The 1,008,992-nt window shown below is 39.7% G+C and overlaps 2 protein-coding genes, 2 long non-coding RNA genes, 2 other non-coding genes and 2 pseudogenes across 9 annotated transcripts; 4 read left to right on the forward strand and 4 right to left on the reverse strand.

The window, feature by feature from the left end:
• Positions 1 to 13,697: 13,697 nt before the first annotated feature.
• Positions 13,698 to 14,061, forward strand: LOC102515838 (annotated as a pseudogene).
• Positions 14,062 to 37,306: 23,245 nt separating this feature from the next.
• Positions 37,307 to 62,365, forward strand: SAXO1 (stabilizer of axonemal microtubules 1). 2 transcript variants are annotated; one of them, XM_006180382.2, is made up of 4 exons: positions 37,307 to 37,347; positions 40,067 to 40,246; positions 50,541 to 50,743; positions 61,032 to 62,365. In XM_006180382.2, exons 2-4 carry the CDS (start codon positions 40,224 to 40,226, stop codon positions 62,033 to 62,035), a joined length of 1,230 nt encoding a protein of 409 aa, XP_006180444.1. In that variant the 5' UTR covers positions 37,307 to 37,347; positions 40,067 to 40,223; the 3' UTR covers positions 62,036 to 62,365. The 2 variants fall into 2 exon arrangements, with proteins under 2 accessions (XP_006180444.1, XP_032333520.1); XM_032477629.1 differs by lacking the exons at positions 37,307 to 37,347; positions 40,067 to 40,246 and adding an exon at positions 48,263 to 48,361.
• Positions 62,366 to 69,134: 6,769 nt separating this feature from the next.
• LOC116663093 lies at positions 69,135 to 70,091 on the reverse strand (annotated as a pseudogene).
• A 6-nt stretch (positions 70,092 to 70,097) lies between these two features.
• Positions 70,098 to 72,804, forward strand: LOC116663096. Its single transcript, XR_004319144.1, has 3 exons — positions 70,098 to 70,392; positions 71,886 to 71,942; positions 72,742 to 72,804. It is a non-coding gene; the product is annotated as an uncharacterized LOC116663096 (long non-coding RNA).
• A 2,367-nt stretch (positions 72,805 to 75,171) lies between these two features.
• Positions 75,172 to 901,081, reverse strand: ADAMTSL1 (ADAMTS like 1). Of its 3 annotated transcripts, XM_032477630.1 has the most exons (30): positions 900,831 to 901,081; positions 683,520 to 683,639; positions 417,818 to 417,945; positions 397,482 to 397,527; positions 364,929 to 365,165; positions 326,014 to 326,140; positions 312,375 to 312,449; positions 308,999 to 309,156; positions 300,349 to 300,460; positions 296,659 to 296,797; positions 284,189 to 284,239; positions 279,527 to 279,731; positions 278,093 to 278,240; positions 275,395 to 275,479; positions 261,730 to 262,028; positions 248,251 to 248,380; positions 218,762 to 218,972; positions 205,652 to 205,831; positions 197,502 to 197,655; positions 195,513 to 196,632; positions 176,580 to 176,707; positions 160,186 to 160,314; positions 150,358 to 150,537; positions 146,502 to 146,636; positions 104,433 to 104,645; positions 102,654 to 102,834; positions 99,296 to 99,503; positions 79,960 to 80,069; positions 79,070 to 79,290; positions 75,172 to 77,742 (listed from the first exon to the last, which is right to left on the reverse strand). In XM_032477630.1, exons 1-30 carry the CDS (start codon positions 900,915 to 900,917, stop codon positions 77,636 to 77,638), a joined length of 5,424 nt encoding a protein of 1,807 aa, XP_032333521.1. In that variant the 5' UTR covers positions 900,918 to 901,081; the 3' UTR covers positions 75,172 to 77,635. The 3 variants fall into 3 exon arrangements, with proteins under 3 accessions (XP_032333521.1, XP_032333522.1, XP_014411076.2); XM_032477631.1 differs by lacking the exon at positions 284,189 to 284,239; XM_014555590.2 differs by lacking the exons at positions 683,520 to 683,639; positions 900,831 to 901,081 and adding an exon at positions 448,220 to 448,721.
• Positions 786,912 to 786,983, forward strand: TRNAA-AGC. The gene has a single exon. It is a non-coding gene; the product is annotated as a tRNA-Ala (tRNA).
• On the reverse strand, positions 837,179 to 837,250 carry TRNAV-AAC. The gene has a single exon. It is a non-coding gene; the product is annotated as a tRNA-Val (tRNA).
• A 14,259-nt stretch (positions 901,082 to 915,340) lies between the features above and the next one.
• LOC116663095 lies at positions 915,341 to 937,222 on the reverse strand. Its single transcript, XR_004319143.1, has 5 exons — positions 936,966 to 937,222; positions 923,661 to 923,720; positions 918,661 to 920,210; positions 918,171 to 918,270; positions 915,341 to 915,583 (listed from the first exon to the last, which is right to left on the reverse strand). It is a non-coding gene; the product is annotated as an uncharacterized LOC116663095 (long non-coding RNA).
• Positions 937,223 to 1,008,992: the final 71,770 nt, after the last annotated feature.

Below are 1,008,992 nucleotides of genomic sequence, written 5' to 3' on the forward strand. Positions count from 1 at the left end.
GCAGCATTTGTACTGTTAATTTATTATTTTTGTTTCAGAAATGTAAGATCTAAGAAAAAAAGTTTAAAAGGAAATACAAGTTCATGGTTAAAAAGTTCAGATAGTCCCCCAGTTCCCTTTACCTAAGGCACCAACTGTTTTTGATTTCTTTGTATCTTCTGGAAGTTTCTATAAATACACAAGCATATGTTTACAAATTGGAGCCTACCTTTTAAAAAATAATGAGATGTAAAATGCCCTTTTCTTATCCTCTGTTAATGTAAAGCCCTGATCTGATGGGCCACCTGTCTCTTCCCCCTCAGGCTCCCCAAATAGGCCGTATATTTGTCTTTAAAATTCATCACGTTCAAAACTGAAAAACTTCATCTTTTATTTCTTTCTATCACTGTAATATTGAGGATGAAGTTTGACTACACGTTATAAAATGTGAAATGACAGCGGCTTACACAAGATAAAAACTTATTTTTCTTTTGCTTAAGAGAAATCCAGGGCTGATAGGGCAGCTCAGGGACCCAGGCTCTTTCTGTCTTACTGACTCTCTCTCTGTCTCTGTCTCATTCTGTCTCTCTCTGTCTGTCTGTCTGTCTGTCTCTCTGTCTCTGTCTCTCTCTAATCCAGTACAGCTGTCTAACCTCCAATCACTACCTCTGTTTTCTAGGCAGCAGAACAAAGTAGTCTTCCCCACCCACGAATCGTGTACAAGTACACCTCACAGAAGTGTCATACAAGACTTTCCAGGTGGCCCAGCTGAAAACTGGGGATTCTATCACTACAGAAAGAGAGGCATATAGATACTGGGATAAATAGCTAGCGTTCTGCCAGTCACTCAAGTCTTCAAATATGGTGACCTCCCTTCCCCCCTCCAATTTCTTACCACGGGGATTCAAGATAACTTTGTGCTTCTTTCAGAAATCTTCAGTTTGATTTGTGAAAGTAAAGGTCAGTTCAGCCTGAGAATGGCCATGTCAGATTTTTGTGAAGAAAAAGTGACCGAGTGCGGTATTAACTCAGTGGAAAGCTCAGTGTGGTTTGACATCGCAGTTTTTTGAGTTGATCATTTAGATCAGATGTGGGCAAAGTTTCTCTGTAAAGGATCAGGTAGTAAATATTTTGGGCTTTGCAGACCAGATCCTCTGTCCTGCAGCTACTCAGCTGTGCCTTTGTAGTATGGAAGTGGACAGTACAGAGAAGAATGCGCATGGCTGTGTCCAGTGAAACTTTATTGTCACACTGAAACTTCAGTTACATGTATTTTTCATGTGTGATGATATATTTGTCTTAACTTTTTCAATTATTTAAAAATGTAAAAATCATCCTTAACTCACATGCTGTACAAAAACAGGTGGTGGGCTAAATTTGGCCCCAGGGCCATAGTTTGCTGATTCCTAATTTAAATGATTGTAGAAATGATGAGCTCTAAGAAACTAATGTTCTTCTGTTTTAAACAGAAGATGGTCAGCTAGTGTGAGAGTCAGAAATGGGGTGGAGGGAAGGAGGGATCTAAAAATATTTAGAAGAATTGACTTTAAGTTTTGAGGCCGCACATTCTAAAATGCTTAAAAATATATCATTAGATTAGGAAGAGAACCATATTTTTAAAGAAATGTGGTTTTTTTTAGTGGGATAAAATAAAGCATAAAATTTACCACTTTAACCAATTTTTAAATGTCCAGTTCAGTGATATTAAATGCATTCAGTATATGTGCAACCATTACCACTATCCATTTCTAGAAAACTTTCATCATCCCAAACAGAAACTCTGTACCGTTTAAAATAATAACTCCCTATTTTCTCCTCTCCTCTGCCCGTGGTAACTTATATTACATTTTCTATCTCTGAGAATTTGTCTATTCTAGGTATCATGTAAGTGGAGTCATACAATAGTTTTTTATTTTTATCTGGCTTATTTCACTTAGCATAAGGTCTTCAAGGTTTATCCATGTGGTAGCATGTTTCAGTTTCATTCCTCTTTAAGGCTGAATAATCTACTTTATGTAAATGCATTGTGTTTACCCATCTGTTGATAAACATTGGGTTGTTTCCACCTGTTGGCTGCTGTGAATAATGCTATGAACATTGATATGAAAGCATCTCTTTGAGTTCCTGCTTCCAATTCTTTAGTGTATGTGCCTGGAGGTGGACTTGCTAGAGTGTATGCTAATTCTATGTTTAGCTTTTTAAGGACCCTCCATACTGTTAACCTTATTCCCATTAGTAGTGCACAGTTTCCAGTTTCTCCACATCCTCACCAACACTTATTAAATTTTTTTTATGATAACTATCTTACTGGGTGTGAAGTAATATCTCATTGTGGTTTAGATTTGCATTTCCCTAATGACTGGTGATATTGAGCATCTTTTCATGCACTTATTGACCATTTGTGTAAATCGTTTGTAAGACATTTGTTAAGTCCTTTACTCTTTTTTTAATTGTGGGTTTTTTGTTGTTGTTGAGTTGTAAGAGTTCTTTTTTATATTCTGGATATTAATCCCTTATCAGATTTTTGATTTGCAAATATTTTCTCTCATTATGTGGGTTGTCTCTTCAGTCTCTTGATAGTATATTTTGATGACAAAATTTCTAATTTGGTGTCTGATTTATTTATTTTTCTTTTGTTGCATGTGTTTTTGGTGTTGCAACCGAGAAATCATTACCAATTCAGTGTCACAATCTTTCCTTCTGTTTTCTTCTAAGGGTTTCAAAGTTTTTATTCTTACAGTTAGGCCTTTATTCCATTTTGAGTTACATTTTGTATGTGTGTAAGGTAAGGGTCCAGCTTCATTCTTTTGGATGTGGATATCCAGTTTTCCCAGTGCCGTTTGTTGAAGACTCCATTAATAATCTTGACACCTTCTGAAAATCATTTGGCTATATGTGTGATGATCTGAGCTCTATTCTGAGCTCTATTTTGTTGGTCTACATATGTGTTCTTTTTAAAAGAATTTATTTACTATTGTTTTTGTTTTTTGTTGGGGGGAGATGATTAGGTTTACTTATTTATTTTCAGTGAAGGTAGTAGGGATTGAACCCAGGACCTCATGCATACTAGACATACACTCTACCAGTGAGCTATACCCTCCCTGCAGCGTGTGTGTTTTTGATGCGTTCTTATGCCACACTCTTTTGATGACTGTAGCTTTGTAGTAAGTTTGAAAATCAGGAAATAAGAGTCTTCTGACCTTGTTCTTTTTTGTGAAGATTATTTTGATTGTTTGGAGTCCTTTGAGAGTCCGTATGAATTTCAGGATGGGTTTTCTATTTCTGCAAAAAATGCCAGGGATTTTGATAAGGATTGCATTAATCTATAGATTGCTTTGCGTAGTATTGCCATCTTAACAATATTAAAGCCTTCCAGTCAATGAACATGGAAATGGAAATGTCTTTCCATTTATTTGTGTTATCTTTAATTTTTTTCAGAAAATTTAGTTTTTGGTGTACAAGTCTTTTGCCATTTTTGTTAATTTATTACCAAGTATTTTATTCATTTTGATGCTATTACAAATAGGATTGTTTTCTTAATTTCCTTTTTGGATTGTTCATTGTTAGTGTACAGGAATTTAAGTGACTTTTGTGTGATTTTTTTTTTATACCCTCCAACTGTGCTGAATTTATTAGATCAAACAGTTAATTTAAAACACTTCTTTTGTTTTAGAGTTTTCATGTATGAGAATATGTCATCTGTAAACAAATAATTTTATTTCTTCCTTTTAAATTTGGGTACCTTTTATTTCTTTTTCTTGAATAATTCTCTGGCTAGGACTTCAATACTATATTGAATAGAAGTGATGAAAGTAGACATCCTTGTCTTTTTCCTCATCTTAAGGCAAAAGCTTTTAATTTTTCACCATTGCGTATGATGTTAGCTGTGAGTTTCTCATATATGGCCTTTATCATGTTCTGGAAGTTTCCTCCTCTTCCTAGTTTAAGTTTTGTTTTTTTTTAAATCAGTGGAGAATGTTGAATTTTGTCAAAAGCCTTTTCTGTAGAGATGCATATTACAGTATACAAGGGTGATTTCTTAAAAAAAAAAAAAGGGTGATTTCTGAGGTTTGCTTTAAAATACTTTAGCAAAGGAAAAAGGGGGTTTGATGAAGCAAGTGACAAAATTTGGGTAACTGGAGAATGGGTGATGTTTTGGAAATTTATTAAATGATTATTTCTACTTTAGAGTATGTTTGGAAATTTAAAAAACTTGTATTAAAATACTTATTTTATTGTTTTAGATTGTTTGAATTCCCTTATTTACTAAAATGTCTATTTTTAAGTCATCATTGTTTGGATTATGTTTACCTTCTCCATTTAGGGTATATTGTGATCTTTTGCAGCATCCAACTATGACTTTGCCCTTTACCAAGGTAGAAAAGGTGTCTATGTTCTTTTTGTAAGAGTCTTACTCTGGCCTAAAGTGTTCTTGCCTCTGGGAGTTGGTGAAGATAATTCTGCTGAACTCTCGGGTATTGTGAATGTGCAGTAGTTTCTAAACCTGAATGACTTGAGGAAGCTTTGAAAAAAGTGTAGATTGTGTTGACAGATTGATCAGACCTGGGGTAGGACGTGGTCTCCAGAAGTGATGGGGATGCAGCCAGGTTTGGGAATCATTAAATAGGAGCCAGGCTTTAGAAAGGGCATGGGAACAACATCCCTCTGTGATCCCTCCTACTAGCCTAGAGAGTGTCTTGCTTTCATGGGGAGAGTGCGGGACTTGGAACCAGAAGTTCCAGTCCAGTCAGTAGAACTAGATGACTTTGGTTAAAGAGGTAACTTCACATTAAGAAAAATAAGTAGCCTGAACTATACCATTGGTGAGCTTCCTGAATGCATTATTCCATGATGAAACTTGCCAGAGAGAGAGAGATGTTGACCACTAAAAGTGAAGGGATTAATGTGGAATAATCCTGTGTACCGAAGGAGAAGGTATTTGTGTATTAGGTTGATTAAAGTTTTAGACAAATCACTCAACGGAAAAAAACAAATTCCCAAAGGACTTTTTTGGCGGGAGTTGACGGGGTGGAGAGAGAGTTGCTTTATTGATTTATTTTTATACTTGCTTTAATCAGCAGCAGTGGTAGAAATGTGGCATTCTATAGTTACTTTCCACATTTCAAAAAGAAAAACTCGATCTCTTCTTGGATGGTCTAGTGGAGCTGTAACCTTGACATAGTTAATAAAATTGTGTTATACAATGGGCTTTTCTTTTGAAGCCCTTAAGAATGTTCAGATATGCCTTATTAGCTTACTCAAACCAAATCGGGGGGTCAAAAAGATGAGGGCAGCCTGTCAGATCCCAAGGCCTCCAGGCACTGAGGTTAGCCCCAGATCACATCCAGGGGTGAGTGTGCAACTGCTAACAGATTCCAGTCTTGTAAAAATCCAGGATTCAGAGGGGCCTGGGTCTGAGAGACCCTCGCTGCAGCCTTTCCTTTTACAGACGACAGAACTGAGGGTTGGAAAGGGGTGACTTAGCCAGAGCCCTCTCCTGCTGAGCCCGGCGGTTTCCATTTACTAGGTCTCTGTTAGGATGGCAGCACCTTCAAAACACAGAACGCACTTCCCTGCCGGAAGCCACATCTTTCAGTGGTGACACCCCGAGGTGGCCCCCGTGGTCTTTTGCTTGTTTTGGAGAGATGCAGCGTGACTGCTTTTGTTGTTACAGCACTGGGTGGTCTGCTAGTGAGCACGTAATATAAATAACAACTAATAAATAATTTTACAGCAGAGACCCTAAATCCTTCCAGATAGTGCACTGGTGCGTGGCTGTCAAACACCACACACATCCTAAGAAAACAGTAACTTTAACCCATCCGTCTTTTACGTACACGGCACGTTGTTGTCATAAAGTTTTCCTGAGGTTTTAGTGGCTTAAAGGAAGAAAATGTACACCTAAAAACACACGTACACAAACACACGTACGTGTGCACACCTACCCTCGCTGGCTACATGATCACTTCTGTTTTTAGGAATCGCCAATTTTATACGTCTCTGAATTTTTTTTTTATTTTTATTTTTTGCTACTTTGGCTACAGTAGACGATTTTATTTCATACTGCAGTGAATTTGAGCAGACTTGGTATTTTTGAAATTAAATCCCTCTGATTTTGCATGCCGAACCATACTTTGGCAGTTTTAAAACAAAGTGATAAGAAGATGCATTGGCTTTACTCATTTTGTGGTTTTCTAGCTCTTGAGAGCCGGCTACCTGAGTCCTGTGCTGCCTAAGACCTTGGGGTTTCCAGATGAGTTGGAGGTTAGGATTCTGGCCTGACCCCCTCCCTGAAATCTCCAGGCTTCAGCTTCTTCAGGTGGAAATTGGGGATCATACCTATTGCATAGAGGACAGAAGGACTAAGGGTAGAAGCTTGAAGCTTCCACCAGAGCTCCCAGCATTGGCCCTCCATCTGAAGCTCTCAACAGGAGTTGCCTCTCTTCACTTTCTAGATTTGCATCTCGCATCTTCTTCATTGAAACCTGCCCATAGCAAAGGCTGTTCTCTCATGAAGCTGTCCTGAGTTGAAATAGAAGTCTTGCTGCTCTGTATTTCCATATTGCACTGTATCTGGTGCCTCTCCCGTAGTGTCTTGGGCTTGATGTCTGCACTGTAATGGTTACAGGGGAGCTGCGTTACCCCCACTCCCTGCCCCTGGCTGAGCTGTCTGAGGACAGAGGCTGAGGCTGACCAAGCCCTGCGTTTCCTGCAAGACGTTACGCATGCTGCACACACAGCAGGTGTGATCATGGATGAGCTCTCAGTGGGTGTGTGGGGGTGGTGTTGAAAACAATTTGATAGAATGGTACATGCTCTAAAGGTGGTCACTGTCTTCCTCATCCCTGCTGCCTCCAGCCACCCATTTCTCTCTCCAGCCCTCTCACTTGGAAGGCTCTGCACCTGAGGGGGCTTGGCTTCCTCAAGGAGGTCAGATTTATAGAGGCCAGGCTGACTTGTCAATAGCTGTATGTTGTGACTGGAATTGTGTCCCCCAGGAGATGTCAGAGTGCTAACCCCTGGTACCTCAAAATGTGACCTCATTTGAAAATAGCATCTTTACAGAGATAATCAAAGCCACATGAGGTCATTGGGGTGGGCCCTAATCCAGTATGACTGGGGTCCTTATTAAAAGGGGAAATTTGGACAGAGGCAGACCCGTACAGAGGGAAGAAAATGTGAAGGCCCAGAGAGGACATCTAGAAGCCAAGGAGCCTGAGGCTACGAAAAGAGAAGAGGTGTGGATCTGACAGATTGTCCTCGCAGCCCTCAGAAGGAGGCTGCCTGCCGACACCTTGATTTTGGACTTCCAACCTCTAGAACTGTGAGATGGTGCATGTCTGCTGTCTAAACCACCTGGCATGTGGCACTTTGTTAGGGCAGTCCTAGGAAATGAATACATTATGTGAAGCAGTCAGGTTTTAACATTTTCAGCCTTGTTTCCTTATCTGTAGAGGGAGTGGTATGGCAAATCACACTATTTCGTAGGGTTCTTCTCAGAGCTGAACAGTGCCTGGCTTTTTTTTTTTTTTTTTTAAAGATCTTTTTAAACAATTTTTTAACCTTTCTTTTTTTTTTTTTTTTTGGTGGGGAGAGGTAATTAGAATTATTTATTTATTCTTAGAGGAAGTACTGGGGATTGAACTCAGGAACCTCATGCATGCTAAGCATGCGCTCTACCACTTTAGCTGTACCGTCCCCCATGCCTGGCATTTTGAAAGGACCTCTATTAATGGTATACCTTTACTGTTACTCTGTAGACTCCCAGCCTTCCTCAGCCTTGGACCACTTGTATCTGTCCCTTACTGGCATTTCTTCAGAAGGTCGTCAGCCAGGTTCTGGTTTCTGTGGCCATAAGATCTAGAAGCCTTAATAGGAAGCAAATCATATTTTCTTGTAGGAATCTAGTTTGATTAGGGTTTCACTTCCTGACAAAGTGCTCAGCCACAAACAATCTGCAAAACCATCCCGTCCCAATAGGTAAGTGTGTGTTAATGGGCTGAGGCCTCATCCTTCTCTGGTCACCGTGTTGACTGGGAGTCTTTGTTAGACTATATGATAACCTGTAAGAATCTATCAACTTCCTTACTTTTGAATGCCTGTCATAGTAGGTTGTAGGAAGTAGGGCCTGGATTCTTTGGTGGTAGTTAGAAGAAAAATGAAAATCTGTGAATTAAAATCCTCCTCAGTGTATGGGAGGTGGTGGCATCTGGAAACAGGTGTGGGCTCAGTCTGACACTTGGAGCTGTGTGGCCTTGGGCTGGTTACTTAATCTTAGTATCTGTTTTCTCTGTAAAACAAAGGTGATGATCGCTGCCCAAGGTACAGACGCGCCTTTTCTACGTGGTACATACTACTTGACCAAAAAAAAAAAAAAAAAAAAAGTTCCTTTCCTCCCTCTTCCCCATCCCTCAACGGTTAGAGTCAATAGCTCAAGTGTTGGTCGCTTCACGCGTGATGTGGAGGTTGCTTTGGGGAAACGTAAGAGCTTATTGTGCCCCTTAAATTATTCTCAGCAGAAAGCTACCCACCACCTACATGCTGAGAACCTTTGAGTGACATAGGTCAGATTCAAAACTTTATTTCAGCATGGTCTGAAGTGAATTTGATATTCTTCTTACAGTTCTTTTGGTGATACCACTTCTGAGTTGTTTGTTTTTTAAAAAAAGTCTGAAAGTATTAAACATTTGAAGAATGAAGTATTATGAGATTGGGGTGTGTGTGTGCATGATGACTAAAATAAATTCTCCTATGGCTAGTATTGTTTAGTTATGAATGGGTCATCTCTAAAAATTAAATTTGAAGTTCTCTAAGATAAATCTGCATTAATAACTATGGCTATTTGAGCACTTAGGGCTCAGATAACATCAATACCCTAAAAATCTCTAAGCTCTTTATAAACATCATTGCAGACTGTATTAATATCCATATAAAACAGGACTTCAGTTTAAGCTTAATTGAATTAGTCCTTTGGTATTGAATGAGGAGTCCATTCTCCAGTTTCACTTAAGAAGTAGTGGACCAGGGAAAGAAAGAGGACATAGAATGTTAGATTTTGGCATCGTTTTATTTGTTTTACTAATTTTCTAGTCTCAAAGCCGTTCTCAAGATGATTCCATTAAAAGGAGGTGGAATATTTGCCATTTTCCAGGAAAGTAGTGATCGATGATGGGGGAGAGAGATTATTCATGCCTTATAATCAATATAACTTCTTCTATAACTGATTTTTGGGCACTCAAAGTCAAATTATCTTACTTCCTTTTAAAAATAAAAACTTACAGTTTCCATAGGGAAAAGTTCAAAACACAGAAGAAATTTCCAGAGTTTTTTTAAAATTTCTTTTTTCTTTTTAAAAACATGTTTTTATTGAAGGATACTCAGTTTACAACATCATGTCAATTTCTGGTGTACAGTACAATATTTCAGTTGTATAGGAACATACATATATTCGTTTTCATACTCTTTTTAAGCATAAGTTACTACAAGATACTGAATATAGTTCCCTGTGCTATAGAGTATGAACTTGTTTATTTTGTATTTAGTAGTTAGTATCTTCAAATCTTGAACTCCCAGTTTATCCCTTCCCACCCCATCCTGTAACCATAAAATATTTATTTATTTGTTTATTTATTTATTTTGGGGGGAGATAATTGAGTATTTATTTACTTTCTTTTTTTTGATGGAGGTACTGGGGATTTAACCTAGGACCGTGTGCTTGCTAGGCCTGCGTTCTACCACTGAGCTATACTTTCCCTCCTCCAGAGGTTTTAATACCCTCTTTTGATAATTATTTTCACAAACTCTGTTCAGGTAGGAACTTGGTTTGAGTAGCTGTATGATCTGGAAACCAGGGTAAAATGAATCATCGTAAAGACGAATCATGTTTTTCTGTAGGAATCTAGTTTTAAGTAGGGGTTTTATTCCTGATAAAATGCTCAGCATCATCTAAATCATAAACATGGCCACTCATGTTATAAAAATAAATATACAACAATATACATCATGTGATAATTTACATAATATGCTCCTAGTTGCATATAATGGGATTGCCTGTGGTACATACATTGATTACCTAAAGGCCCAAGTGCTTTATGAAACATACATTCAGCTTATAAAATGCACAGCTCTGCCATGATTTAATGTGTATGGAAGAACTTAATAAACTGTAGGGTGCTATACAGATGTAAGCTGAAATTTTATTAGCTTTGTACATACAGCCTAGCATAATACATGTGCAGGAAGACATTCCTAAACATCCAGTTAGGAATATTTTTTTCTCCTTAGAATTTGGAAAGCGCATTTGGGGGTTTGGGTGACTCGTGAGCTAGGATATGTAAGGAAGTTTGAACAGATGCTTTTCTTCTTTTGCTAATATTTCTTTATGCTGTATGCTTTGTTTCAATTATTTTTACATGTGCTTTGTATCCTCATTATCCCCTTTTAAGAGAAGATACCTTTAGCCCCCTTTTGAAGAAGATGGTGACAATCAGAGATAAATGGCACTTTCAGAGTCACTTTGTCACTAGGAAGTCGTAAAACCCAAACTAAAACCTCTTCTTCCTGACTCCTCATTCTGTGCTCTTTCAAATACACCATAAGAACCTGACATTTTTTACCTTGGGATAAGCAGATGGTATCAAAATAATTGTAGCCATCCTAGAACAGTGCTGAAATTTGGGGTCACTCTCAAAGGAAACTCTTAGTGTCTGAAAGCCTGGAGTCCTCACAGAAGACTTCAGCTGTGACGGTTCAGAGAAGAAGACTTGAGTCTTTGCTCTTCCTTCCCCAACTCCCTTGCCCACCCTGCTCCCTGCCATAGCATTACTGAACACAGGTGGTCATGGCAGGAGGGCAGGTGGACAACCTGAGAGAAGCACATGGAAAGGGAAGGCAGGGGCCCATGTGATGCTTGTCAATTCTGCAGAAACAAACCCTGAAGTCTCATCAGTTATGACAAAGTTTGTCGATCAAAGTCAGAGGCTCCTCCTTGTGCAGTGACTAGAGGTCAGGGCCACTGTCATCCTGCAAGAGTTCCTTTTCTCCAGGTGTGAGGAAGAGGGGGAGGAAACACGTGGTGATCCTGGAGTTAAGGGCTGCAGAGTGTGGCCTCAAGGTCACCTGGGTGTCTCTGTGCTGAGATGATTGCTTCTACAGCAATAGAATCATGACTCTGTCTTCAGTAACATCCTGGTCGATCACCTGAGCTGATCATACCAGACAGTCATGTTGGTGGCTTTCTCCTTTATATAATAAATGTGTGGCATGCTGTGCGCAAAGCTTGGGTTGGAAAGTTGATTCAAAGTAGCAATTCATTCCAAAGAAGCACTGACATGTGTTTCATCCAGAAATCATAACTTCCCCATCAGAGCCACTGTTAGCCTATATGAAGCCTCTGTGCAAATTAGAAACAGGCACCCTTTTCTCAATACATTTTCCTTCCACGTGTCAGAAAATTGTCATGCTGTGGTATTAGAACAATACCCTTCACTAATGGCTCCTGAAAAACTGTCCAAATATGCAAATTGACAGTGTCTCTGAAGGGAACAGTGTCCTCTTAGATGTGTCACCCTGTCACTTGGGTGTAGTGCACTTCCCCTACAACTGTGCATGGCAGCCTTTGTTCCCCTGGCCTCCTTACTATTGAGTCTTTTTGAAATTCCAAAATGTTTCCAGGTAAAAGTCTTTACACTCCTAGTTAAGATGGTGGGATATTCTTTTCTGGAAGACTATGATTTCAGTTCTGTTAGGCCACGGGAAAAAAAAAGTGTTATTTTTCATAAGGTCAAGTCTCTGTGCCATTTTCTGAAGCATATGTCATCCATCTTTAGTCTGATTTGTTTTAAAACTATATTTACCTTCTTCTATTGTTTGTTTCTCTGTTCTTTATCCATTTGCTGCATTTTGAAAACATGGAGTCACCCTAGTACAAAAGTCTCTTTTTATTCAAGAATCTTTTATCCAAATAATTTAGGACTTTAATAGAATATCCTCAGAGTGATAAAATTCCTGCCCAGAGGCTAAAAATTATTGCCATTATTAGGAAAATAGATTTTCTGTTTGCCAGCATTTGGAATAGACCAACCCAATAGGCAGTGCTACTATTTGTTAAATGAACAAATGAATGGATACATTGCGAAGGACATTTAGTCTTAACTGTAAACCAATTGCCTTTTTTTTTTTTTAAACCTGTTTTATGACTACATGTTATCACAGAAGGACTCAAACCTAGAAAAGACCATTACTATTTCTGAGTTAAGGACCCTTGCTAAAAACGAAGGAGCAATGATGTGTGAAGAAAGGATAGTATGTTTAAAAAAATTCCAGGACTGCTCTAATTGCGCTTTGATTACTCTCTCTGGGGAGTAATTCTTACTCCTTGGTAGGAAACCACGAGCAAGTCTGGCCATTTGGTTTTGTGAAAATAAACTTCATCTAATTTATTATTGACACGTTATACATACCTGCCAAATTTTCTCATGCTTTTTTCCTGACATGTGTCTGGCCTGATGGAGTCACTGTAAGGCAGTCAATGTGTTTTTAAAGAAATTATGTTTTGCTAAGGAATGTATGAAGATTGTTAAACCGTGTTGCACCTTGTTCTCATTAGTCTTTGGAATGCAGCTGCCGGAACAGAAAGGGCAGGGGAGACAGAGACAGAGTGGTGGCTGCGAAAGCTCTGGCCTCTCCTAGCGGGAGACCTCTGGGCTCCTTTTGGAGCTGCAGGAGCCAGGTTCTTCCTGGCAGCTGTGCCAGGAGGAGCAGACGGGGAGCCCTGTAACCCAAGCCCATGCCTGCTCTGTTGAGCTGACAAACCCAATAACAAAATGGATCTCCCCTCTCTGTGCAGTCCAGCTACAGTTGTCACACTGTATGTAATTAAACTTACAACATCCAGGTTTCCACCGAAAATACTCCCTAAAGCCAGGCCTGCCTTGGTTCATTAGCAGCAGGGAACACTGCAGAGCATCCCTAAGTTCCAAGTCCTTACAATTCTGCTTCCTAACATTTCTCCCTTGTCGGTCCCTGCTCCCCACTCCAAACAGCCCTGACTGCTTCAGGATCCCATGAGTCTTGCTTGAACTGGGACAGCAGCTTCCAAGAGTCCCAGCAGAGCTCCCTGCGCTCTCCAGTCCACCCTTCATGTGGTAGCCGGGGCAAGCTTCCAGAGATGCGTGGCCCTTTCTACTTCTCCTGCTTGGGGCTCATCTGGGATCTCTGTCACCTGCAGGATACAACGAAAACTCCTTTGCATGTTGTTGAAGGCTCTTTAAGGTGTGGCCTCTGCTGCCTTGTCCAGCTAATCTCCCAGCCTGTCTCACCTGTCATTTTATGCTCCAGGAATATAGGACTGTCAGTGATTTTGGAAATAATACCTTGTTCTCTCTCCTTCTGTACCTTTGCTCTTATTTTCCTTTCTTCCTTGGATGTCCTCCCTGCTGATGGTCCATTGGGCTGACTCTCCTTAGCCCCGTGCCACCTCATTTTTGAAGCCTTTCCTGATTTCCTCTGCTGATTTAGGTGCTCAGCATTGTGTTCCCTTGAGCTTTGTGTAAATGAAGCCATCGAAGCAGTCATGGAGAAGCAGAAATACTTGTAGCTCTTGACTGGACTTGGAGCTCCTTGGGGTTGATGATCATAGCTTTTAATTTGTTGCCTCCATAAACTGTCAGTGATTTGGTATATAGAAGTTCCATGAAGCGGACAGCCAGGACTCCAAGATGGCATCAGTTGTACCACTGAAGGAGAAGAGGCTCCTGGATGTCTAATTAGGGGAGCTGCCAAGCTGGATACTGATGCGGGATTTCACCCCAAAGGCATTGCTGGAGCGTTTCAAAGAGGTTACTACCGGTGTTACAACAAGTACATCAGCGTGAAGAAAGGGAGCGTCGCGGGGCTTTCCCTGGTGCTGGCAGCTTACGTGCTTTTCAACTATTGCCGCTGTTGCAAGGAGCTCAGACATGAGCGGCTGTGCAAGTACCACTGAAGGAGGCGCGCTTTGCATTCCCGACCAGGACCTTTGCCCTGCACCCCCGAATCCTTACACATCCTACTAGAGAATCACCACCCAATAAAAGATGACTGGTAAAAAAAAAAAAAAAAAAAAAAAAAGGAAGTTCCATGCATGAATTAAGGAAAGATTACCAAGGTACCGCCCAGTGAATCTTGAAAAGCAGTTCTTTTCCAAGACAGACATCTCTAAATCCAGCAAGTTAACACAGGAGAATGGAATGGCTTTGGTGAAGAAGCTCAGCATCTCAGTGGAAAGTGAGCCGAACTGCCTGGTTCACCTCTGTGCTTGTTGCTTTCTCTTGTATGTTGTTTTATGTACAAAGTCACCTGAAGGAAGGCTCTACCCAGGATCACCTCCACTGCCAGGGTGACTCTTCTGGAAGTCAGCCGAGGATCCGGATGGTGCAGGACCTCGTGCTCGTGGCTCCTCTGTTAAATGTGTTTCAGTGTATTTTGCAGAGCTTCTCCTAGGAGACTGGCTGCCTGCCCTGATGTGTCAGAGCTCCTGCCGGGGCCCCAGATTCGGGCTTTCTTCGGAGTCCTCTGGGGAGGGACAGTTTTATTACCAAGACATGTGATGTTCCAATCCATCTGGCTGCATTTTGTAGTGAAATGTTGTCTTGTCTTGGTGCCTTACATTACAGGGTTGTCATTTTCTCTGGATTTGGGGGCAGCTGTGTCGTCCCTCCTTGGGCATGTCAATATTGTGGCCTGTGGCCAGTTTGGGTTGAGCTGAGTGGGGAGGACTCTGTCCCCACTCTGCAGGCTGCCCTTGGGAATGAAAATCTTCAGTCCTCAGAATGCACCCCTGCCTTAGCCACAGTGGGGACGCGAGAGGAAACTGTCCTGGGTACTGGCCCCGGTGAGATCTGAGAGGCCTGAGGAGCAGGGAGCCTGTGTTGGGATGGGGTTTTCCTCCCTCCTGGGGACATGATCCGGCTCACTCAGCCCCCGGGAACTGAATGCCTCTAAACTTGAAGAGTGTGGCAAACTGTAGAGCCTGCAGAGCTGAATTAGAATCCTGTTTCTGGCACTTACTCTAGGACTTTGAACAAGTTGCTGAGCCCTTCAGTTTGGTTTTTATGCTTAAAAAAACAGGGTGGGTTGCTGTGAGATCAAATGTGATACGTATCTGGAGCTCAAGAGTTAGCACTCCCGACTGTGAGTATCTGTTCTTCTAATTATAAATATGCATTCTTCAATACATTTGAGAAATACATCGAGGCACAGAAAGGGAGAGTGATTTTTGTTTTTTGCATCCTGGACTAGATTCTGCTCAGAAACTAAATCTGCCGTCAAAGAACAGAGACTGGCCATCCCCAAGGACATGCGATGCAATTGTCTGGACTGGTAAGGCTCAGCCCAGAGAGGAGCCCAGCGTGCACGAGTGTGACTGCGCAGCTTGGGAGAGATGTCACTCTCAGGCTGACAAGCATTTTAGTCTGTTTATTTAGAAGAATCATCCTTTCTTACTGCACCAGGTCAGACCCTATACCTGAGAAGAAATTAGGTCACCATGTCTTGATTTCTGATTTTAATGCCATTCTTTGATTTCTCCTGTAAGTGAGCTGCCCCTACTGGTCCCTTTCATTTACTTTAAAATTTTTTCTTGCCATAAGTCTCACACACAGACACACAGACACACACAGACACACACACACACACACACACACACACACACACACACACACACACACACACACAATGGCTGCAATGACTAGTGTCACACTGGCTCAGTGATGTCTCCGGGCTGCATGAGAAATTGTAATCTACTCCCTTCTCCAAAGCATCTGCTCGGGGACTCTCTGGAAAGGGTGGAGGGGGCAGGACACCTGAGTTCTAGTTCTTATTTTGCCCCCAACCACCTGTATGATTTTGGTGAGTCACTTGCCCTCTATTTGGCTTAGTTTCCAGGCTTCTTTGGAAATTGGTGAGGACCAGCCTTGCTTACCTCCCAAGGTGGCTGTAGAAATAAAAGCAAATAATGTAGACATGAAGGTGTTGTTCTGAGAATACCATGGGGCATTTTATGACTAAGAGTAGAGGTGAGTGGGGGTGGTCTTTTCCTCTCCTTTCCATTAGCAAGCTATTTAATGATCACAACCATGAAGAAATAACCTAGCAGCACAGGGGAGAAACAGGTCTGTTAAAGTGATTCTCATAGATGTTGTCCTGTCCATTTCCAGAGGTCCTTAGCAAAGACTTTGAAGTCGGTTTAACACTTCACACCTGCTCTGCTGTCAGGTGTTGGGCTAGGGGCTGCTCAGATTTGAATTTCCCAAGTCTGTGAGTCACTTTATTCCTTTGGCTCTTAGATGATGCTCTGCAGGATAACCCCATTTTAAAGGTGAAAATCTCTTAACTATGTTAAAGATGCAGGTGGAAAAAGACTGGAAAGTAATACACCAACATGTTAAATGATGGCTGCGTAGTAGAGTTCTCAATGAGTTTTTATTTTTTTTCTTTATACCCTTATGTGTTTTGTTTGGAATCAAAAAATACATATGCACTTCCTTCCATAAATCAAATGTGCTATTTAATATTAGAAAAATAGGGATTTTGAAAGTTTGTCTGAAAATAGACTTACCCTATGATCCAGCAATCCTACTCTTGGGCATGTATTTGGAGGGAACTGTAATTTGAAGAGATACATGCACCCCAATGTTCATAGCAGCACTTTTTATTTTTTAATTTTTTATTGAAGTATAGTTAATTTACAATGTTTCAGGTATACAGCAAAGTGATTCAGTTATACACATACATATAAATATGTATTCTTTTTCAGATTCTTTTCCCTTATAGGTTATTACAAGATATTGACTATAGTTCCCTGTGCTATACAGTAGTTCCTTTTTCTTTACATAGCAGCACTGTTTATAGTAGCCGAGACATGGAAACAACCTAAATGTCCATTTGCAGATGACTGGATAAAGAAGTTATGGTCTGTTTATACAATGGAATACTGCTCAACCAATTAAAAAGAATATAATAATGCCATTTACAGCAAGATGGATGAACCTGGAGATCATCATACTAAGTGAAGCCAGAAAGAAGAAAATACCATATGATATCACTTAGATATGGAATCTAAAAAAAAAAAAAAGACACAAATGAACTTACTTACAAAACACAGACTCATTGAGATAGAAAACAAACTTGTAGTTCCCAGAGGGAAGAGGAGGTGAGGAGGGATAAATTGAGAGTTGGGGATTTGTAGATACTAACTACTATATATAAAATAAACAACAAGGTCCTACTATGTAGCACAGGGAACTATATCCTATACTTTTTTTTTTGTTTTACTCTATACCTTGTAGTGGCCTATAATGAAAAAGAATATGAAAAGGAATATATATATATAGATATGTATATGTATAACTGAACACTACGCTATACACCAGAAATTAACACAACATTGTAGATCGACTATACTTCAATTAAAAGAAGAAAGTTTGTGATTTATCACTATACTAGAGAGGACTAGTGTATCTAGAAACTCCCTGAAGGTGAGCTGGACCCAGCCCATGGGGAGACTTTCCTGATCCCGGCACAGTGCACCCTCCTTCCTCCCCTGCAGCTGCTCAGAGCCCGGGCAGTGGTGACAAGACTCCCCTTCAGGGCAGGCCTGCCTGATGGGCAGGGCGTTTAGTGAGCATCATGTACCAGTTTCGGTGGGTCTGGAGAATTAATGAGCTGCTAAAACTCGCCTCCTTCATCTCCTGAAGCTTCCTTTCGAACCACAGATCCCAAATCTGACCCACCACAGCCGTGAGCCACCTCCCACTCTTCTGATTTGTTTGCTTAAACACATGCTCCCAAGCAGCGCCTCAGTTCCTACTGTGGCTTCTGAGAGTTTAGGCCAAAAGGTGCCAGAAAATAGTTTGATGAAAGAGCTCAGCAACCTCAGAGCATGAAAATGACTCTAGAGTAAACCTGTTTCAGGCCTCCCTGTAAATTAAACTTCATAATTATTCTAAATTGTTAATCCTAACTTGTAAACACTTGAGCCAATCAGATTCAGTTCAAAAACCAGAAATTCCTTCCTTCCTCAAGCAAAACTCCCTTTCTAACCACCCTATTTCAGACTGTTTCTCTGGTGGGGAATTTCCTTTTTTTTTTTTTTTCTTTGATTCCTCTGATCCAGCCGCCTCTTGGGTTAACCCTTAAGTGTCTTTCTTCCACACACTAGTTTAGGCCTCGTCATTTCAACACCAGACAACTCTAATCGGTTTCCCCACTTCTGGACTCTTCTCCCTCTAGTCTGTACACTTCCCAGATCAGTATTCCTGCAAAATAGAGCTGATCGGGTCACTCCCAATCCAAAACCTCCCCTGGGCTCCCATCACCCTCCCATGAGCCGAGCAGGTGAGCCCTTCCCAGTGCGTTCCCAGCCACACGCTGAACTCCAGGCCAAGCACTGCAGGCAGAAGGGGGCTAGGGACCATCCCGTCAAGGGCGCTGTGCCTTCTCCTCCCCCAGCCTTTGCTCAGATACCCCTCTTCACCTCTGTCCACTCATCCCGCACATGCCAGAACTGCCCGCTCTCAGCCTACCTGCTGTTTCCTCTTGAAGTCTGAATTTACACATACCTTCCTACCCTCCCCCACATGAAAACAAACTGTCCTCATTTCTCTCCTCTGAGGTCCATCAACGTGCTAGGAAATTCCTTCTGTCTCTTGCGTGAGTAATATATTAAGCAAGTTGGGTGTGGATGTGCTCAGCTCGAAGCTACATGGAGGAGCCAAGACTGTCTTACTTGTCTGGGTCTCTCCATACTCCCTCACTGAGTGCCTTGAACCGCCTCTGTTTGTTGAATGCAATTGAATAGTGGGATTCAAAAATGCCTTTCAGTGAGGCATTGAGAATTTAAGAAATCTACTCATTATTTCTTACCTTCATTTGTGAAAAGTCAGAAACATTGTATCCCATTTTAGTAGACTGCCGTGAAAAGATTTTATTTTGCAGCTACTTAAGATGTTGAGGCCTGGAAGCCTTTCCTACTTTCTAACTTGAGTAAACTTTCTTTAAAGAAGAAGAGTAATTCTGATTCCATGAGAAAAAGGGAGCGTGGAGGGCTAGGGATGTGTGAGGGTTTTGGCTTCGGCTCAATGTGGGGTCAGATCTTGGCTCTTGGGAAGTTACTGAACCTCACTGATAGGACCTCAAGCTCTCCATCTGCAAAATGTTGACGTATCTGTCTAAGCTGTTGTGCAGATTGCAGGATGATGGATGGGAGCATCTAGAACAGTGCCTGGCACACAGGCATGCCCAAAGTGCGGTAATGGGGTAATTATTTTCGTAGCCATTACACACAGTTCAGTTGGAAATGGGGACATCTGTTAAGTGCAGCTGCAGGCCGAAAACCAACTTTCCATATTTCAAAAGCTCACCTTGCACAATGGCTTTTATTAAAATGTGAAATTGTTTATAAAGCAGAGGCTTACTTGACAGCTGACCCTGAAAATGGGGCTGGGCTTCAGCAGGAAGGGCCAGGTGTGCTGGGCTGGGCTGGGCTGGGCATCTCTGCAGGCCAGATCTTCAGGCCAGAACAAGCAGATGTTTGGTTTCCTGGGATGAGAAGGCAAGGATGGGGTCCTGTTGGCTCTTTATGGCATGTGGCTGTGAAGGACAACAGTGTGAAAGGCTGGGCTCTGGAACTGTGCTAATGGTGCTCTCACATGTGCATGGCTTAAAAACAGAGCCGTAAAAAATTCACCACTCATTGCATCTAATAAAGACTAAGAAAGGACCAGAGAAGAGAATGGGGTCAATTGGGTAACTGGTAGTTGACTATCCATCATGTACGAGGCTCTGCCTTTGGGTGCTGGGGGCAGTGATGGGAGTGATGGTGCAGAATATAAAGATGAGAAGATGTAGTCCCACCTGAATCTGGGTTTTTAGAAGTTTTTAATTTTTTTGAGTTCTAGACTTTTGAAACTATGGTAAAAGTTTTGGACTTTGTCTGAGGAAAGTGTATACATACATATACCATTTTCTGTATAATTCCAGGAGGCTTATGGATCCCTTGAAGTTCATTTAAGGTTAAGAACCCTTTATTTGGTAATTACAATCTAGTAGAAAATAATAACACAGACCTTGGGTTCAGAAACACCTGGTTTGAATTTGGTTCCACCCCCTTACTAGCTGTATGTGTCACTGAATGAATGATCTTGGATAACTGAACATTTCTAAGCCTCAGACATCTCATGTAGCTGAGAATAATAGCAGCGTCTTAAGGGGCTGTAGTGAAGATGAAATAATAAAGCTATTAGCGCTATCTGTGGCATGTGGAAAATGCTCAATAAATGGTAACACATAATTATTACTAGTGAGCCTGTTATAATGGGGCTGAGGAAGTACAGCAGATAAATTCCAATTAGCATCTGGGAAGAAAGTATGAAACAGTTTTCAGTTGAGGTCTGGTATACAACAGAATGTGAAAAACAGCATGGTGGGATTTTTCATCTGTATGAACAACAAATTTACGGTAACTGTCTGCTGCCTGTTGGTAAGAGAAGGCAACCCCAGCAGCATTCCTTAGGGGTGTTGCTGTGGTTATGTACTCCATGCAGATGACCTCACTGGAGGAAATAAATCTCTCCCAGTGACTGCTAAGTACCGACAGTGTTACAATCCATCAGCAATAATGAAGAAAAAGGATAAGATGATAACAGTTATGAGCTATTGAGGGGTTACCTTCGTGCTAAGTGTCTCATTTGTGCAGGTTTCTGGTGTCCTTTCCGATGAAGCTTGATCGCTTAGAAGAGCAGAAGTCAAAGATAGAGGACTTTGGGTGTAGTTGGAGGTCAGCAGGCTGTGTGTGTGTGTGTGGTGCTTGCTCAGGCTGGCAAAAACAGCTTTTTTTTTTATCAGCCTGCACTCATTTGACTGCTTTCTGAGCCACGAGTTTGAACATTTTGGAATGTGCCTGTTGAACACGAAGGTTTATCATGCGGAGTGTAAGATTTCAACCACAAGATTCAGAAAGGGGTTTCTGAGCTTGGGGGAGAGTTACAATTAACCTCGTAAAGAGTGCAGATGAAAGTCTTTCCCATAGTTACAATCAGAGACACTTGAGGCCACACTTTCCCCAGAGGAATAGTTGTTTTTTATGGCATGTTTTAAAGTTTTATTTCAAAAACAGTCAGCATCTTAAAGCAGAATGTAGTATGCTCCCCAGGCTTTCCCTTGCAATGTGTTTCCAGTTTTCTCAATCGTATTACCAAATTTCTGGATGTGATGTGAGTTGCTACCCTCCCCAGGTTCGCACACCAAAGGATTTAGCCTGACTTTCTTGTGCTCGTAGCAAGAACTCTCTCCTAAGCCTCCTTGCTGTTTTCTTCCGAGAGGAGAGTTCAGAGTCAGCATTATTATGTTAGAAGAGATTGTCTTTTTCTGTCAAGAAAGCTGGAGCCCAGAGAAGAGATAAAACCCTGTCCTGTCCAGTATTCTCTATTACACCCAGCAGTTAACTGCTCCTAAAACTCAAGAAGCCAGTTTCTTGCCTATATCCTGTGTTGGAATGCTTCCTAATTGTGTCCTGTGTCTCTGTGCACACAAGGGTATATCTGTGTGTGTGTTTTAAGTGCTTAAATATCATATGCCTTTTCCTAAGATGTAGAAAATGGGACTAATTGCCTTTCAGTAATAACCTTTCGTTGAATACCTAACTACTACTGCAGGGAATGACCATAGTCTGATAGCACCTGATCCCTGTTAGATGGCACAGTACTGCTGTGGTCAGTTGGTGACGGTGTTTGCATGGAATGTCAAGGTTAGTGAAGCTTACCTCTCTCTTGGTTGGCCTGCTTCACTCCCTCTCTAGTCCTTTCTCCTGGGCCTCATTGTCCCCTGAGTACCACTTTCAGAGTCTTCTGGATTTTAGTGTTTGAAGAGCTCTTTACATGCTTTCTCCACCGTAATTTGCCTTCCTGCAATGACCCAATTCTGACTTGGGTTGGTTGTGCACCTTGCCTTTATACAAGGCACGAGACTGTTGGAGTGGCCTTCTCACAGGGCACGATGCCTGCAGTCTGTTTCTTGACTCGTCCTCACTGCTGTGCTCGTTGTGCTTTGTTACCAACAGAGCCAGTCATTCCAGCCACCTGTACAAACGCTGTAAGCCTCCCAGTGCCTAGAGCAGGGCCAGCAAATGATTCTGTTTCAGGTGCCAATTCCAGTTGGTGGGTAGTGGCTCCCTGAAGTGTAATAAAGTGCTGTGATGTGTATTATCTGACATGTGTGGGGAGAGGAGTGATAGCAGATGTGCTGTCTTCCTTAGCCAAGAGGAGAAGGTGTAAACTGCTGAACATTGCACGTAGGTCTCTTCCTGGTCTGGTTTCTGCCTACCGATCACGTCCCACTCCCCAGCCCGCATCTTCCCACTATGCACTTCCTCCCCAGCACCCTTGCTGTCGTGCCAGCATGGCTTTGCATCTGCCAAACTTCTGCCTGAAATTCCTTGCCTCTTGTTTCTCCACTGCTTCCTCATCCTTTGGCACCCGACTTGACTATTACTGCCTTTGAAGCTTCCTCACATTTTTGCCCCTTAGCTAAGCCCTGCAAAAAATCACTCTTTTTTCTTTAGTTTCTCATTGCATTCTGCATATACATATTATTAACAAATTAGATTGTAATCACTTAATCGTGTATCTGCTCTTCTACTAGGCTGCTTTGTGGGAAGATCAATACTGATTGAGTTTCTTCCATATCCTAAATACGCCGGGAAAAGCTGCCCATCTGGGAAGCCCAGTGGAGTAGGAAGACAAGAGGGTTTTGAAGCTGACTTCCTGTTTGGAGTCCTGCTTTTTTACTAATGGGGAGGACATGCCATTTCTGAGTCTCAGGTTATTCAATATTGCAAATTAGGAATCATAATACTTAGGCCAGGTTATTGAGTGGTTTAGAAATAGGATTTCTAAAATGTGAGCATGTAATAGTAAGTCCTCAATAAATGGTGACTATTATTGGTTATCTAATTTATCTCAATTTTGTGAGGTCCAGTCAGAATTAATTTTAAATGCAGCTGAGCCTCAAATTACTTCCTTAAGGTCATAGATCAAATAAATTACTAAGTTAGAATTCAAACTCAGGTCCTAGTGGCATCAGGGCTAGTGTCCTCTTAAATGTGTTATTACAAAAAATTGCAGTGGTCTCAGACTTACAGAATTCTCTGTTCTGTTTTTACAATTTTGTGTATCCCCTTCACCTCAGCCAGATTTTCTAATTGTTAATATTTTACCTTAATTTTTGGTCACCCTCTCTTTCTTTCTACACATGTGTGTGGACACATCTGTTTCTGACATGCTCATCACCCCTAATGTCCCAAACAAGGACCGCTTCTCCTGCATTATCATTGTACAAGCATCCCACCAGGAGATCAGTGTTGATAAAACAATACTCACTATACAATCCACAGATCCTATTCATATTTATCCAAGCATTCCAACAATGTCCCTTTTTATTTCTGGTCCAAGATCCTATCTAGCAACTTGTATTCTATGTAATTAACCTCATTTCATCTGTATTCTTTAACATGAAAACATTCTTTGATCTTTTCCTTGTGTCTCATGCCCTTGGTAGGCCTTTGATTCTGTAGGACAACCTTCCACTTGGGTCTATCCGGTGCTTCCTCATGTTAGACTGAGGCCATGCACTGAGCTGTGTCTGGTGCATCACGTCAGGAGACACATGATGATGACCCATCTTACCACTGGTGATGTTAACCTTGATCATCTGGTCAAGTTGAGGTCTGCCAGGTGTCTCCACTGTAAAGCTGCCATTTTCCCTTTGTGTTTGATTAATTTGGTGTATAGTATTACACCAGTATACTGTTCCTTATCAAAAAATCACCCATCAACCTTAGTATCCATGCTCGACTCCCACCTGCATCCATCACCACCATGGTTGCTGAGTGGCAATGGTCAGTTTCTATCATTTCTACATTTATTACTTGGCTTTCTACTATAGGAAGGAGGGTTCCCTGCTTCGCTTCTATATGTATTTTCAGTGTGGACTCATGGTTCTGTTTTAAGAAATGAATTATAACCTGTTAACCATCATTTTAATCCTCAAATTGTTCCTGATTTGAGTTTCTTCAAGGTGGCTTTTGTGTCCTCTTGACAGATATATATTTTCTTTCTTCCTTTCTTCCTTTCTTCCTTTCTTCCTTTCTTCCTTTCTTCCTTTCTTCCTTTCTTCCTTTCTTTCTTTCTTTCTTTCTTTCTTTCTTTCTTTCTTTCTTTCTTTCTTTCTTTCTTTCTTTCTTTCTTTCTTTCTTTCTTAGTATAGTTGATTTACAATGTTGTGTTAGTTTCTGGTGTATAGCATAATATTTCTGATACATATACTTTTTCATTATTAGTTATTACAAGCTATTGAATGTAGTTCCCTGTCCTATACAGTAGGACCTTATTGTTTAGCTATTCTGTATGTAGTAATTAGTATCTGCTAATCCCGAACTCCTAATTTATCCCTCCCCTCTCCTTTCCTTTTTGGTAACCATAAGTTTGTTTTCTATGTATGTAAGCCTGTTTCTGTTTTGTAAATAAGCTCATTTGTGTCATTTTTTAGATTCTCCACATAAGTGAGATCACGTGATATTTGTCTTTCTCTGATTACTTCACTTAGTATGATAACTTCCAGGTCCATCCATGTTGCTGCAAATGGCATTTTCATTCTTTTTATGGCTGAGTAGTATTCCATTGTATATACCACAACTTCTTTATCCAGTCATCTGTTGATGAGCACTTGGGTTGCTTCGATGTCTTGGCTATTGTACATAGTGCTGCTATGAACATTGGGGTGCATTTATCTTTTTGAATTAGTTTTCTCTGGATATATGCCCAAGAGTGGGATTGCTGGATCATAAGGTAACTCTATTTTTAATTTTTTTTGTTTGTTTTTAAGGAATATCCATACTAATTTCCATAATGGCTGCCCCAAACTACATTCCCACCAGCAGTGTAGGAGGGTTCCCTTTTCCTCCACACCCTCTCCTGCATTTATCATTTAAGGACCTTAATGATGGCCATTCTGACCAGTATGGAGTGATATCATTGTAGTTTTGATTTGCATTTCTCTGATAATTAGTGATGCTGAGCATCTTTTCACGTGCCTGTTGGCCATCTGTATGTCTTCACTGAGGAAACGTCTATTTAGGTCTTTGCCCATTTTTTGATTGGGCTGTTTTTCTTTTTTGTTATTGAGCTGTATGAGCTGTTTATATATTCTGGAGGTTAAGCCCTTGTCAGTCGATGCCCATCATTTATTAAGCATTTCCTTTCTTTCTGGCACAAGATGTTCCAGGCTTATCTTGTATTTTCTCTGCTCCAACCCTGAAGTCAACTTTTCTTCAAATTGTTCTGAGTCATTTTAGTGGAGGATGATATTTAGAAACCGAGATTTGATTACTCAGTGTGCTCATTGCAACTATATGTGCACACACCATCATACATATAAGTATGTATGTGTGAAAATGTGAAAGTAAGTAATCTCTTTGTATGTACTGAAAGCCCATCACTTCATACCAATACTTCTAATTTAATCCAGCACCTTGGAGGTCTTTCTAGCCTTTTTTCCATGTTTAGAAATCCCTTCTCAGAATGAGAAACCTGGCTCCTTTTATTCTCAACATATTCACTTACTTGTGCAGTGCAACCAATCTTCCTAAGTATTCTGGCTGCCTCTTGTGTCTGCCACCTCCTTATCTCCTACCTCTTATTGCCTGCTTTCTTAGTCCTTGGGGACACTGCCATCAATGTATTCCTTAGACATGAGGACTTCATTTGCCTCCTCACATTTTTGAATGCTGAGCACCAGTGTCAAGTTGAAATAGGAAGTAATGGACATGTACTTTTAGGCAGGGAATGTGTGCTTTTTCTTTTCAACACCGAACACAGTACCAGACATACAATAGGAGCTTTGTGAATGCTGTATGAATGAGTGAATGAATAAATGGGTAAGTGAACAAATGCATGAGAGAACAAACTTGTACTACTACTGTGCATTGTTTAACTTATGAGTGTTTTGTTGGGGTTATCAGAGAATGAGAATAGAGTAGGTAAGACCAAAGCATCTTCTCTATCTGGGAAAACTTTTGTGTCTCTTTACCCTTGCAAGCAGTTTTAGAAGGCTACAGGGGAAAGGGGCAGATATGGGAATAACCTGCTCAAGCAGCCGGAGGAGCTGAATGAGACTCTGGTCTGGAGTCAGTTGACAGATGAGGCCACTGGCCTGTCTTTGGTATCCAGCACAGCTCCAGGGACAATGGGACTGGGGACTGTTTAATCAGGAGGTGTAATGATGAGAAGAGGTGAGAGGCACCATCTGAGCTTTGACTGCTTCATTTTTTTGAGATTCCTCTGTGTGTGTGTGTGTGTGTGTGTGTGTGTGTGTGTGTGTTAGAACTAAGGCAACAGTCTGAGTAAAGAGTTCCTGTCCACCTATGTGTTTTTCAGAAATTCCATTTGGCTTGCAGTATTCCATGACATTTTTGTCCAGCTCTATTTGGATGTGCAACTTAATGGCAACTATGCTGACAATTGCTGGAGGCAGTCACTAATCTAAAGGTGCTAGTGCTTTAGAATCAGAGTTCCTCTCTAATAGTGGGCAACTGTAAATAAATATGCATAATATTAGTTTTGTGGATATTTAAAACCCATTACCGTTCCATCAGAGTTTTCACTGACTAAATGTACTACATGAGAATCCATAAAAATGCCTTGTTTTGTTAGAATCACCTTGACAGCAGATTCTGTTGAGTGACCACACAAAGTATCCTCATCTCTCTTGCCTGTTGCCCACTGTGGTGACCGAAGTAGCCTGACCCTTGACTTCACAGCTCCCCTTGCAGCTGGGGGTGGCTTAGGACCTGATGCCAGTTAGTGGAAACGTCATGGAAGGTGGTTTTCACTTTTCCTTTGTCCAGTTGCAGAGGGTCAGATTCCTGAGTCCCTGGGGCTGCTGATGCTGTGTTCTCTCTATGGGCTTTGTCTCTGAGTGTCCTCTGGATTGGGGGTGGTCTCTGTCTTAGATCCTGAAAGACTCAAGGTTTAGTGTCATGTGAGCACCAAGAGGAGATCAAGAGGTGGGGGAACAGCAGAGGAGAGAGTGTGAGGAGAGAGGTGGAGTCTGATGGAAGCTGGAGGGGTCCCGCCTTTGCATTTCAGGCTTCCTAGAGTTTCAGAGATGGACACCCAGGTCCACTCCCCCGTTAATGCCCTGTGTGCCTTTTGCGCTGAGCTGGTCCTCTGTCCTCTGCAGCCCTAGGCTCTGTGCAGCATGACTCACACTGAGGTTTTGGGTCTTTTGGAAGCCTTCTGGTCGAAGGACAAGTGTCGTGAAGGTTGAGATAATATAGAGTTAAGAGCTGTGCCTTGTACGTAGTGCTCAGGAGATGTTAAGTATTCATATTGTTACCTTTGAAAGTATACAAATCTATTGGTGGACAGATTTTCTACCTTAATGAACAAAAGCTAAAGGCCTCATGGAGAACAGTTTTCATCCTGTCTAATAGAAACATATAGTGTTTATTTCTTCAGTGATTTGAGAAGAGAAAAACGAGGTCACTTTGCAAAGATTATAGAGAGCCAAGAATTTTAGGTCTGTGAATCTCTCTCCTCTCTCTCTATTTTTTTTTTTTTTTTGCAAAGAAAGGCTGTCTTCTACCCAAAATCAAGAATGGAATTAACACCCATCGTGTATATATATCTGCCTGTTCTCTCCTAACACCTCCTCATTCCCTAGGACTTGGCCAGCATCTGGGAGGTCCAGGAAGAAATGCTCTTTAAATCCTCTGCATTCTTCCAGAAGCCCAAGGGATTTAACAAGTTCTGATTTTAGCTAAAACATATAAACCAAAAAAAAAAAAAAAAAAAAAAAAGAAGAAAGTACCATTTCTGTAACTCGGTTCTTGATGCCAGAAATTTTTGTGTTTGTCAAGTAACAAAGTAAAATTTGGGTCTTTTGTTATCAGTTATTGGGCTGTCATTATAAAATAGGATATTTGTTTAGAGATAGAGTGGGTTGCCTTTAACATTTTATAAGGTCGTATTTTATTGAATGAGTGGGTTTCACACTGTCAGTATTAAGACACTATCAGTAAACTTGAATTTCCAGAGAAAGGAGTATATTGAAAAAGTACCATTGGAAAGAGGTAATTTAAAGAATTTCCCTTTAATCTGGACATCTGAGAAGTAGAGAAAAATCATTAACGAAATCAGAGACCACTTTGTCGTAATGAATTATGAACATACAGCATAGTGAAGTAATTTCATTCTAGCTGTTCATCTGTGGTAATAATTAAACTAGAAATTTAGCCTTCTGCTTTCGTGGGGAAAAGGGAAGGGGTGTCTTGTAATAGTGACTTCAGTCCCTTAGAATCAAATGCTTGTTTAAAAATATTTATGGTGCTCAAAGGACTAAATTTAGTGCAATAAAGTATTTTTCTAAAAATCATTCCACTCATTGTTTAAATTATTTTTCTTTCACCTTAATAACATTATAGGAGATTTGGCTCAAGTTTTGAAAAGCTCCTTAGAGGCAGAGGGGAAAAAAATGTAGATTAGCATTGGTAAATCTTTTTTGACAATGGCTATAACAGTTGTTGAAATTTTGGTATCAGTTGAAATTCTGAAGTTTTCCAGAATTGAAGCAAGCAGCTCTGGGGCATGGGGAATACTCAGTTTATGATGGGAAAGTCAGTAGCTTACAAGTGAACAGTGGAGAAAATCCTCACTGTTTAAATTAGACATTGGCTACTAGATTCAAATCCTTTCTGTCTATGTGTCTTGGTCTGCTGCCTGCTGCTGTGCAGGACAAAAGTGTCCCTACCTGGCTGCTCAGGTGGGAAATGAAATTGGGTAGGAGGGCTGGGGCTGGGGAGAGGTGATGGGAGATAGTTCCTCTCCATTACACACAGCATGAGACAAGTCCATGGTTAGAGAAGGAAACGGTCCCAGAAATTTTGACATAGTAAGACATTGGCATTAAAAATCTGACATGGGGGCTGAGATACCTCAGCAGTAATTCTTGGAGCCCAAGGCAATGGAACATATATTAACACTGAGGTGCCTGGTAATTCCACAGTAATTCACAAGGCCTTGACAGCTCCCAGGCCTTTCAGTAACTCCTGGTAGGACATAAAAAGCAGGTTTGTACCCTAGAGATGGGATGTTAGGCTGCTTTTCTGAAGGAGATGGAGTGCAGCTGTGCCTGGAGCCCTGATCTTTGGACCTTTGGCCCCATGCAAATTGTCCCCAGTTCACCTGCTGAAAACGCAGAAATCCGGAGCTGTGGTGGATGCGTGAGTACATGAGTCTGGGCAGTGAGTGCACCTCAGCTGATGGCCAGTGTTTTATTTATAGACTTACCAGAACGTCCAGTTCTTTCCCCAAACTTGAAGCTAAGAGAGGAGGAGGAGTCTTCTGTGAACTACTGATTGGGGATAGTCTGACCTCAAAGATGACAGCTCAGGATAATCCTAGCCAGCCCCTGATCCTTCCAAAGGGGCTGTGAAAACAGCACTTGGTTGTTATTTATGCAAAATGAGAAAAGGGGCGTGTTTGAAGGCAGAAATTATGAAACAAATTAATGCATGTTGAGCTGTTGATGTCAGCTGGCTGGTGGAAATTAACATGGTGTATAGCGTTAAGTGTTGTCTTTTTACTTTAATTCTGTGAGGCATGTAACATGTTGAAGCATCAAGCCAAACATCTGGGGTTTTATGGCTGGTGGTGTTTATCCAACTGTTTACTCTCCCTGCTATCCGAATAAGATCCATGCTCAGTGGGTCCCGTTCACTGTTAAATTTAGTAAGTTCAGAGGCCACACCATCCCTAACTCCAAGCTCTTTGATCGTGGGAAGAGAAGTGTCTCGTATTTTGAGTGATCAACTTGAATTTTCGTCAGAAGGAAATTTGATATGTTGAAAAGAACATCTCAAGGAGTTAGCAAAACTGGCGCTGGTCCTGGTTTTACCACTGATTATTCTGTGAGATTGAGCAAATCTTGAACCCCTCCTCGGCCTTGCTTCCTTACCTGGGATATTGAGGGGCAGTTAATAATTTCTGCCCTGCTAAGCTTTTAGGATTGTGGGAAGACTAAGATGAGACCATATGGAAAAGCTCTGTAATCTGTACGTGTCTTACACCTTGTTTATCCAGCTATCCAAAAATATTTTAGGCATTATGCTTAGCTGGTTATATAATATTGAACAAGGTACCCTCCTTTCCCCCACTCCAAGGAGCCTAGTCTGGGCAACAAACAAGCATCCTTTAATATTGTGGGATAAATGTGATGATAAGAATAATTACAGGGTGCTATGGCTGCAGCGCAATCTTGGTTTGGGGGTGAGGTGGTGGGTCAAAGACAGTTATTGTTTTAAGATAAGGATTAAAGAGGCTTGGGTTGTTTTTTCGAAATGCCTGGAGGAGAGCCTTGGGAAGATTTGTTGAGCACAGCTGTCGGGTTTCATCCGAAATTCATGGGGTACTCACTAGAGGTCTTGACGAGAGTGAAACACTAGTTAAGTATGGGAGCTTGCTGCTTTTTGGCTGGAGGACACTCAAAGGCCATGTGGGAACAAGCCCGGTGCAGCTGACACAGACTTCAGAGTGTGAGAAGGAGAGCTTCCTTTGGTTGCTGGCTCTGCACTTATCATCAGCTTAAATCAAGATCCTGTTTTGTCCCAGGTGGTTGGACCAAAGCCGTGTTAGCCTCGAGGGAACTCTTGCTTAAGCAGATGCACACTTGTTTTATGTGGGCCCTGCCTCATAGGGATTTGTTTTAATATTTTGTTAATTAAAAAAAAAACTTAAATCTGCAAAAAAGAGAATAGTGATGAACCCGCATCATTAATAATCAAGATTTTGCCACATTTGGTTCATCCATCAACTCCAGGCATCTTGTCATTTCACCCTACGTACTTCATCATACTTCTCTAGACGTGTGGACATTTTCTTACGTAACCACAGTGCCTTGATCACATCTAAAAATAGAGGATTTTTAGAAACCTTCTTGCTCTCTTTCCTCCCCAACATTTTATTATGAAAATTTTCGAGCATACAACAAAGTTGAGTATTTATTTATTTTTAAAAATATTTTATTTTTAAATTTTTTGTTGGGGGATAATTAGATTGATTTATTTAATGGAGGTACAGAGGATTGAACCCAGGACCTTGTGCATGCTAAGCACACACTCTACCACTGAGCTATACCCTCCCCCTGCAAAGTTGAGAATTTAAGAGTGCATGGCTGTGTATTTGCTTCCTAGAGTATTCTAACATTGACACGTCTCTCCATCTGGTCATCCCATTTTCCATCCATCTATCAATCCATCTTTTTAAATGTGTTTCACTGTAAATCGCAGACAGTAAACTTCTTCCCTTAAGAGTTTAGCATTCATATCATTAAGAGTTTAATCCCGGTTTCCTTTTTCTTTTGAGGTACATTTGCAGTGAAATGTACAAATCTTGAGGTGTGTTTGCTGAGTTTTTCAAATTCATGTGTAACTCAAATCTCTGTCAAGATACAGAACCATACCTGCACCCTGGAAAGTTCCTGCATACCCCTCCCCAATTAATCCCTTTTCTCTCTCCCTGTGGTAACCACTGATCTGATTTTTTTTTTTTTATTAAAGGTTAGTTCTTCTATTCCAGAATTTCATATAAATGAAATCATAAAGTGTGCACTCTTTTAATTTTGTTCACTCAGCAAAATGTTCTTGTGATTTACCCACACTGTTGTGTATCTGCTGTGTGGCTGCAAGCAGTTTGTGTCTTTGAATTGTTGAGTAGTATTCCATTGAATGTTTATACCACAGTTTATCTCTTCTCCTACTGATAGACACCTGGGGTGTTTCTACTTTTGGTGATATGAATTAGCTTCTATGAACATTCTTGTCCAACTCCTTTTGTGAATGTGTGGTTTTTATTTCTTTGGATAAATCCCCTGGAATGGAACTGCTGGACTAGGAGGTAGCCCAGCATGTAGAAACTGTCATACCTTTGCCAAATTGTTTGGACCATTTTACATTCTTACCAACAATGAATGACAATTCTGGTTATTCCACCTAGCCAATGATAGGTTTTGTCAGTCTTTTTAATTTTAGCTGTTCTAGTGTGTGTATCATGGTATCTCATTGTATTTTTGGGGGGTGGGTTGGTAATTAGGTTTGTTTATTATTATTACTACTTTTTATTTCATGGAAGTACTGAGGATTGAACCCATGACCTCGTGCATGCTGAGCATGCACTCTACCAAGGGGCTATACCCTCCCCATTCATTGTGGTTTAAACTCTCCTTTTCCTGATGACTCATGATGTTGAGCACTTGTATATGTTTATTGTCCATTTGCATATTTCTTGTGATGTGTCTGTTCAGATTTTTGCCTATTATTTTTGTGCCTTTATTATTGAGTTATAGATGATGTTTATGTATCCTGGATGCCAGTCCTTTGCTAGATGTCTGTTTTGCAAATATTATTTCCAAATGTGTGACTTGCTTATTTTCTTAATCATGTCTTTTGATGAGCAGAAGCTTTTGCCTTTGTCTATTTAGCCAGTTCCTTCTATTATGGTTATTACTTTCTGTGACCTAAGAAATCTTTGTCTTCTAAGTTAAAAATATATTTGCCTATGTTTCCCTCTAAAATCTTTATAATTCTAGCTTTCACATTTAGATTTATGATCCAGTTCAAGTGATTTGTGTGTGTGATTTGAGGTTGGATTCAGGGATTTCTTTTTCAAAACCAATTTCTAGGCTTTGTTTACCCAGGAAGTGTCACACAACAGGGGTGAGCAAATATGAGTCTAGCTGCTGGGTTTTCTTTTAAGCATTTGTAAGTGTGCTGCTGGGTCAGGCCACAGTGGACACGAATGAGTCCCCTAGGGTACTTGCCCCTGTTCCTCTTGTGTACTTTCAGCAATCAAGTATTGAATGTCCACCGTGTGCCCTGCGCCGAGGCAGTGGTACCCAAGACCTGGCTGGCAGGACATCAGACTGAGCAAGGGGCTGCCAGCCTGTGGTGTGTGAAAGTGGGGGGAGAGCAGAATGAATGTGATTGGGGGTCCCCGGAACGGCCTCCTGGCAGGAGGGATTTTTGAGCTGAAATCTGGAGGAAGTGAAGGGGGATGAGTAAAATAGGGTTCTGGGCAGACTGTTGCTGGAGCTGAGGGGAAGGAGACATGCCAAGTTAGAACAGCCAAAGTCCACAGGCTCCCCTCACCCATCCCCGCGCCAAGGGTTGATTGTGTAAGAGAAAGAGAAGGTGCCTTGACGTTTGGCATGTTTGTTTCTGTGTCTCTCGCCAAGCCTTAGTGGGGCATTGCCAAAATGCCTGCCCTGTATCTCCTAGGGGTGCCTTGACCGATTGCACCTTCCTCAGTGCATCCAAATATGTTTTTCACAGAAGAAACTCTCCTTCCTTTTGACTCCTAAAGAGGAAGGGACTGGGAGAGCCCCTGAGGCACTCTTTTGTAGCCCTGAACACGCTCTCTGTTGCTCTCCCCAGGCTCTTGGCTTCTCCAAGGACCACTGGCTTTTGCTGACTTCCTTCCTGCCCACTCAGCCTGATGGCTGCACGTCCCAGCAGAGCTCCTCTCCTCAGCACCCGTCGTCCCACAAGTCCTGTAGCCTCGCCTTCTGCTGACCCAGAGTATCTTTCCCCAGAGCTCCTGAGCATTGCTGCACAAAGTCCTAGTTGGGCGCCTCTCCCTCTCCATCACTCCTCCTTGGAAGCAGTTCTGCACTCTCTTCTCATCGCCCCTTGACTGCACTCCTGAGAGTGCCCTGTTCCTGCCTTGAGCCTCTCCACCTCATCTGCTTGCTTTCTCTTGATGCCTTTGTGCCCCGGGTCAGGGCCACCAGACTGGTGCTGCTCACGTTTCCATTTCACCTCTCATTGTCTCTTTAACCTCCCCTACCTTCCCTCCTTAATCATACCTCCTTTGTAGTCCAGGCTCTGGCTCCATCACTTGTTTTTGCTTATCAGAGAATCCCTGTCTGCTCATCTGTTCCTCTACCTACGAAGATGACCTGATTTCACTTCTTTTTTCCTGTACCCCATGATGATAATCACATAGTTGACAATTCTTGTGTACACCCTGGGTAACGTCTGAAGCTCCTATAGGACTTTGCTTGTTGCTCGTGCCCTCAGATTTTTCAGCCTGGTCTCTCTCTCCACCTCCACTTCCTCAGCAGCATCCATTGCCTGGTTCCAGCCCAGTCACTCTACTGCAGCTGCCCTCTACTGACCATGTGAGATTTTTCTGTGGCATTTAACTCTTGGACACTTTAAATCTTTCATTTGATCTGTCACTGAATTTTCTTTTGTCAGTTTTTCCTCCTGAATCTTCTTTATCCTGCTCCCTAAATATGGCGTTCGTCAAGTTTGGGCCTTGGTTTTATTCCCTCTTCATTCGTGCTTTTATGCCTTGGTTATTGATGTCTTCCAAATGTGTGATTCCTGTAAGTCAACATTTTCAACACTCTTGGGACATTTCCACCAGAATTCCCTCCCTCCTCTTCCTTCCCTTTTGTGCATGGGTTCATTCATTCATTCATTGATCGCCCATCCCCATTTTCCTGACCCAGTACCCTTGACAGACGTGGCTAATCAATCAATATGGTTGTTCTCACTAAACTTGGCTGTGACCTATGAATTTTTCAGTGTGGCCCCCTGGCAGCTATGGCTCGTTGGTACATCAGTTGCATCTATTTGTCATATTTGTACCGGATGGTCTTTAAGGTTGCTGGCTCTCCCTCACATATTTAAGGGTTTAGCTCTGCTTTGTGTCACCCCAGATCTGGTCCCCTGAGGGATCAGTCACCATCAAAGGGTTTAGTTTGTAATTCCATCTCAATTCCTTAGCAGTATGGGCAGAATATAAGCTGGAGTTACTCAGACTTTCTCATAGTGCTTTGTTTCTTTGAAGATGTAGAAGAGCTAGGTAAGGGGAAGGGTGAGTCGTCTTGTCTCAAGATTGGTATGAACTATAGCCATGTGTGTTCAACTGGGGTCTTACTTGGCAGTTCATAAAAGCATTCTCACTTGTCCTTTTGCCTCTGGGTATATTATAAATATGAGAGAACAAATTTTACTAATTTTACTAAATATTTTAAAAGTTTAAAAGCCACTGCAGGTGGTTGAATACACATGCACTTCAGGAAAGTCACTGGCTTTGTCCATCCCCAGAGGCTAATTGGGTTGGCTTTGTGAGCTGTTCAGGGAGAAGACGGTTCCAGAGACCCGGGTCCTCCGCTGAGAAGACCCTGCCTCCTGGGATCTCAGCGTTCTTGTTATTCCAGACACCCTGGAATCTTTCTAAACCATCAGCATAGAACAAGGACTTTTTGGCTTGAGGTTTGGTGATGGACCTCCCCTGCTGCTAGACTGAGAATGCATTTTCTGCTCTAAGTATTTTCCTCCCTCGCACAGCAGCTGCGACAGGTCACAGGCTCCCAACTACTGGGCAAAAGGAAAAATGGGCTGCAAATCCTTGAAGAGTCTGCACTTTGAGTTTTAAATTGGGTTGTAAATGGAAGTGAATTATGTGGGAGTTGCTAGGAGACCTGTGTGGGCGGATGCTGCTGCTGATGGGCAGTGTGACCTTGGGCAGTACCCTGACTTCTCTTGATCTCCGTGTCCACATCTGCATGAAGCCGAAGGGCCGGCTGATCTCAAGGGTCCTTCTAGACCCAGCGTTCCATGTGCTTTGTTTTCCTGTTTGTTGTTATTACTTCATGTAATAAGATTGTCTGGTTTAGACAGGAAAGAAAGTTCTGTGGGAAGGATCAGAGTTTTAAAAAGCATTTGGAGTTGTATCTGTTTGTTGGTTTATATTATAAGGGTTCTGGGATCCTCTGGGAAGGGGAGCACACCCTGCCTTGGAGGGCTGAGTGGAGCTGAGGGACAGGGAAGGAGCAGGTCTAAGAGCTGCCTATTAACTGACTGCACTTAGGTTTATCAGAGCAGCTGGGAAGCAGAGGTGCCTGGTACAGGCCGCATCCCACTAAGCCGCACAGTGTATGGCTGTGACAAGCTCTGGAATCAGGCAGAAGACCTGGGGTTCTAGTCCTGACTTCATCACCAAGGCTATGTTGAGAGAACATCTCCTAAACCTCAGTTTTCTTGTTTGTAAAATGGGGGCAACAAGAGTGCTTCCTCTCATGGCACTGCTGTGAGGACCAGGTGGAGTAATACAATAGAACTCTTAGCCCATGAGGTGTAGAGTAATTGCTCAATAAACATAGCCTATTAATTACAGAGTGCTTGCCTTAGACTGGGCTGAGTGTTTTCCTCCAGTATCTGATTTAATGCACAAAATCATTCTAAGTGGAAGCAGTTGTTACCCATGTCCTACAGAGGAAGGAATCAAAGTTAGGAAGTGTTAAGTAACTAATTTTCTCAGCGTTGCACAAGCAGTTAGTGACAGAGCTAGGATTGGAAACCAGATCTTTCTGCCTCCAAAGTCCCGTTCCGCCATGCACTCTGCCTTCTGGTGTGGAGAGCCTCCTCACGGCTCAGCGGGGGATTCTGAAAGACCGTGGAAGAGGTGAGACCGGTCATGAGTGTCCACCCGATGCTGTTCTGCTTCCAAACAGGTTAGGAAGTTCATTTTGGCAGTCCAAAGTTATGTTATAGTAGCTGCTATTCATGCTGCCTCTTAATGGCGGGAAGAATTACCAGGCTTTTTTCCTGATGAACAGCCTCGTTTGCAATCATGAAAATTCTTAACCTTAAAACTAATAAGCAGAAGAGCAAGCACAGCAGTATAGAAGGTAAATGGTCCTAAAAGAGGGAGGAGGGACACAACGCCATGCAGACTCAGGAGAGAGAGTCACAGCCAGGGACAGGGTGCAGTGGGGTCCTCAGTAACTTCCTGGTGGCAGGTGGTGGCAGTGGTGGTGATGGCATTCAAGATGGGTCTTGAAGGAAGGGAAGCATTTTGAAACAGTGGAGGTGGCAGGAAAGAGCAGCTACAGGGTGCATTGCAGGTGCATAAAACTGAAGCTCAGCTCTGTGGAGTGAGGAGATAATGAAAAAATCCTCCAACAAATTTTTCATGTCTTTTAATGCCTTTGACTGTGTCACATGAAGCCTGGTCAGAGAGTCTAAGAGGCAAATACCCTATGTGTCAACAAAAATATTTCTAGGCATCTTTGTCTTTCCTCCACTGTATAGAGAACTTCCAGCATCCAGGTGCTTGCAGCTCTTCTGTCTGTCCCTTCATATTCCGAACCTGCACTTTCCAACAGGGAAGCCCCCAGCGCATGTGGCCACTGAGCCCTTGAAATGTGGGAGGCCTGAGATGTGCTGTCCGTGTAAGACATACTGGATTCTGAAGATGTAGTAAGAAAGTAAGATATCTCAATTTTAAAAATATTGATTGTGTTGAAATGATAATATTTTGAATAGATTGGGTTAAAAGTAAACTATTTAAAGTAACTTTACCTGTTTTTTTTTCTTTTTAATGGGGCTACTAGAAAATTTAAAATAATGTGTGGTTCTCATTCATGGCTGGCATTCTATTTGTATTGGATGGTGCTATTCTAAGGTACTTGTTGCATCCTTAAAGTTCCATCACCCATTTTAGGATTATCTGAGTCACAGATGGCTTTGATTAGGTGCATGTCAGGAAAAGGGCTTGGCAGTTTAGATTTGTTAGAGACCTATGTTCTGTCTGTGGCAACGTTACGTACATTGTTCTCTGAGCTTCAGATGTTTCATCTGCATAGTGGGGACATTGGATCAGATATTCTTCATGACCCCTTTTGATTAAAAAAATTCTATAATTCTAGGTTGGCACCAACTATTGTTAATTTTTCCTGGGTTCCACTGAAAGGTCTCTGTTGCTCCCTTTACCAAATATCGGAAAAAGTGTGGATTATTTCCTTTTACTTCTGGTCCTTTAGTCTTTCCTGGAGTGGAAAAACTTTAGAGTTCAGATAGATTAAGGAAACTTTCTTGCTCCCTTTTCTTTATTTGTTGGCCCCAGCTGGGCTTGTTTGAGTCTGTTCCTGAGCGAGGTGGCCAAGGCAGCTCCTGAAATGGTACAAGTATCAGAGAGCTTGGAGAAGAGGTCTCATTTTTTTTGGTTCATGACTGTGGAGACTACTTTTGAATACCCCATGCAGCATTTTTGTGGAAGGTTTCCTTGTAAATTAGGAAAATCTAAAACATTCACCTTGAACCAACAGTATTTTTATAATAACAAAGATGAAAAGTAACTATAACAAGTTTATACCATCTTAAGGCTTTTCTGATACACAAATCTCCAAATGAGACAAAAACAGGGCTGTTTCTAAAGGTACTTGTTCATACGCGGTCCTAGCCGTGTGAGCAGTGCTGGTGGCGATCGCTTCCCCTGGGGGTCGGGAGGCTGACCAGGATGCTCAGAAACAGCGGTGGCGGCAGCAGTATTTACGTACAGGGTTGGACTTACGAACGACAGAGCTGCATGCTGATTGTTGCCTGGAAACCAGCTTTCAATTGAAACAGTGATGAGTTCTCTGTATGTCTAATTCTCTTTCTCTTCTTCCTGGTGTGCTCTCTGAATACTGTGTATTTTAGTTTCTGGGATCAAAATTGGGTTGGTGTAAAAAATTAATAAAAATAATTCTATGCCATTTCTCGGTATAGTTACACTGAAAAGCACTAGCATGGAGTTTTGTTGATGTGACGATATCTGTTGATTAGAAGTGACCCAGCTGGTTTGTAAGGACTGTATGTGGGCATATGAATAATTGATACACTACTTAATTTTTTAAAATCGAAGTGTAGTTGGTTTACAATGTTTCAGATGTACAGCAAAGTGACTCAGTTATACACATGCATACATATATATTTTTTCAGATTCTTTTCCATTATATGTTGTTATGAGAAATTGAATATAGTTCCCTGTGCTATACAGTAGGTACTTGTTTATTTCATAGATAGTGGTGTGTTAATCTGTTTATCCTAAACTTCTTATCCCTCCCCTGCCCTTTCCCCTCCCTACACTACTTAATTTTTGACAACTCAAACAGCTGCCCTTTATCCACCTGTAAATAGAATAATATGGTCATGTATTCATGACTGTAAAATATAGAAACTCACTATAAATTACAATTTCAAATTATTATCTATTTATCATCTACCTGCATAATGAGGTATAAAGTTTAATTAAGCATTCATTTATATACTCAGTATTCGTTTAATAAATGTTTGAATGCCTACCATGGAGCAGGCGGGATACGAGAGGTACCAGGAACGTAGCAGTGAACAAGATAGAAAAAGGTTCCGAGCTTGATTGATGACACAGGCAATAAACTCAGCAACAAGTGTGTTGACTACAGATGACAATAAGAGATGGGAAAGGCATGCATGTGATGAGAGAAACTGTGAGAGGGGAGCAGGGATGGGGTTGTTCTACGTAAGGATGATCAGTGGAAGTCTACGGAGGCAGCATTTGAAGTGAGACGTGAGAGACTAAAGGAGCCTAGACTTTGAGTGTAGAAATGGCTTCATGTGGTCCCTGGTGGGTAGTGTTCTCAGCACTGAAGTGGTTCTGCTATGTGTGACGCTACTTGTGTGCAAGAGTCATATTCTGAATTGACCCAGGAACCAATGAGGAAAGATAGTATCCTGGCCTTAGAGCACAGCCTTGGAGCCCCCTGTAAGGTCAGGTATTAACCCCTTAACTGCTGGGTGATTGGGAGGTGCAGGGAGGGCTCAGAGGAGGGACTGGGTTGGCTCTGAGGGCTTGGGGGCCACAGCCATGCACCTATTATGGAATGGAAGTGTTTCAGTATTTAAACAAGCAGCATGGTGTATGTGATGGCTGCCCATCAGCCATGGTTGGGTGTGATTTTATGATCCAGGGAATTTTGACAGTTAACCAATTGTAGTTACAAATTATTTAAAAAATTCTGGCCAATTCACATAGTTTATTAGAGAAAAGGAAGGGTTAAATTCCTGTTTCAATGCTGGGCAGGCAGTCATGATTTTATAGTCCGGGTCACATTTTGAGGAGGTAGCAAACTGGATGTATTCTTCCCAAGAAGCTAACTAACCTAACTTTTTTTTTTATTTTAATAGGCGACATCACTGTCCACACATCCCTACTAAGATTTATGATAAAACAGAGAAACCATGTCTTCTCTCCGAATATACCGAGAACTACCCTCTCTATCACTCTTACCTGCCCAGAGAGTCCTTCAAGCCCAGGCTGGAGTACCAGAAAGGGTGCACGCCAATGGAAGGGCTGACCACGTCGAGGTGAGGGCAACAGTGTGAATATATGAATGTACAACACGAATGGAGTAATGTACAGTATTAAGGTAATGTTCAATAATATTGCAGTAATGTGCACTGTCAAGATGTACTATTACTGCCTTAATGTTAATTTATTCTATCTCTGAAAAAAAGTCCTGCATTTATTAGCCTGTTTAAATTTTCCCCGCACCCTCTTGAAGAGAATGGATTCTTGCTTGGGTGTGGGAGGAAGGCAAGATTAAATTGATCTATGCAAGAGCTGGAGGTTAAGTAAAGTAATAAAGAGAAATAATAACTAGCAAAAGGGGGCTGCTGCAGAAAAAGGAGTTTTGGGCTTTTGCACATAAGCTCCAGGTCAGCTTGGGTGGTGGTAGTGATGTTGGTAGTGGTAAAAGAGAACCTGAGTGATTTTGGAACCATACTGTAGATTTTGGACTAGGATCCCCTTGAGTGTTCTTCAAGAATATGAACAAAGAATATTTACTTTTAAATTACTCTTGACTTTTAAACTCTGGTTCTATAGATCCAGGACTGTGCAGAGGCTGAATCCCCTGTCTCAGGGTGTCACGGCTGCAGCAGTGTCTGTATTGACAGGGTGGGGAACGTGGCCAATCTCAGGATTGTTCTGCATGCTACAAGGCTCTGACAGAATCTGCTGTTGACAACTCAGTGACCTTCAGGTGGTGACCTGTGTCTGGTGACTCAGTGGAGTAGAAACATCTTTGAGAGTGACGGGCAGCATTTCACGTTGTGTAGCTTAGTCCCCAGATGAGACCCGAGAGATGGACCTGTTCTCTGCTTCTGATGTTTCTCCTCCCTTCGGGGCAGAATTGCTGTGAGGTGGAGATGAAATTGTTGCAGCACAACGCTCACACATTTCATGGTAAATTTTCTCCCTGTTGCTCCCCCTTTCTCTCATAATTTTGTGCTTTTCTAGTGAAGGTTGCAGATGGCCCAGGCTAAGCAGAACACTAATTCATCCTGCCCCCAGGTTTCCCCCAGGATAGGCCTGGAAACATCCCCTGTTGAGGACGTGAGTGGAGACATAGAGTGTTCTACTAAAAGCTGCTGTCTTCTAGATCCTAAGGAAGAAGTCCTGTGTCTGGGTTATGGGGCAGAAAAGACCCACAAGGGGAGGAATGAAGCCAAGGGATTCCTGGGCTTGGTGGGAACCTCTGGGCAGGTGCAGCTTGAGAATGGGAGGGAGTCGAGGGTCTTGTCTGACTCTTGACTTGAGTCAGACCACTTTTACACTGAGTAGTTATCTTGAATGATTTGGTGTAAGCATGAGGTTTCTGGGTCCTGCTTCATGAGAAAAAGTTGTAACCTACACAACCTGTTCTTCAACCTGTGACTTACTAAACAATATGAACTTTAAAGTTTGGGCTTCGATTGACCAAGGAAACAGCATCCTTAGTTTCTAAGTGTCTAAATATGACAGCAAGAGAAGTGGACCTTTCCGGAGCCTTGCTTTTCCTTTTAAGAAGCCATGGTCAACGCTGATGAAAAGAACTACGCTTGTGTGTAAGAGACGTGTGATTGGTAGAAAAGAAGAGCAATGTTGAGGAGTGGCTTGCAGATCTCACATTCAGCTTCTAGATACTGGTCTTCACATCTCTTTATACCCAATTTACAGGGAATCAAGAGCATCTTATGGAAGGTAAAGCATAGGTTGGCTTCAGGTGCTGTTATATTAGGAATATGTTTCCTGTCCTAGAAATATTTGGATACTTTGAGGGTTGGATGTTGAGGGATGCTTTTGTTTGTTGCCCAGATGCTTTGGAGAATGAAGACACATCCTTTCTCTGGAGCAGGAGCCCTGCCCCATGCCCTGCGCTGAGGCCCCAGGAGAGCCCCGCATGCCCGCCCTCTTCCCAATGGTGCTATGCAAAACAAAAACTTGCCCTTTGACCTGTCTTAAATTATCCTTGCCTTGTGTCACTTACAGCAATAAACATACCACCCGGAAGGGCCCTCTGTCCCTGCCAGAGCCAGAATAACAAAATCATTCATGTTAAGATGTGGCCAGAGTGGAGGCATGCAGATACTGAAAGAATTTCCAAAACTAGTTGTTAATGATCATAAGGGCCTTAAAAAGAAGTGGCAGCATTAAGGTTACCCATGGGAAAGAAAAAGAACAGAAATCCTTCTCTTCTGTCTTTCATTTCCTTCCCCAGAAAGAGGGTGGAGGGAGATGATAAGAAGCTGTTTCTTCTCTCCCCAGTACCTCAATTTCATCATTTCACAGCTCTGTGCCTGCTGTGCTGGGCACTAGTTTTTAGAGGGCCATAGTTTCGTTCTCAGTCTCTCAGGATGCCTTTTTTTTTTTTTTTTTTAAGCTCCAGTGGGCTCAAAAAAGTAAGATAAATTAACAAAAATCAGGATTTTACCAACCATCTTTTGCGAACCTTCTAAACTCTGCAGAAACTCTCGTCCATATATGTGTACTTACAACAAACTGTGCCCCATTAGGAAGTGTAGAGATGCTGTCATCTGGGTGCTCAACCAGAGGGTGCTGGGGAACGGCATGGGTCAGCCCTGTGTCTGTCCACCCCTGTGTCTGCGTGGATGGCCACCCTTCTGCCCTTAGAACTCTTGTCAGACTGTCCCACCTACTTCCCTATCTAAGGGTGGACTCAGCTTAGTTTCTGAGATTGGACATGGGGTTGCCACCTGTCGCATGGAAAAGTCATGTGGCCCAGGGCTTGGCTGGGTTTGGTGATTAAGCCCAGACACAAAAAACACCTGGTTTCTGGAAAGGTTATCATCTCAGCATGAGGCATGACTACAGCTGCATACAACTCTTACTGACTGTAAATCTTGGGGATTTACAGCAGGTGCTGGGAGGGGAATGCTTGTGCTTTGCAGCCGTCCTTGATATTGAGTTGTTTCTTGCAGCCCTTGGTAATTCCCTCGCATACGATCTGCCTTTGGTTCGGATAGACATGAGATCAATTTATGAATAGGAGGTTTACACTTCGAGCCTCATTTCCCCTCAGGCATGTCACTATGTGAAACACTTGGGCCCCATTTTGGGACGTTATTTTGTTAGCTAAGTGAGATTCCCTAATGATGGGCCAAGTGGATAGCCTCAGAAGAGAGAGATACGTCGTCAAGATGGTGTTAGACCTGGATTCTAAAGGGAGCGAGGGCATGGGTGGGATGAAATGGAGGTGCAGAAGGGGAGGATGGAATAGGGTTCACACTTGATGAGTTTGGCTGCAGGGAAGAGGGCAGAAAGTTGGGGGCACAGATTTCTTCATTTATTGGCAAGACTGATAAAGTAGGAGGAAGAGCTAAAAGAGAAAGGGCATTTGGAATCCTCTCCAAAAGCCAAGAAGCAAGCAAGAAAGTTGATAGTAGGCTTGAGTCTTTCCCTCCCTACTGAATTTTACACAATTTATGTTCAAATACGTACTTCTCTACTCACAGCTATACCACTGGAGATACTTTCTCACTTCTATTGACTGAGCCTGAAAATTAATGAAGACATTAATTGCTTCAGTAAAAGTTCTCGGTACTAGACTTGCCTGCATAATTTAAAAGCCTTTGATGTGTGTCTTTAATTAAAGTTGGGGACATTTTGGCCATTATTTCTTCAATTTTTTTTGTCCCTGAGACCGTTCATTTCTTTCCCCCAATCTTTTTCTCTCTGTCCTTCAGATTGGACAGCTTCTATTCCTCTATTTTCAAGTTCACTGAGTCTTCCTCTGCCTCCATTCTGCTATTAAGCTGATCCAGTGAATGCTTTTATTTCAGATACTTTGTTTTTCAGTTTTAGAATTTGGATGTGGTTCTTTATATATATATTTTCTGCATCTCTTGTGATTTCCTGTCTTTTCATTCATTGTGACCTTGTTTTCCTTTTTGTACCTGAGCATAGTTAAAATAGCTGCTTTATAATCCCTGTCTGCTAATTGCAACATCTGGGTCTGCTTGGGGTTGGTCTTCATGATTATCTTCTTTTTTTCCTTGAGACTGGGTCACATTTTCTGTAAGTACATCAAATAGTTTTGGATTGATCCTGTACATTGTTAATGTTATGTTGTGGAGACTCTGGATTTTTTTACATTCCTCTGAAGAGGTTTTTTTTTGTGTGTTTTTTCTGTTTTACAAGCAGGTAGTAGGTTGATTGGGCTTAAAATGCAAACTCTGTGTCTTGGGTGTCAGTTCAAATTTCAGTTCAGTTCTTTATCTTTAGCATGATTGCCTAAAGTCTGTCCCATGCATGTGAGGTCAGCCAGAGATTTGGGCCCAGTTTATAAACAGAATTTGAGCCTTCCTGTCTCTGTTCTCTCCTTTTCAGGATTCCTTCCTCACTTTCCGGCATCTGTGGTTGTCTCAAACTTTGTCCTCTGGTTCTTCAGTCAAGAAAGATGGAAGGTTTTCTGTTCACATTTTAGCTGCCCTGCCTGGCACAGATTGGAGCCTGCCTTCAGATTGGAAATGCTGGGGAAAAAAAAAAAAGGGAACTTACACAGACTCACCCAGTACCATTCTCCTCTTCACCTGTTGGTTCTACTTCAGAATCTGCCTGTCTTGGTTGCTCTTTAGTGCTCACAGGTAGTTGCTTTTCATATTTTGTCCAGAGTTTATATGAAACAGTGACAGATGTTATCTTCAGCTTTAGTGTAGTTTGGGAGATGAGAGAGTAGAGAGGGAGACGGGTACAGTCAGCCCTCCAGCTCTGTGGGTTCCACATCCATGGATTCAACTAAATGTGGATTGAAAATAAGTAATTTCAGAAAGTTCCAAAAAGCCAAACTTGAATTTGCCATGCACTGGCAATTATTGACATAGCCTTTATATTGTATTGGATATTATAAGTAATCTAGAGATGATTTAAAGTGTACGAGGGAGTATCTGTAGGTTATATGCAAATTCTATACCATTTCATATAAGGGACTTGAGCATCCATGGATTTTGGTATCTACAGGAGGTCCTGGAATTAGTCCCCCACAGATACCAACGGGTGTCTGTACTGTGTAATTTAAATTCTGGAGGCATATACTTGGAGCCCCATCTGTCACAGGGAAGATAAGAAGGGCTCAGTATGTCCTTATCAAGGTCAGGGGCACAAAGCAAGCCCCATGAATCAGTCTAGGGATCTTTCTTAGTGTACTGGAATGGGCTCCTCTGCCTGTCTGCGGTGACATAATGGTTTCTTCAGAGGATTTCTGTAACCTGGGGGAGTTTCAGGATTAGGTGTGGGAGTCACAGAATCAAATCAATTGACACACAAAGAGCAAAGCCCCATAGAAGAGATGAAGAGGACAAATCATGAGGAGGAGTATCAAAGGAGTCAAGGGAGAGAGTATTACAAAAATGAGTGAGAGGATGGATGCTGTGAAGATGGTGCATGGGGATAAAGGCCCCGGGAGTAATGACTGGGTTTGGAAATAAGGTGGTACTTTGGAGGGCTTGGCTCGAGCGAGGAGTGAGTAGAATCAGATTTGACGGGTGGAGCATGAGTAAGGGATGAGGAGGGCAAGTCTGTATCTGTAGACAGCCCTTTCTAGAGGAGAGAAGGGGAGGGGAAAGGACCAGAGGGAAGTGGACTCCTGTGATGATTGTTTTAGTTTATTGTTTTCATATAAAAATGAGGAAGTCTGGAGCATGTTTAAATACTAACAGAAAGGATCCAGTAGGAAGAAAGGTTAAACCACTGACGGGCTCCTCAGGGAGGGGTCCTTGAGAAAGAGAGAGGAGATTTAAGGCAGAGGTAAAGAAGACTGGCTTTAGGTAAGATGGGGAACTCTTTGTTGAGGTATAATTGATGTACAATATTATACAAGTTACAGGTGTATAATATAGTGATTCATAATTTTTAAAGGTTATACTCCATTTATAGATATTTAAAAATATTGGCTCTATTCCCTGTATTGTATAATATATCTTTGTAGTTTATTTTACACATAATAGTTTGTACCTCTTAATCCCCTACCCCTATATTGCCCTCCCCTCTTCCCTCTCCACTGGTAACTACAAGTTTGTTCTATCTATGCATCTGTTTCTTTTTTTGTCATATTCACTGGTTTGTTGCAATTTTTAGATTCAACACATGTATGTGATATCATACCATATTTGTTTTTCTCTGTCTGACTTTATTTCACTTAGACGAATGTCCTCCAAGTCCATCCATGATGTTGCAAATGGCAAAAGTTCATTCTTTTTTATGGCTGAGTAGTATTCCAGTGTATATATGTACATACCACATCTTTATCCAGTCATCTGTTGATGATGATCAACATGACGATGAACACACTTAGGTTGACTCTATATCTTGGCAATTGTAAATAGTGCTACTGTAAACATTGGGGTGCAAGCATCTTTTCAAATTAGTGTTTTTGTTTCTTTCATTGTAATTGCTGGGTCATATGGTAGTTCCATTTTTAGTTTTTTGAGAAACCTTCATACTATTGTCCACAGTGGCTGCACCAATTTACATTCCTATCAACAGTGTAGGAGGGTTTCCTTTTCTCCACATCCTCGCCAACATTTGTTGTTTGTATTCTTTCTGCTGATAGCCATTCTGACAGGTGTGAGGTGATATCTCATTGTGGTTTTGATTTGCATTTCCTTGACAATTAGCGTTGTTGAGCATCTTTTTGTGTGCCTGTTGGCCATCTGCATGTCTTCTTTGGAAAAAATGTCTGTTTGGATCTTTTGCCCATTTTTTAATCAGGGTTGTTTTTTTTTTGAAGTTGATTTGTATGAGCTAGTTATATACATTGGGTATTAACCCCTTATCGGTCATATCTTTTGCAAATATTTTCTCCCATTCTGTACATTATCTTTTCATTTTGTCGATAGTTTCCTTTGCTGTGCAAAAACTTTTAAGTTTAATTAGGTCTCGTTTGTTTTTGTTTTTATTTCCTTTGCTTTAGGAGACAGATCCAAAAAAAATATTGCTACAATTTATGTCAAAGAGCATTTTGTCTATGTTTTCCTCTAGGAATTTTATGGCTTCTGGTCTTTCATTTAGAACTTTAATCCATTTTGAGTTTATTTTTGTATATGGTGTCAGAGAATGTTCTGATTTCATTGTTTTACACCAGGCTGTCCTGTTTTCCCAGAACCATTTATTGAAGAGACTGTCTTTTCTCCATTGTGTATTCTTGCCTCCTTTGTCGTAGACTGATTGACCATCTGCTGTGCATGGGCTTATTTCTGGACAGCAACTTGTCTTAAAATCGATTCCATTTAATATTATTGACTATTTGGGCATACTAATAAATTCTGAAGTTTGCATTGGTCAACATTAAAAATGGATTAAAAAAGAAGTATTGCGTGGCCCCTTTATCATGGTGAAAATAGCCTCTTCTCACTTCCAGGCTCATGACCCTTGTTAGCTGTTACGTTATAGTTTCTTTCCTTTTGCCAGACTCCTGTCAAAAGCCTTTCTTTAGCTTTACCCTAATGACTGGAAATCAAACTGTTACGACTTCCCAGCAGGCCCACTTTAACCTTTCCTTAACTCATAGTTTAACTCGGGGCCTTCCACGTTAGATAAGTTTTATGGCTACGCATCTAAAAGAAACTTAATATCTTTGACCAGTTGTTTTCTTGGTTCACAGTCAGAATAGGGACAGGCACCAGGAAATAGACCACAGGAAGAGAGGGAAGTGTTCTGAAAAAGAAAAAAATAAAAGCTACTAAATTTGAGCAATTTCTGGGAAGAATAAAATACTTTTACGTGAACTGGAAGGCTGTAAGATTATGTGAGGTTGGGGACACGCAGTTATGTTGTGGTTAATGATAGGTTTCCGTGAATGTTCTCAACATAAAAACATGAGGAGACACATAAATTCTGATTAAACTCACTCTTAGGTCACAGTAAATATTTTTGGATGGAGGATAAATGAATTAAACTTTAAACTTTTTTCTTCTCTTCAGAGGTAGATCACCAACCCCCGCCCCCAGCCCCGCCAAATCATTTGCCTTAGTTATAGCTGGTCAGTAAATTCAACTGTAGATGTCCTTTTAGAACAGAACTTGAGTTTTGTGCTGGAAAGGAGAGTCAGTTGACAATTTCATTCCTTAAACGTGGTAAACAAGAATTTTGCTGCATCGCGTTTTGCTTTTGAGAAATCAAGCTTCAGGAAAGTCCATGGATTGGTGAGTTTGGCTGTGGGCGTTTATTAGTTTTCCTGTAGAAATAGCAGAAATGGGGATATCAGCACATTTTAGTTGCCAGAGAGATGGGGCACCCTGGTAGGAAGGTTCTTGCAGCATCTCTGGGGGGAAGTTGGTTCCCTGAGTAGACGCTAACAGCAGGAGAGGCTGTCACGGCCTGTGTGCAAGGGTCCCAGGGTGCTGTGGGCCTGTGACAGGAGACTGCTGCTGGCTGCTCTGGGGTTGGGAGGGGGCCCCACGGGGCAGCTGAGGCATCATCCTTGTCCCTCATGACCCCTGCCCCTGGTATCCCATGACACTCTTTCTTGGGAGCAAAGAGGGCTGGACCCTTGGGTCACCATCAGTGAGCACAGGTTTGTAAGGAGCTGTGTGGTCTCAGGCTGCCTCCAGACCCCACTCCACCGCTTTGCAGTTAACAGGTTTTCAGGGCTTTTCCGTTTCTCTCTGCAGCCTAGGGCCTGAGGTTCCCAGCTCCCTGCTGCAGTGGGGTTAGCACTGAACAGACACCAGCCTGAGGTCCTTGCACACTAAGAAGGGTGGAAGCGTGGAGCTGACTCTTGGGTTCTTGCTCAGCCCGTTCCCTCCAGCCGCCTCAGGTCCCTGGGCTTCCTCTTGCTGTTGGCCGACCTGCCCCCCACCCCACTCCCCCAGGGAGCCCAGGCCACAGGCCGGGTAACTGCTGCTGAGATGTATTTTTAAACCTACCCAGAGGGTGTTACCAGGAGTTCAACTGAAGCATCTCCTATTTCCCCCTTCAAGCCCTAGAGAGACTAATTCCCTGCTTCCTAATTCCCTCCTCCCATCCTACCAAGCATTTTCAGGCCCCGGTTTGGGTTTATTGACAACCATGTGTATAATTCATGCAAGACAGGTTACAGCGGAGCGTGTTACCTCTGCTAGTCAAGCATGGCTCAGTCACGCTGCTCCAGATTTCAGCCGGGAAGTAGGTTTTATTAGTGTTTGGGCCTGATGTTTTCCTGTCCGGAAACCTTCCCCTTCCCTTGGCGAGGCTGTTTTGGCAAGCACCGTCAGGGAAAACCTACCTTCCCCTTGTCCAGTTGGATGACTAGGTTCCAGGCAAAGACAGGCTGTTGTGTGAAGCAGAAGCCCTTGGGGCGGGGTTGGGGGTGGTGGAGGGAGATGTTTGCTCAAGAGAGTTTGCCTGGGGCAGCAGGAGGCTGAGACCACCCTGGTGGGCGGTGCGTACCCAGGCTGAGCCCTGCTGTTGCAGGGTACTCCGTGGTGGTGGTGGTGGTGGTGGTGCCGCCGCGCAGTGGCATCACCTTTAGGACTGGGATGCTTTGGGAAGGGACTACTTCCTGTTCAGTGAAGAGCATCATGCCTTTTCTATCCCATTGTTTTCATGTACCCTGAAATAATGGGGGTACTGATGCCAGAAAGCCAAGGAATGAAAGATGCATTATCTCCATTTCTTGTCCTTTTCTTCTGGGTTTTCTGTAAGATCAAGTAGAGGAAGGAGGTAAATGTAAATATCAGCAGGAGCTATTGGGAGCGCAGAGGAGGAGGAGGTGGTACCTGAAAAATGCGAGTTAGCTCCACAGTGAGCAGGTTGGTGAGGAAGGTGGGGAGAGCTGGCGCAGGAGAGAGACCTTCTCAGTGGTCCAGAGTGGTGCGAGGGGAGAGCGGAGAGATGGGGTTGGGGAGAAAGGCGGTGGCAGGTCCAGGAAAACTTCCATACCGTGCTAGAAAGTTGGGCTTTATCTGGAAGATTTTTAAGCTGGGGAGTGAAGTGGTCGGATTTTTGTTTTAGAGAGTTTGCTTTGGCCTCACTTGGAGGATTGAAGTAGGAGAGGTGGAAGGATGCAGGGAGCCCAGGTGATAGGTGTCACATGACCACCTGAGAAATGCTCAGCCTGGACCTAGGGGGAAAGACAGACCAACGAGGTGGGGGAGGGCCCGTGCTTGGTGAATGACTGTCTGGAGCCATGGGGGTTGGGAAGGGGCAAATCCAGGCACCTGACTTGGATGAGAAGTGAGTGGTGGTGCCTTCCTTGAAAGTGGGAAACGAGAGGAGGTGCAGTTAAGGGATAAAAGAGAAGGTGACTTGTCAGCAAGCATTTGTAGAATTGGGTGGAATGGAAACCATGAGTCTGATTCCCAGGCAAGGGCCCCATGACACGTGCTTATACTTTCCTTACAGGAGAGATTTTGGGCCTCACAAAGTGTTACCCATGAAGATCCACCAGCCCAACCAGTTTGTCCCAAGTGAAGAGCATATGGATCTGCTCACAACGTATAAACAAGATTACAACCCCTACCCTATCTGTCGCATGGACCTCATCAAACCTCGGGACAGCAAATACCCATGTGGTGATAAGATGGAGTGCCTACCTACTTATAAAGGTGGGAGCGTGCTTGAGGGGGAGGAGGGGCTGTGCCAGTGTGCAGGTCAGGAAATGGGTTTTATACACCGCCCCCCAACCCCCTGCCATAATGTTGAAGTTCGGCAAACGACTTTCTGTGGCTGAATCTGGCCTGTAGCCTGTTTTGGTACAGCTGGAGAACTAAGAGTGGCTTTAAAATTTTTGAATGATTTAAAAAAAAAAATGAGAAAAAGGCCGTTATTTTAGGGCATGTGTATGAGATATGAAATTCAAAGTTCAGGGTTCATAAGTCTGTTCTATTGAAACACAGCCACACCCACTTGTTTTATGCATCACCTGTGGCTACCTGTGTGCTACCACGGCGAAGTTGAGTAGCTATGACAGAGACCGAAGACATTTAATATCTGGTCTCATAGAAAATATATGCCAACACCTGCCTCAGCTTGCTGTTTGTATCCTATATTGGGGAAGCATTTCAAGTTTAAGCTAAGTTGGGTTCTGCCACTGATGGATTCATTCATGCATTTAAAAATTTATTAAAATGTAACATACAGAAAAATGTACAAATATGATTATACAGACCAGTGAATTTTGAGTGAACATACATACAAATAGGACCCAGATTGAGAAATATGGCACTGATACTCCCATCCAGTAACTGTCCCCATCCAGGATAGAATCGTCATGCTGACTTTTAACATCATAAATTAGTTTTGTCAATTTTGAACTTCAAATAAATGAGTTGCATTCATTCTGTACTGAGCATCTACTGCATTCCAGGCACGGTGTTAGGAGCTGGGAAGGGAGCATCATGACCTGCCCGTGACTTCATAGTCTAGCAGGGGAGAGAGGATGTGGAGCTGTAAGTGTGGTGCGAGCCATGTAGCAGTTGCCCACTCTCTGGAGTGCAAGCCGTGAGGCTGAGACCCTGGGAATGGAGGCCAGGCTTGTGCCAGTAACTTTGCAGCTTTTGATGCACATGGTTGTCCAAAGAATATGTGCTAACCTGTTGCTGTCGCATGTTTGTGGATCTCTAAATGACTGTGACGAGAGTGGTTTTATTCAGCCAAGCCAAGGCTTAGCAGAGGGGAGGTGGGGAGGCTGGAGGGGATGCAGCCATCTTCCTGAAGCCCTTACAGGAGCTCCAAGTCTGTTATTCTGGAAGATTGCTCATGTGACTGAGCGTCTCTGCCTTTCTTTTTCCTTTTATCCTTTACCTTTGTGTCGTCCTTTTCCATTCTTCCAGAGCCACCTTCTGCCAAGCCACATCGTCAAACCCCCGAGTGGCTCCACCTTCATGTCCTCCGACATCCAGTCCTGGCTTGCTCTCTATTTATGTGACAGTCCTGGCCTCGTTGGGACCTCCCGCCCACCGACGCCTCAGTCTCCCTTCTCACTGTCAGCCCTTCCGGTGTCTGTTCTCCGTGTAGCCTACTCCCTGTTAGGTAGCCTATCTTTACTCCCCCACTCTCCTGTCCTCCTGTTGCTTCCTCCTGGCAACAACCTAACCCCGCCTTCCCCCCATCGATACCTGGACACAGCTGAGCATCTCTCCAGTCTTGTCAGCGTGTATCTGTTGTCCACAGAAAGGAACCAGAGAGGTCTTTTGAAAATGGAAATGGCAGTTGTATCTGATCTCTTCTCTACTTACAGCTCCTCAAATAATTGTTTCTTAGGATAAAATTGCAAACCTTTACCAACTCCTGAGATGCCTTTCAAATTTTGGCTCCTCCTCTTTGAACTCCTCTACTCCGGCCACAGGAACTTCTTTCAGGTCCTTTCCTCCATTTCCTTTCTGTCTCGGGGCATTTTGCACTGCTAGGCCCTCTATATGGAGCACTCCTCCCTTCCCCCATCCAGTCCTCATCCTTCAGCGAGTGGTGGAAACATCACCCCTTCAGAGGGCCTCCCAGGCCTTCCCCAGTGCCAGACCAGACACACCCTGTTAGATGTTCTAAGAGTGACTTGTGTTCCTCATTTTGTAATTCACTGTGTAATTTTGTTTAACATTGTCTTCTTGGCCATCCTGCAAACCCCAAGAGGGCAGAGATCTCTTTCCTTGCCAGTTGCCCTCAAGAAGGCAGGCACCGTGGCAGACGCTTTACGAAGGAGTCAGCGCGAGTTGGGTGCGTGGTGGAACGGCACTCATGCCTCTGCAGGGCTCCTTTGTCTTCCTCTTATCCGATGTTTCTGGAGGGCAAAAAATGGGCACTGAGCAGGTAGGAAAAAAGAGGGCAAAGCCAGGGCCCTAACCTTCAGCAGGGGAGGGGGCAGGATTGCCGTGGTGCACATCCAGCTACATCCTCTCCTTTCCACATCCTCTCTGTGGGTCACCCAGATTTATGAATCTTGGCAAAGTTAGAGGCTCTTCAGAGCAACTGCCTGCTCTGCTCCATTTCCCTTCCCCTGCTGGCCCTAGGTGCAAGGAGAGGTCTGGGGTGAGAAATGCTCCTTGCCTTACTTAGAAGTTGGCAAGGATGGAGTAGCCCAGTGGCATGGTTTGAAGGGCAGTCCCCCCAGTCCTCCTACAAAATACTTACCCCTCAGAGCAAACACACAGAAAAAGAAAACAATCTAATACTTAAGCTTTAATCTGTCCCACATTCCTCCCCTTCTCCAAACAGTTACATCTCAGATTGCCCTCTGCAAACCAGAGAGCAGAATTCTCCTGCTAAAATTGCATCATGGCTAACTTTTTCCTATTGAGAAAGTTAACATCGAGAAAGCCCTATTCTTTCCTCTTTAATTCTTCTTAAACTTCTGGCCCCTGCTGACTGCTTATCTGCTTACACAGAATTAATGAGCAAACACCAGTGAGGTATCAGCCGGACTGTTCTGAACCAGGCATGCTTAGACCTTCAGTTCTGTTCTGGCTCCATGTGTGCTTGAGGGTGGATTTCATTGTTCTCTGCGATTCAGGCTTAAAAACAAAGAAAGCAGCTTGTAGCCAAAGGAAACGTATTTGTAGTTAGAATTGACCTAGAGGTGCCAGTTTGCAACCTATCTGTCTTACTAGTTTTTTTTTTTTTTGAGTAATACTTATCAGATTCCATTAATTTAAATGATTTATTTGTTCCCTTCCTACCCTATGATAATGGCTTTCGAAACTGGGCCTAGAATGCCAAACATGTATTCTCAGTTTTTAACACAGGGGATGCCTCAAAGAAGGTGTATTTAGTGAGGGAATAAATGAATGAGTGGTTCTAGGTGACACAGTTTGGCATTAGATTTACACAGATCCCCACTCAACCTGTTACTCTGTGGGTCCAGGCCAAGTGTAGGAGTGAAGCTTGGGGAAGACCCACGACATTTACTCTGCCCTTTGGTTGGTCCTGCACAACCTCATGCATGTTTGAGGAGCCACATCCTTGCCTTATCTCTTGGTTTATTACTCATTTGGTGACTTGTTCCTCTCATGGAAATTTGCTTCCGTAAGTCTTCCGTTCATGGTTTTATGGCCATATATTGATTCTCCTTCCAAAGGGGGTGGAAAAAAGAAACCTAAGATCAAGGTCTTTAAGTATGTGTATTTCAGTGGGTGCATCTGTATTATGTCTGTATGCTCTGCTTACTGTGATTCCATAGGAAAAATATGCAAACTTTTCTCTTTCTGCTCTTATGGCCAGCGCCTTTACTGGGCTTGAGAAAACCACCAGTAAAATATGCTCCAGCAGCATTTGGTTGTAATTTTGACATTTTCAAAACACTGTGCAATTGGAAAGATTGAGAGTGTAATTACTTGATGCTCAGCTTTAGGTTTAGCTAAGTTTTTTTTTTTTTAAGACATTATTGAACAGAATCCCTTTTAAAGAGATTCTTGCCAATTAACCACATGACACTCTGGCCCTGAAGGGCTTGTCCTGATGGCTTTTCAGGCATGTGAATAGTTTGTCTTGTGGAATTCTGAGGTTTTCAGGGTCCTGTGCAGGTTTTTTTTTTTTAATAATATATGCTGGATGGAGGAAGTTAGGAGGTTGGATAATAATGTGGTTTCAACTGTATTGTTAGGTATCAGAAATCACACGAGGCAACTTTCAGTTTAGGAACCTGTTTTCTTAACACTTCATCCATCACGGAAGAGGGCCAGGAAACCCTGTCCTCCCACCCCCGTGCACCTCGAGGCAGAGTGTAGGCACCTACAGGTAGATGCCCCTGTTTCAGCGAGGCTTGAAGTCTGAGGGGGAAACATGTGGTTTGTATTCAGCAAGATGGTTCCTTCTAAAGCCCCTAATGTTTTCAAGATGCTGATAGAGCCATTAATGGCTCTTGGAGAAAGATTAGATTTTCAATTAAAATGAAGCCAATTTAAAATAAATAGTTGGTAGTATTATTAGCCTAAAATAAGCTTAAGAGGGTGCCTGGGGGTGGGAATGTCAGGACTTACAGAGTGGTAGAGTGAGGAGCTTGACAAATTCTCTTCCCCAAAAAAGCAACAATAAAACTGGACAAAATAGTAAAAATCAACCATTTTAGGGGTCTGGAAATCAACCAAAGGCATACAACAAATTGAGAAGCATTTATTCAAGAAAAACTACTAAACCTTGCTTATGAACAGTGGGAGTGTGTGTTATTTTATCCTGGGGCTGCTTCTGTCACCCCCCCGCCCCAGTTCCATCTGTGTGGTGGTTCTGCCTGGGCAGGCTAGGCTGTGAAAACCAGCAGCTCTGCTGCCAGTGGGGGCTGATTGGAGTAAAGTGCATACCCGGGCATTTCAGTAAAAACAGTAGTGATCTCAATAGCAAAAAATCAGGAAGACAACTTCTGCAGTTAGTCTGAGGTTGCAGTACTAGTTGGAGCAAGCAGCAGGCCAGTAGACCAGTCAGATTTAACAAGGAGATCCAGAGCGTGAGACAGACACAGAGTGGGCCTTGATAAACTCATACATACTCTTTGTGGTCTGGAAGACTGATCATATGGGCAAAGCAGTGTGCAGAGTCAAGAGAGATCAGAGAAAGGGCCTAGAAAGGGCCTACTCATCTTTCCTGACTGAATATGATGCCTAGCGCATGTGCGGAGGAGATGTGGCCAGCCCAGCAGAAAACAAAACCCAGGGAAGACTCGTAAACTGCCTAATCTTTGACCGTGTTCTCCAACCCATACACGGATCCATTAGTAAGTGGTGAAAACCTTAGTGGCTTCAGGTGCTTAAATATAACTTCTAAGTTAATTGTAGGCTGATGACTAGATTACGCTGGTATAGGGTGGCTCTAAGGAAATAGACTTAAAAATAAAATAATTTAAAAAAGAAAAAAACTGAGCCAAGACATCAGTGGCCACGCATTGCAGGGGAGATAAGACTCTAGAATTAGTGCTGGCAAGTCATTAAACAAACAGCAGAAAATACTTCCCAGTGGGAGATGAGAAACCAGAGTTGCTGCATCATATTATCTAAAGTGCTGAGTTTTTAATGATTCACTGAGTCATAAAAAGAAGTAGGGAAGTGTGATTCATGAATAGTTTCTATTATTTTTTCCTATCTCTGAAGGGGCCCAGATGTTAGACTTGGCAGAAAAATATTTCAAAATAGGTATTACATGTATGTTCAAAGAACAACAGGAAACCACAGTTAAATAAATTATGACAACAATTTCCCATCAAATAGGGAATACTATAGAAGGAAATCATAAAAAAGAATGGAATGAAAACTATAGTTGAAAGGCCAATAATCAAAATAAAAAATTCATTAGAAGTGCTTATTAGCAGATATGAGCTGGCAGAAGAAAGAATCAGTGAAGATGGATATATCAAGAGAGGTTATCCAATCTGAAGAATGAGAAACAATTGATAAAAATGAACAGAAACTCCAAGATTTGTAAGATACCATTAAGTGTGGCAACAGACAGGTAATGGGAGTCTTAGAAGGAGAAGAAAGGGGCAGAAAAATATTTAACTGTCAGAGCTCCTAAATTTCATGAAAAGTATTACTCTGTACATCCAAGAAGCACAATCTAAATAGAGTAAATGCAAAGAGATCCACACCTAGTCACATGATAGTCAAACTGTTGAAAGCCAAAGGTCTGGAAAAAGCAAAAGAGAAACAACTCATCACATACAGGGAAATGAAAATAATTAATTTTCATCAGAAATAGTGGAGGGCTGAAGGCAGTGGGATGACATATTCAAAGTACTGAAGGGAAAAAAGAATTCTGTCAACCAAGAATTCTGTAACTAGTAAAAGATTATGCTTCAAAAATGACAGAAAAAGATACTGCCAGATAAAAAAAGACTGGGTGAATTTGTAGCTCACTGACTTGGCTTGCGAGAAATAATGAAGTCATTCAGGTTGAAAGAAAATAATGCAGAATGGTAACACAAATCCACACAAAGAAATAAAGAGCACTGATAAAGGTCATTATGGAGGTAAATACATACTTTTCTTTTAATTAAAAGGCAGTTACAGAACCAATAATTGTAAAACTGAGGTTTATGCCAGGAATACAATGTTGGTTTAACATCAGTAAACAAATTAATGTAATACACCATATTAATAAATTAGAAGGCAAACCTACATGATTGAAAGTCACAGAGAAAGCATTTGACAAGATCTGATACCCATAAAAGCTCTCAACAAGCTAGGAATAGAAGGAAACTTCCTCAGCTTGATAAAGGGCTTCCACAGAAAACCCTGTAGCTAACATCATATATAACGTGGTAAGACTTTCTCCCTAAAGTTGGTATGAAGGCTAGGATGTCACCTCTCACCAGTTTCATTCAACAGTGTATTGGAGGTTCTGGCCAGTGCAGTAAAGCAAGAAAAACAAATGCATCTAGATTAGAGAGGAAGAAATAAAACTGTCTTTATTCCCAGATAAGATAATCCTAAGGAATCCACAAAAAACTATGAGAATATGAATTCAGGAACGTGTCGGTGTTGAAGATTAATAGATAGAAATAAATTGTATTTCTATGTATTAGCATTGAAAATCTGAAAACAAAATTCAGAAAACAGTTTTCTTCACAATAGCTTCAAAATAAATAAAATATTTGGGATAAATTTTTTAAAAAGCAGTGTAAGACTTGTACACTGAAAAGTACAAAATAGTGCTGAGAGAAGTTAAATAATATCTAAACAGATGATGAGAGTCATCTTATCATAGACTGGATGTTCATAGATTGGAAAATTTTGATATAGGTAAGATGGAGTTTTACCCAAATTGGTTTATAGATTCAATGCTATTCCTATCAAAATTCCAGCAGGGTTTTTGTTGTTGTCATTTGTAGGTTGTCATTTTGTTTTGCTTATGGTTTCCTTTGCTGTGCAAAAGCTTACAAGTTTAATTAGGCCCTATTTGTTCATTTTTGCCCTTATTCCTTTTGCCTGGATAGACTGCCCTAGGAGAACATTGCTCAGATTTATGTCAAAATGTTTTGCATGTGTTTTCTTCTAGGAGATTTATAGTGTCTTGTCTTATATTTAAGTCTTTAAGCCATTTTGAGTTTATTTTTGTGTATGGAGTGAGGGAGTGTTTTAACTTCATTGATTTACATGCTACTTGTCCAGTTTTCCCAATACCACTTGCTGAAGAGACTGTCTTTTTCTCCACTGTGTATTCTTGCCTCCTTTGTTGAAGATTGATTTACCATAGGTCTGTGGGTTTATTTCTGGGCTCTCTATTCTGTTCCATTGATCCATATGTCTGCTTTTATGTCAATACCACACTGTTTTGATTACTGTAGCTCTGTAGTATTGTCTGAAGTCTGAGAGGGTTATTCCTCCAGCATCGTTCTTTTTCTTCAAAAGTGCTTTGGTAATTCTGGGTCTTGTGTGATTCCATATAAATTTTAGGATTGTCTGTTCTAGTTCTGTGAAAAATATCCTGGTTAATTTGATAGGGATTGCATTAAATCTGTAGATTGCCTTGGACAGTATGGCCATTTTAATGAAATTGATTCTTCCAATCCAAGAGCATAGGATATCTTTCCGTTTCTTTAAGTCATCTTTAATTTCCTTAATCAGTGTTTTGTAGTTCTCCATGTATAATCTTTCATCTCCTTGGTCAGATTTCTTCCTCAGTATTTTATTGTTTTGAATGCGATTTTAAAAGGGATTGTTTCTTTACTTTCTTTTTCTGCTAATTCATTGTTAGTGTAAAGAAATGCAACTGATATTTGTTAATCTTGTGTCCTGCTACCTTGCCAGTTTCTTTTATCAGCTCTAGTAGTTTTTCTGTGGCGCTTTTAAGGTTTTCTATGTATAGTATCATGTCCGCATAGAGTGACAATTCTCATATTCACATAGTCTCTTCCAATTTGGATCCCTTTTATTTCTTTTTCTTGCCTGAGTGCTGTGGTTAGGGTTTCCAAGACTATGTTAAATACAGGTGGTGGGAGTGGGCATCCTTGTCTTGTTCCAGATTTTAGTGGGAAGGCTTTCAGTTTTTCACCATTGACTATTAGGCTGGCTGTGGGTTTGTCATGAATAGCTTTTATTATGTTGAAATATGTTCCATCTATACCCACTTTGGTAAGAGTTTTTATCATAAATGGGTGTTGAGTTTTATCAAATGGTTTTTCTGCATCTATTGAGGTGATCATGCAGTTTTTGTCCTTTCTTTTGTTGATGTGGTGTATCACATTGATTGATTTGCATATGTTGAACCACCCTTGTGTCCCTGGGATGAATCCAACTTGATCATGGTGTATGATCTTTTTTATGTGCTGTTGGATTCTGTTTGCTAATCCTTTGTTGAGGATTTTGATTACAGATAGTTGCACAGTTCTGTAAAAGCTATTGAATTGTGTATGTAAGATGGTGCATTTTATGTTACACAGCTTATACCTCAGTGAAGCTGTTTTTTGTTTTTTAAGTGTGCCTATGGACTCCACTGGTTTTGGCTATATACTTCCAAGACTCCTGGGAAGCTGCTTTGGTTCTAATCCTTTGTAAACTTGTAAGCAAGAGAATTCCCTGTGGATTCAGAGAGTTTGCTAGGGTTCCATATTGGTTACTTTAGATGTAGTGATTGATGGACATGATGGGGGCAGTGTAGGACTTGGATGTTAGCCACGTATTATGAACAGAATGGCAACAGTGTAAGAGTGGCTGAATGGCAGGCTTGCTGTTTTATTTTACCTGAATTTCCAATTGCATAGCTGCTCGGAGGATCTGTGTGGTGAAGCTACTGTGAAAGCCTCCGCAGTGCTGTCTGAGGCTGACATCTGCTCCTCAGGATGCATGGGGGTCGTCTCTAGAGCAGAGGTCCTTTGGGTGCAGGCCTCGTGTTAGCGTGGCCATCCCAGTTCCACAGCAGAAGTTCCTCTTGAGACGGACATCCCCTAGGTATAGCTGGCCAGCCTTTTCATTTTTAATAAGTGAAATACAGTGCTTCTGTGATATGGGCTGTCAGAAGAGCCTGACTTTGGAGTAAACTGTGTAGTTCAAACTCTAGCTCTTAGCACCATAGCCATGTGACTTTTGGGACAGTTTCTGAGCTTTGCTTTTGGAAATCTGTAAAATGGAGACAGTCGTATCATTACAAAGAGTTATTAATGAAGATGAAACATAATTGTGTATAAAAAGCCCTGAGCATAATTGGCTGACATAGTCAGCGTCCCTTAATTGTCAGACCCAGATAGTAGAGTGGATTAGAGCATGGATTCTGGATGTGGATTTGCATCGATGCTTTTCTGCTAATAGCCAAGTGACTTTGGGCAAGTTCCCTATTTTTTCTGTGGCTCTGTTTCTGCATCTATAAAATCCCACCTTATTAGGGATGTCTGAAGATTAAAAGAGTTAATATAGAAAGCATTTAAAATACTGCCTATCACATAATCAGCTCCGCTGTTCTCTCACCAGCCAACACAGTGCCCTGATGCTCTTGGGGTGCCATATTTGATTTATGTGATTATATGTGTAGACTACAGGGACGTGATGGCAGTCACCCAATCGACAGCCAGGGTTGTGAATCCCCTGTCTCACTATACCCAGTGCTCCCTTCTCTCTCTGCTGATTCACAGAGGGCACCTTCTTCCCAGAGGAATGAAACTGTTTTTGGATCAGGTAAACCAGTGGTTACACTCTCCTGTTGGAATCAGTTTTCTGGCTCCTCCCATAGCTGTGGACCCTCTAAAATCCCTGCGTGCAGCATTGGTATGATGAGACTCCTGTGAATTTGTTCTGTGCAACAGCCTGCGTAAAGCTGAGGCATCACGCCCTTGGTTGAGGTGGTGGCAGCGATCTGCTCTGTTCTTCCTTTGTTCCTGGAACACCTCACTGGAGACTGGCTTGTGGCTTTGGGGCTCCTTGGAATACATGCAGGTTGAGTGACTTGATTTATGAGTAACTACCACTTCTGCTTTATTTTCAGCCGATTATTTACCCTGGAACCAACCAAGACGAGAACTGCTTCGTCCGCCACAGAACTACCAGCCGGCATCAACCAAGTTTGATAGTAGAACCACACACCAGGACGACTACTCCATGAAGGGCCTAGTGAATACCGTGAGCTGTAAGCCTCCGGCGGTGCCCAAGCTCTGTCACGTCCCCCTGGAGGATCTGACCAACTACAAGATGAGCTACATGGCCCACCCTTTGGAGAAGCGCTTTGTCTATGAGCCGGAGAAGTTCAGACCCTCTGAAATCCCCTTCGAAAGCTTCACCACCCACAAAGAATCATACCGAGGCTTGATGGGGGAGGCAGCCAAGAGCTTGAAGCCTCCAGCCAGGCCTTGTGGGCGAGACACGCCTTTCTCAACCACCACCGAGTTTCGTGATAAGTACCAAGCTTGGCCAACGCCCCAGGTGTTCTCCAGAGCTCCCGCCGCCTACGTCCCTCCTGAAGAGAAGATGGATCTTCTGACAACAGTGCAGGCCCACTACACATACCCTAAGGGGGCCCCAGCTCAGCCCTGCCGACCAGCGCGCTCAGTCAAGAAGGGTGGCCACTTCGAAAGCTCCACCACGACCAAAGACGACTACAAGCAGTGGGCCAGCGTGCGCACAGGGCCGGTCAGGCCCGTACCCCAGCTGAACCTCCCCACCGAGCCCTTGGACTGCCTGACCACCACACGAGCCCACTACGTGCCCCACCCACCCATCGCTACCAAAAGCTGTAAGCCCCCCTGGGCTGGCCCCCGAGGAAACATCCCTGTGGAGGGCCAGACCACGTACACCATCAGCTTCACGCCTAAGGAAATGAGCAGGTGCCTGGCTTCGTACCCGGAGCCCCCCGGCTACATCTTTGAGGAAACAGATGCTTTGGGGCACAGAATATACAGGCCAATTTCCCAGACAGGCTCTCGGCGGAGCAGCTGTCTTTCTGTGGGTGATTCGGAAAATCCCAACCAGCAGGAGTTGGCAGTCTCAGCTTGATTGTTAAAAATTATAATTTAGAAATTGCACAGTACTTTTAAAAGCAGATGATTGAGTTATTTGTTGGACCAAAAAAAAAAATTCCTCAAAATGAAAAAAAATCTTCGTCATCATTTCCAGGACGCTTGAATAAAATGAGAATTAGTTGACTCAAGGAAAATGACATTTAATCATTGGTTAATTAGTCCCCTTAACCCTTCCCCAACTGTCTCCCCCTCTGGGGCCCTTTACCCTTGTGCTCATGAAATCAAAGCTGGTCTCTGAGGTTTCCCCCCACCCAGAAGTATTTTATTAACTTAATCATTGTATAAATTGACATTATGATTAACCCTTGCCAAGTATGAAGTGCCAAAGAATAAACTTTATTTTGGGGGGATTGAATGTGCAGGTATGTGCATTCACCCCACATGCTGTCTCTGCAGAGAGCAGGCTGTGTTCCTTGTGACCTTTGGGCAGATTTCAGGCTAACCTTCTCATTGCCTTCCTGTACTGATGGGAGTGCCTTGGGCCTGGTCTGGAGTCTTGTTTTAGGTTCTCTCTGCCCAGGGTTGCGTCACACATCATTTTTTAACCTCTTCACATTGTGATATACCAGCAAGAACAGTATTCTCTGACGTGCTGTGGGTCTAGTCATGAGAGATGGAGGGGGAGGAAGAGACTATGGCGGTCCCAGGGGAACATGGACCTGCCAGACCACTCCCACCCCAAACCAGTGCAGGCTCTGAGTCCAGGGAGGGCCAGTGGGGACCCTTGGCAACCAGGCAGTCAGCAGCCGGCCCTTGGGCTGTGAGCTCTTCCAAATGCTCAGAACCTGGAAAAAAATGGGTTGGGATCTACATCGTGTTACACGGTTGATCTGGATGGCATCTGGATGCCTGCCCTGTGGGGTAAAGAAGCTCCGAGAGATTATACACCTTGCCTAGGGTCACAGAGCTTGGAACACCAAAGCCACGATTGGAACCCAGGTCTTCTGTTTCAAGATCCAGGGCTCTTGGCTTCCCAACACCAGGCACCTCCCATCTGGGATGTCGTGGACCTCGTGGCTCCACAAACCACATCAGACCACGTTGTCTCTGTTTGAACTCCTTTCTGAAGTCTGTTCAGCTAAAGGGAACTATGAAGTGGGGTAGGTTTCATTATTTGTGTTTCATCATTTTTCACAAATCAAAGAAATCTTGGCACTTGATTTGAAAACCAAATGGTGCTAAAATGCTTATAAAAATGCAGCAACCTCTTAAGCGCCAGCCCCTTGGCCTCTACTATGGCTTCCCCAGAGAACAACTGTAAATTTTTTGATCTGTCCCTGCTAATATTTTCCTTCACATTCCTAAATAATGTACATATACTGCTGTCTGTTGACTCATCGACTTGAGACCTGGTCTGTTTTGGTGGATTAGGAGTTCTAATTCTTATACATTCCTTTCTTCTCTCCCCCTTCTTCTCATTATAGTTACATGACAGTGTGTGGTTGTATCAAAGCTAATAAGCTTTTATAATGTTTCTGATGAGTAGGAGGAAGACTGAAGAAGGATGGATGGACCTGGCTGACTGAGGAGCACTGAGCCCTCTTAGGGTGAGAAATTTCCTCTGAGCCCTTCCTTTGTGACATTTGGGGTGACCTCCGGGGTGACCCCAGGCTAGCTGAGCCACCCAGGGCATCCCTGCCTTGCCTGTCTCTCTAGGATGTAAGGAATTGGCGCTTCCCCTACCAACTGTCCTTACTGTGAAAGTGGTTAGTACAAGTGAAAAATTCATGAAGTAGGTAAAGAAGGACACAAGTGGCTGTTGCAGGTACTAGTGGAATACGCTGTCTCGGAGCGCACAAGGGGAGCCCAGCAGACCCGGCTTGCATCTTGTCCCTTGTCACCCACTAGCTATGGGACCTTGGTCCCATTTCTTAAAGTTTGGATAAAGCAATACTGGTCTCATGGTTTTGTTGTTTGGGTTGAATATAAGTCAGTCACTTCGGCCTGGCTCACAGTTAATTCATTAAATGTAGGTGAGGATGAGGACAATGGTGGTGGTGATGAAGATGGTTGCTGAATTCCGCCCGCTGAATCTGCCTGTGATTTCATCGGTCGGTGTTTACAAGGTGCAGGTAAGGATAACTGCTCTTCTTTCAAATTTTGTATATTTTGCAAAGTTAAAATACTTTTTTCATATAGTTGAATTACTTTCTAGTTGTTCTGAGTCAAGGTTGTTAACTGCCTCCCTGGAATTGTCATTTTAGGAAGTTAACTTGGGAACTTCCACGGGGAGGGAAAGAGAGGGTGAGCTGAGCCGACGGGGACTTGCTCCCCCTCCCCTGCTCTGTCATAGCTGCTTCTTATAATCAGTTCCATGTATTGGGCTTCCATATAGGGCTTTGTTGGAGAAAGATTCTTTTACAGCTGTGGAAACACATGTACCCTGTGCACACGCTGCTCTAATACCCCAGAGCCGCCTATTCAGCAAGCTTTGATGATAGAAGTCTTCAAACACATGGTCTTCTCTTGCAAATATGCACACATAATTTATGTCATATATTTCTTACCTGTTAGAATGAAGTGGGAGCTTAATCACCTACCACAGCCCAGGGTTCTTTAAGGCTTTCGGCATGTTATAAAAGAAAACTGTTGGAGACCAACAATAGAACACACAGAGAAAGGTTACGGCCAAACAGGGACCCTGCTCCAGAGCAGAATCCAGTACGCTCTGGGGATGAGGTTTTGGAGAGGAAAACAGGTAGGGCTTTTAAAGCCCAAAGGTGGCAAACTCTCCCATTTGAGGAAACTGGAGTTTCTGAGTGAGGCTGATTGGCAGGAGATAGTGGGGTTAGTTGGCGTGGAGCCCCTGTGTGGGGCGGATGTGGTCTGCTAGTTTGGGATATGGTACCCAGGAGCGTCTGCTGGGATGTCCCACTCCGATGGTGGTGTCTCCCTGCCTGTGCTGTGCGTGGGGCAGCCCCTGTGCCGGCAGGCTAGGTGGCCAGGGCAGGTCTTATCCCCTGGTTCACCTTCCAGCAGGGCCACCTGGGTGGGTAGACCTTGGCACATCACTTGTAATTTTTGGAGATCAGGAATCCCCTCTCTACTTTGCCTCCCAATTAAGGTATAAATACAGCATCAGGAACTCTCCATTCTACTGCTTGCCACATTTTCACAAGAGTCTTTGAACGTGGGCCCCCGTTTTTTGGCTTGGCTCCGAGATCTTATGCTGGGCAGTGGCTGGAGGGTGGGGAAGGTGGGACCCATTGTCAGTGATTCTTTCAGCAACCGCCATTTGTCGCTCTGCTTTCTGAGGGACCTGGTATTGCCGATCGTGAACCCCGGCCAGGCTCTGCCCGGAGTTCTGCTCCCCATCAGCCCCAGCTTTCTTGCAGTGTTTTCATTCTGGTCTTGTAAGTTCTGCACGTGTCAGTCATCACTCTACCATCTACTTCCCTTCTTCCAATTTCTTGAAAACCTTTGTTCACTGATAACCCTCCTCCCATCTTCCCTCGGGTGTCTTATAATTTCATTATTGCTTTATTGGTGTTGAATAGGGTACATGAGGGGGTGAGAAGGGGATAAGCTCCAGTTGGCTGCCACCGTGTGACCTGGCAGAGAGCCCGTTGAAGGTGACGAAACACTAATGGACTTTCATGGGGTCTTCTCAACTTTCTAGCACACCTGGAAGGGGACTTTTCCCCCTGGCAGGGCTGAAAGGCAAACCTGGGCAGTCAGTGTAGAATAAGTGCCAGGCCCACCAGTGTATGCCAGTCAGGGGGGCCCTGGATCTTGGGCCATTCCCTAGGGCTGTGCAGACAGTGCCCCCCCAACTCTGTCCTCGGCCCCAGTCATCCTCCTTCCTGCCCCTTTCAGACATTGCTAGTGACTTCATGGAATAGGGTCTGGGGGCTCAGAGAGAGCCCTCCACTGAGCAGAAACCGCAGCCCTGTTCTGACATCAGGAGCAGCCGGGGCCTTGCTGGGGCTGCCTGGCGGGGGAGCAAACACCCCCGCTCTGTCTCATGGTTTTGCTTTTACGTGGTGTCCTCCACGTACCTCTTCATTGTAGTCACATGGCCCTAAAAGCATTTGCAACTCTGTACACGGTGAGGGTAACTGTCCTTCCCAGCCTTCTCCATTCTTCTGCCTCTAACGTGGGAGTGAAGCAGGATCCCATGGCAGTGGGATCAGTGCGACAAAACCTTCCCAGCGGGGGGCGGGGCCGCCTTTTGGGATCTGGTCATTTAGGGCCTGAAGATGAGCTGAGAGACCCACTTCCTCTAAATGTGCTCCTCAGCTGTGCAGGTGTGAGAGGCAGGTGGGGGGTGTGCATAGGTCCTAATTGCAGATCAAATGGCCCCCTGGCTCCTCGGGCCTGCCCAGGCCCACATCTGGTTCTCAGGGCTTGAAGGGAAGCGGAGGAGCGGAGGACTGAGGCCCTTCTGAGCAGGAACGCCGGGGGCGGTGACAGGCAGTGGTATGCACTCCGCCGGGCAGGCTCAGAGTTTCCACGCGGCTGGTTGAGCAGGTGCTTGGCTTCTCCCCACTTTGGGGGAGCCCAGGAGCCTGTGAACCTTTCAGAACACGCACTCTGGATTCTGGAAAAGGCATCAGGACAATGCTATGCAGGGCTTCTGTTTAAGCCATATTTCTGGGTCACAGGTGCCCTGGTCTGCCTTGGATCCTTGGATGCCGGCATATGAGAAGTCCTGATGGCTTTTCCTCACCAAGCCTTGAAGTGTGGCTGCACACCCAACTTGATGCTAACTGAGAGGATTCAAGAACTTTCCACTCCTGTGATTGAATCTAAAACACTGATATTCTTGGGCTTTTACTGCCCAGACCAGCCAGGCTGCCTGCCTGTCTGTGACCTGCCTACCTCACCAGGACCAAGGCTCTTCTCTCAATGACAAGGGTGAAGCTTGGCTGCTTCACTGATGTCCTCAATCCCCATCCACTGCATGCTGCAGGAGCAAAAAGCAGGGGGCCCACAAAGACCCTTTGAACAGGCAGGCAGCTACTCGAGAGTTCCAGGCAGACAACATGCCTGAAAAATGACTGAAATTTGACATCTGTGCCAGTGAATGACTTATAAACTAAGAAATGGAATTTTTGTGGACTATAGGCTCTCCTGGGCTTAAAAAGAAACCAAAACTTTTCATTTTAAAGTTTCTAAGCAGGACTCAGTGCTTACCGTCAACTTGGAGGGGCTCATTTCTTGGCAAAGTTTTGTTAACACCTCTTATATTCGAAGATCAGTTATTTGGAAACTTCAGCTGTCCAAAACTGAGGCAAGAACCTGGAAACAAGCAGCTTTTAAGTTGCCAAAATCATTGACATGCATCTCATGTATGGAAACTCAGGTGCCGTGAGCAGCGCTCACTCAGCATATTGGCTCCACGCCCCCACTTTTTTTTTTTTTTTGACACACACAGTTCTGATGAGCTGCTCTTACCTGTTGTCCTCGTCCACGGAAGACGAGGCAGACACATCTGGAGCAGAAAGGAGTGACATCTAATAGCTTGGTGGTAGAGGCCAAAAACATTTTTTTTAAATGCAGAGCTCAAAAGCATGGCAGCTCATGAATTATCCCAATGTGATACACACACACACACACCCCCCCCCGCAACACGCATGCTCATACATGCATATTTTATTAAGTCTGGAAAATAGACCGTAGTTTGTGCTTATGAAGCCAATTTAGTAAAAAGAATAAAAAATCATACACACATTTTAAAAGTCTGGACAAATGTGTCAGCAGTGTTGGATAAATGAATTCCCCTTTGTCTCCTTTATCCAGAATAATAGGGGAGTGGGGATTTGGAGTATTTTAATAGGAGGTTAACCTCCAGGTAATAAGTGTTAGCCCAAGGTGTTTTCTGGGGAACCCCAGCCCTGTGATACGGGCTTCAGAAATGTTCACTGGACATAAAAGCTTGCATATTATATCCTCTTATTGGGGATTCATGATGCGTGTTAATATTTTCAAGGCTCTGTGAAACCCTATAGTAAAAGCACCTTGTTTAACTTTGTACAACCCAGGCTCTGAATCAGCATCCTTGCAATTACAAGTGCTCAAACCAGGAAAGGAATTCATTGGTTCGGGCAGTTGAACAGTTTAGGGCTTTATCCGTGGGCTTTAGGCACAGCTGGATCGAGGGGCTCGAATGAGGTTGTGGGGCTTGGTCTTCAGCTTTTGGCTTTATTTTCTTCTGCATTCCCTCCTTGGGCAGACCCTTTCCATGTGGTGGTTTCTAGCAGTTCTAAGCTTACAGCATCCTTTTAGCTAAAGGGCTTCTCCTTTCCTGTGGTTTCAGTAGAATTCCCTGAATTGAGTCTCTTTTGCCTGGCTTTGTCTCATGCTGATCCCTGAACTGATGGCCATGGCCAGGGACTTGGAAAATACTCATTATCTGGGTCAGAACCGGGGCCCACCCCTGGACCAGGCAAACTACACGAACCGTGAGAGGGCTGGGGGTGAGGTGGGTGCCCGAAAGAAAACTGGGATATGGTTTCTGGGGAAGGGAGGGATGAATGCTGAGCAGGCGGAAACAAGTTTCCAAGTCTGACAATAGAAGCCTTTTTATCGTGCAAAATCTACTGGAACACACATGGAGAAACACTGCCAAGAGCTCATCATCTCTTTTTCAAGGAAGTTTAGAACAGAATACAATAAAATACACACGCATGCAAACATGTGGTTGAACGTTCCTTTGATGCAGAAACTCAGTGGATCCTGCCCCGCCTCAGGGTCACCTCTGAGCCTGAAACATCCTGCTTGCTGACCGTTGGGACTGCTGCGCCTGTTGATAAATGGGAGGTTACGGTGCAGCCGGGGCACAGGGAGCCTGGGAAAGTTCAAGTACTGCATGCCGGACGCGAGTCTCCCGTGTCGTGCTCTCTCAAGTCCCCACAGCACCAGCACACGCCACCTCCCGTTAGCCACACACACCCTCTCTGCTGGTTACTCTCCTGTCCCGGCAGGGAGTTGAGGCTCAGAGAGGGCAAGCAACTTGGCAAATTGCCAACAGGCTTGCTCAGGGCATTTGATGAAATGATGTTTGTAAAACAAATCTTGTGAACAGTGAAGACATTTTCAAGTGATGCCACAGAATTGGGAGAAAGGGGAGTGCTAGCTAGAGAGATGCAAGCTATTGAGGGAAAAGAATGGATTTTGGAATTTTTTTGTTGTTGTTTGTCAAATAACCCTTTATTAAATCGTTTTTCTTGTAGTTCTTAACTTGCTGGGCATTCCACCACACCACTGCTCATGTCCTCTATGTTGTCTTGAGGGTGGTGGCCATCAATGCTGCAGCCCACAGACCTGGGCAGTCCCCAGGATCTCTTGAATGGTCCCAGAGGGTTCTTTAGCTGAAGACCAGTGCTGCATCTGTTGGGCAGAGCTGATAGTTTGATCGAAAGTGATGTTTCCACTGTGCTTAATGTTTTTCTGTTTCTTTCTGTCTCTCAGTGGTTCCTTGAGGACTTTGATGCTCAGGGCAGAGGCAGAAGATACCACCTCAGTCTGGGCCTGTCAGTTTCACTGTAATCCTCAGACTCTTCCAGTTGCCAGTTGCCTTGGTGATGTCGTCACCAGCCTTTCCTGGAGACCGACCCAGGGGGCTGATCTTGGAGGCCAAGGCTGACGTGGACTGACTTCCCTACGAGTACACGTCAGGGTGTATGACTTTGATCTCACTGGGGTCGGACTTAGGCAGCATGGTGGAGGTGGCTGGTGTCAGATGAACCCGGATTTGAAGAAAGTTGCACCTTGGCCTCCTCTAAGCCGAAAGCTGAAAGTTGGAATGCTTTTTTTTTTTTTAAGGGGCAATGGCTTCAGAAATCATTAGGTTGAAAGAACTTTGGGAATGGTAACTGCATGTGTGTGTCCAGTGACTCCCCACTGCACAAGATACTGAGTTAGCATTCAGACCTAGTCACTAATGGCTTCTGGACACACACAGACAGACACACAGAAATGTTGAACAGGTTACAGTCGAGCTTCTTCATGTGATGCTCACTTACAAGTCTAATATGTAAAAAGGAGTGATTACATCCAGGAGGTGGAGATTATTTGAAGAGCTCTTGAAGTTTTTAAGCGTTTGGTTTAAAATAGTTAAATCACTTTAGACTCTAGAAAAAGATCCCTTGCGATTTTCCAAGGAAAAAGGTATTTTCACCTTGTGATTTGGTAACATACAGTCACATCTGCTGTGTCTTTTATTTTAAGCTCTCAAAGGGAGGCTGTGTCCTCCTGATTACCAAGCTCTTGACGGTTGAGCTCTGAAGATCTCACGCATCTCCTACCTCTGTTTGCCCGTCTGGCCCAGGGGTCCATCTGACTTGAGACTGTTATGGTGCCTGTGCAGCCCTCTTCCCAGACTCCCAGGTGAGCCACAGTTCTCACCATGCCCTGGCCCCGGGCGCACCTCCAGGGGACCCACCCGCAGAGCGCTCTGGGGCTCCCCAGCGTCTCCCTGGCTTTCATTTCCTTTACTCCATCCAGTGAGTTTCTGGTCTGATGGGTGGTTACCCAGAAACCTTGCCTCCTCCCCCTAGATCTGCCTGCCTCTCCCCCTACAGAAGCTGCCATATACCTGTCATAGCACTGACCACGCTTTTCCTCCCCCCACCCACCTGTACACACATACACATGTGCACATACATATACACATCAGTTCACACTGATGTATTTGCAGGCAATAAAACAATAGTTCTAGCTGCTGTATGGGAGGTGGGTTGGAGGAGACCTGTCAGGATACCTTTGCAAAAGCCCCAGTGAGAGAGTATTAGGAATAAAAGTAGCAATCCATGGGTGCTGACTGTGGAAAGAACCAAATGGGGAAGAAAACTGGGCTGGAGATTCCCCAACACTTGGCCTTTGTAATCGGAGTAGGACACGTTGCTGTTAGTGGTGGGTGTGTCTGCTTTCCCGACTGGACTCCGAGCTCCGTGAGTCTCAGCGCAGGGGCTAGGCTTTTGCCCCTGTGTCCTCAGGGCCCAGCGTGGGCCTGGCAGAGAGCTGATGCTTAGCCAGAGTTTGTCTGGCTCTGAGGGAAAGGAAAGGTGTGTGATGGGAAAAGGAATTAGGGAGAAGATGAGGTGAGATGAGAATGGATAAAGGGCCAAGCAGGGTGAGGTCCGTTAGGACCAGATGAAGAGGATGGTAATTTTCCATCCCAGCTGGACCCAAGTTGCAAAGGCAATACCCTCATAGTGTAAAGGGAGTGGAGGATTCAGGTCATGGGGTTTGCTCTCAGGGGTCGTGGGTCTCCACCCCTTAGGAGGGCCTGCGCAGGTGAAGCACTGCAGCTCGGGAGTGACTGGTCCACAGACTGGACACCTGCCCTGGACCCTGGCTCTGTGACATGCTGAGCTCCAGCTCTGGGACAGAACGGCCTGGATGACTGATGCACAACTTCACCATCCTTCAGCTGACCCCAGCGAAGTCATTTCCTGGCCCTTTGCTTATTACTTAATGATGGTGGGGATTGGGGAAAGTCAACCAAGCCTAGGACACACGTCATCACCACACTCCTTGCCCTGACTAGTAGACATTTGCTAGAGTTGCCCACCTGCTAACTATGTTGTTCATAGCTGGTCTACCACCCTTCATTGATTTGTAACGAGGTCACCCCTGGCCATCCCAGGGACCTGGAGGAGGGCTGTTTATGTCATCCTGCAGAGGGAGGCAGGTTTCCCAGGCACGCTTTCTGGTCTGCATGCTGACTGTGCAATCTCTAAGGCCCTCCTAAGCATTCTGCTTAAACAAACATTATTTATGTTCGGCAGGAGAACCATTCCCCACTATCTGCTTTCTCTTCAGTCACATAAAACTGCACATTTAATTTCTGTTTACACATATATAAACTGTATCTTTAGGAGCCGCCTGGGAAATCCTTGGTTGAAGACGGATTTTTGCCTTTGGAAAACACAGAGGTGAGTGACATCTGTATATTGTGTTATCAGAGGCGTGACACGTGTGGTTGATTGGGACCAGGTGCTTCACAGAATCCATCTGAGTGAAGTTGTAAACCTCTAGTTGACAGGCAGGGTGACAGCCACTTCTCGTTAGCAGAGGCTCAATGACCAGTACCTGTCTTCCGGTTTTAGGGGTGGCAAAAAACAGTTGAAAACCTTGAGGTGCTATGAGTAAGAAGCTGAGGTTTGGTCAAAAATAACAATCTCTGCTCAGCTCACACACATTTGACCTGTGAAAGCATCTCCAAGTGGACAGGACGGGTGGGTGAGGGGCAGACAGTAATTTTAGATTCATCTTGGAGGACTGGCAGAATTGGGTTTTCAGTTCTTCACTGTTACTTCAAGGCTTGCATCAACCCCGGTATTTGCCCCACTGACAGTATGTGACTTGCATAAATAACCTGCCCTGATTTAACTCACATTCAGTGCAGTCTGAGTCTGAATCCTGAAGTCCTTAAACCACAGCTGGTTCGTTGAACAAAATGAGGGACAGAGAGAGAAAAAAATGAAAGCAGTGTCACCTTATTCAGTTTTCTAATATATTAGGAAAATTAACTTCCTTGGGTTAATTCTCCAAACAGGTCAGCTTTCACTGGGTTATTTCCCCAAACCTCCATCCTTCTCTCTACCCTCGCTGTTCCCTTATCCTCTGTGAGTGAATTTGCCAGTTTCAGGGGGCCCTACAGGTAGGTTATTGAGATCTAACTTGTCTCATTTTAGCTGAGAACCACAAGTAAAATTGGATTATTTCCTTTAGGTTTATTTGCAGGCTGAGGTGAGGGGCTAATACTACGCTGTTTATGAGAAAATCTACCATTGGTAAGTGAGAGATGCTTAATTTTATCTTTTATTTGTATATTTGCTATTCACTCATGAGTGACCTTTTTTTTCTTTTTAAATCAGAGAAAGTGTTACATGTACACTTGGGTATTTTGAATTGGGACTAGGATGTACATTGGGATTAGAAAATAACCTCTGTCTTGGGAGGTATTTCTGGAAGCTTATGAGTATTTTGGTCAATCTTTGAGTTGCCTACGTGGACTGTTGTGTTTTCTTCCAAGATACAGAGCTTGGTTCAGGAGCGCCTCCCTTGTTTACACTGTGTGTGCTATTGGACAGTGAAGGAATGACTGGGGTCTGTCTCAATCAAAAGTGGGAACAAAGGGGAGAGTCCTTCAGAGCTGACAAAGGGAAGTCATGTGAAATGGCAAACTTTCTGCCAGCCCTGCCCTTCCTCTCCCCGAAGTCTCTCCAAGGTATCCTGGCAGGTGAGGAGTGCCAGGCACCCTTCTGTTTCCTCAGCAGGGATTAGCCAGTTCGCCACAACTAATCCCATGGGTATCCTCTCTCCAAAGGGGAGGAATTTGGGGCGTAAGTGAGCTTTGGGGATGGTGGTTGATGATGCTGGTCCCGATGGGCCCACAGATTGCCTGGGCTTGTCTCGTCAAAGTCCTGGAAACTTGTGAGGCCAAGCCGGGGGCTCTAGCACAAGAAGTTACGACCCAGGACTGGCCTGTGGGTAAGATTGCAAACTTTTACACTGTGATTGGTGGCCGCTCGGCAGAATCTCGCTTTTCTTCCCTGCTGAGCTCCGTGGTTTGGCTGGAAAATTTTCCATACGTTCTGTCGGAGCCCTTCCCACCCTTTGCGCCTTCCTGGGTTTGTGCTCTGGCCTGACTCCTTCTCCCCCACCCTCCCCGGGGGTCTCCGTAGGACATCGGTTGCTGGCGTGTGAGGATTTATAGTTCTAGTGTTGGTCTTTTCTTTAAAGCAAACCCCACAGCTCTTTAGGAAGTAATTGGAATTTCAAGAAGAGCTTGCTGGCACATTTTGACAGTGCTCACAGAGTGTCATGTGCTGGGTGAGTTGCTGGAAAACAGGCTGGAGCTTGGCTTTCAGGCGGGGGGTCCTCTGGAGCGTCTCTCACAAAGGTCCCTGCAGAGACATCACCCGGGTCTGGGGACATGTGCGCTTTCACTGGAGCCTGTTCATAAAGAACTCTACAAATATGCTTTGTCCCCCCTGCACTTTCTATAGTAGCTTTATTTCTATTAAAATGCTTTAAAAATAGGGAGCTAGGAGCCCTAGAATGCCATGAGAATCGACTTCAGGGGGTGAGAGAGCAATTCCATTAAATGTCCCTCTGTCATCTCCCACCAACCTCTGAACGGTAGGAAAGAATGGTGCACGCACCTGGGTGGCCACGCACGGTAGGAGCTGGGGACAGACAGCTTAGTGGGTGAGAGCAAGGCTCTGGCTAAAAAGCTAGACTGCTCACGGTTTAGTCCTGGGGGACCTTGGGCTTCTCTGGGCTTCTGTCTACCCACGTGTAAATGGAGATAAGCACAGGGTGTGAGGATTGTGTGTCGCAATGCTATGGATGGGAGCCCCGCCAGTGGCGCACACCCCCGGAGGCAGGAAGCCCGGCCTGGAGCGAGGCTACTCCTGTACCTGGGTCTGCACACCCCCGCAGAGATGCCCGAGATGGCTCTTCTTCCTCAGGGTGCCGTGGCTCCCTTCTTCCCACCACAGGCATACCGCGTTTTATTGCGCTTTGCTCTACTGTAGTTCGCAGATACTGTGTTTTTTACAAATTGAAGGTTTGTGGAAACCCTGTGTGTAACAAGTCTATCGGTACCATTTTTTCCAACAGCGCTTGGACAAAATGTGTCCAGACTTTGTGTCTCTGTTACATTTTGGTGATTCTCACAATATTTCAAGTTTTCATCATTATTATATTTGTTATGGTGATGTGGTCAGTGATCTTTGTTGCTCCTGTGACTTGCTGAAGGCTCAGGTGATCGTTAGCATTTTTTAGTTTTAAAAGTGCAACTTTATATGTACTGGGAGACCAAACTATTCATATGACTTACTTTCTTGTGATACTTGCTTTATTGTGGTGGTGGTCTGGAACCGAACCCTCACTATCTCCGAGGTATCCTATACACAGGGCTGTGGATGAGATGATTGTCAAAGGCAGCCCTAGCCTCAAGTTGTGCCTCTCTAGCTCCTCGGGGTTCATTTACAGAGCTGGTCCTTCCAGGTACGGTCCCCAGCATCCCCTGCAAAGCTGAAAACTGCAATTCTTCCATTTTAGGCAAACACACACAAGTGGCCAGGAACCCCCTCACCCCCTGCCCAGAACAAGATGGGAAGGCTGAGCTTAAGAGAGACTCAGACGACAAGATGTAAATAAATAAGCTGTATTATCTGTACAAAAAAATATAAATACAGTTTGGTGTTTTAGAGGAGGAAGTGCCTCCTTCCACATTATTCAGCAGCCCTCATAATCTTCCGGCACTGCCGAGTCACAATTCACAGAACAAACAGTAAATGTACATTCATCTCATGCAAGGAGCACGCTGCTTCCCACCCCAGACCTAGGTCCTCCAAGCTCGCTGAAACCCACCTGCAACTGCTGCAGCCCGACACGCGCCGGAGCTGGAGGACACTGCTCTTCAGGAAATGTAAATATGGCCACTGGTTTTCAATAGCTACTCAACTAGAAGTAATCAGCCACATTAGTAGTAGTTTGGAATCTGTCTTCTGCATTCCATGCGTAAGTGTGGTGTCCTAAACACGTCCCCTCTTACTGCCCCATCATCCCGTGTTAGCTTTTATAACATATTCTGTACACAGTAAAAGGATCCAGAGTTAAACACCAGGTTCTATTAAAAATAGGAACAATACCATAATCACCACTGAGTTTACAGGAACACAACTGCAGGAAGTTAATAAAAAGGCCCCCAAATATTGTGTTTTTCTGGATGACAATGTACAATTATTAATATTGCACTTTTTTATACAAGAAATCCTAATAAATATTCACAAAAGATATACAGACATAAAAACATTCTCTTTTATTTTAAATAAACCTTACACTGAATTTTAGTAACATGATTTTCTTAGAGCCCATTATTGTGGTGAGGAAGAAAGAGACCCACCTCAACTGTCCATAGCTCATCTGGGGAGAACACAGATCATACTGTCTCCACCCACCCCCGCAACCCCAAACTCTTATTTGCAGGCTGGCTGGAAGATGCAGCCCTGATGTCCGTGGTGGCCCCGTGGGGTGAGTGACATTTTCCGAGTCTATATGAGAGGGGGCAGTTTGTCTGAGGGGTCAGTGACTCTGGACCGCCCCGCCGCACCCCAGCTGCTGCTGAACGGTGGCTACTCGGGGGGAGACGGCCAAAATTATTTGCCCAAAACCACTCTGATGAATGAGCAATTTGCCAAATAGTCCCAGATTTTCAGTTTTACCCACTGACTTTGCTAAGCTGACAGGCGGTACTGAGTGTGGATGCTGCTGCTGCCCATGAACTACTAAAAGTGATGTGTATTAATTCCGTAAAGTTTATAATATTTCATTGTTTTGGGGGGAATGAGTTGAAAAGCCTTCTGGGCAGTCTGGGAAGTTATCCTTTGGCTTTGCTGCTCTGTTCCATCACCCCGCCCCCACCTGTTGTATGAACATAAGGGGAACTCACTGTGCCCGGGAGGGGCCCCGCTCGCGTCCTGCCTGGCTCTGGAAGGAAGCGGTCGCTCCATGTGCTGGATACTCTGGCACGTTGATCAGTGGACTGGTTTTTGACAAGTTGACCCCAGTCCCTGGCCCTCAAGTGGAACAGCAGAGGCCATTTAGGCAGAAAACCCAGCCTATTCATGCTCAAAATGGCCCTGGCCTGCGGCAGTTAGTTCTGGGCTTGGGAACCCTTGACTTGGATGGAGACGGTGGGGGGCAGCCTGATGGCACAGCCAGACCCTGCTGGCTCACTGCCTCGGCCACGGATGTACAGGCAGAGGGTTCACTGAGACGGTGTGGGAACTCCTCTCCACCTGGAGAGGGCATGTCTCCTGCCAGGAAGTGGAGGCCCCTGGCCAGGCCGTGCCCTTGTTGGGGCAGCAGAGATTGGAGCACCATCGGCCTCCCCTGAGCCTGCAGGGGTGCTGCCAGGCATGCAGGCCTGGGTTCAGAGCTTCACGCAGCGGCCTGCTCACTCCCATCTGTCCCCTCCCTCCCTGCCTCATTTTCTGCATCGCCGTGTGCTTTAGGTCTGCTTGGACTGGCTCCCCTCCACATCTACCGTGTTTCTCTCTACCGTGTTGCTTCTCGTCACTCTGTGACCCCGCCTGAGTTCTGGGCTAGGGTCTCGGCTTGGATGGTGTCCTCCCTCCCCTACCTGCTCTTCCCACGGCTGAGGGACAGAGGCGGCGGCAAAGACGCGTCGTTCAAACTCTGTCCGGATGCTTTACAAGCCCTCTGGCCACCTACCCTCCTGCCGTGAGTTATCTGCGGTTGGCTCCGGTGCCCTGCTGTCTGTCCCCTGAGGGCTGCGCTGGCGTCTTCATGAGGTGTCTCTGGGACCCAGGCTTGGGAGGGAGCCGGCCCTGCCAGGGAGCTCCTGCTGTCTGGCCTGGTCTGCTCTGCCACCTCCTTTAGACGTCTGTCCTCGTCCTTGCCCAGCATTCTGTCCTCTTAGCAACTGAAAGGGAAGGTGCGCCGGCGGGGGAGCAGGGGAGGAGGCTGACGAGGGTGTGTGGTGGGGAGGGGGAAATAAATAAATAAAATGAAGAAAGCTTAAGTCCTGTCCCGGGGGTTGCGCAGGTCCTCTGTGCGGCCAGGTAGTGTCCTTCCCCGCGCAGCGTCGTCACGCTTTGCCACAAGTTCCACAGCAGCGAGACTTGAACTGGCTGAGCTGGCAGAGTTTGAGCTGTTTGACCTTCTCACAGTACCGGGTGGTGTCTCTGCACTCCGCTGGGGAAGGGGACAGAAAGGACATGGGGAACAGAGGCTCAGTAACGGCTCAGGCCAGCGGGGCTGCCTGGGCTCTGCCTCGGGCAGGGACTCCCGTGCCGGGGGGCTGCGGTCCAGCATCTCCGGGCTGCTGTTGGGGGCCGAATGCGAGGGCTTGGCTGCCCTCCTGATAGCCCTCTTCTGTCCTGGGGGTGCTTGTCACCTACCTTTCCTCAGGACCTCCGAGGCTGGCTTGCCTTTTCCCGTGGCATTTGAGTACACGTCTCTCTTCCTTCCTGAGATGGTTCCCAGGACTAAATTCTCCACTTCAGACTTCAGGGTGGTGCGCAAGTGAGGCCCTGCCTGGGGGTCCCGCCCCCTGCAGCGGGGACCTCCCTTCCTCTGTGAAGCTTTGTGGGCTTGTACTCTCCCCGAGCCTCTGCCCCTCCCCCCGACCGTGGCTGACCAGAGCACTGGCGTCCCAGTTCGGCCCTGGCCCAGACTAGCTGGCTCTTCAGTACTGGCGCTGACGTGGGCTGTGGATATCTGGGACCAACACAGTGAGTTTGAAATACTTTCCTACAACAGTGGTCCTGGGTGTGGGGGCTGCTGACAGAGGGGTGAGACTACATAAGAGAGCACAGGCAGTCCTCCCCAGCGTGTGAAAAGCCGTGGGACTGTCTGCTCACAGGGCGTCTGTCTCAGCATGGGGAGGCCCTGGTTGTGGGGAAACTGCACTGCAACATTTAACAATTTCCTCTTTGCCTCATGCTTTGTGTCCTTCCATGGGGGGAAGCACCTCCAGTTTGTTCTGGGTCTAGAGGCAGAAAAAGTAGATGCCCCACCCAACTGGGATGCCGATGCTGCTGCTGGGCAGAAGAGAACCCAGACTCGAGGGAGGACGGGGACAGTGACTATCAGACCCAAGGGCGCGGCTCCTGCACAGACCAAGCGGTGCACATGGGGCCGGGAAGGAGGGAGGGGGCCAGGCAGGTCATTGTTTTGTGAGAAGTGGAGCCCTGATGGGTCTGCTAGTGGGAGGTGCTCTGTGTGTTGCTTCAATGTGAACAGTGCTTTCTCCCCAAAAGCCATTGTTCTACTACTGTCAGTGAGCTGGAGGCTGATTTCATCCAGCACTTGGGCCACACCCAGCCATCTATCTTGGGCCTGGAGATGTGCACGTTCATGGTTACGAACCCATGCACCCCTCTGAAGATACCCAACTCTGGCCCCAGCTCACAGTCCTTGGGACAGCTGATCTAATGCCCTTGGCTCGGGCTCGGGCCCCGCCCCCTGTACCAGATGCCTTGGGGGGAAGTTGCAGAGGCTCTCTGGGGTGGGAACGTACTGTTTTCACATGGGGTGATGTTGCAGCGCTGCCAGTTGGCGGGCCGGGGCCCCCAGGAGCACAAGTGCTCGGGCACCGCCTTGTTGGTGCGGGCGTGCACGCACTCCACGCGCCGGGATTGGAAGCCGTAGTTGCCGCAGGTTGCTGTGCACAGGGTCCACAGGCTGACCCTCCAGTGTACGCTGCAGGCTTCTGACCAGCAGTTCTGGGTGCTGATGGGCCTGCAGGAGGAGCGTGGCAGGGTTAGGGTCTGCCACTGTGGGGGCCAGATCACGGGGTTGGGGTTAGCAGATGTGAAAACAATGCTACAAACCCCAGCATGTCAGGGAACCCTCAAGAATTCCCAGTGCTGCCAGACCTGGACTCTGATCTCTGCTCCGTTACTGAATGGTGGTGGGATCTCAGAGGGCCCCTTCCTCTAACTGGGTCTCTGTGCATCCCTGCAATGTTTGTGTCACTGCATGACCTGAAAACAAGCTCTACCAGGGTGGGGGGCTGGGGCCTCTGGTGGGGGTAGGGGGACGCCTGGCCAGGGGACTCTACAAGGAAGTAGGACAGGGGCTGGATAGGAATGTAGGTTGAGACCCAGGGACAAGGGTCTCAGTGTAGCTTCTAGAGGGAGGGGCTGGTGGCGCCTTTGGGGTCTGGTGGACCTGACCTCCTGCCCACTCCGTGCTATCATTCATCTCACAGGAAAGCCCAGCCGGGCCCATTCAGTAAGCACAAGGTTACTACTGCGCTGTCTACCGTTAGGGGAGAATGGAGGTGAAAGGGAATGGAGTCTGACTACGTGGACCATGGGCTGCTGGAGGAGAAATGTTTACTCACCACCATCTCTCTGTGCTGTTGACACCAGGGCTGGGGAAAGGAGGTTCGTGGCTTTCTCTTACCTCGGAAGGGCACTGCACTGCTCCGATGGTAAGGTGATGCCATCTCGCGTCTGGCAGAAGACTTGTCTGTGCTGCACAGCGAGGCCGGGCCCGATGCAAGGCCCATTGCACTGGGAAGCAGAGAAAGGTGACATCTGTTACGTTAGCCAAGTCATGGGGGAGGCTGCGTGGGACACAGGATCCTGGTGCAGGGGTTTGTTTGAGGTCTTCAGATCATCTATGTTGGTCCTCTTTGGGCCAACTTAAAGGATACTCACCAGCCCAGTTTCTTTCCTTAGTGCCACAGCAGAAGGGTTAGCTTTGCTGTGGTCTGTGAGCATTCTGCTAGCCGTTGGCTAATGGTGGTGTACAGCCAGTTGGAGATGTCTGCCCCTCCCAGATGAACCATATGAAAGGTTGCTTGGCAGAATGTACTAGGAATGGGTTGGTAAGCTTTAGAGCTAAAGACCTCTAAATAATCCCCCTTCCCTCCTTCAGTCCAGAGGGTCATTTAGTTTACTGTTTCTTGCTAAATTCATCCAAATCCATCATTTCTTTTCCTTTCTTTGGGTGTTCTTCAAGATGAACCCGTGGTGGCTGAACAAAGGTAGACTTAGATGTGTAGTCAGTCCATGCTCCTGGAGTTTGCAGAGCCAGACTGTCATGGTCAATACCCTGACCAATAATGGTGTCTGTAAAGTACAAAAGTTGCACGCCCTCAGCCAACCTCTGTTATTTGAGTAGAGCAAGGGGACAGATATCCCTTGGAGGTCACTCACTTTAGAACATAAAAAATGTTTTTAAAAATTTTGCATTCTTTTTTATTGAAGTATATAGTCTGTTTACAATGTTGTGTCAATTTCTGGTGTACAGCCTAATGTTTCAGTCATATAATTCATTTTCATATTCGTTTTACCATAGGTTACTACAAGATATTGAGTATGGTTCCCTGTGCTATACAGAAGACACTTGTTATCTATTTCATATATAGAAGTTAGTATCTGTAAATCTTGAACAAAGGTTCTCAACTTGGAAGTATTTAGACTCCCAGGGGCTCACAAGGGGGCTGTTAATCCTTAAAATTATAGGCAGAAACCTTGTTTAAATTTTTTTCTTTTAAATTTCTGACCCCTTCACCCGTTATTCCCACCCTCCAGCAACCACCAATCTAGCCTCTGTATCTATGAGAGAGACCATATGGTATTTGTCTTTCTCTGACATATTTAACTTAGCATAATGCCTTTGAGGTCCATCCATGTTGTTGCAAATAGCAAAATTTCATTTTTTATGGGTGAATGAAATTCCATTATATATACATACCCCATCTTCATCTATTCATCTAACAATGGACACTTAGGTTGTTTCCATATGTAGGTTATTGTAAATAATGCTGCAGTAAACAAAGGTGCAGATACCTTTTCAGGTTAGTATTTTCATTTTCTTCAGTTAAATACCCAGGAATGGAATTGGTGGATCAGATGGTAGTTCTATTTTCATACGTTCCATAGTAGGTATACCAATTTACATTCCCACGAACAGTGCCTGCGGGTTCCCTTTGCTTCACATCCTCACCAGCCCTTGTTATCTCTTGGCTTTTTGTTAATAGCGATTGTGACAGGTGTATAATGATATCTCAGTGTAGTTTTGATTAGTATTTCTCTGATGATTGATGATATTGAGTGAACATCTTTTCATGAACCTGCTGGCCACTTGTATGTCTTTGAAAAAATGGTCTATTCAAATCTTCTGTTCATTTTAAATCAAAATTTTGGTTTGTAAATCAAAATTTTTTCCTATTGGGTTGTATGAATTCTTTATAATTTGGGATCTTAAAACCCTTATGAGATATATGACCCACAAATATTTTCTTCTATTCAGTAGATTTATCTTTTCATTGTATTGATGGTTTCCTTTCTTGTACAGAAGATTTTTGAGTATGATGTGGTTCCATTTGTTCATTTTTGCTTTGGTTGTCTTAGATTTTGGTTTCAAATTTTTTAAAAAAATCACTAAGACTAATGTTAAGTTTACTACCTACCTCATACCATACACAAAAATAAACTCAAAATGGCTTAAAGACTTAAACTTAAGACACTATAAACCTCTTAGAAGAAAACATAGGCAAAACATTCTCTGACATAAATCTCAGCAATGTTATTCTAGGGCAGTCTACCCAGGCAGTAGAAATAAAAGCAAAAATAAACAAATGGGACCTAATTAAACTCATAAGCTTTTGTAAAGCAAAGGAAACCAGAAGTAAAACTAAAAGACAACCTACAGAATGGGAGAACATGTTTGCAGCAGATGAGACTGACAAGGGCTTAATTTCCAGACTATATAAACAGTTCATACAACTTAATAACAAAAATAACAACCCAATTCAAAAATGGGCAGAAGACCTTAACAAGCAGTTCTCCAATGAAGACATACAAATGGCCAATAGGCACACACACAAAATGGTCAATATTGCTAATTATCAGAGAAATGCAAATCAAAAATACCATGAGATATCACCTCACACCAGTCAGAATGGCTGTCAATCAAAAGTCCACAGATGATAAATGCTGGGGAGGGTGTGGAGAAAAGGGAACCCTCCTTCACTGCTGGTGGGAATGTAGTTTGGGGCAGCCATTATGGAAAACAGTACAGAGATTTCTCAAAAGATTGAAAATAGACTTACCATATGATCCAGCAATCCCACTCCTGGGCATGTATCCAGAGGGAACCTTAATTCAAAAACACACATGAACCCCAATGTTCATAGCAGCACTATTTACAATAGTCAAGACATGGAAACAACTTCAATGACCATCAACAGATGACTGGAGAAAGAAGCTGTGGTATAGTTCTACAATGGAATACTACTCAGCCATAAAAAAATTGCCATTTGCAGTAACATGGATGGACCTGGAGACTGTCATTCTAAGTGAAGTAAGCCAGAAGGAGAAAAAAAAATACCATAAAATATCACTCATATGTGGAATCTAAAAAAAAAGAAGACACAAATGAACTTACAAAACAAATGGACTCACAGACATAAACAAATAGGATTACCAGGGGGAAGGGGGTGGGAAGAGATAAATTGGGAGTTCAAGATTTGCAGATACTACTGTATATAAAATAGGTAAATAACAAGTTTCTGTTGTATAGCACAGGGAACTATATTCAATACCTTGTAATGGCCTATAATGAAAAAATATAAAAAGAAATATGTATGTATATAACTGAATCACTATGCTGCACACCAGAAATTGACACATTGTAAACTGATTATAAATAAAATATACATGCAAAAAATCAAACCAAAATAAAAGCACATTTCACATCCATCTGGAATAAACAAAATCTGATTTTTTTAAAAGAAGTTTACCACCTATGTTTGTTTCTTTTAGGAGTTTTATGGTTTCAGGTCTTTCATTCAAGTCTTTAATCCATTTTTAGTTAATTTTTGTGTATGATGTAAGGCAGTGGCCCAGTTTCATTCTTTTGCATCTACTTGTCAGTTTTTCCAATAATATCTTTTGAAAAGACTGTCCTTTCCCCATTGCATTGTATATTCCTGGCTCCTTTGTTGTAAATTAATTGACCAGATATGTATAGGTTATTTCTGATCTGTCTGTGTTCATCTTATTTGGAACCCTATGGGCTTGCTGGAGTTGGATCTGTTTTCCTTCCCCAGGTTAGGGAATATTTCAGTATTTCTTCAAACAAACAAGATTTCTGCCCGTTTCTCTCCCTTTTTCCCTTCTGGGACTTAAGTAATGCAAGCTCCTTAATCTGCCGTCACTTCTTTCTTTTTTTTTTCTCCTGCTCCGACTGGGTGAGTTCCACTGCTGTAACTTCTGTTTAGTACTTACATTTTCTATCTCTTTGTTTAAATTCTCACCCTATTCCCCTAGCTTAATTCATCCATGCACTACACTTCAAAGAGCAGCACGGCTTGAGGCATTACAAGTTACAGGGAATTACTTGATCTCAAAATCCTTTTGATATTTTTTGTATTGGTGGTATTGTTGGGATGTGCTTCAAACTATAGCTGCCCGCCAAACCTCCATATTCTACTCCTGTAAGAATGAAAATGGTAATTTCTGACAAGAAAATCCAGATACAAAGATCTGCTCCTTCAGCTTCCTACCTCTTTGAAGTCTATGAAAGCCTGTTTTTATGCTGATTTCAGTCTAAATAGAACTAAGCACCACCCCCTCAGCTCCAACAACCTGGCTTCATGTAATAATTCAACTTTCTTTTAGTTCAGTGTACATTTATGAAGCACCTGTCTTGGGTGGGGAATGTGTTCGATAAAAGCACGTGTGAAGGAATGATGGCAAAAACAGCCCTGGAATGTTTTTAGGAGAATTATATGAAAGGTAGAAATATAAATGTGACTGTAAAACATGTGCCAGATCATGAGGAATACTGTATGCCATCTGACGAGTCTGGATTTTAATATAAAATGCCACTTTGTTGGGGAGGCACCTAGAAGGATTTTTTAAGCAGGAGTGTCATGATCGGGGTTGCCCTTCAGAAAGATTATTCTGTCAGCAGTATAGTAATTGAATTGGAAAGTGAATAGACTGGAGAAAGAAATTAATCTCGGTAACAAATTATGCTGATTAAAATGAATGCACTGGGAAATGGAAGTGGAGAGCCCCTGGTAAGTGGGATTGACATGGCCTCCAGTGGTGCCCTGACAGGGGTAAGAGACAGGGAGGGAACTAAGGTAAGTCTTAGGTTTATACTGAACAACTGGGTCAGAATTTGTTTTGAAGATGTTTAGTATGAAATGTTTATGAAATATCCAAGTAGATATGTTTATTAAGCATGTGGATATATAAATCTGTGATGTAAAAGAGAGCCGTACTACACATTATCCATGTGTGCAAGTCACTAATAGACAAATGGTGGCTTGGAGTTAAAGGTAGTATGAGGGGAGGGGAAGCATGAGATGAAGAAAAGGCTTAGGGCAGAACCCTGGGGGACACTAATTAAACTGCAAGGAAGAGGAGGAAAAAAAGAGAAACTCATGAAGTATAGTCACAAAGACCAACAAAGGAGTTTCGAGAGAAAAGGGTCAGTGATATCAAAATGCATCAAAAAGAACTAACAAGGTAGAGTACGAATTTGCCACTTCCCAGTGGAACCTGACTCACAGGCCGTTTCAATGTGGCAATTGGCAAAGAAGTCAAACCAGCAATGAGTAGAGAGATGAATGAGAATGGAAGAAACAGGGCTCTGGGGAATTCCTTCAAGACTTCTGGTTGTGGTCAAGGGACATGAACCAAATGGCAGACCAGGTAGCTCTAAGTCCTTATTCCCACACAGAAACATCAAGAAGCAGCTGGAAACTGGCTCAACTAACCTTATAGGAATTCTGAAAAAGTTCAAGGTCTACAGCAACTTAGGAAAACTTAATAAAGAAAAATCCACCTTCAAAACAATAGGAAAATTTGGGGTGTTTTCACTCGTCCTTCCCCAGCATTTGGCTTTGGCCTAGAGGCAGCAGCAGCCCATTATCCTCCCGCAATCTGCAGGGAGCAAAGAAGATCCTATTTGCAATGTGTGACGTCCTAACCTGTCAGAGGGCTACCTGAAGGACTGGGCTCTGAGTCACCTGACTCAGACCTCAGGTGGGGCAAAGTGGCAGCCACTGCTGGTGAAAGCTGCAGGGGGACTCCTGTCACTTGGGGCAAGAGATCACAGAGACATGCAGTAGGCTACCTGAGGCCCTGAGGACAATCTGAGGTGAGAACACCTTGGAAATTAAGACATTCAAAGCAGCCATATATAAAGTGGAATTCAGAAAGCAACAAGCAGGCTCAAGCAAGACATGCTCAGAAAAGACCTAAGAAGACCTTTGACTTTTTCAGACAGATTCAAAGACTGGGAGAGATGTCTTGTTTTTCAAATGTTCAATTTCCCTGAATAAATTATAAACCATACAAAAGAAATAGGGCATCAAATGTATTACACAAAGATTTTAAAACTGACATAAACATGTTCAGAGATCTAAAGGAAAACGTGAATAAAGAATGAAAGGAAATCAGAACAGTAGACAGAAATTTTGGAGCTGAAAAATACAATATCTGAATTGAAAACTTAACTAGAAATGTTCAACAGTAAGCAGAAGAAACAATTAGCAAACCTGAAAATAGGAAAGTTGAAATTAGTGAGTCTAAGGAGCTGAAAGGAAAAAAAAAAATGAAGAAAAAGTGGGACCAACATACATCTGTGGAAGTCGTCCCAGAAGGAGAGAAAGGGGCAGAGCATTCATCTGACTGAAATAATGGCCAAAATTTCCAAATGTGATGGAAGATGCAAATCTGCAAAGGGAACCACACTGAGATACATTATAATCAAACTGTTTTACAGATAAACACAAAGAATCCTGAAATCACCAAGACAGACTCATCGGGTACAAGGGATCCTCAGTAAGATTATGAGGTGATATCAGCTGAACCCTTGCAGGCCAGAAAGTAGTAGAACTGTATCTTTAAAGTGCTGAAAGAAAACAAAAAACAAAAAACAAAAAATTATGAACCTAGAATTCCATATCCACTGAAAATGTCATTCAAAAATGAGGGAGAAATTAAGAGATTCCCAGATAAAATCAGAGGGAGATGAATACCACTCTACCTGACTGCCAGAAATATGAAAGGGGTCGCCGCAGGTTAAAGAGAAAGGCTGCTACACAGTAACTCCGAGCCATGTGAAGATCTAAATATCACCAGAAAATGTAAACACACAGGCAAATATAAAAATTGGTATTCTAAGTTTGGTTTGTAACTCCAGTTTTTATTTTCTATAGGATTTCAATGACAAATGCATTAATAGTTATAAATGTGTTGGTGGATATGCTGTGTATAAAAGATGTGATTTTTACATTATTAACAAGTGGGGGAAGGGGAAAGAGCTGTAGAGGAAGAGTTTGTGTCTGGTTGAAGGTAAGCTGGTGTAAATTAAAATGAGATTACATATAACATCCTAAAGTTATAACAATTTTGATAGAAACCAAATTAAATATCTAGACTACACTCCCAAGGGAAAAAAAAAGAGAAAGGAATCAAAACATCAACTAAACACAAAAGACAGGAATGGAGGGAATGCTTTAAGACACTTGAAACAAATACCAAAACTAAGTCAATTCTTTCTCATCGGTGATTACTTTAAATGGAAATGGAAAAAACAAACTTCTCTAATCAAAAGGCGTAGTATCTTTTCACCACAGTGGATGACACTAGAAGTCAGCAGCAGAAGGAAGACAGCAAAATTCATAAATATGTGGAAATCAGCACACACTTCAACAATGAGTCAAAGGAAGAAAATCACAAGAGAAATTAGAAAGTACCTGAGACAAGTCAAAACATGCGATGCAGGAAAAGCAGTACCGAAACAGAACGAGCAAGCCTTGGGGAACTAAAATAAGAGCAGCAAACTAAACCCCAAGCTGATGGAGGGAAGGAAATGATAAAGAGCAGAGAAACTGTAGAGAAAAATCAATGAAACCAAAAGTTGGTTCTCCCACAAGATCTACAAGCAATCAACTTTTGGCTACATTGACTGACTGAGAAGAAAAGAGAGGACTCAGTTATAAAATACACAATAAAAGCGGTAATAGTACCAATGATTTTATAGAAATTAAAAAGATTGAATAAGAGTACTATGAACAACTATACGCCAGAAAACCGGATCATCAGATACGATGGACAATTTTTCCTAGAAACAGGCAACCCATCAAGACTGAATCAGGAAGTAAAAATCTGAATAGACCCATGACTAGTAAGGAGATTGACTCAGTAATCACAGGCCTCCCAACAAAGAAAAGCGCTGGACGAGAGCGCCTCACTGGAGAATTCTACCAATATTTAAAAAAGAATTTATGCCAACTCTTCTCAAACTCATCCTAAAAACTGAAGGAGAGGGAGCACTAACTCTCCCTAACTCATTCTGTGGGGCCAGCATTACCCTGATACCAAAGCCAAAGACACTCCAAGAAAAGTAAAGAACAGTAGCCCTTCTGATTATTGATGATGAAATTCTCAATAAAATACAAGCAAACCAAATTTAGCAGAATAATAAGAGTGTACACCAGGAACAGGCAGGATTTATTCCTGGAATGCAAGATGGTTCAACACATGAAAATAAGTCACTGTAATGCATCACATCAGCAAAGTGAAGGGAAAAGCCACACGATCATCTCAGTTGATGCAGAAAAAGCCCTTAACAAAATTCAACACTCTTTCATGATAAGAACACTAAAAAACTTGGAATAGAAAGAAACTACCTCAAAATTTATGAAAAACCCACAACATCCTCCTCAACAGTGAAGACTGAAAACTTCTCTTATGATGAGGAACAAGAGTGCAGTGTTCACCAGGTCCATTCAACATAGTATTGGAAATTCAGAATAATTAGGCAGGAAAAAAAGAAGCCATCCAAACTGGTTAGGAAGAAACAAAATTATCTCTTCACAGAGACATATAAAAACCCTAAAAATCCCAAGAGCAACATTAAAAAACCCTCTTAGAGCTAATAAATTCAACAAAGTTTAAAGATAGAAAATCAATATATAAAAATCAGTTGCCTTTCTATACATAAATGATAAACAATCTGAAAAGGAAATTAAGGAAACAATTTCATTTATAATAGCACCAAAAAGAACGAAATACTTAGGAATAAACCAAAGAAGTGAAAGATTTGTATACAGAAAACTTCAAAATGTTGCTAAAAGAAATTAAAAACGCATAGCTAAAACAATCTGGAAAAAAAAAAGGGAGGTCTCACACTTCATGATTTCAAAACTTACTATAGAGCTTCAGTTCTAGCATGCAGTCAGATATATGGACAAACGGAACAGAACAGAGGGCCTAGAAATAAACTCTTGCATATACGATCACGTGAAGGGTGCCAAGACCTTTCAATGGGGAAAGGACAGTCTTAAAACAAATGGTTCTGGGAAAACTGGATCTCCACAGGCAAAATATACCATATAAAAATTAACTCAAAATGGACCAGTGATTTAAATGTAAGAGTTAAAAGCACAAAACTATTAGGGAAGAGCTTCATGTTAACTGGATTTAGCAATCATCTCTTGAATATGACACTAAAAGCACAAGCAACAACAAAAAGTAGATAAACTGGACATCATCAAAATTAAAATTTCATCAAAGGACACTATTAACAGTGAAAAGGCAACCTACAGAATGGGAGAAAATATTTGCAAATCACAGATATGATAAAGGATTAATATTCAATATATAGAGGAAAAGTACAACAAAACACAAAGCCTTGACTAGACATTTCTCCCCAGAAGATGTACGACTGGCCAATACGCACATGAAGATATGTTCAATCACTAGTACTTAGGGAAATAAAATCAAAAGTACAACAAGATAGCATTTCACATCCATTAGGATGGCTACTATCAAAAAACCCCAGAAAATAACAAGTGTTGGATGATGTGGAACAATTTGGACTTCTATGCACTGTTGGTGAAAATGTAAAATGATCTAGCTGCTGTAGGAAACAGTTTGGCAGTTACCTCCAAAATTAAACATAGACTTACCATATGATCCTGCAGTTCTGGGCATACTCAAAAGATGAAAGCAGGGACTTGAAAAGATACTTGCATACTAATGTGCATTATTCATTATTCATGATAGCCAAAAGATGGAAACAACCCACATGTCCGTTGATGGATGTATAAACAAAATGTGATATATACTTACAGTGGAATATTATTCAGCCTTAAAAAGGAATGAAATTCTGATGCAACACAGATGAATCTTGAAAACATTACTTAAAGTGATGGAAGCCAGACAGGAAAGGACAAATGCTGTAAGATTCCACTTATAAGAGGTACCTAGTATAGTCAAATTCGTAGAAACAAAGTAGAACAGTGGTTACCAGGGACTGGGAGAAAGGGATAATGGGAAGCTGTTGTTTAATGGGTACCAAGTTTAGTTTGGGATGATAAAAAGTTCTGAATACGGATAGTGGTGATGGTTGTACAATATGAATGTACTTAATGTCACTAAATTGTGCACTTACAATAGTTAAAATGTTGAATTCTTATGTATATTTATCACAATAATAATTTTAAACAGAACTTCCAGTTGTCAATGTTAAGGAAGCATTTGTACACTTTCTCTAGCCCTTCTGTGTCTTTGTGAACAACAGTGTCACCCTAGAGCCTTCAGAGCCCTGCCTTTTATCTTCTGATTTCACGCCTTCTAGCGTCACTTGATCAGAGAAACAGATGTAGTACTGTCCTCGGCCATAGCAGGAGGAGCAGTAACTGGCTTTAGACATACTTGCCCAACCTAAGAGGACAGCTTTTACCTTAAATCCTTCTCTTTCTGTGCTCTGTAAACTTCAAGATTCTTTAAGCATCTGATGAAACCTGGAGCATGGTGGTAAAGAAAATGTCAAAAAATACAAGATTTGCGGTTCTAGTTCAAGATGGTGATACAGGAAAATCCCCAATTCACCTCACACAGATACACTGAGTCTACAGCTGCGTATGGGAAAATTTCTCCTTAAAACCTAAAGGCTGGCTGAATGACAACCCTACACATCAGGCAAATGAGAAGAAAACCACATCAAAGCAGAAAGGAGAGGCTGGGACACAATCTTGCCATCAACCCTGCCCTTGGTGATGCCACCCCTAATTGGGAGAAAACTCAAAACTTGGAGCTCTCCCCAAGGAGCGAAGGGTTCAAATCCCATGTTAGGCATCTAAACTTTTGGGACCTGTATCTGAGAGATGGGCCCCAAACATTTAACTTTGAAAGCCAGTGAGGCTCTTGTCCCAAGACCTACTGGACTGTAGGAATTTGGGAGACAGCTCTTAAGGGGCCCATGCATTCAAACTTACCGCTCTCCCTGCCACCCTCACCCCCTAACAGGGGCCCAGCGAGAGACGGCTGATCCCACCCAGACTTAGAGTAACGGAGGCTCGTCTGCTTAGAGTCAAGCCTCTGCCTGGCAGTAGTCACCTAATTTATCCCGCAAATCCAGGGGCCTGCTGGGGCCTGGCCAGGACTGATACCAGTGAGCCCCAGCACCTCCTGGCGGGGAGGCCTCCTGCGTGCTTGGCCCTGGAGGCTGGAGGAGTTCACATTCCTGTCCCTGGGACTGTAAGGACCGGTGTCACCCCAGAAGGAGCTCGTATCCCTGTCTGGGGCTCCAATTTTTAAGCTGCTGCCAGGGGACACCTCTACACAGCCCGGCTCTGGCAACCAGCGGGTGGGTTGTGGGTCCCACAGGCCTGTAAACAATGGAGAAAAGAGTTCTTAAACAACGAGCACCCTGAGGGCAAAGCAAGAGGCCACAGCTTGGCATTGCCGAGAAGGAGTCCAATTTGCTAATCATCTCGGTTGTGGCCTGAGGGGCAGGGTTCTAATTAAACATGTGTCTAGGGCCTGGCTGGAATCCTTTCCAGAGACCTCAGAGGGTCAGCACTGTTCTGCACTCTCCCTCTGCTATACTCCAAAAGTGCGTGTCTCCTGGAGAGCTTTACCTGCAGCTGGTGCCCTGGTTTTTGCAGCTGCCACCCCAGGGATGCCCCCTGATTGCCTGGCTGTGGTGAGCAAGGGTACTTACATTCTTCGGTCCCACGTGACTGTGGCGATTGGATAGATGGTTCGTTCCCGGCTACCGCCCCTGGGGCATTGTGCATACAGCAGACGGGGGCACACCTCCCAGTCTCTCTGTGGAGGAAACCTCTTTCCTTGTCCTGGAAAGCTCTGGACTTATGGACAGGCTTCAGGTTTGGCACACATCTCGTGGCCCACCCAGCTACTCTCAAGGAATGGAGGCTGTGGATGCTGTCTTGGCACTCTCCCTCTGCATTGCTCCAGTTCTCCTGTATCTCCCAGGAAAGCCTGCACACTCATCTGGAGCCCTGATATTTGTGGCAGCCATCCAGGGGATCCTACCGGATCACCTGGCCAGTGGAAATGGCACTTGCAGTCCCACAGGACTGTACAGATCTGCATACTTTCAAAGGCTGCTGCATGAGAATTTGGCTTCCCAACAGCCTGAATCTAGGTGCTGAGAGCCTCTCCTTGGGGACACTGACAAGCCTTGGCACATCCTCAATCACAGGAACTACTGAAAATATAATAGGCTGCTGGGACAAAGCACAAAGCTTTGAGAGACGACAGAGAGCTGGAGTAGGGTCAGAAGATAAGGCTCATCTTCCACACAAGCCACTTCCTCAAGACTGGGAGAGGCGGTACAGAGCCAACAACGACTCAGCAAAATGAAGAAACTGAGGAATACGTTTCAGATGAAAGAACAAGATAAAACCTCAAGGAAAAAAAAATCTCAATGAACTGAAGATAAGTTACTTACCCGGAAAAGAATTCAAAATAATGGTCATAAAGATGCTCACCAAACTAAGAAGAAGAATGGATGAACACAGTGAGAACTTCAAAAAAGAGATGGAAAATATAAGAAAGTACCATAGAAGTCATAGAGCTGAAAAATACAGTAACTGAACTGAAAAATACAGTACAGGGATTCAACAGATGAAGCAAAAGAAATCATCAGTCAACCTGAAGACAAGGCAGTGGAACTCACCCAATCAGAGGAGCATAAAGAATAAGAACAAGTAAAGAGAGCTTAAGGGCTTGTGGGACAACAGCTAACACACTAACATTCACACTGGGGGTTACAGAAGACAGAGAAAAGGACTCAAAACCTCCCTATCCTGGGGAAGGAGGTGCACATCCAGTTTCAGGAAGTCCGAAGTGTTCCCAACAAGATAATCACTAACAGTCCTACAACAAGACACATTATAATTAAAATGGCAAAAGTTAAAGGCAAAGGAGATAATCTCAAAAGCAGTAAGAGAAAAACAACCTTTTATATACAAGGAAGCCCCCGTAAGACTTAAAAGCAGATTTTTAGCAGAAACTTGGTAAGCTAGAAGGAAGTGACATTATATATTCAAAGTGCTGAAAGAAAAAAACTTCCAACCTAAGAATACCCTACCTAGCAAAGTTACCATTAAGAATTGAAGGTGGGATAAAAAGTCTTTTAGATATGCAAAAGCTAAAAGTTTATCACCACTAAACTGGCCTCTTAAGAAATGTTAAAGGGACTTCTTTAAGCTGAAAAGAAAGGGTACTAATTAGTAACAAGAAAATATATGAAAAATAAATCTCATTGGAAAGGTAAATATGCAGAAAAGGTAGTGGATTAATCACTTAAAAAGCTAGTATGAAGGTTAAAAGGACAAACATAGTAAAAATAACTATGATCATCATAATTAGTTAAGGGATACACAAGATAAAATATGAGACTGACAAGGGCTTAATCTCCAGAATAAATAAGCAGCTCATACAACTTAGTAACAAAAATACAAACAACCAATCCAAAAATGGACAGGAGACCTAGACTAGCAGTTCTCCAATGACTGACAAATGGCCACAGGCACATGAAAAAATGCTCAATATCACTAATTATCAGAGAAATGCAAATCAAAACTACAGTGACGTATCACCTCACACCAGCCAGAATGGCCATCATTCAAAAGTCCACAGATGATAAATGCTTGAGAGGCTGTGGAGAAAAGGGAACCTTCCTACACTGTTGGTGGGAATGTAGTTTGAGGCAGCCATTATGAAAAACAGTATAGAGATTCCTCAAAAGACTAAAAATAGACTTACCATATGATCCAGCAATCCCACTCCTGGGCATATATATGGAGGGAGCCTTAATTCCAAAAGATACATGCACCCCAATGTTCATAGCAGCACTATTTACATTAGCCAAGACATGTAAACAACCTAAATGTCCCTCGACAGAGGACTGGATAAAGAAGCTGTAGTATAATTTCTACAATGGAATATTACTCAGCCATAAAAAAGAATGAAACAATGCCATTTGCAGTAACATGGATGGGCCTGGAGACTGTCACTCTAAGTGAGGTAAGCCAGAAAGAGAAAAATACCATAAGATATCACTCATATATGGAACCAAAAAAAAAAAAAAAAAAAAAGACAAATAAACTTATTTACAAAACAGAAACAGACTCACAAAGAAAACAAACTTACGGTTACCAGAGAGGAAAGGGGATGGGAAGGGATAAATTGGGAATTTGAGATTTGCAGATACTAATTAATATAAAATAAACAACAACATCCTACTGCATAGCACAGGGAACTATATTAGATATCTTGTAGTAACTTGTGGTGAAACAGAATATGAAAACGAATTTATGTATGTTCATGTATGACTGAAGCATTATGCTGTACGCCAGAAATTGGCACATTGTAAACTGACTATACTTCAATAAAAATTTTTTAAAAAGATATAAAATGTGATGTCAAAATCATAAAACATGGAGAAGGGGGAAGAGTAAAATGTTGAGCTTTAGAATGGGTTTGAATTTAGAAAAAACTTAAGTTATTAATTTAAAATATACTGTTGGAGATACGCTGCTACAGATAAGCCTCTTGATAACCACAAAACAAAAAACCTATAGTAAATACATAAAAGATTTTAAAAAAGGAATGTAAGTATACCATTTAAAAAAGTCATCAAACCACAAAGGGAGAAAACAAGAGAAGAGAGAGGAACTACAAAACATTAATACATGGCAGTTAAGTACTTACCTACCAGTATATTTTTAAATGTAAATGAACTAAATTCTCAATTCAAAAGACAAAGTATCTGGGTGGATAAAAAAACAAGACCCCTTTATATACTACCTACAAGAGACTCCCCTTCAGAAGTCAGAACACACAAACTGAAAATGAAGAGATGCAAAAAGACATTCCATGACAATGGAACCCCAAAGAAACTGGGGGCCACACTTATACCAGAAACATTAGACTTTTAAAGAAAGACTGTAATAAGAGACAAAGAAGGGAACTGCATAACATTTGTAAATGTTTATGCCCCCAACACATGAGCACCTATATATTTAAAGCCAAATATTACAGACCTAAAGGGAGAAATAGCAATTCAAAAATAGTGAGAGACTGTAATACCCAACTTGTATCAATGGATAGATCATTCAGACAGAAAACAAGTAAGGAAACACTGGCCTTTAACGTAATATGTTAGGCCAGAAGCACTGAACAGTTATGGACAGAGGACTCCATCCAACAGCAGCAATACACGTTCTTCCCGAGTGCACATGGAACACTTTCCAGAATGGATCATATGACAGGCCATAAAATAAGTTGCAATAAGCTTAAGATTGAAATCATATCAAGCATCATTTCTGACCACAATGGTATGAAAGTAGAAATAAAGTACAAGAAAACTGGAAAATTTGCAAGTATGTGAAGATTAAACAACATGCTGCTGAACAATCGATGAGTCAAAAGAGAAAAAATATCTTGAGACAAATGAAATTGAAGTATTATATATCAAAACTTGTGGGGAGCAGCAAAAGCAGTTCTAACATGGAAGTTCATAGAGATAAATGCCTACCTTAAGAAACAAGGGAAGTCTCAAACAGCCTAACTTTACATCTTGAGGAAATGAAAAAAGAAAAAATGATGGCCAAAATTCGCTGAAGAGAAGAAATAACAAAGATTAGAGCAGAAATACAGATCAAAACCATAGTGAGACACCACCTCACACCTCTTAGAATGGCTATTATCAAAAAGAATAAGTAATGAGTGTTGGTGAGGCTATGGGGAAAAGGGAACCCTTGTGAACTCTTGGTGGGAATGTAAATGGAGAACCACTATGGAGAACTGTATGGAAGAGCCTCAAAAAATTAAAAATAGAACTTTGAACCACCATTCCACTTCTGGGTATGTACCTAAAGCAAATGAAAACACTAATTTGAAAAGATATATGCACCCCCCTGTTCACTGCAGCATTATTTATAATAGCCAAGATATAAAGGCAACTGAAGTGTCCACCTGTGGATGAATGGATAAATGTGTGTGCATATGTGTGTATGTATACACACACACACACTCATGCATACAGACACAGGAATATTAATCAGCCATAAAAAATAAAATCTTGCCATTTGTGACAACACTTACAGACCTGAGGGCAATATACTAAATAAAATATGTCAGACAGAGAAAGACAAATACCATATGATCTCATTTGTATGTGGAATCTAAACAAACCAAAAAACAAAATAGATACACAGAACAGATTGGTAGTTGCCAGAGGTAAGGGGTGAGGGTGGGTGAAACAGTGAAGGGGATCAAAAGATACAAACTTCCAGTTACAAGATAAGTAAGTCTTGGAGATGTAATATACAGCAGGATGACTATACTTAATACTGTATTGTATATTTGGAAGTTGCTAGGAGAATAGATCTTAAAAGTTCGCATTAGAAAAAAAATTTTCTTTGGTAACTGTGTAGTGAAGGATATTAATTAGACTTATTGTGGCGATCAAATATCAAATCATTATGCTGTACACCTGAAACTAATACAATGTTATGTCAATTATACCTCAATTAGAAAAGGGAACCCTCCTACACTGTAGGTGTGAGTGTAGTTTGGTGCAGCCATTATGGAAAAGTGTTTTCCATAAAACAGTCTTTTCCTCAAAAGACTAAAAATAGACTTACCATATGATCCAGCAATCCCACTCCTGGGCATATATACGGAGGGAGCCTTAATTCAAAAAGCTGCATGCACCCCAATGTTTACAGCAGCACTATTTACAATAGGCAAGACATGGAAACAACCTAAATGTCCATCGACAGAGGACTGGATAAAGAAGCTGCAGTATATTTCTGCAATGGAATATTACTCAGCCATAAAAAAGAATGAAATAATTCCATTTGCAGCAACATGGATAGAACTAGAGATTGTCATTCTAAGTGAAGTAAGCCAGAAAGAGAAAGAAAAATACCATATGATATCACATATATGTGGAATCTAAAAAAAAAAAAAAGATACAAATGAACTTATTTGCAAAACAGAAACAGACTCTCAAACAGAGAGAACAAACTTGTGGTTACCGGGGTGGGGGGGAGGGGAAGGAGGGGATAAATTGGGATTAGAGATTTACAGATACTAACTAATATATATATATATATGTATGTATATCTCGAATAAACGAGTTTATACTGTATAGTGCAGAGAACTATATTAGATATCTTGTAACTTATGGTGAAAAAGAATATGAAAACAAATATATATATGTTAATATATGACCAAAGCATTACGCTGTACATCAGAAATGGACACATTGTAACCTGACTATATTTCAATAAAAATATATATATATGTTTAAAAATTATACCTCAATTAAAAATTCAGCATCCAAAGCCCTACTCCAGACCTGCTATATGAGAATTTGCATTCTTAACAAAATCCACAGGTGATTCACATTAAAGCTTGAGACATACTTGCCTAAAGAGTTTCTGAAGAAAGAAGGGGGTGAAAATGTTTGAGAGGAATGAAGGTGGAAAGAGCTATTTTTCTGTCTTTTAGGAAAAATAAGCACCGAGAATGATCAATGTGCACGTATGTGCCCTTGAGTGATCTCAATGATACGATGCAGAAACATGTCCCATGTGTAGTCAGATCTGTTCCCAACTGTAATTTCACAAGCTGCCAATAAGCCTTCAGGGCCTAGAAGCAGCGCTGCCTTGGGCTGAACGAGCGCTATCAGAAGGGGGCTTTTCCAGGTAAGAGAAAGATGATCTCTCCCAGGTGACGAAGCAAAGGGGAGCTCATGCCTCTTTGATTATGAAGCACATATGTTAGGTCACTGGAACTAAGGAGGGGTTGGCAGAGGCCCCAGAAAGGAGCCTCGGGCTGAGTGTGTTGATTGTCCAGGATTGAGCATTATCCCCGGACTTACCTGAGACAGAAATGGCTTATATACTGCAAGTGAGTTCTGTGGCCACATTTCTCCCAAATCACATTTGACCTTCATTAGAGATGGCTACAGTGTATTAACTTAATTGGAAGCTCCAAATGATTGTTTTTCAAAGAACACATCTCATGGTGGGGATGGAGGAACATGAATGCAGTGATGTGTAGATACCAGTTCTAGTAAGTTCAAGTTGCTAACTGCCCCCAAAACATTCAGTCACATTAGTTCACACACTTACACAAGGAATTAGGAGCCTTGTGGTTGCTTTGAAGTGATCCCACAGGGCAATCTTAATGGTATGTTTCAGACACCAACCAATCAGAAACTATGTCTGACCAATCAGAATGGTCATCCTACCGATTAGCACCAGCCTCTGACAAACCACAACAGCCATTCCCACATGGTGGGTACCAGCTGACTGTCAGCTCTGACAGGCAGGTCTTCGATGCCCAATAGATCTCCAGTAGGTTTGGAACCCAGACTTGGGGAGGAGCAGAGTACATACAATTATATCACTGCAAACAGGATTCTAAAACAGAGAAGGGGTCAAATGAGTAAGACAACTATTATTTGTTTAAACAGACGCCCCATCTCCCTGCAGTGGGGGAAACCTAGCCTCTAATTACAACAGGAGATCCAGACTTGTGCTCAGTCCTGCCTGGCCCAGAAATGACAGCAGTGAGGACCCCTCAGCGCCCACATCCCTGGGCTGCTTCTGTCCTGGCCTGGTGTGTGTGTCACTGCTCAGGTCTGCTCTTCCCCATGAAGAATCTTCAGTTTGTGTTGGTCTTTCTTCCAAGTCATAACTAAACATAAAATTTCCATTCCAAATGGAGAGAGTCATTGTGCCTCCTCCCTACATCCAGCTGATGCCCTATTTCTGCTCTCTGGGGAGCTCTCCTGGGACTTGTTAACCTCCAGCAGAGAATCAAGAAAGGCGTTGGTGGTACCAGCAAGGCTTCAAATTTTCTTGGCTTGAAACAGTGGTTCTCTACCTTGGCTGCCCATCAGAATCACCTGGTGGGGGGGGGGGGCCTCCTAAAATGTGTCCATGCTTGGATCCTACCCCTGAGCAACTGAGTTAGAATCCCTGGAGAAACTTCTCTCGAAAGACCAATGTCCAGGCTGCACCTCCTGGAGATGCTCCCTGTGCAACCCCAGGCCCAGAACAACACTGCTGCCCCCAGCTGGCTCTCATCAGACCTTTACGTCACCAGCCCCAGCACAACCAGTGAGAAGAGGTGGCCGCAGAGAAAATGAGTCTGAAGGAGTGTCTGAAGGTCCCATGATGGTCTGAGAATGGGAAGACAGAGTGGAGGGAAATCAAAAGGGAAGTTTCATGGCTGTGGGGCAGGTGTGTTAGTGTTAGAGAAGAATGGCCAGACACTTCCGGCTTTAGGAAGCGTCCTGGGCAGGGTTAGTTGACAAATGAGAATGTGAAAGGTCGACCATCATAGAGGATGCGGCTGAGGCAGCACTGCACTTCCTACTGTGGCAGGGTCCACACCTTCAGATTACGTTTCTAGTAAAACTCTCTTACCTGTCCCCAGCTGGAGAAGGCCCACTCCACACACAGCTGTTGGTTACAGGCCTGGGTGTCCACTGGCCGCTTGGCAAGCTGCGTGCACATGTCATTGGATACAGGAGTGGAGATCCCAGAGGCTTTCAGCTTCTGGCAGGTCACCCGGCGGGTCTGGATGCCTCCCCCACAGCTCCGGGTACAGGCGGACCAGGAGGTCACCATCCAGCTGGAAGAGGAAGAGTCAAGGCAAAGGGTCAAGCCTTGAGGAGAGGAACACTGCCGTGTACTCTCAGAAAAGGAGCCCCGTCCATCCTCCTGTCCTCATCACACAGCAGCTAATTGCGGGGGCTGTGTCCCTTCTCACAGTGTATGCTTGGAGTGGTGGGCTGAAAATCCCCCTCCCGCCCCGCCAAAATAGCTACTTCATATCCCTGGAACTTGTGAATGCTACCTCATTTGGACAAAGGGTCTTTACAGATGCAGGTGAAGATTTTGAGATGAGATTGACCTACACTATCTGGGTAGGCACTGAATATCATCACAGGTCCTTAAAAGAGAAAGGCAGAGGGACACTGGACACAGAAGAGGAGAAGACAGTGTGACCACAGAGGCAGAGGAAGGTGTGATGGGGCCACACCTGGGGCCACAGCCAAAGGACACCTGGAGCCACTAGGAGCTGCAATGGCTGAGGGACAGGCTCTCCCCTAGAGCCTTTGGAGGGGGTGCAGTCCTGCTGACACCTTGAATTTGGACTTCTGGCCTCCAAAATTGTAAGAGAATAAACTGTTGTCTTAAGCAACCATGTTTCCGGTAATTTGTTGTTGCAGCCACAGGAAACAGATACATTTGCAAATTGACTAAAAAGGAGTATCCTGAAAGAGTTTTCTGAAGATCAGTAGCTTTATGGCCCCCAAAGCCGTGATCTTACAGATGGAACACGATGGTCCTTGAGCTGGTCACGCTGCAGTGTGGTTCTGGTGCTTCCTAAAGGCATCCAAGCGTGTGGCAGAGAAGGGACAGTTTCCTAGGGAAATCAGATCCAAACCTGGGTCGCTTCCTGACCCCAGAGGCAATCGGGGTCTCAGCTAAGGCAAGTTCTGTCTGCTAGTATTCATTTTCCTTACCTTGCCTTAACCCACGTCTCATTTGATTTTGTTTGATTCACTCAGAAACAGACAAAGTTCCTTCCAGCTTTCTGGAGTAATTTCCCACCTCCATGAGTCACAGTCCATAGGTCTTAGATCTCTAATACTGCATACGTGGTGAAAGTAGTTGTTCTCAGAATGTTAGGTTCCAAATACAATTCAGACCCTCCAATGTGAGGCTGACAAAGACTGACAAATGGCTTTTCTCGTCAGGCCAAGCTGTAAGCTGGGTGACACTCGGAAATCCTTGGTCCATATACAGATGCAAAGGGGTTTTCTTTGGATGTGTGCACCCTGGGTTAATTCTCAGGGAGGAGGGGAGGCAGTTTGGGGAAAAGTCAGAAAAGATGTGCTTTCCAGCCATTTCGTTCCATCTAGAGGAAACATTCCTTGGTTCTACTGCCTGGTAAAAAAAATTGTCTAAATGAAGTGGTTGAAGCAGCTGCCTGGGTCAAAGCAGGACTTCCCAGGACTATTCAAAAAGCCCACCGGGGTGACCCCTGCTTGTGTGCCAAGACGGGGGCTGACGTGCCTGGGCAGCTTGGTGGGGAGGCCAGTCAGAGGTGACCTGTGGCCGCTTTCTGGTTCAGTGGTGCCCCGTCTGGCTTTGAGGAGAGGCAAGTAGCAGGGATGGGGAGCAAATTCCTCCTAAATCTGGATCTGTGACTTATTTAGTCTGGTGGAACTTCCCCTCTGCATGCGCGTGAGGAGAGATACTGCGTGCAGATTTCCAGCCCGCAGGAGCAGAGCCACTTAGGAAGCAGGCAGAAGGTGTTTTAAAGCTCCGGGGGGCACTGAAACCCAAGCAGACAAGCCATTATTTCATCCACAGAAGTAAATGAGGCTGACTGACTCCGACTGTCACCACAGCACACCAAAAAGCCCCGGCATGTCCACGACCTCTTCTTTTCACACAGCTTGGCAAGGGCAGTCTTCCAGCCCCTCGTATCCGTGGTGAATGTCAGGCCTGCCTCTCAATCAACTTTTATTTCCAAATATCCATTTCAGCAGTTTTTCAGGAGCTGGGGCAGGGGCTTTGCGAAAGGAGAGGTACGGGCTATGTTACAGTTCAGGAAGGGTATAAAAGGACATTAATCATTCCCGTGGAAACCTTCCCGTCAGCAAGTCAAACTGCTGATGTTAATGAGTGTGTTTCATATTTCATTGAGGCTCTCCTGGTGTCAGCTGCTCCCTATGACTCAGCTGGCAAAAGACGAAGCGGCTGCCTAAGGAGCGGATGAATGTCCCACAGACAGGGAGTAAAGGGGCGTCTCAGGGTCCAGCCAAGCCCGCCCAGGCGCGGGGTGCCATGCTGGTGCCAGCTCGAAGCCCATCCATTATCCCTTCGGCTACTGCCTGCAGGCTGGGTCGGGGCTGGGGGCACTGCTCAGGGGGAGCTGCTCAAAGCTTGAGGAAGACGGAGAGAGGCAGAGACTGAGGGTGTCATTCTGGGCTATACAAGGGACCCAAATGCAGAGAATGTACAGTTGACCCTTAAACAACGTGGGTTTGAATTGCACGGGTCCACTTACATTTGGGTTTTTTTTTTCCACTAAATACCTACACTACAGTACTACACCATCCAAGGTTATGGAACTGCAGCTATGGAGGGCCGACTCTAACTTATAGGTGGGTTTTTGATTGCATGGGGTTGACGTCTGTAATCTATGTGTCACGCAAGGGTCAACTGTAAACTTGAAGTTGAGGCAACTATGGGAAATGGAGACTTTCAACTTTAGTAGGATGCAACCCTTTGTAGAAGGGACAAAATTTCCTCAGCTAAACTGCAGGACTAATTAGCACAGGTATTTACAGTTAGAAGAAAGGGGAGGGGCTGGGATCCAGGCTAGTCATCACTACCCCTAAGCACTTCAATGCAAACACATAGCTTCTCTTACAAACCAAAGAGCTGGTTTCTCACTGCAGGATGGGACCTCTCTCTTGCCAGGGCCTGGGGTGCTCCTGCTCCCTGGCCCTTGGGAAGCCCGGGCAGGAGTGCGAGGGAGCAAACAGCTGAGGGAGGAGGCTCATCCAGGGGGATGTTTTCTACACGGTAAAGAGGCTGGCAGGCCTGTAGGAAAGGGCAGCTCCTTGGAGATGTCAGGCCCCCTCAGTTGCACTCAGCACCTCTCACTCTCACAGTGCCAGACAAGGGCTGGCCGTGAACTTGGCTAAAGTCCAGGCCCATCCTTGGGCAGTGGGCGGCCCGAGCCGGCATCTGGCGCACTCACCGGGAAGGACAGTCTCTCCGGTTGCAGGCGATGGGCTGCACGGCAGGGCGCACCTTCCCGGCGCAGTGAGCGGGGCTGACCTCCGTGTTGTTCAGGAGACACCTCAGGCGGGGCTGCTGGACCCCCCTGTTCCCACAGGAGGCTGAGCAGGTCGCCAGTCTGTCCACAGACCACCAGTAATCTGGATCAGTAGGGAAAAGAAGATGGAGTTGATGCCCATGCACTCTGTTCCTTCTGAGCAGGGGCGGGGGGGCGGGCATGAGATGCTGTTATGCATAAAGTTCGGCCCTGAGGGGGGCTCCATTCCCAGCATCTCTAGACAAACCCCGTGGTCTCCAGGGACCTCAGACGGCTCATCCACAAGGAGAGCACAATAACCCTTGTCTCATCAGCTGCTTTGAGGTCTGAAAAGAAAGAAAGTGCACGCCCCAGCCCAGCGCCTGGCACACGAGCCTTTCTCAGTGGCTGCAGCTGTTGTAGTTTTAAGCCTACTTCCTAAAGTACTTTTTGTTCATATGGGTTTACCAGAAAGTGGCTGTTTTTCTACAAAGAGATATAAAAATCTGAGAGTTAACTTAAAAATCATCTTTAAGAGTATGCATCTGAGTTGGGCCTTGTTACAGAAGAACAGCCTATCCAGAGAGCAGTCATTTACATGAGACAGTGACGTCAGTCAGAGAGGCTGTTTCTTTAGATTTTCTATCGGGGGGTCTGGGGAGTCCTGGTAGGCAAGCTGTTAAAAAGAACTGTGGGCTGGTAAATTTTGAGTGCTTATTTGCAAAGTTGTGTATTAAAAATCTTGCAGATAGGCACTGCCTTCTGGTTGTCAACAGAGAATGGCTGGCTGGCAAGAAAATGGAGTGTTTACTTTCCTGTCTGGAAAGCCAGATGGTGGGGGAGGATGCTTAAGGGGAAGATCTTAGTGCTCAGAAAGCTCTCTCTCCTTACGCGCTAATACTGGCACAAACTCTGTCCTTCCCCATGGAACCCTCCATTTCACAATACACGCAGTACAATTTTATCTTCCCTAAAAGTATCGCACGTAAGCCACAGGTAGAGCCAGCCCATGGAAAACCCAAAAGCGTCGCTTATTTCTATAACAAGGCCAGTTGTGGCTCTTTTCTCATGTTTTGGGTTCATTCACAACCCTTTCTTGGGCTAGCGAGTGCTGGGCCCCACTTTAAGGGCTCTCTGACCTGCCCCTGTGCCTGGAAAGTTCACGCGTGAGCCACACAGGCTTCTCCGTCTGCTCATGGACAGGCCACAGGGAGGATGTCTGGTAAGCACTTGTCCTGTGACTGCAGCTGAAGACTCTCTTGGATGATCAGCAGGTCCCAGCACCAGCCCCGACCCCCAGGGTAGGGGATAGTAACCACACGGTTCAGATCAAGAGGTATTTTGAAACCAACCCAACAGAGAAAACTTGCATTTTCTTTCTTAACAAGCAACTTTGCATGTGTGATCTTTACTAGTTAAACCAGCACCAAGGAAACACATGTGCCTTTGCTCTATGGTGGTATCTCCTTGGTCCCGAGCAGCAGCAGCATGATGAGCAGAGGGCCCATTTATGAAAGCAGCACTGACTTGTCCAGGTTCTGCTCAGGTGGGGCCGGGGGGCTTTTCTGAAGAGCCTCACTGTATGGAGACACGGTTCAGCTTCAGTGTTTACGCTCTAGGAGCCACTGGAGGTCAGAAATCACTTTGTTCTACTAGAGAATTAGATTCTCAAGAAGAATTCAAGAAGCAAGCCTGGCACCAGAAGCCTGAAGAGTTTCTTACCTTGGATCACTAAGGAGGCCTTCTGCACGAGCATTCCCGCCTCATTCTGAGCAAGGCAGCTGAATTCCCTCTGAGACCCGCCACTAAGATTTGCAACCTGGAGAATCTGTCCGGCTGCCAAAATGTGATGCGTCAGTCCTGCGACAGTGGCAACTGGCTGGCCATCGTGGAACCAGGTGATATTAGGGGTAGGGTGGCCTTTGACGGGGCAGCCTGGAAGGAAAGAAGAGGAGAAGTAAGCCATTGATAAAGCCAGACAGGACACATTCCTGATGAGCTGCTTCAGTGTTTCCACGGACTTGGAGGGCACATATATGACGTGGCTTCCCTGTGGCTTTTTTTTTTTTGGCTTCCCATTCCCAAGCAAACAGGGAATGTTTTTATTCTCTGGGATTCTGGGATGGTGACTGTTATTCAATTAAATAAAAATTCTTGGGGAACACAAAGTGCTTATTTCTGTCTATGTCCCTATAATAAGTTTAAAAAACAAAGCAATTGAGATTTACTCATTGAACATTTTCTTCAAGTTAATTAGTTCCTACACCAATTTTACGATGAAAGAAATCACTTCTTCAAATGCAATGAGCTGAGAAAAAAGCCACATACTATATCTAAGAATCAAACTTTAATTGGTAAAAGTCTGATGTCTGCCTTCATTTTATTCTTTATGTGATTTTCAAGCCAAAAGTTTTCAACAGAGACTAGGAAAACAATCTTAAACACTGATCTCATTTCTCTCCAAGTCAAGAACCTTGGCCTTCTGACAACTCTTCTGACAACCAAGCCTGCATCGGACGTGTACCAGTGTTATACTTATTTACATAGTCATCGAACATATTTTGATACATTAAAATTCCAAACTATTAAACTGAGATATGGTGTCTACTCAAGCCTTTGTAGCGTAGAACTAGTAAAATACTGATTGCAATTGTAAGAGAAAACTCATTACCTCCAAAGTTGTATTTGCTGAATTTGCTGTTGTGACTCCAGAAACTTAGCTTCCAGAGAAAATTTATTTGGAAGTTTAAACACATGATAAATTATTCGAAATTAAAGATATGGGAGTTCAGTTTTGTTAAAAAATAACTACTTAATGCCTACCGTTCTAGAGACAGTTAAGTTAGTTAAGACTGTCTTCTCTCTTACAAGGAGATCCCAGCTGGTAAGGGATGAAAGATATCATACCAATAAAGCTGAGATGTAAGGCAGAAGATGAGCTCGATGAGATGCACAGACGGCCACCTGCACGGGTGTGTGTGCCTGTGAATGGATTTTCTCACGTTGGCTTGTTCTGTATTCTGGGGACAGCACCATTAGAATTTTTATAGGATGGCAGCATTAACACAGGAGATGTTTTTAGAGATTCTCTAGCTTCCTGCCACAGGAGAAAAATGAGGCCCAGAGATGTTAAGATATCTTCCAAAGATCGATGCAAGCCTTTTATCTGACTCCTTGTCTTGTGTTCTATCCCCTAGGCCTGCTACTTGCCTCTTTTACTAATTCTATGCGACAAAGGCTTTGGTAATGATTTCTTGGATATGACACTAAAGGCACAGGCAGCAAAAGAAAAATTAGATAAATGGGACACCATCAAAATTAAAAACTTTTGTATATCGAAGGACATTATCCACAGAGTGAAAAGGAAACCCACAGAGTGGAAGAAAAAATTTACAAATCGTAGATCTGTTAAGAGATTAATTCTTACAACTCAACAACAAAAGCAACCAACCAAATTAAAAAATGAGCAAAACACTTGAATAGGCATTTCTCAAAGACACAAATGATTAATAAGCACATGGAAAGATGCTCAACATCATGAACTATTACAGAAATGCAAATCAGAACCACAATGAGATACCACTGTATATCCATTAGGATGGCTATTATTTTTTTTAAAAATTAACTAGAGTTGGTGAAGATGTGGGAAAATGGTAACACTTGTGCATTGCTGGTGGAAGTGTAAAATGGTACAGAAAATATTATTACAGTTCCTAAAAAAATGAGAGTTACCATATGATCCAGCAAATCCACTTCTGGGTATATACCCAAAAGATCTGAAAGCAGAACTTAAGACATTTGTATACCAATATTCGTGGCAGAATTTATGATACATTATTCATGATAGCCAAAAGGTGGAAACAACCCAAAAGTCCATCAATGGATGGATGGATAAGCAAAATGTATGACAAAATATTATTCAACCTTAAAAAGGAATAAAATTCTGAAAGATGGACAACATGAGTTACACTTGAAAACATTCATTTCAGTGAAGGAAGCCAGACACAAAAGGACAAATATTGTATGATACACCTTATATGAGAAACTTAGAGTGGCCAAATTCATAGAAACAGAAAGTAGAACAGTAATTAGCAGGGGCTGGGGGAAGGAGGAAATGGTGAAGTATTTAATGGATACAAGTTTCAGTTCGGGATGATGAGAAAGTTCTGGAGATGGACAGTGTGAGGTTGTACGACAGTGAGAATGTCAGTGCCACTGAGCTGCACACTTAAAAATGGTTCAAGGAGCAGATTTCATGTTACGTATGTTTTACCATAAGTAAAAGAAATGAGGCTGCAGCTGTGCTGGTGGACCAGTTTCAGTCCCAGACCTCAAAGGACCATGTGAGTGTTTGCTTGTGCTCTTGTGCCTTTGCCATCACTGTAGGAGAACAGGCCTGGTCATCCCAAGGGAGGATGAGACAACAGTGGAGAACAGCCAAGTCACTCCAGCCAAACCTGTTTAGATTAACTGAACTGAGTAAGATTGGCAAGAATAAATGATTGTTACTGTTAAGCCACTGAATCTTGGGTTTATTTTAATGCAGCCTTCTTTTTTTGAAGGTGGGGTGGTGGGCAACAGCTAATTGATACATTTAAGGAGTAGGGGCTTCCAGATCTTTCCCTGGGCCCACGGATCCAAGGCTTCCAGTGGGGTGGAGTTTCTCCCTGGGTGCTGACCTTGCTCTCACCTGACCTGGAACCTTCTTACTCAGCTACTCCCCACGTGCTCCTGGTGGCATCTAGGCATCTAACTGTCATGTGGTCTGTGGTGGTGTCGCTGCACTCCCGTTATGGAATGCGGGTGGGAATGGCCTTGGGGAGAGATAGAGAGAAATCAGTCCATTGGGATGGATGAGAGTTGCAATGGGGAGGATTTTAAAGGCCAGAATCTTGTCTTTTGGGAGCCCCTGCAGGTTTCTGAAGAGGAAGAGTAATCTAGGTTGGCTTTAGAAGAGTCATTAAAGTGATTCTTTGCAAGAGGCAGTGGCTTGAGAGGAAGGAGAATCTAGGATATCAGTTCAGGTGTGGCAAGAAATGAGACATACCTGCAAAGTTAGCTCTGACAGAATATGAGGAGGGGGTGGTGGAGACAAAGAAGAGAAGGAGACTGAAACACTAGTGAGATTATTAATAGAAGTACGTAAATTAGGAAGAGAAGCCACTTCTTATGTCCACCCTAGAAGATAGTAAGTTTAGTTTTAAGCATGTTGACTTTAAAGGTTGTGATAGGACCAAAGGATAGAAAAACCCATCGAGATGATAAAAATGGAAGTGAGTGATAAGAACTGGAGACAGCTTTTTGGCAAGAAGTCTCAAAGATGTGTGGAAGAAGTCTTCAATGAAAAGAGGTCAGGTCTCAGGACAAAACGGTGGGAGAACTCTAACACTCAGTGATTGAAGATGGAAGAAAAGGTATTAAAGGGGCCTGTGGGACAGGAAGAAAATTGAGACCCTGTAATGTCATGGGAAACCAGAAGGGAAAGTGATTAAAGAAACAGATTGTTAGCAAATAAGTGATTTATATAAGAACTTATGGAATGAATGAGTGGTTTCATTTGTTTATGAAAATAATTGACAAGACATACTCTTCCCACAACCACCCTCCACCCCCTGCCCAGGTCATATAAAGGTAAACTTCATTCTAACTCACATTTGAATGATCAAGAATTCCAAGTTAGTGGAATTGTAAATAAAAGTGCTCTGTATAATCAAAACATCCCATTAATGCTATGCATGCATATTTCTTATTTAACTTAATTTAAATAAATTTACTTCTGGGTCTTGAATCTTTAGAAGTGTACCAACAGCTGTATTATTAAGAAGATAAAGGATTAAAGACCAGGGTGCATGGGAATGCTTCAAATATTGCAAAACAGGAACGAGTAGATTTTGGCTAGAAAACTCTCAAAAAAACTTGACTGGGCATTCTAGCTTCCAGTAAGGGTGAGTAACTTGGCTGGTCTAGTCTTCCTGCAGATAACAATCATAAAATTTAAACAACAACAACAACAACAAAATACGTGAAACAACAACTCTTGGAAAGCACTGAAGAGTGACCAAAAGCAGTGGCAGAAACAGAAGAGGACTGTATCCTAGAAACCCAGAAACTCACAACAGGTGTGATATGCTACCTAGTGGCTTTTTGCCTGAGGAAATTCCTCAGTCCTCAGCTGGCTAAGGTTGTTGGAAAATGTATAGCTTCACTGGCTTGAGATGTCAGAGGACAGTGTCTGGGGACTGTTAGAATAGCTGGAAGATTATGGGGGAAATCCTCTAAGAGTCACAGAAGTGATAAACCTTAAAATCTGAGTAAATCCTGCCCAAATTCTTATTAGCTGATCCCAGGCAAATCCAGCAAAAGGCCAGCAGCTAGATGCTGACAGAATAGAGTGGAGAATTCAGTTGGTGCCTACTTCAGGGAAGACAGAGGTTGGAATTAGAGTCTAGCTAAATCAACTGCCTTTTAGAACAAAAACCAAACACTCTTTAGAGGAACATAACAGGATTCAAGGTCTCCCCAGTATATCATCTATAATTTTCAATATACGACTAAAACCCACTAGATAAGAAGAAATGTGACCCACACTCAAGAGAAACAGCAGTCAATAGAAACCAATCTTGAGATGATGTAAATGTTGTAATAAGTAGACAGTGACTTTTTTTTAAAAAAAGAGTCAAATAAAAAACATATTTCATTCACTCTGTATAGTGCTTGGAACATAGAAGATGTTCAGTAGTTTTTCTAATGAATCCATAAATAAATTCCAAGACTCCCACAGTTATTTCTGCAGATCCTCAATATAGTTAGCCCCCACCTTCAACATCATAAGAAAATACAAAATCAGTGAAAGCTCATACAGTTATCTGTCCTGATCACTGGACTGGCCAAAAGCTCCCAATCAGGGCCGTACATATTTAGATTTGGTGATTAGCCAATTTACTCCCATATTACTTAGTTGGGTGTTTTTAATTCCACGCTTAAAAGGAAGACTATGACATTTTCTCCTGAGATACGTCACTAATTCAGAGGGGGAGTGAGGGTGGGGGTGACTGTGTCTCTGAAGGTTTAGGGTAATGAAGTTCCAATAAATAGATTAGTGAGACTTCGCCCATGATTGCTATCAATAGCCACGCAGTATTTAGGTCAAGAATGAGGTGCATTCTAAATAAGGAGCTTGCAGATGCTTCCATGAGGTCTCGGCATCAATATGGAATTTTTGTTCTGCTATAATTATGTTATCACATTGAAAGATGGCTTAGTGAGAAATGGCTGTAAAAATGACTTGCTAGAATTACGTATTTATGAGAGAAGATATATATGGATTCCTTTGTTTACTGACAATAGGGAAGACACTGAATTTGTTTTGTAACCTTTAAAGTCCTTCAACTGCAAAGGACCTTTCCCTTAATACCATCTTTGCCAGAGTTTATCAGAAGATCTTTTAAGTGTTTCCTTGAGCAGGTCATTTATTGCTTCTCTTTTTATTTCAGCTCCTAATTTATTAACTCGTCCAAAACAAGATTTCATGCCTATATTCTTCATGGCTCCTTTTTCCTCATTTAATCTCTTTTTGGAGATGGCAATTAATGTTCCTAGACTAGAAGCCAACGGAGGTCTGTTAACACGTACATGTGTGTACACAGACACAATTATTTTCTTTTTTTTTTTGTTTTGTTTTTGCTTTTTACATTTTTTATTGAGTAATAGTTATTTTACAATGTTGTGTCAAATTCTAGTGTAGAGCACAATTTTTCAGTCATACATGAACATATATATATATTCACTGTCACTTTTTTTTTCTCTATGCGCTACCACAAGATCTTCTATATATTTCCCTGTGCTATACAGTATAATCTTGTTTATCTATTCTGCATTTTAAAATCCCAGTCCGTCCCTTCCTACCCCCTGCCCCCTTGGCAACCACAAGTTTGTATTCTATGAGTCTATTTCTGTTTTGTATTTATGTTTTTTGTTTGTTTGTTTGTTTGTTTTAGATTCCTCATATAAGCAATCTCATATGGTATTTTTCTTTCTCTTTCTGGCTTACTTCACTCTGAATGACATTCTCCAGGAACATCCATGTTGCTGCAAATGGCGTTATGTTGTTGGTTTTTGCGGCTGAATAGTATTCCATTGTATAAATACATCACATCTTCTTTATTCAGTCATCTGTTGATGGACATCTAGGCAGCTTCCATGTCTTGGCTATTGTAAATAGTGCTGCTATGAACTTTGGGGTGCAAGTGTCACCTTGAAGTAGGTTCCTTCTGGATAGATGCCCAGGAGCGGGACTTCTGGGTCCTATGGTAAGTCTATTCCTAGTCTTTTGAGGAATCTTCATACTGTTTTCCACAATGGCTTTCCTTGCTTCCCTCTCCCACTCTTAATTATTTAGATGTCTTCTTTTACAATTTTGTGTTTATTCTTTTTGTAATTCATGGCAGTTATCTCCTTTCCATTTACGAGTTTCTCATTTTTGTAGCATCCTGCTTCTTTTCTATTTAGAGTAGACGTGTCAATATTTCTTTTAGCATGGGTTTAGTGTTGCTAAACTCTTTGAGTTTTTGCCTGTCTGTGAAGTTCTTTATCTCTCTTTCTATTCTAAAGGATAGCCTTGCTGGATAGAGTATCCTAGGCTGCATCTTTGTTTCATTCAGGACTTTGAATATATCTTGCCACTCCCTTCTGGCCTGTAGTGTCTGTGTAGAGAAATCAGCTGAGAGCCTTATGGGGGTTCCCTTGTAAGTCACTCTTTGTCTTTCTCTTGCTGCCTTTAGGATCCTTTCTTTATCCTTGACTCTGGCCATCTTGATTATGATATGTCTTGGTGTGGGTCTGTTTGGGTTCGTCCTGTTTGGGACCCTCTGAGCCTCCTGTACTTGGATAAATGATTCCTTTAGGTTTGGGAAGTTTTCAGTCATGATTTCTTCAAATATCTTTTCAATCCCCTTTGTTCTTTCTTTCCCTTCTGGAACTTCTATTATGCGTAGATTGGCACACTTTATATTATCCCATAGGTCCCTAGTATTGTTTTCATTGTTTTTTAATTTGTTTTTCTCTCAGCTGTTCTGACTGGGTGCTTTCTGTTGCTGTGTCTTCTAGGTCACTTATTCATTCTTCTGCATTGTCTAGCCTGCTTTGCACAGCCTTTAGGTCAGCTCTGATCTCAGCAAATCAGTTTACTAATTCTACTTGGTTCTTTTTTATAGCTTCTATTTCATTTTTGACATATTTAATATCGCTAAACACTATTTCTTTTAGTTCCTTCAGTACTTTGATCAGTCCTTTTTTGAAATCTTGATCTAGTAGGCCATTGATGTCTATTTCCTTGATCGTGCTTTCAGGGGATTTCTCTTGATCTTTTAATTGGGAGTGGTTCCTCTGCTTCATATTGCTCATATCTCTCTGGTACTGTGGCTTAAGGAGTATCAGTTATCTAGTTCTGCTGAAGACGGTGTGCTCTTAATGATTTTATCGAGAGGTCTTTATGTCTTCACCCTGTTTCACGAACTCAGCTTGCTGTTTCCAGATGTCCTCTGTTGGCACCCTCATCTTTGCTGCTCTGAGTGGCTGCTGGATAGCAGATCGCGCCCCCTCCCAACGCTGGGTCAGGAGCTGAGCTCTTAACCGGTGGGTGGGCGGGTCACCTCCCCCCGATGCCGCAGTCAGATGCTGCGCTCGGGTGAAGCATGTGGGTGGATCATGCCCCCTCCTAGCACCGTGGTCAGGTGCTGCGTTCCTGCCAAGAAGGGGGGTGGCTGCCCACCCTCTCCCGGCGCTGGTCGCTCCGCTGCTCTGTGCAGCTGCCTGCTCCGCCTTGTGTCGGCAGTCTGAAGGCGGGCTTGGGGAAGACTGCAGAACAGCCCCGCCCCTGCTTCATGCCAAATCTCAGCTCTTTGTTTGTCTTGGTGGCATGAGTTCTTTGAGGTGCCAGGGCAGAAAGAGCCTATTTGCCTCAAGCTGTAAACAAGTCTCAGTCCTGCCTAGGAGGTTGCAGAGCCCTGGGGTGTGGATTCAGGGCTTGGCCCTGCCCCAACCGGGGCGCTGCGCACAGGAGATGGCAGCTGTGGCTGCGCCCTGCCTCTCTTCTCTTGAGAAGCGCCAGTAATGGCAGCGCAGGTCTGAGGAGACAAAGGCCACGGTGCCCCTCCCCCCAGGCACACCTGCCGTGTTGCTTTGCTTTTCTCACAACTTATGGGGGACCGAGGTGGTTCTACTCCTTATCTACCCCCAGCCACAGCGTGCAGCACCTTGCAGTTCCCCAGGGCTGCCTCAGTGCAGCCGCCTCAGTCATCTGCCCGGCTCAGGTGGCCTGTCCCGGCCCCAGCTGCTGGCTCGTGTCTCGGGCTGGGTGTTGCAGGGACCCTTTGTGCCTGTTTAACTCAGTTCTGTCAGTCAAGGGGTGCTCGGGGCAGATGTGAGCTTCGGAGGCCCCCCCCCCCATCCCGCTGGCCTCTCTGTTGGAGGTGAGAGACCCAGAGAACAAGCGCCAGTCCTCCTTTGCTACTCCCTCCCTGCGGGATTAGTCCCACACTGTTTTGCCTTTTCTTCTTTATTTTTTCCTTTTCTCCTACCAGATTTTTGGCATCTTTGTCTTTCGAAGAGGGCGATGTTCTATCAGAGTTCGGCAGGTGCTCTGGTTGGCTGAGTGGGTCCGTAGATGTGAGTTTTGGTGTATTTGTGGGAGAGGGTGAGCTACGAGCATCCTTCTACTCCGCCATCTTGCTTCTCTCTGACCAACAGTGACTTTAAAGCAACTATTATAAATACGGTTAAGGACGCAGAGGAAAATATACCATAATAAGTGAAAAGATTGAGTAGCTCAGTAGAGAAGTGGAAACTATGAAGACAAATTCTAGAGTTGCAATGTACAAAAAATGAAATTAAAAATTCACTAGATATGCCTAACAGAAAATTGGAGATGGCAGGAGAAAGTGTTAGTGAACTTAAAGATAGTTCCACAGAAACTGGCCAATGTGAAGAACAGAGGGGAAAAAAGAATGAAGGAAAATAGAGCCCCATGGACCCGTGAAAAAAAGTCTAATATACGTGTAATTGGAGCCCAGTAAGGAAAGAAATGAGAATATGAGAAAATAAAGGAGAAAATTAGACAGAAAAATATTGGAAGAAATAAAACTGCCCAACCTCCCAAAATTTGGGGAAAACAATAAAGTTCAAGAAGGTTAACAAACCACCTAGGCACAGTATAGTCAAAGTGATTAAATTAGTAGATTAAAAAAGATTTTGAAAGCCATGGAGTAATAAGGACTGGGTTTACTCTCTTGCTGTACATAACTAGAAAGCTGGACAAAATGTATGAAATGACTGTTTTAAGACATCAGACGACAGACAGTAGAGGGCTGTGATCCCTGGAAGAAGAGAAACAGATTATGAATGCCATGAGTTCCCTGCCTTCCTGCCTGGAAGTACACCTTGAGGTGCAGAGTAGGGAGGATGTATTAGTTTCCTGGGGTTGCCAGAACATAGTACTGCAACTGGTGTGTTGTCTAACAGTTCTGGAGTCTAGAAGTTTGAGACTGAAGTGTCACAGCCTTAGTGCCTTTGAGGGCTGTAGGGGTAACCTGTTCTGTCTGCTCCAGCTCCTGCTGGTTTGCTGGCTGTCTTTGGTGTCCCTTGGCTTGTCATCACTCCCATCTCTACTTTTATGTTCACATGGAGTTCTCCTTTGAATGCGTGCCTGTCTCTGTGTCCAAAATTCTCTTTTTCATAATGACACCAGTCAAATTAGATTAGAGCCCATTCTAATGACCTCAACTTAATCATCTGCAAAGACTGTATTTCCAAAGAAGGTCACATTCACAGGTTCTGAGTGTTAGAGATTTCAGCATCTTTGGGGAGACACAGTTTAACCCACAGCAGAGGACTATCCCAAGCAGAGCACAGCAGTCTGGACTAATTAATGAGGCAAAAAACAGAGTTCAATGAAGCTGAGGCACCTGGAAGTTGAGCAGAATTGTGGAAATGAGGGTGTTATGTAGAAAAAGAGCTCTAGAAATATGCATACATTCTTCCTGAGTCTTTGCCCAATTGAAGAATTACATGCATAGAGAAAAACTCTATAAGACTGAGCAAAGAGAAACCAGGGAGCTGTGAGCTTTAATATTCCCTAGAGTTCGAAGAGGGCTACAAGACCTTCCAGTTCTGACCAGCCAGAGTGGAATATCCTTGTTCATCATTGGAAGAATTCAGTAGAGACCCCAGAAGGGCCCTAGAGGAAAGACCACCATAGACCTGCCCTAATCAAATTTCAGAACAAGCTTTAAAAAGATCAGGTTAAACTCTGAATAACCTAACTACTTCAGAGAAGAAAATCCAACAATCACTAGAAGAAGACAACAAAATTGAGACATTTAATGGTATAAAATTTATACCATCTAGCATTCAATGACATCTTGGTAAGTCAAGAAGCAGGAAAATGTGACCCCTAACCAAGACAAAAATCAGTCAGTGGAAGCAGATCTAGAAATGACAGAGATGATGGAATTAGTAGACAAGGCTATTACAACAGGATATTAAAATATGTTAAATATTTAAAGTAAGAAAATGGAAGAGAATCAAATATACTTCTAGAAATGAAATATTTTTATGAAGTGAAAAATTCACTGGATAGGATTAATAGAAGATTAAATGCTATAGAAAAGAGATTTGTGAAATTGAAGATGCAGTAATAGAAATTAGCCAGACCAAAGCAGAGAGAAAAAAGACTGAAAAAAAAAATCAAGTGGTCAGACCTATGTTGGACAAAGATATGGTTACATGGGTATATCTGCCAAATGTGTATGGTTAAGATTTGTGCATTTTCCAGGAACTATATTCAGTACTTTGTAATAGCCAGTAATGAAAAAAAAATGAAAAGGAATATATATATATATATATATATATATATATATATATATATATATATATATATATATATACAACTCAATCACTCTGCTGTACACCAGAAATTAATACAACGTTGTAAATTGACTATACTTCAATAAAAAATACGTAAAATAAGCTACAAGGATATACTGTGTGACACAGGGAATACAGGCAATATTTTATAATAACTATAAATGGAACATAACCTTTAAAATTTGTGAATCACTGATTTGGACACCTATGACATCCTATTGTACATTAACTACACTTCAATAGAAATAAATAACTAAATATTAAAAATATTTGTGCATTTTAATAAATGTAAATTTTACTAAAAAGGATAATTGAGCAGGGAGAGGGGTGGGAAGTAGGTGGAAATACAGACCAGGAATGGCAAATGTTGTTTGTGGAAGCTGGGTGTGGAGGGAATGTTGTTCATTATGCTGCCCTGTTTACTTCGTACATATGTGAAATTACCCATAATAAATAGAGAGAAATCACATTTGCACTGTCTGAATCATTGATCATCAGAAATAACTCAGTGTCCAAAAGAACTGCTTTTCACCTTTTCATGTATTCTGCTTATTCAGCTCTATGCTTTTTCTCTAAGTTTTTTTTTTTAACAAGTATTAAAAAAACCCCTGCTGTTTCAGCCTGTTATTTGCAGATGTTTCCTCAAATATTTTATAATCTGCCCAACTTAAAAATTCCTCCTGGTAGGTTCACCTTTGTTCATTCAGCTCCACTGAAGTCAGGGATCACTTTGACTTGTACCCCAATTCCACCAACTTTAGTGTGGTCGCTCTGTACGGCAGAAACTGCAGTTATCCTCTCATATCTGCCCTCTCCTCCTTAGTGTAAGTAAAGCCCTGAGTTTTAGTTAGGTACACAGTCACTTGGAATAGAGACATTTCCCTCCCCCCCCTTTAAATAACGTGTGGACCATGTGATTCCATTCAGTGCCACGAGAGGGAGAGGGATGCGTGCCCCTCCTGGGACATGGCTTTCACAGAAAAGAACCTGCTCTTCTGCCCTTTCCTCCATCCTGCTACTGAGATCGTGTATGTGGAGCAAAGCGTCTTGTCTTGGCTCACGTAGATGAGGACAATACTTCCAGATGTCAGAGCATCAGGAGTTAAAAAAATAACCTTTTGCCTGGGTCTCTAGGTGACATGGTGGGTTGCCAGACCACGCCTGGAACGTCTTTTTGTGGACTTCTGTGTGAGACAGGAATATATTCCTGTCTTGTTGATCGTTATTTTGGGTCTTTACTGTAGGTTGCCGAATGTATATCCTAACTATGACAGTCCTGAATATTCCTTCCTTACTGAGGCAGCCTCCATCTGTCAGACAGCTTACTGTACTTGCCTTCACATCTGGACACTGACCATGGACAGTGTGTGTGACCACTCAGCTTGGATTGAAAATGCTCTTAGGAAAGTCTACTTTAAATAGGAAAAGGAAAGTAAAGACCAAAATTAATTTTAACTAAATCAAACCACCAAAATTACAGGTCATCTGCCTTTTCCATCACTAATCTGTCTTTCAGTGCTTTTAATCAAATATATAACTTCTCCTTAAAAACTTCCTTTGTACTCAGAATTGGTATCCCCCTGGCACACATGGAGTGCAGGCCCCTGTGCTTCTATATACATATTTATGTGCATGTCTGTGTGTGTACACAGCAGTCTCTGAGGTTTGCCAGCAGCAAAAGTCAAAAGAAGGAATCTAACACGAATTCCCACTGTGTATGTTCCCAGTGAATAATTATCCATGTTTTCACGGCTAATGAGAAAACCTGGCTCGTCATGGGGGTTCCTTTCTGTCACGGACGTTTCTCATTTGTTAAAGTAAAAGAAGTATCAATCATTCTTTAAAGGTGAGCAAGCTCTCTGTGTGCCACTTGCAAGGACACGAGGAACCGTGTGCCGACGTACTCCCTGCCTCTAGAGAGACCCTGTTATAAGCCGCGCCTCCTCCCCCTTGGCTTCGATGAACACATTAACATTGTTTCATGCAGTGGCGAGCATCTCTTTTTCTGCCTCCCTCCCAGCTACGTGAACACTGACCATTTCCATCCTCCCAACCTGAACGTCTACCCCAGGAAACAGTCCATCACCAGGGAACGACAGTGCTCTCTCTCTTAGACCTCGGGGATTACAGGTCCTGGGTTGGGTAGATGGCCGAGAAGGAAGGGAAGGCTGCCGGGCTAATCACAGTTCTGGCTGCAGAAAGCCCTGGTCGATCAGTGCTCCTTAACCAGTGAAAGAAAATACTGCCTTTAGGCCTCCATTCTGGGGTCCACTGTGGCTCTAAATTGAGCCAAAGCCTGGTGTGATTCACATATGTGTGAGGATTTTCCTTCTAGCTTCACCTCCTTTTTCCTTTTTTTAACCACTTTAACAGGAGAGCGGTAAAAATTTAGAATGGGGAGATGTGTACAATAAGAAATCAAATTCCATATGAAATTGCATCTGCTGGGAGTCAGTTTAGCTGTGACCTGCCATTAGTTGACATGCCTGATCATGTCAAATTGACCTCCCTGACTTTCTTCACTGTTGTCTCCTATTTCACATGAGTTCCTGTAACTAAAATAGCCTCACTCAGGGAAACAGCCTGAGTTCAACAGGCTGAGGGAAACAGGAGGAACAGGAAACTGGGAGGCCGGGTGGCCCTTGGCTTCCACTTTCTTGCACCTGCCGTGGAAGATGGAAGAGGCTGGCTCACCTTAAAGGGAGTGGGATAGGCTGCCTTTGACTCAGCCATCTAGAAAGAAGCCCTGACCTCATGTCGGGCATTACTTAGTGGATATGTCTGTTGAAGGGCTGAGAAGCAGCAGGATTTCTGGTCAGCTAAGAGATAGGGAAGCAGCTTGATTTGTGGGCTTCTTTGTAGGACAGAGCAAGCCAACTCAGGCACTCATCAGCGGCCTGTCACTTACGTGAGCCACACATCCGGAGTTTATTTTCATGAGTTCTTAGCCTTAATGAGAAGAAGGCAAGAGTTCAGACTTGGGTAGTCTCCCTTCTCTCCTCTCTTTCCAGCCAAAGAGCTCAGAAAAAGACAGCTGAGCTTGATAAACCGATTACACAGAGAAAAATGTAGATGGGCCGAAAGAGGTTTCCAAGGCAGGATGGTTGGAACATGGGGGTATGCCGCCTAAAAGAGGAGGAGAGGAAAGCAGGGGCTAGGGGTATTGCCTTATGTACCTGTCACCTAAAGGGGAAGGAAGCCGTGGCAGATTAGGACATGCTGTGCAAAGACAGCAACGACGTGGCGCTGTTACTTCATGGGCTGGCTCTGGGCCTGGCAGCATTTTCATTTTAATCCTGTATTTTTCACAGAGTTAAAACTTACTATAAAAATGATGTGTGCTGGGATGAAACTTGGCCCTTGGTGCAGTCAGTCTGGGAGTCCTTTCCTTAATTCAATTTTGCAAAACTAGAGAACACTCACTCAGTCCTTTAAAATTTATGGCGGGCTCTCCGTTCTGTGTGCGGCAGCTGGTGGGTACAGGCCTCACCCCGATGCTGCACAGGGGACCGGACAACAAAGGCAGGGCAGCGGCCTCACTGCACTTTCTGGGGGAATCTCCTTTTAGGTGTGGGGTCCCCACTGGGTGACAGAGCTGCTCTCTAAAGCAACACTGAACGAGTGGGAACTGGCAGGAAGCTGAGAGACGTGATTAATTCATGTCGGTAAAAAACCTCAGTTCCTTACTCCTCATTTGTCAGCTGGACCCCAGAAGGCTGTGGGAGAAGACAAGCAACTTTAATTTTCACTCTGATTTCTAGGACCTCCCAATACGCTGGTCAAATAAGCAGGCCAAGACTATTCCCATGTACATTTGCCCAAAGAAAACGAACATTAAAACATTCCTGGAAAAAAAGGAACTCTGCAAGCCCATTTTCCATTCCCCAAATGTCTTTTTAACCCCTTGGGCAAGCTGTGGGTTTCCATTGGCAGGGGGCACACTAATGTCTCCATGTCCCCGGGCATCTGATGGAAGAACTTGATCTATTTCTCAGCATGAGAAGTAGCTCCAGCCAGATTTATGACTTGGTGAAGGCCTTGCCTTCTCCAAAATGATTTAGTTATTGCTCGACCACTGCCCCCACCCATAACCTTGGGATCCGGTTATCTGTTGGAAGTAAGGAAGGTGAGGTGCTACTTAGGATGTACACGTGGACAGTCTTGGCCCTGAAAATGTGACTGCATTGTCTAAGTTAGAGTCCGGCAGTGCTGAACAACGTGCTTACCCAGCGGTGCCTGGGCCACCTTTCAGGGGAGGGGACTTTGGGAAATTGGTCCAATTTCTTTAAATTCACAGTAGTGTTGATTGGGACTGAAGCTATCTCAAGTGAATCACACACAGAGTTCCCATGCGTTCTTCTCTGCCAGCAGCTCTTGGCATAAAACACATCTTTAAAAACACATCAGCATTTTTTAAAAGTTTCAAATTTCTGGGTTTATAAGTCCCTGGTTGACTCTACCCTCAGGCTGCTGGCAGGTGCTACCTGGCCTGCAGGACGGAAGACTGGGATGACCCCAGAGGAGGCCTGGCTGCAGGCCGCCTGGGGCCTGGGGCTGAGGAGGGAGTTTCAATCCACTGATGAGATGGCCTTTGAATGAACCCCAGAATGCAGATCATACTTGGGCCATATCCACACTTTCGAGGAGGGTCCTCAGTCAGAACTCCCCTCTCTGTGTACATTTATGGATTACACCCACCGAGCCTAGATTCTGTAAGGAAGGAGATGGATAGTTCACATTTGGTCCAAAATGGGACAATATTTCAGGACTTTCAGGAAGTGCTCTGTATAATCAAGGTGCTACTGCTGTGAGAAGGAAATGACAGTTTCAGAGTAAAAGCCATGGGCTCTATGACTATTCCCTGCCCCTGAGTAATATAACCAAGTCACCCCCCTCACCGACTCCAGCCAATGGAGAGGCAAGTGAGAAAATATCCAGACTAGGTTGGGGAAAAAAAACAAAAGCCAGCAGCAGCTCAGGGCCAACAGGCCTTCAGGAACTTAGCCGAGGTTTGGCTCGGTTTATGGGCCAGAGCCTTTGCAAAAGAAATAAAACCCCACATACTCAAAAAAAAGAGCCTCTGCTCACGGCCTTGTCCACACCCCATTTCAGCTCTCTTCTGTTGAACCAAAGCCGCAGAACAGCAGTGGAGATGGAGAATGGCTAATTTTCCTAGCAGGTATCCTGAGAGGCCTCCCCAGGGCGTGCCGCAGGGTTCAGCGGCAAGTCACAGGAAGGAGGGCTGCCGACGGGGGCTCCAGAGCGAGCGCTAGCAGCGGAGCTGCCAGCCCAGCCTGAACACCTCTCCCAAATGTATGATGGCTCTATATGGCTCCTGGGGCTTGAGGCTCCAGAAACTTCTCAACAAAGTAAAGAAAACAATAAACAGTGTGAGTGAAGTGAATGGGGGCGGGCAGTTGAGCAGGTGAGCTGAAGCAGGGACACGAGCCATGAAGGGGGAGAAAGAAGTGAGCGTTTGTGAGGATGCTGCCTGCTGACTCGGCCGGGGGAGTCACAGGTTGTGGCAGGTGAGGTCTGGCCTTTGGCAGCCAAGCCTGAAGAGTGTGCGGTTTGTCAGGGGCCCCTAAATAGAGATGTCTTTGGAAGAAGAAGTCAGAAACCTACCACCCTGACTGGAAAGGCCAGGGAAGCGATGTCACGTGCATCTAAAGAGCGGAGAGTAGTTGTCCAGATGCCTCCTCCTTGTCTCACGACATAGATTTCTAGGACAGATTTGCTTTGGATCCTAATCCTCTTTGCATTTGGTTCCCAGATCTGCCTTGGTCCTGTATATTCCAGAGACTCCCCTGTGACATTCAGTGGGCTCCCTGAAGGCTTATGGGGGAGGTAGTATGGTTTGGATCCCTGGGGCCAATTTTGATCTTTGAAAGAACCATCTGGTTTTAGAGGCTCCTAGATGCAATGTAGTTTCTTTAGGAAACCTGGGACTCAGGACCATCTAGGCCTGAGTGTGGCCGAGCACACGGTGTGCTGTTGGGAACAGATAACTTCTAGATCAAACTCACTCTTTTTTGGGCTTCCGCATTCTCCACGGCACTTACACTGGGTAAAGGTGGAAGGTCTAGAGAGGAAAACGCACTGTGAAAACAGAGGTGTTTACCTGAACTCTAAACAGCTGCTGAAACTGAGAACTGAGTTTCTCAAAGGCATTCTGAGGACATCAGAGACATGAAAGCCTCTGTCCAGGTGTGGGCAGGGCAAGCACAGTGTGAGGGAGGGGCACGCACGTTATTCAGTGACCTCACTGGGCACCCACACTCCACTCTAAGACATGCCATTAGCGCTCCACGGGGGTTCTGCTCCTAGCGCTCTTTAAAGACTAAAGCTGGGAAACTCCAGAAAGCTGAGAAGAAAAGACAACTTTTCCCTAGAGTAGTAAGTTTTTCCCCCTAACATGCATATTGGGCTTCTGATTTTTGGACGGGGCGGGCGTGAAAGGAAAGTGTTTACAATAAAGTGCTCACATGTTGCCATCTCTTTGTCAAATAGTTTCTTAAAAATAAAGCAGTAGAAAGACTTTTATCATTGCTGTTTGTAAGGAAGCCTAGAGCAGGAGTTGGCAAATATTTTTTAGTAAAAGGTCACATAGTCAATATTTGAGATTTTGTGGGCCATATGGTCTCTGTCACAACTACTCAACTCTGCCAGTGTAACCTGAAAGCAGCCATGGGCAGTATCTAAATGAAAGGGGTCTGGCTGCGCACAAACAAACCTTACTTACAGCAGGTGCTAAAACAGACCTGGCCCAAGGGCCAGCCCCGGGTCCAGGGTATGAGATCATTAGAGTGTCTGTACCCTGAGAACACACCATGTAGAAAGTCACTAAATGCCTGTGCAGGATCTATTTTTACCTCCAAAGACAAGTCCCGTTTTCGTGAGAAGGAAGATAAATCCAGTACCTTCTTTGCCAATTAATAGGGTCAACTTGTCTTTAAAAATACCAATGCATGCTCATCACAGATTGAAAGTTAAGAAAAATGTAAAAATAAAAAAATCATAACCACTATATTGTTCCTTCACATATGTGTGTCTATCACTGAATAGATTAATAAATCTTGGCTAGTCTGTCTATCTGTCTATCTCATCCTTTTAAGTTGCTGCTTAAGATTTTGTATATGAATGTATCAGAACTTTTATTTGGTCAGGTCTCTATTTACAAACGATTACACTACTTCAATTTTTCACTAACATAATCTACTGTCTGGTGACATTTTCAGTATATACCTCTCTGTATCCAAATATCTCTTTAGGTTATATTACTGAAGTGACACTGCTGGTTTAAAAATATTGGTACATATTGTCAAGGTGCCCTCCAGAAATGTTATACTAATTTATATTTTGGGCAACAACGTATGATAGTACATGTCAACCAATTCTTGGCTATTGTGGCTGGCAGGCACAACAATGGCCCCTTAAAGGTGTCCACGTCCTAATCCCTGAAACCTATGACTGTGTTACCTCACATAGCAAAAGAGGCTTTACAGCTGTGACTAAGAAAGCAGGTGAGATGGGAGATTATCCCGGACTGTCCAGGTAGGCCCAATTAATCACAAGGGTCCTAACAGTTGGGAGAATAGAGGGTGAGGGTCAGAATCAGAGAGATGTGAAGAGACCAGCTATTGGTCTTGAAGACAGAGGAAGGGTCAAAGGGTATGCATGACTCTGGAAGCTGGAAAAGGCAAGAAGCTGGCTTTCCCCCAGAGATTCCAGAAGGAATGCATTCAGCCCACCTTGACTTTAGCCCAGTAAGACTCCTTTAGACTTCTGACCTCCAAAACTGTAAGAATAAATTTGTGTTGTTTTAAGCCACTAAATTTGTGGTACTTTGTTATACCAGCAATAGGAAATTAATACAAATTTCACAAATGTTTTCCCTCTTCACTAATCTCATATACAACAAATATCTCATTTTTATTTTTCCTTGATTAATAGTAAGATTAAATCGGTTTTTAACCTTTGATGTATAGCAAGTAGTGAATGTTGCTGGGTCACAGATCTCTTTGAGAATCTCAAGAAAGCTGTGATTCTGTCACCAGAGAAAAGCACCCTTGCACGTATACTAGGGGGCTTACAGAGTCCCCAGGGCTCATGGACCCCAGGTTCCCAACTCCTGAGCTAGAGAACAGGAGTGAAAAGTGTCCCAGCGATGCACTCGCCCATTCAAAGTCAGAGGCTTGAAACACGGCAGCATTCTCTGGCCACACAAGAACTGATCTTGTAAAAAGTGCTTGACCTAAAGGGCAGTCATCAGCACTCTGGCCAAGCTGAGCCTTCCTGCAACACAAAGTAGAAAGGGTGGGCACTGCCCAGGGCCCATTCCTTTAGTTCTCCCCCTGTCTTACTCTTTAGCTTCTAAGGTGGAAAGCAATGTGGTTGCTGTTTAGAAATTCTCACACCAGCACTGTGTAGGCGTTGAGGCAGTGGTGAGAGGAGATTGGTTTATAGAGCAAGCTTGATTGAGTAAGTAAATGCATTAAGGAGAGTATTACAAATATGGAAAGGGCGAAAAACAGAATAAATCCTGTGGTGTTAGATAAGAATTGGGGATACAAAGAAGGACTCATGGGTCCCAATGTACAGATAAATATGGAAATAGTGTGTTTGTGTGTGTGTGTTTGCGTATACATACATATATTCTTTACTTCTGTGCACTGAGAAGACCTGAGAGGAGTGACATTCCAGTAGCAACAAATAAACCTGACCTGGAGATCTTGGCTCCTAAATACTGTTCTGCAAAACTGGAGCAGGGCAAGGTCAAGGTGAGCTTGACCTGACAAAGTAATGAAGTTCTCAAAAAATGATATGGACATGTCAGAAGGTACAGGAGTCATCTTAAGGGGGCTCTCCTTGGCTAAATCTTGGATTATTTTTTTTTTTACCTCGAAATAATAAAAGGATAGCAATCAATTACAGCCCACTGGATATGACAGGAATCCATGAGTCCATGTAGATATAAAGAAGTAAATGAATAAACTGTAAGTTCAGTGAGGAATGAGGTATCTACCATAGTCTCAAAGCACCTTTTCACAAAATACTCATTACAAGAGAAAAAGAGTAACTTTAAGATCAAAAAGCCTGGCAGATACCACCTTGATCAAGTGACTGGAATTAACACCAGCTGTAATGGTAGAAAGGCAGTCATGGTCATGTGATCTGTGGCAACGAGAAAAGCCCAGCATCACTTCCGTGGTGTTCCTCCCAAAGATGCGTAACTTGAATATAATTGTTGAGGAAATATGAGACCAATCCAAATTGAGGAACATATTTCAAAATAGCAGGCCCATAATCTTCAAAATGGTTACGGTCATGAAAGCCAAGGGAAGCCCAAGGAATTGTGCCAGATTGAAAAAGACATGAGACGTGAGACATGACAACTCAATGCACTGTGTGATTAGGGGCTGGTTGCTTTTGCTAGTTAGGACATTATGGGGACAACTGGCAAAAATGGGAGGAAATATACACTGGGGGATGGGCTATCACGTCAGCTCTCAAATGGATCAGGTAGAAAAGCTCTTTGTATTACACTTCCCAACATTTTTTGTAAAGTTGAGATTCTTTCAAAATAAAAGTTTGGTAATTTTTCATTACCATAAGAAATTCTTGTACCAAATCAAGAAATAAAACAACATGGGAAAGGAGAGAGAAAGACCTGTTTTATACATCAAGACCTCAAGATCTGGAGGATTGGGGAACTGATAAAGGTAACCATTCAAAGTGGCAAAACTGCTGGTGACTCAGAAAATGAGTTGTTAGGGTTTCATTTCACATAGGTTTAATCAATTTTAATTATTTTTTTAAGACTTGAGAAGAAATCTCAAGCAGCATTTGAATAAGACAAAATTATTATGTTACAGACTTCGAATTGTCTGTGGTATTTAACGGCTAGAGAGGACCCATTTTCAGAGGAGAAGCTGGATGGAGAAAGGAGAGAAAATCCTTCAAAAGTCATGGAACAGGATGTGTTTGTTGGTTTCTTAAAAATACAAAAGGCTTATATTTAATGCTCAGTAAAGCCGACTTAGCACAGGTTTTATTTTGCCTCTAATTTAACTTTTTATAGTATTTTTTCCTGCTGCAACCATGCCATTTTAGGAATGATTTTAATGTGCTTGGAAGAAAGATCTTCAGCAAAATCTCCAGGCATTCTCCATCACCCTGTTAGGCATTTCTGAACTCATGCCGATGAGTCAGTGCCTGAACCATGGCTTTCAGCAAAGATCTGAGATGCCGCGAAAGTTCATTAAAGTCAAGAACAGCAGGATTACAAGAATTAAGAGGAGGTACAGCTGTATTGTGCAGAGAGGAACACTGTGGTCATTTTCTTCTGTGCCTAAATTCTTTTTCTGGGCTCAGGAAGCTGGCAGGACAACAGACACAGAGACTTGCGCTGGCTTATCTCTCCTGATAGCATTTCAAAGAGTCACACATTAGATACAACGGTCCCTGCCATGTTCCAGAAAGGGCCTTGAATGAATTTTTGGTCTTATCTCCTTAGCAACAGGAATTACAGGGAGCTCATTATTTCTGAGCAGGCACTGCCAACAAAGAGATGGAGAATTCCATAATCATAATGGATTTTTCACATAAAAAGATTCCCGACAGAATGTTTTTGGAATGAAACTTGTCTTTCTACATACCTCTCAGAGATAAAGTATCAAAGGTGAAGGATGAAAGAGAGTTTGAACTTTCCAATAGATGGAGACATATGACTAGGTTATGTTTCCAGAATAAGAGTACCATTATTATTTTTTCCTTTGGCCTAACCTACCTCTGGCCCAATCTACCTTCTAAAAGATTTGCTTTCATAGGCTGAAGTGGGTAGCGAAAGGCAGATGGTCAACAAAATCCTTTTTGAGCTGTATAGGTTTTCAAAGACAGTGCAAATCTCTTTCTATTTTCAGGAATGTTACCAGCAGCCCTGGCATGGGGGCATCCTGGCAAAATGTCTCCCCAGGAATGCTCATGAAAACACTGAAACAAAACCAGCACTCAGCCACACCGTGTGTTCCTTGTTGGGATCTTAAGGGTGCTGAAATGTGATTCTGCCTCTCTCCCCTACTCTCCTTTCTGCCAGCAGAGGGAGGGTGTCTTCCCAAGTGGTAGCCCTATGTTTCCATGAAATGGGAGGCCCAGACTGTAAGCTGTGTGACAGTCAAGATATCATGGAGTTCCTGGCACATAGTAGAGGTGTTAGAAATACTGGTGGAATAGAGCTAGGTTTCAAGTCCAGATTTTATTCATTTATTCTTGAAGAGTTAATATATGATTCAAAATTTAAAAGGGAACAAAAGGGAATGCTGTGCAATTCTCCCTCTCACTCCTTTCCCCCTCACGAACTTCCTGGTTCCTCTCCTCTTAGGCAAACAGCATTCCCAGTTTCTTGAGTATCTGTAAGGTACTTTTTTGACATGAAAAAGGATATTCAAATTGATCCCCAAAGAAAAATCATACCTTCCTCTTTTTTTTTTTCTTTTCAAGGGCAAACTATAATTAAATAGGCTTAAAAAAAAATTCTTTTCAAAACTCTGGAGGCCTTAAGGTCTAAGGAAGCCGTGACGTTAGACTATCAATGCCAACATCCACAGCCAAGGAGAGGATGTGAAAGGGTGGGTGTGGGTGTGAGACAGAGAGGTGGGAATGACTTCAAAACTTTTATCCAGAAGACAAAGGTATCCTAAAACAGAAGCTGGGTAGTAATTTTCCTGTTTCACAAAAGGTAGAAGAAACTAGAGCTAATTAGGGTAGGAGGTTAAATAAACTTGATCTCCATAATATTTGCCAAACTCAACTCTTCCAAATCTTTCCTAAAGACAGCAGGGTGTAACACATGAAAAGGTGGAAGACTGCAAACCCCCACAAGCGGCCAACAGGTGAGTGGAGGTGGAGATAACACCCTGCCTGAGTTTTGATTCCGGAACAGTCATAGATTTGCATGAAAAAACCAAGTGAATCCAGGCATCTGGCCTCCATAGACCAAGCACTGGATATAGAGCAGGCCCTTGTCCTCTGCTTTCCAGTACTCCAGTCTCACGTGGAGGGTCAGCTAATCCACACCCGTGTTCCTTTCCTGGCCTGTCTAATCCCATATCCTTCTTGGTGTCGCCTAGGACCCATTTCCCCATCAAGTCTACTCAGATGGGATGAGTTCTCTGTATTTTATGAGCGACATTCTCCAGGACAGTCGGCATCCTCTCCTAAGGCCCCTTAGGAAAACAACAGTGCAATCTGTATTCCTGTGAAGAGGAGCAAGTAAGGAAACCTTTCATCTCGTGTGACTCTCAAATCAGTCCTAGCAGACAGGTTATCAACCCCTTTCAGGCATGAGAAAGCTTGAAGACACACAAAGGTTGTGTGACTTGGCCTAATTCACCTCTGATTCATGCTCCTTACACCTGTCTGGGTTCAGGAGTGAGCAAAACCTCTTTCCTTCTTCTTGCTTAATTTACCTGAGATAGGCTGGGATTGTCAAAGGAACTTGACTAAAATGTATATTAAATTAACTAGCCAATATGTAAAGGAAATACAAGTAGCATAATATGGGTAAGTGAAGGAAAAGGTAGGTTGACTTGAGGCCTGAATCTAGCTTCTTTATCCCTGCCTCCAGGACCTGGCCCCCACGGGCATTCTTTTTTTTTCTTCTTCTTCTTTTCTAGCTTTTATTGACACAATCGACATATAATGCTATGTAAGTTTAAGGTGTACAAAGTGTTGATTTAATACACTTACTTATTGCAAAATGATCACCACCGTAGTGCCAGCTAACACCTCCATCGCCTCACATAATTACCATTTCTTATTGTGGTGAGAACATTTCAGATTTACTCTCTTAGTAACTTTCAAGTATATAATACAGTATCCCAGGGGCATTAAGTTCTTGTTCCTCTACTTCAGGAAGGGGAGGGCTGGGGCAAGAGCAGGTGCTGCCAAGGTAATGATGACTGAAATTAACCGAGCGCTCACTGCGTGCCAGGGCACAAGTGCTTTACACACATCACCTCGTTTACTCTTTTCAAAAAACCCTGGGGGTATATACAGTTATTACCTCCACTTTACAGTCAAAGGCAGAGGAATTCCAGGACTTGCTCAAGGTCATGCAGCTGCTGGCATGTGGCAGAGCCAGGCCTTCTGGCTTCAGAGCCGGTGCTCCCAGCTGCTGTGCTCAGCGAGCTCTAATGCGCATGTGAAGGGCCCCAAAAGACAGCATGGGGCAGATGGAGAGATGGGAAGAGAACTTCTAGGAGAGGAGGGAAACCTTGGTCTTTTATTATAAATTCACAGCTATTCTTCCTCATGGACTTACCACTGCTTCCCCACCATTCTTTCTCTGCTGATCTTTTCTCTCTCACTAGATTCGAAGTTCCTTTATGTCAGAGGACACACCTCATGCTTCTCTGCTCCTACCCAGAACCCCGCACACAGTGAACTCTTCTACAAGGCACCGATCTCCTGAGTGATTTTCAACCAGTAATTCACACTCACAATGGCAACACATTCCTATAAGGAAGAACTTGTGGCAGATCCTAGTGAAGAAGAGAATGGAATGGACTTCTTGGTTCACAGTCAGTTATGGAGGCAAGAAGTTAACATACTTTAGGACCTACTTCATACCAGGCACTAAACTGGGCAGGCTGCAGATGATCTCTCATTTAACCCTTAGTATAATTATTAATTCTGTGAGATGGGCATTATTGCTATGGTCTGCATGTTAAGTGTCTCCCCCTGCCCAAATTCATATGTTGAAATCTTAATGCCCAGTGTGATGGTATTAGGAGGTAGGACCTTTGTGGGGTGCTTAGGTCGTAAGGGTGGAGCCCTCATGAATAGGTTAGTGTTTTTATAACAGGGACCCCTAGTCCCTTCCACTTTGTGAGGACACAGCGAGAAGCTGCTGGCTAGGGATCAGGAAAGGGGTCTTCACCAGCGTGTGACCATGTTGGCACTGTGATCCTGGACTTCTGGCCTCCAGAACTGTGAGAAATAAATTTCTGCTGTTTATAAGCTACCCGGTCTGTGGCATTTGTTACAGCAGCCCAGACTAAGACAATTATTTATAAATGAGGAAGCAGAAGCTGAGGGTTTAAAAATGGGTCTCCTAATTGAGGTGCCCCCTCCTCTCTTCTACAAAGTGTCCTGTGAAGTGTTCTCTCTACTCAACAAAGTGTCCAAGCAACTGAGGCAGGAGGAGGTCTTAGGTCACGATCCTGCTTTGCTCTCTACCATGTGCCTCTGGGCCCTGAGGTGGCTGTAAACCTGCCTCTAGCACCACGCAAAGAAGCACAGAACCAGCGTGGGTATTTTCAAGAGCCGGTTCAGGGCTGAGGAAGGATTTATTAGGGAAAGAGTAAGAGTTCCTCATTTTCCCACTGATGGGCTTTCAATACTGTCTATTTTAGGGACATCCAACTCATTCACGTAATTCCTGTCAAACATGGTGAGGACGGCAGATGGCCTGGGAATTGTGTCCTGGTGCCAGGAAAGGGCAGGGGCAAGTGTGTGTGAGTTTCTCAAGGTCCCCATTTCCTGACTGTTTGGAGTCTTAAAATAAGCCCGTGCCTGGATGCTTGCTGTGGCCTGGAACAGTGGCTAGGCAGGGAGATTTACTGCCTTGCTTTTTGTGTCCAACTATTTTAAGGGTCACTTATGCTCTGGTGTCTTTTTAAATTTACGAATGTTCACTCCAGTCCAAAGAGCCGCTCTGCTCCTTCCTGTGGCCCCCTCATGAATGCCCGCTGAAATACTGATTTCGTTTTACACTCTGTGTGCTACAGAGCTTCCTGCAGTTCCTATGTGCTCTCTAGTCTCTACTTGGGATTTTACTTAAAAAAAAAAAAAAAAAAAAAAAAGAGAGACACAAAGTACATAAACATGGGCCATAAACAACCACAAAGTGCTGACTTTTTGTCTTAATAGCAAAGCATATTCTCTTTGTGGGTAAAGCTATAGGAAAACAGAAGCAGGTTCCATGTGACATAAAACGTCAGGGTCCCAATATAAATGAGGAAACAGATGCCAACTCATGTCTCTTTGAAAGGGTCAATTCCTCTTCTTTCCCTTTCCGCATCAAGTATGTGAGCCTTCTCCTTCATGGTTTTTAAAAACCTTTCCTCTGCATCACTTTCCATGCCACGCCTGCAGTTTCTGATGGGGAGCGGCCCCCACTGTGGATTAATTTTTACTTAACCTTTGACCATCAGAACTTGTTGTTTCCATAGCCATCTTTAGAGAGGAAGCAGTGATGATCTAAGTCTTCCTAACCATCATAGGAAAAGTGGCTTTTCAACAGGTGTGGCCTGGGGTCCTCACTGACTGTTGCCATGTGAATTTCCTCAGAATTGGGTTCAGGAAGTGCCCAATCTAGTCTGTACCAGAACAATCAGGAAGTGCAGTGGGTGGGGTGAGGGTGGAGCTATGTGGGACAGATGACAGAGCTACGATTATAATAGAAATAAGAGGTGGAAATGACTCACAAGGACTTCTAAGCCAAAGCTCTGCTCCCTAGCCCTGTTTTAAATTACCTGAGAGTCTCTAAGGAGCCTCTTCTCTCCCCAGGACCCAGGATCTAGCTGGGAGACGCAGGTGAGGAATACCTTTAGTAATACAAGGCGTTGTAGGTTAAGTGTCTCATCAGTGGTCTACAGACAAACCATGGCCTGGGGGCCAAGGCCAGCCTTGTTTTTGTAAATAAAGTTTTAGTGGACCATGGACACACCCATTCGTTTACTTATTGCCTATGGCTGCTGTACACTACAATAACAGAGTTGAGTCTTTGCAATATCTTATGGCCCTCAACACCTCAAGTTTTTCCTATCAGCTCTTTATCACAAAAGTTTGTGCATCCCTGGTCTAGAGCAGGTCCCTTAATAGGCATGCAGGGAGAGATCACTCACGCTAGAGCACTGCAGGAAGGCTTCACAGAAGGGCTTGGCTGTGCCTTGAAGACTTCTAGGATTTAGCCAGAGAGGAAGATAAGGGAGACAGTATTTCAGGCAAGGAAAACTCAAGGCCATGCAATTACTATGGAAAAGTTTGACTGGAATCGGGGGGGGGGGGGGGGGGGACTCCAGTCAGCCCTCTGTATCCACAGTGGATTGATTCCCTTGCCTAAATCAAACCCTCAATTCCTTTATATAAAATGGCATAGCATAGTTGGCCCTTCATGTCTGTGGGTTCCCCATCTGGGGATTCCACCAACTGCAGATGGAAATTTTAATCTGTGGTTGGTTGAATCTATGGATGCAAAGCCAGCAAATAAGGAGAACCATTTGTATATTTATTGGGGAAAAAATGGACATGTAAGTGGACCCCTGTGCAGTTCAAATCTGTGTTGTTCAAAAGTGAACTGGATTTGACTCAGGAATAAGATGGAAGGATGGATGAAGCGGCTAAGTCTGGGTAGCACAGAGCCTTGAATGCCAGGCTGAAATAACTGTAAATGATAAAACATACTATTTTCCAATACCAGCCTCTACATGGGTAGAAGAGGAGAAGGAAGTGACTTTGAAATTCCATTCAGGTTCTGAGAATCCATTTTTAAAAATACTGATGCCTAACTCCACCCCAGACCAGAGATTCCGTCTTAATTGGTGGAACACTTTTTTTCTTTTTGCTTCCTAAGTGACTCTACTGTATAGTCAGGAACCCCTTCCTCGATGCAGGAAATAGCCAGGCACTTGCCAGCAGGAGCCCAGCTCAGGGCCAGGTAGATGTAGCAGGTGCACAACACATGTGAATCAAATTAAGCCAGCAATATTGGCTTGTACCAGAGCCAGCCTGATAAGCCTGTGTTTTACTAGAGTCAGCTCTATAACATTCAGTTGGCCACATGGTTGCCAATAAAAGAAATCACTTCTGCCTGCCCTTCCCTAATCCTGGAAAAGCCCGTGATGCTCAGTGCAATATTGAGTCTGTTTATAAATTTGGGCATTTATAGATTTCTTTCTCACTGTTATTTTAACATGAGCATTTACAAGGCCTTACACAATCTGTCCTCAGTCTTATTACCTCTGATCTTCTCTCTCCACACACAACCCTGATGACTCTGCTCCCGCCACCCACACCTGCCTCCCTGTTGTTCCTTGAACACACTGGGCATGTCCCCGCCTCAAGGACTGCACGTTTGCCCTTTCCCTGCCTACGACGCTCTTCTCTTCCTCCAGACATGGCTTGGAGCTCACATTCAAGTCTTTGCTCAAGGATTCCTGTCGCAGTCAGTCAGTCCTCTCCTGCCCATCTAATTTAAAACTGCATCCTATCCCACGTAGGCTCTAGCCATCCTTCTTCCCGTAGCACTCACCCCATCTAACATACTCTGCCTTTTACTTAATTATGTTTATTTTCTATTTCCCTTACTACAATGTAAACAGTGTAACAGAAGGGATTTTTTTTTAAACTACAGTGAGGTAGCACCTCACACTGGTCAGAATGGCCATCATTAAAAAGTCTACAGGCAACAAATGCTAGAAAGGGTGTGGAGAAAAGGGAACCCTCCTAAACTATAGGTGGGAATGTAGACTGGTGCAGACACTACGGAAAACAGTATGGAAACTCCCTAAAAAACTAAAAATAGAGTTACCATATGATCCAGCAATCCCACTCCTGGGCATATATCTGGAGAAAATTCTAATTCAAAAAGATACACGCGTCCTAATGTTCATAGCGGCACTATTTACAATAGCCCAGACATGGAAGCAACCTAAATGTCCATCAACAGATGACTGGATAAAGAAGATGTTAAAAAAAAAAAAAATATATATATATATATATGGAACAATGGAACACTACTCAGCCATAAAAAGAATGAAATAATGCCATCTGCAGCAACATGGATGGAACTAGAGATTATCATACTGAATAAAGTAGGTCAGTCAGAGAAAGACAAATATGATATCACTTATATGTGGAATCTAAAAAAAAATGATACAAACGAACTTATTTATAGAACAGAAACAGACTCACAGACATAGAAAATAAACTTATGGTTACCAAAGGGGAAAGAGGTGGGGATGGTTAAGTTAGGAGTTTGGGATTAGCAGATACTAACTACTATATATAAAATAGATAGACAACAAGGTCCTACTGTATAGGACAGGGAACTATATTTAGTAGCTTGTAGTAACCTATAATGAAAAGGAATATGAAGAAATATATATATATGTATAACTGAATCACTTTGTCGTACACAAGAAACTAAAACAACATTGTAAATCAACTATACTACAATAGAAAGGTAACAATAATAGGAGAAGGGATTTTTATCTATTTTGTTCTCTGCTGCATCCCCGGCGCCTTCAGTGGTGCCCAGAACATAGAAGGAACTCAGCAAGTATGTGTTTATTGCATCAGTGCTTGGAAGGCTTTTACTCATCCTTCAGGACTGAGTTTGAACAGTTCTTCTGTTAAACCTTCTCTGATTCCCACTTTATCAAAGAAAGAGACCCCCCTCCTCTCTTCCGTCTGACTTCTTCTGCAACTCTTTAGAGCTTTTCTGTCTGTCTTCCTACTTCTCAGTTCCTCCAAGGCTGGGAGTGGGGCCCAGGACCTAGCATCGATGGAGACTGAGCAGGTGGGTGTTAAGGAAATGAGTCACGATTTAACAACAGAAGCTTTGGACAAGCCTTCTCCTCATCACCACCCTCTGTGCAGTTGTACACCTATGTAGGTCTCCATTTTTATCTAACACCTTTACTTGAGTGGACTGAAATGCGTCATCACCACATAGGAGGTCCAGTAGTTGCAAAGAGAAAAGCCTAAACACTCAGATGCTTTTACAGGAACCATATTCAATATCTTGTAGTAACTTATGGTGAAAAAGAATATGAATATGAAAACAAATATATGTATATTCATGTATGACTGAAGCATTGTGCTGTACAGCAGAAATTGACACAATATTGTAAACTGACTATACTTCAATTAAAAAAAAAAAAGGACGTATTGGTTGTGTGGATTATCTTTCCCTTCCATGTTAATCTATTTACCAAGTCCCAGTGGTATTACTCCCTACATATCCTTGAATTCATTCACTTCTTTCCATTCTCTCCAGTTCTCTAGTCTAAGACACGGTTATCTCTTACCTAGGATACTGCAGCCACTCCTAAATAGTGTATTTATCTAGTCTCTTCCCCTAGAATCCACCCTCTATGTTGTGGCCAGAACGGGCTCTTAAAAATGCAAATCAGATGATGTCCTCTCCTGCTTTTAAATCATGCAGAGACTTCCCATTGCACTTAGAGCACGTGTGGAAGTCTTACAGTGGCTCAGAATGCCAGCAGTTTTCTCCCACTGCCCTCTTCAGCCTCATCTTAGGCCCCTCTTCCCTTAGTCTTTACTATGATGGTTCCTCAGATGCTTTAGATGTTCTTGCTTCAAAACCTCTGCTGGTTCCTCTGCCTGAAATGCTGTGGAATTTGTGTCTGGAATGCCCTCTCTCCACTTAGGTAACTTCCACCCTGTCTCCCAAATTCAGCCCAAATATCCCCTTCTCTGAGAAACCTTCCCTAAACTCAGATCGGGGGTGCTGTCCTGACACAGGCCCCCCAAGCACCCAGTTCCTCCTCTTTTAATCACAGTCCTCTTGAGTTACTTTCCCCACCAGACTCAAAGTGCCCCCATTAGAATTCAAACTGGCACAGAACAGGCTCTCAACAAATATTTACTGAATGAGTAAGTCGATCGATCTTTGACATACTGCCTTCTTTAGGCTCTTTACCAAGGCTTTCAACTTCGAACACTGATATTTATTCAACTGTCTAATAAACCCTCCTACCTTGAGGGGTTGACATGTGAACAGTGACTGTAAACTCCACCTTTGACTCCAGACCCAGGTCCCCTAAATTCCAGCTCCAGCTGCCTCCTCACTGTGAGAGGATCTGTAGGAGCCGCCCAGTCACAACATCAGTGTTGGACAAAGAAACATCCTTTCACCTTTGAGCATGAGATTTTGGTCCACCAGAGCATCGGTGCACTTAGCAGAGACATCTGGAACTGCATCTCATGCCAGCTGGGCTCTGTGGTTCTCAGCCCATCAAATGAGGAGAGGGGAACCTGCCAGAAGGAAACCACCACTGCCCGACTGTGGCCTGTGGGCCACGGCCCGGCTTCTCTGGGGCTGAAAGGGCTCTGAGAAGGGAAGCTGTTCCCTGTGCAGGGCTAGGCCAGGGAAGCAAGCTGCTGCTGACGCCCAGGGGCTTCTGTTGTGTGTTGGCTGTGACCCTCGAGTCCCCAGCTGGGGAGAGGGGCCTCGCACAATGATTTCTTTTATGGAAAATTTTGCACACTCAGGTTTGAGCACCTGAATTGCTCTCCTCTTGGTAAATCACAAAACGTGAGAAAAGGTGTGTGCAGCTTGGCTCCCTGTGGCCCTACATGATATGAATTTCCAGCAGAGATGCACAGGAGTCCCTCTGACTGGGCACTGGAGCTTACTCACAAACCCTTATGTATATATTCCCTGAGACATTCTAACGGGTTCTGGACCTAAAGAAGCTATACGAAAAAGTACTGAACTGCTTTTCTTAAGCCACAAATCATTACCTGTATTTTTTTTTTTTTTTTTTTTTTTTACTGGAGGTCCCTGAGGTCATCTGATTCTGATAAAAGTCCAGGGCCTTTATAATAAGATTTTCTCTCTTTCCTAGACTTCCTGGGGAAGAACACTACTCCTGTTAAGTTATGTTCACTTTTCTCTTTCAGGCCCTTGTACTTCATGGAGAAAGAAAACACAGTGGCAGGATAGAGGACAGAGTGATCCAGACTATGATCCACCTCGGGGACAGGAGACATGTGACCCATACCACAGACCTCGGCATCCTTTCTGCATAATGAGCAGGGTGCACTTGATCAGGGGCCAGCAAACATCTCCTATAAAGGGCCAGATAGGACATAATTTGGCTTGTGGGCCACATGGTTTCTATAGTAAGCACTCAGCTCTGACATATGGTGTAGAAGCAGCCACAGTCAATTCCTAGGTAGGTGAGTGGGTGTGGCTGTGTGCCAATAAGGCTGTATTTACAAAAACAAGTCGTGAACTAGATTTGGCCCCTGGGCCATAGTTTGCCAACCCTGGAAGACATTATCTCTTAAAAGTAACTATGTAATAATCCTAGAACATGATTACCAAACTTGGGTACCAGCTTGATATATTTACTTATATATATAAAATATATTATACATATATTATATATTTTATATACATACATTATATATGTATGTGTGTGTACACACACACAAACACACACACACATATCTGTATCTGACCAAGATGGAGTAACAGAGACTGGATTTACCCTCCTGACCAAAATAATAAGAAAGTGAACAAAAAATGAAGCAGTGGTTTTCAACACACCGGACATGAGGCAATGAAGGACACTGATCCCTGAGAAATGGGTAATAAAATGAGGTGAGCCCTATGCTGCCCTGGCTTTGTGCCCTGAGAAAATTTCCAGGCTGCAGCCAAGGGAGACCCAGGTGGACTCAGTGGACTTTCTGGGTTTAGGAGAAGGAGCTGAAAGGGAAAATTTCCTGTTCCCATGAGCCAGCCTGGAAAACCTCATGATTCAAAGGGCATTGGCTAGAATGTGGTTGAAAGTGACAAATACATCATTGAAACAGAATAGAGAGTCTAGAAATAAACCCACACATATAAAGACAACTGATTTTCCACAAAGGCACGACGACAATTCACTGGAGAAAGAGTAACCTTTTCAACAAACAGTAATGGGACAAGTTGTGTACCCATATGCATAAACATGAACTTTAGTATAGACCTCACACTATATATACACAAACTAACTTAAAGTAAATGAGAGAGCTAACTATAAAATGTAAAATGATAAAACTTTCAGAAGAAAATATGGGAGAAAGTCTTTGAGACTATGGAGTAAGCAAGGATTTTTTAACTGTAACACCAAAAGTATCATCTGGAAGACAAAAAAATTAATAAGTTGAACTTCATCCAAATTAAAACCTGCACTCTGAAAAACACCAAAAGAGTGAAAAGATAGCCACTAACTAGGACATAATATTTGGAAAACATTTATTTGATAAAAGACTTGTGTCTAAAATATATAAAGAACTTCCAAAACTCAATAATAAGTAAACAAAAAACCCAATCAAAAAAACACAGAGCAAAAGCTGAACAGATACTTCACCAAAGAAGAAATCAGGATGGCAAATAAGCACAAGAATAGAAGCTCGACACTATTAGGTGTTAGGAGAATACAAATTAAAATCACAATGCCATGAAACTAGAAATCAACAACAGAGAAACAAAGGAGAGAAAAAAGGAAAGCATGGAGATTAAACAATATGCTATTAAAAAACCAATGGGTCAATGAGGAAATCAAAGCTGAAATTAAAAAATACCTTGAGACAAATGAAAATGAAAGAACAACCACACAAAATTTATGGGACACAGCAAAGGTGGTGCTAAGAGGGAAGTTTATAGCGATACAGGCCTTCTTCAAAAAAGAGAACAAAAACCACCAAAAGGCAGCAGAAGGAAGGAAATTATAAAGATCAGAGAGGAAATAAATACAACTAGAGATTAACAAGACCATAGGAAAAAATCAACCAAACCAAAAGCTGGTTTTTTGAAAAAGTAAATAAAATCGACAAACCTCTGGCAAAACTCACAAAGAAGAAAAAAGAGAGAGCACAAATTAGCAAAATAAGAAAGGAAAATGGAGAAATTACAACAAATAAAATAGAAATACAGAATATCATATGAGAATATTATGAAAAACTATATGGAACCAAACTGGATAACCTAGAAGAGATGGACAAGTTTCTGGAAACATACAGTCCACCAAGACTGAATCAAGAAGAAACTGACCACTTGAACAAACCGATCACTAGAAATGAAATCAAAATAGCAATAAAAAACCTCCCTACAAATAAAAGTCCAGGACCAGACGGCTTCACCGGGGAATTCTACCAAACATACAAAGAAGAACTCATACCAGTCCTTCTCAAACTCTTCCAGACGATTGAAAAGGAGGGAATACTCCCAAACTCATCCTATGAAGCCACCATTACCCTGATACCAAAACCAGGCAAAGACACTACAAAAAAAAGAGAATTATAGGCCAATATCACTGATGAACATAGACACCAAAATCCTCACCAAAATTTTAGCAAATAGAATCCAACAACACATAAAAAAGATTATACATCATGACCAAGTGGGGTTCATCCCAGGGACACAAGGGTGGTTCAACATATGCAAATCAATCAACGTAATACCTCACATCAACAGGAGAAAGGACAAAAACCACATGATCATCTCAAAAGATGCAGAAAAAGCATTTGATAAAATTCAACACACATTTATGACAAAAACTCTCGCCGAAGTGGGTATAGAGGGAACATATCTCAACATAATAAAAGCTATATATGACAAACCTACAGCCAGCATAGTACTCAACGGTGAAAAACTCAAAAGCTTCCCACTAAAATCTGGGACAAGACAAGGATGCCCACTATCACCACTCCTATTCAACATAGTCTTGGAAGTCTTAGCCACAGCAATCAGGCAAGAGAGAGAAATAAAAGGGATCCAAATTGGAAAAGAAGAGGTAAAAGTGTCACTATATGCCGATGACATGTTACTATATATAGAAAACCCTAAAAGGTCCACACAAAAACTACTAGAGCTGATTGAAGAATTCAGCAAGGTGGCAGGTTACAAGATTAACCTTCAAAAAATAGTTGCATTTCTTTACACTAACAATGAATCAACAGAAAAAGAAAGTAAAGAAACAATCCCGTTTACAATAGCACCCAAAGCGATAAAATACCTAGGAATAAACCTAACCAAGGAGGTGAAAGAATTATACGCAGAAAACCAGTGATGAAGGAAATTAAAGAAGACTTTAAAAAATGGAAAGATACCTCATGCCCTTGGATTGGAAGAATCAATATTGTTAAAATGGTCACACTGCCCAAGGCAATCTACAGATTTAATGCAATCCCTATCAAATTACCCAGGGCATATTTCACAGAACTAGAACAAATCATAATAAAATTTACATGGAACCATCAAAGACCTAGAATTGCCAAAGCATTACTGAAGAGAAAGAAAGAGGCTGGAGGAATAACTCTCCCAGACTTCAGACATTACTATAGAGCTACAGTCATCAAGACAGCATGGTATTGGTACAAAAACAGACATATAGACCAATGGAAAAGAATAGAGAGCCCAGAAATGAACCCACAAACTTTTGGTCAGCTCATCTTCGACAAAGGAGGCAAGCCTATACAATGGAATAAAGACAGTCTCTTCAGCAAATGGTGTTGGGAAAACTGGACAGCAGCATGTAAAACAATGAAGCTAGAACACTCCCTTACACCATACACAAAAATCAACTCAAAATGGATCAAAGACTTAAACATATGACAAGATACAATAAACCTCCTAGAGGAAAACATAGGCAAAACATTATCTGACATACATCTCAAAAATTTTCTCCTAGAAGAAATAAAAGCAAGAATAAACAAATGGGACCTAATGAAACTTACAAGCTTCTGCACAGCAAAGGAAACCAGAAGTAAAACAAAATGACAACTTACGGAATGGGAGAAAATTTTTGCAAATGAAACTGACAAAGGCTTGATCTCCAGAATATATAAGCAGCTCATACGATTTAGTAAGAAAAAAACAAACAACCCAATCCAAAAATGGGCAGAAGACCTAAATAAGCAATTGTCCAAGGAAGACATACAAATGATCAATAGGCACATGGAAAAATGCTCAATATCACTAATTATCAGAGAAATGCAAATCAAAACTACAATGAGGTATCACCTCACACCAGTCAGAATGGCCATCATTCAAAAGCCCACAAATGACAAATGCTGGAGAGGCTGTGGAGAAAAGGGAACCCTCTTACACTGCTGGTGGGAATGCAGTTTGGTGCAGCCACTGTGGAAAACAGTATGGAGATTCCTCAAAAGACTAGGAATAGACTTACCATAGGACCCAGGAATCCCACTCCTGGGCAGAAGGAACACTACTTCATATATCCAGAAGGAACACTACTTCAAAATGACACCTGCACCCCAGTGTTCATAGCAGCACTATTTACAATAGCCAAGACATGGAAACAGCCTAAATGTTCATCAACAGATGATTGGATAAAGAAGAGGTGGTATATTTATACAATGGAATACTACTCAGCCATGAAAACCGACTACATAACGCCATTTGCAGCAACATGGATGCTCCTGGAGAATGTCATTCTAAGTGAAGTAAGCCAGAAAGAGAAAGAAAAATACCATATGAGATCGCTCATATGTGGAATCTAAAAAAAACCAAACAAACAAAGCATAAATATACAAAAATAGATTCATAGCCATAGAATACAAACTTGTGGTTGCCAAGAGGGCAGAGGGTGAGAAGGGATAGACTGGGATTTCAAAACTGTAGAATAGATAAACAAGATTATACTGTATAGCTCAGGGAAATATATACAAGATCTTATGGTAGCTCACAGAGAAAAAAATGTGACAATGAATATATATATGTTCATGTATAACTGAAAAATTGTGCTCTACACTGGAATTTGACACAACATTGTAAAATGATTATAAATCAATAAAAAATGTTAAAAAAAAAAACCCACAATGAGAAACCACTACACACCTAGTAGAACGTTTGAAATTAAAAAGATGGACTATAGCAAGTGTTGGTCAGAATGTGAACTAGAACTGTCGGGCACTGCTGGTAGGGATGTAAAGTGGGCAACCACTTTGGAAAACAGTTTGGCTATTTCTTAACATGTTAAACATCTACCTACCATATGATCCAGCTATTTAACTTTTAGGTGTTTAATCGAGGGAAGTGAAAGCATGTGTCCATACATACGGAAGCTTCATTTGTAACAACCAGAAATGGGAAATGGTGTCGCTCCACAGGTGAGTGACTGAACAAGCTGTACTGTATCTGTACCATGGACACTAGTCAAAAATAGAAAGAAATGTGCTACTGATGCAAGTTACAATACGGACAAATGTCAAAATAATGATCCTGAGTGAAAGAAGCCAAATCTCCCAAAAGTATGATTCTTTTTATGTAACATTCTAGAAATCCAATCTAATCTATACTGACAGCAGATCAGTAGTTGCCTGTGGTGGGAGTGGGTAGGGCAGGGGTGTGAAGGAACAATTACAAAGGGGCACAAGCTAACTGTTGGGAATGATGGATATGTTCATTATGTTGATCATGGTAATGGTTTCATAGGTGCAGTCATGTCAGAATATAAAATTTTAGACTTTAAATATGTATTATTTATTGTACATTAGTTATCTCTCAATAAGGCTGTTAAAAAACGTAAAAGCTTCTATGTCATATACTCCCATGTTCACAACAGCATTATTAACAATAGCCAAGACATGGAAGCAACTTAAGTGTCCACTGACAGATGAATGGATAAAGATGATGTGGTATATACACACAACGGAATACTACTCAGCCACAAAGTCAAATGAATTTTAGCTATTTGCAACAACACTTATGGACCTGGAGGGTATTATGCTTAGTGAAATGTAAATCAACTATACTTCAATAAAAAATTTCATATCAAGCATACCTATATATTGGATGTTAAAAATCAATAAAATAGGTTAAATACCTATTAAAAAATGGACAAAGAACCTGACCAGGCAATTCATAAATGAATGTAAATGACTGATAAACATTAAAAACAAAATTATTGAAAAATCATAATCAAAAGATAAAAATTATACCACTTTTTGTATTTTATACTACTGTATATTCACCAATTAAAATGGTAAATGTAATAACTCTTGGTTATTGTTGATAATATTTGGGGGAAATGGGAATTCTCATATAGTGCTGGTGGATATTAACAGGGGTAAAAAACCTTTTTCGAGGGCAATTTGACAACATATTGTAAAAATCTAAAATATACAAAATTCTTGCAACAGTAATCCCACTTCTAGAAATTGATTCTAAATAAACAGGGATGTACACAAGTATTTAGGATTAAGAGTATTCATCATATCTATGTTTCTATATTAGCAAAAGATTGCACAGAATTGGGAAGTTCAACATTAGAGAATTTGTTGAATAAGATATGGTACCTCCTACCAGTGCAGCCATCAAAAACAAAATTATAGAAAAATATTTAGTGACAATGATTGGAAGACGGTTGTTATATACCATTAAGTGAAAAAAGTTACAAGTAGTATTTAGAGTATGATTTCATTTTAGACCAAAAATACATATAATGTATATATTAGTGGCCAGGAAAAAGATAGTTGCACTGGTTACCTCTGGGCTAGGTAATTATAGATCATTTTCATCATCTTTTTGCTTCTATTTTTAACTGCTCTACAATGAAGATGTATTGCTTTTAAAATAAAAACTCCAATACAAGTTATTTTTCAAAAAATATCAAAGTTAATGCCCTATAAGTGGTACTGTGAGAAATATTAGTGTTGGGCCTTAGTGGCCACAAAAAATATTGAACAGAAGGCTGCAAAAGGGTGCTTTGGGGAAGGCATTTGATGCTGCTGCTTTAAAAATGGAGCCCTGCAGGGTACCGCTTGGGCCTGGAGGTGGAGGCATGGGCATTGGCCTTGCCCTCCAGAACAGCTGGTGCAGTTTCGGCCTCCCTGCACAAGGGACAGCTGGAAAACAAGGACAAAAAAAAAATGAGGACTTGTCTTGCCTGGGACAACAGATTCAGTGAGGCTGGGTCCACTCTGCACAGCTGAGCCTCTACTGGATATTTTCCATGTCAGAGAGCAGAGTGTGAGGATGGCAAGGGACTCACTAGTCCCAAGTCTTCATTTACAGTTATGGGACGTGAGGCCAAGATGAACCCATGCATGTGTCACTCAGTGAACACTCCTTCTTGAAAGATGCAGCAGTGGCTTGAAGTGAAATCAATGCCAGAGTGTCTGAAAACTGAAACAGCCCTTTCTGCAACAGACGCACCTACTGGGAGTCTCAGCACTCAAATCTTTATGGAGAAGAGTTAGCTCTGACACATGACTTTAAAAACCCCAAATCTCCCTTCTCCCCTTCCTCCCACGAAACCATAGAATCAAAGCCCATGAGTTATTGTCCCTGTGCCACAGAATCACGGAGTTCTTTCAACGTGTTGCAGCCAAATACCTCGTAGATGGGAGAAATACACAGCAGTCTCTATATTTACTGGCTGCAATGGCGCTGGCAAATGGCTTTTCTCCTGTGTATCAACTGCCAGTGTGCTTCGTGGGAATGTTAAGATGAATTCCAAGTCAGAGCCTGGGCTGAGTGAGTGCCATGGATTGATTAGGGGTGACTTGGCTGTGGAAGGGGTGATTAACAAGGCTCTTTGCCACATATTTCCATCCTGATCTAGAACATCTGTTACCCTCAAAGTAGTGTTTCTTCATTAACTCTCTCCCACTACTGATTACTCACTCTTATAGAATGTCAGACTCATCTTTCAAATATTACTTTAACTGCATCAGTCTCCTACTTAAACACCCTCTGAAGATCTTTCCACACAGCAGATCTATTTCCACAGTCTAATAATCAAGGTCCTCCGAGATTGAATGCCGTTTACCATTCTACGTTCCGAGCAGCCCTGTGCAGAATCTCTTCTTTGGCCTCTCTTTGGCCTATTTCATACACCCAGAATGCACACTCTGGTCTGAAAGGACCACCAACAGGAGCCAGGGATGGGAGCCGGTCCAAACGGGAAGGAACAAACTAACAGATCAGGATGAGTCACTAGCCGGGAGGCTCGAGATAGAAGGAGGCTCTTAGAACATTTGTGGTAAGGGCTGGAGTCAAACCTGAGTGGACAAGCTCTGGCTGAGGCTTGTTCCTTTAGAAGGCCTACTTTCTACCCCAGTTTAGCTGCCTATCATCAGTTTTAAAGGAGAGGATTTTACAGCTTTTTCTGAGCAGATACCTGATATACATCCCACACTTTTCATCTCTGGGCTCATGGCATCTTCCTCACCGTGAGTGCCTGTTTCCTTTTCTTTGTGCCTATTTGAATCCCCACCCCAATTCCTTCAGTGCTCAGCTCCAAAGCCTAACAATGAGGCTATGTCTCAGTGACCTTCTTCTCAGAGTCCTGGTACTTGACATCATTCCCTAATTCATCTCCACAATTCCACATGGATCTCTCCTAGTTCTATAGTGTTGGCAAGATACTGACATTGACCACTAGAGTCCATTTTGCCCACGCAGTTACTTTCAGGGGCTTTATGGATACTGACTCAGTGGTTTATTCAAGTAGAGCAGTCTGTGTACGAACTAAGGCATTAAGATATCTCTTAATGGTCAGATTTAAATACCAGTCTAAGGTAACAAAGCCCCATAAACTGGAAATGGAATGCAGCAGCATAAAGCACACTGAATTCTTATTGCCTAAAATGAGACAAAATATTATTCCAGAATACGGGAGAAAGAAAGTAAAGTGGAAAAATATGAGCAGGTTAACTTCTCCAGGATGCTGAATGGCACCGAGTGACCCAAGAGTTACTGATTTTGAAAATAAACTGTTGCTGCACACCCTGCTAGTGACTGGGCTATGATAAATAGTTATGACAATCTCTCAGAGTGACGGGTCTAAAATAAAAAAGGTTTACAATGCACACATTTAATCTGTAATAAATTTACCACTAGATGCACCCTCTGACACCCCTCCCCCCCGCAAAAGAAGCAGTTTTAAACTGTGAATTCTGATCAACACGACGTGGAAACACTCAATGCCAAGTTCCTGTAAGTTATGAGAAACAGAATAGGGCTGCCTTTTACTCTATCTGTGTCTTATTTTCACCCAGATCAGGAACAAAGAAATCAGAAGCTTTTTCCCTATGCTCATATGCATTCTTCGCTAATTTCAGATAACAAAAACTGAAGGTAATCTTCCTGTGTTATCGCCCTAAAGATACCAAGCCTTGTAGCCATGTTATCACTAGTATGACTGGGAACCCATGGGCCTCCTGTTCCCTGCTAGTGGGTGAGGGTAAGGGTAGAGGTAGAGGAACTTTCCACACTGAACCAAGGGAATAATTCTGGTTACCACGACCAACATCTGGGGCCAAGACTTCCTCCATTTTGTGGACCTGATTTTCCCAGGCCTTGAAGGCCAAAGAATTCTTTTCCATCCCGACCATCTCCAGAGGTCATGCTGGGATTGTAGAGGTTGTTCTGGCATCTCCGTGGTCCTGGTGTGAGGGGCCCAGGACCTGGATACAATTCTCTGCTACACGAGGGCACCGGCCATGTGGGCAATAACTGGGTGAAGGTTCCCAATGACAGATTCCAGGGAAATTGTACCTGATGGCAACCTGATGGCATTAAACACTTGCCTTGAGGAGTCTGTCTGGGTTGGTATTAAGCCCTACCTACTGAAGGAGGCTTAAATAGATTGCCTGGCCTTGGAGAGGTACTGATAATGCAGTTTTCTCCTTGAAAGCTGGTTATAGCTCTAATTTAGGTAAGAGGAGGTCATAGGGGAGTCCTGGGATACAATTGGCAAAGGGAGATGAGATACAGAAGCTGTTCTTTACTGCTTTATCGTTCTCAAAGTTCAGAGCATCAATCTGATTGAGAGGATCTGGACCGTGGCATCAGCCCCAGAGGATTCAGAACAGAGCCACATTGGACTCTGAACAAGCTGGAGTCCAGACTAAGAACTGCATTCACCTCAGATGGAAAGTCAGCCAAGTTTCCACTAGTGAGTCTGGATCCTGTAGGCAATTTAGTGATTTCCTGTTGGCCACCCCCCACTGCTGCCTCCCTCCCACCTACAAGCAGTCACCCATCCATAAATCCTGTCCAGCCCTGGATTTCTGCCTAATGTTCCAGAGGGTTGGACTCACCAAGGAGAGCGGAATTCCCAGGATCCAGGACCAGCTGTGTTCCCACAGGAGACGTCAGCACCGAAGGAAGGTTCGGTCCAGTGGCTGAAAGCATGGCCCTGATGTCTTCCAACTGCGAGGGGACGTGGGGGGGATCTGTGAGAAGGCAGATGGTGGATCAGGCAGGTTGAAGCATCACTGCTGTTTAAGGGGAGAAGGGAGAGGTGGGCATGCGTGTAAGTGTGTCTGTGTGTAAGGCGGGCATTACTACCATTGCCTTTAATATTGTTTTTCCCATAGAGAAGATGTTCCTATCAAGGTGAGTCAGAATTTCAAACATATTTGGTGCCTGAAACAGTAAAGTTAGTAATAAGCATCAGGCATGTTGATTTCTGGAACCCCTCACTGTATACCACTTATACCGCGGTGCCACTGGGCACGCTATAGACGTGCAGGTAAAGGGAAGCACACTATAAGGACACGTGAAAAACCCAGCACTTCTTCAGCATTTACTGTATGCCAAGTCCTGTGCTAAAATATTTTATACTCCTTGATTTATTTAACTCTTAGAACATCGTTTAGAGGGAGGTACTTTCTTTTGGTCTCCACAGACGGGGATACACCACAGGAATTTCTTATGTAAAAGGATCCTGTGAGTGTTTTTTTCTTTGAAGAAAAGGGTCCAGAAAATTGTGAAGCTGGCAATTTGCTTTGTGATGTGGATTTTTATGCCCAAGTAGGACCAGATAAGGACAGGGATGACTTGTTATTCAAAATCTTATAAGGAGTCAGGGCTGACATCATTAGGAACCAGTTAACCAGAGCTAAAAGTGACAAAAATGGGGAATGTGGTGACTTGTTCACTATTTCCATATAACAAATAAAGAGGCAGGGACCGGCTAAATGTAGTGGTAGGATGACCCCAGGTTCTCCTGGGAAGGAAGCAGGAGCCCGTCCCCCTCTTGCTGCGTCTCCTGCAGCACTGCAATTCACATTCCAAGGCCAAACCCCCAGCCCTTTTTCTCTAGAGCACTTGTTGCAGTGGAAAGAGAAGCAGGAATGCTGCCCTCTAATTGATGGTCATTTCAGCAGTGTTCAGTGAGGGCCTACTGTGTGCTTGCCACCTTGTTCAGTACTTGTTAGGGATGGCAAATAAATCAGTCACAGTGCTGTTTGAATCTACTTCAAGCCTTGGTAAAAGACTTTCACATACAGAAAACAATGATGAGCTTGATATATATAATTTAAACATTATAAAAACATTATATATATATAATGGATAATCTAAAAATATTCTTTACATGGTATACTGTAAAAACATCATGACTGGATTCAAGGACCCTCAGTGTGAACTCTGGCTCTTTTATTCACTAACTTGGGCAAGTCACTTATTCCAAGCCTTAGCTTTCCTCATCTATAAAAAGATGACAAACCTCATCATTCCCAAGGTCTCTTTCTACTCTGAAACACCGTGATTTTAGTGGATAGTGACAGTTTATTCACACCTAGACTTTCCTCCTCTCTTCCTTTTTAATATTCCCTCAAAAACATTGAAATTGAATATTGAGAGACATGGAATTCCCTCAAGACTATTGAAATTGAGTAGTGAATATTCCTTCAACAATATTAAGCTCAAGAAGCCTTTGTTTATTTAGTAAGACACAAAACGGGAGGTTATGTCCCCTCTTCAAAACCATCGATCTTTCTGAGCCAAATGTCAGCCCCGCCGGACGCCCTCACAGCTTCTATCATAATTTACTTTTTCAAGGCATATCCAGACAATCTTCCTAGGGGAACTGTAAATTCCCCAAGGACAGAAGTCACCACTTGTATTTATCCTAAAGCTCTACATGGGACTTAGAGGCAACCCTTAATGAATATTCGTCCAATGGGTATATGAATGCAGGAATGAGAGTCAGCCTCACGACACTTCAGGTCTCCACGTTACAGGTTAAGTCACACACTGTGGCATCAAACCTCAGCTTTACACAGGAAATCCCTCATTTAAAAATGAAGTCACATTTTGGGCTGATTTAAAAAAAGAAAAACATTACTCCTAGGTCTATAAAGTACCTATAAAAATGAACAAACTGATGAATAAAACCAAGACGTCTGATTGAGGAAAGCCCTAAAATTAAGGATCTAAGTAGTGATTTTTCCCCCATCCAGTTTGATTAAAATAGGAAGCCATTACGCTCTCCAAACGCCACGTGCACGGTCACAGCGAATTGGAGCTGGAACGCGGCAGCCCCGGCTCCCGGAGCCGGCACACTTCATCAGCGGAGCTGCAGTGGCTGCTACAGGTCCCATGCTTTCATCTCTGCTAGCAGAGGCCACGAGGAAGGGCTATTAAGGAGGAAAACCCCATGGCAGGCACCGTAACTCAGTGTGGGGCAACAGTCTCTGGGCCTCGGGCTCCAGACTAGCAGCGCAGCCAGATGAAACCCAACACGAAACAAATGACATCCTTCATGGAGCTGATTTTCTGTGGCTTCTTAAGATGACTAGAGGTTTATGCAGCCACTGGTGAGATGAAAACCCATCTGGGCCTCTCTGAAATCTGAGCGGGCAGGGGCTGGAGACTCTGTGCTTTGGTATATCATCAATTTGGGGTGGGAAAATACAAGCATACATACAGTTTACTTATTTTCCCTGAGGAAGTCCATCATGTGTGTGTGTGTGTGCATGTGTGTGTGTGTAATTATTCTCACATTTTCCTTTTTTCCCCTAAGAATGATGGCTTTCTCTTAGATAGCTAGCATAAGTGCTCTAATAATTGACTTTTTTTTTTTTTTTAAAGTAAGACAAAACAAGCTTCTTTACCGCATCCCACTAACTTCCAGACTCTGTGAGGAAGAGAAACAGAGGGTTCCTAATCCAGGGGACAAAAGGGTTATAGCTAGAATTCAGCCTCGGGCATCAGTGAGTGTTGGGTGGTGTCCCAGCAACTGTTGTTATTTTAAAATAACTATTTTATGCCAGGAACTGTGTTAGACTCAGCGGTTCTCATGTTTGGGGGTGCTAAAGTCTGAATGTTTGTGTCCCCCAAAATTTGTATGTTGAAATCCTAACCCCTTCAAGGTGATGGTGGGGCCTTTGGGAGATGATTAGCTCATGAGGGTGGGGCCCTCATGATGGGGACTAATGCCCTCGGAAAAGAGACCCCAGAGAGCTGGCTCTTCCCTTCTGCTACAGGAGGGCACAGCAAGAAGCCATCACCCCTCAGCCAGGCAGAGGGCCTCCACCATAGCTCCACCATACGGGCACCCGGATCCTGGACTTCCAGTGTCTCTCAGTTTCTGTGAGAAACAAATTTCTGTTGTTTCTAAGCTACCTGGTTGGTGGTGTTTTGCTATAGCAGCCCAGATGGACTAAGACAGGGGGTACAAGTGTGGACGTGAGGTGGGCTGGACCATGAATGAACTTCCTGAAATTATTTGAAAAATTTTGCTTGCATCAACTTTTCTGGAGAAGGTCTTCTATAGCTTTTTTCTGATTCTCAAAGAAGTCCTTAACACAGGAGGTAAGAATAACTGCTTTACTTCCATTGCCTCTGTTTGCCACATACCACCCCAAATATAGGCAGTCCTCGCACTGCAGGTTTCTACACAGAGACCAGCATCTACAGCTTAGCAAGGTTAAGTGTCTTGCCCAAGGTCACACAGTGAGTAGCAGTAGAGCCAAGGTTCAAACTGATGCCTGCTTGGCCCCAGTCTGTTTTCTCACTAGCGGATGGCCCCTAGGTGAGGGAAGAGAAGGGGTATTGATTCTACCTTTATGCACTTAACCAGATGAGGGACAAGAGGAGGTGGAGAGGGTGGGTTAGACAGGCCCCCCAGCGGGGTTCACCGGGGGCAGCCAGCCTCGAGGTGTTTACCTAGGATCAGTAGCTGGGTGTTCTCGGTCAGCTCCCCATGCAGATTGGCTGCCCGGCAGGAGTACAGGCCCTGATCCGAGGAGGACACGGCTGTGAGCAGCAAGGAGCCCTCGTGCAGATGGTAGGGGGAGCCCAATTTGCTTTTATTCCTGAACCAAGTTACTTCAGCTTCAGGCACACCTAGGAAGAAAAAAAACAAACTCATAGGCCAACACATTCAGGTGATCCCTGAGACATTTACAGCCTCTAGGCGGGCCCGCCCCGGGGCTGCCCTGCAGGAAGCACCTGCCTGGGCGTCTTCTACTGTCCTTCAGCCAAACTAAATAAGGCCTCTGACCTCTCAGCTGTCTTGAGATCTTTTGGTTTTTAAAACTGACACTGATGAGGCAGGAAGAGAGAGGCTGGTTAAAAGAAGAGGAAGGAGGCAGCTGGGAAAGGGCACTTGCCAGGATGGAAGAAGGGTACCCCAACTCTTTGGAGAAAACACCTAAGAATCAAACCTATATATCAGTGAAAATGAATGACTGAGACAGGAAACAAACATAATGAATTGACAGAGACAGGAAACAAACATAACACTCTTTTTTTCTTTTAATTGAAGTACAGTCGAAGTATATCTATGTGCTAGTTTCTGGTATATAGCATAGTGACTCAGTTTTACTTATATATATTCTTTTTCGTGTTCTTTTCAATTATAGGTTATTATAAGATACTGTGATATCTTCCCCTCCCCCTTTCCCCTTTGGCAACCATGTTTGTTTTCATATTTTTTTCCGTTAAGGGTTATTACAAGATATTGAATGAACATAGTTTGCTGTGCTATACAAAAGAAACTTAAAAAAAAATCTATTTTATATATAGTGGCTAACATTTGTAAATATCAAATTCCCAAATGTATTCTGCCCTCTCCTCAATCCAAGTTCACTGTTGTGAGAGTGAGCTGGGGAGAGTGTGGGCACATGAATTGGGATGGGGTTCCTGTCTTTGGAAGTCAGGCTCTGTCCTCTAGGAGTGTTTGGGACTGAATGTGTCCTCTACAGATTCATATGTTGAAGTCCTAACCACCCACAGTGTGATGGTGTTAGGAGGTGGGGCCTTTGGAGATTTTTAGGTTTAGATGAGATTATGATAGGGAAGGGGCCCTTGTGATGGGATTAGTGCCCTTGTAAGAAGACACTAGAGAGCTAGCTTGCTCATGCTCTCTCTCTCCATCATGTGAGGAGATAGCTGTCTGCAAGCCAGACAGAGTCCTTGTCAGGGACTGAATGGGCTGGCACCTTGATCTTGGAATTCCCAGCCTCCAGAACTGTGACAGACAAACTTCTGCTGTTCAAGTTACCCAATGCATTTGTTGGAGCAGCCTGAATAGACTAGGAAGGGAATGGCTTTAATTCCTGAGGAAGTTTTCCTGTGGTTAACATGCTGGAGGCTTCAGTATAGGGCAAGCCTTTGGAAGTGGAGACTTCATAGGTGGCCAAGCTCTGAGTGAGCTGAGAGTCAAAAAGTATGTGGCATTAATCCACAGGTCTCCGGGGAGCAGAAAATTCCATCCCTTGCACTATCTAGGCTGCTGACTCAGCTCACAGTATTTGCTCGTAAAATTCTTAGGACATGTATTCAGGGCATGTTTAGAATGTCAAAGCCAGGAATAGTCAGAGCCAGAACTTGAGTGCTTTCCCTGAGTTGGGGCTGGATTTTGCCCTTAGGGTGAGGGCAGCGCTACCTTTAATGGGCAGCCTACTATTGAGAATGCAGGTGCCTTCAAGAGTTACTTGTGTACCTGTTCGTTGTCGTCGATGAACACAATTACCCACAGTCCACTCTGTGACAGCCAGCTCATCAGCCCTCATTTTGGTCCCTTAAGCACCTGTGGTTCCCAAGATCCAAGTGGCAGGAAGCAGAGAGGGGTGGGGTGCTCTCCTGCTCCCTCACTACCAGTAAGCTGCCTTGTGTGAATTCACTGGTGTCCCAGCTGCCCTGCTGCTGTAGGTGGGGTTTCCAGTGGTGGAATGGTGGCCTAAGGTGTATGGCCAACGCGGTGAATCTGAAGGGCCTTTCTCCCTGTTAATGGGGAACAGAAGAGTGAAGCTTGGGTCCCCTCTTTTGTTCAGATTACCCATGATTCAGTGTGAAATCATTAGGGACTGGTTAACCGGCTGAGGAAGGAGGCAAGGCTGCTGAAAAGAGTGGAGACTTGGGTACTGCAGCCCCAGTCCCATCAGGGAGGGGCACACACTGCGATAGTTAATGCTCAAGTGCACGAGAGGGCCAGGCTGGCACTGTCTCTAGTGTACCTGGAGAAATCATGCAGGTAAAAGACAGAAGAGCTGAGTTTTCATTGCAGCACCACTAGGGAGAGCAAGAGCATCATGATGCCCGGCCGTGCCAGCTAGGACTTTGGACCCTGAGATCCAGTTTCATGCCGGAAAAAAAATTCCACAGTATTCAGGGGAAAGCCTCTGAAAAGTAAGTTGAAGGAAACCCTCCTAGTCATTTCTCTCCTGAAAGTGCAAGGAAAAATGAGGGCCTACAAACCATCTTCTGCCAGCACTCACCCCTTTCCCTCACCGTGAACTGCCCACGTACAGCCCCGGTGGGCACCTTCCTCCGAGGAGAGCCGTGGACAGCAGGCAAACAATCCCTGATAGGAACTGAGGCTGTTCCAGAGCGAGGAGGCAGAGTGAGAGAGCTGCACTAAACGGGCTTTCAGCTCCACCAACAAAAGCTGCTGACTAAGTGAAGGGTGGGGGTGAATGCTCTCGCTCTAAGACTGTGCCCGTGGACCACGGCGTGTGCACCTCCAGGGCCAGCACTCGTGGCGCCTTCTCCACATGTCACACAGGCAGCTCCTGCTGCTCCCCTATGTGTCCTTCTCCGGTCAGGGACGGGGCCCCTGCAGGGCAGCCCAGGGGCAGAGACAGGGATGGTGAGAAAGAGGAGGAGGAGGGAGAGAGAGACAGCCTAGGGATAGAGCCATTTCTCAAGTCTCCCGGAAGTGGCTGTAAACATCTTCCAGTCCCTTCATCACTCTGTACCTCATTCCTCTGTGAGATCAAGTGTGTTTAACAGGATAACACAGGGTCTTTACCTAAAGGGCTGAACTCCTCAGGTGAGAGCAGAGGGGATCATGGGAGAAATGGAAATGTTCAGGACAACAAAGGGTTGAAGGAAGTGACCTCCAGTCTCTGTAACACTGGAGACACAGAAGCAATGGCAGTGCCAAGGAAAGACAAATGATTTAGGAATTGTTCCTTGATACATATGCTAGCAAACCTCTCTGAGACTCGGTCAAACACGGGCCTGTGTCATGAACTTGCCGATGGAGGTAGAGTTGCTGGTGTCACATTTTGGGGGAATCCTGCCTAAGACTGTGAGCCTTAGGTAGAGAATGGCGTCAAGAAGATGCTTCAGAATGACAGCCCATCCTGCCATGACTGGCTCTGACAAAGTCGGAACAAGGGAAGAGGAAAAATAAACAAGGCATCATAGAGTTCTTTTCTTTTTCTCTCAAGAGATGACAATGATGCTTCAGAAAGTATCACCAGCCCTCATGTATGCCAGAGTCCCTTGAAAACGCAGCAGATATACATGTCTGACACTGACGTTTCGAATGCCTAGACATCAGGAATGCACTGAGGTCAGGAGCTATGCCCAAGCATCCTGAACATGTCAGAGGGAGAAGGAATGTTTGCTGAGTATTTGCAATAAGCCAAACATTTAATAAGCATAATCACTCCTGTTTCACAAAGATCCTATGAAGCATTATTATCAACTCCATTTTACTAAAGAGGAAAATGGGACTCAAAGAAATTGAGAAATCTGCCTAAAGTGACTTAGTTTGGATTCCTGAATGATTACATGGGCTCAAAGCCCCTGTACTCCCCCCTACTCCCTACCTCGCCGCCAGTGACCTACAACACGCAGGTGGGGATCCGATCTTAGATACATCTGATGCCACAGATTCGCATCTTAACAAGGATGTGGCACTGCCTGCCCTTATACCAGACTGCCTCCCTCGAGAAGCTCTGATGGCTGCCTTATTATTTCTAGTGCCAAATCCTTAAATATTTTCTACCTTTGGAATTTACCTTTCTGCTGTAAATGTAACACCAAGACTATTGTTAAGAGGGAACTTTCTAGAATCCACGGGTACTGCTTGGTAGTGCCCTTGTTGTTGAGAAGCTTGGTCAGGGTGTGGAAGATTATTATTTTTTTTTCCTAGACTGTCGTGATATGACAGCACATTCTACAGACAGAAAAGTCTGAAAAATGAGAGAAAATATACTCGCACACAGAACAAAGTCCAAAGCTGTGCTGCTGACAAGTTACGGGGACAGGCTCCACACTCTGGACTCCCTGGTGTGACCTGTGTCTAAAAAAGGAAAAGGAAAAGGACCAGCCTTTACTTTTCCCCCCTGGTGACATACCTTATCAGCAACACAGTGCCCTCTCTGCTGCTCAAAAGGATCAATAAATGAGCGTAGTCATAATGGGTTGTAACTTGACATGATTATAAGGATTAGTGTCTTTAATCTCCACTGAACTGCCAGGTCGGGTGATGCTGGAATATTCTCTTTTAAAATCCCAGACAGGATCTTCTTGTTAACTAGACCGCTTGCTGTACTTAGAAGGCGCTTGCCCCATGGCAGAATCAACACCTTGAAGTAGGGCATCCACTGAAAGGTGCGCCTTGACATAAGTTTGAGAAGCCTCTTCAAGGGCTTGGTGCAAGACAAGGAAAGGCTAGTGTAACTGCAAAGGCAGCCTTGGCAATTAATGTAAAGAACCATGGAGGTCTGGAGGGCAGGTTTTCAGTCCTCCACGTTTCTGCACGCTGACTGAGGCAGATGCTGATGGCTGTTTCTTCTCCTTCCTGGGCACCCAGCCAGCCTACACATCCCAACATACCTTGCAGCTGTGAGTGGCCACGTGACTAAGAGGGACTGTGAGAAGTAGTAATGTGTGCTGCTTCCAGGTATGGCCCTTAAAACCTTCACAGCCACCCTCCACACTTTGCTTTTCCCTCTTCTGGTCGGCAGGAGTAGAGAGAGCTTCTGGGGAGACTTTGGAGGGCATGTGTTCAAGGTCACAGGGCCACCAGTGCTGTGTGATGCTGAGTGACTGTGTGGGGCAGATTCTCTCCAGCTGACTCAGGAATACTCTTTGGACTCCTACATACGCAGTAATAAACTTCTATTGTTTATTGTTTGAGTCATGATACATTTGGGGGGTCTACTTGTTACCAGAATCTAGCCTACTCTACCTAACACACTGCCTATCATTGACACCTCAACTAGTGATTTCTACATGGCTAGTCCTGGCAATTTTATCTCCTAAGTCTTCAAAAGCTTCCCTTGTTCCAAACAAACTGTACCATAGTCTAGGAAAGCATGTAATATCTAGACCTTGCCTCCTCTCCCCTACCTCCCAGCCACACATCACACTACTTTCTTTTCTGTTCTCCATACTAGAGCCACACCAGCCATATTTTACTCTTTCAGATGTAACACATTCTTTCTACCTCAGGCCCTTTGCACATCCTGTTCCCAATGATTGATCCACAGTCCTCCGTTCTACCAGCTGAGCTATCGAAGGGTGCTTCCCAATGATTGATATACTCCCTCCTCCCCCAACCCTTTATCTCTGATTTATTTTCCTGAATTCTTCTCAGAGAACAAGTATGGGACTGGTATAATGGATTGGATCACTTTTCAAGAAGAAGCTTCATCTTATTGCTTAGTGCTTTTTATGCTTAAGGGTTGGGAAGAATTTATGAGGCTGCATTTTACATGTTGAAAGCATATGTGTGCAAAAAGTTATTTAATGAAAAACTGCTAACAATTCAAACATGTAAGACATGAGTTACTTTATGTAAATTATATAATATTCTTAAAAATAGACTATTATATAGCCATTAAAATTATGTCACAAGAGAGCCATAAAAGCCACTTGAAGCATCAAAGTACAAATAGTTTCCTCTGCCATTCAGCATTACAGCTGTCAGTATTTTGACTAGAGACAACTCAAGAATGATTTCTTTGTCCAGTACATTCACAGACCAACAGTTTAATCAAAAGCAGGCTCTTTCCCATTTGTGTTGAATAAAAACTTTATTTAATAAAAAGCATAATGACAGAGATACACAAATTTATTTTAGTTAACCATGATTAACGCAAATGGTTCTACGAATAAAAATTAAAACAAAGAATGTAATGGGCATGGCCAGGTAAACACTGGACTTAATAACCTAGGATTTCCCCATCAGATTACCAAGAGTGAGTCTGCATGAAGTCAGGAGACATGGCCCTAGGCAGCATGGAAGAGTTGACCAAAGCTGGTTCAACTGTCCTGGGTTCCCCATGATAAATACTTCTCTACCTGGATTCTGGCTCTCTCAGTCACCTTCAAATGCCCAGTTCCTTGTTCTGCTGTCCTTTGCTTTCCATTCATTTAATCCTACCAATCTCAAACCTCAAGAGGAGACCCAACATGGTCCATTAGTTTGGTGCTCCATCTTCAAGGCACATGTTCCTAGTGATCAACTGGGGAGTGAGGATTCTGCACAAAGGACCCTGCCTTTGTCATCAGTGCCTGCATGGAGGTGCAACTCATTCACGGGAAGCCCTGTCAGAGGTTTCATCTTACTCCTGTCTGGGAGTACAGAGCCTGAAGGGATTGAGTTCTAGAAGCTTTCACTGATGAGGCTGGATGCACAGGCCAAAGGAAGCCTTAACAAGAAGAAGCTAAAGTATGATGAAAGAGAATGATTTATAGTTTTGGTTTTCTGGAGCTACCAGAATATTCCAGAGAAAACTAGACTTAGCTATTTTTTGCAAACAAGCTCTAGCTTAAGATCCTTCTCCTACTTACTCTAAAATGGGTTCTCTCTCGCCTTATAAATCACAAGTGGAGGTAAACCTTCCAATGATGGGGCTGAGATCTAAGATGAAGAGACCCTGAGAGGAGGAGACACCACTGTCTGTCCTTTCTGCAGACAGGGTCTGACCAGGGAAACCTGTTTTGGGTGCCAGTGTTGCCAGAGCTGCACCAGGTCTTTGCTCAAAACCTGCCAACCCCCACCTTCAGCAGGAGTTAACATAAATCTTTAAGTCACAGGGTCTGAAGATAAGAAAGGAAGCTAAAGTGAGAGATGCACAAAAACCAGATGGAACTGGGTGGAACCAAGAGGTGACGAATCTGACCTCCAAAAGACTCTGAATCTCATTATACACTGATTTTTACTACATTAGCATATTAAATGACACATCTACCAGTGGCCATGACCAGAAATGGACTAAAAAAGGATAAAATGAGGGTGGCACCCAACTCCCTCAGAAAGCCCTGCCCCTTCCCCAGGTGACTAGTGCACATGCCTCCTCCTCATCAGCCTCACTCCTCCTCCCTTTGTCTTTACTTTTTAAGAACAAATCCTTCTCTAAAGAAGATCCAGTATATATATAAGATGGGAAATGTGGTGTGTGTATATATATGAGGTTGGATGCACAAGCCAAAGGAAGCCTTACCAAGAAGAAGCTAAAGTATGATGAAAGAGAATGATTTATATTTTATATACACACACACACGCATGTGTGCACACACACACACACAATGGAATACTACTCAGCCATAAAAAAGAATGAAATAATGCCATTTGCAGCAACATGGATGGACCCAGAGATTATCATACTAAGTGAAGTAAGTCATGAAGTAAGACAGAGAAAGACAAATATCATATGATATCACTTAGATGTGGAATCTAAAAAAAATTATTCATTTGAACTTATTTACAAAACACAAACAGACTAGCAGACATAGAAAACAAACTTATGGTTACCAAAAGGGAAAGGTTGGGGAAGGGGTAAATTAGGAGTTTGGGATTAGCAGATATAAACCACTATATATAAAATAGACAAAAAACAGGGTCCTACTGTATAGCATAGGGAACTATAGTCAGTATCTTGTAATAAACTATAATGGAAAAGAAACTGAAAATATAAATATAAATATAAATATAAATATACATTATCTATCTATCTGAATCTCTTCGCTGTTCATCATAAACTAACACAACATGGTAAACCAACTATACTTCAATAAAAAAGACAACCCTTCTGCCCCACCCAAAACCAAAAAATTCCTCTCACCATGTGGGTGAGAAGTTGATCGGTGAATTTGGTTCCTGTTTTTCCATTCTTTGGCCACTGAATAAAGCTTGTGCTGCATTGATCTCAGCTTCAGTTTTGTTATTTGGGATGTGAACCTGAACAGTAAAACAAACTTTTCCTGCCGAGGCAGAGGACTTCGACTGGGCTAGGGCCCGAGTAGGGTTCAAATAACTTAATTCGTAACTGCAGTAGGGTATATCTGATGAAGACAGCAATCAGGGGCCTGTTGCTGGGCCCCTGCACAAGAGCCACCCACTTCTTCTCTATGTCTGGGAGTGAAAACCCTTAGGATGGACATTACAAGCTAGCAGTTCAGAGGAAGGGAGCATCGGTGGCTGAGCTTTGTTCTGTTCTATGTTGGTGTGTTTGTTTTTTCATTGAAGGTAAACACCTTTATGAAGAGCATACTACCACCTCCTATTGTCTACTACTCCTCCACTTCCCTGTGACTTTCTGGCCCCTATAGGCCTCTGAGTTTGCAATGCCTACCCAACAGTAATGCCTAGATCGCAACTCCAAACAGAACTGGCTGTTTTCATTAATGACTTCTACCTACTTTTGATGTGAGTAAGCTCCAGGCTTCTGTTGGTCTTACCCCTACCATCCACTCCTGACTTTTCACCACCACTGCCCTTGAGACAGGCTGGGACCTGGGACCCTTTGCTGCAGTGCCTACACCTAGATTAACATCTCCTTGAGCAACAGAATACAAAGAAACTATAAGGGATAAAAATAACTGTGTGCGTTTGCAGTTGGGACAAATGAACAAGATACAAAAAAGACCAAAAACACAACTGCCACTTCTGAGGTGTTGGGAGCAAAAGCAGGGTACTGCGCATGACCCCTGCACACAACACCGCCAGGGGAGGGGGCAGACCACCTAAGCCACCCCTTCAGCCAGACCCCTGAACCCACCCCTACCCTCACCCCATTTAAGGGACTGGCTCCCCCTGCCTCAGGGAGCAAAGAAGGGAACCTGTTACTTCTTTTTGCTCCCTTGTGCTGCAGCACGAGTCCCTGTAAAGACTTGCCTGAGTTTCCTGTTCTGGCCTCTTACCAATTTCTACCAATTAAGGAATCCAAGAACCTGGCTCCCAGTATCTCTCCTCTAAACTACCATGATGGCTTCTTAACTGGCCTCTCTGTTTCAGTATTTCTTTTCTTCGTTTCACTTCATGCACTGCATGGCTCCTTAACGTCACTCTGAATTTACTTTTGTCTGAAGCCCTCATCCAAGCATTCAAAGTCTCCCACAGCACAGTTGCAACCCACGCTACTGCCCTTCCACACCATCTCTGCACTCTGGGTTCCAGCCAGACCAAAGCACACACTGTTCCCTTAAAGTCCTGAGGCTTTCCTACTTTCATGAATTTTCTCACACTACTTCATCCCCCTGGAACACGCTTTGCCCCCATCTCTGCATGCACTCTACCAGTCTGCAAGACTGCGATGAAACCCTCTCTTCTTCATCTGCCACTGTTTTCCTCTTCTAAACTTCTGCAGCACTTTCTACTTTCACAATGACTGAGGGTCATGCTTCAGCTTTCCTACTAGTCCTAAGTCTCTTAGAGCAGAATTTGTACATATCTTCTTATTCCCCAACCTAGCACAAGGCTCCATTAATACCTGAACAAGTGAATTAACACAGGAATGAATTTCTCACCTGCAACTTGGCAGTTAATAGTCACATTGACTCCTCCCACTGTTTTGATGGTGCTTCCTACATCGACTGTGATGGCGGGCTCCTCTGTGTTGATCACCGTCCCTCGGGATGTCTTCACTAGTGGCTTTCCTGAGGATGAGAAGGAATGTGACATTATATTAGATGGTGGTAGTGGGCATTCCCTTGAAACATGAGATGATCAATGATGAACAGATGATATACCCAGGCTTTTTCCACTGACCATGTTTTCCTTTGAAGAAACTGTAACTACACAATATGAAAACCATTCATCCACCCATTTACCCATCTAGCTACCATAGAATTCTCAGAAAAAGAACAAGGACTGAAGAATCTGAGGACAGAGCATGGAATCTAACAAGTGGGGATGATTTGTGTTTCTCATCATTAACAAACGATCCAATGCATCCCACTTTTTTAGGGTTAGTCAAACTCTTCTACCTTGAGATCACTGCAGATTCACATGCAGTTGTAAGAAATAACACAGAGCAATCCTGCTTACCCTCTACCCAGTTTCCTCCATTGGCAATATCTTACAAAACTAGAGAACAGTATTATGACTATGGCACTGACATCCATAACGTTAAGCTGTAGAACAACATTCCCATCACTACAAGGATCCCTCATCTGCCCCCAACCCTGCATTAATATTTTGGCAAACTTTAATTTGGTCTCCATTTCTATAATTTTGTGATTTTAAGAATGTTATGTAGATGGAATCATACAGTATGTAACTTTTTTGATGGGCTTTTTTTTTCCACTTAGGATCATTCTCTGGAGACTCTTCCAGAACTCACATGGTACCAGCCACAGTTACATGTATCAATGGTGTGTTCCCTTTTATTGCTGAGTGGTATTCTACAGTATGGATGTGCCAAGTGTGTTCATTCATTCACCTGCTGAAGGACATCTGGGGTTGTTTTCACATTTTGGCTATTCAAATAAAGTGTCTATAAACATTCCTGTTCAAGTTTCTGTGAACATATGTCTTCATTTCCTCTGGGATAAATGCCCAGGAGTGTAATTGCTAGGTCATATGGTAGTTACATGTTTAGTTTTTTAAGGAACTGCTGAACTGTTTTCCAGAGTGGCTGGATCATTTCACATTCCCACCAGGAATGTATGAATGGTCCAGTTTCTCTGCATCCTTGCCAGCATTTGGTGTTGTTATTAGTTTAAATTTTAGCCTTTCTAATGGGTATGTAGTGGTACCTCATTGTGATTTTAATTTCCATTTCTCCAATGGCTAATGATACTGAATATCTTTTGATGTGCTTATTTGCCATCTTTACATTCTCTTTGATGAATAGTTCTTCATGTCCTTTAGCATTTTCTACTTGGATTGTGTGGTGTTTACTGTTGAGTTCTGAGCATTCTTTACATTTTAGATACAAGTCATTGTCAGATACATGGTTTGCAGTAACTTTCTCCCGGTCCATAGAGTCTACTCCCCACTCTTTTAGTTTTTGTTTTGTTTTGTTTTGTTTGGTGGGGGGTGGGGAGGTAATCAGCTTTACTTACTTAATTACTTACATACTTAGTGGAGGTACTGGGAATTGAACCCAGGACCTTGTGCATGCTAAGCACACAATTTACCACTGAGCTATACCCTCCCCAACATCTTAACAGACCCTTTCACAGAGCAAAACTGTTTAACTTTGATGAAGTCCAATTTGCCAAGTTGTCCTTTCATGGATTATGCTTTTAATGTTAAATGTAAGAAGTATTTTATCTAGCCTTAGACACTGAAAATTTTTTCCTACTTTTTCCCTAAAAGTTTCATAGTTTTACATTCTACATTTAAGTCTGTGCTACATTTGGAGTTAATTTTTGTATATGGTGGGAGACTTAGGTTAAAGTTCATTTGCTTTTTGCCTATGGATGTGTCATTGCTCCAACACCATTTACTGAACAAGCTCTTTCTTCCACTGAATTGCTTTTGTATCTTTGTCAGAATCCGCTGGGTATATTTTTGTAGTTTTGTGTGTTCTCTCTTCTGTTCTGATTTACACGTTTCTCTCTCTACCAAACCACACAGTTTTAATTATTGTAGTTGTAATTGCCCTTGAAATTGACTCTTGAGGCTGATTCTTCCCACTTTATTCCTCGCTATTCTAGTTTCTCTGCCTTTCTACACGAATGTTAGAGTGACCTTGTCTACAACTATAAGATTTTGCTAGAGTTTTGACAGGAATTACACAACTCTGTATATCGATTTGGAGAGAACTGACACCTTTGGTGTGTTGAGCCTTCTAATCCATGAACACTGCATGTCTATTTATTTAGATTTCCCTTACTTTCTTTCATCAGAGTTTTGTAGGTCCCAGCATACAAGTCCGGTACATATTTTGTTAGATTTATACCCAGTTATTTTTTCCAGGGATAGTAAACGATACCGTATTTTAAATATCAGCATCCATGTGTTCATTGCTAGTTACAGAAGCAGTTGAGTTTTGTGTGGTGTGTGACCTTGCTGGACTTACATACTCGTTTCAGAACTTTTTTTGGGTAGATTCCTTGGGATTTTCTAAGTAGGTGATCATTCGTTCTGCAAATAGTCGTACTCCTTCATTTTCAATCTATATGCCTTTTCTTTCTTTTTCTTGGATTATTTCACTGGATAGAACTTACAGCACTATGTTGAATAAAAGTGGTGAAAGTGGGGTTTTGGTATTTTCAGTTGAAACCTGGACATTTTCACATTGTATTATGCAACTCTGGATCTTATTTAAATCTGTTTGAGCCGGCATTCTCTGAAATTACCCAGGTCAGGGAGCAGGGAGGTGCCGCCTGGTTACTACCCAGTGAAAGCAAAAGTCCAGGTCCTCCACTTGGCCTCCTCTGTGACCCATTAGGGGCTCCTCACTACTGCTGGGCACGGGTGGAGCTTCTGGCTCTCCATGTAGTCTCCCCTAACACTGCCGAGGGAGGGGCCTTGTTACTGCTGGGTGGTGGTGAAGACTCAAATTCTCTAGGAGGCTTTCTCTACCACCACCCCAGAGGGAAGAGTAAGGGGGGCGCTGTGGGGGGAGGGTGGAACTCCAGGATCCCCATGTGGTCTCCGCATTGCGCCCTTGTGGGAATGAAATCTGTCTTCTCAGATACCATGTCTGTGGGGGTGCTGGGGAACCTCATTTCAGTCTGACAAGGAGTCTAGTCTCCACACTCAGGCTTTGCTGGTGTGGGTGATGGTGGATCATAGTGTTTTCTGTGATGTTTGGAGTAGAGAAATAGTTCCTAGAAGTTTTCTGTCTTGCTAGGTTGCCCTTTCCTAGTTCTTTGCCTGCAGGAAGCAGGCTTTCGTTGAGACATTCTGCTGTTGTCATTCCTGTTGTATTTCCTGGTGGCTGGCTTCTTTAGCTCCAAGTTTAGGATTTGTGAAGAAAAAGGAAACCCCAAGGAAGTCACAGTTGTATCACTCCTCAGTACCCAAGGTCCCTAGCCAGTCTGCTTTCTCCTGTCCACTTTTTGGTCTTCTTACATTTGTTTTATATATAATGTCTGAATTTTAGCTGTATTCACTGAGAGGAAGAGGGAAAAGTGCATCTACACTATCTTCCCAGAAGTAGAAGTTCTGTGCATGTTACATTTTAATTGGCCTTTATCAGCTGAGGATAAAAATACAGCACACTTCATGTACATGACCACAAAACACAATGAAAAGATTAATTTACTGAGCACCTTTGGGAAATAAGGGTCCACATGAGATCATTTTCATATACCCAAAGCTTAATTTTTTTGTAAGCCAAATGGATTTAATTTTGTTCCAATCATTTTACAGGCAGAACAATCTACAATGGCATTCACTCTTCTGTGCCTTCATTAACAGTAAAGAAAACCATAATTAACAGGGCCCTTTGCAGTCCTGTACCTGCTTTTCAGACTTTGTTTTCTTTGTCATCCATTTATCCTTTCTTTCTGCTTGCACTGTCACACAGCCTCGTATTAGAAGCCATCCCTCCTTCTTCTCCTCTCCCTTTTAACTGCCTTCTAGGCACAGGTTATTAGCTCATTAGATCTACGTTTAAGGACAGAAACTTGAGTAAGGTTCTGAGGAGTTCACCTTTGAATATACGCATAGGCTCTCTCTACCTATTTGGGGGCCTTTTCCCTTATATCACTTATTTCACTTATTTTCAATACTTTCGAGATTATGTATGGAGAATGCAGTATTATTCCAGCTGCATTCTCTCATTAGCACCTGCATTAATTAGTCTCAGAAATCATTATAGTATGAAATCACTCATCTCCACATCAGATCATACATAATCTCAAATGTATTGAATATAAGTGAAATAACAGTGAATTAATGCTAGCATCTTTACCTTACCTCCCTACCCTAAGAAGCTCTAGCTCCAAATATACCTTAAATCTAACCAGCCCCTCTACTCCTATAATCTGATGCTGCCATGTTCTCTCTGGCTGGATTACTCCACAGCCTAACAGGTCTCTTTGCTCCCACTGTCCCTTCACTATAGTCTCTTCTCATGACAGCCAGGGTGACCTTTCTAAAACATGAATCAGATCACATAATTCCTATGCTTAAATTATTGTGTGTGTGTGTGTGTGTGTGTGTGTGTGTGTGTGTTTCAGTGCAGTCAGGACAAAATTTCAAGCCCCTTTCATGACCAATCATCCCCTACTTGTTCAGGCTCAGCTGTTGACCCCTCCTGCCTCACTGAGGCCACACTCTGCATCGATCACTGCTGCTCTGGCCACACTGGCCTGTGGTCCCTGCCTCCAAAACATCAACACATCTGTCCCAGACGTTCTCTCCCTACAGACATCCACCTACAGACTTCTGCACAGCTATCTTCCGGTCATTCATGTCTCCACGCAAATAGCAGCTTCTGCTGGAGCTTTTCCCAGCCATCTCATCTAAAACGTGCATCCCTTCACTCCCCCGCCAGCCATTACGTAGCTCAATGCCAATTTTGTTTTCTTCCTACGCACCAGAACTATCCAAATTTACCTTATTTATTTGTGTGTTCTCTGCCTCCCGCCCATCACCATGTAACTTCCATAAAATCAAGGATCACATCCCTCTTGTCCTCTTCTTTATTCCTATCACTTAGTCCTACACATAGTAGGTCCTCAAAAAATGTCTAGTAAATCAATCTAAGTGTACATATGGTGTGGTATGTGCATTACCTGCATTTGTTTTTTTGTCATAAAAACCCTGAGAGGCAGGTAAAAAATTTCCCATCTTTAATATAGATGAGGCACTTAAGCTAAGAAAAGTCCCATGGTTTGTCCAAGGCAAAAGAACAAGCAAGTAGTAGAGCTGAACAAGACCCCAGAACTTGGACCTCAAGTCCAGTGCTTATAACTGGAGATTCCAAACCCTGTCTGTGGACTGGCTGCCTCAGAACCCCCTGGGCACTTATTAAAAACATAATCTGTCCTGCTACATAAATAGTTGCCTCACTGTGTAATAAAAACAACTGTCAATGGGGAGAAGCAGGTTAGGGACCAGAGAGCTTCAGACTCACAATTACCAAGTTATTTTTCCTACAGGAATTTTAATAATAAAGGTGGTTTTATAGTTGCAAGTGTATAGCTATAAAATTCAAATGTCACTGAATTAAATCCAGCCCTTAATTAATTATATTGAGCTTCTGCTGAAAAGTAACGGCCTTTTGTCCTGTCACTAGAGGCACTGTTGTGAACACGTCTCCTTATGCATTCTTATTACCTTCATAATCCGTTGTTAAGACAAAGCACAGTTACCCAAGTACCTATAATTGAAATTTAGACTGAAATGATGCTTCTTAATCAACTGACCCTCTAAATCTATTAGAAAAACCTTGCACGTATTACTAAGTCACATTCTTGGACCTACGAAACCTGAATCTCAGGTGGTGGCATGGAACCTCTAGTTTCTATTTTGAATGACTTCCCAGCTGATTCTGACTTGCAGTCAGGTTTGTTAATTAATTAATTACACAGTGTTAGTTTTTCTTGATTCCTGGTGAGAGCTGAGATTTCTTTTGAGAGACCACTACTTCTCTAGCAGAAAATTCCAAGTTGGAATTCTTATTTCAATGGTCAACTACAAAACAAAACAAAAACACTTAAGTCCATTTTAGATAACCTGGGTCTTCCCTCAGTGAGTGAGTACTGCTGTGTGATGCCATGCCTCTGTGCTCGATTACAACCCCATTAACTAATATTACTTTACATGGAAGAAGAAAGAAAAATAAAGAAAAAGAAAGAGAGATGCAGAGGGGGAGTGAAATGATAAATTATGTATTTGTGCTAAGAGAATGCTAAAAAAAAAAAAAAAAAGTCACAGCATGCCTGGCCAAAAAGACTTTCACTATAGATTAAAGGAAAAAAGAGCATGAAGAGGGCTGAGCGATGATCACAGAGCCTCGGCAGTGTGTGCGGAACCTCAGCCGTCAGGCCCACGCCCACCTGTAAGCCACCACATCATCCCTGTGGGTCAGCGTCAGCTAGCAGATTACATAAGCATTCTTTTACGGAAATCGATGGGGTTTACTGCTTACTCTTTCACTGAATCTGTAAATCTGTGTTAGTTGCATGAGAGCTATACATCTAAGGCGATTAAGCCTAGTTTTATATCTAGTATACACTTATGAAAAATGAGAACATGGAAACAAAGGCAAGCTTTTCAATTTATCACGTCCAACATAAGCAATCAAGCCTCTTTAAGAGAGTCAGATATAGAAACAGAAGCATTAAGAGAATCATTTATTGTTCATTTCCTTCAGGCCTCATCATACCCTTAGATTTTGGATTCTGGCTCCTGTCGAAGTGACAAGGAACAGGGGATTCAGAGCCTCAGTGGTAAGTGGGTGAACCTGAGATGAGTGAACACTCGCATGTCAGTATCCATTGATGTGGAGCCGTGGCACCTTGGGATGCCTTTCCAGCAGAGGTGTTTGACTAAACAGGCACTGTCCTGACCCTGAAGGACCAGTAGCTGGAGAGACCAGCAGGACAGATGAGCAGCCCCAGGAGCAATGCTTGGAAATACATTCCTGTGCATAGTCTGGGTTCTGCCTCACGCCTCGTTCCCTCGTGTGTGACTCTGGGTAAGATCAAAACCCAATGGGAAAAAAAAAATCTAAACATATGTGCTTGAAAAATATCTTTGGCCCAGGAGAAGGGTGACTGAGAGAGGAGCCAGAGGAGATGAAGGTTTGTTTTTTGAGTGCAGCCAAGAGCAGACAGCACTGTAAGTAACTCTCAGGCCCAAAGTTCAAGCCTCTGCTAAGAGAAACTTTGTTTTCAACAGCAAGACGCCTTCCATTTTAGAAGCCCTGGCTGAGACAGATCTGCTACTAACCAAATCCCTTTCTTCTTCTTCCAGGGCACACAGTGGGGTCATGTCCCAGTCTCTTTGCAGTTAGGTGAGGGCAAGGCACTGAGTTCTAGCAGACGGAAGGCAAGCACAAGTCAAAGGTGCCACTTCTTGACCCAAACCATAGAAACCCTCTGGTGCTGTAATTTGAGACATGATGTGAGCAAGAAATAATTGACTACATTTTAACCATCATATATTTATGATTTTGTTTGTAAAGGTGGTTAGCAAATGCTAATTAATCCAGGTTTAATGAATATTTTTGATTCATTGATTGAAGGAATCAAATCGGTTCTCTTTCAATCCTTCGAACATTGTAAGTCACAAACGTCATTTAAAAATGGTTCTTTATGACCCTTAGCCACCAAAAATGAACTGAAATTTGAAGACTTCAGATTCTCCCTCTTAAGCTAGAGGTGATTTATGCTAGGAAGCGCTTATGTGCTTTCATTCCCAAGGAGAATAAGAAGACTTGTTGAAAGTGACTGGGAAACTGGGCAATGACAGAAGCCGGGACTGCAGGACGCAGGCTTGGAGATAACCTGAGAGCTCCAGGAAGGATGCCAAAATGGCAATTAGGTTTGAGATTATGATGCCTAAACTAGCAACTGGCAGAGTCTTCTTGGAGGTCTGCTCAGATATGGATTCTGGGTTATATTCATGAGGATTGAGCAACAAAAGTGCGTGGTAAGTAGTGATGCCTGAAGCAGGCAAGGGTGTGAGAAATGGAACCTATATGATAGGTGTTTAGACTCCATCACAATAGCTAAACGGCCTTAGGCAAGTTATTTAATCTCTTTGTGCCTTGGTTTTCTACTTCTACTGGCTGAGAGTACATAAGAGAGTACGGTAAGTACACTAATGCTTGTAAAATTGTTTGAATGATTCCTTCCTTCGCACAGCATGAGGTCTGAATAAATGTTAGCTATCATCAGTGTTATCTCCACTATGATACAGGAAGAAGGCGCTGATAAGCCGATACTTAGTTTTCGATAAACCAAGAAAACACGCAGGAAGGGCAAGTTTAAAGAAACAAGAAAAGGCAGGAAAGAGGAAAAGAAACAAATCCATTAGTGAGAAGGAACTTGACTGCTTCTATTTTGAAGAACTGTGCGGGTTTCGGGATAATTAGAAGAAGAAATACTTTGACTTCTCCTGAAACTGGTATCAGTCTCTGGACAGAGAGAGAAAGCTTAAGGATGCTCTCGTTGGATACCCCAGGAAGTATCTACTTCCAGAGAAGCTGTGAAACAACATCCGCCAGGCTGACTTGCTGGGGACGCCCACAACACTGTTCAAGAAAATTGTAGGGGCACCCACAGGAGCCCCAGATCTGATTTCAAGAGAAAAGTGAACAAGATAGTGATGCCCACTAATTAAAATATTTGAATATACGGCAATACGATGCTGTAAGTTTCACACACTTTCAATACCTAAAACTAAGTAAATTATATTTCATCCAGCTTTAATCAATGGATAATGCCTGTAACAAGTGAGACTATCAAAGCAATGCCTTAAAAAATGTTAGCCTCTACTTATACTGCAATTATCATAGGCCTCTTGTAAGGGCCACTAGCGTTGAATCTGTGAAAACTCTCTGAAATGAGAATTTCCAGTTGAAGAATTAAAGAACTCATGAGTCAAATAAAGTTTAAGGGACCACAATCAGTGTGAACCAATGAAAGCTTTTATAAAAATACTAACAACATCTTATACATTTGAAATCAGTAATGAAAAATCCTGGCTAGTCATGTCCAGTTACCATCCCATGCTGGCCAGAAACTTCAGAGGATCTGGCTACCTGGCAATTCAACAAGAGTTGCTTTGTTACAGATAATAGTTTTACATTAAAATGCATGATATTTTCCTTAGTCTGGTTGTCCTTCCAAATGCCTTTCACTTTTTATAGCTCAGGAATTCTTAACTCCTTCTTGTCCTGCTGTCTCTCTTGCAAGGTCTCCTTCATTCCCACCTGCTGAGTCAGTGTTTGACCTTTTAGTCAACTTTATCCCCTTTCTCTTCACCTATCCTACGATACCTTTTCCCTTCATCTGTAATTTTTCCTGGACTTCATTACAAAAGCTCTACTTCTTTGCCATCTAGTCTTCTAGTCTCCCAAAGATAAAGGAAGTAAATTAGTAAATGTTAGAATTTCAAGTGAGGGGAGTTTATAGTTGGCAGTGGTGGATGGAGATTGCTGTTCTTTATTTGTATGTAAGAGATTCATGAACTCTTAGGTCAAAAAAGACCCAAGTGTGCATCTATTGAAAATCCCCCCGTTTACAGTAAGGACACAGGTTTATAATTCTAAATCTGCACTTAAGTTTTGTAATGAGGCAAATTCTGTCCCCCAAATCTTACTTATTCTATTATTACAATAAGGTTCCTTTTTAATAGTAGTAAAAAACAAATATTTCTCTCCCATCCAAATCATTACCTGGTTTTAGTTAATATAATTTATAATCTAATAAAATAAATGATTACACTTTGGTAACACTCTAACTATACTGGGGAATGAGGTATCACATAGGAGCAGAGAATATAGAAAATGGAAAATTTAACCAGAGGGCACTGGTAGCCTCCAGGCTATATTCAGATCACTGACATGTTTAGTCTGGAAAGAATTTTTAAAAATTTGAGTTAGTTAGGCTCAGTGAAAAATGGAAAGATTAAAAAAAAGATGTGTGTGTTCTGGTTTGGCTTATATGGAAAAACTGGAAGGTCCATCAGAATTAGATTTGCATTTGTCTTTGAGGCGTCTACATCCTAATCCTTGGAATCTGTGACCATGTTGTATTACACGGAAAAAGGAAATTAAAATTGCAGCTGGAATTAAGGTTGCTAATGAACTGACTTAAGATAGGGAAATTATCCTAGATTATCTAGGTGGGCCATCTAATCACTCGAGCTCTTAAGTCAGAAGAGGGAGACAGAAGAGCTTGTCAGAGAGAGGCAATATGAGAAAGACTCAACTCACCATTGCTAGCTTTAAAGGTGGAGGAAGAGGGCCAAGAGCTAAGGAATGCAGCAGCCTCCAGAACCTGTTTACAGCCAGCAAGAAAACAGGGACCACAGTCCTAGGTCACAAGGAGCTAAATTCTGCCAACAACCCAAATGAAAAGGAAAATCACTCTCCCTTGGAGCTTACAGAAAGGAGTGCACCTCATTGACACCTCAGTTTTATCCTGGTAAGGCTATTCCTGACTTCTGACCAACAGACTCTTAACATGATATATTTGTGCTGCTTTGAGACTCTAAGCTTGTGGTAATTTGTTATAGCAGCAATAAAAATACTAATATACAGGCCATATACACTGTCTATATCACCAAAGTTGCTACTGCAACAAATAAGATGTGTAAACAACTAATAAGCGTATGAAAAGATGCTCAACATCATTAGTTATTAGAGAAATGTAAATTAAAACCACAATGAATTATCACTTTACATCCATAAGTATTCTAAAATTGAGTGTGGTGATGGATGCACGGGTCTGAAGTGCTAAAAAGCCACTGAGTTGTATATTTTAAATGGTTGACTTATACAGTATGTTTTTAAGAAAGTTTTTAGGAAAACAACAACCTTGGCTTGTAGTGATGGCTACACAACTTAGAAGATTTGCTAAAATATCACTGGATTGAAAACTTACAATGGGTGAATTCTATGGTATGTAAATCGCACCTCAATAAAACTGATAAAATAGTTTTAACCTAATTTAACCTTTTCTTGATGAGTCACGGTCAGCACTGTGACTACTAATTAATTATCCCGCACAAAAAATGAGGAAGAATTGATACTTCTTTGCCCTTGAGATGCTGTTTAGTTGGCGTGCCTTCAGTATAAATATCGCAGGGCCCTTAGGATCTAAGGAAGTAGGGAGGGCTTGGACTGCCCTTTCCTGAACATCCCCAGGCTGGATGGCTTTCTTCTGTTCCCTTGTTTCCACTGCCATTCCCTAAAGACATTTTTTGCCAATGCCAGTGTGTTCAGCTATTCAGGTTACTGTCACTATCTCTTCTAATTATGCAATTGAAGTTGATGACTCCTCAAGATGCTATGGGAGCAAGTGATGCTGTCATAACTTCTTTCGCATGTGCCACTGCAGGGGCCCACACAAAGACCCCACACCTAGCACAGCTGCATGATGCTGCAGCCTCTCCTAGAAACAACTGGCCAAGGATACAGTGTATCCCACTGCCTGTCCAACCACCCATCCTTCCCTCACCCCACTGGACAGATGTGGTAATTGCTTTCTCAGGATGTGCGACAGGCTGGCCTAGAACACTTGTACTGCCCTGTTTGTCTCCTCTAACCTACTAGGGAGCAGAGTAAGCTGGATTCTCCTGCTATACTCTAATTCCATTTTACCTAAATTCTATCAACACCAGGCCTCTTTGTTGGGCATGCTACACATCTATACAGATGGGGGAAAACTTAAGGGCCTTGGATACTAAGTATTGGATCAGATAATGAGGTACCTGGACGGCAGCGTGAAGTAGTTAATGGCCACTGCCCGTTGTTCAGAGCACCACCAGGAACAGAGCCCAACCTGTGTGCCTTTCTCTCTGATCTAGTGCACCGAGCACACCTTCCTGTGTCAGTCTCTGCCACTGATGACAAAGCCCTTGCTGAGTCTAACTCTCTATGAAGCCAAATCCTCCTCTGGTTAACAGAGCTGCTAGATGAAAAATTCAGAAATGCCAATTCAAAATGACTTACATTATGAAAACCTTACAAAACTGCTTGTCTTTTATTGTAGCTACTAAGTCATAATGAGGAAGGGGCAGAGAAAGAAGAATTTAAAAAGAACACAATTGCCTTTTTATTTTTATTTTCCCAGTGAGGTTTCTGTGATCTCTTTATTAGACACAATATGTGTCAGTTATTCAACTCATAAAAAAGCAGAAAAACATGCCAGGAAAGGAGAAATATTTTCTGTCTCTCTTTTCCTGTGAAAACTTTGGGTGAGCTCATCTGTCTTCTCTCCTTTCAATGAAAGATACGCTCATCCCCCAGCCCCCATCTTCTCATTTTCCATTGATGATGTCAAGCAGGCCTTACAGTATCTCTTTTGTGATCTTATAAAATCAATGACAACCGAAAACGTTTCCCTTATGGTTATGACCTCATCAGTGGTCTACACCTGTGCAGGCCTCATCTGCATTGCTAAGTAGATCGCCACTCCACTGATCCAGCCTGAAGCAATTTACCAGGAAACTACTGCTTTCCTTCAAAACGCTGCCTACCCCATTCAGATCTGGAAGCTTTCTGAGCAACCTGGCTGAGTGCTGAATCTGACTAGTTAAGATGGCTCTTGAAACTTTTCTTTGTGCCCACCAGACACGCTCCTTTACCTAACTCTGTTTATACCTGCACACACAGTATTCAGGTGTTCAGAATGTTACGTATGTGACATTTTGGTGATAATCTTATACTCCTCCCTACCTCCTGCTACCCTCCCTTCTCATCGACAACCTGTGCAGTGAAACAGGCATCCAATTAAGTCAACTGAGGACAGAGAGGAACTCTGTGCCACTGGGTTGACATGGCTGTGAGTTTCCTGGCCCAGGGAGGCAGATACAGAAATATTAGCCTTCTCCATGCTGAGAGATACTTGAAAAGTACTCTCAGATCTCTGCAGCTTAAAAGATAAAATCAACACATAACTGGATGAGTTCAGAGAGAAGCAAAGGGCACTAAAAAACACATTCTATAGGCCCAAAGAGGGCAGAGCAGGGAAGGTCTGGCTGTGTTGGTATGTCTAAAACTAAATGGTGTTTATATATTTAAATAAAAATTCTGTAGAGAGTAGCAATGGACCTACAACAAACCTGAGAGGCTGAACTGGCAACACACTCAACTCAGGGTGGGGCAACTCAACGGGAGAGGTCTAGTCACGGACCGGGGAGAGTTCACAAGGCCCCCCTTCCCGTGGCCCGTGTGAAACAGTCCTCAGTGAACTCACCTCCCTTGCCCTGAATCCAGGCACTCCAGCCACTTTTCAGATGGCTAATTCAGCTTCCCCCTTGATACTGAGACACTGAGTTGTTAAGACATTAGAGGGGGGGGGGCTCTACAAAGGGTTTCCGTCTCTGAAAAGGCATCTCCCCTACTGTGAAAATAACCTGGCTTTTGTTTTATCCTTACAATAATAATCATAGCTAACAACTATTGAGTGCTTGCTACATGCTGGCACATGCATTAGCGTTTTACAAGAATAATATGCATTTCATCTTCACGAGAACCCTCTGAGTCAAACACCGTTATTACCACCATTTTACAAATGTAGTCGGAGTTGGGGAGGCTGAAGAAGCCACTCAGGGTTACGCAGTTTGGAAATCACAAAGCCAGGATTCAAATCCAGACCTTGCAGGCTTATCTGCCATGCTCTGCCTGCTCTTCTGAATTACTGTAAACAAATTTCCCCACATCTGGTCAACTCAGGTGCATTGGTGAGACCAAAGCCCACACACTCCTTACAAAATCATGGGGACACCTGAGTGCTTTGAGCCTCAAAAAAAATTTTTCCCCCTTTGGTCTACATTTATAGTGATGTCAAAGAAAAAAAAAATCCACAATGTCTTTAAAGTACAGAAACACTGAGATATATGAGGATTTGATTCCAGGTAAGCAGAATCAGCTCCTAAGTCCACACTAAAGAATTTTCAGTGTGAAGACACAGTGAAATATACACGGAAGCAAAGTTGGGCTAATGTTTTACATATTTTAGAATCACTTTCAGGATGTGTTTCATTTTAGAAGAGCTAGAGGAAGGAAAGGAAACATTTATTGAGTGTGAACTATGCGCCTGGCACTGGGCTAAGTGCTTTTTCACACGTGCAATCTTATTTAACCTCACAACAACCCTGTAAAAGATGATTAATTTCCCTTTTACAGATGAGAACGAAGACTCAATGAGGTTATACACTTTGCTCAAGGTCACACAACTAATGAACAGTGAAACTGGTAATCAAACGTAGGAATGCATGATGTCCATCATCCCCACACCCCCACTCTTATTTACATTATATGTAGGTTGTATATACATCGCTACCCAGGATTGTGATGAGTACATTTGAAGGAAGTTGTAACTATTTCTCAATTCTAGATAGTCACATATACATCCAGCACCTTCACTAGTCTGTAAGCATCACGGAGCACAGAACTCAAGTCCTACTGCTGCTATACGGCGGTAATACTTGGCAGAGGGTGCGCTCAGAACAGTAGCTAGTGAGTCACTTAAAACTGTGCGTGTAGACGCTGACACCGGGGTAGATGATAATCCCAGGTAAAGACACAAATATAACATAAACCTTTGAGCCTTAACTTCTAGAGTGACTGTTTGACAGATTTGCCAGCAGACCTGAACAAAGCCCACCAGCCAAGCACAAGGACGCAGCTCCCTAAGCCCTGGGTGTGGTCTTCGTAAACTACTTCATCGCTCAGCCCCTTTCCCCCTTTCCCTGTGCCTCTTTGGCTGCTCTCTCTCTTCCCCGGCTTTGAACATTTTGGCAGCCTCCAACAGCTCCTTTTCAAAGAGCTGAAGACAACCCTGATTTTACAATTGCCTTGCTTAATTCCAGACAGGTTTCCATGAATCGTATTAAATTCAGGTGAACAAAGGGTATTTAGTCTGTGACAGAGCTGAACCGTATCTGGATAAATATAAACAAAAGAGTTAACCTTGTAAGAGCCACTGTTTGCCAGCAGTTGGAAGGACGTCAGCAGTGCCCTGGCCAAGGCAGGCCGGAGGAGGCAAGGCAGAAGAGGTTTAACCAGACTGGTGCTGAGCATCTGGGCTCGGTATAAAGAGGGGCATAAAGATCGTGACTGGAATACATAAGGGGAAAAGCAAATGTTCTATTCACAAAAAAATACACATTAATAATATCAGTCTTTAATCTACCCCAGGACCACTAAGCTTGTCTTTTTCATTGTTGGCTTTCATCTTCTCTGCAAAGCCTCCTGCTCAAGGTCCCTTCACAGATCAGTCGCAGGTCGAGGGGCAGGAATACTGTTGCTGAACAGATATGCAAGGGAGTAGCACGTGTGACTGGAAAACAGTGTGACAACATAATCCCAGTGTGGACCGATGAGGTCAGTGTGGGGTGATGCGGCTTTTCTAGCATCTACTGAATCATCCGATGGGAGCGGCGATTGAAAAGAATAAATACAAACACATGCAACGTACCGCCACAAAGGCTGCACGGCCCAGATCTGAGAAAGGGGATCCCGGTTTGGCAGGATCGGTGGGAAGGTGGACGGAACAATGAGCTGGGAGTGAGGAGACCTCAGTTCCCCTCCCCCTGCCACCAGCTGAGTGTCTGTGTGACCTCAGGTTGTCTGGCCTCTGAGAATTGAGGGCCCTGATCCAGCTGGTATCTAAGGTCTCTCTCAGTTTCAAAGGCAAAGATCTGTCCTACGTAAGAAAGGTTTTATAAAGGAACATTACTACAAGATCACAACCTTGGGAGGCACTGTGCTCTGAATTGCAATTTTCTGCAGTTGTCACTGAATTTCTGAATATTTTGCTAACCTCTATGGAAAAAGGCAAAGTATTGGCAGGTGCATTACAGCAAGAGGTTGAAGTAAAAAGAAAGAAGAACACTTCTGCTCCAACCCACAACCACAGAATCCCAGCTACCCAGGCTCTTACAGGCTTCTTTGTAACAGGTGGGACAAGGAGAAACAGAAAGACCATTCAGTCGTGTCAGAGTCGCGTCAGGTCACGTTCATGTTCCCCAGCAGGCTACTTAGTTGTACACGTCTCCTCTGCTCCGTGTTCTTTCTGTCTGGAGTATTTCTCACACTTTCATTTATCAAAATTCTGCTCCAAGTCTAAGACCTCCCAGGTGGAATGAAACTGCACCCTCATTGGTTATCAGCACGTACTTCATATTACACATTAGCCCCCTTTAATTACAATGATAGATGATAAACTTGCTGAAGGCAGGGTGTGGATCTCGTTTACACATGTGCCCCCCAGCCCGCTTGGTATGCTGCAGACACCCACTCAGTGATCTCTGAATTGAACGGGGATGTTCATATTACCTGCTAATGTGACGGCAATGGAGACAGAGTCATATCCCAAGGCGTTTGTGGCATTACAAGTGTAGAAACCCACATCAGCTTCCACAGGTGACAGGATCTGTAAGGAATCATCTGGCTGTAGAAGAATCCTGGAGCAACAGAAAAGAAACGTAGACCTGGTCAGGTCGGTTGACTCCTTTCTGCCATTTGTTGTTGGTAAAGCTGGCAGGAACCTCAGGGGATATTCAGAACCCTGTTTTAGCAAGTGGCACAAACGAGCCACAGGAAATCAGCCTCTCTTGCCACTGTGATTGGTTTGATTGGTGTGATTCTGGTGGCAAGCCTAAATACGGAGGTTTGGGATTGCTTACGTGGTGTGTCGATTACTTGGTCTAAATGCTAAGAGTTGTTGCAGACAGTATATGCGCACTGAGTACATATAACACACACATCAGGGGTGAGAGGAGATGCCAGAATGGATGGTGCAGATCAATTTGGGGAAGGCTGATTAAGGAAAAGGCAAAGCTATAATATAAGGAGAAGTGGGGCTTGGATAGATGGTGGAAAGTAGGCAGAGCTTCCACATATGGAGAAAGGCACCTGTTAAGGCTTGGAGGAGGGAGGGAGGCAGGCAGGAATCAAATGCTGACAAGAGAATTTTGGCGCACACATTTGAAGGAAATTATACATGTAACTATATCTCAATTCTACTGCCTTCATTAGTCTGTAAATATCATCAGGCAGAACAATTAGATCTTATTTATTGTTTTATTTCCCACATGACTCGGTAGAGGGCTCTTATTCTGTGAAGAAGGTGCCATCAGAATGGAGGCAAAGTCTGCCCTTCAGGGTCATTCCAGAATCATCACCATATAGTTCAGATACTTTGCTTTACCTGAAAGGAATGATAAGACTCAAATTGTGAATTTCTACCATGAACTTCAAAATCCACTCCTATCTCAGTCTACTGTTTTTTTCTTTTCCAGATTGATGCCGTTTCTAAGAACTACCTGCAACATTAGGGCAGCTTAGCAGATGAATGACTAATGATGACCTGAAGCTGATGTCCTGGTGACTTGCTGAGGCTGATGATAAGTGCAATGTGTATGTGGAGGTGGGACCCCAGAAGCATTGTGGGGAAGGACTGGATGGGAACTTTGGAGATTCAGTGCCGGACCTGGCAGGGGTTTAGGTCAATAAATCATTCAACAGCACAGAAATGATTTAGTGGCAGCTTTGGGGCTCCCAGAGTCAGTCATTTCCATCTTCGTGATTATTTCCACCTCTCTAGTTTCCAAAGGCGCCAAGAACTGTTCACCTAAGACCATGTTAACATTCATCCATAGGACGCAAGCAGGTAAGGAGTCATTTTTCAAGAAAGGGGAAAGAAAAAAAAAAAAACATGAAAAGGTCAGGAGAACTCAAAAGACTTGGTGATGAAATTAAGACCAGGAGTCAGATCCCCTGTCCCAGCCACACCGTCTCCCACTTTTTCTCCACTATGTCTCTTTCTGGGTCCCCTCCAGACTCTATGGTATTTGCCATTTGGCACCGTCTCTAGTCAGCTCTTAATTATTCTGAGGTGGGTGACTAGTCTGGCAATGAATCAGGCCTCCTCACCTCTGCTATTGGCCTTGGGCCCATTGCATTGCTTTTTCATACCTCCTGTTGGAGGAAAGGCAGGAGACAGGAAAAGCAAAGCTTATATCAATCATTCTTCAGTCTGGCTATGTGTATGGGCAGCTCTGGTAAAAATGGGAAAGGAAAGAGAAAATCTTAGCCAAAGGGAAATTTCTGGATGGTGTGTGTTTGATTCAGTGCCATTCCAGATCATCGCTGCTCTTACAGGGACAGTCTGGCTTCTGTGGCCACTGAACTAGAGTTGAGGCTTTTCGAGGGACAACATAGAGGCTAAGAGAGACTGTGAGAGAACTCACCATTCCTTCATCCACTCATCCATCAAAATTAGGGGTTTTCTCTCAAAGTCCAACAGTTACATGCTAATTGGTTAGTTAATTTCAAACTGCTAATAAGAGAAAGATGATATACAATTTACTTATCTTTAGTAAGCCATACAATATTTTAAATAATAATATCACTATTTTAAAAACAGGAATCTTCATAGATGCAACACAGTACCCCTGCTAAATCTTTTCAGGTGTTCAGGCTGTTTTAGATTTAAAAAATGAAACACTGACTTTATGATTTAAATCTTTACGATGTCCCAGGAACATGGATGACTCCAAAACAATTTCCAGGCAAGAATCAGGAAAACAAGCTTAACCAAATTTCAACAGAACTGACCACTTAAGATGACTGAACTTAGTAGATCATTACTCAGTTTTAGCACACTCAAAAGGCAGGGATTAAATCTGCTAAACTCCCAAGTCCGCTAGGATAGTTGCTTCCCTATCAGAACCTTATCAGAAAGGGTTCTTGAATTGAACGTTCAGAACAGGAGGCTAGAAGCCAAGTCTTTTGAACTTTATTTTGTTTCTAAGATTTACGTCATCACTGTTGGCAAATCTCTTCCTCTACCTTTCAGCTTATCAGCTTCTAAAATGCAGTTGAAGTATGTTTTCCTGTCCAGCAGAGGGAACTGTTAAAATGAAGTGTATAAGGAAGCTCTGGACCACCTTTTGGTATTTCCAGAGACCTTCCCATTGGTGATATTAGACATTCCAAATGGAGACGTAAATGCGAGCAAGGGGGGGGGGATGAAAAGACTGTGAGGAAGGAAGTGAGAGGGGCTCAAGATATTGGTCCACTTCCCCCCCCCCCCCGACAATTTATTAACTCTCTATATTCTGGTCATTTTTCTCTGCATAGAACTATTGCTCCTGCCTGATCTCATGCAGAGCGTCTAAGCCCCACTCCCATGCTGGGCCTGAACCACCTCAATTATTTTAAGTTGGGCTTCACTTTTACAACTGCATCAGTTCCTCCAGGCACTGGTGCTACTGAGCGAGCCATGATGCTCTCTGCCTGTATGAAGCCTGGAGAGAATTCCCACAAAGCTGGTGAAGAGAAGGGGGCAGGATCCACCACACTGGGCACAGAGCCATCAGGGCCTGAACTAGGTTGGGAATAATGGAAATGGAAAGGAAGGAATCTAGATTGTAAGCCTTAGCATTCACATTTTCTTTTATTCCATAAACTGTCTATACAAAGATAAAGAAGCTGAAGTATTTGCCTTCATAAAACAGTTTAAATATTGTCTTAGGACAAAATCTATGTGTGACAAAACCTGAATTTCTCATGTATTGCGTATACTTATTGTTTTTATTCATAAAACTGAACTCTTTAGCTTAAGGAAGTACATAGTTATTTGGTGTTAGAGTCATTTCAAATAGGGTTTTTCAATCCAGTACAAATCTATCTGTCGTGTCTTGCATATGCCTGTAAAATCAGTAGATGGGACTCTGGAGGCTGCCACTAGGGGGAGCAATACTTCCAGAGAGGGTTCCAATGCAGGACTCTCTAGGAAACATGACGAGGCCAAGGAAAGGGCTTGCTGGAGACTGAGGCTTGCTTTAGGCTCTCCTATCTAGCCTGGCAACTAAGGAGAGAGATTCTTGGAAAAAATATTTTTTCTTTGTTTTTCAGGCATCTACTCTATTAATTTAATTAAATTTGTTGGTAGCTGATTTCTGTCAGCTTCTATTTAGGTTTCAGACTTGACAAGCCTGTTTTAGAATGCACAGGCACAGAAACATAGTGCTGCTTTCCAAGCCAAACCAGAAAGATTTCTCGGGTTGTTTTGGAATTTAAGGAATTAGAAGATGAGGGGACACGGAATGGGGCATGATGAAGACCTACATTGCACATAGTACTGTGGTCACATTAGGTAGATTAATACTTGCTGCTTTCGTCCCATATCCACATTCCTGTTTGGTTTACTGGGCTAAAACTTACTGCTTTATTTCTCTGGCCATTGTTCTTCGCTAGAAAATGAAGGAACATTTTTGCTTTTCTGGTGGCCTTTACTTGTGTCTTTGTGACAGCTTGTCTTCTCAAGCATTCTACAAACGAAGAACCATCTGAGAGAGTACAAATAATTGTTTTAGTTACACATGGAAAGTCCTTGTCATCCACATGAGGAGGATACAGACAAAGCACTTGTGGGCCGGTCCTACCAAGCACGAGCTCCCTGAGGGGATGTGCTCTCCTGCACTGGCCACGTACAGAGAGCAAGTATGCTCATTTGAAAAGGAGACCGCTCCGGGTGTCTAGAGGAAAGGCTCTCACAATCCTGTATGTGGGGAGCTATCATGATGCCTTCTAAATCCTTGGCTCAACAGTGACACCACTGTCTTCTGCAGGCCTACCTCTCACAGTACTGTCCACAACCCACCCTGTGAAGCTAGAGTAGAGGGGCAGGTTTCCTGACTTCAGTCAAGAGACATGGAATCGCGTGGTGGTCTTGGGCAAGCCTTTCAACCCTATGAGCCTCTAAGTTCCTTCTGCAAATTGAGGACCTCAGAGAGTTCTTGTGAGGATCACAGAAAGGAGTGAGCTAACTGTTTCTATGGAACTATTTCTGAGAAACAGTTTCTTACTGTTTTCTAAGTAAAAAAGCATCAGCCTGAACATCAGATGCATCTAATAAATTAGTAATTTTTAATGGTACAGGTGGTGGTAACCTACATTACCATCTTGAAATTCTTCCTTGTCATTCCCAGTTGTCAGAGGAAAATTTCAAGCTCTGGACACAGAAATACCCATCTGCTCCATGGGCCATGATGTACCATCTCAGGCCTCTCACCCTAACAAATCATTCTTAAATCCATTTTAGGTCTCAACACAGGGCTAGAACTTGTATAGGTATATCCTCTCTCTTTAGGACAGTGTCTTCCTCATACTTGCAAAGTCACCTGCCTCACTTCCCAACACAGACTTGTCTTTCCACTCAAGGTGGCCTCTTTGACTCTCCTTGCACAGCTTTGGGCTAAATTCATGTTCTTCCTCCTGGTGATCCTTCCAAATTCTCCCCATTTCTTAAGAACAAGTTCAAGTTCAGCCTCTTGGGTTACCACAGTCCACAAGTATCCCTCCCTTTCCTGATCTTCCAGAGTTGTTCTGAGTTGTACTACAAACCCCTTTTCACTCTACAACGTTTCATTCCTTCAGTTCCACTGTCAACAAATAGTTCAAGGGCTGGGACTCTTATTTCTTTTATAGTTCCTTCTTCAGTATTCAGTATAGTGCTAGCATGCTGAATAAATACTTAATAAAACACCTGTGTAGTTACCTTGAAAGAAACGGAGCTGAAAATGATCATTTTGACAATACAGCTCAGTGGTTCAGAGCACAGACTCCTGGGCCACAGTGACTGGACCCCACCCCCAGCTGTATCACTCAGTCGCTTTATAACCTTGGACAAGTCGCTTACTTCTCAGGGACACAGTCTTCTCATCTATAAAATAAGGAGAATTACTGCCCTACCTAGGGCTGTAGTGATAATTCTGCAGGAGTTCAGGTATTCCAAGAACACAGAAAAGTACTTGACGTGTAGTAAATACTGTGGAAATGCAGTTATTATTATTATTTTCTTGTTGCTGACATCGCCATCACCATTATCACTCACTCCTCTTGTCTCAGCCTATGTATTCTGGGCACTGGGAGGAGCTGCTTTGTCATGGATAAATTACGGAGAAATGGAGGGTTTTCAAGAAAAAAATCCGTAAGTCAGGGCCATGCGGAAGGAGCAAGGGGTTTTCTGAAGGAGAGAGCAGGGCATGGGCCACAGAGTGTTTACCTTGGTGGAGGCACTGGGGGTGGGAAGAGAAACAGAGGACTGAGGCCACACGGCACACTGGGTTGGCAACTGCCTCAATTCTATTCTTGACTCAGGAATCTTGGAAAGAGGACAACTAGTTATTTCCATAACTGTTTTAACATTATTAACCAAATACTGAAATTTTAGAATACTTAAAAAAAAAGCCAGAATCCTGCCCTTGCAAAAAAAAAAAAAAAAAAAAAGTATGTCCATATTAAGAGTAAAAGAATGAGAAGAAGCAAGTAAGTTAAAGGGTACCAGGCAAAGAATATCAGCTCCAAACTCCTAGGAGTAGATGAGGTCTTTTCCTTACCCTGAAATGCAGATTTTTTTTTTCCTGCTGAGGGTTGTCTAAGATTAGGATAATCAAATCTACCACAAAGGGAGAGTGGGAACAGGTATTTAGCAGACAAGTGTACTAGCTTTATTAATTTTATTCTATCATGTGACTAGATTGTTACTATGATCCCATTTTAGAGAAGAAGCAAAGTTTAGAGAAGTAACTTGCTCAGCGGGTGCAGGGACTCAGGAAGGGGGAGCGACCTTTGACCTTTTAAAAACTGACTATCCAAGCATCCACTGGGGTCTAATAGGAAGGCACGTGGTTTGGCTTTGTTTTTGGTAGAAGGTAATTTGTGCCAAGATTTGTAGTTACTCAGGGAAATGGACAATCACTAACAAGAATATTGTGGATTTTAAATAGCTGGAAGGCATGTGGTTTGGCCTCGTTTTCCGCTGGGGGATAATTTGTGCCAAAGTTTGTAGTTACTCAGGGAGATGGACAACCACTAACAAGAATATTCTAGATTTTAAGTAGCTTGAAGCTGGAGGACACAAAGAACGCTGTGAGAAGACGTTCTCTGTGAGCAAGAATTTTTTTCTAAAACCAAAAATTATAGTAGCCCAGAGACTTGTAAGGGAGAGCTTTGTTTTGTTCAGATATTTTGGGGAACAGATTTGAGGTTCATGAAGAGTTTCATATCACCATTTGGCGAGGGCAACTCTTTTTTTTAATCTTTGCTGTTTTTAATGTAATTGCCAACTAAAAGTTATTTAATGCCGGAAGCCCCATGATTGCTCCAGGTGGAAATATAGGAAATATTTCTGGAATGGGAAAGGCCACCTGACCACACATTCTTAACCCTGTCCTCACACTTTCTTCCAAACCCTTCAGCTTCCTTCCCTTTGGAAAGTCCTTAAGTCTTAATTTGCTAATACGAGTCGTTTGATTTGCCTGCTGGGTCATTCATTTCAAACTACAGACCCGGCATAAAATGACTGACTGGGTTTCTTATTTACCTTGAAGAGAGATCATCAAACTCCAGTCAGCTGCCACCTGCTTTTGTAAATAAAGTTTCATTGGCACCCAGCCACACCAGATGAAGTACTCTCTGTGGCTGCTTTTAGGCTACAATGGCCGAACTGAGTGGTTGAGACAGAGATAGAGAGTCTGCAAAGCTAAAATGTTTACTCTCTAGCCTTTGACAAGGTTAGTTTGCTGACCCTGACCTAGAACACGGAAGAATCTTCACTTCTGGTTTGTTTCAGTGTCTTCCTCATTTATACAAAAATGTTAACCACTTTTTCAGAACTCTACCATTTGCTAGGATCATTTTTCTAGAAGAATAAATTAACCACTAGGGGAATTTTTTGAGACCTTCTAGACTTTCAGAGAACAGACAGTGGCTGGTTGTCACTGAGTCTCGTGTCCTCTCATATTCTCTGCTTTTGATTCATGCTGGTCATTTCCATGACCTTGCAATGATCTTCTATACTTTTTTTTTTCTGGGCTAAGGCCAAACATATTTACTGGGATGGCTCCTTTTTCTTCTGACTTGCTATTCTTACACTTTTCAACTGAGAAAAACATTTGTCATCCCCATTTCCTTTAGTTCCATAAAGGAAACAAGCCAAACCAAATTGAAACTGGTTTCTCCTTCTCTCCCTATATCTGCCCAGCCTCTAGTTTTCCTATTATCTGTAAACTTAGAAACTGCATTTCATGTGCTTATGACTTTTACATATAGCATGATTCACAACTGCGGTTCTGAAACTGACCCTGGAGGCATTTTCCATCTGATTCCCTCTTCCATTCTAAGAAGTTTCCATCTGTGGATACTCTGTTGCCCAAGCTAAAGCCTTCCAAATACTCCTTAATTCATCTCCTATTCAACACTACTTTGGAACACTGTCCAAAGCTTTCTGGGAAGTATAAACATTCAGAGCATACAGATTTCCCTGTCCTACCCGATCAGAAATGCCAGCCAAAAATTGTCACTAGAGTAAAAGCATTCTCTCCTGTTGTCTGGATTTAGGCTGAAAATTCTCCATCACACTGTGTTTTCCTAGACACCTTTCTATTTCTACTCTGAACAATTGACCAGGAGTCCCCCAAGTAAGAGTGAAGCTCCTGATTTTGAGACATCCTGGAAGACGGTTTGGTAAATTGGTCTCATATCTAAGTGATACTGATTATACAGTCAAGTGAATATCCACTGTGTGCCAGGTACTTTCCAGATATTATTTCTGTTCTTCACACCCTTGCTCTTGTGCAGGGAGGGTACGATCATTTTAATTTAACTAATGAGAAAGACAACGTTCAGAGAGGTTAGAGTGGACTCATGTGGCTACTAAGTGGCAGAACTGTTATTTGAACCTAACCTGCTGTGATTCTAGCCTTACTGTCCTCTACCACTGCGGGCTGTCCTCAGTGTTTGCTCCTCCTGACGAAGGGGGTGGGGCGAGTGAAGTGGGCACACCCAGACCCAGAAGAGAAAGAAAGCAGGGGCAGGCTTTTCAGGATTAAAAGGCAGGAACTCCTCGGCATTAGCCTGCTCCCTAGGACTCCACATGGATGGGGTATCACCTCCGAGTCACTTCTCCACCCCTAGGAAGGAATCGGCATTTTCTTCAAAGTATATAGTTTCATAGTCTTTTTCATGTTCACCTGCATTCCTTTGAAAAATCTCATACCCATTAGGAGAGTCTTGTTTAAATGCTTTAAGACTTATATTAGCTGAGCTATGAGTAGACTGTGACTATCAGCTCCCTCTTGGACCAAAGGTGTTGACTAGCAAGCAAAGATTTCCCTGCCAGTGTGCGGCTGTCAGTAGTATTTAGATCTTTCTCAGAGGAAGGGATCAATCTTCATCCAGCTTTCCTTCCCAATTTGGTAATCCAGCTCCCTGCGCCAGTTTTGGAGAATGTGGCTTTTCTTTTCTGTTAAGAAGTTTGCAGTGTCCTTACAGTTATTGTTTCTGGAGTTGGATTCAGATGTAGGAGGACTGAACATGTATTTGTCCATAATTACATGAGCCTCCTGGTATCTGATGTGGGGAAGAGTTATGGACAAGATTTTTCAGCTAGGGCTGCTCCTTATCCAAATGTAAATTGGAGTTGGCTTTTGCCTGAATCTTGACTCAAAATGTAGTCAAGAGTAGAAGGACCCAATAAGTGTTCAGTATTTATAAACAGTGACTGAAAAGCAAGGAACAGTTCAGCTTCATCTTGTTTGTGGTCTATGTATCTAAATACAAACGTGCACAGGCCATCAACACTGTAAACATACCCAGTTAGACACAAACACAGATGTGACAGCGACAATGTTTACTGAGTGCCTATTAGGGGTCCAGCACTGGGCATGTTTGCAGCTGGGTGCGTATATGTAAAGGTAGCACAAATGATAGAAGAAAAGGCTTTCCCTGAAACAGGTATGTCACAATAAAAACAGAAGCCTCACAAATTGGCAATCATCTGGCTAGAAAATAGAATGTTAATTTATGCGAGGTCTAGCTGACCTCCCACCTGCCCCACTGTGGCTTCTTTCTAAAACAGTGGCAAGTCCACGTATTCAACTAAGGTTAAAATCGATACAAAGAAACAGTCCCTGGAGCCAAACTGAATCTCACATCTCTGTGCTTCAATTTTAACATCTGTAAAATTGGGATAGTGACCTCAGAGGGTTATTGTAAGAATAAATGGGCACCTGTAAACACTAGAACAGTGTGTAGCTCCAAGCAAGTGCTCAATAGTTAGCAATGATGGTGAGGATGATGACGTGATGGGAGACAGGATGCCATAAGCAATCTACTCTGCACTTACTCAACAGCAGTGATTTGTAAATTATACAGCTGTGAGCCACAGAGCCTCAGGGTCCTAAAACTTCTCTAGTGGAGAACATGTGGGCAAGGCAGAAATGTTAAATTGGGAATGGGTACCACTCCAGAACTCTGCCATAATTGCACATTAGAGACTGGAAGTTCAGATTATGCAAAACCATGCAGACCACAGTCTCCAGTGATTAGGAAACCTCCCTCCCGATCACTGGCACTCATCATTCCTTTATTCATTTGGTCACCAGTTTCTTGTTCGTTATGTGTCTGCTATGTTCTGGAATGGTGGAGAAAATAAGAACATTCTTAAACATCTGCCCTTGAGGAAGAGTAACAACATCCAGAAGGTAATATACAAAAATAACTAATTCTAATACACAGTGGTAAGGCTGAGAGAGAGTATTACACAGGGTGCTATGTGGGTCGTGGAGGGGGTCATCTGACCCGGGCTTGAGGGGTAGGCTTCCTGTCAGGAAGGACAGGATTAGGCAGACAAAATGGGTTGGAAGTTCTAAGGCAAATTCGTCAACAGCAATTAATTGGACACTGCAGAAGGGCAGAACTTAGTGGGGTGAAGTGAGGGGGTCTTGTAGGAGATGAAACCAGAGAAGTAGGCAGATGTCAGGTGATAAGAGGTGCTTTATATCATGCTAGGGTGTTTGGAACTTATCCCCAAGTGCTGGAAGGCCATGAAAAGAATTTTAAGCATGGGAGCAGCATGGACAGTTTTGCTAGAAAGATGCTCTAGTGGTAGAATGGCAAATGATCCAGAGGAAGAGTCAGTAAACTTGTTCTGGAAAGGGACAGATGGCAGATATCTGAGGCTTTGAGGGATACCTATGGTCTCTGTTGTATATTCTAGTTTTTGTTTATATATTTTTATTAACCCTTAAAAATGCAAAAGCCATTCCTTTAATAATCCTTTAAATAAATTGGGTTCAAATCCCAGCTCCACCACTTATTAAGTGCAAGAACCTCGATCAAGTCAATCAAACAGCTTTGGGCTCGATTTCAATGGCTCTTTTAATGATCCTTTAACGGCCATTCTTAATAGTCCTTTAAAAAATGTAAAGCCACTGCCTGCCATCTGCCAACCCCTGGTCTCGAGAAGGCAAATATAGTTAGGAAGCTGCTGCAATCCTCTAGAGCTGACAAAGGTAAACCATGTACAGGGTGAGAACAGAGGGCAGTGGAGGGGTGACAGAGCCACAGAGGGGCCAGAATGGTCTAGAAGTATAGGCAGACCTCATTCTATTCTGCTTCACAGGTACTTTTTTTTTCTTTTTAATTGAAGGTTCGTGGCAACCCCATATTAAGGGGTGCCATTTCCCCCAACAGCATGTTCTTACTTTGTTTCTCTGAGTCACATTTTGGTAATTCTCACAATATTTCAAACTTTTTTCATCACTATTACATTTGTTACGGTGACCTGTGATCAGTGTCTTTGATGTTACTCCTACAATTCACTAAAGGTTCAGATGATGGCCAGCATTTTTAGCAATAAAGCATTTTTAGATTAAGATATATAGGTTTTTTAAAAAGACATTAACACTATTGCATGCTTAATAGTCTATAACAGTGTAAATACAACTTTTATATGCACTGGGAAACCAAAAAACTGTGTGACTTGCTTTATTGCAATATTTGCTTTATTGTGGTGCTCTGGAACTGAACCTGCAGTATTTCCAAGGTATGCCTGTATTTTGGCTTGGAAAGCTGAATGGATGGGGTACTCTTTACTGAGATAGGGATTCGGGAGTTTAGTTTTAGAAATACTGACTTGACCTTCTTGTGGAGCATCTGGGCTAGAATGCCCAGTGGACAGCTGTACATCTGAGTCAGAAGAGAGATTTGCTTTGGTGCCAGATAATGAGTGTCACCAGCACACAGGGGACGCTGGGGCCATGGGATGATGAGTGTAAGTAGAGTGAGATACCTAAGAGGGTAGCTAAGAGGTGGGCAGAGGAAGAGAAATCCACAAAGATGCCAAGAAAGAATAATCAGAGAAGTAGGAAGAGCTAAGTGCGTGTGGTTTCTAAAGTAGTAAGAAACTGTTTTTAGGAGGAAGGGCTCAGCCTGCGCAGAATGTTGCTGAGAGCTCAGATGAGATAAGAAATGTTGTGAGAGACAACTTTCTTCTCTTTGAATAAACAACAAATAACTTTTTTAGGGGGACAGCACTTTATCCAAGAGAAGTGTATGTTGCATGCAGCCTGAGTATATGAGGTGGGCAAACAGAAGGCAACTCTGTAATACACTGAATGGAAGTATTAGGGCGGACTTGAAACATTCATAATTAACAACACTGGGGGGTTAATAAGATAGACTTCTGTACGTGAAATATTTCCAGGAAATAAACTGGCTACTTGGAGGGTATAATATTAATGTTATCAAACTACTCAGGTACCAATAATGCACTCAGCCCATGAAGTGAGGCTGCAAGACCTGTCACAATGCAGCAACACGGAGGAGCCAGTCAATTACGGATACACATGAGCTACGCGGATTCAGTAAAAAAAGCAAAGGGAAAATGAAACAGAGTTCTCTTGTTTTCTAAATCAACTGGCACACAGCTCTCCGAAAAGGACTTTCCAACTCACCCCTGATGACTGAGCCATGAAGTCCAGTCCTCTTCTTTGTATTCAGGCTGAACTACCTGACCACACTTAGTAATTAACCTCTAACCTCTAGCTGGTCCAGAACTTTTCTAGAAAATTGGCAGATTGGGAGTCTTAACTGCCACCATATCTATAGCCTCCATACACACACACTTCGTGGTCTCTCTCAAAACCTAGGTACTATAGGAACTAAATCTAACCCACATGCAAGCTGGTGGAGTCTGGGAAGGAGGCAAGAGGATGGGAGAGTGCTTGGAATTCCTAAGTGTCATTTTAGCATGGAATTCTGTCTGACTGGACCAAATCTTTTAATAGAAGTGATAGCAAGTGCATAATTCTACTCAGAGGTTCACCTTTCTCCATTTACTCTCTCAGCTCTTCTTAAACATGTTCCTTGAACCCTGAACCTCAGAACCACCTGTAGGGCCTGTTAAGATGCAAATGACCGGGCCTTACTGTAGAAAGAGTTTCTAGGGTAGGGTAGGATGGGGGTGTTTGCATTTCTAACAAGTTCCTGGTATTTACTGTACACACTGAATATGGGAACCCCTCCTCTATCTCCTTTTAAAAGTTTAGAAGTTTCAAGAGAAGTACTGGGACCACTGGGGTTTAAAACAGACGTGAGGCCCAAGCTGTTGCATTCTCCATAAACCCTTCACTCTGTCTTAGTTTCCGCGGAGCAGGGACCTTTCCTTATTTACCATCTCACTGTCTGGTGCCTGTCACTGTATCTAATGCTCAACAAATACTTGGAGAGTTGAAGGGACAATTGCAAAGGGCCCCTTACTAACCCCCCAGCTTCTGCTCATGCTTCTCTCTAATCCACTCACCACAAAGCAGCCAGTGTGAGTCTATAAAAATGGAAATTAGGTCATTTCGTTTTCCTGGCTGAAATCCTCCAAAATCTCCCTGTGGTGCTCAGACTAAAACCTAAACTCCCTTTCCTGGTCTCTGGTCACCCTCGTGGCCTCATCCCACACCACCTCTACCTTCTGCCTGCTACACTACGACCAAGTGAACTCTTTTTGGGTTCTTTCAACACAATAAAGTCATTTTCCCCTTGGGAGGGGTGGGTGGTTTGCATTGCCTGTCCCTTGCCCAGAAACACTCTTCCTTCTGATGTCATATTGCTGGACGTTGGTCATCATTCAGCTCTTGGCTTATAGGTAACCTCCTCAGAGCACCCATCTAACGTGGTCACCAGATCATTCCTTATCAAAGACCTGTTTTAACTTTCTGCCCAACACTTTGTTGTGTGCTTTTCTGTGTTTATTGTCTTGCTTCACACTCATTCATTAATTCATTCACTATTTACTAAGAACCTGTTTAGTGCCAGGTACTCTTCCCAGCACTGGGGACACAGCAGTAAAGAAAGTCTCTACTCTTATGGACAGGCAATCAACATGTAAATGTGGAATATGTTAGATAACAATTAAATTCTGTGCATAAAAGAGCAGAGTTAAAGAGTTAGAGAGCGATGAGGAGTGTTCTTTCAGATAGAGGGATCAGGGAAGGCCTTTGTGATGTGTGCCCTCTGAGCAGATATCTGAATGCGTGAAAACTGCAAGAGAACATGGACTTTTACTTCATTCACTATAATGTTTCAACAAATAGGTATGTATCTAACATGTAAGAGGTAGATTAATAAACACCTATGGAATGAACAAATATGCATACCTCTCTCTTAGCACCTCAACACTGCAATCACTTCTCTGGTTTCCTAACTAGTCTCATTGACAGTGAATGAGCCTCCTTTTTCTCCATCCCTAGTATCTAACATAGGGTCTGGCTCAGAGTAAGCACAGGAGAGTTTGTGAAGTAAAGGAAGAAGCAGGGATTATAAAGAACCAGTCTCATAATACACTGAGGGACATCCTGTAAACTAGTGTTTGAGAGGCCGACATGTGCTTCAAAGAATCATGTGAATTCATTTTAACTAGTAAATTACATATATGATGATATGAATAGTATCTGAATTGTGAGTGGTTCTGCAAACCAGTTTCTTTCAAATCTAGCTCTGGCATATTTCAAAGCCAAGAAGTAACAGACTTCAGTTTCTTTCTACCTTGACCTATCTTGCTGGCTCAGGCTACTTAGAATATACTTTAATACATTTGCAAAGTCCTGTAGACCAACAGCCAGCCGAAGCTGGCAGACTCTTTCAGAAAGATGGATTTGGGTACTAAGCAAAAACAGACTAACTGAAGTATCACACTGGGCATTTCAGCACTTCTCTGTTCGAAAGTAAATGAGCATTTCTGAGCTGCTACCACAGACAGTAATGATGACAAGCAATGAAACCCAACACAAAAGAGGTCACCAACAGCCCAGAGCAATGCAGTCCCAATGGCAGCTCTGTGCCTCCTGCGTGCTCTGGGCAGATACATCCACTTCTTTTCTCAAACAGCACTTGGAAAACTGCAGAGAAAACTAAACTTCAGCATTATTTCTTACTAGCCAGCTAAGCAAAATGGAAAAATTATGATGTGAAAGATCAGAAACAGAAATCTCTTATTTTTCCCCACTGCATGCCATTAACTTGCATTACAAAGCTCCGTCAAGGCTACAGGTAGGAAGAAATCATGATAGTGGTAAAAAATGGAAAACTGTTTGCCCATTTCCCCCCACCATGTGCTTTCCCTCTTAATGTTATCCCCACTCCCACTCTGACGAATGTCCTGGTGCTTGAAGACACAGGATTTGCCCTCTCCTCTCCTAGGTCTAGAACTTTTCGTAACTTTAGCACCTGACCGCCATGTTTGTTTTTCTAGCTGGATGCCACTGAAACTTCTTCATCTTAAAGCCGTTAGACTCTTAATGCCCATGAAAGTGAAAATTAAAAGGCAAAAGTCATATTTCTAAATGGTATGTCAAGAATGATTGGTATCCTTGAGATTCCTAGGCCAAAAAATTGTTCATTGATCAAAAAAGTACTTGGAAAACACTGCATACTATACCCACTTGGAATATCACAACACACGTTGTAATGCTTAGAGTTAAAAAGTGGAGAAACTAAAATGATATTCAATTGAGGGGTAGTTAAATGCATTCAAGAAAAGTAATCAACTGTTAAAAAAGGTGATACATACTACTCTGAAATGTCTCCTAGACATGTTGTTGAATAAAAATCAATTCAAACTTCTAAACATGAGTAACATCCCATTAAAAAACATGAATCCTACGTGTGTATATGTTTTATATGTAACACAATAAAAGACATAACAATTCCAAAAGGATGTATACCAAATTATTAAGGGTGACAGCCCCTGGGGAATAGGGTTGGGGGCATGAAGGAGACTTGCATTTCTGCTTTATAGATTTAGGTATTATTTGAATTGTTTTATAGCCTCTTTATTACTTTCATAATAAAAAAGAAAAAATCAAATACTATATTAAAATAATAGAAGTAAAATCCAGCAGTAAATACATCTGTTTAGCTTTAAGTGAGGTCGTCCCCACTGATTCCTGCGATCAATGAATCTCTACTTTGTAGAGCACTCAGAAACAAATTTTTCAACAAATCTTGAAGTTACTGTGCTCAAGGCTGTCCCCACTCTCCATCAACACATGGGTTTTAACCTCTGTGACCTTCTGTGAATGAGCAAAGGTGGTAGATGGGACCTCAGAGATGATCTGCTACAACTCCCTCATTTTAGAAATGAAGGGATTAAGGCTGAGGAAAGTGAAGGGGTTTGACAAGACAAGCCTGAAGCCCTCAATCCTCATCTAACTCCTTCCACATCTTCCCTAGTCACCAGGTGACATCAATGGCCCATGATCCTTGATTTCATAAAATAAGCTCTAGCACTCAAGGAAATTGTCGGGACCTCTGAGGAAGCCATAGACTCAATGTTCTCCCCGTAGTTCCAGGCAGAGCAGAGCCCTGATCGTCCCCTCCCCCTTCCCAATGGCCTGCCTTCTCCTACAGCTTTTTGGAGGAAGTAGGCTCTATTCAAAGGAAGGGACCCTGGAAAAACCTGGTAAAAAAACAGCAGGGGTCTTGAGGCAACTTGGTATCCCTAGTGAAGTATAGGAGATGCGTGCAAACATGAACTTTTTCACGCAAAACAGTAAGAGCCTGAGTTGGGCAGGACTGGGTTTGAATCTGTTCTTTCGATTCTGCCTTTTACCAGCTACCTAACAGTGGTCAACTTCTTTAATTATCATGAGCCTTGGTTTCCCTACCTCTGAAATAGGGATATCTGCTCATGTGTTACACCTTGCAGTGGACATTAACTGAGTTGATGGCTATGGAAGTTGCTAGCATGGGGGCACAGTTACATTACTTAGTAAAGAAATGTTAATCCCTATGTTCTTCACACAGCCCACTGTGACTCCTTTCGATCTAAATAGTACCCATCCTGGGCAACAGGCCCAGGTAATACACATAAAACAGTACCTATACTTGAGAAACTGGCTGGCGGGAGGCATGCATGATTTGGGCACAATAGGTGTGACTGTGCAGTGACAGAGGTGAGTTCCACTGCACCATGCACCTGAGCACCAGGGTACCACTTTCAATCAGAACCCATCATCCTGGGGTCTGACACCGGCACTGCTTCTCCATGACCCAGTGGCCTCAAGGGGATTGACTGCAACTTTGGTCTGACTCACAAATTCCTTACAAAGATTTCTAGAAAGAACTGCAGGGATCTGATCAAGCAGTTAAGCTCATCAAGGAAAGTATAAGCTGGGGACCGAGAAGCAAACAACAGGAGCGGTTACCATCCCAGGCTCTCCAGGCACATTGTCTGCATCCAGACCTTATCTTCAGTGTTTATATGCGGGTCCAACACCAGTGCCTCAGCTTTCTCACTACCCATGTGGTAACAATAATGGTACTCACTCCACAGGGTTTTTTTTTTTTTCCATAAGATTAAACAAGGTAATACCTTTACAGCATTGAGCACAGTGTCACAGAAAAAAATTCTTAGATTGTTATTAAAGCTATTTGATCTGTAAGTACTCAGGCTGAGAGGCACTATTATTGGCATTTCAAAAGCACAAAAGACATGGGCAGGACAGATACAGGTCACAATTTGTTCATTAAGTCTCAGAAGAGTGGACATCAAATCTCAGTAGAGTCCAAGGAGTACTCTTTTGGAACCACGTAAATCTGATATTGAATCCTTGGTCTGGCTCTTACTAAAGTGTGATCTTCTGGGAGCTCCTAACCCTCAACCATCTATGTGAAACTGGAGGATAATGTCACTCTTGCAGTTGACAGTCAGAAGAAATGCAACAACATATAAATAAATGTGGCATTCTGCCTGGCACAATAAATCCTGGCTTCTTTCCCTCATTACTCAAAGCCAGCAAGCTAATGAAAAAGATTAGCTGAACAATAGCATTTCAAAGTACATTTAATGAAAACAGCATTCTTCATGGATTCAGAGAGGATACAAAGTTAAAATGAGGACTTTGGACTGGAGGACCTTAAAGGTTCCTCTCTCATCCATAGTCTACCCTTCTCCCATTGGCTGTTTATCTTATTTTTGTCACATATCTTGGCTCTGCCACCTAATAAATATGATCTTCAGCAAGTTGCTAGACTTTCTTTCCTCTTTTGTACACCTAGTTCTTAGGACTACTGTTAGAAGTTGGTGAGATAAAGCACAAAAAGAGTTTACACTTGCCTGGTAGATAGTTACTACTCAGTCAATGCCAGCTTGTTGTCAGGGCCACTATAAAGATGAAAAGAGGATGTATGTAGGAAGCATGGCATGCTGCTTGGCACATAGGTAGTATTCAGAAAATACTATCATTATTATTACTTCTTCCATCACTATTGATTTTACATTGTGAATGGCCATAGCCCAAGGAAACCAGTAAGTAATACATGCTGTCATCCCAGTAAAGACATATCAAAACAGAGCTACCAAGAGATACTAGAATACTTAATCACAGGTCTGACCAGGAATAAAACCTTTCTGGAATAAATAGTCTTGTCCAGTCCAGACAGAGGATGGGTTCACCCACGGGAGCAAAAGAAGCTGGCTGCACTTTCTCCCCAGCCCTGGGGGACCACACACATGGAGACAGCATCCTGGTGTGTAAGCTTTTCAGCAGTTCATCTCACAAAATGGTACTGTAATAATATCTTGGCCTGGAATGATATCTTTCTGCCAAAAGTTCAAAGCTATCCAGAAAGTATCTCATTAATCTTTGGGAGCCTATGGGGATTGGGGTTGGTAGGCATTCTCACTATTATTACCTTATAAAGATGAGAGCAGAAAGTTTAGAGAAATGAAATAGTTCGTCTTTGTTGCAATGGTCTATCAGTGACGAGAGAGGGCTTGAAACCCAGGATGCAAGCAATCTCTGAGGCCCAGTGCTTTAAGCCACAGCCTTGGAAACACCTTGAAGGAAGAATGAATAGGTGCCTCCCGCAAAATGTGGCCCCTTGCCCTCCTCCCTTCCCAGCCCAGGTAACTGCAGAGCTCACCTGTTGCTGAACTGAACCTCTTCTCCGTTCCTGGCCCAGCTGATGGTAGGCTTTGGGTTGCCTATGGCCTCACAGTGCAGAAGCACACTCAGTGTCCCGCTGGCCAGGGCCACAGTCTGCCCCAGGTGGGTGACCACCTCGGAGGCTGAGAGCTGCTGGGCGGCTGAGATCTTCCGCAGGATGACGGGCTTGCGGTGTGGCCGGCGAGAGCCGCCCCCCGCCTCCCCGGTGGATGAGGTCCGCAGGAAGCTGCTGAAGCCTGACACGTGATTATGAGGAGTGATCGCCACTGGAGGAATCCTTCGCTCAGGTGGCTTGAGGAGCACATCCTGGTGCTCTAGGTGGCTGCGGAAGATCTCCTGGGCCAGCTGGGCCACCAGGTGCTTGCTGTAGATGTCGCTGAGCTCCTTGGGTTGCTGGGAGAGGTTCCGGAGGATATTGTCCAGGCGCTGCTGATCAATCACTATGGCGAAGGGCACAAGGGCCTGCTCGGCGTTCTGGTCCTCCTCTGAGGACGTGTTCCTTTCTGTGGAGTCCTGGACCTCCCACGAGGCCAGGGGCTCTCCAGGCCTATCCCTCTGCTCCAGCAGCCGAGAGACAAGGTCATCATAGCGGCTCCCAGCATCAGCAGGGAGACTCCGCTTCTCAGTCTTGCTGCCGTTGGAGAAGATCCCGTTCTGGTGTTTGTGGGTCTGCAGGGTCTCCTTCGGGCTGGCCTTCCTCACTGCTAGGGCCTCCTCCTCGCTCCTCGGGCTCAAGGGCCGGGTTACCAGCTTCCGGTTGCCTCCAATGAGCTTAATCACAAACTGCTCCCGGGCAGGTCCCACTGAGCAAGTGTAGATGCCTGCATCAGAAGGCTTGAGGCGGTGGATCATCAGGTACCCAAAAGGGGCCATGGTGACATGGGCAGAGCTGATGAGGTGCTGGCCGTCTTTCTCCCAGGTGATGAGGGGCTTGCGAAAGCGCCGCGTGGGGCACCGCAGCACCACTGTGGTCTTGGGGAGCAGGTAGGCAAATCCCCCTACAACGAAGTGCAGCTTCCTCTGCCTGCGGGTCTGGATGTATATCTTCCTGGCTGCTGCTATGTGAGGACTGTGCTTTGTGGATGGCCGTCCGGGCCCTGGAATGAAGCAATGAAAGGGAAGCCAGATGGATGGAGAAGGAATATTGGACAGCAGAGAAATAGGAGTGAGGTGCAGTGATGAGAGAAGACAAAAGAGAGGGCGAAGAGAAGAGAAAGTGAGATGTTGGGACAAAAGAGAAAAGAGGGAAAGAAGGCACTTCAGAGTTTGCTTCGTCCAGGGCCTTCATCTACCACCTTCTGTTTTCCAGGAGGAACAGGCTACCAGCTGTGGACCATCAAGCTGCTGCCACCATCAAACCCTCGAGAACTAATGGGATGCACTGGGGCAACCTGCTATCAGCCTGTTGAGCTTTCTACCCCTAAAAAGCTGAAATGCAAGATTCTAGATGGAGGGTGATCCCAGGGGAAAGGCAGTTCCTCTCATTAAAGGGACTTTAAAAAAAGAAAGAAAGAAATCGGTATCATAAAAAGAGGCAGAGGACAAGAGAAGGAGAATGTCTTCCTTTTGAGTCCTGCAGAGCACCAAGGCACAGATGTACATGGAAGAGACCCGAGAAGTGTTATGCCTCTGCGGGTTAATATTAAACAGAACAAATCTGTTTAGAGTAGTTTAAAACCCTGGAGTGGGTAACATTAGACTTCATTAGTAATATGCTGACTCCAGCTTCCAGATCTCCATCTGCCAGCAAGTGAACTTTGCTCTACCTCCTGCAAACTGTTTTTCCAGTGAAAAGGAGCATCCTGCCTATAATTAAGATTCCTTTTCCATCTCCAGCTGAGCTTACCAGCCTATTGCCCTCTGTGGGCTTTACTGACCATCTTCCGTTTGTTGGTCTGGGTTTAGGGAAAGCTACTGCTCTTGGCTCTGGCCGTCTCCCTACCCCCCCAAGCGCTGGTGTACTCACTTGCACAGGTGGCCAGCATACAGGGCCTGATAGACGAGGAGAACGGCAGGGGAGGGCACAAGGAGGAATTGACAATAGTTGAGACCCCGGTTTTCAGCACCTTTCGGCAAATGGCACTTCGAGTCTGGGTACCCTCCCCGCAGCTCGTGGAACACTGGTGGGGAAAGAAAGGCCAAATGCTTGTAAATGCAGGAAACTAGAGGATAATAAGTTTTGTAGGGGCTCTCAAATTCACCAAAATATGAGAAAAGCAATAGCAACTGGGAGAGAGAGAAGTATTAATTATGTAACAATGTAGGAAGACACATCCACATCGCAGCCAGGTTCTAGTCTAAGATCTTGCACTCTCACATTTCCTGTGGACATTTCACCTGCTTTTATTTTTATTGGGCTGGGCTTTAGAGTTACACATAGATCCTGTGTTCAAATCCTACTTTGCTATTTCACTAATTGGCAGGTTACTTAAATTCTCTGCATCTGTTTCAAACTTCTTATACTTATTTTGCAAGACTGGGAATTCATATATTTTATGAATATATGATATGATATATTGTAAAATTGCACACATGGAAATGACATTTAACTAATACTAATCCCTTTCTCCTTCCTTTACAAAAGAACACTATAATATTCATATGTCAAGTATCAGATAGTTGTTATGCAGCTACTTTGTTAGGGGGTGGGGTGCTAAATGGTATGAAACAGAGATGTGCAAGATGGTTCCTAACCTCCAGGAGTTGGCATCAAATAATGAGAAAACACTGAAATCACTGTTAAAATGAAATAGCATATTAGGGACACAGAAATCAAAACCATAATGAAATACCACTTTATAGCCACTGGAATTTCCATAATCAAAAAGACAGACAATAGTGTTATTATTATAAGTGAGGATGTGGAAAAATTAGTGCCTTCCTATATTGCTGGTGGGAATGTAAAATAGCATGGCCCTTTTAGAAAATAGTTTGATAGTTTCTGAAAAAGTTAAACATACATTTGCCCTATGACCCAGCAATTTCATTCCTGGGTATCTTTCCCAAGAGAAATGAAAACATATAGCCACACAAAGACTTGTATGCAAATGTTCATAGCAACATTATTTAAGATAGCCAAAAGTGGAAAATAAGAAGGGGAGAAGCAAGATGGTGGAGTAGAAGGACGCTTGTAGCTCACCGTCTCCCACAAATACACCAAAACTCACATCTACGGACCTACTCAGCCAACCAGAGCACCTGCTGAACTCCCAAAGAACATCACCATCTTTGAAAGACAAAGACGCCAAAAATCTGGTAGGAGAAAAGGAAAAAAGAAGAAAAAGCAAAACAGTGCAGGACCAGTCCTACGGGGAGGGAGCGGCAAAGGAGAACTGGCGCTTGTTCACTGGGTCTCCCCTCTCCAACGGAGAGGCCAGCAGGATGAAAGGGGAGCCTCCGAGGCTCAGATCTGCCCGGAGTACCCTTTGACCGACAGAACTGAGTCAAACGGGCACAAAGGGTCCCTGCGACACCCAGGACACCCAGCCCAAGACGCGAGCAGGCAGATGGGGCCAGGACAGGCCGCCCGGGCCGGGCGGAGGACTGGGGCGGCTGCACTGAGGCAGCCCAGAAGGACTGCAGGAGGCTGTGTGCCATGGCTGGTGGGGGATACAGAGCAGAACAACCTCGGTCCCCCATAAATTGCGAAAAAAAAGCAAAGCGGAGCCACGGCCGCCACCTCCTCCTGTGCGCAGCGCCCGGGCGGGGGAGGGGCCGAGCCCTGAATCCGCACCCGGGTGTTCCACAACCTCCTAGGTAGGACTGAGATTTGTTTACATCCTGAGGCGTATAGGATCTTTCTGTCCTGGCACCTCAGAGAATTTGCACCACCAAGACAAACAAGGAGCTGAGATTTGGCATGGATCAGGGGCGGGGCCGTTCCGCGGACTTCCCCAAGCCCACCTTCAGAGCGCCGACCTGAGGCGAAGCAGGCACTGCACAGAGCAGCGGAGCGACTGGCTCCAGGAGAGGGCGGGCGGCCACCCCCACCCACCCCTGTCCTAGCAGGAACGCAGCACCTGACCACGGTGCTGGGAGGAGGCACAATCCACCCACCTGCCTCCCCCCGCCCCCAGCGCAGCATCTGAGTGCGGCATCGGGAGGGGGAGTGACCTGCCAGCCCACCGGTTAAAAGCTCAGCTCCTGACCCAGTGTTAGGAGGGGGTGCGATCTGCTAGCTGGACAGCCATTGGGGGCAGCACAGACAAGGGCACCAACAGAGGGCCTCTGGAAACAGTAAGCTGAGTTCGTGAAACAGGGCGAAGACACAAAGACCTCTCAATAAAATCATTAAGAGCACACCGTCTTCAGCAGAACCAGATAACTGATACTCCTTAAGCCACAGTACCAGAGAGATATGAGCAATATGAAGCAGAGGAACCACTCCCAATTAAAAGATCAAGAGAAAGCCCCTGAAAGCACAATCAAGGAAATAGACATAGATGGCCTACTAGATCAAGATTTCAAAAAAGGACTGATCAAAGTACTGAAGGAACTAAAAGAAATAGTGTTTAGCGATATTAAATATGTCAAAAATGAAATGGAAGCTATAAAGAAGAACCAAGTAGAATTAGTAAACTGATTTGCTGAGATCAGAGCTGACCTAAAGGCTGTGCAAAGCAGGCTAGACAATGCAGAAGAAAGAATAGGTGACCTAGAAGACACGGCAACAGAAAGCACCCAATCAGAACAGTTGAGAGAAAAACAAATAAAAAACAATTAAAATAATATAAGGGACCTATGGGATAATATAAAGTGTGCCAATCTACACATAATAGAAGTTCCAGAAGAGGAAGAAAGAACAAAGGGGATTGAAAAGGTATTTGAAGAAATCATGACTGAAAACTTCCCAAACCTAAAGAAGGAATCAGATATCCAAGTACAGGGGGCTCAGAGGGTCCCAAACAGGAAGAATCCAAACAGACCTACACCAAGACATATCATAATCAAGATGGCCAGAGTCAAGGATAAAGAAAGGATCCTAAAGGCAGCAAGAGAAAGACAAAGAGTGAGTTGCAAGGGAACCCCCATAAGGCTCTCAGCTGATTTCTCTACACAGACACTACAGGCCAGAAGGGAGTGGCAAGATACATTCAAAGTCCTGAATGAAACAAAGATGCAGCCTAGGATACTCTATCCAGCAAGGCTATCCTTTAGAATAGAAAGAGAGATAAAGAACTTCACAGACAGGTAAAAACTCAAAGAGTTTAGCAACACTAAACCCATGCTAAAAGGAATATTGACATGTCTACTCTAAATAGAAAAGAAGCAGGATGCTACAAAAATGAGAAACTCGTAAATGGAAAGGAGATAACTGCCACGAATTACAAAAAGAATAAACACAAAATTGTAAAAGAAGACATCTAAATAATTAAGAGTGGGAGAGGGAAGCAAGGAAAGCCATTGTGGAAAACAGTATGGAGATTCCTCAAAAGACTAGGAATAGACTTACCATAGGACCCAGAAGTCCTGCTCCTGGGCATCTATCCAGAAGGAACCCTACTGCAAGGAGACACCTGCACCCCAAAGTTCATAGCAGCACTATTTACAATAGCCAAGACATGGAAGCAGCCTAGATGTCCATCAACAGATGACTGAATAAAGAAGATGTGATTCTTCATTTTTTTATTGAGTAATAGTTATTTTACAATGTTGTGTCAAATTCTAGTGTAGAGCAGAATTTTTCAGTCATACATGAACATGTATATATTCATTGTCACATTTTTTTTTGCTATGAGCTACCACAAGACCTTGTATATTTTTCCCTGTGCTATACAGTATAATCTTGTTTATCTATTCTGCATTTTAAAATCCCAGTCTGTCCCTTAACACCCCCTGCCCCCTTGGCAACCACAAGTTTGTATTATATGTCTATGAGTCTATTTCTGTTTTGTATTTGTTTTGTTTTTGTTTTTGTTTTTAGATTCCTCATATAAGCGATCTCATACGGTATTTTTCTTTCTCTTTCTGGCTTACTTCACTCTGAATGACATTCTCCAGGAACATCCATGTTGTTGCAAATGGCATTATTTTATTATTTCTTATGGCCAAGTAGAATTCCATTGTATTAATATACCACCACAACTTTTTTATCCAGTCATCTGTTGATGGACATTTAGGTTGTTTCCATGTCTTGGCTATTGTAGTGCTGCTGTGAACATTGGGAAGAAATGTTCTGATAATGCGCTACAACACTGATAAACCTTTGAAGACATGCTAAGCTGAATTTTACAGTATGTAAATTATACCTCAATAAAGCTATTAAAAGAATTAAATAACAATAAAATAATTTAGTAAAAATATAAAACTAGAAGACGTGAAGTATTATAAAATTAACACTAACAACTGGTGAATGCTTATTGTATACCAGTGGTTTCTGGCCTAGTCTTGATGATGGCTGAAGTCTGGATGGGTTTAGAGAACCAGGGCTATGCATGGGTGGCAGGGAAATATCCAGAATCAAGGTAGAAGAGTTCAGTGCACAAGTTCAAGGTAGGTTTGAGGGCAGAGCTAAACCAGCTTGACTGAACAGAGGGGCCAACTGGAGAGTGTCAGGAGCTCAAGAGGTAGTTTGGGGCCAGACATTGGAGATGTTTAATTTTCAGACAGCATGTTTGGAACTATTCCATAAGGCAATGAGGAGCCATTAAAAAAGAGAGGAGTGAAATGATGAAAGAGGTGTTTTGAGAAGGTGAATCTGGCAACGGTGCCTGAGAGGGTTGGGAGTAGGAGACAGATGGCAGGCAGGGATGTCAGTTAAGGACGTTAAGCCACAGTAGTCCAGGCTTGAGATAATAAAGGCTTGAACCAGGGTCATGGCAGTGTGCCACGTTAACTTGAAAAATGACAGCAAAAGCCTCCAAAATACTATCTTCTATTTCTAAGTTTTATATGCTAGCCCATGGAAATGAACTATTTCATGCAATGCACTTTGATTTCTACCACCCTGAAAGACACTTAAGATGAAAAATATGGGGATGAGAATCAAATCAATTGCTTTTGTTCCCTGATGATGGTGGATTCCAGATTCCACCCACCCCTTATTTTCTTGTAAATGACAGCATAGCACCAAATCCAGGGATCAGGTGGGATGGAGGTAAAGAGCCTGGAAATTTTAAAAGCATGGTCATTTCAGTGCTGCCAAGGAGAAAAATGGAAAAATAGACTGGCTGTTAGAAGATCAGTTTATGATTTTGGTCCAGTTCTTTCTCTAGGCTCAATTTCCACATCTCTAAAACAGGGAAACTACCCTAGAGCCGGGTTTTCAAACTCTGTTCTTTAACATGTTGAGGAAATGATTTAGTGGCTTCTCGGGTGATCTGGAGACCCAGCCACTGGAGATCCGGGACCCCTTCCCACACTTCAACCAGGACAGCTTTGATTTGTTCTGTTTTATATTTCTGGCTTCATAGTAACATTTCAATTGAAAAAAGGGTTTTGTGGCTTTAATTTTTAAAAGAACAACTAGGCTATCGGCTCTTCTAAGTTCCCTCTAGCTGCAAAATTGACTATTCTGACTTTAACTTCTTTCATAATTTTGGGAGGGAGGAATTTCTAGAAAAATATGATTTAAAGATATTTAATAGCCAATTTTTTTCCAAGAGATGCAAGTGTTTCTTTTAAAGAAAAGAAGTAAGGTCTTCTGAGAGGTCTTTTCTCAGCATAGAATCTGAAAGCAATTTTATTTGAAGTGTTTAAAACTTTGGCTTAATTCTGTCTCTGAGGGAGTCTGTGCAGTAACCAGGAGATTAAGCCCAGATAGCTAAGGATGCAAAACACCCATAGATCATCCAGGTCTTCCTCTCTCCAGGGGGAGTTGTGTGGGGGTTGTGGAATGAATGTCTCATCCTAGCCAGAGGGCCAAGGGCAGGGATGTTGGGATGACAGGCCCACCAGAGCCTCTGTGAAGACCCCCAGGAGCACTGTGTTGTGACACCAGCTTGAGTTTAATCCTAGCGCATCAGTGATTACTTCCCACCACTCCCAGCCCCCTCTCAATGTTTGGAATTTCCATTCATCTATCCAGATAATGCAGACCCGAGTAACATTCTTTGGATGATGGCTAACTATTCCTAGTTCCCCAAATGGAACTTCTGCCTCCTAGGAAGACCAGCAAAGCTGGTGGGGGGCCTCGGCCATGACCCTGGGTTCAGCCAGTCAAGTTAAGTGCTTTCTTTAATTTCTTCTCCTTTTCCTGACAATGAGGAAGGATGGAAAAAAATCGTAACAATAATAATGGTTAACTTTTACCAGGCACAAAGGACTTTATACATATCATTTAATTTAAGCCTCCCAATAACCATGTTAGTAGACACTATAATCATCTCCAATATTTAGCAAAGCACAGTAAGGCCTAGAAAGGTGAAGTAATTAGCCCAAGATTATACAGCCAGGAAGTGGCAGAGTCGGGAATTGAACTTAAGTTTGCCTGTCTTTGAGTATGAACTCTTCACTACACAAGATATTGTTCTAAAGGTCTCCTTTACTTAAGGGGACTCATGGGCTTTCAATGCAGCCACCTTCTTCCCTGACTGCCTAATCACAAGGGCCAATCCTTCAGATTTCTGCATCCCATATGCTCAGAGGCCACAAAACTCGAGGAACACACAAGTGCAATGACACACACAAGTCCGTTCATCAGCATGCCACTCATGGACGTTGTAGACTTAAGAGAGCCACATCTTTTCCAACATGCCCCCAAGAGAGCCACTCACCTGGCAAACACATCAGTGCTCTCTCCCACTCCGCTAGTTTCCTTATGATTTTTTAATATACGATCCCACACCCCAAATCAACAGTCTGTGGAAGAACTGTCACTAACATGTTCATGCATGCTCATACACATACACCCACACACTCATCCCACACACTTTTAATCTTCTATCCCTCTGAAATAAAATTGTTTCTAAAAGATGAAATAGTAATCACCTCCCTTCTGTTCTGAGACACATGGGGGAGCTTCCATCAGAAGGCAATTTTACCGCCTGATTATAAAACCTATGGTGATGTGGGTTGACTATCAATGCAGTGCCCTCAGTAGGTACCATCTGATGACCTTTACATGGGCTGATAAAATACGGGGCAAGAATTCTCAGAACGTAGGTTGAAAGACGGGGCATCTTCATTTTCAGAGGCAGCTTTCCCTGCTGTGGAAGCAAGTGTCTCTGGGACGTATTTCAACCAGCAGCAGCTCCCTCCCTTGAGCTGGATATCATACAGAGGCGGCGATGAGATCAGCGAGGCCAATCCAGATGCTTCTATGCAAGAAATGGGAGGGTCCTGAACCTGGTTTTGACACAGAGATTTTCACTTCAGGCCTAGTAATTCTGTTCTTGGCTAAATCTGCTTGTGAGGCAATACTTTCAGGGGGATTTCTTTATGGAAGATACACAGGTCTATGAAGCAGGGGGGAGTTGTAGGTAATTTAAAGAAGGAAGCGAGGTGGAAAATAAGTTGAAGCTGGGTGGCAACAAATTAATTTATGCTTGTGTTAGAGTAGGGATGATTTAGAAAAGTAGGTTAGTTGGGGGTGTATCCCTAACTCTGAGGTAAGTCAGGAGTGGTAAGGCGGATGCAGTCATCTCCCCAAATGCGAGGCAGCAGGGGAAATCAAGTTCTCCTGCTGGGAAGCTTCTGACAATTGAGAGCCAGGAAACTGACAGGAAAGAGGCAGGATTTCCTTGGCCTTCTTTTCCTAATAAATCATGTTCCTTGTTGTCTGGTAACTTGGAAGAGAAGAACGAGAGAGGCTTTGCCCTTCCTGAGGAGAGACAAGAAACATCTGGGAGGAGGAGAGGTAGGGAGATCAGGAAGGCGGGATTGAAGGTAGAGGGCACCCAGTATTCTGAGCAGCACCCAGTATTCTGGTGTTGTTCCATGAAGAGCCCATTTGCCACTCCTTGCTTCTGACTGTTGAGTAGGGCCGGCCCCTTAACTCATGTCCCTGCAGCCTGGTTAAAACCTAGTTACACACTACAGTATAGATGCTTACAAAAATTCTGTTCCAAAATGTTAGGAGGATTCTCTTGTTCTGTTCTTGCCTTCTATATGTGTAAGGTTGAGTGCCTCCTTTTTTGTCCTTATTTATCCTTTGTTTCTCCTTCTGAGCCTACATACCTCTGTCCAGTTAGAGAGAAGCCACTCGCTGGGACAGTCCTCTTTCTTGCAGGCTTGCTGGGAGGCTAGTTTGGAGGCTGAACAGAAGGTCTCAGGAAGCTCCAGGAAACTGCCATCAGCCATGCGCTGTTTGCAAAGGACCTCCCGCTTCTGGGTGCCCCCTCCACAAGTCCTGGAACACTGGGGAAGGAAGAGAACGTGGACTCAATGTAGGACAGCAGCATGTCTGACTGTCAATCCTTACCTTAGCCTTGGCTGAGTCAGGAGTGAAAAAGGAAAGGAAGAAAAAAAAAAAAAAAAGGAAGAAAACCCAGGAACCAGTTCAAAGGATTTTACTTCCTCTGCTTGAAAAGAATATTGTAGCAAGATCTACACCCTCCACAATCTTTTTTTGAAGTATTCTATTTTACTTTATGTTTTTAAATTTTTAAAAATTTTAAATCTAAGTATTGAATTTTGAATGAATTTTGTAGCAAGATCTACCCCCTCCACTCTGAAACTCAAGTATTTAACTAGAGCATCCAGGAATTTCAAGGGCCTTTAAATCTTAGAAAATGTCTCCTAAAGTATGATTTGCTGTCACCCAAGACAACTGGTTTAAAAGGTTAGTATAATAGGGTGTTAAACATTTATGATCCAGTGATAATAATCTGTACTGTTTCCAGAATGAACAAGACAGAGCTCCTGCCATCAGTGTCAATCCGGAGGAATGAACCTGCAGAGAAGGCAGCTCTTTCTCCCTGAGTGTGAACATCCACTCTGCCCTAGTGGAGGGGTGGTAGAGTTGAGGCTTGGTTTTCTGAAGAACTCCCTGGAAGACCTTTCTTGTAGGACTGGTGATTTCTTAGGGCAGTGGGACCAAGAGCCACTGAAATTTGGGATACAAGAGAAATATTCTTAAGTACTATATATATGAACAAACAACAAGGTCCTACTGTGTAGCACAGGGAAACTATATTCAATACATTGTAATGGCCTATAATGAAAAAGAATACGAAAAGCAATATATATATATAATTGAATCACCAATATACCAGAAATTAACACAACACTGTAAACTGACTATACTTCAATTAAAAAAAAAAAGAAAGAAAAATATTCTCATTTTAGTGGTTTTCAGAAGGACCCCAATCATACTGTTTACATGTAATTTAATAGTTCTGATCTGGTAGCATGAGGGGTCAGGAGGCTTTTATTCCAAGTTTTTGTCCCCTCCCTTGCCACTGCAAAGAAACCATCAGTTTCTAGGTGAGCACATGACTTTCTGGCATACAGACTGTATTTGCTGACCTCCCTTGAAGGGGCATGTGACTAAGTGCTGGCCAAAGGGACATTCATGGAAGGGTTGTGTGCAAGTCCAGGGAAATGTCCATAAAGAGGGTGTGAGATCTTCCCCTTTCCTTCCCCTCCTTGCTATCTGGAATGTGAACATGATGTCTAAAATTTAACATTCCCCTTTGGACAGTGCTGGGCAAAAAGGTAGAAGCAGCCTAGCTTCCTGATTGTGAAGCCACCATACCATCCCTGGGCGGCCTGTGTTTGTATGAGAGAGAAAAACGCTTTTCTCTCTTACTTAAGCCACTGTGACTTTGGGTGTCCTGTCATTTTTAGTCAATCTAACCCTAGCTAGAAAGACAAATAGTGTATGATATCACTTATGTGTGGAATCTAAAAAATACAACAAACTAGTGAATATAAGAAAAAGGAAGCCTACTCACAGAAACAGAAACCAAACCAGTGGTTACCAGTTCGGGGTGGGGAGACTATCGAGGTGAGGGAGTAAGAAAGAGGTACAAGCTACTGGGGTAAGGTAGGTTCAAGGATGTACTGTACAGCACAGGGAATATAGGCAATATTCTGTAATGACTGTAAATGGAACCCTTAAAATTGTATACAAATTTTTAAAACGTAAAAAAAGAGGCATAGGTACAAAAGCCAAGAAATATATAAAAGAAAAAAAAATCCAACCCTAGCTAATCTATCGACCCATAACTACTTTTTACAGCAGAAAGTCTAAGTAGTGCTCTGCTTTCTTCAAGAATAGTTCCTTTTCTTTAACCTGCTGCCCGTGTGCTTGTTGAAAATTAGTCCTGGGTGTGCAAAGCCTGGGAATTTGTGCTGCAGGAGCATCTCCTGCTGTGGCAGTGGCCTCTCAGAACTCACGGGGGTCTGTGCTCAATGGGCTGGACTCAGAAGCCAGGAGGCTTTGTGCCCATAGTGATACGATGTCCTGAGTACAGTCAGAACACTGCTGGGGCCCAGCTGGCACCTCTGACTCAGTGGTCCCAATCCTGATGTGCTTTAAAATCACCTGTTCTAAGTCCTGGGCCCCATCTCAGATCCATGAAACTCTGGGACGTGTGTCCCAGGCATTAACTTTTTAAATTAAAAAAAAAATTTCTTTAAATCTCCCACGTATTCCTGTGTAACCAGGATTGAGAATCATCTCTCCAAATGAATGTCCCTCCACCATTTCCAATGGGAATAAAATAAACCTGGGACCCAGGGAAGCCTTGGTTAGAACTGGTAGTTGCTTGGAGCCCCAACTGAGGAACTCTGCACTTTGTTTGCAATATGAATGGCTTGAGGTCACAGAGCTATTGGGTAATGAAATTGGAAAAGCGATCAACTTCATCTAATTAGGGCATTTAACCCTAGAGCTTTTCAAACTGTCCCAAACTATCCAAACCAGTGGTTGAATGACCTTTAGTTATGCTTTAAATGTCTAAAATTTGGAGTGAAAAGAATTTTCTTGAGTCCCACAGGGGGAAAAAAAAGTATTTTCTTGTGGCTGGATTCAACTGCCCACCCACTGAATAAAAGAAGGCTAACAATAAAGGTGAAACCACTCTATGAAGCAGACCTTGTCTCCACTTTACAGATAAAGAAGCTGAGGCTAGAGGGGTGAAATAATTTACATGAGGTGAGACCTGGTTTGTTTCCACTCCATGCAGCACTCAACTACCTCCCACTGAGAGCATGCTGTGGACTGGGAGGGGTGGACACAGCCAGAAAACCTGGCCTGTCCTTCCTGTGGTTGTAGGAATGCCTCTCTGCTTGCAGTGGAGGGGACCTGGCATGCTGCTTCAAGCTGAAGCCCCAGGCCTTCTAAGCATCAAGGCTGCCAAGAGGCTGGTCTCACTCTTTCCCCTAAATAGACGGGAGATGCTTCCCAATTCAATCCTAAGCCTCTACTCTAGGCCCAGAAGCTGGCCCACGATCCAGGTTGGAGACAAACCTTCTAAAGAAAACTCATCTACATGTGGTTGCCATGGAAACATGTTCTCCCTGGATCCTTTGATTTCTGAGTGGCAAGTCTACATCTGGACACAGCTTCTAGGCTATGCCACAAAGCTGGGTGTGTAGGTGGACAACAGGCAGTGGTCTACAGCCAACTGTTACTCATCACAAATCCAAAGAGTTTCTTCCAAGGGCTGGTCTAGCACATCATTTAGCCCTAATTAAGGGAAAAAGAAATCTATGGCCTCAGAGCTAATGATTCAAGCTGTGAGTGGCCCAGACCTTTGGCTTCTCCAGCTTGTTTCTGTGATTCCTTGGCTTTTTCATTTAATGGAGAAAACAAACATTTTAGTTCTTGTTTAGTAGCAGTCCAAGAAACTCTTAAAGGATTTTACTTCTTTAATGCATTTTATGCCCATGAGGCCCTACACTGCCTTCTACAAATGTAAATCCTCAATAAATATTTGTGGAATTGAATTAAAGTTGGTGGTTGGGGGAAATCTAAATTAGTGGCTAAGAATTCCACTTACCTAGAATAACCCTTCTTGTCATATGGACAACTCAGATTTTAAATTTGGTCTTCTGCATGACTTCTTAGGTAGCCTTCTCTATTTCTGTCAAATTCTCACTCTAACTAACCAGTTATTCTATCATCAGATTAATTATAAACCTTTATTGTTCAGCTGTTTTTCAAAACTCTTTTATAACTAGACAACTAATCATGTGGATTACTGATTCCTGAAGATTTGCCAAATTTAGGGACTGTTTTCTCCACAATTCTTTCCATTCAATGAATTATTAAAATTCTTCCATGAACTTAATGTAATTTTAAAGTTGTTCAAATGATAATTGTTGGAATAAAAAGTCAAAATTTTAAAAAATAAGTCAAAAATTTAAATCTTAAGCTCCGAGTGACCACTCCTCTAGGCCTACTCAACATGTCCACTTAAATGCAAACAGGCATCTTGCCCTAAATATGTCCAAGATGAAACTTTTGATTCTGCCTCTCCAACCTCACCCCAAATCCTCTCTTCTCCCGGCTTTCCCCATTCAACTGAATGGTGCCACAAGATCCAAGATGAAAACCTGGGAAATGTCCTTGAGTTTTTCCTCTTTCTCGCCACGTCTTCCCTGATACACAAACCATGAGCAAACACTTTCAGATTTTTCTCCAAAATAAATAAGCTTCACTTCTCTAATAAATGATAAAGTAGGATGCCACCATCTCCTGCCTGGACTGCTGCACAGATTCCTAACCAACCTCCCAGTTTCTAGTTTTCTCAGTTAGGGCCCAGCAGGAGAGAGATGGTGCACTCAACTTGAAGACAGCTAATCTCTTCTTCTGATGGCCTGCTGGGAACATCATTGGTTGAACACAACCAGAAGCCAGAGGGTAGAGGCTACACCAGTCAGCCTCCTGGGATACAGGCGGAGAAGGTAGATAGCGGATCTATAGGAGCGGCGGAAGATATTTAGCACATCATGGGATTGTGAGGGTTAAACCAAGCCATATATTTAACATGCGTGGCCTGAAGTAAGCCCTCAAGAAAATATTACCTGTTATTATCGTTCAAAAAAAAAAAAAAAAAAAAAGGCCTGCTTAGGCCTTTGATCATGTTGTTCACTCTGGGAGCAATGCCCTTCACCTCTTTGTCCATCCAGAAACTTCCAACACACCCTTGAAGGCCCAGCTCAAAGACCACTTCTTCAGGAAAGCCTCTTCTAACCCCTCTGCCTCATGGTGTATGAGTCCCTGCCCACCCCTCCCTGCCCTGGAAGTGTCCTGCCTGTCCCCGCTGAGGGCTGGTTGCTGCTAGGCCTGCTATTTTCCTCCACCTCCCTGCAGGCACACAGGATTGCACCTTTTAAGGAAAGGGAATGCACTCATCTTTCTATTCCCCCAGTGCCTAGTGGAACGTCTGGCAAAGACCATACACTTCATAAATGTTTGCTGAACTGATGATAGGATGAACAAAAGAGCCAACAATCCAGATGTTTAAAAGATGTAAAACAAACATCCAGCTGATGGGCTGAACATCCACCTTTTATCGGGCTGTTTCATCATTAGCCAGAAGCTGCTTCTAGGTAAGTGAGCAGTGGGTTTAGGCCAGATGCAGCGTGTGCTCTGCTGGGTGCTCCAAGCCCCCAGGTATGGTGGACGACCATCTGGCTGAGCTAGTGTTGTCAGGGATGTGGCTTTCAAACGCTCATCTCATCTTTGCTCAGTAAGTGTCCCTGGGGTGTATGCTGATGAAAAGGTGGTTTTCAAAATTTTGAAAAACCAGAGAAGATGAAATGTCAAATGAATAAAGGTTCCAAAGTCTGTGATGACTTTGTGAACATGCTGCGGTTACCTGGTGAGGTTGACTGCTCCCAAGTGAGAGGCAGAATGCAAAGAAGAAAAAATTTTAAATGGAACAGCAAAAGAAATTTAATAAAGCTAAATGAAAAATGTCTGCTTTATGAATCATCATTGAAAATAATATTGCACTATGAAGAGAGAGATCTCTGGTAATGGGTATTATTTTAAAATATAGGCCTTAACCAGAATAAACAACCCAAAATAGCATTCATATTCTTTATCCTTGTTGCCATGCATATTTCATGATATAAGGTCATCGATTCATTAGTTTTCTAAGAAAATTAAATACTATACAATAAAAAGAACACTTAAAAGTTATCTTTCTATACAAAAATGCAATGGCCTGAGTGTCTTATACTTTTAAAGATTTTCCCATGATCAGTACATTAATAAATTCTGCCTGTTTTGACATTTTGGGTTTCATGTTGGTAGTTTAATTCACTGAGAGCTGAGATCATTTCCTTGGTACCTCAAGACATGAACACAAAGTTGTACTGAGCCCAACACAAAGTGATGGCTACATTCTGTTTCTTAGGTCAACTTTCCAATTTTAACATAATGTGCTCTGCTTACAGCTTCTAACTCATCGCATTAATTTCTTCATTCACTCATTCATTCTTTCATCAAACATTTACTGAATACTTGCCGAGTGCCAGGCATTGTATTATGTGCTAGGGAATTAAGATGACCAAAGAGTGGTTACTATGCCTCAGGTATCTGCAGTCCAGCTGGGGAGAAAACATTACTCTAAAATGGGATCAGTTTTACAAAAGAGGGACTACAGAGGAGAGTGCAACTAAGTCTTTATGGAAAGTTGGGGAAGGCTTTGCAGAGGAGGTGACAGAGGAGGGGTTGGCCAGGGAGATAGAGAGAGCAGGCAGAGTCAGACCACATGTGCGTAGATGGAGGGTATGAAGGGCGGCGTATCTGTACATCTCTGAGGAGTCCTGAGAAGTCAGAGCTGAGGGCTCATGCAGACGTGTAGCTGGGAAACGAGCCCAAGAAGGCAGATGAGCAGCAGATAGTGAAGGGCCTTGGACGACATAAATGGACATACTCTTTTGTTTTGAGGTATAGTTGGATTTACAATGTTGTGTTAGTTTCTGGTGTACAGCATAGTGATTCAGTTTTTTTTATATACATGTGTAAATAAATATAATATATATATACTTTTTCATTATAGGTTATTACAAGGTATTGAATATAGTTTCCTGTGCTATACATGGGACCTTGTTGTTTTATCTATTTTACATACAGTAGTTTGTATCTGCTAATCTCAAATTCCTAATTTACCCCTCCCTACCCTTTCCTCTTTGGTAACCATAAGTTTTTTTTCTATGTCTGTGAGTCTGTTTCTGTTTTGTAAATAGGTTCATTTGTGTCATTTTTTTAGATTCTACATGTAAGTGATACCATGTAATATTTGTCTTTCTCTGTCTTACTTCACTTAATAGGATCATCTCTAGGCTCATCCATGTTGCAGCAAATGGCATTATTTCATCCTTTTTTATGGCAGATAGTATTCCATTGTGTGTGTGTGTGTGTGTGTATGTATCAATCACATCATTTTAATCCAATCATCTGTCAATGAACATTTAAGTTGCTTATGTGGACACACTCTTAAGCCCGTGGGGTGTCATTTAGGATTTTAAAGTAGGGGGTAACATGATCCAATTTGTAGAAATGATTCAGGCAGCAAAGGTAAATGGTTTCCAAAGAGTTCTGCCCTGTGAGGTCTGTGTGCTATGGAGAAAAGGTTTCCTGGTCAAATAACTCTAAGTGACAGTGCATACCATATCCTTATTTGGGGGTTTTTAGCACATATTCATATTTTAAAGACTTGACAGAGGGTCTCTAGTAAAGAACCACTGATACCAGGTTGGGAAACACTGGATCAGCATTAGGTGAGACAGCACAGGGAGACTGAGTATGAAGCTGTCTATAGTGGTTTGGTGAGCGGTGAGGACTGGAAGCAAGGCAGTGGGGAAGGATGAGAGAGGCAGAGAGCAGTGGGGGTTGGGGAGACATAGGAAGTGGGATCAACAGTCCGCGGGTGTTGACTGAGTTGAGGGACAAAAGAGGCTGAGATGGCTCCCGCTCCTCACTGGAGAATGGGCTAGATGGTGGCCTCAGCCACACCACAGGACCCATGAGGAAGACTGGTCTCCTGGGGACTGTGGCAGGTAGATGGGTTCTCGACCTTGGTGTTAGACCTGTAAATTTGAGGTAACTTTGTGATCTATGAGATCGAGAGTTTCAAAGAACAGTTAGAGAGAGGGCTTAGCAATATAATGAAGTCAAAACTGAGCCGAACAAATGAAGGCTCAGAGAAACAGAAAACGTGAGGACTGGAAGCTCACTTACTAAACAAAATTATTACATGAGAACAGAATTTCTACTCCAACCACTTTTGGATTAAAATTACCTTGTTTATCAAATGTCAACCAAGCTTGCTTAACCCTGGAAGTACAAAGGGTGTACAGTGTATCTTCTGGATTTACTATTCTTGCTACTACACGAAGCAGGGGGGTGCATCCCCACCAAAATCCAGAGCAATTATTAGAAAGAGTTTTCCCCTAATATTAAAAACAGTAACACCTCATGTGTGAAACATGAATTCTGATCTCTGCTTTGCTGACATTTATAGTTGGTTTCTAAAGGTAGGATCATTTCTTTATGAAATACATGGCTAAAAATAAAATTAATATCCCAATACATTTTTTTTCTCCCCAGATACAACATTTTAAATAAACATGGTCTCTAACTTATGAGGATTTATATTTTGGTCACTGGAATATAACAAAACTGATGACTACATTGACTCTTCTTGCCAGAATTCAGCTCTCTAATAGAGACCAAAGTCATTCTTTGCTGTGTGTGTATTTCAGTCTAGAAAATGAAAAATGTAATCCTCCAGCATTTATGGTTATCATCAAAATTCTTTTTTTTCCTGAATATTACCAGCAGGGACTCTTCTCTCATATATCTTTTTACACAGCAAAACTATAGGCATGTTGAATTGTAATTCTGATTTAAAAGAAAAAAAAAAGGTTCGTAGGGAAATGGTCACATAATCACAGTTTTAAGCAAGGGGGAAAATACGAGCTGTGGTGACTGTTTCAGTTTCTACACAGATGTGCGCAAGATGTGTGTACAGTGGGTGGGCACAATCCTGAACATGAAACACAGGCACATAGATAAACAGAAATGATGCTTCAGAGTGGACTCTCTAATTCATTTCAGTTTAATCTTTCTAGCATCCTTCTCTTTTTTTTCCTCCTCATTTTGTTTTAAAGTTTTTTTTTTTTTTTGAATAAGAACAAATAAAGAAGAAGATTGGTAAGTACAAGGTCACAAAAAGTGGCAAGAAGTAGAAGACGGACTTGTAATCTCAAGGACCTTGTGCTAATTGAGACGTACAGGGGAAATGGGGTGAGTCAGCCCACAGGAGAGCAGATGGTAGTAGGCTGAGTAATGACCCCAGAGATCTGTGTCCTTACCACTCGTTATCTGACATGGTAAAACGGACTTTGCAGAGGTGATTCACTTACAACTCTTGAAATGGGGAGATTACCTGGATTATCTAGGTGGACCTGATGCAGTCACAATGGCCCTTCTAAGAGGGTGGCAGGAAGATCAGAGTCAGGGAGGGAGAGTGAAAGGACAGAATCTGAGTTTGGCATGAGGCACTTTGAAGATGGAGGAAGGGGCCATGTGTGAAGGAAGTAAGTAGCCCCTCGAAGCTGAAGAGGCAACTTAACAGATTCTCCCCTAGAGCTTCCAGAAGGAACGCAGACCTGCCAACACCTTGATTTTAGCCAAGGGAAACTGATTTCAGACTTCTGACCTCCTGAGCTCTAAGAGAGTAAATTCATGTTGTTTTAAAGACCCTGACTGTGTGGTAATTTGTTACAGCAGCAGTAGGAAACACACACAGATTAACTGCCCTCAGTAAGGCAACAGGTACTAAGTTTTATGTAAACTGCTGATTTTAGAGCTGGCAGAGATTTAACACTTTAGAAAAAAATCATGAAGAGGTCTTTGGAAAGCTGCACCACACAATGGAAAAGAGAATGGGTTTTGAAGCGTACAGACCCCTTTTCCATTTACTGGCTATGTGAGCCGGGGCAAGCGCATCTGCTCTGAGCCTTATTTCCTCAAAGGGTTGTGTAAGGATTAAAAGAGAAACTAAAGAGCGGTAGAACAAGCCCTACCACATCAAGCCTGAGTTCATGTTAGCCTCACAGTGCTTCAGTTTGCTCATCTGTACAATGTGAATAATAGTAGTAACTATCACATTAAGGTTGGTGAAGAGTAAATGAGTTAAATACGTAAAGCGCCTAGAGTTACACTTGATACAGAGTAAGTGCTGCTCTTATTAAAACTCGAAGAAGCTTCTGAAATGTAGCAAGTGTTCAGTAAGTGAATGGGCACATGTGCTGTCTACCTTTCCAGCACCATCCTCTATGCTGTTCACATACCTGTGCGGGTGCTGTGGGGTCTCACTGAGAATCATCGCTGCTGTCACTGACCTGATGCTTTAACCTGGAAGTCATGGGAAAGCTCCTGTTCGTGGGAGGGGTATGTGACTGGTAAGTGAGCAGCACTGACCATGAAGCCATGTGGCTTCAGTGAGGGAGGACAGCAGAGGAGTCCTGGTGGGAGATGTAGAACTCCTGCTGGCTTTACAGGCAGAGGGGACGGGAACCGTGCGTGGACAGGGAGGAGAGCGGGTAGATAGGAATGTATGAGCAGGGATGGGAGAACCACAGTTAGAGATGGGCAGAGGCAGGTGTGCAACGAGATGAAGGACTGACTAAGCCATCTGGCTTGATTATATGGCAATGGAGAGTCCCTGAAAAAAATCCTAGCTGAAGACTCATGATCAAGGTGTCTCAGACTGCTTTATGCATATGTAACAGTGGTTTTCAATCATGGTGCTGTAACACACCAGTTGTAAAAATGATCTTTCGTGAGGTGTATAATAAGTAATATACAGCCAACACCGATGACGATGATGATAAGTGTGTGTATTTAATAAATTAGAGAGGATTCAGAAGACTAATGCACTAAATATGTAAGTGTTTCAAAAGCCAATCAAAAAACCCAAAAAACTATTATAGCTAAATTGATAAAGATAAATCTTAAATGATTCCTTCACACAAGACCAGAGATGAAAACCAAGGGTACAGTATTAAGAGGTAGAACTGCAGCAACGACGGCCCCTTAAAAACAAAGCTAGAATGAAGAGATTAGATCTATGCTTCACTTCTGCTTAACTGTTTCTAAACTAAAATTCTAACATAAATCCTTGGACTTCGTATTAGCCCCCTCCAGACCTATAGAATGTGTAAATTTTGTCTATTTGTTATACACCAGGCAAATGCTCTATGAAGGACAAAGGAGGTTGCATTCCTCACTGGCAAATGACAATTCACATAATTTATGACCCTTGCCCCAAAGAAAAGCATATGCATGAGGTCAGTGGTAGCCCAATGTTCATAAAGCAAGGAGGGGGAGTTTCTCCCTTCAGACAGGCCAAGGTCCATCAGGTTGTTATCTGTCTTCCTTTAAAGGAAGTATTTGATCCCCCTTCTCCTGTTCTTTCATATGAACAAAGACTCTAAACTGGGTGTTGAAGGATGACAGACCTCAGCACTATCCCCTGGTACATCCAAGCAGCGCACAGAAAAGACCCTGTGAGTGCACAGCAGGTCCCTTTGTCCCAGCAAGGACTGCCAAGGAACCAGAGGGCTAACCGGGCAAATGCATGGTCCACAGCTGATGTCTTACCTGAGCAGTGTCCCAGGACAATAGCTGATCAGCCCAGAGACACTTAAATTACTATTGACTTATTCCATACAGCATGAACAATGACTTCCTCTCTCTTAATAAATGGTCAGTAATAGCTGATTTTGCCTAAAAAAACAATTTAACTCAAGAAGTAGGATTCTAGGAAATAATGTGAAAATAATAGCCTATTGTTTCCTCTAGGTTCAGAGAGATTCCTAAAAGTGACCAGTAACCTAAAAGTGATTCCTATGCACCAAATGCTTAACAGGGCTTTTTCTCTGGAAGATAGAAACCTTGGTGGCTTTCAAATTGTGTTCTTCATTTCTTATTATGTTTGAATATTTCTCACAATTATTATGTGTTGGGTATGAAACAAAATATTTTTAAAGGTCCTAATAAAGGTCCTTCACTGGATAAACTCCAAAGAGTTTTTACTATTACTTTCATGATCTGAAAAACAGACTTAACTCTAACTCATCTCAAAGGCTTCTCCCTAATGGAAGGAAATAGAAAAAGTTTTCAGAATAAATTCATGTCCTAACAGGCCCAAGACTGACGGAAAATGGAAGAGTAAGTGACTCTTTAGAAATCTATTGTTTCAAATAGGGACACTGGGGTGGGGGTGGGGGTGCTGGCAATAGACCAAGAAAGGTCATGTGTATGGATGTGCTCTAAAAATGGAAAAAACATCATACATGCAGTACATGTGGCTACTGAAGGAGGTTGGTGTTTGAGTGACCTTCATGGGTAGGTCAACATTATGACTTATAACTATGCAACAAACCTATCAGTAGGACAAAAAGTAAAAAAAAATTTCAGGACTTGTGGGTAATACTGTTGGTATATTCATTCATCTTACTATTCAATAAACAATCCATCCAGAACTTACTATGTACTTCATAGTAATACACAACTAATAATACAGAGACTTAGTTTCAACAATAGAGGTTGACTTGGGATGGTTCCTTGTCTTGTGTTATCATGGGTTAGTGGTACAGTATAAAGTCATGGATTCACACGAACTAAAGGTAAAGGTATAAATGCACTTGAAATCAGGAGACATGGCTCTGGATCAGACCTGATGATCTTGGGCAAAACCATACCTAAGCCACAGTTATACCATCTGTAAAACAAGGAGGCTCATACAGAATCCCTGAGGGCCTTTTCAGCCACAGTAGTTTCCAACAATGGGATATAGTAGAAAGGATCACATAAAACTCAGCTGATGTCCAACCCTAGATTTGCTGGCTCTGTGAGCCTCAGTTTCCTCCAACCTAAAATGAAGAAAATAAAATCACTTTTCCCTAGACTCTTGTGAGGATTAACTTCAATTAGGTATGTAATAATATATATATTTCTTAACAGAACACTGGTATCTAGATGTTAAAAATACCTAACATCCTCTTGACTTCCACAGACCATCACACAGTAGCATGGAGTTTATGAACTTAGCCACATACATTCAAGTGCTAAAAGGATATATATACACACATATATATACATACACACACACACACACACACACACACACACATATATATATATACAGTCAATGTTTGTTTCCAGATGCTTAAATGTTTGTGTTTTGCTCACTCATTACTATTTGATTCTTTGAGTGCTTTCCTAAGTCAGAGCCCAGAGGAGGGCAGGGAGAAGGAAGGGCTGTGCCCACTGGCTGTGAAGAAGGACAGACAACACGTGGAAATGGCACTCACCGGCTGCCACTGTGCAGGATACCAGGCTGGGGGGCAGTTGAAGCGGTTACACGCTTGTACAGTGCTGGGCTTGGGCTGGTGACACATCTCATCAGCCAGGATGACTGTTTCATTCATCTCTCTGGAAAGTAGGTGGGAGCAGAAGACATCTCTGGTCTGTAGGCCAACCCCACAGGTGAGACTGCACGGACTCCACTTGCCAATCTCCCACCTGGAAAGAAATCAGAAAGTAGGAGAGGGTGATAAAGTGGAACATCCAATTTTTACTCACAAAATCACCAAAAAATGATACAACCATGTCTATTTTGAGGAAACATATAAGCTTCGTCAAAATAAGGGGGTACGTTAGATAAGCTATAGGTTGAGCACATAAAGGCTTTGGGTATCACATATTAAGGGGTAGGTCTAGAAGAAGGCTTCCTGCTTATCGCTCTAGTCCTCATTCTTAGTAAGACTGAAACATTTGTGCTTTGTTTTACTTTGGCTTCAGAATGAAAGGTTGCTGGGTCCAACTTTCTTCAAACTTCCATCACAGCATGGAAATGTCTCTGTCTTATGCATAAATATTATCACTGCCTGGGACTGGAGAATGTAACAAAAGTGCAGGTTGCTAAATCGATCAGTCTTCTTGAGGGGGAATCAGTGGAGGGACTACATGGAGAGAACAGCTCATTAACTGGAAGGAGGAAGTCAAATACACACAGATGAGCCGAGTGCAGGAGTGGGCCATTCCAAATGGCCAAGTCTTGACAAGTCCATTTAGAGTGAGCTAAGGGCCTATAAAAACATCCCTCTCACTGCATTTCCCTGTTGACACAGCCTCCAAAATGGGAATGATAAAAAACAAAAACAAAAACAAAAACAAAAAAAAAAAAACCCCCCAAAAACCCCAAAAAAACCTCAGCTGCTTGGGCTTGGAATGAGAAGTGTTCTTTAATGATCCATTTTAGAAAGTCCTGTTTACAAAACGAGGCACAAAGATTCTACAAACAGAAGTTAGCCAAGAAAAGCATGGCAAGTAGACCCCTCGGTAGCTAGGCCTGCCCAGCTTTTGTAGCCAGCCCTGAAAACTGGTTTAAGAATCTTTGGCTTTAATGTTTTCCATCAGACTGTAAAACTGAGGGTAGCTCTCAATCTTCTCCTATTACTCTGATCTGTAACTACCTTTCCAACCCTGTATCTTAGCCATATCTATACCGAACTTCTTTGTTATTCTCAGTTCATGCCTCCTGGTTTTCTAGCCCTGTCTTAACTCAAGCTGTTACTTCTAATTTGGAAGACTTTTGGTCTTTCCCTTGCCTCTCAAAATTTCTTCTATTTCTATGTAACCAAATGTAAACCATATTTAAAGGATTGTCTCCATAACTGCTCCAGACGTTGACCATTTTCTCGCTTGTACTGCAGTTATCCTGCCTGTCAAGGGCCCTACTGGAATATACACCTCTTGAAGGTAACATCTGTGTGGGAGTCAGTTTTGTATCCCTTGCAGAGTTCATCATAGCACTTTCTAGATAGTTAATGTATGTGGTTAATATTTTTTTTTAAAGAAATGAGCAAATGGAAGGGTCCTACCATCATAGTGGACACATTACACACATCATTATCTCTCTTAATTACATCCTGACTATCATGGGGTGGGCTGTACTGATTTTGCCTATTTTAAAGTTGAAGGGATCTAAGAATCAAAGAGGCTGCTTGCCCAAATATCCGTAATTATCAAGTAGTGAATTCAGAATTCAAACTAGGGTGTGTCTGGCTCCAAAGCCTTTGTACTCTCTACTGTACCATCTTATCTCCAAGAAATACCTTGAAAATTACTGTCTAAACATTCACTAACTTAATTGAATTAAAGAAGACAGCTTGGGTTGAATATATTTCTTTTAGATCCTTGTGTGAATGTCTATAAACTTACTTTTAGACCCCTAGCTTGGGTAAATCCCAAGCTTTCAAATGTTGTGGGGTTATTGGTTTTAAAATCTGCCTACACATTCTTTGCCACTCCTCCATTCTGAAGATGGAGTTTTGAGTATGGGCTGAACTTATTGGCTCACTTGTAAGGAACAGTGAGGCAGATGTGACGCTATGGGACTTCCAAGGCTAAATCATAAAAGGTATCTAGACTCCACTTGGCCCTCTCTTTGCTCACTCTGGGCGAAGTCAGCCACCACATCACGAGGACCCGCAGACAGTCTTGAGCAAAGTCCACATGCAAAGAAACTGAGGCTGCTCACCAACAGTCAGCACCAACTTGCCAGTCACATGTGGGAACTATCTGAAAGCAGCTCTGCTGGACCAGGTCTAGCCTTCAGAGGATTTCAACCTCATGAGAGACGTTGAGCCAGAACTGCCTTTCCAAGCTGCTTCTAAATTTCTCATTCATTAAACTGTGACAGGTAATAAATGTTTATTTTTGTTGTGAGCACTTCAGTTTGGGGGAAATTAATTATGGAAATAGACAACTAATACAAGTATATATTCTCCCTCCACCCCAAATGTGCATATATGTCCATCAAGAGACAGATACAAGAATATTCAAAGCAGCACTATTCCTGCTAGCCCAGCTGGGGAACAACTGATAAGTCCATCAACGGTTGAGTGGATAAATAATTATGATATAGTCATACAAAACTATAAAACAATGAGAATAAACTACAATAAGCAACATGGAAGAATCTCACAACCATAAAATTGCGTGAACAAAACCACAACTGCACAAATTCATACTGTGATTCCACTTACATAAAGCTAAAAACTCCAAACTAATCTACAATGTTAGAAGTGAGGGTGGTGGTCGGCCTTGGTGGGGTAGTAACTAGGAGAGGATGGGGGTGGGGTGGGGGGCTTCTGGGATGCTATCCTGATCTGAGTGCTGGATCTGCATGCACTTTGTGAAAAATCACCAGGCCACAAGTGGAGAATTTGTTTATTTTTCTCTATATTTGTTATGTTTCAAAGAAGGGTGTTCTCCCCTCCCTCCACTTTCAAGTGAGATACTCAAATGTTGTGGGTATAAAATAAAATCCAACAGCTATGTCCAGTGTTGATGACCATTCTGTGTACGTTTCGTAAAGGAGCTGCCTACACAGCTGTCCCAAGGTCAGAACTCGTACTGTCATCTCTGCACCTCCACAGCCCACTTCCGCCCTCACCTCCCGCAGAAAGTCAGTGTCAGGGATCTGGAAGCACGGGCATCTGGCAGGCGTGAGGCCGCTTCAATACTGCTGGCAGAACTCTCAAAATAGATGTATCTGCTTACTCGTGATAAAAGTACATGATATTCTCAAGGAAGGAGGTCAACAGAAGCTATCTGTGTATTAAGCGCTTGGCTGATTCTAGGTCAAAGTGGTTTAATCAATTTAGGCCAAAAGGGGAAAACAGACTGTCCCACTACTCCCCTCCTGCATGGGGGCTTTAATTGTGAGCACTGGCTCCTGCTGGCTGCAGACAGCTGCCTCCCTGGATTCTGTGCTGTGGCTGTTTCTGAGGGAGAGACTGTAGGCCAGTAGGAGACAGTCTGGGGGCAGGACTGGCTGTGGCTGGCAGCCTGGGAGACTTACGGGCTTTCCCTGGAATTCTGGTTCTGGTTTCCCGTAAGCTCAGTGCTGAAGAGGACAGAGGCTCTGGGCATCAGAGGGCGAGGGCATTAGTGCCTGTTTCCCCACTTTATCTGATCGACTTTTACTCGTCTTCTCATCTTCATTGAAAATGTTACTTCCTCAGGGAGGAAACCCTCAAAAGGGTAAAATTCTCCTCTACGATACAGTTCCATGAATACTTCTTCACTCAGAAATTCTCAACACACTTGTTGTTTTCTGTTTGTTTCAGTGTGGTAAGAACTCATAACATGAGGTCTATTGCCTTAACAATATTTTAAGTGTACAATACAGTACTGTTGTCTGCAGATGCTGTGTTGTACAGCAAATCTCTATAACTTACTCATCTTGCTTAACTGAAACTTTATGCCTGTCAATCATAACTCCCCATTTCCCCCTCTCCCGAGCTCCTGGCAACCACCACTCCACTCTTTGATTCTAGGCATGTGACTGTTTTAGATTCCATCTCATTGAAGTGGGATTGTAGTATTTGTCCTTCTGTGACTGGTTTATTTAACTTAGCACAAAGTCTTTAAGGTTCATACATGTTGTTACACGCTGCAGAATTTCCTTCTTTTCTAAGGCTGAGTAATATTCTACTGAATGTATATATCACATTTTTCTTTGTATATCATCTGTCAATGGGTGTTTAGGCTGTTTCCACATCTTGGAAAGAGCTACTGAGAATAATGAGTGCTACAATGGATGGGAGAGTGCTAGTACCTCTTCCGGGTCCTGATTTCAAATCTTTTGGATCAATATCCAGAAGTGGTACTGCAGGATCATATGGTAGTTCTATTTTTAACTTTTGGAGGAACCACCATGCTGTGTCCTACAGTAGTCACACCATTTATTCTCTCACAGTATTCACCAGTATTCTCTCACAGAAAATAAACTGTGGGAGAATAAAGTGCTGTTGTTTTAAGCCACTCCGTTTGTGGTACTTTATTACGGCAGCCCTGGGAAACCAATATACCCTTGCAACCTCAGTGCCTAGGATGGTGCCTGGGACAGAGAGGATGCTCGGGAAGTCCGAGGGGACTCAGAGTGGAACCCAGTGAACTGTGTGTGTCCCTCTGGGCTTGTCACTTGGCTGGTCAATCTCTCAGCTATGTCCTCTAAACAACTGCCCACCCTCAATTTCAAATTCCCTAAAGCTCTGAACACCATGAGGTTTTCTTCAGTGTGGCACAAACTATTTGGTGACAAAGCTGGACCTGATGCCTTAACAGGCCACATCTCATTTGGTGTAAATATTTATACATTTTACTGCAGCAATATTAGCCTGTTGGATTATGGTATTTTCCACCCAGAACTTACTATGGGTGTTACATACTTTGTCTTAGTAATGCTAATGTATTTCTAAAATGTCCCAAATTCCGAATTCCAAAACACATCTGTCCCAGTGGTTTTGGCTAAAGGATCGTGGTCCTGTTATCTGGATAATGTAAGCATGTTCACAATCGTTTAACTTCTAGGCTTTGGGTGTTGGTTTCATTATTGGGCTCATGGCCAAAATGTTAGGGAAAAGGGTTCCCCCAGAATTCCTTTTCTATACTATTTTCTTTCCTCTGAGTCCTTTTTCTCCACATTCCTGTTTCTTTTTGCCAAAACCTGCTTGTAGGGAAGGCTCTGAGTCAACAGATCACAGTGATGTCTTGTACCTTCAGGCTGGACCCTGCCAAGCTCCTGCAACTGCCTCCTGACCAAGGGGAGGCAGGAGCCAGAAGGTTACCTGGCACCCACTTCCTGCCCCAAGGCTGGAACTAGTCTTTCTGCCCTCTGCCCAGCATCAGGTGTACTTGGGTTGGATTTTTGACTTTAGGCTTCGTTTCCTGATTCCCATTCTGTTTTTCTAATGGTGCTGGAGTTCTGCTCAAAGTCCACCTTACTGGAACGTGGTCCTGTCACTCCGTATCTGGCCAGTTCCTGGCCTTGGACAAGGCAGAGACCCTTTGCCATGAGCCATGATGTGACAGCAACATATTCAGCTGACATCATGAATTATCGCCAATAACAATACTAACATTTACCAGTGTTTACAATGAGTCTAATACTGTGCTAGTTGCTTTAAATAGGTTGCCTCCTTTAATCCTCTCCACCTGTGAGACATATGCTGTTATCGTTCGCATTTCCACAACAAGGAGCTGAGGCCTGGATAAGGTAAACGATGACTGTGTCAATGCCACCCCCATCACATCCAAGTCTCCCATGACTTGGACATGTGGGTGCCAAGAATGGGGCTGCCCCTATGACAGAGGTCAGCACAATGGGTTCTCTAAGCGCAAGTCTCTTTCACTGAGGTCCCAGCAGGACTCAGGGCTAAGCTTACCCAAGATGTGGGATACGTATCTGAACTTATGTACTATTTCTATCGACTCTACAAAGAAGGCCCTATCAGTTCTCCCATTTTATAGGGTGACGGAACAGAGGCTCTGGCCAGTTGAATAACTTGTCCAGAGTCACACAGCTAGTAAACAAGGAAATCAGGATTCAAACTCAGGCAGCCTGGCTACCTCTTCTTAAGGCAAGGATGACAAATCAGCAGTAAAAAGTAGATCTGAGATGCAAATTCGAGGACCCCTGGTGCTTACAATCTCAGAAAGCGACAAATGACAAAATGACAGATCTATTCCTCAATAATAGGAGCGACCACACGGATGCTGCCCAAGAACATGAACATACTGGTGGTTGTTTTTCAGTGAAGCAGCAGTGGAACTTGGCAGCCATAGGGAAAAAGCAGAGTGTGGTCCCCCCAAGCACATGTTTGTTTTTGTGAAGGTGGCCATCAGAGATAATTTGGACAATCAAGGACCCACGGTGGTTGGCGCTTCTTAGTGGCTCATGTTTGTATTTGCTACACAAAAGGAGGAATTTTTGCCTTCCTCTGGACAAGGGCTCATTATGTGAGTTGCCAAGGTTTTGCTCCCTGCTCTTTTAGAGAGGCCTCCGGCAACTCACTATTTGTTGCTGGCATAAATGCACATAATTTCTAATGGCAGACTCTCCCCACCCCAAGCTATTATCCTAAGAACCTTGTCTTACCTTTGCTTTTGCAGCAAAGTAGGGTTTGTTTCTCTATTAAAAATTTTAAATTGCAGTTTTATTGGGAGGCAAAATACCATTATAAATTCGGCTATTTGTGAGATGCATTCTTTAAACATGTGTGTAATGCTCCAACTTGACTATCCTGCCCAACATTTCTATCCTGTGATTTTTGTTAAGGTCCCCCTCCAAAGATACTTGTTTCCTTTAGAATGAGGTCAGGAGGTAGACAGCAAAAGTCAGTAATAAAGCAGACACCATGGGGCGTGGCCAGCTCTAGAAATCCTAAGGTAGGCAATAGAGAATCCTTTCTCCAGTGGGGCCACTGTCTTTGAGCCGGTCCCACTTTAAGGTTCTTGGACTATTATGAGTGGCTCCTAATGGATCTCCACGTCTTCCAGTTTCCAATCTATCCGTAGCCTGAAGCTGCCCCAATGTCAGTCCAAAATGTGAATCTGCTCACTTTACTTCCTCTGATTATAAGCCTCCCTCGGAGTCCAAGCTGAGCTTTCAGGGGAATTGGGGTCAGTGTGCCCAGGGCTCGGCTTTGGCCCAGTGCACCCAGTAGGGGTCGGGGTGGGGGCACTGTATGGCTGGAGCTAAACTTTCTAACTGGCTTTTCCTCCTTCCTTCCTTCGTCCACTTTTTTGGCCTGAACTTGAGCCTGAGGCTTGGTGGGGAGCGGTCCATTGGCCTGTGACAGGACTCAGCCCTGGGCAGGGATAGCTGGGGATCAAATGTTCAGTGAGGACTGAAGCAACACATACATACATGAAGGAGAATGGGAACCAGATTTCTTACTGTCAGAGAAAGGAGTTACAAATACGGGAAGTGAGAAGACAAGGATAAACCTTATAAAATTAGATTGGTATTGAAAATAGTGTGAACTCATGACTTTTAATGGATAGATACTTAGATAGACATAAATATATCAACAGATACAGACATACATATGTATATGTTTACATTATTTCTCTTGCTAAGAGATCTAGAAGCAATGACATTCTAGTAGTAGCAAGTACAGCAAGTGCCCAGATCCTGGATTCTAAACATCATTTCTCCTCTAAGGAACCAGTTCCTATAAAAATGCCTCTTGGACAGGGGCTGGGAAAATAAAAGGTGAGCCTGGAAGATCTTGTAACAGGAAACTGGGGCATACTCAAAGAATGATAGTGTGTAACTCAAAAGGACACAGGGGCCAGTTTGGAGGGGCTCCTACCAGCCTTGTCTGGGACAATTTGATTGTAGTGAATTTTAACTCTTTGAGTAAAATAGAAATTCACAATAAATAAATGAGAAAGCTCTACCTACAGTAGAATGTCTACTAATAATCAAGAAGGAATGACAGAATTTAGAAAGTCACCATTTGTCAGTCATCATTGTAATAAGAGTAATAATTGATTCAGGCAAGAATCATCAAAGGATATTAACACGTGGGTGAAAAGCTGATGAGAAACAGGGTGTTTAGCTAGATTATCTCCCCTCAAAATATTTATTTGTTACTTACTATTAATATGTTCAACGTACTTATTAAGTTTACAGTGGAAAACCTGGCTGACATCATCTTAACCAAGTCATAAGAGCTGACCTCATCAGTCACGGGTGGAATGGAATACCATTCATCATCTCCTAATAAAGTGCACTAAGAAGAACACAGCATACTTCTGCAGTGCTTCTGTCAAAATTCAAAAATCATGAGGGAACATGAAGCAAACCCAAACTGAGTGACATCTTACAGAGTAACTGGCCTGTACTCTCCAAAAGTGTCCAGGATAGGAAAGACAAGAAGAGACTGTCCCAGATTGAAGGAGTCTAAAAAGAAATGGCAGCCAAAGGCAACAAAGGCCCTGGACTGGATCTCGGGCCCATAAAGGGCACTTGCTGGGACACCAGGTGAAATATGAATGGAGTCTGTGCATGAGATGGCGATACTGAATCCACGTCGTTTCTTGATAGATGCTTAGTTGTACGAGAGCATCCTTATTTTTAGGTAATCAGCACTGAAGTGTTAAGAGGCACGTGGGCTATACACCTGAAATGATTGTCAAATGGTTCCCAAATGTTAACAAATATGGAATTGAGGGGACAGGTATAAAGGAATTCTGTCTACTATTTTCACAACTTAAAAAAAAAAAGAAATTATTTCAAATTAAAGGTTACAAAAAGCATCCATTGGTTCCCTGTTACCCACAGGCCAAGGGTCAAATCTTATAATGTGCTTCACAAAGTAGTCCAAGGGTTATCTTCCTGGTGTCATCAGGAGTCACCCCTATACTCAGCTTGGCTGAGTACCCAGCAGAAGAGCACTGCTCTTCTCTGACTTGCAAACTCCTCTGCCTCTCAGGTTGGATCCTGAACATCCTCCTCCTCTCTGAATACTCTTCTGACGCCCCTTCCACAAGGCAGAGCTAGACCCTTCCCTGTATGCTACTGTCTCTTTTCTCCCAATGGCATTCTTTTCTCCGGCTCACCTTCATTGCACTGTAGTCATTTGTCTACTTATTTATCTCACTCACCAGACTCTAATGGCTGACTTATTGATTTTAACATCTCCAGCACCTACTACAGTGCTGACACATCGTAGGTGCCCAGGGTGGCTTTGTGGCACATAATGAAGCAGACCTTTGGCTCTGGAATTGGATTCTCTGTGAATTAACTGCACTCTGCCACTCTCTAATTGCATAACCCTCAGCAAGTTAAACAATTTACTCATATTTAAAATAGCAATAATAGCAATCCTCCCTTCAAAGGGTTGTTATGAGGTTAAAGTGAAAACATCTATGGAAAGGGCTTAAGCGCAGCGCCCGGCACAGATTAAGGGCTCTGTAAACATTAGCTAATACGAACTGTTATTAGTGGGTTCTCAGTAAATATTTGTTAGATGCATGGATGATTATTGTGAAGATAAAGTTTAACGAGCAGAGTGAGAATTCTTCCTAGATTGAGTCAGTCAAAGAAGGCACAGGTTACGGACACCAGGGGAAAGGACATTAGTGACACACCCACATGAACTTAGCAAAGCATACACTGCTAAGCATGGTGACAGATTCAGAAGGCGGAAATGAGCTCACCACTTTCAACATGATTTTAGCAAAGATGGGGAGAACTGACAAAGACCCAGGACACAGGGCAAACAATGTTAGGTAAGTAATAAGCTAACTGCTAAACTATTTGTCTGAAGCATGAACACTGCAGAAATTCAGGAGGCAGGCAGTGTGGTGCTCATAACCATTTGTAGTTATAGGACTGACTGCAAATCACAAAGTCTGTTCATCTACGTTATCTCGCTTGATGTAAGCAAAGCAGGCATCACTATCTCCATTTTATAGGATCAGCAAGCTGAGGCTCAGAGAAACAGGGGCTTTCCCCAAAATTGGGAAGGCTACTCAGCTTACTCCTTCTACCTTGCTAAGTCACTAAGGGATGGAGAAGGAACTTGAGAAGGGTCAGAGAGGACAGAGAAGTTAAGAAAAGCAGTTACTCTCCACAGCAGATGGATTTGCTACACCCTCTGTGTTTTAGAAAGCTGCTTAAAGGGGCCTAGGAAAAATAAAATAAAAGATCAAAGGAGATGTTAAACAATGGAGAGTACAAACATGTTTGAAGGCCAAAAATTAACCAAAAGCATACATGGTAAATAGCGTCAGTGAAAATCAGGGCTCTCTGTAAAAGAGGAGCTTACATGGCTCAGGAAACAGGAGATAGAACCATGATTCTCTTGGAAGCCAGCCTGCTTGGCATGAGGTTTTGGCTGCATAAAAATACTTATAATCAAGATTACCAACCACCTGATATGATAAAGCACTTATTTCCACTGGAGAACAGCGTGGTCAAAGTGACGACTTTAGCCATGCTGGCTGGCCTCACCTTCTAAATCATTTCTTAAAAAAATAATCAAGGTTACGAACATTGCAAATGATTTTTTTTTTTTTTGCTATTAAAAAAAAATAGATAGCTCTTGAAAAAAAAAAACCAGCACTGGCAGCAAAATACACATTTACTCTCTCATTACTAGCACGCCATGTGCTTTAAACCTGCTTCCTTCACGGAGCATGTCAAAGAGCACAATGGTCCCCAAATGGCCCAACTGTACAGAGCATCCCCAGCCTTCCCTCCCAGAGCCCAACATTTCTCTATGGCATCCCCCCATTGTCCAAGAAACACCCATGTGCTGGTTTATCCACAGGCAGCTTGATTTAATTAAAACTTCTAAATTCTGTTTTCAGGTCCCTGCTCACCCCATCTTCTGGGTGACAGGACATTCAAATGAGATAAAATTTCTGCTGGCTGTTGTGATTCAGAGAGGATTCCTGAGAAATAGGTTAGTAGGGTAGATGATCTGCCAAATCACTTTCGCCTTTACGAGTTTGAGATTTTAGTTGGCTTGCTTAGAATTCTAGGTAGACAATTCCTCTTAAAAATAGTTGCAGGGTAGTCCTCCTTGTGGTCATGATCCTAGAAGGAATTACTCTGATCACAAACACAGGTGTCATCTGGCACTTTTCCTTTTCTCTAACACCATCTTTTGGGTTTTATTCTAGTTTTCTCTACTTTATCTTAATGGATTAGCATCCTCAGAGTGCTAACTGAAGGTCTTCCACTAAATGAACTCCCTTCCTTTCCAGAATTACATTCCTCAAACAGAGTGAGCTTCTGCCCCGCTTAACTACTTGTTGGCTTCCCAAAGAACCATGTTTCCTTGTTCACATCTGTGAATTTGCTTCCAATTTTTCCTTCCTGGAATGCTCTCCATGTTCCCATGTTCAGATCTGATTCAAGCCCTTCTTCAGGGATGGTTTTCCTCACCAACTCAGCCCGTATCAACCACACCCCCTTTGCAATCCTACTGGATTTACTGTTATTTGGCCCTTGTTTATATTCTAAAGCACTGACCATGTAGTTGTTCTAAGCCAAGTCTAGAGCATCGTATCTGACATAATTCTATTTGCTTACATGTTTTTCTCTAGTAATCATACCAACTAGAATATAAGGTTTTAAGATTTGGGAGTTCCAAGAGCATTGTTTGGCATCCATGAAATCAGGCCATAAAGGTCTCCATCTATTTGTTGATTTGCAGGTGACATTTCTCACTAAGACCCTACAAACCTAAGAGTTTCTCCCTGTTATGGGTTAATAATGTCCTCCACAAAAAATATGCTGAAATCTTAACTTCCAGTACCTCAGACTGCGACCTTATTTGGAAATAGGGTCTTTACAGAGATAATCAAGTTCAAATGAGGTCATCGGGGTGGTTCCTAATCCAGTATGACTGGTGCCTTTATAAAAAGAGGAAAGTGGATACAAAGACATAGAAAATGACCATGTAAAGATGCAGGATTAGACAGATGCATCTTCAAGCCAATGAACATCAAAGATTGTTGAAAAACCAGCTGAAGCTAGGAAGAGACAAGAAGGATCCTTCCCCTACAGATTTCAGAGAGCATGGCTCTACTAACATGATTTAAGACTTAGCCTCCAGAACCGTAAGAGAATACATTTCTGCTATTCTAAGATACCCAGTTTATGGTACTCTGTTACAGTAGCCTTTGCAAACTAACACACTCCCCACCCCGTTTGTTCTCTTTAATCCATGTATTTATGTTGTAAATGGAAGTCTTTCTGGACATCTATATTCATGGGTTTTTTCTCCGGGTGAAATGCTTGGGAAGGCCAGACCTTTGTGTCGGGATCCACAGATCTGATTCTATTCTCTCCTGCAACATTCTGCCTCCTCTTTCCTTTCATCGTAATTGCTTTTGCAGTCTTGTAGACTTAACTTTTCTTCCACCCATGTATTTGGCCACTCATATACGCACGTGTGCCTATGGCCATGCATTCACTGAATGAAAACTTACTATGTACCAAGTATTATGCTGAATGATGGGGATGCAGAGATTTAAAAAAAACTGTTGATCTTAAGGGCTTTCAGAGACAACTGTAAGACACTCTAGTAAGTGTTAGTCATTTATTTATTTATTCAGTGAGTGCTTATTGAGGACTTTATGGGGCCAGGCTCTAAGTACAGGAACAGAGTGGTAAAGGAGACAGAGACTCTATTTTCACGGGACTTACAGTTCAGTCTATGAGATGGATAAACACAAGGTATAGGAAAACACAAAAATACAGCCTGACAGTCAAAAGGGAAGTGATAGTCATGGAAAACTTGCTGCAGTCAGTGATGCCTGGGCTGAGTCCTGAAGGGTGAGTTACAGGTGGCGAGGCAAAGGCAGAAGTAAAGAGAAAGTATTCCCGGAGTGGGGAGGTGTAAGAAAGCATGACGCTTTGGGGGAATTCTAATTTATTTATTTCTATGCTCCGGGTTGGAAAGAACACTGAGTTGAAAGCCTAGTAAGTTCTTGGAAAATTCTGGTTCTCACTTCTCTCTGTTTTCCTCGATGTAGTTATGGGCGGGGAAGGGAGCCTGGGAAACAGGCACTCTGGGCAGCCAAAGCCCTAATGACAAAGGTGACTTTAAGTTCAAATGCACTGCCCCCAGGATACTGCTGAGTAGCACACACCTCATCAGCTGAGGGCTGAATGCCCAGCACCTTCCTTTCCGTCCATCCCAAGGGGTGCTAGGCTTTGGTGAGAATTCCAACAGGCTCACGGCACAGGGTGACACAGTGCTTCAAACAGATCCTACACCATGTTTAATCAGACCACAAATTTCACTTCAAACTTGGTTTGGCAGAGGAAAACAAAAGATAAAGCCATTTCCCCTGGGGAGATCTCTCTGTCTCATAGTTTGATATGTGAGGAGCCCGACAAAGCAGCAGCTAGCTACTGACGCACGGTGAGAAGAAATCCATCAGCGCCGGGACCCAGGACCGCACACACACGCATGCGCACTGCTGCAGGCAGCGCCCGCTCTTTGCAGACCAGGAATATTTCTATTTGCACGTACATTTCTACCCACAGGATGCGAAGAGCAGTGGTCCCTGCACTCTCTAGCCCTGAAGGCTGTTTACTTGAGGAGAAAGAGTGAGGCCATTCACAAATGTTTTCATATTTGACCACACAAAAGTGACCTAAAATTATTTTTCAAGTTAGGTTCAAAGATCTCTTCAAGTAGAATGTATGTTTTACTCTTTGATGGTTTGTTATCTCAGGGTGAGTTAAGGGATTATCATCAGGCTAACGTCTAAATAAATTTAAACCCTCATATTAGGATTTATATTGGCTTATTAAATCCCTCATTTGTTTTTGATTATCCATGATGCTCATTTATTCCCGGCCCTTTTATCCCTGGAACACTATTTTAAAACATGCCTGGATCTGAATAGCACTGACGAATTGCCCTAAATCCCTGAGTTATGTTCATAAAGCAGGAGACACAGGAGCATGACATCAAAGAAGCAGACTGATCCAGAACTTTGGATTCCAACAAACCAGAGACAGAACCTACTTCCACTTGTGTTTTATAACTTTGGCCAAGCAACCCATCTTGAATGTTAACTTCCTTATCTGTTAAATGGGACAATAACTGCAATAATAACTTCCAATAGTTACTGGATGCTGGTTACTCACGAGGTACTGATGTAAGGATGTCCCATGTACTGACTCGTTAATCCTCACAGCAGCCTAAATTAGAGGTACTACAATTATGCCCTTTTGTGTACGGGTTAACTGAAGTAAGGGACCCAGGTCACACAGCTAGTCAGTAGGGATCTAGGATTCAATTCTAAGTGGTCTCCAGTGTTTTAACTGTGATCTTACTTGCTAGATTCTAGATTACACAGGTGCTGGGAGGAAATACCACATGGTAGCTGCTGTGATTACTACTGCTGTCACTGTTACTATATTATTTCTCTTACACAAGAGAGGCAAATGGGAAGAAAGGGTCTTTCAGGATTCTTCTGTGTGTGTGTGTGTGTGTGTGTGCCTATTTGTGGTTTCTTGGAATGACCGCTATTACTATACTGAAATCAGAGGAACTGTTTTGCTACCCAGTTGTACTTGCTTTATTCCACCCACTTACTATAAGCAGCAGTTTGGTTTCATGCAGCTCAACATGCCCCAGGCCACAGAGAACTTTCTTGCTGCCCTCTGATCCTCAGAGCACACTATTTTTCCCAGTTAAAAAAACAGAAGCAGTGGGGCAACCTGATAGCTGAATTCTGAGTAAGAACGCTTGGATCCATATGACTTCCAAAAAACTGTGGGGAGGGTTTCTACCCCATGTCACATGAAGGTCAACTGAATTCCTAATTAGGGACTATCACTCACTGATACTAAACTACTAGAAAAATCCCCATACTCTACGAATGCAGCTGTTTTCTTTCTTCCCCTTCCATGTCCCACTTGACCCCTTATCCTCTACTCCTCAGACTCAAAGAGTAAAGAATGCTTTTCTAATGGATCGACATGCTATCTTCAGACAGGAGAAAAGACTTCTGGCCTGAGGTAACTGCTGTCTTCTCAGCTGTACATAAAATACTCAGTACATTTCTATAGTGTTCCTGAGGCACAGAGAAAGAACAAAAACTTCAATAGTTTGGTGAGAAAACCCTTTTTTAACCTAGTTAAGAGTGTATTATGTCCACTTCTGACCATCTGGGTCCCCTACTCTGTCACCTGATTCCAGCTCTTAGTGCATCTCCATCACCTGAAACTCTCAGGCAGCGCCTGTTCTCCAATAACCAGGCACTCTCATCAGTGCCTTACATATATTAACTCATCAACCTGCACAGAATCCCTATGAGGTAGGTATTATTTCATCCTTATCTTAGAGTTAAGGAACCAAGGACAGAGAAGAGTTAAGTGACTTGCTCAAGGACACAGAGTCGATAAGTGGCAGAATCAAGATTTGAACTTAGGAAATCTGGCTCTAGATCCTACATTCTGTCTCCCTGGACAAGTTTCTGGAGCCTACTTATTTACGATAAGCACTGAGCTTTAAGTTGAGAAACATTACTGTTCAGGCATGTAGTTTGAGCTCTGCCAGTCACATCATATCTTTGACCTCTCTTCTTTCACAGATAAAATGAGGGAAAAGTTACCTTCTGGGATTCTACAACCCCAGTCACTGAGAGAGACTCACTTGTCAAATGTTTAGATTCTAGACAAATCTGTTAGCCAAACTCCTTGTCACTCTCTGGCTTTTTTGAGTGTAATGAATGAAGCCTTGTGACATAGCTAACTGGGAACTGATGAGAATTCAATTCCACCAAGGTCCTCATGTGACCATGATGCCTCAGTCATCGGAAATGAAAGAAACAAGTTTCTGGTAACTGGTTGGCAAAATTGTTTCCTACAACAAACATGGATTCCCAATGATATTTGAGGACTGTGGACTCATGGTCAAGTCTCTGAATCCATCAGCATCACCTGCCATGGCCCTGGGTGGGAATTTCGAGTGGAAATCCACCCACGCTTCAACTTTTTAACTGGCTTTTCAGGTGGAGAGAGTTCTCTGTGAACAAATGGGTACATCTGCTGTTCAGAAAACCCATCCATTTCAGACACTGGTCTGTCCACAGAGGAGAGTTTGAGGCTTCCAAATACAGTAAATAGCAAACAATTAAACAGTTATGGGAATGGCATAAACATCAGGACAGGCTTGCATTTAGAGCCTCCCCATGCTCAGAGAGGTAACGGGAAGGGAACTGTATACATCTAAGGATGAAAAGATGCAGCAAGATGTCCTGACGAAGCATATAAGATTTCAACATACTACCGCCCTGTGTGTCAAGAGAAAGGAATCCAATCCCTGGGCCCACTTTCTAGACCTAAATCTTCAGCTGCAGCACAACCATGTGTGGTGAAATGCGGTCTACCTCTTGCAAACCTTGTTCTGCAGGACTACCCTCCTGGGGAAGTTAAGTAGGCAGGGGTGAGCTGGAAAACAGCACTTTTCTTTTCTAGATCAAGGGAGGGTCAATCCAGCCCACATGTGGTTTCACTTCCCTCTACCGTGGGTAAGACCATCAACCTCCATTAGATGAAGCACATGACAGTGCCTGTTTTCACAGGAGGCGATTCTAGGTGTGCCTGGGATGGGCCAGAAGGAAGAGCCTAGCAGGTAACTTAGGATAAAGAAAAGAAAAATGGAAGCTTTCCTGGCCCCCAAACTGGCATCTTACTATCTCCCCCTAGCTGACAGCCTACCATTAGTGCCAAAAAAAAAAAAAAAAAAGCCATAAAATTAAGCTTGACAGTGGGGTGCATCTTGTGAGGAAGATCTAGCCCCACTATAAGCCTCTCCCCCACTTCATAATTCTGGCCTCATTTTCCTCACAAAAACAGCATTGATAAAAGGTGTCTGTCTAGTCCTGGTGGATTCTACATCAGTAAATATCCTGCTTGTAACAATTTCCTTCTGTGTTTTTCCATAACTTGATGACTCCAAATAATGGACAAGATACAGGCACTGCAATCTTTAATTTTGCCTGCGTGTCAGTCTGGGGAAGGGGCTGAGGCAGGAACAGTGTGGTAGGTAGGGGTGGGGTGGGTGACAGACCACCCTCAGAGATTTTTTTAATTTCAGGAAATTCCCCCAGTAAAGGCATCAGTTATGTGTAGGCTTCATTTTCTACGATTGAGAGCTTTAATTCAGTTTCTCAAAGAGCATCCTGGATGTATTCAGTAACGATCTACAAAGTTCTCCCACATATACTTTTAATCTGAATAAAGGAGAAACCCACATTTGGTATGTGGGGTTTTACCAAGGCCAGAGGATGCATTTCCTTTATGTTTTCCCTTTAAACCTCAAAACGGTGAGAGCATCAGTTCCCAAACTGAGATTTCTTTGTAACATTGCTGTTTCTGTGTGTTAAGCAAACCTTCCAATGACATCTGGACAATAAGCAAGTATTCAATCAGGACTGATTAGATAGCTGTGTCCTAAAAACCAACCCTCTGGAACATCTCATGGGGCAAGAGATGAAGAGGTGGCTTAAAAGATGAGATGAAGGTAGAGTGATAACTCAGTATCTGGTATTTATGTAATACCAAGTGTGCAGAGAACTTTACAAAATTGTATAATCCAAGAGCTCCTGACCCTGACTTTACAGCTGAAGGAAATGGCAGGATATTAGTGGTCCTTCTGTTTTTCAGAGTTTTCTACCATTGCCTGAAGATGCAACACGAATACACTGCCTCGTGTGTTCTAGGTCCCTCTCTTGAGCCATCGAACTGCCTGAGAGCAGCATTGTACCTTGGAGAGGGCATGGAGTTACAGACAAATGATCAAGCTTCAAGTTTCTGTGTCTCCCACAGGGACAGAGATCCAGCAAATCTGGCAGTAAATAATCTGACGTACTTTAAACAGTTGGTATAATTGTTATTGCATTACATGTTTATGGGCCATAAATGTGTCAGCTCCATGGTAATTAACTGAGAGCAAACAGAGATAGTCTTACACTACAGGGGAATTAGGTACTGTAGGCTCATCTGGAAGATTGAAAGGAGACAGAAAGCAGGACACAAAGCTGCCCCAAGGGCTTTTGAAATACTTGGATTGGGACTTTAGAGGGAGTATCTAAGTAGTGTGTCAATAATATGTTTGATTAGAATTTTAGGAAGAAAGATTTTGACATATATAAGAGCAAGAGACTCACCCAGCTCAGTGGTCATCTCCTCTGGGCCACCTTCCCTGACCTAGATTAGGGGACCCATCTCAGGATTCCCAGAAGACAGCCATTCATATCTCTGCTACGGCCATTATGACAGTGCATTGTCATGATCTGTTTGTGTACTGGCCTCCCAACTAGCTGTTAATGCCTGGCCCAAGGGTCTATGTCCTAGACTTGTTTGTTTCTTCAGGGCCTACAACACAGCAAGAATTCCCTAAACGTTTGCTGAACAGAGCTAGATTTTCCCTTAACCAGCAGAAGAAGCTAAACCATCTGCCTAAGGCCAAGGAGAGAGTAAACTGTCTGAACTGGATTTCATCCTAGATTTGGACTCCTAAACCCATGCTCTTAAGGCTGGAATGAAGGACTGGGAATCAGTCACTTGCACCTTAGTAAGAATTAACTTAGGTAGTTTTGTTTTCCTAATTCTTACTTGAGTTGAACTGAATGAATGGGAGTGAGGTTAAAAGGAGATGAAAGAATTGGGTTCCTGGTATAAGTGGTAGAGAAAAGTCATCTGGAAATTTGAGTCAGTGGGCAAGGTGATTAGGATTAAGTCTCTGGGGGAGAGAAGACAGAGGTACGATGAAAGAGTCAGAGAAGAGAATGGCACAGAAAAGGAGGCAGGGACCCAGGGTCGCATGGGGGACATGGAGGGAAGAGAAATAATACATAAAGCATGTGTGTGTGGGGGGGGGGGGGGGTAGAGAGAGAGAAAGAGAGAGAGAGAGAGAGAGAGAGAGAGAGAGTGTGTGTGTGTGTGTGTGTGTGTGTGTGTGTGTGGTAGAGAGAGAGAAAGAGAGAGAGAGAGAGAGAGAGAGAGAGAGAGAGAGAGTGTGTGTGTGTGTGTGTGTTGTGTGTGTGTGAGTAATGGTGCTGGCAATTTACAGCATGAACAGGCCATCAACTAAGTGGTTGTTAGTAGTGGCAGAGCAAAGATGCAAATCTCCAAGGCAGTCACCAATGTCTTCCAGATTCATAAGTCCAGGCTGCATCTTTCTGGATGACTTAGTATTTCTTTATAAAAATGTATTCTTAGGAACTGAGTATTTTGCCTAATGACTCAGTGCTGAGTTCTAAGGCATTCACTTTAGGTCTATTTGATTTCTCTCTTAGCATAGTTCATTCCCAATACATTTGGCTTTGCCCTGAGAAGTGTGTACTCTAATGAATATTTCACTATCCCTTAACTGTTAGCTTTCACCAAGAGCCTAGTTCTACCTTTGGCAACTGAGACTATGAGATGAAGGTTATCTTCTGAAAACAAAGAAAGAAGAGCCTGTTAATTTGTCTGGGATCTTCTCTAGGTTATAAGCTACTGTGGGGCTAGGAGGACTGGATCTTTGCAATGTGGTAATTCCTAGGCCTAGAGCTTGGTGCCTAGAATAAGTCAGGGATGGACGGATATAGGCGTGGATGGATGGAAGGAGGGAAGGAGGGATGGAGGGAAGGATGGAGAAATGGAGGGTGGGGAGGAAGGAAAAATGGAAGATGTATAAACATCATTAACAGAGGCAAAGACTGAACCACGAGCTCTTTTGTATCAACTTTAGAGTTAAACATATTTTGTTCCAAATTTGAACCTGCCTCTAATTAGTTACATGATCCCTCTAAAGGCTCAGTTTCCTCAGCTATAAAGTGAGGATAGGAATAGTAAATCTTCATAAAACTATGGGGAAGATTAAACAAAATAATGTATGCAAAGTCATGAGCCCAGTGCCTGGCATCTTGTAAGCTCCCAATAAAGGGAAACTCTTAGGGACAACCCACCTTGCTCAAAGATGGCCCATGAAGATTAGCAAGGATGTGAGGCCAAGATGCCCTGAACTTCTCTGTACCCTGGGATGGATTTTACTTCTTTCCTTTCTTCTCTTTTCCACGTCCTTCCTTTTTCCCTTCCCTTCTCTTCTCTCTCCCACAAGTATTTGAAGAGACAACTGGCTAGGAATGACATCATTAATACAAGCTTTCTGATTTCCCCCTGACTTGTCCCAGGCTTTTCAGACCATCAGGACATAGCTGCTCCTTTCCAGGACTCACACCTCACTTGCCCACTGGCCTGACTTCCTTCAGTCATGTCACACAGGATATTAACTTTTTAGGAGTATTTGGACTCTGTCGCCCCTGCTCCCACTTCATCACCTCATGGCTGTTCTTAAAAAACACACCTTATTGGATTAGGTGTTAAAATAAAACAGAATATCCCAACACCTGCTGCCTTTTGTGGGCATGGTGGAATCCTTGAGAACCAGCTGCTTTGCTTCCTGTTCTAGAACTGCCCAAGAGATCGGGCAAGAGCTGCGCTGAAAGCGGGCTTGAGGCTAGGTTCTAGCCACACCTCCTCTTTACTTTGCTTCCACACTAGCTGATCAAGAAAATTTAGGACTAAACTGCAATGACTCTAAAATAAACATGAAGGTCTTTTTGTATCATGTTTTCCTGAATAGGGAACTAAGAAAGAAGGCAGACCCTTATTTTTTTGAGCATCTGCTGTATGGGGTAGGAACTAGTTAAATATTTTATGAATGTAATCATCTTTACAACACCCCCTCCAGCCCCTGATCCAGCCAATTATATCTGTTTCACAGTTAAAGACAACTGAATCTTAGAGAGGTTAAACTGACTGACTTAAGGCCACAAAGCAAATAAGGAAGTCAACATCCATCTGACCTTAAAACCCACAATTTCTCCCTAATTCCAGGCAGCCTCACTATTCCTGGTGGGGAATAATTAGCTTTGGTGTTGCCAAGTCTCCTTTGGTTCTTGTCTTGAAGTCGCCCCATTCCCAAGTGTGGCTTAGACTCCTCTTAGGAAAAATGTGGTGTCTGATTAAAAAAAAAAATCATGCTAAGATGATAATGAGCTACACCTCTCCTAGAATGTCCCCATCAAGGCACACCATGGCTTCGGTACTTAACACCATTGCTAAGAGTAGAATAAGTATCAAGTCTATGCAATCTGGGTCGAGGGTCTTTTTTGGCTCTTTGAGTGACATGAGGAGCTACCTCCTGTCAGCCAGAAAAGCAGTTGTATGTACCCACTCAGGAACCAGAGTTGACAGCAGAAGTTACGGAGAATGCACCACCTTCAGCGGTTCTAGCCCAGAGCCAACAGCCTGTGTTTGTGTCTGCCTAGGGCTCTGTGATGGTCACTCCACAGGTAAACCCAGAGCCCCATGAGAAAGCCATGAGCGTCTGCAGGGTCTGGGAGGGAGCTGGGTTAATCCAATGACAATCATTCGAGGCTTCTTTGTGTCACTAACACAAACACCAAACAGAATTGCTAGCAGTCCCGGTAGAGATAACTCGGCAGAACAATGAAGGAAAAAAAATGGTAAAGACAAGAATAAAAAAGGACACTGAGTCACCACAGGAAAGAGGTAGTTGGCTGGGCTCTGCTTTCTGACAGAGCTTTCTGTAGCTGTGGCAGGTATGCTAAGAACTTCCTGACCTTGGGCTGGCACCACGTCAGGAATGATATTTCTAGAACGGTGCACTGTTTCTGAATGGTATCCCCCAGCTTACTGGGCACAAATCAGAGCATTCTCTTTTTCACTCCCTCATTTTTATGTTGCCTAAACATCTCTATCTCTTTCTCCAGGCTTCTTCCCACTTCGTTGTTTTCTAAGTTTAAGAAACTTAGTAACAGAGCTGATTCCTAACACTAAGGTCACGGAAAAGCTCTTCATCTCAAATTGCGTGAGGCCTTCTTTCAAAATTTCCAAAGAAGGCATCGGGTACACTTAGGCAGCAATAATTCTCATTTCAAAGCTTTGGCTAAATCATGGATTGCCTTTAAATTGTTACTTCAGGACTTCAGAAACACTGGATTATAGGGAAAGGCAAAGAAGAAAAGTAGACAAGATTTACTTTGGGAGTCTCGACTCTACTTCTGCTGATTGCTTTGTAAGCTGATGGTTTGTGAACTGTAAAACTCCACTGTTTCATCACCACCTCCACAGCAGAAAGCTGTTTGGCAGCGTTATTTCCATACCCATGGTGCTTACAAGCTGTGGGACTGATGACTGGTACAGATATGTCAGCTGTCGGAGCAGTGACGAACCCAGGAGGTTGTTTAGTTTAATAACTATCTTTAGAGGGGTAGCATTTAAAGTCTCCAAGATTAAAAAAAAAAAATGTAATGGCTTCTCCAGGACCATTCCCCAAACTCTGGCTCTACCTGCTACAGGGAACAAAGTGGGTTTGTTCATTCCTGTATCCCAAGCACAATGCCCAGCACACAGTAGGCAGTCAATAAACAAAGGTGGTCAAGTAAATATCTGCTCAATGGAGGCTGAATAAAGAGAAATTCCAGTTTTCTTAAAGAGCACTATAAAATTCTAAATCGAGGGATGAAGGGCATTTTGTGTCCTTTTACACATGGACAAACACCATTAAGGTACTCTACAAATACTCATCATTTCAGTGTTGCACCATCCTTGTGTCCTGAACGCTCTCACCTAGATTTTTCTTACAGAAATGTAAGTCTTGTTCTCTGATTTCTCCCGGCTCCTTAATTGATAGTTAAAGCCAGTTCCTGTTTTGTGACTGAAAGAGGTGCTTTGTCTTTGGGACTTCTATTTGACTCAAGGTATTTTCCTAACAGAAGTCTCCTTTATTTTCTCTCTTGAAAAACTTCAGTTTTGCGGATAATTATCATTCCCTTCAGGGAACTAGAATGTCAGACCTGGAAGGGCCTCGGGGATCATCCAGCTGCACCTCTCATTCCCACCCCTGTGATACCCTTACCTGGACTCAATCCTCCTGCCAGGTGGACTAACCAAGTCCACATCACAGTGCGTTGATGCTAACATACCTAGGCCGGAGGTCTTTTAATTACTTTTAATGAAGATATAAGGATGTAGGTTACACCAAGTACGCTATTTCTTTGTGACACTACACGAGAAAAAGTGCAGGTGCCTGTAAGACAACAAAAGCTAGCCACTGTTACCACTGCACCTCTGCTGGAAGTGCAGCCAGAGTCATTTCTCTCTAAGCAAATCTATCTGTTGTACTCCCCCGTTTTACTCCTCTTCACGGCTCCCCGTTGCCCTATAGGACATAAATACCAAACAACTTAACACAGAGCTGGCACCTGTCCACCCTCTAACACTAGCTCCAAACTCTTGTCCTTTCCTCCATGTTCATGCTTTTTCCTTCTGCCTGTAACATCTCTTCTCGCTCTTCGTCACCTAGATAACCCTTCCTTATGCTTTATGATTCAGCATAGGCATCGCCTCCTCCAGGAAGCCCTTCCCTCAGCCTCACACTCCCACCAAATCCTGTGCTTGTTTCAGTCAAAGCAGTGACAGTTTTGAAATCTTCCTCCTTTGTTAACTGATAACGCTGTTAGAATGGGGTTTATTTTCTTAGTCGTCCCTGAGGACCAGATACAAGCAGATCACTGTTCGTGAAGATACCCAGTGCATTTTTATTTTTTACTGAATTAAGATGTGAAACACTTTCATATACTTTGGGCACAAGGTTAACTTCAGTCAGTGGTCTATATAAGGACTTTGCCAGGGTCCAGGCAGAATTAAGTGGTCCAAAGGGCTGTCCAACTACACAGATAGTAAAAAACCAGGGAAGCTTCCCTCTCAGGACTTAACAGAATGGATTTTCCTCAAGCCGATGTTTCTATCTTTTTGCAATGAGTCATCTGTGCTTTCAGATGATAAGATGAGAAGGTTGACCCAACCCCTTGATTTTTACCCCAGATTCATGCAACAACTAAAGCTGTGCTTGCCAAGCAACTTTTAGTATCATCAAAGCTCATTTCACAGAGGTCTGAGGTTGATAAAAGAGGTGATGTGTAACCATGGAAAGGGCTCTCGTTAAGAGAAATGAAGATTGAGGCCCCGAGGCAAGCAAACATGTGACGTTAACCCTTCTTGAAATCAAAACACTGCTGAGGACAATTCTGATCACTGGGCCAACACATTCCTGGGCAGAGAAATAGCAGAAGCCACCACTGGGCCAATCAGGCCCTATTGTAAGAAACAGGTCTTGGCAAGTTCTTCTGTTGTAACTTGTCCATCAGTGGAAGAAAAGAGAGAGACAGTATGATTACGCACCTGGATTTACCAAGGAGGAGGATGACAATAGTAATAGCATGAGCTCTCCAAAGGCGCCTGAATATGGCCTCTAAATCTGGACTCAATTTCTGTGGACGCCAGTGAGCTTTGGTGTGCTTTCACTTTAAGCACTGAAAAGTTAGTCAGGACAGAGCCAAAAGGCAGCATATGGAAACTTTGGGAACACAGCAGAAAATAAACCATTATTTTGAGAGCATGTTGAACAGTAACCCTTAAAACAAGTTGTCCAAGGGGATGGTGCCTGTAAGGCTTTGAAAACTCCACCAAGTAAATTAAAACATGATTGTGCAAAAAGGCAACACCTTCTGCTGTAGCCATTTTAGGCTAATATAAAAGAAAATTAGAAATTGGAAATCCTTCGCTGCTAGTCTGCATGGATTTGGTTAGTGTACAATAAAATAGGCATTCTGAAGTTTGCTTTCAAAGAGAGACTCAGTGACCTTTAAGACTGTTAAGTTTTCCTTAACATTCTCGTCTCAAATAAGGATTCTCAAACTTCTTTTATATTTCTTACTGGTCCTACGAACCACCCCAGGTCTGAGAAAAGGGAATGAGGTTGGGGCAGGGGGCAGAAACCAAGTCCTGTTCCTGGAATTAAGGGCATTCCCCCCACCCCCTTTGACTGTTTATCTATTCTGCACCACTCAGCTGTTCTCTGTTGCAGAGAAATAAAAGTTTAGTTTAAAAAGTATGTTAGAACAAAGCTGCAGAAATTGCCTGGAATTTCCTTCATTTTCAGCCATCTGGCTTTCATTGCTTACTTCTCTCCCCTCCTCCACATACGTTTACCAAATCTTTTCAACACACACTGGCCAAGCTATCAAATGCTTATAATTAATAACAGTCAGACTCTTTTTTTTTTCTTTTAAGGTAGTGCTTTCTAGCTTTCCTAGGGCTGCTCATGTCACAGCTCTTATAAACCAGGGAGAGGATTGTGAAGCTTAATTATTAAGATTTTGTCAAATCAGAGAGAAAGTCAAATCAAATTTAAGTTCTGAATACAAACCCAAAGTATTTCTCACCCAAAATGAAAGGGAAAGGAGTGGAGAATTAATTTTTCTGAGTGCCCACTAGAAACCTATTTTAGAGATGAAGAATCTGAGGACCACAAAAGGTGTATGACCTCTCGAAGGGCACACAGCAAAACATGACAGAGCAGGATTTTAACACAGGTCTTAAGCTACCTGCAGGTTTTTATTTTGTTAGTCTTAGGAATAGAAAAGACCTTTAGTGCTTATTATTAAGGGAAAGATCAGGTTGCCAAACATTATATACAGTACGATTCCATTTACAAAGGAAAGAAACCCTGATATGTTTGTATATGTTCATATATGTATATACATTCATAGAGAAAGGTCAGGAAAGGTATGTATGATGCCATTAACCACCGTTATCTCTGGGGAGAAGGAACTGGGGCTGGAGAGCATGGTGGTGACAGGGGAGAGTATGCCTTTCTTTCTTATTTCTATTGTGCTTGAGCGTTAAAAATAAGAATATTCATGTAGTACTTGTATAATGACAACACTCAGCTTTTTAATTAGGAATAGGGGGCTGACCTCTTTCCTAATGACTGATTTTAGCTCTGTTTTGGGTACTTCTCCCTTAAGCGGGTCTCACCCACCAGTGAAGGTGGGCAGTGTGACAGGGCTTCTAGACACAGATTACTCAGAGGGTGGCAATGGCACCTCAAATAATTTTCCTTAATTGTCATGAGACCTTCTTTGTTATCAACTTTGGTGCCAAATTCTCACCATTGTCAGCTCCCAAGCAAAAATGGTCCTCATCTCTTCTGGCCAATTTCAAGCAAGGTTGTTAAGGGATTAACACCTGTCCTGGATGTATGACCTCCCGTCTCTCCACACGATCCAAGTCCTCCCTGGGTAATGCTGACAACCCCCTCAACCTCCATCGTGTCTGCGCTCCCCTCTGATAAAGTTTGTCCTCATGTTCTTACTTTGGGAACACCTGGTCATACGTGGCTGCTAACATAAAGGGTTATTTATCCTGAGGCTATTTCTGTTTTAAATCGGTAATTTAAAGCCTTAAATGTAAAGAAGAGACTCGAGTAACCGCATTTTCAGTACCACCTGGTGGGTGGGTGGGATGGGATAAGGGGAATGGAGAGGAGAGAGCATACTGGGGTCTCCCCAGCTATCGTTAGGGTCTAAACATGACTCCTAAAAAACTGGCTCCAGTCCTTTATATTCATTTATTCAGTAAACACTTAATAAGCACCTACTATGTGCTGGGTATTATGCTAGGCGCTAGGTGGTTAGAGAGGAGGAGAAGACAAAGCTGACAGCAAGGATGTGAAAAACTAGCCTTCTTCAATGGATGACTCTTTTTTTTAAGGGTCCTAAAAAAAAGGCACACAGTTGGTGTGCACATGGACACACACAAATTGGAACAATCAGGATAGCTCCTGCTTGAGGACACACCCTTCCTGCTGTGAACAGCTAGGTCTGAGACCATCTGCCAAAACCTGGTGAAGGCTGGACAGGCGCTCTGACACTGGCTCTGACAGTCACACAGGCCACCAGGAGAAGGCGCCTAGAGAGGACACGCCTTCCACGGCCTTTGGTAGTCTCTGTGCGAGCTGACAATCTGACTGCACGCAAGAGGAAGAGCAGGTCCCTAACTGGTCTTCCGTAAGACTAACAGCTTCCTGGAAAAGCTCCTTATCTTAACCAGTGCCGCCTCTAAGAGACACAGCCTGGTGACTAGGACTCAGAGCATCATTTCTGTGTATCTCACAGAAAATGCTATGGCTTTTTTGAAGACACAGACAGCAGCAAGAGTCAAGAGCCCAAAAGACAGTGTATGCAAACTCGGGGCTCATCAGGGGACACACCAAAATGTGCAGGGAACACTGATCCACGCACAGTAAAAACTGGGAATTAAAGATTTAAATGAGTCCTAACTGACTAGAAAGTGCTTGGGAAAACAACACACTATCATGCTCCTACTAAACACATTTTCTCTTTCATACACATCTGACATCGACATTCAGAAGGAGAGATCCCCCCCAGACCTCATGTCAGACTGAATATTTCACAGGAGACGCACCTCTGTATCTTTCTCACTGTTAAGATAAAAATCTGCATTGGCTCTTGGATGGATGAGAGATGAAGAGAGCAGAGCGAGTCACATCAGGCCACTTTGGCCCCCTTTGTTGTTTCAATCAGCTTCATTCTACAAACGCTCAACTGTGTATAGTTGGCCCAAGAAATCCCCAGCTGTGCCCAGGAAGAGGTTCTGCCTGTCAGTCTGACAGCTGGCTGGTGGAAATTAAAGCACTGTGTTTATATGGAGCAAATGCAATGTTAAGCCCAACAAGAGTCCTTGTTTTGGAGTTAAGGAAAAGGTCATAGAGTAAATTAAGCTTATCTAATTTAACCAGAGTCAGGACCTGGAGGATGGGATGGACATCCTGTGTCCTATTCCTTCTGTTGTCCAGGAAGGGAGGGGCTGAGTGGCTGCAAATCCCGGAGGATTTTGTTTGCCTCAGGTACTGACTCCTCAGCACTGCGTCAGCTCATCACAGCCCTTGGATATCATTACAACACTGGAACGTGGTTCCAAAGACCCCCATGCTTGTTTTTAAAGTGCTGGTAAATAAGCAGAGCAGAAATGACATCAATTATCAGCACGAAGGAGCAGCAGCAGCAGTCTATGTTTCTGCCTGCAGAGTCAGGAAGAGCTATGGGATTATTTGCACAGGACATGGTGATGGCAGACTGTCTACTACAGCTAGTTCACTTTGCAGATGTGGAAACAGAAGGGGCAGACATCTTGCCCAATGCCACACAGCCAGTGGGTGGCAGAGTGAGGATGAGAAGCCAGGCTCCCTGACCTGCTAGCCAGGGTCCTGGCAGGCTGCCCCAGCTCAATCCCTTCTGCTTCTTCCTGCAGTCAAATACAGGGGGTTTGGACCCCTTGCCCATGTAGTAAGGTCTTAGGCTCACTGGAGAATGGTGAGGGCAGAAGAGAGATGTAAGCAGGGACAGAAAAGGAGGTTTCTCAGAATTCTGTGCACTGGATCTAGGCTTTTCTTGGATGGCCCTTGACTCTATTTTACTGGCTGGCTGATTTTCCAGTTGCCTTGGAGAGCAGGGCACTAGTGGCCCTCTTCAGGCCTGCATTTGAAGAGAGAAGCCAGGCCCACCCTTCAGATCAATATACAGAACGACTTTGGTGACGAGCAGGACAGAGTCACTGCAGGACTGTGCTCTGATCTGATCCCAGGAGGCCTGTAATCTGTATCCTCTAAGTCCCACAGAAAGACATCTAGTTGGCGGAGAAGTAAGACAAACAGCATTAGCTTCACCAGAAAACTATCGTCAATTCCCATAGGCAACACATTGTGTCTTGTGTGATATTTTACAGAAACGCAAGAAATACCATTCAGAGACAGCCACCCCCATCATACCCAGGATATGATCCAGGAACATTCTTCCTCCCATCAGCAGACTTGAAAGTCTGGCTTTGGTTCTTTAAATGTCCCTCTTTGAATCCAAAATCACAGATGAGATGGCAGAATCATACTCACTCCAAACAAGTACCTGAAGGCAAGGCTCTCAAGACACCAGAAAATTGTGGGACCAAAGCATCCAATCCATTGGATAGATTAAGACTCAAGGCTTGGTAATAAAGAGACCCAGGCAGGGTTGAACAATGAAATGCTGTAACTGATTTATGTGCAGTGAGTGACACACACACAGCCCACAGCGTGCTACAATGAATCTATGTGCTGCGTGCATACAGATTTCACAGTGGATCAATTATACCGCCCAGATGCTTCAGTTCCTGCAGGCCACAAGCCCATCCATTACTAGGGTGCGAAGGCGTGGGACACAGGCTAAAAGGTGGCAGAGACCATCAAGTCTGTGGTCAGTCCACGTTCCCTTTAGGAGAAAGCAGCAGTGTGGTCTGTGCACATGCCGGCCATGCCACGGGGCTTGCTTCAGTGCATGGAGCTTTCTGGACCCTGAGCATGACCACTGAGCTGGAATTCCAAAGCCCTGGTTTCAATTAAATTTAAGTGGATTTGACTAAAAGTTTGAACTGATGCTAATTGGTTTTCAAAACACTGGATAACAATAAGCACTCTGGTCTTGCCCACGGACAGACGCACCCCATTCTGATCACGCTCCTTGGCAGCGGGGCAGGCAGCGTGCCTCTTACCTTGCTGGGCAGGGATCCAGACTGCAGGACTTCAGGAGCTGGGGGGGCCGCCGGCTGGTCACGCACAGGTCCTCATCAGTGGGCTCCCGCGTCTGTTTGTTCAGGCAGCTCACCACAGCCTCCTGGACACCTGTGCACAGATCACACCATCAGACCAGAGTGGGCATGTGAGGGGTGGGCAAGGGCAGTAAAGGTGGCTGGTGGGAGGTCTCTGCGATTGGGTGGGTAGATGGGGGCCTCCCTGCATGTCGGGAGTTTAAAGCCTGGATTGCCCATCTTGTCAGGCGTCTCTCCATCTGCAGAAACACTCCTAGCTTTGTGCCTCTTCAGGAGGGCAACTCCCCCAAAGAGGACAGGCTGCCACCAGTACTGCTGAAAAGCTTAAAAAAAAAAAAAGCCACCAAGCTATCTAGCTGCCAATGCTGAAACAGGGTAATTTAATGCAGAAGGGGAGAAGGGTGACCCAAAAATGGCCCCGAGAACTTCACACGTTATATTTTAATCAATAGGATATGGTTGTATTTGGAAGAGGGGCTCAGAGCCATGTTTTAATATTCAACATTTTGTAAACTGGACTTTGCTGGTTTCCTTCTGATTCTGGTTCATTTCTATAGTGACCAAGAGCAGCTTAGGAATTTGGAACAAAGAAAGAGAACAAGATGATTAATAACTGCATTCATGGAAGACAATCTTTTCTGCATTCAAGGAAGACAGTCTTTTCTACATCTGTGGAAGACAATCTTCCTACTGACACCCACACGCCCCAATCGCAGAGCTAACAAATCACGAGTCTGAGGAATGACTGGCAGAAGGTCACTCGGCGGGTCTTCCAAGGTGGGGTGCAGGATCCCTCGTGGAGACTTTCATGGAGCAGGGACACACGTAACCAGGTAATGTAATGTCCAGACATTGCAATCTGGTTCCCGGAGTCATAACAGCAAAAGCAAAAATCCACAGGGTGAACATTATTAGCCAAGTATTGAGTCTAGGAACTTGATATGCCCCATTCAATCCTCTCAACAACTCCATGAGGCAAACACTATTTTTCTCCCCATTCTACAGATAAGGAAACCGAGGCTTTAAAGGGTGAAAAGACTTGCTAAGGTCATACAGTTGATAAATGGTGAAGCTGTAATGGCTGTGCCTTAGCACTGGAACTTTGATGACTGACAGCACTAACATTCAAAAAATACTAAGAGGCTGTTACATCTGCTGCAGATCTTCAGGAATAACCTAGACATGCATCTGGAATCATTTCAGTGGAGTTCAGTTTAAGGAAGAGGAGAGAAAGGACATTCTTGATAGTTTGCTTTCAGTCACACATAGCTACGTATATAAACATATGTACATCTAAAGATATCTGTTGTTAAATATTTGTATACAGTTGTAGCAGAGTATGTGACCATCTATATAGTTTTTTTATAGAAATACACATCCATTTTCTTTTTAAAATTTTCTGTGTTACTTCGTTAATTAGTACCTAAAATAGTACAACGACCTATCACTAATCAGCCCTTACTTCTTTCCTTCTAGCTACCCTTTCTCCAAGAAGTTATCACCCCATTTAAGAGTGACTGCTTCCTGAGGTGATGCTACACTGACAGAAAGGTTATCCAGCAAGACCTTCATTTAAAAAGTGACATTTTAAAGCCAGAATTTGAATTGCCTTTCTTTTTTCCTAGTAAGTCTGATAAATCAAACATTAAAAAAGAAAAAAGTCACCATATTTGCCCTTTTGCCATGAATGACAATTTTCTTTTGTCCACGCTTTTTAAAAAGTTAAAAAAATGTTCTGGGGAGGAGGCCAAGATGGCAGAGTAGAAGGATGCTCGTAGCTCACCCTCTCCCACAAATGCACCAAGACTCACATCCACAGACCCACTCAGCCAACCAGAGCACCTGCGGAACTCTGACAAAACATCGTCCTCTTCAAAAGATAGAGATGCCAAAAAATCTGGTAGGACAAAAGGAAAAAAGAAAAGAAAAGGCAAAACAGCGCGGGACTGGTCCCGAGGGGAGGGAGCGGCAAAGGAGGACTGGCGCTCGTTCGCTGGGTCTCCCCTCTCCAACTGAGAGGCCAGCGGGACGGACGAGGGGCCTCCGAGGCTCCGATCTGTACAGAGCAGCCCTTGACCTACAGAACTAAGTTAAACGGGAACAGAGGGTCCCTGCGACACCCAGACCGAGACGCGGGCCGGCAGCTGCGGGCAGGGCCAGGCTACCCGAGCCGGGCGGAGGACGGGGGCGGCTGCACTGAGGCAGTCGTGGGGGACTGCAGGGGGCTGCGCACCATGGCTGTGGGTGCACAGGGCCCTCCATAAAACAACACGGCTGCTGTGCCCTGGGGGGAAGGGTGCACACCCCCATCTCTGAAAACCCTCGGAACGTTTTCGGGGGAAGAGAGGCGGGGCTCAGGCACAGCCGCCATATCCTCCGGCGCTGAGCATCCAGGCAGGGGCAGAGGCGAAACCTGCATCCACACCTAAGGGCTTAGCAGCCTCAAAGGCCAGACAGAGACTTGTCTACAGCCCGAGGCAGATAAGATCCTTCTGTCCTGGTCCCTCAGAGAACTTGCTCCGCCAAGACAAACAAGGAGCTGGGTTTTGGCCCGGAGCAGGGGCAGGGCTGTTCCTCCATCTTCCCCAAGCCTGCCTGCGGAGCGCCAACCCAAGGAGGAGCGCGCAGCGACAGAGCAGCGGAGCGATGGGCACCGGGAGAGGGCGGGCAGCCCCCGGCCTTTCCCACAGGCACGCAGGCCTTGACCGCAGTGCTGGGTGGGGGCACGACCCGCCCTCCTACCTGGCCAGTCTGCAACATCTGACTGCGGCATCGGGAGGGGCAGTGACCCGCCTGCCCACAGCAAAGGAGAGCTGCACCTGACCCAGTGTTGGGAGGGGGTGCGATCTGCTTGCTGACAGGCACTGGGAGCAGCAAAGACGAGGGCGCCAATGGAGGGCCTCTGAAAACAGCAAGCTGAGCTTCCAAAATAGGACAAAGAAAGACTTCCCATTAAGAGCACACAGTCTACAGGAGTACACCGCCCCCCCTTCCTTTTTTTTTTTTTTAAACTGTTTTTACCTGTTCTATTTTCTATTTACCCTTTTAATTTTTACTTCTTAAACAATATATACCCCCAGTTTTAATTCCTTTTAAATTTTTTATAAATATTTTTATTATTGTTTTTAAAAATCCACATTTCATTTTTATTTCTCTTGCTTTTCATGTCCTGTTATTCATTATACACAGGTTTCAAATACATTTTTTCCTCTTTTCTCCTTTTTTAAAGGTTTTTAAAGGACGTCTCAACCCGATTGCTTTTCTGCTTCAACTTGCTCTTCTATTATTCATTATACACTGTTTTCAAACCTTTTTTTCTCCCTTCTTTTAAAATTCTTTCTCTCTCTCTCTTTTTTTCAAGTTTTATTCCTGCATAGGCATTAGATAGATAAACTCCTTAAGGACCACAATAGATAACTGATACTCCATAAACCACAGTGCCAGAGAGGTATGAGCAAAATGAAGAAGCAGAGAAACCATTTCCAATTAAAAGAACAAGAGAAAACCCCTGAAAGAACGATAAATGAAACAGACATCGATAGCCTACTAGATCAAGATTTCAAAAGAGTGATCAAAGTACTGAAGGAACTAAAAGAAATAGGGTTTAGCAATATTAAATATGTCAAAAATGAAATATAAGCTATAAAGAAGAACCAAGTAGAATTGGTAAACTCATTGGTTGAGATGAGAAATGATCTAAAGGCTGGACAAAGCCAACTAGATAACGTAGAGGAACGAGTAAGTGACCTAGAAGACAGGACAATAGAAAGCACCCAATCAGAACAGCTACAAGATAAACAAATAAAAACAAATGAAAATAGCATAAGAGACCTATGCGATAACATAAAGCGTGCCAATCTTTGCATAATAGGGGTCCCAGAAAGGGAAGAAAGATCAAAGGGGATTGAAAAGGTATTGGAAGAAATCATGACTGAAAACTTCCCAAACTTAAAGAATGAATCAGATATCCAAGTACAGGAGGCTCAGAGGGTCCCAAACAGGAAGAACCCGAATAGTCGCACACCAAGAAATATCATAATCAAGATGGCGAGAGTCAAGGATTAAGAAATGATCCTAAAAGCAACAAGAGAAAGACAAAGAGTGAGTTACAAGGGAACCCCCATAAGGCTCTCAGCTGATTTCTCTACACAAACACTATAGGCCAGAAGGGAGTGGCAAGATATATTCAAAGTCCTGAATGAAACAAAGATGCAGCCTAGAATACTCTATCCAGCAAGGCTATCCTTTAAAATAGAAGGAGAGATAAAGAATTTCACAGACAAGAAAAAGCTACAAGAGTTTAGCAACGCTAAACTCATGTTAAAAGAAATTTTGACAGGTCTACTCTAAATAGAAAAGCAGCAGGATGCTACAGAAATGAGAAACTCACAACTGGAAAGGTGATAACTCATAAATTACAAATAAATAAACACAAAATTGTAAAAGAAGACATCTAAATCACTGAGAGTGGGAGAGTGAGGCAGGAAAACATAGAATATGTTTTTCTTTCTTTTTTAAATTTTTTGTTCTCAGTAGGATAGCTTTGAGATCATGTTACTATCAATTTAATAAAAACAGTTATAGTAATGGGCTAATAGACTTACAAAAAAGAGCAACCACAAGCCAAAAACTTACACGGGAGTCACAAAAACTAAATAAAATCCATGATAATACAAAGGAAAATTACCAAACCACAAAAGGAAGAAGAAAGGAACAAAGAGGAAATACCAAATCAACTGCAAAGATAAGTTCAAAATGGCAATAAACACACATCTACCATTAATTACTGTAAACTGACCTAGAAACGTTAATGGACTAAATGCTCCAGTCAAAAGACATAGAGTGGCAGACTGGATAATAAAGCAAGAACCTTCAATATGCTGCATACAAGAGACCCACTTTAGGGAGAAGGACACATATAGATTGGGAGTGAAAGGATGGAAAAGGATATTCAATGCAAATGGAAAAGCCAAAAAAGCAGGTGTAGCAGTACTGCTTTCAGACAAAATAGGCTTTAAAACAAAGGCCATAAAGTAAGATAAAGAAGGACATTTTATAATGATTAAAGGAGTAATACAAGATGAGGATATTACACTCGTTAATATGTATGCACCCAATATACGAGAACCTAAATACATAAAACAATTACTAACAGAGATAAAGGGGGATATTGATGGGAATACAATCATAGTTGGAGATTTTAACACCACATTAACATCACTCTACAGATCTTCCAGACAGAAAATAAATAAAGCAACAGAGAAATTAAATAATACAATAGAAAAATTAGATTTGGTGGATATTTTCAGAGCATTACACCCCCCAAAAATAGGATATACATTCTTTTCAAGTGCACATGGAACATTTTCTAGGATTGATCATGTACTTGGGCACAAAAGAAACCTCAATAATTTTAAGAAGATAGAAATTATCTCAAGCATCTTTACTGACCACAATGCCATGAAACTAGAAATTAACAACAGAGAAACAAAGGAGAAAAAAAGGAAAGCACGGAGGTTAAACAATATGCTATTAAAAAACCAATGGGTCAATGAGGAAATCAAAGCTGAAATTAAAAAATATCTTGAGACAAATGAAAATGAAAGCACAACCACACAAAATTTATGGGACACAGCAAAGGCAGTGCTAAGAGGGAAGTTTATAGCGATATGGGCCTTCTTCAAAAAAGAAGAACAATCTCAAATAAACAATTTAACCCACCAGCTGAAACAACTAGAAAAAGAAGAACAAAAAACCCCAAAAGGCAGCAGAAGGAAGGAAATTATAAAGATCAGGGAGGAAATAAATAAAATAGAGATTAAAAAAAACCATAGAAAAAAATCAATCAAACCAAAAGCTGATTTTTTGAAAAAGTAAATAAAATTGACAAACCTCTGGCAAAATTCACAAAGAAGAAAAAAGAGAGAGCACAAATTAGCAAAATAAGGAAGGAAAATGGAGAAATTACAACAAATAAAATAGAAATACAGAATATCATATGAGAATATTATGAAAAACTATATGGAACCAAACTGGATAACCTAGAGGAGATGGACAAGTTTCTGAAAACATACTGTCCACCAAGACTGAATTAAGAAGAAACTGACCACTTGAACAAACCGATCACAAGAAATGAAATCAAAATAGCAATAAAAAACCTCCCTACAAATAAAAGTCCAAGACTGGACTGCTTCACCGGGGAATTCTACCAAACATACAAAGAAGAACTCATACCAGTCCTTCTCAAACTCTTCCAGACGATTGAAAAGGAGGGAATACTCCCAAACTCATTCTATGAAGCCACCATCACCCTGATATCAAAACCAGGCAAAGACACTACCAAAAAAGAGAATTACAGGTCAATATCACTGATGAACCTAGATGCCAAAATCCTCACCAAAATATTAGCACACATAAAAAATGACCAAGTGGGGTTCATCCCAGAGACACAAGGGTGGTTCAACATATGCAGATCAATCAGTGTAATACATCACATCAAAAAGAAAAAGGACAAAACCACATGATCATCTCAATAGATGCAGAAAAAGCATTTGATAAAATTCAACACTCATTTATGATAAAAACTCTCACCAAAGTGGGTATAGAGGGAACATATCTCAACATAATAAAAGCTATATATGACAAACCTACAGCCAGCATAGTACTCAACGGTGAAAAGCTCAAAAGCTTCCCACTAAAATCTGGGACAAGACAAGGATGCCCACTATCACCACTCCTATTCAACATAGTCTTGGAAGTCCTAGCCACAGCAATCAGGCAAGAGAGAGAAATAAAAGGGATCCAAATTGGAAAAGAAAAGTGTCACTATATGCCGACGACATGTTACTATATATAGAAAACCCTAAAAGGCCCATACAAAAACTACTAGAGCTGATCGAAGAATTCAGCAAGGTAGCAGGTTACAAGATTAACCTTCAAAAATAGTTGCATTTCTTTACACTAACAATGAATCAACAGAAAAAGAAAGTAAAGAAACAATCCCTTTTACAACAGCACCCAAAGTGATAAAATACCTAGGAATAAACCTAACCAAGGAGGTGAAAGAATTATACACAGAAAACTATAAACCAGTGATGAAGGAAATTAAAGAAGACTTTAAAAAATGGAAAGATACCTCATGCCCTTGGATTGGAAGAATCAATATTGTTAAAATGGTTACACTGCCCAAGGCAATCTATAGATTTAATGCAATCCCTATCAAATTACCCAGGGCATATTTCACAGAACTAGAACAAATCATAATAAAATTTACATGGAACCATCAAAGACATAGAATTGCCAAAGCATTACTGAAGAGAAAGAAAGAGGCTGGAGGCATAACTCTCCCAGACTTCAGACATTACTATAGAGCTACAGTCATCAAGACAGCATGGTATTGGTACAAAAACAGACATATAGACCAATGGAACAGAATAAAGAGCCAGAAATAAACCCACAAACTTTTGGTCAACTCATCTTCGACAAAGGAGGCAAGACTATACAATGGAATAAAGACAGTCTCTTCAGCAAATGGTGTTGGGAAAACTGGACAGCAGCATGTAAAGCAATGAAGCTAGAACACTCCCTTACACCATACACAAAAATCAACTCAAAATGGATCAAAGACTTAAACATAAGACAAGATATCCTAGAAGAAAATATAGGCAAAACATTATCTGACATACATCTCAAAAATTTTCTAGAAGAAATAAAAGCAAGAATAAACAAATGGGACCTAATGAAACTCACAGGCTTCTGCACAGCAAAGGAAACCAGAAGTAAAAGAGAACGACAACCTATGGAATGGGAGAAAATTTTTGCAAATGAAACTGACAAAGGCTTGATCTCCAGAATATAAGCAGCTCGTAAGACTTAATAAGAAACAACGAAACAACCCAATCCAAAAAAGGGCAAAAGACCTAAACAAGCAATTCTCAAAGGAAGACATACAAATGACCAATAGGCACATGGAAAAATGCTCAATATCACTAATTATCAGAGAAATGCAAATCAAAACTACAATGAGGTATCACCTCACACCAGTCAGAATGGCCATCATTCAAAAATCCACAGATGACAAATGCTGTAGAGGCTGTGGAGAAAGGGGAACCCTCCTACACTGCTGGTGGGAATGCAGTTTGGTGCAGCCACTGTGGAAAACAGTATGGAGATTCCTCAAAAGACTAGGAATAGATTTACCATAGGACCCAGGAATCCTGGTCTGGGCATATATCCAGAATGAACCCTACTCCAGGATGACACCTACACCCCAATGTTCATAGCACCACTATTTACAATAGCCAAGACATGGAGACAGCCTAAATGTCCATCAACAGATGACTAGATAAAGAAGAGGTGGTATATTTATACAATGGAATACTACTCAGCCATAAAAACCGACAACATAATGCCATTTGCAGCAACATGTATGCTCCTGGAGAATGTCATTCTAAGTGAAGTAAGCCAGAAGGAGAAAGAAAAATACCATATGAGATTGCTCATATGTGAAATCTAAAATAAAACCAAAAACAAACAAAGCATAAATACAAAACAGAAATAGACTCATAGACATAGAGTACAAACTTGTGGTTGCCAAGGGGACAGAGGGTGGGAAGGGATAGACTGGGATTTCAAAACTGTAGAATAGATAAACAAGATTATACTGTATATAGCACAGGGAAATATACACAAGATCTTATGGTAGCTCACAGAGAAAAAAATGTGACAATGAATATACATATATTCACGTGTAACTGAAAAATTGTGCTCTACACTGGAATTTGACACAACATTGTAAAATGATTATAAATCAATAAAAAGTGTTTAAAAAGTTCTTTTTTTATTGAAGTATAGTCAGTTTATAATGTATCAGTTCGGTGTACAGCATAGTGTTTCAGTCATACATATACATACACATATTCGTATTCATATTCTCTTTCATCACAGGTTACTATAAGATATTGAAGATAGTTCCCTGTGCTATACAGCAGAAACTTGTTGTTTACCTATTTTATATACAGTAGCTAGTACCTATAAATCTTGAACTCTCAATTTATCCTCTAAGCTTTTTCTGAGCTTCAAAACTTTAATTTAAATAGATGATGGCCAGTTCAGGGTGGGGCATTTGAGATTTATGCTAGACACTGAAGATATTCCATCATATTCTGTAATTCTGACTACAGGATGTTCTCGTGGTTGCAGCTGGGATGAGCCACTTGAAATTCATGGTATGATGATATAGCAAAACATTTCACAAGAAATTATTGATATTGTCACTGATACTTCCCACTGGAATAGTCTGGCATTATTAAGGTCATGATGACAAGACGCTGGATGAGACAAACTCTTCCAGACAGACTCCAGAGCTGTGGTTCTGTTTGAAATAAAGTTTCTAATTCATTTGCCTACCTGGTGGTATTCCAGAGATTCTAAATATTGCTCGAAAATGAAATCTGTTTTGGCTTTAGTCAGCTATTGAAAACCTTATGAATTTGAGTTGACAATCCCTGAGGCAGGAAAGGACCACAGGGTTTTTTGTCATTTGCCTTACTTGAAAGGGTATGCTTCAGGGGCGTCTGAGGGGTGTATGAGTGATAGGACCTCTTTCCACTTTGTGAAACCCTTGTTTGTAGAACTGAGGTTCTTTCAAGACTGCAAGGAATGGGGTCACAAGGGTTAAAGTTTTTAAAAGGACATCAATAATCTTCTAACTTAGACATGTAGAACACATTTACATGACCTCAACCAATAATCTTAGATCAGGATAAAGATCACCTTCAGGGTGCTTAAGTGCTGACATTAAGAAGCATTCTATTGCCTTGGGTTACCAAAGGGGAAAAGGGGGAGAGAGGGATAAATTAGGAGTTTGGGATTAGCAGATACAAACTACTAAATATAAAACAGGTTAACAACAATGTCCTACGGTATACTATAAGGAACTATATTCAATATCACGTAATAACCTGTAATGAAAAAGAATATATATATATAGTGTATAACTGAAAAGAAGAGAAGCACACACAAAAAGGAAGCATTCTAGAGTTACTACATTCTCATCTAACACTTTCTAGAACAATGCCCTCGGCTTCCACAACCCTGTGTGTTCAGGGTCTGCTGTCATAAGGGCCAGTGGCCTCAGCATTCCTCGGTGGGGCTGGAGTTAGGGAGCTAAGGGCAGAGCTCTGTCGTGATGAAGGAGTATCTGGGACCAGCCCTGTGGCCAACACACAAGGCATTTTTGTGGCATGAACGAATGAAATGTCTAAAGGGCAGGGTGTTCCAAGCACAGTGTGCAATTTAGGCCAAGGGGTGGTGGGAATGAGGGCCTGGAGGAAGGAATGTGGAATAAGGGAGTGGCCCTCAAATGGGGGGCGTGGGAACTTGGAGGAGGGAAGACCCGTGAAGACTTCACCTGTTAGTTCACAGGACACTTGGCTCAGGGGAGTCAGGCCAGAATGTGAGAAGTGAGCTCACGAAACTTGTGTTCTTTCCAAATGGGCTAGTTTATGCTTTGAGGACATTTTAAACCAGCAACGAACACATTTAAAGACCTTCCTTTCTGATTCTGAGGTTTTCTTTCTTGACAGAAGCATAAGGAAGAGGGAACAAGAGGGACAGGATTTCACCTTTTATTCTTGCTGAAGTCAATGTCCAGTTTTGCCTCAGCTAGATTTTAATGTCAATTTTACCATCTAGGAGGCCAGTATAATAAAGCTGTTCAGGTTCAAATCCGCTCTCCTTGACCATATCTATCAGTTCACGAACGGGAAATTAAAATATAATAAGGAAGTGATAGTGGGACACAGGACACAGATCTGAACAGGTTAGGCTCACTTTCCGCCTTCCAGAAAATGGGATTTTCAGTGTTTATATCTCCCAGAAGAGCATCATTGTTACATAACATTTGACGACAGTGTGGGGAAACTCAGCCATCAACTCCAGCCTAAATTACTAACTAGTTCCTTCTGGTTGTTCCCAATGCTAAGTGAAAGGTTAATTTCGTGTTTATCCAATTCCATTTCTTGAGATGACAAAAACAATAAAATTAGCTTGACCGGTCTTATCACCCCAAATTGATTTATAATCTATCTGTTAATCCAGCATATTTTTGATTGGCTTCAGCAGCAATGATTAAAAACATATATAGCCTTGTGGGTTATAGTCTAGTGACAGATCAAAGTTGGTAATACAATAAAATGTTACTGCCAAACAATGACTTCAAAATATACGTCTCGTACCCTTAAAGAATTTTTAGTGTGTATGGACATCAACACGGACCATAGAAACTCATATACTTTCACCGCTTTGGAATTTTCAACTCTATCATCTCAGGCATAGATATACAACTGTAGGTAAGTGTTCACAGTTGTTGACACTTAAAGACCTAAGACATTTCAGTCACTTCACACTGCCTTGGGTATAAATAATATCCACTTTATGTTATACAAAGATGCTTGGTTCCTGTAAGCAGAGATCAATTATATATCAAATACACAAATGTCATTTCCAAATCATCATTTCCCGAAAACATTTTAAATTAAAAACATCTGGCATACTCTTGACACTGAATTTTACACCCCTAGTTGATCAGCAGAATGGTGAGAATCTTAGAGATAAAGGTATCTGGTTATTTACATATTCCATTACTGCATCATTTTCCCCATCTGCTCATAAAGCTCCAGGCTTGACTTATAACTGACAATCATAACTGAAAAAAAAAATTATGATCTCTCAAAGTACATTCGTTTTAACCAGAGATTGTGATCGTTCCATTCAGGTGATCATGGAAACTGGGGATAAACACACACCATCTGAACCCTTGAATCATTCATTAGATTGGAAAGAAGCCACTGTAGCCACCGGCTGTGGCCTTTCCACCTGACCTCTCAGCTCCTACCCAGGCTCGGAGATCATCAAAGCGGATTTCACACTTCTCCCTCATTAAGCACGGAAGAAGAGATGTTCTCACTGTGAGTGGGAGCACCACAGGAACGCAGATTAGCTGAGTTCCAAGAAACTGTCTTCCAGAATCAGATGGAAAAATTGAGGTTTTAAAATAACAGGCTCTCCATTAAAATACTTTGGAACCCCACGGTTTGAAATTGGAAGACTTAGAAACAAATGAGAACTTCGAGGTCAAGACTAAAAAACACGGATAAAACGACCTGATGGAGAAAACTGATTCTCTGCTTCTACTTGTTCCACAATCTGCTCCTTTTCAACTGCATGTAAACAATGTGGGCACGTGTATTCTTACATTCCCAGTCATGATGAGAGATGCTTTTTTAAAAGAGTTTCCAAAATGTCATGGTTTAGAAAACAGTTTGGGAAATAATTTAAATATATATATATTTTTATACCAATTCAGTAAGAAACTATGCTGAGAATGCAGAACCTTAGCTTGACAAAGGGGTTACTGACAGCCACCGAGAGGGATTTGATGGGAAGTCAGCCAGCACGTCATCGCCTAGCAAAATCTCTTGGGAGTAGACGTGAGACGGTGGTGATACCAATCTAATGTATTTTCCATAGCAGTACAAAAGGTCATAATCTTGAAGAATTAACTGTTGATTTAAAGGCCTTCTCCCACTACAGTTCCATTCATAATACCTGAAATAAACAAAACAAAACAAAACACCTGGACTACACCTAAGAGAAACAGGTCAATATACATGGGAACGTTTAACATTATTTAAATAATATTCATCTGATGAGAAAGCTTCAGGAACTTTCTAAGGGCTTAAAGAAGTGTGGTTTGATGGAAAGACTTTAGACAGAGAAATAAATAAATTTATTAGCCGTCCCAACTGTCACTCACTAGCTATGTGATCTCGAAGAAGTCACTCAGCTTCTTTGTATCTTAGTTTTCTCATCTGTCAAATGGCGGTGGGGTCAGCCTGGCGTCAGCCTGTCATCTTTAAACTCCTTTCCAGTTCCTGGTAACCACAGTGTTAACTGCCCTTTACACCCTGTCCCCGAGGGGATCAGCTGAGTAAAGCAGAGGGACGGCAGCCTGTTCCCAGGAACAGCAGACGCTTGTCGTCTTGGGTCTTGGTTTGTACCACACGCACTGAGGCAAGGGCGTAGATAAATGAAACTGACCGTTGACAGCACTGCCAAGTCGGTGTCAACTGTGTTTCTCAGTCAGATACCCTCGGATAGAGTGCAACAAACCAGAGTGACAGCTCAGAGTAACAGCATTAGTTGTGTCCACTCATAGCTGACAGTCTGAAAGCCACTCAAGCCAAAGGAGAAAGACATCTGTGTTTCATTCAGAACGCTTTACATTTAGATTGGCTTGCTCCCTTGACTTACTGGTCTTGGACTAGAGGCAGTCGTGTGACATGGTGGCATGCAGGGAGGGAAGTGACAGAGAAAGGACAAGAAGATGGCGAGGATCCAAGCCAGGTCCCCCCGCCTTACCTCCTCCACACGTCTCGGAGCACGTGGTGAAGCCCTGGTACTCCCAGTCGTAGAGCTCGTCGACATCCTGCAGGGCACGCAGGAGGGTGCTCTCTTCCGGGGTCAACTCCGTAACATCTCCGTGGCAGGGTCCTGCGTAACAGGGGCGCTGGGATGCCGGCCTGGGCCCTTCACACTCGTCGACAGGCAGGTCAGCCACGGATTGGGAGAAAGACAGGAGCACCTGGCACCTGACTATTCGCACCTGGGTCCCCATACCACAGGTGACCGAGCAGGCCGACCAGGCCTCTGGGACGAACCTGCAGTCCGCAAGCAAACAAGAGGACAGGATGAGAAGCCCCAAGCCGGAGACCGTGGACAGCGTTGGGGGCTGCATCCCGCTGGCTACCGTTGCCCAGTGCTGTGCCCGGATGTGCTCAGGGCTCCACCACTCTGCTCTGTGATGGGCGCTTCAGTGTGGCTGATGAACTCATCTGGCCCTGTTTCTGGATTGGTCTCTTCCTGAGTGTCATAGGAACTCCCAGCTGTAAGACATTCCAGCTACATACCACCTGCTTTCTCCCTGCTCTGCACCCACAGTGGCAGCTCTTCCGAGTAGGGAATTGGTTTCTTCTCTCTCAATCTAAATCCCAGCACTTGTGCCTCTTGCAAGATGCTGGCTATTCTTATAGCAGACCAATACTGATACTAAAAACTAAAGCAAAATAAGCCCTTAGAGATATTTAAGGAAGTAAATTTTTTTTTTTAGTCTGGATTTCATATTCTGTAACTTTCTTTGCTTTTCTGCTCAATGTGCCTCCCAAGATTTATTTATATATAGAAAGAAGGCTTTTTTTTTTTCTGTAAGTTTCCAAGAATGGTGCAAAGCCTTGTTCCTCACACATTCTTTGAATTAGTCTGGACTGCAATGCTTTTTATATCATAGAGAAAAGCCATGCTACGAATTTAAATCTGCAGGCATGTCACAGCAAATGAGAGAGCTTCTGCATTTGTACTGGTCTGGTCAACAGCCTCTACCCCCTCCCCACCGAGAGAACCACATGAATGAGAACTTGGTTTTTCTCTGAGTTTCTCCAGAATGTAGGACAATATCCAAATTCTGGGGTAAAAAAAGGCTTTTTTCCTCCCACTGATCAATAATGGTCAAAACAGCAATGACCTTGAGAGGGGCCTAGGGAACAGCTAACATTTTTTAAAAGTACACGTAAGAATCTGGAGAAAGGACTTTGGAATAAAATTTTTAATTTTTCCACGATCCTTCTGCTTTCTCACAGGGAGTCATGCTGCGGAGGCACGCAAACCTGGCTCTTTAACCTTGGCTTTGGCAGAAAAGGAAAGAACTGATAAGGCGGTTATAGAATTAAGTCCCAGCAAGTGCAAATGGTTCCTATCTAGTTAAGGGAAACTGAAATTCTAACAGGAGACCAATCCAACTTTTCAAATGGGAAGAGGCACAACAAAGATGTGGCCTGGGTCTGGGCCGTGTGTGGGGCAGGGAGACTGGCCAGGAGAGCCAAACTTATATGTCTGAGGCATGGAAGGAACCCTTTCGAGAAAGACCTGATGTCTGATGTTTTGAAGAGTCATCCATCTCCTAGGAGAGAATGAAGGTCACATACAACCTTGTCAGGGAGGTGGATGAGGGAGGAAGGGCCACTCAGAATTATTTCCAAGAAATTCTCATACAATATCACCTCCCTCTTTCATTTCTGAATTCTTAACTCCATCTTCTGGCACCAAGAGAACTTGGGTGGGGAAGGGTGGAAAGCATCCTAAAAGATGAAAAAGTCTCTCTCTCTCTAAGTAATGCTACTTGCAGCAGTTTTTTAGAAATAGAAAACCAAAATCAGCAATCAAAATAATTTTAACCCTCTTATTACACATTCACATATATCTGCCTGGGTCCTGGAACAAAAATCGTGACAAATACACCAGCACTGAATTTTACAGGCGCAGACAGAAAGGAAAATGCATGCAAACTATTTTGTAGACGAGAGAAGCCCAAAAGCAAATGATAAGCTTTCCAACTCTGACAAGAGTGTGATGAATAATGTCCTATAATAATGTGGTGCTGAACTGTGTTTCCAAATAAAAAAAGATGACAAGATCTCAGAAAGAACAGCACTCTATTGGCTTCTCCCATACAGCAAGCATCACTGTTCTGTCCACAGTAACAGCCCTCCTCAGTGACCATGACAAGAAACCAAGGATCAGATAGCTTTTCTGGTAAAGGGCCAGATAGGGAATATTTGAGATTTTGTGCAACTCTGTTGTTGCCACACTCAATTCTGTGAAAGTGGCCCTAGGCAGTATGTTAACAAAACAGGTGTGGCCGTGTTTCAGCAAAACTTTATTTACAAAAACTGGAGTAAGAAGATGGGACGGGTGATGGAAGGGTCTGAATACAGTCTGTGGGCTACAGTTTCCCAACTCATGCTACAGAACGCTTACTGGGGATCCCGAGCACACTGAAATTCATGGATAGTCTTCAAACTTCTTTGAGGTCTCTTGTTTCCACCTTTCCCCAAAAATATAAGCTTCCACATGTGACAAGTAGCTATACAGATTTGTTTTATTTTCCAGATTAAAAGTGAGTCCCAGATGAACTCTAATATGTGAAGGACACACAAACGGAACCCTCAGCTCCCCGTGCCTATCAGGGGAGCCACTCTGCATTTGCTCCCTGTCCAGGGCTAGGAAGACACACCAAAAGCATACAAAGCAGAAAGGGTGTGCTACCAGGGCCCTGTGAACTCGGCGCAAAGACTGAGACTTGTTATTTTAAAGCAGCATCGAGAAGAGAAGAGAAGAGAAGAGAAGAGAAGAGAAGAGAAGAGAAGAGAAGAGAAGAGAAGAGAAGGGAGAAGAGAAAAGAAATGTGTGTGTATTTTTGACTATCTGGATACTTAGGGTTAATCTGCTTTATGTCTCCCAAGTGAGAATCTTATCAAGCGTCAAATAGCCTTACTGGCTTATCTCCCAACCCACTATCCTGAGGTCTTCATCAAGTTCACACCAATTAAGAACAATTTGGTCTTTAAGTGGTGCTGTCCTTTGGCAGTCATTTTAATTTCTCTAGTGCATACACTGGATGATATAATATTCTCTCTCATGGAAGGCAGGAGATTATATTTCAAAAGAAAAATATCTAATAGTGCAAATGGCCAAGTGAATAATAACTGTTTTTCATATGAAACTTTCCGCCACATCCCTAGATCTCTCAACTCTGTATTTACTATCTTGAGCTTTCTGGCCCCAAGTGGGAGGAAGGAAGGTCAGGGAGAGGGCAGTCAAGTGAGGAAGGAGCTTTAACTGCAACGCTTAGAAGACTCATCTTGAATAGTTTTTGCTGAGTTAGAACCTTTCAAGTGGGGATTTTAAAATGGAGTCAGCATGGTTTTTAAAATCAGTATGTTAATCATTTTCATGTACAAATGTACAGTGTATTATTGAAGTTTAATTTGGGTAATTTAAAAATTCTTTTTGTTAGCAGCACCATGACCACATGAATGAAGAATGGCTTGGATAAGTGAGTTCTTTAGAAAATGGACTTGAGCTTCAGAAATGATATGATTTCTGCATTTAGTTTTCCCATCTCTAGGGTAAAACCAACAAACAAAACACTGGCAAAGAAATAATTTAGGATTCCGCCTAGACTTCTGTTTACAAGCTTAATTGTTCATCTCACTAATAAAATGCTTATCCTTTAATTAGAAAGATTACCATAGTCCCTATTATGAAATAGAAAACAGAGATAATCAAATTCACTTGTAAAATAACCAAAGTGGGTTACTTTATTAGTGGCTATTATGGAGTCAGAAGCAAGGACTGAAGTCATAAAAACAATCACTTTCTTAATATGATGCTAAACAGAAACAATTCACTCTTGGTTAGTCTCATGTCAGTGCAGATATTAGCCAGAGTTAACTCCAGTTTTTGCACACATGGTCTGATATGTAACTTTTCCTTTTCTCCTCTTCTTTTTCTTTCTCCTCCTCTCATACCCATTTGTTCAAAAAGATCACCGGGATTATTTAAAATAAGAGTAGCTCTATAATTGTGTTATTTTGATGCTGTTACTAGCCTCACTTCACTCTCCAGTTTCAAAATGCAAATTGAAAGCTGCAGGAAATTCCATTAGAAATACTTGATTTTGGTTTAGTTTTCAATCATACAACATTTGAGTTATAAATTGATAGGGGCTGTGGATTTATTTTTCCTCTTTCTTTTGGTGATTTTAGGGTGAAGGGGAGAGGAGGGAATGAACTGAATAGTGTAGGAAAAAATTATGAAAACTTTAAAATGGACCCAAAAGATGACTGAGTATTCTGTTAAGTGTGTCCTTCCTAGTTACTTCAGTCTTTCGTTGACAGTGAGTTATTTCACCACTCTATAAATTGCAGAAAATTGATAATGAAAATGATTCTTGCCCATAGAAATGTAGATGAACCGTGTCTAGAAAAATGCAATTGGTTGCCCTGTGGATAGACTTATTTTACATCTATCTGTAAATTCATTTCAGCATTCTTATTTGCCTAAATATGTTTGGTTCTTTTACATTTCCTTTGAATTGTTTGTAATATCTTCCTGGTCTCCTCATGAATTAATGAAGTAAATACAACATATGACAGATGTTTATTTTATATTTGCATGAGATTCATGGTTATTCCCTTTCTAAAATTTTCTCTTTTAACTAGAGGCCATAGAGGGATCTGGAGAAGAGTATATTGGAAAAATAAAATGCTGTATAAGTAATTCCATAACAAATTAACCAGGAAGTCTTTTACATAAACATGTCATTGTGGGGGGGGGGGGGTGCTGAAAAAAATCATCATATGCTATTGGTAAAAATGGTATTTCATATTACCTCATCTTATTTTTAATCCAGTCTTTCTCTATTCTTTTTTGTTAGTTTTGAAAAGCTCGTTCTTCTCCTGACTGTGGACAATCCTTGAGACAGTAAAATCTTTAGGAAAAGGTGCAGTTACCTAAACCTAGCTGGGCATTTGGGCATCTGGACTAAAGAAGCATTTGGATCTGTGAAGAAAAAAAAAATGTTTCTGGGGGAAAGAAACTCAGAAAGGGAAAGGGAAACACGTACTTTCACCTACTTCCTTATTTAGTTATTCAATGTCTCTCAATGAAATTAAAAGGAAAGACTTTGGGGGGAAAAAAAACCCCCTCCAAACTAGTAAACAAACAAAAACCTTTGGAATGCTACAAAGGGACTGTAATTGAATCACTTTAGGAATTTTAGAATTGCTTGTAAAATCCATCATACTAAGACAAACTTAGAATGATTATTTAAAAATAGAGCTTGAGCATTATAGTTTTGAGAGAACACTTATCCAAAATATGCCTCCGCATTCACTGAGAACCACACCTAAGTCTTTCCAAATAAATGAGAATCGAACTTATTGTGAAAGATCTTTAGTCAAGGATACTTGATCTGCATGTGGAATTATGAAAATATTTCTCAACTGCTGTTGTTAGCTTACAGCTGTCTGGAACTGCAAATAATTCAAATAATTTATGCTGGTTATGCAATACATGTTGAAGTCTCCAAGCAAAATTTTACAAAGGTGTCCAGGACACCACTCTACAAAGCATCTAATAGCACCACTTTTTTCCATAGGTTCCTCAAATCCTTAAGTGTCATGCCTGAGTTATGAGAGTCTTCAGCACTGGAAGGCACCCGGTAGTATCACCAAGAATAGAACAGTTCTAGAAATTAACATGACAAAACAAATGACAATTTTGGTGCAGTCACCAATACAACTATCTGGAAAAAACAAAACAAAACAAAAATAAAAAAACAACCCAGTGATTGTCCTGTGTAGTGCTGCTAACCAGTGATGTGAAGAAAGGACCCAATACTGTAACACTCTGCAGTGGGAGTGTTATCTTTAGAGGTATTTTCCACGCAGCTAACTTCCTTTTCTCATGATAATGATGCCCTTTTGGATTGAGAGGCAGCTGGCCTCTGCAAGAATGCCTCAATGTCTTTCTTGCAGAAATGCTCAGTGCTGGAAGTGGGGGAAGAAAGGCTGACTGCATTAAAGAGCACATTTTCCTTTCAAAGAGACTTTGTACTAGAAGGAAATGCTGTGGGAGATCAGAGTTCTCTCAAAGTTCCGATGAGTCAGAGATGACTGGGCTCTTTCAAAGTCCAGGACCTCATACATTCGAGCACTGTGTTCAGCTCATCTTGTAGGTCTCATCCACCTTCCTGCACTGTGGTTCCAGACAAGGTATTAGGAGGAGTCCTACTAAAGGAGGGACCTTACTGACCATCAGGAGGTTGTTCTTTAACAATAAGAGAAAAGCCAGCAGCAGAGAGACAGTGAATAATCAGTGTTTAAAGGGTATTGGCCCCACACTGCTTGGGATTCCCAATAAATCCAGTCCTCAAAATTATCTTGTTCCCAATAGCATCCAGCACACCTGATCATGCCTTTTTTCTCTAAGTACTTTCTTCTCCTGACTTACATGACACCTAGCGCTCCTGGTTTTTGTTTTTCTTTTCTGGTCATTTCCTACACAGGCTCCTTTTCTAGATTCTTCTCCTTTCCTCAAGTTAGACTCTCCTCTCCATTTTCTTATAATAGTGATCAGTCTTCAACAATCAAGTGTGAATCTTTCTGGAATAACTATCTCCTTTACTAGGCCAAACCTCTGTGAAGGCAGAATTCACATAATAGGTGCTCAATAAATACTTTTTTTTTCCCCAAATGAATAAGTGAGTGGATAAATAGGAGGGTAAGCGTTGATGTCATGAGGGATTTGATATTGGGCTTCTTCTTGAGCCCAAGATGAAAACCAAGCTAGATAAAGAAACAACAGCTAACAAAAAAACACCTGCACTCTAATGTTCACAGCAGCACTATTTACAATAGCCAAGACAAGGAAACGACCTAAAGGTCCACTGACAGATGACTGAATAAAGAAGTTGTGGTATATTTATACAATGGAATACTATTCAACCATAAAAAACAACGTAACGCCATTTGCAGCAACATGGATGTCCCTGGAGAATGTCATTCTTAAGTGAAGTAAGCCAGAAGGAGAAAGAAAAATACCATATGATATCACTCATATGTGGAATCTTAAAAAAAAAAAAAAGACAAATGAACTTAAATATAAAACAGAAAAAGACTCACAGACATAGAATACAAACTTGTGGTTGCCAGAGGGGAGCGGGGTGGGAAGAGACAGACTGGGAGTTCAAGATTTGTAGATACTGACAGGTATATGTTGAATAGATAAACAAGTTTATACTGTATAGCACAGGGAAATATATTTAAGATCTTGTAGAAGCCCAGGGTGAAAAAGAAAATGAAAATGAATATATATATATTCATGCATGACTGAAAAATTATGCTGTGACACCAGAAATTGACACAACATTGTAAACTGACTGTAACTCAATTAAAAAAAAAAAAAAAGAAAGAAACAACAGCTTAAAAACTCAAAGAAATTAAATCCTACTTTTCAGTTCCAGGCATTAGCATGGAAAAATCCAAAAAGCTCTTCCTGTTTTAGAAGTTTCTCATGATCTTTTTAAAAGTTATTGTGCCCAAATTTCGTAGCTGTAGTGGGTTTATTTATTTTTATTTCTTATAGCTGCCCTTGAGCAGTCTGTGCTGGCCTCTGTTCATCCTGGTGGGGTGCTAGGTTATCCTGTAGCTTGAGGTGTTTCAATCCTGTGTCTCTCATACTTCAGTTAAATCTCAGTAAAAATGCTGTTTTGTAGAATAAAAGGATTTGAGGGCAGCTCTGAGCCACAGGCTGCCTTCAGTAATTTATGCATGACTCTGGTCTAACATTGCTTTATTATACAACCAGCTACCCAACAGTGAAGGCTCCGGAGCATTCTGGAATTGTTCCTAGGTTACAGGAGCCCAAGGAGAACTCCTATTTTTCTGTCTACGCTTTAAAACTCCATACACACAGAGCCTTGGGAAAAAGAAAGACCACTAACTGTACGTAGCAGATACAGATGGAGCCAAATTATTCTCTTCACAAATGAAAAATGAGACTATTGAAGGAGAAGTAATAAAACGGCCACACTTAGGCTAACAGATTGCTTATTCTTATGTTTGCCCTTAAAACGGTCAACTAACCTGACCGACTGGTTGCTACTCACAGCTCCAGGCCCATTGCTAAAATAAAGCTATTAATTCTACTGTTTCTATTTAATTCCCGTAATCAACAGTAATAACCATGCTTGGTCTCTGAGTCATTCTCCAGGGAGAAGGTCACAACATTGTAACCTTACAAAATAGCCTGAATTACCAAGACCACACCTTGGGCGCTTATAAGATAGAGATTGAAAGAGTGACAACCACTAGCCTTTACAAAGTTGGTCACCTGGAGACACCATGACCACTCTGAGTCTTCTGAGAAGAAAATAATTCTGTTGATTGTTATCGATGCTTTATTGTTTAAGCTATGGCTATTTAATCACCCTGCCCCATTCCCAAGGTGGGTTCACAGTTTTGAAGGCACTAGCCTGCTGTGAGTCCCCTTTGCCTGGCAAAGTAATAAAGCTGCCTCTTTTCTTCTAAGCTCCAAGACCCTGTCTCTGAGTTTCTGTTTGGCTCGTCAGGGACGGCGGCCGATCTTCCACAACACTTTGACACTCGTTTCAGGCCACCTTTCTCTCCATTGCTTTTCTGATCCATATGAATAGAAAATGATTTAAAAGTTTGGTTTTCCTGAAGGTTAGTCTGATTATTTAAAAAGCCATGTCCTGGGGACTAAAATGCCATTATAGCTTACAATGCTATTAGTGCATTTGGAGTTCTCAGCTTAACAACAGAATGTAGATTTTAAGTCATATTATTTCCCCTGACTTTGATAAAAATCTAAAATATTGTAAACTCGGAATACTTTTCATGAACTATTTCTTCTTCACATGGACTGGAATTGGTTTATCTTGCAATTTTGTCAAGGTTTCTTTCTCTTAATTCAACAAGTTTGGCAAAGCTTTCCAAGGAAAAGTTCAGTTCATTAAAAATGACCTTAATGGACTTAACATATATTGGTGGTGACAGGGTCCATGCTTTATTTTGGCACACAAGGATCCCATTAATTTGTCTCTGCCACTCTCTAGGGCTCAGCTGAGCAATAGTTCAGATTTAGCTCGGAAAGTAGCTGTAGCATGAGCATTAAGTGGAGACAGTAGGTGGGGCTGACAATTTTTGAACTTCTTGGTTCTTTGCAATAAAGGCTTTTTCTAATGATTACATTAAAATGGCTCTGCCGGCTCTTTTGAATTTGTTACTGGTTTTTCTGTCTCAGCAAGCTAGGGGATCAACTGAATATAACTCAGAGTTGCGAGAGGATGCTTTTCCACTCAAGCTTTCTCTAAATTTTCCTTATTAATTTTGGCAGTATGTTATAGATTTCTTTTTGCTCAAATGAAAGTACCTAGCCCTTGTCCCTTTGTATAAATTCTTGGTAAAATTCAAAGTGTGACCCTTACTAGAGAGTCTTCAAAGAGTCTCAGCAAGAGAGCAGAGATGCAGGGAGAGAGTATTAACCGGGGAACCACTAGCTGAATTTGGGGTTATTTGTCCTTACTTGTGGTTCTCTCACATGCTGTATGATACAGCCTGCATGAGGCACAGATAACACCTGTCTCAATTTCGCCAACTGTAAATGAGTGATTGCTCTACATTCTCTAGGAAGATGAATGATGCTCGGAATGGCCCAATCATAATCACAGTTAACACCTGAACAGAGTTTCCTGTCTACTCCGTAATCTGCATATAACTTAATCCACTCGATAGCCTTATGATGCAGACACCATTATGTTCATTTCTCACACGAGGAAATGAAGGCCTATGGGGTTAAGGGACTTGTTCAGGGTCCCCAGTTACTACTGGGGGATCCATGAGTCACACCTAGGAGATCTGTCACTGGAGCCCACACTTTGGACCACTGTGCACGCTGCTGCTCTACGTGTAGCTGTGGTCAATAATTAGAGTGTTTTTCCTGTGATTCCAGTAGGGCTGTATTCCTGTAGGAGCACACACACACACAGACTCGCCCTCTCTCATCAACTCACTGTTGGCAGCATGATGTATCTAAGCAAAATTTCAAATTTTAGGAAATGATTTGTGGTTTTAGTGATCTATTTTCAACATCAAGGTAGCAATCACCAAGGTACACCTACCGATAACAAAATATCTGATAATTTGCTATGTAAAAAGATCTAATCATCTTTCCTCAGGAGCTAGTTTTGCTGTCAAAGTCAGATGCACATAAGTTCTATCATAATCTGCCAAACACCCGTTCACATTTACATCCCCCTAAACCCTTTCCATGTATATTACACTCCTCTTTCATGCATTTCTCCTGTTTGTGCATCAACACATGTACTAGCTTGACTCTCTTAAAATTGTAGCTCCTAGGAACATATAGCAGTGGAAAGAGTTTGGGAATTCAATAAATAATTCTCCTACACTCCTTGTGAAATCAGTAACACTACCATGCTGTGCACACCCAGACATCAAATGGCATTTCTTAAAAATAGCTAGCTCATTTGTTGAATCTGTGGATGACTGGCCAGTACTCAACACGCTGGTCACAATCTTATCATTCCTGTGGTAAGAATGTACTCAAGGTTTCTTGAGGGCAAGGACGATTGGGTTTATTTTTACAATACCTGCACCTGGCACAAAGTCTGGCCCAGAGCAGGTGATTTATGAGTGAATTTCACTTCTCTCATTATGAGGTGCGAACAATTAGCTGGTCCAGTGACTCTCTAAAATTATCTAAAATACACAATCAGCCAGAGACTTTTTATATTAAGCATTCTGCTGCTGCAGAGGATATAAGGGATGAGAGCCATTTGAGTAGATGGGGAGACCAGAAAGGAAGGAGGTGGAAGTGAGAGAGGTCACTATCCTTATGGGGATAAAGCCTGATTCAGTGTGGCCGGGATGAGGCTTTAGCCTTGCCACATGGCAAGTCTCAAAATGAAACGCTTTTGTGTTTTTTATCCTGTAATTCTAATGCCAACCATGTTCTGCTTGAACATCCTTTATGTTGGTTTAATGATCTGCAAAGAGTGTTTACATTTCTCAATCTCAGGTGAGATGACTTGATTCTTAAGAGATATATCTTTACACACACACACACGATATTTCTTTTTATTTTCTGTGGCCAGAGATTCACAAAGAGAATGTAACTAAGGCACCTCATTTTGAGGATATGAACAGCAAAACTATCTGGATGCATTACCAACGTTTGATTCCCTAAATATCTTTTGGGGGAAAATATAAAAACACGTGTCACACAATTAACATTTCTAACCACTTAAAAAAAAAAGTGAATTCACATTCTTAACCACTGAGTTAAGCCATCCACATTCTCGGACAACTTACTGGGTATAAATATGTACTAATGTAAACATATGCTTAAATATTATATATTTAAATACTATTTTCAACAAGGCAAACAAGCCATTTAATGACTACAGGATCACCATGGTGACTCTTATTGGCTTTTCTTTCTGTATCTGATTCCTTGTGGGTTCTGCTCACACAGCTGCATGACAGGAATTTCCCTGTGCCTCTTATTGAATCAGCCCCATCACTAAGCTGATGCCATCTGGCATCCAGATATTACCACTGCCTTCTGCCTGCTTGCCTCCCTCCTCCTTCCTTTTTAAAATGGCTCACACCAAGGTTATTTATGGCAATACGTCTAGGGCTGGGGTATTGTGTTGCAGGACAAAAATGTTTTCCTAACCATGCAGTAAAGCTGCTCACTGAAAACCTAATAAGATGACTCAAGATTTTTTAAGTGCAAGATCAAGAAGGCACTCAGAGGACCACCCCGTTCTACCTCTGAAAGGACACACCGTTAAGGGCTTCCACCTGGTGTGCACCCAGGTTTGATAGTGGGATGGTTGGTTAAAATGACAGTGTTGGTAGAGTGGTACCCAAAGGAACCGCCTGTCTCCCGCGATTTGTTCTGAGCCATCCAAGCAGAACTCCTGGTGACTGAAGTAAATCTTGGGTGGGGTGGGGGAGGGGGGACATGGCTTCCCTAGTCCTACCTTCCTCTCCCTGGGATGACTTGATTCAGAGAGCAGAAAGTCTAGAAAGAGAAAGGCAGGGCATCTAGAGCATCCAGGACACCCCTTATCCTTATGCCTGCCTCCTTTAACACATCACACCTTACAGGCACTGGGTGGCTTATAGTGGCCTGAAGGAGTTAAGGAAATGAATAATTTCCTTCCTATCTCAAGTCAGATTAGGTTTTTTTCAAGAAGGCCACCTGAGTAATTTCCTGCACAGCAGAGAAATGAAAAATTTTCAGCCTTTATGTATTTACGTAAAATTTGCGTTGTAATCTTTAACCACTGCCTTTCCTCCAAAGTTCTGCATTGGTTAGCTGCTTCTTCTTAAAGTCTTTTCTCAAAGAAGTAGAAAATACATGCTGTAGCAACTTTACAGAAATAATCGATGTTTTGCTTATTGTCCTTTTAGGTAAGAAATGTGTCTCCTTATATATAAACCATGTTTCTGTGAAATCAAACGACTAAATACTATTTGTTTACAAGTGAACTTTGGTCATTGTACTAATCTGTATTTTGGATTTTTTTTTTTTTCAATTTCTTGATTTTTTTTTTAGGGTGTGATTCAGAGACACAATTGTGTTCTGGCAAACCGTATCAGATTTAGATTCAAACAGGATGAGTCAGAGAAGATTCTAAATTGCTTCTGAATATGTAGATTACAATGTTAATTTGGTAAAATTAAAACTACAGATTGAATTTGGAAACCATTTCATCTCCTGCATACTATATTGTGAGCTCCTGGAGGGTGGGTGACATAATGTGCCTTATGTACCAATGCATAGCACAGAGCTTAGTACTTGTATTAAAGAAATTAACCTAGAAAATCATCAGTCAGAAAAACTGCTTTGGTCATAAATGAAATTTCTCAATAAAGTGCTTTCCTATATTTTTAAAAACGATGTGGCAAATAGGCCTGTCAGTGTATTCTAGTAAGATCAATATATAGTTATTGGTCAGTCAATCAATCAATCTACGTTAGTCTCTTCCTTGTTTCCTCTTCTGAAAAATCTGTGCCTAGTGGTCTTACAAGTTTCATGGCCTTGATCATACTAAGCAGGTATGGCTCCATGAACAAACAGGGCAAAGACCTGGAATCCATCTGATACCAACCCCAGGAAGAAAGGGTAAGAAAAGCTAATAAACTTCCTTTGCCCTCAGATATATTTTTCTTTCTCTTTCATTTTTGTGAGTGGCTATATTGCAAAAAAGCTGGGAGGTAAGGTGGGTAAAAAGCTGCCCAGAATTTCCCATCAAACCTATGCTACAACATCAGATGCTGCCTGGACCTTCTCACCTCTGGCCCCTTGGCAAGAGAAAAGAGGATGTTAGATTTTGGAGAAGAGGGTAGGCACGACTCTTTCATTTTCCTAGTTCAAAACTGGAAAGTATTTAGAGAGCAATCATAAGTTTTGAGAAACACCTTGAAACTGATAAATTTCCAAAGTGACAGCCCCAAAGCCTCATTTTACCCTTAGTAAGAGGAGTACACTTAGTTCAAAACCCATGAAAGGCAGTCTTCCTCTAAACCAGTCAGCTTCAAAAGCAAAACAACTTGTGGTTTGAAAGCTTACGAGGGTTCTTCCGACACAGCGGCTCCTTCTTCTAGTTCTTGAGCTTGTTTGTACCATGGCAGCTTGGCCTCTACCGGAAGTTTTTCTGAGAATTAAGTGAATGCACACAAGAGAGAAGAAATAAGAATCAATGCAGAATTTCAGGGAAATTCCATTTTCTTCTCATCAGTTCTTGATTTTGCACTGCCTAGAAGTTACAATGTTGATAACTGCAAACAATATGTTTTTAGGTACATTTCTGCCTGTGATGATAGCTATATGAAGAAAAAGAAAATCCGATTTTAAAATGTTTAGTAACACTAGTCTTTGTGTATATGTGTCCCCTTTATTATGTTGAAGAGCAAAGGAAAGTCTTTTTATTACCAAAGTCATAACTCTAGGCACTCAATACGCAGTTAGTCATCAAAGTATCTTCACTATTGCCTGTTGAAAAGACAGAGCACTACCTACCTTTTAAAACAAACACAAAGTATCATAGGTTAATCATAATACTTTCATAACTTCTAACTTGTCTTTTACCTTTTGGCTAAGTGTGAACCATACCATATTGTGAAAAATAAAACTGCTACTCTGAAATTCACAAAATGTTGCTTGAGATATCTGACACATTCAGTGCCAACCCAAGGCTCACTGAACAATTGAACAGGAGCGACTTAGGGTCCACGATCCATAATTTGACTTGTTTTGCCCATTTATCTAGCTTTGACCAAACCATTCAGGATGAGCTTCCTAATTACTTCCTGGGGAAAAAATGTGGAAAGGAAAAAGAAAGGGAGATTATAAGTGCTTCTACAGAAGTAACTGCCAAGATCCCCATTCTGACGTATTTATTAGAATCATTTATAGGCATATTTCCCTTTATTGTAGGAGCCAGCGAAGCTCTATCACCATTTTATAACATATAATTGGAAAGATGAAAGAAATGTGTGTATATATGCATACACCATTGGATGACATAGCTTTTAATGATGTTTAGAAAGCCAGACTCACTACTTAGTTGTGAAAAATCCAGATTTTATTCTTGATGGTTAACCACAATCTGCTTTTCTTTCTCTGAAGTGGCTTTATGAAGATGAATGAATACAGAATTGACTATTTAAGTTAGGGGCATCACTTCTCATCCTCTATGTGCAGCAATTGTTTATGGTTAGAAAACAAAGCAAGTGAGAAGTATAAAAGCCAGCAGGATTTGCTAACATTTTGAACCCAGCAACATGGTTTCTAGATATACATCATTTTACAGCTAGCCCACCTCTCCCAGACAAATGACTCAGTCCACGAAGCCACCTGTGACAGCTCAGGCCATCCTTGCCTTTCAGTAATAAAGCACTCAGCATGACACCAATGGTAGGCTTGTAATACGTTACTGTCGTTTTGAACTGAACCCTGTCAGCTGTACCAGTGGCCACTTCCTCCTGCATTTGAGGATGCTGATGGAAGTCAAGAGGTGAAGATGACACTTGTGGAAAACTTACTATACGCCAGGCAGTGGGTTAAACAGCCTATTTGCATAATATCTCATTTAACCCTCACATGATCTCAGACATAGTTACTATTAGTATTATCCTCATTTTACAGATGAGGAAACTGAGGTTTAGAGAGGAACATACTGATTAACATGAATCAGGATTTCTGGTATATTTTGGGGGTTTTTGGTTTCCTTTTATACTGTTAATTTAGATTTCATGATACTGTTCACTCCCACCAAGGACAACCTACAGCATAACAAAGAGCTACACTGTGGCTTGTTTTCAGAGAAACTGAATGGTTTAAAGAAATAAATTAAGAAACAGATGGGAATCATCTTTAATCTTAAAAATGGGAGGAAGATTTTTAAAAAAATTTTTAAAGACTTGATTGTTTAATTTGACTAATTTTTTTCTTTTTTAAAATGGAGGTACTGGGGGTTGAACCGAGGACCTTGATCAAACATGCTACGCACACACTCTACCACTGAGCTATACCCACCCCCTGGGGAGGAAGCTTTTAACGGGGAGTTCTTCTAAATGGTTTGTGACTTCAGAATTTTCTATTTCACTGACACAGACTATAAGAATATTAGCAATGAAATCAGACGAGTAGTCAAGCTAACCTGAGAGACCTAGTATAGTAATACATCTTGCTCACTACGTAGAACTTTTCTAAAATTTACTTTTTACAAACTATTTACAGCATCTATTAAATTCCAATTTATTCCAATTCCTCTTTCCAATTATGATTCTGAAATCCACTCTCATGTTAATTTTTAAATTTTCAATATAAAAAGCAACCACTTTCTGTTTTGTTGGTTTGACGTATGAGGCGTCCCTATGTATTTCACGCTTAGCAAAGCAGACAGCCTTGGATTCACTACCTTGTTTTTAACAGCAAGCAATGTGGATAGTAAGCCACACATACTTCTACAATAGCTCTATAATATCTCCTTTCAGGCAGATATATCTGACATTTTTCAGCCACAGTCTTCAACCAACTTCCTGACCTAGGAGTGAATCGTATCAATATGTGGTACTTAAAAACAATGTGCAAGCAAAAAACCATTTGAAACATTTTTTAAAAGAATTAAGTTCATTTACTAGGGTCTAAGGTACAAAGAGTAGTTACTAAGAACACTTTGGGATACTTAAAAGTATTCTAAGTTGAAAACAGCACTGAACGCACATGATAGTAGGAAGACTAAATAGAGTTCCCATCAAGTTACCTTTGGGTTTGTAGCAGGGAGTGGGTATGACGCATTCCTCCTTTATGTGGGGCTTGGTTTTCGGGCTACAGCCTCCAGTGTGCATTCCTCGATGGTCGATGCAGAGGACTACCCGGTATCGGAGGCCCTGGCCACATGTCACTGTGCACTGGAAGGAGAATGCAAGATAGGAGACTCACAGTCAAAGCCTTGTTGACTTTTCTTCATTTCCCACCTGAGACTTTTTAAAGGGCTGCTTTTAAAGTGGTGGATTTATACCACTTCTTACAAGTCCTTCCCAGGACTGGTAAGCCTTGTTCTATTTGGCTATTTCAGGGTGACGCTGGCTGCAAATTAAATCACCTGCAGTTTCTTAGCTTAGGATTCATCAGTCAGCATTCTTGAAGCACCCACTGTGTGCAAAGTCCCAAATCAAGCAGCAAAAAGAAGGAAAAAAGAAACTGTAGCATGTGCCCAATCTTGATGACCAAGACTGCACTTTGATTTTATTTAGTCATTTTGTTAATGACTGTCAAGTCCAAAATATAGGAAATGCCAGCTCCCATGTGGACGTCAAATTTTTTTAACTTCCATCACAGTTAATTTATATTGCAGCATAGCTGATCCAATTGATTATAGTGACATGCAAAAAAGGTTCAAAAGAACTGTTTCAATGGCCAGACACAGACGGCCCCTACCAGTAGCTCTACTCGCTTGGGAGCAAGTCGAGATAGAGAGAGGTCACACAGCCACAAGGCTGAGTGAACAGCCTTCTGCCATCTCTGTGGCTGGGGGCACAATGGCCGGTCTCCTCATCTTTCCATCTCTTGCCATTTCATACCTTTATGCACTAGCAGCCAGGAACCCCCAGATAACATTTCATGTTTAAGCTGCTGTAGTTGCTTCCCTCATGTCTAGAATGTTTGGGTTTTAATTAATCCCACCTCACCTTCATTCTCATTATGTTGCTATTTCCATTTCATCTTTTCTTCCCAACAAATCATAGACATAGTTTAATCTTAATTCACTCAAGACACTTTTTCGATATAGACGAAGTATACAAAATAAAAAAACAAAATCAAACTTTTGGTCTCCTGAGCTCTACCGTAAGAGCAGCTTACACTGCTTTGGGCTCAGTTATCTGGTCTCAATACTCTTGACAGACATTTGCCTCCCCTGTCCCTAAAGGGAACGTTACTGGGAGTGAAAGAGGCTTCTTGAAGTCACTTGAAGAAAGATGTATGTATACATACATACATACATATTTTTTTCCCTTACTCATTTACTTTTGGCTATGCGCCAGTCAGGGTAAACCTACTCCAGGGGCTAAACAGGTAGGCTTCTAGACCCCTTCTAGAGAAGTGGGAGTTGCACGGGGTGGCTGGTGGGGTCATGATGAGGAGAGGGAAGAGTGGACTTACTCTCCTAACGAACAAAGAAAGAAGGCACAGTTACCGGAGACCACTCCTGTGCCAGCCATTTAGGGCAGTCAAAAATGTTGCAGGGCTGCACGATGGGCATCTTAGGGGTGTACATGCATTTCCACTCTTCCACTGAGGTGACATGCCCCTGGATGTCCTCCTCCACACAGGAAACTGCCCGGCTCTGGATGCCCCCCCCACACGAGGAGGAGCACGCGGTCCACGGGGTGGCCTCCCACCTACAGAAGCAAGGGGAGTCATCAGGGTAGACACGCACACTGCCAACCTCCTCAGCGAGCTCTCCCCCCGACCCCGGTCCCAGTGCCCCTCGGGACGGTCAGGTTCTGAGAGGCTACGGCCCCAAGGACCAAAAGCCAGCTACTGCCTGAAATCTGATGAGTCAGAGGAAAGGACTCAAGGCTGGCAGAAGTGCTCTGTAAACCTCGAAGCTCTACACAAATGGAAGACATGGAGGAGAGCTGTCTACAAGGATACCTTGTGCCACGTGTAACCTACTCAAGAGAGGGCTTCTCAGTCCTTTAGTTTCAGTACATATTCTGGGTGAGGGTGTATGTGCATATGTGTATTTATGTAATATTTCTATTATTTTACATTTTATCAATATATATTCTGCATAGCTATCTATCCATCTATCTAATCCATCTATCTGTACCTATCTATCTCAATACTAAAATTGGTTTTGATCAGTTAACACTAATAGTTTGTACCTGGACTGATAGTTTTGACTTTCAGCACAATACTTTACTACTTAGCATGTGGATACTTTGACATAAGAAATTCATGAAAGATTACGGGAAACCACTCCTTCTCCCTTGCTTCTGCAGTCATCAACTTTGGGACTACATGGATTCAGCATAATTCTGAGGTTCAGACTGTGCCATCATTACTAGAAGGAGCCCAGGGGTGAATATAGCCATTGTCCTCTTGTTCCCCAGCTGTTAAGGGGTACTGACAGTTAGCAATCCCCCCTGTAAAGGCTGATGGCACTGGAATCTACAGATTCAGTAAAGTAAGGGAAAAAATAACAATACTGTCAATAGCATTTAAGAGAATTTCATTGATTTTTCAGATCTCTACACGGCTCTGAAGCATTTCAGACCAGATGACGAGAGAGATCTTTGCCCAATTCTTTTATCTCTTCCTGCATATTTAGAGAATGTCAAATTAAAAAAAAAAGAAAGAAAGAAACACTTGCATATAGTCTGCTTGTTGGTAAAAACTGCTAAGGAATCTTAAGATTTCCTTTAGAATTATGAGGGATATCATTGTAATGAGAGAAAAAACAAAATGTCAGCAAGTTGATCTACTTGAAGAGTTAAATTTAAAAATACTGCACAGGCATACTGTGGAGACATGAAATATTATCTAAGCAGGATTTTGTGTGCATTATGAGCCTTGTTTCTCTTCTGCATGAGCCTGGATAATGTGCATTTCCCAGTAACAGAGAATTTTCCTCCACATTTTCTCTGTACTGTTCAAGTCTAGGCAACAACTGTTATCTCTACTGCCAACAGCCTAAACGTGCTGCCAAGTACAATATTTTCCTATACATATTTCCCCAGGAGACACAGAAGACAATGTTATTTTGGGGAAACTGAGGCCCTCTGTTTAGCCCTTTAGGAACTTTCTGTTCCCTTTCAAGAGAAGGAAGCAGCTCTGTAGAGAGTTTCTCCTCCCAAAGGGTAAAACCAATTCTCATTTGCCTCCATGTAAATCTCTGGAGAGCTTCCCTCTGGAGGTGGATAACAAGTCTGATTCAGACGGAAATTGGGCAGAATGTATAAGTACAAATTCGCATTAAACTTGATTTGACAGTGAAATGGGACTATGGTTTTGAATGTACATTTAATCTCTTAGAACATTAAGATGCCATCAAAAGAGCACATTTTCTAATTGGTAGTCTAACATTCCTAAATGTGACCCTTCTCAGGAAAGAGTGATTAATTTCTGTCTCAACACTTGATCTGACCCATAGTGTAATTTCACCAAAAGTAGTATTTTTTTCAGTGCCAGAGATCACAGAAAGACAAATGATGCTAATATTATTGTAAGTATTTACAGTATGGTTCTAGCATTCAACTATAGTTCTATATGTAAAAAATTATCATGTGAATCCTTTACATAGTAATAGTGATATGTCAAATTTCAGAGCAAGACATCTCTGGGTGCTTTAAAGAAAGTATAACAAAAGCTGAGAGAGGGCATCATTTAGGATATCTTACAACAGGGACCAGGTAAGTGCTTAGAAAATTAAAACGCATGTCCAAGAATCTTATTCTGGAAGAATAACAGATGAGTTCATATATCATATATTTTAACTCCCTTGGCTTCTAATTTTTTAAGTACACAGCATGTTTAGATTAAAATTCTCAAAATTCAGGCTTATGGGGAAAAGTTTATGTATTAATTATAAATTAAAGATAATTCATCAGACTATATTCTTACAGTACATTCAGATATATGTTATAGTCAAAGACTGAGAGCAAGAAAAACAATCTAAAAAATCATTAGTTGTGTTCTGTATTTATACTTGTGGTCTAAAATCCACTTAAATAATTTCAGTAAGTAAAGCCTTCTGCCGTGAAGGGTAGACAACTGCCCTCTTAGAACTGTGTTTAAGCCTCAGTTCTTAAGAAATGAAAACACTTTTGTAGAAATAGCTTCCATTTACTAAGGCTTTATCAATAAAACAGGGTATCTAACTTTAGAATTAATTTAGTAATAGAAGTGCAGGGTAAGAAATACAGTCTGATGATCTGCTAGTCGGCCTTCCCAATTGCGGTGCTTGGACGGAACAAAGCCTATATGAGACAAGGTACAAACAAACAAGGAGGTTCATTTCAATCTGTCGGTGAGAATACTGAGCTTCAGACATCTGGGGGCAGGAAACCAAATATATACGAAATCAAGATTAACCTAAAATAGGCATTAGTCATACCAGAGAAATATAAACAAGAGAGATCATGGATACAAGAAAAATAATAAAATAAAATAAAAGAGTGCCAGTACAGGAAAAACATAAACTTGGTGTTCTCACCCCTGACACTCAACTGTGCCTTTATCTTGAAATACATGGCCTTCACACAAACAGACACAGGAGTTCTATGGATACTTGTTTTACAGATAGAGGAACTGAAATCAAATGAAATCTTGGCTCAGTTAAATTCATCTTTTATATTTTCATTCCATTTTTTTTTCCAACTTTGGTTCTGGATCAAACTAGCAGGGTACATCTGTAGCATTCTAAAGTCATTTATTGTCTTTATCAATATAGTCATAGGAAAGTGGGAGGGAGCTGACTCATGAAGTAATTCCTTAGCAGAAGAACTTAAAAAAACCCCAAACAACTACATACAGTATAAATCAAGCGCTCCTCTCTATGTGCTACCATTAGAATGGTGAAAAGTGAGTTTCCTGCCAGTCACTGGAAATATTTAAGTAGAAGCTGGATAACAACTTGCACTGGTCTATATGCATTAATTAAAGACATATGTGTGTGTGTAAGGTGTGAATACAGCTGCACTAAATACACATACATGCATATCTGTGTAAGTACATGCATTTATACATGTATGATGAATGGATGTTGTTGGGGGAGGAGTGAGAGAATGAAGTCTCACGGGGGAGCTGGACTAGATGACCTCAAGGTCCTCTCTTTTTGTATTTCAATTCACTAAGGATTTGAAGGTTTTCAATCACACTTTGCTTTCTTTTACAGTTTAGAATAAAATCATTTTCTGGGCTTTGTTTAATTCAAGATTGAGTAAATCACTGGGGATTACTTCCAACTATCTGTGATCTGATTTAAACCTTGGGTTCTGAATAGCAGCTGACTCCCTGAAGTCCAAATGAGCAAGAAGAATACACCAGAGGTCTTTCATAGAACAATGGTAGCTTCAAACCCAATTCTCACTTCTGCTCCCTAGGGAGCTGTTTCCAATGTAGCTGCTGGTGATACCTTCCGCAGCTAGCATATTTTCAGCTTCTCCAGTTTTCTTATGAATATATTAATAAAGGGAACAAGTTCTTTTACAAGTTCACCATCACTTTAATGATTTTTTTCTAGTTTTAAAAAATACTGTACTTTAAAAAAAGCAATATCGTGCATGGAATTTAATGTTTTGGAAAAAAAAAAACTCCCCTCCCTACCAAATGTTCTGAACAATAAGGATATGAAAAAACTGCCTTTTTGTATTTAATTATAATTTCTCTGGAACAAAAAAAGGATACTCAAAGCCCCTATGCAGAGTAATACCACATCTGGAATTCCACATTTGTGGTATTGGGATAATAATTCAGGCAGTGTTTGTTTAACAGTTAGCAACAGTGCTTTAATGACCAGGGTCCTATTGCAGAGGAAACATAGAAAAGGACAAAGAGAGTGAAAGAAAGACATAACATAAACCCACACACTATATCTAATCAGAGTGAATTACTGTGTCCACTCCAATGGAATCCGACCCTATCTTAGAATGGTTTTTGAGTGACAAGCTTACAGGCTAGTGTTATTCGAAAGCAGAGCTCAGGATGGGTTGCAAAATATACTATCTACTATCTTATTATTACAGAAAAACACAAAATCTATATCTATATTTTATATATATATATATATATACATAAAAGAAGCAGAAGACTAATTTACTACTTCTAGCATCAGGACGATTGATTTACGTACCGAGGAAGGGGATGGTAGAGGTCATAAGGCATGATCTGCTTGTATCCGTCACTGTTAGGAACAATAATGCCAACCCTCTGAGTAGAAGGTACACACAATAAAATAAACACTAAATGATTACATTATACATTTTTTTCAGACAAATGCAAAACAGTATTAATAAACTATCTCTGAAAAACAACACTAAAACAGTTCAATATCTTTATGCTAGCATGTGCTTCAGAATGAGGCAAGTTCTTTGAAAGGGCATCATTTACTATAATTAGTTCTCTGATCCAAGCAGGAAATACCAGTGGAAAGGGTGGTGGCAAGAAAACTTGGCACCTCATCATTAACTATGACACAATGAGCTTGTAAATGTTCTTTAATACCCCCCAATTATACATCCTCTGAGGTCATTATCATCATCATTATTAATGTTACTTCCAGATGCTCGCCAAGCACTTACAGTAACTGTCTCACTTCTGATGAAAGAGAGAGCTACATGTAAGAGTGTGTACCTGGGAACTGACAGTACTATGTAATGTGCCTTAGCAAATAGGTAATGTATCCTTGACAGATCTAGGGGTTTTAGTAATATCTGGAAAACAGCCACTTGGTTATTTTATAAAGGGAAGCAGAACTAGGGAAGGAAGTAGGCAACTGTCAACAAAAGTGAGTTCTCTACCAAAATAAAGGGAGAGCAGTTAAAATGAGGTGATAAACATGAAAGATCTTTTTTGTGGTCTATTAAACGTGACATAGTGCTAACTGCTATTATAGAGGTAGCTGTGATTATCTGACTGTTGTTAGTAGATGTAGTGCCCTGGGAAACCTGTGAGATTTAGAGACAAAAGTGAAAGGAGCCATAGGACAGGACATTTTAGGCTGTGTGGCTAATGGGATTCACAAGAAACGATACTACAGACTGTATGGGAGCCCTGAGGCCTTCAGGACTCCAATAAAGAACAGTAATCCAACCCAATGATTCCAAGTAAACCCTCCAATCGGCGAGACGTTGCTCTTGCTGAGCCCCCTAGCTTGTGGAAGATTTATTACTCATGAGTCTCAGATAAAAAGGCTAGTGCAACAGACACTCCACCAAGAGGGGCAGACAGAGAGCTGAACTCATGGATGTGGCCTATTTGCTGGGGCAAAGCATGGAAGGGCATGAGCAGAAGACACTTACTTTACAACTGACCAATGACAGCAAGTCCCTCTTCTGAATACTGAAGGAACCCACATACTCTATTCTGGGATGAAGGGATGGGTATATATTTATGTATTCATATTTACTATAAATGTATTCATATTTAAATAAATGAATTAAGACTTGCTTTGATCCCATCCTCTGACACAGTTGTGTGTTCTTTTAATATGGCAAACAAGCCCAAGCTTTTGGGTAGAGTGAGCGAGGCATGCTGTGGAACAGAAAGATAAAAAATAGCGCTGACTGGACATCATGACAGATAAAGAGGAAAGAGGGAGTGATAAAGGGTAATTTCTGAAGAAATTACCGAAAGGTAACGGAGAGATGAGAGAAATTAAGTTTGAAAAAATGGGAAACCAATCTTTGCATATAGATTTCTATTCCCAAGAGGGACAAACATTGGAGTACTAATTTAACTTTGTTTATCCATGAGTAAGTTTTGGCAATCATTTCTATGACTAAACCTTCACGGTGTTTGCATGTGCATTACCCTTAAGTAACAATGTTCATGAAGATGGATGCTGCCTTTTGAGGAAGCTCAAAATCCCATGGCTCTAACAAACCCAAGAACGGGACAAATATGAATGTGAAACATTTCTCCTTGTTTTCCCAAGTTGGAGAAACTTCCTATTTTCTGCCTTCTTTTGACAGGAAATCGGATGTGAAAGGTTAACCCTGTCTTTTGTTAGAATCATGTGATCTCTTTTCAATAATTCTTAAGTCTAACAATGAAGGAAATTTTCTCTCTAAAAGAATTGTATTTCATAGAATTCCAAACTTCTGAAGTTTATAATAACTTTGATCTGACGGTAGTTAATTAATGAACACACAGAAATGACTTTGCAGCTATGTTTGAGCTAACTCTCGCATCTTTGCTCCTGCTTACATCCAGATCTAGATGCAGAAATGCCTATCAGGGCCTTCTCTCCCGAAAAAATTTATAGCTATGACTTGTCATTCTCAATATGAGAACAAACTGCTACAGATCTCTGCCAACTGATTTATCAGCTGATGACATTTAAAGCGGAGGCAGTGACATTGAAAGAAAGAGGCCAGAAGAAAAGCAGGGGGATAAAAGAGAGAGTGTATAGAATTCAAGGTGTTGGGCTTTGCATTGGGCTGATTTAGAAATTATGTTTTTGTTTGAATAAGGAGCTTGAAACCTGGATTCAGCAAAACTATAGCTATATTTGTCTTTCTATGGCATAGGTCATGGTGAAGACTCATAAAATGGCTCTATGGCACCTGTGAAAACAGAAAGATATCAAAACAATGGTGCTCTGTCTAGTCCTGTTAATGCATATTCATGTGCATGGGCTCTGCTTTCCCTTGGGGTTCATGCCACGGCCCTGGCCTTTCACCACACTGTCAGAGGGGCAGGCAACGGTGCCTGAACCTAACTTTCTATTCCTTACTTTTAAGACAATCTTTTTTCTTAGGCAAAATGTACCCATTGAAGAATGATGAAAAAGGATGTCCTTGAGGGACTTTAAGTTCTTCCCATGTTTAGGTCTTGATTTGTATTTGAGTGTGTGTACATGCCTGAGTATTTATGTGTCTGAATACATGGGGAGTGGTGAAGATTGTGCAGAAATGATTTTAAAAAATGATCACGAAGGGAAAACTCAATAAACAGTTGGTTTAGGGGTAAAACCACTCATTCTCCATTGCCTTAACTATTCTGATCACTCAAGCACTTCCTATACTGGGCAGTGATCTGATCCCATCTAAAGTCCCCCAAATCAGGGGTCGTGATAGGAGAAGAGAAGAGGAGGATGAAGACGTGGTAATTCTGGATTCATGTGGTAGGAGAAGAAAGACATTGCAAAGCATCCTCACACACATTCAAGTACACACCTTGCGGACCTGTCCAACGACCGGGGAATGCTTCAGTGTTCTGACTGGCTCGTGGAATAAAATATTATGCAGCATATAAACACAAAGCTTTTTGAACCATTCTTAATGACATGGAAAATATTCAAATGTAATGTCAACTGAAAAAAATCCAATACAAAATAGAATGTACAATGTAATCCACAATATTAAGAAAATTCATGTATTCATACATCTATATAGTCATTTTCATAAAGTCTATATACATGTGTGTATGTGTGCACATGTGTATGTATTCTCATATGTTAGAAAAGGACCAAGGAGAGTTGTTAGTTCTTGGTGTTTGGATTATGGGTGGCTTTTTTTCCTTTCTTCTTATGTTTCTCTGTTTTCCAAGTTTTCTGTAATGTACAGGAATTAGAACATTTAGGCAAGACAAAATTCAAGTCTGAGAAAGTATAATACAGAAATATTTGGAAATATGATATAAATGGATGAAATGAGGCTATCACCTTAATTTCCCATGTCCCTTAAAGATGATTAAGTCTTTGTCCTGAAATCATCTCCAAAGCTATTTTAGGACAATATCCCTAATGAATAATCAACCCATATTGATTGACTCAAGTGTGAGATTTACACGTTGTGCTAAATCTTTCTTAAGAAAAAAATCCTAATGCAACTAACACCACGAGCACCTAATCTGCAGGATTCTGGGTTCTTTTTACAATGGAAATGAATCAACAGGAGTCCATTTCATGGTTTCAACCATCTCTTTGAGTGCCTCTTGCACGACCCCACGACTCTTTTCCTGGGCTGCAAAGCCTCTTTCTGACTTCCTGATAGCTGGATGTGCTCTCAATTTGTTCAGCTTTGTGTGTCCAGACAATTCACTATCTTCCCCTGCAAACTGCTTCTTTCCCTGTGATTACTGTCACTGTTCAGAGCACTGCCAACCTCCCATACTCCCAGGCTGGATACCATGGGACATCTTTGCTTCTTCTCTTTCCCGTGTTCCCTACACATACAGTTCCTTCAGTTGTGATGCCTGCCAAATACATCTCTGTGACATGAATTTAGACCCTTTTGCATCAGTCTCCTAATAGATCTCTCTGCCTAGAGGCTTTGCCTCCTCCAATCCAGCCTGCTCATTGCTGTCATAGCAACAGATAACATGATGCTCTAATGCTCAAGGAAATTTCTTAGTTAAGTGCTACCTCTTCTAAAGCCTGTCGTTATTTTCTCTCAACATCCGGCCAGAAATTCTCTCTTCCTCTTCCAAATACCCACAGCACTAACTCCCTTCATCACTTTTAACTATGTACGTATTTCTAACTAGGTGTAAGTTTTCCCTAGTTTAACACTATGGGGCAAAATCCATATTGGTTCTTTACTGTATCTTTTAACACAGTGCCCCGCCCAGAGGCAACTGGTAAATAATCATTCAATGAAATCATGCCACTGGTGCGAAGGTACAAGAGCAAGAAATACAACTACCGTCCAGAATGAAGCAAGCAAGCAAACAAGAACAAGGTTAAAGAAACTCCCAAACAAACTGCTACTCACAGTGAACATCTTTAGTCCTACTCCTTGCCTTTTGCTAGCTCTGTCATCTGTGTGAGGGGAAGGCTGCTTTAGGGGGTAGTTTGGCAGCCTAGGAAGGCTGCTTTGGCAGACAGAGGTGGTTGGGCGATCTAGGGCAGAGAAAGGACAGCTTAATGGCAACTGTGCTTCTAACCTGCTTGGCTTAACTCTACATCTCTTCCATTGGGGATCTCCCAGAAATAGCCATGACAGCTTTTAAAAAAGTCTTCTATTCCCTGTCTGTCTCACGTGTCTCTCAGATATCACGCTGCTCTGTAATTGTATAACTTACCACCCCTCCACCCCTTGGCAGTGTTGTGGGCCATACTCTAGAGGATTCTTCTTTGCCTTCACCATGGTACTAAGCACAGAACTTGGCACAGGATTGGTACTCAATAAAAAAATGAATGAAACTGTGGGTGGTGGAAGGAGTTCTGGCCTCAAAGAGAGTAATTCATCTCTCGACAACTCCAGGGCAAGAGAAACCAATCTCCTCCTAAACAACAGTTTAGAAAGGGGGAAGAGAGAAGCAATAAAAAGCTGGAAGAAACTGAAGCATTTGCTTTTTCATGAGTGGCAGAGTACAAAGGATCATGGCACAATGGACCCCCTGATGAGCTGGGAGAGGGAAGGTCAGTTCTCCTCTCTGCCAGCTCTCTCTCTCTGTGACCTTGAGTACATTATATTTGGACTTCTGTGTTGTTCTTCTGCAAAATCTATGTATTGGATGAAATCAGGAGTTTTAAGATGAAGTAAGAATGGGTGCCTGGAAACCCACCACACTTGGCCTAATCCTATCTGCCCCCCTTCTGGTAGCTACTGAGGGCAGAAATCAGAGCTCTGTGGACCATAGATCGAAGACCACTGAACTAGGTAGTCATCTCAAAATCTCTCCTACTTTAAAATTTGGTGACTTTATGAAACACAGTAGGGTTCCCTATTATTTGAAGAGGCAAGTTGGGAGCCAGCAAATGAAGAAATATTCTGTAAAGGTCACAATGAAAAAAAAAAAAACAAAAAACACAGTACCTACTAGGCAACGTTCATTTATCTTTTGGAACCAGACCAAAAGAACACTGCTTCGTCGTCTAGGATTTGAAAACTTTCTAAACGTACATATCTTTTTTTCTGCTATAAAACGGACTACTGCAGGGTTTTTGTTCATTTGACCCCAAATACCATAATTCTCTCACACTTATATTTCTGTGGATAAACATTCTTGATATTAAAGAATGCAGTTTTGAACTGCTTTTAAATAAATGGGACTAATATTTCCTTGGGCTCTGTTTAGCTCTTCCTGTATTGTCTAAATGATGTGGACATTGTTTGATTTGAGCAAATATCAGTATTTATGCTTATATGAAAGAGGCTTTGCTTAACTTGGGTATATGGTCAACTCAAAGACCCAGGGCACCAAACTCTGCATTGATACTATGGCTGGCAGCTCTGTGCTGGCTGTGGGGGTCTATGGTGGGTTTAAACCAGATCTCAGGGGTTGATGAAGGCATCATGCAGAACAAGGGTACCCATGGGATATGATGGCTCAGGGATCAGTGACCTGACTTATGTAATATAGGAGATACTCTGGAACTGGAAGCACTCAGGTTCACGACTTCATGACTCAGCTTTCTTTTGCCACCCTAGCTTGGAGCAGGTCCCATAACCTCTTTGGGCTTCAGTTTGTTTTAATCTGTAAATACAGATGATAATCTCTGTCTTCCTCATCTCTTAGAGAAGGTAAAACCGAACTGAGATGATAGATGTGAAAGCACTGTAGAAACTTTAAATAGAAGTAATATTAGGCAAGTCACTTTTCAGGTTTAGTTTTCAATAATGACAGCTGTATTGTCATATGACTTTCGTTGAGGGCTTGGCATTTTGCTAAGAACTGTACATGCATCATCTCATGTACTCCTCCTAGGTACTCTCTGACTGCAGTACTGCAGTTATTTTACAGATGGCAAAAGTAAGGCCTGGAGAAGTTAAGTACAAAAGTTATTTAGCTAGTAATGTCAAGCTGATAGACTGAAGTTAAAAATGAGGATGATGATAATACCTGTTCTATTAACTCATATGTCAATTAAAAGAACTGCATAAATAATTATACTTTCAAAAAGTTTAAAATATAAGAAGTGATCATTATTGTTAGTGATGAGCTGGCTTGGTAGAAGAACTAAACTGCCCTAATAACTGAGTTATAGCTGATTGTCTGAGCATGTGAGGTAGGTCTGTAATCTTGGGAAGAGTATGGCTACACCCTCTAAAAAGCACCAAAACTCTGCTTTATCTCATCATAAATGCATAAAAGTGCAAACGGGACTTCTGGATGGCATTTTTTATTGCTTACTCAGGAGCTGCTCGAAGTGGTGTATTTCAATGAAGTTGATCAAAAAGAAGAAAGTTGTTACTTTTCTACGTCACTGAGCTATCATAATAAAACAAAAAGAGCTTTTGAACAGGGAAACATTTCATTATACTGTAACTGCTAATTGAGTTAAACACTTTCTAGTCCCCTGGTACTGAGTTCTCCTTTTCTGGAGATGAGACATGGCACAAAACCCATGCGGACTCAGTGGCAATGGCTCATAGCTGGTTACGTGGGGATTATTAGACATTTACACATTGGGATTTCAGGAGTTGCTTCATTTCTTATCATTTCTCATGGCAATGATGTCTTAAAAATCTGATAAATGTGATTTACTTTCGTGAAGCTATTTCCTAGGAATCTGTGTCTCCTACTGTTATAACAACAAATAGAGAACTACTTTTCCAGACCCATGTAGAATGCTAGAGTTCCGTCTCCTTCCATGGAGAAGGAAGCGGGTTTCTGAAGAGTTTAGGAGTTTCTCTGAGGCCACGTCAACATTAGCATGACCGTGCTCTTAGTCACCGCAGCTGCAGCAACTAGCATTTACTGAATGCTTATCACATGCCAGGCACTCTGCTAAGTTCTTTAAGCCTATGACACCATGTATTCCTCATGACAACTCTGTGAGGTAAGTAGTTAACAGCCTTACTTCAGAGGATGAAAAAACTGAGGCTTAGTGGGAACAAGTAATTTGCCAAAGGCTACTCAAACCGGTAAGTGGCAGAGCCAGGATCCCAGGCCAGGCTGTGTTGCTCCAAAGCTCCCCTCCTAACCACCAGGGTACAGGGATAATCACTGCATCGCCATTGGTCTAGTCGCTCACCAAGTCGGTGTGGAAAGTTAGTGCGGTTGGGTTTTACATGCTCACTGCACACACTGCCTCTAATGATGCAGACTCTTCTTCTAAAGTCGCATTAGGACTCAGTTCTGAGATTTTGTTCACTATTTGGTCCATAGCCAGGGATGGCTTACGCAACTTGCTGTTAAATTAAATGGAGCTGGACAGAAAGAGGTCACTTGAAGTCACCAAGAACTGCTGCTTAGGGCATACACATTTGGGCATTTGCTTAGGGCTGTTACTCTGAATTCCTTCAGAGAAGGGGGAATCTGGGTGCGGTTTCAGCTAAAAACAGATTTGCTTGCTAATGATTGTGACCACGACAGTGCGATGAGTGAGAGCTTTTTTCACATGACTAACCCTTGCCAATTTAAGCCCCCTTCATTACTGCCTTGGAGGGAAAAGAAAAGGTCTGTGCCAAAAAAAAGAAAAAAAATCTGAAAAGGTGGTTCTCTGACTGTCTCACAAACAACGTCTTGCACAATTTCCCCCAGGCAGCCTTAACAGTCTCACCAGTCTCCTAGACTGATATCTAAGGCCAAATGGAGCATATTTTGCATTTAAAGACACTCTGAAAACATAAGGTGCTCATTAACTGAACTAAAACTCTGCCTTGTTGTTGCTGAACCACAGGCATACATTTGGAGACTTTCTGACCACATGATAGATTTTACCCTTCATCCAGAGGCAACAATGACACAAACCATTGCACAAATCAGCAGGCACTGTGTTAAAACAAATACTTTCCCCTTGTGCAAAACAGAGGCTATGATTATAGCATGGCAGGCACAAGGAGGCTTTATATTTCATTAGATTCCAAGTGTCTTAGCTATATGCAAAAGGGTGTTAAATGGGTGAAGCAGAAAACAAGTGAAACATGCCTAGATCTCTGGCATCTAGGACAGGCGTGCCTCTGGACTTCCAGGAGAGCCCAAGTGAGAAATATTCTTAATTTTAGCTAAAAGTCATTAAATTTTTAATTTCTCTTCTTCTTCCCTCCCATTATAAGCATCATTTTGGCTTCCTTTTTGAGATGGCTCCGGGCTAGGAAACAAAGTATTTTATCATTTCATAAAAATGACTGCATCAATGACAATGCAGCTAGGTAGGCTCAAATGTTGGTCCTGTAGTGAAAGGAATCCAAATTCCTATCTCAGCAAAATGTCAAGTTTTTACTTGTTACTACATGTCCTGGGCAATCAGGCTTGCTTTAGAGTGGGGGAAATCAAGAATGCTAAGTCACTGAATTCCAACTGTCTATTATATACAGAATGATTTCTCTATGTTATGAGCTATAGACAAAACTGGAGATAGAGCAAAAGTATTAACAGTGATTACCTGTGGGCACTGGAGATTATTAGTGAATTTTATTTTCATTATAGCCTTTGAACTTACCCACATTTCTGAGTTAGCATTAAGAATCAGGAAAAAGACATAAAAACATAAAGATTATTTTGGAATAGATGTCAACAACCTCATTAGCCTAGAAACCACTAGATAAATCAATCCACAACCATCGAAACCAGTGGATGTTGTTGGTGAGTGAAACGAGGAAGTGACAGCATTTATTAGTTCAAATATATAGTATCTACTTATTATAAAGCAAATTACTGAGAACAGTGAGGCTATTCTGGTAAACAGAAACATTGGATAGCAAGGATTATGGCTAATGGTTATCACATCCAGTTTGTTTCTGGTTTGTTTTGGTCTTAGATGGGTAGTAATGAGAAAATTCTTATCACAAAGAAGTAGATGCTAATAGTAATGGTTTTTATAGCTTACCTTGCAATCTTAGAATACTTATTTTTTCAATTAAACAGATGTGTTCAAGAACTTTAACAATGAGGGCAAAAAGTACTCCCTTTGTTAGTTGTTACAACAACTTCTACAATTTAGCTTAGTTTGAACAAGTTAAAATTAGTTTATGTTTGAATATACTTGTTGTGAGTTATTGTTTAAAGATACTTCAAAATATATAAAATGAAATTTAATGAAGCAACTCTGCGGAACAATAGGTTCTATAGACACAGTTTGAAAACCACTAATTTAATGCAACAAGTAACTCTCTCACCTCCACGTGTGGGTAGGAAAAATAAGGCCCAGAAGGGTAAAGCAATAAAGCCAGGTTACAGACTTTTTAGTGCCCTTTTTGCTGTCCATGGTACTTCCCAGTCTCGACAAGGAATAAACTTGGCTATCTGAATGGGATTTTGCTTTCATGTAATAGGCCAGAAATCCTAGTCTACTATACGAAAAGTGAAGAACTATCTCAATGGCTAGATAAAATAAATTTCTTTTGAAATTTCAAAATGTGTGACTTTATCTGTTCTAAAAACATCTTGTGTTTTACATTTTGGGGCTTCAAATTTTGGACACAAAGGTGTTGGTTTAATGTCATTGTGTCACCCTTGATTTTACTATTGGACAGTTCAATCTGGAGTAAGAAAACAATTCCTTGCGTGTTTGACTCTACTTTGGCAGATCTATTATCTCCTTTTCTCAGACCACCACTTCATGATTTCTCTTGAAATTCAGGAAGGTTGCTTTGATCCCAGGTATGCAAATCAGTTCACTGAATTTTACAGCAATCCTAAAGTATCTTAACCTCAGACTAGCATATCTACATTTCCTAAAGCAACTTCCTCTTAAACCTCTCCTACTGCTAAGTCTTAATTTTGACAGCTTTGTTTAACTACCTGTGTAATAAACAAGCAGCTTCCTGCCATTTGCTTCTAACTTTTTTCTCCTTTTCTCCCTTTTTTCAATCGCCATCTGTCCCGACATTTATACATGTGCTGTATTAGATGTTTTAAAGTAACATAGACATAGAAAAAGCATAAATTTCACAAACTTCTTTCAATGTAGAATGGCCTTTTGCTTTTGAATAATAACAGGTCAAAATATCACTCCAACAGAAAATATAGGTAAAAATCAGAAGCCAGAAAAAAAATGAGTAAATTTTTTCCGACTATAAACATTTTCATAAAATTGTTAACCAAATGCCTTTATCTCACAACTGTTTTTTATGGCCATCTCTTCACTGAATTTTTTTTCCAAGGGGGGGAAAAAGCTTTATGCGGTTGTGGGAAGTGAATCCCTATTTTCTCCTAGAAATACACACATGAATTTTCATGGAAGTGTGTATAAGACCTTCAAAGTCTCTTTATGGCTAAGTCAACTTGTTTGAATTGGGATAATTATGCTTTTCATGCACTGGTCTTTGTGGTATGGATATGAATAAAGATATATAATAAGCAGAATAATTTTAAAATAGAGTTGAATTGCATGAGCTAGAATTATCTTGGCTAAAAATATCCCATGCCTTAATATTTTCAAAGTAAAGAAGTCCAAGCTAAATTTAACACCTCATTTAGTTTTTATACTGTATTCAATCCTAAATACAAAATTTTCTGGTGTAATATGAAGCTAAATTAAACTTTACCTAAATTATATATTTATAAAATATCTATTCATCTGTTTCTTTAATGAAAACCTGTTATTCTAAGTTCACTTTTATCAGCTAGGTAGTAGAGTTTCTATGAGTAAGTAACAGCAATTTCACATCACGTGTAGACTTTAGAATTTATGAACATGAGGTAGAAAGAATATAAGAAAAGAACTTTTAAAAAGTAAACAGCAGAAAACAAAACTTAAAATCACACTGCCTACAATTCAAGATAGAATGATTTTCATCCACATTATTCACATTATTCAGTAGTAGTTTAACTATTCAAAGTTTTGTTTTATGAATATATAATTAAGTAAACTATGATTTTAAAAAATAACCTTGAAGTATTTCTCAGAAATCCAAGGGACTTGGAAAGGATTCTCCATTTTCTGGTCTTTGTGATTAGTTTTGCAGAAGAGTTTTCACATATCCTCTCTCATGTGTTGAGGATGAGTAAGCTAAGTTAACCAAGAGAGTTACCAGGAAGTGTTGCAATGAAAAAGGCAATTGCTCCACCCATGGAAAGATTCCTGACCTGCACTTCTGTGACTACTCATGAGATGTTTCATTCATCAGTCTGATTCTTGATCCTGCAAATAACTGAGGGCTAATTATGGCTTCCCCAAAGCAAACATATGTGAAAGTGTCAAATATCTCTTTAAAGCTCTTAATTAAAAAGAACTTTTAAAAAAATTTGACTGTTAGAAATAAGTCCTGCTTTCTCTTCAACGAAGGCTGAGTTTATTTAAATGCAGAAGAATTATTTTAAGACTGGTTTGGACTCCAGGGAGTCAGCACGGACCAGCACAGACTAAAAGGGGTCCATTGTGACCCTGGAATACGGTCTGCTCTGATTCTCTCACCAATCTGGTGACAGAGGTAACAGGGAAGAATCCTGACAACAGCGTGCCATCCCATTTGTTAAGGTCAGAACAAGTAACCAGAATGAAAAGAGATCAGAAGAGAAGATGACTCTACAGAGTGCTTCACCTTGTAGCTTCACAAACGGGAAATTCATAGACCCTGCGATGGCATTGAACAGCGGCCAGAACAGGGGTGTGGGCTCTAATAACACAGGACAGGGATGGATACTGGGCAGCAGCACTTATTTATTGTAAATTCCATTTTACTTCTAATTAAAAAATTTTAACTTAAGAAGCTTATCTGAACCTGGTTTATGTGTATGCTAAACAAACTGGTAAATTTGACTGACCTGGCTGGACAGGGATCCAAGTTGCACTCCTGAAGTTTGGGCTTGGGTTTGATGTTCTCAGGGTAATAGTGACAGTATTGGTCAGCAACCACGCGATTGCTCCGAAGATCGTAACACTCAGCCGATGTCAGCTGGTAACCTGCAAGTATCAAACCGTTCGGGCAAGTTTAAATGCACAGATCAATGCCATATATTCCCTTAGGCTTTTTGGCCATCTCATATTCATGGACATTTTCCCCCAATGCTCCAGTCATTTTCAGGACAAAAGTCAGATAAATAGAAGGCTCGTTAATTTTTGTAGACCTCAAATACTGTGTTTTTCCACACAAATTTTAATAATTATAGGGCTCGAACTACATAAGAATATAGCTAGACTGTAAGACTCTGTTCTAAGGACCATTCTTATTAATTTGTTTTGTATAATCTAAAAGTCTAACAGAATTCTGCATCAAAAATAGATAATATTTGTTTACCAACCATCTTATACAAGGGTGCAAAATTATCTCTCTTGCACCTGGGGCATCAGGTAGAAAAAACTTCTAAATTAAAAAAAAAATCAATACTGCCCTCCTTGTCAATGGGGGACCATGGAATATAACACAGATTTGGGTCCTGCCAGCTGCCTAGGAAAACTGTTTTTGGGGGGTTTTTTGGTGCCTTAATTCAACCTGAATGGGTTAAGCTGAGTAAATGGATGACTAAGACCCCAGCAATAACCATCATGAATCCCAAGTTTCCCTGCACAACTTAAAAAAATACTTCTTACTGTTCAATTTTTGCTTTAAAATCTTTCATTATTTCTCTAAGTCTCGAGCCAGTATTTTTTGGTTTCCATGACCAAATCTCCACTGTTAAGAGAATCCTCTTTTTTTCTTTAATAGTGTTGCTGAGTAATATTTAATTCTACTCATTATATGTTTTACCTCTCCTACCGGCCTCTCTCGTTTTGTGGATTTCTGGTGGGGTGGTGATGAGAACTTAGATTCTTGGGGTGAAAAAGAAATGTATATAGTGTATTTTTTCTAAATTAGGCTTTTTATATCATTCTAACCCTAATCAACCCCAAAATATATCCTCCCTGGGCAGTGGCTGAATATTGTTATTGCTAAATGCGTGTTAGAAAGTCAGATTTAGAGTGGTTAAAATTCTTGGGGAAGATTTCAGGAAATCAGAAGGACGCTTATAAACCAGATTTCCTGGCTTGAGGCTGTGTTCTCAGACTGTCCACAAAAATTAATTGTTCTTTAAAGACCTAAAAAAAGACTTTTTAACAGTTTTACTATAAAGATGAAAAGCATGAAAAGTAATGGATAAGAACACATGTTGCATTTAACTTTTTGTCTTATAAGAAAATCAAAAAGCAAAATAAGATTTTAGAAGTAAAGATACTGTTGTCTTTCAATTACATCATACCTAAAGCAGAGAATTTGCTAACAAGCTCATTATTTTATAATTTTTCCAGAAAGTAATTTCTACTCAAGGACAGAATGTATCATGGAGTAAAACACAGGCATAAGCAGTAAGTAAGCTGTAAATGTCAGGTTGCGATTTTTATAAATTGTAATTTGTCAGCTTAAAAATGTGGCTGTGAAGCTCTTCTCAAGTGTGTGAGATGAAAACTTCGAATAAAAATGGAACACATGACCACAATGGTCAGAGAGTGTTTTTATTTCAAGTTTCACAATATATTTGGAGTAGGAGTTCTTTGCACTTAGCAAAATAGTCAACTAGCTGAATCTGGAACAGAAACATAGAAAGGAATTTAGAGATGACTTCTTTAGGAATTTTCAAACTGTGGTCCACGGACGGGGAGGAAGGTTGGTTTCCAGATCCTTTAGATCTTCATCTGACCAGTATTTTTTTTAATCTGCCTTCCTAGTAAGATTTCCCTGAGGAAAGGGTTTGATAACTCAAAACATTTGAAAACCACTGATGGTTCTACTTTTTCACTTAGACAGGAGGCAAATAAAGCCCTAAAGAGGTAGGCTTATATATGAATCTAACATGAACTGCCTCCTTATATAGCAAGCCATTATTAAGCTTACTGAAATCACAGCCCAACAGCAGGTCTACGTGAAACTGGCACAGCAGGCATATTATTGAATTGTTCCTTCTTACAAAACATGGTTTTCATTTAAGAAGAAAAGAAGCAAAAAATTATTTCCTTAGATTTCTTTCTTTGAAACTGCTTCCTGTGCTAGTCATCAACAGGTGTATCAAAATAACATATTCCCATAAATATCAAGGTAATTGGCACTTTATTTTTAAACAAAGTAATTTTCTGTTCACCACAGACAAAGCAACTGGAAACACGATTTTACTGAAATGCTTACAGTGTTGAATTAATTGTCTTGTAAAATCAAGTGAAAGGACTTGATGGTATTTTTCACTGTTTTTAAGCTACAATCTAACATTGCTGTATACAACCTCACTCTCAATGATCTATTCACATTATGTAGACACAGGTAACACAGCTGAAGATGAATTACATCATATGCTGTTACTGTTTTACAAAAATTAATGGATAATCATTTGTCTCCATTTTGAGGCACTATCCTTCTTTTCTCTTGTCAAAATAATCTAGCGGTATCTATGTGGACTAGCTACTTAAAGCAAGCCAATTAACAGGCTTCCATGAAGTGGGAGCTAGAATTTATCTGATGTGCTCATTTTTAAATGACTATACATACAACTTTATATCCATTGAATTACCAAAACTTTAAAAAATGATAGTTCACAAATACTGACTCAGCTGGCAACAGAACTTAAATAGTCATAGAACTTGTTACCCTTCTGGAAAGAATTTTGGTAATATATGCCAATAGCCACAAAAATTCTGAAACTCACTCTTGTGAATTTATTCCAAGGAAATGATTTGAAAGGAGAAAAATATTTAGATATTAAGTTATTCATTACATTATAATACAGAAGTTTAAATGAACTGAGTATCTTCTATAGGGATATGGCTAAATGATTATAAAATAACTCAAAGAAATTACTATGTAACCATTTCAGTAATTATTAAAGAAAAATAGGTGGAGGGTGACCTTTTCCAGTAACACAAAATGTTCATGTTACAGACATGATGGAGCAGAGACAGGAATTCATGCAGTAACTCTTCAGGAGAGATGTGTTTTAACGTGTAAATAACACAAGTGGCATTCCTTTTACCACAAGGATGACGGGACAGAGCCCCAAAATAGCTAAGCCTATCTATGGTGCTGGGACTTTTTTTTTCTGGTAACAAACTACTTCCTTGAATTAAATTAACCTCTGCTTCTTCTTGGACACATCATGTTATGTAGTAGGCCTGACATGCTTTACTTGAATCCTGATAAATAAGTTAATTCCACCAGGTGAGTAGTTTGTTCTCAAATGAACAGAATCACCTCAAGAGTAAGCTGTTGCCAGGCTGTGATATTCCCTGTCCTGGCCTCCCCTGAAACAACGAAAGGAGTAAACACCATTTCATCTGCTGGGATTCTACAGACAGAATATGTTCATGGGGTGTCTACATTATTGGAGGCATCTGCCTCACAGGAAGGCTTCAGGATCTGGCCTCATCCAGAAGAAAGGATGTGACCCATCACTGGACTACCTGTCTTCCCTGTCCAAGTGACTCTATTCTTCCAACAGCTGAGTCTTCCCTGGGAGAGGTCAATAGCTCCTGGGCCAAGCAAACACCATTACCTCCTCCACAGGTTGCTGAGCAAGGGAAGAAATCCGTCTCCCTCCATCGGTGGATGATGGGCTGATAGAAGATGAATTGGACTGTGCTGTCAGCAGGCCCCGAGTTGCGGATCTGCGGGAGACAATGGCAAAGTAGAGGAACAGGGTGACAAAGAGGTGCTCTCTGGGCTTCTTGCAACTTGGACAAAGATGTGTGGTAGGACTGATGGTCTGAGGCTGTGTGAAGGATGGTACTGGAAGAGAAGGGGCAATGGCGGTACCACCCACCTTCTCATTCAACCAGCAAAGGATCCTTGCATTTACCATCATGATCACCCTCTGCCCAATTCTGTCGACACAGAACAGGGGATAGCAGTGTCTCAACTTGTGATTCTAGCAGGACTGTATCCCAAGCCACTTATTCCCTCTCTTTTATTTTCAACCTCTCTGTGTAACAGGTAAAATTCTGTTGATTTTCTAATATAGGTTCAGAAACAGACAATTTATTCTAACAAAATTATAAACGCAAAGTGCTGCAAAAAAATTAAGATACTGTCATTGGGTAAGAGAGAAAAAGAGTTAAAGAATTAAGTAGCTCTTCCCATTCAGAGACATACTTGGAGTTTCCCGGCAACTTAGTGATTCCTATACCTTAATGTGCACAGCTACCAATTGGAAACTTGCTAAAATGCAAAATCCTGGGCTCAAGACCAGAGATCCAGGCAGTTCAAATCTAGACAGTCCAAAAATTAAACTTTGAAAAACACCAACTTACACTACAAAAGCATTTACTTCAAGTAAAACATGTGTTTATGGAAATTACATCTTTTTTTTTTTTTTTAAAGGGGGGATGTGAGGCAATGCTTCTTTAATGGTTTAAAACTACCAGGCTGAGGAAAACACTCAAACTGAAAAAGAAGAAAAAGTATCCAATAGGAACAATGCCCTGATTTCATGAAGACAGAATGACATGTCATACAACAGTTAGACAGCTGGGCAAGGGCAAGGCTTGGACTACTCATTATACTAAAGGAAGCTGCATGGACAACCGAGAGGACCACCTCTTACTCCAGCTCCATCACAGCAATTAGAGAAGCATCAGGGTCAGCAGAGCCACGTGGTCTAAGTCTCTTAATGTTTCCAAGCCACAGCACTGTCCCAGCTGCTGTTTGTCTAGGTTCTAGGTTAAATGGGTGGACTTGGGCTTCAGATTTTTTAAAAGATAGCCTTACTTCTTTCCTTTTCTATTACTGAGCTTGCAAACTGGATTAAACACTGAGGGTGCACAGGGAAAGAAACAGGGACTAGGTGCAAAACCCTAGATCAGTTTTTGGAGTTGGGATGAGAATATGAAATGTTCCCTAGAAAATCTGGAAGGCCTGGAAAGGAGAAAAAAGAAAGAGAAAAGCTACAGGATATCTCATCTTATGTTAGGATTCTGACCCACAAAGCATCCAGGTCTTTCCTAATTAGAATAAACAGTGATACGATTCCCTACTTTAAAGCAAAAACAGCTGAAGCAATACAGTGTCTTTCACAAACGGGGAGCATGGCTGACAGATTAATATTTTTCAGTCCTATGTGTCAGATACAGGATATCTAATTGCTTGCTTAGGGAGGTGGTATTAATCACATTCTTTGGAAAGCTCTCTCTGTCTCTCTCTTTTTTCCTTTCTTTCTTTTATTTTAGCTCACAGAAGTCGATAGCTCTCTTGGGATGTGTGGTTATCATGCTGGAAAGCTATTAGAAGAGGACTCTCATTTGAACACAAGCTCCATGAAAAAATAAAAAGGCCAGAACATTTGTTTAGATCTGGAGAGATGGATTATTTTGCAAGGGTCCCCTCTGGGATGCTAGAAATTAAACTAAGTCCTAGAAAGGTATGCGTGTGGGGGGAATCAAAATGAGGAAGATATAACATCAAAATACTGGGAGAAACCTTGTTCCAGAATAAATGTACAGGGTCTGGGCTTATCTTTTGGTTTGGTTAAAGAGACAAAAAAATGCAGCAGGTCCTTTTTTCAGCTCCCTCGGAATTATCAATAAAAGCACCTCAAGCTCAAAGAAGAAGGAATGAATGACAAGAAATGTTAGCACCAAGACAGGAAGGTTAGTAAACACCACACTGAAGGAAAAACAGGAAACTTAGGAAGAATATTGTTCTTAATGAGTTCAATGAAAATGATGGACAGTAACCACAGATGTGGAGACTCTATGCCCAGATTTGAAAAGAGATTGGAAATAACTCAGACATCTTATTTCAAATAGATGAAACCAATCATGATGCATCCAAATCTCTGAGCACATAATCTTGTTTGGTTCCTTCCACTCTGGTAACATTCTTGCTTCTCCCTTCTTTACACTCACCTTCTTCCTTTAGTAATAACAACTACAATTACCACAACAACCAGCAATTATTACATTCCTATTGTGTGCAGGGATATTTTATTTATATTAAACTGAATCTTAAAACTATTCTGTATTATATTCCACATTTACATTACAATGGGAAAAATGAGGCTCAGAGAGGTTAAGTGACTAGCTCAAGGCTGCACAGCAAGAAAACAGCAGAGCAGGGATCTGAATGCAGGTCTGACTGGCTCTAAAGCTGCCATCCTATCCATGGAACTGAGAATTATTAGCATTGGGAAGATAGACATTTATCTTTAGTGGTATCCTTATAACTCTTTTCAGTATCCTCTTAACTTTACATTTACACTTTAGAGTAGAAACAATATTTTAAATACAAAGAAGAGGCTAAATGGATGTCTAAGTTTTATGGCTTAATTGTTGCTTACAGAGATGAACGGCCATGTTCCTCTTCCTGGCTTTATTAATTCTGGGCTGCCGGGACCCTTGTTATCATTAGGGCTGGAGCTTCAAAACCCCTAAATTCTCAAATATCAGGTTTTGGTTCCCAAGTTCACGTTGAAAGCTCAGTTTGACACATAAGAAATATGTTTTAGGGAGCTAAACGATCTGGCATATGTAATTTTGACCTCTTCAAGTTAATAAGGAAAAAGAATATTCTGAACCAAGTTTTTCTTCCTATAATTACAATGGTTCAGTGTTTCTAACCCAATGTAATGACTTATCACATTGAAAGTAAAGGAGAAGACAAAAACCTAGGCACTTTCCATAGCAATTGATCTCACGGTCATGGCAGAGCTTCAGGGCAGTACAAATGTGTGTATGAGTAACTGCTAAGCTTCCAGCTTCCAGGCCATTGTAGACTCAAAGGAATCAAGGACAGACTTCAAACACACGAAAGACTTCAAGAACACACCAGCTCTTCCAAGTGAAGCACTATGAAATTCCATACTTTTTCTTCTCAGTTGGGAAAAGGATAATTTGTGAGCCTTGGGAAGGTCCCCAACTATGTTCCTTTCTCTTTCAATGTAGAAACTTTTGCCCCAGATGGGCGGGCACAGGAGCTGGTAGTCAGGGATCCCCCATTTGTCTTGCCTGCAGTTAAATTGTGCTCTTTGTGAGGACAGGTGGGCAAAAGGGAGCCATGGGCAGACCCGTCACTGTGCACCTCCAAGCTGGGACCCACAATGGGATTCGTCTTGGGCACCTGCTCTCAGGGCAGCCAGGGATATCATGGCTTGGGAGGGCTTGGACATGGGGGAAATAAATCTATAGGCCTGCTAGGGAGGGAATAAAATAGAAAACAGGTGAATCTATTTATTAAATGCCTCAGTCTACTGAATTCAATTTTGGGCTATTCTGCTGGTGGATGGTAATAGCAAATCCTCAAGAAACTGTAAAAATATTTTAAAATGCTCTGGTGGGCCTTCAAGGATATGCAACAATAATAAGATCTTTCTTAGAGCACTTACGTGTTTACAAACACTTAATATGGACATAGTTGTTATTTTATTGCCTTTCTCCTCCATACTCTGTAAACTCTGTGAAGGCAGGTACCATTTTGCTGATCACTCTTCAGCATCATCTATAATGTCTGGCACACAGCAGGTATCCAAATAATTGCTGAATAAATGAATACATGAATGAACAAGCAAATGAATTACATGCTGATCACAGTCCTTTTAAGAGATGTGCCTTTGCAAACAGTGGGTGTAATATTGGCTAAGGAGCAAATTATACACTGATTACAAAAGCATTTTAAAATATTTTTAGTTTCTTGAGGATTTGCTATTCCCATCTACCACCAGAACAATTTTGGAATTGCAAACTATAATTCGTGACAGACTCCTAGAAGAGTTATCTTTTTATATGTATCTGTCAGTTTTCTTGAAGATGTTACTGATCATTTCTTGTTGATAAAATGTTGGTAACATTGATAATGTTGATAAAATTTATGAAAAGAAGCAGTATTGTTATAACATAGCCCTTACCCAATAGTACTTTCCACCCTCCTTTGAAGGCTGTCTCCTTAGGTAGAGTAGGGCTTTAGTGTAGCAGAAAGGGCTTGTAAAAATGCTATTATTGGAATAAAACAGAGACTCAGTTATTCCACTGTTTTAACAGTTGGAAATGCTAAGATTAGGGATTGTTCAGTAAAAATAATGATAAAAAACTGTTAGCACCCAACTTTACTTTTACACTTCTTACTTTAATATAGTCTTCTAGTCCTCCCAGATTGCCAGACCTCAACACTGGGAGATACGGCAGTCCGGCCCACAGGCCTCCAGTCTCAGGGTTGCATGAGAGATGCTGGTTATGGATTTGCTGCCCACAGCCCTTGAGTAGTAGATCAGAGATGTGTCTTTGCAAATCATGAGTGTAATACTGGCTAAGGAACAAAGAGGTGGAAAAGATGTCACCACTGGAAGGAGAGTCTCAGTGCTTGGATAGAGAAGGAGGGCAGAAAAGAAATGACCAGAGTGGAGCCGGGGGGCTGGACTGGGCAGGGGTCTGCCACTCGCAGTGTCAGAGAAAGGTGAGGAGTTGGTTCTCTAACTCTGTGTCTTTACCCTGGCTGTTCTACTGGTAAGACAATGTGGGAAACCCAACAAGAAATGCAGTGTATTGTAATGGGAATCAATCAGCATAAAGAAGCGTATTTATTGGGGGAATCACTACCCGTAAAAGTTGGGTGGGAGGGTGGGAAAATGAATCACTATTAATTACATGCTTCTTTTCTTTCCTTTAGTTAATTTAGACTCTTCCACTCTAGAATATTTGGCTTACAACAATGATTCTCCCCTTGTAAGAACACAAGGGTGACTGGAACGGGGTGGCCATCTAGAGACAGGTTGGGTGGCAGGGTCAGAGCAACCTGGGATTAAACATTTGCCAAAGCTCAGCCTCCACTGGAGAAAAGAATTGATTATTTCAATCCTACCTGAGATTCACAGGCTGCCTAAGTTTCACAAAGCCTGTCTTAATCACATTAGCCCGTAGCAAGTAGCTACAGCTTTTACACACGCTATCTCATTCAATTCCTCACAAAGACTCTATGGGGGGATATTTTATTACCATTTTTCAAATGAGTGAACAGGCTCAAGGAGGTAAAACAACATACTCAAGGACACACTAAGCAGGAGAATATACAAGCTTCTAGAGTGCTTATCCTTTCTACCACTTTATGCTAGCATTGCCAAAAATGTTTGTACAGCCAGCATATGAAGTACAAGTTTTTGGAAGGCATAATCCCCTAGAAAGTAAGTTGAGAGTTTAGTCTATTTTTGAAGGTAGCCACAAAAGGAGATTCTAAAACATAATTTTGCAATCAATGGCAATTTGTAACAATTCTCACTGTGAGAAAAATCTTCCTTTCATGCAAAAAAAAGCCTTTTCCTCTTAAATAAACAAAAATGGTATTTTGGCAATAAACTTCCAGAGATGCTGCCAAAGACCATTCGGATCCCTGTGTATCTCATTCAAAAAGGAAGTCATTGCTTAAATTAATGTATAATGCAAAAGAGATTACACCTCAAATGATACTGAAAACTGAATTACAAACTGTGTGTATAATTTCTAAGCACCTGAATCACCAAAGATGATAAATTAACAAATGGTAATCTTTCATTTTTAGCTATTTCCTGGGGAAAATTAGGGAAGAAAAGGTTGCTTCATTATAAATCACTGGGGAAAAAAGGTAATTTTCTCCTTTTTGTCTATATCTTCATACATCCTCTGGCTCACTTGCAAGTTTGAATAAATAAATTGAAAAATTATATCATCTATTTTAGAATAACTTTACATTTATATGATTCTGATATTTTCTAATTAAACCTTATCTCCTCTCATTTGCAACCTGAAGCTAGGTTGCCAGGTAGGATATAATGCAAAAATCACTAAAATGATAGCTTAGCCTGTCTCTGAAAGAAGATCAGGTGCTAGGTATCTAGGAAAGTGTCAGAAATGCCTTTAAAGTCCGTATGTCCTTTAATACGTATAGTTACATATAGAAGAAAAAAGATACACTCTTAGAAGCAACAGCATACTAAAAAGTGTTGTGGGCCGTAAGTAAGGAGATCAGTGGCAGAGGGAGCACGTGCTCAGCACGCACGAGGGCCTGGGTTCAGCCCCCAGCACCTCCACTAAAAACAAAAACAACAAAAACGACAAGTCAGTAAGGAGATGCGATACTTGGCCTTGGCTTATCATCAGTGTGAGCTGGCACACCACTCAACTTCCCTCAGGCTCAGTTTCCTTGCAGGTAAAATAAAGATGTCACATCTGGCCTACTTCAGCAATTGCCATGTGGTAAAAGTCCTTTATTCATCCAGCACTCCTTGGTGCTTATTGGTTTTTGTTTATTTGTTTTTTTGTTTTCTATGGAGGTACAAAGACAGATACAACTCTCTATCTGCCCTTGAGGAACACACAATGGGTAGATGTGATGTAAACCAGAATTTGAGGTTGAGTCACAAAATGCTGCTGTGAGGAGAAAGTCTCCGGTACAAGTATGAGTTAGTGAAGAAAATAGAGGAAGCAAAGACAAGAGCAGCAGTGACAGAGGGCACAGCATTATGCAAAGATAAAGAGTTACGCGAGTGCACGCGGCTGGGACCTGTGAGCAATTCAGTTGCTTGAAACAGGAGGTAAAGAGTCAAAGATGAGGCTGGAAAGGTAGACAGAATCCAGGTTACTCAGAGTAACAGATGCTATGCTATGGGTTTGCATTTTAACCCCAAAGTACTGCATGCAGGCGGGAGGCAATGCAGCATCACGTACAGGGCAGCTACAGTTTTAGAAAATCCACTCTGAAGGCAACATGGACAATGTCCAAGGCCACGAAACTAATGCACAGTCCATGGCATTCACTCAAGTGAGACGTACAAAGACCTAAACTAAGACACTGGCAGCAACGATGGAGAAGAAAGAACAGTTTTGAGAGACGGTGTGGAGGCAGAGCTTACAAAGTTTAATGTCTAACGAGGGGTGTCTAAGGGAAGGTGAACTGGTGTGAATCACAGGTTTCTGACTCGGTGGGGTAAATGGTGTGTTATCCCACAAGATAAGAAGTAAAGAAGATAAAGTAGGTTTCTAGGGCTAGACAAGTCCGATTTTGGACATTTTGAGCTCATTGTGCCTATGGGACATCCAAGTGGTGATGTGCAGAAGACAGCTGGACATATGAAATGCATTTGACAATGCTGTGAACTGTTCAGATGTGGACAGTATTACTTAAATTCAACTCCGTATTTTCAGTATGTGCATTAATTCTTGCAAGGCCACTAGGGAAATTAGTTTCAGTGCATCATTCAACAGTACTTTGAGGGCTTCAACAAATTAAGACACCTCTTGCCCTTTTTCTTTTTTTTTTTTAACTGTATTTATTTGCTCAACTGAAACTATTTAGTTACCTACAACATCATTTCTATTGTAAGCTATCTCTCATGGTTTGTGGCTTCCCGTCCATGGTCATGTGGTTGGCATCTGGACTGGATTAAAAAGGGCTACCATGCAGATGGAGACAGAGGACAGAACTCTGGACCCCTTCTCCCAACCCACCTCACTGCCTATTCCATTTTCCTGTACACATTCTTCCTTCCAGCTGCCATGGGGTCATCAAGCCTTAGCTTAAATCAAATGTCCTCTGGCTCCAGGTCCCATGATGAAAAATTTATGAAGTCCTGGACACATTACAAGTTTTACAGCTTTACAGCTGAAATCCTTCAGGTCCTTCTGACCTACTGAAGGAAAAAAAAATGTTTTTATTTTATTGTGATTCCCAAACATTCTTCCAGTGTGTACATTTTTCCTACAGAACGTGTATGTTGCTTCCAGCAATGTGTTTTCTATTACCTTGAAGACCAGGGGAGCTCTGAAGAAGGAAACAACTTGGTCTTGCAGCCAGTACAAGAGAAAACAGAACTTGCAGTTGGAAGCATGACCAAGTCTGTGGATTATTCATTTGTCTTTCTCTTTGACCGAGGACTCCTTACATGATTCAATGACTATATCCTAACTTGTTTTAAAAACAGTTTGTATCCCCCAACTAATGATACAGTGGTCTTTTTTATTAACTTACACACACACAAATACATATATATATATATATTTCCCTAGAACCTTATAATTATTGCATATTCTTATAAAGTCCAGGATGTAGCTCAACACCCTTGAATTAAACATTTCCTGGATAACAAGCTTTTCGAACCTATGTCAAAACCTGAAGTCTCTCTCTCTCTTTAGGGGATTATAACACCGGTTTGGATGGGACTTGAAAACAAGATACCTAAACGGGCTCACCTTGACAATGAAATCTGCTGTAAGTGGTCCAGCCATTCTCAGTATCTCTTTGTCTGGAAATTTCTGGAAGTCCACACTAGAATTGTCCACAAGAAAGATGCCTGTAGAGCTGAGACTGTTTTCACCTTTAGCCCCCTGGAGGGTTTTGGTTTCCAGATCTACATAATCAAACACATGAAGAGGAGAGAAGATGTTCCCAGGGCTACCACAGACCACAGGCAAGCACATCCCATGTGGCAGAGTCTAGAGCTACGTAAGGGAGAAGCATCATTCCTTACACGGCTGACACCACTGTATGTGACAGGAACAAAATATACAGGCACCCCTGGGTCACACAGGAATTTACTCAGCAAATGAAATTATTTTAAAACTCATTAGCCAAGAATTCAAGGCTCCCTGTCAAAACATCTTTGATTCCCCAGATGACTTCATTTGGGTAACCGACTTTACTGCAGTCCTATTCCTTTGACTAAACCATATCCCGTACATGTCTCATTGATTTCAGTCTTTATGGCCCTCGCTCTAGAATACTCTGCAGTTTTCCTTTTGCTCTGTGAGACCCAGAGTGCATCTCTGAGTTCCTTCAGCGTTCACTGCATGCATTACCTTGTATTTATTTGTGCTTTCTGGCTACTTATTGCATGTGTGTTAATGCTCACAATGAAGAAACTCTAGTGACTTAAGGGCAGGGAACTAACTATCTCCTTTACTTCTCTGTTTTTTAAAATCCTTTTTCTTAATGCATTTTGTCTTGTATGTGTACATGATATTTCATAAGAACTTAAGACAGAGAGAAGAACTTCTTGATCCCTAGAGCATTCCAATCTAAACCTGGCCAATGACAAAGCCCAAGAAGAACTTTTTGTTTTAGGAAATCAGAGCATGACAGGGATGAGGGTCATTATGATGTGGATCTCAAAGCAGGTTAAATTCTCATGAGATTTAGAGGTGATTTAGAGTAACTGCCTACTGCAGGAAGGAAGATGGATACACTAAGTCTAACAATGGTTTCTAACACTTGCACAAGGGCCCTAAGTTTTGACAGGGGTTACTGAGCAGAAAGTTGGGGCCCCTGGGTGGGGCTCTGGGTCTCCTACCCCACATCCCATCAGAAAGACTTCCCTCTTACATGTTTTGCAGATGGAAGTTTTGGGGTTAAAGACAACTTTAAGATCACTGGAGGTATTAAAGTACTTAAAGAATTTGTACTTAATTATTCTAGATGTTATCCACTCCAAATTCTCTACTAGAAGGAATAGCAACAGGCAGAAAATATCGATATCCTATTAAATCCCTATGCCCCTCAGATGAAGCCATGCAGCCCTTCTCTGGGCATAGGTCTGGCCTTCCTTCCCTGCTCCAGAGCAGAGAGGACCTCACAGAAGAACAAAGGCACATGGAGGGGATGCTGGAGTGGCAGAACCACAGTGGTGTCATCAGAGGAAAGCATCTCCTTCCTTTAGCTTTCACACTTCCAGCTACCTTGGGTGTCTTTGCACTAATTTGTGGAAAAATCTCCAGGACATAAATTCACTTAGATCTGGAAAAATCTTGGAGGTCTAAGCCTCTTGCTCCGGTTTGGCCCTAAATATTTAAGGCTGGCCCCATACTGGACCAGCTCTTCTGGGAGTGAAGGGCAAAAGGGTTTCAAGAGAAACAGGTTCACAGACTCATGTTACTGAATTATATTCCAAATACAAAAACAAAAGAGAAACTTCCTTATCTATACACATGTCACCAACGTATGTCTGTGGGGGAAAAAGCAGATTCCATTTTGCTTTTCATCACCTGTGAATATCACTTGCAGCTGTACCTATGAAATCCTTGGAACAATTAAACCAAACAAGGCCAATGCTTCAGCTTCTTAGCGATCACGTAATTAGGAAATCTGGGAGGCTAATCCATTTATAAAAATGAATTCTCCTCCTACATCTATTCCTTTGGGTTCTTTCTTCTGCAATGAAGAGTAAGTCCCACTTGGTGATGGTCTTGATCTGGATGTTTTATTTTAGCCTGTTGCTGCTCAGAAAAATACTGTTTTTGACTGAAGTTGTTACACCAGCAGTTAATTCTGTCCAATTCTTAAGGGGAAAAACAAATCATTTCAATGGTAACAGTGTACACACATATATCATCCTTTGACATGTGAACAATATATTTTTGGGAGTTTCTCAGGGTTAGAAAAGGACTTGGATCCATATAAGGTGACTGATCAGCATCTTTTAACTTTGCCTGAACTATACCTTACTTATTCCTTTACTTCACACGACCTCTCAAATCCCACCTTTCCTATGAAGGGTGTTTATTTTTATTTTTAGAAAGACTATAGTAGGCTATCTGAACTTTTACAGGCTCCAATTTGTCTCCTTCTTGTTTGTCTTTCTGGAATGATTTCATTTATAATCCAAATGCCAAAAGATAATGCTTGCTACCTAAATTGGCTTCTTAGGCACGTGTGTGGGAGGGAAGAGAGAGCAGAAGATGACAGATGTCTTTGTAGGAACTAGGGACAATCACAGCAGAGGAGATCAGAAATACTCAAGGGATCAACTGAAGTGGAAGTCTTTCAGTGAAACTGAATTTTGCAGAACATACTAGCATATCTTCTCTTACCCCTTCCCTTGTTTGTAGCCTATAATTTTCTGTTTGTAATTTACAGGTCTACATCTAAACAGCACTAAATGGCAATTAAAAAAAAAAAGATGTGGCTGTGTACTGCTGGCTTGGCATGACTGAAGACAATTCTTGTACAAACTCTTTCTTGTACAAACTCTGGTGGGGCCATGCTCCCATTTGATCTTTGGGGTTATGATTATCCTTCAATCCTGAATCCTAATAGTTATGTTCAAGATATCAGGGCCCTACATTATCTTCAATACATGGGATGCTTAATTACACCATGTGGTTCTCTTTAAATGCCATGGGATTAAGATTGTTTGGTGTTTCTATGTTCCCCAGAATTGATGAAGTAATGGAATGAGAGTAAGAATTAAAAGAGAAAGAACGAAGGAAAGGGAAGAAAGGTTGGAAAGAAGGAAAAAAAGAGGTGAGGCAAGGAAGAGACTGAGATTGATCAGAGAGGAAGAAGAAAGAGAATGAGAAGTAATATTCACAAAACCATGTGCTTAACTCATGAACAACCTATTGGGAGCATCTATTCTGTGTTTTTCTGGATCACGGTGGTTAGAAGTAATTACCACAGAGGTTTTGCTGTCTCATCAGGCAACTAGAAGACAAACACAAGTACTCCAAGTATCCTATTATGATACAGGAGAAAGATTTGTATTTCTGAATTTTAATCTCTTCTGGAAACAACAAAAATGTAATAATGACTAAAATTCCCAGTATCCAAAGAAGAACAAATGAGTTGACTTACACAAGTGATCAGGTCCTTTTAAGACAAGGCGAATATGTCTACTTCCGTAGGGAATAGCAACCACAGTATCATCCACTAGAGAGAAACAAAGCAAAGTCTTAAAAGCATGTAATTTGATACAAAATTACTGATTGTCCCCTATATAAGGGCACTAACTTACATACACCCCAAAAATAATAATTTGTTAAAAAGTTTGAAACGTAAACACCAATATATGTGAATCAAAATTTCCACTTTCCTCAGAATTAAACATGTTCCAAAAGCTGGTAACCAACTAACTCATGGGGGAACATGCCTGTTTAAAAATACATATTGATATACTGAAAAATGGATTTGCGAGTTTTAGTTTCTGATTTTAAGACCTGGTCTTATATTCTGAAATTTCTTTACAGTGGAGCAACTGTGTTGAATTACAAAAAGCCAATAAATTCTAATGTCCAAAGGAGAACTTTATTATATCAAAAGCTAGATTTCTGTCTAGTAAAGTAACTGTCTTGGATGAGTAGGAAAGGTAAGAATATTTGATAAAACATATTTATGTTTTTTAAACTTTCTAGAGCAGAAATCATGCTTTCCATTTCTTTAACATCCTTCACACTATCGACATCTAATACTACATATAGTGAGTGTCCATAAATGATTATTAACATTCCCCCCACACTCCCACTCTATTTCAAAAATTCTTTTTAATTGAATTACAGATCATTTAAAAATGGGTTACTTTTCATCTTCCTTGAAAATTGAACCAAATTTCATTGGAAGCAGTCCCCAAAGGTACATTTGTTAAAAAATTAGAGGTCTATTACACGCATCCCAGACACATCATAGGCATTCTAACTTAGATCTCTATTTGTGACAATAATACCTTATATTTCCAAGGCACTGAAGAGTTTCACCTTCACCTAAATTACACTATTTATTCCTTCACCTCAAACTTATAATATGGGCAAAGAGGATGCTTTCCATTCTAATTTTATAATGAAGAAATAAAGCCTCTAAGAAGTATAATGAGTAACCCAAGGTCAAAGAACTGGAGGACATTCCAGAAGACAAAGGAAGGCAGGTATTCTTAAACTGACCAGCATATTCAGAAGCTCTGTGGGATTCTGTTTCACATATATCTTTCCAATATTGTACATTACTATTTTAGCACTAGAAGAATTTCGTTTGAATAAAAGAATCCCAAAAGGTAGCCAATTTCTCTGAACCTTAACAGTATCATCCTGTCTTTGTCTTTCAATAAATGAATCTCAGAAATTCCCTAGCTTTTCTGATCTTTAGTTTCTCTGTTTGTGAAAGAGGGAAAACAACACTTTCCTCCAATACTGTGTGAGCAGAGATAGGTATGAATGTAGATAAGGATCCCATACGTAGATACACAGTCTGGAACACAGCAAGTATTTTGTAAATATTATTTTTCTCTCTCCATTCCAAATCTCCTAAAGGACAGAAACTGAAATACTGTTCATTTTGATGATGTTTTTAAATGCTTCACGGCCCCCCAGCACAGAGCCAGCTGAATGAGAAAGAAGAATCATATGCTCTCAATTCCTTCCCTAAAAGGTTACATTTACCACGTTTTCTACAATATTGAATTCTCTACTCACACTACAACCTGCTTGCTGTTTTTAAGGTCATACATTGTTAAGGAAAAGGCTGCATCTCGGATAGCTAAGAGTGTGTTGCATATAAGAACAAAACACATAAGGGAAACAGAAAAGGAACAAAAAGTCTTCAGACTGGGCCCACAGAGCTTTAAATGTCTTGCATACAGACATGGGGTTTGAAGTTCACAAAAGAAACTCAAAGCAGTTAAAACAATGGGATTTCTAGAAATAGAAAGTCTGTTTATCCACAGGTCAAGTAAAGTGCAAGTAAAAGGAAAGCTTTCTGTTTGGCCCTGCAATGCTCAGCGGCAGTCTTCTGACTCCCGCACGGCTCAGGCAGCCTCCCTCTTGCTCTGCTGAGAAGTCACTCACATTCCATACACTGGGGCATTAACGCTAGCTTTTGACTGACACAGTCCCTTTGAATACTCTCTCAGGAAGACGAGGAGGAACTAGAAGGCTGTCAAGGGAACAGGGTGGGTTGGAGAGAACAACCCAGACAAGAGTGGAATGTCTCCAGATGCCCCTCTGGACTTGCCAAGTCAAAGACAGATACGGAAAACTCAAGCTGGTGCAAACCTGAACAGTCAGCAGCACACAGCACCAGACGGTGGAAGAGCCATGGCCTATTCTCTGGTTCTGTAAAGCGCCAACCAATGACTGGCAGGCCGTCAGGCAATCAGCAAGTTCATTATTTTATCCCACAGATCGTTTCTGAGTGTCTCCTAGTGTCAGGCTTCATACTTGGTACTACAAAATGGGTAACCAAGAAGACAAAGCCCCACAAGATGGTTCCTGAAAAAGGGACCTAAGATAAAATATGTGGGGAAGTATCACATACCATACCCCAGTCATGGAAATTCCCAAGCACGTTAATTCATTTATTAAGATCCATGAGCTGAAGAAACTCATTTCACTCTACTTAACCTAGTGTGTTCCCAGTGTGTTTACCCAGGGAAACCTCTTCTTACATGTCATCTATTGACGCCAGCTGATATATCTAAGAATACTTTAAGATATGGTGCTCTTAGGAAAGCAAGATAGGAAAATATTTTAATTTTATTTTCTGCACGCTGATAAAAAGCTAGTCTTTGAGTTGTCTATGTATTGTTAATTGTCTCATTTGATGATAAATTCTCAATGATTAGGGGTGGGTTGGAAGTGCCTTCTACTTGGCATGTACTACAGTATTGTGCACAGAGGGGTGTTTAAGACATCAGAGGATGGGTGAGAAGTTTAATTTCTTCACCTGTCTCCTCAATGATTGATTCAGTCAGTATGGCCGGCCATGCAGGTGGCTATATCCCCTCTTACCGCGACGGGCATGTCTCTGGGTGCCCTTTCCCATGAAGGTATGCTGCTCTGTGATCAAATGTATCTGCTCTAATCTACTCTGGCTCTGTTGATAGAACCATGATGCCAATCTTCAGAACATATTTCTAGGTTATTAATCAACCATTCTGAAAGACCTGCTTCAGAAATTACATAACCTCTTTCTCAGTTCAATGGAAACACTTTCCATGGGAATCATCAGTTCTGTCACTTCACACAGAGGGCTTGCCAGTGCCTTTTCTCAAGGAAACTGTTCTCAGGGTTTGTACCTAAACTATGCCCTCAAAAATCTACAGCTGTATATCTAGTCCACATCTTTCTACAGAATATTTTAGATTTGTTTTTAGTTTCATCATATGTGGATTGATTGGTGTGATTTGCTGTTGTACCAGAGAAAGGTGACAATAATAATTTTTGAAAGGACAGGATTTTCTAGTCTCACATCTGAGTTTGTCTTAGTTTTAGACCTGTTGATAAGTTCATGATTTTAAAGATTCCTCTCTAAGTCTATGAGGCTGATACTTAATCTTATTATTATTTTTAAATGAAAGAGCTACTGTTAATACAGTTGGCTATATATACAAATAGTCTTCCCATGAAAACAACCTAAATGTCCATCAATGGATGAATGGATACAGAAGATGTGGTGTATATATACGGTATATATATACATATATACATACGTATCATCCATATATATCTATATATATAGATATATATATATATATCTGGTCTCTGTCTCTATCTGTATATATAAGATGGAATACTACTCACCAGTAAGAATGAAATAATGTCATTTGCAGCAACATGGATGGACTTAGAGATTATACTAAGTGAAGTAAGTCAGACAGAGAAAGATAAATATCCTATGGTATCACTTATATGCAGAATCTGAAAAAATGATAGAAATGAACTTATTCACAAAATGGAAACAGACTCACAGATGCAGAAAACAAACTTATGGTTACCACTGGAGAAAGGTGGGGGGGATAAATTAGGAATTTGGGGTTAGCAGGTACAAACTACCATATATAAAATCAACAACAAGGATTTACTGTATTGCACAGGGAACTATATTAAATATCTTATAATAAACCATAATGAAAAAGAATCTGAAAAAAATATAAATGAATAACTGAATCACTATGTTGTACGCCAGAAACTAACACAAAATTGTAAATCAGCTATACTTCAAAAAAAAAAAATTCTGCCAACCTTGAGGAGGTTTTAATGGTGTATTTTTTATGACAACTTTATTATTCTTAAAATATATCCAATAAACTAAAGTGAAACCAAGAATATGAGCCCTTCAAATCCCCCTTTTCCCCCTGACCCCCAGTTTATCAGCAGTTGCACATGGAGGATACACACTGGACAGGCCAGCCAAGGTGCATCCTCCCCTCACCCTTACAGTTGCTTAGGCCAAAAACTTTACTTCTAGTCAGTTAGAAAGTCCTACTGTCACTAGAGTTAAAATATCATATTTAACTGATTCTAAGAGGAACAACCTTTCAAATTTTAATGTATATGAAATCAGAATACACTTCACAATCAATAGTGTTTATAGTCTCTCTCTCAGGCAGAGGGAATAATCCTGTTACAGTTATCACTGCCTGCACAGGTGCCACCATCAAAACAGTCAATACGCCAAACTTGCAAAATGAATGTCAGCAGCTTGGAAGAAGATTCCAAGACAACAGTGGAGCACACTCTAAGAATCGAATGGTGGAGGGTGTTGAAGGGCGATAAGAAATCAGTCATGCTTAACGACATTCCCAAAGCGGGAGCCAAGAGTAGGCTAACTTATATATTTGCAAACCTGAATTATGAACCGAGCATCAAGACTTCTGCTTCCTGTCTAGATGAAGCAACAGGACACAGCTTTAATATCCTGCCCAAAACAATCAAAAAGTCAGAAAAAGTGATATGACACAATGGCTTTCATAACACTGGATGGGACAAAGGAGGCCAGTGATTCCTGAGATTCAGGAACCATGAATTGAACCCTAATACTGCCCCAGCCTTCTGCCTTGGAAGACTTTCCATGCCACAGCTCAGAAAGTGAGTACTTGGGTAGAACCCAGTGGATTCCCTGAGTTGAGGAGATAAAGCTAAGAGTCTAAAGAGATCAAGGTGGCTAGAGTTTGAAGGACAGATTACCAGATTACTTCTCTGTATCTGGAGAGGGAGGGACACAGAGACAATCTTGGAGACTTAAGAGGATTCCCTTTAGGTGTCCAAACTAATGGCAGCATGAGCATCCTGATCAGTACATGCATGTGGCAAAACTCCCTGAGGCGAGGAAAACCACACAAATTGGGCCACACAGAATAGAACCCATACATAAAGGGCTGGGAATGGTATCTTATTTCAGCCACCAGACTGGAAATAATTCATGGGACATCAAGGACTCATAAAAGTCTTGCTTCAGTAGTGGGGCACAATTACCACTAATCCAACATGGCTCTGGTCTTGCCTCCCAAATTTTCAGACCCCAAAGGATCAAACTGATTTCAAGTAACCTGACTGCCTCTAGAACAAAACCCAAGAATATTTATAAGAATACAAAAATATCTAATATCCAAGAAGTTAAAATTTGTAATGTCTGGAATCAGGTAACAAATTACCAGGCCTGCAAAGAAACTCCCAAAACACAATCCATATTGAAAAGAAAAAAAAAATCAATCAATCAAAACACAGAATAGACATTAAAATAGTTACTGTAACTGTATTCCGTATGTTGAAAAGGTTAAATATAAGATAAGCAAAGAAATCTCCAGGCCCAGAAAAGTTCACTGGTGAATACTACCTAGACTTTAAAAAAGAAGTAACATCAATCCTGTAACTTCTCTTCAGATGTACTGTATCTATGTTCAAGCCAATCCCTCCTCTAACAGAAGGGAAGGAATCACACTTTCCAACTCACTGTATGAGGCCAGCATCATACTAATTATCAAAACCAGACAAAGATGGTATAAAAAAGGACACTATAGACAACTATCTTTCATGAACATAGATGTAAAAAGCCCACAAACAATTCACTGGCAAATCAAATCCAGTAATCTAAATAAAGAGTAATACATTACGATTCAGTGGAATTTATTCCAGGATTGCAAGGCTGGTTCTTTATTTGAAAATCAATTATTGTTATCCATCACAATAAAAGTCTAAGGAATTTTTCACATGATCATATCAACTGAAGCAGAAAAGGATTTGACAAAATTCAACATTCATTCATTGATAATAATGCTCAGCAAATCAGTAATAGAAAAGAACTTCCTCAAAATGATAAAGAGCGTCTACTAAAAAAACCTACAGCTAATATCATACTCAACAGTGAGAAATTGAGTACTTTCCCTCTTAACACTGGCAGTAAGGTAAGAATATCCACTCTTGGAACTTCTGCTCAACATTGTATTGGACATCCTTGTCAGTACAGTAAGGTTGTAAATAAATAAGTGGTTTACAAACTGAAAAGGAAGAAGTAAAGCCATCCTCATCTGTAAATAAAATGTTTACGTAGAAAATTCAAAAACCCTCAGAACTAGTAAGTGAGTTTAGCAAGTTTGCAAAATATATGGCCAAAAAATAAATTAGTAATACATAACTGAAATTGAAATACAAAATACAAATATTTGCAGTAGTTGTAAAATAGTGAAAGTGGTATAAAACTAACTAAAATATATACTGAAAACTAATAAAGATTGATGAAGAATCAAAGAAGACCTAAATAAATTGATAGACATGAAATGCTCATAGGTTAATATCTTATAGTAAAGATGTCAATTCCTTCCCAAACAATCCATAGAACTAACACAATTATAATAAAAATTTCAGCAAGATTTTCTGAATATATGGACAAACATATTGTAAAATTTATATGAAAAGTTAAAGGAATTAGTACAGAGTAGCCAAAATGAGGTTGAAAAGAAGAATAAAGTTAGAGAAATCTTACTACCTGATTTTAAGACTTACTTTAAAACTATAGTAACCAAGACAGCGTGGAATTGGTGAAGGAATCGACACGTAAATCAGAATAAAGAGCCCAGAAAAAGACCCACATAGAAACAGACAATGAATTTTTGGTAGTTTTAAAGGCAATTCAAGGGAGAAAAGATCATCTTTTTAACAAATGGCTGGAAGAATTGGACATCCTTATATAAAAAGAAATTCAACCTAGATGTAAACCTTACACCTTATATAAAAATAAACTGAAAATAGGTTATAGATCCAAAGGTAAAATATAAAACTATAACACTTTTAGAAGACAGAGGAGAAGACTTTCTGACCTGGGATTAGGCAAGGAGTTTTTAGACATGATATTAAATGCATTCTCCACAGAAAGAAAAAAAACAGTAAGTTGGTCTTCATCAAAATTAAATCTTTTGCTTTGTGAAAGATAATGTTAAGCAATTTTGAAAAAAGAAATTACCTACTGAGAGAAAGTATTTTCAAATCACATATTCAATGAAGGACTTGTATTCAGAATATTTAAAGAACTCTCAAAACTCAATAGTAGGTTGGTGGGAATGCAGTTTGGTGCAGACATTGTGGAAAACAGTATGGAGATTGATCAAAAGACTAAAAATAGACTTACCATATGATCCAGCAATCCCACTCCTGGGCATATATCTAGAGGGAACCTTAATTCAAAAAGACACCTGTATCCCAATGTTCATAGCAGCACTATTTACAATAGCCAAGACATAGAAACAACCTAAATGTCCATTGACACATGACTGGATAAAGAAGTTGTGGTATATTTATACAATGGAATACTATTCGGTCATAAAAATAATTCGGTCATAAAAAATAAAATAACACCATTTGCAGCAACATGGATGTCCCTGGAGAATGTCATTCTAAGTGAAGTAAGCCAGAAAGAGAAAGAAAAATACCATATGATACCACTCATATGTGGAATCTGAAAAGAAAAAAAAAGACAAATGAACTTCTTTATAAAGCAGAAGCAGACTCAACGGACATAGAAAACAAACTTATGGTTAGCAGGAGGGAAGAGGTGGGAAGGGATAAATTGGGAGTTCAAGATTTGCAGATACTAACTGGTATATATAAAATAGGTAAACAAGTTTATACTGTATAGCACAGGGAACTATATTCAATATCTTGCAGTAGCTTACAGTGAAAAAGAATAGGAAAACGAATATATGTATGACTGAAGCATTGTGCTGTGCACCAGAAATTGACACAACATTGTAAACTGACTATACTTTAATTTCAAAAAAGTTAAAAAAAAAAAACAACCCAAAACAAAAAAAACTCAACAGTAGGAAACCAAATACACTGTTTTAAAAACTGGCAAATGACTTGAATTAACACTACATCAAAGAGGAAATAAACAAACATGTGACCAACAGAGTAACTCCTCACCCCACCCCCTGCAAAAGATGTCCATGTCCTAATGCCCAGAACCTGTGAATGTGTTATGTTACATATAAAGGGGGAATTAAGGTCACTGATGAAATTAAGATTGCTAATCAGCTGATCTTAAAAAGATTATCCTAGATTATCTGGGTAGCCCCAGTGTAACCACAAGGCTTCTTTAAATTTCAAGAATCAGATACATGACCATGGTCCAAGCCATCCATGGCCCATCTTACTGCCTGCTTTTCTCACCTCCACAGTAAGACCCACTATAGACTATTCTCAACAGAGAAGACAGAATGATACTTTTGAAAAATAAATCAAATGTAAGTTATTCTTCTGCTCAGAATCACCCTTTGACTTCTCTTCTCATTTAGACCAACAGCCAAAGTCCATATAAAATCCTGTAGTGTTTGCCATTCTTCATCCTGTATCTTACAGTCTTCCTGCTGTCATCATTTCCTTTAGCCTTCTGTAAACTGACCTTACTTCAATCACATCAGCTTCTTGGCACTTCAAGAAATATGTGAAGAATGCATCTACCTCAGGGCCTTTGCTCTTGCTTTCTCTATGCCTGGAATTTTCTTCTTCCTGACTTACATGTGGTACCCTACCTGTACGTCCCTCAGATCCTTGCTCAAGAGTCATCTTATCAGTGAGTCTTACTAACCTTTTTAACTGCAATCCCTTCCAACACCTTTGCCTGGCAGCCCATCTGTATCTCTGGTTCTTTGCCTTCTTTATTTCATTTTTTTTCCATGACTCCTATTGCCATAGGACACATATGCATTTTCTTTAGTTATTTGTTTAGTTCCTTTATCTGTCTGTCCCTCACACTAGTATGTAGGCCTCCTCAGAAAACTAAATTTTTTAATTGAAGTATAGTCAGTTTATAATGCTGCATCAATTTCTGGTGTACAGCATAATGCTTCAGTCATACATGAACATACATATATTTGTTTTCATATTCTTTTTCATTATAGGTTACTATACAATATTGAATATAGTTCCCTCTGCTGTACAGGAGAAACTTATTATTTACATCTTTTTTATATATAGTAGTCAGTATCTGCAAATCTCGAGTACCCAACTTACTCCTTCCCATCCCTTTTCCCCTCTGGTAACCATAAGTTTGTTTCCTATGTCTGTGAGTCTGTTTCTGTTTTGTAAATAAGTTCATTTGTGTCTTTTCTTTTTAGAGTCCACATATAAGTGTTATCATATGGTATTTTTCTTTCTCTTTCTGGCTTACTTCACTTAGAATGACATTCTCCAGGGACATCCATGTTGCTGCAAATGGCCATTATTCTATTGTTTTTATGGCTGAGTAGTATCCACTATCTCTATATCTATGTATATATCTATACTTATATCTGTATCTCATGTCTTCTTTATCCAATCATCTGTTGGTGGACATTTAGGTTGTTTCCATGTCTTGGCTATTGTATACAGTACTACTATGAACACTGGGGTGCATCTATCTTTTTAAATTAGAGCTTCCTCTGGCTATATGCTCAAGAGTGGGATTGCTGGATCATATGGTAAGTCTATTTTTAGTCTTTGGAGGAATCTCCATACTGTTTTCCATAATGGCTGCATCAAACTACACTCCCACTAATAGTGTAGGAGGCTTCCCTTTTCTCCACACCCTCTCCAGCATTTATCATTGTGGACTTTTCAATGATGGCCCTTCTGACGGATGTGAGGTGATACTTCATTGTAGAGAAAAATGGATTTTTGTCTGTTTTGCTCTTTCCTGTGTTTCCAGCACCTAAAACAGTTCCTCAGTACAGAGCAGGTACCCAAGAAATAGTTGTTGTCAAATAAATGTATGAGTGAATTGCCGCTAGATGAATGAATGAGTGGCTTGTAAGCATAGCCTGAAATCAGGTGCAAGGTGGAAATTTCTGTAAAGTTTTGTGCTTTCTTTAAAAAAATCATATGTAGTTTTCACTTTATAATATATAGAGCTGTATCTTATCATAAATATCGTTTATCTCAAAAGTCTTTGAGCCAGAATGATAGTCCAGGAGTACGTTAACCTATAGCCATTATAAATCAGCGTAAGCACAGTCTGAGAAGGAAAGCGAGCTACTAGGAGCTTCACTTTCTCCTGATATAAATTAATTTATCTAGTTCTTGCCACTCAAGGGAGAGAGAGAGTGCGCTTTAGGATAGCCAGGTATTTTCCAACATGCAGACACACTGGGGAGGTTTGCAAAGTTGCAGACATCAAATTGATGGCAAACAGGCCAGCTCTGGGTCTAAGCATATTCTGAGTATAATTGGAAAACACAAAATGTGGTACAAGGCAATACTATTTGAGAAAATGAGCCTTTAATTTCAAGAATCAAAGTAGGCTAATGTTAGCTAAATTTGATTCTTTTTTTGGTTGGGTTGGAGAAGTAGGGAAAAAGCTACCACGAAGAATGAAAAGGCCAAACGTGATCAATGGACCACCATTTTCTTTAAAAGGGGAAAACAGTGCCTTGATCCAGCTCTGTATTTCTGTTGTCTGTCTTTGTATCAGGCAATAATGTCTTTTAATACAAAGATGGTTACTTTTTTATTTGCCAGCAAATGGCAGCCATGTGCTAAGTTCCTCCTACTTCTCCTGTTCTTTCTGGCACTTTCCACCATGGTCTTTCTCTGCTCTCCTATCTTTTCTTTGTTCCCCTGAGGCTTGATAACATAAGGAAAAAACTTGGATATAAGTTCAGAAGAAAATGAGTTCAATGTGGGGAATCGGAGTGCAAGGGGTTTGAAAAGAGCACGCGGCTGGCAAGGGGTTTGAAGAGATCGTTTTGGCTGAGCGCAGGGGAGGGACCTGGCAGAACTCCTCCAGGCCTTCCCGGGTGGAAAGCTGCTCACCTGGAGGGGACACTGGGCCCTGTGGAGCAGCCTGCTCTCCCCTGCCTGTGGGTACCTTCACAGTCTGTAACTTTGGGTAAAAGGTTCTTCTGGGAGTGCAGAAAACATAAATGAGGCTGTCTGTTCAGCATCTGCTATAGATTGCGGTGAGGTGCATGATCTGCTGGGCTTTTCTGACATCAACCATTTTGTCAGGAGGCATTGTCAGCACTAAGGTATCAATTGCGTTTTGTCATTATGGACCATCATCAGGTTGTGTATTATATCATTTACCCCCAGCCAGCCTTGAATAGAACACTTTGGAAAAAAAAAAAAAAAAGGAGCTACTAGGGGTTAAACCCAGAACCTTGTGTGTGCTAAGCACGTGCTCTATCACTGAGCTATACCCCCCACCCCACCCCAAGAGCGCTTTTCACTGAGGTGTCTGTTTTCAGACCTGGAGATGACTTAGGGCTCTCAGTTTGCTCTAGTTTGTTCCTTGGTTCCAGTGATTCAGGCCCCAGTCACCCCTTACTAGGACAGTAAGAAGAATATGTGAGCTGAATGTTCAGGCTTTCCTATGAGGACAGGAAGGTGGGGGATGCGAGGGGAAGTAAAGGAAGGATTCCCACCATGAAAGCATGCCCTCAGAAGTCACTGTACACCGGCCACGGCACAAATGCATTTGTGCCTAACAGACATGACTAGATTCCTACACAGCGAGCGCTGATTCAACTATGTGACACCAATAAAGGCTTCAGCTCTTCTAGAATTTCTTAAAGAGTTCTATAAAAGTGACCTTTTAAATGAACTTTTTCCCCCAAATATCTCGCCGTGACTTCAGAGACTTATAAAAGAATTAAGCCTCTATCCTTCCCTGGTTTCCATCTTCTAAATTCTTTAATTTTTCATCTTCTAGAAGAAGTTACCAATACACAACCACAGCAAAAAAATCTCACCTGAATGTACTATATCAATGTCTAATTTACCTCAGCATTCATCATTCTATCTGCTAGAGTCTTTTTTTCCCCCAGAATCACATTTTTCACTGCTTGACGGGGTGTTAGAATGGACAGAGTTCTGTAAGCTGGCACCTCCAAAGTTTCATGTGTTTAAAAGTTCCTAGTCTTTCTTCCTACTCCCCTTCTTCCCCAGAGCCTAGTTCCTTTTGGCAAGCTACCTTTTCCTGACTTCTCGGAATAGTCTTCCAGTGCACACTACTTTTTTTTCTTGACCTACAAAGCCACAACTCCCCCATATGTCAAATGTTTTCCTCCAGCTAGTCAACAAGTAAAGAGAACAAAACCACATTCAGTAAAGATACTCATTCTCACTTCCCGAACCAGGGGAGACATGTGTGAAGAGGTACTCAATTGAAGATCTATTGGAGGACTCTGGATAACGGCAAAATTGAGACAATATGTCAAGCAAGGTCAAATTATTAAAAAAAAAACAAAAAACCTCATGAGTACAGGGTTTGCTCTGTTTCTATCTCTATCTGTTGTAGATTAGAACAGTGATTGTCACAGAGGAGAGTGTATGGTAAAATGATCTGGACTGCTGAGTGACTTTGTTTTTGGCTTGGGTATCATGAGAACATATACCATCTACCCTAGCAGGACCCAGTTGGGGAGATACTTGAGGTATCTTGCCTCCATCCAGCTAACTGCTTTACAAATGTCCCGCCATGGAAACAGTCAGCAGGGTTGTTGGACAATCCAGAGGAAGATATAAGTGCTTAGGCTCTGGAATCAGACTCTGGGCTTACATCTTGGCTCTGATACTTTATAGCTGTGTAACTCTGAGCAAGTCATATAATCTGTCTAAGCCTCAGTTATCTCATTCATAACATGGGGACAAACAGTACCTTGCTATAAGGTTGTTGTGAGGATTAAATGGGATGATTACGTAAAGTTCCCAGCACGTACATGTACAGTAAGCACACATTCATTGCACTGATGCAGAGAGACTAGGACACAACGGTCAATAAATGGCTTCACATCATCACTGTCCTGTATTAATTCTGGAGAAATCTGTGATCAGTACTGATCAAATATCACTTTTTAAATGAAGACCCTGTGATTTCACAGCGGTAGGAGAGAATTTGTTCTGATCCTCCCTCTCTCTCTGCTCTATTCCACCAGGCACGTCAGTCTACAGATCAGTCAGGGACCAGAATGCACTCTGTCTTCATGTTGGCCAGCAAAGCTCACGCTTGTACATCAAGTGTATCTGGATCCACATCTAGTTCATACCTAATGTGCTCCCTAAAGAAAAAGTTTCCTCCCTGGGGTTGCAATAGGTGACCTGACTTGTCCCACCTAAACGAATTCATAAAGCAGGAACATAAATCTTTCCACATTGTTTGATGGGGGTGTTATCCCCTAGTTGCTTCAGGGAGCTAAGCCAGGGGAGTATAACAGGTCAGAAGGCCCATGGATTGCCCCATCCCTGGAGTGGCTTACGTTTAGCTGCGGAGAGCTGGGATTTATACTGCCCTCGGACCAGCCTGCAGGTGGACCCATCTCCGTTGCAGACTCCACAGTTATCTTCCTTGATGGTGCTTCCCAGCTGGTGATCGCAGCCAACAATCTAACAAGGAAGAGAAGCAGAGAGGTAGGTAATTCAACCAGGTGCCTGCTGGTGGAGGGATCTGTGGTGAAGCCCATTGCCCCCAAATGACCCTCCTGTTATCCTTGAGGAGGCTAAGACATGCTTCCCATGAAGGGGACTGAATTCAGCTGGAATCGAATGAAGCTAAGGAAAAAAAATGTAGTATGGGTAAAGATGTTTTCACAGCTCATATGTACTGAAATATACAGGGTTAGGGAGTGAGGGAGAGGGAGAGGGAGGGGAAGTAATGGAGGGGAAGAGAGAAGGAAAGGGAAGGAGAAGGGGAAGGAGGGAGTCAAGTGGGGGAGAGACGGTGAGGGAGAGACAAAGATACTGAACTATTAATATTAAAGAATCTTAATTAAAGCATAATTCCCACTGTCAATAATTATGATTCACCCCAATCACAGAAAGAAACAACTGTGAGGCAACTGTAGCAGGAAAAATTTTATGAGTAATCTCTATATATTCCTTAGAATGTAATTATGCATAAGGGTAGGGGTTTTGTGCCTTGAGTTCACTGATACATTTCAAACAACCAGGACTGGCAAATTGTAGGATTTCAGTAAATATTCGTTAAGTGATAGTTAAAATATCTCCTTTTCTAGCTAGCATTTCAATGAAGAAAAGAGAACAGAATCACTGTACTAGCTGACAGAACCAGATAAGTATACGTGTACATGCTGGGAGGGAAGGGTTGGTGTGGAGGGCAGCGGAGAGAGCCAACAGTGAAAGCCTGCTGTTGCCTGGCCCTGTGTTGTACCAGGCACGACACACACATCTCATTTATTCTCAAAACAATCATGCGAGATATCCCCGCTTTATAGCTGAGGTTATGAATCTTGCCAAGGTCACTTAGCTAATAAGTAGCTGAGTTCTAAATACGTCTAACAAAACGTTTGTGCTTAACCCAAGTCAGGCTTAACAAAATCACAAGTCTTCATCAATTACATGGGCAAATGTATTTGTATCTCTGATCTTGCCTTTTCAATGTTCAAGTTACAAAAAATTCCAATCCAAACTCAACCAGGTTGGACTTCAAGAGTTCTAGTTAGATCTAATATCAAAAGATCTATTCCACTCCCAAACTACTTCAACTACTGTTTTTGACAAAATAAAATGATAACTGTAGTGACATTTGAAGGGGCTTATGTCTACAATGTCCTCACCATCCATCCTGCCTTTCAAAAGCCTGGTTGTTGATATGACCTTTCTTTGAGGCTTGATTTTCTTTTTCTTTCTTTCTTTTTTTTTTTTTTTTACCTTTAACTAATAATCGCAAACATATGTTTAGGCAAAGGTTTAAAAAATAAAAAATACAACTATTGAGTCTTGTGTTATATATGTGCTCTATTTTTAAAATGTGGTCATGTGTACATTTCCCCTAAAAGCATATGGGCATCTTTTAAAATAAATGGCAAAACAACAACTCTTTCAGCAGTCACACATGCTTTGAAACTTGAAAATGTCAGGAGAACATTGTGCCTAGTTTTTAAGTAAGGAGTGACGGGGGGACTGGTTCCATCCCATCTTTATGTGTTCACTGTGGTCAAGCTGCAAATGACCTCAGTATGTCCAGAGGCAACAGTTAGGCCATTTCAGAATGGATGCAACCTTCACCCACGCAGAGCCCAGTGTGTGCTGGCTTAAGACTTCTTTGATGAGCTTCTCTATAATTGCAGTGAAATTATTTTCAAATCCTTATTTGTAGATGAACCCACACACAAGCTGAGCAATTTTGCATTCATTCTTATATTCCAAGCACAGTGTGAAGTGGAACGCAGAAGTAACTTATTTACAAAGACAAACAAATTATTTAATCATTCAGCTAATAATGATTGCAGACCTGCTATGAGCCAGGCGCTGTGCTAGGAGTAAAATCCAATGGTGAGTTCAAGCACACGTGGGTCCACCCTCAGGGGACTTAGAGTCTAGTGGTGGAAGCAGATGTTACCCAAATCATCACACACAATACATGCAGAATGATAATCATGACGGAAACTATTAAAACACAGCTATGCGGTAGTCTGAGAGCATAAAGTATGGATAACTTGATCTGTTTAAAAAGGCCAAAGAAGATTTTCCTGAGGAAGAGTCTTCTGAGCTGAGAGAATGAGGAGTCAGAGTTAATGAGATGAAGGGGAAGTGTTGCTAGGAGGTTTAGTCTATCTTAGAGTACTGCCTAGCTAATTCAAAAAAAACAAATTTGCCCCCCACCCCAAATCATACTGTATTTGACATCAAAAGCAAAGACAACAAAAGCCAAAATAAACAAGGGGAGGCTATGTCAAACTAAAAAGCTTCTGTACAGCAAAAGTAACTATCAACAAAATGAAAAGGCAACCTAACGAATGGGAGAAAGCATTTGCAAATCACATACGTGACAAGGCATTAACACCCAGAAAATATAAAGAACTCATACAAATCTATAGCAAATAAACCAAACAATCCAATTTAAACATGCGCAGAGGATCTGAATAGACATCTTTCTGAAGAAGGTAAACAGATGGCCAGCAGACATATGAATAGGTAATCAACAACATTAATCATCAGGGAAATGCAAATCAAAAGCACAGTGAGACATCACCTCACATCTGTCAGGATGGCTGTTACCGAAAAGACATCAAATAACAAGTGTTGGCGAGGTTGTGGTGAAAAGTGAACCCTAATACACTGTTGGTGGGAATTTAAATTGGTGCAGCCACTATGGAAAATAGTATGGAAGCTCCTTTAAAAACTTAAAAATAGAACTACCATATGAACCAGCAATCCCACTTCCGGGTATTTCTCCAAAAGAAGTGAAATCACTATCCTGAAAAGACATCTGGATCCCCATTTTCATTGCAGCATTATTTTAAATAGTCAAGACATGGAAAAAATCCAAGTGTCCACAGATAGATAAATGGAGATACATATATATATATATATATATATATATATATATATATATATATATATATATATATGAAAAAAGAGAGAAATCCTGCTATTTACAACAATACAGATGGATCTTGATAGCATTATGCTAACTGAAATAAGTCAGGAAAAGACAAATAGCACATGATCTCACTTACATGTGGAATCTAAAAAGACAAACAAAAAAACTCATAGATTCAGAGAACAGATTGGTGGTTGCCAAAGGCGGGGGTTGAGGGTGGGTGAAATGGGTTAAGGTGGTTAAAAGAGACAAAGTTCCAGTTACAAAATAAGTCATAGAGATGTGATACACAGCATGGTGACTGTAATAAATAATACTGTATAGTATATTTGAAAGTTGCTAAGAGAGTCAGTCTTAAAAGTTCTCATCACAAGCAAAAAAGATCTGTAACCACGTGTGGTAATGAATATTAACTAGACTTACCACAGTGATCATTTTACAATATACACAAATATAAAATCATTATTTTGTACACCTAAGACTAATATAATATCAATTATATCTCAATAAAAAAGATTATCAGAAGACTAAACCATCTGATTGCCTTAATAGAGCTGAATTCTTTGAGGAAATACGACTATCTTAATTTAGGCAGTATTACTAAAGAAATCACTGACTCTACTGTTGTTTGGGGTTGAAGACACATAATCTTAGAAGATACTCAGCTCCGTGGAAAGGCAGTGGGCATGGGAATTTACACTCTCAGGTATCTCGAACCTAAGTTTATTCTTTCAGTGAAAGAAATTTCAGATTTCTCAAAGGATTTAACTTTCTCTGGAAAATTTTTAATGGACTCTGATGTCTCTAAAGGAGCCCAAAAAGGAGATCATCATGAAAATCTCTCTCTAATCTGAAATATTTCTTATGATTCCAAAGCCATTTTAAGAAAAGAACAATCCAGCTTCACAGATCCAGAGTGACCGTCATATTAGGAATAGTTAATAGAAGGTGACATACTGTAAGGCTGACATGGCCAGACCACCAACTTAGTGCTCCCCAGTGTGAGTTTATGGGCCCTAAGATATGAACCAAGTCAGTTCTCACTGGGCTTTGTTTAACTTCAGAATAGAAAAGACAAACACCTCTCTGACACAATAGTTTTTTTTTTTTTTCCTTTCTGTATTACTTTCTTTTTAAGATGCCAAAATATTCTAACTCAATTGTTTTTAAAATATGTAATACTTTATCATCAGATAAAATGTTCTTATTTTGGTCCAAGTGGAAAATTATTTGCAATTATATCAGGAAAACCATTGCTGACATATCTCAATCTGCTGACCTTAAGTAACTGTCAATTAAAAATTAGTTAAATCATTACTTAAAGAGCTATCATTAATAACTGAGAAGAAATAAACAGGAATACAGAAATGGGCTTAGTTGGCAGGTGTAATGCCAGACCCCTCTGTGCCTTTGCATATTTCTGCCTGGAGTGCTCTTTCCCAGTTCTTTATTTGGCAGACTCCTGTTCATCCCTCAAATCCCAAAGTAAGTGTCTCCTCAAAACAAGCCTTTTTCAGATTCCAGACTTAACTACTTTAATGTTCTATGCCTCCTCAGCCTTTTGTTTATAACTCCATGCAGCAGAGAGTACAAACTGCCACCTCATAGCCATCTACCCTATTTTTCTCAGTAACAGAACTCCAATTTTATTCAGTTGAAAGAATACATTGATCATTGGCTATGTGATCAAGTTGTAATTAGTGAAATAATAGTGAGAGTGTTATGTGGGGCTTCTGGGAAGGCTGCTTACAAGAAGCTCCTTGGTTGGGGAGGGTCCCTTTCACCTGCCTTCCTTTCTATTGGCGTCAGTTGCCATCTTGAAAAATGAGACGATCTTGAGAATGGAAGGATGGCAGAGCAGAAGGATAGAAAGAACCTGGTTCTGGAACCGCACGTGGGTTGATTACATTTGTACTTCTCTTTTTGTGAGGGAGTAAATCCTTTAAGGGCTTAAGCCACTATTTTGGGGTTTCTTTTATCTGTGCTCAATTCAAATAGTTATGTAACTTACACTGAGTTTATATTGAGTTTAATCTATCAGCTTGTCTGTCTCCACAGCAGATCACCTGTTTTATTAATCTTTCTCTTTTACCTTAGCACAGTGCCTGGCATTTGAGATACACAGTGAATGCTGGCAAATCAATGAAACATGGCCAGTGTGAACCCATCTAAGCATGTCAGTCTGGGCCACGGTATCTGCCTGTGGATCGTGTTTATTTACATTCTCCAATTATCCGTAACATAACATAACACCAAACATACTGGTTTGCTAATAATTCCAGTGTAGGTTATAGATAGGCAACCTTAGACACAGCCACTGATGACATACATGTGTACCAAAATGTGCATATTTGTTGGTATGTGTGTTTCCATGTATCTGTGCACTCAGAGAAACAGACATACCATTAATGACAGTGAGAGGTCAAATCTAAACCTTTGTCCTGGTGCATGAACAAGAATTACTTTTAAGGGCTCGTATTTTTAAGAGATCCAGGTGCACCTATGCTCATTATTAGTAAAATGTCATGAAATGCAATGTTCAGATCACTGAGTTCCGAGACCCACCCCAGTCTGGACAAAACATTAAAGTGAGATAATGACCGCTCATAACTTTGGCAACTACGTGGAATTTTTTGTAAAGGGTGGAAAACTAACGGAATATTTTGGCCTAATGCAGCTTATTAGTATTCTGCTAGTAGGTGTCAGCTCAATACAGTGGTGTAACCTCCTCCCAATTCAAAATAAATGCATGGTGGTGCAGTTTTTTTAAACAAAACTTTTGTCGCAGGTGATATAAAAGGTGAGAAGCTCCAAGGTGTTTTTGTTGTTTAAACATTCATGGGCCTTCAACATTTTCTTGTTTGTCTTGAATATATGCTTTTTGCATACATATATGTACACAGGCACACAGACAGGCAAGGCAGTTCCTCGTCTTTTGAGGGGAACACATACGCTTAACACTTAATTTTTCTTTATTCTTTTTCAGAATTTACTAAGGGGAGGGGAGAAAACGCTCCCTAAACAAAAAACTAGAATTATGACATGCAGTCCAAGTTGGCTCACAGATCCTCAGCACGTCCTGCAGATTTCAGGCATCAGGCCTGGAGTATGTGGTGATAGGAGTTTCTTCCTTTACACCTTACATAACTGATAGCAAGTGAACAGGCAGAACACAAGACTGAAATTCTCTAGACACTGAAATATGTATAATAAAATGTCTTCACTAGGAGCCACAGGAGAAAGAAAGATCACTGCACGGATAATTGGAGAATGTAAATAAACACAATCCACAGGCAGATACCGTGGCCCAGACTGACATGCTTAGATGGGTTCACACTGGCCACGTTTCAAATGGTTTCCCATAAGGACCTCAACTTCTAGCATCAAATACTGAGCCAGTGATGTCAAGCTTTTCTTGATCCAACATCATGAGGTAAGAAATTTTTAAATCCCTTTATTTTCAGCACTGGGAAAGACAAATATGGAAAATGAAACTCTGCAAATCTGATCACAGCTGCTTTTATTTATAATTATTTAATTCAGATAGAACTTTATGGGGGAAGACTGTGCTCTGACATACATTATATCTCATTTACTATTTATGTTAATAGGGAAAATCATCTATCTCCAAACTTACCTTCAAAAGAGATTTAGACATTGATCGATCTGTTTATGATTTAACCTTTCTATGAAAAGATTTATAGCATATACATGTTGTACAACATAATTAAATTAAAAAAAAAGGGAAATAAAAGTCAAAAAGATGAGTTAAAGCCAGAAAGAAAGAACAATACAGAATGCACACTGTGAAGTCCTATGCATTTTCTAGTTAGGGGTCATGGATCTGGATGTGAAGTTTCTAGAAAAGAGGGAAACATGAGCAGTTACAAGGGTCACAGCATCTGCTGGATCTTTTAGAAACTGTACAGGATAATGCATTCCTTATAGTGGACACTCAGTAAGTATTGGATCTTTTAGAAACTGTACAGGATAATGCATTCCTTATAGTGGACACTCAGTAAGTATTTATGTGACAAATGACAAACTGGCCCAGGAGAATCTTAATTACTCAAAGTACTGAAATCCTAGATATATCTGGTGTGACTTTCCTGAAAGACAATGCCACATAACAATGCCCCAGTAACAATGAAGCAAATAAATATAAGAAGTTGCAAAAGAGCTGGCTCTTCAATAATCGTCAATGAACCCTAGTGGTCGGGGAACATTTAGTGAAAGCAAATTTGAGGAAGCCAAAACAAACCATCCAGGTACAGAGCATTGTGATGGTCCAATTTAATCGAAGGCTAGAATTTACAGCACTTAGAGCTGGGCTGGCAAAAATACGGCACATGTGCAGCAACTTTCCTGCCAGGACCCACAGCAGACATTACTAACCAACCGCAGCACTCTTTGCCACTGAGATTTTATGCGCCCCTGGACCCTCTATGAGATTGAGATCTAGAAGCCAAATCCAATAGACTGCATGTCTTGCAAAAAGACTAAACCCATTTACAACTTTGGAGTCAGAGAAACTTTTAGACAATTCTCCACATATATTTCTCTTAGGATGAAGGTTCTCTGAAGATATAAATGATTTCAAGTATAGACTGCAACACCGGGTTCAGAGAAGATAAACAACTTTGCCAAGGTCACACAGCTGGTAACTAACAGAACCAAAATTCCAACGTGGGATTCCTAACTGTAAGTTATAGTAGGATGCCAATGAACCATGCGAGGATACACTATTCAGTGTTTATTAGGGCAATGGTGATAACAACGTTGAACATTCTTATCAAGACAACCATCACCAAAGCCAGACTTATGCACAGGGGTAAACAGATGCCTTCATCTGTACTCTGTGACGTGGAAGCACATAGAGGAAGTAAATGGGAAGGGACTACTTTTCATCTATACTTGTGCTCCATGCCTCTTCAATACAAGAAGATAGGATCCCTAGTCATTCACAAAGGTGCTCATAGTGGTCCATGAGCTAAGTGTAATGTTTCCAAAAGCCTAATGGATATATGTTTACCTGCAATAAAACTACATAAGGTCACCAAAACCTCAACCATCTCATTATACAAATAAGCTGAATCCTGATCTTTATTGCACTTATTTTAAAATTGTACTCAGGTTTTTAAGTCTTAAAACAAGAGGAACATTATTACTTAATACATGCAGTGTTTTGAATTGACGGAAACTTTCAAAACACAAGGCCTATACAAAATAATAATAAATGACCCCTTTGTGTTAAAAAGTTGGGGACCACTGGTATAGTCCTTTGTGCATTGTCCAAAAGCCCTTGGGGGGAGTAACACATGAAGTTGTTGATGATGCTTAAATTAAACCAAATCAACTGAGCATAATGCATTATGCTAGCTATTATGGTGCTGTGGGGAATACACATTAGGAGTAGGCATGGTCCCAATCTATGGTGAATGGGTTTAATCAGATCATTTCCTCAAAACAGGAGAGAACATAAAGAGAGCAAGAACACTAAGAAGCCTAAGGTCACAGGGGTATAGAGGAGGAGAGACAAAAGGGAAAACCACGTACAGAAGGGAAAGTAAACTAGTGTTTGCCAAACATCTGCTATACTTAGGTACAGTATATATCTTCTCACTTAACTGTTTTTTAAATTGAGATATAACATTAGTTTCAGGTATACAACATAATGATTTGCTATTTGCACATACTGCAAAATGATCACCACAGTGAGTCTAGTTAACATACTTAATTCTTAGAATATCCCTAAAAATTAACTGAAATTATGTCTATTTTACAAAAATAAAACTAGACTCAAAGATTCAACAATTTGCCCAAGACCACATTGCTAGGAATTAGTGTTGCCAGAGCTGAAATCCAGGCTGTAGCACCATGCCATCCATGAGCGATCCCTCCCGTCTATGATGTACTGTGTTCCTCTTAGGGGTTAAAAGGGCAGCAGAGAGATAGGAAGAATAAGGATGAACATGTTTCTTTAAGCCACACCTTGTTGCCAAAAGCAACAGCAACCTACAGCTCTCAAGTACTAAGATTAAGCACCAGGGAAAAGTGGGATCATTGCATTCAGTAAGTTTGAAAGTCTATCTTTAATGGGTAGCATTTCTTTTTTGAGGGGGCAACTGAATTGATTAAAAACAATGAGTTGCGGAGGTGAGGGTATAGCTCAGGGGTAGAGCGCATGCTTAGCATGCCTCCGGTTCTGGGTTCAATCCCCAGTGCCTTCATTAAAATAAATAAATAAGTAAATCTAATTAGAAAACAACAACAACAACGAGTTGCTTTTTTTCAATAGCACAGATGCATGCCACAGGGAAACAGTGATAAATACCCACAGGCTATTAAGCTAAACGGATGATGTATAGTTCTCTGACACTCTAATACACTATAATCTGGAAAACATTTATGTGATGGCATTAACCCTCTTTCCTCCAGGTAAAGAGTTTCCAAAGGGATTCTCCCCATATGTGGCACTCTCCTCTGGGGTTTACCCATCACTGGTCGTACTTCTCAATTTCCTCCTGGATTCACTGGAGTCCTTATAATGTCCCACAGGGTCCTGTACTATCTGAGTTACCTCTTTGACCCCATCTCTCTCTGGGTTTCTCCCCTTGCTATTCTTCAAACACTTTCTTATCTTAGGACAGCACTGGTTGTTGCCTCTGGAACATTCTTCCCTAGACACCTCTAGAGCAGCTGTCTTGCTGCCTTTAAGTCTTTACTGGAAAATTTCACCTTACCAATACTGCCTACCCTGACCAGACTATTAAACCTGCATCCCTCCCCAGACCCAGGTTCTCTTACCCTGTCCCATTTTTTTCTTTTTACTTATGGCACTCATTTTATAATACAATATAATTTACTTATTTATTAAGTTTATTGTTTATTTTCTATCTCCTACTAGAATGTAATACCACATGGCCATAGTGTCTAATCTTATAATAGGCAACTAATAAATATTTGTTGTATGAATGAATGAAGTCAGTACATGGGAAAGGCCTCAGGTGTCAGGCAGGGACTGTGGTTTCAAAGAATTTTCCTCCTTGTCTTAACCCAGAACACAGTAACAGCTTCCATCACTCATGCTTTCTGCCACTAGTTTCAAAGACCAAAAAAAGAGCTCTCTGTCAAAGAGAAAAAGATCCCCACGGACGCATCATTTTACAGCAGTGTTATCTGAGAGTTTAATTTCCATTCTTCACTCTGCCTGCTATGTCTCTAGTCCTTCATCCACTGCTCCAGCATTGCTTGGAGCTGTGAATGCTTATTTTTGAGTGAGTCTTCTTATGACCTCTTATCCTCTGGGCACAGGGCTCTAGGCTTCACGCCCTAGTTCTGACACCAACTCTGGACCTGGAAGCTCATTGTATCCTTGATCTCCTGAGTGGCTTATTCTTGGCTCTTCCTAAGGGATGTGAGCTTGCACAGTCCCTGGCCTGACTCTTCTCATTACCCTGTGTGAGCTCAAGCCCTTTGGCTGGTCATCTGGCTGGACCAGAGCCACAGTCCTTCTCTACATCCAACCTACCTTCCCCTACCCTCATCAAAGGGTCAGGACTTCAACCTCCTCTGTGGTTAAAGTCTAAAGGAGGACCTGATTGCCTCGGAATGAGATTTGGCTAGGTGCTGTTTTTAAAGGGTCCGAGTTCTATCTTCTTAGTTGTTTGAGATATTTTCCTATGCTCCTTAATAGTATGCTTACCCTCTAGTTCTAGAGATGTTGAGGAACCACCAGTGGTTATATGGTATTTACCTCTTTATATTATAAGGTAAATGGAAGAAAGTGGAGAATGTCAATGTTAGGGGTATGAGACAGCTGACAGAAAGGGTGGTGAATTGATTAGATTGAGAATGTTTGTAAGAATTTTTCCTGTATTGCCTTTCTTGAGATCAAGACTCTCATCCAACCAATGGCTGGATAAACACTCTAAAAGGGAAACAGAGAATGACTAAGCCTTATTTCTAACATTTATTAAATTTCTTAGATGCCACCAGTCTGATATTATTTTGCTCCTTTCTTACTTATTTCAAAGTCTGGGCCAAATTCTTGTGTAAATTTATTGCTAAAACCATCTGGTTTTTTTTTTTTTTTTTTTGGCGTATTGTTTTCAGTTAAAATAGTTTTTAGTTAAGTTTGTCTAGTAGTCTTCAGCAGAAATCCCAAGAATTAACCTAGTATAGACATCTGTGCCTACGGACACCAGAATTCATTTTTGGCATATGGTCGAGTGACTTTTCTTTAACAGGCTGTCTTCTCCCTCCCCTGATTCCAAAATTAGGGTGTCTGGAGAATGCGAAACAAAATTATACAAAAGCCTGACCTCTGACCTTGCTCCTGTCTCGAAGACTGTAAAGGACCCAAGAGGGAAAGTGTTGAATTTGGCCTCACTTCACATGGCATTAACTGTAATTCTTTGTGAACTGTGGTGACATCATGGTATACTTTGACATCACTGCTCAGACGCCCTTCTGCTGCTGGGCATAAAGTACAGAGATTTTGTTCCAACACAAGAGTCCTTTGTTGAGAAGAAAGGACAGCAGCTGGTCTTCTGCCCTGGTACAAATGTAGATCTTACTGGAATGTGCCTGTTCAGTAAGTTACCACAAAGTAGCCATTCTGCTATGAAGTTTAGAGCTCACTCACACCATAGCTCTGGACAATTTAATGAAAATTTACATCTGAAGAGTTCAAAATTCCACCTATGGGCCCTAATTCAGCAAAATTCTGCTATGATAAACCTTTCATTTACAGGTCTGGAGATGTCATCTGAAGTCAATATTCTCAAAGCAGTAGTGTGCTTGCTGTGTGTGCGTGTGTGTGTGTGTGCATGTGTGTGTAAGGCTAGAGGTAAAGACAAAGTTACAGTAAAGAGGGTGGTTCTATCTCCCAACAGTTCTCTTCCATTGTAATTGTTCAGGTATCTCAGATCTCCAGCCAGGAGGGCTTGTGCCTTGGCTCTCAGGTCAATTTCTGGTTACTTCCCTCAACACACTACTTTATACTAATTTGAAGCTTTCGGATAGTGCTATTAGTATTTTTATTCAAAGTCAGTCAAAGATGTCTTCAAATGATCTATTTATTTGCAGTTCTTTTCCTGGGTTCTCCACTGCCATTTCTGTCTCAGGGTAAAGCCTCAAAAAATTAATAAAAAAAAGTTTATACAAAAATATCATCTGTAAAATAACTCTGAACTTCTGTCCCATGTGGCTCTCGTGCCTGCACAAAGCAGAAAAGTTTCAGATCAGCTTGAGAAACTAGAGGTTATTAATCTCAGATTATTCCCAGAGGAATAAGTCATAGCACAAAACGTTTCAGTGGGATAGTAAACTACTTTTGTTTTTAAAAAGTATGTAATTTTTTATTCTGTCACAGAACAAACAGAGTCATGACATGACCCTCAGTTCTACCATGAGACTTACAGTTGGTAAAAGTATAGTTTTCACCTCTGCAATGTTCCCCTTACAGCCAACCAGACCATGGTGTCCCATCTCAGCCTTTCATCCACACATTCACTTCCCTGGCCATTTCTTACCCTTGGAGCATCATTACTTAAGCCAAAAATCTACATGTTTTACAGCCCTAAACCATGAGAGAGGCAGCATGAACTTGTGGAGGTGAAACAATGACTAAATTTGGATGTGATCATTTATCACCAATTGCTTGGATACATCACATATTTTCAGTGTGTGATTCCGTTCTCTATGAGGATAATCAGATGTGCTTTATCTACGTATCAGGATTTGAACTGATACCTTATATAAAAAGTGGTCTGGCACATAATGACTTTGACCACATATCCTAGAATTTCTGTAACAATTCTGTTTTCAAATCTTCTATTTTATAGTCTTTATAATTATCAGACCATGTGTCTTGGTCACTTCAGGGGACTATGGTTATTGTGCACATAGGATTTATTTGTTCTTTATGGGAAAATATGTCTGAAGCTGTAAAGTGTGACTTAGTGACTTGATCTCCTGCAGATTTATCCCATAGTGCTAGGTACAGGGTCAAGTTTGCAAAAGCTCAGATCCATTTCAGTTTTTGATGACCACAAATATGAAGTAAGATCACCACCCCCACCCCAATCCTGTACAAGAAATGGACTCTTCTTAAGAGGGCAGAGTAGATGGAACTTCACTGAAGAATGGTTTTTTAACTTCCCTCTACTCTGCTAAAGTAGCCAATGAAAGAGCAGCAAGCCTGTTGGGCTCTTTGGGAAATGACCTCTGGGAGTTTTAAAGGATTCTATGAGAAATGCAACAAAACAAAACAAAACACAAAAAACCTCTTTGGATTTGCTAAGGGGTAGCAAATTATCTCCTCTCCAGTTCACTTAAATGAAAGAGGAATGCTTAGAATTCTTAAAGCATCCTTCCTTAGATTTCCATTCTAGACCACCCATCTGGAGTTAATTCTGGGCCACTTTCAAATATGTAATGGCAAGTAACAAACATTAAATGTAAATATCAACACAAAATAGAGATTTACCAAAGTCATTCTTCTAAAACCTGAAATCCAGGGAAAGATCTATTTTCAGGGACTGGAGCAAGAGCTGAGAGTTTTCTCCATGGGAGCCTGCACCCATAGGGATGTGTTGATATGACAACTGAATTTAATGAAAGCAAGTGAGTACTCAGCAAATTCATCTTGGTATAGGTAATACTTAAAATCTATTTGTTTCAATGGGGAAGAAACCTTGAATCTGAAAGTGTAAGCCAAAAACAAATTTTTTTAAAAAAGGAAAAGTAGCCTGAAACTGAGAATCTGAATTGCTTATTAGTCACAATTACGAAATAACCATTCAATCAGCAGTCGCAAAGATCTAAGAGGCATCCGAATGTTCATAGCAGCATTATATACAATAGCCAAGACATGGAAGCAACCTAAATGTCCAACAGATGACTGGATAAAGAAGCTGTGTTATATTTATACAACAGAATACTACTCAGCCATAAAAGAAATTTAATAATGCCATTTGCTGTAACATGGATGGACCTAGAGACTGTCATTCTAAGTGAAGTAAGCCAGAAGTAGAAAGAAAAATACCATATATCACTCATATGTGGAATTAAAAAAAATAAAAAAGGACACTATGAACTCATTTATAAAACAGAAACAGACTCACAGGCATAGTAAACAATCTTACAGTTACGGGGGAAAAGGAGTGGGAAGGGATAAATTCGGGAGTTTGAGATTTACAAATGTTAGCCACTATATATAAAAACAGATTTTAAAAAAAGTTTCTTTTGTATAGCACAGAGAACTATGTTCAATATCTTGTAATAATCTTTAATGAAAAAATATGAAAACAAACATATGTATGTATATGCATGATTGGGACATTGTGCTGTACACCAGAAATTGACACATTGTAATTGACTGTACTTCAATTAAAAAAAAAAGTCCTAAGAGAAAAGTGGATTGATTGATTTTTTTCTTATTTGTACTGGAGTGTATTTGATTTACAATGTTACTTTCAGGTATATGGCAAAATGATTCAGATATATATAAATATATATATATATGATATATATAGAGAGAGATATATACACACACACGTATATATTTTCAGTTTCTTTTCTGTTATGGCTCATTACAAGAAATTGAATATAGTTTCCTGTGCTATACAGTAAGTCCTTGCTGTTTATCTATTTTTATATATAGTAGTGTATATCTGTTAATTCCAAACTCCTCATCTATCTCCTGCCCTTCACCCCTGGTCACCACAGTTTGTTTTCTATAGACTGGCTGATTTTTAATGGGCCCTCAAATTCCTGAGCCAGATGAGAGGTTAGCTGCTGGACTGTGCTGGAAGAAGGCTGACAAGGATCAGTCCTGGCCGCCCTTTCAAGCTCTAGGCTTGTGGGTTTGGGATAAGCAGCTGCATTCTGCTGAATCACTGCAATACTGACCGTAGCAAAATGAAATGCTGTTTCTTTCTTTTCAGACAAAAACAAATTCACTCAAGGCCCCAAGATTAAAAAAAGCAATGACTGCATACATTTTTTCCCATTCAGAAAGATTAAGAAGATTCCACTAGCCACCCACTCACATACATAAAAATGAATTCCGATTCTTTTCTATCACAGTCCTAGTTTAAAATCAGCTGAAACTAGACATTTCAAATCTGACAGAATTCAACATGCAGCCTGTGTCTAATTCATGAATAAAATTAAGCTCACACTTCAATGTGGAAATATTTTAAAATTCACGGGCGGAGGGGCATAGCTCGGTGGTAGAGCATGTACTTAGCATGCATGAGGTCCTGGGTTCAATCCCCAGTACCTCCATTAAACAGACAAACAAATCTAATTCCTCCCCCTTGGCAAAATAAAATAAAAAATAATAATAAAATAGCTCGACAAAAACTTTTTTAAATATTTTAAAATTCAAGTTCGTATAATAGTTGTAACTGGTTTTTAGTCAGTTTTTAAAAACCACCTAAAAAGAGCTAACACAGAAAGCTTATCCATGTGCTGTCCTTTAACTGTTCCAAAGGGACCCAAACGACCTGTCTCAGGGCCTTCACCTTACTGCTTCCTGGTGGACCATGGACAAAGAAGAAAAGAAATTTTTGTGGTTCATGCAGCAATCATAATTTGGCTACACCAAACAAAATAATATTTCTTCTGCACGTCTTAGGTATAAGGCATATAATTTGAGATAATTGGCTTATATTTTAAAAATAGGCAATCTGTCTTTACCATCACATTTATGTGAATCTAAACAGAAAATCCCCCAATTCTGTAAGTCTGGGTCTGTCAAACACCACATTTGTCAGAAAAGCAAGACTTAACCATTGATTTTAGAGTTTTCAAGTGTTACTCCAAATGGGTTTTTTTGCATGGTGTTGACCTAGTCTTCATGCCTTATTCTTTTTCCCCATTAAAACTCCACTATTTTAGGCAGGTACAGGTGTGTTACAAGGAATCACTTTCTGGGATATATATCAGAGAGTAGATGAAAACACTTGTTAGTATCAGCATGAGAATTGTTATGAACATGATGCTCCCTGGAACATCTGGGCATTGAATTCTCTGATGATTTCCAGCCCTCAGTTTTGAACTCTTTCTAATGAATATGTCAAGAATAAGGGGATAGGGATTTTTCTAAGATGAGAGCAGTGCCTGTCTCAGGGAGATGTGATCTTCCCAGCTAAAGTCCACGAGGCCTCTTGTTTTGTGGCTAATGAGTGGACGTTATGTCTGATTTGGCAGGATGGTAGAAAAGAAATACCACTAGCCACGATTATTCTGAAGAGCGAGAGATTAGGTAACTGTAGGCTGTGGTAATGGATAATTCTCACTGATCAAATCTGATGTCAAGAAGAGACAACAGCAAATAAACCATGAAAGGGATCTTGAGCCTTATGAAGTATCTACTAAGGGCCAGGTTCTGACAGGTGTTTCACAGAGTTCATGAAGCCTGCACACAAACTCTGGGACTGCACAGATGACAAAACCAAAGCAACTTCCTATGTCACCTACTCAGAAAATGGCAGAATTTGGATTCCAACTTCTTTCTAATGCATCATGCCTACTACTCTGGGCCACTTAATATACCAGAGGACATTTAAGTCAACAGTGTGTATATTCAAAAGAGTAGGGCTGCATCACGTGGCTGCAGCTGCTACTCACACAAGAGTACTCTGCTTTAAAAATGGTTTCTTTAAAAAAGTTTTTATTCAAGTATAGCTGATTTACAATCACACTTACACAATTGTAACTGTGTAACACAACTGTGTAACAATTACAATTGTGTTAGTTTCCAGTGGACAGCACAGTGATTCTGTTATACATCTATATTCTCTTCCATATTCGTTTTCATCATAGGTTATTACAAGTTATTGAAAACCGTTCCCAATAAATAGTTTCTGAGGGAATGTTTATAGCACATCAATTATATAACCACTGTATATCAATAATGTTCATGAAGTTTGTTTCTTTGCACCCAGCTAACAGTATTCGAGAGAGGAAGAAACTCCTGAAAGGCAATTTCTTGGGAGACATAAACTTCCAAAAAGATTCCAAGGTGTTTTCCAATAGTATGAAAATCAGCCCCCCGTAAATTTATTTTCAAGGCTTGCCTGGAGCTTGGCTTCAGCACTAAGTAGGTTATTACCTTCAACAGAGGGAAAACCATCTCCAGTAGCAGCTGGCAAGGCGGAGGAGAAGGGAGGAGGGAGGCAGGAGGAGGGACGGAGTGGAAACACACTGAACTTGGCCCAGACACAGCCTACGTCTGCGCCTAACCCGGCAGAGACCTCACAAACTCTGCCAATGACCCCGGAGGATGACCTCCGTGTGAACTTGGGATCTATCCCACGCAGTGTCAGGGAGGAGGAGGACACCCGACATGACACACTGTCAGCTCTGCAGGAAGCTGACTCGAACACTCAGCTCACACAGACAGTACCTGCCTCTGCTATACGAAACCAGCTGGGCCAAGCACCCACGCAGGATGCAGGAAGAGTATGTTCTGATGTCAAAGCACTTTTACCCTCAGCTCTGACTCTGTCAAAGGTCAAATAAAAACATCTGGACAGCATGGGAACAGAGCATTTTCACCTTAGTTTTTATCTGCGAACCTCACATAATTCCAACAAGTAGAGAAACTGGCAGCTTTAGCTCTAAAAACGATCAAGATTACAGGAGCCGGGGTGATGCAAGTACAAAATGAGGACCACAGGAAGCGTTCTGTGGGAAACTTGCATCCCACATATACTCCCGAAGGTGCAATTCTGTCTCCAGGCTGAATCAAAGAGTCATCTCCCTGATTTCTGTTCAGATCTCCTCAAGTGACGGCAGAGTTCATTGTGGAATACAATCATGCGTTGCTTTAAAATGTATACACTGTCAAGGTTATATTCCTGGACCAAGTGCTTATCTGACAGTTCCACGAGTGATGAGTTCTTTTGCAATGGGATTAGAACTCTGTTTTAGACAACTGCTTTCTAAACTACGGTGCTAGCTACTGGGTCTAAACAGAGATTAAGAAGAAAGGCTCCATTCTGTAAGCAGTTCATTGAAAAGGCAGCTGTGGATTCAGCCCGCAGCACAGGTACTTGCTACCATAAATCCACACCCACACCCCACAGCAGGCCACCACTCTGAAACCCGTCTCTGGCTGCAAAGAGGCACAGCTATTCTTTTATTTCCTTCCTGCAGACAGTATCTCACTATTGGCAAACTACTTCTTTGAGCCTGGGAGCAGCAGAGGGAAAGGTAGGGCAGAGTACTGGCCACAGGGACTCCACGCCCAAGCGTCTGTCAGTTGCCTAGAGAAGCTGAAGATGGTTCACATCACAGTCTCCATCACAAGGAGCAAGTCCTGCACTGCACCCCCTTTCTGGGAATGGTACTGTATGAGCTATCAAAGTGTAGAAGCCTGCAAAAGTCACAGCCCTCTTCACAGGGCTTCATAAGCTAGAAGAATGTGTGGAAGAGTAGGAAGCAGAGCTGGTGGGAATGAAAAATGGTGCAGCTGCTGTGGAAAGCAGTAAAAAGACTCTTTAAAAAATTAAACATAGAATTACCGTATGATTCAGTGATTCCAATTCTGGGTATATACCTGAAAGAACTGAAAGCAAGGACTTGAACCAGTATTTGCACACCCATGTTCTCAGCAGCATTATTCACCATAGGCCAAAGGTGGACACAACTCAAGTGTCCATCAACAGGTGAACAGATAAACAAAATGCGGTATATGCTGTTAAATTAATTAAATGAGATGCCATGAGACCTAGGGGGCTCTAACACCATGGCAGACTATGTAAGCAAACCAAAATCTAAGCCAGTAAATGCTTACAAAATCAAGCTTACAAAATCAAAATGCTAAGGACAACCAATCACAAACAGCCCGTAAGCTGTAAGCTGCAGCCGGTCAATTTTCTTTCTTCGTTCCTGCACTTTCCCTGTAGTCTTGGCCCTGGCTCCTGTCGTTGGAGCGCTCTGAACCACATCTGGTTTGATGTTGCCTGATTCTAATCCATAAATGCCCAAATCAACTCTCGACATTTTTAATATGCCTCAATTTATCTTTTAACAGTTCAAACAACAGAATACTATTCAAGCTAAAAAAGGAATGGAATTCTGACACATGACACAACAGGAATGGACTCTGAAGACATTATGCCAAGTGACATAAACAAGACACAAAAGGATAATTATTGTATGATTCCAATGATATGAGGTACCCAGAGTAGTCAGAGAGACTGCAGAAAGCAGAAAGGTAGCTACGAGGGGCTGAGAGGAGTCATTGTTTAATAGGTATGGAGTTTCAGTTTGGGAAGATGAGAAGGTTCTAGAGCTGGATGAGGGTGACGGTTATACATCATGTGTATGTACTTAATGCCAGTGAACTGTGTAACTAGAAATGGTTAAAATGTTAAATGTTCTCTGCTGGAGAAGATGTGGAGAAAAGGGAACCCTCCTACACTACTTGGTAGGAATATAGTTTGGTGCAGCTGTTATGGAAAACAGTATGGAGATTCCTCAAAATATGAAAAACAGACTCACCATGTGATCCAGCAATTCCACTCCTGGGCATATATCTAGGAGGGAACTCTAATTCCAAAAGATACATGCACCCCAATGTTCATAACTGCACTATTTACAATAGCCAAGACATAGACACAATCTAAATGCCCAGTGACAGATGACTGAATAAAGCAGTTGCAGTATATTTATACAATGGAATACTGCTCAGCCATAAAAAAGAATGAAATAATGCCATTTGCAGCAACATGGATGGACCTGGAGATCACCATTCTAAGTGAAGTAAGCCAGAAAGAGAAAGAAAAATATCATATGGTATCACTTAGATGTGGAATCTAAAAGAAAAAAGAAAAATGAACTTATTTACAAAACAGAAACAGACTCACAGACATAGAAAACAAACTTGTGATTACCAGTGGAGGAAGGGGGTGGGAAGCACTAAATTGGGAGTTCGAGATTTGTGGATATTGACTGATATATGTAAAATAAACAAGTTTATACTGTATAGCACAGGGAACTATATTCAATATCTTGTAGTAACCTATAATGAAAAAGAATATGAAAACGAATATATATGTATATGTATGACTAAAATGTTATGCTATACACCAGAAATTGATATAACATTGTAAACTGACTATACTTCAATTTAAAAAAAAGTTAAAATTTCTCTTATGTATATTTTAACCACAATAAAAAAAAAAGAACAGGATGTAGAAAAGTAACAGACACAAACAGTTAACACAAGGAACACATAGATGAAATGGGGTGAAGAAAAACATACATATAAGTAAACATATGCTATGTCTGTTTGTTATTGTTGAGGAGCTTTATAGTTATTCCTTTAACTTCTGCTCAACCCCTGGCCTCCTACCTGGACATGGACAAAGCCCCATGTGTTTGCACTCCGTTCTACCGCTGAGCAAGCTTAAAAAGGGGCCCAACCATCCTACACTGTGAAGTGCAGTGTAGCATACATAGTATAGGGTGGTAGAATCTGGGCTGGGCTGGGAGGGGATAGTGTAACAGCTTTGGAGCCAGATGGATCTGACTTTGAATGCAAGCTCTGTTACTTATTATCTGCATGACCTCGTCCATGTTACCACATCTCTGATATCTTGGTCTCTTCTTCTGGAAAATGGTACCAATCAAATCACACCTCCAAAGGCTGTTCTGAGGATTCATTGTAAGAAAGTAAAGCTCTCAGAGTTTAACAATAGGAGCAGCTCTTACTACCATTAGTTACAACAACAATACAACTATGGAAATTGAAGAATTGTAAAGGGACAGAAAGTGGATACTAATCTGTGTTTTAAAAATCATTCTTTGCTGTTCTTTAAAACTCAAAAGTGGAACTTTCATTTTATATTAAAATAAATATTCATCATTCAAATGACATGATTTGTTCTCTCAGAAGTTGCCCAGTGATCTAAGATGAGGGGAAAAAATGGAATTATTCAGGGTGTAGGTATCAAAAATTCAGAAAGAACCGACCATCACAAACACACTGGCTGTGCCCTTGGTCAGCTTTCCAGTCCTGCTGACTCTCAGCGTCCAACTTAATTATCTCCATATGCCATACACATCTCCACGAGGAAGAGAAGTCTCCACAGACCAGACACAGTAACAGATCATCTACGAGAGCACACTCCTTTATCAAGGTGGACAACTGAGAATTGTCTGTCTCTATTTATTTGAATGGGAGAAATCAAAGGGTCTTCTGTACTAGATTTGGGGTACAGATGGGGCTGATTTCTCATCAGAAGGGTTGATGGAAGAGGTGAGATGTGAGCTGTGAATTAAAGAATGGCAGCAATACTTCAAAACAACAAAGGCAGGCTGCCAAGTCTCCCCTCCCCCTGGCAAAATTGGAAGCAGACTCAGAAGGCTGGCATAGGATTTGAATCCAAGTAGATTCCGAGTCCAGTGCTGGTACCATGCTAGACACATTCCTCTTGACTGCAAACCAGAAACTTCATTCTTATGGCCCCACAAAAATCTTGCTGGAATCCATTAAGACACTGTTTGAACCCTGGTGAACTTTTGGCTGAAGAAGAGAGAAGATTCCTATTTGCAGCTGAAGGTTCATCTTGTCTAGTAGGAAAAGAGTTTAGTGTGAACCAAGACAGAAGTTTCCCATGGCTGGTCTATCACTATTAACTTCTGAGCATTTCCAACTCATCAGATTCACCCCTCAATGGATGGAGGATGCACTCACTGTCCAGGGAGCAGAAGGATAAGGTGTAACTACTCTGTCACAGGCGGTAGCAAAATCACATCCACTTCTTAACCAGGAAGACATTTCTTTTTCTTTTTCCAGTTGAATTATAGTTTATTTACAATGTTGTGTTAGTTTCTGGTGTACAGCACAGTAATTCAGTCATAGATATTATATCTATATATATTTTCTCATTATAGGTTATTACAAGGCATTGAATATAGTTCCCTGTGCTATACAGTAGGACCTTGTTGTTCATCTAGTTTACATACAGTACTTTGAATCTGCTAATCCCAAACTCCTAATTTATCACTCCCCACCTTTTCCCTTTGGTAACCACAGGTTTTTTTCTATGTCTGAGTCTGTTTCTGTTTTGTAAACGAGTTCATTTGTGCCATTATTTTTTAGATTCCACACATAAGTGATAGCATGTGATATTTGTCTTTTCTGTCTGACTTAACTTCACTAAGTATAATAATCTCTAGGTCCAGGTGTGTTGCTGCAAATGGCAATATTTTATTCTTTCTTATGGCTGAGTAATACTCCACCATATATACAGACCATATCTTTATCCAGTTATCTTTTGATAGATATTCAGGTTACTTCCACGTCTCAGCTATTGTAAACAGTGCTGCTATGAACACTGGGGTGCATGGATCTTTTTGAATTGGAGTTTTCTCCAGGTATATGCCCAGGAGTGGGATTGCTGGGCCATACGGTCATTCTATTTTTAGTTTTTAAAGGAATCTCCATACTGTTTTCCATAATGACTGCACCAAATTATATCAGGAAGACATTTCTTATGCATGAGTCCATGCTGCAGTCCCCTGTTAAAATTACTAATAATCCTGAAGATGACAGAAATCTAATGTAACTTGTAAAACTATCATCTTAATAATAGATTACTTCCTATTACATAAATAGATCCGGGATATTTCTCAGACTGAATCCCCTTTGGGGAAGGGTCCAAAATACAAATAGCTAGTGTCCAGGCTACGTAGGTAACAAAGGAGGCCCGGAAGTGTTGACAGCACCTCAAGGCTTCAGGAACTATTCAGCTCTGTCAATGGTCACCATGCAGACTACACCAAATACTGCACCTTTAATCTTTTTCAAGGCTATGTTGTGAATCAGATTTTTATTGGTAGTAGTATATTTAAATACTGGCAACTATTTCACATTTCCACAAAACCACACTACACGTACCAAACAAAAGTTGTCAGTGGGATATACTTGGTTGTTAGTTTGCAACCTCTGCTTCTGAGCCATGAAAATCATCTGGGAGAAAGTGAAAAAAACTACAGGCCAAATTAGAGAGACTCTTGGGGAATACTTAGGAAATTAAGAGGCTAGACTCACACAGCCTTGATGAAATCATTCTACGCACACACTGACTAAGAGGGAATGTTCAAACTGAGTGTAAAAATATTTCTCTGGATTAAAAAAGAAAAGCCCATGCATGAAGAGACTCAGTGCTCCTCTGGCCTGATGGGATCTTACCCCTTCTAAGCTGTCACCCCCTCAGCACTTGCCATATATGCTTGTCCCAGAGTCCACCGTGGGGAAGGACAAGTCAGGTACCAGGTGAGCTGCATCCACTTTACCACTGAGTATGTCTCTGCCTTAGCTAACGAAACATATCCTTTACCCAAGCAAGGATATCTTTACTATTCCTATTCAAAAGAAGGACATTATACTGTGTTGCTCAATAAAAGGCTGTTGCCTGGATGGGTGAATCAACAAATTAATGATCTTTCTGTCAATCAACAGTGATCCTGAGGTTTCTGCCTTAGAAGGTCAGAGTCATCTAATGGGAAGAATTTCTCCCTCTCCAGGAGAATCCCAGGGGACTGAGAGAGGACAGTGGTCAAGGAGAGTTGAGGACTTTGGATAACAAAACACTGGCTATGTTCTTTCATTTTAAAGTGACCTTGGCTACTTCTTCCCAAGCTTCTCTACCCTCCTTCTCTTCCCCTGAAATGTTTGTTTTTTAAAAGCACCTATAACTCTTCTGGCAAAGAAACTGAATTGGTATGTAAGTGCAACTGTCAACCTAAGTACTCATGGGACTAGCCCGCCACCAGCTCCTGGCCCCTGTGTGACTGCAACAGTTTGCAGGTGCTGTGGGTTTGTACCTGGCGTTTCTGGAGGAATGAAAGCAGTGGGGTGCGTTAAGTTTTTTAGAATGTTTATTGCTGGCAACGTTTTCCACTCGCATTTTATTTTATAGTACAACTTTTAAGCAAGTAGAATGTTCTGTGATAATTTGGCCATACAGGAGGGAAATTTAGCTCAGAGACTGAAATGCACTTAGTAATGGTGAAACAGACTAACAAAATAAATAAATAATCCAAATCAAAAGAAAATACTTCAAACTCTTGAAGGTTCTTAAAAACTCACATGAAAGGCACTTTAACTTAACACAAGTGAAACAGCCCTGGATTTGGAACCAGAAGACGGGTTTGAGTCTTCTTGGCTCTGTTACTTACTAGTGGGGAGACCATGGGTAAGTCACGTGCCATCTGCTCTGATGCTCCGTGTCTTTAGAAATAAAATGGGGAGGGCTTAGTTGGTGATCTCCAAGGACCCTTTCAAAGCCACTGTTTTCGTACTAGCTTTTCAAAGAGGCTCAAAACATCTTGAGAGGACGCTGACTTTGTCTTGGCCTCTGTGGTCTATTAACCACACAGAAAATTTCTTGCCTTTCTCTCTAAATTTTTCAGGTTCTTAAGTGTTCTCTTGGATCACAAATAGGTAGCCCACAGCAATAACACTTTGTTCCTTCTTGATGTGAACTCCCCAGGGCAGTCCAACCAAAGAGGCAACAGAAAGGACAGGTGGGGTTTATTATACTAATTTTAGGTGCTTGGGTGGACTTTCCTGACCCTGGCAAGTGGCCCTTCCTAGTGGTTAGTGGTGTTTCAACAGAGTCTCTGGCAACCACGAGTGTGATAAAACTTGAGTAAAGTTCTGTTCATGGCCCAAAATCTGGAAGGGTCTTGATACTTTAAATTGTTTTTCTTAAGGATTTTGACAATTAAATAAGCTACAACTTTATAAAAAATTAACCCTTAACCTAACCTGCTATTGCCTTGGAACTATGCCAATCAGCCAAGGGATATTTACTAATTGCCTTTTATATTTGGATTTGATTTTTAACATTTTAAAGGAATAATGAAGTGTCTTAAGACATCTAATTTCAAAAAGGCTTTCTATTTTTGCTATTTTAATATATTTTAATACTTTTTAAAAAATATTTTAATAATATTTTAATACTTTGCTATTTTAAGTTTTTTTTTTTTTAAACCTAAGGCAAAGTTTCAAACCCTTCAAATTTCTGATATACTTAAACCTTGCATTTCAAGTTTTTGGGAAAACCAGCATTTTATAGCTGAAAGCTTGAGAGATGGAGAGAGCTGAACTAATTAAAATTATGTCTAAAGATCATCTGATTTACCCATGGAACACCCTGTAGGAGCAAATCATCTTCCAATTCATTTTCAAATATACAGTTGGGAAAGAAACTACATCACACTGGAATCCTGGTTGATACTTATGGCCTTAGGAAACCTGGCATTTTGTGAGTTTAATCCCAGGAAGGATCTAATGGCTTCAGCAGTTAAGAGTTCATCCAGAGAACCTGGTTGATATACTAAGGAAACCAACAGTTGTCTTGATGGAGAAGGTTCTGGGTAGATCTGAGCCATCTGCTAACCCATGGTAAATAAAGAGTGGATGGCTGGAGACCTCAGATTCAAAATTATTTCTAGTATCATAAAACAAAAACAAAAACATTTAAACTCATATAAATGGACTTTGTTTCACAGCCTGAAGGAAATGAGAACACAACAAGGCCCAAATAAATTAAAAGATTAAAAAAAGACATTTAGGATGAATAATTTATGTGATTTAGAGAGGACTCGGTCATCAAGAGACAAAAATAGTCAACAGAGAGATTTATTGATGTGTTGACCATTCTATGCAACAGTCTTATATTGAGTAACTCAATATAAAGAAACCAAAGATGAGTAAGACACAGTTTCTTCCAGTTAGGAGATCCCAAAGAATAGGCTAGTTGGTTACGAAAATCAATGTAAGACAAAGGAAACAAGAGGAAAAACAGGTGCAAGAGATGGGAAGGAATATCAGTTCCTCTGTGGAGTCTCACTGCAGGACTGGGAGTGTCGGGGAAGAGGGTGGCTGAGGGGCAGGAAAGCCTTCCCCATTCCCAGAACTCAATGACAGCACTCCTTCTAAATGCTCCTCCTATCTGCTCCCATTGCATCCTGTACTTACAGCTGCTTTCCCAGGGTTTAGCATAATGCCTAGCATTAGTAAATGCTTAATAAATATTTCCTGAATGAATGAATCAACAGTACTTAATCTCTCTAAGCATTATTTCCCTCCTCTCTAAAAATGGTAAAAACATAATGCTGTGTGGGCTCACATGAGGAGTAAAGGAGATAACATATGCTACATGCTTACATAGCAGAGAACCTGGAACATACATGCTCAATAAAGATCAGTTCTTCTTATTAATATTAGGCATCATTACCTCTATTTTTCATGAGAAATGAGTCTTAATTAACCTAAAAAATTAGTTTGTGATCACACAGATAGTAAATATGAATGTCAGACTTCAAACCTGTATCTGCCTGAGTCCCCAACTGAATTTCTTCCTCCCATCTCCTGCTGCTGCTGATTATAATTATTCAACTTTCAGCTTCATCACCCAAACACTGGAAGCTTCTTCAAGACAGCGATCATGACATTCACTTTCACATCCTCATAGAGCAGCCCTATTTTAAAAACCTACTGAGCCTATCTGGGCCTGATTAAACTGCAAGATTTCAAGTTCCCTTTTCAGTTTCAAAATAGTCTTATTTGAAGTCATTCAATGAATGAAATAGCAGAGTTAATATATAATGTAGCTAAATGAATAATGCTTTGTTGAGAATTTACTGAAGAAAAGACCTTCTCAAATCCAAACTTATTCCTTGGGGGAAAAAAAAAAAGTTGAAAGCTATCCAACTTCCAGCCAGATACCACTATCCATTCATTTAGCATATATCCATTAGTAACCTGTTGTGTGCCAGGTTCCAAATCAGTTTTAACACACAGAAATGAAAGAAGGAAAGAAGGAAAGAAGGAAAGAAGGAAGAAAGGAAGAAAGGAAGAAAGGAAGAAAGGAAGAAAGGAAGAAGGAAGAAGGAAGACAATAACCAGAACTCCTAAAGAAAGAACGAAAGTACAATAAAGGTAAGACTCCATGCATGAAATTAGAAGAAGGAATGCCTACTGACGGAATTGCATTCAAGGGAAGAAGGCAGAACACGAATGAAGTCAATGCCGCTACCATGCCGCCTTCCTCCCTCTTCACCATCCCTTCCTCCTCCTCCCCAGGAAGAAAGAAGAAGACAGGAAGAAAGAAAGAAAGAAGCCTTAGGGTTATAAATGACTTCTTGGAACAATAACAAATGAAGGGGACACCCACCTAAACTAATGGGCTAGTCACATTAACTCTGTCAAAGACTGTGCTCAGGTCACTCACAGCTAACACAGCCTTTGTATTTAGTCCAGACTTTTGAATTTTTGCACTACATTTTAAAAATGTCTTTTTTTGAGATATAATTCACATACCATAAAATTCACCCATTTAAAGTGTACAATTAAATAGTTTTAGTATATTTATAGAATTGTGAAAACATCACTAAAATCTGTTCAGAGGTTTTCACCATTCCCAAAAGAAACCCAGCGCTCACTAGTCGTCACTCCCTGTTCTACCTGCACCCCCAGCTCTAGGCAACCACTAATTTATTTTTTGTTTCCATAGATTTGCCTACTAAGGACATTTCACACAAGTGTAACAATAGAATATATAACCTTCTGAGACTGGCCGCTCTCACTTAGCATAATGTTTTGAAGGTTCTCTTATGTTGCAGCAAGTATCAGTACTTCATTAGTTTTTATTGTGGAATAATATTCCGTAATACGATTAGACCACATTTTATTTATCCATTCATCAGCTGACAGACATTTGGGTTGTTTCTGCTTTTTGGCTATTATGAATACTCCTGCTTTAAACATCTGAGGACAAGTTTTTTGTTTTGTTTTGTTTTGTTTTGTTTTGTTTTGGTGGGCATACGCTTTCATTTCTCTGAGGTAGATACTTAGGAGTGGGATTGTTGATCCATACGGTAACTCCGTGTTTAACATTTTGAGGAATGGCCAGGCTATTTTCCAAAGCAGCTGCACCACTTTGCACGGAAAGGGTGACACAGATTTAATAGGATTTGAATTGTAGCTTTGCCTTTTTCTAGCTGCATGATCTTCTATGAGCCTCAATCTCCTTATTATAGATAGTAAAGATACCTCAAAGAGTTGGCACAAAGAGCACATAGTGACATGAATGATGCACTGTGCAAACTATCAACACAAAAAGCGATAAAATTTGAAAAAATTTTTTTCTAAATTAGATTTGCTCTGCTTTCATCTACTTCACTGAATCTCTTTAGGAAAACAAAACCAGTGATTTTGTCCTTCCCATTCTATGCTTAATTCCAAAGGAAAAAGTAAAAAGCTTTTCTAAGAAAGCTATAGAAAGAAAGTTTCTCAGAAATTGAATATCACGATGGAAAAAATTCCAAATAGCAAAGAATTCCTTTCATGAGTAGAGGTGATATATAAATAAAGGACCCAAGAGAGGTGGCAGGAAGGAGATACTGTGAGATGAATGAATCCCTACAGAGTGCCACTTTCTCTCTCTTAGCTATCCAACTAGGGAGGATACCTCTCAAGGAACTACATGCTAATTTAACTTCAGTTTTTCCTAAGAGTGACGAACACTTAAGTTGACTTGTTATCAAACTAATGGGTTGTCACAGAAAAAGATGACCTGACAAGTTTTAATCATAAACAGGACAGTGACTATACAAACTTATTGGAAACACACCTTTCAATTAAGGCAGAGTTAAGAGGGAGGAAGAAAGGATATGAATTCACTGAGTGAAAGTCACTTGGCAGACGCTGCACTATACAAACACCGTCTTCTCATCCCTCACCACTGCCCCAAACCAACACCTGACCTTTCTCCTCTGTTCCACATCCCAGCGAACAGCAGCACCAGACTTTGCTCAAAGTAGAAACCTGAATATCATCTTAAATTTTTCTCTCCCAACGTATCTCAACATAATAAAAGCTGTATATGACAAACCTACAGCCAGCATAGTACTCAATGGTGAAAAACTCAAAAGCTTCCCACTAAAATCTGGGACAAGACAAGGATGCCCACTATCACCACTCCTATTCAACACAGTCTTGGAAGTCCTAGCCACAGAAATCAGGCAAGAGAGAGAAATAAAAGGGATCCAAATTGGAAAAGAAGAGGTGAAAGTGTCACTATATGCCGACGACATGTTACTATATATAGAAAACCCTAAAAGGTCCACACAAAAACTACTAGAGCTGATGGAAGAATTCAGCAAGGTAGCAGGTTACAAGATTAACCTTCAAAAATCACTTGCATTTCTTTACACTAACGCTGAATCAACAGAAAAAGAAAATAAAGAAACAATCCCCTTTAAAATAGCACCCAAAGTAATAAAATACCTAGGAATAAATCTAACCAAGGAGGTGAAAGAATTATACACAGAAAACTATAAACCATTGATGAAGGAAATTAAAGAAGACTTTAAAAAATGGAAAGATATCCCATGCTTTTGGATTGGAAAAATCAATAGTGTTAAAATGGTCACACTGCCCCAGGCAATCTACAGATTTAATGCAATCCCTACCAAATTACCCAGGGCATATTTCACAGAACTAGAACAAATCATAGTAAAATTTATATGGAACCACAAAAGACCTAGAATTGCTAAAGCATTACTGAAGAGAAAGAAAGAAGCTGGAGGAATAACTTTCCCAGACTTCAGACATTACTATAGAGCTACAGTCATCAAGACAGCATGGTATTGGTACAAAAATAGACATATAGACCAATGGAACAGAATAAAGAGCCCAGAAATGAACCCACAAACTTTTTGTCAACTCATCTTCGACAAAGGAGGCAAGAATATGCAATGGAATAAAGACAGTCTCTTCAGCAAATGGTGTTGGGAAAACTGGACAGCAGCATGTAAAGCAATGAAGCTCGAACACTCCCTTATACCACACACAAAAATCAACTCAAAATGGATCAAAGACTTAAACATAAGACAAGATACAATAAACCTCCTAGAGGAAAACATAGGCAAAACATTATCTGACATACATCTCAAAAATGTTCTCCTAGAACAGTCTACTCAAGCAATAGAAATAAAAGGAAGAATAAACAAATGGGACCTAATGAAACTCACAAGCTTCTGCACAGCAAAGGAAACCGTAAGTAAAACAAAAAGACAACCTACGGAATGGGAGAAAATTTTTGCAAATGAAACTGACAAAGGCTTGATCTCTAGAACATATAAGCAGCTCATACAACTTAGTAAGAAAAAAACAACCCAATCCAAAAATGGACGGAAGACCTAAACAAGAAATTCTCCAAGGAAGAAATACAAATGATCAATAGGCACATGGAAAAATGCTCAATATCACTAATTATCAGAGAAATGCAAATCCAAACTACAATGAGGTATCATCTCACACCAGTCAGAATGGCCATCATTCAAAAATTCACAAATGACAAATGCTGGAGAGGCTGCGGAGAAAAGGGAACCCTCCTACACTGCTGGTGGGAATGCAGTTTGGTGCAGCCACTGTGGAAAACAGTATGGAGATTCCTCAAAAGACTAGGAATAGACTTACCATAGGACCCAGGAATCCCACTCCTGGGCATATATCCAGACAGAACCCTACTCCAGAATGACACCTGCACCCCAATGTTCATAGCAGCGCTATTTACAATAGCCAAGACATGGAAACAGTCCAAATGTCCATCAACAGATGACTGGATAAAGAAGCTGTGGGTTTATTTATACAATGGAAAACTACTCAGCCATAAAAACCGACAACATAACGCCATTTGCAGCAACATGGATGCTCCTGGAGAATGTCATTCTAAGTGAAGTAAGCCAGAAGGAGAAAGAAAAATACCATATGAGATCATTCATAAGTGGAATCTAAAATAAGAAAAAACACAAACAAACAAAACATAAATACAAAACAGAAACAGACTCATAGACATAGAATACAAACTTGTGGTTGCCAAGGGGGCGGGGGGTGGGAAGGGATAGACTGGGATTTCAAAATGTAGGATAAACCAGATTACACTGTATAGCACAGGGAAATATATACAAGATCTTATGGTAGCTCACAGTGAAAAAAAATGTGACAATGAATATATGTATGTTCACGTATAACTGAAAAATTGTGCTCTACACTGGAATTTGACACAACATTGTAAAATTATTATAAATCAATAAAAAATGTTACAAAATTTTTTTTCTCTCCCATTATATTTCACCAGTCACCAAGTCCATGGAATCTATCTCCTGATTCTAAAATCTCCGTTTTTATCCCAATACCAATTTTTGGCCCACTCTAATCCATTGCCCTCAATAAAATACACATCTTACCTTATCTTGCATTTGCTTGAATTAATTCACTGGCACCCTTCTGCCCTCAATGTTACAAAAACCCAACCTTTTAAATGTAACTTACTTATCTCCTTCATGGCATAGGTCCTGATACCTCTGCAGCCCTTTACCTCTTCACTCTCCTTCAATTCTACGCACTAGTTAGGTCTTTCCAGCTACCTCTTCCTCTGAGCATTTCCTGATCTACTTACCACAGGCTAAACTTCTCCCACTGTGGCTCTACAAACTATTCAAAATTATATATACATAACTCAGTGGTAGAGTGTGTGCTTAGCATGCACAAGGTCCTGGGTTCAATCCCTGGTACCTCCATTAAAAAAAAAAAAGAGGGAGAGAGAGAAAAGACAATGATTTAAATATATATGTACATACACGTATGTTTGTATTATGTATATGCATATATGTATATGTTTGTACCATATACAAATACACAGGGACATGTGTTATTGTCAGTTGAATTGTGTCCCACCAAAGATATGTTGAAGTTATAACCCCCAGTGCCTGTGAGTATGATCTTATTTGGAAATAGCATCTTTGCAGGTATAATCAGATTAACATGAAGTCATACTCAATTAGAATGGGACCTAATCCAATATCACTTGTGTCCTCGTAAGAGGAGAAAACAGAGACACTGGAAGAATGCCACGTAAAGACAGAGAGATGCACGGACGCAGTGGGAGATGGAAGCAGACACCGGCAGCTGCCACTAGAATCTGGGAAGAGGCAAAGAAAGATTCTACTTGGAGCCTCAAAGGAAGCATCGCCCTGATGATACACTAACTTTGGACTTAAAGACTCCACAAGAGGCTAGAAGCAGGAGAATAAGTTTCTGTTGTTTCAAGCCACCCGGTAAACAAAGCTACCATGTGAATAAATGTGGGCTTTCCATATCCTGAAGGAGAATTCAATTGAAATGATTCAAGTAGATAAGAAATAAAGTTAAATCTGTGTTTTAGAAGGAAAACTCCTCTTTCCACTGTAAACTCCTGTGTACAGTGAGGAGAATACAGCACAATGATGACAGTAAACTTTCCTGTACTCTTGGCTTATCTCCCCTCACAGTATCAACTCTGGGAGGGCAGGGACGTGTCTTTTTCTGTCCATTCTGTATTTCCAAGATCAAGCACACTGCTAATTTCTAAGTAAATATTTGTCAAATAAACAAACAAACTGAATTTTTCACAATAGCTCTACAAAGGTATCATTCCTGAGGGATGATACTTAATTCTGTATCCTCAGTCCCTATAAGAGTGTTGGGAAAACAATGTTCAGAAACTATCTTTTGTTAAAATTCAACTAGTAGGTAGTATATAGTTCATTTCATCTTCACTGTATCACACGAAGGGGAGAAAGGAAAGATGATGCATTAAATCTTTGAAGCAATGCCCTGCTTCCATATGGAATTAGATTACAAAACACAGAAGGAAAAACAGCCAAGTCTGTGTTTCTGACATCACCACCTTTAGAATAACCGGTAGACATTTGATACTAGTGACTCGGGTCACAGACAGAGATGGAGAAATAATCATTCCATTCAATTCATTTCGAACTACTAACCACAGGAGTTATTAAAAATGGAAAGAACTTCTTTGTTAGAACTATGGTTCACTATAACGTAGCCACAGTAAAGACGCCAAAACTCTGTGATTCAATTTATCACTTATTTCTTTACTGTATTATTCTTTTTACAACATTATCTAAGGCATTACTTGAATTCCCCTTTTCCTTTCTGAAATGCCTTGTTTTCTGAAATAGCACTACAGTATTACAAATATGCAAATTCATTACAAAAGAGCTGGCTTATACTTGCACTTTGTCTTTTGATATATGTATATTAGGTATCAACTGATGAATTTCATTAATTATAAAAATAAAACGCAATTCTCTGTATTTGACTTCAAAATAATCTCAAAATTGTTTTTAACAGCAGCACATGTTCTAACCATAAATTTCTGCTACTCTTTTTTTATACTGAAAACAGAAACTGGCTTTGTGCTTTATAACAAATATAAATGGGGTAATTTGGATAATGAAAATAAATGAGTAACAGCAGTACTAATAGAGCTGATCCTATTTGTGATGGCTCATTAACTCCGTACAGGATGCAATTCACTGCCCTGGATCAGAAGTTGACAATGGTGCAACGTGGAGCTATTAGCAGAAGAAGGTCGCAATAGGAAATTAACAGAAGGTCTGTTCATTCGCTGGGAAGTCAGGATCCCCTTTAGTATGTGTAACCACATTAAACCATGTAATCAAAAAGGCCACAAAGAGGGAAAAATCAAAGACAGAAATAATTTGGATACGACTATTACTACAAGCTCATAATAAGCACTTTAGTGCATTTGATTACTTAACTGTCACAGCAATCCTATCAGTCAGTTACAGATACCCTCATTTTGCAGATATGGAAACTAAGGCTCCAGAACTTGCTCAAAGCCATACATTAAAGAGTGGTAGAGCTTAGATTTAAACCTAGGCAGTATGACGTCAGAGCACTGATCTTAACTCAAATTGTCTTCCTAGCTGTGCCTTATCTCCAACATCTAGTCTAGAATGATGCTGAGTAAAAAAAAACTCCAGTGTTTCTCAGTCTGAGATGCAAAGTGGGGCAGATACCAATACAACCACCCTACTTGGGGATAAAGGTCAGATTTCAAGGGGGAGGGACAGGGGAGAACATGGGTGGAAAAGATATTCACTAAACCTATTGTTTCCATGTATAAATGACAGAATTAAAACTGGACAAGATTTTAGCCCGTGGCAGAGGCTCAAGAAATAACACAGGGGGCATAGTTTAAAAATGCTGATAAACAGTGACATTCTCTGACCTCTAGTCTGCCATTAACTAGCTGGAAGATCCTGGGAAAATCGCATAACCTAGTGCAGCAATATTTCTCGGGCCGGACTAAATGATCTCAAAGGCAGTGCTTTTCAAATGCTGGTCTGTGTAGTACTATTAGTGACAATTTCTGTGCTCTGGAGAAAGAAAAATAAGTACAGGGGAGAGACTTTCTCACAAGAGAAACTATATTCACTTTAAAAGACTGTCCTTTATTCTGAAATTAGATTCTTACTGCTTTCTTGTTACTAAAATTTCATTTCTGAAATGATGATGGTGAAAGGACATGAGAAAAGGTCTCCTTTTCTTTTTGAATGTTCACAGCAGATGAAGAGGTTGGTTACTTTATCTCATTCTATAAAGGTTTTTGAATTGTTACAGGGTTATGAAACTCCACACAGGGTACCACTACTTTGATACATTTTGCAACTCAAAATGTTCAGGGTATTCTCCATTCCCAGGGTACCTGACAACTCCTGAAGCATTTTCACATGCATTATTATCTCACTGGGTGCTCTATAGTCTGCGAGACAACCTTATTTTCCAGAGTGAAAATAGAATTTAAGAAGGGTAAGTAACTCGATCAAGATTACACACATCATAAAAGAAGAGCCAGAGTCTAATCTGTGTCTTTTGACCTTAAATCCTGTCTGCTTTCTAATTGGTAAGTGGTTCATAAATCTGGTCAAACATGAGGGTCATTAGGATAGTGTTCTAAAAACATTGCACAAATAAATCTGAATTTCTGGAGGGTGAAGCCTGAGAGTTGTGTCTTTTAAGGGCTCTCCAAGAGTTTCTGGAAGGCAGTCAGGTTTGGGGACTCAACATTACACTGCCTCTATCCCCCTGGCCTCACCAGGAGGAACAGGAAATTTGAGGTCAGAGCTGGGTGTCTCTGGGCAAGTACCTGAGCATCAGTCCTTCACCTGTGAAATGAGGATCATGTCGTCTAATGTGCAGAGTTGTAAATATTAGAAAAAATATATGTAAAGTGACTAGATAACATAGTTACTCAAAATGGAGGCTGTTTTTAAATTGTTGTTGTTGTTGTTATTATTATTATTAAGATTACTACTACTATTAGAGTGCATATGCTGCCTAATATGATGCTTTAATCCTACTGAGTAAGAATAAGGAATATCTTATAAACAGCAATGATTCTGGAATTTTCCCAAAGGAAGTTCACAGCAAATATAGATAACCCCTTCTTCATGACATCTCTAGCTCCCAGTTTCTTCCTCTGTGCAACAGTAGTATCTGTGAATTGCTAACGTATTTGGGGATCTAAAATACGTTTTAAACTACATCTTTGTAGTTTTATTTAAGGGTTAAAGGCCCAAACAGTTTTAAGGAGATGGATTTTAATTGAGTATTAAACAGGCATAACTGAAATAACTGGTACTCATAAATAATGAATATCTTAGTTATGCTGTCATTTTCTATCAAGGCAAGACTATGGCCAAAGCTGGATGTTTGCTTCTCTACAGTTTATAATTTATATCTGCCTAGCATCAAAAATATTCGAAGCAGCTTACCAAAAAAAGTGATAATAAGACTACAATAAAGCCAGAGAAAAAGCTGAGAATTGCCAACAAATGAGGTAGAAACAGAGAAGGGAAAATAGTGCAGAGATGATGTCTTAAGGAAACCAGGAGAAGCTCTTTACAAAAAACTGCACATTTATTTTAGCATTAAGATTTTTGACAGTGTTTTAAAGATTATGAAAATATGTTTAATGTTTCTTACCAAAGACCAAAAATACTAATCATCAGTATACAGATGCAACCTAAAGGAAGTTTTTTTTTTCTAAGTAGGATGAAATCTGCATATTTCCACTCTTCCAAGGCAGCGGTGAATGCTTTTCTTTTGGTGACTAACTTCACTCTTGTCCTTTTGGAAAAGTATATACTGCATTTAAGTATTCCATCTTAATTCCTATATCAATTTTTTTTTTTTGGTGGATAAGAAGAAAATTTTGTTTTGATGATGTCATAGTTTATTATTTGCAAAGTAAATTTTGAGGACTGTTATCCATTTGGGAAAACTTCTATCATATTTTTCTCTGTTCTTACTCTCTTTCTGATCCCTCCCTCCTTTTTATAAAATTCAAGTAGGTTTTAATCAGGGAAACACAGGATATCAGGGTAATGGTAGTAAGGATCCAAAATACTATTCCTGACAAATTCATATTAAGTGATAGTTTTTGATTCCCTGAACATAATTCATTTGATGTATTCTTTTAAAAATATTCCCTGCTCTAATTATAGTCAAAATGAAAACTCCTTCCTGGTTTGAGACATTGTTCCCTTTCTGTTCCTGCTGTCACTGGCCTGGCCCAGGCTCATGCTTCTCCTCACCTTGGTTGCTCTAAGAGCCTCCTTTTCAGCTGGTCGCCTCACCTCCCAGGTCCTTTAAGTGGTCCAGGCTCCACTTCAAGCATCCTGTAACTGCAGCTATATTCATCTTTCTAGAGCAGAGCTATGATTGTCTTTCTCCCCTAAAACCCTTTCTTGGCCTCCCACTGTTGATCATAGTCCTGTCTGCTATTCAAGCCTCCACGGTTTCTCCCAAACTACCTCTCTCTCTCCTGACTGTATCCTGGGGTGGGGGGTGGGGGGGAGTTCCCTGCTCTCTGGACAAACTACTTGTTAGTGTCTAAATGCAATCGGAACTCTTCCATCTCCTTTACCATACTATTATCTCTAACAAGACAAATAAGTGAAGAAAATAATAAGAACTGATTATAATTTCTATGTATAAGTCACCAATCTTTTCAGATAGTCTATAATTTCCATGTGCCCCCAAATCTAACAGGTCATACTTATAAGAATCTAAGTTAGGGAGGCATGTTTATTCTTGCTTCAGTTGCCAAGGTACTCAAGGCCAGCTGGCAGGATTAGTCTAGGAAAAAAAGAGGCCACGTTGAACTCCCATGCAACGGAAACAAATGAAACCTAATGTGCTGGCCTGTCTTGTTTGTTTTGGTTCATTTATCAGTGTAATATATAATATAGCACAGACAACTTCGGACTAGGTATCAGGGGACCTGAAATTTCGTCCCATTTCTGCCAGGACCAACCAAATAACCTTCAGAAAATCATGTAACTTTTCTGTTGGTTTTTTTTGTTTGTTTGTTCTTCATTTATACAATGGAAATCTGTCTTGCTTTGTTCAAATAGTATACACACATAAGAAATTATTATTTTTATTTGCCATTCCGTACAACATAGTCCTTTGTCTAGATCTATTTACTATTCTCTATCATTTCCAAAGCTTTTGCAGATTCCATAATTATATCTCAAAGCCACTGAGAGTCCTAGAGAAGGAGGCAAACATCAAATGTCACAAGCAGTGTTCAAATATACGGCTTTTTAGGGCATTGATTAGATCACCTGTTAGGCCTTTCCTAGCTTTAAAATAGTGAGATTTTATATTCAAATTTATATCTGAAATTCATATATCTCCTATATATAAAGAAACCTTCAGATATGTAAACATTACTCTATCCTCCTATCTAAGAAATGCTTGGATGCGTCACAAGTTCCTTGCCTCATGATTCTAGACCTGATGAAGGGTTAGTATGCCTGTCTCCCCTGCATACACATAGAACCTTGTAGGACAGCTCACATCTCTAATAGTCATTCACACTACAGCTATTCCTTTTACATCTGATTACAGATAGAGGTTTTAAACAAGCACGTGAACTTGAGAAGACAAATTACTGAAACACATTTTAAGTTTATTCTTATATTGCTAGTTGTGGTATTAGAAATTCTAGAGAGAAAAATTTTAACCAGAGATTTCTTTTTTGATTTTTTTTTTTAAATGGAGGTACTAGGGATTTAACCTAGGACAAGCATGCTGAGTGTGCGTTCTACCACTGAGCTATACAATATATTCAACCAATGTCTTCTTGAGAGAGGCAAAGATTCTCTAAATGTCTACTTTGTGAAATAGTTAAGTATATGGTCAAACAGAGCACACAGGAAAATGTAGCAGCTGCTTGCTCCAAAAACTAGGCTGGTCATCGTAATCCAAAGAATAGACTTCGAAATCAAGATGGCAAACACACTAACTCCCCACCTGAAGTAGACATTGATAAATTGATACCAGAAATCAGTCCTCTTTGCTATCTCCATTTTAAAGATTTGCTGGGCTGAAATCCAACCTAGTTGACACTGGCATGCCTTTCTCTATAGGTTGCCTAAATTTTCAACAAAATTGCAAGCTACAATAAAGAAGCAGCAAATTCTCCTACAGTTCACTTGAAGATTTTAGAGCCAATCTCACCTGAGCAATTCTGAAGTTCTAAGTAAATGAAAGTCGATGCCTCCAAATACAAACACACACACCCCCTACCACAACATTTTAGGCACAACCAAGGTAGAGGTAATTTCAGAGTCTAGTACAAAAGTGATACACAATATTGAAGAATGTTCATTCTTCTACATTCAAGTGAGACTCAAGAAAAAAAAAAAACAACTCTGCCCACCTTTCCCTAAAACAAAATATAGCTCTTGCAGTTTTAACTGAAGTTGAATGTCAATTTTCAAATTTGTCATCATTTATAAACTCCAAAAAAAAGTAACACTGAGTGATTCAGATGGCAGGATTATGTGAAAGCTACTTACAAAAAACTCTCCGGAAAAATAGAAGGAAAAGAAGTGAGCACTTACTTGGCACAAACCACTGATGCACATATCCAAAGACTCTGTGTAGCAACGAGTCCCATCTAAGACTTTAGGTGCTAGTTCTACAACCAGGGCTGTTCCTTTGGCCTGGCACTTGAGGGAACATGGGTTGTCAGGGTCGTTAGACACAGGAAGCCACTCATAGAACTGGCCGTGGTGCTTGACATCATTATGAGCAGAGCACTGCTGAGCTCGGAAATCACCTGCTTCCGGTGGGCAGTCCTGTAGAAGAAGAAAAGGTGAGGGACAAGCAAAGGTTAAAAGGACAGCCCCGAACAGAAAACTAGAGCAGCTTTGTGCTGCAGGTCTTAGAAAACAAAGCAAATGTTCTGTCATTACAGATGGACCCTTCCATAGCATCTGAAAGGTCACATGGTTATTTGGCCCTCAACACGTAGAGATCTGAGAAAGTAATTCCCTAAAAATACATTGTCTGATTGAAGTTAAATGGGAAAGAAACCAGCTGGAAATAGAATTGATAGATACTAGTTGGGAAAGTAACCACCCTGAAATAGTTCCTCCAAGACGTTGACTATTCATGGTTTCCTCCACACTGTAATACCATTTTTATTTCCTTGTAATTTAGAACTTCATAGAATCACAAGGTTAGGTGAAAGTCTCTCGGTCACTTCCAGTTCTGATACCAAGAGCTATGACAATACTTTATTTTCACAACTAGCAGCAAAAAGGTATGACAGTTGCCTTCAGCGTTTTTTGTGTGATTGTTAGTCAGTTTTTCCTGAAACAGTACACATAGGCTGCACGGTATCTAGAATTAAACATGGAGAACAAAATAGAGAAAAAAGCATTATGCCTGTAATTTCTTTAACTTCAGGCAGCACAGCAGAGTGGAACGTTTTGGATTCTCTTCTCAGATGGGGGTGTGGCTGCAATACGGTGAGTCTCCTTAGGCCTGCGTTTCCTTGTGCTTAGAACAGAGGCAATAACAACACTCAACTGTCAAGGTCATGGTGAGAATTTCATGAGCTTGTGTCAGCCAAGTACTGGCATGGGGAAGACAGTACATGGTAGCTATTGCTGTGATTATCTAGCGAAGCCACTGAAGAGAAAGTGGTGTTGAAGAATCAACAGATTCTCTGAATTTGAGTTTTAAATCATACTGGCTGAGACCAGCAGAAAACAAGATTGTTTTAAATGTATACTTTATAAATGGTATTTTAAAATATAAAACTCTAACTATGGCTACTATCTAATGAATGATAAACTTCAGTGAAAGCAATTAAGGTTTGGCTTTAAAAAGTCAACTATCACCTATCCCTCGGAAAGGTTTTTGATAGATAGGTCTGTTTTCTTCTTCATGCATTCAGATTAGGATTGTCTATGGACGACTATAGAATATCCAGCTGTGGGAAGCCTTGTATTACAATCTTTTATCTTAAATCATGAATTTGCATGTGGCCTTTGGAAGTTCCTGATTTCTACATTATCCTTTTAAAGGGTTCTCTTATACAAGGTTTCTTTCTCTGAAAATCTATTTATATTCGAATAAGCATTGTGAGAATAGCATTAGGCTATTTTATAAAATGAAACTCCTGACTCTTTCCTAAAATCTTAGTGTTACTAGTAAGTCTCATATAAAGCTCTAATACTTCAGAAAGCATGAATTCTTTCTAGGTAAACTGGGGTATAAACAATTAAACACTTATTTTGGATGAACTTCAACTAGCTCAAAATACAATATAAACTCTGAAAGGCATTTTATTGTTAGTATCACATATGTTTTCTCAGAGTGAATAAAATGTAGTATTAAGGGACAAGAATAATTTTTATAACATAGGTGTAGATAGCTGGGTATCCAACAAGACTTAAGTGATTTTGAATATTGTCTGAAAAAAGTACAATTAAAATTCATTACTTAATTTTTTAAATGATGGGATATAGTTTAAAATTTTTTAAAGATTAATCAATCAATATAGGTGTTATACTTTGTCATGATATTTAGTGCTTGTTCTGAGAAATAAAACAAAACCCTCAACCTGCAAAACTATGCTATGAATCACAAAACAGGTAAATTGTATGATGCAACACAAACTCTCTGACCTTAAATGCTTTCACACCAGCTCCTTTCAGACCATATGTTCCAAGATAAGAGCACAAACAAACTGATTTAACATGAATTCTTTGTGGACTTGTGTTCCAAAAATAAGACCCCAGCTTGCCTAGTTTACAAACCCTACCAGTCTCCAACTAGACCTCATTTACTAGCTTCTGCCCAGAAATAACCCTGTGACTCCCTATGGCCCCAAGCCCAACACATCCTCTTCCCTCCATTCCACCAAGTAAGACATAGACTGTCAAGGTGCTGCTCCCCCTTGTTTAGCAAGTTTAATAAAACCAGCTTTATAGGATCAACAAGTTTCCCTGGTGGCCAATGCATGGGGGATTCCACGGTTGAACTGATAGTTTAATTAATGATGTTTAAATAAAGTATTTTCAGTTGGATAACACCTGTCATTCCAAGAGTCTCTTGATGACTCAACAGTACACAAGAAATACTGAAGTGGACTCGACAAAGCAGAACATTGAGGAACTTGTTTAGAATGGTTCCAAACCCTCCTCATAATTACTTCTACCTTCTTTTTCGATATATAAAAGTGAATCAGCTATAAAGAACTTCAGGATCAGGCTGAATCACCTCTGCATTAAGTAATAAGGGTAATATATAATTAAGAGTCCTCTTAGTATGAACCTGGGATGATTTTCTGCATTTATCCAATTCCAGGAAAAGAGCATCAGTTACATTTTAAAACTATTACATTATCTTAGGACAGACATAAAACGCCTACAGAGTATATTTTGAGTCCCTCCCTGTTCAGCAAAATGTATTGAGTCTTCCCCTCTTTACTAAAAGAAATCAAAGTCAGTCAAAGGTAAAATTATTAAAAAGTGAAATTAAAATATTAAGACTTTAAGGTTTTCTTCTCTGTAACAAAAAAGTAGACATATTGAAACACATCACAGAGAAGCAGCAAGCAAACAGATGTTCCTGTTCACAAGTCACCTGTATCCACTAGCTCCAAGAGCACCTGCTACAGGCTTTATGAACTTTCACTACTGGAGAAGTATCTCTGAGAGTAATAATGCTTGTGAATACCTTTACTCACTTTTATCACTACTGTCTTTGCCTCTGTCCGTATTTTTGAGGGGTGGGAAAATACACTTTGCTAAATTGAGGATGCACTTAAAACCTGGAGTTCAGATTTGGAAACTGAAATTGAACCTTTTTAATGTTTGAGTTTATTTGTACTTGGCAAAATGCAACTTCCTGTTTTAAGAAAAAGGGCTTAAGAGGACTTACAAAACAGGTTCAGAAAGCTTCTTGGACATCAGATAGCTCTTACAAAATAACATTTTGATGATTTAAGTGTAAATGAATCAGAAACATATGAATCAAATTTCCCTTGAAATACCCGTTTAAAAATTAAGGGAAGAAGGATTTGGCAAAAGCTTCTTTTGTTGAACCCAAAACATCTCAAGCCTACTTTAAGACACTCACTGAATCCTTGATGCATCTGGAGTCACCCAGCTGCAGGAGTGGAAACTCAAGCAAAGTCATCATAGTCTCTTGTCCTACAAGTATCATAATAGTAACTACAACAGAGTAACACTTAATTGTGTAAAGATTCATTGTATACGAAAAGTTGTTAGTTTTTAATTATAATTTGGTTCATGAAAACACTGTAGTTCCTAATCCTCCTAAAAGTTAGATTTACAAACTGATGCCCTAAATGCTTTGCAAAGTATTTAACATTCTATCCTGGGCATCATCTTTGAAATACCTCATAGGTGGTAATGATGAAGACAATCAAAATTAATGAAAACTCCAGGTGCTATTTGAACTAAACACACCCCCTACTGAGAACCTGGCCAAAAAAAAACAAAAACAAAAAAAACCCCACCATGGTGTGGGAAGGATGCACTGGACTAAAGACCCCCAGCTTTCAGCCCTTCATACACCCCCAGAAATACCATCCAGTAGAAATGGAGCAAGAGAGAGCAAAAGAATGCATTTCTTGGCCTTTTGTCTATTTCCAACTAACTATAATGCCTGTAGATTGACACCTCTGTGTCAGGCTACTGAGCTAGGACTTCCTCACTGTGGAAAAAAATACATTTTATTTAAAATAGCCGTATGATCACATGAATTGCTATATTTAGCCATTTAATACAATATAAAACTTGTTCTCTCCAATTTTTAAGCCCTCAATCCTATCAGCCTCAGAGTTTCCTTCTTTAAAAGCACAAAATAAAAGCTGTCCTTTTATGTGCTCCCAGTATAATTCATAAAGTCCATGGAGTTCTGCCATATATGAATTCAATTCAAAACATTTTCTGGTTAATCAGCTAGCCAGTGGGAAAGATAAGATGGATCCCAGATGTCCCCTGATGATGACAGGTGGATCAGATTACACTGTGGGACCAAAGAGGGTCAGCTTCCCAGAGTGTACTCACTGGATGAAACGTAAAAGACGGTATCTCAGCAGCTAAGGTGGGAGCATTGGAAAGGTCTTTAAAATGGTTTTGAAAAAATATAGAGAACAGAGTCAGGGTCAAGAAAAACACTACTTTTTCTTTATTTTTTCTCATTTTGAAGAAGACATTTTCCTTCCTGAGGAATAGCCCTCTGCTTTACACCTATCCTTAACTATTGATTGGGTGGTTGGCCTTTTCTGTTACTTTTGTTATTTCACATGAAATGATTATATGAGTACCATGGTATAAATGCCATATTCTGATTTTATGGTTTTATTTATAAAGTCAACTGTTAATACCTGATATTATCAGGAAAAGACTGGAAATTATATTTAGGTGACCACTGAAGAATATCTATCCTTCTTACTACATTTCTCTACCCTGTAACTGTTCCTGTAAATTCTTGATCTCCCCTCCATGCTTCTTTGATCTATCACCGTCCATATAAGTTACTGTCCAAGAAAACAAAATTATAATTCCTTAATAAGGTATCTACTCTATCCTCCAGAAGTTTGGAATTGCTACTTCATGATGAAAACATACATAGAAATTTATCAGCTACTTGACAGATTTAGAAAATTTTATTAGTCCTAAGTCTTACCCTCAAAACATTAGGAACCCTCAATGTACTGATGGTAAAATGGGAAAAGATTACCATAAAAAATTCCTCTAAAATAAATGAAGGCTCTGAAAAATATATCCCTTAAAGCCCTTAAAGCTCTCAAACTCTTAGCATACTTAAGTGGACACTTCTTTTATATGTTGTGGTCTTTATTCCTTGGCTTTCTGCTTCTTTTATTCAAAGTTAAGATGAAACTACTAAACAGTAATTATCCTCTGATGCAATCCAATCTTACATGGTATTTTGTTCTCAAAAACATAATTAATGTTTCAGTTTCCATTTCCAACTCAGACGCCACCGGTCCCCCATCAAACTCCAGACTCATATATACAACTGCTTCCTCACCATCTGGATGTCTAAGACATCACAAACTCATTATGTCCAAACCTGGGTCCCTGATCCTCCTCCCCCCACACTACCCAATCTGTTTCCTCTACATGCTTTACCATCCCAGTCAATGCCAATTCCATCCTTTTCAGACCCCAAATCTTAAAGCAGTGGTTCTTACACTTGAGTGTGAATCAGAATCACCTGGGAGGCTTGATTAAAAATATAAGATTATTAGGTCTGCACCCTCCAGCGTCTCTGATTCAGTAGATCTGGGGAGGTTAAAGAATTTGCATTTTTAACAGGTTCCCCAATGATGCTGATATTGCTGGTTTGGTTACCATACTTTGCAAACAGCTACCTTGGAATGATCCTTGTTCCCACATCTAATACATCAGGAAAGGCTGGTTTTATACACAAAAGTATGCAGAATCTGACCAAAATCTTGTCCAAGCAACCATCATGTTTTGCCTGCATTATTACAATAATCTCCTAACAGATCTTCTTTCTTCCACCCTTCCTTTCCAAGAGACTTTTCTCAACAAATCAGCCAGAATGATCTTATTAGAGCAGAAAGTAGATCATGTCACGTTTTTGCTACACCTCTGCAAAGGCTCCTCACTTCACTCAGATTAAAAGCCAAAATCCTCACCACAGACAGAGATAAAGACCTGGCCCCCATCACCTCCTATTCTCTTCCTTACTTGGTTCCAGCCACACTGGATTCCCACTACTCTTGAACACGCCAAAAATACACTTACTTTAGGACACATGCGGTATCTATCCCTTCTGCCTGGAATTTTCTTTACCCAGATTCCAAGGGGTTAACTAACCTCAACCTCTATCAAGTCTTTGCTCAAACATCACTTTCTCAGTGAGACCTGCCCTGACTTCTCTATGCAAAACTGCAACTCCCACTAACGATTCCTTCTCATCCTTTCAACTTTTCCTTTTTCCATCACACTTTATGACCTTCAGGTACACTGTATAATTTACTTATTTATTATGCTTAATTTCTGTCTGTGTCCTCTCACTAAAGCACAAGGTCCAGGAGGACGGGGATCTTTAACTATCTGGCTGGCTTGCTATTATATACCAGTACTCATTTTTTTTGGTGTGTGTGGGGAGGGGGGTGGATGACTAATACATAGAATAAGTGAAACAGAAGTCATGTTTTCATTGTAGAAACTCCAATTCTGTTTTATTAAAATCATACAGAAAATCTAAATCTTGACAGTTTTTTAATCAAGAAATCTTAGAAAATCTTGATGAAATATCTACTTTTTCCCTCTTTTTTTAAAATACAGATTTACACAAATACTTTTCATTTCCGACACAAGGAAAACTGAGTAGGGATTCCTGCCTACTTTCTGAATCGTCCAGATTGACATTTTCTCCTCTATGTAAACAACTTTAACAGGGTGATAGTAAGAAACGTTAAATGTGCTGAAATAATTTATTATTCCATAAATAGCCAGACATTTGTAAATTTTATATAACACTCAGTGTTATATGCAGGCACAGTAAAGCACTGATGTTAAGGTATCAAGCTTTATCCCCAAATTCTGGCCACCTGCTTATACTAACATCAACGTCATCATCAAAAGCATTTATTTGTGCAAGACTGCTAGCTGCTATGTAAAATGAAATTAAACAGACGTAGTCCCTGCCCTGTCTAGACAGTCTGTATGGAGACAACTCTATTATATTTCAAGAGTGTAATATTTAAATCTCAAACATCACTCGGAGTACGAAGAATAGAAACTGGGGTCGACTTTGGAGGATGGTGCCACAGTAGGTAAAGGCCATTCTTGGCTCATTCTTTCTCCTTTTTGAAGATGCCAAAGACTTTCTTGGGAGACTATACAAGATATATTTAAGAGCCCTTTGTTTTGTTCTCTTTTTCCCTGGTATGAAAGATTTGCAGATTTTCTTTATTTTCCTTCTAAATCAATACTTTTGGAAAATAACATACTTAAGGGACGTAAGTGCCTATGAAAATTAATCCTTAACCATTTTAATGCCTTGCTATGGACCAGGTCTATGCCCAATAAAATAACATCTTTACAGATTTGTGATCCTGTAAAATAATATGGAACACTTGAGTTTATTCAAGTTTTGGGTGTGCCCCACTCTGTGCCTACTAAGTGAATGCGGGTTACAGGTCTATTAAACAGCTCTAAACCATTCCAATGGGTCTGCCCAGGTCCAGACATAAGAGACTCAAAATGTATGATATAATAAATCATTAGCCTCACCCTACTTACTCGATTAGAGCTTGTTATCTGAAAACAAATGCTCTGCCTGGCCAGTTTTTAGTGTCTCCAGGCACTTGAGAGCTGATCCGTGTAAAAACATTTAAAACACTTAGTTCTAAAAGCTGTTCCCCTCCTCCTTCGGGTAGCTTTTTAATTCAGTGCATTCCTTTTTTCTCCTTCAAACTGTGAATGAAAAATACTGCAAACCGTATCAGTAAACAAAGAATGCTGAAGCCATCAAGTCATCAGCGGCTGCCACAACCCCCCAGTGAAGACAAGCCTGCAGCCCAGCTTCTGCAGCCACTCACAATGGTGCACTCTGAGCGGATTCAGAATAAGAAAGGACAGGATACTGGCCCTAGATAGCTAGGTGCTTGTCAGAGGAATGAATTCAATGAGCCCAAATGTTTACTTCCTCCCATACATAGAAAAGCACTAAATTCTTTAACTTGAGATGCCTGGTTTTCTTTAGACAACAAGTAATCTTTTATTGTTCCAACTACCTGATCTTTGTTGTAAAGCTCCTATGGATCCTAGCTCCTCCCCTGCCTCTTTGGAGCAGTCCCTCAGAGCGATCTGAGAGGCTGTCATCCTGGCTCAAGTCCTCCCGCCAAACAAAACGTAACTCTCAACTTTTAGGCTGTGCATTTATTTCAGTCGACAAAACAATGCAGACTTTTGGAATCCAGTTCCCTAGATGTATTTGTAGGACTTGGTTGTTGTCATGTTATACTCTTGAATTTTCTCAATTTTTGAAAATATTTAGCCCTTGAGGGCTTTTTATTATTTTTAGCTCTTTTCTTTGAATGAGCTCCAATTTAGCAGTATCTTTTCTTAAATCAGCATTTCTGACTTTTTACTTTTTTATTGTCTAAAATAAATGTTCTCCCCACCCCACCCCCACCCAAAGTAGCATATTTGAAGTGATAATTTGTAATCCTTTTTGGACCACAACATATGTTTTCATTTTATAAGCACACAATTCTGCAGTTTTTTGTTTGTTTGCTTTTGGATTGCATTTACCAAAATACTTGTGGTGGAGAGTCAAGTTCAAGGAAAGACTAGTACAAGGGACACATTCCAGCATGTAAGTACTTAACCTGTTACTACTGCTGGGGCCTGCTGCATAACAAGCTCACTACTTTTCTATGTATAAGTGGGAAAGATAAGAAAGCTTGATATATTACAGAGGAGCAAATACTGAGACAGAAGCTGTCTTCTGGAACACGTGGTGCTTATGCTAGTCATTTAGAGAAAAATGGAAAAAGACACTGTCCAGAACAAGTCAAAGATAAATACAGGCATCCCCAGCTTTTCCGAAATTTGCTTTATACCACTTTGCTTTTACGAAAGGCCTTACATTCATTCCTGTTTTCACTAACCGAAAGAAATTCGAAGAGGATTCTTGCTTTTATGAAAAAAGGTGAAAAGCAAAAATTGTGTTCAGCATTTATTTTGCAGCGAGCCCAGCCATCTACCCCCAGCAGGGAAAGTGGCTCTACCAAGCTCCTTGCCCCGGGAATAACCCTCAGCATTGCAGGATCAAGACACCATAACTTTGAACGGAATCTGTGAGCATCCATGCTTTATCTCGATTTATTCTGTGCATCTGTTAGCAAGATGTGTCCTAAGGTCATTGCTTCTTCACTTTAAGCCATTTCAACTTAGAAAAGATTTCATAGGAATGCTCTGCTTTCAGATAGTGGGGGAAACTTAGTACCATGTTAGACAATTCAGAGAACCCTAGCATCCTCTCCCTCCCTCTCAGTCTGTAAGAAACTGCCTAATGTTGCCTGCAGGCTTAACTTCTTTTCAGCTGTCACTGAGTCCTGACAGCTGTCTGTTTTCCTGGTAGTGTGTCTAATCAATACTACTTTTGGGAGGCATGTAATACAGTACCATGAACATCTCTTGAAATACTTTTTTGTACTTGAGTACTTGAAATACCTCTGGGCACTCTTTCGGTAAGTTTTTTATAGCACACAACTTAAGGTTCCCCTGAGTTAGTTCCTGCAAAGCTGACATCAGGCTGCTATTTGAATTATTATCCAGTCCGTTCACTCAAGTTTATACTCAGAGTGGAGCCACTTTCCAACTGGGAGAAGGTTCCAGGTTCATGGGTGAAGGAGAAAGACATCTATTCTCCAGTCAATGGAATGCAATAGGGCCTCCTTCAAGCTGGATTCCTCTTTGGATGGTAGATTCTAACCCTGACCATAAGTACAAGTCAACCTGGAAACAGACAGGATGTTCTCTCGTGTCACATTCTCCAAAGAGAGGAAACCAGATGTCCTTAGACTTGTCCATGGTACCAGGGAAGATCAGCTGTGTCTTTCCTTACAGACTTTGGAATGAGGGAAAGGAAGTGGGATCACCATGCATAAAACAATCAAGAGTTTAATGACTCTCTTTCTCCCTTCCCTCACCTCTTTCCGACTTCTAGATCAGAATTCCTTTTCCAGACACTCGAGTTCATGGTTTACTATATAAATGGATCCTTTAAAAGAAGTCTCCTCAGGTTCCTGGAAGCTTCATAATGGGTATGGTGGCCATAGTGTCCAGATCAAATGTCAGACTGAGGATAGATACGGTAACACCAAGAAAATCACTGAAAGTGGGATTATCTTAGAAAATCTGAAAGCCATGGGATTGGAACAAAGCCAAAAGTAAAAGAAGCAGGGCTGGGAGTTTCTTCCTCAGTGGTGTCAGGCAGCAGAGTTGGGAGGAAGGGAGGCCCCCCTTCCCCGTAGCTCTTCTGTAGGGGAGTAAAAGCTTCCCTTACATAGCCAGAGAAGGCATCCACCCTTCCTTTTACTGTGGTCAAGCGGAACCTACACTGTTTGCTATATATCTCCAGTTCCCTGTCTAAATCTCCTCCTTCTGTCTTTCCTAGGAGTCGAGGACCTTCATTCTGTCACTAATCCTACCTCTGCCTCCTCTTTCTACATCCCAGACCTCCCGTTCCTCCTGCGCAAGAGGATGGGTCCGTCAGTGCTCCTTTAATGCTCTTCTTACCAGCTTCCAAATTTGCAGCCATAAATCAGACTGCTGGGCACCACTATAAGAACACAGTGAAAGGTGCCAGCTCCTAAACAAAAGAAAAATTCTACCCCTCCATAGGGTCTCCATATTCACCCTGGCCTAAAAGTGGCGGGCACTGCCATATGGTGGCTCTATGGGCAAAAGGGACATAAATGAGATACTACCACTAAAACGTTTACATCTGCACTGGCACAGTAAGCCCTCGATACACGTCAGGTATTACTCTTACTCCCAGCACCACGAAGGGGAGAGCTGCACACTCTAGGGAACTTCAGAGGACCCAGAGACAGTGCCTGGTTCACCGAATTTTGCCTTTACTGTAGCCTTCCTGCCTCTAGAACTACTTTATTTGGTTGCTTAAATTTTAATTAAAGAGACTTAAATGAATGTCTTAACATATGAGTCTAATCAAATGACATCATGTGCCAAATTTCCTGGGTTATAAGTTGAATAGATGACAACACTCCGCTTTGTTCATATGTGCTCATGCTTCTCAGTTTGTTGATCTTGGACTATGGACGTATTTTAAGAAATCAAAAAAGAATTAGAGACATATAGTTGCTGAGCCCTGAAACCCAGGGTTTTCAGGTTGTCCTCTGAAACTTTAAGCACAATGGCCTCTAAGCTCCAGCCTCGTCCTCAAGAGCACTTGGCTCCAAAGCTGAGTTTCCTCTCTTCTTCCTATAAAACTTACATTTCCTTCAGAGGGCTGTACTTGATTCAGGAAGAGGAAGGGGAAAGCAAATGGACCAAACTTATCTACAGTAAGGTTTGGGTGAATAACAACGCTTTCTGCTTTATCACTCCCAACAGCTGTTAATTGCACGTGTTTGCAAAACACAGAAACTTTAACTCAGCACTAGGCTAGAGTGAAAAGTCAGATATACTCTCTGCCTTCACGATGCGAACAATGTAAAGGGGGAAGATAAGTGTTGAGACCATGAATTAAGCTTTTATCCTAATGACAGAATTATGGACAGAGTGGCAGACAATTCAAAATTGGAGGGTAAGTTTTGGACCTTTCTTATCTTGTCTCTCTTTAAGGCAAGGCTGAATCTGAAAAGGAGTGAAGGAAAAGGGCTGCTGAAACTGTTTCTCTCCCTGAGTGCCCTCAGTATTGCAACTGGCTCAGTCTGCTCTTCTTGTTCTGTATGGTGTGACAACGCAACAAATACCTCAGCAGGTTTCTGCAGGGAGCTGGCCTAGCTTTGCCTGTTCTATAGCCTCAGATCTCCCCACTTCTCCCCGTCCAGCCCACAATTCACATTAGAACATCTGCCGTTCTCTCAGTGCTTTGCTCCTTCAGCTGAAATTATCCAGTATGGCCTCCCTGTATCCACCTGGCTGACTCCTTAAAGCTTAAGTATCACTTCCTGGTGTCCTCCTCTGGCAGCTCCCTCTGAGATACCATAGCATCCTGTACATTCCTTCACCCTTGGACTTAACATGCTGTATCGTATTCTTGGTTTACCACAGGCCTAGTATCAGCTTGGTACAAACTTGATGATAAGTAAGTATCTGTGAAGGGTTGAGTTAAGGGGCTTCCATATGCAACAATATGTAGAACAAGATACTTTGAGGAAGCTTCCTGCTACAGAACACCTAAAAATACTACATTTAAGTAAAAATAACATTTAAAAACATGCTAAATGCACAGCTAAACTGGCAAGAAAGTTTCCTTAGAGACAAAACCAATGATAAAGTATAAATTCACAGAGGAAATTGATGGATGTCCAAAAGGGATCTGCTGGGTTCTGGTGGTTTAGAGCTTTCTATTTTAGTAGCCTATAAGAGCAGGAAACAAGGGATAAAGTGTATAGACTGCAAGTTGTGGAAAAGGATCAAAATCCCCTCATGATGCCAAGACTCTAAGGAAAACCCTTAGAGAAAGAGTAAACTAGAGAAAGGAAAAAAAAAAAAAAAAAAAAAAAAACCACTTAGCTTCTGGAAAAGGCCAGAAAATGGAGACAGTTAAAAGTTTAGTGGTTTCTGGGTAGGGAGGGGGAGTGATGAATAAGTAGAGCACAGAGGATTTTTAGGGCAGTGGAACAATCATATTCTGTATAAAACTGCAATAGTGGATACCTGTAATTACACATTTGTCCAAACCCATAGAATGTAAAACACAAAGAGTGAGCCGCGATGTAAACTATGGACTTCAGTGATAATGATGTGTCAGTGCAGGTTCACTGATTGCAATAATGTACCACTCTGGTGGAGGGTGTTGACAGTGGGGCAGGCTATACATGTGGTGAGCAGGGGGAATATCAGAGATCTGTGCTCTCTGCTTGATTTTGCTGTGAATCCAAAGCTGCTATAAAATAAAGTTTATTTAAGAAATAAAATGGGATTACACCAATAAAACAAAACCTACTCAGCTTCACAAAGGGAAATAATAAGGAAACTTGCCTGTCTCAGCTTGGCTATGGGTTAAGGATGGAGACAGTAGTCTCTTTCAGGATTCCTAACAACAGGACTCATGAGAGTTTAGGACACAATTTGCACAATGTCGAAAATTTAGTTTAAAATGGTCTTGATTATTACTGATCACTACCCCATCTCAACATCACCTCCCTCAAAAACAAACATAAATTCTCCCAGAAAGTACACAAGTAAATCCAGGCTACGAGGAATTCTCTCTTAAATTCCAAAAACTGTGGAAATACACAGAAATATCACAAAACATATGAGGAAACAAGGTAGCATGAGATGGCAAAAACAAGAAAATCAAACCTACAAAAAGTTCACATAGTGAAATTATCAGACACAGAATACAAAATAAGAAAGTATAAAGTGCTTAAGAAAATTTTTAAAAAGAATGGTGGAAATATAAGCAAAGAAAGCAGAATCTGTTATATTTTAAAAAGAAGCAAATAGAACCTAGGTGAAAAATATAAGTGACATGAGAAATTTGACAGGTGGAAGAAAAAGTGTATTAGACACAGCAGGGGAGATGAATTGCTGAATGGAAGAAAAGAGTTGAAGAAACTATAAAATTGTGGACCGAGAGACAAAGATATAGAAAATATGAACAGCAAAATAAAAAATACGGACTAAATAGAGAAAATAATTTCCTGAGTATTTCTGGAAATAATTAAAAACACAAATCCCCAAGGTCAGAAGTCAACTGAAAATCTAACAGGATAAACAATGATCTGTTCCTCCACAGATCACAGATCGTAGCTCACTGCAGAATACCAATGATAAAGATACAATCATAAAAGAAGAAAGAAAGAAAAGACGATGGAAGAATTAGAATGACAACTGACTTCTCAATACAAAAAACGGAAATTAGAAGTCAGTGGATAGTTATCTTCAATGTGTTGAGCAAAGACAACTGCCAACCTAGAATCATTTTCACAGCATGTCTACATTTTAAGAGAAGTAAGTACAGATATTTTATATAAACAAACAAAAAACAACAAAGAGCACTTATTTTCACTGAGCCCTCACTAAAAGAACTTCTAAAGGATATACTCCAAACAGAAGAAAAAATGAACTTTAAAGACATCTATGATTTAAGAAAAAATATAGATCAAAGACAATGGAATATTTTAAAGCATATCTAAATAAACAATGACTATGCAAAGTAATCTACGGAGACAATAAAGATGAGATGACTGTATAAAGCATGGATTATATAAAATATCAAATCTGTGGGGTTAATAAATATAGAGCTAAAACACAACAAAAGCTCGTAAGTCTGAAGGAGAATAGTCAGTGTTAAAATTTCTAAAAGATTTGAATTTTTTGATAGGCACATATATACATATACATGCTACCTAACCTTAGTCTTTAAGTGCACACATTAACATTTAGAATATCCACTGAAAGAATAGAAATTGATGTATGACTTTAATAGCAGCAAAGGGAGAAGCTAAAGAAAAAGTGTCTCAATAGTTCAAAGAAGGCATGAAAGGAAAAAGAAAACACTAAAAAAATGACAAATAGAAAGCACAAGATGGTAGAAATAAATCCATATTATTGGTAATCATAACAAATGCAAATAGAACAAAGAAAGCAAAAATCATCAGGTTGGAATTAAAAAATATGTTTACACTGGCTACTCATAAACTTAAAGGTAGAGAAAGGTTGAAAGTAAAAGAACAGAAAAGATGTATGAGACAAATCTAACCAAATGAAGGTGGATTGGCTATATTAATATCAGATAAAAACAGATTTAAAACAAAAACCATTGCTACTGATAGAGATGGTCACTATATTATGAATAAAGGTTAAACTCCCCAGGAAGATAAAACTATTTTAAAATGTGTATCTACATAATAAGACAGGTTCGAATAATTCCAAACAAACCACAAGGTGAAACTGGCAAATTAAACAACAAAGTGTAATATTTTTAAAATCCTTCTCTCAAGCAGGTTAAAAAAATGACTGAAAATGTAGGAGATTTGAAAAACACATTGAGAATACTTGATATAAATAGAAGCTTACACCCCCAGATCAGGGAATACATGTTCTCTCCAAGAACACATGGGTATTAGGTCATAAAGCAAGCTCAAGAAACTTCAAAGAAATAGAATGAAAAGATCATTTAAAAAAAAATCACAATGCCATTGTTAGAGAATAATAAAGATAATTTTTAAACTGCCATATATTTACACATTCATAAACAGGCTTGTAAATAACTTATGACTTGAAGGGACCATACTGGAAATTTAAAATTACTTAGAACTTGAATGATAATGAAAATTCTTCTTGTCACACTATGGAAAGTAACCAGAGGAGTACTTTGTTGAATGTTTTCATGTGAAAACAAGACAGGCTGAAATTTAACATACTAAGCATCAAATCTAAGGAATCAGAAAAAGTACAGTAAGTCTAAAGATAGTCGATGAAAGAAAGTAACACAAATACCAATGAAACAGAAGATACAAGACCATAGACTCAACAAAGCCAAAGGGTGGTTAATTGAAAAGACTAAAAGAATAGATAAACTTCCAACAAACTTTATAAAATGATACAATCAAGAAAAAAGAAATTCCAAACACACACTATGAGTGATACAAAAGGGAAGACAGCTACAGATAGTCAGTTAAAAAGATAGTAACAGAAAAAAAAGTATGACTAACTTTAAACCAATAAATTTGAAAAGTCCTAGAAAAAAACTATTCAAGAGAAAAAAAAAGAGCTGTTCAACAAGAAACAGAATAAAAGTAAATCTGTACATAGAATTGATTATTTATCAGGCACTGTCCTACCTTGTTTATATATATCAACTCCTTTCATCCTCACACCAACAAAAATGTGTCCCATTTTACAGATCAGTAAACTGAGGCACAGTGAGGTTAAATGACTTTTACATAGCTAATTGGTCAAAGTTGACAGTGAACCTAAATAGTTTGGCTCCACAGTTCATTCTCTTGCCCCCTATGCTATATTTTGTATGCCTTTAAAGAAATCCAATTGGTAATTAAAAATCTTCCCACAAAGACAAAAACCTCGTTCCGGATTTTACAAGCAAAGTTTACTAAACATGCAATGAACACACAACTGCATTCTAAAATAATCCTTTTCAAAGATTAGAAAAGGAGAGAACATTTCCCAGTTCATTCTATCAAAACCAGATATGGTTTGTATGAAGAAAGAAAATTACTCATAAACATAGATGCAAAAGTCCTAAACAAAATACTAGCAAACCAAAACCAGATGCTATGTAAAAATATATATATGACCAAGTTGGGTATATTCCAAGAAGTACACCCATAAGATTAGACACAAATTAAAAAGTCATATAATATCAAGCATTGGCAAGGATATGGAACAAAAACGTGTATAATCCTAGTGGGGGTGTGAGTTGAAGCAATCACTATAGCAAACTTTGGCATTATCTTGTCAAGTCTGAACAAGCACTAGGTTGTTTTGCATTTTTTGTTTACTGTCCTTTTTCTTTGATTCTTTTTTTCCCTCTAACTTATACTACAATGGTAAGTTCCTCTGTATTTTCTAGTATTTCTTCTGCTAGTTTGGAGACTACAGATGACATTTCTACTCTTTTAATGGATACTTCATTTTTTAAAATAAACATCTCAACTTAAATTTTCTATAAATCTAACTTTGTGTTTCTATCATTTTCCAAATACAAAAAAAGATTCTAATGCATGCTAAACAATGAAATGCTATTAATACACAAACACGAAATAGAAGCAATATTGGTTTTCTACTGCTGCCTTAACAAATTACCATAAACTTAAGATGCCTAAAACACAAATTGATTGTCTCACAATTCTGTGAGACAGAAGTCCAGGTACAGTGTGGCTCAATTGGATCCTTGGCTTGGACCTTCTCTGACAAGGGCAAAATCAAGGTGTTGGAAGGGCTAAGTTCCTTTCTGGAGATGAATCACTTTCAAGTTCAAGTGGGTTGTTGGCCAACTTCAGTTGTATGGGGTTGTAGGACAGGGGCCCTCTTTCCTTGCTGGCTGTTAGTTGGAGGCCATCATGCTCCTGGAGGCCTCTCTCTGGTCCTTGGCTATCACCTCAATCTCAGGGCCAGTAATACACATGAAATCCTTTTTGTGCTTGGGCTTTCTATGACTTCTTTTGCCAAATCTTTTATTGCCTCCAGTTACAGAAAAGAGCTCTGCATTTAAGGCTTCACATGATTACAGTAGGCCCACCTAGATAACCCAGGCTACTTTTCCTGTCTTAAGGTCTATAACCTTAATTACACTGGCAAATTCCTTTTTGCTATGTAACATAATACATATTCACAAATTTCGGGGATTAGGGCATGGGTATCTTTGGGAGACAATTCTGCCTACCACACTGACTATAGCTGTCAGGACAGGTTAGCTGATTCTGAAAATGCAAACAATCTCCAAACTTCCAAATCAGCACAAAGACTTATTTCTACTCATGCAATCTCTGACTGTCTGGAGCAGCTTTACCTATAGAGTAACTAAGGTACCCAAGATGAGAGAGGATGTACTATCTGATAGGATGGTATTTCTCAAGCTTTGCTGTACAGATCCTTCATCTGGGGATCTTGTTAAAGTGAAGATTCTGATTCTTCAGGTCTGAGATGGAACCTGCTTCTCCAGTTCTCACAGGAGCCCAGCGAATGCTGATGGTGCAGTCCCTAAACCACCCTTGGAGAAGGAGGGTTTCAGAACACAGTCTCCTTGGTCAGTACTACAGGGGAAGGCAGAGTATGGAGACCTGCAAACTGACCCTTAATCATTTCATTCTGAAGGTAATGTGTATCACTTCAACTCACATTTCAGTGGCCAAAGCTACTTCTATGGTTATGCCCAATCAATGGCTTAGAAAAGTCTACTCCTCTCATTAGAAAAAGAGAACCAGGAACATTAAGGCAGGGCAGTAATGTAACATGCATGCAGACATAGATACACCTCTTTGGGCTCATCAGTGTTTTCCTATATGCCCACCTGTTTTAGGGTCCACCTTTTTCTTTCTGAAATACATCCTGTATTAATTATTTTACTGAAAGTCTGCAGGTAGTGAACTCTCCAGTCTTTGTGTATATAAGAATATGCTTTTTTAAAAATTAATTTATTTTTTATTGAAGTACAGTCAGCTATAATGTGTCAATTAAGAACATGTTTTGATTTTGTCTGGATTCCTGGTCAACAGGGAAAGGTACCAAATTCTACAATGACAGTTACTTTTCAGTAACACTTCGAAGATATTAGCTCATTATCTTCTAGACTCCTGGGACCAGAAGTTTTGGCCATTAATCTAATTTCCATTCCTTTGCAGGTAATCTGCTGTTTCTCCAATAGCTTTTCATATTCTTCCCTTGAATGATGGACTCTATTTCTGATGTTGGACTATGATCTGTCTGGGTGTGTATTTTTATTTTTCTAGTTCAGTACTTTTACTGCAATTCTAGTCTGAGGACTCTTGTCTCTTTTGCTTTCTGGAATATTCTAAATGTCATACCCTCCATTCTCTTCCTTGGAAATTCCTTTCACACACATGTTGGAATCTTTTACTCACTGACTGTGTCTCTTAACAGCTCTTTCATATCACCTTTCTCTGGAATTTTGAGCTGTATTTTGAATAAATTTCTAACTGTTATCTTCAAATTCACTACTTTTCTCTTTGTGATAAGTCTGGACTTATCTTCTCTCTTGAAATCTGTATTTCAATCACTACATTCTTTTATTGCAAAATTTCTAATAGTTTTTTTTCTTTGTCCATCTATTCTCACTTCTACCCGGTTTTCCTCCCTCACTTGTTGGATCCTTATTAGCCACTTTTCAAATGTGTTTCTTTTAAACACACAGCCATTTCTCATTATTCGTGCTAGTTATGGTCTATAAAGTTGATGCAAACACTGAACTAGTGATCTGTTAACCATTGCTCCTAGGGGAGATAGAGTTCCTTTGGGCTTCTGGTCACGACAAAGCTGAGCAATATGTAGCTTTGCTTTATGTGTTTCTATTTACAGATATCCTATTTAAAATACATTGCTGATTCATTAAAATTCATTGAACTCACAGCCAACAGCACTCTAACTCACGCCTGAATAAAACTTATCTAACACACTCTCCTCCAGAAGCACTTCCCAGCCTTCTTATGCTTAAAAATACTAGACAGCACTTCACTACTGTGTCTGGGGTCATTTTAAATAGCAGTAAAATCCCCAAAGGAAGTGCAAAAATGTGAAACACTTGCCACTAAATAGACTGTAAAAGGTTCACTTGTTTTGAGTCTGAGAGCCAAAACAAAAAGGCAGAGTCTCATCCTGTTCTACCTCAGCTGGGAATGCATTCCTTGGGCAACTCAAAATTTGGGTCCTTCGAAAAGATACACACACCTCAATGTTCACAGCAGCACTATTTACAAAAGCCATGATGTGGAAACAACCTAAATGTCCATCAACAGATGACTGGATAAAGAAGATGTGGTATGTATTTATACACAATGGAATACTACTCTGCCATAAAAAGGAATGAAATAATGCCATTTACAGCAACATGGAAGCACTTAAAGATTATCATACTAAGTTAGTCATAGAAAGACAAATATCATATGATACCATTTTTATTTGGAATCTAAAAAATGATACAAATGAACTTATTTATAAAACAGAAACAGACACACAGAGATAGAAAAACAAACTTATGGTTATGAAAGAGGAAAGGAGGGGAGAGTGATAAATTAAGAATTTGGGATTAACATATATGCACTACTATATATAAAACATAAACAACAAGGACCTACCGAATAGCACAGGGAACTACATTATCTTGTAACAACCTATAACGGAAAAGAACCTGAAGAAAGCTGAGTCACTTTGCTGTACTCCTGAAACTAACACAACATTGTCAATCAACTACATTTCAAAACAAAAACAAAAACAGAAACAAAAACAAATTGGGGCCCCTCTGCTCATGTCCGTGAATAACTCAGGATGGACTGAACCTACAAATAATGAGCATTGACTGTATCCATTTAAAAATCTTTGTCAAACTGTTTCATACACTTTTATCTGGAGTGAATGTTAATTTTGCTGGCTTTCTTGGTACTGGTTTCTTTCACGTGCTTTGGAATTTTTATTTCTAGGTTTATTTTAATGAAAAGATGTAGCTTTACTTTCTTTTTTTTCTCTCCATCTTTGTCTCTGCTAATAGTTTTGAGAATTATTGCCACATTTTTCACACAGCCCCCATGTTCAGAGTCATATTACTAGACTGGGATTTTGGATTTTAATCCATAATGAGGAAATTCCAAGTCTAGGCACAGAGCTAAAGTGTCATTTGGTAGCTGCAGTTCATGATGTCCGAGAGCCTCTATGTCTACCAGCCACTCTGGACTCACAGCTTCAGGTAAGGCTCTCATTCCAGGCAGTAGGTATATTTTTAAAAACGTCTTTAGCTTCTCTCCACACAGACAGGTCCTCCAAGCTACTGACATGGAGTTCTCTACCTGGCTCCGGTGCCCCTGCTTGTATAAAATAAATTTACTCCCTGTTATCCCACAGGGGTTGAGATGCTGCTCATCTGTGCTTCCTTCCAGTCATAGAGCCAAAAAGCCTTTGACGTCAGCCCTGTTCACTATCTTGCATTTATGTATTTATGTTTCATTTGTGGTCCATGGACGTTGCAATTTTGCCTTTGACCCTAGCTGTGTCACTGTTTTATCATTTTCTACTTTATCTTTCCTTGTCGCTTGTTTGGAAATAGAGGGAATAACAGATTGATTAGAAGTCCTCTTAGCTCTTTCCATATACCTTTCTTTCACAACTTACTCTCCATGGGCTTATAAATATCTGGATTTGTGCCTTTGTCTTCCTGCCTCCAATTTCAAAACATTTGAGAGTAGACAGTCTCTCATGTAAGTCTTTTTATTTTCAGCTGCTCCTAACACAATGCCTTGCACATAGTCAAGAACTATCTGTTGAATTAAACAGTAATAGGAAGGTATGCATCAGCTTGTTATAAGAAACATTCTCCTGGTAATTAGCATTGTACCAAAAATATGTAAGATGGATTATTTTCTCCCCTAGAAATCATCAGGAAGAATCTAAAAGACCTCTTAGGAGGGATATTATCAAGTAGGAATTTTCATACTCTTTTTTGTTGTTATTGCAGCACAACTGTTTTTTCCCCCTAAAGAATCTCACACAGGATGCTAATCAATAAAGCAGATAAAGCAGAGCTCTTCCAGGTGAAACAGAGGTAATGGACCTGGAAACCTGACTGTTTAGCTTTCATCTCCCAGGAGTCATGTTAAGGTACCCACCCAGGAAGTCATTATCACACTATAGTCCTACAAAGGATTGAGAGGCTGGTCTAAATTACTTCCAGTATCTGTAACAATTTACAGTAAATAATTCCCAGTAGTATTCTAAAGAAAGAAAACAAAAAATTAAAAAGTTAGAAATTATACTTTGTAAAATGTCATGATATATTCTGAAGCTACAGCTTCGGAAGGAAAGGAGGTTTTGTAATGAAAGGTTGCTTGGGAAAAAGAGGCTGGTACATTTTAGGATACCGGTGTTGAGTGAGTTCTGAAGCATATTTGTACCCTGAGATTCCACAGAAATGAAACCTAACGAATGCCTCTTTAACCCTCCTTCAGTGATGACTAGATTTCACCCAAAACTCTCAACTGGATTTGAAACCGAATGAAATACCCTCTAAGAACCATGTGGAGCTTCTGCTCACAGTAAGATGATAAAGAAAAACACAGCCAAATCTCAAAGATAACCTTTAAAAATTTCACAACTTCCTCTGAAAAGGAGGAGAGTGGTTAAAATGCAAAGTAAAACATGGAGAAGATTCCTAGACACAGAACAGCCTACAAAAGCGAGTTAACTAATTAATGACCCTAGCGCAGTGGACTCGGCACAAAGGTCTCTGAGTGGTCTCTCAGCGGGAAAAAACATGTAAGAGTTTATACAGCTTGAGTTCCAGCCCATCTTGGTGTTATTTGGAAGATTTGCTGCTGCCTATCATTTCTAGTCTCATGGAAACCAGGCTGAGTGGAGACAAGTATTTGCACGTTTAGCAACCTATGCACGGCAGCGGGTTTGGTTTCATTCCACGGGGCGCTCTGCCAAGGGATGAGCTGCAGTAGTAATTTCTCTCTAAGTTACTGTCAAATTCCCGCTTTAAGCTTCTATCTGGGTCACCAGAGGCCAGCATATATCTTATGCAATTCAGAAACTAGGACTTGGGAAAGTAGATTTTTAAGGAGTATTGACTCAATAAATTTATATCCTCTTGACAGGCAGAGGAGCTCAAAGGGGAGGGAACTTGGTCTGCTTTCAACTAGGATTCTTGGGTTTGTCTTCCCTTTTACACATTAAAAATTCTTAGCAGTTCATATACGTCTCGCCTTGGAGAATTATAATTGCTACAGTAAATTTATTTGAATGTTATTTTCTTAAAAGAAGCGTATGTTGTAAAAATGAGCTTTTAAGCTTTTCATATTTCAGTTTTGTTATTTGCTAAATGAAGAGTCTAGATTGTCTACGTAAGTACAGTCTCATGTTACGGGCTTCAGCATTATTCAAAACGTGCGGCGCCCTTCTTAGCTCTGTGACCTAGATAAACTATTTCATCTCTTTAAATGACAAATTTCTTTATCTGTAAAATCAGGGTAATATTCACTTTTCAAGGTGGTTGTGAGGATGAAAAGAATTAGGGAATGAAAAATCATTATTAGCACCATGCCTGGCACATGACAGATACCCCAAATACACTAGTTTCTTTCCAGTTCTAACATCCTACAAGTCTGTGACTCTGTCAGGATCCCTTTGAGGTGTACAATCAATGTTCCAATCATTTTCCATAAGGAGTCTGTGGCACACAGAGATTAAAGCTGTTTGCCAAGGTCACGGAACTTGCTGGGAAATGGGCTCAGAGCTGCTATTACCTATACAGGAAGTCTCCACACTACAGAAGACGATGGTTTCAGCCTTGAATCCTCTTTTGTCAGCTGACTGATGAAGGATTTTTCTTTCTTTCAAAAATCTATCAAGCTAGTACTGTACCATTAATAGTAAGACACACATTTGCCAAAAGCTCCTGCTGAGCTTTCTCCTCAGAAAGTTTCAATAAGGCAGCTGATCCTGACAATATTGAAAGAAGCAGATTCAGGGCTGACCACACAGCGGGCCTTTGGTGCGTACAAACAGCCTTGGGAAAGCCAGTGCTTCCTACTATCGATCTAAGTGCAAAGAACACAACTCTGATACAAGGCCCTTTGATTTCTTATCAGTCAGCACCAACTGGACCTCTGAGTGTGATTCTTCTGTTCAGAAAAGCCAGCTCCTATCACTTTATACTTGTAAAGTCCGTTTACAAGTATTGCCAGCCCTCCCTCTAACATTCTCCATGTGATGATGCTGGCTTAGAAAAAACTATGATCAACTTAGGGGGAAAAATATCTCCTATGGTCTTTTAAGTATGCCAAGGATGCCAAGGAACAGAAGCCAGTTGTGTCCTATCAATCTATTTACCTTTATACCCTCCCCTACAGTTGGAGCTCTTCCTATCACCCTGAGTTGTGGACAAGAGTGAAAGTGTCCTTGTCGGTAGAATTCAGCTGCCCTGGAAGAAAGTGTTCAGTGCTGCTGGGATACCGTAAGGGGCGGTTTCACTAGGCCCTGTCTTCTCTAAGACCATCACTGAACTATCTTTGCCAAAGGTAAGGTGGAAGAAGGAATTATAACGCATTGCTGTTCAGTGTCTCCCGTGTATTGACATGACTGCAGTGATTCCTGGAGAAGAAGACTCTCAAGTGACCATGACTCTCGCTTCTGCTTCATGACTGAGGGAATCGAGGCGGTGAGACACTGAGGAGCTCGCCTGACACAGACTGAGTGAGGAGCACAGACCCTGAGCCCGCGTTCTCCCCGCAGGGTCGTGCTTACCTCCCGCCACTCCCAGAGCATCGGAGGTTGAGACGGAGAATAAGATGCCGAGAACACATTAAGGGGAAAGGAAAAGTAGAGAGACTCCAATGAAGACATGTCAGAAAAGGCATTAAGAAAGAAAAATACAGCAGTCAGGAGAGGACCTAGGGGAGAAGCAGAGCAGAAGGTCCTAACCCGCTGGGGAGGAACCCCACCCCCCACCCCCGGTCTTGGCTGGCTGCCTGGTAACAAGCCCGGCCAAGAGATCTATATCCATCAGATCCACCCAACAAAGGGATCTGCGAATCATTAAAAAAAAGTTTATTTCTTTATGCCACAAATGATAAAACAGTCATAAAATAGGAGGGTTTTTTTTTTTCCAGAGTAATGGCTGCAAATAATTTCAACCATCATTCCGAAGGCTCCATGTTTAACTATTGAAAAAGAAATGATGTGTTTTGAAGCCCAATCAACCCCCAGTTATCCACAAGGCATGTTGTGTACTTGCATGTAGAGATGAATTCATTTGCAAGATGGCCAAAGCTCAGTTAGCATAGGTTGGGGAGGGCCTCTGTCCTCAGAGAAAGGAAAAAAGTCATTGATCATTTCTTACTTCCTAAAGGTTATTTTCTTTTGTTATCTAATTTCAGCATAAATAAAAAGAATTGTGGCCCAAGTCGGAAATTTGGGTATTTGTGAAAATGTGTTCCAGCAACGGTGATTCTTCTCAAAGCTAAAAGGGAAAACACACACACACCACAAAGCCCTATACGTCATTAAGTCTCATTCTACATTTGTTCTAGATTTGTTATGGGGGAATATTAATTGGTCCCTTGGGATAGGTTTCTGAGTATATACAGCAATTCCAACCAAGTGTTTGTCTGGAAACAAAGACTGGTAAGCTTTGTCACTGACAGAGAACTAACTGTCCAGCCTAAGGACCAGACAGTGTAAAAGTCTGTTCTATACTTCATCCAAAGGAAGGGGAATTGTAATTCTGCAGCAATGCCAGAGAGGTCTGATGTTCTGATTTAGTACATGCCTTCTCCTACTAGACTATAAGCTTCATGAGAACAGGGGCCTTATCTTTCTCTGCCATTATTATGCCTCAGTGCCTAGAAAGTGTCTGGTACATAGTAGGTTAAGGTAGAAATTTTGAATAATTTCTATTCCTATTTTCATAAACTTTCTCATTATAGCCCGTTATCTTGAAAGGCTCAGCTCAAATGTCACCTTACTTAGAATGCCTTTCATTCACTCACTACATGTGTTGAACAACTACCTCCTGTGTGATAGACGTTGCCAAGCTACATCTGTTCACAGTCCTTTTAATGTCTCAGGAATCTTTCTCATGGCATCTCTAGCCCAAAAGGAACACTAACAGTTCCATGTATTAAGTAGTTAGGTCCAAACAACTTAATGGGTATTTGTTTCCTAACGACTCAGTGGCCATTTGAAAACAAACAAACAAACAAAAAAACCCTATAACTTGAAAGAGAAATAGTACTTTACTTCATTTGTGAACAGCCACATCTTCACACCGAAGGGATGTATGTACCTGTGGGGCACTGCACCCCTTCTCAAAGTCGAAAATCAGATTGGAAAATGTCACCTTCAATTTCTATCCCATGTTGACTTTCCAAAGTACTTGCTTTTCACCAAAGCAACTTTGCAAAGATCATAGGAAAAAATACAACATGACCTGGGAGTTTACAGAGTGCCCATCAGACATCAAGTATTGCCGTGTTTCTGTTGAATATTTAAAATATCCCCCTGCAGCCCTGGGGGCTTGCTGTGTTCCCTATACACAGTTTCAGAAGCATGGTGTCTACACTTCATGCTGGACACTGGATGTACAGCAGTGAGACAATCAGATGAGGTCCTTCCATGACCTCTTAGCATGGTGTGCTCATCTCCACACACAGAGTTTGTCACACATTAGCTAGTTACGTGTATTTGTCTTTCCTACTAAGACCCTGCCTAATTTCCCGAGGGCAGATAGCTTCTTTTTATTGATATCAGCAACTCCTAACATCCCTAACACAGAGTAGGATTTGGGTGCTTAATAAATATTGGTTAAATAAATGAACAATTAAACAAAAGAATGAATAAGTGAACAAGTGACCAAATAAATGGCCCTGAAAAACAGCACAATGCCTTATCTTCAGCTGTTGAATAATGACTGGATTATGAGAAAGTTATCTTCCTTCCTATCTTAGAGGTGCCTCTTGGCTGGAAAATGGCCTAGCGCCTAGGCTCACGGACTGACTCCCTAAGTTGTTATTTACTACAGCATCTGTCTAGACTCCAGGGATATTTCACAGGTCTGAATGTTGTTCCAGAAAATTGAAAAAAAAAAAAAAATCTGGCCAAGAAAAGTGTGTAGCAGAATGTTCATTGCTTCCATGAGTTACTATTTGACTCTTGACATAAAGCACCAAATGTGACAACTTTATTCTGTACAAAGACCCTAGGAGAAAAATGGACATAGGGCTCAAAGGGGAGTTTGCCTTATACTGACCATTAATAATCCATGTGAAGGACTCCATGAAAGCTATGAAGCTTTACAACCCCAATGATGAGAATCACTGGCTAAGACGGGTGATCAAGGTCTGAGGCAAAGACAAGAACTCTGCCTGTGTCCTCGCTGGCTCTCTTTGCTCTGACTCTACTATACCGCCAGCTGGGAATCTCTCACCACAGTACTGCCAGTCACTAAACCAACATAGGTATCTTCACTGGTCTACATTCAGATCCAAATCTAGTATAACCCAGGCATAACTATTTTTTTTAAGAGTTATCAGATTTTAGAGCTGGAAGGGATCTTTGAGATCATGTTGTTCAACCCTCTCCTTGTTGAAGTGCAGAAACTGAGGACCCCCAAAAGTGATCAACTGGCCTAAGATCATTCTGTTCTCTGGCCATCAGAGCCACTGCTACATCTCTTGTTGGAAGACATTCCAGAGCAACAGTACTGGAGACCAGAAAAGCAGATTGTAGCAAATGAGGATGAAGCCAAGTGGCTTAGAAAAAGACATCCTCCTTTAAAATATGCCCCACATCTTCCCAGCATTCCCTCTCCAGTCCAAGTGTCCATCAGTGCTCATCGAAACTACTGGAATCGCCTGCTAACTGGCATTTCTGCTTCGACTCTCTTCTTTTCCATCTCTCTCCAGAGTGACCTGCAGACAAACCTAGTTTTTAAAATCCTAAATCCAACTCAATTTTCCACTCCTTAAAATTCTCATTAGTTCCCTTTTGCACTTAAACTATAGCACTCCATGACATCCTGCATGATCTAGCTCCTGTCTACCTCTGGCTTTCTTTTGTTTTATCTTCTAATACTCTCTTTCCCTTGTACCCCTTTCTCTAACTCTACTAGGCTTTATCCTTTCTTTGAACATACCGTCTTCTTTCACCCTGCAGAGCCTCGGCAGTAGCTCTTCCTCCTCTCTGATTTGTTCTTCCTCCGATGTCCACAGAGCTCATTCCCTCCTGTCAGTCAAATGTCATTCCTCAAGGGGACTTCCCTGATCTTCCAGTTGGAAGTAGCTACAAATCACTTAATTCTCTGCAGAACACTGATCAGTACCTGTTATTTTTCCCTTTAAATAACTTGTCTGTCTGCTCCTGTGTAATCTGGTTTCCTCCATTAGAATGAAAGCTTCAGGAGAACTAGGTCTTGGTCCTATTCACTAATGTACCTCAGTACTGTGAAAGATTCTGTGCTCAACAATTTTTGGAACGAATGAACGATATTTTGTCTTTGTGTGCTATAAACACTTTTAGTTGTTTCAACCATCCCTCAAAAGGCAGAAATCCCTGCCCACCCACCTCCCCCTCACTTCTGATTGCTCCCTGAGAATTCTAGAAGAGATACAGAAATGTGGTTTCCCAGCAGTAATCTTGAGAACTTATTTTTTGAAGAACAGTAAAGTGTTGCAGTGATGTATTACAGTCTCCACAAAGAACTTAAGAGCTTCGCCAGCTACTGCAGGCACCTTGGCTTATTAGGTTGCTAGCTGTGACCTCTGTCAACTAAATCCTAGCTCTAGTGAAGATGAAGGACAATGACAAGGAAACAGTTTATTAGAAACATGGTATTCCTCTAAAAGATTCAGAAGTCCATTAAAAATGCCTCATTAAGATCAAGGGGTTAAGATTTGAGGCTTCATTTGAAAAAACAGGAAGATGGGACATAAAGATAGCTTTGTGAGGGGCCCAGGGAAGGTTTGAGACCCAAGAACCCACTTCATTGCTCTGTTAGTTCACAGCTGCTGTTCCCCCTGTAGTGCCCTCAGCCTTTCCTTTCAGAGACAGAGAGAGAAAGCCTTGCCACTTTCCCAGAAAAGAGCAGAGACTGTCCAATGGGAAAGGCCTGGATGAACTACATCCTTAGGAATGAGAATAGTCTACTTGGACCAGCTGGAAATGATCTAAGAATGTACCATGACTCAGAATCATACAAACAGGGGAAATTTAACTTTCTTATACTGATACATTCTGTTTATAGAATGATTAACAATATAACCCAAAAGTGTATGAGCTGATGTTTCAGTCCAGCCAGAGAAATTGGGAATCTGAGGAGATGTTTTCAGAACCCAAAGAACAATTATGTGTAGCAAGTTCAAAGACTAGAAATAGAGGGTGAATCTTTGCGGAAAAGTGGTTCAGAAGAGCCCTAGGAAATTGTCCAGGGATTAAGGAGTGACCTGGAGGCTAAGCTAACAAGAGGCCCTCAGGTTTTTCCAAAACAAGTATCTGAAAAGGGAATATTTAATTGAATTGTTCTGAACTTTTTAGTTTCAAAAATTATGACAAGATTCTTTCTTGTGAAATTTTCATTTGTTTTTTTGGCAATGTTGCTTCTGTCATGGCCAAAAGCCGGGGGGAAGAAAGCATCAAAATACTGGAAGACTCTAGGTTCTTGTAAAAAATTCAGTGTCAGTGTGATTCTACAAGCTGAAAAGAGTTTGACTCGTGCTATGGGTTTTAAGTAATGTTAGGTCAGTCCTAGCCAGCATCTGTCTATGAAAATGCTCATGATAGCAAGGAACTTGTGGGCTGTTTCTGAAGAGCTTTAAGGAAAGAGTAGACAGACATCTACTTTATGCTTTAGGCATTCATCTACTTAGGATAATCTGAACCCTTTCTACTATTCTAAAAGATAGAAAGAAAAGGAATAAAAGTTAAGGAGATTCTTTAATAACATCATTTTAAAAATCATAATATATATCACCACAATAAAAGGGATAATTAAAAAAAAAAACCCAATGAGCTGAAGTGTATTTACATCATAATTTTTGTTTCATACTATTACTAAAACAAACTTGGTCAAAACCATTTTTTTTTTAATTAAGGAAAAAAAAACTACTACAGCTATTTGATCTTTTTTATCAAGTGACAGTTGAGTGAAGGGTGCATGTGTGGTGAAGAAGATAAGGACATGGATGTGTTATGTGGTACGCAGTGTTCTAAATGGAAAGGGAGAAACAGACTAGGCAAAATTTTCTACTGAACAATTACTTCCACTCCCAATTATCAAGCATTCTTTGAGCATAAGAGTTCCTTATGCTCTCCCTGGTCAGACATTTAAAATACATACCCTGTTCATTCATTTTCATCTTTCCCATCTCATCTGTTTTCTGGCCATGGGTCACCTCCATTGTCCATTTTCCCTATGCCTGCTTCAGTGCATCTCAGTGCCTGCTTCAGTGCATGCCAGACTTACGTCCTAACACCTTCCTGACCATGTTCTCTATAAGAACACACTCTCTAGCCTCAGTGGAGCCCTCTGTGCTGCCAACAATTCTTTTCTTTTGCTTTGCTGGCTTCCACTCAATTTCCCCAGTGGCTGTGCCAGGCCTTCATGCTGACTTTCCCAGGTCTGACTTCCCTCCTTCACTACAGCAGAAGAGGACTGAGAAAACTTCTCCACAGAGAAGTGTGAGCCTGTCCATCACAGGCAGCCTCAACTTTTCTCTTCTTCGAAAGCTTTCTCATATCCCCACCCCATCTTTCTCAGTTTGTTCGTTTCTGTTATTTAAGAATAGAAAGTATGTCCTTTTCTCTGCTCATGATTCCTTCTCTTGTCACCTAGTGTCTGCTTTGGGATGTGTGGCATCCAGTCTACCCTTATCTGCACATTTCATCAACCTCTCCTTCCAGATCAACTCATCTCCTAGGGATCTCTAAACAAACCAACCAACCAACCAAACCAAACAAACAAAAACAGCCTTCCCACCCTTCTGTAACTCTACAAATGATGAAGTGTCTCTGTCAACACTTGTGAAAAGCTTCTACCCATTTTCTCATTAATATGCTTTACACACTGTGATCTTGATTTCATTCCTAACATATAGGAGAAAATGCTCTCCCACTGGCCTTTTCTTCAGACTTCATCCTCTTGGCAGCATTTATCATACAGTGCATCTCCAAAACTTCTCTTTTACTTCTTCAGCTACCTCTTTTGTGGTGCTTCGTATGGCTTCTTTTTCACCATGTCCTTTTTCTTTCTGAATGCAGCCGTGCACCCAAGAGCCAAGGGTCCCTCCTCTCATCATTCTATTTGCTCTACCTAAAAACTGCTATCAGATCTTCAAATTCTGTATTTCTTAATTTATGCTTCTATCACTTGAGCCATGATCTCTTTTTTCAAAGATCCAAACCCCCACAGCTTAGTTGAATATAACACCTACAAGTCCAGCTTGTAAGTTAAACTCAACAGTGCCTCTCAATAAAAATTACTATTTTCCCCTCCTAAAGCTCCTCTCAATGTTTGTACTTCTTTTTAAAATTTTTATTTTTGTTTTTGGTTTCTTTTTGGCGGGGGTGGGGGTGGATAATTAGGTCTACCTACCTAATTTACTCTGCCCCTGACCTATATCCTCCCCCCATTGTTTGTACTTCTGATAATAACATTCACCATTCTTCCAGAGGACTGGTACTCATTCTGCATTTAACAAATACCTACTGTATGCTTAATATAAGTAAGTCAGCAGTTCTAGGCACTGGGGATAAAGGGATAAAGAAGTGGACAAGGTAAATGAGGCTTCTAGCCTCCTGGAGTTTACATTCTAGAGTTGGGAAACAGAAAACAAATAAGTAATCAAACAGGATAAATTTTGGTAGATATAAGTACTAAAAAAAAAAAGTAAAACGTGATTGATTGACTATTGTAAGGGATGGGGTTGGGCAGTGGGACAATCATATTAGATAAAGTGGTCAAGGAAACCTCTTTGAGGAGATGGTATTTGAGCTGAGGCCCAAATAAGAAAGATGCTCTTCATGTAGATACCAAAGAAAGCTGCTCTAACAGAGGGATCAGAAAGTACTAGAATCCTAAATATGTCTATGTTTCTGCTTCCTTTATTCACACCTCATCACTGTAATGTCTCTAATTTAAATAGCTTGTTAAGTCTTGCAGAGAGACTTTAATTTTGATCTGTCTTATACCTATTTCCTCCTGGATTAAGCCCTCATTACTTCCTACTCCCAGTATGTTTCCCTTTCCAGTGCATCCCTCGCATCACCACAGAATTAAGCTTCCAGTTGAACTCTGCAATATCATACATTCACTCCACAACCTCCAATGAGCCTCCATTGTGCACTGGACTAGTCTAAACTTGAAAGCCTCACATTCAAATCTGTTCAACCTCAAAATATCTTTCAATTCTTCTCTTCCATACCGAGAAGTACAATCCCCCTCAAATTAGTGTCCTGAACACACCTTCCACGTTTCCATCTCCAAAGTTGCCCTTCATGTCTCCTCTCCTGGACTGGCTGTCACCCCCTCCAACCCAACCTGGGCCAGTCGCAGCCCTCCTAGCTCCTTAGCTCTCTCTCAAATCACCTCTTTTTTGAAGACCCTTCAGATTTCTTTCTGCTTTTAACCCATAAGAACATCATCCCTTTCTTAGAACATGTCATATTTTGCCCTAGAATGTGGTTATGTGCACATCTGTCTTCTCATTCTACTTTCCTTACTGTAACACAGATGTTTTAAGACAGTGACCACATGCTATTTATCCTTGCAGTAGTGCAGTGCTTCACACACAGCTGGCACTGAATATTATTTGTTGAACAAATGAATTTGTCAAATCTGAGTCTGATTAACTGATATTTACTTCATGATATCCAAGTGGTTTACCTTTTATCATTCCTCTTACTTGTTCTCAGGGGACCTAGATGTAAAGTCAGAAAGCAGAGTGAAATACAGAGAATCCTTTTTTTGAGATGGTCTAGTTAGTTTCAAATGATTAAATGCTCGTATTGAGGAACATTAAAAATACCTCTTTTTTGACCTGCATAATCCATATACTGTGAAATAAATAACCCTTGGTGAAGTACTAACTGGTTGATTTCTGCTCAGGATACATAAAACTGGTTACTTACTACTCAATGCTTAAAAATACATTATCACAATCACAGAACTTCAACACTTACCACATTACTGCACGTTCTATATCGAATATTTCTTCCCTCACAGCTCCTAGGTCACAAAAAGAAAAAAAAAAAAAAAAAGAACTCATTACTACCTATGAAAGCCCCCAAATTTGAGCTGTTTTCCTATAAAAACAATTTCCTCTTAATCCTACTGTAAGAGCCTCTCTTTCTGAGTATGCTCTTAGAGGAGTTACTATCAAGTGATAAGTTGAGTACACTTGAAATTGCGTATGTAAATTGATTTCTTCCATGAGGGTTGAAACTAAGCAGTCATTTTGTTTCAGAAGTTGTCAGAATAAGTGCTTATAGTGAATTCTTATTTAATCAAATAAATTTTAATGCAAGATTTTCTCAAAAATATTAACATTAAATGAATTCTCTCAATTGTTTCTAGTACAAAACTAAAGATAGATTTCACTAATAGAACTTAGATCTTGAATATGATAAAAATTGGACTTAATATTCTACATGTCTTTTAAAATTACATTTAAGGATATGAAGAGTCATAATTCTTAAAGATTTATTTTCATTTCTAAAATACATGCTTATTGTAGAGGTTTTAGAAAAAAATATGACACAAAAGGAAAAAAATCTCCCATAGTTGTCTCATCTAAAGATAATCACTATTATTTTGATTTATCAATTTCTTTCCAGTGTGGAGGAAATAACATCATTTATACATGTAATTTTTCCACTTTATAGCTTGTTTTTTTCCACTTAAAATTCTTTGGTGCTATTTTCCCACCCTTCTGAATAACTTTAAAGACATCATTTTGAGAGCTACATACTATTCCATCAAATGATATGATTTGTAAAATCATTCCTTCATTTCTTGTCATGTAAGTAATTTCCAATTTGGGGTTTTATAAATGATAGTGCAATAAACAACATCCACGCATATATTTTATCCAAGTTTCTGACTATGTCTTCAAGAGAGATAAGCTTTTAGATGGGGAATTACTGCACTAAAGGGAATCAACTTTTATAAGGCTCTTGATAAACACTGCCAAATTGCATTCCATAAAGGTTGTACCACTGTGTACGCCCACCAGTAATACATGGGAGTTTCCAGTTTTAGTCAACTCTTCTGAACAAAACCATTAATTTTTGATTAACCATTCAATGATGACACTTAACAGTGGTACTCTGCTCTTTTAAAAATAACTCATACTTAAAAAAAGACAAGTGAAATATAATAGGAAATTCTGAGAGAATGATTATACTACTAATAGTTATGGAATTCCAGGTACATTTCTAAGTGTGTTGTGTGTATTAATTTATATGCTCTTCTCAAGAACTCTGGGAGACAGGGTACTATCATTACACCCGCTTTACAGATGAGAAAACTGAAGCTGAGGGAGGTTAAGTCACTTGCCAAAATTACACAACTATTAAGGAGTAGAGCTGAGATCTGCAACCAGGCCCTTTGGCTTCAGAGCTTATACTCATAACCATGACGTTTACTGCCTCCTAATTCATTGTTTGCTCAACACACATGCATTGAGCTCCTATTATGTGCTGGGCAATACATCTACTTCTGAGAATACAAAGAAGAATGGATATGATTTCATCTTCACTATTTAGAAAATTACTCATATAATTATAATTCAGTGTAAGAAATGCTAGATATTGTGTTAGGTATTAAGACTATTATCAAAAAAAACTGTCATCTGAAAATACAGTTACACAAAGGCTATCTTAGGAGATAGGTCCCAGGCTTGAAGACTTGACTATAAACAGATTGACAATATTAATATTCATTAAACAACAGAATGTGTCAAAGGAAAGAAAGGGCTAGCCAGGCATTAAAATCACAGGGAAAAAAAGAGAATGAAAGAAATACTAGGTTGTGAGTGCCCAGCCCAGCAAAGTCCCAGGCTAAGGGCCAATGAACTTCAAGTCCTTCTGGCCCCATCGACTAGGCTGCTGCCATCACCAGAGAGAACACTCACACTAACTGAGCTGATGCCAATGAATTTTCTGTTCCTCCCAGGAGGACCCCTCATTCCAATGCCATGATGATCAAGCAACTTGACAAGAGTGGTCTGTTTTCATGCCTGCTAAGGGGCAGACTGTGCTTGCCATGCTGACACGGGTATTCTGGTCCATGCTATGGACAGTTCTATTTCTCACTGTAAATTAATAACTGGCATTCTAATTTGAAATATTAATCTCGTCATTGTGAGACCACTTCCAAGAGAAGCTAGGTTCTTGGTGTGAACGCTGAAAACTTCAGGTTTCTGAGTTTAAAAAGATGAGAGCTAGCCTCCAGTTGATGGTAAATTTACAAAGTAATTAATTCTATGACCTGGAGGGCTTTGGTAACAAGCCATCTAGACATCAGTGTTGGCTGACTGTGAGATGGTTTTCATTTTTGAAATTCCTAGTGTATATGTGATAGGGTATAGTGGTTAAGAGTACTCACTTTGAAGCCAGAATCTTTTTTCTGGACTCCTGACCCTATTCCTGAGATGTTATACCTTAGTTTTGTCATCTGTAAAACGGGATAATATCACATATCTCCTGGGATTATTATGAGGCGTAACTGAGTTAATATTTGTGAAGTACTTTGAACAGTGCTCACATATTGTAAGCATTATGCAGACATCTAACAAATAAATTGTGTGAAATAGATGTACAAGTATAATAGATATCAAAAGAGAGTTACAGTTATGTGGAGAAGAAACTGTAGACAAAGATGTAGAGGAATGAAATACACAGTGTGTTAGCACATTTTCAAGCAGTTCTGTTGTTTGGGTTTATGTGGGAAATTGCAGGAGCTGAAAAAACCTTCTAATCGTGAATTTTGCAATAGGCAGAGGGGAACCACTGAAGGTTTTAAGCCAAGGGAGATACAATGATGATTTCTTGTTTTTTAAAAAAATGTTTCGTATTAATCATAAAGACCTTCAAACACTAAGGTTTTTCACCTTCCTTTTATTTTCTTTTCCTAACATTATCTCCCTGGAAGGGATAATGGAAACACATCTGAGTTAAGATGTGTCTGATCATCTGGGTCTAGACTTTGCTCTTCTCTTTGCATGAACCTCACATCCTCCCAGGGTTTTTGCTTCCTCATCAGTCAAATGGGATATCAACATGGCAGTGCATGACGTTATGGTCACCAACTGAGATAGTTTACAGAGGCTCTAACTAAAGCCCCTGAGGTTATTACAGAGATAATGCTTACTAAACATACGAAACAGAAAAAGGCAGAAAAATACCTACTTCAATAATTTAAATAAGCCTTTTCCCAGATATTTTAAACTATGAATACCTACGCATGTTTTAAAAGCATCCCTGACATGGACCTAGAGATTATCATACTAAGTGAAGTAAGTCAGACAGAGAAAGACATATCATATGGTATTACTTATATGTAGAATCTAAAAAATACTATAAATGAACTTATTTACAAAATGTAAACAGACTCACAGAAATAGAAAACAAACTTAATGGTTACCAAAGGGGAAAGGCATAGGGAACAGATAAATTAGGAGTTTGGGATTAACAGATATACATTACTATATATACAATAGATTAAAAAAAAAACAAGGATTTACTATGTAGCACAGGGAACTATATTCAGTATCTTGTAATAACCTATAATGGGAAAGAATCAGAAGAACATATATGTGCGTGTGTGTATGTGTATATACCTGAATCACTTTGCTAAACACAGTATTGTAACTCAATTACATTTCAATAATAAAAAAGCATTCCTTGCATAATAGGAGATGTAAGCACATAATGTACAAGAATGACTTAAAATGCTTCTTATTTAGCAAAAACAAAACAAAAACAAGCACAAAACATAGCAAAGGGAAAAAAAACCAAAAAACACTTGCCACCATTTCCAAAGAATACCCTGTAATTGTCTAACACCTAATACTGATTTGCAAATAATTTAGTTATGCTACTGAATTAAGTCTTCCCTTTATTATATTGTATTACTTTTTGAGCAAGAGCTTATTTAACTTGACTGTAATATGATATTAAAGTGGTAATGCTTAAGTTAGGAAAAATCTTTATTATTGAAAGACATGATCAAATTGTGAATAATAATATCAATACGAGTCTCTATTATACATAGAGTGCCTGCTGCAGGTATCCGGTCCAGGATTAGGTATTCTGTGCCCATTACCTCTAACCATCCAGCAACCGCAGGTTTTGTTATTCCCACTTAACAGATGAGAAAACTGAGACTGACAAAGAGTAGGAGACTTAAAGCCATATACTATACAGAAAAGAGAGAACCAGGGATTGGGGCCCCGGTTTGTCTAACTCCAAAGCATATAAGACAATAATAATAATAATAATAAAGGAACAAGATGTTCTTGAGGTGTATATAATACTGGGTTAAATCTGGGAGGCTTAGCAAGGAGTTGGCCCGGGGTTTAACTGCCCCTTACTTTCTCCATCAATATATCACTTGCTTCTCAGTTCTGGTAAATCCACTTCTAGTGAGTAAATGACACCTAGACACACATTATACATTTGGAACATGTCCAAGAGAACCATGCTCGTCAGTAAAATGTAACATGAAGGCGCTTCAGTGCAGAGAAGCTTTTATTTTTCAAACATCCCAGTTCATAAAATCTGAATGCAAATTTTATTTAAGTAATACAGTGACTATTCTACCACAAGGATTTTAATTCTTGACAAGCGTGAATTGCTTCTTCCAAAGCATTTATCTGGGCACAAAAGCCTCATATGAGAATTGAGCAGCAAAAAATATTTTCTTCTCATTTAAAAAAATTCTATTTAAAAAGCTAGTTTGTTAATATAAAACAGCTGAAGGATTTTCTCCACATTTCAACAAACTAAAATTCACCTCTGGAAATGAAAACAAATATTAGAAATTTCAGTCCAAAATGGTTTCCGAGAAAGTGTACAGACCAGTGATAACAGAGGATTTAAGTAAATACATCTGCTCAGTGCAAACTGTGAAACGGTCACCCAATTGTATTTAGAGTTAAGTACCATACCAGTTAATGAATCAGAAACTAGTTCAAGCAGAAAAGAACAAAACATAAATAAAAATACATTTCAAAACAAATGTGCACAGGAAGTTCCTTATTTATATCAGCATTTTATGTGTACCCAGTCACTTAGTAATTTTGATTTAGTTCCTTCTCCCAAGAAAAGGAAAACACCTTGGTCACAAGCTGTATTTGTGAATTATTTAGACTTTAACTCACTTATAATGAGATTAGTATAGGCTTAAAGCATACTCTATTGGTCTCCAATTAACACAGAACAAACCATCCAAACTCTTCCAATCTTAAATTCCTGATGTTACCTTAGTTTCAATTACCATAATGTAACAACCTTAGAAGAGATGAGTTTCCCTAGAAAATTAAAAGCCCTCTTTCCAGGCTTTAGCAATTTGTTGGCTTCCCACCCTCCCCCCATCCCCGGCTTATATAAGTCTTTAAAAGGGGAGAGTATATTCAATTTATCTCTCATCAGGAATAAAAATCTGGTCAAATACATCAATTTAAATTAAAAATTCTCATCCCTTCTCTAAACAAACAGATCCTTCTGATGACATAACCAGACTTTATCCTTGGTGTGAGTCAACCATTTCAAGAAAATCTGGTAACTGTGTATTTAAAACGCCAGACTTTTGAAGGGCAATTGCACTTACACTGGGCTCATGAAGCTTTGCCTCTGATTTCCAAAAGCCAAAGAATACTAATAAAAAAGAACAGGTTACTGTATTTCTCTCAACATCTCCTGCTTTTCAAATATGGACATATGGGCAAAGAATTCTGAAAGAAGACCGTACATCTGCTCATACTCCTCTTTTTTAATCACCCAAAATGAAACTAAGAACTCTTTACAAGAGATCAGACATAAAACCACGTCAGCAATTTAAGCCAGAAGGACTCTAGGTCCTTAGAGTGTGGCTCCTAAGGTGACCATGAACTGGACAAGACAAGCAGAAAGAGAGCCCCAGCCAGGACTTCATGGAGTACTAGAGCCCTGTCTCCCTCCCTCTCTCCTTTCAGCTGAGCATCTCAGGACTCACAGGAGACGTAGAGCAGGAGGGTATCCCTAAGGAGCCAGATAAAATACTTGTACACTTCTGGGGCATTTTACAAAGACCTCAAGAGGAACAACAAATTCTGAGACCACCCAAGAGGGTGAAGTGGACATGCACTGTTTGGTTGCTTTTCACATCCCATAGACACATTAACCTTAGAGTTTCTTTCAGGAACCACTTGATGCCAATGAACTTAGCCATTAGAAAGGAAGCTATATGAGCCTCTGGACACTGTGTGTAAAGCTATCTCCTTAGATGCTCACTATCCTAATCCACTGATCAGACTGGATGCTCAAAACCTAGGGGCTAGAGCCAGAGCCTGGGCACCACAGATGGTTAGTAGTGGTGTTGCCTTGTATAGGGGGAGAAAAGGAGTTAGTAGACATGCCACTCCTGTGGGTCTCCTAAGTCCCAAGTTTTCATTTTTCCCTTAGCTCTCTCTGTCTCTCTTTTGTGCTAAAAGAAGTCATTCTTTAATGCTCTTGGTTTTACTCCATGTTTCAAACAGTTATTACTTAATTCTAATTTAGAGTGTCTTTCAGGAGAATTAAGATGAGCTTTGTTCACGTGGAAACTTATTTGTGTAGCACTTGGTCTCAAAAGGAGAAGTCAATTCAGTACTGTTCCTTCTTCAGAAAGTATCTACATAAAAGCAAAGAGTAGAATGGTGGTCATCAGGGGCTCGGAGGTGGGGGAATTAGGGAGATGACGTTTAAGGATACGAACTTGCAACCAGTAGGTAAGTCCTGGAGGCCTAACTCACAGCACAGTGACTATAAACGAGATAGTATTATAAACTTCAAAGTTGCTGAGAGACTAGATCTTAATTGTTCCTACCACATAGAGGCATTAGCTAATGCTAAAAAGTGATAATTATACTGCAATATATGAATGGATCAAATCGTCACTGTACACCTTAAACTTAGGTTATTATATGTCAATTATATCTCAACAAAAAAGAATCTACAGATAACTATGCTTATATTGTATATTCATTATATACGAAAACTAAATGATTGGAGATGTTCTAGTATGTATCCCTAGTAAGTAAATTATTAACATGAAGATTTGAAGTATTTTTAACAAACATTTAACGAATGTATATTGACTCTGAACATGAATCCTTCTAACCATGCCCCTCCCCCACCAACAGCCATGTGCTTCCAGACAACCACCAATCTCAAAATAAGAAATTTGCTTACAAAAGATTCTCCATAACAAATAATGTTTAATCTGGTAACATTTGCCTATGAAATATTGATCTTAAACATTGAAGGGTGTCTTTAACCTTCTTCCTGGCAAACCCCAGTTTGTTTTTTTCCCACCTTTCTTTAGAAAGCACCACCAGAATTCTAGGAATAATGCATCCCCAACACACACAACCTCCAGTGGAAAAGTACTTTTGAAACTTGGAGACAGAGGTCTTTGGTACCATAGGACTTACAAATGCAAACATAAAAAAACCTCTCCCCTCTTAAGCATTTAGTTGAAAGGTCCCTGAATCCCATGTAAGAGCCCCATTCGTTTTGCACTGCCTCTTCTGCATGTGATGTATCATGTGGCTCCAACAGATTAGTGCTAAGGGAGAGATTTATTTTTTTTCCTGGCTAGATAGATATGCAAGCCAAACTATTATGACAACTTGATAAATGCAGCTTTTGAAAATGCTTTCTGTTGTAGTAATACAACAAACAACAAGGGGGCACGCGGCCAGGCGTCATCCATCAGTAGGTGAGGTGGCTGGAAACAGACACAGCCCTGGTGTCACCAGCTCTTCTCAAGCTGCTGAGGTTCTAACATGGCATGAGGGACTCAAAGAAGAGTCGGCTTGAAAGCTGCATTTTTAAAGCCATTTTAAACAGAAGAGGGGGTAGCGGAATCTCACACTGAAAAATGGCACCGTAAATTGAGTCCTCGAAGTCCAAGTGTTTCTTTGGCAGAGGTGACGTATTTTTGTAACCTTAATTTTATAATTCAGCACTTCTGCTCGATACTAATCTCTCATTCTAAAAACATTCTGAATGCTATGCCAGCTTGTAGACTCTGATTTATGTATATATAGAGAGTTGCTAAAACTTAACGTTTTATCAAATTCAGTACAAAGGGAAATTGCGTCGGTTTTGGGAAAACATTAGAAGATGACATCTTCTATGGTTGTGTGATCTTTCGCCACAGTGAAATAAGGAAAGTATTGCTGTACTTGTACAGATTTTTGAGCCACAGTTAAGAGGCTGCAGAACTGTTACATTCAAATTTGGACCCACGTGAGGATATTTCAGACTCAATTTTGAAGTGTGTGCTGTGAGTTTCAAATTGGTTTATTTGCTATCGTAAGTGTTTGGTATATTCTAAATTTAAAATTAGAAAATCAGTACCAATTTTTTCCCCCAAACAAGCATGATTTTACATCTCTCTGCTAGTTCTTCAAAGACCGGCCTGCCCCAACAGAGCATCGAGTTCTCACAAACATGGGCTAGGGCTAGGGCTCTGAAAATGAGGATTGTGCTCATGTCATCAGAAGAAAGAGAGAACAATGACATTGGTACCACAGTGATCATGCCCAGCTTCTAACGAAGCCAGAAACTGCTCCGAGCATACTGCTCAGATAATCTAATGAGACAACGTACAAGCATGCAGTCTGATGGGGAAGATGAGCCCCGGGCAGGTTCACAAGCTCTGGGAGAATGCTTTCTGATATACTGTCACTTCACACACTTATTGAGCATCCAATCTGAACCAGCACTAAGCCCAGCACTGTGAAAGATACAAACATGAGGACTCCCCCGAATCTTATGAAAGCTAGAATCTAGTGGGAAAAAAAATCCACCTGAGTCTGAGCAGAATACACATCAGTATAACATAGAGTCAACAACTAGTAGGCGTGGTCTGGGTACTAAATATGGAAGGAATTAGACAAAGGGACAGGTTGATGAAAGGAAGTAACCTAGGAAGGTGGTATCTTAGGAGGGGTGTCCTGTATGGGCCATGTGAGTCCCAAAAGTGTGATGGGAGGAAGGGGAATTCAAGAAACCACCTTCTCTCCTGACTCCTGCTTGCCAAAGTACTACTGGCCCTAACAGTCAATTCAGTCAATTCACCCAACATCGACTGGGTGTCTACTCTGTGCAGAACAGGAAGACAGAAAGAAAGGCAAGATAAAACCTGTGCCCATTGTGCTGATAGTCTAGTGGGGGGCAGTGTCTTCTAAATGGCTATAACACCAGCTGGACTATGTAGAAGTGATTCAAAGTGGTGCAGACATAGTGCCTTTTAAATATAGCAAAGTGAGACTAGGGGCCACTGCTGGAGGCAACTTTAAATAACATTGAGGGTTGTGTGGGCAGGGGCAACGAGAGGCATTGTAGGCAATGGGCTCATCAGGAGAAGAGGTGCAGAGTCAGCAAAGTGGCCAGCAGTTGCAAGGGGCCAGAACATAGTCCTGGATGTTTTTCACTTTCGTATTTTTATTTATTTGCTTTTCCCCTTTGCAGTCTATTTGTGTGGTCTCTAAGCCCCAGTGCCCAACAAAGCCTGGTATACTATTAGCACTCCACAAGCATTTACTGAAAATGGAAGGAAGGAAGGAAAGAAAGAAAGAAGGAAGGAAGGAAGGAAGAAAAGGAGACAGGAAGGGAGGGAAGGGTAGAACAGAAGGGAATGCTATAATAATTTCAGGTCACAAAGAATTTTTGGCCTCTTTTGTTCTCATTTTTGAACCTGAAACCCAATTAAAATCTTTCTACCATAAACCAAAGATGAAAAGTTTAAAATGAAATGAAATAGCTACCAAAGGAAAGACATTTTGGCTCTTTTCTACAGACTTGTTTATTTTCACATATTTATTCCAAGTTGTATTCGTCACCACAATGCATTTGTTCCCTCAGAAAGAGGGCGAGGGGCGGGGGCCGGGGAGGTTGCTGCCTTTGGCTTGAGATCCACTAGCAGGAAGGACATGCATTTTATAATACATACACACATGCCATCAGGTTTGCAAATGATCTTACATTTGCTCAGTAGCCAAAAGAGGCAAAGAATGAGAACAAAAACAAATGTGTTTTACCAACATCAAGTCCAACTTTTCCATCTTCCCCATGAGGAAAATGTATATTATGAAACGCTAGGACTCTCACAACCTCACCCCATACAACCCTGGGGCTGGGAATTTGAGAATTATTTTGGCTGAGGACAAAAGTTCTTCCATCCGCCCATATTACCCAGATGTCCGCCTGGAGAATCACCACGTTTTTCTTTAAAACCATCCATATTAAGAACAGCCTTTACCCCTCTTCCTATCTAACAGCAAAATGGGTTTTGATTGCACGTGTGGAGAAGGAAGGTACTCTCTGAGTCACGTGCTCAATTTTGGAGTTCAAGGGCACCTTATATATTTTTTCAATATACATATTTATTGGACACCTATTCTGCACCAGCCACTGCCCATTTGACATCATAGATGAGCAAATTAACCCCAGAGAAACTAAGAATCCAACCCAGTGTCACACAGCTAGAAAATAGTGGGGCCAAGATTCAAAATTAGTAAGTTGATAAAAAATAGAAGAGATAATCCACAATATAGGATAAAGGTTCCCTCAGAGGAAATGAAACACACCGTTTTAAGAGCCAGATTCCCAAACAGGTGACTATTTCTCACTTGGAAAGGATCTCAATCACTGTATTTATGTGCGATTCATGTGTGTAACATCATATTTATGTGCGATCAAAGGGACAAAGATATTAAGAGCGATACAAGAATTTCATACACTGGGAAATGGATGCTTTACCTAGAGGCAGGAAAAAATAAGTATAGAATGCTAAGTTACATTATATTTACGTGCAATCATAATGATGTTATGTGTAACATTATTAAACATCATTATGTTGGCATAATTGTCTATGCTAACCACAAAGAGCTGCAAGGCCAACCTCTCCCTTGGCTTTGGGGTAGGACTCAGTGGTCAAGATAGAGTGATAGATGCTGAATTGAAGGTGGAAAGTTAAATTCTACTTACTCTATGGTTAAGAAATTCAGTGAATCTGAGGGGAAGTGGACTTCAGAGAATTTGTATAAACCACTCCAGTCCCTGGGCATTAGCTGAGTTATTCACTAACAACCTAGAGGCTTAAAGGGTGATATCTATAGTCTTAATAATGGAATAGAAGAAAATTTCAGAAATCGCTCAGTTTATTTGCCACTTTGGGCAAAGCTGATCTTAAGTAATACTACACAACTGGAAAACCACACAGAAAGGTTACAGGAGTGCAGGGGCAATCACCACTTTAATGTCCTGACGTGCTGGTGTCCATTTTTCCTCCCACACTGCAGATTAAATCTTTTCATAAAAACTTGAATGAGGAAATCTATCAGAAAATTTCTTCTTTTCTTCATTACCCCAAACTCTAAATCCCCAGAGAGCTGGAGACAAACCTCATCATTTCACTATCATGCCCCCTAACAGAGCAGCAGTTTTAAGGCTCGATATGCATTAAAGCCACTAGGAGATCTTTTTCAAAATTATAGATAGCATGGCTCGAACCCCAGGGATTCTAATTTAATTGCTCGTCAGTAGAGCCCAGATATTTGTATTTTTTATAAAGCTTCCCAAGTGACTCTGAAGTACAGCTGGAGTTAAAGAACCACTGCTACTGATGTATTATCTATTTACAGAATTGGAGGGAATTCTCTTAGTTCTTAAAATATCTTACAACTATAATCAGTAGGAACTCAGTATAAGTGATAGAAACTTAATACTATGATAAATTTCCAAGAGCAAATGCCTGCCTGTTGGTCTTTACACCCTTAATTATACTTAGCAACTTGCATAATACATAGTAGATGTTGAATAAATATTTATCAAATGAATGAATTAAAATTGAAGAGAGTCAGTCTTAGAGGTCATGTTTCTGAGAATTTATCCATTTTTTAGATTATCCTATTTGTTGGCACATAATTGTTCATAATAGTCCCTATCACCCTTTTAATTTCTGAGATATCCATTGTAATGTCTCCTCTTTCATTTCTGATTTTATTTATTTGCATTTTCTTTTTTTCCCCCTCAATCTAGCTAAATGTCAATTTTATCTTTTCAAAAAACCAACTCTCAGTTTAGTTGATTTTTTCCTATTGTTTTTCTATTCTCTATTTGATTTACTTCTGCCTTAATCTTTACTATTTCTTCACTCTGGTAACTGTGGGCTTGGTTTGCTCTCCCTTTGGGCTTAGTTTGCTCTCCCTTTTCTAGTCCAGACGAATGACAAAGAAATAGACTGAAGCAGTAATCTGAAACCTTCCAACAAAGAAAAGTCCAAAACCAGATGGCTTCATAGGTGAATTCTACCAAACATTTAAAAAATAATGCCAAATTTTCTTAAATGCTCCCAAAGAACAAAAGAGGGAGTCCTCCAGACTCAAAACCAGTATCACTCTGATACCAGAGTCAGAAAAAGACACTACAATAAAAGAAAATTTGAGACCCATACTCTAAAATAAATATGGATGCAAAAACCTTGGATAAAAACCTAGTAAACTGAATTCAACAGCATATTAAAAAGATTATACTATATGCCATAACCAAATAGAATCTATCCCTGGGACTCAAGAATGATTCAAGATATGCAAATCAATGTGACAAGCTACATTAACAGAATGAAGGATAAAAACCACATGATCACCTCAAAAGATGCAGAAAAAGCCTTTAACAAAATTCAACAACCATTTATGATTTAAAAAAAAGCTCTCAATAAAATAGGTATAGGAGGAACTGATATCAACACATCAAAGGTAATATATGAAAAGCCTACAGTTAATTTCATAATCAATAGGAAAAAACTGAAAATTTTCTAAGATCCAATACAAAGCAAGGATGCCCAATCATTCAACATAGTACCAGAAATCCTAGCCAGAACACTTAGACTAGAAAAAGAAAGAAATCCAAGTTGGAAAGGAAGAAATAAAATGCTATCTGCACATGACATGATCACAAACGTAGAAAACCATGAACACTCAATGACAAAACTCTTAGAATTAATAAATGAATTTGATAAAGTTACAGGATACAAAAGCAACATATAAAAATTAGTGGCATTTCTGTACATTAGCAACTAACTCTGTGAAAAGAAATTAAGAAAATAATTTCATTCACAGTAGCAACAAGAATAAAATACTTAGGAATAAAATTAACCAATGAGGTGAAAGACTTACACAAGGTAAACTATAAAACATTGATATAAAGGAAATTAAAGAAGACAAATGAAAGAGATTCATAGATTGGAAGAATTAATATTGTTAAAATGTTCTTATTACCCAACGTGATTTGCAGATTTGATGCAATCCCTATCAAAATTCCAATGCCATTTTTCAGAGAAGTAGAAAAAAAATCCTAAAACTGATATGGAAGCCCACAAGATCCTAAATAGCCAAAGCAATCATGAACAAGAAAAACAAAGCTAGAGGCATCATACATTCTGATTTTAAATTATATTATGAAGTTATAGTAATCAATAAAGTATGGTCCTGGGATAAAAATAGACATATAGACCAACAGAAAGTAATAAAGAGCCCAGAAATATACCTGTGCTTATATAGTCAACTGATGTTTGACAAGGTGCCAAGAACACACAATAGGGAAAGGACAGTCTGTTCAATAAATGGCATTAGGAAAACTGGAAAGCTACTTGCAGAATAATAAAACTGTACCCTTATCTCACACCAAAAATCAAAAATTAACTCAAAATAGATAAAAGACTTAAATATAAGGCCTTAAAGTATAAAACTACTAGAAGAAAACATTGGGAAAAAGCTTAGGTAACAAAAGCAAAATTAGACAAGCAGGGTTGCATCAAACTAAAAAGCTTCTGTACAGCAAGGAAAACAATCAACAGAGTGAAAAGTGGAAGAAACTGCATAGTGGAAGAAAATACTTCCAAACTGTATGTCTGATAAGGGGTTAATTTCCAAAATATGTTAAAAAAAAAACTCATATAACTCAAGATTGGAAAACCCCAAATAACCCAATTGAAAATGGCCAGAGAACCTGAATAGACATTTCTCAAAACAGACATGCAAATTGCCAAAAGGTACAAGAAAAAGTGTTCACTATCACTTAAGCATCAGGGAAATGCAAATCAAAACCACAATAACATATCACCTTACATATGTTAGAATGGTTGACAACAAAAGGTAAGTGGGAGAGGATGTAGAGAAAGGGAGACTTATGCATTGTTGATGGGAATGTAAACTGGTAAAGGCATTATGAAAAACAGTATGGAGAGACCTCAAAAAATTAAAAATAACTGCTGTATGATCCAGCGATCTAACTACTGGGTATGTATCCAAAGGAAATGAAATCTGCATCTCAAAGACATATATGCACTCAACGTTCATTGTAGCATTTTTCATAATAGCTAATATATGAAAACAACTTAATGGTCCCTTGACAAATGAATGGAAAAACAAAATGTGGTATATACATACAATGGAATATTATTTGGTCTTAACAAAGATGGGAATCCTGCCATTTGTGACAACATGGATGAAACTGAAGGACATCATGCTGAATGAAGTAAGCCAGACACAGCAAGAAAAACACTGAATGATCTTGCATATATGTGGAATCTAAAATAGTGAAACTCATAGAAGCAGAGGACAGCATGGCGGTTGCCAGGTGCAGAGGAGAGGCGGAAACAAGGAGATATTGGTCAAAGGGGACAAAGTTTCAGTTATGCAAAATAAAAGAGTTCTGGAGATCTAAGGTACAGTATGGTGATGATAGTTAACAATACTATACTGTATACTTGAAATTTGCTAAGAACATAGCTCTTAGACTAAATCTCAACACAAACACACATACATACATACTATGCAGAAGTGGTGGATACATTAATTATGGTGCTCTTTTCACAATGTATATACATTTATCAAAACATCAAATTGACATGTAAAAATAATATATATTTAAGGTGTACAAAGATACCTCAAAAAGTAGTTTAAAAAAAAAAAGAAATTGAGGAGAAATAAAAACTTCAGAAAAGCTACTGAACTAACCAAATAAGGAATTTTTAAATAAACTGAAAAAGACAGCCAAGAGTTACAGATCCCCAAAATGGCTAGTAAAGGTTATGGACACTCAACACACTTCCAACAATCTTTTAGACCAACAAACAGGTTTATGGGACAAACCAGGCCATAAATTGGCCCCAAACATTCCAGTCATTGGCTTTAGTGTATTCTCCTCCTGAAAGAAGATCAGATCTTGGAACAAAACATCCCTCTAAGATAAATGAGCTAGAATATTAGAAGTCCTAGTAATACATTTAGACTAGGCTTTGACCCAAAAAGTAAAAGGAAGGCAACCACAAACTCTTAAACGTATATCCCCAAATGTGTGATCCCTTCTCACTCAATGAAAAGATCACCTCATATAAATGACATGAGAAGTCAGACTCACTCTGAACTTGTGTATCTTTCTTTTAAACAAACCTCAAACATTTCCAAGGAAAACAAGGCTGGTAACATACAACATAAGATGAAGAATAACATAAATCTTGCTTTGGGGCTCACTTGGGCTGAAAGTTCTTAAACTTTTAAGACCTGTTAAAACAGGTCTTGTGAACCTTATATTGGATGTTATGACAGAGATGAGATGATTTTAAAAGAAAAAAATATTTAAGAAGTCAAATCTTAACACTAAAAATTTTCTTTTGGTATTTATTATACAGTGTAGAAATTATTTGCTAACTAAAACTTATATTCATGTTAAGTATCAATATTTTTATGGGAGAAAAATTGTGTTTGCAATTAAAAAATCAGAGGAGTTAGCTTACTTTCCCTTAGCATAATTCTTAAAAAAAATGACAAGTTTTAATGATCTTCCCCATACCTGTGATATAAGACTCCCTGGGGCTATTTATTTTAATTTTTCTGGGTTTATATTGACAACATTCTGGCAGTCACATCCCTTTGCAATAACATCATAATCTTAACTTTTTTTAGGCACCTCTATCATGTGATGATTTTCTCTCTTATTCGTCTAATAGTTTTGTTCAACTCAAATTTTTATTCAACTCAAAAATTCAGTTCAAAATTGATTAACTTTCAAAAATGTTTTCATTCTCTATGGGTAAGCCTTTTTTTAGTTATTTGGATATATATATGAAGTCAATAAGTCTTTCATTTAAACAGTTAGGATTTAACAAAATAGTCATACTCAATATATTAAATAACCTATAGTATTAATCTATTAATCCATATTATTAATTAGTCTGGTGTTTAGTTTGGCATTTCAGTAAGTAAAAAAAAAAAAAAAGATCATAAAAGATCTTTAAATCTTCAGCCACCAATGCAAAAGTTGACACCACACTTAAAGAGTATCAGCTATCTGACTCAGTGCCATTTCAAGTGATCTGCAGTTTACACCTTTGACCTTGATCTTGGCACAGCCCTAATACAGTGGTACATGTGATGATATACACACTATTCTTAAGAATCCTATGCATCTGGAATTCCTTTTGGGCTAAAGACAAACCCAGAGCTCTCAGAGACAGATCTTTAGTATCAAATTTTTAAAAATATGCTTAAATAACTTAGGTTGAAGAAGGATCATTTCCACTAAACAACACACAATACTAGGTTAACCAGACAAATGCATTTGCTAAAAATATTATTTCAAAGTATTTAGTGGGAGAGGTAGAGAATTGGAGAGACAAGAAGCAGCTTCTTAGGGTAGTTAGCAGATTGTTTAATTCACTTGTAATAAAATAAAGTACAAGTAGGTAGAGTCTGTTTCCTAATTAAAAAAAAATAAGTCAAAGCACACATTATAAACCACTTGGTGATACAAGGTTAGCAGCAATAGCATTAATGGAGTTATTCAATGAAACCTAATGGAATCTTAAAGAAATGAGCGAAAGTTGTAGAAAAAATTTTACACAGTGCCTTTCTTTACTGCTCAAATCAAAGTTTCATGGAAAGGAAATGATCAAGCCTACAATATCAGAAATTAGGAAAATCAAGCACTGCTTACTTTCTGTGCGCCTCGAAAAAAGACAGGGGAGAAGCTGAGGAAGATTCAGTATCTCCCTGGGTCAGGGCTGTTTCCCCAGCATCAAGCACTCCCAGTTGAGAATGAAGGAGTTTATATTTAATGCTTGTCCATATTTTCAATCTGCTTTGCCTCCACTGACTGTTTCTTCTGTAACCTTCAAAAGATCATCTGAGGGATGATGCTCTCTACTGGGAAGGTTAACCACGCCTCCTCCAAGCTCCCAATCCATCAGGAAACACACTTAACCCCAGAAAATGAACCCCTGTCATCTACCCCTTAAATCTGTCTATTTGAGCATCCTTTACAGCTCCATCATAATGGGAACAGAATAATTATTATCAGATAAACTTAAAAATATCAGACCTAAATGTGACAAGATCGTATCACAAGAGCTGGAAAAATTGGCCTAACAGGTTAACTCAGCAGGTGGATGGGATTTACTTGGGCTGAAGTGGAATGCTGACCATTAGACTACAGAGCACACTCTGGTTACCTGCTGGGCTTCTAAGGACATGTACATTCAACCTCTGATCTTTCCCAAGAGTCATTAAGCTACTTAATTGAATCTGGATGCCTAAATCTGGAGTGGAGAGACGAAAGAAAACCCATTAAGTTTATTAAACCTAATTGTCGATAAATTGTCACAGAAGGTCATCCCTAGTAGATTACAAAAACAGCCCCTGTTCTTTACCACCTCTATATTGCCTGCCTTTCCATGAGAACAGTTTTGTTCTCCCACTGTGACTTTGGGCTTGGCCAGCTAACTTACTTTGGCCAATGTATACCTTCTTAAAAAAATCTATTTATCTATGCCCAACAATACTTTGACACCATTCTTTAATAGAGCTTGTGTTGTGAGGAGAGTTTAGGCTCAACTGTCCTGATTCTGGTTCTCTCGAGAAAAACAACATATAGGTTAATTCAGCTGTCCAGTCTGTTCTTTTACTATTTCTTTATGTTCTTACTAGATTTGGAAATGCCATCTGTTTGAAGACTTTTTTTTTCATCTTCAAACACCAAAAGAATAGATGGTCCATTCCTCTCTCCATACTTTTCACTTCCTATTCACCGCAGTATGAGTTTACTGAATGTATTTTTTTAATATCTGAAAGTCAAATAGAGACACATCTTATGTACTTCAATAATTTTGGCATTTACATTCTACTTCTTCAGTTCATTATAAGTAGATGACAACTGGTATCTTCCATAACATGTTAATAAAATCTTAATAACTGGAGTCTTAACTTATAGGTGACAGTATGGTATTTTTGAATTTCATAGAACATCACTATTTGACGATTTGCCAAATGACAGACTCTTACTTGTGATTTTAATTTATTCCTAAAGTTGCTTCTCAATCTCTCACTCGGTACAAGATTCTTGCAATGTAACATTCACATCAGTGAGCCAATGTGAAAGTTCTCATAAATTTCTTACCAGCTTTGTGAGATATGTTTTGGCTCATCCCTGAAGAATATTCAAGCATGCTAATTTGGGAAAACTACATAATAGGAACATTCCAAATTTGTACCTTTGGCTTTACTGATAAATGTTTATTATCAGTTATACCTCACAGTAGTACCACCACGTAGCATCAGGTAGTGCAGATTTAGCAAGTTTTTGATATTCAGGATTAAGAGAACAGGTGAATCGTAAGGATGAAAGGTCTGTTCTGTCCCGTCAGCTCACAGATCTGGTTTAACATGAAGCTGGCCTCTAAAGAAGACAGATAAACTCTCTAGTAGATGCAAGACTTATCTTCAGTGTAGACCAAAACACCAGAATGGCTAAATACTGCAATTGATCTGGTATCTTTCATGATATGCCTTTGGTTACGTTTCCCAGTGTATGTCATTTCCACTGGGGCTTGTCTGGAACTAAAATTGTCTCTAGTTATCAATGGATTCAGTGAAGAACCATCTATTGAGCTCTTATTACCTCTCAGACTATTTAGACCTCGGAGGTACAGAAAAAAGTAAGACTTGGACCCCAATTTCAAGAAATTCTCATACTTCTTAGAATAAGTTAACATTTTCCTGAAACTACATCTCACCACTTTCTGCTGTGTATGAAAAGTCTAGAAGAATCAGCAGATGCATAATTTTTCCTTCTATTTCACATTTTATAATATACAGTAATTTTGATCAAACCTCTTTCTTGCCACATATAACACTTTTCACCATCAAATAAAATCTTTTATTAAAAAATATTATCATAGTACTTTATATTTTATAGTTTGGAGAAAAATCTAGTCATAGACCACACAGCTCAAGAAGCAGTTCTGAATTATTATTATTCTAAGTAAAGACTTTCCATTCTAACACCTCAAGCCTTTTCCTTTTAGCTTGGGAACTGTTAGCCACCCTTACCTCCCTCCTTCATCATCACACCCACTATTCATGCCCTAATTCCCACTGCAGTTTCTATTTTTCCAAATCTTCTTTTATTCAAAACTCACCTTTCAGTAAACTGAATGACCTTAGGGAACTTCTGGCCATTACAACATTTAAAAAACTAAACCAATTTATCTTTCATATGCAAACTACTTGGTAACAACGGAATCCAACTAAACTTAATATGCTGTTAACATGAACAGTTTTCCTATTACTGTCACCGTAATTATTAAGATGGTGCCAAATATATTATGGAGCTATAGATATTAGATCCATTTTTTAAATTGAAATATAGTTGATATACAATGTGTTAATTTCTGGTGTACAGCATAGTGATTCAGTTATACATATATATTCCTTTTCACATTCTTTTTCATTATAGGCTATCACAAGATACTTAATATCCTGTGCTATACATTAGGACCTTGTTGTTTATCTATTTTATATATAGTAGTTAGTAACTGCAAACCCCAAACTCCTAATTTATTCCTCCCCGCCCTTTCCCCCATGGTAACCATCACTTTGTTTTCTCTGTGAGTCTGTAAATAAATTCATTTGTGCCATTCTTTCAGATTTCACATGTAAGTGATATATAGATCCATTTCTAATGATGAATTCTCCTTCTAGTTATAACATGAAAACAGATAAGAAAATTAGCTTGGTGAATGAGATAAATTCTGTATCACTCATCACATATGCGTATATAAGTACCTAGCTGAAGAAGGACATATTTAATTCTTTGGACCTTCCTTCATTTGGACTTGCTCCGCATTACCCTCAAAGTGTGCCTCCAACCTGCTCCCCTGGGGCCTTATGGAAGCCCCCCACCCCCACCGCTGCGGGTTTGGGACTTACCTGCTGCTGAGGCAGCGTCTCAGTGAGTACGAGGCCCCTCCTCCGCAGGTGCGTGAGCACTCGCTCCACGGGCCCCAGGCATCCCACAGGCCGTCCCGGTCCTCCTCAGAGCGTGCTGTCCTGGAGCTCTGTGAGGAACAAGACGACGGTCAGTACAAGATCTCCACTTGGAAACGTGTGTGCTAAAGCACGGGTCGTCTGTCTGTCTGTACCTGCTGGCCTTGTTGAGGATGAAAATGGGCTCAGATTCTTGGATTCTTTCCAATTTGATATTGTGCATATGTCTGGGGAGAGGAATAGTCGAGTTTCAGGACCCTGGACCATAACTGAAAAGGGCGCGGGACTGCCCTACTGGGAGCAAATAGAAAGAACAAGGTGGCCAGAAACAGGCATCAGGGTTAGAGGAAAAGAAATACCACTGAAGTCAAAATTTTGCCCAGAGTTCATGAATCTACTTCTTGCTGCTTTGTGAAAAGAGAAGCTGGGCTCAGAAATGGTTCTGCTCTGAGAAGCCTGACACGTGCATACCAGCACTGCTTTCCAAACTTAATGTTTTATACAATTGACTTTTTTTCTTTTAACGAAGCAGCATCATTTCCAGTTCTCAGATCTGCCAATCAGAATAACTACATGAAGTAACTTTAGTAATGTAGGGATTGGCTCTGGACAGATTTGCTTGTTAATGACAGACTTTCTAAGTGAAATCTACATTCAGTATAAGGAAAACTGTTATGTATAGGTCTCTGTGTAGTGCTTCACATTTCTTAGAAGAGGTGAAGTTTGTGCCAATTTTATAGTAGTTAATAGAACAGGTTCTGGAGTTAGAAACTGCTTAGTTTTGGATGTAGATTCTGTTTTGTTTTGTTTTTACTAATTACGTATCCTTGTACAAGTAACTTACCACCTCCCGATCTTCAATTTCCTTTTCTATAAAATGAGGATAATATTATATTCATGCATACACATGTATACTATAGAAAGATCAGTTATGTAAGTTTAGCTTAGGACTAGTTTCAGAGTAATCTGTGAATATTAGCTGTAATTATTATATTATTATAAACTGAAAATGTCATCTATATACTTACACAGTTGTATTAGTCTGTTCATGCTGCCATAACAAAATGCCAGACTGGGTGTCTAAACAACAGAAACGGACTTTCTCACAGTTCTGGAGTCTGAAAGTCTGAGATCAAGATGCCAGTATGGCTGGCTCCTGGTGAAGACTTTCCCCTTGGGTTGCATATAGCTGCCTTCTCACTATGTGGTCACATGACCTCCACTTTTTGTGAGTAAGGGAAGGGTGAGCAAGCTCTAGTATTTCTTGTTAGAAGGGCACTAATCCCATCACGAGGGCCCCACCCTCATGACCTTTTCCAAACCTAATAATTATCTCCTAAAGGCTCCATCTCCAAATACCAATACACTGGGCAGGACGGCTTCAACATATCAAGTTTGAGGGGATACAATTCAGTCCATGGCAAGAGTTCTATAAATAGTGTCAACTGTGGCCAAGTTACTTAACTGAATACAAGTGATATCCAAACAATAAAGATGGTATCTTTTCATGTCAAAGACATACAAATGACAAATGTTAAAAATTCAGAACTATTTGGAAAAAGCAAGCTATAAAGAAAACGTGCATGTTAGGCAGCATGACAGTTCCACCTTCACTTTTCTGAGGAGAGAGAACAGGCAGTGTAGAATACCGGGAGAACGTGGAATATGCAGGTGATGGGAAGGTAATCTCTAACAAAGCACTGTGAGAACTTGAGATGATGTAAGTAAAGTGACCAGCACACAGCAGGCTCTACAAATGGGAGCTCTTATTATTACTATTTGAAAAGTCTTTCTCACACCCTAACTAGTTATACTCAAAGCTGTATCGTCCAAGCAGGAGGACCCCCTGGAAAAGAAAAGAACATCATCTCACTTCTAGAAAACTATTTTGCAGTAATGGGATTCTTTACAAATCAGTTGCTTTGGGGCTCATTTGTCAAACTGACTACTCCTTAGAACTTTCACAGCCTGTACAAATGAAGTCACAAACCTGGCCTCAGAGTGTTGTATCAAGGATTCTCTGACTGGTGCGTGCTTTATTTAGATTCCTAAATCACGTGAAAGACAAAGTGGGATAGACAGTGGTTGAAAGCAGAGAATGCAGACCTGCTCAGCCTGGAATGGAACACTGGCTCCCAAGCCTCCTAGCTTTCATTCTTCTTATCAGAATGGGGATAATAAAGCTATCTGCATTACCGAGACCTTGTGAGGATTAAAACAGTTAACATGTAGAAAGCACATATGGCAGAAATAACCCAAATGTCCATGGAAGGATAAATGGATAAGTGAACTGTGGCATACTCATACAATGGAATATTATTCAGCCTTAAAAAGGAAGGAGATTCTGACACATGCTACAACATGGTTGAACTTTTGAGGATATTATATGAAGTGAAATAAGCCAGATACAAAAGGACAAATATTTCTAAGATTTCACTTATATGAGGTACCTAGAGTCATCAAATGCATAGAGACAGAAAGTCAGTGGTGGTTGCTAGGGGTTGGGGGAAGGGGGAAGTAGGGAGTTGTTTAATGGATACAGGGTTTTCATTTGGGAAGATGGAAATAATTCTGGAGCTGGATGGTGGTGATGGCTGCTTAACAGTGTGAATGGACTTAGTGTCACTGAACTACACACTTAAAAACGAGTAAGATGGTATATTTTATGTCATGTATGTTATACTACAATAAAAATAAATATATACAATTTCAGAAGCTCATAAGGCCTAAATTATAAGCACTATATAAGCATTTGATGCTATTGTTAACATTGTGGTTTATTTAGTATTACTAGTTGTTAACCTCATTCGTAAACATACATGGGCCCTGAAGGTTATAGGAGGTCTGCTGCTGGGAAGATAACCAGTGTTTTGTTTTTTGTTTGTTTTCCTGCTGAGTTGAGTTGAGACAGTGCACTCGTAAGGCTCAACCTTCTTAAAACCCTGACTTTCCCACAGCAGAACCTCCCAGTCACCTGCTACACTGTATTACCCAGTGATATGACCTGTGAAGAGTTTGAGGTTCCTATGAAATGTGGCAGAGGATAAGAAACAGAAACACACTGGTTACCCCCAAACCTGTCCTCTCTAAAGGAAGTAGTTATGGAATTCAAAGCCTGTTTTTTTAGGATTAATAAAACCAATCTCTAATCACAGCAACAAGGGGTATTCTTCTTCCAAGCTTAATTAACTGGGGAGGGAGAAAAGACCCTTTGCCATTGACATATACATAACCAGTCTCTTGCTCACCCATTAAATTCATTCCTCAGACTTTTTAAAAGCTTACTGTGCATCTCCTGACTCCCGTTGTGTTTACCCTGTGTGACCTGAAGATTGTTCTGTTGGGAGAGTATTTGCCTGATGCTGTCATTGTTTACGAGACAAACATACCCCGCGCAATGCCATTCCCCTTATTTTACTAAAATTCAATATGACTGAGATGAAAACCAACATCACAAATGCTAGCATTCATGAAGCAACTAAAATAAGCAAGATGAGTGATCACAAGTGATACAATCCAATTACTACAACTGAAAAAAAAATTCCACACGCGGCATTCACATTTGAACTCCATTTCCATGAGAGGTAAGAACACCAGAATGCCAAATCCTTGGGACATTTCTCTCTGGTGGCTCTCTGGTTAAGATATTTAGGAAATAATGTATGGTTGAGATTTTGTTTTTCTAGAGAAGTAAATTGTTCCAAACTCTACTAAAGTTGCTGGATATTTTTGATGTGCTTTGTCTCAAGAGGCACTAAAATGGCTTTCAGGTGAGGGTTCACTCATTAAACATCTTACCTCATTGCCAGTTAACAAGTTTTGGCAGAACTAGACATATTAAGTGCCCACATTTCTCTAAAAAACATCGCTCATCAGCCCAGAAGCGAGTCGTGGACCTATTTCTCAAACTGGAACGAACTCCAACTTTTAACAGGCAGAGTAAACATAATTCATTTCAACTAAATTCAGGTTTCATGTTAGAGAAAATAAAGGGATGTTCCTCCTTTTTGTGCCAGATTTTTACATCTAGAACCAGAAATGACATTTCAGTAATGCCTTTCAGATCATTTAAGACTTAGAAGTATCTGCTTTAAGACATCGTTAAGAGGACTTTCATCATAAATAACTTTTGTGTCCAGTCCAGGACAAACTCTTGTTTACTCCTCCTCACTTCACAGGAGCATTTTTTTTAAATTGTAAATTTTGAATTGCATCTAGGAAGAAAAAGTGAGGCAGAAGAAAACAGAAATAGATAATGAGTTGCTTAAAAGCAGTGCTGATTGCTTCTGAAACCACAATTCCACGTCCCAGCCAATGGTTCTTGATTTGATTTCCATCACATAAATGTAATATTTTGATCTCAATGTCTCAGAAACAAGGTCATGGAGGCTATAAAAACAGTGATCTAGAGATTATCACTGACCCCACTGTTGGAATTTTCAGCAAGTGTCAGGTGAGATGATGGTGTTTAGCTACTAATGCCAGAAAGCTAAAGCGCAGCCATTAAATTCTGTATGTAACCGATGTTTTACCAATAGGAGATTTATCAGAAAAGGTCAAAACTGCATCTGATATTGAACTGGAGGGGAAAGTCCATTATAAATGTCCTTATTATAGCACTTATTTTTCTCCATAGTCATTGAATGGATTAGAATGGATAGTTGGCACCTTCTGTGAGTTGGCATTTCAGAAATCCACTGAGAGGAGAGAGTCCTGAGTCCTGGTTCTGTAATTCTGTGAAAACTGAACACTTCCCTTGAGTTACTCAATTTAGAAGAAGTCTAGCTATTTCTAGATCATTGATGCCACATGATGACCTTTGTAGCATTGATGATGACTCCTCAATCAACTACAGTTGACCCTTAAATACTTGGGGTGAGGAGTGCTGATCCTGCACTCAACCAAAAATCTAGTATGATTTATGGTCAGCCCTCTCTATATGCCATTCTTCCACATCCACATACCATGTAGTACCATAGTATTTACACAGTATTGAAGATATCCGGTATAAGTGGACCCAAGCAGTTCAAACCTGTATTGTTGAAGGGTCAACTGTATTTTTGTGTTAGAAAACTCAGCCGTCAACTCCCCAGTTCCAGCCAACCTTGCTCCTGGGCAGGTAAGTGGCTCCAAACCTCAGTCCATGCCAATTTCGTAGAATATAGACTATGGCCAACATCATCATATACCTCCTAGGAATATTAAAAGATGATTAGAAGAGCTTCTCTAAATCCATCAACCTCATCTCGCCATTACTGGCTCATTTAAATGTGGTTTTCATCTGATGGTTTTGTGGTTGATCTCAGAGGCAATTGCAGCAACCAAGTCTCATGTGGACAGTGCTAAGCCTGACAGGTACAAGGAGCTACAGACTTTGAGTAATCACACGAAGCAGTGTTTCCCTGAACCTCACTGGCCCAAAGACACTTAAACTTAGAACGACCTGTGTACCACTTTATCCAGAACCCTCTTTCACTGGAACCCGAACAGATTATCAAGGACTGATGAAAGATATTGTCGGATGAAGCAAAAGTTAGCCATAAAAACTCCGTAAAATTCTGTTTGTTCAGAGACACAAACATATAGACAGAGCACTTAGAAAATATTTTTTCCAAATGCTGTAACAAGAGGTCAAGCTGTATAGAACAAAATGAAAACGAAACTAGGTGCCGAGGAAATGGATGATAGGTTTTTGTAAAACTGAAATCATATAACAGATGAAGTTATATTATAAGCAAAGTGTTTTTCAGACATCAACAGGTCCTCAAAGCAGCAAAATGGGTTACCGGATGAGTGGAAGAATGGTTCTTACTATTTCAAGATCAGCGAAGCAGCCACCTGAGTCTCTGGTTTTCCTCTTCTGACAGACAGACCCATTTAGCTCAAGCCATCTGGAGCTGTGTATGTGACGGTACCAAATGGATGTCACACACCTTGAACTGAAAAAGAGGGGCGACTCCTCCAGTGATGAGAGAACCATTTTTCCTGTGGTGTGCCCATGCAACGTGGAGAAATCTATACACAGAAACATCCTGTCCATGTATCAGGCTTTGGAAATGAATCTCCAGGTTCCATTTTTAGCTCCCTTATATCACGTCCCTATGAATCTTATCTAATCCCTGGCTTTTTCAACAACTGGGAATATGGATTCTGCCGCCAACTGTATGCGGTCGGGGTTGTGAGGCTCTGCTTCTGAGAGCTTACAGACGTTAAGCGGTAACTGGGCTCTTGTAAAAGTCTGTTCACTTTTTCATGTACTTTCTTAAAGAGCAGGGTGTGTGGATACCGAGGCATGCGCCTTCCCAAATACTTGCTGCTGGCTTTGCTGAGGAAATTTGGATCATCTGGTTCTTATCACAGCTGCACTGCTGGGGATATGATGATCTGTCAGTGACACAGTGCACGGTCTTTCAGAGGCCACTGCATCAAGCCTGTCCCTTGCTACTGAGGAGAAAAGGCCATTCTGGTACTGGGTGTAAAAGCCATCCAGCCTGCGCAGGACATCTGGGTACCTGTCCTTTTTCTTCTGCCGCACCCAGGCAGGTACACACAGCACACCCTGTCCCATTCCTGTTAGGGCACCTGACTGCACCTCAACCTGGAGGGTGGGCGGTGAGGTGCTGGGATTTATCGAGTGCCTATGTGCCAGGAAGCATGCTAGAATTTACACCAATTACCATCTTTAATCCTCCCAATAAACCACGTCAGGTTGGAAAACTTCTTCCTATTTTACCAATGAGAAAACTGACTCTCAAGAGAGGCTGAACACCCTGCATCATGGTGCAGGAGATGGTGCACAGGCCGGGGAGTGAGACAGACCTTACTAGCCATGTGCTAGTAAACTGACTAGAGCCCTCCTTTGTCAGATCTCTTCGAGCCTGAGTTTCTTCATCTGTGAAATGGGGACATTAATATTCTCACTAGGGTCATAGTGAAGATTAACCGAGAAATCATACTTAAGGTGCCTAGTGTAGTTTCTGGCATGTGGTGTTAATTATTTCATCCCTCCATTCAAGCCAGGAATACACCCTTCCTCCCTGCCCCCATTCCCCACATCACACAGATAGTACCTGGTACAGCCTTTTTTTTTTTTTTTTTTTTTAAACACAAGGTACTGAGGATTGAACTCAGGATGCTAAGGATGTGCTCTACCACTGAGCTATATCTTTCCCCACAGCCAGGTTTTTTATCCATAATCTGATCATGTTTTGTGCTGCCTGGCTTCAGATTTTCACCTTCCTTTCCATTTTGAACAGCACTTATGAGTACACGAATTTTTTTTTTAATAGCAAGACAAGAACTAAAGTTGTTGCTTTTCTTATAACAGAAAGTATTTTGTCCTCAGAACTCTTTCTCAATCTAGGAATTACAACTTGGAGATGGAATTAAGACAGCTTCATTACTTTTGAGGAAACGAAAGCCTGACTCTGGTCAGTGTCAAATGCTTCAGGAAGATTTTCATTTCAGAACCAGGGTAACTTGATGTGTTTGTATTTTCTCCAAGGCCAAGGCTGGGTTACAGCTCATCTCAGAAAGTGCTGAGAAACCTCTGGGTGGAAGGCTGGACCAGAACACAATTTCATAGCCAGCTGAATTCAAATCAATAATTCCTGATACGAGCAAAGATTAGTATTCAGGAAATCTGTGACTGGTCATGGAGTATTTTGAGTCAGTTTATCCCAGGGAAAGGCCTAAAAAAAATTCTAGCATTGTCAGTTTCTATTACTTTAAAAGCATACACTTCACAAATAGAAGTACTCTGCTTTGTGGTAATACTGATAGAATATAAACATAAATACTCCTATGCAGTTTTTTTTTCTGATAGAGATTTCAAACTCTCAGTTTGGATGAAAATCTATATACATGTATATATATGTGTATGCATATACATATGTATATTATGTATATACATTTATATGTGTGTATGTGTGTGTATGTGTGTGTGTGTGTGTATAAAAATCTTCAAGACACACTCTGAGAAAGCCTGGAAGATTTAAAGAGATTTTTCTACTAGTAAGAGGTTGTCAGCCTAGTTTTCTTTTTTCCACTATAATAATTTTCTTTTTAATAACAACTGTAACAGACAAACTCCTGAACCTAGGGGCTGCTCAATTAGGAGTAGAAGGCTGAAACTGGTAATTCCGTTTCTTTCACAAAGGAAAAGTAGACAATGGGAGAATTGTATGCTGTAGAAACTGCAGTTGTTTAGGAAAAAAAATCATTTATGCCCTTGTTTGTGCTGACAGTCATTACGGTCTTGGCCCTTGCACTGGAGGGATATCCTGAAGCCTTTAAACTATTTCGCCTCAAGTGTGAAACTTATGCCATTTTCCCTGGAGTTGGAAAAATGAAGCTGCTCTTCCTGGTTGCTGTTTTTTCTAGACTAAGAAAGAAAAAATCTCCAGTGGAAAAGAAGACATAGGCTAAGCACCAAGGAAAACAGTGAAGAGTCACCACCCGGGGCTTCTGCACCCTTCTCTCCCCCCAAAACAGGCATACTTGAAACACCCCCTGAAATGAAATTCCCACTCTGCATTTTTGTAAATTCCTGACTTCCTGGTGAGCCAGTTAGAAGTTTCAGTTTCCATTTCCACTTCATCCAACCCGAGCTCCGTCCAAACTGTGACTCCCATCAGCCATAGATATTTTCTGCAGCCCTGGCAAATTTTGCTGAAATGCATTTACAAAAGCATCTGTAGAACTAACGAAACATCTGAGGCTCTGGGAAGCACATGTTGGGGTTTGGAATCATAGAGAAAGAATTCCTGATGGAGAAAAAGCTTACTTTGTGACTCCTTGAGGAAACTGGAAAGTTAATAAATTAATGTGGCTTTGAGTGTGCTGAGCAAAAACCCAAATTATGATTGATAATAGAGAAGTTGGAAGAAACGACCGGTTAATTTCACACTGCTATCAAGCCTTTGGTTTTAGGAGCACTTTGCTCGCTCTTCTTTGGTTGACCACGGACAGTGCCAACTGTGCCAAGAAAGGAAACTTGCCAAAATGGTTCTGAACGAAGCTCCCAAGGACCCCGCGGGTGTGATTTAGGTTCCCTTCCTATGGTCACAATGGGGTGTCTTCTCCCTCAAACGTGCCATTCCAGTATTGTGGAATGAATGTTTGGAATTGAAATCTAAAACATTCTCTGACTCAGTATTATGTTTTCTTCTTTTCTATGTTCTTATTTCTACTTTTGCTTATATGAAATTCCCTTTACCCAGAAAAAGTAGCAGGAGGATAAGCTTTTACTATGTCAATATTTTGTTTAATCTGCAATTATTTGATCATCCATGCATTGTCAAGTTACAGAACACATGAAACTGAAAACAGGACTTTGTAGCTCTTTAGGATTATTATATTAATCAACAATTATCTTTCCAGTTAGAGTGTAAACTCTCTGAGGGCAGGAATTATGCTTTCTATTTCTGAGCTACCTACAGTTAGCATTACTATGCATGCAATTTAGAAGAAAACCTAACAAATTTGGACAAAAAATTGATAGAAGGTGAAAAGCTTTGGAAGTATATTTTGTTTTAAATCCTAGATTACATTTAATTGTCATCTGTTTCTTAAAAACAGACACAGGACGTGGGGTAAGCATAGGAGTGGGGTGGAGTGGGGTGAAGTTGGGGGAGAGCACAAGAAAGGGGGAGAGACGGGAGGCAAAAGAGAGAGGGATATCTAGTTACTTAAAATTTCCAAGTGGTTTCAAGTTCTGGAACTTTATTCTTTTTTCCAGTTCAAATATGTACCACCATCCAACCCCCTCTACACTAGGAAATACGTTTTGTCAAAAACATTGCACCTGTAACTCGGATGCACATTTTAAAAAGCAGTAACTCTCTCTCAATTACCATATCTCTGTATCTTCAATAGATAACATTTTCCTCTAGTTTTAACCTATAGCTGCAGGTAGCAGCTAGAATGATTGAAACAAGTTTCACGAGTTTTGCAGTTTGGCAGTAAATCATTTTGAGGGTCTACTTATGGTCCTGATGATACTTTTCCACCATCAATGTAAAGCAAATCAATCAAGAACCCCAGCATCCAGAAGCATCATAACTGCTTAATGTAGACTCATGTGAGTAATCAGCAGATTTCCTCTACATCCTACACCCTACTCAATGCTCTGGGGCCAGGAAACCTTGTAAGTAAGGCGCATGGCTGCCAGCAAGTTGATCTGCTGCTTCGAAATGACTGTCTCCCATCCAAGGCTACCATTTTAGCAGCCCCCTATTTGATTCTCAGTGTCTACCTATAACTATTTAGCAGCCCCCTATTTGATTCTCAGTGTCTACCTATAACTACCTATAACAACCCCACAGCCCTCTGCCTCTTGGCTTTGGAGGGACCCGTTGCTTTCTCATGAACGTTAAATTCTAATCCTGCATGCTTTGCTTCTGCTCACTCTCCTGAGTCCAGCCTTGGGCAGCCACACTGCTTAGAGGCTTTATAATCCAGTACAGAAGATAAACAACAACAACAAAATATCTGATGGCTCAACATTCTCTACATTTAACCAGACACCAAGTCTTATCACTCCCACTTTTGAAATGTTTCCTTTCTATTCCCACCCTCTCCCATCCCTACTTTCACTGCCTCAATTCTGGTTCTAGCATTTCGTGCCTGGTGATTTGCAATAGGCTTCCCCTCTGATTTTTTTACCTCCAGCCTCTCCTCCTGCCATTCTGTCCTCCACACTGCTACCAGTTATCTTTCTAGAATGCAGAGTTAAACCGTTTCCTCCTTAAGAGACTTTCTTTGGTTCCACTGCCTGCCAATAGCTGGTGGCATCTAGTAATGGATTCCAGGTAGACCATGAGGACTCTAACTGTATGAAACATTTTGGGTGCACGTGCATTGTTACCATGTTTCTGCAAAGAGGACTCAGAGCTTTCATCATGTTCTCCAAAAAAGGTTAAGAACCACTGGGCATAAGATAAAGTCCAAATTATTAGGGCAGCATATAACACCTTTCCTAACCTGACCTTCAGTCAACATGTTAGACTCATTTCTGCTGCTCCTGATCACTCACGTCCTCTATGCTCCAGTGACAGGGCACAGCTGCTCCGTCAGACAAGCTGCATGGGGACCTCTGACGCTCTTCCTGATTCCGCTACTGCTTAGCTTACCTTCCTTTCCATCTCCCTCGTATCTTACTACTTTCTTCAACTTGTGTACTCCTGCTCCTGCTTTAAGATGCAGCTCCAGTGTCATCTTCTAGTGGAACGTTCTCTAACCTCCAGCTAGAATCAATCACTGCCTCTGCTGTGTACCCTGAACATATTGCTAGCACTTAATACACATGGCTACTTTAGCACTTGTCAGCCACTACACGGTAGTCATTTGTGTACACATCTATCCCAAAGAAAGGACAGTGTGTTCCTTAAGGATCATGACAAAGATGAATACGTCTTTGAACCCCCAGTGCCTCACAGAATAGCAGATATGTAATTGGTCTCAATGCACATTCATTGAATGAATAATTAACACAAGGCAGGCTAGGACCAGTTGTAGCTGAGTGTCTAATTCATAACGGCTGTCAGCTTTTGCTCTCATTTATATACAGTCAGATTCTCCAAAGACAGAGCAGGGAAAATATATACGCAGAAGCTACAGATAAGTAAAGGGAACGGAAGAGGAAAAAGTTAATCTGACTCATGAAAGAAAAAGACGATCACATTTCTGCTTATTCACATGTCTTTTTATGCCAACTTTAAATTTACCCCAAATGGGAAAAGCTGAAGGATGATTAACCTGTCACATCTTGCCTTAAGCTAGCCTCATTCAAATCCTAGATGCCTATCTGCCAAAGAGCCCTCATCACTGAGTAAACAAGAGTCAGTCCTTCTGCAACACTCAGGAAGCAGTCCTTTGTGGAGATGAGAGTGCTGGGATTATAAGGGAATCAAGATGGGCTGGGGAGGGAATTCTGACTTGATTAAAGGCATAGACCCCCAATCAATAAAAAAGTAAAAAAATAATAATTAAATTGTATTTTCATGAATGCAACAATTAGTATAGTAGAGATCACCACAGAGGACAGAAAACTCAATGTTGAGCCAGATTAGGAAAAATGACTTGAAAGAAGCAAGTTTGAATACAAGTTTTAAAGTAAGGTTTTTAGACTGGGGAGAATAGATTCCCATTTGATCCCACGTAAAAGTAATTCTTAAAAAGTCAAATTCTAGAGGTGTGATGTTTAAAAGAAATTAACAGAGGCAAAATATTGACATCAGCCCCTGAAGACAAGGACTATGTGATTATTCAGCTTTACATCCCAATTTCTAACACAGGGTTTGATACAGAGATTGGTGTTCAATGGAGGTGTAATGTTTAAGTGATTTTTTTTTTTGTGAGCAACTTTAAGATGTTTCAGAGAACGGATATGGATAATACTGAAGGAAAAACTTCTAAACGGGAATACAGGTCAGGAGTCAGGACTTGGACATTGTGGTATTTTTGGCCAGATACTTCCTGAAACATCCTAGTCATAAAAATGTCTACAATTCTAAATTAGCCTATCTCATTTAAGCATATTTATAAATCAATTTTCCAACTTGTCGACAAGACATGAACATTTATTTGCTTGACTTAACTCAGGGTTGCTGTAAAAATTATTTAAAAAATAGAAGTTCTAAAATATGAACATGTTGACAGTATTAAATTGCTAAATGAAATTCAAGTAGATGATCCTATTGCTTCAAGCTGTAAAAATCATTTTATTAAAAATAATTACTGAAACAAAGAATCTCTACTGGGGACTCTTTTTCTTTATAATTATCAGTTCCCAGCACCTCTGTCAAATCCTAGTGACTTCTGAATAATAAAAGAAATGCTAAATTATAATCCGAACTTTTTGTTGATAAATGTGTACTATTTAATTCTTTGAAAATCAGTAACTACTTGTAAGCAAAAATTTCCCAAATGATGAAATAAAAGTTAGCTTTATATGACAGTTTTCAAGTTTTTTATTGACTTATTTCCTTTCCAAGTGTTAAGGAATAATAGTTTTTCTTTTTATGCTGTTTCTACTAATAGCTACGCCAGTAATTTTCATGACAATTTATTTTGTATCAAAACAGAAACTGCTTTTGTGGTTCTCTACTGGTATAACTTCTAGTGTTGTTTTTTTTTTTAATACTCAGATTTCTAGATATATTTTCAACACATTATTAAGTCTTTTATTAGTAACAACTGAGAGTCTGTTGTCATATAGCTTTTGTCTTAACTACAGCAACCAGGGCAAACATTTTCTAGTGAAACGATTATTTATTTCACAAATACAATAGCCTACATTTTTTTCTTTAATAGTGTACAGAGTATATTGTAGTATAAGTCCTTTATTTTAAATCACTGCAAGAAAGACTGATTTCCTAAAAGGACTTGTCTTTCTCGGTCAATTATAATTTGTCATCATTATTCGTCAACAATGCAGATCTACTTGCACTGAGATGGAAAACAATACTGGTGATTAAAGACATATCTACCAGTAAGTAGTCTTTCTATCTCCCAGTCAAGTTCATAGAAAACACTTATGTTTTTGAGCTGCCTAAATTCTCTGTAAGCATTTTGAAATCATAGTTGAAAAATATCATTCAGTATTGTATATACAGGAAGTAATACAATCTTTCATTCATTTGTAAATTAAATAACGATGTCAAGGAGCCATTAGTGAAACCACTTATTAAATGTTTATTAGCATATGAAACATAATATGGTTTCTGTGATTCCTGTGAGCCTTCCTCTGACCCTCAACAGCTTGATAAAGTAGAAGCAAATATATTTTCTCCACGAATTTATAAAACTTAATTTTTGCTTTCACTGTGCAAGCCTCTTGAGTCTGTCAGCTTTTGGTTTTCAGCGAGAATAATTCTTTTTCCTTCAGCGTCATTCATTATTATTTAATGGTAGGGATAATATTTAAATGCACTGCATGAACCATGGTTAGCAATGTGAAAAGTTAATAGGCTGACGTCAAAAGCAACGTTATAATCACTAAAATGCCTCAGAAATATATGAAAATGGCTCTTGGCCACAGACAATATCAAGATTGCCCAGGCGCACCACAGGCATCTTTTTTTAAAGCCTGTTTGTAACAAGCAGGGAACGTGAAGGTGCTAAATCATGGTTTACTACCCCATTTTCCTCCCAGCCTCTCTGTCTCTGGAGCTGGGACTCAGAAATCAATTTCACACACGGCTGCTATCAGCATTCTTTGAACTGTTAAGACGCAAGCCCTTTCCCCCCGTTTTATTAAAAACAAGCTCACTTTTATCTCACAGCTCCCGCTTTGTGCTTTCCTGCCTTTACTTTCCACTTTGTCAGTGGTGAGTTAAATTGTCTTCTGTCTCCTTTCCTTTCACTTCTCAACTTCTTGAAAAGCCAATCCACGTCCACTGCACCCACTTCCTCGATACCCCTGAGGTATCTTCCTGAGTACCTTCCCTCAGACCTTGCTGTGCGATATGCCCCCCTGGCTTCTCTGGCAGTGACTCCTGGCCTGTTCCGCCCCGGCCGTTTCTTACTCACCCTGACTAGCAAATGTTGGAACCCTCAAGGTTCTTTCCTGGTTCCCCTTGCTCTGCTCTCTACTTTCCTGTTGCTCTCAAACACTTCCCCTTGCTTGCACTCTTCTCTTTGCAGATGAGAGACAAAAAACATCTCTATACCAGTATCCAGGTTTCTGTTTCCACTTACCTGGAAACCTCGTTAGTACCTTAAACTCAACACGTCCAAAACCAAACTCAGTATTTGGGCCCCCAATCCTTCTTTTAGCACGCCTTCTTAACACAGTTATAAATAAAGAGACATTTCTATAAAACATTTCACCTCCCTCCAACCTCTCTGTCCTCTACCTCACCGCCCCCCTCATCCCTCCACACATACACACACACACACACTCACCTGTACTAAATATTTTACTTCTGCAGTGTGTCTATTTTCTGTTCCCTCTTTTCCACTCCATCTGCTGGTGCCCTAAACTGGACTCTTTTCACTGTTATGTGTATAATACACAACTGGTACCTCAGTCTGCTACTAGTCCAGTATTTCAGCTCCTCTGCAGCAAGGCTCTCTGTCAAGAGCTGTAGGTGAGGTTGGAATGGTGATCTGGGATAGGGCCTAGAGTTCCAGCTGAGGGATTGGTCCTTGAGTAAACTGACAGCTGAAGCCAATGAAGGCTTTCAAGCAGGGCATGATGGGAGTTCGACAGTTTTTAAAGTACTCCACGTGTTCATCTGATCCCCATTATAGCCCCACGTGGTTCAGCAGGTTTATGGGCATTTTAGAAAAAAAGAGCCTACTAAGGTTGGGGGATGGGTAGTGCTGTAAAAAGGGTAAGAGAGAAATCCACCTGACAACCACTTCCCCAACAGATAAGAGGAATTTAGAATCTCTGTATGTCTAAGTAAGTAAGTGGAATAAGGATGGGTTAAGAGTCAGTCATCCGGACAGGAATTAAACTTGGTCTGAGGAAAGCCAGGGGAAATAAGACCAAATATGTAATCTATTACAATGGCCATCTACAAAAAGGAAAATAAAAGATCAGGTGACTAATATATGCAGATGACTGGATATCATCAGAGTATCTGTTTTATTTTGTTTCTTCCAATCAGGCTCAGAAAGGTTCTAATTTCTATCTTGTACAAAATGTGCATGGTTCCTATTTTCAAATAAAAAGTTTATGCATTCAAAAGGCTAAAAGATTAGACTCCAGATTACACTACAAGCTATTAACTGGAAGAGTTCCAGGTCTCTTTGTGAATGCTACCTAACGTAATAGGATAATCATCTTCAAATCATGCATCATAATCCTCCCTTTCTCTTCTCTCTGTCCTTGTCTCTCTCTCTCACATACACACACGTATGTACCATTTACAAAGTGCATTCACATCAACTATATCAGTTACTGGAACTGAAATAGTGTCTGTTTCAGGGAAAAGTAGCTCCTAAGGTTTTTGTTTTTGTTTTTTGAGGTGGAGAGGGTTCTAGAAGATATCTTCAAATAAGAGACAAATCCCCTAGCAGGTGAGAGGTGTTTAGAACCTTTTAAATATTCAATTAGGTCAATGACTATCAATTCTGACTACATATTCAAATTAGCTGGGAACTCAAGAAAAATTGCCAACGTCTGGGCCCCACCCCAGACCACCTGATCTGAATCTCGCTGGGGAGGGAGGCTGGAGGCTGCCCAGACATTTTGAGTTCCCAGTTCCTTGGTGATTTGGATGCAGGGGAGGTGTAAACACACTCTGGATCAGACAAATGTTTATGAGTGAACTCACAGTGTCACCTTTTGGAACCAATATTCATCTTTATTCTGTTTTATACTCCCTGGTTTCAACAGACTCCAGACCCCCCATCCTCCTCATTAAAAAGGAATCCTAGTTTTTCTTCTCAGTCCACTTGAGATTCCATGGGAGACTTGAGTTACCAGGCGAAGCTGTCAGCTGCCTTGAATCCAGAAAAAGATGAGATTGGTTTCTGGGAATGAGATAGAAAATTTCGGCCTTGTAGAAGAAAGGGAGGGATGGTAACTTGTGAAGTTTACTGGGCACTTGCTATGTTTGTTAGGTATAGGACTGAGTAGGCTGCATGGCTCGTTTTAATAAATTTCACAGTAATCCTTTGAGGAAGACGCTATTGTTGGTGCCTGTTCTGCAGATAAGGAAACTGAGACACAGAAAATAATACAAAGGTTACAGTGGAGGAGCCAGGATTTGGATTTGGGTCCAGGCATTCTGGCTCAAGAGTTCCTGCTCTTAGAACTACACCAGTGATTCTCAAATTGGTGTTTATCAGAATCAGCTGTAGAGCTAAAAAAAGCACAAGGTGCCCAGGCCTGCTGAAGTAGGAGGGGCCTGGACCGTCATAATTTTAACAAGTGCTCAGCTGATTCTGATACCCATCAAAATCAGCAGCTACGGCATTATACTGTATTACTTAAAGGTAAGAAAACTGAGACACATACCCATTAAGAAGAAAAGAGATCTTTCGTAAGGGGGCTTTGAACTTATTATGGGACAGAAATAAGTTGAGCTCAAGGTACAAACTCTCAGTGCCTCAGACTGGCAAACAAAGATGGGAGCCATCTGCATCAGAGGACTGAACAACAGGAGAGAGAGGGGAGGGGTCCATGATCCTATTTCAGTAACTGAATTTCAAGCTTTGCTCCCATTGGTTAGATACAGGAAAGCCCACAGTACACAGTTCTATCAGGTCCAAGATGCCATACATTGAATTCACATTATTTTAGGTACCATTAAGAATAAAAAAGAGTCACCCATTAAACTATGACCTGCTATCCATTATAAGGCACATCAAAGTTTCTAAAATCAGAAAGAAAAAAACTGTGTGTCTTAGGATCGATGAAATATGGTACAAGCAGTGAACTCTAATGAACTTGGTTCTGAAACCGTGGAAATCACTCAGCAGGTTGGGGAGGCTCCTGCTGACAGAGTCCAAATAACATAGTTCCAACAACATGGAAAATAGTCTGTACTGCATATTTTAATATAATTTGTTTGCTATAAGAATTGAGTATACGTCCACTAAAAACAGAGGAATTCACACCACCTTAGGTTTTAGTACTCCATTTTCTTATCTATAAAAGGGTATAGTAAGGCTTATCTGAGATGACATATAGAAACGGATAGCACAGTACTTAGCACACAGAAGGAGACTGAAAATCACATTTTTCCCCTTTGCTAAGTCCGATGAGATTTTTATGTTGTTTGCAGTCAAGTTGTGGGAAGGAGGACGAAAAGGAAAAATAGATGTCCAAAATTAGAATGAAAATCACAAGGACCATATGATTTAAAACATAAGTACTTGTTTGATACTGTTCCAAAGTAAGTCTGCTTTACGAGGTGAGGCCAAGCTATAATCAATTCTGTACTAACGCTGAATAAATTGGAGATTCTTCATAATTAGCAGAAGAAATTACATACCCAGGAGATGCCAATACCAGATCAAAAATCTGATGCCTTAATAGGACTCGTAAAGAAAAAATACAGACAATATAATTGTGTGACATTTAACTCACACTTTCTTTAATAGAATTTGTGGGGGTTTTTTTTTTAGTCACAGTATATTTTTTATATGAAATGATGAATTTGTGAATTTCAGATATGGTTTTTTTTTCTTTTCTGAAGACCACAATTAATATTCCACTGGGGCAGATATCTAAAATTTAGACCCTGAAGGCTGCATCTCTTCCTGGAGTTTCAGTTTCTTGCAAAGGGAATTCCGCATGTGGAGCCCATTTTGGATAATGGGGACGCTGTAAGAATTGGTGCAGAGATACTTGCCAGCTTCTTGTGGAAAGATTCAGGACTGTGCCATGAATCTGAAGAGGTGAATAGGGCACTGTTTGGTGGGAAAACAGGGAGATAAATAGCCGCACACAGGGAAACGCGGCAGTCTCTGACAACAAGAATCACCCCAAAGTACCAAAACGACCCCGCGCAATGGGCTTTGTGTTATGTGAGGGTCATAAAAGCTTTCAGAAAAGCACAGGCATGTCCCTTTGAAAGAGCCTCTATGTATCTGGAAGGGTTCACTGAGAGTGAATAAAGGGTTAAGTTGCAGCAGTGTGGCCATCTCCCTAGAAAGACTGGGCTTGAATTCTCTCTTTCCCAGAAGACTGACAGAAACTTCCCCAGGTTTTAAAGAGTGTTACATTTTTTGCTCTGGAAGACCTTTAACAATTTGGAGGGGGAAAAAAATCTCTGACTGTAGGTCACAATTTTAAACAGGGAAGCCTTGAATAAAACGATTCATTCCTTCCCACATCCCTTCGGCCCACAATTGAACACCTACTCAGTGCCAGGCTCCAGGCTGTCTGCTGAGCAGGGGGCCCTAAAAAAGCCCTAGCACACAGCTGGTATTTTAAGAGCCTCTGAGCCCAGAAGACCACAGGGCTTTTTCCTGCAGCTGACTATATAGCCAGATAGCTGGGTCTTCTCCCCTCTTCCATCACTGCTGCTGTTGCCTTCACGGCTTCCCACCAGGAGGCCTTGCAACCTCCATCCGCGGGGCCTCTCCACTCTGTGTGGCCACCATGGCTGTTCTTCTAAAACATAAATTTGGGTCAAGGCTCCCAGGCATGGCATGCGAGGCAGTGCAGGAGCTACCTATATTCCAGCCACTGGGATTCACCCCTCGGACTCACCTTCCTTTTCCTTTCTGTGGCAGGTCCTTCTGCCTGGAATGCCCCCTGTCCCTCTCTTGTCTACCTGGTGAACTCCCACTGGTCTCACTTTAAATGTCCCACCTTCGAAGTCATCCTCACTGATCCACCTTGAAGCCCAGTGACTGCCTAGCCCGGAGCCCGGGACACGGCAGACAGATGTCCTGCTACCTTCTCCCGTTTCCCTCTTTGTTCTGCTGTAGCATTTTATTTCCTCCACTCAGCCTCAGCCTGGGTTATCTTTTCAAAACTTTGTTTAGAATCTCTGAGCTTCCTGGAGAGTGTGACTGTGTCTTGTTCATCTTTGTGTCCCAAGAAAAGTATCTGGTATAGAGCAGGCCAGTCCATGACAAAGTTTTTCACTGATACAAAGAATATATAAAGAGAAAAATAAGGGCACTGCTTAGTTCTCCATAGAGCTAAATGTGTTTTGCTAGTTTTTCTTCTGAAATGATATACTTGGAACTTCGGGCTTATTCAAATAATCTTTCTTATTTCTTGCACCACTCGTAAAACGAAATGGAATTATTGGGACAAGCATGAACCCTGCTTGTGTTGGAATCTGCACTCTGCCACTACTAGCTGAGTGACCTAAATAAAGCATATTATATAACCTCTTTGTGCCTTAGTTCCTCATCTGTAAAATGGGAAAAATAATAGTCACTGCTCCATGGGGTTGTTGTGATGATTAGATAATTTACTATATGTAAAGTATGTCTCACATTGAAACAAGCACTCTCTATAGTAGTAACTACTATTATTTCATTTCCTGGAACTTAGGTAAGAGAAGTTTATTTCATCAATGTCCTTACTTAACAAAATTAAAACATTAGAAACTTTGTTTTTCATACATCCTGCCTACCTGCAAACATGACCTTATTTACTTTTGAAATTTTAATCATCTGTGACATCCAAATTCTGGGAATCACTTTTTTAATTACTTAGAACTCTAAAGGGGACATAAAGGACCAGATTTGAGTCCAAGCACCACCAAACTGAAGTTAGCAAAGTTAGCAAACTACTGGGGTAAGAAGACCCACCTTGGATTAAGGCAGGTTGGGGCTGGTCGTTAGGGACGTGGCAGAGGTGCTGGAAAACCAGAACCCCTCCTAGCAGAGAGCTGGGAACATGCTGACTGGTTGCCAGATGATGCTCAAAGATTTGTAAAGGTCCTACATACTAATGGTTTCCACAGAGCAAGCTAAACCTTTTGAGGAAAAACCTACTGTCATTATTGCTTATATGCTGTTGACTAGCCTTTTATTCATGTGAATGAGGGACTGGTCTAAAGGTTTCACTGCGTGAGCATATTTCTAACATGGAAAAGACAGGTGTTTATGTATCAAATAAACAGAGACAGAGTAATACACTCATTAAGCTTTGGTTTCAGTCTCACTAAAAAAGAGGATTCCAGCAAAAAAAGGAAAAAAAAGGCATAACTCAAAGAAGTGACCTGAAATATAAATCTTTAGAGTTTTAGAGTTTTTCTAACACATTCTTTCTTGAATCACTATAAATAGTGAATTAATGTGTCTATTTCTTTAGGCAGAGATGCCCTTACATAAGCAATAGTTAAATACACAGTTTAAAGAAAATAATATCATGACAGCAACATAAAACCAATGGAACCTACTGGCCAATTAATTCCTATGCTCCCCTCTCCCAATCTCAAATCCTTTCTGATATTACTTGTAGAAAGACGCATCTTTAGAACCATATTTGTTTCATTCAACACAGTTCACCCTGTACCCCGCACAGGCCCTGATATACAGCAGGCTTTCAATGAATATACTATTTTGTCCTGAAGGAAGGGAAGGAAGCTAACACTTCTTGGAGACCTACTATGTGCAAGGCCCCACATGAAATCACTTTCACATACATATCAACACTGTGTATTTCGCCTTCACACTGTTCATCAATATGGAAAGCAAGAGAAACAAATTTTATTGATAGGTTGTAGGTCTAGTTGAGAGACAAGCTATAGATTTCAATCCCCTCTTCTCACCAGGTCACCCCATGTTTATAAACCAACCAAGATCCTAGAGTTTTCATGCAAGATGATTTTCCATCAGCTTCATTGCTTGGTTTGGTTTCTTCTACATGTGACATTTCAATATTTCAGCCTTTCTCTTCTATAAAGGTCCTCAGGGACCATACAGTATACAAGAAAGAAAATGAATTCTTTTTCAAAGGGGTATGGACTCAAAGGAAAGAGATCCCAGATTCCAGGATCTAGATCCATCCTACCAGGTGTTTGTGGCAAATATGTCTTCAATCTCTTTGCCAACATTTATATTTTAAATTCAATTATCTGCAAAAGAAAAGGGCTGAAATAGGTGATGAATTCATTGATTCAGACAACAAACTTACACTAACTATTCTGTGTATATCAAATGCTTTGTCTCGTGCTGGAGATATAAAGACATTCAAGACAAAATAAAAGCCAACTCCTGCCTTCAAAGAGAGCCCAGTCAATTGAGGTCACATTTTATGTGACCTCAAAGATTCCTTTTAATTCTAAAACACAGCATGTCCTGAGAATGCAAATGTCACTTAAACTCACTCTATAACAGTAATTTCCAATCACGTTTGTTATCTTAGACCAGGTCCAAGACCTGAAGTAGAAGTGTGTGGCATACTGTCTCAATGACAAATGGTTATAATAACTATAATGAAAAAAGAGACGATTTCTAAAAGGCTTTCCTCTAAATCTGACTTCGGCACCTGAACAGTAGGAGTTCCTATTGTTTCCAATACCCCTTTTCATTTCTGGTTCTCTTGATGAAGTATAATATTTGAACAATGCTCTGGCAGACTGAGGCAAAGTAGGCTGAGAAATTGAACACCCTACCATAGCTGACTAAGGGAACAAAGTGAGGGATATTTATTTTATTGGCTACTTTGAATTTATTATAGTTTACTCATAATTTCCTGTCTCATTTCTTTAGTGCTCTTGGAATTTACATCAGGATGTCTTAGGTTATCACACTCCTTCCCTCCTTTGTCCCAATATTTATGCCAACAGACTGAACTGACTTTGAGAAAGTCCCTGGACAAAAAATGAAGGGGAAAATACCCAAAGGTTTAGTTGGAGAATGGCAGAAGCTTTGGAAAAAAATCTGAAAAAGCAATGAAGATGAAAATGGAAACTCTGTGAAAATTAATGTAGTGTAGAATTGGCGAACATACCACTTATTTCTTTAAACAAATAGAAGAAAGAACCCGCTTATGAGGTGCACCCAAATAATTCACAGGTGGTGAAACTATTAGAGTCCTGCAATTTCTTGCCTCAGAAGTGGAATAAATCTCCTGGATTCTAAATGGTGTAGCTCATACACGTGATTTCTCTGCCATTCCTGTTCTCTCAACTAACCCCACCTTTCCATGAACAAGGTCTTTTTGGTTTTATTGTAATTAACTTATTTTAATAACCACTTTAGAGAAAAATCTAGTGAGGAAGGGAGACACAGCCTACTATCGTAACTGCACTTACAGAAATATAATTCCAAATGGAATGTGCTTCTTTTTTGCCTGGATTTTGGTTATTACAAAGTAAGCACAATGTAGTGGAAACTACTTAACATTGAAATCTGCCAGCATGGCGCCCCAATGATAGTGGGCAGATGAAAACTCTCTAGATACTGGTTGCACATAATTAATGATAATTCTCATGATGCTTCGAGAAAAGTTTTTCGCTAAAGAATTTATTTTAACAAGATACTGTTCTAGTGTGTTCTGCTGTACAAACTGATACTCTGAATTATAAAAATTGGATGTTTGAAGTCAAATACTGATAATGTCCATGAAGATGAATAATCTGTGGAAAGCCATAATTTACATTTATGCATCGATAAAAGGATTAAACAGCTAGTGTCTAAGCAGATGGAAAAAAGTTACTTACAAAATAAGCCATCTTGTGGGACAACTGAAAACAATTATATCCACCACAAGACTATTTCTACAGGGAGTATTTTTTTCAATTGAAAAAAAAAAATCACTGACAACAGAATGTCCAAAAACCTACTAGGCTCCTCACTGCAAGGACTGTGTCTGAAACTGTCTTCCATGGAGCTTGGTTCTGTGTTGGGTATACAGCTGGTGATAGATAAGTGGTTTTCACATGAATGAAAGTAATCACTTGAAGTTTTATAGTACTTTGGAGTTGACAAAACACTTTAGCAACTAATGCTGCATTTGCCTCTCACGGTGTTCTGGAGAGTTAGGTGGGATGGGCCATCGTGCATGGACTGAGGAGATAAAAGCTGAAGCGAATTATGTGACTGGGCCATGGTCATAGTGCTGGAATCAGCACTACAGCCCAGATGTTTATACTCTAAAACTGGGGCTCTTTCATGGCACTTGGACACCTTCTAGAAAAATTCATCAAAAACAGTTGAGACTAGGTATATTAAAGAAGTGTGCTTTACTTTATATGCTACTGTATGAAACATGTTTGTGTGTGTGTGTGTGTGTGTGTGTGTCTATGAGTGTGAGTCTGTTCCCCTCACTGTCACTTGTTCACCCCTTTGTTTTCTGACATCTGCCTTTGGAGCTGCACTGGTGTTATGCCTCGATTTCTACTTCTTGGGTTCTTTTTCTGTTTTCTCCTTGGGTCTGTGTGGTTCTGTGTCCTTGGCCAGGTTGTGTGGTCCTGTTCTGCTCCATGAGCTTCCCATTGTTTACCACAGTCCCTGCTGCCTTTTTTTGTTTTTCCCCCCTTATTTTTCACTGCTCCATTCACTTCTGGATTTGATCTGAAAAAAGGACACAAACCTATTTTCCTATTTTGCCACACAGCCCCAAGTACTTAGAGCACTCTACGTATGGAATAAATTGCAAATCATGAAGATTAAACCACCATTAGGATGACATGTCATCTGCTTATTTTAGTTTTCCCATATAATAAGTGGAAAGTGGTATTAGTACTTACTCATGGGCCTGAAGGTCAACTAAATTTGAAACATATGTTATTTTCAAAGGTTTTCAGTATAACAAACAACACCTTCCCCCAAATCTCAGTGTTTGAACACAACAATGGTTTATTTCTTCCTTGTGATTAAATGAATGTTCACAAGTGTAATTCTGTCAGAGTGGCAGGGTGGGGCTCTGTTCCATGCAGTCACTCAGGATTGAGGCCTTCCATTTGGTGGCCTTACCACTTTCTAGAGTCTTGACGTTCTTTACTGCATTCTCTGCATCCAGAAGCCATGTAAAGAGAGAGTTCTTGGTGCTTGGAGGATTATGTGGAGGTGCCAGGCCTAGAAGTGCCACATATCACTTCTAACAACATTCCATCCACCAGAACTCAAACATATTGCATCAACCGATCACAGAGAAAGCTGGGAAATAGTTTATCTTTGTGCTCCATAGTACAATGAAGCGAATTTTGGTGAATCCATAGCATTTTCTCTGCTAAAATGAGAGCTTATAACTCCCTTCCAGTTTTATGAAACTGTGGCTAATATAAAGGCACATGGGTAAGGTGGGGTCCAGGTGGGGAGATCTCTTTAAAAAATAAAACATTTGGCAAATATCTTGAGAAACTCTTTTTTATATCTAACATCATTCTGCCCACAAGAATGTCATGAGCTTTGCTGGTGAACCAGAATTGGTGAAATGCTTCACATGTGGAATGGATGCTCACGTTTCCCCCTGCTACTTGGACTGTACCCTCTTCTCAGCTTTTCTTAGCAAGTCAGTCTTATTTATCCATTTACTCTTGCATTCAACAACATTTACTGAGACCTCATTACCAGGCATGCTGATAAAGGTAGGAGGAACCAGTCATTCCTTCTGCTGTCACCCACAAGTCTCTGGAACAGACAGGAAAATGAGCACAGTATGAGAAGTACAATGAGAGGCAGATGCAAGGAAGCAGAAGAACTAGAAGAAATTACATTTAAATTTTTTGTCAAGAATACAACTAATTATTCATGCCTCTGACAAACAATTACTCCATGCGGCTACACTGGTAGAATTTGAGGTCGGGGTATTCAAACAGAAATTATTCCTTCCAATAAAGGTTATGATAGTTAATGAGAAAAGATACAATGAAATAAGACATATTTCTATGACTGGAATAGAGACTATTAATAAACAGAGGAAACTATTCAAACTGAGCTTCTGGAAATACAACAAGCAAAAAGCCAGGGGTCACTGTTGGCTGCAGGCTACTCCCATTGGGACCTCTTTTTGACACAGCCAGGAGATGTCTAACTGCTCTACATACTAGGTGCTCCCAGTTAGCAAAGTCCCTGGGAGAAGAAATCAGAACAGTGAAGCTTTATTCAGTGCAGTTTTTAATCGTGAAATTCGGGAATTGGGGAGATTTAGTCATTTATTTTTGAGCTCATGGAAAGAAGGGGTTGATAGCAATAGCTTACCCAGTTAGCAGGCGGGCTCCCCACACAGCTGTGCTGGCCTATTTCAATTAGGATCCTTTCAGACTGACATCACCTCTGCTGTGCCAGTCTTAAGCCGCTCAGGAGCCAGCACTGCCAATCAAGCCAAAAGTCAACCACATGGGATGGTTTTTATGATGGAGACAGAAAAATGACATGAACTTGTCTCGTTCTGGTGAAAACACAAAGTGTGAAGCCAGCTCTCTAGACAAAGAAAAATTAGTAAAACCAGCAAGACTTTAAAACTTAATTGAGACATATTTTCCTGTGATTATCTCAACATACTTCATCAGTAGGTTACTCATGATGAGTCAAGGAATGCTTTCACTCAAGAAAAGACTACGGTCCTCCTGCTACAAAGAGGTCACTTCTGGGTCACTCTACTCATGAGACCACAAGAAACAGTAGAATCTGCTGTGTGAATGAAGGAAGGGTAGAATGAAACTTAAATAATTAGACCTGGAACCTGAAATAGACAAATTAAAAGCAAAGCTGTCACTTTACCAAAGACCCTGGACAGTATATACAAAGTTAGGAAACACTGAATGTATGGAGAATTAGGGAACCACCTGAGTCTCTTTACATCCTTTGTTCTCTTAATTTAGTTCACAAACCATTATGATGCCTGTATATACAAGACAGTCTACTAAGTGCTGTAGGAAATGCAGAAATGCATAGGACACTGTATTTTTCCTGAAATAGTTTTAAATTATATTTTGATTAAGCCATAATAAAGGGGAGAACCAAAACACCAGACTATGCCTCATGCAAACATAAATTGTGTGCAAAATGTACTGACAAACTGGGTAAAAAATGAGTAGCAAGGACAAGGGTTAACTACACTTCACTGATTAAAATTGCACATACCCTGACTTTAGTTTTGTCATAAAGGTATAGGAATGAACTTTGTGTGCTCCTAAGTTTGAGTAATAGCCTACCCCGTGGTAGAGAATTGCTTTCCACTTTATTCGCACATATTGGTAAAGGAAAATCAACGTGTATTAATACTCATATAAATGCACAAATACATTTATTTATTCACTCTCTTTCTTTCAAAAGCCTTTAATATATCCACAGTCTTTCAAGGGAAAACTCTGCTGGTGGAACAGGACTCTTTTGTAGTTCAGTAGTGACCACTATTGGGCAAACTTCCTTCAACTTACATGAAGCCACAGAACTGATTCACATGAAAATAATAATGGGGGCCAGAAAGTGGTCCTAAAACAGACTGAAACACTAAGGAAAAAAACCCAGGAGCCTGAGAAAACAAGAATGGAGCTGATCCTGTCTAGACAAGAAACGTCACAAAAACATGAAGTAAATAATGTTTAAAGAAAGGCCTCACTATGTTCCGCAGATTTACGTGAAATATCCTTAAGCTTGATTTAAAGACAATCTAGGCATGAGAGTAAGAAATAGAGGTGGAGGAAACAGTTACAGAAATGTGCTTGTGCAGGCACATGGGGACACACACACACACATACTGGAGCAGGCCACAGTCTGCTGTCAATAAGGGATTTAACATTCATTGCCCAAGCTAATGGTGCTTCTCGCCTTCCAAGATAGATCCACTTAGATAATAGTGGAGGAGAGTGCCAGAGAGACTGAAGGGAATGGGCTATTGTGTTTGACTAGTTTCCATGTATAAATTAGTGCAGAGAAGAAGAAATTCAACAGAAAAACACATGTACTTTATTATAATTCTGAGTGTTACTCTTGCAACTCCCACAATAGCAGGCGAAACAGCTTAAAACCACTTAAAAGAAACAAAAGGCAAATGCAAATATGATTAAATGCCTTTCTGACAAGAAGAGATTTGACTTCAAGTTGGGATGGACACATATGTCAATGGCCGGTCATGGTTTCTGCCACATTCCTTTTCATCTAAACAATTGGAACAAAGGAGAGAGAAGGGAAAAGAGGAGCAGGGTGGGAAGATGGGGGAAGTCGGGGTATGTGGCTTGAGTTGACATGAATATCAGAATGAAATTCTCCTGATCAGTGCTACTGTCCTACTGCATCCAGAGTAAAAATGAAGTCTATGATGTACGAGTTTTGCATGAAAATTTTGTTGGTGACCAAAAATAGATATAAAAGACACAGGGACTTTACTCTCAGGAATAACACTCCAATAGGAAAGGGTTTTGACGAAACTGAGGGTGAACAGAATTCAATATTTGTATACACTCAACAACCAAGTCATGATACAGATGATTCTGCTATCAGTGATACGAAGGCTGCTTTGAAGTAGAAACTTGGCTTACCACTAAACAAATGGGATGTTTTCCAGTTAAGTAAAAGAGATCTTTAAAAATTGCTTACATTAACTCTAAGACTAGACCAACTCTTGTAATGTATAGAAGAATTACAGGAAAAAACAAGCCACCCAGTTCAATTTCTCCATCCAGACCCAAGGATGAGCTGACAGTGCCACACTCCTAGTTCTAAGTCAACTATTGATCAGGCTACAGGTCACTTCCTCTTAAGCCAATAACTTAATTTCACCTACAAAGCTAAATGGGGCAGTTAATCAGCAAGTGTATCAAGTGCCCATAATATTGTACACATCTTTAATGGCCAAGAGGAGGCAAAAAGCCTAAATATCTCCAACAAAGACTCCAGACCAACCTAGGCCACTGTTTCCATCACTGCTAAACATTTTACAACCGTAGTACAACACAAAGTATTTTTCTCTCCATTATTTCACCCTTGAGGTCAACTATAAGCTTGTTTCCTTATCTGTAAAATGGAGTTTAAAAACGTCTTATCCGCAAGGTTATTGTGAGGATTCTTTGCAGTGAATGAATTTTCAAACAACTGGCCTCACAGTTTGGCACCGTCAGATATACAATACATGGCAGGTTAATGCTGTTATTACTCTATACAGGGATGTACTTTGCCACTCACCAGTCCTTTCTTTTTTGGTGTAACTCTCAGAATCCTAATTCATTTAAATACAGGCATAAAACAAGCCTGGGTTTTATGTCATTTTATCCTCATAATACAGTTACTATAATTTAAGCAATATATGTTTCAGGTTTTAAATCTGAAAGAAGCAAACACTTCTTTTTTCCCCCACCTAAGTGCAATTATATGCTCAAATGCATGTATAAATACTCAAGGTATCAAAGAGAAATAAATGCATTTACCAAGTAGGTAGCAAAACAATCTACTCCTGAATGGGAACTTTTTTTTCCAAAGTATAATGAGATCAGACTTCCATATGAAGATACCAAAGAAGTAATGTGTACTGGTAATTTGCCTTATGGTGCAATTAAATGGGAAAATAATACATACTTCTTAAAAATCACAAAGTAGGGAAGACTAAGGCAAACTAACAGTGTGTATATAAGTAACACGTCCCACATGGAAAAAATGAGACACCTTTCATAAATTGCTTACTCCTCTAGTCATAAAGGACACCTAAACATTCTGCTTTTTATATTCGTCGGAACAGCTAAAATCTTACGGTTCATTCATGCTTAAAATTCAGTTTGCCTTTAAATGTCCATGAAAACTTGAAACTATATTTCTATATCCACAGCATTTGCAATGCAGCTTTACGAGTTCTTGGCTATAATAATGCAAATAAGAAGTGGAAATGTTAAAATACTTAATCACTGTCTGATGATCTGATGAACCTTCTGGGAGTTTTTCAATTTGTGCTAAATAGCTTGCTTCCCTTCTTCAAAATTATATAATGCAGATCAAATTTGTCAGAGCCTAATCAGAACAAACATCCCTTCACCATCAATGAAATGGTTCAAACTTATATGCGTGTTATATTTTTACCTTTTCCCCTTCTTGCCTGGTTACCCTCTGAGGAAGTGCTGGCACGCCATAAATGTGAGAGGGAGAGCTACAATCACGTTTGTTTGGAATCAGCCTGTGCAAATTTTGGAATCAAACCTTCAGATGAGGTTTATGAAGCTGCTTGCCCAGAACACTCTGGTTTGAAAAAAATGTGCATTGCTATTAATATTTTGAGTGTAGATTTTTTTTGGACAGTAAATGTTCATTTTCTGCCCATAAAACCAAGTATGAGTCACAACGGAACGTTTACTTCGAGTCAAAAATGCAGTGTGTGCTGATGTTCAAGGCAGAGCGTCTTATCACTGTGACTGTGGAAAGCAGCCGCACAAAAAGTCAGCATTTTCTTCTTCTTCAAAAGCAGATCTGAGATCAAAGACTATAATCCTCAATTCATAAATACTAGCATTAACTTGTATCCATAGATGACTTGCAGTAATTATCAGCCATACTCTGGGTTGGCTGCGGAGAGGTTTTCCTTCCCTCTTTTACCTGGTCCCCTAGCACACGTGCACAGAGGGAGAAGAAATCATAAAAGGCAGTGGCGGAAAGCCCCTCACAGCCCATCCTTCAAAAAATTACAGGAACACCACAGTGATTGAGCTTGATATCAGGATGTCTGTTACCTAAATTCCAAGCATGCACACCACCTTTGTACAGCCCTCGGCTCACAACTCTATGCAGTATATCCCAAAGTTCATGTCTCAGTATTACTATATACCTCTACTTAATTCCACAAAGTCTTACAGACTTTATTTTGCTTGGGCAGTTGGGGTTCAAGTTCTGAAAGAAGCTTTTTTTTTTTTTTTAAATCATGTAAATTACTTTACCTGGCGTTTGAAGATAAAGATACACACACTCACATACACACATATACACAGCACCCCAACAGCACCCAAACTAAATGGCCACAGCAATGTATTGAAATGAAAAGGCATTTACCAGGAGCAGGAAAGCCAGAAAGAGGAACGGTGTGCCAGGAGTTGCCCGACGGCAGCATTCCATGCTTGGATCCTTGCCGGAATCCGAATCGGACACTGAATAAGCTGCTAAGTGCTCCTCTGCCTGCTGTCACATCCAGGACTGGTGCTAACACTCCAGCCCTGCCTATCAGCTTCCATCAGCCCCGCTCACATTTCCTGACTGAGGGGTGGGTGGGTGGGAGGATGGGTGGGGGGTAAGCTGAATGGAATCTCTCTCGGAGCAGGCAGCCAGCCAATCAGGCTCCTGCTAATCAGACACGCTGAATAACAAAGGGGGGGGACAGAGAAAGTGTAACTGTGTGAGGGGGAAGGGGGGGCGGGGAAGGACGAAAAAGAAAGGAGTGCGGAGCACGCAGCAGAGCCAGAAGAGAAAGGCAAGAGATGCAGAATTGCAAAAGATGAAGGAGAGCCCTGTGCTTTTAACTAACCTGGTTAGTTCTTTGTGAGACGCGTTTCTATTTGCCCTTTGCTCGTGCTGATGCCTGTTGCTTTGTAAAGTACAGTAGCTCCCTGTGACTCTGTATTGTTCCATTCGGGAGAGAAACCTAATCCCTGTCAATATATAACATATGCCATAAAGGGAAAGAACCACAGACAAAAAGTGACTTAATGTGCCCTTTAAACGTGTTCTGTATGCACTTTATTTCTCTTCCATAAAGTTCCTCTTTATTTCCCCCCTTGATTTAGAAAAGGGGGACTGTATAACATTTTGAAAGTTCCTCACTAAACTGAAGTAGAGGCATAAGTTACTTTGTGTATTAATGATTTGATGCAAAGAAGAAGAAAACAAAGCGGGTTACTGCTTTGCTAAGTGACAATTTCAAACAGCCCAGGTTGACTAATGCTAAAGGCACAACTAGAAATTTAGATTTCCCTCACTTAAAAAGAAGCCCTTAACAAAGACTCTGGGATGTGTGGGGCTGAAATTCAGGGTTGAGGAACAGCCTGGTTTTGACACACTGCCAACGCTCAACTATCTGCTTTAGCAGGAGGAGGGAAAGGAAGGGTGAATTAAATCCTCAGTTAATCCCCAAACCTTTTATCCAAACGTTTCAGCCTCCTCCTTATCCATGTCCTTTATCGGAGCTGCTATAATGCCGCAGTAAAGACCGAAGGGAGTTTTACCTCCTTTTCCTGCTGTTGCAAGAGTGCTGGATGAGGAGGTGACCTTCCCGGTCCTGTCCAGCCCTGGAGGAAGGGCTGATGGACAGTGAAACAAGAGGGCCGGGCCAGCGACAGCAAAAAGAAGGTCCAGGAAGCTTCTGAGTCTGGTTAAGCCACCAGCAAGCAAGCTTGGACTCTACCGGAGGAGAATATTTTTTTTTACAGTTTTAGAAAAGCATCAAGTGTCAAACAAGGACATCTTTCTCTTTATCTGTTAAGGAAATCATGGAGTTTTTGAAAGAATGAAATAGCAAACTTGGCCTTACATTTCCTTAGGTGTGTCACCAGGAAGTTCTTCCTTTGTAGATCTCCTGATAGCCCAGAAATACAGATGGTGGAGGTAGAAGACATTTAAAATTAATGTTCTTTCCTTTTATTAGTAAAAAAATACTGACAACAGGCATGAAACACACAAATATGGAAAACCTGATCAAGCCATAATAGGCATGTGAATATAGGCAGGGCTGCTTCTAGACATACCTGCCGTGCTGCTTTTCAAAAAGATGGAGAGAAGCAAGTTGTTCAACCTCAGTCAGGTTCCTTACTTCATATGGTGTACCACTGAGAGACAGAAGAGCTGTAAAAATCCCATTTTCAACCTTCTAGGAAGATCAGGGCACACAAGTATCTATCTGCCTTTTTCCTCACCTAGGAAACTGGATCGTACAAAACCACAACAAAGAGGTCCTATTCTTGAAGTACGCTTTTCCCCTTCAGAAAGATTAGTTTTACAAATCTCTCAAAAAATTAGCTAAGGCTCATAAGCTAAAGATACTCACAAGGAGATGTAAAAATGCTTGACTGGCATTATCGGAAATCCTCATCATATTAAAAATGGATTGATGGAAGTAAACTTTCACTCAGAAAGCTGCATGTTATCTCTCTCTTCTACATACTGGAGCTTTATGCTATGGGGTTTTTCCTTCTATCAGTGTCATTGGCTAAAGGGTTTCAACTTGTTCTGAAAAATAGAATAAAAATGGAATATTTTATCTAATACCACTTCCTCCCTCCTCACACGTAAACATCACTCATCAGGCAGACCCAAAGGGAAGAACAGGTGGGAGAAGGCAGAGTAACAAGAATGATAATAATACAATACTGTATGGAGAAGAAGAGAGAAAAAGAAAAAATTGGCATGCTCAGAGATAACCAGTAGTCACTTCAAGGTTAGTCTAATTCCTTCCTGCATTGGAAATAAAGACTGTCTAGATATTTGGAGTCACAGATTTCTGCCTTGGAATTTTGATGAACATGTCAATGCCCAGAAAGATGGTCACCTCAATGAAGTCACTGAATAGTATGATTATTTTTAATTCAAGCCCTAGGCCATATATTGAATGCCCAGAGGATGCCTGCCACAATGTCTCAGGCTTCTGGTCCCTTTGTGAGTAGTATTTGCTTTCCTCTTGGGGCTGCCCAGAGAAGCAAGGAAAAGCCACTGTACAGTCAAGCATTACACCTTGTAGGGCAAACTCTCAGCTGACTGTAATTTCAGAAAACTAAGAACAAAATCAAGTTAGGGTGACTGGGGTAAGTTTAGAGGGTGAGCTAATTCTGGTAATTACCAAAGTCTATGGGTTACCTTTAAAGTCTACGAAGACTTTATATTTATACCTAGAATCTCATTTGACTTTTTGACCACTCTCTGAAGTTGGTTAAGTACTCACCCCATTTTACATACTTGGAAACTGAGGCACAGAAAAATTAAGTAACTTACCTGGGGCCCCACTAGTTAGAACTGGACTTTGAACAAGGTTTTCTGACTGTAAATCACTCTCATCTCATATACATATATATGCATATATGTATGTATGTGTATATATATATATGTATTACGTACGTATACGTGTGTGTATGCAGATATTAGCAGTGGTGTCATACTGCTTGGAGAAGGGCATTTACAGTAAAGGCAAAAGAACAGAAGGCAGGCTACCCAGGTTTTACAGTGGGTATATGGTACCCAACAATGGAAAGTATATTTTTAGTCTACAACTTCTTTGTCTCCCATCTTTGTCATTTCTAAAACCATTTTCAGTGCCAAGGAAAAATCACATAAAACCCTAGGTAATCTAGAGCCATACTAGCAGCAGCCTGGGAAAGGCCTCATATGGCATCTGAGCAGGGCGTTGGCCGCGTTCCTTTTTTCCTCTCTAGGTACCTAAATTAAAGCCGTCTGCCAGTGTCTGAGCACCAGCAGCCGCAGCAGCAGTGGTGGTGGCGGCAGCAGCTGCTATAATACTGGTTCCTGGTTCCCTGCACAATATATTAGGTGAAATGAAAGGAGCAGTAAGCGAGAGAGTGTCAGAGCTGTCTGAAGCATCATTCCAAGTGGTATGGATTGAACAATACTTAATTTAAAAAACACCAGCTTGGACAGGAGCAAGCTGTTAACATTCCGTGTGCTTTATGGCAGGAAAGAGTGAGCTAAACTCTCGGAATTTCTCTCCCTGGGGAGAGTGCCTTACGGTGTTCATTCGGAAGCCACCTGTCTCTTCCCGAGGCGGGGCCTCCTCGCTTGGCCCTCTAGCTGTAGTGACTAGTCCGGGGAGGGACTGAGGGTCTTTTGGAAAGGACTTGGGGTGGGGAGTGACAGCGAGGTGGGTAGGGCCCCATTGCCCCTCTCCACCTCCCAGGGTTTTACTATTCTCACGGGCCCGTGTGGAAGTGGTTTGATTCCCCTGGCTAATTCTGAAAATTAAACGGAGGGGAAAATGGAGTGAGGATGAATGAGATAAAAAACTACAGGAAGCCGATTGCTGGTCTCAGAGGCAGAGCTGGAATTTGAGTAGGAGTCAGTAGCTCTGCCATTCACCTAATCATCCTCTACCACCCAGGCCACCGGAGACTGTTCACCGTTAACTTTCAAATCACCTTTCACATGTGACCTAATGGGATGTGAGCAGAAACTTCACCAGGGAGAGAGTGATCACTGTTCTTATTTTATAGATAAGAAAACTGGTGCTCTCCTATGATAAGTGAGTTCATCTAAGTTTCTTATTAGCAGGGGGGAAATTGGATCTATATCTAAGGTGGTCTGACTTCCCCCTAGACAAGCCTCTGAGAAGCTGATGAGAACAGCTACATTTACTAAGAGTCTTCCATGTGCCAGGCACTGTTCTAAGTACTTTCTATTTATTACTTCATGTAATTCTCACAACAATCCTATGGAATAGGTCCACTTACTATCCTCACATGGATGCTATTTCTGGTGGATTAGCCATCAACATTCAACAACCAGTGCCTTCTTGAAATTCAGAGGCCAGAAACCTAGAAACCGCATTTCCCAGACTCCCGTGCAGCTAGTGTACCAGAAGCCATTTTGATTTGGCCACTCGGAAGCACTCCCCTAAGATTTGGAAGGCAGAAGTGAGGCAGAGACTGCGCTTTGCTTACTGTGCTTGTAGAAATGGCTACAGAGCAGTGTGGTTTGCCTGCATCCATGCTAATCAGTCGCTACCTTTCTGGGTGTCAAGAGGCAGGCCTGGGATGTGCAGTTTATTAGCTGGATCAGAGAAGGAGGCGTGGCTTGCAGTCCTTGCATTTCCACTGAGCAGGTGAATTCCCAGCTATGGAAGAGACAGCAGAGACAGCAGCTCCCTTGGTGACCTGCTGCTGCACAGCAGCACAGGAATCTTCCAGAAGCTCAAACTAGAGTCTTTTTCATTAACAATTCCAGTTTACTGTGGGTTAATTAATAACATATAACACTTTCTGCTTAAATGTGTGTGTGTGTGTGTGTGTGTGTGTGTGTGTGTGGTGGGGGAGGTGATTCAACTTATTTATTTTATGAGGAGGTACTGGGGATTGAACCCAGGACCTTGTGCATGCTAAGCATGCACTTTACCACTTGAGCTATATCCTCCCCCACTTTCTGCTTAAATTAACAAGACTAAGTTCTGTTTTCTTTGCAGAATCCTTGACTGATTCTTTAACACAGGAGAAAACTGAGGCATGGAGAATTACATAACTTGTCGAAATCACAAGATCTGAATCCAGACCATCTATGTCCCTAAGCACTAGGAAGCACTGCCTCTTTGTTGAGCAAAAGGCCACGAGAGTTCAGAGAAGGGAGAGGTCACTGCTGATTTAAGAACTCAGAGAAAATTAAGTATCCAAATGGAAAAACAACAGAAATTGAAAAAGACCCTGGGACACACAAAGAATTGTAGGGATTAAAAAAAAGAAGGAAAAGGCTTTACAAGTGAGGAGAACAGAGTAAGGAGAGAGAAAGCAGGAACATGTGAGACCCAGGCTTTGACTCACCCTGACCCACTATTTTAGGCCTCTTAAAGGGGAAAGATAGACTTTTAAAAATTTTTTCTTCCATAGTCTCAGATCCCACGCTCAGTGATGTCCCCTACAAAGTGTCTAACACCGTAAGTTATATATGCAAGGGACTCAACAAATTTTAAATTTTGATTGTATTCATCTCTAGCTGCCTGAAGCACCAGGAGCCTCTGTTTACATTTTTTCCTCTCATCGACAAGGCTTCACTCAGGGCTCCTCACACTGTAAGGACTTGGTTAGAATCTGCGACCCTGGCCAGTAGCAGAGAGGAACTGTGGAGGCTGCTTGGTGCGATGGAAAGAACCCAGATAGCCACAGCTGTCCTAGTTCCTGCCAGCAGGTTCTGAGGAAATAAAATGCTGAAAGCCCCTGATCCTGTTTTTTTTGTTTGTTTGGTTTTTACTTTAAGCTGTTCAATGATGAGACTACTGCTTAGGACCGAAAAGCTGTCGTTGGAGGGTGGAGAGAGGGGTTTGCAGAGTCTAGCTGAGGGCTTGGTACTAAATAGGAAATCAGTAAATCATGCCCAAGCTAGATGGTGTGTAGGTCAGTGTCCACTGGTCATGTCTTTCACCTATTCTGTGTGTTTGAAAATTCTAATAAAATTCTAGGACAAAATCATTGTCAAAATTTAGATTCTAATTCTAGGACCCCTGCCCACCCCCCTCCTCAAAAAAACAAACAAACATAAAAACCCGAAAAAAACAAACGAACAAAACAAAACTGATAGCAGAGCACTAAACTGCGCTGAGAGGCCAGAATTATTATTCATCACTCTCAAACTGATGGTCTCTGTACCTTCTTGTTCTACATTGCTGGGGTTATTTATGTCATGGGTCTCAGAGACTTGTTATTGAATTAGATTCCACAAAACACTTATTAAGCACCTACTGTGTGCAAGGCATGACAAATAGAATTCTGGCAAAAGATAAGCTGTCTCTCACAGCCTTTTTGACAGAGAGACACCAATTTAATCTCTGAGGTTTGAATTATGGTTGTAATATTCACATATTATACCCAAGTGTAATATATAAATCCAAGGCCCTTGAGTCTTAGTTCCATACTATTTCCATGACATCATCCCCTACAGATAAAATAATTATACCAGAGCCAGACAATACGGTGAAGGGGTGTGAACAGATTTATAGACAATATATAGAGAAAGCAGGATTAAAATGCAAAAGCCAAATTCCTCAGCTTGGCATTCAAGGACCTCCCTGATCTGCTTCCTGTCCCAAGATAACACAAAGTCATGCTCCAGCCCAAGTGAAATACCTGATTTACTCCAAGCCTCCAAATCCTCTTACTTCTGTGTATTGTTTCATCCTGTCCTCTGCCTGGAAGATCCTTCCTCCCACCTCTGCCTCACTAAAAATCATTTTTATTCTTTAAGGTGTAGAAAATGTCAGCTCCTCCTCCACAAAGCCTTGTACATAGCTGGTATTAGATAAATATTTATTAAATTAATATGTGTGTTAATTAACATATGCCATGTCTATAGTTACAGTAGCAGGGAAAAAGAAAAAGAGGAAAGAAATGCAAGAAGAATTACTAAACAAAAGAAAATATTTTCTCTAAAAATTAAGGGAAAATGTAAATTACATTTGAAATAAAATTTGAATTTCAGAATAGCAATTAAACCATAGAAAATCAGAGAACTCCTCCTCTAAAATAAAAGAGATCATTGCGTGGCTTTCAATTTCATTCCTGTTAATATGCTGGTTATATGTGCTAACAGCGGCTAGATGGATGGTTTACTCTGTTAAGTTAGAGAGATTACCTCCTATCACAGTTATAAATACTGTCAAAGAAGTATCAAAAATTGTCAAATAGTGAAATATTGAAAACTAACCTTTAAAAAAATTATAGTACAATTTATTTTTTAAGTTTCTGAAAATGACATGAGGTTTGTGAGTAAAACTGGATGTTTTTACCTTTCCTACTTGAAAATGTGGTGGGCCTGTCTTTGGAAAAGAATTTCATGAGGAATATGGAACTTGGTAACTGTGGCAAAAGGAGGAAAAAAAAGGATAACAACACGGAGAATCGAATATTAGCCAACAATAAACAAAAGCACTACCAACATGCAGGTGTCCTATGGGAGAATATAAGGGGTGTGATTGGCAGAAAACAGGTAAAAGAATTCAGAGATTTATCTTATTAACATGAGAATTTCCTAGAGGTTAAAATTCAGTATTGGTTTCTCAGTACAGAAACTAGTAGTTAGGGAAAGTATAGAGTTCCAAGGATAAAGGGGAAGACCCCTCCTTCTTAGATATGATTGCAGGGTGAGGACCAATCATGGAAGCTTTTGGAAGCAGATGGAAGGGACACAAGTCCTAGCCTTGAGTTTCTTGCATTTAAGGCCAACAAGCCAAGGAGGGAAGTTCACTATGTATCACTTGAGCATACTCTGAGGAGGAATACCAGTGGGGGCATGCCTGGGATGTACAAAATAAAGAGGCAGCAAGGTCCAAGGCACGTGACTGTGGAGGTTTTGTCACTGTCTGTTCTAGAGAGGCACATCCTTGTCCAAATGGTCCTATGGCCTAGGTTTTGGTGTTGGTGTTTGGTTATATGTCTTTCTTTTGCCCCTCCTACCCCGTTGTCCCTTCACCTTTCTATTCGTTTGACTGGGACAGGCATGCTTTTGTCAATTGCATTATAAGTAGAATGACTTTGTAAGTAGAATGCATTTATTTTCACCCTCATCAGCTTGGTTTTTAAACTCTAGCCTGCATTTTAAGGTAAAGAATATTTTAAATAATATATCTGTGGCAGAAATATTAGCTGTCTCCTAATATCTGTCATTCTTCTTTTGCTTGGGTAACAAACATACATGGCCACCCAGAAAAGAGACATTTCCGAACCTCTCTTGCAGCTATGTGTGACAAAGTTCTCATTAAGGAAATGTAAGTTGAGATCATGGGTACAATTCCAAGTAATGCCCTTAAAGAAAAGAGCATTTTCCGCTTCACTCTTTCCTCATTTTTGTGGTTGGAATGATGATGTGAAGGCTGGAGCCGCTATCTTGGACTGAGATAACCTTGAAGTGGATACCATGCCCCAGCGAAGGGGCCCTGGCTGCCTGACACTCTGGGATGTCACAGCACTCCTGGACTGCCTACCTCCAGATTATTGTGAGAGAAAGGTGTTTAATGCAACATGTATATTTTCACATAACTTATGGGTGGCAGGACTATGTAAAACTATCAAATAAATATATGCTAAACTATGTATTCCTCTAACAGCCTACACCACCAGAAAGCTACAAGCCTGGCCCCATTTCACACTGGCCTCTTGCACAACTGCCTTAGTAGATCTATGAGTAAGCATTATGCCCCTGGTTTTGTCTAATGACCAACATAGAAATGTGTATACATGAAATACTCTTGAGATCTTGTATAATTATCTAGGACAATTTTGCTTATGTAGCTCAATTATATGAGAATTGCTATGGCAAATTCTCAGAACATAATGGTCAAATACAAAAAGCTTGTCTTTGACAGGCTGGTATGTTTCATTTCTTAGATAATGAGAGTTCTATAAGTTTCTCTGAGTTTCCATCTTTGCTTGAGATACTAGGAAGCTCAAAATAAAAACTTGGGCTTAGTGTCTAAATCTTTCCTCCACTTATGGTTTTAAAAAATCCCCTCCTTCTTCCTTTCTTGATTTTCACATTAAAAAAAATTCATGTTTTTTTTTTCTTTTTGTTTACACTGCAGATTTACTCTAAACAACTGTTCAATGTGTTTGGAAGAAGGTGGGGTATAAATATACAAAATAAAACACTGCAACTGTAAAACAGGACCTGGTTATGCAGAATTCTGAAGGAGATGGTGGAGTAAGAGAGTGATTTCATGCTGATAAAAACTTTTTCTTTATCCTTATGGTGACTACACTCATTTTTGCTGCCATCATGATTTATTAAGCTTTCCAAGCCTATCCTAACCCTTGCTAAGGTTTCCATTTTGTTATCTTTAGTTGTTTGGAGAAATTTTAAGGTTATTTAAGAGAACTTACTCAAACTGGATTATTCCTTCTTATATATTACTTCCACTGATATAATACCATTGAAATGGAAAAATTAGATCCCCAAGTCAAATTTAATACCTTAGTAGATTTCATAAAATACTACAATTTCATTTGTACAGGCTCCATTAATCAAATTTCTGATTTAGCTAAAATGATTTTCTCTTTAAGCTATTATTTTAGATAATGTATTTGGGGGAGGGTCTGGTCATTGTCCTGAGTCATCTGATTTACTGACCGATGTACTATTTCTGCCGGGTTCTAGTTGACCCAGTTGCTCAGAGCCTCAAGTTAGTGAAGCCTGGGGTCATGAGGGCACTCTTGGCATACACTATAAAAATATATTACTGGTGTCAAGAAGACTGGGAGGGAGAATTAATGAATCAAATAGAAAATCATCACCACCATCAGAAAAAAGAACAACAACAAACTACTCAAACATCAGACTATAAGACTTGAAGACAATGTCTGCATCCTGCTTGTTCATTCCATTCCCAACCTTTGGCACGTCTACCTGACACACGGTCGGAGTTCAATGAACATTTGCTAAATGTGTGAATTAAAAAAGCAAAGTTTGATTCCTCAAAAAGTTAAACATAGCACTACCATATGATCCAGTGATCCTACTTCTGGATATACACCCAAAAGAAATGAAAACAGAAACTCAAACAGCTACGTGTACATCCATGTTCACAACAGTATTCATAATAGGTAAAAAGTAGAAGCAACCCAAGTGTCTGCTGACGGATGAACGGATAAATGAAATGTGCTTTTCACCACATTTACATATATACATACAATTTACATACAAGGGGGTATTATTCTCAGTGGTAGACGCACAAGTTCCGGGGTTCATTCCCTATTACCTCCATCAAATAAATAAATAAAGCTAACTGCCCCTCCAAAAAGCCAAACAAACAAAAAAATGAAAGAAATTTGCTACAAAATGGATGAACCTTGAAAACATGCATGATTTCACTTATATGAGGTACCCAGAGTAGTCAAATTCATACAGGACAGAGAGCAGAATGGTGGTTGCTGGGAGCTGGAGGGAAGAGGAGAAATGGGGAATTCATGTTTAATGGGTACAGAGTTTCAGCTAGGGAAGAATAAAAAAATTCTGGAGATGGGTGCTGGTGATCACTGCCCAATAATTTGAACGTACTTAATGCCACACAACTGTGCTCTTAAAAATGGCTAAAATGGTGAATTTTGCATGATACAAATTTACTACAATAAATATTTTTCAAGAAGAGAAAAAAGAATACAAAAGAAAAAATGATTTACATCTGTGTAAAAGTGATACGAGTGAAACCCCCTGACGTGGCTCCTAATCCTTGTCCCAAGTAACTGGAACTCAGTGTGACAATGGATACGGTGAACTGGTTCTGATTGCTAAATTTTCTACAAGTTAAAAAAATATAGCAAGCACAAGCTTTACCAAAGCTATGCCAACAATGCCACACTCACTCAAAAGGAAAGTAAATACTAGGGAAGCATTTCTATGGACCAAGTTTTCACAAAGGTAGACTGGATTTGGTTCTCTCAGTTTAAATGTAAATAAGGCTGGGCTCCCAGGGCTTCTTCCTGTGGCCTGGAATGTCCTCCCTCTCATTCTTCTACTGTTTAAACTCATGGGTTCCCCACTCTCATCTTATAAGTTCGTCAGAGAGGCCTTCCTAGATCTTCAACCTAAATTGTCTTTCCTATTGTTTGTATCCAATACTTGTTACATAGGACCTATCAGAGTTCACAGTTATTATTTATTTGTATTTATTTGTGTGATTACAATTTCAATGTCTCTCACTCTCCCTTATTAGACTGTAAGCTCTGTAAAGGCAGGAATCATGCCACTTTTGTTAACCACTGTAATCAAGTATTGAGCGCAGGGTCTAGCACATAGTAAGTATTCAATAAGTATTTGTTGATTGAACAAATTTATTTCTAAGCAGAAGTCTTCAAAGACATTGGTAACACTCAATTTCTTAAGCTGAATAATAGATAACAGATATTTTGTTATTTTTTAATGCTTTATACACGTGCAAATGTATATAATTAATACCCATATTATATATACCTTAAACACATACACACACTTTACATGTATATCTGCATATGTATTTATTTTTATTTTATTTATTTATCTTTACATTTATTTCCCAACTGTTACTTAATGGGCCAAGGAAGTCAAATGTTATTTCCATGTGTCCATTGCCTTTCCTGCCTGCTATCTCAAAGATCCCAACTGTGGTTCACAGTCTTGTTCTATTTCTTCCTCTCTCAACCCTGAGTTAGACAGGTTAAGACAAGCAGCTTACTGCTTTGCAAAGGCAACCTCATCTTTAAATTTTATCCTGGGATACCAGTCTAATAATGATAGAGGTACGGTAGATTAAATAAAAAGGCAAGGGAAATTCACCTACATCTACCTTATATATGGATAAAAATGGTGGAGTGAACACATCTACCAATAATGATATACAAGCCAAAGTGATACAATTTGCTCTCCAAATTAAAGAAAAAAAGATGATACATATTAAATTTTTTAATCAATAATAATATATGTCATATAGGTTAAAATCTGATATTTAATTTGATACTGATATTTATTGAAATCTGCACACTTCTGTATTATGTTTCTTAGCAATAAGATTTATTTTGCTTATTCTTCACACAATTTTTTTTTTGGATGCACAATATTCCCTTTGAGGAGGAAGTATAAGAATATAGGACTTGTTTGAAAAGTTATACTCACTAAAAATGAGATTGGAAACAAGTATTTTAATTTTTCTCACAAAATGACAATGTTCAATATCTTTAAATGGCCAGTATAATGTTTTTATGAAAAGCTGGCAAAAGCAATCTGTGGTGCCTTTTGCTTCAGGACTCTATAATTATTTCTCCCTCTTTTGGAGGGTGATTTCCATGGAAACATGAGTTTGCTCATCATAGAAAAGATGTCATCCACTGTGTGTGTTGCAGCAGAATAGCTCTGCTGTTTAGACTTCAAAAGTGTTATGCCAGAGACTTCTTGTGGATGATCCAATGTAGTATTTTCACAGGTCTGTTCAAGGAAGAGCTTACTTTTGCAAAGAACGAAAGCCATGAAAAGAAGCTGGGGTTAGTGATAGTACCTGGGTGTAAAACCTGCATGTACAGCTAGTAAAATTTGGAAACTGAATTCATTCTGCTTCAGATTTCATTTTCACCCCTGTTAAATCAAAGTACAACACAGGCATCACAAAATCTGCCATAAATAATTCTTCACAACCGTCTGCTTCACTTTGAGTGTCCTGGACTCTCTCCAGCCATAAAACCTGGATCTACTTTTACCACTAAAGAGGATAGTACCCCCTCAGTCAGGGCTGAAGAAGGTAAAATTAAAAAAAGAGCTTTCTATTCAAGCAGTTACTCTGACTGCTGCATCTTACATGGCAAACAAACAGGGGTTTCACCATGAAGTTAGGCAAGTCCTTGAAAATCTTGACAAGATTTACAAATGAGATATGGTGTTTATTTATTATTTTAAAAACTTTCCATTGTGCTCTTCTTGGTAATGTAATATGATATATATTTTTGCCAAGAATAGGGTGGGGTTGCTCCGCGGCTTAGTTGATCATGAAATGTCATGCTTAACACTTGAGTCAGAACATCAAAACAATGCAGTTCTGGAAAAAGAGTGCCAACAGCCTTCCCACTTCTGCTAGATTCAACTTTCTTTGAGTTGGGAGCATTCGTAGGTTTTCTCGTTACTATGTCTAGTCATGACTCCAAAAATATTCTCGGCAAAGCTGGGATTTTATACTTGCTTGCCTCTCCGTTCTGAGGATATCTTCTTCCCCGGCAGCCTGCCTTCCTCCCACGTTCCTTTTTCCCCTCTGTTCCATTCTAGTTTCTTTGTCAGTTACTGTTGGCTGATGACATTGTTCTTGAAGGGGTTAAAATTAAATGGGAAGAATCATTTGGGATTACTTTTCAAATAACCCAACAAATCCAACTTCTTAAGCAGTCATCTCCTTAGTTCTGTTGGAGATTTGGGAATCATTTTTTAAAAATTTGATGTAGTTCAATACTTTCCCAGAGTCTGACAAACTAAGCCAGAAGGGGGGTTTCTCAACTCATGGGCTCCCGCGGTATGTAGGCTCCCTGAGCGTAGAGACTTGTTTATTCCCATTCACCCCTGTAACTCTAGTGTCTAGAATAGTGCTTGACAGATTGAAGGTATTCAATAAATATTTATTTAATTAATGAATAAAATAACTAATGAGGTAGGGTCCCAAGTGTAATAGAGGACTTGATGTCAAAACATCTAGGTCCATGCCAAGAAACTAGATCCATATTGGTAGAGCCAATATAGCCAGTAAAACACTAATAAAGTCTGACCAATGAAATACAAAGGATACATTGTTTATAATGTATGATTTCCCAGATAACATAATTTGTAATATAAAAAATAAGCATTTTATATTCACTATAAGTAGCTTGAGAGCAGATCCTACATTCTCAAATAATATTTGTTGAATGTCTAAATAATGGAAAATCCATGTCCACAGAACAACTGTCTCAAGCAGATGAGTGTAAGGCTTCTACAATTCGGTTATTATGGCCACTTCTAAAATATAGAGCTAAGACATCAACTTTCCCCTCTTTTAAAATACCGGAAATAACATTTCTAGTATTTCTATAACAGTAAAAAAATTTTAGTCCTGTGTTATTTCTTAAAATATAGAAGTTCTGTTTGCTTAAAATATATCCACTCAGGGCAGCAAATAACTGTTGTTTTTTTTTTTTTAAATATTGTTGATAAGGGAACAAGACATGCTCTGAACTCCTCAGAATGTGCATGGAAATATTTTTGTCATAAAATCAAAGGGCTGAACTAGATTTGCTAAAGTCTCTTCCAGCTCTAACATTTTATGACTCTGGCCTTTTTAAAAAAGAAAAAAAATTACTCATGGGGAAGTAGTGTCTTTGTAACTCACTCAGAATTTTCATTGTCATTGGACGGATACTCCACACTGACTCAGCATATTCTGGCTCATGTTTAGTTCCTAGTATACTAAGCCTCGATAAAGTCTTTTTCTTTTAAGGATGCTCTGGAAAGCTTGTGAAATATGCTGAGGAGAGCCTATTATGAACCATAATTGAGTTTGGGCATTGATGGTCCAATAAGAGAAGACTTGAAAAGTCATGAGCCATTAAGGCAAAATTATGTAAAGTGCTCAGATCTCACGTTCAGCCTTCTGCAGAATGGTTAAAGCATTATTTTTCAACTATGGGTAGGTCATGAAATCAATTTAATGTGTAACAACTAGCATTAAAAATGCAAGGGAAAAAAGTAGTAGTTTAGAGTAGACTAGAAAATACTGAGTGTATATCATTTAGTAAGGGTAAACATTGTTTGGTGAAACTTTTATTTCAGGTGTGTGTGTGTGTTTCAGTGTAGATGCATGCATACTAGGCATAATAGGTCATCATGTGCAACGTACTTCTTGCAGGACACATTCAGAAAAGTCTGAATTGGTTTAAATGGAAACAGCCTTTCCAAGTTTCTTCAAATTCTACAATTAGTTCTATGAAATCCTGAATCTCATGGGCATCCTTTGTAATTACAGAAGGGAGGTAGGGTTGGAGTAGAAAGGTTTCCTCGGAGAAAAGAAGCACCAAACTGACCCACTGATTTTGAACACCAGAAGCCAAGGTCACTGACCAACCTCTTCCACCTAATGGATCTGACTGGAGACACAAGCACATTCCCTGTTCTGTCCCTGGTGGAGGGTGGATGTCGGATATGCCTAAGTGTAACTGTGCCTGAGTTAGGACAGAGTATAGGCCAACCAAAGGATTTAAAAAACCAAACAACTTTGTGTGTGTGTGTGTGTGTGTGTGAGAAAGTGTAATATTCATACAGAAAAGTGCAAAAAGAATTTGTTTTCCATCCTGAGGGGAAAGGAAATTCACTGTAGCTTTCTCCAACTCTTCTTTCCCTTTTGACATCCTGTGTTTCTGTCCAACGGCTTTCTCAGAAACCATAGTGGCTTCTGGAGGACAGGGAGGAATATTCTAGAAGTGGAAATACCTCATGTAGAAATCACTCTTTTCTTTTTGGTGTATATCTATAAAACTTTCTTTCCTTGTAATTTGATTTTACTTTAAGTGATGAGCCAGTATTTCCATCTTTTATTTATCAAAACTGCTTTTGGTGTTTTTTAAAAAAGTAAAACCTCAAAGTTAGCTCAATAACTGGATGGTCTTCAGCTCTCTAGCATAATAAGTTATTATGCACATAAAGTACTTGGAAAAAAATTTTTCATAAGGACAAGGAGTTTATAGATTTTGCAGTGTGACAAATAGGGGATGAGACAATTTCTTTTAAAACCACACACAAAGTACATGTTTAGCAAAGGGCTAGAGTATGTCAGGGACTGTTATAGATGCTCTGGGATAATAAGACCAGCAGATAAGATCCCTGACTTTGTGGTGCTTACACTAGGCAAGGGGAAAAGTATGAAAAAAAATTAATAGGGTAATTTCAGGTAGCAGTAACTGCTATGACACAGAGAAAACAGGAGTGACCTCATGGTGGATGGGGTGTAAAATTGAAATTTCTGGTCACTGAGAACTTTTGAGCCACTATCTCAATGAAGAAGGAGGTAGCCACAGTTTCCAGGGAGATTAAAGCAAGTAGGTGTGAGTACTGATACTTAGCTAGCTATTTTTAAAAATCTTTTGACTTGACAGAAAATGAAATAGAGATGTATTAGCTGAGGAAAAGAAATCCAGGTAGTAAAAGTTGTTCACAGATGTTTATTTTAAATGGATCCACTAGGTACTAAGGAAAGGGCCTCCACTTACCATTGTATAAGCTGTCAATGAGGCCCCTGGAGTTCTAGAAATGGCCCACCTGAACCAGAGCAGCTTGCAACCTTCGTGGCCTGGTCAAGAGATATCATATATCCCAAAAGGAAAATCTAGTTGACCAAGCAATCAAGAGTACCAGCAATGAAATCTGCAGCAACTCGCTGGCATGGGATTTCAAACATGGCAGGAAAAGCGTGCATCCATCCACCAAGCTCCGGAGAGTGGGTTTCACAAGGCTCGTGAAGCACTGAGGCCTCTTAGGTAGACCTTTGCTACAGTTTGAGGAATAGTTTTGGGCTCACTAATCTCAGAGGAGTATGGAAAATCTGAAGACTATTCAGAGGAAGTCAACAAAGATGATTAAGAATTGAATAACTGGGCCTCTGAGAAAAGGTATAGCCAAACTGGAATTACTTAGCTGAGATTATTTATCTTGGTGAAGACACATCCAAGGTGTGGCTTAATATGGCCTTCAAGATATGAAAGGTAATGGTGACTAACTGTGCTCTATGACCTTTATGAAGAGAGTAAGTTGAAATGGGAGGGTTTTTAGCTAAAGATAAGAATTTTTTGGATTATAAACTATCCAAAATAGAGTTACCTACCCAGCATTTGGGGTCTCTTTCTTTAAACTTTAAAACAGGGGCTATTTCAACCCCTTCCACATGGATGAGTTTGGTGGTCCTTGCCAAATTCAATGTAAAATTTTGTGGGCATATGTATACATATGTACATTTTTTTTCCTGGGAAGAGGACTGGCAACTTTTATTAGATTGGATCCATGCCTAAAAATGCTTAAAAATCACTGCTTTTTAAAAAACGATTATACTCTCATCTGCTTGGATCTGTTGAAGAACATTTTGTCTGAAGTAGGAGAGTGGACTAGATGTCCTTTCAGGTTTGCCTAGCATCTTATAAGCTACTTAGGAGATTTTGAGACTGCATGCACGGCTGCTCTAAAGATTTTTTTTAAATGAGGAATTTAATGTTTGGTTTTAAATAATTACATTTAAGTGAAAAATGCATTAATGAACATATATGGGGATACCCGTCATAAAACTGGAGAGTAAGTGGTACTTCTTGGGAATAGTACCAGCTTAAAAAACGCTTGCAACACATGAGCAAATGGGAGAAGGGTATTCTGTGGAATATTTAAAACATATGGTTTTTGTTTGTATTTCTTCCAAATGTTTGAGAAAAGCGAACAACTTGTACCTGTATACAATCGTGACTATGAATGCACTATTCTGTTTTAACAAAAAATGTATTTATAAGCAAGCAGTAAAACATTGAAAGAAATCATAATGTTAATAAGTAGGAGGCTATCAGGTTCCATATTAAATTTCTCATACCTAGAGCTGACTTTGCAAAGAACAGTAATTTTAACTTGATGGATTAAACAGTTTTCAATGTAGTATAAGTTTCAGAGATCTACAAGAAGTGATGTAATAAAAATCCTAATCAATCAGGCACAGAGATAACATCTACACCCACGCACCTCTATGAATTTTGCAAGGGGGAAAAACTGCAGCAGCAAACAGGTGAAACACAAAATTCTATTTTGTTCTTACCTCCATGTTGGAAGCAATAATAAAAGGCAGAAAGTCCTATGAGCCTAAAAAATTCATGTGTATCTTTGAAGTAAATGTGGTTGATTTTGCATAAACTTGCAATCACTTTTTCTTATTTGCTCATCAATAATCCTTTCTTTTTTTGTATACAATAATTCTTTTGTGAAACACAATGAAATCTTCAATTCTCATTAGGTCTGGCTCCATTATTTGAAAAATGGGGAATAGTACAAGCCAGTAGAAGAACTGAGAACCAAAGACAAGAGAGAAGATGGGATAGAACTCTGGATTCTCGGTCTGGTAGCACAAAGCACAAGCCAGAGTTGACAGAGTAACAACTGAGAGTGATAGGTGCATACTCCTATGGCATATTCAAGACAGTTGCATCAAATCTTTGGCCTCTGTCCCTTTCAGACTTGAAGAAGAATTGCATGCAATAAAACAACAAGTTCAGATACAGTAAATTAATAATACATGGAGCTGAAAATGTTAAGGTTTCATTTCTGGGGTAGCTAGATAAACAAATATATTTACACAAGAGCTGTTTGAGTCATACAAATTCTAGGCTAGTACGTATGGAATTGGTAACTGCTTTTCCGAAAGTTGCTCAAATAATGGTTTCAGTAACGTAACTCTTTTCTATGCATTCACATCACCAAAACGTAGGTACACAAAAAGACCCTCATTTCAACGGTACTTCATTTTACAGGCGTAAAATCAGATGGAAATTATAAACATAAAATCATCTCTAAACTGATAATGAGCTGGATTGAAAAGATATATACATAGTGACAGCAGGTTATCATATGTGGTTCTCTTATAAAAATTGATGCACAGGTGTGTTCTCCACACTGAGGTATTCATGAGGGTACCCAAAGCCTTTCTGAATATCCAACATGATTGATTTAAGGGGAAGAATGTCCACATTCTTAATTTCTACATATACTTTTTCCTAAAATTGAACTGCAGTACCATGCACATGCAGATACAGTGTTCTGATATTTTCCTGTCTCAGTTCCCATTTTTAAAGCACATTTTTTGGCTTTTCAAAAGTACCTGCAACTTACATTGGTATATTACCCCAGGGCATAAATCTAGGGGCACTAAACAAAAGAATTACTCAAATATTGCTTTCAGTGAAGCCTCCTTTAATTAAGGTACCGCAAACCTTAATTTCTGTCTTTCCTGTCTTTCCCTGTTTTGTGGACTTTTCTGTAATGACAAAGCATGACTTTAAGAATAGAATATTTTGGTCTAGGTACAGCTACTCTGAATCCAGATGTACTGTAGAGTGGGCAATGGGATTGATAACAATTTTTATTCATCCATTATTGTCTCTTCTATTATCCAACTATTATCAAAGGAAGTTTGTTAAGGAATATTAACAGGGCATCAACTTATTTTATCCAGGTCATGAGAAGTTCTTTACCATATGCATGAATCTATGGATCTATGTATGTATGAATAAATAAATGAATACATATATATATATATATGCATCTGCCTTCTTAGAATTAAAAAGTGATACTGTTTTCAGGCAGCTAAGTATTAACACATCAATTTTCATTAAAAATGAAGACAGATCTTTTCTGACTTTGCTAATTAAGTTACATGACAAATATTCTTTACCACTGATTGAGTCAAATCTGCAGCCACAAAATGCTTTGTTTGGTGTTTTTCAAACAGAGATTTATTGAGGTATAATTTATATCCAGTAAAATCCACCTATTTTAGGTCTACAATTCTATGGGTTTTGACAAATATATATAATTGTCTAATCACCATGACAACCAAGATATAGAATTATTTCCATCACCCCATAAGGTTCCCTCTGTAGTTAATTCTCTCCCTACTTTTTTATCACTGAGTATACATCTATTGTATGAATGAACCTTAATTTGTTTATCCACTCACTGGCTGATGAACACTGGGTTGTTTCCAGTTTTTGGTGATTATGAATAAAGCTGCTACAAATATTCCTATACATATAACTTGCCTGGTTATATATTTTCATTTCTCTTGTAAATGCCTAGGAAAGGGATTGCTGGGTTTTATGATAAGTGCATGTTTAACTTAATATAAGTAACTGCCAAACTGCTTTCCAAAGTGGTGGTCCCATTTTGCATTCCCACAAAATAAAAGAGTTTCAGTTTCTCTGTATCCATGTAGCATTTGGTATTGACAGTTTTTAAAGTGTTAGCCATCCTGCTGGCTATTAAGTAACAGATCATTATGGTTTTAATGTGCATTTCCCTAATGACTAATGATGATGCACATCTCTTCATGTGACAATTTGCCATCTTTCTCTATTCTCTGGTGAAATGTCTATTTAGATCGTTTGTCCAATTTTTATTGGGTCATTTGTTTTCTTATTACTGGGTTGTGAGAGGTTCTTATGTATTCAGGACATAAGTTCTTTATCAGTTATATGTTTTGCAATTCCAAGTTTTTGACAAAAGTGTATTTAAAACATGGATGTTGTAATACTATTTTATCAAAATACATTGTATCTGCAAAGGTATATTAAGTTGACTATATTTCAATTTACCTTATTCTCCCTGAATACATTAAATTAAACAAGATGCCTTTAAGAGAAAGAACAGCAAGTATAATTAATAATCATTTAATAAGTCTTGGTAAAGCAGGAACAGATTCTAATGACTGTGTTATAATTATTTTTGCTGGTCAAGCCATTTATAATTCTTTGCTTTTGAATGACATAATTGAGCTATTAGTTGATACACTATTAAATATAAATTTTGATGGGTAATCACTAAGTGATTTTTGCTATATAACTTGGGAGTTCAAAGAATTGAGTTATATTAGAGAATTCCTTCAACCCCTAAATTCATTCCTCTTACGTAATCAATGTTCTTTAGCATTTACATGAATAAATGTGAACATTAGAAATAGGATTTATGAGTAACCTTGTCTCATTCTGGCAATAAATAATGTTTACCCACTGACAGATAGATGGGCTAGTTAGGAAAAAAGAAAGCCTCATATATTTTATTTAGAGAAGTATTTTTTAGAAAGTGTATCAGTTATTAAAATTTGTATTATTTGTGTTATTGTTTGAGTACTGATAATAACTGAAATAATATCACAACCCAGAAAAACTTTTCTTCAAATCTAGAGACTTAGGAACATAGAAAATTTAACAAAAATTAAATTTCCTATCATACCCCTATTCCTTTTCTATTCCTTTTATGCAGATTTTTTCTTCTGCTGGTGATCATAATTTTAGTTCTTTTTTTATTTAGTAGAAAGGAGAAAACTTTCAATCATAAAATATATTAAGATAATATGAGTTCAAAGAGAAAAGAGAATGAAATAAATTTGTATATATATGTAGTGGATAATTAATGAGTGTCTAATTGGTATAATGTTAAGATTCCAGTAGAAACATCTAAAATTGTCAAAACTTATAATTCTCTGGATATCATATCCTTGGCAACTATTTTAACTTATAATGACAAACTTTAAATATTAACTTAAAAATGTGCCTCTGGTAGATGATTCTCTTAAAATCTTTTAGGGAGTTTGAAAGTAAAAATTTTGAAAGGTAGGTCATGACCTTTATAATTCTTTCCCTTTTCTCCCTGGCAGTTGTGACATTTGGCCCTGACCTCATTGTTCTAGTTTGCAAGCTTCTCAGTTTGCGATTACAATAGCAATAATTTTCCCGGGACACCGAGTGGGTGACTAGCTCATTTAGTGCCCGTGTCCTTCCCACGTGGGCTGGCAGCAGACTCTTAGTGGTCGGTGCCAAGCTGCTTTCTCCAGGGTTCAGCCTGACCATTCTTCCTGTGTAACTCAAAAAAGCATCATCAAAGGAACAAAACACCCAGAGTGATTCTTAACTGCGTATTCAGAAATTTATAAAAGGACTTATTATGGAGGCTTGAGGTTTTATTTTTTAACTGGTTTGTGTTTTCTGGTCAGACAAATACTTTGTGCAGGAAGAGGGGAGGGGTGGGCTGAGAGAGAGAGAGAGTGAGCTTGAAAAACCTCTTGTTTTGTTGGAGTCCTACAAAGTGTTTTCCAAAATCTTCAAAGCTTGGGACACAACTTATCAGCCAAACTGAACTGCTCGCATCCCATAAATGCACATCCATGTGTACTTGACACCTGCTTTTTTTTTTAATACATCAAAGTTTGGGCTCTTCTGTATTCAGAGCCATCAGGTCCCCTAGGGCCACGCCAGTAGAGAAAGGAAGCAAACTCATTTGGTGTTTGACTCTTAGGCGTGTCAGACTCCTAGGAGGAAGGTATTTCAAGAAAAAAGGAGCAGAAAGACAGTCAGAGAGGGTCTAGCACGATGTTCCACGAGAACACATCTACCCCTGTGTTCTGCGAACTCCCAAACACACACTTCAAATTATAGGACATTCTGTTTTGCATCAGGTGAAACAAACAGCCTGACTCCCCACTAATGAGCTGCAGGACAATGCCATTGCTTTTCTTCCTTTCATTGGCTCTATATTTTCCCTTTTCTTTTTGAACACCGAACTGAGGTCTGTGTGGTGTCTGCCCCCTCCCCCCTCCCCATAGCTTTGGCACTGGCTTCCCCCATTATTCCAATGAGTAATGACACCCAGGGCAGGAAGCCAATCCTACGGGCGCTGCTTCACACTTTCCTCTTTCTACAAAATAAAAAAGACCCAAACCAAACACCACACGCGGCAACTTTCGGCTTCAGGGATTGTGACTAATTTCTAAGCCCTCTTTGCTCTGTAGTAGAATCTGGCTGTCATTTGACATTTGGCTTTTTTTTCACAGAGCCCTTGAGCAAACTTTATTTACAGAGCACAATGACTTTTATTACTACATAATACAGAAAATATTTGCTTCATTATGAAGCCAACTGAATATTGATTTTGATTTTTGTTACTTGTGGTAAACAGAGTTCAAAACACTCTCTATTACCGTCATTCCAAACTAGTCACAAACTATGTAAACAGTCCGCACAGAGGTTGTGTGGCCCACGTCTTGTGACTGCCTCCTTCCAGCCAACGGAAAATTTCGTTTAAAAAATAGAAGTTCATGTCAATTTTAAATTTTCAGGCAACTTTTGCCCCTCAGGACTGTCTTTTAGGCCATTCTGGTGGTTGCCTTTTATGGGAAGTTACCTCACAATGAAGTCTTTTCAAGGTACTTTTGGAACTAAACCTTCTCTTTGGATCCAGTCCAAGAGAGGCTTAATTCTGCTCTAAGACAAACAGTATTGCCCCAAACATCAAGTTATATTTTAGGTAATACATAGGTAAGAACATATGTTGTTAGAAATACGTGTGTGTACCCAGATGCATTTCATCTATACTTAGATATACTATATTGACTTTGCTGATTCCATTTAGTTTCAGAACCAACCCGCCTTGTGTACCTCAACTGGCTTTTATAAAAGACTGTCCAGACTTGAAATGGACCCATTTGGCCATTTACATGATCTAGTTTCTGCATATTTACTTTACAATAAACATGTCAGTCCAAACTATTGGCATTTGCATCCTGGCTCTTTGACTCTTTGTCTTTAATACTTTTTGAAATTTGGTAAACTTTTGACTGATTTTAAATCCCAGCTATAAACCCTGTACCAGTTTATTTTTGCATCTTAAAGAAAGGAAAAAGAAATCCAGAGTAGCAGAATATTTTTAGTTCCTATTGTTAAATGCTTTGAGAAACCCATGTACACCAACATGAATCCAGATGAATATTTGTATCAACATTTCTCCCCCTGGACATAACTTCCCACTGAGAATTTGGGAGTAAGATTTAGTTTCTGTCTTAGACTTAAGCCTACATCTAGAGTTTCTGTAACTTCAATCCTAACAGATCAGTTTGGAGCTGGCTTTTTCCTTTCTCTACTTTTTGGGACGTTTATAAAACTTCTGCCTTCCTGCTAATGATGCTCACACAATTGGGCTAATGTTAGTGTCATATAATAGGAAACAAAATCCTGGGTCCTGGGATCAGGTCTGGAATCAAACCCTGGCTCTATTACTTCCTGGATGTATGGTCTTGAGCAACTTACTAATCTTCTCAAACCACAGTTTCTTTTATAAAATAAGGAAAGTAATACCTATAAGAAAACTATCATAAGGTTCCTCCAAGAATTAAATGTAATAATATCTAAGAAGCATCTGACACATATTGCATGTACAGTAGGCACTGGCTCTTTAGTACTTTTAGTATATCGTGCTGATTATTTTGATAAGAGTAATTTTTTAAACTGTAGTTTCAAAAAAAATTAGGCTTTCTATACATATGCAGAAATGGTCAAAGATGCTTTATAAAAACTGCAAAACAATTTCAAGATGTCTCCAAGCAAGTAGGTTGTCAAATACTTTCAGTATTTTATATGTGAGTTTTGGTTAATATTCTCTTCTTTGATGTCCATTTGGTAAACTCTTTGTTTACAGCAAATCTCTCTAGTCTTCAGTTTCCCCATCAATAAAATGGAATGATAAAACTCTGAAACCTTAGAAAAAAGCAAATGCCAAAGATGACTATGAACTGCCTATTTTGTAAATAATGGGATGTTGAAGAACTATTTCACATATAAGTAGTGTGATTAAAAGATGTACCACATCCTCATATTTAGGGATGCAGATGAACAACGAAGTTTTCATCTTATCAGGTCCAACATTCAATTCATTTTTGTATACCGAATCATGGTCAAAGCATTTATTATCAATGATCTTAATTTTTTTTCTCCTAAGGATAAAATATATATTTGATGCTTAATAGTAGTGACAGATTTGGAACCAAAGTTTATACTTTTAGGGACAATCAAACTGAGCCAGTGATGAGAAACTCTGGTTATCACTGCCAGAACAATCCCACAAGAACTTCAGTCTTGAGAACGAACCATTCCCACCAGGGAAAATGAGTACACACAGTCATTTTGTTGAAGAATAGCACAGTGTTTAAGAATTGAACTTGGGAATATAACTGACTGGGTGTGAATCCTGGATCCAGAACACTCTATTTAACCTTAGGCAAGTTACCTAAAGTCTCTCAATTTCAGTTTTCTCACCTGTAAAAGGAAGCTGATCATAGTACTTACCCTACAGGATTATTGTGAGAAAATGAAATTAGACATGTCAAGGATGAAGAGAAGTGTCTGGCACAAAAAAAGTGCTCAATGTTAGTGGTTGCTGACATTACTGGTCTCCTGGTACAATTCACAGAGTCTTTACTTTAATTGGTAAGAGGCATTTTTTACATGAGGATGAAAATTTTAAGAATGCTGCCTACCCTCATGTCTTCATACCATCATTTGGCTCTCACTTCGCTCATACTACCATTACCACCTGCATCTGTTCTCCTTTTCTCAGTTACTTAAGGTAAAGCAAAAGACGTAACCCTGCCTTCAAAGAGTAACTACTCTTTCCAACAGAGAAAAGATACACATAGGTGAAATACTGGGAGTCTGCTTGAATGCCAATCCTCAAAGCTTACATTTTATCCTTTAAAGCTAAAAATTCAAAGTGAAGACTGGTAGAGTTTTACATATACATAATACACATTTTTTCCTTTTGTTTGCATGTAAGGCAACGTTGGAGGAACACAGAGTTTGGAATCAGAAAGACTTGAGCTCAAAGCCCATCTCTACCACTGAGCAGCTGCGTGAACTTGGGTGGGTTCATTAGACTCTCTGAGTTCTCATTTCCTCATCTGTAGCAGGGAAGATTGCATGCTAGCTCCAAAGATCAATGTGAAGATTAAATGTCATTGCAAAGCACTCAGCATAGTGTCTGACCCTTAGTATGTTCTCAATAATTTTCCTTCCCCACTGACTACATCAACTCAGAACATGAAGATTCTAAGTTATCTAAAACCACAAAGAATACAAGTCTTGTATTTGTGATACCACGGTAAATCCCTGCAAGCTTTCTTTTGTCCATTTTATCCTCCAAGTAAAATGGCTTCCAGACACACCCCCACCAGAACAGTATCATTCCGACAGTAGGGGCCATGCAACTGCTCATCTTACCTAAATTTGAAAACAATCAACATCTCTGTCATTAAAACACAAAATGACCTTCCTTTCACAATCACTTATTACTCCTTCACAGACAATTAACAAAAAAACAGGTTTGCTACTTAATACTTTCCATCCATTTCCACTTGTGGTGTGTATAAACAATCTATTCAAATGTATGCTGGGAATATTTAAAAATCTATATAAAGAGAAAGTCCTACCTTTTTTCCTCTGAGACAGTAGTTTCTCTGCCTCCCTTCTCCCTCCCCCAATATGGAGCTGTAAGGCATGTACACTGAATTCATGATTTGGACCACAAGTATACAGCAGATCTCTTCAGACCCTTATCGAGAAAAACTAAAAATCAGTACATACCTACACTGAAATACAACTGCAAATTCACCAGACCTCTGATTCACCCAAGGCTGATTTGTGAAGTCATTTTCTCTCCTATAATCTCCAGCTTTCGTCTGCTTACAAACCATCCCTCCCCTTCACCTGCCAACTTTGAATGAGTTCTATACCTCTAACTTCCATGGCTGATTAAGGAGCAAAAGATAAAACCCAGGAAAGAATATCTCACTGGCTTTGCCTTTCAATCTGCTTTTCAGAAGGTTCAGTTTTCGTTTGCAGATAATCCTTTAACATTTATTCAGGCACTGGTATTCATCATACAGTGAAGGAGAAAGACAAAAGTAATGTATCCTCAGCTAGATCATAAAAGGTTGTCAGCTCATCAGTGACTTCCTATGATGTCATCAGCAACAGGAAAGCTAGAACAGTTAAGCTCCCAAAAAAACTGAAGATGAAATTACAACTTTAGGATTGACTCGGTTACGTGGCCGAGTGTGTACAGCAGAGCTGAATTTAATATATGTTTCCTTATCCCTATAAAACACATCAAAGGCCAGATTTTCAAAGCCCTGCATGGCTGGCCATTTGGAAAGAGGTATATCCAGGCTCCCAAAGCCTTCATTTTAAGCAGATGGCAGTGGCAACTGCAAGGTTTGAAATTGCAAGCCCAGGCTTATAAAGGCATTGCTTAACACCAGCATTGACTAAGGAGGGGTTGTCAGGGAGGAAGCCGGAACCACCTTCAGTTCTATAAAACCAGGTAATGTGCTGACTTGCGGCACGTAGCAGAAGGCTGAGTAGAAACTCAGTTCCTATTCACTTTTCCCTGCCCGGGCGCTCTCCAGGACAGCACAGACCAAATGACTGGTAGGCCACCAGGTGGCGCCCTCTCGTCCTCTCAAATTTATAGGTGATGGCCAAGCCACCTGCCAGGAGCTCCATCTTTTAAAAGTTTAAAGGAAAAAGAATAAAGTGTCAGGTTCTCCTCCTAATCACAGCAGCTGGAGGTAAATTATTAAACCTGTTTGGAATCCTGCTGTTAAGCTCCTCCTTCGAGACTGTAAAAACAAACATCTAGCAGGTTTGAGAAACTCAATAAACATTAAAGAAAAAAAATAAATGGAGGCCCCAGGTTGGTTGGTTTGTTTTTTCCTTTTGGGGAGAGCACAAAACATACATCCAACTGAGCTGCTAATGTCTGGAGCCATCTGAAAAGGCAGTGTCTCCCAACTTTGAACTTTAATAACACCCTTTGAAAATCTCCATAGAAGATATGCATTAAATCTTTAATAAACACTTGGCAAAATTTCAAAGAATAGCATATTTTACTTGTTTTCTCTTTCTCTCTCACATTTTCCTCAAACTTAGGCCATATTACTACAGAAAGACTGAAGCTGCAGGTCTGCTATGTAGATAGAAATATACATTTATTACATATCCTAAGCTACTTTGAAGTGTAACATTCTCTTTAAAATTTAAATCAAGCTCTTGAATATAATGGCTCTTTTAGAGTAAGGCTCTAGCTTATGTCTTCAGAAGATATTTTGAGTCTTGTGTGTGAAGGGTGATAAGGAAGTGAACACTTTTAATACTCAAGGCCACAAAGAAAATCCAACAGTTGTTTTCCTACAGCCAAAACTTTATTCACAATTGGTATGTGTATATTAGCATAACAGCCATTACTGTCCGGCCATTCCAAAGTAGCCATTTCCTGGGTCTGGTTTACTTTGCTTCAAAATTTATTATATTTTTTGCCTTTTAGATATTTGTATACTTGTGCAGCACCAAAAACTTATTTAAAAATTGAACTGAAGACCTTTTGTTCCAGGTAACCTAGCTCAAAACTTTATGTTCAACCATTTGGAGAAACTATATTTCAAATGCTATCCCTCCCTGGCTGAGATCATTACATTCAAAGTGTCCTGGGACACACATATATAAAGTTTTGTTTTGTTTTGTTTTGTTTTTTTGGTCTTCTTAGCATCTCCTGTTATAGAAAAAAAATGGATTCCTTTTATAAACTCAGCAAGTCTTTGAAGAGGCATCGTGCCATTCTTTATCTTCTGACATTACACATGAGGCTTCAGCTTGTTTGTATTTTCTGTAGTCAATTATTTTCTTCTCTATGCCAGTCCATGGTGGATTTCCCAGATCTCCTATCCCCAACAGAAGGAAAACCTTGGATCTGAAATCCTGTCTTACTTTAAAACTGATTAGAAGTAAGATGTGCCCAGCAGCCCTGTGACTAAGAATTAATATTTGCCCATCCACACTGATCTGTCTCTTGTCTGGGTCTCCCAACAGAACAGATCAGCTATTAGAAGAATGAATAGAGTCAGTATTTTCCTTTCTTTTTAAACATCAAGACATAATTCACGTACTACAAAATCCACTCTTTGGAAGTATGCAGCTCAGTAGTTTTGACTATGTTCACAAAGTTGTGCAACCATCACCACTGCCTAATTACAGAAATTTTCTGTCACCCCCACAAGAAAACTCCATACCCGTGAACAGTCACTCCCCATTCCTCTTCCCACAACTTCCCCCAGCACCTGACACTGTTAATCTATTTTTTTCCTCCATGGATTTGCCTCTTCTGGGCATTAAATATAAGCGGAATCATGTAATACATTGGCTTTTATGTCTTTCACTCAGCATAATGTTTTTAGGGTTCATCCATGTTGTAGCATAATCAGTATGCTATATTCCCTTTTTTTGGCTGAATAATATTCCAACATTTTCTTTTCCAATTGCCCATGATAAATTATTGCTTATCTTGGGTAACTTGCTAATTTGGGTCTTTGAATAGTCTCAAGAAGAAATAACACTATGTGCTAGTGTTATTAAGCTAGTAAGAGCGCAATTAAACAGATTTTGAAGTCAAGAAATTCCTGGTGCTCTGATGAATAAAAGAAAATCAAAATTTCTTTTGATTTTCTCCTCTTCCATTTTTACTTCTCAATAATGATCATTGGAAAAAAGTATCTTTTCACTGGAAAAATCTCTAAAGTGTCATCATCTCTTCAAGATGGTATGCAAAATATTAAATTGGGGGCAATTTTTAGGAAAGCTTAATTATAAAATAAATAAACATTTGATTTTGAAACAGTCTATTGTTTACTAAAATAAAGTATCATTTTTATTTATCCAAAATTTTAACCTAAAATATTTTTAATGAAGTAAGTCTGTTAGACTGATCACTATATCCTAATTCGTAGCATTGTATTTGGCCCAGAGTAGGTGCTTGGTGAATGAATGGATAGATGATGGGTGGATGGACAGGTGGAGGGATGGATGGACGGACATTGATTTGGAAATCACACTATAGCCTTTTTAACACTAAGTAATCTTTAGGGCTGATAGAGGATATTCTTTCATGGTTTGAACATTTATGTTAAGTAATGGTATACACAAAATATGAAGCTAAAGGGCACACAGGAAAAACATACTACTGCTAACTCTTGTATGCTTTCTGATGCAAGGACTTGATTATTTATCAGAGAGAGTTATATAAATAATATATGGTAAACTACTGTCGAGACTGCTTTATAATTAAAAAAAAGAGTAACATGTAGAGGTGTGGTTCTTTGATGAGAGAGGGAAATGCAAACTAACGTCCTGAAGAGGTAGTAAGTGCCAAGCACTGGGAATATGGAGAATGTTGAGCAGTGGGGGATGTGCCAAGAATAAGACATGTTCTTTGCCCCTCTAATAATTTACCCTCTTTTGGGGAGGAGGAATCTGCTGTTCCTCCATGGCAGATGGTTTACATGCCATTGATGGAGAAATTGTGTCAGAATCACAAGGAGTTTGGTTGGTTGGTACACGAGTGCCCCACCCCTTGCTGTACACTGGTGCGCTAGCACACCTGCCCTGGGGAAGCTACGGAGGACGGCAGGGCTGTGCCCTGCACCACTTACTACATCTTCCTTCTCTCAGCTATCAGGCCACATGCTCTGCTGGGAAGTGTTTGTTGCTGGTTCTCCCATCTTAGTGTATTTTGCCCTTTCCTCCATTACTCAGCAGCCTTTATGTCCTGATTTCCCCTTGCCATGACGCTACTTTAATTTTTTGCTTTAGAGGTAAAGTCCAATGTTTATAACAGAATTTGCTAGAAATCTAACACACCCTTTAAACAATGCTACTGTTTTTACAGGTTTGTTATTGTTTTTGTGGGTGTTCTGCTCCCAAAGTTCCATGTGTATTGAATGGCCTGCCCTGATCTAATTTTCTATTAAATCCTGCTAGTTTTAGTGCACATTTCCCAGGATACAAGACTTTGCAGAAATGTCTACTGCTGCACAGTAATAGAATTGCCTGTATACATAAAAGTAGAACAATAAGTAGAATGGGCTACATGAGACTGTAATAAGAAAATTCTAAGCATGATCTGCAGTGGTTAGCAAGCCAATGCTATAGTGAAGCTATCTCAAGATTTGGAGGAAGATTAAAAATTGAATAAAAATAGCAAGTTACTGGTTGGTATGAGGCAGCACAGTGTAATGATTAAGAAAGCTCAAACACACAGGCAGTCAAAGGGTTGACCACTTTTTTATTATATTACCCTGGACACACAAATCATCCCCTACATCTCCATTTCATTATCTATCAAATGACAGGACTATATGAAGATGAACCGGGATGACAGGGTAAACTGATCGGTGCACCGCCAGGCATTCATTCAGGGAGAACTGATTAAACGACAAGCACTCACTACTCTGGAGTCTGAGGATAGGACTGCAAACAAACTACAATGTCAATATTCAGTTTTTAAAAAAACAATAGCTATTATGATGGTGTTTCTCATTTCCTTATCTCTGCCATATATTTTTTTTAAATGAATCTCTTCAGTAAGGAATAACAATGACTAAATTCAGTTGTTAGGAAGTTACATATTCTTTACTGCACTGCTGGAACACACCGTTAAAAAAAAAAAAAGAAGACAAAGGCACCAGGCATGATCACACTGTCCAAGGGACACAGGATTTGCCAATGCAGGATATCCAAGTCCCTGGCAGGACAGCTGCTTATGACCTAGGAAAGACGACTGTGTTTCTTAAGATGTTTCTAGAACGCAATGCACAGGAAGCTTCCAAAAGGAACTTTGCAGAATACCAATATGGAACCATTCAAAGAGGATACGGAACAAAAAGACCTGCCACCCTGTCATCATGCACAGCAGGGAAGTGTGTATAGATGGGGGAGGCGGTACAAGGGCTCTGGAAGGTGGGGGTGGGGGGGCTGTGTCTGCCTGGGTGCTGGGGACCACGCACACTCGGTGAAATGTACATTTGGTGAATGCACATTTGATAAAATGCACAGATCGGATTCAGAACACAGAGGCGGGGGTGGGGGTCGGGGAGAGGGGCTGCCCTGCATGTCCAGACTCTCTCCGCGCCGGCCCGTCTGTTTGGGTAAGCCGAGCGAAGGGTCCTCGCTGACTGCGGAGGAGCTGGCGCCGGGCAAGGGATTTGCAGCCAACAACAGCAAATGGTGGCGGCGAGGAGGAAGCCTGTGGTGCTGCAGCCCCCTCTAGGGTAACATTCAGGAGCTCGAGAAGAAAGCCAATGCAAGAGGGCAGCTCGGAAGGGACAGGCTTGAAACCTGATCGAGGGGACGGGGCTGGGGGAGAGGGGGAGGAAGCCGACGTGGTTCCAAAATACTGCCGTCAGGTCCTGCTGACACCAAAGCAAAAACATCCCTCACCACCCGAGGGGTTGGGAGGCTGAGTTCAGCTGTCCGTGGGGGTGGCTGCCCTGGTGGTGTTGGGTTCCTAGCAAAAGTTCAAAAGCGGGGATTGCTACTCAAAGCAGAACTTGGCATGCGCTTTTCAGAGAGGGGCTCTTTTCACCAGAAGTTATTTTTCAAAAATAACAAGTTTGGGGTCTCTTTCTCTCTCTATGTCTCCTATCATTCATATTCTTATTCTGTCTCTCCCTCTTTCTTTCTCCACCCACGATTAAGACCAGAAACGGGCAACAAATGCTTTCCTGACACATCAGGCCAATGAGCAGAATTTATACTCTGCTCAATTCTGTCTGGCCATATGTGAAGAATAAACAAGACCCGGCATACGGCCACCAGGCACAGGGTCACAAGAGTCCCCACCGCCCCCCATCAACTTGGGGGTGGCCTTGCTCCTCTCCTGTCCATCCCAGCACACAGCCTGGATTAGCAAGCAGGGCTGTATAAGTGCCCGGGAAATGGTGCCTGGTCTTGGCATTGAGAGTGTATCAGTGTTAACAGCTGGGTGCATATGTCATGCTCAATAAGGATTTAGTGGCAACATTTGGTCTCCTATTAGCCCAGCTCTCAGGCTGTCTTCTTGCCAAGGCTGGGCAGCTCCAAAGGTCATGTGACCCCCTGGGAATAATACTAGCATTTAATGAAATGCTTTGCTTATCTCTGCTCTGCCCAAGGGCTTTGTTTCTGACTGAGAAGAAATCACCTCCAAATATAAAGTGATCTAGTGTCGGGGGTTGCCCTCCTAAACTCTAAAGAGTTGCCTCTGTATGTTAGGCTCCGGGGGGTTAGTTAGCCTAGAACAAGTATTCCAGGGGAATTCAGAAAGGGAGGGAGACAACAAGGAAGGTAGACAGGAAAGGACCTTGGTGACATCCTAAGGAGTTTAGACTTGACCTTGTAGCAGTAAGAAAGCAGCTAAAGGAATTTAAGCTTTGTACAAAACAGAGTAATAGACTGCAGGCTGTCATGACTGGAAAAGGAGGTCCCAGGGGAGAAATGGGAGTGAGAAATGAGGGTCTGAACCAAAGGATCAGAAGCAGAAATGGAGGGAAGGGAAGGATGCAAGAGAGGTGGATGAGATAAAATTTATGGGGCACGGTGACGATTTGGCAATGGGACACAAGGAGAAAGAGAAGAACATGAGAAGAAATCCAGCTGCATGGGTGCCTTTAAAAAAGATGGGAGTTTAAGAAGTAGGTTTGCAAGTAGAGGCAGTGAGTTCTGTCTTGATGTACAGAGTGTGAGGTCCGCATGGCAGCCAATGTCCCTCAATGGGAATCCCTCTCAGCCACAGAGAATTGCCTTGCCAAAGATTACAAGCCTCCCAGATGGCGGCTGGTCGCCAGTGACTGGCTGATGCCCGGATACAAAGGCTCAGCCCGCTGGCTGCAATTTGGGACAACTCTAAAGGGGTATTTGGCTCTTGAGCTCTCCTTAGGCTGGACCACAGCCTCCTTGTGGGTCAGCTTGTCACACCTGTCTTCTTCTCTCTTCCTTATAGGTGTGTCTCCTAAGAGTGCTCCCCAATCAACCTTCTGCAGGTAACTCTACCCCACAGTCTGTTTTCACGGACACTGTGTAAGGGAGTGTGGTTAGAGGAAAAGGATTCCATGAGGATCACAAAGAAACGAGAAAAGATGTGACTTTGGAAACTAAAGGAAGAGGCAGTTTCTGGGAGCAGACAAGAGTCAATAGTACTGAACACCACAGAAAGGTGCAGAGTAAAATAAGGGCTGAAAAGGGTGTGCTGAACAGCCAGGAGGTAGGCCACGGACAAGCCCGGGCAAAAGCAGCTTAACGGAGCAGTGGTGTAGAAGACAGTGAGCAGCAGGTTCAAGCCTTAAGGAGCAACACGGGGAAGTAGAGAGAGCCAGTGCAGACGTCTGTTTGAAGAAACTTGTATGTGGAAACAGAGACCAGGTGGTGGATGGCAGAGAAGGATACAAGATCAAGGTCCCCCTGAATAGAAGAGAACTGACTGAGGCAAAATAGCCAATGCAGAGAAAGAGGATGATGATGCCGGGGAAAGAGCAGAACATTAAGGGAGTGATGTACTTGGGGAGGTAGGTAGGACGCCATCCAGGCTATGTCTTCCTGCCATGCTGGCTGCAGGGAGGTACGGAGGTGATGGAAGAGGTGAGCGTGGCTGTCCACTGTCTTCTACATCAAGCCCTCAACCCTTCTCTTAGCACTTAAGGTCTTACACTACCTTCTTCAGCTTCTATTTCTGTCCTTGTTTCCCCTTAATCACCTTCACACTTGAAAACCTCACACCAACTCAGACCACTGCAAACACACCAAGGTCCCCCTAGTTCTATTACTGCTGGACCTTTTCTTACCATTTCCTTAGCCCATTCTCCTGGATTGACCCAGGGTTCTCTGTTTTTAAATATCTGCCTGTTCTTTAAAGTAGAAGGTCAAATACTATCTAACACATTCTTCTTTTGTCTCTGTCCTGGCCTCAGTGACTTCTTCTCAGGTCGATGAAATGGATGTGAGAAGTGAAGTTCACTTCATATCTGCCTTGTGTACTCTTCCTGAGAACCCTCCCCTGGACTTCAATTCTCCAAGCTCACCAAACAGATCAGATGCCCACTTCCAAGCTCCATTATACAGTCTCAAAGTGGTGCTTTCCTTTATAACACAAACCACATATACACTTGTGTGAACATTTAAGTCTGGTTTCCCCATCAGACCATGACTTTGTAAAGTCAGGGACTCATGACAGAGTAATTCCTGGTACACTTTTTGGTTGGATAAATAAATGAATGCTTGCTACCATCTACCTTAGTTATCTCATTTATGAAAGTCCTCAACAAGATATAAATTCCGTATGGATAGAAGCCATGCATCTGCATCTTTTTATTTCCTGAATGTCTAGTACAGATCCTTGTACATAATAGTTACTCAGTATACCTTAGCTGAGTGAGCAATCAACAGTTTTTAAACTAAACTTGAAAAACAATCTCTAGACCATGCGATCATGGGCTGACTGGTATTGGGAACTCCTGTGCATTGGTATCTGAGATCCCTGCATGACTCTCATGTATTCATCCATTCAAAAATATGTACTTTCCATGTACCAGAAGTTGTGCCAGGTGCTAGGGATACAGGGATAAGCAAAACCGGATGTGGCCCCTGTCCTTGTGGAGTTTCCAGTTTATTAGTGGACTCAGACACCCATCAAAACTCATGCAAACAGATGAAAAATTCCAACTATGATAATGATTGTGAAGATACACAGTGCTGAATATTGAATGGAATGATGACAGCACAGTGAGGCAGGGTACAGGATGGGGGAGGCAGGCAGAACCAGACCCTGCAGGGCCAGCAGATCAAGGTGAGGATGTAGGCTTGATTCTCTGAGCAGAGGGAAGCTATGTGAGTCAGGGTGAGAATGACATTAACCAGCTGCATTTCTAAAGTATCACTCTGTCTTCAGGGAGGAGAATGGACTGAAGATGAGACATCCTTCTCAGAATTTTTTGGCTACTCCCTCAATCTAGGAACTGGCCAGGCACACCATCATATCACCTGTTTCATTTTCACCAAAATCTTTATCATTAATGAACATTTTCTTTCCTTTTTCTAATCTTCGGTTCCCATCTGCCCCAGCTTCCTCCTGCAGGAGCATGTGGGTTCCATGAACTCTATCTTGTTCTTTACTATAGAATGTGTAGAATTCTTCCTGGCACATAATAGGTGTCCATAACATTTTGCCAACGTTGAATTTTAAATTCTGTTGTTGAAAGGTTGGACAGAAGGGACATGTTCTTGGGCTTCTGGGAATAATATTTCTTTTTTTTTTTTAACGAATGTAGCTTAGTCTCCTCGTTTTTCCATGGAAATAGGCTTCCAGGACCTTGCCCAAAGCTTTTATGACATTAAACTCTTTTAAACAAGGGGATTTTGGAAAACCTCTTAATAGTTCTGTCTTTATGGGACTAAGAATGGAGCTAAGTATGAATGCGCACCTCTCTCTGTGATTGTTCTTCTCTAAGCTACTGAAGCTATGATCTACCAACTACCTTTCTGAGCTGGAAACATTACATACAGGTTTAGCATTTTCTTGCCAGACAACTTGTTATCATTAAGCATTGTGTGTAAAACACTAAAATTTATAGTTTTACCAGTTCCTTGGATGGTGGAAAGATATGAGAATTGCAATTAACATTCTCCTGAACAGCAAAGCACTATGTGGACATACTCTATGTTGAATCCAGTGGAAATTTCACATTCTCTGTCAGGACATCTACAAATTATGGACCAGTTTGGTTAGCGTTTTGTGAGTTATTCTGTTGAAACTTGTGGAACTATTTGGAAGTTCTCTTAGTTTCCTGATAAATGTGTAGTTTAGGGTCTAGCCAGTCTTCAGGCTTAATTAGCTTTGTGTGAATAAACTGAGTTTTCTGTTCAGATCTCTGGGATTAATATAGAACTGGTTATAAAATCATGGCTTCCTTTTCAAATTGTGCCTTTAATTTGACGTGTATGAGTAGCTGCCCAGTTTTTTTCCGAGGTGTATCACCATTTTTACACACATCCAGATCAAGTCTATGAAAAGTGATTTGGCTTCCCCAATTTCAGCACCATCGAGGAAATTTTAAAAAAATTTTAAATGGCAGTATTAAATGGAATAAGTTCATTACAGTCCCTGGGAAATTTCAATAATTTCTGTTATAGTTTGTAGATAAAATTCTCCAGTCCAGGCCAGAGGGAATAAGGAATAGTTCTGTTATGTTTCATTTCATAAAGGTATTTGTCTTTTCAGGGGAAAGAAATACAAACACTGGAATCAATTTTATTATCATGGCCTTCAACAGAGTCTATATTGAGAATCAGTTCACAGTCACTAAAATTATTCACAACCTTCATGTGATGAAGTCGTATCAATCAAGTTTTTGTCTCCTGTTTTTGTTTTTTAGTTGTGGTCAGCATGATAAGGGCCTACTCAATTATTCCCATTTTGCAGGATGTGTGCTTTCCTCTCCTTTAAAAAACAAAGTTAACAGGTTTGGTTCCTTAAAAAAATCTAACCAAAATTATTTTAAAGGTTTAAAACAGTGTATGTGTCCACAGTAGATGAGAGAGATGGAAATGCTGTACTCTAATCCTCCTGTCTACTAACCAGTGTTGCATATTTTGAGTAAACACAAAAAGAAACTGAATCTTCCCATACAGTTAAGGTTTTAAAATCACAGTCAAAGTAGGAAACAAGAAGGTAGGGAGAGCTGCTAGTATCAGAAAACTTCAAAACCCACAACTAGAGGTACTGGTATTAGTTTTAACTCATAGAAGAACCATGCTACTGAAAAATGCCACAAATGATGGACATGATGAGAAGGTGAAGTAAGGTTCTAACAAATCCTGTTTCTTTTACCTGAGCAACACTACTCTGACTAGGAGATCAGAGGAACGACAACATAATCATGAGCTCTAATGTCTGTGTAATTAGCTTGATAATTTACAGATGATCTTCATGTTTATTATTACATTTATTCCTTACAATAATTGTATGAGCATCAAGCCAGGTACTAATAATTCTCATTTATAAACAAAGTGTAAACAGAGACTAAAAATGATCATTTGAGGCTCACAGCAAGCAAGTACTAGAATCTGGGCCCTCTTAATCTAGTGTGTGCATTTCTACTATATGATTGTGCTTGATTTTAGCAAAGCATTTGATAATCTTCGGTGGTGTGCAATGGGCAAGATAGAACAATATGAACCACATAAGATTCTAGCTGAACTCTTTGCAGATGGATGAAAACCTGCACCTTCAATTCAAAACACATTTACTGAGCAATTACTATGCACCAGGCTCTCTGGTAGGTCTAGTGAAACTGGTAAATCAATGCCAGTAAAAGAGAGATGTGAAAGATGCGGTTATCTTTGGCGTTTTCATCAGTGATGTGATTAAAGACAAGGAAGATATTTTTAATGTAATCTGCGGTTAGTACCCAGCTGAGATGAGTAGTTAAAGAAATCTGAGGAACTAGAATAGACCAAAATTAACAAGCTGGCCTCCTTACTGGGATCTATATGTTAGATTCTGAATTTAGATTAAAAGGAAAACTCTATCATTCAATATGGAATGGGGGAAGAGACCAGTGTTTTGCCATTCATTGTTCATGTGGAAGTGTGTGAATTTTTCGTTTTCTATAAATTCAGCAAAAGCAGGGTCATATGGCTAATGGAAAAAGTGTGCAATTTCACGCCACATGAATAAAAATAAAACTCCAGCTTGTAAAGACAAGAGTTCTGCTGTATCAGCATCAGTTTGATCATGAGTAGTATGTTCAGTTCAGGGGATCACATTTGTAGGGTGTTGATCATCTGTTCATTTTGGTGGGTAAAGACTGGTCATGGGGAGAAAAGATGGAGGCTATTAAGATGAAGCAGACAGGACTTTGGAGCAACTGAGAGATTTTCTTCATCAAGGCAGAAGAAGGTAAAGACTTATTCTTATGGCTCCATACAGCAGAAATAGGACCCATGGGTGGAAATTTAAGAAAGGCATATTTGGACTCCATGTTAGGGAGCATGTTTCAACATTTGGAGCTGTCATTAAGGGATGGGTTATCTCAAAAAGTGGTGTGTTTCCCATCCCCGGAAATATTCAGACAGAGGCTAGATGACCATCTGCCAAGGAATGCAGCAGAAAGGATTCCAACTTTGAGTAAGAGTTTGGACTAATGACCTCTAACATTGCTTCCAACTCTGTAAGAGTTGGAGTTTCTAGTAGAGTGTCCTATGCACAAATTCTTCTACCCTGTGAAATTTGTTGTAAGTCTCAGAAATCTGGGTATTTGAACATCTCAAAGGATGTTCATAATTGTCTCTGAATGAACATGTATAGTGTCCAGTATTTTCTATAAACATCTTTGCAGGAAGTAGTTTCCCACACAACAAATTGGCCGTAGGCAATTTTTCTGTAAAAGAGAAAATAACTGGTTTACAGCTTGGTTTCAAAACAAATTTTATGTTATATGAATCTTAGGCTCATAATGGTCTATACAGTGACCACCAGATGTGGCAGTCTTAAAATAGTGGATGATGAAAACTACATATAGCGACTTGACACAAAGTACAGGGTTAAGAAAACTTACTGAAAGTGAGAAATAAGAGAGTGTAAAGCCAGATTGCAAACTACACTAGAAAATGATAACGTATCAGTTGGAATTCCTTCACTGAGCATAGCCAGTTCCACACCCATCAAAACCGAAAGCTTACCAAGCCATGGCAAATGTAAACTAAGAGGCTAGTAATTCATGACAGTCTTTGGAAGCATGAATTATGGATCCTTTAGCTTTTAGATACCACAGCTTGTTCTCTAATGCCATTTTGACCAAATTTACCACGCAATGTTAGAAGCTGGAGGCAAAGGAAGAATCAAGCTCCTCCCATCACCCCAAAAGAAATAGTTCTGTGATTCCTGATGAGTATACATTTCTTGAAAATGGTTAGCTTTTTCCCCCCCTATTTGACAGCAAAGAACATGATGTGGACAGAATTCTGGTTTTTGGCACAGAATCAGGCTTGGATAATTTGGTGAAATATAAGGAATGGGCATGTGATGGAACATTTAAAAATGGAGTTCAGATATGTAAGCCCAGTTATGTAGGCTACATAAACTGGTAAGAAATAGCAGCATCCCTCATCTGCTTTACTTCCAAGGAAATGTGAAGGGAATTACAGCAGGGGTTTTTTTTGATACCATAAAGAACTTACATCTGACATTAGAATATGAATCCTTGGTGATTGACTTTGGGAAAGGGAGTATCAGTGCTTCCTCTGAGATAGACCCGAATCCAACTATAACCATGAATCTATACACATTTTAAATGTAGTCAAGTATTTTTTGTATTCATTTTTTACAATAAAATCTTCTCAAATGTTTATTAACTTTTCATGTTTCACTATGTACTTTTTAATGACCCTCTTTTATTTTATTTTCATTATTTTCTCTTTTAACAGCAAAACTTACAGCCAATTAGTCGTGCACCAAAACTGCTTGTGGCAAAGATTCTTCCAGGTGCAAGGGGTTTTTCTGGGGACTAGGGCAGCTGACAGAGGATGGATTGGTCTTGCCTCAGTATCCCTGGGAGAGAGGAGGTCACAGAGCTGCTTTTAGGTCTGTGATGCCAGGAGGTCAGGGAAACAGTAGAGGTCAGTTTGGGATGGGACTAGAGGTGTCACATTAAACTCATTTAAATATGTGTACCTAAAGCATATTTTAGTTTTCCACCCACAGCTAAAACATTTTCAAATTCTGTACAAACACACACCTGGAGAAAGGTTAGAAACAGCTCAATTCCAAGTCCTAGGGTTTATTGGGATATTCCTCTGGACTGACAACCTCTTAACATAAACAATGCCAAGAGGAAGAAATGCTGAGCTTGGCATAAGCAGGTGATTCAGGCAAATACCCTAAGAAGCCATTGTGGATTTACAAAAAAATAAAGCTACTGCTGAAAGCTTGTAATAACACCTGCTTATGATACTTTTAACATTGTGCTTTCAAAGTGTCACCTGTAGTCCAGGGCAGGGACACGTCACTTGGTGATTGTTAATAATGCAGAATCCTGGGCCCCCACTCCAGACCTTCTGCATCAGTACAAACAGTTCAACGTGGTCCTCAGGGCGCTGCTATGTACACAAAATGTTAAGAAGTCCTGCTTTAAAACTTACTACAATCGGGTCAACAGAGTGAGTATGAAATAAAATTTTACTTAATGGAAGAAGAAACCAAACTTTGTGTTTTGAAAACAGAAACAAAACTTTTAGACTCCTCCTCCCACTAAAGGGGAAGGATTAATTAGTAAGAGAATTACTTATGCCTAATGAATAAAATTAATGATGTTTTGCATTTTAAATTAATGTTAATCTCCGGTCCCCCACCCCGGGATAGAGAGGCCTGTGGAAGCATTGTCCTGGGTGATTCAACTTTAATTAGACCAGTGACTGGAGAATCAACAGAGTCAATTTCAGTTTAACTTAAAAATGCTCCTTAAAAAAATGCTCTTTTATTTACCATGTTAGATTTTCTGCTCATATGAGCAGAAAGAGTCACATCAAGACCCCAACACCAAACAGAAACCCAAAGCATTTTTAGAGTATATCATGAGAAGTCACTTTTTTTCCCTTAACCACACAGAGCTCTTTTGCAATCACAATAAGGTTTTGCAGAAACGTGGGGTGAAAGCTGTAAAAGTTATGAAGTCATATTTAGATTGACTAAGAGGTTACAATTTCCAAGTAAAGAGAGTAATGTTTCCAAAAATAGTGCAGCTGATCTAGTGGCAAAGAATATGCCATTATGAAATACAAAATTTATAGATGCAAATACGCATATGTGTATATGTATATTTATGTACATATATAAACTCTAAAAATGTTATGAACTAATGAAAATAGCAAGTGCTGGTGGGGTTTGCAAAAATGCTACAATTCAGACACACATCATTAAAAAACTCATTGATAAATCATTGGAACTTATAGCTGACTTTTGATTTATTTTTGCACTGACTGTAGTTGTGACTCCAGGGAGATGTTTATACACTGACAATTTCAGTGAGGAGCAGCAGCAATAGCTAATCTGCTCAGTTTTTGAACTCTTAAGAGTTATGCTTTGAATTAAAGAAGATTTATGGAGGGAGTGATGGCCTTTTATGGATTACATGCTAAAGATCAGAATGAGTAAGAGAGAAGGCATTCAAAAGAACTGAGGCTTTTTATTTATATACATTAAAGAAAAATATAGCTGAGATGGTCAAAAATCATATATATTGCCTCATTTTTATATACAGCGTAATTTGCCTTCTCCAATTTACATGCTACTGTTTGACTGTGTTCTGACTCACAGTGTCTTGCAATTGTTGTATATATGTGATTTTTTTTTTCTGCAAACAAGAAAGATCCTTACAGTCTTCAGGGACCATGTCTCATAACTTTTCTGTTCTCTTGAGTGCCAAATACAATGCCAGGTATGTAACAGATTTTATAAAAGCCTATTGAATTTCGTGGAAAAATTATATAATGACCTAAAATTGCTTTACCATGCTTGGATGACTGTAAGATGTTAAGACAAAAGGTAACCCTCAAGAAATAATGTATTTTGGAGTTGGGGGCAGGGTGGATGGAGAAGGAGGGAAGCAAACTGCCTGACAGCTCCAGCGTTGCAGTACTTTGCAACATCAGACATCAAAGACCTGGACTAGGCACAGAAGAAGGATGAGGACTCTCCTCTCTGCCATGCACTAAACACAAACCACATCCACTTACGCAGTCAAGGGAAATGAGTGGGGATCGAGCGGGTTTCATCATCTCCAAACTCATTCTGAATGGCACGGTGGGCCCTGCCCCTGCTTTACAATGGAGAGAGAACCAACACATAGCCGCAAGCTTAAGCAAAACTTCTTGGCTAACTGAAAAGTTTCACAAAACGTAACCTGCCTGGCTTTGTGCTTAACTCTTGAAGCTTCAAGCCTCAAGGGAGGTCCTGGGCTCTTGCCTGAGCATGAACATCTCTAAAGATTTTAAGAGAGCAAGTCTTCTCTTGAGTAGCTAGCTAGCTACTCTAGTTTAAGTTAAATTGCACTGAAAGAAAGGTTATAAGACAAGAGGCACAAAATTGTGGAAATTTTTTTAAAAATTCTATTTCTCTTTACCATCTACTGTCTTCTTTACCTTCTACCATTCAATATCCATTTATGGTGACTTTTATTATTTGCTTTGATGTAAAAGTCAGCTCACTAATATTTTAGCAACATACATCTGTGAAAAAGCTAGGTTATCTATTTTTGCTACCTACCAAATTGCTTTCATCCCCCATATCCAGAAGGATTCACGGAAAAATCCATTGAAAGTATTTTTACTGAGTATATCCCTATTCAGCAATTCAGCAAGTCATTTCATACAAATATAAACTGAACTCTTTCTAACCAAAGCTGAAAATTACCAAATTCATTCATAAGGAACTAAAAATTGTGTGTACTGGGATTTTGTTAGATTTATTTAATTCCAGGTTTTCCCAACTTGCTTTAAACTGTATCTTAGATGACTAGACAAGCAGGAGGAAAAAGGCATTTGGGAACAATAATCCCAGATGCATCAATATAGCTATTCTGCCTAAAATCTTTCACGAGAGCTGTAATTTCAGAGCAAGGCCTTACATGAGATATATACGTATTTTTATCAAAAAATGTTTGCAAGACATGACAATTCTCCAACCCTAGTAATAAAATCTTTTGTTCACACTGACCTGATTCATTAAGGAATAGCCTCTTTGGAAAAAAACACAAAGGTGAATTGTTCTCTATTCTTCATTTCATTAAGGGCTGGAGATGCTCCTTTCAGACTAACAGCATGGAAATTTAGAAAGCATGCAGGTTCTTAATTCCAGCCCTAGTGTGAATTCTGCTAGCTGAGTGACCTTAGAAGTGGAAATATCTCTGGGCATCAGTTTCCTCACCGGAGACAGCAAGACCTCGTGTTTGCAATGGGGGACCTCCAGGCTCAGAGCTTTGTACCACACTAACGACTCTGTGACCATTGGCAGATTACTTAAATTCTCATCATTTGAGATGCTACTAGCTCAGAAGCAGAAAAATGTGTTTAAAATGATTAGAAAAACTCTTAACCATAGGAAGCAATCAATAAATAGTAGATATTATTAGTACATAATTTCATAATTATGGTTGCCACCAGAAGGTCAAAAAGCTGAATTCCAAAATGCAAAAGAAATACTGAGTTTCTTAAACCCCTTTTCTTATATTTAGGGAATTCTTTGCCAGTCTAACTTAAGAGAAGTTGAAAATGCAGGCATCCCTTTAGGGAGGGGAAACAACACAAATGCAAAATGAAAACCTGCTATCTAACAAGTTCTCTTCTACCCAAGTCCTCTCCTGTCTGGGTCATGGAGATTTCTTGGGTATCATGTCGCTGGCCAGCGGACTGAACCCTTGGCAAGGATTCTCCCTCTCATCCTTGGGTTTTTGCACCAAGTAGTTCCATGAATCAAGCCCCTCTCATCTGATCTATTTATGATTTTGAGAAATTTAGGGGTCAGTGCCCCTCCACCAAAGAGCTCCAACTAGGATTTCTGAAGCTACCTTTGTTGGAATAAACTGAGCGTATGAGGGGAAAAATACACATACCTCATGCTCAATATTGAAGCTCAAGCTCTTAGATGGGTAAGGATTTTTATGGGAAAGTTTTCATTGATGGTCTCCTCTGCCAGTAATAACACTTCCCCCCTACTCTTTTTTTTAAATTTAGAATCTATAAAGTTTTCTTTTTTAATCCATGTAAGTATTACTGTGAAGTCAAGAACTATACTCTACCAGAGTCAGGGCCATAGTGAAGTAAGAAGCTGAACTTTTTTATTCTTCCAAATTCTTTTAGGCATTGGAAGTACTCCTGGAACTTTAGCAGTGTTTGGGGATTATTACATTTCTGGTGCTTGACTAAGGGCATCGTTTGGGGTGACATGTTGGAAAAAAGAGAATTCCTAGATAGGGTAGCAAATTTGGTTAAGGGATGGCTGTGATAAGACTGAATGGATACATTTTATACACATCTTGCCCAGGTTGTTTGATGCTACTATGGGAACTCCCATAACTTCAGTCATTTTACAACTCCTTTTTAAGAGAGATTGAGAGTGAGTAAATGCACACATGAACCCCTATAGCAGAACTGTGATGCAGATATCATCAGTTCCCAATTTTAGACCCTATCCCTCCTCTTGGAACTTCAGTAGTGTTTCTAAAGTGTAATTAAAGGCTTTAATATAATAGAATATTACTCAGCCATAAAAAGGAATGAAATTTTGCCACTGGTGCGATGTGAACGGACCCAGAGATTACAATACTGAGTGAAATAAATCAGACAAAGACAAATACTGTATGATATCAATTACATGTGGAATCTAAAAAATAAAACCTATGTATGTGGCAAAACAGAAACAGACTCACAGATACAGAAAACAAACTAGTGGTTATCAGTGGGGCGAGGGAAGAAGGGAGGGGCAAGATAGGGGTGTGGGATTAAGAGATACAAACTACTATGTATAAAATAGATAAGCAACAAGGACATACAACATAGCACAGGAAATTATAGTCTTATAATAACTTTTAACAGAGTAAAATCTGTAAAAATACTGAAACATTATGCTGTATTTCTGAAACTAATATAATATTATAAATCAACTGTAGTTCAATTAAAAAAAAGCCTTTAGTAGTTCAACCTTGTTTTCAGGCAGCTGGCAACTAATATCCAAATCATAGTTGATCAACTGCTCTCTGAAATGGAACGGATAAAAGGTTGTCTGAAGACTAGTGCATTTTGGATGATGGAGCTTCAGACACCATGATGGTGTTGAAGAGTATAGTGGGTCAGAAAGGGGTGGCTCCAGGACACGTCACAAAACCTCAAGATTCTGCTGGAAAGTACAGCCCAGCCTGGCCATACATGAGACTAGGGAGGTGTGAGTGGCTCAACCAAAACACCACCAGAAAGACAATCTAAAGCACTTCTTCCTATACCATATGTCAGTTAATCATCTTAGTTCTTTGAAATAAACAGGAAAATGTGGGTAGGGCTTTCCCTCCTCCTATATGCTTAGTGTTTTGATTCTGCTACTTTTCCTACTTTAACATTCATTATTCAGTATTATCAAACGTCATCATTACTGTGCAAGCTTTTCTGGAGAATTACCTCCCTCACTGGTAATTGTTTTACTTCTCTTGTGAACTTTTATCTTGATTTAAGGAAATGGTGACTCATTGTTGCCCCACTAGACTATGAGTACTGTCATGGAGACTGTCCCAGAACCATTTTTCCTAGTCCCTCAGCTTAGCACAGCACTTAGTCCCAAGTACTCACTAAATGTGTTGCTGGGCATGGCATGAATTTTCTTACAGCATGAGTTCAACAGAGCAATTGTTTTCAGCCTCACTTGCTTGTGCTTTGATTGGCTGGGAGGGTCATCAGAGAGTCTTGGAGATGTAAAGTCATTAATAGCTCTGTTTCTTGTTCATTTCCTCACCATTAAGCAAGGCCGTATCTAAAACATCCCAGACAGGAGGAAATTGATCTTATTTTAGAAGACATTCAGAGATACCAATGAAGTAATAATTTCTTTGAGGTTTATATTTAGCATATCTTTGAATAATTAGCTCAAATGTTCTCACGTTGAGCTACATTTTTGCCTTTTACTGAGAAGCATTATCTACATACCAAAACTGTCCCCATTAGCCCAGTGGGATAAAGACTTGGAGGATAAATGCTATTAAGGGATATGTTTATTTTAAACTTAAGCTGGAAAACTGAAGACATGAAATTTAGGACTGAAGATATATATACATTTTACATCTTTAAATTCTTTTAAGAGGCCATGGAAACCATCCTACGTTGTAAAAAAGATGTAGATTTCTTACTTAATTTTGCAAGATTTCAACATCCAATTTTCTATAATGAAGCTCAGGCAAATGTGCCTTTCCCTTTCTCTCTCTTCTAAAAGCACATCCTTGTACCTCTCATAAAGCATCATGCCATTTTTATCTTGTTTTATAAATGTTTATCATCTTGCTAATTGAGGCTATATTGCCTTCAAGGAATTGCATCTCTCTAGGTGCCCGACACAGTGCCTTACTTCTAACGGGTTCCCCATTAAGGTTTATAGAAAGAATAAATAATGAATTCATGCAAGCTACTTCTCTCTCAAGAAATGTCAAAGAAAGAGTGAGACTGAACATATGTGTTTATATGTTTAATTATTAACAGGGCTGGGGGTAAGGATCTAAGAGGGTACCAACAGCACCAGAGACTACAAGGTAATCAGTTCTTTGTTGGCATCTCTTAAAATGCATATTTCCTACACAGGTGACCTATGACAAACAACAAGTTTAAAGCCCTCTTTCTTAGCTTCTGGTTAATTTATGATTTTTTTCCATTATCATCTAAAACATATATAGAAAGAAAATCTAGTTTTAAATTGTCCAGAAAGTAATTTGTCTTTCCAAAGCAATAAACCATTTTTAGGCTCAAAGCCAGGTTAGTTTCTACATATGTAATCCCTTGGGGCCCTTTAGGTCACTAGCAAAAGGACTTGGAAAATTTAATTAAAGAGATTTCCAGGAAGGGGAAAGAAATGAAAGAAATTGGCCACCACAACACGAAGTAGTTTTTATATCCTACACAAAGGTCTAACAACACAGGACACACCAAAATCTGGAAAGCACAGAGGGGGACCTTCCAGAAGATTCTACAATGAGCACTATTTAATAACTTAGCGCTACCATTGACCCTGAGAAAGAACATTAGAGGTCAAGGAATTTTATTTGATCACTCAATCACATTTAAGTATTATTTGTTCCATTCAAGACACTGTCCTAAGTGTTAGGGATACAAAGAGAAACAAGATAAAGTCTTTATCCACAAGATTATCTTTAGGGGAGGGAAGCTAAACAGGAAAGCTGCCATTTGCCACACAACCTGATAGGAGCTGTGATAGAGGCCATCCTAGACACTAGAAGAGAGAGAGGAAGAAAGTTCTGCATCCTCAGATGAACACCCAGGAAGGTTTCCCAGGCATGCCTCCCTTGTGTCTTTCATGAAGACCAGACAAGGAAAGATACTACTTGTAGTAAGGCAAGATAGGGAAATGACAGAGGAATGAGGGGCACTACATGTGAGGCACAGGTAGTTAGAGTAGCTGGGGCACAGGATACACATGGATGGGAAAGGAGGTTCAGGAAAGCAGGGGAAGATCATGGCTTATATTATTAAGAAGAGTGATGATAAAGAAACCACATAAATACCACAAACAGGATGTGTCCAAATGCCACAGGAACATGGCTTGACATTATTCAGAGAGAAGTCAATGTCAATTTCCTGATCTAGAAGGAGAGAATTCAGTGACATATATGAAGATCTCACAGGAGACGCTAGATAATCAGATCAAAGAGACAGCAAGAGACTGTTGTGATAAGACTATAAACTTTAGGGACCTCACCAAAACTCAGAAAATGGCAGATATCCTAAATGCACTTTCCAGTGGTTAAGGCTGCTTGTGTATGTATAAGATTTCATTCAACAGCAGGATATACTGCACTTTTAACTAAAGAAAACCATCAGGGAAAGTTTATAGCAGACCAGGGAGAAAAGAAGCAGAGATGAGCCAGATGCAGTTATAGGTTGTCAATTTTATGACACTGTTTAATAGATACAGGCAATATAACATTTAAATGGCTACCTATATTATACCTAGTTCTGTTATCACAAAGGTATCATCAGTTCCAGCATTGAGAAAATCAATACTAAAATTACTCTGCTAACATATAGCAAATTCTGATGAAAGAAACATCTTGCAAGCATTACAATCTTCAATCCCTGACTATCTGTTAACAGTCCAAATGCCACATATTACTTCCATAATAAAGTAATATCCCATTGATAAATACAGTATTGCATTTGAGTAACTATGCAAAGCTTGTAAAAACTGCCATTTATTGCACACTTATTTTATTGCACACTTCATTTGTATTATTGCAAAATTTGTACAAGATTTTATGACTCTACTCCTAAGGGTGAGAAAACCAGCTCTGAGAGGTTAAGGAAGTTGTCCAGTATCACACAGCTGCCAAGTAGTAGAGCTAGGATTCAAACCTAGGACTGTAAAGTTCATGCTCTTTCTTTTATCAACAGCAATCTATACGCATAATATTATATGTGTCTACATAAAATAGCTACAGCTGTGTCTCCCTCCCAGCCCAGCTGAAAGATGGTTGGGAATCGTACAGGGGCCCAGGGAAGGAATTTCAGTGACGTGTGACCTCCCTCTCCTCACTTCCTCTTTCAGGTGTTCAACTTTTTGTAAGGCTTCATCTCTGCTGATAAGGTCCCAGTCGTCAGTCTGACCTCTTCCTCAACAACTGTTTACCTTCCTGTTCTCACCTCCTGCCACTATCCCTGCTCCCCTGCTAGGTAGATATTGATGATTGTGCCCAGTACATTTTCTTATAGAATCCAGACAAAATCTCAAATTTCCACTCAAGCCAAAGCTCCAAGCAGCTATTACCACTCAATGAGCATTCGAGATGAAAGTTGTTTGTTTTCTGCAGCTAGTCCTTTCCTCTGAAGCACCTTAAGGAATGCACCATTATGAGTAACTCAAAAGACTTACTTTGCTCCAGTTAGTCAGCAAACTGTAAAGAACTTTTGGTGTGCGGGTTGCTGAATGCATTATCCTCTCAAACCCTCTCCCACTCAACATGTCCATTGCTTTCGATGATAACAGCAAAGAGTATGAAAAGAATATACACGACAGAACACAGAGGAATGGACCCAGTTCCCCTAGTTCCTCACAGGGGCAGACTCAAAGTTGGGAGGTCTTGACAGCCAGAGAGGAAGAAGAAACCCACCAAGTCAGAGGAACTCAGAGCTGGAGACTTGCTGCCTTTCTTACCTAGGCACGAGGAGAGGCCAAGTTAGCCCTCAGGAGTCCATCCTACCACTCACTGTACAAGTGACTCCTTGCCTGACCCACGTACTTCTAATGCTAATCTAGAATCTACAGTGGTCTGGTCATAGTCAACATGCCACTCTCGTTCAAGTCCTTATCACATCACACATGGATAACTAGAATAGACTCCCTTCTCTCAGGCATTCTGTAATTGTCAGAGGTTAGGCATTCACTATTTATTAAATGAATGAAACACGTGGGAATGTAGTCAGATGATAAGCCTTGAAATACCACCTCTGCAATGTCAGTTCCTTGCCCTCAAACTAATGGTTTTCTAGCAAGTAGTTCAGGTTTCGTCACTTGGAATTTAAGTCTCAACAATCCTGATCCAAATTACTCATGACATTTCATATTCTGTTCCTCCTTAGTTCTCCGTTCCAATCAGAACAGTTTATTTAGTCTCCACACCGCCACCACACATGCATGTATGCCTGCCTACCATGCTGGTACCTGCCACCTTGCTCTGAATTATAAAGACCACCTCCACCCCCACCGACCCTGGGGAGTTCTACAGCTGCCTCTTGCATGCTGCATTTGATTCACCCATTTGGGGAGGGAAATAAAAATATTATTGCCTCATTCTTTGAATCATGTATATTTCTTATAGTAAGCATAGCTGCAGTACTAGTCATTTATTCTTTATAATAGCTTTATTGAGGTATATTGACATATTATATATTTTTAATCAATTTTGTAATTTTTTGCTGTTACCCAAAGATGTTTGTAATAAACTGCTGCATTATAAGCTGATAAAACAACCTCTACTTTATGATACCATTTATTTTGCAAAAAACAAAATGTGTATACTACACATAGGGGAATATCTATTAATAGTGGTTAACTCTAAGTGGTGGATTTTAGTTTTTTTTTAATTTTTATTTTTAAAAAACCTTATGTTTTGAGTTATACAGCAAAAATGACTTTTTGATTCTATGAATTTTAATAGAATCTATGAATTTTATTAAATAGAATTTAATAGAATCTATGAATAGAGGTCTATGAATTTTAATACATGTATGGATTTGTATGGCCAACACTATATTAAGGATACAAAACAGCTTGTTTATTCCGAAAGCAGTCCTTCATGCTATCCATTTATGGTTGAACTCCACCCCTTACTCCTAAACTCTAGTAACCACTGATCTCCAACACAGTAATTTTGTCTTTTAAAAAATGTCAAATAAAAGGGATCATAGATTGTAACTTTTTGAGACTGGCTTCTTTAACTCAGCACAATGCCTTTGATATCAAAGTTGTCGCGTGAATCAGTAGTTTGTCTCTTTTTATTGCTGAGTAGTGTTCTATACTACACATGTACCACAGTTTGTTAATTCAGTCCTCTGTTGAATGTATCTTGGGCAATTTTAGGTGATTATAAATAGATCTGCTATAAATAATCCTGTCCAGGTTTTTGTGCAAATGTAAGTTTTTATTTCACTAGCATAAATACCAAGCAATGGAATTGCTGGGTTATATAAGTGTATTTATAAGAGCAACATAGCATTTTAATTTTGATTAAGTCCATTTATCAGCCTTTTTAAAAACAGATTGTGCTTTTGGTATCATGTCTAAGAACTCTTTGCCTAATCCTAGGGCACAAGGATTTTATCCTGTTTTCTTTCAAAAGTTTCATAGTTTCACAGTTTACACTTAGACATATCATCTATTTTGAGTCAATTTTTATATAAAGTGAAAGGTTGCGGTTGCTTTTTTTTCATTGCATATAAATGTCAAATGTTTTCAATAGCATATGTTGAAAAGTGTATTCTTTCTCCACTGAATTGTTTTGTAGCTTTCCCAAAAATCAATTGGCCATATCTGTACAGGTCTAATCCTGCGCTTTTTATTCTGTTCCATTGATCTACATGTCTCTCTCTTTGTCAGTACCACAGTGTCTTGATTACTGCAGCTTTATAGTAAGTATTTAAACCAACTAATGTAATTCAACTTTTTTTTCCCCAAATTTTTTCAGTTGTTCTGATTCCTCTGCCCTTACACATACATTTTAGAATCAGCCTGTCCATATATTCAAACAATTCTCCTTGGATTATTACTGGAAATGCATAAAATCTATAAACCAATTTGGGGAGAATTAATATCTTTACTACATTAAGTATTCCAGTTCATATGCTTCTCTGTCTACTTAGATCTTATTTGAATTCATTCATCAGCATTTTTTAGTTTTTTGGAAACAGATGCAGTACACGTTTTGTCAGATTTAACCACATTTCATTTTCCCCCTATAAATTTATCTCTATTATTAAGAATATTATTGGTTTTTAATTTCAATTTCCAATTTTACATGGCTAGTATATAGAAAAACTATTAATTTTTGTGTGATTTTCTTGTGTCCTGTTATCTTGCTAAGCTCACTTAAACTTTAGGGTTTGTTTTTTTTAATAGATTCTTTGGGATTTTCTTTACAGATGATTGTAATCATGTCTTCTGCAAGTAGAGATAGCTATATTATTTCCATTATAGTCTGTATACTTTTTAATTTCTTCTTCTCGCTTCATCAAATTGGCTAGGACTGCCAGTATAATGCAGAATAAGAATGATGAAAATGTACAGCCTTGCCTTGTTCCCAATGTTAGGGAGAAAACATTCAGCCTTTCACATTAAGTGTATTACCTGTAGAGTGTGTGTGTGTGTGTGTGTGTGTGTGTGTGTGTGTGTGTGTGTTTTGTAGATTCCTTTTATCACGTACAAGTTCCCTTTTATTTCTAGTTTGCTCAGAGATTCTATCATGAATGGTACTGAATTTTGTTAATTTTTTCTGCATCAATTGATAGTCTTTATTCTTTAAACTATTACAGTGTTAGATTGAATTGACCAATTTTTACCAAAAATAATGTATCAGCCTTGCATTTCCAGAATAATCTTTACTTGTTTGTACTGTACACCTATCCCATCTTCAGGAACTCAAATTGCATAATATTAGGCCACTTAAAGCTTTTCACAACTAACTGATGATTTTTTTTTAATTTTTAAATTCTGTGTATCTCTATATTTTATTTTAGATCTATTAGTGTATCTTCTGCAACTAAAAAATTAGTTGACTAATTTTTTCTTCTGCAATATCTAATCTGTTTCTAACCCCATTCAAGGACTCCTTCATCTTGGATATTATATTTTTCTTCTTTAGAAGTGTGATTTGGTTCTTTTTTATATGTTGTCTGTCTCTACTTCACTTCTGAACATGTGAAATACAATTTAAAAAACTTTTAATTTCTTTGTCTGTTAATTCTAATATCTGTGTCAATTATGGGTTGAATTTGATTGATGGATTTTTCTTCCTTTTTTATAGGTTGCATTTTCCTCCTTTCCACAGATGCTCAGTTTTGACTGCATGCCAGACATTGTGAACTTTCTCTTGTACTGGAAATTTTTGTATTTATGTCAACATTCTTTAAACTTTTTTGGGGGTGGCAATTAAGTTACTTGGAATCAGATTGATCCATGGGGGTTTTGCTTTTAAGATTTGTTAGAACCAGAGCTGTGTGTAGAATAGAGTTAATTATTCTCCATTACTGAGGCAACACTTTCTAGCACTTTACCCAAAGGCCTGCAAATTGTGAGGTTTTCCAGTTTGGCTTGAGGGAATAGGCATTATTTCCCATTCTGTGCTAGTGCCAGGTATTCTTGCTAATCCTTTAGGGGAGTTCTTTTCCTGCCAAGGAGTACTTTTCTTACATGAATGCACTGATCATTACTTTGCTAGATACTCAGATGGGACCCTCTGCAGGTCTCGGGAGTTATTCCTCTGTGCAGTTTTCTTCATTGTTAGCCTGTCCTGTAAACAAGACATGGGTTTTTTTTTTTCCCAATTCGAAGATCATCTTCTCAACTCAGGGAACTTGCTAGGTTTTTCTCAGATTCCTACTCTCTACACCAAAGCCTGGAAACTCTCAAGGAGGTAAGCTGGAGCAATCACTCACCCAATTAGTTTACCATCATTGAGAGGTCACTGTCTTCACTGTCCCATATCCAGGGTCTGGAAAACCACTGTTTCATATATTTTGTTTTTTGGGGGGCTGCTTCAAGCATGAGAGTAAACTGACCTCTGTTATTTCATCTTGGCCAGAAGTGGAAGCCCTTATTTCTTTTAAAAAATGCTTAATAGAAGCTGTTGATGTTGAAAAATACATAAATAATCTATTATCTGAATATAATGAAGAAATTCTCATTTATTGAAAGACCGTGTTTCTACCACAGTCAACTCTTTAGAATGAATCAATAGGGAGAACATCCTATATATTCCAGATGTTGATAAATGCATTAATCAGCACATTTTATGACATCTCAGATTTAGTTTCTTTGAAGCATAAACCTCTTCTGAAGAATTAAAATTTAAAACTGATAAAGTGACAGGATTTTACGATACAAACTTTAGAGACTTTATTGCACTCATACTTGAGTAGTCAAACTGCTGAGAAAATATCTTTTGTTGATTAAAAATGCCAACTGTATCCAGCCTCACTGCCCTTCATCAACTGACAACTCCTTTTGCTTTATTGTTATTCACTGTAATGCTCCAACAACTCAGATTCTATAATTGCACAAAATATTTAGTAGTTTAGACAGAATTATGCCATTTTTTAAAACCAGTATCTGAGAAACAGAAAATGTAGCCAAGATATCATACTGTGGCCAATCTTCTATTTTAAAGCTCTGCTGGAAATCCCATAAACATGTCTTGAATAATTCCACTATGATGGAAAGCAAGAAAAATGGGACAGGAAGTTGTGTGAGGAAAAAAACTTTACAACCAATACTTCGAAGCTACAACAATTCAATAAGAAAAGGGAATGAAGAGTGAGGCTCTGGGGTAATTGAAACGTTTTCTTCCATCTTTCCTTTACTTAAAAAAAGCATCATAAGTCAATATATTGTACCAGATGTGCTGAGATAACTCTCCCAATAGAAAACATCTAAAAATGCTATGGAAAATATTAAAAATTACTTCTTTTCTTTAAATCCCAGTTAAGCTGGTGGTAAACTAATTATTATAGAGATGGAACCAGTGGATAAACACATTTTCACAGAGAAACTACCATCCTGAAAAGATTTACAAGGTAAATATGCTAAGTGCTTAAGTTGTACAAATAAGTCCACTCTTACACAATTCTTTCCAAGTACAGAAAAAAAAAAAAAAAAGAAATGACTCAAATTTTCTGTGTGGCTACTAAATCATGAAAAAATAAGGCTCTGTGTGTGTGTGTAGAAGACAACTCTCACTCTTGAACACAGATGCCAAAATCCTATACAACATATTAACAAATCTTATCTGATAAAAAGAACCAAAGCTTCTTGGAGAAATGGCTAATTCTACATCTCGTGAAGGAAATAAATAAGGTTAGCCTGGGAAATCTCATGTCAGAAAGCAAAGAGTCTTTTAAAGATAGATGGACCCAGGTCAAAAGGGCACAGGATAAAATGTGATGAGGTTCCCACTTGTATAATATCAGACAATTTGAGAACAGAAACAATAACTATATTGAACTAAAACATACCAAAAATATAAAAACCAGACCATAAGGACACTAAAAACACCAAAACAAAAATACAACCACCTCATTGGTCATCAATGGCGGTGGCTGGGGCAAAAACTTATAGTCTGAAAATTTATAAATAAAGGGAAGAAGTAAATCATTTATCCTGAATTTCCTGTATGAACTCTATTTTACTGTACCTAACAAGTTGATGAGAGAGTTCTATGAAAAAGAATTCAGTTAACAAATGTAAAACTAATGACATAATTAGCCATCATTATTTTATAACCCCAAATGAAATATTTGTGGGCAGTAATCATGGATCGATGTTAAAACCATCAGGTAAATGATGATAGGAAAATCTGCAATGGGGAAATTAGGCTGACCCTCACTTGAGTCCACTGATGAATCTTAACATGACTAAGGGTGGGACATTCAGCTACTTTGTACCTCACAACATGATGCAACAGGCAGGACACAGCACCACCTATGATGTAGTCCTACCTAAAAAATTGCACCTGAATTCAATAATGCTTCTAAATCTGAATTTCACTTAAAAGGAAAAGTGGAAGCTAGAAGGGTAAGTGAAATGACACCAGGAAGAATGTGTCAATCAGTGAAAACTGAAGTGTAGAACATTCTGGGACAAATAACCCAAATTTCCCAACAAATCAAAGCCATGAAAAAGAGGGACCATACATGTCTGTTAGCAGGGACAATCGTTATAGAATAAAGGAGATTTAGACATAACCATGCTATGTAACTTGCAATGCATGGATCTCATTTAGATAATGATTTGGAGGGGAACAAAACAATGTAAAAAGATACCTTTGAGAGTCTCCTGGCAATACGAATATGAAATAGGTATTAGATTATATTAAGGAATTCCCATTAATTCTCTTGGATATAATACTGGAATGGTTGTTACATATTTTAGTAATACCTTTATCAGTTAATGATGCATATTGAACTATTTATGGGTGAGATGACATGATGTCTGAGATTTGCTTTTAAATAATCCACCCTAAAAAACTGGGGTTGAGAGAGCAATGGATAAAGCAAGAAGAGCAAAATGTTGATAAATTTTTGAAGCTAGGTGATGACAGAATTAGGATGTGTATTACATTTCTCTCTCTTTTATGTATATTTGACAATTCTGATAATATACCCAGAAAGTATAAAAAGGATAATATATTATAATCAGGTTGAGTTGATTACAATTTTTAAGTTCTGTTTAACATAAGAAAATCTACCAATGTAATTTAATGCAGGAATAGATGAAGAAATGCAGGTATCTCATTAGATTCAGGAAATATCATTAATAAATTCAACAACCATTCACACTAACACATTTCAACCAGGTTAGAAGGAAAATTGTTTAATGTCATGAAAGGCAGCTAAAAATGTACATAACTATTAAACTAATCACTGAAATATTAAAAGTATTATATTTAAACTCAGGAAGAAGACAAGGATGTCTGTTATCAGTGTTCTACTACAATGAATGTCCTAGCCAGTACAATTTGAAAAGGGTAAAAGAAGCAAGATACAGAAATTGGAAAGAAAGGAAAAAGTTCTCATTATTTATACATCTATGCTATTCATTTTTCAGGCCTATCCTGTGATAAACATACTCAGATTTTAATTGATGAAACCAACAAAATGTATTTTGTAGGCACTCAATAAAAAAATTCTAAATTATGTAGCTATATAGGCTATATACATGTAAAACATAAAAACATGATCTTGTCCTTTTTATTTGGCTTGAAATGTCCCCAACAATGGTTTTGTCTTCCCTGGTTACAACAGTGTAATGGCTCCCTCTTTTCATAGTCTAGCCGCTGGAAATAAGCACTGACATTTCCTAATACCGACAGCACCTTGATCATGCTTCTCTGACCCCATCCTGCTCTTTCTGTTCTCAGCTAACAGGGAGCAAGTACTTCCTACTGTCACCTTTGGGCTTCCTATTCACACCTCAAAATATTGAGATAATGCTAGTCGATCTCTTCCTTGATTCTCATTCAGGTCATTAAAGATCTATGGTTGGTGCTCTTTCGAATATATGTATGTATATGCATGACTGGGACACTGTGCTGTACACCAGAAATTGACACATTGTAACTGATGGTACTTCGATTGAAAAAAAATCTATGGGTTTTTTAATTCAGTGGATACATTTAAACCTTTTTCTTGCTTGATCTCTCAGCTGTGCTGGCTGTCGCTTTTGCCATTCCCTTCTTAAAATTCTCTCCTCCATTAATTTCTAAAACATTGCTTTCCTCTAGTTTCCTTCTACTTCTCTTGCTGCTACTTCTTGTTCTGCATCATGGGTTTCTCATCCTTTTCCTTTATCCCTCTGAAACTAACTGTCGCTCTCATCTCCTCTTATTCTATCCTGGATTCTATCGCTTCCTATAGGATGAGAACTCTGAAATCTACCTTTCCAGCTCTGCTCTTTTTCCTCAGCTCCAGATTATAAACGTGCCATGCACCTTTGTTTCTGTGCACACTCTTTCTTCCCCCTGGATCAACCCCTACTGCTCGTTCATTTGGCAGAATTTTACACGTCCGCCCATTAACCCCAATGCTGATCTCTGTTGCTCTTTTCAATTCCCCCAGGCAGGTTTGAGTTCTTTCCTCTGCTCTTCCTGCACTTTGAATATACTTCAGTTAAAGAAATTATCTCATTGTTTAAATGTTGGTACATGACCTCTACTGAATGGCAAAAGACTACAGAGGTGAGTTTCGATTTCCATCTTTATTGTCCCACTACCTAGAACAATGCTTGATATCCAGTAGGAGCTTAATAAACGTTGTAGGTTTTTTGTTTTGTTTTGTTTTGAGAATAAATGAATCTTCTGTTGTTGTTTTAAACCTGCTTTCCACATTCATTCTCAAATTCTATTCCCACAGCCTCCCAAGAAGTAGATATGATTATTATGACCTCTATTTCACAAATGACGAAAAACAGAACTTTGTCATGAGTATATATTTATTAAATGGCAGACTTAGGACATGAACCCATATCTTCTTTCTAGCTCCAGGGTTCTATTCACTGTATTGGGGCAAAATGCAATTGAGCAGCTTGAGTAGAATACAACAGATACTAATGTTAACTTTTGTTTATTTGAATCAGCTAAAGGCTATTGATAAATAGAAACAGATGAACAGTTTTCCATTGAAAAAGGAAAACCTCCTCATGGAAATGAGCCCTGCCATTTTACTTCTACTTTCATGACCAAGTTCTTGAAACAGGATATTCTTCACCAAAGGCTGCATGTTTTCTCCTTGGTCACGCTTTCAGAAATAGAAAATGGGATTGCTCTTCAGATCTAGATCTTCCTGAGTTGGCAAAGAAAAGGGGTGTTGGGGGGGACACCTAAAATATGAGTGGATTGCTTTCAACCTGCATGTCTTGCCAATTTGATAATGGATATATAATTTGTTTAAGACTTAACATTCCCAACAAGAGCTAAACAACGAGGTTTAAAGATACTTACGATAAATTAGTTGGGTAACTTCTTTATAACATTCTTTGCTTATAATTCTTTAGAGAAAGTGGAAACATTTTCCAAAAGTAGTTGTTTTTCAAATAGAAATAGAGCCAAACCAAGCTATTCAGAGCCATGAAATTGTCAGGCGAGGAGGAATATCCATAAGGTTACATTAATTGACATGAGTCTTATTTTGCCTCTTACTTTTTCTCTCTCATTTTAAGTCTCTTTTACCTAAATATAATACACTGTTTTGTAAAATTCTGGTCACTGCTAGAAATGATCTTCAAAGTAACTGGTACCATTAAGCTAGTTTTAAATAAAATTGAGCCGTATATAATTCTTTTCCCCAACCTTCTGTTTTTCCAAGTTTTCCCCTTTCTTCTCTCCAAAAGGAACACTTGGAGGACCACAAGGGTGGCATGACCTTTTCCTCTCATCTGAGAAGAATCCTCCCTTCTCATCTCAACTTTTGTTTGGCCTGACTGGATTCTGCAATCCCAGCACACAGGGTGGTCCAAGGCCAAATCTGTAAAGTTAAATCTGGAATTTAAACTGTATTTTTTTTTAATTTATAATTTTAAAGACTACTTTCCATTTACAGTTATTAAAAAATATTGGCCATATTCCCCATGTTGCACAATACAGCTTGGAGCCTAACTTACAACCAACAGTTTGTGACTCCTACTCCTCCACCCCATATTGCCCACCCTCCCCAACCTGCCAGTGGTGACCATTAGTTTGTTCTCTATATCTGTGACTCTGCTTCTTTTTTGTTATATTCACTAGTTTGTTGTTTTTTAGATTTCACACGTAAGTGGTATCATACAGTATTTGGTCTTTCTCTGCCTCACTTACTTCACTTGGCATAATGCCCCCCAAGTTCATCCATTTTGTTGCAAATGGCAAAATTTCATTCTTTTTTATGGCTGAGTAATATTCCATTGTATATATATTACATCTTCTTTATCAATTCATTTGTTGATGGACATAGGTTGCTTCCACGTCTTGGCAATTGTAAACAATGCTGTTATGAACATTGGCACGCATGTACCTTTTTTAATTAGTGGGGTTTTTTAGATATATACCCAGGGGCGGAATTGCTGGGTCATATGGTAGATGAACTGCAGATGTACAGAGAAGTTGGAAAAATTCCCTTGTCATCTGCTGCCTGACTTTCCTATGTCATCATTATCATCTTCCATATCCATCCTCTCAAGAGATTCAGAGTTTGGAGATATCTTGGTGGCTGCCTACCTAAGCAAGTGGAGAAAACACATAAGGTGTGTTGAGGGTGAGGAACAGATATTTAAGGGCAGGGAATAGAAGGTTTTTGCTGTAGCTGACATGACTGGAATCAAGGGATTCTCTGCCTTTAAAAAAAAAGGTTTTTTTTCCATCACTGGATATATAGGCACACCTCATTTTATCATGCTTTGCTGTTTTGTGTTTTGTGGATACTGCAGTTTTTACAAATTGAAGCTCTGTGGCAATCCTGAGTCAAGCAAGTCTTTGGCACCATTTTTCTATCAGTGTTTGCTCACTTTGTGTCTCTGTGTCACATTTTAGTAATTCTAGCAATATTTCAAACTTTTTCATTATTATATTTGCTATGGTGATCTGTGATTAGTAATCTTTGATTCTACTTCTATGACTCACTGCAGGCTCCATAACATTTTTCAACAATAAATATTTCTTAATTAAGGTAGAAGACTGTTCTTTTCCAGATACAGTGTCATTGTACACTTAATAAACTACAGTATAGTGCAAACATAATGTTTACGAGCACTGGGAAACCAAAAAATTTGTGCCGCTTGCCTTTATTGCACTATTCACTTTATCATGGTTGTCTGGAACTGAACCTGCAATGTCTCTGAGGTCTACCTCTAGGTGGAACTGTATAGCATCACAAGGATAAGATGCAGCTATGCAGGTTGAGCCTTAACCCTTATGTCATTAGGCTGGAGGGAGGCAAACACTAGAGGTACTTAGATGCTGGAATGGAAGTTGAGCTCTGGAAATTAAGGAAGAGAGAGAAAAGAAAGTTGCTGGCCAGACTTGATGGCAGAGTGAATCCAGGGACCAAAGGGTGGGAAGCTGAGAGATGAATCAAAGAAGATGGAGAGTAGGATGTGTGGAGAATGGGAGACTATCTGGAAAAGGGGGAAATGGAATAAAGAAGTGAGTAATGGTTTATATTCCAGGGAGTCAGGAATGCTGAAAACACCTAGTTTGTTCAGCTTCTGTAATGGGAAACTTTGCAACTGTCAGTGGTGGCACCTAGAAATGGAATGGAAATCTCACTGATGAGCTTAAATGGAAATTTACTGTTTTTCCCTCCACCAGGCACAATGCCAGGATCCTGACAAGAGAGGTGATGAGAGAGGAGAAAAACTGATTAAGATACTCAGACTATTTGTTGAAAGATGCTTAGGTGAGTGGAGAGAAATGTAGATGAAAAGGAAAGCCTAGGTGAATTCATCATCTGGCCATTCTGAAAGAGAGCAAGATTACAGGGCACCTCCTCAGAGGCTGACATGAGCCTGGTGAACAAAACCCTGATATGATTTAGATCTTTGTTCCTGTGAGTTCAAAGCAGCTAGAAACACATTAAATCTGCATTCTTTGAGCTATGGGAGAATGAAGGTTTTTAGGTTCAAATATTCATAAAATCCTTTACAACTAATAACTGTCATGATTATACTTAAAATTATTTGGTGGTACAAAAGGAGAAAGCCTTTGAAGTATTCAAGAGTTAATCATATAAATTAAAAAGTGACGGGTGAGACAAAAAGATAAAATGTTTCTATAAAATGATAATGACTTAAAAAGCATAAACTCACTTCAGACACTTGAAATAAAACTTAGTTGACTTAGATTTAGAGAAACTAAACTGTGGTGGAGGAGAAACGTATTCTTGAAAAAAGTTCCATGAGAAAAGACAGAATAAATACCCTTACTCTTATGAAAATTATATAGCATTATTTTATTATGAGCCATAAAATGATGGAACAGGAGGCCATCACCTCCTCATCGTTTCTTTCGAGTGATCATTCCATGTGGAGCTACATTTGAGAAATTCCTTGGAAGTCGATTTTGACATGAAAGCCTCACTGATATACTAGAGCAATTCCTCCCTCCCTCCCTAAAAAGCAAAGAAACACTTAAAAGTTAATACATGTAAACAACTATAAAATATTAATTAAATCTTTTTGAGTGATATAGTAAGTGGTCTTAAACTTCAGGTAAAGAAAGCAAAATGCCAGAAGCAGTTCAAGGGCCAGATTGTGCCAACTGACTAGAAAAGAGAAATTTGAGGGAAAGAGGACAGTATGGTAAGGAGAAATGAACTGTAGTTACTTCAGATCTCTATGTCCAGTAAATCAATGAATGCCATTAGAATGCTCCAATTGTGAGTTCATCAGCTGATTTCTTCACCACTCAGGCATTACACACATTTTTGGTGACAGCTTTCAGTGCTTTAGGCTCTAGGCTAGGGGCTGCTGAGACACAGAGGTGCAGGCAAGGTCTCCTCCCTAGAGGAGCTAGCTCGAAACAAGGAGTTTGGAAGTTGCCCCTCCATCCTAATGAGTGAAAAGCCAAACAAATCAACAGCTCTTCTCAGATTTGTAAGAGAACTACAGTCACAGGGCAAACCACTGTCCCCCAAACTGGAGAGACAGACAGGAGGACACAGAGAATCGCAGCTGACTGGGACAGAAATGCATGAGCAGAAACATCCGTGGGAACCAACGTCAGGGCAGGCTAACCTATACTATAACTGCTGAGTCGCCAGAAGCTCTATGCGAACAACGCTGAGAGTGAAAATTGCCAAGAGGAGCTAGGGCATTCCCTGTACTTCTGTGAGCTTTACTTCTAGGAGCTCAATCAGGTCCTTGCAGTAAGCTAAGAAAAATTTCCTCATGCTTTGGCAGAAGGAGAGGAAAACGAACCATTCTGAAACATGCCAGAACATTCTGCCCTTCTTAACAAGGTCTGCCCTCAGGAGAAACTAACCAGAGACTAACCCCCTAGGGATTTTACCAGAACTTAACTGACCTGGAAGAAGGAAAATACCCAAGTCCAGCCCACTCTAGTCCTGTGAGCTGGAGAACTGAGAAGCACTTGTGAAATTCATAGCCCAGAGAGGCAGCTCACTGACTGAGACCTTAGCAGAGGACCATCAAATGTTTCCCCTCGCCTACACCTTACCACCACATTACTAAAGACCTATGTAGAGAAGTCCTTTTACCCAATATATCATATATTTACCCTCTAACAAAAAACCACAAGGCATATACTAAAAGGCAAAAAACATAGTTTGAAGAAACAGAGCAAGTATTAGAACCAAACCAGATATGGTAGGGATACTGGAATTGTCAAACCATGAATCTAAAAAAATTCTGATTAATGTGCTAAGAACTGGAACTGATATAGTAGCAAGTACACAAGAAGAGATGAGCAATGTAAACAGAGAGATGGAAATTCTAGGAAAGAATAATAAAGAAATGCTGGGGACCAAACAAACACACTGAAACAGACATAAAGAATACCCCGAATAGGCTCATTACTAGATTGGACATGGCTCAGTAAAGAATCTCTGAGTTTGAGGATATCACAGTTAGAAACTGCCAAAACTGAAAAGCAAAGGAAAATAAGGCTGAAAAAAACCCAGAAGAAAATATCTATTAACCATGGAACAACTACAAAAGATGTAACACATGCATAATGGGAATACCAGAAAAAGGAGGAAGAAAAGGAAGAGAAGCAATATGTGGAGTAAAAAATGACAGTATTTTCCCAAATTAATGTCAGATGCCAAACCCCAGGGCCAGGAGGAAGCTTAGAGAACACCAAGCAAAATAAACTTCAGACAAAACCCAAAACAACAAAACACAAACATAAAAACTATACCTCTATATCTAGACATATATTTACATCGTCAAATATATATATTTACAAAATCAAAGATCAAGGAAAATTCCTGAAAAAAAGTTAGAGGGGAAAAAAAAAAGCACCTTATCTGTAAAGGAACAAGGGTAAGAATTATACCAGACTTCTCAGTCAGTGCAGGCAAGGAGAGAGTGGAGTGAAATAATTAACATGCTGAGAGAAAAAAGCACAAACGAGGATACCGTACTCTGCAAAATGACCCTTCAAAAGTGAAGAGGAAATAAAGACTTTCTCAGACAAACAAAAATTGAGGCAATTTGTGAAATTCTTCAGAGAGAAGGGAGAAGATTTGGATCCGAATCTCAGTGTGGTATTGGTAAAAGAATAAACAAATAGTTCAACGGAACAGAACAGAGAACTCAGAAATAGACCCACAGAAGTACAGTCAACTGATCTTTGACAAAGGAGCAAAGGCAATAAAACAGAGCAAAGACAGTCTCTTCAACAAATGCTGCTGGAACCAGTGAAAATTCATATGCAAAAAATTAATCTAAGAATAGATCTTATATCCTTCACAAAAATTAACTCAAAATGAATTACAGACCTGAATGTAAAACACAAAACTATAAAACTTGTAGAAGATAACACAGGAGAAAATCTAGGTAACCTTGGGTTTAGTGATGACCTTTCAGGTATGACACTAAAGTTGTGATCCATGAAAGAAAGAATTGATGTGTTGGACTTCATTAAAATGTAAAACTCCTTTTCTGTGAAAGATATTATCAAGAGAACAAAAAGACAAGCCATGGACTGGGAGGAAAATATCTGTGAGAGACGTATCTCATAAAAGATTGTTACCCAAAATATACAAAGAACTCTTAAAACTCAACAATTAAAAAATGGCCCAAAGACCTTATCAGACACCTCTCCAAAGAAGTTATACAGATGGAAAATAAGGCTGTGCAAAGATGCTGCATATCATATGTTATTAGGAACATGCAAACTAAAACAATAAGGTACTGCTACACACCTATCAGAATGGTCACAATCCAGAACACTGACAGCACCAAATGCTGATGAGAATGTGGAGTAACAAACTCTCATCTATTGCTGATGGGAATGCAAAATGGCACAGCCAATTTAGAAGACAGTTTGGCAGCTTCTTACAAAACTGAACATACTCTTACCATACAATCCAGCAATCATGCTCCCTGGTATTTACTCAAAGAGCCGAAAACTTCTTTCAACGCAAAAATCTACACACAGATTTTTAGAGCAGCTTTATTCATTCTGTCAAAACTTGGAAGCAATCAAGATGTCCTTCAGTAGGTGAGTGGAAAGTATATCCAAACAATGGAATATTATTCAGCACTAAGAAGAAATGAGCTTGAGAAGACATGGTGAAATGTAAATACGTATTACTAAGTGAGAGGAAGTTGATCCTAAAAGGTTACGTACTACATGATTACAGCTACATGACGTTCTGGAAAAGGCAAAGCTATGAAGACAGTAAAATGATCAGTGTTTGCCAGGGGTTAGGGAGTAGGAGCAAAGAGCAGGCAGAGCACAGAGGATTTTTAGGGCAGTGAATTTATTCTGTATGATTGTACAATGGTGAATATATGTCATTAGGCATTTGTTCAAACCCATTGATTGTACAACACCAAGAGTGAACCCTAAGGTAAACTGTGGAATCTGGGTGATAATGATGTATCATTGTAGATTTATCAGTTGTGACAATGTACCACTCTGGTGGGGGATACTGATAATGGGAGTGGTTAAGCATGTGTCGGGGCAGAGGGTATAATGGGAAATTTCTATGCCTTCCTCAATTTTGCTGTGAACCTAAAATTGTTCTAAAAAATAAAGTCTATCATAATTTTTTAAAGTTTATTGCAAGGAAGTGTGATGAATGAGCAGTTATTAGGTTCCAATAATGTTGCTTTCATTTAGATATATCCAACTCTGCAAAATGACCAAAATCCTATGTTATAAATGCATATCTAATATTTAAATATTTATTTGTACTAGAAATGCCAGTTTTGGAGCCTACTTGCCCCTGAACCCCTTTATGGGAGAATGATTTGCATTCAAGGGAAGCCCCCAGAAGCACAGCTGAGATCAGGGGAGCAGGTTCTTCACCCTGAACACATTCTCCTGAATTACTGAATTTATAAGCATTTTAAAGGTAATATTATCAATATCTTGATAAAAAGGATTCCCTATGATGGAAAGACTGGAAGAAACCTAGTAATCAAGAGGTAGTATTCCTTTCAATGGGATTTCTCCACCATTAAGCAAGAGTAGTGATCTCAGCACCCAGCTGGCCTAGTTCCCTGACTCACTTTCCTAATGTTAGAACCCGGTGATGCCTTGGGGCAGTCCTGTTCAGAGCATGTGATACTGTCCCCCATCCTCCCCAATCCCCACCATAGGCCACTGTTTTTGGCATTGGTACTTAAACTCACAGCAACCACTCCTGGAGGGAAAAGACGTAAGCAGAGAGATTAAGATGAAAGGCTGCAGTAAAAGAAGTGAGAGATCAGAACTGGGCTGCATGGGAATCAAGAGAAACTGTGAGTAAGAGGGAGGCATGTAATAGAAGAAGGTATAGTGTGGACAGAAAAAGCCCAAGTCAGTTGGAAAGAAGAGACAAATGAAATCAGAGGTAGAAAGTTAATGAACTTTAAGCTTCAGAATCCTCAACTGCATGAGTCCCTTCCAAGACCCTGGGAGGGGCCCTGCCAGTGTGTTCATATGAACACAAGTTGGACCAAAGATCGCAGAAATAAAATATTTAAACCACAACTGATTAAGCCTGCTGTCTCTCTTCACTTCAATTTCCCCTTCGTTACACTTTCTCTCTGGTCAAGCTTCCTTGGAGTGATCCAGAGTATGTTTGAAATCCAGCTAGGGGAAAGCTAAAATTGGGGTAGATTCAGTTTGTACTTAGGGAGGTGTATTTATGTTGTTCACAGTTAGCTTACTGAGAGTCGTTCTGGTATATGAATGGCTTCTAGGAGTACTCCCACTCCTCACTGTATTGACCTACCCAGTGTCATGACAGACACAGAAGTGCCAGTCCAGAGGTCCTATCGGGATTTACCCTGATGTAGGGGGCAACTTAACACCAGAAGTATGTGGATAATGAGAAGAAACACGTTTTAAAATATATGGAACTAGAAGCTAGTCTGTGGAAAAATTCTTCCATTCATTAGACATATAAAAACTTCAAGCTGAGGATTTGGTTTTCCTTGACATCAAATCAAAATGGAAATTCACTTCTGTTAGAAACATATTCTTTATACAATTGTAAACATATTATACATTTTTATGGGAAGTACAAAATAGAATTTATTTGAATTCCTGTGTCTGGAGTGCACAAACCAAGAGTAGTTCTACAAACAGCAAGTATTCTGTAAGAGCATATTATGAAAGAAACTTGATAAAGGTTTTCCAAATTGGACAACAATCATAAAAGCTTGCATGATATTACCAATGCTGAGAACTTAAGTTAAAAGCAACTTTAAAAACATCAACAAAAATTGTTCTGATTAACCATCCCGGAGGAAAGGCTGAATTATGTTTGCTAAGCTCACTATAAAAAATGACCAGTACCAATTTGTTGACAGACAACAGGATGATCAAATATAAAGGTCACATATTTAAGAAAAATTCTTACAGAGGTATTTCAATAGCTAATAAAAATAGTATTTCTCTGTCATAGAAAAAAAGTCATAAAGGCTTTGAAAAAGAGTAAGTTGCTAGGGTCAGATCTGAGTCCAAGAACATAGCGGAAAACATCATCCTGAGCACCAACAGCTAAAAGTCACATTCCACATAAAGCATTGTTACTGATGGCCGCCAACTTACAGTGCTACCGCGCATCTAATTAGGTTCCTTCTGGTGGTTGTTACTGTGAACAGAGAGCCTTCCCCAGGTGACATCCTATAATTAGGGAGTTTATTTTAAGAACCTATGTGGACTGGAACCAAAACTGGAAATCTGTCTGGAGCCAAGACAACCCTAGGAAATCATGGCCCCTTTGTCATGGAGCAAGCCAGTTCCATGGCTATGGCTTCTTTAAAATTTCTTTTTTATACTTTTTCTGTAATCTTTCACAATAAAACATGTTCTTTTGCAAAGCTATGGTATAGTGTATTCGAAAATGGGAACTTACAAATATTAGGTCAATTGCTAAAGCAGATAACAGAATTAGAAAAATTTATAGTCCCCTTCCATCTTTAAGTTAAAGAATTGTCTCAGGGCAAAGAAAAGACTGCTGTGCTTTCTTCAGCTCTCACTCTACAGATGTTTCTGACACTTGGTACCAAACAAATGTGACTCTAACTACAAGTTCCCCAGCAGCTTGGAAAGTACTAGATCCACCTCTGTAACTCCAGGAGGGAACAGCTATCTAGTACACAAGTGGTACTGTAGTGACTGCGTGTTGAATTGAATTTCCCTACCATGATACTTCTCCAACATATTATCTTAGGTTCTGGCCCTGGGCATAACCATCATTTTATCATTTTACATTCACCATCTAGTTTATCATTCTTTAGCATCTGACACAACGCCTGACATATAATAAATACTCATTGAATATTTGTTGAAAGAATGAATAAATGAAGGAAGGAATACTTTATTGATGGAGGGGGTTTGATTATTTTTTATCCTCACGGCATATAGAATTGAATCACTCCCTTATCTAAAACCTTCAGTGGCTTCCCATTAAAACAGGTCCATTCAATCTGCCTTCTGCTTATGTCTATAATCACTGCTAATAGAGTCAAAATGAATAATCATAATCGAGATCAGCTCCTTAAACTGTGTAACACAAAGAATAGACTTTATGTGACTTTCGTGGTAAAATGACCATGAAAGTTTGACGAGGTTTCCTTACTACTTTTCAGAGCATTTACTATTCAATTGTGTATTGTGACTTTTTAAGAGAGGAGCAGAATATGAAAAATTTTCCAAATTTAATCCATGTTAATCACTAGACTCATGTTCCAGAGTAGAAACCGTGATCTCGATCCGAGTAGAGAAAAATCTGCATATATCTAGCACCAAATACAAAAGTTACCGGGTCTTTCTTACACTTAAGAACATCTTAAGTCCATTTAACTCACCATGATCTCATACTTCTACTTTACAGTAATGACACTATTTTGTTCTGACACCATGGGAGGATATATGGGTCAGTAACAAAGTAATCAACCACTCATATGTCACATGAAGCATCAGGGTATTTCTTGAGAGTCAACTATTCAATGTGAGTGAGAAGGTTGAGCCCACTTAATTTGAGAAATTTTGTAAGACGATGGTCCATTGTGTATTTGATGGAAAGGGAGTGTTGTAAACCAGGATCATAAAGCCAGCTGTTATACTGAATATATTTTCAGTGTCATTTTACATCTGACAATTGCATTTTGATGTGCACTGCCTTACACAAGACAATACTGCATTGCTCTAGGGGTCTTTAAAATGTACACACCTCATTTGGACATTAGCCTCTAAAATGTTCCATCTTGGTGGAGGCTGGGAGAAAACATCACGCTGAACCCAGAGAGGCTTATCCAGTGATAAATGATCTTAAGACATCTGGAAATCCAGTTTGGAGTAGAACAATGAGGTATAGATGTTCACCCAAACCTTCCAGAAGTTAAGAAAACATAGGCAAACCTATAAACACCAACCTCTAAACAATTTAAGTTAATTCCTTTCATTGATCCTAAAATAAACTTTTTTTTTTCTTATACATTTCAACATCTCTGAAATTTGAGATATGTCTTATATAATCCAATAGCAATTTACAATCACTTTTGTAAATCCAAACTACAAATCTGTGTTTGCATTGGGTTTTGGTTCAAATAATCAGGAGAGACTTTTGTTTTTCCCTTCTTCCAGTCAGTGCTAATACTGAGAAATGTAAGTTTTTTTGGCTGTCTTTTTGTGCATGGTGATTGTTTGTTGTTGTTGTTTCATTTACTCATTTAGTAAGGATGTAGCTGTCATGTGCAATAAGCTTTTTTTTTTTATAGTATAAGACTCTCTTAGATTATTAACTATATGAGATTCCTTGTCTTGAGCCTTTTTCTTTTTGGGGTGCACATAAAGTAATGGTGCTTTTTTCATCAAGGCATTATGGATTCAAGAAATATAATACTTATAAAGCTCAGAGAATTTGCCCTTTTCTTCTCCTGGAAAGAGTAATATGAAAGGCAGGATTTCCTTTTGGGATGATAATATCATATTGGAAAGGAAGCAAGGCACTCTCAATTCAGGCTAAGTTCATAACTCAACTTCACAGACCATTGGGAAATCATTCAAGAACACTACTTATGGGTAAGAGCAAAAGAGTGGGGAGAGAGAGGAAATGAATATTGGAAAAGAAATCTAAACAAACCTGAACCCAGTGATAATGTCTAATTTATGCAAATAAGTTGAAAAATAAGAGATCCCAGGACCACACGTAAATGGCACAGGGTGGAGAATAAACATAATCATCAGGGATTCTGTTAAGAGTTAGGCCACTATTAAGATGTAAACAGGCATAGTGTTTAGAGAATCAATCTATGTATTTCTTAGGACCCCTTTTCAGGAATGTGCTTATTTCCTATGCCTACAGCTTAAAAATGACAAAGTAAACAAATGAAGGTCTAAAAATTACCAGAGTGATTAAACCTAGCCAACTAAGATCATCATGGCAAAACAAAGGTATAGTTTTGCTTAGGGGGCACAATTTGTAAGTAGATAAAGGCTTGTATTCTATTTTCACTGAACAATGTTAACATAAAACTAAAAACTGCAGCATAAGAGACTTAGGTTTTAAGGAGTGACAGCAAACTTCCTCTATCTAAGCCAGAATCTAATTTTGTGTTGGGTTAGTCCAGGGCTAACCCTGACATTCCAGAATTCAGTCAACCTTCTGACTACTTCCATATTGAGCTAAATTTTTCTTAGCCATGGGCACCAACTTTCTAAGCATCACTTGGGACTGTGCAAAGGCAGAAACACCTGGGAAACAAGCCACCAGCTTAATGAGAAGGACAGGAGTGCTTTCAGGATTGGACAGAGTAGCATCCTGTCTGCCTCCTGGGTTGCAGGAGAAGTCCTAGGAAAGACTTCCTCAGAAACAAGATCCAGCCTTAGAAATCCTTAGCCTCAACTGTCTAACTCAAATGTTGACTACCATAAAAGGTTTCCTTCTAGAGAAAGGCCAGTATGAAAGGGAGCCACTTAGGAACATCTGGAGAGCAGAAGACAACAAATTGGGATCTTGCATATCCTTTTTGATGTATATATCACCTCCGCAGAGAAATGGCACATTTGTAAATTTTAGTTTAGCTTTTAGCATACCACTCAGCCAACAGGCATCTGTGTTACAGACCCTAAGAAACTAAAATGTGTCCCACTTAAACCAAGCTGAATTAAGACTGGTTAAACTACCCTTCCCACCATCGTTCAGTTCCAGACTCACAGGCTCAGAGACCTTTGCTCACTTGCAGTTAAGAAGTACAGGCCTGGATGAACCCAATTCAGGATGTAATTTGGTCTAGGGCTGCTCCAGAAACTACAGAATTGATTCTGTGTTGACTCTCCAACCATCCACTTATTTAATTTTGCCAAATAAGTGCCCCATTAGAAAATGGGTCAGTTTCTATTATGTCACTTAAAGTACAGGTTTCAGTCTTCCTTTGGAGAGAAAATAGGCATAATCTAACAGTCTGGTTACTAAATGATCTCACTCCTCAGTGGATGAGATTTCCGAGTAAAGCATGGGAGTTTAATTCTATCCTGAATTGCTATACACTTCAGGTCAAGATCTAGCCTAGCAGCAACCAACATTCACATTTTTTCTTTTTCTTTTTTAAAATCTCTTGCGGAAAAAGCAGGATTTAAAGCCACCACTGGTTAAACATATACCTCACTTTTTAAAACCTAAGTAAATTCAGTCTGGCTTCCTGTGAGTACTGTTTTGAAATGCAGTTTACAAATCTTACTGATACTTTTCCATGACATAATGCAGGAAAGCTGAAATAATACTCACACACCTGGAAATGGCTTAAGAATAAAGCAGGAGTGAAGGGGGGGTGGGGGGTGGCAGAGAGGAAACTCTCTGACAGACCTGCCCTGAAAAATGCACTATTTACCAAGTTGGTACATCAAAACTTAGACTAGGTGATAAACAGAATTACTTAAAACCAAGGATTCCAAAACCCTTTGAGCTACTCTTTCCGACAAATGCTGACTCTGTAACACTGTATGAAGCACCACAGTCAACAGACACAGGTCCACATCCTTTTAGTCTGCAGATACTTTTCCCACAGCCCTATTTATAACTTGACATAATAGGAAGTTCTCTCTTGGCAAAAGAGCTGATTAAGTGTTCCATTTAACAGTGTAATGCAAAGAATGCTTTCTTTGCTTCAGACCTGCTGTTCTCATATTGTCTCATGCTGTCTAAAATGGAGATTTAGTAACTATTTTCTGGGTTGGTGTGCCTTTGTGATGAGTGTAATCTGGAGACACAGAATGAATAATTAAATTCATGTTGAATTTCTAATCGCTTTCTTTTACCTACCCTCAAGGCCATTATTTCAGCCTGTTGTCTTTGTAGCTTGAGAATATAAAATGTACTTTCTGTGATAAATTTAAAGCAGAATAGTTTATCACAGATTTCTCTCTCTCTCTCACAGAATGATCCCTTTCATTTATACTTCTATCCTTGTTGATATGGTCTGATATTTATAATGTCAGGGATACTACATCCATTCAATAAATAAAATCTGAAAAGAAAAAAGAGACTTACTGAGGAGTGGGGCCAGAAAAGAATGCTATGAATAAATTCTGCTATTGGAGTCTGGAATCTTAGCTCCAGGCGTAAAGACTTAAAAAGCTTTTGACTCTTTTTACCAATCAACTCAAGGAATTAAAATAATATGACCTCCACTGATTTTTATTGTTCAATTGTCCATCTAATTGTTCATCTTCCTCTCTTTTAAAAAAAAAAATTCTTTGTCCCAGTTGTACTTTTAAAGCTAAAGCAATCATCTGTTAGAACTAATAAATGAATTCACTTAAGCAGTAGGGTACAAAATTAATATATGAAATCTGTCACATTTCTACACACTAATGATGAATTTTCAGAAAGAGAAATTAAGAAAACAATTTCATTTATAATTCATCAGAAAGAATAAAATACCTGAGGATACATTAACCAAGGAGGTGAAAGACCTATATTCTGAGAACTCTTAAGATACTGATGAAAGAAACTGAAGACGTCACAGATAAATAAAAAGATGCACTGTGTTCATGGATCGGAAGAACTAACATTGTTAAAATGTCCATATTACTCAAAGCAATCTACAGATTCAATGCAATCTCCATCAATATACCAATGGCATTTTCACAGAATTAGAACAGATAATCCTAAAATTTGTAAAGCACCATGAAAGACCCTGAATAGCCAAAGCAATCTTGAGAAGGAGGAACAAAGCTGGAGGTATCAAGCTCCCTGATATCAAATTATACTACAAAATTATACTAATAAATAAAGTATGGTACTGGCACAAAAACAGACACATAGATCAATGGAACAGAACATCGCGCTCAGAAATAAACCCACACACACATGGCCAGTTAATCTATAACCAAAAAGGTAAGAATACACAATGGGGAAAAGATGATCTCTTCAATAAGTGATTCAGGGAAAACTGGATAGCTACATGCAAAAAATGAAAGCAGAACACAATCTTACATCACATATAAAAGTAAATTCAAAATGGATTAAACACTTGAATGTAAGACCTGAAACTATAAACCACCCAGAAGAAAACAAAGGCAGTATTCTCAGTGACATCGGTCTCTGATATTTTTTTGGATCTGACACTAAAGACAAGGACAACAAAAACCAAAAAAAAAAAAAGCAAATGTCACTACATTAAACTAAAAACTTTCTGCACAGCAAAGAAAACCATCCACAAAATAAAAAGGCAACCTCCTGAGTGGGAGAAAATATTTGCAGAGGAAGTTTTTTGAAATAACCTACTACACTGTTCTCTTCCAGTACCGCTGGGCTGAGCTAGCGCCACCTTACAAACTACATGCTACTAAGAGCAGCACGTTGACAAGCATTAAATGTTTCACACACATTACATCATTTTTGCCCTCATAACAACACAGTAAGGCAGTGGGACTGGTATTATTAACTATGTTTTTTATTGATAAACTGAGACACAGATAGTTTAGGTGACTTGTCCAAAGTAAGCTAGGAAGTGGTTGATCTAGACTTGAACCAAAATCATCCGAGTGTTTAGTCACTGTCTTTCCTGCTGAACCATACTCCCTTTCTAATTAAAGTTTCTTTTTAAGGACTAAATACATTGGTTTTTAAGACAGAAATGTACTCCCAAACATTGATTTTGGAAGAGGCAAGAAGAATTAAGCATGGGAATAATTCCCGTGCCAGTGAATATGTTGGCCAGACAAACCCATATGTCAATTATTTATATCTGACTTTTTAGTATGGTTGTTTTGCAGAAATTTTCCAAGCATTCTTACCCAAGTCATCCAAAGATGACTATTCTTTCTGGAAATTTGAGTAAAATCCTGTTAGTATTTACATTTGGGAAGGAATTAAAATATTCCTAAGAAAACAGTTCTACTTTTGCTAAAGCAAAATAGACCTGGAATTTTAAACTTCTTTCTTAAGGGTCATCAAATCAACGATTCTAGTGAAACTGGTATGAAGAAAGATGTCAGTGGCCAGTTCCAGCACGCATGCTGTTCTATTTGTCTTGTGAGGGTACCTCGATTAAGGTTTCATGAATCGTAACAGTGATGTGTGAAAGAAATACCTTGTTAGAGGTGCTCCAATAAAACATTTTGTTCACCCAAGTATAAACAAAATGTTAACACTGAATCATGCAAAATAACAAGCAAGAATAATCTCTCATAGGGAGTTAAGAAAACCACACTCAGGATCTCTGTTGAAAGAAAAAATGACCAACTACATACACTCTGTTACACCTTGCTTACTAACAATTTTAATGCTAGAGTAAATAAATACAATATAATCTACAAAATTCAGCAAGCTATGGTAACAAGAATTTAATTCCCAGTAAATTTTTTTTTCTCTGATAATCTTGAAGATTGATATGGAAAAGGTTTTTACAATCTGAAAGGGCAAAGAAAGAGATTTTAAAGTATCAGAGTTTTGACAGGGGAAAAGGTGCAAAAAAAGGAGTCTAAATATCAAAAGTGCCCACCATGTTTCTGATCCAAAAAGTTAAATGAGATCCTCACCGACAGGGCAGGGTTTTACTGTTTATTAATCAGAAATGGTGTGAATTCACAGGAGACGCAGCTCACTCATGGCTGCCAGGAAGCAGGGCTCATGTAGATTACTCATTTACAGCCAAAGCAATCATTTTCACTGGACGACCCCAACATCAAGCCTATAGCTAACAATTATAAACAAATTAACACTTCCAGTTATCTCAGCATACATTATGAAACCCCGTTAATCTTGGAGAGCTCCGTTGGACAGGCTTACTTACACTAGTAAAGGTTTAAGTTCTGTGGGAGCTTCGCTGTGAAGTTTTAAAGGTTTTTATAGGTTTATCTGTGTGCTAAAGTGAACTCCGAGCTGCTTCCTTAGAAAATATCTTGAACCCAGTTATCTTGGTTTTCCTCCATGGGGAAGACAGAAAGACTTTTCCTTAGGTATTCTTGTTAGGAGTTTGTCAACACTTCTGAGAGGATGCTGGCCAGACCCAAGGCAGATGATTGTTACAGCCTGTGGCTCAGCACCGTCATGAACAGGGAGAACTAGCTGTGCTCCAGATGCTCGCCACGGGGTAAACATCTCATGTTGCCTGCCGTGCGGTGTATCAGCCAAGGCTGACCAAGAAAAAGAAGGTTTTCGTCTGCCTGAAGGCTAGTCCAATAAATTCAGATCACTTTAGGACTCAATACACAGACCACCGGTGTTGATTCATGAAGCCACTTGTTTACAGTGAAAATGCCAGTGCCGCTCATCGCAGAGTTTTCCAGGCTAGCAGTCGAGATTATCGTACCTGACATTTCAGGGCTTCATGCCAATCCCTTCCCCTAAAATTACTTTCTAGTCTCTGTGCCACAAACGGTATGTCTCCTTGTGGTTTTCTTTAATCTTACGGACACTATCGATCATATAATGATGCTCCCTATCTCCTGACCCCCTTTGCATTAGCAGTTAGGAAGTCTAGAGCCACATTTGTACCCCGCCTCTAATAAACATATAGGACATCATGGCAGATACTTTGCTAAGTTCTGGCTTAAATAAATATTCTAATTTTTAACTTATCCAAACTTTATTACCTATTTATTTATAATTCCTTTAACCTCACTGCGCATATTCCTCTATATATATTTTTTTAAGCCCTTTTGGAACAGTGCAACTGACACATGAATGTAAGATCAGAGCTGTTGCCGTGAAGAAGAAATCTGGGGCTCTCTGTGGGCATCTTCAGCTATACTTTTCTCTAAATATGTGCTCTTAAAAACTAGTTAATGTAAGATTATAATTTCAATTATTTTTCTTCTTAATGATTTTTACTTCTTTTCCAACTGAAAACAGAATTTATTTGTAAAACTGGCACAAGCCTAAATTCTAGAATAAATTGAAGAGTTTCAAAACTAGCTCCCGAAGTCCAGAATCATGACTCTGCAGCACAGAGTTCACCCAACTTGATAAGCAATGTCTCATGAGAATTCTGAGCCAGGGTCTTTGACATTAACAGGCAATCTGTGAAATCCACAATTATGCTGATTCAATAAAATCCCCTCTTCAAGGACAAAATAGGATTCTTCCAGTTAGAAAGGCAGACAGATTTCAAACCCTGAACACAGAATAGCAAGACACTGGCAGAGATGGGGAGGGAGCAGCAGTTTTCTGTGGTCTAGTTAGTCATCACCACTCTCATTACTCTCTTGCTTTTTTTATTTTAATAATAATATGGTGCTTGTCTGTCTCTGCATTTGCAAAGTCGTCACTAAAAATTAACTCCTGTGTTTAGAATTTCATGTATTTATGATTGTATAATTTGAAATAATTTTTTCTATGAGTGTGCTTGTCAAATTTGACTCCTACACATTGCATATGAACCTACAAACTTAGGATCTAGGACACACGTGGCCACATAAGAATTGTGAGGCTCAAGACTCCCAAGAAAAACTACAATGCAGTTGGCTGAACTAAGTCCAGTGAAATAATTTCAGGAATTAGGATGTAGGATGGCTGTTTTGCTAGGATAGAAGAGGAAGCCAGATGGGCAGCCTCTTTGCATTCCTCAGTGCATGTTGAACACTTTGGTTCAATTTTGGAAATATATTTGATGCTCAATTCAAATTTTTAATTTGGTGACTGGATTGACATTGGGTTATGTATATTAACCAGTTTACATCTGCTGGAAGATACATGGAAAGCAATTCTTGGGATAATTAATTGACGTGGCCAATACACAGCCCCAAAGACGTCTTTATACTTCAGTAATTAAGCAAAGAATTTAAAACTCTGTTCATTTTCTTTACAAAGAAGAAGGAGAAGAAGAAGGAGCAGAAAGGAGGAAGAGGAGGAGGAGAAACAGTAGTAGAGGTGACTGTGGTAAAAAGACATCTAAAATATTTGTATTGCTTGAGAAAAGTACAGAAATGATGATTAGTTTTTTAACTTACTGAAATCAAATACTTGCTAAAATTTAATGTTACTCAACTAAAAACTGAAATAAACTATTTAGCTTCCAAATCAGTAAAGGAGGGGAAAAGGAGAATAGTGAAAATACAGAAAAGGGCAGAATACACCATAATTCGAAGTAAAATGCCATAACGTGAAGAAGAAATGTTGAATTGGATCAGACTATGAGCTAAGCATATAAGAAATAAAAACAATTTCAGATAGAGTTAGGCAAAGTTACTGAAATAGTTCAGGTAAACATCTATCAAGAAAAACAAAAGGAAAGAGAGGCCCCTTATTAAATAAGAAAAATCTAAAGATTCTCTAAGGGGAGAGAAATATTTTAAAATTTTGTATGAGGATGTCTGATAGCAGATTTGTAGGGAGGCACATGGCTACCCTGGAACAGATAAATAATCCTGAACCCTAGTATCGCAGTATCTTTCATGTGATGTGATCCCTAATTATGCCTGGTTCCAGTAATTGCTTCACCACTAACCAGCATGGTTGAGAAATCACGGAGGGCTGAAAAGCTGAACCATATCAAATCGAAGGTTCAACACTCAGCAATCTGTCATTCTGTTGCCATTATTTTGCAATGGGAGAACTAGTAATCATTTTCCAGGAATCAACTGCGTATTTTCAACTTTAAGAGAGTATTTTTCAGAGGGAGGGATATATTAGGGATTGGGGATTAACAGACACACATTACTATATATAAAGTAGATAAACAACAAGGACCTACTGTATAGCACAGGGAACTATATTCAATTTCTTGCAATAACATATAATGGAGAAGAATCTGAAAAAAATGTGTATGTGTATGTATAACTGAATCACTTTGCTGTACACCTGAAACTAACACTATAAATCAACTATGCTTCAATAAAAATTATAAAAAAATAAGTAAAGTAAAAAAAGTATTTTTAGCACTCTTTACCAAACACCTATTTTAAAGCGAAAAGACTGTTCCTATAACAAAGAGGAAAGCAGTTAGAACTAAAATCATAATATTCTGCTGACTTAAAAAAATAATAGTCAAGTGCAGATATGAATTAATGGTTTTTGGATACTTGTTTTATTATACATTCTTTGACTGCATGGGCATTTATATGCTGCCATAAAATTATTATTGTCATTTTAGTGAGGACTAGAGAGGATGCAGGTGGGGGGAAAGTTACTTGAGAAACAAGAGTGAGCAAGTGACATTCTCACATCATTTAAAACAAATCCTGCCACCAACTGCCTATAACTCCCTTCCTGTGCCATGTGTTGCTAGTTTGGGACTATAAATGTGACAAGCATTAAGTGAAATGGCCGCCAACTACTACTAGAGTAGGGAAAACCACAATTCATCATGCATCAATTATTTAAAAATTAATTTTGTGCTTTGAAAAAAGAGGGCTGAATTTTCAAAGGGGGATAATTAATCTCTTCATAGTTGAAGTTAAAACTTAACATTCATTTTATAGCTAACATTACTAAAAGCCTTGGAGACTCCCATATGGACAAGGTGTCAGAAAAGGAAGAGTTAGAAGAAAGGTTTTTCCTTTATTATTACATATCCTTTAAAATCACGGTAAATAAACACATAACATTAAAAAAATCATTATAATGAAAGTATTATTCAAAGTAAATTCAAGGAGTAACATAAAAGTAAAGTGAAATGTTTTAAACCCATAGGAATGTGAATTCCTCATTACTTACAGAGGAAACACAATTCATTTCCCCACAGAATGTGTCACACCATTCCTGCCCTCATCTGATGTCTGGCAACACTACTTCTTGGAGGTTAATGTGGGAATCTGAATTAGATAATAAAGCCAGAGGCCCAGGGAATTGTCCAAGAAATGCAGGCAAAAGGTCAATCCTGAAGAAGAATTTAGGTGGAAAAGCTGTCGTGTCATATTTTCTATGGTGGGTAAAAGTGAAAAATTGCCCAGAGTCTCCAAAATAGCATCATTTCAATGCCCTGCCCCTCCACCTTTGGCCCGCAGTCTGTCTCCATTTGGCTGTGCACTCCCCGGAGGGGCAGGATTTATGTCTGGATTCCTGGTGAGTCTAGCACAATAGGAGGAGATCAATGAAAGTTTATTACTGGGTAGACAAAAAAACTGGGAGATAAAATCCCAAAGCATAGATTTACAAAGAACCACCTTATTCCTAGAGGTGGTTCTTTGTAAAATGTTGACAAAGAGTGTAGGAAGGGAGTGGGAAATGGTAGAGTAGATGAGGAAGGAATAATGGGATCCAGGAGATGTGGAAGCAGAATCGAGACCTCAGTAAGCAGAACAAGTGGGGAGGAGAACATTTCAAGACTAAAGTGACAGATGAAGTAGAAATGTCAAGGAGAAGGAGAATTTAAAAAAAAAAAATCCTCTTGGGTTTGACCAGAAGGACAAGAGAGATTCAAGCAGTTCAGTGGAGAACAGATGCAGTCATGAGAAAGGAAATACGTCACAGTGGTGAAGGCAGCTCATGCTTGATGGACAGGAGGGCGTTTTTGGAGTTAAATCTCTTCCGATGAGACTTCTTGGGATGAGAGCAATTGAGGACATCAAAGGAAGAAACAGCTAACATGTGCTGAACATCATCGACCATGATCAGCTACCAAGCACTTGGTAATGCAAAGCCTCACTACTCAGAGTGTGGTCCACAGAGCAGCAGCATCAGTGTTCCTTGGCAACTCATTAGAAATGCAGAGTCTGGAGCCTGATCAAGATATCCAGACCTACTTAACCAGACTCTGCGTCTAACCAGACCTCAGGCGATTCACATGCACACTAAAGTTTGAAGAGCACGGTTTCAAATTTACATTAAATTTGAAAGGAGTACAAGAATGTCATGTTCTTTATTCCTCCATGCCTGAACTCAGCCTCATCACAAACCTTCAAATTGCCATCGGGTGGGAACAATTATTGCTCTACATGTGTCACTTCCAGTTGGGGCAGTGTCTTTCAGTTTAAAACTGTCTTTTTAAGTATATCATTAATTCTAGTATATCATTAATTCAAGATTCAACTTCAGTCAAATGGACAATCTCAGAAGTCTTACATCTATTTTTTTTTATTGTTGATTTACAATATTGTGTTAGTTTCTGGTGTATAGAATAGTGATTCAGTTTATATTTATATATAGATATATACACAACACACATATATATAATATATATATTCTTTTTCATATTCCTTATTAGTATAGGTTACTACAAGATATTGAATATAGTTCCCTGTGCTAAACAGTAGGACCTTGTTGTTTATCTATTTTATATATATTAGTTAGTATCTGCAAACCCCAAACTCTTAATTCATCCCTCCCTCTATCTTTCCCCCAGTACAGTCAATTACTCTTTGACAAAGGAGGCAAGAATACACAATGGAGAAAAGAAAGAAATAGGAAATGTCTATTATTTATTGCTCAGGGACAAATGACCCTGAAACCCAGCAGTTTAAAAGTAACCATCTGGTGAAAAATTTCTGGCGATTCTCTGGGTCAGCTGGACAGTTCTGGTCTAGGCTGGCTTGACCGATCTCTGTGGTCAGCTGATGGCTGCAAGATCAGAGAAATGCTTCTCTCTCCTGGGCCTCACTTTTGCAAATGAAAGTCAGAATTTTAAGGCTTTCAACCTGCACTCAGTGTGGAGAAGTCTATGTTCTAGGGAGATTAAGTCTTCTCATCAGTCCTCTTCTCCGTCTATACAGCCAAGAGCAGCTTGGACAGAAAGGTGTCTGAAGAGTGAGGGGAAGGCAAGGGATAGAAGAAAGTCTGGGAGAACAGTGACATTTTTAATATTTAAAAATATCCATTATATTTGTAACAACATAGTACTTAATACTCACAATACTGCTTCCACAAAAAAACAAAAAACAAAAACCAAAAAACAAAACCTCCACAACCTTGTAATAAAGGTATTAACAAATGAGGAAAGTTCATCTCAGTGTATTTAAGAAACTTCCCACGGTGACAGTGTGTACATGGTGGGGCCAGAAATGGAACCTAGTCTAGCTGTCCCTTTCTACATCATTTAAGGAAATGTCTAACGACAGAACACAGTGTTGCTGTTCCGTATTCACCCTCAGCTATGTTCCATCACTTGAAGTTGTATTTCAGTGCATGCCTATTATAGTTTTCATGTGCTCCCTCCATGTACTGACCATCCTTCCATGTGGCATCTGGCCGTCCTTTGGAAATCCAGCCCATAAAGAGGTCCAGCCTAGAAGAGCTATGTTACAATGAGCACTGTTCATCAAAACTCAGAACTTTGTCAGTGGGGGTCTCTTCCCAGTAGGTGTTCAGCAGGGCTGGGAGGTAATTTCAAGCAAACCACAAGAAGTATACTGCAATGTTGTTCCTAATCCAGTCTCACGCATATTCAGGGTGTATCCTTCAACTACTGGTCTCCTTCCTGCTATTAACATATCCCTAAACAGGCTCTGGGTTTTACAGCTCCTTTGTTTCTTTGGAGATACTGATATTTCTTTCCTTTCTGTTCTATTAGATTCCATGTGCCTGCAGAGGTTCTCCAAAACAAACATTCCTCCCACTGTTCCCAATCTAAGGCAGTTTTCGCTATTAAAAAAAGGAAAAACTCATCTTACCACAGTTGAAAGGGCAAATGGCTAAATTTAGACATGAGTTTTGGAGTCATCTCTCCTGCCAGAATTCTGGCAAAATTAAAATTTCCAAACAATTCTGATTTAGAAAGTCACATGTGGTAAAACCAAGACAGGGGGTGGGAGGTTTGGCAACTCGTAATACGAGGATCACTGGAATTAGAGTAGGAAGACAGCTTCTCCACCAGCTTCTTAAACACTTAACCCTTCTCTTGACTTGAGCTACTCTTCTCTGTCAGTCTAGAAAACACATACATGATCATCAAAAGTTCTTAGTTTTAAAAGCTAGTCATTTTCCAAGCCACTCTGCAAGGAAGGGAAAATCTAGAAAACACATACATGATCATCAAAAGTTCTTAGTTTTAAAAGCTAGTCATTTTCCAAGCCACTCTGCAAGGAAGGGAAAACTCCCTTTCACCTGTCAAATTTCTCTAGTGGCAGGCTGAGAATCGATGCCATTGCTGCAGGAATCTGGTTTATTGCCTCTATACACCAGCAGTCATTGGAAAAGCAGAAATCTTCAGGAAGGAGCCAAGATATAGCACAGGAAAAATATTTCATTGAGCTGTCCAGAAACAGTCTTTTACAGGCGATGGAAGGGGAAAAAGGAAACATCTAAAACCACTACACTTCAAATAAAAGGTGCAAACGTTGGTGTTTTTTCTTTTATCCCTCAGCTGTCTTTAAAATGATCCTCACTGATTAGGGTGAAATATTTCACCAGGAGAGTATGAAGAGAGTCAAAGTCTGATTCTCCCCTCCCCTGCTCTAAATAAGCTCTCAGTGGTAGTTTTCCAAAAGGGGTCAGTTTTCTTTTACTTCTTTACAGAGCCAATGACACCATGACCCTTCACTGAGTGTAAATTCCAGATTTCTGCACACATTTCATTAAAGGAAACGTCTGATGCTCTGTGAAAGAGAAGAACCTTCTTTCTTCTCTGGGTGAAGCCTTTCACCCTCTACTCCCACTATCACCCAGCAATGAGGGATTACACCACACTGAGGAACAATGTGGGGTGGACAGTCCTGGACACAAATAGTAATGTGACCTTGGGCAAGAAGCTTAACCTACCTGAGCCTCAGCTTCACAACTTGTAAAATAGGACTAATAATACCTGCCCAAAAAGTTGCTCAAGAAACTAAACAGAAAATAACAAATAAATCCGGCACAATGTAGGCACTTAATAATTGGTAGCTGTTATTAATACTACCATAGTATCTTTTAAAAAAAAACAGGTACAAAAAGCTATTAGTTTTTCACAACAGGAACAAAGTAAGTCTTAAAACTTGTGGGAAAAGGTAAATGGATGAATGGACAAACCAAAATAACAATTTATTGATTCACCTAAACCCCTTTTCTATCCCTTTCACGTATTAAAACCACTTCTATGAAGGAGGTCTAATTTGCTTGGGTCAGCAGGTGGGGTGAAGGGCAAGCTCTAGAAAGAACTTAATCACTGTAAGCTCAGTGTAAGCTCTCATTATCTGAATCCCACAGATGAATGTTACATTTCATTCCAATTATTTTTACTCATTCAAATGCACTCCACCTGCATGATTTTGGCCAGGAGGAGAATGGAAAGATCTAGAGAAAACAATAGAAAACCAAATAAATACTGAAATATGTCAGCATACCATGTGGGACAAAGGAGCTGGATCGGCAAGAACCACACACTATCCACATGGGTTTTCCATCAAGTCCCATGGGAAGGTCCAGAGCTGTTTCAGAATAAAGGGTTCTCCTGGGTGGAGATGACCCACTCCTCTCACTGCATTTGGTAAAGGCTTATGCTGCATATTTTTGTGGCATGGATTCACCTGAATCACAGAAATGTGAGGAAAACAGGATGGAGAGACGTGGAGGTGAATTCAGCCTTAATGAGAAAAACATGAAAATTCTTTTTTTTTTTTTTTTAAATGGAGCGTTGATACATAAAACGTGAACTCTCCAGATTGACCGAGTCATTTGGAAGTTTATTCATGGAAATGTGCCCTTTCTTCCTTCCCCAAGTTTTTCATTAAACTGCTCTTTGCCTCATGTAAAAAGTAGCAACGTTTTCTGTTCTTTTCCCAGAAGGGATGACCAGAAGACTAAAGTCAACAAGTAAAACATTATTTATAACTCAAAATAACTATTAGGGCTTGGTGTAGAATGGAGGGAAGAAACAGAAAATCCAAATTTGCTTTATAGTACCCACTTAAAGTACTATACATATTCCTTAATTTTCTCATTCCCTTATTTTTTATTTCTATCTGTATATCAGATCTTGTATTCATTTTGTTCCTCTCATTCATTATATACTCGTTTTATAAATTGCGTATTCATTCTAAACATTCCAATTTCTCATTTATTCAGTTTCTTATAATTTTCTGTCTTTTGTAATCCTCCCCCATATTTTCCTTTCTGAGTTCTTATACTAGCAAAATCAAGTGAAAAGAGAAGCTTACGGAATTAATAAAATGGAGGAAATGCTGTGACAAATAAATAGTGAGAAATCTTAAAATAGATACAGTGGATGAAGACATAAGAACAGAGGAGGAAAAGGAAACAACAAGAATAGAGAAAGCATGAGAAAAAACAGAAAGTAGGAAAATCGTCAACATTTCTTCCTTTAACAGCCCCTGAGTACTCCCCAAACTCAGCTACCGCATTTAGTATGTGCTTTATTTCTTTACGGCTATGGAATGGGAAAACAGGAAAGGGGGCTTTAATGAAACCACTTCATCCCAGTGGGGTGATGGAGAAAAGGAAATGGCCTGAGAACGCAAATATGGGAAGTGCTGCCCCTTTCCTAACTTCCTGATTCACAGCTACACCTCCTTGGAGTAACCGTGCCTTTTATTTTTTGTTCCATGACACAGCTTATGTCTTTTCTCATCTTTATCCCCTATTTATCATTTTCTATGTTCTTAAGCTCTCATCTCTCAGAAAATTAAGTTTTCCCTTTCCCTCTTCCTAAACTTTTAAGGCAGCCTGTGGATTCTCCGGCAGCCCCATCAGCTTCCTCTCCCGTGCTGTTCACAGCTGTCCTGTTACTGCCACTCGTCGCCCGCAAGCCTCTTATGTCAGAGACCATCATCCTTACTCTCAGTGAGATGCGTAAAATGACCCTGCCTCTTTCTTCATAGAAAAATAACTAGAGGTATTGGTCAGGAGCTCCCTCAAGCTCCTTGCACTCTCATGACTGTCTGCTAACCTCGCCTACTTCAGTGATCAAGTGTTTCACAGTCCAGAGCCCATTCTTTCACCTAGACTCTCAGTCCCATCCTTTCTAAGTGCCCTGCTTCATCCATTATTTTCACCCTTACTCCTGTCTTGATCCCACTAGCTTTGTGATGCTAAATACATATAATATTTATATATAAATATTAATATAGGACTGGTCAAAGGATGATATTAAATTAATTAAGCAAGGAGGCCACTAGATTGAGGTGGCTTTAATGTTTTGGTGACTTACGTAAGCAAACCAAAACTAAGCCTGTAAATGACTAAGGTTAAGAAATTGAAACCTAAGGATAACCAATCACAAGCAGCCAACTAGGCTTTAAACTACAGCCAATCAAGTAATTTCCTTTCTTTGCTTCTGCCTTTTATGTAAGTCTTTCCCTAGCTCCTGTTGATGGAGCATATCTAACCCCTTTGGTTTGGCACTGCCTGATTTGAATAGAGTTTTGCCCAAATAAACTCTTTAAAATTGTTAGTATGCCTCCGTTTGTCTTTTAACGATATGACCAGAGAGGAAGAGGAAGGAATGAACTTAATGAATAAGGTAACGGTAATGTATAGAGTAAAGAAATAGGGTGGGGTGAAGGGGAGAGAGAGCAAAGGTCTTAAGGAGGAGAGGGGCTTGCTCTGAAGACGATGGGGAATGAGAAATGGGATTGTGCTGGGGATTTGATTTGCATTTACTTCAGAATCCTGGAAGAGATGTGAGTAAAGACACCTTTTTCTGTATGATGTCTTTCTCTTACTGTGACACAAAACAAGAAAATTGTCAGTGGGTGAGATGTCGCTTCAAAAAAGTTACATCTCTCCATCTTTTAAAATAAAAGCAAAAACAAACACGCAAAATTTGAAAAGCCCCCTCAATCCTACGTCCCTCTCCAGCTGTATTGCCAAGATTCTTGAGAGATTTCTTCGTTCAAGATCTCTACTTGCTCACTCTCATTATACTTTTGGAAAACATAGCTCAAAAGAGTTACTATTTACCAAGGGTTTACTATGTGCTAGACACCTGAGCTTCAGACATATTATTTCCTTTAGTTCTTAAATGACAATCCTTCCATTTTAATCTGGTTAAGGACTTATTTCTTAGGCCAAAGGCAGAACTAAAAGCAGGCCCCCATCTCCTTTCATTCAGTGGCCTTACACACATATTGCGAAGCCAGCAGACAGGAGTAAACAAAATCAATCTTTATTGCCTCTTCCCCTCATGCTTTTACTCAGAAGAAAAATAAAGGAAAGAAAGTACTTTCTCTCAGGGAAATGAGGTCATGTCTCATCACTCAGGGAGCTCAGTGTAGAGTGAAAGCCAGTGTGCTAGTGGGAGTACCCACAGCAGCCATCAGGTGCTAAGAAGTATCTTGTCAATCTCATCGCACGAGCACAGTCATGGCATTCATGGCTATGGTGTCCATGTACACCTTGGTATAAAGTTGGTAGTTTCAATCTTCAAAGTCTCCCTTGGTTCTGGAAGACCCCCTGTGGGCAGTGCTGAGGAGGCTGATAGAAGACCATCACAGAGGACAATGGGAGCCTGAGAATCAGCCTGCAGATTTTTGCCCCTCTGCTGACTCCCAAAGGCAGAGCCAAACCACCACACACTCAGATACTCTTTGGGGAAGGAAAGGAAGAAAGATATCTGAAAGGACTGCTGTAAACTGAAAGGAGATGGCTAGAACATTATCAGGTAAGTGTAAGTTTCCCTATTATCCATCCAGTAGGACGGGGATCTTATTATCAAGATTAAACAATTTTTGTAAACAATGCTACATTTTCTTTGTATGTAGGTATTAGACTAAATTCCAGACCCCACAAAAAAAAAAAAAATGGAAAGCTCCATAGCCAATGCTTAGCTTAGAATGATTTCTCAATAAATAGTGGCTGAGACAGTCAATTCAGGAGTCATTTTGTGACATAATATTAATGATCTATTTTTTAGAACTAGGAGGCTCAATTAAAGGTAACCGAATCCTAGAGTTGAATTGGGAAGGGATTCTAGAAATAATTCAACTGATTCTATAATTTTAGAAATTGCAGCAGCAAGTTCCAGAAGATAAAGGAATCCCTGAGCATCATGCAGATTGCTTTCTTCAGGCCTTTCCTGACAGCCAGGTCCACTCTCACTCAGTCATCACAACACATCCAGGAAAAATGTTATTTATTATATGATCTTCCACCCTCCCCACCCCCTACCCCTGCCCAAGCATTGTGAAAAAGTTAGTGAGATGGTTCCACAGTTCGCTGCTTGGTCCCATTTTGTTATTTTTTCTATGGTTATGATTTTATTACGATTTGTCCCATACACCAATCTGGGATCAGGAAGTGGTTGTGTGTAGTAGAGAAAGTATCTATTTTAGAGACCCCCACATGTAACCAAACCCTTCAATACTGTATTGTATCTATAATAGATGGGAGCAAGCCTTCAATTAAGAGCCAAGCCAAGAGATCTTGATAATAGAGCTTAGTGATTACGTGTCTTTATAGTGCTGGTGAACACGCATTAACCATAGGAAAATAAGACCTGTGAAATTTGGAATCAGGATGTGTGGTAATGGAAAGGGTCTTGGACTAGTGGTCTGAAGACCTCAGTTCAAGTCTAATACTAAGAACTTGGGCCAGTCTGTATCTTCTCCCTCAGTTTTTTCTCAGTTATAAAACATAGAAGATTCTTGCCTCACTTCTCCTAAGGTGCTCATGGCAATCAAACTAGATACTTACTTTAAAGGATCAGCAGGCTGTAACAGCTAATCAAACATGTAATGTTGGTGTTCCAGAAAAGCCTGAGCCATCTCGTGCTATCCACCCTTCTAATTAGCCACCAGTATCCTCTATGCCCTTTTCCTCCTCTAAACCTTGGTGATGACATTTAGTGATTTCCTTGCTGGCACTATTTAGTCCCAAGAGCTACCATTTCTAAGTTTCCAGGTTATCTTGTTACACATTCCTTCTTGTTTTAGATGCTATATAGCAGATACATCTTATTTTGATACTTCTAAGCTCCAAGCCTTTGTTCTCTAAATCAGTCATTGGGGAAGTGCAGTTAAAGGATTCCCTACTGACTGTTTTTTTTAATTGAAGCATAGTTGATTTACAATGTTGTGTCAGTTTCAGGTGTAAAATAATACAGGTAAATTTTCCTACTGACTTTTAAGTTGCTTTGCCAATAAGCCTCTTCTTGCACACATTAAAGATAATTTACAGGTAATGCACAGATAATTTTGCCTTTCTTAGAATTACCTGGAACCTCACCCCCACTGTAGGGATATGCCTGATGATGAGAATGGGTCATGCACGTTCAGAGATCTAATACCAGAACTGAGCCTAGCTAGAGCCCTTGTGGGCAAAGTACTTACCTTTATTTTTATAACATATTTACCCTTCAAGTTCTAAGTTTCATCAGAACTACATCTGGCTCCAGAGAGAGATTCTAAACTAGAATAAGATCTGCTTCCTCACATCCTAATGCCCACATTTATTTGTGATTGTGAAATATATTTTCCAAAATTCAGGATACCATACAAAAAATGTTTTATAGTGTCATGTATTTTATGGTTCTAAAACCCTATTTAATATAAGTTCACTATTCTTTTGTGTTTAACAATGTATGCTTAAAAAACTACATAAACCTATCACAATAATAAAACTATTATGCTATAGCAAACATATATTTATAAAGCAAATAGAAACACCCAGTAAACCTAAGAATAACAACTCAGATAATATCAGATTCCACTAAAAAGAAAAACCTCCCTCTTGTGCCTAGTGTGTTTTTAAGGTTTGGCAATATATGCAGTTTGCAATGTGATGTAAGTTTCAGATGCACTCCACCCTTATTAAAATACCAATTGCAGGAGAAAGACATTTCATGTATAATCATAAGCTATTATTCTAATGATGGAATGCATGATAGCTATGCTGAATTTTGTATCAGAAAGCAAACCTAAATTAAGATCTTTTAACAGGATCAGAATGGAAAATGCATATACACATACATGGCTCAAAATACAAAGCATCAGAATATGAACAAAAATTCTATGAGCACTGCAAAGGACCTTATTCTACCTGAGACATGCATTGCTTAAGTAAGAAATCATTTAATAAATTTAGATAGGTTGCTATCCAATATAGCAAATAAAACAGAATCAGACATAAAGGTCAACCAAGAATTCCTATAAAAGGTATTTATTCTCTTAAACAGTGACTTTGAATGTAGTATCCTGTACCAACCAGGACACATGCTAATGTTTAAAAATGGCTCTATCTAGAATATTTACATTTAAATATCTCCCTCAACCTACATGCTAGTTTTACAACTTGACATAGTCACTTGAGATTACTGTACCTCAATTTTTCCATCTAAACAAAAGCAAGAGCAGTATCCTTTGTCTCCTTCTACATCCAATTAGTTAGAAATTTGTGCCCAGCTCATATTGGGCATTGCTGAATTCAATGTAAAAGTGCTGTGCTCTCTTTTAAATAAAGATGTTCTATAAAGTCTTTTGTATTTTAAAGACTGGGAGGGTTAGGAAAACAGCCCTCAAATAAACTTCAGTCAAATGGACAATCAGGGCAGTTCCACCCTCTCAGACTTGACAGATGGCTTCAGCCCATGTTTTCCTTCCTGCAGTCACATGTTTTCTTCATTTTCAGCCTCTAAGAATTTCTTCTAATATATAGCTCAGATATGCTTTAAAAATGTGATTTTAGTATTTTAGTATCTTCAGGTGTTCTGTATCTATGATATCTAGACTACCATGTTGCTAGCAACTACGATCCTTTTTCTATTTCCAGTGGTTTTAATTCTACTATTTCTCCATCTATGGTTTTCAGAGGACACCTCTGCATTCTCTCTGTCTTGCTTTTTACATTTCTTCACCTCTTTCTTCTTTAATTATCCTTTCTCATTTACTCTTGAACCAATGCAGCTAGGTATTAGAGCTGTAACATGTTAGAAATGAGGAACTGTCAGCTCTGATTTTTTTTCCTTCCTCAATCATTAATCAGAAGAACTTTGTTATGCATCACCTTATCTATAATACAGACTCACCACAAGTACCACAGCAATATTTTAAAGGTCGTCTGTAGTAATTGCAGCTGTGTGGCAATTTATGCAAAGTGGTTCATAAGCATTTCTTACTAAAAAAAAAAAAAGGAAGAATTATCTATTCCTATTTTATTAATGAATAAACCAAACCACAAAAACTTAAGTAATTTAATTTAAGGTCACACAACTTGGAAGAGGTAAATCAAAACAATATTAATCTGATTTCTAAGCCTCGGTTATTCCTATGCTGCTTCCCGAAGAATATATTAATTCTGGTATATGATGGTCAGTTTATAACAGGAAACTAAGAAATCAAATTGCCTACACAGCTGCGTTGATGACTATTTAGGAGAGACCTCAGAAGAATCACATTACCTACTGCCAACAATTTGTGGCTAGATGCCTGATGGGTGAGTTGGTGGAGTGGTGTGAGTCTCTCAGTTAACACCTTATCTAGACAGGAAGGGTACTGACTTTCCTGGGGAATCTATGTGCCCATCAGTGCTGAAGTTGTCAACATCCTATGTTTGAACGAAGACTCTTCTAGGGGGAAGCCACAGGAAATATCAATTCTTGATTGGATAGTCTCTTCATCAGTTTGCTTTGTCTCCAATATCATTTTCAGGTTATGAGGCTGAAGAGAGGAAGTTCTGTTATCTACCTACTCACCCCTGGCTAGCTTGTGTCCTTTCGTCCTTATTTAGAAAGACAATCTGTTTAATATTCATGCCAGATTTTCTTGGAATCAGAGTTAAAATGTCAACATTATGCTTATTTAGATTATTTTCCTTTGGCTACCTGGTTGGATTTCTTTGCTCACATTAATCAACAGTTCGTTGGATTTCATTAAGTTGTAATTAGTGATAATGTAATAACAAGAGCATAGTTTAGGCTACATCCAACTACCAACAAACTCTTGTCCCAGTAGTCCCAGTAGTCCCAGTATTTTTGTAAATTTAGCCTCTAACACAGGGTTCATTTGGAGAAAAGACATAACAATTCATCAACAGCAAAAGTGCAGGGCTGGATTTACCCTGCTACCCAGACTTAACTAATGAATGACACTGGATGGACTCTTACAGCCCAGTCTTTGGCTATGGATTATGATTATTTGTGCAGGAATCAAATTATTTAGTATTATATTCAGTGATCCTTCCAGTAAAATGCCAACTCCTCAAGAACTAGAACACAAAGGATCATTTTGCTGTTCAGCATACTTCTCTCCAAATAATTAAAACAAGTTCAAGCTGAATATATGGAATGTGAGAGGAATAGACTATGGAAAGAAAAAGTTAATTGCTAGAATTTTTTTCATTTCCTGAGTTGGCCTATGTTCAGTCAATCAATTATTGTACATTACTGCAATACTAGAAATATTTGAGATTTCTAGAGATTCATAATATATTTGTTCCAACATATTAGGCACCTCATCAAGTCTGTAAATTTTTCCCCCAACTACCTTCTAAACTTTTTTTTGCATCCTTCCCTATGTTTCAGGGTTAGGAGCACAGAAAATTGTCATGGATCTTAACTCATCTGTGCCAATTCCAGCTTGGAGAGAATCTATGTGCCTATTAGTGTTGGAATTGTCAGCATCCTCTGCTTGAAGGACTCTAAGAGTGAGGAATTTCAAATGGTAAGCACAGTTGATGCCCAGTATCCATTTGTCACTAGTGTCTTTGTAATTGACAATAGCTCTACTCCATCTCTTTCCATAGGCAACACAAACTTGACCTAAGAGAACAGCTCCCTCTATGCACAAGAAGTATTTTATTCTCCCCAGCAGCTCTAACAGAGGGCCTCTCCAAAATAGGGATTCGACGTTGTGCCAAATTGTACATAATTGTGCACGATGAATTTGCAATGCAGGCTAAACTTGCTGGAAACTCAGCTGAGACCACCAAAATCATTTAGTTGGGTTTGGTTGGAGGCCAACCCTTTATTCACTAAGCTACAATGTCTCTAGAGCTTCTATTTGCCCAAGAATATCTGAATCCAGCACTAGAATCTTTCCCTGCATGAAAACTCAATCAGTGTGATGCTGCTTGCCAGTGATGCGCCTTCAAATACTCCAGGGGATTAAAAGCTGGAAACACGAAGAGGCTCTGGAGTATAACACAAACAACTCTAGATGCTGAAAAATTAAATTTTCCTTTGTATTTGCTTCAAGGAACAATACATCACTAAGTTCAAATCACTTAAACAGAGGGACCTACAACATTCCCTCCTAAAGCCTACAGTCACAAAGACGTTTATCAAAAAAATGACTTCTAATTTCAAAGGTAATCATATAAATACTGGGTGAAATGTTCAGTTAAAAAAACCCTCAGTAAAAAATTGAGACTATATCAAGTGAAAAAAGAAACACTAAAAGGAAATATATCAACATTTTAATAGTGGTTATTTTGGGAGTGAAATGATTATAGATGATTTCTCTGTTTTTTTCCCCTCTATTTTTGAAATTTTCTATAATCTAACTTTAATATTCTGTATAACAGAAAAATACATTTATTGGAAAAGATACTTACAGATGGTTTCGTTTCTTCCCATGCCATTCACATACTACTATAATGTAAGCCTGTCAACAGTATGACTTGTATAGGCACCCAAAGTCAGGGAAAACAATACCGTCTTGTATTTTATACAGCTCCTGTACTCCAAAGGGCACAAAACACATTTAAGAAGCCTTATTTCATAAGTCCAACCACTACTTTTCCAAGATACGTTTTTTTTTTTAACCAATTGTTAATTCCTGAGATTTACTCAGATTCAGGTTTATTCACTTTGTGGAACAGAAAACAAAATAAGGGAAATTTGAAAATAGATATTGTCCATTTTTCTAAGGGAAAATGAAAAGATTAGGATTATTTCAAGACTTGCTAGTAACAGAACATAGGAAGGGAGACCCATCGCTGCCATCCAAATCCTTGTATTAATCAGTGTGTATTAGTGGGTGTTATCTAACTTTTTCAAGTTAGATGTTAGATTTTTCAAAACATATTCATAAGGTGTGATGTTTCTAAATAGCAGTGCTATTGGCATTTTAAATGACACACTTCTTTGTTATGTGGGACTATTCCACACTTCAGAGTGCTGAGTGTCCTTATTCCTACACCCAAATTAGTGAGTGATGCACTCTTCTAGTCACTGACATAATTAAAATCTTCCAACCAATTTACAGTTGCCTCCCTTTGCCTGTCACTAATATAGAGTATCTTACTTATTTACCTCAAAATGTCAAGTCGCTAGTGCGAATACCATTAGTTCCATCTTACAAAAGAGGGAAATGAAGACCAATGAGTTTAAAAATCTTGCTCAGACTCTTACCTCCCTGGGAAATGACACAACCAACTGGAACCCAGGTTTCTGCCTTCCTTTAACCCATTACATAGAAACTGTGACAGGACTCTTGAAATCGGCTTCTTATTCCTTCAACATGTTTTTGTGTAGCTCCTTGATCACGTATCTTCAAGTTACTATTACTTCAGTATTGCTTGAAATTCAACTCAGTTCAGCCTGGAGTTAAAGCCATGGAGTGAAATAAACAGACAGGGGCAGCTGCTCAGGGATGGGTAGGACAGAGCATCTTCTGGGAAAGCTACGCCTGACATGTGGGCCACGCAAAGATGGGCAGGGCCTGGGAAACCACATTCTGGCTTCTCCTCACTGGGAATAACAGCAATAATAAAAACTCCTATTTATTGAGCACTAATGTAGCGCTAGATACTTTGCTAGATGCTGTAATCTTTAACTCTCACAATAATTTTGAAGGATTTATATTATTGTGATGATTGCTTTAGAGCTGAGGAACCTGAGGCCCAGAGATGTTAAGAAACTTTTTCAAGGTTACATAACAAGACTTGAGCCCAGATGCATCCAATATCAAAGCAGAGAGAGAGAGAGAGAGAGAGAGTGTGTGTGTGTGTTTATGGTGGGGGGTGGATATTAATACTGCTGTATGGAACTTTTGGTATAATGCCAACACTTTAATGAGAAACACCCTTAGGTTAAAAATAGTATGAATTATGCTTACTCCGTATCACACATGATCAAAGTGGCTGAATGTACCGAAAAGACCTGAAAACACAATTTTGGTACACAAGAAAGCAAAGTGTGAAGTTGCCTCCCTGATGAAAAGCTGTGAACACTGATCAATGATCCTGATTCAAGTATCTCTATGGTGAGTAAAATATCATTAGTAACTATTTCTGTGTGTGTGTTAAGCATTGTCCTTCCTCTCTGTTCTTTAATGTGGAACTATCTCTAGGGAATAAAATCACACTGTTGAACCATACATCACCAGTGAATGATTTAAACATACAATTTTCACCAAAGAATATGGTAGGCCAAACATTCTTAGGACAGCATTGGATTCTGGGTGCAGAGGAATGGAAAAGACGGGGAGGTGAAGCAATCAGAAAGAGCCCACGTGAACAGAAGAGGCTATTTTCAAATATATAATTCCCTAACAACTCAGTCCAGGACTAGCCTTATTTTGTACTAGAAAAGTCATTGCAGCTCAGTGAGTGCATGTATGTGTTTGTACGTGTGCCATAGAGTATACAGTTATTACAAAAATGAAATAATGGTTGAGCTGAAATTTACCAAAATTTATTAAGAGCATGACAGTATATCTGACTGTGACATGTACTCTAAAAACAGGGAAAGGGATCTAACTTTCTGAAGTCATAGAAATTTAAGAGGCCCCTCCACCTGTGACTCTGAAAGTCTGCTTTAGACAATGACAATAATCTCTACTACTTAGCATGTGATATTGGGAAGCAAATTCTTAATGATTCTAAATTGAAAAGATGGTCACGCAAAAGCTTATACATGAATGTTCACAGCAGCATTAGTTATAACAGTCAAGACAAGTAAACAACTCAAATGTCCATCAGATGATGAATGGAGAAACAGATGTAGTATATGCATACAAAGGTGTATTATTCAGGCATAAAAAGAAGTGAAGTAATGATATATAAGGTGGGATAGCCTTGACATCATTATGTTAAGTGAAAGAAGCTACAAACTAAAGACCATGTATTACATAATTCCATTTATATGAAATGCCTAGAACAGGCAAACCCACAGAGACAGAAAGTAGATCAGTAGTTGCCAGGGGGTGGGAGGAACTGAGAGTGACTGCTTAATGGTTATTGGGTTTCTTTTGGGGGTGATGAAATTGCTTTGGAATTAGTGGTGATGGTTATGCAACATTTTGAATATATTAAAAACCACTGAATTTTTACACTTAAACATGGTGAGTTTGATGTGAATTTTATCTATAAAAATGCAAAAAAAGTGGTCCTAAGTTTCCCTTGGAGGGAACAAATAACAGAAAAACCACTGAAGCCAACTATCATTTCCTTCATGTTCTTCTATTCTTCAACATGTGGGAAAAGTGATTCTAAGGTTAACTGGCATTCATTAAGCTCTTCCCTATGCCAGGCACTGTAATGTGACTAATATGTTTCTCAGTTATTCTCACAACAACCCTAAATGGACTACTGGTAACTTCACTGAACAGATGAGAAAACCGATTCACTGATGTGATCAACGTTATATTCTAGTAAATGGCAGAGCCAGGATTTGACCTATTTAGGTCTATTTAGTCTAAAGCCTAACACTCATTCAATATTCAATCCCTTGGAAAAGAGCGGGAGAGGGAGCTTTAGACTGAGCAATGATGAAGTCAAATATATTCTTTGGAGTCTAATCCATTGAATGCGGAGGAGCGTGGTGGGGAGTAGGACAGTAGTGTCGTTCTACTAAAATAATAAACTTGGAGATGAAGGTTGCAAGATTGCAGTGAGTGACAACTCTTCTTCATTTTCATGTTTTCCTATTTGAGGTTATGGAAAAACAAATGAAATACATATTCTACCTTGTAGCTGGCAATACTTACACAATTGAGTTTCTGGCATCATATCTGACTCTACTTAGGAACAAATACATAACTAAAGTATAAAGTTTAGATGAAGAAAAAGAACTAGATTCCGATTCTGAAATGTTATCCCTATGGAAACTTGAAATAATGAAAAAACTCAACAATGTCACAGGAACACTTAAAGCTCATCTCTGGTTACAAAATACCCCAAGATCTCTAGGAAGCATTTAAGATATTCCTGGGTTACAAAAACCCTGATCTAGAACTCCTTGCCCTCTGGGAACCCATGGGTCTGGGCATAGGCACTTAATCTTTATCCTTTATTCAATCTTCCACTCAAGTTAAATGCAGTTTGTTAATAATACTTCTACCAAAGGGATTACCAATGGTTGGACCTCAACATATTTTTCATTAAAGCTCTTAACGGAAACTTTCAGTTTTCTAACCTGGAAGGATTCTTCTGAACTAACTGGGGAAAAAGAAAACATTGATCTGGTGGCCCTACTCATATTTTCAATCAAGAGCATCCAAAGGTGAGGTTTCTGATTAGAGCACATACTCTAGGGTCTTTTCTACAAAAACATGTTTCCTTACATGCTTCAGATACTCAATACCTGCTTGTAGAGAGGATGCCCTGGCATGGCTGACACATATGTAGGCTTGGGAGGTGGGGACAATGACAAATTTAAGGTTTCTCAGCTTTGGTAACATTGCTTAATATATACTCAAAAAGCTCCATGTAAAAATATCCCTAAGAAACTGTTGCAGGAATCACCAGGGTAAGTTGTGCTATTGGTCGAAGATTTTTTTAAAGTCAAAGAAGATCTCGGCACAGATGTCTGCAATGTGTGTAGTATGTGAAAACTTTTATGCTTTTTGGAACATGAATTAATGGGCTACAGATCTCTCTTTCTCTATGAGGCCAAATTCTTCATTAACTTAGATCCACTCTTGCTACCTTCTCTCTCTGAAGATAAGAGCTTATTCCTTATGTCCTGATATGTCTCAACTTTACTGATTCATTTTAACACCTTCTAGAAAGTAGTGCTAAGTGGAATACAAAAGATTTTCTTTTTAAGGGAAGTAGGCATTGAGTAGATACATAAAGTTTTTTAGGGTAGAGATAATAAAATTATTTTAGTACGAGTCATTACTTAGCATAGGTAGGGAAAGTCAAAGAAATTAAGCCTGATCCAACAATCCTTTTAAAGTCTGTTACCGCAAGGTGAGCTGACCACAGGAACTCAAACATTTACTAAATAAGCTCAGAAGCATGTCCTCCTTTTTAAGAATATTCATAGACTGGTCCAGAATAAAGTGGAGTTTTGGGTACTGTTCATATTTCTTATCAGCATCTTTCCCTAACTACAAAATATATCGAAGTAGCTTTAGAAATGTACTCTCAATGATATTCAAAAAGGGGTTTATGATTTTAGGAATCTTTTTTGCTATGGAATAACAAATGAGATGGATAAAAATACCATCTCCAATTTTCAACCCTGTTTTCTGTTCTATTGGCACCTCCTAAAATACACACATTGAGAAATAATTAGTCTTTTGATTAACCTGTTTTAGATTTTTTATAAAAATTTAAAATATATATATATATATATACACATATGTGTATATATACACATATATTTTACATATAAACATATATTTCACATTACACCTTTCAACCATTAAAGACTGCTTCAAGTTCAAGGATCTTAAAATAACTAGTGTTTGGTTCATTTTTCTGGCACCACCCGAGAAAGATGGCAAAGTGTTTTTCCCAAATAAGCGAAACAGCAGGATTCAGGGACCCCATCAGTGAGGGTCTCCTAGGCCTGGCCTCTAAATTAGGGGCTTCCAAACCCAGCTTTCCTGGGGCTCCATGGAACCCAGCAGGGATAGTGGGGCAAAATCAAGGTACTTTGTCTCTTTCCATCACCTAAATATCTATCTATAACCCATCATCACATTAGACACACACAACTTCCCACCGTCTACATCTGCATTGCTTCCTCTTTGCACCAACATCGTATTTCTCCTCCATGTTCTTTTTCAGAAATGGAGAGAGGAATAATGAAATCTGGAATATTACAATACACCAGTGATCTCATTGTGTCAGGGGAAATGAATTCTCATTTAAAATAAAAAGAAGGGATCATTCATCATAGCAGCAAAGTGTCCGAACTATTACTTCATGTGAAGATGTAAATTTACTTAAGGAATATGTAGTTAGCAGTTAGTTGCTGAAGAACCTAACAACCAAATGCAGATAAAATAATCAGAGATATGGATAAAAATGTATAATACTATTGGTTTGTATTATCAAAAGCTCTATATCTAAAAGTATATCAATAGATGATTAGTTAATTAAAATATGGTATATCCATACAAGGGAACACTATACAACTATTTTAAAAGAGAATGTAAATATTTATTTATAACAGGAACATATGTGCATGATATATTTATTGTCGAAGGAAGCATACAGAATATGATCCTATTTTAGCAAAAAAAGAAAATCAATATTTATAGTTATGTACAGGTATAGAAAAAGTCTGGAGGATATACACTAAACTATCAGCAGTGATTTCTATTTCTCTGAGGTTATATTTTGACTTTTTCAATATGTCTTTATATTTGACAACATCTTCTAAGTTTTTCTGCAATAGGCATATATTACTTTTATAATCAGAAGAAATAATGAGGCTATTACAATTTTGGAGGCAAAGGTGATTCAACTTCATAAACACACACAAAGATGGCAACCACTGATTTACGCTTTATAAACTGTGAAAACAGAAGCCCTGACTATGACTTTCCGTTGCCCCCTGGTGGAGCAATATAAGAATTTTATGGGCATCTTTGCCAGCTAAATTTAACCCATAAACTATGTGAATCCAAAGTCAGATAAGTCATAGCTTTATGACCAAGGAAATGCTTGCTCATTTCATCCTAACCTAATCTGGTGGATAAGCCAAGAAACATCCCTTTATTCTCAATAAATAATTATGGATGTCCATAAATTTACCTAAAACTTACGTAATGCTATCAATCCTGTTCACTTGGAGGTAAAATCCTCATAGCAAGCGAGGTAGGCCTTCACGTCTCCCAAGTTTGGTCACTGAAGAGAAAGAACACCTCAGTCTAGGATTAAGGCTGATTTTACTTTAGTTTAAATGAGTTAAGAAAAAGTAAATACGTGGAACCATGACCGGTACACACCAAGTGCTATGTAAGTATTAACCATTACGCTGCTGCTGCTACTACTACTACTGTTTTTGCATCTGTGATAAAGAAGTACTGCAAAGAGTGTCCATGAGCTAAGACTATAAACGAGCTGAGTTCCTCAGTGACTCCCTGGCCCCTATATATGGCCCCTGATATTCTGAGGTCAAGGATAGCCACGTAGATTGAGATATCACTACATCATAGGAACCCAGAATGGAAGACTCACTTTTCTGGGAGTGCCTGGTGAGCATATCATGCTAACACACTCGAGGGTCTAAACTACTACTATCATATAAGGATTTTTTTCAGCTTGCCATGTTTTGTTTCTCACTGCATTAAGGGCCTATGGTGGGCTTGGTCATAGCCTACCAAATACATGTATTTGCTTTTATATATACAGAATACCTCTGGAAGGCAATCATAAGAAATAAGGTATCTAACAGAGGTTGTATCCTGCTAGGAAGTTAGGTGATGGGGACTAGGGATGAAAGCTGACTTAGTTTTTCCCATACACACTTTTGTCCCTTGTATTTTTGGTAGCCTGTGTATTTATTACTAATCAAAAATAAAATAAAAACTTTTAATGGTTTCTTATAGGGAATAAATAGAAACTGCTTGATAGATAGTACCTTTTTAGATGTGGTTGGCAAAGAGAATAATATATTATCAGAGTACAAAGGCAGAGGGACATGAACATTTAGGAAGTTATCATAAGTACTGGGGTATAGAAAAAACTTGAACATAGCCCCTAACCTAAAAAAGGTGACAGTCCAAAAGAAAGGTAGACATTATGACAGTACCATGAGATGAGGCTTGTAATAGAATGCTAGGACAGAACAGATGAGGAATCCCCTGTCGGCACATGTTCTCTGGATAATGAGCTGTGAGATGGGTAGAAGGAAGAAGAAGAATATCCTTATAGAGTATTTACAAAGCATTTCAAAATCTTACAGTATCTACCTTTCAGCCATTTTTCCTACATAGTCAGTAAACTCTGCAAACTTGGAAAGTTCACCATGCGTGTCCCCTTCCAAACACTTCTTAAAATAATTGTAAAAATTGCTGCTAGCATCAATCTCTACAGTATGCTATTTGTTTCTCTACTCACAGATGCACTGAAGATAATAACATAGAAAGTATAACTGTTTTTTAAAATAAGAATAGAGAATAAATATATTTCATATATTTTAACCATGAGATAAAGAAAAAAAAGTTTGTTGGGTCTTTCTAAAATCCATTCAACCACTCTGTATCATTTGATTGAAGAGCTTAACCCATTTACATTTAAAATAATTACTGAAAAGGTTAGTTTCTTTAACAGGTGGTTTTGGGAAAACTGGATATTCACATGCAAAAGAAGGAAACTGGACCATTTTTTAACACCATACACAAAAATCAACTCAATATGGATTAAAGACTTACACATGAGACCTGAAACTGTAAAACTCCTAGAAGAAAAAATAGGGGGAAGGTTTCATGACTTTGGTCTTGGCAATGATTTCATGGGTTTGTCACCAAAACCATAAGCATACAAGCAAAAATAAACAAGCGGGATTACCATAAACTAAAAAGCTTCTGCACAGCATGGCAAACAATCACAGAGTATAAAATCAGCCGATAGAATTGGAGAAAATATTTGCAAACCATCTATCTGATAGGGGTTTTAATCTCCAAAGTATATTTTATTTTATAATTTTATAAAGTATATTTTAATCTCAAAAATATATAAGGAACTCCTACAACTCAACAGCAAAAACGCTAATAAACTAATTAAAAACAGACTAAGAACTTGAATAGACATTTCTCCAAAGAAGACATACAAATGTCCAACAAGTATATGAAAAGATGCTCAATGTCACTAATCATCAGAAGTGCAAATCAGGACCACAATATCACCTCCCAGCTGTCAAGATGGCTATCTTCACAAAAACAAGAGACAAGTATCGGCAAGGATGTGGAGAAAATGGAACCCATGCACACTGTTGGTGGGAATGCAAGGTGGTGCAACTGCTATGGAGAACAGGTATGGAGGTTCCTCAAAAAATTACAAATAAGCTGTCATATGATCCAGCAATTCAATTCCTGAGTATTTGTGTAAAAGAACTGAAATCAAGATCTGGAAGAGATACTAGTACTCTCGGGTTCACTGCAGTTCTATTCATAATAGCCAAGATGTGGAAACAACTTAAATATCCATCGACATATGAATGAATAAAGAAAAAGTGGAATATACATACAGTCGAATATTTACTATTCAGCCTTAAGAAAGAAGAAATTTCTGCAATATGCAACAACACAGGTAAACATTGAGGACACAATGCTAAGTAAAATAAGCCAGTCACAGAAAACTGCATAATCCCACTTACATGAGGTACCTGAAATAGCCAAATTCATAGACTCAGAGAGTGGCATGGTGGTTGCCAGGGGCTGGGGCAGGAGGGGATAAGGAGTTACTAATCAATGAGCATGAAGTTTCAGTTAAGCAAGGTGAACAAGTTTTAAAGATCTGCTGTTCAACACTGTAGCTGTAGACAACAGCAACATATTACACACTTAAAAATCTGTTACAAGAGTAGATCATGTTAAGAGTTATTACCATAATAATTAAAAAAAAACAGTTGTTAAATCCTACCAAGTACATGGGTGCCAGGACAAGAAATCTCGAGTACTTCCGGCTCTCAAAGAAGCTACAAATACAGAGTAATTAGAATGAGATAATCCTTGATATTTGAAATCATTGTCTACAGCCCCTAACTACCAAGTGGAATATAAAAGAATATTTATACAAATTTTTTTCTTTAAAAAATTTCTCTAATTTTCTTGTGACAAAGTTACCCTATACTACATCGGTTGCTTTAAAGAATCTGGTGTCAGGAAGATCGGCACACACGTTTTTAACAGACAATTAATACAGCAAATATTCTTCAGTGGATTTGTCAGAGCTGCAGATTAAGTCAGTCTTATCCAGTACTGCAATACCTAGACCATCGCAAGTCTAGAAGGAGCTGACAAGGAGGAAGGTGAAGTCTAAGCTTTCTGGGAGGTCTGACCTCTATTTCAGCAAGACTTCTTTCCTCCTTTTGGTCTAAACTAAGTATTTATAATTATTTTCAAAACGTATAATGTGCTATTACAGGCCAACACCCCTTTGCCGCTGCTTGAGAACAGGTATTATTAAGTATAGTTCTCTCATCACATTTCCCAATACTCTTAGAATCAAACATGAATGATACAAAAAGTTCTTATTTATGTGTTCCTCATTTGGTCAAAGATATGACTAATCACAACCTGCAAGTGAATCATTAAAACTTTATGAAAACTATCACTATGCAGCTTAAGCATCTTTAGCAAATCGTTTTTGTTTTTTTTTAAAGAAGAGGTTTGGACCACACACAGATTTTTTTTTTTTTTTAATCTTTCATCTTGAAAGTTATTTTTCTCTCCCCTCAAGGAGCCTGACCTGCTTTAAATCTTCTTCTGCCAGATGATGTAGTGTCTTGCATCACCTTATTGATCTATATGCGAGGCATTTGTTTCAATCTGTGTTTAGGCAGGCTGTTTATTAATTTTTGTTTTTCAATTTAGTTATCTCAAGGCAATGAGGTTGCAGATGGACTAATAAGTCCCATCCCGTGTGAGACACAACTTGTTTCTCTATTGCAAAAAGTCACCTACAAAAATTTAATTTCCTATATCCATACATACAGTATGGTGCTCTTCCAACTCTTCTCAGACAAAATTCTATGAAGTTCTCACCACCTTTTTTCCTCATAGAAAATTTTGAGAATATCACAGACGGCATTTTGCCTTGAGACCTGTAAAGTGTTCCTGCCAATTCCATAAAAGAGTGAGGTGGAAAACTGTTCTTTCCAATTCCCTTGTGTCTCTAATAACATGAGGTCTCTGGCCAAAATAAAACATACATCCTCTTCAGGTGAAGGGAAAGTGGAAATTCCAGAATTTAACATTTTGTTATGATGATTTCCAGTGTGAGATAACGCCAAAGCCAACTCTCTAGAGCTTTCTTTATTCCTACAAATCAGTATGTGGAATCAAGAAATCTCCCAACTCTTTGTTCCGGCAACTCTATTGCATTTCTAGACTTAAACTTGTGGGTTTTCGAAGAAAAAAGTTTCCCCCTGCTCCTCTCCTTCCTCAAAAGGCAGACAATATACCTTGACATTTATTTCAGGCATGGGGTGTAGGTTGAGGGGGGCCAGGAGGGGAGAAATGGCTTCACATTATCTTAGTAGGATTTCTTCCTACTTTCTGATTTTTTTTTCCCCTTTGGGACCAAATTCCTCAAAGGATACAATTTCTTTTCTTCCTTTGTCCCTTTCTTCCCTTGCAATTCACAGCAGCAGACCTCTTCAGGCATCTGAAAGTTAAAGCCATTGTTCCAAGGTGCAGAGCTTGGCTTCCACTGCCTGGGTCTGGTCCGCAGTGGTGGCATGAACAGCATCCTGTGGTTCTGACACACCTGGGGACCAGGTGGGGATGTATCAAAATAAACTAGGAGAGGAGAGTGTGTCACAGACCATTTGCCACTCTCATTAAAACTTTTCAAATTTGCTCCCTCTTTTCCAATTCTTTGGGGGTCTTTTCCATTTTGGTTATGCCAGGGCCCAAGTTAACCGCAGGCAGCTACAACACCGCATTGGGCTTTTTTTTTTTTTTTCGTCTTCAGGGGTCTAGGCTCACAGAAAGTTAGAAAGCTTCCCTCAGACTCCATTTGGGCCCAGTGCCCTTCTGAAAGCTAAATACACACCAAGGAGGTTGTGGGCGGCAATTCTCCCCTTTAAGTCAGCCCTGTAAGTGGCTCCCAGTCTGCAGTTCACTGAGTAGGGCCTGTGACCCAGGGCGGGCTTATGCAGGGATGACTGAATTTCACCACAAATATATTCCAACCTGAAGGAAATGGGTAAATGTGTTGCTAGGTTTAATTTTCTGAAGCTGGTAGAGAAACTAGAAAAGCGTACCAAATAATCACTCTCTGCACTTTCCTCCAAGGCAGAGACCTTCTTTGGGGACCTCTGATGTAGAGGTGCCTTTACACTTGATGAAATCCAGGCAATAGGACCTGAGGATCACCGTTCTCAGTTAACAAAATAGGCAAGCAAGGCTCAGCAGGGGTAAGGACACAAGTTCAGGCTTCCAGAAAGACACAGAGGTGGGATTTGAATACAGAACTTCTGACACCCAAAATTTATGATTCTACTTTATGAGCTATAGCCACCTGTATCTTCTGGACACTCATTTACATAAATCCGTAAACTGTGATGAACAGATATGACTAAGGTTCAAGTTCTTTGTGATGTGGCCTCATGGTTTTTCAAGTTGCTTATGGCGATAAGAGTGATCATTAATCATGAGTGTCTCATTTACTTAGGACAATTATCAAGTCCAGTCAGCGTGCTGGTTAAGAGAGCAGACTCCAGAGACTGACTTCTGGCTTTCCAACCCTGCCTCTGCCATTGGTAATGTGTAGGACTTCGGCAAATTATTTAAACTCTCTGTGCTTAGCTTTTCTCAACTGTGAAAAACAGGTACAAAGTAGTACTTTATGGTACAAACATTAAGTGAGATGACAGATGTAAGAATTTAGTAGAATGGCTGGCAAACAACACCCACTTAATAAGATGGTTATTATTTTATAGAGCTATTATTATATATATTGCTATAATATTGTGAATTTCATATAGCTATAAAATAATTACTTTAGAGTAATTACGTTTGAAATAGACTTATAGCCTTATAGCTAAAAAATAATTATTTTATAGTAATTACATTTCAAACAGCCTTATATATTTATGCAGTGGCTTCAGTGGAGAGAAAACAAAGACCTGGGTTCTCTCCTTGGTTCTGCAGCACATGAATCACATGATACCAAGAGAGGCATCCTACTTTATCTCAGCTTTTTCATGTGTAAAATGAAATAAGCTGTTGGACTTGATACTATTTCCAGATCTTTCTAAGGATACGCACCTTAATGTGTCCATGACACAGAGAATTCATTTCTTACTATGTAGCAAGCACTATATTGTACATGCGTTTGCTCACTTAAATGTAACAAAAACATTCCCATTTTACAGATGATGTCAGTGAGGTTTACTTAGAGTTATTAAGCAATCTGCTAACCATCTTAAGTTCGCAAGGGGCAGTGTTGGGAGTAAGTGTGTCCAGGTCTGGCTGACTCCGGGTGCTGGCTCTAATCAACGTGCTCTGCTCCCAGCCTGTTCAGCGAGGGACTCATTAATAAAGTAACAGTGGTCCCTGTTTTAACCATCCAAGTAAGTAAAAATCCATTATAAACAGAAAATACTAAATCAGTTCCCTATTAGCAACAATGGCCATTTTCACTCCTAAAAAGATTAATAAGTGTGAGAAGCCCAATTTAAATCTACAATTGGCCAGAGATTAAACTAACACAGGTCTGTTTTGGAAGGAAGCTTTTAAAAGGCCAGAACTCAACTTTTCAAGTTAACGGGATTCAAACTTTCAATGCTTTCCTTTCTCCTTCCCTTTAACTAAATTCCACTTTGTATTTTTCATCTTGTTTTTGGAGTCTTTCCAAGTCACCTCTGTGAAGAAACACAAGGCCCTTGGCACTGAACTTTTGGGAATGTGCCCACATCTGCCTCTGGATGTCTGCTTGCCTACCTTTGATGCTGCATTCAACACCTAACTTAAAACAAAGCAGGGCTTGAAACAAAAAGCTACTCAGGGTACGAGGGATCCAGCTCACCAGTCAGTGGCTTGGATGATAAATATCATGAGCAAAAAAGGCCTGAAAACCTCAAAAATTGTTCAATATTTCAAGGCAGAGCCAGCTGATTTTCATTTCAGGGAGGAGAAAGAGCAGTGCTACGTTGCAGAGGAAGAAAGGAATATATGATGATGACAGGCATGCTGATTCATTGTTTTTTCAAATAATGCTGAAACATTCTAACTACATTGGTGTCATGCAGATCCTTCCCAGAGCTAAAGAGGTTTTGTTGCTATGCGCATATGTGCTTCTATTTATAATAAGGTTTTCATTTTGACATGATAACTCCAATTTAAAATATGGCATTCTTCTTCGTTTCAGTTCCTTAGAATCAAATATGTCATTCATCATCTTGGTGGTCCCAGTAAAATGCCCTGGAATTCTCATCCCCGTTTCCAATAGTTACGCATCCATCCATCCATATGGTAACAATATTACCACAACCAAATTCCTGCTACCAAAGACATCAAATAGTTCAACTTCAGCCCCATGCCCAGGAATATTTTCTTGTCTCAAGAAGGAAATTTCAATCTCTAAGTTATCAGGAGAGAATAAATGTCATATAAACAAAAGTAATGTTCTATCGAACGTACCATATTGCCCAAGAAGAGAGGGGTGACCGCTTACACATATGGTGGAAATGACAAGAGACTGGGGTGTGCTTCTGTTTCAAACAAGATGACCCTCTACAAAGCTTGGAAGAACTGAGTCAAAAAAAAAAAAAAAAAAAAACCCACTGTGGCTGAAATGCGGGCTGCTGAAGCAAGGGCTCTGTGTGTTTGCCCCTGAACAATAGCTTTCTTATTCTAGGAACCTGAAGTGAGGGGGCTGAGATGAGCTGCTTCTACTGGAAAATGAATGGAAAAGAATGTGCTGGGAGGCTCCATGTTCTGACAAATCATCTCCAGTCTAGGGCTCTGTCAGTGTCGGGGTGAGCCCCTTGGTACATGAGCAGTAGCAGGGTGTGATGATGGTTAAGGAATAGGTAGGAATCAAGTAGCCTCAGTTCTTTCCCTGTTCTCTTGTCAATTAACGAGAGGATATGAAGAAAATCTAAAGCTTTCTGAGCTTGACTTTCCTCATTGAAAAAGGAGAGAACACGATGCACCAACATCGAAGGTCACTTTCACTTCTGAAGTTTGTACTGGGTACAAAGTAATAAAGTAGGACTTTTCCTACACACCTAGCAGAATCAGAGGGAATAATAGTAGCTATCTTTCCTAAGTGCTATCTGTTCCAGCCACTGTGCTAGGGTTTTCCCTATGTGATCTATGACCCCCCAAAAGCCTTCTTGGGTTCACATGATTGCCATTTTACAGGTGAGAAAACTCTACCTTGCCTAAAGTCACTCAGCTGGTAAGTGGCAGACCTGGGATGAAACCCCAATCACCCAGCTCCAAAAGCTCATGTTCTTTCACTGCCATATGATGGCACCGCCCAGCCTTGCTCTGAGGGGGGCATTGCCCAGATACTGATAACGCTGACGCTGGTAAGTCCTGGTTCCCCGTGGGCCAGCCATATGAAATGTCTGGAAACGTGAAGAACCACAAGTGGGGACAAACTCATCTGTCAAGTGGGGTAACAACAGGATTGCCTCTTAAATGTAGGACTTAGCAATTTTAAAGTCCTTAGACCAGTGCATGGCACAGAGTAACATAGCAACTACATATGTGCTTGTTACATTGATTCAAATATGTAAGAACCTCCAAGAAGTAGAAGGCTAAAGGATATGTAGTCTTAAAGAGCCAAAGGGGAGCTATAGATTGGGAGGGTTTGGGAGCTGGGTAGACCCAGGGAGGGGGCAGGAGAAGACAGTGACAAGAGGAGCAAAGTGAGAGGGCCAGGCCAACTGTCATCAAGTAGTCTGAAGTTCCTGACTTCTGCAGCTCAGAGTGCTGTGACAATGGCACCTGGAAAGTGGAACCCAATGGTAGCTGTTAGGGGAGCAGCTTCTCTCATCTCTGGAGATGCACATTCATTAACCTGTGGGTCTTCTTATTTTGGCAGTGGTAACTATGCTATATGACCTGTGAACATTCTTGCCATGGACCTGGATTCATATAGGGAACTGGGTCAGAGTGAAGTTGTTCATAAACAAAGTACAGCACTGCCTCTGGGTGATCAGACTAAGCTACAGAAATGGGAGAGAAGGTCTGAGTCACCTGGATTCTTTCATCATATCTGTCAGAAGCCAGGACCATGCCTCTGAGCTTAGTGGAGACATGTCCATCAGACGCCAGAAGAGGCTCTCCGGAGGAGAACTCTGCCTAAACAGCTCCACTGGAATGACTAGAGTTTCCAAGCTCCCTCGCTGAGCTTCCTCCTGAACCCCCTGGGCTCTGCACTCATATGAAGTCTTGGGCGTTAGCTTTCAAGTATGTGGTGTGGTCAGACCTGGCACCTGCTGCTACTGATGTTGTTCCCACTCTTACCTCACTGTTGCTCATTTTCCCAGCCTTGTGGCTCCACTGATATTTTCTCTAGGATTTTAACCTGCTACTTCTGTATCAGTGTTAATGGCCAAAGGGAACTCTGGGGTCCAACAATTCCCCATTCCTCATGATCCCAAGTATTCAGGTTTGGTCCCCTCTATGTGGAATGCCAAAGTTTGTTCTGTCATTCTATTAACAAAACCTATTTGTGAATCTCACATGTATATCATGCACTTGAAAGGTTCAAAATTTAAAGGACACAATTAGACATGGTCTCAAAGATATTAATAGAAGTAATTAAAATGTTATAAATAGCAAAAGTCTGGAAGACTTAGATTACCCCTTTGAGGCTCTAAAGAATTATTATGCAAAGGATGCAGAGAACAAATGAAAAATAATCAGAGTCTTAAGATATTTTACTTAACAGAGCTTCAGTATTTAGGGGGAAATCCTAAATTTTAGTGATTAAGACATTTTCCACTATCAAGTCAAAGAGAGTAGGTTCTAGATTGCGTAGTCTTTAAGACTATTATTCAATGTCTCCTTGAATTATATGAAGTAATTCTGGGGAAGAACTGATGGCTTAATACACTGTACTGAAGATGAAGAAATAAAGCTGGATTCCAGCAAGAGACATTCTACTGGACCTGAGAAGAGACTTCCATACAAGGAATTAAGAATCTTGTTTCCCAAGAGAGCAACCGTGCCTATCACATTCTTCAGAGGTAATGCTGTTTTAGTAACAGATTGAGTTTGGAGTACCTGCATCTGAGTCAAGGATTCAATAAATGGAACTTTTTTCAAGCATAAATGCCCAGGGACCCTGGGTTAGATCAAATGTATCACAGTTTATTACATCTTCTAAGACAAATACTAAGAAGTTTAAGGATCTCAGGTGGTGTTACCTATTCACTACTGTACAAAGCTTTGAAATAAGCTTTCATCTCCTCATTCTTTAGCCCAGCAGTTGACCTGTGGCATAGACATGTAAGAAGGTAAAATTCCAAGGGAGGATTTAGAACTAAGAACTATTTTAGTTCCATTGCACCGACTACCAATGACACACATATATTCTTTGGGAATAATCAGTCAGGATTATATATTCTCTTGGTTTACCAAGGAAGGCTGATTTTAAGCCAAACTGGCTCCTGCTGGACAAGGGCCTGTAATTGATACTCACTTCATTGATCACTGCTGGGGTTCAGATCAAGGATCTGGAACCTCATTTATGGGCATTAAATGCAAAGGAGAGAGGGAGAAGGAAAGCAAAGAAGTAAGGCTTAAGATCGGGTTTAAAAAACTAAAGGGGCAGAAATATTCTATAAAAATTGAAGTTGGGGACGCTTTCCTAAAAGAGAACTAAAACCCATAAGATCTACAAAACCATCCATCCAGCTTATACACATATTGAAGAAGAAAATTTTTAAGAAAGTAATAAAAAACACTCAGTCTAGTGAGAACTATGTTCACTTCCATTAAACTGAAAGTACAGCTTGTTATCTACACACCAGCAGCCTTATTATAGGAAGTACTGATAAGCCAGGGCTTATTGGTAGGGAGAAGTTGAGAAGCTTGGGATGGAATCTTCCTTGAGTTCAAATCCTTTTAAACACAGGACAGGGAGAGAGATGACCTTCAATTGACAGTAGATACAGTACTGAGAGGAGAAAATCCTCAGCTCTGCTCTTCTCAGCCCTGGGCTTTTTGTATGTCAAGGCTTGAGATGATTTCACATATTTTAACTTAATGCAAATGAAGGGGAAAAAAAAAATCAGTGTACATGTTTTCAAAGGTCTCAACTTCTCCAAACAGGTGCAATCACTTGGGAAAGAGAACAGATGAGCAGGAGTGGCCATGTTTGTCATCTCTTCACTCCACAAAACATCTTACTAAACCATAATCAAGTTTAAAGGTTAAAAGGTAAAGTTTTAAAGCTTAATGTATACACATATAATTTAATAAATAAAAAGTGATGGTATTTTCTAATATAAATATCCACATTGGAGTGATGCAGCTAAAACAAGATGAGCTACAAAAACTAATGGACCCTCCCAGGGGAATCAGGCGAAAACAGAACTAGGGAAAAATGAGTTGAATATCTGTGTAAGAATTATTTCCACTGTGCTGCAATAGCCTATCTTAAGCCAAGGACTTGAGGGATATTTTCAATACAAAAGACAAATATGTAGATATGTGTCCCCTTTCCCATTAGAACTGGAACCCCCTGGATAAGAAGCATGTTTCTTTTTTCCACAGGCCTATTATGGAAATCACCTCTTTGATTGTCATTACACTGAGATGCTGACATATTTCACAATATGTTAGTCAACCTTTAGGTTAAGGAATCTAAATTATCTAGAGCTTTTATTATATATTATATATAAAAATTCTTTGAGGACCATAGATGGTTACATGCATGAAGATCTGTCTGGGCTAATGGAACAATGGAAAATGTTCTAAATAAAGAACTGGAGAAGAGAACACTTAGCAGTGGTAGCTTTAAATAAAAATAAATAAGAATAAATTAAAAAATTAATGCAAGAGAAGTAATTTAATTCCATTGGATTTCTGTTTTTTATCCAAGCCTCAGCCTTGTGACCTAAATTGATAACAGACTAATTTGTTAAAGATTATTCTGCCTACCATATGAATTTGGAAGAAATGCAGAAATTAGCTAGATGAATTGGTTTATTTAGAAAATGATTTGTAAGTACATTAAATGTTGAAAAAATAAAGACAATACTGTCTGGATAATACCACTATTAGGACTAAGAACTTCAAATTTACAAACTAGCCAATGATGTAATTTCAGAATTAAAGGGGAAATAGCAGCACTTTAAATAGGCAGGAGAGAAATCTTTTTTTGTATACTTTTTTTATGACTCATTAAGTAAATACAAGGACTAAAAATGTGTGTTTGTGTGAGGGCACGTGTGTGTGTAAGTGATAGCTCACAAACACCTCTCTCAAGGGATCTCCAACAAAAGATTCCATGAAGCCTAAGTCATGGGTTTACAACACAAATTTGTATTGTGCTTAGAAAATGAATGCCATGGCCCTTCTGGGACCTGAGGCAGACTGTTTAGGCATATTCCCTTCCTTTTCCACATATTCTATTTCATTAAATGCTCACTAACACTCTGAGAAGTAGGTAGGTATCATTACCCCTTTTTGACAGTGATTTGAGAGCTTAAGTCAACTTGCCCAAGGATTCAAGGGACAGCAGGTAATAGAGCTGGGTTTGAACCTAGATTGGTTTCACTTCAAAGCCTAGGAAATCTCCACTCTACCAGTGTCATCCCTGGGTTAGTTATGAAGCTAGTTGATTCTTAGAGTTAAGGCCTCCAATCTAGGATCCATCTAGGTCCCATGTATATCCTGCTGCCTTGGTCAGGCCTTACGGCACAAGTTAAGAGTCCCAATGGTATAAATTGAGAATATCACCTATCATGTTAAAAGCAATAGTGCTGCTACATAATCCCAGTAAAATTACCCAAATAAGAACTTTTTTTGAAAACCAGGCAAAACTGTCTCCTCTGATGAATTGTTACTTTGCCTTTTTTCTTATAATGAAAGCTACATAGTAATGGAAATTTCCAAGGAATTTCCTTAGCCAAAAATTATACTCAGTTACACCAACTGGGTTTGAATATTTGGTCCTTGGTTCCTTATCTTTTCTCTCTATTATCATTTTTAACCAACCTTATTGCACTTGTCTTATTTGGAAAGCTGTCACAAATCATCTTTGCAAGAATGGCATGGTATAAATAGACGGCAACATTAAAAAAGATAAATCACACCTGAAGCCATTAAAAAAAACTTTAGTGACCAGATACCTTACTTTCTAGAGAACTTGTGATATAAATTTCCTGACATTCTGTCCACTCATGCACAAATAATTACATTCTGAGATGGAAAAGAGAAAGGAAGATGAGGAAAATAATGGATTACTGAGCTTCTGTTAGGTGCCAACTGAGGTTAAGTGCTTCATGTACATAATCCCATCTTACTCCTCACATCTTCACAGATGATAAAAGAGAATCTGAAATTCACTAAACCCATGAAACCCGTAAGTGCCAGAGTTGGTATTTTAAATTCAGGTATGTCTGGTTCCTAAGCTTATGCCCTTTCCACTCTGCCAGCAGCCTCCTGATAGAGTCATGCTGAACTCAGGTTATTTCAGTAGGCCAGAGTATTCAATGTTTTTGAGCTTTGCTTATGGAAATAACTGTATAGGTTCTAATTTAAAGTAACTTTCCTAACAAACACATAGTGTTCAGAAAATTCTGCTCCTGCTGTATGTCTAGATTGCAGCAAATTTTTTGGAAAAAGAAATATCGGACTAGTATATATAACAAAAGATAGCAAGCTCAAAATCTGTGATAGCATGGGGCTTGCAGTTTTTAAGTGGTACGTGCTTTTGGAGAACTTCACAACCAGCATCTCCATTTATATGTAACATACTTATCCTTAAATACAAAACCATGAAAACTTTATAGGGCTTCCACCCTTCTGACTTGATATTGTGTAAAGTGTGTGTTTACACCTATGTAGGACACATGAGTTGGATGAGATCCAATCATGGGTATAAAAGTACACCGAGCAGTGTGCCTTTTGTACTTATATAATATACTGACTTTGGGCTTGTGCTACAGGAATTGTTCTTTGCCTCCAGCTCCTGAATTTACTACAGCTGCCAAACACTTCCAAAACCCCTCAGTCTCAATCCCAGGCCTGGAGAAATTCCACAGCCCTGGGAGATCAAGTTTCGCATCAATATTTTGGTGGGCTCCTTGCCAACGCCTTATCAAGGAAAAATATAATTATAGGCGAGACTGCAGCAAGCTGATTCTATAATATTCTCCTCTCCTGTCTCAGCTGCTAAAATATAATGTAATAAAAGTGATATAAGATACTGCATCTGCCCTCTCCATAATTCTATTTTCATTTCAGTTCCATGGCTTGATAAAGGAAGACTCCAAGCCGTGCCAGAGCTACTGATGCTTAGCTCCCAAAACTCTAGCATTTGATTTAGGAAAGTTACAGCTTAAACTAGAGCTCATGATAGAAAGAAAAGATGGCAGTAGGGGAGATGATCTGGGGTCTTGTAGCAAACACAGCTTTTTTGGTTTTCTTCCTAGGACTGCTTTAATGGATAGCTCAGCTTCTACATCGTACGTAAAATTAGCATAGGGACCTCAATAATTCATACACGTTGTTTATGGGTCCTTGGGGGCATATTCTTTATTACCATGTGTAGTACATTATAACACCAAGCCATGGTTTAGGACTAAGTTCTGTTGTTCATTCAGTTTGGGTTATACCACGCTTTTACTTATGGCAGACACAGGAGGAAGGCATGATTCGATCTGTGGTATCTCAGAAACCATATGCTAACGCACTGGGGTTAAATAATACTTAGAACATACAAATGGCCAATAGGCACATGAAAAAGATGCCCAACATCACTAATTATTTGAGAAATGCAAATCAAAACTACAATGAGGTGAATGGTGAGAATGGCCATCATCAAAAAGTCTACAAATAATAAATGCTGGAGAGGGTGTGGAGAAAAAGGAACCCTCTTATACTGTTGGTGGGAATGAAAATTGGTGCAGCCACTACAGAGAATAGTATGGAGGTTCCTTAGAAAACTAAAAATAGATGATCTGGCAATCCCATTTCTGGGCATATATCTGGATAAAACTATAATTTGAAAAGATACAGGCACCCTATTGTTCCTAGCAGCACTATTTATAATAGCCAAGACATGGAAGCAACCTAAATGTCTATCAATGGATGACTGGATAAAGAAGATGTGGTATATAAATACAATGGAATACTACTCAGTCAGAAAAAAAATGCCATTTGCAGTAACATGGATGGACTTGAAAATTGTCAAATTAAGTGAAACCAGAAAGAGGAAGAAAAATACTATATGATATCACTTATATGTGGAATCTAAAAAAATGACACAAATGAACTTATTTACAAAACAGAAACAGACTCACAGACATAGGAACCAAACTTATGGTTACCAGGGCAGAGAGGAGTGAGGGAAGGATAAACTGGAAGTTTGGGAATAGCAGATATAAACTACTAACTATAGAATAGTAAAAAAAAAAAAAAACCAAAAAAACAAGGTCCTTCTGTATAGCACAGAGAGCTGTATTCAATGGCTTGTAGTAACTTGTAATAAAAAATATGAAAAATATGTATATATTTATATGTGTAATTGAATCACTATGCTGTACACCAGAAATACCACATTGTAAATCAACCAAACTTCAATAAAAAAGGAAAAATGGTACTTAGAGTCATTATTTTATTTTTTACCAGCTTTACTGAGATACAATTGCCACGTGACATTGTGTAAGTACAAGGTGTACAGCATGATGATTTGATATATATATATTGCAAAATAACCAAAATGAGGTTAACATATCCATTATCAGGTTTGAAACACAGGCTTTTTATGGCTGCTCATGGGTTACAGGACCAAGTCCAGATTCCTTAGTATAGCACCAAAGACATTTCTACCATCTTTCCTCACCCCAGCATACTTTCTTAGCCTTATCTCTCATTCCTCTCCATGATTATTTTGTTCTACCTAGCCTCATTCCTTCTTCAGTCCCTTCAAATGAGTCCTATATTCTCATGCCTTTGCCATTTGTCCTGGCGTTTACTTTATCTTTTATGGGCCTCTCCTCCTTTCTCTGCCTGTGAGCATGCTCCACCACAAACTACATGAAAGATCTGCTCTGACTGTGCCATCCCTAATCCAAACAGCTAATTATTTCTCTCCTGGGTTCATAATCACCAACCTATTCCCCTACCTCCCCTTCCTCATTTACAAGAGTGCCTTTGGGTAAGATTCCATCTATCCATCTTTCATACGCTAAGCATCTAAAATAGTCACTGGCATGCAGTTGGTGTTCGATAAATATTGGTTAATCAGCGATTTCACAAATTTGCTTCTAGGAAGACCACGTATTTCTTAAAACACAGTCCTTAAGAATTTGCTTGCTTAGTGCTACACTTAAGGGTTGTATTTCTTTACGAGTGAGATTTACCTTGCTTGTGATATTGGATTCAGCAGAAAGGGTTCAGTTTCACCACAGTTTCACCACTTTCTACTGTGTGAATTTGCGATCATATTCCACCTGTCTGTAAAATGGAAAAAAAAAATTTGCCCTGCAGGAATATTATAGGGATAAAATACCCAGTATGTACTTGGTGCTCAACAAATGAGTTAATAGGATTCATCCTTGGGATGATAACATTGGGCCCCTAGCACACACACAGAAAGCAGGCCCCCAAGGGGATGGGACAAGGACATTGGTTTTCATTGGGAAACTGAGAAGCTACTGACGGAGTACGGAAAACACTGACTGGAAGGGCACACCTGGACTGTGGGGGCTGTAGTGGGTGACTGAAGGCCAGAGGATGGCTAAGTAGATACAGAGAGTGGCACAGCCAAGGGGAAGAAAGAGATGGGGAGACAGAGGGTACCCAGGAAAGCTAAGAGTCCCAACACCTGATTCCTGGATGGCTCAGGGTTCTAAAAATATCAGCCAGAATTTACTGAAGACTACACTCTGTCAAGTGGTTTACAAACTCTCTCTTGCCCTCAGAAATACATTCCAAGCCTTTCTTTGAGGTGGAGCAACTGAAGCCCAGGGAGGTTATGCAACTTGCCCAAGGAGACAAGGTTAGTGTGTGACAACATCTGAACTCAAATTTAGACGTTAGTCTCTGAAAAGTCATGTTCCTTGCACCACACCTGCCTGCCTCCTAAAACCTGTGCAACTGGCAACTTCTCCAGCCACCATCCTTATCTATTTCCATTAACTGACCAAATAACAGCATTCTATTTCTGAGTTAAGTTTTTACACTTAAAAAGGGGGTTTCATGTACATTAAGTCTCATTTCAACATTTGAGAAAGGCCAGGCCAGTTTTTAACCCTGTTATACAAATAAGGAAGCAGGACTCAGTAACCAAGTGCCTAAGAATTACATGTGACATATAAGTATATTCCCTAAGACACATGTTTATATACTGACACCACTAAATTGTAAACTCCCAGAGGTTATGGTCTGAGCCTGTCTGCTCAGCACTGCACCCTCTGCCTCGCACCAGACAGGGCAAACAGGAAGCAAAGAACAGTAAGTTTTCCAAGTGAATGAATCTACACATAAACAAGGAAATGAATAAATGAATGAATGAACGACATATTCAAGGGAAAGGCACGAAGCTTTGGTTTGGGCCAGACCCTTGGGGAACATGATTAGAAAGACAGGCCACTGCCTATTTCAATGAGGGGTTTTAAGCACTGCTTTCATTTGGAGCACTGTTTAACTTCCTGTGAGGAAAAAAAAAACAGTGATTTTTTTTTAACACTTAAAAGTGTAAGTTCTACATACTTGTAGCAGACATATTTTAGGGGACTGCTTGGGCCACTGTCTGCGAACTGGTCTCTTGTCTTCCTATGTACCCATGAAATTTCTCTTAATAAACTTAACACTTGAGCAAGTTTGGGGGGTTTCTATCTCTTGCAAAGAGCTTTAACTAGACATTCATGCTAACATAAAGGCTACAACTACAGGCCAGAACAGAGAAGGAATTGACAACCTAAGGGCATCCATGGACTGGGGACACACTGCCATTTCTGAGGGGTATCTCTGTGTCTTGTATCCTTTTGAGCCAAATGACTTTTTCTGGAGTTACTCTATTAGTGTTTGCATGAACCCTGACAAACCTTTCCAGAAAATTTACAATTATTAAAATTATTCATCATCTGTGTGTTCAGCTAGCCAGTGATACTAGCCAGTGTCAACCATTCTTTTAGGGAAAAATGATACTAAAATCGGATGCAATACAGTGTAGGGATTAACACACGTGTTTTAGAGCCAGGCTGCCTGGTCTCCTATCCCCGGTCTGTTATGCATACCTTCTGAGTATGTTTCCTAAGCCCTCCATGCTTCTTTTTCCTCATCTGTAAACATGGGATAATACCTATGCTATCAGGTTATTAGGAGGACCATCGAGCTAATATATGAAAAGTACTTGAAATTCAGAATGATACTTGGTTTACAGTAAGAATCTAATAAATGCTGGTTATTTTTAAGTCACAATTCATGTCCTCAAGGTCACAGAACAGAGAAAGAGAGACAAATAGGAAAATAACTGATTACATCACACTGTGATCAGCGTTCTAATAGGTAGTTCTGGTGGTTAAACATATGCACTCAAGTAAGAGTCAGAGCTGACTACAGCCTGCTAAAAGACACGCATACGCTCTCCCAGAAGTGAAAACTAACAAACTGGTTAACTGGCTACCTGACACCCAGGCAAGCACTTACGGAAAACAAGAATCAATTCTGCCTAGATATTCAGTTTCCTTCTCAAATTTTGCATGATCATCTTAATCAACGATGATCTTTTGCTCATTTATTGACTTGTAACACTTCTTTCACAGATGTATTCTATTATTCGAATCTCTTACTGTTACTTAGTTAAAGTTTTCTAATGTATATATATTGTCCTTACAGCTAGATTCTAAGTTACTTTAAAATAGGAAAATCATCTTAAACATCTTGGAACTTCCACAACCTAAAACCACGCTAAACAAAATTTGCTGAATGAATGAATGAGAAGCCAATCTCATTAGATTGGCAAGCAAGTTATAGTTCTTCCTAACATGTATTTTCCTAATTGGACTGCTTTGGAATTATTTAAACTCAAAATATACCTCTTTTCCCTTACGTGTCAATCTCTGGGTCAGGATATTTTGTAATGATTTTAACATTAGCCCAAAGGCACTCATATCAACAGACTATAATCCATTTGCCTAACAAAAGAAACAATATGTTGAAGCAAGAATTGGAAACTGGAGGTGTAATTGTTGGCTCTCTCTGCCTCATTCTGTGGTTTTGGAAACCCCTCCTTAGTATATGCATCTGTGAAATGGGAAGACAATTTCTGACATATTGCTGCCTTCCAGAGATAAGGGGGAAACAATGCTTACATGGGCTGACTGACTTTCACTTCTGCAGAGTAAAGAGCCTAAGTTCCCCTGACTTGAGTTGGAGGGTCAGTTTCTAAATTCCCAAAATAAAATGAGAAAAATATGCCCACAGCGTCTGACTCTACATGGGGTCATGAACAAATCTTTTCAGTTCACTTCTTGGAGCAGGTCATTTAAGTCAAGAGTAACACAATCACACTATGACATCATGCCAAACACCCCTATGTCTAATTTCATGTATATTTCAGTTTAATTTTGTAAAACACAACACCAGAAGAACATAGGGTTTTGCCCAGTCAGTTATTACGGAAACAGGAGTATCACTGCTGTTTAGAAAAAAACTGCGTGTAATTAAAAATGACCTACTGTGAAACTCAACAAAAGTGAAGGATCAGTAATTTGAGGTTTTTATCAGCTTGTGCTAAGTTTTCTCTCTACTCTGAACCAAAAAACAAAACCAAAAATATTCCATGTTTGTTAAACCGATTTTAAATATATTTGTCAGCTCTTTTTTCTTCCTTTCTATTGGCAAAAAAAGGGGTTTTGAAAAAAAAATTTTTAACTCGCCTCAATTTTTTGTTCATGACTGACTTTGCATTTAAATCTAATAGCAAGCAACAGGTCATATTTCACTTAAATAATGGCAGGTAGCCCTATGTTAGAGACCTTGCTACATAAAAGTTCCACATGAGGAAAAATGCATTCTGGGAAATAATCAACCACCACCAAGAGGTCAAGTATATGGCAAGTGGAGCTCTGATCTGCAAAACATTTCAATAGCCTTCATTCATTTACCAAGGTGGAGGGGATGAGTGGACCATGCAGGGCCAATGTGTGGCTATGCATTCCTCAGGAGCAATATGCTAACAGTCAAATGCTTCTAAATCAATTTTTAACTAAAAGATAAGATGCCTGATTTAATTAAATATCCAATGTATAATAGGATGTATTTCGTTACTTAAAAAAAAAACTCAAAGCACACTATAACCATTTTTCTTAATTATTTAGCAACCAATCTCAAATTATTGCTCCCTTTTTTTCTTGAGGTAGAAGATTACATGCAGGAAAAATGCACACATCTTCAGTGCATAATTTGATGAGTTTTGATAAAAGAACCCATGCATATATAATCATTATCACAATTGGTACGAATTTCTATCACCCCAGAAAATTCCCTGTTGCCTCCTTCCAGTTAAGCCCTCCTCTCAGAGGTAACCACTACTGATTTCTATTAACATAGGTAAGATTTGCCTATTCTTGTATCTCATAGAACTATTTCGTATCTGACTTCCTTCACTCAACATAATGCTCGAGATTAATCCATGTTGTAATACTGGTTCCTCTTTAAATTGCTAAGTAGTATTGCCTTGTAGGAATATATCACAGTTTGGTTCTCTATTCTACTTCTGATGGATGTGGGTGATTCCAAAATTAGGCAAGCCTGAATAAAGTGGGTATGACAATTCCTGTGTATGCCTTTTTGTAGATATTATGTTTCGATTCCTCTTGGGTGAATACACAGATGTAGGATTACTGGGCCATAGGGTATGTGTATGTTTGATTTTATAATAAACTATCAAACTTTTCCCAAAATGGTCGTACTGGTTCACACAGCCATCATCAAAAGATGATTCTGGTTGCCCCACATTCTTGCCAATTCTTGGTGTTGTCAAAGTCTTTAATTTTATTCATTCTACAGAGTATATAGTAAATTTTATATGGTTGTAATTTGCATTTCCCAGCAAGAATAACATTGTTCATTAGCCACTTGTGTTATCTTCCTCTGTGAAGTGTCTGTTCTTTTTGTGCATTAAAAAAACTGAGTTGCCCCTTATTACTGATTTGTGGAAGTTCTCTGTATATTCTGGATAAAAGGCTTTTGTCAGATATGTAATGGAAAAAAACACCTCCTAGTATGTGGCTTGCTTTTACATTTTCTTAATAATGTCTTCTGATAAAGATGAATTCTAAATTTTGATATAGTTTGTTATTTCCTTTTACATTTAATACTGCTTGTGTCCACCCTAAGAAATTTTTGCCTACTTCAGGCTATAAAGATATTCAAGATTTTCTTCGATGTTGTTACTAGAAGCTTTGTATTTTCAGCTTTTAAGGTTACGTCTATTACCGTTTTGAATTTTATTTTGTGCATAATGTGAGGCAGTGATTGATGTTTACTTTTTTCCTGTATATTTATCTAAGTGTTTCAGCATAACTGCTAAAAAGACTTGCCTTTCCCCATTGTATTCTCTTGGCAATTTTGTCAAAAGTCCATATATGTGTGTGGGTCTATTTCTGGTCTCAATTCTGTTTCATTCATCTATTTGCCCATCCTTGTACAAAACCCACACTGTCTTTATTACTGAAGCTTTATTTTAAGTCTTGAAATCAGGTAGCGTGTGAGTCCTGTTTAATCCTGTTCTTCTTTTTCAAAATTCTTTTGGCTCTTTTGGATGCTTTGCATTTTTATGTAAGTTTAACAATCAGCTTGATAGTATCTGCAAAGAAGCCTGCTACAATTTTAAATGGCATTGTGCTGAATGTGTAAATCAATTTGGGGAGAACTGTCATCTTTAGTAATATTGAATCTTCCAATCTAAGCACATGGCATATTTTTTCATTTATTTGGCCCTTACTTGATTTCTCAGAGCTATGCTTCTGGTTTTAAGTACACAGGTTTTGCATATATTTTGTTAAATGTATTCCTTATGTATTTCATATGTTTAAAGCTATCATAAAAAGTAATTTTTTTAAGTTCAGTTTCCAATTGTTCCTTGTATACAGAAATACAATTGATTTTTGCATATTGAGTTTAGTGTCATTTCCCTTCATCTTGAATAACTTCTTGTAGCATTTCTTATGTATAGGTCTGCTGGCATCAAATTCTCTCAGCTTTCATTTACCTGAATATATGGTTATTTTACTTTCATTTATAAAACATATTTTTGTTGGATATAGAACTATATGTGGACTTGTTTTCCTTTAAAGGAAACTTTAAAAATTTAAAGTCTTTTAAAGGACTTGAAGGATATTTACACATTTTCTTCAGTATCAGATTATTTTAACGCTACTATAAAAATTATTACAAACAGTGGCTTAAAACAACACAAATTCACTTCACAGTTCTTTAGGTCAGAAGTTTGAGTACAGCATGGATTAGCTGTTCCTCTGCTCAGCAACTCACAAGACTGAAAGCCAGGCACTGACACAGCTTCACTCCCTCTGGAGATGTTAGAGGAGAGTCTGTTTCCTTGTTCATTCAGGTCATTGGCACAATTCAGTTCCTTGCAAAGTCCAAGGTCCTTTGTCCCTTGCTGACTATCACTTGAGGGCCATTCTCAGCTTTTAGAAGTCACTGCTTTCCTTGGTTTGTAGCCCCCTTACTCCACTTTCAAAGCCAGCAACAGTGCGGGTTCAAGTCTTCTACACTTCAAATCTTCCTTGCCACTTTTCCTATATTTCTCTGACTCCAGCTGGAAAAACTTTTCTAATTTTAAGGGCTTGTGTGATTAGACTGGGTTAACCTGGATAAGCCAGGCTACTCTCTCCTTCTCAAGGCCCATACCCTTAATCAATGTCTGCAAAGTCCCATTTTCCATGTAAGGTAATATTTACAGGTTCAGGTAAGCAGGATGGGAACATCCTGGGGTAGGGTTTCTTATTCTGCCAACCACAGCCTCCTTTCTGGTGGAAACTCAGCTTTCGTTTCAATAGTTGTTCTCAGTGTAGAAAGGCAAATCACAACAAATGCAGTTCTTTTTAAGGGTCAAATCCTTTTCAGCTTCTGCCAGCTTTTTGTCTGTCTCCCTTGTCTCCAAAATTGGATTTTTAAAAAAATATTTGTTGCAATTTGTATAGTTACCTTTGGGAGACTCAGCTAGTACCAAAACTGGAAATTTCTCCTTCCCTTGCTTTGGTTTTAAAGTTGGAGAAATACTATCGTTATAGTTCATAGTAATGAAATGAACGATACTAGCAAGGTGATTCGTATTATTTTGTATTTAAAGAAATCCATTCCAAAGATCAGTAGGCTGAGGTCACATAAATAGTATAAAATGGAAAGAAAAATTTCCAAGTGATTAAGAATAGAATAAGCTTCAATCCCAGCTCTTTCATTATGAATTGCATGACTAAAGGCACATAACTCATATTCCTTGATCCTATTTCTTTATTTGTAAAGTGTTGATAATAAAGTTACAGATATGCATTAAATAAAATTATACTCAGTAAAAGCACTCATCATAGAGCTGATGAGCATAACATAAAAACTGACACTGACATTGACATTGACAAATCACTGACCTCGTGTTTTGCATTGTGAGATGGGCTTTACGTCAATCATCTCATCTAAATCTCTCAAGTAGCCCTCAAGGTGTCCATTTTACATAGAAGGAAACAGAGGCTCAACAAGACTAAATAACATGTCCAACGCCCTAGGCTGGTAAGTGGCGGAGCCAGGTCTGCCCTCTGCTCTATTGGGGAGGCATCACAGAAAACAAAAACAGTTCTATTCACTCCTTCCAAAGCCGACTGCATCCTGTTTTCCAGGCACTGGGAGTCAGAGAAAATTCAGAGCTGGCGTCTGTCCTCAAGACGTTTACCTCCTCGCAGAAGCAACTGAGTAAATCCACAATAATTGCAAACATTGTGTCCACAGCTTTGATGAAATTGCTGATTCTGAGGACGCAGAGGAGTGCTTTAACCCTGCCTGGGGGTGGAAGTAAAAGGGGTCCCTCCTTCCTGAGGAGGGATCAGGCTGCATGCTGAAGTAAGTAGTCTGGAGAAGCAGGGGGCTAAATGCCTTCTAACAGGCTTTCAGCCAAACCCTGGTTACACGTAAGAAACACCCAGAATGGGGGAACTTTTAAAAAGTACAGATGCCTGGGCTTCCTTTGAGCAGTTGAATCAGAGTTTCTGGGAGTATGACGCAGAGATCAGTATTTTTAAAAGCTCTCCAAGAACCTCTACTATGCATCCAAGATTGAGAATAGTTGCTTGCTCTAACTGATGGCTAAAATACACTGTTAGATATAATGATCACATAGGCCTGGAGGCTATTAACAGTATTTCCTAAATTTCCCTGGTGACTGCACATTTGGGAGAAAAAAAGATCAACATGTGAGGCCCCCTCCCTTGAAGATTCTGTTTCAGTAGTCAAGTAAATTTGAGATACAAGGTAAATACTTCTCAAAGTGTCTTCCGGGGATGTACCAGCATGGCCTGGGAACTTGTTAAAAGTGTGAATTCATGGCTCCACCCCAGAACCACTGAACGAGGGATTTTCGAGTGTTGCCCAGTAATCTGTGCTTTAAAAACTCCCATGTGATTCTGACGCACACCTAAAATTTGGGAACCACTGGTTCGAGAGCTGCGTCAGGTCAAAGTCTCGTGATCGATCTGCATAAAACAAGATGCTTTACCCTATCTGCTACTGCAGACTATACTTTCAATCCAGGCCTTTGGTCAAAGTCAGTGTGAGTGAATCAGTGTCCCTCACTACTACTTTGAAAAACAGAAGTCCATGCTTTGGTGGGTGGTGGCCAGAAGCAGCTCACGCTCATGTAAATATCATTAAAAACACTCTTTCCGTTGAAGACTGAGCTATTAGAGTGACTGCCATTAAAAAAAAATCAATCATCCTTGCAGAAAGTTGTACGTGGAGCACTTTCAAGGAACTTTAAGACAGTGGGAGAGGCTATGGTTGGGGTGGGGGTGGGGGAGTAGACAAGCATCAACAGATACGATTCTTGTTTTCAAACTGAGAGTGAAAAATGGGTTCCCAGGATACACATTTTCAGGCTTTGCACAGAAGCCTTGTGTTGCTCCAGGAACGTTTTAAAAGTACCCAGAGGGAACATCTTGGCATAGCATTTTCTGTTATCCATCTGAGTACCTCAGGTGAAGCCATGTGCACACTCCAAGGCACTGGCAGGCAACAGGAATTCAGATTCAAGTCCAAGGCCAGTGCTCAAGGCCACCACTTTGCAGCCATTTCCTGTGACTCCTGATCTCACTTCAAGTTTTCTTCCCTTTAAATCCTCTTATACGCAATGGTGTGGCCTTTTAATTCCCATCCAATAAAGGATATGAAATCAGCTCAAGGACTTTTACTCTAGCAAATGCCAAGATGAACACGGTTGTGTTTTTAGACACATGAGGTGGTTTTAATTTCATGCACAGAGTCATCATCTGTCCTGCTCTCCAGAGGCCAAACTGGTCAACATTACTTGGAACCACCTTACAGATTAAAGTTCAAACTCCTCAGTTTGTCCTTCAGGACCCTCCAGATGGAAGCTAAGCAGTACCACCAGCCTCATCTTCACCACTGCCCCTCATTTACAGTCAGTGGTTGGCCATTACCTGCACACTGTACACTCTCTGATTCTACTAGGATGTGAACCTCATGGGAGCATGGGACTTGGTTTAATGCTGTTTTGTATCACTGTTTCAATAAATATGTCATTCTCTGTGCCTTTCTCCGTTCTATTCTGTCTTTGTTCTCTGCTCATTCGCCCACTTGACAAATGCCTTCTTGGCCATCAGGTCGCATTTCTAGCCACCTCCCACCCACTGGAGGCAGAGGGAGCTCTTTATTATAGCTGTGTAATAAGTGTATACATTTCAATCTCCCCCACCAGACTGTGAGGGTCTGAGGCAGGGACCAACTCTTTGTTAATATGGTACCTACAGGGAATGTTTTCAGCATGGGATCCCAATAGGATTCTATGGTCTATGGTCTTCCTGGAACTTTCGGCCAATTCTTTACTGCCTATGGTGTTTAGCAATCAGATCTCGGGAAACACTGAGATTAGAGATCCACATGGAATAAGCATGGGGGAGCTCGGTTGGGTCTGCAGTGATGGGAAACACAGGAGCTACCATTTTGAAAGCATCTATTATTTCCAAGCACTGTAACAGCCACTGTACTTGTTGCCTCGTGTCATTAGATCGTCTGGCTTGGTAAACACACTGACATGCTACTTGATTCCACTAGCTCCGAAAGAAGAGAATAATAAAACCATACCATTCTGGGGGACTTTGCCTTTAAGTATGTATTTTACTATGTATGAAAGAGAAACATGTTCCTGACTCTTATAAAAGTAATTTACAGTAAAATTTCACTAATTTAGACTCATGGGAAAGTCATTTTGAATTAATGAAAATATGAATTAAAGAATATTCCTAATATATATATACATAACAAAGACTTTTCTGAAATCATACTATTCATTCGGAAAAAAAAAAGTATAATTAGCATACTAAAGAGTCCTCAAAAAAAGAAATAAAGGTTTAGGCCCTTGTGTTACCAAGCTTGCCTACGTTAACAGCACCAAATGTGTTTGGAAGTAGTTTATTCCCTCAGTGTGGGTAAACAACCTTCTGGTATATATTTTTTTTATAATTGTGGGTTTTTTTCAGAAAATCCTTTGCTTCACTGATAGGAAAGATAAATTTGAGCCTGTATCCTTCAGGAAGGATTACTCATGCCAATTATCAACTGAGGTTTTGCTATTTTAATATCACATGACAAACAACCCTGGGCATAGTACGGAGGAAATGAAATAGATGTTTCCAATGTTCAAGGGCTTACAAGGTTTTCTTTCTTTTTTTTTTTTTCAAGGTTTTCTTATTTTAAAAAGGAAGCTTTGTCAAAATTCTGCTTCTTGAGGCCCCTCAGGGCCTGCCGGGGGGAGGGATAGAAGTAGGGGAAGTGGGCCAAGGTCCAGACCCCTTCCCACCATCACTTCAAAGAACCCCAAGTTCATGTTGCTTCACAAACAAATTGGGTTCCATGTGAGACTGCCTTTGAACCAAGTATTCTATAACAGAAAAGAAAAAAAAAGTTTGAAAGCCACTGTTTTACAACAGTGACAGACATGTAGAGGACATCTAGACAGGAAAATAAAAATATTAAAGTGATACTTAAATAGACTCTGAAAGATTTACATTTCCCTCAGGCCCAAGTTAAATGCATTTTATTAGTGTGGAGCAAGGTAGCTGTCTAACTGGGTAGAGAGCTGTGGGGAGAGAGCTGTCACCTCCCCAGGATCTACCTGAGAAGGCCTCGCAGAGGAAGGAAGAACAGAAAGCCTAGAGGGTGAAAGGAAGAAAGCCTGGCAGGGGGTGGGAGAGGAAAGCAGGGTACTCCAAGCCCAGGTGAAAATTGCAAATGGACTCCATGATGACTAAAAAGTGAAATCTTGCTGCTAAATCCATTCATGGTCATAAAAATGTCACCATGCTCCTCATTAAGTAGGACTGTTCTTTGCTCTCTTTGGTTTCAGCAGTGTCAGCTTTTTCACACTCTCATTACTGCCTTTCTCTCTTCTCCCCTCCCCACCCTAGGAAAACATGTTTTTAATTTTATTTTTTTTCTATTATTTATTTTTTAATTGAATACAGGTGATATATGATATTATGTAAGTTGCAGGTATAAAATATAGTGATTCACAATTTTTAAAAATTACATTCCATTTATAATTATATCAACAAAAAATATATAAAAATATATATTCCATTAATAATTATAAAATATTGGCTATATTCCTCATTTTATACAATATATCCTTGTAGCTTATTTTATACATAACAGTTTGTCCCTCTTAATTCCTTCCCACTATATTGCCGCTCCCCTTATCCCCTCTCCACTGGTAACCACTAGTTTGCTCTTTATATCTGTGTCTGCTTCTTTTTTGTTATACTCACTAGTTTGTTGTAGTTTTTAGATTCCACATATAAGTGGTATCATATAGTATTTGTCTTTCTCTGTCTGACATATTTCATTTAGCATAATGCCCTACTAGTCTACTCATGTTTGCTGCAAATGGCAAAATTTCATTCCTTTTTATGGCTGAGTAGTATTTCACATATACCACATGGTCTTTATCCATTCATCTGTTGATTGACACGTTTGCTTCCATATCTTGGCAACTATAGATAATGCTGCTATAAACATTGGGGTTTGAGTACCTTTTCAGATTAGTGTTTTTATATTTTTCACATATATACCAGGAGTGGAACTGCTGGGTCATATGGTAGTTATATTTTTAGTTTTTTGAGAAAACTTTCATACTGTTTTCCACAGTGGTTGCATCAATTTACATTTTCACCAACAGCATATGAGAGTTGCCTTTCACCCACATCCTTGCCAACATTTGTTGTTTGTGTCCTTTTTAATGATAGCCATTCTGACAGGAATGAGGTGATTATCTCGTTGTGGTTTTGATCTGCATTTCCCTGATGATTAGCTATGTTGAGCATCTTTTCATGAGTTTGTTGGCCATCTGAATTTCCTTTTTGGAAAAATATCTATTCAGTTCTTCTGCTCATTTTTCAATTGAGTTTTTGGGTTTTTTTGACATTTAGTTGTATGAGCTATTTTTATATGTTGGATATTAATCCCTTATCAGTCATATTATTTGCAAATATTTTCTCCCATTCAGAAGGTTGTCTTTTCATTTTGTCGATGGTTTCCTTTGCTGTGCAAAAGCTTTTGAGTTTAATTAGGTCTGATTGTTTATGTTTGCTTTTATTTCCTTTGCTTTAGGAGACAGATCCAAAAAAAATATTGCTGCGATTTACGTCAAAAAGTGTTCTGGCTATGTTTTCCTCCAGGAGTGTTAAGGTTTCCGGTCTTGTATGTAGGTCTTTAATCCATTTTGAGTTTATTTTTGTATATGGTGTTAGAGAGGGTTCTAATTTCATTTTATTCCTGCCTTTCTTGAGCTCTCTCTTCTTCTCTGGACCTTTGCTGTCCTTGTTGCTCCCTTTCCCTTAGGGGTCTCTTGCACCCTCACTGGGTGTTTCAGCCAAGTACAGAGAGAAACCTGCTCAAGGTGACTGTTGACCTTCGTGGTAGCTACAGAAGCCCCTGGAAGGGATCAGGGTTGAGCTGAGTGGAATGGAACAGCCCACGCTCCCCGTCCCCTGTGGAGGAGGCTGGGGGAAAGGGGAGGCAGGTGTTATGGAAAGAAGACCTGTATCATTCCCTGGGGGAGGCCGGAAATCAGGGATGCTCCACCTCCTGAGACAAGTGACAGTCTAGAGGAAGGTATTTAAGGAAAACAATTCAACCGGAGGTGGGAAACTAGGCAACTCTCTCAAAAGAAAAAAGGAACAAGGTTTTTTAGCTTCAGTTTTTCACTTCGAACATGAACAGTCCTTAATCGTTTCTTGATTCCTTTTCATGTTAAACCTGCTATTCAGCATCTACTTCATTATTTTGTTTTAAATTAGTGCCTACTGCCTTCCTAGATGACGCCAGAAACTTCCCATACTCTGTCGTTTTTAATTGTTTGAGGATATTTGATGAATGGAATAGACAAAAGTGTGAGTTTCTGTGGATTTTTCCTTATGTATTATATCACCCTTAATAATCGGTCTTTCTGTCATGGGAATGATAATCAGATAATTGCATGCCCAAGACACCTCATTAACTCAGATCTATTTCCTTAATGTACACAACACACACTCAATCCAAAAGTGGGAACCAAAATACAAAAATCTTTGATAAGCTGTTAAAGTTAAAAATTAAATTGCCCTTTTTTCAAAGAATATTCTCATAAACATTGCAAGTTTAAGATTTAAGAGACGTCTAAAAATCTAAGCCATCATTAATCATTAATAAGAAACTTGATACAAAGGCACTAAAAGACAGTATGAGTAAAAGTAGTTATTAGACTGTTACATATACAGTTAACTCTTACCAGCCTCAAGCAAGGAAAAGGGTTTAAATCATACAGTTTTAACACAGAGACAAGACCTAAACATACAGAAAAAAGGAGAACTAATTCGGTATTCATATATCTTAATAGAAACCCATGTAATGAACAGCTAAGTGGTATGGCTCTCAAATTTTTTCTGCCCCAACATACTAAAAAACATATAAAATATTTGCATCGGTAGCAGTGGCATTGCCTCAAGATAACAGGACCCTGGTTGGGTGGGATGGAGAGTATTATCTTGGAAAAGCATCACTGTCTCATTACAGTCTGAAAATTGATCCCACAGGCAGCCTGATGGTCCCCATCACCTGGCTGAGCTCCCTCTGCGTTTGCCCAAAGTCTATCCTCTGGTCTAGCATGGAGAGTTGCTGGAATGGCTCAAGTACGACAGGAACTCAGAAAGGTAGAGGTCACACAATATCAGAACTTTCTGACAAGCTATGATGAAATGATATTTCTACCGAACCTTCAAAGATGGTATAGCATTAACTCTGCAAATGAACACAATCGTCCACACTTTTCCTCTGGAATATAATCTGAGGCCTCTACCATAGTGTGTCTGCAGTTTAGAGGACTTGCCAGTAGCACAGAAAAAGAAACATTTTCCCCATATGTGGAATATGAAACAGTTAAAACTTAAATAATTTATATTTCTAAAAATAATGCATGCATACCATTAAAAAAGACAAAACAGGCTCCAAGATTTGAAAACAAGCCAGCAGACTCTAGAACAGAGTTTCTCTTCATCCTCCAATCCCTCTAAATAAGGCAACCACTTTTTATTTTTAAGTAATGTCTTCTGCTATTTGCACTGTTTTTCTAAATGGCAAGGATGTTTTGCAATAAATTGATTTATCAAAGTAATACATAGTCACTTCTGATCATGTTAGATGAGGATTTTAGTTATTTTTACACTTCTTTTTCATTATTCTAATAAACTGCATTTCATCAATTCTAAGAGGCACTGTTTTCATACATTTTAATATCTCTGAAATTGATAGGCACTTTATGACAAATATCTTTTTTCTCTCTTACGAGTACCTAAGATAATGGTGTATCTTATAATTAAAAGTAACTTGGATTGATAAAATAATTTTGTATTATATCCATATTCCATATTTCATTATTGTGACTACAAAAAGAGTGTTTACTGCGGAGATAAGTAGTGACTTGATTACAGTTTTCTTCTATAATTTTTCACATTCACTGAAATAATTGTCCAGTTTTTGTTGTTAATAATTTTGTAACCTACAGCTAATTCACCTCAAACATCTGTAAGATGCCTATCAATACAATTTCCTACATAGCCCCAAACTATCAAGTAATCCTTAGCTTAATTTTTTTGTAAACTTCCCTCTTGGAACCCTGCGCACTTCTGCTCTAATCTGGGCTGGGTCCTCTAGGCTTGCTATTCATCTGTCATCCTGGAACTTCTCTCTGCCTTCACCTTAAAAGTTTCCTTCACCTGTCTTGTTTTGTGGTCCACATCCACTAATAGCTTCCATAGAAATCATTTTCATTTAGAATTTTGAAAGCATTGTTCTACTGTCTTCTAGTTTCTAATGTTGCTGATGAGAAGGCTCATCTAATTCTGATTCCTACTTCTTAGCAGTATTTTAGGATTGCCCCAATTTCCCTGGGATTTTGAAATTTCACCAGAGTATGCTTTGGTGTGGATTTTTTTTTTTTTTTTTCATTTTACAGGTTCCAGATTTGTGTTACTCTCTGGCTCTTCCTGGCCTGACTCTGGGTCCCCAGACCTATTTTTGCAGGTTCCAGTTATCTATGACCCTTGAAGATTCTCACAGTCAGGCTCTGCTTCACCACTCAGCTTTGTCAGCCTCAGCTTTCAGCCAATTTTGAAGCAAGCTAAGAATTCCACGTTTGAAAATAGTGAGTGTGTACCCCCATCCCATGGCTGTCTTGCCCAGAGAGAACATGGCGGGACTAAGAATTATCTCAGTTTCCTGAGTTTTGTCCCTCAGATTCCTCTTCTCATCTGGGGAGTCCAGACCTCCTAGAGTTCAATCCTCAGCAATAAAAAAGACTATTAATGCCTTTATCTACTCAGCAATATTAACTGCCATCCCAACTGACAAGATTCGTAGTTGTTTTATGGCTTTTGGTTAAAACCTAACTCTTTCAAGACATACACCATGTGCTTTTTAATCAAGTCATTTTCTCAACCGATGCAGATGATACAGATAGACACTGAGGAGGAAAAAGCTCAGATGTATACAGCAAAAACTACAAGGCAGAACAGTGTGGCAACTCAGAGGCCAGCACTGGGATCAAACTTCCTGGGTTTGAATTCCGGCTCTCAGGTTTACTAGCTGCAGGATATTGTGAAATTTACCTAACTCCTCTAAACCTCAGTTTCCTCATCTGTAAAACAGTAACAACCATGCTGCTTATATCATGCAGTTATTGTGTACATGAAATGAGGTAAGTCTACATGCTGCCTAGCAGAAACTACAGCTATAACTATTGTCTTTGACTGGCACTAATTACGAGACTGAGCAAATTGCTTACCCCAAGTCTTATTTTTTCATTTGGAGAATGAGCCAACAATTAGAGGGCTTGCTGCATAGAGTGATTCTGAAGAACAAATGGTTAAATGGTCATAAAGCACTGGTCAGCACCTGCACACTAAGTAAGTACTTAATAAAAGTTAGCTACACACACACACACACACACACACGTGCGACTCTTCAGTCAAATATTTTGAGCTGACCTACCCGGGCCAGACATTGTACCCCTGATTCAAAATTCAGTGCCTTGTACCCCATGGTTACTGCTACTGGATTCAGAACATCTCCCTCCACCATTTTTTTTGTTTTTGGGCATGATTCCTTTCATCATCTGATTTTGTTTTCTCGTGTTCCTTTCAATTAAAAAAGAAGGATCTGTTCTCTCGAGGATTCATGGGCCATATTGCCATATTTCTTTATTTTTACACTGTGCTGGCCTTTGACACTTTTGGTATTTGGTCTCTCCTTTCCTGCATGTAAGTACTTGCTGTTCTCCATCGCTCTCCTTTAATTCTAGTCTCTCAGGAGTTTACTTTTTATTCTAATCACTGCCCTCATCCCACTTGATAAAAGCCACTTTCTTCCCTCCCCTGGGAATATATCTTAGCACAGTGAACCTGTGCCTGGTTGTAGTAGACTCTGATTGAGAAACAATGGGTTAGCTGAATGGAGACTAATTCAAACCTGCAGGTCTGTTTTTATGATGCTACTTCATCACCCCTGTTAGAGAAAAAGGTAAAATAGGAAGTGGAACTGAATGATAAATGCTGCCAATAAAACAATAGCCTCAAGTCCCCTGCTCCAAAAGGATACCAAATGACCCCCAAAAGACTTTTACTGAGGTTCAAAGAGTTCCCATTTCTGAAATGCTAGGTACGATATTTTTTAACAGAGTAAATAGAGCCCAAGAGATAGTAAGTCATTTAAACACTTCTTACCCTTCCCCTTCAGTTAAGAGGAGCCAACTTAATATATTTTTCTTCCAATTGAGCCCAGGGGACCCTATTCACTACTGGGGGGCTATAAAAGGTATTTTGGAGTCTAACCAAGAGCAGAAGACAGATGGCAGGTTCTGCTGCAATCACAGGTTCATCTGAGAGGTGCTTATTAAGCCCATGCCCTCTTCCAGAGCCTCTGACACACATCCCTTTTGAATTTGACCCCTTTAATTTTCATGTGGCAACTTGCAGCTCATGCTGCCTTGGGGCTAGTTATAATAAGTTCATGTCTGAGATTACACATCTGATATTTATAAAAACACAAATACTCCAGAACTTTCTCCAGGCAGGAAATGACAAATCTTGGGTAAGCTATTTTCAGGACTTAAAAAAAAAAAGAAAAAAGAAGTTGGTGATGAACTAACCATTGAGAGTAAAACGATGTTGCCTTACTGCATATTGAAACCAGTCCCTTGTAACAGAAATGCCAAAAGCCATTATCCATACAATCTAATACGGTGCAGTAAGTCCTTGGCAATCCCCAGTAATCTGCAGCATTACACAGGACTGCACCGGACGGGACATGAGATAATATGGGGCTGACTTAATTAGACTTGGGGATGCCGGGGTATTGTGACTCTGTAAGTCCAACTTCGTTATTTCTCAATGAATTCCAGTTGGAAAGTATGATGTCAGGTGATAACATTTCCTTAACCTTTATGTACCTCCTTTGATTACATCAGAGGAGCATGGTAGTGATGGTGGTGGTAGAAGTGGTGGCCAGTGGCAGTTCTGGTATGGTTTCTTTTAAAAAGTACTCAACTTTAGTGTTTGCCAGAAGGTATTATTTAAGCCCCTAAGATACAAAGTCCCCCAAAGCAATGCTGCTTTTTTTAGTGTTAAAAGCAGAGATTCTTAATCACATTTACCTCTAGTATGAATGAAGAGAAACAAAGAGAGCTTCACTGTGATATCTTGGTATGGGATGATCTTTTGTAAAATGCTGACTCTTGGCTCTGTAAAGCCATGCTATTCAGAACCAGCTATTCCAGCAAAAGGTTTTAAGTTGATAAAATATATGACTAAGAACCATAATTCTTGTGCTATTATTTTTTAAAGCCATTTACATTGAATTGGTTTTTTCTATTTTTATTTTGAAGATTTCAAACACATAGAAAAGTTAAATGATACAGCACATTAAAATTTTGCCATAAGTACTCTATTTATATGAATATGCATCCATGTATTGATATATATCAAATATATAAAAATACACATTAAATACCATTATCACACCTAATGCAAATGATAATAATTCCGTAATTTCATCTAATATCTACCTCAAATTTTTCTTATTATCCAAATACTTGTTTGTTTTTATGTAGCTTGTTTATCTGAACCAGAATCCAAAGTTCATGTTTTGCATTTGGTTGTTACATTCCTACAGTTTCTTTTAATTTAGAACAGTCCTCACAGATGTTTTGTTTATTTGTTTGGTTTTTAAGGATCTTGACTTTCTCAGGGGGCCAAAGTAGATGTCTTTTAGACTGTTTCACATTTTCAATTTGTCTGATTGTTTCCTTGAAATAAATATCATTTAGCTTATTTCTTTATTTCCTGAATTTTCTGTCAATGAGAAGTTAGGTCTAAAGGTTTGTTTAGATATAAAGTCAAGATTTTTTGGCTAGGATACTTCACCACTTCGGAATTTAACTTTATATTGTGTCATTATCAGGGGACACAAAATGTTAGGTTGGCCCACTAAACGTGATGCTAAGTTTAATCATTTAATTAAGGTGCTAAATAACAGATCTCCCTATGGGAAGTACATTTCTCCTTTTTGTTATTACATTTTAAAAATCTGTATCTATTTTGATGTTACTTAATATATTGTAGCATAAGTCATTATAGGTTCATCTTGCTCAAGAATTTTTAACCTCAGATCCATGCATATGCTTAGAGGATGCATATGAACTCTTTAAAATTGCTTGCAAAATGTAATGTATATGCTTATGCCTAGGGGAGATGAAATTCATGCAATTTTCCAAGGAGATGAAGACACAAAAGTGCCTAAGAAAAATGATTGCAGGTCAATGTCTTCATCCTTGAATTATATATTAATGCCACCCATTTTGCCTTCTCCTTACTTTGGCAAGCTGGTGCTCCCTACACTGGGACCTCTCAATAATAAAGCTGATGATTCACTGACACATGGCCTCAATGCCACAATTAATGAACTCATCAGTTTTGGACCATAAAGCTGCATGACCCATTCCTATTGTTACCATAATATATAATACAGCATATAGATTGATACTTTATAAAGACATTTAAAAAGCTGCATTGAAACAGAAACATGACACGCCTGTATAACGAGGGAGAAATGGAGGAGGGAGGGTATGAGAAGAGGGGAGACAGGAGAGAATCAGCCAAAGACTGTGACCTAAGCTGATCTTGGTAGTGATAAAAGGAAGGGAGAAGTAGAGAAGGCAGAAGGAGGGAGGGGGAGGAGGGAAGAGAAGGGCATAGAATAGACATCTATGGAAAATAAGCAAATGAGACGCAGCATGGCAGGCCTTCCTCCCCCTCTTCCAACCCATGGGGATGCCAATAAAACATCTGTTTAGTCAGCCTCCTCCTATTGTTAGTTTTCCATTGTGTCTTATTTATCATGTGACTTCACTGTGCAAAGTTCTGCTCTTGGGATGTCGGGGTAGGGGATACAGAGCTCAGTTCAGCTTCCCCTCTGGATCCCAATGAATGTTCCTTGAAGGCTTCACTAGAAAGGCTTCAAACATTCCCACAGCCCTCTCCCTTCTCAACAAGTCCAAGATGGGCCCACCTTCCAAAAGGTACCATGAGGCAGAGTCACCACCAGATTATGTGGCTCCTTTATGCAAATGTGGAGAAAGATGACCAATCGGGGCTGATGAACTGGACAAAGGTCCCTACCCTGGGCACACAGTCCTACTGGCTCTCAGCTTGGCCACCAGAGCCCGGAAGGATCTAGGCTCTCCTTATCCCAGTAGCTGGGCACCATTACTCTTATTTTTAGCACACGGAACAAAAGACCACAATAATAGACTCAGGGAAAACAATTCAAAAAAGAACTTCCCTTCCCTTCTGTTTCCAATATTAGAAGAAACCTGAAGAATCCAAGTTTATAAACATACTAGTGTTAAGTATCCCACTACACTAATAAAGTGGATTCTTTTTGAACTTTAAGAAAAACCACTCCACATCAACCTGGGATTCAGATGATTTTTGGCGTGAAATTTCAGGTTGGCAATTACAGGTATTTCATTCATATTGGTTCATTTATCCCCAATAATGCCTCCGCGTTTTATAATGAAAACCTCAGCACAGGAACTCTTTCCGTAAGCCCATGCAGCTGGATGACAACTTAGATTCATGGTTCTGAGTCTGGTAACTGATTTTTCCTATTAACTTTAAGGAAATATTTTCCCCATTATTTCAAGTTTAATACAGTGTAATAAGGGTATTACAATATATCACCTCCTCCTCCACTCTACCCCCACCCCATTTTTGGCCGATTAGAAGCACCATATTCCTTACTTAGTACCTGCAAAGCCTTCAGATGCATAGCCTATAGAAGTAACTCATGCAGTGTCTAGAACTAAGACCCACTCTTTGGGCAGAAGGTAATGCAATGCATCCTGATAATAACTAGTTAAGCAGAAGTTTATTTTCCTTTCTATAAGAGCCAGGGCCCGCATTACAATCCTGCAGAGGGAGAAAATGACTGAAGATCACATGAGGTTCTCAGTATCTGATTCTCCCCACCATTTTTTCTTTGCTTACACTGGCACAGCCTGAGACAAACAGTGAGGACAGAGAGATCATCTCTTAGCCATGGAGTTTTTTATGTGTGAATTTCATGAGCCAGGAACCTGGGGTCCCCTTGTTAACAAGCGCCCCACTGCACTGGGATGGCCCAGGCAATCTTCTTTTTAAGATAATGGCATCTGTCTAATCAGTTAACATGATTTTACAAGTTAATCAGTCCCTAGTTAAATACATCTGCCTCCACTGTGGCAGACACTACAGGTTTTCTCAACAAGGAGACTGTGAACTACAGCCTGTGGACCAAGTCTAGCTTATGGCTTGTTTTTTAAATAAAGTTTTATTAGAACAGCTGTTCATTTACAAACTTACAAACTGCGGCTGTTTTTATACTACAATAATAGGAATGAGTAGCTGTGTCAGAGATTGTATCATATGGCCTATAAAGCCCAAAATATCTACTTTCTGGCCCTTTACAGAAAAAATTTGCCAACCAACCCTGGCCCATGTAAGAGCTATTCCTTCCTTCCTTTTTGGTATACAGAACCCAATCTATCTGGCATTTTGTTACTAACAGCTGATTCCATCCTCACTGGTATATCCTCCCAATGAATATATCTGGGCCCCACCTGCCATATCCCCACTCAAAGGAGTGACTGCAGTGGTAGAAACTGTACGCATCTTCTAAGGCTGGTGTGTTAACATGACCATACTAACCTGCCTACCTGCTGACCGTGCAGACCTTTGAACTTATCCACTGTGAGTGTGATCTGGCCCCAGTTTCTGGATGCCATTTGTATCTCATAGACTAAGAATCCAAGGAATAGTCATTTCCTTTTGTCATCTTTTTGTAGAGTGATGAAGTGGGGTCAGAAAAACTTGAATTCTATTCCAGGCTCAATAATTTTCTGGCTGTGTGACCTTCAGATAGGTATTAACCTTACAGCACACAGTATGCTCATCCTTAGAGAAAGTGCTTGGTACACAGTTGTGCCACCTTTGAGAACGGATGTGAAGGAGGAAGGAATCAACTTTTTACAAAGTTTCTGAGAGATAAAAATGAGAAAAGTTAGGAGGGAAAGTCTGGCACTTAGTTCTCCCCCAATAAATACACTTTGTCTTCTTTTCCTAGCTGGTTATACTTTAATCCTGACGCCTCCAATTCCTCAACAACCATGACTGGCCTTGAATCCTTAAGACTGAGAACCTGTCTGCTATCCTAATGTCCTATTGACTGTTTTGCTGACCATTTGATCATATGGCTATGTATCCTATTTCTTTCCAGGAACTCTAGCTTGTCATCTAAATCCAGATCTTTTTTTTTTTTTTTTTTTTGGATAAATAGCCCATTTATCAAATGACTAGCTCCTGACTTGGGTAATGTTCCAGTGCTTGATACCGGCATGACCCAGCCTTGCCCAAGCCCTGTTTCTGAGTCTTGGCTCCACTGTTCTCTTCCATTTGTTCCAGTTTCTCTGGGCCCACAACTTATCTCACACAGTTCTTATTATCCTATGTATTGATTTTTGAAATACTGATGTGAGATCTTGTATGTCCAACACTTACTGCCTATAAAGAGTAAAAGCACACCCTTGTATGATGAGGCAGAGTCTCACCCAAAAGATAAAGTCATTCTTAGTATCTACAAGTATGTGTTTTGGATTATGAAAGAGAATTTAAAGAAATTCTCTTGGAGATGGATGTGTCTTTGTCTGTGTCTGTATGCAGGAAGGATGCGGGAAGCTATCTTTTGATTTTGAGCCTAATAGTGTCAAGAATTCAGGAGACAGCTTTTTACTGGTGGGTATAAAGATAAGAAACACAGAATCCACAAAATGCACTTGTAAAATGGCTCAAGTTCCTTGGGGAGTAGACACTTCAAGATAGCAGGTTGGGAAGGACAGTCCCTAGGATCCATATTGGCTGCTGTATCTTCACCCAAAACAGTAGTAACTTATAGGTGCGTAGTAAACATTTGTTAAGCAAATAAGTGAATGATAGCATCAGAGCCTTTAGTTTTCAAGCTGGTTTCTGTTGCCTAAAGAATCACTTGATATTGAAGGTTCTCAACTTGTTCAGGTATAAATATGAAATCAGTTTTAATTTTCCAGCAGCTACTCCCAATGGGTATAGAGCTTCATTCTGGTTGTTAGAATTGGGTCTTTTTCATTTTAGAACTTGAGTCTCACATTTAATTCAAAGCTCTGTTCTTCACCTCTTGTTCACTTCCCATACAGCTCTAGCTAGATGACGTGGGGTAAAATATGATCTCTCATCCAATTCACAAATCAGCTTTGGACCCTATGCCCTTACCACTCTATGATGGAGTAGGATGAAGGGAGAACACTGCCTGGGGTGATGTGACTGTTGTCATTTCTGGGTCTAATGCTGAATGGCATAGATTCTAGCTGTGTGTTTGACTTCTGAGTCTTAATTCTTTCATGGGGTGTATGCATTGGTTTTGGGGGAGATCCTACTGTGGCCTTTTGTTTCACAGTCCCTGTTTGAGAGTTACATATTAGGCTTGACCTCTTCATTACCCTATCCTAAGCCTCCACCATGGCTAGTAGCTTGGGAAGGGAGATGACAGGGGAAAAAGATCCTTGCAACATGGCTCAACCCTAGCCATCTTCTTTGGCATCCATATGATTTATGGTGAACTCAGTCTCCACACATCAAATGGTGGGAATACCGGACTCCTCTTGGCTGTGGGTACAACTTTGCCATCTTGCTCCTGCCACTTTCTCCACCTCACTGCAGCACCAGGCAAACCCAGTTCTTTGGCAGAGCAACTTGCAAGGAAGAGATCAACTCTAGTCCCAGACATGGTAGGCAAATCAAGCATCAAGCAGTGATTCCATTTAAATGTATCATTTAATAAGATTTAACAACCACAGGGCTCATCATGGAACTAGTGATGCCACAACTTTTCTTTATGTAAAAAAATCATATTCACTATAGGAAATGAATATGAAATACAGATAAAGCACAATAGGAAAAATCACCTATAACTCAGTATTGAGAATAACCTTTGATAATGTGCTTCCAGATTTTTTACAATGTACCTACATGAACTTAAAAAAGTAGGAGAGTGGTAGAACTATATTGCTATATTACTTTGTGCCCTGCTCTGCTCACACAGTAATAAACACACATCCTCTGCTCTATACCATTACTTATGCCGGTAGCATGGCATTTCATTTTATAGATACACTGAAAACCTTATTGTTGGACATTTGGATTCTGTCCAATTTTCCACTGTTATAACTGCAGTTTCAGTAAGTATGTCAGTACTTGTAATTTTGGTCATATTTCTAATTATTCTTTAGGATAACTCCAGAATTATAATAGCTAGGTCAAAGGGTGTTTATAACTTAAAGTTTGGATCAAACAGTATATATCTTTGTAAGGCTATAACCAAAATATTCTTCAGAAAATTTGTCAAACTCATGCACAACAGTGTCTATATTCTCATTCTCCACCAAGAGTAGATATTTTTTCTTTTTCTTTTTCTGTTTTTGTCTAATGATCATCTAAGAATATTAAGGAAAGGATAAACTTACTGTATTTTACTTCACTTTATAAAATAAATGTTAGCCCAGCCTCTGGGAATGGGTAATGCAATGAGTCTGGGCAATTTCTCAGTGGAAAACAAGTATAAAGCTGGACAAAATTATTCAGTACAGCTATTTTAGGGACTGGAAGTAACCAAAAGCTGGCAACAGTTTGATAAGTGCTTATTCATTTAAAAAACTGCTACTGTATTTGATTAAAAATTGTGAGTGTATAGCTTTCTTACTTGTGAGTGTTCCCATCCCCTTCAAGCTTGGGAGGCAAAAATCACAGCTTTACCAGTTTAAGATGATGGACTTGAGTTGGGACAGGCGGCAAAGCAGCTAGAAATTTAAGGGAGGGGGGATTTTAGCAGTGAGGAGGCTATTTAAATGTTGTGACAATAAATTTTCCATATACCCCTGGCTGACTGCTAACTCATACATGCCTGACAAAAACTGAAATCCTGGGGACACAAATGAATATGCTATGCCTTTGAGTATGTCCTCAACCCCGACATAAGTTGATAACAACAACGGAAACTTTATCAGCTTGATTGAGTATGCCCAATTATTGGCTGAAGACACTAAACTGCATAGGTGCAAGGCAAATGCTTAGGAAGTTAACAGAAAAAAAAAAAAAAAAAAGAAGCAGAAAAAAAAGAAACTGAGCAGAGATATCAGCAACTGCATATCATGAAGGTGTTAGATTTCATTCAGATATATGTCAGCACAGGAAATTTAATTATCTACAAAGCAAAACAAAACCACCATCTCCCTCCTAATACAAAATAAAATTCAGAAATGGTACAGAATATTAACTACAATGTCTACATTTCAACCAAAAATTACTAGATATTAAAAAAAAGCATAAAGAATGATTCATACTCACTGATGAAAATACTCAATAGAAACTCACTTCAAGTTGGTCCATATGTTGGATTTAGCAAAAACCTTAAACCAGCTATTATACATATGTTCAAAAACTTAAAGAAAAATATGCCCAAATAATTAAAGAAAACATATACTATTATTATGTAAGCACTGAGAATGCCAAGAAAAAAATAGAAACAATAAAATTAATCTAATAGAAACCATAAACCTAAATCTAAATTGGCTTGACAGATTTGAAAAGAAATAAGAATCAATAAATTTGAAGACAGAGCAATAGAATCTATTTGACTTGAAGAACACAGAGAAAAAAATATTAAAGAAAATCAACATGGAATTGAAGTATTCCACCATGTATGCCATCGGAATATCAAAAAGAGAAGAAAAATAAAAGCGAGCAGAAAAACATTTAAAGAAATAATACCTAAAACTTACCAAATTTGTTATAAAATATTAACAAATATTAACTAAATTAATTTAATTAACCAATATTAACTGGTTAAGTTAATTAATGTTAACTAAGATGCTCAACAGACCCCAAGTAGGACAAACTAAAGAAAGACTCCCCTAGTTTGACAGCTCAAGTTAAAATGCTGAAAGCAAAAATTACACAAAAATTTTGCAAGTATCAAGGGAAGAATACATCATATACAAGGAACAAAGACATGACTAACAGCTTACTCTTCATCAGACACAAGAGGCCAGAGGACATTGGTCTTGCATATTTAAAGTGCTTAAGAATAAAACAGGTGTCAACCAGGAATTCTATATCCATTGAATGCATCCTGGAAAAAGGCAAGTGAAGTATAGACATTTTAAGGTAAGAGAATTTGTCACTAGCAGACCTATGCTCTGAGAATGTTGAAGAGATTTCTCTACGTGGAGGGAAATAAAAACAGATTCTAACTTAGATTCACAGGTAAGAATGAGGAACCACAAAAATGGTATGCGTGCGCGTGCGTGTGTGTGTGTGTATAGATATAGATAAACTATTTGCTTCTTCTAATTACTTAAAAGATATACTGCTGTTTAAGCTAATAATTATAACACTGTACTTCCAGGTTCATGACTTATATAGATATAACAAAATTTTAAAAAGTAACATAGTGGAGGGAAGAGCTATACTGATACACAGTTTCTATATTTTAACAGAAATCAGTTAACTTCAAACATGTTATGATAAGTGAAGGATGTAAATTATAATCTCTATAAGCAATTGTTAGGACAAATAGAAAGTCAATAAAACTACAGAATATTTTAAAATTCTATAAACCACCAGACCTAACTGACATCTATAGAAAATTCCAGGTAATAACAAACATATATTTTATAAGTGCACATGGAACATTCTATTCACTTTATGACCAGCATAGACCATATGCTAGCTCATAAAATAAGCCTGAATGTATTTCAAAGATATGGAATTATGTTCTCCAACAACATAATTTAATTAGAAATCAATCGCAGAAATAAATCTGGAAAGTTTCCACATATTCCCACAATTATAACACAAATTATTCCACAAAATAACCCATAGGTCAAAGTAGAAATAAGAAAATATATTAAATTGACAGAAAACAAAACATCAAATAAAAATTTGTGGGATTCAGCTAAAGCAGTGCCTATGGGGAAATTTAACACTTTAAATGCTTTTATTAGAAAAATCTTAAGGAATTCAACAAAAGCCTACTAGAATTACAAAGTGAATTTAGCAAGGTTATTATATTTCGATTCAGTAGCAAAGATCAATCTGATAAAAAAAATTTAAAATACATTAAAATACCATCAAACAAAACACTTAGGAACAAATTTAACAAATGATGCACAAGACCTGAATGCTAAAGTCTACCAATCATTGATGAGATCGATTAAAGAAGACTTAAATAAATAAAAAAAATACAAGATTCATAGACGGGAAGGAAGACTCAATATTGTTCAAATGACAATTCTTGCAAAACTGATCTACTAATTTAATACAATCCCAATATGAGTTTCAGTAGGCTTTTGGGGGGCTTTTTTGTTGTTGTTCCCATTCAAATGGACAAGCTCACTCTAAAATTTATACGGAAATTCAGAAGACTAGAATAGCCAAAATAATTTTAAAAAGAAGAACAGAGTCAGGGAACTTACACTACCTGATTAAAAGATTTACTGTAAAGCTGCTATAACCAAACCAGTGTGGTTTTAGAAAAAGAACTTACTTAGAGTTCAGTGGAACAAAAATTAAAGTCAAGAAACAGATTCATACTTCATTTGATATATGAAATGTTTATTGAGAAAGGTGCCAAGTAATTTAATGTTGATAGGATGGTCTTCTTAATTAATGCTGCTGGAACAACTGTACTTTTATATGGGGAAAAATAAACTTCAATCCTTAGCTCACACCATAAATAGTAACTTGAAATGGATCAGAGACCCAAACCCAACTGCTAAAACCATAACTTCTAAAATAAAAGACATAAAAAAATCTTAGAGACCTTGAGTCAGGCAAAGATTTCTTAGGACACAGAAATAAATGAATCACGAAAGAAAACATATTTATATATTGGACTTCAAACTTAGAAAATTTTGCCTCACCAAAAACTATCATTAATAAAATGAAAAGGCAAACCACATATTGGAAGAAAACATCTACTAAATATACATCTGACAAAGAATTACTTTCCAAAATACATAAAGAAATTTTACAACTCAGTAATAAAAATGCAAAAACCCAATAAGAGAGAAGTGGGAGGGATAGATTTGAAAAAACAATTCATCAAAGAAAATATACAAATGGCCAATAAGCACAATGAGATATTAGTACATACCTAACAGAAAAGCTTAAAGAAAAAGACTTTTCATGAGCATGTGACCAAATTGGAACTCTCACATTGTTGGTGGGAATGAAAAACGGCATTTGCATCTTGGAAAACAGTTTAGCAGCTCCATATACAGTTAAACATGTGCTTATTGTAAGACCTAGCAATCCTACTCCTAGGTATTTATCCAAGAGAAATGAAAACACGCCTACATAATGACCTGTTCACAGATATGTACAGCAGTTTCACTAATAATAGTCCCGAACTGGAAATAGCTTTAAATATCCATGACTCAAGAATGGATTAACAAATGCTGGTACAACCATACAATGGAATACTACTCAGAAATAGAAAACAGAATGGACTATTGATACATGAAAGATCATGGATGACCCTCAAAAACATGCCATGTGAAAGGAGTCAGACACAGACACAGAAATCACACAGGATTTGATTTTATTTAAAATTCTATAAAAGGCAAATCTGTAGAAACATAAAGAAGATCAGTAGTTGCCTGAGGCTGGGGCTGGGAAACAAGTGCCAGTAAAACAAGAGAACTTTTTATGGTGATGGAATCTTTCTGAAACTTGACTGTGGTTGGTGGGAGTTGATGACTACATATATTTACCCAAACTCACAGAACTGTACACTTAAACTGAATTAATTTTATTGTATGTAAATTATACATTAATAAAACTGTAACAATAAATGGGTATGAAACCATGCAGCAGTGCCGTGAAGAACAGTTTTTATAAATAGCTATAAAGTAATGTGGACAATAGTAAGAACAAGTGGACAAGCTCTCTCTCACCCTCATTTCTTCTAACTTCATTACTAGAAGCAACAACTAAGAGATCTTTTGAAATTAGTTTTTACTCTTTCTCTAAATACTCCCAAGTGAATAGTATTGGTTCCTTCATATAAAATACCAAATACAAATTCTACCCAGATGGACAAAAGATGTATTGTCTTCAAACCATTTAGTTGGCTCTCCTCTACTTTTTTACTTCAGATATCCAAGTTTAAAAGCAACCAGATGAAGTTTTATGGAATTTTGTAAAGACAGGGAAAAAAAGAAGACGATGAAGAAGAAATAATGAAAACATCTTTTGCTCATGGGAGGAAACTTTCTGTGCCAACTTTTAGTTCAGAATGATCTTTCATTGGCCAGATTCCAAATTCCTGAAAGTACAGGCTTAGAATGGAAGTGCTGACACAATCTCAAATGTAGTGCTGTGAACAGGATGATATAGTAAATGGTGGGTAAATCTACTTACTATCTTTTATGATAGTCTCCTTCCTTTGCAACAATTCATTTTATTTTTTGTGACTGAAAATCACATCTTTTCCATCCTCTGTTTCTATGCACTTATTATATAAAAATTAACCTTGGTGCTGAAAATTTTCAGACTTTTTCCTCCCTACATTGGTATAATAAAATTTTTTTTCATCAAGTTTAAACCTTCTTTTCATGTCACCCATTTCTGTTGTCTCATTAAATAACTCAAACATTGTGGGACTCTTTGTAAACTGTTAGTTCCTTCCATGAAGATATCAAGAATTTCTGTAACTGAGAAGAATCTAGATTAATAATTGTTACTTTGGGGAAAGAAATATTAGCTCAGTTTGTACCTGTGTGCTTTTGTACTCTGTATTTCATGTTCTATGAAGAATCAGACAACTAAACAATGTTGCATTATTACCATATGTTAATCTGAAAGTTAATGTGTAAAAGGAAAGAGCACTAGATATTCTGTACATTTTTTTAAAAGCTTCAAGTAAACCATGTCTAGAGATAGTGTTAATGATTCAAGCTTTCCCATAACATACTTGAAATAATTGGACTAAATTGCCTGGAAGAGAATTCACAGTTTTTACTTTTGCAGTACATGTGTGAGATACTTAAGGTTTTCATTTAAAGTTTCTCTTCCATGGCTTCATCTAGGATTCATCCTCCAAATTATTTAAGCTTAAGTGTTAAATAGGTCTTTCAAATTACGATTTGCCTGTATGCACACAAGGGGCATGACTTGCATTGTTGTGAGAAGCATACATGAGAATTTCCAGAATTTCGTGAATCTAAAAATCTCCAAGGGTCTTTCTGCACAGTTGACAATGATTAAGATCTGGTATGATAAATGTAGACATCTGATACTCAACCACGGAGGACTGATCACTTGCAACTGGGTAACAGGATGTGGAGCCTTCATGTTACATTTTGTCCATTGAAATATAGGTCTCATCCAAGGAACTGGATGAGGTTTACCACATGGCTGGCACTGTGAGTAGAATGAATCTAGTTTCAACTTTCAGGTAGGATCAACACATAAAACTTGCCATCCTAATAGTATACAACTGACATTCTCACTGGTAGAATGAGAATGATGCCAAAAACAAAATTAGCTGAAAATATACTCTCAAATTTGGAAGATGACTGTAGGCAAGGGGCCTGAATGGCCAAAATTACTAGAGGTACCTGCACTGCTCATGACCAATTTTCCACTTCACTGCTCATAAATAAATGTCTCAATTTTTGTGGCAAAGCAGAAGGCTCAGTGACTGCTATATCACTTCTGGGATTCTGGGATATAACACTACAAGTATTCTACTATGAAGGTCAATGTTACAGTGAGGTTTATGTCCCAAGCTCTTTTTCCCCCTATAATCATCTTCCTATAGGCAAAAAGATGTGTGTCTATTTCCAGTATCCTAATTCCTTTTATTTTTAAGATTTTTTTATTTCCCTCTCCCTTCATTACCTTCTAATTTAGGCAAATAATGTCTTTATTCATTAAATAAAATAATGTAACAATGTGACTGCTCTCACTAGGCAGCATATGAGATAGCACAAAGACTGGCACAGACTGTAATTGCTATGAGCTCAAAGAAAGAAATGATACCTCTAGTGGTAAGAGAAAGTTTAACAGAAGAGAAGGGAATTGAGTGAGCAATGGGTAGGAGAGGGAGAGGTAGATTAAAGAGAGACAGGGGTCTAGCATGGCCTTAATGATGTCTAGGAAAACCATTTTTTGAGAAGGGGTGGATAGGGTGAGTCAGCATTCAGGGAATGTGTATGCCTTCTCTGTGTATAAGTCGTACAGTATTAACATGACTCTTAAAGGATACCTTCAATTGCACAAATCCTAAACTTCTAGCATCAATAGAGAATGGGAACAAATCTGCCATTTTACAATGATCTTTGGGACATTTTTATTTACCTCCTGTATTTGTTAAAGTCATGCTAGGTGCTAGAAGAGACAAACCACCAAATTCCATTAACTTAACACAATAAACATTTGTGTCTTGCTCACAATACAGGCTAATGTAGATGTTCCAAGTTGGGTGGCCTTTCACCCACCAACCACCTGATCATTCTGAAACTCAGGCTCCTTCCATCTTGTGGTCCCACCCCCTTCTAGGGTCTTAAGAGTCCTCTTCAATCCAAACAGGGAAAGAGACCATGGAGAAGATACACTTGCCTCTTCAGCACTTCCCAGAATGATATGTATCATTTCCACTCATTTCCTTTGGCTACAACCAGTAACAGTGTCCCATTTAGATGCAAAGAGGCTAGAAAATGTGGCCTCTAGGTGGATAGTTACTTCCCCATGACAACTCAACACTGTGGAAGAGAAACATGAAACTCTGATAGTTGGCTACATGTCCCTGTTGCACCTCTAAAAAGTATATATGTTTCAGATCATTATGTCTAAATGCTCTTGGATTTTTGGATAAAAGCCCCAATAAAGCAATAGGTCAACTGGATTATAATAGAAATATTAATAAGGCTTATGTAGGAATCATTTTTAGATTAATACTCGTATTTCTCAGCTGGCATTCATTCTATTGAATTATCATCCTAAAATGATCTTATCAGAAATTCAACACCCCAACAAAGGCTTTCTGGCTCTATGGAAGGATAATAAGATAATTCTGTCTTTGTAGATTTTGGTATTCCAGTTGAATTGTCCCATTAGAAGTCCCTATGGCCTCTTATGAAAAGCAGTCTTGTACAGACAGCACCTGATTATAAATCTCCCAAAAGTTGCTTTTCCAAAATCCTGGTCCTTGAGAGTTCACTGTATAGAGTTAGTTGCTCATCCATGAGAAAGCAGGATAGATCTAAATAAGCAGTTGGGATATAAAAAAAAAAAAATTAAAAGATAAAGAGGAAATAATCTCTCAACAGAGTTTCCCACATTGGTTTGTGGTCACACTTAACGTTTGTTTCTAGTTCTGGGGAAAGTTTAGGGTATGGCTTTGAACAGTACCCAAAAAAAACTGCAAGGGGTTTGTCCACACTCTCTTCCAAGGAAATGACCCTTTATGGTTCACCATGCTTTTAAGTAGGTCAGTTATAAAATGAAAAGAGACATTTTTGCAAAACCAATTAACAGCTAAGCTGATTATACTCTGTTTCTGTATTTTAAAGGAAAACTATTGCCAAATCTATCAATTATGATACCACATTGATCTGTTCTTAGAAAATCATTATATATTCTTCTTTTGATATTTTTTTCTGGCTTTCAATTGTCATGTATTTGTATTTGATGTTTTATGTACTTTCATAGATCTCCAAGTTTCAAGTTTGTTTGAAAGATCTATAGAAAAGGTCTCAAGAAATTCATGCAGGAAGATCCTACAGTGTTATTCCTTCATTTGGTGCATGTTTATCAAGTGTGTATGGCATAGAGACACTATGCTAAGTTCTTTAAAGGATACAAAAGTAAATAGACCTCTTTCCTCAAGGAGTTTACAAAAGAGCTGGAGAGAGATGATATTTATGTAAATAACTGTAAAGCAAGAGTCTGCACACTTTATTGGGCATGATACTTTACCACATTACCTTGTTCCATAGATTATTTTCCAGTATGAATCCAAGAAGGATTATTATTCACTGTTCCATACATGTTTACCAAAAACATTTAAACACGTATCTGATTTTCTTCTTCCATAGCTATGTGGCAATATAGACAGACTAGGATATCAATGACACTTTATACAGAATTGCAGAACTCTAAGAAATACCATTTTGTAGATGACAATCTTCTTTCTATAGGATCTTTAGAAGTGTGAAATGCTACTGATAGTTTAGCTTCTTGAGGGATATATGTTCATTTCTGAAGGAGTTTGATATTCAATTTTATATGCCAGGGAGAAAAAGAACATTTAAAAATCCAATGAAGTGGTGAGACTGACTTGACTTAAGAGAAGATTCTTGTATTAAGGAATGAGAAGAAATAAATTTGAACTGATAAGAGAGTCTTGATAATGGAAGACTTATGAAACCAGGCAGAGGAGTGTAAGTGGAAAGACAGTGTTTATATTCAGGTTATACCTTCCTCTAATATTTGAAACTCTCAAATGAAGTGCCTTAATTCCAGGTCAAGTATTATAGCTGCAGCTTTCTTCTCTCATGGTTTCTGGTGGAATTGGAAAGTGATTCTTTCCCTCAATCAGCCTAATGGTTACCACAGGAACAATTCAAAATGAAAAAACAACAACCACCACCACCTCAATGAAGGGTCTCCCAATAGCCTTGTTTTCCAATGTCATGAACAGACAAAATAACTTACTAGCAAAGGAATCACCATATGTTGTTGGAAAAGAACCTATTTCAGCTTTCCTTCTTTTAAAGGTACACAGTGACAATGTGCTGGTCTGTCAGCTGAAAACGTATTTGGTGATTTAGAGAGGACTCTACTCCCCTCATTTCTTCCGTTTTCTCTCCAGCCAACCCACACTCCTAGAAGAAAGGAAAAACATACTTCCAGATCCTGGAGAAATGAATGGAGGCACTGTCAGCCCAGAGAGGATAGGAATGCTTCACACATTTATCATCGTTTTCTCGTCAATGTCCACTCCCCTTTCTTCCCCTAAATATTTTTAAATGACTAATATTTGACCAAATGATACAAAAGAGCAATTCTGAAATCTTACCATGTGCATTTTTTGTGGAGTTGCTGTGTCATTTAATACTGATTAATTAAATCAAAGTAGAAAGAAACTTGCAAGAAGGGAAAACAACTCAGTGATCTTGGGACTATTACACACCAAAAAGAGTTATTCTGTTCATGAGTTATATGCTGGAACAATTCATACAGGTTAACAATGACTCCAACCCCAAACTCCTGAATATAGATGACAGGAAAAAAAAACGAGATGTCAAAATAAACACAATGACCAAAAGCATCGAGTAAACAGCATTCCAAATGTTGAGCCTAAGATTCAGCTTCCAAAGCTTATGCTTAAAACATGTATAATTTAATGTGGCAAGTTATACCAAGAGAAGGCTTTTTTTTTTTAATTTAATGAAAAAGATATCTTCCCTACTTAAATAAATTTTAGTTCTCAGAACAATACTTGAATTTATAAACTCTGACCACTTACTTTATAAAATATAACTTAGAAACAGCTAGATCTGAATGTTTAAAAATAAAACTGATTCTGAAGGTTACTTGGAGAGAGATGAGTGAGCTTATGAGAAACTAGAACTCAGGGTAAGAAGACATCTAAGGCATTTTTCATTCAGAAAGGAATGCAAATAACAAAGGCTCCATAAGAAAATACCTTGGCTTCTGAATTTGGTGTCTTACTTTTCCAAAATTAAGATTTTTAAGGGGTAGATATATAGCCTTTGAGTAATCTGAGAAAAGCATAAATGCTTATAATCCATAACTTAATTTCCCACTACTTATCTAAAGTTAAAATTTTAAAAATCATAATTATAGTTTAGGAATTGAGTTCTTTACATCTAGAATATTCATAGATGGAAATTTTGTCTATTCTTTATTTTTCATAGAATAAACCTTGCCCTTTAGCTAAGAACTCCTGTGGATTGAATACAATGATAAGTTCATTTCTGTAAGCCATGGGCTGAAGCACGGTAATGCACAAATTTTACATTTCCTGCCATTTGTTCTCTCTTCTGGTGGCAAGAAAAACGTGTTTCTTATAATTTCTGAGGATGAACTAATCTGAATTCAACTTGGCCATTTGCAAGACTCAGGTCTTGTGTTTACCAGCTCTCTCACCTGTAAGAACCCCAAAAGATAAAAGCTCAAAATGTTACCTTTTAAATACTATTTAGAACTGAGCTTGGCTGATACCTATGCCATGAGGTAAGAAATCACCAAGTGAATGACTATATTGTCTTTAAAAATAGTTCCCAAATGACACTGCACCAAACTTGGCCTTGGGAGTCCAGACATGATTCAAAAGTAGTTGTAATGCACTTGGGAGAAGAGTATTATAAAGTGAAGTCTGCAAGGTCCTGCACGGTAGGCCTTCTAGATGTCACTGCAATTCCAGGCAAAGCACCAAGAAGTCAGATCAAATGAAGGAATGACAAGATACTGTGCCCTGTAGCCCACCCTGTACCTGAGCAAGCTCATCCTTGCTGTACACAATGCCTGCAGGCGAGGAACTGAAGAACTTAGAGGCAATCCATTTCCCATGGCCCAATGGCGAGGACCCAGGAGTATTCATCTCAAAGATCCTGGGCCTGGAGGGTGATTGCAATTTGGCAAGCCCAAGCCTAGTCAACTGTATTTTCACTTGTCCAGGGAAAGGTTTAAGGAAAAAAAGAAATGAACCATGGATGTGAGGCAGAGAAATGGAAAAATTCCAAAGAGTCAGAGGTCAGTCATGTTCACTCAATTATGGCCAGTGGGGTTAATCATTATAGCTCCTAAAGTGAGTCCATCACCTTAGTCAAGAAGACGGATGCAAATCATCCTCCCTGAGGGCGACCCCTTAGAGAAGCCTGGATTCCTCTCTTCAGGCTTCATTATTTATAAAAGCTCAATAAACAAATGAAACTTCTTATCCTAGTTTCAGGGCTCCCAGAGTTCACCCACAGCCAGAGAGTGCCTGACGCTCACTTGACAGTTTATATGACACCAGGAACTTATGAAGTATCATCTCTGATTATGAACAGACACCTACATTCATCTCTGCCTACTTAAATCAGTTTGATTATTAAGTCTCATTCACTTCTCTTGGACGATCGGCTCTGTATTATCCAACACAGTTATTTTTAAATTGAAGACTAGACTGGCTCAGTGATTCCGCTAAGTTGATGGTCCCCTAAATAAGCGCCACCCCTTTGCTACAACATCCTAACTACCAAACTGCAACTTATTGAGGTGAAAAAGTCATCCTAGCAGAGAAATACAGATGAGAAAAATTATCCATGTTTCCTAGGCAGAAGGCAAGACAATGAGAAGTGCACAATTAGAGATAGCAGTGGTTTCTGCTCTTTCTAAATGATGTTTCTGGGATATTAATGCCTAATAAAAATAATGCTATAAATGTCCTTTAAAAATTAAATGTTTTTATGATTAAATTAATATATTTTACATTTTATTTTTGATTTTAAATTTAAAGTATTTCATTTTAATGCCACTCCAAAAACAGTGAGCTCTCCAATGTACTTGTTGACAGGTCTAACTTTCATAGTCTGGGTTTTCATTATGGGCGATGGGTATGGTTCAGGTAATAGAATCCATCCTCCACCGTATCTGCAAACTTATAATAATAAGCTGCAGTTCAGCCCAGTTTTCCTATAATTTCATTTTCTTAAACATTTAAATGCTCTCCTTCCTTTTAAGCTGTACACCACCTATGTGAAAACATGCTACCTTAGATGATTTTGGAAGGTACTTTTGTAGAAATTTTTCAATGCTCATATAAATACAATAGCTACTATATTCTATTTGTTTTTAAAAAATGAATAGCAAAAAAAAAATGCTTATCTTCACAGACTGTCAAATGAAGGAAGCACGTTCACAGAGTGTACATCATGTTGACTATTTTACTGTAGCTTATTTATTCAGCCATTCAATAAATATTTACTGAGAACCTACTAGTGCTAGGGAACAAAACAGACAAAAAGTCCCTGGCTTTGTGTAGTGAGAGAAAGAGAAAATAAAGGATGAGTAAGTAAAATCAACAATGTGCTAAAAGTAAGTATTTAAGTGAAGAAGTGAGGCAGGAAGAGAGGTATGAGACTTCGGTGCTGATGGGGTGGGCAGAGGTGACATTCAGATGAGCTGGTCAGGGCAGGTCTCACCAGGAAGCTGAGTACTGGGAGAAGGCCCGACTGAATCAGGGATGAAAATGTGCAGATACTAGGTAAGGGAGCACCTGGAAGAAGGAATACCAAGAGGAAAGGCCTCGAGGTAGGACAGGCCTGGCATCTTCAAGGAGCAGTAGAAGGCCAGTGTAGCTGGAGCTTAGGCCAGTGTTTCTTCAATGGGGTTCCTTGATCCCTAGAATTCTGAAGTGTTTTTTTGTTAACATTCTTACTAAAACATGATGAGAAAATACAACAGTGGCTACCACTAATGCCAGTGTAAATACTCACTGAGGACTAACAAGTCAGGCACTGCACTTAGCACTTTGCCTTATTTAGCCCTTACAACTTTCTAAATCAAGTTACCTTTATCAAAGCATACTGTTATAACCATTTAACAGATAGAGAAGTGAGGCTTGGCAAATGCAGTCACTTGTCTAAGGTTACACTGTGGGAGGTAGAGCCAGAATTTAGATCTAGGCTTCTGAATTTGGATCCAGAGCCTCCAATATGAATTAATATCCTATACTTCCATGTGTGTGTGTGAGAGTGAGAGATTTCAAAAATTTGTCTACTTCTATCATTTGTATGCCCGAACCAACTTTGATATGTATGTTCACTAATCATTAGGAAATAACCTGTAACAAACATTAAGTCAAGTGCCCATTAATGTGTGAACAAATAAGAAAATGGGGTGTGTGTGTATAATGGTATATATATGATATATGTAATGGTGTGTGTGTGTGTGTATGTGTATATATATATATATATATATATATATATATATATATATACATACATACATGTGTAGTGAGAGAAAGTGTATATATATACATACACACATATATATATAAAATGGACTATTACAATAATTCAGTCAGGAAATTCTGAAATATGAGATGTGGATGAACTTTGAGGACATTATGTTAAGTGAAATAAGCAAGTCACAGAAGGACAAATACCGCATGATTCCACTTACATGAGGTATCTCAAATAGTCGAACTCAAGACCTAGAGTGGATGGTGGTTGCCAGAGGCTACGGGGAAGGGGAAGCAGGGAGTTACTGATCAATCGACAGGAAGTTTCAGTTAAGTAAGATGAATCAGGCTCTAGAGATCTTCTCCACAACCTTGTGTCTGTGGTCAACAATACTGCGTTGTACACTTAAAAAATTTAAGAGAGACGATCTTGTGATATGTGTTCTTACCACAATAAAATCTATTTTTAATTAGTTACTAAAGAATTTAATTTATTTGAAACATTTAAAAAATACTATTAGCATTAAAAAAAAAACCCTCAAACACACTGTCATTAACTTGGAAGTAGAAGTTCACCATGTCCCTCAAATGCCATACTTTCTAATGTCCTTCACTTCATTCCTGTTGGCTAAGGAAATGAAGAGTCGTTCAGCCCCCTCAGGGTCCTCGGGAAGGGATTTCTTAGGCAGTGCCCTGGGTTTTGAATTCCTCCACGTCTTATCTGTGGAAAACAATTCCCACCCCTATAGTCTCTGCTTCTGGGTGACACAGCTCTTTAGCTGAGGGCTCTGCTATGTGACACCAAGGAATTTAGACTTGGGTAGGAAGGAAAGTGTTTCTTGAGGACTGGTACGTGATCAGATGTTTCAGAATAATACCTCTGGAGGCAAGGTGAATTAGAATTGGGAGAGAATGGAGCTTAGAAGGAAATTTAGAGAAATCACAGACATGAAATGATGAGATCCTAAAATATAGATGAGGGAAGCTTGGGCGGCCGTAACAAAAATACCACAGATTGGGTAGCTTAAACAACAGAGATTTATTTCCTCACAGTCCTGGAGCCTAGAAGTCCACCATCAAGGTGCCAGCAAATCTGGTTCCTGGTGAGCGCTCCCTCCCTGGATTGTAGGGGGCACCATCTCACTGTGCACTCACATGGCCCTTCCTCCATGTGTCCATGAGGGAGGGGAGTAGGGAGCAGGAGAAGGGAGGTTAGGGAGAGTGCTCTCTCTGATGTCTCTTCTTACAAGAATACTAATCCCATCAGAGCAGGGAGTTATCCTTATGACCACATTTAACCATCATTACTTCCTTAGAGACCCCCATCTCCAAATACAGCCACATTGGGGTTCTGTTTCGACATACAGAGTTGGGGGCACAACTATTCAGTCTGTAACAGTCACTGGAAATTTGGTTTCACAATTTGATTTTAGGCTGGAATGTGAGAATCACATATAAATGAGAGATGAACTAATGAATGTTGATGAGATTACTGAAGATCACTGTAGAAAGAATATTGCTGAGAGGTCCTACAACTCCAGGGACACCGACACTGAAGGAGCACACTGAGGACGCAGCAGGAGAGCCAGGAGATTACATTAAGGAAACAAACAAACAAACAAACAAACAGAAAGGTAAAGGTACCATCAGGCAAGAAGGATACTAAGACATTGAAGGAGATGACTGGAGATTGAATAATGTCAAAACTCCTCTGAGTAGTACGTGCACTGAGAAGCAGCCATTAAATCTAGTACCAAATGGGTTATTAGTAACCTGTATTCCGTGGGCACAACACATACTACCAGGTGGCTATGGCTTCTTATTTGAGCAATGATTTACTGAGCTTCTCATGTGCCAAACACCGGGCTAGAGGCAGTGATGAAAAAGATACATAACATATGCCTTCAATGGTCTTAAGAGTGAAGCACTTACTTTACTGCTATTGGAAAGCTCTGAGTTCCAAGTTCGGTGCATACTGGTTCAGTGCTTGCACCCAGTCTCCTTGGTTTAGCTATTCTAATCAAATATGTAACACGCTGGTAGGCATATTTTCACTTTCTAGTTTCAAATTTTGCTCTTAACCTGCTCAGATAAGTATTCTTTCAGCATGGACCCTATGTGTTCCCTGGATGAAAGCACTCTCTCTACAGTCACCTGAATAATCCACAGGGTCTCTTGCTCTCCTACTTGCAAAACTTGACCAGACCCAGTTTGTCTTTTGAGCCCATGTACCCCAATGATCTCTCCAGGGTTTCTTTTCTTCTCCTCTGTGAAATATTTTTGGTAGACTTGTTATTTGTGAGTTAATATCCAGCTCTTACAGGTGCTGTACAAGAACCTCTGGCTTGTACCAAACCATCCCATCCCTCCCCAGGTTCTCAGATTCTCTGCTAACTCCCCCTAGAAGCTGCTGTATTTCATCACATAAATCGTCACCTTCAAAAGGAAAAGAAACTCACTGGCAGTCTATCCATTGAACGGTCTTGTAGGATATGTTTTCTTTGGCTAACACAGTGTTGTAAGTTTTTTTAAAAAAAAGTTTCTCACATTTAAAAATTGGAATTTTTTTACATACAAATCTGGATTTTCAGGTTCTCTTGAAAAAATCAGACAGTCTGACCACACTGAGCCCGCAATCCTGCCTGACAAGCACTGCACCCTTTACCAGGATCACAGGTGATCTGCTTTGCCAGTCTCCATCACTCCCTAACAGGCAGCTCCTTCATACTCCACTGGTCACAGTCTCATTACATTTATCAGGTTCTTAAAATATCTGGATTTGTGACCCTCACTCTGGAAAGACACATCTAAAATGAAGTTGTAGTGTTTGCTCAATTCTGTCATGCCACACTTTTGTCAAATTTTCACATTTTATAAATTGTGGCACATCTAAAATAATATATAATGATATATTTCAATCCAGAGGAGAAATTCACATATTCTGCAGAAGATGAATTTCATAGGTTTTATGTTATAGACTCATTAACCCAGACTTCTTCCAGGGAGCACTCACATTTACCCACCATTGGCACGCTCTTTTATTCTCACCCTTTGAAGGAAACTTTTTCCATGCTCTGAGTTCCATTCTTGATTTTTATTTAGGGCGCTTCCAGAAAAACAGATATTGTCTGAGTGCCAGAGAGAGCAGTTTCCTTTTGGCAACTCTGTGTTCTGTTAGTACCGCAGGGTAGCCCCACAGGAATGCTGAGACAGCTGCTCTTCAAACTATAGTCACATATTGATAAATGGCAGACTTCGGTCTACAGCACTGCTAATCCAGCACCTTAAACTGGAGAAGGTTAGAAGATTGTTCCACCCTAAATCTCTCCAGAACCAAATATTTACTTGAAAAACATATGTGCAGAATTCTAGAGTAAACAGAGACAGGGCGATGCGGCCATGGGTGAAAGGTCCGAGACTCAGAATGCACGTGTTGTGTTCCTCTTGCTTCCTGTGGGATTTCAGGAAAATCACTTAACTTCCCTAAATTCAGCTGTCGAATGGAAATGTTATTATTTATCTGCCATACATTGTACAATCACGTTCCATCTTTGCAAAGTCTTGGACGTGGCATCATGCAAAGGGAATCCCATGACTGTCTCAGGATCTTCAAATATGTCAAGTAAAATGGAGCATAAAAGGTCTCCCTCAAGCATCCAAAGGACTATTTTCCCAAAGAAATTCAAGATCAGGGGTGACATCTGCTCTCAGGCCATATAAACAGGCTTCTCCCTGCTCCTCTGTTACTGGACAGGCGGCCACTGTTCTCTCACTTTCTACTCTACTCAAATATAGGGTCTATCTCCTCTCCCCACCTCCCCCATTTAATAAGAAACAAATTTTCCTTAGGACACACACACACACACACACACACACACACACACACACACACACACATAAAAAAAAAAAAGGAAGGAAGAAAGAAAAAAAATAAAATAAAGAGATTTAAGTAGAACAGCAGAATCCCTACCTACATACAACTTGCTAAATATATAGAGCTGAAAATAGCCAGAGCTGAGAGAAAAGAAAAAAAGAAGAGTGTTTTAACAGTAAAGTAAAACCACAACTAATGACTTCAGGAGACAGGAGCTAGGTGGACAAGCAATGCATTACAGTTTTAAATATATGGGATTTGGCTTCATCTCCCCAGTAAGTGGCCTGGCATCAATTCAAATAGGCTGGTCTGGCAGCTAGTGCCGCTAAGAGGGACCACACTGGCGGATGGAAACGACCACAAAAGCCACAGAGAAAGTGCAGGCTTCCAAAGGCAACAAGGAAGCAACCAGCCTGGCAGCAAAAGCAATGCCAATGCCCCAGCATCAGCAGGGAGGGGCTGGCTTTGCCAAGGATTTTCTCTCTCCTTAAGTTGGGATGGATACCCGTCAGCCCAACTGGAAGGAGGATGGGGCCATGAGGGATCAGGTACCACGGAAGGTCCTGGACCCCGGTAGTCCAGGAGCTGATGACAAAACAGAGAATGCCACAGAGGAGAAGGAGAGGATCTTCCTTCTTCTGGGCACCATATTGCAAAAAAGCCACGAAGAGTCGTGTTTGTGGAATATTTCTGTGTACTAAAAAGAAAGGCAATAATCTTTACGGGCTTCTAGTACTGGAGAACATTTTCCTGTACAAACAGTTGTTTCTCATGCCATCGGAGACGGCCAAGTGAGTTGGCATTTGAAACATTCTTGCTTTGAGCTGCATAAAAGAGTAAGGAATCTAGTTCAGTGGGTGGAAGACTCAGCAGGGGGTTTAATTGGCCAGTCCCTGTTTTTAGCATCTATGCTGGTGTCTACACAATGCCAGCATTGCTAGCTGGGAAGCTGAAATGGAACCGAAACTTCCCCCCAGGCTAAACAATACATAATAGTGTGACTATGTGCCCTGAAATGGCTGACTCCTTTGATGGCCTAACTGCCAGCCTCAGTTTTCTCAATTTAAAAATATGGATGAAAACTAATTTCCAAGATTTCTAAGGGGCGTAGGGTCATTGCATACAATCAACAAATTATTTCCAATTCCTTTAATGAGGTAAAAATGCCAAGTAGCTATCAAAGATACCGATTTTTCTCAGTGACTAGGAAACAACTGTAATTAGGAATTTGGTATGTTAATTGTTGTGCTTTTCTTTTCTGTTAACCTGAGCAGACCAGCATGAATAATAAGTGATAATAACAATTGTAATATTTCCCACTACTCTAAGCACCTCAGATGTTATTTCATCTTACAAAACCATATAGGTTAGGTGTTACTAGACCCCCATATGCAGAGAAAACTAGCGTTTGCCACACTTGGGAATGAGGAAGAGCATGGTGGCAGAAACCCAGAGAGTCAAAGGCAGTATGACAGAGAAGGAGTAAGGGAAGAAAGGTGCCCACTCAGCCAGGTAACCTGTGTTAGAGGAGCACACTGAGTTTGTGATGCTCTGAGGAATTTAAATAGAGATGGGTAGTAGGTAGTTTGGCTATTGGGTCTCATATCCTTAAGCAAAGTTTGGGCTGGGACTATGATTTCAGTAAACATATGGATGGTATTTTAAGCCATGTGAGAGGATGAAATTGCCTCTGAAGTAAATGTAGAGAGGAGGACATAATATTGAGCCAGGAGAAACATGCAGAAACAGAAGCCAGCAGTGAAGACAGAGTGCAAAACAGGCAGCTGTCCTGGATGCCAACAACAGAAGATATTTCCAGAAGGGACTCATCCATTGTGTTGACCCTTCTTGGCAGTTTTGATAAGACAAGGACTGAGACGTGTTGACGGGACTTAGTGCAGTCATCACTGACTTAGGCAACAGTAATTCCATTGGAGGAACAGGAAGAAAACCAGATTAGAATATTTAAAGGCTACAAAAAAATAAAGGAAGTGTAGATGGCAAGTGAAGGTGCCTGGTTATGAAAGGCAGGAGAATGATGGGAGATAACCAGGGGGGTAGGGGCATAGGAAAGATTTGCAGGCTTCACTGGTTTGTTCCTTTGGAGAGCAATCTGAGCACTTAGAAGTGTTGTTTGGAGAGTCCAGGGGCCAGGGAGGGACCAACACTGAGAGAGGATCACTTGAGGACCAAGATCCTAAGGAAAGTGTGGAGCTCCAGGTTACACAGGAACCTTCTGTCTTTGCTGGGTGGGACCTCCGTTTTGGGTGGAAAGAGGCAAGGAAGGGGCAGATTAAGTGAAGAACAGAGAACATTTCCAGAGCTGCAGATCTTTTGGAAAATCTCTCCCTGCATTTCCCAGCCCTGTTCCTTTTCTTGGATACCTAGCACAGGACCTACATCCCCCAGGGTGTTCTGTCATCTTTAGCTTATTTTTCTCTCAATTCTTTCAGATAATGACTCATTTATCTCATTTTGCATAACTGCATACTTGCCTTTCATCTAATTTTTTTCTTTGGTATATATTTTGTTTGGGAAAAAACTCCTTGCCTTTTTAAAAAAAACTGTGGTAAAATATACATAATATAAAATTTGCAATTTTAACCACTTTAAGTGTACAATACAGTACACTTGAAGTACACTTACTCACAGTGTTGCGCAACCATCACCACTATTTATCTCCAGCAGTTTTCACCACCTCAAACAGAAACTCTTTACCCATTAAACAGTAACTTGCCCTTCCCCCAAACCCAGTCCCTGGGAACTGCCATTCTACTTTCTGTCTCTCTGAATTTAGCTAATCTAGGTACCTCTTATAAGTGGAATCATAAATATTTATTTGTCCTTTCATATCTGGTTTATTTTATTTAGCATGTTTTCAAAATTTATCCATATTGTAGCATGTACATGAATTTCACTTCTTTTTATGGCCAAATAATATTTCATTTTATGGATATACCACGTTTTGTCTATTCATTCATCTGTGGGTGGACATTTGGGTTGTTTGCACCTTTGGGCTATTGTGAATGATGGTGCTATGAACATGGATGTACAACTATCTGTTTGAGTGCCTGCTTTCAGTTCTTTGGCAGTATCTAGGAGAGGAACAGCTAGATCCCATGGTAATTCTATGTGTAACTTTTTAAGAAATTGCTAAATTATTTTCCATATTAGCTGTACCACTTTATATTCCTGCCAGCAACACATGGAGATTCTAGTTTCCCCACATCCTCATTAAACTTGTTATTTTCTGTTATTATTATGATTTTTTAAAATTAATTTGGATAATAGCCATCATGAGTGTGAAGTGGCAGTCACTGTGGTTTTGATTTGCATTTTCTAATGACTACAGATGTTGAGCATCTTTTCATGTGCTTATTGGCCATTTGTATATCTTCTCTGGATGAATGTCTATTAAAGTCCATTGCCCATTTTTGAATTGAGTTTTTTGGTGGAACTCTTTGCCTTTTGCATTATCTTTTTGGATTCCCTTCAGCCCATAGTAAGGTGCTCTTTATAAATGAAAGAATTAAGAAATGTCTCTTTTTTTGTTTGTTTTTCCAAGATGATATGAAAATTTTCAAATATTCAGAAAAGTGGAAAGAATTACACTATGAACATTGCTATACCTAATTAAGTATAATTCTACTTAACATTTTATTATATTTGACTTATCTCATACCTAACTATCACATCTGTCCAAACTTCTACCTATCAGTCAAGCTTATTTGGTGGGTATCTTTCCAAAGTTATGGATATCAAAACGATTTTTAATGAGTAAAAAGGCGCAGTCTCATAAAATACATAAGCAAGGTTGAGGCAGGGATACAGCTGTCTCTGGGACTTCTCTGGCAGATAAAGTCTAAGAGCAGAAGAGGGTTAAAAATCAGTGGGGGGTTAGCTCCTTTCCTTAGAACACACTTTTATGAAATTTCTTGGGAAAATGAATCAAAGAAAATATTCCTAGGGAATAGGCAGTGCTGACAGGGAGATGTCACCATCACAGCACCCGGGCTGTATATTACTATGGTTGCCAGGCAACACTGCTGGCTCCTCTGGTGCCTGTGAAAGCAATGAATCCTGGTGTAGAAGTAAAACTGCCTGAGGCTAGTAGCTTCCAGAATGAGCTCTAAGCCTTCCTGTTTCTCTCCTCTCACTGCACTGACTTTCTGGTCTTCTCCACTGGCTTGTTAATTCCTTGGAAGTCAGGAACCATGTTCTATTCACTTCTATACTCATTTCTTTTTCATTACAACACCCACCATTTAGAATGGCATTTCAGACAAAGAAGATCTACAGTGAACTTTTGGAAGCCCCGCAAGCATCTATCTGCTCCAACCTAGGGTCCATTAGACCTTGCACTTGGCTTCTTTTCCTGTATTCATATCCTTCCTCGGAGAAACTCCTAGAAATCCTGTCAAGATCTCAAGGGTCCAAGTTACTCTTTCTTATTAAAACCAATCTATTGGCTGCCTAGCATCTTCATCCAACTCCCCATGTTCAGCTAAACCTCCCACCCTGCATGATGCCCTATGACCTTGTCCCAACTCAACAAAAACCATCTCAGAGGCCATTTATGAGGTGTCATGGATGCTGGAAAAGGCTGGAAGGGGACAGTACCTTCAGTACCAGTACAAAGGTGCAGAATGTAGACTACACTCAGAGAAGTAAAGTGTCCCTAGGGAAGGTTTAAGAAATGGAATCACATGATAAGAGCAAGAGAAATCATACTTTTTGGTTGGAAGTGCATTTTAGGATAGGAAGTGAGGAAGACTGGCAAAGACAAGGTGACAGTCACCCAACAGGAAAAATCAAACACAGGCCCCTCCCTCTGACGAAGGAAAAGTCATTGGTAGCTGACAAACAAGACCACAAGCAGACTGAGGAGAAACAGACTGTAATCTCTCCTTCTCAGTTTTGTTGTCACAAAGATACCACGGGTCTTCTGGCAAACAGCATGGATGGTAAAGCTTACCAAGGGCCCACTGGAGATCTGGAAAGAGGCGGGGAGGCAGGAGGGAGTGGGCAGGGAGACAGTGGGACTTTGACATAACGATGAATTGCATCCAAATAAATAAGATTTAATAACAGGCCATGAAAAGACAAAGTCCTCATTTTCACCTGTCTCTGGATTTGCAAACATAGATTTTCCTTTAGAGAGGAAACCATGGTATTTATGGATGGTTCATATTTCACACCTTTATTCATACATATCCTGTAATGTAAAAGGCCTATTTCTTATGACACAGGAAATGCTAAATGCACTTGGGATTCACAGAAAAGCTCAAAGCTTTTCTAGGAGAAGTTCACATAAGTAGTTGGTCACAAGAGTACAGCCCAAAAAACAAAGCCTTCTTTCTGACTCTGCAGAAATTAAGTACCGCCATGTGAAACCCGCTGAGAGTTTCATCTGTTTTTACTCTGAAAGCCTCGTTCTTTTTGTCTAAGTATGTGAGTGCATACATCATGCTTAAAGATGCTAGCGAACTCTGACATACCTGGCACAGGGTAGAGAATGTGGCAGCGCTCCCTAGTGCTCGCCGAGTCTAGTTACAGTTCACGAAGGTATGAAAGGATGGGATCCTTCAGTTCTCATTCCCAGGCTGACAGAACACCCAAACGCCAAAAGCTTGGATTTGTTAGCATTATAATTCTTAATCAAACTTCAAAAAATATGAAGTTTTATTAAAAGGACCAATGAATACAAGTCAGATATATGAACTTTCATTCAAACATTTTAATAGCAATTTTTACCATCGCAATGCAGATCAACGCAATGTCACCTGCACATACAGTAAGGTACCACTTGGAACAAAGGAACAATGTATACCTATGGAGTATCAGGTGAAACTGGGTCCCTGATGCCAAGATAAGGAGAGTTGACTAATTTGATTCTTGTTCTAGATAATGAGATAAATTTAGCACCTTTATTTCGGATTTAAATTTATTAAAGAGCAAATCAGTAGAGCAGATCAAGCTTTCTCCTTCTTATCCCATAGTTGTTAATATTATATCTTCCAAGGTTTTTTTTTTTAAATAATGAGGCATCCTGATAGATTAAAAATACTGCTCTCACATTGACCCTTTTCTTGTACTTTCTCCTTTTTGTAAGTCTATTAATCAGAGTGTCAAATGTAGGTCCACAGTTATGGCTGTTTAAGATACTAGTAAAATAAGAGCTGACTAACTCGCAGTGAATGTTCGCCCCTAAATAATAACAATGAAGATGGTGACTAACATACTACTTAGCAAGCGATTTATAGAAATGATCTCATAACAAACCAGTGAGGTGAGCATATTATCTGCTCTGTTTTACAGGGGAGGAAATTAAGTCCAAAACCACACAGCGCATAGGGGTGGCTGAGGTAAGATTCAAACCAAGGGAGTCTGACTTCATCGCTCAAGCTCTGAATCACTCTGGTTTACTCCGTCTCCCGAATGCCAGGACACAACATAGAGTCTATAGGGGAAGATGATACAGATGGGTACGCACACGAATTGGCATGTAATTCTGTTGCCAAGGACCCAAGATGGGAATGATGATGTGTTTGAGAATTTGTGTACAAATGTCGACCTGGAGAAAGGAGTGTCATTATGCACTACTGGTGCCTGCCTTGTTCCAACACGTGTGAGCTCCAGCTGTGACCCCCACGACACTCTGTTGAGACAGGATTCTCCGCTGAGATTCTTCAAGGTGAGACGTAAGGTGAGGTTATTTAAGGGGAGATCTGTGTGGAGATTTGAGGGTTGCTTCTACCAGCTAGAATTTTTTTTAAAGCATAAAATAAGGGTAAAATGAAAATCCCAAGCAGTAATTCTGGCTAGAAACAAGGGGCCAGCTAAATCCACGCTGAGAACACCAGAGCTCTCACTCCAGAGAGGCTGAACAGCCCTGGAAACAGGCATTTTCTCTCAACTGACAACAGAGCAACCAGAGATGATGGCTCACATCCCTGAAAATACACTTGATTTTGCTTTATAAGCTTCTCTGTTCTTAGGATTTAGAAAGTAATCAAAGACAGTTTCTACAGTAATGGAGAAACTGAGAATTTTAGCTCTAACTAGAGAAAAGAAACACAGGTGCAGATTTTCATATTATCTTTGGTAAAATCAGATAACTAGTTTAATTTATTTTCTTTTACTTTCTTAATTGTTATGTTTACTACTAAAATAATACATGGTCATTGTTACCAGTAAAATCATCAAAAGATGTATAAAGGAAAAGTGACCATCTAACCAGTTTCCTCTATTCCTTGAGGTAACTAACCCATGTTAACATGAGCGGTCCATCCTTCCACTACTTTCTCTACACCCAGATAGACATACAGACACATGCACTCATATATAGACATATGCAAGATCTCATGTTTTATAAATAAAATGTACTGAACACATTGCTCTGCAACTTGGTTTTCTCACGCATCACTCCATCATGGACACCACTCTAAGCTGACAGGTATTAACAAAAGATTATTTTAAAATACCTGCACAATATTCCATAGTATGGACTGCCATAATTAATTCTAACATTTCCCTGTTGGTGAAAATTGATTCTGTTTCCAGTTTACTTTGGGAGGCACTGAGGCAACCAACCTGTAACATACATCTTTGCCCCTCAGTGCATGCTTTCCAGGGAGTCTCTGAAGTTGGACAGCTTAGTCAAAGCACATGCGTATGTATATTTTACGTTTTATTTGATATTGCAAGATAACTTGCAAAATAGTAACAACTGACTGTCCAACCAGCAATGTGTCAGACTGCCCATTTCCTAATCTTCTTAACAGTAATGGTACTTTTACTCTTTAAGTTTTGTCAATGTGATGGATTTTAAAGCATCTCATTTTTTAATTGAATTTGCATTTCTTCTATGACTAGTAAATGAGGTTGAACATATTCTTGTCTACAGGCTATCTGAATTCTACATCCATATTCTTGGCCTGTTTTTCTATTGGGTTATATGTCTTTTTAAAAAATCTATAAAAATTCTTTTAATATTAGGGATTTTAGCCCTTTGCCTTTCAAATGCACTGAAACTTCCCCCATTCTCTCATTTTTTTTTCATTTTATATCTTTTACCATCCAATTAAAAAGGTTACACAGTTTAATGTACTTTTTTTTTTCAGCTTCATGGTTTCCTGTCTTGCTAAAAAAGTTTTTCTAACATTTTTATTATTTCATATTTTATATTTATACCTTTAACTGATCTGGAATTCATCTTGTAAAGTGGATTGGCATTTAGCTTTTCTTTTCTCCTGTGTTGGACAGTCAAGTGTGTCAGCAAAGCTATCTGATTTTGTCTAGCTGAACCCAACTTTTCCCACTGGACTGAAATGTCATCTTTGTCAAATGTAATTTCTCACACATCTTTGCACCTATTTCCGGACATTTACTGTGCAGCACTGACATGCACTCTGTCTCTGCTTTTGCCAGTTCTATTCTGTTTGGTTTTCAGTAGCTTTACAGAAACACTTCATGTCTGGTAAAGCAAGTTTCCTCACACTGTTCTTCTCCCATCAATTTCTTGACTCTTCTTATACCCTTTTTCTTCTCAGTCCCTTCCTACAAACAAACAAAACAAATATCCACTGATAGTCTACTAGAAAATGATTTCAATTGAAGCAATACTTTTTTTTTTTTTTTACTGAAGTATAGTTGATTTACAATGTTGTGTTAATTTCTGGTGTACACCAGAGTGATTCCTTTTCATATTCTTATTTATCATAAACTCTTACAAGATGTTGAATATAGTTCCCTGTGCTGTACAGTAGGACTTTGTTGTTTATCTATTATATATAGTAGTTAGTATCTGCAAACCCCAAACTCCCAATTTATCCCTCCACATCCCCTTCCCCTGTAGCAATACTTTCAAAAGGATAAGCACTTATGAAAAAACGTCCTGCCATATAGGAATGTCCATTGTTAGTAACTTGTGCTTTCTGTCTGAAGATTGAAAATTTTTTTCACATTCTTCGGAGTTTAGAAAGTTACTAGGAAATGCTTAAATGTACATCCTCTTTCAGGACTCCATAAACCTCTCTAGTCTAGAGATTCAAAACATTCTTTAGCTCAGGAAACCTTTTCTTCTATCATTAAATATTTCTCCTTCTACTAACCCCATTTTATGATCCAGAACTTCTATGATTGCACATTATGTCTTTAAATAAGTCCTCCAAGTCTCCTATCTGTTTTCTCATGACTTTAATTTCTTTAGGTCTTCCCTCCATATTGGGTCTTTCTGTCTTGTGATCCTTTACATCGCACATTCGGTTCTTTGCAAGAATTATTCTCCTAATCAGGTTATTTGTTAATTTAATTTTTAGTTTTAGAATTTAATTTTGGTGCCTGAATTACAACTTCTGCCAGTTCTCTGCCATTTTTTGTAAAGTTCTCTCCTGTTTCTCCCATTAGTTGTACTTCATTGAGAACTGCTGTCTCAACGGTCACGTGCTCTCAAGATCACACGTCTAGTCTCTTTAGCGAGCTGTTGTGAGTCTCTCCTGACCAGGGCTTTATGCTCCTTCAGGACTCAGAGGTCTTCTGAGCAGTGCAAAGCCAGGCAGGGGTGGAAGACAAGAGCTGATTCCCCTGCTATCTGTCAGTGATGCAGTTTGCAAACTGTTAGTCCTCTGGGGGTGGGGAGTGGAGAACTGTCATTCTGCTCCCCAGCCTCCCCCAAGCAGGTGACCCCTTTTCTATCTACAAGGCGCCTGGGAGTACTTCTGCTTTCCAGTGAGTCACCACTGGCATGAACAACTGGGTCACGAGGCACACCTGGGTACTTGAGCTTCCTTCTGGAGGGGAAGGGATCCCCAGGCTTCTTAGAGTTCAGAAGGTAGCTTCTAAGATTTAGTGTTTGCTGTGCCTTGAAAAAGCCAATCTTTCCTCCTCCTTCAGGCTCTCACTGGGCACCAGGAACAACCATCCCCTACCTACTGAGTCCCTAGGGATCCCAAGAAAACCACAGCCTCACAGGTGCCCTCCAGCCCCTCCTGAAAAGGGGGACAGGGTCAGACGTTCAATCTTCTCCTCCCATGACCCATTATTAGATTTGAACAGAGCAAAGAGTAGATGTCTGTGCCACGGTCAGCCATCTTCCAACCACAGAGAATTGGAATGATAATTTAGGCAGGCTAAGCTGGGAACAGTTTTCTACTTCATGACTGTATCACACTTCTGAACAGAGGGACAGGAGACTGATTAGCAAGTATTTAAGGCAGACAAATGTGGGTATACCATTTGACTTCTAAGACGTGTATATCTCTGAGAAGCCTCCCAGTACACGATTCCATTAGGGAAGATATCAGAGATTCCAAACAGCTCAGCAACTGGAGTATCCCTTCCTTGACCAGGAGTTATATCCTTGTCAATCACTGAGTCCAGGCCAAACTCTCTGCCCTGAACTATTCCTTCCGAAGAGTATTTCAGCCTAATAGTTTCTGAGACAGGCCTGTTGGTTTGGCTTTTGGTTAAGGTAACATGAGCAGCCTTGAGACCTGTGTGTCCTTAGGGTTTTCAAGAAATATCATGTTTGATTCCTCTTGATTCACACTGCCTCAGCAATACCACAGAAGAATTCCCACTAAACATAAGGTCTTCTAACGAGGCATGAGACATTAGCAGTAGGCCAAAGCAGCCTAACTTTTTTTAAACCTTGACATATTAAAAAAAGAACCTAAAGCAAATACGACAAAATGATGAGATCAGTTAAATTTAGGGATGAACGCATTGGTATTTGTAATGTCCCTCTCTATACTATCCTGTAGGCTTGATGTATTTTGTATTAGATTCAAAAGACTATTATTGACAGAAGTGTCTGCAAACTTTCTGCAGATTCAGGTAACCAGCTGAGAATCAATCAGTTAAAGATGCATTTATAAGCTGTTCATTTCCACTTGGTGATTCTAGAATGTTGAGTGTGTGATTTGAGCAAATGGGGGTATTTTTACAGTGTCCTACCTACATGCCATCATTTTTACGTTTTGCTGAAGACTTGCTCTTCTTGCCTCAGGATTAATGAAACAACCACAGAGTTAGCGTCCTTGTTTCGTGTCTGAAAGTGATGGGGATCAAGGAAGGCTCTCTGCCTCAACAGACCTCTCCATCCCTCCAGGGGAGCAAGAGCTCCATTCCTTCCAATGTCCGAACTTCTTCTTAAGAGTCCATTTTCTCTCACTCTACAATGAAAAACTGATGACGTCAGTGTTCAGACTGTGTACCTAAAGATGACATGTTCATGATGTTTCCTTGCTGGGGCACATGGCACTTTGTTTTCTTTGTTCAAATGTAGGGGATTATACAGCCAGGTGGGAAAAAAACAAAACACGTAACACACTGTTTACCTATTTTCCAGTGACAGAGAGGGAGATATTCAAAGAGAGAGAAAGATAAAGAAACTGGAGCGGAGAGAACGAAAGTGAATCTCTCAGTTGTGACAAGGCACACACACCAAAGCAGGCTTATGGGACCCCCTAATGGACGATGTGTTTGCTGCAGCTCAGGAACCTTACAGAATGTTGAGTCCAAGCCCTGTAGTAGCTCCAAAATCTTCTATATTTATATACGACTTATTCACTTTCTTTCCTTTCCTTTTATTTGAGTAATGAGTTTAATTGTCACTAATTCCTTTTTTATACTAAAGGTCACTATTCTCAGAGACTCAGGCATTACTTAATGTGCAGACTTAGCTCTTCTGAATATGAGATAGAATAGTGCTCTTTCTGGAAACTGCCCCAGGACTCCTGGACTGGTTGGATACACCTTGGCTTACTGGTTCCAACACGGTACCCTGGAATACCCAGCGTGGAAAGCCGTGCTTTTTACATACAGCACAATCCACGGTTCAGCATCTGTGATTCTGCCCGACACTGCTCTCAGAAAGAAGGGATGGAGTATGTGCTAGCCTCTGCCCTCCCAGCTGTTACCGTTACAGCTCCCTGTTATACCACCAGCCACAGTGGAAAGTGTGAGTGCTCAGATTTGCTACTTTTTGAAAGTCTTGAAAGTACAGCATCTAGAGATTTTCAGAGTTGCAGCCCTCAAATTACAAGAAAATCAACTTTTGGAATATCTTTCACTGTCCATGGAAAAGAAAAATAACTTGGTCTGACAGGCCAAGTTACACTTCTGCACAAAACTCTCCATCCCCATTTTTTTTTTTTTTGCATAAAATCTAATTTTCTTACCAAGCCAGCAAGACCTGCAGTGTGGCCCTTCTCAACATGCGTGTTGCCTCTTTTATCCTGCCCAGCCCCGCCCTCCCTCCCTCCCTCTCACCACACAGCCTCCTCACGGCCTGTGACTTTCATCCTCATGGTTCCTCCCCCTTTCTTCAGGCCTCTGCTCAGCTGTCACCTTATCAGGGAGACCTTCCCAGGCCACCACCTCAAAACCGTCATTCACCATCAGGCTGTCTACTTCACTTACTCAATTTCCATTTTAGCACTTCCCACCCCAAAAGCATCAGCTGTTTACTCCTCTTCCCTGCACTTTCTGTCAAGGTAAACCCTATAGGAGGGAGAACTCTGAGAGCACTGTGAGGTCCCAAACACCGAGAATGTTAGCGCTCAGTGTTTATTTGTTAAAGAAGTAAATGAAATACTGTTGGAAAAAATGAATGAACAAATGAAGCTTCTTTCCTGTTTCTTCAAAACTTCAAAACTAATTATTACATCCCACTTCTCAGCAGGGTATCCTAATGCATTTTCTAAGTGTCACAGATGGATAACTACTTCAGCTGTAGATGCTACAGCTCTGTTACTAGTTACTATCAATATTAGAACAGGAGATGATCATACTAACTGAGGTTAAGTCACAGAAAGACAAACATCAAATGATATCATTTATATGTGGAATCTAAAAAAAAAAAAAAGATACAAGTGAACTTATTTACAAAACAGAAACAGACTCACTTACATAGAAAATAAACTTACAGTTACCAAAGGGGAAAGGGGGGATAAATTAGGAATTTCAGGATTAACAGAGACACACTACTATATATAAAATAAATACAAACAAGGACCTACTATATAGCACAGGGTATTATATTTAATAGTTTGTAATAACCTATAAATGGAAAAGAATCTGAAAAGAAAAAAAATATATAACTGAATCACTTTGCTATACATCTGAAACACTGTAAGTCAACTATACTTTAATAAAAAAAATTAGAACATGGGATAATCGGTACTATATTTCGATACTTGTGAAGAAAATGCTAGACAATGCATCTCATGCCTTGAACACTCTCCATTCTTTACATTTGTTAATACAGCCGTTCTTAATCTTTCTGTCGTCTTGTATCTCTTTGGGAATCTGATTGATTAAATCTATTGAATCCTATATCCAGGAATATGCGTAAAGACCTAAATTCTCCAGAAAATCAATGGGTTCATGAACTCTCTAAAGAGTAACTAAAGCCTAAATAAGATGTTTCTGTTCTGAACTTTAGAAAGAACTAGGCATGCAATGTCTTACAGAGTTACTAACTAGAAAGGTTTCTATCTAAAATCATATATTCATTAATCAGACCTACTAAATTACTTACTCATTTTCTGGAGATACTTATTTTAATTTTAATGTGGGTTGACGGTGGCAGTAATGGCGTTGGTAGTGATGTATGTGTGTGTGTGTGTGTGTGTGTGTGTGTGTGTGTGTGTGTGTGTGTGTGTGTGTGTGTGTGTGTGTGTTCCCACAGGACTCTCGTATTAAAACATGTGAAAAAGTAGTGGGGAGATCTGGTTTGTGTTGTCAGTTATGTTGCTTTGCAGCCATCAGACTGTAGGCAAGTAAATTAATTTCTCTCTGATTCATTTTCCTTATCTTTAAAAGCAGGGAGAGTACTGTTACAAAAATTAAATAAGAAGCCATAGGTAATGTCTCTTTGGTACTGCATACTTAACATAGGTAAACACGCAACAAATGATAACCTTTATTATCCTTCTTAGATACCATTTTTCTTTTGTCTGATGTTCTCATCTCCCTTTTATCTGGGTACCCCTAGACCAGGGTACTAGAGGAACATATTTTAAAATTCATTTTGCGTTTCCATATAGTAATATGTATTGGCCTTTCAATGACTTCTCTAAAAATGGAACTAATTCAAAATTTATTGCAGTTCACACAGAATGGAAGATTAAATTACTATTGCATTATAAGCAGAAATTGACTCGATTATTCTTCAAAATGGCATTATATTTGCTGCATAACATCAGTATCATCAAGCAAGAGGAGAAATTACATTACTCTAAATATACACCAGATGGCTCTAGGGTGACATGGTTATTAAAAAAAATAAGAGTCCTGATTGTTTATAGTTTCCCTAAGGGCAAAATCTGTGTCTAATCTGTGTCTGTAACTTACCCACAGCAACCAACTGAGGGATACAGGAGTGAAATGTATTTTAATTTATGGTAATAGCAACAATTTGCCATTCTTTCCAGGACAAGGGTCTCTGCTAATTTCTCTAAAAAGATTCAATGATTTCAAAGTAGACCAAAAAAAAAAAAAAAAAAATAGTGACACTTGGGTTTCTGAAATAGGGGTTAGTTGGTGTCAAAGGACAAGAAAGTAATGAAAGTTTGCTGTAGATGCTCAATTTACAAACTCAGAGTGGTAAGTTGTGCCGCTACTCAAACTGTGGTCTGAGTAAGAGCTTCAGACCATATTCCTTTACCTTTTAATTTTATTCCTTCTATGAAAAAAATTTAAAACAAAAATTAGTAATTTTTTCAAGAAGGCTGTGCTCTTACTTGTGCCAGATACTGTTCTAGGTCCAGGGGACTCAATGGAGAACAAAACATTATTCATTCCCCTGCAGAGGATGGGGTGGGAGGGAGAAGGGGATATTAGTGATGAAAAATAGAAGTTCTGCTTTATCATTTCCTTTAATGAGATTTCTTTTCCCTTCATGTAACTTATAGTCACATATAAATATATATATCTGTCACAAAATAAATGCTTTAAGTAAGCAGATAGATCTTTCCTTTAAAATTCAACCAACCAAACTTTGGGCCAACTTCCTTTGTAAATCTCCTTTGTTGTAAGTTTCCCAAAATCATTGAAATGATTACTTACTGAACAAATCACTTACTGATTTCTTTAAACTTTCAGCAAAAGATTGGTACGACAGAGCTCATGAGCCTGAGAATTTGGAATTGATGCCTGGAGTCAATTATCTTTCTTGGCTCTCAAAATTTTAATGAGCTGCTTCTGGGGTCACTATACCAACTCCAGAACAAACTATCACAGATACCATGGCTGAGCCTGTGAGACACTACTCATTTCTCCCACCCTGACTTCCCAACTGGGGCATCCTGACACATTTCTTCTCACTCCCATAATCGCTGGCTTCCTAGTTCTGAACTCCCAGTTTCTGTATTAACCCAGAGCACCTTTGGGTGGGTGCGGCATTGCCCAGTAAGGTGGCTGTGAGCCACATGTGGCTACAGAGCACCTGGAATGGGACCAGTCCAAATAGAGATGTGCTGTACATATAAAATAGACACTGGACGTCTAAGACTTCGACCAAAAAAGTACATAGAATATTAATTAATACTTTTTATATTGATTAAATATCAAAACAATATTTTAATACATAGCTTAAATAAAATCTACTATCAAAATTCATTTTCACTTGTTTCTTCTTTTTAAAAACATATCAGCTAAAACATTTTAAATTATGTATGTGGCTTGCATTACATTTCCACTGGACAGTACTGTGCTAGGCTCCCTTAATGATGTTTCAGATTTCAGCTTTCCATGTGGTTTAAGGCTGGCTGCTTCCCTCGTAGGAAGCAGGAATTCACCAGATCTCAGCTTTTCACCCGCTCCTTGGCGGTCAGGCTCTTTGCCAGATACAAGCTCCACTGCAGAGCTTCTAAATGAAATGCAAATGAAAAGCCCCATGCAGCATTATTTCACAGTAGTTGTTTCTGACGGTTCCATCCAACGCCATCACGAAAGAAACTACGTGAGACACTGCACAGACAACAAGGAATCTGCAGGTATAGTCCAGGTGCAGTTCCCATCGGCAATGAGCCTCCAGTCAAGTGGAAGGGGAAGGACATGACTCAATAAGCAGATGAGCTCCCTGGGTGACGACGTTTGTACGCAGCACCCCATTCATCACCACTGCTTGTTTGCATCAGAATGTTACAACGCACCACAGTGATTTAGAAATGAGAGAAAATCCAGATAGGTGAGGAAGTCAGGAAAAGTCTCATGAAAGAAATGATAAATGAGCTCATGCTCGACGGCTGGGGTAGAAGAGTGAAGAACTGTGTATTTTGGGTAAAGAGGAGGAGGCAAGGAGGTATAGAGAATGTCTGGGGAGGAAAAAGTAATTGAGTTGGGCTGCAGCAGAGGGACCAATACACTGGAGGGGTAGCAAAGGGTGGGGCTAGGGATGTGAGAACACTGGATGCTGGATTGGGGAGTTTTCACTTAGTGTGGTGGACAATGTGAGCCATCAGAGCTATGCTTGAGGGAGAGTAACTGTAATGTTATGCAGCTGAAGTGAAATGAGGGAGAGGCTAGAAGTGAAGAGACCATTTAGGAAAGTCTTGGGAGAGTCTACATCAGAGAGGCTGTCATTCTCCCTCCTGTACTCCTGGTAAATACTGCCCACTGATCATGGCATCCTTCCCCAAATGCAACCTCTGGATTCTTCTTAACAGCCTTGTAGGAAGCTATACACTGGCATGCAGAAGAAAACTGATTTTCTATTCTTTATTTGACAAAAGTGTTAAGGACCCTTAATGAGGATCGTATCAACACTGGCAGAAGAGAAAAAATGCAGAATCATCTCAGAGGCTGAATACAGACAACTGGCATCTCACTGGAGAGAGGGCACATGATTGCACTGAGCATTCCTGCCTTCTTGAGTAGGATAATTTTGGTACCATTGACAGAAACAGAGATGCTCATGAAGACTGTGGTCTTCCCTTCAAAGATGATGAGTTTCATCACAGGCAAGTTGCATATGAAGCAGTGGTGGACAGTTCAGAAAGAAAAGCCCAGGAAGCCTGGGGCTGTGGACAGAGGATAGTTCAGAAGTCTTGACTGGAATGTCTTCTACCCAGAAGTCATGGCTGAGGACATGGGCTTACGTTTAGAGGAAGATGTGGGAAGGTGTGAGGAGAGAATTTTATAGTATGCCTATGTTTGTGTGCAGGACAAAGGAGTAGGTATAGGGCACATACGACCATAGAGGCCACAGAGAATAAAGCTAATGGAGTCCCACAGAGACTGAGGGAGGAGAGCACATTTTAAGGAGGAGATTCTTTGTTTTAAAGGTTGGAATAATTAAAGGTGGCAAAGATAATAAATTTGTTCATTGGGGGACCACTGGTAACCTCTGAGAGGGCCCTCAGAGGTAGAGATAGTGGGGATGGGAGCAAGCCTAAAATGGAGTGAGCTGATAATTAAGGGCATTAAAAACACTGAGCATAGGAAAGGAGAAGGGAAGAAGGAATATTATTTTGAAGGAATTTCAAGAGAGAACAAATGCATATTGACTTTTTTAGGACATAGAAGGCTTGAATGGGTATAAGAGGTTGAAAGTAAGGCTCTGATGTAAAAGGCAAGATTAATATAATCAGGAAAAAGTATCACTGATGGAGCAAAACTCAGGAAGCTTAAGAAGATGTGATCAACGGCACAGGTAGGGTGAAATTATGTGAGGCCAGAAGATGGACATTCTGAGCCAGTAGTGCCAAAAAAGAGGGAAAATAAAGACAAAGGAATATTGGGCAACTCAGGGGAGGTAAATAACTCATCACTAATCACTACACAAGTTAGGGGGCCATGTTTCTAGCCCAGGCCCACCTGGCTCCAAAGCCCAGGCTCATGGGCTCAGGTCATTACTCAGTCCTTAAAGGTTTGACTTGCATCCTCCATCACAGAACCTGCCAGACAGAAAGGGGTTGAATATTTGCTGACCATATGAATGAATGAATGACCAATTCATTGTGATGATCGATTATTACTGTACAACATTTTAGATGTAGAAACTATAAGACAATGAGCAACATGTTTACTGATCACTAGAAATATCACTCTAATGTTTCCTCATGCTGGCCATTTAGACTGGCCCCATCCAATTCAGGCTATCAGGTGGAAAAACGCGACTGGACACACATCTATTGTCAACCAGCATCCACGAACACAGCAGAGTCAAGAGACTGTCTGGCAATCACAAGCATGTACGTGGCTCTAAAGTTGGGGGGCAGCTGGGGAGGCAGATTAGTCCACTGAATTTTTTTAGAATGCACGTGACATTGTACTACTGTCTGCAGTACTAAATAACTTACAGGGAAAAATGTTCAACATTCATTCAATATGGCTGTGGTCTATCCTTCACCATAGTATTTACTTTATCTTGACCTGTATTTCAGCATTGGTAACTATTCATGTTTCATGCCAACAAAACTTTTGTTAGACAGCCCTCAAAAAGAGGACTGATGAAAATGGAAATATATGACTTAAAAAGTATTTTAAACAGTGCTTAATTAAAACTGCAGATAAAAGGCTTCTCTTTGATTCTTTCCCCATTTTCCATTTACAAAAAGTATTGAAATAAAACATTCATTTTATTCACAATAAAAACAGTAACATTCATCGACAGTCAAAACATTCCTCAGGAGCTAGGTCCTCAAGCGTAAGAGAAATTATCTGCAACATTTTTACAGGTAAAAACAGACATGTTTACATGGAGCCCATTCTGTTGCTCTGCAGCTCCCTATGCATTTGATATTGTGATGTCATTATCTCTTTTGACCTGTTTCTCTTCTGTACCACTCCCAATCCTAACTTCACTTTGCACAAAAAAATGAGCTGGAAAAATCCTTACCAACACTAATACTTTACTATAAGTAAGTATAATGATACCCACTAGTATTATTGTACTTTTAACATGCACTAAAGGGAGACCAATCCTGGGAATGACTCTCTGACGGAAGTAGCTCTTATACCTAAAGTGGGGAGATAATAGAAAAAAGAGGCTGTACCTGGTCCTTTTGACCTTTTACTATTGGGATCTCCACTTACTTCATTAGGGCTTAAGGCAGCCTTAACCAATTTTATTACAACTGCTCAGCTTCTCTGGAGAACACAGTCATCTACTAGCATTATTACCAATTTAGCATCAATGTTCTAAATGTTCCCCTAAATTCAATCAGAATATTCTTATATATCTACTTCATGTTAGAATATCGAGGTTTATTCCTTTCTAAAGGTATCTCTATCGAGAACTAAAAAGTCAATTGTGTTAAAGTTTCAGTGAACTAAAAAAAAAAAAAAAAAAAAAAACCACCAAAGTGCTCCTTAGTTATCTCATGCTATTTGACCCGTTCTGGAACACAAACAAATTATTGGGAAAGAATCTTGACTGCCCAAATTTATCTGCAACAAATGCTTTCCATCAACTTGAGGAAATCACAAGTTTTTCCAGATACCAGTTTCTCACTGGGAACTTCTAACCCCAATAATCTCAAAATGATTATTAAGGGGTTTCTGCCCCCTTTTTCTCCTTGTTTCTCTTCACTAGAGAGTTATATCATTGTTTTTCTTTTACTCCTCCCTTCTCTCTGTAATATCAGAGAAGAGCTAGGAAAGAGAATTATCAATTTTTTATTACCTGTTACAAGTCAAGCACTAATCTCATCTAACATCTCTCACAGTCCTGTTCTACAGGCATTTTACAGGTGGAGAAATACACTCAGAGAGGTTAACAGTTAGAGGGCAGGGGCAAGATCTGCACCCAGGTCTGGCTCCAAGGCCCAGCTCCTTCCGCTACACTCTGCTGCCTGCAGAGGGGGTGGGTGGTTCAAACCGCACATTTCCTGCTCCCGAAAGTGCCCTATAATGAATGAGCCACCCACTCACTGCAAGCGCTAGAAGATAGAAATGTAATGACAGGGTCCTAACTCTTTTTCCTCTGCAATTACCCCATTTCGAAATTATAGGTGACAGTCTTGAACATCTCAGAGAATTTCCAGCACAAACCTAATATTCACTCCTTTAAGATCTCTTAAAGAAAACCGTGTGGCAGTTATTCCAGTGGAGGGCCAAGGTCAAATTCTCCTAGGCCTCTGAATCTAAATCTGAACTATAGAGGGCAAGTGGCTTTCTTCGGAGAAACATTTAAAACCCAAATAAAAAGCGCATAGCTCTTCAGGGAAGGTGACTGATATTTTTAGGCTCTGGCCTCTAGAGGGCGATACAGGGAAGCAACAGCCGAATCTGAAGATTCTACCTCCTTCCTACAGAGGTTCCAGTGTGATCGATACGTTGGCTGGTGCATGAAAGGTCTGAAGAACAAATGAAAAAAAGAATCATGACTTCTAAGCAGAACAATTACATTTAATTTTGCTTTTTCTTAACCACGGGATGTATCAAATACAGACTTTAGAATAAAACATTTTGACAAAAGAAGAAAACAGTGTACCATTAAGTAGTGATGCACTGTGTAAAATGAATGGAATAATTTATTGGGAATAGAATAATTTACTAGGGTTACAAATTCTTTTCAAAGGCAGCAGGGTGCAACAAATGAGATTTAGTGATTACTCAAATTTTTGTAAATACCTACTTTTCATTTCTATGACATAGACGTAAATCAATATATGTACGTCAGGGGCAGGCTGTATCAGGCTTCTGTACAAGAGGACATTTTAGGTTGATTAGATTTATATACTGATTTTCCTCTTAAGAACCCAAAGTGCTTTATCCATCACATTTATATAAAGAATACCAAATGTTTCCCAAAATGCCAAAAGCAACACAGGTAAAGAGTAGAGCATGGAATATGAGAACAGTGAGAAAATAAGAGCAGAAATATAGATGCAAATAGATCTCAAAGCGCCAACCGGGAGTAAATCAATCATGTCCACACACAGTCTCTGTTAACATCACTGTCATGATGTCACTCCTGAGCTAGTAAACAGTCATGCCAAGCCAGATCACTCCGCTTGGAGATGTGATGGTACGGGGCAAAGGGTGTTAATTCCAGGGATGTTGATGGGCAGGTGGCCCATCTCCCACATTGAAGGGCTCACGGTCTGCCACGAAAGACGCACCTTCTGACACCTTTCTGGATATCTTATGGGTCTAGAATTAAAGATGATCACAATGTGGTACTTGTTTGTTATCGTGGTCTGCTTTCACTTGGATATACAAAAATGTTACTAAGTATTAGGCAGTTTAAAAATACACAGGACAAGATTTAGTCTCTGAAAGAGGGATAATCTGTGAGAAGATGTTACTGGAGTAAAATATGAAAAATTTAACAACATACAATTCTATAATTTTAGATGCACATACATCTGGAAGTTTTCTGAACCATATCCTTTATGACTCTTAAAGATAAAAGATGTATTACATTATTAGAAACTGACTAGCACTGGAATGTTGAGAATATCCATTGTTTGCACTACACTGCATTTTGCACTTTCCAAAAGAATATATATGAATGAGATGTATATTTTTCTTCAGAGTCTCCGGAAAGTATATCAAAGCTTTAATTTAATTTCTGTGCTTCTGAAATAAATTAACCAAATAGATCTAATCTTGGCTGTATGAAGAGGTATTGGATTTAGGAGACAGACTTGCAGCTTCTTATCACTTCTAGCAACCTAAAAATAACAACTGGATGGAATTTCTCCCCAACTTTGATGAAAAGTGCAAACACACATTTTCCATCATTATCACAGGAAAGGGAAGTAGGTCTGCATACTGCCAAGGATGAAAAAGAATTTGATGTGAACAGCATGAGCCTATTCATTCAGAGAGATTTAACTGGGTTCTGGAATCTGACATGTGCAGATGTAGCTAGACACAAGAGTGTGAGTGACATAGTCACAATGGCACTGATTAATTTGGAGAGATGGTACTCTTTACTTGGAATTTAAATAGAAAGACAGCCATCCCTACAGGACCTTCCAAAAAGATCACATGCACTAGGGTCTGAAAACATCAAAATGAAAGACTCTGGACTTCTCTTCCAAGAGTAGAAACCTGGCAAAAGTACCAACTCCCCTATGAATGTCCTTCTTCCTTAGTTTCTAGCAATGTGGTCATGAATAACAAATGCTAAAAGGAAAGGCACAAAGGATAAATGCTAAAGTCTTCACCAAAGGCAGGGAGGAATTCCCAGCAGGAAGATGACAAAGACTTTGAGGCCTTCAGCTTGGCCTTTCAGTTCTGTCCTGCGCTCTGCTGGGATGGATGCAGGAGGCAGAGAGAGGGGTCAGCTCCACCCCTGAATGCTGGGCATAGAGTCACAGTGCCCAGAGCTGACAGCCATGCAACTGTGGGCAACTTACATAACCTCCCTCAGCATGTGTACCTCACATGTAAAAGGGAGATATTAATACTCCATATGGGGGTGATTTCAACGTAATCTCTTAGCCCAATGCCTGGTGCTGTTAATTACTACATCTAATATCTGTGTAGGTGCAACATGTCAGCTCCAGAAGCACAGGAAGAAAATCCAAGACAATGAAAACATGCCCCATGAGAAGGGGTAGTACCTTCACAGCGGAGACACTTGGCAAACACCACCTCAGCCAAGGGATCACGGTCAGCATCATCAGTGATAAGCCTTGTTGAGAGCAGTTACCCTCGATAAAATGTGGTGAGGAGGGCACTTGCTCCTGTGGTCTTCCTCCCAAGAATCCTAACACCAGCCTAGTCATGATAAAAACACCAGACAAACCCTAACTGCAGAAATTCTACAAAATACCTGACTAGCACTCTTCAAAACTGTCAAGATCATGAAATACAAGGAAAATTTGAGAATCTGTCACAGCCAAGAGGAGCCTAAGGAGACACAATGACTAAATATAATATGGTATCCTGGATGGAATTCTGGACCAGAAAAAAGATATCATGGGAAAACTAGTGAAACCTGAATAGTGCTTATCATTTTAATAATAATAATAATAATAATAATAATAATAATAATAATAATAATAATAATAATAATAATAATAATAATAATAATAATATCATCAATGTTGGTTCCTTCTATGTGACAAATGTACCACAGTAACATAACATTAACCACAGAGAAATCTATGTGTGAGGTATATGGGAACTCTCTGTACTAACATTGCAACATTTTCATAACTCTAAAATTATTCTAAAAATAAAATATTTATTTGAAAATAGGCTTCATGGAAAATCTGGTACTTGACCTACTGTGGCATGTATGTGAACCCTTAATAGAAGGCTGGGAGTGCAAGGATCAGATTGCCTGAGGGCAATTCTGTTTCTAAATCATCCACAGGCAGGTATTTTGTAATTTGCTATATGAAATGAAAAGAAATATACTGCTATGTTTGTAAATATTCCTAAAACATGGTTAGTTGAGTGTCCACCTAGCCAATTCGAGCTCAGTTAAATGTCAATCGAATGAAAAGAAATGTCAGTCGAATGAGAATTGTCAATCTTGGTGGGGTGGACAGTGAACTTTGGAGCCAGGCAAACTGGAATTCAAGTCTCAGCCCTGGTACTTACTCTGTTACCAATTAGGACAAGTCGAGTCAACCAGTCTGATTTTCAGTTTCTTTGTCTATTTCTATCCTCTATTAAACAGGTTAACTTATCTCTTAAGGTTCTGGGCAGTATTAAGCAACATATGTGCAGTACCCAGCACTGCAGATGCTCAAGAAATGTCAATTTCCTCTCCTTCTACTTCTGTTTTCAGCAGCTACCATCTGACTGCCTCTCTGACATCTCTGCCTGAATGTCTCCCACATACCTCAAATTTAACACGTTTCAAACTAAACTCTCGACTCATCTTACACTCCCTCACACACTCGTTCCCCCGCCAACAAGCTTCTCTCCAAGACCTCCCCAATTCTGTAAATGGTACCACCAGTCCACCTGACACCCAGTTGCTCATGCCAGGAGTGTAGGAGTCATCCTTGATTCCTTCCCTTTTCTCACCCTCACCCTCCACATCCAATCCTTCAGCAAGTCTTGTCCTTTCCATCCCTGAGCTATTTCTCAGATCTGTCCACTTCTCTCCATCTGCCTTGCCTCCAGGCTATTTCCAGTAACCAGTGCTTCACAGGTCTCCTCAATCCAACTTCAGCCCTCTGCAATCAATTTCCCACATATCGGCCAGAATACAGGTGTTAGAAACATTCATCAGCGCATGACATCCCCATTCTTAACAGATTTCAAGGAATTTTCATCATTTTCTGAATAAAGTCAAATTCCTGCCCCTTGGCATGCCACTCTTCCTCTAACTGGCCATCCAGTGTCACATGGGTGGTTCTCAATCTCCTGAGCCCTCCTCTCTGTTGGGAATGCTATTCCCCTAGCACTCAGGAAACAAGAGAATGGATATCAGGGCTACCTGTGGAGTTAGCGGAGGTTTCAAAGAAACTTTCAAGCTAAGTCTTCAGTAGGTAGCACTGGACCTAAGAGTATGTTATACATACATTCTTCCATGAAAAAGACACAAAGGTTTGGAGGTTTTCTTTGTTTTGTTTTGTTTTGTTTTTGAGTCAATTTACAATGTATCAATTTCTGGAGTACAGCCTAATGTTTTAGTCATACAAATAAATACATATATTTATTTTCATATTCTTTTTCACCATAGGTTTCTACAAGATATTGAATATAGTTTCCTGTGCTATACAGTGGAAACTTGTTGTTTATCTATTTTATATACAGTAGTTAGAATCTGCAAATCGCAAACTCCTAATTTATCCCTTCCCCACTTCTTTCCCCTTTGGTAACCATAAGTTTGTTTTCTATGTCTGTGAGTTTATTCCTATTTTGTAAGTAAGTTCATTTGTGTCATTTTTTTTTTGATTCCACATATAAGTGACACCATATGGTATTTTTCTTTCTCCTTCTGATTTACTTCACTTAGTAGGACAATCTCCAGGTCCATCCACGTTGTAGCAAATGGCATTATTTTATTATTTTTCATGGCTAAGCAGTATTCTATTTTGTGGGTGTGTATACACACATGACAACTTCTTTATCCAGTCATCTGTTGACAGACATTTAGGTTGCTTCCATGAAAAGACACAGACTTTTGATGTTGAGGCATTTTTGCTACCCATTCAAAGGACAGATGGCCACCTCACACAGGGTTGTGCCTAGTATGTGAGTGAGGTGTGTGCTTAAAAATATTCTGGAACACAACTGATTTCTGGAACTGAACACAACTGGAACATTTGTGTGCAGGGTAATAACTGTCTGCACACAAATGAGTAAGATGGGTTTACCTCCAGTAAGTTTACAATCTACAGACAACGTAAGAGAAACATCCTGAATGTATCTCTACTAGAGCATTATCACACCATAGTCTAATATTTATCTGCTTTCCTATCTTTCTGCTCCCTCTAAATGGAGAATCCATTGAGAGTTGGGAGTCTAACTTTTTTTTCTTGGATGCCATAGTCTTGTTTAGAGTCTGACAGACAGTTGGTATTTAATAAATAACTGCTGAGTTAAAATGGATGACAATGCAGAAGATAAGTGATTTAGAATGGATATAAAACAGATGAGAAATTAGGAAAGATGAGGGGGAAACAGCCATTTGTGCTTTGAGATATGGGTACAGTTTTATTAAGAAAAACTGGAGGGTTAAGTCTGGATACCACGTCTAGGTAAAAAGAACAACAGTGATGAAAACAAAGAAGCAGGAATGGTGTGTAAGGAACAGTGAGAAATCTAATGAGGCCAGAATTTAATGCCTTTAAACAGGGATGCGTTATAACTTTCAGGGGCCTTAGGCACTTTTGCCTTTGTGGATCTCTCTGTCCATTAAAACACATGAAAATTATATTTTATAACTGTATTGGTCTAAAACTAAATATGTTCAGGCTAGAATCGTGATTATTATACATGATTATCATTATATTCATTTTTCTTCTGATTTTAAAATACACTACAATTAAAACATTTTCACGAGCCCCTAAAAGTACCCAGAGCGCTAAGTGCTGTGCTATCAGACCTAGGGGTAAGATGGCCTCACAGCTGGACGGAGCAGGAGGAGATAAATCCGGAAAGACAGGTTATGGTGAATGAGGAAAGCCTCAAATGTCACTCGAAGGTCAAAAGATGGCAAGCAAAGGCTTCTAAGTAAGGGGGTGACACAATTTGAGCCATGAGAAGGATAGAGACGAAAATATCTAGAAAGAGATGGAAAGTCCTGAAAACAAAAGGACTAACTAGGATATGATCGCAATCATCTAGGAAAGATGTAAAAGACCCTCAGTTGGTAGAGAGGATGAACAGAGAAGACTGATGAAGGAAATGGAACCTACATGAACTGAAGCCAGAGTGAATGGGAAGAAGGGTGGAAGGTCAGGAAATAACTGTCATTTCAAACCAGGGTGACTGGAAAGATGGCAAGCTCAAGGAGAGGGAAGGCACAAGGATGAGTGTATTTGATGGAGATGGTCTGCTAGGAAGAACCATACGAATAGATTTCCAAGAGTAGAAAAACTATTAAACATATCAGGCATAAGGTTGCCTCAAAGATAACACTGTCTTTAGCCCTCTACTGTGACTCTGGCCTCTCCATCACCCTTGCATAAAAGGCAGACACAACTAAAGAAAACAGCTACCTGCTGACATTAACCTTTACTCTCAAAACATAAATTTTACTATAAAATCAGCACCCACATATCTGATGTAGCAAGTAATTCAAGAGAAAAAGAGAAAAATACGATTAATCAAACAAACAGAACCAAAATATATTCCTCGCATTAGCAAAGACTTTTGTTAATTTAATGTATTCCCCGGGTAAGAATGAGGTAAGATAAGTATCTAGAGATTTCTATTAAACTATGCAAAATAATTATTATTCTATAAATAATCATATTTAACTTTAACTGCCCAGGAGCCAAACTCATTTTTTCTTTTCTGCATTAATTATCCTCAGCATTATTAAAAGTGTTTCTGAATGAGGCAATATTTCTACTGAACTAATGTTGTAAAAAGTCAGTAATTATAATAATTGAGGATGATCTGAATGGGTCATAGTTCAGCATTTTTTGATATTTTAAAAAAATGTGCTTTTATTGCTTTTAAATACAAAGAATAATTCAAACTGTGGTAACAAGGAATTGCCCAATAGAAGATTTTTAACACAGCTATATCAAATGGATAAATATGCTTTTCTGCAAACACCAAGTTTTAAAAATGCTCACTCACATTATATATTTCCATTACGGAGGTACTTATTAGGACATGGTAAATATTTGCTAGCATAATGATATATAATGACCTAATGGGATCTCCACAAATGAGGTTTTATTTTATGTCTATGCTTCTAAATTAACAACCTTCCTTATAAAGTGTCCTTTGATTTTCAACCAGGTCTACAGCAATTTAGGATCTCATTTTGGGCGAAGGCATTTATTATGCCGTGCTCATCATCCAGCTCAGTCTAGAAGCAGAAAAGAAAATCACACAAGAGGTATCTGTGACATCAAAATGCCCATGGATTTAATCTTCTCTCGGATCCTATTAACTTGTAGCTTAAGTTTACTTCTAACAAGCTTATTTAACAGGTTTCCTATCCCAGAGCAGTTTAGAAGCAGCAAATGAGTAGTTCAGAAGCAGCAAATGTGTAGTTTACAGGAATGGTTTTACATACTTCAAAAAGATCAGAAACTTAGAAAAAGCTTTATGTATGAAGATGTTCATAAGTTATTTGCAATAGTAGAAAAGTAGGGAAAAAAATCAACCTTCCCTCACAAAAAAAGAAAATAAATTGCAGAACACCAATATGACAGAAAGCTATACATTTGCTAAAGTAATTATATTGTGATAGTCTTACATCATACATTGTTAAATGAAAAAAGTAGGTTATAAGATTGTACGATGGTAAAACATCAACCAAATTCAGTCTCCAATAGTAGAAATGTGACCAAGCATGCACTTTACTCTCATCTATGGTAATGATATTATAATAATAAAAACCATATGCAACCGAGGCAGTACTTAGAGGAATGACCACTGTGTCATAGGCAGCTGACTTTAGGGCAAGATCTGAGAATTTCACGCACACTACAAAGAACGATGTAATGAAACTGGAGATTTGAATTAAAAATAAAAAATACTTTCAAGTCTGCCAGCATAGGTCTACTCTCCACTTAAAGTTTTTTCCCTCCACTGACTGATAAATTCTGTGACAATAATAAATAATGCGGCTGCTTAACTGAGTTATTCTACCTATTTTTCCAACAGCATTGCTTTCTGCGAAGAATCATGGTTAAAGAAACGGAAGGAGCTTCCTGTCCTGGGTGCCCTGGGTCACGTGACCAGGGCTCGGAGTAATCTCATCAGTAAAGCACTCTCCCTTCCATTTTGAGGGCCCAAGAGGTCGTTCACCCAAAGATGGGGCACACACAGCCAAAAAGGGTACAGAAAATCACTAGAGTAGAAGAGATGATGGAATTTCAAGGACTACCTACCTTTTTCTTTTCAACACGTGTTATTTTTATAAATAGAATACAAGGTTCTTTTAAACATATACATGGGGAAAGTTGGTAAATGTTGGAGTCAGGGGTGTTCCTACAGGTAGGCATCACAAACAAGCACTAAAAGCATTTTATTTTAATCAAAACTCATAGAAATCTGGGACAATATAATGTAGTGGAAAGTAGTTTACATAAATAAATCAACCTTGAGACTGCCATTTATCTCACTGTCATCTATTGTGATCCTACCATATGCTGTGTGCCTCACTGTAACTGAAGCAATACAGTAACTGTTATATTGATAACCACGTCTGTCAACAAAAAAGATCAAATAGTGTTCACTAATTCCATTTAAGAAGGCAAGGGGTTCCCTTCCCCACAATTTGGTGGACATGACATCAGAGAGATTCCCCTAGTACAGCAAACCTGAAAATACTAGACCAAAAAAAAAAAAATGTATGTGTGTGTGTGTGTGTGTGTGTGTGTGTGTGTGAGAAAATTCTTTGGCTGACCTGGCTTTAAAAAAAAGGGGAATTTCCCAGAAACCAGAAACTTCAAAAAGCATAAATTGAGGGGAGTGTGTGAGTTGTGAAGCTAGTATTTACTATGTAGATATCTGCTAATAGCCTTAAGCTTCTGTGGGTGTTGCTGTTCTTGTTTGTTTTTTGAGATACTCCTTCTGGTAACAGAAGGTCAAGCCAGAGGCCCAAGGGAAATAAACTGAACTGGAAAACCTCACATAACTCTGGGTCCCTAGATGACAATTTGCTCAACAGATGAACTAGGAAAACTCTGACTTTCAAGGAGTGGGCCGGATGTGTTTCAGCCTCAGACTTGTCTCTGGAAGAGTGGGAAACAGGGGGAAAAAAGCCAATAGCTTTTAGTCATAATGCTTTGGAATCTGGATTAATAATACCTCTGGTGATTAAAAAAGAGAATACAAAAGAGTTCTGAGTTGGTAGTGCTTCCAAATGCCTAGCAGAAGCAAACAAAACCTCTGTGGAGGAATGCACTTTAAAAAAATTACCAACGAAAAATTCAAAAGAAAAGTAACTCACAATGGAAAAAAAAATCACTGAATTTATGAGAAATAAACCACCATGAGTGAGAGTCAGCAGAAGCAACATGTACATAATTAAAATTAGTATATACTGCATATTAAAATTTTCAGGTTCAAAATACAAAGCAGACATGTTTAATATATTTAAAGGAACAGAATAAAATTCTTCAAAGCATTAAGTAATAAGATACTTTAGAATTGACTATGCATATTTGAAAAATAACCAAATAGAACTTCTAGAGAGGAAAATGTAACTATTTAAATTAAAAACTCAGATTACAAATTAAAGAGCAGGTGAGACACTGAGGACAGAATTAATGAACTGAAAGAGATAAATGTATATTAAATCAAATGTTCAAAAAGAAACAAAACTATAGTAAAGGAACAGAAAATAAAGTGAAAAGTTCTGACCTATATACTCATAGTTCTTTTTTTATTATAGTATAGCCAGTTTACAGTGTTGTGTCAATTTCTGGTGTACAGCATGTTACAGTTATACATGTACATATATTCATTTTCATATTCTTTTCCATTATAGGTTACTACAAGATACTGAATACAGTTTCCTGTGCTATACAGATGAAACTTATTGTTTACCTATTTTATATAGAGTAGTTACTATCAGCAAATTTCAAATCCCCAATGTATCCCTTTCTACTCTTTTCCCTCTGGTAACCATAAGTTTGTTTTCTATGTCTGTGAATCTCTTTCTGCTTTGTAAACAAGTTCATTTGCATCTTTTTTTTTTAGATTCCACATATGAGTGATATCATATAGTATTTTTTTTCTTTTTCTGGCTTATTTCCCTTAAAATGACAATCTCCAGGTCCATTCATGTTGCTGCAAATGGCATTATTTTATTCTTTTTTATGGCTAAGTAGTATTCGATTGTATAAATATACCACAGTTCTTTATCCAGTCATCTGTTGATGGACATACAGTTTGCTTCCATGTCTTCGCTATTGTACATAGTGCTGCTATGAACATTGGGGTGCTTGTGTCTTTTTGAATTAGAGTTCCCTCCATAAATTTTTCATTATGGTGAGGGATTCTAATATGCCTGAAAATTTGATTAAGTAGACAAAAATAAAACAACAAAGATACAGATATGAAAACAATACCAGCAATAAAATAACATTAATCTGAAGGACATAAGAACATCGCACCGCATTATTTACAATAGCTAAGATATGGAAACAGCCTAAATGTCCGTCAACAGGTGACTGGATAAAGAAGATGTGGTATATTTATACAATGGAATACTACTCAGCCATAAAAACTGACAACATAACACCATTTGCAGCAACATGGATGCTCCTGGAGAATGTCATTCTAAGTGAAGTAAGCCAGAAAGAGAAAGAAAAATACCACATGAGATCGCTCATATGTGGAATCTAAAAAACAAACAAACAAACAAACAAAGCATAAATACACAGCAGAAACAGACTCATAGACATAGAATACAGACTTGCGGTTGCCAAGGGGGTGGGAGGTGGGAAGAGATAGACTGAGATTTCAAAATTGTAGAATAGATAAACAAGATTATACTGTATAGCACAGGGAAATATATACAAGATCTTATGGTAGTTCACAGAGAAAGGAATGTGACAATGAATATGTATACGTTCATGTATAATTGAAAAATTGTGCTCTACACTGGAATTTGACACAACATTATAAGATGATTATAAGTCAATAAAAAAAAATGTTTAAAAAAAAAGAACATTGCACCAACAAATACATAACAGACATAACTGACCACGTGCTGGGCCAATAATAAAAAAGATAACTTAAATATGTTTGGAAATTTATAAACACACTTCTAAATGAGAAGTTGTGATGGAAATTAGAATTAAATGATGATAAACATGTAGAATGTAGCAAAAAATTATTAAAGGGAAATCTCTACATTTAACCTATATTAAAACAAGATAAACCTAAAAACAAATGCACTAAGCACTCAACTTATTGTGGCATAGTGACATTTTTTTAAAAAAAGGAAAACAGAAAAATTATGTTAAAATAAGTGAAAGATAAATAAGACATATCAACACCCACACCCACCTAACAGGAGTCCTGAAATAAGAGAATAAAAAGAACGAGGAAGACAATATTTGAACACATAATAGCCAAGGTCTCCCCAGAATTAAAGAAAATTATGGAATCCTCATACTGAAGAAATATAATGAATCCCAAGCAGATTAAATAAAAATAAATTTGTATCTGCTCACATTGTTGTATATAGTAAACAGCAGTAATTGTGTCTAATTTTTGAAGTTTAAAAACAAAGCAAAACTAAGAGACTAAGTAGTGAGGTGATTGAATTTAAGGCCTTTTAAGAGGAAGGCATGGTGTCTACTAAGATTTTCTTTAAAGGAGTATGCATGTTTAAAATTTAAGACTGAGGTAGAATGTATAGCTGAAAAACAATTAGCAGGAAAAGTGGGGTAAAGAAAAGCTTATCAACACAATAGCAGATAAGAGAGGAGAAAAATGCATTAAAAAATAGAGAGTACAAGGTAAGATGAAAAAAATAAATCAAAATATGTTAGTATTCATACATGTAACCCAACTAAGCTCACTGGTTAAAGAATATGAGATTCTCATATTTGATTTTAAAACTTTTTTTAAAAAATGCTATGACCATATTAATATCACACTATATAAAGTTAAAGAAAAATAATTTTTAGGATAATGAGGGTCACTACACAGTGGTAAAAAGAATAATTCACCATGAAGATAAAAAATTCTGACCCCTTCTACACTTAAAAACAGATTATAAACATAAAGAAAAGAGTCTCATGAAAAAGTATCAATAAATCCATTGTCATAAGGGAAAATCTTATCTTACCTAAACAAAAACTGATTGATCAAGCAGGTCAAAAATTAGTAAAGATGTAGGAGATCCAAGTCTTGACAAATTAGGGGTGATATGAAACATTTTAACCTGACAAAGGCTCATAAAATGGCTATTTAATGGTGAAATACTAAAAGCATTCCCATTACAATAATAGATAAGACCAATATGACTGGTGGCCCCAACCAATGAAATTAAAATGGATGAATTAAACTACAAAATGAAAGAGCAAAAGGGATAATACAAAACTGTCCTGATTTTCAGACATCATGTTTATATACACAGAAAATCTAGGCAACTATATAGAAGAAAAACTAATAGTTTAACAAGATTGCTAGATACAAGATCAATATAACCAGCATCCATTTTGTTTCTATTCACCAGCAAACAAAACATTTAATTTTTAAAAGATATTTTTATAATGACACTACAGATTATAAAGAACACTGGCATAAAGTATTCAAAGTCATTATAGGAAAAATTTAAAAACTTTAATAAAAGATATAAAATTATTTTAACTGCATATATATTCTAGGCTGAGAGGAGGATGAAATACTATGAAGATATCAATTATCCATATATTAATCTATAAAGCCTATACTATACTAATTCCAACAGTCTTTTATGGAACTTGAAAAACCAAGTCTAATCCACATTGAACAGTAAAGATATGAGACAAGTTTGAGAAAAAGTAATATAACAGAACTCAATAAACCTATGGTAATTACAGCAATGTAATACAGGCACAAGCATAAACCAACAGACTAATGGAATTAAACAGAGACATATATTCTGCTTTTGACAGATGTAGCATTACAGGTTAACTTGGATAAGAAGGTGGGAAAATTGATAATTCATATTTGAAAAGACAGAATTAGATCTTTATATCAAATTATTCATTGCATCAATTCTAGATTAATTGAACATTTAATTGCTAAATATCACTAAACTTTTGAAAGAAAATACAGGAGAGTATCTTCATGAACCAAAATAGAGGAAGGTTTATAAAACAAGACATAAAAGTGCAAATCATAACAGAAAAGACTGACAAATTGAATCTATCCAAATTAATAATATTCGTATAGTCAAATTCTATAAAGACAAAAATAAGCCAGTCTAAAAGAAGACATCTTCATATATGAACAAATGATTAGTGTCCAGCACACAGAATGCATGCAAATCAATAAGATAAAGACAATCAACACAATGAAAAAGAGGCAAAAGATTCAGTGCAATCAACAAAAAAGGAAACAGAAATGATCAATAAACATGTATCGAGATTCCCAGCATCATTTTTAATCAAAGAAAGTCTTTCCAGATGCATTTTTTATTTCACATCATTCTGTAACATTTGAGCCTTTTTTTAAAAATGCAGGGATAATTAATTTTATCATAAAATTAACATACAGTCAATATATTTGTGACAGAAAAATCTTTACAATGAAAATTAGCAGCCAAGTAGTATGGACTTAATCCAAATTTAACCTAAATAAAATGCTTCTTTCAATGGCGTTGCCAAATAAATTATGTACGTGATTATAAGAAAGGTACTGATATTTAGGAGGACTTGTATTTTCTGGGGAGTTGGACATGTCAGAAAAAATGAGAATAAATATCTATTATAAGATTTGGATCTTTAGCTTGTTTTTCAGTTTATGAGCATGACTAATTATAAGATAGCTGTAGCTGGAGAGATTTAAAAAAGCATTTATTTTCCACTTATACTAGGCACACATTTTGAAAATGTCAGGAAAGAATCAAGTTAAGCTTCTTTATTTTTCATATCTCTTCGAAATATATTCCTTCCACTTCAATATTAACAGCTGATTGTGATTTAACTTGTTGGCTGCTAAAATGAATTTCAAATTCTAGCCATTAGCAATTATGTCTCCCTAAAGTTGAGGATCTCCACATGCTTCTCAGCACTACATGTCTTTAGGGTACAAAAAAAAAAACAAACAAAAAAAACACTTTCCTGAGTCTGAATCAAAGGGAATTCTTTTCTGGTGAAGAATTCAGTCATCTGCCATTTTCTGGAAATTTTCACTCTTCTGATGAGGCTAACATTCATCCTGGCTAAGATCAAGGGGTACAAAGACCAAAAGGGCAGGTGCATATGCCCTTGGAATTAACATGAGAGATTAGTCAAGAGAGAAAGAGTCGAACACATATGAACCAAAACTGTATCTGGGGCATCATGAGTCATGTCAACAATCATCCACACATCTCCTCGGACAAATGTGATGGTAAGACGTCGGGACACGGAGATCAACTAATTCCTCTGAAAGGAGAAAGCCACAAGATCCTTCACTGGTCCCAGAAAGCAGGAAAGAAAAACAAGACCCCAAGATTTCTGAAGTGAGAGGCGACAGGGAGGAGAATGAGGGTAGTGCTACTTCCTCAAGCTTCAAGAAGCATTTGCATGAGAGCACGCACATTCAAGAGCCACAGTGATGGGAGAAACAACACGTGAGCAAAACAGTCAGCTTCTCGGAGCCTCAGTTTCCTCATCTACACTTCACAGGGTTGTTATGAAAAATAACTGGTATAAAGATATAATATGTGAAAACACCTTAATAGGTATTATTACTGTAAAGCTCACTGACTTACTTTTCTGATTGAAAAAAACAGGCAATATTGGGGGGAGGATATAGTTCAGTGGTAGGGGACATGCTTAGCATGTGTGAGGTCCCAGGTTCAATCCTCAGTACCTCCATTAAAAATAATAAACAAACAAACAAATAAATACACCTAATTACCTTCCCCCCAAACAAAACAAAAACAGGCAACGTGACAAAAATGCTCCCATGGCAGATATAGTAACTGGCCCCTTCCCTCTTCCATTATGGCGTGGATTAAGTGGCATTTCCCTAGAGAATCCTCTCTGATCATCTACCTAGAGGGTCTGTTATTCTCTCTTTGACCTTTTGTTTTCCTAACAGCCCTATCTCAACACTCAACAATCTAATAAGGTGGTGCTGTTAATACTTCCATTTTACAGATGAGAAAGCCAAGTCCAAGAAAAGCTTAGGCCTTTACACAGCAAGTAAGGGATAAAGCCAGGATTTGAATCCAGCTAGTGAGGCTCCAGCGTCCTTGCTTTTAACTCCCGTGCTATACTACACGATCTAGAATTTGAATTTAAAACACGGAAATTAACAAAATAAAAATATTATTACTTGGATTCATTATCAAGAGGATGGGGTAGAAGGGAATGGGAAAAGACTAAAGGACAAAGGAAGGGAATTATGAAATCCTTGTCTTCTTGAAATAAAACAACAAAAATTTTTAAGGGAGGGCATGCAGGATTGTCATCTGAGGGTGTAAGTAAGCAAGCATTGCTGCTGCATGCCCAGATCAGCCAGGGGAAGTGCTGGCTTGTCCTGGCCTCCCTGTTTTGGCTTGCGGGTTTACCTGTCAGAGTGAGCCTAATGTAGATGCCAACTTTCCAAATGTCATGGTGTTTGCTTCCCTCGTGCTCACACTAAATTCTTGTCCTGTTAATACCCTTATATGTTTTTCTCTTGGAGACATCCCATGCAAATGTAAAAGAATTAGTTGTGATGAAAGCCGCCTGATCAACAGCTATAATCTGGCAGAGTTCCTACTTCCAACCCTACATGCAAATTGCTTAAAATGAAATCCTGTATGACTACACCTCATCCTGTGCCCCAATCTCAGATTAAAGCCAACTTTCCTCTCCAAAACAGGACACACCTGAAGGTGTGTGAAGCATCCAGAAAAGGAACAAAAGCTGGACTTCACATTTTCACTTAACACAAGCCTGTTTTTTTTTTTTTTTTTGGATGTAATTGCACTGAGGATCCTTTTATTAAAGAGAGACACATCTTAATTCAAGGAATCAATGGAATGCATGGGAAAATGCATTTAAGTATAAATTAGTATGTTTTACCAGGAATCATGGTGTTCTAAGAGGAGCAATCACAGGATTTTACCATAGACTCTTTCCTAATATGGGTGATGGTTTGAGATCATAACTCTGTGTTCTCATGGTGGAGTCTCTCTCTCAATCAGGAAGAAGAGGATTCACAAGCCTGAACATGCAGTGAACTGACAAAACTGGCCTGCAGTGTCTCTCTCGTTCTCTTGGCCTCTGTTTCATCAGTGAATCACAATGCTCTGCAGGGACAGCAGGTGCAGGTGCCCCTGCCCTGGGGTCATGCTCAGATACTCCCTCTGCAGGTCAGTTCCAGCATTTACAAGAGCAGGACCAAGGAAACACACAGGGGCTCGCACACCGCAAACCTAACCCGTAAAAGGTTATAAGTCAAACTAATAAGCTATTCAACTATTCTACTGCCCCACCTTGATAAATAAACCTCCATGACAACAAAATCGAAAGGTGTAAAGCTGTTTTTTTAATGAATGATAGTGAGACATTAAAGATGACTAATGTTCATTAGTATTATGTACGTCTCAGGGTTCTCTTGATGGGCCAGTAACGTTTAGATGAGTCATAAAATAAACACACACACAACTTATAAATATTATATATTTATTCCATAGAATTTAATTTTCCTAGTCTCCATTTTTATAAAAGTATTACTATAGTTAACATTTTCATATAGATTTTCTTATACTGACAGTATGCTAAATTAGATAATCTTTCTTGAGTCACTGTAGTTCTTACATTTATTTTATTAACTTTAATTTAGAGAGACTTCTTTTGGCTGAGACAATAACTTGGAATTATCAATAAAATTCTTAAAATAAAACAATTTATGTGAACTATTGATTTTATATATTGCTTTAATGTTCATTGTAATAAAATCACACAATTTTTCATTTTTGTAGAAAATATGACCATATTTTCATTTCATCATTTAAACCACCATCTCATATTCAATTTCCATTATCTCTTAAAGCAATATATAGATCTACAAAGCATTTCATTTCTCTTCCTACAGATTTTTCAATGCTAAATTATTATAAAGAAAACCCAAACCAGCAGTAGGTTGCTCAATTTGTTAAAATATTCTTACAATCAATACTATCCCTTTATCCATGGCAGCCAGAAAATAATGTCAATAGAAATTAGTTTCGGGACTACGTATACATAAATCCTCCCTTTTACAGTGTTCATGACGTTTATTGAAAAGTCACTTCTGTTAAGTTCCTTCCCAGTTTATTTTTAGGTAGTAAAATTATCTTCTCTAAAATGTTTAAAATATTTTTAAGTCCTTTATCATATAAAGTAATCAAACTTCGATCTTTCTGGGTTTTGATAAAATAGAACTCTGCAAAGATTATTAATAGCAAGCAAGAGTTCACACTATATGATTATGGACAGCACAAATAAAAAATGATTTTCTGTTGCGGTTACCACAGGGCAAGGGGGTGGGAGTGGATAAAAGGGGAATTCGAGATTTGCAGATACTAACTGATATATATAGAATAGCTAAACAACAAGTTCATGATGTATGGTGCAGGGAACTATACTCGATAGCTTGTAGTAACTTCTGGTGAAAAATAATATGAAAACGAATATGTGTATGTTCATATATGACTGAAGCATTATGCTGTACACCAGAAACTGACACTACATTGTAAACTGACTATACTTCAATAAAAATAAATATAAACAAAATGAGTTTCTGCAAAAGGCGATGATTCATTTTTCACTTACGAGTCTTCTGTGATGTCACATAACTGTTCTAGTGTATCTTTCTAAATTTAATCTAAATATTTTAATAACATTGAGTTGGCATTGCCAGTCATCAGGAGTCCAAAAGTGGCTATAAGATCAGTTTTGGTATTTGTTTCATCAAGATGTTTCATAATAAAAACATGGTACATAATCTCTGTATTGTTCCAAAGAATGCCACGGCTATGAACACATAAGAAACTGCACCTTGTAATAACAAATACCGTAAGTCTTTTCAAATAAGCTACTGAAAATAAATCATATTTCACTTTGCAGTATCTTTTATGATAACATATAGTATAATTATGCTCATCATTATTTTTCATATAAACAAAGAAAATTTAAAATCTACTTTGTGAATATGATTCTGGGTTGACTGATGGGCATCGTAGAGAAATATGGTTGTTAGAAAGAGAAGGAAATGTGGGGTGATAATCTGACCATGAAACTTAGTCTACAGTCACACTAAGAGCTAATCATGTACCTTATAACATTATTTAAATATAGGAAATAAATTAAAAATTTTTAATTATGATTAAACTTCCTGAGACCCAGATTCTATCTTTCTGGTCTCCCAGGTACAGGTGGTGTTCCTGGGAGTCCCAGTGTCCCAGTGTGTACTATCCTGAAAACCTTTATGTTTCTGCAGAGACATAATGAAGACTGTTTTACTCATTAGAATTGTTAAAAAATGGGAAGAGAATACCCCCATTTTGTAGTTACAGCTATAGAGTAGCAGAAAATTTTTAAAAAGATACTCTTGTGCTTTACTGTTAAATCTCTGAATCCAAGAGTTCCAGCCTCATTCTCCTTTTTCAGCATCTCTTCAGCATCTCATTAGAGTGAAAGCTTCAGCTCTTGCCAAGTTCTGAGGGAAAGTAACGCTAGAGGGCGCAAGCAGTTTGTGACTTCGACCATTCTGCCAACAACAAACACCCAGTGTTTTATCGGACAGACACCAACTCTAATTCAGTTCCCGAAAGTATCCCTTAACCATCACAGCTCCAATGAAACAAGATCATGAAGCTACAAATATCTTTTTTCAGAAAATGAGAGAACAAGAGTCTTGCCGGCTCCAGCAGTCTGTAATCTATCACCCAAGCAGGTGAAAAAGATATCAAATAGATTCCAAGGAGACCAAAGGGATAAGAACAGAGCTTGAAAATTAGTGTCTTTCGTTCAAGTTGTACAGATTAGTAAATTCTGGATGTGGTGAGTGTGTGTGTGAGAATTTCTGCCAAAATATCAAACACTTCTTTGCCTTTAAAAATGTCTGTAAGTGGTCAAGTACTACAATTACAGACATTACAAGTCAGGCTGAGCTGACCTTTCAAAATACTGCTAACAGAAATGCAGAAGACTCCATTATAATAACATTTCTAATGGCAAGTAATTTGCATTTAGGATCATAAGCAAATTCTATTCAAAAAGCAAAATGGAAATATGATTTTCAGATGTCATTCTGTCCCAAATCATTTTAGTGTTATGACTGATGTGAAAAACTTTCTTTTTTTGGTGGGGGTTGGGGGGATAAATTGGGAGTTGGGGATTTGTGGATACTAACTACTACATATGAATTAGATAAACAACAAGGTCCTACTGTATAGCACAGGGAACTATATTCAATACCTTGTAATAACCTATAATGAAAAAGAATATGAAAAGGAACATATATATATGTATGACTGAGTCACTATGCTGTACACCAGAAATTAACACATTGTAAACTGACTAGACTTAAATAGAATAAAATAAAAGACTACTCTTCTTTAAAAAACTTTTTTTTCTAATGTTGAAAAAGGTCTCACCTGGACTCAGCATTCATTGCCTGACTGCCTGCCTGACAGTATCCACACCACAAAGGTGAAGCTTGCTTTAAAGCCAGTTGTCTTGCTTTGGATAGAAGGCAACGCAAACTGCGTATTACAGGAAATGTGTAATTTAGTAGCTTTTTAAAAAACAACTAATATCAAACTGCATATGGGTATTTGCAATTGCATATAAAATTACAAAAAGAAGATTGTACTGGGTGACTGTAGTAAAAAATTTTTAAATTACACTTCAGCCTAATCAATCTAGTGTTCTTCAAGACCTGGTGTTTGAGAAAACTGATGGGTAAAACATTACTTCTGTGATTTTTTTTTTGGTTGGTCAACACGAGCTAGTTACAAATACATTTGCCAAACATGACCTATAGAAAGTAAAATCTTGGGGACACTTGGAACTTAGCCATGTCACATACAAAACACTGGTTCAGGAGATGAAATCATGGTCTCAACACACAGAAGTGCTGTCATAAAGCTGAAGGGTGAAAATTATTAACAATGTTTCCTTATCCTTGCTCTGATCCTGCCCTCCTGGCCAACCAGACTGATATAATCTATGCATCCTTCATTCATTCACCAATAATACCTGCAGTTACCCTGTTAGGAGGTGAACTGTGGTCCAGCCCACTTCTATTTTTGTAAGCTCCCACATCTATTTTCAAAAATGAAGAAGTGAAAAAAAGAGTAATGCCAAAATTGTGGTACATTTTAAGTCTTTATACCTCATAAATTAAAAATGTAAAAACACAATACAACTATGCTGTCTGTAGGATAACTAGCGAATAGCATATGCAACAATTATTTTATAGTAGCCTATAGGCTATGTGCTGGAGTAAAAGGACACAGATATCCAGCTACATAATCAATATCTTTCAGTTCTCTTAGTGTATCTCTGTGTACGGAACGTCATAGTTAATGATGATATCATCTGAAGACTTTTGAGCACATGCGTGCTGGAGCAAGGGACCTTCATCCTACCCCTACTCAACTGTGATAGTGGGAGGCAGATTTGAATCTTGCCCTCATAAATCTTGAATTCTTAACAGGAAGACAACCTTCCCAAGAGCACTTGGGGGACAAGTTGGAGGTGGCTCTAAGGGCCACAGTTATTACAATAGGGCAGAACAAGCATCAGAAGGGAGCCCCAGTCTTGCTGGGAGTCTTCTGAACTGAAACTTGGAGGACAGAGGAGGAGTTATTCCGTGGAATGATGGGTAGCAAGGGTCCAGGAGACTGGAAGGGGATGCCCAAATGCAGAGGCATTTGAATCACTATGGAATACTGGGGAACTGAAGTTAAAGTCAAAGGAGGGTCTTTTTTCAGCATCAAGGTTAGACTTTTGGTCTCAAGTACAGAACTGTGATGTGTACCTGAATGTTCAGTTTGGAAATCCAGGATGGACAGTCACAAATAAGGATCAGGAGATTCTTAATTCCAGAACTCGAAGGGTTTTTGTTTTGTTGGCTTTTTTTTTTTTTTAAAGATATCCTATAACAGAGATACTGAATCTAAATAAATAAATGTGTTTTAGAACAGCGGTTTTCAAATTTGAAATGGCTGCCCACGTGGCTTATGAAATCAATTTTGTGGGTCTTGAGGCTGGCATTTTTAGAATAAAATATAATAGGAAAAAAATGATACAGAAAATATCTGAGAACATCCCACATATTAAGAGTGTTATTTTGTGAAATATCTATTTCAGTTTGTGTATGTGGGAAGCAGAGGAGTACTACATTTCTTACTATTTGGGTGGTCATGATCACAAATTTTTTTTAAAAAAATGCTGACATAGAAGTTAACCAAAAAAGCTACTGAATTAGAAATTTCAAGACATTTTAAGAATGAAGAGATACTGGTGGTAAGAAAATGCCACTGCTTTGGAGAAAAGGAGATAGAAGATGTATTGAAGAGGATTTAAAGATTTGGGACCATCAAATAGTATTCCAGAGTTTTAGCCTATAGTCTAGGGATTGATTCAACTAGCATCAGTCTGTGAAGCTGGGATGACGTCCTCTCTGGCTGCCCAGCTAGCTCTCTGCACATCCTAAAAATGGCTTAAATATCCTCCCTCAGGTCTTCCTTGCTGCTCCTCTTGTTACAGTCTCTAATTCTGCCTTTCACCTTTCCTTTATAGCACTTTTCTCAGCGTGTAATTATATATTCATCTGTGTTTCTCTAATGTTTCTCTCTTTGTTCCTAAACGGATTTTATGGCTGGGTTTTAGTTCTGTTGTTTATTGCTGCATAAAGCCTGCCAGGCACTCTTCATATTTGAGGAAGAGGGAGGCAAGAGAAACTGTGAAAGACTTTAGATGGGCAAAAAGACTATGGGATATCCTTAGTGCACCCCTCTGGGGTATCTTATCAGTTCACTGCCTGAGTTATAATCAACTCTGTATGTGTAGAAAACAGAGTAATGCAAACGATTCGTATCCATAGAAATACAAGTGGTTCTGGTGAAGTTGCAACTGATTAATACCCACCGGATACTGACTAGTTTTGCATTATTAACAAGTTCATCTCAGCATTCCTAACTGTCTTCATAGGTGTATTCTTTGAGTTCTCTTCTAAACCAGTTGTAATATGTTCACGTTCCTCTCATTAACTAATGAGTTACATAAAACTTTGATATGTGTTCATTTCATACGGTAGAGCATCATGATTTTACCTTTAAAAAATTATACCCTAATAGGAGGAGTAAAGGAGGAAAGAAAGAAAATGGAGACTATATATAAAAATAGATTAAAAAACTAATTTCTTCTGTACAGCAGAGAATTATATTCAATATCTTGTAATAACCTTTAATAAAAAAGAATATGAAAACAAATATATGTATATATATCCACGACTGGGACATAATACTGTACACCAGAAATTGACACATTATAACTGACTCTATTTCAATTTAAAAGAAAGAAAGAAAGAAAGAAAATGGAGCATTGAATGGCTGGAAAGAACACATGTGCATGGATGAGGATGGGTGTGACCTGGCTGTGGTTATGCTCAGAGGCTGATGAAGAGAAGAGAGGAAGGCATCAGAAAGGGGGAACATTTTATAAGCTGAACGAGATAGCAATGCAGCACTCTTACCAAAGAAAGTTTATTCGAAGCACATACATAAACATAAACATAATTATGTGGGCAACAAGACCTGCTCCTTCAGTACGTATTCTGTACTGGTAACGCTTTCCATGGTTAGAGTGCACAGCCAAGAGGACCTGACTCAGGTTCAGAGATGATTCAGAAGAAAGTAACTTTTTTCCACTGTCTACATGCAAGCTGGCATCTGTCCTACATCAAAATCACCTATTAACAAAATGAACTAATTACCCATTATGACATGTCACTCATAAAGAGCAAAGAGGGTAACAGAGAGAAAAGTCAGTATCATCCAAAAAAACAACTAGAAGGGTGTTTAAATGAGCAAGGATACCTTTCACTAAGAAGAATGGCATCAGCAAAGCTAAAACTTGCATTCTTTCAACAGCATCAACCTACTCATTAGAATGGCTAAGATACTTAAGTTGAATTCAGGGGGTTTACTGTGATGCAAGAATTAAGTTCATCAGAGCTTCCTTATAGCTTTATAAAATTAAGTTCCATTTACGAAATCTGGACAGAGTTTGAGGAGAGTTTGGTTTTGGTTCCATGATCTAAATGTTTATGATACATCTCAAATGAGTGTTCACATAACTCTGAGTAATAGGTACCGATTCTACAACAAAAAGGCGTAATGCTACACATTCCAGCAAGAGCATAAAATGCATAAACGTGCCACATTCGCAGAAAAATAAGTGAAGGTTCTAACAATGATATAATGCGTAATAAGCCCAAGTAGTTTCTTGCAGTCATCACAATCAAGTCTGTCTGGCATGAATTTTATATGTGCTTTCATCACAAAGACTTTTTTCAACTGTAAGCAAACAACAAACATTTCAAAAGGCAAAAGAAAAAGCAACTTGTACAATGTTCCTACAAGTTTATACAATGCAGATTTGAATTTGCAACATACACCAACATACACACACACATCTTGGAATAATATAAACCTAACTTATAAGCTTAAATAAGCAACACTTTCCTTTAGATAGCATTTCACAATTCACAAAACATCTTTGAGTACATCATCTTTCTAACACTTTTGTAAGGTCATTCGTTGCCATTATTCCCATTTTACAGGTGAAGAAATCAAGGTTAGAAGTTTGGTTTGTGGCCACAGAACTGAAGAGGTAAAGTTAGATATCAATCAAGTTCTTCTCTTTCCAATGTTCATGTTTCATCCTCGAAACATAAGTAACTCACCCAGGTAAAATAAAAATTATCATGATACGTTATTCATTATTGCAATGAAAACAATTCAGATGCCTGGATTAAAGTCCCAACTCCACCACCTACTGGCTATGTGATTTTAGTCGGGTTACTTAACCTCTCTGTGCCTATAACAGAGCTATAAATTTCAACAGCTATAAATAAAGGATAATACTATCACCTATCTCATAACCCTGTCATAAGGATTAAAATACTTATGAAGCATCTGATTTATTTATTTATTTTTAAAATTTTGTGTGTGTCTTTTTTTTTTTAAATTGAAGTATAGTCAGTTTTACAATGTGGTGTTAATTTCTGGTGTACAGTTAAAACAATGACTGGTACATAGAAAATAAAATAAAATTCTTCAAATTTCAGCTTAGCAAAGTAACACATTGACCCTGAGGGCCTGGTTTACTGCCTGGATACTTTCAGACTGTCATGTATCTGATGGCCCACAGGCTGCAGGTGCAACCCTCACACTTCAGGATGGTTTCAGTAAGAGGCTTCCAGCATCAATGCTCACAGGCTCCCCAGAAATCCTGCCATGAGGGGTTGGGGAGCTCCCTTCTCTACATTTTCCTTCACTATTTAACAGTGTCCTATTGAAGGACACAGAGGAAATCTGCCACTTGGAACTCATAGCCTCTTTCTGACCTGGGGTAATAATTACATATTTCAAGAAGTTACACTCTTTTCTATTCCAATTTGTTGTAAATAATAGCAACTGCCACTTAACTGAGCACCTGCTAGATGTAAAACCCTGTGCTAAGTGTCTACAACAGTTTTCAAAATTTATTTTTATTGAAGTATGGTTGCTTTACAATATTATGTTAATTTCTGGTGTAAAGCATAGTGATTCAGTTATATATACATATACACATACATACAAATTCCTTTTCATATTCTTTTTCACTATAGGTCATTACAAGGCATTGAATATAGTTCCCTGTGCTATATACAGTGGGACCTCGCTATTTACTTGTCTTCAACATTTTTTGTACTCCTTACAAAGTATGCATCATTCCTGCCATTTAAACAGTGAGACCTCAAGGAGATAAGTTTATCCAATGATACACAGCAAGTTATAAAACCAATATTCAGCTGGCTCACAGTGCTGTCTCCAAAACTTTGGCCCTTGAGAACACACAGTGCTTCCTCCCAGGGCCAAATTATGCAGTATTAATTTATCCTATCTTGTTTTATCCTAAAACCAACCCAAATTGATCCTCTTTTGTTTGATGCTCTGCATTGTTTCAAAAAAACCTGAGGCTCCTTACACACATACATGAAATAAATAAAATTACCTAAGAGGATGAAAAACAAAAAAGAGAAAATGGAGGGAAAGCCAGAGAAAAAATTAGCCCATGAAACAGGCCACAAAAGGAAGTGTTAAAATGACTAGCATTGGACCATGAATTCAACTTTTCATCAGCTCTGAAGAGTTAACTTCTTATCCTCTACCATGGGAGGGTCATGCAATACTAAGATCATGCAGGGCCATGGTCCAAGGAAGGTCTATGCACACATTAGTTACTGTTGAATACCAAGACATTAAACTACTCAAAACCCACTATTGATTAGCTAAGCCAACCTGACTTCTAACTTCAATTTGACCACTAACTAGCTGGGTGATTTCAAGTAAGTTACTGAACCCAAGGCTTAGTTTTCTCACCTGTAAAACAGTTATTTCTCTCACAAGGTGATGGAGAGCACTGAATGAGCAACTGTATTATCAAGTACGCTGTCTGACAAATGATAAGAACTCAATAATTGATAGCTAGCTAGCTATTATGGTAATATTCTTGCAATCTTTTACTCCTTTTCTCCTTTGTCCTCTCTCCCCCTCCCACCTTCTTCCTTTCCCTTCCCTTCCTTTCTTGCCTGGTCACCTACAGGATTTATGTCAATTCCATCCAGGTCAAGAGATTCCTACATACTTTAGGGATCAACTCTCAAGTGCTATCTAAGATAGTCAAGTACTAGCTAAGGAAAAGTGAGGATGCAAAATAAGTAAAGATGGCTTCTGTTTTTAAAGAACTCACATTCTTAACAAAGAGTGGACAAATATATTTTTAATGCCTAGAAGCTGAGGATGCGAGAAGGGATACAGCAGCTTAAAGAAACAGGCATTGGTAAATAGATCATTTCGACATGATACGATGAAGGCAAGGCTGGAAATCTGCATAGGATGTTTCAGGAGCATGGGGATGACCGGAACAGCATGCAATAATTAGAAATTATAATAACACACTTGATAAAGTTAGAAAAGAATAAAAAAGGTTTGTGTGTGTGTGTGGTTTTTTGTTTGTTTTTGTTTTTTTTACAGAGTGCTTCATTAAAGAGAAGCAGCTTGAGAAGAAGGGAAGATAGGAGGAAAGAGACGGCAGAAACGAGGGTGCTTCAAGGTCATGCCCAGCAAACACACTCCAGGACCTTCAGCTTCCTTGGCTTCATGCCAAGCACCTGCAGGGCTCTGAGAAAGTCAATCGAATAGTAAAACTGGCAAATCCCTCAAATCAAAAATGGTGGCGGGGGAAGGACCAAAAGTATACCAGCTTCTTAAAGCATAACACCTTCCTGGCTAGAGGTTGCAGCTTTTGGCTTCTGCGATGAAAAGATAATCCTTTGTGAACAGTAAGACATCACAAAACTCATGCTGGGATGTTTCCATGTAAAAACGTGAAGAACCTGGCTTTTGTGGATCCACTTGATCCCCAAACCCCAATCTCAAGAGGCTACAATTTCAGGCGAGAATGCTAGTGTTTACTTGCTCTAGAAAATGTGAATGAATTCACAGGGAAGAAAAGCAGGAGTATGGGGCAAGTGCAGGCTTAGAAACCAGCAAGACCTGGGTCTGTTTTTCCCCTGTGGGACCTTGACCGTGTTTCCTGACCTCTCTGTGCCACAGATTTCTCAAAGCTGACATGAGAATTAAGCCCAGTAACTGTAAATCATTTAATAGAGATGAAATAGAAAGAGACACTAGAACATTTTTGTTGAGGACTAACTCAAAACAGAAAGAGAGGACACAAATCCATTATTGTATTTATTGAAAATAATAGCATTAAAAGATGTTTATTTTGGAAATATGAATTCTGAGAATTGTAATATATCCTAAGAAGTTACTGTGTATTTTCATTTTGACCTTTCTTAGTTTTGAGATCAATTAAACTGATAAGTCATATTTCTAAGAGCTTTATAGTATGTAAAATTCTAACAGATGCTTAAAGTCTTTTGATGGCTTTTTAATTATTTTAAAAGAGTAAAATCAGTGTTTATATGTCACCCCAAGCAATAATTCTGTCAGATCCTCATTAACAAAACAGGGTGGAGTTTGATCTCTCCTTTTCAAGAACACTGCAACAAGAAGGAGGGTGTGCCCACAACTCTTAACTCATGTTGGTGGCTCCACTGTGATCTGGCTCCACCCTCCTCAGTCTGTGGGAACCTTACGAAAGATGATTCTGGTATAACTGTGCTTGTGGCACTTTACCTGTTGGAATGCCCAATTCTACTATCAACCCAATCACACTCACTACTCCTCACCAGCGCCATAATATACAGTACATTAAAATAAACATAGATGTTCTCGCAAGCTTATTCTAGAACAAACAAACAAGCCTGAACAGAAGGTGCCTCTCAAGTCTTATGCTGGAGTAATCATCCAAGGCAATCAGACTGTTGGCTCTGGATACCATTTGCTTTACCACAGCCAGCAGAGTCTCTTCCCTTGTAAACTTCTGGTTGAACCCAAACACATCATGCTGAGCAACAGAAGGTTTCTGGCAAATCAATCTTTAGAAGTTCAGACAGGTCTATCTTGAAGTAATATGGTATGATGGTAAGCAGGGGAGCTAGGAGTCTGTGTCTATCTACTCCCTTGGCATGCAAGTCACTTCTAGAATTCTTAATTTTCTTAGGTTCATATGGTATCTGTCACATAGGGTCGTTTAATGAATACCTGAGAAAATTCCAAAGAGAAGTTAACCTGCAGTAGACGCTAAATAGTGTTATTAATATTGTTACAGGTTCTTATTAAAAGAATCAGAGAGAATACTTAACACCCAGCTCAAGATGGCAGGATGCGGGATTCTCCTGCTTAAACTTCTGAAATAGTTCAGTAAGTTATACTCAGAAGTGCTATTTCCTTCTCAACTCTATTTCTAACACATAAATACAGGGCAAAGACTCCTTTTCAACCAGACGCTTTCACTGACAATGTCTGTGTCTGACGCTTGGGCTGAATCTGAGACACACTTGCATTAACCACTTTGGATCCTGTGGTCTCTATAACTTCATTCTCATTTCTTCCGGACTCATTTTTCAGGAGGGTCTGTATTTTCCCTGTCCTTGATTTTTTTATTTTATATTTTTCTATCTTAGTATATGTGAACTTATAAGTTGCCTCAAATCCTTTTTGAATAAATAGCTATGTGTATAGATACATAATCAAATATGTTTTATTCTCTTGCAGGCTTAGCTTTTATATTTTGGGAATTCCAGTGATCAAACAAACCTCTGTTCCAATCCAGTATTTATTCTGAGCTGAAGCTTTCTGGTACAGTTATCAGCCTGACTTTCTCTATCACTCAAACTCCTGCATTACACAGACCCTGTATTCTTCTATTATTATTTAGTAGATTTAATATGTGTGGTTTTATCAAATCAACTTGTCTGTCCTTAAAGGAACTTGATAAGCACCAACAGCATCCCTTGGTGCAAGCTGGAACTCATGCCTGGAAAGAAGAGTCAGCAAGTGAATGTAGTTCCTCCTCCATTCCCTCCACATCCCACTGAAGGCATCCTAGGGCTGGGATGCAGCTGGATGCACTGTGGTGCTGGATTTTAGCAGGGAGCCTCCAGCAGAGTTCACCACCTTCTTTTTGTAAAGCAAGCATGGTATGGCCTTGTGAGACTCACGGACAGCTTTGGAATCAAAGTTTAAGTTTGAATATAACCTAATCAGTAGAGCGCTGGGAAAGGAGGCTAGAAGCTTCGGAGCCTTGTGTCCCACAAAAATTGAGTTTGCATATAACCACTCCTGTTGGGAGGTAGTATCCCTGGTTCCATTTAGTTAATTTCTAGGCAGAAAGAGCTCTTAAGAGTCATTTATCTGATAATCTGCTTATTTATCTTGTCCATCCATCTATCTGTCCATCTATCCACCCACCCACTCAACTCACTCAACAAAAGACTGAAGGTCTACTCTGTGACAAGCACTGCAGACAAAAACAGACAAGACAAAATCTTGGCCCCCAAGTTGTGCATTCAGTCTTAAAGAAGGAATGGTATACACAAATAAATAAGGGACACAAGTGTTACCAGTGCAAAGATAAGGGTGTGTCTGAGGTGTGGTGGAGACATAGAAGAGGAGTCATCCATTCTACCAGGAGTCAGATAAGCCTTTGTCTGGCTCAGATGAGGTAGTCCCTACAGGTTAGGTATGAAGGGAGGTTTGGGAGACAAATAACATTCCAGTAGGCAGATGGGCTTAAAGCAACAGATGAAGTCCAAAGATAGAGCTAACTTTAAAGGAAATTGAAATACTTCAGGGATCATCATTTGAACCACTGTATACTGGCTCTGCTGAAGACTGAGTGAAAACTTCACTAGCTGAGTTTTATACTAAGTCCCAGACACTAGATTAAGTATTAACATACATTATCTTCAAAACAATACATATATATACAAAATATATATATATACAATACATACATATATACACACACACACACACACACACACACACACACATATGTAATTGAAGTATCAAAATAAGGCTTTGAGTTTTACATAGCTTTATCTTTTTTTGTTCTCTCAAATTAAAGACCAAGTAAACTATTTTAATTAAATTTCTCTTGGTCCCAAAGCTTTACTATGTTAGAAACAGAATATTAAACTAGTTCTATCTGAATCTACATTCATGTTTTTCTTCTATAACTTCATGTTTGTCTGGGAAACACATGGATTTTATCTATTTATTTATAACCCACTTTATTTCATCTATCATAACAATCATTGCAAATTATCCAACAATCAACAATCACAATCCTGAGTAATGTGGTCATAGAAAATCATACTGAATGATATTTTCTTACAGAATAGTCTGTTTAGGAAGTATATTAATTTAATACATAAGATTTTTACAAAAGGCAAAATCCACGTTTGTTAAATACATACACATCATGTATTACTAACTGCTTTATCTGTATTTTCCACAATGAATTCTCAAAGCAAAACAAAGACATGGATATTATTTTTCCTATTTTGCAGAGAAACTAAAAGTTAGTAGGTTTGATAACATATCCAAAGGCACACTGGCAACAAGTTGCAAAGCCAGGATACAAATTTAGGTCTCCAAGATCCCAAACCCCATGCTCTTATGTATTGTGCTATAAGAACAAGACTAGAGTAGAGTAAAATGCGACTTCTTCTATTATTTAATTAGTTTAAATATATACAAAGTCCTGGTCTATTCCCTTAAATTCCTCCTCTTATCTCAATTAGACAAGATAAAAAGTTTTTGAGTCCTTTGCTCCTTCTAAGGACATGATAGTGTACAGTCTACAGCAGGCGTGGTGGGGGCAGAGAAAAAAATAAAAGAGGAATGTTCTTAGGAATCTTTCAAAAAATGTTTAGCAAAATCCAAGTTGACTTTGATTATTAATGAGAGAATATCAAGAGAATACATGAAAGTGGCTGAAAAATGAATAATGGTGAAAGCAACTTAGCATAACGAAGCATGTGCCCTCTCATCAGAGATAGCATCATCCAACACAGCATACATGCCGGAAGGTACATGGCTAACTCATCAAATTTACTGCTCAAGGAGATTCCCAAATGGATACAGCCAAGCATTTCCTTAATAAAGCCAGCGTGCTGAATTCATCTCTGGACCAAATTTCACTCTCTGTGGGAAATCAACTTCTTTTCTCAAACTCCAAAACACTGTTTGATAAACTGTCTATGTGTTCAGTTAAAAAAAAATCACCTTAAATTATAGTACACCAAGCGACATAAGTGAATTTTCAGGGGGACACGATCAGGAATGTGTCCAGACTGAATATTTCATAGCTTGATAATATTTCTCAGTGTTGAAAAAATCAGCAGAGTTGAAGACTAGAACTTCAGCATTAGAGTTAGCATAATTTTGTTTCTAATTCATTTAAGTTTTGTGGTTCTGAGGGCTACCATGTCCGTTTTGGGAAAATAAGAAAAGTACATGGAAGAGGATATCATGATCGTTCATCCTTATTAGCTCTTCTGCTTTACTTATCTTCTTAATCTATTGCTAGGATCACATGAAGAAGAGGAAAAAGAAATACATGATTTTTTACATGCATTAAACCTATTAATTTTCAATTGAAACAGAATTCATTTAGAAAGTGTGCCCTGAAGCGATACTTCATTAATTTACATTTACATATTCATTGCATTGTTTCCCTGAAGAGCAAAAGCATGAGGGGTGTGTCACCTGAGTGAAAAATTATTGTAACATATCATTCAAAGTCAAGTGATGTGTGCAAAACCCACATTTGCTACTGCTGAGTTAAAAGACAGTACAGAGTAAGACAGGTTTACGGGCTTGCTTTCCCTGGTATAACTTTTAGGGGTTTTTGATAATTTTTGCTCAGGATAGATACTTTCCCAGGATAAAACTGACATTTATTATAATATATATGTATAAACAACTAATCAATATTTCAATGATATCTACAGACTCTTTAGGGGGAGAAATTAAAGAGATTTTCACCACTGAGGAAATTGAGGCTAAACATACACTAATGATTTTGCCATCAGGTTTAGCAAAAGCATCTCTGAACCACTCATGCTGATTATTTTCCATACTTTCAAATTTCTGTATCCCTGCCCTACCAGGTTGTGTTTCCTAAAATTTTATCAAGGAATCTCCAAAGAGGCTCATCTACTCAGTTTGGTTGGCTTCAATGACCAGGTTTCTACAGCTGAGCTTGAATCCATCTATTCCATTGCTATCTCTGGGCTTCGTTCCCTAGAATTCTAACTTAATGGACTCTCTTCTGATGAGGAAAAGAATAAAACAACACACATGCACATACACACCTTAAAATGCAAGTAAATTCAGGTTATTTCTTAAATTATTCACATTAGTAGCTCACTGACTTCCCAGCCTACTGCCCAGATAAGTACTTATCTTAGAGCAACTGGGCAGAGGCGTGTAAAAGAAGAAATGTAAATCTGGAGAACTCTAACCTCATGCAAGATGTAACTAAGCTAAAGCTCTATGGTGTAGATGACCAGCAAAGTCCCAGGGATTTGAGTTTTGTTACAAAACCTCCACCCAGGGTATGCTACATTCAATGTCCTAAAATATACAAACTTATTTGACTGGTTCTAAATAGAAAATGGTAAGTAAATGGTTTTTCTCCTAAGGTTCAAAAACATGGTTTTAACTTTTCATGGGACGATGTGAATCAGCAAAAATAGTTTTCAAGGAAAAAGAGAGAAAGGTATGGAGAAAATCGCTTTAGGTGGACAACTAATTAAGAATTTGTTAAACATCTTACCAAATGAACATATGACTTTCATTCTAGCAAAGAAAATAGAAATAACTTAAAAGGGTATTGAGATAAACAAGTTTTCAAATACAAAGCTAATGCCTGATGTCCATTACTAATAAGCCTTATGGCTTATGACATTTGCTTGTACATAAATTGTCTTTCAGTGATGGATTTAACTATCAAACAAAGATCAACAAGTACCAGCTCTTTTGAGATTATAAGGCCAAAGAAAACATCACTAAGAGAAATGTCTCCATGCCAATGCACCATTACTTCTTCAGAACCACTTCTTTTTTTAACTTTCAACCACATCTTTAGAAGTAGCATTAGACTTGGAATCAGACAACTTCTGTTTGTTTCTGGTCCCGCCACTTACTAGCAGGTCACTCAGCCATTTGACCCTAGTTCCTTATCCCTAACATGAGGCGATGAGGACCTGCTTTTCAGGTTTTCAAGAGGATGAAATGAAATTATGAGTGAAAGTACCTAGCACACAGCCTGGCACACAGAAGGCCTTCCCAAATGCAGTCTTGAACCTGACCACAAGGCTATACAGAGGGACAGCACCAGAGATGTCTCTCCCTGGATACCTGAAGGTTTTTCTCACAGCAACATGGCTGGTGAAGGCACCATCACCTCCCCCTGTGTCTCAGCAAACTGGAACCCTTCTTGACTACTCCTTCCATCCATCGTGTCCCCTCACTTTGTCTTCCATAACGTTTTCTCTATAAGATTCTTCCCCAGTATCCTAACCCACTTGAGATTAGGTTGCTAAGTTTCCTACTAGCAATCTTTCTCAATTTCACAACTCATGGGATCATCCTTTAAAAGCTATTAGAAACCACTTAAAACCATTCTCTCTTGTAGTGACTTGACGAATCTAGTGACTCTTGAGGTTCAAATCCAACGTGAAAACTAGTTTGAATCTGCTGAAAATATCTTCTGAGAGGAACAGAAAACCCAAACGATTGTAGGTTTATTTATTTTGCCCAACCAAAAAACCTTGGAAAAGGCAAAGCAGATCTGGTACAAGGACACTGTGGCCATTAATCCTAATCTCTTCAGCACATTTTGTCTAAACATTCATTATACCCTTCATGTCTATGGTTAAATAATTCTTGTGTGTATTACACATAGAATTAAAATAGGAATTATAGAAAGTGGGAATAATCTACTTTGAAAGTCTGCATTCAGTACAGTACCTGAGATAAAAGCTGCTCAGTAAATGCATATTGAATAAGGAAAACCTCCTAGGATTAGAGTTATATAAATGTTCTAAGTTGGTCAAGTTTTTCCTCCTTTTTTTGAAGCAATGCATTGAGTGTTTTTATGTTTTTACATTCCCTTCTGTATCAGTCCTTCCTCAAAATAGTACTCTGAGTATTTCCTTAGTCTAGTAAAAATGTAGCCCTAAACATCACTGAAGTGATTCAGAAACTATATAGTGAGAGGAATCTAGAAACATCTCCAAGAACCACTGGTCACCATCAAATACCACTGGAGAATGTTACAGCTTCCCAAATCTTACTTCTTTTCTCTGAAAATCATTATAAAAATTAAGTATCAAGAGAGTCTAATTCACAATTTAGACAGTTAACTAGATAACGTTTCTTTAGTGCATCCGAAGAAACCGAAATATAGACAGTTGTGCCTAGATCAGAGAACAGTCTGATTTAAAGTTCTGCCTTCTTGAGATGTTTCAGGTAATGGTATTTTCAGTAACAAAGTCTGAGGAAATAGGTCTTATGAGAGCACTGTTACTGATTTATTAAAATATAGAAAGAAATAGAATAAGTCACTCTAAGACTAAAGAGGGCAGCAACCAAGAATCCATGTACTCTTCTTAGAAAAAGTTTTAAACAATTTTAAGCACAAAGTCATCAAGATGAGAAAATAAAAAGAACATTAAGAATATACCACTTTCAGGAAAGACCAAACCATCAATATTAAACATCATGACTCTAATACAGTTTCCCTCATCACAAGTAGATCTTAATTGTATTTATTATGGGGCCAGTTATGGAATTATGATGAAAATAACAACAAAGTTTCCATTGCAAGATCCTACAAATTCTTTTTAATAACCCTCTTCTTTCAAATGTTGTATTATAACTTCAAGAAACAGCGAGAGAATATGAGCATAATGAACTATTTCAAGAAATAAAGTAAGACAAGTCTCTGGAATAATAAGCTTCCCAAAGCCGTCTACGAATTGATGCCAGTTACCACAATTACATGCAGTCTTTAAGTGACATCTTAAAAAGCAGGCCTGGAAATTCGTGGAAGCTGGGTCTCTGGGCTGGTGACTGCATTTTGAGCTGGTGGTGGGATTCAGGGAAGAAGCCTTCCCTCCAAGGCTAGAGACTTTAAGAAGTTTTGTTTTTTCTTTCTTTTTTCTTGAATTCAGGGTTCTGAAGCTCAGCTAAGAGGTCCTGTCATGTCCCAGGTAGGGCCACTTGCTCCAGGCTGTGGGCTGAACTTACCAGGCTCCCTGACTTTGTCTCCAGAGATTAAGGAAAAGAAAGGTCTAGTGTGGGTATGCTCTTTGTTGCCAGAGACCCCACCAGTCTCCAAGCCATCTTGTCCAGACCTGTCCTCCTCAGCCTCTGGGGTGGGGAGAGCCTGATAAGAGCAGGACTCGGGAGACCTGAGGCGTACCACTAGAACCTCCTACCAGCAATTCTGAATGCCTGAGAGGGAGGTCCAAGCACACAAGCTAATTTCTTCCCCCACACCCCCATCTGTCAGGCCAGATGACTGTCTGGCGGGAAGCCCCCCAAGCAAAATATCAAGGCCTGTTCATAAGCATTCCTCACTGAACCCAGTCCCTAACTGGCACCTTCCAGTAGAAATACATGACCTAAATATTTCTTTTGGAGTCCTCTCCTGTTCCCTTTACCACTGTAAAAACTATTACAAGAGGATAATTTTCATCTGCTTACTTGTAACCTCATCCCAGATGTCATGTGGAAATTTGGATTATTTTGACACCTGCAGGCAGGTTAACAAGAAAAACAGGGTAGGTTCATTTGCCCTGGGAGAGTGTGACAGCAAAACCCACCACCCTGGAACGGAAAAGATAAAGCGCCACCTCGTGGTGGGTGGTCAGAACTGTTCTTTCCAGTCTTGCCCGGGAATTTATGAACCCTGGGGAGAAGAGGAGGCAAAGTCTGTTAAACCAAAGAGCTGGGTTGGGGAAAACCGAATAAAATAAATTTATTTTTTAAAAAATGAATACACAATAAAAAAATCTTTTGGTCAAATTTCAAAGAACAATTGTAATTCTTCAGCAGGACCCCTGAGATTTATTTAACGGATTCAAATCCGGACAAAGCTGTCACTAGACTCAGGGCCAGAAATTAATTCTTATCATGTAAAGAGCTGAATTCTCTCCCTGTTCGAGAACAATCAATAAAAGCCTGGCTTGAAATCTGGTTGAAATAGTCATTCTAATTAACAAAATAAAGGATAAAATTCAGACAAGCATAATAACAGCCCTCTGTTTCAAGTACAAGAGTGTGCTGGTCACAATGACAGTTCCTAATCTCCCCCACGGAAAAGTGACTTCCATGGAATAAAGTCAGCTTAGATGGATTTTCCATTTAAACGGTCCAGGATTAAATGGAGTTGGTTGAACAAGCGTAATTCATTCATATAACATTCCCCTTAAAGCACACGCACACATCATGATATCCTTATGAAAATAAGCTGTCTTCCTAGTCACTGGAATTTAAAAGCGAGAGCTGACACTAAACCAATTTGATTAATATATGACATAGTAAATGACTGTTCATTCCCGTGAATTTATAAGCTTCTGTGACGATTGTATCACATTATGTAATTTGCAGGGCTGGGTCCCCTCAGAGGTTACTTCTACAAAAACATACGTTTCATTTGAAACCTGACCAGGGCTCACTCCTGTTCTAGATAGATTCATTATGACAACCTTTAATTGGGCACACTGCCAAAATGCAGCCAGTTTAACAGGCCTGTGTAAATGCAACACGTAGACTAATATCCTTATTTGACTTACTTGTTGAAAATGATTTATTGAATAATACTTGATAGAGAGGACAAAACCTTTCAAAGGGCAGTTCTCCAAGAGTTTAAAAATCCACAAAACTTGGCTGCTTAGAAGAAGGAACTTGAGAAGTTTTAAAAAAAAAATTATATCTTGCCAAACAGTTCTATAACAGAGTACAAGCCATGTGTAGTTTTGGGAGCTGAAATAGTTAATTCCTAACAGAAATTTGTACAAGGCTTTTACTCAGTACATTTGAGGGGCCTGGGTGCACGGAGAATGAGAAAGGCATACATATTTTGAACTATATCATATCCATAACTTTTTAATTCATTTTTAAAAATAAAATAAGGGGAAAGGGCATTCATTCTTGCCCTTAGAAAAGTTTAAAATGACTTCTTAGGTTTGCAGGATCTGACTCAATATAAAGACTTAGATTCAGTTGGCAGTTACCTTGAGAAAATCTTCTATAGACATCACCGAGAATCCTTAGATCAACTGGGAACTTTGCTACTTTGCAAATTACAATGGCAAAATTTACCTAATTAAGTATGCTTTGTAATTTAACACAATTATAGCAAATAAAATTTCAATATGGCTATTCACAGCCATTTCAAGAGCAATTTTCCCTATGATCTCAATTAGAACAATGTTCTTGTGTCCCCTACCCCCCACCTCTGTTGGAGGCAACACACGGTTCATCCTGACAACTGTGGAGTGGAACTAATTCCTTCCTCTTAACGCCTGTCTCCAATTAGCTGGTGGGAAATAGAAATGATTTACTTAAGAGACAGTTTTTCCCACTTACTCAAGCCTATTACTATTCTGATCCAAGCATCACTCAGCTACTAATTTTCTTGGGAAGTGGTACTGTGTAAGGTAAAGAGTCCAAAGTTGCTAACACAGTGACCTAAGCAAGTTACTTAACCTTTGTACAACTCAGTTTCCTTGCTTGTCAAATAAGGTTCATTTTTGCTATGTACTCTTATCATTAATATAAATTTTTAAACATACACTAACAAGACTTAAAGGTGCTTGGCTTACAACAGTGTTCAATGAATTAAAATCATCATCTTGTCAGAGGTGAGTAGGTAAGTAAACAGGTAAGCAAATAATTACAAAACAATGAAATAAAGAAATCATAAAAAATACATATAAGACACAGTGAAAGCACTAAGGAGGGTTAACCCGTGAATCACCTCTATAATATCCCCGAATCCATTAGAATAACTTTGGCAAAAAAGAACTCACTACACCTCATTGGGCAGCTCTAATTACTTCACTATTTTCCCTTAAAAGTAAGTCTTAAAATTCTCTAAAAGTTGCCTTCCATTGATTTTCACCCATTTGTCCTCTCTCTCATCAGTAAAAGTCAAACCCATCTTCTACATAACAGCTATTTTGAAGACAGTTATCACGTTCCCAGATAACAACTTCTCATCGAAGGTCACTTGTGTAGTCCATGTATTCAGGGGCCAATGAGAAAACAAAAGTAGCAAATCAAATAGAAAGACTCCGTAGACTTCAAATTCCTAAGAAGGGCTAAGTTCCAATGCCAACCAATTCCTAATGATGCTGGTGCCTACAGTTAAAAGGAAACCTAAAGGATGCTCTGACTTCAGTAGCCAAGAGTAACACAATTAGAGACTTACATGGGGTGGGGCTGGGGGAGACGGTGGAAGTGGTAGGAATGCCAACTATTTATATCCCTGTTAAACAAGCTGTGAACTCTCCTCGGTCTTTTTTATTTTTCAAGTTCAGGATCGTAGTTTGTTCATCCTGTGCTTCCCTGTACCTAGTTGAAAGCATGAATAACTGAATGGCTTTAACATACATTTGACACACACTACAGTATCCATCATATAATCTCACATTCTTATATTTCAGTAACACAAGAAATAATTACCACAGAAAACACATAAATGGCATTTTAACATATTTATTGAAGTACTGGATAAATACACTGCCTAACTGTACACAATATATTCTTACTTCCTTCATAGAGATAAACAAGATACTTTATACCTATGAGTTAGCAAATGAGGGCCCTCTCAGCTGTGAGAATAATTGTTCATTTCCCTTCCTTCTTTCCCTTCCTTCTTTTTTTCCATCTTTCTTTCTTATTGCTAGATTTATTGGATAATTTTAAACTACAAAATTGTTATTTGATCCTTGCTACAAGTGAAAAAGAATCCAGAGATATATTCAAAAAGTTAGCAAGTTCCAACTTCTCTCATGCACCTGAGAAACCAAATAACCTAGCTGCTTCTTTCATGTTTCTCCATTCTCCTATAAATGAACACATATTGAAATTTTTTTTCTTTATTTTTGATCCAAAACAGGGACCATATTATATACATTTGTGTGCAAGCTTATTATTTTATTTATCATTATTATTATATTTAGAAATTTAAACCCTTTAACTCTTTAAACAAGTAATTTAAAGAGTAAATAATTCCCTGTATGAATCCATGGAGCATGAGTCGGTTGCATTTGAACTTTTGTTCTTTGATTAGAATCTAATACAGTTTTTCACAGAATAACAGTACTTTAACTATGAGTTGATTAGCTTCAGGGACAAGAAGAAATGCCATGTTTTTATCATTTTCTACGAGGAATGAACTACACTAAGAAGAGCTGCCAGAAAGAGACTGATGACAAGGGCTTCTTGTTTACCTAGAACTCTGCATGGACAGAGAGGAGTTAGTTAGGCTGTGATTGAGATGCTCATCACTCCAAACGTGAGTCAGTAACCCAGAACATGACATGGTAGTTGCCAATGAAAAGGCAGCATGGTGACTCAGAAGCATCTTTGCTCTCAAGAGATTACTTCTATTTACAAGTAAGCAATACCTTTCCGTTGAAATACTCCAGAGTTAGACGTGGGATCTAAAGTTTTGATCTCAGTCTTGATTCCACTATTCACCAATTATGGGACACTGGGCAACTCCATCCTTAAATAATCAATAACGTGTGTGTGTGTGTGTGTGTGTGTGTGTGTGTACTACACAGAGTAAGAGGCACTGCTGACACGACACGATAATATCTACCTCACAGGATGACCAAGAAGATCAAATGATTGGCTGCAATGAAAAGTGCTTTATAAACTGAAATGGGATCCCACATCCAAATTATATAGAGACCCTTCTCATAACTCTTCATTTTACGGACTTCATAAACATGTCTGACAGCTCCTTTTTTTTTAATCAGCATCATTCACAAAATATATTGCAACAGAATAGTCCTACAGTCTATCAAAGGGGTTGAAGGCGCCTAGTCTATGTCTACGGTAGAGAATATTCTCTCCATTTACAATTGCTAAAACTAAATCTCAGGCAGGAGACATGACTAGTATGTGTCTAAGTTGGAACTACATTACAGGGCTTCATTTTCTGCAGGATCCAGAGCATTTCCAACATTTACTCCCATGACCTCTTCCTACTCCAAATCTCATGGGATACAGAGAAGACCACGAAAAATCATCTCATGCAGATTTATGTCATGGTTATATAAATATGCTTCAAGTTTGGCTCTTTTTAAGAAGTAATAGATGGTAGTTGTTTCTCTTACTAGTTCTTTCACAGATCAAGGAAACTCTCCCTCCCACACACTGTAAGCCAAAGGAAAAAGCCACCTATAGCTCACCACCACTATTGGCCAAGTACTCACTGCTTCCATTCCAGTTACCTTTCCTCCTCGGAAACAGAGTCCAAATTGTCCACAGGCTATGCTGAAATTTTAGCTCAAGTATTTATTCATAACTTAAAATTCTCATTGCAGATTCTATCAGCATTCTGACACATCACACTGTGTGAAAAGCGTATGTAACTCTTTGATTATAAATATTTATTTTAGGCTCTCTTTGAATTAATCCTAAGATAAATTTCAGATTTTCAAGTAATTCCACAAGATCTATGGTCAAACATGTCCAATGCTACATTAATGATTATGAAATTTTTTCATGACTGTATTACACAGACCTCTACCCTCTTGCATGGAATGTATTTTACATGATATATCTACTGCTTGTGGACTCAGAATCATAACCATAAACACCATTTATTGTTCAACTTTGTTTTCATAGATTATACTGGTGTATAAGTCTACAAGTTTCTGAGCTAATTTCAGACAGCTATGTGATTTTTTTCAAGCTCCTATCTTTTGTTCTTATATCTGGTATACTTTATGTTTTCATATCTTTTGTCATCTTACTTGTCAGTTACTTTTCTCTTGTTGCTATCAATATCTGATTCATGTAGCAATACCTCTCTTTTTTGTAATTTAAGAAACCAATTAAATTAATTTGCTATGCTGCATAACAACTACCACAAACTTAAAGGCTAAAAACAATACACATTTGTTATCTCTCAGGTTCTGTGGGTCAGAGGTCTGGGCATGGCTTAGCTGGGTTCCTCTGTAAGGCTTTAAAGTGCCAGCCAGGGTTGGTTCTCATTCGGTGGCTCATTTGGGTAAGCGTCCACATCTGAGCTTACAGACTGTTAGCAGAATTTATCTCCTGTGTCTGTAGGACTTTGGATGGGTTGTCTCTTCAAAACCAGCAGAAAGGAGAGCAAGACTCTCAAGGAAGTCTTCTAGCAAGATGGAATCTTTTTTTTATTATTATTTTTATTTATTTTTTATTTTTCTGGGGGGGAAGTTAATTAGGTCTATTTATTTATTTTTAGAGAAGGTGCTGGGGATTGAACCCAGGACCTGGTGCATGCTAAGCATGAGCTCTACCTCTTGAGATACACCCTCCCCCCAAAATCAATCTATCTACCTACCTATCTACCTATCCTATCTATCTATCTATTTGGGGGGGGGGTTACTAGGTTCACCTGTTTATTTTTAGAGGAGGTACTGGGGATTGAACCCAGGACCCTGTATGTGCTAAACAAGCGCTCAACCACTAGAGCTACACCCTCCCCCACCAAGATGGAATCTTAAGTTAACATAATTACAGGAATGACATCCTATCACTTTTGCCATGTTCTGCTGGTTAAAAGCAAGTCACTGGTCCCGCCCAAATTCAAGGGGAATGAATTACACAAGGCCATGAACACCAGGAGGTAGGGGTCATGCAGGGCTACTTTAAAATCTGTGAACCACACCAATGAATCCACTTAGAATCAAACGCAAAGTTAGAATAATACACTGAAAACAACAGACGAAGTGGCTTTTGTGAGTTAACTATAACTATTTTTAAGACCTCCATTTTACTTACTCTCTGAATCTTGACAATGTTCTGGATAGCGCAGGCTACTCAATATGTGATTTTTACATATACAGATGCTTTCTTAAGCAGAGGTCACAGCTTGCAAAGAATAACAGTGCTGCCCCGTTTTCTTTCCTCTCTAGATAGGTGGTGAAAATGCTGGCCAACTCATTGGCATTCCTACATTAAAATAGTTTGTTATGAAGTAGGTTGAGTCTTTCTCTGGCTACTGCTCAATTACTGAAGACTGACGAAGCCCTGTAGTCGGTCAGGACCAGGCATTTGCTGGGATGAAATTCCCACAACACTAGGCAAAGTAGAAGTAGGAATCTTCCTTCTCTGATTCCTGGGAAATAGAAAGTTTTCCTCTTAGGCTCTGTGATGTTTTACTGCTTACAGAATTTTGATATTGGTAGGTGAGGATTAAAAAATCCTTGTAAAGGCTGTGTGCAGGAAATACTTGGACAATCTTAGATAAACTTGAACCAAATTGAAACCTCCTTCACCATACCCACCAATGTGGAAGTTGTTTAAATTAGTTTCTTCTCCCAGGTATTAAAGGACAGATCCTGTGCCTTCTTTGGTATCATGGTCTCATACTTAGAATGTGCATAACTCTTCTAGACCAAAGTTGTTATTTGAGCAGTTATTTGGAGAACAAGAAATGTATGCAGTAAGTGGAATGAAGTTTGGAATTCATTCAAGGACAATCAAATGTTTGTCACTTCTGTCAGCATTTGTAACATTTAGGAATTATTTGTTGGATGATGAAATCATCCTTCTCTCTTTTAGACAATACTGGGGAACAAGGCAACTGGACAAGTTTATTCTATTTCCAAATCTTATCTGTAAAACAGTATTCTCTTATTTAAAATCACAATTAAACCTTTTTTTCCCTAGTCACAGCATTTAATTAGCTTGTACTTGTTACAACTATGTGATATTTAATTCCATAGTGCAAATTCAAAATAATGGAGAGTTGCAGCAGTATAGGAATCTTCAAGACCACAACTGAAACAATGAAATGATGTTCAAAATCACCCAATCTGTAAATAAAATTTGGCTTACTCATTTTCATATAACTGCATGTTGCACATAAGTTAGTGTGGTAGAATAATTATTTGAGATATTAACTGATTTTTTTCATTTGCTCTACAAGACATGGGGGTCACCATTAATCCCAAGAAAGAGTATCAGACCAGGCCAAAACAAAGATGTTGAATTACTGAGTTCTAAATTCAAATGCTGAGGTTCATAGTAAAAGCCAAATATTTGACAGTACATGTGATCTAGTATACCAATTTTATCCCATGCTCCCTTCCCTCAACTACCTCTACATGATAAGAAACTTCTAAAAAAAAAAGCTAAGGAGGTAGAGTATGGAGAGAATTCAAAATAGTTAGACAAGTCTGGAAACTATGCCCTTCTCACCCACCAGAAACAGGCTGGTGGGATAAAGGGCAGCGTGTTTGGTTTGGGGATAGTAGAGAAGAAAAGACATTACTCACTTTGTCTTAGTGGAAGGGGATAGCAGGCTTCAGAGAAAAGTCCTCATGCCACCCTGGTGGCCAGAATACAAATGGTGGTGTGACACATGGATTTAGGACTGAAAGAGGCTTAAACTCACATGTCCACACTCTCAACTCAGGTTTCCCTGGGCTCTAGACTAGCATATGAAATATCCAATGGATTCCAGAGGGACTCAGGGATTATCAGAGAAAGAGAAAATGGTGGTTCATCTGCCAGAATGTTCATCGTTGATAATGCCTGGTCAGGTGGACAAGACTTGGACAGTTCCCACCAGGAATCTGAAGGACAAGGCTGCCTCTTGGCAGGTAGGTGGTATCAAGGATCCAGAGCTCCGTCAGCACTGGCAGGAGGTCCAGGCTGCCTTTCCCTCCACCTCAAGTTTCCTTCTGAGTGGCCATAAAACTTGTCAAGGCCAAGAACCAGTGGGATGAGAGGTCAGCTTGGAACCACACACTTTTCCCCTCTTCTCTGCAGTGGTACCTATACATGCTTCTCAGACACTGGGGATAGGTGCACATACAACAGACAATTTTTCAAATTATTGACTTGGACTAAAGTTACCTGGAAGGGACTAAATTAACTTCCTGCATCAGGCCAAATAGGGAGGAGTAAGAAAAATTAAATGTGATTACAAAAAGAACCAAAGTTACTCTTTTGCATACCTGAGTATGTGACTTCAATTTATATCCATCATATCTGTATGTGAGTAGGTACAATTATAAATTTTGAAATACAAATATTTAAAAATACTTTTAATTGTGTGCAATAACAGTTCTATTTCTTTGGAGATAATGTAGTCATTAAACTTTAAGCAGTCAGGTAGATTCTTATTGTCTTTCCATTAAAGCCGTTCTTTTATTATATCTCTGTTGAGATCGTATGTCCCTACGTGCGATTTTGGGTTTTGAAATTAAGAGATCTGAACCATTTTTGTCCTATTGTTTTCCCTAACATAATCACAGAATAAGTCAAATGATGGTAGAGAATCAGATATGCCGTAAGCACACAAAAGCAACCTACTTTTCATAAGTATAAGTCAGCACACGACTAAAGAGGACCCTCAGTCAAATTTATACTTCTAGGAATATGTAAATTTCTCCAAGTTTTAATGTGTTTAGCACATATCATGTACCCTGATTACATATGCAAGAGCGCCACACACATACATTTTGAAAGAGAGTATTTCTGCTCCATGGTAGGGCTGCCCAAGCTTTGAACTGTCTTTAAAAATAAACTTTTCAGATTCACATGTATTTCTTAATTATAGCAATAAGAATACAATAAATATCTATACCCTAAGTGGTCAGAAAATTGCAAACAATTTCAATTTTAAAAGAAGACGCTATCCCTGTCAAAAGCAAGCCACTCATTTACCATGACCACACAGGATCATTCGGAAGAAAAAAAAAATGAAAGAAATTTGTTTTATTTCACTACATGAGGTTTGAAAAGGAAATATGTGCTTTAAATATCTAATTAAATGCAAGCCTGGTGTAGCAGGTCACCTTCATCACCTCTGTGTGTGTGTATGTGTGTGTGTGTGTCTTGATAATTGATCTCATGTTCCCAATTACTCCAGGAGAGCATTTCAGTACGAAAATGAATGAGGCAATCTGAGACAGATGTCCAGTCCTGCTTCATAAAATTACCTGAATAACTATCATCACATTTAATTTTAAATATAAATTATAAAAACCATAAAATCCATAAAAAGTGATGATTTCTTCCTCCAAATCTGAGAGCTCACTTTTGATAGCCAGAGAAAGCTGAAAGATAGCTGAAAGGCTAGTGGAGCAGTTAGAGGATGGAGTGTGGACCAAGGCCATTGGATTCAAAACTAGGCTCTACTGCATACAAAGGGTGTGACCTGGGCAAGTGAGTTAACCAACATGTGCCTCCCGTTTCTCTTATCTTGCTATTATCTGAAAGGTTTTGCTGTCATGATTCCTAAATGCATAACACATTTGGCCAGCATCTGAGAGATGACAAATGTTTGCTGTTGCTATACTCATTGCCATCACCATCCCCACCAGCTGCTGCACCGCTCAGTTATCCTGCATTTGCCTTACACTCCAACATCAGGCAGAGAGTCCTGGTGTGGGGGAAGTTCCCCTTATAGAAGAGACAACCACTGAGACCTGTTGTGATAGCCTTTGATGTCTTGTGAGCTATCCTCCTTAAATTCTGGGAAATAATGTAAAGGTTTTTACATTTTTGTTCTCTCCTCTTAGATTGAAACTTTATAGACTACGGAACTGTTTTTTTTTAAATGAGATGTAATTCATATACCACAAAATTCACCCTTTCAAAGTATGTATTTCAACTATCACCCCTGATTCCAGAACAATTTCATCACCCTCCAAAATCTAGAAGCCACAGGGAAATAAATTTTGCATTCAGTGTACAAACTGTGGGAATTTTAGTACAATTACTGTTTCACTTAGTATATTACTGTGGGATAGACTCTTAGCTGCTCACACCAAAATTTATCCTCCCTTCTTCCTGCCCAGTATAATGACTGCATGGTCAGATTCCCCTGCACCTAGGCATGGCTGTGCAACTAAGCCCTTACCAATGAGCTACTGAAGGAAATACTAAGTGGCAGCTACTGGGAAATCCCTTGTGAGCCAGCTGGTTTATGCCTTTTTTTTTTTTTTTTTTAATCACCTTATCATTTGTCTCTTCCTCCATCCCACCGCCTAGAATGAGTGTAATGGTTGGAGCTCTTGTAGCCACTTCAGATCACAAAGTATCCTTGAGAATGAGAGTCAGAAGGGAGGAGGATTTAGGAGAAAAAGAGAATGAGCCTGGGTCCCCGGTACCTCTGATCATATGGGACCTGAGATGTCTCTCTCTAGAAAACTCCTTTTACAGAGGAGAGAAGCAAATGTCTATGCTTATGACACTATTTGAGGAGGTTTCAGTCACATACAGTAAATTCAATACTAAATTTAATACTAAATACCAACCTGTTTCCCAGATTCCCATCAGTGTCATACATTTTGAGTTGCCAAGAAGGTAAGGGTACTTGAAAAATTAAGGCCAATTTTTTCTGCTCTTTGTTAAAATTCTACCAAACTGGAGTTCAGTCCAGGACACCATAGTTATCAGCAACTTACTTAACTTAGCTTCCTACGTATAATCTCCACAAACTCACTCATTCATACTTTGGGGCATATGTAACACATGAAGACCAACAGTCCCCATAGAAACTTGAAATACTAACCAGAGGTTGTACTTTCAAACCAATTTACTGAACTGTACTTTCAAACTGGAGGCAAGCAGTCATCTGAACATACATATATCCACACTCAAATCCATTAAAGGCCACAGAGTATGCAAAGCCATTATTCTATGTAGGAATATAAATGTAAACAAAATGAGGTCCACCTGAAATGTTGGGTTTTCAGCAACTCCACTGAATCTGCTTCATGTATGTATGAATGCTTCATATAAAGTTCAACCTGCTTCCTATAAGGTTCAACCCTTTAAAAACCAAAAATAAATCAAGTACTATTTCTGAAGACTTTCTCATTAAAAGGATGAAGTGCCCTAAAATGATACCTATAATCTATGCATTTCGCTGTTATTCTGGTGAGCTTACCAAAACAAAAACATTTCGACAGTTAGAATTAAAATATTAATATTCTAAACTCCTAGAGAGCCAGGACTGTTCAGCTCAGCTTTATATCTCTTGGTAGTATCTAGACTAGTGATTTGAATGGTTGCTAAGATGAATCAGTGTTATTTATACGTGGGTCATTTTAATCATTTAAGTAACAGATCAGTTTTGCAACCTTGAGTAAGTTCCTTTTCTTTTTCATTTCTTCATCAGTTAGGAGAGGAAATCATCCTCTTCCTAGGATTAATGAGATATGTAAGCAGAGTGCCTTAGGCAGCAGCAGGTGCAGAAGAGGGAGACAATAAATGATAGCTGGAGTTCTCATTACTGTTGTTACTGTTATTTTTATTGTTATTAGATTATTATTACTCTGCTGAAGATTCTATTCTGTGTGCTGGGCAAAGTACTGTAAAACATAGTCCTTGCTTGAAACATGTATGAAAAAGATAAAATGTATGAAAAGATAAATGAAGGTGCCAAGTAGGAGAGATGCTACAACAAAGGGAAAACACTCTTGGAACAGGATCCCAGAATTAATTCCTAGTCTGATTTTTTTGACTCCTTTGTGCCCCACTGGCCGCCTAGCCAAATCCTTGCTTCCCTTTTTCCCCCTCATCCCCTCTTAGTTCCTCCACCATATCCTACCCTCTGAGATCTCACAACTTCCTGCAGATCATCCCTGCAGATTAGGAATCCGGTAATGGACTGCCCTGAGGCTTGAGCCAATGACTCTCCACATCTGCATAGGGCCCACTGGGCAGCCTGAGAAGGCAGGGCACTGGCTATTTCCATGAGCTAGGACAGTGAGTGAGTGCCATGGGAGAGTTCAGAGAGAAAGCTTCCTAGAGCAGGTGAGAGGAAGGTTGGGTTAATAAAGTGAAGAGGGAAGGAGGCCATTCTAGGGAGAAGATGCCCCATGAGCAAAACACCAAACAGATCATTTCATACAGGACCAAAGTGCGTTCTCAGCAAGCTGCAGTGATAGAAGTCTAAACAGATACTTTCAGAGACATGGTTAGAGATAAGCAGGGGCCACACTAAGGGGTTTTGACATTAAACTGTGTTTGACAAGCTTGACGTTCCTGAAACATATAATTACCTTTAACATAAAATACTCGTGTATTAACAGACGCACATTACCATATATAAAATAAGTAAACAACAAGGACCTGCTGTATAGCACAGGGAACTATATTCAATTTCTTATAATATACAATAGAGAAGAATCTGAAAAGAAAATATATATGTATGCATATGTATAACTGTACACCTGAAACTAACATTGTAAATCAACTACTCATCAATAAAAATTTTAAGAAACAAAAAACAAGTACTCGTTGTGTTAAAGGCAAAGTGGAGCTTTAGGAATATTATGTTGGTAAACGTACATGTAGAATGGATGGGCAGCCAGTTGTTTGTGGAGAATCAGAAGGAAAGTGAATCTACTATAGGAAGGAAGACCTGACTCCAGAAACACATAATTGGCTCTGCCATAAAAAATAACTTGAGTAAAAAAATTTTTTTAAGTTTTATCAAATAGCAACATTAAGGGATTTGAGGTTTCCATTAAATATCTAATTTGAAACAGTATCCAAGGCTGCAGAATCATCCAGACCATGTTTATTTTAAAGGGCAGGAAAGCAAGGTCAGAAAGTTACATGCCTTGCTCAAAGTCTCACAGTCATTTGGAAATAAAGTCTCAAGCGGACAGCACAACCACCCCTCAGGTTTTAGGCTCTTTAAGCAGCACTTGTACATTAAATCTCACATTTTTAGTTTTGGTAAAACGAGTTAATTAAAGATAAAGATATTTCTCTTAGCAAAAGTTACATATGTATAATTATGTAATACAGATCTTTATTCTTTCTATTAGTAATCATTTCCCTCTTTTTCAACATCAAGTTAAAATCAATCTTAAGAAGGTAACACAAACGAAAACTAAAATGTGCTCCTTTTCAAAGCTTTCCACTGAGTAACAATGCAGTTATTTTTAAAATTGAAGTATAGTTTCTGTACAATAGTATATAAATTACAGGTGTACAATGTATGGTTCACAATTTTTTAAAGATACACTCCATTTACAGTTATTGCAAAATACTGGCTATATTCCCCATGTTGTACAATATATCCTTGTAGCTTATTTTATATCAAATAGTTTGTACCTCTTAATTCCCCCTATATTGCTCTTCCTCCTTCCCTATCCCCACTGGTAACTAGCTTGTTCTCTAAATCTGTCAGTCTGCTTCTTTTTTGTTATATTCACTAGTTTGTTGTATTTTTTTAGATTCTACATATAAGTGATACAGTATTTGTCTTTGTCTGACTTATTTCACTTAGTATAATGCCCTCTAAGTCCATCCACATTGCTGCAAATGGTAAAATTTCATTCTTTTTTTATGGCTAGGTAGTATTCCATTGTGTATATAATATATATTTCACATTTTTTTTATCCATTCATCTCTTGATGGACACTTAGGTTGCTGCTATGAACACTGGGGTGCATGCATCTTTTAGAATTAGTGTTTTTGTTTTTTTCAGATATATACTCAGTAGAACTGCTAGTTCATGTGGCAGTTCTATTTTTAGTCTTTTGAACAGAAGTATGGCATTAGTTTTCTTACCTAAAAGTTACTATTAACAAACTCAAAATGGTATACGGAATCTTAAAATCAACATGTAGAGATTATATCTATTCAATAATATCATTCTAGTAAATAATGTTCTTTTAATGTTTTGCTTCAGTTGGCCAGCCTCAGTATAATCTGTTTAAAGGTCAACATTTCTACCTACTCTGAAACAGAACCTACTCTAAAAAAAAAAAAAAAGTATCCATATGAGAAAATTTTAAAAATAACCTCTAAGAGGATGTGCTACACCAAAGGGACATTTTGCTCCTGCCCACAACACACAATATTTGCTCATATTTTCTTAAATTCAGGTGAAAGAATTTGGACCCTCAGTTACATGATTCCATTAGGCTAACTCTCAGAGTCTACTCAGCCCCTCTCTATGCAGACACCTTGTGCCAAATGACCTTGTAATTAACCATTCCTCTCTAGCCACCTCCAACTAGTGATGAACAGTGCCTTCACTCACAACTAAGTCATAAATGAAATAAGAAATTGAAAGATAGGCATACAAAAGATGGGCATTTACACTTCTCACTCGGGCTGTTTCAGCACCACCTTATAAACAACTAAGGAACTCCTTTGAAAGTTATTTGTCTTTCCATGAGATGCACTAGCTTCTTATATTAAGGAAGCAGTAAATTATTCGTTGGTGCCCCAGGTGATTTTCTGAGGTGTAATTTAAATTATAGACCATGTAGTTTAAGCTTATTAGGAAAGTTCCCAAGTTTCTAACCAGCAACTAGTCAGCTCCTCACATCGATAACTTTTCCTAATGATTTTTGATGTTTCTAAGTATGCTAGTTTACTTTAGGATAACTCTAAGTGGAGATTATCTTAAGAATACTAACTTAAAGGAAGAAAGTTCAATGCATGCCTAGAATAACTGATTTAAGTTTGAAATTTCACCATTCCTGACAATGTTCTTTTGGGGAAGGACCTTACAATATGAAACCTGAAAAAATGCTCAAAAAAGAGTCCTAAAATTCATGTGTTATTTATGTGTTTCTAACGGATGTTAAATTTTTTAAAGAGAATTATGTTTTTTATTTGAGAGGTTGTTTGATCTTAAAAATCTGCTTGCATGAGAGTTGGGATTCTTAGTGCTTCACATTTTATGATTTCCAGTGTCTTTTAGATAATTAATCTTGTTATCTATTTGTTGTTTGGAGTAAACGACAGAATCTTAGCAAATGGAGGACATCTCAGCAGCTAGGAACTCTATAAGCTGGAAGGAAGTTAGAACTTGATATAGAAAAAAATTTTTTTCCTTAAATGATAATTTTTTTCAGTTAATTCCAAAGGTCAAGTGTGAGAAAGTAGTCCCTCTCCTTAAATACTGAGATTCATCATCTTGACATTATTTACTAGAGTTGCAGTTCATGAACTGATAGGAGGCTGCGTGATCTTGTGGTCCGTTGTCCTACATCTGACTACTCCTTAATTATATTGCAAGGCAAAAATGTGAACAGTGTATATATTAAATCTTGGGCACTGAGTTTTGTCACTTTATGTTTCAACGATTTGTCAGTTCAACCACGGCTAATAAAAACAGCATTTATTTTGTGCTATTTGCCAAATATTATCCTGAAGGTTTTATTATGCATGTATTTAAAAAGACTTGAATCATAAAAGCTGCAGTGAATAATAAAGTAAACTTTTCTGTGAACCACTAGCCATTTAAACATGTACTTCCATTTTACCATATATTTTTAAAATAAAATATTAAAGATGGGGTTAAAGTGGACTATGCACATCTCCCCAGTCCAACTGTCCTTCTCTCCCTGCCCAGAGGAACGCTAACATTACAAAGTTGAGCATATTTTTCCCACCTCTGTTTTTTTACATAAGCATTTTCTATAAACAGTATCTAATAAACATTTATGTGATACTAAAGTTGATATAAATGGTATCATATTATAAAATGGTATAATTTTCCACTCAACATTTATTTTTCAGATTTATCTGTATTAATGTATGTAGCTCTAATTATCTATTTTAATTACTCTGATAGCAGTTTATTGTAAGAATAAACCGTAAGTTATTTATCCATTTACCTTCTGATCGATAGTTAAGATTTTCTTTCAGTTTTAGGCTATAACATTCAAAACTTCATGGAAGATATGTATAAGTTTCTAAAGGGAAACTGGTGAGACTGAACAGATGCACATATTCAGCTTTATAGACATGGGAAAGCAGCTCTTCAAAACAATTCATACCTCAACAGCAATATAGGAGTACATCTTACTACCATTCTTCCTCACTGACATTGCCTTTGTTAGTTCTTTTAATTTTTTGCCAATCTGATGGGTATCAAATGCCATGTCCTTCTTATTTCAATTTGTAGATTCCCAATGACTAGTAAGATTGAACATATCTTTAATGAGTATTAGCTATCCTTGCCTCTTTCTGATGATCCTCTTTTCCCCTCCACTGGGCTGTCTTTTTAAACATGATTTCTAGTTCTTTATATACTGCAGATATAATTTTTTGCTAGTTACATACATTGCAAAAAATGTCTCCCAGCCTGGGTCATATCTTCTTACTTTGCCCATGGAGTCTTTAGATATTAAACGTTTAATGACATATTAAATGACATATTAAACATTTAATATAATTTAAAGCATCAAGATTTTTCTTTACAGGTTGCTCTTTATATCTTAAGAGAATCTTTCTGAGTTCATAAACAAATTATTCTATACCTTCATCTATAAGTTTTAAAGTCATTCTTTTTGCATATAGGGTTTAATCTGTCTGGAATTTATGTTTATATACAGTGAACATTTATTAATACATCTTTTCTCAATTATTTGTAATGGTAATTCCGTCTTAAGTCCTATGTATGTGCCTATAGGTTTTTTACTCAACTATGTTGGTCTATTTGTCTGCTTATGTTCTAAAATCATACTGTTTCAGTTTTTATAGCTTTGTAGGATGTCTTAATAGGTAGAGCACGGTTCCATCTCCTTTCTTCTTTAAAAGTATACTGCTTACACTAGATACATTCATTAATTTGTGGCGAGTTTGGCATCCTTGTGATATTGACTCCCTATTCATAGACACTGTATATCTCTTCATTTATTTGTCTTTTTTTAATCCTTCAGTAAAGGTTTATAATTTTATCCTAAGAAATTTTGATCAGCGATATGATACAGTCTGGTGTAATGAAAAGGAGACATTAACATAAAAACGCAATGTCATGTGTGCACGCAGTTAACCCCCCACGCTCTCCTAGAGAATCAATAGACACATTATATTTTCTGATGACCCAGTTAGTTTCTCAAGGCATAAGACCAACCAACTGACAAGTCTCTTTGGCAGCTGGCAGCTGATGAGCAGTTAACTATTTCAAACAATAAGAAATGAAAAACACAGTTTGCTATTGTAAACAATCTGTGTTTTTTAAATTTTCCCCGCTCTTTCCTCTTTCTCTTATTTAAATCCTACTTTGTCTTTTTTGATGAAATTAATTATTAGTTCCTTTGGCTTCATCTGTATACAAGTAAGGAACATGCTATGAATGAACTTTATCTTTGAGTTATTCATTGATACTCCATTCAGGTTTTCTACTTCTTTCAGACCTCAGTTCTTACAGTTTTATTACAATTATGAGTAGTATCTTTCAAGAATTACATTTCCAATTGGTTATTACTACTGCAAAATGGAGCTACTGTTGCCTATCCTGGGTTGTTCCAAGGAATTTGTATCAAGCCCTTAGTAAAGTGTTTGGGGTACATTTGGCCTTCTGTAAGCTTCCTCTGTCTTTTCCACAGAAAACGTAGAAATAACATAGGTTATTAGTTTAGAATACCAAAAAAAAAATCAGAAAGTGTAAAGTTATATGAAATATTTATATTCTGAACTTAAAGTATTTTTTTAATAGTTCATGACTGGTAGAGACATAACAAGTTAGGTAAGTCTTGCAAACACAGGCAAATAAAAACATGTAAAACCCTCACAAGGTAACATATTATATATACTTTGTAGGGTGTTCTGATTTTCTCTCTGTGATATGTTACGTAACTCAAAGTAGCAACAGTACTAGAAATCAAACCTAGTCTTCTTGTCTCAGCACATTTTCCCAAGGAGGGAGTTTGGTAGCCAATTCAAAGTATACCTGTAAGCACACCCCATACATCAAAGATGGAACTAAAACATGCTTCTACTTTCAAACCATCTGGCCCCTTCAATATCACTGTGTATCTATCCTTTGCATAAAATCAGTAAAGAAAAGATATGATGGTCACTAATTAATAAGGCTTTTTGAAGCTAGAAGTAGCTTTCAGCACTTATGCATTTGCAGTTAAATGTTAGTTCCTTCTTCTCTTCATTCCACACATACTTGTGCAAGGCAACAAGATCAAACTTTTGTTTGGGGAAAAGGTAATTCTGTTAAGAGTGTGCTGAATGCAGACGGGAAGATGCTAATGAGAGAGCAACAAAGTGAGTCATTCTTCAGTAACTTAATGTTCCTGATACATTGCTACTTCCTGGTATTTCCGTCCAGTAAATACTCTAAAATAGTAGCCACCTTAAAAAGTATAATTAAGCAAATTAAATTATTATCTTCAGATGTTAGCAGTTAAATTCTAATGTTTCCTTTCCCTTGGCAGGGTCGGCGATGAGGTTGGTAAACACCTTGAGAACATATGGAAACAGTTATAGTCCATTTTACATACATGTATATGTGTTGGTTGAACTAACTTTTCCCAGTTCACAGAAATACAACTTGAATCCCCAGCCCTTGCCCCAGTCCTCCCAACTGAGGGAGAAAAAAATAATTTAATTTAAAGCAAAATCATTTTTTATAAATTGCATTTTTGGTTTTAGTTGAGCTTTGAGAATTACTGACTTAACCTTAAAAACAACTCCGTCTTTTCACACATGATCATTAAAGACAGGCATTTCTCAAGGTCCTCTCCTGAAAGTTCACCTCTATTCTACAACTGACACCTCTGTCTTACCAGTCATTAAAAGGGACATGATACCCTGAATTGGAAGAAATTATGATTTATTTTATAGTAAATTATTTAAATAACTTTTCTAACAAGGTAGAGTGGCTTAAATAAGTGCCTTGTGAACCACAACGCTATAGACACTTGAGGTTTCCACTAACTACATACTGAAAAAAATCTCATTTTGTAGTGAATTTCATGTTAATTATTATCCTGATTTTGTTGCATCCAGCTGACAGCACAAACCAACATGATCTGAATCCTGACTATTCCAATAATGAATAACAGCCTTTGACAAACATCCTATTTCTGCAAACGACACAAATCACATACACGCAGAGTTTCAGGCAACGATTAGAAGTTCAGTTGCCGGTCGTGGATTCTAGACAAATGGCTCACTTAGATTGTTTTTCAAAGCATGGTGAATGGAATTAGCCCTCTGAGAGGAAGCTAACTAGAAAGTTTTTCTAATGCAACGTGAAAGTCAGTTCATGCCAAAAAGCCCTAGTTGAGCAGGAGTTGAGGAACTGTCACTTAAAGGTCAAAAATGACCAAAATAAATCAAGCTTTTAGATGAAAGAGTTCTACAAACAAGTTGTAAGTAAAGCTGTTCAGGCTTTCAAAGGTTATCTGAAAGGATAAAGAAAGGGTACAAGAGAAGAAAAATTAAAGACCTAAAAAGAGGATAGCAATAATTTTACCCAGAAGTATGACAAGGTGTTAACTACATTTAATGCTACCTCTGTCCAAACCATTACACATATTGGGGATAAATTTGTTTCTTCCACAACTATAAATTTCTGCTAGGCAAATAATCCCTGAATTCACATGCTTTGTTATAAACCCATACCCTGGCTTGAAAGGACCTTATGGAAGATAATCCCAAGTAGTTTTTCATCACCTCATTAAAAACTGAAGTCTTGCATACCACTTTAGCCATAACAACTTTGCATTTAGAACGATTTTCATTTATAAGGCCCTTTTCATGCAGTCTGTGATAGAATTCTTATGGTGTTCTCAATATAAAAATGTCAACAATAGGGCAAGAGAGAATAGTCATGGTGGGCTTTATCCATCAACAAACCTAAACACAACTAAACACTCAGCATACGCAGGTGCAAGGGTAGCTAAGCAGCTGAGACTCCACATGGATCCTGGCCTTAAAAAGCAGGGTGAGTAGTCCGTAAGGGAGGTAAAACACATCCGCAAAATGTCACTGGGCTACTAGGGAGGATTTACTTGAAAGCAGATAGAATCGTACAAATATTATGTTGTGCCACCGTTTTTCCCCTCTCTCCCACTTACCTTTGTGAAATGGATTTTGTGACCTACACCAAGGTTTCTTGTTCCTGATTCTCCCATTCTGCTGCCAAGGTTTCTCCCAATGTAGCAGAAATTCACATAAAAGAGGCACAAAAGGAATTTCACTTCTCTGGCTCTTAATACAAGTGACAACTCATGTTTGAACTCTTCCCTTTGGACCAACACAGGGATTATGGTGATTTATCTCTTCATGTCATTTGGAAGGTAAAGTTACACTTGAAAGTTTGCTATCCTTTGGATCAAATGAAGTTCTCAGAGAGACAAACCTCCCAAAGAAATTATTAGAATTTTGTAAACTTATTAAGAGGCTGAACTAGCTGCTGGTATTCAGGAAGCTTCGATCTTTCCTTTTCCCTCACATTTTCTTGTGCAACTCCAGTTCTGACTGTTTGTGTTGGTCTATAGTTTCTCTTTCAGCTTTATTAAAGGCTTCCCCCAACTCAATTACTTATGACCTCAGTAGATTTGGGAAAATTCAGCAGCACACAGTTTTCATTGTGATGTAAATCCATGTAATATTATATAATAATAAAGTTCGGGACACCCTTCAGTGTTGCCAAGTGACAAAAACTGTTTTTAGTGGCATGGCTTTGACCATTCCATTATGTTCATAATTAGTTTATATTATTTAATTTCCTTTATGGTATAAATTATGTAATAATTAGACATGAAATATGTATATAGTATCCATACAGTAGCACTTTCCAGGACCTGGCCTAAACCAAATCCAAAATGAGCTAACATACTTCAGATACTGAATAACACTAAATGGGACAAAAATGAAAATAACATTATTAGATACTGTTCACTCACAAAGTCATAAAACTTGGGCAGCAACACGTGTAGATCACAAAAAAAGCCTTGAGCAAACAATGAAAGTTTAAAAGGCAGTCTCTGCATTTTCCCAGTTTCATATATTTACAAGTAAAATATATAGTACATGAAGCATTTGAAAATTAATCATAGTACCCTTGGGAAACATCAACACTGTTTCTGCCCATGCTGGGACACAAGCTTTGAAAAGGATGTGAACGCTCATCATAGAGAAGATGGAAATGACAAAAACAGTAAGAGGTCACCTGGGAGTGGCTACTCAGAGAGACAATTTACTCAGGGTCTGGAAGAGAAGTTTATGAAATAAATATGCCAAACACCTTTGTGAGAGAAGGCTATAAAAAAGCAAGGTAGAGAAGGTGTATTTGCTTTGGAGGGATTCTCCTACCATTTTATGATTGGACAAGAAACCCACCAGCTTGTTGTGCACACAGCATCCTCTAATTCCCACGTGAGTACTTTTGAGCACAAGGTCATCACCATGAAAAGCCACACTTAGAACTCTTAGAAGTTATCCATCCAATTCTCACACCAAGTGCAAATAACAAGTCACACCTTGATCAAGCAGAGAGGGGCCTATAACTTGACATCTCCAGTCAACTATACTACTTGTTTTCATTTGAGAGCTCCTTTTCTAGACTTTCATTTTTTTTCAAAACCACCACCAGAGAAACAAACTTTCATAAAATAAATATGACTAACACTTTGAAGTAAAAATATCCACAAAGAAGCCAGGATTGGAAGATGGTGGAATTTCCACTGACCCATAAAACAATTTGGTCTTTACATATAAATCTCCTTTTTTCTTCGCTCATTTAAATCACTACCATTTCAAGTTCAGACTCGCTGGCAAAACATCAGTTATTTTAATGTGAATCTTCCACTTGTGGCCCCAAAGAAACTTCAGCGCTCGAGTTAAATATTTGAAGGTTGCCAGACACAGGAAAGTCAGAAAGTTGCCCCACACAGTCTGTCCACTGTCATATCACTTTTCTTTCCTCCCCTGCTAACAGATATGAAAATACCATCCAAACCATTTCAGATTTGCTAAAATCAACCAGCACCACCAGTCAGAATTAGCAACTGAACTTCAGTGTTTCTAAGAATAAAAAGAAGAGGCACTGTACCGAGTCTTCAGTTTTGTGACTATTCAAGAGGTCAGACAGGAAATCATCGTGAAGGCTCTCTCTTCGAATCAGTGTAAATTCCCGCAGGAAAACAGCCCCTTGGCTTTGGTCTCCGCATACCTAGAGAGATAAGATAGCTGAATTAAGCCTTCAGACAGAGTCTGGAGGGAGGGGGCACCGAGGAATTAATGTCTCCAAATTGTAGAAACCTCTTGGATTCATTTCAAGTCTGATTAGAGCAATCAAAAACAACGCACACAAATACTTATTAATGTGACAGCCACTAGAACATTCTGGCATGTGGCTCATTGGATGCATGCCAGGAAAGCCCCCTGCTAAGTTGGCACATCTTAATTGACTGGTGTACAATGTCAAAATTCAGTGATTATAAGTTATCTTTGAGGCCAGATCCAGCGTGCTCAGGTTCCTAGACTTACTGATTGGGCTATCCATGTGTATGTATTACATAGAGGTCTTGGATCCACATGGATCTATCCTTAGTCCTGTGGATCAGAGTATCTAGGTGGATCTTGACATCCTGTTAACTATCTACCAGATAAGAAGGAGCTAGCCTGCACCCACCATTGACTTTCTGAGTTATTGCAGGGCTTTAAAAACAGATGTACATTAGTTACTCTGGAGGGAGGTAGTGAAGAACTTTTATCTAGAGCTTACCACACACCAGGTCCTTTACACATTCTATCTTGCACCAGCCCTAGGAGGTGTCTGTTATTAAACACACTTTACAAATTAGGAACTGAAGGCAGAAGGGTTTCAGGAATTTGCCAAGTTAGTAAGTGCTGAAATCAGCATTCAAATACAAGCCTGAATCAAAAACCCATTTTTGTTTATTATCTCATTTTGCTACTGAGTTATTCAAACCTCCTTCAGGGAAGGACAAATTGTTAAGTGACTCCTAGAAATTTAAGGAATAATCTAGAAACCCAGGCCTCCTCCTACCCTCTCTCTGAGCCTCAGTTTACTCATCCTAAAACACGAAAGATATCAGTATTACTGGATTGTTGAGCAGATATGAGATAATACACATAAAGTACTTAGTCCAGTGACTTGCATATAATAAGCATTCAATACGTAACAGCCATTACTACTATCAAAAGCACATTCTGCTCAAGGAACAAATAAAAAAAACCTAAGCTCCTGTGGTATATTTATACAATGGAATACCACTCAACCATAAAAAAGAATAAAATAATGCCATTTGCAGCAACATGGATGGACCTGGAGATTGTCATTCTAAGTGAAATAAGCCAGAAAGAGAAAGAAAAGTACCATATGATATCACTCATACATGAAATCTAAAAAAAGAAAAAAGATATTTACCTACAAAACAGAAACAGGCTCAGAGACACAGAAAACAAACTTATGGTTACCAGGTAGGGAAGAGGGTGGGAAGGGATAAATTGGGAATTTGAGATTTGCAAACATTAACTACTATATATAAAACAGATAAATAGCAAGTTTCTTCTGTATAGCACAGGGAACCATATTCAGTATCTTGTATTAACCTATCATGAACAAGAATATGATAACAAATATATGTATGCATATATATGACTAAGACATTATGATGTACACCAGAAATTGACACATTGTAAACTGCCTAACTTCAATAAAAAGAAAATCAAGCTTTTAACATACATGAAGTTCTTTGAATGTATTTATAATATCTATAATGGATATTACAGTAAGTATTATATTATCTCTAAGTTATCTTCACATTGATTCAACTTTTCAAGTTTTGTACATTTTGAATTTTGTATCTTTTTATGCTATTGGTAACATCAGTAAGCCACATATGGGTGTTCATAACATTATTTTATACCTACTGGAATATCTGCAAAAGTTCATAATAAATTGTATAATTTTCTATAATTCATATATAAATGGCCTCTGTTGTTATACATTACAGTCAGTATCACTGTGGTAAACAGAATCCTGGGCACTGTCACTTCCTAGAGTCATCTCTGTAAATCTATTGCTTAATGTGGCAAAGGGACTTTGCAGATATAATTAAGTTTATTTGTTAATTTCAAAATAGTTAGTATCCTGGATTATCCAAGCAGGACCAATGTAATCATAGGAGGCCTTAAAAACAGGGCTTTCTCTGGGCTGAGGGCAGAAGAGGAAATCAGAGAGATTCAAAGGGTGACAAGGACTTGACCTGCCACTGATGGCCTGATGATGGAGGGGGCTACGTGCGAAGGACAAGAAGAAAAACAAGTTCTGCCAACAATGAAAGACCCTTGGAAGAGGACCCTCACCCTCGAGAACTACATCTTTGGCCAATACCTTGTTTTTGCACAGTGAGACTCTGAGCAGTACGTCCAGCCTTGCCTTGCCAGATTTCTAACCTACAGCAAGTGTGAGATAATACTTTTGCATTGTTTCAGCCATTAAATCTGCGGTAATTTGTTATGCCAGCAAGAGAAAACTGATAGAATCATTAAGAGGAGGGGTACAATGAAAGGTTATCTTATTTCTTTTCCTACATTAAGTTTCATAAGAATTACCCAGTATGAAACAAGTAGAATTCCAAAGACTAATTTTGGGGAATGTATCCTTCTTGCTCACCTAAATTTGTTATATTTAAAATTAATGTTCTCTTACTTCTTTTAAACTCATGAGGTTCAACAATTGCTTGAGTCTACAGTAAATACACTTCAAAATTCATCTTGACTATGTAACTTTCCTGCCCAGAAGTTTGCAAGATTCCCCACCTTCTGCTGGGTATATTCCAAATTCATACACCTTGTATTCAGGACCCCTCACAGCTCTTCAAGTTCTAGATAGGGCCTAGCTGCACTCACGTAACAATCCTTCTGAAAAAGGTCAAGAACCAAACTTAAAGTAACCTAGAATGATGTGTTTTAACTGCACTGTTTTCCAAAAGACTAATGTATATTGATTACTACTAATCTCACATCTTACAAATCATTGTTCTAAAAATCGTAGGCTATTTTGAATGCAACTCTATTATTCAAAATGGTGGCCATCTTGAGCCATGCAATGCCATGCCATAGTTCTTAAAAGCTAAAAGCAAAAGAGAAGACCTATAAACTTAGGTTCATTTTCTCAGTGAGAACCTTTGTGCCTGTGGAAAACATGTCTCTTTAGGTAAACTGATTAAAGAAATAGACAAAAATGATTCAAATATCCTCCAACAAAAACAGTGAGATAGATGTCAGATATAAAAACTGAACCCTCACTGACGTGACAAAAATGAATAACCAGCAAAAATCTTGTTTGCTTGGTTTCTAACTTAATTCTCAACCATAACTGTATTTTGTTTTAGAGTTTCTGCCTCTTTATTTTTCCCAAGAATGTTTACATTTTGTAAGTCACATAATTCTCACCAAGATGCTCAACTATCAAATACTTTATATGATACCAAGGCATAAGGTCTTCATTAAACTAAAATTAAATTTAATCCTGAGGACAGATAAGAATATATGTTAGATGAATGTAATTATAACCATTTCCCCCCTATAGGTATCCTGTGCATATCTGGTTTAGTTTAATTTCTATCCATGAACACTACTACTAATTAGACAATTTAAAATACCCAAATTAATTTCGTTGATATTAAGTTAGTTGTGAATATCTGTATCTATCAACTATGGATAACAATATTTTGTGTGTTTTACCAACACTGTTACAACAAAGGAGATACATGAATATATACATAAATATATAAATCTTATACTTCTATTTCAAGCTGATTTTTAATTACTATTTAAATCCAAAGTAGTACTTTACCTTATTTACTCTTTCATGCCTTCATGTGTAAACACATTTACACAAGTATTATCAAATGACAGGAGCTCCACTATAGCACATATTTCTTCCTTTCAGGGTAAAGCCATTCTAATGAGTACATGGATGTGGCAGAGATGACTAGACGTTACCAAAAGCCACCATTTTCTCATCATCTTTGGTTCACACCTAAAGTACATTTCCAAGCCTCCTCTGCAGATAAGGTGGGTGAGACAGAGTTTTAGCTGGTCGAAGTGATGGGTGATACCACCAAGCCTGGCCCATAAAAAGCTCCCACATTGCCTCCTCTACACTCTTTCACCCTCAAGTCTGGAATGGAGGCAGCTTCAGGAAAATCATGGAGTACATTGCTAAAGGCGGCAGAGGCTCCAGTAGCCTGGTCCCCTGAATGCTGCATGAACGAAGCCCACCCAAAGACCTGTTCACTTACCTAATACTATAATGTGAGAAGGAAGAGGAAGGGGCAAAAATGGGGCAGGAGACTAAGAGACACCAACTACTATGTGTAAAATACATAAAGAACAAGGGTGTATTGTACAGCATAGGGAAACATAGCTCTTATTTTACAGTAACTTAAAATGGAGTACAGTCTATGGAAGTACTGAATCGCCAGGTTGTACACCTGAAACTAATCTAGCACTGTCAATCAACTATACTTCAATTATAAAGAAAGAAAAAAATGGGGGAAAAAAGAAGTAACAGTCTACTGTGTTTGAACCACTAACCATTTCAGAGACTATTTCTTATTGCGGTTAATCTACCTTAATCAATATAATGAAAAATTCTAGGTCAGCACAAGATGTCACCAGAATATAGAGCAAGGGCAATTACCTCTCCCAAGAAGGATTCTCAAAGACTTTAAAGTGGGGCTAAAGGAAGAATGGAAACTTACCAGCTGGACAAGGGAAAGGGGAGTGGGGAAGGAAGATTCTTGTTCTACAAAGAGGGAGCAGCCTGGAAGAAGGCATAGAGGCATGAGACACCTAATTTTGTTTGGTATGTTTTAAGCAATCTGGCATGTTGGGAGCAGGAGGTACATATCAGCAAGTGATGGGAACAGAATTTGTACAGTGGGCAGGGGCCAGATCATGAATCATGGTCACTGAAAGACCTAAGCAGCCAGTGTCTTGCTTGAACTTATGAGTTTGGAAGTGTGTGCATATGGTTCTGAGGAGGTAAGACTGGAGATGAAGTGACCAGTTTCAAATCATAATTACTCAGATGAGAATTTATGAAGACCCAAAGGGTTGATGGGAAAGGAAAGGATCAGAAGATTTGGTGGCCAAATAAATAGAGGGGATAAGTCTCAGGTTATGTCCGTATTTTCTGTCTGGATTTGACCAGAAGAGCAGAGTGGATATAATACTCTCAACAAAACAGAAAATATAGGAGGGGGAGCAAATATTCAGGTTGATTAGGAATTTGGTTTCAGAGAAGTAGCAGCTAAGGTGCCTTGGGCAAAAAGAGCTGAGCTTTGTACCTAGGAAAGAAACTCATCTGGAGATAATGTGTAAGTTTGGGCATCACATGGGCAGTCGATGGTACTTGGCCTGAATGAGCTTGCCAAGAGAAAGCATAGAGAATGAGAAGGTATGAGAGCTAAGAACACTGGGGGGCACTGATATTTAACATGGAACATGGATCCGTCTCGAATGGCCCATTTATGCCAACAGAAAATATCAACAAAGAGAACCCAAACTTATACTGATTTTCATCATTTTTAGGCTTCCCTTTATTGGTTTTCTAAGAAAACACATTGATGAGAGCACTGCATTCACCTCATGAAAGGCAGTTAATTTCTTGGGAACAGACACCATGGCTCCTTAGTCTATTGATCTCAGCCCTTGAATTCAACAAACTAAATGTTGCATGAAACTTGAAAATTTCCAGGAAAACTCAGATTTTAAAAATCCTATTTCTGATGGTCAGACCAGTTTTCCTGATTTTTCATTTGGAAAATACAGTTACTTTACATTTGTTATGTCAAAGCTCCTCTTGCAGTTATAAAGTAGTCACCATATCATAAAAATGCATGAAAACTGGCACCCCATGGCATTTTATGGTTCAGCAGTGTTAGTTTCACAGATGGGAAAACAGAAATGTGAGAAGTGGAAGAATTTTGTACATGGCCAGTGGCTATGTTAGGATTAGGGACCAGAGACAGTGTTTCTTAAAAACGCAAGTCTCCGCCGGATTCAAATCTGGTTATTCACCCACAGGAACAGGGCAAGAAACAAGTAATCATTACTGAGACATCTATATGTTTCTACAGGATTTCTAGACCAAGAAGGACTGATCCTCAGCAAGCATGAAGACTGCCATGTGCTAGAATTTGTACCCTATGATGAGGACTGCTTAATTGCAGTCTGATTTCCTGCTTCAAACACTGACTCCTCTTTCTGCTCGTTGGCACAGCAAAGTACTCCTTAGAGAAGCCAGGAATGTAGAAATACCAGCTCCCAGAATAGAACCTCATTAGATCCAGGAAGGCATGGAAGCAATTTATTGTTGTGGGATATGCTCTCTCTAATGGGGCTGAGCGATCAACCATATAGAGGTTTTAGGGAGGGACATAGGTAAATACAGGAAACAAGGGAGTTTTCAAATAACTCTCTATTCTCTACCCTATTAGAGGGGAAAAGGAGGCAAAGGTAGTTTAAAACAAAAGTCACTGAAGACTAAAGTTTTTGCCTTTGGCTTTGGGATGCAGTCAGAAACTCAAACCAGGTATATACAATACCTTTCATCTTCTACTGCAAACTCTCTCCCATCACAACCTGGCACCAACCGTTCCCCTGCCTGACCTGCCTTTCAGTGGATCCAGAGAATGCTGGTTAGAATTCTGACTGATGGTCTGTTCACCATGCACATGTTTGTTGAAAGAAAAGATAAAAAAAAAAAACCCTTAGAATTTCCTATCTCTTACAAGTTTGCTCTATGACTTGTGACTAGAATATGGAAAGTTAAAATACAAAGCAACTGCTTCACGTTGGGGAACCTCTACCATCATTAAGAGTCATCATTTCTATAGAAACTGTAATGTTGATGACAGGAGTGGATTAAGGCCTGAGGTTTCAAGCAGCTATAATGTTCCTATACCTCCGGGAGAGGTGGCCATTTACTTCCAGGATGGGAGAAAGGGATGTAGAAATAAGTTTAAACATACAAACTTGCCCTCACATTATCATTTTATTGTCCTTCTTTCTTTATTTAGTTTTTCTGTGAAAACTCAAATGTAGTCAAGCTTATGTCCCATGGGTAGGATTTAGGTTACAATATTACTTACAAAGCGCAGCACTGAAAGCCACACTGTTAAAATTTTTTTTTTGCCTACCAAAAGGACTTCGTAAAGTATATTTATGCCCATATTTTGGTTCATAGTTGACTGAGAATCAAGATAGTGAAGTTATAAATTCTGATCAGATTAGAATAATAATTTAAACAACTTAAGTAACTGGCCACTTTGTTATCTGAATACACACCTATACTTAAATACTAGTGGGTAGTGAAATGATTGGGTCAGGGTTAGGAGTTCTTAGCACAAGAGGACAAATGTTTACTGAATAAATAACTGAATAGAAAGTTTTCTTGGAGCCAAAAAAATCTTTAGCTCCAGTTTTGAGAATTCCTGCTAAGTAAAAGGGGGAAATAATGAGAACTTACATAGATTCAAAGAGCCCGAAAGTAGCCCTGCCACCCAATATCATTACCATCTGATTCCCAAAATCAAAGCTGCTCAGAAGAAGCCAAAGGAAGCAAGATAAAATCTGTTCCCAGTGTGAAAGTACAAGTAACTTCTGGCTTGAAGAAGCCAATTGAGCCAAAGGATGAATATCCTATCACTGGCCCTTAAAATATTGATATATTTGGCTTAGGCCAAAAATGAAAATAGTTCCAGACAAAATTTCAGGCTTAAATCAACTAAGAAGTAGATTTGAAAGAAAAATATATTTATACATCTTTTCAACTTTATTAAAGATCCTGACATTTGGTAACAAATTGACTTTGCCTGATATCAGTAAATTCCACTTGACAATAAACAAGGGTCCCTGATTTTCAGAAGGAAATTAACCGCTTGACAGCCTGTTTCTGGTAGGGCTATTCTAATGGACCCAAATGCTATGGGAAAAGAATCTAATCTACTCTCAGTGACCCCATTTCCATTAATCCCTATAACCTCATTACTGGTTAGAATATTCTAATATAATAAGATGGGGAAATGAGTAAAGAATAATTCAATCATAAAGGATAGAAAAACATTATGGGCATATAATCTTACTAAAGAAATTTCCTGATTAAAATGCAGAGGAAGTATTTCAGAGGTTTATGAGAATATATACCAAAATATTTATAAATGTCTTCTAACTCATAGTCACCCATCAGAAGAGGCTCAGCCAGCTTACCATGCCTAAGAATTCAGCAATTTAGTATGCACACATTCAAAAATTTTTACAGACAGCAGGGAAGCAGTGTTACTGAATAAACTGCTATCATTGTTGAAAGGGTCCACTTAGAAAATCATCTGCTTATCTTTGAAAGTATTTTTGGTTGTTGTGTTAGGGGTGTGATTAAATCTTTTTAGACAGAGACTTTGCAATGCTCCTACGCCTATATTCCTACCTACTTCTACAGCCAGTGTGTCTGGGAAAATCAAAATTTTCTTGAAGTAGCTTCAGGTGTCCTAGCTAATGGCTGCCAACTCTATGAGCTGATTAGCAGTGTTATATACTCCCTGAAGGAAGGGCTAAATACGATCCCCAAGATCGGTGGGGGGAGTTAATAAAAACATTCTTACAACCATACTGGAGCCACTGACATTTATATACCTGGTGTTTGAAGCTTAAAAACATTTCAGTATTCTGTTTGCTCTTCTACGAACTTTAATCACTACTTTGAAGGACTGTAAAGATAATTGCTTAAAGGTTAGAGCAGAAAGAAGTGAGATGGTACACGCTGGTCCGAAGTGTTCAGCTGGGCCTCATAATTCTTGGTACAGATGTTCCTACTTAGTTCAGGCCTGATTTTCAGAAACAGCTATAATATGATTTGAGGCAAGGTGACCAGATGTAGTTGAAATTAAAGATCTGTCCCAGAATGTCAATGAAAAGAAACTGTATTACCCTAGCAAACCTGTACAGGGGTGGGGGAAGAGTTATGCTTAAAAAGTAATCTAGTTTATCTTTAGGGTAGATGGGTACCTACCTTGACAAGACAAGACTTCTTTAAAAAATAAAAAACAATAAAATAAAATAAAGCAAACAAACAATGTTGGGAAGTTTACCCTCTCTGTACTAGAGGGTAAAGAAAAAGTAACAAAGGAATTCCATCGGAGGGTAGGCATTGTGTATAACATGGGGGTGATCTAGAGCTAAGCTGCGGCATTTCCATCACTTGCTAGAAACACTGGTGTGGAAATGAAAGTGCTAAGAAAATTAGAGACCATCTTTACCAAGCTCTTATCTTTCCAGAAGAGGAACATAAATTGTCTTCCTAAGTATAGGGAAGAGAAAATGCGTGGGTTTTGAGACATGCATTGGTATATATATATATATATGATGGCAAGACAGCCAAATAACTCAGTAAAGGCAGCAACTTCCCCAAAATATAAAGCCAATTCTATTCTTTATTTTTCACAAAAATTTTAAGACACATCATACCCATACTCCATTCCTATCAAAAGGGGAACAGAGTACAGTTTCCAGAATTCTAAAGCCACAAGGCTTCCAAACACTGGTAACAGCTGTGATTCAGATCTTCACTTAGACAATGAAAGAACACCTGAATCAGGAAAAGTGGAATCCTCTATGCTCTACTCCTAGGTGGAAGGGCACATTATTGTCACATCTTCTAATGACAAGGAGAAACAGGCATGGTCTTCAAATCATGTGTGTGTGCCTGTGTGCTTTAAATCCTACATGTAAAATGAAACACTCACTCATGCCAAGAATTAAGGGAGAGAACTGAGCAACTAGAGGAGAATTTTAAGAAAAAAATAGAACATAAAGACGTCCACGTACACATGCAATGGTAGAAATCAACTTTTCTCATTGTTTACTTAGCAAATGTTTCTACAGATCAACATTATTATCTAGGTATTTCTAAAGAGAGCTGCTTAGCTAAGAGGAGTTGGAAGTCAGGGTACCACTCATATTCTGAATCAAGATGAAGATACTAATTAGGACAGGAGTGTCTTTTCTCCCCCTTGTTTACGTTACATTAGCTTCTTTGAGGGCCATAAAGATGTGCCACCCAGATCCCCCACTGCAGAACTTAATCAACAGATGGCCCCAGATGCCATCCTCCGAATTCACCTACTTACTGCCCACTGGTGCTCCCAGCCAGTAACTGAGCATAGCAGAGATGTCAGAGCAAGTCCTTTCCTGAGAGGTGCAGAGCTCCTCTGACAGATGACTTCTGCTCAAGGACTCCACTGTCTAGCCAAACCTTTCCTAGCATGGCGCTAATCTAAGACTCTTTCTACCCAACCTGTGTGTCTTCTCTCTTCTTTACTAGGGACAGCCCAAGTTATAGGCTGATGGCTTTTCTGACCTCCTCTGCCTCGTTCCCTTTTCTCACCAATACATCTCTTGCATTCCTAATCCCATGTTGGCACTAGTTTCTGGACCTAAACTAACACGGCATCTCTTCTTCTTTTTACCCAAGTACTATTGGACTAGACCTACTGTTTCCAATTCACCACCCCTACCTCTATCAAAAAGGCCACCTGGTTTCCACAAAACGGTGGGAACACTCCTCTCTACTCTCTCTGCACTGAAGTCTCAGTCAATTCTCTACAGACCGAGAAATAATGATCAGAACTGGTGGACAAGAAACAGCTCTGATTTTGATCCATGATCCATACCCAGAACACCATGACCTGGCTCCAAGTTCACCCTTTCCTAGCATTCTTCTTCACCCTAGCAGTGAAACGCAGACACATCAGATACTCACAGTTGGCTCAATGACTTTAATTCCATACAAAAGGATCAAGATAGTAGGTTAAATTATTTTGTGGGCAAGTTAGATTTTATTGTTTCACAAACTCTAGAAATTTCTCTTACCTCTGGCTGAAAGTCTCACCTACATGGGCCAATATTTCAGGGAAAAAAATAGGATAGCTTGGACTCAAGCAAATGTATTACCCTTTTGAAAAAATAATCAAAGCACAATTCTCTGGATAGTGCTTTAATGGTATCAGTAGGGTGACTCAGAAGTTTGTGAGTTCACCACACCCTCCCCCCGCTGCCCACACATACCCCGTGGCCCAGTCTCTAAAAAATGTAAACACAAAAAATTGGGAGAAATGTATATCAGTATTTACATTGTATATGTAACTAGAAGAATTTCAAATATTTACTCAGTATCTCAAGAAAGTACCCAAGAAATGGGAGGTCAATACTTAATGCATAGCAGGCATTCTTAAATGTCCACTCTTTCCTCCTCACCCATTGCTGTCATTCTTAGTGTGCTTCACACAGATGGCAGCTAGTTCTTCAAAACATCTTTGCTCTCAACTCCTAAGTTATTTCTGAAATTCAGCCCATGTATTTCTTGTGGAAAGAGAAATGGAATTCTGATTATATATGTGTATTATTACACCGTGGCAGTTCAGGGCCTAAGTGTTAAGGCCCAGCAGCTTCCACTTTTATGTTTTGGGGAGCTCTGGGTCACCAAGTATGAAGTCCAGGCACCCAGCTAAAGAGGCTACATGAAGCAACCAAGCAGAAAGGCATGTGGAAGAGAAGTTCTAAGACTATATGTACAGAGACTCAGATGTTCCAATGTCCCAGCTGATTTCAACCTTCTACCTGTCCCTGCTGATAAGGTACCAGACACGTTACTAAACCATCCTGCACCTTCTAGTCCAATTAAGCTCACAGATGAGTGCAACCCCAGCTGATGTCCAGTGGAGTAAAAGAACCATCCAATGGAGCCAGTCAACCCACAAAATTATGAGAGGTAATAATAACATAGTTATTGCTTTAAACCACTAATTTTGGGGCTAACTCATTATATAGCACTAGGTAGCCAAAATACCATGGTAGCTTAGGAAGAACGGAGAAATTCATCTTCATAACCCATGTTTCCTTTCAGAAGCACACAAAGGGGGCTGGTTTTCCTTCTGGATTATTCACGTATGTTGAAAAGTGAATTTTAAGATGTCAGAATTTTCAGATTTCAGTTGGAACTAAGGGAAAAATAATGATTTCTTAGTTGGCTCTGCTGATTTTGTGTCTCACCCTATACATTTCAAGATGGCCTACTGCAAGAGTTTTCTTGTATGCATCACTAATTTTACATTTAGGGTAGATAACATCAAATTCAGATGACACTGTCATATCATGAATGATGTCATTATTAACATCTTCTTCCTCAATATAAGTGACTGTACTTCCTGCAAATACTAGGTCCTTGGGAAAAGTTTCACCCTTGGCCATACCCTTCTAGTCTCTTGTTTACCATTTTATTTCACACATAATTTGATAGCTATGAAAGGATGTAAAATGGCTACTTCCTGGTATAATTCCAAACACAGAGACTTTATTCTTCATCCTGTATTTTGAATGTCCTCAAGGCCACTGCCCTTCTGCACACCTTTTAGCCGATAATGATCTGAGGGCACTTTCTGGTCTTTGTTTTTCACCCATTCATCCCTACTTTGACCAAGTAATGTTAGCCTCAAAATGTGATCCTAAGACTTTAAAACCCACAGATGAGAACCACCTCTATCTTGTCTGCCACTATATTCTGAAATCCTAGCAGTGCCTGGCACAGGGTTAAGTTCTATAAATATCTGAGTAGTAAATTCATGAAGGTCTTTCTTTGTTATCAGTTACTAATTTCAAAAGTTTTAGAGATTGAAAGAGGCTTAGAAACCATCCAACTTAGCTTCCTCTAGAGTCAAGAGAGAAGTTGACTGACTTTCCCAAGAGCATATATTTAACGTGTCAAAGCCCAGACTAAAATGTAGATTTCTGGATGCCAGTCCCGCGCCCTCTCCACCCCACGGCTCCAGTGTCCTCCCCTATTTGGATTGTCTCCCGTAATAGTTGGCAAGTACAGGATGTGGATGACATGGGATCATAACTGATGGCAAGCTCAATGCATCAACAATGAAATGTGGCTAATTTAAACGGGGGCTGAAGTTAAAAATACAGTGTAGGAAATAAAACATATGATAGCTGTCTTCTACTCCATGTTCAACTGACTGTAACTATGGGGTATACAGTTAATTATTAGATTCCAAACATTAAGAAGGACAACCGACAAACCAACAATTCCTAAAGAAAGAAAATATGATGGTGAATGATGACTAATCTGGAAACCACAGGACAAAAGCTGAATTAATTAAAGGCATTTTGTGTGACAAAGGGAAGAAGGAAATTCGAGAACTGTCAAAGTCTGGAAGGGCTACTTCTGAGACAGAGGAAACCTACCTACCTCAGTCCTCCTCATCTCCTTCCTGATCTTCATTTCCTTCTCACCCATCTGCTCATTACATTCTGATTTCTGTAGTCACTGCTCTGTCTCTTCAAGCTCACCAAGGCTGGCCTTTCACCCATTTTTCCTCAGTCATCATCCATAAAGATCATATGCTCTCTACTGAAAGTCTTTTCCCCACTTGGTTTCTATAATGATTGTGAATGATCCTAATTCTCTGGCCATTCCCTTGGTTTCTCATTTGGTGGCTCCTTCTGCGCCTTTCACTCACTAACCAGAGGTGATCTTCGGGCTCTGTCCATTGGCAACTATTCTTGTCTCTTTTGTTTCTTGCCCTTGGATTTTTATTAGCTCTCAAAGAGTCAACCATCTATTCTGGACAGATGATTTCCAAACCCATGCATGGAATCACAGCCCTTACATGAGCATGTCCTGCACTTCCTGCATCCATAAATTGAACTTTGCTGTACTTTCTCCCTGGAATACCCTCCTTTCATCTCCTTGTACTGAAACTGCATCGATCCTTAAAGGCTGCTTCTTCTATGCATTTTCCCCATCCTCTCTAAGCATAATTTCTCCACCCTCTCTAAGCATAATTTCTCCCCCACTGCATCCACAGAGGTCCTGCTCTTCTAAATGAGATCTGGAGTCATGGGACCTGAATGTCTTAGCTTACCACTTCCCTGCTGTGTGATCTAGGAAAATTACTCAAAAATCAAGGTCCTTAGGTCCTTCATATGTAAATGGGAGAAAGCATTACTACTTACTTTACATAATGTTTACATGGGCTAACATCAGAAAAGGGATTTATAAAATAAAGTGCTCTACAGAGTTTGGTAGTATCATTATAACCAGGGAAGTTTGGTTTTTTGTTTTGTTTTGTTTTTTGACAGTATAAGTTAGCAGAGTATGTCCCGTCAAATAAATTAGTATTTCCATCTTGACTGACTCACTTGGCTGGAAAAACACGTTGACATTCCAATGTAAATAGGATTGGGGACAGGGTGTTGGAGACACATGTCATAATTTATTGAGATATGAGTGCTGGCACTTCATTTTTAACCCCAAAAAGCACAGCATATTATTACTTCTCTAATGGCACATATTTTCAGCTCTCTTGTGGTCATTTGGGAACTTGTCTTACCTCTGTAAAGACATTAAGGTTAGAGACCCTGACCTACTGATCATCCTTGAAAGCCAAGAACAACACCTTAAACTTGAGTATGTGCACAATATTTGTTGAATTAAATGAAAATAAATTTGGCACATCTAGTTTCAAGGAAGTGGAATTTAGCCATAACATATCCTGATAAAACAGACATTTCAAACAATTAAATATGGTGTCTTGAGCATGGAGCTGGCTACATAGTAGGTAATGAAAACTCTGGTATAGTAAGCTTTCACTCAGGACCTGAAGAAAGCATTTAGATGAATTCTGAGAGACTTTCTAACCCTGATAGTCTTCAGATTAGTTAAAATTATTTCTATTATTTCCGATGTCATTCCTACCTCCTCTACAATAGTAGACATAGAATATAATTCAGTAATTGGTGGCAACATTTACTTTCCCTACAGCACAGTCATGCAATGGTCTTTTTGTTTGTTTGCTCTGGGCATCTTTGGAACATTTTCTAGTTCCTTAGCAACTGAATAATAGCCTCTTTAATCACGCATTAAAACCACAGATGATGGATAATTCACACATATATGAATTTGTTTATTCATTAAATAGATATACTAGAGAATTCAGAAACTACCATAATACATTTTAGAGACTCAAAGAATCTGAGTTGAGTGATTTAAATGCTGCCCCCCTCCAATTGTATCCCTGGTCAGCTTTTTCCCTCACTCTCCTCTGGGCTCCCATTTCTGCTAGCTGCTCTCCCTTCTATGTGAATGTCACTGTCTCCTACCTCACAGGAAAAAATTAAGTCCCTAAGATGTGAATACTCAAATATGATTGCCTCCCCAAATTATATGGCCCTCTTCCCATGCTTCCCTTGGTCTAACATATTAACATGTCTTTCCTCCTGGCTAAGGCAAATCTCCTGTAGACCTGTACTCTGAATTCCATCCCCTGATGTCACATTAGGACTCTTGTTCCATTAGCTATTACTCTCTCCTCCCTCACATGTTGTCATTATTTATCTCCAACTGAGTCTTTTCTCTAGGTTCACCTCTGCATATTTAAAGGAGAGAGAGATAGAGAGAATATGCTTCGTCTTGTCTCTGTGCTTTTGTTATCTAGTATCCCACATTTTTCCTTGCTCTTTGCCACTTTTCTAGAAATACATCTTCATTATGCATAATGGCTCCACAAGCTCAACAAACAGCAACCCTACTGATATCATCACCAACTGAAATTTCTCTGGCTGAGGTTATCACTGACTTCCTAGGTACCAACTGTAGTATGCGTTTTCCCATCTTCATCTTACATCCATAAACCATGACCTGGCTAGCCATTATCTTTTGCTTGAAACTATCTTCCACTTTCCTTTTCATGACAGCGCACCCTTCAAGTTCTCAATCTCCTGCACAGTTTGATACTCATCTGTTCCTCCTTTAAATGCTGCTGTTCTCTGGTTTTCCACCCTTATACTACTTGTATCTTAGCCTATGAGTTATTCCTGGAAATCTTTTCCAGACCATGGGTTTAGACAGCACTGGTAAAACAACAACTTTCAGATGTATGTATCTCTAGCCCAAACTCCAGATACATGCCACCCAGTTACCTAACAAGCACCTCCAACTAAATGTCCCATAGGTAACCCCACTCAAGTATTTAAAAGAGAATTCATCATCACGTCCATCCCTTCTAAATATGCTAAATACTTTGTCAATACTGGCACCACATTCTCTCAAGTGTCTCAAACCAGAAACCTGTTAGTCTACCTAGAATCTGACTTCTTTCTTCCCCCACGTTACATTGATTGCCAAATTTTGACACTGCTGTCCTCTTAATGTCTTTTCTACTTGACCTTTCCATCCCAGGTTTGGTTAACTGTCCCCTCAACTACCGTAACACTCTCCTTCACAGTGTCTGTGTTTCTAATCTCATCCCCTCTTCAATCCAACACCAGTATTGTGCTGGACTGAGACTCCTAAAAAGTAATTTCTATCATGTCTCTCTTTGGTATAATGTGTTTCAACACTTCTTTACCTTCTATACACATCTCTTAAATTTTAATGTTCATAGGAGTCAACTGGGGGGTCTCATTATAATATAGATTCTGATTTAGGGGGTCTGGATTGGCATCTGAGATTCTGCATTTCTAACGCATTTCCTGATGATGCTGATGCCGTTCAGTGACCAGATTTTCAGCAGCAAGGTCTACAGATTATAATCCAACCTCCTTTTAAAGGCGCCCAAAGCCTGTATTTTGGGGGTGAGGGGAGTCCTCTACTTGCCACTGCAGCCTCTTCTCCAATTCTTTTCTTCTTTGCTTTTAATGCTCCAGCAACACTGAATGGCTTGTTGCTGTCCAAATACTCTGGGATCATCTGCTCCTCTATGACTACTCACTTTTAGTTCCATCTGCTTTCCATATCCACCTATAGAAGGCTACTGATCAACTCTTCCTCAACTCAATTCTATCTTGACAAGTTTGTCTCTGCACCACACAATGAGCTTCTTGAGAGAAGAGGCTGGTTCCTCTCCCAAGTACTAACCTAGGAGAGTATCCTAGCTTAGAGAAACTAGTCACCAAAGCTCAGCAAATCAGTATTCGATCTATTTGGCTACAGCACATGCCTTTTAACAACTCTCATTGCTCTTTAAACACTTCCTAGTGGAGAACATGCTGGCTAATAATCATAAGACAAAAGCCCCAGTGAGATAAGTATAGAAGATTTTTCCTTTGAGAGGTTAAAATAAATACTAAAGTAGGAGTAAATGAGGAAAAAAATCTATAATGGAAACATATTACGTGTAGAGTTAGAGCCTATCTTCCATTTGATCAACTGGAATTTAGGCAAATTTATCATTAATAAAAATATTTTTATGTGTTTCAAATTGCTTCGCCAAACTCTTTCATTTAAATGTGCCTCCTGAGCATATTACTAAATGTATTAAATGTGTCACCCATTACAAAATGGATAAGAGTGAAGGATTAGCTAATGAGTCATTTGAAGGTCTTACTTATTAATTCTTACAGCCTCACTGCCTGGAACCCAACCATCAGCGGCTATCAATACCCTGGGGAAAGCAAAGAATAAAATAAAATAAAAATTTATTTACTTATTAAAGATTCCTTAGAACATTATAATTTGCCTTTGTCTTTCCTAGACAGAATTCATGGATGCTTCCATCATTTTGCTCACTCTTCATAAATGTTGTATATTTTAATTATATTTTTGCAGATTCCCATTTGACAACTTTAGTATATGATCTTGACTTTCAGAGACATTTGTTTTATACATACCAAGTAAATTCCTGTACCCTGTTAATCATCTTTTTTTTTTCTGTCAGTGAAGTGTAGGTGACAATGTTAAATAAACATGCTTTTTCAAACTCAAACCAAAAATAGGATGTTCCATTTGTCTATACTATGTAAACGTGAAAACATGTGAGCTTTTTTCCCTGTGGTCTCAAAAAAGCAAATTCTGTTCACTTCAAAAACTGTATTTTAAACTCTAAAAGTTTGTCAGGTTTTTTGTTGTTAAAACATTACTATGTTTCTAAGAGTTTTTAAACCTTCTTTACATGTGTGAGGGAGCTTTTGGTCCTTTATTATCTTATTTTATTTTAACAAATATTTATTTAGCTTCTACTATGTTGTTAGAGCTGTGCTAGGTGATGGAGGGGGTGGCTACAAAAAAAAAATATGGTCCCTGGCCTTCATGATTTTACAGTCTAGAAGGATACAGAAAACATTAGGTAGTCAAAGTAGGTAGGTATATTGTGGTACTTCCTTGGTTTTAATTTGTATTTCCTTAAGTTGTAGTAGTAGCAAAATATCATAATGCCAAAAAGTCTGTAGTATCTGCTACATGGAGATACAAGCTCCATGCCTTGGATCTGTGGAAAACATCGAAACAGAACACTCTCTCAAAGGATTACCACATGTGCTCTGAGAACTACAAACCATTCATGCTCACTTTCAAGCTTGCTAATGTATATCCCTGAAGACCAACTGATGAATGGAATAGTGTCTAAATAACTATTGCTTTGGTTGTCTTGGTCTTTTGGAACAATCTCAGGGACGGATCAATCAACAAATAGTAATTGAGACTCCACCCTACGTGCAAGTCTCTATAAAAAGTCCTACTCCATTTGCTGGGTGGCTGTGAAAATAAGACCCATAAAAGGTCAAGCACCTCAACTTCTTGGGTATCGTCACCAGGATCAACAGCACCTAGGAAGCAGGAACTCCCAACAATTATGCCCACTCTACAGTAATGCAGATAGACTGGCTACAACTTGGTCCCAAGTAACGAATGGGCTGATGGCAATCAAGATTATAACCAATGGGTGACGAATGATGAGCCATCCCTCCTCCTTACTGTACACCACTTCCCATCTTTCTCGTTCTGGTTACTGAGCCTTCCCCCACTCCCTCCCTGATTAACTGAAGTACTTTGTCAATCTTTTTTTACCAATCTGGAGTCACTACTTTCTTCAGGACCGTTTACTGGATTCCTAACTTACATCAGGAATTGGTCTAAACGTTCTATACTTAGAATCTTTTCAAACCCTCACAGATCAGTGAGACAAATTCAGTAGTGTCGTCTTTATCCTATAGTTAATGAAACTAAGTTTCAGAGAGGGTATATATGTTGCCCTGTAGGAGAGCTGGGATTTGAATCCAGGGCTGTATTTCCTTAGAAATTAAGGTATAATATTCAATTAAATAAATATTCCTGAGTACGTAAGTACATGAAGAACATGGTGCTAAAAGCTATAAATAATTCAAAGGTAAGATTTCTACCCCAAAAGAGAAACTAAAATGGGAGGGGGGAATGGGAGGTGTTAATCACTTAGAAACGTGGATTAGAATGAATTTGCTTTGGATTTGTACAAAATCACCATAGAAAGCTACACAATAAATTGTACGTTGATACACACACACACACACACACACACACACACACACACACACATACATTCTTACAAATTGTTTTCAATAATAAAGAAGTGTATGGAGACTATAAAATGAAAGTCTCCTAAACTTTTGAATCCTATGTCTTCTTTATAAGAGCACACTACCACACTCACTGAAAGCCAAAATGTTCAAATATTTTTTGAGCACACGTTTTGCAGATAGCATGTGCTTAAAAAATACTTGTTCTCAATGTAATGTATCTACCATTAATTCATCATATAGAATATACCACCCTAAAATATCCGCTTTGCTTCACCCAGTCAACCTCCCTCCCTCCTCCCACTGGCAACCACTGGCAATCACTGATCTGTCTATTGTCTTTATAGTTTTGCCTTTTGGAGAATGTCATGAAACTGGAATCATACAATATGTAGCCTTTTCAGACTGGCTTCTTTCACGTAGCAATATACATTTAAGATTCATCAGTGTTTCTGAATGACTTGGTAGCTCGTCTCTTCTTATTGCTGAGTAGTTTTCCATTCACCTATTTCGTTTGCCAGATTAATTGCTTCCTGTTTTTGACGATGGTGAATAAAGCTGCTATAAACATTCACGTGCAGGGTTTTGTGTGGATATAAACTGGCTGGGTAAGTAACTAGAAGGAGGAGTGCTGGGTCATATGATAAAACTCCAACTTTGTAAGAAACTACCAAACAGTTGACCTTTTAAATTTGCTGTAATACTTTTCATTCCCTCTTCAAATGAAAAAGTTGCTTTGCTTCCACATCAGCAACTGGTATAGCCAGATTTTTGGATTTTAGTCTTTCTAATAGGTGTGTAGTGGTAACTAATTGGCTTTTGCCAAATGACAAAAATACTGAACACCTTTTCATACACTTATTTGCCATCTGTATATCGTCTTTGGTGAGTTATCTATTCAGAGTTCTTGCTCATCTGTTTGCTTTCTTATTATTAAGTTTTATGGTTTTATGTGCTCTTTGCCTATTTTAGACACAAACCCTTTATCAGATATGAGTTTTGCAAATATTTTCCCCCAGTCTATAGCTTGTTTTTTCATTCTTTTAGGAGTTTCTTTTGCAGAGTTGAAGCTTTTAATTTCAATAAAGTCCAGCATATCAACTTTGTCTCTCATGGATTATGCTTTTAGTGTTGTATCTAAAAACTCATTACCAAACATAAGATCATATATGTTTTCTTATATGTTTTAATCTAGAAACTGTATAGTTTTGCATTTTACATTTAGGTCCAGGAATCATGTTTGAGTTAATTTTTGTGAAAGATGTATAGTCTGTGTCTGGGGTCTTTTTTTTTTTTTTTTTTTTTTTTTTTTTTGCGCATGGACATCCATTTGTTCCAGCACCATAATAGTGCAATTCAATATCAGTAGAATGAATGAGTCATTGTAAGTTGCATGTGCTTATTAGTGGATTAAAAAATAAAACTAACATGATGATTAAAATGTCTTTCAGTCTGTAAAACTCCAGGAGTCATTAGTATGAGCCATTTACAAAGAAACTGGGGCCCAGCAGATGTAGTAATTTACTAAAGTCAACCACTGCATGGTCCTTGGAGAACTGGAAACAAATGGTGGTGACTGTCATGATGTATAGCACCTATACAGCATTACTCATGAAGGCTTGACTTTTGTTGCTACTACACCTTTATGCTTTCTTTCTTTTGGCTTCTGGAGTCTCTTCTGTCTTCAACAGTCCACTTTTAACATATACATACCATGAGAGTTGGTTCACCTCTTTTGTTGCTAGAATTTCCAGGTTATACCTAAATAGCATTGCATCAGAGACCCTTAGCTGGAATGAAGCGCTATTCCTCCCCACCCAAAATAGCAGCTCTCATAGCCTCTGTGGGGATTCTACTCTATTCTATGGTTTTGCTTCTTCCTGAGGCAGCCAGCTGACCTACTGACAGCTCCAGATATTAAGGGGGACAGCTTCATCATCATACTCAGTAAGAATTCATTTCCTTGTAACACCACCAAATTCTCATCATTTTTAATCCAACAGAACATCCTCAACCTGGTATCCAGGAAGGAGCACTGGCTAAATGAAAGATGCTGAGGTACCAGTCCGGGCTGGGTGATTCTGCACCAGGTATTTCATTCCCATGAGTCCTAATTCTTCCAATTAAGATAAAGTTTTCAAATTCTCTGCTTCTACAAAAGCTCATCAATTGGCAAGAATTTGTTTTTAATTCAACTACAAATAAAAGTAAATAATGGGAAGGCACTCAGGGAGTAAGAAAACAGCAGGAAGGATGAAAAGGGCATTGAAATAGGATAAAGACGGTTTAAATCGCCAACTTTGCATGGGTTCAGCCATAAAGAGACATACAATATTATGATATGTTAAGTGGCTTCTACAGCCTCTATAGAAACACCATTCTCAAAATTTGTCTCTGTAGTAAGTTTTAGCCCTCAAAAGCAGGAGGAATTCTATTCTTTGCTCGGAAGATAAGAAGAAACTGTCACAGAAACACAGATCCAAATAACACCGTCTTTCCCCAGGGAATGTCTTACTCAGTTGTTAAATGTTCCCACCAGAAATCTTTTCAAAAGTCCTGAAACATATTTCATCTGCCCCTCCCCATTTTCTTACAGAAACAAAATTAATTGTTCCCTCAATGGCCGCTCCCTCACTTCTTTGAAAACTCTGTGAAGGAAAGGTGGCTTTGTGTGGATTATTTTCATCCCTCTAACATCCACAATGAAAGAGTCTGCTTCATGTATTCATTGAAAGAATTACTTAAGCTCCAGTTCAGCCCTTCATTATTGCCAAGGATAAAAGAAACAAAAGGTGATTTGCACTGGAGAATTTGCAGCATGAAGTGTCTGTTAAACAAACGCAGCAGCCAGCATCCTCCAGGCAGGAACGAGGACCCTTCTGTAAAGCATGCACACGCCTCCACTTGACCCACGGGCTTTGGACAAGGGAGAACGCTGATGTGATTCCAACAAACAGAGTGACAAAAACCCGAGCCTGAAGAAACACAAAGGCACACGGCAGCTCTGAGATTCGCTGCTAAGCAACGTCGTCCTGCTTCCTCAGCCCTTACCCTCCAAGGCTATAAAAAATAAAGTGAAGTGGAAGTTACTGACTGTGGGAAAGGACGATATACTCAGATTGGAGAGAAGCTGCAAATCTGCTCTTTAAAATCCTTCAATAAGAGCCAGTTGACCAGAGCTTGTATGTAATTGCTAAGTAAGAGAGAAGGAAACTTGCTTTGGGGATCCTACAGGGGGTCCTCTGAGCACACTCCTCACAGGGAACCTGCCCCACAGTGAGTAGGACAGTGATGAGTGTCCTTATGGCCAGAGCTCCATTCTAGACAGCAGCAGAGAGCGGGTGGTGGTTAAACCCTCTTATCACAAGCTGGATCACCTCCCGTCAGTGCTACTTTATATCCAGGTTCAGTGCTGCCCAGTCAAGGTTAAAGTGAGACTGCCACCTGCAGACCAACAGCCTTCTCATCTTGGCTAGTATTTACTGAGCTTTGTTGGGTTCCAGAACCCAGACGAGGGCTTCAGGTACCTTAGCTCATGTAACCTTCAACATTGCTTCCAGAAGTCAGCATTACTCATCCAACTTTATAGACTAGAAAACTGAGGCTCAGAAAGATTAGGGTCAAAACTGGCTGGGGTAGGATTTGAATTCATGCCTCCCTCATTCTGAAGCCCATCGCCTTTCACACTTTTATACACTGTCACACATCCACAAGGCCTTAGTCACCTGTTAGGAGGGTGACTTAGCGATATGACCCTGCTGTGGTTACCTGTGGAAGGTCACTCTCCTTTTCAGAGAGGCATCCCAGTGTCATAGATAAGTGTACAAATCCTAGACTTTCTTGTTTCAAATCCTAGCTCTGCCTCCTGCTAGCTGAGCAACTCTGACGAGTTATTTATCTCCGTTCTGCCTCAGCTCCCTCGGCTGCACCTACTTCGTAAGTTGTTTCTGAGGCTAGATGGACTGTGAGGTGTGACACTATTCGAGGGGCACTTGGCAGGTGGAAGGCCACTCAGGAAATGTTTCCTATCATTGTTTGCCTCATAGGAGTCTGAGGAAGAAGGGACATGTCAGAGCAAAGCCAAGAAATGAACTCCTGACGCTCATGGTTTTTGGAGAGAGAAGCATAATGTACTACAAATAAGCACCGATTATTTTATAGAGAAAGTTGGAAAACAGCAGCATTAGCTCTCAGTCCTGTCATGTCATTACCATTAAGGGCTGATGGCTCTGAGCTGTACTCGTGGACAGCGCCAATCGATTTGTAGTCAGTAGATCGCTTTGCCAATTTTTTTGTAATGTTGTTGCTAAAACATCTGTTAGTCAAGAATTATTATACAAGAGATGGGGAAGAGTTCCTGAGAACCAGAGGTTAAGTAACTTGCTCAGAGGTTAAATCAATAGTTAGACTAAGCACATCCCATAATTCCCAATTCTCAATCTGTTCCTCTTCCTCTTGAGTCATGTTCTTCTTTTCACTGCATTCCTGGCTATGTGTGAGAAGTCATTCACTCTTCAAATAGTCGGAGGCGGGGGGAAGGGGGGAATAAAACTTTCACATAAAAACATACCTGTTGAGTCAGGATGAACCAGAAGCAGGTTATACCATTTGATTATTTAATTTTTCATCAGAACAAAATGTGCCTGCAGCCTCACAAACATTACCACCTCCCCCTGCCCATGCTCAGCCTCCCACCAAACAGCAATCGTGATTAATCACGCTTGTCCAGAACCGCGCCTGAGGATGCAACCTGCTTCTCAAGGTTAGATAAAGAATCACAGCAGATTATAAATCAATAAAAAATGTTAAAAAAAAAAAAAAAGAATCACGGCAGAGCAGTTAACTTGGCTTGTGCCATTTGTTAACACCCCAGATTACAGAATGGCTGGTTCTGTCAGCAGCAAGTGGGGCACAAAACAACTCTAGCAGTCTGCTGGAATGAGGGATGGACTCAGTCATAAGAGAATATTTTCATTCTAGCTTCATTCTAGAAAAGAAAGAATTACATTCGATAATGCAACCATCTCAGGATTTTCCCATGGGTCTTCCAGACCCCCACCATGGATATCACTGAAGGTCCAGTCCACAGAAAACAAAATACAAGATGCCTATTCTAAGGGCCACATTCAGACTTCCAGACAAACTTCACCTGAGGGACCAGAGGTCCAACCCCCTTACTTAAGCCTACCCCTCAGCTTCTACAGTGGGGACTTGGAGTGAGATATACATCATCAGAAGGAAAAGAGCCTAACTTAATTTCAGTGTTTCCTGACCCACTGACTTTTTCTTTGTCCTTTGTCTGCAAAGACAAAGACAGCAAGAAATTTGAAGAAACCACAATGGGCAACAGAAATATGGGTGATGCTTGGCATCCGATGTCCTCCTGTATCCAGTGAGTTCTGTGTGTGGAGCAGGGAACAGAAGCAATAGATTCATTCTATAATTCAACTGTGGAAGATGCTATAGGTAGGAGAAGAGGCTGAGAGCCCTGGGGCCCTTGGTCCTACAGCTGTAGGAAGAATCCTCAGTGTCCTCTACCCAACAAAGTGAGCTAGTTGTGGAGTTTGCTTACTCTGTGTCAGGAGCCATGCTGGGTGACATAAATGCATTGTTTCATATAAACCTGACTAACACCCTGAGACATACTATCATCCTCTTTTCTAAGTAGAAGAGGGGCTACTCAGAAAAGTTAAGACACTTGCCCACAGCTGTAGAGTGGTTTGTGGGGATGTAGCATTTGGCCAATCTCCTGAGTATGAAATAGTAGTAGCTCCTAGCTCAGTAACACCCACTGGGGAAAGTGACAGTCACAGAGATGTGCAGGCACGGCTGATGTGTTGCAGCTGTCATGAGGAATTTGCCAGCAATGGCATGGGAAAGAAGGGGCTCTTCAGCCTAGCAAGGGGCGCCTCCACTAAGAGAAGGCCACCGATGTGGAGACGGAAGGCTACCTGGAAGAGGGGTTGGCCAGACCTGTGTAGCTGGGTTGCTGGGTGCCACTGTGCTGCCTCTAGCTGGCTACCTGGACTGGAGGGAGACGTCTCTCATTTCCTCCAATGGTGGGAACTGGTATTTGTTTCAACTACTCTAACCTCAGGGCCGATGAGTCTGTCTTAGCAGGACTAGTCCAGTGTTCTGGGTGCAGCACAGCATGTTGTTGGAGTCCAGAGCTGATTTGTGAGAGCCTGCTTTCCCAATCTGGAGTTCCCTGTAGTGTAAAGGCACTGCTGTCCCAGGGGACCATGTCCCCCTATCCCTGATGAGAAGCCCAAATCTTCCTCATCTGCTCTTTCCCTCACCTTCCCTTCTCACTGAGCTCAGCATCACTGAGCAAGGGTTCAGGAACTGGAGTCTGCTTATCTGTGAGCTCTGTCATGTCAGGGACCTGCTCTGACTGTTTCACGCTGTCAGCACCTGGCACGGTGTTTCCCACAAAGCAGTCACTGAAAATTTGTGAATGTCTAAGTGAAATCTCATTCTGACTTCAGAGTGCCTACTCAGAGGATAGATTTAAATAAATAAGCGGTTTTCACTCCTTTACTCAGAGTTCACCAGATATGGACACAAAAATGAGTAAGTGAATGAAAAGGTTATGGGAACTCTGCCTTCTTTTACATATGTTCCAAGTAGCCCAGTTCTGAACAGCTCTCTTTTATTAACCATAAGTCAATCATTCTGGGACCTTTTACACTTCATTGCTTTTTGTGACAATTCTTTGATGGTGTACAGAAAAGTTAACTTATCAGTCCAAACATTGCTATCCTTCAAAAAGCTGGCTTACAAGGTTGGTCCTCAGCTGGCATCTGGAAATGTGGATTTGGGGGAGTTCCCACCATTCCCAGAACATATAGAGCAGCTCACTGTGCCTCAACTGCTTGTACAAACAATGTGATTTATGCTGAACACCTGCTTTCCTTCTGGGAGGCTGGAATTCTGGAATGTGCTAGGCAGAAGGTGCCTACATGACCGGCACCCCACCTCCAAATCCTCTGGTGCTGAGTATCTATCAGGCTTCCCTGATGGACATTTTACACACGTTTTCACAACTTGTTACTGGAGGAATTCAACCTATTCCATGGGACTCCATTAGGTGAGAGGACTCTTGGAAGCTTACTTCTGGTTTCCTCTGAACTTGGCCATATACACATCTTCCCTTTAATTTTACTTTGTATCATAGCTGTGGGTATGACCATGTACTGAGTCCTGTGAGTTCTAGCAGATCACTGAACATGAGGGTGACCTTGGGAACTCCCAACACATTAGACGAAGAAAAAAAAAGCTTTTCTAAGATGTTAGGAACTCTTCCTGCTTCAATTGTATTCCTTTTATGATCTCAGCTCTTTTTACTTTGTGCTTTGGTCATTTTTGTCCAAGTCTAACTTCCCTACAAGGACATTAATTCCCTAAGAATGGGCTTGAGTTACCTTTGCATCATCCAGTCCAGTGCCTTATACAAAGAACAGACCTAGGAAATAGGTGGTACACGAATGAATGAAAAGTCTCTTAGCTATTCCTTTCAATTATAATGTCTGGCTCAAAATATCGTATACTTTTATTTAACCTGTTTGAAAGTGAGATAATCAGCATTCCCCAAACTTTCAGAGCTTCTAAAAATTCCTTAAATTGCTGAAGACAGAGAAAAATACAATCTTTTGTGATTAGCTGAAGATTGTAAGAAACCAATAAGAAAGAATCAGATTTAAATTTAGGGGAAAAAACGCAGGATACGTTTTTGAAATTTTCTAATGTAGAATTTAAATTTCAAATTTCAAACTTTACTAGCCCAAACTGTGTTGATGCACACAGTTTATAAGATTAAAGTATTACTCACATAGCTTCACGTAGGATGGTTATGTTTATCATTTTGTACAGGGTTACATAATATAGCATATATTCAGTATCTGTTCATTTATGTTGGCCTCGTCATCTAAAAGTTGGAAGTTGGGAGCATTCTCATCTAAAGTGATTTGAAAACTCTTCTTTGGATCTTCAAGGAATTTATCAGAGTAGAATTACAAGACAGTGGAATACAACAGAAGAAAGTTGGCTTCCTTTTTCTTTGCCCTCTGTCACTAACTTGGGAAGGTTCACTTCATCACAAATGAAAACACTCCTGATGCTTTTAAATCTCCTGAAAGTGATGTTATTTGTTCTGCTTTAAGGTAAGGAGGACCCTATAGAATCAGGTGTACAAACCCCAGTGTGTCCTCTGCTGTCTTGCAAGGGGAAGGAGAGAATCTAATAACAACTTAGGGAACAATGCCACCTCAACACTGAACACAGAAACCAGGCTGACAAAAGCCAACACTGCATTTAGAATAAAAATACTATAAATCCAGCAATCCCACTTCTGGGTATATATCCGGAAGGAACTCTAATTCAAAATGATACATGTAACCCAGCATTCATAGCAGCATTACATACAACAGCCAAGACATGGAAGCAACCTAAATGTCCATAGACAGATGATGGAATAAAGAAGCTATGATATATTTATACAATGGAATACTACTCAGACATTAAAAATGCCATTTGCAGCAACATAGATGGACCTAGAGATCATTATTCTAAGTGAAGTAAGCCAGAAAGAAAAAGAAAAATACCATATGATAACACTCACATGTGGAACCTAAAAAGAAAAAGAAAAAAAAAAAAGGCACTATGAACTCATCTACAAAACAGAAACAGACTCACAGACATAGTAAACAATCTTATGGTTACCAGGGAAAGGGAGTGGGAAGGGCTAAATCTGGGAGTTTGAGATTTACAAATGTTAGCCACTACATATAAAAAAAGATTTTAAAAAGGTTGTTTCTGTATAGCACAGGGAACTATTATGCTTCAAAATCTTGTAATAATCTTTAATGAAAAAGAATATGAAAACAAATATATGTATGTATATGCATGACTGGGACATTGTGATGTATACCAGAAACTGACACATTGTAACTGACTGTACTTCAATTAAAAAAAAAAATACTACAAGGTCTGAGGTTTGGCAAATCAATCAGTGAGTTGGTTGGTCACAAGCCACAAAACATTAAGAGCATCGTACTCTGCCCCTTTTCTTCCAAGTGAGAGAAATGAGATTCAGACAGGTGAGAAGATTTCCCCCAAAGCCTCATAGTTCTTTGGTGACAGTTATCAGGGAAGGATCCATGTCTCCAGACTCTCAGTCTTCCTAGAGCATGCACATACATGCACACACACACACTCACATGTACTCTCAGCTACATACACACCCCATACTCCGTGGGGACCTGTAAGAGGTTCATGGCTATGGTGAAATCCATTTGAAGCAGTGTTATTTGGGTCCTGACAATTATTTAACCATCCCAGGTAAGATCTATTTTAAACTAAATAATCTCATCAGAAAGCTAGTGCTTCAGCAGGAGTTAATAAATATGCTACAAAAAAGCACAACTCCACCCTCCTGTTTTCTCTGGAATACCTAGAATTGTCTCTGCAGTGCTTCCTTTCTCACCCAGGTATTTTGAGAACATTTACAGTATGAGAACACCTATTTTCAAAGTGAGTTTTCCATATTTGGTAGAACACTAGAGCAGAAGCTATGGTTCCTTCAGTGGCCAGAACTCATGGTAGCACATCGCCTCCATTGTATAGTATAGCACTGGAGGCTTCTAACTATGTTAAAAATTGCAAGTAACCCATTTTGAAATGCAAGTAACACAAACCTAGCACCTCCTCATGCTCATTATCCCCTAAACTTAGCATACCCAACCTTAAAAGTGTTAGCTGCTGGCTACATGGATAGAGAATAACCAGGGAGCTATCCATCTAGAAAAAACATTTGTAAGATAATACATACATAAACACAACTTGGTTCCATTTTAAGAAAGTTTTAAAACTATAATAATTACAATTACACAAGTCTTTACAATTCACAAAGCAATGTGAACACATATTACCTCATCTAATTTAATAGTTTTGACAATACTTTCATTAGGCGAGTTTTATCACTCCTATCTTATGGAGAAGGAAAATGAGGTTTGAACATTTAAGCTAGTTGCCTGAGAACATGCAGCCAGAACATGGCACAACAGGGCCCCACACTGAACTCTATAGGATTTCAAAACAGAGCCAAAGGTTTTTTTGTATGTCAGGATGTCTTGGTCCAGCTGTCCAGCAGATGGTCCCTACCTCAAGAAACCCTCCTCCCAACAAGAACACTCCTCCCTGTCTGTATTCATTTGATTGGGTGTTGGGCCAAGGTCACCTCTCTTTTGAAGGTTTCTCTTCCCATATTTGGAAAAAGTCACTGCTCTCCACCAATGGAATTCTTAGCACCCTAGAATAACATGCTTGAAAATGCAACTGCTGGCTACCAAAAGGGCCCTTTAATTATTAAACAGATAGTGAAACACAATACAGAACTCTACAATTATAGGCATTCCAATGTTTCAGGTGGGAATTCTTTATAATTATTTTTCTTCCACAAGGTTTTATTTTATACATTGTGTTAGCTTTCTCCAAAGTCATTATATAAACCCCGGTGGAAAAATTCATCTATTGCAGAGCCATAAAATGTTTTCTTAAAAATTCCATCACCCACTTTATTACTAGAAAGCAACTCTAGAAAGACTTACATGTCAAGAAATTTAAGTTTGACCACTGGGACTAGTGGAGCTTGGGCTTTCAATATGAGTCTATCAGAAAACATTAAGAAAAAAAATTTTAAGGTTCCCGTGTGTTTTTCAAAGATGACTATTGAAGGCCCAAGGCTTTGAGCATGAATAAAATAAAGAACCACACTTCTCTTTTTATAAATATTATAATTATTTCAATAATAAAATTCTTTTTTCACTTATCCTCAAACTTATATTATTTTCTATTTAAAATGACAGATGTGGGGAGAGGGTAATGGCTCAGTGACAGAACATATGCTTAGCAAGCAGGAGGCCCTGGGTTCAATCCTCAGTACCTCCATTAAAAAATTTTTTTTTTAAATAGAGGTTTTTGTTTATAAAGTAATAAAAAAACAAAAAATAAATCAAATGATGTACACTGTCAATAAAATAGAAACAAAACCTAGCATTAGACCGATCTTCTCCAGAAACAAGAGATATTTTCCCAGAAACCTGGGAAACTATCACTGTCTGTACTGCTCTAGAAATTCTAGCCTCATCCCTAACCCCTCCCTCACAGCTTTCTCCACTCAATTATTTCTTTTTCTGCTGAGGTTCTCACAGATGCGTTGCATTAACTCCTTCCCTTTCCTCCACACTCACGCTGACTCAACTGGAGCTTCTTCCTCTTTCACCCTAAGTATTACTTAGCCTCTTGACCCGTCTTCGTCTCCCCGCCTCCAACATCACCTACTTTAAGCCATCCCCACACTTTAGCCACTTTGACCTTTTTCAAATGCAGCCCTTCCCTTTCACCAGCCTGTTTAAATACGTCAGTGGCTGCCAGTTACTACAAGTCCTCACTTCTTGCCATAGCACATGAGGCCAATAACACCACAACTTCGGGCTGCTGCCCAAATTATCTGCTTTTCTGCTTCCCAGCCTTTGATCTCACAGCCTCCTGCTCAGAATGCCATCACTTCCCTTTTTGTTCCTTTGTAGAGACAATGCAAAGTTCCACTTAAGGGACTTCCCTCTGTGAAGTCTTTGGTGACTTCCTCAAAAGAGGTAGTCCATCTCTCCCCTGTGCCATATTGGTATGACTCTCCCGTCCACCTCAAACAAAGCCCCGTACCTGCACACTCTGGGTCTCTCCTAACATACTATCCTGTCAGGGACTGTTTTCAGTACTCATGTTATATCCCTAGTAGCTACATACCTTTTGAATATGGTGTTTTTAGAGAATGCAGCCTCCCCTTGCCTAAATCTACCTTGTTTATGTGTGCTATCGAACCCAGTGGTTCCTAAATGCTGTGTTGACTGTCTTCATTAGAATCTCCTGGGAGCAATTCTGAAAATGATTCCCAAGGAATACCTATGACCTCCTTTAATCAGACCCACTAAGGGTATTCCTTGGAAATATTTATTCTTAATAACCTTCCCATGTGGTTCTGACGCGCATCCAGCTTTGGGAACCACTGTGCAACTTACATGACTTACTGAGTCATGTAAATGCTCCCACTGCCTTCCTCCACATCAGTATTACATGACGGAGAGGGAGGTGGTGCAGAGCATGGGTTATGGAGCAAGACAGCTTGAATCTTAGCTCTGCTGTGCATCCAAACTACAAAGTCATGCGGGCAAATGAACTAATCTGTGCTTTGGATCTCTCATTTAAAATGAGAGAAATGCTACGCCTCTCAGGGGGCTGTTTGTGAGGGGCATACATACATATCTATAACAGAAAGCCGTACATTCTTGATGTGTAACTGATGTGGTAATGGTGCACCATCTAACTAGTGAGCCCTGCTCTCCTTCCTTCTAGCAAGACAGTGATTGGTAAACAAATATTTTCAAAGGCAGTTCACATTTTGAGTCTCTGATCTTATATTCCACAACAGACACTCTCTTGATAGTCTCATGTAACATTTTCTGTAAAATCTAACAAAGGGCTACACAATACAAAGGCTGGAAGGGACAAAGACAATGATGATAGTGGTGGGAGAAGACGACACAGAAGGCGAGAAGGCAGAGAAGAGGCACAAAGGAGAGAAAGCAGAACAGCATCATCACCATCTCCTAGCTGCAACAGCCCCTGCCCATGAACATGTCTCTTCATATGCTGTTACACTGCAGAAAAATCAAGGCTCAAGTAACACGATAACATGCAGAGGGTCCACACGAGTTGAAACTTAACAGCCTAGATAAAACCGAAATACATCTTAAATTTTTATAAGCAATGATTAAGTGCTTTCTTTGCTCCTCAGCGGAAAGTAAATCAATTAAGATGCTATTAACAAACCATGCATTCTTTAAACTGTAGTTTGTTATTTAAATATTCATTATTCTGTTTTAAAATTAATTTTATTTCAGCCATCTCGCTAGTAGCAGATTTCAAATGTTTGATTGTTCTTATTGTTTTTATATGAGATTCTCACTACTGTGTGCTGCCCTCCTTCCTTTCCCACAATACAATTTCTAGTAAATAATTTTTTTCAAAGGCATTTAACACTTCAGTCTCTGGTCTTATAGTCTGCAACAGCAGCTTTCCTGATAATCTCATGAATCTTATTAAACAATGTGTTTGTGTTGAAGTTTATCCTTGAAAACTTTATCTGAATGTATAATCTGGATGGTGTGCGCTGTTACAATTCAACTGTGAACTGTTTCCCTCCTGCAGTTTCACTTTCCTCACTGAACCAGAGCAGACTCTATATATGGAGTTGTTTATGCAGGCCAGCTTAAAGTCAGATGTTATAGTGAGCAATAGTGAACTATTTCATTTAACCAGGCAATACACAGAGGTATAACATGTCCCAGGTGAAAGCAGGTGTTACCACTGATGACAGAAGGCAAGGCAAGAACAGCATTGCTTCCTCTGTCCAAATGCTCTCCTAGTGAAGGGCTGATGTAATGAACCAAACAGAATGCCAGTGCGATTTTTGACTGACACTGCCTTTCTTTTGAAAGCGTTTGGTCACCCTGGCTGTCCCCAGTACGTCTCCCTACGTTGGCTGATGGTCTTGCTGTCACTGCTCAAAGAGATGTCTATCTCCACAAAAAACCCCTGCCCTTCTGTTTCCTATTTTGAAGATCAAAGTATCATTTCAGATGCTTGGGCTTCATTTGTCTAGTGAATTTATTTGTCTGTGTTCTGTAAGGACCTTGGTAAATCTCAGGCTGTTTGTTTACTTTAAGAAAAAAACCACCACACCCACTGACAAATTCTGAGCACATTACATAGAACAGTGCTTCTTCAGTGTCAAATGTGTGCTGCAGTTAAACGTTGAGAACTATGGGAAGAATCTGTAAATGTCAACATCAGGATGATCACCACTTAAATCTCATCTCAAAAAATCACGTAACTGCACTTGTCACAGGGCCCTTGCAGATGTTATACTCCCAGGGCCTCGTTCTTGCAGCAAACTCCACCTCAGCTCCATCCCACCATTTGTCAGCATCCAGAATTGAATCTGAAGCCAAAACAGGATAGTGAGTACGCTCTCAAGACATCAGCTTAATGATATTAATAATCAGATGGTACCCAGGACATGCAGCAACAACAAACTCGCCTCTGCAGAAGTTCAAATAAGTAGCAGTCCACTGGACGTCCATGTCAGTTCTTGCATTCAGAGCACTCACAAATCTTTACACCACAACCTTTCAGTTTAGAGTCCTATTTTCCTTTCACTGTGGATACTTACTTCCACATGTCGAGTTCCTATTAAATGATCAAAATTGTGCTGTGCCAAATGAGGCTTGCACACATATCATTTAATGGGAGTTTATTTCAAGTAATGGCTTGCAAATGTAGGTTAAAGAATTACACGTCCCATTTTCATTCCTTAATATTCCACAATAAGATATTGTTACTGTTATTCCGTCTTTTCCCAATGCTTCCCAACATGCCACCCTGCCCACAAATGCCTGTTTATTAATGAATGAGGAAGTCATGCATTTGTTGAACCAGATCCAAAGAGATGTAATACAGCAACATGGCTAGGGCCATATTCTCAATTCTGGTTGCCTAGGAGAATTAGTGATTTGTTTGCTTATCTTTTTAAATAATATAGGTATCTCTTAACCCAGTTCCATCATCATCTCCCCATATGTACAATTTACCGATTCCCAGGTGATTCTGATGGGACTGAGCTGGGACTGAGAACCCTGGATTAAGAGAATCCTGGGTTCTGATGCCACAGATTGCTGGGTCTGAATACAAGTTCCACCATTTATTGACTGTGTAACTTTGCACAAGTTATTCTGCTTCTGGGTCTCATCCCAGACCAATGGAATCAAAGGCTCAAAGGGTAAAGCCTGAACATTGGTAATTTTTAATAGCACCCCAGCTGATTTTAATGTGCAGTGAGGACTGAAGAACACTTGTCTAATACTTAGTTGTTGGATCTGTAAAATGCAGATAAATACGAGAATTCAATGAAACACTTTACGACAGGGGTTAGCCAAGACCCAGGCCTACACAGCTCAATAATGCTGGTAGTTACTGTTGAGGCATAAGACAGAGAAAGAACAGTAACCAGAGCTGGCTTGGCCATCTGGAGCTGTATCGAAGCTGACTGAGGTGGCCCCTCACCACTGATCTTAGTCACTATCTCACTGCATCAGAGGAGGTGCAGGCTACCCATGGTCCTCCAGGAGAGAATCTGAACCCTAGTTCTATAATTCTGGACAAGTTCCTGAACCTGGCTGCAAATCAGAGGGACAGAAAATAAACACATTATAACCACTAAAAAAGAAAAAAGAAAAAAGAACGTATATTTGTGTACGAATGTTTGTTGGGGGTGGGGGGGGAGCAGGCAGGCCACTGACAGAATAGAGACTATGCAACAAAAATGGTAGGAAACTGGTGTTTGGGTGACATGTGACTGTGAACCTTTCAGTTTCTGAGCAGAGTAAAAGGGAGAAAAAAGTGTAATAAGTAGATTCAGTTCTAAGAAATACACATGATGGGTGGGAAGGTGGAGTTGCTAGAATCAAAGAAATCAGCCAGGAAAGTATAAATGTAATCCAGGAGGAGTGGAAAGAAGGCCTGGTGAGTGCAGGGTTTCACCCACCTGGGCTGTAGTTGCCTTACATAACCTGTCAAATAAACGGTTGTGGTAGATGACCTTGAAGAACTTATTTAGCTCTGATCATCTAAAACACTCTAACATGCCATTTAAGAGTAGACATGAAGATACTCTTTAATGGATACAGAGTTTCAGTTTGGGATGACGGATAAGTTCTGGAGAGGACTAGCAGTGATGGTTGGAGACAATGTGGAGGTACTTAATGCCAATGAATTGCATACTTTAAAAGGGTTAAAAATCAATTTTGTGTTACGTATATTTTACCACATACACAGAATAGACAGAATGAAATAAACATAAACACATCAGGTATTCAAAAAAAAAAAAATACATGGCAGACTGGGCGACTGAAAGGATGGAGGTGGTAAAGGATAGATTAAAAAAGACCATGAAGACTTATGCCAGTGTGCCCAGGGGCAGCACTTCTGAGCCAAGTAGGATATCCCCACCTTCTTAGATGCAGAAAATCCTGATTGAAATGGTGCCCGTTCTGCATTTTGGGGTTAGGAAGTACGAATAAGGAAAAATGACTGATCTTTAGTAGATGGAAATGCAGTCCAGAGGTTGAGTGACAAGCAGCACTGATTCTATAAATTCAGAAATTATTACCAATGTTATCATCAGTGTGTGACAAGGATTGAGGTGCTTCACTTTTCTTCTGAAGCACTTACTATGATCATCTGATCTCAGCTATTCTTTTTATGGATGGAGGGACTAAGCCTCAGGGAAGTGAGGTGGCTCCTATGAGGTCACCCAGAGAGTGCACGAGGCTTTTTGAAACTCAACCCAGTAGTCTTTCCCCTTCACTTTATTTATTCAAGAGTGATCATAAACTCCTTGAGGAAGATGACTGAGGGAAAGGATGAGAAAGGTGACAATTACTCTCAAGAATGGCCATCATCAACAGGGTCCAGGGAGGAAGAAGAAATGAGGGGCCCTAGAGGGCCTACCAGTAGGAAGTAGGAGAGCTTCAAGAAGAACATTGTGAACTTGGAAGCTCAAAGTGAAAGTTCAGAAAAGAACCTCCTGCCTCATTTCCAGTAACCCTCTGAGTCACCTGATGCCTGCATCACACGAGACTGATCGCCTCCAAAAAACCTTCACAAACAGTAACCAGCCCTCTACCACAGGATCCCCCAGCACTCATGCAACTGTTACTACAGCAATGCTGTGGTCATGTTCTTGGGGATGCCAGCTTTACTTAAAACAGTATCATTCAGAGACCCATTTCCCATAGAAATATTGGTATACTTGAGAGTGTTCTTCCCAGAGAATCTCCACGTGACCTACTGCACCATAAGATACAGGGAGAAAAGTTACAATAACTTATCAAAACTTCCTTAAATAACTTAAGTCAAAACAAAGACCCAAAGATAACCAGTGACACCAAGACTTCTGGCCTTAGGTATAGTGGTGTCATGGAAAGAGCGCCGGATTTGGAGCCAAACCGACCCTTTCTCAAGAACAGCAATGTACCAGCTCAAACTGCCTTTCTAAGACATTTTCTAGTCCTATGATAACAAATTGGTTATCCCTTGGGGACACTGTTATCTCTGGCATCTTAACATGCTCCCGAGGCTTTCAGGCCACCCAGGTTTTCAATTCTCATGAAACTGATTAAAACCACGACCAGGAAGGGACTGCCCTTGTTCGCAACGCCTCTGCTCATGTTCTAAGGTTGTGAGAGAGAAACTGATTATTCACTGTATCCTAAGGGAGTGGAGCAGACTACTGTCTGTTGGAGGAAAAAGTGTTTGTCTGGTGGTAATGCTAGGTTTTATATCATATTTAGTAGTCTGTATTTCTAATTTCCTCTAAATGCTTTAATAATGTATTTTCCTGTCCATCTAAAATACTTCATCTGTGTCTTAAAAAAAAAACAATTTGCTAGCTTCTCTCTGTAATGATACATTGTGAAAAAAAGAAATAATACAATCAGGCCTATTAAAGTCTTGACTCTCATTGTACAACTGAATGAACATTCTATTCCAGCCTGATTCCACCCACAAGGGCACGAAGAATATACATATACAACTGGTCAGGCTTTTGTCAGAAATGTCATCAGGACAACTGGTTCAAAGGATCAAGGAAATAAAAGATGCAAAATAAGAAGATGAAGTAACAGCATTGGGGAAATAACAATTTCTGCTTATTCTTGAAATATTTTCTTTCTCCATTTCAAGATGTCCAGCAAGCAAAAGCCACTTGACAGCCATGGTGCTTCCTATCCTCCCAGAAAAGGTGAAACCAGATAAAGACACACTGAGGAGGCAGAGGGAGGCCTGTGGGACAAGGAGAGAAGCTGTGGAGGTTGCTGTGATGGTGAGAAGTTAGCAGGAGGCAGAGCCCTACACTCCACTCTCTGTGAGCCAGTGCCTTGGGATGAGATGTGGGTACCTGCAAGAACACACCACCTTGCCAAAGACCCCCGTGCACAGGACCCAAAGAGGCCAATGTGGGCCAGCAATGGGCAATCCAGAGTAAGGACTGTGGACAAGAACTAGTTACTGGACGCATTTCCTGAGATAAACATTCCCTTCCTCTCCTTGCTTCCCTGGGAACAGGAAAGATTTGTTGATCTCGACACACTACCTGTTGGCTGTGAAGCACATACCAGCTAATACCCCGTATACCAGCGATTTTTCAGTTCCCACTCAGAATTACAGAATCGCAGGGTTGAAAAGGAATTTACTAGTCATCCACTCTCTTTTATACACCAGCTTTTTATAAAAGAGAATGGATACTTTTCTAGGATGTGCTTCATATTTTTGTTATTTTATTGTAAATATGATTAACCAAATAAAAAGTTGAAGAAACGTATCCATCCTTAAACCTTATTTTTCACAGGCTCATACCTCAGCTATGCATTGATACAAAAGAAAGATACACACCAGCAGAAAAGGGATGAGACTGAAAAGATAACGAGGAAAGAAACGAGGTAAAAAGAGAAGGTCTCTATGAGTGCCTTGAGTTTCTTCGGGAACCTTGTGTCCAGTCCCAGCTCTGCCCCCACCAAACGATGTGACCTAGGATGAGCCCTTGCTCCCCCCTGGACTGCAATGTTTTCATCTTCAAAAGGGGTGCAGTACAAAGATGCTTACAAATCCTCCTCCAGCCCAATCAGTCTCTGATTTTGCACCTCACCTCTGTGACAACAGAATAATATGAACTTCCAGGCAGCACTTTTGCTTGCAAGAGGCTTTTAGGGTTTCACAGTTTAACACCAGTAAGAGTTGCCATTAGAGGGAAAGATATATTTAGCAGGTGGGCCTTTTGTCTCCTTTCATCATAATATTATGCTAGGCTGACCAGAGTTTACTCTTGCCTGACATAGATTTAAAACAGATTATACCACTGGTGAAATAAGGCATGATTAAAATGAGGAATTTCTGCATGTTATTTGGGTAAAACAAATGGAAGAAGTGCTTATAATCTTAATGTCTTTGTGGTCAGTTTTCTAAAAGACTTTATATATTATCTCTATGTTTTTATTATCATGCATGCAAAACATTGCTTCTTCCTTGTAAAATGAAATGATTTCCTACTTTGGCATTCTTTTTAATTGAAGTATAATTGATTTACAATGTTCTGTTAGTTTCTGGGGTACAGAAGAAGTGACTGAGTTATACATTTTTATATATATACGTGTGTGTGTGTGTGTGTGTATATATATATATTCTTTTTCACAGTCTTTTTCATTATAGGTTATTACAAGATACTGAATATAGTACCCTGTGCTTGTTGTTCATGGTATTCTTTTAAGAAGATCCACAAGTCTTCTGCAGTTACCTTCCTTCTGCTGTGGGTTGTTATAGTTTTCTGTCTGTTAGGGTTATTCTGTAGCCTAAATACCTACTTTCTTAGTTATTTGCTGGGGCATTATAGGAAAAAGAGACCAGGAATGGGGGTGGGAAGAGAGGGAAGAAGGGAATGGGGAGAGAGAGCATTAATTTTTGTTTATAGTTGAAGTGGTTAATTTGTGGAATTCTAGTAAGTCCCTTTTTCATTAGAGACGGTGATTCATAGAACATGTTCAATATTTTAGTTCAAATTGTACAACTTGAGGCTATTTCTACCAACACAGAAAACATCCAGAAATACTATCATTGGTGCCTTGTTTATACATACAAATCTCATTACCCTGGGAGGACATTAATAGCTTAAGAGGAAATAGAAAGCAATTTTCTGATTTTCCATGATCACATCCCACTAAAATCATAGTCTAATAGAATTCTCCCAAAACTTAAACTGTATTTGAGACTTTATATGTTTAGATGTCTTTCTACCTAGCTAAAACTCTCCCATGACGCAAACCACTTGACAACTTCACGTGACTAGTCACCTGACAGACCAAAACATAGGTCAGCAACCATCAGGCAACTTGTCATCTCTTCAGGAAAAACATCTAAAATTGGTCCTCTACTGAAGCCCTAATCTATTTGCACACGCCTCTTCTAAACAAAAATAAAGGTCCAACCTTGATATACTGCACTGCCACATTATTGCTATAGAAACATGAGGGAAACAGATGTAAGACTCCTGCTACGTGAGGGGAAAAAAAAGAAACTCAGATGGTGTGGGCTCGCGGGCTTGGCTGTAAACAGCCTTTCCGGGCCCGTGGTGAGTTTCCTAGTGTCCGTTTCCCACTCTCTGTAGAGAGCCAAGCTGACTCACACCTCTCCTCTCCCCGACCCAGTCCCGAGGTCACTAACCTGAGCGCTGACAGCAAGGACTCCTTAAAACAAGAGTGACAAAACGTGGAAACTCTCCACGTGCAGCATGCCAGACGCCTAAACAGGACATATCACTTTCCAAGCCCATCAAGCGAGAGAAAATTTCGGTTCTGGCAAAAATGTCCTTCTCTTAAAACGTGTGTGTGTGCGTGCACCTGCGCGTGCGTCCGTGCGTCTGTATCCGCAAGCACGCGCCCGTGCTTCCGGGGACACGTTCCCTAAACACGTCCGCACGTTCTACTAAAAATACCCTTAAAATTGTTTCCCCAACCCACTCCCACTCTGTTCACATACATCCACACCCATGTCACACTTCTATTCCATCAGAAAATGCTGTCTCTGGGACGGAGGACAGAATAATCCATCCTGCGGCCTAGACAGCGAATCACGAAGTGATTTCCTTATGCTACGAAGAAACCAGTTTTATCACCTCCTGTTCCTATTAGCAGGATTCTAATAGGACCTAGGATTCTCTTTAGGTCCAAACGGTCTGGTTGCCTCCACATGCTTTCCCACCAGCTCACCCTGCCTGGCAAAAAATCCTCAGGACTGTGCCATGTGTCACACATTATTAATGATGAGCCCTGGTTACCCACTGAAATGCCTCTCCAGCTCGTAGATTTCTCCCTGCTGGCTGCCCTGCATTTTGCTGGGCATGCAGCTTAGAAGATCAGCCTCGTCACTTCTCCTTCCCCACCCAGGATGGCAAAAGCAGGCTGGCTGCAATCGTGCACACTGCTGCCGACAATCTGAAAACGTGTGTAGAAAACTCCCTCTCCCCACACTGCAACTACTTGTTGCAGTCTGAGTTTTCAACACACTACGTTTGCCTCCAGAGGCCTAACTACAGACACATTTTTCCAAGATTCACAGGTAACTAATTCAAAACCCATGTAGAGTTGTTTGGATAGCTGCTTACTATTAGATTTACCCAAATCATGAGTTCACCCAGTCTTTTTCCATTTCTGTGTTATTCTGCCAAACTGCTGTTACTTTAAGTTTCCTAAAATATTATAATAATAGCCTGAAATTAAATAGGTTTTGTCTCCAGAGGCTCAAATAACATCAGCTGATTTCATTCCTTAAGTGTTTATTGAACGCCTACTACAAGTGATGGGCACTCCATTGTGTGTGATGGATACAGCAATAAACAGGGGAGACGGACAAGTAAACAGAGGCTACAATACAGGATGACAAAGACTGTCTCAAAGGAGCTTTGGAAGCATAGAGAAAGGTATTGAGCCCCAAATGGAAAGCTCCAGAGGGACTTCCTGGAGGAAGGTAACACTGAAACTAAATCTAAACAGGACCTGGCTACGCACAAGGGAGAGTGATAGAAGCAGTGATGAGAAGGGGTTTGTGGGGAGACTCCAGGGTGCTTGATCTGGGTAGTGGTTACATGAGTGCGTTTACTTCGCTTTAATTCATCACACTTACAGTTGTGATTTGTGTACTTTTCTGTTGTATTTAAGAAAAACACTGGGGTATCTTATGTAATTTAACATTGATCAGAACCTTATAAAAGTTGTAATAATCTCCATTTTGTAGATGAGGAAACTGAGGTTCATTCTCCATTCAACAAATATTTTCTGAGTGTGGGTGATGTATCAGGCTTTGTAACAGAGCTGGGTTTTCACGGTGACCAAGTCAGGCAAGCTCCCTGCCAGTGAGAGATTCACACTTAAGTTGCAATTGAGTAACTTGTTCCAGGTTACAATTTTAATAAAAGGGAGAGCCAGATTCAAAATAACTGCCTATTTCACAGCCCCTGTCCTTTCCTGCACACTGCACATGGCCAGATTTAATCTTTTTCTTATAATCAATGGAAAACACTGAAGACATTTCAGTAGCAGAAAAACATGATAAACTTATGGTTTAGAATAAGTGGCCACAGTGTGGAGAAAAGACTCAATAGAGAAAAGCCCCTTACGTTGATGGACAATTGCTTTCAACAAAGGTGCCACAACACTTACATGGGATTAGAACAGTCTTTTTGACAAGTGGTGGTGGGACAACTGGATATCCATATACAAAAGAATGAACTTGGACTCCTACCTGATCATAGAGAAATTTTAACTCAAAATGGATCAAACACCTAAATTATAAAATTCTTAGAAGAAAACATAGGTGTAAATCTACATGACCTTGAACTAGGCAGTGATTTAGATATGACAACAAAACTACAAGCAACCAAAAAAAAAAAATAGAGTTTCAGTTCCATTAATTTTTTTAACAACAAGAGAAGGAACCTGCTGTAAGAATGTGAAACCTTTTTCTAATACCAAACTTGGCAAATAAGTTCCTCCAACAGATTCGTGAGAAAGAAGGAAGTTCTATTTCCTATCTTGAGTTCAGCAGTGTTTCTGGCATTAGTCACTAGGAATTCTCCTTAATATATTCAAAGGAGAAAATATTTACAGAGAGAACTTAGGACCAGAAAATTATTTTTTGAAATGATTAGGAAATGTTTGTACTTAATAAATTGCCTTTTGCATTGCACAAGAGTCAAGTAAGCCTTGCTTTAAAATGGCCTTTCCATTTTTTTCCTCTGAAATAACACATCTTAAGAACTCAGAAATTCTATTTAATTGCTGTTTTTAAAGTCCTGTTTGAGTATGGCCTTAGTTTTATGTATGTGTATGTATGTATCATCCATATGCTGTATCACATACATCAGGTGTATTCAATTGGGATTCATCAAAGTTAAATGTGTTTGTATAGAGGACTTTATCAACAAAGTCAAAGCACAATCCACAGAATAAAAGAAAATATTTGCAAATCATATATCTGATAAGGGGCTGGTATCCAGACTATATAAAGAACTATTACAACTTCATAATAAAAAGGCAAATAAAAATTAGGTAAAGGATTTGAGTAGACATTTTTCCAATGAAAATATACAAATGGCCCATAAGCACATAAAAAGATGTTCAACATCGTTAGTCATTAGAAAAATGCAAATGCAAATCAAAACCACAATGAGATACCACTTTATACCCAGTAGAATGGCTAAAATGAAAAAGAGTAAGATGCCACAGTAATTACACTTCTAGATGTGTACATAAAAGAAATAACCTATGTCCTTGCCAAAACTTGTACACGGATGTTCATAGCATTATTATTTATAATAGCTGAAAAGTGGAAACAACCCATTTGTCCAGGAACTCATGAATGGATGCAAAAAATATCCACACAACGATATGCTATTTAACCATTAAAAAAAAGGACTATTTCATGGTATAATATGGAAGAACCTTGAAAACATTATGCTAAGTGAAAGGAACCTGGTACAAAGACCACCTATCACATGATTCTATTAATATGAAATGTATGGAACAGGAAAATCCATAGAGACAGAAAGTAGGTTAGTGGTTACTTAGGGCAAGGGAGAGGAGGGAATGGGGAACAACTGCTAATTAGCGTGCGATTTCTTTTGAGGTGACAAAAATGTTCCAAGAAGTTCTGAGAGTGGTGATGATTGCAAACATTGTGTGCAAAGTTAGTCTGGCAGTATAAAGAAGGCAGGAAACGGTCACCCACAAACACATCAGTTTTGGAAGTTCTGTCTACATGGTAAAAATACACTATCATTTTAATTTTTTTCCTCATAGCAGAAGTCTTCCATGCTGCCCTCTTGTGTGATGTGTGTATGTGTCACGCATGTACTATACACATATATGAGGCATATCAAAGAAATTGACTGTAGGGAAAGGGCCCAAATATTAATAGACATTATCTCTTTAAAGTAGCTATCTTTCAGTGGGATTTCAAGTAACTTTTATATTTCCTTAGGTTTTTTTTTTTATATTTCTGAAATGTTCTGCAATGAATTCATATTACTTTTGTAATCAGAGAAAAATACATTTTAAAGGTTTGTTTAATAAGCTGCAGGCTGCATAATTGCTTTTACTTCAGAATCTCCCCTCTAGGGACTAACCCTGTAATGAAATAGTGGGTGGGCATTAATCCCAAAGCCAACAAGACCAATACAAATTCATTAATACCACAAAAATGAATGAGTTTGAATTTTTTTGTCTGCACAACTGTCATGGTACTTCAAGCTGTCAGAAAAATGGAATCATTTCAAACACATGGCTGAATTTTATACACAGGCTTTCTCTTTATGTAGAACTGTCTGTATTTGTTTTCAGCAAGGGGAAAAGAAAAGTCCCTGATGACATTTTGCAAATACCAGTTGATGATTTTCAAAACTATTTCTTTTTCCTTGAGCCAACTGTATCCTTTGCAAGTCTATTCCCATCTGCCATCAATAAAAACAAACCTTATCTCAAAACATGTTTTTTTGAAATGTCATTGCAGTACTCCACCTATTTTCTTGTAAGGAGGAGGGGAAAAAAGCTTTGGTTGACTTCTACATTCTGGAAAGCCAGACTGTATTTCTGCACAGAGTATGTGTAGGAAAGGAATCAGGGTAGGGGGCGGGGAGGGCAGAGAGAATAGAGAGCTTTAGTATCAAACACTAATTTAATAGGCAATTTTGTTAGCTCTATTCCATTACTTTCAGGACAGACTAGGTTTTATGACCGAAAAAGTTTAAAGTATATCCTATACTGTGTTTCCCAAATTTAATGTGCATATGAATTATCTGAGGGTTTGGTTAAAATGTAGATTCTGATTCAGTAAGTCTGGGAAGGGATAATAGTCTCCATTTCTAACATGTGTGTTTTCATGGGTGTGTGCACATACAATGATGTTATGCATATGCAGACAAAATTACAATGTTTAATGAAGAATACATGGTTTTAGATATAATGTTTGTCATTTTATTTTTAATCCAGACTACTCTAAGGCTATAGCCTTATTCATAAAAAGGAAATATAAGTTCCTCTTCAAAAGTTAAATAGGGCTGTGGTTGTCAGCCTCCAAGATGGCCACCCCAGTGATCCCTGCCTCTGGTACTTAATGTCTCCTGTGTCCCCTCCCATATGAGACCAGAGTTGGTGCATGATCAATAGAATTGAGCCAAGCTGATGTGGTCATTTCTGAGATTAGGTTATAGAAGACACTGTGGCTTCCATCTTGGGCTCTCTTGCATGCTCCCTGGATCACTCACTCTGGGTGAAGCCAGCTGCCATGGTATGAGCTGTCCTATGGAGAGGCCCACGTGATGAGGAACTGAGATCTCCTGCCAAAAGCCAAGGGAGTGAACTTGGAAGGGAATCCTTCATCCCAGTCAAGTTTTTAGATGACTACAGCCCCAGCACGTATCTTGGCTCCAACCTCTGAGAGAATCGGATCCAGAATTACCTAGGGAAGCTACTCCTGGGTTCTTGACCCTCAGAAACTCTGAGTTCATCAAAGTGTGTTGTTTGAAGCTGCCAAGTTTGGGAGTACATATATAGCAACTGATAACAAACATACAGGCAAAAATGATATATTTAGTAATGAATCCACAGAAAGTCGGCCTGTTTCTCAAAAGAACTCATGAACTTTTTCTAATAGGATTTCTTGATCTCCCACAGTTAAAAGAACATACCATATAATGGTTGGGGGTATCTTTCCAATCTCTTTCTGCTTCTATCTCTGTTCATAAAGCAGTGTTGGAAGAGGGGGAGAGTGAAGCCCATTCCCCCTCATGCATGCACACCCTAAACTCCACACCTGTTACCAGTGTACACTCTCCAAATTCAGCAGCCTGGCTTGAACTCCTCCAGAAACTAAACAGTGACTTAAATTAATAAGAGGCAGCCCCCCATCTTATGTGTCCCTTTTTCAGCATGCTACATTACAATCTCATGTTAAAGAGATTCAGAAAGTCAAGAACCAATTCTTAGGTACAAGTAATAATGTCTAGCCTACATCAAAAGTAAGAGCATCATGATGACAAAAACTGTTCAATGGAACAGTAGCAAATGCATATATGTTTACTATTACTGTGCTGATCCTTTTTATACATTAACTCATGTCATTCTCATAAATTCATGAAGTAGGTACAGCAAATATTCTGATTTTACAAATAAAGAAAGTGCAGACTATGTAACTTGCTCAAAGTCATTCAAACAGTTATGTGATGGGGCCAGCCTGGCTCCAGAGCCCATGGTCTCAATCCCTCTAAACTGGCCCTCATAAATAACCCATCTTTTTACTATATTAAAATACTATTAATTTAAAAAAAAAATCAAGGAACTGGTATAGCGGAAGTGACATGGTTTGTACTACTTCTTCATTTGATTTAAGAAATACAGGGATTCTAGATGACTTGGGAATTGCGGTGCCTTCAACTCAACTACAATTTCCAATAAAGACACACAAGTTGAGAGGGGTTTATGAGCAACTGCCTCCATTCTGTGTCAGACTGACAGTGCAGATGACACTGCAGCTTTTAAAGTCCCACCTAATCCTAACTGCTGAGTACGCGAAGACAAAATTGTCCCACCTGCATTTTGCAAATTTAACACTTGGCCATGCTGTTTCTATGTTTATCTTTGTTTTCTGCCTCTTAGTTCCAAAGTTTTCTCCATCTCCCCCATTAAAGGTGATCTCAGACTGAAAGCTGGCTGGCCCACTTCTCCAAGCATACCAATCAGATCATGAGTAATGACCGGGCACTTTCATTTAGGGATGTTCCTAACAACAAGATTGAGTCCAGCTGCCATGTGTTGCCTAAACTGAACATTCAAACAAGGTGGAAAAACACTAGATCTGTGTCCTTGGATACTAGAAGCTTCAAGGACTGTTTATTACTCAGCATCTCTTAAATCAAAATAGAAGGAGATTTCACACTGTTTCCCGTGCACATCTCCTCAGGCAAGCAAATCTCTTCTTTAATAAGAATCATTGAGTGAACCAGAATCGTTGCCCACCTTCTCCACTTTCAAATGGCAGCAATAGCTCTTCCTTATTTTAACCCAGAGGCAAGTGATCCTTTTTTTTTGGCTCGCAGAAGAGAAAGACAATTTAGGAAACACGATAGCAAATCCCGCCCTGTGTGCCAGATGTTTCTCTAGTAGTTGATTTTTTGTGTTTTAGATAGTGATACATTCATGATGAATTTAATTAAAATGGTGGATGCTATTTTTAGGACTGTAATGTAAATAGGTATATTAAATGGAAGTTTAAAGAATGTGAAACTTTAAATAGTCAACTGTGAAAGCAAAACATATAGTTAGTACAAATTTGTCACCTTCATGAGGCTAATCATGGAGGAATGAATAAGCAAGGTAGCCACAGATGGTTTCATCAGAGAGGTCCAATGTAGTACACATTTTTAAATTAATTCTTTTGTTTACTCAGCAAATATTTATTGAGTACCTACTCTGTGTCAGATGCTATTCTAGACACTTAGGATATTTCAGTGAACAAAGCAGACAAAGACCCGTACCCGTGAAGAATCTACTTTCTAGTCTGGTGACAGACAGTAAATGATCAATTGTAATAAGTAAGTTCTACCATTTGTTAGATGACAAGTGCTGTGGGAAAGAAAAGGGGGAAGGGATTTGGAAGTACTCGGAGACCTATTTTAAATAAGATGGCCAGGGCGAACTTCATTCAGAAAGTGACATTTCAGGTAAGATTTTTTAAAGGCAGAAGGAATTTGCCGTAGGGCTATCTGGGAGAAGGGCTTCCTTGTCAGTGGAAACAGCCAAAGCAAAGGCTCCAAGACAGGAGTGGATCTGATGGATGAGAATCAGCAGTGAGCCAGGATGGCTGGAATGGAGAAGCCAGAATCAAAAGTAGTTGTAGAGGAGGTAATGGAGGCTTTTCAAAGTACTTTGACCTTCATTCTAAAAGGGAATCCACCAAAGGGTTTTTAGCAAAGTACTGTCATTTGTGAACTTATTTTTAGTGGATCACTTTGGCTGCTACAGAAGGACAGAGGAGGCTCACAGAGGCCACTACCAGATAGCTGCAGCAATCTGAGTAGAAGATGGTGGTTCAAAACAGACAGTAGCATGAGATAAAGTAAGGACTGATTGGATGTTGGACTGCTGATGGTAGAGCCAGGATCTGTTGCTGGATTGGATGAGGGGTGGGAGAAAAAGAGAGAAGTCAAGATGTTTCTGAAGTTTTAGGCTCCAGCAATTTGAATAATAGAATTCCCTTTGATTAAGATGGGGAAGGCTGCAGATAAAAAGGATGGTCGCTGCTCCACTGGAATTTGACTCAACATTGTAAAATGACTATAACTCAATAAAAAAAGTTAAAAAAGATGGTCATTTTAGACATATCAAATTTAAGATTACAAGGAGAAATCCAAGTGGAGATATTGAATAGATGGTAGGGTACCAGAGTCTACAGAGAGAAGTCCAGGCTGGAGATAGGATGTCTTAATAAAAATGGTCTACTATTTTGGCTACTATATGAGACATTTATAATGTAAGGTGTAAGTCCCATCCATAATGAGCCAAAAGACTTTTAGGAAAACTCCTATTCGCTAAAAAGAACTGATGGAGAGACTCTGAGCTAACATGTGAAGCACCTTATTTCCAAGTAATGTGACAATCAAACAGATAGATGTATTATGCAAAAATCCAGTAACCAAGAGTCTTTATATCACAATCACAATTTTTTTCACTTTTGAGAAATAATTGACATACTCCACTGTATAAGTTTAAGGTGTACAACATGATGGTTTGATTTACATATATTCTGTAATGACTACCATGACAGATTCAGCTAACATCCATATGCTCAAATAATTACAATTAAAAAAAAAAAGAGAGGGGGAAAAAATTTCTCCTTGTCTTGATAACACTTAGGATTTACTCTCTGAATAGTTTTCCTAGGTATCATACAACTGTGTTAACTATAATCATCACCTTGTTCATTACATCCATAGGACTTATGTATCTTATAACTGGATGTTTCTACCTTTTGACAACCTTCCTCCTATTCCGCCTCCCTCTACTCCTTACTTCGAGTAACCACAAGTCTGATCTCTTTTTCTATGAGTTGTGTTTTTGGTTTTTTTTTAGATTCCACATGTGAGTGAGATCATACTGTATTCATCTTCCATTGTCTGACTTATCTCACATAGGATAATACCCTCAAGGTTTATCTGTGTTGTCACAAATGGTAGGATTATCTTGTTTTTTTATGGCTGAATAATATTCTATTGTATATACATATACCACAACTTCTTTATTAATTCATCCATCAATGGGATAGGCACTTAGGTTATTTCTTTGTTTTGGCTATTGGAAATAGAACCTCTGAGTGCAGATATCTTTTCAAGTTAGTGAAAAACACAAATCTCATTCAAAATAGTCAAAATAACTGGTGCAAATGTAGTGATTCTGTTCTAAAAAAATATGCCTCAAGAGAAAAGTCCTTTGCAGAAGCTATTTACACGTATTTCCTCTCATTTTCTGCTTCTCACAATTTCTTGAAGCTACTGATTGTCTGAAGACAATCTGTGAGAACTATGTAGTTCATAAATGTTTGTGTTCACAGCTTATGCAGTGGAAATTATTCCTGTTTATAATCTTTCAACATGTGCTGAAGACTTCAGCACAGAAAAGGAAACCAATGCCATTCCACTAGGTCAGATTACCAATGTCATGTCAAAACTAGAATCAAAGAGAAGCCACCATGTGGAAACGTCATTCTGAGTATTATTAGAGATAATAGGTGTAGACTCTTGAAATGTTGTTTCCTTTGCTTTCCTTTATGAGATGAAGCATCAAAGGTGGCTAAAAGCATGGATTCTGGAGTCAGGATCCCTAAGTCGAAATTCCACCCAGCTCAATACCAGCTGCGTGACCATGAGCACACTACTTAACCTCTCTGTCACACCACCACTGTGTGAAACATGAGGATAATCACAGTACCCACTTCCTAAGGGTTGTCAAGAATATTAAATGAATTAATATTTATAAAGTCATTAGAAAGCACTAGAAACATGGTAAGAGCTATAGAAGGGTGTGATAAATAAATAAAATCTTGGTTTTTCTCTTAAACTGTACCTCCTTCTGCTTAGTTCTGCCACTGGTGCATGTTTTTCATATTTTTATAACCTTTCAGAAACTGATGGCAGCAGTTAAATATTTTTGAGTTTTATTCCCATAATTGTAGACTCGTTCCTCTCTAAAGCTCATCTCTGAGGTAGTTTCTGAGGCATGCTGGGTCCCCCTGCCTGCCTTCCAGAAATTGCCTGCAGCATGCCTGGTGGGTTTCCAAGTTCTCCAACAGTCAGCCAAGTAAGGTTTAGTGTGATTTTTCATCACCTTGACGTCAGTGAGAAATATCACTAAATTAATGCAAAAAAGATGTTCAATAGGATTTCATGAATAACTCAAAGCCCACTGCAAATACAAGATTGTCTGTGATGTTTTGAATTGATGGAAAGCTGTCTAGGGATTTCCAGCAATTCATAAACCAATTTCAGCTGTCCGATTTAAAGCTTCGTTTTTTAAAATCTGGCTTGTCAGAAGGAAAGTACAGTCTCTTCCAGGCAACCACCCCAAATTGATTCAATTATCATTGACATCTAATGTATTCACTGCAAGTATCAGCGAAAGTCCCTTACGGAGAAAGTTGACCACAGCAGCTTTAGGTCCAAACGCTCTTGACTTACCTTCAAACATGACTGAGGAAAGAATTGTCTCCACCTCATCAGGCCTGCCTACACTGATTTCTAACTCCCACATTCCCTTCAGCCTTCCCCGTTGTCTTTGGACATGCTTTTTCCTGAATGTGCAAAAGTCATTCCACTTGTACTCTAAGCTTGAGAACTTTCCCCCACATGTTTCTTGTAGGTTGCCAATATCCATCAGCAAGGGATTTAACATGAATCTTCTTTTTATTCTTGATATTTTGAGTTCTAGTGTCTGATGTAAACACTTCTTTCTTCATATATGAGCAATACCCAAAGCAAAGAATTTGGTCTCAAAAATAATAATTTCGAGAACATTCTTTATAGGGATATCTTCTTCAATTTTCACATTTTACTATGGTCTTCACTTAGGTTTCTCTTCCTTCCTCCTTCCTTCCTTTTTTAGCATTATTGCTTCTTAAGGCTTGCAAATTTTGGTATCAGTTTAGGTAGGTGCAGCCTTCAGAAAGCAAGGCTCATTCAAAATGTCCTCCTATAATATCTGCAGCACAAGCTTCTCAGGTCAAACTCCTTCTCTAGAATCGATTCCTCTAGTTTGGTTAAGCTGTTTTGTTTTTAAAGCTTTGCCCAAAGGGCTTCTTCTGACCCTGGGAGAATATTTGACTTGAATGTCCAATCTGCATCATTTTATTAAAGCTGACTTTTTTCAATGTGAAACCGATCCAGTGAGTATCTTCTAGCCTTGTTATTTGATCTCTCAGTGGCATGTGATCCAAGGAAAGCCTTCTTCTTGATCTCTTAAGTTTCCACCATTTTCCTGATATTTCTCTCCCTTCTCTTGTTCCTTTTTGGCCTTAGTGGATCTCAAGCACCCATTCCATCCCCTGTAGCTATGTCACTCATCTTTTCTTTCTCTGTTCACCCAACTGAGTGACCCTAGCTCCATCACTCACTAGCCATATGACTTTGAGAAAGGCATTTAACCTCTTTGTGCCTAAGTTTCCTCATCTATAAAGTGGGGTAACCTTATAAGGTTGTTGAGTTAGATATTGAGTTAATATTTAGTGTCTTAAGTGTTAAGTACAGTTATTAACTGTTAAATAGTTACTTAATACCTAATGTTCTTATTATTAAAAAAAACTTAACTTCTGGTTTTCTGTGTGCTTTAGCTTAGGTTTCTCCCCAAAAGAAACAATGAGACAAGAACTTGGCTGTGGGTGGCTTATTTGAGGGATGATCTCAGGAAGCACAGACATGGAAAAGTGAGACAAGAAAGAGAAGAAACCCAATAAGGAGTATTTTAATGAGCAGATGGCTGCTAAGGGAAACTGGGTCTCAGTGCCCCTGAAATCTCTCTGAGAAATTATATGGAATGTATCTCAGAACCATCACACCAGGTGGTGTGGGAACTGAAGCACCCCATCCCTATTAACAAAATGTGGCCCCTTGAGGACATTAACTTCACTGTACTGCCTGGTTGCACCTGCATCTGGGTCAATTCAGATGGACCAAGACAAGAATGGCAGGAACACAGTAACATCTACTACACTGATCAGTTCCCTTACCAGCCTGAGCTTACAAGAAGTGTGCATTACCTACCCATCTTCCTATTCATGGGACTTACCGGAGCGTCTACTCAGTAAATGTGCTGAATGAATGGACAAACCTCCACAATATCAACATGATAAAATAAATATTTTCAACAGGTTCTTATTGCTCTATAATGCTGAAAGCTAAAAGGGCACAGGTGAGGAGGCACCAACGGGAGAAACAGTTTTCTTGATGAGATACCAGATATGAAACTCTTGATAAGATGCCTAAAAGGATTTCTTTCTAACCATTGACCACTGTTATGGACTGAATGTTTGTGCCCCTCTCTACCTCAAAGAGATATGTTGAAGCCCCAACCCCGAACATGACTGTATTTGGAGATAGGGCCTTTATGGAGGTAATTAAAGTTAAATGAGGTCACACAGAACTACAGTCAATCTTTGACAAAGGAGGCAAGAATATATAATGGAGAAAAGACCATCTCTTCAGCAAGGGTGTTGGGAAAACTGGACAGCCACATGTAAATCAGTGAAGTTATAACAGTCCCCCACACCATACATAAAAATAAACTCAAAATGGCTTAAAGACTTAAACATAAGATAAGACACTATAAACCTCCTAGAAGAAAACAGGCAAAACATTTTCTGACATAAATCTCAGCAATGTTCTCCTAGGGCAGTCTACCCAGGCAACAGAAATAAAAGCAAAAATAAACAAATGGGGCCTAATTAAATGTATAAGCTTTTGCACAGCAAAGGAAACCATAAGAAAACCAAAAAAATGGGAACCCAAAGTACAGAATGGGAGAAAATATTTGCAAATGATGTGATTGACAAGGGCTTAATTTCCAGAATATGAAAACAGCTGATACAGCTTACCAACAACAAAAAAAAACAAACAACCCAATCCAAAAATGAGCAGAAGACCTAAACAAGCAATTCTCCAATGAAGACATACAAATGGCCAATTGGCACATTAAAAAATGCTCAATATCAGTAATTATCAGAGAAACGCAAATCAAAACTACAATGAGGTATCACCTCACACCAGGCAGAATGGCCATCATTCAAAAGTCCACAAACAATATATCCTGGAGAGGGTGTGGAGAAAAGGGAACCCTCCTACGCTGTTGGTGGGAATGTAGTTATGTAGTTTGGTGCAACCATTATGGAAAACAGTGTGGAGATTCCTCAAAAGACTAAAAATAGACATAGCATATGACCCAGCAATCCCATTCTGGGCATACATCCAGAGGGAACTCTAATGCAAAAAGATACATGCACCCCAATGTTCATAGCAGCACTATTTACAATAGCCAAGACATGGAAACAACCTAAATGTCCATCGACAGATGACTGGATAAAGAAGTTGTGGTATATTTATACAATGGAATACTACTCAGCCATAAAATAATGCCATTTGCAGCAACATGGATGGACCTGGACATCGTCATTCTAAGTGAAGTAAGCCAGAAAGAGGAAGAAAAATACCCTATGATATCACTCAAATGTGAAATCTAAAATAAAAAAATAAAAACAGAAATGAACTTATTTACAAAACAGAAACAGACTCAGAAACATAGAAAATAAACTTATGGTTATTGGGGGGAAGGGGCTTGGCAGGGATAAACTGGGAGTCTGAGATTTACAGATATTAATTACTATATATATAAAATAGATAAACAACAAGTATCTTCTGTATAGTACAAGGAACTATATTCAATATCTTATAGTAACTTATAATGGCAAAGAACATGAAAAAAATATATGTATGACTGAAACATTATGCTGTATACCAGGAACTGACACAAAATTATAAAATGACTATACTTTAATTTTAAAAAAAGAAGTGATCAAAAATCCCCACAAAAAATGGGGATTATTTTGTATATTTTAAATTTAATAATTTTTATATTGTTCTGTAGAATCTAGAAAAGGGGTAGGTAAATATTAGGAATTCAGTATATTGTATTAAATGTCTGGATAAATGAATCTTACGATACGTGTATGCTAAAAAAGAAATATTAATGAAGTATTCCATAGACAGTCTTTCACCTAATAGTATGTTCCCTCTTTACCTATTTATTAAAATTGCTAGGCTGTTTGCCTAAAATATACACTAAATAGAGATGTGCTAAGGTAAACTTTAAATACTATATATTGTTAACCATAGCAATCAATTAACGAGAACTTCTCAAGATTCATCATTTCAGATGGGCAAAAATGAAATAAAGTAAATTGCAGGGAACAAATTACTCAAAAGCATCTCAAAAAAAGTTAAATGAGGTCATCAATGTGAGGGGCTCTGATCTATAAGATTAGTGTTCTTAAAAGAAGAGATATCAGAGAGTGCTCTCTTGCTCGCTCTCTCTACCATATGAGGACAAAATGAGAAGGCAGCTGTCTGCAAGCCAGAAAATGTCCTCACCAGAAACCAAGCTTGCCATCCCTTGGTTTGATCTTGGACTTTCCAGCCTTCAGAACTGTGAGGAACACATTTTTGTTGTTTAAGTCACCCAGTCTATGGTATTTCGTTATGGCAGCCCAAGAAGACGAAGACAAGCACATTTGAAAAGATGAATGGTACTGGTGAGGTGGGTTCACCAATGACATCAGGGAAAAGTTGCAAAGAAACAGCCAGTGATGGACATTCCTTGAGCTCTACCCTTAAGGAGACCCTGGCCCCCAATTCTTTTCTTATACAAGGCTGTATTTGACTACAAAAGCCCCTGAACACACAAGACTGTAGAAAATAGATGTAAGTTTTATGTTGCTCAGTCTAGAACTATTCAGAAATTTCTCATTCAGATTTTTAAATCAATCATGAACTTTTAGAGAGAAATATTTGTTGACAATGATGGTGAAAGGCTTTGCACAGTTTGCCTTTTTTTGGCATAAAATAACTTCCCATTTCATAGGCACATAAAATAAGCCCATAAAATGGTTAAAAAGACTTCTTGGACATCAAATAACTCATACTAAACATACTGATGAGTTAAGTGTAAATAAATGAGAAACACATGGATAAAATTTTCCTTAAATACATAGAGCTTTAGACTTTAAAGTGAAAAAGAGACTGACAAAACACATCTGGGGTTTTGCCCACTGCAAAAAATTATTTTCAGTTTTGGATATTAAAACAAATTACAATTCAATGTGTCTAGCTCGAGTATAAGTTCTTGGTTTATAAAATAATGCTTGTCATACAATGATTGGGAAGATAGTACAGATAAACAGTTATGAGAACTCAGCCCTGACCTAAGATGGAGAGAATTCCTCAATCTCCTTTAGAAGCAAAAAGGTCAATGTTCTTGCTGGTATTTTTAGCAGGGGAAGCTTAAGGAAACATATTTCTGTACTTCACTCTGAAGAATAAACACAAGGCAAGAGCATCATTTTAGATATGAAACCGTCGTTACTTTTTTCACACCAACTAAAACAGATAATAGTTTAGAGGTAGAGGAGAGGAGAAACTGATTCACTTAAGTTTGTTAAACAAAGCTGATCAAAAACTCAGTTTTAATTTCCCCCCAAGTCAACTGACACATATTATGTGAGGGGAGTGTTGGGATTGTTCATGTGTGGCCAGATTCAGTTTGCTCCTTAACTGTCACTTACAAGCGGACAGAGCAAAGTAAGATCAAAAGAGAAAACATGCTCTGGGTCCTAGGTGTAGTGGCTTTTGTGTAAACTGGTGGCTTTTCCTAATAAGTATAAAGGGCCCATTTCCACTTAGCCTGGAGAGTCCTCGTATCTAAGCTAAAGCTCCGTGTTCATCATAAAAAAGAAAACCATGGCCACTGCCACAAATCTATCCCACCAGTATTTCTCCTGCAGAAGAGAGACAATGGATTAATGGCTCAAATATGGACTCATAAAAGCTTCTGGCTTAGGATGTCCCAGTTAGGAGTTGTGGCTATTTCAAAGGACAATGAAAAGAAAGGAGGTCCCAGGAAATCATCTATCTTCAAGCTTCATCCCTTGAACTGTGGATCTTGATTTTAGTCCTAGATCCTAGTGGCCTGAATTCTCAGAGATCCTCTAAGTCTCCCTAGTCCTGTTCCTTCCCTCCTCATAGCATTCTCTGAGCCACAGCTCTCAGAACCATGTCCTTCTTACTGAGCCACTGACTGATCTGGAATTGATGTAAACTGGAGAAAACTGAATGATCAGGGATAAACCCTGATTAGCCACAAGATCCCTGAGAACTGAGAACAAGATTCTCTACAGCCAACTGCTCTCAGGTCCAGGTCAGAAACAAATCATATATGCCTGTGGGAAATACTCAGAGAGATGAGGCCCTTGGGCACCAACAGGGGGAACCCAATTCAAGGGTAACTAAGTAACCGAAAGTAGTCTTTACAGAAAGAGAAAAGTAAGTATTTATGAATGAAGAAAAGGCAGCTGGAGGCTAGGGCACATCATCTGCCTTGAGTGACTGGGCAAGGGGCACAGTCTCCTTCTCTCGTCTTCATCTCTCCATTCCTTTCATAAGACAAATTAATTTGCACAGAGCAGTAAAGGTGGTACAGCTGATGAAAGGAAACAGGAAATACAGTATCAGTCTATCACTCTCTCTGCTCTTTGGTTTTATGGGCAGGGGCAAGTGGCAGTGGGAGTGTAATGACAGATCACTCCCACGTAGATGTCAGAGGACTGTGCAGAGTACTGCTCAGTTGTAAGACTGGTTCCATGTTGCCAACAGTTAAGAACTCTGAGGGACCTGGGATTCACAGTACTTAAGAATTCGGCTATATATTCTATGGTTATTATCAGGATCTTTGTTTCAGGAACTTCAAGTTGTGAGACAAGGATGTCATTTTATTTATACCTTGTGAATTTTAAAGACATGGTCAAGAGATCCCCTGGTTCTGACTTCAATGTGCGCTCAAGAAAGAGGAGACACATGAGTCCTAAGCTGAAGCTGGGTGATAGACAGCAGAAGGGTGATTCATTGCCTGGGGCACCACCATTCTTCGGAATGTCACCAAATTGGCCAAGCATATGATCCAAGGGAGGCCTGAAGTCAACTGTTCCCCAGGCTAATGTGCATAGAATCTGAACTCTTCCTGGATGACCTGATGTGTAGGGCAAAACACCTGAAAGCTCCAGAGTGATTCCTGGCAGTGCCATATATAGCACCAGAGTTCCTCTAGGGAAAAAGATACAGAAGAGGGCACAAGAAACACAGGAATTAACAGATATGAATGTAAAAGAAGAATATAATGAGGATTTATCTCTTCCAACAAACTGTAAATTAGGTGAGGGATAGAAATTTGTCCCCTAAAACGTGTATTCAGTAAGTCCTAAACTTTGAGTATCTACACGTGCAGTTGAGAAGAGCCTTTCATGACACGTTTTCTTAAGACGTTGTAAGAAACTGATGGTAGGCTGTGAAAAGACTGCAGGATTGACTGATGCTTATCATTTCATTATGCCTCCAAACTTTTGGTAATTCTATACCACTGTCAGGGAAAACAATATAATGTACCCCCTTTCCCTCTCTACACACCAATGCTTTCATGGATAACTCTGGTGAATTTAAACTGCAAATGCATTCATATTGTTTTTATTTTAATACTGAAAAGAGTTTCACTTCAAGAGGCAAAAAATAATTATACAATGAAAAAGAAAAAAAATTAGATAATCCTCTCATCCAAAGTCCATAACAGGGGATATTAAACGGTTCATACCACTGACTTTCACTTATTAATGCTCAAGAAGATTCTAGGGGTAAAATTTAAAACAGTTCTAAATACCAACTTTAACATTGAGGATGCAGTGTTGTGGGGGTTTTTTTGTTTGTTTGTTTTTTTAGCAAATGCAGGAAGCTAGAATAGAACTCCAGTTGCTCTGCCACCTCCTAGTTACTAAACACAAACTAGTGTTTTTTATTTTAACATTCTCTATGAACTGGCCTCCAAAAATGTTTTAAGATCACTGTTCTCAAAACTCCTGCCTTTAAGAGTTAACATGAATACTTTTTGCTCACTTCTCTCAAATTTAACTTTCTTGGGCCTTGAAGGAATGTAAACACTGCAGATTCTTCCTTCAAAAGAGACTTCAGCTTAGGAAATCCTTTGTTCTAGTCTAGAAAGACCAACTTGCTAAAACCATGAAGTTAAAGCCACTCCCTATAGATTTTAGAGACAGGGTTCTTTCAGGCATCATTTTATTCTGTTTGTCCACCAGAAACCAGCAATGGTGTGGCAGCAGGAAACTGCACTAGAGGCTGGCACTTTGGGCATGAAGAGCTGGGCTAGTCCAGACTTACTCCATGCTCAGCATTTAACACCTGGTAGCATAACAATTCTAATCTGTACCAGGTCATACACCTGCCTTCTGGTTAAAGTCTTAAAGGATGCACGTGACATCATATTCACAAGGATGACTTAATGTTTTGGGGAAAAGGCAGCATATGAAACACAGTCTGAACCTCATGCATATTTCTGGTCTAAAGCTCAAGGAAATGGGTCTTTGTTTTTTGTTGTATTTATTTATTTTCTTGCTTAAATTATTTTTAAATCTCCAAAGTGTTATTTCCTTTTCCTTTCCTTTTTAATTTTGAGTCTATATTCTTCTCAAGTCCCATAGTTAAGCTATAAAAAATCATGAAATTTCCATAATCATTTAGAACTTCAATCCCTTTTTGTCCAAAGTACCACCATGTTGAGCACAACAAAACGCTGTTCTCATTTAAGAGTTTATCTCACTGTGGATTTCTACACAGGAAATTTTGTCTCACCTTCATGCATGCAAAGAAATGCTTCTACAGCACAAGTTAGAGGAAGATTCAAGCACTAATACAAATAAAACCCATATTAAGATGCTAAAAATTGCAAAATTTATGTATATGGTCCCAATCAATGTAAAACTGCTGGATTAGGAGCCATCCAGCTCACAGATCATTAAGGGAATGAGAACTATCAGAGCCATATATGTGGATCAATTATCTCCAACTTGCAAGAGCAACTGATATGTCTACCTTAACTTAAAGATCTAATCCAGCCTCTCCAGATCCCTAGGACGAGTGTGATGCTCCAGGTATACAAGAAAGACTAGGTGTGGGGTGACTAAAAGAGTGAAAAAAATTAAATTTTCTTCCCAAGTGGCTGGAAGAAGTTGCATTGAAAAATCCCAACTCTGTGTAGTGTATAACCTATTCTTGTTAATCAATCAAGAAAATTTTGATGGTGGTATTACCAGATATTTGTGAAGTTTCCTCCTTTTAATAAATGGCCCTGGCAAGAATACAGACTCTTTGATTATGTTTGGATTGGACATCAGATCCATTCTTAGTATCTAAACTGAGACCATTTTTCTTGTTGGCTAGAATCTCATCCAAAAATTCAAATGTATAATTGTTGCTACTTGCAAGCTGCCATAGCAAATAACAAAGCAAGCAAAGGTGAGGTGGCATTTTCAATGTCAGGAAGAGATTATGTGGATTCCATTTTAATTTGTCTACACTCTGTCTTTTTGATCACAGGTAATTGGGAATTGGCTTTAGTTCAAAGCCAGATGGACGGAGATCTTATACTCATGCAGTCTTTACAGGATTCACAATAGTATGCCCTGCTTATTTGGGCCTTTTCTCCTTAGTACAATAAATGCACGCTAAGCAGAGTTGAAACTTGTCCTGAAAACCTCCTAGCCTCAGGGGTTCCATTGAGCAATGCTGTGTGGGCAAACAAAGCTCTCTCTTTGCAGTTTTACAAATGATAGGTTTTTCACTTTATAAGATGTTTTCACTGCCTTCTTAAAGCATCTGCTGATGCAAAACAGCATGGGCCAGCAATCCCAGTTTAGCATTGTGTGTGAAAACAAATGTCTATTCATGAGAGCCTCTGTCTCTCTCCGAGTTAGCTGCTTTCATTGAGAAGCTGGGAGAACAAGATGTGAAGGAAGGGGGTTCAAGGGAGATGCCAGCCCTCAGCAGTGTGTTTCCATTCCCCTTCAAGTATATCCCTCTCATTGCTGGTCTGCCTCGTGATAGTTTGGAGAGCTCTGAACAAGCACTGCACAAAGCTCCCAGGGAAGAAAGGAAGTGCTGAGAATCACCCTAGGAATTTAGAGCTAAGACATATCTGTATGGAGAATAAACCAAGAACCTTCTGACTGATGTTGCAGGATTGAGCATGAGTTCAGTTACAGAACAGAGTATCCAACTGCTCTAACTCAACCTGTCCTGCAGCCAATTTGTCTGATGACCTTCTCTACTTTTTAGAACCCTGACATGGTCCAGAGGACCTGTGTGTTTTGTTCTACTCTCCAGGGAGGATTACTTGACTAATTTGTCAGTATGGTTTTCCCAAAGGGAAAAACGGCTATGCCGTATAAGGTGTCACTAATCTAAACAATATTATGCCTATGTATACATTCTAATGGGTTGTATCTTTCTACAACATCCTTTCCATGGAAACAGCCTGTATCCTTTATGGTATTTGGCATTACGGGTGAAGTCTGCAAAGAACTCTTTGGGAGGCCAGTTTACTTTCTGCTTTCTTGTTGCTATGTGATTTCTCCAAGACAGTGACATTCTTTCAAGTACCATATTCTTCTCTCTCAGCCAGAACTCTCCAAAAATGAAGACAATGGTGCCTTAAAATGAAGGGCTTGAAAATACTCTATCACAAACAGGTAGGTGATTTTAACTTTGCAATATCAAAGGGAACAAAGCGTGCAGCTTGGAAGGCTGTCAAAACATGAACAGAGATCCTGCTTTTCCTTCTCTTTCCAGGCCATTTCATCAAGATGCTGTCAGTCTGAACAAGTGCAGCCAAATCTTGATTATCCATAAAGATCAGGTCATGGACAATTAACACTCCAAGATCACAGTCTCACAGAAAGTTAGAGCGAGAAGGAAAGTCTGAGAGCATTTAGTCCAATTCATTTGGTTTACAAGTGAGACAACCAAGGTTAAGTGTCTTGAAAAAACTGACACACCTATTAAGGAGTAGAACTAAGACTAGAAATGAGTTTCTGACTCACAGTTGACTTCTCTCTTTTTACTCTCTCCCATGGATTCTTTGTACAGACTTCATTTGTTTGTTTGTTTAGCATACAACCTTGACCTCTTTTCCCCAAATGGAAGTTCTTAGGGGTATAGGTGCCGAGTAAACCCTAACTCACCCTTTAAAGTCTGATTTGCCTTGCTCTGCTCTTGTTCACCCTCAGTCTGAAGCATCAGGTAAAACATACAACGACAAACAGGCACAGGAGGACCAAGTGAGCATAGGGTACCAGCGATTTACAAATGGAAGATGCAAGGAGTGAACAGTTACATTCAGCCATTAAGTAGGCAGTCCAATACCCTGACCGTGGTCACATGCGGGGTACAGGATGAACAGGTGATAGTTGGCAGAGGGAGATGAAGGAAAAATTCAAACTGGAGACCAGCACTCCAGTCTCTAGCACTAAGCACTGTAGAATCAAGCCAAAGGCTTTGTAATTAGCACAGAGTTGTTCATCCCTAAATTTATCCTTCTATTTGAGTGAAAAGTTTACCAGTGGAAGGGATGTATCTGGTAACTAAGGACAAAGGAAAAAGATAATTACAATGATGCCAATGCCATATCACATTTGGATTCTTGAGGTCACTGAAAAGAGAAGTGGCAATATGGAAATTAAGAAATATGGTTCACAGTTCTGTCAAGATTCTTGTCACCAGCAGAGAGAAATAAATCCTCCTGGATTTCAGTTACCCATAAAACGAAGAGATCAATTAGTTTCTCAAAGCATATTCTAAATAACATGAGTTCCCCAAGATGTTTATTTACTGAATGAACACACACACACGTGCCCATACATACATATGTAAGCACATATACATGATCAAATAATTTTGAGAAACTCTGGGTTATAAGAAGTCAAGCTGGCTTCATCACTAGGAAAATCCGAGAACCTTCAATATGCTAATAATCATGTGCATCTGCCAGGTGAGGGGTCAGTATGAAGCAATGCCCTCAGAAATTCTAATTTACAGGTCATCCATGGGACTAGTGTTACATGGAACATTTATTCAGAACAGGGGCCTAGACGGTATCTAATGCCCCTTCCAGCTCTTAAGTTCTTAATTATGATTCCACAGAATGTTGGTTGAAGGGCCTAAATTTCATTTTCAAAAAATGCCCATATCACATATAATATTGCTCTTTTTATAACAGACACTCAGATGCTACTATAAACCTACAGTGATAGATACTTTACAGCTGGTAAACCTAAACTATGTCATTCCCACACTTTAAAACTGTTGACCAAGCAGAGAATATAATCCTGTAATGCCTACTTGGCATAGAAATCTAAGACGGTCTTGTATCCATTTTTCAGAAATCCATAGTGCCGGCCTGAGAAGATTACTTTTTAAAATACATTCATATTCTGGACATCATAAAAATCCTCAGAACAGATTATCATCTTCTAAAACAACATAGTTATAGGTCTCCAACTCCGATTTTTAAAATATATGTACCATATAATGAGCTTCAAAAGTCTTATGCTTAACTGCAAATTGTCCCTAAAATTATCAGTTAGCCTAGTCCCAAGCATGTAAAATATTTACAATGAAAAGCCCAGATGTCTTTAATTTTCCATGAAAAAAAAATGAGTTTTCCTGACCTTTCACAATCTAATTTGTTACATATCATTAAAGATCTCTTTATCCTGGGAATTTTTGGCATCTCAGCTTCCTATGGAATGGCCCAGGAATATAGAGAAACCATTTCTCACTCAGCAATCTACTTTTCAGACAACAGATATAAAAGTGACCATGTGTACACATGGATAAGAAAATACTCAGTTCAAATTTAAACAAAAACAATGAGTTTTGTTATCATCAAGTCCAAAGGTGTCCCAACCGTGGGCCCCTTACCTCTGCACTAGCTCCTCTCTGACCCATCCCCCACACAGAATCATCTCCTAGCTCTGATCACATAAATCTACTATTTGAAAACTTTTGAAGAATCCCTTTATTTACACAATTAAGTACAGATTCCTCTACCGGCCATTCATCCCTTGATAATGTGTGTAAGTTTTCTAGGCTAATTCTCACAACTTCCTTGTACATGTCATATATTCCAGCCAAACTGGTCTATGTGGTTTTGCCTGAGTACATCCTATGCTGTCCTTCGTACCTTTGTTCAAGCAAGCCCCTCTGGCTGAACGGTCCACTCCATTCTTCATTCCCCACTCCCATATCCTGCTGGTCAAAATCATATTCACCACCTAAGACATTATAACTCTTGTATTAACTGTTCTGTCTCCTTCATGTAGATGTGACAACCAACTGAACCAATAACCCCCTTCCCATCTTGAATACTTTTTTGAAGTATTTATGATCTACCATGATTGTTTATAATATGTAGGGAAAAGACCATGATACACCATGTCTTTATCTCAGGCACTTGCTAAATAATATACTTTCAGAAATAAATGAATTTCAAGACTTCTGTATCAAATAAAGTTCACACAAAACACTAAGAAATGTGAATGTGTGAAAAAATCAACTGAAGTTAGAAGGTAGCAAAGTACATTCATCAGGATTTAGAATGACATCCTTTTAAGGAGTTTCTCTAGTATATTAAAAAAAAAAAAAAGATACCTTTAAGTAACATCTTTTCCAAAGGCACTCAGTGAACAATCCAAGAGAAATATAACAATATATTTCCACATATTTTGAGGTTAAATGAAAATTTCTGTCCCTGCACTAAATACAGTAAGTTTTGCTTATGTGCTTCTGCCCTCTCATCACCAGTATCTAACTTGTACACAGAACCACCCTTCTTACTGGAAGAAACATCAATGTGAGACAAGGCACCTCATCCTTTGACCTAGAGTCAGGATGTATAGTCCCTCATAGCTGCACAAGAGCTAAGGACCAGCTAGTTCTTCCTTTTTTTTTTTTTTTTTTTTTATTCATCAGGTGGATTCTCAACTATGCCTTCTTACTCGAACACAGTGCACACATTCACTCCTACCTATAATAACTGTCTACCTTCTCTTGTCTCTGACATCTCTTACCTCTCCAACCTCTGCCCTTGCAACCAAGTTCAGAGTGGTCCTTGGAAGAAGGATTCTATGGTGAATCAGAACAGGAGCCCGAGAAGTAGCTCAACCAGCAGATATTTTAACGGGATTATGCTACCTGGTTTTCAAACTTTCCAAGAAACATAGTCCACATTTAATGCATTTCTCTGTATTTTTCAGTTAGAATTAATTTTTGAATAAAAGTACTATGTAGGAATTATAGAAAGATGGCAGAAACCATGGTGATCTTTAAAAGACAATGCATCTAAATGGCTGAGGTAATGAGGGAAAAGACACCACGTGGACATCATACACAATAAAAGTAGGTGACAAGGTATTCCATGAGTCTCTGACTACAAGCAGATGAGGACAGCCACCAACAGTAAAAAACAAAACAAAATAAAACAAAAAACTGTCATGGTATTAGTGTTTGTGTGAAAGATAACAGAAAAAAAAATGAGACAGTTTGAAACACCAGAGAACAGAAGAATCCCAAAGTATCCATCAGGTGTTTTACTGTACAAGATGACAGGCCAACTTCAGAACAGAAGCTGAAATGAAGAAGGTCTGGCCAATCTAATAACAGGTGGGTACAAGGGTTGGCGAGAGGGTGGGGCAGGCTGGCCCTGTGAACATTCAGAACTAGGCACCCAGGACTCCCTTCCAAGACAGAGTCCCATATGGAAAAGAAACTGCTGGGAGAGGAATCAAAATTGAGCAAGAAAAGGAAAACAAAGATGAAGGAAAGAGAAGGTAAAGGAAAAAGTGGAGGAAGGGAATAGAGTCAGGAAATTTCAGCAAGCAACCTGCCATCTTTTACTGTTTGCGATTAAGCATCTTTCAATACGTTTATTGGCCTTCTTAACTGCAAGTCTCTCTCTTACATATTTTTTTCTTCTTTTCCTCCTATTTCAGAGGAAGAAGTTCCCTTTAATTTCCTGATGCTTCCTTTGTTTCTCATATATCTTCTCTCATTAGCATCTTCAATTTTCTTGTCTTTCCAGATTTTTCCCTCCTGGCTTTCAAACATAATCAAATTATATTTATCTTGGAATAAAAGACTTTACTCAACTCCACCATTCACATTAACTCCTCCCTTGTTCTCTCTGCCTCTAAACTTGTCAAATCAGTGTTTCACATCTGCTGCTCGCACCAACTCTAATCAAGGATTTCAGTGATTATACTCAGCCCTAATTTTACTAACCTGTTTTATGTCATTTTAAATCCTATCGCCATCTCTTTCTAGTCACAGTCTTTTCTTACCTTCCAAAGCACCATCCTGTTTCTTTTAACTGTAAAACTACCTTCTTTCTCAAGTTATTTTTTTTTTTTCTTCTTCTTTGGCTAAAAACTGTAGGTTTTCAGCATTTCCTGTTTTTGGACCTTTGTTCTTCTCCTTCACTTTTTTCCATTCCGGATCTCATCCATCCTAAACATTTCAGCTGTTATCTCTATATGTAAATAATTCCCAAATCAGTGTCACTAGTCCTGATATCTCATTAAAAGTCCCATCTTTCACTTGTACTTTTTCCATGTTTTTAACAGCACACTAAAAATTACACAAGATGGAGTTCTGTGAAGTTAGAAAAACCACTGTGATGCTCCTTCTAAAAGTTCAGGGAAACAAATTTCACATAAAATGAGTAACATAAAAATATTGAGGTCAACTTCCAGGAAAGTTCTTGAAAACAAAAAAGGACAAAAGAACTTAATGACACTCTTGCATACGAAGAAAATATGCCTGAAAGACATATCCACAGAACAGTTTAAAACTATAACATTCTACTTAACTAATAACTAGGCTATATATTTAACGAGGCTAATGCACATTAAGAAGATGATACAATACACAAAGGATAACATAAATAAGAATTAGAAAAGCTGATAAATAAAATGATTGCATCAGAAAATAATTAGAACTATAAGAAAAATTATATCAGAAAAGAAGCTAAATTAGAAGGAATACAAACACATGATCACAAGAGATAATGCCTTAATATCAACAGATGGCGAAAAGGAGGAAATTTAAAAATAAAGAAGGAAGAAATTAAAAGGTTTCAAGAGCATGTAACAAATATTGAAAATAGGCAAAAAAATCCAAAATGCAAATAAAAATGAGTCCATAAAAAAACCACAAGAGAATGGAAAAAAAATACTAAAACTATACTTTAAAAAACAGTTCCTGAAAATTAAAGGAAAACATGGAATCTTCCTATTGAAAGAACAAACCCCACACTGGAGAATATCAATCTCTAGAAAGACCAAAACCAAGATATATTCTAGCAAAACTACCAAACTTTAAATGTAAAAATTAAAAAAAAAATCCATTTGGCATCAAAGCAAAAACAATCAGTGACTTAAATTGGAAAGAAAATTAGATTGTCATCAGAGTTTTTCAAGAGGAACACAGTATGCCAGAAGAAGATGGAGTAACATAGTTAAATATTTGAGGACAGAAAATGTGAGCCAAGCATTTCATATCCATCAAAACTGACTTTCCAGATATAAAGGGAACATACAAAAAACTACTGTCAACACACAAAAACTCAGGGAATGGACTTCTACTTCAAAGTATGATGGAAGAAGTGAATTAGTCCTCCCACCATAAATGACAAAACTGAACAAAACATAGAAGGCAACTATTTTCAGACACTAATCTACAGACAATATAAAATTGTGAGGCCTAAGAGAAGAGAAGATCACAAAGTGAATTCCAGAATTGATTTGACTCTTTGTATATGGACATTTCTTAATTCTCTATTACTGTTCAGTGATCTGGAGTCCCAGCTGAACACTGGGGTCCTGCAGAGATTAGAAGGCAGGGATCACAGCTCAAAGTAGGTGAACTGGCTGCAATCTGCACGGCAGAACACCAGAGAAGAGAGAGGCACAAAGAAGGTGCCGGAATTCTATTAATGGGGGGTAGGGTGGGGAAGGGAGGAGCAGGGGAGGTTTCTCTCTTGAGTTCTTGACCAAGGACTAGACTGTGCATCAGAGAGAAACTAATGAGGCTTGCCCAGGAAAGTATACCAGGATAGATCCTATGCTGAATCCTTAAATAAGGCTTAATACATTATTTGATCATGATAGAATTAAATTAGAAATCAATTTTTAAAATGAAGTATCCAGAAAATGTTCAAATGTCTGGAAATTAAATAACAAACTTCTACCATGGATCAAAGAATTATTCACAAGGGACATTTGAAAATATTTTAAATAATGAAAATGGAAAATATCAAGACTATGACACATAGCTAAAACAGTATGTAGGAAAAATACTGCTTCAAATACTTATATCAGAAAATAGAGTTTAAACTAAGTGATTTCCCTGTTCACTTTTAAGATTCTACTTTAAAAATTTAGAAAGTAAACTTAAAGAGCAAAGTATGAGCAAAATAAGAAGAAAAGAAATAAAGAGCTGAACACAATGAAATGGAAAACAAAAAATTTAACAAACCAAAAGTGGAGTATTTGAAAACATTAATAAAATAACAAAAAAAACCCAAACAACCCAATCCAAAAATGGGCAGAAGACCTAAACAAGCAATCCAATGAAGACATACAAACGGCCAATAGGCACATGAAAAAATGCTCAGTATCAGTAATTATCAGAGAAATGCAAATCAAAACTACAATGAGGTATCACCTCACACCAGTCAGAATGGCCATCATTCAAAAGTCCACAAATGATAAATCTGGAGATGCTGTGGAGAAAAGGGAACCCTCCTACACTGTTGGTGGGAATGCAGTTTGGTGCAACCATTATGGAAAAGATTCCTCAAAAACCTAAAAATAAACTTACCATAAGATCCAGTAATCCCACTCCTGGGCATATATCTAGAGGGAACTCTAAATCGAAAAGATACATGCATCCCAATGTTCACAGCAGCACTATTCACAATAGCCAAGACATGGACCTAAATGAAGAAGTTGTGGTATATTTGTACAACAGAATACTATTCAGCCATAAAAAGAATAAAATAATGCCACTTGCAGCAACATGGTTGGACCTGGAGATCATCATTCTAAGTGAAGTAAGCCAGAAAGAGAAAAAAAAATACTATATGATATCACTCACATGTGGAATCTTAAAAAAAAAAAAAAGACACAAATGAACTTATTTACAAAACAGAAACTGACTCAAAGACATAGAAAATAAACTTATGGTTACCTGAGGGTAAGGAGGTGGGAAGGGATAAATTGGGAGTTTGAGATTTGTAGATACTAATTACTATATATCAAATAGATAGACAGCTAGTTTCCTCTGTATAGCACTGGGACTATATTCAATATCTTGAATAATAATATGAAAATAAATGTATCAATGTGAGACAGGAAGGGGCCAGAGTATAGCCACTCAAGGAATAAAACAGCAATTAACACCAGAATGGCGAAAGATTCAACCCCCAGTAGGTCTTGAGGCTCAAGACTGTGGGAGATTTGACTTCCTTGAGCTTCATTATATGCTCACTGTAACATATCAGCATGGTGAATAGCATGCCCACAGGCACCCATGACAGTCCCAAGGCTAGCCACAATAGGTCAAAGAGTGGGAAATGGCCAACTTCCTGGGAATCGCAGCCCCTTCCCCAGGCTAGTCAGACAGGTCTTTCCACTTAATTAGCATAATGAAGCCACTTAACACATAAAAACAGGCAACACAATGCCTTATGGCTACTGCCCTCTCTCTCTCTCCCCCTTCGGAGACAGCCCACACTCTGTCTATGTAGTGTGTACCTACTCATACTCTAATCTGAGCACCCAACCCCTATACCTCATGGCTTTTCTCTTGCCTTTCGATGACTCTCTCTAAATAAATCTACCTTTACTCAACTGTGGCTCACTCTTGAATTCTTTCCTGCACAAAGCCAAGGACCCACACTTGGAGGGGCATGTCCTAGGGGCAAAACCGAAGCCTGGGACACAGTCTTCCTCATGCCCCACAACTGTTTTCCTGCATCAAATGTATACATATGACTGAAACATCATGTTGCACACCAGAAACTGACACAAAATTGTGAACTGACTATACTTCAACACAAAAAATGAAGTTTATAGACCAACATCTCATGAACATCAATGCAAAAATTCTCCAAAAACTTAGCAAACAGAATTCAGCTATATATAAAAAGGATAATACATCATTCCCAAATTGGATTTGTCTCCAGAATGCACTAAATTAACATAATAAAAATTAAGATATTATGCCATATTATCAGAATACAAAATAATACCCTCAACAGTTACAGAGAAACAAATGCAAGAAAATTCAATGTCTACTTATGAATATGTCTCAGGACACTAGGAATAGATAGAAACTTTCTCTAGCCTGATAAATTGACAAAGAAAACAACAACTAATGTCATACTTGATGAAATACTGCTTTCCTCTAAGATAAAGAAGAAGGAAAGAATATCTACTCTCCCCCACAAATATTCAGCATTGACTCTGGAGGTTATAACCAATGCAATGGGGCAAGATACAGAAATAAAAGGCTCATAGATAGGAAAAGAAGTTGTTAAACTGTCACCATTGCAGATAACATCATTATCTACATAAATAACACTAAGGAATCTATAAAAATAAACTATTAGATTTACCAAGTTAATTCAGAAAGGCTGCATGATACAAGGTCAGTATACACAAATCAACTGCATGTCTCTAGACTAGCAACAACATCTGGAAAATTTTATTTAAAACAGAATAACACGATAGCATCAAAAAAGGTAACAAATCAAGAGTAAGTTTATCAAAATATTTCCAAGTTCTACACTGAAAACTATAAAATAATAACCAAGAGAAATTAAAGATCTAAATTAAAGAACAGACATATCAAGTTCATGAATTGGAAGATCCAAGAGCATTAAGATCTCCTTTTCCTCTAAATTGATCAATAAAGTCAACACAACACCAATTACAATTTCAGCAGGATTTCTGCATAAACTGGCAAGCTGATTCTAAACTTCATATGAAAATTCAAAGGACTTAGAATAGGGAAAATAATCTTGAAAAGGGAAGAACAAAGTTGGAGGATGTACACTACTTTGTTTCAAGACTTAGTATACAATGGTATCAAGTCAGTTTGTTATTAGAATAAAGGTAAACACATAAATAAGTAGAACAAAAGAAATTTCAAAAATGATCCACACAATTAATTTTTGACAAAGGTGAAAGTATAATTCAATAGGAGGCTGGATTATCTTCTCTATAAATTCAGTAAAAATTGGATACCAATCTGGAGAAAAAATAAGCCTTGACCTTTATTTTACATCATATACAAAAATTAATTCAAAATGGATCAAAGACCTAAAGCTAAGTGCTAAAAATATAAAATTTCTGGGAAAAGTATAGAAGAAATTCTTCACCACCTTGAAGGAGGGAAAGATTTCTCAGAACATAAAAAAAGTACTAATCATAATAGGAATATGTTCTAGGGATATAATGTACAGAAAGGTAACTACAATTTACAATACTATATTCTATACTTGAAATTTCCTGATAGTAGAACTTAAATGTTCTCACCACACATATGCAAAGAAAAAGTTAATTATCTGATGTGATAGAGGTGTCAACTAATCCTGTGTGGTAACCATTTCATAATATATATACATATATCAAACCATCACATTGTGAACTTAAATTTACACAGTGTTCACAAAGTTGTACATCAATTATATCTCAATAAAGCTGGAAAAAAATCAGCTGGACAATAAAATAAAATAAAATGCACAACTGATAGGTGTGTAGGGGAAGAAGGAAGGAAGTAGGCAGAGAACTGTGATACCGAGATCACATCCAAGCAGTTCACACTGTGGTAATGTATTTGGCGGTCAGGGACATGGTGATGGAGTCAGATAAAGCTGTCTTCTCTCAGCCCATCCCCTACTGAGTGATCACAAAACAGAGATCTCATCTCTCCGGGTTTTAACTTTTTCATCTCTAAAATTGAAATGTTTTTTAAAGGGTTTTAAAAATACATCCAAATTTTGTATCACGATGAGTAGCATTTAATAGACAATCAAAAATGGCAGTTATTACTACTCACAGGTTATCCTGGCCTCCAGTTTCTAACTTCTGAAATTTACTCTGGGTACATTATCCAAAAACACTATCCTTTCAATGATTTCCCAGTAACTGACAAAATAAATCACTACATCAGCTTCCAAACTTAGGATTCTACCTCTTACCTTTCGAATACCCTGCATGACTTATGACTACCTATCCTTTCTTCTTTCTCTTGGAATTGCCCCAGTGCACAGTGACCTTCCCATATTCATCTCCCTAGTGAACCCCATCATCACCTAGCCCTACCCTCCCTATTTAAGACCTGGTTCTAATTCTACCTTTGCCAAGAAGCCCTCTGTGATCGCTTCCTCACTAAAAAGTGATTTCTCTTCCAAGACCACATCTCAAACACTACACTCTGCAAAGTCTTCTGATTCTATTTTCAGGGATGGCTAAAAGCTTTAGGCATGCCTGTTTCTCAGTTCCTAAAGAATTTATTTAGATTTTTATAATTATATTTGTCTCTAGAGAGCTCTAAGTAACAATATTTGCATTTTTATATCCTCTTAGTCTACAGAAATAGGGAGCAGAAATTTAGAAAAATGAGAATAGATCTGATATAAGTTTTATAAATATAAAGGAATAGTTGAAACTGATTAATTTTTAGAACTATTTCCAGCGCTGCCTTGTGTTTTCTGAACTTGAACATCCCTTGTTAACCTTCAACTACAGTATGTTCTACTCAAAACTGCACTGCAACTATAAATTTAAATTAGATATCTGTGAGTCAATTAGTTCAACCAAAGAGCTAACTGAATCAGATAACACAAGATAAAGAAAATATAAAACAAAGACAAAGAAAATTCTCTGATTTTTAATCTGCTCCTTTGAAAAGTACTACAGAATTTCTTCTTTATTATCTTCTAAATGGCATAATTTTTCCTTTGACATTTACCAAAAAAAATTAATAACAGTTATAGAAACTAATTTTTCTGTGCTTGTCAGCTACTCCCTATGTACATAGTTCCATTATGAATGGTCATTAGCTGCCAGTCTCAGCATTATTAGACACGAGGCCTCTATAAACCCTGTCCCATTGGTCAGTCTTAAAAAATGGCACAGCTGCAAAACAATGTCAGTTATGATTCAGCCCTAATTTTCCCTGTCAACAGCCTTGTTCAACTTCCCAGATATTCCTACTTGTCGCCAAGTCCATTTTGTAAACGAAATCTGCCTTTTGAAAACCATCATATGAATGTGTCAACAGGTCATGAAATATTTTCATTACAAATCTTAAAGAAAAACTTAGCTCTAAAGAAACAGTTTGGAAAACGTCTATTTCATTAAGTGCAAGTGTGAGATCTTGATGGAAAACATTTATTTTGGCAACTGGCTGTTTTGTTGGTGGCCCCAAAGTACCCTGACCAGACTATCTTAGTGGGAGGTGGAACTAGGGGGATTCTAGAGCAAATGAAAAATTCCTTACTAGGAGCCCCCTGGACCATGAGCATTGAGGAAAGACTTGGAAAATCCAAAGTGCAAGTGCCAGGCATAAAAGCTTATTCTAAAAGCTCCAATGTTACTAGAGTCATTTCTCAATTATCCACATTAAGAAAAAAGTAGTGGCATGGACCAAAGGTGGAAGATAATACCCAAATTACTTGCTTTTGACTTTAGAACAAACGTATATGTGTACACATGCATAAATTTTCTTACTTAACTTTGTTTAAACCATTTTCTCTACCTGGGAAGACCTGTCACCCTCATTTGCCTGATAAGGTTCACTCATCCTTTACGACCAGAAACAAACTTGTACTTGTCACTTCTTCTGTGAAGCCTTCTCCAGGGAGATAATTCTTTCTCTTTCTCTCTCTCTCTTTCCCTCCCTCCCATGCCTTCACAGCCTTAGGTGCCTACATGTATTATGGCATATGTTATGTTGAACTATAATTATTTCTTTACATGTTGGTTTTCTCCAACTGTCCTAGGAGATCTATGAGGTAAAGTCAATGTTTTATTCATCTCATAGTCCCTAGAATCAAGCCCCAAGCATAGACAGTGCCCAGTAAATGTTTTTGAATGATTTTTCTTCTGGGTAATTCCCAATGTGACTGGGAAATAGATATCCCAGAAACAACTACAGACGAACAAAAATTTGGGGAAACTGACACAAACCATTCCCAAAGAATTCAATCAGGAGAAGACTTCATGAGAGTTCTTAAAATAAAAAGCTTTTCTTGGACCTTTATGATTTTCTTTTGATCTCTCCAGCATTCACTATTAACACAATTCACAGTGCTCTCTGAGCTCTGCTTTACCATTTATCACTTTAGGCACAAGTTCTGTCTCTGTACAAGATTGATGGGGCCAAGCCTTAATCATTACAACACTCCTTTACTTTTTTTATTGCATGTTGCATTTACAAATTACTGTTAGCCACACTGTTCTATAAGCTTATTGTGACAGCTCTCATTTGCAAATGAGAAAACTGAGAACCAAGAAAATCAAGTGACTTGGACTAAGTTGCATGTCTAATAAATGACAAAGCTGGGATCAGGACCAAAGTATCTTTGACTCCTAATGTCTTAAACAAGAGAGTCCTAAACACTGTCTTATGATGCTAGAGCTTATTCTCATAGTACAAGGAAGATTCTGACTTCACAGAGAGAAAGCCTCAGGACGAGAGAAGTTAAACGGTACATTTAAAGATCTCAGAGAGGCACAGCCAGAGGCAGGGGTAGAATTCAAGCGTCTATACAGGTTTACTAATTCAAAGACTCATCCCCCCGATTTTTTGTTTTTAATATGAATGTTGATTTAGTATCATGACACTTCAGTGTGACTCTGCAAAACACAGACATTAGCAACAGTAAGTAAGACAACATTTCAAAGTTACAGAAGGAATCATTTTTGAAGTGAAAACTTATGTCTGATAACAAAGAAATAAAAAATAAAAATGGCATAGTGATACCATATATCACTCATATGTGGAATCTTAAAAAAAAGAAAAAAAGAGGACACTAATGACCTCATCTACAAAACAGAAACAGACTTGCAGACATAGTAAACAAACTTATGGTTACTGGGGAAAAGAGGGTGGAAAGGGATAAATTTGGTAGTTTGAGATTTGCAAATGTGTCACACTATAAAAATAGATTTCAAAAATACAAATTTCTTCTGTATAGCACAGGGAATTATATTCAATATCTTGTAATAACCTTTAATGAAAAAGAATATGAAAACAAATGTATGTATGTATATGCATGACTGGGACATTGTGTTGTGCACCATAAATTGACACATTGTAACTGATGGTACTTCAATTTAAAAAATGGCACAGTGAAGAGAATAGTTGGTAATCAGTTATATTCAACAATTGACTGGCTGCTTTGAAGTGAGGTACATACACATGGGGAGTGCTACCTACTTAACAAGAGATTTTCTTGTTTTAAAGGTCAAGATGAAGTCAAGTGGAATAGGCTTTATTTTATAGTAATTTTTTAAATTAAATTTTAAAATTAAATTTTAATTAAAAATTTAAAAATTATGGTTAAATATATATAACATAAAAATTACCAGTTTGGCTGTTTTTTAGTGTACAGTTCTGTGGCATTAAGTACATTCACATTGTTGGGCAACCATCACCACACTCCATCTTCAGAACCCTTTCATTTTTCTCAATTGAAATTTTGTACCCATTAAACATTAACTCCCCATCTCAAGCCCTTGGCAGCCACCATTCTATTCTCTGTCTCTATGAATTTGACTATTCCAGGTACCTCATATTTGTCCTTTCATGACTGACTAATTTCACTTAGCACAAACGTCTTCAAGGTTCATTCATCCTATGGAATGTACCAGAACCCTATTCCTTTTTAAAAGCTGAGAAATATTCCATTGTATGTATATACCATATTTTGTTTATCCATTCATCCACCGATGGACACTTGAGGTGAATCCACCTTTGGGCCATTGTGAATAAGGCTGCTATGAACATGAGTGTGCAAATATCTTGAGTCCCCACTTTCAATTCTTTTGGATATATATACAGAAGTGGATTTCTAGATCATACGGTAATCCTATGTTTAATTGTTTAATTTTTTGATGAACCACATCATTTTCCAAAGCAGATGTACCATTTTACATTTTACAGCACCTTAAATTTTCTATCATAAAATGCAAGTCTGAAACTATATAGCAACATGGCTCTAGATCTATTAATAAGAAAGTATGTTTTATGAAAACATATGTAATTTTTTTTAAATTCATGAGACTTCAGGTTGATTTGTAGAACTGAGCACTTTTGAATTGTTCTACTTTAATTGACCCAGAATTCCTCATTAAAAAACAGCTAAACATACAGACAGTTCCAATCTATAGTTTGTCAATTAAAAAATTATCCATGCACAAAACTTAATTGCTTTAAAAATGGAAAGTTAATTTTCTTCTATAAAATATACCATTCGAAGTATATTTTGCTCAAGCTTCCAAAAGATTGTGCTCTGAGATGAAATTAAGCATGAAAAATTTCTGGCTAAAAGCCCTTTTTTAATTTTAAAGTATTCAAGGAGAGACTGAAGAGGGAGGGTTATAAACTGAAATTAACCATGGTGTGTAAGAAATGAGAAAAACAAAAGCAAAAAAATAAAGTTTACACAAGAAAGTGGCTATCTAACCCAAGTCAAGCAAAGCTAGAAATAAATGTCTAATAGCAAAATTAACTCAGTCTCATGAGAATTCTGATTGGGGGATGGCTTTACAAAAAGAGAGTTGATTGTGGAATTATACAATAGGCCAGTGTTTAGTTTTCTTCTAATTGCAAGCAATCAGCAACTTTAAGTCAGCAAAAGTTTAAGTCCTGAATATAGAAAACATAAAAACATAACTATTCACTGTTTTCAAAGTGCTTGAAATCAAATAAAAGAGATAAAGCTGACAAATAAAAAATTAAAACACAGCCATGCTTAAGGGCCAGTGCCCAACTTTTTATAGAAATTGTTATACGCAGCATTTCACTTAACTATAACCATCCTTGTCACATAAAATCACTTAAAAACTTTCTAAAGTACACATGAATTAATTAACCAAAGCACCACAATTAACCAATCACTTAGGATTGTATTTAACATGCTGTGTATCAGAGTGTGCAGCACAAGTTCTTATCTTACTGCTTAATAATATTTGTTTTATTTTTACAGCAGTAAATCAGAAGGTAGAAGAATGTAGTTATCACAGTCATGGAATTCAGAGGCAGCATTAGGGAGATTCTGATCTAACTTTTAAGGAGATTGAGGATTATGTGATGGTTCTTAAAGGAATTGATTGGGCTGTTTATTTTGCTTTTTTATTTATTATAAATTCCTTCATACCAAGTACAGGCAAGAGTATCCAAGTCACTGGTCATTCTGTTTTATGTAAGGTTCTGCTCTGTCCCTTCAAACTGTAATTGCAACCCCTCAATGCTTGAAGGCTTCACTCCTCCATCAGGTAGTCCCTCTCTCTCAGGAGGTTCATGCTTCCTCTGGTCCAGGCTCTCTCTGATGCCTGCTTTGCTCTATAACAAAACCTCCGCCCAGTCAACCCCCAGAGATGACCAACAGCACATCAAACATATGCCTAAAAAACGAAACTGTGGATTTCAAAAAAAAAAAAAAAAAAAAGACTTTCTCCATGTTGGTAAATGACAATTTGCTGATAGCAGTCATCCTGAAGCCCTCCTTGGCTCTCTTGCTCTCACAGCTCACTTCAAAATATCTCCGTAATCCATTTCTTACCACCACCACTACTACTACCCTGGTCTGAGACACTGTCCTCTCTTGCCTGCATTACAAAACAATCTCCTGAGTGCTACCGCTGCCCCTTTCCTTGATCCTGCTCCCGTCATTCTCCAAAAACACAACCAGAGTGAGCCTCCCAATGGCCAACCAGTCAGTTGATAAACATATGATCTTAATCAAATGATGATAATCATATGATAAACATATGATGTTTATTGTGTATCAGGCACCGTACAATGAGCTTTACTGATATTAAGTCATTTCATCATCACAATTCTGTAAAGAAGGAACTATTATTATCCCTATTTACAGAGGAGGCAACGGGAGTCCCGAAAGGTTAAGTATTGTGCCTGAGGTCACACAGCTGGTAAGTGGCAAAGCTGGGATTCAAATCCAGGCAGTCTGGGCATTAGTACCTCTACTGTCTCCAGAGGACTCTCATATTATTCAGAGTATAAAAAAAGTCTACAAGGTCCAATATCACCTGGTCCTCTCTTAACATGCCTCCTATTAGCTTCCTCTCACTCCTCTCCAGTCTCACCACCCCTACACTCTTTCTCAAACAGACCAGCAAGCTTCTGGCTCAGCTTATGGGCATTTGCGGCTTCCCCAGCTTTGAACACACTTCCTCCAGATACCCACGTGGTTCACTCACAAGTCAAATGATGAGCAGATGAGTCTCACCTAAATGCTCTATTTCAATAGCAGTCCTCTTCTCCCTCCATTCCCTATCCCCCTTGCCTGCTTCATTTTTATCCCTAAAACTTAGCACCACCTGACAAGATACACGTTTTAATTGTGTATATTTCTACCTAACCCCGCTGTCCTGTAAGTTACATAATGGTAAGGATTTTAGTCTGTGTTTTTCACTCTGTCTCCAATACCTAGAATAGTGTTTGGCACTTGGGAGAAAGAAAGGAAGGCAGAAAGAAAGAGGGAGGGAGGGAAAAGTTAGGGAAGAAGGAGAGGAGAGAGAGGTGAGGGAGAAAGACCACTTGAGCTGTATGTTGTAATTCATCAGTTTTTTTCAATGTGTCTACAAATTAAACACTAATGAGAAGCTAGGAGAATTCCATGATCCACCTCCCGATCTGACTCCAAAGAGCAGACCACACTCACATGAATGAACTGTACAGGAAGCAGTGTCCCAAGATAAAGAGTCTTGGATTTAGCTAAGGTAAGCAATTGGAGCTCACTCTGTGAAGTAGCTTAGGAGGTAGGGAAGCTTGTTAAAATGAGAGCAGAGAAGTCTTCTTCTTAGTAATCAGAAGCAAGTACTTTTCCATTGAATCTATTAATCGGCCTCCTTTAATTTTCAGAATGCTTTAATTTCATCGCTACTGACTCCTATCCAGAATTCTCCAAGTGCAGAGAACACAGGACTACCATCTTGGCCTAGGTCTCTAAGAAATGAGAATTGGGGCAAAGGATTTTATAAGGTAATAAACCCTAAAAAAAGAAAAAGAAATCACCCAGTTTTTAGGGCAAGAGCAAGAACGTCATGTTAGGAGCCAGGGTAAGCTAACATTAATGTCAGGAATAATATTTACAAGTTATGCAGACTATCCAGAAACATTGTTGAAAATGAGTGTCTTATGGGCAAGGTTATTCACACAATTCTGAAGAGCAGGCACAGAACAGCCAATTGTCCCTCATAAAGAGCCCTAGTTGCCCCAGGTTCAGAATTAGAATTCCAGATGACTGCGGGTCTGTCTTTCATATAACTCTTAAGTGCTCTGAGATTTTCAGAGCTTTACACAAGTGAGGGCTTAAGCCTGAAATTACCTACAGCATTTGAACCTAGCCAAAGGCTAAATACCAGCATTAAAACCAGACATAGATTTTTCTTGGGTGATGTATGCCATAGTCAAGCTTACGGGCATTTTTATCCAGAAAAGCCTAGTCTCACTGGCACTGAAAGATTTCCTAACACAATAACTTTCGTCTTCGATGCCCTTAACCAACTGAAATGAATATCTTGATGTAACATTTCAGTGTTACAGAGCTCTAACCTTGAAACTTGAAGTTACACGATAAAAACTTGCTTTTTAACGTGTCTGAAACTACACTTCCCACTGCGTTCCGGACTCTCATAGGTCCCTTAGACTATCACTGCGTCAGTGGTCCTGAAGATCTCACTCACTGACTTGAGCAGTAGTCAAACTTAAAGATGCGAAATCTCATGCTTGGCCTCAATCCTTTAAAAAAAAAAAAAAAAAGTGGGTTTTTTGTTCTAAGATTTTTTTTCCTTTTTTCTTTCTTTTTTTTTTTTTTCAAACTGGTCTCAAGTCCTATATTCCATATATGTGGATCTGTAACATTATTGTGGTAAATACATGATTTTAATTTCTCCATTTTTCAACCTTTACTGAATAATATTTTGCCTAGTAATGAACTGTATCAGAGTTCAAGTTCCTGGCAATATAAGTTGTGACGTTATTTTCATGTACGATTGGTCACATTAGTTTTCAGGTCTAATTATGGACTTCTCTACCCTTCTTATCACAACTTTCTCATAGCCTTAGACATTTAAGGATTTTTAGATAATGGAAGCCAGACCATTCTTCTTTGGTCCCTTAATTTCTACTCCTTCCTTTTCTCAGCTCCTCCTTCCTCTGCTGGCTCCTTCACATCATCGAGCAGAGGGCTGTGGGAGGAACAAGCCCAGTAGTCATCTGAGTCCACAGCATGGGATCATCTAGATACAGGCAAGAGGGCAGGCACTGGTGGACAGCTTTGTGGGTCATCTGGTTTGGGTAGGCTTAAAAAGAGGGCAAGTATGTACCTTAGGTGTCCTTAAGAAGCCAAAAATGGGGGGGGGGGGTAAATCTAGGTAAACAGAAGTAAATAAAAGGCAAATCTTCCCCTCAGTTTACATTTTCTCCTCCTTCAAACTTAATTTGGGCACGTATTTAGTTTCACCTGTTTTATCCTCTTTATGTTATTTGACAAATAAAGGTATTCCTATGCCCTTATATAAGCCTACTGTCCTGAAGAATGTAAATTCAATTTTCAACATTAAACATAACTATAGTTGAAGGAGGGGGAGGGTATACCTCAGTGGTAGAGTGCATGCTTAGCATGCATGAGGTCCTGGGTTCAATCTCCTGTATCTCCATTTAAAAAATAAATAAATAAATAAGTAAATAAACCTAATTACCTCCCCCACAAAAAGAGTAAAAGAAATTTTAAATAACTAGTTGAAAATGTGCCTACTCATGTTGTTTTTGCTAAAAAACTACTCCAACAGGTGGATACCAAAAGAATGATCCGTATCTTAAGAAGGTAAGAGCAGTGTAACACATATTAAACTACCAATTTATAACCTTTACCATATACTAAAGACTCCTCAATAATCTGAACCTTGTACTTGTGCCATATGCACATCTAAAGAGGTTACCTAGAGTGTACCTGTGACAAAGCATACTCTTGTACTTGCACAGATACATAGCTTGTCTTCATCGTATTAAAACAGTTGGCTAAAAAAATGCAGGTAGCACTCACATATTCTTCTATCATAATCTTTAAAAAAAAACTAAACCATTAAAATTACTTCAAAAATGCAAATAAACAAAAATCAGAAATTCTACTTTGGCCCTTCAGTTTGGGAGAGGAGAGGACCAAATAAGAAAGTCATCTTCTCCTTTTTAAAATTCTATTTCCCAATTTTAAATTCTTCAAGATTATGAGCTTGACCAAATGACAAACGCAATGGATCTATCAAAATATGCAAAGATATGTCATTCGGATACACCGTTGTTAAAGAGTTTTCCTCTGATCCACCTGCATACAATTTTCATGAAGCTTGTTAAGTGTTTAATAGGACTGCTGAGTATTCTTGTGTGCAAGGTCAGTTCTGGGATGGTTAACTATTCTGAAAGACTATGAATGTTTTATAAAGTGAGAGTAATATAACGCAGGAAAACAATGGAAAAGAATTATATGTATGACAAGCTTAAAAAAATACTTTTTCACAATAAAGCATGGCTAAACGTGGGGGGAAAAAATAGATCTATTTGGGGGCATAGAGCACTAAGCACTAGATTGGCGGCCATCTCAGTAGTGTGCAGAATTAAAAGAGCATTTTCCCACTTTGGGGCCACATTAATTGCCTGCCTACTAATTCTAATAAACTAGACTTCCTGAAGTCTTCCACCATTCAAAGCTGCAAGCTGCAGAAATATTAACAAGCTGTGCAATGTTTTCTTTTCTCCAAGAGATTGATCAGTTCAAGATATCAAGTAATCTTTGTGTGGAAGGAACAGCTAGATGTAGATATTCTATCACCAGATAAATCATTAACATAAAAAGACTGACTCACAGATGCATAAAATATTAATAAATATTTTAAATTTTCAGTTAAAATATTTTAGGGCTGACATTGTAATAATACTAAGGTTTTTTTTTCAATGATGTGAATTTTTAATGGTACAAATATATTGGAAAAATTAATTTAACTCTACAAATTCTGTACCAACAAGAGATCCTGCACCCAAGATTTTACTGAAGGGAAAAGAAGGTCCACAAAAAATGTGTCCGTACGTGTCTATAGCAACTTTTACAGTTCACTTCTATAACTGATTTATAATAGTTACCAATACTGTCTTGAGAAATGAGGCCTAATGAATATTCAAACTAAGTAAAAAATTCCCCTCACTTACCACATTCCTGTCACCACTAAGAAGACATAACCCAAACATTTGCTGAATTTAGAGAAAGATCATGATTTCGTGGTGTGATCTAAGAATTCCAATATATTTTGCACAAGAGAAGTTGACCATGGAGGAGTTCACTGTTGGGCACAGAATGTGAAGTTGGAGGAACTCTGATGCAAGGAGGGGCTTGCCCTGCTTCTACTGGCTTCAATGCATCTCAGGTGTTGATCCTTTGAAATGGATGCCTGAGCAGAGGGGAGGGAACAGCAAGTCCTTTGGAAAAGGCCCAAGCCTGGGAAAAGGATAAACAGGGCTTGGTGCTTGGTCCCCTGAATGGTTTGAAAATGCTTCTTAGGAGGTGTGGATTCACATGACCTCTTCCAGGAACTTGAGCACTTTTAGCATCTCTGCCATCTCTTTTTCTTTAGACTGCAGGAATCTTGGACCAGTACTTGCACCAGAGAATTGAGTTCCTTCCTCAAACACACGTTGACCCTCATCATTTTTCTGCCAGTATCAGCAAGGCTAAGTATATTTCATGAATCTCTGTTGAGCCTGGCATTCTCTACAGATGTCTCCATGCCAGCATTCTTCTTTTTAGCAGCACAAATCTCATCAATGAGTTGGTATTTCCCCTCAATCAGTACAGCCAGCATTTTTGCCAACTTCTCTTTGTGTCTCCCATAAAGTTGACTTCTACAAGACCGAGCAATTCTGAAAGTACATAAAAACCTCACCAATAAGCTGGTGACAGGCAGAAATGCCACTGTCTGCCCTTCTAGGTTCTGGAAAGTGAACTGTGAACTCAGACCATTGGGCAGCAGCAACACCGCGGCTTCATTCACCTTCGCAAAGAAGAGTGCTAAGCCAAGCTCCACACAGCATGGCAGCCCCTCCATGACACTGATCCACCACAGGGCTCTGCCCAGTTACCGTGGATCCACTAGCCACAACAAGCCGTGGGGAACACACCAACATTCCACCTGGAACCAAACCAGCAGCTGACATCCTGGATTGGTCACGTATCTTGTCAGTGTTGGGGGAGGGCCTGTGTCAGAGATGTCTGTAATGAAAATGTGATTCTCTCCATTAGGGTCTAATAGTCATTTTTTTTCTTCCCTCTTTCCTTTTATGTTGATCTCAATACACAATACAATGGAGGGAAGTGTGTCCATGTTAAGTTTATGGTTTCGCACGTCTTTAATGTTTCTAATACTTGACAGTATCTGAAGACCCACTGTAGGAATCATATGTTAGAATACCCATTAACCCAGAATATACACCTCTGTCACATTTCAACTAAAACACACACACTCTCACAACATGGATCCATCTGATTCATGGGGGCTGAATTTCATAGAAATGAAATCAATCCCAATGTACACTTTAATGTCTGTCTCTTTTGCTCTCAGTACTGTTTTTTAGAGCTATGTGTCTTTTTTTATATGAATATGCCATCCATTCTGTTTGTAGGGTTGAATATGCCATTCATTCATTCTGTTGGAAGGTTTGTAGTGTATATCACAGACTACTAATCCATTCTTTTAATAATAGGCATTTGGGTTAGCTCCAGTTGCGCTATTATGAATCAACATTTTTGAATATTTATGCACACAACTTTTTTCTAAATATATGATTTCATTTACCAGATGTGATGAATACATGCAAGCAGCAATATTTGGTAGATGTGCGCTGAATGCTCCTTGACTTCACTTTGAGTATGTTCTTTTGTATTACCTTGGTTCCTTTGGGTTTTTTTTGAGTCAGCTGTATGCTTTTCTTTCTTTTTGTTTTTCAAATACATTAACCCATTAGTCTATCCATTTACTTCAAACAGATAGTCATATAAGCTCATCCACATCCTAAAAAGAGTGAAAAAACATCTGTATTTTCCTGCTTCCCTCTCCCATCTTTAAGATTTTTGATATCCTGTTTGCCAACTTCTTGTTCATACTTAGCAACTCGTACTTCTTGCATTTCCAATTATCACTTTCTCATTTCTAGATCATCCTGCTTCTTTTCTATTTAGGGTAGAATTCTCAATCTTTCTTTTAGGGTAAGTTTAGAATTGCTGAATTCTTTAAATTTTTGCTAGTCTGTGAAATTCTGCACCTCTCCCGTTATTGTAAAGGACGGGCTTGTGGCATAGGGTACCCTACATTGCAGCTTTTTCTCATTCAGGACTTTGACTATGTCTTGGCACTCCTTCCTGTCCTGCAATGTTTCTGTCAAGATATCAGCTGAAATCCGTATGGAGGTTCCCTTGTGACTAACTTGTTTTTCTTTAGGTGCTTTTATAATCATTTGGTTTACCATGAACTTTGGTCATTTTAATGATAATATATCTTGCCGTAGGTCTGTTGGGGTTCATCATGCTTTGGGCCCTCTGTGCTTCCTGTATTGGGATAGCTGATTCTTTCTTCAGTTTCAGAAAGTTTCAGTCTGATTTCTTCAAATACCTTTTCAGACCATTTTTTCTCTTTCTTTCCCATCTGGTACCCCTATGAATCTTAGCCTGGCATGCTTTTTCTTATGCAGGTTTCAATTGCATTGCTTGATAAGGTTTTTTAACTCAAAATAGAAATTATACTAGTCTAGGTGGGCACTGCTGTGTCTAGAGGGAAAGATAACAGGATGACTAAAGAGTGGAAATGGAGGGCACACGACCTGGAACCAGAAGATCTACATTCAAGTCCAATTCCACTATTTGGGCAAATGAATGTGTCTGGGTCTCAGTTTCTAAACTGTAAAAAGGATAAAATAAAGTACAACACATAGGGTGGTTATCCCTATAAAATGATGATTTGATTACCAAAGTGATTTGTAAGCTGCTATATCAATGCAGGGTTTTATCATTTCAGGGTTAAATGACTTACCCCAGATCACACAGCCAGTTATTTGTAAAAACAGCATAATGTGTAGAAATCTAGTTTTCTGGCTGTTTTCTGCACTCTTTTGATTACAGTGTACCTTTCTCTCTTGTATTATGTAACTATTCTCAGAAAAAAAAAAGGTTAATCATAATTTGCAGTGCATAATGACATCCTAAAATTTTGTTTCAGAGGCATTTTGTGTGTATCCTTCTAGCTCACCATTTTCACTTCTGCATCGTGCCTCCCCTTCAGTCTTAAAACAAAACAAAACAAAACAACTGCTGTTCCTTTAAGCCTCACACCATCCAAATACTCTACCTCTGCCCCATATCTCTTTGATGTTTCTACCATCTTGTGTTGACTATTCCTACTTCACTCAGGACGTTTTTTTTACCTTTGGTTTATTCTTCCCACTTATGTTCAACCCAGTCAGAAATCATAGAACTAGAACATCCTGAAGATGAACCATTCATCACTCTGGTTTCTCATTACTTGACCATCAATTATCTTTTCCTCCATTCCGTCTCTGCCATGCTCTCCTATGGTTATCCTTTGACCCTTGTCATCAACAGTAAACAATCAACTCTAACCACCACTTCTTTTCTGGCCAGTTCATCTGATCAAGTACTTTCACTTCCACAAAACTCTTCAACCTCATTGTGACCCTCAACCCATTCACTTCCTCACTATCCATCAGTCCTCTCCTGTTTTCAGCTACTCTTATGGGCCAGCTGGGATTCTAAGGTCCTTCACTAAAATCATCCCTTTTGGAACACATTCAGCTCTCATATGCCCATACTATTTGCCTGAAAAAACTAAATCTGGATGCTTTCTATCATGGTGTTCCTCAGATATGTACCAAGGTTTGCTTAATATATTATATAAACAAATTGAAAGGATATTAAATTGGAACTTTGACTTCAGGTACCAGGGAATGACAGACATAAATTCTCATGTGAAGTATTAACCAGAATACATTTTTTTTTTTTTTTTTTTGCAGGGAGTAGGTGACTAGGCCTACTTCGTATTTTTTTTAATGGAGGTACTGGGGATTGAACCCAGGACCTCATGAATGCTAAGCATGCACTCTACCACTTGAGCTACATCTTCCCTCCCAGAATGCAAATTTTCAAAGGCAAGAGTAAAAGTGATACCACGACATTTAAAAATTCCTCCTCTCTGAGGATAGTAGTAAAAGACTCAAGATGCATTTTAAGAAGAGGAGGATTTGTCTGGTGGGAACTGCTAGAATGCTGAGCCATCACCAAAGGAAGGGGTGTCTAGGGATAGCCACGGTCTCAAGTCAACACTAGTGAGGGCTGCTTCTATGGGACCACTCAGAACTCAATAATCCATACCTGTGGATGGAAGTTCAGCAGACAAAGTTCTGACCCCTACCCTGGAAACTCTGAGGACAAAAGACCTGAGCTATTAAACTGCTTCAACGTGGGAGCCATGGAGAGGTGGCTGAATGGAATCTACTGCCCTATAATTTATCAGAGCAAAGGAAGCTTTATTCTTTCTTAAGGCCAGAGATGGGCCACAAAGGTGAGTGTCAGCCTGAAGCCTTTTGGGCTTGTAGGTATGAGGACCAACCGGGAGAGTAATGGGATTTCCACAGAGAATATGTGTGGACTGGACTTCTGGATAACTAGAAGCTGGGAGAGCAGAGGCAGCCAGAGGAATGGAATATGCCTGCATTACATACATACATTGGAGGGACTCAGGAGGGGAATCTAGGAAAACCCACGGAAGTACACAGAAATGACGCAGAATTAAATACATTCCAGGCCCCTCAAATACCTATCCATCTTAGCACTGCCATCTGTCAAGCAGAGCAGAAACCCTCTGTACCTTCTTTTCTCTCTCTCCCTGAGTACCAGCCCTGAAAGTCAGGGCCAGTGCAGCCTTGGCTATGGAGATAAAGGAGGTGTGGGGAGAAGTCTTCCCTTTGAATGAAAACTGAAAGTGAAATATGTAGAGCTGAACATTCTAATTTCTAAATCTAGAGTGTTTTTCAACTTACTATATCTGTGACCTATTTCCTAGGAGGCACAGGGATGAGCCAGAGTTTTCTATCTGTGGCAGAGAGAAAACCTTCCCCACTGCACAACTATAAAAGGGACAATGGGAGAGACAAATGAAAAACAGAAAGAATTAAAATTTACATTCTCATTCTATATCAGGAGTCATGCTTTTAAAGATATTGATTATACTGGTTTCACGTTAACTCCACTTTCATAAGTCCTGAATGAGCCCTCAGCCTAGCCCAGCAATGCTCCTGTTTTCATTTCCCACTATAGCAGGCTTGCTTTCCCACTGTTCTCCCGTATAACTGTTTTAATCTTCACTCTCAGCTCAGAACTCCTCCCTCCCTTCCCACCACTTCCCCCTTAGATGATGAGTATACCCATGCCTCACTGAGATGCCAGAAACTCCAAGATGATGATGCCCAAACTTCTCACCCACAAAACTGCCTACACATCAGCCACATTTCCCCCTGCTACAGCCTCCAAAAGCCTCCTCTGTAAAAAGCTAATTCCTCTTCATCCCTTTTCACCTCCTGGGATTGTCCTCTTCTCCCCTCAGCAGTCTCTTCCTCCTAATAGATCATGTTTTAAGACTTTTTAAAAAAGCAGTTTGGGGTTTACAATAAAACTGAGAGGAAGGTATAGAGATTTCCCATATACCCCCTGCCCCGACTCAGGCATAGCCTCTCCCATCATTGACATGACTCACCAGAATGCTGTATTTTTACCAAGGATGAACCTACACTGACACACTGTAATCACTCAGAATCCATAGATTACCTTAGGGTTTTCTCCTGGTGGTGTACATCCTCTGGGTTTGGACATATGTATAATGACATGTATCCATCATTATAATACCATATAGAATACTTTCACTGCCTTAAAATCCCTCTGGCCCTGTCTATTCCTCTCACCCACTCCATCCCACAACCAACTGATCTTTTTGTTGTCGCCACAGTTTTGCCTTTTCTCGAATTTCATATAGCTGGAATCATGTAGCATCTAGCCTTCTAAGACAGGCTTCTTTCACTTGGTAATATGCACTTAAACTCCCTCTAAGTATTTCTATGGCTTAATAGTTCATTTCTTTTTATTGCTGAGTAACAATGGTCTGGATGTACCACAGTTTATTTATCCATTTACCTACGTAAGGCAAACTCATATTTAAAAATCTCCCTTGGGTTCCTTTCTTAGCTTTTTTTCCACTACTTGGCTACTCTTCACTATTCATCTTCTTGTATATGTAGCATTTACTTGATAGCTACACTTCTCTACCTCCCATTGACTCCTCAGCCACTCCACTGAGACTTCTGCCCACCATTCCCATCCTTGAAGCAGCTCAACAAGGTCACTGGTGACTTCACATTATTAAATCCAAGGCCCTTTAATTTCAGTATAGGACTCATTTCCCCACCATTGTTCCATCTCTATCTCAAAACACTTTCTACTCTTGACTTGCATAGTATGACTCTCTTTTAATTGTACTCACTCTCAGGCTTCTGCTTCTCAGTCTCCTTTGCAACCTCCTCCTCTTCTACCCCATCTTTTAATGTGAGAGAGAGGGTTCAGGGCTTGCCTCTGAGCCCTTCTACCTTTGTTCTCTGCCTTCCCTTTCTCTCCACAGCTTTAAACACCATCTGTGTATTGATAACTACCATGTTGATATTTTCAGCCCAAATTTCTCCTGGGAAGCTCAGAGTTTGATATCCAACTTCTCTTTTGATAGCTCCACTTGGATATTTCAGAGGCATGTGAAATTCCACTTGTCCAAATTAGACCCCCAAATCTACCCCCTCCTCCACTTTTCAGACTCTGGCTTTTTCAGACTTTCCATCTTGGTAAATGTCACTACTATTTAAATATATCAGTAATCTGGAGTCATTCTGTATTCTTCCTTTTTCCTCATATCCTACAGCCAAACTATCAAATGGGGATTCCAAGCAAATCTTGACCACCCATCTTCATCACCATCATCATCAAATGGTTTGCCTGGACTAGTACAAAAGCCTCCTCACTCTATTTTCCTCCTATTCTCTGCCAACCCACAATCCACCGGTTACCAAAAGTGATACTCCAACAATGTACATATCATTCCTAGCTCCACTCCCCACACATAAAGGTTCTCAATTCACTCAATGAAATTCTGTCCCCTTTCCCCCTCAAGCCATTAACTCCAGATCTTTGCTCACATGATGCAGCCACACTGGCCAACCTTCATTGCCTGTACACACCTCTAAGAGGCCTTGAAATGTTCTATTCTCTCTACCTCTACCTTCAAAGCACTCATCTAAACACAGGCTGCTTCTGATTCTTTTTCAAGACTCAGCCTAATGCTTAGCTCCTCAGAGAGGCCTTTCCAGATTCCCCCATCAAGGCTGTATTTTTGATCAGTATCCTCACCCTTTCTGTCACTGCACTTACAACCACTGGTAACTATGCGTGCATTGCTTACCTACCTTTTTCTACAAGCTTTAGGCTTCTTAAAGATATGAATCATGGCAGTGTTGCTGACCTGTGTCCACCCAACAAGCAAGACTACACCTGGCCGAGAGGAAATCTCAACAATATGTGCAGAATGGTGTATTCTGCTGGTAGCACATCAACATGGCCGTGACCTAAATGTCATAAATTATTCCAGGTACTCCTCATGTTGAACAATGATTTTATTAGGGCTCAGCTACCCACACAAAGAAAGGGAACCAAATAAAAGGCCAAACCACAGGAACAGATCTTTGTTTTGAAGGATTGGAGGAAGTTGCAGTTATTAAATGCCAAAATGTTTTGGGAAGTCAAACAGAGACCTAATAAAAGGAAAACCCTATTACCCTCATGCTTGGATTGGGTATTCAACCTGCAGTGATGTGCAACTTTTAAAGTTGTTCATTACTTACATCAATATATCTGTGGAGACACGAAACTATTTCCTTTGGAATTCAAGTGGATTGAAAGACAGTTTGGGGCTCTTAGAATTTCATTAATAGCTTATCAATAAACAATTAGTCAGCATCTTTTATATGCACAGGCTGCCCTAAGCAGGAACTTTCCAATATTGCTCAGCCCATAGCTTGGAAACACCCCAAAGACTGGGTCAGCTCTAAGGAGCTGTGGCCTCCTGCTGGGGTCACACATCCCTCCCAGGGTGGGCTCAGGGCCAATGCTGTTACTCTTTCCCTGATTCATTTTCTGATGTTGGCTATGATTTTACCTCTTCTTCCTTTAGAAATCAAACTGTATTCCTTCTTGGATAAATCAATGCAGTGAACTAGGGTAGATGCCAAAACTAAATGATTTTGGTGTGCTATAAAATAATGGAGTTGACTTTTATAAAGCCTTTACATTGAAACTGACTTCTTCAAACTACACATGTTAAACTTGTTTTATTGTCTAGTAATCGAACTGCAGTTTCAGAAGGGAGGGGTAGGGGGAACGAGTCCTGAGAATTCTTAGTGGCTCCCACACAGGTTAAACTACCATGGCTTTTCTGTTTCAAATAAAACTTTTGGACACTGACTGTAACCTCAGATTAGGTGCTTGGCTTTAAAAAAAATGCATACAAGTGTTACCATGCATACTTCTTCATGTTATAGGAGTCTTAATAACTTTAATAACACCTATTGCAATGTTTGATTAGAGTAAGTCAGAAATGATACAAATGTCAATGACCATTATGGTAAAGAAATTTGTACCAGGGTTCAGGGAAAACAGTTGAGTCTTCCTTCACAAAACTTCTTAAGGGAGGAAGGAAGGAAGGGAGAGATGAGAGGAGGGAGGGAGGAAAGGGGAGGGTGAGAGAGGAGAGAGGAGGGAGGGAATTGAGGAATGTACATTCATTTCAAATAAATTTGTTCTGCCTGGCTGAATAGCATCCCTCACTGCAGATGGAAAACACAAAGTGGAGAAATGAATATATTTGCCAAATAAAAAAATAGCCAAAGTGAGAGGCAAAAGAGGGCTTACAGAGGAAGGAAGCTACTGCCACAAGCGAATGTGTTTTGTGTAAACACAGCAGACCCACACAGAATCTGAGGGATTTCTGAGCTTCACACAACACAAGCTGCAGAGCAGGAACTTCCCGAGCTCACCTCGCTGCACCAATCCAGGGATGAATGCCAGAGCACCCTGTCACCAACGTCAAGAGCAGTGCGGGAGCCAGAAAGCCCACAGTGCCCCTCCCCAACTCTTACAACTGCTCAGCCCTCTCCTCCGCGGCCACCCTGAGAACAGTCTACTTCCTCTTTGATTCTCTGCTCAAGTCCCACCTATTTATTAGTGGGCATCTCCACTCCAAGCATCGCATAGATGGCCAGAGCAAGGATATCCCACGGGTATGGTGCTTCACACAAGGACATGCCAGATGATACATCCTTCACTGTGTTTACAGCTTTGTAAAAGGAAATAACCCCCAGAGCCCCAAAAGAAATTTGTTAAGCCAAAGGGAAGTCCCAGTTGCCAGTCATTAGAGCTGATGTGCCATGGATCTGCTGGGGGCACCTTGGACCTGCACCTGAGCCAAGGGACTTGATTTTCAATCTGTCCCCAGTGCTCCAAGTTTAAGGAATTCTGAGATGCCAGAAGATATGGAGACATGAACATAAAAACTTACATCATTCACTGAAAAATAAAGAAAACTTCTTCTTCCTGTACCCTCACCCCCTTTAATGTAAGAAATGTAGAGTTTTATGAGCCAGCCATAAAACAGGCTGGCTATCTTGTGTGCAAAACCATATTTTAGAGAATGAACCTAAAAATGGGGCCTGAGGATGCTAATATAGAATTCTTAGTCCTCAAGTATATCCTGAACGTATATCAGAGGCTACCTTTCTTAGCAAATGATGACACCCAGGCCCCAGAAGCTAGGTGACATCCTTGTGGTCACTCATTTAGTGAGAACCAGAACCCACTGTTTTTAATTCCTTGCAAGGGCTCCTACAAGTACATCATATGGTCTCTCAAATGTGCACAGTTCCACAGGTATCAAAAATGCATGTATGTTTTGACAATGTAGCAGCATGATTTAGTTATGGGTAAAAGAAGTCCTGTTTTCACTCCGGGAAGAGAGCATTCTGATTCTTCAGAACTGTACTGCTTCTGGTTATGCGCGATGGCCCCATCCAAAGGCTTTCCCCAATCCCCCAATTGCAAATACCACTCTGGCATCTAATATCCTCCGCAAATGTGCGAAATACAAATGAAAAATATGCGTTTCCTAATGGTTCTATAAATATACCTAGGTTGACTTACAGGGGAGGTTTTCACAGTAGTTCACGTGACCAAGTGGAAGGCAGCAAAATCAGTTGAGATGTAGATGCTCAACAGGCAGGGTGCCCAACAGGACTGAATCACTCATCTTCATACCGCCCTCTCCTCCCAATGCACACAATGCAAGTTATGAATTGTTATATATCATAGACTTTGGGGAGTCCTATGAAGAGCTGACAGTGGGTATATTTAATCCATAAATTCCAAGGAATCCTGGAATTTGGAAGAACAGAAAATATGTAGAGACAGCACGATGTGCTTGTTCTGTGCTTCTTATAATGACAAGAACTTCAGTGCACTTCACTAGTGAAGTTAACAATAACTTTGTTAATCTACCCAAAGGGAAGCGATCTCTACCCACCTCACTTTCATTATCTCACTTTCTGAAAAAGAAACACTGAACTGAACAGCACACAAAATATCCTTAATGTTGCCCCTAAACTGCAGATGGGCAACAGATACAATCTTCACTAGCCAGGAAAAATATCATTTCGTCTTTGGAAAAGAGAAGAGATGTTGTGTGAGCCAGAGGATGGTCGTGTATGTCTATTCCTGTTAGAGGGAGCCGGGGGACAGTGCTGTTCATCCCCTTCTCACCCCAAAGTAGGCACTGAAAATTGTCAGCCGCATAGTTACCAAACCCTCAAAGAGAAGTGAACCTTACACAAATGTTTCAATAAAAAATACAGGTGGTCTAAGAGGTTTTATTTTTTTAACTCCTATTTGAGCAATGCTGACTCAGGTTTCTGCCGATGACCACTCTTTGGCAAAACCCAGCGTTTAAGGCACATTACTTATAAGGAAGAAAATAATGTTCTCTCCTTTACAAGCAAAACATACTATAGCTGAATTCCAACACACAGCTCACAGAGAATACTAGCAAAATGTATGGGTTCTGAAGAATGAGTCAAGACCTGCAGGACTTAACTTCTCAAATATAAACCCAGGAGCTTCTGCAAGATGTGGGCAAATGACTTGACATTGGAACATTCTTCAGGCTTGGGGGGTTTCTACTATGACTCACACTTGAGGGTCACATTTGATTCCTGTTGTCACTCCTCCAGCCATGTGACTATGACATGAAATCATGCTTTGCATAACAGTAGTGAGAAATATAAAAACTACCAGTTGCCACTGCAAGGAATGAAAAATACTTAGTCCATTTTTTTGCTTTTTGCAACTATCATTTCCCTGAAAAACAAGAAAAAATATGACCTATTCAGTCCAAAAGTGGGATCCCCAAGGCCCATGGCTTTTGGACCACCCGGAAAAACACAAGCTTGGCCGTAGGAAGGGCAATGTTCTTGTTCTAACAGTTGCCAGAATAGCTAAGAGGCTTAGGAAGTTTCTGGCACTGTCAACAGCTTGGAACTGTTAAGCTTGTTCTGTATTAAAACAAAACTCAGAGTCCTTTTTCTCTCAAATGGGGATAAAGTTGAGGATCATGTTCTAGCAAAGGACACACAGGAAGTGAGGCTAACATATCTCATCACTGAGTACCCTTCACCACATCTCTCCAGCACTGACGCCCAATCTTCCCAAATTGAGTCATCCCGGAACACACAGTGTATCAGATAATTCACTGGCTGCACTCCAAGAAATGGGCATATGCCTACAACAGTCACCTACTTCCTTGGAGGAAGTACCATGTTACAGGGAAACTTCTCAACATGAATTTTTCACTTGCACTCTGCTGGTGTATGAATAAAAGCAGAATGCCATTGACAAAAGCCATTTCACCTGTACCTGCCACTAGATTTATCATTACTGCCCTCTGACAATATTAGCCTTCCTTGCATTTTTTTACCGTATTCTAGTAATTTATAAACTATTGTTCACATATGAGAATCTGTAAAAATAATATAACCACTTCCTAATCTTTTAACTGAGTCACTGAAGTATTTCTTCACCATAGAGATCCTTTTGTATAAGGCAGGAATCCATGTCATTCCAAATATCTGAACAGAATAAGAAACACACACACATTCATTTTCTCTCTCTCTCTCCCCCTTGTTATCCAAACAAATTCTAAAGGACCCACATGGATATTCTCTGGAGTGACCAAATCTTTGAATATTTTAGGTCTGAAAACTTCTAATAACAGACAAAAATTTGCATCTCTACATCTTGTTCACCTGTTTTCATGAGATTATCATCAACTTGGGTTCTCACCATTCTCCACAAAAACTATCTCAGAGAACTGATATGAAAGCTGTAAACTCTGACTAGTCTTCTCTCCCTTCTGTTCTCTTCCTCTTTTATTCAAAATACATTTAATCGCTGGCCTCCTTCAGATCCTTAGTCTCGCCTCCCCCCCCCCCCCCCATCTGCTGCTGTGCTGTTCTTCTGGTCCTGTCTAGCTCAGATGCTACAGCTCTGGCCTGACTCTGATCCTGAATCAACCCAGCACCTTTCTACCTTGGCCCCTGGACCCAGGCTGATGCTGAACAAAGGCCTATCCTGTGTATCTGAGGCCACCAGCTGCACAGAGTATCTGATCCCCAGAGTGGGGTAGAGGCGGGGCTGTGGTCCTTCTATTCCACTCAGCAACACATTACCCATCCCCATGGCCACCCATTTCCTCCATCTTCCTTATCTCACCTCACCCCTTCTCTCTATTCCATGGCCTCTGCTTTACCCCTAAGATCCCTCTATTTCCTGAGGAGCTTTGTTTCATTATTCTTTCTCATGATTCTGTCTTCAAATTCCCCCTCTCCATTAGCTCACTGAGCTTAGCTTAGAAGGAGACCCAAATCTTCTCCTTCTTGAAATTAAAAAAAAAAAAAAAAAAAAAACAGACAAATTTAATGGCCAAAACTCTGGCTCAAAGTTTCATCCTCCACTTCCTACCATTCATTCATGCATGCATGCATGCATTCCTACCCCTCTCTCTCCTTTACTTAATCTCATATTGCCCCTCCAGCCACAATTCATGGAAAACTGTTTAAGAGTCTATCATCTCTGTTCTTTTTCTTGTAATTTTTCAACCAACTGCAGTGCACTGCTATGCCTCTATGGAAGTATCTCTTCCGAATAGCTTCCTAGACCAAGTCAGACCAGCTTTTCCCAGCACTGGCTCTCTGTAGAATGACTAGCTGTCCTCTCCTCCTTGACGCTCTCTCCTCCCTTGGCTTCACTAGACCATGCTCGCTTAGCCTGTCTTTTTTTTTACGGCTCTTCTGGCTTTTCACAGGTTCGTATTCCTCAGAATTCAGTCCTCTTCCCTGGTCTCTTTTCACTCTCCAGCATCCCTGGATTTTCCTATTTACCCACAGTCTCACGTCTCAGCTGAACACTGATGACTTTGCTCAGTGGTCCACTCTAGATGCCACACAGACATCCTCCAATTACTCCCAAAGGTAAGGAGTTGAGGATCATCCTCCAACCTGAACTCCTTACCTGCTCCCAACTGGCTCTGTCTGTATTTGTCATCACTGCAAATGGCACTGCCTCCATCTCGTCACTCAAATCAGAAGCTAAAGACTCAACTAACTATAGCCTCCTACACTCTCCCTTCCCACATCTAATCACTCCCCAGATCCCATTAATATACCTTCTTAATGGCTTTTTCCTTTCTCTTTACCACCTTTTATGGATTCCCTTCTCTTCCCGACTAATGCCATGGCTACAGTTTAGAGCCTCCTGATCTTTCTCCGGGACTATTATGGTGATTTCACCTCCATGTCGGCACTCTGGTCACTACCTTATTTCTCCCCAAGCTACCTACACATATGAACAGTTTCTAAAGATAAATCCAATAATGTCACAGTATTGATTAAAAAAAAAAAAAAACACTTCAGCAACCGAAGGCTAAAACCCAGATTAGTGGATAAGACCATATTTCAGTGTTTTTAAAACGGTAAATTGTGACCCATTAGTGGGTTAATAGATTTTAAAATCAATTTAATGGGTTTCAATCAGCATTAAAAGAATATGAAATAGAATAAGGCAGACAATACCACAGTGTATTTCCAAGCAGAGGGGTGAATTTGTTGCTTCAGTTTTTGCATGCTTCAGTGTGTGTGTGTGTGTGTGTGTGTGTAGGTAGATCTGAGATAGATAGATATATATATGATATATATATTATATAGATATATATAGCAATGTAATATGTATATTTATACTGGAGATTTGCTGAAAAAAATTCTAAATCTACTGCTCTTCTGTAGTCTGATTCACAGCTACTATTCCAGCTTTCTCCCCCATCTCCTGTCTCATTTCTTCCAGAACTTTCTTCTAGACCAGGGCATTCCAACAGAAATAGAATGCAAACCATCATGTAAACCATACATGCATTTAAACTTTTCTGGTACCCACCTTAGAAAAAGCAAAATGAAACAAGTGAAATTAGTTTTAATGACATATTTTCTTTAACTCAACATGTCTAGAATATTAGTATTTCCACTTGTAATAAGTAAAAAAATTATAGTGAGATATAATCATTGTTCACATTAAGTCTGAAATTTTGCATGTATGTTACATTTAATGCAGATCCCAATTCAGATCCCACATTACAAGTGCTCCATGGCCACGTGTGGTTAGTGACCACTGTACTGATAGTGGAGTTGTAGACACATAGTTAACTACCTAACGATCCATTCTTTCTTATACCTTCATGTCTACACATGCTGTTCCCTATACTTGGAGTCTCCTTCAATTTTGTTCTTTTGTTTTTAAATCCACCTGGTAATTCCTACTCATCTTTTTAGATTTACGTCAAGGGCCACATCCACTGGAAATTTCCCTGACCCAACAAGGCCAAATGAGATGCTTTCCTCTAGGGTCCCAGAGCAAAAGGCTCCTAAAGCAATACTATACATACCGCATTTAATTGTCCTTTCAGATGCTGCCTTGCCTAGTTGGAGTGTGAGCTTCTTAAAGGCAAAGAAGTTATCTTAGAACTTAGCCTAGTTACTACCATGTAGAGGGTGCTCAGTGAAAACTTGCTATATATTAAAATGTCTGGATTCACACCATGGAAACTTATAGAAGGATCCAGGAGGACAGAGAGTTAGTCATGGCCTGAGCTGAGAGCCTTGGTCCCCAGGACTGACATGTTTGTGTTTCTATTTAATAAACCTGTGTTGTGAGCTTTACTATTTGAAGCTTATATTACATTCTTATAATACTTATATTCTTACTGATGAGAAGAGCTGTGATATTAATAAAGCAGCTGTTTCTGGGAGTCGGTGTGTCAGCCCTTTACTGATCTGCAGAAGATGCCTTCTCTGGCAAAATACCCCACCCAACATGCCTCGAGGCAGGACCAGACCAAACCACTTCAGATGATTATTATTGAAACTTCTCAAAAAAACCCCACACGTCCACCACTTCAAATTATTAAAAAATCCCTCTGTTGAAAAGCTTTTCTTACCTACCCTAAATCCTCTGCACTGTACTGTCAGCCCACCTCCTCCTGTTTGGATCTCAGGAGAGCTACAGAAGAGCTTACCATGAGACTCTAAAAAAGAACCCTCTTATGCTTCAATAACAGCATTAAATCACCCTTAAGTCTTCTCTTCTCCAGGGTAAACAATCCAAATTTCTTTAGCCTTCCTCCATAGATCTTATTTTACAAGCTTTTAATCACCGCAGTGGCACGCCTCCAGACTAGGCTCTCCAAGTTCCTCCGTCCTACCGCTGTTGTAAAGCTGAGGGCTGCCGACAGCTCTCTGTGCTGAGCTTACTCCAGCCTTGTGAGGAGTAATACCCACTTCGTATTGTGTAATGGCCGCTGGAAAACTTGAATCAGAGGAAGGTAATTCTCAAAATCAGGAATTTGTTGTTTAACTTAAGTTGCCTATTGCCTTTATTGTTTCAAATATGACAATGGGATGACAATGGTTGTGGCCTCAATGGAGTTGTGTGGCATTTTATGCTTTCGTATTTCTCATCGCACATCACCGCCAAGGGCCATCTAGGATGAACAGCAGTAGAGTCATATCAGCTGATGCTTCTGAATGTTCACCGCATACCAGGTGTTAGTCTACACAGTCCATTTATTAACCTTTTAAGTAAAATAATTTAGGTAGAAGCTATTATTACTGTCACTTTACCAATGAGAAAATAGGCACAAGAAGACTGAGGAACTGGACCAAAGTCACGTGGACAGTAAATGGTGGAGCTGGGATCAGAACACAGTCTGCCTTATTCTTAAACACTTTGGTTTTAATGCAATAGTGTGTTTACTGAATCCACTGCCACTATCCTTATTTGGACTGCACAGCCATAATTTTTAAATCTCTCCAGGAATTACTTCTGTAATTAAAGGACTGAGCACCAAAAAATATTTCAACAAAACACCTCCTGTGAATAGTAGTCATTAACTATCCAAAAACATAGGAAGAAGATTTCAGTAAAGAGCTAGTCTTTTAACAATCATTTGCATCCTGTACATATACGTACCTATTATATAAATGTGTCATCTATTTATTTTAAAAAAATTTGGACCATCAATACATAAAATAATGGATAAAAAAATCACTATTTTAGATAACTTGAAGCCTCTTAAAAGCTAACCAGATTTAAATAATCCTCCCTTCTGAATCTTTAGTTTATGAATACTCTGTCTTTCCCTACACAACTCAAAACTAGTTAACTGATGAGGCTAGCATCCCTGCAATATGAGAAATATACACCCAGTGACTTAGTTATTGCTGCTTCAGTTTCTGTGTTGAAATCTTTACTTTATTAGAAAGCAGAGGTCCCCAAGATATGGGGTCCCTTGCCCTTGACTGTACACAGGAGTTTAGGTAGTGCGTGAGGTGACTTGAAGGAACGCAAAAACACTTAATCACATGACATCACATAGTCACAAGCATACTTTTTTCCTTATCTCTTTCAATCATTCTGATTAAATGAAGGAGAATGGGTCATTGTGGTGGTCCTATTTTTTAACTTCTTGAACAGACCACAAGCGTCAAGACTTGGACAGGCAGCAGGACATAACAGAATTTAATTACATTTTTTATTTTCTTTTGTGTGTTATTTTTACAGTTACCTTTGATCTATGGCCTGTGGCACTGACTTCCCATTTCTGGTAGTGATATAAAGTATACTTTGAAATTCAGTGAATTATAAAGTGAGCTGATTTAATGAAATATATTAAATTGCAATAGCCCATGAAAAGATGGCAATAATTATAAAGCAGGCATACAAGTGACTGAACTTGGAGAAGGGAATGATGAAGTATCATGGGTTAACCCACTATAATTAAAGATGAGAACCTAAACTCTTCCCTATGTGAGGACACAGCAAGACAGCAGCAGTCTGAAAACCAGGAAGAAAGCCAAGAAACTGGCAAGCCTACATCTTGACCTTGGACTTCCCAGCCTCCATAACTAAGGTAAAATAGGAGAAAACCTGGATGATCTTGGGTATGGTGATGATTTTTTGGATACAATACGAAAGGCATAGTCCATGAAAGAAAGAATTGATCAGTTGGAATTCATTAAAATTAAAAACTTCTGCTCTGTGAAAGACAATATTAAGAGAACGAGAATGAGAATGAGAAGACAAGCCACAAACTGAAGATAATATTTGCAAAAGACACATCTGAGAAAGAACTGTTAATCAAAATATACAAAGAACACTTAAAAGTCAACAATAAGAAAGGATACCATCAACAAAATGAAAATACAACCTACAGAATGGGATAAAATATTTACAAATGATGCAACCACAAGGGACAAATTTCTAAAATATACAAACAGCTCATACACTTTAACATCAAAAAAACAAGCAACCCAATCAAAAAATGGGCAGAAGACCTAAATAGACATCTCTCCAAAGAAGACCAATGGCCAACAAACAATGCAAAGATGCTCAACATCACCAATTGTCAGAGCAATGGAAATCAAACCTGCAATGACGTATCACCTCATCCAGCCAGAATGGCCATCACTAAAAAGTCTACTAAACAATAAATACTGGAGAGGGTGTGAAGAAAGTGGAACCCTCCTACACTGTTTGTAGGAATGTAAATTGGTGTAGCCACTATGGAGGACAGTATGGAGGTTCCTTAAAAAACTAAAAATAAACTTACCATATGATCCAGGAATCCAATTCCTGGGCATATACCCAGAGAAAAATATAATCCAAAAAGACACATGCACTCCAGTGTTCACAGCAGCACTATTTACAATAGCCAAGACATGGAAATAATGCAAATGTCCACCAACAGATGACTGGATAAACAAGATGTGGTGTACACACACACACACACACACACACACACACACACACAATGGAATACTACTCAGCCATAAAAAGAATAAAACAATGCAATTTGCAGCAAGTGAAGTAAGCTAGGAAGAAAAATGCCATATGATATTACTTATACGTGGAATCTTAAAAAAGGATGCAAATTAAATACTTATTATTTATAACTTAGATGACTGATTTCTTGAATATGCATAAGCACATTTGACTGTCCTTTATGATAGGATTATTGCATTCTATTGATTCTTTAAAAAACTCTTTCTCAGAAAACTAAAAGGTAAAGACAGGTTTCTAAGATTCTTTCCAGCCCCTAAAAAGCATTTCATCTTGTTTGGAAAGTTGAAAGGGTCATATTGAAATAACAAAATGCATTTTTATTTTTTCTTTTTGGAGTGGTGAACTCCTGAGCCAGATTACCAATGCCATAACAATTCATTGTCACAAATAACCACATTGAAATGCTCTTTTTGTGGAGTATTTCACAAAATAATTAGAGAAATAATAAAGAACTCTTCCACACTATGAACAAAAAAAGAAAATAACCTGACTAAAAAAAGGACCAAAAATCTTAATAGAGATCTCACCAAAGAAGACATACAGTTGACAAATAAGCATATGAAAAGTTTTTCCACATAATGTATCATCAGGGAAATGCAAATTAAAACGAGATACCACCACACATCTATCCGAATGGCCAAAACTCAGAATACTGACAACATTAACTAAAATGCGTATTACTAAGTGAAAAAAGCTAATCTGAAAAATCACACATATTGTGTGATTCCAATTACATGATAATGTGGAAAAGGCAAAAACTACACAGAGCATAAAAATGAACAGGCAGAGGACAGAGGATTTTTTAGGACAGTGAAACTATTCTAGATGAGTATATAAAGGTGGATACATGCCATTTATATACTCGTCCAAACCCACCAAGAGCAACACCAAGAGCTAGCTATAATTAAAATGGACTTTGGGTGATAATGGTGTCAAAGTTCACTCACTCACAGGGGGCCACGTGAAGAGTCCTTGCACCTAGCACTTCAGACCAGAGTTCCTAGTGGCAAACGGCTGCGCCCCACACCTCAGCGCCGAAGGGCCGAGAGCAGAAGCACTGCGCCTCACCTCACGCTGTAGCTCAAGATGGCGGCGGCGGCGGCAGCAGCTGCGGCGAGACGTGTGCAGAGAGGCTGCGCGAGCACGCAACCTGGAGCCGAGAACAACACGCCTGCGCCAGACTGGGGATAACTCCGCCCCCTCCCCAGCGCCCAGAACCTCACAGAGCAGCCCCGCTGCCGGTTCTGGGTTTTGCTTTGTTTTTCCAGCCAGAGTGTGAAGTCTAGTGTTCGATCTCTCATCTGTCCACTCTTTGACCAAAAAATAAAGCTTCTCTTTGCTTCTGAACTAAACTAGGTCCGTTCTATTGGCACAAGCAACACCAGGCAAAAGGACTCTTGTTGGAGACCAACACAGGAGGGTCAAAAGCAAAAGGATCTTTTTTTTTTTCTTTTCTCTTTTGTCTGTTGGGATTAGCACTCATCTAAAATTTTTAATAAACTCCTCTAAGAGTCATCCTCCCCCGACCAAAAAAAAAAAAAAAAAAAAAAAAGATGAAAAATCTAAATTTTAAAGACATGCAGCCTCCTTACTCTGTGATAAGAAATGGCCAGCAAAGGCAATAGCTATTCCATCTCTGTGTACAGGAAATCCTTGCAGGCATATCTTAACAGAGATGGGAATCTGTCCCTCTGGGTAAGACATGAGTCAGTGCGGTGTACAGAGCCAGTCCTCATGTTTTGGAGTTAACTGTGAAAAAAGGTTTTATAGAAATCTACTTTCCCAGCTGCGGAGAAGCTCTTGGAATTTGAAATTGATTTTCCCCAAGGTATTGAATTGCTTCAAACATATTTACTAAAAATCTGTATCTTTATCAACCCTCTCCTTGTTCTCAGATTTATTCTGAACCCACAAAACAAAATCTATAGCAAATAGTTTTATAAATCAATCTCTGAATACCAGTGTGATTCTGCTGGGAATGAGCAACAATCCTATTTGGTATTTCATTCCAACTTCATGACTCAAAGGTACCTCCAGAAAATATCAGCCTTACCTAACTGTCTACAAAGTTTTCAAAAAGCATATGTAAAATTTGAAATTAGTCATTAATCATTACTTTTAAGCTATGTGTAATAATTATTTTATCGACTAATGTATCAATTCATGAATGTTTACAGTATTAAGTTTATGCTTTAGGACATATAAAAAGAGAAGAGAATCCTTGCTCTCAAAGACCTTATATCTGTTTTAATATATTGGGTTGTTAAAAGTGAATATAGAAATTACGGATTAAGGAGGTGGTAGTAGGACCTTGACTTTAAATTCTTACAGATAGCCTTTTGGAATTAACTCTGATGAAATGGGACTCCTAACTTGCAACGGTAAAAGGAACAGCCAGAAAGTTCATCTAAGCTTGACTTCTCACATTCCAAGTGTCTCTAGAATGCTACTGGAAACTTATAATGGGAGAGGCTGAGACTCATCTGGGATGGAGCAGATGAACATTTTGCAGCTCTCTCCCGGTAAATCCCTACAGACTGCACTGATCACTCCATTGTATGCACCAACCCCCAACCACACATCCCCTTCTCCTTTGCTCCTCTGAGTTAAGAATCCCCTCCAGCTGCACATTCCCTGGGGGGGAAGCTCGAGACAGCTCAATACTCTTCCTAGATCTACAGCTTACTCATTTTAGAAAGTGGGTTTCCATATGGAATTACAGCAGAAACATCTGTGTTTACCTATTTTTCCTTAAACTTTGTAAAAGAGAGGGAATTGATACAAATATATGTAAAAGAAAAGAGAGAGGGAGGCAGTGGAGTGATGAAATAGAAGTCTTGCTATTGCTGACCCTGATCTCAGGGATGGAAAGAGGAGTCCCAGCTCTGGTGTAGGACACCCACTCGTAAAGGAGGTGCAACGCCAAATGTCTCTGCAACAGCACAAGGTGGAAGCTGTGGGAAGACGGCATTGTGTGACAGCTCAGTCACTCAGCCCTAAAATGTCATGCATGGGTGGACACTCAAAAGGTGATATTAGTTTACTTTTCCCAAGTATTTTATCCAAATGAATGAAATCAAAGTACGATCTGCGTGCAGTACCCATGAGCTCTTCTCTGCAGCACAATGACTGTCCTGTCCTGGGTGATGTCCCAGCCGTTCTGACGTGTCCCACTCAACTTGGCCCTTCCCCGGCACTGGCTTCAGTAACAGAAAAAAATCACTGAATTATGCCTGTTTTGAACACTTCCTGTCCCTGTGGCCTCTTCCAGGAGTGAAAATGAATACTTCACAAATATTTTTAAATAAAAGAGAAAATAAATTTAAGTTGGTCATTTCAGAATATAGTATTTTCCTCCTGGTTACTAAAGGCTGCCTTTAGTTAACCATTCTAAAATAAAAGGGTAGACACCCAACTTATTTTTTTTAAATATGAAATCTTACCTAATAGAAATATAGTATATTATTTGAATTTATTTTACAAAGTGAATTTTTCTTGGTATAATATGCTATGCAAGATAGTTTCTTTTCAACAACCTAAGAAACAAAAAGTAAACTGGAAGAAATGAAAAAAAACCAGAAGGGAACAATGTTAATAAGCACTTGTTAATGGAAGGTTTCATCAAAATCTCTGGTCACAAAGCACAGGAAAATACTGAAAAATAATTTTTTAACTCAAAATTTTAAAAAGATTAAGGAGGTGGGGGTATAGCTCAGTGGTAGAGTTCATGCTTAGCATGCATGAGGTCCTGGGTTCAATCCCCAGTACTTTCACTAAAATAATTAATTAATTTAATTAAAAATAAAGATTAAAGAAAAAACCTTACCAAGTCTTAAAAAATAAAATAAAAAATAAAAATATTAGAATTATATTTAGTGCCATCACTATATCCCACAGACTGAATAAATAAAATACAATTATTCAATTAGGTGCTATAAATTTTTAAAATTTTGTGTAATTCCTTAATTCCAAATATCTATAGTGACATTCCTTATAGACTATTTAAAATCATCACTTCTTCTTATAAATTTCTGATTTTTGTTTTTAACTCATTTACAATTAAGGCTAGATGGCTTAAAACACATTATGTAGCTAATGCATGGTAAATGTTTAGTTAAGTGCTGAATAAGAGGATCACTGACTATTGCAGAACTTCCCTCACATATTTATTTTTATAATTATTCTGTTCTATTTATTACATATTATACCTGTTATGTTATTTACTGAATAACATTAACAGCAGCATTCAAATACATGCTCAATATTGTGCAAGCTATTTTCATGTTCAGTAAACACTCAGTGCTAAACTCTGATTTACCTTTATCTGCGGACTCCCACAAAATGAACATATTCTCTAACATTCACACACAAGTCAACCCTGCCACTTTTCATGAGGAAGAAAATGTTATAAACTTGAAATATTCCTGAAATAAAATCAGTAGGTTGAAATACTCAGAAAGTAAAAATGAAATATTTTATGTTGTCCTAAACTACCAGCTCCTCTCAAGGTTGATCTTAGCTGTGCCTCTTTCAGGAAACTGTGTGGTTCATAGAATGTCTCCCTGTTTTTATAAATCCACTGTTAACCAGGCACCATTAGGAGCCCCTAAAGCAGTGATTCGTACTGCTGTGTGGAACTCGTGTCTGGGCCCACTTTACCCCACTGTAAGTCAGACTTCTAGGTGCTGTGTGTAGCCTCAACTACACTGACCACAAACCGATCTCTTTGAAGTACAAAAAGGATGATTTGTAAGAGACAGGGGACTGAAGCTTGTTTTCAGATGACATGACATCAGCTTCAGACAAATTCATTTCAAAGAGTCTTGAATGCAATGAGCACAGAGCATAGAGCACAAGTCCACTTTCTACAGGGATGCCTAACAAGACTGGTTGCCATGAAGCAGTCAGGGCCCAGTTCCAGTCCACGTGTCAGCAAACAGCATACTAATATTTTATATCTTTGTAGTTTACGGGGAAATCTCATGTATATTAGCCTTGTTTGATCTCCATAGCAATTCTGGGAGACTGTCAAGGTAAGGGTTAGGTGTACCAACTTCCATGGGAGTAAAAATGGAAGCTATGCTTTGGGGTGTAAGCAAGTAAATATCACAAGACATCAGAAAAAAAGAGAACTCAATGGAAAACAAAGGAAGTCTACATGAAAGAAAAACCTACTCAATCTTAACCACCCAACTGTTTAATAAAGGCTTTCCTAGTCCCCCTCTTTGGCTCCCAGTAGTTGGTGATAATGCTACCATCAGAGACACTAAGTGGTAGGTCTAAGGTCACACAACTAGTTAAGTGCAGATATTTAGATTTGATCAAGACTTTCTAATAAGAAGTCATGCTTCTTCAATTATCTCACTACTGGCCTAAGGAGGTAAAGAATTTGGATTTTTGGAAACAGCCCCCCAAAATGGAAGAAGCCTACTGTTAGGATACATGACACTAAAGCCCTCATTGCAAAAGAATCTGAGTCACAGTTAGAATCATTATTATTATTATTATTATTATTATTATTATTATTATTATTATTAATGTTAATTATTTTTAACAGGCAGAATTCTCCTCTAGTTGAGTTTGAGTCACTTTCTTAATTAGGTGACACAGTACTGTTTGACTTCTGTGGTAAAGAAATTAAAAGGAGAGGGGGAAAAAATGTTTTTCCATCACTGACATTTTCTAGTCCAGCAAGGACAAGCCCAAAGTTAATAAGTCAGGTAACATTCATATACACTAAATGTGTGAAAGGCTACCAATGGGATTCTAAGGACCTGAGAATTTCTACAAATTGGGGTAGGAGTGGAGAAAAGAATTAGTAAGTTAACCTGACTAAAATCAGTAGGGTAGACATGTCAGAGTGAAAGAAAAGGAGGTGTTTTTAAAGGAGGCAAAATACAGGAAGAAATAAATGACAGCTATGTCTTGTTTCTTTGCCAAATTTCTATAGGCAGCTTACTAAAGTAGCTTTGTGTTTAGTCTTGCCCAACGTGTCAGAAGCTGAAACTGGTAATAAGGATAATCACAGAGATTGTGACCCTCAATGGACAGAAGCCAGATTCTTATCCATTTTTGAAATGAAGAAAACAAAATATTGCAGGTGACTTAGCCCATAGGGTCATTTTACAGATGATCTGAGTTACTTGTAACAGTAAGTGAACAGACTTGCAACAGACATTCACGTGAACCCACAAATGGAAAGTCTTCGTAAACACAATTACTTGACACAGGTTGAAGAAAGGATTAAGCATTCACTCTCAAGTGAAAGCAAGTGCAATCATATATGGTATGCTACCACTTGCATTTAAAAAAATGTGTGTGCGCACGCGTTTGTGCATGCATGCATGTGTGCATGCGTAAGCATAAGTCAACTCTGAAAAGATATCTAAGTCACAGTCAATAATGGTTAATTCCAAGGAGCTAAAGTGGGGGTGATCAACAGAGGAAGAAACTTATATACTATTTTGTACCTCTTAAATGTGCTATGTGACTGTATTACCTATTCAAAAAATAAAATTAAAAAATTTTTTTTGGTAAAGAAAGATTTGTTAAGGACTTTTGAGTTGGAAGAAAAACAAATGCACACAAAGAGAACTTAAAATGGTACCAAAGTAAGATTTATAATACAAGCTGGAAAATCAGGCCAAATTCTGTATTTTTATTTAATTCCAAACTGTAATGTTTCAAAATTTAATGAGGTGAGGTAGAAATCCAATTTTATAGCTTAGAAAGTATAAAAATATGGGATATACAAACATCCCTGGGTAAAATTTTACAAGGTCAAAAGCAGTCATTCAAGAGTAAACCTTGTACTTGCTTTTATACATAATTCTTGAACCTAATGTCGTGTGTGTGTGTGTGTGCGTGTGTGTGTGTGTAAAAGTATCCATTTCTTTATCAGTGTCTGAGAAAAAATTCCATGTTTCACTAAAGCCTATCAAAATCACACTATAAATTGTATTGCAATATATGTCATCTATATCTAAATATTACTAGGCTTGAGTATGCTTGCTTCCATGACACCATTTTCCCCATTATATTACAAGATGGCAGTTTTATACACATTTCAAAATTTCACTAAATATATGACACAAAATTAGTACCTTAAGTGACTCAAGAACAACAAAAAAAGATATTCAGTTTAGCTTAATTCTAAAAACACTTCCTGAGCATCCTCAAGGCCCCAGTCACTGTCCCAGCACTGAGAGGTGCAAAGGTGACACACACCCTATCTCTGCAAGAAGCTAATGGTCCAGTAGGAGAATTAACTACTTCAGGGGAGACTATGGGAAGAATGTCCCAAATAATAGCAAGAGTTCGTGTTTATGATACCATGCAAGCCAAAGAAGAAGAGAATTTAGAAAACTAGGGACATTTGAGAAAGAAGGAAGAAAAGGAGGGCAAAAATGGCGGACAGGGACAAAAGAGCAGAGGTTAATCTTAAGTAGACATTAAGCACCGTTATTCCTTAGGCTTAAATAAGAACATGCTTTTATCATTGGCACAGTTCATCCCAAAGCTAAAATGCTGGAATCTCCATAAAATTTGCAAGTATTGCAAACTTTCAACTTGGAAGCTCACGTGGGGCTGGCAGAGTAATTTGTTAGAAATTTAAAACTGGCAGTTACATCTGCGGTTTCTTTTGCTGGAATTGTTCTTGTAAAAGATTTATGGGAGGCAAACGTTTCTCCTTGGCTTATTCATAAAATAAAATGGTGCAGGAAGTACAATAGATATACAAAGATGTTTTAATATAGTCTCTCTGTGCACTCACAACATAGGGACAAAGCAAGGTCTCTGTTTTGGAAAGAACCAGTGAGAACCATTCCATGGGTCAAGGGTGTGGGATTTTATAGTTTTCCTTATGTGAGAGATGCCCATACTTACACACTGATACATCAGTGAAAGTCCCTTCATTCCCAAATACTCATTTACAGTTACATCCATTGAAAAAAGGAGCATGTTCACAATATTCACTATATTAGTGCATTACGTTCTGAGACGTAACAAATGGCACACATACTAATGAGGTGTAGTATTAAACAAAGATTCCCAGGAATCTAGTGCACCCATTTAATCTCTTCTCTTTGTAGAAATGTTATTTTCAGGCACCCAGAAGACAGATTCATCTGGCATCCATGGATGGGAGGGCTTATCAACTGATCTTAATTAAGGTGATTTTACTGAGACTACTAATTAAGTCGAAGCAAAAAGATTATTCTAGATTACTATTCTAAACACTTGCATTTTTTCATTCATCTACTCTTCCCACTATTTATTTTTTCATCTATCCATTCTCCTACCCACTCAACCAGCAAATATTTATTTAGACACTTCTATGTACCATATTCTGTGCTGGGCACTGAAGACACAATGGTGAACAAGGAAGCTGGTTTCCCTGCCCTTGGAACTTACACCTTAGCCAGGGAGACAATGAAAAACAACCATCCAGACGGCCATGCATTCACAGTGGAGATAAGTGCTCCAAAGAAGAGATAAGGTCAGCGATTAAGATGGATAATGTGGGGGATCTCAACAACACTAGGGGTTCAAAGAAGATGGCCTTTGAACTTTGAAAGAGTAACAGTAAAACTCAATCCTCAAGAGTGAGGAAGAACTCAGCAGATGAAGAGCAGCTTGGAAGACCAGCAAGGGCAGAAGGAACAACACGTGTAGAGGATCTGAGGCAGAGAGAGGAGCTTGGTAGGCTCAGCAGGGAGGGCTGGAGCCCAGAGTAAATGGGTGGTGATGATGAGACATGATCTTTGGACTGGGCCTGATGATGTGGGATCTACAGACAACGGTCAAGCCAAAATCAGGTTTTCACTTTAAAAAGATGCCTCAAATTGCTCTTCCAGGGAACTAGGTACTGAATTTGCTTATATGAGTTCTCCCTTGTTTTTAACATTTGAGTCACAAACACCCCTTGGCTGGGGTTTAAAAAATGTTCAAATCCACTTGTAGCCAACTTTCCCTGGGTCTTCACTGGCATTTTAGGAATGTGTTTCTAACCATTATGTAGGGAGAACAGAATAATCTTTGTACTTAAAAGAAAATTCATTTCCTTATGCATAGTGTTTATAAAACCATTCCTTAAACTAGTACCACATAACCAGTTACCCAAAACAGTTAAGTCTCCCATTCTGGTATTTCTAAAAGATTTTCTATCATGGAGGGAAAAACATCTGACCCAATACTGAACGTCAATTCCACACACAGGAAAACTAAGTGCAGAGTCATTCTTTATCTGGAGAATGCAAAGCCTGTGGTCTCTATAGCCCACAGAAAGACCACCTTCTAGGGGGGCCACTACCTGCCTACTGGGGGGATTTGGGTCTGGGGAAGGTCTCTGCTTTGAGAAAAGTGGAAGTTCTCTTCCACAAGGATGATGTGAAGCTTAGCTGGATGTTTCCAGATGCCCCTGAAATCTGTACCTCAGTGAGGGATTCCTAGTGGATGAAAGGGAGAATCAGACACAGCAAAAAGTAATGGCATGTCTAGATGAGGCTCCCGCCTTCAAGGAAGCCCATATCGGGAGACAGATGTAAAGTGGGGAAAAGGACCTGGGGAAAGGGCCGAAGAGGACAGGAAGGGCAGCAACGCTGAGTAGAAGCCCGGACGGGACTCCTCTGTGGGGTCTAGAGAGCATGCAGCAGACATTGCCCGGCTGCAGAGCTACCTGGAGGGTCTTCGAGATTAGACATGTGTTTGTGCACTTAAGATTCCTCCTCTTGGCCAGCTACCATGCTCTGAACTGCTTGCCATGTTGAGATTTGTAGTTTTTAACTATCTAAGTCTCTTTTTATTGCCTCTTCTTTTGCTCCCTACCTCCCACAAAAATAGACTGTGCCAACAAAGAACCCGCTCCCTGTACACTGTTGATACTGGGAACGTGTGAGGAAGAGCCAACAGGTCACCCTCCCAAGGTGGAATGACTCATCTGCTCTCCCCAGCGGAGCTGTGGGAAACATTAACCTCTAAGCTGCTGCTGTCGGCGGCCCTGATGGAGCCCACGCTGAAGAGGCAAGGATCTGAAACCAGAGCTTCTCCAGGTCATCACACACAAAATGCATTCAACCCTGCCTCTAGATCGAGGACAGCAGATATGCAGATTCCCTCACTGAATATTCCCTCCCCTGCCACCAGAGCAGCATTTCATAACTTGGAAAAATTGTTTTTGCAGTTTTATTTATATTTATTTATTTTCATCATGGGGGGTGGGGAATTAGGTTTGTTTGTTTGTTTAATGGAAGTACTGGGGATTGAATCTAGGACCTTGTGCATGCTAAACACACACTCTACCACTGAGCTATACCCTCCCCTCTTGCTTTTTTAAATATAAGAGACTGCTTTATGGTATTGCTATCTTAGGAGAAGGGCCAAGGAGGAGAAAAGGGTTTTGCTTTGGCTGAGAGGAAAAAAAATGTCACCCCTCCCAAATAGCCACCATTCCCAAGGCCCCTTTCCCCCTACAGGGTGAACTGTTCAGCTGATCTTAGGCAAGTACTTTCGCCATGATTATCTGGTCCATAGATCAGACAGGAAAATTTTCCTCCCAAAAATGTATGCTGCAATGGTAGCAATTCAAGCTAATGAGTGTATTTTTAAACTCTTTAAGAACAAAACACAAAAGCATGGGTAATATCTGATGGCCCTCACAAGGAATGGAAGCCCATATTTTGAATATTAGACCTTGTCAGGATGGCAAAAGTATGACTCTGACTTGTAAAATCTAGGAAATTTAAAACCAAAGCCAGAGCTCCATCCTAATTTACTTCATCATACTTCTCTATTGTAAATATTCTAAACTGCCAGGGGCCTGTGTGGATACCGATTTTATGCGCCACACGCTCTCAGACACAGCACCCCAACGATTAGGTGACGTACAGACGAAGCCTGCATCTAGAAGTCCTTGTGGTTGTAACTTGGAAAGGCTGCGGAATTTTAGAAGGAAACCCTAGAAAAGCAAAAACTGCTTTAGTCTTTGGACGTACATTAAGCATTTAATGTATAGACATTCAAGTAGGTCTTAGGGGCTTATTTATAGTTTATAGAAGGGTTTTTAGATGAGCTTTTATAGTTTCCATAAGAAAACTTTAATCCACAAAAGCGCAATGAGACTGACCCTACTTTTACTCACTTCCTTTGACTGGGGTGTGGCAGCCCTTACCACATGGAGCAAAGGTAATACAAGTATGATGATTATAAGCAAATGCTTTGAAAACAGAACCAATAAAACCAGCCCATGATTCTGAGGACCAAAGTCTTCTATTTTACAACTTGGTTTATAAGAAATGTTACATAACTACTTTTACTAAACTAAGAATAGGTGCTGAAAAGAACACTGTTACTACTTTTTTGGGGGGTTGAGATTCCATATCCTGTCATTTAACCCAGCTTTTTAGAAAAATTGCTCAGTAGAGACAGAGTGTGTGCCACCATCTATTCACATGAGATACAGTGCTGTGTGTGAGTCCTGGGGCAGGGTGACAGGCCACCCAACGCTGACCCCACCTCCCTGGGGCTCAGCGCCTCCCATGACAGAAATCCACTCCCTTCTTCTCTCCAGCAGTGCCAAGTGGGACCTGGTACGTGCCCTCATATCAGAATCAATGTCCTTCTGAACTTTGTAAGCTCCAAGTAAACTGTTGGACCAGTTATTTCGTCTACAGAAGAAGTTGGATTTTCAAAGATGCTTCTTTGAGTAAAAGGAAGAAAGATAAAACTTCATGCATCATAAAACAGCCCTCCCCTGCCGCCACTACCACCAGGACAATGTCAATTTCTAATTTTAACTCATCCTGCCAAGAATCTGAATATATATGGAACTATCTAAATAATGAAAAGATAGCTTTGATAGAAAGTTTTCCTTAAATATTACCCATGTGTATGCAACCCCAAATCTTTTGCTTGATAGCTGAGAGACCCTGGTAAATCAAAGTCTCCTAATGTGTAAACTGAATATAACACTGTGCCTCACCCCCAAGGGTGGTTGGAATAATTCAACAAGAAAACATGTGTACATAGCATAATTGCACCTAGAATATAAGACTCAGTGAGTACTAGTTCATTCCCAACATACATATACTTCATATGTAGAGAATAAAATGTGGAAGCAAACAACCCAACATATTAATAGAGATTATCTCTTGGAGATGTAATTTATTCCTTGGGCTTTTTCATAGTTTCTCAATTTTATACAGAGTGTGTGTGTGTGTGTGTGTGTGTGTGTGTGTGTGTACATATACAATGTAATTTATTCCTTGGGCTTTTTCATAGTTTCTCAATTTTATACAGTGTGTCTGTGTGTGCACATATAATACTTAAGATATATCTATATCTAGATATCTTGTGTAATCAGAAATATGCTAGATAAAAGATGCAGACAAATAATTCCTGTTAGAAATAAACCCCTGTGTCCGTTTATGTCTGGAGCTATACAGGCTATTAAAACATTGTGAATAAAGAAAATTGTTATGCTACCATTCCACACTTTTACACCATCAGAACATTGACCAAAATGTCACAAATAGAGAAAGCTGAACACTAACAGTTAAAAAAAGATACCTTCACTTCAAAAAATATTGTCTGATAACTGTTACGGCTTGCAAGATACAGACCAGAGTAAGCAAAGTCTTGCCCATGTTACATCCTTGAAGCCACCTCAGAGCATGGTACATTGTAAATGCTCAGTAAATACTTGTTTAAAGAATAAATGGATGTAGCATGGGAGTGATGGATAATCATAATGGTTTTCATGGTTTCTATTTTGTTTTGCTTTCTTCTTGTTAACTAAAAGATGTGGGCAAGCAACATTCAAGGAAATTTATTCAGAATGAGATGGGCATGGTTGACCATTAAGAAGGTGGAGTACATTATATGGTTACTACAGTACACAACTTTTCATGAAATCAGAAAATATCCCACGCTTTTAAAAATTAAGATAGTGTCAAGTCCAAAACATACTGAAACAATTTCCTTATAATTTCTGGAAACAAAAGACATGCTTTTCACGGTGAAAGAGTATGAAAAATGTTAATTCCCAAAGGGACTTATTTTTGAGAAAATAAAAGTGCAATATAAGGAGCAATGAAGTAGATGTCTCCTCCCTTTCCTGCCCTCTTCATCTCGTTGTTAAATCTAGGACAAGACCCACAGCAGGGACTGTACTACTCAGAGTACTTACCCCCAGTGCAGATGCCCCACCTGAAGACCTTCTCCATGAAGCAGAGCCTGCACACTCAGTGATCCCATTTCCACACAGAAGTGCAAGAACAGAACTGCACACTTGTGGTCTCTTAGCTTTATGGGTTTTGATTTTGACCCAGTATTACTAAAGCAAGAATCAAAGAAACAAAATGTTTCCCGAAAGTTTTCTTGAAAGACTGAGGAATCACAAGGGATAAAACTTGAATTAGATTCCCAGGTTCAAACCTATTAGCTCCGGAAAAGATGGTAGCCATGAGAGCGCAGTAACAATGATTTTATTCTGGTTTGTGCTAATTCTAATAGTTTTGAAAATGTACAGAGGATTTCCTCCTCTGATTTTCAAAACTGTGACATCTGCTCCCTGATTACCCCTAAGAAACGTAACTGGGTTAACGAAAAAATAACATGAAAAAGACTTCAAAAAGTAAACTAATAAAAATACTGCCAACAATGATGATGATGCTAAAACAGTGTTTACTGCAGGCAACTGCTTTATGAAATCATCTTTAACCCCCAGGACAACACTGCAAGGATGTATTATTGGCCCCACGATTCAGCTAAAGCAACTGAGGCACAGAGAAGGCAGGCAGCCTGATCACAGATAAGTGGGCAAGGAGGCACAGCACTGTCCAGCAGAGAACCAGAACCAGAAGTCTAGGCTGGACCTCTCTGACCCCACATCTCTTACTACCAGCAAGTTCATCCACCTTCAGGGGCTTTGCACATGCTGGGTCCTCTGAATGAAAGACTCCCCCCCATCTCTCCATTGGAACAACTCATACTCATTCTTTAAAATTCAGCTTAAACACCACTCTCTCAGAAGAGCCTCACCTGTCTACTCAACCAAAAGTTAGTCCTCAGTTATTCTCTGGCTCTACATCCTGTCATTTTCCTTCAAGGCATTTACCTCAGTGTGAATTTTGTGTTCATTTGTGTACTTATGTAGAAGATGCCTGCTTTTTGATCCAGATTGTGAGCTCCTAGGAAGGCGAGAGCCATGACAGAAAATATAATTGTTAAATAATATTTAAATTGTTAAATTGTATTTGTTGACTAATTCATTGACTGAAATCAGTGTAACAATGATTTTCAAAAGATGGAAATGAAGAGTTGCTGGTACTTGTACTCTGCCTGTTCTAAACACAGGAGCTCTGTGTTCATCTGATCATGTCTTGAAATAAAAGATGTTTATACAAAGAACTGTTGAAAGAAAAATCTCGAAATGACTCCACTAGTCTGTGATGTTTCCCTATATCAACAGATACAGACACTCCATGAAGTATGAGAAAATCTACTTAGGTCTACCCAGTATCTAGTTACACAGACAAGGTAAACAAACCAGCAGGGAGAGAAATAGAATATCTGCCTTAGAATACAGGATGTGAATCAAAATTTTCACAAAGTCACTCTTCTTTCCAAAAGCTTCAAGATGAGAATTTCTTCTCCATTTTATTTATGCCATTTATGCCATATTGTAGAAATAGTGATTGGATAGGAATGCTCCATTTAAATATAATATACAAAAACAAATGCCTAACTGTATTTGAAGAACGTCCACTTAATCCAGGAGGTCCCTGGACATAATAAAAAATTCAAAAGAGTTGTCTGCATCCTTCCATCTTTCTCACTCTCCAGGGTCAACCCAAGCCTGAGGCTGAAGCCATGTATCCCAAGATGATGCAAGCCACTGAAAAGGCCCCTTGGGCTCTACCCCTGGCCAGGCGTTCCAAGTATCCCTACCTTTCCCTTCATTGATGACTCCCTCCCATGTGGTCCATCAGCTTCCAGCCTGGAGTAACAGAGTAAATGATGACTGGTCTTTACAGTCTGGATATTTTAAGGAGTAAGTAAGTAAGAGGAATAACTAATTAGAATGGATTTTTTAAAACTGAAGTACAGTCAATTTACAATGTGTTAATTTCTGATGTATAGTAAAATGATTCATATGTGTGTATATATATATATATATACACACACGTGTGTATATGTCAAACACATACATATGTATAAACTCTTTTTCATATTTTTTCCATTATAGTTTATTAAAAGATATTGAATACAATATCCTGTGCTATACAGTAGGACACTGACACTTAATCTATTTTATATATAGTAGTATGTATCCGCTGATCCCAAACGCCTAATTCATCCCTCCGCCACTCCCTTTCCCCTTTGGTAACCTTACATTTGTTTTCTACGTCTGTGAGTCTATTTCTGTTTTGTAAGTTAGTTCATTTGTATCATGTTTCAGATTCCACATGTAAGTGATATCACCTCATACGGGTCAGGATGGCCATCATTAAAAAGTTAACAAATAATAAATGCTGGAGAGGTTGTGGAGAAAAGAGAACCCTTCTACACTGTTGGTGGAAAATGTAAACTGGTGTAGCCAATATGAAAAACAGTATGGAGGTTCCTTAAAAATAGAGTTACCATGTGATCCAGCAATCCCACCCCTGGGCATATATCTGGAGAAAACTCTAATTCAAAAAGGCACATGCACCCTAATGTTTCTAGCAGCACTATTTCTAATAGCCAAGACATGGAAGCAACCTAAATGCCTATCAAGAGATAAATGGATAAAGAAGTTGTGGTATTAATACACAACAGAATACTACTCAGCTGTAAAAAAGAATGAAATAAAGCCTTTTGTAGAAACATGGATGGACCTAGAGATTCCGTCTTCACTTAGTATGATAAAGACAAATGTCCTCTGATTAGAATGGATTCTAAAAGCACTAAAGTGCCAGTGTAGAGGGAAAAATGTCACATCACAATTGATCTGCAATGGTCATACTACCAACATCAAGATTATAAACGAATTTCCTTGTTTTACTAAAATAAGCATGTCGACACAGAAACACGGCACACCAGTTGATGACACAGCCTATATCTCTTCCTTTTCCCCTTACACTGGGGTGATCAGGCTCTCAGCTGGTGCCACGTGTGGCAATGTCCCTTTAGATGTTCCCATAGGCCTTGATAGGAGTGACACAGCACAAAATGTTCACACCAACAAAGTCAGTCATAAAATAAAATCAGGAAGTAGCAATATCAATGAGATAAATGATAAAATACAATCAGCCCAAAACCAGCCTAAAAATAAGTAAAAATAAATTTAAAAAAAAGTCAAATCAGCACTTAAATAGATGTATAAAAGTCCAGACTTCCCACAGCATTTTTTTCCACAATGTTATGACTTAGAGAAAATATATTTTAAGTTCCAATATTATTTCACAGAAGACTTTGATAAAATAAAGAGATTCTTCCAATGTGGAGGAGCTGTACCAATTTAGAGATTTGGCATATGATTTGAGGCTAGAATCCTTTAGATAATAATGAAATTACGTTTTATTTTTTTTACAGGGGGAATTCTTATTAAAAAGTCACTTCTGGAAGGTAGCAGATTACTGACTGCTAGCCCAAGTATTTAATAATTTGTTATAGATATATGAAAACTTGACTAAAGTTTACTAGTCTATATTTGCTTTTAGAAAGGATTACCCGTTTATCAGAAATTTTTAAAGTAAACTTAAAGAAGGTATTTGTTATATCAAAATCTACTAGCTAATGCTTAAACCATATTTTTATTTTAATTTTGATGGTTTAAGCAGGATATTTTATATCTTCCATATAATGAGATTTTAACTCCATACAATTTAATTTTCATTCAATGTCATACTAGGTTGTGAGAAAATGCCAACAGTATCTAAAATTTTCCACTGGATGACTTAGACCATTACATTTGCTTGCAAGAAATATGTAAACATAGATAACATATCTGTTGCACTTCCTTTGGCTGCAAGTGACAGGAACTCCCAACTCAAATGCCTTACAAAATAAAGATATTTTTATTCTAGACAGTAAGATGTCTGAAAATAGGAGGCTTCAGGTATAGTTCCATCAGGACTCTAAGTTTCTTTCTGACTCTTGGCTCTGCCCTTAGAGTGGCTCCATACAGGTCTTATCATTGGACAAGCATCCCCACATGCTCATAAAATGGCTGTGTAATTCCAGGCATAGTATCTAGACATGCCAATGCTCAAAAAAAAAAAAAAAAAAGGAGAGGGGCTTTCTTTTCCCTCTTCTAACTTTTAAGAGCAAGAAAATCCTAGAATACCCCAATCAAATTTTCCTTTTCATCTCATTGGTCAAAACTGTGACCAATTCTCATGCTGAAAATGATCACTAGCAGAGGATAAAACTGATCACCAGCCACTATTAATTTTAACCATTCAGGATGTACCAGGTTGAACTGTGCCCTCCCAGAAGATATGTCCAAGTCCTAACCACTGGTAGCTGTGAATGAGACCTCATTTGGGTATCTTTGCATATATAATTAAGTTAGGGATCTTGAGATGAGATCATCCTGGGTTTAGGGTGAGGCCTAAATCTAAAGACTGTACCCTTTTAAGAGAAAAGTGAGGGAGAACAGACACAGAAAAGAAGGTGATGTAAAGATGGAGGCAGAGACTGGAGGGATGAAGCTACAATCCTAGGAACTCCAAGGATTGCCAGCAACCATCAGAAGCTAGGAAAGAGATATGGACTGGATCCTGCCTTAAGGACTCAATCCTGCTGACTCTTTGATCTTGAACTTTGTGCCTCTCAGAAAATAAATTCCTGTTATTTTAAGCCACCTGGGTTGTGGTACTTTGTTACAGCAACTCTAGGTAACTGATAAACAGGGCTAGATTATCCTTTCTGAAGCACATGATGACACAGAAGAGAACAGATGTATGAACACAGCTGGTTAGGAGGGAGATGGCAACCAAGAATGTCTGTTACAGATACTTTCCCGGTTTTCAAACCTCAACCATTCACAAAATCTTTTTAAAATAAACATTTTAGAATAGTTTTAGATGTACAGAAAAATTGTAGAGAGTTCCACATTGAATTTCTATTATTCTCATCTTACATTAGTATGGTCCAATTGTTACCATTAATGGACCAATATCAATAATTATGAATGATCCATTGTCCATAATTTATTCATATTTCCTTAGTTTTTACCTAATGTCTTTTTTTTCTGTTTCAGTATACACTAGTTATAATGTACATACAAGAACAGGAAATTCACCTTTTAAAAAAATCTCTTTGTAAAATGAAGTATAATTATAAAAATCATCATGAACTTTATATATGTACACATTTTTATATAAAGGAAATATGGGCTGAATGGGAATACAAAAATACTCCACTGACTACAAATCAACTCAAAAGTAGATTGATGAGAAAATAAGCTTCTTTTCAAGAACAGCCCAAAGATAAGAACCACAATGACCTAGTAAATACTATGATACAACAGAATAACCACCATCAGAGCTGCAACATTTCCAGATAAAAAAATCTAACGACTCTTCCAAGGTAAGGATGCTAGGAACATGATGTGTTTACTCCTTATTCCTAAAGAGGGCGGTTCTGACAATTCTGTGCTACACACTGTTCTCCTTACACTGTTCCTCCCTGGCCCATTTCACCTCCTCCTAGGGCTCCAAGTTTGATCTCTGGTGGAGGACTCATTTCTTTATTTTCGTTCTCTATCCTCTAAATTCCCCTTACTGCCTGCTGAATGATTCCACTTGGAGGCCAACAATCGAAAAGCTGAAAACATCTTTTTTCCCAAATCAAGTAATGGGGGAAGTACTTCTCTCAGTATTAGGAAGGTTGAGCACTAGACCTCAAAGTCATCTTTTATTCCTCTTTGCCTGCACCCTGCATCTTCTGATATATGCATGTGTCAGTTTTAAGTCTCTCAGTTCAGTTGGTAGCTTCTCAAACAGAGCCAACCAGCCTCACTGTTCCACCACACCTTCAAGATGTAAACACCATCTGACCAGTGTCCTCCTTCTCAGATGTCTGAGTTCCAGCACCACAAGGCCCCCTCTCTAATCCAGTCAGTTTTAATAATCCTCATCTCTTCCCCTTATTCTGGAAGCCCTAGAGGTGGTAGCTGCTTCCGGTCCTTAACTACCTCTCAATACATTAACGCAGGGTTTCTCAGTCTCAGCAATATTGACATCTTGAGCTGGATACTTCTTTGCTATTGAGACTTATTCTGTGTATTTTAAGATGTGTAGCAACATTCCTGTCCTCTACCCACTAAATGCTAGTAACTCTTCCCATAAGTTCCCCACAACCAACTTCCAACAATGCCAAATGTTCTGGGGGTTGGAAGGGCAAAATCACCCTGGGTTGAGGATGACTATCTTAGCTTTTATTTTTACCTCTTTTTGTCACCTAGTTAATAATTTTATACCTAGTTAACACTTCTCATATGAAAGACTCTCATTCAAGTAACTGGTATAGTTTCCATCTTCTGGCTGGATCCTGACAGTATTCTCTAATAGTATCTCCTGCATTTGTCCCTGAATTTTTATTTTCATCCTGTGAGTTTGATCTAAGGCCCCATGATTCTAGGTGGTCAGTTCCTAAGCCATTTCCCTGCGTTCCATTTCTCTACTCTGCAATCCATCTTGCCCCTAAAACACATTGCTTATCTAATTTTTATCATTTTCTTCAATTGCTGACACCCTCCAGAAGAAAATCCAACCTCTTTAGTTTGGCCTTCTGAGTCCTCCAGGAAGCAGAAAACTTATGTACAATTCCGAAGATGTTACTCCAGCTATGTATTTTTAGACAAGTTGATTATCTTTTCTGAGCCTCAGTTTTCTTACCGGTAAGATAACTGCTTCACTTGCAGGGTTGATGTAGGAGTAGATATACTGTGAGCAATGAAGCAGGTGCAGTTCAAGAAATGTTAGATTCTATTGTTATTATTATAGTTATCATCATTATTATTTATATAAATAACTTATTGTGCAAAATAGGGGTTCAGTAAATTTTATTTCCTGTGGCAAAGACTGCACTTCTTTGTTTCTAACATATTAACAAGTTAGCTGTACACATAGTCACCAAGCTCAAAACTCCCTTCTAATCTTCTTTGCAGCAAGATGTGACCAAGTTACTAGGTTTTGGCCAACTGGATGAGAAAAGAAGTGACAGTGCAAATTTTGGGTCATGTCCTTAGTAGAGAAGTGTTTGCCTACCCCTTTTCTCCTTCTTCGTCCTACTGACTGAAGTATGTATGTGATGACCAGAGCAAGAAAAGTCAACTGGAACCAGCAGATAAAAGCCATGCATTGAGGATGGCAGATCAACAAGACAGAAATAGCTCATGTACCTCAAGATTGTAGGGCCACCACAGAAGCCTGGGATCATCTAGCTGGACTCTTACATAAGACATAAATAAGTTGCTATCTTATTTCAGCCACTATTGTTTGAGTGTCTCTCCATTTCAGCAGCCAAGCCTGTATCTTAACTAGTACATTTCCTTTATGATGTGCACCTCCCATAACTTAGCCTCAACTAGCCATTTCTTTACAAAGCCACTGTGGTTTTGTTTTGATGGATCTGGACACCAAGAAAAAATTTTCCAGGAATCATCATCCAGGAACAAGATAATTCTCTCCACACTGGCTATGAACAGATACATTCTTCCCCCCTGAGGTATTAGTACTCTGTATTTTAGTTGCAAATGGCTCCTCTGATATCTCTCTCCTTTTCTTTCATTCTTCTTTTTAGAACAGGGAATTTGGGGGCTTCAAAATTGTTGATTGTGGCAGAATGTTAACATACATGAACTTATGTCAATATCACATAGAAAATAAAGATGCCAAGTGAGTATCTCGAAAATAAAAGTACGATCCAAGTGCAGGACCTACAGTAGGAAAGGGACATACAATTTAAATAAAATAATCCAAGATTTAAAAAATAATCCAGATAGCCTGATCCATGGAAAATGATGACTACAATGTATGAGGGTAAAATAGAGTTAAATTCATTGCATAAAGCTACCACCTATCACTATATGTGAGAATTCCTGTGGAAGGGCAATGCTTTTGTATTTGGGCAATGAAATTCCCTCTGGGATCTAGCCATTCATCTAATTTAATAAGCATTCATTGATCGTGAATGGGTATCTTTGTGGACAGACTTAAAGCAAAATGCCAAGTTTTAGTCAAAACGATCTCTACGGATTTTTTCTTTTTTGCTGAATGTGCCTAGAGTCAGCAAAAGAAGGCAAAATCACTTTCTTTGTACTAAGACTTCAGAGCTACAGTCATTGGTGCCCCATTCACTAATGCCAGCTCCAACTGCTGATTTAAGAAATACTTGACAAGCAGTAGAATAACCCGCCTCGTCAGTATACATTCAACAAGGGAATAAATCTTGCAGTCCTCCAACTACACATACTCAGTTGTGACACAGTCTAATTTTCTAGCAAGTGACACTTCCAACATGAGAAAATATTCAATTTAGAGCAAATAAAGACTCCCAGTACTTCAGTGCCCTTCTAGTACAACTCCTTTCTTTGCTGATGAGGAACCCAAGGCCAACAGAGGTCTGGGAACCTTTCTAAGGTACTGTGAGTTACCAGAAGTCAGAGTCTGCAGCAGAATCCAGAATCCCATGTCTCAGCAGTGCTCTTACCTCTACTTTCCACTGTTTTACATTCAAGATCAAGAATGAACTCTAATGAGTAAAAATGAGTTGGACTCTTTCCAAGTAGTCACAATTTAGGAATTGAAAAGAATAATAAAACCTTCTAATATTGCATAAATAAAGCCACACTTCACAGGGAAGGAGCTCTGAAATGCGAGCCAGTGGATCTCTATTCCAGGCATGACTCAGCTAATATCTTTCTGAGTTGACTTAGATAAATTCTGATAATGTGAAATGAAGGGATTGCCCAATATTCTCCAAAGCTCCTTTGATGCTCTGGTTCTATGATCTTAGAAATTTGAGAAAGATGACTAAACACTTGACTTAGCTTAGCAGTTGGAATTCACACTTATCCATCTTCCCTGTCTTCTAATCTTCTCACAACTTGGTAATAAGATGCTAAAGAAAGTGGTGGTGAAATAAAAAGCCAATCCAATCAGCTGAATAAATTATTACTATTGTCTTTCACCTTAAACTCCCTACATCAAAAGCCATAAAGTCTAGTTCTAACCTTCTAGTTCAGACTCTCCCCCTGGAGGAAAACACTAAACCATCCTACCACCTGGTCTATTTGCTGTTTCAGAGAACCATGAACTTCCCTGACTCTGGGTCTTTGCTGAATACCTTCATTACTTCTATCAACTAAAGTCCTGATACTTCCTTCAAGATCCAGCTTGAGCCCCAGCTACTCCATACAGCATCTGCCTACTCCTTTGAAATATCTTTATTTTCTAACCATCTGTTTGATCTTTAGCCACTTGGCACCTGGTCTTGATGAATACTCTCTGTCCCAAAGTAGACCAAAGTCCTCTCCCTACAGGAAATGACTCAGACCTATTTTTGTACCTCGTGCAATAGCCTACACATAGCAGGTGCCTAATAAATTTTGGTGTTGATTATGATGACAACAATGGTTCCCAAGGGTGACAAAAGGAGAAAATGATAGAAGCTACATTACTGGTTGGGAGGGGGAGCCTATATGAGGATGGGCACAATACAGTTGTAAAGACTGACTAGAAACTGGATGAAGGGGATGAATGAAGAGGATGACCATCAGGTTACTTAGTATTGATGCCAGTAAAGTGGTTCACCATCACTAAATTAAATTCTTTCCTTATCTCCCTACCACCCTAATGTGTAATTTAGGAGAATTCACTAAAATCTGGAATCATTCTTGTATATCCAAATTATCTTTTGCTTGCTCTATCACAAGAGGCGAAATAACTTGAATTGTCTAGTGTCTCCACTTCTAAATGTCCCAAAAATCTAAACACTCTTTTTTAAAGGATCTCAACTACTTTCCCAGAGTAATTTTTTCCAACTAACTCAAGTACAGCAGCTTCCTCTTACTTGAAAGTATTCTGACCAAGTAGTTCCTCATCCTAGATGATCAAAGAATCACCTTGGAAGCTCTTAAAAACAAACATGGATACCACAGCCTGAAATTCAGATACAGTCCTTCTCAGTGAGACACATATGTCCTATTTTACAAGTCCCAGGTAATTCTGATATATGGCATGTTTGAAAAAGACTGGCTTATATCACACAGTTCCAGCCTTTCAGGTTTTCTAGACTGTAAATGTTCTTGTTTCATGACTTTTTCCCCTTAATTATTGCTTTGCAGAAGGAATTCTCATTTCATTACTCGGCTAAAAATTTTGGCTTCAATCACTCCTTACCACAAAACATTTCTACGGGTTCCATGTGGGTTTTTTCCTGGCTGGCAGGTCTCTACGGCTAAGGAAGTCTTGACCACCGCAAACTTGGGAAAATGTCATGTGACCATCTCATCTTTCTGTATTACATATTAGCTACGACTTAAACTGAACAGCAAAACTTCTAAGGATATCCTATTGGGTACTCTGTTGACAGCTCAGTAAAAGTTTTATCTCCAGGATTGCCTGAGTCTAATCTCCCCAAAATAAAACTCTCCATTTCAACTGGGTTCCAGAAAGAAACACAAACTAAATAAAGGCTGTAACAGTGAACATCTGGGGTTATAAGACCTTTCTCTGATAACTTTGATATCAGAGAGTAGTAATGAAGAGTGCTTTCTTATCAAGGAGATCTGGCTTCAGATCTCATGTATAACTGATGATCTTGAACAAGTGACTTGACATTTCAATTCCTCATGTCTTCATTCACAGAAAAGATCATCTCTTTTAACCCATCTCAGAAAGCCATCATGAGGATTTAAAGTGACAGTCCATGAAGAATTGCTGGCAAACGATTAACACTCAATAAATGTTATTTTTCATTTCCTCTGGCAGAAATTCATTAATTTGGCAAGTTCAGTCAGAATTAGAATCCCAACATTTTTAGTATTTGCTATTTATGCAATTTTCCCTAAATCAAGCTAGGTGAACTTTTACATATGAACTGCAATATTTCTGTGATTTATAATTTGTATATCATTTAAGCTTTCATGGTTTAATTTGTTCAGTACCTCCCATGTTTATAGAGAAATAAATTTCAAATTCCTACTATTTGTGATTTTTTTTTCAGTGACTGCAATTCACTAAAAACTTTAAAAGTAAAAAAAAAAATGGCATTTCGTGTATTGACTTATTTGATCTAAGACTTCATTCAACTGATTTCAGCAAAATGCAACCAAAATTTAGAATACTAAAAATTTTAATGTGATTATAGGACACTAAAGTTGATACACAAATAGGTTCTTCAAAGTTTCAAACATTCCTAAAATCTGATTTGCGAACTGCAAAGAGAGAAAGCGAGTACTACCACGTTGTAGTGTCTTGTTCTGTTTTTATATTTAGCATCAGTTTACTTTGTATATCAGTTATTCAAACCCCCTCTGTTTGCACCAAATATTTATAAACTTTGAAATTCACAATTTCTATATAAACTTGTAGACTATCACAATTGGTAAAATACCAGCTTTGTCGGGCACACCCCACCAATTCCAAGTAATTTTTTGCTACAGACATCTTGATTTAACAAGGCCATTTTGAGGATGATTCAGTCCTCCACTATGTGTAATTGTATTGTTACGGCAAAATAAATCTCCTAATTATGTTCAGATTTTTAACTGAATCTACAACAGCATTTAAAACAGTGTCAAGGGTTTCACCTTCAACAAAATTAACTTCCAAATATTTACCATTCCATAAATTGATTGAGATAGTCAAACTATTACTGGAATTATCTTAATTGCTTTTTCTATTTGAAGCAGCCAATGACATTAATATAAAATTTGCACCATTTAACATATGCAAAATTCCTCTCCTGCTAATGAAATTAACACATTAACTCTTCTTGCTTCACTTTTCACACAAGAAAATTTAAAATAAATGAGCTAAATTAACTCAGGAAAACAGCTATTTATTCTAAATGAAAGGGCATGCTTCAGAGTGATGATAAAAGCACTTTCTGCAGCTGTATGAGCTAAATCATCTTCATATACAATCTTCTTAACACAAGCAGTAGTTTCTGAAACAGCTTCTGATGCTCCTTCAGCAGATTTATGTTTTGGGTTTTCATGTGGTTATTGAGATCACTACAACCCCCCTATGGATAGTAAACGTCAATAAGCATTTTCTACATGGTCTCCATTCATTGTCAGTTACTTGAGAAACTGATCTTTTCATTACACTACACTTCAAGCTCATTGAAGTCAAATGGATTTATTGAAACATTTTTAATAAAAGTGTCAAAAACAAAAGCACAAATGATCATTTCAACTGAACCTCAGACTTTTGGGGTATCTTATTGGGCACTTCTCTGATAACTAAACAGAAATTACATCCTTAGATTTTCATGAATTTAATCTGCCTAAAATTAAAATAACCATTTCACCTGGCTTCCGGAAAGAAAAAGCAACCAAGTAAGAGTTGAAACAGTGAACCATTCGGGTTGTAAGAGCTTTCTCAGTAACTCTGAAATAATTCTGATCACCTGAATAAAATGAATCTTCAGGTATGTATTTGTATTATATAGTAAATGACAAAATCACAACAGCAAAGTACTTGGATTTCTCTCTATATGCACTATGACAGGACTGCTCAACCTCTGTTCTCCACACATATTTCATGTACTCCTAATGCATAATTTACTGTTTCCCACTGGCCCTGCGTCCTGGTGGCCAGGGGCTGCTCATTTTGCATGGTTGGGCCACAGTTCAAGTAGCTAGAAAGCCAAGTAGCCAGCAGGGACAGCAGCATTAAGAACTTCTTCCACCACAATTTAAGACTAGAAACGGTTAGCTCTCCTTACCTACTCAGTTCCAAGAGGGCTTATTTTTATCAGAGAGCATGCTGTCATTGAACGGGAAATGTTATTTACCTTGCTTCTGGAAAGGGTTGGGGGAAAGAAACAGGTCATCACTAGTTGTCTTTCAGATTTAATCACAATTTAAAGGGTAAACTCTGTTCACTGCAAATGCATCTCACATGCTACTGAATGAGACTGTGGTGGAACCCAGGCTGATTTATTTTTAAAATGCCATTAATGATAACACATTGTTAAAAAAATAGAATCAATACTGGATAAACACTAAAGCAGACAAAACGCGAAGACAGAAGACATAAATTAGGACTGCCCTGGGGAAACAAGGGTATATGGTAATCCCTACCCTTTACGTATACATTTGGTCATGGCACTATATAGCAGCGTATGCCTAAAAAGGAAAATTGCCAATTTCCTCATGCCAACCAGAGACAAATCAGATTCAGACATCTGATTAGCTAGTTAAATATACAAACATCCTCTGAATCAACTTTCCTTCCTTCCTTAATCTTTACCCAAACTCAGGAATAAAGTTAATTTTTTAAAATGGGCATCTTAAATTCTGAATTTTAACAACACTCTTAGATCTACAGCACTCAGTAAGAGAAATGCAACAAGATAATCAAATTTTTTTTCTGGGTGCTGATGTGTGCCTGTCTTCTTAGAGTTAACTTGACAGTTTTCCCAATCTAAATTTTTTTAATTCCCATCAGTAAGAGCCTTGGAATCTAACTCAGTTAGTTTACTCAATGTATTGTGAGAAGAAAGACTCCTTATGAGGCATGTTTTTTCCACAGAAAGAAACCCCATCCCATAACAAGAAAACAAAAATTCATAAAATAATGATACCCTCATGCTAGCTCTTGAGCACACCAAAATTATTGGGTGACTCTCTCGACTTACTGTGATTCTTTGAGGGAGGAAGTATTCTTTAAAATAATCTATAGAAAGACATGGTGTGTCATTAAGAAAATGTAGTAATTTCCCATTAATCTGCCAACATGATGTTCACATGACATTTTCCAGATGAATAAAGATACCTATGTGTCCAAATCTCAATCACTTCATGGTATTATAAAATAAATATACCAAACATTATTCAATCTCCTCTTAACGGCACAAGATAACCACTCTGTTGAGTTTAGCAACACAGTCTGTTCCTAAAATAAGAACCCAGGCAATTCATGTAACTTTTTTGGGGGGGGGAAAGTTATTTCTCAGTTGGCATTAGCTTTTCCTTATCGCTGTTATGCTCAAAGTCACGGGATTCCATTTTTGTTTCATGAATATCTGGTTAGGCTCTAGGGTGAGTGTTTTGTCACTCCTATGAAGAGAAGTGCATGGTTTTTACAGCAGGTGATCCATCCATTCTTTAACTTACTTATGTGTTCACAGCATTGTCGTTGCTAATTGCCATTTGAAATCTCACCTTCAGCTATGTGGGAAGTTATGGTATCAGTAAGTTTTAGATGATGGACTCTCTGCCATATTGCCATATTTTTATTCCTATGGAGAAGTGGAACTAGTATGTATTCTGCACCTCATTATTAGGTATTTTATGTTCATTATTTATTCCAAAACTCCATGAGAAAGGTTTGTGGTAACTTTGTAAGGACAGACTAGAACTAGGGGTGCTGGGATTCACACCCACGTCAGGCAAACCCCAGGCCAATTCTCCTTCTCTTAGGTCCTGCTACTCCATCCAGTTGATTTCTCTATTCTGCCTCCTCTCTATTCCCCTTTGAAATCCTGTAGGCAAGGTATCAGACATGAAGGTTCTAGGTGAAGATAAAATATTAAATGTCCACCCAGTTGAAAGTTACTATGATTACCAATGTGTGTAATACCTTTGAAATCAGACTTATTTAAAGTGAAACAGTCTTCTAAGCTGATCTTTCAGGGAGATTAGGGCCTTCTTGATTTCCTAATTAATTGAAATGCTGGCAGGAATGGTTTTGATTTTGGTTTTGGCTTTGGAGTATATGGAGAAAGACTATTCTGAGATACTCCAGAGGCCCAGAGAAGGGCAACAGCCAAAAATGCCACTTGTGTTTTTTTTTTTTTAATTTTGTTTTTTAATTTAGTGTAGTTGGCTTACAATGTTAGTTTCAGGTGTATAGTTTCAGGAGCAAAGCGATTCAGTTATACATATACATACATATATTATTTTTCCAGATTCTTTTGCATTATATGTTATTGTAAGAAATTGAATATAGTTCCCTGTACTATACAGTGGGCCCTTGTTGTTTATCTATTTTATATATAATAATGTGTATCTGTTAATCCCAAATAGTGTCTCCAAGCTGCTGTCCCATTATTAGCCATCCTGGAATGAACAAGCAAGGCTCACAGGACCAAGCAGCATGAGTAGATCATCTACCTGATGACAGAGGAGCATCTGACACTTTCAGGGATAGACAGGCACACTTAATGGCCATGATGGCAGCAGCCCAGGAGTTTGGTCTAGCCAGGTCACTGACGCCCACGGATACCTCCTTTTGTGGGGCCACGTTTTGAGTTAGACTTTCCCGAGCACCCTTGAATTTCATGTATCATGATCACTAAAATAAAAGACTGCATCACCCTAAAATACTTTAGATTCTTGATATATATGCCAGCCCAGACAAATCCAAAAGTAGAGTCAGGGTTTTGAGGCCTGCTAGGAACATTTTTCCTGGAGAACATGCCTATTTTAATTGTGCCCCATTTGTTTTGTTTCTGTAATAAATCTTCAGATGCTATTTCTGCACATTCTATTCAGAGAGGATATATTTCTCTTATATGGAACGGTTTTACTTCAGTCAAGTAAGAAGTTGTAACTGGGAGTTCTAGTTAAATAAATAAAATATAAGCCTTTACATTTTACTATTTACGTCAGTATTTGAGTTGCAATAGGCTTGAATTCTTCATTCGAGTAGATCTCTAAATCTCACACAAATAAAATCTGAGGAACTCTCAAAGGGAGCATTTAAATACCAGCTCCTATTTGTATACACTTTGTAGTTTTGAAATACTTTGATAATGATAATCATTTCATACTTATTTAACACTCTGTGGGAAGAAGAGTATGTTAGAAAAAGAGGAAAACAAGCCTCCAAGAAGCTAGGCAACCTATCAGTACCCATGACTACTGGCTGGGAACCAATGCTCTTCCACCTTTAACACTGAGGTTTTTGCTCTACATTGCTAAGCAGTTTCACCTAAACTAGGGCAGCCTGCCACCAACACTAAGGAGACAGTAAACCTCTTGTGATGTTTTATCATCAGGATAGAGTCCTTGAAGATTGACAGGTCCTAGAAATATACCAAGTATCACACAGGTAAGGATCAAATTAAAGTGACTCCAAGTCCCACCTTATATTCTTATTTTTTTCCCTAATAAACAAGATTTCTCCAACTCAGCAGCACTGAAGCTTGAAGTTTCATGACTACAAAGTGATCAGTGGTACTGGAAGACTGGATCTACCTTGGAACCAAACCCTGGTCTAGCTCATAAGAAGAGTACGCCAACTCAGTCTGAAAGAATACTATTCGCTAATTTTGAAAAGTAGTAGTGATTGTCATTGATGAAAGGTCAAATGGAGAATGGAGGGACCTATGTGTCACAGGCTAGTACGGTCAGGAAAAAGGAAACAATATTCATCCAAATTTAAAATACTGTTTTTGCTTTGTTTTCATTTTAACAAAATTACTTTGTTCTAAGGACCATAGAAATGATGAAATATTTACAGTTATCAAGACAAAGAGCACTATCAAGCCATTTTTACTAATACAAAATTAAGCAGTAAACTGTATTTAAGCATTTGATCAATTTAAGGCATAACCAGACACAAAACAATAATTTAAAACAGACAGGAAAGAAGAAAGGGAAGGAGAGAAGACCTTTAAATAAATACTTACAAAGGAGAAAGTATTTTAACTGAATATCTCACTATTTTTAAAAGTTAGTATTTTCAGTTTTCTTTCTGAACATAACAGTTTAATAAGTTAAGATTCCGTCATATTCAATTTTACCAAACTACTCTCTTATGAAGTCTATACATTACTGCCTAATTGAATGTCCCAATCATAGCAAATTTCCTGTTTGTTTTCATTGCAAATGATTAAACTAGTCTTTGAAGAGACACAGGAGCAGTCATTTGAAATTTTTAGACAAAGAAACAAAAACTCCACAAGTGTCCTAAACTGGAAGATCATGCACAGATGGCCACAATCTACCCAGCAGGAGAAATCTGGGGAGATGATATGCCATAATACTACTCCATTCCCACACAATGAAAATAAAATCCCAAAGCCAACAGCCACCCTGGCTCCAACAACAAGAATGTAAATTTAAGTGTTAATGAGCCAGATACAGAGCTTTCCCCAGAGATTAAGGGCAATCTGGAGAAAGTGGACGATCTTGGGGTTCTTAACCCCATCCGGTCATTCATCCCCAGAAAATATCCTATCACAAGTTTTTCTTCTCTAGTCACTCCACAAAGAAAGACACATTAACAAACTGCCCTGAAAACCATGTCCTAAGTCAGTGGTTCAGAATATGTGGTCCCAGGAACAGTAGGATCAGCTGGAAACTTACTAGAAATGTGAGTCCTTGAGTCCCTCCCCAGCCTACTAAATCAGGTATTCTGGAAGTGGGCCCTGCCATCTGTGGTTTCACAAGCCCTCCAGGTGATTCTAGTGCACCCCACAATTTGAGAACCATTGTCCTAGGTAAATTGCTAACTTATATACAGATCATAAATTATCCTGTCATAGGGATCTAGAAATCCATAAATGTCAGAAGTACTTTCAAGAAGCAGTCACTTTATAATGACTTCCAAACCAGTCATACCACTTGAAAGACTGAGCCACATGAAAACATTTTTTTATTTTTAAGTAACATTTTTAAAGGGATGCAGGGAGAGGGAGAAAGAAGGAAGGAGAACCAGAAGGAGAGAGAGGAGGCTGGGGAAGGAAGACCGGGAATCAACTTCTACCTACCCAAGAAGACAGGCACCAAATCATGTGTGGTAGTCCAGAACCAAAACGGTCAAATAGCAGGTGCTCAAAAAACATTTTCAGAGTAAATATTTATAGAGGAGACAATTCTGGTTCATGTTCTCAATGGAAATAACTTAGCATAGATATATAAATCATGCTCTGTGTATAATTCAGTTATAAAGGTTGCTGGTTTTTTTAAAAATTGCTTTTGCTTTATGGTATCCCTTGGCAAAAGGGCGCTTGTTTCTCCATAATATATTTGAAATTCACAAGCCTTGTAAGACACCCATAAAAATCAGATTTAACCCACTATTCAGCCTTCATCACACAAACACTCTTCATCAAATAAAAATAGCGTTATGTTTCATTGATGCTACAATCTGGAGGAAGTGGTAAAAGAATTTACAATCCCTGCCCTCCTTGTTGGCTAGGGGGTAGGATCCTGAGGCAGCAGGGGCAAAGGTGGTGTGTGGTACCTTCCTCTATTAAAGCATCAGTGCTCAGTAATAGGACTGCTCAGAGAGGAAAACAAGACAGAAGCTCTTGCCTTCTCTTGGATCTAAGCACCACAGCCCTCACAGCCAGCTGCTCAGAGATCTAAGACTTCCCTAAGGACGCTCAGAGGCAGAGGTAGTGCTCAAATCCAAATTCAACCTGAGATTCTTTCCTTCTAGTTTCTGGTGGTCTTTCCCTGCGGGACCACAGAGAAGGTGCTGAACCAACCCTAGCTCTCCACGGTGGTAATCAGTGCAGGATGCAGGGTTCAGAACCATCCCAGACTCTCTGAAATATTAAGATGAGAACAAAATGAGACAAGAGCGAGTACTGTGACTCCTAGTGGCCACAGAGAATCCTCTTCTCTTTAACCCCACCCCTGCACCATGCCTTTTATCACCACTTTTATGGAGCTGTAGGTCTAAGCCAATGATCATTCGTTATGAACATTCTTCAGAAACATCCCTGATGGCCACCTCTGACCTGTTCATTAACTACCAAGCCAGTTCCTGATTGCAGTTTGTCAGAAATGTTTATTATCTTCTTCTTCTGAAGAGACAGGGAAGATTAAGAATGTTCCAGCCTTCACATGAGGCTCCACATCTGTAAGAAGCTTAAAATAGTAATATAAATGGTACAATAATTTCCTGGCACAGTTCAACTGACAATTAACGAGAAGACCCCAGATAGATTAAGAGATACTCATCTTCTTTTAAATAGTGTCATCTGAGAAGTTATATAACTAAATAACTTTCTATCTATAATAAACGGTTATTAGAGCTGGCTAATAATTGTTTTCTAATGACATTGGAAGTTTATGCTTTACACTATGGAACCATGACAACAATCACTTATTTTGTAAAGAAGGGATTTAAGCATAGATAGTTCAGATCTAACCACAAATTTAGGCTCTGAAGCTGCCACAATTAGTAAAGTTAATGGCATTTTTCAAATGAAAATAAAAATTAATCTCAAGACAGACAAAAGTTACAGGAGGCTCCACAGGGAAAAACAGAGTTATATGAGCATTAGCTTGTTCCGTTAAGGTGTTTCCCCTGTTTAAATAAGCGATTTCCTGTGAACCACATGTCAAATATCACTACTACACAGAATTTTCAAATGAGGTGTTAAGATAAAAATTCACTGTGAGCAAAGGAACTCTTGCCAGAAGAGCTAAGATTGTATATTTCAGATTTCAGAAAGCTGTGACAATGTTAATCAAACCTGCAGTCCGGATTTAAGAGTCTGCTTCTCAAACTTTGGTGTGTACAGGAATCACCAGTCAAAGCCCAGCTTGCTGGACCAGCCCCAGGGATCCTGACTCATTACACCTTGATGGGTACTATTTGTGTTTTTACTAAGCTCCCCGGTGATGGGGGCCCTACCAGTATACAGCCCCCCTTTTGGGCGCACCTATCTTCTGACCAGTAGGCATTCTGAGATGAAAGGCAGGGTTAAAGTTATACTGCCAAGAGCATCTGCATCTTTGTCCTTGATACCATCAGAGCTCTGAAATGGTCAAAGTGACAGTGCTGATACGCTTCACAGTCTCTGATGCCTTGCTCACTCTTTCACCAGTAGCTGAGAGCAAGCAAACCAAAATGATGTCTCAGGAGCAGCAGTAGGGTGGATCTACATTTCAGGAGGTCCGTTCAGTGTCAGTCAACACTTCCTCCAAGGAACCCAGGAAAACATGCTGACAACTGACAGATGTCTTTAATAAAACACAGAAGTCAGACAGAAACAGCCTCCCAATAGCTGAACGTCATATATCCCCTTATTCCATATCCCAAGAACTTACCGCCCCCACCCCCCTTAACTCCTTTAGAAGAAAGGGAAGTTAAGTAAAGCTGTGTAACTACATATTGAGTTGTGTCTACAAACTCTTGGTCTCCTGGTGGCATTTTGTACCAAACAAACAAACAAACAGAAAATGCAAATAAAAAGTGAGGTTTAGTAAATTCTTCAAATTGAAGTTATCACCTTGCAGTTTATTTTAGCCCTGGAACCAAAGAGAATACATGTGTCCCTGGCATGTTAACACCTGATGAACTAACTAAATTAGTTATGCGTGATGATGCCATTGGAAATCCTTAGTGAGAACTTCGTGATTCAACCTCACTTTTAAAAGGTGTTCGTTGGAGGCTGTATGTTTGGGGAGGGAGGGTGTGGCAGTAGTAGGCAGGAGATAGGAGGGAACTCATTGTACCTGCCTCTCAATTTGGCTGTGAATCTATAACTGCTCTAGGAAATAAGCCTATTAATAAAAACTTTTAAAGCTATTAGTTTAAACACAAAAGTGACTAATGTGACTTCTTTTTCTCGGCAAATCATGACTTTAAAACAACCCTCCTTTGCATGTGCCAAAAAGTTACTTAAATTAGGAGTTTGAAATCCGTATCTTACTCATAATGTGTACAATGTTATAAACATTAATAATGTGGTGGAACTCAGGTAGAGGACATTGTTTTAAGCTTACTTACTCTCATGTTCTCCCTAAATTTTGGTGGCTTGAGGACAAAGACTGTTTCAGTAGCCCCCAGTTTTCAGCAGAATGCTAGCCTGGACTTTCAGTAAGTACTGCTCGAAAAAAAAGTGCCATTTAAAAAATATATACTTGTACCCAGCACCACTTGGCAACAGAATAAGTACCCAGAAGGCAACATCCCTGCTTTTCAAGATGTTCACAGTGAATGTATCTGTGCATGTGGGTGACCACATCCCCACACACACACCAGCAAAGGGACTCTGAATGCTTATCTGCCCTCATCACTCATTTAACAAATGTACATTCTCATCTACTTTACTTCAATCTCTTAATGATCTTTGTTATTCCAAGTGCAGACTCTGCAGCTAGATTGCCTGGGTTCAAACCTGAGCTCCACCTGTCATCAGTGGTATGGCAATGGACAGCTTTCTAGACCTCAGTGTCTCCTATAAAACGTGGGTAAGAATGGTACCTCTCTGTATTGATGATGTATTGATATGTGACAAATTATTCCCAAATTTAGGAGTTAAAAACAACAAACATGTATTATCTCACAATTTCTTTTTGTTATCACTCAAGTTGCAACTAACACAGACGCTAGCTCATGGTCTCAAGAGAGACCAAGCTGTTGGCTTGGGCTCCCTGAAGGCTGGCTTGGGGGAGAGAAAATCTGCTTCCAGACTCACAAGGCTGTTAGCAGCCTTCAAGCCTTTGATACAAGGCTCCTTCACAATAGCTGGCTTTCCCCACAGCAAGAGATGCAAAAGACAAAGTAAGAGCAGAGCACCCAGGATAAAAGCCATTTTTTTTATAAGTTGGAAATGACATCCCATCACTTATGCAATATTCTGTTTGTTTCAAATGAGTCACTAAATCCTGTTCACTCTCAAGGGCATAAATGCCAATCACAGTGCTCCCTGGGATCCCTGACGATTCACATCCCTTGCACATGGAAAATCCACCCACCCGTTCCCACAGCTCCCAAAAGTTTCATCCAATGACAGTATCAACTCAAACCCAGGATCTTTCTATCTCAGTCCAGGCCAGGTACAGACAATTCTCCTCAGGTGTGGTTCCTGAGTACATCTCTCCAAATGGAGACTCTAGACTTGCGAAACTAAAGTAGAAATTTCTCCTCCCCACATATGCCCAAAACACAGCGGTGAGACCAGCGTAGGATAATCATATGCGTTCCTGTTCAATTGGGGATAAAGGGGAGGTAGAAAGAAGTCTGTGGTCCACAGGGATTCCAAATCGAGCCAGGAAAACGTCGAGAGCTCTTCGACTCAGTCTCAAGGCCTGAAAATAATTCTCCAGTCTCTGCTATATCCTGCGGGCTTTTGGCTCTACTCTACCTTTTACTAATGAAAGGTAGCACGTGTTTGCAGCCGAAAAGCTCTCCCAGCCTGCTTCCTGCCAGTAGAATTCTGAGGGTCCAAAGGCGTTTCCTCATTCTGCCTTCTGTTCCCCTCAGTTCAAGCTTTCATGTTCCTGTGTATGTAACTGTTAGGGGACCTTGGTCGGTCTCCTGTGAATGCACTTGAGTTCATTCCATTAGACACACCTACAGATCTCTTCCAAATTGATCCCTCTCCACCTTGGGCTATTCTGGAGATGGCTGAGACACAGCAGCCTCAAACCTCCCGGAGGCCCTATTGTTTAACTGAGAGGAGGTGTGAAGTTCACTCTTAATTTCTTTAAAGAGCCTTCGTGTGGCTAAAGAGTATATACTGAGGCACAGCTTTTTATCTTTCCGAGGCCTTAACAAAGTTTACAGTCATATCCCCAGCTTCATCTTTAGATTATGTTTTGCTGATAGTGCTCTGTGTTTGCTCTTTGCTTAGAAGCCATTTCTTAATGTTAGCATCATGTTCCATTTATAGAGACTGGGAATTTTCAAAACCATCAAATCCCTGCTCCTTTTTGTTCCTTCCTCAATGACTATCTCTCCTCTTAGTTTACTGCTATCAAGAAGAAGAAATGAGGCAGCATCTGCAATATCCTGCTTGTAAATCAGCCAGTTCACTAGCCCCATTTTCCATCTTCCACATCGCTGCAGGCCACAGTGTTGCTAAACTTTCTGTCACTAAGTAACAAAAACCCTACTTCCTCTGGTATTCACTTTCTTGCAATTTCTCACCCTTGGTGTCCTCAAAGCCTCAAATTCTATGAACAAAGTCTTCAAAGTACTTTAAGCTTTCATTAACATCCTCCTAAAAATTGTATATGCCTCAGAGCTTCTGCCCACCAACTGGTTCCAGAACCACTCCCACATTTTACATATTTGTTATGACAATACTCTGCCTTCCAGGTACCAGAATCTGTATTTAACTATTGATACCTACCAACCTACCCCCAAACTTAGTGGTTTTAATCAACAAACCTTAGTTATCTCAGTTTCTGAGGGTAAGGAATCTGAATGCAACTTAGCTAGCTTCCTTTGTCTCAAGGTCTCATATAAGGTCTCAGTCAAGTTGTTGGCTGGGGCTGCGGTCTCACCTGAAGGCTTGGGTGGGGTGGGGGTGGGGAATCTGCTTCCTGGTTCACACAGAGGGTTAACTGGCTGGCTTCAGTGTCTTATTACATGAGCATCTCTACATGGCATCTGGCTTCTCCCTTAGGGATCAGAGAGAGGAGAGGAGGGGGAGAAGAGGGAGAGGAGGAAGATAAAGAAGGGGAAGACAGGGAGGGGGAAAGGAATGGAGGGAGGAAGGGAAATGAGAAAAGGGAGTGGGTGAGGGCACAAGAGCCAGAGAGAGAACCCAAGAAGGAAATCACAGTCTTTAATATTCTAATCTCAGTAATATCCCGTCATCATATCCCATATATTCTATACCCCATGCCATTTTCCATTAGAAGGAAATCACTACTTACTAGACGAGAGTCCCTACGTAGTCTGCACTTAAGGAGAAAGGATCACACAAGGGCACGAGGGCCAGATGTAGGGATTACTGGGGACATTCTTAAAGGCTGCCTATCACTTGATCTCACAGAGCCTTTATGAAGATTAACTGAGTTAAAACATGAAGAATGCTTAATACACTATATAGTAACTGCTATCTAAGTGGGCTTCTATTCATACTATTACTATTATTAAGAAGATCACTTTAAGCAGGACACAGCAAACTCACTCTGTAAAGAACCAGGTAGTCAACATTCTAGACACTGCAGGCCACATACAGTCTCTGCTGCATATTCTTCTTTGTGTGTGTAGGTTTTTTTTCCCCACAATGCTTTAAAAATACTAAACCCATTCTTAGCTCCAGAGCTGTGCAAAAAGAGGTCACAGGCTGTGTTTAGCCCATGGTCCATACTTTGCTGATTCCTGATATTAAGACACAATTTTGAGGGCAGCAAAGAGATTGGAATTCTTCATATTATAAAGCACACCATTACCTGTGCACTGATCTGATAGGTATGATGCCATTTATCAAAGGGGCATCACTTTACATGCCAAGAAAACAGCCTGTTCCTGTAAGGAATGTCACGACTGTTCTTTGCCAATACAGATTTAATGCAGGCAAGTAAGAAACAGAACCACATAAACTAAGTTGGAAATTGGGAAGTTGGATATAATAACCTAAGTTGAAACCTAAGCAGTACACAGGGTCGGGGGTTCAGTTATGCAATTTATTAGACTCGAGACAAAATCCAATCATCATTTCATGGTCAGTTATAAAGACAAGACGTCCAACAAAAATGCTTGCAACCCACAACATTAGACCTGCATGTGGCTTTGGTGTCAAATCCAAGAAAAAAATTAGAGGGTCCACAGAGAGGACTCCGTGAGTTGTGGGGGAACTGAACTCTCGACGGTCTATCGTGTAAGGGCTAAATGTGATTTTTCCATCTAGTTCCTCTAATTGGAGGGATTATAAAATAAACTGTCAGGACTGAAATTGAGCAGGTATTAAAAGCAGGATCTACGGAAGTGGGCTATTCCCCCTGCTGGCTTTCAGAACAGAGAGACACATTAAAAAACAAAACAAAACAAAACAAAACAGAAGAAGAAGAAGAAGAATACTTGCAGTTTCTACCTATTATTCAAAACAAATATGGGGCTTTTTTAAACAATCACCACTTTTTATCTTGTAGAGCTTTTAACTTTGCAAAGAGCACATTACAAGGTATTGGGCCTGAATATTATTTGTAAACTATAACTTGCTATAATAGAAATGGAAAACAGATTTGATCTTTTGTGCCAAATCTGACCTATTGGTGGTCACTACATAGGTTACAGTGTTGAAAGAGTTTCTGAGTCCATGCCTGTGCTTAATTAGAAAAAGAGGAGAAAAAGTAACATGACCCATTAGTAAGATCTTCCAGGCATAGGACCTGAGAGGGTAGAATAAGAGAACTCATACTAGATACCTGCCATCCAACCAGTATGCAAATATGCGGTGTTATTATCTCCTCCAATGTATTCATATTTAATTCCCAGGGGGAAAAAAGGTATCATTTCATTCACAAATTCTATGACAAAGTCAGTTTCCACAATTTGAGTAGACCAATTTTAAACCTGACATACAGTACTGATAAACTCAGAGACCACATTCTGTTGGCCCTCCACCAATTTGAAGTTAAATTAAACAACATGATTACAAACACAACTCATCAGGTTTTTTTTTTTTTTTACATGGCACCTTTATGGGACATGGGATAACCATCTCAGGGGTGCTTTAAACATACAACCAAGCCTTTTACTTCTAGAATAGTTTTTTCCCAGAATTTTTATTCCATTCCTTAGTTATTTACTATGTGTTTAGAGTTGGGGAAAAGGTCAGGAGTGGGAAGGAAGAAATAGAAAAATACTGTATACGTCATATTCTCTTCATTCATGTATCTTGCAAATGCCATTGGGGGAAATTATTTACCCAGTGGACCCTTTGTTCCATGACTCTGTAAGTCTCATGAATATAACAGAGTTTACACTATGCCAGACAATACTAGGTAGACCATCATCTTGCAGACAGAAGACTTATACGGGAAACCATGACAAGCATCCCCTGTATCTGCTGACATTGAAAGTAGGGGCTCATCAAAGCAAAAGGTCAGGACAATAAGACCTTTCTTCCCAGTTCACCTAAGGCCCTGCTACCTGAGTGCTGGGTACTCTGGTGTTCACAGGGACATGAGTCTTGAATTCAACGGTTATTAATTCCATTTCTATTTCTACTAGAAAGATGAAGCAGCCATCAGAATGAATAGATTGTCACTGTACCTCCTCTGACTCTCCCTCTTACATCTACCTGAGACCAGGAAAATCCCTGCCTATTTAAATCCTTGAAGAATCCATTATATCTATCAGATATAATGTTTACCTGGCATATAAGGCTATGCTGACAGGATTGGATCTGTCATAGTAGCTAAAGAAAAAAAAGCTAATCATTCAGTCACCATACTTTTTAAAGAGATTGTGAGGTTATTATGGTCCACAAAATAGCTTAATTAGCGGCTGGTAATAGTTCTCACTTCTGACCACCCATCAGAATCTGTTGAGGAACTTTTGGAAAATACTGAGGCCCAGGTCCTCCCTCATCCCGATATTCCAATTTGACTGGTCTGAAGAGGGACCCAGGCATTTCTATTTTTTGAAGTTCTAGGTGTTTGTGCTGAGTAGCCTGGGACAAGAAACACTGGTCCTGCCCTGTAGGACGACTCCCAGAGTCAGGCAGCCCTTGCTTCTTATCCTGCTCCACTACTTAATAAGCATAGGATGAGGGGAATATTAAACTTTTTGAGATCGTTTCATCAACCAGAAAATGGGAATACCAGCATCTGGCTAATTCACAGTGAAGCTCACAACAAGAATACACGTCAAGTGAGTGACACAGTCCTTGAGCTCCTGGCAGTTTGTAATAAATGGTGCTAAATAAATTATGCTCTGGGATCAAAATGCCTCCATGGTTAATCTCCAAGCTTTGGGTGACCCCAAGACAGTGGCAGGAATAGGAGGAAAAGAAGGAACGGAACCTAAAAATGTAATTCAATTTCCATCAGCATCTGAAATGAGGTGATCGTGTCAGTTTCCCACTTTCCTCTAGGAGCTTTCTCAGGCTGTTAATCATCCTTTGGTCCCATCCCTCCCAGCAAAGGTAGAGGCTATGACCCAGACACACCTGGGTTCCAGCCCTGACTGCTCAGCTCATGGGCATGTGTACCAGAGCAGGCTGCTTCTTTTCTCCCCGTCACAGCTCCTGAATTCTATAAAACGGGAACATTAATACCTGCCCCATGCGGAGGCTGTAAAGATTAAATTCACATTTCAGTATACTTTCTGCAGTGCAGTAAACCTTCAATGAATACTCCCTCTGTCACCGCTGTTATTTCCATGACCACCTACGGGCTGTTCCTGATATCCAGACTCTAGACTAATTTTATCATGATTTTTCTTGATGCTCACTGTACTTGAGTTTTGTTCATTAAAAATGTGAACAGAAAAAGGAAGGTCCTACAGAATGATAGATTTTCCACAAGCTCCATGCACTCCTCAAAATGACGCTGAAACTCAGAGAAGATGGTTCTGATGTATTCGGGTGCATAAGCCAACGTCATTCTGGATGATTCAGACCCAAGCTGTCATCAGCCTCCACCGCCTTGGCCTCCCTGCTATTCCTCTGCAAGCAATTCCCACTGATCCAACATGATCCTCTGGCATTAACAAGTTTGCTTTGAAACCCACAGTTGAAACGATTTTGCACACAGAGATGGCTCAGTGACGATCTCAGCCTGCACTTTTCTGGGCCTTTCACAGGTACCCGACCTGCATAAAACTGGTGAGCTTTGACTGCATCAGGTATAAGTGCTTAGTGCATCCACTTTCACTAGGCTATTTTAATATTTTATAGCAGGAATAATTCTAGGCTTTAAGTTCTCTCACCTGAGGATTTAAATAGATCCCTTTTACCCCTTTAGGACATGCTGTGAGTGAACGAGAATCACTGTTATGCTTAGATTTCCTAAAGAACCAAGGCTTCCATTCCCAAATTATGCTTTGCTGTGATTGTAAATCCATTCCGTGGGGTTACTGAAACAGTACTGAGTTTTCACAAGGTGTTGGATTTCATGTTCTCTGTGTGATTTACCAGCACTGCCCCTTGCAATGGAGCACTGGTCCCACTGAGATGTGGACCCTTGAAGTGATTGTCAGGTGGAGGTACACAGCCCCAGATGTTGGGGTTGGGGAGAGGCAACAGCATAAATAGGATGTGAAAAAGTGTATGTAATGAACCTCTTCACTTTCAGAATACAGTCTTCAGTGCAGTTTTACCAAATGTGCTTGACTATATCCTTGACCGATTATAATCCGTGGAAGATGGTATAAGCAAACTTTCTAGGGGTGTGAGTTTCCAATACTTAAAGAACACACTCCTCCTGTAATTTCTCTATTTTCCCATAATCACAGGCTGATGAAAAGTGACCTTTCAAACCTTGGCTTCCAATTCTTAACCATTTGGTATGTGGAGAACATTATCTGTTGGGTCCTAACTAGCAGCATCTCAGTCACCCTGTGCTCAAGTGACAAGAAAAGAGAAGTTCCTCCACTAGAAATGAGGACTATGCTTTGTATAGCTACAAGTAAATGCTTCCAACTCTTCTATTTAGAATAACAGACGTACGGAATTTTGTCACGGGAAGTGTTATGGACTGAATGTTTGTGACCCCCAAAGTTCCTATGTTGAAATCTTAACTTCCAATGTAATGATATTAGGAGGCGAGTCTTTAGCCTTTAGGAGGCGATTAGGACATGAGGGTGGAGCCCTCACGGATGGGATTAGCACCCTTATAAAGGAGACTCCAGAGAGCTCCCTCAGCCCTTTCACAATTTTGTGACATCAAAAACGGACTGAAAAATTGATTTTTTTTACCTAGGAATGTCCTCATTTAAGGTTTTAGGGTCCCTTTGATTTTTGTTTGGCTGGTTAGTTGATTTCTGAATTGGCTCGCCTTCATTTTAAAATCTACAAAAACTATGTTTGCTCTGAAATTTTAGTGAAAGACTCAAGGTAAGACTGTATACACTCCCATGTCTCATGATGTAAACATATAAAACTATCAGTTTTGTTCAGCCATATGCTCTGATAAACACATAGTTTTAAAATCTAGATTCCTTCAGACCACTGAGAAAGCATCTGATATGGAGTCAGAAGACCTGGGCTGGAATCAAAGTTCTGTCAATCATTCATTGAGAGTCCAAGGCCAGGTACTTCTGAGGTTGAATTCCCCGAAAGGAAACCATCCCTCTTTACTTCACTGTCTTGGTCAAAGTTTGAAATGGTACAATATATGTGAAAGTGCTGTGCAAGCTACATATAAAATGTTGCACATGCACAACTGTTATCATGATTAGCAATCACTACTTTGTTAGAATCACTAACTCTGGTCATTCAATAAGTACAATGGCAGATGCTGAGGGGATAGGATGAATGGATCATGAAATAAAGCCCTTAAGACACTTAGAATCTAAAGGTAATGAAGCCAGAAAACAGAAAAATCACAAAATCATATGTGCTGAAATGATACGTGCTATGTGAATAAATGGTGGTGGTGGTAAGGAATTATTTTAAATTAAGATAACAATCCTGGAATCCAAGTCCTAACTACAAAGGTATCTTTCTACAAATGCCATTTCTGAGTAAAATTTATGTGATGCATAGGAAGTGTCCTGTCTTTTTTTTTTTTTTTTTTTTTTTTTGTCCTTTCTTTCCAGGCACAGAAAATACAAGATGAAGCAAGAAAAATGAAGCCACCACTTCAGATGCTAGAGAGGATCCAAATATTTCAGAGGTCTCTCAATATCATTTTCCCTCCTAACACCCACCAATAACATTTGTAAAGATTCTAGGTTTGGGTCTTCTGCCACCTGTCTCAGCATCCCCCACGAAACCACAGATATTCTCTTTCCCCATGCTTCTAAATGCCTTTGTTGGAAAGCAACATTCGCGAGTGAGACTTGGGCTCGAGGATAAGCTCCACCCAGGGAAATGGGGCAAAGTAAGGTGGACTCCACTGAAATGGGCTGGCCTCAGTGCTGCTTCCAGACCTACAGCTAATGCTTCATAAAAGAGAGTTTAGTGACTCGGTTTGCTGATTGCTTGCCTAGAGGCCATGCCCTAAGCATGTTGCTGGTTCCAAGTTCTCCAGATGTTCTTGATCCTGTTTGGAATGCACATGCCAGAAAGCCTGGAAAGCAGCAGCCTTTTCATAAAAGCAGTTCTGACTTGGTGGTCAGATGGGAGCCATCTGTTAGAAGGCACCTCCCTCCTTCCTAGCCACAAGGGCCCGCAGGTTAGAGTTCTTGGGGAGACCCTTCCAATGGCGGGGTTCTCTCTGACAAGCCAAGGCAAGCTTTTGTGACTGAGATCCCACACAGAGCACCTGCAACGTTCGGACCCTTGCCAGGGCAAACTTGTTTCTTTCTCTAGAAAGGAACCTCCTTACCCTGACAGCTAAAGACCCCAGTGGGTATTTTGGATTTCTCAGTGCTAACACTGGAGACATTTTCTTAAGAATGGCCCCTTTGTCTTAGAGGGAACACTCTGCCAAAGCTACATACCTAACTCTCTCTTCAGTTGCTGCCCCACCCTTGTAATTCTAGGCTCCTTTCTCCAGATGACTCATGTGTTGTGTTGTGTCATGGAAAATACACTGGGCTAGAAGTCAAGAGTCTGGCTTTTGTGTTTCACTTGTGTGAGCTTGGGCAAGTCACAGAATCCCCTGTGGCCTCAGGTTTCCCATCTGTAAAATGAAAGAGGTAGGCTCAGTAATCTGACCGCTCCGTTGAGCTTGAAAACACTGAATTTTAGATGTCCTGTCATATCTGTCTGTTCCCTATCTGACAGCTTCAGCTAGGTCCTGGACTCTGGCATGCTCAAGGCCCATCTAGGAGAAGCGTCAAGAGAGGGAGAAGGCAGATTTCCAGAGCCAGTGACCTCATCTAGACCTGTCTTCTCTAACCATGAGAATCTAAGTTCCAACAAGATTGAGGGGTGGGGGGAGCAGCTACCTGCCATCCACCATCTCTCTCTCATGGCCACGAGAGCAACCTCCTTCACGCCTTTCAGGGGGCAAATATTCGACCACCGGGTGTAAGTGTTGTCTGCCTGTCCCACTCCCTGGCTCAGTAAGAGTCTAAGTTGTTGAACTGTTTTCTGTTAAAATCCTTAGATAAAATCTGACTGAGATGATGATCACATTATGACAACAATTCAAGCAACAGTTTAGCTATTATTTTTCATAAATATTAGCTCTCAAATTACCTTCAACTTAATTTCACAGTTGGCAAAGATCTTTTCTGACTTATGTCAGTTTTGTCCCCAAATCAAGCATCAGTTCTAGGCTAGCTATAAAGTCCTGAGAACTCTTCAGCACTTTCATGTCGTTGCGTGAATAATTTTTTCTCATTATTCTTATACTTTTTTTTTTTTTTACCACTCATAAGGTACCTGGACACTGTGTCATAACATTTTTTAGTTTTCATTCCACACATGCTTTATGTCTTTGAGAAACTGACTAAAGAAATTATAAAATACTCGAAACGAACGTGGTACACCAGAGTAACTATGTATCAAGACATAATGATCACATAAAATTCACGAGCAAAATTAATTGTGCATTATATGTACGACATACAAAGTTGAAAGTATTTGGGTCCATTGCAAAGCAGTGTTTGGACTGGGTAATCATATAAAGGACGCCCTGAGGTCTAGGATTACACTGACCAAATGGAACAAATCTGGGCCTGGGAGTCCCACTTGGCTAAGCAAGCCCTCCACCGACTCTGCTGGGGTTGCGCGCATTTCCTGGGTTGAGAAAACAGACAAGCAGTACTGCAGACACGGGTTTCCTCTTCCCCCGTGTCCCCTGGAACTGACACCTATCCCCCAGCAGATGTTAAGTTTTGGCTCCAGCACCTAGTTGCTGAGTTCACTATTCATCTCTCCCAGTTGTGGCTCTGAAGGAAACCAGTACAGGTTCTTACAATCTGAGTAGAATATTTTGTAGAATGAGACTACTTGTTGTTTAATCCTTTATTTGCCTGTGTTTCTTTTCCATAAAATGATTTTCCCTGGTGTTTAATGTCCTAAAAACAATCTCTCCAGATTTTGAAGGGTCTTATGTAATATATATGTAAATAATTTTACGTGTGTGTGTGTAGTCAGAAGACTTTCTTTCTGCTTACATGCTATGATCCCCCTTTTTTCTGGCAGTTTTTCTACCGAAGGCTCAGAGCTAATCCCTAAAGCTTATACTTTAAGTATCTGCCTTAGCAATTGTGTTAATTCTCAGAGTTGCTTGAGCTTCATCTGAGAAACTTGGCAAATTGTGGAACAGAATTTGAAAAACAGACCAGTGTACAGTGATGGGTGTTCTCAACTGCCCCCTCGGGTAATTCAACCACACACAATATCAACTGTGGAATAAGAAAGAGAATCATTCTTCCTTTGAGTTTAAATTTTCCATACAATTGATACATAGGTTAGACGTTTCTTTTGAAGATTGTAAAGATAAGAGCAAAGAATGTTTATATTTTCTCTTCCTAGATTCTCTTTTCTAAATGTTCAGTGAAGTAAAATAATGTATTTAAAGAAAGTTGACATGTTTGTACGGAGTACTTGTGTCTGCAAGGCTGAATTCTAAGAATAAGCACATCTGTTTGGTGGCCATTTGCTTTATGGTCATAAGGGCCATTAAGCTAGAATATTTTACTTTAACTCAATTTTACACGCTGTTGCTCAACCCCATTTCTGATGCCATTAGCTTCAGTGGCTAGTTATATTCTTAGCCACTTAGAAACCTAAAATTCATTCTCTTAATTGTTTTCATCAAATAAAATCAACAGACTTAGAGTTGGATCATTTTGTTTCATTAAAGCAATAGTGTGAAAAACAGAGAAAAGGAATTTCTCAGATCCATAATAATGCTAAGTTTTCGCTGTAAAGAATCTCTTGTACTTAATTCATTCGAAATGGTAATCAAGTGCTTATCAATTGATTCTGCCAGGCACCACGCAAAGTATTCGGAGTACAGCAGCCTCAAGACAGAGATGGGTAAATGAGCAATTACAATGCAGTGTGTTAAGATTTAGGTGTGACAGACCAGACAAAGGAGTGATAAGCCAGCTTTGTGGGGTGCAAATAAAGAAGCCTTCTGGAGGGGGTGGTGGAAAAACTGAGTTGTAAAGAAGGAGGGAAGAGGAAGATGAAGGGAAAAGGAAGATGAAGGGAAGAGGAAGAGAACTCTGAGCATTAGTGCAAAGTGGAGGGGGAGGAGGAAGGGAGAGAGGAATGAATGAGGGAATCGCACAGGTGAATTCATCTGGTGACAAAGTCAAGGTCACAAGTGACTAATTGAATGACATCTGGACTGGACATCTATACGGGAGAGTAAACAGCAAGAGACATGAAGCTTGTGACAGTCATTAGTGCTGCTCACTGATATCCAGTCCCCTTCTCTCTTCCTCTGGACACAACAGAGGATTATCTCCCGGGCTCTCTCGTGATTGGATGAAGCCATGCAACTAGTTATGGCCATGAGATGTGAGCAAAAGTGTCACTTCCAGGCCAGAGCACCTAACTGTTGAGGTGGGACCTGCCAGAGATCTTGTTTCCTCTGGCGGAAACACTAGCAACATTCAAAGTGAAGATGCTCAGGTAGCTGGGGTCCCTGAGTGGACAACCATGAGCAAATCTGCACTGCTGAATGCAATTGTTCTTGGAGCCTGAGTGATCTGTATTGCATTAAACTTTTGAGAGTTGGGGTTGCTGACAGCATGGAATTGACGTAACCAAAATAAAGTGTGTCCTGCCTCATTCAAGATGAGTGTCAGATAAGAGCAGTATTGTGTAGAGCCTCCCAGCCTTGCTGGGGAATTCGTATCTTACACTGAGAGCATTGGGACTCCTTTAAAGGGATATAAGGAAGGTTTAGTCCGATTTGCATGTCAATATTGATCCCTCTGACTGCAGAGTCTAGAATAGACTGGAAGGGACAACATGAAAATCTCAAATGCCCGGACAGCAAAGACTTACTTAACCATTTCATCCATTAGCTAAGCATCTCTTCTAGAGCTATTTTCTAAGTGTTGAGACAGTAGTAACTTGTCTCAGAAAAGCTGTAAAACTCTTATAGAGACATCTAAAACTATTTTAAATACATGTTAAAGTCTCATGCATAACATAACCTCAGTATCTTATGATGAAGTGAAATTACCAATCCAGTTTTACCGTATCTTCTTAATCTTTCTGATGAGAGCTAAACATCCTTCTTTGAATGTTAAGCTACAGAATGAGGGAACTAATTTCTTTGAAATGTGATTACTTTCGATTCTGTGTAAGATGGTTTGAGGCCAAATTTTTATGGCAAGAACAAGTAAACTGAGCCAGCATACTTCATAGTTTTCCTTCATTAGCAATTTTTCCAAGCTTCACGGAATTTAATAAAAGAAGTCCCATGTAAATCAAGTCTATTCTCTGAGGGGAAATTTTTTCTTTTAATTCTCTTAGACCTAAGTACAGATGAGTGTGTCAACATTCAAACATCGGAACATTTAGCTTAATTAAACTCGTCTCTGGTTCCCCCTTCACTTCTATGAATACGTTTAAGGCTTCAGTACCATAATCCTCCCCGATGCCAGAGCTCCCTATGCAGTGGTTACACAGGCTAACAATGTAAATCATAGACTTAGACTTATCTGATTCACCTGTCTCATTGTACAAATAAGCTGACTGCAGTGGCAAATTATACTGGATATATCTTCAGGAAATCTGGAAAAGGAAAATGTCTTGGTCTTTCTACATTTACTCCGAGATTACACTAATATAACCATCTGGTTTTACTTTTTTACTACAGATCAGGTTAATGGATTTGGTATATGACACCTGGAAAGACAGAATTCTAAACTAATAATTGAAAACATGAAACTTCAAAATTCTAAATTATTCAATATATATAAACAAACAGTAAGCCATTTTTTTTTTCTGGTCCAATTCATGGCTGGTCATCACAGAGATAGCTCAAGAGCAGCATTTTTCAAAACTAGGTTCCATGAAACACCTGTGTCCTATAAGGTGTTACAGTGATTTTCAGGGAAAAAGGATCAGATGAGTGGCAGGAACATGCCTTAAACGATGTGAAAGACTCCATTTTTAGTGTTAATTCTGATCTCCTTCTCAAAAAAAGTGCCTGGCAACATTAATCTTAAGCTCACAGCTCCAAAAACTTAGCATTTAAAAAAGCTTTATTAAATATTTGAAAATGAGGAATTTTTCTCTGTTCTTAATTTCTTTTTTCTATCACTTAAAGAAATAGTCAGATTTTTTTTCCCTTAAATCCAAATGTATAGGAGCACATGACCATGGCCTGTTACAGAAAATCTACACAAATGTTCTAATGATTCAACAGTAAACCAAAGCAAATTAAGTAGTCTTCATTTCTGTTCAAGAGAAATAAGTTATCTCCCATTCACTTAGTGCTTAAGTCCTAAATGAGTTAGTCATAACATTGTCATCACAATATAAGCACACAGCTGAGAAAATAGTTCACACAGTCACAGAATTTGCTTCTGGCCATTAGAACATGCAGAATGTGAGAGCTGGAAGGAGCTTTACATCAGTCCAAGTTCCTTGCCTGAAAGATGAGGAAACTGAGACCAAATAGCGCTATCGGATAAATGGAAGGTCTTTTTTTAATACACAGCAGTAACTTGGTTTTACATTTGCATTTGTCCAATTTTTTTATTATTTATTGATATACCAAACACCTTCTGAGTTTCAGGCTTAACTGAGTTCAGTTAAGCACAGAAAATCCAAAGATGAACACAAAACATTCCCACCTCAGGGGCTCATGAATCAGTGGTGTGTGGGAACCAGCTGCTACCAGCTCAGAAGGGCCGATGGTTAAAGTCTCAGGAATTTGTGAGCCACTTATTAAACAGTCATTATTGAAAATTAAATTATGTAAACTTACAGTTCAATAAATTACATGGAAATTAAAGATAACATGTGTTTAAAACACAGCACTTCCTAATCATCTCACTACGTTTCTATGCTGTTGAGGTTATTCACATCTGCTTTAAGTGCATACTGGAAAATCTAGATCATGGAGCCCTCTGGTCCTCCCCTTCTCAATTCTACCCTCAGTGATATCACATTGGTAGCTTGACATCAGGAGAGCATTTACACAATAGAATTTGGCAAATGCTACAAATTCGTGACATTTTTCCCTAAGAGATGGTTTTTCAACATTTACCAACCCACCACAGCATTTAACTAATCTATAATAAGTAATATATAGTTATTAATATGCATAGTAACTAATACATAGTTACATAATATATAACTAATATAGAGTATATACTTTACTGTAGTATGGACTTGGCAGTAGGACTAGGAATTTACATATACGTGATCTCAAATACTCTTCCAAATACGTCTGTGAGACAGACTTCATGACTCATAAAAGAAAGAACTGGGCAAAATTATAATGCAAAAAAGTCCTATGGTCACAGGATGGCCAGAGCAGGAAGCAATGAATTCTGCATGGCAGCTAGAGAATACAAGAAGAGGAGGTTTGATCCGGATTTAGTAAATTCACCTAAGGATACTGAAAATCCAAAAGCTCAAGACCATTTGGCTTCCAGTATATTTCTGTCCTTGTGCTCCTTATATCCCAAATACCTGTTACTCATTTGTTAAGTGACTATGAAACCTTTTCACTGAGAAGACTGGCATTATTTTAAGGCTAAGACCTATTTGGGTTATAATTTAAACAGCCATCTGTGTGCAACAGGTTATTTTTCCCTTGAAACCAAGGGAGATAGAGTGGGAAATACAGCAGCTAAGGGACCAGAATGGCTGAAGCTGGGCTCTAGATAGGGGTGGCACCAAGCCGTGAGTCCTTGACCAAGTCACTGATTCTCATCATCTTTTTTCTTCATCTACAAAATGAAAGCAAACTCCTAATTTACCCCTCCCCCACCCTTTCAACTATAGTAACCATAAATCTGTTACAAAATAGATAAACAACAAAGTCCTACTGTATAGCACAGGGAACTACATTCAACATCTTATAACCTATAATAAAAAGAATATGAAAAAGAGTATGTATGTTTAACTGAATCACTATGCTGTACACCAGAAACTAACACAACATTGTAAATCAACTAAATGTCAATTAAAAAAAAAAAAAGCAAGCAAAGTCTGCTGTACTGAAGGTGAAGCATGATAACGTAGGTAACGCTGGCTCACGATGGGTACTCAAGGGATGCTGCTTCCCACCCTCTGGCTCCCTCCTGCAGCCAAGGTCTACCTTTCCTGCCAGTTCCTCCAGACAGCTGCGCAGCCTCTGGGGTGTTCTCCAGGTCTAGCCTCTGTGTCTTCCAGGCATGCTTGTCTTTGCCTGACTATCTCTTCCCCTTCAAGTGTCAGTTAAGTGTCTCATCGCCCAAGAAGCTGTCCATGATACACTATTAAACTTAGGTGCTCTTGCTCTTTGCCTGATTATAGCATAACCTTCCATCTGAACACACATTAAACTTCACTGTCATCACTTACTTGTCTGTATGCTCCTGAGGTCAGAAACTATGCTTATCTTACTTGCCATTATATATGAAGGGCCCAGCTGAGGGCTTAGCACATAGTAGGTTATTTAAATTTTTTGCTAGGGTAAATGAATGACCTTATCAGATCTTTTTTAGACAGTTGGTACATTTGGTACCTCTCTTCACTTATTTAGCACACAGGTTTCTATGTAATGGTCCTACTTCAATCGATGCTTTTGTAAGCCCTGTTGTCTCAGTGATCCTTCTAACAAATGATACTAGTTTCCCACATTTTTCAAGAAAATATAAGCCCAAAGTTCTTATCCTTAGTTATATCATGTAATCCATCAGAGGTACCATTCTATAGCCCCTATGAGATGGATGAACATCAAAATTCCCTATTAGTGATACAGGCGATGTCAAAGAATCCTAGGTTTCCAGGTGAGTAAATCTGGCTTTATATTAGCATCTATCCTATGGGTTTGAGATAAGAGTAGATTAGAAATCTTTTATGTGGCACACTGTGCTGTTTACCTTTGTGCATCCTTCCGCTCCCCTTGGCTTGGGGCGGGTCCCATGCTCTCCTCTCTCCATCATTTAGTGCCTGTATCTGCTCTGCGTTTTGGGGGTTCACACCCATGTGTGAGGCTGGCAGAGGCTATCTGTGTGAGTCCCTTTACCACTTAGAGAAGAAGCTTCCATTCTGTACCCCATGGAAGCAACCAAAGGTCTAAAGCACAGCCCCTTCTCTCCCTGCAGATGGCACCCCTCTTCCTTTCACTCCGCTCCTTCTAGTCCTTCCATCACATTCCCTGTTTAACATTTCTGATCCTTAGTTTTCATCCCCCTCCAAATCCTTCCCATATTATAAAATCACTTCATTTGTATATAAAAGCCTTTTGTTCGTAATTGAAATAAAACATTTCCTCAGCAGTTGAACTAAAAGTGTCCTTCTTTAAAGCATTAGTGAACTCAAGGGTCCCTGATGAACCCTTTCTCTGGTATATTAGTGATTACATTAACACTCATTAAAAGTAATATTTTCTTTTTAGGTGTCCAAATATTGACATTCTGCAGCCTAATTGTTTTAAAATACTGTTGGAATTCTTCTTTCCATCTTTAATGTTTGACTCTTTAAGGCCATGAAGTGGGAACACATTTTGAAAGTAAAACTTAAGTGTATGCTTTTTACATAAATTTTCTTTCATATGGTAAAGCTGGATTGCACAGAGGGCCCACTCTGTCTCCTAATCCTGTTATGAATGTGATGGAAGAACAAGGGTAGTTTGAAATATTCTGGATGTTGATGCTTATGTACATCTGTCTGCCACACTGCGGGACATCAAAGAAAGGTCATGATGTTATTATATAATGTTTGGAACTGAGATTCCCATCAGATCTGCTACAAGAGCAGGAACAGGGTCAGGCTTTTATCATCAAGCATCCATACCACCATCCATATGGTAAGCCTTTGGGTGTTTCCAAAGTGCCACATCAGATGGCAATAAAACAACTGGCCATGCTGATGAGAAAGAAATGCAGATATGTAGGTCGAGTGTGCACAGATGTGCAGCAACTCTGGAGTTGGACAGGACAGATTTCTTTCATGACATTCACAGAAATGAATACAATACTTGTACACTATGGGATATACCTGCACGCACTACGGGATCCCTCTCTCTCTCTCAAGTATTTGCAGCCTCCCTCACGGGCTTGTAGAACAGCACCCCTGGGAATCAAACTTCTATTTATCTTCGTGCTTCTACACATACAGACTGTCAGTACCTGGAGCGTAAGCAGCAGGTCACAAAGCCTGGACAAAGTCTGGCTGGCTAGACCCAAGGATGAGCCTGGAAGCTAATGGTCAAGATAAATTCACAGAGTATGTGATGTCAAGCAATTCAGAGTATGAATGAATAGGTACTCAAGGTCGGCAGTAGGTCACATATTGCTGTGTAATGCCAAGTGGATAGAATGTGGCAACACGAGAAATCTGGGTTTTAGTCCAGCTCTGCCATTTGCTAGTTATCTGGCTCTGGATAAGTCACTTAACTCTTCTGCACTTTGAGGCTCTCTCTTTCAAAATAGAGATAACGATACATACTGAAGAGCACTGTTTTGGATCTTGAATAAAAATTAAAATACTAGTAATAGTTAACATTTATACAATCCTCGCTGAGAGTTTTATATGAATTAATTGATTTAATTGTCACAGTAATCCTATAAGGTAGATAATATTATCATTCCCAAGGTCACACAGCTGATAAGTGGCACAGCCAGGACTCACAGCTCCAGAGTCTACAGGTCTAGTCTTAAACAAGATATAATGTATATTATAAAGTAACTCATTCATATTATGTTCATATATACTTATGATAATTAATAATAACAATAATAATAGAATACCATTAGAAAGTACTTACTAGGTGTCAAGGACAACACTTACTGTTTCAATTTTGCCACAACCCACTGAGGTGGGTTCTTTAATGTATCTATTCTACAAACAGGAAACTGAGGCTCAGAGTAGTTAAGTAACGTTCCAAAGATCACCCAGCTATGTGAACCCAGGTCTTCTTTTAACTCCAAAGTATGTCTAGTCTCCTATCGAGACTGTCCATAAAAGCCTCCCTCAATATCTTCATCCTCTGATTCCCACAGATTACCATATACCAACACCTATTCTTACGACCTAATCTCCATTATCAGAGGATAAGTCATTTCTTCTATTAGAGGCCAACACTCTTTCCTGTTTCGCTGATCTTTAAGTATCACTCCCCTCTGTATCTCCAGTCTTTTCCTAAATTCCTTTCTTCCTTTTTTGACTTCATCTTTTTAATGTATAGAAGTACAGCCTTCACTCCACAAACCCGTTCAGCTGTCTGTCAATCTTTGCTCCTTGTCACCTAGACCCCACTACACAGTAGCCTCTACTTCCTGTCAACCTCCCTATGCCCCATTCACTCCTCCATCAGGGCCATCTGGTTTCCCCCCTGCCCCGCTCTACTCAAACTGCTCTTTTCTGGCCTGCCACTGGCTTTCTTCCCACCAAAACCAATGGGCATTTTCCACTCCCCATCCTACTGGCCTCTCTACTGTGCTCCTCAATGACTTTAATGGTGCCCAGACCCTCTGCCTCCAATCTCCACTCCCTCAAATCCTTTCTCCACACCATCACTGCAGTTCTTTTTACATACATGTTGTTTCTTATCACCCTGCCTCTCTTCCTGCAAGTCCCTCTTTAGGGAAGGCCCTTCCCACCCCTGTACCATTCCATCTACCACAGATAATTTCTTCTTCAATTCTAATTCCAGATGAGGTGTGTGTGTGGTTTTTTTCCTGGAAATGTCCTCAGAATTATCCCATCCTTAAATTAGGAGTAGCTTCTCAGTGCCTCTGTATTAGTAACTTTCTATATATTCTTAAAAACATTTCTTTCTATTTATTTAAAAAATTTCTTTTAGGAGAAAGTAATAAGGTTTGTTTGTCTATTTATTTATTTATAATGGAGGTACTGGGGGTTGAACCCAGGACCTCATGCATGTTAGGCATGCCCTCTACCACTGAGCTATACCCTCTCCCCTTGTATTTTCTTAAAATTACCTCTTCCTGAATTAGACTCCTCACTGACTATAATTGCCTCAAGGATAGATACTGTCTTATCTTGGACAGTTCCAGTCTCTTATCAATTCCTTGTGACAAGACAGTGTGATTGGACCAAACAATTCATGTTTTGGCATATGAATTCATCTTTGAATAGAGATGATTTCTTCCTTATATCTCATGATATGTGTGCAATATCTTTTTATCTTCAAACTCATCATTAAAAATTCACATTCAATTCTACCAGTTTTATCATATGACTTTCCTTTTAGTAAATGTTAGTTTTCCTTTATTCATCTTTCTGTCCTGATGGCCAGCAAGGTAGGTGCCTGATTATTGTAGGCTAGAATGGCTAACCACTGTTCTTGCCTCACTGGTACCCATCCTCTTCTCCTGGCAATACCATCTTGAAGCTAGCCCTCCCCCACTGGATGCAGTCTTAGTGAGTCTGTCAGTCCTGGTTTCCTTTCCTTCTCAGGTCTAGGGATGGGTTTGAGTCCCAGGCCAGTCACTCACTTCCTGGAATTTAAAATTTGAGAACAGTGATCAAGAGGCTGAGGATGGTTAAAGCTGATTCATCCCAGAAGAGATTTTTCTTTAGTCTGTGTCACCTGGATTCTTCTGAACTGCTCTGGCCTATGTCATCTCCAAAACCAGATCCTTAAACTTTTCCACTCACTTTATGGGTCATCTCATTCTTTCTTGGTTCAAGGTAACCAAAGTCTCTTTCTATTGCTTACAAACAACCAGCACTAAGAGATACACAGGGATTCAACAAATGTTCACTGAATGAACAATGATGAATGAATATGTGAATCAAAGAGATGTTTCTCCCAAGTTAAAAAAGGCCTATCAATTCCTAGAAGCATTAAGACTTGGAAGGAAGTACATACACTAGAAAGAAAGATATGAACGTAGGAAGACTCTAGGGGCAGCAAGAAAGAGGATCTAAATTGGGGATGACAAAGAAACTGGTCTCAGAGGAGAGGCGCCCTTCCCGTTCCCTTCCCCTTCCTCTGGGTCTGGTCCAGAGACAGAGAGGTCAAGATAAAGAAAAAGAGCAGGTGAGGATGGTCAGGCTGGATGCCGTTGATTTTCACTAGAGGAGGAGACAATTCCCTGAGGGAAGGGATATAAGGAGTGTTTAGGAGACAGGAAAACTGTCTGAAATGGTTGTCTAGGGAGGACACTGAGAAATCAAAGATGCTGAGGATGGCTGGGCAGCTTGAAGACTAATATCAATATATCATGATATTAAAACATCAGCGGTAAATCTTTCCCACTGCAACTATAACAAAGCTCTACAATGGCTAACAAAAATCTTAGTAATAACTAAGAAAAGGATTCTTTGATGCAAGTAAAGCTATTCTGTTAGTATATTTTTTAGGGAGGTTTCACAAACTGCAGGTAACCTATTAGATCCTACAGAAACAAAGTTTCACTGTGGCCTCTGCTACAGCAGACTTTATCAGTTCTAGTCTCTGGTCCCAACAGAGTGAAGAGACAATAGGATGTAATCATAATTCATATTGTAGACAGCTGCAAAAATACTATAAAAGGACCACTTCTCCTAGTTAATGTTATGCATACACTATGTATATTTTCTTTGTGCTCCCTATTACAATTATGTGTTCAAATCTAGTTCTTTTATCATTTTCTTCTTTTTAGGAGTATTCAATGTTGCTATTTTTTTTTTCATCATACAGAATAAAGATGCAATGCAAGGAACAAAAAAGAGGCAGAATGTTTTCCCCAAAGAGAGGGTTTTTCAGATGTGCTCTGTAATTTGTCATCCAGAGGAAAGAGTGTATCATCACCGCTTTAGAAAAATAAATGAATTACATCGACTTGATGCACAGCAGGCTCACAGATTTCACGGGGCCTTTGTCTTGAGCATATGCTTGCTCTCTGTTGTCTCCTTGCAGATTATTCTAGGCATCCAGGAGATAAAACAGGCAGGAAAGCAGCAGACTTCACAGTAAATAGCTTGACAGGTCACCTCACTTGTAAGACACCAAGTCAGAAACCCATCTCCCCGACAGGAAATTAAATACTTATAAAGAACCCACCAACTCAGGCCACAGGACAACTTCCTAAGACTTTGCCTCTCATTCCCACTTCCTTTTCCAAATCATTTTCCCCCCAGATGACCTGGTAACATCAGATGATTATTAAAAGAAAAAATGTTGAGCTAAACATGCCAATGTTCCTGAAACCCTCACAGTAGAAGATACTTCCTTCTCTTCTCTCTTTCCAGAAAAGCCTCTCAATTAACATAGCTTTATCTGTGAGTCTATTACCACTCCAACACTTCCCTGGGTATCATGGACCAGAAGCCTGGGGTGACAAGCCACCTGCCTTTCTTGAACCCTCCAGCTGAGTGCCTAGCTTTGCCCCCCAAACCCTCTCATTTCCTTGCACTTGTATGCTAACTCTATTATTTTTATCTTTTCTCATTTTTCCTACTTTCTTTTTTAGTACTATTCTCTGCCTTCTGTGGAAACATTGGTTTCCATTAATATATGACATGTTGCTTGAGTTTCCACAAGCATAATTATAAGCGGACATGTGTGGACATATGTTTGTAAGCACATTGTCTCTATTAAATACGTACTCTTCTAACATATGTCTGCTTCCACTTATTGGGTTAAATTGACTTTTTTTTAGCTTGTTAAGAATGGAAAGGCTAGGACTATCTGAGATGCCCAAGGAGTCCAAATTTTATTAATGAAGGCTAGCTCAATTTTTATTAATGGTGGATACCAATTTTATTTCTGTTAACGGAAAACACAGTGTGCCAGTCATTCCATAACATGAAGCCATAGCTATCAGTACGGCATGTTCAGTAGGGGACAGTATTTGGAGGCAGTAGCTAACTTGGAGCATCAGAAGCTCAAAGACAAGCAATCCAGTATGAAAGATGTGATCTTTCCACGGGTCCCCATCTTTATGAAATGTCTGTTTTCTTAAAACAATACTAACTGCCATTTGTGAAATGCTAACATATACCATGTATTACATGGATGATCTTCAAAAGATCCCTGGAAGATAGGAATTAGTACTTCTTTTTTTTTCCTGTGGAGAACAGTCGCATGTCAACACAAGAGCCAGCACTTGTTTATAAACTCAGTGAAACACAGCATCACAGTGCTGAGGACTCTGCTGAGAAACATTCTCCTTTTTAAACAGATCTTTGTCTTTAATAAAAGTAGAGCCATTTACATAGAATTAACAAGTAATAAACATTACCAACATATGTATAATAAGGTTTCCAATGAATTAATTTCCTGGCTTGAGTATTGAAGGACAAATGTTCTCATTTCTAATGTGATACATATGTATTCCCTCACCCATCTGAATGACACAATGATTCTTCAGCACAACCAGTGTCAGTCCCCTCTCTATTCAACAATGGGCTCTGTAAAACTGTAACCAACACCCTTTGTTTGTTACAGTTAATATTAAAATGCAAGAAAGTGCCCTTAACCCAAAATCTCACATTCTTATTAGGGAACCTATTTTTAGACCCATTGGTTTGATTTAAGTTTTTTTTCTTTTAGACGCAGTACAAGTTTCAGCCAGACTCTAAACTGATTGGGATAAATCCAACTCTGTATGCTGCTCTTCAGTATGCATTCTAAAGGCTCACGGCATCAGTGGAATGCAGAACTGCCCTGAGACACTCACTATCAAAGGGTCAACTTTTAGGCAAAATGCCTGCTCAAATGAAAGCCTGTGTAGGTTCTTTATCTGAAATAGCAAGGGGGTTAAATCAGAAAGCAGCCTAAGCTGTTATCTCCAGTGGAGTAGAATTATATGTAGATTGTTTGTAAATAAAAGAATATTCACCATCCTCCTCTGGCTTATGTTACCAAAAAGAAATGCAAAAACAAATGCCTTGTTACCCCAGTGGACTTTACACAGCACAATTACTTGATTTACCATAAAAAATGCAACAGGGGGGTGGTGGTGAGAGGGGACCACAGGGAATAAGATCTGGAGCTCAAAGATCTAGAATCTGGATAAAGCAGAGAAGGGAGGAGTAGAAAACGCTGGGTGAAAAGTAGTTGGCAGCTAACAAGTGGCTGAAAGCACTTGGGGATTCCATATGGAAAACAATACCCAGTGCATTAAGAATATTAAGTAGCACTGTGATGACCTTTCAGAACTATGCTGCAGTGTGTGGCAGAGTTCTCCAAGTCTGCCTTGCCCAACCGTCCCTGTGTTTAATCTTCACCTCCCTGCTCCTTCTGGACAAGTAACAAAAGAGGCAGTTACTTTCACTGAAAATAACATTGTGGTGCAATCAGCATCATCTTCACCTTATACTAAAAGGGTCTCCACTATCCCCAAACCCATCTTGTCTGACAGCTTGGTTTGTGTGCCAGGGAGGGAAAAGAAATCCAGTGAAGAACAAGCCAGGGTCTGTACTCATCCTCACTGTGAACACAGTGCTGGGTCCAGTCCTGAAGGAGGGAGAGTTGGGGAGGGACAGAGCACAATGGGAAGCTTAAAAAAAAATAAATGCAAAACACTCTTTGGACACTGGTAATTTACAGTGTGATCATTTAATAGAGTTGAGACTGATGTTGACCCATGAGAAAGGGAGTGATAAAGATATTTACAGTATAAAAAAACTGATGCTTACTCAGTGATAACACTCACATTTATAGAGCACTTACTTTGGGCTGGGCACTATTCTGAGGCTCTTACATTACGTTGGTCCTCATCCCAGCCATGTGGCTTAGCTATACATAGTATGTCATTTCAGAGATGAGAACTTTAAGGCAGAGATGCGTTAGTAAGGTCAGTGCCCAATCCAGCAGGTGGAGACCTAGGATTTAAGATGGGTCATCCAATTCCAGAACCAGTGCTTTTATCTACTATGCCAAAGATAACATAGCATGTTTAAGTTTTTAGGACTCTACCTCCTATTATGGAAATACTCCTTACTAAAGCCCTTCTTTTGCCAGCAGAGATAATGCAGCACTTTTCTTAGAGCATCTATCTGGCCAAAGCAGCTATTCAAGGAGTTTCTTCCTATTTCCCATCAAAAATGTGATTTTCCATACTTTCATCAGACTTAACAGGGAATGACTCAATTATGGTATTTCTCACTCCCTCTTTTCTTCCTCTTCAGAAAAAAAGTGTTGGAAAGAAGATGGGTCCTGCAGCTCAATCAAGAAAGTGGAGATATAAGTACCAGTGTTAAGTGTAGCAAAATGAGTAGATGTTGCTAGCCCTTAACTTCTGCCTCCTTTCTCTGTTAAGTAAAGAAGAAAATGGAGGGAGAAAAGCTTAAGATTCCCTGGGTAGTGCTACAGATCCCATTCTGACTCTGAGAAAGAATCTCCAGGATAGAAAAAGAAATAAGCAAAAACAGATTACATTCCTCTCTAAAAATGGTTAAACTCATTCTCCAAGTGCACTTTCAGCTAAAGGGAGTTTTTCGTCCCATGAAGGGCTGAAGAGTGAGGTCCCATCTATTTCCTTTTTAATTGTGTAATCCCACAAGGATTTCACATGCATTCAGAAAATACTGATGCATCTACTTTAATAAATCACTTTAAGGCGTCTAAGTAAACACCTCTGTCTACCTAGAAGAGCTCATGTCTGAACATCAGGGGAATATGAAAAAACAGAATTGTAAATGTACCATCTCTTTTGATCCTTAACCCTAAATTTACCACTACCACTAACCTGATAGTATTCCGATTTAATCTCCCTGCTCTGTTAACTTTATCTTACATATAGGTTAGTTGACTCTCATACATTATGTATAAATGCTGGGAATTAGTATTTGTGATGCTGCATTCACAGAAGGAAGGTAAAACAAAAGTAAAACAGGATACAACAAAAACCTAATAAAGGCATTTGTGAATTGCACTAGCCATCCAATTGTTACAGGTCCACATAAATATGAAATAGAAACTAATTTCTAATTGTTCTTTCATCAGTTTCATCTTATATCAGTGTCATCTTACATAATTATTACAATGGTTTCTCTGTCAACATTTTCTATGATCCTTGATACCGACAGCATAGTGTAAAACAAAAAGACAGTAGAGTTATTTGAGACAGATGCTCCACAAATATCCTCAACCAGCAGCATGCAATAGGTCTAAAAACGGAAACCAAAAGACAAACAACTCATCCAAACATAAGCTGGTTTCTAAAGACCTCTCAGATCTCTCAAAAACACAAAGGTAAGTAACTAAGACCAGGAAGCATACTCCTATTAATATGAAGGTCGATACTTTGAGGAATATCTCAGATTCAGCCATTTTTCCACACAGGCAAATCCAAAGATGTGGGTGGGTGCACAGTTTTAGTCATGAAGTTTAGGACAACAGGAAATTTGAAAATGCTAAAGAAAACAATCAAAAATTTGCAGAAGGTAATAGGACTTTTCATTAACGAAAGTGATGATCCAAATAGCACTCTGATTTAGAAAAACTTCAGGGATCAGCTACTCCCTAACTTACCACCATTAATAAGCATAACTATGTGATTCCTAGAAGCAAAGTAACTATGAGAAAGACTAATGGTGACCAAGTTGAGATTGTTGACAATAACAGAATCCTGCCACTTTTCATTAGACTGGAACCGGTTGCCCCCAAATGGAAATTTATGACCAAGAGATAGGAATGTAAACATATTTCCAACAGCAGAATAATACCTATTTTTATAGAACCCTGTGAGCTGTGACAGGCTCCTATTACATATTTTATGGACAATCTGAACGGCATGAACTTCAGTCATCACTCCCAGCAGAGTATTTGGGGTGCTCATTTATTCTAGAAAACACACGTGGAGTAAAAATCTTTAAAATGAAAGAAAGAAAAAAATTCATGACCAAATATGTCATTTAACATACTGAATAGAAATGAATATCACACTTTCCTCTAAATTCATAAAAGGCCAGATGTATGCCACACCCTTCTGCATGATTTCATAATTCTTACAACTCCACCCAACGAGATAACCTACCAGCAGCATTTTTATGATCTTTCTTCCTTTCCATGAAGAGCTGCTATGTAAATCCCTAAAGAAATAAATCCCATGCTGGTGAGAATGTATTACTTGCCTCTGTCATCTTTTGAATACAGTGTTAGGATATATTATTTATAAGCCATAAGTTGGCTATTCACTTTAGTAAATTTAGCATGATATATAAATTTAAATGCATGAGTATTCCTCTCTCCACATTTGCAATTTTCCATTCAGTTTGATTTTCAATTTCAGTAACGGACCATGTATCTTGGTGGACAGTAGCATGGATAACTTGTCGAGTATGGCTTTTGGAATTACATAAACACCCCCTGGTTGTGTGACCTGTCATATAATCATAACAGATGGAATAGAAACATTTATTTCCCACAGGTTGAAGAGATCAAGTACACAAATATTTTTCAGAAAAGAAACAAAGCAAAAGCCATCATTGGTAAAAAATTTTAAAGCATCAAAAAAAAAAAGGATAGCTGAGATTAAACAATATGAATGGCATTAAATATATTTCACAAGCAAAAAAGAATACTAGAACTAAATACTAAAACAAATGAGATGAGCAGACAACACAGCAGGTAGGGATGAACTTTTCCAGGATGCTGGCCCTGAGAAAGGTACCCACTCCAGCCATGACCTCTGCTCTCTTGTCAACCTCTCCAAAGGGGTCTGATATATAAGCAAGGAAGGATAACCTGCCACAGGGGTGCAGGAAAGGAGTCTTTCTCATTGCTTTCTGTGACCACTCTGTATATCCTGTGAGCAAGCAGGGTTTCAAACCATAGAAGAGGCAAGAGTAAGTATCAGTTAGGTGGGATGGAAGCTGGGCAGGGAAAGGCAACACAGGTGCTGGGCCTTTCACGCAGTGGAGGTCCATCACAGAGCCCCTGGTGGTGGAGGGTTCCACTCCCAAGGAGAGAAATAGCAAGGGGTGAGGAGAGTGAGGAGGTGATGGGGGGTACCAGGATGAAGAGGCTTCCCCAGTAGGCACCTCCAAGTTAAGCAGGAAAGCCTCATGAGTTGGCTGAATTATTCATTTGACTACATTTCATTTAGCAAAAAAAAAGTTACATGGAAGGCAAAGAATGCCTGTGAAACAGTCTAACCATGCGATCCAAGCAGTACCTGAATATGAAAGCACCTGGCACAGCAGAAGGACTTAGTAAGTGTAAAGTTTTCTTCCCTCCCAATACAGCCCAGGTTTAGACTGTCATACAATGTGAAGCTGGCTAGCAGAAGTCACACAAAGATGCACGAGTACGGGGAACAAAAAGACAGCTGCAAAACTCAGACGGAGTTAACAAATTGCACAAAAACAGAATGAAAGGAGTCCAAACATCCCAATGATTAAACGTGTAAACTTCTGAGGATCAATGCGGTAAATTAAACTAGATAAGGAGTCATCTACAAAATCACCCAAACTGTAAAGCTGTTTCTCTAACTCTTCAAAAGGTCAAGTTGATCACATTAAAAGTAACCTACAGACATATGACAGAACATAATTTCTCTGTGTCATGTTAGCAACTTATGTCTTCTCCTTTGAGAAAGATTACTTATTTTAATAAGCCCTAAATCTGAAAATAATTCTTGTTTGGTCCCCCTAATCCTCTCCTGTCCCAAAGAAGGTTCCATTGAACTAATTCTACTTTTCATTTGACAAGTCTGTGTCTTAAATACACACAACTGTGTATTTATCTTTTTTTTAACTTTTTTTTTATTGAGTTACAGTCATTTTACAATGTTGTGTCAAACTCCAGTGTAGAGCACAATTTTTCAATAACTGTGTATTTATTTTAATGTGAACTTATATTCAGGACCTGCTTGTTCTTGCAAGAATTTTTTTTTTTTACATTGACCGTGTACATTTGCATGCTACAGAAAAAATCAGATTCTCATTTTTTAAGTTGTAAAAAGGTAAAACAAAATGCTAATGGTCAATAAACATATGGTAAAAATGGCCACTCTTTATGGAAGTAAAAGAATACCTACTAAAGCCAAGTGTTATACCTATAAAAGTGGCAAATATTTTAAAAAGTGCTCATACTTATTGTTGGTTAGGTTGCAGGGAAATGGACACTGTTACTGAATGCTACTGGGAATGTAAACTGGTAAAAGATTCTTGAAAAAAGGCTTTAAAGTGTGTGTAGATTGCAATTCTACTTCTGAAAAAATGGAAGGAATTAATGTCCAAAAAGTTTTACTTACATAATACAGTGACTTTTTAAATGATTTTGAGTCTATGCAATGATTTATAAAACAACCAAAATGTCAAATAATAGGGTATTGGTTAAATAAATTTTGACAAAGCAATGAAGCATTCAGTCAGTAAAAATGACATTGTACAAGTTTATTTCTGTCCTAAAAAGATGTTCATAGAATATTACTAAATGACTAAAGCAAGTTACAAAACATTACATATGGTACAATCTATTTTTTGTTTATCAAAAATACTAAACACACAACACATCAAGAGAAAGATTTACAAGTATGTACATCAAGGAGTAATCAATGACTGTGCCTTGGTAGGTATGAGTATGTTTTATGTTCTCTCTGCTTTGTATTCTGACTTTTCTGTACTAAACATAAATTGTTTCATAATAATTAAGAAATTTAAAAAGTTAGTGTACTATACATAAGTTCATTTCAAATAAACCATGGATTTTCAGTGAGAGCCCTATCCCTCCAAAGAAGGTAAAAACTGGGTCTTGGGGGTGTGCAAAAAACCCTACCCAATAAAATCTTCTTATTCTTAGTATTTAATTGCATGCAGAGAGGGAGAGCAAGCTGGAACAAAAAAATGTCTAAAAATAAGCTTGTTAGGGAGCAATAATTTTTTAAAAGTTGAGAAATACTAGAGTAGACCAAGATGAAACTTTGTTACAGCATGCACATAAAATACAAAATCATAATTTATAATAAAAATGAAAATCTTTATTCCAACATATATTTTCTGTATGTATTCTCTTCCTCTGAAAAAAAGGCAAAGGTCTCACTGATAATTGAAAGCAGTATCACATTCATGCTGATGTCGACCAGAGTAAAGTTAAATCACTGACAGACCTTAATATCAAATTGGCTCTTCTTTGCAGGTTAAGTCAGTTATTTTACTTAAAAATGATGGTACTCCTGGCCATCTCCTCCAATAAATTGATATTTTAAGACTGATAAGGGATTTTATATGAAAGAATTGTATAACTCATAACACATGAGTTGGTGTGAACACACTTACGACTTTTCACATCAGTGTAATAATCCTTGGGGAAACTTACAGTATATTTACTTAGGGGCCATCTGATCTCTTATTCTGGTTACTGTTCTTTGTGAGAAAGAATAATTATTGATGTAAATATTTGAAACCCAATGTAAAAGTTGTCTCCACAGCAATGCCAACAGAGAGTAACATATGAACTCAGAATCAGGTCACACCTTTAACAGGCCAGTCCTCCCAATTTCATCAATATTTCTTATTTCACCTTCTGAAAGGAATCTTGAGGAATAAAACAATGCCAATAAAGCTTCACTTACTCTTTTCTTGCACCTGCCAACTCCCAGTTACAACTGCACATGGTTTCCAAGATGAAACATGGCCATAAATGTCAGAGCAGTGGAACCTATGATCAACACCAGGCAACGCAAATCCAAACATCACAGGACTGAATTTAGAGAGCACTTCTACAATGACTATTCTAGTGGACCAAATGTATTCGCCCTAACCCACGTAACCAACAGAAAGATGCAAGAATAAGCTTGGGATTCTGGGATGGGGGTCTCAGCAAAAACAAGTATTCACACCCTGGGTGATCACAGAGAGATTAACAGGAATATTGGAGCTGTTTCAAGAGCCACCTGTCTCAACTCCTGCTGACTGAGTCTGCTCTGGACCCCAATAGTCAAGCAACACACTGAGGGAACTTGATTCCACTCATCTTGGAAGAGAGATAGGAAAAGGTTTCAATGGCTCCAAAGTAAAAGCTGAGCATTTGGGACCATCTCGAGCATGTTGCTGGCAGAGTTCTATAAGGATTTGATGGTTAATCAATTCTCTTATTACCAGATGCTTCTACAGGCACATTTCAGGTGGTTTCATTGGCCAAAATAGGCTCTCCCTGCCCAACCCTTTAAAAAGGCTGCTTAGTAACCTATTCCAAACACACTAAGTCTTACCAGTCCAAAATGATCCAAATATTCCAAGCAGCTCCCTCGTCCATAAATGCTGCTTTTTAAATCCTCTTTGCTTTAGCTGTACAGAACGTGCATGCATGTGATTTTCAACCTATGTAATATGACAATAAGGTCAGACTGCTGTGGTATTTAATTACCTTTAGCCATTTTTTTGTTAATGATAATCATCAAATGGTATTGATTAGTCTCTGTGCCCTGCCTCCTCGGCTCTCTAAAATAATCACAACACGGTGCTTACCATCTGGGGACCCATCAGGATGGGAAAACAGAACATACAACGATAGAAATACCAGTCTGTTAACTGCCCTGGTGCACCCACCACTGTCACTGCTTTAGATCTCTCGATGCAAGACAATCAATCTTTTGTCTGTCATCAAAATTTACAGAGACTAGAAACTCTAAAAGAGACATAACATTAAGAGAACCTGTTCTCACTAAATCCAGGAAAGAGATCATGAGTATCAAATATTCAAGGGATGAGTGGGAACTATTCCCTAACAAGCTGTAAATCTGTACTTAATTTCAGGATTTCTATTATCTGACTCATAAAACATTGAGATAGCTACAACAAGAAAACCCAATTTGCTAAAAATACAGCACAGTTTACATTTTAGCACATTTGTATTTACCTTTATAATCTCCCCCCAACTGTGCTAGTGTCAAATAGAGTATGAGGTAATGTTCGTACCTAGTCAACAGTCTTCAATTCCAGACATCTGTAATAAATTTTTTTAAGGCCAAGCACGGGTACCACACACACACCTGGAGTTGGAAAAAAGTTACTGTGCTCCAATGCCACACTCTCAGTTAGGGTTTGCTAGCCTGGGCACAGGGGAGGGCTCACCCCAAACCTCAAACCTCCATAGAGAAAATGAGCAGAATTTTAAATTCAATCTAGTCTTTTCTTCGAAAAGTGCAGGTGATAAAAAATGGAGAAGACTTGAGAATACTTCTGCACACACCAACAGTGAATCAGGGATCCTTCTCGTTTTCTGATGTTTGTTCATATTGAGTTTTCCTCTGATGTCTGCTGCTTTTTACTCAGGTACATGCTCAGGACTATTTCTTTGGGGTATCCCTTCCAAAATTTCTGGACTTGCACCTTGAGGACAATTGAGCTGAATGAATGGGTAGCTTTTCTACAAACAACCAGAGAGGGCTGAGTCCCTAAGGATTTAGTCACTAGGCCTAGTAGTTCAAGAAATGTGTCTTCTGACAACTAATTGACCTGAGGTAGAAATCCTTGGGAAAATGGGACTGGCTTTCTAATATTCCTTAAAATATAACCTTGAAAATATTCTGCACTCGTGAACTCAAGAGCCTCTAAGAAATATCCAAGGATCAACAAAACTTCAGTTGATTTTGATTCAAACTTCAAGTGATTTTGAATTGTTCTTCACGTATAGAAGAATTTCAGGCTAATAAATAATTTTTGCCTGCTCAGCATGTATGTTGACCAGTGTTAGAGGAACACTGGAACAAGAGTCCTAGACCTGGGTTCTGGTTTATCGCTCACAATGCATTTCAGATTCTCCAGCTAATGTTTCCTTTTGTATAAAAAGAAGGAATTGGTGTCTGCAATTCATTCTAACAAAAACTCAAGTTTCTCCTTAAAGAAATCTTCGAATATACATCAGAACCTCCCTAAGTCTCATTTTGCTCATTTGTAAAATGAAGAGACTGGATCATATAATCTCTAAGCATGCTTCCCATATGATGTTTAGAGACTGTAGGATCCCATATACAATTATGCATTTTATACAAAGTTCTTCATTCAAAGGAAAACCTCTTTTCAGTAAGCGGCACCAACTCAAACTCCTTAAGGCAAAATGTTTCTGCATAAAATCAATCCATTTTCTCCTCGTTTTACACGCTACGAGCTAATTCTTACCTTTATATTTTAACCCAAGCACCTCTTTGTGTAATACTGAGAACTATAAAGTGCTTTTCAAGATTTTATTTTCCCTGTGGTTAAATCTGCCCAGTTAAGCTTTATGACACACAGTAGGGAAGGAGACACTGTTGTAACTATTTTAAATGGTTTTGCTCGTTACCTTTGCAAAGGAAGTTTTAACACTGGGAAAATACATCTCAGTCCTGAAAAACATGTAAGAAAATTCTTTTGTAAATAGGGTGATTATTTCATTTTATTCAAAATTTTATTAAATGTCAGCTACGTGGAAAGAGAGATACCAGAATGAAGTCTCAAGCAAGCACTGAAGAAATAAATTGTGTCCCAGTCTCTTATGCAATTCAAACTGCAATGGATCCTGGTGAGGGATCTGGGAGGAATCAACTGAATTCCATCTTCTCAAGTTCAAGTAGAGAGAAAATAAATGCATCCTGAGCTTTACTGGGTGTTAGGCTCCCTTCTAGTTACTTTTACCCATCTGTCCTCTCCCCAAAATGGCTTAAGGTAAATTTTATTATCTTCACCTTATGAATGAGAAAATTGAGAATTTAAGTGACAATTAAAATAACAAAATAGACAGGGTTAAGGCTAGGACTTCCATCCAGGCCTCCAAATTCCTACTACTAAGGCAGACCTAGACTACAGCCAGCAGCTCATCTCAACAGGAGGAAAAGGTTTTAAGTATCTGAAAATGTCTAACTGCCATCAACAGAATAGGTTTATTTCTCTGAATCCCAGAAATTCATAATTCATGGACAGAGCTGTTTTCACTTGTGGAAATGAAGCTGTGGAAACAGTCACACAAGTGCCTAAATGTGAACAATCAAGTATGTTCCTCATAGTAATGCTTATAATAGAAAAGTTTGGAAGTAACTTACAAACTGGTACACTGTTCTTATAAAAGATGTTAAGTCTCTTTATGGAATATACTGCAATCCTTATAGGTAAAAGTTTTAAGGGCATATGTCCAAAAGAGACTGTCAACGGAAAAGGAAAATTATAAAACAGCACAGGTGACATCCCATTTATCTGATGAAACATTAAATAGATGACAGAAAGAAAAAGATACACAGATCAGTTGAACCCATCAGTCAGCCAACCAGCCACTAGGCAGGATACATCCAACTGCTAACAACTGTAATCTGGGGGCTGTGAATGGGAGTTTCACTTCATCCCTTACATCTTTCTGCATTCTGTATTATGTGTCACTATTTTAACCTTGGAAAAGAAAAGGAAAAATCACAGGGACCTGGCAAGTGTCAAAATAAGTTTCTGGTAATCATGAGGATAGCTCTTAATCACAAAAAAGACCATCTGCGACTACTCTGAAAATAATATTCAATTAACTAAAATTATAAGTTAAAAATTCTACGATTTCTTATGTACTTAAATTGAACTTCTAAAATCTCATTATCTATTCATAGACCAAAAATATGTTTTTTAAATCACCTTCAAGGGAGGATCTGATTAACATTTGGCCTCATTTACAAAATTAGATCATTAAACCCCCTAAACATTTCAAACTGCATTTTAAAATTTAATGTGGGATTAAAAAAAAGAAAACTTCAAAAGCCTAACAAAGCGTTCCTCAGTTATTAATCCTCATAATTCCAGTCAATTAGACATAAATATGATCTCTTTCAAGTACTTTTAATAGTCTAATTCTATCTATAAAGTTAGCCAAATTAACATTACATTTCAATTTTAAAATCCCAAATCCTGAAACTAATTAATTACACTTTTTAAATTAGAATCACAAGGCTAGTCAATTAAACATCAAATTCTCTTAAACATTTAACGAAATCTTTAAATACTAACCATATATAGAGAACCTTATTCTCAAATGCAATGCAAAATTTTAATACAATGTATTTTAAAAGTATTTAGTGCTAAGCATTTAAGGGTTAAAGGTTGGCACTTGCCCAACCAGGAAGAGGTTCTCAATCCTGACTACACATTAAAATCACTCAGGATTCTTTAAAGGAAAACGAAAAATGACAAAAGCCTACTTCCAATTCAACCCATTTAATTCAGAATCTCTGGGGACAATTTTTCTTTAAAGCAGTTCAGGAGATGGTAATACGCAGCCCAGGTTGAGAACGTCTGTTCTAAGGAAATAATTACACCAACCCAAGCAAGAGCAGTCTTTACCCACTCAGGGGTGGGGTAAGTGGCTATAAGCTGATATTGCTTATTCTGATGGGATTTGGGGGGCTGGCCATGAGATTGAACACTTCTGAAATTTAAGATCAGTGAGCCCCTTTAAATATTCCTTTCCCTGCACATGGAATGGTCTTGTAGGCAGGTTATTCATTAACTGATTTTGCCATTTGAATTGAATCTGCAATTCCACACACTTGGTTTGCTAGTCTATTTCCTGCCTGATTTTATTCTTAATTCTATTCACAGTCTCCCTGTCTGGCAGGTCCACAATTCTTATAGGTACTTAAATTATCTTATTGAATCCTGTATCATTTTCATGGCTTTATCGTGAAACTGATGCCATCCATGTCAATAGTAAATGTGCATAACCAGAAACTAACTAGTATTTAAAGTGTAGAATTATAAATATAGAAAGTACTTAAGCAGGAAGTGTGTGGTTTGTCCATGAATTATGTCAGGTTTTTGTTGTTGTTTGTTTATTTGCTTGTTTGTTTTCAGGAGCAACGAGCCACTTTTGCCCCAAGGACACATACTAACACCTCACCCCTGGGCCTTGGTTTCTTAACCTGCAAAAGTGAAGGCCAAGGTCCACTGTGGGAATTCTTACACACTAAAGGGTTGTGCAATGGCTACACCCTATAGTCGGGATAACCTAGAAATAAACCCTGCTCCACCCCGCAGCCCCATCAGCTTCCAGGGACTAAAGAAAAAGATGCCTTGGTACAGAGCAGAACAGGGGAAGAAAAAGGACAAAAAGGGCCTATATGTGTGGTCACAGATCAGACGTTAAGCAGATCTGCATCCCAGGTGCTGGCAGCCTGAATGGGCCAGGGAACTCAGCCATAAACTTGTAGAGCTGCTTTCCAAAGACAGTGTCCTCAGGTGCCCGGCAGAAGAAAATACAAAGCATCCCTGAAGAAGGGCACATTCATCCTGGCCCATAAAGTTGCTCACACAATGTCCAGGGTCGATGACGAGCAAGCAGTGAAAATTCACGAGGCCCGCAGGAAACAAGAGAACACAAGTAAGAGCCAGCACAAACAACAAGCAGAGAGAGCTCGGGAAAGATTCTAGGTATTAAAATTATCAAAATAACTGTGAGTGCATCATGAAATAAAGGAGAAGCCTGAAGGTATCTCCAGGGAACAGGGACTCACAAAAAGTGACAGATGCTCTGAAAAAAAAGAATTAAGTGCTAGAAATGAAAAACAGACATGATTAAAATTAAAATCCAATAGCCATATGTGGTAACAGAAGAGAGCTAGTGACTTGGAAGATAGAAAAGGAAAAAAAAAACCAGGAAAAAACTGTCCAGAATGTGACAGAGAAAGACAAAAAGATGAAAATATAGAAGAAAGAGACATTGAGATATAGGGAGAAGGTCTAACCTGGTTCTCATTAGAATTTCCCAGAAGGAAAATGCACAGTGTACTTTAAGTTGGCTTTTTTCCCCATGAATTAAGCAACAAAAAGAATGATTTCCTCCTGATCAATGGTCATATTTAAGAAGGTAAAATGTATCTTTTGGACAGGCATATCCAAGTATGCAGGCAGAAGAACCACTAAAGCATAAATAAATTTTGTAAGATAAAACTGAATAAAAGCCTCCTTTAGTTAAATTGGTAGAGTGACTTAAACCTGGTCACACTTTAAAAGCAGCTGTTGACATGGAAGAAATTAGTTTAATAAACTCATGTACAGATGCTCCCCAACCTAACGATGGTCCGCTTACAATGTTTATGATGGTGTGAAAGAGATATACATTCAGGAAAAACTGTATTTTGAATTTTGATCTTTTCCGGGGGTGGGGGGGTGATGCTTTCATGATGCTGGGCAGTGGTGGCAAGCTGCGCCTCCCAGTCAGCCATGTGATCACAAATGTGAGCAACCAGTTCACTTAGAAGCATTCTGTACCCACACTGCCATTCTGGTTTTCACTTTTAGTATAGGACTCAATAAATTCCAGGAGTTAATCAACACTTTATTATAAAATGAGCTTGGTGTTAGATGATTTTGCCCAACTATGGGCTAATGAAAGTCTTCTAAGCACACTTAAGGTTGGCAAGGCTAAGCTATGATGTTCAGTAGGTTAGTGTATTAAATGCATTTTGGACTTGAGATATTTTCAACTTACGGTGGGTTTATCAGATGTAACTCAATCCTAAGTCAGGGAAGATCTGTACATGTTTATCTTTTTCAGAAAGGACACAAGCATTTTGCAGATTAAGGATTTTTCTTTATTTTTTAAACTTTTTACTAATAGGTTAATTTAATTATGGACCAATTCTATGACTTACACTTCTAATTAACTCGCAGATTTAAGAGTCTGTTTACCAAACAAGTATTGATACTTATTGGGCATTTGGAAGCTAAATGGCCAAAACAAAGTTAAGTCACAAAATTATTCATTAGTTTAGAGATCCTAAGGACTTGGCTCTTTTCAGATGAGAAGACAAGGAGCTATTCTTCAAAGCTGAAAACCAGCTCCAGAAAAGAAGATTATTTCAATGTTCAAAGGATACTTGGCAGTTTGACTATATTTTTTGCATCTTTACCCTATCTCCCTGACAAAAAAAAATCAGTTGAAGAAAATAGTGTTCTGATGGTACATTTCATTGTCTCATACCTGTTTGCCCTTCACAAAACAAACAGCAGAAAGTTTGTATTTCAAACATCAAAGTCTTGGTATATAAACAGAATTATTTCTGTGTATATGTGCACAGATCTACATGTACCAATAACTAAATGTACTAAACATCAAATATATATGCAAATGTTTAGAGAAATATTTTTAGAGCATGACATATTTATAATATATATATAATGTATTAATCATTTTCTATGCTTCAAGATCTGTACTAGACATTAGACTTGATTTCAGCCCTCAAAAACATGGAATTTCATGAGGAAGGCACAAGATCAGATAATTTGGGGTTAAGTGTCATGCCAGAGGTGCACCCAGGCAATTGCAAAGACAGGAGGAAACACACAGAGTCAGTGGAGCCTAGAAACACCTAATCCAATCTACAGCGTGGATGGGGACGGGGGAGGTAGAACCAGAGACAACAGCCTGAAGAAGACAATACATGGGCTGAGACTTGCAGGGTGAGAAGGAGCCATGTGAGCAAAGAAGGGAGATGTCACTCTGTACATAAGAAACAGCAAGGGCCTGGAAGGGAGGCCAGTATGGTCACTGAACATCTAGTCAGCTCAGAACCACTGACGCACAAGGTTAAAGGTGACGAAGGAAAGGGGATGGGCTGTCCAGGAGGCTCAGGGAGGTCCCCACAAGGCCCATGCTCCATGTCTAAGTGTTTTCACTTCACCCTGAGAACAGGGGTGAGTCACAATGGGGTTTTAAACAGGAAAATGGCATAATTTGACCAGGTAAGAAGGATACTCCCATGTTCTGAGTGAGAGCCACCAAGGCAGTCAGGGTAGTGTGGAGAGGATGGTTTTGAGGACTTGCTGATAAGACATCATAGATCCCGCAGGAAGAATCTAAAACAGCTCCCATGTTTTGTGTTGGGGTTGGACAAACGGTGGAAAATTAATGGAAGCAGGAAATACTCATGGTCTTTAGTGCAAGTGGGAGCTGAAGAAAGATGATGAAGTCACATTAGGTAAGAAAAATCTATCTTTAAACCCAAATGGAAATGTACATCAGACACTGAAATATACTATTTGAATATTAACCAAGAGCTGAAGCCTGATGAAAGAGGTCAGCCCAGAGGTGGAGGGTAAGGTTACTACAGTGATCTATGATTGTCCCAATTTTTCTCTAGGTAGGTAGGTAAAAAGTAAGGAAGGACTTCACATCTCATCTTTCAAAGAAAGAGGCACCAGCACCAGATATAAGGGCATTAACACTGAAACCAAGTTAAACCCCAGTGTGCCTTACAGCCCAATGGTGTAAATCAGTAACTAAAACACAGCCTGGCCTGATTGCTCGAGAGAAATATGCCACCATGTCACTGACTCTGCATGTAAACGATTTCTAGAACAGATGAGAGACATGTGGCAAAAATGCCTTCCTTTAACACATCCCTCCTTTTGCCCAAGAACATAGAGGACCTAACACTTACTGTACTTGTCTAGTGTCATAAAGGACAACCCCAAGTCACTCAGTTTTCATGTATGAGGCCACTTGTACATTAGACACATTCTCACACACTCTGTCGACATGAAAATACCAGCTGTGTCTTTTCTTTCCCACATTTCCCTACGCATTTACTTCACTAAATAAGCAAGAGAGCGACATGTTTATTATGTACACTCATTCTGTGGAAACCATAAGCAGGTCCTTGAATTTACACAACACTCCTCACTAGAAGGCATCAAAATGGGCACTTGAGGAAATAGAATGCTAACAATTTTCTATTTTAAAGAGATGTGTGCCCATTCCAAGTACTTTATAATAGTGTTATATGACATAATGATATTCTATTATCTTGTTTTATCTTTTCCAAAGTATGTACACAAGAATTCTTGTGATTGTGCCTTTAACTCAGCAAACAAAACTGGGCCCTGATTGGGCTTTATCAGAAATTATGTAAATCAATCACAGACTGAAGCATGTATATTATTTCATAAACCCACAGAACATCATGACTTTTCATCTTAGTGTGGTGTTCTATGAATTATTTTCATGACTTTACAAAAAATTTGATTTTAGATTTTTAATGTAGCATGTAATATGGACTCAACACCATCAAAAGTTTGCATATGGCTAAAATAAATTTTTTATAATTTCTTACTATTTTGTTACTACTTTGTTACTATTACAAATATTAGATTTCAAAAATCATCTATTTTCAGCTTATTAAAAACACTAAGAAAAATTTAATGGGTAGATTAGACATATGTTTTTAATCTACAGCTAGGTGTTCTACCTCATTTGGTATATCACTCAAATACTTCTTCAGATCTCTTTTTTAGATAATAAATAGCACCTAATACTTGACAGAATTTCATGTGCATTTCCTTAGCTCTGGGGGAAAAAAGGTAAGATGTGTAAAGGAAAGAGTATTGCTGCACAAGACCTTAAATCCTTCCAAACAGTGTTGATTTACTGACTATAATTTCCTTGTGTTTATTAGAATATGGCTGAACAATGTGTCTGAAACCAGACACCTCATGAAGGCATAGTCAGCCTCCTCCAGCTCAGAGCTTCCTTCCTCATAACTCAGTCTCATTCACTATTCCAGGAAGCATTGTCACATTGTCCTCCCTGCTGAGGAAGGCTAAAAATTGGCCAAGGAATCTCATTCTCTAATATCACATCTCCTGCCTATTTCCTGTAACACTTGTTTCTCCCAACATAAGAGAGAAATTTGACTTTAACTGGCAATCTAGTGAAGACTCCACTTCTATTCAATCTGTTCATTAATGTTGAGGCAGAGTTGGTGTTTACGCAAATTATCAAAATTAGGCTCCATATATACACCTAAAGAAAAAATCGTAGACAGTGAGTAATCTAATTCAATCAGGAGATAAGTTCTTGAAGCTATGGAAGGAGGAAGAAAGTTTTATCTTACAAAACTCCAGAAGCAAGATTCAGAAAGAGGCATCAAAAGAAAGAAATAACTATAACTAAAAAAAACAAAAACAAAAACAAAAACCAATCACAAAGATAAAAATAAAAAAGAACTCGTAAGGGACATCAAAAATAACTTACGGGTCAATGCAATTAAAAGCCAATACTGGCAATACTTGGAATAGAAAAAAAAAATCCTACACAAAATGCCATTGTGGTAGTTATAAACCATTATGCATTTAAAGAAATTGTTTCAAACCTCAATTAAGAACTGTCAATATACTAAAAATCTTCCAAAGATCTGTTGAAATAACTGATAGTCAAAATTCATTTATGAATGTTGGTTTAAAAATAGCATGGCACTAAGTAGTGTATAACACAGCCTTTCCTAACATTACACTATAATCTCTAAGATCCAGAAACAGATGAAGTCAAACCAGTTCCAATAAGTGAGAGTAACACATTGTCAAAATCTGGGAGAAAATTCTACTCACTACATTGGAGGTAAAGTTAGAATCAAACATCAGTAGTCAATGCCTGCTTCACCTGCTGAAACGGAGCACACTCACCAATCTGAATGAATCTAGAGATAAAGTTTCATCTGCCCTGCTTTGCCTAGGCTTTGACTAGCACTAGCCTAGCATTTGAACTAACCACAAAATTGGGCAGCCACACCTCTATAGCATGAGCAAGCCATCTGAAAAGTCCAACAGGCTGTTCTCATACCATCCACTCAGTTCTTCTCTTCCAACATGTATTTAGAAACTCCAATATTCAGGAAGAAAATACATACACAGACTATACATCCATACACACACACACACCCAGGAAAAGGATGGGAACTGCTGGTGACACGTGCACTCTAGGCAGTGTAGTAGAATCAACAGTCTAGTGTCGTAAGATGGTGAAAGAAAGATATGATGAACTCAGTATACACTAAGATTTGTAGTCTTTGCTGTGAGTAATCAGTTCAGTTTCAGAGAACCAGGAAGAGAGTAAGAGAAGATTGCCCTTCAAACAAATAAAGCTATGTAAGACAAATGTCTGTTAACAAAGACTGCCGTGAGAGCAGTGCATAGCGACTTGCCCTCCAGCTGTATAACAGAAAATGAGACCTGACAGTTTACAAGTGGTCGGTGAACAAGGCCAAGAGCAAGCTATGCACCTAGTCTGCTGGCAAATACCAAGTATGGATAGACTTTTCATTGTCTCAGGGTGAATAAACAGAAGGAAACCTTGGACAAAACAAAGAAAATGAGACAACATTGGGAGAAAATTTAGAAAGTATATACATTCAAAAATTATTTACTATAGGAACCAAAAGACTATTTCAGAAAACCAGCTGATGTCCTCAATGGAACACAGAAAGACCTCTATGAATCAGGAACAGAAATGTATAAAGAAAGAAAAAGCTGATATAAAAAAGCAAGCTTAAATCAGCTAAAAGAGGATGACAAGGAAACTGAAAATCCAACCGTAGATTTATAACCTACATTTGAAGGCTTAACCGCCCAAAATCTCATTTCGTCATCTAGAAAGTCAGTGTAATTATAGGCTCACTTAATTAACTGGGTTACTTTGAAAACTGTGTGTAAAGTCCTATGGAAAATGCTTGACTCAGGTAAGAAATGTTACTTATTAATGTAATTATTACTACTATTGCCCATCTCTAAAGAATTATAAATACACTAAGCAACTTAGAGACAAATCTAAATTAAGAACATAAGAATAGCAAATCATGGCAAATTGGATTGGCAAAAAGACAAGCTAATTAACCATAAAATTATAAATCATGTGGCAGTAGAAATATAACTTGGTATAAGTTGTCTGGAAAGAAATTTGGCAAAAAAAAAAAAAAATCTTAAGACTCTTAAATTGGAATAAACCAGGAATTCCCAGAAATTTGAAAAGTAGGAATGGAAGTGCACATGTGTTTTCATTTGTGTTTCCTACCTATGTCTACTGAAATCCCTAAGGACAATGATCGAACCAGTAGCGAGAAGCTTACCTTTGTGCCCATATTGTGGTCCTGAAATATCCTTCTCACTAAATGTGATCATGGCTTTTGGAGAAATATGAATTCAGTTGATCTGAATTTCAATAATAAAAAATATAATCGGTTGAAACCAAAATACCTTTATATCTATGAGTTAATAATGATATTTTAAAATATTGGTCACTTTCAAAAGATGATAGAAAACTAATAATCTTGGTAACTGTTAAATAAAAGGAAATATTAAGCATTTACTTTTTTCCTTGCATGAACCATACCACTGTCTAAGCAAACACCAGGATGGGGGAAATAATCTCTTTAGAAAGCAATCCAGTGATTAATGAAAAAGAAAGGGTAGAATTAGAATATCACCATTTATAAGCTTTAATGGATAAAGAGACATAAGCATTAAGTTCCAACATTTGCTAAAATCACAAAAAAGAAAGACAACAAGACATTTTAAGCCACAAGTGATAAAGTCTTGCCAAAAAGATGGAAGGAGAGCCCAGTGCAGTCTCTGGGTCTAGTGGCCAATTTGCAGAAACACCGAGGACAGAGGACCACGGTAAACTGTATCATGAATGGGCAATCAACAAAACCCAGATGTGGGAAACTCTACTGGCCAAGTGACTCTTGTTCTATAATGGAAAACTTTAAGGAAAAGAAGGAGATGGGGTAGGAGTTGGCACATACATATAGAAAACTAAAAGGCAATTATTTTTTAAGGGGAAGACTAAACTATATCATCTATGGATACACATTTTGCACAATCACATTTTGGTGATAAAACTATAAAAAGTAAAACGAGGAAGAAAAAAATACTATATAAGGCAGAATAATGTGTATGTATACAGAAGGGAAGGGTCTGTGACTGGAATGTGGCCCACGGAAGAGGTTTCTGAGTATATGGCAAAACTCTATTTCTTTACCAGGTTGGTATTCACGTTATATTCTTTAATACTTATCTTTGAGTCATGTGTCTTTTGGTATCTGTGTTTTATTTTATTGTAAAAAGTTAAAACAAAAACAAGTAGAACAGTAAATAAACCAACTTCTTCCATCACTGTAGTCTGATTGTAGTGGTTTATGCCTTCTCTTTTCCCTGTAGACTTGTTTCCTCAAAGCAGGAACTGTGCCTAGAGGTGTTCATTTTATATATTCAAAAGGTTTCCTGGGCCCATCTTAATCTCAATGTATCCTACAACTCTTGATGGGCCTCTGCATTCCTAAAATGTGTATACTTCACACTCAGTCTGCAACAATGTCATAAACAGCTTTTATTCCACTGAATTGATACTCTGTAATAGGTTGATTTGCTTCTTTTTGCTAGTTCAAAATTTGGCAGGAGAAGTGCAAAGCAGAGAAGACACAATGATTGAACAGGCAGCAGTCCCTGGCTAGTCAATGTGCAGTCATCAGCAAAAAAAAAAAAAAAAAAAGAAAGAAAGAAAGAAAAAAAAAACCCTGCTTCTCTTTACTTCTGGGATGTAGGATCAGCTCCCCCAAAAGACTGGGATATCTGAGTGTTCTGAGCAGACCAAAGCTGTCTAGCATTCTCACAGCTGGGAGACACAGTTTAACCACATGTACTTGGATGGGTACTTGGGTGCCCTCAGGGCCTCCAACTCTTACAGAATCAATTATTCAAGCTGCATTGAATTGAAATTCTGAAAATAATTTCCTTTCACTCATAGAAATTGTCAAAACCCTGAATGCTCCAATTTATCACGTATAATGGAATTCTCTTGAAGGATAACAGCAATATCTACCAGAACCCCCTTGGTTTGGTTTGTCTCTAATGATTAGATAAACTTATTAAGTGGTATGATTGCTTTAATTTAAAAAAAAAAAATCAGGCTATATATAGCACATCAGTCAGTAATTAACATTGATGGAATTTTTTTTATTCCACAATACCAGAAATTCAGCATTTAATCAATGAGAAATCAATATGCATGCCTTTATGGTCTATAATAATTCATCACTATTCAATGTAAGTATATTCTCTAGAGATACAAAGTATAAAATATGCTAAATTTCAGTTGTATCATATTTCTTCTTTTCAAAATAATGTGCTCACTTTTATTCTAGTATAAAGTTTTTTTCCTGTGAAATGTTCAAAGGGAAAAAAATGAACTGTTCTAGTGAAATATACATCAAAAATACATAGAAAATAAAAATTATACCACAGTTTAAAAGATTAAATTATACTTTATCATGAATCTGATTAATTCCCAAGTTGCCTAATATATGTCACTATAATTGTAAAAATGCTAGCTGGAAAAAAAAAAGCTGGATGAAGTGAATGCTGTTTTTAAACAAGAAAATTATTCTCCCCCAAAGAAAGTCATTGAATTTTTTTTTAACTTTTTACTTTCAGATCAGCGTAGATTTACATGTAGTTGCAATAAATAATGCAGAGAGATAGCCCATGGACCCTTCACCAGTTTACCTTAATGGTAACTACATCTTACACAACAGTACAATATCATAACCAGGATACTGACATTGGTACAAGTCACCTCTCTTCTTCAGATTTCCAGTTTTACTAATGCTCATTGGTGTACATGTATCTCTTCAGTTCTACGCTATCTTGTCATTTGTGTATGTTCATGTTCCTGTCACTACAGTCAACACACACAAGAGCTTCATCACCACACAAGGATCACTTGTGTTGCCTTTTAATTACCACACCCATCTGCTGCCTTCCTCCTCCCTCATCTCTGGCAACCACTAATCCATCCTCCATTTCTATAACTTTGTCATTTCAAGAATGTCATATAACTGGAATCATACAATACGCAGTATTGTTTTTAGAGTTTGGGGAATTTAGAGTTTGTTCCAGTAAATAAAGAGTTTAAAAGTCACAGGCAAAAAAAAAAAAAAAAATCACAAAAGGACACAAGGATGACATACCTTATGAAGAAGACTCCAGAGCATACAATGCTACATCGAGAAAACAACAAAATATTTTAACCTTGAAAACTTTTTGATCAATTCTCAAAGACTAGGGTGGTCGAGGAGACATGCTTTTTTCTGTGTTTTTTTTTTTTCAATTTTGTTTTAGCATGCTTTGTAAAAGTTTGACTAATTTTCCTGCTGTCTGTTCCACTAAACCAAAAAATAAGAATTTGAGGGACATACATCTATTAGCTTGTCAAAGGCACAGCTATCACTGAGAGGAGTTGGAAGGTGAGAGCCAGCATGACTATTCCGTTATCACTGGGGATTCCTTTTTACAAATTTGGCTCTTAAGTAGGAAAATGAGGAAGCAGGGTATAGAATTCTGTTATTTCTGGGAATCTTTGGACAATAAAATTGAAGAGATCTACTAACAAAGATTTCTGTTAGGCCAGAGGGATAAAAGGCCATAAGGGTTTTAATGTCCCTCAACTGGGATCTCCATCTGGACTACTTGGTGTCACATAATGAAGTAACTCATATTAAATGCAGGAAGGCACTAGAACTCATGGTTCCTGAATTGAAAGTCTATCCCTTTACAGTCAACATGTACACATCAGAGTATAAGGACTTTATAAAAATGTTTTCATTTATTTTGATTCCCTACTTTTTTCATATGGAATTATTTGTCACTTTCAATCTCAATTTCACCAATAATGCTGCCACATTTTATTCCTTGAACAATAATTACCTTAAAATCACTCATTCTGTCATGAAGTATCTTCGTGAAGGACTAGTAACTATGCTGTGATTTTCCCCTTAGAATCCCCAAATGTCTACAGTCTATTACCTAGGCCTCTATAGTCCCTAATGATGCTTAAAAACTCCATCCATGTAAAGGCACAGATGAATAAATATAAGATCAAGCAGACAGAGCAAAATGTTCTCTGTAGAATCTGTGCAGAGGTATACGGGGTGTTCACAGCACTCTCCTATATGTTTGACTCTTATATACGTTTGAAATATTTCAGAATTAAAGGGAAAAAACTCTAGCCTCAGAAAGGGAGCTAGAGAGAACTGGGATGATCATCATAAATTAAAAACTTTAAAGTACTTTAATGGAATTGTTCAAATAGACCCCTTAATCTCATTTACTTATCTCAAGGGCATTTTGCCAAAAGGTAGCTAATAGCACGTTTCTGTACCCTGAAGGTCAGAGGGAATCCTATCTTCTGGACTCTTGCCCTGACACAGGCTGACATCATGAGAAATAGTTTCAACTGATGTGGGTTCTTAAATACCAACTGACAATTACTTCACCAGGAAACTTGGCAACAAGGCTGTGTACTTTGAGTATGACGTCACTGTTGAGCCAATGAAATAACTCCGTGCTATGCAAGGTCATCTTCCAAGGGAGAGAAAAATGAACATATTTCTTAAGAAAAATAGATGAAAACATTCTTGAAATTTGAAAATATCCAAATCTATCAGGAATCATAATTTTTTAAAAACATCACAGAGGGGGAATTGAAATTGGTTCAAGGACTCTCCACAAAGAGGTTCATAGAGCAGATCAAAAAAAGAAATTTCTAAACTTTAGGCACTGCTTATGCCATGATCTCACATTTTTCTGCTGTGTCATAATTACAGCCATTAGTGATTCAGATAACATTCTCCGTAGAGATTTCCTTCCACACACAAAGTCTTGGATTTTTGCTCTAACACTGAAGGTATGAGATTGAGCCTAGTACTGAGAGATGGGAGACGTCAGAAATGTGACTCTACCCAGGGCTTATTTCCATAGACAAAGAGTGTAACACTTGATACTGAGGAAAAGACCAAAAGGATGAAACATGTAAAAGGCCTGACGAGAAAGTATTCAGAAGGTATCTTGTGATACATACACTGAAGTGAATTCACAGTGAAGAGTAAAATTCTGGGTCAAGCTTTTCTTGCCCTCCCAGCCCTAGTAGAGTATGGTCTCGTGACAACTCTTCAGGTACCAGTTAAAAATGATAAGACTTTGGCTGTGTTCTGGCTTATACCCTGGTCTACAGGGAGAAGATTAAGACACACCTAATAAAGTGGAACTGAGAATTAGAACATATGAAAGTACCCAGATTTGCCCCTGAGCTGTTTTTGTGACCTCTGGCTAACTCATTTAACCTCCACAAAACTCAGTTTTTGTCACCTGTTAAGATAGGTCTCCCTGTTGCACAGGAACAGGTTCTTATATGATAAACCTCTGTACAAAAGTGAGTTCCTGTGCAAACTTACAGTTATAAGAATAAATAAGTACTAAGAATGTAATGTACAACATGATAAACATAATTAACATTGCTGTATGTTACATATGAAACTTGTTAAGAGAATAAATCCTAAGAGTTCTCATCAAAACAGGTTTTTTTTTTTTCCTATTTCTTTAGTTTTGTATTGATATCAGATGATGGATGTTCACTAAACTTATTATGGTCATCATTTCATGAGGTATAGAAGTCAAATCATTATGCTGAACACCTTAAACTTACACAGTGCTGTATGTCAATTGTATCTCAATAAAACTAGGAAAGAAGAAAAAAACAGTGTAACATAAATAATAAAAATTAGGTTAACTGAAAGAAAATTGAGCATCTGAATCAACAAAAACTGTGTGTTGAAGACAATACAATAGAGACCCAAGAAAGAGGAAAACAGGGAGGATATGAAACCAGAAACCAGCCTGGACCATCGTGTCTGATGAGAAAGAGAAATGCATTTTACATCTTGGGTAAGGCACTGTAAAAATTTGGATTCTCTATCACAAGAGAAATTGACCCTAACAAATACACTAGTCTTTTTCTCAGTGGCTCCAGTGATATAGACCTAAAGTGTAAGCAGTGCCCAGACCACCGTTAGCAGAAGGTCATAAAGACCCACTTTAGGCATCAGTCAGCTCAGACATGGAAAATCAAACTGAGAAAGTCATACTCTAGGACAGGATGCAGAGGTCAGGGCAGAAAAGAGAACAGAAATACAGGAGAAAAGATAAACAGGTCAGGTTAAAAACTTTACCCATGACTGTGACATATGTCAAACACTCAGTAAAGTTGCGGGTAGGGAAAGAGGGGTTATGATTGTCATTTCTACAATATCAATTAAATAATCACACTGAAAAGCCAAAAGTAGCAGACCTTGAAGGCGACAGATGAGGAGGAAAGAAGTATGACATTAAAATGTCGTTAAGCGTATAACTAAAAGTCTAAATGCTGTTCAGCAAAATCCTAGGCACAAATTTAATTTTTTCTTTACCTTCTTTGAGAACTTAAACATATTCAAGATATTTAGAAATTTTTTCAGGGTTCCTTTTCACATTTTGAAGTACATATAGAAGTTTTATTGGCACTTGAAAATAACGTAGTAATCATTACAGTAGTAATTATCTTAAGTTAATATTCACATGAACAGAAAACTTTAGAATAATTTTTAAAGGATATCGATTCTGAGTCTCTAAAATATGTAAATATTGGTGAAGTACTTGACTGAATACTTTCAGCATCCTGATAAAATAAAAAGTTTAAACTTCTGCCTGGTCAGAATTTGGTTTAGTCCTGATTTAAAGTATGACAGTATTAATACTAAACTGATATGGGTTTTCTCAACCACTGCTTGAAATTATGACAAGCCAGAATTTCTGATGGAATGCAATAGGGTTCTCTTTTTGTAATAGTACATATTGTTTAGACCAGGCAAGATCTCTCATGTTCTTAAATGTGATTTTTAAGACTTACTTTCCTTTTCATTGGCATGGAAGAAATGTGGGTTTTGGTTTGGTTAGGATTTGGGGTTTTGATACACAAATCCAATTTTTAAATCACCTTATTTGAACTGCCCTGGAATGTGTTGTGCACAAAACATACAATGCCACAGAAATCGTAACTAATTAATGTAATTAAGGACAAGCAGAGGAAAAGAACATTTTGTCCAATGCCCAGTTAATGAAGTCATTATTCATCTAGGGATAACCAAATTATTTTGGCTCAGGATCCAGCCTAAGACATTGTTAGCACTCTGAATTTTATTTGGAAGGGAAACTGTCAGCTAAAATAATCTTCCTGTAACAAAAATTAATGTGATAAACTTGCTCACAAAACTTGAGCTTTTAATAAACAGGCTGCTAAGTGTTGCCCAAGGTGGAGGGGATATTTCTACAAGTTGCTTCTTTTCTCCATTGTCTCCTCTGACTGTCTCGTGGAAAAACAAATCTTAACACCAGTTGTTATAGCTCTATTGTCTACACTGCTCTGAACAGGAATTAAGAAGGGGGGTTTATGTGAAAGGATGGCTTGCCCTCTACAGCTAAAACTTCCCCATCTCTTTTTAGTGGCATTTGACTAGAAAGATGTGAAATAATTTAAGACACAAAAAGGAAAGATGAAAGAAGAGACATTTGGAAGAAGGACTAGAAAGAAAAGGAATTGGGGAAAAGTGAGACAAAAGGGAAGGTCGGTATATTTTGGAAGGTGGGTTTATTAGTTTCCCAGGGCTGCCTTAATTACTACAATCTGGGAGGCTTTAAACAAGAGAAGTTTATTCCTTCACAGTCTTGGAAGCTACAAGTAGGAAATCAAGGTGTTGTCAGGGCCGTGCTCCCTTCACAGAATCTAGGGGAGGGGCCCTCCTTGCCTCTTCCCAGCTCCTAGAGGCTCCCAGTAAGCCTTGACGTTCCTCAGCTGGTAGCTGCAACATTCCAGTCTGCCTCCTCCTTCTCATGGGCATCTTCTCTGCGTCTCTTGTGTCCTCTTTTCTCATAAGGACACCAGTCACCAGATTTAGGACCCACACTAATTCAATAGGACCGCATCTTAATTACACTTCCAAATAAGGTCACATTCTGAGGTTCTAGGTGGACATAAATTTGGAGGGACACTATGCAACCCACTACAGTGGGGAACAAAGGCCAAGTCTGAGTTACTGGTTCCCTTACCAGGGGAAACTGACCTATGGAGAGGCCGAAAAATAAAAAAGAAGCTGGCAAGATAGCAGCAGCTGAAGCAGTGGAGACAATGAGAAAGCTTGAGGATGCAGGTGTCAGAATCTCAAAAACCGTAAGGCCAGTGATGGCAGCCTTCCTCTGGTGGTAGAATTTTTCAGAGTCCGTTAGTGTCCCACGGCATGTCAATGAGCAGTAAGAGTAAGTATGATTAAACAGGAGTAGCAGCAGCACTTACGAGCAAGGCAGAAAGGAGGTAGAGGACAGAATTCTCAGGAGTTTATCACGGGCTCCTCTACACCCTGATTCCTCAGACTCAGGCTCTATGGGTCTGTGAGTTCCTCTGGAACATTTCATTTATTTTTACATGTTTTAAAAAAGTGTGTGTGTGTGTGTGTGTGTGTGTGTGTGTGTGTGTGTGTACCTGCTCCACCTTTGAAATCCAATCAGTCTTTCTAACAATAGTTTCCTTGTGAGTACTGACATATATTTTTAATTTTATGTTTTCATTCGCATGAAAATCCAGGGAAATAAAATATACATTCTGGATCATCTGATAGCTGTGCAATTTTAGCGTGTACATTAAGTGGTAACAATTAAGAGGCACACAGTAGGATGAGTTTAATGGTTGCAAGCTAATGAGAAAAAGACAAGCAGTGAACTCAATATTTAGCTTTTATTTTCAAGCCAAGGGAAGGACAACAGCTCCACTACGGCAACTCAGAGAAGGCTTCCAGCAGCCCAAAGAAAGAATGGGAGCAGGAAAACTGAGTCATCCTACAGACACGCAGAACTGCCCGCACCTAACCTGCTGAAACTGACAGTCACCTGGGTTTCCCAATCATAAGGCACTTTACCCTGGAACTTTCTTTGCTATCATCCTCAAGACTTTTCTTTGCTTAAACCACATAAAACCTCATCAGAATTTCTAATTGTTTTATGTGAAAAGAAGAGCATACAGCCAACAATACTGCCAGTTCTACCATTGCCACCAATATCACCATCAGTACTATCAGCAATACTGTTTCTACATCACTAGCAATACTGTTTCTACTAAGCAGTTTAGACAAACAAACAAACAAAACCAGAATTCAGTGTTCAAACTGTTATTTATACGTAGGGTAACTGATTGAGACTCAGAGCATCTCTCTGCAAAACATCAGTGGTGTGTGTCTCCAAAGAAGGTCTTAGAACCACTTCTAAAAGCATTATAAGGTAAAATGTATTCATGAAAAATGCAAATTTCTGTTATATAAAATATGTGATTTACATACTATCATTGATAACTGTGACTATTTGGATTTTAAAAAGTGAAATATTCAGATTTTTCCAAGGCTTTTGGTTGCCATTTATAAAAACTTCAGCAAATATTTTAAAAATTCTTTTCTCCCTTGAAAACTCTCACATTAAAAAAAGTCTCCTAAAATAAAAAATTGAATAAAGAAGCATAAAATTAGAAGCCCGAAAAACATTATAACCACAATCCTAAATTTGGAATTTTTTAAGACTCATGCCTCAGCAAACCAAGTAAATTAAGAAAGCAAAAGTCCTCCCCTTTGCTTTTGCTGACAGTATAGCCCAGAATCTCCTATTCCAGGTCCCAGGAAGGGATAAGCCACTTCAGTGACCCAACAGCCTGAAAGGTTGCCAAGAACTGGAGAGCCACAGGGAACAGACTTGGCAGTCACATGAGAAACAGGCTATTATGTATTACTAAGAGAAAACCATGGCACTTGTATGCAGGGTGACAGATTAAATCTTTCTATAACTTTCTGGCCACGTGATATAACATACAGATACACAATATAAAATATACACACATATACATGGGTATATGAACATGTACCCGATTCTTCATTATTTTTAACTGAGGCCACATCCATTTGTTTCTAACCCTTGTCTTGCAACCTGGATGCTACTGTTACACTTCTTAAGGGGCCTCAGAAGTTCCAGAGCAGCCCAGTACCTTTTCACTTTTGGCTTGACATTCTCCAGGTCCAGCACCATCAAACGGCTGAACTGGAAGGGATGGGAATTCAGGACGTCTAGGGGAAATATGACCCTTTCCTGTACAGAGTGATTTCCATTTTAAGTGAAAACTAAACAGACCTAACTATGTTTAATTTTTTTCCCCTTTAGAACTCAAGGTTGTTAACTTAGACTAAAACCCTAGCCCTCTACTTCCCCTGTTCTTAGGATCTAACCTCCTCATTTGTGGAGGAGAGCAAACACTCCCTGAACACACCGAAGGATGCTCTGAACCACTGAGCACAGCTTCCTGCCATGCCCAACACGTCAGACAAGTCTAAGGCCATGAGCTTTATGAATAACTAGTTTTAGGGGCTGTTTTTCCACTTGAAAACATCATACAGATAGAAAGATGATTTTTTTTCCAAATTAAACCATTCTGAAAAATATATGTCTCCCTAATATCCCAAGCCCTCTAAATCCCTCTCCAGAGGCAATTTCTATGAACAAACTTTTTCTATATCTGATATATATAAAATAAACAACAAAGTCCTACTGTACAGCACAAGGAACTACATTAATATCTTATAATAATCTATAATGAAAAAGAATATATATATGTATAACTGAATCATTATGCTGCACACCAGAAACTAACACAACATTGTAAATCAAGTATACTTCAATATAAAAAGGAAAAACCAGAACCATAATCTAATGCTATTGGTGGACAAAGGAGGGCATAACACAAAGTCAAAGACTAGGACCCATCCAGGACAATAATGCATACTCATAATTTTTGAACATTCCACTTTGGAACTGTGGTATAATAAAAGATACATACATATATATTTAGTCTTTATTCCCTGTTTGTGGTACAAAGCTCCTAAAACCCTTCGAATTTCCTGGGTGATACTGTTACTGAATAGCAACTCTTAACAATGAGCCCCTTTCAACCATAATGGAGTTTATGTTAGTGAAGTGCCTCAGGGTGGGGCCACTAGATAGCTTCATGATGGTGGCTGATCACCTGAAAGGCCAAACATGTCATTAGAGGGTTGGAATTTTCAGTCCTGCCCCCAGCCTCTGGGAGGGAAGAGGGGCTGGAGATTGAATTCTATAAAAACTGTTGAACAGTGAGATTCTGAGGGCTTCAGGGTAGCTGAACATGTTGAAGTGCCAGGAAGGTGGTGCCACCTACCCAGAGACGTCATGGAACTGCGCACCACACGCCCCACCCTGCCCATCACATGCCTTGTCCTAATGCATCTCTTCCATTGGGCCATTCCTGAGCTGTAATAAACTTTGTAAGAAACCAGTTTTTAAAAACTGGCTTGTTTTGAACCACAGAGCTTTGGAGTGGTTTGTTTTGCAGCAATAGATAACTAAAACATCATCCTTCCAAAATTTTTCTATGCATACATGAGCATAACTTTTTCCTTTCTACATGTATTATTCTGAGCCCTGAGGGTTTTTTCCCCTAAATTTAATGTTATATCTTTCTAAATCAGTGCATGGAGACTCACTGAATATTATTAAAGTTTGCAGGCTATTAAATCAGTCCCATAATAATGGACATTTAAATACTTTTCATGCTTGTGTTTTTCTGAACAATATTGAATGAATGAACATCTTCACAAATAAAGCTTGGTGCACATCTGACAAACTACTGTAAGTGAAATTTCTAGATGAAGAACATTTTGCTTCTGTAAAGCTGGTTTTCCATTCTTCCCTTATAAACTTCATCCTTTAACAAATAAGGCCAAACTCAGTGGTTGCTTCCTCTCAAGATTCTGCTAGGTAAGATGAATTACTCTTCTTCTCTGGTTTTCCTGAGCACAACATTTTAACGATTTCCACTAATAAACTATGAATCCCACCAAGGGTCCTGTTTCTGCCTCAGTTATTGTACAACCTACCTCACAGGGTAGGGTGCCTGAAGCATGCTCTTGTTCAATCAAATATAGTAGAATGAATAAATGAACGAATGGGCAAGTCCACCTGTGCACAGGGTGACAAATGTACTGTGGAGCATCAGGAGCAGTAACAACAACCCGAATTTCCAACAAGGAAGTGACTCATGTGACAAAGCTTTCTCCCAAGGGCAGCTCTTTTGTTGGCCAAACTGCCATGTGGCTCGATGCTTATAAAGGGCACAATCAAAGCAGATGCAGAGATCCCAATATACATTTGAAGGGGTTACTCAAGTTCAACCGGGATGCCCCTCCACGGTGTGTGGAAGGACCTGGAGAGACAGCTCACCTATGGGAAGAAAAGACCTGAGTATAAGAGAAGTTTCCAAGATCTTGGAGAAGCAGGAAGAACATGGTGTGTCCACTTGGGTGTCCTGTTAGCCAATGATGTGTGTGCAAGCCAGAGTCCTGGGACAAAGGGTCATAATAAAGGGGACATCTCTTTCAATACTTATGTTATTGATAATACTTGTGTTATGATTTGCACACAGTCAACAAAGTTCTTCTATTTTGTCTTTGATTTTCTAATAGATAATTCAGCAAAGCTGCTGGATTCATTTATTCACTCACCCAAACAAGTATTGACCAAGAAGAGCCCACCATGTGCCAGGCACTGCTCTAGGTACTGAAGAGACAAAAGTAAATAAAACAACGTCCCCAACATTGTGAAACTTGATTATAGTGTCGGGAGACAGAAAAAGAACTAAAAAATTATAAAATGCCAGTCAGTGGAAAGAATGATGAAGAAAAACAAAGTATGGTAAAGGAGAAAATGAGGGTGGTATATTATACAGATTTGTAAGGGGAACAAGGAAGATAAGGGTAGGAGATAAACCCAGAAGGGGGTCAAGGGACCAGATCACAGTAGGGCTGTAAAATGTAATGTTATAAATTTGGATGTTACACTAAGTCAGATGGAAGACTCTGAGCAAAGTATAATATAATCTGATACAAAAGTGATAAAACACATAATGACATTCCTCTATACCAGTTACACAATGTTCTTTTATACCAATAATGACCAATGAGAGAATATGATGGAAGAAAAAGATTACTTTGTACTCTGAGTTCCTCTTATGGTCTTATTTATTAGAAGGTGAGACACTCAAGGGTCAGGTTCTCACTGTAATATGGGGTTAAATCTAGAGACAACCAGTACTCAAGGGATGCGGTTTTCCAGATACCTTCCTGCCTTGAAACAATAGACACTTCACTTACAAGGACAATATACAATGAATCAATACCATTAACTGAATTCTTCGCTAATTAGCATAGATTTGTAAACAGTTAAATGATCACCGTCATCAGACGCTTCAAAGGGAAGTTAGTTGAGTGTGTGTCAGTAATCATCTGATTCCTCACACACTTCCTGGATAAGAGTGAAGCTTTGGGAAGATCATTCTGTCTTAGATGAAACAACTGATGATAGTGGGACTGCCTGCAAAACTCAGTTACAAAGTTCATCAGTGATGATAAAAGTATTTGCTTCTGTGATGTAAGTACAAACACAAATTCAGTAGAACACTGTATCCTGGTAAAAGCAATGCTCTTATAAAATTAAGAAATGTATAGAGCAGAAATGCACTTGAAATAATTTGAAAATGTTCCCCAAACTGTGATAGTCAATTAATCAAAATAGCTGTAATTTACAAAATGACTCTGTGTGTGTGTGTGTGTGTGTGTGTGTGTGTGAGAGATAAGGTAAATGCCGTATAATTTCTAGTTATTTTAGTTACTTTAACTGCATATATATAGATATGTGTATATATCACATGTACATATGTTTATAGTTTCACAGATTTTGATTTACAGTTACTTTATATATATAACTAAATATACATTATATATGTAAATATATATATAGTTAAATGGTTAAGTAACTATAATATATATAGTTATATTTCATACACATACATACAGTTAAAGAACCAGAAACAACGCCTTGGTGGCAAAGCTGATGCCACTTACACACGCTTCTGCACGGCACCATGTGTGGTCTCTCTGCTTTCAGTCATCAGTAGGATCTTAGAAAGCTTGTAGAACTATTTCATACATAAACCCCAGTAGCCTACCATGGTACTGACCTACTTTTGTAAACAAATCTTCTAAATTTTACTGCATTCTGTTCAAAATCCATTAGAAATCTTTAATAGGAAGTGATCAAAGTGCCAATCAATCAAATGCCAAAATGCTTAAGCTTTTGAAGTTGCTAGCAAATCTCAATTATAAAATCAGAGCTTTCAAACAGAAAGACATTAAAATTAAGCCCTATAAAAGCAAGGGAGCAACTGAAATAATTAAATTATGGTAACATCTCAAATACTGTGAAAAATCTCATTTGAAATTCTCTAAGTACACTTTTCATTAGCTTCATTGGTAAAAAGAATCTCTCGATGGAATTTCAGAATTCTTTGGAAATTGGAAAAATTGCATTTGATAGAATAAAGAAAGTTCCAAAGACTGCAAATCTCACAGCATCTAAATTTAGCAAAATATTAAAAAGGATTGTAAGCAGAGTTACTTGAATTTTGCCTCATATAAATATTTGCCAAAAATATCTTCTTAATGAATACCCAAAGGTAGTAAACTCCTGAGGTTGAAATTTAATTTAATTATGGAAAAATATGGAATTGAGAATATTTTTTATATCAGAATGTTCTCTGCCATACCAGGGACCTGAGTACCGACTGACAAGCTATTTTTTCTATCAAAAATATTAAGGTCCATAGCAGGGTAGGATATAGCTCAGTGAGAGTGCATGCTTACCACACAGGAAGTCATGGGTTCAGTTCCCAACACCTCCACTTAAATTTTAAAAAATAATAATAAATTAAACTTTATTACCTCCTCGTCCAAAAAAGCAAAAAAAAAAAAAAAATATATATATATATATATAAAGGTCTACAGACAAGACACACTTGAAGGAGACAATAGTTTTAAATATATTAATCATAAAATGCAAATTGAAAGTTTACAGGCAACTACTTATATATATAAAATCATACTTTAAAAACATAATCTTCAAGAAAACACTACAGATACATTATTAGAGACAGAGACACAAAGGTAACTGACTAAATTATGTACATATGTTCCAAGAACAATTATTCTGCCTTTGTTGGTTTTAATATTCAGATAATCAATATAAATAAATTTTAAATTTATTATGCAATATTACCTTAGATTTTTAGAGACATTTAAAATAACACTAGATATATATAATAAAATCTGTTGATTGATTTTTTTTCCAGAGAAGTCTACCATTTTCATTTCTTACTGTCTACTTTCACTCACAAAGGTTCATCTCTTTAAACATTCAGTTTTATGATCTCTACAATAATTTATGTAAAAAGCCTACAAGAATGCCTGGCTCCAGAAATGGTAAGTGTTATTAACTGGGCCATGTCAATCCGGCCATTAGCAGAGCTGATGTGAACAAGGAGTTAATAAAGCAGCAATGCTACTTCATTCCTCTCTGGTTCATATTCGCACTATGAGCTTATCACTCAGAACAAGGAATCAACAACATACACAAAAGTCATTAGTGGCAGAATCAGATTTCCTAAAGGGTGACAATAACATTGAATGGAAACAATACAAGTAAGAGTCCATATTTGTGGAATATGATGATGGCCTCTAGGAATGACTTGAGGTGTTTTCATAGTATTTTCACATTTCTAAAATGGTTCAAACTCAGAATTCATCAGCTATTCTTACCCATGTAGAAAAGAGGTAAAATCAGTACATCTATATCCAGAAGAAAAAACAAAATATCTTAAATAAGGATCCTGCCACAGCCTGCTCATTAGTTTCAGGGAAAGATTATTTAGGATGTAAGATAGATAGATAGATAGATAGATAGACAGACAGACAGACACACACACACACATATATGTATATATATCTCTGCATGAACCTGTGATGAGGTAAGAATGGTCTTTTATCCCACCTTAAAATCAACAGCAATACTTCTGTACAACTCAAAAATTCAAGACTTCAACATGGCAATCTAGGTCAAGTCCAGGCATTATGTGTTAAATTCTCAGAAATAACACATTATAACCTACTCTTAATGAACATCATTCTTGTAAACTCTCATATAAATAAATAAAGCACATTATAGCAAGTAACCAATGCTGACATTCAGGTGGTATGTTCTTGTGGTAAAAATACTGAAATACTTCCATACCAGTGGATAAAAAGAAATCCTATATTTAGTGACACTACAAGCTACCTAAGTATGTCAGCCCAGTGGCAGCCTGGAAGCAGGCATTGGACCTTGGTGTAGTGCCAACACAGATATGAGTGGCTTCCGGTGGCTGCTGAAATGACCTCCGTGAGAGCAGCACAAGAGCATGTGTGGTTCAGTGTATGTGAGGAGTAATGACGGGCAGGTCAGAAGTGATGTCTTCAGTGAAGGTCAAAGTAGGAACATGCGAAGGACTAGGTTCCAGGTGAGCACCACCCAGTTGTAACAAAGCACCGGGACCAAAAACCTAATGGTCCATCGATTTAATGGAAAACTTGGAAGAGTGTGACCCAGTTCCCTGTGTCACATCAGAACTAAGAATTTATCAAAAAGATCACACCAGCAATGCTTAAGCATCAGCTAATAACTTGGAAATGATTACAATAACTTGGTGAGTAGTTTGAGTTACACTAGTTGGTAGGCAGTTTTGTGATGTGTGTTTATACTTTGTCTGGAGAATACAAGGCCATATTTTAAGTGTACAATTGTGTGCCGATAAGTACATTCACAATTTTGCACAATCGTCACCACTATTCATTTCCAGAACATTTTCATCATTGCAAACAGAAACTCAGCACCCATTAAACATTCACTCGCCCTTCCTCTAGCCCCTTAGTGACCTCTGTTCTACTTTCTGTCTCTATAAATTTGCCTATTACATACCTAGTATCAGTGGGTAGAACTATACAATATTTTTAAATAAATAAGCATTTACATATTAACATACTAGTTATTAAGTATTTCATATAACACCACTGACACTACATTCAAAGCTCAGCATATTTGAGAAATGAGGTCTAACATGTGCTGAGTAGCAGCATACAAAATAGTCTCCCCATTGATGGGACACATTTTTGAGATTGTATCAACTAAGAAAATTTATAGATTCTATGCTGAAATTATATAAAAAGTGGTCTCCTCAAATTGGGAATAAATTACAAGTATTCAAATTCAGATTAATGCTTGAAGCGTTTTTAAGCAACGCTGGCTAACAACAACAATGCCTGCTTTGGTTGGCAACAAAACTGAATTTCTATAACCACAACTTGAAAATTACAGACCTTCAGAGTTTCCATTTTGCCCAATGAGATAAGGAGAAGAATGGGAAGATTTCCAAGAGACAACAGCTGGGAAATCACCTGCCTGAAAAGTCTAAACCAAGACAAACGTGCTTGGCTTCTCCCTTTGATGATACAGACAAAAACAAGGTTGGCCCCAAACCTGCAACTTCAAAATGGCATAAAGAAATGAAATCATTATCTCTCCAAAAGGTCTGAAGTTGAGGCCAAAAATAATTCATATTAAAAAGCAAAAAAAAAAAAAAAAAAAAGAATCACCATCAAAATCTGGAGCCACAGAAGAGATGTTAACGGAATAATTTGTCAAGAGAATTAGAAAATAACTAAGAGAAAAAAGAGGAAGCTAGGCATAAACAGGCCTGTCCTTAAAAACTTTAAGTGTATATAAAAAACACCACTATTCAGGCCATACACATCTAAGGGCATGACAGGTTGCTGTTTCTAATGCTAACTCCCTCTTTTGTACATCTATCTTGCAGTTCCAAACACCGACCAGGCAGCTTTACTTGTAGGACACCCTTCCAATTCCAACTCAATAAGTAAGAAATAAACTCTTTACCTACCCACCCCAAATTGACTTTTCTTCCTGTATTCCTATCTCAGTAAACTGCATTGCCACCCACATAAGCTATGTAGTTCTTAAGAGTCATCAGCTGCTTCTCCCTCTCTACTTGGCCCCTAAATTCAAACTGCTACCAAATTCTACTGCAAGAGGTCTGTCCTTCTTTACAGCTCACTGCCCAAACCCTCATTATCTCCCATCCAGATCCTTGAAATGCTTACACCAATATTCTTCTCCCCATCTGGAGCCTTTTCTCTTCTTAAGACCATTCTCCACAATGGTGTAAGGGTTACAATCTTAAAAATAAATTAAATCATCTCATTATGCTAAAATAAACACACAAACGAATGAAATAACCTTAGTAACTCTGGGCTAACATCAAACTTCTCACCAAAGTTTACAGAGCTTCTACAAATCTGGTCTTACCTACCACACTGTCTTATGTCCTACAATTGGTCCTACCACACTTATTATTTTATTCTTCCTAAAACACCCTTCTTCATGCTTCCATGCCTGTATCAATGCTACCCTCTACCAATACCCTGGGTCTCCCCATTCCTCCAATCAGCCAGGAAGATTCAAGTCCAATGTCACTTTCTTGGTGACACTCTCCTTTCTTGAGCTGGCTTTATTACTCCCTCTTCTAAGTGCCCACAGGACTCTGCTAAAATATTCATCATAGTAGACATAATCTAGTATAATACAGTTCATACATGTCTGTCTACCTCTGATTATTACTTTCCAAGGGTGGGGTAATGTATTATTCATATTTTCATCTTTAGTTCTTAATACAGCATAAGAATATGGTGTAAGTTCAACATATGTAAGTAAATGAATGAATGATGCAGAACATCAAACACCAGCTGAAAAAACAGAAATTCCACCAAGATTCATTATGATCACTACAATCATTCTTTCATTAAAGAGCTAAAGCTTCCCTTGAGGCAGACTTTTATATATCAACAGTCATACATCATTATTACCAGCCAAGTATACATTATATTAAAAGAGAATCTTGAAGACTTTTGGATGAGATGAAAAGACACTGATGAGGTGAAAAAGTCAGTATTTTAGACATTGGAGGTAGCAGAGAACATACTTCCCAAGTAAGAAAAGGAGTGGGGAGGGGTGGGTATAGCTCAGTGGTAGAGCACATGCTCAGCATGCATGAGATCCTGGGTTCAATCCCCAGTACCTCCACTAAAAGTAAATAAATAAAAACCTAATTACCTCTCCGCAAAAAAAACCCAAACAAACAAAATCAACAAAAAGAAAAGGAGTGAAGGGGGCCCAAGAGGAGACTAGTTTGACTAGAATCAAAGAAACCAACTGGAAGCCACAGGGGTTAAAAAGTCTAATGAAGGAAGGCTTTGCAAGGTTAAGTAGTATCACATTTATGCTCAAAGAAATAGTTCACTAGCAAAAGGAAAGCGACCAAGTAATAAACAAAATAAAATGATTTGAAGATAGACAGTTTTCTAGAAATTGATAAAGTAGGGTAGTCCTAGTGAAACCAGATGACTAGACTACCTACAAAAGTTACCAGGCTGTACAAACGGACAGTAAAAGTGGGAACTGATGGATCTGTATGAGAAAGAAATAGAAAGCCTTGAAAGAAGTTCAGTGTGGAGGGAGCATAGCATAAGGAGGGGTGTTTTCCCTCCCAACAGGGACAGAGGCATTAGGCAGAGAATTGTTTAATGATTGGCCAAAAAAGGGTCTTCTCCATGTCTAGGTTAAGATGGTGGCAAGACACCCAGACAGAAATATCAGGGGAAAGCAGTGGACCAGATTAGAGTTACTAGCTCCATAATTTGGGGGGAAAATGTGCTCTTAAAATGTCACCATTTCCCCAGTTCCTCAAAGATCCAACAGTAAGGTCACCCAGTCAATAATGAAGGACAGTGACAGGGTGAGCTCTTCCAATACACACCTTTTGTTTGGTCAGGAGGATTTCCTGATATCCAACTGACACCTCTCTTGTAGTTTTCCAGTTTACAGTAAAGTCAAAGTTAAGTCAAAGTTCACAGGAACACCTGCGGCTAGTGAAATTATGGAGAATATTGGCTTCAAACGAAACTGAAACAATGACCAAAGGAACTGAAGAAGAATCTGTTACACACAAGGTTGTGGAGAAGACACTCCACCCTTGGCAGAGGGATGGAGAGTAAAGATGCCCAGCACAGCACCTGGATGTATCCCTTTGAAACTGTTTCCACTTTCACACACAAAGATTGAGGCAAACCTTATGAAATTTTCAAGAATCAGATTACAGGGAATTCATGTTACTCAATACCCAAGAACTCATGTGAAACGAGTTTGCACATAGGGCCCTTGTGCCTTATGTCATTTTACAGGACTGTTACGCCTCCCTGACAGCAGCTCCGCAGAATAGTTTAAATGCTCTACTTAGGCACACACCCCATCTAAATTAGAGACGAGTGCACACAACTACTTGCAGGAGCCTACGAAAATCTTAAACTCTAATTCAAACATTTGGACTTGAACAAAGAACATTTTTTTTCCAAGCATATTTTCCCTTGGTTTTTAAACCCATGTGGATTTCAAGGGGGGGAAATCCATCTGTTTCTGATTCATTTGTGCTTAACTCATCAGGATACCACTGGAGAAGAGTGACTGGGTGCCCACGTCACATTCCCCCCTCCTTACACTTCTTTTACTTCTCATATTAAAAGTAAGCACGTGTACTGTGTCACAATTAAACAGATATGAATGGTAAAACACTATCATTTTGATTAAAACCTCAAGCTCCATGTGCCTTAAAGGAAAGCTTTAGAGTCTTCCCCTTTTCCTCGTTTCTAGTTGTGTGACAGTGTTGGTGGAGGTGATATTTTGTTCTTTATTTTAAGCAAGAGAGACATGAGGAAACATAATATGGCCAACAATACTCAGTAGGACAATCCTCAACTCACCTGAAATGTCTACATTTTTTAGAAGAGGTGCCTGTGTAATGATCAAAAAATGGAACTGAAATCAACAAGTAAACCAAGTTCCTTCCTGTACATCCTACAAAGGGCCAATATTACAAAAGTTTCTATTTTTGAAAATCATAATTCATTTTTTCCATATAACAGTGTTGCATAATTAAGAGCTGGGCTTCTGATCAACCCATGAAAACGTAATTAACCATAAGGGGTCTCAGTCTAGCACTGGCTGTGTCTCGCAGGCAGGGTAGAACAGTTCAGTGGGGAACGTGCACTACAGAGTCAGAAAGGTTTGGATTCCAACTCAGCTCAACTCTTCACCGGTCGCTAATTAACATCTAGGTCACTTTCATCATTCCATCATTTCTAACACAGACAACAAGCCTCCCCTGGAAGGACTACCTTGGGGATTAAAGATAAGGCCAGTCCAGAGCCTGGCCCACAGCAGCATGCTTCTGGGGTTATCCCTCCTCATTACTTGCAACATCATTTTAGGGAAAATCCTTTCGGAGAGCTGACTCAGCATGTCTAAGTTGAGTGGTCTGAGTCTCTCTTCGGTGGCAGCCAGGCATGAAATACACCAGCAGACAGGCTGGCAAAGGCCACAGCTGCAGACATAGCTATCAGCATGCACAGAGACTAGCAGAGGGCCAGAAGAGCCAGGACATCTCCTGCCACACTCAGCTTCCTCCATGGATGGCAGGTGTAAACCATGTCCATGGGAAACCTGTCAATACAACCCAACCAAACACATCACCCTCAGACCCAAAGTCACATGGAAAGCATCAAAACATCATTATAAAACTCACTGCCAGTACCACTGGCAGCTTCTCACTCTTCAAGGGAGTACTTTAAAGTTTATTTGTGGAAAGGGACTGAAGCTGGCCAATTTCTCGCAAAAGCCCATCCAGACAGGCAGTGGCTAGCTAGGAGAGATACTTGGCAGTCAGCAGGGGTGATACCTGCTGTAAGTCCTTTGCCTCTGCTGTTCCTGTTTGGTGGAAAATTTTAACATGAGAGCTGGCAGAGAGCAGGTAAGAAAAGGGAGAGACCTCAATATAATGGAGCAGGTATTTACAGCCTGAGTGGTGCCCCTGCCCACAGTCACAGGTTGTTAGGGCTAAAAAGAGCCCCAGAGATTAACTGGTTCAAGCACTTTCCCCTCTACAGATGGGAAAGGAAGGCTCACAGGGGTTACAGGGTTTGCCTGAGGTCACATGGCCAATTGTGTGGCTGAGCCACACCCAACCTGTGTTGTTTCCCTTTCCCTCACAGGCCCTGGATGAGAGAAGACTTGGTCACGACCATGGCCTCCATCATCTGTGAACTTCTACTTATGTTAGGGGTACTTTCAATTCTTCTTCGTTTATGGTGCCAATGAGTTTTGAGTACACCCCTAATAGTTAGAGAAAAAAAAAAAGAATCACAATTTTAAAGTGAGCCACAATGATTAAAAAATGCATAAGACAATGAGGATTTCAACTATTTTGTGAAGTTGCAAAAAAGGAGAGTTAACCAGCTTGTAAAAATGACATAAGACACCAGTGTTGGGTATAAATTCATTTCATATAGAAATAGTTTTTATTTAGCAAATAGCGAGGAAATCATGCTTAGAAAAATCACATACATGCATGTGACTGTCCACAAACTGGGTGAGTATAGATGAGCATAAATGGAGATATTGGTTTTATTTTGTTTTGTTTTCATAAAGAGCTAAATACTAAATAGAAAGCCCTGTGGGTAGGGGCATGCATGGTATGCTTTGAGGAACAACATGAAGCATAGGCGGAGGGAAAGCGAAGTGTGATGTTCTAGAGGCCAAGCAATGGGAGATTTCACAGAAAAAGGGAAGGACCATTTGCGTTAAATGTTAAGGTGATAAGTCAAGTAAAATGAGGACTGAGAACTGTCCACTGCATTTGAGACAATGAAAGTTATTGATGGCCTTGATAAAAATCATTTCAGAGAAGTAATGGCTTGAGAACTTGACTAAAATTGTTTCAAGAGATAATTATAGCAAATATAGGTGACTCTTTTAAAGAGTTTGAATGTACAAGAGTGAGGGAAAATGTTGAGTAAATGAAGGGGCAAGTAGCATCAAGAGAATACTTTTAAGATGGTGGCATGTTTGTGGGCTGACGGGAGAAGTCCATGACATAAGGAAGGAGGAGGGGAGGGAGGGAGGATGGATGCAGAAAGGAGGGGAAGAATGATCAGAGCAGCATCTTTGAACAGGCAAATGGGATGGGATCTGGGACACCAAGTGGAGAGACCAGCCTTTTTGAGAGGAATGGATGAGTGATTGATTCACAAGAATTAGATGCAGGTAGGTGGGAAATGTGGAAATTTTCTTCCAATAGTTTCTATTTTCTCAATTAAATAGGAATCTTTAAGTGGGAATGTGGAAGAATCGTAAGAGGTTTGATCAGAGAAAAGAAAGAAAATAATTATCTGGGGAGCATGAGAGTGGATGGACCAGGGAAATACAGTGTGACTGCTGAGCAGCCTAGGGGCCCAGCAGGATGCTGGCACTGGAGGATGGTGATCATCAATTTGAAGCAATCACATAGGTAGGATTAACTTGGGTTAAGGTTTAGCCACGTGAGTGCACCAAAGAGAGAGGAAGAAAGAAATTGAGGGAGAAATTGAAATAGAAGTAAGGTGAGTGAGGTACAGGAAGAAGGTGGCAGGAATTAGGGCCTGTAGGTACAGGTAGAGTTGAAGAATTGTGGAGTTGGGGATTCTAGAGGAAGTCAATTGTGAAAAACAGGGGTGAAGTTGAGAGAGTAAAATGCTCAAAACTGAGATTATGGGCGGATTGCATTTATTGTTACAGATAAGACTTTGATGCCATCTAACCTACGCAGTCATGATAAATCTGCCCTGGACACCAACACTCAGCTTGTCAGGAGTTTCAGGGTTGATAGTGATATCACTGTCCACAGCCCCATACATGTAAAACTCACTATCAGTGACAAAGACTGCCAAGACCAAAGCCATTCTCACTGCAAATAACTTGATACCCTAAAGACAAGAGAATAAAGAAGAGAATATTGTAACAGCAGTGACTTGAAATAAAAAGCTCCCTGCCCCCCAAATAAGATAGAAGCAAATATCTCTGAAGTCCTTCAGGTGGAGATCCAATGAGTGGCCATGGGAGTATGTGGAAACCTTACACAGGTGTGGTGAGCTTGATAATGGCTCCCACAAATACGTCATTGTCACACCCAAAGTCTAGAGAGAGGGTCTTTGAAGATGTGATCAAATTAAGAGTTTGGAGATGAGGAGACGATCCTGGATTGTTCATCTGAGTCTTGAAATTCATCACAAGAGAGAGGCAGAGTGAAGTGGATACACACCCAGAAGGTAATAGCAAGACAGAAGCAGAGATTGTAATGATGTGGCCACTAGCCAATGAAAGCTGGAAGCCACCAACGGTCAGAAGAGGCAAGGATAATATCCTCCCCCCCCCCCCGAGTCTCTGGGTGAAACATTGTCTTGCTAACACCTTGATTTTGGATTTCTGGCCTCCATAACTTTGAGAGAATACATTTCTCTCATTTGAAGCTACCTAATTGGTGGTAATTTATTACAGCAGTCAAAGGAAATGCATACAATTTAACCTGAGTAGTGTCTATGAGGCATAGTGCTAGTAGGGGCAATTTGGGAGGATGCAAGATGTACAGGGCTTAGTCCTTTCCTTAAAAGTTTTAACTATCAAACTCTAATTTGAAAGATACATGCTCTCCAATGTTCATAGCAGCATTATTTTCAATAGCCAAGACATGGAAGCAACCTAAATGTCCAGAGACAAATGACTGGATAAAGAAGTTGTATATTTAAACAATGGAATACTACTCAGCCATAAAAAAGAATAAAATAATCCATTTGCAGCAACATGTATGGATCTAGAGATTGCCATACTAAGTGAAATAAGCCAGAAAGAGAAAGAAAAATACCATATGATATCATTTATATGTGGAATCTAAAAAAAAAAAAAAGACATAAATGAACTTATTTATAAAGCAGACAGACTCACACTCACAGACATAGAAAACAAACTTCTTATGGTTACCAGGGGGGAATGGAGGGGTGTTGGTTGGCAGTTTAGGATTTGCAGATACTAACTACAATATATAAAACAGATAAACAACAAGGTCCTACTTTATAGCACAGTACATTCAATACCTTGTAATAACCTATAATGAAAAAGAATATGAAAAGGAATATATGTGTACAACTGAATCACTATGCTCTATACCAGAAATTAAACATTGTAAATCAACTATACTTCAATTAAAAGAGGTTTTACTTATTCAGCTTAATTGCTCTGAAAAAACTGATCAATAAAATCCAGAAAATAAGAAGTCAAAACACTTGAAGAAATGTGTCCTTAAATGTGGGGAACATATCATATATGAGGTCACACTACAAGAAGAATTATCCAGACTATGGATTCCTGAATAAATTCCAAAGAACTTGCATGTTGCTTTTACATTTGTTTCCCCACCCCCCAAAAAAACAACATGGAGAATAATCTGTTGTAATAACCTGATTACTTAGATCACTGTATTCAAAATGAAAACATTTTCTGGGATAGCCTGCACAAAAGGGAATATATTTATCCCCACCCAACACAGAGAAAAGACTTACAAAATGAATGAAATAAATTTAGTGGAAGGGCTTCCTGTCATCTGCTCCAAAGTCTTCACTTCAGAAATCATTCAAGAAACAAACGACTCTAGAGGAGGAGCCTTTAAAGTTCAGGGAGATTTTTGAATCTCTATGGCATCTTCAAACCAAACTAAGTTTACCCCTCAGGCAGCCTTCTATTTGAAACAAAAGTAACCAGGACTCAAAAAGTGTTAAGAGGTTGAAACTGTAACTCGTAAATTAACCGATGTCAAATTCAATTATTTTCCATTTTCCCTCAAAAACAGTCCGAAAGAAACGCATGCCCAACATTCAGCTTTATGTGTTCCACACCCTGGATGCTCTCTAGAGCAGCTGATAGAAAGGTGGCAGACCACCCTGGAAATGCCAGCCCCGGCGCTGGGCAGATGCTGCTCTGGGCTCATTACCAGTGGCAGCTAAACACATAATGGAGCACAGCTGTAAGGAAGAACCGCTTGAGCTCATGGTTGGCTGAGAGGCTCCCAAGTTCCCATGCAATACACATTTCTCTGAACAGCCATCTCCTACCTGGGGAAGACCTACAACAAAATCGAGCAGAAAATGGTATGTTTCCAAATAGAGGGACACCTAAAGCTTTTCATGGGTGGATTCCAATTAAATTTAAGTCACATACTCCTGCTCAGCCATTTCCACTCAGCTTCTACATGGCTGCCTTGTTCCAAATAAGACCTTTTTTTTTTGTTCTGTTTTTGTAAAACGTTTCTTCGTAATAGCAGGAGATCATCATCACCCTCCATCTTGTTACATACAAGTCAGCACCGCTGTGCAGTTCTGAAAAGCCAGAGAGCCTAGAGTTTTTACTCCTTGCTAATCCTACCAAGGCACCAAGAAGGATGCCAGCAAGAACCCGCCAACCTGCTTTTGGGGTTATGTTCACAACTACCACATCCATCAAATACTTTTCAGCTTCATCAGAAGCACAGAAAGCAGGGCAACACTGACCCGAAACTGTACCTGATGCAAAAGGAAAAACCAAAGAGCTGTAAGAGGTAAGAGGTGGGAAAAACATTCAATTTGCTAATCAACTTGCTTGAAATTTTTATATTTAAAATGCACAATTGTTTTCTATTTGGTGGTTAGAGACGGTTTCCAAATGCTGTTTGTTCCTCTAACTTTTCTTAAGGGATCACTAGCTACAGAGTTAGATGGATGGTAGAAGGGAAAAGAAAATAGCAAGTTTCAAAAGCTGGTCAAGAATAAATAGAAGAAACACCAGAGCTCATCTAACACACCAAGCTCTGAACCCTCTCTCTTTCTGCTAAGGACAGGAGTTAGAGAGAGAGGCTCACGCACAGCACAAAAGAAACACCAAGGCTCATATTTCCGCTCCCATCCCATGGCACAGGGGAGAATAGCAAACTAGAAGGATGGCCAGGTAAATTCTGGCCCAGATAAAAGCACAGTATCATGATTTTGCAGATCAATTACAAGTGCCTTGTGGTATTTTGAGCCAGACATGCGATAGGTCTTTTTCTTCTTTCTTTAAACAGACATTATTTGATTAACAGCCCCATGGGATGGAGAACCAGTTTTTATTTGTAGTGCATCAAAAGAATAGGACTTATCAGGTGATTTGGGAACTGAAAACAGACCTTTTGGTTAGAAAAACAGTCTCCATTTTATTAATGACATCGCTGCCAGCAGCCCAACCAGAACCCCACCTGGGCTTGCATTCACCTGCCGGGATGCCAGCCTGCAATCTCATGAACACAGCAATGTTAGAAGAGCCTGGGAAGATACGTTGTCACACCTCAATGAACTGTTTTGTTGAGTTAGATGTACAGAGCACCTCTCTAACCCAGAGCCCATTCTCCCCTAATTTTAGCCCATCTTCTCTCTGCTTATAATTTTGAAAATAATGAAGCAGACAGATTATTGAAAATAATGAAGCAGACAGTTCTCCTAAAATAAAACTCACATACTCCTAACTTTAGTGATTCCCATTCTCTGCTTCCTGAACTTCCACAAGGGCACCTAAGTTACTGAAAGTGATTTGTAAATCCACAGACATCTAGAAATCAACTACACACTTGCACATATATGTGCAACTTTCCAAGTGTCTGATGGAGGAGGCCATCTGACCTCCTGAGTTCACAGCTGTCTTCCCAGCCTCCCTGGCTAGGAAGTATAGCCAAGTGACTGGGTTCTTGTGGTGGGATAATAGGGATTGGGACCCTCCTGGAGATCTGAATCTCGGTCAGGAATGCAAAAAATGGATGTGGGCAGAAGTGATGCATTCCACTCCCCAGATTACCCGCAAGAAAGCCTCCCATGCAATTTTCAACATCCTCCTCTGACATCCTTCTCCCCCATCATCCAGACTCAGGCACCAGGGTGACCTTGGAAGCCATGGAATGAGAACACAAGTCTCCATCAACCCAGTCCCTAAATGGCTACTTGGAGCAGACCCTCTACCCCGACTTTGGTCCTGCCAACTGAACTTTTATGTGAACAAGAAATAAACTATTTTATCAAAACACTGACCGTTCAGGATTTTGTTGTTATAGCAGCTAGGGTTTCCTGACCTAGTACATGCATATAGGTGCTGCTGTGATTAGCAATGTATATATTTTATTTTGATAAGAACACTTAACATGAGTGCATACATCCGGTTAAAACAATACAAAATTCAGAGCAGGTTTTTCCCCCCAACTGCGTATTTTCACAAAAATACTTCATTAGCCCTTTTTTTCAACAATTCCAGGCACTGAGCTAAATGTGATACACACAGAGGAAAGTTAGTCTCTGGCCTCAAGCCTACAATATACTGGGGATGGCAGACATACAGCAAACATACAAATAAGGCTATCATTACAAATTTCCTGTGTTTGAAGGACACCAGGCATTGTGAGAGCACAAGGGAGGAGATGGAATATAGACTAGGGCGAGGGAGTTGGAGGACAGGTTCTTCCAGGGCAATGTATTTGAGCAGGAGAACAGATGTATGAGCATCAACTAATTAAAAAGAAATATCCTTCCAGCAAAGAGAACAACTTGTGCAAAGACCCTAAAGTAGGAACAAACTTGATGCCTCTGAGTTACTGAAAGGAAGTCAGTGGGGCTGGATAGGAGTGAACAAGGGGAGGGTGGGAGAGGAAAGGGGCAAGAAGGAGCCCTCAGGAGGAGATAACTCATGTCAGGCCTTGAGCACCAGTAAGGATTTGCAATCTTAGACTAAGCATGTGTGCTCAATGGGGGATAATGCCCCAAATCAGGTGAAAAATTGGTTCTTGGAAGTAGGAGAGGAAAGGACTTGAAGAGTACAGTAGTGTTAGGCCCTACAAAGGACCACAGCACATGTAAGCAGATCTTTTTGCCACGTCCCTAGATCTATAGAGGAAAAATAATGTGCTAGCCATATATTGCCACCTATCTTGGAAAATGTCAAGATTTGCAGGGTCCATGCAAGACTAAACAAGAACCCCTTGGCTCTGATGATTCAGTTGAATGTGTAGGAGGCGGGTGGAGTCTGGCTCAGTTTTTGTTGGAACCATTGGCAGACGATTCCCAAGGTGAGCCTACTAGTTCAATATTTAAATAACTATTTCCTGTCCCTCTCAAATAGTAGAGATCTGAAGGGGCTGCCTCCCTTTTATACAGAAAAAGCGGCACACATAGAACAAAATGCAATACCCATGTTCACAGCAGCATTGTTCACAACGGCCAAAAGGTGGAAGCCACCCAAAAGTCTATCAACATTTGTATAAATAAACAAAACATGGTAAATACATACAATGGGAGACTATTCGGCCTTAAAAAGGAAGGAAATTCTGACACAAGGTACAACCTGAACGAACTTTGTGGACATTATGTTAAGAGAAATAAAACAATTACAAAAATACAAATACTGTACGATCCCACCTCTACGAGGAACCTAGAGTAGTCAGATTCATAGAGACAGAAATGGTTACTGCCCGGAGTGGGTGGGGGACCACAGGGAGTTATTTAATAGTCAGAGAGTTTCAGTTTTGCAGGATGAAAGAGTTCTGGAGATGGGTTACAGAACAATGTCAACATACTCAATACTATTGAACAGTACATTTAAAAATGATTAAAGGTGGGAGGATATACATACTCAGTGGTAGAGTGCATGCTTACCATGCACAAGGTCCTGGGTTCAATCCTCAGTATCTCCATTAATACATACATACATACCTAATTGCCACCCTCCCCCCAAAAATCAATTACAATTTGAAAATAAAATAAAAACTATTAAGATGGTAAATTATACGTATATTTAAATTTTTTTTTAACTTGAGAAATCAAAGGTAATTTCACGTGGTTTCACAGTCATGACAAAGAACCCCTGTTCACATACACACCCACGAGAAAATTTAAAGTCTAGGTCATATCTAGAAAGTCTGAAAATTCGTAAAAGCTAATGAGGTTGAAATGGAAGCAAGAAAAAGAACATTCTGGGTTCATGATAACGTTGGGTTACACTTCCAAAACTCCTGAATTTGATTTGGCCAATACAATGTGAGCAGCAGCAGTATCTGTCACCAGGTAGAAGCATTTAGCATTAGAAGCAAGGCAGAGCAGCGTTCCCCTCTCCCTGCCCTGGCAGCTGTGAAAGCAGGAGGGTTGAAATGGAGCTGCAATTAGCATGGATTCCTGAGTGCACACAGTGGGCTGAGCCCCACTGACAACCCACACGGGATGCGTGGCCTGATGGGAAGTACACTTTGGTTGTGTTAAGCCACCATGATTTGGGGAGGGGGGGGTTGTAACCACAGCATAATCTAACCCATCCTGACTAATAAGGAGTTTAAAAAGAGAGAGAGAGAGAAGAGAGAATTTGAATATCACCTTAATCAATAGATACTCTTTAACTCTAAAAATCCTTTATTTCTCTGACATTTATTTCTAAAAGAAAATTCACAAAGATTCTTCTTCACAAAATGTGGAAGATGTTAGCAGTCAAGAAAACTCTCCTTTCCACATGCAGGACTACATTGCAGACCGTGCATGACTCAGCAGAGAGCATGCGTGTGTTTTGTTTGGCTGGCTTTGGGTAGAGATGGGAGGACATCCTAAACAACAGGCACATGAAACATTTCCTTCCTTCCCTCCAAGAACGTAGCAACCGTTGCTACATCACACTCAGGCAGAGAAGGTGTTCGGAAGCACGTCCTCCCCCTTTCAACAAGTGTCAAGTTCCTGGATGCTTTGGACAGTTTTCTAAATAAGTATCTGTTAATCTTCCAGGGGCATGATGACTCGCAGAGAAAATACACAGAAGGCAGTTTCCAGCAGGTTAGGTGAGGAGGGTAAGGACAGAGGGCTTTCTCTTCGCCTCCTCTGCTGCAGGCAGAGTGACTGGGAGCTGAAGCTGTTCCCAAACATCTGAAAACCATTTATAAAAAAATGGAGACTACCACAAATAAAGACACTTTAAGCTGATGGTTCATATCTTTAGTTCATGATGTAACTAGACACTCAAATAATAGTGCATGCTTCAGTGGGAAAAATCACTGATCTGAATTCTGAGATGTATGGCTCACTCCCACCTCTCCCACTAACAAACTGGGACATGTCACTCAACTTCCTAGGACCTTATCTCTCACATCTGTAAATAAGACAGATAGGGCCAGTGTTTCCCAAAATGTGGTCTTTGCTCCAACCGTGTCTGAATCCTCTGTGAGTACGTGGTGAGGGGTTGGGGGGGGTGGTCTATAACACAGGCAGATTCCTAGCACCCATCCTTTTCCTATGGAATCAGAATCTCTGAGTGTGAGACCCAGGAATCTGCATTTCAAAGCTTCTCAGTTTCTACCTGCACAGCTCTAGTCTTTGGTGACCTTGTGCAGTAAGATCAAACTGACTTATGCACAATAAGGTTTGTGAACCAAAAGACTGAAGAATCTCTGAGGCGCTTTCTGGCTTTATAATCCTACAGCCATGAGCACAGCTGAAAAGAAATATGTAGCTCCTACACCACCCACTTCATCCCCCTCAAAAAATGAGTAATTCTCTACTTAGAGATCATCCCGGTGCAAAATAAAATATTAAAACTGATATGGTATTACGTGCTAACCATTCAAAACTACTTCCCCATTCATTTCACCTCATCTCCATTCTTCACCACAAAAAAAAAAGCCTGAACCTCAATCACACCTTAGAGAATAAATTTTAATACCGCATATAATATCATATTATACAGCCAGATCTTTACATCATGTTAACTCCATGTTCTCTCATAAAACTGTTTTCAAATATGAACATCAAAATTTGTAAAACGATATAATATTTCTGTACTATATGTGTGAGCAAATAGGTTAGACTGTATTTATTTAAGCAGGGAATGGGAAATAAACAGTAACTGAAAGACTGAAACCTAAAACATAAAACAGGGGAGGAGAGAGTACCTGTTATCATGTTTGGCAACTAGCAGGCAGTCAGTAGCACAGATTCCCTTCCCTAAAAAGGCTGCTTCTCTATTTGCAGAGAGGATCAGTAAATCCAGAACTAGAACCTGGGTTTTTGGACCTCAAATTTAGTGTCTTTTTTGTAATACTGACCAAAGTTTCACTTGCACTGGGAAACAAAAGTCTGAGTTTCTGAAAAGTGTGCATAATAACCAGAATGAGCTTTAATGGGATTTGGAAATGGATCAAGACAGGAAAATAGAAATAATGAAAGAGAATAAATAGTGCTAACTTCCAGTAAAACATGGCAGGTTGAGCACCATATTTTCTCCATTCTCTCCCAAATGTCCGCTACAATAACAGTAAATAAACGAAAATGACAAGAGAACTGGAAAGGAGACAACAGCGGACAAAAGACGCCAATAAAATTTTGGAATACGGAAAGCTGGTGGAGGAATTGTAACTGATGAAACAGAATTGCGCCTGCAACAGGATATAACGATGAGAAGCAAGACCATTTGGCCTGTAAAACCTCAGAAAAGCTTCAGACATGCAGGCAGCTGGTGCTGCAAAAGAGGGGGCACAATGTTTTGGTTACAACTAGGAATAGTGGTTGGAAACCTACCAAAAGAAGACCCTGTTGAAAAATGAAATTGAGAAAATCTTTCAGAAAGTATAACAAAAAGATCATGATAAAGACAAGAGAAAAGACTTTAAGAGATATATAGTCCACCCAGGAGGCTTAATAACTGACTCAAAGGAGTTTCACAGAAATCAAACACATACAATGCTGGAGAGGAAATTATCAAAGACACATGAAAATAAATATTTCCCAAACTGAAGAACAGATCTATTGAAGGTCCATTAAGAACTGAGCACAACGAATGTAAATAATTCACACCAAGGCACAGCATCATGAAACTTTGGTCTGGAGGTTGGCAAATTATGGCCCATGGTTCAAATCTGGCCCACCGTCCATTTTTGCAACTAGGTCATTGGAACACAACCAGGTTCATTCATTTACATAGTCTATCACTACTTTCCTGTGATAGTAGCAGAGTTGAGTAGTTGTGGCAGAAGACAGTATAGCCTACAGATCCTAAAACATGTTTCCAAGAGAAATGAAACTTATGTCCACATAAAAACTTACACATGAATGCTTACAGCAGCATTATTCATAACAGCCAAAAGTTAGAAACAACCCAAATGTCCAACCACAGACAAATGGATAAACTAAATGTGGTATATCCATATAATGGAACATTATTCAGCCATAAAAGGAATATAGTACTGATTTATGCTACAATGTGGGTGAACCCGGAAAATGTGCTAAGTGAAAGAAGCCAGTCCCCCAAATTCACATATTATATGACTCCAGTATATAACTTCATTCTTATTAAAATCTAGAGTAGGGAATTCCACAGAGGAAGAAAGTAAATTACGGTTGCTTGGGCTTGGGTTTGCTGGAGAGTAGTGGTAAGCTAAAAGGTACAAAGTTTCTTTTTGAGGTGACAAAAATTGCTAAAACAGACTGTGGTGATGGTGCACATATCAGTGAATATAATAAAAACCACTGAATTATATACTTTAAATGGGTGAACTGTATGATATGTGCATTATATCTCAATAAAGCTATTTTTAAAAGGAAATACAACAGAAAAATAGAATAATAATACGCTACTTGGCACACTGTAGACATTACAATGTATTCATACTTAACACTGGGTCTTTAAAATGTGATAAAATATAAAAGAATAATAAGGATGAGAAAGAGAATTAGGAAATCATACCATAATGAAAATTTAATAGACTATAATAAGTCACATTAAAGGTATACTATCATAACTACAAAGTTACCACCATCATATAAAAAAATCACAAAGAATTAAAAATGATTATCTAATATTAATATAACCAAAGGCAAAGTTGATTTTAGAGCACAGACTATTAACAGGGATAGATAAGGTCATTTAATATTTTTAAAGGGATCAGTTCACCCAAAAGACATAATTTTAAATGCTTATCCACCCATAACAGAGCTTCAAAATAAAGCAAAAACTGGTAGAACGGCCAGGAGAAATAGATAAACCCACAATGGTAGATGCAGACTGTAATATATCTTTCTCAACAATTGAGACAGTAAGTATAGCAGTAAAGACAGAATATTTTAACAATACTTTCAACTAAATTGACCTAATTGACATTTATATGCTATTCCACCCAACAACAGCTAGACCAATCAAGAAAATTTAGAAGGAACAGATTTCTAGGAAGTTTAATTTTTTTCAGATCCCATATAACATTTACCAAGACAGACCATATTCTGAGCCATAAAACAAATGTCAATTAACTTAAAAAGATTCAAGTTATATAAAGTGTGTTCTCTGAACACACTGGAATTGAAAGTAAATAACCCAAAGATACCTGCAAAATCTCCAAATATTTAGAAACTAAACAACTCATTTCAAAATACCCATGAGTCAAAGAGGAAATCAAAGGGAAATAAAGTATTTTGAAATGAAGAAAAATTAAAACACATTTATGATATGCCACTAAAACAGCATTGAATAAAAATTTTTATCACTAAACACCTATGTTTGAAAACATTAAAGGTCTTTTATCAGTGACCTCAGCATCCACCTTAAGAAACTTGAAAAATAAGAACTAATGAGACACAAAATAGTAGAAGGAGGAAAATAATAAAGATGAGAGAAGAAATTATTGAAATAGAAAACAAAACAATAGAGAAAATCCAGGAAATCAAAACCTGGTTCTTTGAGAAGATCTGTAAAATTGCTAAGCCACTAAGCAGATCAGTAAGGAAAAAGGATAAATAATAACCAGTATCAGGAATGACAGAGGTAACGTAACTACATGTTCTAATAATATTAAAAAGATAAAAAGGGAGCATCATAAACTACTTTATGCCAATAAATGCAACAACTTAAATGAAATAGACAAATTTATGAAAGACACATACTACCAAAGCTAACTCAAGATGGAACAAATAAACTGAATAGCCTTATATCTATTCAAGAATTTAAATTTGTAGTTAAAAACCTTCCCACTAAGCAAACTCCAGGTCCAGATGAATTCTCTGGTGAATCCTACCCAACAATTAAGGAAAAAATCATACACAATTTCTTCTAGAAAATTGAAAAGAAAGGAATATTTTCCCACTCATTCTGTGAAGCCAGCATTACCTTGTACCACAACCAGACAATGACCCTGCAAGAAAATACAACTACAGACCAATATTTTTCATGGACATAAAGGCAAAAATTCTAATCAAAATTTAGTAAATCAAATCCATCAATACAGAAAAAGGATAATATATTATCAGCAAATTGAGTTTATCCCAAGAATGCAAGATGAGTTTAACATTCAAAAATCAAGCAATGAATTCACCATGTTGACAAACTATAAAGGAAAAATAGTCAGATGCAGAAAAAAGCTTTTGACAAAAATCCAGGATCCATTTCTGATACAAAAAAAAAAAAAAAAAAAAAAACCTTTCTCAAGCTGATAAAGGGAATTTACGAAAAACCTTCACTTAATGGTGAAACATTAAATTATTGTTCCCTCAGATCAGGAACAGGCAAGGTTATCTGTTCATTTCACTTCCTTTCAACTGTGTACTGGAGGTTCTAGCCAATGTTATGAAACAAAAAAAGAAATAAAAGGCATCCAGATTGGTAGAAAAGAACTGTCTTTATTTGTATGTAACATGATCATATGTGTAGAAAGTCTGATGGAATATACCAAAATACTACAACTACTAAGTGAGGTTGCAGAAAATAAGAAAAATAAACAAAAATCAAATGTGTTTTTATATACTAACAAGGAAAAATCAGAAACAAATTTTAAAACAGTGCCATTTAAAACAGTATCATAAACATGAAATACTTAATACAAGACCTATACACTAAAAACTACCAAATATTGCTTAGAGAAATTAAAGAAAACCTAAACAGAGAGGTATATCATGTTCAGGGATCATGAAACTCAATACTGTTAAGAGGCTACTTCTATCAAAATAGATCTATAGATTAAAACACCCCCAATCAATCCCTGTTTACATTTAAAGAAAAGGTTAGCAAACTCATTTAAAAATTTATATAGGGTAGTCAAATCAGCATTCTTGAAAATGAAGGACAAAGCTGGAGGAATCACACTTCCTGAGTTCAAAACTTAGGGTAAAGCTACAGTACTCAAGACCACGTAGTACCAGCCTAACAACTGGCATGCAGTTCACTGAAATAGAGGATCCAAAAACACCCACATATATAGACAACTAATTTTCCGCAAAGGTTCAAAGGCAATTCAGTGGAAAAAGTCCTTTCAAAAAATCTTATTATTGAAAATTCATGGGCAAAAAATGAACTTTCACCCATATCTTGCATCACATACAAAATTAACTCAAAATAAAACATAGACAATAAATATAATGCATAATAAAACTTCTAGGGGAAAAAAACCCCCTGAGATCTTGAGTTAGGTAAATATTTCTGAAGAACATGAGCAAAAACGCATTCTACCAATAAACAGTAAGTTCAATTACATCAAAATTAAAAACTTCTGCCCATCAAAAGACACTGTCAAGAAAACAAAAAGACAAGCCACAGGCTGGGAGAAAATACTTGCAAATGGTAATGTGATAAAGGACTTATAGCCAGAATACATAAAGAATTCTCATAACTTAATAAGGAAACAACTCAATAAGAAATGGGCAAAATATATGAATAGATATTTTGCCAAAGAAGGTAAATATATATACACACACTCATACTCTAAATAAATCCATGAAAAATGCTCTGTATTGTTAATCATTATGGAACTCCACATTAAAACTCAGAACAAACTGCTACTATACTGATTTGCATGGCTAAAATAAAAGACTGACCTTATCAGGTGTTGGCAAGGATGCAGAGGAACTGGAACTCTCATAAATTGCTAGTAAGAATGTAAAATGGTACAACCTTCTGAAAAACTGACGGTTTCTTAAAAAGTTAAACATATACCTACCAATGATTCAGCCATTCTGCTCCTGAAGCAAATGAAACTACATGACCATACAAAGACTTACACACAAGTCTTCATAGCAGCTTTCTTTATAATAGCCAAAAGCTGGAACCACACTGTCCATCAATAGGTGAATGTTGATGGACAACAATTTGTGGTATATCCATACAATATAATACTACTTGGGAATAAAAAGAAACAAATTATTGAAACATGCTACAGTATTGATAATCTCAAAATAATTATCCTGAGTGAAAAATAAAAGCCAGAACAAAAAAGGAGGGGGCAAGGAGGGGTACCTACTCTATGATTCTATGTACATAAAATTCAAGAAAATGCAAACATTTCTATAGTGACAGAAAGTAGGTAACTGTGTGCTGATTCAGGGTGTGAGAAAGGGTGGCAGGAAGGGACAAAGAGGGTAATGAGGAAACTTTAATGGTGTCATGGGTGTATATATACGTCACAACTTAGCAAACTGTAGAGTTTAAATATGTGCAATTTACTGTATGTCAATTATATCTTAATATAATACAAAACAAACAGATTGCCTTTGGGCCATAGGATCTAATGTTAGGAGAAAGAGTAGGCTTATATTTATTTATAAGTCCTTACTAGTACTTTTTTAACCATGCAGAATTATTATCAAAGCAGAAATGAAAAGAAATAATAAGAGCAAAACATACCAGAGAATAACAAAAGAGACAAGAAAATCTTTCCTTTAAGGTCTTTAGTTAAAAATCAGGTACCCACAAAGGCACAAATTCTTTCCAGGTATCCTGTTTTTTATCTCATTACTGAATTCCTAACAAGGATACAATTTAGAATGCCATAGTAAATGAAAATATTCACTCTTAGTATTTGAATAAACTGTCACTGATGTACCACCAAAAGAACATGAATTGCTGCTAAGCAACATTTTTAACAATAGTCATGGATTTGTGCTGACCTAGCCACAAACCGTCTCCAGCAAACTTGGTTATTTTTCCAGTGGATTGCTGCAGATGGGTTGTAGAAATCATTAAGTAGCTGGTAACCCCTAGTGGTTAAAACAGTTAATTATGTACTTCCTTACCTGGGAGCAATTTGGGCAATAGGATAAATTTGAGTTCAGTTGATGAAATGAAATTGTTATCAGTAAAATAATCAGTTTCATAAGAACGTAAAGAGTGAGCTGCCTTCCAGTTGCACAGGGAGAAAAAAAGTCTTACAAGTTAGGAGGGTAATTCTATCAGGACAGAAGGAAAGGGAAATAACCCCTGAGGGTAGAAATTCAGTGAGAAGAAAAGAGAAATGCTGAGGTTTCCAAGTAATTTTCATTTGCATTAAAATTGTTCTTTGGAGAATATAGCTCAGGTGTAATTCAGCTTAGGGAGTGAGAAGCTCTTGAACACAAAACCACCTTTAACTATGGACACAACATATACAAGAGGTCTGATAACTCGTCCCCATATCTTCAGCACTGTGTGCTCAGATTTTTAGAAGATTTTAAACAGTGTATACATTTCAAATAAGCTCAAATCCTTTGTCACTGGCTAGGGGTTTGATTTCTTCTTGATCTGATATTAAGTATCCTCAAGTTTTTGGTCTGTTTAATTCACTTATTAGGTATAACACCCACCCATGTGGTTTTTAAAAAAAAAAAGTGTTAAATTATGTTGCAAGATCAGCTGCTTCCAACCATCACCTGACTAAGTTATCTCTAAAGTGTATTGCATTCCACCAGGATACGGACCCCATCTACCACTTTCAACTCTCTCTTCTCCCTTACCTGACAAGTTTAGTCAGGCTTCTCACATGTGGAGACTAGCCCTGCCCATTACAACAAGAAAAAGTCATTTGGAATTAAACAATAAACCACTTTCAACACACACACAAGGCTCACATCTCCTTTCATCATCTTCATCCAGAAGGAAGTTGGGTGAGAAGAGATGCAAGGAAGAACAGGTGTGAAATACTGGGGAAATCAGTTTGTCCTGAACGTCAAGAAGGCACTGAATGATTTGAAGTAGGTCTAAACAAGCAGTGTTTAAACAAACAAACAAAAAGGCAGAGTATTAAAGTATTAAAAAAAAAAAAAACCGCTCAAGTGTACGAAACTACATTATGCATCTTTGCATCTTTAGAATCTTTGCTGAATTCAAATATTACCAGATAATTTACTGAAATCTCAGGGTAAGGCAGACTTTCTACCCCTAGGATTGTTTTAAAATAAGACACAAGGCGCTCTGTCTTGACTTGGGGTAGACGCTGACCTGCCTGCTGTTGGAGCTGGCAGTACCTTCAAGAACACAGGCCAACATGCTCACTACTGATGAGGAAATGCAAGGTTAAGGGCCTCGACCAAAATGACACAGCTAGTTAGGGACAGAGCCAGCACTTGAAGCTCCACATTGACTCTCTCCCTAGCATGTCTCTTAGTCTCTCTTTACCATCCTTTTTTGAGTTTCCAGTTGGGCTCTCAATTCTATAGTTCTTACAGGTCAATGTAAAGCAGGTCATTTTTACACAGTGGTTTTCAACCCACCTGCACAATATAATTCGCCAGGAGCTTTACAAGTCCCGATGCCACGACCTCATCACCATGCCCCCAAGGATTGTGATGCAATCCAGCTGGGGTTGGGGGCTCAGCCCAAGCAGTTTCAAGAGCCCCCATAAGCAATGCTAATGTACAGCCACCTCTAAGAAGTCCTGCTGCTGGAGCAAAGCATACTGGGAATAAAACTGGCTGATAATTAAGTAAAGCTTTTGCAAGGGTTTTTCAGACTCCAAATTAAGCAGGTGTTCCCTGTTGAAAAGATCCATCACCTATTAAGGTAGTCCCTGCCTGTCAGGTTCCAGCGGGCTCTGGGCCCTTTTCAGCCTTCATTCTTGGTCCTCACTCAGCCTCTGAAAGCACACCATTGCAATCAAAATGACCATTAAAATAGAGATCTGAAAACAAGTTTCAAAACTTTAAGTGAGGGAAGGAAATCCCCCGATTTGGACAAGTCTCCATGAGCAAAACAGAGGAAAGGGAGGCTATCTGGCGATAATTCTGGCCAAGAGTATTTGGGCATCTTCCCAGAATTACCCAAGTAATCCTGTGAAAAGCAAATCTATGTAGGCTACATTATGTACAAACTGCCTAACTCGTGAGCTTTAATCAAATGTTAAATTACGCTGGAAAGTGTGAAAACCGAAGACACCACATGCATCACGAGTTTGACCCCCTACCCAACCCTGTTCCCTAAGCAGGGTTTCCCTCCAGGGTCTTTGAGTAATAAACCCTAGCTTCTAGCCCCTAGCCAAGCAGCCTGTGAATTAGACATCCTTCCAGGGCCCTTCTGCTCTACCTCGGGGCCTGAGCCACCCACTCAGGAGAGCTCCCCAATTCCTACACTCTATCTGGTTCAGGAGAAAATTCTGGGAGCATTCGGAGGGGGCGTGGTGAAGAGGAGTCCTAGTGCACCCGCGGGGGAGCCACTTCTCCGCTACAGAGCATCCTGGAGCCCACCTGGTCCGGCGTCTGCACACCTTACAGCGCCTCGCCCCCGACTCTCGGACGCGGGTGGCCCTAGAGTGACACTATCAGAAGTTCCCTGGCAAGGCCCAAGCCTTCCCGGAGCCGCCCAAGCCAACGCCAGGAAGGACAGAGGAGGCTCCTCGAAGGACCGCCCGGAAGGGATGCAGGGTCGCCGGCTCCCTGGGAGAAGGCCGCACCCCGGCTCAGGCGCCACCTCCTCTCCCCGACTCTGCCCAGCTGGAGGCAGGACCCCGGCGTGGGCGGGAAGCCGGGATGCGGCCTCAGGAGGCTGGGCAGAGAGGCTCAGCGTAGGGTCTGATCCCGCCAGCTAGGGTCTCGCCGCGAGGGGCTGTCTTAGCCCCAACCCCGCGCCACCTGTCCCAGCTCTTGTGGCGGGTGGCGGTGCAACCCTAAGACAGACCCTGATCGGAGAGAGCGCGCCCCAAGCTATAGCACTTCCCGCTGTAGCACAACTTAGAAGAAAGTCCCAGGAGGGGGAAGGACCCGAAACACTCAGAACTGCCCTACCTGTCCGGCGACACATAGCAGGCACCAGGTGCCGCCGAGGATGCGGGCCAGGAGCCCCGAGCGCCAGGACGCAGTCAGCCGGGCCATGGGCCCCCGGCGGGGAAGGAGGGGAGTCCCGGACGAGACCCCCTCCCTGCGAGCGGTAGCCGCCTCCCGCGCGGGCTGCGGGGCTCGGCGGCGGACGGACTCGGGATGTGCGCCTGCGGGGCAGGGCTGCGCTGGGGCCGCCGCGCGTCCTCAGAGCCGCCCTGCGGCCGCGGAGCCGGGCGGCTTTGAATGGGAAGCGCGTGCGCTGGGGGTGGGGGCGTTATTTGTGAATGTGCTGCTTGTCTTGGCTCGGGATGGTTCGCGCTCCCCCACCCCCAGCACCCCCTCCAGCTCCTGCTCCTCCCCTCCTGTGTCAGCCCAGTGAAGGCGGGGAGCGCAGACACCCAGCCGCCGGGGCAGCGACGGCGGTGCGCGTTTTAGGAAACCAGAGCGGGACTAGGAGCTGGCTTTCTATTTAATTCTTTTTAAAGGGAGCATTTTGCGTTGCACACCTTGCTTGCGTTTGGAATGCCACCCTGCCTGCCCTAGGAGAGCGCGGGTTGAGAAGGGAAGGCTCACCCCAGATGCTGGCGCCTTCCCCGGAACGAGTCCCCAGGGCCATTCCCTGCGCGCTTTACCTGGAGCCGGGCGCGCTGCAGCCACCTTGGGAACCACGGAAGACCCTCCAGGGAGTAGAGAAGAGTTTGTGCGTATGCAGAGGAGCGATGATTAAGGAACTCACGATCCCACACGATGGTTTGGTGTGTTTGTCCGTAGGGAAACAAACTCTGGGCGTGCGCAGAGAGATTCTCCCGTGGAGTTAATTTGTTTTGCCACCTGGGTCTGGGGAGTCATCACAGCTAAGTAGGGACACGTGTAAGGGGTCCACAATAGGGGTTGAGTGAGAATGACTTTGCTTGTTATATTCTTGTGCCACTGGATTTCTGGGGGCAAGCCAGTGCGTCCCCTTCTTCAGTGTGGGCCGGGTTCTTAGTTAGACTTGAGACTTCCAGGCTTTCTTGTAACAGATAACATACCTCGTGCCCTTTTGAAGCTCTTTTCCACTGGCGCATCTCTTCCTGAAAACCTGGAGCTCCAGAGCCAGTCTCCCAAAGCATCGTTGTAAGAAAGCAAATTCCCCACCCTTCTCCAACCATCTTCCAGGCCACTCCACCCCTCTCGAACATTGGCAGTGAAGTTAGGAGAGGCGGAGAACTGGCCCCACTTCAGTAAACTCCGTATGATAAGAGGATTCAGCCCAGTGCTGGTGAAATAACTTTTGTGAAGTTCCCACGTGCACCCATTGGGATGAGCCCAGCATAAAATGAGGATGCGGCCATACTCCCTAGCAACTATTCATTCAATCCACATATTCCAAAAGCCAAGCTCTGTGCTTAAACATTGTAGCCGGTCAGTGACCTAGACAGACTGGGATCTGGCCCATTTTAATTGCGTAAACAGACCAGACACAAACCACTGACAAGGAGAGGAACGGTCAGGGCACAAATGCCTATAGGAAATGAACATTATAAGTGCCAGCATTAGCATCTGTGTCCAGAATATGGAGATTTTGTTCTTGTATATGGTAAACGAGCTGCTTCATAGCATTCATCTATTTACTCATTATGTGTATATTTGAGTTCCCAAGATATAAAAGAAAAAAATCAGAAGTAGAGAGAAAAAAAAAAAAAAAACTCCCTTTGAGCTTAAAACCCCAGAAAGTCAAAGCTGGATGGCCAAAATCTTTACAGATCTTTTCTGAAAAAGGGATTTGGGGCAAGGTTTTCACCTTGAACTGGTGAACAGGGGAGGAGAAGATAGTAAAAAGCAAACAAAACCAAGCACAAAAATATAAGAACACAAACCACAGAGGCTGGAAATAGGAAAGTGTTCCTATGGAGGACTGCAAATGGTTGGCCTTGCTGGCATATTTGAGTCACAAAGTTGAACAGCAAAAGGCAAGGCTGTGCTTGGTGAGGTGGTGGTCCTAAAATACCAGGTAACCTAAAGTACCAGGCTGGAATAAAGAAGAGAATCCACACTGGCATGCAAGGTGGCAGAGCTAGGCAACAGTAACTGAATTAAGCTTTCAAACAGCCATCAAGATGGGTGCAGATTATCCCAAGTTTGACATAGGAGAATTCTGAAGCTCAATGGCTATACTAACAGGATTGGAAGCAGGCCCTGGATGGAAATACAGCAACAGAATTTCAGGATTAGAAGGGAATTCTAGTCCAGCTATGTACCCCAAACCCCAGAGCTTGGCCATCTAGTTCAATAGCCATATTTTTATTTTTAAATGGGTGAAGAAACTAAAGCCCAAGAAAATTAAGTGGGGGGCATTGGATAAATCACTTAAGAAGCAGATAAATTTATTCCTACCTCAGAGTGGAAAGAAAAGAGTGAGACTCTATTCCTTGATACAAGGAGGTAAAGGAAACAGGAAGTTAAATAATGGGGCAGTTAAATATACGGTAAAAAGGCAGTAGAAAGTCCAAAAGGAGGGAGACCAGCTAAGAAGATGCTGCTGTAAACCAGCCATGAGGTGATGAAGGCTTCCTGGAGATGCATTTCACCTCCTGGAGAACAACATGTGTTCAGAAAACCAGAGAGGAGAAGGAAAGCATTATTTGTTCTATATATTATGAGAAGATTGTGCCCCATTAGAGCATTTCCATACCAGAGGTTCAAGTCCAGATTCTTGACACCAGACTCAAATGTTAGCAGATAGTCTGATTTTGTTGATTGTTCATAGTCTGCTTAAAAATCTATAGGTTCTTCAATTACCTTCCAATCAATATACATCATTGACAGTTCAAGGAATAACCAAATGAAATGGAAGAAAGTATTCTCATTATCCACTGAAGATCAAGTTTCCTTGACACTGCATAAAATTTAGGGAGGATGCTTTAAAACAGATGTCTTTACTTAACAGCTTAATGACCTCACTGTAACACAAGGACTAAAAATGTCGAATTCTTCAGGTGCTAGAATACACATGGAGTATCAGAAGACCTCAGCCACCACCGATAGTTCTTTATCTCACCCTAGTTCCAGTCTTTCCAGACCTCTTGCTCTGGACCATAAGCCCTTTCATTTGAGGCTTGCAGCAGGAGATGTTTTGACATCATGAGTCTGACCTTTTAAAGAATCACCCCATTAGAACATTAGACTATTTGATTTGAAGTCTAACTCTGGGTCTCCTTATTGATCTCAGGGCACTTCTACTCCATTGACTATGTCCCAATCCTTTCTTCAGTCCTCTCTTCTCTTCCTATCCCTTTTTATACAGCATCTTTTTTCCAGGGCCCATCATTTCAATAACATTCTTTCAATACCCCACACACCCTGGCTTCTTGGACTTTTATTCACACTTCAACTCAAAACAAACTCAGTTATCTGCTTTCTCAGTGCCTGCCCTATATGAGCCAAGCAAAGCAGGGGAAAGCCACAGAATGGAAGAGATGAGGGTTATCATCTTCAAATGGACTCTCAACACTGCCCATCAATCCTCCTGGTCCATTCACTCCCACTACCATTTCAACCCCTACAATGACTATTTCAAACTTTCTCCAAACCTCCAGCTACTCTTTCACCTCTTTGCCTTTCAACAGGGCATATAGAATTCCATCTTTACAGAGAAAACCAAATCAGCAGAATGGGAACAACTTCTACGTTTACCTTTTCCCACCAAATCTGCTTATATACACAACTATTCTCTCCTTCTGTTTTCTCTCTAAGGGCAGCACCTCCATGGGGCTCTAGGTCTAACCTTCCCTTCCCTTCAGCTATAAGGAAACTTACTACAAATTGTCCCTTCTTTCTGTTGTATAGTCAACAACCCCCTGTAAACTCTGTCCTATCTTTCAATATTCAAACATGCTCCAGCCTCTATCATGTATAAGTCTACAAAGGAATTAATAACTCTCCTTCAGGAATTAATAACTCTTCACATCTTTCCTTCATAACCATATTTCTTGAAGGTTTTATTTATACTCTCTATTGCCTTCTGCCTTTCTACGTAATCCTCAACCCATTACAGTTAGAATTCAGCCACCATCACGCTACAGAAATAGAACCTTTTCAATCACCTGTTACCTCCGTGCTGCCATATCCAATGAACACTGGTGGGTCCTGCTTCCTACTTGTCCTTGCAGAACCATATGGCATGGCTGATTGTTCTTTCCTTCTTGGCTGTTCCTCAGACACTGGCATGCTCCTCCTACGAACACATCTGCCTTTTGTTGATGTTGTCCCTTTCCCTCCCAATTCCCTCTATCTGGTATAACTCCTTACAAGCCCCTCCCATATCTGGTTGGAGTCCTTATTTGTATGTTCTCCTGTATCTGCATTATTTTTCTTCAAAGAATTTATTCTAATTTGTAATTATACTTTCCCTAATGTGATTAATTGACCAAAATGTGTCTTTCCCTCTCCCACTAGGAGGTAAATTCTATAGAAGCAGTCATCATTGTGGTTCCAATACCGACCCAGTCCAAATGCCTAGCACATCAAGTCTGACAGTTACTGAAATTTGCTGAATTAATAAATAATTAATAAATGAATAAACTCTTTCAGTGAGCTGACCTGGAAACTTAGCCATCAAGTAAGATGCAAACGGAAAGTCCCTGAGGACAGACATTATATGCTATTCATCCAGTATCTACGTAAGTCCCAGGAACAGGGTAGGTACACACAAAAAAAGGACTGGCTGACTGAATAAATGAATGAATGAACAATGAACAAATCCACTAGTGGAATGGATCACCTAATCATATAAATTCCTAAGCAAACTCCAAATAAAAATCCAGAGGCCATACAATTCCTGAAGAGATAATAAAACATTCCAATAATCCTCCCTCCTTTAAAACATATAATGAAGTTTGGTACAGAGGCAATTATATTCCTCATCATCAACCTGAAGTTTCCCCAGTAAGAAGAAAACAAACAAACAAAAAATAATGTAAATAATATATACAGAATGTCCACCAAAATACCAATTATACTTTTATACTTTTCAGAGAATATACTAAAAAGAATTTTACTAAATACTTAGAAGCAGGAGGAAGGAGGAGGCACATATTCTGTGACCCGGAGTTAATACTTATCTAAATTATTTCTAGTTAGTGTATCATATACATTATAAAATGTTCAGCAAGAAAGGAATTTTCTGATAACTGGCTCAAATCCTGCTTCATTCCCCGCTTGGTCTTTAACTAGCTGGAAATGCCCTTCTTGTCAGGCTTTATTTGCCTCAGTAGACAAGCAAAACGCAGAGCAAAGCTGTTCAGTCAAGCAAAATGTTCATTTTTGACAAGTTGAATGTCACACACTTTGTTCAAAGAAAATATCCATACCTGAGTTAAACAGTTAACGTCTCCTCACTTGAGTGAAGCTGTTTCAACAATATCCCAGTCCATGGAGACATGTGGCTTCAACTATTACAAACTGTTAAATGATGTGCCTAATAAAAAAAATAGGAAACATAAAGTAGTATGTTTATATCTCACAGAAATGACTCAAAACCATATTTCAGGAAAGCCAACACTGCAAACCAGTGGTTTTACTGACTCTCTAACCTAATTTCATCTCTGTTCTAATTTTGTCTTATATATGAACATACAGATTTGTCTTTCATTTGAGCTGCTGTATTTCTGGAATTTTAAATTATAAGCGTAAAGATTTGCTGGAACTTGATAAATATAGTTATATAAATTAACATTCAAGTCCAAATACTTAAGATTACCTTGGCTTCCTTCTATTGGGAAAACATAGTGTCTCACGAGGGTTATAACTTATCAGCAGACTTATCTTTCCATTCTATAACGCTGAGTTACTGAGGAGGGTTTGAGGTCTCAGTGATTTCCTGGCACCCAGCTAACTGCATCCACGATAGTGTGTTAGTAATGCGCATACTTAATCTCTTGATGTTGGCTTGCTGGAGTCTCAAATATAAAATGTGACAGCATTTGTTTTTCTTACCACATAAAAAATGACATCACAAACTGTTAAGAGGTTAAACCATATATTATGGCTTCATTTCAGAGTCACCGTTTGCATTATATGACTGCCCAACAGGGACCGAATCTAACACACTTAACATTCCTGAGTCTAATAACATATATAAGCTCCTCTGGGTGAGGCCCGTTGGGTGTGGTTTTATCACACAGAAAATCTATAATAATAACCTTTTCAAAAAATTGTCATTCTTTCTCCATGTGTTGAAGGATTTGTCCAAATAACACAGCAAAGGACAACAGAGATTATAAAGAAATCAAAAAATTACATTTAGAAATGGACATTTTCATTCCATTCAACTTCTCTAGAGAACTCAGAAACTGTTTACCTGAACTTGGCAACAATTTTTCCATAAGTCAGCTGGTCTGTCAACAATAATATTCAGTTTCTGTTTTGTCCTAGCCATTGTGAAAATATGTGAAAGAAGTAAAACTTGTGATCCTTGTTCTTTCAAAATGCACAATTAAGTTTTGCAAAATACATGTGTGAAAGAAACTTCTATCTCCAAAATATCTCTTCTACATTATTTCTTAAGCCCTCTGAAAGCATGGTGACCTGTCACAATCATTTTTGTATCCTCAACGCCTACCACACAGTAGGCACTCAATAAACAGTTGATGAACTGCACCAAACACTTATCCTAATGCCAACACCATCAACAAGAACTTTGCGGACATACACTGATCTGGTACTGATGACTAGTTCCCCAAATCCCCTGTCAGAGAATGTCAATGATCAGAATCCTTATTTCTCTAAAGTGCAGATATGGCAGACTTTGAGATATGACTTCAACTATTATACAAAGTACCGGTGGTTTAGCAGGTAGTTCTGTCAACTAATTCAACATTTTATTGTAGAGGTTTGTCCTCGTATAAAAGAATGCCATTTTTTAAATCCAAGCCATTTGTGTGTTTTGATATGTTTTGCTTCATCGCAACATCGCCCAGCCCAATATCTGTCCAAATTCTCTCTGTTCCCGTGGATAGTGGGCATGCTAGAAAGCTAATGGATGAAATACAGTGCTGATTCCAAACTCAGCATCTGAAGTTCCTTGAGAGTGTCACAAGACCCCAAAATATGTCCCAGGAGCTGGGTTTCCATGTCTTATAAAATCGCTTTAGCAAACACAACAAAAGTAAAGTATTATCATCAGTGTATTAAACAACATTCCACTTGTCAGTTTTTTCCTGTGCCTGGATATGAAGAGTATCTGCTTATTATAGTCTTTTTTTTTTTTTAACTTGAAATCAGTATCTAAACAAAAGGAAAACGGACCTATTTCTCTGAAACTAAGTTATCATCCTCAGTCTACCTAGCGACATTTATAGAAGCTAGTGGTGTAAGCTATACCTCCATTTGGTTCATTCTGAAAGAAATACCAATGCATATGTGGACACAATCCCCTTGAGTTTTACTGGAAAAATCAGAAAAATCAACACTGAGTCTCTGGATAGCTCAGAGAAAAAAAAATCACACAATGAGAATAAATACACTGGAACACACAATTTTGTTAGCTTCTCATTAACAACTTAGCAAAATAATTCCTCTTCAAATCAGGCTAAAACAAATTGTGATATGAAACAGAATTTGAAAGCAACTGTTACTTTTGACCTGCAATTAATGACTTACATATGTTTACCTGTTCTACTGCTCCACGTGTTCTTATATGTTGCCCTTCCTATTCTAAGATGCAACAAACAATGATCTCACTATCAACTGGGCAGAATGTGAACATAAAGTCTGAGATATGACTTACAGTTTTTTCTGAACTGAATACACTGGCCAAAAAAAAAAAAAAAAAGGCACTGGCAGGAAAACGAAATTCGGCCAAATCAACGAAATTTTTGGCAATAAAATGAACATGTTTTAGAAGATACTGATCTTTGCTTATAAGATTAAATGAGCTAAAGCTTGTGAAAGTGCTTTGTAAATTATGAAGCACTATTAAAAACACTTTAAATCATTATTTAGTGGTACACTGCTATGTTCCAGGAGAACTTAAGCCAACTTATAAAGATAGATGTTTAAAAAATATGTCAAGATATCTAATTAAAGGTAGGTGAGAACATGAACATTCTCAGGAGATGAGAGTCAGGTGGGATTATTGGGATATTTCAAATACTACTCTGCTTTTCAATATTGATTGAATATTGTTACTTGGAGCATGAATTAACTTCATAATTTCTGATTAAAACAATAAAGATATTTCCATTTGGAAAAAATTTAGATGAGAAAGAAAACCAAGGATATGGCCTTAAAATGGAACCAAGGATGATGTTAATACAAATACACATTCCATAAAGAGCAACAGCCACAGATTCAGCTCTCAACTTTCAGGCAGTCGTGAAACCTGATAAATTACAGTGCCCATATGGGGGGAAAAAAAGAAATCAGACTAGCTGTGTAGACAAAGTACTACAGGCCTTGACAAAATTCAGAAAAGCTTCATGGTTCTTTTTCATCCTGCCTCATCTAATTTCATCACATATGCCCTTGGGTTTTTTAGCACATAGTTATTAGCAGAACAGGATACAGTAAGATAATTAATAAAGGAAACTATTGTTGGGAGTCCTAGTGTCTACTTCTTTTAGCAAAATTTCTTGACCATGTATTTTCCCCTTTAAATGTATATTTAAACTTTTCAAAGATAAGACATAAAGAAGGGAGGAAATTCAGAACTGCAGTTTGGAGAAGGTAAGTTAAATAAGAAATGCAAATTGTTACCTTGATCTTGGGCCAGGTAACGGAGGGAAGGGGAGCGGCATGGGCTCAGGCTTCTTCTGGGGTTTCCACGGCATTCAGCCCCAGAGGTCCATGGGGGATCCCACAGCTGGTCTGAATCAGGATCAAGGGACGGATAAGAGTAACCGTGGTTAACAGATAAAGCCTCAATTCTCAATAGTATAACACAATAGCTGTTTAGGATAAATAGTTAAATTTGGCCAATAGAAAGGTGGCTGGAATATGTGAAAAATGCTTTCAGAAGGTCAAGGAAACTTTCAGAAAAGGAAGTATTGTTTTAAAGAGCAAGGAAAGCTGATGCCATTTGGAGTTAAAAGACTGCAATGGTCCTAAATTAACCACGTACTAGGGAGATTCTCCAGGAAACCTTATTTGGCCTTCCCTCTCCCAAGACTGGGTTAGGAATCTTGCCAGGTGCTCTGGTCAACTCACACTTCTCCTCCATGCTGTCCCTATTATGTGCCCATCGCGCACAATATTGTAACTGGTTCTTTACTTCTTTTACCATTAACTTGACAGTTAGACCCCAAGAGAGCAAGAATTGTGTCTTCTCACTTTGCATCCCCACTGCTCAGAAGAATGCCTGGCACATAGTAGGTGTTTATTCATATTCACTGAATGAAGCAATGGAAGGAAGGAGGGAAAGAGAAGTGGAGACAGAAGAGGAGCACATGAACTCAGAAAGTTGTTCAACCTTAGAAGATAAAGACTAACTGGAATCCTTTAGTTAAGAAGGTAAATTAATTAGAAAGCAAATCACAGAAATGTGATGAATCTAAATTATTAAGTGCCTTGATGCTGGGCAGGGGAGGGGGTGAAAAGACAGATTAGATTTCATTTTTGCTTTTAAGCTTTTCTATTATGTGCCATTGTGTGAAAATAACATTAAAATCTAGGGAAGAAACATTAGAGTTAAACTGCCAATCTTAATTTATTTAACTATAATATGTAAAAACTTTACTTTGCGAGCAAGTGCTATTTGTGCCTGATTCCATCCTTTCAAAAGGGTAAACAAAGAAATTTGTGGGCAAATATACAGAGCAAACAGCACCTTCTGAAATTCTTGTGCCTTGGACACTGCTCCTTAGAGTACCTGAACGTATTCATCCAGCTACATGTGCAAATTACGGTGTTGGCTGTGCAAACAAGAGCACATTACTTTAGTCATTGATGGAGCCATATTTGGAATGTTTTCAAAGTCTAAAACAGCCTTATCAGAGATTATAAAGCTCCTTACTAACAGTCATCTTAAGTGAATTCTACACTTATTTGAGAAAATAAGGTATGAGGCTTATAGGGATACTTACAAAAGGGTAAAAGTTGTGAATTATTTCAGGAATTCGTTCATTTCTGTAACATTTGCACTTTCCTAAATATTTCCACATATATTTTTTAAAGGATTCCATTTTCTTCTTGAACTCAGTCCTTAAGACCTAAAGCAAAATTAACACACCAACTGAGCAAAACCTCCAAAGCAATTCCTATTAATTCTAACCCATGTCATATTAACATCACATATATTCAAAACTCCAGGCCTTGTTGACCTTGATAAGGGTAATGTTTATATTACTTGAATAATACATTTAACATGCAGTTTTATTTAGCACGGACTCGTGTACTAGTTTCACAGAAGTGTAAATACATGATTCTGAAATACTCTGACCAATTTGGCAACTGTATGTTTACGTTTCTGTGAGTGACTTTGCATAATCTACTGTATCCCTCAAATTTCATTAAAGGTAATATATTTCTTGCTGTTTTTCTTCTAATTTTGTAAGAAAGTAAGCTCACATTCTTAATTACTTTCTTGTGTTCTTTCCCCATTGATGAAATCCTGAGTTAAGTCACATTTCAATAAACTGATTTTCCCCCTCTGCGATTTTGTGTGCCTTTGAAACTTTAACACACAAAGAACTCTAACTCAATCTCAGTAGTGAACTTGGATTGATTATCCAGTTGATGGACAGTAATCATTGACATTTGCTTCTCTTCTTTGTTCAGGTGAAGAATTCTGTCAGGGTGTGAAGATTTAGAAAAATCTTGGAAGCAATGGCTTAAATGAGAATTCTGAATTATTAGATTTATATTACCCAGTTTCATCATAATCAAAAATAATTGAAATTTCACAGTGGAAAATTTGCAGACATATTTCAGGTGTGAATAAAGTCTCGGTGCTTCCCAAGGTGTGGTCTGTGGACCATCTACATCAGAATTACCTGAGGTGCTTGTTAAGCATGCATATTCCCAGGTCCTACCTTTTTAACAATATCTCAGAATCTCCCTTCTCTGTTTTAATATTTTTGAAACAAGGAAGATTAACGATTTGGATTAAAAAAAGAAAGATAATCTGATCAACATACATCACAGATTTTTCTTTATCTCCCCAAATATTTCGGTCTAATATGAATTCTCCCAAATGAGACCATCAGGGTTCACTGTTTGGGATTCCACTGAATGATGGGAAGGTTGAGGTCCTCCCCAAGGTCATCTGCATTCCCCTCAGCTATCAGAAAGGAATCTGAAGTGGGCTTTCCAGGAAGAGGGTGTGGAATCTGAAATCTTGTTTCTTTCCAAGATCAGGGTGGCTGCCCAAAGGAAATCCCTCACTTTCTGGGATTACATTCCAGTTTCTAACTGTTTGGAAAACATCAGAGTTGACTAGCAAGATGGAGAGTTAAAGAGAAAATGAAGAGGATCTGAACCATGAAGGATTCAGCTAGTTGATTTGGGCACAGTGCCTGGCTTGAAAGGCAAGTGTTTTATTACTTGGCAAGATTCCCATTACGTGTCACTCCTTATAGCTTGCATTTCCTAGTCCTTTCATACATCGATTTTGTTAGACCTCATTCTTTTCTTCCATTCAAGGACTAAAGACAGACTCCACAAGTACTAAAGAAGTTCCCTCCCCGTATCTAGGGATGAATGGAAAAATGCTAGAATCTATTAAGAGTTCCCCTATATGAATTTATTGTTGGTTCCCACTGATTTCTAAGTTGGGAATGTTAGAAGTCCCCTCTATTCAGGTGATTTTTTTTCCATTTCTGTTAAGCCTATAAAACAGGGATGGCAAACACTGATAGCTTCAATGACCAGGAACATAATTTAAATAAGTGAATAAGTCACTTTAAGATAGTAGGAAGTGGTAGGAAGTAGTAGAAACTGTGGCAAAGTGGAGAATCAATGTCCAGCCTGAAGGAATTTTTTTTTTTAATTGTACAAGCCAAATCAAACAGTAGGTTTTAAACACTGTTGGCATGGGTCCATGAAAAGGTTTTCCTAAACTTCCCTCTAAAATATCTATGATTCAGAAGAAAGGGAACAGAAAAATGAAAACCAACAGCTATGGTGAAAAACAGTACTATCAGTCAAGCTATTGCCAGAATTTGAAAAGAATTTCCAATTAAAAGAAAACTCATATGTGGAATCTTAAAAAAAGAAAAAAAGACACTCTGAACTCATCTACAAAACAGAAACAGACTCAGAGACATAGTAAACAATCTTATGGTTACTGGGGAAAGGGGGTGGGAAAGGATAAATTTGGGAGTTTGAGATTTGTAAATGTTAGCCACTATATATAAAAGTAGATTTAAAAAAAACTAGTTTCTTATATATAGGATAGGGAGCTATATTCAATATCTTGTAATAACCTTTAATGAAAAAGAGTATGAGAATGAATATATGAATGTATATGCATGACTGGGACATTGTGCTACACACCAGAAATTGACAGCTTAACTGACTGTAGTTCAATAAAAAAATAATAAAATTTTTTAAAAAAGAAAGAAAACTGATGGAGCTGGATGAAAGAATGATCATGTTATGCCTACTTAGGAGTCTGCAAGTGAAAACTTTTTCTGATTTTCATTCAATCCAAGCCCCAAAATTGAGGAACTATCCTCGTTCCAACTGATCGATATTTTTTGTGGAAAGAAGAATATCTTCGATTCTCCTTAAACATATCTCTACCAACCAAAGACTACAACTCCCAGAAAGCTCACGGGTAGGAACTAGAAAGTAGGGGCTTTGTGAAAGGCTTCACCATACCAGGAAGCGGTCCCATAGGAAACCTTCATCAGACACTCCATGTGCTGTGCCTGGTGGAGATACAGGTAGCTGGGGTGGAAGAAGATTCCATCTCACCCCTAGAGATGCTGTAGAGAGATTAGGAGCAGAATTCTTCACATTGCCTAATATTCTAATCTATGAAGGTACTGTAATTATTTAACCCATTTCCCATTCTAGTATAGTTGCTTACAGTACTTTTTTGATTCTTTTCTATGACTAACAAGCCTAAATCTTTTTTTTCCAAATCCTTTTTCCCTTCAATATTATAAAAATTTTCCAGATAATTATCTACTTTTTAAAAATATATAGACACAGCTCTCTCATTATGCCCCCAATGCATTCTTTCACTTGTTTCATTGTTAAATAACTGCTTAGTTTCCCTTTCCAGGTGTGAGTTCCTCTAGGGATGAAAGAGGATGGTTTACAAGACTTTGGCTAACAGGGGGCTAAAACAGTGCCTCATATGCATAGATAATCAATGAATATTCATTGAATGAGTGAGTAAGAGTGACAGGAGGGAAAGAGTTAGTGGAGAGTCCTGATGGCCAACTTTATTAGTTAAGAGGTGGTATTTTGCAATAAAGCATTGATGAAAGGTCTTGAACATAGAATACAAACTTGTGGTTGCCAAGGGGGCAGGGGGTGGGAAGGGACAGACTGGGATTTCAAAATGTAGAATAGATAAATAAGATTATACTGTATAGCACAGGGAAATATATACAAGATCTTGTAGTAGCTCACAGCGAAAAAAAAGTAACAATGAATATATATATGTTCATGTATAACTGAAAAATTGTGTTCTACACTGGAATTTGACACAACATTGTAAAATGACTATAACTCAATAAAAAATGTGAAAGAAAGAAAGAAAGAGAGAGAAAGAGAGAAAGAAAGAAAGGTCTTGAGCTCAGAAATGATTTAAGGGGAATTATTGGGGGAGCTGTGAGTACTCTGTGTTCAGTGGAATTGGTCAATAGGTGTAAGGATGAGGGCCTGAATAACCACAAGTGCATATAGTGCCACTTCAGCAATCTAAATTGCCCAACTGTGCAAATTCTAATTTAAAAAAGAACATTTTGCATAATTAAAAAGAAAATTCCATAAAGAAGACTTTCCAGATTCCCTGTGGAAAAAAAAAAAAAAGTTCCTTCTCATTCAAGAGGCCAACATTAGTCCAGGGTGCCTGTTCTGTTTCTATTCCTGTAAATAAAGATATTTACTTTTTTTTTTCTGCTGTTGAACACATCGAAAGCTCAGTTGAGAGAAGTAAGTCTTGAGGAGTCATCTGTGGTAATTTTTTAAAATGAGGTATAGTTGATGTGCTCCATCCAGTACTACGTAAGTTTCAGGTGTACAACACAGTGATGTATGATTTTTTAAGGTTACACTCCATTTATAGTTATTATACAATACTGACTATGTTCCTTGTGCTGTCCAGTATAGCTTTGTTGCTTATGTATTTTATACACAGTAGTCTGTACCCCTTAATCCTCTACCTATACCTTTTCCCTCTCCCCACTGGTAACCTAGTCTGTTCTCTAAAAGGTATGTTCTTTTAAATGAGAAGTTCAATGGATTGTGCCATCGTGGGCCTAGCAATATTCAGGGAGTCTTTAAATCTGGATTCTGCTGCCATTTTCCTACCTGAACTTCTTTCATGTGACATTTGGAAAATCTTCAGTTCTTTCCTTGCATTGGTGTCTATATTTGTCAAATGGAGATCATGGCTTCTGCCTGCTCACAGGAGTGGTATGAAGAGGAACGAGAAAATAATAGGGAAGCGCTGAGGTTCTGAAGCATCTTAATCCAATGATTCCATGTGGACACCGTGGATTACCCTTGTATCTCATCACATCCAAACATATTTTCTTGTGGTGATTAACTGCAGGGTAACCTGTAACCTAATTTGGACATATTTTATTACAAATAGCAAGACAGAATGAAGAGTACCTCTTTATTCATCTAGATGTGTGGGATGGGAAGGTGATGAGGGGGCAATCTCTGGTAATCATCTGTTGTTCTATTTGTGAACATTTCATCCCAGCCTGTTAGTTCCTGGAAGTCCAAATCGCTTTCACCTCTCCTAGAGCAACATCTGTTGTACGGGCCGAGTGCAACTGAGAAAATTCTGACACCCCTAGTCCTTTAACTACTTTGTTGACTGAAGCTTTAATTATTTCAACTAAGTCTGTTGCTGGTCAATACAGATTTTTTTGTTTTTATCTTAAAAATATTGGCCATGTCTCCATAAATACAATGAAAGATTTCTTTCTTTTCTTTTCTTTTCTTTTAAGGCCATGGGCACAACACTGAAAAGGAATAATTCACTAAAAGGAAATAATTCTTTTATAATGTTCACTCAACTGGAACTAAACTCACCTTCATGAGAAACAGACCGTAATTTCTATCCACGTGCACAACAGAAGAAGCCAGAACCCAGTCAGAGTGAAGACGTGCAATGTAACAGTGTAATATAACACAGCTATGACATTATAAAAAGGATAAAAATCATACTTATTAAGTAATTCCATCAGGATTAGCATTAACAGTAATCTGGGCAGGAGTTTTTAATACCCAAATAGTTGGCTCTCTGAAGTTGTCAAGCAAGAGAGAGCTGTGTATTACAGGCAGATTTACAGCCATCTCCTGGGCATTAAGACCAAAATTCCTGCTAAAATATTTATGTGTCATTTTATCAGATCAGATTTTTAATTCACAGCATACTTCCATCCTTGACTAGAGTTCAAGAAAGGCCCTTTTTGGGTAAACAGTAAATATTTTCCTATCTATCTTGAAGATTAAAAAAAAATTTTTACATTGTATTTATTTTCTTTGGAAGATAATACAGAAGGCATTTGAATTTGACTTGCTTGATTTAACTACACTAAATTACAATAAACATTTCTTTCATAAATTAAAAATTATTTATGTTGTTTAAAAGGCCTCAAGTTGGTGAGGAAATGACCTGCTAGGGAAAAAGAAGTAAGTGCATGATTTGAGCAAATGTGACAGTTTTGAAACAGCAGAAACCTATGATGTTAGATGGACAGGAGCACATGGTATTGCCTGGGTTTTCTTATGCCATTTTCTACACTGCAGGGAAGCCAATGCATTAGCAGTCTGGTGGACACGATTTACCAATGTCTTTAAAATAAGCTCCACTGTGAGAAGGAGAAAGGGGGTGAACTTGTCTCTCCATGTGAACTGATAATTGTAAACCTGGAAATCTGGCCTTCAAAACTGATCCATCTTGGATCACTTAAGTCCTTTTTATACTGGGAAAACCTTTCCAACCTCTCAAACTTCATTGTAATGGTATCTGTTTGTTGTGCTGAAACTTTGAACTTGTGATCCATCCAGATATCTAAAATATGAGATGAGCTCTAAACAAGCCTATTTTCCATGTCACATATATTTTGGATATTTTCTAGCTCTGTTTGCCATTGATTAGTAAGACAGTTTGTATTTGACCTAGGACATGGTCTCATCACAGCCCCATTTTCATGTCTGTCTTGATCAGGGCTAGAATTGAGATTTCAGCATTTGGATTATCAAAATCACCTCTTCCCTGCCAGAAAAAAAAAAAAAAAAAAAAGAAGAAGAAGAAGAAAAGAAAAAAGAAGAAAGGAAGAAAAGGAAAAGAGAGCATTTTGAGAACAGCACCATGTCTTGGAGCTCAACCCCCATAAACTTACATTTGAAAAAATGGCACCAGCAGTATCACTAGTATTTTCAATAGCATTAAATTTGTCTAAAACAACACGGAATTTGATAGCACAAATATTTCTCAATTCAATAATGTATGTTTTCTCAATTCCTGTTTTTAACAGGTGTCATGATCAGGATTTTCTTGGATAAGACAGAAGTTTCAATTCTGCTTTTAATGTAAATTTATCAAATGTTTTTCTATATTCTTAATTCAATAAAGGTTGTTTAAGTGCCAGGCACTGTTACAAGGCCTGAGGATTGAGTGATAAATCACACCCCTTGCCCTGATGGAACTTACACTCTAACAGGGGAGACAGGCAATAACCAAGGAAGCTAACAAATAGAGAACACGCCTCCTGTAATCGTGCCTGGAGCACTGAGTGTGATAAAGACAAGAGGCCGTGATGGAGGAGGGAGGAGTTGTCTGTTTTAGGTCGGGCCATCAGGGAAGGCTATTCTAGAAGGTAAACTTTAATGAAGTGAGGGAAGGAGTCAAGCAAGACATACGCAGAATGTTCCAGGAAAAGGGAAAAACAATTATACAGGACCTGGAATACAACCTTACTTGGCATCATAAAGGAAAAGCAGAAAGGCCAGTGTAGCTGGAGCACAGCAAGGGAAACAATGGTCGGAAACACGATCGGAGAAGTCGCCAGGGACCACATGGTGCAGGGCCTTGAGGTCATGGTAAGGCGTCTGGATTTTATTCTAAGGGTCCTGAAATGTCACGGATGCATCCCGCCCAGAGTGGTATGGCTTGATCTACATCAAAATACTCACTGTGCCTGCAGTGATGGAGTTACTGCTTGGAACAGGGAGAGCAGTCAGATGCTGTCGTGGGGGTCCAGGCCGAAGGAGGAGGTGGCCTGGGCCAACATGGCTGCAGGAGAGAGAGGAGAAGCTGTTGGATGCAGGCTACATTGTGATGAGACACCCTATAGGATGTGCAAATGAACTGTGTGCAGGTTATGAGGGAAGGAGAGGCATCAAGGATCATTCTAGTTTTTAGGCCTGAACAACTTACTCTGAAGAGGAAAATGTAAGAGGGTGGAAAGAAATCAAGAGTTCTTTGGATGTGTGAAGTGTGAGATTCTTCCTCCGCACTGACGAAGAGAAGTAAACTTGGCAGTTGGTGCATGCATTTCCTACTGCTGTGCTACAACGTACCACATATTTAGCAGCTTAGGACAACACCCATTGATTATCTCTCAGTTTCTGTACATCAGAATTCCAGTTACGGGTTAGCGGGGTCACTGGCTCAGGGGCTCACCAGGATGAAATCAAAGTGGCGGCCAGGGCTGTGATTCTCATCTGAGGCCTGGGATCCTCTTCCAAGCTCACTGGTTGTTGGCAGAATCCATTTCCTTGCAGCTGTAGGACCGAGGCCTCCGTTTTCTTGCCGGCTGTCAGCCAGGGACTGCTCTCAGCTCCCAGCGCCTGCTCTCAGTCCTCGCCATGTGGCTCCCATGGGCGAGCAGCACCATTGCTGTTCACTTTCTTCCAGGCCAGCAGGAGTGCACCTCGTTGACGCTTCACCTTCTTTTAAAGGCTCCCCTGATTAGGTCAGGCCCATTTGAGATAATTTCCTTTTTGATTATTTCAAAGGTAACCGATTAGTGTCCTAATAACAGGAGTGATATGACATCATAGTCACGAAATCTACCCACACTCGAGGAGGAGATTACACAGGGTGTGTACACCAGGGGGCAGGAAGCTTGGGGTGACCTTAGAGTCCTGCCTGCCACAGCTGGATGCATAATGGCGATATGAGCCTGGAGCTCAGAGGCAGTTCAAGGCTATTAGAGCCATGGGATTAGATAAGGTCACCTAGAAACTACAGATGACCAAAAAGTGATATTAATATAAAAATTATTATATCTAATATTTGCTAAGTGCATTCTACATGCCAGGTGCCATCTAAGTGTTTTACATATATCCCTCATTTAACAATGCCATGAGATACCTACCATCCTCATTTCACAAATAAGGATACTGAGGCATAGAGAAGTTAATTCACTTGCCTGAACTCATGCTTCTATTTCAGTAGTGGAGCCAGAATTTGAACCCAGGCAATCCGGTTCCAGAATCTATGCTTTAGTCACTACTTAATATTGCATCTCCTATCAGAAGAGATGAGGGCACAGGACTGAGACCTGAAGCTCCAATCTTTACATCTAGAAATAAGGGAGCTAGTAAAGGAAATGGTGATGGGGCAGCCCTGAAGGTAGAAGAGGAAATCAGGGGCCCATGGCTTCCTAAAAGCCAAATGTAGAAAGCACCATGAGAAGAAGAGAATGATCAGCTGGGTCAAATATTAATATTTGGGGGAAAATCTCCCATGCTCACATTCATAAAGGTGCACCAAAACGACCACATCATTTATGCATTCACTTGGTAAATACATTATCTGTTTACTATGTGCCAGGGAGTATAGCAGGGACCAAAACAGGCAAGTCCTCTCCTTGTGGGGTTTACATGGTAAATGGGGAAAAGGGGATTGCCAAAAGCATGTAAATAAATGCTTAAATAATCTCAGTTCATAGCACTAGGACAAAAATAAAACTGAGTTCAGCATCAGAGATAAGTCAGAATGAACTCATTAACATTTGCTTCCTTCCCTCTTTGAATTAATCTGCCAGGGCTATCACAACCAAATACCACATCCTACTGGGTGGCTTAAACAACACCAATTTCTTTTCTTGCAGTTCTGGAGACTAGAAGTCCATCATCAAGGTGCTGTCAGGGTTGGTCTCTGGTGAGAGCTCTCTTTCTTGCTCATGGATGACTATGTTCTTGCTCTGTCCTCACGTGGTCTCTCCTCTGCGTGTGCACAAGGAAAGAAAGAGGGCACTGGTGTTTTATTCTATTCTAATAAGGACACCAATCTATCAGATTAGGGCTCCACACTTCTGAACTCATTTCACCTAATTACATCCCTGAAGGCTCTGTCTCCAAATATAGTCATATTGAGGGTTAGAGCGTCAACACAGGAATCTTGGAGAGCAGGATACAGAATTCAGCCCATAACATTCTTTGACCCCTAAAAGAACTTCTCAGCATAGAGGGGGAAAGGAGAAAGTGAGCCTTTACATAGGAACACTAGAGAAAAATAGCAAAAACACAGAGTCCTATTTCTTTTATAATAGTGAAGAATATGATTGGTTATGAGCCCTGTTTACACTCTGAGCTCCATTTCCATTGCTAGCATGGGAATGCTTTTATTCCTGACGATGGAGAGAGGAGGAGAGCCATTAAGGTGCTCTGATCTCAGGATGAGATATCTAAAGAAAAATAGGACATCCCACCATGGGGAGCTAATCTCCTTCCTTTCATAGCTTTTATATCTTATTGCACCAAAAGGCCTCCCTTCATTCTCAAACTTGAACTGAGTAACAAAGAGCCCTCTTAAGGATGTGGGCTCCAGACTTAGATTCTGATATTTTCGCAGATCACTGCAGTAAACTCCTTTTTCACTGAAGTCAGTGATGAACATCTTTGTTCTTTGCAATTTAAAAAGCCCAACTAAACCAAAGTGTTCAACAATCTTTTAATAAATAAATATAAATATTATAAATAACATTTGAGAGTGAATGGATGCAGTTAACAATTTTCCAAAGAATTTCCTAAGTATACTAACATTCCACTGTGATATCCTCTTTATTGATAGTTTTCTTAGTAAAGCCTTTCTTTATAACTAACACAGAAAGTCAATTGCCAAATTATCATTAGTTTTGAGTGTGGTATAGTATGAATTATTGAGGTTTTATTATGTTTTCAAACACCACTCAACTTCTGCTGATATATTCACTAGATGTTAAAAGCATACTTGGATATGAAAAGGAGTGAAGTTAGACCCTTACCTCACACCAAATACAAAACTTGACTCAAAATGAACAAAAGAGCTAAATCTAAGAGATAATAGTACACGAGTCTTAGAAAAAAATGTAGGTGTAAACCTTTGTGATGTTGATTTAGTGAATAGTTTCTTAGATATGACAACTAAGCCACAAGAAATCACAGGAAAACCTAGATACACTGGACTATCATCAAAATGAAAAAATTCTGTGCTTCAAAGGATGCCATTAAAAAAGTGAAAAGGAAACTCATAGATTGGGAGAAAGTATTTTAGAATCATATCTCTGATAAGGAACATGTATCCAGAATATATAAAAAAAAAATCTTACAACTAAAAAAATAAAAGGACAAATAACCCAATTTTTCAAATGGGCAAAAGATACAAATAGACATTTCTCCAAAGAAGATAACCAAATGGCTAATAAGTACATGGAAAGATGCACAACATCATTTAGTCACCAGAGAGATCAAAATCAAAATCACAATGAGATGCCATTTCACACACACTAGGATGGCTAAAATAAAAAAGACAGACAATAACAAGTGTTGGTGAAGATGTGGAAAAAACTGAACCTTCATGCATTGTGAGACTGTAAAAGGGTGAAGCTACTTTAGAAAGCAGTTTGGCAGTTCCTCAAAAAGTTAAAAATAGAGTTACCATTTGACCTACTAATTTCACTCCTTGGTACATACCCAAGAGAACTGAAAACATGTCCACACATACCTGGACATAGTAATGGGTTGACATAATTACTTGGTCATATTTTAAACATTATACTGACCTTTTGTTACTCATTTAATTACTCAAAAATCATTAATTAAGACACTTCTATTATAGTCCATCACCTAGGTACAGGGAATAGAGAACTGAACACGACACAGCGCCCTCAAGGAAAGAATAGACAAGTAGGGCTAACAGAAACATTAATGTATGGTTATAGTAGTATATGATGCATGTCATAAACCACAATAGGGATACGTACAGAGGACCAGCTAAGATCTGACCTATAACAAAAGGGTATCTTGAAATTAACTTCTTTGCCTTCCCTGCTTTACTCTTTAGAGATCAAGGAGACAAACATCAGGAAACTGAAGAGACAGAAGAGAAAAGGGAGCCAAGGAGCCTGGTTTTCCTAGATCTAGACCATCAATAATTGGTCACCATGAGGACTGCAGACAGGCTGCTGTTTATGGGCCAAGTGACCATGTTGGCTACTTCCGCCTTACAGAATAGTACAGCTTTTCAAGCAGTTTAACCCAATGAGCTTCACTTTCTGACCTGATGTGAATTCGTATGTTGTCATCAAAACCATCATCCCGTGATTGCCTTGCAGTCATCAAACGTGAACAGTTAACAAAATAGGTGCAACATTTTCATCGAAGCAGCATGGACATGTGTCTGTGGGTGGTACTGAAGGCAACGCTAGATGTTCACCAAAACCCCCTAAAATCTCGCCTGTTTATCATCATCCATCTAGAAGTCCCAGTAACACCACCAGGTCTGTCAGACGTACCTAATTCACTGCTTCATTCCCACAAGGCTACCTAAGTCTGAACTGAGTCTGAGAGAAACCAGTGAAGTGACCACAGCCTCTTTAGAAAGCAGGTCCTGTAACCAGGGGGCAGCTCTACCCATACACTGTGGTTGCATATGTTTTCAGAGGAACACTGGCAATTAACAAATATCTGCCAGTAAAAATTACTCTGAAGTGGTTGGCAACTTTAACTAGAGTTATTTCCCCATTTATTTAACCTTAAAAACATTTCCAAAGATTTAAGCTATTTCCTGTGCTTCATGGTATGGCTTCCCACACCCCAACGACTTTACATCATCGAAGGAGAATGCACCACGGGGAATGGTCAGAATCTAACGAAGAACAGTCTTATTTCAGCACAGTTGTATGGGTGGCTATTTTTTCTCCCTCCTCTCTTTATTTCATGTGCTAGAAGAGCAGCCCTTAGATGGCCTGGTTCCAAGCAGATACATTTCCAACAGAGCAGCCAGGCATCTAGGTAAGGCAAATGCCTTCTCCTAAATGCCAGTGGTTCACGTTGGGCTGTATCACTCCAGGACCATCCTCTTGGCTGCAGCTGATTGCATGCCACCGGCAAAAACGGTGTACATCAGATTCAAAAACAAACACTGGGACATTTCTGGATTAAAAGCTATTAAGAATGTGCATAATTGCCTCTTTGTTTATAAAAGTTTTTGCTAATCTTTTGTGACCCGCTTGCCTTGGCCTGAATGATCTTACCAGAGCTGCATTCCTGAAGTTTTCCTAAGATAATTTTTTGGTCCATTTTGTCTTTAAGTTTCCTCTCCCCAATTCTAATGGAAAGGCAAAGGGAGCTGCTCCAGCTAACAATCCCCGGCACGACAAAGGATCCTCTTAAGGAAGAAAATAGGATTGTCACCTGTTTCCAGAAACAACATTCAAATCCAATGGCTCAGCCCAAAGGGAATGCCTGCAGTATCTACAACAGTACAAAAAAAAAAATTACAATCATTTCATGCACACAATATTAGAAACACAAAAGCAAAGACGCCTTCCCGACACAACTTGCCAGAGCACCTGTAAGCCAGCTGCCTTGTGCCAAGTCACTAAAGTACATGTGGTCCTACAACAACGTTATACACGTTCTCATATTTATTCCATCCTCCTGGGAAAACAAACAAGAATACTTCCACTGAGATTTTACCCTACAACATTACCCTTCATTACAGAGTTATATGGCATCATCTGTGTTGTGGGGACACTCTGGGATTTTTTTTTTTTTTGGTTATTGTAACATTTTGTGTATATAAACACTTTACGATCAGAAAGAAAATAATCTGAGTAGATGTTTACAAATTATATTCAAGTGCCCTCTATCTTTTTGGTACAGTGGCAGATTTCATAGACTACTGGATTATAAACATTTTTAAGTACAAGGATTTAAATTATAAACTGCTTCCTTATGGAATTCCGGTCAAGATGGTGGAGTGGTAGGACCACAAGCTCACCTCTCCTCGAGACTACAATGAAACCACAATTGAATGCTAAACAACCATCGAAGAAAGACTGGAACCTAGCAAAAAAGATCTTCTGCAACTGGAAACATAAAGAGGGAACCACAGTAGGATGGTAGGAGGGGCGTGCTCATGATATAATTGGGCCCCATACCCCCCAGGTGGACGACCCACAAGCTGATGATTTGTCAACTTGCAAAGGCCCCCCCACAGGAGTAAGAGTTCTAAGCCCCATGTCAGGCTCCCCAGCTTGGATCCCGGCATCGGGAAGAGAAGGAGACCCAGGGCATCTGGTTTTGAAGGCCAGGGGGGCTTGGCTCCAGGACCCCCATGGGACTGAGGGGAATGGAGACTCCAATCACTTGAGAAGCATACACGGAAACTCACATGCACCAGGTCCAAGGGCAGAGGCAGTGATTTCATAGGAACCTGGGCCAGACTTGCCTGCTGGATTTGGAGGGTGTCCTGGGGACATGGGGGATGGCTACAGCTCACTCAGGGGACATAAAAGCTGGTGGCAGACATTCAGGGAGTGTTCATCTACATGAGCTTTCCTGGAGGCTGACATCTTGATTGGATCATTAGCACCAAGACCTACCCCCACCCAACAGCCTGTAGGGAAGCCTCAGGCCAAACAATATACAGGGTGGGAGCATAGCCACACCCATCATCAGGCTTCTTAAGCCACAAAGGCCTCTAGACACAGCCCTACCCACCAGAGGTCCAGGACCAAGCTTCACCCAGCATTGGGCAGGCACTGGCTCCTCCTGCCAGGAAACCTGCATAAGCCTCTAGTCCAGCCCCATCCACCAGGAGCAGATAGTAGAAATAAGAAAACAATAATCCCAAAGCCTGTGGAAGGAATCCACAACACATAGAAAGATAGACAATATGAGGCGGTAAAGGAATAGCTCCCAGGCCAAGGCACAAGATAAAATCCCAGAAGAAGACATAAGTGAGAGGAGATAGGTGATTTATCTGAGAAAGAGTTTGAAGTAATGATGGCCAAGATGTTCAGAGAACTCAAGAGGAGTATAGATGCACTGAGTGAAGTTTTTAGCAGAGTTGGAAAATATAAAGAATACCCAAACAGAGTTGAAGGATAAAATCACTGAAATGAACAATACATTAGAAGGAACCAAGAATAGACTAAATGAGGCAGAAGAACAGATCAGTGGGCTAGGAGACAGATTAGTGGAAATCACTAATTCAGAACAGAAAAAAAGCATAAAGAATAAAAAGGAATGAAGATAGTCTAAGAGAACTCAGGGACAACATGAAGCGCTCTAATATTTGCTTTATAGGAGTCCCAGAAAGAGAAGAGAGAGAGAAAGGACCTGAGAAGATTTTTGGAGAGAGAACAACAGAAAACTTCCCCAACTTGGGAAAGGAAATAGTCAACCCAAGTCCTGGAAGCGCTGAGAGTACCACACAGGATCAACCCAAAGAGGAACACACCAACGCACATAGTCCTCTAATTGACAACAATTAAGGAATAAGGAGAAAATATTAAAATTAGCAAGAGAAACGCGATGAATAACATACAATGGAACTCCCATAAGGTTATCAACTGATTTTTCAGCAGAAACTCTACAGGCCAGAAGGGAGTGACACGGAATATTTAAAGTGATGCAAGGGGGAAACTTACAACAAAGAATACTCTATCCAGCAAGGCTCTCGTTCATACTTGATGGAGAAATCAAAAGCTTCCCAGATAAACAAAAGCTAAAAGATTTCAACACCAGCAAACCAGCATTACAACAAATGTTAAAAGACCTTCTCTAGTCATCAAACCGTAAGAAAAGAGAACAAAAAGAAGAAAGAGAAAAAAAAAAAAAGAGAGAGAGCGAGAGACCTACAATAGATTGCTTTGGCTGTTCGGGGTCTTTCATGGTTCCTTATACATTTTAGAATTGTTTGTTCTAGTTCTGTGAGGAATGTCGTGAGTGTTTTGATGGGGGTTGCTTTGGATCTATGGATTGCTTTGGGTAGTTTGGCCATTTTGATAGTGTTAAGTCTTCCAATCCAAGAGCACAAGAAATCTTTCCATTTCTTTGTGTCATTTTGGTTTTCAGAGTATAGGTAACCTCCTTAGTTAAGTTTATTTCTAGGTGTTTTGTTGTTTTTGATGGAATGGAAATGTTTCTGCCAGTTATAAAATTCTGGTTTTTGAAGTGGAAAAAAAAGTGAATGAAGGGCCACAAATGGCAAAATATCTTTCTTTTTTATGGGTGAGTTGTATTCCATTACACACACACACACACACACACACACACACACACACACACACACACACTGCATCTCCATTATCTATTCAACTATTGATGTGTACTTAGGATGCTTCCATATCTTGGCAATTATAAATAATGTTGCTGTTAACAGCAGGGTGTATGTATATTTTTTGAGTTAATTCTCATTTTGTGGTTGGCTTTATTCCTTTGATAACTATGTAAGTTTAAAAAGCTAAAGTTCTAAACCTTCTTAGAAACAATGGAAATACATATATTTAAATTAAAAAATTTATGTGCAGTTAAAAAAAAGATCTATTAAACCATGAAAGACATAGAAGAAACTTAAAAAGACATATTACTAAATGAAAGAAGCCAATCTGAAAAGGCTACAAACTACAATTCTAACCAAATGACATTCTGAAAATGGCACAGCCACAGAAACAATAAAAAGATGGTGATTTCCAAGGGTTTGGGGAGAGGGAGGCGGGGAGGAATGAATAGATGGAGCACAAGGGATTTTTAGGGCAATGAAATTATTCAGTATGATACTATAGTGGCTACATGTCATTATGCATTTGTTAAAACCCATAGAATGTACAACATCAAGAGTAAACCCTAATGTAAACTGTGGACTTTGGTTGATAATAATGTGCCCATGTTGGTTCATCAGTTGTACCAAATATGCCACACTGATGAGGGATGTTGAGGGTAGGGGAGTATGTATGTGTGGGTGGGAAAGGCTATGTGGGAACTCCATATTTTCTGCTCAATTCTGCTGTAAACCTGAAACTGCTCTAAAAAATAAAGTCTATCAAAAAAATTAAAATAAATAAAATAAATAAATAAACTGCTTCCTTATTAAATATAGGGTATTGTATTCAAGTATCTATGGCTAACCAATAAAACAATTCCATCCGGCTGTATATCACAGCCAACATTAAGCATCCTCCCAGGTATATAGGCATTTATAGTTAAAAACAAAGTTCTATAAACTTGTATGTTCTGTCATTATTAAATGCTTATCCCTCTACCACCTTGTTTGGTTAGCCCTGTAAACAGGAAGCTCAAGTTCTTAGTCTACCAGCACTTCAGGGGAGGGAAAGTGTCCTATGTCAGGTCAGTCCTCCCTTCTTTCTAAGGGGAAGCCTAGAATAAACCACAGATTTCCTGCTGCTATCACAGGGTTGAGGTTCTGTTGATTTGGTTACAAGATAGTAAAGAAATTAGTGACTCTGCAAGCTATTAACCCAGACAAAACGATGGCTTTAGACTCCCAATTCCAGTATTTCCCAAGAGAGGCTACTCTAAAGCACATTCATTTCAAAGAAGGTATGAAAGCGACTTTGAAAGAAAAAGTCAACTTTTATGAGGAAGCAATCATATTCTTTAACATTTTTGTTACAGACCTGAAACATTTCTAAAGACTTCTTTTGTATAATTGAGTGTATAACCTCCACTTGTACTTCTGTGTTTGCTGCTAAATTATACAAAAATTGACCATGCACTTAATATTTCTACCTGATACTTTCGTTTTTCTATATGGTGGTTAAATTTATCATTTAGCTAATCATTTGTCAAATAGTTGTTTTGTACTCAGAAACAAATATCATCAGGAGAGAGTGGATTCCAAGAGCCTTGGCCCTGTAAACAAGATCTCTCCGTGCATTAGTTGCAAGGGATTATGGCTTGCTCCCCCTGGGGATGGTAAGTTTGTATTTCTAGTTGTGTCTGAGAAGGTTGGCTTGTGGTAAGCAGGGGAAGCAATGGCACTGCACGTGGGGGCAGAAGGGTGTGCTGACCAGATAATCAAGGGATGCAATGACATTGACATCTTGGAGTGTGTGCGCAAATGCCACCCAGACCTCCCCTCTGCTGTCATTTTCTTGGCCCCTGGCCCTAACTTACTGGACAAGTGATAAGCACCTGACCTTAGCTAGGCCAAATCTATGCTGTCTCATGTAGGAATCTGAAATGAGAAACACAGAAACTGTTGGGTGGAAGGTGAGTCTCATTAATGGCAGAGCGCTAAAGGTGAACTGAAAAAATGGTCCAAAGAGAAAGGGGATATGAACAGCTAAGCTGAGGGAAGCAGAAGAGAGGCCCGTGGCTTGGAGAAGAAGAGAAGGAGGGCCATTTGGGTCTCTGGCAAGTTTGCCAATACTCAACCAGAACCCCAGGAGTCCTACCATTCTTCTGCTTTAGATCCCTCCACTCACGCTCAGTTTTGCTTAAGCTCATTTGCAAGGGTTTCTTCTGCTGACATCAGAAATATTGCTGCATGAGGCAGCACATTTTTCACTTCAGAATATATGTGGCTGGGAGTCATATTCAAACACTGTCACCCACAGATATTGAATGGCCTTGATCTGCTCTAACACCACCAGTCCAAACATGAGGATGGGTCCAGGGAGGCCCCTGCTTTGCCAGGCACTGACCCTGTATGCCAGGGCTGCATCATGGGGAGGAAACAGGTGGGGCTCTGGGTATTTGTTCAAGGTAATTTTGTCTTTGTGGGCTCTGCCCTCCATAAAACACCAAAATTAGATTTTATGGCTCTTTTGGTAATAAAGAGAAATGTAATCTTGGCTAGATCCATTTTTAAGTCACTATTATTATTATATTCATTTTTTTCTTCTGATTTTCAGAGAAATTAAAAGTAAGACATTTTTGTGGATCCATGAATGTGCCTTTGGTCCTGGTGCTGGGAGAGCAGCAGGGACTATTAACCAAATGGTCCAGAAGGGTTTCAGAGTGTCAGCTACAGGTACAGCACAACCACTGCAGAACCCCGCTGAATATCAGCCCTGCAGCCAAAGGCCACTGAATGTGTACTGTCAGAGAAAGGGCTTAATATATACAATTAAAATGCTTTAATTAGTTATACATGTTGCTCTCCATGTACAGTTAAAGAAGAAACCACAGTAATTGGTCTTTTCTGTTGCCACACAGGTGCATGTAAATGCACAGAGAATGGTTAAGAAGGACAGACAGAAAACTGGGTACACGGGTTCTCCCTTGGGAAAGGAGATGCAGGTCAGGGCTATCAAAGGAGGTCAAACAGAGACTTTTACTTTATCTGAGGGTATTAACTGCTTTAAAGAAGAATTTATTTCATGCATTACTTATGTAATAAACCATTAAACATTTAATTAGAGGCTAAATACGCCCTCTGGCCTAGGGAAGGCTAATGACAGGCCCAGAAGAGCTATCTTTAAGAACTGCAATGTTTCCAGCCTAACAGCTAAGCACAGGGCCCCTTGAGCCAGACTGAGCAGGCTCATGTCCAGCCCTGTCACTGACAAGTTCCTTGGACCCTCAGTGCCTCAGTTTCCTTAGCTCTAAAATGGAGGAAATAATTGTAACCTACCTTGTGGGATTACTGTTAGGATCAGATGAGTTAATTTGCAAAAACTAATATGCAAAACTCTTGGAATAGTGCCTGGTACATGTTATCCTATATATTTTAACTCATTGTTATGAGCGTTACCATCAGTTTTTAAATTTTTAACAAGTTCTCATAAATACTCCCTTCAGCAAATAGTACAGAAGTTGGAAAGCCCTCCGTGTCTATCAACAGACTCAGGGGGATTCAGTTCAAGCCAGTGGGTGAGGGGAAAAGGGAGGCTTTTCCCGGAGTGTCGTGTCACCCAAGGTTGAGTTGCTGAGGTGGGTGGAGAGGTCAACTCTCTGGGGTCCAGGGAACAGCTACGTGTTCACCTGCTTTCCATTTCAGAAAACAGAGGCAGATTTCATTCTGTCCAAACCAAAACACAGTAAGGCCCAGGTATGTGTCAGGCTCTATGATAGATGCCAAGGGTGTTAAGGAAGAATAAATACTACTTTTCCTAGAGGACCATATCCTTCTACATAGATGCTCAAAGGAGAATTCAAATCTCTTGCTCAGCTGACCCCCACCATGGCCTTAGGGCCCAAGCACCAACATGGTTTTGCCAGAAGGAATGCCTACTTTGCTGAGCTTTATTCTTTCCATCTAAAGAGGAAATGGCTCCTGCCTTCAGGGAGCTCACATTTTACTAGCAACCGACAATAAACTGGGCATCAGTTCACATGCAGATTAATCACAGTTGATGCTCAGCGGTATGGAATATCGAGGCTACTGTGATAAGGAGTGATGAGACAAGAGGACCCCTTTGGATAAAGCAGCTGAAGAAAGGGTCCCTGGGAAGGTGATAGCTAAGATCTGTCCAGTGCAGGAACGAGGATTCAGCTGTGCAGGGGGAAGAGTGCTCCAGTCAAAGCAAGTGAAAACTGTAAAGGCTGTGAAATGGAAATGACCTTGGTATGGTCAGGGAAATATCAGAAGCCAGTGCAGCTAAAAAGGTATAAGCCCAAGGGACGTACATTTACAGAGGGAAGCATGGCCAGATGACGTTGTTTCAAAGTGAAAACATGGACCTACTTAAACTAGCTAAGGGTTTTAAGATAAGAACAACAGGGTCTGGTGACACTTCCCTCTTCTCTATATTTGTGAGTCAGCAAATTCTTCATTAGGACACTTGTCTAAAGAGATGCTAGGAGACCACATGTTTCAAGGCAAAAATGGAGCAAAGAGAGGCACTCTACAGTTTACAAAATGCTTTTAGATGAGTTTGTCCTTTGGTCATAGTATAATTTTATTTGAACTACCAACAGTTTAAGGCATCATGATGGCCATTTTATGGATAAGGAAAAAAGAGATTCACAAAAGTTTGGAATCTTGTTTAAGGTGACAGAGTGAATGTGTGACCAAGCTGGCCCTGCAACCCAGGTCTTAAGGCTCTCGTCTTCTTTCTGATAAACTAGACCAAGAGGGACAGGACAGGGACACATGACGTCTTCCTCACGGTGGTCTCTATGGAAGACGTTAGGGCTGAGAGAGAGGAGAGGCTGTGTCCCTGAGCTGAAAAAATAAGTGCAGTTGAGAGATTTTCTGAGAATGTTTTACCTCAAATGGAAGGGAAAAAATTAGAAAACCACAATCCTCAGAGCCATGCCAAATTCAGTTAGGCCTGGTCTGATCAGCTGTGTAATTGCTGAAGCTGCAATCTACAGCCTCCTCCATGCTGTTCCAACTCACTCCTAAAAATGCAGAAAAGTTGGAGAGGATTTGTATCACATGTTCAATTGGGTCGTGTCTTCACTGTCTCCAGCATGTCATTTTATTTAGGACGTGCAAGAATTTGGCAAGTTTACCTAAATCAACACCAAAATCCAGGAGTTTGAATGTTGACATAAAAAATCTTTTTTTTTTTAAAAGGTTTCTTTTTTTTTTTTTTTCTTTTTGGTTGTTCTTCATTCAAGAAAAGTATTAGCAAGCAGTAACTGAGAGGCACCACCCATGTGAGGGCATGTGCAAAACATTTCAAGGCCCTATGCTCCTTTTCCAAATGACACGGATCTATAAGCTCTCAGGAGAGCTGATTAAAGACTGATGCCTAATAACATCATAGATCAGCAAGGAACCGAGTTCCTGGCATCTTTCCCCCATTGCTGGTATACTGGTTAGTAGTCATGCTGGTTAACCCATGTCTCATCAAAGCAAACTAAAATCCACAGTGAAAAGTTCTAAGACAGGAAAATCCAGCTAAATGCTGAATAGAGTACAGATAGGTGTCCCAAAATACTGATGAGCATCACCGATGGTTTGTAAAGTAATTTAGGGAGAGGGGCTATGTGAAACAATAATTTAATGGGTATGGGCGTATCTTAACGCATATTCAAAAATATATTGTTAGTATATATCAAACTTACGATTTTTAGAAACATATTTGCATTGGGAGAGGTTGAAGCCAGTAGCAACATGGTAATTCACCCAATGCTAACCCCCCAAATCATAGGTGTGGTGTCAGGTGATATGAAGTCATGGTTAAAAGTCACGATGGTGATGCCTGGTAACTGGGAAATATTGCAACACAAAAAGCACTGAATTAAGAACAGGTAAAACAGGCCAATTGAGAATGGTTAAGCAGTAATAATAATATCCTTGAAGATAGGGACAGGGTCTTCTTTAAAATTATACTTGTTTGCTATCACTGCTATATCAATAACTACAAACATAGTGGCTTAAAGCAACACAAATCTATTATCTTCCAATTGTAGAAATCAGAAGTCAGAAATGGGTCTTACAAGGCTAAAATCATGGTGCCAGTAAACTGTGTTTCTTCTGGAGGTTCTAAGGGACACTTTGTTCCTTGCCTTTTCCAGCTTCGAGAGAACACCTGCATTCCTTTGCTCATGGCTGCATCACTCTAACCTCTGGTTCTATCATTGCATCTCCCTCTCTGACTCTAGCTCTCCTACAGCCCTCTTTCACTTTTAAGGGACCCATGTGTTTACATTGGGTCCACTTGGATAACCCAGGAGACATTCCCTATCTCAAGAGCTAGAATTCAATCACAGCTGTAAAGCCTCTTTTGCCATGTGCAGTAACACATTCACAGGTTCTGTGGATACCTTTGAGGGGCCATTATTCTGCCTCCCACGAAAACCGTATCTCCAGGATATACCATATGCCTGAAACTGCACACTCAAAAAGTGTCTGTTAAATACATTTTAAATAATAACTTTGCTGATATAGGCGTCTAAGATATTTCAAGACTGCATTAGATACACTTCACGCTGTATGCCATTTAGCTGTCATCTAATGTAAATGAAGATGCTAAAGACTTTCAAGGTTAAATAACATGTAAAGGTCACAGAGGTGGTCAATGTAGAGTCAAGAAACAGACACAGGTCTGTAGTGATATTAGGGCCTTTGCTTTTGCCACTGCTTTATTCTATTTCATTTAACCTCTCTGAGCTTCATTTTCCTCATCAAGAAAAATAGAAGAATACAGTAGGTAATGTCTGAGGTCTCTTCCAGTTTGAGAAGCCATTTTTTCTCCACTCTGAAATAGGCTTTTAAAATATGAAACTGTGGGTCAATATTACCTCTAGGGTCACCCCCTGAGTTGCTAAAGTTATCACTTTTAATCGCAAGCAGAAATGAAACAATGGTGTGGTTTCCTTTGAATATGCCTGCTCCAAGTCCTTTCTAATTACTAAAATGTTATTAAAATTCAAAAACAATGGCTTTGTTTATATAAACCATATATGTCTTTTTTTTACAAACCCCTTTTCCCAAATTCCAACCTGATGCTCTCAAAAATGGCAGAATAAAATAGTTTAAAATTTTCATTGAAAAGTGCCTACTATAAAGTAGAATTCTAGTTAAGTAAATGCAGAATAAATGATAGAATTAGAAAATCATGATTTACCAATCCCAATGAAGCAATGTCAAATATTGTGAATAAATACCAAAACTATTAAATAAAAGGGAGTTTTTTGATTGGTGGAACTTATAACAGGGATTGGAATGTTCATACATGAATACAATGACCCATCTTAGCATTACTCTAAGTTGGAAAGCCAGACATTATTTGCCTTATGAAGTAATGCATCAGGAGTATACAATATATAATAATGAAATATTATTATCTAAAAAATTTCACCTGAATTTTTGAAACTCTATATCTAACCACAGCTCTCCAGGAACAGAAGGATGAGTTAAATAATAACACAAGGAAGGAATCAGCCAAATCCAGATTTTCAAAGTACAACTATTCAATTTAACTAAGAAGCCAATAGCATAAAAAAGGAAAAGAATGAATTACAAAAGAAAAGAGATGTTTACAGACAAAACCTTTGTAACATGTGATCTTCTTTAGATCCTGATTCAAATTAACTGTAAAAAGACTTATTTAAGACTCCCAGCCATGAAGGAGTAGCAAAGATTTGATTTACCTTGTTTGATTTCCCCAAACAGAAAACTAGAAAACAAGGGGTGGGGGTGGGAATGAAACAGCTGCCATTGGCCAACGTGCACAACAGGATTCTGATGAGACAAGAGAAACAAGAGATGATTCAAACAATCATGCTTATTTTCTGCCTGAAGGCACACTGCAGACCACAGGAGGGTAGGGCTCCAAGAAGAGCATAGAAGTCTTGCTAAGTTACGGAGACAGAGATCTGACTTCTGGAAGTTTGAGGTGACTGGCAGTTGCAAGCAAAGTTCTGGGAGAAGGGACCAATGCAGAAAAATAGCTTCAGATATCCTCATATGGGCCCCCTGGAGTCTCAGCTAACTATTAAGATCTGGTGCGTAGTGTGAAAATTCAGGAGGCTAAGCAAGCAGTGCCTCAGGAGTTACGGACTAAATAGTTCAGAGAGCTCACCCAGGACTGGGAGGTGTTCTGTTTCTCTGACCAACATAGGAAGTCTTGCTGATCACTTCAAGTGTTCAGGAGAAACCCCAGAAAGACTACATCTTAGAAGAGGGTTAAATAAAATATTCCTAAAGTATAAGATACTGTAGAATCACCCTAAGAAAAGTCTTTAAAAGTCTCAAGAGGATCAAAGTGAACAGCAAACTGAACTGAACACCAGAAGAAAGGCTAACACTCTTAAAGGATAACAATAAAATCCAGATCCTTGAGGATATAATATTCACAAAGTCCAGCATCTAACAAGAAAGTATTTGACATCTCAAGAAGAAGGAAAATGTGACCCATAACCAAGATAAAAATTTTTCAATAGAAATAGACAAACAGATGATAGAGATTATGAAACTGCAATCAAAGCCATTTAAAAATCTATTTTAGCTACATTCAAGTAATTAACAAAACACATGAACTTAGTGAGGATGTAAGTGAAAGATATAAAAATGAACCAAATGGAACTTCTGAATTAAAAAACACCACAAGATCTATATGAAAAGGATTAGACACTCCAAAGGGAAAGATTAGTGAAGACACAGTAATAGAAATTTTCTAAATGAGCAGAAAGAGAGAGAGAGAAAAAAAAAAAAACTTAATGTATCTCAGTGATCTGTGAGACACTACCAAGTGGTTTTTTAACATCTGCATATTTGGAGTTCCAGGAGGAGAGAGAAAAAACAGAATAAAAGTGTTAGAAAAAATAATGGCTGTGAATTTTCTGAATTTGATGATACACAAGCTCAATTAAACCAAAAAAGGATTTTAAAAAGAAGAAGAAAAACAAAAAAAAAATTCAAGGCACATGATAATAAAATGTATGAAGACACATTACTTAAGGAGAACTAGGATAAGAAATAGGGGGGAGGAGGGTGGGTAGGGACAGACTGGAGTTCGAGATTGGTAGATACTGACAGGTATATATAGAATAGATAAACAAGTTTGTACTGTATAGCACAGGGAAATATATTCAAGATCTTGTAGTAGCTCATGATGAAAAAGAATATGAAAATGAACATATGTATGTTCATGTATGACCAAAAAACTGTGCTGTACACCAGAAATTGACACAATATTGTAAACCGACTATAACTCAATTTTTAAAAAACAAAGAAAGAAATTACATTTCTCGTCATTACCTATGTGAGCCAGAAGACGATGGAACAGCATCTTTTCAAGCACTGAAGGAGCTAGTGTGGGCGTAGGGGACTCTTAACAACCTAAGATTCTAAATCCAGCAAAAACATCTTTCAAGAATGTAGAAAAAAAATTCAGGACTTTTTCAGAGAAACAAAAAGTCAGAAGTCATTTCCAGATGATCTAAATTATGCAATTTGTTGAAGGAAGTTCCTTGAGCAAGGAAAATGATACCAGATTGAAACTTGGACCTTCCAAAAGGAATGAAGCACACCAGCAATGGGAAGTCAATAGATAAATATTTTAAACTTTTCCATTTTTGTTTTAGTTAAGAGATAAAGCAAAACTAGCAACAATGTATTGTGGAGTTTATAACATATGTATGTTTAAAGCAAAAATAATAACAATACATTGTGGATTTAGAACACGGTATGAACACAACAGTGAAAGAACAGGGTAATAGAAATGAAAACAGATTATTGTAAGTTTCTTTAATTATCCATGTAACACTGTAATATTTCTTAAGGGAATGTGAAAATTTAAAGAATATTGTTCATCTATAGCAACCACTGAAAACTAAATCAATGAGATCTAACTAATAAGCTTTTAAGCCAGTAGTGGCCATAAAATGAAATCATGAACAATTCTCAGTTAATCCAAAAGAAGGAAGGGAAAATAAAAAACAAAGAAATGTGATAAATAAAAAACAAATACCAATATGGTTGATGTAAACCCAACCAGATCAATAATCACCTTAATTGTGAAGGATGTAAACTACAATAAAAGCAGACATTTTCATAATGATTAAAAAACCAAAAGAAACCATGTGTTGTCTACAAGAAAGAGATAAATCTTAATGTAAAAGGATGGAAAAAACAGGCCATAGAAACACTAATGATCATGATAGCAAACAGCTTATTGTGCCTTCTTTCTTGTTTTTTGTATGAGATGATGCTATGCAATAATTTCTGGAACAAAATGGATCTATCAAATGTGCATGTGACACCTTTAAAACTGAGGAATGTGAATGTCAGCAGGTATCAGACTGAGAGTACACAGGAGAGACAGGCAGAGGTTTTCAGCATCTCACCTGGTACGGCGTTCAAGCTAAATGAGCCTTTTGGTGAAGTTCAAAGCAGGGCCCATTGCCTGTTGCAGTTGGACTTGTCATCTGTTTATGAAGCATGTGCAGTTTCAGGCCCTCCTCCTCAGCCACAGAGAGCCTGTCCAAAAAGTGTTAACCAAGAATTAGAAAAAAGTAGGCCAGGGACGTTCTAAATAATGATTTCATTCTTTGGGTTTATCCTGGGTTTCCCTGAGTTTCCAGGGTAACCATTTATTGTAAAGTCTTGGCATCTTTTGGGTTAAGTTATAGGGAAAAATTCTATGAAAATTAGTGGAACAGAGCTGTTTTAAGGTCATTCAGTGTATCAAGCAGCCTAAGCCAAGGTCTGGCTCAGGGACCACAGCTAGCTCCTCAGCCCCCACCCTCCCTGTGATTCTCCTGGGATGGAGAGGCAACGGGATAGCAAAGCTTTCACCTAATCTCCAGAGTTATTTCACCACTGGGGACCAGCTAGTATGGAGAGGAATAGAGAGAATTTTCTTAAATTGAAGTATAGTCAGTTTACAATGCATCAGTTATTTCTGGTTTACAGCATAATGAACATTTTGTTTGCACGTCTTTACATTGATTCATATCACCTTAGCAAGGATCATAATGAAGACCTTCATCTGGAAATCTTTCTTAGAAACTCTGTAAGGAGTTTGGCCACCAGGAAAGTTGTGTGCATGAGAGCATCTAGTCCTCCTGGAAGAAAAGTGAAGGGAACTTCAGCAGAATTATTGATCCTGCTCATTCCACCCCCTCACTCCTTTCCCCACTCTTGAACAAAGAGTCGGGAAGACACTTCCCCGGGGAAATGAAGACTCTTGAACAAAGAAAGGCAGAGTAAATCTCTGCCAGCCCCTGTGAGGGAGGTCCTTGGGAAACAGACTATTGGCACTGAGGCATAAGGTTACTGAGTCCATCTTAGGACAGTCAATGGGAATTGGTTACTAGGTATCCCAGGCTGACACTGCACTATGATCCGACTCTGGGGAGCCTAGCATGAGCTCCTCAATAGCAAGAGAGACACAAGGACATCACCTACTTACAGATTTTCACCTTACAAACTTTCGAAATCATAAACATATTGATACCCCAAAGCAAAAGACTATGAACTCTACCTGCCACCAAGGATGCTGTCACTGGTCATGTTGGTCATTTTAGGCTCAATCATCCTTTGGTTTGTTGGTCCATACTCTGATTGCTTCTATTTCTGTTATTTTTGATAAGTGCTTAATTTTTGATGAGTACAAAGACATTGAGAACTTTGAAAGTGCCATTAATAAAAGGTTATGATGACAATGGAAGCACAGGTCAAAAAAATTTTTTAAATGGAAAGTGACAAGATGTCCACAGATCCATGGGATGAGTCGTTCATCAGTAGGAACAATTTTGAAGGACAAAGAGCAAATCATGTAAAGTGAAAACCTCTAGGTCTACACAAAGGACGGTAATCAGCAAGAGACAAGGAAAAGTAACTGATGAAATGGAATATTTAGCCTTCATATCAAAAGCCTATCAGACTAATATTAATTCAGGAGAAGGCCAGAAGGGTACTGGAGAACTAAACTATGAAAATTGGCTGCATAAACCTTTTTTCTCAATGTTTCCTATGGTTCCACTGTTTGGAGGCCCTTTCAAGTCTGTGCATCAGAGTGAGTGCTGACTAGACTGTCAGTGTGAATACTGCAGCTGCTAAGATATTCCTGATGTCACTTACAGAGGTCGCAGGGTAAGGTGAGGTAGGTATACGTGGAGGGTGATTCTGAGGCAATAGAATTTCGATACGGGTAACACTAGCTTATTATTCCAAAAAGATGCTCAATAGAAATCAGTACAAAATAAAATAATATGCCTAGTTTTAAAGTTTAAACCTTTACTTATGAAGGACTTAGGAACAAGTGGACCTACAAACAGCCCTTTATAGCCCCTTGTGCAGGCAGAGGTGTTTGGGATGGACTGAACTGTCTTGTGGTGCTCTGTTGGAGGTGTTGTCACTGGGGCTGGTCCACTGCAGAGAGACATCAGTCCCACTTGGGATGAGAACAGTGGCAGTTCTCAGCAGATTGTCTGGCCCCCAGTTCTGGAAATGACAAGGCAGAGGGTCATGGAGTTATAAGGGCAACAGAGGAGGAGTCTCTTGGAACCACAAGGAAGTTTTAGGAAAAGAGTTTAAAAGAAGGGCATATGTGTTCTTCCCAAGTCTGCCGTGCTTGCTTCGACAGCATATATGTACCAAGTCTACCTTTTAGCATATAAGGGGAGTGAGTTGGCAGAGGAGAAATCCCATGGCCTCCATGATTCCTTCTCCAAGGCCTGTATGGTTCAAATGAGAAGGGCCACTGCTCTTACAAGCCCACAGAGGAAGCGAGTAAGTGTTAAGTGTTCAAAAGGTACTTTATTGATTGAGTGATGGGTGTGCCTTGAAGCACTGAAACAAAGTGAAAATTCATTGAACATAACTGTTTAACTCTTGCTAAGGAATAGAATTCCTTTGAGGGAAAGAACCATCTTTGTTTAATGCAGTTAAGGAAAAATGAAGATGAGTTTGAATTGAGATACAGAGTAAGCTAAACTGATCTCTATATACAAACGAATAGGAATTTGAGGGGAAGGGGAGGAGGCGTAAATGAGCTGGAAGGGAGAGGAAAGAATGATGAATGAGTTAGAGACAGAGAAGCATTAGGGAAGGAAATTTCTGGTTTCAGTAACTGCCACAATATTTTAAGAAGAAGGATACCGACTTCCATTTTGATTTTTACACTGTGCGATCCTAGTCCTAAGCCTTAAGTGAAGGCTGCCACACACACTCTTGAGTCATCATACTTTGGATAGAGGGGATTAGGATTGTACCCAGAAGGATGACCTAGGGCTGGAAAGGAACAGGAGGGAAAATTCGGATGGCCCAGAGATCTCACTGCATGTAAGAATTCAGTGTCAGGGCTTCCCAAGAGAAAGTCTCACTACCACGATCACCACCACCACCTCCCCGCCCCCACGCCTACCACACCACTACCACCACCAAGAACTCCTAGATATGTAGTCAAATACCAGATATAGCACTGTATATTTCATGGGGTTCACACCAACCATATCTAAACATGAAAGGGCAAGGTAGCCAGAACAACTAGAGATCTTGGACACAGCGGACCACTAAACAGAGCACAGCCTCCACTCTAAACAGAGCACCCTGAACTCTCACTGTCATTAACAACAGCACAGTTCCAAACCCTAGTTTTGTTGTGTTTTTAATTCCATTCCACTTAATGCCTTTGGAGCATTTCTCAGAGATGCTGAGAAAAATCCCAGGAGAAAAAAATCAGGTAGGTTGCAGACACTGAGACAGCGAATCTTCCCTATTAGAGAGGTCCTGGGCCATTCCTCAATGCCTCGGGGAGAAGTGTTCATTGCTTCTGCTTCTTCTGGCAGAAAATCACTGGATATGGAATTATACTTACTTCCCGTGTTCCTTTCGCATGGAAATAGGATGTAGAAATCTTCAGCTACAACTGCTGATATTTAGAGCCTCTGAGAAGTCAGATAAACTAAAATATCTAGACATCAAGTGAGGGTGTGTTGGATATCTTAGAGATATCTAACTGCAAGGAACTCTAACACTGTTAGAGAGATTAATTCTTTACTTCTCCAGGTTCTTGTAATTAAAAAAATTCTTTTTGCTTTTGTTTTTTACTTAAGCTCTGATAGAATTTAGAATCTGATATGGAATCTAACAAAGAGGGCTAAGCCTACAGCTTTGGTGTCATCTGGATCTTCTGTTCAGCATGTGCGGCTGAATCATTTCCATGATCAAAATACCTAATTACTGTATGTATGTGTGTGTGTGTGTGTGTGTGTGTATACATGATTGGGACATGCTGTGCACCAGAAATTGACACACTGTAACTGACTATACTTCAATTTAAAAAATTTTTAAATAAATAAATGTATTTAAAGCAAAAAAAAAAAAAAAAAACAAAAAAAAAACCTCCATTATCTGCACACACCAGACCTCAGACTGACAGACCCACATGGGTCTGTTTCTTCAGCTTTTCTCGAGACAGCCTATGATTCCTATCTCCCCCATAAGCTGTGGCCAAGAACTTTGTGTTTACATCCTAAGTATTTTCCAACATGGCATCTTTTAGCTTTAATACTTTTGCACAGTTTCTTGCTTTACCCAATAAGTTGGCTCCTGAAAAGCAGTATACCCACCGGATGTTTGCAAATCAAATATATATATATTAAAGATAACCAAGAAATTTATCCTCCTTTGTGGAGACCCTAGCAAAAAGTAAAGAAATTTGTAATGTAAACCATAGCCCCTAATTCATTGGTTCCATAATTTGAATATAAGCTGCCTTTCCTTGTCAGTGACACCTATATACTTTAAAATGTGATGAGATTTAATTTTTTATCACCAAATTTCTAAGACTTCCCGTGATCTCTTTTCTTCCCCCCAATCCCAATTAAACTAGCGGTCTGCAATCCTACAGCAAATCTCAGCCACACGACACACCGGTGTCCCATGTGCACTTCTTTTCCTCATGGAATGATTTTCTAATTGGCTTAGATATAGAAGAATTGTGTCACAAAAGAAAAATGCCCATTACCATTAAATCTGCACTCTGGACTATTAACAAGAACAGAGAGGGAGGAGGTGCTGAGGAAGACCGATTCCTCTAAACCCCGAGCCTAAGATTAAATGTGTACTAATCTATCATTGTATCAGTCTATAAAAGTACTCTGCTGCTGCCTCAGCCTTCACACTGCACAGAATCAGTTCATATATATTTCCCTTTTGGGGCTTTGGGCAAAGTTCCACTGAGGTCTGATCCAGGAAACTCCCCCAGGGCTTTCAAGGTCATAAGTCCTGCAGGTTTACGATGGTTTGGTTTTAACTTCTGACTGCACTGGGCAAGATTTTACATACCTGATGATAGCAAGCCTCACTGTGGGCCAAAAAGCTCTGCAATGCAATTGGTGGTAAGTCCTGCTAATTCCCTGAAGCCTAGCAAGGAAGCTGAGAAGAAGGATAAAACACACAAAAAAATAGATTTGTTGCTAGGCGTACGGAATCTGGCCCTCTGAAAGTGTTAGAGGACTGACTTGCAAAAATGCATGCTTGTGAATTTTTATGCAGGGAATGTGTCTTGTGAATTCTATGGCCATGCTGCACTTGACAATGGTGTCCCCGAGAGCTATTTTGCAAATCTTGGAGAATCAAAGACTTGAATCTTGGAGGTTACAACCTATGAGAAGAAACCATAGGACCAGCAAGAACTCCTTGACTTCTGATGACACGCTTACATCTTCCATGAAGAGTTTCCTGACCATTCTTTCTCCTGGTACTTTCAATGGGATAAAGGTTCTTAAATGTTTGGAAAGGTACTTCCTAAAAATATCTCTGGGTGGCGTTTATGGTCTTGGTTAATGATGTCAACTCTGTATTTATTTTGCTTCCCAGGCAAGAAAGAAAAAGCACCGACCGACAAGTTCATTTATCCTTGTTTCTTTTTTTCTTCCTTTTTTCCCCCAGATTATATTTGGACTCAAACATCAACCTATGGATTAGGAAGGGCCCCCTTTGTAAAGAGAGCAAAGAGTTCTCTAATAGGACTGTGACACCTTCCAACATGCTGTCAAACATCACTCTGACAGTCGTCCTCTCCTGGCTCTAACCTGAAGCCATATTCATCATCACTAACATATTCCACATTGCTTTTAGGAAATGAAGTGAGGAGACAGGTTTTAATCATTAATGAGATATGTTTCAATCACATCTGATGCAATGTTCACATGACTGACAAACTCTGCTACCACTAGAGTTTTGGGGTTTTTTGGGGGGGGGGGCGTTTCATGATTTTTATTCTTTACATGCTTTCAGCACTGTTGTTAAATGTTTGACCTTTTAGGTTCACCCTGGGGGGTTGTGGTGGGGCTACTTTTTAAGCCTTTATCTGGGTAATTACTGAACAAATACTTCTTGAATTCTCACCAAGGTTTCAGCCTGTGCTACAAGTTGTAGAAGATACATAAGCCAAGGAGGATGTGTATGCTCTCCTCAGGAAGCTCATAATTAAGATGGGGAAGAAGGGTTGATAGCATGAAGCAACGCCCAGCATTCAGGGTGGTGTATCATGAAGGTTGAGTCCCCTAGTGCCATCTAATATCAATGGTTCAGAACCTCGTCTGGGTCCAGAGGCACTCTGAAGTTCAGAAGAAGGCTATGTAGTCTCTCCCAGAAATCAGCATGCGGTTCATACACGCAAAATTTCTCATTGGTTCCAAAGCGGGTGGGATGGAAATTCCTGAAATGCATTCATGAATGCAGGAGCAGCTTATAGATTCCTCCCCTAAGAACACAGCAGGTCAGAGGAGGAGCTCAATGAATTCAACAGGAAGTTAAAGATGGTTTAGGGAAGGCAATGGGACTTCCTGATCAAGACTAAATAAGGACAAAAAGAACCTCTCTTCCCCTTGGGAAGGTGGAGCTGGGGTGAAGATCAGGAAAGATGACCCCAAACCCCCACTCACCAATGAATATTCTGCCCATTTATTTTTATACCCATGTAACCAACTTGCCAAAGAAACTCAGGGCAGTTACCCACGGGTCTGCCGGCTCTCCCCTTGAGAGGGTCCCTCTATCGCTTAACACATCCTTGCTTTGCTTTCTTGACCTCAGCTTGTTTCTGAATTCTTTCTGCAACAAGCCACAACCTGCTCTCTGATAACAGCGGGAGGCTGACTGCCATTTGAGGACTGTGTTCCTGGGGAGACAATCTTAGCTAAATTAAACTTAAGAATCTGATTTGACAGTGGGTCTTCTCCTCTTTGTTCTCCATGTGGAGGAGTCATAAGATGGATATGAGACAGAGAAATATAGGGAAATGAAGCACTGGTAGGCAGTTCACGAAGTTGACAACCAGACCGAATAACTGAACGTGTGCTGTACTTTTAGAATCCACACACACACACGTGAGCAAAAACACACATTCTAGCCCCTACAAATGATTCCCGTGAGCATCCTTCTTTAGTCACTGGCCACACAAGCTTGATGCCAACCCTGATTAGGACCCTGTCTAATTAGCATTCTCTCATGTGTGATTCTCTGCTTAGGGCTGTGTAGATGATGGAGTAGTGCTGACCAGACAGATGACCACTCACTTCTCATCAGCACCCCCCAACACCTAATGACTTTAACGCAGTGAAAAATCAGTCTGCGGCCTCAGCAAAAAGACTTTTCAAGACATCGTATACTACTTACTGGATCCTGCTTCTTAGCTGTTCTCCTGAAACTCCAGTGGACCAGGCTCAGAGCCCTGCAGTTCTGGTGAAAGAGGAGTGGGGCAACGGGAACGAACGCACCCTCACGTGTCTTTTTGTTCCACCCAACCGAGTGCATCCTGAGGCCCTTGCAAGAAATCACCAGTGTGCAGGGCAGTCCCTCAAGTGGAGGCTAGACTGACTCTTGTTCAATTCAGGTTTTGTAAAGCCAGCTGTTAGGACTCTGCGGTTTTGGCCACAGAACATTGCCGGGCTCCAAGCAGCTACGATGTTGGAGCCCCAGATCCGTTCTGGTGCCAAACATTTGTCCACATGCTGTTCCCAGGCAGCAAAGACTCAGCTCTGTCAACATCCCTGTGACAGGAGGACGGCACTCCTCTTCCCATCCCGCAGTGGGACACGTCCCATGGCAGTGAAGTCACGGAGGCTGGACGCACATCTTGAAGTGAGCTGCAGGGCTGGTCCTCAGGGGGGAAGGAGAAGTTGGTCCGCATCCTACAGTGACTGACCTCTGAGTGGGGAGAATACGATCTGTTCTCCGGGTTGTGTGTTTCTTATTCAGGTGTTTCTAAGCTCTGCTATTAGATCATTAGAATTTACAGAATCTCTCCACATAAGGTGAATGGGTTAAAAGATCAGATGGTTTCATCAATGTAGTCTTTCTGTCAATGCAGTCTCCCCAGACAATGAGAAACGTTGTTACAAGAAATCTATTCCTCAATTAGAAGTCTCCCTGCCTTAGAGAACTTGTCCCAGCTGAATAGACCTTTCTTTCCTGTCAGGTACAGGATGCGTTATCTACAAGGATATCAACATAACCATATTTTGGACCAAAGGGCTTTTTGACTTTTACGAAATGAAGACTGGGAGAGAGTTGGGTTTAAAATGGCAGCTGGCTTCGAGGCCCTTATTCAGCCTCTCCCAACAGTTCAACAAAAATATGTCAAAAGACACAGAAAAAAAATGCAAACTTAAAAATGCAAAACTGAAACTAAATAACCTTTTTTCAGAATTGAGGATTAATTTCCATTAACTGAAAGACTGGCAAAATGGGATTAAAACCACAATCCATGATTTCTCGTGTTATACCCATGGGAAATGGGGCTCACTTACCCCTCCCCACTTGAAAATAGCTGGGAGGGAGGTAAGCAGTCCCTGCCCCCTCTCAGCATCAGATCCCCAGCTCAGAAATACAAGATGTGTGTTGAGTGGATAACCGAGGCCATCTCTCTAAATGGTGATGCTCTTTGGGACTGGTGCCATCCTCATCTACCTTTCATCCTGATCTCTCATCTGGATCTCATCTGGATCTCTTTTCTATATTTAGTCAGAGGTGGGAATTCCCAGCAAATGTATGTAAGGAGAAATTCTCCAAAGTAAATCACGACAGGCAGCCCTGCTCTCCAGAATCAGTCCCAGGAAGGGCAGACACCAGGGATGTGATAGCATTTTAGCATTTCCATCAGGTCAGTGTCAGGAGGCGGGAGTGAGGTGGAATGAAATGTCAGTCTCACAGGGGTCCTAAACATGCCTCTGCCTAGAGTATGGAGATGGATTTAGAGATGGATCTGGGAGCTATGCATGTAAACCTACTGTTCAGCTGCTCATTTGAAGAATGAGATCAAAATCGAACCACAAACTTTGTCTATGGAAAATACTGTATCTTCCCTTTAAAAATAAGAAAAGTGAAAAAATAATAACATCAAGCCTATTTAACATTCTAGACCCCCCCCAAAAGGTGACCCTGACTCTGAAGATGTGAAGGATGAACCAAAATTTGAAAATAATTTATTATAGTAACTAGAAAGAAATTTGAGAAAACAATCTCTCATCCTAAGTACGAAGATAGAAAAGGAGCAAAAATCTTCTTGAAAATTGGCTAAAATGATAAACCAACGAAGGAGAGGAATAAACGACGAGTAGGTAAAACATAGACTGCCAAGAAAGTAAACACTGAACAGCAGAATTTCAATCTGTAGAAATAAAGAAAACTTTTGACACTCACCAAAAATTAAAATGATTTGAGACGGTATCATGTAACAAGTATTCAATAGATGACTGTTCTATATACAATAAAGAGATCTAAAAGAACGCTGACAGAGCTATGACCTCTCCAGAAATGCTAGCTTGTTCCATGGAATTAAATGCAGAGAAAAAAACCGAGCTTTTCCATAGCTGTTGAGTTTGCCATCTTCCTTTGGTGACGGTTAAATAAAAGGCTCACAGTGTAAAGAGACCACTGGGTCTGTAAGGAGGATGACAAGAATGGACACACACCTCTCTAACCAGAGGGTCTCGGGTGCCCCAAACCAGGTCCCTGCACATATCTCCCAGGCCCAAGTGGAAGTGAGGATGTCTGGCAATGGCAGACTTATTTTGCACTGAGGCAGCACATTCCTTCAAGGAATTGACAGCAGATCTCCTTATAACCCTCTTAGCAAATACGAGGTGGGGGGGTACCCAAATGGTGATTCCTACTTTCATGGTTCAATAGTCAAAAAAACTTATGGGATGTCCATGAACATCTGGAGAATCAGCACAAAGCAGCCTGCAAGAAACTGCAGGGATAGCTGTGTTCCTGGGTGGGCAAGTCCACATTCCGTGATGTTAAGCATCTAAATTTAGTTCCTGGTGTCATGTTAGATATGATTTATTCTGAATTCCTTATTATGCCTCTCCCACAAATCAAATCATGTTATAGTACACACTTAATTGGGGTTGAAATTCTTCCCAATGTGGTTGGTGCTTGTTAACTTCCTCTTTATTTGAGGTTAACCAAAAGGCAATGATGAAAATCTTCATCACCAGCCTCTAAAGAGAGAGATGAAGTGCTGAAACAATAACACCCAGTGTCAGAACCGTGGCAAATCTCATCAATCAGAGCACAGCGGGCCACCCACACCTCCAGCTGTGAGGCTGTCAGGCCTCATAATCTCAGTAGGGCTGGGCGGGAGCAGCGGGTCAAAGGCAGGCTTCCCAAGAGAGCCAAGGCACAGACTCATTGTTGGGTCCTCTTCTTCAATCAAACTCCAGCACATCCATGACCAAGAGGCTGGGGTGGCCTCCCCGTGGTAGCTGACCCACAGCTTCCACAGGTGAAAGGCTTCCAAGGGGTGGGTGGTGGTTCCAAGGGCATGGGTGTGGTGAAGTGGGAAGATGAAGGACTTTGGAGTGAGACTCTGGGCCAGCTCTGGCCTGTTTACTTAAGAGCTTCGTGATTTAACCTCCCTGAGCCTCTATAAAATGAGGAGATTATGCTAAGAGGAAAAAAAGGATTAAAACAACTAAACTCTTAAAGTTATACTCAACATCCAAGATCCTCGAAGGACTGGAGAGCTTGTGAGTGGCCGCTTGGGGACAAGCCCAGCAAATAAATAACTAGTGAGAGAAACAGTGGTGTCTTAGAGAATCAGAATGCTGGCTTCACTCTTGCGTTCAAATCCTGGCTTGTTCAATTAGTAGATCCGTGAGCACAGGGAGAATACTTAAGGCAACACACACACACACACAAACACACACACACAGCCTATTGCTTTATATAAGCAGGAATAACAGTAGCACCTACTGCTGATGTAGGATTAAATGAGATCAGCTTTGTAAAGCGCTTTGGCTAACGCCTGACATACAGACAGAGCTCCATAAACCAGCTGTAATATTTAAAGTCATTAGTGAGGCAGCTGGTTTTCATTTATATATACTAATATCTTATGTGTTCTAGTCTACACATGAATATATAATAATGCAGTATAATTACATATTATAATATGTGATATACTACTGTATTTATTTCCTATGAATTATTGAAAGATACAAGCCTACATAGTGGGTTTGGGAAACCTTCCACAGGTGTTTGATGTTGGCTAACTTGTTCAAATGTATGTGGGCATAGAGATACATGTGTCTATTACAGTGACTTTCCAAGAATCCTCATTTAATTTTTTTGTTGAACACTTACTATGAGTCAGGAACTGTACTATATGCTTTGTACACATTATTTTAAATTAATCCTCACACAACCCTACTCATCGGGTTATTTTGTTAAAATAATAATATTATTCAAATCATAGAGAGAATGGGTCCAGACTTCAGGCTTTGATTTTATTCTACCTCAGTCCTCTCAAGTAAAATATATTTGCTTGGAAATATTACCGATGGGTGGGATGGGCCACTTCCTTACTGATGGTACTAAGAGGGTATGGAATTTTTTTCAGAAACCATTAATTCAGGCTCATAATCTTGTTGATGGTATCTGGCAAGCTACAAAACTAACTTTTAAGAGAAAGGAGTCTCAGATACAAAATGTGTGAACGGGTAGTCCATGAAAACCTGACCAGGCCTCCAGATCTGCCAGAAAGAATTCTCAGAAAGTAGGTGAATTCTCAAAGGACAAGTGAGTGGCTAGATGCCCAAGGCCCTTCTTCTTACAGGCCCCAAGCACCAATCAGGGAGGGACCTCCAGGCCCCTATCACAAAGAGGCATGAACACTACTGAAATTCAAGTTCCTGGCAGAATCAATTTGGGGTGGAGTGGAAACTAACACAATATTGCCTTTTCAGTTACCCATGTCATCCAGGGGAAAGTCTCCAACTGCAGTCAAGTGAAGTGACGAAGGGAACTCTGAAAGGCAGTCCCGGAGTTCCAGATCTGATGGGCACCCGTCTGGCAAGCTCCAGGCAGCACCAGCAGAACAAGCTGTGTGGGACCTGGGCATGTTCCCTTTCCCGGGGCTTTATCTGAATTTCAAGGACTGTGACTCTTTTCCCGCATGTGCAAAATTTAGTGATTTATGACCCCAGAGGGTATAGATAATTCAGACATGGTAGACCACTCAGATAGAGTATAATTTTTGTCACATCTCAGAAATGTTTTTTAACATTTCTTTCCAGATCAATGTGAACATTTTGGTGCTCTTTAGCATTTGTGGTATTTTAGTTGTAAGTGAATGGCCTCTTGTGTGAGTCAAAAGCACTTCCTTTCTTTTTTTACAAGATGTACAGATTCAAGCATCGTGAATCATTTAAGAGACTAAGACAAGGCCTGTCAAGTGGTTAAAATAACTGATAAAAATGGGTATGTAATCACATACAAATGTGACGATGCAATGATGCTCGAAAGAGATCCACTCTATTTCTGCAGTAGACATGACTGAGTCAAAACTTTTCATGGAGCTGGGCCAGCACTGGGCAGAGCGGGAGAGCCCAGGAATGGAGGGGGAAAGCAGCAGAGGCAGATGTGAGAGGAGAAGCAGGCCGGCGGGTGAGTGAAACGGAACGCGGGCTGGCAGACAGTCTAGCTGGCCCCCAGTCCCTCAGCAACCAGAGCCCACCACGTGCCCTCCTGCAGCCCTGCTCCCGCTGACCAGCCTCCCAGGGGCAGCCACCCCTCTCTTCAGCCAGAGAGATCACTGCCCCAACTGCTCCAGCTCCTGGCTGAACTGCCTCCTGACCTCACCTCCTCTTCAACTCTCCCAGTCAAGAGAAGAAAAAATGGGGGTTTCAGATGTCAGCAAGGGAAAAGGGCCTCTCAAAATCCACAGCAAGCCCAAGAGGTCAGCATTTGAAATAAAAAAGAAAGGGCCCTCTCATGATCCACTGGTGGAATGGTTGTAAGATTCTCTGAAATTCACTGTCAGTGAAAAAATGTAAGGTCAGTGTAGCTGACACAAACATCCTCTCAGTGCCAAAGAAATGCAAGCTTTTTTTTCTTTTTAGACGGCAGGTAAGGCTCTTCATAGCCCTGGAGCAGAAACTCAAAAGATATATTGGATTTCAGGAAAAGACACCAAGACAAATCTGGATTACAATGTCTTCTTCTGGTACCTGGTACCTAAAGCGATTTAAAAACCATGGGGATGCAAAGTATACCCTGGTGACTATAGTTAACAATACCATATTGCATATTCGAAAGTTGCTTGAAAAGTAAATCATAAAAGTCTTTATCACAAGAAGAAAAATATTTTGTAACTGTGTATAGGGATGGATGTTCCTCAGACTTGCTGTGATGATTATTTTGCATTGTATACAAATATCAAATAACTAAGTTGTATACCTGAAACTAATACATTATATGTTAATCATACTTCAATTTAAAAAAAATTAAACAAATAAAACAAACTAACAAGAACAACAACAACAAAGAAAAGTGGTTAAGCTCCATGATATGAATGTTAAGAAAATGGCAATCAAAGAAAGACCACAAAGGATTCCTTTGTGGCTTGCTTTCCAAGCCTACCCTTTCAAAAATCATACTGAAGAAAGAATTGATAAAATACTTCCCAATTTGAATGGAGGCAGATTATGGGAGAGAGTAGGTAGCTCAGGGAAAAGTTTTAAAGGACAGAAACACCTACGAGCCTGAAGGATCCAAGTCCCAGGGAAAATATACTGACTGAGGGGAACAACCCAAAGCAATGGGAGTGGGTGTATTCCTGAAGAAATGGTCATGTTACGTGGCATTTAATGGACTCTCAGAGAGAATTCAGGTCCTTTGATCAAGACTGCACCTAGCCCCCAGCTAATTTCTCCCTCCTTCCCCACTGCAATGCCTTCAGGCTACAGAAAAATGGACAGAAACCTACATTTATCCCTCAAACTACAGCTGAGAGAGAGAGAGAAAAAAATGTAGGCTTAGGAAAAGAAAGATAATCTCTGAGAGCAAAGAGAAGACTAGTTGGAGATGCCTGCATCATACAACAAGAAGAGCAGTGGTATGGCAACTATACAAACATGCTAAAATGAAAAGAAAGGGAAAGGAAACCAAGGAACTTAGCAGGCAGAAGACATGATGAACCTCGCCTCAAAGAAAATCTGTCCCCAGAAACAGAATGATGTTCCTTGGAAATGTTTTGAGATATAACATTTTTTAAATATCTGAATTCAATAAAGGAAGATCAGAAAACTACAGACTGTGTTGAAATGCATGTTGCAAAGCTAAGGAAATGAACAAATTACCAAAATAAGAGTATAATATATCTAATAAGTCTGTAACAGCCAAGAACAAAATCAATATAGCTGAATTCATTAATTTGAAAGATCTGAATTAATTACCATGAATATAGATAAGAATAATGAAAAGATTACAGCAAATAGGGAAGAGATGGTATATAGAGACAATAGATCAAGAAATGATCCACCACTTTATTTCCATGAGGATGGCTATTATAAAATGAACAAAACTGCAAACAAACGAACAAACCCCCAAAACAAGCGTTGGCGAGGATACAAAGAAATTGGAAGATTTGTAAATTGCTGGTGGGAATGTAAAATGGTGTGCATGTGTGGAAAATGTATGGCAGTTTCTCAAAAAATTAAAAATAGAATTTCCATATGATCCAACAATTCTACTTGAGTATACACCCCAAAGAACTGAAAGCAGAGACTTGAACAGATATTTGTCTACCTAGGTTCATAGTGGCAGTATTCACAATAGTCAAAAAGTGGATGTAATCAAAGTGTTCGTCAACAAATGAGTGGGTAAGAAAAATGTGGTATATACAATGGAATATTATTAAGCCTTAAAGAGAAAGGAAATCCTGACACATGCTATAACATGGATCAACCTTGAAAACATTATGCTAAGTGAAATTAGCAAGTCACAAAATGACAATTATTGTATGATTACACTTGTATGAGATATCCAGAGTAGTCAAACTCCTACAGAAAGAAGTAGAATGGTGGTTGTGAGGGGTGGGTGGAGAAGAGAATGGTGAGCTATTGTTTAATGGGTAGAGAGTTTTAGTTTTGCAAGATAAAAAAAGTTATGGAGGTGGATGGTGGTTATGGTTGTACAACAATATGAATGTACTTAATGTCACTGAAAGTGTACACTTAAAAATGGATAAAATGGTAAATTTTGTTATGTGTATTTTACCACAACTTTAAAAAAAAAATTCCAGAGAAGACATACAGATGGCCAACAGACACATGAAAAGATGCTCAGCATCACTAATCAGCAGGGAAATGCAAATCAAAACCACAAGGAGATATCACCTCACACCTGTCAGAATGGCTATTATCAAAAAGATAATAAATAAAGTGTTGGCAAAGATGTGGAGAAAAGAGAACCCTTGTGCACTGTTGGGCATGTAAATGGGTGAAGTTACTATGGAAAACAGTAAGGAGATTCCTTTCAAAGTGAAAATAGACCTACCATGTGATCTAGCAATTCCACTTCTGGGTATTTTCCCAGAGAAAACAAAGACACTAATTCAAACACATACATGCACCCCTACGTTCATTGTGGCATTATTCACAATAGCCAAGATATGGAAGCAACTTAAATGTCCACTAATAAATAAATGGATAAAGAAGATGTGGTTTATAGACACAATGGCATATTACTCAGCCATAAAAAGAGTGAAATCTTGCCATTTTCAACAAGACAGATGGATCTAGAGAATATTTTGCCAAGTGAAATTAAGTCCAAAAGAGAAAGGCAAATACCATATGTTTTCGTTTATATGTGAACTCTAAAAAATAAAACAAAACAAATGAACAAACATAACAGAACATAAACAGAGTCTTAAATACAGAGAACCAACCGGTGGTTGCCAGAAGGGAGGGATGCTAGGGGGAATGAGTGAACAGGTGAGGGAAATTAAGAGGTATAAACTTCCAGTTTCAAAATAAATGAGCCTAGGAGATGAACTGTACAGAATGGGGAATAGAGTCAAGAATAGTGTAACATCTTTGCATGGAGACAGATGGTAACTAGACTTACCACAGTGACCAGTTTGTAATGTATAGAAATAATCGAATCCCTATGTTGTGTAACAGGAACTAACATAGTGTAATAGGTCAATTATACTTCAAAAAACAAACAAACTCACAGAAAAAGAGATCAGATTTGTGGTTACCAGAGGTTGGGGATGGGCAGAAAGGGAACTGGATGAAGGTGGTCAAAACCTTCTTAAACTTAAAACCTTCTTAAACTTCCAGTTATAAGACAAATGAATACTAGGCATGTAACATACAACATGGTTAACATAATTAACACGGATATATGTTCTACATGAAAGTTAACAGAGTAAATCCTAAGAATTTGCAAAGTGAGGAAAAATATTTCTTTTTCTTTTATTTTGTATCTATATGAGATGACAGATATTCACTAAAACTTACTGTGGTAATCATTTCATGATGTATGTAAGTCAAATTGCTATGCTGTATACCTTAAAATTACATAGTGCTGTATGTCAATTACAGCTCAATAAAACTGGAAAATGTTTTTTGAGAAATGGTCCATCATATACATAATGATGTTCTTGGAGTGGGAAATCCAATAAAGGAAAGAGAAAAAAAATTCAAGCTCTAATAAAGGAAAATTTCCATAAAATGAAAAACCTGGATATAGAAAAGAAACTGAAAAAAGTGATATGTAATGACCCACATAGAAACAAATCCTGGTTTATTATTGTACTTCAAACAAACAAATAAGCAAAGAATGTGTCAAGTATTCAAGCAAAAGAAAAAGTTACTCATAAGAGAAAAAACAGCCTGTCTTCTGAATTTCCCCCCCAAGCGTCATTTAACTTAATTATTCTAATTCTTTTGACATTACTGTCAAAACTCTAAGGTATTATAATATGAGAATATTATATGCAGCTAAGTTGGTATTGAAGTAGACAAGGGCCACAAGAAGGTATTCACAAACTTGAGAAAACACAAAATATGGCAACCTTGAGCTCTTCTAGAAAAATCTATTTGATGATGAAATCTACTCATCAATAGAGGGATCAAAACAAATCATTCAGAAGTGGAGACAGCTTAGTAAAAGAACTGGTGTTAACACGAAATCCATTTAAACAAAGCTAAGACTAAACAACTGGAGAAACTGTGTTTATAGAGCAGAATACAAATATATAAAGTTTTAGAAAATTAGTTACTATTTTTGATGCTGTAACAGACAAACTCAGTACCCTCCTGGCAAACATTTATTTCTATCTTGCTCACATGAGACCAGAGCTGGGCACCAGCTGCGGCTCTGCTGGGTCCATCTCCACGAGTTTCCTAGCAGCCTCTCTTCAGAACAAGCTCTTTGCATTGTGGGGGGCTAAAGCAAGATGACTCAGGTCGAAACACACGTTTGAATTAAAACCTTTTGCTTAGAAGAGGCAAATGTCATGTTCCACCACAATTCACTGACCAAAGTAGATCATGTGGCCAAGTTCAGAGTTACTGAGATCAGACTTCAAATTTGGAGGCGAAAGAATGGGAAGACATGCAAAAACACTAATCCCACCTTTTCCACCAGGGAATCAATTGATATTTAATTAAATCAAAAGGTGTTATAAACCAAACATAATTATTTAAACCTCATTTTCCTTCCTTAACTTGCAAGGAATCCTATACAAACTAGCATCTTTTAGGATAAAGAAACAATTATGTGAAGTACAGCAATCCCTTCAGTTTTGCTTTGATACCATTTTTTTCTGTATTAAATTCAAGTAAAATTAAGTACAATCCCTCTTTTTAAATATAGCAGATATAGTATGATCTCATTTTAATAAAATTATTTCTTTCTATCTACCCATCCTTCTACCTTTGATCACCCAGAGATCTATCTAGATGGAGGTTCACCAACTGTCAACATAGGTTATCTCTAAGGCATAGTATTTGGTAAGATTTGTTGCTTTATTATTATTATTATTATTATTATTATTATTATTATTATTAATTTTGTATTAAAGATTTATCACTTTATAAATTAAAGTCACTGCTGTTACATTGCAACAAGATGCCAAACATATGAATGTAGTTAAGTATATATTTTATCTACTTCTAAGATAGTCTAAAAAATACTTTTCATCTTTTCTATTTAACAAAATTTAATTTCTTTCTCAAGCTCTCATAACTTCAGGAACATGTGCCAACAGAATGAGGGAGGTCTCTGTCCCAGGGAGAGGGTGGAAACATTTGATCCTCAACTCATCCCCTCTGTGCTGGGTTGTCTAGCCTCAGCCTATGCCCAGGCCCACGTGGCCCGCACAGTCTCATGGCTTTCTCCTCTTCTTCCACTCCACATTCGAGGCACACAGGTGTCAGTAAGGATGACCGTGGCATCACCTGCCTAAACCCATCAAGGAATAGTTCCCTCCCTGGTGTCCTGACAGCTCCCTGGGATGCTACTCCTGAAGCAGGAAGGTCAGCCCCCAGAGAACCCCAAGCATGTTTTGACAGAGACGTAGCTCAACACACACAAACAATAATGTGAGGCCTGAGTCCCCTCTTGCTCCCAGCCCTGAGCACACATTCAGGAAACTCCAGAGCTCTGGTAAGAGCATGCCCCACGCTAACTCGTGGGAATATTTTCTTGCCTAGGGATACCGGGAGGAAGGAAGCAGCTCTCTGTTTCTTGAAGCAGATATCAGCAAAGTTAGTACCTGACATTCCTGAATGTAGCTCCTTCTCTCTCTCAGAGGCACCTAGCATCATCTTGCTAATGTGTCTAGGGGTTGGGAACCCACAGCCAGGAAAGCACTAGGGATGTAACGTACCACTTAAGAAATATAATTAACACTGCTGTATTTACACATGAACATTGTTAAGAGAGTAAATCCCAAAAGTTCTCATCACAAGGAAAACATATTTCTTTTCTGTTTCTTTAATTTCATAAATATATGAGAGGGATGTTTGCTAACTTTACTGTGGTCATATTTTCATGATGCACGTAAGTCAAATCATTGTGCTGTGTACCTTAAACTTATACAGAGCTGTCGGTCAAATATATCTCAGTAAAAACTGGGAGGAAAAAAAGTATTGCTTTGCCCTATTAGCATTGGATTCAAAACCTCTGTGATCTCGACTTAGAAGGCAGTATACCAACCAGGTGAGGGACCATTATTTTTGCTTTTGGAAAGGAGATGCTCACAGACGACAAGGAAGAGGTTGAGAGTAAGAGTGATTTGCTGGAAGACTGTTCTCAGTTAACCTCCAAAACAAAGAGAAGCACATTTTGTCTTCCTCTTCAACAAGCCAAGCGCTCTGCAGACCAAGAGAATGCTGGGGAAGGGTCTGAAATATTAAAGAGGGAGTGAGCTGGATATTTTAGCAGGCCAACAAGAGGATTTACAGCTCGTGGGATACCACAGCCAGCAAGGCTCTCACTTAGAGGGAAGGCAAAAGGGAAGAAAAGCAAAGCAAAAACAACACAGCAAAAGGAGAGAGGAAAGGTGTTAATGAAGAGGAAAGAAGGAAAAAAGGCAATTACAGATCTGAACTGAACTTGAGGAAATCCTTCTGGACTGACACTTGTACATACTGCAAGTGAAATCAAGTGATTTCCAGGGCTTTCCTGAGACTTAAAGGTACACGTGCACGATGCGTGCAGAATGACTCATCCAGCGTGAATAAAATTTTGAAAACACCTTTCCTTTCTACTGGTACATTCATCACAGGGCCATTTAAGATGAAGGGAACATCTGCTCAAAACCACGATGTACCCAAATCATCCATGGGGAGCTTATACACCTCAGACGACACATCTTCCCACCCATTGGGCACATTTTCTGGATTCCCACAGGGACTGACTCTAACATACCACATTTCCCAGACAAGTCATGTTGTTGTTTTAAAATCAGCTAACAGAACAATCAGGAAAGGTTATAAGGGAAAAAAAAATATCACAAGTAAACAAAGCTTATGAATAAGTAGAAATCTAGAGAAATATTACCAGAGAGAAGTATTTTCTGAACACCAATTTTATGTGTTTGAAACAAAAGTCTTTGCTCAATTATGCCTGAGTATTTTATTAAATTGTGTCTACGCTCCACCTCATTCTGAAAGAATGTGATGCATGTGATAAGCAGAATGTGAGTAGCTGTGACATAAACACTGGCAACCACCCACCATATAGGTCTCCATCTTTTCCTTAATATTCGTATCCAGAGGGTCAAGTCTCCAAAATCGCTGACCTCTCCTCATTGAATCAAGGTCTTTCATTAGTGTCAGAGGGAAGACTATTGAAATACGTTTTACTACTGATTTTAAGGACATCAATTATCAAACAGTTAGTGCCTAAATGACATATAAAGAGTGAAATGAGTTACAGTTAACTTTCCAGTGCCTTTGCAAGAACTATTGCATGGCAACCATTTCCCCATTATTTCTGATGCTTTTCTTCCCAGCACTTCCTGTCTACATTGATGATCTATGCTCTATGCCCTAATCTTTCAGGAACCTCTAGGCAAAAGAATTTTATTTATCACTTAGGACTAGTGTTTAAAATCTAAAGCTTACAAAGGACCAAATACTAACTTTCCTAAATAAATTTAATCTTGAAGTGAAGCTCATGTATTTCATACAGCAAATTCTCACCAATATTATCAGCTACCTTTAAGATTTTTTTAAATCTATCTCTAAAGGGAGATCTTTTCTGTCACAATCATTGCCATGCTGTTTTATGCTTTATGTTACCCTCCATTCTAAAGGTTAGGAGTTACTTTATTAGAAGCATGCGTCATACAATGAACCTAGAGAATTCTAGAAAATTGGATGCTCAGAGTAAACACCCTGGGTAGAATGTGGTTTTATAGTTACAATGTTCCTTGTTGGTGCTATGGAATTATTCCAGTTTTACTAGAGCTCCAAAAAGGATACAGTCTTTGGAGTTTATCTTGACATTTACAGAAGAGTGGTACCTGGTTTATAATTGTGATCTTTCTGAAACAGAAAATGCACGCTTACCTGATTCTGCTCTTAAATGCATTTGAATTTTAAGTTAGACTCTAATGTTATAAATAGCACTAGTTTCTCTTGAAGAGTTCACATCCTATGCTATAGAATTCCAGTATTTCTTAACCAACCTTAAATTGTTCACTGGTTTTATACACTATGCAAGAGTGAGACTGTATTTCTTGGTACGTAGCTGTCCAACCTCCTGAACACGGTCCCTAATCAAATCCTCATGTTCTGCTCATAGATGCTCTTCAGATCTGGGTGGGGACAATCTCCCCAAAGTTCAAGTCGGAGGTCACAGGCCTCTGTTTAAACCCCTGGGACCGAGGGCCTGGCAAGAGTTGGGGGAATAAACAGGGTAAGCCACAGGCATTTAGGGAGTTGGGGCTGCCTTCTTGCCCCCACGAATTCCATGTTACATTTGATACTACAGAGAGCTTTTTAAAGAATGAACATCCTTAGCTCCCTGTATATATGTCTGCTGCTGAGAATTTGCCATGACTCTTGATTGGGAGTGAAAATGTGGATCCGTAAGTGTGCACGACTAATAGTAAAACTGGTTTTCCCAGGGGCCGGAAAAAGGAACACTATAATTGGGAACATTGCAGGGTATATAAGACGAGAGTTCTACACTGGAAAGCATTAAGAGAGGGGTTTTAGAGCACATGAGATTTAGCACAGTTTTTACTTTATGCTCCTTCACGGAGAAAGAAACTGTTATATCATTTTCCTAGGGACAAATGACCCACTGGGGCAAAAAGAGTCACAGCATGAGAGGGACAAGAATGGCTTCATCAACACAGATGTCTTTTTTTTTTTTTTTTTGAACTAGGGAAAGGGAAGTGCTTTTTCTTCCAATAAAAGTGCACTTTGAGATCTAATCTTTCAGACGGTACATTTCTTGCTTGTAACTTGTATGACTAAATACCACCAAATTCTCACATTATGAAAGGCACATTACCAAATGCATACTTGATTCTCAAGAAGATATGGGACACTGACTTCGAAATACAGCAAGTGAATGGAACTCCCTTCCCAGCCCATAGGCAGGAGAGAAGCTTGGTAATGATGTTGGAGCCGTTTGCAGGCAGGTGTGAGCCAACTTCCCATTGGGGAAGTTCCACATCAGAGACCCCAGCATCACACCTGGAACTAATTGGTCTCCCTTTTGGCAAATTCAATAACTAGGCCAAAGATTAAATAGACCTTGGAGATTGTACAACCACTTCCGCTTCTAAGTGCCGTCAACCCCGGGGCAGGAAGGAGGGATGCTGGGGAGGTGCCCACAGAGAGGGCTGCCCTACTGGCCCCACACCTGCACTGGGAACGTGCTAAACACACTGCAGTTTTCAAAGACTGCAAATTAAATGCCTGTGCATCACGCTGACAATGAATTTTTCAGGACAGTGAGTTATGTTTTTTTGCATTCTGCACTAGAAATATTCACTTTCAGAGGCAGGTATGTACACAAATACAGAATAACGCCTGCAATAACACTGCACACCCTGGAGAAGTAGCACGTAAAGTTTGACTGTTCATTACAATAATAAGTGATTTTTATCTAACTGATTTTTTCCCCATATTTTAAAAGACTATTGTCTTTTCCTTCTAATTCATGTGAAGGAAGTTAATGTGTTGGTTAAAATTGTATTCATTCATCATCTTTTCAATCAACATTTCCTCTGTGGCCTCCATGTGCACGTCCCCTTTGAGACAGAGCATGCAAAACATACATAATAGGACCCTGTGCGCTGGAACTCACTGTCTAATGGGCAGGAAAGATGAATCAGCAGACAATTCAAATGCAGTGCTATAACTGCATAATTGGTAAAGGGAAACACAGAGCTATTTTTCATTGCAGAAGGGGGATGGGCTGCAAGAAACAGAAGCTGCATATTTTGTTTGTGTGTTTGTTTTGGAATCTGTAAGATGCTTGGGCCACAGTGGCCCCTTGCAGTCCACACTCCCCTCTTGGTCTGGAATGTGCTGGTTAATGAACCCGGTTGAAGGGGGCTTTGTGGTGCACTGAGTCCAGGGAACAAGCTGTGAGAGACAGGGCTGCTCAGTGCTGTGGAAACAGATCTCAAGAGCTGTTAGGTGCAAAAGAGGTGGGGTTTCCCCTGGAGAAAATGAGGAGGCTTTGAAGTCTTTTAATCCAGGGAGTGCCATCAGCTGCTTTGGGTGTCAGCAGCACTCTCTGGCTATAGTGGGAAGGATGATCTGAAGGGTGAAGAACTAAAGTCAGAGAAAATAGGTGTAAGGCTGAGGCTGTAACATGGTGAAAGACAATGTCGATCGGGACCAGGAATGAGGATGGAGAGATGGGACTAAGTTCAGAGACATCCAATAGGTAGAGCTGAGTGATACTGAACATTGGGGAGAGGAAAGAGCTGAGGGTGAACCCCAGGTTTCCGACTCAGTTTATCTAGAGCAGTTTAACATCTACTGCCCTAAATTACTTAAGCTCATGGGAAGAGATGTCTTGATTCATTCATTCATTCATTCAATCATCCATCCATTCTCCTAGTAAACAAACATGGACTAAACACGCCAGGCCCTGTCTGAGATGGGGTACAGCCCTGAACAAAGGTTTGTGAACAAAGCCACTGGTGGATGTTACAGTCCAGCAGAGAGAAGGACAACAGACAAACAGACTTAAACGTGTCAGGTGGTGATAGTTGCTAAGAAAAAGAGGGTGGGGAACTGACAAGGGGATGGAGAGGACTGAGGGGTGCTAGGTGACACAGGATGGTCACATGGGGATCCTTGGGCAGAGACCTGCAGACAGTGGGAAAGGAAGGGAAGAATGTTCCTGGCAGAGGGAACTGCTGGTCCCAAGGTTTTGAGGCTGATAGAGCTGGTGCCATTAGGAAGAGTCTTGACCCTACACGGAGACAACCATCACCCAAACGTGGTCTAAAGGCAGTGTTTTGCTCCGGTGACAAGACCTAATTGAGGCAGCATTCTGCCCCACCCTGGCCCCCTAGGCAAATGGTGCAATTGTCTCTGAAAGGGACGCTGACACCTCAGAGAGCCAAACACCTTCAGCTTCATGGACAGGAGAATGCTCAGTTGTTGGAAACAGCAGAGTTGTTACTTAGGGAGCGGACGGTGAAAAAGACTATATTTACTCCTGCAAGAAATGATGGGATGGAAAAGGCAGGAGCAAAGGTGTGCTTATGGTACAGAGAGGCCTCCCCAAGCACAGAGAACACCCCTGCCAGCAGACCCCACAAGCATTTACGAGCTAAGAGAGGGTGCAGTGCTGCCCAGAAGAGAGGCACCCCCTCTGCCACCTGCCTTCAATCAGAAGACTAAGGAGGCGTGTGTCTAGGGGCAATGAAGAGGAGCAAAGATGAAATCCCAAAGGGCTGGAAGACAGATGCAAAGGGCACATCTGGCAGTCTCTAAGTCCTCAGGAGAGGATGGAAATAGGAAAAAAAGCCTCAGAAAGAACCCAGGCAATAGCAGCCTCAAAAGTGCATCCAGAGGTGGAGGAACTCACTAGAGACGCTGAGAAATGGCCAGAGAAGTGAGAGGAAACCCAGGAGAGCCTGGGCCGTCCGGGAGAGGAGAGAACTTTGAGAAGCCAGTGGTCACTGAGAGCAAGTCCTGCTGAGAGGTCAAGGGAAACGAGGCTGATGGGTCCCCACTGGACTCAGGAACCAAATGGAAGAGGATGGGAGTGAGTAATGGACGGTGAGTATCCACTCTTCTAAGAAACTCGTGGAGGAGAGAGACATGGATGTACATTTGGCAGGGGATTTTTGTTGCATTTCTGTTTGTAGGGTTGTTTTGAAGGGGATGTTAAAAGATCAACTGAGGCATATTTAAAACTTTAAGAGTCTGTGGGAGCACAAATCTATTTGAACTGAGCAGTGCCAAACTGGGAGTGTTAGGAGCGCTCCACTGGCAACAGTTGGGGTGAGACTTTTATAGCAAGGATGACGGAAGCCAAACAAAGGAATTATTTGATTGGCTCTAGCTTAAGCAGCCGCCTTATCTGGGAAAGGCTCAGTGGCTGTGTGTGATTGGTTGCCGTTAGGTTTCATTTTCTTAATCTTGAGGCGTTTCAGGCTTGGGTTTTGGTTTGCTTATGTAGGCTGTTAAGACATTAGAAGCACCTCAGTCTCATGTCCTCGTTTAATGAATTTAACAGGCAAAACACAAAGATGGTGAAATGATGAGGGTACAGAACGAGTAAAGATGGAGAGATTGAAGATATGGGAGGATAATGAGAGGCAAGGCCACTCTGGGACCTGAGCTCTGGTGGCAGGGAAGGAGGCAGGGCCAGGTGTGGGTGTGCGGACGCAGGGGCAGGAGGTGGCGGGGTTGAAGGATGGTTTATTCTTTTAATGTCTTTTCTATTTCTCTTCCTCTAATCTGTCAGGCAGGAGAGATGGCTTTCTTACTCACTGTTCTCAGTGGAAAGACTCAACTTTCAGTTTCAAAATACAGCTCCTCAAGTCTCAGGCTAAGGCAAGTCAAAAGACTCCATGTTTTTGATTTGTAAGAGCCGGGGCTGATTGAAAGGGAAAAGCTTGGGCTGGACCATGCAGGGCAAGGCAGGGAGATGAAAGCACAGGCCTGTAAGTTCAGCCCTGGGGTGGCAGGCGGAGGCCATAGGAGGGAGGCAGGATATGATGTCAAAGTCAGTTTTCCCATCATTCAGGAAGGAGGTAAAATCCTTCCTTGGCTGAAAGGAAACCTTATGATCATGAGAGGAGAGCCAGAAACTGAGCTGGTGGGCCTGCTCTGTGCCTCATTCTGCAAGGTCAAAACCAGCAGGGGCAGGGAGATAGGACGGAAATACAGATAGGCTTAGGGGACTGAAGCACCTCCATCACTATGGGGAGCCAGAGTAGAAGAAATACGGCAGGGCCTGAATAGGTCCCCTGCCCCAATCTTGCAAGACTTCCTGGCCTCCAGTGGGGCATGGGAAAAAATTCCTCTAACAAACAGCCCTGGAATATAGGAAACTTAACAAACCTTTTTTTGCACACACTACATGATCATCACTAGCTGGCAGGGAGGTGAGTCTGTTTTGACACTCAGGGACCCAGAGTGATGAAGCAATAGTCATTGTGAACATCGCCTGACTGCCCACCCTGGTGAGGAAGGAGGATCTTCCCAGATAATAAGATGTTTATCTTGTTGGACTCACTTCATTTTTGCTTACTGTTCAAATGAATCATGCAGCCCCAGCCACCTATTAGGGGCCCAGTGAGTGTAATTCCAGGATTATTGGTGAGCAATAATAATGATTGCTGCATTTTCCATGGTAAAAGGGAATCACTGTGGGAAGATCAGGGGAGGAGACAGTCCTGAGGAGCCTGGTGAGGGCAGAGCAGAGGTGGGGCTGGGCTGCAGGCGTGGGTGGGGGCCATAGATGCTTCAGGGTGTGGAAAGCCAGGGTCCGTGGCCTGGGGGCATGCAGCAGCAGAGCCAAGGTCAGTAAAGAACAAAGGACAACACTTGGACAGGAGCATCGCCCTCAGGCCAGAAAAGCCATCAGGAATTTGGATTGAATTGGAAGAATTAAATTTAGGATTGACTGTATTTAAGACTGTAAGTGACTGAGTTATCTTGAAGTAGCAAAAGATAGTAGATGTCACCATCAGAGGAAAACGAGGGGGTTTGTGAGAAATTCTAGTCTAGCTATGGAGTAATATATAATGAGAGCTGTGTGGCTGTACATCTAAGCTGTGACTGGAACCTTTCACTATGATGAGTAAGTGCCTGGTTGGGGTGGGAGGGGAAAGAGATTAGTGGCACCTTAAAGATCAGGACAATATCACTAATTATCAGAGAAGTGTAAATCAAAACTACAATGAGGTATCACCTCACACCAGTCAGAATGGCCATCATTCAAAAGTCCATGGATGATAAATGCTGGAGAGCCTGTGGAGAAAAGGGAAGGAACCCTCCTACACTGTTGGCGGGAATGTAGTTTGGTGCAGTCATTATGGAAAACAGTACGGAAATTTCTCAGAAGACTAAAAATAGACTTACCATGTGATCCAGCAATCCCACCCCTGGGCATATATCCAGAGGGAACTCTAATTCAAAAAGATACATGCACCCCAATGTTCACAGCAGCACTATTTACAATAGCCAAGACATGGAAACAACCAAAATGTCCATTGACAGATGACTGGATAAAGAAGCTGCTGTATATTTATACGATGGAATATGACTCAGCCATAAAAAAGAATAAAATAATGCCACATGGATAGACCTGCAGAATGTCATTCTAAGTGAAGTAAGCCAGAAAGAAAAAAAAAAAAATACCATATGATATCACTTATATGTGGAAACTGAAAAAAAAAAAAAAAAAGACAAATGAACTTATTTACAAAACAGAAACAGACTCAACATAGAAAACAAACTTATGGTTACCGGGAGGGAAAGGGGTGGGAAGGGATAAACTGGGAGTTTGAGATTTGCAGATACTAACTACTATATATAAAATATATAAACAAGTTTATACTGTATAGCACAGGGAACTATATTCAATATCTTATAATAACTTATGGTGGAAAAGGATATGAAAACCAATATATCTATGTTCCTTACGACTGAAGCATTGTGCTATACACCAGAAGTTGACATAACATTGTAAACTAACTATACTTCAATAAAAATAAAAAAAATAAATAAATTAAAAGATCAGGATGTTCATGTGCAAAGACTTCTATCTTCTTTGTGAATGAAGAGGCATGATCGTTTAAGACTATGCTCAGAGTAACCAAACCCTTGGAAACATAATGGTGGCCCAAGAGCTGGTAACCCTAAGTGATGTCCACCCCAGGGAGCAGCAACACTAGCAGGTACCCATGTTCCCCCAGGGCAGGAACGCAGCATCCTGGGATGGGATACAGGGTAGAACAGGGTGGAGCACAAGCGCTTACCCATGCAGCACACATTTGGTTCAGTTGTAGCCATGCACTTCTGGAGACAAGCCAAAGGATGGCCCCTGCCTCAGAGAGGGGCAGAGGGAGGCAGCAAAGATCCATTCACATTGCTTTGACATCTGCAGAGAAGTCATATTGGTTGGCTCTGTGTATCTGACGCTAATGAGTAAAAAGAAAACAGACGCTGGAATAAGACTGAGGTTCATATCCTGGCTCTTCTGGTTACCTCCAAATTACAACCTCTCTGAGTCACTTTTCCCATCTTTAAAAGGGGAGAAGTGCAACTTCCTTCAGTGTTTGAATGAATTATCTGGAACAAACGAGATAATTCGTGGACAGTCCCTGGCACATAAGAAGTATTTGCACACATGGGAAGCATTTGTGAAATATGATTTCCCACTCTCATTGGTGTCTACTGGTGACCCATCTGGTCATTCAGAGAATATGCACCCGCCTTCGTTCATGAGGTAAAGTATTCTTCAGCAGTCATGGTCAGTCATTTGGAAAGTCAAATTCAAAGGCACGTGGGATATGTTAGAAGTATAAATGTCATGTGATGAACTACCAAAACAGCAACTGAGCTTTGACAACCTCTCTCCCCTCCTCTTCCCTCGCAAGATCTATTCTGCTGCATTATGGGACAGCAGAGGAGCAAAAGGAACTTTTCAAAACTCCAATCACTGCCCTTCAACTCAATGACAACACAATTTAATTGAGTGGTCAGTGATCCTCTGTGGGTTTGGAACCTTTTGGAACACACACACACACACACACACACACACACACACACACACACACATACAGGAGGTTGGAGATATCTCTGCAAGATAGTTTTGCATTGGACATTAGGTACTATGGATAGTGAATGAATTAGAGAGGGTATGTACTAATTCACCAACAGTATTATGGTTGTCTTTTTCTGTATAAGAAACTTCTCAACACTTTGTGGCTTAAACAACAATTTAGTTTTCTGTCTCATGGTTCTGGGGTTGATGGGCTCAGATGGGCTCGGTTGGGTTTCTCCTTGCAGATGCTGTGATCAGACAGCGGGCTGGGGTCCCCTAAAGACTGAGTAGATACCTGGGTGAGAATCTCTCCTCTGATAGGGGCTCTCCTTTCTCAGCAAAAACAGCAGGGCTTTTTAAATTAAACTTGGTAATTCATTTCCGTGGAGATAGCATTAGGTGATGGAGGATAAACTTAACACTTAACCTGGATGGAAGGAGGGCAGGGACAGGGCACAGGCCTGAGAAGTTCCACTGGAGGCAGTGAGGCATAGTGGTTAATAACAAGGGTTCTAGAGGTGGAGACCTGAGGCTCTTTTGGCTGTTTTGTCACTTTGTCAGCTCTCCTGTTCACTAGCTGTGTGGCCTTGGAGCAGATCCTTATCCTTCCTGAGCTCCATTTTTCCCATCGCTGAAAGAGGCTAATAATGCCTACCTCGCCTTGCAGATTGAATAAGATAATCAAGTGCAATTCCCTGTGTTTAGACAATGCTTGTTAAGTGTTCAGTAATGGCAGGAGGAAGTAGTTCAGGAGCCAAGACTAGGTGCAGCCCAACAAATGAGAAATCCCAGTGCTTAAGAAAATCAGTCAGTTCCAGGATCTCTGGCAATGGCTAAAATCAAATATTCCCTGTACTATTTTAATCCAAAAAAGAAAAACATACTTTTGATGAGCAAACTTGCTGGTGGTTACTTGTTTCTACCTGCATCAATGTCCTTGTAGGGTGTCCCCAAAAGAAAACCATGGTTGTGCCTTACAAATGAGGGATTTTTTTTTTTTTTTTAATTATAGAGGTTGTGTTTGGCTCCAGGGAAATGGGACGCTCAGATCACAGCATGCTCTAAGTGGGTGTGTGCTGGGAATGCCCAGCGCTGGTCCTTTGTACACAGCACCTCTCCCATAAACTGTCAGATCTCTCCGTGACAGCTAAATACATGCTTCAGACATGTTTTAAAAATCAGGCATGCCAAGCCCAGCTCGGATTTCATCTCACTGAATCACTTTCTGTGTCGGTCCTTAGGAAGAAGGCAACGGCCTCAAATACAGATTAAGTTGCTTTCAGGTAGAATTACAGGACGGGGCCTGGCTGGGGAAATGTTCCTACAATTTAAGGGCATCAGAGAGGATCCCACTGTTTGAGTGCTTCAAGAACTAAGAACTACAGAAATTGCAAGTATTTTCTTCTTCTTTTTTTTTTTAATCTTTGCAGGGCTTTAAAACAACTTTAAGTACCAGTTAAAAACTGGATAGGCGGCAACAATTTATATCTCCATCAATATTAATGCTGGGGACAGGCCCTCCACCCAAGTGACAGGAAAGCATCCAGAACTAATTTGAATCCCCAGGCAGACTTAGAAAAGTATTATGCCTCAACAGGGGGTAGAGTTGAATCTATCTGCTTTTGGCCCACTTTGGAAGATGATCTCTTCCCACTACAAATAAACAGACGATGGAACATACAGGACAAGGGTGGAGAAAGCCTGACTAGGTAATTTTAGCCACTGACACAGAGACATTTTTGCTGCTCAACAAGATCCACACTAAACTTGGAGTGGGCAGAGTTCCTCAGCATCTTCTGCGGTCAAATATGCAGCTTGGCCATCAGTCAGGAGAAGAATGAGCACAGAGGATGTGTCCCCGTCAGCTCAGCCATATGGCTCAGCCAGGCTCTTCGCAAGAAGAGGCTGTTTGTTTCTTCTTCCTCTACAGGAAAGAACATTTTTTAAAAGGATCAAACTAGCAAAAGTCCTTGGCCGAATCTGGATTATGAGATCAAGGAATAAAACATCAGCAAGCTTAAGTGGAAATAGACATCAAGGCAATCAATTCATCTGAAATTAGATGAAGTGAATATCTAAGGTCATTTAACAAGTAAGCCTGAAGTATGTACTTAGCTATGATTTCTAAATCTATTTTACTTGAACCATGTCAAGGTGGAAATGGATTTCCCAAGGTAATTAACCACCAAAATAATGTGACCACCAAAAAGTAAGCAAGCCTTAGGCAGCATTAAAAGAAGCACAGAAATTAGAAAGAGGAAGGGGATGCTTCCGGGGCTGTGGGCTCCACTGTAAGAGGAAGTAGTGATAACTGAGGATGTGTCCAGAGGAGAGAAACCAGGGTGATGGGGAGATGCAGAGACTATTCAAGAATGGGACTATCTGGGAGGCAAGGAGGATGCTCAAGGGGCAAAGGGACATAATGCTTTTTGTTTTATTTTTTTCTAATTTGAAAGGCATATGGTTTTAACTTATTTGTGTAGAAGTTCCAGGACAAATACTGGGTACAAGTTGCAAAAAGTCCCTCACGTATAGAACGAGGTGCCCTAGTAGCAGTGAATCCCTTGCTGGGGTGAGGATGGATGGTCTGTTGACAGTGGTATTGTCAAGGGATTGGAGCAGTGGATGAAACTGGATTCAGATGAGATGGGATTCAGAGGCGGGTGGTGCAGTGGTTGCATTAAGAGCTCAGCTCTAGAAACAGACAGATTTGGGGGCTTCATTCAGTTATTTCATATGACCCTGAATACTCTGCTTCACTTCTCTGAGCTTCAGTTGCTTCAACAGGAAATAGAGATAACAGAGCCTGTCCCATCAGGTTGTTTTGAAATGTCAGCTCATTAATGCGTACAGAAAGATTCACATGCTGCTTGGCATGAGATGCTTAATAAATGCCAGCCATTCTTACCACCAGTCATGAGTATTAGGGGTTTTGCTACACTGAGAGTCAACTTTCCAAATTCTTTAGATTCAAAGAACTTAACCTATAACCTTATGTTTCCAACCACAAGGCAACAGACAAGATGGTACCCTAATTCATGCTCTGGGATCTAGTTTGGAGGTAAGAAGCAGTAAGAAAGCAGTAATTAATGAAAGAGGAGAAAGAAATGAACCTAGACCCACAAGCTCATGGCTAGAAACAAAGGAGGGTGGAACCTGTGAAATCTAGGCCGTGAATTTTCAGGGAGTTTACTATACTTTGACTTTTATGGGATTACTTTTTCGTTTGGCTTTTGTAGGAATAAAACATCTGCTGAATAACAAATACAGGTTTTCCTGAAAGCTGATGCATGTGGTGACCTTAGTCAGTGCCATGGAGACCAGCGGGAAAAGAAGGTTTGAAAAGGCAAGGATGTTTACAGATGTGCAAGGAAGATACTGAACATATTTATAGCAACACCTTTCCCACCAGGCTCAGACCCAGCCTTGTATCTATTTGCATGAAGATATAAAGCACACATACAGGCACCTAACAGTCCTTTCCTGCCTACTCTTCATCCAAGCTCCCCTCCCCCAACTCTTAGTAAAATAAATGTAAAAGGATAGCTTTCCCCTGGGAAAGGCTACTGGCTTTTCCTTGAGCAAGGACATTGACTTGGTGACGAGGTGAGTAGATTCTAGTCCCAACTGGGCTACTTAAGTAGCTGGTCTGGCTTGAACAAGTCCCTTAATGTATCAGTGCTCTCACTCACATGATGAAGGGGGTAGCCTAGCCCTGACTGAGCTTCACGAGGTTCTCCCATCCTAATAGTCTCTTACTCTTTACAACAGAGAGTTAACAGCTTTCTCTGAAGTCGAGCATCTAATCCTTAGCTACCTGGCCCATGAGGCACGATTCACATGAAAGCATCCAGATACATACGATGTTAGAAGAACTGGAAGAAACTTTGGAAATCAAATAGCCCTGCCCCTTCAGTTTATAGATGTAGAAACTGAGACTCAGCCTAATATAGGAATTTTACCAAAGATAGATAGCTCGTTAGATATCAGGCCAGCACTAGGATAATCATTCCCACACATGTGTATACACATACACCACACCACACATGGTGATATTTTAAGAGCTCTGTTGAATATAACTTAAGATACCACAAAATTCATCAGTATTAATTGTACAATTCAATAATTTTTAGTAAATTTACAGAATTATGAAACCATCACCACAGTGCAAATGTGGAACATTTTCATCACCCCATAAAGATTCCTTGTACTCATCTGCAGTCATTCCCCATCCCCAACATAGGCAAATGTTACTCCATTTTGTGTCTCTATAGATTTACTTCTCTGGACATTTTATATAAATGGGGCCATATACTAATGTGGTCTTTTTCCCAATTTCAGAGGGAAAAGCAGTCAACCTTTCACCAATAAATATGATGCTAGTTGTAGCTTTTTCACAGAATCCCTTTACGAAATGGAGAAAAAAATTTTTTCATTTCTAGTTTATTGAAAGTTTTTATTATGAATGAGTGTTAGATTTTATCAGATGCTTTTTGTGCATCTATGGAGATGATCCTGTAGGTTTTGTACTTTATTCACATTATCCTATTGATATGGAACTACATTGATTTTGAGATATTAAATCAATCTCGTATTCCTGAGAGAAATACTACTTGGTCATGGTATATAATCCTTTTTATAGGTAGATGAATTCATTTTTCTAATATTTTGTTGAGGGTTTTTGCATTTAGACTCATAAAGAATACTGGTCTGTAATTTTTTGGTGATGTCTTTGCCTGGCTTTAGTATTAGGGTAATACTAGCCTTGTGGCATTAGTTGGAAACTATTCTCTCATATATTTTGTGAAAGAGTTTTTGAAAAATTGGTATTATTTTTCTAGAGAAATTTCATACAATTTTCAGTGAAGACATCTGGGGGTAGGCTTTTCTTTGAGGGGATATTTTCAGTTACTAATCAAAGTCTTACTTGTGGGTCTATTCAGATTTTCTATTTCTTCTTCAGTCAGTTTCATTAATTTGTGTCTTTGTATGAATCTTCTAATTTTATCTAAATTGCCTAATTTTTTAGCATAAAGTTTTTTCATAGTATGCCCTTATAATCTTTTTAATTTCTGTAAGGTTGGTAATGGTGTTTCCTTTTTCATTACTGATCTTTGGTAATTTGTGTTTTCTCTCTTTTTTGTCAGTCAGACTAAATCAAATTTCTCAATCTCAGTACTATTAATAGTTGAGCCCAGTAATTTTTATTGTGGAGGGGGCTGTCATGTATTGTAGGATGTTTAGCAGCATCTCTGGCCTCTACCGGCTAGATGTCAATAGTGCCCATGAATAAACACACACACATACACACACTCATACACGTACACACCAAGGTGTGACAATTAAAAATTTCCCCAGACACTGAAAAGTATACCCTGGGGTGCAACATTATTCCCTGTTTAGAACCACTGGTCTAGGTAAAGTTTTAATTTTGTTGATTTTTCGAAGAACTAATTTTTGTTATCATTGATTTTATCTTGCTTTGTTTGCTTGTTTTTCATTTCATTGGTGTCTGCTCTAATCTTTAATGTCCTACCTTCTACTTGCTTTGGATTTAATACACTCTTTTTTTAGTTTCTTAAACTGGAAACTTGGGTTATTAATTGAGGGTACACAAGGTGATTTTAAGACAAATTATACTTTGGATAACTTGAGTTTTAGTAAATCTAGCCTTTGGTTAAAAGAACTATTTGTACATTAATAAACAGAAAATGATAAATAAAAGCTTTTCCCCAGCCCTCAATCTTGCCTTCCATAAGCAAAATAATATGTAAAAGAAACTTAGCTGTGGTGCATTTCTAGCCAGATTTCTTACCTAATAACACTGGCTTTCCTAAATAACATGAATTGTCAGCTTTTTCTTGAAACGTCTTTTTCACCTTCCATCTACATCCTGACCTCTTTTAATTCACTTACATTGATTAGCTAATCTGATTGAACAATTGCTGCTGATTCTAAAGAGAATATTATGTTTTCTAAATGCTATAAATAATAAATAGTCCATGTAAGCGATCAATAAATATTGGCTCCTAATGTAACCACTATCATAGTAGGTGATATGGGCAATGAAGGAAGTACCTTTTGCAAAAAAATTAGACTTTAAAACAGGACATTTTTAAATCATGGAAGGACAGGGGAGATAGGCACCCTAGAAGGGCAAACTTAGTTTAGTGGGCAGACTGATGGTCAACCTCCATTCCAAGAGCAAGTGCTAAAGCTGGGGTGGGGTTACTGCCAGGAGCTAAAGAGAGATGACTTTAAGCCTCCTTAGCAAGCATTAGAGCCAAGCCATGGAAACTGAATTCATACAGCGCGCATCAAGGTCAGAGCAGAGCTGACAACAGGAAAATGGATATAGATGAGGAGCAGGACAGAATTTGAATATTTGTGACAAAGTAAAGAGACTCCTGAGTGGAAGCGACTTCCAATTAGTTTGGGTTGCCTCTCTGGGTTCTCCAGGTATGGAGGGTGTGTCAGCGGACTGGTGGACTTACAGGTTACAGGGAAGCTGCCATAAACTGGCAATAGAGCCCCATCTCTCACTCCAACAATACTATCAAGGGAATAGCAATTAGGTCTGGATATGTTTTCTGGGACCCCTGCCCCTGAGAGGCTGAGGAAGAGCAGAGAAGGGGGATTTTCTTCTCTTTGCTCCTAAGGTGGGAGAACCCAGGGAGGCTGAGAAACAGAATTGCTTCTTCCTGACACTGACACTTGAGTAGAGGATGATAAAGTGCCTATTATTCCACTACTGGCTCAAAAGAGTAGAGACAACCAAGCTTTCCATCGCTCATGGGACAGCCCCACTTACGGTACATCAGCAGCTGAATCTGAGCCTAAGTGAGCAAACCATCAAATCATTAACAATTATACGTAATGATGTCTGGCAGTCAGAGGTGGGGAGGGAGGGACAAGCAGAATCATTCTGAACAGGTCCTAGTGAAATAGAGCTACTAAAGGAGACTAACAAACTGAACAAGAAAAGCAGTATTTAAAGATATCTGTGGGTAATACAAAGATGGCTCTTAGTATTAAAAAACACAATTTAGAATAAAGCCAATAGATGAATTGACAAAAGAATCACTACTGAGATTCAAATAACAAGCCAGACAAATGGAAGAAATATTTCAAAGGACTGAGCAACCATACAAAGAGATAAAAGCCATGCGGTAAAAGACAAAAGGCTTGCAGAATATATTGAGACAACTTGAAAAACAAATCAATCCCAAAAGAAGAAAAAGAAGAAATAAAGGTGATTCCATCATTAAACCTAATTAAGTCACAGGAGAACATATTTCTGAGCTAAATATGGATCTGTGCCTACATAGTAAAAGGGCTCACATAATTATATGTATAAAATACAAATTAAAACAATGCATTGTATGGTTTATATATACATTAAAGTAAAATGTTAGACAACAGTAGCACAAAGGGAAGAGGAAGTACATGGAAGTATGCTGTTAAGGATCTTAAGGTGCATATGAAGTGGTGTATTTATTAATTCATGGTAGACTGTGATTAGTTTGGGATAAATATTTAAATCCCTAAAGCAGCCACTAAGAAATAAAAAAGAGGTATAAACTAAATCCAACAGAGTATACAAAAAGGAACACTAAACAATATTTAGTTAATCCAAAAGAAATCAAGAAAAAAAAGAAGTAAACCAAAAAAACAGATAGGACAAATAAAACAAATAGCAATATGGTAGACTTCAACCAAACCATGGCAATAACTACATTAAACGCAAATGGACTAAACACTCTAATTTTTAAATGTGATTGTCATATTGGCATTCAAAAAAGCAAAAATAACTATATGCTGTCTATAAGAAATGCACTTTAAATATAAAGCTACAGACAGGTTAAACATAGAGGATGAAAAAAGATCTACTATGCAACCATTATTTATAGACTTTTAAAAAGCTAGAGTGGCTATATGAATACCAAATAAATTTGACTTCAAGACAAAGTACATTGCCAAAGATAAAAAGGGACATAAAAAAGGGTTAAATCATTGGGAAATACAAACATCTTAAGTAATAACAGAGCTCTGCAGATGCAAAATCTAACAGAACTAAAGAAAAAAAAATCTGCAATTAGAATTAAAGATTTTCATACTCCTGACAGAAGAGGAAGACAAAAAAAAAAAAACAAACAAAAAAAGTCAGTAAAGATACAAAGTGTAGGATCTCAAAGGGTGGTCTGGGGACCCCTGAGACAGGAAGTCTGTGAACTCAAAACTGATTTTATAATAATGCAAAGACGTTATGTGAGTTTTTCACTCTCACTCTGTAGGAGAGTATTTTCACAATCAGGCAAAAGTTTCTTAGATGAGACATAGAAAGTACTAACTATGTAAGAAAAAAATATATAGTCTAATTACCAAAGTTTTAAAACTTCACCAAAATTAAAACCATTACCAACAGAATGAAAAGGCAAGTCATGGACTACAAAAAATATTTGCAATAAATATATCTGATATAGTACTTGATCATGGAATATATAAAGAACTCATAGATTAATAACAAAAATCCATCACTTTTTTTAAATGAACAAAAGACTTAGACTCTCACAAAAGCAGACATACAAACGGATAATAAGCATATACAAAGGTAAATAACATCATCAGTTATCAGAGAAATGCAAATGTAAACCCTAATGAAATACCATCTCACTACAATGACTAAAGTGAAAAAGTCTGACAACATCATATGTTGGCAAGGATATGGAGAAACCTGTATTCTTATAGACCACTGGTGGGAGTATAAAATCGTACAAACACTTTAGAAAACAAATTGGCAGCTACTTAGGAAGTCAAGCATATACCAGGTCACATCATCATGCCTAAATCCCAAAAACATTATGGTAAGCAAAAAGTCAAACACAGAAGAACATATTCTATTGATTCTATTAGCCCTAGAAGTTCTATAAAAGGCAAAACTAATCTATGGTATATTTCAGTTTTTTAAATTGTATTCCAACAACAAATTTAAAAGGAAAATCATTTCATTATCTTCACCATTCAAAAAAATCCAGATAGGACGATCTATAAATTTATTGAGCCAGTCACACATGAATTGCACTTGGTCAACTCTTCCCCACTTTGGAGTTCTGTCTCCTCCCTCAGACTCTTAAGCCCATGGGAGATTTGATTGTCACTATATGGCATGGAATCTGATTGAATCCACCAATGCCAATTCTTAAACCAAATTCTAGTAAACATTGATGACTTACTTTTAAGAAGTTCTAATACTTTTTCATTGTAGTCCAACAGGCCATCTTGGACACACTCCAGATATATGTCTGCCACTTGAGAAATCACTGGTTTAAGTCCTTTACATCAGGACTTAAGCCATTTATGCTACTTGCAGCTGAAAGAATCTTAACTGATAAAGCTTGATATTGAAGATGGGGCCAGATTGTGAAGGTAGTTCTTTCATGCTAAGGAAAATAGACTTTATCCTGCTGACAATGAATAGGTTCCAAAGTCTTTCAGAAAAGGGAAATAAGTACCTAATAGCATTGTACAGGGACTGAAGGCATAGCGATCAGTCTGAAGTCTGGAAGAGGACAGTGGCCTGACCTAAGACGGTGACAATGGAGTGGAGATAAGGTGATGGAATTAAGAGGACTTAGGAAGCAGAATCCAGAGACATTCAGGTGGAAACACGATAGTGGATCAGCTGTGGGAAGTGAGGGCATGAGAGGCATCATGAAGGATCCCCAGATTCCCGGCTCAGGCAGCTGATTGAGCGGTAGGACCCTTACCAAGGAGGAAGCCCAGGAGGGGCAGAGGGTGACAATGATCCCAGCTTTGGGCATCCCAAACCTGAGGTGTCCAGGAGATTTCCAATGGGCAGCTAGGAATATAGCTCTGGTCTCAGCAGCGAAATCATGGCTACAGAAGCCGGCCCCTCAGGTGTCTTATCTAGCCTGAGGTTTCTGCCTGTTTGTCCTCAGTGTTGCCGCTCTTCCTTAGCACACACTGGTGGCTGAGAAAGGCCCCATCTTCCCTCCCTGGCATCACTGCTGGTCCCTCCCTGCTCCTCACTTGAGAAAAGCTGACCTGGGTGGCATCTCCTTCTCCTGTCTTCCATTTGTTCTGTCTTGAGGTTTGGTGTCACCCACACTTCCAGTGAGAGGGCCCTGTTGCAGCCTTCAAGTTTGCATGCCTGGTGACTGACTCCTCATTTTCTTCATCAAGAGCACAGACCTGAGTCCAGTTAACATTTATGGAGCCTTGCAACATGCCAGGCTTTGTGCCAGGGATGAGATAGCCTGAAATGCAAGGGCGTGGCTTCTGCGTTCAAGGAGCTCACTGCAAATAGACAGGCATCTATAGCTGTAATGTGATACAATGATTAGGTTGACCTGGGTATGGCAGAAATTCAGTGGGGCTCAAAGGAAGGAACGTAAGGCTGTAGCAATCAGGGAAGGTGTCCAATTCTTTGGACTGACACTGAAGAATGTAAAAGAATCAGCAGGATACAGCAAGATGCAGGAGGTACTGGAAACAAAAGGCCTGTGGGAAGACCCAAGGCGTGAGAGCACCTGGTGTGTCAGAGAGCAGGCGGTTGCAGACATCTGAGTGTGGCTGGGGGGATACGTGCAAGGACAGGAATGTCTGCAGTGGGTCTGGAGGGAGGGTAACTGGGTTGTGGAGTAAGTGCTAAGCCCTGAATGGTGTTTAAAGCTTCACGGGGTAGTAGGAACAGGCTTTTTCTCATCTGGACTCTCTCCTCTAGGAGAAGCTCATTAATAGCCTGGAGCAAAAGAAACACAGCATCGTCACAGGGTGCTGGACAAGGACACCTTGCTGGCCAGAGAGGGTATCTGCAGCTCGAGCAAAACAGGTTGCGTAGTCAAGGTGTGGCTTTCCTGGGAGACTCTATCCAGATGGCAACCAGAGTTGGGCCTGGAGACCAGCACCAGCTTGGGCTCCAGACAGCCAGGTGCCCTGCCTCAGAGCAGTCCCACGGCTTGGGCTGACGGGAGTCAGTCGGACCCAGATCCCAAGCCTTGGCCCAAGTGCCATTCCTTCCTGAAACAGGGCTAATTAATTCTTATTTATTTAGCTATTTTATTGCAGTATAGTTAGTTTATAATGTGTTAATTTTTGCTGTACAGCATAATGTTTCAATCATATAAATACACACCTATATTAGTTTTCATATTCTTTTCATTATAGGTTACTGTAAGATACTGAACATACTTCCCTACACTATACAGAAGAAACTTGTTGCTTATCTATTTTATATATAGTAGTTAGTATCTGTAAATCTTGAACTCCCAATGTATCCCTTCCTACCCCCTTTCCCCTCTGGTAACCGAAAGTTTGTTTCCTATGTCTATGAATCTGTTTCTGTTTTGTAAATAAGTTCATTTGTGTCTTTTTTTTTTTTTTAGATTCCATATATGAGTGATATCATATGGTATTTTTCTTTCTCTTTCTGGCTTACTTCACTTAGAATGATGATCTCCAGGTCCATCCATGTTGCTGCAAATGGCATTATTTTATCCTTTTTATGGCTGAGTAGTATTCCATTGTGTAAATACACCACAACATCTTTATCCAGTCATCTGTCAATGGACATTTAAGTTGTTTCCATGTCTGGGATATTGTAAATACTGCTGCTGTGAACACTGGGGTGCATGTATCTTTTCAAGTTAGAGATCCCTCTGGATATGCCCAGGAGTGGGACTGCTGGATCATAGGGTAAGTCTATTTTTAGTTTTCTGAAGAATTTCCATACTGTTTCTCATAACAGCTGCACTTTCAAAAAAATTATTTACTTATTTTATTTTTTGGAAGGGGGAGGTAATTAGGTTTATTTACTTTTTATTTATTTAATGGAGGTACTAGGGGTTGAACCCAGGACCTTGTGCATGCTTAGCATGCACCCTACCACTGAGCTATACCCTCCCCTCTTAATTAATTCTTGGAGACATGGCAAGGCAACCACGATCCCAGGGGAAGCAGTGGTCATGGCAAGAGTCACAGGATTACCAGTATTCAGGCAGAGAGACTTTGGGCCCTGCCACTGCAGCAGCAGCTACAATGGCCACAAGATGGGGGACAAATACAGAAGGTGGAGAGTGACAGCCAAGGACTCAGCTCTCCGGATACACATGCAAACAGCACAGCCTTGGCATGGCAGTGCCCCCAAAGACATCCTGTGACTTTCTGGATCAGTTTATTGGCTAAGAGTATTTTTATGATCATAGACTTTTTTTACCCCATGTGTTGGTAGGGCTAGGAAGACACCCTACTACTAGTCTCATAGTGTCCATAAAACCAGCCATATCTCACAGAATATATGAGGCCACATATTGTAAGAAGCACCACTATTTAACCTACTGCTAATGAGCTAAAATATTGCTGATTAATTATAAGATGCAACCAACTGTAAGGCATTGAGTTGTCATTAGTCTAACTACCACATAGTTCCTGAACTACCCCCTTCTGGGTACATGGTGGGACAACACTTTATGACAGCTTCATGACTGGGTGAATTCATGTGATTAACTCTGGCCAAAGAGTTGTGAATGGACATGGCCAACTAATTACTTGAGAGTGTGAAACCTTCTAGGCACCTTTTTCTAATCCCTATGAAGTTCCCACATGGGCTAGGGGAAGATGTGGACATGGTACAGAAGATGCGTGACTTGCTAAGATTACACTGAAATCAAGCCCTGAGCTGGAAGTCAGCTCTGACAAGCCTCCTTTGTGCTTCTGCTTCCCCAGTGTTAGGGAAGGCCATGGTTTCTGAGATTAATGAAAACTGCTCTCTTTCCAGGAAGACGTTTCAGGATATACAACTGGCATCAACTAACACACATCTTTAAACAAAGACATGTGTTTTCAAATGAAATGATAACAAAGCACAACTTTAAGAGATAATAAAAATGCCAGACTTGGCCAGGGAAAACTTTCAGGACGGGGAAAACGAAACATGTATGTTATGTTGGTTACTTTTCCTGTCCACCATCACTGACTGTATTTGGTCTTTTGAAGGGTTTGATATTTAGAGTATTGGGGAATTTGTATAAAGAGCAAATGTTTTGATAGGGTCTTAACTCAGTCCTAAGATACCCAAGATGAGAGAATGAGAAGGATTTATGAGTTTTATTCCCAAGAATTAAAGAGGCTTAAGTGGCAAAGACCATCCCTGAACCTTCTCAGAAAAATAAGTGGGAAATATAGACCAGGGAACAGGCAACATTTGGAAGGGTTAAGCTCTACCCACATTTATCTTTTTTTGTTTCTTCACATCTGTGTCCCTAATTGAAGAAGACTGAGGTCTTTGTACTTCTCAATGGATAGAATTTCCAGGACTTCCCTGATGTCAAATACCTTGTTTCATTCTACCCATAGTATATTTAAGCTTGGGAGGTTGTGTATTGAAATTTCAGAATACATGATTGCTGTAGGAATTGGTTGGAAAGAAGGATTCTGGGGAGCTTGCATTCAAATTCATAGCTGCTGGGAGAAGAAACATAACTAGGAAGATAAGAACAAGCAGGTGGAAGCTTCTTCCTAGAAGACAGGAGGCAGCACCAGGACTGGCCTGGAAGTGGCAAAGTGAACCATGAGTCTTCCAGCAGAAAGGCCCAGGAAGTTTCAGAGAAGTGAAATGACGAAAGTAGCCCTTGTGAAAGTGTCATTTGGGACATCCCAGTACAAACAAGCAAACTTAGAACCCAGATCTTGGATTCTGAATACCATTCTCCACTGAAAGGAACCAGGGTTCTTTGAAGAAAGGGCTGATTATAGGGGTAAGGCTGGAAATGCACAAGATGAACCTGGAATGTCTTGCTGTGCCAGAAAGTGGAGACATGTTAAAAGAATATGGGACATGTCAAAAGAGTATGGAGCCAGCTTGAAGAGACTCACTCTAGGACAATCTGAGCCTCAGAATAAATAGTGATAGTACACATTATAACCCACAAAATACAGTAAGAATCCACATGTCCATACCTATGTAAACATATAAATAAATAAATGAGAAAGAAGAGAAATCTATTCCTTGCATTAGAATGGCACCTAAAAGATATAGAAGAAATGATGGAAAAACATGGAAGGAGGGGTGGAATTAGAAAATAGTTAGCTTTGGGCAATAACCATAGTCATAATTGTTTCAGGTAAGAATCACCATGATGCTAAAACCAAGGAGGGAAAATCTGATAAGATATATGATTTTTATCTAGTCTGGAAGTAACTCCCATAAGACTCTTACTAATTACAAATGTTACTTTACAGTGTACACACCTCACAGACACCACTTTCCCCAACTGGTCAGTTATTAACCCATAATAGGCAATAGATAACATTTGCCTTTTGAGATAATGTATGGAGAAAAACACCATTATTTCTGTGATGTTACTTCCAAAAACGTATAAATTGAATCTAATCAGGGGGAAACATGAGATAAACCAAAAATGAAAGCCATTTTATAAATTAACTGGCCAGTAATCTTCAAAAATGTCTAGGTCGTGAAAAAGATGGAGGAACTTGAAGGAGATTATAGAGACATGACACCTAAATGCATCATGTGAACCTAGATTGGATCCTATACCAAAAAAATGTATTTTTCTTCTGCGATAAAGCACATTAGTGTGACAATTGATGAATTGTGAATGTAGATTAGATAATAGCTGTATGAATGTTAACTTCCTGGTTTTAATAACTGTACTATAGTTATGTAAAAGAATATCCTTATTTCAAAAGATGTACCTTGAAGAATTTAGGCATAAAGATTGATTGTACCATATGATTTCATACATATCATATGATTTCAAGGTACTTTCAAATGATTCTGAAAGAATGATAAATCAAATTGATAAAACATTAACACATTGAGAGTCTAGGTAAAATGTATATAGGAATTCTTCACAATATTTATGCAACCTTTCTGCATGTCCGAAATTATTACCCACAAAAAGTTATTTTAAAAGAATGAATAAAAGAATAGAATAGTACAGAATTTTCCAGGGAGTTTTTACAGAAGAAAAAAAGTGGAATCCCATGCAGGGTGGACTCAAGCAAGGCTGGAGGCAGGGAGATATTTCTACTTCTACCCAGTTTGGGTCCAGGGCAACATTTCCTGTTTCCTAATGTTTCCTCATATCTAATCTCATAATTCTCAGCCAGGAAACCCTGGTTCTCCATCCCACACAGGTGTTTGCATGTTCAGTGCTGAGGTAGCTCTTCAGATAGTACACACAGAATCATCTCTAAGCATTGAGCATCCCCAGAGATTAGACCACCTAAAGGGGCAACACCCGCCTCTAACTAGAGACTCATTGTTTTGTGTCCATATAATCTTCCAACTACAATCTTCTCCCCACCTCTGAGGACCTAATCAAAGTTTTACCGGGTTTCCATCAGGCCAATGCACAGTATCTTCTGAGTTTTAATCATATTCTATTTGAGTTCATTTTAAATCATAAACCAATGGGGGAAAGAATCCTAAATTGAGAGAAACCACATGCTATGGTGGGAAAAGGACCAAACTTGGAGTCTGACCCCTATCACCAACTAGCTATATGTGAGCTTGGCTAAATTACTTCTAGAGTCATCATCCATAAAACTGGGAATCTGAAATAAATCTTCTTAATAGTGGTCTCTTCCACTTCTAAAAGAGATGATGTTTATTAAAGAAAAGGTCCTTCTAACTTGAGATGCTTTGCATACCCATGAGAATGAACTTTTCCCCCTGAATTAAGGAGCTGAGATCTTACATTTGATCCTCAAGGCTGGCCTTGGTTTGAGTTCATAGCATTGACATTGCTCTACCTAGGGGAGGGATTACAGCTAAGAGGCAGCATTCCCACACACAAATTCTATTTTATAACAACCTCTGCCAGCTATGCTATGTTTAGCTGAAACTATTTCCGGATGCCCAACAGCTAATCACCTCTTCCAGTGAAAAATTAAAGCAGGAAAAAAGAAGTCAAAAAAAAAAAAAGTCCTATAATCTCCCCTAAACACCCCTGACTCCTGGGTGCCTGTCCCCCATGCCCTTCATGTCTAAGACTGCTCTGCACTCACTGCCCTCCATGTCTGCTGTGCTCAGGTATCTATTTCCTTCAGGCCTGGCTCGGATTCAGCAGCTCTGAATCAACAAGGAGTTGGGAGAGAGAGACCAGCTTTGCAGGAAAGCAGGACTCAGGCACACACATCATAGGCTCATTCTCCAGGCTCTGCCTTCCCCCTTGAGCTGCCTGTCTGTGCTACAGCCTTTGCAGAAGGCATAAAGACTTTCCTCTGAAGTCCCAGATGTCTAGAAGGCTCTCTTCCCTGGTGAACATGAAGCACGACTCCATTTACTTTTTCTGATTTTGCTCTGATCTAATTGTTCCTTTTCTCAAAGGAAAAAAAAAAAAAATCCAAGCAAGAGAGAGAAAGTTATGCTAAATTTCCCTTGTGGAGCCAGACAAGGGAATACAATGGGGGCCTTATATCCTGGAGGAATGCAAGGAATCCCGAAGATGGGCACAGGCTGCCTGAGCTGAGCGCTTTTATAACAGAAGACACAAGAGCAAGGAGACAGGGTACTGCGTCTGCTCAGAGCCAGCAGGATAAATTGACCCCGAGACCTGGGGGTGAAGGGGGAGGGAGGTACCTGAAGTCATGGAGTTTCTGTGAAAAAGAGCAGGTGAAAAATATTTTAATTCCTATTAGGTGCCAATTTCATAAAAGCATAAAAATAAAGTGGGAAAAATGTCAAACATACAAAAAGTGAAAAAATTGGTATAATGAGCATCCATTATATTTTCCTATACTTGCTTTCTTATATTTTTATATGTGTTTTCATACACATATATGTGTGTGTGTGTGTGTTTGTGTGTATGCACACAGATGTAAAAGGCTGAAATACTTTAAAGGAATTAAACATATCAGGATACTCCACTTCTAAACTTAAGCTTTTCTATTCCCCAAATAAGGGTATTTTGCAATTTAACAGTAATAACATTATTACTCTTAAAAGTAACAATAATTCCACACTATCACGTAATATCCTGTCTTGAGTAAATTTCCCCAGTGGCACCAAAAATTTATTTTATAGTTGGTTTCCTCAAAATAGGAGTCAGTCAGACCAAGCCAACTATCCGGTTGGCCATAACATTTTGTATCTATCTAATGACTTCCTTGTGGTGTCATTTAAATGATTTCTCTCTCTCTCCTGTTTTGTTTGTTTTTTCACTGAAGGTTAGATCTAAAGATGTGATTAGTTTGGGGTTCAAGATTTTTGGTGAGAAGTCCTTACAGGTGATGCTGTATAGTTCATACTGCAACATATCAAGGGGCACATAATGTCTGGCTGTACTATTAGGGACAGTAAATGTCAGGACCCGGCATGATAACAGTTTTGCTATAATGCTACATATATATTCTTAGAAATCACCATGCTGAGCAAAGTTACATCGTACAAACTACAAGGCTTATGGGGGAAATGGGGATAAGGGTATAACATTCAAAAACTTTGTTGGTGATACATAACAGAAAAAGAGAAATAGGAATCTATTAAAAACAGTAGCAGTTTTACACATGTGAAATGGTTAGGAAACATATAAATACTACAACAAATATAGCACTTAATCTTAAAAAAGAAAAAAAAAAAAGAAAAAGAAAAAGAAAAAAACAAAGACCTGAAGCTTGCTTGTGGAAGTGGAGGGTTACAGCTTATGTCTTTTGAAGTGATGGAAGATGAGTTACCTGAAATGGAACAGAAAGTTCCGACACCAGATGTGGATGGGTGTAGCTCATCACACATGTACTGAAATGAGGTAGCTGGTAGATGTTTGAGATGTGCACAGGAGTGCATTTTGTATATTCCTAGGTGGCTTGGTTGAGCTAAGTACAGCGTTCACCTACTGTTTCTTGTGCACAAAACCACATACAAGTAAATGTTAAAGTGTGCTATGCTCAACGTGTTTCCTAGTTTATCAATTGCATTGGAGAGATTTCACATTTCAAAACCAGTGTTATATCAGAACTGAATGTATTAGTAATTTATGTCTTCTCTTTTTTTTTTTTTCCTTGGTCATTCTAATTAAAGATTCATCAATTTTGTTGATCTTGTCAATGAAAGGGCTGTTGGTTTCAGTACATTTTTCTAGTCTTTTGTTCTCTAATTCATTTATCGTGCTTTTATCTTTATTATTTCCTTCTTCTAGTTACTTTGAGTTTAATTCACTCCTTTTTTTTCTAGCTCCCCCAAAGGTGGACGTTTAGACCACCAATTGTAGATCATTTTTATTTTCCTCTATCACTTTTTAGATTTATGTATTTCTTGCTAAATGCTACTTTAGCTGCATCTCACACATTCTGACAGATTTGTTTTCATTATCATTGTATTAGAAACATTTTCCAAGATTTTCACTCTGCAAATATGGAGTAGACATACTTTTCCCTATTTCTTCTATTAAGTACAGCTAAAAGTATTGGACAATTTATTTTAAAGAAGCGCAAGAAGACCCTGAAAGGTAGAGAGCAAAAGGCAGACTGGCTTGGAACCTCAAGACTAGAGTAATGACAGGGTACCAGGGGTGGTATCAGCAGAGGCTTTAGTGGGGATTCTGAACAGCATTCCCCACATCCCCCCACCCTTGGCAGTCATAAGAGGCCACCACCCCCCACACAGTGTCACTGGAGGCCGACAGGGGAACCTGGACCTCCAGTCCCACCTGTCAGCAACATGCCATGCCTCCCTTCTCAAAACAGAAAGAAATGATTAAAAAAAAAGGGATCTTGGAATATCAGGAAAGAAGAAAGAACAAGGGAAAGAGCAAAAATATGAGTAAAGAAAATTTACTTTTCCTCTTGAGTTTTTTAAAACTATGTTTGACAGTTGAAGCAAAAATTGTAACATGTTCTAATTTGGTTCTCAGTATACAAAGAGAAAGTTTTTAAATTTAACATTTATTTAAGACAATTATAAATAGAAGAGGGCAAAGGGATATAAAGTGAGGTAAGGTTTCTACACTTCATTCTAACTGGTAAAATGTTGACATCAGGAGACTATGTATCATACACATGATATTTATTATATATATATATATATATATATATATATATATATATATATATATATATATATATATATATATATGTATGTATGTATATATGATATATATCATATATAATACCTGAAGCAGTTGATAAAAATCTACACAAAGTGACATATTCAAAAACACTATAGTTAATAAGTAAAAATGATAAATAAAAACAGAATTCTAAAGTTATTAAAGTAACCCACAGGAAGGCAGAAAAAAGAAAACAGAGAAACTAAAATCAGAAAGAAAAAACAAAAAATAACGAATGGTAGACTTAAGGCCTAACATTAGCTAAATAAACTGTCTAAATAATATTAATTAAAAGACAGATTGGCAGAGTGGATTTTAAAAAGGGGGGAAATTTTGAAGATTATTACTTGCCATTTGGATACACAAAACCAAAGCACTTGGTTCAACTGTTCCTCTAATAGCTGACTCTTTTCACGATCTGTCACTTAAACCACAGCCAGGTGCTCTTTGAGATAATTCAAATATCACATCTCCTATGAGACTAATGCTGCCATTTTACAATGTTCAAAATAAACCAATGGGGTGGGGCCTATTTATGATCATTCTAAAGAATATACATAAAGAGAAAAGTCAGATTGGACCCAAATGTAAAATATCCTTATAAAAATGCAAAACTTTCAGCTATTGTCTTATGTATTACTAATGTATTACTAATGTATTAAGTTACTGTTATTTATCTTGATTTGTGGTCAGAGAACATAGTTCATAATATTTCAGTCTTTTGAAATGTAATGTCTTAGCAAATAGTCTATTTTGGTGGAAGTCCCATAAGCACTGGGAAAGAATATGCACTCTGCAGACATTGTGGGTAGTATTCTGGCAATGTTAGGTCAAGGTGTTATTCACATCTTTGTCCTGAATTTAACTAATTATTCTATCAATTACTGAGAAAAGGACATTAAAGTCTCTAATGATAATTGCTGATATTCTATTTGTCCTTTTACTCCATCAGTTTTTATTTCATGTATTTTGAAATTACTGGATATGTACACATGTGTGATTGCTGAGTCTTGTTGAATTAATCTTTTATCGTTATCAAGTGTCCCTTATTATGTCTGATAATCTCTTTGCTTGGTGCCTACTTCATTTGATGTTAAAAAGCTATACCACCTTTCTTACACTTCTATTTGTAGGGTGTATCTACTCCTTTGCTTTTACTCTTATCTATTGGCATCTTTATATTAAATTATGTCTTTTGTAATCAAAGTATAGCTGAAACTTGATTTTTAATCCATCCTAACAATCTCTGAATTTTAACTAAAAGCACTTAGCACATGTATACTTAATGTAATTGCTGATATAGTTGACTTTAAGTTTATTATATTGCTGCCATTTAAAAAAAATGTTTTGTTTCATCATTTTGTATTTCCTACCTTCTCTTGAGTTAATCAAATAATTTTAGGTAATCTCTTTGGATTCTTCTATTAACCTTTTAGCTACACCTTTTTAATGTAACTTTTATTTATGTATTTTTATTTTTAAGTGTTTACTGTAGATATTATGATAAGTATTCTTAACTTATGACAGTCTACTTTGAAATAACACAGGCAGTCCTCACTTTGCATGGTAGTGCAAGACTGTAAAAACGAACCTGTAAGCTGAAACTGTGCAAAGCAATCTTAATAATCAATGGGAAGAATCACAGTTGTTCTGCGACCTTTAAAAATTTTTGTCAAAATATTAAAAACTCTCCTACTGTTGGTTATAAATGGATAGGGAAATTGAAAGAAACAGTAAGACTAATGTTTATTTAGTACATTGTAATTTAGAACATTAGGAACATTGAACATTAAAATGTCCTATTTGTTCATCAAAAACAAAAAACCTGTCAAGAGTAGTTTGAACAGTGTTTGCCTTCTCTTCTCATCATGTAATTCATGATACAGAGCAAACACTGTTTACATGTGGATGAATTATCATACTCCTTTCTATGTTAGGATCTACCTCCAATATTGTGCCCTTTCTACTTTCAGTGTTATGAAATAGCTCTGAGTTCAATTATTGTGAGGTTCTTTGCCAGATTTCCTCACTTTCTCTGGTGTATTTTCGTCGTCTTGTTACAATCATTTTCCTTACTTTATATACGTAATTATACCCACTCTAAGTTCCTCCAGCTGCATATTTTGAATCTTTCAAATAGCAGCCCTGTCAACATTTCCATAATCAGCAATTCTTCTATAATTCCATTTATGTTTGTTTCAAATTTCACTTTCAGGGTCATCACTATTCATTTCATTTTAGCATTTTTATCTTCGTTGGCCAATTCCCTTTTTGATTATCCATTTTTATAAAATGTCATGTTGGTTTATCACTGGGAGACAAGGAGGTAACACAACTACATGCCTTGCTGACTGTGCGAACTGAAAAGGGACCTGTATAGACCAATCACTCACAGACTTGAAATAAGTGACATGGTTGGTTACTGATCATGATGTGCATGTGCTATTTACACAGGTATTTGTTGCCTGAAGAGCTAGGAGTGAGTTGTATATGATGTAATTGCTCACAGTGTAACACAGTAATGAAATCTGAATCATATTTTTATGGGACTGGTATTATTTCACCAGCTGAGGACTGGACTACTTCATGTAAGAACCTTAATATGGACCTTCTCATTCAACTCTTATTTCACTTAGCTATCCCAGAGATTGGCTTGCCTTTGAGATCTGCCCAGAGAGAGCCTTCAATTGCTTTCAGTTATATCAAGCCTTAGGCTTGGAAAGTTTCTTCTGTAAAATAATCCCTATCAATTGACACTTAAACCAATTTCACTGTAATTTCATGTTCTCTTTAGCAATGGATGAATTTCTAAGTAGGCTCAAAATTGAAGTATTTAACATTTATCAATTTAGGTTTGGATTTTTTTAATTAAAAAATTGAGTATCTGTTTGTGTGGTCATTAAACTCTTGGAGATCTTAAAAAGTTATATACTTGATTGTCCCACGTCTGGGAAAGCAGATTTACAGCCCTCAGAGGATGGCAAAGTATATAAGGTGAGAAATAGATTCTGTAAGTATTCAAATATTAGAGACTACTTTGCTTAATCACATATTCAGAGAAGGTCTCATCAAAGATAAGAAATGTGAGAAGAGTTGGGATTTAGAAAAAGAACAGAGAGACAAGCACTTAAATTATGAGCATAAGCAAAACAATTACGGGGGGAGGCGGCATAGCATGGCACAGGGCAGCTCTCAGTCTCGGCTGACCATCAGAAAAGACCTGGTAACTGAACAACACAGATTTCTAAGGGCTGACCAGAAAGCTCCCCAGGTATTTCCAGTGATGAGCCAGCTGTGGGTTGCTACAGTAAAAACATGTTTACCACATGTTCACTGCTTCAGTAACTGTGAAACAACACTTGGCTGTTTTCATATACTTACTTGATTCCTATAAAGCTGATTTAGTCCAAAGACTACAAAGCCCATCATGAATATGACACTAACATTAGATAGAACTGATTAGAAGATATAAATCATTTCTCCATTTACAGAAAAGGAAGCCTGGGGACAACATCATGTTTATAAAAAAGTCTTAAATAAAGACATACACTCAAATTTGGGGGGTGGGGATGTTCTCATGGCAGCCCCAGCTTCCTTTTTGGTCGCCATTAGCTCCCTCTATCCCAGCAGCCCTGTGGACTTCCTAGGCAGTGGACTGACTCAGCAGGCTTCTTCAGGTGAACGGGGAGCTCTTGCATAGAAAGTTTCCTACAGTATTTGGCTCCTTCTCTTTCTTAGGATACTTTTCCTTTGGCTTGCCCTTCCTCCCCATCAAGGGTAAGCTCCAGAGACCTGAGACCTGAGTGTGGGCAGGGGAAAGGGAGGCCAGGAAACCTCCCTTTCTGCTGTGGAGCTGCAGCAGCTCACTCCAGGCAACAGAGACACTCTGGATCCATGCTCTGGCCAAGCTGGACACCAGGTCAGGCCCCAGCCAGTCCTTTGCTCATCCTCATTCTCTTCTCCCTCAGGTTCAGGGGGCTGGGAGGCTAGGGCAATACAGGCTTTGAACTTCCTGGTCACCTAACCACCCATAAACCTCTCTCCACAACATGCAAGTGCCACAATATCTTGTAGAAGCTTAAATGTTAAGAGACTTGGAAACCTTATAGAAATCTGAATCACCATAATTTGAATCATTCAAATCTAACTCCTTTTAAAGCAACTTAGCATAGTGGGGTAATGGTAAAGTGCTAAAAAAAACAGCTATGGACCAAAACAATTCCACCCTAGTGTATTCTGAAATAAATGCAGCATAATAAAGTGTTCTCATTCTCCTGGAATCACAAAAACTTGTCAACTAATTTATAATTATCCTAGAAACAAGAGTGGGTTTTTGTTTTGTTTTTTTGCTACCAGAGTTTCAGGGATTCTCTATAGCCCAACCATAGGGGTAAGTTATCTCCAAGTTATTCATGAAATACAAAGATGTTCATAGTGAAAAGACAAATCTTCAAGTTCTCTTCATTTGGTGTCCAGTCACAGAGATGGAGTCCAAGAGGGTAACTATCTCCACCAACTTTCCATTCTTGAACACACTTACGTGCTTGCCTGTATTTGCAGTTTGCTTATTTGAAAGCTAAGTTGCCCTCACAAGTGTTTGATAATGATGATGATAACAAGCTCTAATAAAATAAAGCAAACAAAAACAAAACAAGTAATACACTGGTGACTTGCTTCATCTGTACTAAGTTCCATACAGACGCCCATGGTTCCACACAGGAAGCTGTCACGGTCCTCATGGGTTCCTTCACAGCTCCCTTTGGCCCATCCATTCCCAAAGCCTGAAAATCATAATAACTATTAGATGAACGAATTGAATTAGAGGTGGGTGGTGTTTTGGCCCAATATCACAGCTGTGGGAAGCTGGGCTGAGTCTGCAGAGAGCATTTGGAGACACAAGTGAAAAAACAGTCTTTGTCTCATGTCTATTGAAAGGACCTACAAACCATCAATCAGCTCTTTCCAGCCCTGTGTGCATAGATAAGCAATTATTCTCAATCTTGCACCTTTAAAATGCAACGGATTGTGCTAGTGGTAAACTTTCTCATCAATCACTGAAATACTATTTAGGAAGCAGTGTGTGGAATCAGGCTTAGAGGGCCAAACCATGTCCTCATCCATTCACCCACTGGTCATTCAGAAATTCATTCATTCACTAGGAGTTGATCAACCAGCAGTCTAGGCCCTTAGTTAGGATCTAGAGGTAGAAGAATGAATAATGCTTGCTTCTTTCTCCCTAACAGTTCACAATCTAGCAAGAGAGACAGACATACAAATAATAAATCATAGTACAACTTAGCTAAAGCTATAGGGAAATGCTTCTAAGCTTCTTTCCCCCAGTGCATGCACATACCAGATTAATCAGTATGAACCATGCCTGGGCAAAATGGCTGGCAGCACACCTGATGGATCAGTTTTCCACTGGACACCCAGTAAAATGAGTGGAAATTCAAGGCCCCTGAAATTCCCCTTTGCCCAGGTTAGTCACATGTTCCATCCCCCTAAAGTAGCCAATGATGTTTTACCGCCACCACTGATGGTGCTCTTTGCCTGCCCACTGAGGTGGGTAGTTCTTTGTAACTACTGCTGATTCCCTTCCACCGCAATTTCCTTTTCTGGAGTTGACGAGGAAGGCTTCACTTCACACCTGTATTTGTGGTTCCTTACTAGGCTTCTAAATAGGAACATGCCCTGCTGGTATTTTAGTCTCCTGTCTTGAGAAATTTAAGTCCAAGATGCTTGGGGTTGGTTTGGAAGACATTTTAATACTGCCATGTAGGTTTACACTAAAGATTACTTTTCCCTTCTCACCCTGTACTAGATCATACCTCTTTGGTTTTCAGCAGGTGATCTCTGCATACTCAGGGCACTCATCCCAAAGTCAGGCATTTATTTTGGTCACCCTACATTGTTTCAGAGTCTTAATCCAGGCATCAGAGAGCCTGAGTACACATCTATCAATCAGTCTATCATGATTATTTCAACTCAGGCTGACAAACCGCCTTGGTCAGGGTTTGCTTATACTGAATCCTGTGCCTGTAATTCAGAGAGCTGCCACCAAGTGGCGCCTGCACAGTCTAACAGGCTAGGCCTTCCCAAGCAGGAGACTAAAATACCAGCAGGGCATGTTCCTCTTTGGAAGCCTAGTAAGGAACCACAGAAAGAATATCCCTTCCCACCCCAGAGTTTCCATGGTAGGTGGTTAGACCGGCCTCTTCACCCTGCAGTTACAAGAACAAAAGCAGGTGTCTGCAGATGTTCCGCCCTTCTGGGCCCAAAGCAGCATGAGAAGAAAGCTGAATCCAGACAATTCCCTATATGTGCGATGTTCTTATAATCCAACAAATGGTACAGAAACTCCTAGTAACCCCTGAAACTTTTCAGAGTGAAGGGAAAGTTTTTCACATGCTCTCTATTTTTGTACTAGAACTCCTGAAACATTTTAAATTGCACAAGGGAGAAAGGGAAGGGAAGAAAATAGCTGTTATTTATTTAGCACACGTGTGATTAGAACCCCAGAACACACTGGGTAACTTGATTACATTACATCTGATTATCCAAAGCATGTTAAATCTACAATTAATGCTAGAAAGTTGGAAATGCTCTTAATAAGGGAAAGGGTGAGCAGGTCTTCCCTCTGTGGTTTGTAGCCCATGGTTTATAAAGTGAGGCATTCCCCAAACCTCATCCCAATGAAAAGGGGCATATTTTAGTCTTGTCAGCATTCTTATGGGAACTCTGACAAAATCTTACGGGAATTCTCACAATCATCAGGTGGTACTCGAGAACCAACAAGGTCAAAACCAAAATTTTGTATCTTTATTCAATGGGAAATTCACAAGCATTGGCTGTGCCTCTGGTGTGTTACTAAACCCTGAAAGGTTATAGAATGTAAACAAAACTTGACCCTCAAGTCATCTTGCATGGAAGACATATATTTGCATTACTGTTGAAAGAAAGGACCTTAATGAGTCCCTGGCACATAGAAAGCCCCTAACAAAGGGTAGCTTTTGGTTATTATTAACCTCTGCATGAGTAGAGGTACATGAGTTTGTAAAAAGCTGCTACAGAAACACCAAGAGAACCTGTCATGAGGAAGCTGTGTCATACAGAGGCAGTGCTTTGAGCTGAGCCTTGGAGGATGAATATGAAGTTTCCAGGGAAAAAGGAAAGAGCATTCCAGGCAGAAGCAACAGTATGGAGAAAAGCAAAGGCTTGGATTCACATCTTACTAAAGGAACCCTGAGTGTAGCCGGCGTCAACAGAACATAAGGTTGAAAAGGTGGGGTGGGAGAAGATGCGATGGGAAGGTCAATTGGGTCAGATTATGAAGGACTTAAAGCTCAGGATTTATTCTGTACACAATGGTAGGGGGCAAAGTTTTGAGAGGGAGAGTGATTCGATCAAACTTGTGATTTAGAAAGATCACTGTAGGGTCAAAAAATAAAAGGCTGGGTAGGATTGGTGAGGGGCAGGGAGTGCAATGAGGAGGCTCGTGATGTGGGAATGGGGAGATATGAGGAGGAGGGGACCTAAAACAAGCAGGGAGCTGCAAAGAAGGTGAGAGATGGGAAACAGTTAAAAGACAGGCTTTTTCATTAGGAATTACTATTCTATTATTATTTCCAAGTTATTGGGTCTAGTTTTTAATGAGGTTCATCTCTATAAACTGCAAGATTTTTATCAAAAAAAAAAAAAGACTGGATTTTGCTCTCTCTTCCTACCAGCTCCGTATCCCTGCCTGGGAGGGCCTAGCCTGTTAGACTGTGCAGGCGCCACTTGGTGGCAGCTCTCTGAATTACAGGCACAGAATTCAGTATAAGCAAACTCTGACCAAGGAGGTTTGTCAGCCTGACTTGAAATAATGACAAATGCCACACTGAGGTCTCACTGCACTATTTCAGTTCTTTCTTGGGTAAAAGGGATGAACATTTAAAAGGTGGCTTGCTCCAGCTAACAAAATGAAATACTTCATCCTGGATAAAAAGAACAGGAAGAGGGTTGAGGAGAAAGAGAGGCCACAAAGGGTCTAAAACCCTCAGTGCTTATGTTACATCTCACAGATCATCCAACCCTGATGAACAGACTGTTGTCAATCACAGAACAATGAAGGAAGCCCCGGTGTGGTGGTCCTGTTATTTGAATTGAGATCCTCACTGTGACAGCAGCATAAATGACAGCTGTTCCATGCTAGGCTTGGTGTCAGGGGCACAGGGGTTTAAGACAGACAACCAGTTTGGCTTCTGTTTAAATGCATCCTCAGAAAACAGAGGAGAGAATGAGACCCTGAATTTGGCCATTCTCTCTCTCACATACACACACATGCTTCCTGTAATCAATCCATCACAAATCCCATCAACTCTGCCTTTGAAGTCTTTCAAAAACAGCCTAATTTGACCACTACGTACCACCTCTGCCACAGCCACGGTGGCCCAGCCACCAGCACCTGTAGCCTGGACTCTGCATTAACCCCTGGGCTGGCCTCTCTGCTCCCCTCCTGACTCGCCCTCCCATGGTTTCCCATCATACTGAGAAGAAAGCCCACTCCTTACCAGGCCCTCCCAGCCCTCCCTGCGCACGCCCACTACTTCCCCAACCTGGTCTCCCACCACCCACCCCTCCCAACCCTGTTCCTGCTCCTCTGGCCTTGTTTTCATCCCTTCCACACACCAGGCACTCTCCTGCGTTGGGGTCTCTGCACCTGCTGAACTCTCTGCCTAGAATGCTATTCTCTCTAAGGCGTGTGCCTAAAACAGCACCTCTCCATCTCTCTAACCCTTTAGCATGCTTTATTTTTTTCCCATGGGATTTTTCCTGATTTTTTTTCATCACATATTTTTAAATTTAATTTTATATCCCTCCCTGGAATGTAAGCTCCATGAGGTCAAGGATTTAATCTGTGTCATATATTGTTGCATTCCAGTGATGAGAATAATTTCAGGCACATGATAGGTTCTCGAAACTGTATTAAATGCACGGAAGACTGGGTGAATGAATGATACTTCCTAATCCAGGCTCATCCCTACTTTATGCCAGAAATAATATTCACTTTTACTCTCACAACTTATCAAAACCACCCCAGGCCAACCTGGCCCAAGTGATTTCCCTCGAAGTGAGGGGTGGAGCAGGCTTTGGAACCGTGAAAGGTTAGCGCCTTTTCAAGACACCAGATTATGCTCTTTAGACCACTTCAGCTACTGTCAAGAACTCAACAGCTGCACTCACTCTGCCTAAGGAGAGGAATTTAGGGTGTGCATGGTCGTAGCAATAAGCTGCAGATGACTAAGTGACCTCAATATAGTCACAGATACATCATACAAACAAAATCTAACTTTAAATGCATGATGCATTTCAGTCTTTTGATTAAGAAACTTAAAATCAGTATTTCTTTGGAGGAAAATTAAAATAAAAGCAAGCTTAATGCTGAAAGATTCAAACTACCACAAAAGGGCACGATAGTCAAAAGCCAGAGTGCCCTCTACTGGCCATTGGCAGCTAACAGAACCATGGTGGGGAATCACAGAGAGAAAGCAGCTTTACATTCAAATCCACACATGGGATTATGAAAAAAATATTTCAGTCCTTTCAAAGAAAATGGCCTGTAGCTATAATAGGGTAAAAGATTCAGTCCCTGTTTTCAAGGGGATTGAAGATGACTATGAGAAACAGAAATTTGGAATTAGAGAACACATGATGGACAGATAACCCAGCATGCAGGGGTGAGGGGTGATGCCTGAGCCTGGGTATGTAAAGGGGTAGGAGGTCGGCCAGATGAAGGGAGTGGTATGTCCATGGGGAGTTAGAATTCCAGGTGATGGACCATAAAGGCAGACACATAGAGGCAGAGAGAACATGTTCCAGGCTCCAGGAGTTGAAAGCTGTGACAGTTGCTTTGGTTTTTTTTTCTTTAAGTTGAAGTATGATTGCTTTACAATATGGTGTTAGCTTCAGGTGCACAGCAGTGACTCAGCATTTTTGAAGATTATACTCTATTATAGGTTATTACAAGAAAGTGGTTCTAATTCCCTGTGCTCTATAGTATATACTTGTTTCTCATCTATTTTATATATAGTTTGTATCTGCTAATCCATGCACTTCTATCTATAAACTAATAATATCAGGAAGAGATAGTAAAAAAAAAAAATCTCATTTGAGATTGCATCAACAACAACAAAAATCCCTAGGAATAAACTTAACCAAGGAGATGAAAGACCTAAACTCTGAAAACTATAAAACACTGATGAAGGAAACTGAAGATGATTTAAAGAAGTGGAAAGATACACTGTGCTATTGGACTGGAAGAATTAATATTGTTAAAGCGGCCATATACTCAAAGCAATCTATGGATTTAATGTAATCACTGTCAAAATACTCATGTCATTTTTCACAGAACTAGAAGAAATAATCCTAAAATTCATAGGGAACCACAAAAGACCCCGAATTGACAACTGCTCTTGGTTGACTACTCGCCAGCCATTCCTCGATCTGTTTTCTGGGCTGTTTCTATCCTGATGGCAGAAAGTACCAGATACCGATTTTCCTAACTGCTCTTATGGCTAGAAATGGCCATGCGACCCAGTCCTGGCCAACAAGATGTAAGCAATCATGTGCTGGAGGGATGGCTGGAATGCAGTTTCCTTTATGATAAAAGAGGAGACACCCAGGAAGAGAACCTACAGCTCTCAATCTGCCCGTTGAAGTTGTCATGTAAAGATGTGATCCTTGCAGCTGCTGCAGCCGTCTGGAGGCTAGAAATAGAGATGATGCCAACACAGTGAGGACGACCATCCTCCATGACAGGACAGAGCTGCTGGACCACCTCTGGGACCACACATCGCTGGACTCCTTATTATGAGAGGAAAAGGAACTCTTATGGCTTAAGTCACTCCTGGTTACATATCCTGTTATTTATAACCATAGTATGCTGATTGATGATGCTCATATTCTGTGACATGAGGAATGTTGGAAGGTTTTAAGAAGGCTGTATCACAATGAAATTTCCATTTCAGAAAGATCAGGCTGATAACTATGAAAGACTGAATGGAAAAGGGCAAGACAAGAGACTAGGAGGCCAAACAGGATACTTGGAAAAGTTCAAGTATGGATGAGGGAGGGAGGCAGAGATTAGGACTTGGCCTTTGAACTGCTAAGAATGGAACAGAAGGGAGATATCAAAACATTTTGAAAGTAAAATGGATAGGATTGGGTCACTTATGGGGGGAGCTGGAAGATGAGATAAAGGGAGAAGTCAGGAGTGAATTCCACGTGAGGGGCCTGTATAATAAGCATGTAGGTCACCCCCTGGATATTCTGAACATAGGAGAAGGAGCAGGCCAAGGATGGGATGGAAATGATGAACTCTGTTTGGGACATGCAGGTTTCAGGAGCCCAGTGGAGTCCAGGGAGCAGCTGAATTTTGTATCTGAACTCAGAAAATCTGGATTTAACATAAAGATTTTCAACAAATCTACATCAGCATGGTAACTGAAGCCATGGAAGTAGATCTGGTCTCTCTTTTTGGAGTGTATTTAGAGTGAGGTAGACAAGAGAGGGTCAGGGAAGAGACCTTGCAATGGCCAACATTCAGAGACGTAAGAATGACAGCCCCATTAACTCTTAAGGAATGCCAAGGGGAGAAAGCAGAGAATGAAGTGTTTCCAAAGGCAAATTAACAGAAAGGTTCCAGAAGGAAATGTTGTACTTCAGAGGAGATCACCGAAATGACATCCTTGGTGACCTTAACCAGAGTGGTTCCGTGGAGTACTGGGTGAAGGAGCCAGAGGCTGAAATAATCCTAAGAACAAAAGGGCCCTTTAAGAGGCTGGACTCTCTGCAGTTCAAATTCTAGCTCCACTACTCACCCTTGTTTGATCTTAGGGAAATTATTAAATCTCTGTGCCTAAGTTTCCTTGTACATAAAATGGGGATTAGTAATAGCTGTTACCACATCAGGTCATTGTAAGGGGCTATGTGAATAATCCAAGTGAAATGCTTAGTCCAGTTTCTGGCACACAATATGCACTCAGCATAACTTAATTCCTCTGGGCCTCGGTTTCCTCAGCTGTAAGATGGAGATTATTATGGACTGAATGCTTGTTTCCCCCCAAAATTCACACGTTGAAATCTTAACTTTCAGTGTGATAGCATTAGGAGATGGGTGCCTTTGGGAGGTCCCCAAGGTCATGAGGGTGGAGCCCTCATGGATGGGATTAGTGCCCTTATAAAAGAGATCCCAGAGAGCTCCCTCCCCCTTCTGCCCTGCTGAGGACACAGTGAGCCATCTATGGATCAGGAAGCAGACTCTCATCAGACACCAGCTCTGCTGGCGCCTTGGTTTTCAACTTCCCAGCTTCCAGAAGTGTGAGAAATAAATGTGTATTGTTTAAGCCACCCAGCCTGTGGAATTTCTGTTATAGCAGCCTGAGTGGACGAAGACAGGGATCAGTAACAGCTCTTACCTAATTGGGTTGTCATAAAGAAGTGTGAGAAATAGCCATGTAAACTGTTTAGCACTATGCCCAGCACTTAAGTCACGTAATATGCGCTACATTAACATTGTTTATAATTCATTTGTCTGCCCACCAGAAATTCTACTCATAAATTTGCTTGTCTAATTGTTATTTTTTTTGACCCAAATAAGCTCCCTCTCCTCCACAAACTGATGTAAGTTGAAGGTGAAAACTCTGTGTTTGTTCAGAAGTAAAAGCATCATAGACAACCTCCCAAATAAAAATACCACAGGAATATGCTTTCTCAGTTCTGTGCCAGCTAGAGACTTTCAGACGTGGCCTAGGCACCACTTCAGGGTTGCACTGTCTTCACATTAGCTGGACCACGTAATGTCACACCATCTCAGGATCTGACCATCAACTGAATTTAGTTACTCCACAAACTCAGTCTGACCTTGATGATGGCCCCCAACAAGCAAATGTAATTTGACATTCTTACCCAGAAGCCTATCAGCTCTGCGAATCAGATGTTCCTTCTGAAGAGCCCACTGTCTGTCTTCATGTCAGAAGAATGAAGTCAATCATTTTTGGAAAGCAAAGTCAATGACCTTTTTCAGATGTGTGGACAAGGGCACTCAGTCTTCACACACTTAAATGTAGACTGAGGGCAAGGCCTAGAATTCCCCCAGCTAAAGACTCCAGAACTCTCCAGTTGACCTGCATCAGAAAACACATATAATGTCATATGTTTAAGATAAAAGGGGAGGTGGTGGTGTGAACTCACTTGTAAAGGGGACTGTTGCTCTTTACACAACTTGAACAGTCTCCAGCAACGGCCGGGAAGGGGGAACTTGACCAGTGGAAAGGTGCATTCCAGACCTCCTGTAGGAACGGCTGGCCCCATGGTGGAAATAATTGCAACAGGCTGTCAGAACATGGTGACACTGAACATTATCACCAACAGCTAGCTGAACTCAGATTAAGCACACTGAGATTAACATTTCGCTTTCTACACAGCTCACCTAGGCAAAAAAACAAAAAAAAATATGCAGATGGGCTGATATGGCCTATTCAGCCTGTATGATAGCTTTCCCACTAGCTGGCATCCAGCATTGCCTGGGTGAATGTTTAACCATTGTTAAGTAAATAAATCCAAGCTGCCAGTCCTCCTGGGACCTATCACATAGGGCTGCCCATGTGAAAAACAGCTTGCTCACACAAATCAATGCCTGCAATTTGAAGCATCTGGCCAGTGACTTCAATTTAAGGCTTATATTTGAAACCATGATTTGATTTCTCTGTTCGTTTAGCACGTCTCGCCTGACCAGCAGTCCCCCGGGCCTCTCATCACACCTCAGCTTCAGCCCTTCTGGAGGATAACAGCCTGAGTCTTTAAAAAGCCCCTGAAGACCTTCTTGAGATAATTAGGGGGCATTTCACAAATTATTTAAACATACCCGTATTGTCAAACATACTCTCTGTGATGTTAATTTTCTGTGTCAACTTGACTGGGCCACAGGGCCAGATTAAACATTATTTCTGGGTATGTCTGTAAGGGCATTTCTGGGTAGAGATTAGCACTTGAATCTCTGGATTCATTACAACAGATAGCCCTCCCCATGTGGGTGGGTATCATCTAATCCATGGAGCAACTGGATAGGACAAAAAGCAGAGGAAGGAGGATTCATCTTCTCCCTGCCTATCTGCTTAAACCAGGACTTTCTGTCTTCTCTTGGACTGGGATTTACACCATCACCTTCCCTGCTTCTCATGCCTTCAGACTTGGACTGGAATTACATCATTGGTTTTCTTTGGGTTTTAGCTGGTGGACTGCAGACTGTGGGACTTCTCAGCCTCCATAATCACATGGGCCAATTCCTCATAAAAAGGCTTCTTTATATGTGTGTGGATGGATGGATGGATGGATGGGCAGATAGATAGATAGACAGATAGATAGACAGACAGATAAACAGACAGAGTATTGGTTCTATTTTCCTATTTTTCTGGAGAACCCTGACTAATATACTGTCCAAAATCTGTGAAAATGTTTAGGGCATTTTCACAGAAAATGAGTAACTATCAGAGCCTTCACATTACTTAAGTACATTATAAATGAATAATTTTGCAGAATATAAAATAACTCCCTAGCACCTAGGCTGTGGTCTTGAGATCCACTGCTCAAAGGAACCAGGGTTCTTTGAAGAAATGGCCAACTTCAGTTCTGAGGCAAGAAACCTACCAGATGTGCCCATATATTTCACTTCACTAGAAAAGCAAAGGAGTAGGGGCTTCAAGATAGCAGAATAGAAGGACAAGGAGCTCACCTCCCTCTACAGATGTATCAAGAGTACATCGACATGTGGAGCAATTCTCACAGAATACCTGCTGAACTCTGGCAGATCTCACACAATCAAAGCTACAAGAAAAATCACGTAACCACGTGGAATGAAAAGAAAAAGCAAGGAAGCTAGCAGAGACTCCTAGGGTTGTATTAATAGGCCTCGGAAGCCAATTTAAATTGCCACTGGCCAAAACAGGGGCAATTTGAGTATCAATAAGGATAACCTTAATGGATTAGAACATATTAAACATGTTTAGACCCATGTGTTAATAATACTTACAAAAAACTATTGCTCACTATTGGTGATGCTAATGAATTAATAATTTTGAGAACAGGAAAACAGAGAGGAAAAAAAATCAAGAACTTATTTTGCCTTTCCTGTATACAGTGTACCACTAGGGGGAAAAATGGTAGATAAAAGGAGATTTCTCTTTGTAAAAGTATTCTAGAAAATAAATGCAGAAGGAATGACAGAATTGGAATAGCATTATCATGCAACTCCTATCAATGTACCTAAGGAATGATTACCAGTGACTGCCCAAATCACAAAAAGATAAATGATCAAAGCTTAAATGCCTCCTGATGAAAGAACACACTACCTAAGAGGTAGTCTTGCTAAAAACTAAGCTTGAGTTTGATCAAGTCACTTCTGTAGATCCAAATACCAAATTACTAGAAACATAGAGGACACTACAAAATGGATGGTCTTGTGCCTTCAACAAACTGCAGTAAAAGAAAGATACAGAGAGAAAACTTTTAGTTTAAGGGAGTCCAAAGGACATAACCCCTCTCTCCAATTAAAGGAAGCTATAGTAATGTCCCCATGTTTCTTACTGACCCTGGAGTGATCCTACTCCATTTTAAACTCAAGGCCCCAGACATAGAAATAGTCCTGAGCTATGGAAATGCTCTTACTCTGATACATCATTAATCCCCAGATGCCTCCTATTCCAGTGTTCTTGAGATCCCACTCCTCAGTGGGTTATATGAACTGAAGGCTTACTACTTACCATCAGCCACATGAACTCTAAGTATACCTTCATGTCACACAAAATCCCTGGTTCTGGGAAGCTCAATGGAACTGGGAAGATGGAACTGATGCTAGAATCTGGGCCCCACAGGTCTTGCCAAAGAAGAAAATCTCATTTAAGGTGGTTGTCCAAGGCAGAAAGCATGGACGAACAGAGCTGAGCTACACTCCTGGAGGTGCAGACAAGAGTCAGGAGTCAGAGGATCAGGTGTAAACATTAAATCTAAAGCTGGGATTATGAAAGGTAAAGAAAACCAAGAGCCAGAAACCAGCAGGGAACTAGACTGGAGGGGAAGGAGAAGAGAACAGTTGAGAGAACCTGAGATCCTGCACAAAGGGTAGGGGGACGGTGACTGATTTCTGTTTGTCTGGCATTCCCTGCTTCATTGGAGAGCTGTTTCTTCTCCAACCCAAAGCCTTGCCTCTCCTACTCCAAAAGGGAGGGCAACGATCAAGACTGGGACTCTCATGAGACCCTATCCAATTAATGACAGTACTGGACCACAGTGATTGGTCCAGGGATGGACATAGATCCAAGCAGGGCCAACTAGTGTTCTTCCATGAGATTTTTCTATTTGGATGTTGGAGAGAAAGTGCTCCTCTTCCTGTAAGAATGAAGACATAGATGTGTCAGCAATCATTTTCCCCAAGAGGTGCCAAGAGTTGTCTGTGGCAGTAGAGAATGAAGCCAACAAAGTATTAGGAAACAAAAAGAAATAAGAAATAAGAAGAGATGGGGGAGGGGGGAGTTAGGGCAATAAGTCCCAATGACATTGCTTGAGTCCCTAGTTCTAGTCTTGCCTGAAGTGAGTGCCATCCTTGAACTTGCCGATTACATGTACAATCCACGCCTTTCTTTTTGTTTTAGTGTACATTGTATTACTGTCACTTACGATGAAGACTTTCACCACTAAAATGTGTCGTGTTCTAAACATGGCTTGTCCTGCCTGCTCAGCCTCTATGTACCTGGTCTCCCCCATTTGCTACTTCCATTCTTTAAAGACCCAATGGCTCCAACCTTAGGAGCTCCTGCTTTCTCTCGTTTCTCTTAGTGAATGTATGTGAATTATTCTACACTGAATGCAGTCTCCAAATAACCAAAGACATAACTTGTCATTGTTTAATGCTGGAGATGTTTGCAGAAAAGAAGTGCACAGAGCATTCAGAAAACACAACTCATCTTCTCGTTGATTTTAGTTACCATTTCAGAAATGTTTCATGAAGATTTTAGAGCAGGAGTCAGAAGAACTGAGTTTAGTCCCAGAATCTGTGAACTGTGGTTTGCTTTGGTTTTATTAAACCACACGGCAAGCCCACTCTGTGCCTCTGTTTTAAACATTTCATATATATTAACTCATTTAACCCTCAACAACCTACAGCAACAGTGAAGCAGGTATTATTATCCCCATTTCACAAACAAAGAAACTGAGGCACAGAGAGTTTAAGTAGTCTACTCAATATAACAAAAGTAGTAAATGGCGAGGTGTCATGTGTTTTGAATTTGGGGACTTGTGTTCCTCATCCACAAAATACAAGTTACTTGAAATGCTATGTCCTATGGTACTAGGAAAGTATGGGTTTCAGAGTCAGAAACTTACATTAGAATTCTGAGTCTCAGTTCCTTCATATGTAAACTTGACTAACAATGCCTTTCTCTTGAGTTTGTTGTATGGATTAAATGAGATGATATATGCCCGGAGCTATGGGAAACCCTTGTAAAATTCCTCCCTCTGAAAAGCAGAGGGTTTGACAGACTATTATTGCCTGTGGATTTTTCAACAAGATACTTGAAGCATTTGAGTCTTTTCCTAGGAAACAGGCCCCTCATATACAGTAATGAAAGAAAAAAATGTTAAAAAGCCCCTCTTTGGTTAGAAATCACGCTTGCTTGATTTTTATATTTCTATAAAAGCACAGGGAGATGGCTGTCACAGATGAGGTAAAAGAGTTGCAATTAGATATCACCATGGGCCTATATTTTCTACCCTGAGGAAAAATAATAAAATATGTCAGAACATGTACTCGCCCCTCCCCAGGGAACAGTCACCTGGTGGCCACCACAGAGGCTTGGCTGTGTGTGCAGACGAGGCACACACACCCTCACCCCCCAACCCCATCATCACCAAGGGAGCCACGCCAGCTCTGGGGTCAGAGTTGTGAAGACAACTGAAACGTCCTTCCTTCAGCAGGGGCTAAAATCAACAGTTATTACTTAAATAGTGTTTTTGGCCCTGCACAGACAGTAACCCAGGAGAGACGGAAACTATCTAACTTGTCTCCCACTCAGGGACCTGACATTTCCATCTCCGTGTGACTAGAGGAATCAGAGTAGGAATTTCAGGATCAACGTGGCAGTGGGAGATAGAAATTTCCCAGTTCTCCTCAGGATGTTATACAAAACAAGATTAATGGAAATAATAGCAGTATGAGTAATAACATTTTGAGCAAAATTAGGAGGAATACATAATCCTCAGCCTCAAACAAACAAAACAAAACACCCAACGGTTGTCCAAAATAGCCAAATCAGGGGAGAAGCTATTTAGGAAGAAGCTACACAGGGGAAAGGCTTAACGAGCTGGCCCAAGGGCTCAAAAGATGCCAGTAATACACTTCCTCCCAGTAAGGGGCTTATCGTGATGTGAGAGAGAAATATTCCTTAAATACAACATGAGTTTTGCAAGATCTGAGGAGAGGTGGGCAGAAGTAGATTGATTAGAAGCTGCATGGGATGGACGGTGGGTATAGTGTGCACTTCAGAATCCTCTCGGCCCTACTTCTTACTCCAGCCAAAGCTGCAGCGTCCACTTCCACGCAAGCTTTGACTGGTTTTGCAAGATGTAGGTAGACAGAGTCTTGCCTCAGGTTAAGGTTCCTTATCTCTCACTTCCCGGGAGACCACTCTTGTTTTCAGCTCTGAGAAACCCACAAGTGTTGGGAACAGGAACCAACAGATAAATGTTTCCCCCCTCTCCTTCCTCAAGGGAATATTTCTCCTTGGTAGATTCCAGTGGGATCAAGCACTGATTGCAAAGCAATGAAAATACCTCTAAAATGTACCTTTGTTTGGCCTTTTTTGGTTTCCCTGTCCCAGTTTCCTTTCTCCTGGAATCACAGTCCCCCCGAATCTACCCACATGCCTTTGTTTCAGTCCCTGCATATCAGGGTACCAGGCTAAGAAAATTAGTACCAGAAATGGCCCCAGAAAACAAACTCACAGAATGGGATTTCCGAGCTGATTACTTAGCCACTGGTCAGATGGCAATGAATGCACTTACAGTGGCCACTTGAGGGACAAAGCATCACACTGAACTCTTACCTTTGGGGTAACAGGGTTAGGTACTGCTGGCAGGTGAAGAGTCCTTAAACAGCACAGGGGAATGCCAATTATGATGACTGTAGCCTTCATTGCTTTGGTAACAGCTTTGAATATCTTGAAAAAAAAAATGATAGCTACAGGTCAATCAATCATAGCTATGAAAACCAGAGGGCCTCTAGGGAAGCACCCTCATCTCCTGCAACTGCAGGGCAGACTAGACTGGAAATCAAGTTCAAAAAATGCCAAGGCGACAAAGCGACAAAGAAATTCAGTCTCAACGGTTCCCTTATGTCAAAGTCAGGGAGAGAGGGGCCCAAAGGACTGGGCTGGGGCTGTCTAGGTGGACAAGGCTCAGATCCCTGAGCCCCCAGATCCCCTGAACCATCCCACCTGAGAAGGGCCCATCCTCCCTCCACTTTGCCAGAGGACAGCAGCCTCCCTAGAGGCTTCTAGGAGACCCTGCAAAGGCTTCCCCTGAGGCTACTGCTTCTCATGGCTTCTAGGTTGGTAAACATGCTCACTGCATGCAGAGCACGGAAATATAGTCTCATGTCTGGGAGAAAGAGTTCACACGGTGAAGGACGATGAGGCTAACATAGACTAGCAGGATAGGGGAAGACATGTGGGAATGGATCTCAAGAGTGCTGACCTGGGGATAGGCGTGCAGAACATAAGGCCGCTGGAGGGACCATTTACTGGGAGGACTTTCCTGGGACCCAGCATTCAACACCTGGAGCCTTCCCAACATGTCACTGGCACAGCTCCTTGAAGCCTGGATGTGGTGATGGCCTACAGGAAGCGAGGTGAGATGTCAGAGCTGCTGTGCAGTGTTAAGGGAGAGGTGACAAGATTCATGGAGGTGAGCAAGTTAGATGGGGTATTTTCCAGAAGGATAGCCAACCATGTGGTACCATTTATCAATTAAAGCATTATCTCTTCCACTTAACTAAAATGTCTCAAGTTTTGTACTTTAAAACAACTACTCACAGACTAGAGGTCACCTAGAGGTGGCAGTAGAAGCAGGCTTGCCTGCAAATGGGCACAACTTTTTTGGGGTGACAGAAATGTTCTAAGGCTAGATTTCAGTGGTGGTGCACAATTCTATAAATTTACTCAAAATCATTAAACTATACATCTCAAACAGATCGATTTTATGGTATGTAGATTATACCTCAGTCAGTCTGCTTTAAAAATTACTCCAAGTATATTATTTAGACGTTGTAACTTTGTTACTGTCTCTGGAGATGCCATTTCTTGAAGGCTGTTATTAAGGTGAAATACTGTGATCTACAGCTTCTTTTCAGCTTAGCTTCAGAAAGCTGGGGGGAGATCAGAGTCAGCCCCTGCAAACACGCAGCCAATCACTTGTGTCTTAACTGGATAACAATGCCATGTGATCCACAGCCATGCTTTTTGTTACAAGAGTAGGAACTCAGTTCTCTTCCTGAACATGACACATTATTTCATTGATATCAGTGTGATAGACTGAAAATGACCAACTGATTAAAAGAGCAATAGCTCAAGCATTATGCCTCTGGAAAGAGACACATCTTAAGGTTTGTTTACACATGATGATTACTGAACAATCAGGAAATCTGGTCAGATTTTTAACTGGTTAAAAACCTTTTTTTTTTTTTTTTTTGGCCAGCAGAGGGCAATGTAGTTCCCATTAAACTGCTTTTGGGGAAAGAGAAAAGAGCAAATGGAGGGAGAGGAAAGGAATGTAAAAGACAATATGTAGTAATCAGGTGGCATCAAAATTTCGGTGACTGGGTTTGTTAAGTCCGTCAGTCCAGGTTTCTTCACATTCGTGAACCATTTCCTCCTTCCCGTTCTCCGCCCTCCCTCTCCCACCTGTATTTCCAACATAATAAATTCTAATTCTTTGATGTTCCTAGAAAGAAAAATCAAGGCAAGAGAAAGGCTGTGGCACAACTGCTGTCAGGGATGGCCCTGTGCATTCTGCAATGCATTTCACTGTCTCTTTTGATGGGAAGCGCTTGCACCACATGTGAGAGGAAGCTGGGTTCTCCTCCCGCTTTTAAGTTGTCAACCCATGATTCACTTCCATGGTACTCACAAACCTAAGGATTCCCAAGTCTGCACCAGAGTTTCTCCATGTGGCCTGAAGACTGCCTGCATAAGACCTATGGGGCGGGACAGGATGCCTGTCAAACCTGCAGCTCCTGGGACCCACTCTAGAACGCAGATCAGAATCTAAGACCCCAGGACCCAGGAATCTGCCTGTTAACACGTACCTCTTTCTGCTTCTGATAGGAATGGAAGTGTGTGGCCTGCTGATCTAAATAAGAAAAGCAAGGGATCTGAGGTTTCTCCACCGGAGGGAGGCACCAGTGTCTCACTGTAACCCCGCCTCTCTCCAGTCCCCTCACCAGACCTGGAGTAAGCAGTCCAGCACAAGAAATGTCCAGGAAAGAAAGGATTCTCCATCAGCACTGAACTCAGGCCTAGGGTGTCTTTTTTGCTGTCAACACTTGGGGGGGGGCACGGAAACACTGAGGATGTGCAAGATCACTCCGAGTGAGGTGGAAACGCACGTGTCAAGTTAACCCATCAGTCAATCTGAATATCTTTAAAAAAGTTAAAGTAAAAATAGAAAATAAGAAAAGTCAGCAAACAGCTGGCCACCTATTTAAAACCTTTTTATATAGACTAGTGTTTCCCAAACTTGCCTGAGTCTAGGAATCACCTGGGAAGCTTGCTAAAAATACTGACATAGACTTCCAGGGTGTGTTTCAGCAGCCACCATGTTTAAGCACAACAGACAGGGGATTTCTCAGGTCTGCAGCAAAAAGCCTGGATTTCACCAAGCCATCCGTCTCCACAGAAAGTTCTATTCAGTTTGTGAGCACAAAGAACAATGTAGTTGGGGACAGTAACTGACTAATGCATTTACATCTTGTCACCTTTCATGACACCAAGGGCAGGGCCTAAATATCAGAAAGCAGCTGACATTCATCTCACAGAGCAGTACTACTCCAAGTGTGGTCCAGGGATCAGGAAATACATCATTATGAAACTTATTAGAAATGCACATTCTTGGCTCTCCGTCTTCCCCATCCCACCCCTCCAGCTACTGAATCTGAATTTCTGTGGGTGGGGCCCAGGCATTTGTTTTAACACGTTGAGTTTTAGAAGCACTGTAGTACATCATTTCCTAAACCTTTCTGATGCTAAGTGTATCTTTCCAGGCCCTTCAAAGGGCAATTCTGAGCAGCTGGAATGAGAACCTGGAAACTTGTGCAAGCATCCTCTGGTGACTTTTCCTATCAGGTAAGTTTAGGAGACTCTAGGCACCTCCCTGATTTGTTTACCTTCATGAGCCCTGATTGAGGCAGATGTTTTGATAAGAGATGCACGTAAGAGTCACTGGCGGAGCTTTTTAAAAATACAGATCCTCTCTTGTGGTAGCTCACAATAAAAGAGAATGTGACAATGTAAAATGTCTGTACTAATCAAAGTGATCTATAAATTCAATACAATTCCTATCAAAATTCCAGTTACAGAAAAAGAAAAAAACAATCCTAAAATTGGCATTGAAATGCAAAGACCATGAACAATCAAAGTCATCCTGAGAGAAAAGAACAAGGCTGGAGGTATCATTTGAAATTAAACTACAAAGTTATAGTAATCAAAACAGGATGGCTAGCACAGGGAAATAGATACAAGATCTTGCCATAGCTCACAGAGAGAAGGTGACAATGAATATATGTATGTTCATATATAACTGAAAAATTGTGCTCTACACTAGAATTTGATACAACATTGTAAAATGACTATAACAAAAAATGTAAAAAAAAATATTTTTAAATTAGTCATCAAATTAAAAAAAATAAATTAAATAAATAAAAAATAAATAAAAATACAGATCCTCTGGGCTTTTCCCCAAATCTTGTCAATCACTGTATCTGGGAAAGGCGGCAGAGCAGTAAACCATGCTTCTTGTTTTCCTGCAGTAAGTGCCTTAAATGAAGAAGGGGTAACTTCTTCAGTGGGGCTAGCTCTGTACCTGGGGATGCCGGTGCTCCAGCTTGGAATTCTCAGCAAAGACCCAGCACCAAGCTCCAGCAGAGAGGGCTGGAGCAGCACTTTCAAGCAGACCACAAAGGCTTGGGCGAGAAAACCTGGCAGCAGCACCACCACCTGGGCTGAGGACCAGAGTCCCTTCCCATGGGCAGAACGGAGCGAGCACTGCCTGCCAAAGCTGATGGGCGCGGGACAGCAGCCTTACTTAACTGGGTTTAGAAAAATAAAGCAACATGTTTCTTTTACCAGTCACACACAGAAAAGATTTTGAGGAAACCAAAACACTAGCAGGGAAATAAAGTGTAAAAAAATGTTGCTTTTAAAACTTCTCTCTTTATCTTCTTCATCTCCTAAGTCTGACATTTTATAAAGTCAGCCTTTTATATGACCTTACAGTCTCTTTCTTTCCCCATCAAGCTCAGTATTCCTTTGTCTTGCTACTAAGATATTTCATCATGTTGGTAAATTATTTTTTAAGCTCTGAATACCAACAGACACAAGACAATACATTGGGTAAACAATCAACCCATTTACAAAGCTCTTTCTTCTACTGTTTAACCCCAAAGAGCCAAGTGTTTAAGGTTTAACACCTTAGTCTTCAATCAAAATCACATATATTGAGCTTAACGAAGTGCTCAATACAGGTAATTAATAATAGTGGTTCCCATTTCTTTCCCCTTCAATTACAAGCATCATCTGATAAAAATGTTGACTGTTCAGTGTGATTCCGTGTATGAATGACAGAGGAAATTCAAACAAAGCTATAAATACACATCTATTTTTATTGCTTAAAGACCCCTAAAAGCCTGTTATCAGGAAAGACTCTGCCAGGTGAAGAATCTACATTTTGCCTGCCTGGAATATAAAGAAAGGAAAATTTCGTGAATGCTGCAAACATTTTTCAGATGACATCCGGAAATAAGATAGGAAACCCTCATTTCTGAGACCACATGTGCCATAGGGGGAAAAAATAAAATCAAGAACCCAGATTACAGGGAAGGCTCCAAATATCTTCAAATTTTCCTGATATTCATACTTTATTCTCCACCCTCTACTGTAGACTCCTTAGTAATATCTTATCTGA

Source organism: Camelus ferus, chromosome 4 (assembly GCF_009834535.1).
Source record: "Camelus ferus isolate YT-003-E chromosome 4, BCGSAC_Cfer_1.0, whole genome shotgun sequence".
NCBI classification, from domain to species: Eukaryota; Metazoa; Chordata; class Mammalia; order Artiodactyla; family Camelidae; genus Camelus; species Camelus ferus.

Coding starts and splice junctions, on each gene's coding strand:
- ADAMTSL1 (XM_032477630.1), bottom strand. CDS start 900,917: ATGGCCCGGCTGACTGCGTCCTGGCGCTCGGGGCTCCTGGCCCGCATC. Junction 205,832..218,761: donor ATCCTGCACAGTGGCAGCCG/GTGAGTGCCATT, acceptor TTCCTTCCCCAG/TGTTCCAGGACTTGTGGAGG. Junction 102,835..104,432: donor GGCCTCCTTAGTGATCCAAG/GTAAGAAACTCT, acceptor CTACTGATCCAG/ATTACTGGTGGTCTGTGGAC.
- SAXO1 (XM_006180382.2), top strand. CDS start 40,224: ATGGAAGGGCTGACCACGTCGAG. Junction 40,247..50,540: donor GAAGGGCTGACCACGTCGAG/GTGAGGGCAACA, acceptor CTTTCCTTACAG/GAGAGATTTTGGGCCTCACA. Junction 50,744..61,031: donor GTGCCTACCTACTTATAAAG/GTGGGAGCGTGC, acceptor CTTTATTTTCAG/CCGATTATTTACCCTGGAAC.